The sequence below is a fragment of the Fusarium poae genome, chromosome 2 (genome assembly GCF_019609905.1).
Source record: "Fusarium poae strain DAOMC 252244 chromosome 2, whole genome shotgun sequence".
Classification (NCBI taxonomy): domain Eukaryota; kingdom Fungi; phylum Ascomycota; class Sordariomycetes; order Hypocreales; family Nectriaceae; genus Fusarium; species Fusarium poae.
Genome location: NC_058400.1, coordinates 8,640,615 through 9,731,132, shown reverse-complemented (window position 1 = coordinate 9,731,132; position 1,090,518 = coordinate 8,640,615). Strand labels below are relative to the sequence as shown.

The following is a 1,090,518-nucleotide window of genomic DNA, read 5'->3' as shown; positions in this document are numbered from 1 at the left end:
GGCTAGAAGTCGGAAAAGAATGTAACTAACGAGACTTAATGCTGTGGGCCCTATGAGGCGTATCCTCCCGGGCGGAATAAATTCATTCATTCATTCATTCCTGTCTGAAGCCGATCCCGTTGAGCACTGGCCTGGTTCGCGGAATAGACACTCCGATATGTATACTACTTCATCAGAGATTGGTGCCACTTCAACTGGTTCTTTTGGTCTCACTCCTCCCGGCTAGCCAACGAGTAAATGATTTTCTTTTGGCCATTACTACGCCGGCGTGACAGAATGGCTACACCGGCGTCACTCTTACACAGGCAGGCGTTGCTTTTATGGCTTCTGATTCGCTCTTTTTTCCTTCGACCCACAGGTACATCCACGCAAAGGCGGTGAAGGCAGCTCCCCCTTAAAAAGTCCTTGCTTTTGGTAAAGAACCAATCGGGTCAACCAGTTCTAAAGCGAACATCACAACAAGGTCTAGTTTTCACTGCAGAACCGTAGATCAGTCCTGAATAAATATCTCATCCCTAATTTCTCCCTACTCGGGCCTAAAACACACAACGTATATACTTTTGGCAAAGTACCTCAGGAAATTGGCTTCCAAGCAGACCCCTCAACGGTGTGAATCGGGAAAACTAGAGCTTTGTCGAGGTGCATGGTTTAGCGTAGTTTTCCCAGAAGGAATAAACTATATTATATCACACTTATGTCATTGGAATGAAGTGCGCCTTTGAGGTTTCCGGAGCTTGTTAATAGCCTTCGTGTGGGCCGTTGACCCGGCGTTTATCATTCTACTCCGAGTCTCTTTGTCAATGCTTTTATATATCGGGGTGCTCCTTCTACCACCAATCTACCTATATAGCGCGACGGGCTTTTATTATCTAGATTTAACATAGTTCAGCCCTTATCCAACACTCACAAACATGTATAACGACCCGGTCAACAAGCAAAGAGAGGCCGCAGCACCCTTTTGGGATGGCGAACCAGACAGCAGGCCAGAACACTCGTTAGGAATTTGAGTTCTCTCTCTGAAGACTGTCAACTGACAATGCAACAGGCCTTACGCCAGTCAAGTCTGTGCGGTATACTTCCAAGGAAATGGACCCCTCCATATCCCTCACGCACTCCTGCATCAGAGTGTCGAGCTTACTTCCCGAAGCGTCGCGACAGACTGTTTCTCTTCGTCGTTACGCGACCTTCACTTGGACGATATCGACTACAATACCGGCCATGTCCTTATTCACTTTATGACCACCGGCAGGTATCAATGCCTGAAGCCACAGGGAGAGACTATTATGATGAGGTATGCATCCGAGTTTACAACTGCACTCCGCGTGTACGCCGCAGCCCAATCCTTTCAATTGCCCTCTCTTCGTGATCTGGCAAGAAGAGAGATGATCGCACTCGGCGACAGGTTGAGCTTGCCTTCCTTGGTTGATATCATGGAAGAGTCAAGTCTGTCATTGAGCACTCTCCCGGGAATAGCCGCGTATGTTGAGTCGCGCATCCTTGCTTTTGCCGAGAACATTACCTATCCAACTTCAGAAAAGGTACTCTCTGAGATTGGAACTCCCAACACGCTCAGCATGGTACTTTTGAAGGCTATTCTGCTGCTTCAAACTTCAAAAGTATCTCTACGTGATGATTCACTTCGGAAGGGGGAACCCGTAGAGATTCTCCGAGGTCTCAGCGATACCGGATCCATAGTAAAAGGCAAGGCTTCGGATGTGGATCAAGTTATGAAGGAAGCCGAGGAGCAAGCAGCTAAGAGGGCCGAAGAAAAGGTTGCTCAAGAAGCAGAAAAGGCTGCAGCTGCCGCTATGGCCGTGGCGCAAAGAATTGCTGCGGCTCAGGCGACTGAAGCAGTTCATGAAGAGGGGGAAATTGCTTGCTTATTAGCAAAAAAGGCACACAGCGGAGGCAGACTTCTTAAAAAAGACCAAGATAGGCTTTCCACACTCGAGTATAATACCGCAAAGAGAAGTGAAGCTCGGGCTGCTCGTGAAATTGCGGAAGCAAAAATTGCCCACGCATTAAGTGCCCCCGCTGCAGACAAGGTCGACCTTTCGCTGTTGTGGGCCGCCAGGAATGGAAGCGAGGCCATGGTCAAGATGCTCCTCGACACGGGCAAGGTCGACGTTGATGCGAAAGACAAGAACGGCCGGACGCCGCTGTTGTGGGCCGCTGAGAATGGACACGAGGCCGTGGTCAAGATGCTCGTCGACACGGGCAAGGCCGACGTTGATGCAAAAGACAACAATGGCCAGACGCCGTTGTCGTGGGCCGCTAGGAATGGATGTGAGGCAGTGGTCAAGATGCTCGTCGACACGGGCAAGGTTGACGTTGATGCGGAAGACAAGGGCGGCTGGACGCCGCTGTTGTGGGCCGCTGAGAATGGACACGAGGCCGTGGTCAATATGCTCGTCGACACGGGCAAGGTCGACTTTGATGCGAAAGATTACATTGGCCGGACGCCGCTGTCGTTGGCCGCCAGGAATGGACGTGAAGCCGTGGTCAAGATGCTCCTCGACACGGGCAAGGCCGACGTTGAGGCGAAAGACACGCAGTATGGCCAGACGCCGCTGTCGTTGGCCGCTGAGAATGGACACAAGGCCGTGGTCAAGATGCTCGTCGACACGGGCAAGGTCGACGTTGATGCGGAAGACGAGGGCGGCTGGACGCCTGTGGTGGGCCGCTGAGAATGGACGCGAGGCCGTGGTCAATATGCTCCTCGATACGGGCAAGGTCGACCTTGACGCAAAAGACGAGACCGGCCAGACGTATTAATGTTAGCGACAGTACTTATGACTCCATTCCCCCACATTCGCACCCCGGAACTCCAGGCAGCAGCGGTACTTCTAAGTACTTCATTCGCTAAGCCAGAAATTGCTTACGCACCCATAAGGCGGCCAAATTCTGACAGAATATCTGCTTATGAGGTAGACTTGCAAAGAGCATGTTTTTTTGGACTAGAAGGTCCAAGTGCTCATAATTGAACATCAATTGGCGGCTCGGGGGGTACTGGTATATCCCGATTTTTACGGTCTGCAGTCCTTGTTCGCCGAACCTTGAAGCCGCGAATAATCTATATCCATTAGCCTGGCATTGGGCGCCTTACTAGATGATTGGAACTGAGGAATGATCGAATGATAGCTACTTGATGCATCCGGTAACCCTAGTTCTATTATGAATGGTCCAAGCGAATGCCTTGTCACTAAACCTTCTGCTACGCACTGCCGCTCATGGGAGGACAGCCCGGAGCATATGTCCGCTATCGCCCGTACCCACTCTGATATGGTCAAAGTTGGACCGCACGGGGGTAAAACAGTAGGGTTGCCGTAGGCTAGGTCATGAGGCGAAATAGACATTTTGAGATGATCTTCTATTACTGTATGACTTCAGTAGACGTACCAGTGCCTATAGTCTGATAGATAAATTAAGTGATCCTAATTACACCAGAAGTGCTAGTGTAGTTGTCGTGGATTTGAACCTTGGCTGCAGGTGTAAACTTGGAGAATGATTGCTCCTTTACCCGCCTCCTTTAGGTAAAATATTCCCTAGGCTCCTTAAAACCTCGATGACTGGCATGTCCCTTGTTCCTGCGCTCGCCTTCTCCCGCTCCTCACGTTGTCGAAGTCGTAGGCCACTGACACTAAGGACCTTATCCGCTTCTTTGCCCGCAACCAGAACCCGCTGCTCGAGCCTGTGAACGTTGTCGGCAAGTTGGTCGACCTGAAACTCGAGTGACGACTGAATAGTCCGCAACCTTGATTCTGCCTCAGACCGAACAGCATCGAATGATGCTGTCTCGTCTGCCAGGAATCCCCTGATCTTGCCTTCGTCGGGATCTAATAGATCAAAGTCTGGTAGAACAATACGCCCAGTCTCGCCTTCGGAGAAGAGAGGCGGTTGCTCAGGCGGTGGTTTTCGTATTGCTTGCCATGCCTTCTTCTCATCTTGTAATCTTTTGATGTCGATTACCAGTTTGGCCAGTTTCTCGTCCAACTCCATGTTTCTGGGGTTGGGCCTCAACACTACAGGAACTTTTGGCGCGTCATCCTCTCGATTAAACCAGTCCGAAAACTCAGATCGAGCCGCAAAGTCTTTTAGCAGTTTGTCTTGAATAGCACGAGCACCCAAAATAGCATTAGAATTCGGTGCGCCATGAGGAGGCTTCTTTGCCAGAGCGCGCTCGCCACACCAGGTTAACAGTTGTCTCATACGCCGAGGCTCTGTCAAGCCTTCGGCTTCAATATGTTTGTAGAAATCCGCCGGATTGACTTCTCTGTGGGGTATTGCTGTTTGGCCGCTCTCGATCAAAGAGCTCGCCCTTCTTCCGCGATTACCCAAGCTGCTCCGCCTGTTGCTATTGCCCCCCTTCTTCCGCATCTCCTTGTTTCTGTTAATGATGGGCGTATCGCTCATAGGCAGAGCAATTGTGGCTGACTGCACAGGCGGTTTGCGTTGCGGCGATTTATCCCAGTCTGGAGGCGGTCTAGGAGGTTTTGCGCGGGATCCGCGTTTCTTAGACGCTTCATTGACATGGGAAGTTGGCGCTGCTTCAGGCTCGGGTTCTGGTATGGATGCTGGTGCTGGTTGAGGAGCTTCTTCCCCCTGTGCTTCCCCAGATCGTCTCGTGCTCCTCCTGGTTGATGGTCTCTTAGTGACGTTGATTTCTCGCCCAACCGACGCGTTGACACTCGCTTTTTGTCTGCTGCTCTTCCTCGTCGTGGGCTGTGTCATCGTGTTCATTTCTTTCTCGGGTGGCTCCTCTTCCACAATCGTTCCATTAGTCGTCGGTGCCTTAACAGCGTGTTGCTTCGCCGCAGGTCGTCCATTTGTAGGCTTCTTCACTGGCTCTGCCTTTGGCTCTAGCACTACTTCCGGCTTCGGTTCATCTGTCTTGTCCGTCTTAATTCTCTTCGATTTTCGCACAAATGCGAAGTCGTCGTCGTACTCATAATCTGTCGCCGCCGCTGCAGCGAGACGCTTGCTCAACCGTCGCCCGTTCTCGTTGCCCATGCTAATTACTTGAAGCGGCCGCCGAGTCATCACTAGAGTAGTCATGAGTGGCGCATTCGGGGCCGTTGACGACGTGATTTTAGATTCCCGAGGTTGTGATGCCAAGAAGTTATCGGTGCGGCGCGGTACGGCCAGTAGTAGACGCACGTCGCGTTGTTATTTGCGTCTTCTCAATGATTAAAACACGCTGCTCAACACGCTCAAATGCTGTTGCAATGCAATTCGTGATGTCGGCTAGTTTGCGGCGTCGTCAATGGAGGTTTGCGCTTCCCCACGTGTTTTCTTGAGAATTTTTCTGCTTCATATCCTCGTGTTGTGGCTCTGTCGGTGCCCTCGGGCACCATATGTTGCAACCGTGATACCTGCAGTCTCCCCCCAGCCATCGGCTTTGTCTGTTTGCTGATCTCCCTCGAGCCCCCCGGGTTTTTGTGCGTACTCTTATGTTCCGTGTGTTTCTGTTGTTGTTGCCTCCGACCGGGTTCCTATGTGGCCATGTCTTTGTACTGTGAAGTCAACCGCTGGCGACATTAACCATAGCCGTCATCAACCACCTCATGTAGTGCAATGCTCCAATCGTTTCGACATGGTGAATTACTGAGTATGAGAGCTCCCTCACGGTCTCCTTAGACCCGACTAGCCGGGTGGCGGAGGGTGGCCAAGCCTCCGTCACCGTAGTTTGGGGGGAGCGACAGTGGGCAAGTCTGTCTGGGATCCATAGTGTTGTGTGGCTTTTGTCTATGGCATGCCGGGCGTTTGGTGGTCGCGGGAGGTGATACCGTTCTGTCCAACATGTCGGCGTAGTGGGTCGTTGCAAACGTTGACGAAAAATGGGCCGAGGGCCCATGAGTGACCATGTATTTATTTATAGAGGGGACAATGATGTTGACGATGTTTGGGCTCCGTCGTCACACTGCAAGAGGTGTGTTGTAGTTAGCTATAGCCGCAGTCATCGGTGGTATATGCGTGGTTTTCGTGGCGTGCTCGTGAATTTCGCGCTCCTTTCCCCGCCCGCCATCGCAACGACATCTCTTGGGAAGTCAAAACACTGCAGGGGAAGGTGTCAAGACCCGTTGAGGCGCATTGCGACAGCGGGCGGAAGTGTTGAGTTCCTCGAGTGGCTGTTGTTTCAAAAATTCATTCTCGCTGTTGTGAAAAGTTTTTTTGCTGAGGTCGGGGTACGGTCGCGGGCGAGAAAAGAGCGCGAAACAATTAGAGCATGCCACGAAAACCACGTGTCCGCGAACAATGACGACCTTAGCTGAGCTACGACGTATCCCATGCAGTGCAATGACGAAGCCTAAACATTTCCACCAGCAGCTTCGAAATAAAACATACAGTCACATATGGGTTTTTGTCGGTCGGCCCATCTCCTAGCCAAGGTTTGCGACGTCCCACTATGACGAGATGACGGACAGAACGGTATCACCTCCCGCGTGGTAGAGCACCAGGTACCCGGCATGCTACGAATGATGCCACACAACACTACAGATTACAGACAGACTTGCCCACTGTCGCCCCCACAAAATACCGTATCGAGGGATTGGTCCCCCTTCGTTACCTGATAACGTCCGAGGAAGCCGCGCGGGAGCTCTCATACTCAGCAATCCGACATCTCGAAACGAGCGGAGCATCGCACCACATGGTATAGTCGACGCCTACTATTGTCACCATCGCCGGTAGCGATACACACAGAGAACGAATACATGGCCACATAGGAACCCAGCAGGAGGCAACAAAAGCAGAAAGACATGGAACATAACGTACATAAAGAGCCCCGGGGTTTAACGAGGGAGGTCATCTTACAGGCAAAGCCGATAGCTGGGGGGAGACTGCAGGTATCATGGTCGCACAGCAAGGTGCATTGGCACCGACAGAGTCGCAGCACGAAGTCGCGAAGGAAAGGTTCCTGAGGATAACAACAAGCAAGGATTCAAGGACGGAGGAGCAAGAGGCGGAATCCGAAATTCTCCAATAGAAAGCAAGCAATCTAGGTCATAGATAGCGAACGAGGATCAAAACGGGAGGGAAACTTGGGGACAGCTGGCCTTATTTCAACAATAAGGCGAAGTGGGGCGTCGGCTGTCTGCCGAGTCCTGTTAACCGGGCATAGCTGCAGATAAAAAGCGGCCACAACCGTGTAGGATACAGAGTGGTGCGAGTTCAGCGTCAGTAACTTGTTATTGTAGTTTTATTGAGAGTGCCCCAAAATGGACTAAACGTGGCGCATGCCCCGCGTACTGCCGACGATGGGATGATTCCTGTCCTTCGTACTCACTAACAGCACTTAGATGGGTATCAGTGATCCCAAGTGAATTTGAACTCCATGCATGACCGGAAGAAATGATGAGGATAGTTCGAGCTGGCTCTTATGAAAAGGGAGTAGTTGTAAGTCGATTATACTACGGATCTTTGAAGCCCAGACGCCGAAATAACTGGACTCTGTTATGTCTGATACCTGGCGGGGTCGATTTCGACTCTGGCTGTGTACATGGCATGCGCCACGCTTAGTCCGTTTTGGGGTACTTCCATTAAAACTAAAATAAGAAACTACTGACGCTGGACCCGCACCACCCTGTATATCTCCATCTTCCGATCTGAAAACTTGTTCCAGCATACGCTGGTAGAGTTCGTCAAGTCCCCCGGGTATAGGCTTCAGCTTGGTAATGGTATTCCGGGGTTTGACCTCGGGACGTGCCAACTCTTTGCACACCAGGGCCACCCAGAGAAAGGTGTCGTTGGCCTTGCTTAGCAGCTCGTTGCGCACATCATCCTTTAATTCTGGGGTGTATCGCTTTTGTTGTGCCAGCTGTTTAACCTTGTCTTCGATAAACATCCTCACGGCTTGAGATATAGAATCCTTGTTCAGCTCAAGCGGTACCCTAACGTCCTCGGAGCCTCGAAACTGTACCTCAATTAACGGCCAGTTGCGACTAGACACGACCCATTTGGAGGAGTAGTCACGGGACGCCTCGAGAATAAAATCAATGAGATCTTTCCTGCTATCGTCTGAGTACTCATCTAGAGCATCAACAACAAAGACAGTCTCTCGCAAGCAAGGGTCCTTGAGCATGTCGAGAAAGATCCTTTTTAGAGACTCGAATGCATGGCCGTCTTCAAAGACCTTCCTGCCTTGGCTGTCGTACTTAGATCGGACCAACGAAGTCAGCTGCGGCTGCCTGTGACAGAGAAGCCATAAAAGGCCACGGAGCACGGATACAGCACTCCTGAGCTCGGTCTGTGTGGCTTGGCAGAAGTAAAAAGACAACACCTGGGACTTGTCCTCCTTGAGATGGTCAATGATACCGCATAGAAGCATCGTCTTCCCCTTCCCCGGGTCGCCTTTGATCCATAACAATCGCCTCTCGGGATCAGTTCGAAATTGCCGAAAATCGTTTGGTCGAGAATCCAGCGGTACGAATCCTCGAACAGGCCGCCTTTTGTCTTCTCGATGTCCTCCTTGTGGGCTTCGGGGTCGACGATGCGTAGATCTTGGAGGCATTTCTGGTCGTTCTCGTCGCGATGGATCTGGCGCAGCATCTGGGTCTGGTCTTGGATGGCCGATTCTACTGCCTTAACGCCTAGGCGTACATGGCCAAGCGTGTTGTCGATCCTCCGAAGCCGAGATTTGAGCTCTTCGGAGTTGTGCTGCTCCATGTCGTCTCGTAAGGAAGCCTCGGCTTTCTTTATCGAGTCGACCTGGCCCTGCCAATCGTCTATTTTGAAGAGATCCCTGATTATGACGGCAGCCCAGTGTTTGTTGTACAAGCATACACTCTGCATTTGATATAGCAGTATGTAGATGTTGAGAAATAAACGCATTCGATATTGTAGTCCGAGTAAAGTATCACGGTAGGAACAATGGCTGCATCCTTATCTGTTTATGGGCATTTTGATTTTACTCGTTTACCACACTTCGCGAAAGAGTATTTTTGGACCCTATTCGAGACCTACTACAAACTTCCAATACACAGGACAGAAACGAAGCAGATGAAAGTCTGTGGAATCTTCATAGTCCAGATTCTGACTAGAGATGCATAATCAGCCCCTCTCTGGCCATCGTACAGCGGTGGATACTGCATAGAAGTTTCAACAGTCAAGTTATGGCCGTTGGAGGCCGCGTTTTAAGGGTCATCAGGCCCAAGAGTCACTGCAGCGCTGCGTAGTTTTACTTCTTACTCCGGCCGTATCTGGCCATTCATGTTTGAGCGGTTCTCAAACCAGAAAGGGCGACATCGCCAGTGTGTCCAATAACCAAGTTATTTGATTTGCTTGGTTGTGGTTGGTTGATTACGTAACAACCAACCACAAGTAAGACCCCCTCCGACCAACCACAAGCAAGCCTTTTTGGCTTACTCGAGTTAACTTGAAGTTACTCGACTAAGTTACCGGATTGGGAAAGTGGCCAACAAAGTCTAACCTTAATAGGGCAGGCTAGGAAGACAGCGCACCCTGATTGGCCCAGTCTTTAAATGAAATGGGTGAGGATCTCCTTTTCTTTCTCCTCCAACCTTTCCACAGAGCCAAGGCTGCCGATTTGGTCCAATAACTTGAAGAACAAACCAAATATGTCTTCGCGCCCATTCTTTAAGCCTCATGGAAGGCTCGAAAAAACCACTCCTCCTAGGACCCCTTCTGAGTCGCTCGGCCCCGCCCAGCCGAGCACTCCTAGCCCCGCCTCAACTCAAACCCATGTGCCTAACGATAAGCCCTCCCCTTCAAGGCTTTCTGACGAAAGAGGTGCGCCGGACGCCTCTCAGTGCCCTTTCCCTATCGACTGGGACAAAATCCGCTACAACAGGAAGCCAGTACCATCTATTCGATACCGCCAGCCCCACAAGCGCGCCATCAACTCCAAATCCCAGCCTTCAGCAATCTACAGGCACGGCGCACAGCTTACCACAGATGGGAACAATAAGTTCTGGCTCTGCAAGTATTGCCATAGTAGCGGGCATCACGATGCTGCGCTTTTTGCCAGTGAGAGCACGACCAGCATCAATTATCACCTTAAACAGCAGCACAGACTGGAAGAATTCGGTTACAAAGCCATAGGAGCCGATCCTTTCAGCATAGCCAAGAGGACAGCAAGCCTTACGCCATACCTCGGAAGCCGGCGCGCGGTGTTCAACGACCTGAAATTCAAGGACGATTTTACTGACTGGGTGATTGACCTTGGCCTCACATTTCGTCAGGCGACTCATCAGCGGACGAATGAGATGTTTATCAATTATCTGGAGGATATCGATAAGATCCTTCCCAGAAGCCCATTTACTCTTGGCAGTTGGGTCAAAGAGAAGTGGCTTGGCGATGGTGGGAGACGCGTTTGGCTAAGGACAAAGCTGCAATCCGCCAAAAGCAAGGTCCATGTATCGATGGATGCATGGACATCTGAAGAAGGGACAAACTATCTTGCCGTTGTCGCTCACTTCCTGGATGAGCGCCACAAGTTACAAACAGCTCTTCTAGACCTCCCACCTCTAAAGGGTCCTCATTCCGGTGAGAACATTGCCAAAGTGTTGTCGACCGTCATCGACTTTTACGACGTCTCGCCAATCATTGGCTTCTTCATGATGGACAACGCTGCAAGCAACGATGTATGCATCCAAGAACTAGCAGAGCAGTACCCGACAATCAACCGCGAAAGCCGCCTTCGGTGCGTCGGCCATATGCTGAACATCATCGTCAAAGCTCTTCTCTTTGGCAAGGGCGTTAGCAAGCTGGAGAAACAGCTGCGCGCTGCATCCGATGACGAGCGGTTTGAGATATGGAGGAAGCAAAGCTGTATTGGCAAGCTCCATAACTTCTGCGTGTGGATCAACAGAAGCGACCAGAGACGGGAGCGGCTGAAACAGTACATCCTGCGGGCTTATGACGAAGGCAGTATCGAACACCTCTACACCAGGGTCCTGGTCGATGGTGGTATCCGCTGGAACTCTGTATATTCCATGATTGAGAGAGCTCTGAAACTCCGCCACGCAATTGATCTCTTCTTTCTCAACTATCGCCGCATCGTCGCCGAAGGATACGATATCTCACAAGATATCCCAACTCCGCAGGATTGGGTTGATCTCGATCACTTCCTCAATATCCTCAAACCTTTCAAGGATCTAACAAAACGCATGGAGGGCCGGGCTAACAAATCTGGCTCGGAAGGATCACATGGCTCACTTCACGAGACTCTCGAGTCGCTGGATGTGCTCTTCAAGAAGCTCCAAGAGGCTGGGAAGTTCGCAGATGATCACCCTGACGTGGTGTCAACGTACTATTCCCATGCTATTGATGCCGCTCGTATCAAGCTTGAGGAATATTTTGGCCTCACTGATGCCACCCCTGCATACCGGTGTGCAGTTGCCCTACATCCGGCTAACAAATTTACCTATTTCGAGCTTGAATGGAGTCACAACAGGCAATGGATCAGCGGCGCAAAGAGAGTGGTACAGGAGGTTTTTGCACAATACGAGGCAGCAGCTGCGGAAGCGGACCGAATGGACGGAGTAGGACAAGAGGAGGAGCCGGAGGAGCTGGAGGAGGAAGCAATTGCTGACAACAGTATCGCTCTTGATCCACTTCAGCAAGCTCGTAAGCGTCGGCAGAGGCTTGCTGTCACTGCGATGTCAGCTACACGAGGAAAGAAGCGGGTAAAGTTGACGTCTGAGCTGGATGAGTTTATGGCGAGGACTAACAAGGCTGATCTGGATGTTGAGGATCCTCTGGAGTGGTGGGTTCGCCATGCATCTGACTATCCTATCCTGTCGAAGATGGCGTTTGACTTGTTCAGTTGCCCAGCAATGAGCGCTGAATGTGAGCGCGTCTTCTCACAGACAAAGAAGGTCATTACGGATGAACGGAACCGGCTCAGTTCGGACACGGTAGCAGCGATTGAATGCCAGAAGCACTTGCTTCGAAGCGGAATATTAGCCTAGATCTACCACCGTAGCTATACAGGGCATGAAAAATAGTCGAGTAATGTCAACCAACCAAGTAAATCAAGCCGCTGTTGCCGAGTAAACCAAGTCAAGCAAGGGGTTCTGTCAACCAAGTAAAAAAAAGGGTCCAAATTTTGCTTTACTTGGTTGTTGGACACACTGGACATCGCTTGCACGGGACTCAAACCCTGCTCAACGAAGGCAAAATCTTAATCGCAATGTCCGCACTATGCTTTGTAAACTTGAAAGGATTCAGTTATCCAACTTTCATCACGTTCACTCGAAGATCAAAACACCCCCACTGGCATTGCCAGCAGATACTCCTGTGTGGATGAGGGATGGCATGTAGGTTCACATTCGAAAAGATATAATGATACCAAAATTGAGATTGTCACCCTGTCCTTCGAATATATGGAAAGCATCAAAGGCATCAAGAGCCATGTGGTAAGCTTTGCATCGTGAATGAGAAGAGAGTGGCCCCACAAGCTCCTGTGACTTGGTTCCTGAGAAGGTCGCCGATAAGCACAAAGCTAATCCACGGTTTTCTTTTTCATTTTCATTTTTTATTTTCATTTTTCTTTTTCTTTTCACAAGAGCATCGTTCGACTACATACTCGTTCACCCAGCAATCATCTTACTTATGTCGCTGCTGTGCTCGTCTCAGAATACAGGGCTTATTCTGGGAAAATCGATTGGTGCAGAGACTGGTCTCCTCAATCCTGCGTTTGAAGCAGCTGAATAATGTAGTCCAACAGTGACATCTGGAACCCACCGTTTCGCTGAGCGTGAGTAGACCTCGTACGGTCGAGTCACATTGAGAGAGGATGCAGAGGTCCCGGCGCAATACGGGACACCGAATGAAATTCCCAAAAAGGAACAGGAGTGTTCAAGTAAGATCCGTACCTCTTGTCACATTCGCTGGCTAGTAACGATATCATAGCTAAGTCGCCCAACATCCTGTTTTGTTTGTGGATCCTGGTCCCCGTGTCTCACGGTATTACCGAAACGTAGCCAGCCTGCGGTTTGTCATGGAATGAATGTGTCCCATTCGTGGTGCATGTACCTATGTGCAAGCTATATCCTTGCAAATAGCTGCCACTCGACAGACCTACCATAGACCTCCTGAGTGGACGCATCTACTTTACCGAGCCTCAGAGACTACACTTCTTACTTGGTTACGATTGCTCCAGATTCCCGAACCTGCATTACCTTGCAAGGGAGATTCAACCTCGCCAACGACTGAAGTATCTTCTATATACCAGGGTCTATAACACAATCTTACGACCCATGGTTGACGGGGCATGCCAAGATAGGGATAACTTCCCATCCCCATGAGACTCTCGGACCTCGCCGATTTTGAGGTCGTGGCCAGTCTATGTAGTAAGGGGTCTCTCAAAGCTTCAAAGCTTTCAGGGGCATTCTACCTCAATTCCCGCAGCTACGGCCAGCCCGAAGTTCCGATGACTTGAAGAAAAGGGGCAATCGGTATCGTCAATACCAGTCTTGCAAATATTTAAGAAACTTCCTACCATGCTTTACTAGTCATCCAATAACCTCTGCGTTTCTCAACATTGGCCATCCTCAAAACTTTGCTGCTATTCTGCCTGAAATCTCTCAGTTGCCCGACACTACCGCCACCGGATCTCTCATAACTTTCATAAATTATCTGTTCGTCCTTCAAAGCAACCGCGATCAACAACATGCCTCGTGGGCCCTATGACACTACTGGTGTGGTCAAGCCGAACGCCCCGAAGCCCCCTAAAGATGTCAGTCTTGCCAATATTCCATACTCATATACTAACCTAGCCAGAACGGTGGTACTTAGCAGGTCCAATGCTGTCAGATGGACTGGCGAATAATCTACCTGCGAGGTCATTTCCCTCCGATCCGAATACATATGATATATGAAATGGTAAAGGCGTGGCCTTGTAATATGGAATCGATTGTAAAACAGTTTGTTTATCTTTCCAGTGTCGCGGAGGGGTGGATGGGGTTAAAATTTATATGTGGTGTTGTTTAAGCGTATGATGGAGAGTTCATTGTGTTACAAGGTCATTGAGCATCGATGCCAGCCCTCGTATCAATAGAAATATCACGGCGATATACCGGCAGAGCAGATAAGTCCTTGAAATATTGTGTATCAGGATATTAGTGTAGTTCTAGTTGTAAACTCAACGTGCCCAATAACATTGGTTAGAATGCGGAGAACGAATACTTTATTCGTAGTGTGACTCAATCGTGAAGTACCGAGATATGAGTACGAGCATATTTTCAAGTTTATCACGTCCATAAGCTCATTCTACCTTTCTCTGCCCCTTCGGATCCGGACATGCTTCTCTTGCTGTTCTCTCTCTGCCACAACCGTGATGCTTACATAGAGATGGCAGTGTTCCTTTTCTTGAAACGCAGAGTAATGTGTTGAAACGCCCGATGACTAGGTTTGTGGGGACAATTGTGTATTAAACAACCAAGATACAAAGAAAAACAAAAGAAGAAAAGAACCCTCTCTACTTTATGTTTCATGAGTTATAGATATAAAAGCAGACCACAGGGTAAGCAAAACAATATTCTTTCTATACATTGTACGGTACCTTGTTGGCCCCTAGACTCCAGTGACTTTTGCATGGTATGCTAATTAGTTGCTGACTTGCACGTAGGGCATAAAACAGACACGCTCTATCTAGGCTAGTAACTGGATGGGAACGGCTTGCGATTGCAGATGATTATCTGAGAAATGTGTTCGTCAGTATTTCTCCCCCGGTAGTCTTCCTACTGTAGGTAAGGAACGGCAGTGCTCGTATGCCAGTCTGGGCGCTGCCGAAACTGGCTGGGATGGTGAAATATTCGATGAAGACGAGTTAGAACATTCGGCTCTCTCGCCTCATATTTTCCCGCCAGTAAACAAAGCTATCCAACATGCACTCAAATACACCGAGCTAGATAAAGAGCATGGCCTGAAACTCAACCTCGGCCGTGCTGGCAGAACATACTACGAGCCGGGGGGAGACCGGAGATTCAAGCCCGATTGGGCCCTTTGCTGTCCAAGCAGAAGGAGCCTGTCCGGCTACGGTGACTTCCGTTACCGAAACCTTCTACCAGGCGACAGTAAACTCTCGAATAAGTGGCAGAGTTCATGGCATACAAACCCCGACCCTGTATATATCTTGACCCTGGAATCTGTTCTCACACTTGAGATCATTCAGCGTGGACCAGGATACTTCTATTTTTACCGGGATGATGATTGACAGGAAGTGCTGATTACTACCGAGATTCTAATTTATAATATGGATAACCAGGTATATGGATATTTTGACGGGTTAAGTTGGAAAATTGGCTCCCCGCCAGGCCCATCTAGGAAGATGAGGAAGCAAAAGAAGTCTACTGACAGGGGACATAGCTGATGATTGATACAACCCTATTTAAGCTGTTAGAGAGACAAAGCAAAATTCCATTTATAGTACAGCATATCAAATCGCGGTAACTGGCTCCGATTAGCATCCATACCACTACCGCGGATTCTTCGTGGCAGATGATATGATGCAGAAATGTGGACCTAATTCTAGGCACGAGCTCAAGTACTCTGTCTTTTTCAAAGCAACCATCCGAGCACTGCCAAACTTCCTATGAATGGTAATCGATCTATGAGAGTGAATGGGGGATCTATTGGGTTTCATCAACGTTGCCTTCTTTAATAGCTGAGATCAAAGACTGAAAGTCGCCTCCTGCCTTGATGAGGGCTATGACTATGTCCAGGCTGGCGAATCTATCTACATCTATCTACCGGCACCTCATGTAGATAGATGTAGATGCTTAGTCATAATTTGCAATGTAGATAGATAGATGTAGGCTACATGTAGATGTAGATACCTATTGGGTTCTTGGCAATACAATACAATATAGGCCAACATCATATGGCCTAATACAATATGCACCACTTGGCAATACAATAATATTGCGAAGCTTCCATATTGCCAATAACTATACGTATTGTTTATATTATTCGCAACACTGGCATTGATCGCCTGAATGACTGTAATCCATTCCCGGTTTCCAGGCTGCACTGATTTTGGTCTTCCACGCCTTTCAGCACCTGTGACGACCATTCCGCTCGCAATAACGCCCATCATAAAGCCAGTCTCGTCAAAGTTGTAGATTTCATCAGGTCGGATGCCATACTTCGCAATTACATTTGCTACGAGCCTAAACCAGTTGCGAATAATGGTCGGATCTTCACATTTGGCTCTCTGGTAGTCATATTTACGGGGGAAATGCGTCTTGAGGTCTTTGTGTCGCTTGACGAAGTTAGAGGCCCAGCGCTTGCCGACAGGCGGCGTCTCGCGGTCGGCGAGCAATCGGTTAGCCATCTCCTCAACACAACGCAGTCGCGGGGGAAACCCTCGCGAATCCAGATCGAGAATGAACTGAACTATGATCTGTTCTTCTAGATCAGATAGTTTGCGTGATTTTGGGATAGAATCACGCGTAGAAAGGATACCCTTCTGTCGGCGATATAAAGTCCAATAACGGACCTGGTAGATGCCTGCGGCGCGTCGGAGACTTAATTTTGGGTCATTTTGAAGGGCACGAAGTGCAAGAAGAATCCTAGCCTCAATATTTGGGTCTGACATATTTGGTGGTTGAAAATTAATTGATTAAGTTGAGAAGATGTAAATTGCGGGATTTTTTGTTGCACTCGCTTGTCTGTTGCACCCGCTTATCATGTACGTTAGCTGAAAAAAAGTGTGATATATATTCACGGTGATATATATCACTTTAGCACTTTAGCACAGTGTGATATCACTTTAGCATATCACAATACGCAAGTCTGAACAGTAGCCAAACCTATGCCAGATGAACCACCTATTTGAGATATTTTAGCGATCATATGTTTGCGAATCAAACACAACGCCGATGGCTGAACAGTATGCAACAATATGCGGCAGGGAATGGAGGTGCTGGTAGTCTTGATGCATGCGTACCTGTGATTAGAACAACCTTACCCTTTAGGGTAGCCAAATCCTCATCTTCAAAACCAAACTCCGCCATATTGATAGCATACAAAAGACTTTATTTTCGCTATAGGTTCAAGATGAAACACATCCACTGCTAGAGAAAACAGTTTCCACGCATGGCGAGTGCGAAAAGGGGTGTTAAGTAACGAACTGTATTATGATTACTTCGAGCCACTTCGGACAATTTCGGTCAAGACACAAGCAAGACACAAGCAAGACACAAGCAGGCCATATACAGTTGTGATGATCTGATAAGAGAGAAAGACGCTTTCACAACATGAAATGGGCTCTTGTTCCTTTCAAGAATATAGAGGCCTATTATGGCTGACGAATACTGTCTTGTTCGGCGGGGTACAAAGAATTGTGAATGGCATTTTCTATCACATGCACAGTTTACCCTGGCGACATGTTGTCTTACACCCAGTCTGGTAACCTGAATGATCAAATGAAGTCGTGGGCGTGGATTTTGAACTAAAATGTATTTCAACACGACCTACTGAGTGCATGTCAAAGGCAGTTGATGCAGATTTCGGGCTTATCAAAGTGATTTCTCTGGAGAAGATCTCGTATAAGTGTATTGGCGGTACCAACTACACATTTGATGAATGAGTAGAAATAGAGCTGGAAAAATACGTAAGGGATATGAACATCCAGCATGAAATATAGAAAATTGCACCAAATGGACCACGATGATTGCAGAGCATCCCCTGTTCGTGATAGCCTCACTTGTGGGGATTCTGATGACTCAGAAATCGATGAAGAAGGCCCTGATTTTATTGATCTTGTTACGATCTGAGCGGCTACGTCACGTGTACCCCACACTCACTTCCCACTACCCCACAATTTCCCCATCACCATATCCAATCAATAAAGGACCGACACCTGCAGGACCGACGGCGCTCCAGGACCGCGTCGCTCCAGGACCGACGACGACCTCAAACATCGTCGCTCCCACCACAACACCAGTAGTATATATACATTCGCTTAGCGCTAGATAGTACGATGGCCTACCAGCTATCAATAAAACTTCCTTACCTGAATACGCCTTACCCGCTCTATTCACTATTAGGAGACGTGACACTTCGCAACTGCTCAGTGACAACGCCCTACGACTCTGCCAACATAAACCAGTACGGACTAGTTTATCCCTTGGGAACCTTCACCCGTCACAGATCTGTCACAGGATATCGAGGAGCCCGAGTTGCCGCCTCTTCCTGCTCCTTTACCCAGCTTCGAGACCAATTTTTCTTCCACTTATCACAGAATCATGAATACATTACACCCCCAAAGGCACACACAATAATAGATCGACATCCCTTGCGCCGTTGGCGGCCAGATCAGAGGCAGAGGTGAAGGCATCGTGGGGCGAGGAAACGCGGCTGGACTGGCCCGCAGTCAAGGTTCACAATTTCGGCCGCAATACCACCGCAAATATGACTCGCATAATAAAATACTTTTGGCGACAGCTTCAATACTTTTCAATTGAGTCACAGCAGAAATTTCGAATAGATTGCGATAAAATTAGAAGTATAAGCCAGAGATTTCCTAATTTCCCCTATTTCTAACCCATCAGCTGTCCCAGAATTTTGCCCTTGTCCCAGAATTTTGCCGCCCACTCTATGAGTGGGGTTCCTTTTTAGTCAAACCCACGAGTAGTGGTGATGGGCCGGAAGAAGGATCATGGGTGGAGGTGGGATGTGAAGAAAAGGGAAATAGCTCAGCTTGGAGATCAACGACTTCAGCCAGTGTCCATTCAACTCAATTTGACGGATAATTGATCAACGCCACTGGAGAGAGTGGTTGACCAGGTCAACTCACCGCCACCGAACCATTCAGTTGATTGAATTGAGTGGTGCACATCCTTGGGTTGTTCAATGACTAGTGTTCATCCGTTATTGTACGCGATTGTGGTATCAGCCTTGCTCTGAAGCATTAGGTCAATAACTTCTCTGAACCATCAAGTGCAAGCAATGCCAAGAGGTAACCTCCCAAGACTACTTGTCTTATGGTAGCGCTACTAAATAACCGCTAGTTACATATTATTCTTCCCTAAAGACATCATATTCACCCTAGCCTCTGCTCCCCCTTCGGTGCCTTTAGTTCTCGTCGTTGTCACCGTTTTCCGTTTTCTTTTGCCCTTGCTTTGTGTTAAGTTGAGCTTGGGTAGCTACCACCTCGCGTTTCTTCTTTCTCCTTCTCTTACTCCTCCGAACGCTTTTCTCATTACTTGTCACTACCGTATTGACCAACGGCTGTTTGCCCATCCAAGTGTCGCACTTCAGTAATTTCTTAGTAATTGTTTCTCCCCCTTCATTGTCTGTCGCACTCGACGCTTCCTTCTTTTCCTTTTGTCCTACTTTTACTACCACGTCCTTTGCATAAGCCACTGGCTTATTAGGAGGCTCTATAGCCTCTGTGCTGTTCAAAGCCAGCGATGGTATTGACCTCGAGGTTGCTACTGGCTGCTGCTAATAAGTCAGTATGTAAGAGCCAGAGATACGTCTCTCTACTTCGTACTCCATGAATATTTACCGGTATTTTGGGTTTAGCTATTTTGGTTTTGCGCCACTCGAATTCAATATCCGGAATTCCAAACGTCTTTATCCAGAGCGACGAGTTATCATACGGCCAAATCTCATATGTGAAATCGCTAGCTGTCTTGATGGCTGGGTGAGCCGTGTCAAGCCTTCCCACGGGCCGGTTCCCCATCCTGCCCTTAATAATAGGCTCTTCATACAGTTGGTAAAATGTTTGTCCAGAAGGGTGAAAAAGGAGGCGTGGGGGATGTGAGAGTACTGTCACCAGATCACCATGGGAGGCGAACCATGCAAAAATGACAGAAGCGCCATGAATATATCCCAGAGACTTTTGTCTTAGAGGACATTTCAGGTCACCACGATACAAAAGTGGACCGAGCGCGGTTGTCAATGTTTGAAATCCATGCGCATCGGCCCATCGCTGAGCATGTTCACGCAACATGCCGCTCCATAGTACCTGGCGGTTGGGTATACAGGTTTTCTGGAACCTCAACAAGATGTTTTCGGCCTCTTCATCAGTGAGCCACCGGTGGATGAGCTGTCGAATTGCATCAGGAGGCTGATTAGTGCCGAAACTCACGCTACGAATTGGCATGAAGGCCTGTAGGTGACTGAGACTCTTAGTAGAGATCTGTGTGATTCCCATTTTGTAGAATATCTTTGAAGAAGGTATCTTACAGCAAGGTGGTCATGGCCAAATACTCAAATTTAACCAAGCGTTCAATGATGTAATATTCGTCATGATGACTGATAAATACCACCTACAAGCACCTAGCGGCCCTCACCATTCTCCGAGTCACCCTCATTTTTGCAATGCTGGATTGGTTTATCTAGTGCATCCTCTTTGCCGAAATTGCCGGTCTTGAACAAATATACGCCTGGTCGACTCATACCGCTATGCACTTCGACCAGGATGTAGAGGTCTATGTACTAATTTTACACTACCAGCATACCATCCCAGTCGTTCCAACAGGTTTCACCTACCGATCAATCCGAACAGGTAGGTAATTCGTCACTACCAAACTGACAGTCTTCCTATGAATTGGTTTGTTCTTACTGGTTAACTCCTTACTTTTAAGGATTCCGTTCGACTTCTTTGATTTGACCATGATTTGAGCTAAAGGCCAGTGTGCCTCACTTGATTGGCTTGGGCCCTTATGTAAAGAGCTGGTGATGTTGTCAGAGTTTCGTCACAGAAGTAAAGTCGGGCTCCTGATCCCATTAAACTTTCTTTCGAAGCCTATCAAATATTCAAACAGAGGCTGCCCAGTAGCAGCGGATTTTGTCAGCCAGCTTTAGGGGGAGTGGGTTGCACTCATATTGCTCTACGTCTTAGTGATTGGCAATGGCTCTAGAAATCAGCAGACTTGATATCCATGACACCACCAGCTAAACCTAATGTCAACGTCACAATGACGTCTCTATTATGATCTATTGAGAGGTCGCCATAAACACAATTCCAATGGACGAAATCCAACTAGCAGCTGTCTCAGGGTACATTAAGCCCAAACCCTAGGATCATCCTACCAGAATCAGGACTTACATGTAGCAATAGAGCAATGGCAATCTAAATATCACGACAAAACCAACGCTTAACCTGAATTCATAAGTATGCATGGCCTGTTTACAGCCCTAAGCTTTTGCCTTTCTATGAATAAAAATGTTTTGGTACTATATCTAGGTCAAAGATACCCAAGATATAAAAGTTCGTTTGGCAAAAATGAAGGTATGAATCAGCGCTGGAACTCATGGTTCCAAAGAAAGCCGCAAAGCCCGAGCTCAATTGAACCTTGACACACTTCTCAGCCAGTGATGTTATTGGATTGGAGGTAATTTGGATTGGACTGGATTTGTCGGAAAATGACTGGACTGGATTTGGGTTTCTCGAAGATTTGGACTGGATTGGATTGATTGGCAACCAGCTCCTGGAGCTCCAATGGTCTAGACTAACTCACCGCCACCCCGTACACCCCCCGACCCCGCACACTCGTGAGAGCATCACATCAATAACATATAGATAGCTTCAAATAATTCTACAACTATATGTATTAATTCAATTGAGTTAAAATTTTACATACTGCTTAGAAAACATCTATTCTCACTAAGGGATTTTTCTCAGCTTATTCTTTGGCCTTTTCCTTGGCTTTTTGCTCTAATCTGTGCAGTGTATTCTTCTCTGCTTGATCTCGCGCCGTGATGATCTGGTTAATTGAAGGGAAATCTGAATTTGGGTTGAATTCAACTGCGACTCGGCCAGTAGGCTCTTTTTCCGCCGCTGAAGCTTTCAAAACAGCTTTTTCCTCTTCAAGGCGTTGAATTTGACTGTTTTTGTTGTCAATTGATTTCATTGCCTTCTTCATGATACAATTGAAGTCCCGGACCGATACAATTCCGTCACTTTGAGCAGCTTCCTGTTGTTTTCGAATATCGGCACTTCCTTGAGGCGTACTCCAGGCTAGATCATCTGTTACTCGCGGCTTTCTCGGCGTTGTAGGACCTTCAAAGGTCTTGCGTTTCCTCTCCCTGGGCTTTAACGCCTCTATCGCCTTCCTCAAGCAGATTGGGAATACCCCAGACTTCGAGAAACCACTCATTATGTTCCTACGGCTCATAGCTTTTTCGGAAGCCCTTTCATATGCTTCTAGGAAGAGTTGTTGTTGGTGTAGTGACGTTGCTTCGTAGCTAGCCCAAGCGCGGGTCAACTGGTGATAGTACGTTTTCAACGGCCCAAATACCGCAACATCAAGCGGCTGAGTAATGTGTGATGAATGTGAGGGTAACCAAGATAGCCAAATACGGTGCATCCAAGCCTTCTTCATCAATTCGGGTGTGATATGTGATTTGTGCCGGTCTAATACTAATAGTCTCCATTGAGAGGGATCTGACGGCGTAGTCTCAGGGATAAATGTATCCATGAACCACCGGATGAAGATATCTGAGTTGGACCAACCCGAGGGACTTGCGGCGTACTTCCAACTGGGAAAAACGCGTGGAAACCACTGTCCTTGGAGGTTTTTTCCACTAAATACGACACAGGGAGTAAGCCGGATACCTCCTGCTGATATACACTCGATAATTGAAGCCCAAGTTGAATTGTCTGACTTGATAACTTCAGATCTTGCTGTCATAGATGTCCCGGCTACTATGCCGGCCCGGGTCTCTCCAAGTTGAACGCCGTTCTCATCGACGTTATATGTATTCTCTCGTTTGACGTTTTTCTCGTTAATGACCCATTGAAGACCGGTAAAGTAGTCAGAAAGTGACTTTCTTGTGACGGCACGTTTCCTTGATGACTCAAAGACCTTCGTAGGCTTCTTTTCTATGGCCGGATGTCGTGTGAAGAATCGGTCTACCCAGTTTTTGCCGATATATCGTATCTGCCCGTTGACCTCTGACAATTGCTCTGCAAAGAGGCGTATCTCAGTCCTTGTTAAAGGCTGAAAAGCCTTCTCTCGTTCGACAATATATGTCACAAGGTCTCCCTCTCGCTCTGGCGTTAACGACAGTTCTCTCTGATGTGATGTGTTGATGTCGTGGCCGCCGGCGCAACGATCCTTCAATGTTGAGAGCTTCATGCCGTGTTTTCGCGCCGAAGCGCGCAAACCTATATTTTTGGCATCATTGACCGCCAGAAACATCCTGTATTCATAATCTGACTCTTGCGAATTCATTTCCGTTAAAATAAAAAAATACGGATTTAATTTGATAATTACAGAGTAATATCAAAGTGTAGACTTCAATGACTGTTGAGGTTGAACATGATGGATGGTATATAGATAGTCCGATCCGTCAGTCACGTATATATAGCTAGGAAGGACATGTCTTGTCTGTAGTTAGATCTTCAACCTTACATCAATCAATCTCATTACCTCACATCAATAATGACGAGTGGATGTTGTGAGGTGTGCGGGGTCGGGGGGTGTACGGGGTGGCGGTGAGTTAGTCTAGGATGTTACAACTGCCGCTTCACGAAGGTCATCCTGCAGCGCTCTTCTAATAAGATTTAGATACTTATTGACCTACTAGCAGGGAATGATTGTCATGTAGGTCAGATCAGAGTATGCAATGCCCATTGATCAGTGCCGGGGACCCGGATCGCTAGATAAGTTGCAGCAGTGGTTTTTATATAACTACCCGTGCCATCTACATAGTCTTGGCATGATTGACTAACTCACAGCCTGCGCCAAGTATTAGAACATCTGTCACACGTGAAACGCGCCCGGTGACACGAGAAATTAACTTTTGTGGGCCATCTGTACACCTGCAGGTGGACGAGAAGGTTTACCCTTACGTGTCATTTACAAGATACAGCACCCTTCCGTAGGAATGTAACGCTTCTTATTAAGCTCTCAGTTAATGCCTGGACTTTGGAGTGGAGGCTTGGATTAAGCAACATGGCGTTATATTTAAATCATCTCTGACTGATAACGTTTCGAGTTGTCCAATTTGAATCTCAACAAGATCCCATTAGCTGGTACAGTATCACCAACCCAAGACCAGGGTTCAAATCCACGACACTACACTAGCACTTCTGGTGGATTTAGGATCACATAGCGATCCGTGCACGAGTGCACGGATATTGTTGCGCCACGTGCAACCCCTGTTTCCACTACACTGAGCCTAGATGTGTCGTGGATTTGAACCCTGCCCAAGACTGAATTTCTAAAGTGGGCCGTGACACAAAAGCACGAAAGGAACAATTTGCGGCCCACAGTGCCACTAATGCCACTCTCTTCTACGTCATCCAGGCCATCGATTCTAAACTCTAAACTCAGTAACTTATGAGACAGGTTAATCTTTTCATTTTAGTTAAGTCAATCGATCCTCACGGCACTCCAGATTTGATTAAGACATCCAGCGACTAATATAGGGTATCATTTGTTTCAATAAATGTTCAAGGTACAACTGTTCATTTTCGTCACCAATTAATGACCAAGTTGCAGGCTCTACAACTATGGTCCTCAAGGATATCCTACAGAGTATTGCAAAGTCTGCCCCTCTCTTGATCATAAAGGCTTCATCACCTAACTTGTGAGATAGAGCACGAGAGGCTGGCGAGTTCACCGACTTTGCCTTCGTTTGCGAAGGGCAGACCATTTCGGTCCACAAGATTATCATTTGTACTCAGTCTCCTGTCTTTCGTGCAGCCTGTGCTGGATCGTTCAAGGTAGCATCTATTTCTTTGCCGCAGTATCCAAATAACTGAAACATTACCTTAGGAAGCATCATCCCAAACATACAACATGGATGCAAATTCCCTCTCCACGGTGCAGCGAATGGTAGACTACTTCTACACAGGTGACTATGCGGAGGAGTCCAAGGATGGAAACAGCGATGATGATACGAATCGCCTCTCTTGTTTATCGATTCATGCTGCAATGTTCGCCTTGGCACATGAATATGACATCAATGGGCTTGAAGCATTATCAGCGAAAAAGTACTCGAGAATCTTAAGGCAAAACCAGGACGTTTATAGCTTTTTCTCATCGATTCCTGATATTTATAACCTAACGCCGAGCTCCTCGAGGGGTCTTCGGGATCAGGTTCTGAGCTTTGCGCGAGGGAAACTGCCAAAGCTTCTGACTGACTCCACGACGAAGGAAGCTTTCGATCAGCTAACTGATGAAAACCCTGAGTTCACCAGGGAACTTCTGGACACATTCTTGCAAAATTCATCAATGGGCATATGTTACAACTGTAGTGATAACTTGGTACCTGTGGAGGTCCTTCAATGCCGATGCAAGCAGTGTGGAAAAGGTGGAGCCAAGCATGTAGCATAGAAACATATAGCTCTAAGCAGTTTTTGTGGCAGATCAATCATTACGCAGCGTCTGTAATCGGTATTAGTGATAATATTTCTCTATTCATACTGCTCACGCTAAATTCCCTGAGCTGCCGAGGGCGAATTATCCCTTTCACCGTATCGGACGCCTTTTTAGGCCCTTTTTGGACTCTCATTCCGCTTATACTCTCGGCTGCGGCCCTATACATCGGATCCTCAAGGTAACAAATTTACAAATGGTTACATATTACAGGCTTAATATTGCTAGAGTTATTTATGTTATTTGCAGCGTTATTGATCCAGTAAGAAAAACCCCTCAAGGATCCTTATGTAAGTTCTTACCAGATGGGTCTAACATCACTTGCTTTTTGCGTGCACAGAGCGGTAGATACCAAATTTAATCCTGATCTCCTGTCACGCTAGTCTTCAACCACTGATTGCACTTCAGTACCAACCCTCAATATATCACCTGTCGACTGTAACACACCCCCCCCACTCGAAATCCCCATTAGTAGAGGCCACCGCACCATCCATCCAGACCTTCTTGCCCTGCGCATTCACAAACAACTCGAGGTACGAATCTTCAAGTTCCAGCCAGTCCTTCTCCTCAAGATCCGCCCAGCGCTTTTTATGCGCGTACTTCTGATCCTTAAGGCGGTCTAATACGCGGTCATTCATAAAAATGAAGACCTGCATGTCCGCATGTACGTACGGGCGTAAGGCGATTTCGAGCTTTCGTGTGTATGAAACTGATAGCAGAGAAACTTCGTTCTGAAGGTACCGAGTTTGCAAGCGTGTTCATTACCTTCACAGCTACTCCAGCCAGGATTGAGCCCTGGTTGAGGAGGCACTGCCACGCCATTGCTGGCTTGAAGCCATCATCGTATACAGCGCTGTGCTTATTGAATAAACCGTCCGGGCCGCCTGTACGCATTCGAAAGTGTGTGAATTCGGAAAGGGCACGGTGGTACTCGTCGTCGTTTTGTAGCTGTTTCTGTAAATACTCTTGTACGCATGCAAAGACGCGAGGCGGAAGTTTTGAATTTGGACCTGTTGTATCGGGCCGAAGGGCATCGGCGATCCAATGTATATCGTACGTTTGCTTATCAAGCCTGGCTTTGAATATAGCGTCAATATCGTCCCATGGAATACCAGGAAACTGATCAGCCTCTCTCATCTCAGCCCATCTGCTTTTGATTTGCAGCCAGCGATTTACGACGTGTGCGATTCCCGCTCCGTCAGCCTCAGAAGCGTGTTGAAAGTCGTTCACCGGTTTCAGCACAGCGATCGCAGCCTCCAATTCCAGCCAGAAGCTGCTGTCTTTGATGATTCGAACCGCTTCGGGCAGGAGAACGGGGCAATCTCGAGATCGCAACTCATCCCGTACATCTTTTCGCACAGACCAGTCTCTGACAAGGTCCCGAGAGAGGTCGCTGCAAACTCCTTCTGGCAGTGACGGCACCTGTATCGCTTGTTTTTCTTGCAGTTAGACCGGCCAAGGTCGATAAACTGTCGCCAAACAAAGGCCGCGTCAGCTTTGATAGGCGGCATCTTTTTGACGATACCCTCATTGAGGAGAGAATGGCAGAGATTTTGTACAGCTCCGTACTTGTAAGATATGGTCCACAAGTTACCTCGTTGGGAACATTGTGGGTCGTGCCGTACGTACGCAGTACACGTACATACATTCTCTTTTTGTACGTACGTACGTACAACACGGTTGTACATCCTGTACGACATCACTAACTTCAATGACCGAGCTAGCCTCTGATTCTGACTCTCGCTCGTCTGAACAGACAGATTCCACCACGACAGACTCCTTTTGAGTCTCCCCTTCAGGTATGGCTTCTCCAACAGCTAAAGTATCCCCGAGAGTCATAAAACGCATGTTAGGATTCGTTACCGCCTTCCTCTTCTTCCCTCTCTTCAGCCGAGCCAATTCTTCCTCTAGGCTGGCAATCCTCTGCGTATGCGCCGCTACTGTCTGTTGTTGAGCCTCAAAGCCCTTGGCTATCACGTTGTACCGTCTCCGCGTCTTTGGTGTTTTGTTCAACCCAAGATCACGAATTTGACGGCTCGTCTGTGGAGTATCATCCGAGCCAAGATACGGCCTGGGTTCAGGAGTCACTCTTGGGCTGCCGTTTGGCCCATCTTGTTGGATTTCAGGGTGCCGTAACGCTTTCGCACGTGAAATTAGCCAGTTTCCAGTGACCCTCCAGCCAGACAGTATGTTCTTAGTCATTCCAACTCAGCGAGCCTTGGCGTAGGCCCTGATGAAATTGACCTTGTCCATCGGAGCGGAATCAGTCAACGAGGCGAACCTTTCCAACTCTCGTCGATATGCAGCCTTCAACGCGTTGAATACTCCATTGTCCAGTGGCTGGAGTCCATGAGAGCAGTATGCTAGTAGATAGCAGCAATAAACGTTATTCAGAAAGCATGTGGCCATCCATTCATCCTTGTATCACTCAGCACCAGGGACAAGAGCACGAACGAGGTCGAGTGCGACTTGGGTAAAATGACTGTTTACGAGGAGAGAAAGAGATTCCTAATGAGAACTCTGACTTAAGCTATTTGCACAATATTCATAAAGTGAGAATATTCATAAAGTATGAAAGTCACATGATCGCTCTCTCACACCAACTCAACGTCAATCCATTCAACGAAGGCATTCAGTTGATCAACTCAACGAGAGGTCGGCGATTACTAAGCCAATTCACTCAATATAGGTCGTCCGTTGAGTTGGTTGAGTTGTTTGGGTCTCTGGTTAGCATGCCAGAGACATAGCAGCGGCCTTGACGATGGGAAGCAAGTATCGACAGCATTCATACATGCTAGGCAGCGATCAGTCAAGATGACTGAGGGATGCCTAATCCTGTGGTTTTCGCACAACGATCGGAATCGATCTAACGCCCAAAAATAGTCTTCTTCACATTCCCCACTCAGGAAAGCGAACGCGACACAGAACGAACGTTGACAAGAGTCGACACCGATCAAGTCCAAAAGTGGCATGCCGTATTTGTTGGTTTTATATGTACAGTCTAAGATTAAGACATCCGGATATGCCTGTAGGTATGCCACTGACTCGGGATGCGCAAATAGAACAGCTTTGACTCGACCGTCTGGACCGGTTTGAAATTGACTCCAAAATCCTTCTCTAAACAGCTGATCAGCAAGTGCGTTAATGCTGCTTTGTCCTTGACACACTTCTCGTCTAGCATCTGCAATACGATTGTAGATGTCCTGTTGTGTTGCTATCGTGTCGGTGTTCTGCCGCATGTACGTTCTAATTTCTTTAGGGGCTATCCCAGCCTTGGCAAGGCCAGTCAGTTGAGACAGGTGCTCCTTGGACATTGTTCGAAGTACTGGGTGGGCAGTGGTATCTTGGCTTGGTTCATGGTTATGTAGTGAGAATCGGCTGTCAGAACGGTGCCGCAGAGTCCAGGTACTTCTATCTTTATTCTCTTTCGCCAGTACAGAGAACTCGCAGCCTGTTGTTCGAGTTGTCGTCTTGCGTTGACGTTCTCTCGAAACGATCGGATGGTTACGGCGACGATCACACATGTACGTGATTGTCCTCCTGCCGGTTTTCTCCTTAGTTGACCTTCCAGTTATGAACGCGTAGCCCCTGGTCGCCGCCCAGGCGTTGATTGCCTCGAATAACGCCTCCCGTGACTCATACTCGCCTTCGGGAGGGAGACAATCGTCAGGAAACGGTGTTGGACTTTGAGATTGGTTGACGGTCATAGCCAAGCAGTCGTCGTAAGCCCATAGTCTCGACACGATTAGCAACGAGTGCAATAAAACGCGACATTCGAAACGGCGCGAAAGAGACCGATAGCGGAGTGAGCTATACCAGATATGGCAATTGGGACGGGACCCGTCCAATTTTAGAAGGACGGGTACCCGTCCGCCTATTGACCGCCGCTTATACTAGACCTGAATCTTGCTCTTGCCTTCTTTGTAGGTATTGATTTCCTATGTTTTCCTTAAGCTTAAAATTGCTATACTATTGGGAATCTAGTAGTTAACTACCTGATTAGATGTTGATAGAAGAGTGTATTGAAATCTGATCTTATTTGTAATTTTGCTGCATTTCTTTGTCCTTGATCTGCTTCTGTGCTGCCTGCCTGTCTGCATAGCCAATTTCATCCTGACGATGACCCGGATGGGACTGCTTACATATATATATATATATATACCGATATATACCGGGAGTTGTCTATAGTTTCGAAAGAGAGGTCGGCACGTCTAGCGGGCTCTTAAGCATCTGAAGACCCTTCATGAATGATTCCCAAGACTTATCGGAGGTGATAGGGGCTGTTATGTAATCGTCTACCTCAGATGGAGTAACAGACTCTAATCTGATCTGGGCGAGGACAGCGCTATATGAGCTGCAAGACCGAGATGGCGCCCGTGCCTGGACCAAGGGCTCAAGTGCGGGTAGGGGATCTAAGTCTTCACACAGACAGATCCTCTCATACAGCGTGAGCACTCCCGAAGAGATGCCCGACTTCTCAGCCGCCTCGTAAGCCATACGATTTCCAATGGCCTCTGCTAGTAATCTGCACCGAGGCAGAATGTAGCGATCGAAGGCAGGCCCGCGATGATTATCGTAGCCTCCGACTCTTTCAAGTCGCGATTTCATGTCTCTAATTAGATCTTCTTCGCGTTGTGCTAAGCGAGATGATCTATTCATTGCCTGTGGAAGGACCAAACTCCCCGCCAATACTTCTGGCATGAAGCCTACATAGCAAGCCGTTAGTTATCACATTATAGAGTTTCAAATTGATCAACAATGTTAAGATGCGAATGAACGTACGGATGCATAGGACCAACGTATCGCCTTCGGAGACGGTGTTCCCTTGGAATGTAAGGTCCAGCTCGCTTATCTGGTTGAACGCAAAGAAGCCTTGCCATCCACACCTCTCGGCGAGTGGCCTTAAGACTTGAGAGGCCTTGACCACCGTCGCCTTGAAAATGGTAGCCAGTGCATGCTGTGTAGGGTCAGTCAGATCTGGGCACATGTCTATAGTCCAGCGAGCGAACGCATTCAAGACTTTTTCATGTACCCATCCCTCAACAATTGGAACTTGCTGAGTGCTGAAGTCCATGATCCGTTTCCGCTCCTTACCGCCGTCGACCGATGCTACAGTCCTCCTCTCGCTGTAGACAGCTGCGATGCGTGTCCCGACTTTGATAGCCGAGATACCCAGAATAGAAAAGGACACTGTTCCCACAGGTACGCGCCGGATATGACGCAGGAACTCGATGCGGCCATTCTCTGGCTTAGAGCTAGAGCCGAGCAGTGCGGTCGAAGGCAGGGAAACGTGATTGAAAGAGGTCAAAGAATGATCCAATGGCTTTGTGCCCGGCCTTGTAGGAAGCATAAGGGACGTGACGCCAGGTCGCATACCCATTGCGTCGCTCAACAACACTAGAAATGGCTTCACACCGTGGTCCTCTTCATCTACCATAAGGCGAGCATATACTACAGCCACACGGGGCATCTCGCAGTAGGGCGTATTCGGGGGCATTGCCTTTGCAGCCCCGGCATGGGGAGTATGCAGATCGTACGAGCCATCTGGAAGTAGTGTTGCTGTTGTTTCAAGGTTCCGAGCATCCAGGCCATGGGCGACCTCAGTTAGCATAAACCCCCCACAGACCTCAAATCTCAAGAGTCTGTCCAATAGGGGCTGTAGATCGGGGCGACGTGAAATGAACGAGCATAACGTTCCGATGCAAAGATTGATGTGTATCATCGCGATGATGTACGCAGTCATATCGCGAGCAGCAATCACTTCGTTGCCAGTTTTAGTAACTATACAAACGTTTACGAAAAGTGATCGAACTCACAATCGAAATGGAAATCCCAATATTTCGGGGTCAGGTTCATGATATCATCTTGTGACAGGCCTTGAACGTCAGCTTTTGGATCTCTCCCAATACGTGTGGTTGGCATACCACTTTGGACACAAATTGACTGTGCCCTTTTGTAGTGTATGGCGATATCATGGTTAGAGGCAGGCGGCACGATGTCGTTCCGGCTATGCCAGATGTCTTGATTCAGAATATCTTCAGACTGAGACATGACGAAAGCCTGATCTCCTGTGTGATCGAGTGGTATTCGGTTCTAGTACAGATAACGAAGGGCTTCCCGACAACAAAGAAAGCTGTCAGATATGAAGGTGTATCGTGTGTATTGCTTTATGCTTTCACAATCGAAGGACTATTGAGATCTTATATACTCGACTGGCTCCTCCTAGGACTTTAAACTTTAATCATATTGTTGAGGGTGAACCCTCCAACATTCAACAAAACTTGAATCCTAAACCTTACTAAGGGGGGTTCAATCTCACCCCCCCTAACCCTCGTACCTCAGGTAGGGGGGGTTGCTGAGAAGCAAAGTGTGCTTTGATTGGTAAATTACTGAGGGATACTTTGATTTTAGTGTATTTTTGGTGTAAACATAAGTAGATTCGGTGATCACATATCGACTGTTTATCTGAATTACAAAGAGCCCACTTTTCTTTACGACTCAATTGTTATCTGAAAATATAGCCGCTTCCGGTGAGGCTGGTTCATCCCTTCATACCTAAGACAATGGCCACATGCAGCCGAATGTCTCATTGTGAGAATTGATAATCTCCTGATGGCTTTATTCTCGAGGGTCATCAGCTGGCTCTTCCATCGAGGTTAGGCTGTGATGGACCGATACGGTGATCTCTAAATGACTAAAGCACAATTCACCAATGGAAATAGACGCTAGGAGTGGGCCCGTGGAATCCAAGCCTTAGCGTTGTTTTCATCACGCACATGGACAGGTCACGTCTGGTGCTGCAATCGATGTGATATGAGAGGCGCAGCGGAGTTCTTTTCGGTGCAAGCCACGTCTTCCGCAGCGGACCATCTTCGAAAGTCTGTGCTTATCCCGTTCAATCTCATTGACAAGATACCCAGTAGCTGGGGTGCTGATAGGAATGGAATATCTGTTGGAGCATTTTAAGGACTGGAATGTCTTCTATCCCATTGAGTGCAAGTGGACCGTAGTACATACACCCTCATGCTAAAAGTATGTTACCTGGCTATCGATCAGTGATCAGTATTAACAAGCTAAATCTGGTCACCTATTGGTTTAACTGATAAGTTAACTTACCTATACCCCTCTTAATAGTGCCTGCTATATATGACACGGCATATCATTGTCATCCTACAAAGGCTATTTTTCAGCTTACGTTATGTATACGATGTTGACTCAGACAAATATGCGTCATCCATTTTGGTCAGGAAAAATGCCCCTCAAAGCAGAAAAGATCGGCACTATTATAGCGGTTACAATCATCTAACCCCTCAGGTCACATAGAACTTTCAGCTTTCAGCTATCATATATTTTTCAGCTTTTGTAATGTTATTCCATGAGCCCACTCTTACTGTACGCAGTCGTGGTGGTAATTCGACGAAATACAACAAATCTGGCCCGTGCATGCTGTTGAGTGGTTGTCTGTGCACGCTTTCAGGGTTCGCGGAGCTACAGTGGAATTGAAGAGGACAGCGCGCTGAGATTGGTCAAGTGTGGATCTCATCGCGGTGTGCCCCACTCGACGTGGTTTACCGGGCATAAACTACAAGAAGCGCTTCAATGTGACGGTTGGGGTTTTAAACTGGTAAACTAGTCCGTACTGGTTTATGTTTGCAGAGACGTAGGGCGTAGATACTGAGCAGAGCGAAGTGTCACATCTCTTAATAGTGAATAGAGCGGGTTAGGCGTATTCAGGTAAAGATGTTTTATTGATAGCTGGTGAGCTAAGTTCTACCTAGTGCTAAAGGAATGTATATATACTTGATGATATGCATGTCGAACGGAGTCAGTTCGACTCTGTTCGTCATGTAAGTCGAATGGCGTGCGTTCGACTTCTACAGGGTAGGTAACTACTCATTGGTGGGAAAAGTGGGGGTATCCACCTTGCGTGCGTGACGACTTGTTGGGTCGTAACATAACAAGAGAAGGATTATATAATCATATAGAGGGGAAAAGAATGAAAAGCCATAGGGAGCAGATCAAACAGAAAAGAAAGGAATTCAGGTTTTCTAGCAGCCCCACCCTCTCTCTTCTCTTCTATATAGTCCAGTCTATATACTACCTACCAATTAGGCCCACCAATATCTCACCTCCTATATAACACAGTTATGAGGTAAAGCCTACTAAACCATACTATTTAAAGGCTAACGGAATAACTACCCATCTAACTATTAGCTAATTAGAAAGTATAATATACAAGAGAGGCAATTAATTATATCAGGGCGGTTAAAGAGCACCATATGTCACGGGCTGGTCTCGGGAATACAGGTGAACGGGGAACGCTTCAGGCGGAACGGGATCTATTGCTACGGATAGGCACTGCAGGCGGATCAGACTATTGACAAGACGTAGCTCGAGGAGCTACGTTCAGGATCTATCTAGTCGGTGAACTAAAGTCTCAGCGATAACGTATCGCCACGTGATCTAACCCACTTGTAGCTCTAGGGTAGGCAGGTCCGGTCTTGGTCTGTGACAGGTAGTGATGACTCAGAGTCAGGTGCACAGGGCGGCGATGAGGGCATCTCGACTTCGCTGCCGCCGGCGACTTCAATTACAGGAAGAATCTCGTCTTCTTCATCCATTTCCTCGTGCTCGTGTGCTTGTGTGAGGTTGAAAGTGACCGTATCATCACTGTGAGGGAGGCCGGTGAGATCAACGGCGCTGAGGGGCTTCGCGGCATACTGTGCCTTGCGGATAGCTTCACGCACATCATCAGGGAGTTGTGTATCTATCATATAGCCGTCAGTCTCTTCTTTCAGTGCTTGAGTCATTTGTGAACGCTGTGTATCCATAGATAAATAGTCATATTGCTTCCCTGTGTGCTCCAACCACTGCTTGAACTGCAGCCTCTTTGGTATGCCGTTGACGATAACTTCTTTATTCTCTCGCCACTCATCCTTGAGGCGGTTCATCTCCTTGATGATGACAGATCGTGTGAATCGTATACCCTGCTTATGTTGCTTCTTCTTATCGTCGGCGATAGCCTCCTCTTGTTGATCTCGCAGATCTTGCAGCGATACTGTAGGAATAAGGTCAGAGACAGTCTTTGCGCGGCGGCCTCGCTTTCTCTCGTGACACCGCTTTTCGATGCGAGTTCTTCGATCATCCACGTACTTTTTGATAACATCCTCAAGCACCACAGCTTCATGAACGATGTTGCGAATGTGCCGGAGCCCTGCGAGCGTAGGAGAACTGAGGATATCGTGATATCGCTCGCCGATGGTCTCGGCGGTGCTGGAAGCGGCGTGAAATCGCATATCTGAGGGAAGAAGTGAGAAATGAGCAGGCGTGAAGGTCTTCTTCTTCTTGAGCTGCTTCCTGAGAAGATATTCTATGGCAGGTCGGTCTGTGGGAGGGTAGATGCCCGTTTTTGGAAGCCCGAGATGATGTGAGCGGCAGTGAAGCCTTCATTAAAGATCTCCTGATTTTGGTGAGAAAAGGGGCCTTTTTCGGTGAAGGCTGATTAAGAAGGCACATACCTGAAAAGCTCCTGCAAAGGCACGCCGGCCAAAGGTAAGATTTCCCTTCCGCAACGCCTCACGAAGCTTCTTCTGATGCGCTTCCTTCAGAAATTGAAATACGCCTACATCCATTGGCTGGAGTATATGCGTTGAATGAGGCGGAAGAAATGCTACGAGAATATTGAACTTTATCATATATTCTCGTAATTCGAATGAGCCGTGGCCTGTGAAGCCGTCGATAACGAGCAGCCGCCATACAGCCTCATCATCAGGCCTCGCCGCGGGAGGCATATCGTGAGTAACCAAGCGGTTATTTGTATCCTGAAGGTGCTCATTACACCCAAACCACTCTTCAAAAATCAAGCTGACGTTTCTGTACAGTAGCAGATTTCTCCCACGAGCATCGGTTGAAGTGCTTCGCCCACTCGAGCGTTATCGCCGCACTTGAGAATGCCGAGTCTGACTGAGCGAAGCGCATATCAGGATCGCCTTCAATGAACGCCCACTCAAGCGTTGGCAACGACTTGAAGATCAGCCAGGGGGGCGTTGTTGCGCCGGCTGCGTTGCCTGAGCCGATGACTGTGCAAGTCTCGCGATCTTGCGGAGAAAATACCTCTGTTGCTGACTTCTTCTTGGTGCGTACAACGAGGCATTCCATCTTATCTCGTAGCATTCCGACTCTAACTCCTGCTTCATCTGCATTCCAGGTCTCTGATGCACCGATATTGTACTTCGTCATCACATCGCTGAGGCGTTGGAACCACTCCTTCGTATCATCAACGCCGCCTTCCTCATATTCGGCACGCGAAGCTTCTCTCGACTTCAATATCGATTTCGCAAGCTCAGGATGATCATCGCGGAAGCGAGAGTACCACATCTTGCTCACAGGTCTCGCATCAGGATCACGGCGGCGCCGCAGAGTAAGTGCTGCATCTTCTATTTCCCACTTGGAGGCAGGCAGGCCTGACTTTTCCATCCAGATGATATAACACACGATAGCTTCTTCTTCCTCATCCGTGAGTTGCCGCGGGCGCCCCATCTTAGGATCGACAACATCCTCATAATCTACGGTATTCGCAGCCTCAAGTCTCTTGACGATGCGGCCGATAGATGCACGAGCAGAGCCGGCATATCGAGCTTCAGCAGCACGAAGAGTCAGTGGCTTCTTTCGGCGGCCGGCAGCATCACGATTGAGACCGCGGCGAAGTCGCTGGCGTGAAAGAACAACGGCCTGAGCAGCTCTCAGATTTGATTGTGAGGGCATAATTTTGATGGACGTGATATATGACTTTTTTACTGATTGATGTCCTAGAAATCATTGGTTTTGGCGGGCAAAAGTCATGATTTTGCGACAGCAGCCTGTGCGGGGTTGTCTCACACTTTTCGCCTTGTCTCATACTTTTGTGGCCAACTAAGCTTGCTTAGTTGGCACCCCCTCCCGGCTAGCCAACGAGTAATACACAAACTTGACTTTAAGTACATTGGACCTTATAAAATTTTACGAAAAATCTTAGAAAACAACTACGAACTGGACCTACTACCGAAGGTCAGGATCCATCCAATCTTTCACATTTCCTTACTCGAATCAGCCGCCGACACGATCCAAGTCAAGATCGGCAACGAACCAGAAGAAATCGACGGACCAGAAAACTACGAAGCTGAAGCAATTAGAGACATGCGGAAAACAAACGGACAAACGGAGTATTTGATCAAATGGAAAAACTACCCAGAAAACGAGAATACATGGGAACCACCGAAACACCTGATCAATGCCCAGCGACTCCTGAAGAACTTCCACCAGAAAGACCAAATAAAGGGGAGGCATCGAGAAAATTATCACCCAAACCCAACGAAGACCAATCCACATCGTTAGGAACATGATCTACTTGAAGATCCTGGATCACGGCACTCTCATGAGCATCCAGACCAGACAATATTTTATCAGCCTCATCCACCTCTTGGAGACCACGACGGGTCGCCTCAGAACGTTTCTCCTTCACACGATTACGAATCTTTCGGATCCGCGACAAACGGCCAGCAGCAATAGATAAACGGGATTGAAGGGCCGCCATCTCCTCATGGAGCCTGAGTAAATCTTCGCTAGCCTCATCTTCATCATTTTCCAGTTTCTTTTCTTGTCTCATCAAAGTCATCACTGTTGAAATTGGCACAAAAAGAAAAACACTCATTTACAAGAGAAGACCCTACGGGATGAAGCAACTCGAGTACTATCGCAAGACTTCTTCGAACGAATGCACTCGCTACAACGAGCGGAGTCCGCAGACATCAGGCACTTCTTGCCATTTCGGAAACAACGGGTATAAGGCATGTCAGCCTCTTCGTTAGAAAATTCAACAGATAACGCGAGCGTCTGGATTTCACGATCTTTACGCGAGGAATTCTTGGATACACGGTTAGGCATGGTGTCGCATGATGATGAAAAGTCTAGGTGGAGACTTACCGGAAGAAGCACGATGTTGGGTTGACATAACTGTTGAACAGTAGGATGGCCGCACGGGGTATCGTGTGACCTATCGGTCAGCTGTCGGCGACCCTAGACCCATTCAGGAAAGCATAATAAGCAGACCCCTCTCCAAGGAAGGCGGGGGGGGGGGGGGAAGTTGAACAATACACATACAATTAAGGACATCAAGGCGCACGCGATCCGTTCAACAATAGGAACCAACTGATCGATCAGCTGTGCGTCGGTCAAAGTGCTTTAGCCACTCAAGACCCAGTTCGTTATTTGTCCAGCCATTTTGGCTCATTGCAATAACCCAATCGCACGGGAGGGTAGGTTCTTCATGCCAGTTAGCGAGGTGATTTTGGCCCGCGCCAATGATAAACGGCTCAATCGCCTGGCCTTCCGCATTAATCGCCTGAATGACTGTAATCCATTCACGGTTTCCAGGCTGCACTGATCTCGGTCTTCCAAGCCTTTCTGAACCTGTGACGACCATTCCGCTTGAAATCATGCCCATCATAAAGCCAGTCTCATCAAAATTCCAAATATCATGTGATTGGATACCATATTTCGCGATTGTGTTCTCTACAAGCCTAAACCAATTTCGAATAATAGTCGGATCTTCACATTTGGCTCTCTGGTAATCATATCTCCGAAAGAAACGCATCTTGAGCTCTGGTTGTCGCTTGATAAAATTGTTAGCCCAGTGTATGCCGACAGGTAACGCGTTGCGGTCAGCGAGGAGACAATTAGCCATTGCTTCAACAAAAGACAGTTTTGGGGGAAACCCTTGGGAATCTAGCTTTAGAATAAAGCGAACTAAAGTCCTTTCTTCTAGATTAGATAGCTTTCGTGATCCTGGGGTCCAGTCGCGGCGGGATTGAGCGCCATTCTGGCGGCGACGTAATGTACTGCGATCGACTTTATATATATTTGCAGCGCGTCGGGTGCTTAATTTTGGGTTACTTTGAAGGGCTTGAAGTGCAAGAAGGATTCTACCTTCTTTATTAGGTTGTGACATACTGGGTGCTTGAGAATTATTTGATTAGATACTTATGATGTAGGATGAGGGATTTTTGGCTCACATACTTGTCTGGCTCACATACTTGTGATTCACGTTATTACATATGCATTATGTGATTGTCTAATCTCGAGGGAAAATCTAGATCTTCCCGAGCCACTACCCTACACTAGATAGTCGCAGATGGAAGTCTACTCTTAAATAGCGGGGGAATTAGCGGCAAAGCTAAGTATCTGCTATCGTGATCTAAAGCATGACCCCACCGCGCGTATGCAATGTGGAATGCGTTTTCCAACCATATTGCGCCATCGAAATAATCCCTTCTATACGTGGTTTCTATTCCATTTCACCAGTAGGATGTCGAACTCGCCACTCTCCCCGTCGCCAGCTGGCTTTCCGCCAACAACATTGACACCTTGACCTACACCTCCTTCTTCCGTCTTCTCACGATTGTCTCAGCCTAAAACGGTCGCCAAGCAGTTGGAAGAAGCAGCCGTTGGAGCTTTACCCAGCCACGCGTGTTGTTTCATACTGTTTCATATGAAACTGAAACAGTTCATGGACCCGGTTTCGTATGAAACAGTAACTCCCCCAGTTTCATATGTTTCAGTCGGTTTCATATGTTTCATATACAGCTGATGAGTCCCAAATATCTTAGTACCTTACCAAGAAAATTTCGCAAACAAATGCCTTCAACGCAGTTAGAAACGTGCTAATAGTAAATATGTGTCGCATAACACCACTAGGTTCGTGCGCCTGGATATAAAACGCGGCCTGTACTTTAGAGTCGTGTCTCTGGTTTCACATCCGGCTTGTCGCATCAAGGACTCCAATCCTAACGACACGAACACATGGCTGTTCAATTTCATCTGTTCTTTAGATAATTCTTATCAGTTGACTGGTGCCATCACTGACCCCTGTGGAATTAATTGTCCGACAACATGTCATCAGCCTCGCCCGCTCCCTTGTCATCGGAGCCTTCTGATGAGCTCTTGGGGCCTGCTTCGCCTGGTTCTCCCGTTCCCGCGAAGCGCATATTAGATCGCTGGAGGCAGAAGGTGTACAGCACAGCGAGTGGGGTGAAGGATGAATTCGACCGCTTTATTTATATAAGTAATTTGAAGTCCTCTAATGGCCTGGTTCTGACGATACTTCGCAGGGCTCACAGGTTGGGATTGGACAACAAACGGCCTTACAGTGGTGGCTTGAACCGACGCAGCGAGAGAATTTCCCCCTCTACCGTATGGCTATTGACATATTCTGCATCCCCTCCATGTCTACGGAAGCAGAGCGAATCTTCTCAGGCGCAAAACGACAGGTTAGATGGGATAGAAGTAGGATGTCTGCCAAAATGGTAGAGGCATGTGAGTGCATTAAAAGTTGGATAAGTGTTCCAAAGGGAAAGAGCAGGCCGCTTCTTGCAGGGGTGTTTAGGGAAGCGGAGGATATCGACGCGGCTGTAAGGATACTCCAAGAAGATATAAAGATTAGTAAGGGGGCAGAAAGTGATGGCGAGCCTAGGGAATTGGTAGTGTAGGTAGGCAGACAATGCCAAACATCTTTGGGGTACTTGGAAATAAGGTGGACTGCAACTGGATATTGTTTCGTATGAAACTGAAACCAGTTCATATGAAACTGAAACTATACTGACGTCCGGTGTTATGAAACTGAAACTCCTCCCAGTTTCAGTTTCATAGCGTGGCTATCCAGCACTGGCTTTACCTCCCAACCCGACCATTGAGAATCTGTCCAAGATTACCTGGAAGAACCGTCGCTTCGTCCAAGAGGATTTGTTGGCTCGAAAAGGTGCAAAGGGCAGGAAGAGCTGGATTAGGTCGCATGGAACCTTCCTTGTCGAACTGAACTATCAGGATCTACCGATAGGTCACGTCTGGTGCTGCAATTGATGTGATATGAGAGGCGCAGCGGGGTTCTTTTCGGTGCAAGCCACGTCTTCCGCAGCGGACCATCTTCGAAAGTCTGTGCTTATCCCGTTCAATCTCATTGACAAGATATCCAGCAGCTGACAGACCTGCGTAGAGCTCACCGGATCACCCCAGCTAGCCAGTCTAGCGAGTCAAGCGAGTTGCCTGAGAGCAGGATCACGAGGAATACCGGCTCTGCGAGGAATCCACGGCCGAGCTCGAGGTTGTCATGAACAACGAAACGCGGTGGAACTCCACTTACATGATGATTGAGAGGGCTTTTCGAAAGCAGACAGATATCAGAGCATTTATCTTTGCAACTCAAGAAGAGGAAGACGGGGCAAGACGGATCCCGGCGGAGGACATATTGTCCAGCGAAGACTGGCGGGTTCTTGGCGAAGTCAACGAGATTCTCAAACCCATATACCTTCAGACGATGCGGACGCAAGGCTGGGGTAAAGGTGACAGCCACAGCCATGGACGCCTGTGGGAGGTGGTGATAGGAATGGAATATCTGTTGGAGCATTTTGAGGACTGGAAGGCCTTCTATAGTGAGGTTACGGAGGAGACGATGGGAGAAACTCAAGTGGATGCTGCGGAGCGGATTGCAACGGCGTCAGCAAATTTCCGAGAGTCCAACGGTCGGCCAAGCCGCGTTCGCCGTCTCCCTGCCCGCTTTGAGGAGGATGAGGTTTACGCGCTACCACAGCGGAGTCAACCTCCGATATTCGTAGAATCTGCCTTACCGTTGCATTCTCGGGCTGATTATTCTACGGCGGAGAAACGATCAGCGTCCGAGACGTCGCAAAAGAGCACATTACCAGCGGACCATCGAGCCTACATTCGGGCATCAATCAACAACGGGTGGAAGAAGCTGAATGAGTATTATGACAAGCCAGACTTGCGTATTGTGATATAAAGTGCTAAAGTGATATTCATATTCATATTCACATATTCGCAAAAAGTGTGCTAGAATATCACCCTAGCACTTTAGCACGATTGATATCACTATGGCACTCTAGCACGATTGATATCACTATAGCACTTTAGAACAATTGGTATCACTATCGTACTTTACCACCTATGCTGTCAGACATCCGCAAATCAATCAAAATTAACATCGGAGTCTTCATCGCCGCCACTATGAAAACCCGTATCAGTAATTACACCCATACCACCATAAACAGCCTTCTGGATATGGCCTTCACGCAGCCAGTTACCTATACATTCAACCTTCTCAAGATTCTCGCAACTCATTCGTTCTCTATCCCAGGAGAGAGTACGTCGACCACCAGAGAAAGCAGATTCCGGATCAGCTGATTCAGGCGCGATTGAGAGGATATCAATAGCCATTCGACTTAGCTGAGGATAAGTCTTCCGCTGATCCTTATGACACCACCATTGAAGTGGTGATCCACTTATTTTGATGGGTGTTGCCTTGATAAAGTCTTCAAGATCGTCCATACAATCACCCAGATCCTCGGTGACTTCCAACTCTTCAAGTAAAGCGTCCCACTCGTTCGGCTGCCGCTTTTGCGAAGCACATACCTCATCAACCGACTCTGCAGGTCCAGTCTCAGGCTGAGTTTTGTACTCTTCTTCCCAAATTGTACGGGCACCAGCAATGGCGTTTTCGTGCCATGACTCTGGCCAGTGGCGCTCAATGTACCTGATTCGCTTTGAAGGATCAAGAAGGAGGGCGGCAGCGTAAACAGGCGCATCTTCGGTCATCGTATAATACTTGTCGAGAATGAACCAGCCCATCTCAATTGAATGAAGGATACGGCGATCAAGCGTCTCTAGCTTCGAGTAATGTTCCTAGATTGGATAATTAGCCAAGTTAGGGTTTAGAGTCTATCAAGAGACAGCAAACCTTGTTCTTTTCATAGTGGCGTAATAAACCATCCATAATTGTCAATGTTTGCGACAATGTAGAATTCTTACCCTCAGCCCATAAAGTTGCCGACGCGAATGGGTGGAGAAATCTATGTGTTTTTTCAAGGTAATCCCAATCTGATGAGTTGAGGATATTATCGTTGATCTCCTTATCGTAATCAAGCAAGAATTGCTTGATCTGTGATTGCCTTCTGATAAGATTATCGATCAGCTTATACCAAGAGTTCCATCGGGTGTCGTTATCGATCCCAAGCCGCAAGCCTACTCGATCCTCCCATAGATCACTGTGGATAGATGAATTTCGAAGCCAGACCGCAATGTTATGTAGTTTACGCATCGCCGGGATGGTTTGCCAGCCTCTGAAGTTGTCATCCTTGAAATCGGGGGGCTTCCGAGCGGCCCTTTTAGCCTTTCCCTTCCATATCTTACTGAAAGACTGTTCTTGCTGTCCCGAACCTTCAGACCGCGATGCTGGCTCGTTGGCGGATATATAATATAGTGTGAAGTAGAATTGTTCGTACATCTCGGCGCCGGTCACGTCGCTAGCAGCGGCAAGTGCTGCGCGTAAAGCTTCTTTCGAGGACGCAAGGAGAAAGGCTTGAAGGGAGAGATTTATGATATGAGCGATGCATCGGATTCGACGCTGGCTGGGATGGAAAGATACCTAGACTCAGTTAACCAACTACCTATTAATCAGCGTTCTAAATAGCATACACCATATTTATCCTGTAGCATTTGTGAGAGATGTTTTAAACAGGTATCGTTTGAAGTAGCATTATCGCCGGTATGATAGCCGATTTGCTTCGCAATACCGTATTCTTCGATTGCTTCCGCCATTAGAGTTGCTTGGCGCCCGCCATTGTGGCTGTATCGACATTCAGGCATAGCTAGCAGGGCCTTTTGAAGTCGATAGCCATTATCAACCCATCTAGCGCATACTGCTAAAATGCCATGCCGATGAGGCGATGTCCAGAGATCGGTCGAGAGATGGATCTTCGATACGGACGCCTGAAGCTTTGCTTTCAATTGGGATCGGTATAAGTCGAAAGTAGTGGTAATATGACGCATCGCCGCGTCGCGGGACGTGAGGAGAAGATCCTCAATAGCCGGATTGCATGCCAATATGATATCCTGCATCTCATCCCATTTCACCGCGGAGAATGGTAAACGACGGCGTGTGAGCAGACCGACAATCGATTCTATATATTGCTGTCGGTTAAAGACGCGGCGTAAAGTGGCATCTGATGGCCGACTCTGAAAAAATTGACCATCCGAGGCTGCTTTGACGGCCGGGTAATAATATCTGTGTCGTGCTCGTCTACGGTACTGGCCTCCGTCTGAAGAATAGAGGCATGCTTCCTTTTCGCGTGGTAAATAGCATTGCCACGCTTTCCATTTGACCATGGACTATCTGGGGGACAATGAAGGCATTCATACATAACACGACCAGACGTCTTTTCGTTTGCCAGATGGCCCTAGTTTGGCCTTATCTGGATGAGTGGTGCGGAAAATGACGTCGAAGCTAGATGATTCGAAGGGCAGATCATTGATGCCTAGATGAGTAAGGGTATCAGTGATAACTTTTGAAGATGAACTCATGGCCTTCTTATAGGTACTGGATGAGATTGGTGGTTGTTCTTGCTCTCCTCCTTCTTATAGGTAAAGAGGCGAGGTATGACGACCTCTGACCCTGCTACAGACCTGTAACACTGTTCTGATGATTCACGCGTAATCGGTGACAGATCAACACTCGGGTGGATGAACGGGAATTGAATTGATAGAATAATTCGATGCCAAGTCTTTGAACTCGAGTAACGGGTATCGAAATCGTGATAACTGGCGCGGTTCGCTGAAACTCTCATTTCTTGAACGCGTCAACCGACCCCTGACGCTACCTGACGCGATCGAGCTTGATTTGCTGTCTTGAATGCCCAGGCTATGTGGATGTGCTAAGATGTGTTAGTGTATACATCTATACCGCCGAGACTTACACGTCAGGATAGGTATCGTGCAACTGCAGCAATCATATTTCCCCGCAGCCCATAAACGACTGCTTTCTAAATTTCAACGATAATTTATTGAATGAGACCATTTCCCAATTCCCATAAGGACTATGTCCAGCGTGGGGGAGGTTGAAAAGCGAATCTTTGTGACCATGAAATGCGACTAATATTGTTTAGAGGGTACTTGCGCAAGTGTGGGGGAATACGTGAGCACTCTGGTATCTTTCAAGCACTGAGATATAGGGTAAGCCCGACTTGTAAAAACTTCCACGATGAACTTCAAAACATGCTGATTTTCCGTAGATTGGAAGTAATGCAAACAAAACTGGCCCGTTTAGATATCTCCCGTCAGGAGCTTTCTATCCGTGCCAATGTTCTCACGGTCAGAAGACCATTTCGACCTTGAGTCTCACATGTCTCGTGTATCCTCAACCTGGAAATGTCGCGTTGTGCGCCTCGATGGTCTGTGCGATGACACAAGCCAATAGAATTAGAGTAGATCCAACAAAAGTAGATAAGATTATCTAATCTTATCGGATAAGCATGCCACACGGCCGATAGCATTTTAGCTATCGTGATATCACATTTAGCTGAAAAAAAGTGTGATATATATTCACGGTGATATATATCACTTTAGCACTTTAGCACAGTGTGATATCACTTTAGCATATCACAATACGCAAGTCTGTGACAATCTCGGAGAATCTCCCTTGTTTGCGGCAGCAATCATTCTTCACCCGCTCAGAGAGGCGACTTGGGTGTCTGAGGAGCAACTCGCTTGCGTTCTCGCGACTGTCTCAACCAAGCCCCAAACCCGACTAGCTGCCCCTGAGGATCTACCGAAGGTCGTCTGGAAGAACCGCCGCTTCGTTCAAGAAGATTCGCTAGCTCGGAAAGGTGCAAAAGGCAGAAAAAGTTGGATCAGATCGCACGGCATGTTCTTCATTGAATTGAATCACCAGGATCAGCCCATTGGTCATGTGTGGTGCTGCAGCCGATGCGACACGAAGGGTCGGCCAGAATTCTTCTCAGTACAAGCGACATCTTCTGCAGCAGGTCATCTTCGCAAGTATGGATCCGTCCTCTATACCAACATATCCAATATACTGACTTGCACAGAGCCCATCGGATCACCCCAGCGAGTCAATCAAGCCCCAGCGACGATAGCGCGATCGATCTCCAGTCCCATGCAACTCCCAAACGACCACGGCTTGACCAGAGCATAATACCAAAGGCAAAGGTCAAAGCTGTACAAGAACGTAGTGTTGGGCTCGTCATTGACAGTGATGTGCCCTTCACAATATTCGAGCACAAGTTTCTAAAGGAGCTCTTCTATCAGTAACATCGCAAAGGCTCGCAATGGGCGCCGACACGCTGGAGCGAGTTCATTGTCTGAGGAACTGGGTCCGACACGGCGGGGTAAAGCTGGGCAGTTGTGTCGGTAATGGATCCGGCGTAATACCTTCACATACTCAATATATAGGCCTCCCATACAATTGATTGAGACGAGCCAATCAAACCAAACAAATCAACTTTGGACCGAAGCCCCATCAAACAAATCAACTTTTACCTCAAAGTTGATTTGATTGATTTATGATGAGCGCTGAGACAAACAGCCCTCTTTGGCCAGTCTTGCGCGCAGCCAGCCTTCCGCTGCGATACCATATCAGCGCTCATCTGGAAATCCCCACCAAGTCGAGGTCACCGCTGGCACAAGTTGTTTTAGTGCTCGATTGGTTACTGCTGCTACTAGCGTCTTGGTAGTAACTACTTATGTTACAATAACCACAAAATCATTGGTCTTTTGAACGTGAGAGATTGGCCATACCTTAACAAACATCTTCGCCATCATACTTTCCATCTTTGAAAGCGACTGAAAGACCTGTGAAGCCTGTTCAAGGCCCATCTCTGATTACCAGAGGCCCGTGGTAACACGCCAGTGTCGGCCACCGTATATTTTTTGAAATAACTAGCGAAAAAAAAAAGCTTACTCTAGCGTCAAGATTTGAGACCCCTGTGGGTTATACAATCGAGTCCACAACAACGACAACCATGTTTTGAGGGATATCTTGGCTCTGACCAATATTTGACCCGCAGGTCTGCCACGACCCACGTCCTGTACTCACCATGCATATATGCACCCCTCGCCTTACTTTATCAACCCCACAAAGCATGTAATCTTAGTGCGGTGGCATGCATGATATTCGTGGATAACTCACGAGCCAGCGAAGGCGTATTGGCGGGGTCTGAAAATCAGCCGTTAGAGGAGCCGGGCTTGTGCGGCTGCGGCGGACCCCAACGCCTGCCGAGAAAGTAGCTAGCCCCTCAGCCCCTTGGGTCTCAAAGACGCCAAAGACCGTGCTTGAAGCGCAATTTCAGTGTGAATACTTCAATAGACGAATCAGGCGGCACTAAAGTAGCTCCCCAGAGTCAATTCTAGGAGCCCTCAAGTCTCTTCCTAAGGGAACCACGGCGATAATGCACGAGAATGCCTTGTTAAGGGCTGAGAACCAAGACCTTCGACAAGCAAATGAAGATACTAAGTCGGCGGCGGAATAAAAAAAAAACAGACTGCAGAAGAGAGTGATGGCAGTAGACGAAGGAAGGCAAGAGATTGGTCAGATGAATGTTGGCGGGCAGGTAGTGGAAGAATCGTTGAGAAGTGTGTTAGCTAAAATGAAAATGAATTGGGCCTGTCGCTCGGTTGATGGCCAAACCCCACTAGCCGGGCATGGCTGCTGTTAAAAAGCGGCTAAAACCGAGTACAATCAACCAACCAACCAAATACGATGGGGTGAGCATAGAAAATGTGGATTCGGATGTGATGATATTATTGATCGTGGACTTTGTTTCTTGTCCGTTCTTCTCTCTCCGAGGGGGGTTTCACCCCTCTTCTGGATACAAGAAAAATATTGCAATAAATCAATCTAACAGTCCAAGGGCCCACCTATCTAAAACATCTTCTCCGCAGACAAGATAGTAGCTCAGGTCGTATAGAACCTACGTGTATCGATTCATCAACAGATAGGATGGCGGCTCAACAGCTCACCAAAGATGAACAGGCTCTTCACGACCAAACCAACCTTCTTCCACGCCGCCAACTGGTCGTTGCTCTCGCGACCCTCTCCGCCTCACTCCTTCTCGTCACCATTGATCAAAACGGCATCTCAGTCGCTCTTCCCACCATCGCCCACGACCTCAACGCCGAGAGCACTATCTCTTGGGCCGGAACAGCCAGTCTAGTCTCCAACACATGTTTTCAGATGCTCTATGGCAGGCTATCGGACGTGTTTGGTCGCAAGGTCGTGTTCATATCTGCTGTTCTACTACTCTGCGTCGCAGATTTGCTATGTTCGCTTAGCCGCAATGCAATCATGTTTTACGTCTTCAGGGCCATTGCAGGTGTTGGAGGTGGTGGTGTGCAGAATCTCTGCAACATCATTATCTCGGATATTGTTACTCTTGAGCAGAGAGGCAAGATCCAAGGTGTTATTGGGGCTACGGTTGGGCTTGGCAATGTCGTTGGTCCATTCATTGCGGCAGGGATGATAAGCCAAACATCATGGAGAGCGTTCTTCTGGCTTCTATCACCGTTATTGTTCTGCACAGCGGTGCTCGCTTATTTCTTCCTTCCTTCTAAGCCTGCTACTACTAGGTTTTGGGAGGGGATTAGCAAGATTGATTGGATGGGCACAGTGGTGTCAGGTACTGGGATCATTCTTCTTCTTATTCCTATTTCTGGAGGTGAGTCATTCCCGGTCCTTTTATCTCACTCTGTATCTCATGTTGTTGGCCAGGAGGATCGTACTTTTCCTGGGACTCTCCTCTATCGATTAGTATGCTCACTGTTGGCGGCACATTATTTATCGCCTTTATCGTATGGGAGTGGAAATGGGCGAAGCTTCCCATGATGCCGGGTGAGTCTGTCTTGTCTGACTATTGAGTCTACATCTCGTTAATGCAATGTATCCTGTTCAGTCAACATCTACGGAAACATAACCCTGTCCATAATGTTGGCCCAGAACTTCCTGTTTGGTGCTGTCTATCAGTCTTACCTTTACTACGTTCCTCTCTACCTCCAGAACCCGCACCATTACAACGCGATTACTTCTGCAGCACTCTACACCCCCTTGGTGGGTGCCCAGATGCTCGCTTCTATCGTCTCAGGACAGTACATTAGTCGTCGTTTAAGATACGGCGAGGTGCTCAAGACTGGCTTTGCGTTATGGACTCTGTAAGCATCCGAACCATCATCACTTTCCGATACAATATCTGATCAATTCATCAAAATAGAGGGGCGGGTCTTGCTCTAATCTTCAGCCGTCATACTAGCCCTGCTGTCATCGCTGTTATTTTAGCCGTCGTTGGCACAGGAGTTGGGTGTATCTTTCAACCCACCCTGATTGCCCTTCAAGCACATTCGCCAAAGAGCCGCCGTGCTGTCATCATCTCCAGTCGAAACTTCTATCGTTGTATGGGTGGTGCCTGTGGCCTTGCTTTCTCGGCTGCAGTACTCCAGTCTCGTCTAAGTGGAACCCTTCCAACGGAGTATAAAAGTCTTGCCAGCTCAACATATGTTTTGCCAGACTCGATGCGTGAGAAGCCTGGTGTTCTGGATGCCTACATGTCTGCGAGTCATAGTGTATTTGTACTGCAAGTGCCTCTGATTGGAATGTGTTTGCTTGGTACTGCCTTTATTCGGGATCGTGGCCTAGATCCAGTCAAAGGTAGTTAGAGATATACCTTAGTCCACTGATTTAGACTGGTTTGCTTTGGAATCGATCTACATTCATCAGGCGCCCTTGCAGCTGTAGATATGTGTTCTTGGTCTGTAGTGGTGACAGAGATATCCTTCCTCAAAGCGCTAAGGTACCTACAGCACAACTTGGCTGGGGAGCTGTTCCGCAACCCAAACAACGGCGCCTTACATCACTCAGATGGACTCGATAGTCAGTCAGACTCTCAATATAGCTTCAATTTTATTAATTTCGCTATGCCATGACCTAATTTGAGGGCATCAGTATAAATAAATGTTAGAAAATGCCTTAGTTTACACCAAAACGGCATCCTTATGGATGTGTCACACTTTAGTGGCTAACTAAGCTTGCTTAGGTTGGCTCGGCCGGGCTCGGCCCGCATGAGTCAACGGGTAGAGTGATTCGAGTCATAATGATATTTCATGGCTTTAGCAATCTGTTTATTATATTAAATCTCAGTCCACACATATACACTATAAAGCAGAACTTCTGTATAGTATTCAAATGGGTATAGAATTTGGTTATAATAAGTAGTTGACTACTTCCCTGGAAATGGAAGTTGAGCAAGCGATTCTCAATATTTCCCTGAAGGGCTACCCTGGCAATGTAACCGAACGAAAGTCATACCGTATTATATGCAACCCTCTCTCCGTCACATCCGTATCCCTAGGTGTGCCGCCCCGGCCAGATGAGGCATTGTAGAATGGTGCTGGCTTCCGCAACTACTGCAGAGATTGCTTGAGATGTTTAATTGTGACCTCGAGGTAATATTACACGCCATGCCTTAGTTGAAACATGAACACGGGAGTAAAGAATAGGTTTATCCGAACAGCCTAATAGCAAGGATAACATCATCTTTCCAGACTGATGATCACTCTCTCTTCTGTCCTGATATTCGTCTAAGAGCTGGTCATGTGCGAGTTTCTGTAGCCTATCCGGCGTCAACACAAATTAGAACTACTAATTAGCCCGGACACCCTTACGAAACCGCCTGAATCAAACTTTATTTCAAACAAGGAACGGCTTGGCAGTGTTGATCGGGAGCTATAAAGACATCACGATATTCATATTCGGTGGCCTGAGCGAACAACCCCTGCTCGCTATCACGCAATTAGTAAGAATCATCCACGCCAAGACTCATATCAGCGAGTTTCAGCGAAAATGCTTCCCTTGGCGAGAAGGTAGAAATGGACAGGCCGAAGACGGGGAGGTGTGCCGGCGGAGACTTTTAACGTTGATCGCCAACTAACAACCTTAGCCCGAGAGCGATGTAACAGTTAAACAACCAGCATATATATACATACCCTCAGGGTTTAATAAGAATCCGGACTTCATAGACTCTAGATAGAAGGTGTTAATTATAATATCAAGAAAAATATTTCTTGGCCAAATCACATCAAGACGTCATAGGCCACGATGGGACTTGGCCAAGAATATGGTCTATACGATATACGCGTCAACTCCATCTGCCCCCTGGTCAGCATTTATTCCCCTTTGAAGGCAGGGCCTATTAATTAGAGTTAAGTGGGTCGTGTATGGAAAATACTTTCCTTTCTGTAAGATTCGTTCTCCTTAGCGACATAAACTCAATCTATCTATAGGGTCTCCTAGATTTAGAATTATAGTGATGGGGTTACGTGGAATATATTGGGTGTATTGTCACACTAACGATATATTGGGTTCTTGGCAATAAATACCATATGAGTCATGTTCATATTGGGTAATACAATATGCACCCCTTGACAATACAATGATATTGGCAATAATTCAGGAGATGTGGAGGCCATGCGACGTTCCATAGATATTTTTGCGAGTTCCATGGATTACGTAGGCCTCTCACGGTTCAGACGCTCCGATGCAGTTTTTGCCAGGCTGAACTTGATGTACGATTATTGCTATGATCGGCCGGAGGATGCGCTTGGCTGGCTGCCAGTCGATATGCCACGAGTGTGTTGTTCTGTAGGACAGATCGATTGGAAGGAAGCCGCTTCGCCCGGTGCCGATAATCTATGCCCCGACAATAGCGCCGCTGGCAGGACGGACCGCACTATGGCGTATAAGATGCCATCTTTGCGGCCTCATCAACAACATTGCGGAGCACGTCACCGGACATCGTCGAAAATCACGCAAAACCTCGCCACCCAAGTGTCCGTCGCAAGGAAAACCCCGGAAGCGTATCCATACAGCGGCAGAACGCGCAATCACGGCATCCCCATTTGGTTCCTCGTAGATCGTATAGCTGCCGGATAACAAAACCGAGGAGGGGGGCTAATGCGGGAAACGGTGGCGGGCATTGATGGCGCAAGTGGCTATTTGAACGACTTACAGGATAGCCAGATGTGGGATACTGAGGAATCCGTTCAGATGATCAGTGATCAGTCATGGGCGGCGGGTCATGTCCAGAATAGTTAATGTGCCGCGTAATATGTCTCTTGTTCGGAGCTGTCTAACTTGGCGTGCAGCAGTGCCAAGAGCGTGCTCCCAACCAACTGGCGGGATTGTAAGTTGGCGAATTCGCACTAGTGAAGCCGTGGCCAGCAAGACGGTCGCATGACTAAAGCGCTTGCCCACTCCTGCTCGGCCTTCCACTGGAAGTTGGACTCTTTCCGTGGTCGCATTCGTCGTGAAGGTTGGTAATGTTCCCATATACCGATTCGAGGTTACTGTGGACCTATTTGGTAAAACGCCAGATCGTACCGTATGGGGTGACGATAGCCTATATGATTGTGGCCTTCCATTCACAATATTCCGACCGCTACGAGAGGACTTGGTTTAAGGTTACGGCGGGTCTCGCCAACTTGGTGGGACAGTTTGTCATGACCTTTCCCATGACGACCTGGTGCGCATGGGAGGCCAAACAGACGATGCGTGTGCCAGCACTCAGCGCCGATATTCGAGACGCCATCGCAGGTTATCATAGCTCTTCAACGGGCGGTACCGTCGCCTTTCACAAGATCCTTGAGACGTCAAAAATCAGCCGCCACATGAGAAGTTAAGTTTCTAATATGAACTCCGATCTTCATACAGTCAGACGAGTTTTACTTGACGGCTTACCATCCCACGTCCACGGCGAGGAGCAACATCCGACTAATGCTCGGGCGCCTAAAATGGTAATTTGGATGATGTCGTTCTGCGTATTCTTGTTCAACTGTTTTTGTTATGCCACCACTTCGTTCCTCCTCGTCAAGGTTGCAGCAACATCAGTCTTCGTCCTACTGGTCCAAGGCGACGTAGCTCGCAAAGACCACCAGTCACTTGAAGATATGCTCAACGTCTCAAATCAAATCTTACCTCCGGAAATATTCTGACGCTTCCGTTTGTTGGAATCCCAGTGTTGATCGCTCTCAGAGTTTTTCACTACCGTTTGATGAAAAATCTGTGGCCATTTTGGGTTCTCAGTATTGCCCAAACGATTCTCAACCTTACAATTTCTGACCTATTTGGTCCGGCGGTGTTGAGATTAGCGGAGAAGTGCAGGGGATACCCACGTTGGGGTAGTAATAATCAAAGCCGTCGGACGGAGGAGGTTCGCTCTAGTCTATTGTGGGAGGAGTCCCCGAAGAGCTGACGTATTCACTAGAAGTAGACCAGGGACAGAATGTAAAACTCCAAGCGCATTGAATAAGTTAAATAAATTATCTAACCTGTTGTCTGAACCAATAGTTCTCATTCCGAAGGTCTACGATACGCAACAGATAATCCCCCGTTAACCGTCGCTTTCGGGATTCAGACACTCGCATGACTCGCTTGTTACGAGGTAAGTTCTTGATATTTGAGTCTTGAACCTTCCCCGGATATTGGCGTTAGGTTCAATCGCAACAATCATTCCGGCTTTGAATGAGCCTGCAGCAAAGCCGTCGATTGAACCTTGTTCATGCGGACCGAGTCCGACATTGTGACCGATACGGGCGGGTTTTGTGTAGCCGCGCTCCGCCAGCATCTCGCAAGCCTTTTCGTACGGAGCAGAGAGAGGTAACCCAGGTCGAATTAATTCAACGACTGCGCCACGAATCTCATTTGCGTCCGCGATTGCCGTCTTTTCTGAGTTGGACAGTTCTCCCTTCCAGACGGTGTCCTCCAATTCAACATGCCTCCCATTGATGACGCTCCAGATCAGCACTGAACCCGCCTCTCCATCTTCGAGTCTGCGCGAGGTGGGTGAGGCGGTCTGCATGAATTTTCGTTCACCAAAAAGAACCCAAACATCAAATCCGTCAAATTTGCCGCCTTCCAACGAGCCAAAGCCGTGGATGTCGGCATCGGGATAGGTTTTGCTCCACAACTTGTACATTGCGCATTTGGCGGCGAAGAATGTTTCGTACTCGCTACCCCCGGCATGGGCTCGTTCTTTCGCTGCAGCTAAGCCGGCGCCGGCGATCTTAGCAGCGATACGTGCATTCGCGATTTCATCCTCATCCTTGACGCTCCGGCATTCTTGCAGGAGGTCGTCGACTCCAACGAATTTCGCATCCGGCAGTGCGCTCGTCAAAGCATCGTAGAAATCCAGTGAAATGAACTTGCGCTCAATCCCGATCCTCTTTCCCACAGAGCTTCCCTGGGCGACGAGGATTTGCAGTGCCTCAGGCCAGTTTGACGCTGTCGGTTCAGCGCCGAACCAATGTCCGTAGAAGTGATTGATGCGAACGCCGGGAGTGTTCTCAGCTTTGTGTTTGCGGAGTGCGTTTGCAAGAAGGATAGGTTTGGCACTATCCTCTGTCAAAATCGCGAATGCGGGGTGGGACCAAATGGTCGCGTTGAAGCCAGTCAAGTAGCAAATGTGTTCGGGTTTCGACAGCACCATCACGCTGATGCCTTCTCTCGCCATGCTGACTTTAAGACGAGTTACTCGGCTTGACATTTTGATGGAGAGGCTCAAATTATATTCTGATGAGGGGAGAGGTGGCGCGTCTTTGAAGGTGAATAAAGAAAAGGGGCACTGTGCAGATATCTCTATCTATTTATGTCCCACTCCTGTTTTTGCGAACCTTGCCAGAGTCAATGACGTGGCTGATAGGATGACACCTGCTTATTCACTTGTCCATCACGCCATCTAAGAGGGGTATGTATAAATGTGGTTACATGCAGCAAGTTTGGCATTGACCCGCGGCAGAGCTCACACCAGCATCGCCCGTCCCCATTCATTTCAACGTGCTTCCGAGGTGTGGTTGGAGTTACGGGCGGTCCTTCCGTAATGCACATCGCTTGAATTAGCTCTGTACGCAATCAGTCCGGATCGTCAGTTGCCACGGCGTCTTGGCTCCGGAGAGGCTGGACGTCTGAGTTCCTGATGAACCTATAAATATTTCGCCCTCATGTACGTAGGGCCGCTTAGAATAGGTGTAGCAGCACAACATGAAAATATCAGTCTTTGGCGCTGGCCCATGCGGCATCTCTCTCGCAATACACCTTATACAATGCAACAACGAAGTGCTTCTTCACACCAATGAAGGCCATCAGCGTACACTCAACAAGCTTGGCCGCGACGGCAGGATTTCGTCGGCAGGGGAGATCGACGGCAATTTCCTCCTGAAAATCACTCAAAGCTTAATGGACGCTGTCCTGTTTGCAAAGATTCTTATTATTGCTGTGCCGACAGACGCTCACGAGACTATACTCGCCGACATAGGGGGTACGAATCAAGACCTCACTCGCCACACGATTATTGCTGTCCCGAGTAATTTCTTTCCTCTACTTGCCCACCGGCAGATCAAGGCGCGAGGAATTCTTGGGGTTGCCACTTCTCCGTTTACTTCCAAGATCCAGAATGGGAAGTTAATGGTGAAGAGCATAAAAAAGGTGCTACCTATATCAGGACTTCCCGCGAACCTCAGCCAGTCGTTTTGCGATGAAATTGCAGAAATCTTTCCGCAACCCCTGGAGTGGTACCCCAATTGTTTGGCACTCGACATGGCATGCATCGGAGCGATTATGCACGTCGTGCCTACCCTCCTCAACGTGGGTTGGATTGAAAGTGCAAAGGGTGATTTGGGCCTTTATCCGGATTGTATGACTGAGAGCGTTGTCGACGTCATGACTGCACTCGATCAAGATCGATTGGAAATCGGAAGACGTCTCGATTTCCAACTCGAATCGGTCTTGGAGATGATGAACAAATATTACGGAACATCATACCGGACGTTGCGGGAATTCGCACTGAATTCCAAACCTCATAACATGACGAGATGGGCGCCCGACAGTATGGCACATCGCGTTATCACACAGGACATACCGTGTTCGCTTGTTCCTTGGTTTCAGCTTGGCCTGAAAGTTGGTTTCAATTCGCGCCTTATGGAAATATTTATTTTCTTAGGATCGAGGATCAATAACGAAGATTACCTGTTTAATGGGAGAAATTTGGCAAAACTGGGAATAGAGAATTTATCGAAGTCTGAGATAGTTAGAATTTTCTCATAAAACTTTAGATTTCTGGCGCTGGATTTGGACCCTGAGTTAGATTGTACGTTAATTCGCTTGTGCATTGCTTCCAGATGTTGTTCACAGGCGATTTTACTCAAATCCTTCATATAAAATGAGTTACGGGCAGCATACCTGGGCATTTGAGTTAACTCATGAGTTTCGACCCCCCCTAACTCAATCATATGAGTTTCGATCTGATCATGACTCACTCATGAGTTAAACTCAGACTCATGAGTCAACTCATATAATTTCGTCATGTGACACCGCCCACTTCCTCGATGCATCGTTAGTCGTGAGAACGTACTCTAATGAACTTATTGAGTAAAATTGTGAACCGTCAAAAATCACCACACTACTCTGTATCACTAATTTCTGTATCTACATTGCCATTAACACCGTCCGGGTCGCACACTAGTCCCAGTCCACCGTCCCGACTCGCTACAATATGCCCATTCCGTATCCAATTGCCGAGACACTCAACTTCTTCTATTCGCTCGCACGTTATCGACAGCCGGTCCCATGACGCAGTCCTACGCGCGCCGGAGAAGGTCCTTTCAGGCTCTGCTGATTGAGGGTTTATCGAGAGTATATCGATGGCCATACGGCTAAGGCGTGGAAATTGCCGTCGTTGTTCAGTGCGACACCACCACTCTAGAGGTTCGCAATCAATCTTGATAGCTGGAGCATCGATAAATGCCTCTAGGTTATCACTGTCTGTTGACACAGCCGTCTCGACCTCCATCTCCTGCAGCAAAAGCTGTAGCTGCGAAGGCGGCTTCCCTGGCGCGACTGGAGTATCTTCTGGAGTAGTTACAATGTCTCCATCTATATCATTGACGCTGTTGTTGATATCGTATTCCTCCTCCCATACCTGTCGGACACCCGCAATCGCCGGATTGATCCATGCACTCTTCCAGTTCTTATCCAAGTATGCTTTCCGACAGCGTGGATCGAGAAGAAAAGCGGCGACGTAAACGGGAGCCTCTTCAGACATGGTGTAGTATTTATTGAGTACAAACCATCCCATTTCAATAGAATGAAGCATGCGACTATCATGGAATTCCGGGGTCGAGTAGTGTATCTAACAAATCAGCGACTATCATATCTTAAACCGAGGTAGACATCGGGTACCTTCGCTTTCTCGAAGTGGCTGAGAAGACCATCCATCAGCCGCAGTGTACTGCAAATGCTCGCTTTATCGCCTTCTGTTATCAGCGTTGCCTCAGTAAAAGGCTGGAGAAAAGCATGGGTTTTCGATAGTATATCCCAGTCAGCGCCCGTTAGAAGATTAGTGAGGCCAATGTCCTTGTCATGGTCTACCATAAACTGGACGATCTGTACCTTCTTATCGAGGGCAACACTGATGGTTTTATACCATGAGGACCATCGCGTTGTGTTGTCGATGCCGAGACTGCGATTCACAGCTTCGCGCCAGTCATCGCTGTGAATCGGGGAGTTACGAAGCCAGACTGCAAGATGGTGGAGCTTCCGGAGAGCACCAATACCTTACCACCCACTAAATTCTACTCTGCGAGCATTTCTGTCTCTTTGCTGCCTCCCATGGTTCTCTTCCAGTGTTTGATCCACCGGAATATCTGATGCAGGAGGCGCACTCTCACCGAGGGCAGCAGAGAAAGTCTCGACAGATTGTGCACCAGCGACATCGCCGGTGGCATGAAGAGAAGCTTGTAGAGCTTCTTTCGAGCGCGCGAGAAGGAAAGCTTGAAGGGAAAGGTTAATAATATGGCCGAAACAGCGGATACGGCGGCGGACAGGGTCGAAGATAATCTAGGCGGAACTTAGCTGGGACAGGAAAAAAGTCACCGCATAGCCTTTCACTTACTTCTCGCTCGTTAAAAAGCTTTTCTGATAACGCCTCTAGGCAAGTATTGTTGGGGGTTGCATTATCTCCGGTATGATATCCCACGCGTCGAATCCCAAAGCGCTTCAGGCCTCCATGTCTACGGAAGCAGAGCGAATCTTCTCAGGCGCAAAACGACAGGTTAGATGGGATAGAAGTAGGATGTCTGCCAAAATGGTAGAGGCATGTGAGTGCATTAAAAGTTGGATAAGTGTTCCAAAGGGAAAGAGCAGGCCGCTCCTTGCAGGGGTGTTTAAAGAAGCGGAGGATATCGACGCGGCTGTAAGGATACTCCAAGAAGATATAGAGATGAGTAAGGGGGCAGAAAGTGATGGCGAGCCTAGGGAATTGGTAGTGTAGGTAGGCAGACAATGCCAAACATCTTTGGGGTACTTGGAGATAAGGTGCATATCGATGCCGAGCTTGTCAAAAAATTGGACTGCACCTGGATATTGTTTCGTATGAAACTGAAACCAGTTCATATGAAACTGAAACTATACTGACGTCCGGTTTCATAGCGTGGCTATCCAGCACTGACTATGATGAATGGCGGGATAGCCCAGCCTGCTGCATTGATCCCTTGAATAACTGTAACCCATTCCCGGTTTCCAGGCTGGACTGATTTTCGCCTTCCACGCCTCTCTATACTTGTGACTACTTTGCCAGTTGAAATCATGCCCATCATAAAACCGGTCTCGTCAAAATTCCAGATATCATTTGTATTGATACCATATTTCGCAATTGTGTTCTGTACGAGCTTAAACCAATTGCGAATAATAGCCGGATCTTCACATTTAGCTCTCTTATAATCATATCTCCGTGGAAAACGCGTTTTGAGCCCTGGTTGCCGATTGATAAAATTGATAGCCCAGCGCTTGCCAACTGGTGATGCATCGCGATCAGCAAGGAGTCGATTGGCCATTTCTTCAACAATACGTATCTGGGGAGGAAAGCCTCGCGATATCTGGTCTAAAATAGACTCAAGTAAGACCTTCTCTTCTAAATCAGACAGCTTCCGCGAATTTGGTATAATATGGCGTCGTGATCGAATGCCACGTCGGCGCCGTTGTAATGTACGGGGATTGACTTCATATATCTCTGCAGCGCGTTGGGTACTTAGTTTTGGGTCATTTTGAAGGGCCTGAAGCGCAAGAAGGATTTTACCCTCTTGATTAGCCTCTGGCATGTTTTTGGGTTGAAAGGTAGTTAATCTGATAGTGATGATGCAAGGTGAGGGATTTACGCGACACTCGCTTATCAAATACGTTATACATACATACATATTTGCCAAGTTTAAATTTAAGTACCAACCGTGTCAAGTCTACCATGCAAGGTTTCATGAGTCAAATGTCAGTCAATTACTAGATTTTCATGATAGTGGTAATCAACGTAGATGCCCTAATTCTTGGACCCTTCGGTAGCGCGCTGCGCCTGTACATTCTTCGGAAGCCATTGACACCTGAACAGTGGCTAGTGATGGCTGGTGATGTGGCTGGCTGATTCAATAGCCCCACACGGCTTCGTTGTTTCTGTGGCAACTTTCTCTTATCTTATCTCGGTACAACCACTCCACTTCCACGCTGATTCTATGATTATCATCATCATCAATAATTCATTAGTATTGCCATAGCTGACCCGGATGCTGCCTCATTTCTGCAACTGTTCTTCGTGTCGGTGAAATGCATCATTTTCGCGAGGAACTTTCTATCATTGATTGGCTAGAACATGTTTCTCTTCCTCTTCCTAAACAGCACAATAAACAGAACGACGAACGATCCAAGAAGCGCAAATACGATCACGACCGACCACTTTCGCCACCGACATCCCTTTCCAACTCGACCGGTACCAAAACCGACATGGTATCTCCTACCAAGACGCCTCAAACGCGTAAGAAGCGAAAGGCGAACGATGCCAATACAGAAGACCAAGATGCGACACCTACACAAGCACGAGGCATCCTAAACCTGGACGACAGCGATACATTTTCGCTGTCTTCCGCTTCAGTCAGCCAAACGTCGAACAGGTCTTCTCCGACAAGGCTGTTTCCGCAACTTTCACTCTACCCCAAAGGCCTTGAACGGAAGCCCATGGATCTGCGAGATCGAGACCTTCCCTGCGATCTAGTGAACCTTATCAAGGAGATGAAAGCAATACAGAGGGGTCGGAAGGTTGTTCCAGCTTGTCTTGAGGTTAGTTGACATATTAAATGGACCAATTACGCCTAGAAGCACGTTAACTGATTTGACTCAGCCGACAATAGAGCTGAAAATACACGAGAACGAGATCAACTCTAGACTTTACAGCGACTTTGACAACTCTGTATATGACTATGATGACAACGAGTGGGCAGAGCCAGACAGTCTTATTGAAAACGTTATGAGAACCGTCGATATAGCGTTAGATTGCGACTCAACGCAACAAGATGAAACAGGATGGAATCACCTCGTGCACTCGCCACTACTCGACCTCACTCTTGATCGCCTGCCCCGGAACCTGGTTAGCTTTGTACCATGGTGAGTTCTTGTCTGAATTATATAACCAATCCGATCTGACTTCTTCAGCATGGGTGCAAACATCACAGCACGCTACCGTATACCCCAAGCACCTGGCGCCAGAGTCGACTACGCCATGTTCATCAACCCCAAACTTGAAGACGACCCACGAATAAAAAGTGCGATCGAGTCCCTTCAGCGCGGGATGCCTGAGGCAAGCGTCAACCATACAACATTTACACCTCTCAACAAGCGGCCTATTAGTGTCAGTATTGAGACGAAGCGGTTGGACGGGTCCGGAGATAAAGCGGTTCTCCAGATTGGAATTTGGCAGGCCGCACAATGGAAACTACTTTTCGAGCATGCGGGAGATGCGGTTAACAAACTTTCGTTCATTCCGGGATTAGTCGTCGAGGGACATGAGTGGAAGTTGGTGGCTACGACGCACAAGGAAGGCAGAACGGTAAGTTGATGCGTAATCGAAATTCCGCGATACAGGCCGTTACTAACCGTTAGATAGGTGCTCTGGACTAGTCAAAACTTTGGTGATACGCTATCTCCCCTTGGTACGTTCCAGACCATAGCGGGCGTGCGGAGGCTCAAGGGCTGGACGGAAAAGGTTTATTGGCCATGGTATAAAGAACATGTGTTGAAGTTAGCACCTCAATCATTACCCGACAAGACGTGAACTGGTCCCTCAGCTTCGATATGCGCAACTAGGGATTCTCGATGGCTCTGGGCACTACAGCCATGTATACCAGTGAGGAACTGGTGAATAAACTTCTGTGTAGCATATTCTACATCAGTGTTAGCATCGTTAGTAGATAGATCGGCTGACTCCCCAACATGGATTTGTGGGCTTTGGGGCTGTCTTTGACATTCGTCTTCGTCAGCAGGGGAGGTGTCAACTATTTCCTCCTCATAGTATGGATCTACCTCAGTAGTGCTGATTGTTGAATCATCGACTTCCTGAATGGAGATAGTAAAATTCTCGCAGGCAAAGGTACCATCTTTTTCAATCTCCTCATTCTCGAGGGATGAATCTCTCTCGGGCCCTGGTGCTTCGTTCTCTGCCATCGAGTCAACAATAAGGAGGGTTATCTTCCAAAACGGCTGTAGGAAGTTCCGCGTCTCTCGAAGGGTTTGCCAATCCTGTGGTGCTAAGTAGTCTTCCACAAGGGCGTCGTAGTATTTGTCCTAATACCACTTGATATGCTCATCCTTATCAAGAGCGGCATCGAGTAGAAGAAACCATGAGTTCCAGCGTGTATCGTTGTCGAGCCCGAGGACTTTGCCGGCACGCCTCCGAAAGAGATTATACCTGTAATCGTTAGCTCTAATATTGATAGCAGTATTATGCAACTTGCCGAGCGGACCGAGTTGACTCCAGCCACGCTCCTTTCGCTTCTTCCAACCCTGCATCATGTCAATGTTGAACGAAGCTTGATCCATCTCTTCAATCTGCCTACAGGCTTCAAGCACAGCCTCTTTGCTATCCATGAAAAGAAACGCTTGGACGCAAAGGTTGACAACGTGGCCATGGCAACGAATCCGTCGGTGTCTTGCATTCCAGGCGACGCCTCGTCCATCAAGGAAGTGGCTCAATAGACGACATAGCACGTCATTGGAACCGTGATTATTTCCTGTAATATATCCCAGCTGGCGTGAGATGCCGTACTCCTCAATGACTGGCTGAAGGAGCTTCCACTGCTCGGCTCTGCTGTGGCTTCCAGGGCCGTCTATGCCAGGAAGTTCAGGCAAGGCCAGCAGTGCCTGGCAGGGATTTTTCGTGCCTTCCTGCATAAATTGCACGCATATTCCTAGGAAAGCTTTGTGGTTTGGTGCGCTCCATACGTCAGCGGAGAGGTGAAGCTTGGCAGGTGAGGATTGCAGCTTTTTTCGGAGAATATCTTTGTGGATCGCATATGAGTTCGAGCAGAGTTTTTGGACATGGCCGTGGAAGGTGTTGATAAGCTCTTCTGCAGTATAATTTGCCGCCATAAGCAGAGCGTGCAACTCTGGCCAAGTATTGTAATTGTATGGGAGATTGCGGACAGTAACCAGCTGGACTAAGGCTTCCATTGCAGCCTTTGGATTAAGTACGTTCCGAAGAACTTGCTCCTCTCTTTCTTGAAGCTTAGCAACCTCAATCTCGCCAGCTTTGTTGAACGCCTCTTTGATGAGGCTGGTACGCACTTCCTTGGTCGAATTTGGCTCCGAGTCAGCGGCTTCAACTGAGTGTATCTTAAGTAGATGGTTACGGAATGTGGTAGACACGTATGTAGAGTACGGTGGGTTGCTGCAGTATTTGCAGTAGAACACTAAGTCTTTCTTTGGCCCAGCGCGCTCAGGCTCGGATCCTTGAGGTTTTCGAGTGTGTTGTCACGTCGCATCGGCCGTAGTGATGCGTTTGCGCTTTGGAGTTATTGAAGTGGAAGATTCAACAGAGGGTAAGCTCTGCCTATCAGGTATCTCAGCAGCCGTCTCGATTGTTGCAGCAATGGAGGACTCGCGGTCACTAGGCGTGCGGCTGAGGAAGGAGTCCATCGCAAGCAATCAACGGGCATCATGGCTTTCCACTAGCTTCGTCATGAAGTGTCGCGCGACGCGGAGGCGTGGCTAGCTGACGGTCGGTCAGTGAATCGGGTAAGGTTAACGAATGAGACTTGATTTCTATCTCAAGGAGTGGAATCGTATGAGACTATATGATCTGGAATACTTTTGCTGCCTGCAAGGCAGCAGCTGTTGCCTAGCAGGCAGGACCGTACTAACTGTTTGCGATAAGTGAGCGTCTTGATCTTGACATGAAGCCTGACAATGTAACTCGAAGCGATCTTGATAGTTGCCTTTGGATTGGAGCTACGGAGACGTTGCACGGCAGTCCAAGTTGCCCACGCATAGCTTAAGCAACCGATTTGCCATTCTAGTATCCTTTCTACCTTATGGATCTATTGGAAAGGGAGGCCATTCAGGACCAGGAGGATGGTCAAGGTATTCTAGTGCCGCCGATTTTCTTACCTGACTATTTTTGACTCGGAGCAACTTTATCCCGCGTATGATCATATATGGCCATACGCCTCAGACCGTATGGTATAGGTCTATGGGCAATATATGAGTAATATATGGTTTAAATAAACCATACGCGTATGGTTAGAAAGCCTGCCTAAGAGGAACCAGTCGAAGATATAAGGTCTCAATAGTCCTTCTATTCCGAAAGCATAAAGAAAAGCAATACACACAATACACCTTAATATCTGACACTATCTCATTCACTGCCGTCATCTACACTGAAGCACTAATTAGCTTTCCTCTTCCTATGACTCAATGCCTCCGTGCTGCATCCCTCTTTCTCTTCCGCGTCGGCTCCACCAATTCAATGTCCTCCCTCTTCCTCTTCCTTATTTGTCCAGTCGTATCATCGTCCGTTCCTTCAGGCGAAGGGAGCGGAACGTCTCTCTTCTTCCTTTTCTCCCTTGCCTCAGACATGCGCTTTCGGCAGGCCACAGAGAGTAGCTCATTTTGTATACCGCAACTCTCATCCTCTTCCTCATCTGTTTCCGTGTCATCACCCAAGGCTAATAATAGGTCATCGTGTATCTTTGTGACTCTATTCGCAGCGTCCTTGGCAAGATCTCTCGGTGTCTTGGATATCGGCCAATGGTCGGCAAACTCTGCACCTTAAAGGCCTATTCGGATATTTTGACGCATTTGAAGAAGCTTGAGTTTGTTTGTGAGGCTTTGGATGAAGATTATGTTGGGAATGCTGGTATGGAAAGCGGGTGTTGGTGGCGGAGGGATGAGGTGGGCACCCTGTGTCGCTACAGGACATGGAAGTTCCTATCCATAATCAGTATATACCGATAGAAAATAATCAAGAGACGCACGCCTTGGTTGTTCTCGATCTGCATTGCAAGAGCATGTCTCCAAGTATGACTGATGGATACGGTAGTTGGTAAAATCTAACAAGACCAGACCATTCCGATCACTGCCACGCACCCTCGTGGCGCGACAGCAGGTCTCGCTTCAGCAGTCGAAGATAGGAAACTGAACACTTGGAGAATGGCCTCCAAGCACACTTGCCACCACTCCAGGGATGGACATCTTACGAACGGGAATCGAATCGATAGATTCATTCGATGCCAAGTCTTACGAATATCGAATCGAATTTCTTGGCGTTCGATTCGATGCGAATCGAATGTGGTGTTTCTCATTCGACATACGAATCGAACACGGCACATTTTATTCGCTATCGAATCGAACGGGCCCAAGCGTTCGATCGAAAATCGATCGATTCGGTCGAACGAGTGACGCGGCTCGTTTTAGCGTCACTTCTTGAACCCGTCAACCGGCCCCTGGCGGTACCTGACGCGACCGAGCGTGATTTGTCGTCTTGAAGGCCCAGGGTCCGTGTAGGTGCTAAGATGTGTTAGTGTATACCGGTACATCTAAACCCCCGAGATTTACGGGTCAGAATAGGTATCGTGCAACTGCAGTAATCATGCTTGGCCGCAACCCACAAACGACTACTTTCTAAAATATCAAAAGTAATTTATTGAATGGGACCATTTCCCAATTTCCACGAGGACTATGTCAAGCGTGGGCGAGGTTGAAAAGCGAATCCTCGTGGCCATGAAATGCTGTTTAGGGGTTACTTGCGTAGCTGTGGAAGAATACGTGAGTACCCTGGTATCTTTCTAGCACATTGGTATAGGGTAGGCCCGTCTTGCAATTACTCCCTCATGAACATCCATCTAAACACATGCTGGTTTTCTGTAGATTGGAAGTAATGCAAACAAAAACTGCTCCATTTAGACATCTCCCTCAAGAGCTTTCTATCGGCGTCAGTGTTCTCACGTGGCAACACGACGAGCTCCGGCCAGCTCAAACGAGCTCAAGAGCCCATTCAGAGGCGACGCCAGGATGGAACGAGACGGGCCAGCGCGGAAGGAAAGTTCCAGTTGTGTGCCTCGGTGGTCTGTGCACGACAACATGAGCCAATAGGGGCACTTTGAAACCAGATGACCAGGGACCATACCAGACTGGGCTGTCAGAGTCTGCCAACTTGAGTGACAAGACCTTCGATTTCATTGGTTGCTAGCGCAGGTGTATATAGCACCTGGAGAACCGTCGAGCACCAGTGATTGAGCCAAGAGGCGTCTTCGTGTGGGTAGTCGGACATGGTGCGCGAGGTCATTATTCTCTCTGTTGTCTTCAACCCGGCGAAGAAGTGGCGCCTTCTCGATCAACTGTGGTCTCGAGTGCCTTTTCGTAAGGCTAAGAGTTGGCGATTAGAGTACGAAGCCAAGCTCAGAGAGATCTGGGAGAGTTACAGGGAACGCGATGTTATCCGGTAGATTTACTTGAAGCGGAAGGTATTGAGGACAACAACGTAGAGGGGTTAGATGATTCGGCTGGCTGGCAGAGCTCCAACCCAGACTCAGTTTAGTTGATAATGTAAATGACGTCATTTCTTGGTTTCCATATGTATGGATTAAGTTCCATATGGGTTGCATTCTGTTGAACCCGATGGGTCCTGTAATTGATTGAATTGAACTTGTTGATTGATGTGTCTGTTGTGTGTCTCTTGTTTCCCCTCTTTTCAGGAGACTACATTTACACTAAGCTTCTTCGAGTCTCAGATAGTCATGTGACCCAGCCTTCTCTAGATTCGAGGCTCGTTATGTTAAAACGCCTTGCTACCCTATATCCTTCCAATACGACACACGATAGCTCCGGTTTAACACATTCCATATTCCATATTCCATAAGGCACTGTATGGAGTATGGAGTATTGTTGAATAGTGTCAAAAGGAAGCTCATGGAAGTAGCTTGAAAAGGCTATTGCCATCAAAGATGACAGTTGCCACCTATTGCCACAGTTGTCATACGTCGCTGTCTCAGAAATCACGCCGCTTTAATTGCAAGCTACTGTAGACATTTCGACTATCAAAAAAGCCATCCAATTACATAGCTATAGTGTCCAGATCTCAGAACTAATGTGCGCTTTGACTTTAATGCTGCAAGGTGACATCATCCTCTCTTTCAGCTTTCCGCATTCGTGTCCTCCCTGCATATCTTGATTTGTAACGTACAGTATGCGTCCTCTCTTTGAATCATATCTTGATAACGGTGTGTATTTATGCGACGTTGCACAACGTCTGCTGTTGTCGGCTGATACCGTTCTCAACATGCAGCTTTCCTGAATGGAAAATTGGCATACAAAAGGCTAGCTAAGCAAACCAAAGTCCTAAATAGTTGGTGAATGGGTGACCTCCATTTCGGTTAATTTGTTGGGCTATAGCCGGCACAGCGCGGCCCTGGCCTCAGAGATCGTAGTGCTTCTGTGAGAAACTAAATGAGGGAAGTGATCGGCAACTTGCCAGAGCTGAGCTCATCAGGTGCATGCCCAATTGAGGAGGTTGCTGCTCTGACAGGACAGGCCGCATTGCGTCCAATAAAATGCTGGATCCGGTAGATGATCAGCAAGTCGGTGAAGCTGAGCTTATTGAAGTGAGGCAATAAGATTGATTGATATAAGGATGAAGATCCAACTACAGACAGGGCGTGTTATCCCAAGCTTATATGACAGACGGATCGGACTATCTATATACCACTCATCATGTTCAATCTTCAACCTCAACAGACTTCAATCCGGAACCCGATTTTGTTAAATAATACGAATTGAGACCGACGCCTGTCAAATGCTTGCTTTATGCCTTGTTAAATGTGGATCTGCCCGTTCAACCGGATGCGGCGAGTTGTGTAGCGCAAATAAACTTTAAACACTTTGAACTCGATATCGAAACTTAGCTAATTAAATTTAGCTACAACGTTTCCCAAACCAAGACAACGCAGTGTTGAAATTTTATAACATTAATGAATGTGCCTCTCTTATTGCATAATATTCCATATACGCTCTATAATGTTACTAACCGATGAAAATTCGGTACCTATTTTTTGGTGGAAATCCTGCAAAGATAAGGTACCGGGGTTTCCCCTGTCAGTACAGAACGTATTATTAGAGAGGAAGGTTCAAGTGCTTAATACTGTAGCAAGTAAAACTAACTGGAATTCAATTTCCCTCAATTTAAAGTTTTGCTAGTAATCAATGACGTTATTTCATTATTAATATGACCGACATATGTTTGTATAGCCTTGAGTCAATCTCGCCATGTCATATATTACGAAAACAGGCAGGTCCTCTACAGCAGGCTTTCTATCCATACTCCATACAGTGCCTTACGGAATATGGAATATGGAATGCAACATATGGAACTTAATCCATACGTAGTTATGGAAACTGAGAAATGTCGTCATTTACATTATCAACTAAACCGAACCTGGGTTAGAGCTCTGCCAGCCAACCGAATCATCTAACCCCTCTACGTCAATACCTTCCGCTTCGAGTAAATCTACCAGATAACCTTGTTTTATCCTGCTTTTGATCCAACTCTCCATGCATTCGCCTCTTTGAATTGTACGACTATCCAATTGGTGCCGGTCCCATGATATTGTGCGTCTTGCTCCGGAGAAGACGCGCTCCAGCTTGGGGGATTGCTGGTACTTCTATCATGGGCTAAAATAAATGGGATGCTAGGTATCTATCATTTGGCTCATTTTAATTGGTTGCATCACTCTGTCGTGGCCTGGCCGGAGCTCCCACAATTAAAGGGATACAACAGACGGCAAAGCTGGCTACATGTCTTTGGTTTAAGGCAATTGTGATAACATTATTTCGAATATGCAGGAATGTCTCTTTTCGTCTGTTACAAATGCCTCATAGGCACATTTTAATGAGGTCATGACTGATAAGTGGCTATTCGCATGAGAGAAAAGAATGTGCCTCTTGTAACCTTGGGAAACGCTGCAGATTAAAGACCTTGGGGCTTATCAATACCGCGCCAATTATATTACTCCTGCAATATTCACTTTAGCGAAGCTCGAGCAATCATCACAAACCTTTGACGTGGGGAAATATTGCCAATACTGCAGAATATTGATGTCAAAGGGTTATCAATTCAGCAGGCTGGCGATCAACTCAATTCAATCACACTGCTTCAACTCAATCAACACCCCAGATTGAGTTAATCGCCACCCTGATCAATTGAAACGATTTTCTGCACCCTACACCTCATCTGATCTGCCACAAGCCTAAATACCGTATGTTTCTATAAAATTGATTGCAGATAGTGTCAGACTAATGCAAACCTCTGACAGCTTATTGTGAAGATCTCTTCCTTATGATATCTAGCTATTGATCAGTAATCAGTATCAATAAGCTAAATGTGCTCACCTATTGGTTTAATTGACAAGTTAAATTACCTTACCAATACCCTATCTACGATCAATTTCATAAAAATATACGGTATGCCACCCGCTATATATGACGCGGCATATCATTGGCATCCTACAAGGGTTGTTTTTCAGCTTGCGCCATGCATATTTCAACGCTGATCTTGACTCAGAAAAGCATGCGATGTCCCTTTTAGTCATCTCCACAAGGAAAAATGCCCCTCAAAGCAGAAAAAATAGTGGCGGTTACAATTGCCTCCACCATTCCATTATATCTGACCCTCTGAATGTTCCAATTACAATGATGCCAAGTCACACGGCACTTTCAGCTTTCAACTGTCATGTATGTTTCAGCTTTTCAAGAAGAACTATTGAAAACAGGATGTCCATGTACGTGATGAATGCAACGCTAAGGCCTGGATGCTGACGAGCCGCTCGGCTGCTCATATAGCCTCCCTCATCCATTCCACGGACCCACTCTTAGCATCTATTTCCAGTGGAATGGACTGCTAGCCTGTTCACAACAGACTGTTTTCAGATTATAGGAATATGCCATAGCCCAGAAAATCCCCAGCTCTGTGACTCTCGATCTTTAGGCACCTAAGCTAAGATTGAACTGGAACCCCAGTAGTGAATTGTGCTGCCTTAGTCATTTAGAGATCACCCTATCGGTCCATCACAGCCTAACCTCGATGGAAGAGCCAGCTGATGACCCCCCTTTTTCGATTTCCTTTACACCATCTTTACCATATTTTTTATCCTACTTGACAGGGGTAGACCAGTTACTGGCCGGTCAGAAGTAGAACACATATTGTGTCTCCGCGAAGACATTCGCCGATACCCACCTCCGAGTGTTAATTACCCTCGTCTCCGGCCGCAGGTGCCGTAGCCCTGCGTAGGATATTCATTTATGCCGGAGCATTATGCCTGCACTTGATCTACGGCCTACCCGTAAAGGCCCCCTGGGGCTCGATTCTGTCCCCGAGATCCTCCGCCCGTTGATTCGGGCCTATCTTTTGGGCTATGCATCTGCCGTTGCGCCCCGGCTCTTGACGTTAGTGTTACAGCATGTTGCCAAGAGGAGACGAAAGACAGCCACCCAACTCTCTCTGGACCTTGATGATAGCTCGTTCTTCAAGTCTGTATTACGCATAGTGAAGACTGGATTCAATCCACAGCGATTTCCAACTTTCTGTGCTATTTTGGCCGGTGGCACTACTATCTTGCAGGTAAGTGAACCAAATTCCCACGAGCCCTTCCATCTAGTTTGCACGAAGTGGCGACCATCGCGCTTCCGTTGTTGTATTCTCATGTTTGGCTGCCAAGAATCGCCGAAGGAATGATATGCCATGGGCACTAGACCAAAGCTAATACGTTACAAGGAACCCTTGAAGAATATTCTAGAGAAAACTGCCAAAGGTCTCAGTGAGGCAGGTCGTTTGAGGTAAGTACAACCTCATCCTAGCAAAAGACTGATATCCATTACTAACTCGTTCTTCTCAGACTGGCGAGATGGCTAGCTACGTTCCTTGCTGCATGGTTTGGTCTGCGTCTTCTGCACTCCTACAAGGGCCGAGCATACACAGAAACAGTGCCGCCGAAGGCGGGATCGGCCCCTGATGCGGAACCTCAGACTGTCAGGTTCGCTGGCCGAACAATGGATCTAACCCTGTTTGCTGTTACTAGAGCCCTCGATGTTGTTGTTGGGGATGTTTGGGCAAGGCATAAGGCCCGACGCTGGGTCTCCAACAAGTGGACAAAGGTACTACATGCCCTTCTTCTGATTACCACCCATGTAGATTTGCTAACATTACTGATAGACCGAACGATTCGTTTCCAGATTCGTTGACCCCCTGGTCTTTGCTGCCTCCTCAGGCCTTGTGATGTGGGCTTGGTTCTATTATCCAAAACGGCTTCCACGGAGTTACAGCAAATGGATCACGTCGGCAGCCTCCGTGGATCTACGTCTCATTAAGGCCTTTCGACGTTGTCACACAGGCGAATTTCAGTATGGCAAAGAGACGGGACAGGCACATCTTCTTCAGGGAATGTGCGCTGACTATGAATGGCCCCTTGCCTGGGGAGATCCCGCCGTTGTCGTGCCCATTCCGTGTCAAATGGTTCATATGTCGAGCGGGCCTTCATGTGAGTGCCATGCCATCAGTCGTTTCTGGCGGTCTTGGAAGTGGTCAATGGCCACATACCTACCCTTGACACTCACCCTCACTCTACGTAACCCGTCCCGCAAAGCTTTGCGTCGGGCCATTGCCTCATCTTGCCGTTCATCTAGTTTTCTCGCGACCTTCATCACCCTTTTCTACTATGGCGTCTGTCTTAGTCGCACACGCATCGGACCTCAGCTCCCTGGCGGCACCACTACTGAGCGTCGCCAACAGATGGACAGTGGAATTTGTGTTGGCACCGGCTGTTTTCTCTGTGGTTGGAGCATTTTGATTGAGACAGAAAGCCGGAGGAAGGATATCGCATTGTTTGTGGCCCCGCGAGCCCTGGCTACGGTCCTACCTCGACGATATTCGCTGGACAAGGAGTGGCTAGAGAGACTGGCGTTCGCAATCAGCACAGCAATCGTATTTACCTGCGTTTCAGAAAATCCCGACCGAGTAAGAGGTGTTTTTGGAAAGATGCTCAAAATGGTCCTCAGCGCATAGGAATAGCGGGCAAGTAATGGGCCAAGACCTCACGACATTTGATTTACAGTCCCGCGGCTTTCTCTACCTACGGCCTGGGTCCAGGAGTCACTCTTGGGCTGCCGTTTGGCCCATCTTGTTGGATTTCAGGGTGCCGTAACGCTTTCGCACGTGAAATTGGCCAGTTTCCAGTGACCCTCCAGCCTGACAGTATGTTCTTCTTAGTCATTCCAACTCGGCGAGCTTTGGCGTAGGCCCTGATGAAATTGACCTTGTCCATCGGAGCGGAATCAGTCAACGAAGCGAACCTTTCCAACTCTCGTCGATATGCAGCCTTCAATGCGTTGAATACTCCATTGTCCAGTGGCTGGAGTCCATGAGAGCAGTGTGCTGGTAGATAGCAGCAATAAACGTTGTTCAAAAAGCACGTAGCCATCCATTCATCCTTCCATCACTCAGCACTAATCTTGAGGTGGGGAAAATGGAGAACATACTGTTGCATGGCTTCCATGACCATCTAAAATGATCAGTCTAGCGTCTGACTCGTCAGCAGGTGTTGTCTGGGGTAGATAAACTCTTTCAAGCCATTCAATGCCTATGTGGTCATCAGTCCACCCGTTGGGCGATGTTATGTAATACCAGTCTGCTATCTGCTTGAACTCCTCAAGAAACCATTGTTTCTGCAGTTCTTTTCCCTTGAAGATTATGCCAGGAACTAAAGCGCGGCCGTCAGCAGTGACAGCTTCGATGAATGAAGTCCAATTTCGAGTTTGTGGTCCTTTGAGAAACGCCTTGCGCTTCGGGTCCGCGCTTCCAACAACTAAGCTATCTAGGCCTGAATGAAGAGAATTAGTCAGTCAAAATGCAAGCACAGACAAGTAGTAGAGGTGAATACTTGCCGAAACCAGTCATAATACCCCCTTCATCAACGTTGACGGTGTTTTCAGGCTTGATCCAGCCATACTGGCCATCCCGGATATCAAAGTACCAATGAACCGCTTTAGGGGTAAAAGAGTCGAACCTTTTAGCTTCTTGACGTCTACCCATCTTGGTCTTTAGATCTGCGCGGCGATTGATAAACTTGATCACCCAGTTGCGTCCCAAGTTGGGATGTTCGCCCTGCTGTCTCAACAAGCCCATGACACAAGCGCGGATTTGACTATGGGACGGAGCATAGCCCAAGGACTCCTGGCGGAGAATCCAGAAAGCCAGCCTATCCTCTTGTCTCTTGGACAACCGTCGATGAGGGTGGATCTGCTCTTTCACGGCCCCGCGGCCGTGAAGTCTGTCGATTAGAGTCCTTCGGGGCACTCCCCGTCTATGAGCGGCTTGAGGGGGTGAAAAGCCATTGTCAGTAACGTCCAATATGGCCTCTGCCACGTCGTCCTCTGTGTATTTCCATCGAAGTCTTGACCTAAGCATTTTCATGTCGTTGTCAAAGACAAAGACCAAAAAACAAGGCAAAGAGCGGTGAGGAATTTGGCGATCAAACTAACGACATTTCCATAGCACAGCACGCATAGATCACGTACCCTGCACAGCCTTATAAGGTCAGAATCATCACATCCAATCATTTTTATGATCAATAGAGGTAATTTCTCTTGAGTAGCTATATATTTAGGCTGACTTTCGTGTAAGTGAAGTTGATGAGTTTTGGTGGAACTTTTTTTATTTTGCCTGGCGAAAGAGGGGTGGTGGCGAAAGAGGGGTTGTGGATGGTATCTCGAGTGGTTTTACTTGAAGTCCCATTAACCTGCTATGTTTTTTTTCAAAGCAAGTCGATGACTTTGATTTGAACAGCCTTGATGTATTCAAGTGATACATCCACGCTAATAAACTCTACTAGAACTACGGCTGAACTACAATACAACTTTCTTCCTGTTCCGCAGCAGAATACAAGGCTTCTTGTTCATCGATATCCCGCTGAGCCATCTCCCAAAGCTCACCCATACCTCTTCTGCTTGTAAACAGTCGTCCGTTCTCGGTCTCCTCAGCTACTCGTGCTTCGATGCGATCAGTCTCTGCTTTGTACCAGTCTAAGTAAGCCATCATCTCTTCTTTAGTCCACTCTCTCAGACCCGTCGAGGTTTTGCAGTACCTCCCCATCTGCTTATAATCAAGGCACCAGCTGTAGCTTGCTTTTGGGTATCCTAAAGGCAAGCCCATTGCTTTTCGATACTGGCGATTACCAAGCCAGGTTCCCGGGGTTGAGCCTTATACCAGTCCTCCCTTGACTTGACGTATCTCTGGTGGATGGCTCGTGGATCGTCATACCTTAGATGTGTAGTTGGGTCTGAAGCTGGGTCTCCCGAGGTTAACTGTGAAGATACCGGCGGTGTATACATAGACGGTGCAGGTGATAGATGCCGAGGTTCTGGAGTCGTTATGTGTCGGTCCACCTGCTCTGTTTCGATGGTCAACTGGCATGGCAGATCTTGACAAGTTAATTCAGGCTCAAACTCGAAATTTTCCAAAGTCGTGATTGGTTGCCACTGTATTTCGTCGAGCGTTTCCATCGCTGGTGGCCTTGGCTCCTCCGGGACCGCAAAGGGTATCCACTGAAAGTTTTCTGAACACGTCTGCGGCTGGTCTGAAGATACGACTGGCAATGCTCTTAGTTCTGAGTATCGTAGTGGACACTCCTTAGAGTTCCTTGCGTGAACTAGTATATGACATTTGCTGCACAAAGGAGGGTTTCGTATCGGCCTTGCGTTTTCGATGACTTCGAAGCCACTAAGTTCTCTTCTCACACTAGATAACGGCAGAGACGAACTCGCAGCCACTGGATCGACTCGCTGGCAGGGTTCTAAGAGGGGTCGCCGATTATCTTTCCGAGTCAAGCGCCAGTGCGGATGGAAATCTTCGAGTTGTAGTGCCTGGTCTCGAACTAATAAACCCTTCAGCTTGTGAGCGCAGGGTAGCCCTTGTGATCGTGAGAAAGAACCAGTACAGGCCGACAAAGGAGTAGAGCCTTCATGCAATAAAAGCTTTCGTTGCTGCTCAACTTTTCGCAAAGCTTCATGAGAGACCCAACCACGTACTGCACCATAGAGGGCACTGGAGAGTTCAATAGGGGTCCTGATCTTCTGCTTGGCTTGGTTCGACTTCAGCTCCGCCAGTTGATTCAGTAGTGCATGTTTGATCGATCGCCAAGCTTCGAACAAGTCCAATGTAGATACTTTGAGGTGGCTCTTAAGCAGCCAGTGTATGCCTTCAACTCTTGAAGTAACGACGTTGTCAAAGTGGGGGTGTTGATTGACCCACGCCTTCACCAGCTTCTCTTTGTATTGGTCAAGCCAGTTTGTCTTGATATATCTGACTTCTTCGATATAGTCCGGGAGATATTTCTTCTCAAACTCGGACACTCGTTCGTGGAAAGTTTGTTCATTCGGTGACTTGATGATCGAATGCCAATGGCCGTAAAACTCATTCCAAGCCTCTATTCTCGGGTTGTCCCCTTGAGTCTGGCGCGTAAATCTTGGCTGACAGTAGCGGAGAACTGCCTTGTTAGCATGCCAGAGACATAGCAGCGGCCTTGACGATGGGAAGCAAGTATCGACAGCATTCATACATGCTAGGCAGCGATCAGTCAAGATGACTGAGGGATGCCTAATCCTGTGGTTTTCGCACAACGATCGGAATCGATCTAACGCCCAAAAATAGTCTTCTTCACATTCCCCACTCAGGAAAGCGAACGCGACACAGAACGAACGTTGACAAGAGTCGACACCGATCAAGTCCAAAAGTGGCATGCCGTATTTGTTGGTTTTATATGTACAGTCTAAGATTAAGACATCCGGATATGCCTGTAGGTATGCCACTGACTCGGGATGCGCAAATAGAACAGCTTTGACTCGACCGTCTGGACCGGTTTGAAATTGACTCCAAAATCCTTCTCTAAACAGCTGATCAGCAAGTGCGTTAATGCTGCTTTGTCCTTGACACACTTCTCGTCTAGCATCTGCAATACGATTGTAGATGTCCTGTTGTGTTGCTATCGTGTCGGTGTTCTGCCGCATGTACGTTCTAATTTCTTTAGGGGCTATCCCAGCCTTGGCAAGGCCAGTCAGTTGAGACAGGTGCTCCTTGGACATTGTTCGAAGTACTGGGTGGGCAGTGGTATCTTGGCTTGGTTCATGGTTATGTAGTGAGAATCGGCTGTCAGAACGGTGCCGCAGAGTCCAGGTACTTCTATCTTTATTCTCTTTCGCCAGTACAGAGAACTCGCAGCCTGTTGTTCGAGTTGTCGTCTTGCGTTGACGTTCTCTCGAAACGATCGGATGGTTACGGCGACGATCACACATGTACGTGATTGTCCTCCTGCCGGTTTTCTCCTTAGTTGACCTTCCAGTTATGAACGCGTAGCCCCTGGTCGCCGCCCAGGCGTTGATTGCCTCGAATAACGCCTCCCGTGACTCATACTCGCCTTCGGGAGGGAGACAATCGTCAGGAAACGGTGTTGGACTTTGAGATTGGTTGACGGTCATAGCCAAGCAGTCGTCGTAAGCCCATAGTCTCGACACGATTAGCAACGAGTGCAATAAAACGCGACATTCGAAACGGCGCGAAAGAGACCGATAGCGGAGAGGGCTAGACTGAATATGGCAATTTGGACGGGTCCCGTCCCAGTTTCCATATATGGTATAGTTTGCTCCGCTATCGGACCGCCAGCATCGTCACCCTTACACTTGCAAGATCCAGTTCCAGATTCAACGCGGCTGAGATACGATGATCCACGAGCAATCCACCAGGGATACGTCACGTCAAGAGATGATTGGTATAAGGCCCAGCCACCGGGAACCTCAATAGGTAACCGCCAGTATAGGAAAGCAATGGGCCTGCCTTTAGCATATCCAAAAGCAATCTACAGCTGGTGTCTTGATTATAAGCAGATGGGGAGGTGCTGTGCAACCCCAACGAGCCTAAGAGAATGGACCAAAGAAGAGATGGTGGCTTATTCAGACTAGGGCAAAGCAGAGCCTGATCGCATCGAAGCACAAGTAGCTCGAGTGACCGAGAACGGGCGACTGTTCACAAGCAGAAGAGGCATCGGTGAGCTTTGGGAAATAGCCTAGCAAGACATTGATGAACAAGAAGCCTTGTACTGGGCCATCGAAGAGGAAAAAAGTTGTATTGTGGTACAGCTCTAGCTCTAGTAGAGTTTGGAGTAAATTTGGAACTCAGATATGTCGTGGCTATTCACCTCAAGCCAATGATTTGTTGGAATAGCTGGTAAATGGGACTCGTCAAACTACTTGAGGCAGTGGAACAAGGCGTGAGGTAATCCGATAGCGGAAAAAATTATACCAAAAATGGAAACTGGGACGGGACCCGTCCAATTTTAGAAGGACGGGTACCCGTCCGCCTATTAGCCGCCACGTTAGTTGGAGAGAGGGCACGGACCAAATATTCTTGTATTGACCCAAACTCCTAAAGATCCAAAAGGGGAAGGTGCTGGGGCCGCAAAAGTTGGTATTGGGCCCATTACCCGTGGTAATTGGTACAGTAGGTTGAAGCTGGTCGCCCATCCACCACTTCCTCCGTGCTGAATGCCATTACAAGTCCAAACAGCCGCTCCAGCATTTCAGCCAAGTCTGGATTTTCGTTACTCGAGTTAGCCGCTGTTCTGGCTTCCTCTCGGTCCTCCTCTTCTTCCTCCTCATCACTATCACATCTGTGATCCTCATCCCCATTTGCAGATTCGTCGCTTTCTGAGATACTGTCAATATTGTCAGAATCTTCAGTCATAGACTCTTCGCTATTCTCTGCTCTTTCATCCCAGCTCGCTTGATACTTAGCTATGGCATGCGCCCTGGCCGATTTCCAGAAATTCAACGTTGTAGCGCCATGCTGATCCCAGATACAGTGATTCCATATGGCTGCGATCGCCTTAATCTGTGATCTCTTAAACCGGATACCAGCACGGCGCCGACAAACATCAGTAGGTAAGCAAAAAGCGTGGAATACCATAGCTATAAAGCGCTTAAGGAGCCGGATATACTTTGTTCTACTAGCCGCCTTGCTGACAAAGGTAAAGGGCTTAGCGTAGCATCCATGAGGCCGTACGCTACGTAGCCAACAGAGAAGGTTTCGGCTTGTGGTCCGGGCCGTTTGCTCGCAGCGATCCATGACCATATCCACAGCTACTAAGATTGCAGCAATCTTCTGCTCGTCACCCGTAGAGCTGATTAAGTCTTCACCTGATGTAGTATGTGTAGCACCACTTCTAGCTCTACTTAATACGACGCCGCGGACTGACGATAAGGAAGAGGGCATGGTGGTCAGATTTCGCAGCAAGCCGTGGTCGAAGTTCTGGTATGTCTGCTCCCAGCCAGTCCGCTCTAGCCAGGGCCGAAGATCTGTAAATGTTGATGTAGAGATTTTTGCACTGGTGTCCACCTCATTTGCGATTAAGCCTTGCTGCAGGCGTCGCTCTCGCTTAAATGCGCCTCGGAGGTGACTGTATACATCTTTTCCCCCGATGGGGCGTGTCGTAGTCCCGCGATACTCAACAATCCAGTATCGTCCTCCAATAGGGTTCTTCGTCCAAGCCTGCAAGTATACGGGTTCATACATAGCCTTTGGCTTGACCTGCAATTCCAGTCGCCGCCTCTCATGTTCGGCACCCACATGGCGGCTTACAACCTGACTGCTGATGGTAAGAAGATCGCAGAACTTACAGCTGAACCCATCGAATAGTGGCAGGTTGGGATCATATGGGGACTCATTCTGGCGCAACAGCGCGTTGGCGGGATCCAGAAGTGGAGGTTCCCGGTTCTTCAAAAGACGGACAACTCTACGCCGGTCGTCAATCGGGATGCTGTGGCGTTTCCGAAGATGTTCGTTCACTTGGGCAGGCTTGAAGGAAAGAGCAAAGCAACATTGCTCCTGAACGCAGATAAGGAGCTGGGCGTGACAATCAATTAAGAGCTGGAGGCGGGAAAAGATATCATCGTCAGCCATCTTAATTAAGAACTTCTTGAGCTAAAGCAGCAAGAATGGACATTGAAAGGGATGAGTTAGGCGGAGATTACTGTTATTAAACCATCTGATCTGCTGTGACAGGGGTGCGCGGCGTGCACAGGCCATGATTTCGTGTATCAGGACCCAATACCAAAGGGCACGGGCCATCAAATCTTGTATCAGGACCTGATACGTGGGGTAATTGGTACAGTAGGATCCTCAAGCCATTTTGCGGGGCTTCCTTTTGTTAGACTGGCGGCTGGGAATTGTTGCGAGTAGGGTTGATGTCCAATTAATCCAATTAAAATGAAGTTAATTTTCACACTTGAGGGTCAATCTAGTCCCCAAGAGCTCGTTCTTCTGTTTCTGTTCTGTCCTTTTTGGTGTTTTCCCCCGCCACCCGGTATTGATATATCCGGGACCCACAAAATACACGTTTCTTTTATCAAGGCGCTATCACTAATCCAACAGGAAGCGGCCCCACTTTCCTTTATCACAATATTATAACGTGGTTGATAAGCGAGTGAGTCAGACAAGCGAGTGAGTCAGCTTCACCTATACCTTAAAAGCTACTTTTAAAAAGCCTATATAAAATCCAAGCTAAGCCTAAAATAGGTAGAATTAAGATATTATATATTTAACTATTTAAAAAAGCTTCTTACTAAATTAAAGAATTGTATTTAATTTATTATATAAGTAAAATAAAAAAAAAGCTTATTTACACTAATTACTCTGTGTAAATAAGCTTTTCTATATAAAATAAAATAGTTAAAAATTTAAAAAAAATATTTCTATAAATAAATAGCTACATATTATATAAAAACAGTTTTTCTAGATTCTTAGCTATTTTATTTAAGGTAGCTAGGCACTATAGGGTAGGCTATTTTTAGCTGTACAGTGCGCTGACTCACTCGCTTATCAACCACGTTACTTGTATCCAGAAAAGGAGGGGGAATTGAACCAACCCCTCCCTGACAGAACAATCAATAACCTTAATACCCGTGGATTCGACCTAACGGAGACCCCACTCATAGAGTGGGCGGCAAAATTCTGGGACAAGGGCAAAATTCTGGGACAGCCAAATAGGTGTAAATAGGTGCAAAAGATTGGTATTTTCATTCAGTCTTCGTCACTTTTGGTCCGAATTAAATAGAGATTGCTAAAATGATAGTATTGGATTGATTTAAAGCTATATCCAAGAGCATTTTATTATGCGATGTATATTTCTCGCTGTGTTGCGGCCGAAAGTTGATGTGATTACTGAGGAACCGTCAGACTTGCTTCCTTCGGCATAAGGTCTTGTGACTTACCTGCCCGGCCTCCCTCCCAACAGGGAAAGTGCCGACGATATAATTTACTGTGTATTTCGCGGGCGAAGCGTATCCATGATTCTGTGATATGTGGAGGAGAAATTCCTTTCAAATTCAACAGGCGGAGGAGGGAGAGGAGGAAGGTTGGGCTCTTCTTGCGTAAGATCAACTACCTCGATGACTTCCTCATTGAAATCGGAGTCATCTGATTCTCCTGTGACGAGGTTTTCAAGTAACCCATCTTCTTGTGTGTTGCTGAGTTTAAATTCAACTCCATCGCTCGAAGGAAGTGCAGGCATATCTTGCAACGGGCTGCGATAAACACCAGCAGCTGTTGCACCACGAAGGCGCTCGTAGAAACGCTGCTGAGCAGAGGAACCGCTCGTATCATAGTAAAATCCGTTCCCAGGCGTTGCAGGCGAAGCTTCTCGTGATGCCGGAGCAATAGTAATAACATCATCCTGTATATCCTTGTTCTTCCACTCCTTCCACCGCTTGAAGCTAATATGAATCGGCTTCCCGTTGTTATTGATATCGTATTTGTGTTGCTTCTTCCACTCGATTTTCAGGCGATCATCCTCTTCTTTCTGCAGTTGCCTCCAAGTGCGATGTTGCCGGCGAAGCTCTTCTGCTTGCTCTTTTTGCGTTGTAGTGGCAACTTGCTCTTCTATCTGCTGCACCGTTGTGCTGTTCACGTAGAGGCCGGTGGGATGAACTCTTCTTCTACGCATCTTTCGACTATTTGCAGCGGAAATGCGGTCAAGGCGGTTCTTGATATGACTTTCGGCAAAGGAATTTAGTACTATTGCTTCGTTGAGAACGTCGTCAATAGTGCTGTATGCCTCGCGAGTAGGCGAGCTGAATCGTTCACGATAGTTGTGCCTGATGTGACGAGAAATCTCCCGAGCATCTCGGAATCGTGATTCTTGGGGAAGTAGGGATTGGATTGCAGGGGAGGCTTGAGAGAGGATAGACTTCTGCTTTTCCTTTAGCTTTTGTATGACTTCTGTGCCGTCAGGAGGAAATATTCCACTTCTCTCAAACCCGTTAATGATATTGTGCTTTGTGAAGCTTTCATCGATGATCTTCTGCAAGCGAGCAACAAGATCCGAGCGCTTGAAGTTCAGAAATCCCTCGCGGATGTGCTTGCGAAGTGCCTTCTGATGTGCAAGCTTGAGAAGCTGAAAGACTCCTACATCAAGCGGCTGTGTGAGATGCGTTGAGTGAGGCGGAAGCACGAAGATCTCGATATCAAAGCGCAGGCAATATTTCATAAATTCCAAGGAAGTCTTGCCTGTAAAGCCATCGATAACAAGAAGTCGCCAAATCTTTTCCTTCTCAGGCCGCTCAAAGTAAGGCCTTTCCCAAATGAAATCAGGATTATCGATATCTCTCATAAACTCATCACAGCCGTACCAATCAGTAAAGTTTATACCAAGAGCTCTTGCCTTTGCTGTTGCTGAGAAGGAATGCAGGTTGAAATGACGAATCCAATCCATTGAGATTTCTGCATTAGAAAAGCCGGTCTCAGAGCGTGCAAAGCGAATATTCTTATCCAAATCATTAACATCCCACCCTTCTGTTGGCCACGATTTGAAGATCATAAACGGAGGGATAGTATCTATTAAGTACTATTAGAATAAACTACAGAATCAAGAGAATACTCACATCCTTCAGCATTTACAGCCCCGATCATCGTAGCCGACTCGCGGTTCGAAAAAGCAACAATCTCGTGTTTTGTGTTGCGTTTTTTCCTCACGATGACCACCTCAAGCCGCTCACGCACAACGCCTATTCGTATGCCGCATTCATCGGCGTTCAGGATCTGAGATGGCCCGATATCTCTTCTCTGCACAACATCAGCAAGGTTAGTATAGAAATCCTCAACCTCCTGAACTTCGCGTGCTTCGAATTCTGCTCTCTCACGATCAAATGCCCGTACTAACTTCTTCTTCTGTAGCTGCGGATTATCCTCAAGAAAGCGTTTATACCATCCTTCTCCAACTGGGTGCAATGGAGGAGTTCGTGATGCCCTCAACTCGTTTGCGGCTGCTTCAATAACTGACTGATTTGCAGGAAATCCACATCTCTCGAGCCACATAACGTATGCAACGACCGCGCGCTCCTCACTTTCATCGAGATTCCTTGGCCTTCCAACGCTTGTATCACTAAAAGCCGGCTTTCCAGCGAGCTTCAGCGATCGAAGATGCCTCCCTACAGCGCTCTTGGAGGTGTGATGCTTGACGGCGGCATCCCTTATAGTGATAGGCTTTCTTCCGTTACGCTTGGGGCGGTTTTGTGATACAAGGACCTCCCGGGCGGCTCGTACAGCATCGTTGACGCGATACGGATACGGCATTTTATCGGCTAGATCAAAAAGGCAGCTTCATAAATGAGAGTCGACTGAATTATACGTATGTGTGTATTGGAATTCATTGGATTTGGCGGGTGATTCTAATGAAGTTCCGACAGGGCGGGGTATCCGGCTGTCCCAGAATTTTGCCCTTGTCCCAGAATTTTGCCGCCCACTCTATGAGTGGGGTCTCCGTTAGGTCGAATCCACGGGTATTCCTGCTTCACCCTGGTTACTTTCAACTTCAATCGATCAATTTAATTGAACCTCAAACCCGTCGCAACGCCGCAATTCTGATTTTCTATCGCTGAAAATGGAAACGCAATATAAGCTCGATATAATAAATCGGTCCATGTGGTAAAAATGCATTTTACTGAACAAAGGTTGGGGGTGACCCGATTCCGTTTAGGAATCGCTTCACCTGTTCATTAGCGCCTTTTTATTTATTTATGGAATCGCTAGCGATTCTGCCGCGCAGCTATGATAGGGTTTCAGGGCCCGAAGCCGGAAAAGAATGTAACAAGGTTTAGCGTTGTGGGCCCTATGAGGCGTATCCTCCCGGGCGTAATAAATTCATTCATTCATTCATTCAATGTGCACGGTCAAAAGTTGTAGAATCTAGAGATGATTTTTCGGAAAAACGCGGGTAGAGTGCAAGGGTGGCACGGACGAAAGTTGAATAATGCGGCACGATTTGGATAAACATAGTACTGTTTCGCGATTGTGTGTCTACAGTCTCCTCACAGTGCTCAGCTTTGTCTATTGGCCGCGGTTCCAAAAATGAAAAAGAATCTGAATCAGTTCGATGAACGTGATTGCCTTGGCGGCTGATTCTTTGCCATCACTCTGGTACAGAGTTTCGCTCAGATCAGTTGTGAAACTACGTGACTGCCCGGATAAGCTCGGATGGCTAGCGGCACGTGATCTCCGAAGGAAAGTCACCCTAACAACGCTAGCTCGCAAGGCAAAGGAACAACAACAACAACTAAACAATCACAACAACGACGCCGCAGATATAGAGTAGACGCTCAACAACACGAGCGCAGTTACTGAGAGGCATCGCCGCGGCCAACAATGACAGACTCTCAGGACTTTGATCAGTGCATCATCGATTGGCTTTTCACAATTCAGGACTCCTTGCCTACTGATCCATCTCCACCTCCAGACCCCAGCTCGAAGAAAGACGCCCTCGAGGACATCTCATATAAGCATCCTGCGAAGCGCCTCTTGTCGCCTCCAATGACAGTCGACGATGGCTCACCTTCTAAACGGCCCCGGCCAGACCCCGATGCAACTCCACGTAGGACGTTACCGTTAAGGCGAGGTGACTCAATATCATTGTCGTCGTCCGGAGTCAGCGACGCAAACTCCGAATCAATGCCTAAACGGGCCCGAACTGCTAGAAGCGGCAACAGCAGCCCAACAAAGAGGGGAATTTCTGCTATGCGTATGGACGGGCTCATCACTCATCCGTCGTTCGATGGCTCAGAGCCACTTCCCGATGCCCTTGATGACATAGTGCAAGACATAAAGCGTGATAGCGGTGGCTTCGATATCATGACTGCTGCAGATAAGGTAAGTAGGCAGACAATTTTAGCATGAGAGTTCTGATATTAACGTTTGGACCAGATCGAGTTTGAAAAAAGAGCGAGTGCAGGCGGGAATCACGTACATTTATTTCAGAAAGCTCTCAAGCCAGATCCGGTGGATAAGTCAGGGGTTAGAGAGGCCTTGGGCAGACTCCCACCTGTGGACGCTCTCGTCGAGATATGGCAAAAGGCCGAGAGGTGCCAAGACAATAGCCATTCTGAAGCAGGTTGGAATTGCGCCGTGCATTATCCTTTGATGGAGTTGGCGCTCAAGTACGCCAATGTCACTACACATGCGACTGCGGACGTTACTGCAAACCAAGAGATCTTGATTGACGTTATTAATGCGTGAGTAACCAGGATTTGGGGATCATGGAGATACTGATATTAACAATGTTACAGCACGACTGCACAGATCTCCCCTATGTATGCTCCAAACACATTAGCCATGCAGCACAAGAAGAGAGTCGACTTTTGTTTCATGGTCGAGCCAATCGAGAAAACCAAAGCAGCAACTTACCTCTCCGACAAATCACTACTCTCACCAAACGATTCCGTCAACCACACAGACTTTGTTCCACTTCGTGCCTGCCCTATCAGCGTGAGCATCGAGACAAAACTCACCGGTGAAGAGTGGCAATCCGCCATGGCACAACAGACTGTATGGCTCTCGGCTCACTGGAACTGCCTCGACCAACTCACAGGCGACTCTAAGGTCGCGCGTGACGAGCTGTGCTTCTTACCGGCGATTATCGTGCAGGGGCATGACTGGACATTCCTGGCCGCAACAAGGGGCGAAATGATCAAGGGGAGGAAGGATAGGCAGACTATAATCTGGAATAAGATAGGCTTCGGGTCGACTACTGGACTGAAGGGGATATGTCAGATCATCAAAGTTCTGCAGAGGCTAGCGCTGTGGTCACAAAGGACGTATTGGCCTTGGTTTAGGAAGTATGCCATGAATAATCTTGAAGGATAGCAGGAGCTGGATTTGACGAATGGCGAGTTGACTAAGGCTCGGTACATACTCTGCCTCCACCGAGTGGCCTTTTACGCATACGAGCCTTTGAGAGGGGTTTAAAGACGTCTATGAATTCGTAGCTATTTAGCTCTGATTATAATTACAATTGCTTACTGGCCCGTGTCACGACGATGAGAGTCAAGGATTTGGTCTTCTGCGGCAGCGAATTTGATTCTCGTGTTGTGCTGAACTCCGCCCTTTGCCAGTGTCAGATGATTGACATCTCTGCCTCTGCGCTGGGGAAAGTGTTGGGAGGAACAAAATAGCCCAGTGACCCTCCAATCTAAGACTGAGGATCTTCTCGGTCACCATCTGCTCATTGAGACGTTCACAACAGAGAGAAGGCTGGTGGAGACTGGTGAGCGCAGACATGCGAAGCGTCACCCATCGCAGCCATCAATCGTCGACTTCAACAACATATCCACCCTTGTATTCAAACGCCGATTTGACGAGTTCAAGGAACTTCTTATTCGATGGATCGTCTATTGCCACATCGCCTTCTTTCAAATCGAGAACCTCTACTTTCGCGAACTCTCCTTCCAAATGCGAGACTAGTGGTTCGCAGATGGATAATAGAGGCCTTTGAGGCACGAAAGGACAGCCTGCGTCAAGAAATGCAAACGGCCCACAGCAATATATCGATATCGTTCGATATATGGACGTCACCGAACTATCAGGCTATCCTTGGATGTGTCGCGCACTTTATCAACAGAAGCGGCAAGAGAAGAACGGTTGTCCTGGCTCTTCGCGAACTAGTTGGCGAACATTCAGGTGAGAATATGGCAGATGTCCTCCTACATATATTTGATGACTACGGGATCAGTGGCCGGATCGGTTATTTCATGGCAGACAATGCAAGTTCTAATGATGCCTGCATCGACCTGGTCCTGAAGGCTCTTTACCCGAACATGAGCAGGAAACATCGCGTACGACGACGCCTTCGGTGTTTTGGCCATATCGTCAATCTCTGCGCCCAGGCGTTTATTATGGGAAAGGATGCTGCGAAGACCTGCAAGGATCTGGACTCTGCGTATAGAGAAGGGGACTACTCACGGATTCGTGAGCTGTGGAAGAAGCGCGGTGCAATTGGGAGGCTCCGTAATATCGTACGATACATTAGAGCTAGCCCTCAACGGCGCCAATTCTTCAGATCAGTACAAATTGGCGGCGATCTGGCTGCATTTGACGGATTGGAGGTAAGCTCCCCTAGTGCGCGTCGCAAGGTAGTCGCGGCGTCCTACACTTCCGGTTTCAGTACTGACGTTGGAGTTTGCTGCAGCTTGTCCAAAGTCAGTCCACGCGCTGGAATTCTTATTTCTTATCAATTGGACGCGCTCTTAATGTCAAAGAACGTATCCAGCTCTTCTGCGATCAATATGAGCCTCCACAAAGCGACAGAGACGTCCTGGACCAACGCCTCAGCCCACGGCAATGGGACGAACTCGGACACCTCCATGACCAACTTGAGACATTCTACGAGGCCACAGTAATGAACGAAGGCAGACAGTGGACTCTTGCGGATCATTTTCAATCGCTGGACTGGCTTATGGACGAAATCCACCTTGCTCGGCGAAAGTTTGAACAGCTCGCTGAAGACGCCCTGCGGAAGCGTGGCCCGAATAGACAGGATAAGCATGACGAATTCGACGACTATAATTGGCTTGCTGCGGCTGCAGAAGTTGCTTGGCAGAAATGCAAGAAGTACTACAACAAGGCCGATAAATCGCCCGCTTACTACACCGCCATATCGTTGAATCCAAGCCTTAAGAACCAATGGTACTATCAGGTTTGGAATGGCAGTGATGACAAGCGTGCCTGGATCCAAGCTGCCGTTGGAGCAGTTAAGGAGCTCTGGGTTGACGAATACAAAGGCAAGTTCGCCCACGGCGCGCCAGTTCCTACCCACGTCTTTAAGAGCCCAGAACCGAAAGAGAAATCGTTTACTTCGGTGAGAAACCACAAGCGTCTCAAACTACGCCACACCGACCCTCATTCAAGCCCCGAACTGCCCTCAACGGATCACTACAATGAGTTTATCACCACTGACGTTATCGGCCTTAATGATAACGAGGAATTCGACCCCATCCAGTACTGGAATGAACGTTACCACTCGCAGACAGACCTAGCTCGTATGGCGCTGGACGTTTTAGCCCTGCCTCCCATGTCGGATGAGTGTAAGCGCCTTTTTAGCAGCGCCAAGCTCCTCCTTACAGATCATCGCTCACGGCTCCGGATGGACGTCATTGAAGCCAGCGAGTGCTTACGAGCTTGGTATGGTCGCTCGGAGCAGAAGGCATTTGAGGACTCTGCCATCGGTTTGATGGAAGGCGAGGCAGGGAGTACAGTTGGGGCGGATGGGCCGGGTGAGGGAGAGTAAGGCGGCGAAGATGATGGAAGCGAGAAGTCGAACATACTGGAGACGCAAGTTACTGTAGAACATGAGCTCTGTAGTTAGGTGGTGTCATAGCCCAAGGACAAGAACAGTTCCACTCCAAGTCTGCTTATTCAGCGGCTCATTGACTGTGGGAGCCCATAGGTTCGCGGTGGCCGCGGATTTAAAATTTCACGGGTACCGTGAAAATGACTAAGCACCGTTACCGTAGCGATTTCCAGCCATTCAGCTGGCGTCGTGCGACGCGACGCGATCATATTCTTGTTTTCACCCTTCTCTAATGTTTTCAGTATCGCCTACAGAGAACGCGACTTTCCCTGAAGACTGTCTCCCTCCAGAACGGAGCTATGAGTCACGAGATGCCCTTCTAAGGTCTATAAATGTGTGGGCGGCTACGAGAGGCTATGCTTTCACCACTGGGAAGTCTACTAGAGGGAAAAGTGGCAGACAAACAGTCACATACGCTTGTGACCCCGCCATTGACTTGCACGGGGTCTTTCACCAGATCCCATGGACTGCCTTGCCTCCACACTCTGAAATCCTTGCAAGAGCAGGGACAAGTTCTTTCACTTGGACACTTCCACCAGCACTGGCGCCTGCAGCGCAAGGGAGCTCCACAACCACTTCTAGAGCCTCGCCAACGAATTGAGTCGACGTTTGCACACTCAAATATCCCTAAACAGAGCACCCGAAGAGAACCTAGTGCATTTTAGAGTGTGGAGATGGCGCGCAAGGCGCCACCTACATGCAGCAGATGCCATATGGTTGGTCATAGCAGGACGGCAAGGGCCTGCCCGATGCGGTTTGGAGAGTTGCTTCAACAAGAAGCTCTAGCCTCAAGACTTTCGCAACCAGTTGAAGTATCGGATGCTGAACCTGAGCCATCCCAAAACCGGCCTTTGGTGGATGCAACCGAGGAAGAATCAGCGCCAATGTTGGCAGATGATTTTCTGGCCGCAGTCCTGGGTGATCTGTCAGAGACTGTGACTGGCGCCTCTCAGCAGCCAGGATCCCCTGTTCATGAACCATCTCCTTCGCCTAGTCCGTCACCGCCATCGCCGCCGCCGAGGTATGACTCGCCACAGGCCATATATGGAAGATATGTCGCCGCAAGGAGTGCGTGGTACGCAGCGCAGCCGGCAGGCAGCCTCAAGACGAATCAACAATATCGCAGGGCGATGAGGCTCCCTCTCAGGTATGATAAGCAGAGTTACGAGTGGTGCCTGGACTACAAACAAATGTCCAAGCGCTGTACCACGTCAACAAGTTCAAGAGAATGGACGAAAGAAGAGATGATGGCATATCTAGACTGGGCTAAGGCTGAGGATGAGCGAATTGAAGCCCAGGTCGCGGAAGAGATAGGAGACAGTCCTTTGGCTAATAGCAGAAGGGGCGTCAAAGACATTTGGAGGAGGATAGAAACGGACAGCAGGGAACAAGAAGCTTTGCATTCAGCTAGCCGTAAGGCAGAAGGAGACTGTATCATTGTTGGCAGTCATGGGTGTTAGACAATCGACCGTGTGGCAAGGCCCATTCTACAGCTGTCACGCCTGTCTATAATTTCAAGTAGCTCTTATGTGAATCAAACACCTGAACCTTCTCATCTCAACAATTATAATTGAAATGTAGTTATTGTACCCACAAGAGACAGTGCTAATAGTCAATCCTTGTATTGCCAATTCTGCAAATACACAGTGCTTAGTCATTTTCGCGGTACCCGTGAAATTTTAAATCCGCGGCCACCGCGAACCTATGGGCTCCCAGCCATCTGACGTAGCGGCTCACGCCGTGAGCCTGGGCCCCAACCCGTGAGCACCCTCATGTATATATACATTCCATTAGCACTAGTTAGTACAGTTAGCCGACCAGCTATCAACAAAACTTCTTTACCTGAATACGCCTTACCCGCACTATTCATTATTAAGAGACGTGACACTTCGCTACCGCTCAGTGACAACGCCCTACGCATCTGCCAACATAAACCTAGTACGGACTAGTTTATCCCTTGGGAATCCGACCGTCACAACAATTGGAAGGCAACAAATACTGAGATAAAGAAGTGCTGTTATATCTCTCTTAGTAGTTAATAGTGCAGGTAAGGCTTGTTGAAGTAAAGACAGTATATTGATAGCTAGGAAGCTAAGTTATAAAAAAAAGTGCTAATAAATGTCTCCTATCCTTTATGTAATGTATGGGATTAGGGAAGTTGTCAAGCAATTAGTGCTAGTTGCTGGGTCTTAGCACTAATTGGAAGTTTTCGAACATTAAGCTCTAAGGAGAAATATGGTGGGGTACACGTGACGTAACAACTGGAGTCGTAACATGTTACGGTTGCAGCTAACCACTAAGCCACAGGGCATAATGGTTGAATAACTTGTTGTTCCAGCGTTTAAGCGCTATCAGGGCTCTGGCAGAGAACACCCAGTCCAAGCTTTAAGAGTATTTTAGTAAATACCTATCCCTTGCTAACATTAGGTTTTTATAGAGAAAGGTTAACTTACAATAGGGATAGTACAGCAACGGGCACGCTTGCCAATACTGGCACAATTGGCCTTGAAGTTATTGATGCTTGTAGGAGTAATAGTAGCTGTTTCAGTAATTAGCCTTTTTCTGATATTCCAATAAAAGATAATTGTTAGTTATTACTTACGGTTGGAACAGTCAACATCAACAATATCACCAACACCAGCACTACAGCACTGAGTCTGGCTATAGAGAGCTCCAGGGCAGGCATCAAAATTGCTTCTGCTGCCGCCGCCACCACCATAACCAGGAGGAGTAGCGAGGACGCTGGCGAAGAAGATAGCGAGAACTGGGAGGAACTTCATTTTAGAGAGGTAGATTTATTGTTTTGGGATGGTAAAATATAATTGAATGAGATTAGAGGGGTTGCAAGATACTGAAAGAAGGAGGTAATGAGAATGAAGAGAACACAAAGATAAAAGAGGAGGTAGAGGCAGTATTTATAAATGTTCTTAGGTCTATCATGGACACGCTGCTCTTATTTTTCTGAGACTAGCTCAAATTCAGTTCAGCTCCCCGCTATTGATTCTTGGCGTCCGGTCAGGACAGGTGCCAGCCAAGTGGCGTCCAATCAAAGACGGAACTGATGGCTTCCAAGGCTCACACAGCACAATTCAGGAATGTCTGAGGCCTGCCTGTTGCTTTGTTATCTGCAAGGGTTGAAAGTATGCAGCCGCTTCCCTTTTCATTAAGCCCAGCGCAGCCATGCAACCAACAATGATATTTAAACGAATCATGATGGGGCTGCTCTGTTCTCAAGAAAATTGAAAGGAGACATTATCGCACACGGATACGCTTCCGTTCGACCGGTGAGGCTGGCATGCCATTTTAAGTTAATGCTGGTTCATCTCTTCGTACCTAAGCCAATGGCCACATGCAGCCGAAGGTCTCATTATGAGAATTGATAGTCTCCCGATGGCTTTATTCTCGAGGGTCATCAGCTGGCTCTTCCATCGAGGTTGGGCTGTGATGGGCCGATAGGGTGATCTCTAAATGACTAAGGCAGCACAATTCACCACTAGGGTTCCAGTTCAATTTTAGTTTAGATGCCTAAAGATCGAGAGTCACGGAGCTGAGGGGTTTTCTGGGTTATGACATATTCCTATAATCCGAAAACAGTTTGCTGTGGACAGGCTGGCGGTCCATTCTGGTGAAACAAAAAGGGGTTGATTGTGTTGTTGTTAGTTCTAAGTTACATGTGTCTGAGAGGAGCACAGCTCCTTGCATAGTATCCACATCCTAGCCACCAGCAGATCGGACCACCTTAGCCACACTGTCTCAACACATTCCATTTCCATCCACGCAGCTTCTCGTAGAATGGATGGAAATAGACGCTAAGAGTGGGCCCGTGGAATCCAGGCCTTAGCGTTGCATTCATCACGTACATGGACATCCTGTTTTCAATAGGTAGTTCTTCTTGAAAAGCCGAAACATACATGACAGTTGAAAGCTGAAAGTTCCGTGTGACTTGGCATCATTGTAATTGGAACATTCAGAGGGTCAGATATGATGGAATGGTGGAGGCAATTGTAACCGCCACTATTTTTTCTGCTTTGAGGGGCATTTTTCCTTGTGGAGATGACTAAAAGGGACGTCGCATGCTTTTCTGAGTCAAGGTCAGCGTTGAAATATGCATGGCGCAAGCTGAAAAACAATCCTTGTAGGATGCCCATGATATGCCGTGAGAGAGAGAGAGAGTTTATTACGCCCGGGAGAACGAATCTTATAGGGCCCTAGCTTATAATTATCCTACCTTTGCGTCAATCCTCATTTGGCAAAAAGCCCATGATATATCCAAATGTCGCTGTGTCCTAGATCGCATCGTCCTTTTCCTCGGCGAAGTCTCGTGGGGTTAGTAAGTCGTGGCAAGTGCGCTTGGACACTTTTTTTATGTTCCCGGTTCCGTGGCGTGGATATGGAATGGATATGGATCCATATGTTGATTTCGTGGTATGGATTAAATACTTGTTCATGGCTGCATAAACACAAGCTTACCGGCAGATACGAGCTTATGGCTGAAGATGATTATTGTGATTGGCCGGTGACAATGAAAATGTTGAACAACTCAACAAGAGCGCCTTTCAATATTCGTCCGAGCGGGATTGAGGTTGGATGTTGAGAAGTGGACGATCTGAATGTAGATGATTTGTATAAATAAGACTGGTGATCTCCTCATTCCAAGACTCACTCAGGCTCAACCACTGGCTCAACTCTCCTGACCACTCTATCAAGAACATCAACACATTTTCATCATACCTTCGCTCCAGCCGCCAATATGAAGTTTTCAACCTACATCGCTCCTCTCATCTCAATTCCTCTGGTCTTCGCCAGCCCCAACCCCAACAACGACCACTACTACCCACCTCCCCCCAAGACCAAGACCGTGACCGCAACAGTCACCCACGCCGTCACCAAGCCCATCTACAAGCCTCCCGTCACAAAGACCGAGACCGTCACCAAGTACGAGACCGAGACCGTGGCAAAGTTTACGTGGAAGCCCCCCATCACCAAGACCGAGACCGTGACAAAGTGGAAGCCCCCCGTCACCAACTATGTCACCAAGACTCAGACCGACACCATCACCAAGTGGAAGCCTCCTGTCACCAAGACTCAGACGGAAACCGAAACCGACACGGTCACCAAGTACAAGTGGAAGTCTGCCATCACCAAGTACAAGACCGAGACTGCTACCAAGACTGTCACCAAGCAGCCTTATCCTACCTACTACAAGCCCTAACCGAGAGGCCGATGATAGTGTTCATTACGCCCGGGAGTGTCACAGCTCGAAGCCAGGCCAGCCTACCCTAGACCCCTAGGTGGGCTGAGATTACGTGGTGATACGTCATCACCTAGATTCTGGATCGACTTCCAGATAGATCCTGAATGTAGCTCTCCGAGCTACGTCTTGTCAATAGAGCCTGACCTGCCTATCCGTAGCTAATAGATCCTGTTCAGCCTGAAATGTTCCCCGTCCACCTGTATACCGAACCTGACCCGTGACATGTAAGACCAATCAAAATGAATAAAACTAACTAACGGTACTTCTCCCTAATACTAATTTATATGATAGTAAAAGTCCCAGCCGTAGCAAATATCTTAGCTTAGGGTTAGCTACATCTCTATGGATTCATCGATGAAAGAGGAAACCCCTGTCGGTATCTAAGGTTTTGATTGGCCAGATAGAGAGACCAGAGCCTCCTTCAGTCAAGGTGGGAGACCTCTGTGGGGCTGGGGGAAGTACCGGCGGCAGCATACTATGCGGGGTAAGCGACATAGCGTCGACAGGGGTAAGGAAATAGTCAAGTGAAAGAGGATTTCATTGAAAGACGCGAAGGTGATTGGCAAGGGAAAAATCTGTCAGCAGCAGAAAAAGAAAGTTCAATAGGAGTGTTGAACGGATCGCGTGCGCCTTGATGTCCTTAATTGTATGTGTATTGTTCAACTTTTTTTCCCCCGCCTTCCTTGGAGAGGGGTCTGCTTATTATGCTTTCCTGAATGGGTCTAGGGTCGCCGACAGCTGACCGATAGGTCACACGATACCCCGTGCGGCCATCCTACTGTTCAACAAGGAGAGACAATTTTTACTAAAAGTGACACCTAAGAAATAATAAAAGAAAATAGGAAAACAGCTAGAAAAAGTTATACAAAAAAAGAAAATGGATAGAAAGAGATAAAAAGATAAACAGCGGTACTGGATAGCGCGATAGAGCTAGCCGGCCCAAAACCCTAGGAACTATTAAGAGGCGATTGAACCGTAATCGTCTAACAAACCGGGTCATCTCGCTTAAAATTTGGACTTGAATCGAGTGAGCTTGGATCGGGTCTCTGCTTGTGTTGAACAGTAGGATGGCCGCACGGGGTATCGTGTGACCTATCGGTCAGCTGTCGGCGACCCTAGACCCATTCAGGAAAGCATAATAAGCAGACCCCTCTCCAAGGAAGGCGGGGGAAAAAAAGTTGAACAATACACATACAATTAAGGACATCAAGGCGCACGCGATCCGTTCAACAGCTTGGCCCAAAATAATCCCAACCCCACACTTGGGGTTGGTTAAATGAAGGTGTTGAATAGTGTCAAAAGGAATCTCATGGAAGTAGCTTGAAAAGGCTATTGTCATCAAAGATGACAGTTGCCACCTATTGCCACAGGCTTAGCAAGCAGCTTCTAGTTGATTCCACATAGCACAGAAAAGACATATAGCTTGCTTTACACCTCAAGTAGCAAGGGGAACGAACAACAATATACAGGGCTGCCGTCAGATCAGATTAACAATCAGATATATCAATCAATTCAATCAATTCAGATCAAATACGGTATTCTAACAGATCAATCAATTCAAACACAAGCATATATGCATCTGATATATCTGATATCTGTAGAAAAGATGGTGACTACCCTAGAACCGTCGGATCATCCTTATGTTCCGCCCCGAAATATCCCCAATATAAATGTTCCGGTCCCGTAGAGTGGGGCACTTCCCCAAGAAGCAATGGTGTTAGAGGACTGAGTCGAGCCGATTGGCTGGTTTTGAACCCCAGGCCGCCCAGGGCTCGGCTGGAGAGCAATCTAAAGGTAGATTAATTGGTTAAGTTACCCCTTTTTCCTACCTCTTGCCCCAGCACGACACAGCCTTAGCCAGAGAAGCCAACACATCCTTCAATGTTTGGAAGCATATATTGGCTATTGGGTTTCAATCTGTCGAAGCTCCTGCTGACTACAACATACAATGTCGGAGACCGCTTTAAAAGGCAGCCTTGCTAGTAGCCCTTCGTCATCGCCGCCACCACCCACATTTTCTCGTCTCGGGTCCCGGTCTAAGGTCATCGCTAAGCAGTATGATGCAGCTTTAGCTTTGGCCTCGACTGCCGATTCATCCGTTGATGACCTTTGCAAGATCATTTGGGGCCAACGACGTTTTGTTATTGGAAGCCTCTTAGACAAGAGGAAAAGTAGGGGCAGGCGAAGCTGGATTGGAAACCATGGCTGGTTCCTAGCAGAGTTGAGGAAAGACAATACGTCCAGTGGGGATATCTGGTGTTGCCGGCTCTGCGATGATAAGGGTGCACCGCGATTTTTTAATGCTCAGTCGACATCATCGGTATCAGCTCATCTTTTCAAGTTCGTGGTACTTCTCATTTCCGGGCTATCACTAACGGTTCTTAGAGCCAGGGTTCAAATCCACGACACATCTGGGCTCAGTGTAGTGGAAACAGGGGTTGCACGTGGCGCAAAAAGATCCGTGTACTCATGCACGGATCGCTATGTGATCCTAAATCCACCAGAAGTGCTAGTGTAGTGTCGTGGATTTGAACCCTGCTTAGAGCTCACGGGATCACCGAGACCTTTGAAGCGGGTTCATCTGGTGACTCTTCAGTTATCGATCTCCAGAGAAATGCATCCAAGAAACGGCCCGCCTCTTCTTCCTTCCTTCTTCCTTCCTTCTTCCTTCCTTCTTCCTCGAGCAAAGATGGCACGGATTAGAGAGCTCTCTGTTGGTTATATCGTTGATTCTAATCTCCCCTTTACTACCTTTGAGAGTACCTATCTGCAGGAGCTGTTCCGTCAGCTGGACTCTGATCTTTATGCTCAGGTGCCCTGGGGTCGAACTACAACCAAGAAAGATCTAGAAGACATACTCGTTTCAAAGAAAGCGGCTGTCAAGGAGGAACTCAATAATACTGTTACCCAGATACATCTTAGCTTCGACCTCTGGACCTCTCCGAACAGGTTAGCTTTTATTTCCATCTTTGGTCACTTTATCGATCGGAGACACTCATATCAAAGCCGGCTGCTGGCTTTCAAGAGGCAGATCGGATCTCACGCCGGCGAAAACATCGCTTACACCATAAGGAACGTGGTCCGTGATTGGGGTATCGATGGTAAGCTCGGGGTCTCGATCTGTGATAATGCGGCCAGTAATGATGTTTGCTTGCGAAACCTCTACACAACTCTCGATGCCTCGATAACTCGAGCGGACACGGAGGCACGAAGGATGCGATGTTTCGGTCATATTCTAAACCTTGTTGCTCAAGCCTTCCTCTACGGCGATGATGCAGCTTCTTTCGAACTTCAGTCTGAGGCTTATGACATGTTAGAGCGGGTTGGAGAAGATCTCGAACACTGGCGAGCCAAGGGTCCAGTTGGGAAGCTTCACAATATTGTCAAGTTCATCCGAGCCTCTCCGCAACGCACCGAAGCTTTCAAAGCACATGCAAGGGAGCAGGAGGAGGTAGACACATATAAGCTTGCAGAAGAATCAACTGCCGAGCTTGAAGTCATACAGAACAACGCTACGAGATGGAACTCGACTTATATGATGATTAAGCGTGCCTTAGTCAAGCAGTCTGAGCTCAACAGCTTCATTCAGGAGTTAGGGCTAGAAGCAGACGCCTCGAAAAGGGTTCCTACAGCTGACATTCTGACATCTGATGACTGGAAGGTCCTCAGGGAAGTTAGTCATATCTTGGAGCCGCTCTGCAATATGACGATGAGAACACAGGGATGGGGTACAAGCGGGGGTCACGGCCGGCTCTGGGAAGTCATGACAGGAATGGAGTTTGTCCTCGAACATCTCGAAGACTGGAGGGTTCTCTACGAGGATCAAACTGCTGATTCGGCTGCAGAAGAAAGGTATACAACCCAGGGAGAGGAAGCTGGACCGGCCATGGGTGTGACATCAACACTTCCGCGGCAACCGACAGTCGGACAAATCCGGGAGCGACCCTCACGGCAGTCACGATTACCATCACGACTTCAAGGATACGAAATTACACCATTGCGCCGCCGTCGCGAAACGGCTCTTCCAGCTCGTCCACCCGCTAGCTCACAGTTTAATGAAGATGCACTTCCTGTACATTCCCGAGAAGACTACCTGCAGGACGATGCTCGTTCGATGAGTAATATTGCCAGTATGGAGGGTCAGGAGCGCGCTAGTATTAGGGCAAGTATAAATAATGCTTGGATTAAGCTGAACGAATACTATACTCTCCTGGGACGATCGCCTCTGTTTGCAGCTTCTGTTGTTCTGAATCCGGATCTTGGCCTCCGGTGGCCGGAGACCAATTGGACTTCCCCAGAACAGCTACAATGGCTTCGAGATGCAAAGGACGGCATCAAAGTCTATTTTGAGCGTTGGTATTCGAGAAATGGCGATGATGTCTCTGAGAGTTCCTTCATCACGCCCTCGTTGACGCCCCGACCTGAGCAAAGTAGGTTTGAGCAGTGGATAAAAAGCCGGCAACCTAAGCTCTCAGCAACAGGCAGTGAACTTGAACGGTATTACAGGCTCGAATCAGAACAGGTAGATGACCCCATTCGTTGGTGGATTGACCATAGCAATGCTTTCCCACGATTGAGTAGGTTTGCACTGGATGTTCTTGCTATTCCGGCCATGTCAACCGACTGCGAGAGGGCATTCAGTCTTGCGAAGCTCACTGTCAGCTCACAGCGACATTCTCTACTTGGATCGAGCATTGAGTCGATCCAGCTACTGAAGAACTGGGTTAGGGGAGGATGTGTTACTCTCGGAGGCCTGTACTCGAGTAACCAGGCCAATTAGAATCCGACGGTAGGGTCATGAGGCCGAGGGAAGCTTCACGTGAGCTAAGATATATCAGATATCAATCAATCAATCAGATCAGATCAGATTCGAATGGTGAACTATCAGTTCAGATCAGATTTGGGTCCCAATCTGATTTGATTAATCTGACGGCAGCCCTGGGCTATGTGGCTGAGTTATATCTGATTATGGGCTAGTGTCTTAAGAGAAGGCTTCAGCCGGATAGGCTGGAGAAGTCAGATGGCCCTGTGCGGAGTCCACGGCTAAGACTAGTGCTTCTTTGATTGGGTGCAGGGAATTTTTGCGTAACTCTTTAAGAGAAACCCACAGTAATTGTCCCCATATGGAAAACTTAGCTAGGCAATTATTCGGTGTGACTGTATCTCGGTATGAATAATTAAATGCCAAGGCGGGTCGGTCTTGTTGTATTCTCCGTACAGCGATTAAGTCCTTGGACGCCGTTTTGCGTGAGGAGTTAAAAGAGTTCCAAGAACCTGCACAAATGCAAATACATTGTACTAAGACAAGAGTCATACTCAAGCTGTCCGTAATACGCACAGCACTTCCCTATTCGATATACTACCTACCCGCAACCTGTTCCAACAATGGCTGACTACAAGCTCGCTGGCAAGGTTATCGCCCTGACTGGCGGTGCATCCGGCATCGGCCTCGCAACTGCCAAATTACTCGCACAGCAGGGCGCCCGTGTGTCCATTTCTGACGTACAGGCCGCAGCTCTCGACTCCGCTAAGGCCATAATCCAGCAGGCTATGCCGGGCGCCGAGGTTCTCACGGCGACCGTCGACGTGCGCGACTACGCCCAGGTCGAGGCCTGGATCACATCTACCGTCGAACAGTTCGGGCGGCTCGACGGCGCGGTCAATCTCGCGGGCGTTATGAGCAAAGACTACTTGCCCAAGCCGATCCAGGAGACAAACTCCGAAGACTGGGACTTTGTCCTAGCCGTCAACCTCACGGGTGTAATGCATAGTATGAAGGCCCAGATGCGCGCCCTAGCGGACGGTGGCGCTATCGTCAATGCATCAAGTCTCGCCGGCCTTACGGCCATACCATATAACGCTGTCTACGGAGCGTCGAAACACGGCGTGATTGGGCTTACACGGTCCGTCGCAAAGGAAGCTGGGTCCAGAGGTATTAGGGTAAACTGCGTCTGCCCGTAAGTCTTAAACACTCCCCTCCCTCAATACATTACTCTCCGTTTTTTAGTAATGCCACTAATTACTCTACAGCGGCGCTATCAAAACCCCGATGCTGGACAACGCGAAGCACCGCGCTGGTAATGCAGCCGAAATATCCGAGGGGCTTAAACAGGTCGCACTGGGCCGCGAGGGCGAGCCAGAGGAGGTTAGCAAGCTCGTGTGTTTCCTACTCAGCGATGGCGCATCATACATCAGCGGCACGAGCATTGTCATTGACGGAGGGTTGCATTGCTAGATGCCGTGTCTCTAGCTACCTGTGGAAATTTACCTTTACTGCTGTCTTGGGACGAGTGAGGTGTGATGAGCAGCCAATAGGAGAGATTGTTTAGGCTGCAGGCAGCTGGGCAGCTGAGAAGAAGGCTGCATATTGGGCTAAGTATAAGGGCAAATATAAGCGGGGCAGAAGTGCTAAGTAATTAGACTTAAATAAAGGGGGCCCTACTGTACCAATTACCACTGGTATTGACATCCAATACAAGTTTTTATGGCCCGTGCACCACTCTTTTGCAACGGCGGTCAATAGGCGGACGGGTACCCGTCCTTCTAAAATTGTACGGGTCCCGTCCTAATTGCCATATTCGGTCTAGCTCTCTCCGCTATCGGATTGCCTTCTGCTGTGTTATTTCAAGTGGTTTTGCTTGAGGTCCCATTAACCAGCTATTTCAACAAACCACTAGCTTGAGGTGAAATAGCCACGACATCTGAGTTCCAAATTTACTCCAAATTCTACTAGAACTAGGGCTGAACTACAATACAACTTTCTTCTTGTTCCGCGGCAGAATACAAGGCTTCTTGTTCATCGATATCCCGCTGAGCCATCTCCCAAAGCTCGCCCATGCCTCTTCTGCTTGTAAACAGTCGTCCATACATGCGTATTGTAGTGTTGTTATATGAGTACAACTGTTGTATAGTTGTACAACACTACTTTTGTTGAAGCTGTACAACACAACCGGACTTCCCAAACAACTGTTGTACAACAATAAAGCGCTTCATATAATTGGTCAAGTTGGTAGTATTAGCTAATCAGATATTGGTTTTAGGGGCCCCATAGGGACACGCCTAGGCGCGCCTCCACTCCTGAACGCGTAGGCGTGCGGATTATGTCAGCCCTCAATTTCGCCCAAACTCCACTGTCGCGGTTTTCACGGGCTGCACCCATTACTGCTTTTGCTCGTCACAACTGTAGTCCCCAGGTGCGGGCTTCATCATGGCCCAAGCGACGTTTCCTGATGATGTGCTCCCGCCAGAGGGTACATACGATTCACGAGAGGCTCTGCTCGCCGCTATCAACAAGTGGGCAGCACCGAGAGGATACGCGTTCATAACTGGAAGATCTTCACGATCAACTAGCGGCAGGCAGATTATCACCTACGCATGCGATCGATGGTGTCGTCCGCCTAGCGTGTCAAAAGATCGCCAGCGTAAGACTACTACGCGAGGAACCAATTGCCGGTTCTCAATTATCGCAAAGGAATCCCTAGATAAGGCGACTTGGTCTTTAAGGCATCGTCCGGACAGCCGGTTTCATTTACACAACCACGAGCCAAGCTGGCACAAATCGGCCCATCCAGTCCATCGGCAGCTCTCCGATGCAGACAAGTCGACAGTCAGCCGCCTTACGAATGCAGGAGTAGCGCCAAAGGATATCAGGACTTATATCCGCCAGAATTCGAACACTATTGCAACGCAGCAAGATATTTATAATCGCATCGCAGATAGCAAACGAGAGCTTTGTGAGGGTCAGAGCACTATACACGCCTTTGCTAACCAACTGGATAAGGACGGGTTCTGGAACCGAATGCGGCTTGATTCGGATGACCGAATCACAGCGGTGTTATTCGCCCATCCAGAGTCATTGGCGTACCTTCAGGCCTACCCAGACCTGCTTTTCCTCGACTGTACATATAAGACAAACAAATACGGGATGCCACTGATTGATATGATTGGCGTCGACGCCTGCCAGCGATCGTTCTGTATAGCCTTTGTATTCCTCAGCGGCGAGACTGAGCAGGACTACCTATGGGCCTTGGACCGGCTCAGGTCCCTGTATGAACTCTGCCATACAAGGCTTCCATCGGTTATCCTAACAGACCGCGATAAGGCTTGTATGAACGCCGCAGAAATCTGCTTTCCATCCTCAATTTCACTCTTGTGCCTATGACATGCGAATAAGGCAGTCCTCCGTTATTGCCAGCCGACATTCGTGCGCCACCAACAAGGATCAGAGGCCTACCAGCAAGGTCTCGCCGATTGGAATGAGTTTTTCAATCACTGGCATTCGATCATGAAGTCACCGGATGAAAAGGAATTTGATCAGCGGGTGCAAGAGCTTGAAAGGCGCTACTTACCACAATACACTGAAGAGGTTGGCTATATCAAGGCCAATTGGCTCGATCCGTACAAGGAAAGGTTAGTGAGGGCAGTGATCGGAATGGTCTGGTATGGTCTGGTATGGGGGGTCAAACCAAACCATACGGGGTCTCATACACGCACATCCGGCTGTGCGTTTAACATCACGTGACTTTGCGCACATCCCGATGTGCAAATAAGATTCGTTATGTAAGCCCGATCCGCGTGTGTGGCGTCGTCTAGGCCCACAGGACCTGTGTGCTCGGGGCACAGCCCCCCCTGACTAAGCATTCATCATTTATGGGCGGCCAATACATGGGCACCTAGGTGCCCAAGTAACCTTGGGCATCCCCCCTAGGGCACGCAATATTATTGGCTCAAAATTCCCCACACTTTGACAAAGCACTAAAGCCTCAGCCGGCCTTCATGACTCGTACGGCAGGTACAACAGCACTAACACCTGAGATTGTGTTAAGACATTTGCTTCATCGACTCAACTACAACACCGTCATTGATACCTGGAGATGATATTGCATTGGAATTAAACGTATCTGGACCAAAGAATATAGTCACTTCCTATCTAATAATCAAGTCGTTTTGCGCGCTGAATTGACATGTGTGCTGTGCTCTTACTCCTCACAGGGCGGCCTTTGGATCAGTTTTCATGCTGTCGACTCTGCAAGGCTCCGTGGACCTATAGAATCGTGTTCACCGCAAAATAATGTGTTCAAGACTTTAATCACCCGTTAACCCACAGTTAGGCTACAGCTGTATCTTTGAGCTCATCCCCCGCCTATCTGTCCAGCAACAGCTCTCCAAAGTAGCCCTAACCGTCCTGTTGTAGGCTATGTATTGGTGCCACGCCTAGTCAGGCGGCGCACCTGGGTGCCCATGTATTGGCCGCCCATAAATGATGAATGCTTAGTCAGGGGGTTGTGCCCCTAGCCTGCTGACGGGGGGGTCTGTGCCCCGAGCACACAGGTCCTGTGCGCCTAGACGACGCCCCGCGTGTGTGAGTGAGCCTCTTCCATCAATGGCCGCTGTAGGAATGACCAACAACCTGCCACAGCTCCGGGCGATAGAGGGTTCAAGGATTCATGTTTGGAGCGTTGATTCGAATGCGTATGTTCAGTGGATATGGCGGGGAACGCAGTGATATTGTAGGACAGCTCAATAAAAGTAGCATTATGTTGTTGGTGCTGCATTGCCAAGCCTACTTGACCCTACATTGGAACTTAACTACACCTTCCTCAAATCAAGCTATTGGACCACCAATCCTACACTCGGAGTTTTACCTTTTCTTTCTCATTCAAACGATACATATCAATCATATTTCCCATTAGATTTGCAAATGTTAGTAAGGGGCGTTCCCACTAGGCTCCTCCTCCCTGCTGTAAAACATCTCTCTCGGCAGCATCCCAGATATGTTGCATCCCTCGCCGCTGTGGAAAAGGCTTCTCTGCCATCTCTTCCCCTACATTCTGTTCAACTCGCTCATTCTCAGCTTTATCCCAGTCGAGATAACTGAACTGCTCCTCCTTAGTCCACTCTCTCGTGCCGGATTTCTCCCTGCAACGCGACCCCATTTGCTTGTAGTTAAGACACCATTGGAGCTCTATCTTGCTATACCGCGCCGGCAACCCCATAGCCTTCCTATATTGCTGATTGGTCCTCAGCCCTCCCCGGGGCACTGTGGCATACCAAGCCTCTCGTGCTTCTTTGTACCGTTGGTAGATAGCACGCGGGTCATCAGCTCGTAACGCAGGAGCCGCAGCTAGTGGTGTAGGTGCTGGAGAAGATACTCTACAAGTTGTTGTGTCCGCTGTTGTGTGCGTTGTTATAACGGCTATAGTCTCAGATATCATAGAGACTCCTGACAGAGATGCCGGGGATGCTGAGCGGGTTATAGAGCGAGTAGTTGTATGTGTTATTGTATGCGTAGTTGTAGATGAGTCATTAGGAGCCTGCACTGTATTTGTTGTTGTAAAGGCTCTTATTGGAGCTTCCACAAGATAGTCATAGCGTAAGGCACATACCTTAGACCTCGATGTATGGCCCACCGTGCCACATTTGGAACACTTTGGTGGCGCCTTTTGGCTTGTTTCTTTCTCAATGGCTTCAAATGCACAAGGCTCACGCTGTGTGCTTGTTGGCGGAAGCTTTGAACTAGCTGCTAGGCGGTTAAACAGCTTATGGGGCTCAATAATAATCCGGGGGGTTCCTGGGCGACGGAGAAGTTAATGTGGATGAATCTGCTCTAGCAGAAGGGGCTCATCGAGCTGTATCAATGGTTGAAGCATGTGGGCACAAGGCAGACCAAGAGTCCTTGCAGTAACTCCCGTACATGCAGGATACTCTCTCAACAGTCGTTGCCGTTGATTATCAAGCTGCCGAAGGGCTTCGTGTGATAGCCACCCACGGATGTTACTATACAGCGGTCCAGATATATCGATTGGTGTGCTGGCCTGCTGCTGAGATTGGACTTCCTCGAGCCGTTTGAGCTGGTTTGATAAAACAAGCTTGATGATATTCCAGGCCCCAAAAAGGTCAACTTGCGAGGTCTTCATGTGAGATTTGATAAGCCGATGGATACCCTCACCCCGTGACGTGACGAATTGCTGAAAGTGACGGTGTTGTTGAACCCAGGCCTTGACAAACCTCTCTTTATAGAGCTCTAGCCAAGTCTCAATGATGTAGCCTACCTCGTTGAGGTGGTCAGGGCTGTATTGTTGCTTGAACTTCTCAAGCCTCTCCATGTAGATATCCTCGGTTGTTGAGGCCACAATCCCATGCCAATGCTTGTAGAACGTATCCCACTTTTCCTGCCCTTGAACATCGTCTTTATCTCGAGTGAATCCAGGCTTGCAATAGCTTGTAACCGCATTATTGATATGCCATAGGCATAGCAACACAGGTGACCCAGGAAAGCAAGAGGGGGAAGAAAGAGCATTCATACAAGCAAGGCACCGATCTGTGAGTATTACAGACGGTAGAGTTATTCCATAATGCTCATATATATGCCGCAACCGTTCAAGAACCCAGATGAAGTCCCTTTCTTCTTCTCCACTGAGAAAGGCAAATGCAATACAAAAGGATCTTTGACATGCATCAACGCCAACTATATCAAGGAGAGGCATGCTATACTTATTGACCTTGTACGTACAGTCTAATACAAGTACTTCAGGGTATAGCTTGAGGTATCTCAGCGAGCTTGGATGTGCAAAAAACACTGACGTAACTCTGCTACTCTCGTCAAGGCGTATCTGGCTCCAGAAACCCTCGTTCTCAAGCTCATTAGCAAGGGCATGCATATTACTTTGGCCTTTAGCAAGCTCCCGCTTACCTTGGGCAATGTAATTGTAGATATCCTGCTGTGTAGCAAGTGTATCTGAGTTCAAGTGTAGATAGGATTGAATCTTCCTTGGCTCAATGCCGGCATTGCTGAGTTTGTGGACTGTTGATCGATCTGGGGATGATAGATGACGATGTACCGGATGTGCCCGTTCACTGAAGCTTGGTTCGTGATTATGACGATCGAAACCAGGTCCGGGGCGATGTGTGAGGCTCCACACCGTCTTACACAGGCTCTCCTTTGCTGCGATAGAGAACTGGCATCCTGTACGACGTGTTGTAGTCTTCCGTTTCCGTTCGTTCGCCGGCTTGACCTTAGGGGCTTTCCCTGCTCCACGGTCACAACTGTAGATAACCCTGGTTCTTCCACTGGGAGTCACAACAGATAACTTGACTGAGAAGGCATAACCTCGAGGTGCTGCCCAAGCATTGATTGCGGTGACTAGTTCCTCCCGTGAGCTGTATTGACCTTCAGGAGGCATAGCATCATCAGGGAAGGGAATTGGAACGCCAATTGGGTTCATAGTTGCTGAAAGAAGGCACGGCAGGCTAAATATATGTCATAGAAGCTGTTGATCGTTGAATTGGGGCCCCAAATTGCACCAATTTGCGGTATCTTACCCCTTTTTGGGCTTACATAACGAATCTTATTTGCACATCGGGATGTGCGCAAAGTCACGTGATGTTAAACGCACAGCCGGATGTGCGTGTATGAGACCCCACCTAGGTGCCCATGGCTTCCGGCGGGTAACCCTTCGCAACGTAGTGTGGCTCCATTTTAATTAGGTCAAAGCATCAAAACATAATACACACGTTTACGACGCAAATATCCACCCTTCGAAATCGCTCCTCACCACGACATCAATTCTATATATCATGGATGGACCACCGAGTGTAGAGGAATTGACAAGACTCCTACGAGAAGCTGAGCAGCGCGCGGAGGAAGCAGAGAGAGAACGACAGGAGGAGAGACAACGCGCCGATGAAGCAGAGAGAGAACGGCAGGAGGAGCGACAACGCGCCGAGAGGGAACAACAACGCGCCGATGAAGCAGAGAGAGAACGGCAGGAGGAGCGACAACGCGCCGATGAAGCAGAGAGAGAACGGCAGGAGGAGCGACAACGCGCCGATGAAGCAGAGAGAGAACGGCAGGAGGAGCGACAACGCGCCGATGAAGCAGAGAGAGAACGGCAGGAGGAGCGACAACGCGCCGATGAAGCAGAGAGAGAACGGCAGGAGGAGCGACAACGCGCCGATGAAGCAGAGGAACAAACACGACTCACGACGCTTGACGAATACATTGCAGCTTGCCATGACTCCGTTTTCTCTCGCTTCGCCATCGAAACAGATCCAAAACTGACCTCAAAGGGCCCGTTGACCAACCCGCGTAACAAGTGGTGTCCTAAAAACCTCAGGCCATGGCCCAACTTCCTTCATCAACAGAAGGTCACCTTCGGTACACTGCACCATTCATTTCCTACCGAAAGCCGCCTTTTCGAGAACCGAAACTTCCTGGCCGGCATGGGGAACCGGGTCTCCCAACGACCGATAGGAGACGAGAAGACGCTCGAATATTTCCTACATAATAGCGTGGAGGATCCGGTTAGGGCCATCGTACAACAGCTTAAACAGGTCGAAGAGGTCGGCAGGGATTTTCAGATCGGAGATGGTGTCGTCTTTGAGAACCATCCCCATGCCCTCAGCGATGTTGCCGAAGAAGTGGTTGAGAGGGAGACCCCATCGACACCGCCGCGGACGCCGGACCACGGAATAGATCTCAACCAGTTGCGGCCGGATCAAATCTGCGTCTATCGATCCGACAACACGCCGTCTTCCCAGCGCACAATGGTTTACGTTTCCGAGTACAAGCCGCCCCACAAGCTGACCGCTCCGCACCTTCGCCTCGGTCTCCGCCCCATGGACATCTACAGGGAAGTTGTGAACCGAAGGACGATTCCAACTTCTATTAACCCTGACGCGCGTTTCCAGTACCACGCGGAGAAGCTGACGGCATCTGCCATCACGCAGACGTATCACTACATGATTGAAAGCGGCCTTGGGTATGGTCTTCTTACTACTGGCGAGGCTATTGTGTTTCTCAACATCGACTGGGACGACGACCCTGAGACTCTGTACTATCATCTAGCAGAGCCTGGTCCGGAGGTGTCGGCACATCCAAACAACCTCCATATATGCACGGCTGTCGGTCAATATCTAGCGTTCACCCTCATGGCTCTCGGTGCGCCTGGAGAGCGACGGGAGATTAGCCAGGAGGAACGTCAAAAAGCTATGAATGGCTTGAAGAGGTGGTCTGAGGACTTCGAATCGACATTCCGTTCTATCCCAGAAAATGAACGATCGGTGTCGTCAGCCTACTCTCCTGGCCATGAACCTACCACCTACAAGGATGTCGATCGGTCGCCGGCCTTGCCGCGCAGAAGGACGCGTCGAACTGCCAAGTGCCAGATTGGCGAGGGGTCGTTGAGGAAGGACGGCAAGCCGGAGCCATCTGATGACGAGTCGGCATCCAGGCCACCGGACACGCCTACGCCAACTGGACGAAACACAAGACAAGGAACCAGGCGGAGCCGGCGACTGGCGTTGCGGCCGCCGCGCGAGACGGCGAGCAGGGTCGGCAGTACTGTACGCAGAAATGTCTTCTCGGGATGGTCAAGGGTGGTTTTCTTGACCCAAAGTGCCCGAACGTGGCGCTTCACTGCGGGAGCTGCGCTACCGCCCGCGCACGTCATCCTGTCGACCACAAGGAGTGGCTTCGCCTACTCCGGAAGCAGCTGGAACAGTCTCTCGACGACGGGATCAGGCCATTGGGGGAAGGTGGTGCGCGGGGTGTGCTTTTCCAAGTGACCCTACTTGCTCATGGCTACACCTTTGTCAGCAAGGGCACGGTGCGGGCTTTCATCAAAGATCTCCAGCACGAGGCTGCTGTCTACGAGCGTCTCAAGCCAGTGCAAGGCGTCCACGTGCCCGTTTTCCTGGGTGCGGTTGACCTTCGATCGATGAACAAGACTTACTACTACGACCACCGGGTCTACGTGGTGCACTTGACATTTTTGTCCTGGGGAGGCTGCAGCGTCGACGGAGCGCAGAGGGCTGGCGGCATGAGCAGGTCGCTCGAAGACGAGGCCATTCGGTCCTTGAGAGCCATGCATCGAGAGCGCGTGGTCCACAAAGACGTGAGGCTCGCAAACATGTTATTCAATCCCGAGACCGGCGGGATTATGGTGATCGACTTTGAACGGGCTTTGCTGCTCAACCCGCCTCGACGTCCGCTGGCGCAGCTGGTGCCGAACAAGCGAGCGTGGCAGTCGGAGACGATGGATGGCAAGAAGGTAACTGGTGATTCGAGCAAGCGAAGTCGGTCAAGTCAAAGCTTTTTAGAGGATATCCGGTTGGCAAAGACGGCGTTCTTGGAGTGGAATGCTAAGCCATAGGACACGGATCGCGAGAGCACTTTGCTAGTAAATCTACAGTCAATCACCCTAGGAACTATTAAGAGGCGATTGAACAGTAATCGGCCACCAAAATGGATAATTTCGCTCAAAATTTGGACTTGAATCGAGTGGATTGGGGCCCGGCTGTTTATTGGCTGAAATTAACCCCAACCCCACACTTGGGGTTAGCGCGAAGCAGAGGTCCAGATCTGCCTTGCGGGGTCCGTCGGTATGAGGACATTGATAAAATTGCCAACAGACTCCTAGGCTTTTTCGGAAATGCAGGTGTTTGATGTACTTCAAAGATATTGGGGACAGATAGAGCAGTGGTAAGCCGGGGAGGTCTACCTATATAGTGTGAGATTCCTTTGGGTCTAATCTCGACGGACTGCCAAAATATTGGTAGACAAACGCTCCGGATTCTTTTCGAGACTTCAGTTGCTGATTTAAGATCTCTGATCGAGGTGACCTGAGCTCTGTATCAGTGAGGCCTTACTAGATAACCTTCTGTCCCACTTGTTCCGGTGACAATGCACTAACAAAAGGAGATAAATTGGGGGAGTACCCAACATTTTCCATAATGATTCGTAGAATCTCGTTTGGCAGCTGCGAGATTGTGTCTGACATCTTCTCTTTGGTTCAGATAAGGCTCCTCGCGTCTTTTGGCAGCTTAAGAAACGAACAGGAATCAGGCTCTGTGTTGGGCCAGTTTTCAAAGCCAGAATGCGCTGTGTCGATCTAGGGTGGCCGGCGGCGTCGGCATTTATCCATGGCGAGCAATTATGATAGATCTCTGATATTTAGGAAGCGAGTGCCTAATAGGTACATAATGAAGATATGTGGGAGGTTGGAGCATAAAAGAAGATGTATAATGAGATTTGAAGATCCGCTATGTAAGTAGGGACAGGGCTAGAATGGCCGTAAACGTCTCTGTCAAATCTCGATGCTGGCCAAAAAATGACAATCAAAATGCGTCCAAAATCGACGACAGTAGAAGATGCATAAATAAGGCGTAAGGGTAGGCCAAAGCGTGAGGAATCTGCTGATATGCATCAATGCCATTTTAATGCTCGTTTGCGTATTGCATCCTACTTTCTTTAGCATATTTCACAGTCAAATTCCATCCCAGGCTATCCGTTGCGTATGTAGGGATCAATGATGGTTAGGTTGTCGGTTTTCGGTTGTGTTTGGAAAGACTCAGCCAACAGGATTGTTAAGGGGGAACTAGTAGGATTTGGTAAGGTCAGGCAGGGGCAGAATTATAGACGTTTTAATGATTCTCTGCTTACTACCACTCAAGTACTGCCTCTCACGACTTGTTCCATACTTCCAAGCCCAAAGGGTGGGTGTCTGTCTGTGCGCCCTTCCATCTTGTTAACGTGTAGCAGTTTATGGCTAGGTTCTCGTCGATCCCTATATACAGCCAGTTCCGTTACCTATGTTGTGGTTATCACACCTACTCTCAGGTTTAGATGTCCATGCGCTGCCTACTCCTCCTCTAGTGTATGTACACCTGCTAAGCTTCTAACATCTATCTGGGGTAGTATCCGAGGGGTACTAACTGGCTACCCTGTTTGCTTTCCTCCCTGCTTCTCCGCGAATCCTTTCTTTATATCAAGTTTTACCACTTAATGTACATGCAGCCTATTATGAAGCGCTATCCATATCAAACTCGCGACATTCCATCAGAAACGCCTTTGAAAAGACGTCGGCATATTCACCATAAAACATCCACAAGCGCCTCGAATCCAGTCTTCAAGCTTCGAAATTGATCGACCAGTCGATTCGATTTTAATTTCGATCCATCAACTTGACGAACTGTCAGATATTAAGGTGAAAGTCCTACGATCTAAGCTGAAGACTTCAGACTTTAATCCCGAAGTTGAGGGTGAACCCTCCAATATTCAACAGGTTGGCTTTGATGATGATGAGAACTGATTGGGTTTGGTGGATGAAGGAATAGTCATAATTGAGATATGAACGTTAGTTCAAGTTACTCAAAACTTATTAATGACGTCGAGACTCTAGTGACAGCCTGTTGACCAGAGATGGTGATCTTTATTATTTTGCTTGCAGCCTGAAGTTAGAACTGGTGGCTTGTATCTTCTTTCATAACTAGGTATTGTCTGGAGTCAGTTCGTCGAGAACCATCTCTTAAATACATGACGACCCTAACATAATCTCAGCGTAACAGCACTCAATCCCTTATCCGTTTCATGCAGTTCTTTCAGCCTCTGGGCAATGACACCAAGCCATGTCATCTCGGTAGGTTTCTTTCAATACGATGCTTGTCCGAATAAGCTAAAGATATCTCCTCCACACCAACGTCACGCTTAGTAAAGCTGATATCCCTATATTACAACTCCAACCACCACTCACAACAATGAAACCCCTATGAAAATGCAAACTGCATAACTTCTTCTCCCAAAGCCTCCTCAACCATAGCCAGTCTAGCTTGCCAGCCGGGTTCCATAAAACGAGACATAAGCATCAATCGTTTCGCCGCCGTATCAATCCCCATCTTCTCTTTCATGACCTCGGCCTTCTCGGCTTCAAGCTGCCCAATCCTCTTGGTAGCCAACGCAATCTTGCTATCGGTTTTGAAAAGTCCAGAAGCACTCTTGTCAAGTTGGATTTTGACTGCGGTATATACCTCTTCATGTTCGCGAACCGTCCGTCTTCGTTTATCCAGGAACGTGCGAAGTTCGTTATCTCCAGGATATTTGTTGTAGAGATCTTCCAGGTCCCTGAGCAACTTGTTCTCGGTGGCCATTGATTTCTCGGCATCCTTGAGCGCGTCTTGGGCTTTTTCCTGTTCCGTTGCTTGCTCGTTCTTTGTAGGTCTGAGGCTGCGCTCAAATACGGTGAGTCGGCAGTGTTCGTCATTGATGGATGTTAAAAGTTCTTGGAAGCTCTTGATATGAGGAAATAAGGCAGCCGAAGCAGCCTTCAAGCTTGCTCTGAATTCGTCTCCGGTGGGCTGAAGGGATGTTAGTTTATGATGACCACATCGGATTGACTGGATTTGCAAATGTTACTTACAAGAAGAGCGTTCCAATCCAATGATCCAGTCACCTGTGAACTTGGACATTGAATGTCAGCAGTCTTTTGTCTTTTGGTTAAAGGGGCTGTGAGTGATTCTGAAATGCTTGCCGCTGTGTGGTTGATGAAGTTGTTGGTGGATGTAAATGTGTTTACTGGCGATGACGGAGCAGGGCGCTTGTTAGCCCTAGCAGGGGCGATGGGACGAGGTGTCGATGGTTGACTGCATCCTAGGTGGGAGTGTAGAGATGCTTGAGGAGTCGCATTGATAGACGCCGATGGTCGGTGGTTCGGTTGCTGCTGAAAGCTCTGGGAGGCCTGAGAAGTAGTGCCGGTACAACGAGACAGTGCTGGCTGCGAGCTGGCTTGTGCGCGAGGAGTCGAGGGGCTTTGAGAACTCGTTCCGGACATGGATGGCTGGCTACTTGATCGTTGGTCAGGCTGTCGCGCGCTCTGGGGGGTGGGTAGAGATGCTGATGATTGTGCGCGAAGCTGTACAGAGTTCTGAGCCGCGGTTGCTGATCCCTGGCTGCCTTGTTGTTGCGGAGGACGCGTAGTGCCCTGAGGAGTTGTCGCAGGAAAAGACACGGGAGTCTGAGGATGGCCCGGAACAGATGACGCTGTTTGCTTGAGCGGTTGCACACTAGATCGTTGAGCACCCTGGGCGTTCTGAGAAGCAGAGGTGAGAGGCGCCGTCGTTTGGGAGCTTGGTGGTTCGCGTGGCTGCGTCGAGCTTTGAAAAGCCCGTGGAGTTGTAGCAGCAGAAGGCGCGGACGCTTGTTCATCTGGTCCCTCTGGACGGCGAATAGAGCTCTGGGAGGTATCATGAGCCAAGCGAGATGGTGGTTGAAAGTCGCGCCGAGGGCAAGCGCTTGACTCGGCTGCGTTGGAGCCGGAGCTGGAGCCGGAGCTGGAGGCGACAGGACTGCCCCTGGATTGTCCATTGATTATAGCAGGCCCAGACCTAGGATTGGCCGCTATGGTGTCCTCCATAGGCTCATCATCCTGAATATCACCGATGTCTCTGCTTCGCGACCAAAGATTTCGTTTATGAGGGGCGCTCTCTTCGTCTTCGACAGTCAAGTCGGGATCTTCTCCAGTCTCTTCTTCATTTTTGTCTCCGTATTTGCTGAGATCTTCTCGAGAGCCTAGAGCGATAATCTCATCAACCGGTTCAGAGTTTGCCTTGGTTCTGTCACTCTCCGCAGTCCGATCCTCATCATCCGCACGTCCATTCCATCGCCGTGTTTGTTTAGTATCAATACCCATCCCACGTAGCCACTTTCGCACCTTTGCTATATCTAGCTCACGAAGTCGCGGGCGATCTGAGCGTGGATGGCTAGTGGCGAAAACCTTCAATCTATGGCGCACCTGGTCGAGCTCCACGTTCTCAGCAGCCACTACCAGAGACACCAACGTAGAAAGGCTCTCGATAAGTCGAACACCCCAAGTCTCAGGTACAAAACCTTTGCAGAACTCAGTTGGCCACATGCCACATGCTTGATGAATGCGCTGCGCTGCGTGTAACGATCGCTGGGTTGGATAATCTGGTGATGATGAGGCGCGGTTCATTGAATTGAATTCATTCCGCCCGGGAGGATACGCCTCATAGGGCCAAGAGGCGCGGTTCAGTGACGGCCTACCGCGTTTGCGCGCAGATGGAAGCTTAGGAGTCATGATTAAGTAATAAAACATGAAAGTTTACACTTCCTCGCTATGCATCCTCCCGGGCGGAATAAGTCCATTCCATTCTAACCCCGCTTAAATGACTACAACCTTGACAACCGATGCTATTTTAAACAATTTAGCGTAGCCACAGGCCCTCTAAGATCCATTCTCCCAGGCATAAGAAACACTACTACTACTGCAAATCGATCAGTGACTCTATTTGTCCGCTGCCAAGCTGACCTTCAACCCCAGACAAGACTTAGCATCAAGGGGAACACGGAACCTGCCTTCTAAAAAGAGTGAGTGGATTGACGTGGACGCTAGTCATGGGGATGAGTACCCTGATATATTTCGTTAATATTTGCTATACCTCTGCGCAAACACTAACAGATCTAACCATGCAAAACATCGGACGCGTTGCGACACGTCGCGACGCGTTATAATGCCTGAACCCAAATGTCTCCTCTTTTACTCGATTCATACGGTCGGTGAACCGAGATGGCAGACTTACCTCTTGACCCGACCAACAACGAGGGGCATACCGAAGTCCGCCAGCCTTCTACTTGGGCACCGACAAATGATGAGGTGTCGGCGGGTTCCTGAATTGTCCAATTAGGAAATCCCTCAGTTAATGTGACAGGGGTCTTACATCAATCCACAAAGCCGGATAATGACGTGGATGGATTGATTCCTATTAGGGCGGCACTAAGCTTCTCGCTACCGTTGACCCCAAGACCCCGTCGAAGACATGTAAGGCGACATGGAGAAGTAGTATCAGTGCCGTCATTACAATTACGTAACAGCTAAAAGCCCGTCGTGTCAGCCGTAAGTATTATGGGGTGAAATAGCCAGCACTTCCGTTTCACATTGCCGATACAGGAGGGAGCAGCTTTCAAAATCCCGACAGAAACAAATCGATGCCATTTAGACAGACAGAACCGTCAATCGGTTCGTTAGGGTTTGCCATTCGTCGAATTCAACGCTTGGCCAACTGCGAATGACGCTAACTTCTCGCTGGAATCAGCAAACCAGCTCAGCGCGTCGTCCTGGTTCGCATCTTGGGCCACCCCTTCGGGATATTGCTCGACGAAAGCCCGGCTACACCGCCAAAGCATGTGCCATGAAAGTTGCGGGGCCCCGGCATACATGGGGCCAAGCTCCTCCTCCAGTTACTCCATCAACATATTTGCGATGCTCGGATGAGTTGGCGAAGCTGCTTGTGTTGCGTAGCCATGCCATCTGCAACGCCTCTACGACGATGAACTGCCGCATTAGGGGCCAGAAAAGAGACTACTAGAGTAGTTGCGATCCATAAAGCTCACCGTCTTTTTGCTGAGTCGTCCTTGGAGGACGATCATGGACTCATGGTGGAGTCTGCGCTAATTGCATCGTCACTGACTTCCGGCTCTAGCGTCGCGTAAGCCCGAGAACTAGCCTCGCAAGCTAAGCTGACCTTAGGCCTAGCTTCTAGCTTTCGCTTCTCCCCTATCTCTTTTTCCTTTCCTTTTTATTTTTTTTGTTGTTGCCAGTTCTTCTTTTTGGTTTGTGCCTTCCCTCTCTCTGCCTTCTTTTTGTCATATCCCTGTTGACGTTGACCTCTGAGCTTTGTCATCTGCGTACCCACCTTCACGCATTATTGATGCATCCAGTACACATGGTGTGCTTCGCTGTAATATCATGTGAGCTAACGACAAAGCTACAACGAGCATCAACCATCAATCAACGGGCGTCAGAGATGTTTCAATATCTATCAATCAATTTCATTACTCGCCAAGACATATCAATTCAACGAGATGGCATCAACGTTGATGAAGTTGATGTTTGTTGACGGCGGACTGCAGGGTAGGTGGGCGGACCGAGGCAAGATATTTCGCGCGCAACGAGACGCGTCGTTGACGCGTTCGCCAACAGCAACCACCTGACGAAATGCAGAGCTCGGCCACCATTGCTCCATCATCCACACCGTCAACGCCTTTGCGAAGCAAATCAGCCTCCCCTCATCCCCACGCTCATGATGCCAACTTTACAGGTTCTGACCCCTGGACCTTACTGACGAGGATCATGATTTCGTCTTCGAACGATTCAAAGGCTACACCCTCAGTGAACGCAGGTCATCTACAAGACAATGGGTATGGAAGTTCGGCTTCGATATCTCAAAGGCGGGCAACAGTGCCACATGGGTCTGCGGCTTTTGCGTTAAGAAGCGAGACCTTCGACCCTCACACTACGACGCTCGAAACCTCAGCAACGTTGAGCTACATCTCTCGAGCTTCCACAACGTGCGCAACGCGAGCGCGAAGCGAACCGTACCGAATACTCTGAAACGTCCACATGACATGGCGGATCAGATGTCGGTCGTTTCGTTCTTTGGCCTCGACGTCAACGACGCGAATCAGCAAGCTATGGCGAATCGACTGGTTGCCTCTTTCAACAAGGAGGAGTTCCAACGCAAGATGGTCAAGTGGATGGTCAGCGCCAACCTGCCCTTCCGCACCGCGCAACATCCCTTTCTTCGCGAAGTCCTCGAGTATCTCAGCCCTTCGGTCGGCATCCAACGCGCGCACATCAGCGACAAGAGCGTGCGGGCGATTGCGTTTCGCGAATACGAGAAAAACAAGGGGCTGGTAGCCAAGACGCTTCAGGAGAGCCCTGGTCAAGTTCATCTTGCTTTTGATGGCTGGACTTCAACAAACGGCCTCTCACTCTATGGTGTCAGTGCCGTATATCGCGACCGACAGGCACAACCCCACAAAATTGTGCTTGGTCTGCCTGAAATGGATGGCAGGCATACTGAGAAGAATATCGCCGCTGCGGTTCTCGAAGTCATCAGCCCCTACGATATCGAGAAGAAGATCGGATATTTCACTGTCGACAATGCATCGAACAACGATACGGCTTTGGCGGAAATCGGGGATGCCCTGGGCTTTCATTGGCCAGAGCGCAGAGTTCGCTGCCTGGGTCATGTTATAAATTTGGTTGTAAAGGCCCTTCTTTTCGGCCAAGATTATGAGTCTTTCGAGCGGGATGTTAACGATGGCCTGCTTACTGTGCAGCGCGAACACGAGCAGTGGAGGAAGAGAGGACCCATTGGGAAGCTTCACAACTTCTGTCAAGAAGTCAATCGGTCAGACCTATGGACGAGGAAGCTTATCTCGGCCCAGGAGCACCGCATTCGAGAGGCAGCAGAAGACTCTGGGTTCAAAGCCCATAAACCAGTTAAGGTTGTCACCGACAATGCCACCCGATGGCTTTCGCAATTCTACATGATGCAACGCGCGCTTCGACTAAAGCCTTTTTACGATACCTTCATATTCGAGGCTAGGGCACATTTCGACTCTGAGAACCGAACAAGATGCGGCAACTTGAGGAAGGGCGTCAGAGAACCCTACTTTCTCCAGGAAGGCAGTAGGCTGGAAGAGAGTGATTGGGAGGCAATACAAGCTCTCCATGACATCCTTCTCAATTTTGAGCTTGTCATCAAATCCCTGCAGGGCGACTCCCAGTCTCGCGAGAAACAGCGAAGCCTTGGCGAGGAAGCCATTGACCAGATTCATGGCGCAAGTTGGGAAATCCTTGATGCATATGAGTTTCTCCTCGACGGCCTCGAGACTGCGAAGGGCATCGTGGCAGGTCTTCCTGAAGGTGATCATTTGGTCGTGAACGTCAACAATGCGTGGAAGAAGCTCGATTCCTACTACGCGAAGGTGGGTGAATCACCATTGATCTACGCTGCCGCGGTTCTGAATCCTGGGAAACGTTGGGACGCTTTCGACGGGTGGTACGAAGATCACCCCAACTGGATCGACGCAGCGAGGCAACAGGTGTACCGCCTATGGCGTGAACAGTACAAAGATTTGCCGATTGACGCTGAAGACGTCCTCGAGCCGCCTAGGAAAGCCCTTCGTCTTTCGACCAACAAATTCACAAACTTCAAAAAGCAAAGGCGAGACGTCAGCGGGCAAACGTCAGCCTCCTTGTCACCATGTGCGTCGCCAGCGGCAACTGAGCCGGATGAGTTTGAACTATGGGAGCATGATCACGCTGCAGGCGATAAGCATGTGGAGGACCCGCGTCTTTACTGGCACAAGAGAAGGCAAAAATACCCTCGGCTATCACGCATGGCTCTAGATCTACACACTGTACTTCCCATGAGTGCTGAGGTCGAGCGTCTGTTTAGCGTCACCGGTCACATGGTGGTTCCTCTGCGCAACCGACTGCATGCCGATACTCTTTCACTCTGTCAGACCATCCGGAGCTGGTACCACGCTGGTGTGATCCAGGATCTTGATCCAATGTTGAAGTGGACGGGCAACATGATACCAGATGTCGAAGAATCTGAGGATTAACAGCTAGAGGCTTGGCTTGTCAGCAAATATGGGTGCAACACCTATCAACGGATACCAACATCTATCAATCAATGTCGTTTGTTTATCAACTTCTATCAATCAACCCACCTGTCATTACGTAATCATCTATTATCTATCAACGAGGTGTTATATTGATGCTCGTTGAATTGATCCGAACCCTGCTAAGACGGAGGGGTCAGATGGCGGCGTTTATGACAATGCTAAAACAAATACATATCTGGCTATTAGAGAAGGGTGAAATCGAAAGGCGAGCGACGAGGGCAATACAATCATGTATTTACATAGGCATCTAATCTGATACGCCATCTATCATAAAATTTTCTAGCTCGCGGATGAATAGCTCCTGCTCTACTGCCAGCATACCCAGCGATTCTCTTTGCAGCCACCATGTAGTCTGGCCCTAGTAGAAGTACAATCCTTACTTTGTCTAGCTTTCTCAACACTATTTCTTCTCATGAGTCTAAAGGCTTGTATAATAAGCTAGGATCTTGGAGGATAGGATGTATTCAGAAGTTTCCACCACCTCACTGCTTGCCCATGTGGAGGTTAAAATTCCATCTTGTTGGATATATCCTCAAAGCATGCGCATGGACCATGGAGGGGCATCTCCCCATCAATAACTTTCCGGCGAAAACAAGCCCAATGCATTATATGAGACCCACATGTTTTCTTTACGACGTTTTCGATATCAACCGGGTTCTCCCTATTTGCACTACAGAATCCATCGTGGCATATCATACAAATTGGGCTGCTGGAGTGTTCACGGGCTAGCATGCCTGTCATGATTGTTGGAAAAATAGATTTCGGGTCGTTCTTTTGCTTTTGCCTTTCGATATCTGAGATTTGACTGAGGAGAACTGATTTTGATTTTGCATCCAATCTCGCCAAAGTCGCTAAACGCAGGTTTTGCGGACAGTCATGCATTACTTCTGCCAAAGTCGTCCTGTCGCTTTCTTCATAGATTTGCGCCATATAATCCCATAAATTTTCTTCATTCACAGAGGACTCGAACAACTTGTAGTTTTTGACTCGAACGGAGTAGACAGAGTCCCGGGTTTCGGGTCCTGGAAGCGATTGAGCTTCATATCCCACGCCATCATCATGGGTTAATGTAACAGGGCGATGGCGTGCCACTCGTTTAGGCAATGGGTCTGGTACAGAGTGCAAGCCTGTTTCCTCGATCTTTCGCTTGTCAGGACGATCATAATAATACCCCGTTTGTTTCTTTTTTGCTGGTGGGCTTTCAAGATCGCCCAATGAATCTCTATCTCTCTTCATTGCAATATGATTCTAGTTGACTTGAATCACTCGATCAGGCTCTCCTTTACTACTTATATTTATGGATGAGAAATCCTCATATCTGGCTCACTATTACTCCTCTTTTGGCTTAGTAGTCCTTGTTCAAGGTTTCTTTTTGTAAGGACGGTTATGAATGTCGTAATACAATATTGAACACTTACACCTTCCTCTCCTACAACAACCCTTGTTGAATAAAAATTCGAATTCTATTTATCGCCATAAGTATATGCTCACACCGTGTACGATTTTGCAGATGACAAATGACACGCAAGTCAACGTACTTACCTGGCGGAGCTCAGTGGCAGTACCTACGACTCGCACCGTCAATTGGCATCCGCTTCTCCAAGTCGCGCCCTAAACTACCAGGCAGCAGCCGTACATCTAAGTACTTCATTTACTCGGCCAGAAATTGCTTACGCACCCATAAAGCGGCCAAATTCTGACAAAACATCTTCTTGTCAGGTAGAACCTAGACTCTACAAAGAGCATGTTGTTTTGGAGCGGAGGTACAAGTGCGTGCTCAGTACTTAGTCTTTAGCCGAATGTCTCTTTGTGAATCACCCTGACAATATCACAGTACTGCCAACTGCCATCGGAGGCCAGTATCTGCGTCTTATTAGATACGGGGGTTAGTGTACAGGGTGGTGCGGGTTCAGCGTCAGTAGTTTATTATTGATGTTGTATTGAGAATGTCCCAAAACGGACTAAGTGCGGCACACGCCAGATGCACAGGCAGAGCGGATATTAACCCCGCTATGTCTCAGTTACGATAGGATCTGAATATTTCGGCGTCCGGGCTTCGAAGACGTGTACCATAATCGACTTACAGTTACTTAATTCTTATAAGGCACACAACGGATCATCCTCTTCATTTTAGCCGGCCCTGCATGGAGTCTAAATTCACTTGGGATCACTGGTACCCAGCTAAATGCTGTTAGTGAGTACGAAAGGCAGGGATCATACTTAGCGTCGTTAGTACAGGGGTGTGCGCCACGTTTAGTCCATTTTGGGCCGATCTAAAAAATAAAATCTATAATAAACTACTGACGCTGGACTCGCATCACCCTGTACCCGTGATGTTATCAGTATAAATTGCATCGCAGAAGGCGTTAACCTAACATCGAGGCATATATGTCTCACCTAGACAATCGTAACAATATAGGCTTTCCACACCAAGGATGCTCGTGGAGCACAGAAAATAGGTGGACCTGGCTGGACCGATTGCAATTTAACACCGAGCGGCGAGCGTGCACAACCTCAAAGACCATATATCCGAATTGAAACGAAAACGGACAAATATGGGCATATTTAGCATTTACTCATATCTATGTTTCATAGCTAATGTACAGCATAGTGTAAGAAGGGGTACAAATGCTAGATTGGATAAATGCAAATCAAGTGGAGACAGAGGGATCGGTTGGCGATCCACGATGAATGAATATGCTCGACTCAATTTGTTTCCTACCTCGTTCTTGAATACATTCCTATGAGATACTGGCGCAGAGTCCTGTGTTACTGCACTCTTCATGCCACACAACTACAGTACCCCCAGAGTGGATTTCTACCTTCCAGCACCTCTACCTGAAAGCACTCAGTATGCATGATGTGAGCCTTACACTCCTTCCATACGATATCTTCACCCTCTTCCATGAATGGCTCTTTACAGACGTGGCAATTGGTGTTGCTGCCATTGGCGTCTATCCCTCCCATTTTGTGCTTAATGGTACCAAGTACACGTTTCGTCATAGTTGTGCTGAAATAACCTTTTGAATCGTGAAGGATGCGACTTTCCTCAATGAAGTAAAAATACCACATTATCTCCTCATATGAACACCGCGGAAGAATATTGAGGATATGAAGACGGACTCCAGCTGGCATATCATGGAGCATGATGGTGAATGCAACTTGCCTCTCGGATAATCCGACCAGAGCCAGTGCCATGAGCTCTTCTGTCTCTTGGATAGATTCTAGCGCCTCACTAAGCCTGATCCTTGCTTCCATGTTTACCAGGCTACTGTCTAGCCTGGAATCATTATGTGGTGCCACCGACGTTAGCAATGGGATGAATTCTTCTGCTAGATCTCTGTAGCTATTCATTTTAGAGTCTTGATACCACGGTATCAGCTTGTATTTTGAAGACTCTAACTACCTTTTAAATCACGGCTTGGCTCGACTGAGCCGGCCGAAATTTCTTTTCCTCGTCGCCAGATCGCCTATAGAAATCTGCATCAGCCATTCTTTGACAATATGGTAAAAGTGCTTTAATGCATTTTCTAGACAAATAGCGTCCAATTCGAGCGTAGAAGTTGGCTCGAATCAACCCATCTGGGTGTACAAGAGAGATCGCTGAGAAGTAGACTCGAGTACAACTGAAAGCGGCCGTGCTTATCTGTTAGGTACACTTGAGATCCGCGTTGAGATCCAACGAACCATTTTTTACCAGCTCCATTGTTGCGACAGAAAGCACGTTTCTTCGTAGTCATTTGTCGGGTAAGAAATACTCAAGAAGCTACTGGTCAGGGTCCCAGCATACATAATCTCTGCGAAGAGCTATTTATCGTGTACGTGGAGAAAAGCACACAATCGGAATAACGTCGCAAACATCGTAAATTATAGCGCTAATGGTATAGTTTGGACCACTAATATAATATCTAGTTTATCCATACGACGCTGACATAGTAATGTTTCTAGGCTTCTAGAAACAGTGGCTCGCTGTGACCTCCTTTCACCTCGTCTGTTCCACAGCGCATGCTATCCTAACCAGCCAGCCGATAAAACACAGTTTGCGCTACGTAGTGTCGGCTCTGAGTTGAGTATTTATCTGAAACAGGCTGGCGATCCATTCCACGTCCACCGTCCACGTATCCACGGCGTGGAAATGGATGGTCCGTGCATCCATTTCCATCCATTCAATGGAGCTGGCCGTTACATAATCCATCCATCCACGCCAGGGTTTCGTGGAATGGATAGGTGGAAATGGAAGCAGGGGGATGGACTGGTAGGGGGTTCCCTAGCCTAGTCCCTAAAATACCCTGTAATTCAGGGTAGACCATGGTCGGTAGAGATCTCAAGTACCTATATACCAGGCATTTTCACATACAAATTAAGGTATTTTTAAACAGAACATAACAGCTATTGGGTCGTGGACATTTCGCGTCATGGTGCCGCGTTCGAGCATCTCCATGCAACTGCATTCTGTACCGCGTAGAATGGCGACGATCGTGCCAGGCTGGACGCTAGTACGATCGGGATGACACAGACGGTGAGGTCATGGCATTGCGGAGGCTATGTTAAGAGCACTGAGAAGCTCCTTGAGGATATAAAGGTGCCAGGGACTGATGTGTTAGCTGAAATGAGCTTTGCGGAGGCCCGGGAGGCAACAGGTGGGAGGATCACGTGTACTGTCCCTTTATAGCGTCCACGCATTTCCATTTCCACGTCCATCCATTCCACGGGCCCACTCTTAGCGTCCATTTCCATCCATTCCATCCACGGTGGGCCTACATGGACGCCCATCCATTCTACAAGAGGCTGCGTGGATGGAAATGGAATGGACCGCCAGCCTGCGACTTCCTAAAGCCGTTTTACATCCTTACGAAGACTATGGAGGGCAACGCTAGTAAACCGGGCGTAGAGGGCGGGCATGGTGCAGTGTGGGAGACTCTCAAGACAATGGACTACCTGTTTGTCAAATTCAAGCAGGCCGCGGAGGAAACTCAGTTCGAGGAGCCCTCCCATTTTAAGTCGGGAATCGACTGCGGATGGGCGAAGCTTGAAGACTATTACGTCAAATCGGACCGTACACCTGTCTACCGAGCAGCGCTAGCCCTTCACCCATCATATGGGTATGACTACTTTGAGCGGCACTGGAAAACTGCGATGGATAGACCGCAATGGTATAACGACATGCAGTCCGCTGTGGGTAGCCTGTTTGGCGAATACGCCCGACAGGCTGAAGTTGAAGCTCAAGCTCAAGCGGGGCTTTTGGAAGGTGAAGTCGATGAGATTGAAGCTGACGTTAACGACTACAGTTCATTTGGGAAAAGATCAATCCGCTCCTTGAATACGCAGCGGAAGAAGGTCAAGGCAGTTAGCGAGCTTGACATATTTCAGACACGGCCAATTTACGCTCATGATCTCGATGTTGCAGACCCTCTTGAATGGTGGAATCGACATCAATTGGAATATCCAGTTTTATATCGAATGGCGCTAGATCTATTCTCGATTCCTTGCATGAGTTCTGAATGCGAAAGGGTGTTTAGCCAGACCAAGAAAATGATCACGGGTGAGCGCAACCGGCTAGCACCTGAGGTAGTCGAGGCCGATCAGCTTCAAAAACAGTGGCTAATGAGAGGGCTGGTAGTCTAAGTTCGTTAGTAGTGCCTCCGTAGAATAGCAGAAAGGGTTTCATTGTATCCAGTAAGCAAGCATTCAGGGAGTCATTTCAATTGCACCGGTTGAACCTCGGTATAGGACTATCAGACCGACCTAGACCGAGTGGCAGCGCACCCAGACAGACCAAGACCGACCGACCGGGAGCCTTGACCAACCCAAACCGACAGACCGAAGGGGCCGGTCTAGGTCGGTCGGTTTGTTAGCCACACTGTTCAACTCGTTGTTGAGACGAAAGCATGGTCCGAGCTCAAAGAGACTGCTTACGAAATATCGTTACAGCCCTGTCAACTTATCGTTACACCCTAGTCGCTTTTGCGGGTGCGAAACCAATGAGAGGAGGGCTTGGAGCGGACGGTATCCCTGCTGGCTCCATAGCATCGTGATCCACTTGTAGATCTAGGGTAAGCTGTCCTGTCTTGGGCTGTTGAGGTTGAACATGATGGATGGTATATAGATAGTCCGATCCGTCAGTCACGTATATATAGCTAGGAAGGACATGTCTTGTCTGTAGTTAGATCTTCAACCTTACATCAATCAATCTCATTACCTCACATCAATAGGTTATGAGCCCGGACAGCGGGTTATACATATCATCATTTATTCTCTTTCTTCTTCTTATTATTATTGGCAATTTAAAGTCAAACGACTTGCCTTCTACTGCGCTAATGATGATTTATTAAACATTACGGCTAACCGTTAAGCTAGTTGTAAATAACCGACTATGGAGTTAACTGGAAAACACCTCTATTTAATGATTTTTCAAGAAATCAATCCAGGCTAAGACAATCCTTACTAGTTATTAAATAACAAAGAGAAGATATTAGTCAGCTGACAAGACTAGAGATGAAGGGACATAAATATAATCTCCGCCCACGTCAATCTCTAAAGAACCCTACTTTCTTTCGATATCTTCACGAAGACAATTTCCCATATTTAACTGCTGAACTAGAACGAAAGACACCTCAATCCGACACAGAATCTGAAGATACAACGTCAACAGACACATTTACATACTTTACTTCGCCTAGCTCTGACGAAGAAGACAACACAAGATTAACTCAGACAGTCCATCGACAAGGCCACCAAGATGTCTTCCAAGGAATACGGTCTCAGTCATCTCACCTCAATCAACAAGCTGGAATCACCAGAATATGCCATCGAGTGGGTGAGGGAAATCAAGGACCATCTGGCCATGGCGGGGTACGGAGACCTCCTGACTCGCAACAAGGTTCAGCCATCATTGAGGGTTGGGGTCACAAACCTGGACCAGGAAACCTTAAGCGTTCAAGACGAAGATATGGAAGAGCAGACAAGAGAAAGCAGTCGCAGCCATCAAAAACCGACTGGGTTACAATTGCAGAAACATGGTCGAGAAAAGCGTCAAAGACGGTGAGACTGTTGACAATGTCATCACGTCCGCTTGGAATCATTTTCGACCAAAAGGAAGCGCACATTTTCAACAGCTTGATCAGAAATACCACGACCTGTGTCTTGAGAATTGTACAAGCATCATGCACTTCGCAGATGAACTTCAAAAGGCTAGGACAGCACTACTTGAACTGGATGAAAGCTGCGCCATTGGACACCCACAGTTTATTAATAAGTTCCTCACTGGACTAGGCCCAACCTACTCAGTCTTCCTAACCTCATTCTGTCAAAATTACAATATTCTACCAGAAAGAGACGCCAGTGAAAAAATTATCAGACAACCTGTGTCCTTTACTGAGACAGTTATGAAGGCTGAACAAGAGGAACAAGCCATGAAACAACGGGAGAATCAACAGACTGCCCTGGTCGCAAGGAATAATACAAAGTCAAGAGACAGATTCAAGACTAATTCCAAGGAGAGACCACCTTGTACAACATGCAACAGGACAGGACACGACGCAGACGGATGTTGGAAGACACATCCACACTTGAAGAGAGAATTCTACTCTAAAAGGGCCAAACGCCAAAGGACTGAAGATCAAGATCACTCCGAAAGAAACCACACAACCATGGTTGCAACCGATAAGATCTTTGAGCAAGGAATGGGGTTCATGGCATTCAACGACATGACACCATCAGCCGGATTGTCTGAGACTGCACAGACACTACAAAAGATCCACATCCTCGATAGTGGCGCTTCATCACACACCTTCTGCCAGCCTACAAAGTTCAGCCAGCTTAAACCTTATTATGGCAATCCAATCAATGGCATCGCAGACACAAAAGTCATGCCCAAGGGCATTGGTACATACAAGATCAACACACAAGCAAGCGGGGTAATTGTCCTGCGACAATCACTCCTTATTCCAGACGCATGTGTGAACCTGGTGTCTGTGTCTGCCCTTGAGTCAGAAGGAGCATCTATTACATTCCAACACGGGAAGGCTATTATTACTCGAAAAGGACAAACCATCATAACGGCCACAAGAAAGAATGGCATTTACATTATCAATGAAAAGGAACAAGAGATGAAGACAGCATTTGCTTCATTTGAGATTCGGGACCCAAACCTGAGAATCTGGCATGACAGATTAGGACATCTTGGGGAAAGAAACATCAAGAAGTTACAAGAACAACCCACAGGACTTCAACCAATGATACCAGGACCAAAGTGTGACGGCTGCAGTCTTGGAAGGATGAAAGAAGTTCCCCACACACATAACATTAAGAAGGGGACAAGACCATTTGAGAGTCTCCACTCAGATATCGCCGGTCCATTTCCAACCAAGGGAGTGGATGGATACAGATACTGGGCTCTCTTTATCGACGATTACACCATGATGTCATGGATCTTCCCATTGAAGGAAAAATCCGACTTCGAAGGAGTGTTTGTGAAGTTACTTCAGTCTGAAGAAACATCCACAAGACGACTTAGATTCTTGCGACTAGACAGAGGAGGGGAGAACGTCTCCCATTCTCTTCAACAACATTGTGAGAATCTAGGAATCGAAATCATCTACACAGCCACAGACCAACACCAACAGAATGGACTTGCAGAAGTGGGAAACAGGATTATCCTGGAAAAACTCAATCCTGTAATGATCTCGTCAGGACTACCATTGAAATGGTGGCCATTTGTCCTACGTACCTGCAATTACATTAGGAATCTAAGTCCTGTGGCCGGGAAGGACGTGACACCTTGGGAAGCTTGGACTGGAGAAAAGCCAGACTTGCGACATCTTCGTGTAATTGGAAGCAAGGGATATGCGCTTATTCCTCCAGCAAAAAGGAAGAAGATGGAAGAGAAGACAAGACCATGCAGACTCTTAGGATATCAAGGATCAAGGAACTACATTCTGCTGGGAGACAACGACCAAGTCTTTATTACAAACAATGTGATTTTCGACGAGACATCCATAAGGAAGCGAAAGGGAAATGAGGACAACCAGACAGGACGGAATGTCCAGTCCAGACACAAACTGAACATTCCCGAGTCATCCGAAGAAGTCCATGTGACTAAGACTCATCAGGCAAGATCACCACAACAAGGTTCAACTAGTTCAAACTCTATTCAAGCCACCAGGACCCAATACGAGACGACTTCCCACACAATGTCAGACAATGACATATCATCAAGTCATCAATCAACGCCACAGGACGAAGAAATCATCCATGACTCCATTACAGTCGTCCCGCCTTTCCAGTTGAGGGAACATGACAATGTCAGAGTCAATACACACAATGTCCCTCATGCAGCCACGCAACATCATCCCGAACTGATTGCACCACAACCAGCGACACAACAGAGATCAAAGTTTGGACTGGTGGCTAATCCACCAAGCCCAGATGACAGATTTTTGCTCGTCAGCCTCATGGCGCCATACGCTCTCTCAGCAAATTATCTTGAACCCAAGACATTCCGACAAGCTAGGAGCAGTGGCAGATGGGACGAGTGGCAAAAGGCAATGGATGAAGAGATGACATCAATTGAAGACAATGGGACATGGTACCTTGCGCACCCACCTCAGAACGTGTCTCCATTGAGAGGAAAATGGGTCTTCAAGATCAAGCGTGGAGCTGATGGACAAATCGTCAGATACAAAGGACGATTTGTCGTCCGAGGCTTTGAGCAACGGGAAGGTATTGACTATCACGAGACATTTGCGTCTGTTGTGAAACCAATGAGTTACAAAGCAATATTTGCAATCGCTGCTGCAATGGACTATCACATTGAACAAATGGATGTAAAGACGGCATTTCTGTATGGAAAGATTGATGAAGATATCTGGGTACAACAACCAGAAGGATTTGACGACAAATCAGGACGAGCATACAAGTTGAACAAGGCACTATACGGTCTCAAACAGTCTCCAAGGATCTGGTATCAGACATTATCTGACTATTTAACCAAGTTGGGGTTTCAACCAGTACACGCCGATGTAGGAATATTCGTCAAGGACTCAACATACATTGCTGTCTACGTGGATGATCTGTTAATCGTTGGTCCTGATATGAGTGAAATTGAGACAGTCAAGAAACAACTATCTGAACGATTTCAAATGACCGATCTTGGACCATGTCATCATTACCTTGGGATCACAATCAAGAGAGATCGTGCAGGAAGAAGACTGTACCTCAGTCAGAAGACATACATCAAGAAGATACTGCACGACCTTGGAATGGAAGACTGTCATCCAGTCAAGACGCCTGTGTCTCCAGACACAAAGTTCAAGGAGGCAGGACAAGATTACATGGCCTCAGACGAAGACAAGACCTGGTATGCAAGAGCAATCGGTTCATTAATGTATGCAATGCTGGGGACTAGACCAGACATTGCATATGCAGTTTCATTACTTAGCCGTTACCTCAAGAATCCAACGGAAGAACATATCAGTGGCGTAAAACGTGTCTTACGCTACCTCAAAGGAACTGAGGACTATGTCTTAATGTTTGAAGGACAACTGAAGGACCTGTCTGGATACTGCGATGCAGACTGGGGATCAGACCCAGACACCAGGAGATCGACTATGGGATACGTATTCCAGCTTGGAAGTGGTGTTATCAGCTGGTGTTCAAAGCGTCAGACAACAGTCGCCTTGTCAACATGCGAAGCTGAACTCATGGCTCAAACACATGCAGCCAAGGAAGCAATGTGGCTGCGAAAATTACTACAAGACCTAATTGTCAAGACAGAAGAACAATCCGACTTGACTACGACTGTCATCTTCGGAGATAGCCAAGGAGCCATTGCACTCACAAAGAATCCACAACATCATGGAAGGACAAAACACATAGCGATCAGAGAACATTACTGCAGAGAACTTGCCGAAGCAGGAGACGTCAAATTCACATATATCCCAACACATGAACAAGTGGCTGATGGACTTACAAAAGGACTGTCTGTCCCAAAGTTTAAAGTATTTAGACAAGCCCTAGGAGTTGTGATAGATCCAGGAATGTGAGTTTGGAACCAGTGGGAGCAGACTGACGAGATAACTGCTTGGACAACATGGAGTTTTCCCAAGACTTTTTCACCCATGAAGGTGTTTTACAATCATTTGGGTTTTTCACTTTATGTTGAAGTTTATTACGAAGATCAAGGAGGGCAGGACTGAAGCTATGAATATATGTGACTTTGGATCGAGTGGGAGTGTTGAGGTTGAACATGATGGATGGTATATAGATAGTCCGATCCGTCAGTCACGTATATATAGCTAGGAAGGACATGTCTTGTCTGTAGTTAGATCTTCAACCTTACATCAATCAATCTCATTACCTCACATCAATATGGGCTGTGACATGAATTTCGGTTCGTGTTTTGGCCTGTCACGCTGCCCGCCTTCTATCTTACCCTAGAGCGTTACGTGCTCTTTGGAAGTACGGATACGGGAAAGCCGATAAGAGATAAGACTATGGAACATTGTTAGTCCGTTCCGACAAAGACCCACTTTGCGAGAGACCAAATGTAAACCTGACAGTAAACATAATCATAAACATTTACCACATCGACAAAAGCTCCATGCCTCTGTTGCGCGATCCAATCGATGAGCCACAAGCTCTAAGCGGGAGCTCTGTTAGCTCTGGAAAACGCTTTGTCAAGATATTCCATCCAGGATATCACGAGCCCGATCAAGAACAATACGATCCAAATGGTGATGTCCTCATCTCCTTGCCCGCCCTCGACGACGGCGGCATCCATCACGACACAGCACACACGGCTTGTGCCATCCTCGCTGCGAACCGATGGGATGGATATTTCTCGCGCGATCGAAGCGGAACGGCGAAGGTCGACCCGCCGCAAGATGGCATTCTCCGCGAGAAAAGCTACTTTTTCTGTCTCCCTTCTCCTTCGACTTCAACATCTCCCGACTCGACCGACCACCCATACCCCGTCATCGCACGCTTCGGCGATTGGCGATTCCCTCACGATGACTTGCCACCTATATGGAGACGGCTTCAAGAGCAGTTGGATGTTCTGGAGCATGCTGGGGCTGGGACTCGGACCATCGGCAACGGGTGTTGTTGTCTTAGTAATTACGTCGACGGCGTCGAACAGGCGCATCTGGTCCCCTCGTCACAATCGGTTTGGTGGTCAAGAAACGACATGTCTCAATACTGTCAGACAAATCTTTTTTCTACTGATCCGATGAATGGGCGGGCAAATTTCCTCCCTTTGCGCTGCGATATTCATAGGGTGTTTGACGAGCGGCACTTTTGTTTTGTACCCAAGATTGAGGGCGGAGACGAGGAGTCTACACCTGTGCCTCATCTAGTAGGACACGTTTTCAACTCTACCCCAGGCGGACAGCTCCCGAGGTTGTGGCACAACCGACGGTTGCATGCCCTCTCGTCGGTGGTCTCGGTTGAATGCCTATTAGCTCGCTTTGCTTGGACAATCTTCTCTCCCACTGTTTTCCGGGATTTTCTCTACGCCTCCTCAAAGTCACGGCGAATCCTGACCTGGGATTCCGGGTCGCGAAAACACATCACCGAGAGCGCCGATCCAGAGAGGTGCCGCCGTATCCTTGCGGCTGCGAGGTCAAGAAGCGAGAGTCCCAAGAAGAGGTCAAGAGGAGGGGAAGGATGCAATAATGACGAAGTGGAGGAATATGATGCTCACCACGATGAGACCTCATCGGATCTAGATAGTGGTTATTGCGATGATTCATGGTCCAGGCCTCCACCCGATTCGTGGTTCTCGCTTCCACTTACTCGGGCCACGAAAGATGATACCCATGGCGAAGTTGAGCGTGGTAGGACAAGGAAGCGCAAGATTGACGACACTGGCGATGATGACTGTATACAAAAAACCACTCCTGAGAATTCCGGACGACCTAAACGGGTCAGTCTCCATGAATTAAACTCTTGGAAGAGTGTAGAGAGCGCTTGGCCATAGTGTCTCTCTACTCTAGGGCTGTAGCATGGGGGTCTTTCGTTGCCGTCATTGGGATACTACCGAGGATATACAAGTTTTTACGTTTATTCCTTCATCTAATAGGGGTGAACTGGAGTTCATCGGTTGCCCCATGTCGTGCTAGCGCCCTTTCATTTCCCACTCAAATACGGTACCTTTCGACTGCTCAGCCCCACCAAGTTACCAAGGCCCGTAAAACCCCAGCAAAAGCAAAGATACTTGGAGGCCAACGACGTCAATGGCTGGACGCCGCGGGCCGGCACGAAGCCGTCGCGAGGCTGCTCAGATAAACAGCTCAGCCACCTCCCCACCACCATCTGCCGCCGGACCCCAGTTATATACCTAGAGCGTGGTAAGTGGAGGCCGAAATTGTGAAAGAATGATGCTTCGTTAAGTGCTGTAAAATGGAAGCCTCCACAAAGCTGTGTGGGCGACTGCCGAGTGGCCAAGGAGAAGCGGGCAGTCCGACCAGAGGCGTGCATTTAGCGTCTGCAACGCCGCGTATTAGGCAGTGGCCCAATCCAAGGCAAATCGATACACATACGGTCAAGACTTCAAGTGCGAGATTAGACATGGCTATATGAATATTCAAATAAGGCCTTAGTTATATGAATATGCATGAATATATTCATATTCATATCCATATAATATATGAATATAATATGTACTTGCGTATCCATATTCATGCATATTCATATGGGAATTGATAGGGACGCATGATACTTTTACTACGGACGCATGACCTTACGGACGCATGACTTTTTAAGTAATTTAATTGGTTAAAGAAATATTACCCCACTAGTACTTCTGTAATCCCTGCAAGGAACAATCCCACCTAACAATCCTACTACCACTGTAGAAAAGAGGTTATTACTAGGTCTGGTCTTACACAAAAGATATATCAGAGGGATTACGAATTTAATTCTAATATAGGTTATATTTATCTACCTATAATAACTCCCACTGACTTCTCGTTCTTCGCACACTTGCCTGAATTCTCTGTCCACTTGCGCGAACGCCTGTAGTATTCCCAGCCCCAACGTAAATAGTTTCACCCATTGTGGTCCCTTGAGTAGCGATAGTTTCTTGGCTCTTATTCTCCCTTTCTAGGGTTGACTTATTCCGGCTTCCGGGTGGGCGGCCACGCTTTCTCTTTTGGGACCCAGGCGCTTGGGACTGAGATGCTTGCGGCTGAGATGCTAAGGCCCGACTGCTTTCTTGAGATATTGTAGAAGGTATAAGGTCTGCTGGCACTCCTTGCTTTGTATTCTTTGGCCGCCCTCTAAGAGATGTAGCAATCTTTGGGTCAAGGATCTTTCGATATGGATCTCGAGAGGATGTTTCACGAAGTCGCCAGCGAGGGTGAATATCCCACTTTGTGAAAGCTTTCGTAGAGCATACACGTGAGTGAATTGTATGATAGCATGGTATACCGAGTTCGGTTGAGACAGAGCACTCATCTGTACATGGGTCAAGGGGCCTAGGATTAGGATTCTTTCCAGTAGGCAGTGCCTTACGTGCCTGTCGGTATTGGCTCTTGATAAGCTTCAGACACTTTGATGATGCAAGGGACCGGAGCTCGCCCAAGTAGTCAGAGCTTGACCCAAGGAACTCACGATCTCGAAGAACCTCGTCGTTCCCGCAAGCATCTTTAAAGTCACGCTCTTGATCATGTAGCATGTCCTGCATTGCTTCTACCAACTTGTAAAGATGGCTCATCCCATTCAATAGGTAGCTCTTGATGTTGTTATTGCTTGCCTCTGTACCTGAGGTCACACGGATGCCGTAGTTTGGGTATTTACGAATAAAGCAACGGGCCCATTGAGCACGGACTGGCATGTAGGTGTTAAAAAGATACCGCAGAATAGGGCGTTGATTATCAAACTCCTTACAGAGAGCAATCCATGCTTTCTTATGTACTTCTTCGGTCTCTGCAAAGAGAACCTGCTTCCACATCTGGAGGACCCCCTGATAGGTATGAGGAACCTCAGAGGAGGATTCAGCTGAGACAAGTGCGCGGTCATGCAGAGTTAGAGTAGCTTGGGGTTCGGTAGGTTCATCTACCTCACTAATATCCGGGCTACTGCTATTCTCTGGGTTCTTAACCCACTTCTGCTTTGACCGAAGAAGAACGTTGGAGTTGACATGATGAATGCAGAGCTGCTGCTGGACCCCAGGAAACTGGTCGTCTAAGGCAGCCTTCATTGAGTCATCAAAGTCCGTGATAATGATAGCTGGTTGTCGTATTGAGTGCTCTGATAGAAGAGTGGAAACGCTTTCCGCAAGAAACTGGAATCCCTCTCGTCGTTCATTATCAATAAGACCAAAGGCAGCATTAAATACTGTGCCAAGACAGGTCTGCCCGGTTACTTGGAAGAGTGGGAGCTTGAATCGGTTGGTATTATATGTGTTATCGAGGCTGATTACCTCTGGGAACCGCTTCCACATCCGGATACAATAGGGGAATGTCCAGACAAGGCCTAGAAGACGGCCAGGCTCGTCTGGTGCCCACTTCACAACATAAGGAACTCTTTGCTCATCAAAAAGCTTAAGCAAGGCAGCAGTAGGTGAATAGCCTGCAAGCTTCTCTCGGCTCACTAAAGCCCGAGCATTATAGATATCCCGTTGTGTAAATATTGACTCGGGATGTTGTTCTTCCACGATAGCCCGTATATCCCGCGCTCGAATGCCAACTCGGCGGCTAGTGGATTCGATAGTTGCCTTAACTGGGGAAGTAAGGCGGCGATGAGATGGATGAGCCGATGATATCTCACTTGGAGGATGATTATGGGTGTGATGTTCTGTATCCTGATGTTGACGGAGAAACCATTTACCCTCCTCAAGAGCCTCTGCAATAACTAGCCACTTACACCCACACTTTCGTGACTTCCTCTGACGAAGACCAGAGCCTCTACTTGGTTGAGGATCCCCGTATCGATCACATCGAATAGAATACCGTATCAGCCGTCCCTTATAAGAGTACTTATTATACTTTGCTATACCAAAGCCATGCTCTTTTGCAAAGAGTTGAATGTTCTTATAAAGGGCGTTCTCTGTAGGGGCTGGGTTACCTGGGATTGGAGGATTCGGTATTTCGTCTGGAGGCGGGGACTCGGATTGCTGCGAAGGGGAGCTTTCGATTAGATTAGGTGAAGAGGGAACAGGAACTGAAGAGTGCTGACTTTCGCGAGGAGAGTATGCCGGAGGCGAGCCGTATTCATCAGTATTTAAAGGAGAATAGCCCCATCTTTCCCGCCAGCTGCGTACAGTATCGAAGAACTTAAGGCATTGCCTTGTTATTCGTCGCTCATTACCAATAATATCTCGGACTAGCCCTAAGGCACGCTGGAATTCTACCTCAGGTACCATAGGTACCCGCGTTACTTCCAACGAGCTACGAGGAGAGCCTTGGAAGGGATCGGTTTCTGGTCCAGGAATAGGTACTTGACAAATATTTCGTCGATCTGTTCCACGAGGAAAGTCATTGCGGAGGGTTATTGCATGGTTATATTGGAGCTCGAATGATGACTCGGGTCCGGAACGACGAGGCGATGGTATGGTTGAGAATCGATCAGGGACTGCAGCAAAGATATTATCCAGAGCGTCGGTATCCCCAAACCCATAAGAATCGCTAACACTAGGTGCACTGCTAGTAGGAGAGGTCCATCGGTTATTTCGAGAGGCAGGATAACGCTGATAGGGCGGCGGTGGATTCGTTAAAAGAGGCGGGCGAAAGTTATGCTGTCGGCTTAGCTGGACGCGTTGGCTGCTAAGTCGAGCGCGTTTTCGAGGCGGCTCTGCCGTGTTGAACGACTCAGACTCGGAGTTGTACGATTGGCGGCGCGTAGAGACCATTGTGATGCTAAAGCATTGATATCTGATGATGATGCAGCGTCAACTTCATTAGGAGGTTAGGTTACAAAGGTGATGGATGATCTGCAGTGTTGATGACAACATCAGAATTGTCCTGATTGGCTGATGTATAAGTGTTTATAGGAGGAACAACTGATTAAAGAGGAAGGGTTAAGGTGTACTAACAAATACGGGGCTCGGCCAATTAAAGTGCTTAAAAAGTCATGCGTCCGTAAGGTCATGCGTCCGTAGTAAAAGTATCATGCGTCCCTATCAATTCCCATTCATATAAGGGAGGGGTCCCTGATTGGCTCAAATTAGATCTAATCTGTGTAGATGATTGGTACTAGTCACATCCAGTCTCATTAGCTTAAGCTACAGGTCTCGACGCAGCCATTAGGTATTTAGAGAGTTACCACCACTCTGTCACAATTTCTGATGGATCTGGATCATAGGGATAGAATCTCTTGATTTTTCCATCTAATGAGTGGAAATAGGTCGATTTCTTTACACCTAAGACGAATTCGGCCTCCGGGGCCCTTGTGTTGAAGAACTGGCTTTTTGGGAGACACAGGTGATACCAACCTCTGACGGGAAGACCGGACTTCCGGACTGCCGGTCTGAGCAGCCTGTTTGAACAGCTGGAAGACTTTCCTTCCAGTTTGACCAAATGTATCACCTTTGGTCTGTTGGATGTGACAAACTACCATCCAGGACCACCTAATGCATAACCCCACCTACCGTACAAATACACTTCATGCCAGCACCAATCTCTCTACCCGAAAATCTCTTAATTAAATCTTAAAGAAAACTCTCCAGTTGTCGCATACCATGCAGTAACGTACTGCTTATTAGCATCTATGGCTTCTCAGGCTTCTGAGATATCAGCCTCAGGGACTAACAACGCTTCTATAGGCTCGTTTGCATCGAAACTTTCATGGAATTTCAATGCCTTTTTCTACATAGATTATCCCGAAAAACATCTCCAAGCTGAGCTTGGCCCGAAGCGCAGAAAGACCAAGGGACACCGTGCTTACGTTTGTCTTCACTGTCAGAATCCTCCATGGTCAAATCGAGTGCCTGGCAACGCTATACACCATGCAGAAACGGCTCACCGAGCCCTTATAAGAGCAAGCGAGGCTGCTAATGATACTCCTAGTACATTTGCCTCGGGTGTTTTGTCTGGCGCTATCGATTCGTATATAGTCTCTCGTCCTTCGCAGGCTGCTCTCCGCAACTGTTTTGCCATGTGAATATCGACGAAAAAACATCGCCGCTTTATGGATGCTAGCTCAGTCATGGCTCAGGCTTTGCTCACCCTAATCACAGGCGACCCACCTGAGCCGCTACAAAGCACCCTGCCTGCATAAGCATGGGTGCTCGAATTCATCACCCACCAATTCGGAGGCCTACAGACTTTTTATATAAAGTGATACTGTCACCTTGGAATTCCTATGTAATGATAAACACTAAATAATTTAATTCAAGTCTATTCACCCTCCTAGCAGAGTAACATTCCTCATACTGTTTCTCATGTCTTTTACAAAACGACGTGGGCGGAAGGCCCAGGATCCAAATGAGCTTGTGGAAAGGGCAATCCTGAATGGTCTTTCTCACGACCGCTCCCGACTTGATCCGCACCCAGTCAGGCGCAACTTAGGGGAAGGCAGCAAAGAAAGGTATAATCGCGAGCTTATGATATGGGGAGCGTAAGTTATATACTAGTATCATTAAGGACCTGCTGACTTACCCTCAGGTATGAGAAAACGTTTACAGGATCGACGCCGCTGGATATGCAGACTCTAAAGCATTTTGCTGAATTTCTTGCATTGTCTAAGTTAGGTCGACTGCCTCAAGGTAGTGGAAAACAGCTACCCACTGCCGGAAGTGTCCGTGGTGCAATGCGAAGGTTCTGTAATGCATGGGAGCGTGCAAACCATACATATATATCCCTCGACGTTAAGAGGTCTATGGCTCCGGTATGTCTTAATAAAAGGGCTTTAGGTGAATCGACCTTACTAATGAAACGAAGTATATCGAAGGGGAACTGGCCAATAAGATAGGCCTTCTGACAGGGAAGAAAGGCCAGAGGAAAAAGGCTTTCATTACTATCGAGAACTATGTTCACATGCAAAACCGCCTGTGGACAAACGATTTCCATGACTATGTTCATGAAGGAAGCCGTGTTGACAATGCTAACTTGTTGAACACACACTGCTTTACCTCTGCGAGATGCCAGGAACTCTGCCAGGCAAAATATAAGGTGAGAGAGTCTCGTAACGAAAGGAGACTGGTTCTAACCTATTATAGGACCTAGAATGCATCCTGTCATGGAAAAACGGATGCCCAGAGTTTCGTCTGAAATTCACAAGGGAAATTTGCAAAGGGACAAATACCAACCAGTGAGTCACCTAGAACTCGGCGATCACCTTCAAGTCTGATATTGTTCTAGGCCTGAGCATCCTTTCGCGGAACAGGTCGAGGGACCTGACGGTATGCCACCACCTCTGTTTGCGCAACCTATGTTGCATTGGTTGGCCAACCTCATTTCTTCCCGCGCGTTTGCCGATTTCGATACAGTCGAACAAATTTTGGCGCTTGAGCCGCCAAAGAACGGAAACTTTCGTATACTTGAATGGGCAGATGATGCGCAAGAAAAGCCGGTATTTCCGGAGTGGTCCACTACAGAATGCAAAACGAAATCGAAAAATCCAAAATCATGGGTCACACAGTTTTCAGACTGGGGGAACCGCGCTGGTTTCACCGCGCAACTAGGATTACATGCTGTACGCCGCGAGGCTCTCATCAAAGTGAATGGTAAGCAGATCCTTCCTGTAGTTCGTTGCTTCCCCGATGACCAACATATTACTAGATAACGGCTATTCACTCGGCCAAGTGCTACGATTTGCATCACAGAGTAACCCCGGTGTACTTGTCAATAAATACCTCGGCAGTGTTTCTACTGTAGATGGTGCGGGGAGCTATCTAGGTATGAAACTCCGAACCGACTTGGCGGAAGACTTCCGATCAGCATCAGTGAGAAGGAACCCTGGTCTTCGGTTTTCGCTCCCCGCCAGGGAAACAGAGGAGTTGCAGAATAGCCCAGAATACCTTTATTTGACCAGGAAGATCAACAAGATTAACTTAGAGCTCGAGGACTCGAAGACGCTCGAAGAACAAACACAACTAGAGATACAGAGGAAAGATGCTTACAAACAAAGGTTGCTTCTTGAAAACAAAAAGCTAAAAGACTTCCAAGCAAACCAGAAGGTCATATATGATACCAATCAAGAGGACCACGAGCAACACGATTGGCGCCAAAATCATTTCAGCCGCATCAGTCACATGCTTCCGGAGGAACGGGTACGCCTTGCACAAACTTTACCTATGGTAGCCCACCCCCGAAGTCCTGAATGGATTACTGCACTTAAGGACCTGATCTCACTGCGGTCAAACTCATATCCTGTAGCTTATCAGCAAGAGCTACGTCCAGCCCATGGCCTCTGTCCCGTCGCAACCTGTGGTAAAGATCTATCCAAGTAAGAGAGCCACACACCATAAGATCATGACTAGTATTCGCTAATATACATTAGGATACAGAAGAAAGACCGATGGTGGCATGTTTATCGATGCTTAGAGAAGTGGCATTCCAAGGAAGAAGGATGCGCCAGATTTTGCTTCCTGTGCAGTAAGTGGCTGAAAGGTGAAGTGTCTTGGAAGGCTCACTGTGAGGACCATATTGCAAAACTGGCAATCCCGATCCGCTGCAACCCCGTCACTTACCGCCACGCAGTGGCATGCGCTGGATACTGCCCTGTACATCTAGGCAGAACAGATCTCCCAGTAACAGAGAGAATGCGCCAATGGTCTGACCAAGACGCTTGGAAGCGTCACATTGCTCACTGCCTTTCGACACACCTCATTAGCCAACGACACTCAAAGGTCATCGCTTGTCCTCATCCTAAATGCCCTACTAAGTTTATATCTGAGAAAGACTTTTGGTATCACCAAGGCGATATCCATAGCGTTTTCGAAAAAGCTACAGCAATTACCAAGCGCAAAGCTGACCTGGGCGAAAGTCACCTCACATCAGGGGGTCCGCAAAAGTCAAAGCGGATAGAAATTGAGCAGCAAACTGGATTTGAGTGGGTGCCACTCATTTCAGAGGCCAATAACGCCGCTCAGAAGAGTCCATATCTCTCAGACTGTTCAACAGGGGAAATTTCTAGTCCTTCACCAGGGAGCACAATTGGAGCGTATGGTCAGACCGACGCAGCTGATATATATACGTCTGACTCCTCAGAGAATTCGTCTTCTTATACAGACAATGATTCTGGGATCGCTAGACCTGGCCTTAACTCCGAGGTATTTCTCGACCGGATAGACGAGGAATTCTTGGCCGAAGGTCCCATATCGGGTGAAGATAACACTTCATTGCCTGTTGATCCTCAACTAGTCTCAGGAGATGACATCATTACTTCGTGTGAGCCTGTCCCCACAATAGCAACAGGCACTGGGCCAATGGAGGTCACGACCAAGGGACACAGCAATGGTGATACACAACCACACTATCTGCTTGACGTGTCAGAGCAAGAGGCATATTTGGTCGATGCTTTGCTTGGGAGATGGGGAAAACGTTTGTTCTATCTGAGGTGGTCGGATGGAAGTTACAGTTGGGAACCGAGAGAAAACATCTTAGACGATGAACTCGTAAGTCGATTTGAGCAGAGCTATCAAGGATTTAAGGATGGAGTAGAGGTTCTACGCACTCGATTTAAGAATGGCAAGGTAGAGTATCGGCTGCATTGGAACGGTCGACCAAAAGATGAGGATTGGTGGGTTGCAGAGAAAGAGCTACATCCAGAATTGATTGAGGAGCATAAACCGAGGAAAAGGGGCTGCGGGAGACGGAGGAAAAGGACTAGTTGGGACTTTATTTGAGTGAACCAAAGCACTGTTTGTAGGCAAGGGTGGATAGAGGTATCAATTCGACTTCAGTTTTACCAAGCCGTCTAAGGGTAACTTTTCTGCTATGTTATCTCCTTCTGTGTCGTTCGGAACGCTTGTAACTCAAAACTCACGTAATGGATCTTAGTCAACCTCTAGGAACAATCGTCATTATAGGATTAGTAGAATAAAGCCGTTATAATAAGGCTCGACATATGATGTAACAGTAGTGGAAATAGAAAGCTCAAGGAGCTAAAAACCCCAAGTGGTAGAGGTGCGTAGGTAGGTTTGTGTAATACACTGGATAAATCTAATTCTAATAGATAGTTAGAAAATAATGTTAAATTAAAGGAAAAAGAAAAAAAAAGGAAAGAAAAGAGAAGGAGAAGAAAGAAAGAAAGGTACTACTATAGTAGGATTATTAAATCGGTAGTGATAATGTACCCGTTTGAATAGATTGGTAGGTAAAGATAGTTAGAATGGTTGGAATGGCATACTAGTCGTGAAGAGATAGTAAGCAGATCCCTTTATTCTGGTAGCAGTATCTAACAATACAAGTTGACCAGTCGAGTGATGGGGTAGAGACTAGTACATCAGATATACTGATCTATCATCATTTGTTGACTGGTATGAGGAACTGATCACTTTGATGCGACTAGTACAAAACTCAGACTACTCTAAAACGAGCTGTATGATGAGTGGGTCGGTAGGAACCAGGAGGGGTATTGTTACAGCCACCCTGGTAGAGTGGACTTCCTGGTATGGGAAAAACGTTGTACGAGTATACCTTGTACTAGTCTGACTAGGCCAGTACTTGGTCCAACAACAGAGGATTCCCACACAGCGAGAATACATGCAGGCCTATTTGACACTCTTCGACACTCTGACATCTATTTGCTAGCGCTGCTTCCATCTATTTCTAGAAAATATAAAAAAAGGAAGTCCAACAATTTACAAGTCGTTGCCTGTCATACATGTTAACGCAGGACGTTTTGTAGCCGTTGCCCTGCTTCTCAGCTACCCGTCGTAGTAGTTCATGATGGAATCCCTAATAATCTTGTAGAGGCCTCCAGGCTCGGCTTCTTGACGGGCCAATTGCTAAGTAGGTTTGTTATGTCGGATTGGTTAACTGGTGAAGGAGGGAGAATCAGCTGCCAAGTATACAACTGGGTAGCTACTCTCTTGGGTTGTATACGTGTTCATCTTGGTTAGAGTTGACTTATTGAGTCTTGACCTGCCTGGGCGAAGTCTATCTTAATGTTAATAATATTGAGGATAATTGGAAGACTCTGGCACCAGCTGAAAGGCAGAATAACAGTATTAAGCTTTCATACAGTCGGATTCAAGATCTACTATGATATGCTGTTATCAGGGTAAAATATACAAGTACTTTCAAATCTTCCTTCCTTCCCCTTTTCCAGAAACTTTGCTTTGCTAATTCTTCCATGCTCGGTTCCGAGTCTAACAAGCTCAGCACATTAACAGCTTCAGATGACCATCTATCCAGATGTGAAAGACCAATCTTTGCTTTTGGACCTCTTTCTTTATCCATCAACATCATCGAGAGCCTACATAAAGACCCTAGGAAGACTTTCGTGTCACCTCCTCTTTTGAATTCTTCAACATTGGCAATTTTGACATCACCGGCAAGATTAATAAGAACTCCAGCACAGCTTAGCGACTCAGGTACAAGATCTTGTTTTATAAGATATTCCGCTCCTGATAATACCTACTCACTATATCAGTAGTTTGCATGAATTCAACAGAAGTGCCTACTTACCTGAAATAATATAGAGCTGAGCTGAACCTCTGATGGATACTCTGGGGCTCGACACACATGCAGCAAAGACGTTTCCATCATGCCGGAGACAATGTAGTGATTGCGATCTTCTTCTGAGTAAATCTCAATGCTCTCAAGGACGTTACGGTGGCGAAGTTGGCGGATGATCTGGAGGTTTTCGTCATTCAAAGCCGGTGCAGAACGAATCATATGAAGCTTTTCACTGCTGCACTTGCTCGTTACTATCGCAAATAAGCACCAATGCTTTACCAAATATTCTTTCGTATAATGTTTCCATGGGGACCCGGCCAACACTGGAACCAGAATCGGTGAAAGATTGTCCCCGTCAACCCGCCGGATTGGAATACGAGAACCATCAGCTGGGGGGTTTCGGCGATTGCCCTCCTCCTTCTGATGTGGTGTTTTCTGCGAAGGCTTTTTCTCAGTAGTCTGACGAGACTTGAGTGGTCTCAAAATTGCTGCAACTTCATCGTCAATCAAAACTGTATGACGATCTAGCTTCGACATTGCTTTGGAGTTTCAACGGATGAGGAAGATACGAAGTTTGACCATACTTTCAAGCATGAAGAGCGGGCTTGCGTCTGAGATTGTCGTCTTGAGATCTTCGCTGACAGAAAAATGATGGTTATCAGGAGTGGGGGTTGAGGGCGGTTCTGATTTCGACACCCTGTCAAGTCACCCCACTAACAAGGGTATCAAAACCAGCACCCGCCTTCACACTGGTGGCCCTCTAACTACAACAGTCTTGCTGCAAAGTCGGGTGTGGGTTTTATCTACCAGTACTCTCTATCAAAGCCGTCCTCTTGACCACATTGATAACCCGCGCAGCACTGACCAGCTGTGGTGAAGCTTTCCGCACTCGCCTGCACAAGATAAGACCATGTTCAATCTTCAAGCCCAAAATAATCGCTTGGCTCTCCTGACTGATGAAGTCATTGAGGAGAAGAATGCGAGATTTCGAGGGATTGTCAAGGTTCCAATTGACGATCTCGTGTTTGCGCCGGACTTTTTGCCTTGTGATTACAATGTTAGTCCTGCAAAAGTTTCACGACTCAAGAGAATTTTTAGGACAGAGGGTTGCAATCGGAGCGAGCCTTCCAATTTCATGCTAGGCACTATCAACGAGAATGTTTTGTTGGAAGCTTTGCAATTGTCGCAACTAACGCTGAATGACCTTCAAGACTCGGAAAGACCCCGGATGCTCTACCTTCCCAGATTTCAATACATACGATGTGCTAACGGGAGGAGCCGTGCCGCTGCTGTCCTAGACACACCGCGTCTTGGTACATGGTGGACTGTCGAACTATACGCTGGTGAGAGTCGTTTGCTAATGTGCTAATGGATCGGTATTGACGATATCTCAAGACCTGAGCCCGAAGACATTCGACATCATCGCAGAAAACTACGTCAATGAAGGAGCCTTCTCTCATGGGTATATATGTGAACGAATACTTCACCACCGTATCAAAAGCCCATCAGAGGAGAAACGGTGGTGGGCTCGACTCACTAAAAGTCTGAGTTGTATCTTGAAAAGCTTGCTCAAACATCCAACAATCGCACCTCCACTCTTCGAACTCATTCAAAATATCCCTGGTATGCGAGACGGATTCGAGATTGGCACTTGGCACAAGATTATCGGAGGTAAATGTGACGAGGGACGTTATATCTTCCAGATGCGAAACGACTTTACTCATTGTTTTCTAGGAGGTTATACGCTACATGGAGTTCACCCTGGAGTCATGGCTCAAGCTCATGGGTTCCAAAGAGGCGTTGCTCTATGTTGACATAGACGATGTGAGAGCATTCCAGCTACGAGTTCCTGGTGTCTCACAGGTGGACTATCGTTATCTTGCCGGTCTCATTGAAAGCGGCGTCGCATTTAAGAGGCTATCGAACACGGCAGAGAGATCTCAACTACTCCGCCGAATGAAGGACATAAAGTACCTCTTACCTTCGATCTATACATTGCAGAAAGACTTCAAATATCTTCGCCTATGTACTGATACGATGAAACGGCTACTTTGTGGTAAAAAGAAGATACCATTTACCGTTCAGGTCCTGGCATATGATGCTTTCTCGCAAAAAGCTCCTATAGGACCCAACGAAGTATTTTTCGAAAGATTGAAGCGCTTGTATATATGCATCATGCGTGATTTAGTAGAGCTGACTGGCGAGTGGCCCCTATTGGAAGACGGCGAAGAATCACCCGAGGTGTGTTTCCGTCACCCTGAGAACTGGCACCGGTTGGCGCAAGAAGCGCGTCGTCTTGGTTTCGAGTCCGATGAGATCAGACGTCTAGCGGCGGAAAACCCAGACGACCAGGTGGCATTGAAGGCTTTACATGATGCGAGGCCATCTTCGTTGTACGAATACAACCAGTTAGAATTACAAGACATTTTGAATCGCATAGTCAACGAGTTCAACAGAGCGAGACTACGAGTTATGGAAGAAGATCAATCAACTTTCACAACCATTGGGGCTGGGGAGCCGATCGCACGCCGTTGTGGACGCCAATACTCTGGGGCTTATAATCGCGACCGCTGGTCGTTTGATCTGGTTGGGTTTTCTCATCCTGTGTCTAATAGTAGGGATATAACGTCTCTTTTCGTCCGCAAATCCGTTTTTCACGCGTTTTGGAGACTCGACGAGGACCAGGATGGAGATGAACCTATGCTTCAACCCACAGACTTATCATCCCCTTCCCGGAGAGATGATTCATTCGAGCCCACAGAGGCACCTGCTGATCCTGACACGTATGACGAGCCCATGATGGAAATGGATAGCGAAGGCAGACAAACCAGGGTGAGGCAGTCTTCACGCCAGAGGGCCCAGAGAAGGTCGCTTGTAACGAATAGGGGGCGAACAAAAGCAAAGTATCCACTCAGGAAACAGAAGATGCATAGGATGAAAAGCCGGAGAGCTGTTCAAAAGTTGCGAAGACAATTGGCGACCCAGGGTTTGCCAATCCAGCAGCAGTTGGCAATCCAGCCACAAACATCAACTGGACAACCGTTAGTGGTCCAAGACCGGGTGCAACTAGAGCGAAGAGGGACAGATACACCTCGGCAACTAAGTGAAGGCAGTATCAATGTTTCTTCTTCCGCGATGGATCTGATTGCTCCGTTCGGCCAGGATGCGGAGATGCAAATTTTACGATATGACGGAGCTGGATGGAGAGCAAGATCTTGTCGCCGAGGGTCAATTTCTCGCATGATCGACGATGCCAAGAGTCAGCTTGGTGAAATCGACTTTTACCATCGGGAAGGCCGAGCTATTGCAGAACACGAAATATCCCAATATCAGGTGGTATGCATTGTTCCACGAAACAGTGCTATCTCTGACGCCGATTTTCCTGCAGAGGAGTTATGACATCAAGGCGAGAGCGTAAGTGGACCGCAGAATTGCTATGTAAATGGAAGTAGTCAAAAAATACTAACTGACTAACAGAGAACTATAGATACCCAGAAATGGTCATAAGAGAACTTATAACGATGTCAGCCATCATATCTACCACTTTGTTACCACACCATGCCCTGTTATCCCTTCGCGAAGCATTTTAAACATTTCGTCGTATGAGACTTGATATGTCCAATCACCAAGAGCGTCGGTTCCCTCAAAAACCCCATACTCATCCTCATCTGCCTCCCGCCACTGCATTGAAACTGGAAGCCAGTCTAAGTTAGGGCGGACCTCAACTGTCGTGTCCGATAGCATCAAGAAGAATTCCTCTCCACTCCAGTCCATTTGACCTGGAGGCCCTGTCTTGTTGAACCAGCACTTCCGTTTGTTGTTCCATACACACTCCCATGTCTGGGGTTGGCCCTTAGCGTTAAACCAAGTCGGCTGGCTAACAATAAGCGGCTTGAAGCTTGCTTCTTGGGTTCGGACTAAACGGGTCTTTCTCTTTTTGAATCTCATTGTGTCAAATTCAGTTGACTTTGCGCTACGCTTACGCTTCCTCGGATTAGTCAACACATTTTCATGTGCTGTCGATGGTCTTCTTGGTGGGCTGTGTTCCTGTGCGGTTGTCGAATGGACTTCGGCGGATTCTGGTACATCCAACTCTCGCAAAATGCTTTCCCATGTACAGGCTTTCGCTTGCGTTAAGCGGCCCATGATAAGCTCAAGCCTTTGTAGAATGGTTTCGGAATCTACAGTCATAACATCCCGACTCCGAGACCCTCTCCTCGCTGGGGTTGAGGAGGTGGCTATCTGAGGAGACTCATAGCTTGTAAATGACCGTTTAGCGAGCTTAGAAGTCCTTGGGGATACGACAGGAGAGTCCGGGTCGTTGGATGGGCATGGCCGACAAGCGACAAAAACAATATCGTCATCATCTTCCTCGCGGTATTTTCGGTTCTCTCCATTATCATCAAGATGACCATGGGATTGGATATCTCGATAGTCATTATACCTGCAATTGTCGTAACCGTCGGTGGGTTGGAATTCCGCTGGTGTTTCGAGGATAGAGTTGCGTTTAGTGGGCTTTGGTGTCCCTTGCTGCTCGGTTTCTGATATAAGAGGATCAGATAGGATCATTTCCCGGGTGGTGGCGTTTGGCGTTGGTGGACAGGTTAAGGGGTCTGTGTAGGTAGCTTGTGGTGTCGGGGGATAATCCATGTAATTGGCCTCTGGGGTTAGAGGATCAGAGAAGATCTCTCTCCAGATGTCATTTGGCGTTGATGAGCCAAGTAGCATATCTGTATAGGTAGCTCTTGGTGTTGGGGGGCAATCCGTGTAACTAGCCATTGTCGTTGGATGATAATCTATCGAGCTTATCGTTTGTTTTTGGGGCCAGATCAAGTAGTATGAGGATCCGAGCATGTATGTTCCAGAGGAATGTTGAAGCTGATGTCTATTCGTTGGGCAGTATCTTTGTGTAGTGAAGTGAGGGTGCTGGAAGAAGAGATAAACGTGAAGAGAAGTAGGAGTGGACTATGATGGGAGTTCCTGGGGTTTATATACTCTCAATGAAGGCGCATTGATAGTGGTTCACGCCTAAACCCCCAGGCATCATCTAATTCTGACCAGATCAGTTGAGTGTAGTAGTGAAAGGGGCGACGGCCCTGGTCCATGCATAACACAACCACAGAACTGCGTAGAAACCGTTGGGAACACAAATCCACTGCTTCTAATAATAAATGCTACAAATTATCCGTAACTCTCGCCAACATCGCGGTTACTTGTTTTGATTGACGGTCGCAAATTGAGCAGTGACTACGCTGCGCCGTGAATTCTTGGTGGACTGTAAGCGAGTGGCAGAACTTGAGGAGGGCAGAGAAATTTAGTCAAGAGCACTTACATGGTCCTCGTTATCCCTAACAAAGCGCTCTATGTTTGAACCAGGAGATGGATTTCTCTATGAAATCCTATTGCAAACTCGAGGTTACTTTACTGCAACTCCGGGTTCGGGAAGGGACGGAGTGATTACAACGTGGCTATGGCGGAACTAAGACGGTACCAATCATCGCGAAGGGCTTATGAGGGTTGTGATCTCCCTCAGATAGCTAAGGCTGCCTTGAGTACTTCACAAGAATGGCAGCCGATCTCTTGAGGCCTCTAAATGTTCCAAGAAGTTCTTTTCGTAAATAATCAGTGTGTACAGGTGCAGTGTCGGCATCTGTCGTGCTCAGACGGAAGAGCTAGTGCTATAGGAAACTTCCTGCCCGATGCCATCTGATCAACTAGAGACAACACTTCGTGCAGGGACACATCAACAAACATGAAGGTCGGTCTTATTTTGCATCTCCCGGCAATTCTGTCTTGCAAACGATTGGCACAGATCCCAGTCAATGTACGAGAAGACGTGGAAAGGAGGATCATCTGTTCAGCACGACAGCCTCGGTGTGGCCCGGCAGTGACCTGGTTGGTACGGAGGAAGAGCGGTTACGTGTCTGTCTCCCCTATTTGACGCGTCGTCATCTTGAAAAACGCAGGGAGGCCAGAAAGGGGTAACCGGCTAGGCTTCTACAATCGGTTGGGACTTGTTTGACCGCACGGTTCAGCTGGGAGCATATAAGTCGGTCAACTTCGGTTTATGGCCATACCGTGAACACCAAACCCCGCAACTCCTTTTCTCCTTCTACACTATAACAGCAACATGTCCTCGCCAAGTATTGACTTTGAGCAACGGAAGCCCCTGCAAGGCTTTACCCCTTCTGTCTCTCAGCTATCCACCACATCTTCGTACAGCAAGGAGGCGCTTTTGGCTTCTGGGAGGTCTAGGGAAACAGCAATTTACATTCCCTCTGATGACGAGTCTGGTGATGATGCTGAAAACGATGCGAGCCAACTCGACAGTGCACAAACCTGTGCCACACGAGCCAGCACCCCGAGTTATTTGGGTAAGCTTTCGAGGCTCTGGGACTCCTCTTGGGCTACAGGCGCTGACAACTTATAGATCTCACTACCACTGAACATGACACAACTGACTTAGATGATGCTGTCATTAGCGCGGACACTACATTGGAATTATCCTCAACTCAAGCGGAAGTCGCCCTAGCTTGGCCGAATGAACCAAGAGTGTCTCACCTGGTCAATCCTGAACCGACCCAGCAATCTTCTGTTCAGATGGATCACTCATGGAGAGGAAATACTTCTGCTTGTTACAACGGCAATTTCATACCCCCTCCTATCAGCCGTAAAAGCCAACCATACTCAGTTGCGGCAGACGGGAAACAGCTCCAACCCAAATCAGTCATTCAACAGAGTGACATGATGGTCGATGCTCCCTCTAGCCATGTTGTTTGTCATAACTCCCAGGGCCATTGGGATTCCCTCTTAACTGGCGCACACTCTCCCCAAGCTGTTAGCCCCGTCAAGGTGGTCCAGGTATCACTCAAGGAAAACGAAATTGCCGCAGGCAATTCATACAATAATACCATCCGGGCAGCCCTTACCCTATCTCCTGCTGGATCCTCGGATAAACCGTGTCAAGGACGAGCCTTGCAGATGCATAAAGTCGGCCAGTGCAAAGACAGCGACGCAGGCAACGAGGGCCCAGGCAGCAAGGACAGTCTGGACAGGCCAGAATCTCTACATCATATAGAGAGCTCTTCTTCCCTTCTACATATTGAGGATCCTGAGTTGGAATACTATGGCTTAGATGATTTCCGCCGAGGTCGCAAGCGCCGCAAGGTCTTAAATTCCCCTTTATGTGCGGTACGCAATACCGCTAACAACTCTGGGAGCCCTTGCCAAACACTATCCACACAGTTGCCGAGTGAGTTCCGAACGTCTAAACACGACAGTAGCATCTTAGAAGCTGCAGAACTCTTGGTAAGCTTTAGCGCTCACCGGTAAAATCTTCTGGTGAAAGACATTCACCAGGAGAGGGTGAGACTCTAGGCAGGACGAGACAAAGTAATTCTTGGGTTAACATCCAGTGTGCTCTTATGTATTGTTCGGAGGGCGCTATTTAAGTCCGATAGTTGAAAAAAAAAGATAAAGATCATTGGACTCATTGACATATTTCCCCTTGTCCCCTGAATCTGAGCTTAATTAGCCTAGATAAATTCCAGGTGTTTAAGTCTTTTAACGGTTGTTGCGTAGCAAAGTCAAAGTACCCTCTCACATCTTACTAGGGCTGGGCCATATATCTTCACTACCTCTTCAAACTTTCCTTCTTTACTACAACATACCCTAATATTTTCCCAACATTCAGCATCCACATGCTATTAAGCCCCAGTGATATCTCGTAGCCTTGCTTAGTTATATCTCGTCGCGTCCCGGTGGATATGCCTCGATCATCGTAGAAAATCTCTACATTACTGATGCTTAGAGTCCATATATATTACCGCCCGAGTCTTGTCTTATCATGCAGTCTCCCAATGCTATATTATACGTCATTTATTGGAACCCCTATCATATTTGCTGTACCTGGCCTACAGATCCATTGAAAAGTAATAATGGTGAAATTGGGCAAGCTAGACACACATAGAGCGCTGCCATATCCCAGGAATTAATTCACTCAGTAGTTTGTTCGTAGTATGATGTTTATTTTTGGAACTTCAAACGATGTCATGTTTGCGTAAATACGAGGACGTGAGACAAATGGTGATATAGTTGAATTACTACTTTCATTTGCTACCTTGGTGCCCCCTCCCCTTCTCCCCACCTCCGGCTCTTTTCCTGTGTGACAATGATATAAGAACTTGGAAAGGATTATAATCTGTACCAGCGACGAGCGTGCCACTGTGTCTTCTCTGGAAGCCGATAGCCTACAGTCGAGATTGTCATATAAAGAAGCCATTGTGGTAAAACCAACTTCTCGTAGTATCCGGCAAGCGACAGTCCAGCCACCAACGCCGAGATCAACGCAAGGAACAAGCTGAGGAACAGCAAGTGATAAGCTGCCTGCTTGGCTGCCTTCCCCTTCTTCATTCCACTAAGAGATGATAACACGACTCCAATGGCTGCAGCTTGGGAAGTCAGTGGTGCGATGTAGGCAAGTTCGATAGGAGTCGAAATCGTCGGAATCGTTGCCAAGGTTACAATCAACATCACTTCAACGCATTGAAGTATTCCGATCCATTTCATCCAGTGCTCTTTTCCTATCCCAACTGAAAATGGGCAAATGATTGCTATGATCTGCTCATCATGTCAGGATCTCAATAGGTTTTTGGGTATTCCGACGAACCTGGATTATAGCGGCTCCCCACATAGATATTGTGGCCAGGATGGTATATAAAGGCCTTTCAAGGAATTCCGGTAGCTTGCCAAAATTTCTGTGTGCTAGAATGAAAAGAATTAAGGCTGCCAGCTGGAACAAGCCCCAGCTACATACCAAGTATACCAGGTACCTCTCCCGTGACCAGAAATGATTGCACTTAATAAAGATGAAAAGACAGACGCAGAATAAAGAAAGTACTGATACTATATAGGCCTCAGTGACCTGGGGACGAGAAAGATGATTCATATCTACCTGGTGAACTGGGCGTACATGAGGTATAGAGCTTGCATGGAGATATGATAGTGAAGGGAGTCCGGGCCCTATTTATACTTGGAAACACAGTTCGCAGCAGCAAAGCCCCACCACACCAGCATTCGGGCTACTAACAAAGAAATAATCAACATGTAGGTTATTGTGTGACTCCGCTCCATCCATGTTACCAATCTCAGGGGTCAGGGACCGACCGACCGCGAACGAGCTTTGCGTTCTACCTGAACCAGTGCTGCACCAACATAGCCAGGTACCCCAGCAGAGACAAGCCACATTTAGAGATATCGAAGATCATTCCATTGAGGTCACATAGTCATCAGTGTGGCAATGCATAAACTTTCATGACAAAGACCGATTGCAGTAAGGACTGGCAAAGAATCTCCATTGAATCCAATCACTCTACTATTGTTGAGGCTATAAGAGAGCAAAGTATATTTAGAGGTAAATGATATTTTACCAATATACCTTATATTATAAGTGAGTCCCCCATTTCCCCCCATACTGCCTGCATCCATCACATGCCTTTTGTTTGTTAACCGGCACAATCTTATTGTCTGGCAGTTCAAATACGAATTAGAAGATGTCCTTGACAATTGTGGCTTCATCTTTTCTCGTGTTTTTCGCAATACACGCCTCTGATGGGATATGTATTTACCCTGTAACAAGAAGCAGATCATCAAGCCAGAAAGCCGGAAACAGGTTCCTAAAAACACAAAGCACGAAAGCCAAATTATCATGTTTGCTCAAGATAGATTAGAGATAGATCCCGATGTATATATCTTGCCCTAGGTGGTTGTTATCCAAATAATTGCTTCGCACACTTTGTGTTAAATCATCGTCGCATGCAATTACGGAATTTCAATATCGTGGCGGCTGACCCTCAATATTAGAATAACATTAAAGACAGCCAGTAGTATAGCCTTCTCTCAGGTACCCAATGGACAAGAAAATAAGGTTGGAGAAATGCAATTTGACGTAACGGCTGTTTACTAAGCTATTCCAGAACGGCGGCGGATTATAGTTGGTCCGACATTCACGTGTCTTTTGACTCCCAGTAGCTTGCAATTTCTCTTCTCAACCACAATCAAACTCTCCTTAGTGCCAATTTTCACAGCACATTCGTTCGCAAAATAGGCCTACACTTTCGAATCTTCGCCTTGAACTCTGCGACATTCAAATACCACAATGTCCTCCATAACTGCGACAACTGAAATATTCGCCGCCAATCATCTGATCTGCGATGCCAACGACGCAATTATTCTTAGGCCAAAAGGCGAATTTATTGCTGGTGGGACAACATCAATTGTCGAGCGTTTACCATCAGGCGATGTCATTAAGACACCGTGGAGGGGTGGCGTCCGGGAGAACGATTGCCAGAAAGAGATTCTCGTTGAAGCCAAGATATATCAGAAGCTCGGTGATCATCCCCGCCTAGTCAAGATGAAACACTGGGACGCCAACGCCTTCACTTTGACTCTTGAATATATGCCAAATGGGACACTGAAGGAATACACAAAATCCCACGCTAAAGAGATCTCACTGGCCCAAAAGCGTCGCTGGATATTGCAAGCAGCTGACGCCCTGACATTTTTGCATTCTGCTGGCATTATCCATTGTGATATTGGTCCACATAACTTCTTGTTGGATGTGGACCTAAATTTGAAGATTTCTGATTTCAGTGGTTCATCACTTGATGGGTCTCTTGCTATGGTTTGTCCTGGGTCGAGATACGCGGCACCGGATCCAAATTGGAAACCTGGGAAGATACCCGTTGCTGGTGAGGACATCTTCGCCCTAGGCTCAACCATCTACCATATTATCGAGGGCAAGGCACCCTTTGAAGACCTGTCGGATGATGAAGTTGAGCAAAATTTCCTGAACGGGGTATTTCCAGAACTTAATGGTTTACCTTACGCTGATCTCATTGCGTTATGCTGGCAACAGAAAGTCACGGCGTTAGATATAATCCAACATATCGACAGGTTGAGTGACTCCGAATATGAGGAGGCTATGGTTTAAGTTTATTATCGAAAATTGGTTTCAATTTGCTTAACAAGAGTCGAAGAGTATAACCAGAGGTAGTTATCCCTCGCCTATACAATGCCCCAGGATTCAGCGTCCAGAATACCCTTCATCTCGATGTTGAGGGCATAAGTCCCGTACGGTAGTTTGGCCACTAAAGGATTGGCCAGGATTCGCACACGTTGTTCCAGAGCTGTCCGCAGCTGCGCACTTTGCTAAATAGGTTGATGTAGCGTCGCAAGTCCTTGGACATCCTTTGTAGCGGGTTTTGGTCGTGAGATAGGTGCACATCTTGTAATTAAGTCAGTGGTGTTTAGTGAGCAGTTGTGGCATTTGCGTACTGTTTTAGATTTGGGGTAAGGCTTATAATAGAATTAATTAATCTATGCGCCGCGGGAGCAAGCGTCAGAAGAAGGAAGGAAATATCAGCAGCCTTGTATGATGTTATGACTTCTTAAAGTTCAATTAAATCAATCACGAAAAGGAATGTATGCTGTATTTTATATTCACACGAGATGTCTGCTGACTTCCGTAAGGTAAGTTAAGTGACATCAAGACCACTGTCGATCCACCATCCTGCTTGGTCATGTTTGACTTGCATGGTAAGCTCGCTTTTGTTATCTGACCTCAACTTGGCCAAATTCGTGTGCTGAGCATCCCGTTGACAGAGATGCAGCCGGGCGACGCATTTCTACCTTGAGACTTGCAGACAGACGAAGGGCATCGATGACACTAATTAATGCAGGCGGCCCGAAATGAACGGACCGTGAGAGGTGCCATTTGACCCATACCACATATCTCATTAGAGCCTGCAAGGCTTGGAGTTCCTGTAATTTATGTTTCGTGTCGTCGCCAACCATTTCACTAAATACATCTTTCCTATCATTAGAGAAGAGAATGTCCTTCCCCAGCTTTACGGAATCCAAAAGGATAGTCAACCGTAGGTGAAACTCGCACTCACTTGGTGGTATAATGCTCTGTTCATCTCACAAAGTCAGGGGTCTTTAGGGTAGCATGCAGTAGGCACTAACAGTAGCCACGGGGCTGACAAACTGGGATTTCTCGGCTAATGGCTAGATCGAACCAAAATCGATTTTGGCCTTCCTGTAACATAACCTAAGCCAAAATAAGCGCTAGCCCGAAGGCTGCATCTCAGTGACCAGCCAATCAACGCGTTCCACGCACATATTCTCTTGCCCCTTCCTCCCTTGCCCTCTTCCTTCCTTCCTTCCTTCCTTCCTTCCTTCCTTCCCTCCCTTTTTTCTCTCTTCCTTCCATTTTTTTCCTTGCTTCCTTCCTTCCCCTCTTTTTCTCTCTTCCTTCCTTTCTTCCTTTCCTCTCCCTACCCCTTCTCTTCTATTATGGACCTCGATGCCGAAATCGATCATGTGGACAGAGTCCGATCAAGTCTGGCAGAAAACCCGACTCTTACTGCATCGCAAGAGAATACCCTTTCAACCATAATCGATCTCATCAAAGAGGATCCTGTACAACGCAAAAAACACTCTGAAGCTACGCGAAGTAGGCGCAAATCTGCTCTTGCATTATTGTCAACCATTAACAGCCACCTCGGTGGCGTGGTCCTCTTTCTCTGCAGCACCGCATTGTCCATTACCAAGCTCTACAGGATCAATCAACACGACATTAAATTTATGTCCAAATTAGAAGCCTGGGATAAGCGTGTCAAATTCACCGATGCTGTTGTTAGCCTGGCGCACAAATACTTTACACCCAGTCTACTCTCGCGCCTAAGTATTAACTCGATTGCTATTATCCTGACCTGGTTATTGACCGTCTGCGCTGTTCTAGACTCCGATGAAGCTCGTACTACGCATACAAACCGAAGAGCTTATTCCGCAAGTCGTGTAACTAAGCGGCCTCGAACCGATCCAACTTCAATCGAGCACGTAGCTGTTCCAAGTTATCATGGCGTCCTAGATCTCGCGAAGCACCAACCATTGAGCAAAACAGCGACCGATGATTATAATGATGGCGGCTGTAGTGACAATAGCGATGACACAGAGGGAAGTGAGGACAGTGACGAGAGCGACTCGGGAAAACGACCAGCTGCGGAGGTTTTTGTAGATAACCCCCATACAACGGTCGACGATGATGGTAGCAGCCCAACCTTTACGTGCCGTCAAACCTTTTGGACTAACGCATGTAGTACAACTTTACTCGAATGTCTACGAGTTGCAAGATATGGATGTTATTCGCGTTGTCGCCAACCAACGTGAAGACTTTGTAGCTCGTCTGACTGTACCGCATTTACCCGACGCTACGCCATTCATTACAATCAATTGTCCGCGTACTTTAGCAATCGAATTTTTAACCAGGCGAAAACAAGTCAACTGGTAGAATTCTGTACCCCAAAGATTTTACCGACTCTACAGGCGCCAAAGCACACAACTTCAACCTCTTCGTCAAAGCATACGATCACCATTCCCTTGTTATCCTGTCCGACCATATCCAGATACGTCTTGGTCAAACGTTCCGAGAACCATACCGAGCCGCTCGATTGATCCACATCCACGACCAGGGCAACATAATTATCATTAGGGATTTGTTCGTCGTCAAACTCATGCCACACCGGCGGGGAGCAAGACTGCTTGGTCTAGAGACGTTTTAGTCTATGAGAAAAAGTCGGTTTGGGAGGGTTGCGCTGTACCAATTTGTTGCATTTCTCAACAATCTTATTGTCGGAGGTATTTTTTCTGACGCGGTGCTTTTTCATTACTTGGCAATGTTTGTTCTGATTTAAGGGCCGATGGATAAGCGTGTTATAAGATACTGTACTCTGTATCTTGCCAGCTTTCGTTTTATTACAATTAAAGGATCTGAGAAAAGTCTAAACAAAAATGATAAGAGTATTGCGGGAGTGCTATTGACGCACATGTGCATGTGGACCACGATTAGGCCTCAACTTGATTGCCTAAGCAGTCCCGCTATTGTGGAAAAGGGTGGGTAGGAAGAGAGGAAGGAAGGAAGAAAGGAAGGAAGGAAGGAAGGAAGGAAGAAAGGAAGGAAGGAAGGAAGGAAGGAAGAGAGGAAGGAAGTGAGAAAGAAAGACAGGAAGGAAAGGAGAAAGAAAGGAAGAGAGGAAGGAAGAGTCTAGTAGCCTTAAACTATGCATGTAATTGTAAGTGTCTTAAGTCGACGATTTTCAGTACTAGTAAGCTTGAAGTATTGGGCCTTGCTTCTTTGGCCTAGGTTCTTCTGGCCTTATCCAGCAGATGGAACTTAGCTTTGGGGAACTTCTGGATAATATTCCCAGTAAAGGATCTTCGTTTTGTATGACTATGCAATAAATTGGCCGAGCATAAACTTATTAACTTTGACCTAGCTACGTCGCTTTAATAATATACGGCAAAGGGAAGTATAGCTTAACTCAAACTGTCTCTTGGGCTGCGTTAGCCCGTCTGCATAATATGGCCAGCTGTCCGGCTACTATGAACCACCCCTGAAAGAATTAGACTGGCTAGTTTAGTTCTTCAACAGTTGCTGCAGGTCAACGTAACGTGAACGAGCTTGCAACCAACTGCATGCGAATAAGCTGAGATCTTTTAATAATGGGAGACGACAAGGACAGGTTCTTGACGTGTTGAACTCGCAGGGGTTGACCCTTTGAAAGAATACCAGGCCGTGTATCTCTTTATTCCTCGTCCGACTTGCCATGAAGTGGTATAAGAAGCCCTTTTGTCTGTCAGAAAAAGGTTCCTAGTAAGCCTGATTGATTGTAAGGCCTAATGCATATCATATTTGACCATCTCAGTCATTCTAGTTTCGCTCCCGCCTTCATACTATTAGCCATCACTGCCGCCGTATCTCCTTATTTCAATTCATATCCATCGAATTTAGGTGAGGAACCAGCAAAGTGAATATAAAGATCATGTTGCTGACTCGTAATTCTTGAACTGAAGCCGAATTCAATCATCAAGTATCAGCCACAGACGTTCTCTAATAATGACAACTTCCAACCCTGACAGCTCGGGTCCGTCAAGAGCATCGCTATCTACCCCCGCGCAAGACGAGAAAACCAATGGTGAAACTGCTCCTATAGATGATTCAGGTACAAACAAAGAGGATATCGAAGACAAGGAACATTCCAGTAACTCTAATCACGACAACGATAGAGCTGAAGGCAGGAACCTAGATGATATTCTTGACCAAGCTGGAAAAGAAGTGACTAAGGATATGGGGTTCAAATAAATACATACAATTCTTTTCATGAGATTAGGAAAGCCTCACAACTTGAAGACTTGTGCCTGTATACGCGATCATTTCGGTAATCACTAAGTGCAGTGGTCCGCAACCGTGATTGATTCGTAAGACTGCACGATGACGTGAGTAGAGCTATGTGGGGCTGTCGGTAGAAACCACGTGCAACTGATTAGATAAAATAGAAAAAAGGCAGCTTGAGCTCAATTACGATCGTGCCGTGGTTCAATTGCGCAAATACACTTGCGCCAGTTCGAAGGTATCCACAAACATACACCGCCAGCATAGTGTTCGCCATATGATATATAGTAGCGGTGCGCTCTCTTCATAAGCAGTACTCACGATGCTTTCATCGCGGTATTGACGCGACGCCATTCACGATGCTTATTTTACGACGGGACGAAACTTTTGCACACCTGGCAGGGCAAGTATCTTGTTGTTCTAAGGATCTAGATACACAGAGACCAGGTCTGCTGAAGTTACCTGTCCCGCTTATGTCTCAAAAGGCTTTGACTCTCCTCACTCTATTTTACAAAACATATGTGCGTACAACCACATTAATTTATTACCCACGCTAATATATATAAAGAATGAGAAAGTAAATGACTGGGCTGGAGAAAGAGGTTTCACCATTGAAAAACCCGTTTTCCTTGGGCCCCAGATACTCTTGCTTCAGTCAGGGGACGTCAGAATTCAACACGATCGAATTTCAATTGTGATCTTTATTCCAATACCCAAGGCCATAGAAGAGAATGAAGAAATTGTGGCTACCGATGAGGCCATGACCACTAAAACCTCCTCCGCAAGGCCACTAGAACCACATTACAGGATCTCGATTCAGTCTCTTGTAACTGGGCCAGTCTTTGCTGAATCTTCTGTCGAGTGCGAAGTGGGCGACGTACTTGTTCTCGAGGGAGGGGAGCAACTATCGTTAAGGGGTGATGATGTGTGTATGCTGTGCACCCTGCATCGTACGAATACGGCTGGCGCTGGGATGAAAGATAACGATCAGATGTAGCGACTTATCATTACTGAAATCCAAGAAAATCGGTGTCATAATCTATCATGTTGGAATTGCATAACACTTCGTCAAGGTCGGTAGGGTAATAGGGGTTAGAGTCTATGCTGGTGCCCACAGCCATGGCATCCGCCATGGCGTTGTTCTGATCAGTGTCTTCGCGAGAACTCGGAGGGGTGAACTCTTGCAGCAAAATCCCGTTGCATGCCAGATTGTCTCTTGGTTGGAAGAGGGTGGTTGTTTCGCACTGTCTAAAATCCTGTGGTAAGCCATATCCCGTGGCATCATCGGATCGCGCGTGGCTAGTGCTCGGCTTCTGCCCCTCTGCTGCTGAGTTCGTTCCAAAGTCTCCCTGCCGGCTTTCAACTTGTTGCGTATTGTGATCTTGAATCTCTTCTCCTGATGGTTGTGTCATAACTGGTTGAGCTTATGGTTACCATTGGCAGCTTTGAACTCGACCTGAGTCTCCAGACAACACACTTGACTCGAGAATGCATACCTGTTCTTGTATTATTGTTGGTGCAATCGGTGATTAGATTCAAACCGTGTCCCTCATCACAGCGAGTTATAAATTTGTTGGCATTCTGGCGCACCAACAATTTGATTGGCACTCCCCTCCAGTACTTTCCTATCTCCTCACCAGACAGAGACAGCCCTTTCAGATTGGGAAGTCCAAGGGCCGTACATATATCTGGAAGCCTTGTCACCAGTTAATTTATTGATAGAGTTGACATTGGTGCAGTAGACCTACTGAAGGCTTTGCTTGTGGTGTTTGAGAAAGACGCCTGGGTGAAGGACTGTAAAATCTTCGGCGATTGTAATCGGCTCGCAACGAAGTTTGTCGACAACTAGCTGAGCTATGTGCTGTCTCCGAACCTTGCCGACCTTGGTAATTCCTGAGAAAAGAAACCGTTTTTCTAAACTCATCAGAAACACTGGCTCATAATTGTGACACTGATACTTACTGCAGACTGCACTATAGAGCACTAGAGCTAGCGAATGGCGAAATTCGTACAAGCCATTGACCACTAAAGAGAGAAAGCTGACTGCATCAGCATGCCTCTTTTGTGTTTCTTCCTTACTTGGATCTGGGTCGTAGTCAACTGGCTCCTGCCTTGTTATCAAAAATAGACGGCAGTACGAGGATAACAGGCGGTCCAGATAGACAACATCCACCGCCATTTGTTCCACCTTGTCTGAATGATTCCACAGATTCATTCCAAGTTGGTTAATACTGTCGGTCCCTGTCAAAAGTTCATCGGATACAGTCTGAGATGTATCGTACGACTTCTTGTAGCCATGAACATTAACTTCCTTTTGGACTGCCTTAATCCCATCGATGAGCCTTTTTACAATACTTGCTGCAGTCGTTTCATCCTGCAGCTTGTTACCCGTATCAATGATGCCGCCTTGTTGAACATTGCCCTTCTGTCTATGAGTTGCGGTAATACCATCCAGAGTGAGTGTGGTATCTTCTTCTCGTGGCCTCTTTGTAGGCCGCTTCCTGCTTGAAGGCGGGACTTCAAGCTCGGCTTGAGTGATTGAGCACTGGACATCACGTATACTCTCCTCGCAGGATGTAAGCGGAGCGTCCTTTGAAGCAGAGAAGGAGCTAGTAGTGTTAGCTTCTGAGATCAAAGTTCTTGAGAAACTAACAACTGTCCACTAAGCCAGGTTCCAGGCTGAAGTCTTGAAGAAAGCGTCTCGTCGACCAGAGTTCGGGCCCGTTCTGCCGACACCTTATCACAGCACGATACAGCGACAGCATCGCATACTTGAAAAGTTTGAGGCACACCTGAGAGCGACCGTTGGAAAAAGCGTATCTGTGCTGTGATCCGATGCCCAGAGTCGGGGATAGCGAAACATTGCTGTGTGTCACTGTCGAAAAAAAAGTTTGCCATGTTTGATACTGCTTTCAGTCAAGTTCTTGGGACAGAAGTTCTGGTAGGTAGGGAGAAGGGTAAGCGTACGTAGTAACATGGTTGATCGGCAAGGAGAATGAGACAAGGGGAATCACCCCTGTTGTGAAATTTTGGGAATATCACAACAGGGGTCCAGTGTCAAGGTGGGTAACGCTAGGCGCTATCCGTGCTCTACGTCTATCGCATCTTATGGTCCTCCCTGATTGCAACTCTATTCATGGGAAGAAGTTGGGGGCCTCAAAATACAAATATCATTGCCCTTTCCGCTCTCGGGACAGTGAGATTGCGTTTTCAGCAACATGCGGTCGCCTTTTTTTCTTCTGCTTCCGACTTGCATAGAGTGCTCACCTGCATCAATTATCCTCGCTATCACCCTGGCTCTTGCATTTATCCCTCGTTCCTGGACTTTGCAGTCTTTTGCCTTTGGCTTGAGCAGAATTCTTGATTTTCCCGCCTGAGCAAATGTCGCAAACCATAAGCTGGTGTAGTATCGAGAGCCCTGTTCCAGGACTCTTGACTTCCCAAGGAAATGAGGTCACCTATTATTCACAAACCTGCGTTGAGGTAGGTCACGCAGCCCTATACCCAAATTATACGCTTATCTTGATTAGATCGTTGAGATTGTCCCTTTTGAGAAGACTGACATGGTGATACGGCCACGCCGCGACGCGGACACGGTGGCAAGACCTCGAAAACCCTTGAAGAAGGTTATGTCCCAGATCTCACCGTTGTCAACGCAATGGCTAATCTTCCGGGAAAAAATTCGGGTAAGTTTCTCGATCACAGACTGAAAAACGACTAACGCTCCGCAGGCAGCCTCGCCTGAAGAACAGCGTCAATTCTTCCAACTCTGCGCGGCCTTTGCTCCTGAGCATGGTAAACGAACAGACGAAGAATGGCGAGATTTCATTGGACGTCTGCCACTAACAGTAACGTACCCTCCATCACCCGTGCTACTTCATCTGTCCTTCGAAGCTCTCCGTGCGAGCTGTGCAGGATCACATCCCCCTTCTGACCCTAGGCTCCTCCAAAGATCTGCAAACGATAACTTAGCTGAACTAAGGAAGCTTCTTGGCGCAACGGAACACATATCGTGCAACAGATTAGCCTTAGAGGATCGAATCGTTTGCGCTGTGCCGATCGGATTCGTCGAAGAGGTGTACAAGAGTTTGCCGATTGCCTTGATCAACGACTTGCCGTTCGAGACAGTCTCACGCGCTCTGAATGTGATGTATAAAGATCACCCTATAAGCGATTACAATTATGGAACTAACACAAGATAGTGATAATATGGAACTTTGTACGCATAAACCAGAGAATAAGTTCCGAGTGCTTCTCTGGCAATGTGCAGTCTCGCAAGAGGATAGCAATTCGTTTCGCAATTGGATGGCCTCTGAAGAGGGCAAGCGTCACTATCTCAAAGCCAAAGACAGTTTATGCCAACTTCTCACTGGAGAAGAATTTGAGTTGTCTTTAACGACTTTGCGATGCTACGAACTGGTTCTTGGTGACGACAGTTGGTGGGGAGATGGAGATAACGACGACTCAAGGCCTGTGGACGAGACATGGCCTGTGGGCGAGACATGGATCGCTTCATTCACAGCGCACCAGGGTGGATCCGTACAACGACCTCGGCCGAACTTATGGCAAATAGTGGGCTCTTCTTTCAAGCTCGCCTACAGCAAAATCTATCCCTCAACTGCTCTCCGCTGGTTGGATACGGTCCTGGATGAAAGGTCTTCCTCAGATGGGTTGGTCCAGACATTCTGGGAACGCCGTATGGCAGAAATTAATTCGGCCCTACTGCAAGAGGCCCCTTATGATACGCTGAGAAGTCAAGCGATGCAGCGCCAAGCCTCACAGAGAGGGTATTGTTAGCTTGACAGAGGCTAGATCTTCCCTTTATTCGTTCCCTTTGTACTCTATCCGCACTTTCTTTTGATTTGGCCTTTTTGTATTTTATATAGACATTTCCTTGTAGCTCTAGGCTTACGCTATAACATGGATTGTTGTTCCTTATAAGTGTAATCATCATCAGTCTCGTGATACTCACAGTAACTTTCGTATCTTGGCCACTACTTTGACACTGGATAGCGGGGTTGCGGCCAGGTTGGCGACATTGCTGGCAAGCATATGTGGAAAGGATCAAGACTCGTGATAAATACCAGGGCAACCCCAGTGCTAGATCGAATTGCTTCTGTCTCCAGTCCATATCTGCTACTCCTTGTTAACCATGGCGTTGTCTTCGAAATCCTCTCGCGCAGTACAGACTTGACGTTGCCTTCGATGTCAGTAGATGGCTATATTGAACATCCGTCAGTCAGGCTGTGATTCTTGACTAGCCGACATTACAAAATTTCAATATGACTGCCAGAGCGATAAAGTCCGTCGGTGCAATACTTCATGCAAGAAATGACATGATACCCTGTGAGTCGATTGCGCTACTGCTGTTGCCTCACACGGCTCTTGTTACGCCCTTTACTCACTAAATTAACAAGCATTAAATGCCCATACATTGGCTGACTTGGTCCACCATGATCAACAAACTGTAACTCAGTCCCTGTCGAGGCTGGCTGCAGGATGAAAACCCTCCAGGCAAAACGGGCAAATGCTGATCGCCCAACAGATACATTAACGACAACTCCTTTTCACCCTTGTTTAAGGGTTGACCGCCAACTTAGTAGGGTGGTAATATGAGTAGTCATCAGCGGATCCAATTGGCTTGCAGAGCGGCACCGTAAGCCACAACGCTCATGTGTCCCTGTGTTCCTGCAGTCTCTATCACATATACTAATTGAGGAAATTGTCTCTCGCTCATTGGCCAATTTACTCGTCTTTCAGAGTTTCCAGAGCCTCATCCAACCGTTTTAAAACCAGCTGGTCGAAACAATCACATCCCATACCGAAAGTTATCCACAGGAGCAATTGCAATTACACACAGCATCCAAAATGAGGAAGGGTCCATTTCGAGACAAATTCGTCCAATCATCAATTAATAACTATAGACACAAACTTTGCCATATTTTCCCCATACCAGACCTGGATTGTTTGACAGACTTGTATACCGACAGTATCAATGATACAAGAGTACTTCAGCTCCCCTTTATCATAGCACTGGGTATTATGGTCCCTATGGACAGATCTCTGAGAGAACTGAGCTCCCAAAGCCACGCCGGAACCTATATTGAGCAATTAATTCGTTGGATGTCAGATGCCCGAGACGAGATCGAAATTAGCACGCCGACTCTTCCTCTGGTTCGGGCTTTATTACTTGCCGCACTTTGCTACCAATATGACGACAGTATCACGCTGGCTTCAGATTGCTTCGAGAAAGCCAAGGCTATGTTTGATAAGATCCTCTTGTAAGTTCTATTCTATGAAAGAAAAAAAGGGGCTTGACTAACACTCTAGTTTCCTTGGGGGCCTTGATGGACTTGAAGAGAGACTTCCAGATGATGACTTTTGCGACTTAGCCCTGGCAAGCTGGGGCTTCTTCAAGTACGACCAGTTGTAAGTAGGGTTTGGTGGGAATGCATCAGCTGACGGCTCAAAGCTTCGCGTTTCTAGACCTTACAGACAGAAGCCCTGTTTTAGTACCTCTGGTGCGCTTGAATCTGGGGCTAGTGCAGGAGAAATACGGCAGACAAGCTGAGGAAATTCTTTTCAAGAAGCAGTCATGTATCAATTTCAAAGCTCAAGCTTCCAACCTGCAATGTTCTTCCGTCGCTTTTGAGCCTCTACTCGCAATGCTTCGAGCATTTAAAGCCCTACAGATACCCACAGACCTGATATCTGGGGAGGTAACCTACCCTATCGCTTACTTTCAGTGTGTACATTGTTACGCATACATTTACTACCAAACTGTCTCTATATGCCGGTCTCTTCCCTATGAAGCCCCACAAGATCTTTGCGCGGAGCTTTCCCAATGTGCGGAGAATTACAGAGGCCTTGTTATCGAGGCCCGGGAACAGTTAGAGACTCTTCAAAACTTGGAAAGGAGTCGCCTCATAACATTGTAAGGGCTTGAAAGCTGCACCTTATCTAGATCTTAAACTAATAATCAACATTTCGGTTCGCAGAAGCATGTTTCCTTGATCTCTACGACACAGCAGTTTTCTGTAATTGTCAGCCAACACCTGATATTATTTTTGAGTGTTACGTGTAGCGTAGTTTTGTGGTATATTGGGTGGTGAAAAGACTAGGCGCGAGGCTTTCTATGATGTATTGACTGAGCTACCTACCTACAATGACATGTGTTCGATTAAGAGTCCTCCAGTGGTAATTTGCCGTGCGTATGCAAGCTAGGAATGACAGCTGAGACGTCTTTCACCACTTGTCACTATTAGCCATTACTGCAATAGATATCAGAAGTTCTAACCCCTTGCTTACTCCAAGCATGACATTACCGCATTCATGTGGAGTCAACGGTATCAACACATTTATTAACCCCGATGTGGCCCGTCTCCCATTCCAAAATATGTTTCTCCCTCATTCACGAGCAATCTCACCAACATGGACGTTTCACACAAACCATTTAGACTTCCTATTCGGAATACCTGTGTATCTTTATATCATGGAGAGATCATATACCTCGACACAGACCATTCTCAACAGCCCATGGCAGAAGCCTTGGAAAACTCCATACAAAATGGAGCTTACTGTGACAAAAGAATCTTTTACCAAGTATCTGAGTGGCCCGACAGCAGAGGCTCAACTCAAACACGTGGCGAAGTCGAAATTATCCGCCGCCTGGCGCCACAAATTGCAGCCGACTTGAAAGATTGGCACGAACCTTTATTGGTAGAATACGGACCCGGGTATGGTAGCCTCATTCTATGATGATCATTCTTATTGACTGTTTTGAAAAGCGATGGTCTCAAGACCGAGATTTTACTTGATGCAATCGAGTCGAGATGCATAAAATGCACATACGTCGGTGTCGACATCAACCAGAGATGCCTCGATAGATGCCTGGCGGCCTGGAAAGAAAAATACACGTTTATCAAGTGCACAGGCATATGTGGCAGTTTCGAAGATGCTACATCCCTGGTTGAAAAGTGGCCTGGTAACAAATTTGTGTTTTCCCTAGCTTCAACTCCAAACTCTAAACCGGTCGAATATATCTTATTCTTACAGCGGCTGGCTAAGCTCGCGAGAAAAATCATTATTAGTCAGCAGAGGCCGGACGGACAGCAGGGTCTTCATAACAGCTACCATACAGAGGATTTCGAAAAGTTTGTCTGGCGAGGGCTTCAGCATGGAAACAGATTACTGAAGCGGCCTGAATTTAACGAGCAAGATTGGGAGATTAAATGTGACCATTCAAAGACGAACATATACTGGTGTCACGAGTTCAAGATTACCCCTCTTCGCTCGACCGATCAAAAAAGCTCTTTTCAAGCTTTCGCTTCAATCAAATATACGGACGCGGGATTCGTCATGATCGCTAAAAATGCGGGCTTGGAGGTTACCAGAACCGACAAGAACGATGACACCGGAATGGGTAAGCAATTGGAACAAAGTGCTTTGGCAACATTACTAAAGCTTTCACAGCAATATATCAACTGGTAAATGGCAGTTGTGCACGTGCGCCGCATAAACTCTTGCATCTGTCCTCGGTGCGGGCAAAATGCCAATTGGTCTTTATTCGCCACCATGAGGCCATCTCGAACATACGGTTGAGTGACGGGTTAGATCTCACCAAAATGTTAGTTGATGACGCCAAGACATTAATTGAATGCATTCGAACGGATACTCAAAAGAGTAATCCAATTGGAGTGGGTGACTTCTGGCCAGATGGCCTCACACGGCATGGAAGGTCGGAGGCCGCCAAGCCGCTACTGACACCACTCAAAAATGTTTATGAGATAATATCCTCGCCGTGTCTAAGGGCAGTGCATAGTGCAATGCTTATGGCTGGATCATTCCAGAAAGTTGGCAGTCGATATGAGAATAAAGGCCAGGTGTTGCTGCAGCACGATTCACGCCTCAGAGAGGCCACCAACTGGCCTCAGGACGAAGCCGCCATTATGCAAGAGGTCGCAGGCCGACGATCTGCATCTTACATCGAGGTACAGGGAGGCAATGGCCGCGACAGGGCTCCTGGCACAATCTTAAGGAGGGCGACGGTTGACCTTACACACATTATGCCGTTTTGCAAACACGAGAAGGTTACGACTCTAGCAACCGTAATGAAGGCAATGAGGAGGCCACGCACCGTTGACGAAATTGAATGCGAAGTTTCTCAGTTTCGAGATGACTTACTACAGCTCACTTTGAAGATAACCGACGAGCACCAGGCCTCCGGAAGAACCGGTGCCCCTGTTGTTGTTGTTGTTCTACATGGTGGAATTTTCAATTTCATCGTGAACAATTGGAACTGCAAGTTCAAGAGGGAAACGAATAGGTCGAACTGGGAATGGTGTGCCTCAACCACTCTTGGGAATGGGGATGTGACGGTATTCGAATTCTCTAACTGCGGCAAAACTCTTGAAGAGATCTCTAGAAAAAGCTACTTCGAGGAGGTTTTCGGGGATAAATACAGAAACCTGGCGGAGGAAAACCTGAGTCAACCGTATTACAATATCGACGGCACTCCAGTTGATGAGAAACAAGAACATGTTGACTTTATGAAAAGAACAGGAACCGCGGTGGCTGCTGTACCTACTAAGGCATTAGAAATTGTCTGGAGCGAAATCACAGCGGGGGAAAACTAGGGACTTGACCATTAATCATCGAAAACAGAGGGGGATCTATGAACTACATGAAGACCTTTTCTCTTTTTCAAATTATTAAACAAGCTATTGATGACTTTCTTAGCTTATCATTCTGGTTAACTACATCACTCAAGTGAGATTACTGCATCATTGCCTCTTAGACCTTTCCAGAGCACCGTCATCCAAGCTTCTTTCTGACATTTACCAGGCAAAGAAAACGACAGATCCCCTGCTTAGTATCAAATGAAGATACATACACTTGGTTGTGGCGTTGTCCTTGCTGATTTCTCGAACTGTGCCTCTAGACCAGGCCTTGTATAGGCAAGCGGAATGTCCTAGTTCACGTTGCCCCCTTCGTTCTCACCTAGTCTCTGTTAATGGTCTGATTTAAGTCTCTAAGTGTCCCTCTCAGCTCACAATCTCTTAAGATCATCTGATCCCAGTGATGATAACTATCACCGTTGTTTCCCAAGTCATAGATTTGGCTCGAATTTAAAGTTTGAAGGCTCATAATATGAAGTCCCATATCTATGTCGCCGTCATAGCTGTAAGAAACAACCCCGCTACGTCTTGAAACTGTGTTGCTGAATGTCAATGGTGGGTTTTGGATACCTGCGGGTGTGCAGCATATATCGCGGCCCTCTGCGTAAAGGTCAAGGTTATGGGTTACTGCCGTTCCCTGCCCTGTACGCATACATCTTTCGTCCCATTCAGTAGGAAGGGGCGTGTATTGTTGTTCAAAGTTGAAGCCATGGTTGTAGCTCTGTAAACCTTCTTGCAGCGTTGAAGCTGCTGAGGCTGCTGTGATACCTAGGACGGAGCTTGAAAAAGCTATATCAGATGGAAGGCGAGGCGGTTTATTGTGTTTAAGTCGAGTCAACTCATCCTCAAGGGCCAGATTTCGTCGCTGAAGTTCCTGGATAGCCAGGTCCTGAGCCTTCAGTCTTGCTATCTCTTCTTGCAGATGTTGTATATGATCTTTAGTCCGCGCCCGTTTCACCCGTTGAGCGTTTCGATCACTGACTCTCTTGCGATGGATTTGTGAAGTCGATAGATTGGAGACCCTTCGGGAGACTGTTAACAACTATTAGTGCCAGTCTAGGCCAAATTTCTGTTGGGCTTGTTTCCTATTTGGCTAGTAGTACATACCCTTTCGGTTAGAGATCTCAATAGTCTTTGTTGAGGCTGAGTGGTCCATGCTGTCGTTGTTATGATTGTTTATATATAACTGCGAGTTTGAATGTGAATGGGCTAAAGCAGATTGAAACATGAGCAAGGTAAATGAAAGTGGAAGGGATGAGTTGACAAGAAGACAGTGGGTATAAGTGTGAGAATGCAAGTAGGAGTGGAGGGATAAGTGGGTTTATATAGATAGAGGACGACACCTAGCCCCAGAAACGGGGGTTTAATAGTATCAAAATATGGGCTGACACATCAGCTTTATTTCACAGGATAAAAGTAATTACACAGTACTTCTTCAGCTGAATGGTAATGTCAGTATACTTGTGCTATCTCATTCATCTTCTAATGGTGTTTTTCATGATAATTGTTCTACAAGTCTAGTCACTTATCAAACTAAGAGGATTCTGGAAGGATGATATATGTATAATCCTTAATATTTAAATGGTCGACTTCTAGTAATACTCACATTATAGACGTGGATATCTACCTGTTTTAACTTGGTAGTAAGCTTTGTAGTTTTCTCTATAGACTACACTAGGTGCGAAGGAATGTATGTCTTTCTTTTTAACAATTCATGAATTTAATTTAAGCAATTTATTGAATAAACTGTAGAGCGAAGTCAGGTGTACCTAAGACCGAGAAGGCGTCACTTACCAGCATACGATTAGACTATCTCTCGAGAGTTATAATACCAAGACCACTCTGTTGGTTGTCAATAAGCAGGTATCGATCATCCTTGCTCAAGTTCATCATACGCAGAGAAAGACCATACGTCGGGGCGGAGCTTTCATGCTTACTGACTAACGCGTTGGCTATCGCCCGCGGTCGGGGTCTTGTAAGCTATTAACTACGGTCTGTTTATACGTCCAAGGCCTTCTGCTTCTCCTCAGACATACTGCAGCACCACAAGCTCACCAAATCTGATTCAACAAGAAGGTGAGATATAGAGTCTCTTCGGCTTCCTTTACGAGTGATCCGCAATGCACGAATGATAGGAAGGAAGCCAGAAGAGCTAAAACACTACAGTATGTTACTTATTTATCGAAGAAATACATCACCAACATAGGTTTAAGGCGCCATTTAACTCAGTTTTAATAGTTATAATGTAAAGAAAACATCTATAAATAACTGATAAGACGTGCCAGCATATAGTCTTTTCCCCTGGTCTAAACCACTTTACTCCTTTCGAGAATAGTCTTGATCGCTGACTTTGTGTCAGGGACTGTAAGCAAGACAGGACAGTTGTTAACTGACCAGAAGACTGACCCAGCAAGACCTTTCATAGAAACCATATCGATACAGCTGAAGTTTAGGGAATTGCTTGAATAAACTGAGGAGAGAACTCCGGCGTCCCTAAAGCTGAGAAGGGATCCCGGCTCAGCATACCGTTGGCCTGTATCTCTAGAGCCACAAGTCCAAAGCCACCGCCTTGGTTAGCGACGAGCAAATATTGCCCACCTTTGTCAAGGCTTATTACACGCGGAGAGAGGCCGTGTGTAGAAGCAGAGCTTGTGAAATCTAGTGAAAGATAGGTTGAATTTGGAGACTTAATCTGGAAATGAGAAATAGAATCTGTCAAATTACCAGTCTGCCGATTCGAGATATACAAATCTCTGTTGTTTGCTGCCAGGACTATGGCACCAGCAGCAGCGCTGGTAGCATTTGCCGGCGGAGAAGCAGGACCGAAGGTAGAAATCCTTTGAATTTGTTTAAGATCGAGACAATTCGTGCTATATGATACGGTATAGACCAGGGCTTGGTTACTTATCTCGCAAACAACAATGTAATGAGTTGCTCTGGCTGCCTTATGCGGATAGAAGACACCATGCCGGGGACCACAGCCACTAGGTGAGATCTGAGTAGTACCCGTGACCTTGAAATTGTCATACTTTGAATCAATGATCATGATAGAATCTGTACCAAGATCATTGATAACAAAGAACCGCCCGGTCGGATCAACATTTGCCTGGTGGGGGTGAGGAGTTGCTTGACGATCCTTGCTAGAACCTGGTTGCACTTGCGAAGCAATAGTTTTTATCAGTTCTAAACTCCCGTTTGTTGTATTCCACACATCAATGGTGCCTTGACCGAATGCACTACCAATGAGCCGAGTGTAGTTCGCATCGAATTGCAAATGCACGACACCGGAGCTTCCTTTCTTTATAGCTTTTAAGGTGGCCTTGCGGTTATTAAGGTCAATTTCGTAAACCTTAACCTTGTTTGACGACTCATCAACCGCATAAAGCAGATTCGGAGGCCTGATGGCCATCCAGGAGGGTATGCCACCAACCGTCCTGTCTATCAAAAATGGAAACCCGTCCACTTTGTCCACGATATAGATATGACCTGGATGGCCCACTAAAATGCGCGCCCATGGTGATTTGTCGAACTTTGGACGGTCGAGTTTCGGGTTATCAAGTTGGACGTTGGCAAAGGTCAACGTTACGAGAAAAACGGCGATGTTGTAGATAGCTAACTTCATTGTAAAATTGACAAGCTCTATCTTTTAGCGGAGACATGAGAGTGATATTTACACGAACTTGGTCGGCAGCCTTTGTCAATATATATGAAGTGACACGGTATTGCCATCACTAACATTGTAAAATTGGCCGCTTCCGGATTTCAGTACATGCGGGGGGTTCGAAACCATCACCCCTGTCACTTTTAGGATATCTCCGCAAGCAAGATCGGAATCGTCTACCCTTGCTCAATGTACATTAACCTTCTCCTCTGTCCCTAGTACGCTTTGTTGATTGGGTGTGTCCTTCAAGGCCAAGGCTCAGTGACGTGAACTCGGCAAAATTAGGTAATGCTGGTTTTGCGCTTTTGTTGACACCATCAACAACAATCCAGTGTTGTAAAGGCTCGGAGGTCAGTTGAGAGTTATTTTAGACAGTTCAACATCTATGTCAAAATCCAAAACGACCTTTTTGCCATGGCGTCCCTTTTGTAGCGCAACAGGGGGTCATGTTCCGCACTGTAGCAGATTCTCAGTCTTTCATTCCAAAACTCTTAGCTATCCTTCGCTCTTATATTAACAATACGAAGTCATCATCCCGACCGGCCTTTTGGAAACTTCTGGAATTGTCAAATAGAAGGACATTGGCGTACACAAAAAGTCATGGTTTCATTGCTGTGGTCCATGTTCCTAGGACTCAATCTAGTGAGTCGTTTAGACGCCATGAGAACAGACGGGCAAATCTCCAAGATGCTCCAAGTAAGGAGGTCTGATCAGACCAGCCCGGCAACGACAACCCAGCCATTGGCAACACCACATTATAACTGTCACAAGTCCAGCGCGGATCGGAAGCCCAATGCTGATTTCGTTAAGACTATCGCGGAATCCTTCTGTAACGACGAGAAAGTCGAGTACGGAGTGCTAAAACCAGGTGAAAGCGTTGAAGTGAAACTTGAAGACGCTGCGACTGAACTGATTCATTCTGTATCGATCTCCTGGCTTCCAGGCTGTGTACTAAAGAGCCAAATCTGCGACTCTGGAAGAGAAAATGATGGCTGCAAGCACTGGATCAATGAGGTCCTCAACGAATGTTGGTAGGAGGGCAATTGTATGATGCAGTCAACGATACTAACAGTGGTTAGGCAATAACCGAGGCGGAAATGTAACATGGGGTTGCCTAATTCATGATCATCGAATGTCACGAATAGGATAAATTGCCTTCTTACAAGCACAATATATTGGATTCCCACTTTGCAGGCAGGACCTGCTCATTCACTATGACGAAATCTGGCCAGATGTGTGAGGTTTGAGGCTAAATCAATAAATGGAAGTCACGATTGCTTATCCATCTTGGGTTCCAATGCCATGTTAGAGATGACTTCCTCTATAAAGCTACATATAGCTGTTCCTGCATTGTTGAGACGGGCAAACTGACTAGAGCAGTAGTTTTTGTAAGCACGTGTCGCCAGCAACAGCCACAAGCAGATTATAACAAGCCATAATACTTTGATTTGTGAAAGGAAAAGGAGAAAAAGCCGAAGAGGATAACTACAGATCGCGAATTATAGCTACAGTAACTTGGTTAGCGACCTTTAACTGTAACTCTGATTGTAAAGTTTACGTGTTGAGCATTGACTCTCAAACCAATAACACAAACTGGCCCTCAATGATGATTCTGACTTACTTTCTCAGGAGGCTCAAAGCTTAACCTTTTGTTTTTGGTATTCAAGTCGTTATACCATGGGCCATTTTACGGCCCATCTGCTTCCACAGACAAACCATACCCCCAGATCATCACATAATTTGTACGTGTCGGAATATAAAAGCAAAGTTGAGATGTGAACACTTCGTCTATATGCAGACCAGCTAAGCGCTTGTTGCTTAGTGTGCCTTTACCGCCTCTTCTTTAGTTTGCTCGTCTTCATGATACCCTGCACTTAAGGCATTTACCCTAAGTAGCAATTCGTGATACGTAGTTTTGAGTTCCCCAATTTGTGCCTCAAAGTAACGACATCCATCCATAGCTTCACTCCGCTCCTTCTCAAGTTGCGCAATGACAGTGTTCTGCCTTGTTATCTGTTCGTTATTACCTTCCAGCTTGCGAGCCAAGTTCAAGATCTGCTCTTCGCCGATCGTAACCCGTCGCTTCCAATTCAGAACTTCTGAGTTTAAGGTCGATATTTCGCTAGAGGCTGCAGCAACTGACGCTTTGAAGGCTTCAATGTGTATATCCTTCTCTCTTATAGCCCTGTCTTGTGCCTCAATCTCACCACGGTACTGAGCGAGGAGTAGATCACCAAGCTCCTTTTTGAACACCTCTCTTTCAATCTCTTGCTTACGCTCCTTAATCTCGTCTTTATACTGGTTGAGAACTAGGTCGCCAAGCTCCCTTTCAAACCTTTCGTTCTCGAGCTGCTCATACACTTGTGATCGTTCCATCGAAATCCTTCCTGCGTCCCTGGCCAATATATCATAGCTCTCATGCAGACGCCGCAACTCGCCACGAATCTGAAAGTTGTCTCGCAAAGCCTGGTTAAGTTGCTGTCGTAAGGACTTCTCCTTCTTGGTAAGAGAATCATTCTTCTGAAGTATAAGGCTGAATCTCCTCTTTAGTGCTTTATATGCGCTTGTAATGCAAGTTGTGTAGGTATCGCCAGGATATGACAGAGGAGGAACTGCTTGGTTGCTGTCTGGAAGTGCCTGTACATGTCAGCCAGCACTGAAAGCTGAGGGTAAAGCGACGTACAGAAGCCATGTTTTAACCTTTTCTTTTTTTGTTTGTTAATATAAATTTCGCGAATATTGATATCAAAGAAATTCTGCCTGAATTTCTTTCATATGTCTTAGTCGCTATCTAAGCGATACCGAAATGGTTACAAAGCCAGCCCTAAGCCAGATACCCATGGGCCATAGGCGACCCAAAAGCAGACACCCTTGTTCTAAGGTTTCGAAACCAGATACCCTGGACAGACAGCCACGCGCGCTCACTTTAAAGCTGCACTCATGACTTTAGTTCTGCATCTCTAACTTTTCCATCGCTGGAGAAATAACAGCAATGGCGTCTCAAACCTCGGCGGTGGCGGGTTATAAACAGCCTTCTGTTGAGGACGTTTCGGAAAAGAAGAACCATGACCGAAAATCCGGAAAATTCTCGGTGCCTTATGGTGCTTCTTTGCTAGCTATCAAGGATGAGAATCTTCAGCAAGCAATCATTCATGCTCGTCAAAATATTACTGAGTCATGGCTCAAAAATGAGTTGAAGAATGCGACAGCGAAGGATATAGTTGCATACCGGAAGCAGCTCAGCTCGGAGCGCCAGATTGAAAAGATCAGCCTCGAGGTGGCAAAGAACTTTCCACTGGGAAAGCGGAAGACCACAGGAGACGTTACCAGCCAGATTCGTGCAAATCCAGAAGTTATCGAGTTCTTCATTGAGTATGCGCTTGATGAGTGCATGCGCAAGATAGAATCTTCCTCGAGTAAGAAGCGCGCAGAGATAGAGCGCATCCTTAGCGTTCAAAAGGAACAAGGTAACGAATATGAAATCTTGGGTATTAATGAGAAGATCACGCGTGCCCAACTACTGCAGCAACGTCGGGAGATTCTATCAGCTGTGCATCCAGATAAAAATGAAGATCTCGAAGCCAATAACTGCACTCAAGGTAAGCAGTACTCGTTCCATTAATCTCTTTTTTTTTTCTTTCGATTATACTCAAACACAACTGGCAGCGGTCAACAATGCGCTCGATAAATTGCTTGAGAAGAACCAGAAATGGTACGAGCCACCGGATGGACGGTCCCAAAATCCGAGAGAACACCAGGATATGTTTGGGCCTGGAGCGTTTGGATCAGAGACCGAGGATAGCGATGAAGAGGATCCTGTGAAGAAACACATACCGGATATCCCGGAGGAGATCAAGAGAATCCACAAACATATCAGCAAATATATTAATCCGTACTTCTCTACACTTGAAGAAGATTTCCCAGAGATACCAGATGGTGTCAGGAAGGCCAACAACAAAATCAAGAGGTTAAACTCTGATGCGTCGAGACCGATTGAGGCGTACTTGGTGACGAAAGCTGTTCTGCATGCGTTAAGGAAAGAACAGATCCGTTTGGTCGAGGTTCTACAGAAAGAGGGTGCTAAGGAAGCCGAGAAGCAGCTCCCAGTACTTCGGCAATCGTATCTCAAGACCAGTAAGCTTCGGGAGCACCAATGGCCGGAAAGCTGGGGAGAGGTCATGGAGGAAGCCATTCGTGGGAGACTCAACGAAGCCTACCAAGACAACCCCCCATCAGAGGAAGGGGGAGAACACTCGGACACGGATATGAGCGACTCAGCGAATGGTAGCACATCTTTGACCACGCTGGGGTCGGACACTGGCGTTCACTCCAAACTGATGGTTGTACGGCCTATCACGAAGCTCAAGCCTGGCAACACCCTTCTAGGAGATAAGATACTGGGATACCGGCCGATGAAACGATACAACCGCTACGAGGGTCAGTATGTCACCAGTAGCATGAAATTCTTTGTTCAGAATCCCGAGTCTGAGGTTTTCAATATCTATTCAGCAACAGATATAGGGCAAGAAGCCGCGCTGGCCTACCACCGTCTTGCAGATGAAGAAAAGAACGACGTCGCTAGATACTTGGAAGGTGTTAAAAATGGCGAAATTACTCCAGATGCATACAATGGGATACTTGGAGTATGTGCCAAAGAGTCGGTCTACGAGATGACTGATCGTTTCCCTGAAACGTGGGTACACATTGCAGTGAAAGGAGACGACGACTCTTCCAAGGCCAAAATCATCAACAGGACAGCATTCCGCGAGTTGGTGGACAATGCCGACAAAGAGATAGATTCATTCTATGTAAGAATCGGCGTTGAGCCACCGTGGTCCACTACGCCCTACCCGGATCCTCGGAACAACGTACGTTACATGTCCCTTGCGTACCCAGCTCCCAGGCGTAAAGCTCTGGAACGTCACGATAGACGCGTACTCAAGGCAGCGCCTTTCAATCAGGGGATGGGATCATTTGGACAAAACTTGATCGACGACAGCCCAAGACGTGTGGCAAGGTCATACCATGATGAGCCTGAAACGTCGGACCATGGTAGAGGAGATCATAGGCTTATCCGCGCTTTCGAACGGCTTACGGTTATGTTTGAGGAACAACAAAGGGAACAACGAAGGCACCGGGAATTGTTGGAATCGACCCTTCCCAGACTCATCGAAGATAGGTAGATATCGCGTTTCGACCGACAGCGCAATAGGGCTGGTCCCTGAATACATTCAATTTGAAACGACTTATACAAGTCCTTGTTGCCAGGCCGTCTATGAGACACACTTGACAGAAGAGGCAACTTTTATGTATAAATGGACAGGCAAAAGTCGCCTTGTTGAATCTTGACAATGTAAGTATAAAAGTATGCTGTGATCAACTGTGAAAGACGGAAAGTTTAAAATTTGAAGGGTGCATCGAGTATATTACATGTAGCTACGAGCTTATTCATGGTGTAGATTAGATTCTCCTTCAGCAAAGACATATGATATCCTTACAATACTAACAATCAGCCACGAAATCGCAATACAGCTCGTAAATCAATGTACCACTCGACTTTCACAAAGTTCGCGCCACACTATAAAAAGCTATCTAAGTATCGTTAGGCATCGACTTTTGGGCACCTGTTTGATTGGTGAACGATCGAATGGACAGACTAGATTGACTATGGAAAAGGCTATCTATGAGGAAGATCCTGCTTCGTTGCGCTAAAAGACAAGAAGATAGAAGCCAATCGCGACCAGGCTCAAGAATGAGGTATGAGCCACATGGTGCAAGGCTATGGCGCCAGACACTATAGGAACTGTGGTTGTTGGAGTAGGTGTCGGCCCGGTAGAAACATTTGGGAAGTACTGATGAGTTGTTGGAACGAGGGGGAAAGGCTGAGACGGTGTAAGAGTGGGTGAAGTGGAAAGAAACGACGTCTCCTCGTTTATGGCAGCAGTTGTGGGGCCCGTCTGATACGTTCCTGTTGCGACGTACGAGGTATCACTGCACGTCAGGGCTGTTTTGGTGGCCACATCAGTATTTTGAATGGGTGACTTGAACTCTATTACGCCAGTGCCAACAAGATTGCCGGCTTCGATTGTGAGATCAACTACTTTTCTCGGGAGCAGTTCAGCTGGTGTAGCTATGGGAAAGACAAAGGCGATAAGCGTGAAAAAGAAAAACATTGTTGCTTGTGGGGTTGAGAGTTCTAGCGGTTAGGGTAAGCTTATAAGCAATATGATCAACAGAGGCAATGCCGAGATAAGTTGCTGTGGGTACCTGCTGGGATCTGATTTCGGATTTTGTGCCCGGCTAGCCTGCCCACAAGAGGTTGAAAACAGGCACCCTGTAAAGCACTGCCAGGGAGCATATTCTAGCTTCTACTGACGTACCTAGGTCAATATTCGTGTCCAGGTCGAACATTCCTTCACTCGATCTTATCGAGAAAACCAAAATGACAGCAAAGATTTCGACTGATACAAGGTGCACCCTTTTGGGACTACAAGAGGGCTGATTTTTAGCTTTTCAGTATTAGTTAGATTTGAACGAATATATTCAATGACAATTTCCCATTGACACTAAAAGACGACTAAGATCGCTTCCATCCTATTGAAGGTTAAAGAAAGCATTCGCCTATTCAACTTGCACGAGATGAAATACAACAACTGGCTTATTATTTTCGCCTGGATATACAAAGCCTTTGCAAACACAACTGACATTACATGCCAAGGGTTGCCCGTCAGAGAACCTCCTCCCATAGAGGTGTTCCAAGACATCTCGTCCAGGTTTTGCGTTTACATCGAAAGTACGAGCCCAGTCAACAGAACCAAATCTATAGAACGAGACTATTTTAGAAATGGGACTTGGTATAGCCTTTGGGTGAAATGGAAGCTGACATGCCCAAATGTTTTCATTGACAAGATGGCGTGGGGAGACAGTTGCAATAAAATTCTGGACGAGATTTGGAGTGCATGTAAGTTCTCTTAATCCTACACAAGTTCTATTTGACTGAAGGCAATAGGTAACGGGCGACCGGGCCTTTACAGTCATGGATGCCTGATTTACGGATATCATAGGGACGTGGCGCAGAGGGGTTGAGGAATCAGTGTGGCAACTAGTACTATCGTGGAGGGCCATTAGATATAGCCCCAGCACAAATTATAGGAGGTGGAGGAGTCAAGAAGTGGTCTTCATGCATAGTGGATACTGATTATCAAATTGAGATCTATTGACTACGAGCGATTGTCTTCTGGAGACCGCATCACTCATTTCTGGATCATAGTTCAGCGGCTAGCGCGCTTAGACTCTGGTCCGGTTAGTTCGGCCTTTCCAGAAAACTTCTGCTTTGCTTATTAGGTAACAGTTATTGCTGGGGTTCAGATTGTCGTTTCAGAAAAGACAAAGGATTTCTCATTCTCTCTCGTGCCGTACAACTGGATAGAAATTTGGCCTCAACTTCCACCGAGGACAATGGAACCCAAATGACAAATAAAAACCTTTTCTATCTCATTGGTTTAAATGATGTTCATCAGAGGTATGTACAATAGAGCTATGACGTGATATTGAAGAGGACTTGGCTTTCTGCAACCGACTGCTTCTGGTCTCCAGATACCTCTGCGCAGGTCTTGAAGGATAGCAACATTGTGACTAGCAGGAGTATAAGAGCCTCTCCCCCAAGCAATGCATTGACCCAGGCGGGGTACCTGTCTATCGACCAAGCCAAGAGTCCACCCAGTAGTTTGATAATACTGACATCAACCAAACTTGACGAAATCCACAGCTCGCGGGTAGTGAGACGTTCGTGGCCAGCGGGCTTCAAGACAACCATCTTATTGAAAGTGAACCCGATGATACTTAAGATAATAGCGCTGCCTAATAATCCTGTTGCAAAGTCGCTATAAATTGTTTTTCGCTGGTCCGGGAACCTGTCAGATGTTATAATCATTGTCGCGATAATTGCAGGCAATGCCATCAAAACATCGTCGACATGTTTGTAAGATTCAGGGACTGTATCCACGGCTGCATGTTTTCCTGCTATTCTTAGCCATTATGACAAGTTCAATATGTATCTATTTAATACTAACCACATAACCCCATATTAAAATAGCTAGGTTTTGAAGGTGAGTGTGCTTGGCGCTAGCAAGAACAGTTTGGGCTGCGAGGTTCGGGATTTGAATAAGAACTGACAGAGTTATGTCCTAAAAGCTATTGTCACTGGCGTATGATTATACTTATTGAAGCGCAAATCCTGTCCTGGAAGGCAATATTGGACTTAGCGGGGGGCCGGGAATGAACACCCTAGCACGCTTAGCTAGCCGAAACCAGTACCCTGGAAGTGACGAGAAAAAACGACCCTGACATCAAAGCTAAAACACTTCAAGAGTGCAGGGGTGCCATTTTCGATCATCACACCCCTGTCAACAGGTTTAATAGAGATGGCACGAATGAAGCCGATGCTTCAACGAACAGCCTGGGACGCTCGCACGTAGAATCAACCTTCTCAAACGCTTTTCAATTGTGAAAATATGGATCGACCAGCTAGTCCACGCCCTATCGACAGAGAGATTGCAAAAGCACATGGCGAATCCGTCTCTCTAGAGGCCACTCGCGACAAACTTGAAGCCAGCAAGGTTTCCACCAATCAATCACCACAGGATATCATCGTGGAAAGAACCCGCGAAGTTGGGCGCCTTCGTGCAGAAGTCGCTTACCTTCAAGACGTACGACGATTGGGCGAATACCTTTGTGAAGAAGTTGAATATGTCATTGATCGGCTTCAGCTAGCAGTTATTGCATTTCACAAGGGGTTACAGCAGATTGAAGGAGGGCAATCAGAAATGGCGGAATGACGGATTTGGGTACTGGAAGCGACAACGCAGAGAAACAAATGTATAGAAAGCTACCAGAGCTATATATGTATCAATTGAATTCATGATAGAAGAAAGATAATCAGACGTCGCTTGGTTTCTATTCTCTGCCAACCTTCACTCAATCGCAAACCCCCGGTATAGGCTCTTCGCGACGTCTCGATCCCGACCATGGACAAAAGTCTAGCTCTACTAGGTCGATATCGTCTCCGAGCAGGGGGCGCATCACCTTGGTTACTGTTCTAGCCGTAGAAGAATCCGTACAGACTGCAATATAAGTTTCATACCAAGGATTATAGCGGAGAAGACTTACGTGACACGAGCATACGTCCTCGGCCCTCCCGCCTTTGGATCTCCGCGTGTATCAGGTTCTCCGGTTCCATAGCGAAATAGTTCAAGGTAAGCCGGAGGAGTCTTTCTCCTTTCTTCATGGATACACCTTTCTCAGCATCTTTGGCCAGGAACTGCCCTCGTACGTAAAGCTGGATGTCCTACAATGGAATTAGTCTTCCCTATCGCAAGCTATCTGGGGGACAAAAACAACGTAATCGATGTTCCATGACAAAATTTCGTTGATCCATTCGTTCACCCAATACCTGTACTCTTGAAAAGGTTAGCTAAAGCTCAAGTAGCCATAGCAAAATATACCTTCGGCATCCATTTCCCAAAACAGGACATGTCTTCGGGTTTTTGTTTGCCATCCTCTGTAAAGCCGCAGTTGCTCCTTCATATAGGACAGTTGACCTGCAATACCGATACCTGTAGCAAAGAGCAATACCGTTCCATACTGATCTAGAGCAGTGGGATTTCCGTACGGCCCTTCTATGAACGCTGTATAATCTTTCGTTGGATTTGCCAAGCGAAGTCGCCCTGTGAAACCGTGACGCGGCTGAATAACAAATACAAGAACCTGGCGTCCGTCGTTGCCGAGGTACTCCCAGGCAACTTGAAAAGGGTGAAACTGGAAAGCAGCAAGCCTCGGAATGCTCAGGAATACAAATTGCCCAGCACGATATTTCAGAGGACGGGGCATACTTACCTGGATTTCTATACCATTTCCAATTTGTTGAATACTGGCGGTAGAAATAGACGCAGCTGAAATGTTGATAAAAAGAATTTTAAGAAGCCTAAGTGCCTTGACAAATATGAATGCCGATATTGCTAGAACAAGATATAGTCTGGGCGTTTCTATAAGTGTTGTTGGAGTAAGGTGAAACCAGAGACTTATGACAGCTGTAGTTGAAAAAGCTAGGTGCAAGGCTGACGAAGACTCGTACATCCATCGCCAGATGGTAGGGAACGATGTCAAGGCGAGAGCACCTACTGAGCTTGCGGCCTTTAAAGTTGTCAGCGTGAATCTTCCACATTGATGAAAGTTACAGTTGCTCTTGATATTAGAATTAATTCGTATTGCATATGAAGACCAACAATCCCCTTTGTTGCTTTTAACGTTTGGGAGAATTTCAATCGTTTACTCACAATCAGACCCGCTTTATCAGACCATCTCCTGAGATCGATAACGTCGCCATTCCACGACAATACGGAGTGCATAGCCGTTTCAATGATAAAAACTATCCCTATACATTTATGTAGCAGAAGATAGTTATCCGTACGAATGGCAAGAAGATTCGCAATTGGATTGAAACGGCCACCGGCACAGAGGGGGACAAGATTTGTCAAGGCCGCTCTTCCAAGTCTTCGTATAAAGTCCGACTTGTCTTGGAGATCGAGAGCAAGTAAGCAGATATTAGCATTGATATATAGGATGATCAACAAGCCGCAGTATCGTGATAGTCTGAAATACCCGCCAAGCCACCGGGGAAGCAGCGAGAAGTAAATTTGACGAAGGAAGAAACGACGCGCTCGCTTAAATATGGCTTGGAATAGTGAATGACAAAATGACAAAACCACAAGCAAGAAGACAATGCTTCCTATGCAAATTCCATAGAGATTGGTGGGGTCCATGGTGGCAGGTTTAAGATCGAAGGACGACAATGATAAGTGGCTGATAAGCAGGCTTAACAATTAATATCAGGTATACGAAACCCGCACTCTGACCCCTGAAAACGGTTGCGAGCTTAGAAGCATGTTTGTCAAGGATACGAAGGGTGCCGAAACCAGACACGCTCTGCGAAGCACATAAAAGCCCGCGCCTCTACACACAAATGATAGGATTGGTTGACCATAACTTGAGTGAAAACCACCACATCTTCGTCAAAATGAACACCAAAAGAAGTGACTCTAGAGATCGCGAGGAAACCTCCCCGAAACCCTCTCAGGCACCGCTTCCATCTGAAAACTTCTCATCCTATGATAGAATGGTTGTGGAGTCGCACGAAGTGCCACTTCGTTGGAACTTCCTTGCTTCGCTCTCCAACTGGCTCCTTCTTGCCGGATTCGTTGTGTTTCCTGGAACCTTTACGTCTATCAGTCGCAGTGGAGTACTTGATCGCAACCAAGCTGGGCGCATCCTACAACGTGCTGTCCGCAACGTACCTCTGCTATATATCGGGAGCTTTTCTTGCATCATTGGCATATTAGGCATCCTGTGGGCATGGTGGAACCTCAAGCACAATTGGTTCTGGCTCGTTTATCGTATCTTTCTGTTAGTATGTCTCCAGATCTTGATCAACATATACTAATATATCAGAGCCCTGGACTACTTAATGCATTGATGGCTTTGGTAGCTAGCCTCACTAATGTCTACACCGCACAAGATGGCAATTGGTCGGTAACAGCTATAGTGACGGTCAGTGTTGCAGGTTTCTGTACAGTTTTCATGGGCTTGATGGCATTGCTATATCAATTTTGGTTTTTGCGGCATTTAAAACAGGAAATGGGTTCCATCCGTGGTCAGTAGCCACCAAACCCATCTATCTATCAGCCATCATTCAAGTAGCTCTCAAGTATCTGATAATACCACACTTGGAAGAAAATATTCTTCTGTATACAGGCCACGGTTGCAGTTCATGTATTGTACACATGCAGCCCAATTGAATCTGACTTCTTTTATTTCTCTACCCTACACCTCCCCCACTATGGTGTTATCTGTACCACGAGTTTATTAGAGAACAGGATGCCCAACTATTTCCCTTGTAACATTTATTGCTGCGAACATTGAGTTACCTAAGCAATGTAGTCTGATACTCGAAAATGAAGTGCTGGCTTTTCTTTCACTCGAGGAGGAGAGACATCAACCTCCGACTCTTGATACGCTGGTAGCTCGCATCGAGCTGGTGCAGGGCTATCAGGTAGCTCAGCGATTTGTGTAAGCGGCTCGCCTATGGCAATGCTCTCCCCTTTGGAGTGAGAGTTCTTCTGAGCCACAGTCTTCTGAAGCGCCTCAACATCCTGATCAGGACAATGTTTCTCATCTTCATTACCATGGTACCAATGGTGATGATGGATGTGGACATCGAGGCCATGCCGGTTTATGAGAGCCCGGCAGACAATCTTGACCGTAACAAAGGCAGTACTCATGATATGTACAAGAGGGTTCTTAGACTTCTGATCTTGTCTTTCTTTCGAAACCGGCCGCTCGCATGATTTGTTCCTAAATTTGTGGCGACATCGCCTGCATACGGAATGCGTGCGAGGATACCCCTGACCAGCAGGATAACGACGATGGAACTCTTCTGAGCGAGGGCGGCGGCAAATATCGCAGGTATGCAAGTTCATTTTCGTGATGGGGAAAGTCACCCACAGTATGTTAGTGCTGGCATGGTAGTCCCTTTATGCAGACGTGGTAGACAGAATAGCCGTGGGTGCTGGTTTCGTGTCCCGGAATACGGGGGGTTTACAGAACAGCGGTGTTCGAAACTGGGTTGTGCCCAAAACTGACCGATCACTTTTCAATCCATACGCACATTAATTACAACGGCTTCGGCCTGTCGCTTTTACAGAGAGGCCACGGGCACAAGCAATATGACGAGCCTACACTGTAACCACTGGATATGGGTCTCCGGCGGCAATAGCCCAGCGATACTGCATACAGGGAGATTGGAACAACTTACTTCCTCACTTGACCCTGAAGCTTCATGCCCAAGCGTCAATGTCCTGATTGATAGCCGTCAGCCAGCCTGTTCGATCAAGAAACCTAAGCGCTGCCCTGGAACACTTTGCTTAGACCTTGATCAAGGAACAGCAAATGAACAACCTCTATTACTGGCCAACATGGATCTGCCCTCCTTCAACTCAAAGAGGAGGTTCCGCTGTTGCGTGCCTAAGGCAGAAACTTTGCTGGCGAGTAGAACATCCGTCATGGAGTCACAAGAGCTCGTTTGCTCTCGTTTGTTGTATCCATTTGTTGACGTCTTTTGCTTTCACTCGTATAGTCTATCAGACTTGGCCAAAATCGCGCGCTGGATCGCCACTTGGCCAACTGAAGATTGTCCGGTCTGGCAACCGTCACTAGTGGTCCTACTCCACGATAAGCATCTTCAGCAGCCAAATGCCGCCGTGGTTGCAGAACAAGTTTTGGCCTCAACCATACAAACGTTAACCTCGCGTGCGTTGAGCTGTTACTTCTTCGATTCCAAGTTCATTAACATATCTGACGGAGGTCCTCCTGCTATGATCCAAGGGCACTTGCGCCAGTATGTATCAGTTGTCCGTCAAAGACGTCGAGATTCAGGATTGCTGTTATCCGCTGAGCATCTGAATACTCTTTTCGAAAGGGCTTTCGAGTCAGCCGCCACCTTACACCAGCAACCTTTCAACCCAATTCGAAGTGCACGGCGCGATCTTCCGGTTTCAACAGATTTGACAGGCCATCTTGTCAACTTTATGAATCACCTGCCTTCAGCAGGGGATCTTCTTTCCTTTGCATCTCCCATTATCGCTTCAAGTTTGTTATGCGACCACTACCTGCCTGACATGCATTGTGAGTTCCCGACCGAGCATGTGTGTACATTATTGTTAACAAACATAGTGTTTAATCCTCAAGATGTATTCAAATATCTGTACCAGGATGCCTGTGTGGAAGCTTGCAAACAGACGGCTACGATGAATCGCAGTGACGGTCTGCTTCTTCCGAGCAGCCTTGCAAGTTCCATTATGGAGACCTTTACTAGCTTGTTTGATCGCCTCAGGCAAGGCGAGACAGCAGTATCCGTGCATAGATCGGCACTTATCACTCGCTTAGACCGCTGGGAAAACATCAAGAGCAACAAAACCTGCTTCTCATGTCTGACACAAGTTCCACAACATAAGATTTCATGTGGTCATTGGATTTGTGAGAATTGTCTGCAAGCATTTGGCGAATCGGGGAAGGCCGACCCATATCTGTTCTCGCTCACGCACTGCCTGCTGGACGGGAAGGTTACTAACTTGTTGGTGCGTATTCGTCCACCGACAGCTGGCCACTCAATATTATGTATTGACGGGGGTGGTATTCGTGGAATAATTCCCCCAGCTATCCTGAATCAGGTTCAAAAACGACTTGGCCTTCCAATTCCGATTCAAGAGTTCTTCACTTTAGCATACGGTGTCAGTGCTGGTATGTTTTTTTGAGTCACCTGACTGTAAAGCTCTATAAGATCTCTAGCTAACTGGTATCAGGCGCCTTGATTGTTCTTGCTTTATTTGTCAACGGCTGGTCAGTGGAACAGTGTACTGTTGAGTTTGAGGAATTAGCAAAATTTGCGTTCAGGCCTCCGTCGACTTGGTCTTTACCAGGCGTGAATTGGATTCGGGCTATTCTATCAGACGCACTATATGCCGAGGACGACATCGAGGCAGCGTTGAAAAGGGCATTTGGTGAGGCAGAACTGACCGAAGCCTCTTATGCCCAAAAAATAGGAGCTAAGATTGGCATCCCAGCCGCCACTATCTGCCAGCCCTCCCTCTGTTTATTCACGAACTACAATGGTACTGGGCGGGAAAGAACCGGCTATAGGGTTCTTACGGGGGCGGAATCTGTCAAGACATGGGAAGTGTGAGTATTGAATGCCTTGAGGACAATTGTGAATCAATGACTAATGCCCTAGGAGAGGACGCAGTACCTCAGCTGCCCCGCTGTAAGCTAATTTATGAGATACGCAAGCTAAGGCTGACTATGTTTCTAGATACTTCCCAGCGAAATATCTACCTGGTATAGGAACACTTCAGGATGCTGGAGTTGTAGCAAACAACCCTATCATAATCGCTTTAGCCGAGTTTGCAGCGATGAATGGGAATCCGCAGCCGGACCTTGTATTGAACGTCGGCACCGGGACGTCACCAGATATCCCGCTTGTAGACCGGGAGCCACGGTTTATCAGAGACAATTGTCTCGTTCGACTGAAACGAGGATACATGTCACTAATGCAAGGAAAGAAAATTTGGAACGATGTTACAAGTATTGGCAACAGACCAGGAAGGAATGGTAGCCGATACAGACTGGACCTCACGATTACTCAACCACCCTCTCTTGACGACACTGCATCAATGCCCATGCTGACTTCGATGGTGTACCACGATGCTATGTTACTTAAATCTGTGCCAGACATCGCCTACCACTTGTTCGCCACTCTCTTTTACTTCGAGTTGGACACCTTGCCCCAAAGAGCTGGATCCAAGTTTCGCATTAGTGGTCACATACTCTGCACGCGAAAGGGGCGGGACCCAGCGATACCTAAAATTGCCGAGAAATTACGCAGGTCGACAATATATATCAATGGAAGGTCTACCCGGCCTGGAGTAGAGACAGACGAGCATGGTAACATTCGCCAAGCTATCGAATGCACGACAGGTCAGCCTCTCTTGATTGAACTCAAGGAAGAGGGAAGCACGCGTGCCTTCCCGCTCAGTGGGTCACCTTACAATGTTCCAAAGCTTATTGCCAGAGGACCAGCAACGGCTGTTTTCGGGACACGAATACACAAGAAGAGAACGCGGGAGGTGGCTTGTAGTCGACCATCAAAGCGTAGACGACGTTGTGTGGCTTGCTTATCGTTTTAAAAGGTCACGAAAAGAAAGGATGGGGCCAGAAGTTGGAAACCATAAGGCTGAAAATAGGTATATATTTAGTCTAGACTTGGACATACTAAATTCGCGCAATTTGGTCTATCTTTGTTTGTTTGTTGCTTTGGTTTAATACTTTCCATTCTACAAGAGGCTAATTTCTCATCTGACACACAAGTATGGACAAGGGCACCTTAAACTCTTCTCAGGGTGGGCACTCGAAGTTCAGCTGCTCAAATCGTTGCTTCAGACGCTCTGCATTAGAGAGTTTGTTTTCCGGCCAGGTTACTATTTCACTGGACTGCGAAGAGCTACTTGGAGTCTGTAATACTATGGTCAGCGTATATCAAGTACCGGTACTGCGAAACTCACGATAAACCAACCAGGGTCGTGTGAGAATGTGAAGGTTTGTTTTTGCATCGTGGCTCTGTCTTGAATGATTATGGCGATATTCACGTTAAAGATGTCAGAGTATTCCTTCATCTTGTTCTTCAAAGTCTCGGTGCGCCTTTTGCGCCTGGTGACTTTGGGGTGAGACATGACTGAGAAATTATCTTCTTAGGTCGATGTAAAAGTGCTGTTTTAGCCTTTTGTTATTCAAGTCGTCGCTGTTGGGTTTACGTGTGGAGCAGGTTCCATTGCCCTTAAAAGGGTGTCTTGCCAGTTGAACCATCATCAACTCGCAGGGGCTAAAAACACCACCCCTACCTGAGGTACAACAGTGCTACGCGCCTCGGACCTTGAGAATTCATGGTTCCGTGACCTTGCAAAATCTCCTACAGGGGACGTTGGTTGCTATATCATTCCATGGTTGGTCTCATCATTCCCCACTTCACAAAGGTACACAAATTGTATACCTAGTTATCGGCAAACTCTAATTAAACAAGGGTGCAGGTTTCGTCATCCGTCAGTCAATTCCTTTGCTTCGTGCCAGGGGAAAAGCAGGGCACCAAACTTAGTCACAAGGATTACACTGTCTGTTGGTGCAAGGATTCGACGTCTAGTCACAGGGCTAGTAAGTGTAGGCATGTAGAATGGATCCATATTGATTGATACGCAGTACACAAGTAACAACCTACTTCATCGCCATGTCCCGACCGAGCTAAACTTCATCTTGACTTAATAACCGGCGCCACTAGCTACCTGATCATTTGCTGGATCGTTATCGCTGCTAGCCGTCTCAACAGGAATCGCAACAGTACTGTCGTCGCGGCGAGTTCTATTGTTGGTACGCTTGGACCTAGTCACCCGGATCTGTTCTTTGAGTCTCGAAACCTGGCCCAGGAGACTGGTATTATGTTCCAAGACTTTCCAGTGCTCGACAAGGAGTCGTTCATACTCTTGTCGCCAACAGCCAACATCCTTCTGTAACTGTGTACTCATGTGACGCAAGTTCATGTTATCGGTACGAGAAAGGAGTAGTTCCCCTGCCAGTCGAGATACAAAGCAAGATGGGTGCACAGCTTGCTGCGGCAAAGGCGCTGGCTGCTGCCAGGTCGCCACGACCGAGTTCTCTGGCACAGCAGGTAGCTGATGTTGATAGCTCTAGTAAAAGATCAGTTGGGGGTATTCTTAAGCGTTTTGAATTTGGATTCCATACCATTGTGAAATTAACTGTCTAGGTTGACAAGTGTAGAGCGAGGCTTAAAACCTTAGTCTTAAGTTTGTTTGTGAGCGACGAGAAGCACTTGAAGTATATATCATATGACATGCCGGAACCTGTAAGTGATCAAGAATGTTGATTGTTTCGTTTTTGGTCCCCTTGTTATTTGCAGTCCGCACTTAGAGCTCCTCGGTGATTATCGAGCCAGGGTGGCAGGAAATGACTCCGGGCTTTCCGGGAGTCAATTATCCCGTGTCATGTAGTCTCCATAAATGGCTTTGACGCAAAGTCCCGCAAAGTGACCAATGAAACGGTCTCCCAGCTAGCTGGTACCACCAATTAAACATCTTCTTGCAACGTTAACCGCTTTGTGCGGGAAAGCATGACGTACGCCCTGAGCATGGTCAGGGGTGCGAAAAACATCAACATGGGATTGCAATTTGCACCCATGTCGATTTTCAATCATCAACTTGGAAATGTTTTGCTCCAAGGTAACCAACAGACTCGCAACCAACAAAAACTGAGGAGGTAGATGTTGGTGGTAAAACTGGACAAGTCTCTCGGCTGAACGGACGCTCCGCTCCAGCAAGGTCAAAAAGCCGAAGAAGGGGACATAGACTAACACAACTTACTTTCCATTACATTCCAGGTCTACGACATCGAGTCAAAAATGAGCTTTAGCGATGATGGTGCGTTTGCCCATGGCTTCGATTCTTTCTTATTGGCTTCTTCCAGTCCTCCGCTACCTGCAGATCCACCTCTAGCCGACACGACATGGACGCCAAGCATCACTGAGCATCCCTCATCTGATGGAACATTGGGCCCAATTGGGCTTTATGGGGAAGGACTTGACTTGCTGCAAGACTATTCAGACAACTTTGGGCTTGCATGCATAGAGCAAGTGAACTTGGTAGATACTGAGCAGATGACTGTTGACATGCCAGACGAATTGTACATTCCTACAGTACTGGATACCGGCATCTCTGTTCAATCATTCCAAAACCCCGATCACATCTCAGAAGACGTTCCTGTCGTCGAAAACTCTGTGGAAATTGAACAGTTGGAGTTAGGCTGCCTACGGTCAAGTTCTGGTGCCATGACCAGCAACAATGGGAAAAGACAAACGGACGCTGAGCCAATATCACACAACACAGATCCTTTGAATGATCCTTTTCTCTTGGCTAGAATCGTTGACTTGGAGGCAAAGATAGATGAACTGCTGGAATGGAAAGCTCAACAGACTAAAAGAGGAACCGAGCTGAAGGGAATGATGGATGAGATTTTGGGACTGCTGCACGACCACGAAAGAAGGTTGGACTTGGACAAATAGGCTATACTAAACAAAATTGCCACATCGAAAAGCAATGTGTGCTGGTAGCTGGTTAGGCGCCCCGCGAGCAAATAGATTCTATTTCAAAGATAGCTTCCTCACACTCCTTTAATATTCCCCAGTAACTAGCCCAAACGCTTTCCGCATTGATTACCTTCCCCTTAAACGACTCTGCTGCATCCGTGGCAATTTGAATGATCTGGCTGGTTTCCTTCAAAATGGCAGTAGATGCCGTGAGGCGAGTATGTTGTTGTCCGATTTCTTCTCTAAGTAATGCCATCTCTGCTGTGAGGCTTCTGATAAGCTTCGAGACTTCGCTCGATCTCATGGTGTTCGATCCCATGTCGTCCAATCTTTCTAATATTTCATTGGTCAACTGACTGAATTCGTTGGTCATGGTGAAATAGTTTCTGCTCGTATCAGAGAGTAAAGTTTGGGCGAGGAGGGGCTTTTGAATAAAGCTGCGGAGCGCGCACCCCCTAGCTCTAATCATAAAAAACAGGGGGTCACTTTTCGATCCCCGGGACTTTATGTATCGCAGGGGAAAGCTGTCAGACAAATTGGCATTCGATGCAACCGTAGCGTTCTCAGGCAGACTCTCTAGCGGGGTCTTTAATATCTTTTTGGTGAGTTTATTTGTGTAGCCCAAGATGCATAACGATACAATAGCTTTTTTTTCTATAGAAAACCTAAATCTGTGAAATAAGTCCTTTCTGTCAACTTGTTTAAAGCTGGCGCGATTTTGGCTATCTCTTGGGAATAGTCAAGGGCCGCATTGCGAAAGTATCTTTCCCGGTTTTCAGATCTTTGCAGCTCTCGTTCTAGACCTTCCTGTCTCTCATATGACACCTGCAGTTTTTCCTCCAAAGTGATCCTGAGCTTTACTTCTGCATCGAGTTGACTTTTCAACAGGTTTAATTCTTGTAAGGCATAGTCCTTTTGTACCTGTAGCTCGTTTATCTGTGATGTGAAACTGATGGTGGCCTTTCTGGATGTGTCCTGCCTCAGTCAGGTTTAGACGATCCATGAGTTTGAGGACTCTTACGAGATTGTCCCGTTCCACCTGATCGCTCTGGAGGAGTGAGGTTGATTGAGTGGCTTCAAAGTATTTGTCGATACCATCGCATAGCTCTTTATATGCCCCAATGGATTGATCGCTGAGGTTCTTTTCGAAAAGGTATTCCTTCCCAGGGCGAACAACCCAGCGATAAGGATCTTCGCGAACGGGATGCAGTCTAACTTGGGATGGATCAAGTGTGAGTCCCAAGTTGGTATCTATGATTGGTCAGCAGTTACAAGGCAACAGGCTACCTAAATCCCACTAATATGATTGCATAATGCCTCACGACATTTGTTTCGCCATCTTGTCCGTTCTATGTTACTTTGTCTTCTCGCAGTTGCCATCTTGATGAACGAAACTCGAAAGGTCATCATCTATACGAGAAGGAAAGTATTGACAATATCAAGACGATGGAAAGAATGGTTCTAGACTACTCTATAAAGAAAGCGCCGGGGACTATTTTCCGCAACCCTGTTCGTACCTTGCGATGTGTTTAACTCAGCATGTTGACGGCTTTCGGCACCTTGCTTGGCTTGGTGCGGCTTCCATAACCCGGTAGACTACGGGGAATCATTCAGTGTCTCATGGCCACCGTCTGGTTATGCCAATGGCCTTTAAAAAAAAGAAATTCAACAGATCAAAGTGGCATCTCTTGAAGTGAGCGCGGGTAACAACTCTGCCTTGACTTGACTAAGCCCGGTAGTTGTTTCACCTAGTTTAAGATGCTCATTTATATCGTGACTTTGGAGTTATGAAAGGTCTACTAATGCTTATAGAAAAGTGGGATCTTCCAAGTCTTGATGGATATGGTCATTCTAAATTGTAAAAGAAAACTTCAATCAATAAACAGTATCTGATACTGGACCCAGACAAGCAGTTTTCAGTTCCTACGTAAGTCGCGGTCAAGACCAGTGAACTCTATTGCCATGAATTGATATCGGTGGCGGTATATTCCCCTGCCTCGTGGGAAGACACGTGCTTGATAGAATGCAAAGACAAATGTATCCATATCCGATTCCTCACACCATTGCTCGCCAGTCCATTCCACATAGTTTGACGTCTCTATCATGTCGTCCTTATATGGATCAGTGATGCTGACGCGGACTTCCCCATCAACCATGTTTATGTACGGAATGGCAATCGGCTCGTCGAAGGGTGCTCGAGACCCGAAGATTGCCGAAAAGTAAGGCTCGGATGCTTCTGTTGCCTCATCGAAAAGCATATCTTCCGAGCAATAGTTAGGGAGATAGAATAAATCGATGTTTGAATCACGGTCTCGTGAAAGAATATGCCATGAGCGCTTCTCCATCATGTCGTAGGCACAATCGGGCCAAGGTGAAGGTAACGGTATGTTGTAAGATAACGATAACAAGGATGGAAAGCAAAGGGCATTCATACAACCCCCTCCAATGTGACAGCACCGCAGATAGTGTTCTGGAAAAGTTGGGATGTCAACAATATCGCCATCCTCGTCCATGGCAGAAAGCAGGTTTGCCTTTCTCAAGCCTTCTTTTGTCATTTTCGTTGTAAGAGCCACTAGCCATAGGCTTCTGGCGTGACTGCGATCATGCTCTCTCCAGTAAGAGAGAGGGTACTTGTAGGAGAGCTCGATTTCCTCCAAGTCCTTCCCGATAAGAAGTACAGTATGGCCTTTCGATATCATTTTTCTCATCCAGTTCGCATATTCAGGAATATCTCGGCAAATATCCACGTATCTAGCGTACGCGTTATTGCCGGCGCTGTAAAGAAGTCCGGTGACACCAAGCACAATTGCCGAGTCCGTAGCAGAGAGATAGGACAGCAAGCAGTCCAAGATTGGGAAGGACTGCAAACATTGAAAGAAAGTCGCCATAGTAGTTTTGTGTACGGTCAACCGCGTTAGATGGAGGAGGTATCTTTGGAGCTGATGAAAAGAAGTAACAATACGGATTCACGTTATATGTCGGACGGCTCGTTGGTTGATACATTGCTTGCTCCTCCGTCACTTGTTTTACACATCTTTACAATCGTTGCTAGGGTCCGTTTTCACTACCCATGTCATGCTCCCCTACCAGGGCCTTCGACGCACCGTGCAGGTTTTGGCACCCATGCTGGATGGGCTCCATAAATTTAGGTTTCATGCAACATCTTGTTGGCTATAACACCTGCCAGATGCGAACTGCTTCTGTGTTGAATGAAATTGGGTTGGCCAACTTTAATAACCATTTCCGTTCTCTATCTTCGTTCTTTCCACCTATTAGCCATTTCACCTGGCCATCATGAAAATCGGCAACACTCATTTTACCCCACTTGACCTCACGATTCGGTGCGTTATTCTCTGTATTGAACTAGCGTGCTTTGCTCTTGTCCTTTTGGGCATCCCTTGTGGCACCTACTACTTTACTTGGGTCGTCTGTCATGAGCTTCCTTCTCTAGGTGATACCCTGCCTCAGCCGGACCAGATTCCAGAAACTGGCATCTATCTCGTCTTTCTCTCCATTCTTCTTCCCACGATCATCTGGGGCATGATTCCATATTGTAGCCTGAACGTTTATTTTCGACCACGGATCCGTCGTAACGCTGATATGGCACTCTTTCTACTTGAAATTATTGTAATTAGCCTTTGCATCCGGGTCGTCTCTATTATGCTAGCCTGGAGGCCTCACCTTCAATCAACCGGCCATTGGCGCGCAGCAGATGAGTGCAGGGGACTTGCCATCTTTTTGGGCTTCATTATTCTCATAGGGTTTATTGCCAATCTTATTTTCTTGTCGCTCTTGTTATTTGATCGTCCAAGGATTATACGGCAAGTCGTGAACGAAGGCCGTGAGCAGTCGCGAAGGTTCTTGGAGTACGCAAAAACGAAAGGAATGGTGACTATTGACGATGACAAAGTAATGGCAGTGTCGGTCTAGAGAAAACAAAGCCAATACCAAATCTTCTTTAAGTTAGTGATATCTTGATGAATATTCTTTCGACCCATACGTCTCATTGTTTCCATTGTAGCTGACCAAACTTGCGAATCACTTCCACTATCAATTAGCTAACCTCCAGGTGACTAGGGACCCTTGTCACGCTCTGCGTTAGTTCAGAACTCATCACACTCGAATGAAATGTTGGTGATGGTGCATCAGAACCAACACTCGAATCATGAATGGGGACAGAAGGCTACCCAACAAAAAGTAGCTCAAGATACCAGAAGCTTCCATCATGTCATAACATTTGCTTGCCATTTACAGCCACAACCGGGTTTATCGGCACATCTTGACTGAGAGAACATATTTCGTAACGATGACATCGTGTGATCATACGCACCTGAGAGTGTACAAGGGTATTGCCTTGAAAACATTCTAAAGAGTAAATGGCGTTACAAACGAAGAACTCAGACCCCTGCCACTTGAGGAAAACGAAAAGGGAGGGTGCAGATTTTGGCTCCCTTAGGGCAGGGTATCCAGTTACTAAGGAGTCCTTAATGATGTTTGCAGAATGCAGGTAGACTTGTCGATATATCTGTTCAACCGCTCTTTGATTTTATGTACTGGCAACTAACAATCAAGGTGGACTTTGAAGATTTTGACCTGAACATAATGACCCAAATCATCTTGAACGAGGTTGCCGACTCCGCAAGAACTCTTACCGATCTGGTGATCGATTTTGATCCTTCGAAATACAACGAGGAGGAACTTAGTGAGCTGACCAGACTAGGTGAAAAGCTCGAAGGAATTGGCGTCACGCTACTGTCTAAAGCAGAGTCGAAATATGCCTGGCAGGCTAGCGCAGGGCTCCGGTTTAAAGTCGCAACTGCTACTTCGAAAGTGATTGCCAAGAAAGAAGTCCTACTGCCGGTGAGCTTCCGTCGAAGTATTAAGGCCATATTCATTGGGCCTGAAAGCTTGCTTCAGTCTCAAGGTCTTTGGCAAAAACGACACAAGAACTTTGAGAAAAGGTGCCAAAGACTTCGAAAACTAAGCTCAAATGCGATAATTACTTGGGCACTTGCCTTCTCTCCTAACTCCTGGCTAGTGCATAATATGCGCAATGATATCTTTTCATGCCTTATCACTTTCGCTGAAAGCAGACCACCTATGATGTGGCCATCAAAGGTGCACGAAGTACTTGAGGCTTTGCAAAAGGATCCCGACCTTTCCCAGAACTTTCATTATATCAGATTTGTCTCTGGTAAGTTCCACGAAGAAAGTTAGTGCTATGGTCTATGTTAGTTGACTAAGCGTGATGGCAGATTTCAATATCGAGCAATTGGCAAGGGGTGCAGTAGAAAATCATATTGCTTCAGACCAGCGTTAGGAAAATTTTGTCTTCAGTTGTATATGTACAACTAATATTCTCGAAGGGACCTCCCTTAAGCTGTGGCGAGGAGGCGAAGACGCGGATGAACAGTTCGTAACAGCTACATGCACACCCATTTCCCCAGAAACCTAGAATAAGGAACAACAAGTTTCAATAGAGAATTTCTTTCTAACAAAGTACTACGTAAATAAATTCATCTGTCAGACTTCGTGCTTGTGCTATGCTGATGATTAGGTCTTTGAAAAATTTAATCCCGATATTTCAGGGCTTGCAATTTGAAAGTAGAATATCCCTGCCATATAAGCTTGATATTTAACCTCTTATCATCTGTAACTTTGAGATCAAACTAAGCTTGAAATCGTCGAGGTCCTTCTCGACTTTGGCCAGAAGGGCATGCACTTCGCTCACAGTAAAGCCAAGTTTTATCAGCAAGCTCATTAAGATTCCTTCGAGGTTCCTATAAAGCATTAAATGACTCCAGGTTTGTAAATGTCTATATCGTGAATGTTTTACCTTTCCGCGCCCTTCCTCATCCTTACAGCCCCAATTCGCAGGCCACAGCACGGCCATGATTGTGAATCCTCATGCCACGTATTACAGACGCCTCGAATATACGCCCCAAGAGAGCCCACCCCTTTCAAAGCCTCCATAGAACGCCATAAGCTGTATGTGAATCAAAGAGCTACGTACCTATCGGAAGAGCTACGAGGCACATACCCGTTGGCCTATTGGCCTAGAATATGGGTCACACACAGGCGTAACTACGAGGCATAACTCGTTGTTGGTAGGAAAACAGCAGCCCACCTGGTCCCATTGAACGCGTAATGCAGAGATGTAGCTAAATACAGTTTGGTCTGTAAAGTCATCAATATACTACCTGATCAATTAATTCAACTTCAATACTTACCAATATGGCCAAGACAAATCCTAGGGAAGCTGCAGCGAGATTCCTGAAGGATGAGGCCCTGAGATCTACCGACAGCTTGCTAAGTAATAAACTACGTTATAAAAGAGAAAGAGTCTGTCTGATGCGCATGAAGCTTGTACTAGAGCGTTCTCGACAGTCGCCAGTTACATCGGCGATCGAGGGTTAAAAATAATTCTCTCTCTTGTTGCTTTTGGCAATTGATCCCACCCATCTGACAAAGGGGCCATCTCGGCATGTCTTATCATGTGGCGTATCAAATTTTATTTTGATCGAGAAACACGGTTATATCGGGATCTATAGGGATTGGTCTAGTGCTCCATACCAAAATCAATTCAAGTAGAATTGATTTATTGTGCCCCACTTTACAAGGGGTAGACTTGGTTTTTGACCGGGGGTAGACTTGAATTTACTAAAGTCACTAGTCGCCTTGAGTTTCGCTGGGGGTCGACTCTGGTCTGTGATTGGACCAGGGTTACACGTCGAATTCTAACCATACACAGAACGCACCGCGTAAAGCTCCTGCTCAGACTTCAACCTTTTGTGCTTCGAGACATTGTGCAGACCGTATTCGAGAATCAGAACCTCCTAACAGGTCAAGTCCAGTCCCCGTGCGTTTCACCGTGAACCACAAACGTGAGTGGGGTTGGGGTTAATTTCGGTGCAAGCTGATTGGTTGAAGGAGTCGAGCGCACAGATCATTCACGCAGGACCACAGTTCACAGCCGGAACCAGGCAGCTAACCCCAAGTCAACCCCAAGCTAACCCCAAGCTTTCCACGAATAACCCCAAGCCTACTGTACCAATTACCACTGGTATTGGGCCCAATACCAGTTTTTGTGGCCCGTGCACCTACCCCATTTAAATGGGCGGCTAATAGGCGGACGGGTACCCGTCCTTCTAAAATGGGACGGGTCCCGTCCCAATTGCCATATTCAGTCTAGCCCTCTCCGCTATCGGATGCCTCCCGCTGTGCAATTCCACTATCTCGAGTGGTTTTACTTGAAGTCCCATTAACCTGCTATGTTTTTCTCCAAAGCAAGTCAATGACTTTGATTTGAACAGCATTGATGTATTCAAGTAATACATCCACTCTAAACTCTACTAGAACTAGGGCTGAACTACAATACAACTTTCTTCCTGTTCCGCGGCGGAATACAAGTCTTCTTGTTCATCGATATCCCGCTGAGCCATCTCCCAAAGCTCGCCCATGCCTCTTCTGCTTGTAAATAGTCGTCCGTTATCGGCCTCTTGAGTTACTTGTGCTTCGATGCGATCAGCCTCTGCTTTATCCCAGTCTAAGTAAGCCATCATCTCTTCTTTAGTCCACTCTCTCAGACCCGTCGAGGTTTTGCAGCACCTCCCCATTTGCTTATAATCAAGGCACCAGCTGTAGCTTGCTTTTGGGTATCCTAAAGGCAAGCCCATTGCTTTTCGATACTGGCGATTACCAAGCCAGGTTCCCGGGGGTTGAGCCTTATACCAGTCCTCTCTTGACTTGACGTATCTCTGGTGGATGGCTCGTGGATCGTCATACCTTAGATGTGTAGTTAGGTCTGGAGCTGGGTCTCCCGAGGTTAACTGTGAAGACACCGTGCCTCTTTATCGGGATCTTCTTCTTCTTCTCCCTCTTCTCTACCCTCGGCGCTCCCTCCGTCTTTATCTCCTTCTCTACTGCCCGTCATGACCTGCTGCTGCCCCTGCCTCTTCTTCTTGTCAGCAACAGTGTCAAGTCGCTGGACGATATCGGCCAAAGAATTCCACTGCTCTTCCGTAAATCGGATACCGTGCTCTATCTTAGCTCCATCGCGCCCAAGCGGCTGGATCCGGACGCAATAGCACAAGTACCGCTGCCAGCACGCACTGTACCTGTCCATCGTATCTGACTGCTGCTTTCGGCCGAATGGGGTCGATACTAGCTTAGTCGGATCGATGCTGCCGAGCCACTCGAGCGTTTCGTTCGGCACCTTATCCAGCCTCTCCATGCAACGGCCAAGCTCGCGCCGGAAACTCTCGGTCAACTCACGTAGCCTCTGGTTCGCTTCACGGCGCTCACGGGGCCACATCCGCTGCTCGACTGCGGCAGAAGCCGGTGATAGTCCCGCCTGGTACAGCATCGGTTTGTCCTTCTGCTGTAAGTGCACCGACCATTTCATAAACGGCACCCATCTCGACTCAGTGTCAACTCCGCCCGGTGCCTCTACCTGTCGTTGCCGTTCCAACTCCGCCTCCTTCAGATCCTTCTCGCACGCCCGGACGGTCTGTAGCAGTACAGTATCACCATCACCGCCACCATCCCCCTCCTCGGCCGTACTGCTGCTATTGTCGCCGCCGCGGTCGGCCCATACTGCGGTCGGATTGACAATCCAGTACCTCGCGTGCGGAGCCTTGCGCAGTGACTGAAGCATTACCGTCGCCCGGCTATTCCTTCCCCCCCTGCCGCTGACCTGCAGCCCGTGGTGCCTTGCGCGGGTCTCGTGCGTGGCGAAATTCCGACTATTGCGGGTTAGAAAGCGACAGCTCTCGCAGCTGAGTCCCTTGTATGTCTTTAGTCCGGGGATGGTCGGGCTTGATAGCTGCCTCGCAGATAAGGCAAAGCAGTACATAATAGTATAAAATTTAATAATCTCTTTGCATAAAGTGTATTTCATTTTATTATCCCAAATGTGCCTTTATTATATAGATATATATTCCATCTCACTCTTCAACAGTCCAATAGCGTATGTACCTGCCCCTTGAGAACGTTTGAACTATAACATATACCCAATCCGGCTCGCCATCCTCTTGAGTTGGGTGCTTAAGTTTTGTAAGGTGAGTTGATATATTTTTGCGATTTATTGTTACATAGTTGCAGTGTTTGCAGCTATAGGCCCTCCATTTTGGAAGCTCTGGGATAGGCTTGCTTCCATTCTTTGGCAGTGGCACTGTGCATGGATCTTCAAATGATCTTCCGGCGCAGAAAGCCGTGACTTGTTGGAGTTCGATACCTTTAAATTGGTGTGCTCTCCGGAAATGGCTTACTATGCCCCCGCCTGGTTGGATAGCAGCCCTGCAAAGAAGACATATAAGGACTTGATGCTCAGGAAGCACGCAGAGTACCTTATCTATCCACAAATCGCTTCTTACCTGGTGATATTGAGAGTCCACGCCCCCAAAAGTATCACTAGCCAAACAGAGGTTCTCATCACTCTCGCATTCCGGTCCTAGCTCCAGTGCAGCTTCCCGGTCTCTCTCCACTAACAAGCCAGATGTGCTCGCCACCTTGCATCGTTTAGGTGAATTAGCTTCTTCCGGGAGTGCCAGAGCATCCGGCGAAGTCATTGCAATACTACGCTTGCGCTGCTTCATTGATGTTTCAGGTGGTGCAGGTATTTGGCTTCCAGATAGAGACCATCTTTTGCTTGGTTGGTGCAGGAATTCATGCCAACGAGTTGAAGCCCACTCATAAGCACGCAAGAGTGCGGGTTGGAGTCGAAACGGATAGGCTCCGTCAAGGCCATAAGTAGTCTCCCGTTGCAATGGACGATGTCCGCTTTGCCATGCAAACACAGCATTTCTATCTGCGCCCCTGCTCAGGTCATCGTATCTATTGAATGGGGTATATACCTCGCGGACGTGCCTCTCTGTAATAGCGATGGCGAGTTGGCGATATAAGCGGACATTAATAGCTTGGTTCCAGATCTTCGAAGTGGCCTTGACCAAAATCTCGGTAAGATGAGAAGTAGACCAAGCCTTTCCATTCACATGAAAAAGAAGCCGTTCGTTTCGTTCATCTGAGTTCTTCTGAACAATTTCAGAGTGCCCAACCTGTTCTCGGCGTAATAAATTGGCCAATCTCCGGATATAGACAAGGTACAAGTACATAACCCGGCTTAATCTGGCTGGCAGGAAGCGAACCACATAAAACTCGCGGTTCGTTTGTCGTTTCGCTTTGTGGTGTTGTGCGACATACACCACGGAACCACCCCAGACGTAAATTCCACAACTGGTAAATGGTCCGTTCTCACATTCAAGGGCAAAAAGCTCACGCACTCGCGGACACGAACCACCTTCCACATAGAGACCGCCAGCAAGCATCTCTTCCAGTTCGGTGACTTGTTTAAGGTATGATATAACGATAGGCCACCTCCAGTGGCCATCTCTGGCAAGGGCGCCCTTACTGGAGGAATAGGCTCGGATCAGTAATTCCTTATATGCCGACTCGAGATGGTTCGCGGGATGCTTTACAAAACAGTATCCGCTTTGTGAGTTCGCCAAGTCATCCTTGACCGATGCTAAGTCGATGTCAGGTTCGAGACCATACATAAGACTGCCACATAATTCTTCCGCTCGAGAAGTGAAATACACTGGAAGCGCACGAAATTTATCCATAGTTAATTATAAGCTTCCGTTAGAAACTGTCTCCCCATCATCACTCCAGTGAAAAAGAATAGATGGTGGCTCAGTGCGAGCTATAGTACGACCAAAGTTTCGAAGACTGACTAACTCAGCAAGTGGAGATTGTGAACCTAGGACCATATGATCCGCTCGAATTTCGTTTAACCTTTCGAGTTGCTGTGTATATGGCCGTTATGGGATGCCAATAGTGTGATATGGCCTCAATGGCAATGCGCGTTCTAGAAGCAATAGGCGCTGCATATAAATGAGCCCAGATAGTTGTGGACAGTACTGTCGTGCAAGCAAAAAGTGTTGACAGTCTTTAGAAAAACCAAGAATGCCGCTGAAGTAAACTAACAGCGTGGAGCCAGGCTGCCCAGAAATGTAGGTCTCCGTACAGAGAGTAAGACAAACCTCATAGAGAAGCTCTAGAAAATTATCGAAGGCCGCAATGTCGAGCTCTCCGCCCGCTTGATTTCGTAGTTCTGGATAGGTATCTTCGCTAAACTCGGCCTGATCGCTGCCATATGCAGAGTCATCATGGTCAAGTTCGTCGTCTTCTGAATCCCAGTCCCTATCGCCGTCATCATCATCCTTCCCTTCTGGGTCGAGATCATCCTCATAGTTATTGCCTGTTCTCTCCTCATCCTTATTCTCAGCCGAACTAGACAGGCCCTCATGCAGTGCCATAGAAGTCTCGTCAACACAGAGGTAATTCCCAAGATCGGGCCACAGTCCGCGAGATACATCGAACATATTCCAAACTTTATGACTCCATAAACGTTCCAGTCTCGCAGAAAGCACTGTATCCAACCGAAAGTTGGCCACTTCTCCTTGCAGAGCATTCGACATCCTATGAAGTCGGATAACGAATGCTAGAAAGCGTTTCTGAAGCACCCTATATCTGGTTTCGCTGCTCTTCTCTGCCACAAGACAGAATGGATTTTCGCGATAGACATGAAGCTTCGGACTCGAAAGCCAGCATAAGAGGGTGCGGCCTGTGTGACGGACTGTGTTCTCGCAGCGATCTATCACCAAGTCTAATGCCCTCATGGTGCATGATATCTTCTGTTCATCCACGTAGGAGCTCCTAATACATGGATCTCCTTGCTGGCTTCCTTGTGCCATAATATAGTCTGACATCAATGAATGTCGATCGGGTAATCGCGTCATTGCTCGTAGGATGTCACGTCGAGCGTTCTCAAAGATGACCCGCCATTGAGTTCTCTCTGGCCATAGGCCGGTAGATGCAAGAGCATCGCTGCCCAAGTCCTTGGCACTCATGCGTGGCTGATTCATCTGGTCAAAATAATTCTCCTCTCGCTCTAATACATCGCTTAGATGGGCGCGCGCCTCACAGTTCAGGCTTCGGGCGTCTTTGCTCAAATCAGGCCGAGATGATTTTGCGAGTCTTGCTCCCTTCCTCGATTTTCCAGTTTCTCGAAGGACCTCGAACCATCTACTACCTTCCCGAGAGGGGAAGAACCGTTGACAGGCAACGCTCTCGATCCATGGTAATTCAGCAGATGCCTCCAGACCTGATATCGGCCTTCCTCTTCCTCTTGGGTTTTTCCACAGGTGCTCCTCCATACAATGGAGGCCCATCTTTTGAGATTGCCGGAATATACGGCCACATTTCCGGCACTTTAGCCCATCCAATCTCGGTGCAGCAAGGCAAGAAATCGGTTTAATCGGTATGCGTGGTAGTCGAAGGTTAGACTGGTCTTGGAGAAGATTTGGGATTGCTTTGATCTGCTTTACCAATCCATGCCGGCATTCTAGAACAACATCCTTTTGTTTTGTCCTGAGGTGTGTATTGACCTCGTTGGGAAGGGTTGCAAATCCGCATAACTCGCATACTAGAAGTTGATATTCTGGAAGAATAACAAATGGGTGGATTGGATTGGATGATATAGTTTGCTTAATAGAGCCCATTATCTTCACCAGAAAGAAACTTGTTATACGGCGATTGGGTATATGCTCCCTATATCTCGGTCTTGGTTAAGGGGAAGAATCTCTATGAACCATCTAAAAGGATATTGCTAGTTAATATACGCCGTAGATTGCGCGTATTCGCGTCCACTCACCAACTACGCGTCATATAATTAATTTAATTATTGACCCTGGTTTAAATCAAGTCTACCTACTCCTTGTTAGGTGGGTCTAGAAATTAAATTCTACTCCCCTGTAAAAATCAATTCTACCCTGGGTTGTTTGGCACAAAACAAATGAATTCTACGTAGAATTGATTTTGGTATGGAGCACTAGGGTTTGAGGGAAGTGCAGGCTGGGAGATTGATTATCTCTCTATCAGATATAAGACAAGCTGATAAGCTTACGGCGGTGAGTACTGTTCTCTACGGGTAAGGGGTATCTTACTTATTTATAACACTAGTGAAGCTTGATTCAGATGCCTTGGTGCAGGTTTTTTTCTCAGCCTAGTTAAGGAGCCTTCGGAGTTTTCCCTGTACTGTATTGCAAATGCGAGGCGTCACTGGTGTGTGGAGGGTGCAGGTCAAGTCAGCATTGTTGATATCTAGGTGGAAATAGATTCGTTGCAAGAATTATCAATCGAAACGCATTGCGTTTCCTGTTTTTGACCAATCACCGTCTAATACCTTCGCCCCATATTTTCCCCAATGGAAACGCCCTGCGTTTCTCCTACCGCACTAATGAAATCAAAGAACCTAAAACACGAAACGCTTCGCGTTTCCGTTGCCTGACCCTTATTAAGTTTAATGACTGGACTACTCCAGACCTTAATAACATTTATTACTAGTATCCACTAAAGCTTAAATGTTTCTCTTCTCCCTATATTTATATCTATGCATTTTTACTATTTATCCTATCTATTATATATGTTTAGTTATAATGGCCCGCTTCTCTGCTTATAAATAATGGAGCTATTTAAATTTACCTGAGAGTATTGAGCTTCTGCCGATGCTTTTAGATATGCTATGTTTCTCTTTGAGGCGGTATCTGATGTGGTTATAGTCTGTCTTTAGGAAAAACCATAGGGTATGTAAATAATAGCTTGATATGAGATATTGTAATGAAGCCCTAGTCTCCTAAGCCTCTGAACTTGACTTAGGATGATGTTTTGCTAGAGAAGGCGGTTTTTTGAAGTTCCTTGAGTAGTTATATTGAGGAAGGAAGATATTCAGAGAAAAAACTGGCATAAATTCATCTGGTAAATCATTAGCTATAAGTAAAAGACGCAGTTAATAAAGAGAGATTATACTTGAAGTCAAGCTAGCTAATTATTTTGGTTACCTATGATTGGTTCTTGCTTACGCGTAATGAAACTCTGCATGGATGGCATGGAATACCGCGCTATGAAATGGGCCCCATTTCGCGATCTGGTAAACATGACCTGAATAGGAACGGGGCCCGTTACGAGTTTTAGGAATCCCTGTCGACTTCTAGACCTTTGATTGGCATAAAACCCGTAACGGGCCCCGTTACTGACTAGTATTCTAGAGTAGAAGCCGCCGCTGATATTTTCTTCCAATGTCGCCACTTTTTGAAGATACCAAGTGACTACTCGAAAACTCCAGTGACCGTTCCTAGCAAGCCTAACCCCACATGACGTGCAAGCTTGGACAAGAAGCTCTTGGTACATTGTATCGAACTTGTTGTCGGGATGGCTGACGAAGGAGAACCCTGGCTGTGTGTTTGTGAAATCATCTTTGATCTTGTTAACATCCAAGTTGGGCTCAAATCCGAACATAAGCTCGTCACACAGGTCCTCCGCCCGAGCAATGAAGTGATCGGCTAGTCCACGAAACTCCTTCATAGACAGTGAGAAATCGCTCCCGTACGAGACAACCTTCCCATCGTCATTCCAGCGTAAGAGGAACGGAGGTGACTCGGTTTTGGCCACTTTCTGACCAAAGTTACGAAGATTATGCAGCTCTGCCAATGGTGAGCGCGACCCCTGTACCATATACTTCTGTCGTACCTCATTTAGCCGTTGCATTGGAAACTGCGGTCGTTGTTGGATTCCGATAGTAGGATATGAGTGAAGAGGTAGCGCGTACTCGCGGAATAATAAGCGCTGCACCCAGATAAGTCCTGACAAGTTTGGCAATACTCTCTGGCTAGTTGAAATCGTCGACAATCAGAGGAGAAATCCAAGATGCCACTGAAGTAAACAAGCAATGCAGAACCGGGTTGTCCATCTACAAAGCTTTCCATGGTAATCGATAAGCTGAGTTCAAAGAGAAGCTCAAGAAATTCTTTGGCACTCTCGACTGTCATTCTGTCCATGGATCTATGGCCTGAGTCACGACAGAATGAGGATACATCAGGCACATTCCGACTATCCATATCATACGTCCAATCATCGAGACTATCCTCTCTTTCACTGTCTTCGAAATTGCCATCCTCTTGTTCACTGCTCTCGTAGTCATCACTGGATTCTTCACCAGATATACTGCTGGTGTCATTGCTATTTGGGCTTTCGAAGCGGCCAGAAGGATTGATCTCGATGTCTTTGTTGTTATATCGCTGGGGTATGCCGGGACTTTGGTCCTGCCTCTGCAGGCTTGGCCAGATTGGTCTCATCGTATCGATATTCTCCCATGCATGGTGTTCCCATAGGTGTTTCATTTGACTTTTTAGTCGTGCATCAAGGTTAATTTTAACCTCCTGCTCTCTGATTATACCCGGCAGGAGATATGCTCGTAGTGTAAACGTGATGAACCGCTTCCACAAGAGTCGATACCTTTTCCGTGTATTCTGCTCGACTTTGAGAGCAAATGGCTTCGCTTGACAGATATCGAGTCTGGAACTAGCTAGCCAGCATAGAAGCACCCGACCAGTGTTTTCCGCTGTAAGCTCACATCGATCGAGCATGGCATCAACAGCGCTCAAGAAACACATAATCTTCTCTTCATCCTTTCTGGGGATCATAATATCAGGATCGCCATCTAACGGTCCTTGTCCGAGGATATAGTCTGTCTCCACTGAACCGGCCTTGGCGCGTATTGGGAGACGTGTCATTGCCTGTAGTATGTCTCGCCGCACATTCTTGTATGTGGTTGGCCATCGTGTACGTTCCAACCACAGACTTGTTGCTGCAAACGAGTCGTCTCCAAGAGCCTTGCTGTAGAAACGTGGTTGAGTTTCAGCATCCCGATACATCTTGTCACGTTTTAACACCTCATTAATGTGTGCGCGCGTTTCTGGCGATACTTTGCTGCTGCGCATTGGCTGCTTCGTGATGATTGTTGCATTGGCTTTCGATGTGTACCCACGGTCTGTCAGCTTGCGGCCAACCTCAAACCAGCCACTGGCCGCTCTGGATCGAAAAAACCGCTGACACATAACACCCTCTCTCCATGGTTTTTGGGGCCGTGCATAAGCATCATGTATTCGGGGCCTTCCGCGACCTTGGGGATTAGTCCAGGAGTGCTGAGTGGCATAGTGTTGTTGAATCTTTTGATCGTCCCTGAAAACAAGCTGGCATATTCGACATCCTCGCCCATCAGGTTGTGGGGGGTCAAGCTCCGGAATCGGAGGAATTGTAGGAGGCGGAAACTGGAATTCATCGGCTAATTGTGATTGGTTTTTGATAATTCCAGGGAGCTCGTCGATAATCTCAGCTAATTGACGTCGTGCAGCTGGTGTCATGGATTTATGCCTGGTGCGCAAATGAGTAGGAACCTCATCTGCTACACAACCATAGTGACATGTCTGGCACACTAGGACTCGATAGGACTTATAGTATGAGAAAGGGCTTAGTTCCGTCATGATAAGTAAGAATAATTCAACGGCAACCTATTAAAATAAAAGCGGAAGTTGCAACTCTAGGTGCTATACGCGGTTATCGCGTCGCGTACCTTATGTAAGATATTGACGGATTTCAATTGACTCTTCCCGCTGGAAAGCGGGGCAGGAAAATCAATTCTACTACAATTAATATTGTTATTGACTACTAGGGTCAGAAAACCCCGACCGGAGATTGAGGGCCTGAGACGGTCATGTAACCATGTTGTCTAGAAGATCGTGCATCCTGAGAAGTGAACAAGGCCATAAAGGCCGACTAGACGGTATATTCTTTATTAGGTCCAGAGCGCTAAGATATAAATATGATTATATATGTACTTTCTACAGGGGAGTAACCTCAACCTATACATCTTGAAAAATTACACCATATAGCTCATCACAGAAGTAATACTTTATAAGATTACAGTACGTTTATTTTATAATAGTTTCATTTAATATTTTCCTCTTTTAGTAATTTAGTTAATATTTCAGTGATATCTTTTCCTCTATGTATAATAACGTTTAGAAATAGCTGATATGAACTATTCCCGATTTGGGTAGTTTCAGTCCATTCCCCAGACAACACGCTTATCTTATCATGTCAAAACAACACCACCGTCCCATTTCTCGACACCGTGTCCCACTTCCTGCACCACATGCTCGACCCATCACAAACCATACTCCATGAGTACCTACGATTCTCAGCTGTCCGACTACATCGAGGGTTGGCTCAGCACCTTCATCGCCGAAAAGACGTGCAGCCAGAAGCCCGACGCGTCGTCGAGGCTCAATTGGAACGACATGCCGACGCCGCCATCGTCAGACCCTGACGAAGCAGCCATACCAGTAGAGCGATCGAGCACGCCTCCCAGACGACGCTCGCCCAGAAGACCACAGCGGAATGCTGCCCCAGAAACGCGACGAGCACGAGATATCACTCCCGAAGCCCTTCGCGATGACCCCTTCGATGACCAGACTCCGAAAGGTCTCCCACGCACAGCAGCGACGAGACTCCCCGAACGTCCATTAAAAGCCCCAATTTTAGCGCCCTCGTCCTCCGCATCCCGAACGTCACATGCATCCCGGTCGTCCAGTCCTGTTAAACGCAAGACTCTCGACCTCCTGCAAAAACCCGTGCGTTTCATCCCAATGAAGAGATCGCAGCTGCCCGAGCACATCCACAAGATATACGACAATATCTTCAGCATTGCGGACAAAAATAAATATATCCCACAAGCAGTTGAGAAAGAGCTGAAGAAAACTGAGGACGTCACTGTGGCGCGGTGGTTCTTCAAGCACAATAAGAACAAGACGTCCGAGTACGAAAGAGAACTTGCAGTGCTAAAGGAGATTCGTGAAGAAGCGGTAAACAGACAGGATCAACAAGCGTCAGAGGCAGCGTGGAACCTCGAAGTCCACGGCCCACTACTGAAGCTTGCCCTTGAACAAATTTCTACCGTGCAGCGCGAGATTATTACAACCGCGAGTATCAGCAAACCTTTCGTCCCCGACACGAAATTCGACTCGTACTATGACATGTCCAAGTCTAAGATGATAGATTGGGGAATTACAGCGATCCCCTCGGCATCTACAGCAGCGCACATCGACAGGATCTTAGACAGTCTACCGATAACCGAAAAATCTATTAACCAGACAACCTACGGACCCGTCGTGAAGAATCCGATTGCCGTGTCAATCGAGATCAAAACTGCCAGTGGCTCCCTCGAAGAAGCGCGCGCACAGCTGGGGTTATGGATAGCGGCGTGGCATAAACGCATGAGTCTGCTCAAGCAGTGCGACGAGCAAATCATCACGCTCCCCCTTATCACAGTCATGGAGCACGAGTGGAAGCTCATGTTTGCTGTCGATCGTGGGGATTCTATTGTAAGCATAACTGATTGAGGGCAAGACTAAGCGCTAATACTTAATAGGATATTTTTGAGGATATCGGGATTGGTAATACGAGGGATCTGTCGGATCTGTATCGTATTCTTGCGGTATTGAAGGAGTTGGGCGCGTGGATGCAGACAGAGTACCTCGCTTGGTTAGACCGGTGGCTAGGATTGGCACTGCCTCTGTAGACCACAACTCAGGCCTTGGCAACCATGGGTCCTCTGAAGTTTTCACCCGACGCAGTCCACTGGGTAACCTGCTGAATCTCAAAGCCAAGAACGAAGGCACTGTACGAGCTTTAGAATTACACTGGATTAACTCTGGATTGATATCACATCAGTTCGGGACGTACATCGCTGGCAAAGCGACGCTATGTTGCTCGCAGTAAATGATCTGAATATTATATCAAGCCGAGCGTATTTGCCACCAGTGCCGGCTTCAACCGAAATGCCTATCTAAACTGATATTGAGCTGCGCTGTACAGCTTTGGGCCGGGCGAGTAGGGTGGGTACGGGAATTACGAAAGCCAAAAAAGGCGGCAGTTCCCTGTTCATGTGAGGAGACAGACAAATGTCATTAATAATAAGCAGTGATTGGCCAGTGCACAGCCTCAAAAGTGGGGATCGTCATCGTATTTATCTAGGTCACCATTTCGTTGGATGGTAAAAACTCAAGGCTCTTTTCAACCCTCTTTCAACCAGCTTTTGTGTGTTCGATCAGGCCAGTAATAACCTTCGAGGCTGCTTCGTCACAACCCCGAGCCCGGAACATCATGGACCTGGATGATGCATCGGCTGCATTGGCAATGCAATATCAGAATGGAGGTTTTACTGACAAAGCCGTGATAGTTGTGGAGGAGCAGCCGTCAGGCAAGATCACCTTCAAGATAATAGTAAGTGGGAATCCTCAGTACATTTTATCACTCAGCGACAGTCATTGAACATCTTCAGGAGAATTCGAGCACTCACTCGATGGCTCGACGGATCCAATACACTATCGATCATGGTGCTTTCACTCTGCGGCAGTACAATCGCTCCACCCCAAAACCCCAGACCCTACATTTCGTGCCAGCGAGACAGCTTATAGAGGCCCAGCCACAGCAACCCGAAGTATGTATAGGCCTAGATACAGAGCGGATCGACGCGACTGCTCACATAGCCGATAGAAAGTGAAAAAGAGGCCGAAGAAACGAAAAGCACCAGGGAAACTTTTTGGCAGTCGACGGGCCCCTCGCGTTATCGACTAAATTTGTACGGGCTCCTGCTGTTGTTAGGCTGACTGCCTGCTTACATGTGAAAGGCTGGAGATACGACACCAATATAATTGAGCTCTGACGATGAGAGATGTGCTGAGATAAAGAGGCCTTAGGGCACAGTTAGTGAAAGCTTTTCCTTCGCCAATTGATGAGACTTGAGAGCATGAATTGGGTGACAGCATATTCTCTTCTCGCCCATGAGATCGTCGAGCGTCACCGTTATCGATGCTAATTTGTACTTTAAATAAACATCCTTTATTTCTACTCTACGCTTCTCATATATCTGGAGTTTCTCTCGGACTAGGACTATTTCATGCAAGGGCCGCCAAGTTTTCAATACTAACTTGATCACTGGCTGAAAGCCGACATAATCAACAAATGTCGGTAGATGAAAGTAGATAGCAGTGATAGTGAGTAATGGCGACTGGAGTTGATTTTCCCCTAAAGAAGCCAAGTTGTCAAACCCAGTCCGAGGTCAAGTGATAGAAATTCGACGTGTTTGACGTTTCTATTCTACGATTTCATTTGAGCTATGTAATAAACGCAGTGAGAGGAAATATTTGACGGTGATGGGTCAAAAGAAGGGGCGGAAAGGAACATGTACTGCTTGCGTGCATGGCTACATAATACTAAATCAGGATGGGTCTGCCTCGAGGGCAAGAGAGACTTTGAAGGTTCACTTGGTTTGTTTTCGCATCGCCGTACATATCTCTTGGCAGTTGATGTCTAATTAGGCGGCGATGACAGGCAGGTTACAGGAGGTGAAGCGACTTCACCCAAATGTCGGATACTTAGCCACCAACAAGCTGACGAGCATCAACGAGTTAAACCACATCAGTATAATGCCACAACTTGACCATTAGATCGGCTTACATTTTGCTGGGGTACGTTATTCAGAGTCCTCTTTCAGGTGAAAGTGGGATGCGGGGTAATCACAGGGATTATTAGCCAATAGCATTGCAAAGATTCCACTTTCAGTGAAAGTGGGAGGATCGATAATGATGTAAGTAAAACCTCAACAGGAGGGGTAGCTGTGTACTAACTATAAACGGACGAACTTTGCCCGCGAAATTCAATAATTGGCTGAACAGATGCTTCATGTATCCACTAGATTCTAATTGGCTGCAATGCTTGGGACCGACGACGAGGTCAGTAAATTCCAAGACGAATCTACCACCAACAAGTTAAAAGGACTCGTAGAAATATAACTAAGGCAAGTCTTAAGGCATTACTGTGTGGTTTAATATTATACCAGTAAGTTTTATATTATATTCAGTTGTGAGAAAGGTTTTAATTCGCACCATACCTGTCGCTCCTGCTCCGTCGTTCAAGATCCGTTCAGCAGCTGCAGGTTCTTCCGCATATTGGGGAGGAGCCTCGTCCGGCATAGCGTCGTTACCCGAGCCAACTTCATATGGCGCAAATGACGATGGGTGCCTCGGCGCTGATGGTTTAGGTAGCGGTTTCTCGTTGCTGCACATGGCGGAACGGAGTCAAGCATGTCTCACTTGCGAGTCTCAAGAGAACGAAGGGGAAGCCGAAGAAGTTTGTCGTGAAGGGGCAGAAGCTAGATCAAACGAGATGGGACAGCAGTGCTTTTAAGAGAAATCACTAACCGACTCTAGTTTGAACCTAAATGTCAACCGTTGTGATGGTCTAAATCTGAAGGAGGCGCATGATAATATGCACAAGCTGAATCGTATAGAGAGGGCGGCAGCTTTGAGCTACGGATGCTTGGCTTCGCCAGATGGATAGCCGTTTTAGGATAGTACGCAGGTAGAGAGACATATTAAGGGGCAAATTAGCGAGTGGAATGATAGGATGAGGCTTGTGTTTGTTGCAAGCTGAGAACAATTTGAGGGAAGAGGGCGGCCTTGCCGATCTAGCGCCGATCCAGCGCCGATCAGTTCGCATTAGGCTTGTATTTGTTCGTACTCGTCGTTTAGCTCGTGTTCTTGCAAGCTACAACTTTACTGACACGGAGTTGTATACACTGTGAGATACTTAAGTAAAAGAGCATCAGCCTAGGATCCAACCAGTTTCCTCCATCGGCCACCGCATCCAAATCTTATACTCTTGGTCGAGTAAAGAGTAAATCTCCGATAATAAATGTTCTACCCAGCCACGGGTCCACCAGAATGAACTGAGACCATAAGAAGAATGGTAGAAGTACGAAAGAATGACGAGCGGAATTGGCTTTTCTTCCTGTAATAGACGGACGAAATCATCCTCCAGCTGATGCACCCACGGTGCATTCACGACCCTGCATATCGATGTTCTTACCTCTACTTTACGAGACTTGCAATTAATACAGCCGTCTCGGGATTTCAGATGATGTCTGCGCGATGCCTTGTGTGTGAACAGACGCGATGGGCTCGTTTCATTACTGTCGAGTGACATGGCGAAAAGAATCTGAAATTCGTGGGACAGAATGTGGTCGTACAGCTCCGGTTGGGGGCTAGTCTCGTGTTGGGTGGTGGCAGTGCTCTGGCCTCTCAGTGCGAAGTTCCAGAATACGACCAACAATACGACGAGGAACGATCGTACAGTATCTCTCGTATAATCGTATCTTGTATTGTTCTATGGACCACCTTTGAGGGGGCCTATCCGGAGTGGGGTGGAGCTAAACGCCTCGCATTTGTCAAAGCCAAGTGACGACTGTGTGATGTCGTACTTGTTGCAGGATTTTCCACGGAGTAAAGCAATTTTAACCTGTTAATGCTCGCTTTTACTCTTGTCAAGATCAAAGTCCTAGATATACAAGGTCTCAGACAGAGGCGTCTGCAAGGAGCTAGAGGTAACCTTAATAGAATCTTAAACTATCCTTCTTTTACATGTAAAGTCCAGTCTTAGAGATCCTCTAGTGGATAGATCCACGCCTATAAAGGGGTATATAAGGGGACATACGCCTTTACTCACTGCTTAATCGTACAGTAAATAAACCAGCGTCTGTGTTAAGATCCCAGGACCCCTTCCCAGCGCCATACGAAACCAAGCGGCTTGTCATTGACCTGGCAGTGAGCCAAGTAGGAGTATTCTCTGCGCATGGATTGTATACAATAGTGACCTTATCTGTGTGAATCTTGGAGTCCGGCAATGTGAGCTTCAAATCTGCAGACAATGATTCTATCTTGATGGCTATCATCAACTTCCCAAGTAAGTTAGTTGCGCCTCATGTAGGGTTGTCTCATCATATAACGAATCACTTCGAATTCGTATAGTACTGCTGAGATCTGGCATGACGAGTTGAAAACTAAGTACGCAGATAGTATGTTTATGGGGAACTATTAGCGATTATATACAGAAGAACTTGATCCAATACTGCTCAAGGCAATAAGTCCTGTTCCACCAGGCTGAGAAATGTGCAGCGACTAGCACCGGCTGACTCTACAACTCTACGGACTCATCAAACCAGTCTCACATTTTCGGGGCATATAGTATGGCTTCGAAGGATCAGGAACATATTCTCCGCCAAGCGTTGCTGCGCCTGCTTTGGCGGCGGATCTTATGTAAGCCCGTTTCTGTTCACTCGGCCGCTCAAACACAAACGTAGTCTGTCGCCCTGGTGGTCACCTTCGGGCTTTTCTCCCCCTTCCCACAGCTCTTGAGGACAGCCTTCTGGGGGTACGGACACAGGAGCCTCTCAAACTCAGTGCCACCTTCAACCGGTGTGTACAAGTGTGGCAGCGACTCAGGAACAGTGCCGTTCTCAACCCAGGCCCGCAGAGCATCGAAAGTGTTACTCGGCTGTCCGCCATTCCCTCCGGCGCAGTGCTGTAGACCAGGCACCTCGAACATGCGGTAAAACTCACCCACGTTCGGTATAATCTCCGATACTGTGTCGTAGTAGTGTTCGGTCCCCTTAACAGGGATAACTTGGTCCATCTAGACAGTGTAAGCAACGCATGTACCAGGATGTTGAGTTCCACTTACCATGCCATGATATCCGAGTAGCTTTCCGCCCATTTCGTAGAAGCTCGTCAAGTTGGGGTTATTCGTGCCAATGATGGCATCATACAGCTCGATAGACTTGGCAATATCATGGTCAAACTCCGCATGTGTCAACTCTCTCCAGTCCCAGTCAACGTCGTTCTCGACGAAGTACTTCAGCCAAACATCGCCCAGACCCATTGGCACGCCCACGCAAGTCCCATTTTGTGAACAGGACGTCGTGGCTGGACCCAGGGTAGGAGTCGGTCCAGTGGTTGAACCACTAAGCAGACTCCCCGTGTTGGTTCCGTACCACATAAATTCGTCGTTGGCGGTCCGTGGGCCAGTCCATATGGCTTTAGCAATCTTTGCCGCTTCCTTGGTAATAGTCTCTGTCGTGTTTGTGTCCTTACAGAAGAATGCCTGTCCGACCACAGACAACGGGTTAAAGTCACAGCCCGAGTCATCGGAAATGATGCTGTCGTGGACACCATCGTGCTTATCACAAGCCTCGATGGCCGCCGTCACTAGAGCTTCCAGCTCGCAGGACTTGGGGAAATAGTCGATCCACTCCATAATGAGCTGCGGCCACAGAGTGGACGCAAACAGCTCGTTCCAGTTCATAGCGGGCGCGCAGGCGTGAATCCCGTTATAGGCGTCTGGGTAGCGTTGGGCAAGCATCATGCCTTGTCGGCCGCCCTGGGAGCAGCCATTCCAGTATGCATATGCGGGAGGCTCGCCGTAGAAGTCTTCGACTATCGCTTTCGTCAGGACAGCCTACGTGCAAGATATCAACGTTAGTACAGCTTTCCGAAGGATTGGCGTGGTGTGTTGACAGACCTGATCGTGGAGTGAAACCGACGCAAGATCCTCCAATGCATGCACATTAGGCGAACCGTCCGCGTTCAGTGCCCAGCGGTCTGGAGACCCATCAGCTTGCGGAATGAGTCCAGCATCTGTTGTCGAAGTGGCGTATCCCTCGCCGAGGGCTCCCACCATGCCGCTGTAAGTCGCGAAGAATCGACCCGCAACCCAGCCTCCTCCGCCGAAGGCTTGGATTCGACCATTGTAATTGTCCATGGGAAGCCATGTCTCGACATGTATGGTGTCATTTGCATCGATGTGTTCGTAAACAACAGTGACGTTGCAGAATGTAGCATTATTGACCGAGACAATCGGGTGTCCAATGTAACTTTGTGTAATGCTGGTGCCGCTATAGTTCCGAACAAGATTGACATCAACAGCGGTGATGTTAGCGCCTGGAAGGGTCGGCACCGCGAATGTGTTTGGTGAGCAGTCAAGTGCCATTGTACTTTTGGTGTCGTAAGAAGATGACGTCTATGTAGGTGTCTGGTCGAACTTACACAATGGGACAGGATATGCTTAAATACAGCTCTATAGACCGAGCCTGTCTTCCTGCATGCCTGAAATAGGGGAATAACAAGTAGGGAATACGTCCACCTACTTGGTCTATCCTCGAGTGGATAATATTACCATTGTCGCAAGTTGGATGCGATATCAAAGGGGACGCACCTCGGCTTCGTATAGTCGGCTTCGGGTAGCACGCTTGATTGGGCTAGGTGACCTCGCGTACGCTCGGGTTGCTAATGCGTGCCAATAAGATGCATCTCTTTTGTTCTTGGTGATATATTCTCCTTCACGGTGCGGAGCGGCGGCTCGGGCATGTCTGCCTTACAGGATGCAGAATCATTAAAGTAATCCGAGAGAATCGTTATAATAGGCCTTATGATCCAGATCATTATCTTCGGTCTGTTTTGCACGCTGGCGCTTCTTTGGTACCAGAGGATAAAGCTAGTACCTATTTTCCCCATCACTCGTATTGCAGGAGATCGCATGGAGTTTATTTATTGGGAGCAGATGTATGGATACTCTACGGCGTAAGCCTGTTTATCCTGATGCGCTCTATCTTCTGGGTTATTAAATACTGCCAAGGTTATACTGGATATACTTTATCTTATGAGTGGATACTGTATGTCCTTGACACGGTGCTGATGTTTGCAGCGGCAGGTATCTTTTACTGGGGGAAATGAGGATATTATTAATCAAAGATGGCCGCTAAGTTGGAGTCTACGTTCTCCAATGTATATATTTCGCTTTCGTACAATAAGCGAGACACCATGTAGAATGACTAGACGAGACCCGCCTATGCCAGACTCGGAATGTTGGAGTCTTGGACCTGTGGTCCTTTCACTCACACACTCTTGGTCTTTATGGGGCGTCGCATAAAGATCGTTGTTATTGGTCAATGGGCAGTGTCGTATTGTATCCGAGCAGTACGAGCAGTGCCCCCACCAATAGTAATGCGGCCGTCCGAGAAACGCGAGTCACCGTGGCCCAAGCTTAAGCCTTAAGGCGGTGTGGCCGGCTGACTTTCCTCTACGCACCAGACTGAACCGATGCCATCGGTCATCAATGCTCGCGTGTCGGAAGCTCGGTTTCGCCATCCTCTCTCATCGGCCATCTCCCGTATAGACTGCTCTCAATTCGATCCCGTCCGAAATGGCACGCAGGGCCCATAACAAGTCTCGCCTCGGATGCCGTGTTTGCAAGCAGCGCAAGATCAAGTGCGATGAAGGCAAACCCGCCTGCGATCGATGTGTGACCACCGGCCGCCAATGTTCGTACCTCAGGGACGCACCAGATATTCCAACACCTGCGTCGTCTCTGTCAGTTCCCAGTCGAGACGCGACACATCTGCCGACAACACCTCAGCTCACGCCTGTCGCCCATGATGCCACGACTTCCCTACATCATCCTGATGAGCAACCACCCTGCCTGGACAATCCATCACTCACGGAGAACAGGTTCAGTCTCGCACACTTGCAGCTGTTGGACCACATTAGGAGTAGCATGACGACTTCAGGACCCATCTTTCACTATGCGATAGAGCGAGGCTACAAACTGGCCCTCCGAGTCCCATACCTCATGGATCAACTACTTGCCCTTGCGGCAGCTCACAAGAGCAAGGTCGCCCTCGAGAACGGCGACGAAAGACTTGAGCGTTTCTTTCGCATGGAGGCCACGAAGCTCCAGACCAGGGCACTGTCCGGCGTCGCCCTCGCCCGCAACGTAATGAACAGAGAAAACGCAGACGCTCTCTACACCTTTTCCGCCTTTCTCGGGCACCACGTCTTGTTTGACACCTTTTCGGCTCGAGAGCCCCTTTCGGTGACCCTGGACAAGCTTGACCAATGCTTCGAACTAAACCAGAGCATCCGCTTCACCGCGTCTGAGGCCCTGCAAATGGGTTGCAGCATGACCGCTGGTATCAATGGCGCGGACGAGAGTTACATGACCACGAGCCCGCATGAGAGCGCCAGCGGTACCGAATGCGCCGGCATCCTCCAACGGCTGCGGGGCGGTGACCTTGACCAGGCTGTTGCCGACGTGTACTGCGAGACGGTCAACATCCTGCAGTACCTGCTCGACACGTCACAGTCCTCTGCGAGCGAGCGAAGGGTTGGCGTCGTCCAAGAGTGGCTCGTGAGGGTACCGTATGAATACCTCACCTATCTGCGACAGAGACGCCCCGAGGCGATTGTGATACTTGCCCACTATGCCGTCTTGCTGCACCGAGCGAGGGATTACTGGGCTGTGGGCGAGGCGGGTCGCTTCTTGATCCAGGAGATAGGAAGCTATCTAGGCGGTTACTGGGCAGACTGGCTCGTCTGGCCGCAGCAGGCACTGGAGGACGGTTGAGGAAGAAAGGGGGTATCTTGCTACTACAACAGCATCCTTTCTACCTCATCCGTGGCCACACATCTTGGAGGTGTTTCTGAACGCCTGTTCACTACCACTGCAACCCTAGCTCCTAATCGTCGCCACTAAGTCGGGGTTGGCAACTCAATGCACTCCAATACCTCATAAGTCACTTCGACGCCTTTCGACTGACAATCTCTCCATTTGTCGCGCTTCCAGCACCAATTTACTTAACCATCAGGAGAAACACGTTCAAAGTCCGCCAAAGAATCTAATCAACATCAATAAGACCCTCCTCCTCCTGGGCGGCATGACGCCCAACGTCACCACGCTCTACTACCGCACCATCAACACCGTCGCCCGAACCCGGCTTGGCGCCCGCCACTCTGCCCCTCTCTACATCTTCAGCGCCGAATTCGAGTCAATGGTCCAGCATGTGACCCGAGGCGATTGGACTTCCTTCGCGCAGGCGTACCTGGATCCCATCGAGACTCTAGTCGTGGGGCCAACGAAGCCAAGGTTGATGGGGTGGTCGTCTGCGCGATCCTGGCGCACAAGGTCGCAAAACAGCTGAAGGAGGCATTGAAGCCAACAGGAGTTCAATTTTTGCACGTAGCAGACTTTCTGGCTAGGCATGTCGAGACAGAACTGCCAGAAGTCAAAACCCTCAGCCTCATCGGACTAAAAGTCACCATGCTGAGAGCAAATAACCTAGACTTCTTTATCGGCTAGCTCTAGTCTCCCGACAATGGTTTGACTATTCTTGTCCCAACATCAGGGGCATCTTTCAATGAGGTCAACCGAGGCATGCTGGAGGTGGCCAAGGGAGCAGCCAACGTGACGCCGACTACAAAAGTCATGTTCGTCGAGGCGGCGAGGGCGCTAGTAGAGCGAGGCGCACGGGCGATCATCCTAGGTAGCACGGATCCGGGCTTTGTAACCAGCCAAGAGGATATTAGGGGAAATGTGCCGTTACTTAATGCTGCGACGATACATGTTGAGGGTGTTGCGAACCGGGCATGTGTGGAGGCGTAAGTCTAATTCCCCTACCGAGTATCGTATCAACGTATACGTGAGCATTGTCTCCATTTATATTTGTATACATGACAACTTGCCACACCTCGCTATGCATATGGCCAATATACATCTTCTTTAATACCATCAGCACTTCTTCTTTACCTTCAACCCCGTCTTGAACAATCTAGAGCCCCCTCATTAAGAAAGCCCCCCAGCATCGTAAACACCGCTGCCCACACACGCGCAGCAACAGGCTTCGAAATCGATCGATCAGAGCTGCCAGTCGATCGATATCGTATCGATTTGATCGTCGATGCCACATGCATCGAGGGTGTCTCGGGTAGGTAGCAGCGTCGGCCAGTACTCTTGTATCACGTATAAGCCATCAGTATCAGCCACAGCAGCCACACGCGACGCGAGACAAACGCGTCTCGAAGACCATGCTGAGCGGCCAATTCAGGGGTAGAGGATTCTCTGTGCTTGCGTGATGGCCTTCGTGTCCTTGGCTGCTGGCCCAGTGCTCTGCTCAATTGACCCAACAACATGTCCAAGTAAACATCATAGGTTCGACCCTTACCAGCGTCGCAGCCTTCAATTTGACCCCTACACTCTTTGTGGGCATTTGCCATTACCGGTCTCATGGACACTTTCGATGAAGAGGTAGACGATGTCACCTCAACGCCGCCGCCGCCTTCTGAGCTGTCAACCAGTTCGGCCTCAACTAAATATTGTTGGAAAATCCGGGGATCCCCCTTCCTTTCAGGGTTTAGACTGTTAGACTGAAAGTCCTAGATTTAGAGTTCAAAGTCCTAGATGAAATCATATAGAGATATAAACCCGAGAAGAACTCTCATATCAATAATGAACAATCAAGTTTCATAAATATATTTTCACCCAGCACTACTGCGCAATATAAACAACAAATATGCACCCAGCAGGTTTCCAGACCATGAGGCTTGGACGACTGATAAATTCGAGCGTTTCCCCGGCTTCACGATATGTCACGACCCTTCTAGAGAACGGACATGGTGGTGGCAATTCGGGTTCAGAATGAAGGACAATCGACCGCAACCTCACAAGATTGTATGGATACGCGAGAGGTGTTTCCTTCGCAACAGGCTGAAGACTACACATTATGTCTTCATCGCTTCCACTGCGGGAGGTATTGTCCGGCATCTGAGCAGGGAACACAAGGTCGTGGTTTGTTCCATCTCCCCGTACCCCGTCCCGTGTCGCTCGATGATGAACACTAACTTTTCAGCCGCCTTCTAGACAAAGGACAGGCCCAGTTGCTGGAAATGGAGGTGCAAAATGGAACCTACTCGATATGCTTCACGCCGATCTAACGAACCCTCGAGATCAAAGCCTTCTCAGCAATTTTCATTCGTTATTCGATCCGGCGATGAACCAGCTACTACTGCTCGACTGGCTTACCTACCATATCCTCCCCTTCAACCTCGTCAACTCCGAGCGCTTCAGGCGACTCCTGCTCTACAATAACCCCTCTCTTCAGGAAGGGCAGATACCAAGCGACAGGACCCTCGTGAACCTCCTAACAAATGAGTATAATCGAGCTCGTGGTCCTGTTCACGTGCTTCTTCAAAGAGCGAGAAGCATGATTCATTTTACCTTCGACGGCTGGACTTCCCGACAAAACGCATCATTCCTTGGCATCAATGCCCACTTTATCGACCGAGATTGGAAACAATGGAGAATCCTTTTGGCGTTGCCAGCTTTTAGGAAACGCCATACTGGAGCAGCGCTTGCGGATGAAGTTGCAGACACGATTTGTGCTTTTGGTCTTCAAGACAGGTATGAAACTATGGCCAACAATTCGATGGGTCAGCAAACTGAGTATGTTGACTGTTATTCGGCTTTAGAATCGGGTACTATACGCTTGATAACGCTACGAATAATGATACGGCTATGGAAGCACTTACCGCTAAGTTCGATTTCGACAGGGACGAACGTCGCATTCGCTGCGCTCCTCATTTTCTGAATCTGGCGGTCAGGGCCATGATGTACGGCAGCAAAAGAGAAATTTTGCCGAGCTGCTTGCGCACTGGGGCGACAAGGACTTTATGACTGAAGAAGACGAGCAGCGCCAGTTGTCCGACGCCATAAATGAACTGAGGACGGGCGACGACTTTGGTGTGCCGAGCATGGAAGAAGACTTTGAGCTTGAGACAGCCCCAGAAGAGAGCCAGGATCAGTACCCAGCCCCTGAGATAGTCAACGCCGAGAAGGTGGACAAGTACCGCAAGTTTGGGCCCTTTGGCAAGCTACACAATATTGGCATTGCTCTTCGAACGAGCAGTCAACTTCTCGAGGACTTTTATGAAGCTCAACGACAAACCGCGCCAACCGAAACTGTCCTTGCGTGGGTTCAAAACGTGTGCACACGCTGGCAATCCGATGAGGCAATGGCCTCGCGCGCTTGCAGAAAAGTTCGGCCTTAAACAGGATGCTTTCCATCATCGAGGAACGATGGGTTAGCCAAGGCGGCAAAGAAAAAGACAGACCAGCGATATTGAAAGAGAAGCTCTCTCTTGAGGAATGGAAGGTTGTTGCTGCGGTGCAGAAGATCCTTCAGCCGTTCAAGGTTGCCTCAAAGCAACTCCAGGGCGAGGGCATTTCTGGTAAACGTTCAACATCAGGGGGGTTCGATGAGTACTTCCAGGTAGTGGAGATGCTTCTTGACCACCTCGAGCTGGCCGTTCAAGGGGTGATAATCGAAGAGAACGACGACCATATCATGGAAGAGGTTCACCTGTTCGATGACATGGATGCGAAGACCCGGAGGCTTTTAAAGATTTACATTAAGCTCGGATGGAAGAAGATGAATGAATACTATGGCAAGCTGACCTCTACCGCCTACATAGCGGCAGTTGTATTCCACCCGTGTAAGAAATGGCGAACTCTAGGGCAGCTTTGGGGCCAGCTGCCGTCTCGTCAGACGTCAGAATGGAGGAAGACTTATGAGGGAAACTTAAGGAGAGTCTGGGAAGAGAAGTACAAGAACATGGCTCATAAGGAGGCCTGCAATACCGTTTCAGCATCTGGGAGCAATAGTGCCTTGGACTATATTGAGCGCCGAGTAGCATTTAGTCGATCACTGGTCCGTCCTGACTCTCAAGAACGACAAAGCAAACGGCCAAAGCAGTCGGTCGCGTTGCCAGTACAAGACGAGCTTGATCAGTACTTATCTGAACCACCAGTGGATAACATCGCATACAAACTTGATCCGATTGCATGGTGGAGGGACGTCAGCGCTGTGCGGTTTCCTCGACTGTCTTATATGGCTGTTGACTTTCTCACTATCGCGTCGTCTTCCGCCGAAACGGAGAGAGATTTCAGCAGTTGCGGGAGGATGGTAACACCACTCAGGTGTCGCCTGCGACGCCATATAGTGGCCATGGCTCAGTGCCTTCGTTCGTGGAGTAAGGCTGGGATTTATCAACCAACTCTTCCCCTGGGTCTCCTTGAAGGAGACAATTGGAGGCAGGTTCTTCAATTGGCGGGTAGGATCAAGTTAGATAGGGATAATGAGGACTATCAGTGATCGATTCGATTCCAATGTTTGATCGATCGATATCGATCGATTTCGAAGCTTGGTCTCTAGTTCTTGTCTCACTGGGGGGTGCAGTTGACAAAAGCAAATATACTGACTATGCATTCCTATTGGTGCCCGCTTTGATGCCTGTCATTCTCGGGCAAATTCTCACCCGCTGCAAGAAACAAACCGAACCAAAATTCCTTCTTACTTGTACCGCCACTCAGGCGACCGATCGTAAAACAATGAACCCCCTCACTCTCTACCAGGATGACGGATCATCTGACCCCCAGTACAGAGCAACCGTTGAGAGCGACAAAGCGCCCATTGCTCGGCCGCCATGCGAGTGCGTCGACTGCCAGAACGGATTCTACACCGTCAAGGAACAATATAGCCCGGGCTTGTCCTACCGTCGCAGGCTTTCTAATAAAGAAGCGGAGCGCACTGTACTCTCGGCCGTGGAGGACATTCATCGTCGGCAAGCCTCACTTACAAAACGTATCGATGTCTTTGGCGATGTCTTGGTGAGTCGGTGGAAAAAGCGAAGCCAAGCAAAGCGAGGCCCTGTTGAAGGAAGCAACTCCGGAGCTCGAGGAGGACCAGTGGCTCCTTCCGCGGTATACTTACCTGCGCGAAAGGCTTTATATACACGCGAGAAACCCAACTCGGAGACGCCAACTCCTGTTGCCATGGCTGAACGTGCAAGTCATAAAGACCAACCCTGCAGTACTTTTTGCTCTGCTTCACTATAGGACCGCCTATTCTCCCCAGCACTGGGCGGCGTTCGATAGTAGGCAGCTCACTCTCGGCTGGGCAGCTGGATTCTTTGACGTCGACTTCTCGGCCAAATGTGTTGTCATGTATGGAGATCAATATGGATCACTGGTCGACTGGGAAGAAAAGGCCGCCCATCGAGCTGATACTCTTGGATTTCCCAGGGCCATGCTTGTTCTTGAAGCGCAGGCGTACCTTATGGAGGTTCTCTGCAGCATAGTGGAAAGGATCCTCGATGGTGTAGACCCTTCACAACCCCCTCGGGTTGAGAAGTGGCGAGACCTTGTCAGCCACGAAGCTTTTCGAGAGACGGGTGTGGTAGAGTTCTGGTCTCCCTACACGAACCAAGCCTTCTCACAACCGCCAGAATTCGACAGCAACTACCTGCTCACGCTCGCCAAGACTCGACTGGATGAAACGGGAGATCATCTCTGGTACCTGCAGTGCGATGCTGTATACACGAGGAGACATCTAAAGACCGTGTTCGCAACAGAGATCTTCAAGAAGGCCTCGGAACCCCATAAAGCTGTGCTGCTTGCCCAGCGCATTCGCACTGAGATCCTGAATCACCATTGGTGGCGGTGGATCGAAATGGAGTGCAGGCATGTGAATGCGGAGCGTAAGAGATTCCGCGACAACATATATCCCGGTGCACCTTTGCCGATCCGTTACGACAAAGCTCTCGGTGCCCTTGAGCTTCTCCTTGTTAACCAGGTCATATACAGGGCAAGTCGCCTGAAGGAACTACTACCGTTTGTTCCGGGCCTCCAGAAACACTGGAATCTCGAACCTGAAGCGAACTTGCCCAATACAATTGGCTTCCTGAAACGAGAGGCGTCTGCAAACACACAGGAGGCGCTCACCGAGGACCCCCTCGACTGGTGTCTAGTTCAGTTGCAAGCAAAGCCTGACGACCAAAGGGCCTTTGATCATGCGATGCTCTTCGCAATGCTGCAGGATCATCTGTCCAGCAACCCATCAGAGAGGAAAAGGCTTGACGAAATCATATACCAGACACTCTCGGACCTCTCAACCTGCCATGAAATGCTTCTGGCCGTCCGTTTCCACAGGCCACAGAATGCAGCAAGAACAGTGCAGGAAGTCAGAGCCACAGAAGACAGGGAGTCTTGGAAGCCGCGACGTTCCGAAAGCTACAAAGAGAACCTTAGCCTTCTCCAACGCATCGGGGCGGCGCTTATTAGGGACTTCTACCTTGCAAAGCCACCAACAGGTCCGAAAAATGCTGATTGGCTTGCACGATCTCGGGTGCTCCGCACTGCCCTCGAGAAATTCTGGGAATCGATTAGAGGAACCATCAGAGAGGAATTTCGCAGTTCTGCTTACAGCCCAGCAGAGGTCGACAGTCTTCTCGAGGTTGTTTCAGCGAACCTAAGTGCAGAGTACCTGCAGCAGGAACAACAGGCAGAGGCTGAGATCCTCACTGCTATCCGTAGAGTAGAGGAGCCACAAGCCGTTGCCGGTTTCTTCTACAAGGCTGAACCCAGACCCGTGCCGTCAACGATAGTTACGCGCCGAGAAAAAGCTAAAACGCGGGGAGGGCAAGGGGCCTCTACCGGTGATACCATAGAGCTGGGAGACAAAGCTGCAAGTGCTCACGGAGAACCCACCGAGTTGACCAAAGGTACCGCCATTGAAGTTACGAGGCAATCGTTGGGGGTCTTTCAACTCATGTTCCCCGACAGAGATGACGTTGTCAAAGACGTGTTGTGGGGTCGATTTGTTCACGCCATGATTGATGCGGGGTTTACTGCGACAAACAACAGCGGCTCGGCAGTGGCGTTTACGCAGTTGTCCGGGGAGGGAGGCAGGATCGTCTTTCATAAGCCACATCCTGTTGACAAGATTGATCCAGTTCTGTTACGGATCATGGGTAAGAGAATGGCAAAGTGGTTTGGGTGGAGGCGGGAGCTTTTTGTTTTGCGCAACGAAACCACCTGAGCTACATCTATTGATCTTGGGGGGTCTCAGAATCGACCATCCCCTGGCTTTCGTAGGGCCTGTGTGAACCCCCCTCCCCCCTGTTGAGACCATGTGACTAAGGTGGTCCGAATGCCCATTAAACTCTACTGGGATGGCAAGGACCATCGCGCTGGGAACGGGCCCCGTTCCTGACTAGAATGCTTGAGTAGGAGCTACGTTCAGGAGATATCTGGTTGTCGAACTAAAGTCTCTGCGATAACGTATCGCCACGTGATCCGGATCCACCTGATTGCTGGTCTAGGGTAAGCTGGTCCGGCTTCGAGCTGTGACAAGTTAATTCATTCGACGCCCTGTGCAGTCAGCTAGCCTTTCTTTGTTTTTACGCACCTGGTCTTGCAACTGCAAACCCGAAGATTTTACAACACGATAAATAAGCGTTAACCCGCCACTGAGAACCTGGCCTCACAGCCTGCTTGGATCCGCTGACGGAAGAAAAGCCCGAAAAACTGAAAACGCCTACATGGCTGAAGAATTGTTGGATGGTAAGGGTAGGTTGGGGAAAAACGCGCTCACCCAGGTTAGGGGCCCCCCTTATAAAGGGGACACGGACCAGGCACGCGTCTACCCCTTACCTACCCTATAGTCGAATGTAATATAAAGCTATCTAGTACTAGCCCAACACGTCATCTTACTCCGCAAGGAGGTTGACGGCATTAGGCCGTATGACGGAGATTATTAAATAAATAAATAAATAAATAAATAAATAAATAAATAAATAAATAAATAAATAAATAAATAAATAAATAAATAAATAAATAAATAAATAAATAAATAAATAAATAAATAAATAAATAAATAAATAAATAAATAAATAAATAAATAAATAAATAAATAAATAAATAAATAAATAAATAAATAAATAAATAAATAAATAAATAAATAAATAAATAAATAAATAAATAAATAAATAAATAAATAAATAAATAAATAAATAAATAAATAAATAAATAAATAAAGTTAATTCATTTACTTGCCTAAAGCTAGAAAGAAAAAGAAGAAAATAAAAGTAGAGGTATCTTCCTTATGACATATTACCACTAAGAACGACAGTAGCAGTATTTTAACCCTGAGGGATCTAGATTATTTAAATCCCGCCCGATTAAAACCGTGTTATGCTGCATATTAGCTTCCATTTACTTTGCAGTGTAATACACACTTGCCTGCGACACATGCTTATCATACAATGTATGTCGGCTAATATCAACTCTATTTAAATAGTCCTTTTTATGTCTATCCATATTTCTATCCCTACTTAATTCATATCTCCCTTGAATTGTGATATAGTTATTGTCTATTCCTATATCTCAATTCCGGCTTTACTTCTAACCACTGCCATCCTGCGTCCAAAGCAGCCGCTGCCACCCGATCTCTAACACTGCAACAAGAGTTTATGAGGAGACTCGCTGGTCCGCTGTTCTACCAATACTAATTCGATATCCATAGACTCGGAGCAAATAGGTCCTGGGAATCTCCATGCGAAGATAACGACTGCTGCAAACATTAACAGCGCATCAAAAACATATAAGGTCCACTCGTGCTTTAATAGGTAGCCATCCTGGCCCCCAATGAATTCCACCACTCTGAAGACAGACCGGACCATGATCAGGGCGCTGACGATGTAAAGCATAATAAGGAGTTTCTCCCAATTATTACCAAAATTGGCAAAGACATTTGATCTTTGAGTTCTGACTCTGTAGTGGAAGATTGCGGTGGTAACAATATAGATACCGAACACAACGATTTGCACAAAGAGGCCAGCGACAATCATGGTTTCACCTAGCTTCGGGTCATCCGATGTAGCCATCATGGTAGCGCCACCAGACTGAACTGCAAACGATATGACATCGCCTATGACAAATAGCTTTGTGAGCAGTTTGACACGGATAATTGAGAGCTGCTGAGCTTGGATGCTGCTAATAATACGGCCCAATGTCATGTAAACAGATGCCGCAAAAAGGGCAGGGGCCACTAGAATGAAAGCATTCTGGATAACGAAAGGGATCAGCTCATCGGTCTTGTCCCTGGCAACACCTCGTACTATGTAGCCAACCATTTCCACTATGGCTAAGTTAGTAATCCGTATTGGCATGAAAGAAGATTATAACCTTGAAACATGGTTATAAAGAGAATACGTACAGACTCCACCAATGACAAAAACTGAGCAATACCATGCCTTGGTTCTGAACATCTGCCAAGCGATGACGGTTGTCCCAAGGGCAAATAGAATAGTAAACACAGCAGCGGCCGGTACATTAGGAAGGTACAGCCATAAAGCGTAGCCGTTATAGGTCTTTAACTCGGCCATATTTGTGGCTTGAAAACCGTGTCAGGGTGCATCGAGATGGTCGAAGAATATGGAAGAGCAAACAGAACGAACAGTAATAGCGGAATTGGGAGATTAACCAAGCGTCATAACAGAATAATGGATAATGTTTCTGGAATGAGGAGAAAAGTTGGATTATTATACTCATTCTTATGGTTTGTTAATGCTTTTGAGCTATCCAGGTAACGTGTGGTGGGGGTGAGCTGACTGTACGTGGCTTAGGATCTCTGTTGGCACCGCGCGCATGCGTTCGCTTTCGTTCGTTTTCGTTCGTTAAACTCGGGTTATAAGGGCATGGGCATTAACTCATCGTATAGCGTAAATTTCGACCCCGCAAAATCTTTCAAATACCGGAGAACTCAATCAATAAGAGATTAGCATAGGACTGGCTCCTCGTTACACCGATTTACCACCTTCCGAATCAGGCAAAGCATATAAGCTTAAAGGCTCAGTCGCCGCCTGTCGCCCTGTTCTATGCCACGAACGACTTGGTTAAGGTGACCGTATTGATAGACACCCAATTATATATTTTTTCCGACGACAAACATATTAGATTCTGAAGCGACTAACTCGGTGTAGAATCAGCTGGCGAAGATAAGGGCTCTGGATCCTACGTGGTCACCCAAAGTAGTCTGGCCGCGCGGCGGTGGATGGAGTCTCGTATTGCTGGCTCATCTCGTGTTTGGGAAAACGCACCAATCGCATCGCTCTAGGAACTAGCATTAACCGGAGAATGAAGATCCATATACCCACCGCTGAGACATCGGCAAGTTGTGATCTAACAGCACAGCCGAGGTAAACAGATATTACAGTCTATCCTGCAATGCTTGTATCATAAGCTTATCCCATCTTGGTAGAGCTATCATTCTTGCATTTGATAGAAATTAGTAAGCATAGATAGTACTTATTTAAAGATCTATTGAATCTCAACTAATTTCCGGCTTTAAAATTCCATCTTGCAAAAGTTTAATGCTAGCTGCTAGTCTGTGATTAGGAATGACATATTTTCCACATGACGTCTTGGGTATTGCGTGAAAACAGGTGCCTACTGTAAGAGTCTGCTTCTGCCAATACCGGCTTTGATTAAGCAGGGCGGCATAATTCAACCATGCATTAATATGAGGTGGTGTCTATGCTCTGCCATAGTATCGTCGTAAGTTCCAAATCTGCAACCTGGTCATAGGATACATATAGGAAGCAGTTATCGACAGTCATTGGTTTTTTGCCTCAACAACATCAACACCTCCGCTCGTTACCTTGTGTCGCAGGGTAGGCATGATCTTCACGGCCTCAGGAAACAACTGCCTTAGTAATCTAGCTGTATACTTTAACTCTGCGGAATGGAATACCCCGCACAAGAGACAACTTAAGACAACAATCAATCAACACATTTGCTGCTGCTCATTACATTCACTTTAACCCTTTAAGCACGCTCAGTGCGACACCTTGCTTACTATCGACTATGATCAAGTCTCTCCTTAACTGCAGATCGTACAAAGAGTGGGGGCTTAATACCCCTAGAAGCATCGCGAGAGAGGTCATTTCTTGATCTAGCCCGTGAATGCATAATCTGCTGTGCAGCTCATAAGTTGGTAGCTGACGGCATAATAAGGTTGGACACGAAGTGACACTTTGTATAGATTGACGCCGAGACTTCCGTATCTTTTCAATGATCCCAGGCATAGTTGCCGACAAAAGAAAGTAAGGGCTGTCCCTCATTGACACAAGCATCAAGCTAGTAATTACAGATGCGTCACAATCTAGCTCATGCCAGTAGTAAGATGCATGCTTTCTCTGATGTCAATGGCTCAGCTGTCTTAATATCTTTTAGTATAGGTTGACGAAAGGTACACTGCGCCTATAACTCAAAGGTCCCTCGAATACCTGAAACGTAGAGAGCCTGAGCTATTGAGTAACCTGATAGCTTTGAGACACTTGGTAGCGCGTGTCAAATGCGCAATCCTGACGGTATACCTTTATCTTGCCTAGAGTATCCGTTGTGACAACTATGTGACCACCGAAGTGACTTCTAGAACAACCTTCCGACGCATCATTCATCTTCATCTTTGAATTAGGGGAAGAATCGTGGGTCATTTCGGCCATGCACAGCATATTTGCTGCATGGTTCCTAGTACCGTGTAAATCATTACGCTTCGAATTTCGACAACCGCAAAGATTGTAGATCGGGTCTTGGGAGAGACTAACAATCTTTCGGGTAACCATTGGAGCCATAGTGGCGTTCGTGACCGCCTCAGAGTGTGTATGGAACCTCTCATGAAACTCCTTGGGTTCCCCAGAGTTCAGGTGCCAGATGTGGACTTCATCATTCTCGCTACCGCATATGGCATATTCTCCACTGTCGTTGAAACGGGCGTGGATTTGACTCGACTGATTTCTTATACCTTCGAGCTTGTACTCCAAACCATAGTCGACGAGATAGTATATGCGGATTCGCGAATCATTTGTCGTCATCATTAACTTTGCTTGGCCGGTCGTGTCGATGCTGTCAGAGGAGATTATCGTCTGGAGACCTGTGATCTTAGGGCAGACCCCACTCTTGGAGCCAGAAGACTGGATACATATTCGACTTCTTTCCCTCAAACCTGCAGTGTCAAGAAATATGCAAGTCCCATTGAAACTACCGCATATCGCGACCTTGCCATCGGGCGAAAAAGCTACAGCGGTAATGATATCCGTCATGAGCGCTGAGTAAACGATCGATATTCTTGTAATATCCCAAAGCCTCAGTGTAGCGTCGAAAGATCCAGAGAGAAAGAAGCGGTCATCGGTGGGATGGAACGCAACTGAGGTCACAGTCCTGTCGTGCTGAAATATGCGAATGCATGTTGGCTGACTTGGGTGCCACAAACGAACAGTTTTGTCTGTTGAACCCGAGAGTAGAAAGTCATTTTTACTCCAACTCAAAGTCAAGATCTCGGCCGAGTGGCCCTTGAACTCTCTGCAAGGCTGGGATAGAAATACCGGTGCCAGAAGGCTCTTCGATGCTAGCGAAGATTGACTCTCATATCTCTGTTGTGCCGAACGCTCCTCTTCTGTGGCGATGACCTTGAACACTTTGATAGACCGATCTTTACCTGCGACAGCCAAGTACCGACCACTCAGGCTGAAATCAGCCGCCCAAATAGTAGCGTCACCACCACTTGACATCTTGTTTCCTATGGCAGTCTGCGGAACTGATCTGGCATATCGTGGTTCAGTTTGCTTACTACCTACCAACTCCTGGGCAAGGAACAAATTCTGAAATTGACTTTTCCTTACGTTGTGTGACTTGATCCGGACATATCCGGGGATCTTTCTCTGGGGGTCCCTATGATTGCTTTGTGTTTGTGGCCCCATCATATTGCGTCTTCAATGAAATATCAAATAGTATTCAGCCGAATATGGTTTGTTATTCGGGCGAGTTCAATAATGCGTACAAGTCGGAATTATCCTAGACCTCTATGGTCAATATTTGGCTTGGTAGTTTTGAAAGCCTTCGTTTTTCCTAGCTAGTGTGAAAAGAATGAATACATGATGATTAAAATTCTCACCTTAATTGCTATGAGACTCGTTAGGAGTTTTAACTTGGATATTAGGAGAGTTGCGAAAGTAACGTAGTTTATACCGAAGTTAGATCTTGCTATGTGCGACTCTTTAAGTAACGTGAATCAAGTTATAGGCGCTTTGACTACAGAGGCGAGCTTTGACATATACAAATTGCGGAATCGTATAGCAGTGCTGCCATTAGCAAGATGCGAAGCGGTGATACCTGCTATACGAAGATCTAGGCCCGGTCCGAAATACTGATGCGCGGACCGAACTTTCCGGTCAAAATCTCGTATAGACAGTCCCTGGTGAGCGAGGATACGTATATATCGGATAGGTTGCTAAATGTCCTAAAACCTATGCATCGTCCCCTCATTATTACTTTCATCATAGTCAACCTCCAGTCATCTTAATGTAATAACAATTCTAGCAAATAATAACAAGTATATCTAGAATTCGACTCGGGCCCAGATTATGCTAAGATCAATTTACTAACACTTAGTATAACTAATCAATCTTGTTATAATAAAATCATAATACAAGAAGATGAAGATGAGATTGAAGTTGGATTCCATGATATTACCGTTGTGATAAATGTTATTGATTCCTGTGTCTGGGAAGTAAGATCATCCCTTATGAAGGGAGGAACCACGTGACTACTTTCGTTCACGTAACAAATCTCTATAGTTAGGTCTACCGAGTTAAAGCTTTTAGATGCGGGATTGTTTTAACGGCGAAAAGTTTTTTAGATCTAGTGTTTAAGACTTCGAAGTGCTATACAAGATTAAATCTCCTTAGATTATCTCTAGAGCGTTTAGGGTGGGATTGTGTGATTAGTTTATTCTTTGTATTTGCCTAGGCCTGTGTCTCGTATAATTGAGGCCTTATTTTGCGGGAAGTTAGGAGTTTACGGTCCGTGATGTTATTGGATTGGAGGCAATTTGGATTGGACTGGATTTGTCGGAAAATGACTGGACTGGATTTGGGTTTCTCGAAGATTTGGACTGGATTGGATTGATTGGCAACCAGCTCCTGGAGCTCCAATAGTCTAACCTGATAAGGTAAGAGCTAAGCCTAATTGAGTGTTCATGAGAGTCTCCCGTCGCAGCTCCCGTCGACACGACGCGCGAACCATCGTTCCGCTATTGGGTTAACATCCAACGCGCGCAGATTGCTGCGCTATTAAAAGCATGGAGGCAAACGCGTCGTTCGCGACTTCAGCAGTCCTTCTAGTGTGGCAAACGTGTCTGAACAGTCCACTCACCAGCTACACCATGGCCACTATCTCCAGCTATTTCGGTGCTGCCAGCGGTCGCCGTCCTGATTCTGATAGAGTTATTCTTGCTCCAACGTATATTAGTCCTCGCCCAAACGACCTCGACGGAATTCTGATTGAGCCCGACGAATTCAAGCTGAATGGGAAGCAATATGTACGCTATGTTGTTGTGGCAAAGTCCCAAAAGCACACCAAGAAAAGGACATCAGTCGTCTGGCAGTATGGTGAAGACATACAACTCAAGCAGGACCTGACGAAGAGGTTCTGGTACTGTTATCTGTGCGAACAACAGCAGCGCCAACAGGGACTTCCTATTTCCGGCAAGGGCAACTGTACTGCCTTAGACCATCTGGAATCGAAACACCAAATCGATAGGGGAGACTGGTGAGCGCAGACATGCGAAGCGTCACCCATCGCAGCCATCAATCGTCGACTTCAACAACATATCCACCCTTGTATTCAAACGCCGATTTGACGAGTTCAAGGAACTTCTTATTCGATGGATCGTCTATTGTCACATCGCCTTCTTTCAAATCGAGAACCTCTACTTTCGCGAACTCCTCTTCTATATTTTCCCTGGCCTGACAACACTCCTTCCAAAGGCGAGACTAGTGGTTCGCAGATGGATAATAGAGGCCTTTGAGGCACGAAAGGACAGCCTGCGTCAAGAAATGCAAACGGCCCACAGCAATATATCGATATCGTTCGATATATGGACGTCACCGAACTATCAGGCTATCCTTGGATGTGTCGCGCACTTTATCAACAGAAGCGGCAAGAGAAGAACGGTTGTCCTGGCTCTTCGCGAACTAGTTGGCGAACATTCAGGTGAGAATATGGCAGATGTCCTCCTACATATATTTGATGACTACGGGATCAGTGGCCGGATCGGTTATTTCATGGCGGATAATGCAAGTTCTAATGATGCCTGCATCGACCTGGTCCTGAAGGCTCTTTACCAGAACATGAGCAGGAAACATCGCGTACGACGACGCCTTCGGTGTTTTGGCCATATCGTCAATCTCTGCGCCCAGGCGTTTATTATGGGAAAGGATGCTTCGAAGACCTGCAAGGATCTGGACTCTGCGTATCGAGAAGGGGACTACACGCGGATTCGTGAGCTGTGGAAGAAGCGCGGTGCAATTGGGAGGCTCCATAATATCGTACGATACATTAGAGCTAGCCCTCAACGGCGTCAATTCTTCAGATCAATACAAATTAGCGGCGATCTGGCTGCATTTGACGGATTGGAGGTCAGCTCCCCTAGTGCGCGTCGCAAGGTAGTCGCGGCGTCCTACACTTCCGGTTTCAGTACTGACGTTGGAGTTTGCTGCAGCTTGTACAAAGTCAGTCCACGCGCTGGAATTCTTATTTCTTATCAATTGGACGCGCTCTTAATGTCAAAGAACGTATCCAGCTCTTCTGCGATCAATATGAGCCTCCACAAAGCGACAGAGACGTCCTGGACCAACGCCTCAGCCCACGGCAATGGGACGAACTCGGACACCTCCATGACCAACTTGAGACATTCTACGAGGCCACAGTAATGAACGAAGGCAGACAGTGGACTCTTGCGGATCATTTTCAATCGCTGGACTGGCTTATGGACGAAATCCACCTTGCTCGGCGAAAGTTTGAACAGCTCGCTGAAGACGCCCTGCGGAAGCGTGGCCCGAATAGACAGGATAAGCATGACGAATTCGACGACTATAACTGGCTTGCTGCGGCTGCAGAAGTTGCTTGGCAGAAATGCGAGAAGTGATACAACAAGGCCGATGAATCGCCCGCTTACTACGCCGCCATATCGTTGAATCCAAGCCTTAAGAACCAATGGTACTATCAGGTTTGGAATGGCAGTGATGACAAGCGTGCCTGGATCCAAGCTGCCGTTGGAGCAGTTAAGGAGCTCTGGGTTGACGAATACAAAGGCAAGTTCGCCCACGGCGCGCCAGTTCCTACTCACGTCTTTAAGAGCCCAGAACCGAAAGAGAAATCGTTTACTTCAGTGAGAAACCACAAGCGTCTCAAACTACGCCACTTCGACCCTCATTCAAGTCCCGAACTGCCCTTAACGGATCACTACAATGAGTTTATCACCACTGACGTTATCGGCCTTAATGATGACGAGGAATTCGACCCCATCCAGTACTGGAATGAACGTTACCACTCGCAGACAGACCTAGCTCGTATGGCGCTGGACGTTTTAGCCCTGCCTCCCATGTCGGATGAGTGTGAGCGCCTTTTTAGCAGCGCCAAGCTCCTCCTTACAGATCATCGCTCACGGCTCCGGATGGACGTCATTGAAGCCAGCGAGTGCTTACGAGCTTGGTATGGTCGCCCGGAGCAGAAGGCATTTGAGGACTCTGCCATCGGTTTGATGGAAGGCGAGGCAGGGAGTACAGTTGGGGCGGATGGGCCGGGTGAGGGAGAGTAAGGCGGCGAAGATGATGGAAGCGAGAAGTCGAACATACTGGAGACGCAAGTTACTGTAGAACAAAAGCTCTGTAGTTAGGTGGTGTCATAGCCCAAGGACAAGAACAGTTCCACTCCCAGTCTGCTTATTTAGCGGCTCATTGACTGTTTTAAAAGGGTAAAAATGTGAACTGGATCGGTTCTGGATCTCCTGGAGGCTGCCTGTCCCCATGTCTGGACTGGATTGGATCGAGGCTCGGATCCAGCTCCAATCCAATCCAATAACATCACTGTTTACGGAGTGAGCTGTCGTCGGTTGCTGAGCGTATGGGCTTATGGTCTGAGGTTTGAGCTTTTGTTGTTATCGCGTCTAGCTATGTATAGATATTTGATATTAATATGTTATATTATATAATTTCAGTTTTAGTCCCTGAGGATAATACTAATATTTAGCGATGAACTTCGTACCCTTACTTCAATTTCGGCAAGCCATAGGTGTATAGCTAGTTCTATATATTTTATTAGAAAATTCGGGGATCTTTTTCCCTTCAAGATTAACCTAGCAGTCTATATGTCCTTAATTTAAAGTTTAACTTCCTAGATAAAATCACTGAAAGATAAACCTCAGAATAGCTCTTATCTTCATGGTTAATAATTACCTCGAGTTATTAAAGTGTATCCAGCATTACTACTCAGTTTAATAATGCAAGTAAGATCCTTATATTAGAGGGTAATGGGTATATATAAAATGATATCCTTTCTGTAGCTATAAAAGCAGCGTTTATTTATATTATTAAAGAGCGGTAATAATTTGCTATACTTGCAGTTATTCAATGGATAACACATAATAGTTTATAAACTACCAATCCACTTTGGGCCAGAAAGAACATAAAATACTTCAACCTAACGTACATGATAAGCGGGTGCAACACGACATCCCAACATCTCAGATAGAAATAGCCATAAAAACATAACAAACCATTAATTAAGTAAAATCAATCGCTACATTCTTCCACAGACATAGCGATAACTATCTGACAGATCGTTATATTATGTCCTGTCTTGCCGCACGCTCCATAGCGCCTTTCCTTCATTCGCGCAGGCCCTCCTTGACCACCACTTCTCGATGGTCTAGCCACCGTATGCGCATCAATATCCGTTTGGTTAATTACTTGCCTTCCTACCTCTACTGTTATTACCCCTCCTTTCTGTAGTAGGGTACTTTTTGCCATCCGTCGCCGGCTTAGTATCTCATTTGCCTGTTCAAGATCTTGGACCCTGGCCTCTAATAAGGCAACCTTATGCATAACTTTCTTTGTTCCCTTGGAAGAAGACCTCAATGCTTCTAGAATCGACTCTGGAGAGCTACTTTTATGCCTTTTGATTCTCCTTTCAAGATATTCGAGCTGCACATGGAGCTTCGAGATTACACTTTCTGGGTCTTTTATGCCCTTTGGAATAGAGTTATGGTTGAGCTGATGTGGCTGAGGAAACCGTATTAGATTTAAGCTATTGTTGCTCTTAGGTCTATGCAGAGACACTATTATTAATAATATTTTGGTGGGTAATTAGGATAGCTAGATCTCTTTTTCTTTATTAGAAAAAGGTATTACCAGTCTTCGATATAATAAGTGAACCGCATTATCTACTACATACTATACAAAGCAGGACTTTCCCTTTGTAAATAGCTCCCTATTCCTCTATCAAACATATTATCACAATGCATAACTATAACCAAAGCCGGCGTGAGAACCCTCAAGACTCTGTATCTTTGTAGATGTAAAAAACTACTAGCAGGGCCTCCGCATGTTTTAACGATGCAGAGCCCTGTATAGTCCCAATGAACAGTGCGGAAAGTAGTGCGGAAGACGCTACCGTGGAACTTGTCAAGACATACGATTCTGGAAACTTGCGGACCTTCATAGCTTGCATAAGCAAGGGTGACAAAATGGGCATACACCATTAAGTTAACCTCATTTCCCCCTCGGCCTTGTGACATTTTTGCCTGCGGATGACGGTACGGAAGAGGACTTTGTCGGCAAGGCGATAGTTGCGAAGCGATTCTTTTGGTGTATTCTAGGATTTCGTCGTCAGCTGCGTACCGCTTCTTGTGCAAATATTCGGTTTCTTCTAGAAGCGGTATGTAGCTGTAGCTTGCATTGGTAGTGGAAGATTTAACGATATAAACTAGATTGAAAAGTCTGGGAACACACAGTATGAGTGTTCATATGATGGAATTTTGCGAGGTAACTCTAAAAGGTTTCATTCTATCTTTTGAATATTTATACTTTCGCAAGAGCTAGAGATGGCCAAGCTAAAGCATGTTACCAGAACAAGCCGACCATCCTGGGGAGTTATGAATAAGCCAGAATAACTAAATACCTAAAATTATCGATATCAGTATAAGACAACCCCATAGAATGCTAAAACGACAAGAGCTTCCGGCCTATACTCATATAGCGCTTTAATGTGCTTGTCAGGAATAATCAGCGGCCGTTCCATGACCGCGTCAGCACTAATATTATCTAGATGGCTCTTGTTTTGTTACATCTAGTACCCACTGAACCCGGCCAAGTGCCAAGAGGTAAGCTTTAGTAGCGATAGATGAGGTTGAAGATGACTTAAGGAACTTCCGTAGTTATTTTATGTTTTCCCCTGGAATCTTTAAATCTGTTTGCTTAGATATGACTGGGATATATATGTACGGTTGCAAGTCGGAGTGCAGGATACAGTGCCAGTACTTTATGGTAATGGCCCGTACCCCCTAATGAAGACGAATATAGCTAATAAAATCGTCAATAAATTCCCCGAGCGTATCATGGCCTTAATGAAGTGTTTTGTGAAGAACATAGAGCCCAAGCAGTGAGGCGAAAAGAAAAGTCGGCACGTAAGTGTCTTCGGATATGTGGTCTTTAGCCTTGTTAAATAGGCCTAGCGCACGTATTTGTAGCTCAGTGGCTTGCCAGTGGAATGATGATGCTTGTACCACATCCTGAGTTAAGATATGAAGCGCCGAAAGCGCGAGAACTTGATCCAGGAGATAAGGCGCCTTGTATGCATTTTCCAGGGCAGCATCGATCACGGGCCGTCCTCTCACCTGAAGAGCCATAAAGTCCAACATGTTTGTCACAGCATAGTGAAGAAAGGCCAGGTGGGTTGCTGTAAAAGTCGGTCCAGAATGCCGTGTGCCATCCTGTGTCGCTCTAGGAACTGCCAAAAGGTGGTTGCCAACGACGCTGGTGAGAGTAGATGCGGCGACGGGTCCGTTTGGGGTTGAGGGTATCGTGAGGTATGGACAAACCAGCTCGCTTATGGCACAGTTCCGGCATTCCGGCCGGGTTTCGTCGCATTTAATATGTCGATTTTGGCATTCGTTGTAACCGTTTCTTGACTTTCGGTGGGGCTCGACGACCTGGGTGCCGGCCTCGTCGCTATTTGGCATCGGTTAATGAACATAAGGGCCTGCGAAAAACCTTGGGAATGAACTAATCCGCGAATACACGCCTCTCTCCGAAAGTTTAAGAATTCAAGGCAGCACGCGGAAGAGCATACAAGGGGTCTAGGCAGCAATTAATATGGAACGTCCTGCGTGATAGCCGGGCCAATGCTCTATTAGCTTATTTGGGCTTGGTCAAGTGCCTCGCGTTTCGGCTTCGCCTGACGCACGTGTTCCCGAATCAATACGATGCATTTAAGGTTCTATCAAAACTAAGAAAGCATTAAGTGGGCATCCACGGTCATCCTTAAAGGGAATAGGAAAGAACAAATGTATGCGATAACTTGGTATGTCTAAACGAACTAAAATTAAGGAAGCAATCATAATCTTACTTTTTTCTTAATCTTGAGCTACCTGGTTGCCGGCATGCTCTAGCTTTTACCGTTCTAGACTCACAACCAGCCGTATCTGCATAGCCAGGGTTGCATATCTTGTTATTGCCACTGCAAGGGTTCTTCCAATGCCGGACCATATGGTGGTTATTGCAGCTATCACTCTAGAGGATTGCACAGTGGATTTTCTTTTACAGACTATTGTAGAGATCCCAGAGTTTAGCATTTCATCAAGTAACGAGATCTATTAAAGGCTTTCTCTCGGAACTCTAGGTAATACTCATCTTGATATTACTCCATCCCACTTCTCTATTAAAAATTCTTAACCTATATCTGAAAGCCCCAAGGTGAAGTGCTTACTAAAATCGCGGAGCACGCCTTTAGGCCTGAAAGGCTGACGTTAGGCTCCAGTGTGCCAAGCTTTGACGAACCCGAGTCATCGTTCTTGCTCGTATTACACGCGTGTAGCACTGGACTCCATAAGAGGGGCTACAAAGCAGGATCGACGGTTAATCTTGGATTAACGTATATGATAAGCTTGCGACGCAGATAAGCATAAGACCCTACTGATAGTCTCTACGTGCTTTCGGGCTTTGGTAGTGAAAATTGGCAGTATGATTTGCACAGCGGAATGCTTTGCGCTGAAAACTGAAGGCAATGAGAGGCCACTTTGCCAATCCCCATATGCTTAAGCGTACATTATTAGACTAGATTAACCTCATAGACTTTTGATTCATCCGAGTTAACGAATTTCGTCAGAATTTTATATTATCTTCTTTTTTAGTTTTTGCTTGCTCTTTATTATAATGTAAAATATCGTTATTTGAGAATTAAACACCTAGTTACTAATAAAATCTACTACGAATATTCGGATGGTAAACATGGCTTTCTTTAACGGTTGAGAGTATTTCTGTTATAATGGGGTATTCCGCTTGCCCGCCGAAACGTTAAGATATGTTACTAGTTGAATTATTCCCACAAAGTCGTATAATTAGTAAGACCAGATATACACGAAGTTGTTACTGCGAATAAAACTTTAGCAAATTGACCTGCTGTCTTGTTTACGCGGCCTATCAGTCCAGCAATTCAAATCCGTCAATATTGTAACATTCCCCTGAGACTTTGAAGACGATGTGACTAGGCTTTGGACAACTGATAAGGTGGTGAAGGCACCAAGAGACGCCAAGTACTGCTAGTCTATTAATGCGTCAACTAAAGTCGCGGATTGAAATGATTTATGCAACGAATTCCCTTTTCTGCAAGGATCTAACGTGATGTGATTTCATCAAGACTGGGTAGAACGGCCATGAATTGAAATGCACCGTGGCTCTCAATCCGGTCGTTGCAATGCGACTAACACAAGGCAAGTCTACGAAGCATAACCCTTTTTGGGGACATTGGTACCGAACTACGACAGGGTCAACTTTCCATGTTGCTTCAGTCATTTGGCGCTGTATCTATCATATTGTGCTAGCTATGTATGCGCACGCTGGTCTTTGACTTGAGGCACAATGTAGAGAGGGAAGCCCTTGGCCTTTTCTTTAAGCTGCAAAGGGTGTAATGTAATGATTGCCTGATGACCTCCTTGCAAAAGATGTCAAGATGATCTACGAAGCGCCTTTAACCTCTTTATCTACCAAGTACGCTACAAGAGGGCCCGTCATAAGGGCAATGCATCAAGAACCAACGAGTTTTGACAGCGGCCAACTCAAACCTTCCTTCCAAAACGGTCCAAGATGGCTGGCTAGTGCTTCGATAAGTGACCCTGAACAAGGTTGGAAGACCCAATACGATCGATTTTCGTACACAAAGGCAAGGAAGAAAGCCAAGACTGCCAGAGCCTCAGGATGGCGTAGATATAACGCATCAATATAATCATCTGAAATAATAACCGGCCAGGCTAGGGCGGCCTGGATTTTGATGCTGGAGCTTTGGGCATTCTGGTTTGCAAGATCAAGCACCCATTGCATCCGCTGTAGAGCGTCAATGGACGCAGGAACCGGTATTCTTGAGGAATCTAACAGTGCTTCTAACTGTTTACGCAGCTCAATAGTCTCAATCCCGGCTTCCAGGTGGTCAATTCTGTTGCCAATCTCCACGATGCCTAGAAGGGGAGCCAAATTCGAGGCAAGAATCTGGGGCCAATAGTCGGCTGTCACGGCGCGGATCCCCCGGTGAACTCGCGCGTAATCTACAAACGCGCTAACAAACTCGCCGAGATTATCCTGATGGTCTCTTAAAGTATTGTATAGGACGTGGAACCCGAGGAAGGAGGTGAAAAGGAAGGCGGGTATGAAGTTTGTCTCGCTGATATTCCCACGGGTTTCGAGGAACTGGGCCAAGGCCCGCGTCTGCAGTTCGGTGGCATACCGGAGGTAGAGATCCTGGCTTGCCTGCGCTGTAGTAGATTGGTATAAAGCACTAAGAGCAAGCAATTGATCGAGGAGGTAGGGGGCCACGCGCGTGCTATTCAGAGCACTCTCCACCACCAGGCTCGAGTCACCACCTAATCCCATAAAGCTAGTCGTATTTACAATGGCATAGTAGAATAGACTCATGTGGACGGCGTCATAGCGACCTGGAGCTGCCGCGGGTGACCTCGCTTCAGCTGCCGCAGCAAGCAATGCAGTAGATGAGGGAGTTCCCGCTGGGCTGTTGCTAACACTGCCTGCGACGGTCGTATTCAGTCGGGCTTGGTCAGGCCCTTGGCCTGGCGCAGCTGCATAAGAGCAGGTTCGGTTCCCAAAGGTACACTTGGCGCACCTTGGACGAGCCTCATCACACTTGACACGCCTTTTCTTGCACGTATCGCAGCCTGTCTTTGACTTTCTGTGAGTGCGACGACTCTCGCTTTGGCCAGAGGGCTCGGGTGTCATTCCGATGGCTCTCTTATGTCAGGTGCTGCAGCTCAGATTCGGGCACGTTAGAATGCGAGGTCAATGACGGTATACTTTCGGGAAAACATTGCGATTTTAAAAGCCCCAGAGCAATGGAGCTTTTGGAACAAGGCGGCGCAGGTGGGGTTCAAGCTAGACAGGGGCACATGACTGGTAGCCAATTTACCGTACGTAGTTAGCGTCTCGTATGCGAGCGCAGAAGTATTACGAATGAACGCGAGTCCAACGCGAAGGGCGTATCGAACCCCCACTACTTCCATCCACAACGCGCCCCTTCTGTTTTCAGCTTTGACACAGACAGAGTTTTCGGGAATCCGAGCAAGGGAGGGAGGGGAAAAAATGTAGCAAACATATACTCTTCAGTCTGCAAACCCGAATTTGACCTATGCAGTGACAATGTGTACCCAAGGTGGCCCCCATTAGTGTGATAGCTTTTGCCATTCTGATGCCCTATGTTGTTTAGGCGTTCGGAGCTTGAATTATGGAAGATCTACGAAGTGGGGTAGAAAATTGTGAGGCAGGGCTATTTGTGGAAGTGGATACAACTTTTGTTGCGCACTTGCGGCCCACTTGTGACTTATAAATACGAAGAAACCCGAAGGCATACAACGTGTACGACTCTTGTAATTTGCAGGTAGTGGAAGACGCCTGGAATCACCTCACTATGTCCCGTTTGTCAGAAATGACCACCAGGGAAACATAACCTACAGCAGGATCAATCATATTAGGGTCACGACGGATAAATACCCAACGCTCACAATCCCCTAGACGCAATATTACTGACTTGACTACGATCGATACTCAATTATCCGCCAATACTGACATTTTCTGTCACATCGTCCCACCAAGGTCATCACGATACAAGGGCTGTGTGACCATGAAGGATTCAAGTTTGAATGAAACAGATTGTGTGGAAAATATCGTTATAGCTGACGAATATGATTTGATCCAAGGAGGTATGAAACAAACTAACTCTACTTACTCATTCAGTTGATGAGACGTAAGGACACCCACCAAGGTAATTTGGTGAATTATTATCGCCCAACAATTTCCGACTGTTCCCCTAACATTTCCCATCTAACAACTGATCGCTCACTTTTCACTCTTCACCGAGACCATATTTTCTCGCTATCGAAGGCCGAGAGACCTCAAAAGTAATATCTGGTTGGGCTTAGGGTAACACCACGTATGGCCGTGGGGTAACCATTGGCATATTGTCGACATTACCCGAGTTATGACCGAAAAGATCGGACATAGCCTGGTATGTAAAGATCGCACTTGGGTGGCGTACAGTGAGGATGGCCGCAACGACAATCATGAGCAGGGCGTCTAGCATGTAGGCGTAAATCTCCTTAGAGATCAATGCACCATCATGGCCTTGAGCATATTCTATCATCCGAAAGACAGACCGCACCATGATAAGCGCACTTGTAAGGTAGAGTACGGCCATGAACGCCTGCCATGGAGCACCCGTGGTTTGTGACCTTTTGGTAGGCTGCCTTAGTATGCGCACGTGGAAAATTGCCGTGATCACCATGAAGCCGCCGAAAAAGATGACCTGAATCGCGAGACCGACAAAAATGATATTGTTGCCAAGATCTTGGCTTTTTTTGTCGCTAGCACTAGCGATGAGTCCGCCACCTGGTAGGGTTAGTTATTCTGGTCTTAAAGCGTTGGGGGTTTTTTAATGCTGTCCCACCTCCACCTTGCCCGAAAAAGGAGAGAATGTCTCCCAGCAAGAAGATTTTGGTAAGCCGATTCACCTTGATCATAGAGAGATGCTGCCCCTCGAGAAAGCATATGAGCCGGCCTAATACCATGTAGATGGAAGCTGCGAAGAATGTTGGGCCAAGGAGGATGAAGACGTTCTGAAAGATGTAAGGCATCAGCTCCCAGTCGGGAGTCTGTGTTGCCGAGTATGCTCGGGCGCCATATCCAACGGTTTCCACTATTTCGCGGCGCAAGCCACGTCACCATTAGTCTTGTATGCAGCGGGGATTTGATACTATAGTCGTACCAAGGCAACCTATGGAGAAGGGAATAAACGACCACGTTCTCGTTTTGAACAAAAGCTGAAAATGGCGAGCGGAAACAACACCGAAAAGAACGGTAAATATGATGGCAGCTACAAGGGAGGGCTTGTAGAGGTACAGCTTGAAGTCGTCAAAATCGGTGTTGGAAGTTGAGTTGGGTGTCATGATGTGTCTTGATCGGGAAGGAGGTGACCAAACGAGGAGTTGCTGAGCAAGTAAAGGATAGTGACTGCTGAAGAAAAATAAAAAATAAAAATGCCTAATGAATGACTGGACTGTTGCGATAATGCAAGGTATTGTAAATATCAGCTTTGAGTCGACTTGGCACGCGGGGACTATATAGGCGGACGGTTCTACTCTAAGAGAGCTTACTGCGTAAGGCAGACTTAGGGGAGCCCCGGATGTAGATACTTGAAGGCATGAATACGAGCCCTTAAAATCAAACCAGTCAGAGCTTCGGATGCCCCGACTACGCGGCAATATATAAACGTGTAAAGACTCGGGTTATATCTTTATTTAGCAAGTAAAATCCGTAACCGAGCCTGTTAAACGAATCAAGTTGCTACTAAGGAGGCATGTGTCGAAACCACTAGCCGCGGTGAGCACCGCTTATGTGGGGTTTAGTTGATTAGTATCTGTGTGAAAATACACGAGAGTGTATCCCCGCGATTGATAGCAAAGCGGAACAGTCGAGAGGCGAGATAGGCTTGTATACTACCATCAGTATAATGCTCTAAGTTACCTAGAAGACTAAACCATCTACATTGAAATGCTACTGCAGTCCTTATTATTTACGGAGATAATACTAATATTACTATTTAAACACTAGTATTTAGTTTTATAAATAATCGAGTTAAATTATATATTAAGTAGTCAACTTACCTAGTAAGATATAAGTAGAGTATATTACTAAAGTGCTCTATAACGTATATAGAAAGTGCTATTTAAGTGCTATTGTACTTGTTCAAGTAGATCTGTATGTATGTATATTAAAACCCTTTAAACTAATGAGCAATTAAACATCCAACTTAATATACAAAGTAAGCTAAATTAACCTTCTATACCTGATGTACAATCTATTTGCAAAACGTCATAGAAATTATCGGACCAATTAAATACATTTCCCAAGCCCTTTTCCAAGCCATTGCAGCAAGTATCAGCTGCTGTTACAATCGTAAACCCATTGTACGATCTCCTTGCCCATGTGAAGCACTAACCTCTCATAGTGCGGTCCGTCATCAACGAAAAGGCTGCAATGGGCGCCTACTTCATCTATGCCCTCCATGGAAATGCGCACCCACGTAGGATCAGCCTCGGGAGGAAGAATGCAGAATGTGCGCCCCTCATCCGGTTTTACCGCACCTTTCCTGTCTACCTCAACTTTACCAGCTGCTTGGTGTTCTTCTGCAGAATTCCAGTGGCTATCTAGACCACCTTGAAATAGTGATAACAGTCGCCAGAAGAACTCCGCTAGGCCACTCAAGAGCGCGCTAAAGCGGTGCGAAATATTGGTAACCTGACATAGTCTCACACAATGGTCGGTAAGCTTGGGCGTCACCACGGTGGTCCGTTCTTGCAGGCAAAGACCATCAGTGGCAGATTGCTGGTAGTGGCCTATGCCCTCGACCTCAGTGCTCCAACTGTCAAAATCCGGCTCGCTAGAGAAGTGGTCTATTCGGTGGTCCTTTCCGGCCTGCTCAAAGAATTGCTCCTTGTCCACATCCCTATGCCCCAGTGATGAAACTTTCGACCTGTGGCAGGATTGCCGTCGTGTGCTGGCAGTGAAGAAATTCAAAAATCGGGTTCCTGGTCGCCTCCCTAGATCTCCGGCCTGTGTGACTCGCTTTTCATACGTTGGGGGAAATTCATTAGAACCCTCTAGAGCTCGTAGCTCGTGGTATCTAAGCCTCAGGGCCCAAGGACGCCTCAGACAGCGCCCATATGCCCAGTGAGAAAGACAGTAGTCGATGGCTTCAAGGAGCCAGCCCTGGAGGCCATCGATGCAAACAGACTGCACGATATTTGGCTCAGATGATCGTCTTATCGGCCATACTTCGTTGTCGTTGAAGAAAGGGGGATTGAAGCAGGTATCCATGTCAGATGCGGGTGGATTCAAGTGCAGAAGTCGAGACGAGGAGGAGTACTGTGACTCGAGCATGTCCGAGTCACCATCCTGAGCGTTTGCTTCGACTTGTATATTAGGACGAAACAGAGACATAACGCCAGGAATGATAATGCCAGGGTTAAGACCCAAGAACGGACAGTCCAACGATATTGTGCCAACTAGAGAACGGCGTGACTGGTAAGTCAAATAGAGGGACTTTTTCTACATTTAAAATCAGTCAACAGCGGCATTGTGATGTAGAGACGGAACTTACTAGCAGAGCAGCCTGGGCAGCCAAGATACCACCTAGCGAGTGTCCTACTAAAATGACATCTGTTTGAGAATTCTCATGTGGTTGAAGCCAGCGGCTGAACTTCTCTACCGCGATGTCCATGGAATTGCGCGTTTCGTACTGGGGATAGATCTTTGAATAGACGACATAGGTATCGCAGAGGGCTTGTTTGAGAAAGCTATGGACATGTGAAGGGAACTGACCAAAAGACTCTTCACTCCCGCAAAATCCATGAATGTATATGATAAGTAATCTCCTCTTTCCGGTCGCATGGCCAGAAACATCGGAAGATTGAGGGAAAGACTGGGGTGAGGATTCACCAAGCCCGGCGTAAGAAGCCATTTGGTCCAAGTTGAATGCAGCACTTAGCAAGAGTGTAGGCCTCCAAATTACCTCGTCTACTCACGGCAGGTTCGTTGCGGAGGAAGAATCCAAAGGATGTTACGCAAAGATGAGGCTTATTTATCGTAGTAAAAGGCATAGGTTAGAAGGCGCGTTTGGAATAGACCCCTATACGCCGTGGATCACGTTTGAACATGCGGCCTACCCCGAACCTAATCTATAAAGCGAGCTACAGGGGCTCGCCCGTTTCAGGGACTGGAATTCGCGCCAGCCTCGTATTTCCTCGCTATATAACGTCGCCACCGAATCTAAAACGAGTTGGACCGTGCTTGGTCGGGACTAAGTTAAGGCATGTGAGATAAGCTCTCGGCTACATTAAATATCTATAAATAACACATTTAATACATATGTACCTATACGCAGCAATTTGGTTCTCCAGCGTCGCCGTATCAGCCCGCGCAAGTGCCCCGATTGAGGCTCCTTTCCTTCCAGATGCCGAGATCCTCTCTCTCAGCGCATCGCCCGTCCTTGACTACACGCAGATCGCCACGTTCGCGTTCAACTATAACCATTCCACAGTTCAGGCAACCGGCCTCAACTTTTGCAATGTGACCATCACCTTAAACCACCCAGGTCAGGGAGACGAGGTGGACGCTGAGTCCTGGCTTCCACTGAGTACCTTGAATGGCCCTGCTCAAGAACTTCCACGGCCGGGAGCATGATTACCCCTACTGTAGCGACTGTTCGACGGGCGGCAGGCAAGGTCTTCCCCTCGCGCAAGATTACCTCGACGACTACGATGGTGTTGCCGCCAGCGCGCCCGCTATCTACCTCCCTCAGAGCTTTGGGTCCACGCTCTGGAGCCATATGCTAATGTAGCAGCATGGCAAATTCCCGCGCTCTAGCGCATTTGAACGAATACACGAGGCCGTCATTGCCGAGTGCGATCCCCTCTCGCTGGTAGGACAGTCATTCAATTGATCCGACACGGGCCGTATGGCTGTCGTCAGCCGGGCCGCCGCCAAGCTCAGGGTCATATGTAAAAGCAAACACTCTTGTAGCTTGAAGTTAGACAGTTCGACTGCATTCGGGGATAAACCCCTTGACTACAGATGCTATTCGGCCCGTTTTATTTTATTGCCCTGGCTTGATGGATACCAGTATCTGTGTTTGTTTGTGCCAGTGTTAGTCTTCGGGTAAATGCGAGGTGAGTCGTCTACGTCCGCCCCGTGGGGGCGTAGCTCACTTCCATCTTCACTGCGTGTTGTAAAGGAAGAGCATTAGATAGATGGGAAAGGGGTCAATTTATAAGTTACACGGAATCTAATCAGCGGACTGAACTTGACTATATACTACATACTAGTTCAGTAAGAACTTGCTCCGATTTTCCCCTCTCGTCCCACCTTATTATAACTAGGCTCTTGACGCAGCTTTACCTCAACACTGATATCTCAGTCTTGGCTCGGAGGTCACGAGAGCTGAATCCACCAGCAAAAGTGAAGGTGCCCTCGGGGATAACCCACTGACGAGTAGCCTCATCCCAGAAGCTAAGATCCCTTCTCTGGAGAGGAAGAGTAACCTTCTTAGTCTCTCCAGCCTTGAGATGGACCTTTTCGAAACCCCTCAGAACCCGCACTGGGGTACCAGGTGGGGTTGTGTCTTGTGGGAACGATACATATAGCTGAGGCACTGCGTGTCCGTCTCTGTCACCAGTGTTGTGCACCTTGACAGATACCGTAGCTGCTTGCTCCCAAAGATCAACCCATCCTCCAGGCGCCTTGCCCTTCGACTCATTCACTTGAGCTTCAATGCCGGTGGCTATATCAATGGTGAGTTCTGTTGACATCTTAAAGGTGGTGTATGACAAGCCGAACCCAAACTCATACTGAGGCTCAATGTTCATGGCGTCAAAGTGCCGGTAATCGATAAATTGACCTTCTGTATAATCAACTGACCATGCATCAGGATTGGCAGCTGGTTCACTTAGGTTGTAAATAGGTGCGCTGTAATCCCTTTGGTTCTTGGGAATAGTATATGGCAAGCGGCCGGCGGGCTCCGTTTCACCCCAGAGAACATCCACGATAGAGTTGCCGATTTCTTCACCAGGGTAATGGGCTGAAAGAATAGCAGTCACGTTCTCGTTGTCGGCCCAGGGCATCAAGACTACACCTGGACCGTTGATAATAACAACAGTATTAGAACACAACGAGGCTGTACTCTCGACGACCTTGGTAGCATTCCAATCAAGGTCTAGCGACTCTCTATCCTGGCCTTCTGCCGCAAATGCCTTCAGAAAGACCAGACAGACATCAGGGATTGGGTAAATGGACCTGAACTTGCCCTCAATGATGTCTTCGTGTTCCAGAAGGATCTGTACCCGACCACCTTGTTTCCGCACCCGATCTCGAATTGCGTCCAGTGGGGCGATGAGTTCGGTATGGCGGACTATGCCAGAGCCGCCACCCTGGTCGAGGGTGCCCATCTCATAAGACACGGACGCGTCTTCATAGTCGAAATAGATGGATCCGATTGTTGGGTATGGCGCTCCGTTTCCGAATACACCGATATCGGCTTGCTTCTTCAGAGGCAAGGTGCCATTCGTATTCTTGAGCAGCACAGTGGCAGCGGCACCTAGTTCTCGAATAACCTTGGCGTGATGGCCTCGAACATCGCGTGCAGGGATAGGTGTAAATGGGAACTGGGGATTCTTGTAGCCAAATTGGTTGACGGCAAGGGCAGCAGTGGAAGCAGGATCTAGGTCAGGGAAATCCTTATTCTGACCTAGAAAGAAGTATGGCCTCAGAACTCTCTCGGCCATATCGTTGAGCCGACTCTCTGACACATTATCATCGCCGATCGCGTCGAGAAGCTGATCGCCGAAATACGAGGCACCATAGTCTTTGCTGACAGGTCCTGGCATCTCGAGGTCAAGCCCTGCATTGGCGAAGGAGGCTGTGCCATGTGTCGCATACCAGTCCGAAACGACGTAGCCCGGAAACGCGAGCTCGTCCTTCAGTACCGAGAGCAAGTGCGGGTTCGCGCAGGAATAAGTCTGGTTGACACGGTTGTAGGAGCACATAATACTAGCAGTGCCGGCTTTGACGGCGTCGGCAAAAGGCCAAAGGTACAGTTCATGAAGTGTACGCTCATCAATATTGGAGCTCAGAGCATTGATGACGGTTCCGTCCTCCTTAGTGGTACTGGTGCGCTGTGTTTCCTGCTCGTTGCCAATGAAGTGCTTAGAGCACGCTTGTACACCAACAGATTGGATGCCGGAGACGGAAGCATTCATGGCGACACCAGAGAGGTAAGGGTCGGGGCCGAAACCCTCCCAGTTTCGCCCACCAAGGGCGCTGCGGCCCATAGGACCACAGGATGGTCTGCCATTGCATTAGCATACTTTTAACCCTAAGCTCGCCAAGGCGGACGTTGCAATGACTTACCCCAGATGTACATGAGAACCTTTGGCCCTAAACTCTTCTCCAATGGCAACGGCGCGTTCATAGATAAGGCGCCTATCCCAACTAGCAGCTGCAGTAAGGCCAGAAGAGAAGACGCTCGCACCGTCGGACCTGGTATATCCAGAAGGGCCATCAGAAAAACATATTCCCTGAAATCCTAGCCTCTCGACTTTTCCGATTGTGCCAATGCAAGCAGGTCCGTCCAAGCGATAACCGCCTGTAGCGATGCCAATCTTCTCAGTCATATTGAGCTGTGCTACAAAGTCACGGGCTTGATCGGAAGCATCCCCCCAAGCTGTCCCAATGGCTGGTTAGTTTTTATAAGTACTGGTAGAAATGAATAAAAAGATCTATACGCGCAGATACTTACAAGATGCCGACCTCTGATTGAGCAGTGTCGCGGAAGTGTGAGAGATGAGAATGAGGCCTGTAAGGCTCGTCCACGCAGTTGGGACATGCATTGTGCCGCAGAGGATCTTAATCTCACTTTTCTGTGTGGAAGGAAAGAGTGACACCTGTTGCCTCTTCTTGTTACTTGTGATGTTTTCTGTTGGCCATTAATTGGTGTTACTCATTCCCTTTTATATGTCTTATATCACACGACTTCGTTTCTAAACTACTCCCAAGGTGCGGGGTAAAGGATCGTCTGATCAAAGATTACATGAATTCCCCAGGATATTGCTCCATCTTCGACTGATCATTCAGGCATAACGCCATTAAATTAGACCCAAGTCTTCGGGAACGGTCAACTTTACTGACTTAACCCTGCCCATAAGATCAGATGCTGGGGTAAAACGGACGAAGTCGGCATTACCTCGGCCACTTACAAGAACCTCATCAGCTGTCAGATGTAACTATTTTAGCTCTTCGGGTAAACCAGAGGATTTGGTCATGATATCGTCACACGAACTTGCCTTGTGTCTGTATTATTCGGCTTTATTACCGATCTGGGGCTACCACTTTGTCAAAAAAATCACATAAATGAGAATCAGGCAAGCTATAAGCAAAAGGCGCTAGCCACGGTAAACGGTTAGCTCAATGCATGCCTCTTTAGTACTTTAGTACTAGTAATTGCCTGACTCGTATACCAGGCACCCTTGTAAACCTTGGCATACTGGTAAGATCTACGGATACGCTTCGGGTTATTGGCATCTAAACGAGATGATCCAATCACCCTAAACGAAACCCGAAGTCTTATACGTTTGGTCTCGCTTAGCCAAATAGACATAATCCTAGATTTTAGACATTTATCCGTAGTCGAATAACCAACCTCCTAACTCATGCCATGTCGGTTCTAGGGAGAACAACAGACAATTTCCCTATTTGAGCATCTAGAGCATAAATACAGAATTAGGCTTACTAATTAATTAATGAGGTTTAGTATTGATTTAATAATATTAATTCAATTTAGATCAATTCAATTTAATTCTGCTTCTTGGATTACATAAGTTAACACAACTTAATTCAATATTGGTGCCTATTAGTTAATTGATAAATAGTTTAGAGTAAGAGGTTGGTGAGGATTAGTGAGATTGGTGACAGTAGCAGATGCTGCTTATGCATGGCTTGTTTAGCAGACCTACCCCGCCTCAACAGCAGGAATTATTTACATTAATGTTTACTCTCCAGACAAGATGTCAATATATCTAACTACATGCCTTCTAGCCATTAGTTTTCGGCCATATCCCTTTCCACTGCTGTAACAAATCCTCCCGCTTTTTCTCAGCCGCAGCGACCCTCGGTCTACAGCAGCGATACGACTATTGATGACATGCCGCCCTACCAGTGACCGTCTCGTAGACCTGACGGAAGACCTTTCAGTTGGTACTAAGCGAGCTGCAAGTCTTAGGATCGAGTCGCCATGTGAAGAAGCTGATCAGTATGCCGAGGTAAATCGACTGGAGGCATTTATTTGGGTCCCCGAATCCGTTCTCTCTGCAGAACATAAAAGGGCCATTGTTGGCTGCCGATAATAATAGCAACGGACGGTTCCGGCCTGGAAGGAAACGGCCAGAGATTTGGACCCGGGACCCTGTTTGAGGACTGCGCCTTGGTGTTAGGGACAGGACTAGGACCAGGGGGTTCGCCGAAATACTAGCAGTGCGTGGAGACAGACTCACCAGATGTAGTATTAGTTGGTAACTGCTTTAGGCAAACTTGGCACATGGCCAATTTAGGTACTATATTAATGGGAGGCCTTAGTCGTTTCATCGAGAAAGAATACCGCCATAGCATTGCTTCTCTCTATAGGACCTCAGACGTCTGCTAAAACGCCAGGAACAATTGTAACTATTCGCATCGAACGAATCGAACGTTCGATCAATTGCGAACCCTGAGTAGTAATTAGCAAGAGGGGTCCTCACCACTACTGTCCTTTTACAAAAGTAGACAGCGTTATCCCTTTGACCCTGTTAAATCTATCTACTGCTTGCCCTCCGGCATTTACGCTACCTGGTGATCGAAAACCCTCAGTACCGTTCCTGCATCGACACGCTGTTTGCCCTCTCGCACGATGGCGATGCCTTCGGCCCGCCTTGACTGCTTGATGGTTTTTCGCGTATCCTTCCGCATGGAAGCACGCACACTCTTGTAGGCGCCCTGGCTAGTAAACGTGAGTAGCCCTAGGGTTCCTGATGATACCTTTGTGGTGAGGTTGAGGACTCCGATTCCCACACCCTTGGCTGCGCCTACTGCTCCTTCCTTCTTCGCACCTCGCACAGGTGACATGACCAGCCCACCGACTCCCTCTAAAATTCCGTGGCTGAAATTCTTCCCCGCAGCGATACCCCCTGATTTCCAATCTGTCACAGGACCAGGGTCATACACCTCACCACCATACAGTCGTGGAGCAACGCGCATACCCTCCTCAAGTGCGTGCGGTATATCAAGGTAGACGCCCTTTGTGACGGCCTTGAAGAATCCGCCGAAAGCACCGGCAGATCCAGCAACGGCAGCACCTGCGCGGCTTTTGTGGTTCCTCCTGTTCTGATTGCCAGAAGGCAGGTCAAGCGCAGCATATCTACCGTATACTGGGTCTTCTAATGCTTGTGTGTTCGAATTCCCAATCAGTTTTGGGTCTCCAGTGTTAGGTCTCTCTGCCATCAATACCTGTGCTGGCTTGATAACAATGTCTGCTGCTGAGGCCAACATGCCAGCATACATCTTGAACCCCGACGAGATGACAGCCGTGAGGGGATCCCACCTTCTGCGCTGTATGTCTATGGGCTGAGACTCGTAACTAAATTGCTGAATCAGTTGAATGTGCAGTATTGGGTTGTGTAATAACGGTGGCTTACCGCTTAAGGTCGACCCATTTGACCCTGCCGCTATCTGTTAAAATCTCTGCCGCCGCTTTCGAAAGTTTGAGATGCTGCGACCCCGTTTTGTAAGACCAAGCAGCCGGCAATCCAGGAATAATATCGCAACGCATTTTATCCAGGGGAAGATTGGCGTGAAAAGAGTTAACAGCCTGTCTGACTCCGTTTTCTTGTCGCATCTTCTCTGCCATGCCTCTTGCAGCCGCCAGCGCACCGGGAGTCAAACAATCCCTGATGGCTTGACTGAGGTTTTGACTATTAAGAATCTTTTGAGGGATCGGCATGGGGCCTGCACCTGCAGCATGGACCATGGTGCCCCAGAAGGGTTGGCTGGCCGTGTTAGCGTTTGTTACGTGAGAAACACAGCGGGTAGATGGTACGGACTCGCCAAAGAAGGGCACAATGGCCGTTGGTTTTCCATTAAGTAACCCACATGCGGTCGTCCCAGCTCCGCCATGATGGATAACAGCTGTGACTTGTTGGAACAGCCATTCATGCGGGCAGTCTCCAAGATAGAAGATGTCCCTATCGGCTGGCTGATTAGCGCCCAACTTACTCCATCCTTTGGAGATGATTGCGCGAACGCCTGTCGCTTTCACAGCATCTACCAGTATGGCCGTCAGCTTATCAGCGTCGTCAATAACAATGCTTCCAAAGCCAATGTATATAGGTGGAGCTCCATCGCGTAAAAAGGCTCCAAGGTCAGAATCGGGGATATACTGTGGTGCGTCGCGGAAGAAGAAGCCGCACACGTCTGAGTTATAGTTAGCGTTAAAGGAAGGGCGTGACTAAACGAAGCCAGTAACGCACCAATGTAATCCGGCCAATCGAGAGGCTTCGGAATGAGTGCTGGGGACCAGCAATAAGTGAAAGGGATCTGCAGTGTCTCAAGCAAGCCAGCGCCTTCAGAAAAAGGGATGTCCTCTAAATCCAGGCTTTGCCTCCATGTATTGATGATATCGCCGAGTCTCCGGTCAAGTCAGCGTGCAGGTCGCGGGTGAGGAGGGTAGTGCTTTTATTCTTACCCTTGCCATGTCATCCATTCAACAGCCATATACGAAATTTGGTTAGCGACGGCAGTCGAGATACCACTATTGTTAGCATTGATGTTGGCCAAAGGGTGACAAAAGTGCTTCGTACTGCTCCAGGGCATAGTGAACATGAGATGTAGTGGGATACCGAGCGCTTGAGCGCAATGAACGTGGGCGAAGCTTGGCGGGTTCGCAATAATGGCGTCGGCAACAAACGGCTGTTGGTTCAGAGGATCAGGCTCAACACATGACCGCCAACAGCCTTCCAGCATCTCAGCAATCATAAGACGTTTCTTCTGGATGTCACCAGCACGGAGGCTCTTTATAGAAGGGATTAGACCGGGGTTTTTAACCATATACGCCATTAACTCGGTCGGATCACCGCCAATAGGATAGAACTCGAGGCCGGATTTAAGTACAAAGTCGGCAAAGGTATCGTGAGTAGCGAGGCGAACTCTGTGACCTTGGCGTTGGAGCTCGTTACCGAGCGCGACGAAAGGTTGAACGTCTCCTCGACTACCGACAACTTGAATGACAATGTTCAAACGAATATTCCATTCGGTCTGCTCAGTATAGGCGGGAGGTGCAATGCTAACAGGCCGGTCGAAATTTAGCTGCTTAGGCCCATTACGTTCAACAAGCAGGGAGAGGGTTCTGCAAAGTTTAGAATCGAGATTTACGTCGATGCGCCCATCGGCTATAATTGTTATGTCAGTCTAGGGGCAAAAAAGGGTTTAATTCGCCTCATACCCGTCGCTCCTGCTGCTTCGTCCAAGATTTGTTCAGCAGCTGCGGGTTGTTCCGCATATTGGGGGAGAGCCTCGTCCGGCATAGCGTCGTTACCCGGGCCTGCTTCATATGGTGTAAATGACGATGGGTGCCTCAGCGCTGGTGGCTTAGGTAACGGTCTGTCGTTGTTGTACATGGCCGAACGGAGTCAGAGAATGTCTCACATGCAAGTCTCAAGAGAACGAAGGAGAAGCCGAAGAAGTCTGTTAGGTAGAGACGGAAGCTAGGTCAAATGAAATGGGACAGCAGTGCTTTTAAGAGAAACCGATCGCCTCTAGTTTGAACCTAAGTTTCAACCGTTGTGATGGTCTGACACTGAAGGAGGCGCATGACAAAGTAATCTACCTTCGACCATAGGCGCGCACGACCGCTGCTTGGTATGCAGAAGCTGAATGGTGGATGGGGATACAGCCTTAAGTTACGGATGCGCGGTCTTGGCTTGGCTTAGTTTAGCTTCGCCACGTGCATGACTGTTTGGGATAGAGATCGGCCTTGCCGATCTAGCGCCGATCAATTCGCATTGGGCACGTATTGGGTCGTACTCGTTTAGCTCGTGTTCTTGCCTGCTGAATCCGTCGAACCCGTCGTGACATGACGGGCAAATTGTTTCATTGCGTTATTGTCTTCTTAATTATGGTACGTGCAACTCACGGGGATCTCTAGTGTTAGCTTAGTATAAGGAACCAAAGAAAACCCACTGATCAGCGGCTCAGAGTAGCGGAAAGGGGTACTTATTATAATTATAATTTCAGCTATAGCATTCATTTAATTTAGATACCAATACTAATCTTAATAGCTAGTTAAATAGCATTCTTAATATACTTTTATAGTTAGTTAAGTATACTTTTAAAGGCCCGCAATGTTGTGTTCTTGTAAGCTACAGCTTTACTGACAGGCAGATTGTATACATTATAAGATACTTTAGTGAAAGCGCATCAGCCTGGGATCCAACCAGTTTCCTCCATCGCTCGCCGCATCCAAATCTTATATTCTTCGTCAAGTAAAGAGTGAATCTCTGATAATAAATGTTCCACCCAACCACAGATCCACCAGAATGAATTGAGACGGTTAAGAAGAATGCAGAAATACGAAAGAATAACGAGCGGAATTGGTTTTTCTTCCTGCAATAGACGGACTAAACCATCCTCCAATTGATAGATCCAAACGAATACTTGTTGGGGGGACAGTTGCGGTACTCTAGAAGCGTCAGAAGTGGAGAGCAATGCGAAATCAAATCTTTGTGAAAGCTGATCCAATGCTTTCAAGTAATGCACTAGTTCCGGATCTCTTCCTGCAGCCTGTTGAATCTGCTCAGGTAGCTGGGGGAAGTGGTCGGTTCGAGAAATCGACTGGCCAAAGCTACGCACAGAGAGCTCGAACATTGGGGCTAGGGTGTCGTCCTGGAAAAGCTCAGGCTTGGTCTCAAGCAGAGACCTCATACCTTGGAGCTGGCCAAGCCATTGTGCAATGCCCTGTTGTCCGAAGAGAAGGAAATCGCCGGGTTTTGGGCCTAGTCCCAAGGTAAAGGAGAAACACAGCATTGAAAACAAGTACAGAGCAGGGCCATTCTGGGCATTGATGCTTGCCATAAGAGAAGTTGCTGTTTGTAGGGCGGTACCATAATGATGCAATGCCTTCATCATGTACGAGTTGGCCTCCGACGCATTTCTTTTGAAGCGCGATAGGTGAAGCGCAGCAATTGCGAGGGTGCCGTGCAGAAGGAACTTGTTAGAGAAAGCGATTTGCGGAAGGTTGATGCGCATGAAGGTGTCAAGGCCCGGGACAACGGCCAGAGTATATGACGTGGAGATGGTGTAGTGATGGAGTAAAAAGAAATCCTCGATATCTAGGCCTTCCGAGGCCGGCTCTAGGGAAATCGTCTGGGGAACGCCTGGCAGTGCTGCTGGCACGTAATCTCCACAGCTTGAAGTTGAAGGAGGAGGAGTCTGCGTAACAGGTGTTGCATCGCAAGGTGACGTCAAAGACAACGAGCCGAAGTTCCCACAAGGCGATGCTGATGCTGTATGAGGGTTTGGGGGTAGGAAACTACAGCGGAGCCCCCGCCTCATGCAGTTCGAACACTGTGGCTTGCGTTCGTCACACTTGACGCATGTACGTTAGCCTAGTTGTAGCTACCTTCAGCACCCACGGTGCATTCGCGACCCCACATATCGATGTTCATACCTTTACTCTACGAGACTTGCAATTGGTACAGCCGTTTCGGGATTTCAGGTGATGTCTGCGCGGTGCCTTCTTTGTAGATGGACTCGAAGGGCTTATGTCGTTATTGCCGGGTGACATGGTGAAAGGAATCTTGTGATGAGTCCATGTGAAACTTAGGAGTGTGAGGGGAACCATAAACGAGAATGCGACATCTACGGGGCTTTACGACCTTTAGTACGAAGGGGGAGCTAGTCTCGTGACGGGGTGGGTCGGGCCAGTGACTGCATGTGGCAGTGATCTGGCCTCAATGCGAAGTTCCAGCATACGACCAACGCTACGACGGAGAGGGTCATGTACGACGCATTCGTATTAGTGTCTCGTAACGATCGTATCTCTCGCATCGTACCTTGCATTATTCCACGGACCACCTTGAGTGGGCCTATCCAGAGTGGAGCTAAACCCCTCGAATTTGTTGAAGTTAAGTGATGGCTGTGTGACGCGGGACTTGGTGCAGGATTTTCCACGGAGTAAAGCAAATTTCAACCTGTCAATGCTCGCTTTTGCTATACGATGACGGTATCCATAAATGTGGCATTCGCGAGACGGCCTCCACTGATGCATGGGTGGCTTCGATGCAATATATATGGCCACTGTCCGGACTTCAGTATAACTTTTTCCTCACCTACACAATCAATCAGTAGTCTCTCTTTTTATCCAGTATTTTCTGTCGTTCCCATTATCATATACCAGACTGAAACCACCACGCTCTCTTGTCCATATCTTGCATCATGACGAACAACTACACCGCCGGTTCCCTAGTCTGTTCGGCAGAGAATTTGGTAGCTCCCGATATCTTTGGTACCCAGGTTCTCAATATCAGCGCATCCATGGTTACCAATTTCACAACCAGTGTTTCAGGGGACTTCAACTTCCATCATGGCCCAGTCGAAGTTGAGAATGTCGATTTCTGCAACATCACCGTCTCCTACACGCATCCCGGCCAGGACGACATGGTCACTGTCGAGGCTTGGCTTCCACTTGAGTGGAACGGCCGACTGCAGGCAGTTGGGGGCGGTGGATTGGTCGCCGGACGCTTCGTGATCAGTGACGCTCTAATGTCCGGTGCTGTGGGCGAAGGGTACGCAACTACCACAACTGACGCTGGGCAGCAGGGAAGGCTTGCCACCGAATGGGGCTCACTAAGCCCAGGGAACGCCAACCTCTACCTGTTGCAAAATTTAATGACAACCTCTCTCAACGAACAAGCCATAATTGGCAAGAGCCTCGTCAACAGTTTTTATGGCCAGAAGCCTGAGTTCTCCTACTTCAACGGCTGCTCGCAAGGTGGTCGTCAGGGTCTTATGCTTGCCCAGCGCTATCCTGATGCATATGACGGCATTGCATCCTCAGCCCCAGCTATCAACTGGAACCAGTTCATCAACGGCATTTTCTGGCCGCAGCTTATTATGAACATGATGGGCGAATACCCAGCACCCTGCGAGCTGCATGAGATTGCCATGGCGGCTACAGCCGCATGCGATGGACAAGACGGCGTCCTTGACGGCATAGTATCTGATGTTGGCTCTTGCAAGTTCGACCCGTTCACCCTCGTAGGCACCTCCTTCGACTGTGCTGGCACTCAGATGAAGATATCCGAGGCCGCAGCTGCTGTATCCAATGCAACTTGGTCGGGTCCCAAGTCCGTCAATGGCAACTTTCTGTGGCACGGTGTAGCGCCCGGATCGAACATCACCGCCCTCGATGCCATGGGACAGGGGCCTGCTATCACAACGTGTTCAGGTAATGGTACTTGTACTGGAGTTCCATTCTCTGTCTACACGGATTGGGTATCCGTTTATGTCGAGCGTAACCTCAACATGAATTTCACCACGCTTACGCATGATGAGTATGATCGTATTTTCGAGTCGTCGCTCCTTCAATACTCTCATATCAACGGAGACGACACCAACCTGGCACCATTCTTCAAACGAGGCGGCAAGATCCTGGGGTACCACGGCACGGTAAGACACCCTCATTTCATAGCCTTTTTTTTTAACGGTACAAAAACTGACACACATTAAGCTTGACGCCCTCATCCCTCTTCAGGGCACCTTGGATTACTATGACTCTGTCGCGGCCGTGGTTCCTGACGTTCACGATCATTACCGAATGTTCGAAGCACCCGGTGTTGGCCACTGTTTTGGAGGACACGGCGGACAGCCTCAAACCTCCTTCGATGCCCTGCGAGCGTGGGTGGAGAACGGGACTGTGCCGGACACCCTGCCGGTCAGCTTTACCGATAAGAACGGAACATTGAACAGCAGGTTCCTCTGCCCGTACCCCAAAAAGGTCCGGTACAATGGTGAGGGCAACACCTTACTTGAGACCAGCTACACTTGTGAGGTCTAGTTTTCCTATTATTTACTTGATCGGTTAATGCCAGCCTCTGAAAGTTATGGCGTATGTGGCAGGAAGTTGTTATAGTTGATCTAAAGGGGCGTGTTATCCTAATTATTTTTATTAGCTAGGCTAACCTATGTTTAACATATATAAGAGGTTAATATAGTATAAACATACTCTCCTTACTACCTATAACTTACTTAATGTGGCTATTTTCCTGTATTTTTAGAAAGTGTTATTTTGATAGTTAGAAATATAATAAATCTTAATAAAAAGAGACTAAGACAATCCAAAAGCCTAATAAATTCTATAACCTTCTTCTCGAATTAATAAGCTTAGTTTTAATTTTTATTTTAAATACAGTTTTAATAATAAGAATTATTTTTATAATCTTTCCTCTTTTAATCATAAAATAAACTTTGATATAATAAAACAAAAATAAATTTGTTTATTTTATAACGTACATGATAAGCGAGTGAGCCAGACAAACGAGTGAGCCACTATACTATATAGTACAAAAACAGCCTACCCTATAGAGTTTTCAGTTGTAAATAGAATAGGTAAAAGTCTATAAAAATATATTTACACTTAGTATAGTTAATTATACTAGTGGATATCTTTAAAAAGAATTTATCTATTTTATTTTCCATAGAAAACCATAGAATACAGTGTAAATAAACTTTGTTATATAACTTTATTGTGACGGGAGGTGTTTCCTAGGTAATACACTAGTCCGTACTGGGTGTATGTTGGTAGTATTGTAGGGTAGAATTTGAGCGTAATGAGGATGTCACGTCTCTTAATAGTTAATAAAGCTGGTCAGGCGTATTGAGGTAAAGAAGTTGTATTGATAACTGGTGAGCTAAGTTCTATGAAAGTGCTAATGAATGTGTTCTATATACTTGGACTTCATGCGCGAAGCCGACGATGTTTGGGAACGATGTCGTTCCTGGGTCAATGCGGTCCTGGGCCGCCGTAGGTCCTACAGGTTGTCGATCCTATAATGATTGGTTGATATGTCGTGGAAATTATGGGATACACGTGATGTAACCGCAAGGGTCCTAACATATAATAAATAGCTAGATTGCCTAGCCTTTCGCATTTATTGCTTAAATAATAGTAATCTATTCTCAATTTTTGGGCTATACTGATTTTAGCCTTCTACGCGTTTCTGCGCCTATGATAATCATTCTGCTCTAAATTATGCCCATTATAAAGCCAGTCTCGTCAATGTTATGGATATCATAAACTAATTGCAAACAATAGTTAGATCTTTATATTTAGCTTTCTGCTAGTTGTATTTACAAAAGAAACACGCCTTAAGCTCTCGGTATTACTTAATAAAGTTAGAAGCCTGGTGTTCGTTAATCGGTGGCGCATTGCGGTTAGCGAGTAATCAGTTAGCTATTTCTTCTATACCATATAGTCGCGGGGGAAATCCTCGCAAATCTAGGTCGAGGTTAAACCGAATAATAACTTGTTTCTCTAGATCGGAAAGTTTATGCGAATTAGGTATAATATCGTAGCGGGATGAAATGCCATGAGTTTGGCGTTAGAGTGAACCATACGAGGCCTTGTAGGCCATGATGTAAGCCTAATTTTGGGTTATTTGATAGGCCTAAAGTGCAAGAATAACATTTATCTCTTTATTCAAATGGGGCATAATTAATAGTTATGAATTAATTGCTTGAATAGAAATATTGTAACGTTATATTAAGGGCTTTTTAGTCCACTCGCTTATCTAGTCTGCTCGCTTATCATACAAGTTAGTCCAATATCCATTTGAAATACAGTGAAACCCCGCATTCCAACTGATGTGCCCCGCCCCAATCCCGAGGCTGACTTCGCTTCGTGAGTATAACCAGATGTGGTGCACATATAAAAATTCCAGACAACTGCCGATTGCAATGTCCAATTTATGCCCAGACCTTTGGATCTGCGACTTCCTTCCTCATTTGTTAACCAGCAAGGTCAGTGATTAAGAACTAGGGACGGATAGGGTCCCCTGATAAGGGCCACTATCCCGGCACCTAGCTCTTTCTGAGACCAAGCTTGGCTTGTATGGCACAAGTCCGCCGTGACTAGGGAACGAGCACGTGAGCAGCGTCTCACAAGTGAAGGCAACTGATATATGAGCACCCTGCTTTGGATATTTGGGCACTTGATGGTGTATTCACCGCCTACTCTGCACTCTAAGATACCATCACCAGCAAGTACAAGATTATAAATCAAGACCATGACCAATTTAGCTGCTTCATCTGCTAAATCCACTCTAATGTGAAAGACAGTGTACGTACCAAGTATTTGACACGAGATGATCCGCGCCCTTGCCCGCTCCGCACCCGACGTAGCCGGCCTACACCCCGCAGGAGTAGGTTTCCTCGCGACCATAATACTATAATACGCCTCCTCCTTTCTCTGAATCTTTTCTCCCGTATCTGCTCATATTTCACACGTTGCTTAGACAACTAACAATTTCTGCCCTTAAATTCGCCTTCGGGTGTTCCTTCTAATTTCTTGCCCAAATACAGCGAGACATCCTAGTATACGCCGGCACAATGGCATCAAGGCAGAAGCTCGACCATGGTCAGCTTACGGCTTACTTCGACCGCCTCGAGCTCCCATCTCACATGCGTCGTTATTCCATATCTGGCCTAACGGCAGACCAACAAATCGATTTCCTTTCGCGACTTCACGTACAACACCTCCATACAATACCGTTCGAAAACCTCACGCTGCTCTACTCTCACCCCCGCTTCATCGACGTGGAGCTATTCCCCGAGGACTTGGCGGTGCTGAATCTGGGGCCCTCGACCAGTCGGACGAGCTTCTTCACCCAGAAAGTACCATGCGTCAAACTCGCCGGGGGAAATGAGTTCTATGCCAAATTCACAGTGGAGAACGGTGCTCAAAGGCAACACAATGAAAACGGTGTTGGATACGTCGAAGGCGATGTGATTGACGGAGTCCTCATTCTAGACGGTGCGGTGTTGAAGTGGCGTAAGCGGGGCGTCAAGCAGTGGGAGGTCATCTTGAAAACCGAGGGGGAACGGACACGGGCTCTGGAGGATGTCTTTGGCATTTGTCTCTCCGCGGAGGATAGAGAAACCATACTGGGGACTGCCTCTGCCCTGATAGATCACCCTGGTAGGTTTAGAAAGTAGAAGTACAGCTGGCAGAGCTATGGCCGAGAGCGACATTGTCGGACGTACGGGCCCTGTCAGGGCTATCATAGACGTCTCAGAAGGGGTGATTGATTGTCACTGGAAACATAGCTTGGTATTGATGATCTTGTTGGCAATGTTCTTGATCTTTTTGTTGTCAAGCTGTGTGTTCTGGCCCATCTCGGGCACCCCACCCTCGATCCACTACCTGGCTGGCGTTGGTTTCTTACCGTGGTATCCAATCAGGATCCCCGGTCGTCTGACAGTTATAGACATGTTACTCCAGTGTAGCAATTACCTGGAAATATCGTTGGGGTTTCTATCATACCAATCTAGGTGGGGAATGATGTACCTTTCATTCTATGCGTTTCATTGGTTCGACATGAACCCAGCTGGGATATTTCCACAACAGAGAGCCTGCCTTGGTTGACTCGAAGGTAGTGAGTGAACGCGCGGCTTGCATGGTCCGTCGTTATCATCCGACCGAGTGCCGCCAGCAAAAAAGGTCTGCTGATCACCGACCAGAGGATAACGATGCAAATGGTATTTTACTCGCCTATAGATATGCTAGACTTAACTCTAATGGAGACCACAAGTGTTAGATAATTAAGTCGATAGCATATGAGGTAGTGGTCTTGGCTGGTTCCGTATCATCGATGTTCTTTCCATCCGGCCTTGTGGACTCTGCCCTTAATGACAATAACGCTCGGCTTGTCGTGATGTTGCAAGACACGAATATTCTCCAACCGATCTCCGTACACGAGGATACAGTCGGCGTAGTATCTGGGCGCAATCCATCCTAGTTCGTGGCTACACGTACTTTCAACGAAGCAGAAATACAAAATCGTGGGTCTGGAGATATGGTTTGATGGGCGTTCATTTTACATTAGAGCCTGCAACGTAGATCCAAAGAGACCCCTTGGACTTCTCCATCTCGAATGTCGCGCGATTCTGGTCTAGCTTGACCAGACTCCAGTCAGAGTAAGGTCGCCCAGCAGTAACAGACGCAAAGAATTGATCGTCGACAAGTTCGATTCCAGCCTTGGTCCATATGCCAGGTAACTTCCCAAGACCTTTATTTCCAGCGATATCCGTAGCTGGGGAATCGGGCGTGAATAGAATAAGACCGCCTTACGAATACGCACTTTTAAAGTCGCCAGAAATTGCGACTTTTACGCTCTTGAATGAGTTTAGGGCGATAGGTGTTGCGTAAATTGGGCTATGGAAATCATTACGACCACCGGCAGAGGCAGGTGTTCGCCAGACATCTGGACCTGTAACAGCTGAGAGGCTAAATGGCTCTGCTAGCGGATCAGCTGAGAGGCGAAATTGATCGGGCGCTTTTGAAAAACAACGTGAAGTCAATAGCGGTGTAAGTCTGGAGAGTATAATATGGTGCTGGGGGTATTGGTGGCCGGGGAGGGGAGGGGAAGTTGCATAGTTATCAAGACTGGGTATGGGGGCGGAGTTCTCGTCTCACAGTGTGGGGTGACTCATGTATAGCTTATTCCTTCAGCCAGTTTGCTCATTTGGCTTCACAGTCACATAGTCACACTGCAGTCTCAGGTGAGAAGGGGGGTTGTGGCGATGCTCAATATGGGGTTGGGTTGTAACTGTCCTGATGCCATCTGTGGCGGCAGCTCTTGAACCCTGTTGGCCTCATAAACTGATCTATAACAGGCCTTAAAAGATGAACTCTGATAGGTGTGATGTGAGTGGTATTACTTACGCTATACCACAATACGCCGGTATTCAATATTAAAGACACAACACACCCCTCTTCTGGAATACGAGGTATCAGCATGTCCAAAATGTCCCCAGCCAGAGACCAGTGTTCGTTGTCACACAGGAAGGCATCGCCAGCCTCATCAACTGTATAGCGCGCCAGAACACTAGTCATGGCGACTATCAGCCTCCGCTCTACGTTGACGTTGAGGGGGAAGGTCTTAGCCATCATGGAGGTTCCTCTTCTGGCAGTCTTGGTCTATCCTGGTAAAGGCCTTGAGCGCCCTGACATCATCGATATTCATACCCTAGGAGGAGTAGCCTTCTGGACAGTCGGCGTCCTTGGTATGAGTCTAAAGGACATTCTGGAATCGCCCGAGATCGTAAAAGACTTTATGACGTGCGAAATGATTCGAATGCGCTCTAAGCTCATTACGGCATCAAATTATAAGGCACTCGAGATCTTAAGCTGAAGGAGAATGCTTCGCGGCAAACCACCAACTCTCAGAAATATTTATCTGGACTTACGAAATGCACCGAAAAGGCTATTTACGGAAAAGAACTGGATTAATAGAGGCCGTGCAGGACGAATGGAGAAAAGCTTTGGGGCCCTGACAAGGAAGGGTCCTATGATGTCCTCAACGTACGACCACTTCCGAAAGAGATTATTGCATACTGTGTCGGCGATGTCCAATACCTACCGGTATTATACCGGGTATTCACATGCGGAACGGTCCGCTGGTTTGGTTTAATTACAGTAGAGTCACAAAATCGAGTTTCCGCATCTCGACAGCCTGCTTACAATCCTCGTGACACGGACCGGGCATTGAGTACTTGGAACGTTGAGCAAAACAAGTTGCTTAACTCGTGGGCTGAGGCCACGCGGCGAAAGGGCTATTTTGGGGGCTATTTGGAAGACCCGATGCATGGCCCGTGGAATGACGAGGCCTACTGGGGCGATGGGGATGATAATGATTACGACAGGGATGCTATTACTATAGTAATTACTATCCAGAGCCATCCCTGGGTTACGAGGACCGGACAAGAACGGATTGGGAGGGACCTCCATCTTGAATTGCAAGGGAAGGCTAATTAGCTATGTTTTGCGCAGCCGACTTACTACAGGTCTGTTATACTACAATATCAGTCATTTTCCACTTCTTCTCTTTAGTCAAATAGGAGGAACGAGTGGAATAGGTAGCTAGCTCCTCTTCCGATATGCGCTTAGTCACTTTACCCGCGTGACTCCATTCCACTTCCGAGCACAAGCGTGCCTATTTTTACATTACGATTATCAAATCTGCGGATGGTCTGTTTTTAGTTTTCGAGAGGCGCTTACAATGCCAGACGTGTACTAGCGGCAGGTTGATTCGCAACTTCATCCCTGCTCACAGCGGGGACGATCACTTTAATCAGAGTTATTGTACAGCCTCATCCACAATGAGGTTACCCTGGGTACGGACTGAATATTCCGACAATTGATCACAGCTATGAGGTAAAGCATGCGGTAGATTACAGTCATCCCTGATCAGCCGGATTTATGCCAGTAAGGTTGTGGGATGCAATTCGTATGTAATTTAGAGTTTCGACAAAGGTTTATATCAAGGACTGTGATTCATTAGACCTCGGTTAGGTCCCTAATCCCACGCATAAACCATACGCTATGATGAATCAAGGCAGATCACCGTAGATCCAAACGTTGGGGCTGAAATCGGTTATTGCAGTCGGCAGTTATTTCGCGATTTTGATGTACACTGCAATTTGGTATTGTCCTAAAGCGAACTGGGCCTTGGTGTGGAGGCATCCAATCTTTTCGAGTACAGAGTTCATCCAGATTTCAATGGGATACTAGACTATAAGTACATGCTGTGCGTACAACATCTAGATCTCAAACAACGATACAGTCACTTTTCAACCAAGCATCTATCATACAAGCATTGACAAGTATGTTGTTTAAACTCATTACCAGCACTCTCCTCGCCGGAGCCTTCACTATCGCCGCATCTCAAGATCCAAATCAGTGCGACATTGAGTGCCAAACCGGGTACCGCCAAGCCCTAGCTGGTGAAGCTAATCAATGGGTCAACCAAAACATAACTACGGATGACTTCTACTCCAACCCGGCCAACCTCTCTTCATACTCTGCTGGTGACCTCGTCAAATGGGACGACGTGCCTTCTGACCAGGTTTCCAAAAGATGGACTCTGCCCGGCGGAGTATCTATGTCCCGATTCTTCTATATGTCCGAAGACATTGACGGAAAGCCTATCCCCGCCACAGGATTTGTCATTGTTCCCTACACGAACCCTCTTGGGAAGGATAAGCCGTTTCGTACAGTTGTCTGGACCCATGGAACAGCTGGCGGTACCCGGCAATGTGCGCCATCAAACCATAAGGCTCTCTACTATGAGTGGCGGGGCCCCTTTGCTCTCGTCCAGCAAGGCTATGTTGTCATTGCTCCTGACTATGCCGGCCAGGGTAGTGACATTCCTCAAGGCTTCATGTATGAGTCTGGAGCCCTGCACGCCGCAGACGTCGCCTTTGGCTTACAGGCAATACGGACAGTCTTGCACGATCGAATTACTAAGGAGTGGGTTGTTATTGGTCACAGTGAGGGTGGCTTGACCGCATGGCGAACTTGTGAGCGTGAGGCAAAGCCCGGTAAAGCTACAGGTGGATTCCTGGGTGCCATTTCGCTCGCCCCGGCCCTGCAGCCTATCAAATTGGCCCCTGAGTCTTTCCGTCGGGCAAAAGGTGGACCAGTGGGAGATGTTAACTCTATCTTTTTCCTTCAGTCACTTGCACGCCTCTACCCCTCAATCAAGATCGAGGATTACTTCTCCGACATTGTCCTCAGTCGAATTTCTCTCGCCGAGCAAGGATGTATTGGCACGGGATCTGCCCTCTATAACAGTCTCACTAAAAAGCAGCTTTACAAGAACACCAGCTGGCTTGCACACCCCGATTTTGTGGACTGGCAGAAGCGATACAACGGCGCAGGACTACATACTTTGGCTGCTCCCATGCTCGTTATCCAAGGCGAGGCCGACCTTAGGGTTTACCCTAATTATACAGAGGAGGACTTTAATGCTACGTGCAAGGAGTTTCCGGAATCAACTGCTGAGTACAAGCTGTATCCTGATCTCGACCACTTTGTTGTCACCGAAGCTTCCCAGGCTGATTATCTTCCCTGGATTGCGGATCGCTTCAACAATGTTACTCTGACCAAGGGATGCAAGAAATCAGTGGTGACCCCAGCTACCAAGAAGTTTGGCATCGTTAGCCAAAACTGGGCTGCTACGTCTTAGGGATTGAATTACTATTGTCTCCCATGTTTTTGAAGCTACAGAGGAATATCGATCTTTAAGTTAATCTGTTTTCTGTTCTTGACGATATGTGTAACGGTTGCTCAAGCCGCTAGGCCACAGGGCAAAAGATCGGGCCATAATCACTATGTGAGCAATTATAGTGGTGCTTACAGCTATATATAGAAGCCTTATAGCGCTGTTACGCTACGAATCGTAACAATATGCTGTCTCTGAGTTATTGGTCGTTAAATAAGAGGGTAAACTCAAGTGCGACCATGAGGGCACCAATTGTTCCACCAAGCATGTCCTCTATGGATGCTTTGGTCTTGTTTCTAGAGGTCTAGAGTTAGAAAGAATGGCCTTTTCCTAAATATCCCGAAGCTGTTATGTGTTTGATGTTAAGAAAGCTTCCGGCAGGACCAGGTTTCCCTCTAGGAATGTGGCCCGGCAGGTGGGTACTGCATGGTAAGTGGGGGAGGTTTTGGGAGCCCCATCAATTAAGTTTACCCCTGAGATGACCGCTAAATTCTGATTGGCCATAGACTTGACCTCGAAATCCCAAAATGGCTAGTACTGTGACCACCAAATTCCAAAGAGAACGTTACAAATGGCCCGACCGTTAGGCACAATAAGGCACGTAGAATAAGTATTAATCAATTCGCGAGCAGTTCTTTCCTATTCTTACTCATTTTAAACTTAGTATGACTAATATAGAGCCCGGATTGTTAATCATCGGCTGACGTTGATTTTAAGCGTTGCTAGCGCCACTGAATTTCCCAGCTCAACTTAATCGTCGCTGCCAGCCACTGCAAACAATATATGGTCGGGAGAGATCAGACTTCAAGTCAAGTTATCTAATCATTTTAGGTACCTATAATTGGCTCTTGCATATACGTAATGAACTCAGTATAGGTGGCACGGATTACCGTGTTATAAAATGGGCCCCATTTCGCGATCTGGTAAACATAACCTAAACAGTAACGGGGCCCATTACAAGTTTTAGAAATTTATGTAGATTTCTAGACCGTTGATTGGCGTAAAACCCGTAACGGGCCCCGTTACCGACTAGAATACTAGAGTAGAAATATTATATGTTGAGATATTTTTGGTCCACTTACTTGTCTGGTCTACTCTCTTATTATACACGTTTGTCCAATATCCATTTGAAATACAATGAAACCCCGCATTCCAACTGATGTGCCCCGCCCCAATCCCGAGGTTGACTTCGCTTTATGAGTATAGCCAGATGTGATGCACATACAAAATTGGCAGACAACTGCCGATTGCAATAACCGATTTATGCCCTAACCTTTGGATCTGCGACTTCCTTCCTCATTCGTTAAACGGTAAGGTCAGTGACTAAGAACTGGGGACAGACAGGGTCCCCTGATGAGGGCCACGGTCCCGGCACCAAGCTCTTTCTGAAACCAGGTTTCGGCTTGTATGGCACAAGTCCGCCGTGACTAGGGAACGAGCACGTGGGCGACGTCTCACAAGCAAAGGCAGCTGATACAGGAGCACTCTGCTTTGGATATTTGGGCACTTGATGGTATATTTACCACCTACTCTGCACTCTAAGATACCATCATCAACAAGTACAAGATCATTAATCAAGACCATGACCAATTTGGCTGCTTCATCGATTAGATCCACCCTAACGTGAAAGACAGGGTACGTACCAAGTATTCGACACGAGATGATCCGCGCCCTTGCCCGCTCCGCTACCCTCGACCTTGAACCGCCGCCCGCTCCGCACCCGACGTAGCCGGCCTCCACCCCGCAGGAGTAGGTTTCCTCGCGGCCATAATACTATAATATGCCTCCTCCTTTCTCTGAATTCTTTCTCCCATATCCTGCTCATATCTCCCACATTAATTAGACAACCAACAATTTTGGCCCTTTAATTCGTCTGTGGGTGTTTCTTCAGATCTCTTGCCTAAATACAGCTAGACATCCTAGCATACGTCGGCACAATGGCATCAAGGCAGAAGCTTGATCATGGTCAGCTTACGGCTTACTTCGACCGCCTCGAGCTCCCATCTCACATGCGTCGTTATTCCATATCTGGCCTAACGGCAGACCAACAAATCGATTTCCTTTCGCGACTTCACGTACAACACCTCCGTACAATACCGTTCGAAAACCTCACACTACACTACTCTCGCCACCGCTTCATCGACGTCCACTTGTCGAAGATACTCGAGAAGGTTTTCCAACCGGCTGGACGCGGGGGATACTGCATGGAGTTAAACTATCTATTTAATACTCTGCTTGTGTCTCTGGGATACGATGCGTATGTGGTCCCGTCGAGAGTCTTCGACCGTTCGAACCAGCTATATAATGCATTGACTCACTGTGTGAGCATTGTCGTCGTCGGGGTTGATCGTTATGCAGTCGACGTTGGGTTTGGAGGGAATGTGGCTCCAGTTCCCCTGCGTTTAGGGACCGATAAGGTCCAGCCATTGGCCCACCCCTCACAAGCACGAATTAGAGTCGACACTCTCTCCATGGAGTCCTCGTTGCACACCAAATACTGGATATACGAGCACAGAAGTAGCGACCAGGAGGACTGGTCCATCCAGTATTGCTTACTCGACCTGGAGCTATCCCCCGAGGACTTGGAGGTGCTAAATCTGGGACCCTCGACCAGTCGGACGAGCTTCTTCACCCAGAAAGTATTATGCGTCAAACCCACCGGGGGAAATGAGTTCTATGCCAAATTTACAATGGAGAACGGCGCTCAAAGGCTGCACAATAAAAACGATGTTGGATATGTCGAAGGCGATGTGATTGATGGAGTCCTCATTCTAGATGGTGCGGTGTTGAAGTGGCGTAAGCGGGGCGTTAAGCAGTGGGAGGTTATCTTGAAAACCGAGGAGGAACGGACACGGGCTCTGGAGGATATCTTTGGCATTCATCTCTCCACAGAGGAGAAAGAAAGTATACTGAGGACTGCCTCTGCCCTGATAGATCACCCTGGTAGGTTTAGAAAGTAGAAGCATAGCTGGCAGAGGATATTATCAGAGGTACGGGCCCTGCCTGCCATGGCTATCCTAGACGTCTCCGAAGAGGTTATTACTTATCACTGCAAATCTGGCTTGGTATCGATGATCTTGTTGGTGATGTTTTTAATCTTCTTAATATTAAGCTCTTTGTTCTGGCCTATCTTGGGCACATCCCGGCCTCGATCCAATACGTGGCTGGCATTAGTCTAATACCGCCGCATTCAATCAGGATCCCTGGTTGTCTAACAGATATCGATATGTTACTCCAGTGTAGCAAGTGCCGTGAAATACCGTTGGGATCTCCATCATACCAATCTAGGTGGAGAATGATAAACCTTTCATTCTATGCGTTTTATTGGTTCGATATGAGCCTAGATGGGACATTTTCATAATAGAGCCTGACCCTGCCTTAGCTGTCTTGGAGGTAGTGAGCGAACGCGCGGCTTGTATGGTCTGTCGGCACTATCCGGCCGAGAGTGCCGCCAGCAAAAAGGTCTGCCAATCGCCGACCAGAGGACAACAATGCAAAGGGTATTCACTCGCCTATAGATATGTTAGACTTAACTCAATTGGAGATTACAAGTGTTAGACAATCTTGCGGACTCTGCCGTTAATGATAATAACGTTCAGCTTGTTATGATGCTGTAGGATACTAATATTCTCCCACAGATCTCCGTCCACAAGGATATAGCCAGCGTAGTATTCCGGCGCAATCCATCCTAGTTCGTGGCCCGTCATGTGGGAACCCATGGGATCGCCATACCCACGAAACAAATAAGCATAGGTTTCACGGCTAAGGATACTCTATTACGAGATAATCTTAACGCATGTACCAAATATAATTATTCTTAGTAGGTCTTAACGGTGACGTAGGTAGAAGTATGTTATCTAGTGATAGCTACTATCTCGGTCTGGTCTTATGAAATGCACTAAAAAGGCTATTTATGGGAAAGAACTGGATTAATAGAGGCTATACAAAACAAGTGGAGAAAAGCTTTGGGACCCTGACAAGGGAGGGCCCTACAATGTCTTCAATGTACAGCCACTTCTGAAAGACATTATTATATACTGTCGCGGCGATGTCTAGTACCTACCGGTACTGTACCGAAAAAATATATATAGAATGGTCTGCTGGTTTGATTTAATTGCAGAAGAGACACAATATCGAGTTTCCGCATCTTAATAGTCTACCTATAATCCTTATGGCAAGGGATAGGCATTGAGTACTTGAAGCATTGAGTAAAATACGTTGCTTGACTCGTGGGCTAAGGTTATGCGATGAAAAGACTATCTTGGGGGCTATTTAGAAGACCCGATGGATGACCCATGGAATGGCGACGCGTACTAGGGATTATAATTATTACGACAGGGATGGCTCTGAATAGCCGTCCCTGGATCACGAGGACTGGTTAAGGGCGGATTGGGGGGGGACGTCTATCTTGAATTGTAAGGGAAGGCCTATTAGCTATGTTTTACACTACAATATCAGTTATTTTCTACTTCTTTTTAGTCGGATACGAGGAGCAAGTAAAATAGGTAGCTGGCTCCTCCTCCGATATATGCTTAGTCACTTTACCCCCATGACTCCATCTCGCAACCGAGCATAAGCGTGCCTATTTTGGTATTATGATTACTAAATCTGCTAATGGTCTGTTTTTAGTCCTCGACAGGCGGTACCAGACGTGTACTAGCGGCAGGTTGATTCGTAACTTCATCCCTGCTCATGGCGGGGACAATTAATTTAAGCAGGTCCGTACCCAGGGCAATATCGGCTGTACAATTACTGAGCCTCAGTGAGGTAAATAATACAGTTATCCCTGGTCTGCCGGATTTATACCAGTAAGGTCATGGGTTAAAATTTGTGTGTAGTTTTGAGTTTCGACAAGGGTTTATATTAAGGAATAGTATAATTTCTCGGACCTCGGTTTGTCCCGCCATCCAACGCATAAACCAGTATAACATACTTTACGCTATGACGAGTCCATGCGGATCACCCTAAATCCAAAGGCTGGGGCTGGAATCGGTTATTACAATCGGCAGTTCGTTCGCGATTTTATACACTACAATTTAAATGGGATTCTAGACTATAAGTACATGCCATACGTATAACATCTAGATCTCAAATAACAACACAGTCACTTTTCAACCAAGCATCTATCGTACAAGCATTGCTAAGGATGTTATTTCAACTCATCACTAGCACTCTCCTCACCGGAGCCTTCACTGTCGCCGCAGCCCAAGATCCAAATGATTGCGACGTTACGTGCCAAACCGGGTACCGCCAAGCCCTGACTGGTGAAATCAGCCAATGGGTCAACCAGAATGTAACTACGGATGACTTCTACTCCAACCCGGCCAACCTCTCTTCATACTCTGCTGGTGACCTCGTCAAATGGGACGACGTGCCTTCTGACCAGGTTTCTAGCAGATGGACTCTGCCCGGCGGAGTATCTATGTCCCGATTCTTCTATATGTCCGAAGACATTGACGGAAAGCCTATCCCCGCCACAGGATTTGTCATTGTTCCCTACACGAACCCTCTTGGGAAGGATAAGCCGTTTCGTACAGTTGTCTGGACCCATGGAACAGCTGGCGGTACCCGGCAATGTGCGCCATCAAACCATAAGGCTCTCTACTATGAGTGGCGGGGCCCCTTTGCTCTCAGTCAGCAAGGCTATGTTGTTATTGCTCCTGACTATACGGGCCAGGGTAGTGACATTCCTCAAGGCTTTATGTATGAGGCTGGAGCTCTGCACGCTGCAGATGTTAGCTTTGGCTTAAAGGCAGCACGAACAGTCTTGGGTGATCGAATTACTCAGGAGTGGGTTGTTGTTGGTCACAGTGAGGGTGGCTTGAGCGCATGGCGAACTTGCGAGCGTGAGGCAAAGCCCGGTAAAGCTACAGGTGGATTCCTGGGTGCCGTTGCGCTTGCCCCGGCCCTGCAGCCTATCAAATTGATCCCCGAGGCCTTCCGTCTGGCAAATGGTGGACCAGTTGGAGATGTTAACTCCATCTTTCTTCTTCAGTCATTTGCAAAACTCTACCCCTCAATTAAGCCCGATGATTACTTTACCGATACTGTCCTTAGCCGAATTCCTCTCTCCGAGCAAGGATGTGTTGGCACGGGATCTGCCCTCTACAGCGGTCTCACTGAAAAGCAGCTTTACAAGAACTCCAGCTGGCTTGCACACCCCGATTTTGTGGACTGGCAGAAGCGATACAACGGCGCAGGACTACATACTTTGGCTGCTCCCATGCTAGTTCTCCAAGGCGAGGCCGACGAAAGGGTTTACGCTAATTATACAGAGGAGGATGTCAATGCTACGTGCAAGGAGTTTCCGGAATCCACTCTTGAGCTCAAGCTGTATCCTGATCTCGACCACTTTGTTGTCACCGAAGCTTCCCAGGCTGATTATCTTCCCTGGATTGCGGATCGCTTCAACAATGTTACTCTGAGTAAGGGATGTACGAGAACAGTGGTCACCCCAGCTACCGAGAAGTTTGGTATCATTAGCCAAACCTGGGCTGCTACGTCTTAGGGATTGAATTATCATTGTCTCCCATGTTTTATTGAAGCTACGGAGGAATATCGATCCATAATCTGTTTTCTGTTCTTGACGATATGCTGTCTCTGAGTTATTGGTCGTTAAATAAGAGGGTAAACTCAAGTGCGACCACAAGGGCACCAATTGTTTAACCAAGCATATTCTCTATGGATGCTTTGGTTTTGTTTCTAGAGGTCTAAAGTTAGAAAGAATAGCCTTTTTTTAAATATCCCGAAGCTATTATGTATTTAATGTTAAGACAGCTCCCGGCAAGACCAGGGTTCCGTAACTTCTCCCAGCTCGCCTGGGATTATGGCCCGCCTTCCCCGGTAACAACGTTAAAAAGGATTATTTCCAAGACTGGAAGGTAACCCCATTATAGCATTATCAGGCCACTGTGAGAAACGTTATAAAGAATTAGTTCGTATTATATTTCTAGGGATAAGTCACGGGACCAGGATCCCGGCACCCCGGGATCCCGGCACCGCATTTAGCTTCAACACCATAACCTTCATCAATTTAATTACTCAAAAAGTCAAGATAATACCCTGATTTTCATCCAGTCTTAACCCACAATGCCTTCTATAGAAGAAGATATGCTTAAAGCAATTAACCTTGTTCAAAACGGCCAATCACAAGTCAAGGCTGCCAAAGAAGCTTCTGTACCCCGATCAAGCTTACAGGACCGACTTAAAGGCATTATGCCTCGAAATAAGGCTCATTCAGATCAACAGCGGCTCGGCCCGACCGTTGAAGAGGATCTTATCAATTGGCTACGGCTTCAAGATACCCTTTGTACGCCGTTAACGCATTTCCAAATCAGGCAACTTGTCATCCGGATTTTAAGCTTACAAGGCGATCATAATCCCCTCGGCAAGCATTGGGTTACCCGATTTCTTGCACGCGCAGAGCGCATCAGAACACTCAAAGCGATTAGAGTTGAATATAAGCGTATTGAAGGATCAAAGGCAACGATCATCCGGACTTGGTTTCACCAATTAAAGGATCCCGAGATCACAATCATCCGCGGCTGCAACCGTTGGAATATGGATGAAACCGGTATCTTCCAAGGGGTCGGTATCAACGGCTTAGTTATTGGCCAATCAGAGAAGAGGAATACCTTAAAGAAGAGCCCTCATAGGCGCAGCTGGGTGACTGTAACGGAAGCTATATGTGCCGACGGCACGGCCCTTATCCCGTTTATCATCTTCAAGGGAGATCAGCCTCAACAACAATGGTTCCCGAGGGATCCTTCCTTTTTAGGCAATTGGCACTTTGCAACATCACCAAAGGGATGGACTACTAACGAGATCTCAGCCCTATGGCTCAAGGAGGTCTTCATCCCGTATGCATTGCCTAAAAAGGAAGGGGAAAAGAAGCTTCTTTTCCTAGACGGGCATGAGAGCCATTTAACAGATGAATTTATCTACCTTTGTTTTAAGCATAATATTCACCCGTGTTACCTTCCTCCACATACATCACATATCCTTCAGCCTCTTGATTTAACTATATTTAGCGTATTGAAGATGATATACCGCCGTGAACTTGAGATGGAAGCCCCACTTGTTGAACAAGGGAATACAGCTAAGGCTGCCTTTTTAAGGTGTTATTATAAGGCTCGGGCCAGTGCCTTTACCGAAGAGAAGATCCGGGCCGGCTGGCTTGCATCAGGCTTGTGGCCTATCAACGTTACAAGACCGTTATCAAGCAAATATGTGATACCGGATGAAAATGAGGCTCCAGTTACCCAATTTGGCAATCCAACTACACCACCTGCTAATATAAGCTCTCAGTTACCTTATCTTGATACGCCACATAAGCTATCCGATGTTATGAAGCTTGCAAGAGACGAATTAGGCAATAAGGCACTTACACCGAGGAAACGGCACTTATTCCGGACAATTGGAAAGGGCCTCGATGAACGGGCCGTTGAATTAGCTTTAATAACAGATGAAAATAGGGTATTAAGCGAGAAAAACGACCAATCACAAGTCTCAAAGAGAAGGAAGCTTATATTAGACCCTAATCAGAAGGTATATACCTTAAAGGAGGTCTATAAAACAAGGGATACTATAGTAGTAAAAACAGGGAAAGATTAAGGTTATTTAACTTATGATTTAGTAGGTATAAGCTTACTTAGTAAGTAGAAGAAGACTGGATGAAAAAAGAGCTTATTTTTATTGATTTTCATATAATTGAAGATATCGAGGTTATGGTGTTGAGGTCAAAAGTGGGGTGCCGGGATCCCGGGGTGCCGGGTTCCCGGTCCTGTGACTTAGGCAGGCTTAAGGACCATTGGCGCTAGTTCCAATCAAATATCTATATAATTATATAATATTTTATCTTCAATGAATAAGAGTTAATCCCTGCTGGAGTAAATAGATCATTGAAGTTAGCTTACTAATCAATTACAATAGCCAGTTCCAAGGATATTATATAGCTATATTAGACCTCTTACCTATTCCGATGTTTATATTGGTATGTTGGTTGCTGCCAATATAATAGCTATCTGAAAAAATAATAGGGGTTTATTATTAGTCCAGTAAATATCTATTATATATCACATTTATATATCAATGCAACGTATCTGCTATTATAAGCTCATTGACTTTTTAAACTCCTATGGTGTCTATAGTATCCTGCGTGGCAAATGGGAGCTGCGGAGAAATCAACAGCATCTCGCATCATTCTTGTCTCATAAGCTTAGTCAACCTTTTTCTAGATCTACTGACCCATCACCTCTACAATCCCACCTAGCGATGCGAGATCAAATATGTCCGAAAGCCGTCCATCTCAGTACCGAAGTTTACTTCCTGGACCGTTGCGTGGAGGCCCCACTGGTCCTCCACCGCCAAGGATGGATATCCCGAAGCGCTCCATGGTCAAGGTAGCGTGCGATGCGTGCCGGCACCGCAAGGCCAAGGTTCATATTCAAGATGTCCAGTCTGGTTGAAACTAAATGAGTCGCTGACTGAAGACCCCCAACTAGTGCGGTGGCAGGCGTCCTAGCTGTTCTACGTGCATCTCGGCTGGGCAGGATTGCCTATACGTTGCTCCTATGCAAGAGCTACAGGCGGCTGCCGTAAAGCGAAAATATGATGAGCTCCAGGAGAGAATGGTTGATCATGAGAAGCTATACGACACACTCAGGGCGCACCAGCCAGAGGAAATTGAGGAGATTCTCCGTCGAATCCAGGCTGGAGGAGACGTCAAGTCTGTGGTGGAGAGCATTCAAGAAGGAAGTAAATTCCCTAAGCTGATATCACCCCCCACATTTACACCTCAGCAATTACCTGCCCAGAGCGTTCTATCTTATTGGGATTTGCCTTACGGGCCTTTCGCTGGCGATACGCAAACACAACTTCCAGTAAGGGAAAGGTTGATAAGCTGTGGTGAACCACGAATTACTTCCCAGTGAGTGCTATATGCTTATACAGTTCGGGTCTCAGGGATGAATACTTAGATTAATAGATCTTTCCAGATATAATCATCCAGAGCACATTTTTGAAGAACCCTGGAAGGAAACACAATATAGATATGCTGAGGATAGGGTCTTCATCGACCTGCCTGGATATACATTTCCAATCTCGCGTTGGACAACAGTCTCTAACGATGACAAACTCTTGAGTCACCTCTTAATGCTCTTCTGGACATGGGACACAAGCCGTAACCGTATCATAGATCGGACTATACTAGAAGAAGACCTTAAATATCTTGATCCTTCGTCACCTTCATCAAGCCCGCTGAATATGCTTCTCTTCTGCTCTCCTTTCTTATTAACGCCCTTCTAGCCGTCTATTGTGTGAGTATTATACACGTACTATTGCATATGCAATTACTTACTAAGTAAACTTTCAGTTATATATAAAAACCCAAGCAACCTTTCATTTGCCGGGTGATCTAAACTCGCGAGGCAAGGCTTTCGCTATAGAAGCAGGGCACCTGCTGGCTCTGGAAGATACCGAACCATCCCTTCCAGTAGTACAGGGCCTGGCGTTAATGCATATATACGAAGGAGCTCTGGGTAGTGGGGTGATGGCATTGAGTTACTACAGTCTTATGCAAGCAAGATACCTAGCACTTCGACTCGACGAGATCCCACACTCCACCGACGTCACCATTGCTGGATTTCAGCAGCGCACAGAAGCTCACGCGCTATCATGCATCGCATGGGGATACCGCATTTGGGACCAGTAAGCCCTGGCGTCTGGATAACTTTGAAGGAACTCTGCTAACCAGCTCTCCAGGAAGTCGATGCACGGACTTTGTCGCCGTTTCACCATCGGGAAGCCAAAGAGACCAAAGACCTGGCGCGACCAAGCTACGTCGCCGTTGTATAAAAGGTTTAGCCCCGGTTACTGGTGGTTCCCATATCTGGTCTCTGCGGTTCCGCAAAATGCGTTGAAGGGGGAGATATTTAAGGCGGAATGCGACCTTGCACAGATTGCGAAACAAATCCTTAACTTCTTGACCCAGCTTGAGGAAGGCTGGCCGCCTAGGTGTAACACAAAAAGAGCTTTGGAGCTCTATACGGAGCTCTCGAAATGGAAGTATTCTCTCAAAAAGACTCCGGGTGGGGAATGCGGTCCTGCCATCAGCTATAGTGCTCCAGTAAGTCAAACACAGATCTGAATAGAGTCTATCGCCAGTATTGACATGAACATTGCAGCCCCAATATCGAGCTTCTCATCACGAGCCTACTCCGGCCCTTTGATGGTTTAACCAAGAACGAGTTTGGACCCTTTGATCCCGTCATCATGTCCTACGCACACGCAAGCAATGCCGTGTGGATAATATGGCACTTCCGAGCCTTGTACACTCTACACAACGAGCACTGTATGATACAAGCGGCTTAGACCTGCGCATTCCGAGTGTTGTCCGGCATCAAGACTGGTATGATTCAGCTTGAGACATTTGCAAAGGCCTGTCGAGCTCTGATCGAGCTAGGCGAGTCATTCCCTACGGCCACAGAGATAATATACTCCCTCGACTCTATTGCGAAGAAGCAGCGGCTTGAACTTCCTTCTTATATAAACGAGTACCTGACTAGTCATGGGGGAGGCAGCATTGATGTGCTGTCAACTTTGAATGATAGTGATACATAATTTCATCGTCAAGAACGCGGGTTTAGGTGTGTATTCAGATCATCTGATGTTAATGGGTTTGTTTTTATCGGTAGCGGTGAGGAAGATTGGACCAGTTGACCAACTGTGACCCTGCTAGGTTTGTAAAATTCAAATTTCAACTTAGATTCCATGCTCAACACATTCAGCAAACCCTACAGGTTAATAAAACTGTTTATTACTATGTAGATTGGGTTCTTATAATTGCCATGGAAAGGGCCGTGGTCAATATAGTCACTGTCAAATCCTTCGTCGTCAATACGAGCTTGAAAATAAACTACTTAATTTGAATAGACTTCATCGAGAAATATACTAAGAATAGCTGTAAGCACCGCCATAATTGCTCACATAGTGATTATGGCCCGATCTAGAGGCATATGCCTTGAATACGTTTGGTAACTAATGTTTACGGCAGTGTCGACTGCTAAGTATTATTAACTTGTAGATCAGGAGTGTGGCTCAGCCAAGCATCTTACTCCACAGAAAAGCCTGAGATATACGACAAGAGAGCAACAAACGGTCGTGGCTACAGAGCAAGTCGCCATAAGCTGAATATTAGAAGTACACTACAGTTTATACCGTGTATATCTTCAGTTTCGTATTGACGCGTCATATCCCCGAACTATGCTGAAAACAAACTTATCGCATGTGACTGTTGGCTTCGTGTAGTGGTGTTAATCTCACCACTACCTTGAGACATCAGGTCCTCTATTCATTTCCTAATTGTCACAGCCTCTTCAGCATAGCTTCATTCGATGTGACCTTCCATATTAGTGAGTTGACGAGTCAGTAGGTATACTCACAATGGTCTCGGCCGACCTAAAGGAACCGAGATGTGCATATTGCTGACGTGGTCTCACGATTTTCAGGCGAAGGTTGTGGCCGCCCAAGTCTAACAAGGCAGACCAGGGCCGAAAGGATAGGGATAGTATGTCGTAGGTGTTACTTTTAGCGCTCTGTAAACATAGTAGAGGAGATTTACCATGGGCCGATTTGTGAGTATGAGCTTTCTGCTATCTGAGTTTGAACAAATGGCATTTCGGAATTGACAGATTTGCAGTACTTTTGAGCTAACTAGTAGTATGGTAATGGATGGTGAGAAGCTACATCTTGAATTGAAGTACACAAAGGGATTAAGCTAGCCAGATGCAGTAGCAGCCAAGGTGTGTGTGTGTGTGGGGTTGATCTATCCTTGTTACTTACCGGGGGCCGAAACGTCAGCCCTGTCTGGTCTTTTTTTATTCTTCGGCTTAGCCGGGGCTCAGGGCGCGCTCAGGTTGCGCTCAGGTTAAAGCAGCGACTGCTCAGGGTAGTGGGCGAGAAGGGAAATACTACAAGTCGATATTCGCATTCTGTATTAGACTGTTTTAATAAGCAAGCCTATATTGAGGCAGTTGTGGGGCTTCTAACGAGGCGCAGGCTGCCCTTTTCGGCAGTTGAGCACTCCGAACTGCGAGATCTGGCTCTGGCATGTAATCCAGCCATCGGGGACCTTCTCATCAACGATCGAAAGCAGGCTATGGGCTATATCAACTCGAACTACTCGTTATACAGCTCACAACTTGCCGAGAGGCTTCAAACAACACAGTCGAAGATACACATATCTTCTGATCTCTGGACATCGCCACATCGCCATGGCGTACTCGCTGCATGCGTTCAGTGGGTCGATGAGGACTTCAAGCTTCAGAAAGCATTACTAGGACTGCCAGAGTGCAAATACGGCCATTCTGGTGCTACCCAGGCTGAGTTGGTCGCCGGTACGCTACGGAAGTTCAACATTACTGCTCAAAGCCTCGGCTACTATATAGGCGATAATGCTGCATCAAACGACACCTGCTTAGAGGAGCTATCAAAGATTTTGGAGGCGGAATCAGGTGTAAGTTACTCTTAGCCGCTAATAGAGCTGTAGCCTATACTGAGTTATAGTATAGGCTGAGTACCCTCACAAACGCCGCAGAATCCGCTGCATCGGCCATATTATCAATCTCGCCTTACAAGCATTCCTTCTCGCTCGCTCAAAAGAGGCTCTTAGAGCGGCTCTAGAAGCTACTGCCGATGAGCCCGGTTCAACTATGCTTGAGGAGTTCTCGCAGCAATTACATGAGCTGGATCCGGCGGAGATTGTGGCACATTCGGACACCACGACGCATCAAGAACAACGGCAGGAGGAGCGGCAGGAGCAGCCCACGAGAAAACTTACACACGCGAGAGGAAAGCGAGCCACAACTACGCATCAGCAAGCCAGCAACGTCGATGAGCGCTTCGCTGGCTGGCAAGGCATTCCAGCGCTAGCAAAGCTTCATGCTCTTGCAGTCTATATACGGAGCTCGGCTCTACACAACGATCAGTGGTACGATGCTGTAGGTAAGCAACTAGGCATCGATAATATCACGAGGTGGTCCTCATGGCATAGAGTGATCACCGTTGCGTTAAAGAAGAAGCCACAGATCATCCAGTTTACCGCTGAACATGATAATGATCTCGAAGGCAATACTCTTAGCAGTAGGGATTGAGAAATGCTAGAAAGAACGCTAGAGTTCCTTCAACCTTTCTATGAGGCCACGTTGGAAGCTGAAGGCGCTATGGCATCAATCCCACAGTCACTTGAGCTGCTGGACCTTCTCCTAGGACACTGCGAAAAGTGGAAGGTATATGGCTAAGTTTTACATCTTCCTGCTCTATCTATAGCGTATACGGCATGCTAATCAGCTAACTAGGCCCACTACTCGCAGCCGAGCAATCGCGATGATCGTATAATTCACTCTATCGATATGTGCTGGTTCATACTCGATAAGTATTACACTATGACCGAGGATGTCCCCGTATATGCCGCGGCCCTCCTTCTCCATCCTTCTAAACGCAAGGGCTATATTGAAGAATGTTGGCCCGAGGAATGGCACGAGGGCGCGTTTGCTGCCGCCCGTTGTCTCTGGAAAGAAGAATACAATCACGATGTCGAGATACATCTCTCAGAGCAGTCTTTGGCTGTGCCTGCATTATTAAAGCGAAAGAAGGATACGATGCTCTCAAAGATGCGCTTAGAGATGCGAAAGAAGACGATGGTGAGAGCACGGGGCAAGGATGATTTCGATAGCTTTATCTCAGAGGCTCCTATCGCACTTGCAGAGGATACTACGCCCCTCCAATGGTGGTGTAGTGAGGACGTTCGTACAGCGTATCCACGGCTTAGCCGCATGGCTATCGATATCTTGTCTGTACCAGCAGAATCAGCAGAGCCAGAGCGGACCTTTTCAGGGGCTAGGCGCACAGCTAGGTGGGATAGGTTACGATTGTTGATTGAGAACATTGAGAAGATTGAGTGTATCGGTAACTGGCTGCGAGAGGGACATATTAGACCGTCAGCTGAGGGTGGGATAGGCCTCCCGTGTGATCCAGAGGCTATAGAGGGTGATATCTAATAGCGAACAGGCCAAACGGGAGCGTTTGAGAAGTTTTCGGGCTATATAACTACACCAATAGATTCCTCTCACTTCACTCAGTAATTAGCTTGGCATCACGTGAACCCTTATATGAATATGCATGAATATGTTATATGAATATGTGTTTTGGTAGATAAGTTGAATATAATATGAATATAAGAAAATCGGTGTGAATATTCATATAGCCATGTATGGCTCTGATATCTGTCTGCTTTCGCAAAGCCCTCTCAATCATCATGTAAGTGGAGTTCCACCGCGTTTCGTTGTTCATGACGACCTCGAGCTCGGCCGTGGATTCCTCGCAGAGCCGGTATTCCTCGTGATCCTGCTCTCGGGCAACTCGCTTGACTCGCTAGACTGGCTAGCTGGGGTGATCCGGTGAGCTCTACGCAGGTCTGTCAGCTGCTGGATATCTTGTCAATGAGATTGAACGGGATAAGCACAGACTTTCGAAGATGGTCCGCTGCGGAAGACGTGACTTGCACCGAGAAGAACTCCGCTGCGCCTCTCATATCACATCGATTGCAGCACCAGACGTGACCTATCGGTAGATCCTGATAGTTCAGCTCAACTAGGAAGGTCCCGTGCGACCTAATCCAGCTCTTCCTGCCCTTTGCACCTTTTCGAGCCAACAAATCCTCCTGGACGAAGCGACGGTTCCTCCAGATAATCTTGGGCAGATCCTCAATAGTCGGGTTGGGAGGTAAAGCTCCAACGGCTGCTTCTTCCAACTGCTTGGCAACCGTTTTAGGCTGAGACAATCGTGAGAAGACGGAAGAAGGAGGTGTAGGGCAAGGTGTCAATGTTGTTGGCGGAAAGCCAGCTGGCGACGGGGAGAGTGGCGAGTTCGACATCCTACTGGTGAAATGGAATAGAAACCACGTGTAGAAGGGATTATTTCGATGGCGCGACATGGTTGGAAAACGCGTTCCACATTGCATACGCGCGGTGGGGTCATGCGTTAGATCACGATAGCAGATACTTAGCTTTGCCGCTAATTCCCCCGCTATTTGAGAGTAGACTCCTATCTGCGACTATCTAGTATAGGGTAGTGGCTCGGGAAGATCTGGATTTTCCCTCGAGATTAGACGATCACATGATACATATGTAATATGTCAATTATTTCAACTTTAGAAATGTGTGATTTGATTTGATTGAAAGGAAGAATTCGACGGTTTGATTGATTTGATTGGGGTGATTGATTGATTGAGTTGACATATGATGAGCGCTGATGCCCATGAATGAGGGGCTGAGGCGAAAGCTGAAGGCTTCTTCCAAAAGTGCGTCTAAGTAATGAGGCTTGCCGTATCGAGACGCCAGGATTCCTGCATTCTGAATGTTGAGCCGGAAGTACTCTTCGAAGGAGACCTTGGAGGCCATGTCGACACTCTCAAAATTGTTTACTATGTCCGGATCCCAGCAAACCCAGGCCTTGTCTCCGTCATAGTCTCCTCCCGATAGCTTAGAAGCTAGTGATTCGTCACCTAGAGAGGAAAATATAATGACGTTTTTGAACTGTCGTAGTTCTGGCTTGAAAACAGCCTTTACCTTCTGAATATCACTAGGAAGATGTGCTGGGGAGCGAGCAACGAGCACATCAAGTCCGCCAAGATCATCAAGACTCTGTTTTCCATCATCAAACGCCGGTGAAAAACACAGCTGGACTTCACCTGGTGCAAGGACCCCCAAGAAGTCGATAGTCATCAAGGCGGAGGTTGACTGGGCAATTTCGATATGAAGCTTGGCTTCCATCTGTCGCCAACGGCTCATTTGATGTCTGAACATTATTTCATTTAGAAACTCAAGTCTCCTTGGCTCGAAACCGCCATCAGCAAGGAAGCTCATTATCCCGGACCAGTCTCTCGGCAAACCCCCAATGAACCAAGACATGCCATCGTGGCTATCCCCAAACGTGGTGTAGGAAGTGTCACGGATCCATTTTCGAAAGAGTTCAGGCGTCTCCATGGCTGCTTTGGCATGGTCCAGATCCTTCCGCAGGTGCTGATCTATGCGCTCGTCAATGGTTCTGCGCATGAGTTCTCGATCAATCGCTCGCTCTTCCAAGATTGGGATGAATTGAAGATTCAAAGTGGCTGGCCCGCCGTAAGAAGAAACGGAAACTATTTTCAAGGTTCGGTGGGCGGGATCAGACCAATTGCAATCCCATTTTATTTGGGAGGGATATATCTCGATCCACCGCTTGTCTGAAGAGAAGGGAGTTGAATCCAACATCCATAACCCTTTGGCACCACCAATTCTAGCTTGAATGGCTACGGGTAGAAAGTCTAGGCCCATAATGTCTCGCACCTCCCTCAAGAGCGAGTGAGAAATTCTGCCAATACCATCGTTCATAGGCTTGTGATTCGGAGATTCAATGTCTGTGGGTCGATGCCATATCGAGTCTTCCATAAGAAGAATAGTCGGGGTTGTCTTGCTGAGACCTACGAGTATATAATAAGTCAGCAAGACATCCAATCTGGAACAAACGAAGGGCTTTGTGATGATACCTAATGAAATTCGATGGAATAGTTTGATATAAGGTCGGTGCAGATTGGAATCGAGCTGCAACAGCCAGTCTAGTAGAGAAAACCTGTCGCATACGGGATTAACTGACATGACTGCTGATAAATTGTTGGAATGGCTGGTTGTTTCAGGGGCCATACAACCAAAGTTGAGACCTGCCCCTTGCTCTGCGAATAAAACAACGCGCTTGCCAGTCATCTTAGGTGTGGTCAAACCAGCCTTTTCTTTTTTTGGTTTCATGTCCTCAATGAAAAATGCCGCCCATTTATAATGCAAAAAGAGGTGGTGCTTATGGACTAACCATCTCGCGAGTGCCCTTTTCTTATCCTTGTCCTGAAGGGTTGACTTACATCCATCGCCGAATAGCAGCTTAAGTTCCATAAATCGATTGAAACCAAATTTCCGATGAAGTCTGGAGCTTTTTGAGACACGGGTATTTCAAGCTCGAACTTTGGCTTTTTGTTTATGTTGTCAAAACGTAGCCTAGCTTTGTACCCCACAGCTCTTCCAGTGCTGAAATCGTCTTCGTGGCCCTGGACCCATACTTCTCCACCACACTTTGCTGGGAAAGTTTTTCCATGGAAATTCTTGTGCCGTTCCACGTCCTCCCAGAAGATGTCTTGATCTTTCCATGCCGGACGATACTATATCAAGACATCCTCCAGGTCCACAGAGCAGTGGCATGCGATGCGGTGTACTTCCCACTTGGCTATCATAGGTGCGTTCTTAATTCCTGCAGGGCATTTCGCTTGCTCATGATTAGTATACGTATATAACACAGCTGAATAATAAAAGAAAGACGTACGCCATACAAAGTCAAATGGTTCTATTAATCCATTGCCATTTGACGTCTTGAACCCTTGGTCTGCAGGGTGATGAGCTCTTATGTTGCGGCTTGGCATAGATGAAGACTCAATGAACTGGTCGTGTCTCTGATCCGCTAACGTGTTTGATAAGTGAGTGGGTCATCCAAGTGAGTGAGTCAGCTTAACCTATACCTTAATGCCAGATTTTCATAAAGCTATATAAAATCCAAGCTAACTTTAAAATAGCTAAAACTTAACTATTACATATTTAACTAACTATATAAAAGACTAATATACTTAGTAAAAGAATTCTAGCTAATTTATTTATAGCTAGTATAGAGAAATGTCTATTCACACTGTATAAATAAGCTTTTCTATATAAAATAAAATAGTGTCACGATCCCTGTCCCAGCGTCACGTGTACCCCACCTTTTTCACCAATCATCCATAGGCTCACCCGACACATCGTGAGCCCTCCACACCAACTACCCTGTAGCTCACCCAACATGTAGTGAGCCTTTTGCCAAAGCTCACTCCCTGCATCGTGAGCCTTCCCCTAAGGCTCACTCCCACCTCAGTGAGCCCTCATGTATATATACATTCGCTTAGCACTAGATAGTACGATGGCCTACCAGCTATCAATAAAACTTCCTTACCTGAATACGCCTTACCCGCTCTATTCACTATTAGGAGACGTGACACTTCGCAACTGCTCAGTGACAACGCCCTACGACTCTGCCAACATAAACCAGTACGGACTAGTTTATCCCTTGGGAACCTTCACCCGTCACAAATAGTTAGAAATCTACAGAAAATATATATTACTAAGCTATCTATATTACAGTAAAATCCAATTTTAGTGTATTTTTAACTATTTTATTTTAAGTAGCTAGGCTCTATAGGGTAGGTTATTTTTCAGTGTACAGTATACTGACTCACTCACTTGGATGACCCACTCACTTGGATGACCCACTCACTTATCAAATACGTTATAGCGCTCTGTATTTCCGACTGATTGTGCTCTATAAAAAGCTCATCCATTGCATCTATAATTGAAGGTGATAGAGAGATGCTTTCATCGAAGCTACTGCGAAGGGCTGACTCGTTAGAGGATCTATAATATCGACTGCCAACGTGGGGAGTGGATGGTATAAAGCGAAGCATTGACCCATAGTCCTCGTAACAGGGTATGTTATCAAGCTTGGGTTGCTCCCTGTATGAGTTTGAAGAAGACATCCTCTCGCGAATAGCAACTTCATTCATATCGGCCGTTACTTGTATCTGTTCCTGGCGTAATACGTCCTTCTGGATGAATTTTCAGAATGGAAACAGATCGCTCCTTTTGTGTCGATATTATTACGATAAAATCGCACTATAGTATCCAAAGATCAAACGCGATAGCGAGGAAGATTTTCTTTTCACCCCACAGGGACTGTTGTACCCCTCTCGCTTCAGAAATTATTATGTTGCGTGTTTAGTGAGTGGTGGGCCTCCTGCAGCATAATCATATGACTTTTTGCGCCACTATCCTTCAAACAACCCTTACTCACACATCTGACACAACGCAAGTGGTCGAGCGTTGATTACATACTCCATGCTCTTTTTCAGCTCACTGCAGACGTCTTGATAGCTCATTGATGCATCGGCAAGGTATACCTCCAACTTCGCATCAGGGGTTCCGTTCTCACGGATATAACGATAAACATGAAGGGCATCTTTGCCAAACGTTACTATCTGCATAACGTTACAAAGAATGCCGATCCCGGCTAGGGCCTCGGCTCCCGACATGTTGACACTGGCGAGGGATACTTGATCCCTTGTGAAGTCTGAGCTGTAAAACAGAAGCGGGGTCAGCAGGTACGGCTGACAGCAGTAAGTGTTCCTTTTGACCCTAATAAGCGAGTATTCACTTAAGTGAGGTGAGGATTTTCTATCTGACGAGCCAGTTATATACCCTGCAACCCATGCATCATGTCAATTCCCCATATTTCTCATCATGTTAGAGGCTATCACAGCAGTTCAATCAGTGCAAATAAATAGAAAGAGATTTCGAATAGCTCGACTGGCACCGAATTGATGAGACAATTTGCACCGACGAGAATGCTAAGTCTCTGCTCTACACATACGCCCATTCTCAGCAACGCTCCATTCCTCGCTACCAACCGCCACTGTAGCATAGAATAAATGCTCGGGATCATACTTCCTTTTGATCTTGAGAAGTTTGTCGTAATTGACGCCATAGAAAGTCTCCTGCCAGTTGTGTTGTTGGAAATCGGCTTCGTTGATATAAGCTCCAGCACCTGGTGTCGCGGACTCAATAACTGGCTGGATCACCTCAGTCATCTTTTTCTGAGCAGCCAACATCTCCTCCCAGGGAGCTTCGTTATCCCAAGGAAGAGTCAGAGATACCTGAGCCACGGAATGTCGCCATTGTGGTAGAACTGCGTTGCCGCTGTCACCGCCAAACTTTGATACGTTGAGTCCTACACCGATGTAGATAACACCCAACTCTGCTAGCTTTCGTGCTGTAGGTGCGAAGTCATTAACCTTGTCGCGCGGCAGTAAACGGCCACCGAATATCTGAGTTCCAATCTGAATATTTCCAGCAGGAAGAGGCCCCCAATAGTGATCGTAGTGTTCGTAGTAGCTCGAAAAGTGAGTAAATGTTGGTTCAAACTTGAAACCAAGAGTAGCCAGAGACTCAGCTAGAGGTTGAAGAATTCTCTTAACCTCTGCTTCAGTTTTATCGTAAGCTGTCAAGGCAGGAATTTGAAGAAACGAGTTAGAGAAGAAGTAGATAATCATGACACCCGAGTCAACAATCTTCGGAAGAGCGGCGTGGAAAGCGTCAATGGCGTCGTAGATCAAGTCTGGTTGACCTTCAGGTGCTGTAACGAGAAAACTGGCGCCGCTGACCTTGGCTTCTGGGTGAGCTTGCACTGTAGCTGAGACCACTACTCCGTAGTTCCCAGAGCCCGCACCGCTTAAAGCCCAGTAAAGATCACTGTTCTTGCTTCTGTTTGCCCTGGCCAACTTCCCGTCTGCAGTAACAACTTCGAACTCGAGGGTATTATCTGCCGCCAGGCCGAAATTGGTGCTCAAGGCGGAGTGGCCACCACCTTGCGTATACCCTCCGACAAGACCTACAGAGGGACATTCCCCAGTCACAACCACAAGGTCTTTTGCGTGTGCAGCACCCAAAGCCTCGAAGCCTTGCACTCCTGCACCGACTTTGAGAGCCTTTCCTTTGTAGTACTTGTCTTTCCAATCAATGACTTCAGTGCTTTTGAGGTAGTGAGTCCAAACAGAAAGAGCTCCAGCACCAGTTGAACGGCCGAGATAGTCATGGCCCGTATTGCGAATAACAAATCGAATGTTCTTCTCCTTGGAGAATTCCAAGGCAGCGGCAACGTCTTCAATCGATGTAACGTTGACGGCATATCGGACGTAGTTGCCCAAGGTACAAGGCTTGTCTCTGGGTTGGAAGGGATCGCAAGACTGGTTAGCGAAGATAGGTGCCATCATAGACGAAGACGACTGGGAACTACAAAACGTCAGGGGAAAAGAGGTTAAACGTCGTTTGTGAAGATATCTTACTGAATTGAGGAGTAGTGCCATTCGTTCTGCAAATTCTTGCACTCCTTAGCATTGTAGTTGGGATCATGGCAAGGACTTCCCAAGGGCAAAGTAGCCACCAAACGACCTCCGACGGTGTTATTGAGACGACTCCATTCGGCGTCAGAAGGCCAACAAGAGTCACCAGGAAAGCATTTGCAGTTCTCTTTCGCCGCGACACCTGAGCTGGTGGCTAGTGCCAGCAGCGAGACGATGAAATGACTGCGCATCCTGGAACTTTGCACGGACGGTGTGGTCAGGGATTTAAACGTTGATTGCAAGGAAGTAGGTACTCGTTGGCTAGCCGGGAGGGGGTGCCAACTAAGCAAGCTTAGTTGGCCACAAAAGTATGAGACAAGGCGAAAAGTGTGAGACAACCCCGCACAGGCTGCTGTCGCAAAATCATGACTTTTGCCCGCCAAAACCAATGATTTCTAGGACATCAATCAGTAAAAAAGTCATATATCACGTCCATCAAAATTATGCCCTCACAATCAAATCTGAGAGCTGCTCAGGCCGTTGTTCTTTCACGCCAGCGACTTCGCCGCGGTCTCAATCGTGATGCTGCCGGCCGCCCAAAGAAGCCACTGACTCTTCGTGCTGCTGAAGCTCGATATGCCGGCTCTGCTCGTGCATCTATCGGCTGCATCGTCAAGAGAATTGAGGCTGCGAATACCGTAGATTATGAGGATGTTGTCGATCCTAAGATGGGGCGCCCGCGGCAACTCACGGATGAGGAAGAAGAAGCTATCGTGTGTTATATCATCTGGATGGAAAGTCAGGCCTGCCTGCCTCCAAGTGGGAAATAGAAGATGCAGCACTTACTCTGCGGCGCCGCCGTGATCCTGATGCGAGACCTGTGAGCAAGATGTGGTACTCTCGCTTCCGCGATGATCATCCTGAGCTTGCGAAATCGGTATTGAAGTCGAGAGAAGCTTCGCGTGCCGAATATGAGGAAGGCGGCGTTGATGATACGAAGGAGTGGTTCCAACGCCTCAGCGATGTGATGACGAAGTACAATATCGGTGCATCAGAGACCTGGAATGCAGATGAAGCAGGAGTTAGAGTCGGAATGCTACGAGATAAGATGGAATGCCTCGTTGTACGCACCAAGAAGAAGTCAGCAACAGAGGTATTTTCTCCGCAAGATCGCGAGACTTGCACAGTCATCGGCTCAGGCAACGCAGCCGGCGCAACAACGCCCCCCTGGCTGATCTTCAAGTCGTTGCCAACGCTTGAGTGGGCGTTCATTGAAGGTGATCCTGATATGCGCTTCGCTCAGTCAGACTCGGCATTCTCAAGTGCGGCGATAACGCTCGAGTGGGCGAAGCACTTCAACCGATGCTCGTGGGAGAAATCTGCTACTGTACAGCAACGTCAGCTTGATTTTGAAGAGTGGTTTGGGTGTAATGAGCACCTTCAGGATACAAATAACCGCTTGGTTACTCACGATATGCCTCCCGCGGCGAGGCCTGATGATGAGGCTGTATGGCGGCTGCTCGTTATCGACGGCTTCACAGGCCACGGCTCATTCGAATTACGAGAATATATGATAAAGTTCAATATTCTCGTAGCATTTCTTCCGCCTCATTCAACGCATATACTCCAGCCGATGGATGTAGGCGTATTTCAATTTCTGAAGGAAGCGCATCAGAAGAAGCTTCGTGAGGCGTTGCGGAAGGGAAATCTTACCTTTGGCCGGCGTGCCTTTGCAGGAGCTTTTCAGGTATGTGCCTTCTTAATCAGCCTTCACCGAAAAAGGCCCCTTTTCTCACCAAAATCAGGAGATCTTTAATGAAGGCCTCACTGCCGCTCACATCATCTCGGGCTTCCAAAAAACGGGCATCTACCCTCCCACAGACCGACCTGCCATAGAACATCTTCTCAGGAAGCAGCTCAAGAAGAAGAAGACCTTCACGCCTGCTCATTTCTCACTTCTTCCCTCAGATATGCGATTTCACGCCGCTTCCAGCACCGCCGAGACCATCGGCGAGCGATATCACGATATCCTCAGTTCTCCTACGCTCGCAGGGCTCCGGCACATTCGCAACATCGTTCATGAAGCTGTGGTGCTTGAGGATGTTATCAAAAGTACGTGGATGATCGAAGAACTCGCATCGAAAAGCGGTATCACGAGAGAAAGCGAGGCCGCCGCGCAAAGACCGTCTCTGACCTTATTCCTACAGTATCGCTGCAAGATCTGCGAGATCAACAAGAGGAGGCTATCGCCGACGATAAGAAGAAGCAACATAAGCAGGGTATACGATTCACACGATCTGTCATCATCAAGGAGATGAACCGCCTCAAGGATGAGTGGCGAGAGAATAAAGAAGTTATCGTCAACGGCATACCAAAGAGGCTGCAGTTCAAGCAGTGGTTGGAGCACACAGGGAAGCAATATGACTATTTATCTATGGATACACAGCGTTCACAAATGACTCAAGCACTGAAAGAAGAGACTGACGGCTATATGATAGATACACAACTCCCTGATGATGTGCGTGAAGCTATCCGCAAGGCACAGTATGCCGCGAAGCCCCTCAGCGCCGTTGATCTCACCGGCCTCCCTCACAGTGATGATACGGTCAATTTCAACCTCACACAAGCACACGAGCACGAGGAAATGGATGAAGAAGACGAGATTCTTCCTGTAATTGAAGTCGCCGGCGGCAGCGAAGTCGAGATGCCCTCATCGCCGCCCTGTGCACCTGACTCTGAGTCATCACTACCTACACTTCCCTCAACTCCTTGTCCCTATCAACACCACACGCAGCTTCATGAGTCACTTCGTGATATCATCAGGGGAATAAGAACGGCACAAGAAGATAGCCTTATTGGCTAAGAAAACAGATATACGGCACATTTTGGCAGGGAAGCTGTTTCCCTTGCCAGAGCATCACCAGAGCCGTCGCAGTCATTTCTCCCACTCTGAAATAGCCAATAAATCAATAGAAGCTTCAAACTACGCCTTTTCATCAGTTTGAGCCTATTTTGACAAGATTTGAGTGTCATTTGATTGAAAAAAATGGTATTTTGGTGCAAATCACGCCAAGTGGGCATCTTCCGGGATGTCTCACACTTTTCGCCTTGTCTCATACTTTTGTGGCCAACTAAGCTTGCTTAGTTGGCACCCCCTCCCGGCTAGCCAACGAGTAGCCGTTTTATCGTGATGTTTTTTGTTGATAGGTAGACCATCTCTCCCACTTCGAAGGTTGGTCTCTCAATCCTTTTCGTATTATAGTATTTTGTCATTCTTTTTCTGACGAATTCGAGTTCGTTTTTCATTTCTTCATGCAAATTCTTCATGTCTTCTGCCTTAATTCGTGCGGCAGGGTTAATCGTCGGTGTGCAGTGTGAGAAATAGGCGGTCCAGTCCAGTCCAGGGTGTCTGGACTGGACCGCCTGTGTATCTGGAAGTACTGGACTGGACCGCCTGCCATAATTGGACTGGCACCAAGAGTCGGACCAAAACTTGATACGGTGATGAAGTTTCGGTATTGTTGCATTGATACTCAGTCCACATCGCATTGAGCATCAAGAAGTGCACTGGTCGAGAAAACTATGTACAGAAAAGGAGGCTCGGAAGACTTCATAGGGCGTAAGCGAGTGATGTCGATGGCAGTATTAATCATAGAGCTATCGTGGCTACTAGTTAAACTTAACTGGTCCTTGGCATTAAGCGCATCTATCGTGATCTCCAAATAATTATCTCGTCCTCATCCCACTGTCGGAGACACTGCATAGCTCCAATCGTAGCTGCTGATAATCGGTTCCTCTTCTTTGTCACCATGTCCCCCATCCTACTATACAACCGCTCGTTATCTGCCTCCGTTGGCGGGATGCCGTAAATGTCAAGTGCCATCCGCGCAAGCCGAGGCCAGCGGGGCCTGTTATACACCCAGAATGAAACCGGATCCCTCTGGTTCGCGAAGGAGGTGTCAACCGTGCCTTGGAACTCATCCATCTCGTCTAGCGGCGGCGGCAGTGGTTGGGCTGGCTTCTTACCAAGCTGTGCCATCGCCCCAAATAAATCCTCTTCAGAAGGAAGCTGAGTTGTATTGAGAATCTCGTCCAGGATATCATCCTCCGCTTCCGGATGAGGCTGCTCTGGAAGTGGCGGATCCCTGTACTGCCGCCAGAGGTCATGGAGTTGTTGTTCTGCCCTACAGATCCAGCCATCATCTACTCGGTCGGCCCATAGTTGCTTAATTTTAGTCAGCCGGAGTTGAGGGTGGAGGGCCACAGCGGCCACATAGACTTCAGTGTCGTCGATCTTCATGTAATACTCGTTCAGCTTCTGCCATCCGAGCTGGATGTTCAGATTAAGGTCCTCGTCCGGATCGTGCCTGTATTGCTCCATTAGGCGCTCCAGATGGTTCAAGAGAAACTCATAGCAAGGCAACACCTCCCACATAAGGCCGTTGCGGCCCTGCCGTGGATATCCTTCGAGTTTCTTTGTGACCAGCATCAACGGTTTTAATATCTCCATATACCTTGTGACCGTGACCCAGTCCTCAGTTGACATCTTATCTTCCACAATCAAGGGTTTGGCTGGAAACTTGATATGCTTATCTGCCTCTAGCCGTCTATTTTTCTGTGTAACCCGGTCAAGACGTGTATTGTGAGCGCGCTCCTCCTTCTCGGAATAGGCGTCGATTGGGGCTCGATTGAGGACGGCCGTCTCGAAGGCATAGTAATGTGAGTTCCACCGAGTATCGTTCGGCCGTTTAAGCTCGGCAGGGGGTCGGCGGGGCTCATCGTCCAGAAAGACAATTTTGGGACTCGATTTGTAGCGCTTTAAACTCTCTGGCGCGGCCGCCGCCAGCGTGCCTATCAGTAATCCACATAATGATGTTGCGGAGCTTACCTAGGGCACCCTTGCGCCGCCAAAGCTTGAGGTCGTCCTGGAGGGCGCGAGGAGCATCACCCTCGGTCTCGAAGGCCCTTAGATCTTTGCCATACATGATCTGCGTGGCCACGAGATTAACAATGTGGGCTGTACAGCGTAGCCGACGTTTGCTGGGATTGAAGCCAAACATTCGTCCAAGTGCGTCTACGCCTGTGTTGTTATTTCCGGCGTTATCCAGGACGAAGTAGCCCACGCGCTTCTCGAGGCCAAACTCCTTGATGATCTCCCCAACGCCGTCTGCAATAGCCTCGCCCGTGTGGCTCCCGTTGATTGGCGGTATAGACAGGAGGATCTTCTTCTTCTTGCCAATGGGATCGAGGAAGTGTGCGAACACTCCATTGAGGCTAAGAAGATTGCCAGCAGTCCAGAGATCGAATGTAAAGTGGACGTGGCCTTCTACCTCCTGCAGCTGCTCTACAACAACAGCCTTGTAATGGTGAAAGTCTCGTTTAATCCAGCTCACAAGCGTATGAGCTGTTGGTAAGCACCCAACGGTGCCAATCTCGGCATATGCCTCCTGTAGAAGCTCATGGAATTGCGGAAGTTCTACTTGGCGGAAGGAGATATTTGCGTAGGCCATCCAGCGTAGTAAGGCCGTCTTGAATCGCTCAGGACTGAAGTCGGATATGTCATTGCTGTGGAGTAACTTAATCTCAACCCAAACTTGGTCATGGCATCATTAATTAGCGACGACCAATCATCTGCTATTTCCACAGATGCGAATAACACTACGGAACTTTCTAGCCTCTTTCGTATGTCAGGAGCAAATCCCCAAAGCCCTGACGGTACGCATGAGGACACTACCGATGATGTCGACGATGCCTACAAAGGTATTAACTGGAGTAAGCTCGAAGGCTATACCATGGCACCGCATTCCAAGCGACAGCACATCTCCTGGACATGGGAACATGGATATCGCATTCAAAACATGAATAGCCAAGTTATCTTCTGGCTTTGCAAGATTTGCATACAGAGAAAGGCTAACAGGAACACGATGTACAATATTGCTGGCGGCTCGCACTCGCAGATACGTCACCTCCGAGATAAACACAATTTGGATGCGAACGGCCCTATTCAAAAGAAGCGGCGGCTTACTTTCAACGGCAACACCTCGACAGCAGGGCCGATCGAGCAAGCTCTTGTCAATCAGCGAATACCATCCAGGACCACCTAATGCATAACCCCACCTAATGCATAACCAAAATTTCGCTCCTCTCATACAAAATCCAAATTTTGATGTCCACAAAAACAGGCCCGATTCTCAATTAATAAATGAGACTTTGGAGAAAGTATCTAGAAAATTGGTCAATTTTTACTGTCTGCGTGGTTTTTTGACCTCCCGACCGCTCCGTGTGCGCTGGCAGTGCTTTGTTACGACCATAAAGTCCTCACTTTCGTCCTCTGACCTGACACCCACCTCAATCACCGACTCGACCTCCTCATCCACAACCACCTCTATTTCTGCATCCTTTGAGTCAGGAAGAGCCTCTCCAGCCGCTAGAGTCTCCGCCAGAGTCATGAATCGTCGGTTCGGGTTCGGTACCGCCTTTCTTTTCTTCCCTCGCCGCAGCTGGGCCATCTGCTCCTCGAGGCCAGTAATCCGCGCATTCTGAACGGCCACCTTCATCTCTAAAGCTTCTAACCCCTTTGCGATCTTACTATACTTCCGCCTGGTCGGACGACTGCGGTGTTTGGCCATTTCCCTCACTTGCCGGCTCGTTTTCGGCGTATCATCTGAGTGCAGTTGAGGAGGGCTCGGCGTCTTGAACTCTTCCAGCAGTTTTTCTTTGTCCGGCTGAATTTCCGGATGTGCTAGAGCTTTGTACCGATTTATTGGCCAATTTCCAGTAAACCTCCAGCCGGATAAGATAATATCCTTCCTCATGCCCGCCTCCCTGGCTTTCGCGTATGCCCGGATAAAGTTGACTTTGTCAACCGGCGCAGAATCGGACAAACTAGCCAGCTTTTGGAGTTCTTTCCGGTACGCACCTTTGATGACATTAAAAATTCCATTATCTAATGGCTGCAGACCATGGGAACAATGTGCTGGTAAGTAACAGCAGTAGACGTTGTTCAGAAAGCACGTAGCCATCCACTCATCCTGACTGCTGGTCAGCGACCCTATAGCGGGTGACTCAGCGGCGAAATCACCGAAATGCTCACCTGCGCATGGCTCCCGTGGCCGTCAAGGATAATAAGTCTCGCATCCGATGCATCACGAGGCTCCGTTTGAGGCAAATAGACGTCTTTCAACCACTCGAGAGCTATGTGGTTGTCGGTCCAGCCGTTCGGTGATGTGATGTAGTGCCAGTCCGCTATTAATTCGAATTCGTTAAGGAACCACTGCTTCTGCAGCTCTTTTCCTTTAAAGATAATTCCCGGTTTCAAAGCACGGCCAGTTGCGGTGACAGCCTCAATAAACGAGGTCCACGTGCGCGACTGAACGCCTTTCAACATCGCCTTCTTCTTCGGGTCAGAGCTCCCGATTACGAGGCTGTCCAGGCCTCATGGACAATCAATTAGCTACACCCTATAAGAACCCATAGTGTACTTGTAGCAGACTTACCGAAACCCACCATTATACCGCCCTCGTCCACGTTAACTGTGTTCTCAGGCTTGATCCAGCCGTACTCGTTCTCCCTGATATCGAAGTACCAATTGACCGCCTTTGGAGTAAAGCCGTCAAATCTGGCGGCTTCTTGACGTTTTCCAAGCTTGGTAGATAGTTTTGGGTGACGTTTGACGAACCTGGTGGTCCAGTGCTTGCCCAAAGGTTTGTTATCGCCTTGTTGTTGAAGGATGGCCTCGGCACAGGCGCGGACCTGGCTGTGCGAGGGAGCATAGCCCAGGGACTCTTGTCGCAGCACCCAACGGATAAGCGTCTCCTCCTGGCTCTTTGAAATACGCTGGTGGGCCTGGATACGTTCATTCCTGCTTGCTTGACCGGAAAGTCGTCTCGAAATGGTCCACTGAGGTACTCCACGTTTCTGGGCCGCCTCATTCTGTGAGAGGCCTCTATCGGTGGTATCGAAGATAGCCTCAGCTACGTCATCCTAGGTATAATTACGGCGAACCATTACGGAAGGAGTTGTGGCGAGTAAATCAGGTGAAAGTTCGGCTTGAGTGGATGGAGTCGCGTAGCGTACATGAGGTGAAATGCGACAAGATTCAAAGGGCTAGAGAACCAGGCTACGGGGCGGAACGGGAAAGGTTCAAGCCGATATGAAAGTTTGATGAAAAAAGCAATATAGTGCAGGTCTTCGTGCGCGAGTATCTTCATGCCTGGCCGAGTACAATGCAATTGAAAATTTGGATTTTGTATGGGAGGAGCGAAATTTTGGTTATGCATTAGGTGGTCCTGGATGGTATACGTTTTCCTCGGCTGTCGTACATGGCCGTTGACTTTCTTACTATCCCATCATCCTCGGCAGAAACGGAGAGAGACTTTAGCAGTTGTGGGAGGATGATAACACCACTGAGGTCACGTTTACGACGGCATATTGTGGGCATGTCCCAGTGTCTTCGATCCTGGAGCAAAGCCGGCATCTACCGGCCGACTCTTCCTCTTAGTCTACTTGAAGGCGAGAATTGGAGGCAAGTTCTTCAACTGGTAGGCAGGATAAGGGTAGATAGGGATAGCGAAACCCAGAACTGATCTAATTGGTCATCGATCGATATCGATTGCTAGATCGATCGATTGTCGCCCTCAGTTGATCGATATCGATCGAGCGGTGGTGATGCTCGATACAAATCGATCGTTTAGGGCTTGAAATCGATCTATACGATCGATTTCCAAGCATGCTGTGCGGCAAAACGCGGCGGCGTTACGGGCAAAAGAATCAAGGCCTGTCTGCAGGAGTTTATTCCTGAGATTCTTGAAGGTGATACTTTTCAACACGATAACGCCCGTACATTTCGGGCTAAATTGGTCCATGATTGGTTGAAAAAATTGGAAAGAAGAGAGGGTATCTTCCTCACAGACTGGCCTCCATACCGCCCTTATCTCAACCCTATTGAGAACATCTGGATGATCTTGAAAAAACGAATATGCGATATATCTCCTGAATTTGCAGCTTTCCCGGTTTCTGTAGAAGCATTGAACCTGTTGGTTGAGGCAGCTTGCGAGCTTTGGCAAGAGATTGAAGAAGTCATCCAAAATGTGATAAAATCGATGCCAAAGCGTATGCAAGACTGCTATGAGGCTGATGGGTACTACACTAAATATTGATATATACTATTCGATTCTCCTTTCAAAACGCTACAAAATGATATACAGATCATCTCAATTGACCTGTTATTGACTATTCAATGTGAAGATGGTGTACGGAATCGGGGTGGTTGGGGGTGGATCCGGAATGTGTCGGGACTTTTGTTGCGTGACTGTAAATACCCAGTTCATCCACAGACAGGTCTTACTCCTAGTGACATGAAATGCCAAGCCTAGAACCCACGCGCACTCATCATGGGGAGAAAGTACAATGATACCCACCAAGCTGCCACCAGGCGAAAGCTTGTTTGGTCCCGCTCACGAGAGCGGCAGATGAGCATATGAGCTGAGACTATAGCTCCAGTCAAGATGGGTACGGCACAGCCGACGACCCCAAGTCCCCAGTAAAGTGGACAGGCAAATGACCAGGTCATAACAGCTACAGCTGTGATCCAGCGTGTTGGTGCGTCGCCAAGAATAAGAGGAAAGGTCTGGCGGTCGATCAGCTTATCACCCTCCTGATCACGCAAGTCTTGAACCTGTATGGTAGTGAAGACAAGGGATGCGCACATGAGGAACCAGCCCAAACCCTTGTTAGTGAACTCGAAGTTGTCATGAGAATTCGCTTGGATGGCGGTGACAGCTACTCGAAGAGTTGCTACACGGTTGGTAGTGATACCACAGGCATTCATCAGCGCGCGCTGCCACCAGCTCTTGTCACCCCAGGCACGCTCATTGTACAGCCAGGTGCAGAAGAGGTAAAAGGCAGTTTCCTGCCAAGCCCCCAGAGTAGTATAGCACAGAGCAAGGAGAGAGACAATTGAGACTAGCTGCCATTTATGTGCAAGCTCGGGGGAGATGCGGCCAGCCGGAATGGGCCGCCACGGCTTGTTGACACCATCCTCAATGACGGACTGCGGCTGACGCTGATTTCCGAGATTGAAGCAGAGGGTCAAGTGCCAAGTGAAGTAGAGAGCAACGAGAATTCCCTTACCCATATCAGTCCATTGAATGTCGGCGTTACTGATAGTACCAGGACCAGCTAATATCCCTGCGATGGCGAACGTGGTATTGATGCCGGTGGAAGTGGGCATATCACTTTTTGTGAAGAGGCATAATGTGACAAAATGGTAAGCGAGCTTTTTCGTACGGCTCGGCCTTCGTATACCTGCATTGTATACTACCTAAAGTCAGTTACATGTTGTAATAGTGGGTGCTGTTGGTTCAGGGGTCGTTACCAGACTGATGGGTCGCTTGCTTAATGAGCTCATTATAGCGCTTGGTAGCAGCGCCAGATTTGCTAGTCATTTTGAAGAGGATAAGGGAGAAGATCGTTATATAGACTAAGAGTAGATTTGTTAAGAACTGGGACGAGACGAAAGCAGGGAGATCTAAGGCAGTGGCAGCTAAGTGGGAACCTTCGACTACTTATTCAATGGTTTCAACCATATTTTCGTCATACAGTGGGCTGCAAAGATTATTCACAGGTGTACAGATAGCGGAAGCTAGTCAAGGGTAGCTTATCAGATTCTCAATACTTGACATCATACATTTATTAGCAGAATAATCTAGTATCAAGTACCTAAGCTAATGTAAGCTAACTGGAGAAGTCAGAGTCTATCTGCACGCCTGCAAATACTTTTTGCATCCCACTGTAGCTACGCCCCAAACGCGTTGGTGCTAGTCTGTCTTCACCCCGACGCGTGCCATTCTTTTACTCATGCTTCCTTCTCCACCTTCTGCTTTTGGTCTTCTCCGACCGTCGAGGAATCTAGCGAGTCAGTTCGGGCTGACGACGCAGACGACATTGCCAGGCCACCCGACTGTTGTAGATCTTCCGCGAGCAGTATGGAGGAACATTCTGTGATGTAAGGATGAGATTGATTGATATAAAGATTGAAGACTAACTTTGTACAAGAAGTGCACAACCAAGTTATATGTACAACCAACGGATGGGACTATTGTTGTCCGCACACATCCTCAACATGGAATTCTAGGCCCGTTTTTACTCGTTGATAAATAGCCATCAAATCTACAGGCGGCGAGGATAGCGCAAGCGATTCGTGTGGTCTCATGATGGATTCCTCCTGCATCCAGCGCTGGTAGATTCAGGAGGTTGTGACCGTCCTGGTAGCCAGGGTGATAAAAGAAAATGTTCCTCCGCTGACGCGTGGCAGCGAATAGGTAGTCGACGACGAGGTTTGAGACATCGCTAGACAGATTTAGATGCACTGTTATCTGACATGATTTTTTTCAGTTTCCGTATAAAGTCAGGGTTCATACTACGAAATCCACGATGTAGATCCATATCCATTTCATTCCATTCCACATATCCACGCCGCGGAACCCCTTCCACATGTGGAAATTGTGGAAAGGAATGGAAATTTAGGTGGGATTTGAAAATGTTGTTGTATTGCGCGGTAGTGCTGGGTGAAAATATATTTTATTGAGCTTGATTGTTCATTATTGAGATGAGAGTTCTTCTCGAGTTTATATCTCCAAATGATTTCATCTAGGACTTTGAACTCTAAATCTAGGACTTCCTGAATAATAACAGTCTAAACCCTGAAGGGAAGGGGGATCCTCAGGTTTTTCCAACATCTTCTGGATCTGGTAGTTTCTGTGACTATGGAATCCAATCGCTTCGTGATTGATTGCCTTGTTGTCGATGCCATAACATCATACGCCCAACTTTATAGATCTCTGCGCGCCGGGCTTTCAATTTTGGGTCATTTTGAATGGAAAGAAGGGCAAGAAAGGCAAGAAGGATTCTAGCTTCACTTTAGGATTGTGACATGTTGGGTGGTTGAGAATTATTTAATTAGATGGTAATGATGTAGGTTGAGAGATTTTTGTCACGCAAGCTTATTAACCACGTTATTATCTATTGAGCAGCTAGAGCAGGCTGGGCAGACTGGGAAGACAGTCCAGAAGCACCAACAAGGGGACAGGTATGCAAGGTATAACATTCCTGGGTCTTACCAATAACGCACCGCTTGCCGTCAAAGATAGTACCTTCACCACAATCAGGCTGCTTGGTAGAGACGCAAAGACCATTGCTGGGAGCAAGACCGCGAGGGCACTCGGGCGGGTCAACAGACACACACTTGCTACCCTTGCGAGTCGTTCCGTTAGGGCACTTAGGCGGCTTGATCGAGACACAAATATCGTCTCTAAGCTCAGTACCCGTAGGACACTCCGGTTTGGTATCGGAGTCACAGGTCTCAGTCTCGGAATTATAGGTCATTCCGGGGGTACAACCTGGGTTTTTCTCTGAAGTACACTTGCTTCCATTCCAGCTGGTGCCAGGCTCACAGCGAGGAGGGGACTTGGAAACGCAGCTGGTGCCATCAAAGATGAGACCGGGGCGGCATGAAGGATCGGCTTGGTCAACGCAAACACTTCCATTAAACACACTACCATCATTGCACCAAGGACGCTCCTTGGACACACAGTTGGTGCCGTCAAAGTGCATGCCCTTTGGACAGCCTGGACCATCCTTCTCGGAAACACAGGTGGAGCCATTGAAGATGTATCCAGGCTTGCAATCAGGACGAGTAGTCGAAACACAGTTCTTGCCGTTGAAAGAGCTTCCGGCCGGGCAATCTGGTGTCACTGGAGATGTGCAGTCGTTACCGTGGCGGTCGGTACCATCCTCACACCAAGGAAGATCAGGATACTTGCAGTATCGACCAACAAGTATTGAGGGATCAGGACATTCAGGGCGCTTCTCCGAGGTACAGTAATCTCCAGTCAGGATTTGGCCAGGCTCGCAGGTCGGAGGATGACTCGAAATACATTTCTTGCCACTAATGGATGAGCCTGGAGGACAAGTCGCACGCTTCTCAATAACGCATTTTTCGCCGTCAAAGACAGAACCATCGTGGCAACCGGGATCCTCAGAGATAAGACACTTTCCATTAGTGTATGTCCCAGATCGGCAATCTGGGACAGACTGAACGATACAGACCTTGCCGTTGAACTTGCCTCCGGTGGGGCAATCGGGCTCCTTCAGAGGGGTAACCCAGCACCGCCCCTCATCATAGTGGGCTCCTGGAGGGCAGTCACCCTCGTGTTCAGCTACCATGTAACACTTCTCTCCGTTGAACTGGAAGTTCTTGTGACAACAAGCCGATTTTCCAGTGGTATTATCGGTAGAGAAATAGGTGCCAACCTGACAAGTGGCCCTACTTTCAGAAGAACACACTCTCCCCCTCAAGTCGAAGCCGGGTGGGCAGGACGGTTTGTCTTCACAGACCTTGCCATTGAAGAATCCGGGCTCACAATAAGGGGGCTTCTCCGATACACAAGTAGAACCATCAAAGTAGGATCCAACAGGGCAGTCCGGCTTGGTCTTATGAGTACAAACATTGTTCTCCATGATGTACCCGGGAGGGCATGACGGAGGAGATTTGCCAATGCAGTTACTGTCCGAAAGTTTTGTGTTGGGAGGGCAAGACGGGGGCTTGGAACCAACACAGCTCCCGTCCTCAAATTTGAGAGGAGAGGGACACCGGGGCGGGACACTTGAAGTACAAAGCCGGTTCTTGAGAGTAAATCCAGGAGGGCATGCCGGTCCAGCGAGGGAAATGCAAACACCGCTGTCATACTTGAAGCCATGAATACATCCAGGTCCAGCATCAGATTCACAGGCTTCGCCATTGAACCAGCTTCCAGGAGGACAAGTAGGCGCAGGGCCGATGCAGTTTCGACCATTGTAAACAAGACCTTCTGGGCAACCCGGTGGTTTCTTGCTGATGCAGTTGTTGCCATCAAGATAGGTACCTTCAGGGCACACTGAAGATTGAGGGAAAACGCAGCTGGTGCCGTCGTTGACAGTTCCAATGGGACAGCAACGATGGTTGCCAGCCGAATCTTGCGCAGGGACAATCTCACTCAGATCGATGGACCTGTGTGGGCGAGTGGTCGGGATGTTGAGCCCTGGGCCAGTACCATTGTTGCCAAGCACGGAAGGTAGACGAGGTTGCTGAAGGATGACATGAGCATCGAATGGAAGATCCTTTACCGTACTGCTCGATGCGAGAGTTGACAGCGTGAGGAGAGTCTTCCAATGTTGATGCATAGTTGGGAACAAATAACAAGTGTAGTAAATGAGATTAAACTTTTGAAGAGATGGTTGAGTATCTGAGCTGCGTATGAGATACCCATTCGTAGGTATATATCCGTATTTTTCCTTGTTCATCATAAGTCTCACCTACAGCCTTTTACACAAGCAAGCCTTTTACCTCAACGGCACCAATATTCCCTCGTCATTACAATGTCTCAACTCACCCGCCGCGTCACTGTTGATCAACCTTACTATCATGCTGTAGATTGGAGTGCTTGTGCGTCAGTGCTCTAGCCTAATACATGTCTGAGGCCTCCTCGCCGAAGGACAATGACCAATTGCTGCGGGGAAGCGGCAGCCGTAGACTCATTAGCTTCTTCCACCCGGCCATCTTTCTCAATCTTGGACTCCCTGAATATGAGCTGTCAGTTTTGCTTCCATGGCACAGGTTCTTGGGTTACTACAAACATGATCGATTGGATGATATCGTTCAATTGATTCTTGTAGTAGAAGATACTAGAACAAGGGGGATTAGCACTTTTACGGGCGGTCTCACCTTTTTGCTGTTCATGGCTTTGTCTGAGTGAGACTAGTATCAGCCACCTCGAGAGTCTCTTGCCTAATGAGGCATCTATTGAAGGATTCGCATTCACTGTCGCATGCTTGCAGGCCTCAGCTGGTGTACTGCGACGATCACTACCCGCTCTAATAGCTCTTTCAGCTTGCGCCTTGGAATAATCGTCTTCCGAACTGACGATCGTTACTGAAAAGACTATTGAATATGTCGATCAGTCTGTGACAAAGTAAACTAAAAATGGAAAACGCCGGTCGTCCCGTTTACTAGCAACTCTCCTTGACGGCTAACTTGTATTAGCTCATTCCTTTATTGATCAGCTACGCCACGGATGCATATCGCCCTCTTTAAAGGTCTCCTTGTAGATCAGGCCTTCGGGAGTCGGCCTTCCGAACGTCTAATCTGTAGAAATTGACTGTGGCCTGGACTGATCAGTGAAAGCTGTAGTTTAATTATCGCTTATGAACTTACCGAACATGAGTAAAAAAACGCGCCCTGTAGTTCTATTCTAGATACTTGACATAACAACAGATTTAAGATCGCTGATTGGGACCCTTATGCCAAGCGCTATGGAGTTCATTAATCATTGTTTCTGACATGTGGAAAATTTAATTGAACCAATGCCTGGCCCTGTAGCAGTCAGCCGAATCCCGTTGCACATGTCACGACTCGAAATGACTTCTGTTCCTTAGCAGCGCCTCTGTTACAGTCCCGGCCGAAATCAGAGGCCGCCCTGGCTTTCTAGATTATGTCTCTGAGCACAGGCCATTTGTGACTGGTATGGCCTAGACAGCCTGTCATTTGACGTTGCGCACTGCAAAAGCTACACTAGCCACGGCCCGGTCTGTGCTCAGAGACATTAACTATCTAGAAACTCAGGGCGGCCTCTGATTTCGGCCGGGACTGTAGTAAGCTTAGAGCGATGACTAGACTGGAAAGAATAAGGCGAGACTCTTATGGGTGTGGCGAGAGCAAGGCAATAATGAGAGAGATGTATGTAATCTTAGCTTCGGAGCCCTTTGGGCGTTGGCCTACGGGGCGTCATAGACTTGTGTGTGTGTGTGTGTGGTAAGCTTAGGTTGACTGATTGGTCTATCTGTGCTAAGCATCCAAGACTCCCAGCAAGCCACTTCCAAGGCTTACATTCCAATTCCAGGCTTACATTCCAATCTCAGGCTTTCGGATTACTTCCTACGTCAAGGCGGTAAGACATGATGATGAAATGTCTCAGAAAAGTATGCGATTGGGCCTCAGCTGAGAATATTGCATTCAAGCAGGGAAAATCAGCTGCAACTTGACATCGCAATGTTACCTTAACTCTCCCATAGTAGAGGAACAGTTAGTTGCTAGCATTATAACAAGTATAAAAGCTAGACTTTAAAACGCCGGAATCCAGACTTCTATCCTCATTCCGCCATCAGCTTCAGCTTCTATTACTCTACAACACAGTATAACCTTTTGCTCAAGTGCAAGTATTACCTACGCTCACAATGGTTTACTACGCATATGTAAAATACGTATGTTTCATTTGCAACTGTATTTTCTGCATAAAAAAGTCCCTCGATGTCCTAACCCAACGTATAGGTAGCTCCAGAGAAGCGATACTGGCGATACATCCTTGCTGCGCCTGATGCTGAAACCATTGATGAGTGGTGGCGTGAGGCATCCTCCAACGCCGATAACAACCTCGCACGTCTAGCACCCGATTTTTACACATGGAGCAGCGGTGCGAACGTTTGGGATCTTGGCCCTAAATTGGCGGATAAGATCATGATCTCGTCTGTGAGCAATCAGGACTCGTCAAACCCGGAGACTTTCCACCAACCTGAGCGAGCTGATGTTGTCAGCGGCAATTCGTATGCTTTACAATCCTGCACTGAGATAGATGATTTACTAATGTTATAAATTCTTAGCTTCTACATCCGCTCAAAGTCGAACCCAAAGCTTTACTGGCTCGCCAAGGACGATCAGCTCTGGGCCACCAACCAGGGACGCACTCGGTTCGTCTTCCACATTGACGGAGATCATGACAATAAGAAGACTGTTGTCATTGGAAGTGACCAGATTTCCATCGTTCCAGTCGGTGGTGAAAGTAAGCAGAAGTATGTTTCTGTAAGTGACAACAGCGAGCTTGTTCTCAGTGGCCACAGCTGCCGCATGTATTACAGTGACTTCAAGAGGAACTTTCTCGCTCAAGGAGAGACTGGAAGTTCGGGCAGTGCCTTGATTACCAAGGTTGAAGGTCATGGCGAGGAGTGGGAGCTTATCCAGTAGATGAAGGGTTAGGATTGTTAGTTCGAATGGACTCTGAGGCGCATAGTGAAAGAGCTTGTGTTAGTGTTTATATGGAATGAATGAATGAATGAATTTATTCCGCCCGGGAGGATACGCCTCATAGTGTAATGGCAAAGGAAGGTGTGAAAGCGAAAATAAACATGTTGAGTTCCAATGGTGCAGGGTAGATTGCCTGCCAAGTGATGAAAATTCATACCTAATTGGGTATAACTTAACGTTAGTGTCTAACAAGAAGTCAAAATATTGCTTGAATCACCCCGCCAACCAAGCGATAAACAATTTACGCGCACGAAATAATAGCGGGGCATTCTTTTACTGTCAGAATTACTGCTTTGTTTATTGTTAACTTGTCATCCGCATCAACATCAATGTCAGCGTAGCAAAAGTAGTTGCATTCCACGCATTGTGATAGCACTCATGGAATTCAACTTACTCATTCATCAAGTTTTGCATTGGCTTGATCATCTCCCTTTTGAACAACCCACGCCAGACATTTCGAAAGCCGGCCAAGCTTGCGCCCTCAAACGACGACGATCTCTTAAACTTAGCGAGCCCCGAAAACGTCGTTATCCCGTATCACCTCCAAGGTCAAGAGACGAGAACTCTCAAGATTCAACGTCATCAGAGATGCTACCGTCGACACCCGGAAAGAAACGGGCTCATGGCGACGACACAAATCTCGACAATGAACAAACCCCACGAGCTGAAACCATAAGCACAAGCAGGCATCCACTGGATAATCCTCCAGATCTTGGCTTGAGAAGCAATGCTTCAAGTTTTGCTTCGCGAAGTGATGCCTCCATGTCACGCGACAGCAAACGCTCAAAACGGTCGCAGTCACCGACCAAACTATTTCCTATGTACGGGCCAGAGGGCCAAAGATTAATTAGAGACATACTCAGCACGACAGCACCGCGGCAGTCCTTGTCTTCGTCCCTTTCTGAATTAATACAAGATATCAATGATATATCCAGAGGCTTCAGCATTATTCCGCAAAGCATGAAGGCAGCCCTAGATCAGCATCTCAAGAACACCGCGCCACTTGATCGACTGCACGGCTTTATGTTCTTTGAAGATACGAATAGTATCAAGGACCTCGGTGAATCACTTGATTGGGCGTCAGCTAGGGAAGTCCTTCGTCGTGCTTTGCGCATCGCTGATCGGTCTGGCCAATGCTCCCAGATGCTTAGCGACGAGTCAGCGTGGAACAACATGGTGCATACTCCTCTGCTCGAACTGTTTGCTCGCGATATGTACAGCTGTACAAATCAAGAACTTCTTGACTTCATATCTTGGTATGTTTAAGCTGGGACTTCATCCATACCTCATCCACCACTGACCTTGGAGCCCTGCAGCACAACGACAAACGTTGACTCAGCATATCATAGATTCCCCGACACAGCAAGCCGGGTTGACTACGTCCTACGTTTCATACCGGAACGTGATCCAACCTTCCGTGCCCCATCTGACGTTATGGCGCCCTGCTTCAATTGGACGACCGACAGACTGCTGCAACAGTACCCACTCGCCTTTAGCATCGAAACTAAGCGTTACGGTGGTAACACGGCAAAGGGGGAGCAGCAGATGGGGATTTGGCATGCCGCTCAGTGGGAGTTTTTAATATCCAGGACTGGCTCAGTGGCCACAAATAAGCTCGAATTCTTACCAGGCGTTGTGGTACAGGGTCATATTTGGTCACTTGTTATCACGACGAGGTCCCAAGCTATAACGGTATGTGGAGATGATTACGTTCAAACGAATATGGTGCTAATTTGTTGGGATAGACTGTTCTTTGCAGTGTTGAATTTGGAAATACCAGCTCTGTTATTGGCGTGCTCCAAGTCATCGCTGGTCTGCGACGTCTGCGAAAATGGTCTCTTGAAATCTTATGGCCGTGGTATAAAGAGAATCTACCTGGACTTTGTCAGCTCTGACAATTTCACACTCAGCTTGACCCCCCCCTGACCTTAGGCTACCCGTGGATCTGACTGAAAAGGAGCCCCACTCTTCGAGTGGGCGGCAAAACCACCGGACAGTCAAATGGGTGAGATTTGGTGAGGAAATCAGTAAATCTCTTGCCTGCGATTCCAAATTTGTCGCAATTAACTAAACTGGACATGTTCAATGGTTTTAGACACCCACAAGCTTCTCGGCTGTATAATGATACAGGTTACCTAGAGCAGCAATCATTAGAAAGATATCGTATTGTTTCGGTTCTGCTTTTGTCATGGAAACTATCGCTCAAACTGTGGCTAATACGCAGCCTATCCCCAGGGATGATGCGTGCCCTGCAGTATGTTCGCAGCCGTGGATGTTCGCAGTGGAGTTTAGGAGTGGAGTTGTGCACCAGCCTTGGCCTTGAATGACTGTCTGGTCCACTGAGTACGGCTGCGATCTCCCTGGCGCGCTGTTCGTCCAACTGGCTGTTCTTCCGTTCTCGCAATAGAGCAACGGCCGAAATTAGAGGCCGCTTGCCTGGTTTAATCAATGTAAAATAAGCTTACTTTGAGCGACCAGGAGCAGCTACACCTAATAACACCACTACGGGCCGCCCGATTATAGCTTAGTCGTTAGGATATGCTGAGCACAGTACAACCAGTGATTACTATATACACCCCGTATACTTGGTTCGTGCGCTAGAAATCGAAGAGGTTATGCAGATGGACAGCCGAATTGGATCTTTACTGTATCTTTCAGCCCACTACGGCCAGACACATCTCTACATCAATTTAGCTTCTAAATTTTGATGACATACTTTTTTTTCCTGCATCAGTTTTCTCTTCCATGTGAGTTATATAAGAAATAGATGTGGGGGAGACTAGCACAAGACCTTTCGTTTCTGAAACTTTGGATCACAACCTGAAAATATTCAAAACTAACGTAACGGTTGTTGGTTGCACCCTTCAAGGGACGACCGTATAAAACCCCATCAAACACAGCGAACTCGAAAACATGGCTGATAAGCTTGGAATCCATGATCCTAGAGTAACATGGCACACAGCAACAGTTCGACACAAATCCTACCATTACATGAGGGCTGACCCGGAGAATGAGCCACTGGCGACAATTTTCCTTCTGCATGGGTTTCCTGATTTAGCTTTTGGCTGGCGGTATCAGATTCCTTGTTTGCAATCTCAAGGATATCAGGTCATCGCACCAGACATGCTAGACTTTGGTAGAACCAACGTATCTTGCCAGCTCAGCTTGTACGGTTTAAGAAACATTGCTGAGGATGTCAGAGACCTGGCAGACCTTGTCGCCAAAGACAAAAGATCATCCTCGGTGGACACGACTGGGGCGCCGCGGTGGTTTGGCGTACAGCTCTGTGGTTTCCGGACCTGGTTCAGGGTATTTTCAGCGTCGGCACACCGTTCATCCCGCCTTCACAAATCTATCGTTCGCTGGATGACGTCGCGCAGAGTGAGGATATGAAGAACTTGAGATACCAACTGCAATTTCGGGGCACGCAGATCGACGAAGAGATAACAGAAGAAACAAAGGTCCGACAGTTTCTGAATGCCATGTTTGGCGGGACGGGCCCTCATGACGAAGTCGGCTTCGATGCATCGACGGGAATCATATTCCATAATTTATCCAAACTGAACCGATCCCATCTGTTGTCTGATGCCGAGCTGGAGTATTATGTCTCTCGTTATTTCCAGAATGGAAAATCTAAAGTGGAAGGGCCCCTTCGCTGGTATCGAACACAGGCACAAAATTATCTCGATGAGTTACGACTCTTATTGAAGCCCGTCAAATTCTCAATGCCAGCGCTATTTCTGGCTGCCACTCATGACGAAACTTTGCCGACGAACCTGACCGAGGAAATGGATCGATACTTCGAGAGCTTGACGTGTAAGGAGATAGATGGGTCTCGCTGGATATTATGGGAATCGCCTGCTGTTGTCAACGAACAGATACTAACGTGGCTGAAGATGATGGTGGTGTAGCACAGAAGTATGAGAACCCTGCTTGATGTCCTACGTAATGACTTTCATAAGCAAGCCATTGAAGCAAACCTTTCTTGGTGAAAGGGACTCAACTTTTCAAGTGCTGTAGGAGATCTTCAATGCACATGGAGGTGATTGATGATTGCTGACAAGCTGCGAAGTCAATACCTGTATGGCTACCCAAGAGCTTTACTGATGGTGATGTCGCATCAAAAGGATTTCTCAATTCAGTTTCGGTTCACCTATGCCGTTGTGTAACTATGTCGTCTATATAGAAGTCAGAAGACCAATGTCTAATGAGCTAAACAAGTCTCTCGACATTACCTAAAGCACACTTCGTTGAATGTTTCGATTTAACAGTGTTAGTAAATTAGTATCTTGTCACTCAATTAATTACTCCAAGTTCTAATCACTCGATGCGACCGAAACCTGTTACTATACGGCTTGGGTTATAGCCGTCGCAATGGTGATCCCCTAGTGCCACTGCATTTTGCTTCTTTTTCTCACTGTTCCTTTGCTTGATCTCCGCTATTACCACGACGAGGTTATCGCGATTCAGCTTCTGCACAACCTATTCTGATAAGCTCATGGAATGTTCTGCATCCTAGACTGCCTATCTATCTCGTAGCTGTATTGCCATTTAAATCATAACTCCTGCTTCCAAGCCTGCGGCAATGTTTTTGTATCTTGAGTCAGGATAAACAAGTAGATTCTCTGTGTCGTCAGTATTTCCCAATGATCTGAAGCTCGCTTCCACCAATGATTCTTGCCCTTTCCCGTCTCCTGATGCCTCCCAGAACATTGCCCCTCCCAGACCATGCTGTTTTAGATACGACACCTTTTTCTGGACCGCCTCCGGAGTGTCATACGAGTAGACACAGAGACCAGATGGGTGCTTGCCGTAGTAGGCTTGTGCCTTCTCGTCGTACATGGCCGTGAGGCCCTGCTTGGACAATGCCTTGTAGTCCCAAACGCCATCCTCCCAGCTGCCGAGTGCTTTATTGGCAAGTCCCACGCCGGAGTGTGGCTCCCCCATGCCAGATGAACCGAGAAAGGATCGACCGTATACAAGCATGCCGAGGACAAGTTTACGGGCAGGAACCCCGGCCTCAAGGTAAGCTTTGACAGCGTCATCCGTATTGAAGGGGGTAGACTGGGGGAGATCCGTGTCAGGCTGGCGATCAATTCAATTCCATCAATTTCGCCCTCGCGTGGCGTTGCGTTGACAGCTTACTCAGCATTTGGCCCGTGGAGTTGAACCACCGCATCTGCAAATTGAATTGGTGGCGTTGAATTGAACATGTTGAACCTCATACGCCCCCCGAGATGCCCAACACGTTATTCGCCATCGTCTCGGCCATCTTCCTCTGTCTCCCATATAATGCTACTCCCAACCTCATCTGATACGTCAACCAACGTATCCACCGCGTCGATTAGGCCATTCCGCACCCATGACCTTAGCGTCTGTGTCATCCCTATCGTGCTAGCCTCCAGTCGAGTCCGCAGCGGTGAGACCATTTGCCCAGCAACACTAAACAAACGCTCGCACTCTGCCGACATAGGCGGTACCGAAAGCAGGTCAAGAGCCATTCGCGACAGTCGAGGGTAATCTTTCCGTCTCTCCCACCAATATTGGATGGGATCCGTGACAAGAGGGTCGCTCTTAACGTCCAGACTCGACAGCCAGTGGTCATATTCATCATGGTCTGCGTTCACTGACCTATCCAAAGGACATCTGCCTGCTAGAGACGAAGTTCTGTGTGCTTGGTGTCTTCCGAGAGCACTCATTGCCTTTAAACGCTTGAATGGAGGTTCCTCATCTGAATTCGAAACATTCGGTAGTGATTTATACTCTTCCTCCCACAGAGTCTTCACCATTCTTTTTGCCTCCTGAAGCCATGGAAGCTGTGCTTTGTCGGTCCACGTATTCTCGAAATATCCCCAACGTGAGGCCGGATTTAGAATGGCGGAAGCATAGTAAGCTGGCGTCTCGTCCAGTTTCGTATAGTACCTACTCGTTCAACTTATCCCACCCCAGGTTGATGTTTATCCTGAAGTGCTCAGGATCCAGGTAATTCTCTGCTGCTGCTTTCCACTCCTCCAGACGTTCCATCAGAAATTCATACGTTGAAGCAACATCCCACATATTGCCATATGCCTCAATACGGCCACCTTTACGTACCTGGCTCTGAGCATCTCCTTCAAGCATCCGGAGTGCCTCCTCGAAACCAAGCAGCACCTTGTCCATCAACTCAATTACTTTCCAGTCCTTCTCCCCAAGAAGACTCTCCTCCCGGAGACAGAGCGGTATCTCTTCCCTCCGTCTAGCCCCGTTGCGGCATTCCTTGTTGAATTCAAGCGTGACCTTCTCAACTAGGTCCTCCAGAAAAGGACGCAACAAGAGACCGCGTCGCATCATATACAGGGTCGACAACCACCGCGTCTGGTTATCGCGAACAACGTCGACAGGCTTCCTTGCTCGAATCTTGGGGTTGTCAGAATGCTGAAAAAGTTCTTCCTGCAGCGCACGGAGACGATAGGTCAACTTGTCAGACCGATGGATCCAATGGACCAGGTTATGGAGCTTCCCAATGGGACCTTTCTTTCGCCAGGTCTCGTGCTGGGCAGCGCCAGAAACAGATTCTCCATCAATTTCTGCTTCAAAAGCCTCAGCTTTGTACCCAAACAACAGGGCTTTCACCACCAAGTTGAGCACATGGCCGAAGCATCGCACTCTCCGTTTCTTCGGATCGAATCCCAGCGCCTCCGCAATGTCCTCCATTGCTGTATCCATATTCCCGGCGTTGTCAAGCGTGATGTACCCCACCCTATCGAGTATCTCATAGCTCTCCAAGATCTCGAGGATCTGGGCTGCAATATTTCCCCCCGAATGGCAATTCTTCAACTCCGGTAGGCCAAGGACCAACTTCGACGGGATTCCATTTTTGTCAACATAAAAGCAGACAATCCCATACAGAGCATGCCGATTCCTTGAACGCCAGCCATCGAACGCAATATGAATTTGACCTGGAACACTCCTCAGGTGGTCGATTATGCGTGTCTTTTGTTGGAGATGAAGGTCGATGATTCGCCTTCGAACCGTGTCATGAGAGATATGAGCATTCGTCGCTGCGACTGATGGGTTCAGGTATTCGAATATACGTCGAAGCCGCCCATGCTCGGGCTGGCGAAAAGAGATATTGGCGTCGATCACCCACTCAAGGAGCAGTCTCTGGAAGTGGTCCCTGTCGAAACGCTGTATGAGGGCGTTCGCGATGGCTTGCTCTTTAGGGTCTGAGGTGTCAAGATTCAGCATCTCCACAATGTTCCTTGAGGGAGTCTTCTCCTGCTTTCCCTTCCAAAGAGCGGGTGGCTTCCTCCTCCCGGACTTATCGACAAGTCCGTGCTCCCTGAACAGATGTTTCTCGATATTCTGGGTGCCAACAGCAGAGAAGTCTGTCATCTTGGGCTTAGCTTTCCGAAGACAATGCTTGCAAACCCATTTCCTCTTCGTGGGAGAATCGCGGGCTTGAATGTCAAAGCCGTGCTGCCAAACCCACGAAGTCTGCCTGCCAACGCGTTCCGAAATCGAGAAACCCGGAAACTTGTGCCATGGGAAGGCTTTCCAATCTCCTGGCGAAGCATCCAAGTTATTAGGTGAAGCACTAGGTGCGCTGCAGTCGGGACTCTGGCACTTGACAGGTACGTTGGCGTCCATTTGAAGATTAGGAAAGGAATAGAATGCACGCAATGATCTTTCTGCAAGGGTCATGGGGCGCGACGACAGCTGAGACGCGTTCATAAACCCCTAATGCTAGGTGCAGTTGGCACGTGCATCAAAAATACGGGGCAAAAGTATTAGCAGGGGTCATGTGGATGCGACTTATGGGACTACACGGACTGGGCGCTACCCTGAACCACTGCCATTAACGACAGTTTCAACCGATGGTCAACGTTGAAAGCATCTAGGTGGAATTGAAACAATCAATGGGAGTGTCAAATGGAATTGATTGAATTGATGCACGTGACTTCAACTTCCATAAAATTGACGGGATTGAGTTGATGGTTGAATTGATCGCCAGCCTGATCCGTGTTCGCATAGAGATTGGCGTTGTGACCAGCCACAGGACTCCACGATCCAGCATAGTCGTAGGCCATGAGATTGATGTAGTCGACCTTAGTGCCAAGATCCGCTAGGTGTAACTTGCTGTAGTGGCTGGAGCCTGTAGGGGCGGCGATGGTAAGTTGGAAGTGATAGCCCGGTGCGTGTTCAGCAGCGTATGCATCGAGCTCGGCTCGAACCGCCTCAAGGAGGAGTATCATATTAGAGGCATCCTCATCAGTAGCTGGGTACTCCCAGTCAATGTCGACGCCGTCAAAGCCCCAGTCTTTCACAAGAGTCACTGACTTGGCAAAAATAGATCTGCCGGCGGCACTAGCTGCAGTAGTGGCAAAGTTTGTAGACCAAGTCCAACCGCCTATAGAAAGCAGGACTTTAACCTGGCGGTGCGCCTTTTTGAGGGAAAAAAGTTGTTTAACACACCCAAACGCATTCTGCTTATCACTTTCGAGCCAGGCTATAGATTGAGGTTCGACCCCTGTCAGCAAACGAGCACACCCAAGTCTGAGCTTCAACCGTATATGCTAGCAGATGAGTTTCAATGTAGGGATAAGTTAGTTACTTACAATCACCTTCGTAATGCTTTTCCAAACCTGCGTACGTATCTTCCGTGAATCTGAGAAGAATTAGAATCAATGGTCTTGGTATGGCTATTATATCCCGGATGCAGGTACACGGTGCCATTATTCTGTACATTCATGAACGCGTACAGCACATGTGTTATACTAGAAGCGGGGAGATCCTGCGGTTGAAAGCCTCTCTCGTATGTGCCCCTAAGATACGTACAAAATCAGTACCTAGTCTTCGTCGAGATGATCCAGCCACAACCGCGACTAGGGATCCAAGGCTTAAAAAGGTCAGATGAGACTGAGAGCCAGCATACCAATTGACAAAGTAGATCATGTTGACGTATCCTGTGTCACTCTGCGGAGGCTCTCTCTGAGACGATTGCGTGGCGTCAGGCTCTGCGACGGTTAGCAGAGGCTGAGATGCAACGAGCAGAGACATCATTCTTAGAAAAAAGGCCAACATATTACAAACCATATCGCCGTTAAGCAGTCTTCTGATATGGTGTAGGTTTGTCAACACAGGACACAGGACCTGATCTAGGTTATATCCCGTTCAATTTTTCAAACGGTAAAAAGGATATATCTGCAAGTTGTATTGGGTAGGTCTTGTGGAACATAAACTAAGAGCGTTGGTTTTATTTCGTACCGGGCTGGAACAGATTCTAAAATGCTAAATAAACAAAGGGAAAACCTAAAGTGAAGGCGACCGTGCTTGGCCGATGGTACCAGGAGGCCAAGGGCTCGGGCGCTCCTTGCTTCTAGATACCTCAGGTGCCCTTTATGGCCGTTATCGTTACACTTGGCCAATGAGAAATACTTTCCTAGTGGACATTCAGACGCCGGCGGACATTGCTGAAGCCAAACGTTGGGGCGTATGCCCCGTTATACCGGAAGGAGGTGACATTGCATCAAAGACTACAGCGGCAGAGGCCTGGCTACGGCTTTATATGATCTTGTGGCTGAATGAAGGTAAACGAAATCCCCAAGAAGCTAGAACAACCTGACTGTGGCGAGAAGCGATGGCTATGGCAAGGACTTGATTACAAGCGTCATATTATACTGTACATATGAACTATTTTATCCAATCTCATTTCGCTATCACAGCGCGCTACTTACCACCTGGGGCGTGTATTATCATGTCATATTTGAGGTATTACGTCTCATACGCAATACGTTTGATCGGTTGGCTCTACTGACCGTGAACTTTCCACACCTTGACTACCCCGCGAACGGCTTGTGCGGAAAGTGATGTCTCAATGAGTGGAGGGTACTTGACTATTGCGGTGCAGTCTAACACTAGTGGTTAGCCATTCTATCAGAATCTAATCGGTGCAAGACGACATTAAGTGGTATTACGTATTTTTGAAGCAATATGTATGTTTGGGCACTAGTAGACAAACGGGATCTTATAAATACGATGCACGTGGAAAGTCTTAAGTAAAACTGCGCTTGATATACGTTGCTTTCTATAGCTTGTTTCAACTGTGGAACGCGGTCAATTTTGGAGTAGTGATGTACTTCAAACTATGCAGCTGGCGCTACGAGCCGCTCGAAAGCTTCATCCTCACTCGGGCAACCATCGCCATTGACCTTATCGTATGCCGGAAGCAACACAGCGTCATCAACTTCGACGTACCTTCCACGTTTTACGTGAACGAGTTGTCCATTCATAGAGGTATCGGCCATGAGGTAACAAGCACAGCGAGCTACTGCATACGCTGGTTGTACGTCCGCGTTTATGTTATTCAGCAAGGCTTTCAAGGAAGGGACGACCTCGCTGTCAGTCCAGCTGGGTGCCAAGGTATTGACACGTATCGGAATTTGAGCAGATGCAAGCAAAGGGATAAGTCCTCGTCCGAAACCGAGAACTCCATGTTTGGTAGTGGCTAACATGTGTTAGCCGGTTGACAAAGCGATGTACAAGAATCGTTTCCCTCTACTTACTATAGTCAACGGCCCGGAATCGTTGCAGGCCGGTTGCGGATCCAGTGATAACGATACTCCCCCCGTCTTTTTGCTGTCGCATATGATGAATCGCCAGAGTAGAGGTATTGATGACGCCTTTGAGGTTTGTGTCGAGATTCTGGCTAGAGGGTTCCATCAGGTTGCCATTCTCGTCAAGTCGCGAAGACAAGTAATCAGCTCGTGGTCCAATACCGGCGTTGGCAAAAACGTGATCGATACGGCCATATAGCTCCTTGGCCTTATTGAAGAGCACTAGTAGCTCTTCCCATCTAGTAACATCCGTCTTGACGAATTCGAATGTACCTTTCATCTGGTTTCGGGGAGGCTGCAAATCACCGCTGACTACCATAGCCCCGAATGAGAGTAGTAGCTTGACAGTAGCCAAACCGATACCAGATGAACCACCTATTTCAGAGGCCTTAGCGACGAAGCGTCTGCAAACACAACACGTATACGTGGCGAGTATATGATGACAGCGAGTAGGGACCAGAGGTGAGGAAATGCATACCTGTGACAAGAATAACCCTACCCTTTAGGGTAACCAAGTCCTCATTGTCGAGGCTCAACTGTGCTAATTTGGAAGGAGTGATACAGTCGCAGTTATCTCGCAGGTAGGTCGTAATGATATTCTCAATAGATAGTATAGGAGTTGAATATGACAATTTATTCCTGACCTTCTTCCTTGTTGGCCCTGGGGGCCTTCTTTATATCCCTTCCTTCGTGATCGTCATCGAAGCGGGGTCGCTGCGATCCGTTGAACCTTATAGGCGCCCCACTTTAGGATTTTGACAAATGGAATGTCACACTCATCCTCAAAACCAAACTCTGCCATAGCGATAGAGTATGAAGCCTTCCTTTTCCAATGTAGATCGAGAATGAAATAAACGGGCTGCTAGGAAAAGTAGCTTTCGGGTATAGTGAGAGCGAAAAGAAACTTAAGTAAAAAATTGCATTAGGCTTCCTACCAGCCACTTACGATCTCAGGAATGAGATTAAATTTACATGCCGTCAAGACAAAATGTGGACTGATGAGTTGTTCTGGCGAACGGGAAAGTCCTTTTATGGCAGCAAATAGCTTTTTGGTCCGTTCAAAAATACACAGACCTATTAAGGCTTACGGACACTGGGATATTACGCATGGCTACTAGCTATGTTCAAGTGTCGATTTCCTCTATTCACTCCATTTCCATTTGCCAACTGAAACTTCATATGACGTCCTAAAACAGACATTTTGGGCTAATGATGGCTTGCCTAATCAGACATCCGAGCTTTGGAAAACTGTGAAAGACATTTTCTATAACCTCTGCGCGCGCGCATAGTGTACCTTGACAAGATGCTGTCGCATGTTCAGTCTAGTTGTCTAGGTGACCTCATGGAATCGTGAGCGAGAACAGGGAGTTGAAATCTATTTCATCTCGACTTATTGAATATAACATAAAATCGCCATAACATCATTGAAGGGCATGATCAACAAGCTTTCGTTTTTTGCTCATCGTGTTACTACAACCGCTTTTTTATTATTCGTCTAACCTTGCTATCTGATATAAGACTTATTGACATCTTGAAATGCATTTCTGTCTGTTTAATGCCGCTATCGATCAATGTTTTCCGTTGCCGCATGTGTCCAAAGCGATTACAACCTAAAGTCATCTCGAGGAGCATACGGCGGAGGTGGCCTCCCATCTGGAATCCTGCACTCGTCTAAAGCCCTTGCAAAGACCAGATCGTCTGTTGAGGGCGGCGAAGTTTGACAGAAGTCAGTTTGGCATGCACGATCGATGTAATATGGTATTGCCACTGGAGCAGGGACAACGTGATGGTAAACAGGTTCTTTACTTCTGCGTTTCGTGGTGCAACTTGGTTCGTATCTTGTTGCGTAGAGCATGCTCGAGTGTTGTCTTGATACGAGATTGTTCGTGTCATGGCTCTGAGAAGGTGTCTGGCGCTTTCTCCTGAGCATCTGCAAACTGATCTTCTTATGTCGGAATGCGCCCTTCATCCGTTCTTGTGTCAAATGGCACCGGTCGGTCCAACTGGTGCCCTCATTGTTGTTGAGAAGATGTGTCAAGCGCGAGAAGAGCGGTGCTAAGCACGGTAAACCCATTTTGGTGCAGATCCTGGGTATGTGACGCCAAAGTTGAGGGGATGATTGAGAAAGCCCGCTCCAGTAAGCCTATTGGACTTCGACGTAACATATGTATAATATTTTCTGTTCCACCCAAGTTCTGCCTTCTAGGACCTCGGGCCCTTTACGTCTTGGAACAGGAAGAAAGTGTGCGTACGAAAAGGGCCTAAAAAGTAAGACATGTTTAGACTCAAATAATGAGGAGCAGCAAAACCATGGATATTGTGGATACAGGCTTTTGTCAGAAAAGAAAGATTCGTTTCCGGGGTACAACTTATGCTCTGTCCCGCTAGTATCTCGAAGTTTGAGACTCCACCAGTCGTTTCTGTCGCAGCCGGACAAATACCTACACGACCATTTGCCATAGGTTCATCCTCACAACTTCCTTTTCAAGGCACCGTTGACTTATTCTTCTACAACGGGAAAACACCAGCGCATGATTCTCCGCAATTGAGAAACTCGGATCACCAAGGGGGAAGACTAAAACTAAATCTTTGGACTAATTGACCCTCGCAACCACAATTCCTAAACGTGGATATTGCTAAATAGCCAGCTTTGTTAAGCGCATCAATCTTCCCAGACAACTATGAAGGATTTGTGCTTCAAACCAATCTTGAAACTTGTACCGATAAACCTGAGCGCGGTTCATATCACCGTCCTCGACGATAATGCCTCACAAGCTTTGAGAACAGGTGATACGCCGGTTCAAACCTTTCAGCGGGAATTGTCGATAATCTTCAATGTTTGCAGTATGGATTTCACATCAAACAAACGCAATGGTCCCGTAGTCTTGTAGTCACGTAATGGACTGTCTCGACTACCGACAGAGCTTAGTATATCTCACAATCACTCGTTTTGTAATCGCTGTCGGCCCAAAGGCTCACGAAAACTCCTATAATATTGTTTCAGGTGCTGTCTGTCTTGCTTTGGCTGGAATATCCATATTTGGCAACGGCGCTTCCGGCCTCGAACGGTGTGAGATCTTTGGAGGAGCTGAAAGCCACACAGATATGAGGCTTGGAATTACTCGCCAGCCGTAGCCCGTCATCACATCTCACTTTGGACTGCCAAGCATCGCCGTAAGCACGGTCTTGCGCCCACATGGGCTCCTATCAGTATGAGGCCGGCTCGTTACCGCCGATTCAACTACTCGAACTACTCGTGATCCACCCTATTGCAAACACCAAGGGTCAATGTGCATGACTTGTGATCCCCATTCCCTTTTAGGAAAATCATGGATTTGAAGTTCAATCTCCCACAATGCTACAGCTTTGCATTGGGAGTGATGATGGCCATGGCTTGGATTAAAATAGTTTAGCGAGAAATATCTGGCTGTGTGTTACCGGCTCGCCACCTTCAGAGAGGTACGTACATAGATAGGTATGCCCTAACTATAAAAGATGACGCATCGCCATGCTCTCCATTCATTCAATGTGCTGGACTGTATCGAATATATCACCCCGATATGCCTATCTAGCTCAACTGATGCCTCTCAAAACCATCACGAAACTTTTCCAATGCTTTATCCCGCAAACAAGGATGCATGATATGCCGAATATCACTACTATAACTTACGGAAGAGGCCTTAATCGGCCCTCTGGTACGAGAAGAGTTGTGCAAAACCCACATGGAGTTGGAAGGACAGTCCAACCGCGGCGCAAAAACACTATTCCCAATCCCTTGACATTTGAAAGCCGGGCGGGAACAGAAGAAAAGCCAAACGCAGACTCTCAATACGTCAAGGCCGAAACTTTGAGGCGGCACACACGCCGTCGCGTACCAACGGACCGTGCGAAGAGGCTCATGAATAATGGGTCATGGGATGCTCATTTACTGAGACCATCTAGTAAGCCGAAGAAAGCAAGAAACAGATCAGCAAAGCTGGCAAGGAAGCCAAATGTACGTAACTCGGAAGACGCCGGACGCATGTCTAATAAGTAAGGTTAGGTACAGGAGAACACAGCGATATCTTCAGATCAAAAAACTAGTTCTTCCTCCCGTCAGCCTCATAGTCAACCCACAGATGAAGACGACGATGACGATCTTCCCACCATTGAAGATTTTTACAAAAGATATCAAGACAAGGCGAGATCATCGGGAGCTAGACAAAGCTAGCGTACAGGGAGGGTGGTGCGAGTCCAGCGTCAGTAACTTATTATTGTAGTTTTATTGAGAGTGCCCCAAAATGGACTAAACGTGGCGCATGCCCAGTGTACCGCCGACCATGGGATGATCCCTGCCCTTCGTACTCACTAACAGCATTTAGATGAGTATCAGTGATCCTAAGTGAATTTAAACCCCATGCACGGCCGGAAAAATGATGAGGATAGTCCGAGCTGGCTCTTATAAGAAGTAAGTGGTTATAAGTTGATTATTATACGAGTCTTTGAAGCCCGGACGCCGAAATACCTAGATTCTGTTGTGGCTGATACCTGGCAGGGTTGATTTCGGCTCTCTGTGCATATGGCATGCGCCACGCTTAGTCCATTTTGGGGCATTTCCATTAAAACTATAATAATAAACTACTGACGCTGGACCCGCACCACCCTGTATGAAATAAAAGATAACGAATGTGCTTCTCCAGATTCGATATCGCTACTCTTAGAGTTTAGTGGCCTATATCATGTGCAAATGGTGAATGTTGAAGACGAGACGTCTAACGTGTCCCATCCTATTGACCTAATCCATCCTGGCTATGCAGGGCCTCGCTAAAATCAGTACCATGACGACCCGTTACCATAACATACACGATACATTGGTAGATCTATCTTTCAACACCATATCGTTGATCGTAACGTACATGTACGGATTGGATGCGAATTTGTGGGTTACGTTGACTTAGACTTTGGCGCCAAAAACGGATCCGATCAGAAGTTGCTACATTCGACTTGCTAGTTCTGCACATGTAATATATGGACGGGCGTGCGAACATTGTTCATGCCATAGATATTCGTGGTCCTCTGTACCATTAAAAAGGGACTGAGGAGGTTGTGAGTCCTGAGGGGACTTCTTATATCACATAGCCCCGTGTTTAGGAAAATCAATGCTTTGACTGAATCTCCCACAGCGATAACCCACCAGCTACAGGAGTTTAGGATGCAAGGCAACGAACATCTGGGGCCATTCTCTCAACCAGGGACTAGTATACAAAGGTTTCTGCAGGTGAGTGATCCCCAAACCCTTCATCGATACTCCAATAGTGCCCTCGCCCGGAGTTAGAGCTTCTGACGCATTTCGTTAGCCGCTATCGGTATTTCGCAAGGCCGAAGAGATGCAACTTCCAACCGCCAACGACGATCTCATCGGATCGGGGGACGGGACAACTCTTGATGACATCTACGATATGCCATCAGACGATCGTCGCTCCTTATTTCACAAGTACCTAGTCAACAAGGACAAACCAATCCTAGTGCAAGAGCCTATCGCTTGGTCAGATGACGAGAGCATTGGAAGGTTTTTCCTTCTGAAGAAGTTCCTCGACGAGGACGAGTCCAAAAAACATCTTCTACTAGAAGCTCGACGAGTGTTCTATGAGGAGAACTCATTTGTGCTCCTGTTGAGCGGACTATCTCGCTTCTTGGACGACATGCTTGGCGATTGGGAAGATGCTGTTCCGGTCGAGATGCTAGTTCGTGATCTCACAGTGAAAGTGGAACGGAACGAATGTCATTGTGGGCAATTATTGGACTACATCCAGCGACTAACCTATTTTGCTAAGATGCCTCAACTACAAAGGATCACGGTCGAGTGGCATTCTCCGACAGAAAATGTAGACCAAGATCTGCCTAATGACTGGAGCACTCTATCTAGTCTTGAGAGTAGTAGAGGCGACAGCTTGAACAGCCCCACGGACGATGATGGCACGTATGATAGTGGAGATTTCAATGAGGCTTCAGCATGGGGATATTTGGAAGACGATGCGTGGAGTTTAGATGAAGGTGTCGAGGGTTAGCTCGTATCAGAGAACCTCAAGGCACCAAGGTGAGGCTCGAGTCCCTGCGGTGACTGCAAAATGCAGATAGCTATTCGGAAGCGTAAAAAAGCTGTAAAATCCCACGTCAAGAGTTTTTGTGTGCTATTTTATTATATATGTGTCTATGTGCTAGATAAAAATCGATTAAAGATCATACTTATAGAACCTCTTGAAGAAAGAAACAACAGTCGTATTTATTTGATTCTCTCCAAAGCTGATATGCTTCTTGCACTCAAGTTCCTGAGTGTGGCGTATTCTTATATAATCAGGAGCATGAACCATATCATTAACGTCAATAGCTAGGCAGCCAGCAGCTTTCGATACTTCCTTCTAGGAAGCCTGTAACCGTCAGAGAATTGCTTTTTCACCGATATGTCTCTTCGCTCGGTTAGGTGAGTATACTGGCTATCACAGGAACTCGTTGGTATTGTTTCTGACTTAGAAACGCAATAATTAGGCGACTCATTCCCAACAACTGCTCGCATATATCCTCAAGACGGGTTGTAGAAGACGAAAGTGCTTCGACGTGAGGCTTTTCAAAGTACTCGTTCTCGACATGATCGAATAGGTGATTGTCAGCCCCACAGAGCGTTCAACGTGAGTGTTTCCCTTGAACCAGTCGGTTTTGTAGTTTACTCACCGTTCTCTACTGGCGTCCAGGGTTTCATAAAAGTATATACAGTATTCTTCAAGCTTTTTTTTGAAATCAGTGTTTTATTCTTTCTTAACTTCCCTGTTTGATCTACTATCTAATCTTCTTTTTCTTTAATTCGAAAGTCTTCAAAACTCTTGTTAGTCAAAATTGGAGTCTGACATTTCCTATGCCGGTCTGCTTCGATTCTGCTGCCAATCAAGCCCGAAGTCGCTTGTCCAACTGTGTCTCGGACGGTCGTCGGAATTATTGATATATCGTGTCGAGATATCAACAGTTGTTTCGACGAGAATAGTGCGGCGATTGTGGTGGGTCGTGTTTGCCTTCTCATCGTCTGCCCGGTCAAGGCTTGGTGAGGAACGTCTGGATCTCGCGAAACGTACCAATGACCAAATACTTGGCAAACATCCCGCTATGATTCCCAGAGTCGCCTCTATAACAGTCCATTTGGCCACATCTCTGTATCGAAGTAAGTGGCCAAGCATAGGGGAAAGTAGATAAATCGCGTGTCTTACACCGTTTCGTAAAGGAAATCCTTTGTGGGTTCCAACATCTTGATATAGGGAATGCGAACAATCATCACCACACCGGCGCTGCCATATCCGGGTTCGTCAGCAACGCATTAAACGGTAAGAAGACACCTATCGGGATGTTTATCCTTGCGCTGTGAAAGCCAGCTGATAGGAATACAAAATGGAACTCACAGGACCCCTAAACTAGCCAGTGCTTGAATTCCAAACTTGGTCTTCCAAGGTAACGACCCTTTCCATAGGCTCATGATAGGTACCAGAGCCAAGACCCAGTCGCTGATAGCCAAAACGATGCTAAGGACTATACCAGCAATCGGCACAATGTTTTTGTGACATTTCCCACGCACAATGGTTTTGTCAGATCTCTCAGGCACAGTGGGGCGCCTGAATTGACCCCAGTAGTAGCCAACGGGGGAGCACTGGAAAATGCTGGCAAAGAAAAACGCAGTCGACGTAGCCCAGATGCAGACAAGGCATAAATTCAAAATGATTTTAAGTGAGGGACTGTTGACGACATACACCCGGCGGAGATACACGACTAACGATGTTTTGACGGAGCATGAAAGTGCGGCGTATAGTAGTTCCCCGAAATACCATGTCTGGAAGCCTTTGACAACTTCCGCCTCGTTCAAGTTATCCGCATGCTGCCCGATTCCGCCTCCGACTATGCCTCGTACTATGAGGATAGCCTGGGAGATGTATAGAAGCTACGAGAGTAATCACTGTCAGTGGTATCCTGCACATACTCCAAAGATAAGAGAGCTCATGTAAAAGATTGCAGCTGTAGTCATGCATTGCATAGTAGTTGAACGCGGAATGTAAGCTTACCACCGACATATACATCAACTTGTCATCCAGTGGATGCGGCTTCTCATCTTTTGCATCGCTCATCTTCTTTCTCCCATTGATAGACTGCGCCCAGAACCGTAAACACCCTGAGAGGTACACAAATACCGTACTGCAAATCTGAATTATGAAGAGCTCGAGGGCCTTTTCACTGGTATTCCAAGCCATCTTTTAGGCCGAGATAGATAGCAGCTATACACAGGTCTTATGATATCAATCCCGGTCTAACCTTCAGTATGTGACTGATAGATGAAAGCTCGGTTTTTCTTGCATTACACTTGCAATTATGTATCGCAAGGTTGAATTACTGCAGAACTACAGTTCGATTTCGGAATTCTTCTAGGGCAGGGTTACGTTTCTGCCTGCTTCAATACCATGATCTTATAGCTCTTCTAGGGGCCTCGTCAAATATAGGAAAATAGTCTTAACGGAGCCGCATCGTCCCATATTCGCCGTTTGAACCTCCATCCCTTTGCGTTTCTGCTGTTATTTCGGTGTAAATAAGCCCGGTGAAAGTCAGTACAGCCTCTCACGGTTTCACCTCCGACCTGGGACTATACGAATAGGGCAAGCTATTTAAATCTTATGAATTTTAAAATTCAACATAAAGACGCCGGTTATAAGCTATGCTGATGTCGGTGCACTATCCAACGATGAGGGAGAGTAGGGTAAGTGCCTTCGTTATCGATCTGGAATGCATCCCATCCAGGCACAGTAGTGGTGTAATACTATCCTTTTGAGCGATGTATTTGGACCAGTGCATGTGTATACAAAATCGACCAGTTTTGAGCGAGCTTCATACTCTGTCGGAGTAGTATGTTGATATGCGCGAGGGAAAACCAACCAGTAACTGTGCTTCATATGGCATCGGCAATATTAGACGTTGTTCACAACCATCCACCGGCTAATATCGGCGGTTCCAGATTTCTCTGTGATGTTGTTGATCTGTGGAGAGCATGGATCAAAAATGGCTCGAACATATCTCTAGAACTGACGTTACAGACTTTGGTGTCCTGAAACAACTAGATAATACTACAAGTGAAACCCTCTGCGTGATGGGTGTCTTCACATATTCCATAGGAGAAAAGGATGCTCAATTCATTTCACCTTTTCGGAAGCCTTCCCGTTGAGCTTCGGACCGAGATTTGGAGCTTCGCAGTTCGTCCCACAAAGCCTGGTGTACAGGTCTTCAGCTTGAGCAGTGATTCAAGGGGACAGCCGCATGGAGAGAACACACAAGAAGCCCCTTGGGCCGCTACTTATTGCCTAACGGCCCCGAAGTGGACCTTCGGTCCTATATCCAGTACAGTCAATACATTTGACGAAACCCTAGCTTCATGGACCAAAAACAACCCTTCAACTTATGTGGTGGACTCGGGTCTCTGGAATGCCTGCAGACATTCTCATCGCGTTATGAGGGACATCATTGAGTCCACCAAACCCATGGTCGTTCAGACAAAGGTGGAACGTGGCAATCGCCAAGGGAAGGTAGGCGCGTTACGGAGTCTACCATCCCAGAAGCGCACAATCATCGTATCGCCCAGTCAGGATCTCTTCATTCTGCAGTTCGACAATCCTGACATGCTCAGCTGGTCTTTGTTAGAGGATATCGTTCCCTTCGACACAGTCCCAAGCCTGGTGCACATACGGAATGTAGGGTGGCAGTACCATCCAATCTGGGCCTCGAGCTTACAGGACTCTCCATGGATTGGAAGTCTTGACTCTTTATGCTCCTATATCGTATACGGCGTCAGGTTCGGGGGACTGGAGACACTATGGCTCATAAACTACCGGATCAAACGAAAACATTGGGTTTCATCGAAAAGTGAAGTCAAGGGGCGAGATCTCAAGACCTTCGAAACAGATAACTTTCGATTTACAGAGGTGTTACTCGATGAGAATGTACTTTCGCCGGAGCAATTGTGGTGGGATGAGGTGGTCGCAGAGGATGATCCCTACACTGTCATTGACTTTCTCGCTTTTGTGACGAGGCTCCGACTGTTGGTATCTCACATTCTTATATCTACCTCTACTCTTGAGGCTACCAGGCGAACCATGAGCATCAAGATCCTTTCCTGTGAGAATCTTTAAAAACCACACGAAAGAAGATGAGTTGTGGATTTTAGAGGTAACTAGCGCTGTAGAAATTCGCGAATCAATATTCTTAAACTAAATATCTTGGCTCGCACATATAAGATTCGAAAGCTATGAAGAGTGATGCAAGTTATGGACCATGTCTAAGATGTACCTACCCACACGGGAGAGGTCAAAGTTTGTGTCGTGACGGCGGCTGATAATATGTCACTGTGCCATCCCACGTTTATATGTAAGGAGACCTCGTGCGGTTAGGCTCTATCGTATTCTTTGGCTTAAAGGAAAACTACGCAACTAAAACTACAATTCTATCTTACTTCTTAACCGGTATATGTCACTTCCTGAGTAAATAGTACGTTACACAACCGCTGCTATATACGCCACCCGCTTTAGGGCAGTTCCTGTTGATGTTCTCCAGAACCCCTCGACATGCTTCCACATCTTTTGCCCCAACAGAGTGCTTTGGGCAGGAGGGTAGTATTTGCATTCCAATGAAGGTATCTCCGTAGGTTAATGGGTCGATGGGATGACCTACATCGACGGTAACATCCTGTAGTCTGTCACAGAACGACCTGACACACTGGACCCTGGATCTTGAACTCGATACAAACTTGGGTACTGAAGGATGAGTTTCTTCCCGGCATATCATGGGTGTCGCTGTACCTGTCGCTGCATTTGGTGTTGTTCGCGATTGGGTTATGCCGGGTGTTTCTACAGCCTTTGACCTTACTGAGGAAAAATATTTGGCAAACGCTATTAATATTCCTGAATTCGAGGAAGCACTCGCCAGGCTTCTTGCGGTTCGCAATATCGCCCACACATTCATCGAGTACCCCGAGTTTCATGCTGTTATACTCTCCTGCAACTATATGGCCCGGGACGTCCTCCTACGCAGCCGCAGAGCGGTGCCGAAGCTTCTCAAAAAGACTTTCGCTCAACACAAACAAGGGCTCGTCAAGAAGCTTCATAATTCTCTCTCATCTATGGTCCACTTCACCATTGACATGTGGACCTCATCGGAACAGAAGGCGGCATACCAGGCAATCGTGGTCCATTTTGTAGATGCGGAGACGAGAGGAGTCGCTCAAGCGTTATTGTCACTGCGCGAGTTCAAAGGAAGCCACAACGGAAATTGCAAGCCAAGGCTTTCCTGGAGGTTGTCGAAGAGTACGATCTCAGAGGAAAGGTTGGCTACTTTACGATGGATAACCACGACGCTAACGACACTATGCTTGACGATATCGCAAAAGAGATTGATGGTTTAGATCCGGTTGCCAGGCGACTACGCTGCAGTGGCCACATCATGAACCTCATCGTTCAAGCCTTCCTCTTTCGGAGTAAAGCAAAGAAGATTCAAGAGGATGAGAGAGAGGGGATTGATGAGGCGTATGAGCGGCTGTGCAGGCTATCCGAAAGAGAAGAAGGGGGCATTATTACGAAGGCACAAGCTACCGAGGAATGGCGGGAGTTTAGTGTTCTGGGGAAACTCCACAACTTGTGCATATATTCAAGGAGCTCTACCAGCATTTACAACGACTTCAAGGCCGAGATTGGCAGGGCCTTGCCGAGGGACAATGACACACGTTGGAATTCATGGTTTCGCCTCATTGACGTGGCAATTGAGAATCGGGCAAAGTTCATGGATTGGATTCAAGAAAATCATGCCAAAATCGAGAAAGATGCACTGGACCACAACGACTGGAACGAACTAGGAGATATTCATGCGTTCTTACAAGTATTCCACCAGATCTCGGTGCGCCAAGGCCGGGAGAATACACTCGATGAAGTTCTCTCCCATATGGACTTCCTCCATCATCACTTCACGCGGACTAAAAACCGGGCTTTCAGTGGCCCACGCTTCTACGTGCGCTTTCACGTGGCTTGGCTAAAGTTCGAGAAGTATTACCAGCTTACCGAACAAGCCCCGGTGTACGTGGCCGGTATTCTCCTCCACCCAGCACTCCGAAAGAGCTATCTGAGTGAGCAGTGGAAGAGAAACCCAGCCTGGGTCAGCAATGCCGTGAAGGCTGTAAGGAAGATCTGGTCCACAGACTACAAGAGCTACCAGCTCCCAGATGAACAACAGGAGAAAGAGCAAGAACTCGATGAGTTTGATCGCTGGAGGCAGAAGGTGTACAGCACAGCGAGTGAGGTGAAGGATGAATTCGACCGCTTTATTTATGTAAGTAATTTGAAGCCTTCTAATGGCCTGGTTTTGATGATACTTCGCAGGGCTCACAGGTTGGGATTGGACAACAAACGGCCTTACAGTGGTGGCTTTAACCGACGCAGCGAGAGAATTTCCCCTCCTCTGCCGTATGGCTATTGACATATTCTGCATCCCCCCAATGTCTACGGAAGCAGAGCGAATCTTCTCAGGCGCAAGACGGCAGGTTAGATGGGATAGAAGTAGGATGTCTGCCAAAATGGTAGAGGCATGTGAGTGCATTAAAAGTTGGATAAGTGTTCCAAAGGGAAAGAGCAGGCCGCTCCTTGCAGGGGTGTTTAGAGAAGCGGAGGATATCGACGCGGCTGTAAGGATACTCCAAGAAGATATAGAGATGAGTAAGGGGGCAGAAAGTGATGGCGAGCCTAGGGAATTGGTAGTGTAGGTAGGCAGACAATGCCAAACATCTTTGGGGTACTTGGAGATAAGGTGCATATCGATGCCGAGCTTGTCAAAAAATTGGACTGCAACTGGATATTGCTTCGTATGAAACTGAAACCAGTTCATATGAAACTGAAACTATACTGACGTCCGGTGTCATGAAACTGAAACTCCCCCCAGTTTCAGTTTCATAGCGTGGCTATCCAACACTGGATGGCCCTGCCAGCAAGTCTCTCGGCATCCTCTCTATGACCTTGATCATACTCTATACGAGCGTTGCTGGTCAATTGTTGGAATCGCAGTTCGATAGTGACCTGGTTGGCAGTGAGTGCTTGAACATTGCATTGACGAGCTAGTTTGGCCTGCAATGGATTGCGGCATATGTAGAGGTCGATCAAAACCTCGAGCGCGATATGCCCTCTCTGCCAATTGAAATGACCATCGGGGATCCATAGCGTGCCCGAGGTGTCGATTGTATCTCCCAGGCCTAGACCACGACGCTGCTTGAGCGACCTCTGGCCGCGGCCGCGCGTCCGCACCGTCCAGGTTGGCCGCCAGATCCAGTTGTCGAATCCATACTCTTGCTCATCGTCAACTGAATGTATGAGAAGACGACATAGAAGCTGCGCGGTGTAAAGTCCAAGGATCTGCTGGACGGGATCGAGTGAGGAGGAGGACGACGACGACGACGACGACGATGATAAAGGCTTGGCTACTTCATTCGACGCTTGTAGAAATATGTGGTCGAGTGGAAGTAAAAAGCGAGCAGCCTGTGTAGACACAAATTTCACCACTGTCTCCGTTGGAAGCACCCAAAAAGGACAGTGTTGATCACTGGCTGCGGAAGTGAAGGGAACATTCCAGCACACTGGGCCAGTATGAGGGTTCTGGTCAGGGTCTAGCATGCCGTCGGCCCACATGGCGAGGATAACATCGAGACGGAAGGTGACCTCTTTCCGGATCCCAAAATTCGGATACCTTTTCAAAGTGGCGACGGCTCTCATATGCCGCTTATTGGCTTCCCAAGCATCTACAAGATGGGAGCGATTGAGCTGCGATACGAATGCACGCTGTCGGTTTTGATCTGTAGCTGCTAGATCTTTTAACATTGCCTCGTCGAAAGCCAGAAGCGGCAATAGCCCCGAGCTAAAAAGCTGGTAATCACTGAACATGACTCCAAATAGATCTTTGCTACAGTTGTATGCTTTGGCCCGGATAATCCCAGGTGATCTAGCCTCCGGGTGGCCAGGATTTGATGCCCGACTCGGCTTTGCCTTAGCATAATATGTTCCCGCGTCACGAAGAAGATATGACCGATACTGGTCAGCAACTAGAGGGGCTTCGGGGACAACACCACCCAGTTGATCATGGAGGTGGTCGCAGCAAGCGCTCTTCCACAGAAGTGTCCAGGGCTCATCTCTATGGGCTGGCGATGGAGACGATGGTTGGCTTACGTGATCTCGCATGCCTATATCGAGCCAGCAAGAGTGCATGTCAATCTGACTTGCGTTAAGTCCAGCTAGGACAATGTCACGAAACAGGGCCAAGCTTCCCTCAACAGTCTGCGATACAAATGTGTTCTTCAGATCATGTGCTTGGAAGAGTAGACGAGGGTTCTCGAAGTATGGAACGACTTCTCCTCTCTTGGTTTGGACACGATGCAGATTCGCTTTCTCCACTACCGATGTCCAGAACTCTGCAAGGTTGCTGGCGGGGATGCTATAAGATAGGCGAAACGCTCGGCTCTCGTCTTCGGCACTCCAACGGCCGGCACCTGGTTTCTCCTGGTATGCGCGAGACTTGGCGTACAACAGATCGTAAGAGCTGGGTATCTCTTGTCGCACATGATCAGGGACGGTTTCGAAAATAGCTGGAAGGATGATCTCGTCGTATAAGTCCCTAAATCGTGCGAGGGAAAGGCTGTTGGCGGAAGCCTTTGTGTGCGATCGAGCTCCATTGGGGAAGAATACTAGAACAGAGAAGCGGACGCCGGCGGTGATGAACGTGCCGATGGAGGTGTGTCGCGTGTGTGCCAGGTCCAGACCATGAGGCTGTATGACTTGAGCGGTAGAGATGTTACTCTTGTAAGCCGGGAAGAAAGAAAGCCGAAAGTGACTAGGGGCCCGGATAGCGGACAGACTCTTCGCCCCCAACCAGATGCTATCGACATCCCACTGTCGCTCGACGGTTACGGAGTCGTGGGGTAGCGAAGCCTGTGTCTTGCTGAGAGACAGCGGCTCGGGAGGCTTATCGGAGAGGAAGCTGTGCCATTGAGGGAAGGAAGCACGAGGATCGCAAGCATTACCACGTTCTGCAAAGATAGTTTGCAAGGGAGGAAGAGAACGGCTGACGTATTCGGTATGCTGTTGGAGGGTGTGGGTGTTTTCCGGCTCGGCACGCTCGTCCGAACTCGGGCCTGTTTGAGATGTTTGTCAGCAAGTTCTAATAACCTCAGGAGACACGATTGACTCTATAGCTTACAGCTACACTGGTGATTAAAGAATGTTCGAAGTACACGATCATACACGTCGCCCTGCTGGCGCAGGAAATCAGGACCACCGGCCGTATCCTGGTTGGAAATCGCCTGGAGGAAATCGCTAAGGATCAAATCCTCGGGCTCATCTAAGGGCAATCCAGATAGATCCGGCCATTCAGACGAGTTCGATCTTGACAAGAGAGGGTTGCCTCTCGATTGGGATGATGATAAGGAGCTACCGTGTCGACTAGAGCTAGGCGATGTTAACGATGGGGTCATCGGCTGTGACGATGTATCATCTTCCAATATCGAGGCCTCTGATCTGTTTTCTTGTTCATCCTCTTCCAAGAGATTAAAATTAGAGAGGGATGGAGATGATAAGGGTAGGACGCTCGTTTCGCTAGCAAGCTCCGGCTCAGACTCAGGTGCCGGCACCAACGAGGGTCTGGGCTCGTTGTCCGGTATGTCACCAGGTAAAGACAAGAGCGGTATCGCATCGTCTCGCAGGCTCAAAGCAGAGAACTCATAAGTGAATGGTAGATCTTGAGATTCTGTAGCCTCTTGGAAGATTTGTTGTAATCTTGCAGCATGCTGACGATCGCGGCATCGCTGGACACGGAGACGCGTCTGCGACCTAGGTGATACGATACGGTCTACCTCGGAATGGCTAACGGGTATCGCAGCTATTTGCTCGCTTTGTAATGGTGTCCTAGAGCCTGGGGTTTCCGTTGCCAAGGTCTCTTCGTCCTCGTCAGTATCGGCTGCTTCCCGGTAGCCTGTGTTTGCAGAGTACGGCGTCGCGACGTAGATTGTATCGGCGGGTATTTGTTCTCTAATCGGCCGTGCGGGTGCTCGCAGTCGCGCGGCTGTATCCGGTCTCCGGATTGCCGCATCCGCCAAGACGATCGGTTCGTTAATTGTTAAGGGCGGCTCACTGACGAGACGTGGGCTTCGGCGACGTGAGCGAGTGGTGTGCGACGGCGACTGTCTATCAGCTGGGGGTGGGTCGGTTCGGCTAGACTGTTGACCATCATTATCTGTCGATAATTATTAGTTTAAGTCACGTAGAGTACGGATGGAAAGATGGAGAGACATGCTGGGCACAACTGGATCCGCCGGGATTATTTCTGGGAGTGATTGGCTTGGTTTATGGGTCTCGGCATTTTGTGTCTGTTTGGCTTGGCGGGCTACTAGACGCTGCTCTCTCTCTCGCTCTCGTCTACGAGCGGCTTTTTCGGCCTTCTGCTCTGCTGTTAATGGACGACGACCCATCTTAGTATGCGCTGATAGAGTTGCGTGTAAATGGAACAAGGAGAAAGATAACGAATGGTAAAACACTATATTTGATTTATTTGTTTATTTGTTTATTTGTTTATTACTCGAACCACGCGTCTATACGCAACAGTCAGGATTGCCTTTGAGTTCACGCTTTCTTTGCTTTTTCCTATGTGACGTTGCTGATCTACAGAGTATAATGAGTGCTGATAGGAAGTTTGAGATTAAGAGGGTACCTAGCGTTTGAGAAAATAACCAGCTGAAAACTTACGGGATATGGACGAACCTAGGGTAGATATGGTCGTAAATAATTATAAATGTCTATAATAAATACAAATAAAAATCAGCGATGATTTTAGGATAAATTAATACTACTACTGATACTTGTATACTTTGTTTGACGTCCTTTCTTGTTGGAGGGTGTTATGACCAACAGGTCCTTATGCACGCGGAATAAGCACCCCACTTTTCGCTCCAATCATCAACTACCTACCCTGTAGAAGTCGAATGCACGCCATTCGACTTGCATATTGTCGAACCGACCTCGTTCGATTTGCATACCTCCAAGTATATATACATTCTCTTAGCACTAGATAGAACTTAGCTCACTAGCTATCAACAAAACTTCTTTACCTGAATACGCCTTACCCGCACTATTCATTATTAAGAGACGTGACACTTCGCTACCGCTCAGTGACAACGCCCTACGCATCTGCCAACATAAACCTAGTACGGACTAGTTTATCCATTGGGAATCACAACCGTCACAGAGGGGGTTTTTCTATTATCCTTCTTTGGCTTGACAAGCTAGTTAAGTGATTCTTTAATAAAATAAAATATGTCTGTCACGGGCTGAGTCCGGCGGTACGGGTGGACAGGGAACGCTTCGGGCGTAATAGGTTCTATTGCTACGGATAGGCACTGCAGGCAGGTCAGGCTCTATTAACAAGACGTAGCTCAAGGAGCTACGTTCAGGATCTGACTGGCGGTCTAACTAAGGTTACGGCGATAACGCTATCGCCACGTGATCTGATCCACTTGTGGCTCTAGGGTAGGTTGGTCTGACTTCGAGCTGTGACAATGTCGATATTGTTTTTTATGCTCCACTGTGAAACATCGAAACCATAATGAAGTAAAACGACATACCTGACGCTCGATTTATGTCATGACCGAGGGCGGAGAGATATTGAACGATGAATTCTTCAGTCCTGCAAATATCGTGACTTTCCTGTAGGAGTTTTGATTGATCACGAGTCACCTTGAGCGCCAAGCTAGCAGGCAGAGTAAATTAGGAAAAACATCTTGACTCGTGTATTAAATAAGGAAAGGAGTGATTCTAATGAATCTTGATGCGTAGTTGTAATTTCTGTACGGTCATTGTATTGCATCTCCAGACTTGTTATTCTTAGACGAGATGCGACTTTACTCCCAACCCTAGGATCCTGGTCAGTTTATCGGCAGGGTTGGGCAGAGTGGGGTCTGTACGTTCAGTTATTCGATATTCTATTGGTTTGGTGGGTCGACCGTTCAGTTAAACGCAATATCATTGGTCTTCGGTATCGGCCACTAAAAATGTAGGATAGACGTACTGACAAAGGATAACACGATTTAGATATTATAATATCTGGCTGATATGAGGTACCATAGTTTCATTGGGCTAAATAGAGTAATGTTTATTGGGCCTTTATTTATACTGATATTATATGGTCGCTATCTATATAAGGATTAAAGGATGCTAGATTCTAGCTGGTATCTTTTCTGTGTCTTCTAGGACCTTTACAAATAGTAAATCTAGTTAAAGTGCGATAGTTCTCAATGCTAAGTGCTGTATAGACAATTATCGAGAACAAATGGAAAAAATCCGGGCATTGAGAAGAGCAATTGTTGAGAGTATTAAGTACTGCACAGGTGCTTGAAGTAAGGTTAGCTGAGAGTGAATAGTGGAGACATACGTTCAGTTATTCTTGATAAGATTGGCCGTAATGGCAAGCCACTTGCAGGGTTGTAACGGTACGTACCGAGCAACGCTTGAGTCTAGAGTTAGAAAACCTTTGAGAAAGGGAAGGAAAGTACAAAGAAATACGCAACACGGATCTAAAATACCTAAAACGAGTGGTGGTAATTAAATTACATTATGGGCTATTGTTTGATCTGACTTACATATTATCTTTTGTAGTGGCGGATTTGTTGCGGATTTTTAACGGTGGTATTGACCTGGCACTGAAATTTCACCAAGACACAACGACCATCCCAACCCTATCCCTACTTACCACACTGATGCAGTGGGCGCCTCCGGCGGACACTGCTTTAACCCTAACCCTTCCGCCCTGCCGCGCACCTGCCGTTAGCGGATTGGCAGGTTAGCCGCCTTTTACGCTTACAAACCCTTCTACTTCCTTCCAACCTCACCTCGTCTTACCTCGGCCGCCGTCACTCGTTACCCAGTGCCGCCAGAAGTCCTGGACTTTCTAGGACTCAAGTCCTAGAAGGAAGCAGCCGAAGATATAAGGTCTCAATAGTCCTTCGATTTCGAGAGGATGAAGTAATACACACGATTCTGTTGAGGTTGAACATGATGGATAGTATATAGATAGTCCGATCCGTCGGTCATGTATATATAGCTAGGAAGGACATGTCTTGTCTGCAGTTAGATCTTCAACCTTATCATCAATCAATCTCATTACCTCACATCAATAGATTCACCTTAATATCTAACAATTGTGGTGGGAGTAATCGCGTGTTGAAGTTAAAGTGAATGAAATTGAGAAAAGTGACCCGGCAGGTGATGTGGCCCGCTTAGTGATGAACTACGTTATGTATAGATTAAGTTCCATATGGGTTGCATTTTATATTCCATATTCCATAAGGCGCTGTATGGAGTATAGAGTATGGATAGAAAGCCTGCTATCGCACGTGTCTATGCGGACATCTAGTCTATCCAATGTGTATTCTATCGTCACATAGCACAGCATCGCTTCCGTCGATTCCTTGCTCAGATATCTTCTTCTTGGCCCAGCGCATGGCACCGGGAATGGTGGGGTCGTGCTCGACGTAGTCAAGGCTACCAAAGATGCTCCAGAGCTGACCCAGGAAGTTACGGTCGTCGTGGCAATAGTGGTCGCCGATAACGGGCTTGATGGCCTCAGTGGCCTCATCAGCCTTATAGAAAGGGATCTTACTATAATGGTATCAGATATAAAGTGATTCATGCTGATCAATTGAACTTACGGGAACAGGTGGTGAATGACATGCTTCTCAATGATACCGTGGAAAATGTGCTTGCCAATAAAGCCGAACTCGCGGTCAACAGTAGCAAGAGCACCCTTAACGTAGGTCCAGCCTTCAGCGGTATAATGGGGGAGCTCAGTGTGATGATGGTGGAGGTAAGTGATAGCGACTAATCTTGCATTAGTGATAGTCGAGCGATCTAGCTTATCTTTAAACACTTACCGAGCCAGTGATGGACCCAGAGGTAGGGAACGAGGTAGAGGAAGAGAACGGTAGAAACGCCAACCTTCTGGGAAGCAAAGTATAGAACAGTTAGAGTGAGACCGAGACCAATATCGCTGATAATGATAAAGGGAGCCTCGGCGGGACGGAAGACAGCGCTCATGGGATCGAAGTGGCTAACGCAGAGCCATTTGGCGAAAGTACTTTTAGGCTCCCGTTGCTTACTGCCCTTACCAGCGCTGGCATTAAAGAAGGTATATACCTGCCATCCGAAGAGCTGGTGGAAGACGAGCTTGACGGCTTGGGCAATAGGGGTATCCTCGATCAGCTCAGCAACATCTATGCCAGCGATATAGAAGGATAGAGAAGCCTTAGGCTTAGAGCGGGGGACAAAGGCCATATCGAGGTCTATATGGCCAGTGAAACGGTGGTGACGGGAGTGAGAGTACTTCCAGCTAAAATAGGGGACCATAAGGAATGAGTGTAGGAACCAGCCGGTTATATTATTGAGCTTGCTATAGGTAGAGAAAGCACCGTGGCCGCACTCATGACCGAGAATCCAGATTCCGGTGCAGAAAAGACCCTGGAGGAAGCCATAGGCCATCCAGACGGCGATACGGAGGTATTGGTCCTTAATGCCGGTGATATAGGTAAGGGCAGCCCAGGCAAGGGTGCCGATAATAGCGAAGTCGCGGATGGTATAGTAGTAGGAGGTGGTAAGTGAAGGTTGGAAGCAGTGGGCGGGGATGGCATCCTTGATGGTCTTGATGTCGGGGAATTGAGGTTGAGAAGTGGCCTCGTGAGTGACCTGAGAAGATACGATGTTAGGCGAGTCGAGAAAAGGTTTGAGCTTAAGCGAATTGACTTGACTTACCTTTGGCAGGTCCTTCTCGACCATAACTGTGGTGGCAGTTCGCTGTCTGGTGGCCATTGTGCCCACCGATTAGGGAGATTTGCAAGTATACGACGAAACGCAGCAAGGGAGAGGAGGGGGAGGATAGAGTTATAAAGAAGAGTAAAGGAAGAGAGGGGTAAGGATGAAAAAGGAAGAAAAAATCTCGGAACTCGTTTGCGCTCCCCAACAAATATATAAATATTCCGCTACTATACTGCTCTCCTTTCCATATAAACCTTCGTCTCAGGATAACCCCCTCCGTATTAACCTAATCGAGCAATACTGTCAAGGAGGAGTATGTGAATATGAGACCTTGACTCGACCAGAGTTGACTCAAACAATAATGAGAGGCGAGGAGAGGCTCCACCCTTTTATTTGTATTAGAACGCACTAAAAAAAAGAATCTCGATTAAGTTTTGACAAAAAAAAAGTCTAACTAATGATCATCATTTTATAGTTATTGTTCATTCTTGAAATGAAACGAATCTGTATAGTAAACAGTCAAGCTTTGACGTTGGATCTGTATGACACCAATACAAAGCTTACCCTCCTCTCTGTCCCCTCACAGAAACGAGATAAGCTCATCTGCTATCTCTCCTCCTTTTCTCCAGTGAATTCGGCAGTCTCACAAATACCAAATCATGGCCCCGGTCACTACTGGTACCTAAGGTTACCAGTACTAAGTAGCTTGGCAACTAACCTTAGCCTGCAGAGTTGTACCTACAGTACCTAACCAACCACTAATCTGTTAAGATCTGGCTTGTTATCTTTAGAAGGCTCTGCCTTTCGTTTCAGACACATTGAGGAAGAGAAAAGAAAACTGTTAATAATTCTAAAGATTTTAGAGAAATATTTAGCCTCGTTACTAACTTATAATTTACCTACCCTTAAAGAGGCTCTAAAATAACATGACTGCTTCGATCTACGATTTAAGGACAGGGAGAGGGAGGCGATACACACAAATATGGTAAAGAAGGAGAATATCATCTGTATTATCTATACCGACAAGAGAGGAAATAATACGACGTGTAACTAGAAAACAGAGGCAGCAATGCCTGCACGTTTGCCATCTCATCTCACCGTAAAATAGCGTTTCCTCAACAAAAACCCCAAACTTACAAGATCCCCTTGCTACCCTAGGTTAATATTATTTGCCTCCAACTCAGAGGGACCCAAACTAAGCATTTTACTTTGCCTGACATGAACCTGATTCAAACACCGAAAGTCACATGGAAAGTGAATCAACTTATTAGTCGGCCTTTTCATGAGAATATCACTACGAGACCCGGTTGCTCGGCGAGGGGCTGTGCTTGTAATACGTCTGCGCGGTGTGTCACTCTGGCCCTGACTTGTTTTGGTCCACGGGCCGAGCAGATGGATTAGTTACGCGGTCACGGGCTATTGGGGAAGCTGAGTCGTTGAGTTTGGTCCTCTGATCGCTTTCAGCCACCTCTGCTGAGGCTCTGGCCAAGAAGTGTGAATTCCTCAAGGCCAGGGTTGAAAGCCACTCCACCCAATCCACTCGTGGATTCCACTGTCCACTCCACTGTCGTGGATGGATTGGGTGGATTATAGGTGGGGTAGTTAAGTGTTAGATTGGCAGCTGGGAATGGGCTCCACTTTCCATATTATTCTTGTAACGTACATGATAAGCGGGTGCAACAGACAAGCGAGTGCAACACAACATCACAACATCTCAGATAGAAATAGCAATAAAAACACAACAGACTATTAATTAAGTAAAATTAATCGCTATATTCTTCCATAGACATAGCGACAAGTATCTGACAGGTCCTTGCATTATGTCCTGTCTTGCCGCACGCTCCACAGCGCCTTTCCTTCATTCGCGGAGGCCCTCCTTGACCACCACTTCTCGATGGTCCAGCCACCGCCTGCGCATCAACATCCGTTTGATCAATTACTTGCCTTCCTTCCTCTACTGTCATCACCCCTCCTTTCTGTAGCCGGGTTCTTTTTGCCCTCCGCCGCCGGCTTAGTATCTTATTTGCCTGTTCAAGATCTTGGACCCTGGCCTCTAATAAGGCAACCTTATGCATAACTATCTTTGTTCCCTTGGAAGAAGACCTCAATGCTTCTAGAATTGACTCTGGAGAGCTACTTTTATGCCTTTTGATTCTCTTTTCAAGATATTCAAGCTGAGAGTCGGCTTCAAGGATAGTCTTTGGGGTCTTTGAGACCCAAGGGGTCGAGGGGCTAACTACCTCCTCCACAGGCGTTGGAGTCCGCAGCTGCACATCGAGCTTCGAGATTACACTTTCTGGGTCGAGAGGAGCAAGTCCGGCTCCTCTAAAGGCTGCTTTAATATTTTTCTCTGTCATTGTGGCCTGGTAGGCGGTGTAAAAAGCCGGCAAGAACTCGGTTTTGGAAATGTGGGTTACGGAGCATCTGATCAAATGCTCGATTTCTCGCCCGTAAGCCTTCTTAAGCAGGCCAAAGCACCCGACATCAAGAGGCTGCAGCAGATGAGACGAATGAGGCGGTATACAAAGCGTGATGATTTTATTTGCCTTGCAATATCTCTCAAAGTCGACCGAGTGGTGACTTTGGTGTCCGTCGAGGATCAGGAGACGATAGCGATTCTTTGATTGCTTGGTAGTACACCGGTCGAAGTGCTTTAGCCACTCGAGGACTATCTCGTTATCTGTCCAGCCATTAGGACTCGTCGCAATAGCCCAATCGCCCGGGAGGTTGCTTTCTCGGTACCAGTGGGCGAGGTGATATTGGCCCGCACCTATGATGAACGGCGGGATCGCTTGGCCCTCGGCATTGATCGCCTGAATGACTGTAATCCATTCCCGGTTTCCAGGCTGCACTGATTTTGGTCTTCCACGCCTTTCAGCACCTGTGACGACCATTCCGCTCGCAATAACGCCCATCATAAAGCCAGTCTCGTCAAAGTTGTAGATTTCATCAGGTCGGATGCCATACTTCGCAATTACATTTGCTACGAGCCTAAACCAGTTGCGAATAATGGTCGGATCTTCACATTTGGCTCTCTGGTAGTCATATTTACGGGGGAAATGCGTCTTGAGGTCTTTGTGTCGCTTGACGAAGTTAGAGGCCCAGCGCTTGCCGACAGGCGGCGTCTCGCGGTCGGCGAGCAATCGGTTAGCCATCTCCTCAACACAACGCAGTCGCGGGGGAAACCCTCGCGAATCCAGATCGAGAATGAACTGAACTATGATCTGTTCTTCTAGATCAGATAGTTTGCGTGATTTTGGGATAGAATCACGCGTAGAAAGGATACCCTTCTGTCGGCGATATAAAGTCCAATAACGGACCTGGTAGATGCCTGCGGCGCGTCGGAGACTTAATTTTGGGTCATTTTGAAGGGCACGAAGTGCAAGAAGAATCCTAGCCTCAATATTTGGGTCTGGCATATTTGGTGGTTGAAAATTAATTGATTAAGTTGAGAAGATGTAAATTGCGGGATTTTTTGTTGCACTCGCTTGTCTGTTGCACCCGCTTATCATGTACGTTATGTCAATTATTTCAACTTTAGAAATGTGTGATTTGATTTGATTGAAAGGAAGAATTCGACGGTTTGATTGATTTGATTGGGGTGATTGATTGATTGAGTTGACATATGATGAGCGCTGCTTTCATCTAGGACTTTCTAGGACTCAAGTCCTAGAAGGAACCAGCCGAAGATATAAGGTCTCAATAGTCCTTCGATTTCGAGAGGATGAAGTAATATACACGATTCACCTAAATATCTAACACTACCCTACTTAAGTTTTATCTCGGCATATTCAGCTGCCTGGCTATGTGCTGAGCTTCACGCCCCATCAATTCTACCAGACTTTCCATCTCTTCTAAGCGCTCAACAGTATCCGATGCTACCATGGACTGGCCCAACAGTTGATCAAGAATATGTATCATTCTTTGCGATGTCATGCAAATCTAGCATCGGGGGTGCTATGGTTAGTTATGCGGTAATTGGAAGCAGGTATTACTCACCACACTAAAGCCTCGATTGACAGGCACAACATGCATTTCGGGGCCGTCACAGGACTGGCGTGATGTTGCGGATTGGGATGGCAGCATCGCGTGGGACACCGGGCGGTCGGAGTCTTGCTGAAACGGTTTGGCCATTGTTGTTTGTAAGTAGAGGGAAAATGAAAACTTGATCATTATTAGTGTGCTTCTGACAGTTTTAATAAGACAAATACCAGTGTCTTAAATTGTTGGTGAGCTCAGCCCGTTGCTCGTGTTTTCAGCTCTAATATTGTACTTGCGCCGTATGGTCATTTTGTGTTGGTCTTGTGAAATGATATACTAGGTTTATGAGACCAAAGCTAATCAGCTTTCAGGTGCGATCGACTGGCGCTGTCAGTTTTCAACTCAGCGCTTGGACATCGGCTCGCGAGTCACAGAATGCAGGCTTGCAAACAAATAAATCAAATCAAATCGGGGGCCTAATTTGGTTTGATTTGGATACTAAAATTGGCGATTTGATTTGATTTGATTTGATTTGGATCGACTTGGATCTTATTTGGATATCTGGATGGCAATTGATAGGGGTGCCGCACCACTTTGATACAGGTGCCGCAAGCTTACGGGTGCCGCACTTTTTGCGCTTCTCATTGGTCCAAAGACTCGTCGGCCCCGTCAGGCCACTCCACAGAAGGCGGTGAGCTAGTCCGCTCTACCACACCTTAACAGTTGAGCGGGAGCCAATAGCTTCCCTTGAAATACATCCAGTTTCCTTTCGGGAGTCACGACTTTGCTCTTTGCTGGGATTCGTTGCCCAAATTCGCTGCGGACGAGCGGTTTAAGGCGGCGAATTCATGGGTACCCGGGCGCGCCACCACCCAACTTCCCAGCGCCCAATTAGTCCAACCAACACGCGCTCTGCAAACTTACAAGTACGGTCTTCAGTTACGACGTGAATATGTCCGTCCCTGTTCATCCTTGGTAACATATATTACCAGCTACGGTTTGACTATAATACACTGATCTACCGAGCCAGTAGTCGAATGTAAGGCTTGCTGCTTCTTGCCGTCCCTTTTAACGCTCTTCCATATATCTTTCACGCCTCTTCTCTTGTTTGCCAACAGATTGTCCCCCATCTCCTTGATGTTAAACAGGGATAACGTCATTATCCAGCGGTTCTTTCTACGATTGGTTGTGCTCGGTTTCAGTGTGGCCGTGTTGATAAACGTATTGTACTCGTCGGGCGTTGAGAGAAATAATTGCGATGGCCGAGATACCGCGATGTGACGCGAATTGTCAACCAGCTCGCAAGAATGCGGCATAATTCTGGTGCGTACAGGTGCACTAACAGGTGGGATTTGGGCCAATGAGAAGCGCAAAAAGTGCGGCACCCGTAAGCTTGCGGCACCCCTATCAATTGCCATCCGCGACAGACGTGGATACTGGCGCCTTCGGAGAAGCCAGTATTGAATCGGGTCATCCACTAAACAATCGCCTGGATCGGTTGTGGCCACCCACTCTGCATACTCATCGTGCATGGCAGACGTCGAAGGCGCAGGCTGAGTACTGAGCTTCCTAATCGAGGCCATAAAGTCGTCCAGGTCCGTTGTCTTCCTTGCAATAGTCGGCTGCCCCGGTAGCGCATCCTGCTCGACGGAGAGGTTTCGATACTCCTCCCATAGCTCTTGCACTGCTCGGTAAGGGTGTAGTATTGGTCCAGTTTCATCCAGCTGAGGTTGCAGCCAATCCGTAGGTACGGTTCCTCGTCTCGTTCATGTTGTAACTTAGCCTCTTCCAGATGCTTCAAAAGCCACTCCATCGTTAGTAGAACCTCCTAAATCGCGCCAAATTTGCCTTCTTGAGGTCGGTCTTCCAGGCGCTTGGTCGCAATCTTTAATGGTTTTAGGATCAGCCAGGCTGGCGCATCATTCATTAATAGTGATTGAGTTAGTGCTGAATGATCAATAATGATCACTATCAATCATTTCATTGACGCCATGCCCGACATAATGATTATTGCATTGGAGAGACGGCAATGAAATGACAATAATGACATGAAAGACAGGGGACCCCCTGCGTAACGTGCTTGAGTACTGGTACCTGTGGGTGCTAGCAGAATTAGCCAAGGAGAAGATTCCTATACTTACGAGTAACATTCGTCTTTCATTCAGCACCTTTTCTTTCGACAACCTTCGCTCTTCACACTTCACTGGAGCTGTTCCCAAAGATGGCTGAACGACTGACGGCCATGGCCCCGATTCCGGAGGCCCGAATTACCAGCGGCCCTTTCGAAGATCCGTTTTCTGAGCCCAGAACGCCTTCCAGTGCCTCATCACCAGCGCCCTCGAACCTTTCCATTCAATTAAGTCAACCACGACCCGCTGATGATTGGAACATCTTCCTTTGGCAGCATGGCTATGATCTTCAAGAGGTCAAAGACCAGAGTCGCTATAGATGGGTTTGCCACGAGTGTGTCCGGAAGAAGGATCCGAAGATAACTGCCCATCTTGCATCAGCGACTACCAACATCGAAGCTCACCTTGGCAACCAACATCACATATACGGCGGAAAGTCCCAACTAAGACAGGCGAAGAAAAGAACCATTGAGCAGATGTTTTCCCAAAAGACCAGCGGGACGGCAGTCGCAGACGATCAGTTCATCAACCACCTGAAGAAACGGTTTACCAAGGATGCGTTTCAGCGAAAGCGAGAGTCTTCGCGATATTTTCAACTATCTCAATCCAATCATCAGCGCAACCGATGCCCACCCTTCCCACGATTCAATTCGACGGCGAATAACAGACGAGTAGGTATTACTTCTTTCTAAGCCATATTATCAAGACCCTACAGCAAAGCCCCAGCCACGTCCATATCACCTTTGATGGCTGGACTTCCCGGAACCGACATCCTTTGTTTGGCATCGTTGCCTTCTTCCTTGATCACGAGTTCCGGCCACAGAAGATCGTGCTTGGTCTACCCAATCTGACGGATCGTCACACAGGCGAAAATATTGCGGAAGGAGTCCAGAATATTCTTGAGGCTTTCGATCTAGGCCGGGACAAGATCGGCTATTTTACCCTTGACAACGCTTCCAGCAATGAGACCGCGATGGTGCACTTAGCTCAAAGGTTCCAGTGGGACAATTCTAGAGCCCGCAGGGTCCGCTGCTTTGGACATGTTGTCCATTTGGTTGCTAGGGCGATGCTCTTCGGCAAAGATGATGCGAGCGGCGTACTTGAGGATGACATCGACGCTGAAGCGTATGATGTATGGCTGAAGCGGGGACCGATTGGGAAGTTGCATAATACGATGGTCTGGATCAACCGCTCCAATAGAGTTACAGAGATGCTTCGGGAAGCTCAGCGGCAGGACACGGAGAAGAGCTGGCCGGGTTCACTTGATGTCATCATCGGCAACAATACTCGTTGGCTCTCCCAATTCTACATGATGAGCCGTGCGCTGAAGGTGCACCCATACATCGACACCGTTATTGCGGACGTACGCCACGAGGCATCGTAGTCTAAGAGGAAGGGAGGTAGGCAACGGCCATTGCCACGGTGCCTCGACGATGAAAGTCTGCTCACGGAGGAAGACTGGAAGACCATCGGCTTCTACCATGACCTTCTCCGGCATTTCGAAACCTGCGTTAAGAAATTAGAGGGAGACGGAAAGCAGCGGATTCGCAAAGGAGGGAAAGAAGCTGCCTATGGGCTCGTGCAAGATATCTGTCCAGCATATGAGTGGTTGATGGGCCATTTGGAAGAAGCGAAGAGCCGCGCGGATCGGACGCCGGAGCCTGCTCAGTGTCGGACAAATATCAACTTCGCATGGGTCAAGTTGAACAAATACTACAGCGCCATTGACCAGTCTCCTGTCTACTATGCCGCAACTGTCCTCCACCCGGCGATTCGGTGGGACTTCCTTCATAGGGCTTATCGAGAGAGGCCGGATTGGATCGGAAAAGCTCAGCAACTCATTGACGGCCTCTGGCAGGAGTACAAGCAATTGCCGGTCCAATTTGAACGAGGCAACTATGACCAGCTACGTCCAATCAAGAGGGCCAAGGAAGTAGAAGATTCGTTCTCTTCGTACCTGGACAGTTTCAAGTCAACGACCACAGCGCGGTTGGAGGGCAATGAGGGTGACGAGCTCGACCGGTGGCTACAGCTCGCCGGTCCTGTTGAGAAAGACTGTGACCCATTTTTATATTGGTTTAACAAGAGGTTTGAATACCCACGTCTTACACGGATGGCTATAGACATCCTCTCTGTGCCTCTAATGGCGGCGGAGTGCGAGAGGGTATTCTCTTCCTGTGGGAACATGGTGTCGGCCAAACGCTGCCGGCTGCAGGCGGAAACAGTTGCCGTAACGCAAACCGTGAGGTCCTAGTTAAAGGCGGGTTTGCTGGACGATTATGACGGATTGCTCAAGGATGTGGTGGCAGAAGAATGAGTCCAGACTTAATCGCGCTCACTATGGCCGGGATGTTTCGTTCATTGAATCATTTCAATCACTATCATTTCATTCCTTGCCCCTCAATGATCATTATCATTGTGGTCCTGCTTAATCAGCAGCCATTTCATTTCATTATCCCCTTCATAGTGATTGATAGTGATTGATGCGCCACTCTGGCCGCTGAAGATGGGACGCTGAACACTTGGAGAATTTGGCCTTCAAGCAGGCCTGTCGCAGGGACAAGCGAGGCTGGGAAATGTGGCGAGGAGTAGGGATTGTGATGTTTGAGGGTTATAGGGCTAGAAGTCGGAAAAGAATGTAACTAACGAGACTTAATGTTGTGGGCCCTATGAGGCGTATCCTCCCGGGCGGAATAAATTCATTCATTCATTCATTCAAAGACACATAGAGCTTGCTTTACACCTCAAGTAGAAAGGGGGCAACGAACAAGAATATAATTCACCTCAGTATCTGACAAGTACCTAGGGTGTGGGGACAGTTGGTCAGTGCTTCAATTCAAATGAATCCAGATATCCAAATAAGTTCGGCTCTCGAAATTTGATTTGATTTGAGTTCATTTCGACTCGATTTTATTTGATTTGATTTATTTGTTGACAAGCCTGAGCCCAACTATATAGCAACGACATCCCAGTCACGGGCAGATCGGACCTTCTTAAGCATACAGTCTCAACAGAGATATATAGGTAGCCAGTGGTTGTGTGGTTGATTGATGGAGTTGGCATGAGGAGACCATTGATGGCGGCACTATTGTGAGATATGTCCCCTGTTGTTAGCCCTCGAGTCAGGGAAGTAGAGGTATTTCGGGGTTTAATGCAATCTCCTCCGCGTCTTCGACTGGTCTAATGACCTATTGTAAACTCTTAATTCGTTCTCTACCTTGGTCGATGGCTTAGCTTCTTGGGCTGGCGATGTCGAGGAGGACGGTGCAATAAGTATAAAAGGCCAGCTTGAATAGTGCATCGGTGCTGGCGCATTCTCGCATTCTGAGAGCCGACAAGAATTAGAGCAGTAAATTGTTCCCTCTGTCTGGGTGCCGCAACCGAGGCATGGACCATACGACCATTCTTGGCCTGATGACATATCGGAGAGTACCGGAAATTTTGGTGATGTTAGGGAGTAAAGGAGCGACGGGAGGGCTGGCACATTCTTGTAATGCAGAGCTCGAAGCGTTGTGGAGCAGAAGTTGCTCTACATAGCCACTTGGCTGACCCCATTAATAACATCGGAGCGCTACGCGGACCATTCCTTGCAAATACAAACCACCAGGCTGACGCAATAATGACATCTGCTATCGCTTAACGGTGGCCAAATGCCTGCAAGCGGCGGACCAGGCACCTAACAGACAAATAGGGAAGACTTGCCGGCACAACATAGTATCCTTTAGGACCATCAAACTTAGTAACCTGCGCCGGAGCCAGGCTAGCGGGGTACGTTCCGGTATTATACTTTGTTCTGTCAGTATGCCGACACACTCCTAAGCGCGGAATGAGTCTAGCTTGAGTTTACTGGTCACAGCCTCACAGGTGAGGGAGAGGATTACTTTGGCATCCTACATGCCTTAGTATCGAGTTTAAGCGAGAACCAATCCATGGAATGGAAATTATTTAGCCTCTGGAGGATGTTGGAAAATCCGGGGACCCCCCTTCCTTTCAGGGTTTAGACTGTTAGACTGAAAGTCCTAGATTTAGAGTTCAAAGTCCTAGATGAAATCATCTAGAGATATAAACCCGAGAACTCTCATATCAATAATGAACAACCAAGTTTCATAAATATATTTTTACCCAGCATTACTGCGCACAATACACACCATTCCGATCACTGGGTCCGAGGGCGCTTGGCTAGGCTTTCGCACAATAATTCTTCACCGCCATATCCTATAGACCCGGGTGGTCCTTTTGCCACAGGCCCAGTCTCTGTATAGAAGTTGCTTATTGAAATTGTGGGACATGGAGGGCCAGCAGCAAGGCCACTCATTGATGCGGTTTGTGCAACAATGTCTCGTAAGCGGTTACAGTCTTCACGGTAGAAGTCCAGTTGCTGTGTTAGTTCGTCGTTTATGTTTTCCAATGTTCGTATTCCATCCCGAAGCTCTTGTAATTGTTTATCGTTTTCTTCCAGCATGATCTTCCTTTTCCTTCGATACCTTGTTGAAGCCTGGGCATTTTTTGCCTCTTCTCATCTGCTTTCTTTGATCCATGTGAAACGTCCACGTGAACGGAAATAAACTCGTTACGACTGGGAAGTGTCATGAAAGCGTGCTGTCCCTCGACACCAAAAGGGGGCCCTCCCGCTCCATGCCTTTGTAGTGTTTCTGACCATGGCAGAACACTGTCATTCGGGGGGGCGTGACTCGGGAGCGGTAGCTTAGCAGTTGGGATACCAAAAGCTAGGGAAGTCTGCTTGCTATCAGAGACGCGAAACGGGTCATGGCTAGTATTTGTGGCTCGATCATATTGGGCCGGACTAGCTTCCTGCATTGTGTTGCTTGATATGGGCAAAGAAAACGATTCTATTGGTGGATTACGTCCCGAGCCAGGTGCTCCAAGAGGTGTCATTGACTTAAGAGGTGTTCCTGTACAAGAAGTTGATGCAGCCTGGCCTGGTTGGAGTGATTGAGCTCCTGTGAATGGCCCAAGGAAGGGGCCGGGCGTTTGAATCGACACCGTATGGTCAGAAGGACGAGCCGCTGGATGGACAGGTCCATTGCATCCAGAAGCCAACAGTCGAGTCTCCAGAGGGTTGAGAATGTCACGGATGCCAAATGTCTTTTCGGGGACAGGCTGCATCCTTTCATTACTGTTAGTATACGGGACAATGCTACCATAGTAGCCAGAACCACCGTGGCGAAGTTTCCCTTACCAAGTCGAGGTAGGCGAGACTAGATCGCCTCCTAATGGGGACTCCGAAGAGCGGCGTGAGGCATGTCGGAGTTTAGGTCCAGTATGCAATATCGAGGCCAGACTGCCTATATCTACCTGACCCTGAGATCCGGCGCATTGACCATCCTTGAGCATAGATATGGGAGGTAGCTTGTTATCCTGTTTGGCAGTTTGTTTCATTGAGATCGAGTGTTGGGAAGGCCAGCTTGTGGTCGTTGGTGTTCGAGGTGAGTTGAGAGATGCGCCTGTCGAATCTGTCTTGGCAAAACCAGGTCTGCTCTGTGATGATGGCGCCTGCGACCTCAAACTTGTCGATCGAATCACCATATTGAGTATCGCTTTGTTACCGTTTATCTAGATGGGAGTACAATACACGTAATCCCGTTATAAAGTTAAGCTGCCATGCACTCTGGACGTTCCAAGAGAAATGGGACCTTGGTGGCTGGAAAACGAGCAGAGAATATTTCTTTATCAATGTAAGCGAACGCCGCAAAATAGGGTCATGGGGTTCAACGCGTTGGTGGCCATCAAATTAAAGTCGCACAAGATCACCAGGAATCTCCCCGAAATCCTGGTCAGATTATTAAGGCTTCATTTGTCTTCCCTGTTGACGTGGGAGGGTGGGGAGCATATCAACCCGGATCCTAGTTCTTCTGCACCCTTTGGCATTTGCAGAAATATCAAGAGAAGAAGCAAGTCATTCCCACACCGGCGGATGTGATACGGTATACACCCCCCTGGTTAGAACAGGCGTTGGTAGTCCTCACGTAATGTTATGTGAGTGTGTCGATATGTAACAAATCGGTTCGTAGAGGCAACAGCTTTTTCGGGTCATGATACCTTCCGTTCATGGAGAACAAGCCTCGGAACACAACAAGGATTTGTTACTTGAAATAATCTTGGACTTGGTAAGGCGGTTACGAGGAAGTGGATCACTACTCGTTAACCACTGCAATCGATGAGTGAGTGGGCCACATGCCCCCAGCAGGTTGGTGCAGCGGCCGGCTCAAGTCTCGCAAAGGTACGCAAGTTGGCGGAGACGAGAAAATCTTGCTGTGTGTCAACAAAAACCGCATCTTTCATTTTCAATGCTTCGATGAATCACTAGTAGTTCATATATATAAGACAAGTGAACCTTGCGAATAAAGCCATCGAGAAACGTTTTAGTTATTGTGGTTGGTGAATTAATAAGACTAACTATTAGTTCTCATAATGAGGCCTTCTGCTGCAGGTGGTCATTGGCTTGGGTACGAAGAGATCAGCCAGCATCAACCCGTGTGCGAGAAAACAACGTGTAAGAAGAAACAACACGTGAGTTGAAGAAGGAACATGCAGCATACCAGTAGAAAGAAACCCTTGTTATTCATGCAATATATATGACGAACATGAGTCCGTGTCATGGCAATCTCTTGCGTTGGTTAGATGTGCTCTCCATGTTGTCTCCTTTCCATTTTCTTGAGTCAACTGGGCATTGATGAAAAGGGAAGCGGCTGCATATTTTCAACCCTTGCAGATAACAAAGCAACATTAGTTCCGTCTTTGATTGGATGCCAAGAGCCAATAGCAGGGAGTCCCGCACCGCGTGTTAAATCCCTCAAAAACCGTTTGTGGTGGTTGCTGCCGCCGCCAATAAATCGAACTGATTGCTGATCACGGCTTTAACAATGTAGGAACCCCGCAGTATCGTCGTATAAACCGACAAGCATGACCGCATCATGCCCATCGATTTCAGTTTAGCAGTCCTGTTACGCCTGGTATCGAAGTTAACTGGTAAGAGAAAGAGGCATGGGCGCGACTCTGGGCAAGGGTCGGAACCACTACATCCACTCCACTTTAGACCAAGTAGAGTGGATATATGATTTTTTAGGCAATTACATAGTGGATATAATATATTCGACCGGAGTTAAATGGATATATACACATGGATTCAGGCTTATTAATAAATAAATAAAATTAAATAAATTCAAATAAATTTAAATAAATTTAGATTTATTCAAATAAATTTAAATAAATTTAAATAAATTTAAATAAATTCAAATAAATTTAAATAAATTCAAATAAATTTAAATAAATCTAAATTAAATCAAATCAAATTAAATTATAAGAGCTAAATTTATTTAGATATCTAGATTCATTTAGATAGAAGCACTAGCTAATCATTGCTAGTACTATAACCCCAGGTTAACCCACTCCCGACTAACGCATACCTTAAAAGTTATTGCATCCGTCGCATTTTGAGTTGCCTAACGAAGCCACCTGCCCCCATACCCTCGCTCCCAATGGCTCTGCCTACAAATCCCATTATCTTAGCTGCGCTATTTTCAACAACCTCTACAGCCAATAGCGACCCCGATACAACGACTAGCTTCAATCGATCCAATGGCAACATTTCTTTAATAGCTCACTTAGGGTACAAAGGCATCGATTAGCATCGCCTCCTAGGGTATTTAGCCAGTAAACAAAGAAGAAGGCAGTGGACAGGATGGGCATGGGAGCACGGATACTATATCGAGAAAGAAAGTTCCAGTCACCGTTTCTAACTCTGCAAAGAGTATCAATAGACAAAGGCTGCCGTTACCCACATGTATGATGCTGCATCAATACTAGCTTCTCCGACGACAGCAGTATCCATGCTTGTTACAAATAGCAATTAACCTATTTTCAGTTCCCGCGATATCTTCTAAGCTAGAATAAATATTCAGACTTATATGGCAGATAGCCACGCCTCCGAGAAGATGGCTACAAGCAGATATTATCAGAGCAATGCAGTTCATCTTATCATAGGATAAAAATAAAGCTATTAAGATATCTAAATAAATCCAAATAAATCTAAATAAATCCAAATAAATCCAAATAAATCCAAATAAATCCAAATAAATCCAAATAAATCTAAATAAATCCAAATAAATCTAAATAAATCCAAATAAATCCAAATAAATCTAAATAAATCCAAATAAATCTAAATAAATCTAAATAAATCCAAATAAATCTAAATATGCCTAAATGAATTTAAATTAAATTTAAATTGAGTTATCTAAATCTAAATTAAATCCAACTAGGGTCAATTTGATTTAGATTTATTTATTAACAAGCCTGCTTAAAACCCACCTCCCTCATTAGACCTGATGCCCAATTTACGGAAGTCACGTAGCCTTCTAATAACTTTTCCCACCCAAGCGAGTAGTAGATAAGCGCACACAGTGTGAGACTGTACCCGAAGAGCTGCACGGGTGTTATTGTTACATGCCAGATCAGGGCGGAGCAGATGACAAGCAGAATGTTCTTGAAAATGCCGGACAAAGACATAACAAGGCCCGATGTCTTGCTAATCTATGCAAGGTCAGTATTGAATCTCTTCGCAATAGAGTCACTTACGAGAACCATGCTTGTAAAGTTAAGCGTAAAGGCAACAGCAGCATTCAAGAACAGGATGGAGAAGCCGACTCGGTGCAAGTCGGCCATGTCAAAGTACGGAATTTCGATGATACACGCCACAAGAAGGTTCAGGGCGGCGACGACGGGGGCGTAGTAGTATAAACCTACCATGGCATCCATCTTTAAGCCCTCACCGTTGAGCATGACCTGCGTCATGACAACTCTCACGGCTTCGAATGCGAGCCCGCCCATTTGGAAGAAAAAGCCGATTAGGGAGAACTCAATCATGCCGGCGCTCGCGACTGCGACACTTATGGCAATGGCAAGGATATTAACAATCTTTCCGATAGTCGGGTCGATAACGCCAAAGAGCCACGAGACGAGCAACACCGAGACGGGCGAGGCCGCCTTCAGCATCTGGATTACGGCCACCGATAGGTACAGATAGACGAAGTTGGAGGCGACCAATGATCCGGATGATACGATTCCGATGGGCAGGACTGTCGTGAGGAAGAAGTCCCATGTATTCGGAAGTTCATGGCGGCTGACAAGGTAACTTGTTGTACGTGCGAGGATCTGTGTGACAACCGTGGCAAAGATGAGATGCCATGTTACTAATAAGATGGCTGTGAACAACTGTTGTTAGTGTGTTGATCTCTCGATATTGCAGTCTTTGGTAGGCATACGGTATTCTGAAGAATTGTTAGCTTAATAAATTTCTGATGTAGTAGGTGCATAGACATACTGAATCCAGCTGTATCAAGCAGCCATTTGTTGAATAGAATGGTTATATTGGACGAAACTATCCATGCCCTGATGGTATCAATTGATAAGTAGATGAGATTGAGTTAAAAATGAACTTTCATACACCATATATAGACCAACCTTGAGCGATGATGGCTGATCAGGCTGCCTTGCGCCTGTCGATGATAAAGGTAGTTGTGTGTAGCCTGCCATTGGAAACTAAGCCCAGCTAGTTGAAGGAAAGGACGAGAGGAGTGAAGAACAAAAAGCGCTAGAAAGAAATGGACAGAATTATCCGCCAGAAAGGAGCTTTTATGATAGGTTATAATACAGCAAAATTTGTCATTAAGTGAAAATCCTAACTTTAAAGCTTACGGATACTCTGACAGCATGAACTCTGCCTGGGTCCGGAAGTCTATCAGCAATGGGGAGAAAGTGGGAAACATTCATTTGAAGAAGACGGGGGGGAACACAGATATACAGATATACAGATATATTCAAGCATTAAGCAATTAGTATTTATGGCTCAGCCGCTGCTTCTGACACCTGTTCTAGACGCAAGAAGGCCATGGGTCTAAGGTCTAATTCCAATTTAGAGAATGCTTGGTTAAGGGGGAATAAAAAACACAATGAAGGTACCGGAAAACAAAAAGAATGATGTTTAGTTCTAGATACTGTGTTGACTCATGGAATTCAATAGTGCCAGTGGCGCCCCCTGCGGATACCTGATTTGGTCAATGGCGCTTTCCGTGAAACAAGCATTCGCCAATCAACTTGACGGTTGAAAAAATCGAAATGTCACGCCGATCCAGAGTTAGAACCTACGAATGCGCATATTGACGCGTCTGAGTACAATGTTTCAAAAGATGCAAGACATCAATAACAAAGGTAAGACTGACAAGCTGAAACATTAAGCAGGAGTTGGTAAAGGGGGTTCGCATCAGTCCAGACATAACAAATATGAAGCAGGGGATCGTCTTTCTGAAAACAAGCAATAGTCTCTAAACTAGACGGTAGTTAGTAGTCTCTAAGTAGTTCAGCATAGCGTACTCCTGTCAGTTGGTTGAGCCCTGGATGAATAATAACTAACACGTTCTGGCCAATGTAAAGTGGAGCTACCTACTAATTAAATTTTCAACTGTCCAGCTGCCAATAACGTCTGACTAAACTTCTTTGAAGGTGCAATGTTTGTCTCGCCCATTCTGGAGATTCGTTAGATCCGATTCATTTGAACAATTGTCGTTAGCTAGACAGCAAGAAAGTAGCTGAGAATGCACTAAGTGCCAACGGAACAACCATACATGGAATTGGTCTGACTTCTATGGGTTCAGTGGCGTTTGGAATGGATGTGTCGTGCCTCAGCTGAGACTTTGAATAGAGCGAAGGAACTATTGCCTTTATCCCCCCTTTTTGAAGCCATCACTCCATTCCCCAATTAGCAATCTAACATAACCGCAAACAAAGGTCTCACAATGTCAAACATTTCAGATACAATACATACAATCTGACCTCTCCATTCCCGTTTATCTCGCCCTCCTTTTCTTCTTCCCCCGTAATTTCAAAGTGCTGTCACTCTTGATTCAACTTAACGACCGCATCTTTTATTCTCTTCTTTCCCCATTCACTCCTTTGACAACCTCTCGCCCATTGCTGGCACACAAATCGAATCCCACCATCGAGTTACCCCAATTACGACAGTCTTGAATCACAGTCACTCGTTTAACACAACACAAGATGTCTCGGTCGAGTAGCGAATATGGCTCCAGTTTCAGGTCTCGCTCAAATAGAGAAGACGAGTTAAAGCAAATGACCATGGAGACCTGTCACAACGCCGCACCCTATTGTGGTTACACACCTCTCAACCCCAGAAAGAAGTGGATGGTCCTCATAATGTCTATCGTGGGTTTCATCGTCTGCATGACCTTTGCATCTATATATGGGCTCGACTACGAAGGACTGAGGGAAGAAGAGGAAATGAAAGAGCCCATGTTCGCCGATGTTCGCAATCTTTCCACATACACAGAGGAAAAGAGCTGTGGAAGGCGCGATGAGGTTGCCAACGTGACTATCTGGAACGATGTCGTCAATAAGACCAGCAGTCTAGTTGAGGACATGTTTACGTGAGTTATCATATAGCGACTTGTCTCCCAGGTTCATGTACTAACACTGCGTAGAATTGCTATCCAGACCTACCAGAGACCTGTCCAGTTGAACAAGACCATCGAGCATCTTACCGAGCGCAAAGTACCCTCACTCTATGAAATCGTCATTGTCTGGAACGAAGTGGACGTCGATCCTCCAGCTGACTACATGAGCAAACACGGCGTCCTCGTCCGCTACCGCAAATCCGAAAAGAATAGCCTGAACCAGAAGTTTCTCCCCGACCCTCTGTACAGGACGCAGGGAATCTTGCTCTCAGACGACGACTGGAACTACAACGCAACGGGGGATCTGGAGTACGTCTTTCAGCAATGGCGACGTGCGGGCATGCATCGCCTCACAGGAGCCTTTGGGCGCTGCTGGGGCAACAACGAGGTGACCGACACTCCGATATACGACTATAAATGCGCGGGCCGGGACAGCTACAGCATGGTCTTGACAGGTCTGGCTTTTACACATGTTTCCTACCTGGAATACTACCACTCGGAAGATGAGGTTATGACCAGCGTTCGGAACTTGGTAGACCAGACGTTTAACTGCGAAGACATTGCGCTTAATTTCGTCGCTAGTATGTTGACGTGTGAAGGACCGCTTCTGGTCCTTGGGAAAAACAAGCTAGACCATCAAGCTGCTCAAGTTGGTATCAGCTCTAAGCCTGGACATCTGAAAAAACGAAGTCGATGCTTGCGCAAGTTTGTAAAAATGTTTGGATACATTCCATTGCATGATGTTAAAGGCTATCTAAAAGGGGGCGTATACGCTCAAGGATGATGAGCATCTTGTACCCAATTCCAACAAATTAAAACAATGCTTTACCATGCAGTACCCACCCCCCGTACGTACCCACCACTCGTACACCAAAAATATTTCCTCCCCATACAAAATGCAACTTTTCAACGTCGTACTAAAAAATTACCAAAAATGGCAACAACGTGACGTTTCATATGAATATGTTTCAATTTGCTCAAAGTTCAATATCTTCTAGGTTTCTTGACTTTACGGCCCCTGCGAGTGTGCATGACAGGTAATTCTTCCACCGCAGAATTTGAGCTTTCGCCCTCCTGCACCCCGCCAACCTCGATCACGTCCTCAACAGCCTCTGTCTCTTGAGTTGCCCGAGACGGGCTGGAAATAACATCACCAGCTACTAGAGCCTCGGCCAATGTCATAAACTTCTTATTGGGGTTCGGTACCGCCTTCCTCTTCTTACCTCTGCTCAGCCGGCTAACTTGCTCCTCCAAACTGGCTACTCTTGACCTTAGCGAGGCGATCTTTGACTCTTGGGCTTCAAACCCTTTCGAGATCACAGAATAGCGTCTCCTTGTTGAGGGACTCTTGTTCTTCCCCAGATCTCTGATGTGGCGGCTGGTCTTTGGTGTATTGTCAGAGTCCGTTTGTCTGCCTTTGGCTCCCTCCAATGCAGGCGTAGTTTCCTTCTTGTCTGGCTGAATTTCTGGATGTGCAAGTGCTTTACGTCGTGAAATCGGCCAGTTCCCAGTCACTCCAGCCCTAAAGTATATTCTTCTTGGTCATGCCCACTGTCCTGGCTTTTGCGTAGGCTCTGATGAAGTCGACCTTATCCACCGGTGCAGAATCAGTCAGGCTGAGGAGTTTTTCCAGTTCTTTGCGGTACGCAGCTTTAGAGGCATTGAAGACTCCATTATCCAACGGCTGAAGGCCATGAGAGCAGTGTGCTGGGAGGTAACAACAATACACATTGTTTAAGAAGCACGTAGCCATCCACTCGTCCTAGATTTCGAATCAGCGTTAATCACAACACAGCTGAGCTAGGTACCCACAGATGCATGACTTCCGTGGCCGTCTAGTATGATAAGTCTCGCGTCGGACTCGTCTGCAGGTTGTGTCTGAGGCAGGTAGACCTCTTTGAGCCATTCAACGGCGATATGGTTGTCAGTCTAGCCGTTGTCGGAGGTGATATAATACCAGTCCGCTATCTTCCTAAACTCCTCGATAAACCATTGTTTCTGAAGCTCTTTACCTTTGAAGATGATCCCTGGTCTTAAAAGACGGCCATCGGCAGTCACGGCTTCGATGAAGCTGGTTCAAGTGCGGGACTGAGACCCTTTGAGGAAGGCCTTTCGCTTGGGATCGCTACTACCAATAACTAGAGAGTCTAGCCCTGATTTTGAAGTTCAATAGTAAGCCCATAGTAATAGCAGATGATCGCTTACCAAACCCTGCCATGATACCGCCCTCATCGACATTGGCCGTGTTCTCAGGCTTGATCCAACCATATTCTTGCTCCCGGATATCAAAGTACCAACTGACGGCCTTTGGAGTGAAGGAATTAAACCTTGACGCTTCCTGACGCCTGCCTATCTTCGTCTCGATATCTGGATGGCGTTTCATGAATCGGGATATCCAGTGCACGCCGATAGTCCTTCCTTGACCTTGTTGTCTCAGAAGAGCAGCAACGGTAGCGCGAACTTGGCTGTGAGAGGGAGCATAGCCTAGTGCTTCTTGTCTGAGTATCCATGTAACCAACCTAGTCTCTTGAGACTTGGAAAGAAGCTGGGCAGGCTGGATGATGTCTGGTTTTGACGGTAAGCCTCTTAATCGGTCGGAGAGGGTGGCAGGAGGGATGCCATGCATCTGTGCGGCCTGGTACTGCGAAAGGCCATTATCGGAAACATCTAGCATGGCATCTACAACATCGCTCACTGTGTAAGAGGTTGAAGACATTTTTTCAACGACTTTGGAAGATTAGTGTAGCTTAAATCGCAATGACGCATGGTCGAAGGCTACTGATGATAGTGGCATTTTAGAAGATTTTGCAAACGTGCCATGTGACCATTCGGCTTACGTGATGAAAAAAGCAATGTGCTAGGATCAATCAGGATGGGATTTTAGGCCAAACGGCCATTTCTAGCGCTCATCACTCCAGTTTGGCTCAAGCAGCGATTGAGTGAAATCGGACATTTTGTATGAGGAAGATTTCTTTTTGGTGTACGAGTGGTGGGTACGTAAGGGGGGTGGGTACTGCATGGTAATACCCGTTGGCTCATGTGGGCCCTTCGGGCCCAGGCGAGCCAACGGGTAGTTCGGGGTGGCAAGTAAGTATGGATATCGTTAGTAAGTAAGTAAGTAAGCCTGAAAAATTTACTTACTTTACTTATGTAGAACGCTGATGAGCGGGACCTCCACAGTGACGAATATGGATAGTTTCCACTCTGAATTGCTTAAAGGCATCGGAAAAGTTACCATGGGAAGCATAAGAGACGAAATTAAGGTCAGTTTATGTTATTTTCTATTGCCCCCAGCTAAGACCTCAGACTCATCTGATAGAGAATACCAACCATCCCATTTATCTACAGCATAAGGCTATTGATTGATCTTTCCGTTTCCCGACCCACTAGGCGTCTTACCTGACTCCATATCATCTAAGTATGTCTAGCTCAATTACCACTTTGCCAAGCCGGTTCGATTCCGCAGTCGTCTTAACCTCGGGCTGCCCTTTGCTGCTGAGGCCTTGCTGCCATGTGTTCTGTAGATCGCTAACCTTATTCATTGAGAGTGGGGCTCTGTTGGGTGGCCGGGATGCATAGCGAGGAAGTGCAAACAGTTTAGTGTAGACGCCTCTGAGATCCGTTCTCCCGGGCGTAATGAACACTACAGTATTACGACATAAGTCTGACCCCACCCAACTAACCACCCGATTTCAACGGGACTTCAACGCGACCACCCTTCCTAACTAGACCACCACAATACCGTCACAACAATGTCGGAAAAAGCCCTGCTTGGAGATATTATGTGTCCTGACCGAGGAAAAAATGAAGAATTTTCCCCGGAGGCAAAAGCTGCGATTTTTGCCCTTTGTCACACAGGTATGTTAAAACGCGCTGTTGCGCGTCAGTTCAAAACGGACCATCACACGGTAGACCGGATCATCAAAAGAGTCGTCAAATCGGGTACATTTGACGGAAATACTCGTACCGGGCGTCCTTCAAAGTTGAATCGAGCAGAGAGAAGGAATATACTAAGGTATATACGACAAGACCGATTTATCTCATGGGACAGGCTCCGAGAGCTGATGGATAATTCCGTATCAGTCAGAACCATTCAACGCGCCGTATCCTTCCACTACAAGAGAAAATGGAAGTCAATGGACAGACCGAAGCTAGATAAAGAAAAGGCACGAATTCGGCTTTATTTTTGTCGAGATTGGATTAAAGATATCGAAGAATTGAAGGAAGTACGCTGCAAATCACAGGGAGGGTAGTTTCAATGCTGACAACCGTACAGATGATCAACTCGGACGAAATCTCTGTTGCTAACGCAAGCAGCAACCCCTTTAGTTTCTGCTTCCGTGAGCCCCATGAAAAGTATAATAAGGACCTAGTGAACAAAAATGACCATGTCAAGCCAACAATTATCGTTATGTTCTGGGCTGCCATCTGGAAAACGGGAAGATCTCGAATTATCACCATGACACGCGATCCGTTGGCCAAGAAGAACGGATATAGCTCTTGGTCATACCAAAAAGCCCTCCGGGAAGGTCTTCTACCGATATACGATGGTTACCGACAATTCCAGCAAGACAACGCAAGTATTCATAACTCTGACTCAACCGTAGAGTGGCTGCTCGATCATGCGATTAGTTAGATAGATTGGCCGCCAAATTCGCCGGATTTAAGCCCAATTGAGAACGTTTGGGCGATTTTGAAGAGTTAGTTAAAGAAAAAGTTCCCTTATCTACGTAATTTGAAAAGAAACGACGTTTCAATCGCAGAATTCACAAGATGCGTTGAGTTGGCGTGGGCAGCTATCCCACAGGATAAGATTTTGAGGTGTATCAATTCCTTAGAGAAAAGACTACAAGCATGTATTCGGGCCCGGGGTTGGTATACAAAATATTAAACGCCACGATCAGGGCTTTCTAATGATATAAATATTGTATTAATTGACCTTTATTTGATGGATAAATAATATGTTGAAGTGTTGGGTTGAAATTCCTCCATGGATGAAAATGGTGTGGTGGGGTCAGACTTATGTCGTATTACCGTACTACTATGGGGCCCCGCCGTAGGGGGCACACTACAGCGAAAAGAAGGCATCAGACAACACTCCGCTTTTATCCATTAAATACCTCAGTGTTCCATTTCCCCGATAGTCTGCGAATGCGTCGGTAGGAGTTGTCAAATAAACCGCTGCGTACATCAGACACCTGGCGGGCTCTAGCATTTTGCTCTTGCCCATGGAAATTGACGGGTTGAGCCTTTGCTGCCGGTTCCTCACTTAAAGCATTACCTACCTACCTAAACACGGTGGCTTGTCCACCTCCATTCGTATGGCAACAAATAGTTCACCATCATATTCCCCTCATCAATACCGGTTGTCGACGATCTGAACTTACACTATCTACCTAAGAAACGCCAGTACGCGCTGAACACCGCACGTTCCTATTTCGTATCCACCATGGAAAAAACCATAGACTGTGAAGAAACCATAGTCTTTACTCCCACTTCGGTAAGTTTAACCCGCAGTAGCTTGCAGAGTGGCTTGGAATTATTTGAACTATTCTACAACTGAATTAAGGACGTGCAGGCAAGTGAGAGTTTCTGTAAAAGGAGGAAGAAATCAACTTCTACCGCCAGGTCAGTCTCTACCTATAGGGACGATAGACGTGGGAGATGTGTACCGAGGACAAGAAGCGAAAATGTCGTAAAGACGACAAATATTCTCACCAGAAAATGAGAATTGAGCATGCGCAAGATAGGAATCCGTCAGACAAGTGCGAGGCTACGGTTGAAGTTCTGGCACTTGAACTCCAACAGAGGGACGATATGCCTCAGATGAAAATCGTTCCTCGCCTTAAAGAAGCAGAAGAAGGTCGTTTAAAATGCGACCAAAGTTCAAATTCTCCGACATATCACAACGAACACACTCCGAAAGTCGCGAACAACAACACAGGAAGCATACCTGTACAATCACATGACAGCCTCCATGCAAGGCCGGTGTCCAAGAAGACTGTGGTAACCTTGGATGATATTTCGGAGCATAAGATTCCTGAAGCATCTCTGTCAGTCAGGGAAAAGTCTCCCAAAACTTCCAAGTCCAAGAACGAAATGACAAAGAAAGATGTGGTCTTATCGTCGATCACTACAAAAGCGACCTCACTACCCGGGATCAAGTCTTTTCAGCCAGACGTGCTCATGGGTCAGAAAAGAAAACATGATATCCAGGGCCGTCTCTCAGGTGTCAGTCTTAGAGAGCTCCACGAGCGATCGCTTCAACCCCGGTTTACGTAACACCCACCTACCGGTAGTTATAGGAGGTTGTTACAGTGCCGAGACAGCTCTCTGACCGGTAGTTCGGTCATCCAGTTAGCCGGTCTCATCCGGTTAGCCGGTCTCATTTTCACCAATATTCAACACATGGGGTCAAGGGTTCAGCAACCTCCTCGGGAAGCGTTGGAGTCCACAGTCTCATATCAAGCTTTGAGATCACACTTTCCGGGTTAAAAGGAGCAAGCCCAGCTCCTCTAAAAACCCCTTTGATATTTTTTTCAGTTATAGTGGCTTGGAAGGCGGCGTAGAAAGCGGGAAAGAACTCGGTCTTCGAAATATAGGCTATAGAACATCTGATCCGACGCTCTATTTCTCTACCATATGTCTTCTTTAGTGGCCCAAAACACCCGACATCAAGAGGCTGGAGTAGATGAGACGCATGAGCCGGAATATACATGACGACCCTAACATAATCTCAGCGTAATAGCACTCAATCCCTTATCCGTTTCATGCAGTTCTTTCAGCCTCTGGGCGATGACACCAAGTCCATGTCATCTCGGTAGGTTTCTTTCAATACGATACTTGTCCGAATAAGCTAAAGGTATCTCCTCCACACCAACGTCACGCTTAGTAAAGCTGATATCCCTATATTACAACTCCAACCACCACTCACTCACAACAATGAAAACCCTATGAAAATGCAAACTGCATAACTTCTTCTCCCAAAGCCTCCTCAACCATAGCCAGTCTAGCTTGCCAGCCGGGTTCCATAAAACGAGACATAATCATCAATCGTTTCGCCGCCGTATCAATCCCCATCTTCTCTTTCATGACCTCGGCCTTCTCGGCTTCAAGCTGCCCAATCCTCTTGGTAGCCAACGCAATCTTGCTATCGGTTTTGAAAAGCCCAGAAGTACTCTTGTCAAGTTGGCTTTTGACTACGGTATATACCTCTTCATGTTCGAGAACCGTTCGTCTTCGTTTATCCAGGAACGTGCAAAGTTCGTTATCCCCAGCATATTTGTTGTAGAGATCTTCCAGGTCCCTGAGCAACTTTTTCTCGGTGGTCATTGATTTCTCTACATCCTTGAGCGCGTCTTGGGCTTTTTCCTGCTCCTTTGCTTGCTCGTTCTTTGTAAGTCTGAGGCTGCGCTCAACTGTGATGAGTCGGCAGTGTTCGTCATTGATGGATGTTAAAAGTTCTTCGAAGCTCTTGATATGAGGAAATAAGGCAGCCGAAGCGGCCTTCAAGCTTGATCTGAATCCGTCTCCGGTGGGCTGAAAGGAAGTTAGTTCAGGATGACCGCATCGGATTCACTGTATTTGTAAATGTTACTTACAAGAAGAGCGTTCCAATCCAATGACCCAGTCACCTGTGAACTTGGACATTGAATGCCAGCAGTCTTTTGACTTTTGGTTGAAGGGGCTGTGAGTGATTCTGAACTGCTCGCCGCTGTCCGGTTGATGAAGTTGTTGGTGGATGTAAATGTGTTTACTGGCGATGACGGAGCAGGGCGCTTGTTAGCCCCAGCAGGGGCGATGGGACGAGGTGTCCATGGTTGACTGCCTCCTAGGTGGGAGTATAGAGATGCCTGAGGAGTCGCATTGATAGACGCCGATGGTCGGTGGTTCGGTTGCTGCTGAAAGCTCTGGGAGGCCTGAGAAGTAGTGCCGGTACAACGAGACAGTGCTGGCTGCGAGCTGGCTTGTGCGCGAGGAGTCGAGGAGCTTTGAGAACTCGTTGTGGACATTGATGGCTGGCTACTTGATCGTTGGTCAGGCTGTCGCGCGCTCTGGGAGGTGGGTAGAGATGCTGATGATTGTGCGCGAAGCTGTACAGAGTTCTGAGCCGCGGTTACTGATCCCTGGCTGTCTGGTTGTTGCGGAGGGCGCGTAGTGCCCTGTGGGGTTGTCGCAGGAAAAGACACGGGAGTCTGAGGATTGCCCGGAACAGATGACGCTGTTTGCTTGAGCGGTTGCACACCAGATCGTTGAGCACCCTGGGTGTTCTGAGAAGCAGAGGTGAGAGACGCCGTCGTTTGGGAGCTTGGTGGTTCGCGTGGCTGCGTCGAGCTTTGAAAAGCCCGTGGAGTTGTAGCAGCAGAAGATGCCGAAGCTTGTTCATCTGGTCCCTCTGGACGGCGAATAGAGCTCTGGGGGTATCATGAACCAAGCGAGATGGTGGTTGAAAGCCGTGCCGAGGGCAAGCGCTTGACTCGGCTGCGTTGGAGCCGGAGCTGGAGGCGACAGGACTGCCCCTGGATTGCCCATTGGTTATAGCGAGCCCAGACCTAGGATTGGCCGCCATGGTATCCTCCATAGGCTCATCATCCTGGATATTACCGATGTCTCTGCTTCGCGACCAAAGGTCTCGTTTATGAGGGACGCTCTCTTCCTCTTCGACAGTCAAGTCAGGATCTTCTTCAGTCTCTTCTTCATTTTTGCCTCCGTATTTGCTGAGATCTTCTCGAGAGCCTAGCGCGATAATCTCATCAACCGGTTCAGAGTTTGCCTTGGTTCCGTCACTATCCGCAGTCCGATCATCATCATCCGCACGTCCATTCCATCGCCGTGTTTGTTTAGTATCAATCCCCATCCCACGTAACCACTTTCGCACCTTTGCTATATCTAGCTCACGAAGTCGCGGGCGATCTGAGCGCGGATGGCTAGTAGCGAAAACCTTCAATCTATGGCGCACCTCGTCGAGCTCCACGTTCTCAGCAGCCACTACCAGAGACACCAACGTAGAAAGGCTCTCGATAAGTCGAACACCCCAAGTCTCAGGTACAAAACCTTTGCAGAACTCAGTTGGCCACATGCCACATGCTTGATGAATGCGCTGCGCTGCGTGTAACGCTCGCTGGGTTGGATAATCTGGTGATGATGAGGCGCGGTTCAGTGACGGCCTACCGCGTTTGCGCGCAGATGGAGTCATGATTAAGTAATAAAAAAATGAAAGTTTAAAATAGCATCGGTTGTCAAGGTTGTAGTCATTTAAGCGACTATGTCGGGTTAGAAGTTAGAACAATTTAGCGTAGCCACAGGTCCTCTGAGATCCGTTCTCCCGGGCATAATAAACACTACTACTACTGCTGACCTTCAACCCCAGACGGAACTACTTATTAGCAGGGTAGGGAATCAATCCACAACTTCCACGGTTGGGGGCTCGTGGATTGATATGTGGATTGACGTGGACGCTAGTCATAGGGATGAGTACCCTGATATATTTCGTTAATATTTTCTATGTATCTCTGCGCAAACACTAACAGATCTAACCATGCAAAACAGCGGACGCGTTGTGACACGTCGCGACGCGCTATAACGCCTGAACCCAATTGTCTCCTCCTTTACTCGATTCATGCGGTCGGTGAACCTTCAACTTCGAGATAGCAGACTTACCTCTTGACCCTGAACTACCGCCAACAACAAGGGGCATACCGAGGTCCCTCGGCGTTCTCTGAATCCAGACCCCGAAGTCCGCCAGCCTTCTACTTGGGCACCGACAAGTGATGAGGAGCGGAGAATCTTCCGCGTCTGGAAGGGATGGCCTGGAGCGCCAGGAGTAAGGCAATAGAAAGTGTCGGCGACGGGTTCCCGAATTGTCCAATTAGGAAATCCGAGTTAATGTGACAGGGGTCTTCCATATTATGGACATCAATCCACAAAGCCGGATAATGACGTGGATGGATTGATTCCCTACCCTGCCTATCATGGGCTTTTTTGTAAAAATGAGGATTGACACGAAGGATACAGAGTAAGTATGTAGGCTAGGGCCCTATGAGATCGGCTTTCCCGTGTCACAGCCTGAGTCTGAGCCCGAACCTGAACCTGATCCTGGGGGCGTTATAGCTATATATATGAGAATGCAGTGTAAGCGAGGGACCCTGGCCGTGTCATCCCGGGCGTGATAAACTCTCTCCCTCTCGCTACCCTGCCTATTAGGGCGACAGTTGAATCAACAAGGGAGAATGCACATTTGCCATGTCAAGAAGCTTCTCGCTACCGTTGACCCCAAGACCCGTCGGAGATATGTAAGGCGACAGATATGATTGGCAATACTTGCAAGAAAACGCTTCTTACGGGCCACATAGAGAAGTAGTATCAGTGCCGTCATTGCAATTACGTAACAGCTAAAAAACCCGTCGCATCAGCCGTAAGTATTATGGGGTGAAATAGCCAGCACTTCCGTTTCACATTGCCGATACAGGAGGGAGCAGCTTTCAAAATCTCGACAAAAACAAACCGATGCTATTTAGACAGACAGAGCCGTCAATCGGTTCGTTAGGCTTTGCCATGCGTCGATTTCAACGCTTGGCCGTCTGCGAATGATGCTAACTTCTCGCTGGAATCAGCAAACCAGCTCAGCGCATCGTCCTGGTTCGCATCTTGGGCCACCCCTTCGGGATATTGCTCGACAAACATCTGGGCTCAGTGTAGTGGAATCAGGGGTTGCACGTGGCGCAAAAGGATCCGTGCACCCGTGCACGGATCCACCAGAAGTGCTAGTGTAGTGTCGTGGATTTGAACCCTGCTCCTAGCTTCTGGCTTTCGCTTCTTCTCCTTTCCTTTTCTTCTTCTTTTTTTTCTTCTTCTTTTTTTTTTTGTTATCGCCACTTCTTCTTTCTGAATTGTGCCTTTCCTCTCTCTGCCTTCTTTTCGTCATATCCTTGTTGACGTTGACCTCTGAGCTTTCTCGTCTGCGTACCCACCTTCACGCATTGATGCATCCAGTACGCATGGTGTGCTTCGCTGTAATGTCATGTGAGCTAACGACAAAGCTAAAAGTGACTAGCGGCCGATGTGGACACAAAGCGGTCAAGACCACGCCAAGTTAGACCGAAGCTAGGCACGTTCCGCCAGTGTCCAGGACTGCTTATCCGAAATATTTCGGCGGTGCACCTGTCGGCCGGTACTGGATTGCTGACCCTTTCGAATAATTCTTGGCCAGTCTCTTAGCCGAAATTGACGACAGGCAGGGATGAATTGTCATTTGTCGGGACCGCATCACTTCCACGTAGACCAGTCTGTCTTTGAACGAACGATGTCCCAGGCAGGAGCCCAAAACATGGTTGTCGTTGTTGTGGACTCGATTGTACAACCCGCAGGGGTTTCAAATGTTGACGCGAGACTGAGCTTTTTTCTTTCTTTTTTCGCTATATTTTCTCTAGGATTAAATATGAATTAGGTATCAAACAAATCGGGAGACCTGGGGTGCTAAGGCCCTAGTGACCGAGCAATCCAACGCAGATGTGGTAACAGAAGCTCTTTCCTGTTTTTCACCCACGAAGGTGTTTTTGAGGTTTTAATGAGGCCACACTCTGTTACGCAGAAACATCTCGCACTAATGGCTCGAGTGGGAGTGTTGACTCAACACTGTTGAGATCCGTTGTTTTTGACGGATCAATGGCTATTCCGATCCATTGGTGGCTGGGATGTGGATATCTTGTCTATAGCTTCCGCTGGTTAGCGCTAGCCTTTCTTCTTTAATCAATATAATATGCTCATTTCAACAAAGATTTGGGATTGCTTTGACCTGCTTTACCAATCCATGCCGGCATTCTAGAGCAACATCCTTGTGCTTTGTCCTGAGGTGTGTATTGACCTCGTTGGGGAGGGTTGCAAATCCGCATAACTCGCATAACGTATATGATAAGTGAGTGTGCCATCCAAGTGAGTGTGCCACTTTTTCCTCCTACATCTAACCTTCCAATTTATGAATTGATTTATCAACCACCAGATATGTCAGACCCAAACTATAAGGCTAGAATGCTTCTTGCCCTTCAGGCCCTTCAAAATAACCCAAACCTAAGCGTCCGACGCGCTGCAGATATATATAAGGTCGATCGTATGACATTACGTCGCCGTCAGAATGGCATTAAATCTCAATGCGATTCTATCCCAAAGTCACGCCGACTATCTGATCTAGAGGAACAGATCATAGTTCAATTTATTCTTGACCTAGATTCGCGAGGATTTCCCCCGCGACTGCGTTTTGTTGAAGAAATAGCTAACCGACTGCTCGCCGACCGCGACGCGCCACCAGTTGGCAAGCGCTGGGCTCATAACTTCGTCAGGCGGCATCCTGACCTAAAGACACGTTTTTTTCGTAAATATGACTAACGTGCATGATAAGCGAGTGGGACAGACAAGCGGGTGGGACAAAAATTTCAACCCTTAATCGAGAAATAACAATAAAACTACAGCACATTATCTAATCAATTAGAACTACTCACTATACTCTTCTCCAGAGGCCTCAATCACTACCTGGCATGTTCTTGCATTATGGCCCGTCTTGCCGCATACACCACAGCGCCGAATACCCGGTCGCGCCGACCTTCCTTGGCCACCACTTTTCGACGATTCGGCCTCTACCTGCGCATCAACATCCATCTGATCAATTGCTTGCCTTGCTTCCCCTACAGTCATCACCCCTCCTTTCTGCAGTCTGGTTCTTTTTGCCCTTCGGCGCCGCCTTAGTATCTCATTTGCCTGTCGAAGGTCTCTGTTCTCAGTAACTAGTAAGGCAACCTTATGCATAACTATGTTTGTTCCCTTCTCAAAACACTTCACAGCTTCGAGAATTGACTCTGGAGAGCTGCTATGATGCCTCCTGATGCGTCTCATAAGGTATTCGGACTGAGATTTGACCTCAAGTACTGTCTTTGGGGTCTTTGAAACCCATGGGGTCGAGGGTTCAGCAACCTCCTCGGCAGGCGTTGGAGTCCGCAGCTTCACATCAAGCTTTGAGATCACACTTTCTGGGTCAAAAGGAGCAAGCCCAGCTCCTCTAAAACCTCCCTTGATATTGCTTTCTGTAATAGCGGCTTGAAAGGCTGCATAAAAGGCGGGAAAGAACTCGGTCTTCGAAATATGGGTTATAGAGCATCTCATCAGATGCTCAATTTGTCGACTATACGTGTTACGACCCAACAGGTCCTTATGCACGTGGGATAAGCACCCCACTTTTCGCTCCAATCATCAGCTACCCACCCTGTAGAAGTCGAACGCACGCCATTTGTCAGATATTGAGGTGAATTATGTTGTTCCTTTTCTACTTGAGGTGTAAAGCAGGCTCTATATGTCTTTTCTGTGCTATGTGGAATCAACTAGAAGCTGCTTGCTAAGCCTGTGGCAATAGGTGGCAACTGTCATCTTTGATGACAATAGCCTTTTCAAGCTACTTCCATGAGCTTCCTTTTGACACTATTCAACACCATTCGACTTGCATATTGTCGAACCGACCTCGTTCGACTTGCATACCTCCAAGTATATATACATTCTCTTAGCACTAGATAGAACTTAGCTCACCAGCTATCAACAAAACTTCTTTACCTGAATACGCCTTACCCGCACTATTCACTATTAAGAGACGTGACACTTCGCAACCGCTCAGTGACAACGCCCTACGCATCTGCCAACATAAACCTAGTACGGACTAGTTTATCCCTTGGGAATCACAACCGTCACAATACGTCTTCTTCAGCGGCCCAAAGTACCCGACGTCAAGAGGCTGGAGCAGATGGGATGAATGAGGCGGCATACAGAGGGTGATGATCTTGTTTGCCTCGCAATATCTCTCAAAATCGGCGGAGTGGTGACTTTCGTGGCCATCGAGGATCAGAAGACGATAGGCACCAGTTGATCGGCTAGTTGTAGACTGATTAAAGTGTTTTAGCCACTCAAGACCCAGTTCGTTATCTGTCTAGCCATTTTGGCTCGTTGCAATAACCCAGCCGTCTGGGATAGTAGCTTCTTGGTGCCAGTTGGCAAGGTGATATTGGCCCGCGCCGATGATAAACGGCTCGATCGCCCAGCCTTCCGCATTAATCGCTTGAATGACTGTAATCCATTCTCGGCTTCCAGGCTGTACTGATTTTGGTCTTCCAAGACTTTCTGAACCTGTGACGACCATGCCGCTTGCAATTATGCCCATCATAAAGCCAGTCTCATCAAAGTTCCAGATATCAGGAAGATCGATGCCATATTTCGCGATTATGTTCTGTACAAGCTTGAACCAGCCACGAATAATAGTTGGATCTTCGCATTTGGCTCTCTGGTAGTCGTATCTACGAAAGAAACGCGTTTTAAGCTTTGGCTGTCGTTTCACAAAGTTATGAGCCCAGCGCTTGCCGACGGGTGACGCGTCGCGGTCAGCGAGGAGAGAATTGGCCATTTCTTCAACAAAACGTAGTCGCGGGGGGAACCCTCGCGAATCTAGGTCGAGAATAAACTCAACTATGATCTGTTCTTCTAGATTAGATAGTCGACGTGATTTCGGGATGGTATCACGGGTAGCGAGGTGTTGAACAGTAGGATGGCCGCACGGGTATCGTGTGACCTATCGGTCAGCTGTCGGCGACCCTAGACCCATTCAGGAAAGCATAATAAGCAGACCCCTCGAAAAGACACATACAATTAAGGACATCAAGGCGCACGCGATCCGTTCAACACGAGGATGCCCTTCTGGCGGCGCCATAGCGTCATCCGAGTGACATTATAGATCTCTGCAGCGCGTCGGATCTTTAATTTCGGGTCATTCTGAAGGGCCTGAAGGGCAAGAAGGATTCTAGCCTCAGTATTACCGTCTGGCATATTTAATTGTTATGAATTGATTGATTAAATAGTGATGATGTAGGGTGAGTGATTTTTGTCCCACTCGCTTGTCTGTCCCACTCGCTTATCATGCACGTTACCAGAGAGCCAAATGCGAAGATCCAACCGTTATTCGCAATTGGTTTCGGCGTGTGGCGAACGTAATTGCGAAATACGGCATCCAATCAGATGATTCAGTCCGAAGGACTTCTATTACGACGATAACTTGAAAGCATAACCTCTGCTCTCATTGGCCAGGCGTGTCTTATGTACCCACTCATCGGGGACTTGTGTCCCCACCAACGCCCAGCCTGTCACGGCCAGGGTCCCTGGATGCATTCAGGGTCTTACCGCTGCACTAAATGGCAAAAGACTAGGATGTAAGGTCCCTGACCTTACACTGCATTCTCATATATATAGCTATAGCGCCCTCAGATCAGGATCAGTTCAGGCTTCAGGCTTCAGGCTGTGACATTAACCATAGTATTGGCCGGCGACTAAAATTTCACTAAGAAATTTAGACCATCCCAACCCTGTCCCTAAAAGCATCACTGATACAATGAATATATAGTCTCTCATAATAATCATAAGGATATACTATAAGTAACAGCAATACTTCTCCTTCCCTTCTCCCTACTCAAACTCTCCCAGTAAAAGAGCAGCTACACAGTTGGCGTTCACACATCGACTACCGCCTAGAGAGGCACCTTTACCAAGCCACAACATGTATTCCTGGCATGTCTTAAATGACTCGTTAAAATGCTTCAAGAACCATTTAGTACGGCCTGGTTGACTAAATGCGCCAAAGCATAGAGGCATTACCATATCTGGGTATTGGCATGAGTTGTCCCCTTCGTACTCTGGATCCGCAGCTCGGCAGATCTCTTGCGGCTGGTAACACTTCCAGCACACAGCGTGCCGGTCCATCCATTCCTTCTTCTTGCTCTGACAGTCTCGAAGTGCTTTTTGCTTAGCTCGAATCCAATCAAAACGTCGAGCACAAGCTGTTACGGTATGCTCAAACGATTTTCCTTCTACGCGGCAATAGAGACGGCAGCCTTTCATTGTCTCAAGATCTCTTTCATACCGACTCAATTCTTCATCACGTACTTGGTCCTGATGGAGCACCTCGGCAGGTCCAGTAAAGATCATCTCACTAACGGCAACGTCACCGCTGCCGTTGTCCCCGTCCTGTCCGGCTTCAGTCTCATCACGTAGGGGCCGTGGTAGATGGAACTCTAGGGTAGGCGGTCGGCATTGCACATGATGCTCGGGACAAACGCTACAGAGCTCATCGCCCTCCATGCACCACCGCCAGTCAGGTTTGCTATCAAGGAATTGGCTCAAGACCCCGCGCGAGCAGTATTCCTGCAAAAGATACAGTTGCATGGCCTCTTTATCTGCTGATACAGGTCGACCTAACTGCGGCTGCCAGGCTGCACTAAGTAAAACGATCGACTCGGCTACTTCGCCATCCCGACCCGCTCTACCTGACTCCTGAGAGAAATCCGTCAGAAGGCTCGGGGCATCGACGTGAATGACCAATCGAATATGAGGGTAGTCAAACCCAGGACCCAGCGCTGACGTCGCCACGATGATGGGCGAATCGGCTGCCGTTAGCCATCGCTCTATGATCGCCATCTTCTCTTCTTCTGTGCCGGACTCGGCTGTGTAGGACGGACAGCCGAGCATGTCAGCAAGCTCTGCCACGAGATCCTTCGTCGGACAGTATATAATGACCCGGTCCCGCTCGCTCTTGAACAGGTCTGTCCGGGTCCAGCAAGACTGTGCAAGACAAGCTGCCTGCTCACATAGATTGCCTAGCCCACGTTCTTGCTGGACGATGTATCGGATGTTAGGACGATTTGTTGACTCTCTGACGATATGCGGCCGCACGAGCTTATTGTGCTCGAAGAAAAGCTCTTGATAGATTGGTGGTAGTGTCGCTGTCAGCCAGACAGTCTGTGTACGAATCTGCCGTACGTGCCATGCTAGCTGCGACATACTTCGTCGGTAACAGCTTGCTGTGATCGTGAGATGGCATTCATCGATCACGATCCGATCTAGACACTGTCTATCAGACAGTCGATTGGCATACTCTAGGAACGCCTCTGTACAAGCTGCCTCGGCCGATACAACAACGATGGGGGCTGATTTCTTCGAGCCTGGGCGCCAGATATGGTGCTTTAGCGCGACTTTATCAAGACGCCCGAGCATATTACCACGTAAGGCTACAGTGGGAAGGATCAGAATGGTTGTTTCAGCTCCCGCCAGTGTGGCTCCGACCATGAATACCAATGTCTTCCCCGAACCCGTTGCAAGAACGACGATGACCTGCTCAGGTGCACGTGGACCCATGGTCGCCAGCATGGCATCCCGCTGACCAGGGCGACGCAACTGTAGCTCTGGGTCGTTATGCAGCCTACGGGCGGCCGCGATGATTCCATATTCTTTGGCAGCCGGCCTTGCACGAAACCGTACCTTCTTGCAAGCACCGAGTAGCCCTTGCGCTTGTGTATCCGATACGGCAGGGGGCCGCTTACCCTGGAGTACTTGATCGATCCGAAACAGAGACCGCCAGCTTTGAGACGCTCGGTAGGCACGGTGAAGTGAGCTTGTCGCGGTCAAGGTCGTGCTGCCGGCATAGCTATAGTAGAGCCCCCGGCTTGCTCTGACGCAGAAAGGCCTGACGCAACGGCAGCACGAACGCGAGATATGCCAAGAGGAGGTTTCCAACGGCCGGGGGTAGGAACCTGATGTTATCCTTCTCCTCCCCGGTCTGTTCCTGGCTTTTACTGTATCGCACATATATCATGACCATCTTCTCCCACAGAAATACCGATCGGCGGCGGGCACCCGTGTTGATGTACGTGATGGAGAGTAGTTCTGGGGAGCGTAATGGAGGGCCCGAAGGAACCGAGATGGGTGCCAGCATCCTCTTGAGGAACTCCTGAACATGCGCCTCATAGATAGCTATCGCCTTGGGGCAGAGGCGAACCCCACCGTCTGGATCCAGCCGCACGAATACCTGCCGTAGATCCGCCCTCTCTTCGATCTGTCGGAGCAGGGCGTCATGCGTCCCCGCCAGTATCTCTCGATTCCTCCCGTCTGTCAACCACGAAGCGCCGTAGTCGTCTACATCTAGATCGTCGTGCAGCCTCCACGCCTCGATCGGAGCAACATCCCTCATTCCAAACAAGAGCTTATCATACAGAAGCGAGTGCGCCTGGCGGAACTCAGACTCGACCAGCTGTGTCACTTGTTCCATGTGTAGCTTCGTCCCCATATAGTCGACCGTTTCCCCATCAAGGGACCAGCGGGCTTGGTGCTTGGTAAGACTGGTGCGGGAGGCCGCAAAGAGATATAGCCTCCATTGCAGTACATGCCCGAAAGGTGTCTCCGCCATCTGCTGAAAGTACTTCTTGCACATTTGATCCAGCAGATCGGGGATTCCGTCTTCGTCGTCCTGCTTCTGGAAGCACACGAAGTCAAACAGGATGAGCTGGGCAGTCCAGGTGAGTGCCGATAGATTGCTGTTGAAGTTCCCTGGTTCGCGCCATGTGCACCGCTTGTGCTGCTCGTTATCCACCCGGCGCGTCAGAGCCTTCGTCCGGCTGAGCATAGCACAGAAGCTCAAGATGGCAGACCGGAATGGCCTGCTTCCGACAGTCTGGCAGATGAGCGAGATGTAAAATTTGCGGATGGTGTGCTTCAGCTCGGCGTCACACTCATCATAGTCCCTGGTAGCTATACCTTCCTTCTTATCGCAACTTGGCGCCCCCCTCCCCTTTGCCGCCTTTTCTCGCCTCCGCAACGCACCGATGACATCCTCCATGGCTTGTCGTTGCAGAGGGGTTGTTTCGATTATGTCCTGCGGCACTGCATGGCTTTCACCCTCTCTTGTGAAATGACCATCCACACGATATACCACCCGGTAATAGTATGCCAACAGCTGCTTTGTGATCCGGAAATAGGAGGTAAGGGATGACTCGTTCTTAAAGCTGCGGAATTTTCTGGCTTTTGCACTGCTCATATGGCTATCGTCGCTGCGGAAATTGCTTAGTCTCTTCGCACGCTGCTGCGTCATCTTACGATCGGGTGATTTGTCGCTGCATAGCTTATATGCATCTCTGAGTGTACTCTCGGCTGCGGCAAGAATACGCCTGAGATCTATATCCGTGTCAACTGCGCCGCCTTCTTCTTCTCCATCATCGTCATCGTCATCGTCATCATCATCACCATCGCCGCCGCCGCCGCCGTCGTCGTCATCATCGTCCCCGCTTCGTGGTAATGCATACGACGACATGATCTCGGTATCGCGGAGACCCTGCAGGTGCGTAGGGAACCCGGTATGGACAAGCCAGGGTACCCGATCAGCCCGTGACGCCTCGACGTCTTGCACAATCTCGGCCTCCTTATCTAGGTCGCGCGAGGCCTGGATAATGTCAGCCTTTAGGTCTTCAAACAGCTTTCCCTCCTCCTGTGACGTGGACGCCATGATGGACAGGCCCGACCCTGCCAGCGCTCCTCCCGTTAGTGGCAGAGATGGGCCTTCTTCGACCAGAAAATAGTCGATAAGGCCCTTAGCCGTGAAGTATGTCTGGAGCTTGCATGCCCTCCAGAGAGGCATAGCGTTCGTATGCTCCGAGGCCTTCCTCCCGTGAACCGGCATGTGATCGTACATCTTCCTAGCCCGCCGCGTGCAATAGTCACATTGTACTTCCGTGCAGGTGCAGATGTAGCCTTCGTACATGGTAAGACCCTCTATAGGCCGGCATGGCCTTTTTCTATCGGCCCTCCACTGCCGCAATGCCTCAACTGGGCGCAGTTCGTAGCTCAAAAACCGCTCGATCGTCAGTCGCAGTTCGTCACCTTTCATCCGGTGCGGCTCGGCCCGCAAGTGACTCCTCCAGCTTGTTTGTTTCGGAACCAGGCATGTTCCGCAGAGGCGGCAGACTATGACCTGGTGATCGGCGTTGCAATGGAAGCTATCAAGACCCATAGTAGGTAGTACTATTACTATAAGATGATGTATTTTTATTGATCTAGGAACAATGAATAAAATGGGGAGCCTGAATCCATATCTATTATATTCTTACATATATATGTTTATTGTAACTTACTCTCCTTTTTCTTCTTATCTCTCTTAGAAGTTAGTCTTCATTCACTGTAAGTTGCCTTTGAAGAACACTGAGGGCTATTCTCTCTAAAAGCGCGCGTCAAAGACGCGCTGTTCGCGTGGAATTCCGTAATCAAACTTTAATTATATTACATACCCGTTGGCTCATGTTACGGAAGGCCACAGGGGGCAGTGTCCCAAAAGTGCGGATACGACATTTTTTCTTACTCTATTGACACCAATGTGTCATTAGTCACTTATCTATACAGTAATACGAATAGATAGTATTATATCAAAACATATCTCCCTACTGAAGTCCGCAATTAGGTCATGAGCCCTTAGTAACAACACAAGCTCGTACGAGTCCGTACGGCCCCGTACGATGCCATTTTACTCCCGTAATGCATCAAATTGCATTAATCCCTCTCCCTGATGACGGCCTTTTGCCCAGAAGATGGCAGTCGCCATGCAGATATTCGGTCACAATACCCATCGGCCAATTTTTGCCCGTTATGCTGCCAACGGCTCCCTTTGTTATCTACTTCTTCTTCTACAATCGATTTAACACTCGACTCACCACCTACGACCCCAAACACACAAGTACGAGGCAATGCGATGACAATTCCTTCAGTCAGAACAAGACCAATGCCTATTAGCTATGCACAAGCCCAAGCTGCTGCCGTTGAGAGTCAGCGACGAAGTATTGCAATAACTGGCCGTACGACCCCAATTACGATCGATTTCGTTGCTGCATTTTGGATCTGTGATGGATACCTAAAAGCAATAAACGAATCATATAAAATCCCGATTTACGCAGGGAAGGCCTACTGTGTTGCAAGACATACGGCCAAATTCAAGGCCGTATTAGCATCTACATTTCCATCGCACAAGGCAATGATTGAATTCATTGTAGGGACCTGCAAGAAGGAGCTTCTTTCAATGGATTGGAAGGTTGTATCATCATTTTCCAATTCAGGGCCTACAATTGGCCCGTTTGAGTTCAATGATAGTGTATACGAAGCAGTATCACTAAGCTCATTCTTTGAAGCAGCAAATATTGCAATTCCTAAAAGGCCCAATAGTCCTATTAGCTTTACGTTCTTTAACTTTAACGTATTGCCTATGTCAGACTTCCCAATTGATTCAACTAAGCCTGTACGTAAACGTGCAAAAAGGCAAGCAGAGCCTATTGCTGACTTAGAGCCTTGTGCTCCAAGTAAACGTAAGGTGGCTTCTAAGATCAAGAATGAACCCGTATCTTCTGTTAAAAGAGAATACGGTATCAAAGAGGAGGTTAAAACGGAGGATAATAATACTGCCGATGCTGTATCATTCACTTGGGAAGATAACGGCAATGAAAGTGATACTTCGGCAATATTAGCAACCTATCAAGAAGATATCATTGCAGTTGAGCAGCCAATTGAGGAGGAAGGGCCAGATGAGCAGCCAATTGAGGAAGAAGGGCCAGATGAACAGCCAATTGAGGAGAATCGGCCAATTAAGAAGAAAGGGATTGAACGGAAAGTGCTCCCTACGCGGGCAAAGCGAGGAAGGAATCCTCGTAATAGTTAAATAGTTCTATAATTGCTTTAAATTGCTTTAAATTGCTTCCAATTACTATCAAATACACTAGAACCGATGATCAAATTCCTCCACATTTTCCGATGGAATACTTTCGAGTATATCAACATCAATATCATATGTTGCCAAATGATCTCGTACGCGATTTATACCACCCGTAGGGATATCCAAAAGCCCAATAAAAGGCTCTTTCTTTAGGGTAATATATATCTCCAATTGAGCCCGTAAAAATAGGTATACTGAATACTTTGGTTGCATAGGGCTATCAATTGGGAAGTTATCTTGACCTTCAAGGATAGTATTACAAACTGCAATTGTATCCTTGGGCAAATACGCATCCAAATCAATAGAATCGCTTTCAAAGATATTCAAAAGGGTCTGTAGTCGATCCATTGGAATAGCTTCTGCATAGCTTTTGGAGTCCTTTGCTTCTGGCTGGAAGTAAAGATTCCAAGGTTGCCCTGGGTTCACATGAGGTCTATTGGCCTGTTTGCGTATATAGTGCACATTCCATATACGTACGAACTCAGTGAGCTCTTCTCGTATAATTGGCATATATAGATATAATATAGCAATACGGTCTGATAGATAATCATGTGAAAACTGGCCTTCAGCAGTAATAATACTGAAGTATTCCTATAGATTATTAGTTATAATATTAAATAATAAGTAAATATACGTACGCGCCAAAACTTAGCCCTTCCTTTACTTAATCGAAGCCACCAGCTTTCAATCTTCTCATTATGCGTACTTTTGCCATAGATCCAAACATCGTCAAATTGCACTTGATCCAGTGTCGTATTATTCCGTTTACGTACTTGCGCTTGCGAAAGGTAATAATGTGCACCGGCCATTAAAAGAGTCTCATTGCCACGATCAGACCGAATAAGATACGGCATAGTCTCCCGTTGTTGAAGGGCATAAAGATACTGCTCTACAACACTTCGTGATGTATTTGCTGATATACCACAATAGAACCACGTAATATACCGTGAATAAGCATCAATTGCAGCATAAATCTCAATGCCCCAAGCCTTTAACTTATCATATGCATCAAGGGACCAAATAAAGTCAGGCCCAGCTGGTGCCCACCCGGTTCGGCGATGCTTCATCGTATGCCATCGATCGGATACGTTCGTAGGCATAAATTCTCGATAACATTCATAGAGGGCTTTGCGGCTTAGGATAAATTGGTGCTGGCGTACGTAAACATAGAGGTATGTACGACCAAAGGTTTGAAGCTTTGTATGCAATTCGTTTTCGTTTTCGAAGAAATTGTATAATTTGGTCTTTATCGTAGAAGACATTTCTGGTGTTTGACGCCTCCAAAGCCCCAAATCTCGTCGAATACGCTCAAGGCCGGTCTTTGTAATAATAAAGCCTTCCGTTTGTAGTCGTAGAAGCATATAACGGTCATTGAGGACCTGATCGTAGAATAATTCTGTAATTCGTCGACGTAGTTGCTCTGAATCTTCTGTGTTTTTGACCTGTTGACTGCCTAGGGAAGAGTCTAAAGCCCATTGTTGTATAGACCGATATAATGTTGAACGGCCTACTCTGATATTGAACTGATTCGTAAGGGACTCTAGAATCTGCCTTATTGTTAATTGATCAGTGTATTTCCACTGTTCAATTTGAACACGAAATGGTTCAAGATTAACCGTAGGGCGACCAAAAGACATAATACGTAAAGATAATCTTTCAGAATTATAACTAGAAAAGAAAAGAGAATAAAGGAAAAACGTAAAAGGTTTTGAGGGATTTAATTATAAAAATTGAAGTAAAAATGCTACGTACGTAATTGCCCTAGTTTAGAGGGGAATCGTACGATTACGTACGTAGCATTTTTACTTCAATTTTCAGATTACGTACGTAGCACTTTTACTTTAATTTTAACTTCTATACTAAGGCAATTTTATATATATAGTATATTCACTGTAAACATATAATAAAGCAAAGAATTTCATTAAACGACCTAAGGGTATCGTACTGCTTCGTATGCCTATATAATAGGGCTTCGTATCCCTACGTATCTGTAACTGTGGTCCCCATTGCCAGCAAATTAATCGTTCCCTCGTAAATCATCAAAAATAGCCTTCAGACTTTTAAGTCAAAGGCATACAGTAAAAGACCCTACTACAAATTAGTATACAATAATACGTAAATATATATGTTACGTACGTTCAAGTATGCTTCTTCTTCTTCTTGTCAGTAGCCTTACGGAAGATAGCAGCAATCTTGAGGCAGGTCTTGCGGTCAATACCCTCCAAGATGTCTGAGCCGCTGTCGTCATCGTCCTCGTCGTCGCTCTTGGCATGCTTACGCTTGCGGGGAGAGTCTAAGAAAAAGTCAGTATAATTAAATAGAAAAACATATAGCTTCGTACGTACTCGTAAAGGAGCAGGCGGCACCAGAGCGATTCCAATCACAATTGGCACAGGAGGAGGCACCGTTTCCAACAATACAGCCAATTAGTGCTCCGTTGCCCTTCAAACACTTCTCGCACACCTTGGGGTTGCCATCGTCGTCCATTACCTCCTCGCCAAAGAGATAGCGAAGCATAGCGTCGCAGTTCTGCGTACTAGTAAAATTGAGAACGTACTCAATCTCACTCTTTTCCTTCGACTTCTTAGTACGCAATACGAGAGGTCGAGGTTCCTATACGTGTAAGTACGTAAACATATTATATCAATATAGTGTTTACCTGATCTTTCTTGACTGCCTCAAGACCTTTGACAGAGCAACCTCGTAGGGCACGCAAAAAAGCCCAAATGGTAAACTTCTTAGCTTCTTGAGGCCGTACGGAAGTGCGAAAGTCGATTTCAGAAATTGCAATGCCAAAGAGCTTTTCCGGAAGAAGCTGTGCAGCCTGGGGACCGAATTCCTTCAAATTGGTTACGTGCGTAATCGTAACATCGTCATCGTCGTCAGTCTCACTTCCGTCGTCATCTTCGTTCTCGTTCGCAGGCGTACGAGGGGGCGGTTTCTTGCGCGGAGGAGTCTTCTTGCTTGACTTAGCAGAATTGGTAGGCGTAGAAGACTCGGCCGTATCGTTGAGTACGGTTTCCTCAGTTTCGGAAGTAGGCACATTCGTACGGGATCGTGATGCCTTCTTTGCCCTTCCACGAGCAGCCTTGCCACTCTGCGCCGACTTAGCAGCACTTCGAGGGGCCATCGTAGTAGGCAGTACGAGAGGGTAGATTCGCGAATTCGGTGTGGTTTGGGTGCTTTGCGTAGCACACCTATTTCACACGCGTCAGTTTTCAAGATTCAATTTGAAGGGCAGCTTTTTTCGGTCGCAAATGGTGTAAATAGGGTAAAAAATAGTGCAAATTGAAGCTTGAAGCAATGCGAAACCGAATATCGTGATATCAGGTCATGAAAGGGCGTATTGGGGGTGCTATTGGGGTTCAAAGGAAGGGTATTCTTACCTTGTTGTGTGTTGTGTGGAGAAGGAAAAAAAAGGAAAGGAAGCTATCACGAAATTGATAGCGCGATCGCGTGGGCACGTGACCTGCTTACGTCAGCGAACCTTATCTTATCTAACGATCACAAAAAATATCTCTCTAACGGGTCCGTACGGAAGGGGTTATTATATCAAAAAAATGTCGTATCCGCACTTTTGGGACACTGCTCCCTGTGGCCTTCCGTACATGTGGGCCCGAAGGGCCCAGGCGAGCCAACCTAGCAAGCTAGGTTGGGCACAAAATCGTGAGACACGCACAAATTCGTGAGACATCGGAAGGGCCCGCTTTTTGGTGCGATTTTCAGCTTTTTGGATATTCCGTGCATCACAAGGCGTCCAAAAATGTAAGTTGAAAGGCGAAATCGGTAGTTTGAAGCTGCTCGTGATGATAGATTGACTATTGAATATCTGAAGGCCGGGGAAGTGACTGTTTGAGCACCCAGGCTATGCTGCTTTGCAGGACAATTCCCCATACAAATTATAGTATATCTGCGTCTTCTGTGGCCCTGTAACTGGATTCTGCAACTATTATTTCCTCCCTGATGAGATCTCGAAGTGAATCGTGAAGTTGAGTGTGGCGTTGAAAGGGGCAGGGTGTAGAGAAACCGGGCCAAGGAGAGGACAACGGTGACTCGTGATTAGGAAGGCAGGGCGGCGATGAGGGCATCTCCACGTCGTTAAGGCATGACAAATCGAGAAGTGGGAGTATTTCTTCTTCTTCTTCTTCTTCTTCTTCTTTATCGCTTTCTTCGCTGGCGAGCGGATGCGTAAGTTGGAAAATAACACTATCGTCACTTCCGGGGAGGGCTGACCAATCTACCGCGTTGAGCGGCTTCCCTGCGAAATTGGCATTGCGAATAGATTCTCTAACTTCCTGCGGTAATTGTGTATCTATCATAAAGCCGTCAGTCTTCTCATTCAGTAACTCGGTCATTTTGGATCGCTGAGTATCCATAGAAAGGTAATCTTTATCCTTCCCGGTGTGTTGAAGCCATTTCTTGAACTGTAGCTTCTTTAGAACGCCGTTCACGATGACTTCCTTGTTATCCCGCCACTCTGATTTGAAGCGCTCGATTTCTCGGATCGCGATACTGCGTGCGGTACGGAGTTGAGATTTCCCCTCTTTGGCGCGAGTCTCTGCGATAAAGGATTCTTGTTGATCACGTATTTCTTGCAGACTCACGTTGTGAATATAATCCCCTATAGGCTTTGCTTTCTTCCCTCACTTTCTCTTATTGTATTGCTTCTCAATACGACTTCGCCGATCGTCAGCATATCTCTTAATCGTATCCTCTAGCAGCATAGCTTCGTTGACGATGTTGCGGATATTCTTGAGACCAGCGCGAGTGGGAGAACTGAGGATATCGTGATATCTCTCTCCAGCGTGTTTGGCGGTATCAGAAGCGGCGGAAAATCGTCCTTCTGGAGGCAGAAGAGAGGCGTATGCAGGATCAACCGCTTGCTTCGATTTCAGCTGCTTCTGGAGAAGATATGAGACTGCAGGTTGGTCTGTAGGTGGAAAAATCCCTGATTTTTCGAAGCCTGAGATAATATGAGCACGAGTGAACCCTTCATTAAAGATTTCCTTTTTTTGCCCTAATCAGCATACATTTTGCAGAAGAAAAAGGATTATTAACTTACCATAAAGGCACCAGCAAAGTCACGGCGGTTAAATGAGAGATTTCCCTGCCGCAATGCCTAACGAAGCTTCTTCTGATGCGCATTCTTCATCCACTGAAATACTCCAACATCCATCGGCTGCAGCTTATGCGTTGAATGAGGAAGCAAAAAGGCAACGAGGATATCGAATTTAATGCAGTACTCACGGAAGGCAAAGGCGCCGTGCCCGGTGAAGCCGTCGATAATAAGAAGCGGCCAGGTCTTCTCTGCAGGTGTGCGTTCCTTCGGAGGCATATCAAATGAAATGTGATGCTCGAGCGGTTTCCTAAGATGCTCATCACATCCAAAATACTCTTCAAATGATAGCTGACGATCCTGTACAGTAGCAGATTTCCCCCAAGAATGCCGGTTGAACTCCATCGCCCACTCGAGCGTGATATCGCCGTTCGAGAACGCCGACTCTGACTGTGCAAAGCGCATATTCGGATCACCGTCGATATACGCCCACTCCAAAGTAGGGAAAGACTTAAAGATAAGCCAGGGAGGAATCGTATCTCCTATAGCATTTCCGGTACCAATAACTGTGCAGGTTTCTCGGTCGGCAGGAGAAAGAACCTGGGCAGGCTCGCAGTATTCCTACTCTAACTCCCGCCTGGTCAGCATTCCAAATCTCAGAAGCGCCGATCTGCAGCTTCGTGATGAGTTCAGCAAGCCGTTTAAACCACTCCTTTACATCGTCAATGCCTGCAACTTCCCACGCTTCACGGGACTTATCTAACGACTTCATGTAACGGTTGCACCTAACCGTTAGGCCACAGGGCAAAAGATCGGGCTATAATCACTGTGCTAGCGATCATAGTGGTGCTTACAGCTGCCTATAGGGGCCAATCGTAACACTTCAGAATCGATTTATCTAGCTCAGGATGATCGTCACGGAAGCGGCGATACCACATTCTGCTCACAGGCTGCGCATCAGGGTTTCTGCGGAGGCGCAGCGTGTTGGCTGCATCTTCAACTTCGCCTTTGCAAGCAGGAAGTCCTGATCTTTCCATCCACATCACGAAAGCGACGATAGCTTCCTCTTCTTCATCTGTCAGGATTCTCGGGCGACCAGCGGTCTTGAAAGCGATATCGTTCAAATCAGAGGAATTTGCAGCTTCTAGCTTCTTCACGATCCGTTGAATAGTTGCACGAGAGGAGCCGTGATGCCGTGCCTCGGCATTGCGAAGAGAAAGAGGCTGCTTGCTGACTTTGGAAGCATCGCGAGATAAGCCCTTTTGGTGCCGGGCACGAGAAAGAACAACCGCTTGCGCAGCTTTTAGATTTGCCTGTGACGGCATAATGAGGTTAGACACAATTTGTGCTCTTTTCACTGATTTCTGTCCTGACTTTAGGCGTTTTCACATACAAAAAGGCACAAAAAGGCGACACGGGCAGGTGCGGGGTCTGTCTCACGATTTTGTGCCCAACCTAGCAAGCTAGGTTGGCTCGCCTGGGCCCTTCGGGCCCACATGAGCCAACGGGTAGTTAGTTATATTACATACGTTGCAAAGCTTTGAGCTACCACCTCAAACACGATAAGAACCATCCAGGGTTATGACCAGAGCACCAATGAGATGGTAAAGCGCCCCTGCTATCGCTGAAAGTGGAGTCGCGGCAGTTTCGTCAAGTACCCACTTTCAAGTGAAAGAGGAAAACAGGGGTGATGGCCCAATCAAGACGCGTAAACGTCCTTTTTCACTTGAATTTGGAGCTGGAATAATGATGTAGCTCCACTCACAGTTGACAGAAGATGAAAAATTAAACGATGATACTATACATATTGTCAGTGAAGCCTTCAAGCCCAAAAGGTGGTTATTTTGGCGCTCTGGGTGTTTTCGAGGGAACTTGTCTAGGCTTAGCAGTGATACCAACAGGCGATCCCCATCGCAGCTCGCAATCTAACCCCAAAGTGTCAGGGTTCAAATTCACGACAACATCTGGGCTCAGTGTAGTAGTGGAATCAGGGGTTGCACGTTGCGCAAAAAGATCCGTGCATGAGTGCACGGATCACTAGGTGATCCTAATTACACCAGAAAGTCTTATCAACAACGAGATGAACAATTGCACTATCTGGAGATTTCTTTTGCAGCCGTGCCCACACATCATGCCACAATGATTTTCATGACAGATTAGAACTGATTCAAAAGACCTAGCGACTCAATAGCTCTGAGTCAGTGCCAAGATGGCGCAGAATCTGTACTGCGTAGTTAGTAAAGGCAAAGTGGGACTCAAAACACTGGGACGGGGTGATCAAGAATGACAAAAGATACCTATGGCAAGTTCTCGCAAGCGCCTCAATTAAAACAAAGTCTTTATAAACCTCGGCCAGATGAACAATCCGGTCAATAGGGGCATTGACGACGGGCCGACATGGACACTAGGTTCAATGCGGTGATATAAGCTCTCAGCCACAAGTCACAACTGCAAATATTATCCCACAATGCCTGATCAATGAGTATAGCAAAAAGCTGCCTAAAAGATGACTCATTAGACCGCCCTCACGGGTATAAAAAGCTCTAATCACTCGGCCAAGATCCGACATGTGGAGAATAGTGGGGGTTTATTGACATGACAAAGTTTGATCTTCAGCCTGACCAGGGTTCAAATCCACGACACATCTGGGCTCAGTGTAGTGTCGTGGATTTGAACCCTGAGCCTGACTGGCACCCTGCGATTCAGCTCCTGGCGCTAGGGAGACCTAGACCGCCTGGCACACAGGGAAGAGCGGCACTTGTAGACCATAGGGCAGTGGAGTTCCAGATGGCACGCATTAAGGTCATGCGGGTTCATTTCTATCCGAGGAGACATAAAAACGAAGCGACGCAGAAGAGTAAATACAAAAAGTATACAATATCGTACCCATACAGTTCAGAACCTGTCCCAGACCCTGGACACAGCCAGGATCCTTTGCAAGCTAACAAATCTATCAATATGCCAGAGAGTATCCATAATCCCAAAAGTTTGTAACATCCCCTGTCGCCAACTCTTCGTGCTGCCACTAAGACTTCTTGAGACACGACAGATCCGGGTACTGAGGCCAAGAAGACGGCCAAGATATATTTCAGTTATTTGTATGATGAAGTTCAGAGACTAAAAGATGAAGAAGATCGAGATCGGTGGATTCAGGAGCTGGCGGAACGAAATGATTTTCTGGAGAATGAAATACAACGAATGGCAGAAGAGATCAAGCGATTGAGCCCCAAGAAAGAAAAGGAGGTCGACAAATAGAAGTAATTATTGTTGTTTATGGCTTTGGTTATAGAATATATTCTACAGTCTTGTAATACTGTATCTCTGTAGGCTCAGGGGCTATTCCGTTCGCTTCGATGAATTATAAATACTTGACGTTGATCTAGAGTTCCCAGTCCCTCGTCTCCAATTCCTGGCTACACATGCGTACGAACCCTTTTACCCGAGGACATATTCGAAACAAGTATTTTCCATGAAGTAAAGAAGTCTCCAAGTTCTGGCGAGGGGCTTATCAGTTGCAAGGAGAATGCTTGTATAGCATCAATCGTCAAAGTACGGACGGATAACACCCGCTTTTTTTTTCTTTTTTTTTCTTGATATCGCTCCCGAATCGAGCTCCAAAGCTGGATAGAAATAAGGACCTCGGATTTGGTGTAGGGACCATGGTTATCTTTGAGATGTACTCCCGACGTAGCAAGTTTCTCGAGTCAAGAACACTACCTAGCCCACAAGAGTCGACCAATTTTACAGCCCTTTTTTACATCGAAGGACTAGTGACCAGGGTTCAAATCCACGGCACTCCACGACACATTTGTGAATATGGCATGGATAGGGGCCCCATAGGGACACGGGTACCCGAGGCTCCAAAATTTTCACGGGTACCCGGCGCCCGCTACAGAGGCGCCCGGACGCGCAAATCATGTCAGCATTCAACCGAGGCAACAACACAACGGCAGAGATCAGGGGCTGCCTCCATGGCTCAGGCAGCATTCCCTAATGATGTGCTCCCGTCAGAGGGCACATAAGACTCTCGGGAGGCTCTTCTTCTAACCATAAACTCTTGGGCGAAGCCTAGAGGCTACGCATTCGCGGCGGGAAAATCTTTCAAAACTCCAAACGGCCGAGTGAAAGTTGTATTTGCGTGTGATCGGAACAAGCCTCCGCCACGTGCATCTGTCGGACGAACACGACGCACATGTAGCCGAGGAACTGGTTGCAAGTTCTCAGTACTTGCCAAACAATCTCTAGTGGGAAATTCATAGGTCTTGAGTCACCAACCGAGCCAGAGGCTGTTGGAAGTACCTACCAAGGTTACCCCTCACATCATGATCAAAGTTTAATAATACATAGAAGGTTCGAGAACTCAAGGATAACTCAAGTATGAAAGAACTTGATGATTCTTGAATAGAAGAACAATAATTAACAATTTAATTTTTATACACAAGTGCACCCGGCATGACTGCGCATCATAACAACAGCCGATTGACGTCTCCTTTTATTCTGCGTTGCGCTAACTCCATGTCGGCGCTAGCTAACCCCAAGTTCAATTGCCTCTTAATCAAGGTTCCGATCAACTACACCAACTACACTTTTCGACCCAGAGTAGTGTAAGGCGTCGTCTAGGCGCACAGGACCTGTGTGCTAGGGGCACAGCCCCCTGACTAAGCATTTCCCGTTGAATTAGAAATTGACTGAATGTACTAACGCATGCCATACCGATTCGTCTTATATGTGCAGTGTGATTCAGGATGAGCAAATAAAACTGCTGTAACCCGTCCTACGCTATCTACCTGCATACGATTCCAAAAGCCTTCTTGATCTAGCTGGTTAATAAGAGCATGCATTGTGTTCTGGCCAAAACGAGATGATCGTCGAGCTTCTGCAATGCTGTTGGCATGCTTGGAAATCGATCGTATAGATCGATTTCCAGATTTGAACGATCGATTTAAATCGATCGTCACCTTCAGTTGATCGATATCAATCGATCACTAGTCGATCGGTTATCATATCGATCGATTTCAAGCCCTAAACGATCGATTTGTATCGAGCATCACCACCGCTCGATCGATATCGATCAACTGAGGGCGACAATCGATCGATCTAGCAATCGATATCGATCGATGACCAATTAGATCAGTTCTGGGTTTCGCTATCCCTATCTACCCTTATCCTGCCTACCAGTTGAAGAACTTGCCTCCAATTCTCGCCTTCAAGTAGACTAAGAGGAAGAGTCGGCCGGTAGATGCCGGCTTTGCTCCAGGATCGAAGACACTGGGACATGCCCACAATATGCCGTCGTAAACGTGACCTCAGTGGTGTTATCATCCTCCCACAACTGCTAAAGTCTCTCTCCGTTTCTGCCGAGGATGATGGGATAGTAAGAAAGTCAACGGCCATGTACGACAGCCGAGGAAAACGTATAGCACCAACGTCTCTCCACCAACCAATCGGATCAGCTTTGTATGCCATGTTGTCAACTGGTGGCTCTGACAGATACTGGTCAAACTCGTCTTGTGGCGATATCGCCGCCGCTGGTTGTCGCTTGCACTGTCGCCCTTGAGAATCAGAACTGCCCGTAGCCAATGAGCGACTGAAGGCCAGCCGGCGTTCAATATAGTCCAAGGCACTCGTAGCCTCTGCTGCCGAAACGGTCCCAGACCCCGCCCCATAAGCCTTGTTCTTGTATTTGTCTTCCCATATGGTCGTTAGGCTTCTCTCATACCTTCTCCTCCATTCTGATGTCTGACGAGTCGGGAGTTGGTCCCAAAGCCGTTCGAGAGCTCGCCATTTCTTACAAGGATGGAATATAACGGCCGCTACATTAGCAGTGGAGCTCAGCTTGCCATAGTACTCGTTCAGCTTCTTCCATCCGAGCTTGATGTAAACCTTCAGAAGTCTCCGAGTGTTCACATCCATGTCGTTGAACAGTTGCACCTCTTCCATGATCTGATCCTCGTTCTCTTCAATCATCACTCCTTGAACGGCCAGCTCGAGGTGATCAAGGAGCATCTCCACCGTTGGGAAATACTCGTCGAATCCCCCTGAAGTTGAGCGTTTGCCAGCAATACCCTCACCTTGTAGTTGCCTTGAGGCGACCCTGAAAGGCTGAAGGATCCTCTGGAGCGCAGCAACAACTTTCCACTCCTCAAGAGAAAGTTTTTCTTTCAGTATCGCAGGTTTGTCTTGGTCTTTACCCCCTTGGGTAACCCAACGTTCCTCAATAGTCGAAGCAATAAATACATAATCCGTGGTCCTCGGTTTGTTCCGGAGGAAGCATCTCTCGCAGACCCATACTATCTTGCGAGTCCGTGGCCTATTATCCTTCATTCTGAATCCGAAATGCCACCACCATGTCCGCTCTCGAGAAGAGCCATGGCCTATCGTAAACCCTAGAGGGATTCTAGACCGGATCGTCCGACGATCCGATTCTGGCGCCAGCCAAATCGCCGTTTCTGCACAGACCACGTAGTGGGGCATGCCAAGCGCAGCGAACGATCCAGTTTACGAAAACTAGATCGTCAAATTCCCTGCTGTCAGCAAATACAGCGCCGTGATTGGCTAAGCTTACAGTCATATAAGTGCCTGCTTAATTAACTAAAACTGCTTACTATACCTACTTTAAATAAAAGAACTATAGCTTATTAAATCCTCCTTAATATAATAATTAATAATAAATAAAATAAGCTATTAAATTAAAACTTATTAATTTATTAATAATTAATATATTTATTTAAAAATATTTAATTATACTTTAAAGATATTATTAAATAAATATTTATATTTAAAAAATAAAAACTATATATAAATAAATATAAATAACTATATTTATATATATATAAATAATAACTATATATATATAAATAATAACTATATATATATAAATAAGAAGAATTAAAAATAAATATATATTTTATTATCTCTATATTTATTAATATTAATAATTTAAAACCTTTATATATATAAATAGTAATTATTAATACTATTAAGTATATATATATTAATAATATAGATATAAATAATATAAATAATATAAATAATATAAATAATATAAATAATATAAATAATATAAATAATATAAATAATATAAATAATATAAATAATATAAATAATATAAATAATATAAATAATATAAATAATATAAATAATATAAATAATATAAATAATATAAATAATATAAATAATATAAATAATATAAATAATATAAATAATATAAATAATATAAATAATATAAATAATATAAATAATATAAATAATATAAATAATATAAATAATATAAATAATATAAATAATATAAATAATATAAATAATATAAATAATATAAATAATATAAATAATATAAATAATATAAATAATATAAATAATATAAATAATATAAATAATATAAATAATATAAATAATATAAATAATATAAATAATATAAATAATATAAATAATATAAATAATAAAAATAATATATATAATTTATATAATATAAATAAATATATAAGTATAATAATTATATATATTTTAAAGAAATGTTCAAGTAATAAAATAAAAAGAATTACTTATAATAATAATATAAAAACTTCTTTATTATATATATATAATAGTATTACTTATATAAATAATAACTATATATATATATAAGTAATAGCTTTTTATAAATAAATAATAAAAATATATAAATATAAATAATATAAAAATATAAAAAATATAGAAATATAAATAATATATATATATAAATAAAACTTAAATATAAGTAATATATAAATATAAGTAATAATAAGTATATATATATAAATAATATTAATATATAAATATAATAACCAGTATTATAATAATTAAAATTCTAGACTATAATTATAATATTAATATAAATAATAAAAATTAAAAGTATATATAAATATTATTCCCTATATAGATATTAATAATTCTAAATATATATATTAATAATAATTACTAACTATATATATAAATAATAATAAATATATATTTATAAATAATAATAAATATATATTTATAAATAATAATAAATATATATTTATAAATAATAATAAATATATATTTATAAATAATAATAAATATATATTTATAAATAATAATAAATATCTATATATTATAAATATGTCACAGCTCGAAGTCAGACCAACCTACCCTAGAGCCACAAGTGGATCAGATCACGTGGCGATAGCGTTATCGCCGTAACCTTAGTTAGACCGCCAGTCAGATCCTGAACGTAGCTCCTTGAGCTACGTCTTGTTAATAGAGCCTGACCTGCCTGCAGTGCCTATCCGTAGCAATAGAACCTATTACGCCCGAAGCGTTCCCTGTCCACCCGTACCGCCGGACTCAGCCCGTGACACTACGTAGCTCCTAACCGTTGGACACCGAACGCGATGTCTGCCCGCCCGCTCCCGCCCTTCCTGCCGGACAGCGTCGAGTCATTCCGTGACCATGCCCCGGAACACCTAGACGATTGGTTCGAATACTTCCGGAACGTTTATACCTACGCCGAGAACGCCCAGAACCGTATATCCCAGCTGGAGAATGAGACCCAGAACATGAAGGATAAACATCAAGGACTCGAACAATCCCTGCAACAAATCACCACTGAGCGTAACTTTGCCCGAGCCCAGCTCGAGTACACTGAGCAACAACACGAGAAGGCCCTAAAGAGGAAGGACGACGACATCTTCGAGGCCCGCCTCGCCGAACGTCGCGCCCTCGATGCCACCCGACCTACCGTACCTACTATCCGTGAACCCCCCGAGACTAGCGCTCCCGCTGAGCTTCGTGTAGCGACTCCTATGGGAACGACTCCTCCGCCTTCTTCCCGATCTACCGAATCAACCAGTCTTACCGAACGATTACCCGACCCTGACAAGTTTGAGGGCGAACGGAGCGACCTACGCCGTTTCGTCTCCCAGATACACTCAAAACTAAAAGCTAACCACGACCGATTCCCGACACGCCTCGCCCGAATGTCCTATGTAACTGGCCGTCTTAAGGGACGCGCCTATGCACAAGTCCTACCGCACATTAAAGCTGGTGAATGCCAACTCCCCGACTACCAGGATATTATCGATCTACTAGAACGCGCTTTTGGAGACCCGAACCGGATCAATAATGCCCGCGCCGAATTATTCCGCCTTCGCCAGACTCACAAGGATTTCAGCACCTTCTTCGCCGAGTTCCAACGCCTCGCGCTGGAAGGAGAAATGTCAGAAGAGGCCCTCCCTACCCTGTTGGAACAAGCTGTCTCCCGAGAACTACGCGGAATGCTTATACACAACCCACCGCCTAGCTATAAATATCACGACCTAGCCACCTTCCTACAAGAATTGGAAAACCGACGACGCCGCTTCGCAGCGGAGCCACAGCCTGCGTCACGAAAGACGAATATGCCGCTGAAGGAGTACCCCCAGACACTCCGAAAGAAGTCCCCATCGCCTCGTAGAGGGAGAAGCCCCCCCGAAAACCGCCAACCAGCCGGAGAACCTATGGACCTCAGCAATCAGCGCCGCTATAACCGCCCTAACCAACGACGGGAGAACAACCAGTGCTTCCGTTGCGGTTCAGCCAACCACTACCTCCGCGACTGTCCCGAACCTGACACACGTCCAACCAGGCTCCGTCAAGCCACCTTCGCTTATAGCCCCAACCGCACCAGCCAGCCCCCGTCTCCACACTCGCCTACATCCAGCCGCGCCAGTTCCCGCCGATCTAGACACTCCCGAGGACGCCAGGAAAACGGGGTGAGCCTGTCTTAAGTCGGCGCCAGGCTCCCCTCCCCGCACCTACTGTACCGAAGATTAAACTGTCCGCCGCCTCCGTTCATGGAATCCCGATTGAGAACGAGAACAACCAACGTTCGAACCTGATGATACTGCCTGCCAGCCTCAATGTGGCCGGAAGAGAACCAATTCCGTCTTACGCTATGACCGATAGCGGAGCGGAAGGAAAAGGGTTTATCGACGAGAGCTGGGCTAAGTCCCAGAACCTGAAGTTTAGACCCCTGAAGAGAACCTTCGAGATTGAAGTGTTCGACGGGCGACCTGCCGAGAGCGGGAAGGTCGCCTACTACGTCCGCGCCGGACTCCGCATTGCCGATCACGAGCAGAAGAGCATGATCTTCTACGTGACCCAGCTAGCCAGCTACCCTATTGTCCTGGGAATGCCTTGGCTAAAGCAACACGACCCGCAGGTGGGCTTCGCGGCCCACACGTTCACATTTAACAGCCCGTACTGCCAGAAATTCTGCAACACCCCAACCAAGCCTACAAGGATTAAGGCTTTACAGACCGTCCCGAAGAAGTTCATGCGCCAGATGAAAGGGAGTATCCCACCAGCCTTGGAGGGAAAGGATATCCTCCCGGTTTCCCTGCGAACCGCCCGAATATACAGCCAGAAGGACCGTTACCGCCTCTTCACCGTCACCCTGAAGCAACTGGACTACCTGCTTAAGCCTGAGCCAGAGGCATTCGTGCTGCCGGAAGAACTTCGAGAGTTCCAGGACGTTTTCTCGCCTAAGGAGGCAGAGAAGCTACCACCGCACCGATCTGGAGACCACCACATCGAGCTAACCCCAGGAGGAAAACTGCCGTTTGGACCCTTGTATGGAATGTCCCGGAACGAACTGACAGCCCTACGAGAGTGGCTAGACGAGAATCTGCGTAAAGGATTCATCCGCCCAAGCTCGTCGCCTGTAGCCTCCCCGGTACTATTCGTCAAGAAACCCGGCGGTGGTCTACGCTTCTGCGTGGACTACCGAGCCCTGAATAATATTACGGTTAAGGACCGCTACCCGCTCCCCCTGATCAAAGAATCCCTGAATAACCTGTCTGGTATGAAATACTTCTCCCGTATTGACATCGTATCGGCCTTCAATAATCTGCGTATCAAGGAAGGCCAGGAGTACCTGACAGCATTCCGCACCCGATTCGGATTATATGAGTCACTGGTTATGCCCTTCGGCCTAACAGGAGCCCCCGCGACCTTCCAGCGGTACATTAATGATGCGCTGAGGGAATACCTGGATATATTCTGCACTGCGTACCTGGACGATATCCTGATCTATAGCCGGACCCGAGAAGAACATGTCGAGCAATTAAAGATGGTGCTTGAAAAACTGAGAGCTGCCGGGTTATTCGCAAACCCAGCCAAATGCGAATTCATGGTTACGGAAACCAAGTTCCTAGGCCTTATCGTGGGACGAGACGGCATCCGAATGGACCCTGCAAAGATCGAAACTGTTAAGAACTGGCAAACCCCGACCTGCCTGACAGATGTACAAGCTTTCACAGGATTTGCGAACTTCTACAGGAGGTTCATCCGTGACTTCTCTAAGCTTACAGCCCCGTTGAACCACCTGACAAAGAAAGACGTACCGTTCGTCTGGGACGAAACCTGCGAAAAGGCTTTCCGAGACTTGAAGGGAGCCTTCACATCAGCACCGATCTTACGCCCCTTCGATTGGACGAAGGACGTAATCCTGGAGACAGACGCCTCTGACTATGTATCCGCCGGTGTGCTGTCGCAATACGACGATGACGGAAGGCTGCACCCGGTAGCCTTCTTCTCCAAGAAGCATACGTCCACGGAATGCAACTACGAGATCTACGATAAGGAACTCATGGCCATTATTCGCTGCTTCGAAGAATGGAGACCCGAACTGGAGGGGCACCCTCACCGATAAAAGTGATCACGGATCACAAGAACCTGGAGTACTTTACGACGACGAAGTTACTTAACCGACGACAAGCCCGCTGGTCTGAGTTCCTGTCCCGATTTAATTTCCAGATCACATATCGACCTGGGAAACAGGGAGTTAAACCCGATGCCCTGACCAGGAGGTCAGAAGACCTCCCTAAAGAGGGGGGATGAGCGCTTAGCGCACCAAAGCCAGGTGGTACTAAAGAAAGAGAACTGGCAACTTCCGCCGCTACAAGTCCAGAGAGCCCGCATCCGCCACCCACTACAACAGAACCAACCCGCACCAACACCCGAGGAGCCGTCACTCTCAATAGAGCTACCAGAAGAGATCGACCGCTTGCTGAACGAAGGATACCAGACCGATGAAGACCTGCAGTCGATACTACAAGCCCTCAGGACCGACGCACCGCGACACCCGAAGATTACGCTTGCAGAGTGCAAGATCGTCCAGGAACGACTGTTGTACCGGGACCGCATCTATATCCCGAGCCACGACGCCCTCAAGACCGCCCTGCTGAAAGCCTGCCACGAACACCCTATAGCAGGACACCCAGGTCGTGCCCGCACTTATGACCTGCTTTCCCGGGATTACTACTGGCCCGGAATGTTGGCCTACATCGAACAATGGGTTAAGAACTGCCATACGTGTCGAAGAGCCAACCCAGCCCGAGAAGCGAAGCAAGGTGTGCTGAAACCCTTGCCTATCCCCGAACGAGCCTGGCAACATGTGTCAATGGATTTTATCACACATCTGCCGCCCAGCGAAGGAAATGACGCCATCCTGATTATAGCCTGCCGCCTGACCAAGATGAGACATATCATCGCATGCAAAGGAACCTGCGATGCCGAAGACGCAGCCCATTACTACCTGAAGGAAGTGTGGAAGCTACATGGGCTCCCACAGACTATAGTATCGGACCGGGGACCCCAGTTCGTAGCGGAGTTCTGGCAGAAGCTCACCAAACAACTGTCGATCAGCTCGCTACTATCCACCGCTTACCACCCTGAGACCGACGGACAGACTGAACGCCTGAACGCTGTGTTGGAACAGTACCTGCGAGCCTACGTGTCATACCTACAGGACGACTGGAACCGATGGCTCCCCCTGGCCGAGTTCGCAGCGAACTCCCTGAAATCCGAAACCACCGGCGTATCTCCGTTCTTCGCAAACTATGGATTCCACCCGCGAATGGGCTTTGAACCCACGATTACAGTCAGAGGAACCCCAGCCACTAGAGACGCAGAACAGTTCGCAAAGACGATGAACGACATCCTAGAGCACCTGAGATCAGAAAGCATTGCCGCACAAGCCCGTTACGAAGCCCAAGCGAACCGACACAGACGACCTGCCCGACGATACCAAGTAGGGGGACTCCAGTGTGGCTAGACGCCAGGAATATCAAGACCCTTAGGCCACAGAAGAAACTAGACTGGAAGAACATCGGCCCGTTAAAGATCGGCAAGGTCATCTCCCCGTACGCCTATCGACTGGAACTGCCCGCCAGCATGAAGATACACCCCGTGTTTCACACGAGCCTGCTAAAGCCAGCTGCCACCAATCCGCTGCCCGGTCAGAACGTAGACCCGCCACCGCCAGTAGAAGCCGAAGGAGTGGAAGAGTGGGAGGTTGAAGACATTGTGGATTCCCGATGGGACAGACGAGGCCGAGGAGGCCGCCCCAGGCTGAAGTATACTGTGAAATGGGCCGGATATGCAGACCCAACAGAAGTCCCTGCTGCTTACGTGGAGAATGCTGCAGAGATCGTGGCGAACTTCCACAGGAGATACCCTGACAAGCCCGGACCACAGTAGCCCGTCTCGGCAGAGCTCGATGCTAAAGAGGGGGGCACTGTCACAGCTCGAAGTCAGACCAACCTACCCTAGAGCCACAAGTGGATCAGATCACGTGGCGATAGCGTTATCGCCGTAACCTTAGTTAGACCGCCAGTCAGATCCTGAACGTAGCTCCTTGAGCTACGTCTTGTTAATAGAGCCTGACCTGCCTGCAGTGCCTATCCGTAGCAATAGAACCTATTACGCCCGAAGCGTTCCCTGTCCACCCGTACCGCCGGACTCAGCCCGTGACACTAGGCAGTGGATATATCCCCTAAAATGCCTTGGCTGAACGACTGATTACGCAACCAATCAACTTCTGTGGAATTATAGAGATAAGAGGCTGTGCAGGAGCAGGGCCCAGAAAACATCTAAATACCACATGAGAAGTGCATCTCCTCTACAGTTAACAAATCACTTTATTAAAATGACATGACTAGCCATTCGGATCTGTATAACCTCGCAGGCCGACACGCGCACCATGATTCCCCAAAAGTCTAAACACGGATCATACACTCCCCTGTCTTTGAGTTTTGCAAGTGTGAGAAAAGCTTTTGAACGAAGGCCCAAAACTCTGCAGGTTGGTATCACCAGTTCAATCTTGCTTTATAATAAGTAAGAGTTCCTATAGTAACGATTAGAACTAGCAACCCACAGCTACTAAGAATCACCCCAGTTATCATCGACCGAATAAGCCTTCTAAACAAATTCGGCTTATCAAAGTCAAAGATCAGCAGAAGCTGAATGCACCTCTAGAATTAGAGTTGAGCATTCACACTTTGAAGCACGCTCCAGAATTCTATGCTGTCTCATACACGTGGGGCAGTGGTGGACTATCAGAAACGGTCCTAATCAGATGGTGACTGAGAATTGTTATTACGCTCTGTCGCAGATACACTCACATTCTCAATCGTCGGCCTGCGGAGCTTTCAAGTCTAAAAGTGTCTATCTTTGGATCGACTCTATATGCATCAATCAGAATAATCTGAAAGAGAAGGGGTACCAGGTTGCGATGATGTTCGACGTTTCCACAAAGGCTATCAAGGTCTAGCCTGTGTTGGGCCACATGAAAATGACAGCGAGATACTTAACAAAGTGTTGGAAGAGACAAAATCCTTCCAGGGTACCCTCTATTCCAGCCGGGCAGATATCGTACAAGACGGTACCTTTACGCACGGTTCGCTTAACGAGGATATTAATGACTTTCTAGAGTCAAAGCACTGCTCAGAATCCTTCGGCATACAACTTCGAAAGGCAGTTCTTGCATTTGCGAATCGGGACTATTGGAGTCGACTCTGGATAATTCAAGAAGTGGCTGCGACATGTAGGAGCGGAAACCAACTTGAAGTTCTCTGCGGCACTGATAGATTTTCGAAATCCGAAATCTATCTGTTATTTAACATTGCCGGATATATAGCTACGGATGAAGATATATAAGAGGTAAAGGCTATCAAACCAACAAAGATTTGATGCGTTGAGCTAACGAGTAATTAGAATCATCCTATGCAGGCTGACGAGCAAGATTTATACGAGCAACACACACACCACTGTTTTAGATTTGTCATGGACGCAACTACCGTACGACGTATTATGGCCCATCAAGTTTTCTCATTCACCGATGATCTATTCAAATGTTCCAGACCGGAGGACAAGATCTATGGTCTACTATCTCTTATCAAGTGGCGCGATAATTTCCCACCTGTTTGCCCGGCCTATCACGACTCTGCTTCTTTTGATCTAGCAAAAGCGCTTATTTGCCAGACTGACTGGATGAAGCCTTGCGAAATCCAACGTATCCTCAAAGCGTTAGAAATATGCTACAGTCATAGTTGGATGAGAGATCTCGTCGCCATAAGATCTAGCGGTGCAGTCCCCGCAAAAGACATTGATGACAGAGATCCGATTCATCGTTTCAGTGGAGCGAATCACCTGGTCATGTTTGTTAACCACAATGATTCCAACCAATTGACGACAAGCCTGGTGTATTCGGACGATAAAAGCTCGCCTTTGACAAACGTGGATAAGAAGGCAGCGAGCCTCCGGAAGCTTCCAAGCAAAGATGCTAAAATACAACTGCTATTCACAGACTCCAAAGTCAGCGCCTTGGTATGCGGCGCCGCTAAGTCTGGTGACTTGATAATCAAGACAGGATATGGACGCGGTCTTCTTGTGCTACGATACACCGACAGTCAAGAGGAGTGTATCATCGTGGGACAAGGCTTACGTTGCACGGGATACGACTTTCCTCGACGTTTACCCGAACGGTTGGACATACTTGAAAAGAGTCTAGAGAGATTCCAAATGGTTGCGTTCCATTCTAAAGAGTCCTCGCCTTTTGCACGATCATGGAATGATCGGCTTTCGGCCTTCGGGGGAACGTCAGGAATGTCAGAAAGGGAGCGCTGTGAGAAGGAGTTGGGATATCTAGTAGAAGAAGCACATTTATTCTCAGAAGTTGGCTACATGACAAACATACAGCTGAAAACTAAACCTGTCGACATGGTAGTCCTGGCAGGACAGGATATAGAGAAGGATGGATCACACAATGTAGGCGAAAGTTTACAGAGATTTAGCACTACTATATACGGCAGAGTCAGACTTATACCCATGGCAAATTAGTCATTATTTTGAAGAGAATGATGATAGTTATATATTTATATCTTAACGTGTCTCTTAGTATAACCCAGGTAATTCCAGAGTAAAACGGGGCTCTATTAACGCTGGTAGATTTCAAGTGGCGTTGACTGTTTGAAAAAGTTGAAAGCGTCCTTAATTGTCACTATTATTTGGTGATTTCAAGGCGTAAGTCCCGAAGTATACATTTCTTAATTGTCACTACTTCAAATGTCTTAGTTTCTGTCAATAAATGTCAACGATATCGATAAATCCGTTTCATTTATTCAGTTGATGATATTGGTTATTCTCGTAGCATTGATCTATCTTTCCAGTGTATCCATTTGATAATAATGTATCCCCAATTAACAAATATTAACCATATCGATGGGTAGATCATCTTCCATAGCTTCCCCGTCCATAATGCCATGAGCATAACATTCTCCAATGAGTTTTACCATGCCATGTGCCTCTGATCGGACTATGTGTGGAACTTGTGACCCCATTAGTATGTAGAGAAAGTCTCCTACTGCCATTTCGCTAGGTCCGATTCCGATATGACCCTTTGATGTAAGAAATGGGCGTCTACCATGGGCAACGTCTTGCAACTGATAGACATAGTCCCCCAATCCCAAAGAAAGAAAGGTATTCTCATCTGCGGCGGTTAGATCTCGGTCACCCAACAAGTCATCTACCCTGTCCAGTTCAAGTTCAGACAGCCGAGGTTTCTGGTCTCCTTGTCTAATTTCTTGATCTGCCACTGCAGTGCGCCACACGGCCTTCAGGTTACCACCCTTACAAACAGGCGAAATGGTGTCCTGGAATGCTCGCAGATCCTGGAACCACTTTCCGAAGTCGTTGCGGTCCCAAACAGTCCCGGCGCGTGTGACCTCAGCCACGAACGTGGCAGGCAGTAGCAGGGACGTTGAAGACGTTTGAGATAACGTATACGGGGCATGCGTTTGTCGGTCATTACCAGAAGCATTGAATCCAGGTTGCAGAACAGTGGTGATGGGAGATGTCTTTCGGTTCATTGCCCTTTGCTGTAGAGGTATTCTCTGGCTCATGCAAGTGAAGTCGGGAACCCAAGACGGCAGCCCCCCAATATGGTGATCGACTCCGCAGAATGAAAGGATGTCAAAATAAAATGCACCAATGAGTGACTTTGTTGTCTCAAGATAGACATCCTTGGGAGATTTCTGATAGTCCGGTTTGACTCCTAGAGCTGCTGCATCTGTGGCGAAGCTCAAGAGAGCAAAGATCCTATCCCGAGGATCTGTAGCTTGAAAGGTTCTGAGGGTTCGAAGCAAGTATATCAGTGGGAAAGGTCCTCGGGCTCTTCGGATTTTGAGGATATTGACAGGGTTGCGTACGTCCAAGGTGCTCGATGCGATGGCTGAATTGATGGCTTGCGGATTTTGTCCTGACTTGATGCGCTCGTAGTGTGAAAAATTCCTCAAGAGTCTTAGTGCATGATGAATCATTTCTTCTGACACAACCATTTTACCACAGACAAACTGTACGTCTTTTCCATAAGCCAATTCTTGGACCACCCAGACCCGACTCCAATAGGTCCTTGTGAACAGTTGATAGAGAGCAACTGCGACGCTGCCATTGTCACCGTCATTTGTGGCATGTCTTGAAGACAGCTGAATACAAATATCTTGCAAGAAGGTTTTGAGACCCTGGTCAGCAAGTCCATCAGGATTGGATTCCAATGACTCGAGGAGTATGCGGAGTTGTAACTCTGGTTTCGTTCCGATGCCGAAGCTGTGAGAAAGGAACCCATATCTCTGGATCCAGAGCATGGCAGCATCACTATTCTCCGAGGCTGGCCCCAGCCAGGTTATCACAGATGTCGCCTTGGAGTAGATGTGATGCATTTGCTGAACTTGTTCTGTTTTCTCCACTTCGTCGTTCTGATCAATACAAAGAGCATCGATCCAAAGTGTAAGAGGTACATCCTTTGGGGTCAAATGGACAAGTGCAATTTCGAGACTTTTGGTGACGTTGAAAGGAATACCTCCGACAAGGATGGGGCATGTTTGACTCGTATCTCCCCAAGTGTAGGATAGTGCAAAGTAAGGAGGCGGCTGATCTAGCGACACGTGTGAGATATCACAGGCCACCCGGAGTCGAGGCACATCTGAGGTCTGTTCAGCCGCTGAAGTTGTATAAGGGTTATCGACACCTCTGGGTTGAAGATGGATGAGCCTGATTCGGTTTATACCGGGCGTCAGTGCCCGATACACGAAATATGACATGTCTAGAAGAGGTGTAAGAGAGGAAGTAGGCTATTGACCGTAGACACTATCGTGCCTTCACTGAGAATGGCATCTTTCTCCAACTCAAAAAAGAGTTAGCAAAAGAGCGGAGAAAATCATGGATGACGAGCAATAACATAATTAGTCTTTCGTCATTCATTCAAAACTAAAATACTGTTACACAGCTAAGACACATGAGTCGGACGGGAAGATGGCATTTCGATTTCCCTTTTGACGCGCGAGCACACCTGTCCGTGATGTTTGATTCGATGTGAATGTATCTAGCCTCTCACCGCATCCCAAACTAGCCTCGTTCCTCCACTGCCCTGCCCAAAGAAAAGAGCGCGCCACCCACCAGATGTTGACTACCCGTGATCAGCGTATGCATGCCTCCAGCTTCCGTCCCAATCTTCTTGGCGAGATCCAGGGCCTGTTGGATGTTTGGCTCATAGTGGATTTGAGAGTTTGGCTGGGAGGCCCTCCATATTTCACCGAATTCCTTTTGCGATTTACCGTCTGATTTCGGTGGTACCATAGTAGCTGGATGAGATTTAGCAATCGCGGCCACGAGATGGATTCTTGATCATACCTGTTGCTGATTCTAGATCTTGTCGTGGGTCGTACAAGGTGAAAATGACATGATGGATGTCGATGGGACCGAGCGCAGTGGCTAATCGTTTCAGTACCATAGTTGAATCCCTCTCTTTCGAAATCTGACTGAATATCAAGATACGGGCTAGATTTACGCTACACTAGTATTAGTATATTCAGAAACCGATCGTATGGATGGGGTTGATAAGCACAAGTACCTTTGTCCTTCTATACCCGTGATGAACCATTCTGCAGCCTTGACGACGCTCATTTCATTGTGTGCGCTATCCAAAAACCACACAAATGGTCCTTGAACAAGTGACTGAAATCGTCCTGGCCAAGAAAACTGATTTACACCCCGCAAGATGTCCAACGATGATAGATGGGACGTGTCCTTTGGGGCTTTTACCTGTAGAAAGTGGCGAACTGCACTCAACGCAAGTGAAGAATTCATGCGCTGGACATCCGGTTTCAAATTCGGTGCATCTGCTGGGAGGCACGGGTCGTTCCCGACGATGTGAACCTTGATACCTTTCTCAGACGCGCGGCTTCGAAGAACCTCCTCAGCATCCAAAGGCTGTTGAGGAGATGAGAGTGCAATTGACCCAGCCTTGAAAATACCGGCCTTGTGCCAAGCAATGTTTTCGATGTTGGGTCCTAGTTGATTGATGTGATCCATTCCTAGTGGCGTGATAACAGTCGCCACGGGATGCTCAATCACGTTGGTGGCATCATATTCACCTCCGTGATGAGTCTCAAAGATGGCTGCCTCGACACCCTCTTTGATAAATGTATGGAATGACACTAAAGCAAGTAGCTGAAGGTAACGAGGTAAGGTCGCTGTGTTGTCTTTGTTACCATTGCCATCTCGTGTCAAGGCACCCCACACTTGGAAAAAATATTTGGCGAAAAGATCTCGGTCTATGGGTTGGAAATTGATTCTAATCCTTTCTTCTGGAAAGATTAGATGTGGCGAAGTATAAAGTCCTGTCGTCTTTGGAAAACCGGTCCGTTTTCCATAGGCTCTGAGAAAAGACTCGATGAATGCACACGTACTACCTTTCCCCTTTGTTCCCGCGACGTGGATGATGTTGAGGTTGTCAATGTCGGCAGTCTTTGTCTGTCAGTAAAGTTGCCAAATCAAGAGGAGCTAACTTGGAATGTAGAGCCGTGAGATAGACACACCGAATGACCAATGTCGTGGAGCCATTGTTTCATTCCCACTAGGCTTGGAGTCCCTCTTAGATCAGACTTTCCCTTAGCCAAGGAATCATAGGGCAGGCCTGGTTTTGGTGTTGATACTTGTACATCATTTCCCAAGGTGAAGGTGGGCCTGCTCAACCGGCGTCGACTATTGAGGATGTCGATGGCGTTCTGGTAAGTGTCAGACAGCCGAGATCAAATGATATGTGACTCGGTTTCTTTATAACGTACCTTGTAGTTTCTTTCCATTCTTCGTAATGGCATGGCTTCTCGACTGTGGGTGAGTGGTGGGAGAAGCGTCAGTGACGGGATTGTCCAGACTATATGGTTATCTGTGGCTGTTTGTCACTGTGTTTGTTCACTGCGATGTGATTGCCGCTGGGGCCATTTTTTTTAATTTCCCCTCCTTATCCATTTCTTTGTTCTCCTGCTTTCAGTCAAGAATATCGTGCGTCATGTGCTACATAAGGAACAAAGAAAATGTTGTTTACGTGTTACACAGCATTTGAATCTCGTATATGCGCTATAGTTTCAGGAACATTTGCCCCTGATTAATGCATGTAAATCCACATTGGCAGCCTCGCGATGTTTTCCTACATATGTGACATGGATTCGCGCGTATGGCAGAGTTTATCGACTAATTTTGATCAAACTAGTATTCTTAGATCCAGGCTTGTATAAGAGTAACTGCGATTACTATATTAACTCGTGAAATTGGATAGCGCATCCCTGACTTATCAAGACTAATGCAGATCTTCTGTAGGCAATATACAGCTCTCATTTACGTAAATAAATAGAGATAGCCTCTATTACCGTGTAACGGCCAGCTGAGTCAATAATAGAGAAGAGTGTTAGCAGATCCACTAGGAAAAGCGCCACTTTACGCTACCCAATTTCACGAGTTCAGACGGTAATAGTGAGTTAACGATCGAGACTAAGACAGTCTAGCCCTTGTACATATCAAGCTCGCAGGAGTGGAGCCGACTGTCCGAGGGAAAAGAATGCGGGGAAGAAAGAGTAGCTACCGCTAAGAGAGAGTAAAATACGCTTCAACCCTCCGATCGGCTCGGCATCTTGATCTTGCCCCAAACACAAACTGCAATCTAATCAACTCCAGACCTAAATCCTTGTCCGTAGATTCTATTTTCGTTTACCGGCATTTGAATATCGGGTATCCGTGTTTCCCCGCAATTCAGTCTCCGATGATGCCTTCTCCAATGAATACCGAGGACAGTCCCGATTCTCGGCCCAAGGAGTCCAGCAAACGACGCCGTCTCAACTTTGCTTGCAATTACTGCCGAAATTGCAAGACACGCTGCGATGAGCAACAGCCTTCCTGCCAAGCATGCATTTCAGCAGGCATTCCTTGCGTTACCCAAGATAGACGCAGGCCGGGCAAGTTGATCAAGAGACGTGAGGCAGGTAAATCCATTGATGGATCATCTGTTGGATCGGGAACTCCATCGGAGTATGGAATCCATTCAAACACAGGAATCGTCCTAGCGAGCATACCTTCGATCGCAAAAGAGCAACAAACGACACGTACAATCTCTGTAGCAGCGGGGCCGATCCGTGCAAGATCGCAGAGTCCGAGACATTCACTCAGCAGAGATTCTTCTCATACCGATACAATCATTAATCCATTGCCAATACTTAAGCAGAGTACAGGGACCACATCTTTCCAGGTATTGACCGAGTGGCTGGACCTCTCGTTCTTTCGGCTCAACATTCCATACCATTTCGGCAACTATCCTCCTCCAATCCTGCATCCAGCATCGGGATCGAGTGGGTTTCTGTCACGTCAAGCTGTACCCCAAGCACCGGCAAATTGGGACTTTGACGTGCTTTTTGACGCGTACCAGCGCGAGATACATATGTTTTATCCTGTCATCAGATTGGATCAAGCAAGAAACGAAGCTTTGCAAGCACATTCAGTACTCGGAAACACGCCATCCTCTTGCAGCGACATCTCGTCAATAAAAACCTGCTTACTACTGGCGGCGGGCGGATGTATTCTTCAGTCAGTCGATCGCCAGGCTTACATGACAGAAACTCTCTCGCTTGCTCGTGGCGCTTTGGGCCATCTTATCGGCAATGTTTCCTTCGAAACCATAGAAGTTTTATTTCTATGCTCAATTTGCCTTCGACTCAATGACGAAATCACTGCGTCTTGGACGACATTCGGCATCTGTTTGTCAGTCGCCCATTCCCTTGGCCTGAACAGACCCGGGCGTGACAGACGAAAGAACACTCATTCTTCTGCTATAGATGCTTGGAATCCAGCCTGGTGGGCTATTTATAGCTATGAGAAGCTATTCTCATTCCAACTCGGCTACGCCTCTAGCATATCGGATGAAGCATACGATGCCTTGGATCTGGAGACTTCCAAGATAACAACCCTACAGCCGCAGCACTTTGTCTTGTCTATGGCCAAGGCTTTTAGTAAAATGAGTCATCGTTGTGCAAAGGCACGGCTGCTAGAAGACAGAGCGAATCGCCAGACTCTGGAAGCAGCCATCAAGGACAAAGTTAATGCGACCGGCGAATCGTTTCTGATTTTATCAGACTGGGTCAGCAGTCTTCCTGCTGGTCTTCGGTCAGTATGCGGTTTTCCCTTTGCAATGTATCAGGCAGCTAACACACCTGCCAGACCTACTTCAGACTTTATGCGAATTCCAGAAGACCCGGTACTCTCTTCATTCATCTCACTTCATTACCACAACGCGTAAGTCCACTGTCATAGCGCTATCTTGGACTACCCTGACATTTTTTCCAGTATCTTGATGCTCAACAGAAATTCTCTTCTCATCAGCAAGGACGCCATTCACAAAGCTGTCGAGGTCATCGCCAAAGGAACACGGTGGGAGTACACAATCCGCAACGGTCAATCCATGGTTGCCAACTCAGCCAGGAAGATCATCCACCTGCTTGCCGACAGCGATGACACATTGTCTCATTTATTCGCGCCATCCTACTTCCCGCTTTTACACGCTCTTTACGTCCTGGCAGTGCACATACTAAAACAGCCGCAATCACGCATCTCCAAGATTGATCAAAGTGTAAGTTGATAAATTCCAGCTGTATCAACGATTAATCCTAACTCGGGAAGCTTCTCATCACGGCAGTTGACTTGATTCGTTGCTACTGCGTGGGCTTGGCTGAAGCAGAACGCTTGTCAACTGTCCTCAATGGACTCATTCGTGTAGTCCAAGAAGCGATGAAACCACCGACGACCTCAATTGAGGCGGAGCAAAACAACTCAAAGGCTGCTTCGGGGACATGCATTTCTAAACAAGGGGGAATAAACTTGGCGCAGCAACACAACAACATGACATTTTCTCAATCTTTAGACCCATCCGATTCTTCTATTCTGAATCCAGTCCAATTGACAATGGACGAGGGAATTCTGGACCCATTTTCAGGGCAACCTTTTGACATACACATACTGCCTGATGAGATTGGGTGCGACTGGGCTGATTTCGAGAATTTGCTACAGAGACTGGAAAATGAGTCTGGCTTGTATCCAACAGAGGAGGGCATGAGTATTAAACTTTAATAGTTAATTGAAGAGCTCTGCTACACTTCCGTGATATATAGAACATTTTTTATTTTCGTCCGTGTAAAACATGTGTCACCTCCTCCTAGCCTCTATCACTGTGAGATATGTTTCCTTCTTTAGAGTCACCTTAATTAACTAATCGGAATTGATGGTTTTGGTGATAATTAAATCCGTAGTGGTATCGGCTCGGCTCGGAATCAATCTTCCATTTACCTCAGACTTCGCTACCGAGCCGCTCGCCTCATCTTACACCGAGACTATAGTAAGTGGGGCCGATGGACCACCACCGGTTCGTGACCTCGGCATCCCATCAACAAGAGTATTTTGATGCTTCTGAAAAGGACTATGAATAGCTCGCCATAGACTTAGACATTTCGATTGAATCAATACACCAATTACATCCTCGTCATATCAAACACACATCATGCCTCTTCCTCCACTCCCTTTTGAAGTCCCAATTGAACATATCAACCCACCAAAAGTTGGTCAAGGCGGTTATGTTGGATTCAACCCACACTCAAAAGTTCTTCCAACTGGCTGGAAGTTTGATCATCCCGACGCAAAGCCTCTAAACTGTGATATCCTTGTTGAGCACGATGTTGCCTTTACCATGCGAGACGGTGTTAAGCTATACGCTGATGTCTATCGACCACCGCAGAGTGATGATGAGCCTATTCCTGCAATTGTTTGCTGGTCGCCATTTGGAAAGAAGTTCAACGGTCTGATGTCACTGAGTCTTATGGTACCGTGGAACTTGGGAATTCCTCCCAAGACACTATCTGGTCTTGAAAAGTTCGAGGCACCTGATCCCAACGATTGGGTTCCTCGTGGCTACGCCATTGTCAACATTGACTCTCGCGGGTCAGGCGACAGCGAAGGAGTCATGGCCATTATGGGTACTCAGGAAGCCGAGGACGGCTACGATAGCATTGAGTGTATAGCTAAACTACCGTGGTGCAATGGCTCAGTCGGACTCGCTGGCAACTCACATCTCGCCATCGTTCAATGGTTCATCGCCGCTTTACGTCCCCCGAGTCTCAAGGCTATTGCTCCTTGGGAAGGCTGTGGTGATTTATACCGCGAGCAATTCGCTCGTGGAGGCATTTACGCGGGTGATCTCTTCGATAAGCTCATCGTCAAATATATGCTTCAAGGTCACAATGGAATTGAGAGTTTCCGAGAAATGTTCGAGAAGCATCCTCTAGCCAACGACTGGTGGAACGACAAGCGTCCAGATATGAAAAAGATCAATATCCCAACCTACATCACAGGAACTTGGACGAATACTATGCACGGTATGGGCGCTATTCGCGGCTGGCTCGAGGTTGATACACCTCACAAGTGGCTTCGATGGCACCCATGGCAGGAATGGTATGACATCTGGGGCAACGAACAGGCCAACCCAGAGTTGTTGGATTTCTTTGACTATTTTCTGAAGGGAAAGAAGAACGGTTGGGATAGCACACCCCAGGTCCGCATGGCTGTGTTGAGATTCGGAAAGAAGGAGCCTCAGTCATATGAGAATATCGTCGAAGAGGACTTTCCACTCCCAAGAACAAACTACAAGAAGCTGTTTTTCACAACAGAAGGCCAGCTATCCCTCGACAAGCCGAATCAGTCATCGTATTTGAGCTACAAGTCTGAAACCGATGATAGAGTCGGTTTCACTTATAGATTCGACAAGACAACAAGATTGGTCGGTATGCCTAAAGCTGTGGTATACATGTCCTGTCCCGACTACGACGACATGGACGTTTATGTCCTGCTCGAGAAGCTCGACGCTAACGGAAAAGTCATGCTGAACCTCAACATTCCTTGGAAGGGTATCCCCAAGCAATCCTTCGAAGAGATGGATGACAAGGAGAAGATCGAGGTGGTGATTTATCGTGGGCCGATGGGTGTTCTTCGAGCGTCTCATCGTGAGATTGACGAGAGCAAGAGTATGCACCCACACTGGCCTTTCCATCCCCATGAAAAGGAAGAGAAGGTGAACCCTGGTGATATTGTCAGGCTCGACATTGGTATCTGGGCGATGGGTATTGAGTATGAGGCGGGAGAGTCGATTCGAGCTGTTGTTTGTGGTCGGAACTTGGGGGTGAGCAACTTTGGCAGCTTGGAACATTTGGATAACAAGGGAACGCATAATGTTCATTGTGGTGGAGAGAACGCTAGTCATGTAATTCTGCCATTTGTTTAATATTAAGAATGGGAAGTTAAGACATGGAAATGGGTACAAAAGAGACCAAATTCTCGAAACTCCATTAATCTCAATTAAGGATTCACCGATTGCTCCAACAGTGTCCTTAATACACGACGTAGAGAATTAAAAGGAAGACTTTCCTTTAGATCTAGTTATGGCAGGACACCGGGCCTATCTAATATTTTAAGGGGGTTAGTAGTCCAGCGGTTAGTGGTCACTAGGCTTAGCTAATAGCTTATCCTTTAAGCTAAAGGTAATAGATTTAAATCTTATAACTCTTAATTTTATTAGCTATTAAAAGAGAAAAAGAGATTCTTAATTAGTTACTAGCTTACTAGCTAAGCTAGGCCTAATTAAGAAGCTTACTATAAATAATCCTAGGGAAGGTTTTTAAAGGGCTATTATATATCTACTGTATATCTTAATATATAAGGAAGGTTTTAATTCACTAGATAATTTTCCTTACTTAAAATAGCCCTAGATTTCCCCTACCTCGGTAGCCAGTTTATTACTACCTGCTAGAATACCTAAGACCAGGGTTAATAAAAAGGTCACTTTACTACTACTAACATTTTAGAACCGTCAGCCACAGTTATCTTTCCACTTATTCTAGCCAGCAAAACTAAGCGACACCAATCACATTACCACAGGTCCTGTCGCAGCCTTCCCTTCTAAACTACCCTTACTCGGAATCATGCCCATACTCAAAGCCCAATCATCGCGTCCCGTCTCTTTGATGAGTTCATCAGCAAGTTCCGCACGGCGTTTATAATACTTGGGTTTACTATCTGCTGCTTCAAGAATGTACCCATGCATCAAGAGCTTGTCCGTCAAGGAATTCGACACAGCCAACAGAGCCACTGAACCACTCAGAAGAAAGAGAATCAGGATCTTTCCAAACTGTGTCGCGTTGATTACCAATGCTGCCGCAAGGTACACGACCATGGTGGCAATGGCAGTCAACCAGCTTTCGACCATGGTTGGATCTCGAAGCCATTGACCGGAAGTAATAGCTTTCAAATCATCAACAAGGCCTTTGATCCTGATCCATCGGTCTTGGCTGAGAAGAATCAGGTTATCTCCTCGGACATCACCTTCTGAGGCGCCAAACCATCCTGGCTTCGCTCTGCGGCGAATGACAATCATATTAATTAGTCGCGCGACCATCAACATGAGAACAAAGCCAAGTCCCCACCAGTCACGTAAGGCTCCTAGGAGACCAATGACCGCGACTCCCCACAGAATAGCTGCTACATATGCGGACATAGCAAGAGCAGACGTATTAGAAGCAGGCCACAGGACAGCTCGAGTCCGAGAGTACCATGAAGATCGATTACCAGACTCGTTTACTCCAAGACGATTGATCTTAGACACATTGAGAGTCGTCAAGTGTCCAGTTTTACCCATACGCTGCAGGTAGTAGACAGTTGCCTGATTCTCAACACGAAAGACATATCCCGAAGTCATATTTGCGCAAGCAGGATACTCGCCACCATTGAGGCTCGTAGACTTTTGTTGCATATGAATTCCGGGGCATAGAATCAGTAAATCCATCAACCATGCATTCCCTGTTAGAACTGTTCGTTCTTGGATCGTGGTCAGGTCAGCCAGGGCGACCAGACCCACAGCGTCCAGAGAGGCATTGGGAGTCGCCGGGGGCCATGATGGCATGAATGAGGGTGTTTTCTGATGGATCTGATGTCAGGGCAAAAGCAAATTTCATGCTAAAGAAGATGTCTTACCATGAAAGAAAGGTTTGGGTACATCTTGTTGTCCAAGTTTGGCATTTGACAGTGGGCTGATCGAAATCTTCCAGCTTGAACGATTGAGGATTTTCCAGTATTCAAGCAAAGTTACAAATTGGACAAGGTTACAAGACGCAATCTGAGGTCGTTTATCCAATCATCCTTGAAGCCGTTTGTAATGGCCATAAGGTTTCATAAGCTCCGTTTGTCTATCGAGGTTATCGCGGGGATGATGCCTGCTCGGAATGATTCGGTCCGGTTTATCTTATCTTATCGCCTAGCTCTTATCGTCTGGCTCTGTAACTTACTGCCTACCTGAGACTTGATTCACCAGATGCTGGAAATGACAACTCCATTCGCATTATTTCTATCTTCTCTATTCTCGTTATCCTGAGGAGACAACCGGCAAAATGTACATTATTTCAATTCGAAAATTATATGCTCGCGGCAAAACGGACGGCAGAGGAATGGGAGATATCTGAAAAAGAGCGCTAAAGGTAATCCAGCTATTGGTAAAATGTCACAAGCGTCTCAACGATTTACATTTTCCACGTTGAAACTTGTCAAAGTTGATGGAAATCGTTTACTGCATTATATCGATCATAGGTTGTATTCTTTAACATAACACTTTTTCAAATTGAATTACCGCGAACAGCCACAAGATATGAGGCGGCGTCTGTGCCATGTACACTCAGCACGGTAAACAAATCATATCAGATAGACCACTAACTTTGTACTGACAATGTAAAAAAAGAAAAATATTCTGTGTGTAAACACATTCATTGGCGGGGATTTTTGGCAGCAAGAAACATTAAAGTGCAGGAACTTCAAATCAATCACAGAGAGTCAAAATATAGTATGTGTATAAGATAAACCAGTATATTAACAGGGTATAAAGTAGTAATCCTCACAAGAGGAATCAAGTAGAGCAGCGATAGTATGATGTCAAGATGAGCATTTGCTCCTTTTACATAAACTTGTGGAGGGCTCTTCGCCAAGCAGGCCAAGTGGCAATCTTGGCACGGTAAGCATTGATCTCCTCCCAGTCATGCTCACGGAGACCAGTGTCAAGGTCAATCTTGTCAATGGTAAGCCACTGGGGTCGCTTCCAGAAGTAACCGATGATCCAGAAGACAAGGACGACGGGAATAGCAAGGCAAGCCATGAAGAAGTCCTCGGCGTTACCGTATCCCTCCTTGAAGGGGGGGCAGACGGCGACGTAGAGCTGGCAGCCGAGAATGACAAAGCAGAGGGTAAGACCCAACCAAGAACCGTAGACACCACCAGCAGCATGGAAAGGGATCTGGTCGAGAGTGCGGCCTTGACGCTTCCAAGCAGAGCGGAAACGGATGTGGCACTGACATTAAGAGTTAGTGTGGATGTTTATAAGATCAACGTGATTAAACTTACAGCGCAGATGGAGCCCCAAGTGAAGAGAGCAGCTAGGGCAGAGACGGCAAGAAGCCAATCAAAGACGAGGCCACCGGAAGAGGCAAGGACGATGTAGGCGAGAGCACCCCAGATGAGGTTGAAAGCGACAGACATGAGAGGTCGGCCGGAGCGATCAATGTAGGTGAAGATCTTGGGGGCGTAGTCCTGCTCAGCCAGGGCAGTAAGAGTACGAGAGCCACCGTAGACACAAGAGACACCGATGGAGACGACAGAAACACAGATGACCAGGTTCATGAAGTCGTCGTAACCGTTGAGACCACCATCAAGAGCAGCCAAGACGAATGGAGAGACACCATCCTTGTATGGGTTGGCACTGTTGAGGAGGCGGTCATCGGTGGAGCTAACGAGCATACCAACGAGGGTAAGACCGACAATGTAGAAGCTATGAAATATCAGTACACTAGACGCGACGACAGACAAAGATGGACGCTTACAGGGTGATACGCCAGAAGACCTGCTTGATGGCACCGGGAAGGGCCTTGGCGGGGTTGCGAGACTCGGCAGCAGCAAGACCAACAAGCTCAGTGCCGGCGAAAGAGAAAGCAGCAGTGACAAAGACGGCACAGAAACCACGGCTACCGTTCTGGAAGGCACCAGGGTCGTACCAGAGCTTAGCACCCTGGTAGGTGCTGAAGGCGCCACGAGAAGGGCCACCACCGCAGATGAGGATGACAGCGACAATCATAAAGATGATGATGGCAGCGAGCTTGAAGCAAGAACTCCAGAACTCTTCCTCAGCATAACCCAGTGTACCAAAGATGTTGACAACGATGATGACGATCCAAAAGACGGTGATCCATATAGCTTCGTTGATATCTGGATTCCAGTATTGCACGGTGAAGGACGCGACGGTTAACTCGAGTGGTAAGACGATGACCCATTGGAAGACCTGCGACGGTTAGCATTGCGTTGATCATATGCGCGGCGGAGCGAAGGATACGTACGTAGTTCCAACCCATGGCGAAACCCCAAGAAGGATCAATGAAACGAGTAGAGTAGGTATAGAAGCCACCAGAGACGGGATACATGACAGCGAGCTCACCGAGAGCGTGAACGACGTTGAAGATCATGATACCAGCAATCAAGAAGCAGATGAGAACAGCGCCGGGGCCACCCTTGGTGAGGGCACCACCGGAACCGACAAAGAAACCAGCACCGATAGAACCTCCAATGGCAATCATGTGGAGATGGCGCTTCTTCATTGAGCGATCGAGTTCGACGACACCAGTACCGTAGTCACCTGAAGAGAGCAAATGTTAGTCGCGTTGCGATCGAAGCCAGCGAGGAGGAGGAGGGGAGAACGTACGGCGCTGGAAGGACTTGAGGTTGAGACCGTTACGGGTCATGAAATCCTCCTCACGAAAATCTTCGCGAACGCCCTCGATATCGCCAGTAAAGACATCCTTCTGGTGTCCATGCGCGACATCGTGCGACGGCGGCGTGTGAGTGCCAATGTCGACCTTTTCCTCCTTGGACGTCATTGTTGGGTGGGTTATTGATCTCTCTCTCTCAAGCAAAGATCAAAAAAGTGCTGATCAAAGAAGAAGAGGAACTGGGGCCCTTTTGTATTGGGTAAAAGGGAAAAAAAAAGGAAGGAAGAAATTGAGACCTGGCAAGGGGAGAGAGGGAATCAGCGCAAACAGAAAATGGGACGTGGGACAGTTTTTATGTTGTCTCGGGGCCCTTCCCTTGCTTGTGGTACCGAGTACTAAGGCTACGGTTTTACAGTTGGCGCGATGGCAAAAAAGGCAGGAGATGGGAGTTACAAGTCACATCACAAAGGGGTGGTGGGCAGGGAAAGAGGAAAGAGTGTTGGGTCTTTGTCTTGTCTTGTCTTGTCTCTTTGGTTTTGCCAAGACGCGATAAGCATCAGTTGCATCGGGACGCCGCCAAAGTGGTGGCCAAGAGTAGTAGAAGGAAGCTGCCAAGTGGTTCTAGATGAAAGCGCCCAGAGTAAAAGGTAATTGGAGTTGTACACAAGACTTGGTACTACCAGGATTATATTTACCTACAGGTTGGATATGTAGAATTACAGCGTTGACCAAAACATATTGAGTCTCTCTCATGTTTCTGGGTTGGTCATGTAAATAAAGAGCAAGCTATGCCTCACGCGTGTTGAGAGACAGTCAAGTAAAGTATCGTCTAATCTTATCCGGTCACTCGTTAAATTGGTTCCCCAGCTTTTATTGACAGTCTCTTTTTAGAGCACAGGCTTCGGCTTTAGTGATTGGTTTCATCCCCGCACTTGGCAGCGGATCCCCTTGGATCGTCGTCCTCTTGATTAAGAGGCCAACGCGTGATGAATGCATTCCCTAACCCTACAGTACAACTTTTGTCTTGCCTGTTGCAACGGACATGATACCATGAATGGAAGGTGGAAAAGATCGATCGTTTTCGGTTGGAGGATGGAGGATGGGCGGATTGCACTCCGTCTTGGCGCCCCCCCCATGTCATACCTTACCCAGTAAGCCATGGGATGGGACAGTACAGCAAAAGACAAAGGATTAGCGGGGGTTTTTAGGTGTTGAGCTAAAACAACAAGCTTAAAATGCTATCACGAGCTGATGTTGATCTTGACACAAACAGTGACGTCTTGTGGCTTGGACAAACCATGATTGATGTGGACTTTTATTGCCCATGGCAAGCGATAAATCTCTTCTTCACTTTAGCTGCACAAGTGATTGCCATGTTACATTTGGTTCCTTGGCTAAACTACCCCGACAAGTTGTCTCCAAAATTGGCCCCCTAGCTTGGCAATGAAGCTGTCAAAACCCGGCGTCTTGGGAGGCAGGCTATGCTACAGTGCGCGAGAGCTGTAGGAGGGTCTGCCAAGTGCTGATGTTGAATCTCTGGAAAGGGAAGGAGATTTATTAATATTACTCTTGGCTCGTAAGAGTGACTGTCTTGTTTGCACGTGAATCGCCTGTTTATTCGTTGATGTGTTGACGGTTAATTTGGTATTGTCAGTATTTGGGCTGTAGTAGCTTATCTGGATGGCCCCATCACGAATCTCCATCTTGAGATTGCCGCAAACAGTGATAAAGCTCAAGATAAAGTATGCTTCTAAACCTGGGGATTGCGGGTCACGAGTGGAATTTATTACGTGAAGATATTGAAATGATGGAGGAATGGAGCCGTTTTACTGCCGTTACTGTTGGTGATGTTTAATTAAGGCTGCACACTCAATAGGGTAGGTGGTAGAGCGGGCGTTTATAGCGCTGCACTCACTGTAAATCCACTGAACAAGTTCCCACACATCGGGTTAATCATGAATCAACCTCTAGACATATTAACCAAAACAAAACATTCTTCATTCCATTCGCCTCCAATTTTTGTCAATTCAATAATTCGCCCCCTCGCTGCATCAAAAGACAACTTGTTGTTCTTATCTCTTGGCCAACTCTCCAAATTCCAACCCAGTCCAACGCCAAGACGACCGTTGATCTTGGCAATGATACAGTTCGAAAACGACAATATCCGACATGATACATACAGTATCCGAACGTACCACATGGGGAATGGTCCGAGGTTATCTTCAACCGCTCACTTGGACTCCGATCCAATCAAATACTGCGTAATCAATACTGCTTTGCTTGGCGCATGTCTTGGCTGTCGGCCGCACGCACTCACTCGCTCTGACTGTTGGTTTTGGGGTCAGGATCTTTTGTATTGCCAGCAGCCACTGACTCTCAAATCTACCTGGACCTTGTTTTGCTGTGACTAAGAAAAATCTGAACAAGGACAAAACCGACGCGACGAGTCTGGGGAATTAGTTTGCGGGGTAAACTCGACCTGGGGAAACATGGTAACATGCTAGAGAGATGGAATCACTACGATTGAGGTAGTGGGATTCATTATCTTGAACAGTCTCCGTCTGTCGCTGTCAAAATAAAGATAACCTCTACTGATCAGAGACATGGATGACCACAATCTGGTCCCTGCTGTCATCACTTAATTCTTGGCTTGACTCGGTAAAGTTAGAGTCCTTCTGGAACGAGGCACAGCACCACCACCATTCAGTGTCAAGTCACCAGTCACAAAGCACGGATAAGAAATAGGCACGCAAGTGGCTGCAGCCGATAACGAGTCTAGTTTCGCATTATCGTTATCTAAAGACAAGGAGGGCACAGCCGCAAAAGAAAATAACCCTGGTCGGGACGTCAGCTAAGGTATCCTCAGCTCGCGAGCCTTTTCGTCGTCTTCGTCGAACGGGGAGTCGGATCGGTTGGCGGCGTTTCCCTCCAAGACGGGTTTTCCTCGCATTTGGGCCCAGACTGTCTTGTACACTGGCTTGGCGAACAGCGCGTCCATGTCCTCTAGGGTAATACCTATTAAAAGAGAATGAGTCAGCATTTGGGATACCCACATAACAATTCTGGAAACATTTCTTGTAACTTACCCTTTGTCTCGGGCACGAAGAACAGTGACCAGATACCCATCAAGACGAGAATCGAACCAAAGAAGAAGTAAGCTCCGTAACCAAGATCGGAGATCATGTATGGCGTTGATCGCGCAATGATGAATGAACCCAACCATGTGTCGGCAGTGGTGATGGCGACACAAAGCATACGGATGTCGAGGGGGAAGATTTCGGAAGCATACGTCCAGGTGATACCTTGCCATGTCGCACAGATAATGATGGCGTTGATGTACACACAAACAATCGCCAGGTATCCCCATCCATCACGGTTAACAACACCAGCCGCCGCAGCAGCAGCAGGGTCGGCTTTCATGACATAGCCACCGATGTAAAGCATGGGAATACATCCAAGAGCAGCACCCCAGATGAGACCCTTGCGACGACCAACCTTTTCGACAACCCAAAAGGTGAACATGACCATACCGAGTGTCTTGGAGATGCCATAGAAGCCAGTGGAGAAGAGCTTCAGCGAGGTACCAGGAATACCTAGACTCTCAAAGATACGGGGAGCGTAGTAAGTGATGATGTTGACACCAGTGAAACTCTGCAAGAACATGAGCGCCATACCAATACCCATACGGTTGCGCACGCCCTTCTGAAAGAGCTTCATGAACTGCTGCTTCTTGCTCATCTTGTTCGTACTGCGCTCCTCAACCTGTGCGCGAATATCACCCATCTCTCGACGGATGTACTCATGATCACTCGGCATCCCGCGAATCTTGGACAAGATCTTCTCAGCTTCCTCAAAGCGATCACCCCTCGCCAACCAACGCGGCGATTCGGGACACCAAAGCATACCCAACGCAAGACCAACACCGGGCAAGAGCTGAAGACCCAGCGGGACAATCCACTGCGTCTTGGTCTCGACGTCGATGGTGCGGTCAGTTGCGTAGTTGATCCAAAAGCCCAGCATACCACCGCCCTGGGAGGCGATTTCGAAAATACCAATCAGACGACCACGGATGGACGGGGGGGCAGTTTCGCTGATGTACACGGGAACAGTGAGGGAGGAAGCGCCGAGGCCGAGGCCTGCTACAGCACGGCCGGCGTAGATCATGTTAAGATTACCGTTGGCGGCGGTCATGAGAGCGCCGCCGAGCAAGAAGATACAGGCCGCAGCCATGATGGTCCTCTTGCGACCCCATTTCTCAGCAATGGGGAATGTGCACAGGGCACCGAAGAAACAGCCAGCCTATGACTTTGTTAGACTTGATTGACATTGGTCTCTATCGAAGAGAGACATACCTGAAAGGTGGATACAATGTTTCCCTGGATGGTGTCGCGCTGTGTCTTTTCGACGAGGTCAAGGCCAAAGTCCCTCATGAAAGAGGTCAATGCCATTGTACCTTTTTACATGTCAACAATAGTCATATCACTATGCAGGGGGATGTCAAACCTCCAATAACAGAAGTGTCATATCCAACTGTAAAAAAATCAGCATCATGTCTCTCCACCACCATCTTGAGACTCAAAACTCACTGGCGAGGGCGGACATGGAAGCCACCGTGGCAATCAGGTGGATTCGCCAGTTCCGCACCTCAGGCGGATCATTGGTGCCCGACGCATGAGTATTCCAGCCCATTCGATTATGAAGTGTAAAGAAGTAGTAGCAAAAAAGCTTTGTCGAAAGATGTTTTGTTTCTAAAAAACAAGTAGAGTAACGCAAGATACAAGACGTGCAAGTGTCTGTAGCTGTTCTATGGTGAAAAGGGGGGAAATACGAGGCTTTTTAAAGCAATTTCTTTCAAGAGTATTTACTCATCGCTTTTCTATCCGAGAAGTAAAAATATAAGACGTGAGCTTTGAGTGGTCAAGATCATCGTAAACCGTTGTATTGCCTCCACCGGGCTTCCCCGTGGGGTAACGAGAAACGAAGGTAAGCAGGGTGACTGACTAACTATCCCCAGACTGGGGTTGTGTTTGAGCTAGTCAATGTTGCAGTGACAATTCTGAGCTTGTTCTGATCATGAGTGTGTCTGCTGTGGAGAATGCCAAGACGATAAAGGTGAGGGGAAGTTGGGATGTTGTTTTGAGGGGGTTGTGCTTTTCCGTGGTGAAGATGATTTCGCGATGTTGCTTGCGGGCGTTGTCATTACAATGGTGAATGACGTACAGGGCACAATCTTCAACCACCTGGATATCTCCACAAGTTCAAGCGATCAAATCCATATCTAAAAAGAAGTATCTTGTCAAAATCGTCTTGTCAAGACTTTTCATGCCCTGCCAAGTACAACACAACTTCAGGGTCCAAATGCCAATTTTCCCAGAAGCTCTTTACGATCTACGATACACAACTCCGGCCCGCCTTGTAAAGTTTAGCTTCCGAACAAGCTTTGAGGGTCAATCCGTCCGTCATTCAATCCCCGTCATTGGTCACACGACTCGTGCTCGGCAAGCAAATCTATGCGCCGAAGCATCCTTGTGCTGCCCCCCGCATGAATCAGTCGATTGCTTATTGTCAATGCCACCCTGGAAAGAGACTAACCTTAATTATTATTGTTATTTTAGCTTTGGGGTATCAGACAAATTGACCGCTGGAAGGATAAGAGATGAAATTAATAGGAACACTTTCTGTTCCTTAAACTATGCTTGTTGGGTAAATTATTTTTGTATCCTAACACTTAAGAGGTCATTTTTTTTGCTACCCACTAGACATCTCTGGCGGAAGAGTAGATTTTTGAAGCTAGAATTGGGGTTCAAGTAAATGCCTCGGTTCTTGAACGATGCAACGTTGACTGCCGATCTTGTCTGTGGGTTTGTTTGAGAGGCATTCCGTGCTGACATGGACCAGAGTTAGTTACCAAAGAATTTCTCTGTTTCTCGCCTATTTCTCCATCCTCCAGTGGTCCAACATCCTCGTTGATACCGGGAAAAAACGGAATGTCATCCATACAACGCAACACTATTGCAGCTAAGATCTGTAACCCCCAAAGTTGTGGATATCGATATCCCTCGTTGTTGTTAAGCTACCCCGGACCATCCCACCGAAATAAGCTTAAATCTTGCTGGTGCCAGTAGAATTCTAGCAAATAGTCAACCTTGTTCCGAGTGGGCTGTGGAGATAGCTTCGGAGGATCGGCGTTTAGAGAAAGCTGCCCCGCGTACCTAGACCTTTCGTCGTGGAGAAGGTTTGTTGATCTGACGCAGTGACATATTCGTAAAAGATCTAGAATTTGTATGTCTTCGGTTGCATGTTTCCGTTAATGAGTCACTGATCGATTATTTGTTCAAAGTCATTGAGGTCGCGCTGTAAATATGTCTGCTCCTTGTTAAAATAAATATTAGTAGATAAGATCTCATGTGTCAACTGACACTATAATCCTCTACAGTTTGTCTGTTGTTGCAGGTTACAGGTCCGATCTCAGCTGCGATACATCTTCGGCTCAAGGTCTAGATTTCCCCTCATTGATAAATTCACTAATTATGCTCGTCAACTTAGTCTCCACCGTCTGGAGCTTGGCCTCAGAAATTGGTCCATATCTAAGAAAAAGGTACACTAACACATGGCGGGCGTATCTATACACACGAGAGCGGCAGACTTCCATATTGCGCCCGCAGATATGCATCGGGATGTAAAACTTGATGCCTTTATCTAGTGGCTGTTAGTGCAGTTATACTTCGACATGGATATTATAATCCGGGGAAACCTAGACATCCATTTTAAGTGGGCAGCTTTACAAATCTCAACTCCAAATATGGAAAACATGGTGTTCCCTACGGAGCGTTTCCACAACCATTGAGACCGGTTCCAAACCTGTCGCTACTATATTAGGCTGTCGTCCTAGCCAGGGAGGCCTTCCGATTGATCCACCCGCGCTATAACAGCATAAATCTAAACATGGAATTGTCAACTGGATTGTATCTCGATCATGTTTCTACACGGCCAATTATTCACCCCTTGCATTCAGTAAATGTCGAAGCTTGGCCTTATCGGATCATAGATCCCCCGCAGGGTAGTGACAATGTGGAAGCTTGGAATGAGAGAACCAAGGCTTGACATTACAGCCAAGACTTGATCTACATATCCTGTGTTCTTGGCATCATTAATTGAGAGTGTATAAAGAATCGTAAGATAAATGGTAAACTCTGTTTCTATCCATATAATCTTTCATCCAAAAGTTTGGAGAACTTCTAGCCCCATTACCGACATTAGGCCGACGAATAAGGCCGACGACATCTTTGCAGATTGGTGTCGTTCGACCAACAGCATCACCTTCAGCGTATAATTTATCTTGAAACCACTCCAACTACCTAATATTCAAATATGTGACTACCTGTTACGTGGCGACCAACTCCCCAAACACAATTCCAACCTTTACCAGAAAGCCAATCACGTCCAATGAGCTGTGTTTCGAAATCAGCGACCTGTGATCCTGTATGGTGGCAGAATATCTTCTTGACTAGTGGCTGAACGCGCTGCATGAAGAACAAATCATGATCTGGGATAGATGCGTCAAGATAAATACGTCCATGTTGGAGATGCCGCCGTAGCATAAAATGTCTGATGGCACGAAGTTAAAGTTCTCCGTGAACCATTCTAGCTCATTGCCGAAGGTTGGAACGATATTGCCAAATTGCCTGAGCTTGTGAACCCAAGCTGGACCAGGGTGATGACGTTGTTATTGGCCTGCGGATAGTCAGTAGTGATATTAGTCAGGAGTATTGGATATCAGTACCTTCTTTCAATGCCAAAGATGTAGTTCGAGACGGCACAGGGTCAAGTTTGACTTGCTAGACGACTGAACTTATTTATCCTGTGTTCTGTGAATATATCGTTGCCTTCCTTACATAACTTGCATTTCTCTGTGTATGGCTACTAATGCATGCATAAATGACATCTCATCCCATGACCCACTCTTCCTTCTTGTTTGCCGGCGGAACTCATGTCGATCATAGACGAACTCTTAGCTTCAATGATCGCCCTTATTTCTGTTAAGGCTGTATGGCAGGAAAAGACTTTGGTCTGCAAGTATCGATACGGCTAGATCCTGAGAAATCTTCTGCCACAGGAATTGACTACTTCCTGTAGGTATCGACAGTTTCCGCGACTCATGGAATATGACACAGCTTTCAACAACGGTTAAATCGAATAATCTCAGTGCACAACAGCTCACTGATTTCGTAAGAAAATATTGGCATTTTCTCATTAAACAAAGAGCTAGAATTCTAGACAATTGGAATTCCCGTCGGTCAATTGGAGTACCTCTCTAGCCTAAGAGGTTTGACCCAAGTAGAACAAGCATCTAGGCGAAACTCGTCTGTTATGCTTCTGGCAGCCAATTGATCTGAGATCCGACTAGGAGAAATTTATCCATGGTTGGTAGGATCGTCATGTGTCCAGTGGCTCCACTGATCACCATGGATCTACTCAGCCATCGCCTAAGTCGCCGCACGGGATGTTTAATCTTTATGAAAAGCAGGGAACTTTATTTGAACCTCCTAGTTAGACTTGTCCGCTTGCAGTCATAGCGTGTAGAGAGAACTCTGGGGCCGATGCTCGTGTTGAATCACATATGACGTCGTAAACACACGACTCAATCCTTCGTGCGTTATGTCTTCGTATTTATTGTTGCATTGTAAGCCACTGACGCTGTTTCCTCCTAGGGTGAAGAGAAAAGGATTGAGAACGTGGGTATAAGCGAATTGCCAAAGCTAGTGTAAATCCTACTAAAGTAACCTTCCTAGCTCGGGCTTTGACATTACAGAAGAGCTCACTTTATTGTCATTAAGGCATCGTCCAAGTTTACACGAATATTAATGGAGGTATATATGTAAATCCTAATCATATTGGATCCTCCTGTATATCACCTTCCTAAATCAGTCTCGCAAGACAAACAAGAATGAATTCCAAGGTTCGCCTCATTCCTCCGCAATTGAAGTCTGTGTATATGTATTCGTGTAGATTAAACTGTTAGATGGAGCGTACTTCAAAATAGATAATTGCACTTATTCCAATATAACAACCTAGGCATGCGGTTTCAAATGTCTTCTGTTTATTTTTTAGTCATAAGTGTATATAGTATCTAGTACCAATATTAAAAAATAGAAATAAATGGATGCATTGGGATAAATTAGAACTGGCAAGAGTAATTATTATACCATGAATATTTTAGACGTCAATTGTTGATGGTGTTGATAGTTTGTTTACAATGATGATTAGCGCCTAAAGTGGTATAGTTTGTGCTGTCAGCACCGTTTAGATAACACTATCTAGTCGCGGATAACAAAAGTACCGCACGTGACGGTATTTACACAGCCTATTTTTGTTGAAGTAGGAAAGACTAATATGGATGACTTGCTGCGATTAGAATCCTACTACCTGATGATCTGATCCTCCTATAGGTTTGTACTACCTATGATGAAAGAGTAGCCAGTCGTCCTAGAAATGAAATCCTGCGAAGTTGGAATATTTATCGGTATGCAAAGGTATACTCTAATATCTCAATACATTTTCCAGGTTACTACTTCTTCAATACTGGAAGATAGTAGAACTTCAATGTCTAAAAACTCACTCTCTTCAATATCAGAATAACTAGGAATGAGAAATTCAAGTTATGATAGATGTCTTTACTTCTGCGCTAAAGTCATTCCAGTATCTGAGCGTAACATGGACAATCCAATCAGATCCCTGCAAATTATACTCAACTCCAGACAAGATCTAGGATCCCTATGTTGGAAAACGTAGAAGCGATCGTCGATCTTGACGATCATCACTGAAAAACAAGATTCATTCCTTGCAAATAAATTTGTTCCTAATTTATGTACAGATGGAAATTGTATAAATACCCCTTCGGATTGTGTTAAAAACGAAACCATAAAAACAACCAACAGTTCATCTCATCAACTTTCACTCAAACTCTAAAGAACTATTCCGGATACACAAATATCACCACATCACAAGATGTCTTTCAGCAAGCTCCTCGTTGCCTCTTTGCCCGCTCTGTTAGCTCTCCAAGCTGTTTCTGCTCTCCCAGCTGAGAAGAATCTTGAAGACCGCCAGTGCACTGGCTGCACTCCTCCACCTGACACTCTCCCTGATTACTACTGCCCCGTCATCGACTCGGAGGAAAACATCACTGGTGAAGCTTGGCAGGTTGGTGCCTCAGCCAAAAGTGGTGCTAGTCAGTTCCCTACTATCTATCTCGTGTTTTGTTCATATGTATACTAATATGCTATCAATAGACATTGCCACTGGCCAAGCATACACTCAGGGATCGAGCTGGACCATTGGTGGTAGTCTTGGACTCAGTTTCGAAAAAGTCATCACCGGCTCAGCATCTCTATCGGCCGAGGTTACAGAGTCCATTGAGATCACTGTCAGCACACAGGTCGAAAATACATGCCCTGAGGGGGGCGAATTCTATTGCTCAATTCTCGTTTACCCTGGAATGAGGCGTGTCAAGGGCCATATGGAGCTTTTGCTACCAGGTGCTGAGTGTCCCCTGGGTGCAGGTCTAAGTGAGGGAGATTGGGAGATGGTTTCGCCACGCAAGGACAAGTCCAACCTTCCCTTCTATACTACTGACTTGTGCACTTGCGGTAACCTTGAAGGTGCCGACGGCGAGGGACATCCAGAGAAACTGTGCCGTGAGGATTGTGTCACACCTGCTAGACTCCGAGGTACCAATGCCTTTTAGGAGTTTGGAATTGGAAAGATGGACCGACTGAGTTAACAGTAGTCGTTATTGTTTTCTGTTGTTTATTCACCACTGGGTATTGTTTACATATCTTCACTGTCTTTATAGTTTGCATTCATATCACAACAACTGTTTCAATTAGCAGCTGCGTCAGGATGCAAGGTGAAGTCAATAACGATTATGTGGGTAGTCTGAACAGATTCATCAAGAAGTTCATGATATTTAGTTCAGAGGAGTAACTTATGCTGTCAACAACGGCGAAGCTACATACATATTCATAAATCCCTCCTTCAATCTGTCCGGCATCCTGGCAATGCCTTGCAACCCCTTGTCACCCCATCCAAAACTCTGAGCCAAACCCTCAATGAAGCCCTTCTGACCACTCTCCCCAAGAACAGGACTCATCCAAGCTTGATGAACTCCCTTGTACCTATCTTCGACATTATCGATCGGCTTGACCGGTGCCCAAGCTTCATCTGCGGTGATAATGTTTGGTAGACGCCTATCTGCAGTGATTTCAACTAGATCCGCGCTCGCGACCTCATACGCTGGGAACGGATCGGGAGACATTGTCGGCTTGGGGGCTATGACTCGGACACCTGTCATGAGAGGAGCGCTGTTGTCGTTTGTGTTGAGAAGATCGCCGACGTTGTTGCCACTTCTGCGGGGGTCAGTTCGTCGATCATCTATTACTTGTTAGTTGGATTCTTCGAATAGGTTGAGGCTCAGGACTTACATCTTGCCCATAGAGCACTCGGGAGCTTTTGCGTGTATCGTTCAAATTGCCAATCCTCCCCACCATTACCTCCATCTTCATGCATTACTTGAATGGTTAAAATCGAAGTCATGGACGCGGTTAGTTGCATTGGCCTACTGAAAACGTCATCCTGCCGGAAGATAGAAGTGCCTGAAATAGACGTTCGAACAGCGGTTATTGCCATTTTGCATTCAGCAACAAAGACAAATGATCCAGCTCGTACAGTCCAAGGATCATCCTTTCCCCGTTCCGGCTTGTCATCTGGGTTCAAAAGGCCAGACTCAGCCAAGAAGTTATGTGCTTCATTCCTGGGTCTCTTCATGGTAAACGCTCGGGTGGGCTCGGTCAGCGGCTTCATGCTCTGACCAGTGATCAGAGATTGCGCAGAAACAAAAGAAGACGAAGGCGTTTCTTGAAGAACAAGATCGTAAAAGTCTAACAGACCAATTTTTTCTTCCTTGGTAATATGGTCTCCAAAGTTGATATCAAACGCGACGATCCAGAAATCCACGTGAACACGGCCAGCAACCGGTGGACCCCAGAGGTACAACTCAGCACCGATCTGGACAGAGATTCGGATGTGGATGAACCAAAAGTCAATACTGAACCCTACACCAACGGAGACTCCAGCTGACATGTCAAAGTGGAAGGGTCTATAGTTGATCAAGAAATTGGCAAAAGCGTCAAACCAAGCGGAAAGAGGCCCTGCTTTGAATGCAGCATGGAGACGACCGCCTGCCATGCAAGCTTTGGTCGTGATTGCGAAGTATGCTTCTCCAGAGACAGTCAAGCCGCCGCCAAGATTCCAACTGATACCTAGACGAGGAGGATTGGGGTATCCGATAGGGATACGGAAAGCCTGATGGTACCCGCCCAACGTGAATACAAAGTCCCCAATACGCTTCTTATCAGCAAGAGGTGCGTCAAACCAATAGCATAGAGCGAAACCGCCAGTTAAATGACAGTTAGGACTAAGGATGTAAGATCTAGGCGATAATTGAGCCTCGATCTTGAAGAAACCATAGTCGAAATCGAGCACAGATGCGATACCAAGTTCAGCGTGGGCAAGTTTGAGGCGTGAATTTGCAGAAGGTATGTCACATGTCGCAGCAGCGAAAATGCCCAGTTTGACAGAGTTGCCGAACTGGACCGATACCACGGCGTCAATACTCAACATACGGAATGCAGAGAGCTTGATGCCGAATGCGCCCCAGTACGTGCTATCAAATGGCTGAAACCATCCACCTGCTGATGGATCAGTGAGACCAACCAGTACATCCTGCGCATTCCCATTGCCGCTGAGTGAACCACTGTTGATAAAGGGGAATTCAGAAACTTGGTCGATTGTGGGTAAACGAACAGAGCTGTTATATCCAAAGCCACCACAAACCCCGCTAATTTCTGCAAAGGCGAGAGTCATCAGAGGGCCGTTGAGTTTCGCAAAAACGAAGACGCTTTGGAATTGGCCTGTATTGTCTTTGAGAATGATGACACCGTAGAAACCAGCTGCCTGGAATTGCCACGGGCGGAATCCAACGATTAAACCACCGGCGTAATAATCCATTTTCCCATCATTGCCGTGGACGATGATACCACCGATTGTCAATGGCGATCTGTCGAAAGAAGCAGCCAAACCGCTGATGTCAACGCTGATAGAAGGAAGTTTGTCCAAGGATTCGAAACGACAGTTCAGAGTAAAGTCAAGAAGAGAGAATCCTATTGGACCAAGTTGGAACGTTGCGTCAAATACAATTGACATGGTCTTTTCTTTGTACTTGAGTCCAACGTTACTGATCGCTACTGGACCAGCTGTCTTCTTGTATGGGGCTTGTGCACTTGGACCTCCGTCTTGCATCTGATCTTCAGTACGTCTCCTGCCTTTCCTCTCAGGACCATCTAGGTCTCGAGATAGAGAAAGTTGGGGTTGCATAAAGGCATAGCTGAGAAGACAGAAACGTCCACCCTTGCCGTCGCGAATAATGACGGCAAAGTGGCAGCCTGAAGGGACCAGCATGTCAGTTGGTTTACTCTCACTAGGTTTGACCTTATCAGCCACAAGTAACTCATCGCCTTCCAGCCCGGTATTGAACAGAGCGACGTCTTCCCGGGTAAGTCCGGTGATTTGTCCAGGTGCTCTAGGTGGCTTCGGGTCTTGGACAAAAAGGAAGTAAAGCTCGTCCAGTGGCTGCGTCAAATAGCCAACAAGGGGAATCACAAGGACCATCTCTCCAAACCCGCGTATAGCTGCTTTGAAGAGACGCTTGGAAGGATCCGCCGGTCCCCATTTGGTGCTGTGGATCTGCGAGAAGAGTATCTGAAGATCACCAACGTTGAGTTGAGCCAAAAACTGGAATGATTCGATGTCAACATTGTCATAGCTTGTTGTCTTCTTCAGTACATCGATACTGAATGCATCCTTATTCTCGGAAACAAGCAAAGTGTTGTTAACGAAATCCGGTATATCAAACTCGGAACCAAGAATATCCGCCAAGATATCTCCAATCTTGACCTTCTTACTCTCCGGGTTGAGGGCAGCTTTGAACTTGAACCCACTAGAATCGTAGGTAAAGTCGAGGTTCAATCTTAGCTCGGCAATGACAAAATCACCTGACATAGCAAAGCTACTTCCAACAGTAGTAGAAGCTGTACTACTTGGCTTCTCGTACGCGTACTCAACACTCAAGGTGTCGATAGCGATAGAGCTGACAAGTGGTCCAATATGGTCCTTTGAATCCTCATCAAAGAACTCGGCGAGTACAGCTGCGTATAGACTTTCAATCTCAGCCTTGAGAATCCAGGACTGATCAATAGAAGAATAGCTAAGAGACCCGATAAAGGTTGCGGAAAGGTCCACGGGTGAGTCTTTGTAAGGATCGATCAGGATGGAGATTGCAGCGCCGAATGTGAAGGCGGAACTGCGTCCCCATGTGAAAGAGGTTGCAATACCTAGTTCACCGAGATAAGGTTGAGGCGCAGAAGTGGGAGAAGGTGGATTGGCTGCAGCGACACATTGCAGGGCAAAGGATTCTTGGGATAATTCAATGAATGCAACGGATACATTGGAAGGGAGAGTATCTGGAATGTTGTGCAGTGTCTGGCCTGGAATAAGAGTGGCAATGTCGATGGATGTAGCAGGTGAGGGAGTCACTGGTGTGAGAACGGTCCAGTGCTCTCCGGTTGGTGTCAAGTCCCAGTCCTGGAGATCCACAAAGCCTAGAGATTTTTCAATCAGCAATGATATCCATAAACAGTCAGACTATTACTCACTGTTCCATAGATCTCCGGCTAGAGTACCATTAGTGCCAGTGGATCGCTTCCACTCGTATGTAATCAAGAAGATGGGCGGTTCCGTATCTTTTCCTTTGCCAAAGTTGGCAGTGACCTCGATATCGAAAGAAAACGAGTCAAGCTTGGGATCTTCTTTGTTTTGGGTCGTGTCGAGAGTCATGCGAAGCCTTCGCAAAGTTGCATTCGGAAAGAGTTTGGTACCACCCTCTTCCTTGTTCAGAAGCTCATCTACGCCCGACTCAACAGAGTTATCGCCCGCAAGGTCAGATAACCACTTGAGTGTCCCCGAAAGAGGATCAGGCGAGACGAAAGTGAAGATGAAGTCAATGGTAGATGAGTTGAAATCGATACCAGCAAGCATGGAAACAGCGTCATTACCACTACCGAAAGTGCATTCAATACTAAATGCAACTTCGCCGCTAATAAGAGGCTTCTCGTCTTTCAGCACCATGTTGTTCTTGTAGATGACGTCGGCACTGTCAATAACAAGACCTCTAAGAGAAGCTGAGAATAATTCTTCAAGTGCCTTGTAATGTGGAATCTGGAATTGAAGACGAGTTTCAATACGTTTTGAGTCAGATGGGGTAAACCATAAAGCGTTCCTCCTAGGAGGTGCTCCTTCTCCTGGTGTTTCGAGCGTCGCCTGGAGGATGATGACAAGGGGTGCCACATATTGAGCCACATCATCTTGATTCGCGGCCTTGAAAATATCTCTGACAAAGACTTCGGTGATATCTTCCGTCTTTGTAAAGTCAAGACCACATATCAACGCTGTCCCATTAATGCCAGGAGGTTCGATACGAGAGCCTGTAGCATCTCCACTCATAAGAGCGGTGGACCCAAAGGTGAAGAGCAGGACATCACTAGCTGAGCTAAAGACCAGTGGCCAAGGCTGAGATAGCTCAAACACGAAGCTTTCAATATCTTTGGCTGCCGACTCATCAACGGTCAGAGAGGCGCTGACACCAGCGTCGATATTCTTGAACCATTGTAAGGTCTGGTCTGAATCGTCGAAGCTGGCTTCTGGGCTTGGAGCTGTTGACAAGATTATGACCTTGTCTGGGTTCAAACTCTCGACAAACTTGTCCGCTGGACTGTCTGCTGATAGAACTTGGATATTCTCGCCGGGTTCTTTTCTAGCAGAGCTAGCATAGATGTTGTAGGTTGTAGCATTGGCGCTAATGGTAGCCTTCTCGCGGCTTGAAGGATGTGAGGGGATAGTCATGTTAGGACTAGTTCCTCGACAAAGTATTCTCAGTGCTGTCAATAGATGGTATTGAGTATTCTTGGACGTTATAGTAAAGCAAGGTATAAATGATGAGACAAATAAAAGTTGACTATGTCAAAGTGCAGAGCGGTTTTGTTACAGGTGGGCAAGGAGTCTAGGACACAAACTACAGCTGACTTAGAGACTAGAGAAGAATAAAGAGGATCCGTGGATTCTTTCGTTCTACTTGGCCGGGGACCAAGATAGACCCCGAACATTATCTCCCAGATACGTACCGTACCAGATCTGCCATCGGTATGTTGATATCAATTATACGGTTAATTGCATGTTTCACAATTACTCAAGAAGTTGATGATGGTGTCATAGAAATGTCTGTTGTATCTGCATATGCAAGCCAGCAAGTCACTGCATGAGCATTTCAGCTTCACGAGCCGTTTACCCTCTCACTGCATACATGTTGTTATCTTTCGTACACCGGTAGCATAAAGTGGACCAAGTACGCAAAAATATCCTGATATGGCGTTGTGCATTACCGCCTTTATTCGGGACGGTTCGTTTCAGTACGTTGGAAAAGAGGGGGAGATGATATGGTAAAACAATGTGAGACGTGACGGTGAAGGCAGAAAATGTATCTTTATAGAGTGGGGTTGACATAATTAAACAGCCATCTCTGGTCACCAGAATGGCTTAGAGATGCTGCATAGTTCCGTCTACTTTGTTCTTGGCTGTTATGTTTTCTGGCACTCTAATAAACGGCAACATGCGTGTTACACAACGTGAATGGCATTAGAGTCAACTGCCGTTTCAATCCGATGGAGAAGAAATTGGTCGGGCTCTTGATAGAACCAACGTAAAGAAAGACTCCAACTTATCATCATTCTTTCAAATCTCACCCAAATTCATCATCAACTATCCCTACAACAACCATGAGCAAAGACACTGGAATCGTAGACTTTGACGTCGCTCTAGTACCTATGCAACTGGATGCATTCGTTTTGAATCCAGCCGTATGCGGTACAGGCAAAGACGACGATACAAGCGCACGCATCTGTCCCATTACTCAACCCAACTACACATTCCTCAGACTCGACAGTTTCCTTCTTCAGAGCGATGTTCAGAATCATGTTGCCCTGCACAATACTGCCCCAGCATCAATCAATTCACGCTTGACTGATCTCGGTGGTCGTCCCAACCCGACTCCCCTGCGTCATCGTCATGGTGTCTATGTCCACTGGACTCTGCCTCGTTTCTATAGATCTGGCGTTTCTGCAACAGATTCTGTTCCAGAGTCTAGACGCAAGAAAGAAAGGCTTCGTCATGGGTTGGATGCGACTTCTGCTCCGCCTGAGGCTAATTCTACTGGTGGTACGCCGGACTTTTTGCAGCCCCCCACACGATGGATTGTCGTTCGAAAGCTTGAGCTTGATAGTATTCAACCTTCAAGTGCCAAGGATGCTTTCAAAGATCGAGAGTACGAGGCGTGGGTCGTTGAAAGCGATTTCGTCTGGTCTCTGGAAGATATCCCAAATCGGGCAGATCTTCAGACAGATTTTGCGCCGTTCGTGCTTGGACATGCAGGCACGGATGTGAACATCAATGAACAAGCTGAAGTCTTTATCGGACGCAAGACTCCACTAGCTGAGTGGACTGAAAACCCAAATCCTACCGTTGAGCCCCCGGATATCAGTCTTCTCCGCAGCGGGAACCAGCTTTTTGCTGATTTTCAGATGCACAACACCAATGTCTTCAGTATCCTGGACAACTTTGAGTACGGAGATAATAAAGATCCTTCATATCTTGACTATGCCAAGGCTAGCTACTACATTCTCGGCTGGCACTGGAAGGATACTGTTGATCCACTCTGGAACTCTGGTGCCAATGTTACCCACGGAGAAAGTCTTCAGTCACTTTTCATGACACTGCAAGGAACTGATGAGGCAAATCCTGATCCTTGGATGGAATATGAAAGCCAGATTCGTATTCTTTGCCACAGTTGCATGTACGATGTGACTTGGGATCATGAGAATAAACCCAAGAGCGTTCCAGCAGATGGCTTCAGTGATCGCCTGCGTGATCAGAGTCAGGCTGCTATCGCAGTTGGAACAACTCCCATGGATGCACTATTGGCTTATTGTCACGCTCGTGCAAACACTGGTGAGAATTCAGACGACGTCGCCAAGTTGGAAGAAGATATCTTGGCACTAGAATCTCTCCTCCAAGCACGCGACGATGGTGTAGAAGGACAGCGTGAAGCAAAAGATTCAGTGTATAACTGGTCCTACACTCGTTCTCCAGGCGGCACAAAGTATTTCTTTGCCGAGTCCGAGAATAGCGCTACCAATCAACCTACTGAGCCTCCACCCGCAGCTATTCAGGCGCTCAATGAATTGAACCTTACTCAAGCCCTGGTCGACTCATGCGAGAGAGCCATGTTGCAGTATCGCTGGGATATGTTTTCACTGTGGTGGAAATATGCCAGCGATTTGGGCCAGAGTGATCATCAAGGAAATGACCAGAATGAGAAGTTCAAGGCTGATGCTGCGAGGATTTCTACCCGCATCAGAGGACTACAGACCCGTATTGGAAGTCTTCAAACACGGGTTTCAACTCTGCTTACAAGGCCCTCTCTATCTACTGTTGAATCGACTAGTGAGCCTGTCTTTTACGGTGGTAATGATCCTACTGTCCTGATTGGGGGTATCCCATCTGGATGGGCGCTCGATTATCTTGATAACCTTGCTATTCGCGCACCATACCAGACCATCACCGCCGATCAATCACTTCCTACCAATCTCAATAGCCTTGTGGATCTTGCTGCGTCCAAGCTACCTGGTATCCTACGCTCTTCTGCCAAGGATTTGCTTACCGAGTTTCATGTCCTCCGTCCTGGAGGCGGTGACTCGGGTACACCAAGCAAAGGCAAATTCTATCCTCAGTTCCACGATCAGTTGACTACTGATGGTCGCTGGCGAGATCAGTGGGGAGATCGTCAGCCCTGGTTTCCACTCTATGCGGAGTGGGAAGTAGAGTACACACATATTCCTTTTGATTACTGGAAGCTGGATGAACATACTGCCCGACACTCTGAGGACAAACTAGTCAGATATGGTATTACTGTTCCATCAACCAGAGATCCTCCTCCACCACTATGGGAATCTCTTGGGCAGAAGGATATTCGTATCTTATCAGGAAGAGTACTCATCCTTCCCCAGCCAAGTTTTGCCTTGGGTGCCAAGATGAAACAGCTGTTCCACAACACGCCGCCCAGCATCCTAGATGAGTATCTACCAGAGGAACAGCGAAACAATCTTCTTTCAAACATTGGTGAACTCTCATACTTATCATCACCACTGTCCGGCTTCACAAGCGGTATCGTCACCCAAGCAGAAGGCAGCCATCTAAAACCTGAGAACAAAGTCGTCGGTCCAGAAGGAGAGCTCAGCTACGTTCTCAACGCAGCAGCATTTAACCAAGCCGGTCTAACGGAAGACAATCTGAAGCTCATCAATGGAAACTCCGCCTTGACGCCTTACGCTGCTCTCGTCAACTTCACCGATAGTGACAACTGTCCTTTTAAACCTGTCACGCATGGCCAGTTCAGATTTCGCAAGTTCAACGTTATTGATAAGTTTGGTCAAGCCCTCATGGCGATTGATCAGAAGCCGCGCAGGGATGGACCACCGCCTGTCTATCCCTGTATAAGTAACTTTTATGCCCCGCAGGAGATCACTGTGGATGGGAAAAAGTATGCCAATACTGTGATTCAGGATAAGTCAGAGCAGTGCGAGTTTCTCCAGTTGCCACCGCAGATCAATCAGCCTGCTCGAATCAATGCCAAGTTCGTCAGACGCATTTCGGATGACCCAGATCCTGGGTTCAGAGGCTCTGCACCTTGGCGACCAGTGACGGAATGGGAGTCTCCAATTTGGGGATGGGTCATTACCAACTACGCCGACTACGGTATACAGCTGTTCTTACCTAATGGTACTTTTTACCGTGAGGTTCGTGTGGGAGGTCCTTTGGGCACTCTCCAATCACCCAAGTGGTTACCATTCAGTCCTGACCCAGATACCCAACCTACGCCAGATACTCGTGAACTTGATGCCCTCATTTCTAGACTCGCTGATCCCAAGTATCTTCTCGGGTTTTGGGGTATGATCACTACAGCGCAGCAGAAACTGCCTCCTGCACCAGGTGCTTATGCACAGTTTCTCAACTCCATTGTTGGGAAACCACTTGCACTTGTCAACACTGGTTGGTCTGTTGAACTGAGTGGACCGCCTTTTGAGATTCAGAGTACTCAGGCCAAGGTTATGGAACCTGAGCGTACTCTGTTGAAATCGTCGGACCCGAATGACAAGACTCCGCATTATGAGCTTCAGCTACGCCTCGGTAATGAGGAAGCGGGCTATGATGGACTCGTTGGTTACTTTGACACGAGTGATACTAGCTCTGATCAATTGAACTATGACAAGATCAAGACATTCTTCCTTCCAGATGGAAAGCCTACTGAGCCGTTGATCGGTCTTGATGCAAAGGAATATCCCATGTTTGAGCCATTCTGGCAACCTCCGTTCTCCGAGACTTCAACACCTGACCCCTTCATCTACGAAGATAATCGCAATACTCGCATGTCAATCTTTGGCGCCATTCTTGATCCTTTCACGCCCGTCCATGCATACTCCTCTTTTCTCCCAGCGGCGGAGTTACTCTTACCACCATGGACCTGGCAAAAGGCCATGGACACAATGACGGCATTCTTCCACGCAGGACCTTTAACAATGCCCGTCAACGACGTTCCTGAATATCTCGAAGCGGAAACGCTGACCACCAAAAATTCGCGTGATATTCCCAAGCGGAACTTGTTACTCCCTTCTCTTGGTGGTGGAGACTGGAGTTGGTTTCAGCCGTATGCTGAGGGACAGTCTGCGGGTGGTGAGGATGGGAACTCTGAGGCGATCTATAATCCGTTTGGGATTGAGAAGAAGGGGGATTTGATGAAGCCTGGTTTTCAGGACGGTCCTTATACGGCTATTGAGGGATTTCTTCAGTTGCGAAATCCCGTCATGGCTCCTACGGACCCTTGATGTGTGTCTGTTGTTCAGTTCTATAGTGTTTTCACGTTGTTTATCATAGTAATTACATGTTTTTGGCTGGTTTTTACTTACCCCTAACACATTGATGAATATTTTTATAATTCCAAGTATATTGAGTATACTTTTAATGATTACGATTATCAGTCTGCCAATGATTGCCAGTTATTCCCATGTATCCAATGTCCGTTCAATTAATAGCCATAGATCCCTCCCCTAACACTACCATAACACCTCTCTCTCGTCTAGACTAAGGATTCTTGTCCAAATAGTGTACAAAATAATCATCCTTCGATTCATCCTGATCCCTAGCCACATAAAACAAATGATTAATCCCATTCGCTCTGACCACAGCCAACTGACTGTCCTGCGCAATAGTAGCGGTACCAACAGTTTGAGGAATACCCCAAGACCCGTTTACCTTCATCACGCGTCGAATACCTCCAGCAATCATCCTTCCGCAGTAGTATAGATAGACAGTACCAGAGTCAAACACAACGGCGAGTGGACTATTGCGCTGCATATCTCCAGCCGTGCCGATCGCTGCGCCGGCTAGATGTTACAAGTTAATGATTGAGGTTTCTAGATCAGAATGAGTATTACTCACGTGTCCCACTGCCAACAGTGTATTCCACGAGAAAACTTCCTTCGTAGATGACTTTTCGCTGTTGGGTCTCTGTATCATACCAGGCACAAGCGAAAGAATTAATCCATAGATCATGGGTCCAGGTCAGTTGGGTTACCTGCCAGCCACCAATTTGACGTTCAAATAGAGCTCTACCGTTGCCAAAAGATCTAATCCTGTTAGCTTGCTTTAGTTCCAAAATGAATCGAATATTCTCTCACCTGCTAAAATAAACCCAAGCATTCTCATCGTTGGCACAAGAAGTAAGTGTGAGATGTCCGACATCTACCACATCATGCACCCGGTACAAAGGCGAGATTTCAGAAAGGTTACGGTCGTCGTTGTTGGTGACTTTGAACGGATTATCCGTTGTTAGAGCAAAGACCTTTTCTGAGTCCCGGAGGCTCACGCTCGTCATATGAGAAGGGTTGGTAATGTATTGACCATCGCCGATATCTTGAGGGACTTGTATATTGTCGTCTGGGTCGGCATCTTCAGTTCCAGACCAGAGAGCAAGACCGAGTTGAGCTTTCCCGGTGCAATAAAATAGTTTGATGACTTTGTCACCTGGGACGCTCTTGTCGATTAGGGCTGTGATGGGAGCCATAATTGATGTTATGGCCAGTTCTCGTATTTCTTGGACTGCCAGAAAGTCTAGGTCGGGGAGATGCTCAGATCAATTTAGGTGGGTGGTCGAAAAACCCCTTCATCTTGCCTCTTTTCTCATTCCCTTGGAACCAAGGCACTTTCACCACTCAATCTTTGCGTCGTACAGACGGAGACCAACATGTCGGACAGACTCTGGGCATGAATGCAGTGCATTGTGGCTTTACCTCTCTCTATTCAGTGATGATTGTCATGGCTGTCGGCAGATACGTAAAACATGTTGTGAATGAGTAACTTGTACGCATTGTGACAAAACGGGTAATACGTGTTTGTGATACAGCAAAACAGACGTCTCGGTGTATCGTGGATGTCTTACTGCATGTTTCACTGTAACGGGTTTTTTGCACAACATTTTATGTTGGCATATCGACCAGACACTTCCCCGCCTCTGATTCTTACTTGATTCGTCTTAGTCGATCGTCTTCGGGATCTTATCGCTCCGGCCCGTGCTTAGCCAACCCACCTTTATTTTAACTGCATCCGAAGTGAACTTGTCGCATGGAAAGGACGGATGATCAAGTGTATTGTGTCACATTCGTAAGACATGATGCTCTTATGCTATTCGGCAATGAAAGCCCGGACGTACTATTGCATCAAGTCTGCTGTCTCCCCGCGCCTCGTTAGTTGCATTTCCATGATGCAGTATGCTCTAAGATAACCCGTGTTGCAGTTGTGGTGTTCCTGTGTAATTAACTGCATCTTCCAAGTGGCGGAGTTTTGAATTGGGAGTAAACATGTCCTGATTCACAATCCTATATCGGGCGCAAGTGTTTTGGCTGGGTTACTGGTCTTATCATTTTTATGCCACCAAGTACCTTCACTACCTCGCTCTTATCCAATTCATCAATTATTGTAGCCCAAATTTATCATTTTCTCTGACAACTCATTGCTTCACCCAACTTTCCTTTCTGTCCTTAAGGCATCCTTACTTCATTACCCTGCAGTCTGAATCCATTCGACACAGACAGTGACCCATACCAGAGCGCCAGCAAGACATCATGGGCATCTACCCTGGAGGAAAAAGCACGCGTATCGATTCTCCGCGCCATCTAGCGCTACGTCACTACAGACGTGTTATTTCCGCCAATCAAGTCAAAGCCTCTTCCCAGCCAACAACATTCCTGGCAAATGGTGAAGCAGTCAAAGAAGAAATCGATTCCTTGGCCCCAGGTGAACAGAAACTCAACTCATTCTGGGCCCCCGGGATCGAAGCAGGTCCCAAACATACCATCTCCGTCAAGCAGAGTATCAATGCAAACGGAGAAATACTCAATTTAGAAGCTGATCAGAGCTTCTATGTTGATGCACCCCAATTCTCTCTGCCTGATGGGAGCGTTCACTCTACGTATCCTCCAGCTGGGTACAGCGATGATCATCGTATCTTGCCTCATGTCGTCTTGACTGATCCTCATCTCCCGTGGGAGAGGCTGGGAAGTCCGAAAGCTGGCACCAACAAGGAACTCAAGGCTCAGATGAAAATGCTGGCCTTGAATCCTACTGGCCAAGGGGTTCCACCACGGAACCGTGTACCTTGGCTTGTTATTTTCTCCTTCTCTCAAGATGAGCTGAGACTACCTCCAGAGCACCTGGGTGGTTCGGGAAGCATCTTTCGTAATACCAGTAGTGGTGTCATCAAGCCGGTCAAACAGTCATCCACCATGACAGTCAGCATGAGCATCGCCGACTTGTGGAAGTTGACCTCTGAAGTGACAACTCCCGTCACGTCGAGACTCGGTCCTGGCTCCATGGCAGAAAGCCGTGGCGACTTTATCTTCGTGCCGCCAGACCTGTTCACCAGTCTCTTCTCGACCTTTGACGGGAAGGGTAATCGGGTCAAGGGTGCTAGCCCCGAGACATCGCAGTACCAATACCTTGCTCATGTTCGCAAGATCAATGGTTCTGGAATGGCTCTCGCTGGTGTTGAAGATACAGCCGTGTTTAGTATCGTTGTGGGTAATAGGTCTGGACCTCTTGAAAATACCATTCCAACCACCATGTGCGCACATCTCGTCTCAATCGAAGGTGTCGAGGCGATGAATTATCCGACACAGACGCACAAGTACGTGGCTCTTTCGTCACTGTATAGTTGGAACTACACGGTCCTTCCACCAAATACACTCAACGTCCCAGACGCTTTCGAGAGTATCGGTCGCACCCTCAACGTGTTGCGAGCACCAGAAGAAGTCATCACGCCTCTGCAAAAGTCAGACGACAAGATCAAACAACTAGTCGGACGCCGTCTGACTGATGGATACACCCTTATGAAATACAGGACCCAAACAGGCGAGGCGACTGTGGCACTGTATCGTGGTCCCTTCACGCCTACATATGTCCCAACTTTGGAACATCTGACCAAGTGCTCAACATCAGGGTTGGACTTGCAGATCCTCGATAAGCAGATCGGCATCATGGATATCACATACTCTGTTGCATGGCAAGTCGGACGTACAATGGCTCTTGGTGATCAAGCATTTGTGGCTGCTCTGGGACGTGTACGAAGCGAGGTTCACGCAGACGCAGCTAAACAAGTCAAGATCAATGCTATCAAAGATGTCAGAGACACTGCGTTTAGAACTAGGAATGATCTCCTGGAAGACCTTTCTTCTATGGTCAAGGGTCTGACTGATGTTCACCTTCACAAACGAGACTCAGACTCTGAGCTCGGAAGGGCACGACCTGGCAGACCCGTCTTTAGACACGGAGGACCCAAGAGACGTTGGTTCCATAAAAGGCTCCGACGTCGTGATCGGCCTTCCCTTTCGTTCTCTTCACCTGTCTTTGAAGACAAGTATCCAGATGCTGCGCTACACTCTGCCCGCAGACTGGCGTCGAGTCGATCTGGTGATCCATATGACGAGACGAACGATCCGCAGTCTTCAGATTGGATGACTGTGCTCTCATGGCTGGTCGATCGTATGTTTCTTGCTGGTGTGCCAGCACACTGTCTTCTCCCAGACCCGTCATACCTCGGGGAAGAAAGCCTCCGTTTCTTCCATATCGATAGGAACTGGGTAGATGCCATGATCGATGGAGCTCTATCTCTGGCGAATCATTTCGGTACCGATGAGGACCGTGTGGCTATCAAGAAGGCTCTCAATGACTACATCCACCGTGTCCCTGACGGAATGGATCATCGTGTGCAGATACCCGCATACGGATTCTATCTCCGTTCCGATCTGGTGACCATGTTTCCGGATCTTCGGGTCGAAGTCTTATCCAATGACTCTGCTCTTAAAGCTGCTGGTCAAGTTCCTCCTACTGGTGCACCTCTTCTACGACACGAGATTATTGCCGATGGAGTGATGATGGCTTTCATGGATCGCGCACCTGGATCTGCACAGTTCTCGTCTCTAGTTTTGACGCAGCCAGCTCATCAACAGCGGTTTGCCGTTGCTCGAGGACTTGAAACTGGGGAGATAAAGGTAGATATCAGACGGCAATACACCGTTGACCAGAGTATTCGAGAAACCGATGGAGACAGACGCAAGGCATTGAAACAAGTCACGTATACTCCGTCCTCGGCCAACAACATATTCACATGGAACTCCCAGCCCCAGAATGTCAACGACTTGCGAATCCTTCGTCTACCCGCATTCGCAGATCTTCAGCTTGCAACTTTGCGGGAGATGATGGGGAAGCAACCAGGAACAAACGCACCTTACTTTGAAGATGACACTTCAACTTCAGCACTATTCGCCATGCAGCTGAATGATCCCATCTACAACTTGACAATTAATATGCGTGACTCTTCCAGGGCTTCGCGGGCATTAGCTGATTTGGCACCACCTGACTCTGGAGATGGAAGCCCTGAGGTGAGGACCATGAATATGCTACAGGCAGTGCGAGTTAAGAAGCTCTCTATTCCTGGTGCCGCCGTAGTCACTGCAGCTATTGAAGAGGATTCAGATCAGGATGAAGAAGGCAATATCAGCAGTTATGAAGGATGGGACTACTCGAGACCTACGGCCTACGCGCCTTCTCACGATGGCCTGTCAACTTGTCTAGCGCCTCATGTCAAAACCCTACCACTTTATAGTGGTTCAATCCCCAGCGCCCCAGCTATTTCCCCCAGCACAACATCAATCGGTCACGGTGGAACCCTTTTAAGCAACCGACCACCAGAATCAGAGCCAGCGTCAGCACCAAGGTTTCTCATACGTGTCAGCAGTAACTCAACCGAAACCCATGATCAAGTCATACTAGACAGGACAAATCTTCCCCAGGACCTAATCTTTTCCATCGTCCTCAAGCAAAGCGAGATCAACCAGTATTTACTAATGGAACTAACCATCGACATCGCGCTTGGATCCAACGACCCGACATACTTCTTGATGTCCAATTACACCGGTCCAGGCGCACACATGTTGACGAATCTGCGCTTCAACGTTATTCCTACGACGTTTCATGATACGAATCATAATCAGTATTGCCTGCGTATTCGACTTCTTCCTAGAGCTGAGAAAGGATGGGTTATTGCCCCAACTGTCAATGAGTTGAGTTTCCTGTTGGGCTTGGCTAGTATTAATGCTCCGAGGGGCGGATTTGGAAGTACGACTGCGACTATCCAGTCTCGAGCTAGGTATTGCAGAAATCCGGCTCGGGTGATGGATGATATCAATATCATGATTGTTGAGAATCCTCCGGTCTCGGTAACAGTGGCGATGCGGTAAAGGCCTTCTTGGGGTTATCGTTGCACGGCCAGTCTTAGTATATAGTAGCACATCACAAAAGCTCCGTCACTCTAGTTCTGAAAAAATCACCCTATTCATATCGCTCAGCTATTACTCTCGAAAATAGAAATAACATGTGGCAGCCAAGCCTGCCTCGATGTGAGGCTGTTACCTGATAAATGATAATCGTGCAATAACAAGCATTAAGCGGATTGGCAAAAGGCCAGGAGGAGGTAAAGATCCATTCTGTAGAATCTCGTCTGGATATACATACTTGCGCCACTGGCTACGGAACTGCACTGACACTGCCATACCATGACTGGCTCAACGGTGGTAAAATCGACATATCAAGAGTCATGGGCTGCCCAAACTGCATCATGATCGCAATTGGTGACATGATGGCTTTGAGCCCAGAAGCTAGCACACTGAAACCGCACTGTTGATTTAATCAGTTTACTATTCTGGGTAGTTCAGAAACCTCGAGACAAACATATGAGGTTAGATCCCCGACCGAGGGCCGAATGTTGAAGAGTGGCTGACATATCGCAGCCCCATGACGATCGACAAAGAACGCGGGGTATTCGGCAGATCATAGCGCATAAAGGATAAAATAATATTCTAAATAGGGTTTCCAATGATCTTGAAGTGGGTGTATGACCGTCGAGATATTGATTGATAACGGCCTTGTGTATAATCACCGAAGCTAAAGTGACAGACACTATGATGCAGTCTGTAGCATCTGGTTAAGGCTATACCCGATCTGGATAAGTCAATTTTCCTTGTCATACCCTGGCTTCGAAACAGTCTAATCATGGGGTTTGCAGATCATGCAGGGGTAGCAGAAAGTCTCCGAAATCCCCAGTTTTAGCCGGAGTCTCCACTGATGTTCAGGTCCAACGACCCCACAACGGTTACAGCCGATGGGTTTATGCAAGCTAGTCTTGGCATAAGAACTTAAATTCGGGCCGTGGTCGATCAATGCAACCCCATTTTGCTTACTATAGTAAACAATGTTAGCCTCCTGGGGCTTAGGGTATAAAAATAAACACCCTAAGAGTTATAGTCTAAAGAGCATAAACTGACCTACTAATTTCGTCTTTTATGCTTCCAGGCGTCAATTCTTCTGACACCCTGACGCTGGCTTAGTTTACAAAAACAAATTGTTGTTCAATTTGTCAAGGTGGAGAGGATTGCCGCAAACGAGACAGATCCACCATGTCAAATGCATCATCCATAGAAAACTGGAACATCCCTGGAACGCTCTGCACATTTGGACCAAACCCAGCGTCCTCGTCCTCGTCCTCGTCCTCGTCTGAATCGCTCATGAAATCTTCATCTGATTCGTCCATGCTTGAGGAAGAAGAGTCGAGAGAGATTGGAGGTGAAGGAGATCGCTGGTCATGCGCAGAGGCCTGTGAAAAAGGAGACCTAGGACATGATGCGGGGGTGTCAAATGATGATTCCTCATTCCCAAATGACTGTTCTAGAGAAAGGTCTTCGCCCAAGAATGACAAGGGGGATTCGGAGGGGGGTGAAGATGAAAGATCTGGCTGAACAAGGGAGCTGGGCGAGGATGCTAGATCCTCGTTGCTTGATTCTGTGTCCCAGTATGCTTTGCCTTTCCAAAGCGCGGCCTCTTCAACAGCGAACTTCACTCTCGGATCTTGGCACTCGCTGAACTGAAAGCAACGGTGTTTTTTGGATTTGCAAAAGTGACATAATGTCTGTTTTGAACATGTTTCAGTAGAATAGGCATGCTCAGGATCCATTGAAGAGCACATGGGACAGCGCCTCTGGTAGTGGCATTCACGGGCCATATGGCCAATGTCTCGACAGTTGTAACACTGCTTGATGAATTGGTGAGGGTCGCCTGAACTATTGAGCAATATTAGGATTGTCTATCCATAATTGATGATGGAACCCTACTTACCCTAATCGCGTCTGAATTCCATCAAAGGTAAACACCCTGTTGCCACTGACGGCTCGCTTAGCCTTTGCCTCGTCGTCTAGGATCATCCAGAGCCGCTTCGACTTCCAAAATGCCTTGACAATGCCAAACCCCGCTTGGCGGCTCCACTCTCTCGTTCGGCCCTGGGGGTGGAGAAGATACCAAAACTGAGTTTCCTTACCAGGTCCCTTGTTCCGGGACCAAGTTTTGATGTCATCCATGTTAAAGTCCATGCAAAAGACCCAGAAGCTCTCAGGTTCAAATTTCATATTCGTGGAGAGCTTGGCCGGAATCTTGTGCCCGTTTTCGCGAAAAGCACGAGCGGCTTCGAGCGTATCAAAGAGAAAGATCAGATGGTTGGTTTTCGGACTGCGACGGGAACAAGACCTCGCAGCTTGGAAACATTCGTCCTTCAGTTCCAGGATCCGAGAAAGGATACGGCCCGGCGTGAATTTCATCAGAAGTTCCGGGTCGACGATATCCACGATGACGGAAAACTGGCGATTTGCCTTGCGCGCGAGTCGCAGGTTGAGTTTGACCATCTTATCCGCCAGGGCATCTGGTGCAACCCCAATGCGCTGGCTGAGATCCTTGGTAAGAGAGGATTCTGCGCACTTGGCACCGAAGTCATACCTCTCGGGGGATGGCTTGGTGGATGAGGACATGGTTGTGATGGCAGCAAAGGATATGAGATTGACGATAGTTGATGTATCAAGTGGGCAAAAGAAGGTTTTGGTAATGATATTGATGTGATAGAGAGATGAGAGAATCTCTTAATGACAATGTAATAATGATAGAAGCGTTGGTGTTGGTGTGCAATGATAAGACGGAGAGTGGGCCAAACTCTCTTATATGAGATGATCGGTCGAGTGATTGAGTTTCATTGGAAGTATTGAAGGCCTGAAGATTGGATGTTTGAAAACTCGGGGGGACGCGATTGACCCCGAAGTTTACAATCACCAGAGATCACTGTCAGCTAAGACAGCCGCTTCAAGACCCGGACTCGATAGTAAGCCGTTAGTGATTGATACATCGGATCGTTAGTAGAACTGTGACATTCTATTGGGCAAAATCCTAAAGTAGGGCGCATTTTAGGTTTCACGGTTCGCCACGACCCCGCTTCAATGACGATTACAAAGGAAGGCCCCTGAGGCCAAAAGGAAAAAGGATCAGGAATAAATTGTCATTATTATTACTAGGTAGATAGTACCTTCTAATTAAGTATATTATCAAGACTTCTCTACTATCTAATAGCGACTGTATACTTTTTCTAATAGTAGCAGTTTAGGCCCTTGATAAAAACAAGGATCAGACGTTTTGGGTTTACAAACTTTCCCTTTTGAAACGGTAATCTGTTCGGCAGACGAGCTATGGCATGATTTCCATGTAGCTACTGGAGGAAAAAAGAAATTATACGACACATGATTGTAACAAAAGAAATTATACGACACATGATTGCAAACCATGACGCCCGGTGGGGAAGTTTGGCGACTCTGGGATACCTTTCTGGGGTTAGACATAGGAAAACGCGGCTGTGTTTGCCCACTATCGTTTCGCTTTTATGGACAGGAAGGCTTGGCTAACGCGTCAAATGGTAAGCGATATGATAGCTCATGCGGGGATGAGGCACAGTCCGGGCGCAAAATATCGATCCTGCGCTGGGGTAAAGAGACAACTACCAGGATATTGATAACGGTAGTTGTCTCTTGGCGGTAGTTCTCTCAGCGGAAGTTGTCTCAAGAGGTTCCTGCAACAATGCCTACCAAGCGTTCAGCTAGCTCCAGGTAAACTTTGGTCCTACTATGGGCACCAGAACTTTTATCGACATGTGTAGCAAAATGGAAAATGCAGTTTATCCAACAGCAATGAAAGTCAAGATGCATTGCTTTAGCTCCTCTAACTATTTATACACCCAGTGAACACTTGATTAGATAGCTGTAAGCCTGGATAACATTTCCTCTGATTCACAGGTTGATTCATTGTTAAACCATAGACAGTTGTAAAATCGTCTCTATAGGGTAGCAATACGCTATGCCAGAATACCATGCAATTTTATCAAGGTATCATGATAGTCCTCAGTCCTTAGGTGCCAGAAATTCATGCCTCATTGCCTCGGTACCACGTAGGCGGCGTTGGTTACAACCGAGGATCCTCACGCTCTGGGATGACCTGGCCCACCCACACCACACAACCACGACCTACCGATGCCCCTCCCCCTCCAGCAGGCTAACTGATCCTTGGCAAGTTGCAGGTCCCAGCCACCCACCATCCATCCATCCAGAGTTTTGGGAAATGCAATCACTCGCTTGACCAGGGATGGAGGTGATTTTTCTTGATAGATTTTATTTTTTGAAAATGGACCAAACGATGAAAATAAAGACGCCACAATATTTCTCATACGTCCAAAAATGCCAGATTCTTCATTGGCTTGTTTTTTCTGGCGAATGACCCACTTACTGATTGTGAATGATCGCGCCTTCTCTTCTATACATGCCCGACTTATGGAAGGAAGCTGCTGGAGGAGTCTCAATCGACACGTAACACCTGTCTTCCCAATTCCATCATCTATCTTCGTTGCCTTCATCGCTTCCACAATCACCTTCAACTACTCTTCTGCACACGACATCATCACAGTCTTGTCTATTCCTACTCTCCCTTGGTTCTCCACCCCTAAATATTTTCTATCCAATCGCTCAACCTCGCTTACTCAACATGTCATCTCTGGGTGATTACTCTGCCATGTCCGACATGTTGCAATCCTTCGACGAGGAGCACTTGGACATCGGCCAAGATCATCAAGACTTTCTCAACGATGATGAGGTCGAAGAATACACCATCCCGTCTGAGCAGCTACTGAAGTCCCTCACTATCTGGAGTGTCAACCTCAAACGTTCACCCAAAAGGGTTAATCACCTTGAGTACGCAATCTACAACAAGGGTATCAACAGACCCCACGTCATTGCATGTCAAGACCCATGCACGTCCCAGGTCTACAGGGGCCTCCCAGGCTACAACCTTTGGTGTTCAACGGAGGGTGTCTTCACTGAGGATCACTACCGATGGTGGCTGAACAAGATGAAAAAGGTAGGCGAGGTCTCTGATTCTGGAGCCGCGCCTACCCCCATCAGCCCAGCTAGCAATACCAACGCAGTCGACATGACCGGTATTGCGGCTACCGACGCCTCAGATGACATCTGCAGTCCCGCACCAATCAATGCAAACGAGTCGGAAACCCCAATGACAGACACGGCTAAGGAGCCGGAGCTGCATAAGGTGTGCTTTTATGTACACAAGTCTATCCCAACGACCTCCTGGAACGTACTGGTTGACCGGCACACAAACCGCGGCTTGGTTGCTACACTTGTACTACTTACAGCCTCGAGGAAGCTGGCTATTCACAACGTCTACAATCACATGCATCGACTTGACATACAGGGCCTCTTCGACTACATACCAACTTTCCGCCGTCAACACCATGATAACATGTTACTCGGGGACTTTAACCTTCATCATCACGCCTGGAGCCCACGTCAGTTATGGCGTTACGAGAACCCAGCCAGCCGTGAGTTCTTCACTGGCACCAAGGGTTGCTGCCTTCAACTGAAGACCACTCCGGGCGACATCACCTATTCCAATTCTTCAGACAAGTCCGCCAGATCCTCTACGCTCGACTTAACATTTATCGATAACCGCGTCTCTTCGACTGTGCGCTCCTGTGTGACGCAAAAGCCCGCGGGGTTCGAAAGCGACCATGGCATCATCGAGACCCAACTCGAGCGAACTGTTACCCTGGAGGAAAGGTCCAGACTTGATTGGGACAACGTCGATCAACGAACCTTCGAGGACCAGCTCGCCAAGCTCCTGCAATCACAAGACCATCCCCCCTCAACATGCGAAGAACTTGATGAGTTCGCCTATAAGATTACCGAGGCACTGCAGAAGACTACCGAGATCTGTGTTCCCAAGATCAAGGTACGCAACTCAGTGCACAAGATGAGTGAAGCCGAGCAAGAGCTGCAGGCCCTCTCGGTTGACATCGCGAAGTTATCCATTCTTGATCTCACACCAGATGAAGAAATGAAACTCAGGGAGCTTAAGCGTCTCCGCGCCAGGAAGAGACGCGAGATGTGGCAACTGTTTACAGGAGACGCATCAGCGACGCCCGGGCAAACCTTCAATCTTGCCGCCTTGGGCGAGCAGATCTGCCAGCCGATCCGCCCGTGCCAAGTGCCAACTCTAGAGCATGGCGGAGTGTCAGCTACAAGCGATGACGAGAAGATTGCACTTTTGAAGAAAGTCATCTTTCGTCGCAACGATGATCCCAAGTCCAAGAGAGTACCAGACCTTCCCAAGAATGACAAGGGGGCCATCGGGGACATGCTCGACATTCCAATGACCCTCACTGATTACCAACTAAAAGTCCTCATCAGGAAGGCTCCCAAACGGAAGTCACCCGGCGCCGATGGGATCACCAACGAAGCTATCCAGCTTGGTGGCAGCACATTGCGCAAGTATGTACTCCTACTATTCCAGTTATGTTTGCTGTTGCGCTACCACCCGCGCGCCTTCAAGCATGAGGACCTCCTGATGGCGCTCAAGTCAGGTCGGTCACCAGAGGACCCCAAGAACTATCGGCCCATAGCTCTTCTATCTGCCCTCGGTAAGCTTCTTGAAAGGGCAGTTGCTCAGTCGATTTTGTTGGCTTTGAGAAAACGCTTTACAAGACTGCCAGGACGCCAGTTCGGCATGAAGTCTACAACGGAGGCTGTCCAATGCCTATTGGAGGAAGTCTACTCGGCTACGTTGAAGGGTAAGTGCGTTACCATCGTCGGACTCGACATGGGTGGCGCATTCAACAATGTTCATCGCGAATTTCTACTGTCAGAAATGCAACGTAAGAACTTTCCTGATTCCACCATCGAGTTCGTCAGATCATTCTTGTCTTATCGCACCGCCCTCTTCAAGATGCCCGGCCTTAGATCAGCCAGATTCAGTCTGAATACCAGTATCCCCCAGGGGTCCCCACTCTCGCCTATACTCTTTCTCATCTTCTCTTCCGTTATCTTGGAGCATCTCAAGATAAGGCCTAACAATGGCAACGGCGTCTCAACCAATGCCTTTGCCTTTGTGGACGATGTCTATCTTATTGCTGTGTCCGATTCCTATGAAAGGAATTGCAGGGAATTGGAGAGGCTTCACGGCGATCCGGCTCTGAAGGGCAAACAGCTCGATGTCAAGGAGCTGGAACAGGAGCTGGAACGGAAGCTTGGGCCAGAACTCGACCAGAAGCTAAAGGAGGAGCTTCTGGAGGAGCAGAAAGGCGAGCTGAAAAGGAAGCTTGATGACTTTCGCGGTTCCATCATGGAAATCTCCCACGACATGGATATAGTGTTCGCACCCTCCAAGTACCACTTCATGCACTTCACCAAGTGTGGAGTGAAGGAAGACAATCTCCCCAAGGACAAGCCAGCGATAGCTGGCTTTGACAAGGATCCTGAGCTTTCAATGACTATCTTAGGTGTCGAGGTTAGTCACAACCTTTCGTGGGAGCGGCACATCAGAAAAATAGTCTCCAAGGTCCGGCAGAGGACGGGCCACCTGTCACTTATCTCAGGAGCAACCTATGGCCCTCCACTTACGGCCATGCGAGTTTTGTTCTTGACCAAGGTTCGTTCTGTCATGACCTATGCGTGTGGAGCCTGGTTTGTGCGTCGAGGGCCGTACGACGCATATATCTACAGGCAGATCACCAAGGGGCAGATGGAGAAACTTGAGAAGGCGCACACGTTCAGCCTCAGGAGAATCTCCGGAGCATTCGGAAACACCGCCGGCGAGATTCTAGAGAAGGAGCTCTTCATTCCCAACATATGGTCCGAACTCCACGCCCAAGCCACCGTTCAACGAGCCAAGTCTTTACTGGCTGATGATCAACGCTGGAGAAGGGCCAGGGTTGAACTGCGTTGCCCCCAGTCAGGACCTATGTGGACAAGGTATGTCCCTTTGCACAACAAGGGACCTCGCAATCCGTACATCGATCTCGATCTTGAAGCTTGTTATCTCATCCTCAGCGCCCGGTTCAACCTCGCGACTCGCCATCGCATGAATGGTAGCCCGGGTCAGGATCAGCAGGAGTGGGATGACCCTAACAAGCGGAAGAAATTCCTCACCAAGCTTGCCAGGGTGCATGCCACTCAAGACTGTCGCCTCCGTTGGAAGGAGTATGTGGAGCGACGCGACACCCTGAGGGAGCTTCCAGTAGGCACGGCCGGCAAGAAAAGGCCGCTACCGGCTGCGTTTACTGAGCCCTGGGGCTGCCAGAGCCTTGGCTACTACTCCGACATGTCTCGAGCTCACAGCACTATCCTTCTCCATTGCAGAACTGAGTGCATTGGCTTGAAGGCTCACCTCAACAAGATCGCGGTGAAGGATAATTGCGGAACTATCAAGGCACCGTATTGTAAATGCAGGCGTGCCAGGGAAACGCCATTCCATGTGTTCTTCGAATGCGAACGTTTACATGACGCCAGAAAGCATTTGGCCAACAAGGTCAAGCGCATGTCCTACCCAGACCTTCTCACCAAGTACAGCAAGGTGGCTGCCGATTGGGCCCTTCAGTACTTCGACATCGAGCAGTTCGATACTGCTAGGTCAAGGGAGCTGTCAGCAGACTTCCCTCCGATTGAAGGAGTCTCCCCTGCTCGCCGCAGGAATGATGATGATACATTTCAGACACCAGGTCCCTCAAATGGAGCGGTCACCTGGTCATCTCCGAATGTCAGATCATTCGGTTCTGACCCCAGGAATCAGCGGCCGCCCGCCATGAGGCATTCTTCCGACAATGCAACCGCACCCGCCTCTTCACCCTCCGCCTCTTCACCCTCCGCCTCTTCACCCTCCGCCTCTTTACCCTCCGCCTCTTTACCCTCCGCCTCTTCACCCTCCGCCTCTTCACCCTCCGCCGCTCCCTCTACTGGACGCTCCAACAGGTACAACCTCCGTCGACGTCAAACGCCTGGTGTCTCTCCATCTTCTGAGTCAACGATCGCGGATACCCCGCCGTAATGAGATACGCTGTGAGGCTGTGTATCACTTCACTTCTTCCTCCCTCGATGGGACCCTCCCTCCGCCGAGATGCCTGGCGCATCATTTCACTTCTCTTTGACGAACCCTTACCTCCACCGAAATGCTTGATGCATTACTTACGCCCCCCCCACGGAGATGCCTGGCGCATTACCTCCCTCGATAGGTTTCTTTTCACTCCGCCGAGATACCTTGTGCGTCAATTCCTTTGATGGGAACAGGCCTACATCTCCTCCAGAATGCCCAGTGCATCGCTCTTCTCCTGTGTAGAAGCTTGCTTCCCACTTGAGTTAAAGCACCTGGAGTTTTTTGCCTACCTCAGACCTGTTCATTCAGAGTCTGAGGATGCCTCTATTGCTCCGGCTGGCCCGTCTTGGTAGGCCTGATCTGCTTAACCATTTCCTGGTGAAATGGTTGCCTTATCTCTTACTTGACGTGGGAGAAGGCCATTGTGTTGAACTTTATCGTGTTGAAAGCTACGGCGTTAATTACAAGCTTTTTCCCTTCCTCCCCAGAACCTTCCGTAAGTCGTCCCTGTTCGCAAGATCCCAATATGATCGAATACATTCTGACCAGTGTAGCCAGTCCTTTAACTTTGCAGGGTACGAACCTACCGTCGCCCCATGTTCAAGTCCATCCCAACTAACTTTCGCTGTCCAGATTCTCAACACAACGAATTCCAATTCGACAAACTTTTCGTAAGTATGCTTCTTTCCACTTTTGTCGAACCCATTACTAACTATCTAGACAGAATAACGCCACCTTCGCCGAACGCCCCGTGAGTCATCGGTGACTCATTCTGTATGTTATCATTGTCCCCTTTCTACTTCTGATCACATTTCTGATTGTCTCGGCTCCAGCCTTGTCGAAGATCGTTCCGAAGATCGTTCCAAAGATCAAGAAGCGACTCCATCCAGGGCACCCTGTAAGTGAGCCACTTCGATTACTTAGAAAATGCTAATCTGGACTAGGCCTCTCAACGTGTCGACATCGCCGCTGTGCTTCATTCCATAGAGGGCCTTTAGGGCCTTCTTCTCCCTGCGCAGCAAGGATCTGAACTTCGGTTTATTGGCTCGACGGTCGATTGTGCAGCTGAAGGCCTCGCAGCCAAGAAGGACAAGGGGTAAGCTAAAAGTCTATCTCTAGCTTGATGTTAATTAATCATTCTTCTCTAGCAACGATCTGGTTGTCATTCATGTTGGTGATATGTTGACCCCAGGTGTCAAGAGGAGGGTCATCTAGAAGGTCACTGAAGGCCTTAGACTCCCTTAGTTGACTTCTTTCTTCCAGAGTGAAGTCGGTTACGGGGGCCAAGGTAAGCGATCTGATGAACTACGATGTGTGGTCTATTACTAACTTGAATTCAGCTCTTGTAGATGGTTCCTTGGTCCGGCACATGGCCAGGGTCGATGAGGACTCTGAAGTCTGGTGTGTATTCACCGTTCTGTGGAAAGTTTACTATTGCTAATACCTTAACAGTCATCTTGTGCGGTGGTTGTGTGGTTGTGTGGTTTTGTTGATGTTGATGTTGATGTTGATGAGGAAGTGTTTGACAACTACTAACCTTTGGAAGGAACAAGGTGAGCGATGTCCCTCTGCTTTACTGGTTTCTTCCTTTACTAACCTCTTTTTTAGAGCTTTTATGGTAATCATTATGATTCTAACTTTATGAGTCATAATATATACCTTTAGACCGGACCTATATTAGCATCTAGGTTCAAAAACTGTGTTTTTTTATGAGTTGATTTTATATGTATACTTCGGGACTTACGCCTCGAAAATCACCCAACAAAAGCCAAATACAATGCTCTTCGGTAGAAACTTTATGCTTCATTCGCCTGTGACGTTGTGTGGCTTGGTGTTAGCTTTAACCTTGTTTACAGTGGCTCTTGCGATGTCGCTGTGTGAGTCACAGTGACTTCTGGTGAACAGTCTACAAAAAGGCACCAACACCAGATTCCAATCTCAGCTCCTACCATCTTCAACATCATCGATCGCTTCATCATGGTACCATCTCCCATTCTCAGGGCCAGCCTCCTAGGGCTACCCTCCGAGCTTCGCAACCAAATTTATCAAGACTACTTCACGGTCGATGGTGGCTATGTTTACGATGACGATACGGATAAGCTTGTTCAGCCTGGCGGAAAGCCCATCGACATATCACTCCGATCCACTTGTCGCTCAATCGCTTTGGAGACACAAGACTTTCCATTCAGCCTCAACGCCATCAGATTCTCAACTGTGTATCGCAACGATTGGCAAAAACAAGCTGCTTATGTTGAAACGATTTTCGAACACCATAACAAGCTGAAGAAATGTTTGTTACTCCAGCTTCGAGGCCTTGTGACCAGCGACATGTACGAACATTCCAACACTCGCATTAGTGAGAACATGTCTATTGTTGAAGAGTGGGTTGCCAGAGCAAAGATTGAGTATCCCGAAGGCCGGCATCCCGATGTCTCGGAATGGATGGATCACCGTGAACAACATGAATCGTTGCGGCCAAAATGGGGTCTAAGTGGCCTTTCATTTTCAATGGGCTTGTCCATCAGGCATGTTTTGTGGATCATCGCGGAAAGGCACCCTCAAGAATTTATCGCAGCAATTGATGCAGTCAAACCAGGCTGGTCTTCTTCGCACTCAGCTCTTGACTTTTTCGACCTTACTGTTCTTCCATGGTCAGTTCCCTCGCTAGCAGAGCTGATGACTCTGGCCGAAGAGTGGCAAGTTTCGGAACGAGGGGACCGTTTGTTGGAATGGTACAAGAAGAACGAATTCCATACCCTCTACAGGGGCCCGATTTCCAAGTATCGACGACGCCGTTATTTTTCAGCAGCATCCTTGGCCATACGCTTTCTCAACCAGATCACTAAACGCCAGCGTCTCAACATCCAAAATCTCATCATCAACGAAGATCGGGCGTCGGGGCCCCGCGCAGAGAGTCACCCTATCGGACTGATCCCTTTCTGCATCGAGAACCCAAAACTACACATCGATCATCGTATTAACCTATGGCGAAACTTCACTTTTCGACTCGGTTGGCCACTTGGCCTGCGTTCATCTTCGTTTATAGCCTTGGAGCTCGAGTCTGTACTTAGTGAAGACGAAATCGTGTGGAACGACTTCGTCCAGGCGCATCAAGTGCACCAGGAATTTTTACAAAGGGGATTTGTTGACTGGATGGTTCATGTCATGGATCTTGCTGGTTACGGGATGCCTTTGGACTCTTACACTTTGACGCTAGATGGGGACCCCGATCTTAACTACTCAACCGAAATGTTTACCACCCTCATGAAGCACGGGATTGCAGAGCTAACCATGAACTCCGACATCGTGGCTCAAGGCATATTTGCATCTCCTGAACACCCTGACTATCCTTTTATGACACGGCAGTCCATGACAGAGGTCTGTCCCGTGAGTAAACGGAGTTCTCTATTACAATGCAACTTCACACTCGATCAACCATGGGACTATAAAAAGATTGTCGAGGAGAATGATGTCAAACCACGCCCAATAATAGATTGGTTCTTCCCACACTTCGCTGACCCTGGTTATTATGATGTGTTGACGCCTTCACTAAGTTTTCTGGACATCAAGCTCGAGTACTTTGACCGAGAATGGTTGTGGGACTCTACGGATGAGACAATGCGCGAATATGGGGATCAGCTTTGGGTTAGAATCTCGTCAGTTTAGTTTTTTCTGCTAGTAACGAATGACATTTAATTTGCAAACCAACAAACCTGAGAAGAACCGCAGACTGTTCATGCATGTTTTCTATCTCTCTTTTTTATTCTGTCGATTAAACTGTTTACCTAGTACACAGTCATGTTTGTGCGGGTTATGGTAGGTAGGTTATGTCCAGTAGGTGGCCGCCCGCAAGAACCACTAACTACCTGCACCCGCAACTATGGACTTCGCCGATTGACCAGCCATTCAGTCGCAGTTTCACGAAACGATCCAGTTCAGTAGAACCATCTTCCCGAACACCATGTTCCTCCAGGTCCTGCAGTATTCTGTCGATGTACTCCCCTGCTGCAGACAGATGGAGAATGTGGGCAATGGCGTTATGAATCGAGAGCAGCCGGGGCGAAGGGGGATCAATGGTTCGTGATTCAGTGAGATATAGCGTTCGAGTGATAGGGAACTCATACTCCATGATATCCGGGATGAAAGTATTAATTCGGTACGTATGCGACTCTTGGTCAACGAGCTCAAAAAAGATCTGGAAGTCGCCGAAGAACCTATGCAGCCTAAGCGTGAGGGTCAGGGCATTACGAGGCCGGTCGATTTCAGTTCCTTCAACCAGAAATGCAGCCCCATTGTCGAACATATTCAGAATCGTCAATGCCGCTTCCTTGGAAGAGTCCTAGAAGACCGACAATAAGTAAAGGAGGATAGGTTGGGAGAAGTAAAATCACAAACCAGTTGCTTGCTTGCATTAAGCTGAGTGAGTGAATGTGGCATAATATGCGCAACTTCAAGATAGTCATAGCCCTGCCCTTTTACAAGAGGGCTTCCGTCATCATCTTGGGCTACGCCGCCTTGCCGACGCGCATCTTGCATGCGACTAAGGGCCTCCTTGTCGTCAAACTTCCGTGATATTACGCAGCGATGACGATCGCGGAGCAGACAAGCACCCCGAAAAGTTCATTAAGAACTCGCGTCAAGGATAGATGGTTTACCACGTCGGAAGATCCTAGCCAACCACTTTCTTTATCTCAAGAGCTCAACATCTTGCGACAAATTGAGGACGATGCTGAGCAATGCGAACATTCTGACTGTTCAAAAGCATCATGGAATATGCATGTTCATATGCCCGTTCTTCGTCATGCCTTCTCTATTCACCCAAACATCCGTGTCGAACCAGCAGTATCTGCAAAGATCGCACCGTCCTTCGTCCCAACTGTCGGTGGAAGAGCAGCTGTTATCGAAAGTAAGATGATTGATTTCACGCTTCTCCTTTGGCTTAATAGAGAAAGTCCCCAAAAGGCGGTACACAATACGGTTGATCTAAATGCCGACTTGCGGTTAATGAACGGCATCGCAAAGACGGTTTGGAGGCGGCCCGTCGGATGTCGGTACATAAACCAATCGGCATACTCACCGCTCCAATAGCAGTCAACATCGAGACCAAAACAGCTATTGTTTGAAGGTTTCCGAGGCGTAAGTCCCGAGGTAGACCAAAACAGCAACTTCAGCAAACCAAGGAAAATTGGCCGCTGGAGGCATAAGAGACGAAATTAATAGGCCACTTTTATGCTCCTTGGACTATACTATTTCTTTTTATAACCCTAAGACTTAGGACTTCATTTTTTCTGCTACCCACTAGACATATTACTAATTGATTTTTACAGTTGAATTGTCGTTCCATATTACTACACGTTTTTGTTATGGGCACAACTAGTCTAGGGAAGGCTTCAAGCCAATCCATGGTTAGTGCAATCTCCCTGACGCGCTTGCGGAAGCGAATTGCCGACTTGGACGCGTAATGACGAGGGTCAAGAAGTGTATTTTGGGACATCCAATTAAGGGAAACGAGAATCATCCGGGGTAAGCCGCGGGAAAACCTGGGGAATTGAACAATCCTACACTGTATACTTTTCACGACAAGTTAAGACCTTCCAAATCCCTGCCGTGCTAACCGGAGGCAATGCGGACACGGCAACAACGGCATACTGCGGCTGGCAGTCTAGGTAGGTCTCTTGGCTGTCTTGGTAATTTCTATATATGGGCTATACGAAGGTGAAGAACATGTTGTCTTGCTCTTGATCTGAGCTACACTGAGAACTCGAAAAACAGGAACAGCTACAGAAAACCAGGCTTTTCTAATCATTAACCATCATGTCATACTTTGGACTTCGGGGCAAGTCCCTGAGTATCGTACTCAGCATAGTCGCTGCAATGGCCTTTGCCCTCCAGGGCTACGACCAAGCTGTCATGAACGGTCTCCTAACCCTGGATACTTTCGACCGGCAATTTCCCCGGATGAAGAACCCTAACATCGAAGGTGAATTTGCCCTGGTCGACTTTATCCCTCTCTGTCTCTAACACATCACCTCACTCTCTAGGTACTGCTGTGGCCATTTACGAAGTTGGCTGTGCTATTGGAGCTCTTTCTTGCGCTTTCATCGGCGACATACTCGGCCATCGCCGTATTGTCTTCATCGCGGGCTGTATCGTCATTGTTGGTGTCGCGATACAGAGTAGCGCATTTTCTCTCGGCCAGCTTATCGCTGCCAGAATCATTACAGGTCTCGGGGTTGGCGCCCTGACAGCTACCGTGCCTATGTGGGTATCTGAGTGCTCCAATGCCAGAGAACGTGGGCGTCGCGTGCTCCTTCAGGGCTTCTTTGCCATTGGTGGCATTGTCATTGCAGCGTGGATGGAATTCGGCCTTTATTTCGTGAAGGACAACCAAGTCAACTTCCGCTTTCCTATCGCCTTCCAGGGCCTGTTCGCGGTTATTATCACCTCGCTAGTTATGTTTCTTCCAGAGTCTCCCCGCTGGCTCATAAAAAAAGACCGCTTCGAGGATGCAAAAAAAGTCATGGCTGCTCTCGAGGACCTCCCATACGACTCTGAGGTCATCAACGAGGAACTTACCCTCATCCGCGACGCCTACATCGAGGAAAAACGCCAGGCTGCGTCTATCTTCACCATGGGTCCTGAGCGCCAGTTTCATCGTGCCGTTCTTGCTGTTGGCCTTGCCATTCTTGCGCAAATGTCGGGTGTCAACATTGTCACCTTTTACTCCACAACCATCTTCCAGCAGCAGCTACACTATTCACCAGTAGAATCTCGCATTTTCTCTGCAAGCTTGCAGGTCTGGCAATTCATTGCTGCCGGGTTCGCCATCCTGCTCATCGATAGGTTTGGTCGCCGCAAGCTGCTCATGGCTGGTGCGTTGGGCATGTGTGTTGCCCAGACGTCACTTGCCGGTCTTTTGTCTGACTTGACCAATAAGTCTGCTACTGAAGCTGCCATTTCCTTCTACTTTGTCGCCTTGTTTTTCTTCCCTGTCGGTCTCTTCCTTCTTCCATTCATGTACGCTGCTGAGATATCACCTCTTAGCATTCGTGCCCAGGTTACAGCCGTCAGTGCCTGTGCCAACTGGCTGTTTAACTTTCTAGTTGCCGAGGTGTCCCCCCATGCCCTCAAGAACATTGGTTTTAGATACTACATTGTCTACTCCTGCATTACCTTCTTCACATTCATCGTCATATACTTCTTCTACCCAGAGACGAAGGGCCGTACTTTGGAAGAGATCGATGACATTTTCATCCAGTCAAGGGGTATCTGGGATCCAGTTAAGGTCGAGAAGAGCCTGCCAGGAGACACTATAGCTCTGGCGGAGCGCCTTAGAAACGTTCACGAGCAGGAGAAGCATGATGCAACACATGCAGAGAACGTATAAAGTAGTCGTCAGGCATACAAATATATTATTATTGCCAAAGGAGAGAATAATCGTGACACGTATTATTACTGGGCAACAGGGGTAGAATCATGTTTTCGCCGTCGTCCCAACTCAACATTAATACAGCGATAAGGCTCGCGGTCCAATAGTATAGGTTAAACTTGGAATATTGTCCTCGAATATCTCGGGAACAGAAGAGTTAACCGCTTAGATTTAGCGACTCTATTAAATGCAAGGTCAAATGGTGGCTTGACCAGACTGTTTATTTGAATGATAAGGTCATCTTTGGCCTTTTGTCTACAACTACATATGGTAGCGGCAACCCGTCTCGTGAGAAAACGAATTACCGAGTCAGCCAAGCCGAACTCTTTATCCCACCGCCAACCTCATAGTTGACCTCGTCATCAAGGAGTTAATTCTACAGCTTTCAAGTTTGCCAGACGAGACAAGTCCCGCCAAATGATGTACCGACATAGATTCGGTGAGTAGATAGAACATAGTTGACTTGGTCATACAAGGAAGAATTAAAAAACGTGGTTTCTTCACATCGCTGGATCTTTACCCCGTCCCAGGAGATCTCATTCGTGAAACATGCTGCGTTTTGAGCAAGAATACTTGAGTGGAATGGGAGTCTATTCATCGCCATTTGTCCGCCTGCATTTGATCCTCTCCCCTTGATCCTCCCCAGTCTCTCGTTTTCATTTCTGACTTGACGCAGCAATTTTCTCTGCCATATCATTTTGAACAGGAGTCTTCAGTCTGAAGCTATCCTCGTCGCAACTTGGTAGAGTTGTTCCCTCAATCGGAGGCGATGAGCTAGAGTCATTGCTGTTGTCGATGTCCTCCCAAGCCTCAAGGAGCAGCCTCTCCCTCAGACCCTGGGGTGTATAACCTGGTCGCGCCTTCGCAGCGATCTCTCCTCCATATAAGCTGCATCGTACTTCCTGGCCGAAGAGAGCTATTTCTAGCGCTCGGTGTAGACATTTGATGAACATGTCATCGTCTCAGGAGGATGTCGGGATTGGCGTCGGACACGCGGGTATGAGATGGGAGCCGGTTGTTAATTACAGAATATCAGGCGTCTGCACAAGCAACAAGGCCCCGATTGCTACAAGTAGTTTCCGTTTATCTGCATACCTAGTTAGTTACCCCCAGTATATTTTAGTTGCCTCCCAGGTTTACAGCACGTACTTGAAACCCCTCATTCCTGATGTATTAATATGGTCTCATACTATCATTGCTTGTATAACCTTCTTCTCTACTTGAGTTTTATCTTTGAAGCAATGACGAGTAGTATATTTTCATGTCTCTTTTATATCCCAAAGCTCTACAATTTTTCTTGATGAAATTTACTCTACGCCTCGCGTCTCAAAATGGCTGCTAAACTGAGATATGTCCGTATGGATATGGATGATCTCGCCTGGGAAAGAAATGACACCGAACTCGAAGAATGGGAGCGATCCTTGAACAAAGCAACTATTTATCGCGATATCGCCAACTTTATCAACAAATATCGCCCAGGAAAAGCTGTCGAGCTGCATCGGCCGATCAGAGGCGGCTATAATGTCTTCTATCGATTAGAGTACCAAGATGGATCCTCTGTTGCTATTAGAATTCCCAGTCCAGGTATGTGAACTCTGCTACTGCTAGAAAGGAATATTATTTGGTGATTTTCCGAGGCGTAAGTCCCGAAGTATAGAAAGGAAACTTCACATTGGATCTAATGTATAAGTAGCCGTTAAATGTCCGGATGAAAAAGTGCGGTACGAGGTAGCAACAATGAGATATGTCGCCGCCAACACCACCATCCCAATACCCAAGATATACCATTGGGGAACGGCAGAGGAAAATCCTCTAGGGCTTGGGCCATTTATGATCATAGATTATATCGAGCATGAGACAACCTTGTCCCACGTCCTCAATGATACTTCACTAGACCCGACAGATTCCCACTCACTTGACCCCAATATCAGCGACGAGAAGCTCGAGTTCTTATATCGACAGATGGCGAGCATTGTCCTTCAGCTCTCTACGCTATCATTTCCCAAAATTGGTTCCTTGGTTGAAAGTGACGAAGGCCATATCTCTGTAGCTGGAAGGCCACTCATGCAGAATATGAACTCCATTCTCGATCTCACGGCCTCTCCTGCCAATCTTCTGCCCAGCCCAACACACGTGTATAATACATCTCAAGACTGGTATCATGCAATGGCGAACATGCATTTCATTCAACTGACATTCCAACAAAACAATAGTGTTGAGGATGAGGATGATGCTCACGATAAGTACGTTGCTCGCCAGCTATTCCGACAACTCGCATCAGAAAGGTATCTCGACTGTAAGTCAAGCCAAGACCAAGACACCGTCTTCAGGCTCTTCTCCGAGGACCTACGACCATCCAACGTCTTAATTGACAAGGATCTTAAAGTTGTTGGTGTTATCGACTGGGAGTTTGCCTATGCAGCTCCGGCAGAGTTTTCTTCTGATCCTCCCTGATGGCTTCTCCTGAAATATCCAGAGTACTGGCCAGGTGGCTATGAGAAGTGGATGAAAGCATACGAGCCTCGCTTCAGGACTTTCATTTCTGTCCTGCAGGATGAGGAGAGAAAGCTGAAGGCAGGAAGAAAAGTCGAAGATGAGCTTAAAGACCTTGATATCTCAAAACATAGGAGGCTGTCGCTTTCACAGGAAATGCAGAGAAGTTGGGAAAGCAAAGAGTGGATGGTTCGATACGCAGCGAGAAATAGCTGGGCTTTCGATTTCATTTATTGGATATATTTGGATCCCATGTACTTTGGCGATAACGAAGATGCTGATTATCGTGCAAGGCTTTCGCATTTGAATCAGAAGCAACATGACGCTCTGAAGCATTTTGTTCAATTAAAGGTGAGGCAGGAAAGGGAGAAGAAGCTGGTTCAATGGAGCGAGAAAGATGCCAAGTCTGAGCTTAGCAAGATCATGGTTTAGGTGAATATAGGAGAGGGAGCGTGATGATTAAGTAAGAGAAATTGAATTGACAAGAATGAACCTAGGACAAAATTAACCTGCCATGTATAATCATCGTTCTTGGAGAACGGCCGGACTTAAGTCCGAAGAGGAAAAGAGAAAGGTTGTCTGCCTCAGGTTTCCAGAAACAATGTTTCCTGTCGGCTACTACAACCACATTTCTCCTCTCTCTGACTAGGCGGGGTTGTCTCTAGAAGGATATCCATTTCCATTCCCAGATCAGAAGTGAGTTATTTCTCATTACAACAGCCATGGCCGACGCTGGATATCCACCAACGCCTTACTACTGTATCACAGAAGCTCGCTGTAGACTCTGCCAATTCTCACTACAAGATGGAGAGACCATTGTCGCAGGTATCGGAATACATACTATTATTTTGTTATTCCAGTTATCGTGCTGACCCTATTACCTAGATATTGGCGACAACGGAGTTTCCTGCGAGTTTTCGTTCCACCGACGCACAACCTTCTACGACGATGAGCTCGATATCAAACTGCACATGTGCCTCGCGAAAAAATGCAGGTCCCGTACGAAAGCCATAGTATGCTTCCACAGCAGCTGCTATGAATTCCGCTTCCGCGCGATAACGCCCGCCTTCCTCGCCGCTACAGACTACACTTTTCCTCCACCGTTGACTGAGGAGCGTCGACGAACTCAGTATATCCGACAATCTCTCACTTACAGCCTGCAACAAGCAAAGTTCTGGCCTCGAGAGATTCCCCTAGAACTTTGTGCCATGGTTGTTAGTCTTCTCTTGCAAGATTGCGCCGCCCTCACATCACAAGAGCAAGTGGATAGGTGCAACAGTGACGTTGCTACAGATGTTACCTTGGATCTCAATCGACCTATATACGCAACGTATGTAAAAATCGACGGTCGATCCTATATCAAGGCCCTCGGGGACGAGCCTCGAAACAGCACCAAAGGGCAACTGACAATCCGATTGTCGCCCCCCATACAAGACCGAAAAGCGGACAAAGACATCTTTGTAGCAAAGGATCATCTCGGCATCCGTCGAATTTTCTTTGTCTCGCCTAGACACGTCGAACAATGGTGTCGCACTCCTCCAAGTGTACCAGGCGCGTGGTGGGAACACTTGCCTCAGTGTGATATTCCCTCAACCATGGTATTTAAGACTGATGTTGGTAGCTAAACACCAGAAAGTATTATCTCAAGCTAACGTAAATGTAGGGTTTCAAATTCCGTGGCATCCAAGGTCTGCAAAACAAGTCCCCCGCCTGGCAACTTCCAGTTTCCACACAACCCCCCCTAATTGATCTGTTATCGCTGGAGGCGCCGAAAGAATGCCCAAACGGCCTGCGTATGCGCTTTTTTGACTGCAATTCGCCCGATGCTATTGGATACTTTGTGGCTACTGACGGAGCCAGGACATTCAGTGTCTTGTCCCATAAGCGAGGCCAAGAAGTGGAGACAAGTTTGTTCAAAGAAATCGATAGCCCTATCTGCTTTTGGATGTACATGCCTATCAGCGAGGATGAATATCTTACCGATATCTGTAGGCGGGCAGGGCATTTAATACTTCGGATTGACACTCTGGGGTTAACAGTATGATCTCCTTTCATCTGTCCCATGCTAAGCCGAGCTAATGAACTATCTTAGTTCACCACAAATCGAGGACGCACCGCCGTATTCGGACTCTACGGACATGCCAGTGTTAACATACAGCGCGTTGCTGCCATACCTCGCAGACCATCCCGTATCTATTACAATCAACCCGATGCCCGTGGCACACGCAACGCAGACTTTATTGCTCTAGAGAACAGTGATACCACCACCCAAGACAACATTCCAAAAATGCCTGTGTCTGTCTCTCCTTGTCCCGACACGCATGGCAACGAAATCTGGGTACACACCTCGTGCAACATGCGACGCCTGACCGGTATTCAACCATGCATCAATACCTCTGCCTCTCACCGACCGGTTGTTGGGATGCTTCTCTATTACCATGACGGTCACCGTGAATCTATTGGTCAGTTCCGCCTGGACTGGAGTATCAAACCTATTGCAGTTGGCGAAACCGATAAGTTGTACATTTCCGGTAAAAGGATGAAGAAAAGCTGGGGTTATGTGGCGAGTGTCACGACCCAGGCGCCCCTCGATCGAGGAGTAGACTGTTGGCTTGATGTTCCGCAAGTTGGAGTTTTGGAGTGGTGGTTCTCATCTCGACACAGTGTTCTCTTTTATGACAACGTTCGGCTCAATTAAAGAGGTCATTTTTTCTGCTACCCACTAGGTAAGCTCACTCGCCGTTGTGGTAGTTGAACAGGTTGGCCAACATCAATCAACCCTGCACTAGTGATATCATTGCATGCCTTTCAAGCAATGATCTGCATATGTCGAATCCTTGTCTGAGACTACGTCCAATGAGGTACTGAGTTCAGATATTTGTGGATTCGGAGTGAGCTAAAGAGACAAATTTCGTAGGTCAGTTTATCACATCTAGACAGCGGTTCTTAGTCTGTTTATTTTTGTATCTCAAGATTTGGGGGCCAAATTTGATGGCACCCACCCACAAGCCTGTGCCTCTTTGAACCCAAATTCCTATTAAACACAACAGTGAGATCGCCCCGCGATTATCATAGACTTCAAATCTGAACTTCCAACCTGATGCCTCAAACTTTTAGCACATCGAGGCCACAACTAGGCATACGCCTAGAAGGCAATCAGTCATACTCTCCAGGCGATACAATCATAGGTTACGTATATCGAAAGACCCGCGCCGTGAGCCCAAACTCAACGGTTTCAATCTCCCTGTCTGGGAGAACAAAGTCCAAGATGGTTGTACGGCGCGGGAACAACAACTCATCAACCTATAGAGGCCGTTTCAATCTGATCCCGCGAACTGGTTATTCACCAACGATCTTCAAGGGTCCGCTTCATATCAGAGGCGATGGCGACGAGGCCGTCTGGCCGTTTGCAATTACGCTGCCGAAACATGTTGATCCAGCCTCTTACAGTGGCGCCGACCAGAAGGAAAGTTATCTGCCCCTTCAAAAGAGGGACTATGACCTACCATCGACTTATACACTTCGTACCTCAGGAAGCACAGAAGGGTTCGTCGAATACTTTTTAACAGCCACTTTGAGTCTTACCGGCCAAGGCCACCATGATATGCCTACGTCCACGCTACCTTTCCAGGTATTGACATTGAGAGAGGATCCCCCCATTGCAGATTTTGAGCTGAGACGTTCCTCAAATCACAAAACGGTATCAAGCTACCGACTGATACCCGGAATGGAGGAAACGAAGCTATCATTTTCTCAAAAAATGAAACAGTCGTTCAATACTTCAAGTGTCCCAGATTTCCACTTCAACCTCGTGGTGGATATACCAACAGTCCTTCAGCTGGATAACCCCATGCCAATACCGTTCAAACTACAGGCTGTTCCAGACTGGCAGCACACTAGCGAGGTCATTAGAGACGTACCGCAAAAAATAAAGCTGAATTGGCTTGACCTATCCATTACCGAAATCACCGAAATTAAATGTGAAGGAACATTTTCGCCTCATACCAAGCAGAAGGACTCGACAACTAGTCTTTGCGTCATGAATTCGATAAACGCACTTGGAACCAGCTTGTGCATTCCGTTTAACGAGGAACCTCCGCTTGATGTTGGCGAGCTCATCAATTTGCGCCTTGGAAGGTCAACCGCCGGCTTCTCTCGGCAAGCAAACTCTGGAAGAAATACTTTTACTCCCAGTTTCACAACTTTCAATATTCGCCACTGGCATAGGCTGCATTGGGAGCTGCGTGGTGATATTGCGGGGGAGCGCTTCAGCTTTTCGGGTGCAGTACCTTTGACGATATTAACGCCAAGCGATGAACAAGGACAACCAACCCATGTTTCGCTGGCGGGAAACGGTCCAGAGATGGGTGCAACAAGTGGACCTTCGATGCAACGGAACGAGTCGTGGATTAAGCCTCCAGATGAAGATCAAGCACCACCTAGCTTTGATCAAGTCCAACAGGAAGATCTCAAGGCAGGGTAGACATAATGTATGGGGTTTTCATTTGAGAATTTGAGTTGTAAATAAAATATGAAGATTGAATTTTATGCTATTTCCTTCTAATCTGCTTCGTCCTCGTTGACTGTCTCTCCAATCCATCGAGTCCCAGGACAATAAGCTGTCTACATCAAGTACAATGGACAAGGCTCAAGCTAAATACAAACATCCAAGACTGTCTACATAACCTAACTGGCATTTGTATTGACGTTATACCTAGATTCCGGACAAGATTTGAGGGAAAAGCTTCTCAGTAAAGTCCCACAAGATTGGAGTGTAGTCTGGGGCCCAAGTGAGTCCAGTCCAAAATGTGTTGCGCTGACCTTGTAGCGCATAAAGTTTCTGATAAAACCCAGCAGCTAACTCCTTAGGCGACACTTTGGGTACAGTGAGTCCATGTGATGCGAAGGCCACGATTTCAGGGTCGGTAACATCATATGTTCCCGCAGCATCAATCTTGGAGAAGACTTGTTTAATCATGGACTTTGCTTTCTGGGCGGTCAGAGTGGCACGACCAAGAACACGCGTAGTCCAGAGGTCCTTATTGCCCGCGCGAGTGTACGCATCAACAAAGTTACCTTGAGGAAGGTAAAAGTTACCCTGATTGTCCCATGCGTTGCGAATACCAGTAACATCAGAAGGCAAGCTGGTCTTACCAACAACGCTGACGTAGAGGGTTTCCCAAGAGAATTTGGAAAAGATTGACTTTTCGTTATTGTCAAGGTCCCATGCGTCGGTGTTGCCAGGGGATGGGGTTGCTGCAATAAGAAGTTTCTTAGCTCTCACATGCTTCTTCCCATTTGGTGTTTGAACGACCAGGTCAACACCCTTGGCCTTGCGACTGCTCGAGACTACAGTGCTCTCAAGGAGGACATCGTCTCTCATGAGTTCGAAAACACGATCATAAAGTGTTTCTGAAGAGTAAGTCTCGGGATACTTGAAAGATGGGCCTGCCAAGCCAAACCCTAGAGCGGCGAGTTGGGGTTGTCCAACAACAGCCATGACAAACCACGTAGGTGTGTTCACTGCATCAGACAGCCAAATCAATGTTCGGAGGACTGCAAGAGAGCTACCAAGGCTGTGTTTGTTCAGGAACTCTCCGAAAGGCAAGAGAAGATCTTCTGGGATCTTGCCCTTTTTGAAGTAACCATTCTCAAACCATGGCTGATATTTGGTTGCCAGTGCGGCGTACTCGATCAATGCCACAGTTGAGTTGATGAGCCCGTAGTCAACATCCACATCTTTTCCAGTATTGAAGTCGATGTCCTTGGTGCCAAAAAGAAGATTGAACCCGCTCTGTGGATCCGGATCAACCAGTCCAACATTGAACCGCTTGAAGAATGCTTTGGTATTCTCTCGGCTCAGGTACGCTTGAACTCCGTAATTGATAGGCCTGTCTCCGCCGTCCGGTTGATAAGCATGGACGTGGCCTCCCTACGAACTCGTGTTAGAAGAGGGCAAGTTTGTTCTGAGCGGCTAACTTACAAGCTTGTTCTCTTTCTCAATGACCAAGACACTCTTGCCGTAGTCTTCTCGGAGTCTGACAGCAGCATAGGCACCTGTGGCACCACCGCCAATAATAGCAACATCAACGTCATGGTGTACAGGTTTGGGCTTGGCCAAGGCTGCGCCGGCCAGATAGTTAAAGAACAGAAGTAAAGTTGATCGCTTCATGGTGGACTGAAGTTATGAAGTACAGAGCTGTGAACGAGCAGTGCCAGTATCATAGTCTCGGACATCTGTCATTTATGTAGCCCAGGCAGTGTCGATTTACCCTTCTGCTTCCATTCGGAAATGGCGGGCGCACTTTACCGGGTTCAGGATTGATTGTTCCGCAAGTCAATGCGCAAAACAAATAATCTACGCCAAGGATTGTTTGTCCATGCAAGAGAATCTGGATTAAGTAATGTCGCCAGTTATGGAGTAATACCGCTTGGTTGGTACGATCGTTAGCGTGATGTCGTATTCGGAATAGCTGGAACAATTGAGTTTGATGAGTTCGTCTCAAACTATCAATAAGTATGACGATCTCGGCAATTGTTGCTGCCATGCATATGCCTCGCGGTATCAGGAATATTGACCGCTAGAAGCTTGCGAGATGAGCTTCGCGGTCAGTTCATGTTGCTTGGACCATACTTCTTCACATGCTGATACCTGCTTTCACCGAAGGATAACGGGTTTTCAACCCACTGGGTGAAGTACCTAGGATAAAAACGCTAATGCAACTTAGGTTTGCTCGTTGGTCCCTTGTACCACCGAACCAACAATTATGACACATCACACTAACATAGAATTAGGAAATATGCTGTCTTGAAACGGAAAAGGCTCTTTGGCAACAATGCTATTGTTAAACAGCCACCAACAGCAAACACTGTTGATATCCGTACTCGATGTGTGGCCCCTCCTGTGAAATGTCCGCCCAACAGTATTGAAGACGTGATCGTATGGATTCTATTGCAAGAATTCACGACGACGAGCGAGAGGACCCCATGCACAATACTTAGTGGTAAATGGGTGGCTCGAGCTGATTGTCGACATTTGCTTGTAATCTACACATGATTGACTTCCACTAATGTATCATTTTGCACAAAGATCCCCGACATATTATTGTGAGAAACAGAAACAGACTTTCGGCTGCAGATGACTGTATGCACTCCCTTCGCGTATTGAACATGGCCCGTATCGTAGACGAGTCCGCTTTCTACATCAGCTAAGTGATATGCTGAGCTCGAGTCATCCAGTTCCTTGCCCTTATTTAATCTGACAAGGGTTGTTAATTTGATAACGTTACTTGAACGACTGACATGCTGGCTACTCTTTCCATAAGAGGTAAGAAAGCTCATAGGCAATATGTAAATGAAGATCGGGCGTAAAAGAGGGAAACATGCTAATTCGTTCGACTTAACTTGACCGTATAATAAACTGATTCGGATTGTTGCTCACCTGAAACAATAGCAATCTTAACTTCCACAGACCCCAATGTACAAAACATAGCATAGTCATATGGCATTTCCTTGGTGTTGTTGTTATAGTTGATAAGTTTGACATGAATAAACATTGAGGCAAAGCAAACACTGGATGTCTTCATTAGCCTAGAAACCATGTACGTATGTTTTATTGCACAGTGAACAGATCATACATAGCTCCTATGAGAAATAAAGCAGCAACAGCTAGCTTTTGTCCCCTGGGAAGGGTAAGTCGAGTAACTTCAATAATTGGCAAAATGAGGATAGCGATATCCATGATAAAGTGAGTGGTGATTATTCCTAGAAAGAATTCACCACTGTCAAGGTTGCAGACCTTGTCTGTAATGCTATAGTCCCATAGCGACTACACAGGGACACAGTGGAATGTAAGTATAAATGTCCTGAGGGTAATCCAGATAACGACCATTGACTAAAATAGGTATCCGGATTGAAGAAATCTTAAAAAGGCGCCAGTACAGGGTCAAAATGGCTATCTTGGAGCAGGCGATAGATAAAGCGTAGCATAAAGAACTCAAGAAGCTAAGGAACCGGGCTTGTTGCAAAATCGCCTCCTTTTCATCTGTGGATATTGAGTTGGGTATTTTGACGCCAAGGTACGTGTGCAACGTCCCTGGTTAATTGTCAGTCAGGACTTAAACAAACTCCAATAGTGTCGCATACATTCCAACATGATGCTGCAGTAGCCTGTTGCGAATATGAACGCTAATTTGGAAAATTAGTCGTCGAATCACCAGCTCGTTTTGGTCATTCTTCGGGCACAAACACGCATAAAAAGTGAGCACATCGCTGCAAGCCAAGGAATGGCGACGCCAGCCCAAATGTTGGGTTGAAGTCCAGCCATTATTTGGTCATGTGTGCGTGCAAGGGGCTGTCACAAAAGCAACAATGCGCTTGTAAAACAAGCCAGGTTTTGCGCAATGGAGCAAAAGGATAATGGAGAAGTTGAGGAAATCATTTGTGATATAATCTGGACGTAGCCTGCGTTATGAAAAACGGTAATGAGGAGCGCTGAATCTGGGAGTACTGACTCGGTCAATAGCTAATAAAGGCTTGATACTATTGCCTCCCCAGCTATCGATTTCGCATTAGACTTCGAGGGATACCCATATCAATTGCCTCCCCAGATAACACTAACTCGTTTATTGGGGAAGCTTCATTGGCATTGACAAGTGAGTGGCTTATCGTTTACAATTCAGCCTTGAGTTTAAAGTTGGGGGAGCTGGGTCGATGGCTTAATGTTGAGACCTGTGAGTGGCCCTAGAACGCCACTGGTGATAAGCGTCTTGTGACGAGTTGAGAACTTGGAGTTTTGCGACCTATCACTGGCGCCGAGACTGCAACCCCTTTGCTTCACGATGCGGTGTCAGGTAGACAAGCCTCGGCTCGCTTAGAGGGTACCCAATTAAGCAAGATCAAAAGAAAGGAAAACGTATGTTTTTGCATTTAGCGAAAAGGGGCAGGCTGAGCACAGAGCCACCGGTTTCAATGTGATTGTTGACTATGCCTGCATTAAGCACGTTGAAATCTACGCTATGACATGGCCGTGGTGCAAAGTTTCTCAATCAAATTAACTAAATACCCGTAACGAGGCTATCTATCATTCCGGATTACAAATGGCTTGAGAAAGATTGATCAGTCTGCAACGCCTTTCTCTCTGCAGCGACCTGTGCAGCAGCCTTGCCAGCTTTCGCCCCAAATACTGCGCCAGACGTCAAGCCACTCCCGCCAGGATAATTAGAATAGAACAATCCTCCCACCATTTCCCCTGCAACAAAAACATTCGGTACTGGAGATCCTGTCAATCCATGGATCAACTGGGCAGATTGGGGGTCAACCTTGACACCTCCAAAAGTAAAAGTAATGCCACAAGTTACCTTTACTGCCATGTAAGGACCCTGATCCAAGGGTAAAGCCCAATTGGACTTGGCCAAAGCCAGCTTCTTCTTTGAAGATTGAGTTGAGACATTGTCTCTGATGGCTGGGTCCCATTTGGCGCCGGGGTTTTCTTGACGATGCGCGTAGACTGCTTCATTGTACTCTTGGATTGTGTCAACGAATGCTGCTGTATTTCGAAGTCCAAGCTCGGCACATTTTTGCGCCAGCTCCTCGATTGACTTTGCAAAAATACGTTCGACACGCTCCTCTCGGTACTCCTCCATTCGCAGCCAGTCAATGGTTCTTGAATCCCAAACCTGGAAGGCAAGCTGTTCTGGCTGCTGGAGAATAGCCCGACCAAACTTTGCATAGGTGTAATTTCTCAAGTCAACACCTTCGTCGACAAAACGCTGGCCATCAACATTCAGCATAAGGCCCAGGGGGTAACCCGACTTGGTGTACTCGTTGGAGGCTTCTCGGTCGCCAGTATTTGGGTCAGCATTAGCGTCCCAGGCAACGGAATGGCATCCGGACCAGTTTCCGACAGCTTTCGCGCCCAATTGTTCGATGGCCAGGTTTAAAACATCCCCGGTGTTGTAAGGTGTTCCACGCACCATGGCCATATCCCAACCAGCACCGAGGAATTGACTTCGCATCCGAGGGTTAGACTCAAATCCTCCGGCAGCCAATACAACAGCGCTAGCGTTCAAAGAACATCCGCGACCATTGGCTAGCAATTGAACGTTGTAGCTATCGTCCTTCTCAAGCTTTTGCAGTCCTGTGAGCGCTGTTGACCATGAAACCTGAATGCCCCGTCTCTTGATCGCGGCAAGGTAGTCTTCAATAAGACCCTTGCCTCCATCTTGAGTCTTGATGTGAAGACCTCCCCAGAACTTGAACCTCCCATCAACCTCGTATGCTTGTCTGTTGAAAGACAGTTGGAAGCGAATACCGTTGGAAGCAAGCCATTTGATAGTTGAATTGGAGTTTTCAATAAGCGTCCTGGCCAGCTCCGGGTCTGAACGTCCCATACACACTCTATTCATATCATCCTGGAAATCTTTCTCGGTGTAGGGCGCAAGGTCGATTTTTCCCGCTTGCTCGTGGGAAACGTTGTTGACGAACGGCAACAGATCGTTGAGACCGCCATGGGCGATACGATAGGCGCCAGCAGTGAAATAAGAATTGCCACCGACCCATTCTTCGGGACACTTATCTATGAGTAAAATGTTCTTGGCTCCGTTGTCGGCCGCAGACAGAGCTGCTGCAAATCCAGCATTGCCACTGCCCACGATCAAGACGTCGACGTTCTGAGGGAGACGAGACATGTTGGAAAAAATGTGGGGTCTGAAATGTCAGGGTATTGGAAGAGAATGTAGCGAGGAATGTCAGCTTGTACAGCAGTGAGAAACATGTGCTTGAACTTGGACTTTGAACAACAGATTCAAGGCGATCTTTTCTTGGTTTAAATATATAGATAGGTTTCGAGCAATGTCAGGTTATCCTTTGCCAAGACACACACAATGACACCAGGACAATCATTCTCCGTGACCCACAAATATCGGACGATGAGTCTCCGGGTGTTGTTGCTCCCAGCACTGAGCTAAGCCTTGTTCAGTGTTGTCTTCCAAACAGACTCGCAAGGCAGCCAGGATCTGTCTTGAACGCACTGAATTTCTTGTCTAACCGGCTGAGTGCGGGAAAAGTGGAATTTTACTACCTGATAACCAACCACAGTAGCAATACGGACTCATAAAAATAATGTACTTTATTTGTATTTTATTCCCTCCAGTTTTTACTTTGTCCCCGTCATCGTTACACTTACGACACAATTACTCCCCAAAATGTAGAATAAGTTATTCAAGTCTATAATAGCTCCGGTTGGGTATCTTGATCTAGTGCTGGGGTCGGTACATTAATCCAACCAAATAATGGATCAAGTGGTAAACTGTAGTCTATGTCGCCAGTGCTCATTTCGTAATTTGGACACGGCCACTCTGTCATATTGAATGAATTATGGATTGCATCCAAGTCAAACGAAATATCGGCTGCCATGGACGAGTCTGTTTCTCCTGGCACTTTGTCAGAATTGATGGAAGCAATGCAATGGAGCTGCTGTGACTGACCAACTGTCAGGTCCAGGCGATTGGCTTCAATCAGGCGCCTGATACTGTTGGCCGGCTTTGCAACACCTGGATTCGCAATGCAAAGTTCATCCAAGCATGTTAAGCTCTTGTTCAATAGATCCAGATGGTCCTCCTTGTGGCTTTGGGAGGCCGCGTTGCGAACATGTATGGTACACGCGACGTAGACTGTATATGCCAGGACATAAGGAGCCCCGCTGAGTCCATAAGTCAACTTGTAAACGAATGCTATACGTGTAATACACCGAGCTGCGTCTGTACATTGCTCCCAGGATCGAGAGGGTGTTCCGGTTGAGCGAAGATGTCCATCCGATATAAATGGTCGATGAACCAAAATAATAAGGGAGTAATACAGATTGTGTAGAACCATGATGTTCGGCGTCTGGGCTCGTGCGCTCGCAGAGTTCCAGGGCTGGAAGTCAAGCTCGGGAGCTAAGTCTTCTCGCCACTTCTGCAACGCCTGCTCGATTTTCAGAAGACTGTCTTGGGCGTTTGAGAATGTGGCTCCGACTACATAGAAACGATTGATAATGGTCGTCATTATCTTAGACAAGAGGCATAATTGTTGGAAAGTCGATACAGAATACCTAGGAACCATATCATCCATATCCTTTGGCAAGCCAGGGGTGGATTCTGATGCCAAGTTGGGGATGCGAAACGGTTCTGTTTCTTCGTACAAGTCAAGAAACTCACGTGATACCTGGGAGTCGCAAAGATTGATGGCCACAGGTCGACCTAGGTATAGACTCTGAAGCTTATCACAGACAAAGGCGCCCCAGAACACCCGTCTCTTGATTTCTATCTCCTCGGGCTGATCTGTCGTCTGTTTGGGGTCTAGATGGAGACCTAAATCGTAGACCATTCGTAGGGCATAACCAGTATACAACCATCCCTTCGATGTCTCTCCACGAGCGACGTATGTTGAGCCCAGAAAGAGAAGTCCCACGATTGTTGTAATGTGCGGTCGCATTAGGAGGGAATCTTTTGCAAGAAGCTCGTCGCAACGATGGAAAAACTGAAGACCGGCGCTTGATGGATCTCCATAGTCTTCTCTGACCTCTGGACGAGGCGAGAACTTGCTGCAGCAGGCGAAGATGGCGTTGAGCATAAAGATGGAGCAGTACTGACCCGAGCATTGCAAATCGCGCATAACAGCAGGTCTGTAGGTAAGATGAAATGAGTGGTGTTGACGATCCCAGTGGAGGTTAAGTAAATGCATCGCTAACTCCCTCGGTACCCCGGCAATATTCGAGTGTTTCGCGAGTCCATACTCTAAATGCCTCTGCAGAGCAGCATTTGCTATCAAGCTATTCTTGACATTCTCGGTCCATGTTGAGTCATATTGCTTGCTATTGTTGGAACCATTCCTTGCTGGATTATACAAGGCGGATGTCGGACCAAAGCTGTTGGTCTCACCAGAGTCGTCAACAGATACAAAGCTGGCAATGTCTAGCTCATCGTCGGATGCAATTGCGGGTCGGGAAGACAGACCAATTGAGGAAACCTGGGTTTCTGTTGGAAGAGTCTCATCTACTGAAACTGGCAAGCTGACATTTCCATCGTTGTCGACGACAGATGATAGCAATTGTTCACGTTCCTGTGTGTTACTTTGCTTGAGAGTCACGATAAATGCTCTGAGAGCAGACGCGTCGCGTTGGAGTTTGAGGATCTGCGAAAATGTGGGCCTGGACCGATCAGCACGGAACTTTACGTTTTTACTGAAGTTGTACCGTTTTCTTGGTGTTTCATTGTGATAAACACACTCACGACCTTGACTGTGGCAGTTACTGCATTGTGGCCGTGCAGCATCGCAGCGGACCTTCTTTGTCCGGCATGATACACATGCTCTAGCTAATGATTTCGGTTGTCGCCCGGTTCCGTCTACAGACGCACTGCTTCTTGATGCCATTGTCTAGGGTAGTCTCAGCTAATAATGATATGACGGGAGTAAAAGATAATCAGCCGGGATGGTACCAAAGTCTCATGCTTCGGAGGCCAATTCTAACGCATAAGCTCTTGTCAATGAGATTGTTCGTGTGATGGTAGGTAGTAGGCGGGTGAAAATACTCCGATCTAGAATACGGGTACATAAAGTCAACAGTTGGAGAAGATGGGACGGAGTGTCATGGTCCGTGGGAGACATGGGGTTACCCACTTTTAAATAGTGGAGATCGGATCATTGTTTCATTTGCTGACATATCTCATCGTGTCTCACGGAACCGGAAGTCCTATTTCCGGAGGTACACGTTATCAATCCTCATCGGAAGGAATGTCCCCGCAGTACCTGTTCCATAGACGCTTAGACAAGTACGGAGTACATACTTGCGGCCGTTGGGTCCAGAAAGTTAGCATGGTATAGTTTCTACATATTCACAACAGGATAGTAGTGAAAAGCTCAGAAGTTTCAATCTTGCGTGTATCTAAACTCTGTTTATATTATACACTAGCCATCGTTATAGTTGTCCAACTCTGCGGTGATGTGAATCTGTTGTAACCGTGAAATTCTCCATTATCCGTCACACAGCTTATCATTTGACCAGGACTTAGTCAACAATGATTAATGTCGCAATCTGCATAGATAGACATTTGCGTCCATGTTGCAATAGACTCTGCATATTGCACTTGAACGACCTGCCAATGGGATGTGAATGAATTGGCCCTTGCCATTCTGTGCTTTTATGACGTGATTCTAGGGTAGTACTGTAAGGAGGAGACAACGATATATCTAGACACCTCGTCTGCTGTTTGTTCGAATACCACGGCTTGACTGCTTAAAAACTTGTTCCAAGACATCTGCTTACTCTGCATAAAATGGCTCCTGCACCAATTGATCCCAGCATCAAAGATGTCGCCCCGCCTATTAAAGACACCCTCGTCCTGCCAGACGCTGCCCAGCAACGTCTCGAGAAATCTGGCGTGGACCTTTCTAAAGGATATCCATACCGTCCATCTCGTCCATTGTACCTAGATGATGTGTACAAGATCCGCGACAAGCCTCGTGATCACATTGATGCAGGTGCACGAGCTGACAAGTCCAAGAAGAGTCTTCTCTCTGCTGCGACAAAAGTCACTGACCTCACGGCGTATATCGGAACTGAGATTGAGGGCTTGCAGCTGAAAGATCTTACCAACCAGCAGCGCGATGAACTTGCTCTTTTGATTGCGGAGAGAAGTGTTGTTTTCTTCAGGGACCAGGATCTCTCGCCACAGCAGCAAAAGGAACTCGGCGAATGGTACGGAGAAGTGGAAGTTCATGTAAGTAACGACATTTGTATACTGTAGCCGAAAACTAACAATGATAAAAGCCACAGGTGCCTCAGGTCCCGGGTCTTCCGGGTGTGAGTGTTCTCTGGCCGGATCTTCAAGCGACAGAGCGTCCTGCTAGTTTCCGCCAGCCAGAGGAGCGTCGCGTTGGCACACAGATTTGGTCCACGAGAGACAGCCGGCAGGTATCACACACCTTCACAACGACACTGTCCCTTCCGTTGGAGGTGATACACTATGGGCCTCTGGCTACGCTGCATATGAAAAACTCTCCCCAGGATTTCGGAAGATCATCGATGGTCGCTTGGCTGTTTACAAATCAGCGCACCCATATCTTGACCGCGATCATCCTGAACAGGGTCCCAAGTATGTTGAGAGAGTCCATCCTTTAGTCAGGGTCCACCCTGCAACAGGCTGGAAGGCGCTTTGGGTAAACCGTGCAATGACCGACAGAATTGTTGGTCTTGACAAGGCTGAGAGCGATGTTATTCTCAATTATCTGTATGATGTTTATGAGACAAATGTCGACATTCAGGTCCGATTCAAGTGGACACCTAGAACCTCGGCTCTCTGGGACAACCGGTGAGTACTAAGTTGATCCGCAAATATGTAGCTAACGTTGATTGTTACAGTATTACTATCCATAACGCTAGTTGGGACTACAGTGGTAGAGAGCCACGACATGGTACTCGGGTAACCTCTTTGGCCGAGAAGCCGTATTTCGATGCATCTGCACCAACACGAAGAGAGGCACTAGGTCTCCTGGGAGAGAGTGAGAAGAAGGAACTCGATGGGTTGGAATGAAACAGAACATAGCGCCCATAGTGTTGCAAATAGGTAGTACTTCTTGTTGAGAAGCAATATGTAACCAAGACCGAGGTGTATTGGGTTCTATATATCTCCACCCGCTCAATTGACTTTATCTCATCACTCTTGACCTTGGACAAAGATATAATAGTAAGATTTTCGACTTACGACGTTGTTCACTAATATTTAATAGATTCTGGATCAATCATCGAGATGCTATTTCGAAGTTGAATCCAATCTTATTCGACAATGGGATGTTCAGCTCCGCCCAATACTTTTTATATGGAGAAACATCAACTTTTTAACCTTCTTTGCAACTGTCATAAGAGAATACTGCTCAAATGCCGATTCATATCATAGTTTCCCGTGGTCTACCACATATACCTTGCCCAAATCAGTACTCAAATCTCCATCTGGGGTCCGAATCACCCTTCCAATCTTCAACATTGCCAACATGCTTGATCTCTTCACTAATAGCCGCCCGACTCTGGTTCTGCTTCTTCAATCGCCATCCTAAAATACTCACTACGATGACATTCGCGATTAGATATGCCAGAGCCATAGAGTGGCCGACCACAAATCGTGGGCCGTCGCCCGACCTGTACAGCTGCGTTCCCATCACTGCACCGAGGTTGCCAATACTGATCTGCATAGCGTTGGCGATGGCGCGCTTGGTTTGCCCAGAGACATTGATAGCTGGCCAGCTGAGGACCAAGGCTGTGCCAGGGTAAATTCCAGCTGCGGCAAAGAATGTCCCCACGTACGAGACTCCGGGTCTGGCGGTGGGATTTGTGTTGGCTAGCAGAATTATGTATCCAATGGCGGCAACTGCTGATGAACCAGCAATAAAAATGGCACGTTTGGCGAGTCTTTCTGACGCTATAGCAACAACAAGCGTAGTAACGAAGGCAACAGCATAAGGTGGGATCGTCAAGAGCTGGGCGACCGCTGCTGTGTACCCAAGATCTTTAATGATCGTAGGCTAATCAGTCAGTACCACGTATACGAGGCGGAGTCTAGTCCAACATACCAGAAACAAAGAGAGAGTATACAGCGGTAAACTCATAGTATGAAAACCCAGCCCATAAAGCCAACAGCTTGGATCACCAAACGCTTCTCGGACAGCAGCCCAGCTGAACTTCTCTTGACGAATAGCGTCACTATCTGCATGCAGACGTTCATGAATAAACGACCGTTCCCCATTGGTAAGGAACTTGGACGTATCAGGATAATTCTCGATGAACCAGTATGCTGCGATCGCTACCAAAACTGTAGCGATACCTTCCTGATTATGTGTCAGTCTAGTATGTGGACTTGCAGCAAAGACTCACCAGAATAAAGATCCATCGCCATCCATTATCCCAAATGATGCCTGACATCTTCCCTATGCCCTTGATTCTGTTAGTTACTGAACATTCCTGATATGAAGAGTCGTACATATGCCAGAATGCCACCGAAAGCTCCAGCAAGTGAAGCAGCGCTAAAGAATAGCGAGATACGAAACTGTCTCTCCCGCCGTTTATACCACATTGAGAAATAATACACGACACCTTGAGTTTCATTAATACATCTTCTCGAACAGTGGTCAGTTGTGCAATTTACCAGGAAATAGACCACTTTCCGTGACACCTAGGAAGAATCGAGCGATGAAAAAACCTGTTTTATTCTGTACAATCCCAAGCAAGGTTGCCACAATCCCCCAAGCAACTGTGAGTGTGGGAAGCCATAGGCGAGGGGTTGTTCGTTTGAGGATAATATTGCAGGGAATCTGAAGGTTGTCAGACGACAGTAGATTCGGGGGCCGTGTCACGTACTTCAAAGATAACGTAGCCGATGAAATACAGAGTCAATCCTGTCAGGTACTCATTACCAGCTACAATGCGTTAGAAATAGTGAAGTTAAAGGACAAGGTGACCTTACACATATGCAGATCATCGATCATCCCTTCGATGCGAGCGTTTCCAACTAGTCCACACACATTAACTCATGAGCATTTTTTGCAGAAGTTATATCATACCATTGCTGCGATCCAAGAATGAAAGCAGATACAGTACCCCAACAGCTGGCAGAAGTCGCAAATCCAACTTGCGTAACAGAGCCTTCTCGTTCACTGAATGTCCTGTGGAAACAGTGCCTGCCTCATCGCTAAGATCCGGCGGCGAATCGGTCTTTTGGTCCATGGTTATAATTCCGATTTGTTACGCTGGCTGCATGAGAGAAAACAGGTACAAATCACAACTGGGGGGGTCACTAAACTAAATAGACTTGATAACTTATGAATGATGTGTCTCACTGTAGCTATTACACCATGTGATCCCTGCTGAAGCATCGGGAAGGTTGCACTTTTCGGCAATTGAGAACGTCACAGATTCAAAAGTGACAATTACTAGTATTGATATTTATTAATGACATCATGACATGGTATCTAAGAACTGGAATCATAAGTTGCCATACTAGCATATATGTCGTGATCTGGGGTTAACCAATCAGAGTCTAACTTTAACAATCTCGCAATTTGATTTATCCCCATCTCGGGAATGAGCCTATCACGTCCGTAGCTGCATATCCCCGGTCGAAATACCGCTTAACCGAGGTAAATCTCATCCAGAATATATTAAGACTTTAAACTAAGCGCACATATTATTCATATTAATGTCTGAATTCAAAGAAAGACTACTTTCTACCCTGGTTAGATTGAAGCAATAATCATCGTTAACACTATTGAAGTATATTGGCTTTATTATAAATAAATAAATAAAGTGAATCTTCTATAGCCATATGAATATGAGCCTTGTCAAACAGAATGGCCAGAAAAACTAGTAGCAAAGGAAAGAATTGCACACAACAGCACGCAGCTGGCAGCGTCAGATGCTAGAAGAAGCAGAAAATAAATATGCCAAGGCGATTGGTTCGTGAAAGGGATGTCTTACTGATTAAAAAGGGAAGAAAGGCTAGGCGTCAGTATAAAAAAAAACCTCAAGGAACAGAATGTAGTAGATAATCAAGTTAATCTTTCAATGAGATATACTAAGTGATAATAGCATCATGGAGCTACATTGGCATTACCAGCCGTTCAGCCCATGAATCAAAAGATTCTTCTCCTTAATCTCATCCACGCGGTCCTTCAGTTCATCAACATCCCAATTTGTCCAGAGAAATCTGCCCTTCAGGCTGTCTGCATCCTTGGAACCAGCTAACCACACACAGTAAGATGCCGGAAGACCTAGAAAGAAGGTTAAAATAGCACCGGATTTAAATAGGTAAGAAACTTGCTAATATCATCAACGGCAGGGATACCACTTTTGGCTTGCATCGCGGTCTCAACAGCTCCAGGTTGAATACTGAAGACTCGCAGATCAGGATTCTCGTGTTGCACATATTCCATGATTTTTGCAAAAGCAAGTTTAGATGCCGAATAGGCTGAGTATCCTGGGATGTGGGGAAGATGCCCAGCTCCAGAACTCATGTTAATAACAGTGTCGCCAGCTTTGCTCTGCTTCAGGAATTCTTTAATGACAATGAGACCTCCCTTGACATTAACTTCAAAGGTTTTCCAGTAGTCATCGAGGTCAGACTCTGATACAGAACGGTGATCATCAAGGTAACCAGAATTCTGGATCAATATGTCAATATGACCAAATACTTCAATAGCCTGTTTGAAAGCGGATGCAACAGCATCTACATCTGTAACGTCGGCCTTGGCATAGTGAAAGGTCGTTTTGTCAACTGTAGATTTTTGCAAATTGTTCAGCTCGCTAACTGCATCTTGCAAGGTCGATTCATTGCGTCCAACAAGGAATATGCCTTTGGCCCCAGCAGTGAGGAAAGACTTGGCAATTTGTCGCCCAATGCCTTGACCACCTCCCGTAATGAAGACTACTTTACCATCTGCTGATAATTCAGGGTTCGTCTCGGCAATGGATGGGTAGGTAGCATGACGAAGGGTTGGAACAAAGTTAACTGTGTGATAACCCATAGCTGCAGGTTTTTTGAAGATATGTATGGGTTGGTGATATGTTTCTTTTTTGTTGAGTAAAAAAGATAGAAACTGTGGGGAAACTTCGTGCCATTGTGTATTGAATTATCCGAGTATTATATAGGGCTGATATCTCATCAAGCTGCGCAACTAACCCCTCTAGCTTGGCTTCCTTAATTGTCTTGGTCTTGAAGGGCACAAGCCCTGATATTATGGATGCGCGTTGTGAAGCCAGCGATATCCCTCTCCAGTATCCATCTACTTGATTGATCTGTGTGATATTTATCCAGATACGTTGTGTTGAAACAAGCTTGTAACGCGAATCAATATTCTGACCAACTGGGTAGTCGGGAGAAGCGCGCGATACCCACTGGCTTGAGGAGATCAATTCTAACAAAAGCCAATAAAATAGCTTTATAATATGGGAGTCTCCATAATCTGACATGGGATTTCCACCCACTCACCTTATCGAAAGATCTCCGGAGGCTATTCCTGCAAACCCTGTCTCGGCGCCGAGCAACATGAATGAAGTTTACCCAACAGATATGACATATCCTGAAGATCACAACTGATACGAAGCTCCAAAGACGTGGAAGACGTAAGTAAGGTTCTATTGTTCCTACAGTCCCATCTTGGGCACAAGAAGTATCTAAACCATCAGGTCCGTGGTATGAACTAAGTTCGACAGTAGTTGTCACTGAGGCCGAGAAGTCTATCACGGAGCAATGTGAAATGTTCTCCTTTATTAAACCCTTCACGTTGCTCTTTGTCATGATAAATGCATGAAGGGTAGACAGGGGCCAGTGATGCACAGACTGGTCAGTTAAATTTATGCACCAATTCCGGCAAGGTAGCCATGATGGGACAATACCCAGGAGACAGGAAATCCATCCCCCCAGCAGAGTGTGTCGTAGGTTCTGTGCCAAGGCTGTATATGGAATATCGCAACTACATATGTAGTAAGCAATAATTCATCTGGATGGACTTTCATTTTATTTTAGCTACTGCCTACTTGCTTGGCAACACTCAACGAGTGGTGAAGTTAAGACATTCGAAAAAACGTATTGTATTATTATGCGTTGAGATACCAATCACTTCAAGAAGAAAGGAGATGCTCAAAACCAGTAGACGTTCGGTCGAAAAACAATATCACAGGGCCACAGGGCCATGCTTTTCAACCAAGATTCAATAAAATTGACTTGATAGCAGAATAAAAACGTAGTGTATTATAAAGTCAAAGATGATTTGTTCTATAGAATTGAAGGGGCTGTGATGGATTGCTCTCGCTAAGATCATGGTATATGCGCTAGACAGTCAATTAAAGAGCCATAGCAGCAAGAACGCCTGCAACACCAGCAACGCCCATCATATCAACGACCATGGTGGGTGCAGCAGCCGCCTTCGAGGTCTTGGAGGAAGCACCGGTCTGGCTCGCCTTGAGGGTCTCGGTCGATGTACTATCCCGTCTTAGCTCTCACCCTTCGAATGATAGAATCTATGAACTTACTGTTTCTCGGTGTGTGTCTCAGTGGTGCTTGAGGCAGCCATAACAGGGGCAGCAACCAGAGCAGCGGTAAGGAGAAGGTTGAGCTTCATTTTGAAGGTTGAGGTTTGTTGTAGAAGTTGTTGGAAAGGGGGTATGTCTTTGATGTCGGTGATTCAAATTCTTTAATAAAGGTTCTCAGCAGATCCTTTTATAACTTGGGGCTGTTCCCCTGTTTTGAGTATGGTGTGTTGCTTCCAGTCTGAATCTGCTACAGTGATTGGCTGACGCGTAATTCGGCATTTTCTTGCCGTCTCAACTTGTACTAGTCCGGGCTGGTCGACGTATAAGCCTCAAAAGAGAGATGGCGTAGGATATTGCAGTTATTTTGAAAAGAAATACGAGCCTAGTCACTGGTTACTCGTCAATTAGTTCCTTGGTCCAGTAACTGACACGACATCTCGGCCAATGCACAGTAGCTGCGCCTCCTTCCCGGATGGTTGATCAGACGCCTCGCCATGCCGTGATATCCGTAACACCCAATGACATCTTTGCTCTATCTGCGGAATAGCTGATGGTTGAAATTACATTCGTCTGTACCGTGACTTTCCCATCATGGTTCAATGAGTTGCCAACTTGCGCAGGTCAACATTTAACCTTGAATTGAAAATATGAAGAGGTATTGGCCAGACGCAAAAAGCATAAAACAATACAGAGCAACGCAAATAACAAGATAGATCGATTGACCTAATATTGGGGGTATCAGGGATAATTTAGAGATGAATGATCTGTCGGCAAAACATGCATTGGTTAGTTCAAGCCATACGATCTGACGTGGGCAATTGGGTTAGGTTCCAATTTCGCTTGATGTCGTACGCGGGGAGCATCGATTATGCTAACTGCCTGGAATAACCTAGTCCAGAAAGAAATTATTACATGGAGTCCAGATTACAAGTTATTCAGGTCGAACGGGACCAAGGTTGCAGGGTAAATATCCTGAAGCAAGTCATTCTGGAACATCAAACTATTCTCCCAATCGAATGGGCTTAGTATTGATTCATCCTGGTCATCCTCCAGCGGATGCAAAAAGTCCGTGGTTACATGGATGCTCACCCGAGTGGCATCTTCTGTCGAGGTATCGTCGTTTTTGCTCGATATCCCAGCTGGTTCGATGATGGGATCGAGAAGCACCCAAATCATCGACGGGGGGAACTCAATCATTGTACTAGTTGTGCCTGTCTCTAATTGTGTTCCCATAGCAAGTGATTGTAGTTCTTTGAGTCTTTCAAGCTGATGAGTCATGAGTGGTGGGCTCTTATGAGTTCCTGACTTGAGTGTCACATACCTTGCGAGACAAGAATGGCCAGGTTTTTGACATGTGTTCAAGAAGCCTTTGTCCTTTCGATAAATTCTGACTTGCTTTCCGAGCAAGTTTGGCGTTTCTACCAAACTGGTATAGCCATGGGATAGTTGATGTCGCTGCAACCGCCAATCCGATCAAAGGGTTCGAAATGTCTACTGACAAATCTTGGAATATACCAACCAGCCAGAACACCCATCCAGAATGGAAGATAGCCTGGTCCACAACCTGTTGTAGGAATAATCGAGATTGGCTCATGCCTTTGTTGCGACGGAGCGCGACTAGGTGAATGAAAGGATGGTTGAGGAGTGCAAGAGATGCGTGGAGAATGAGATGCGTCGTTAACCAAGGGTTCCAGTACTGGCGATATGCCTTTATGTCTTCAGGTGATCTTTTGAAAGGGAATAGATTTCTCATAAGATGCTTTCGATGGAGCTGAGCCTCGTACTCGAGTAGAGATAGGTTAAGCTTGGAGTATGTAGACTCCGGTAGCCATGGTATTTGGGTCTCGCCCAACCGGATATCGTGGAGGTAGGATGCGACTTGACTCCAGATAGAGATAACACCCCCTGCATTTGCATTAATACCAACGTCACGGCTTGTTCCGCCAGTGTCATCGAAGTCCAGGGCATTTATCTGGCTCAAATCGTGAGGCAGCGGTGGCGGTGGCTCAACGCTTGGTGGATGTTTATATGCGCGGTCTGTTTTTATTGCTTGAGAAACATGAGGGAAGAAGATGGCTTCTATCATGTAAATGCTCCAATAGCATCTGTTGTCTTTGTCCTGATCTATAGCGTTCGCAAACTGGGCGTGCCACATATGGCCAGCAGTACTCAGCCTGGCTGCAGTCCCAACGGACATCCAAGCCCGCGGTAAATCGCCGGCTGTAATAGAGTCAGTAAGTATTCGAGGATCGGTTTATTAATATTACCTGCGACATTTCTCAAGGCTAACATACATAGAGCCTGTATTACCTCGGCTGTCGGCTTCCCCTGCCCTGCAAGCTGTTGTGTTGCAGCTTCAGCGGAGTACCCATAGAATGCAGAGGCTTGTTGATGATTGTTATTGTAAAACGGATGAGACGAAAACTCGAGCATTAGTGCGAGAAAGCTATGCAGAAGATATTCAGGTGCAACTTGAAGCGTGTTGTCAAGACATTCAAGATCGAATAAAGGTAATGGCTGGAGATGCAACTTGATTCCGTATACCTCTACAAAATATCTTAAAACACTTTGAGGCGGATTTGGGCTGTGAATAACATTAGGCGAATATATCGACTGGGAAGGGAGGTATAGTCAAGATTACCTGTCCTCGGAAAACACATGCTCATCTGACGCTATTGGTGTAGATGCAAAGGCGACATCTTGTCTTGGTATGGAAGCTGCTGTATGCTGGTTCCTATGCGATTCAAATTCTTCTCTCACACCTGAACTACAAGATGCATAGTGAGTCTAGGAGATATAAGAGACATCTGGGTAAAACATACGTGAGCAAACCAGACAAGGAGGAGACTTGGGACTCCAGCGACCGTATCCTGTCTGCCGTGGACTTTCTACAATATTGGTAAGCTAAATTCATTCATATTGGAGGAGACATATACTTACTTGTGGTTTCTAGTAGTACGTGCAGCGCGGTTGGTCGTTGGGCTACCCCGTGCAGCGTATTCACAAGGTAAATCCAGACGTTCACAAAACGAACAAATAGGCCGTTCCCCCGTGCATTTGGACTTCTTCCGACTAACAGAATGTCAGTTGATTATTGAACGTAAACTAGTAGCTTGTATTCTTACCGACAAGGCTCACAGGCCCGCCGGTTCCCGTCTCTCTGGGACCCTCGTGTCATAATTAATTCTTAGTGTTCAGAAACTTCCGCGGAATTTCACATCGTGGAGTTTCAGATTCAAGGTGGAGACAGACCGGCCATTTCCGCTCACGTGTATTTGATGATCAGCTGTGATTGGATAAAGCAAGAGGGCGGAATTTGGTATGGCTTCCGAGGAATCTCAGTAACTCCGACTTGGTCTCGAGGCAAAATTGAAGAAATACATAAATTGTAAGATAAATTAATTGGAAAACTAATTGAAACACTATCAACTGAGGACATTCACTTACTATTTTTCTTTCCATTATTTCTTACCTTTGGATTGTCTTTTGACCACCTACAAAGCATACATCTCTGGATAAAAAAATGCCAGTCTCCAAAACTATGAAAGCCGTGGTTTTCAACGGCCCTTTCGATGTCTCAGTCGAGGAAAGACCAATCCCTCAAAGTCTGTTCTCATTGCATCGGTACTTTATTCAATCGCTGACTTCCAAAAGTCCGGGATCCGCGGGATATCATTGTCAAAGTCAACATGACTGCTCTATGCGGATCGTTTGTCTGCCCATTGCCCCAAAAACGTCAAATTAATGCTAATGGAGCAGTGAGTTGCACCTCTTCCGAGGGGTTGAGCCAACGGAACCCAACTTCATCATGGGTCATGAATTCACAGGCACTGTTGTTGAGATAGGCTCGGCTGTAAAATCTGTACAGATCGGTGATAAGGTAGTCTCGCCTTTTACCGCATCTTGGTAAGTCAGCCTCGTTGAGAGTTCCTGATCCATCGTTTTGTTTCTAATTCACTTTCATAGGATGCGGCCCAGTTGGACTGTGTGCTGTTGTTGCTGCTGCTGCACTCAAACCGAAGTATTTGTTTGCTGTAGACAGTGTCCCATCAAGACTTGAACAAGCCGCAAAGCTGGGAGCCGAGCCTCTGAATTTTATGAATGACAAGGCCGGAATGCAAGATCGCATCAAGTCGGCTACTGGTGGTCGGGGTGCTGACATTGTGGTAGAAGTCGTTGGTCTTTCTCCAGCACTTCGTACTGCCTTCGATCTGGTCCGCCCCTTTGGCGCTATTAGTAGTATTGGTGTTCACAATGGCGAGGTATGTCTTCTGTGGGGTGAATATTTCGCAGATTGCTAACATGATGTAGATTCCTTGGTCTGGAAATGATGCTTATAAGTAAGTTTTATCAACCACGTCAACAAAAGATTCTAATACTGGGCAGTAAAAACATCCGACTCCAAATGGGACGATGCCCTGTGAGAAGCATCTTCGAAGAAGCAATGGATGTTCTGAAGGGTGAGCAAGATTCTCTTGGGTATGTATTGTATCTCTTCTCGCGACATCTATGCTCGTGTTGGGGAATAAAGTGACACATAAAGTTAACATGCCATAGTTTCCTATTTGACAATATTATGCCTCTATCTGATGCAGTTCGGGGCTATGACCTGTTCAATCAGTCGCAAGTTCAGAAAGTCGTCTTTGAAGTTTGAGAGTCTATATATCTTGGGCAAATAGTTCCTCTCTGACGCATGTTATAAAGACTGGGTTTTTGATTTGGCATAAGTAAAAGACTTTGGTATAAAACGTCCAAAGCTGAACATGTTGAACCTTACCACTACAGAAGATATTATATACATAGCTCTACTATGACCTGGTAACCCTGCTGTGAAACATGGAGCAGGGGTATCTGATCTTCTCTACTGTCGATGCGGCTCCTATTCATATTATAGACTTGCATTAAAATCGCCTACAGAAGGTTAAATCTATCGTTTCTCCAGTCTGTACCATGCAGATTGAGCGGGGAGTAAATCTTGCAGGCCTAAGCAAGAATATCGTCAAGACTTTAAGTAAGAACGTAAGGGACGTAGTTAGAAATACTTCGTAATAGAGGTTATATTGAAGTACTTAATCCCATCTAAATATACTACAAGGATAACATCACTCGAAAGGCGTATTCAACAACAAGTAACCCAAGTCCTAAAAGCAAGACTATTGCAGCTGCCAGAGAGAAGAAAAAGCGCCTCATAAGTTCCAGAGCATACCGAGTCTTGAGAAGTATCAAGGACCACATATACCTTACGCGAGAGGATGTCAGATCGCTGGTGAATGTTATTCTGAATGGGGCGCGAATGCGCGCTACCAGGAATCCGTCAAACCCCCATGTCGTAGGGCCTCGAGCGCAGGAAAGGTTTGTCTTGTTATCACCATCGAGCGGAGGAGACAACGCTGTCAAGGGTTGTTTATCTGGAACAACCGATACCATCCAATGGTTCAGAATTAACCCGCTGCGTGAAAGTTCTGAGGCTGCCGAGATTCCAATGTCGTGTTTTTTATCATGCCTATCAAATGGGACGTTACTTTGTTATCGCTATCTAGGCTACCCTGTTTCGTTGATCAAAACTGAGCGTAAGTATTCTGGACAGTCTTTGTCTCTTGGATCAATATTATAGGAACCAGGCGATGCAATTAATTAATCTCGTCGGTAGCTTCATTATGTCTTAATGAAGCAGACATGAGAAGTCATTTAAGATGCTGAATGGACACGAGACTTCGGGGCCATGTAACTGTCGATTTAATAACGCAATTGACTCGATGGATTGCGTTGTACTGGGGTAGTCCGTTTTGAGTAATATTTCCTATGGGCCGACAAAAACTTCCAAATGTGCCCTGCCCAGAATGAGTGCTACCCCTAATTTGACAATTAAGCATAAATAGCGTTTATTTCGTCATGTACGCTTCCGCTCCTAGTTGCGCCGTTTTGCGGCTCCGAACGGCCAAAGACCGAGTTACTTCTCCACAATAGACAATATATCATCTGTCGTTAAACAAAGTAAACAATATTGCAATCCATTCCGTCCTTGGAGTTTTCTATTTCTTCAAACCACTGAAATCTGATCAAAATGGGCAATGAAATCAACGTGGTCGCCGAGGCAGACATTCCATCCATTGAGTCTCCTTCAAAAGGAAAGACAGTGACAAAAGAATACGCCGATGTGACTCTTCGTCTCATTGAAGAGCATGGAGACGCTGTTGAGCCTCTAACTCCCGACGAAGAAAAAAGAGTCCGAAGAAAGTTATACTTGCGATTAGTAGGACTACTATCAACGATCAACATCATGCTCTTTGTTTGTTCTCTCACTCAACATACACCCTTTTATAGGAGCTGACTCATTGTTCGTTGATTCAGATCGACAAATCTACCTTGGGCTACGCAGCAATTCTCGGACTTTTCGAAGAGACGGGCATTTCGCAGGCTCAGTACAATAACTTGCACACTATGTTCTATGTTGGTGCGTTGAATGCGGGCCGCAGTCGACATTATTTAACTTGAATAGGATATCTCGCATTTCTGTGGCCAGGCCATTACCTCATGCAGCGTCTGCCCTTCAGCAAATTCATTGCTGGCATTGTCTTCACCTGGTCTGTCGTCATCTTCCTCCACTGTGTCGCAACCCGGTACGAAGGACTCATTGTACTGCGACTTGCCTTGGGTGCAGCCGAAGGCGTAGTTGTTCCAGCGCTCGAAATGACTATTGGCATGTTCTTCAACCGAGCAGAACAATCCTTTTTACAGCCTATCCTTTGGATAACTTGTCAAGGCGCACCGATTGTTACGGGTTTCATTGCCTATGGTCTGCTTTGGAGTAGCGGACCAGTTCTACCTTGGAAGCTGCTTCATATCGTTACCGGCGGTATCACTTTCATCCTCTCCACCTGGGTCTGGTTCGATTACCCCAGTAACCCTGCTGAGGCTCGATTCTTGACACTGCAAGAGAAGGTCCATGTCATCAAGCGTGTTCAGGAATCACAGCAGAGCTCGATTGAGCAAAAGCATTTCAAGCGATCACAGTTCATCGAAACACTGAAAGATCCAGTGTCTTGGTTGTTTGCACTACAAGCTTTTACCCTGATGTACTGCAACAACCTCACCTATGGTCAAAAGAACCTCCTCGTTACATCTCTCGGTGTCAGTCCACTTGAATCCACTCTTGTTGCAGTGGCGGGGGGTGGTTTTGGCATTATCAACTGTGTCGTCGCAGCATTTGCCCTTCGTAGATACCCGAAGAACTTTGCTTTGCACTGCACTCTTTGGTGCTTGCCTGCTATTGCCGGTGGTATCGGAATGGTTACAGTCCCCTGGGACCGAACCATAGGTCTACTTGCATGCATGTTCTTAGCTGCCCACACCTACGGTGTCGCCTATATCATAGCTCTTGGGTGGACCAACTCTTCAGCTGCCGGCTATACCAAAAAGCTTACAAGAAATGTCATGTTTATGATTGGTTATAGTGCTGGAAACCTGGTGTCACCCCAGATATGGGTCGCATCAGCCAAACCAAGATTCTACGGAGCTTGGTCCTCGATGATTATAGTCAGTTGGTTCGGGACGCCTGTCATTTTGTGGGTGATTCACTTCATCTTGGCTCGAAGAAACAAGATCCGAATGGAGAGGATCAATGCCGTTGGTGAAAACGATCTTTACCACTACGTCGAGCAGCTTGACGACAGCGGCCAATTGGTTAAAGTCAAGGTCGAGGTTGCCATGTTGGATTTAACAGATTTGGAGAACGAGGGCTTTATCTATCCGTTGTAGGCCAGCCAGTTCTGTCACCAGACAGGTAGTTAAAGAGAATGTGAGAAGCCGTGGCATTCAATTAGAAAAGTATTTTGCTATCATTAGAGATTGTGACAAAACACAGAATAGTTATATGCTGAGGGTTGAGGTTTTAGACAACCTTGATATTAACAGTGATACCTTCATGTTGGCTCACCCGAACCTTCTTCGATCCAATTTTTGTTTCCAATACTTCTTCTTCAACTTTTGTTTTCAACTCGCCTCCAAAGGTGGTTTTCTTTCGAGCTTCATCAAATGTAACCGTCTCAATGGGCCCTGTGTAGAGAAACTTGTCCAGCTTTCTTTCCTTCCTCTTCCTGTCCGGGTGGAAAATCCATGCATCTGCTCTGGCTTCAGAACGTGTATTCTTCTTGGAGGGCTTCGCAGCTGGTGGTACTGGTGCTGGCCTATCTTCCCAGATATCCATCAAGCTTATCTCAGGATCTTGGTGCATATGTTTCTCAGCAGCAGCAAGTGGACCCATGTTGCCACCCACCAGTCCGCCCAAGATCTTTTGCCCCTGCGACCATTTGCCTTTCAATATCTCAGAGACTGTGACAAGCTGAGAGCGACGACGATCTGGGTCTTCATAGTGTGGCTCAAGGCGCGTCGTGCATAGGCGAAGTGACTGTTTTGAGACTTGGGGACCAGGGCCCTCGGACTCGGACACGGGAACGTCAACCACAAGGGCATCGCAATTCGTTTCAGAGAAAAATGAGACGCGAGAGCAGTTTGATATGGGCAAATTCCGCGAAATCATCATAATGGAGAAACATTGGCTCGATTCCAGGTCGGATTCTTCTTCTTCATCAAGATCAAACTCGTGGTATGGTGGCTCTGTGTCTGAGATGATGAAATTTTGTTGCACCCATTCATGCCTCAGGATAGCGTCTAGTGACTCTTCTCTGATTTCCTGTAGCATTACCACGAGGTTATGAGGCTTTTTGCCAAACACGTCCCGTAGATGAGCGATGGCGGCGGAGGCACGAATGGCTGCAAGGTATGAAGTAGGTGGAAACAATTTCCAAGATGCAATCTTCAAAACAACTCCCTTCTTGAATGCGGTACCTTGGCTGCTGTGAGGCTCCCATGATGAAGATTGTGGGTTATATATTTGCGGTTCGATTGATTCATGGTCGGGCTCTTCGTCGTTCATGACTTGGGGGAAAGCGTCGAGAAACATCTCATTGTATATAATGTCGGGAATGTCGTCGAGATCGCGAGCATCACCTTGGCGCGCAAGCCTGCGACGAACGGCTTCATCCACCACTGATGAATCTGGAATAGTGCCGTAAAATCTGGTCAGGTTCATGCCTAGCATTTTCGGTTGAAACCGTGGCTGCCAACGCTGATGTGAAACTCCATTCTCACCGATTGATGTTGTGTGTCCAGGGCGTCGCTGACTCAAAGAGAGTACCCTAGCACTCCTTGGCATAGAGAGGGAGAGTTTTCTGATTGAAGACAGTCGATTCATGCTGTCAAGCACTACCTATTATCGTGTTGATGCTGATGCTGTCAATGCCGTGATGCTGTTGCTCAGTGCGGGGTTGTTGGAGTGTAGGAGAGAGATTTTAATTCGTTCAGGAATCTGCCACTAACCCTGTCTCAACTTGACTAGGGTGATGATAAGATAAGATAAGATATGATACAATAAGATACGATGAGATAAGATCACCTACCCTGGAATAATCACAGCTCGAAAATTTCCATCGAATTCACGAAACAATGGTCGCTATCCGAATAGTTTCAGCACTCTTTAGGATGTTATTTTTCCAAGGGTCATGAGTAGTATCAAATACTATCTATGAAATGAAATGAGAAAATGTTCACGTATGATGAGGTTAGAATTGTCTAGACACCTTTGATTAGAAGATGGGGTTGCTATCTTTAAAACTGTACGTATTTCTCCCGAGGCATCAGGCTTACTCAAGGTTTAGTGGGCAATAAATAGTCTGGCAAAGTCAGTTTCCATCGAACAGTTGTACAAATCAGACTGGAACAGTGTCTCACTTGTTAATCGTAAGGCGGCTAAAAAGCCCATAGCGGCAGAGGTAATTTCCTGGCTTCATGTTAACCCAGGATGTAATTGGTATCTATACGGAGAATAAGGCGAGGTCGACCGAAGTTCCAACTAGTGCTTACCCGACTCCTCCTTGTTAGTTAAGTGGATCGAGCAGATCCTCCCGTAGTCTGGGTCTAGCTGTAAATGTACGTTGAATTGGTTCGCCACGGGGGCTGATGTGAGCATGATAGGCGGATTGTCTCAACTCACCGCTCACGTTCCCCTGGAAGTGGAGATACGTTAGAGTGGACCAGGCCACTTGTCCTAAATTAACCTCTTTCTGTCAGGGGGTCGTTTTGAGAGTGGGCCATCATAAAGGCATTGTGCCCTGCTAGTCTACAGAAGAAGGATTTCGTTCGCTTTACATTGTTTGATACATACTCTGTAGTGGAATTGCGATGGAGTTCTCTTTGTTGTGTTTGTTGAGTGTATTCACGCCAGCAATGGCATCGTTCTCTGGAGGTTTTGAACTGTAAGTGCACAGATCCACTGCCTGGACTAAAGACTATCCCTAACCATTCCCCTTTAGCTCGAATTCTTTCATTCTCTCGCGCTCGAATAATCCCGTTAGCAAAGATGGCAACTGTGGCTCGAATTCCGACTTCAACGCAACATGCCTCACATCCACTTTTGGTAACTGCTGCTCTGAAAAAGGGTTCTGCGGCAAGACTGTAGCATACTGCGCTGAGGGCTGCCAAAGTGGGTTTGGTACCTGTGGAACAAGTGATGGGCAGCTTGTTAGTATTTCAGGATCTTGTGGTGCGACGTCCTCGAGCAACATAACATGTCAAGGAAGCGAGTTTGGAAACTGCTGTTCTGAGAAAGGCTACTGTGGCAAGACTTCGACGTACTGTGGTGCTGGGTAAGTGTCTGGACAGCCTTTATTGGTTTACCCGTCTTCTTGCAATGTCGCTGACATCTGAACCTCAAATAGGTGCCAAAGCGGGTTCGGTACTTGTGACTCCGACGACAAGTCCTCTTCAGTGACTACAGCCACGACAGCCACTCGTGGAACTTCAACCTCATCAGCAGCATCAGAAACGAGCCTCGGTGCTGTTTCTGTTGATGGTAACTGCGGATCCAATTCGGATATCAACGCCATCTGCGAGGGTAGCGAGTTTGGCGATTGCTGTTCGGAAAAGGGATACTGCGGCGGAAGCTCGAGTAAGTGAATTCGTATCGAGTATATGCGTGCGATTATGATATTGACTTATCTATCAGACTATTGTGGAACCGGCTGCCAATCTGATTTTGGCTCCTGCGATACGTTAATAGCAGAAAAAACATCTACGATAAACCCGACAGGCTTCACAAGAAGCTCAGCAACAAGCTCACCACTTAGCTCAGACTCGGCAGATTCGTCGACTGGCTCTCTTAGTACCGGTGCCAAGGCTGGGATCGCGGTCGGATCCGTTGTTGGAGGTCTCGGATTGATAGGCCTACTCGCTTGGTTTTTGATACGTAGGAAGAACAGGAAATCTGCACCATCAGTGATGGAAGTTGGCGAGGAGAAACCTGAAAGTGCGCCAAGGTATGAGCTGAAAGGGGAGAATCATGCTGAGTTAGATGGAGGAGGGACTCGTGCCGAGCTACCTGGTGATTATGGGAGCCACCAGAGATGATAAGGGATAGAAGCGCATAGGGATTATATTCAGTAATTACAATTATCGATTAGCTAGTTGATAATGCATTTCAGTTTGTCTTAGCTTTCCCTATTGAGTCCTCTGCCAGTGTACAACGAGTTCATTGTGAATTGATATAAATGTAGAAGAGTAAGGCTTGACTAGCTCTGTTTTAAACTCATCATGTATAGATATAAGCTGGCCTTTAAGCTTGTAATTTCGATAAATGAATGAAAACCTCTTTTGAGAACTTGATATTGTATAAGACAAGAGCAATGCCAATACACTAATTATCTCTCTGCTTCAAAGGTACTTCTCCTCGTTATTGTTTAAGACTATTGTCCTGCTTAGAATTCTCTCCCCACACGTAGGTTGACAGTAATGATCCTGCTTTTGAGGAAATACTCCCAAATCCAATTGCTGACCTTAGCTTCAAGGTTGTAGGGTTGTATTTCACGGTACATATGCCATGTACCACCCACACACACGCTAAAATGGGTGGAACTTCAATCACCAATCACGCACCGCAAAACTCTCCTCCCCGCTTGGCTTTGCGGATTTCCCTCGGATTTCCCTTTTCCTTTTCCCTCTAGCAATACCGAGGCTGAGAACCTTGATGGCCGCACCTGTCGCGAAAAAGACCAGCAAAGAAACTCTCTCTACACGCTGTCGCGTCTCGTCTAAGTCTGCTTAGTAGACATGAGCCTCCAAAGTATACATGACAAGGCTCAGCACCGCGCCTGCGACCCTTGCAGTCAGTCTTTCTCCTCCTCTGTGTAATCATCATCTGATGACGTGTTTCAACAGGGAAACGAAAAGTCCGCTGTTCGCGCCATACTCCTTTATGCGAAAGATGTTCTCACTTTGCTTTAACATGCGAATATTCACCCACGAGGACCATGGGGCGTCCGAGAAGAGGACAGCCGTTGGGGTATAGATCGAGTGGCGCTGCGAGTACCAGTGCGGCATCAATGTCGCCCAAGGAAATGGAGACCGGGAATTTTACTGGTATCATAGATCAGTTCCTTGATGACTTGGGCACGCCATCGCCTTCCTTCAATATGGACTTCTCTATGGACCAAGAAACTATACCAGGACGTGCATCATTGTTACCCGATCTTTTTAACGACGTATCTACACAACAGGACAGCTACAACCATTACCCTAGCACTGAAAGTAGGGGTGCAGCGATAACACCCCAAAGTATGGAGAGTGCAACGAATCCAAGACCACCGGTCCAGAAGTGTTCTTGTATCGAGTTAGTGAACCAGCATTTCTCAGAGATAGAAAGCTCTCTTGAGACTTTCCAAACGCTCAAAGTCTTGAAAAAGTCTCTGGTGTCAGCAAGGACAATCCTGGAGTGTACAGTGTGTTTTCAGTCCGTCAAGAGTCCACGCACATCACGAAACGTTTACCTTTTGGGTTCTCTTCTATCAAGCATTGGCTCTTCTTATGGTGACTTTTTCTATATCCAGAAGCAACGAACTTCCGATCCGTCAGTCTCCAGCACACCTGTTACCCTTTTTATTGGCCAACAGACTGATTCGCGAGACATGGTTGAGGTATCCCTCGAGGGACCAAGTTACATTGCCTTTCTACAAGCAAGTCTCAGCAAAGAATTAGCTTGTCTTGTGCAATTAGGCGACGAGTTAGCGGCGAGACAGAGTCAATCTCACATCGAAGGGCACGAGAATTGCGAAACGGGGACAAGCTGTTCAAATACTGAAACACTCCCAACAACTAAGCATCCGACTGAGATGTGTCCGAAGGAAGTTGACATGACAACTGCCTGTGCGTGCTTTCGGACGGTCGATCAGGTTAGAGCCGCAATAGCAGAGGCACAAAGAATAATTACAGCGTGACACCGCGGGAGTTTATGGTCGTGAATTGCCGTGTCAATCTTTTTTTTTTTAACAATACCCTCCCGGTTCTTTATATCAGTATTCGCATACTGGTGTAAGACTATAACTATTTCCAAAATAAATAATCATTATCCTGTGTTATATGTGTCGTCAACATGACCCATACATGATTGATTGGCCTTGAATCTGTTGTTTCATGACGCGTAATGTTACACGGGACGGTGGGTGCAAGCAACGGAAGCGCGGCGCGGGAACGGAGCGCGGAGACTTTTGACGGCGGTGGTGGGGCCGTCCGCGGAACGAAGAGTGTCACCATGAACGCAACACAAGTCTTGTTTTGTCTATTTATTAGACATACGACCGTGTTTTACTTCTGGTACATTATTTAAATACATGAAACCAATATTGATACTTTGTCTTTGAACCCACCTTTCAAATACCATGGGTGCATCTTGTTGCGGATCCAAGCCTGGGCAGGATAATGCCAACTTGGATGAACACGACCACGCAAGAGAACACCCTGTTACTGAGCACCACAGTAGCCATGAAAATGACGATACGCATGAAGACACCGATGGTCACGTTCATGAACACGGTGGTTGTGGCGACGATCATTCCGATGCTTCAAGCATCACCTCTCAGGCTTCAACTTGTTGTGGCAGCGAGGAGCACTGCAGCGGTAAGCTCATCTGCAAAGGTTGATTACTAGTGAGTCACGATCTAACTTTGAATAGAAGAATGCATCTACGCGATTGCTGCTCTCCAATGCGAGAAAGCCTGTAGCGAAGATCCCGATCATCGAGGTAACAGAAAACCCAGTCCATTCAGATTATCACGAAATATTTAACGCGAAAAGTGTCCCACAACCAATCGAACGAGCAAGAAACTGGCCATCAAGAGGCTGATGTAGCTTGTGGTACACATCTCGCAGCTGCATTCGAACAGTATAGTATCTACCTCGAACAGATCCGATGCATCTGCCGAAGCGCAATCGAACAGGGGCAAATGTCCCTTGAGACCTGCTGCACTACCAGCCAAGCAAACACCAGCAAATCCAAGCACAGACACAGAAGCAAGCAAGAGAAGAAGAAAGCTCTCCCTGCTGTTCCAACTTTCAAGCCCTCAGGCTCCGCAAACAAAGAAGTTGATGTTGAAAACGCATCAAATGTCGAGACTATTGGCTTCTTGGTCAGTGGCATGGACTGTACATCGTGTGCAGATAAGTTGCTGCGAATCTTTGGAAGCATGTCTGGTGTTTCCAATGCTCAAGTCAATTTTGTCATGGGAAAAGGAGAATTTGATGTCGATTGCTCTTTGACCAATGCGGAAGAAGTCATTAGCTTCGTGTCTGGCGCGACTGGATTTATGCTTAGCAAAATCGTTGGTGGGAACTTCTTCATTGATGTCTTGGCTACGACGGCACAGAGCAAACAACTTGTTGACAGCCCACCCCGGGGCGTAGTCGATGTGCAGTGTCTTGACAAGAGGACAGTTCGCCTCTCGTACGAACCAACAACTGTTGGTGCTCGAGACCTGATGGGGCAGCTACAAGATAAGTGTAACGGTTTGGCCGAGCCTCGTGGCGACCCTCAACTTGAAAACAGCCGTCGTCGTCTCTGGGACCAACTTACAAAGACACTCTTGGCGGCTGCACTGACTATCCCTGTGGCAGTGGTGTCATGGAGCGAGGGCCTCGTGAACAAGAAGACTGAGGGTATCATTTCATTGATCCTTGGTACACTTGTCCAAGCGATCGCCATTCCCGAATTCTATCGCCCAGCCCTCGCTGCCCTGTGGTACAGTAGAACAGTCGAAATGGACATGCTCGTTGTCATCAGCATAACGGCTGCCTATGTCTATTCTATCGTCGCGTTCAGCTTTGAGATGACAGGCAGCCCTCTCGATGAAAGCCAGTTCTTTGAGACCAGCACCATGCTCATCACCTTGATCCTTGTTGGTCGGCTTATAGCTGCCTTTGCAAGAGTCCAAGCTGTTTCTGCTGTATCGCTTCGATCGAAACAGAACAATACAGCTGTACTCGTTTCGACGGAAAGCGATCACGAGATCGACGCTCGGCTTCTTCAATACGGAGACGTTTTCAAGGTTTTGCCACATTCCCGAGTACCTACTGATGGTATCGTCATATCAGGCAAGACCGAAGTAGACGAGTCTATGCTGACGGGGGAAACACTACCGATTGTGAAGCAAAAGGGTAGTCATCTTATCGCTGGCACTGTCAATGGTGACGGTACTGTCACTGTTCAGCTGACGCGCCTTCCTGGCAAGAACACAGTTACCGACATTGCGCAACTCGTTGAAGAGGCCGCGAACTCGAAACCCGAGATTCAGGACCTGGCTAACAAGGTCGCTGGATGGTTTGTCCCTGCTATGTGTACAGTGGCTGTTCTTGTCCTTTTGATCTGGATCGTATGTGGAATTGAGGTACTCAAGCACAGCGCTGGTACCAGTGTTGGCAATGCCATCACGTATACTGTCGCCACCCTCGCAGTCGCATGTCCTTGTGCTCTTGGTCTTGCTGTGCCAATGGTTCTTGTTGTCGCTGGTGGCATAGCCGCTCGAGGTGGTGTTATCATCAAATCTGCCGATATCACTGAAGGAGCTCGCAAGACCACTGATGTTGTCTTTGATAAGACTGGTACTATCACAGAGGCTGAGCTTGTAGTGAATGAGAGGGTCAATTTGAATGGGGACTTGTCAGATAATCTTGCTTTGGCAAAGGCACTGGTTTCTGGAGGCAAACATCCTGTCTCGGCCGCTGTCGACAGTTATCTTGAACTGCATAGCGTCAAGGGTATGGCCGAGGTGCTCAACGTCCATGTTGTCCCTGGAGCTGGAGTTGAGGCCGAATACCTGGATTCGACTGTCAGAGCTGGCAATGCTCGCTGGACTCAAGTTAACCAGCTGGAAGACGTGATACGGCTTCAACACAATGGTCTCACTACACTTGTCGTTACACGCGATGGCGTTCCTCTCATTGTTTTTGGACTTTCGGCCCAGGTCCGCCCAGAAGCAGTACGAGTGATCACTGAGCTCAAGTCTCGCAACATCAACGTTCATCTTGTTTCAGGTGACCAGATTAAGGCTGTCCAGACTGTCGCGGCTTCCGTTGGAATTCCAGCTGACAATGTCGTTGGCGAGCGTACTCCACCTGAAAAGAGAGACTATGTCGCTGCTCTAATGGATCAGGGAAAGCGTGTTCTCTTCTGTGGCGATGGGACCAACGATGCCATCGCGATTGCTCAAGCCGATTTTGGCGTTCAAATGGGAGGGGGTCTGACTAGTAGCGACGTTACTCAAAACGCCGCAGGGGTGGTTCTTTTGAACGGTTTGGAAGGTATTCCATTTCTCCTTGACATCAGTAAAGTGTCGTTCCAACGCATGTACTTCAACTTTGTCTGGTCTGCTGTCTACAACGTTCTGGCGATAACAATGGCGAGTGGTGCTTGGGTTGAGTTCCGGATTCCTCCCCGCTATGCTGGGTTAGGAGAGATGGTTAGTGTTGTTCCTGTCATTCTTGCTGCAAACACCATGTTCTTTGCTAGATACTTTACTTTGAAGGATTAGAGGGATGCGATGTCAAGGTTACGCTAGTCAAGAGAAATTAAGAGTATCATAACAGCCTTAAGTTGAACTTACTCGAGTAATACGAGACTTTAAAAACTGCAATTTAAAAGCACCTGCTCATATACAAATGTAAAACACGGTTAAGTGACGCTAAACAAGAACTACACGACGAGCATTTGTCGCCATGAGAAGATCTGCCCTTGTTTGCACGGAGCCTACCCTCCGGAAGGTTCCATCAGGGTTTTCCTTTAGAACCAAGCCAAAAAGCAAGCCATCTTCAATCGTGGGCGGCATTCTACCCTCCTCCCAGGCCCCCGAACCTGTCGCTTCGGCAAGAGGGAGCAAGTAAACAAAGCCTTCAGTTATATCAGATTCATCTGGGAAAACTTGTAAAGTGACGCGATCGCGTTGGCCTGAGCTCGTAGCACAAATATGCATACGCCATTCCGCTGTGCCATCATAGAGGTGCCGGTTCTGCTGGTATTTTGGCCTGCTTCTTAAACCCTCAGTCACAGTGACTAGCTCTGTGTAGTCATCTTCGTTGCCTGTCAGATACATATATCCACGAAGTAGACCGCCCGAGAGAGTGATCTTGGCTCTGGGAGCACTTGAAATATCTCGTACTTGGACGTGCGGCTTGACAGAGGGTGCCTCGAAGAAGTCGAATGGTCTTCTGACATTTCTTGGGGCCTTGTCAGTGTAGGCCAAACTTGCCCAAGACCACGTCGGTACGCCAGAGTTCTTGAAACGAACGGGTAGATGATGATGAGGCGCATTGGAGACACTCCACCAGAGAGATTCGAGAAGATTCCTCCTCCAAACCCCCGACACATATTCATCTTGGAGGATCTGTGACAGTCTCGTTGCTAGAGCAGATATTGCATTGAGACGGTCAGACTCGAATGTAAGGTTTCGGGAACAGTATTCAGTGAGAACAGTGAACCACATATGCAAAACTTGAGTACGTTCCGCGTCACCTGTAACGGAAACAACATGTGTTAGCTGAGGATAGAACGGAATACTGTGATCAAAAGCTCAAATCATCCACATACTTAACTGGTGACCCTCAAAGGTTGACTTGTATTGTGTTCGAAGAATTCCTCCCATTGTACTCAATGAGGCATCCCTAGACACTATCGTTGCCATGTCCATCTCCAGCTGGCTTGAACTGGTCCCAATGTTTTTCTTGACACCTCGGGGGCAACTCTCAGATGCACTCATCTCCGCGCATTCAAAAGAAACCCAGTAAGGGTCAAAGAAAAATGTTCTTCGCGGGAATATCCTCTCTTGCAAGATCCATCCTCGACTGTCAAGATGTGAGGCAGGCGCTCGTAAGATCGGAGACAATTCCAAAATCACTTTTCGTGTCGTGATTGGAAGGTCAGGTGTATTGATGGTGACAGGAAGACGCAAGGGTCGATTCGCCTGTCCATCGCGATCGTAAAAGAGTCCAGCGTCAGTTTGTTCAGTTGATTCTGCAATATTGAAATCTGCATTTTGGTAATAGTCGGCCATCTTGGGTATCTCATGTACCTTATCATCATCGAGATCTTGGATGATACAGAGCGAGTCAATCCATAGATATCTCAGGCCAAGTTTCTGAGTCGTAATCACGGCATCCCGGAATGTTTTTGTGAGCGTGTTCACCGCGATGCCGTCCTGGGCGTATTTACGTTCTGTTGAAGAATTTGTACTGCAGGAGTGGCCGGGCTTCCAGCGATGACTGAGAGTCGCATATCGCGATCTAGTGATGTGTAGATTGCTCTCTTCTGACAGTACCAGAAAGACTAATCCAGTCGCAGCCTGGGACACATCAAGAAGTCGTTTTGGGTAGGTGGAAAATGACTTAGAAACCTTTTCTCCGCAGATCTGGTGGTCGTTTTCGCAAATTTTGATCCATGATTTCATCTGCGCCATGCTAGCATCGCTTCCTGTAGAAGCGTCGCTGCATTCGGCCTCGAGTGCATGATCGACGTGCTCCCGTACATCCGTTGGGGCCGTCGCTTCTTGATTGCTATGGCGAAATGTAGATCTTGAAATGACCTCCGGATTTCGGATCTGAAAATAGAGATCCATTTGTAGGAAGTCAATTAAAAGAAATGGGGGAGAGTCGCCATGATTCAACCCAATGTCCTCGTCGATGAAGAAGAACTCCGCGTCTTCGGCTTCATCCGCATACTGAAATGCAAGCGAGATTCTTTGATTCCCATTCAAAACACCTTTTCCGCCAACCTGAACCATACGGTAAATAGCACGGCAGAGACCGCAGGTTTGCAATTTGGCCGAGCGTTCCAATGAAGAGAAATCTGGATGAAGAACAGCTTCCATCCTAAGCATGTTTTCATCGACCGGGTCGAAGGCAATGCTTTGGCAAGTGTTGCAAAAAGCCATTTTGTTTTGTTCTTCAATTTGACTTACAGAGGCCGATAAGAATCTGATGATAAAGCGTTTTGGCGCAGTAAGGATCTAAAATTGTGAACATCTGACGAGGCGTGTTGGGCATGATTTCAGGCATCAGCCAGTCTTCTTGGCGCATAGCCTTGTGTTTGCACACCATTCAGCTATTGGTTTTGCTCACGCCACGTCACCTTTACTCATTATTCATTAACTATACTATTTAATCTTTCCTAACAATCTGTTGTGGATGGGTAAGGCTAGGTAGTTGTCCAGGCATATGTAACCGAGTTGGGCAAGAGGTAGTTTATACAGTCAGATTTGAAGCATTATGCGTCATGACACTAATACATGGTGGCCTGTTGCTGCTGACAATGGAAAATGGTGTGGCTGAACTTGATTCTACTTCTCTTGGCTTATGGCGGCGGAACAACCTGTAATTTTGCTTATTGTCTTAATTCAGGCCTTGGGTTTTTAGCCGACAGCAGTGAGAACTATCAGTACCTGTAGACATGAGGTATCGAATTTGCCTATTATGAAATTCACTATTCCGATATAAAATAGATTACTATAGAAAGCGCCATATATTCCACATACTTGCTTTATATCAGACCAGTTATTCAGAGAGCTTAAGGGCAATTCGTCAAGCTATTGGCGAACTCTACATCATCTTGGTCGCTAATTATTCACCCACCCTAACCACTTCACGTTAGTACAGCCTGTAAAGACCACTCCACCAAGACCAGGAGGGCTAGAGGCTAGACGCCGAGGTACAAGCATTTTATACGCTTGATTATATGGACCTCGGCTAACTCTTGCTGTGTTTTATTTCACCCGCTCCTTCTTATCAATAAATTTTCTAACAACTACTTTTGGTCAATGTTTATTACGATGAATAGCATTGAAACAGCCACAATGGTACTTGGTAACGAGCATCACGAGCTTCGCCCCCTGCCAGTATTGTCACCAGCAGCAACAGTCTCTCGAAGAAGTTCCATGCAGGCCTCGGCACCAGAAATCCAGAATTACAGACATTCAGGGAACGGACAACAGCTTGCCCCCGTAGATGGAGGAATCGCAGCATGGCGACTACTCGGTGCAGCTTTCGTATTTGAGACATTGTTATGGGGTAAATCACTCTGCTACCCGAAGAAGTTGATGCTGACATGCAACAGGGTTTCCGTTGTCCTTTGGTGTTTTCCAGGATTACTACTCAAGAATCCCAGCCTTTGCTAGCAACCCTTACATCGGCGTCGTTGGCACAATAGCATCTGGCCTTGGGTATATAGGTGCACCGTTTATTATGCCATTCATCCAGCGACATCAGCGTTGGCGACGGCAGATGATTTGGATCGGTTGTATGTAACTCCCTTGACCCATGGCTGGTATAAGAATTCTTACTAATGGCTCTTGCTCTTACTAGGGCCAATCTGTATTGGCGGACTAGTAGCAGGTTCTTTTGCTAATACGCTCGAGACCTTGATATTGACTCAAGGTGTTGCTTACGGCGTTGGGTTTCTGATCCTTTACTACCCCATACTCATCATGGTGAATGAATATTGGATATCGCGTCGGGGTATGGCCTACGGTCTACTCTGCGGTGCTTCGGGAGTCTCTGGCGCCATCATGCCCTTTGTTGTACAAGCTCTCCTCGCAAAGTACGGATATCAGACAACACTCCGCGCCATAGCTGTTGGTCTGGCTGTAATGACTGGTCCTTTGATTCCCTTCCTAGATGGCCGCCTGCCGCCCTCTGAGCATGTCAATACGCCCAAAACGAATTGGTCCTTTTTCAAGAGCCCTCTCTTCTGGCTGTATTCCGTGTCCAATGTGTTTCAAGGCTTTGGCTATTTCTTCCCCTCGCTATATCTCCCATCTTTCGCAACTTCGCTCGGTCTTGGCGAGAAATCTGGACCAATCCTCCTGGCTATCATGAGCATATCCCAGGTTGTAGGGCAATTTGCTTTCGGGTATCTTTCAGACCGCAAGATGCCGCTCGATGTTCTGGTCTGCACGTCCACTCTCATGGCTGCTGTGGCCACTCTCACTGCATGGAGGCTGGCCAACTCCTTTCCCATCTTAGTTGTCTTTACTATTCTCTATGGGTTCTTTGGAGCCGGCTTTACTGCCACCTGGGCAAAGATGAGCACCACAATCACAGATGACGTGACTGCAGGACCAATTGTTTTTGGTTTGCTCAACTTAGGCAAAGGTATTGGGAATGTCCTTGCAGGTCCGATCGGGGGTCTCCTGGTTTACAGCAGCAGTGCCCCTCAGCACTCGTCGACTACCACGACTTTGACCGAGTCATCGTATCATTGGGTAATTATCTTCACTGGGACCTGCATGTTTGCAAGTACCTGCACTATTTTCTTGCAATATCCGAAACGACTTCTCAAATTCACTTGGAGTTAGTGATGACGTTACTGGAAGAATGGATCCTTGGAGTTGGGTGCCTGCTTTAGGTCATCGCCAAATGCGTCTACTATGACAATTTCGCTTACACTCGATGGTTTGACTGAATTTATTTTCGCTTGTATTACTTTTCCACATTCTTCATCATTTATGTATTCATTTCTTATACATGTACTATGGTACAATTTTACTTCTACAGTGGTTCACTTCTCACAATCAATTCCACTGTTACTTTTGCAATCGTTTAAGCTATCTATGTGATCTATTGAAGTATATCCATTCCTCAGCTTATTATCGAGGGTTGAATAGGCGATTGACAGGCGAGTGGTGTGCTGAGCTGAGATATGTATCATGAAATTAGCGATTAGCTACCCTGTACATGTCACGTGATACACCGACAAGTAGTACTGATTTGTGACCATGACGTTTCTCACCTTTTCTGCCAACACCTATTTAATCTGAAATGACGTTTTAATCTGATTGTTTAATTGATGTGGATGGTCCTCGAAGTCTGATAGAGTTTCAATGTGACTGTGATATTGAAGAACAATCCGGATGCTTGGGATTGATACACCACGAACCCTTGATTGGTTGAGATGGTCTCTGAGGTGACATCAGCTATCGCTACCTATGATAAGGTTTACAACTGATTACCCCGCAACTTGCGTAATCCACAATCAAGTTAGTATCCAATAGTACAAGTGATGATTTGCCCCAGATAACGCTTACAAGATAGTGGCTTGAGAGTAACCACATTGAGTCAAGATCGTCAGGTTACTCCCTGGAGTTGATCCTGAGAGGCCGGCAAATCTCATCCCCACTGTCATTTCTTGGAACCTACATCTCCCAAACCAGGATTATACACAATGAAAGACACAACCAAAGGTGCTGCTTTACGTGCAAAATTGCGATCAAAGACTGGTTGCTTGACATGTAAGGATATAATTATGGTGTTTTCATAACCTCACTGACAGATACTTGTTAACAAGGCAGACAACGACGCAAGAAATGCGACGAAAGGTCTCCAGCCTGCGACCTGTGCACATCGTCCGGGCGCAAATGCGTATGGCCGTCGCAAAACGATCTTGTCGATCGTCGCTACTCACACCACTACAATTCACGGCACCAAGACCGTCGAGGTTCAAAAGCCAAGTCGCAACAATCTGAAGACAGCGACGACTCGCTCGCCGTGACCCATGACAATGGCGAACTTGAGCTTGCGGTTACATCTTCAGACTCCCTCAATGCTTACAATACAAATGCAATCTGTCCATTGGATCTCTTCTCACAAGCCCGTGTAGCGCACAGGGCTTTGTCTAGTCAACTGGACCTTCATGTTTCCCAGCATTTCTCCCACAACTACTTCCCTCTCCTACTTCTTCCCAACTGTTACCGGGGCTTTTACGATGGCTGGCTGACTGAGATTCAACAACTTATGGTGACAAATAAGAGCCTCTACTACTCGGTCCTCGCATGCTCTGCATCTCACATATTCCTCAGCGGTTCAGGACGGGAAATGAACCAAGTGGCGCTCTCGTATTACTCTAGAGGGGTTCGAGAACTTTCAGTTCTACTCAGTAATACCTCCCAATGCGAGAACCACGATGCGTTACTCATGTCGGTAATGTTGCTCTATCTCCATGGGGTATGTCTTCTTGAAATGTCTATTTGAGGTCCATTGCTAATAAGAGAAGTATGGGGGATGGGACATGCACAACGACACTATACAACACGTCAAGGCTGCCACTCGCATCATCAATCTGAAACTTCTCGACCGCCCGATGGGAATCCAGCGCCTCTTTGACCGACTAGCTGTTGAAAGCGTCCTCTTACAGCAATTCCTACTCACAGCGGGGCTATGGTCCGTAACCGCTCAAAGTGACTTTCCATTCGACCACCAGCTTTGGGACAATGTCGAGAAGCTGCTCGAAAAATCGTCACTCCTACCTGGGGCACAACGCGACCTCGAAAGCCCCGTTCTAGGGGCACCCATCTCAGTTTTTCATATTACGTTGATCCTACGCGAATGTTACCGATCAGGGACTATCATCAATCCAGGTATCATGAGAAAGATACAGCGCGAGATACAGTCTTGGGAAAGCGAACTCCGTAAACAGGACTTCATTTTAGCCCAGAGCGCTTCCGATACCTCCATTGTGGGAGTCACCAAGACCAGGGACGAAACATGCATGTATGCTATCATTGCATCTCTTTTACTTGAGCAGGTAACTGGGCTTCAATCTGAAAAATGTATGCCCTCACCAGTGCCCAGGGATCAGTGGCAGATCGGGCTGTTTTTACGGATCCTGAAAAGATACGCAAGGAGCCCGGAATGGGCACGATCCTACATGGGCAACTGGCCAGTATATACGTTGGGACTGTTCCTATCAGAAGAGGAGGATCGCAGGATAGTTGAACAAGATCTCAAGCGTTCCTGGGAAGTCACTAGGATGACTCCAGCCATTCAATATTATCGGGACCTTCAGAAGATTTGGGGATGACAGACCAGTCAGTTTAAATATGGTAAAATAATGGAGAGGATTTATAATTGGACACAAACGGCGACGAAGGCGTAAAGCCTGCATCTTTGCACACATATGGACTATAAGCGAAGACGTGAGACCGATCTTATAACAATCAGAGTCGAACCGGCTTGATTCGACTTCCATCCAAGTATGTATACGTTCATTTAGCACTAGAAGCAATTAGGTCATCAGGTATCAATAATTTATTCACTGTTAAGACACGTGACACTTCGCAGCACTCAGTGTCCAAGATTCACACGTTTGTCACCACCAATTAAGCAGGCTTGAGTAAATAACAAGATAAATTCAGAATTGTAAGTGAAACTATTGAACTAAGGAAGCTGAAGTACATCCTTGAGCACCGTGAGAGCTCCAAACAGCTCGTTGTCATGGTACTTTCGCGCAACAATCTGCAGGGCAATTGGTGCATCAGTGAAGTTAGACTCCTCCCACAGCTTCTTGACCTTGCCACAAGTATCACTCAATGGCTTGTAATCAGCATCATACGACTCATTACCCTCGACCTTGACGGGCGTTGGGACGATAACGCCGGGGTAATCAACGAGGTTATAGAGTGCCGTGTAGTTCCAGAAGAAGGCTGTGTCGTGGGCTGACGCGGGCCCAACGAATCCTGGTCCGATGATGATATCCACGTCTTGCTCTTCCCAGCTCTTGGAGAATGCGAGACGGAAGTCGTCTCTCTCGCGACGCATGAGATTGACGCCTTCAGCTGTTTGCATGCCCAGAGGCTCTGCAACATTCCAGATGTGTTGAGTGAGAGGGTGGATCGGCTCTCCTGTAGATGTAATAGCAGCCCTGGATGCCGTTGCTCCGTCGGGCCAGTACATGCGTTGGATCTTGGACCAAGCACCGGCTGCTTCATGCACCTTGAATTCCTTGAGCTGAATGATATCCTTGTACTTAGGGTCGGAGAGCTGGCTTCGAGCCCAGGCCAAGGCCTTTTGAACTGGGGGCTGAGGGGTGACGAAACCATCATCGCTGATGAAGCCAATCTTCAGAGGACCTGTGATGGGTGTGTCCAAGCCCTTCCAAGGGATAGGCACCAGTCTGGGGTCCTTCAAGTGAGGTTTGGCAGAGAGAACACATTGCATGAGAAGATCCATGTCTCTCATACTTCGGCACATGGGACCAGTTGAGGCCAGGATGTTCAACTCGGCTGAAAAGGGTGAAGGGAGGAAACCTTGCATAGGCATCGTGTAAGAAGTGGGCTTGAAGCCGTAAATACCACAAAAGGTTGATGGGCCACGAATGCTACCGCCAATGTCGGACCCGACGCCGAGGACAGAGCCCTTCATTGCGATGAGAGCTGATTCACCTCCAGTAGATCCGCCAGCTGAGAGGTTGATGTTGAAAGGGTTGAGAGTACGACCGTAAAATCCGTCGGATTCCAAGTGCATGATAGCTTGGGGCTGGTTGGTCTTGCAGTAGAAGACAGCGCCGAAACGTCTGAGGATAGCAACCATGTCACTATCTTCAGTGCCTTGCTTCAAGCTCGCGAGATAACCGTGGGAAGAGTTGGTCCCGATCATACCCATGTGTTCTTTGATACTGATGGGCAATCCGTGGAGAGGGCCAATTGGCTTTCCATGCTTGGCGATGTACTCATCTAGCTGTGTTGCTTGGGCAATGGCTTCATCCATGAACCACTGTGTCAAGCAGCAGGTGAGTTGATGTGCAATGATGGAACGTTTGGCAAAGGCAGTTGCAACTGTGACAGCTGAGAGTTTGCGCTGGGCAAGTTGTTCTAGAAGAGCAACAGCATCATAGTCTTCAGTGATACGGATCTCCTCTTCGGTAAGGATTCCGCAAGACGCAGGAATTCCGGAAACGTTGAGAGGCGGGTTGGCGATCAGAGACGCAGGGAGGTGGTACTCTGAAGGCACTTTGGCCTTGAGATTGTTCAAGATTTCAGCCCGCTTGGCTTCATAAGAAGGTGTGCCGCGGGGAATTGGCTTGGGATCGACTGTGAAGGAAGAAGCATCAGACTTTGCATCATTTGCAAACTCGACGTGGACAAGAGATCCATCCTTGCTGGGTGCAGCCTCTGCAGCAGAAGGGATCGAAGAAAGAAGAGACATGGTAGAATGGAGATGGTGTTGAATGTTTGTGGTGATGAGAGATGGAGATGAGACAAGATGCAATGTGAGAAGGATGATGGTGTATTTAAAGACAAGTTGACTCCGTTGAAACGACTCGTGTGTACTGTAATTCTAATCATGATCATTTGACTCCTTTCGCCCGTTCACGGTCTCAACTATCAGTGGGAATGGATATCAGACTTACGATTAGAGAAGGTTGGCACGCGGATCCTGTCGCAAATAGACACGATTGGATGCACATATTAGTCTAATTTAGTGGGCTGCCACATGCCGCCGTCAATAAATCTCGACCATTCACGTCTATTTGCGCGATCAGTTCGCCAGGACTAGTGGTCGCTAGCTTATCCCCCGCATTTTGGCGAACTACACTACCCCAGCATATCAAGCCCACTAGCCAGATAGCTTTATCATGGCATTCTGGTTTTGTGTAGTCTAGACTCTGGTCTAGGTTGTGTAGATAGTCGAGTGGTAACAAGGTGCGCAATAACCATCTAAGTTTACTCTTGTTGTAATTTATTCTGGCATTAGAGTTTTTCTTCAAGACCCTCATCACTTTATCCACACTATCCACGTCGCTCCAACGGCAGAGCCCCTCGCAACCCCTGGCACAGTCCACCTGGTGGATCTGGACTATGCTCGCTGTGCCAGTTCATCTGGAGACATTGTCCTCAAGTTGACTCCATCGAAGAGTGTCAACGACCCTTTAAACTGGACACTGCATCGTAACTGTTATCACTGATTTGATAAACATGGCGGGAATTGAAAAACATCAATTATCACCTGCGACAGATGTGGATGCCGGTTTGCGGTCTATATATTACTATTACGTGAAGCTAGGTCAGAGATATCATGTTGATTCCACATAACATTGTAGGCCATTGTGATATTCCTCATACGCATAAGATTGTCGTGGATCTTGATCCTGTCAAGCGTTTCGAGTCGCTAATCAACTAACTTGATACAGTTGGATGCCAATGTAGATATGCGTGCTTCCGTTTCGCAGTGGAAATGCTGCTAGTTAGTACTCGTTTTTGAGCTTGCTAGATTTCTTTAATTGTAATCTTTTCTTTTTAATTATCTACATGACCTGTGACTTTTTCAGATCTTCGAGCACGTTGTTACCTGATTGGATAATATCATGGGCCTTGATTGCGAATGTTCTAGTGACTTCGATAAATTGAAAGACGTTGCTGGCGACTGCAAACGTAGCTATGGCTTCCATGGTTTCATCGTTACAGATATCAGAGACTCACTGTTTTGGACAGAGTTAGAATGGAGGCTGGTAGACATTTCCAGATACTGGACTCGAGAGTCTTGTTGGGCTAACGATCCGATATTTGAATGTGGCTATGGCAGTAACATCGCCTTCAACACTGCCTCTGTCGTAACAGTCACACTGGCTATTGGATTCAACCTTATCCAAGAAGAAAAGAATCACAGCAGCGCCAGCTCTGGGGCGTGTTCTAGACATATAGTCCTATTCCATAAAATCAGTCGTGTGGAATAAGCAGAGTAAAGTAAATGTTAGAGATCCGGATATTCATTCATCCGATCCATCAATGATCTTCACAACGCGTCTAGTTCCTCTCATGTGTCTGGTTCTTCAACCTTCAATACACTCAAGTAACCACATTACATTAATAAACCACAATGAGCGAATTTAGTTATCTGGCCATTTGACAGAGGCTGAAAGAAATTAGTCATAGTTTCTTGTCCCTTATTATCTGGAGATAATATATAGAATTAATAAATACAGTAAAGCATATACCCTTATTTTATGTTTAAGACTGATATTAAAATCGATAGTTAATATATAAAGATACAGTTAAGAATTCAGAATGGGAATAGCAGGCTAAAAGGACGAGATGTTTCAGTTGAGCCTTCAAAGATAACTAAAGACTTCAAAGTCAAAGGGCCTCAATCTATAAGCTACAAACAACAGGATAAATAGCGCCAGCAGTAGACAACCCTGTCACATGTGTAATGTTACATGGAGGGCAGAAGCTGAGTATTGTCCACAGCGTAACGAGATAAGCTCGAATCATCTTACAATCCTGGTATGTTAAATGTGGAGTATAAATCCTTCAAGACCTTGCATTCCCGTATGTATGATGGGAGAGTAATGACTTTATCCCCCATTTGAGTAATTCGACTTAAGAAATTGAAGACATGAGAGGGTTAGAAATAAAATCCCAGTTATAATTCTTACTGAGTACAAGGTACATAGCTGTTCTACTGAATATACAAGGGGTTACTTAATATGCTCTTGACAAAAAGGATTCAGTGAAACGCGCTATCACGTTACATTGCAGATAGATCTCCTGACCCACTTACTGTTAATTACCCGGCTGACTTTGGCTCTTGGATCGAATGATCAGGTTAACCTTGATCCTCTCGGCATTATATAACATGTCAGACCGATGACTATTAAACACTCATACTTTAGAAACATTTGCTACAACCTTATTCCAGCAAACCACCCAGGGGAGCTCCAACATCATGGTGTATATATGGAACCTGTTCAGAGGACTCAGTTTTGCAGGTCTTGCTGCTGTGACTTGTCATGCAGCCGCTGTTGAAAGCCGTACATTGACTGAGCGTGCATCTTCAACTGACCGTCTAGTATTTGCTCACTTTATGGTACACCATCCACAATTACACTTACTATTAAGAGAGCTAACATAACTAGATCGGCATCGTCGCCAATAGACAAAGCTCTGCCGACTACGATGACGATATGAAACTTGCAAAGGCTGCTGGAATCGACGCTTTTGCGCTTAATATTGGCGTTGACAGTTACACCGACGCGCAGCTTGATTATGCGTACGACTCTGCGAACCGCAATGGCATGAAGGTATTCATCTCATTTGACTTTCACTTTTGGAAGACGAACAAAGCAGCTAGCGTTGGTGAAAAGATTAAGAAATACGGCACCCGTGCAGCTCAGCTGCGCGTCGATGACAGGGTATTTGTCTCCAGTTTTGCGGGTGACGGACTCGACGCCAACGCTGTAAGAAGTGCTTCCGGATCTAACATCTTTTTCGTCCCCAACTTTACTCCATCAGGCAGTTCGACTAACGGCATTGACGGTGCCTTGAACTGGATGGGCTGGCCTCATAACGGGAACAACAAGGCGCCCAAGGATGGGAAGAGCGTTAGTGTTACCGACGGAGATAACAGCTACGTGAATTGGCTTGGCAGCAGAAAGTACATGGCTCGTAAGTGTCTTGTCTTCCCGAAATGAACTCAGTGACTGACATCGTATCAGCTGTATCACCGTGGTTCTTCACCCACTACGGACCCGAAGTTGACTGGGCAAAGGTACGTAATGGCTCTTATTGTGACACCAACTAAACCCAATTATCTAACGCGTTAATTAGAACTGGGTCTTCCCTAGCGGCTCTCTCTTCTTTGACCGCTGGAACCAGGTCTTACAGAAGGGTTTTGACATGATCGAGATTCTCACCTGGAACGATTACGGCGAGTCTCACTACATCGGCCCCCTCAAGTCCAAACACAACGACGACGGAGCATCCAAGTGGGCCAACGATATGCCGCACAATGGCTGGCTCGACCTCTCTAAGCCCTTCATCGCCGCGTATAAAGCGAAAGACACCAACGTCGCCAGGTACATCGAGAAGGACCAGCTTGTCTACTGGTACCGCCGAAACCTCAAGAGTCTTGACTGTGACGCTACCGATACAACTTCTGGCAGATGGCCACCCGAACCTAACGAGAACTACTTCCAGGGCCGGCCGGATGGATGGGAATCTATGGAAGATGTTGTATACGTTGTCAGCTTGCTCAAGTCTGCTGGTACCGTGGTTGTCAACTCTGGAGGCAACACTATCACAGAGGAGGTCCCCGCGGGAGCAACTCTGATCAAGGTCAACGCCGGAGTCGGAAAGCAGACATTCACTCTCAAACGCGGCAGCAGCAGTGTCTTGTCCGAGACGTCTCTCATGGACATCACCAACGTCTGCCCCTGCGGCTTATACAACTTCAACGCCTACGTGGGAACCGTTGCTGCAGGTTTCTCAGACCCTCTCGACAGCAACGGTCTTGCATCTTTGACTGTCGGACTTCGCGTTTCGACATGTGAGCCCAAGCCCTCTCTCGGGACCAACGCAGCCTCACCGACGCAACCAAACAACCCACGTACAGTGACTAATCCAGGTAACGACCAAGCTTGCATCGAGGGTACTGTGGCAGATGGCGAGAGTGGAAACCTTACCGGTCTCTGCGAGTTTAGCTGTATGTACAATTACTGTCCTCCGACCCAGTGCAAATGCAAGGCGTATGGCTCGCCCTTGTCGCCTCCGGCAACAAATGGCCGTGAGGGTTGCCCTGCTGATGGGCTAAACGATGGATATAAGGGATTGTGCAGCTACACTTGCAACCATGGATACTGCCCTACCGGCGCATGTAAGTATTGCTAGATGCAAGATACCAACTTGGGTAAATTCGGAGTGCGTACACTGTTGGGCGATAACTGCCGGAATATAAGACGTGGAAGAGTACAGTCAACATGGTCGTAGAAAATTGAATTCTATGGAGAGCTTGTATTATGTATTGCCTTCTGAAACTAACTCTATGCCTCGTTTTTACCTTGCAGTTAACTAACTATTCAGTCCTCATTGTTGAAAACTACCAGTATATGGAGATATGAAGTCTAATTAGTCACATTTTAAAGTCTGATCTTCGCCATTAGGACAAATTACTGCAGATGTATCTCAGTACGTATTTTTCTTATGAGATTGAGTATATATATGTATTTTCCAAAACAAGGATAAAGGACAAGATGACTAGATACAACGTGCTTACTCCGGAGTAAACACTGAAATGAAGAATATTTAACAGAGAAATGCACACATCCTACACCAGGGATGTTATTTCCTTCCAGATAGCCTCTTATTTCAAATGGGCGTTGAAGTTGGAGACTGAGAATTTGGCGTTCTGTCCACTGTAATAAATTATTAGCATGTACGAATATAACGAGAAGAACAAAGTAAACTTACGTGAAGGGTTCGGTACCAAACTGGAAGGCTGTAGGAAATCCGTTAGTAAAATGACCTGGTACATAACCAATCTGAATATACATACTGAGGAGGTACTGCTCGCTGGCAGGGTAGTTCTGCGACTTGGCGAGATAGTCCCAGAATTGCTTGATATCAGCATTGAAGTCATTGACCGGGGTAGGCGCAACAAAGCTGAAGACCTTCATGCTGCCATTCATGCCGACCCAGAGCTCCCAGCTGTGGCCTTCAATGGTAACAGTTGTCTGCAAGGTTCCAATGGGCTGAACACCGCCATATCGAGCAAGCCTAGACACGTTAGTAAGTCTATTTGAAGTAGTGGACTCAATACACCTACCAGACCATAAGCTCGTACTCGCCGCTCGAGGTTTCATGGTTAGGATCCGCAGCAGTGAACAGATCGTAAGCAACGTCGGCGCGGATACTCTCACCACTGTACGTCCATTCGGCGGTAGACTGCATGTTGGTGATGGAGCTAACAATCTTCTTGTCTGCTCCGATCTGGAGTGCCGAGTTGGGGTAGGATTTAACGTTGTCCTGACCGCCGGTCCAGTTCCACTCGACGTGCCATCCAGCACCGTTGGCGTTAGTCCAGTCGACATGAGTACACTGGTCACCGGTTCCAGCGTCCTTACCCCAGGCGTTGTTGTTGAATGCGTAGCCGTCGTTGGCGAGGTATCCGTACTGCTCGCAGAGATCCTCAGCGAGAGCAAAAGGTGCAAGAGCACCAGCCAAGAGAAGTGTGGTCTTCATTTTCAATGCGTGTTGGAGAGAAATTGTAATTGTGAGCCGTAGTAAGATGAGTTGTTACTGAGATGTCTACAACAAAAGCAATATGCACTCGTCGGTGCCTTTATATCTAGTTTCCCAATCATCAAGGGGTCACTTATGCCATTGACAACGGAATTCCGTCCGTGTCCTATATTGGTGGATTAATTCACATTGGATGAAAATCACTTTACAGTGGTAGCCAGTTACCGCTAGAGTGTATTTCCAATCGGTCCATTTACAGCTTTGACTTGAGGTTTAATGGGGACTACAGGGTATATCTCCATCAACCGGGCCGGCGGGCCTCGTCTACCGTTTTTAATGAAACACGTCTGTTCAATATGATTCGCGATGTCACGGTCACGCTGAAACGTCCATAGGTTTGTGCCCCACCGGTTGCTATTTTTCCGTAATTAATCCAGTAGGGAGTCGGTGATCTCCATATCCCACCGACACTTCTCTGCTCACGGAATATTAATAACCGCTGTTAATGCTACCGCAAGCTGGGTCTTATACAGGAATACATTTTTACAATATTTGAGCAATAGCAATGGGATAGTTAAACGATTTAGCGGTGGCTGATATTCAGAATAAGTCGATACCGTTGATAACTACATAGTCTCTATGTGATAACTTGTAGTCACCATGTTTCATACATGGTCTTGTAAAGAGCGTCACAGAACAGCGTTATGGCTCTTGAACCAGCCTCCAAGACTGCATCCATAGCAATGAATGGATGTGGTTGACCCTTCATTACGTTGAATTCAACCTTGACATCAGAATCTCGCAGCTTTTTTGCGAATTGCTCGCCCTCTGTGCGAAGAACATCCAATTCACCAACAACAAAACACGCTGGTGGAAGGTTTGAGAAATCCCCCTTCCAAAACAGTGGACTAGCTTCAGGATGGGACCAGTTATCTTTGTTAGGAAGATAATGGTAACGGTACCAAAGCATCTTAGGGGCTGGGAGCGCCGGTGAATTCTGGTTTTCTTTCCACGACTCATTATTTGTAATGTCGGCCGTGTTGTCCATTACTGGAACTGAAAGGAGTTGCAGTGAGAACTGGGGCGATGCTCGATCGGCGGCCCTCTGACACATTACGGCTGCCAAGTTGGCACCAGCAGAAGAGCCACCTGAATATCCTAAATCAGTTTCTACCCATGGGAATTCGTTGAAGCAATTGTAACTTACCTGTTGCCAATTTCGATGTGTCTAACCCAAGGATATCTTCGCCTTCCCCGATGACCCACAAGACAGCCTCCCAAGAATCGTGTACAGCAGCGGGGAAAGGGTTCTCAGGTGCAAGTCTGTAGTCTACGCTGACGACAACACACTTGCCTCGAGCACATAAGTGCGACGCGATGACGTTCTCGGTCTCAATTGTACCGAGAACCCACCCTCCACCGTGGTAGTAAATACATACTGGCCAACCCGCTGCTGGCTTCTCACCGTTCGGTGTGAAGCATCGAACACTAACGTCGGGACCATCGCTTTCCTTTCGTTTGACTTTGTAATCGACTGTGCTGGCGACTGGTTGCAATGGCCCACTGCCTGGAATAAGAACACCACTGGCCCGTGATGCTTCTATAGGTTGAAGATGAACTTGTTGCTTGTCTATAATGTGTTTGTTATAGAAGGCGGCGTATTCGGGGTCTATTCGGCCGACCACGGACTCGTGGAGGGGATATGGGGGTTGGCTGCTCATATTGTACTTGCGATGTCTGCAAGGGTCGAATAATGAAGGAGGTGAAAAGTATACTCAGATCGTAAGGACAGTCGGTGGTAAAGATGTCGTTGTATGAACGGAGGTTTATTTATTGCCGATTATTCTGGTGACTATGTTGAAACCTCCGTCATTAATGCCTCGGCTGATAGGCAGTGGACTAAGATCGACATGTTATGTTACACTGTAAACTCATACTGTACAGCCAAAAGAATCTCCACTCGGCGTATTTGCAAAAGAGGACAGTGACCCACCCCCAGATTGTAGGGTAATAATCACTATCATGTACAGATTAGATACTGATGATACAGTGTGTACCTTGAGATAACATACCTTGGATATGTAACCATTGATACCTACCTATCACATCGCCGATTGATGTAACATCAAGCTATATTACTCCGCGCTGCTCTTTCTTAAACAATATCCAAGATATTACACTCTCACAATCATTGTTAGACTTGTCTGTTCACTTGAAAGTTACTGCTCTCGCAAGATACTACGGATTAATACGCCAGTATGGATCCAAAAGATCACAAAGGCGATGACTTCATCGACGACACGCTTCATGATGTCGCTGAAGGAGAAACAGCCCGTGTCGTTGATCGCATCGCCGAACGTCAACTCTGTCGCAAGTTTGACGTTCGCTTGATGCCTGTCTTAGCTATCATGTGTAAGATAGGCGTTGCACGCGTTCCGTCAATTTGTCTAACATTTTTGGTAGATTTATTCAATGCTTTAGATAAAGGCAACCTTGGAAACGCCCAAACAGCTGGATTGAGCGACAGTAAGACGTTCCGCTCCACAGGTTCAGTTTGGCAACAACTCACATCAATCAGATCTCAACTTCCAGCCAGGACAGTACAACCTCTTGGTATCAATCTTCTTCGTCCCTTATGTTGTTTTTGCTCCACCGACCGCAATCATTGGCAAGAAGTACGGCCCTGCTAGAGTTCTTCCAATTCTGATGTTCACGTTTGGTTCCATGACTCTTTTGGCTGCTTGTGTCCAGAACTTTGGAGGTCTTTTCGCCCTTCGATTCTTTTTGGGTGTCGCAGAATCAGGCTTTTTCCCGCTTGTGATTTACTATCTCACAACATTTTACAGGCGTGGAGAGTTAGCACGTCGTCTAGCTGTCTTTTACGCGGCTTCCAACATCGCTAATGCCTTTGTAAGTTTTAATGTGACCCAGAGAGGACAAATATTAACAAGAACAGAGCGGACTCTTATCATTTGGAGTCTTCCAGATCGAGTCCAAGATGTTTGTATGGCGTTATCTGTTCATCATGGAAGGTGCAGCATCCGTCCTCTTCTCCATATTTGCCTTTTGGTATCTTCCGCTATCAGCTGGTGAAGCGAAATTTCTTGGTGAAGAAGAAAAAGCATTGGCATTTCACCGAATGCAGGTCGATTCATCTTCAATTGTGCAGGAAAAGTTCAATTTCAAGGACTCGATCAAGATCTTCAAACAACCAACCACGTATTGTTTCCTCTTGATTGAGATTTGCCTCGGTGTACCGATCCAGTCCGTCGCGCTCTTCATGCCGCAAATTATTCAGCGTCTCGGGTATGGGACTATCAAGACCAATCTTTACACTGGTATGTTAACCGGATCTAATGTAGTCCACCTACTGATATGTGAAAACAGTTGCTCCCAATGTTGGCGGTGCAGTCATGTTACTCATCCTGGCCTTTAGCTCCGATTTTCTGCGCATTCGTTTCCCCTTCATCATGCTCGGATTTGCCTTTACCTTTGTCGGCTTCATCATCTATGCTGCAATCTCCGACGTTCAAGCCCAGTTACAGCTGGCTTACTTCGCATGCTTCATGATGGTTTGGGGCACTTCTGCACCATCTGTCCTCTTATCAACTTGGTACAACAATAATACGGCTCACGAGGGCCAGCGATTAGTGCTCACGTCAGTGGGCGTCCCATTAGCAAACTTGATGGGTCTCGTATCAAGCAACATTTTCCGCGAGAGCGAAAAGCCCAAATACCCGACTGCTCTTATCACAACAGCCTGCTTTGGAGCTTGCGGTTGTCTCATAGCGGGTCTTTTGGGTGGGTTTATGATGCTTGATAACATGCGAAGAAATCGCAAAGCGGGGACTAAGACTACGGCTGCTGATGTGCCCACTCAATATTTGCGCGATGGTCCATCTGTCCCCGAATTTCGCTGGTTCCTGTGAGGGGCCTCAGGGTATGAAAAGAAGAATTGACCGCTGGAAGCATAAGAGACGAAATTAGTAGGACACTTTATGCTTTTTAGGTTAGTGTTCTTAGACTACTTATTTTTATATCCTAAGACTCAGGAGGTTATTGTTTCTGTTACCCACTAGTCTAGGTGGGGAAGACAGGAACTGCGATAAGCAGGGAAGATCGGCGAACAAAAGGTCATGAGATTAGAGGCGGGGAGAGTGACGCACTGTGCTCTGTATGTAATCTATATACAACGTTACTTTAAGACTATCAATTACAATTTGTGGAATCAAATTTCGGAGGGTAAAAGTAAACCCGATATATATGCCAATCTGTTCACTCACTCATAACACATATCCATCATCACGATCCATTACCACAACCCATCAAATCTCTCACCACAAAACCTCGTCTAATACTGCCAACATGTACTCTCCCAAAGTGGGCGACAGCCTGGATGACCTCGACACTCCTTCCATGATTGTCGACCTTGATATTATGGAAGCCAACATCAAGAAGCTCATGGACAGACTCCTTCCAACAGGGCGCAATATCCGACCGCATTTAAAGACAACCAAGAGCGCTATCATTGCAAAAAAGCTTGTTGCCGCTGGTGCCAAAGGCGGATGCGTCGCAAAGCTGAGTGAAGCTGAAGCTATCGCTGCTGCCGGCTTTACAGACCTCCTCATTACTTGTGAAATCGTCGGCCCGGCCAAAGTTAGAAGATTGGTTGAGCTCTTCAAGAAGCATCAAGATCTACGGATAGTGGTGGACGATGCAGAGGCGGCAACGGCTATCAATAATGCCTTGGCAGACTCAGGTGTTTCCGAACCAATCAACGTATTGATCGATTTGGACGTTGGACTTCATCGTACCGGTGTCAAACCCGAAGGTGCTTTAGCACTGGCACGACATATCGAAAATTTGAAGCACATGCGTCTTATTGGTGTCCAAGGTTACGAAGGTCACTTGCAACATCTTCACGACTTTCAAGACCGGAAAGAGCAATGTCTCGAATCAATGCGTATTCTTACAGAGACTTCCAAGGAGCTGCAGAAAGAGGGATTCAACATCGAGGTTGTCACAACTGGAGGGACTGGCACAGCGGATTTCTGTGCGACAGTACCAGGTGTAACAGAGTTGCAGCCTGGATCCTTCATTTTCATGGATACAGACTATCGCAATGCTATTGGAGCATACTATTCCCACAGTCTGTCATTCCTCGCAACGGTTGTCAGCAAGCAAGGCGAACGACAAGTCACGATAGACACGGGTCTCAAGAGTCTGACAACCGACAGTGGTCTTTCTGAATGTAAAGATAAAAGATACGCCTACAACCAGTTGGGTGACGAGCACGGATCGTTGAACTGGGAAGAGGGGACACCATCACTCAAGGTTGGTGACAGGGTCGAGATGATTCCCAGCCATATTGACCCGACCGTTAATCTTCACGATTTCTATTATGCTCATCGCAATGGAATTATTGAGGATATTTGGCCGGTCGACTCCAGGGGAAAGGTTCAGTAATTTGGGACATAGATAGAATGTAAATGTCTATTCTTTATCACCATGGCATAGCACGAACTCAAGGCGCCATGTAATCTAATAAATGCAAAAAGAGACAAACCTAATAGAAAGGTTAATTTGGCTGTATATTAAATATCCTTTCGGCTATACTATTATCACCTCCTCAATGGGTAGGTGCTTGTTTCTAAAGTCTTTCTTCCTCCCTCTCATAAATTGGCCGATTCTCGTATATGCGCCTTCATCGGCCGTTTTTGCTAGTAATAAACCGCATGTGTGTTCTTCTGACCCCTCGCAAGCTACCCCAAGACAGAACACAATCATCGGCTCAGTAAACCGAGATTCGTCACAGCTACCGACAGTATTGTTATTCCATGTTCCATGCAGAACTTCTGGTCTCTCGTTTAGATTGATATCTGGGTTTTTAGCAACAAAATCCTCCACGAATTGCTCATAACATTCCTGTTGAGATATAGTGCTTTTTCCACCTCCTTCTCCATCCAGGATGGGTAATAGGACAAGATTAGACGTCTCTGGGTAGATCCAGGCAGTTCTCAACCAGCCTTTAACCTTAAGATGTCCCGAAATCACTTCTCCAAAGGGGTTCTGGCTTAGCCTTGGCGTTGTTGAACATTCCACAACTCTGCAAATAAGGGTTACACCATACATAGGTTGGAATAGATCGTAGAACACAATCATGCCGCCTTCCACACTTGCCCAAGACCAGGAAGGCGCGCGGTATGTCTTTGGCCGATGCGACTCGAGTCTTTCGCCATTAGGCAGACTTCGGTGGTGATGTTCGACATACCACGTCAGTTGTAGTGCCAGTCTGTATGTCCACATTCCAGCAAGATACTCTGGACCCAGGACTGGGGTAAACGAGGGATGGAGCGCAATTCCAGCCACTGCGTTCAACTTGTCATTCTCAAAGCTGGCATGTCTAAGGGAATAGGCTGAAACAAGCCGACACCAGCAGCTCAACGCATCATACCTCAATTCTATTGCGTCTTGGGGATCCATCAATAGCTTGTTTAGGTTCAGACTGGTGGGTGTATCCCAACTGTCGTAATAGGGGTAGTGGAAGGAATTGCCAAAGGTTTTTGTACCAGCTTTGCAGGCCCATATCATGGTGTGACTAGCATAAGTGACAGTACGTTGAGCAAGGAGTTGTTCTTGCAATGTCCAAGCTCGTTTTGCAAGCGGCTCAGAACGCTCATCGTATGCTACGTCCTCGAGGTTGCCAAAGGAGAAGCTACCAAAAAGGTTGGATTTCATGCGAAACGGTATCGTAAAATATTTCTTCCCATGGGTTCGGTCTTGAAGAAACCCTCCATGAACGTCTTGTGAAGAAGTGGCGACGATCGTCAGACAAGAAGAGGCATAGATATCCTTCATCAATGAAATTTCCCGATTCTTATCATCTTCGGAGTCTTGAATGATGCAAAGGGCGTCAATCCACAAATACGGGATGGAAAGACTGCGTGCTATGGCAATAGCTTCTTTGAACGTAGGAGGCAGTATGCTAACTTCAAGTTTCTTGGAGAATTGGCCATAGTTGGATTGGTTGAGTGCCTCGAATGATGTTTTGCCCCAACAGTATGACATAGTTGCGTACCTTCCTCTGAGTCCTCTAGTTTCAACGATCCGTGGTTCAAGTTGATCTATAGGGCTGACTTCGATGACTCTTGTAGGGAGGACAGTCTCTGTATTTGGATCTGAGCAGCCATCGTGTCCTTTGCATTCCTCGAGCCACGATTGAACTTGACAACTAGCGGCTTGACTGCCAACATCTGTTCTTAACGGACGTGCGGTGACGTGTGCGGATGCTTCATCGTTACTGGGAGTAAAGGCATAGATGCTGCACGTATCAACAAATTCCTCATCTTCTCCGCATAGATAATAAATGCGGACAAAAAAGACGTTGCGACCCGTTGGTGTAGCACGATGTCTTTCACGGCCAGGGAGTAACACCACTTTTATAGGGGTGTTTCCATGCTTTGAACCATCCAAGAATGTCGCAATAAAACTGCACCAATTGCAACCAGATGATGAGGCATTTTTTATCTCGTCCAATGTCCAAGTTGCAATCGTCTCGTGATGGATATACGGGTCGTCTTCGGCAGTACAAGTCTTTTCGAAAGACTCAGTATCGAAGAAGTCAATCCAACATTTGGAACAGACAAGGTCTTGTGGCTTCATGTTACGAGAAAGGATGCTAGTGACATAACAAGTCAGAGGAGCTGTGGAGTCATATCTGTCTTCAACATCGATGCTGACGCACCACGTGACTTTTGTAAATATATTGATCGAAGAAATATTTCTAGTCTTAAATCCGAAAAAAAAAGATAGTTAAGCAAAGTTAAAGACACGAAGAAAATAAAACGAGGTAATTGGGCCGACAAAGTAGACGACTTTCTACGTACTACCAAAAAAGCTCAAGCTATCTATCGTTAAGTGTAGAGTCTTCCTTCAACTGGAGCAGTGATATCTTGGTCTTCAGTCCCAAATCCTAAGTGACCAACACCATCGCTGTTGACAGCCTCGGTGATTTCTCCCCACTTTAACTTTTGTAACGACATTTGATATAGAAGTTTTGAATCTGTGGAACTATTGGCATCAGCAGGATCGTTGTCGCGTAGCAGGTTCGCCTCATCGTCACAAATCCTGGCCATGGACGAACTTGGCACAAACAATTCCTGATTCGTCAGAGCTGAGTTGCTTGACTTGGGTAGTTCACAATGACAGGCAGCAGAGATGACTTTGGAATTGCTTCCCCCAAAGGTCATGTTTCCTGGTAGTCGGATTTGTGAAAGAATGCAGGGGAGGGCTGCAATTATTGATGATAAGATAAGAGCTATCAATATCGCCATCGTGGAATACTTCAGACTACGACTAGTTCCAACGAGACCGTAAGGTAGGTTGGAATCGTAAACTATTGTAGATATTAGACAGACATTACATGATCACAATAGGCTATACTTACAATTGTAGTTACTGACATATATACAATTGGAATAAACCCAGTGCAGCAAAACGCTGATAAATAGGATTGGGATTGACCACCTGTAGGGGAGTTGAAGCCGGTATGTGGAGCGCTGTTGACCCACGGGGCTAGTGACACGAAGCGAGCGAAAGTCGGTGCTATACCGATTCCATTCATACTCGGTCATCATTCTGGTCACTAGCCCGTTCAACGCCATGTAACAAATTGACAGTAGTAGCTGCGGGATATTGGCGATAGTAGTAAGACCTAACAATGAAGACGTTGTGATTGCACCTAATACAACTGGGTGGTGCATGGGATCATGCTCAAACCGAGATTCTCGACTGTAAGATAAGTGTTGGTGTCGACTCTCCAAGTGCGGTTGATGGGATCAAGAAAAAGGTACTTACATAGGCTGGTTCTTAACCGCTTCAGCAAACAAGCTCGCGGCAAGGATAAGTGATGTTATAATTGGTAGATATGAGAGACACCACACAGTTCTCGTGCTGCCTTCGCCAACTCTGCCATTCTGTAAAATCCAAGGTTTTGACCTATCGAGTTTGGAATATCCCGAATAGGGTCCATCCCACCAGCTTGTGTCATACATGCTAAAGTCTCTCGTGTTTAGGTTGCACATGTTCCTTGTGTCTTCCCCAGGTCTCGCGATGAATGAAGCGACGGCGTCTCCAGGTGTTAATAGAGGTTCGTCATTCCTGCGGAATACCCGAAAGAAGGTGACAACGCAGAGAATACATTTAAAGCTGCACATGACGCAAACAATAAACAAAAGACGATTTGAGATAACCAAGCCACAAGAAGCTCTAGATTTCTCGGACAGACAGTAATCGATGCCGGCTTCTGGATCCATCCCAGTGTCCCAAGGCCCTTCTTGTAGCCAGACCTTTGGTGGCCTTCCACTGCGAGGGTTTGGGCGAACTGAATAGTCGAATATATATGAGTCTGCTTCCCAGGAGGCCAGCCACGGCACTTCGGTTAAGTTTGCACTAGCCGTTGAATCGACATGGATAAATGTCTTCGACCTACAGAGTGAGGACAGTCTTTCCTCCCCATCACGATATTTTTTGCTGCAACCTTTGGTCCCGGGGATAGTTGGTTTAACTACCATGATGACATGGCGATGTTCATAAATAATTTTGTCGGGAGAGTTGTAACGTTCCATGCATTCTGACCAGCTGATCGTCTCCCATCGGGCGATCCCACCTGATTTTACGTCTTTCTGAATCTGGGAAACAGTAGCTAAATAAGCGTTTTCGTCATCCCATCCTCGTTTATCGAAGTCAATGATAGACCATGGTGCGCCTTTTAAGAATTCTTCTGATGTAATAAGAACCCAAAATGCATTAGATGCTCGGGACTCGAGGATACAACCGTTGAAGATAAGATGGAGTGGCACCGATGTTGTCGAGAATAAGAACCATAGCAGATTCTTATGGCGAGGTAGGAAGAAGAAATTGCGCAATGACTGTACTCCAATTTCGACCCAGTAGCCGTTTTGGTGAGCGCGGTCAACTTCCTTCCTAGTAGGTGCAACTAGAACCTGCATGAAGAAATTCGACGATGCAAGGATAGCAGTAGAGATGATATTGATTGCAAGATGTAACCAAAGATTGGCTTTTTCCGTGCTGTCACACTCCGCCTCCCAGAGTACAGTATCGTTCTTAATTGATATGACGCCGCCGTGAATTGCATAGAGTGATATGACAAGTATTGCCACGAGAACGCAGGTGAGGAAAAATACCAGTGCGGTGAGATAGACGGCTAATCTCCTCCAGCCTGTGATGTGAGAGATATTAAACTTGAACATTTCTGCCAGGTGAATCTTGTTCATTTTTCCTGGAATAATTAAACAAGAATTTCTTGATGGAGCTAGACACACACCAACAGTTAAAAGTAAAGACCAGCTGAAAAAGAAGTAAATTGAAGCAAATGGTAACTCGGTCACTATTTTGGGGACATGGGCGGATTAATGCCTGGATCTGGCACAGCCCAAACTTATGTGGCTTTCGTTGTTGGTGGTACAACAGGAAAATGTAACACGTTTCCCTTACTGGTCCAATGATATTAGCAGCGTCTCTGCGGCTGAATCAACATGGCTTGGTAGTTAGTGCCAGGTTAATGTGAGTTCCAATAACGCGATGAATGCTGGCAAGGATGGGTGGCATTGCTGTGCTGATCTATTCTTACACTTGAAGCTACTGCTGAGCCATTCCCGCCTGCGTTTTCAGAAATAAGAGGATGGATAAAGTGCAAAGTGCGATAGAGGCTGGCTTAACCCGTTTGGCGCAACGGTGATATATGATCCGATTGGCTTGGATGAAGCTCACTGCCCCAAGTTTGTCTATCATGCTGTCGAGCTTACTCGCACTTTCCAGAAGTATTGTGCCAATGGTAGCTACTACTAAAATTCCGGATAGTGTCAAGGATGAGTCTACTGATCCCATTATGTGCGGCGGGCTCTCATCATACGCACCTTGCAAACGATCAGAGGCCAAGCTTGGCGATCGGCTTGTTATTCCTGGAATTGGTGGAGGCGTAGGCCGCTACGCTATACACTACGCATACCTACAACCATCTCTGACTTATATATCTCTTCATTCAAAATGGAGCCATTCTTCACCTTGCGAAATAAGCTCCCAGTCCAGATCATTCAGATCATCCGCATCATTGCCGTGATTTGTCTGTCTGGTGCACGACTTTTACTGCCCAACAGACCTCCCGGTCGCTCCACTACGATGGGTCTTGGCATGGTAAGTAAATTCCATGGCTCAAAATGTTCATTTCTGACTTTCCAAGGGTGCCAAGTCTCTCATCATTATTACTTACGAGATGCTTTCCGAGCATGCCAGCTGTTTCCGACGCTGGAGGAGCCTCAAGGCCTATTGCATCCTCAACGCTAACTATGAGTGTTTAGACAGTGATTTGTAAATTACACGCATTGCTGACGTTTCTAGGGGCTGTATTATTCACCAAATCGTTTCTTCAGTGATACCACCAACACTGGCTCGGTAGTGACGGCAGCCCCGGTAGTTTTACATGGCCATTCCGGGCTCACAGAGCCTCGAGGTAAAAGTTGGATTCACCTCATTTAATGAAGACAAAAGATTGCATAGTTATGTGGTTAATCGAATGCGCAAGACAATGTTAGATACAAATGGTAGTTAATGACATTCTCTTCACGTGGTTGTACGGCTCTGTCATTCCATTGCAAACCTCTGATACTGTTGATTGTATAACCGACGGAGTATCATTCTGCTGCGTTCAAAGTCGTATATTTCTTTAGCTTATATGCTGACGCACTACGTGAGAGTATGCTGGTTAAACGACTTCCAGGGTAACTAAGATGCTTACAATTTCAATTCGACTGCCCCACATGTTCCTCCGTCAACACGCTTATCTTATCTTATCTTATCAAAACAACCATCATAAACGTTCTCGCAATTTCGTCATCTCTCCGCCCAACTGCTTATCGCGACAAATTCTCCCCATGAGCTCCTACGCCTCTCAGCTGTCGGGTTACATTGACGGCTGGCTCAGTACCTTTATTGACGATAAAACCAGCGATCTGAAAGGCGAAGCGCCCATACTCAATTGGAACGACATGCCAACGCCGCCGTCTTCGGATCTAGCTCAATCAACGCCAACAGGCAACAGAAGGCGCTCGCCGAAAAGACCGAGACAAGATGTCAGCCCCATCGATGCAGATGCGCACAATAACCAGGGCAACCCGTTCGATGACCAGACTCCAACTGGGCCGCCACGGACATTACAGATGAGCATTCCCTCTCGACCATTCTCCAACCCCCCAACCCTACCGCCCTCATCTTCCGCATCAGGCGCCTCAAGTCATTCCCGATCGTCAAGCCCCGTCAAGCGCTCTACGCTCGAACTACTTCAAAAGCCCGTTCGTTTCATACCGATGAAGAAATCCCATCTGCCGAAACATATACACAAGACATATGATACGATCTTCAGCACCGCGCATGGCAACAACTTCATTCCTAATGCAGTAAGAGAAGAACTGGAGAACAGCGATGAAGATATCTTGCCACAGTGGTTCTTTGAGCATCCAGCTAGTAAAACGCCAGAATACAATAACGAACTTGCTGCCTTGCGAGAGATCCAAGATGCTGCGATTTCACGTCAGACGCAAGGCGCTTCAGAGTCAGCTTGGAACGTTGACGTCCATGGACCATTACTCAAACTGGCTCTCAAGCCATTTCCGTCACTAAAACGCGAGATTATCACACATGCAAACATCAGCAAACCCTTCGTCCCTGATGTGCGAACTGATTCATACTATAACATGACAAAGTCTAAAATGATTGACTGGGGAGTTACAGTATCGCCCTCAAAAGCGACAGCACAGCACATCAGCAAATTAGTTGACAGTCTCCCGCATAACCAACGCTCAATTAACCAGACGATCTACGGACCGGTTAAGAACAACCCGATCGCTGTATCTATTGAGATAAAAGTCGCGAGCGGATCACTTGAAGAAGCAAGAGGGCAGTTGGGACTTTGGATAGCAGAATGGCATCAACGGATGAGTTTGCTTAGGAAGAGTGAGGAGAAGATTATTACAGTGCCGCTTATCATGGTTATGGAACATGAGTGGAAACTGATGTTTGCCGTTGATCGAGGGGATGCGATTGTGAGTCCCGTGCTTATTATGTAAGGCGATAGAATACTAATGATTGTAGGACATTGTTGAGGATATAAGAATGGGTGATACGAGAGATTTGCCAGGATTGTATCGCATCATTGCAGTCTTGAGAGAGTTGGCGATTTGGATCGAGATGGACTATCTTGCTTGGTTGGATAGATGGCTTGGACTCGCGCCTCCTTTAGATACTGCGGCTAAATCGTAGACAGTACTAGATATTTACATTATCGCTAGTTCGGAAACAATATATAAAGCCTTTTAAAGGATATAGTATAAAGAATTTAGATAAAGAACTTCTCTGTGAAGTTCTAGCAAACGCAGAGGTAAGACCGGTGTTATTAATATAGAGAATAATATTAAGTTCCTTAGAGGCAATTTTGGCAGATAAGGGAGGCGATCCAATTGCTGTATATTAAGTTAAACGAGTTACAGAGTTAAGAATGAACTTTGAAGAATAGTAGTCATGGGTGTATATATAATAGTACTATTTCGCTACTCTATTGAGTTCCTAATTTGCTATACCTTAGCAAGCTACGTCTGGTTTGCTTAGGATCGTTGGTTAATAATGAATAGTCCTTGATCCTTTACATACTGAGTATATCGTATTGACTCAAAAGAGGCTCCTAATTAGTTACTAGCTCACTGGCTAGGCTAGGCCCGATTAGGTATGCCTAATAGACGATCCCGGGGAGGGTTTTTAAGGGGCCACTGTATATCTACTGTATATCTCAATGTGTAAAGGAGGGTTTTGATTCGCTAGACGATTTTCCCTACCTAAAAATAGCCCTAGATTTCCCCTACCTCGGTAGCTAGCTTGCCTACTAGCTAGAACACCTAAGAGCAGGGTCAATGAAAAGCTCACTTATACACATCGTATTGACTCCTCGATTCGGTGTTTAATCTCTACTGCAATTGTTTTTGCAATATGACGGCGCTCAAAGAACTCGGAGACGATACTAACATGATCACCTTTGAAGAGTCTGGGAAAAATGAATTTATAGTACACACAGATGAGACTAGAAGGATGGCTGAATATCTGTGCGATGGGGAACGCTAAGTCCAGTAGATCTTTCCTATGATTACCTTTTCCCTTCAATGTGATTTGGTCGTCTTGAAGTGGACATAAATCATTAGCATAGATCCTCCTAGCATACAACAGCCATTGAAGACTTGGCTCTTCCAGAAACTTCCAGCTTCGATATCGTTTAAGGCAGATGTGACTGGAAACCCAATCAAAGTCCCAAGCGCAGCCGCCGCAGATGATATTCCCATTCGCGTACCGACAAGTTCCGGGTTGGGCGAGAGATGAGGAATGAGGATCGGGTAGATGACTGAAAGAGGTCCCATGAACAGAGCAATGAGTACAGCCCATGTGATGGTGGAGGGAACTGTGTCAACGCCGATCCATCCGAAGAACAGGATACTAGATATAAATGTAAATCCAGCCATGGTTATCGATGGGCCAAATCTGTTAGACATGGGAACCGCCAGAAACCGACCAGGTATAGTCGAGGCATTGCAAATGACCAAGACATAGAAGGAGAGTTTGGAGCTTGCACCAGCTTTGAATTGTGCATAGAGTGGAAGCAAGAAGAAGGGAACCCAGTATGCAATCTATATAAGAAATAAGGCAAGACAAAATGCCATAAAAGCAGGGTCACGAAAAGCGGTTGGGTCTAGAAGAGAGCGCACTTTGTGTGAAAGCTTGCCCTTGGTGGCCGGTAGCATGATTGCCAATGCTCCAGTAAGCTCAGCAAGGGTGACAAAACCGAGAACACGTGTAGTCCACGCGAATCCAATCTTTGGCTGGAGATTGGTAAAGATGATAGGATAGATAATACCTCCTTCAAGCTTGAATCAGTTCTTTGCACAATTCATCGTTGTAGGGGTGTTACTACCAACAGCTGTTCCCAAAGTAACAAAGAATACGGCCAAGGCACGTCGTCGTTCAAACCTGGAGGTAACCATAGTGATACTTGGTATATAGAGGATTGCACTTCTAATGCCGACGCAGACACCTTGGGCAAGAAGGACCTGATAATAGCTATGGGCTAAACTAAGCATCATGACACCGAGTACTGTGATGAGGGTTCCAATGATGAGAAGCTCTTTAAAATATCCTCGATTAAAGATTGGACTGGTTACAACGTGATGCATGAAGGCATCGTCATATCAATTGACCGGGTAATTCAGTTGCCCGATCCGTAGTTTACCCGGATTAGCCGGATGAGTCAGCGAGATCTGTGCCCTTACGGCACAGATTCTGACTTAGCCAAATACGAATCATGCACCTTACGATAACTCACCCTGACCCTAGGCGTGATCTGTTATCAAATGGTAGCAACTACACGTTTATCACGATCCCTATCTTCAATTTACTGCAGGCTATCAAGCCTATATCAATCTTCATTCTATCTGATTTCCAATCAGTGAAAAAACCATACAAAGACCTCCGGAAACACTCATAAAGAGCCCAAGCTGAAGTATCTTGGTGGTCCTCTATTCCATCAAGATATCACCCTTCATCAATCGATCATATCAATCTTCAATCGATTCTATCGTAATCCGCAGGATTACATCCCCTATCAACGCCACATAACGCACGCCAAGGCCCGAAATAGCCTTTCTTTCATCTTCGCCTAACCTTATTACCTCCTTGCCCCTGTTCACGATCAATTACGCGCCCACAAGAAAAAATAAAAAAACACGATAAGTCCTCCTGAGGTATCAGCACGCCTGGGGAAGGATAATTCCTTACGAATAGCCAGGTCTTACGAGTGATTCTCAGAAGGGGTACCCTGGCGGAGCGCTGAAAGGTTAGGAGTGTGCAAGGAGTGTGAGAGAGTGATAAGTGTGAAATTCTGTGGCAGATCAGTCATAAGTCTTTAACATTATATTGCAATCAGGGGGAGCTTGAAGGATTTGTCAACATCACCGTTTTTTCCGAAACCGATTGACGGGTTGAACCGTCAGACATAGCCCGTTCTCCCGAAGAGAACACCCCCTTGCCAGGTAGAGTGCAGTGTTCACGGCGGGACGATTCCTCATTGCAACGACAGACAGGTGACGCCCATCACCGTTAGACCATTACAACACAAAGAAGCTGCATCTGCTGTTTGGCGACAATTGATTCCTTCTTACCCCTTATATACCTTCCCGCCTAACCGGTCAACAATATGGCCAAAGAACCGGGAGAGCCCGATTCGGGTGACGAAGGCAGCGATCACGTCACTGAGCAACCTGCCCGCAGCAGCACCGCACGTCGCGATAGCTTCTATCTTCCTGATAATGAGATTGCTCGCGACATCGAATTGCTGAGAAAGCATGACAAGGTGGTTAGATGGGGAATCCGCTTCCTCCGATTGATTGAAGAATATGGTACCCCTGCTGTACTAGACACCGTAACTATCTGGGATCTGGATGTCATGACACAGATCCGCAGTTTCACAGCATCACTGGTGGATGCTGATCCCCTTGCTCGTGAATTACTGGACAATCCCCGTGCTAAGGTGTCTCATCTATCCTCAATGGAATGGTGGAGAACATCGATCAACAGACAACTTTCGTTCAAACCTATTAATGAGTTCAGTGCTAAACCGCTGAGTACCATCCGCCGACCCAAGACTGGCGAAGTCCCTCAGCCTCCCATCTCTGACGATGAAGGTTCAGATCATGAGAGCGACGAACGTCGTCGACGTGAGGAAGAAAAGGAAGAGGCTGAACGCCGTCGCCGTGAATCCACTGGAGTTACCAACACTTCGCGTACTACCGACTCTGACCCGGCCAAGAAGATCAAGAAGGAATCTCTCGGAGTCTTCCACCCAGGCCATCCTGATGATGTAGATAACCGTGGATTGGTGACTACCAGCACAGGCAAGATCATTTACACTGACGTTCATACGTTCTGTGAGCATGTGCAGCTCTTCAAGCGATACGGCAATTATGTGCTTACTGACCATTACCTCGGGATGCTCGCGGGGAATGCCAGCGCATGGCTCATGGCGGAACTTGACCATACAGCCCGTCACCAAGTGCTGAACGCATCAATTACTGAATTCTGCCAAATCCTGACCAAACGATTTAAACGCACGGAAGCTGAACTGGTCAAGGAACTTCATCAAGCTCGCTATACACCGCGGCAAGTCGAGAACGGCGTCACCCTAGCCCAATGGGCCCAGCGAAAAGCCGGTATTGCGAAGCAACTCGGTCAGAAAGAGACATCTATTGTCCATACCCTGTTCAACCTTATTGACCCAGAAATCTCGCGCTTCCTTAGTCACCCAGATGATGATACTAAGCTGACAGACTTTATCAAGCAGTGCGAGGATCGCCGTGCCGCCATCCGCAACGTGGTGAAGCGTAGCTCGGGGAGTAACTCATCCAATGGCCGTAACCGCCAGGACTATGCTCCCTCTTCCTACGATAGCCGCCCCCGAGACGACCGGCCCCGCGATAACCGCTCCTCCCGAGGGTATCGAAGCTACGACGGTGGTCGTTCTTCAAACTCTCGCGGCAACCGAAACGATCGATACCGTGGTGACAACCGCGATGAATACAAGGCCCAAGACAAGGACCGTCGACAGTCATCGTCCCGTGATGATGACCGCCAGCCTCGTCCTCCTAGAGAAGGCGACTATATCCGTCGAGAACAACAGGAGAAGAAGGTTCACTTCGAAAAGAAATACCAAGCCATTGAGACTCCTCAACCTGAACCGGATGACCGCGGTCATGATGAGCAAGGCTTATGGGAGCAGGATTGTCCAGACCCTGAAGATGACGGCTACGAATCTGACCGTTATTCTACGTACTCATACGGTTCACAAGACGCTTACCTCGTGGTACTTGGCGACACTACGCCCAATGGATCGCGACAGGAGACGTCAACCACCAAACCATGCTACAGGTGCAGCAAGTGTAAGCGCAGCTTTCCCAGCCGCGCCCTGTTGCGTGAGCACGGAAACCTCGACACATGTATCAAGCCTCAACAACTCAAGGAGGAAGAACAGATTCTAGCCAAACCAAAGCGCTGTCAGGCTTGCTTCAGGGACTTCCCCTCAAGAAACAAGCTGCATAAGCACCTTCGCCAGGGATGCGAAGCTGGGGCTGAACCGTTGAATGGATACGAAGCCGTCACGTCGTCGCTATTCAAGCCCGTTCCGCGGACTATTGATGGAAGCTATACACATCTTAGATTCCCCGCCAAGGCAGACCGAAATGGCCCGACGGTCTCTGTCTGCGCTGACACAGGATGTGGTAAACCAGTGGTCAGCCGCCGCTGGTTGGAAACACTCAAGCACTCAATTGAGACTAAGCCACCGGTCTACATCCGAGGCGTGAACGATGTTATCGGAAAACCTCACACTGAATGGGCAACCTTCTCTTTCTTCGTGGACGGCACTCGTAAAGACGGTTCTGAAGCTGGAACCGCAGAATTCTCTTGCGGCGCCTGGGTACAGGACGGGTTGCCTCCTTCAGGCCCTGCAGCACTGTTGGGCAACGCCTGGATGGTCCCGTACGACATCAACGTTCTCAATACAGAAGGTCGCCTTGAGTGCAAATCGCTTACCGACTTCTATATTCCTTTTGATGTGTTTCAAGTCAAGCGAAAGGTTTCCCGCCGAGTCATAGCCGCACGACCGATGACTGTCCCTGCCGGTGAAACACGACTTATTCCGGCCGCTTGGAAGGAGTTACCTAAAGACCGAAGCTTTGCCTTCTTTGGAACTACCACTGGAACTGTCGGCGGATTGATCGACAGGAAATCTACACCTGGTGTCGTGTTCGTTAACGATACATCATCAGATGTACAAATCCAACGCAAGCAGAAGCTCGGCAATATCGAAGAATGCGACGACCAGGAAGTCTACTTCTCAACTACATGGAAATCCGCCCTGGGAGCAGTCGCCTTGAGTTCGTTTATCGGTGTGGCAAACGCTGCCGAGGAACCGGCACCTACCCCCAGCGTTGAGAGCGACCAACAGCCCAAGGGCGCGTTGCAAGCACTGTCATCCTCCTTTGAACTGACCCCTGATGTCGCTGCTGTGGCTTCTGGAGAAGTTGACGTGAAATCAACCGCTCCACCTGTGACCATGATGCCTCCAGTATCGTCCTTGGGAGAGGCCATTTTGGCAGATATCGCCGACGCTACGAAGGATTGGAAGCAGAGAAAGAGACAGGTGGTCTCAAACATGGAATGTTTTCTGGCGGCCGAATCGGAAATGGCGACCCCAACACCGCCAGATGTCGATAGCGCTGTCGACGACACTGCAGATATTCCATCTCCAGTACCATACCAAACTCAGGTTCAACGACAACCTAATCTCTCTGAGGTCACTCTGGAGAACGGCATGCATATCTATGCTGATGATCAGGCATTTTCGGGATCCGTCACCTCTCTGGTAGACCGCTATGCCTCCGTTTGGATTGACACCGGTCTGATCAAAGTAGACAAAGATGAAGAGATGACTGTCCCTCTCATTGAGAATTGGTATGAACACAAGGTGTCTCAACGACCATATGCGTGCGGATTGAAGGACCAACGCTTCATCGACGAAGTCTTCGATAACCTTCACCGACAAGGAAGAATGGAGTGGGTTAAACAACCTACGCCCTTCTCAGCACCTGTCTTCGTCGTCTGGCGAACAGTGGATGGTAAACCCAAGGGGCGTGTTGTGGTTGATCTGCGTGCCTTGAACAAGGTCACTATGCCCGATTGCTACCCACTTCCTCGCCAAGAAGACATCATCGGTTCTCTGCGAGGGGCTACCCACATCTCCGCTGTCGACGCCTCAGCCTTCTTCCACCAATTCGGAGTTACTCTAGAGCATAGAGATCGTTTCACGATCACTAGCCATCGCGGTTTAGAACGTTCAACAGTTGCGCCAATGGGATTCCGCAACTCGCCAGCCTACGCTCAGAGATACATGGATCGTCTCCTACGCCCCTTTCGTCACTTCTGTCGAGCCTTTATTGACGATGTGATTATCTTCTCGCGGTCCGCAGAAGAACATCTTCGACACTTGGAAACTATCTTGAAAACCTTTACAGCAAAGAACATCTCGATTAACCCCAAGAAAAGCTGGATCGGCTACCCAAGTGCACAAGTCCTTGGCTTTCGAGTCGACTCTCTCGGCCTTTCGACTACAGCAGAACGAGTCGCGTCCTTCGCCAAACTTGACTTCCCTTACCAATTGTCAGCTCTGGAGCAGTATATTGGCGCCACAGGCTATATACGTCACCTAATACCCTACTATGCCCAGCTTATCGAGCCATTGCAACGCCGAAAAGTTGCTCTGCTTGCAGCCGGAAGACAGAAGGGTAAAGTCGTTGACGGTAACCCCAGTCGGCGCAAGGCATTCACTAAGGCCACTCACTACGAACCAACGGAAAAGGAGAGACTGTCGTTCCAATCGGTACAAGCCGAGATTTCTTCCGGTAAAGGCCTGTGTCACCTTGATCCCAAAAAGCGACTGTTTCTACAGCTGGATGGAAGCCTCCAAAGAGGTTTCGGAGCCGTGTTGTTCCATGTCAAAGACGGATATATTTGGAAAGAGGGAACACTGATCCCACCGAATGTGGTCTTACCTATCTGCTTTATCAGCAAGACGCTTACTGGCGCAGAATCAAGATACGGCCCAACGGAGCTTGAGGTTGCAGCACTGGTGTGGGCTGTGAAGAGGTTGAAGGCACACATTGGTTCATCAGAAGGTTCTCTCACAGTGTTCACAGATCACTCAGCGACAAAGCCCATTGTGGAACGTACATCTCTGGAGACGTCTAGCACTGACCGGGCCAACCGAAAGCTCGTTAATGCGTCTATCTACTTATCGGAGTTCAACTTACGAGTGTTCCACATTCCTGGAATCAAGAACTTTATCCCAGATGCCCTGAGCAGGCTCAGTGCACCAGAAACCGACTTGAATGCCGTCAGACATAGACCTGACTATACTGCGCTAGATGATGTGCTTGTCTCGATTGAAACAATGATATCTGATGAAACAAAAGCGCGATTTCAGAAGGGATACTTGGAGGATACCAAGTACAAGCCTGTTATCCAAATGCTCCTCAACAATACGCCTGATGATCCCGAAATCACAGTTGAACGACTGAACGGCGAGGACGCCGTTGAAGCTTCGAAGCGCGGCGTACCGTTCGCATTACGACAAGGCCTGTTATACCACGAAGCTACAGATGGATACGTGAGACTGTGCATCCCTAAAGCCATGACAGATGATGTATTGAAAATGGCTCACGACGATCGCCATCACTATGGCGTTGACCGCATGACAAGGGAACTGTCAAATCTGGCTATACCAAATCTCACATACCTTATCAAGAAGCATATCCATGGATGCAAGGCCTGTTGCCTGGGGCAGACTAACCGGCAACAGCGCATTGGGAACTACCTTCCTATCCGCCCACCAGTATTACCTATGCAAACGATCACCATCGACTTCATCACAGACATGCCTCCTGTGGAGAGCAGAGGAACCCCATGGGCGCTTGAAGGGTTCGATACCTTTGATCAGTTGCTTACAGTATCCTGCCCTGCCAGTAAGCGTACGCTTCTTATCCCAGGGTATGCAACATACTCAGCCGCCAACTGGGCCACGGTGCTGGCACGACAACTCCTACTCGCCGACTGGGGAATGCCGCGCGTTATCATCTCAGATCGCGATCGGAAGTTTACCTCTCCCTTTTGGAGGCAGCTGTGGGCTGAGTTTGGCACTCGCCTCGCCATGACTACGGCGTATCACCCGCAGGCCGACGGCTTATCGGAACGCAAGAATCAGACTGTTGAAATCGCTATCCGCTTCTACTATATCGAGCATCCACATGCAAACTGGACTCATCTGCTCCCAAGCCTTCAATGGTCATTGAACGGAGCGCTGAACGCGGGAACGAAGATGTCGGCGCATGAGTATATCTACGGATTCAGACCCCAGAGCGCCTTAGATGCCATTACGCCAATGGAAGTCACGCCCGACCTCCCGTTCCTGCGGGAAGCAATGCGAAGAGAAGCACAGCTGGCGATGGATTTCGCGGCTATGCGAGGCAAACGAGCGTACGACAAGAACCACAAGCCGATCATCCTGAAGGCAGGTGACCGCGTCTACCTACGTCTTCACGATGGCTACCATTTGCCAGGAAAACCATCCAGAAAGTGGTCACAACAACGAAGCGGTCCCTATGAGATCATCCGAATGGTTGGGGACCTTGCTTGTGAGCTCAAATTACCCCAGAACATGAAGATACACCCAGTCATCTCGGTTCAACAGCTTACCCCGGCGCACGCCGATGACTTTGAGGAGGACGAGCCGGGACCTATCGAAGGAGGCTCGGATGACGAAGATGGGTACGTCGTCGACCACATCGTCAAACGTGAGGTCCGCCGACTTGGGAGAAAGGCTACGCCAACTGAAGGCTTCTGGGTACGATGGAAAGGCTGGGGAGCTCAACATGACCAGTGGGTGAAGACCGCTGATATAGCGGAAAATCTCATTGAGGACTTTCGCAAGGAACACCCGGAGCAATTCGAGGAACCGACTGTTCGCCGGAATGCAAGACGAAAGGTGTCGAAGGGGTAGACACTTATTGGACGCAAGGTGGACAGGAAATGTACGAATTGCATGGATGAGGGTATCTATTCTACTGAGGTCAGTAGAAGCCTCCTTTTGAGGCCGGCATCTGATGCATGAAGGCATCGTCATATCAATTGACCGGGTAATTCAGTTGCCCGATCCGTAGTTTACCCGGATTAGCCGGATGAGTCAGCGAGATCTGTGCCCTTACGGCACAGATTCTGACTTAGCCAAATACGAATCATGCACCTTACGATAACTCACCCTGACCCTAGGCGTGATCTGTTATCACAACGCCTCCCACTTGCAGTTAATCGTTAGCATTAGACATTATTAATGGGAATTGTGGTTATGCGACTTATAAATAAGGATGACACCTTGGAGCGTTCTGACCCAAGCGATGTTAGTCGAGGGTGTAGAAGTTAGTATAACTGTCTTATAGTACTTTTTATATGAGCTATATACACTCAAGAGACCCCTTCTTTAATTAACATTTAAAGACATTGAATGGGGTGGAAATGAATGAGCTCACTATGTTACTGTGTATATGAGAAAGGCTCCCACAACTTGTATTTAGGCATTAAAACCCTTGTTCTTATCCTAGAAGGCATTCTGATATCTGTCTGGCTTAATAGCAGTTGGGACCTCTGGAGGACTGTCACGGGCTGAGTCCGGCGGTACGGGTGGACAGGGAACGCTTCGGGCGTAATAGGTTCTATTGCTACGGATAGGCACTGCAGGCAGGTCAGGCTCTATTAACAAGACGTAGCTCAAGGAGCTACGTTCAGGATCTGACTGGCGGTCTGACTAAGGTTACGGCGATAACGCTATCGCCACGTGATCTGATCCACTTGTGACTCTAGGGTAGGTTGGTCTGACTTCGAGCTGTGACAGTGCCCCCCTCTTTAGCATCGAGCTCTGCCGAGACGGGCTACTGTGGTCCGGGCTTGTCAGGGTATCTCCTGTGGAAGTTCGCCACGATCTCTGCAGAATTCTCCACGTAGGCAGCAGGGACTTCTGTTGGGTCTGCGTATCCGGCCCATTTCACAGTATACTTCAGCCTGGGGCGGCCTCCTCGGCCTCGTCTGTCCCATCGGGAATCCACAATGTCTTCAACCTCCCACTCTTCCACTCCTTCGGCTTCTACTGGCGGTGGCGGGTCTACGTTCTGACCGGGCAGCGGATTGGTGGCAGCTGGCTTTAGCAGGCTCGTGTGAAACACGGGGTGTATCTTCATGCTGGCGGGCAGTTCCAGTCGATAGGCGTACGGGGAGATGACCTTGCCGATCTTTAACGGGCCGATGTTCTTCCAGTCTAGTTTCTTCTGTGGCCTAAGGGTCTTGATATTCCTGGCGTCTAGCCACACTGGAGTCCCCCTACTTGGTATCGTCGGGCAGGTCGTCTGTGTCGGTTCGCTTGGGCTTCGTAACGGGCTTGTGCGGCAATGCTTTCTGATCTCAGGTGCTCTAGGATGTCGTTCATCGTCTTTGCGAACTGTTCTGCGTCTCTAGTGGCTGGGGTTCCTCTGACTGTAATCGTGGGTTCAAAGCCCATTCGCGGGTGGAATCCATAGTTTGCAAAGAACGGAGATACGCCGGTGGTTTCGGATTTCAGGGAGTTCGCTGCGAACTCGGCCAGGGGGAGCCATCGGTTCCAGTCGTCCTGTAGGTATGACACGTAGGCTCGCAGGTACTGTTCCAACACAGCGTTCAGGCGTTCAGTCTGTCCGTCGGTCTCAGGGTGGTAAGCGGTGGATAGTAGCGAGCTGATCGACAGTTGTTTGGTGAGCTTCTGCCAGAACTCCGCTACGAACTGGGGTCCCCGGTCCGATACTATAGTCTGTGGGAGCCCATGTAGCTTCCACACTTCCTTCAGGTAGTAATGGGCTGCGTCTTCGGCATCGCAGGTTCCTTTGCATGCGATGATATGTCTCATCTTGGTCAGGCGGCAGGCTATAATCAGGATGGCGTCATTTCCTTCGCTGGGCGGCAGATGTGTGATAAAATCCATTGACACATGTTGCCAGGCTCGTTCGGGGATAGGCAAGGGTTTCAGCACACCTTGCTTCGCTTCTCGGGCTGGGTTGGCTCTTCGACACGTATGGCAGTTCTTAACCCATTGTTCGATGTAGGCCAACATTCCGGGCCAGTAGTAATCCCGGGAAAGCAGGTCATAAGTGCGGGCACGACCTGGGTGTCCTGCTATAGGGTGTTCGTGGCAGGCTTTCAGCAGGGCGGTCTTGAGGGCGTCGTGGCTCGGGATATAGATGCGGTCCCGGTACAACAGTCGTTCCTGGACGATCTTGCACTCTGCAAGCGTAATCTTCGGGTGTCGCGGTGCGTCGGTCCTGAGGGCTTGTAGTATCGACTGCAGGTCTTCATCGGTCTGGTATCCTTCGTTCAGCAAGCGGTCGATCTCTTCTGGTAGCTCTATTGAGAGTGACGGCTCCTCGGGTGTTGGTGCGGGTTGGTTCTGTTGTAGTGGGTGGCGGATGCGGGCTCTCTGGACTCGTAGCGGCGGAAGTTGCCAGTTCTCTTTCTTTAGTACCACCTGGCTTTGGTGCGCTAAGCGCTCATCCCCCTCTTTAGGGAGGTCTTCTGACCTCCTGGTCAGGGCATCGGGTTTAACTCCCTGTTTCCCAGGTCGATATGTGATCTGGAAATTAAATCGGGACAGGAACTCAGACCAGCGGGCTTGTCGTCGGTTAAGTAACTTCGTCGTCGTAAAGTACTCCAGGTTCTTGTGATCCGTGATCACTTTTATCGGTGAGGGTGCCCCTCCAGTTCGGGTCTCCATTCTTCGAAGCAGCGAATAATGGCCATGAGTTCCTTATCGTAGATCTCGTAGTTGCATTCCGTGGACGTATGCTTCTTGGAGAAGAAGGCTACCGGGTGCAGCCTTCCGTCATCGTCGTATTGCGACAGCACACCGGCGGATACATAGTCAGAGGCGTCTGTCTCCAGGATTACGTCCTTCGTCCAATCGAAGGGGCGTAAGATCGGTGCTGATGTGAAGGCTCCCTTCAAGTCTCGGAAAGCCTTTTCGCAGGTTTCGTCCCAGACGAACGGTACGTCTTTCTTTGTCAGGTGGTTCAACGGGGCTGTAAGCTTAGAGAAGTCACGGATGAACCTCCTGTAGAAGTTCGCAAATCCTGTGAAAGCTTGTACATCTGTCAGGCAGGTCGGGGTTTGCCAGTTCTTAACAGTTTCGATCTTTGCAGGGTCCATTCGGATGCCGTCTCGTCCCACGATAAGGCCTAGGAACTTGGTTTCCGTAACCATGAATTCGCATTTGGCTGGGTTTGCGAATAACCCGGCAGCTCTCAGTTTTTCAAGCACCATCTTTAATTGCTCGACATGTTCTTCTCGGGTCCGGCTATAGATCAGGATATCGTCCAGGTACGCAGTGCAGAATATATCCAGGTATTCCCTCAGCGCATCATTAATGTACCGCTGGAAGGTCGCGGGGGCTCCTGTTAGGCCGAAGGGCATAACCAGTGACTCATATAATCCGAATCGGGTGCGGAATGCTGTCAGGTACTCCTGGCCTTCCTTGATACGCAGATTATTGAAGGCCGATACGATGTCAATACGGGAGAAGTATTTCATACCAGACAGGTTATTCAGGGATTCTTTGATCAGGGGGGAGCGGGTAGCGGTCCTTAACCGTAATATTATTCAGGGCTCGGTAGTCCACGCAGAAGCGTAGACCACCGCCGGGTTTCTTGACGAATAGTACCGGGGAGGCTACAGGCGACGAGCTTGGGCGGATGAATCCTTTACGCAGATTCTCGTCTAGCCACTCTCGTAGGGCTGTCAGTTCGTTCCGGGACATTCCATACAAGGGTCCAAACGGCAGTTTTCCTCCTGGGGTTAGCTCGATGTGGTGGTCTCCAGATCGGTGCGGTGGTAGCTTCTCTGCCTCCTTAGGCGAGAAAACGTCCTGGAACTCTCGAAGTTCTTCCGGCAGCACGAATGCCTCTGGCTCAGGCTTAAGCAGGTAGTCCAGTTGCTTCAGGGTGACGGTGAAGAGGCGGTAACGGTCCTTCTGGCTGTATATTCGGGCGGTTCGCAGGGAAACCGGGAGGATATCCTTTCCCTCCAAGGCTGGTGGGATACTCCCTTTCATCTGGCGCATGAACTTCTTCGGGACGGTCTGTAAAGCCTTAATCCTTGTAGGCTTGGTTGGGGTGTTGCAGAATTTCTGGCAGTACGGGCTGTTAAATGTGAACGTGTGGGCCGCGAAGCCCACCTGCGGGTCGTGTTGCTTTAGCCAAGGCATTCCCAGGACAATAGGGTAGCTGGCTAGCTGGGTCACGTAGAAGATCATGCTCTTCTGCTCGTGATCGGCAATGCGGAGTCCGGCGCGGACGTAGTAGGCGACCTTCCCGCTCTCGGCAGGTCGCCCGTCGAACACTTCAATCTCGAAGGTTCTCTTCAGGGGTCTAAACTTCAGGTTCTGGGACTTAGCCCAGCTCTCGTCGATAAACCCTTTTCCTTCCGCTCCGCTATCGGTCATAGCGTAAGACGGAATTGGTTCTCTTCCGGCCACATTGAGGCTGGCAGGCAGTATCATCAGGTTCGAACGTTGGTTGTTCTCGTTCTCAATCGGGATTCCATGAACGGAGGCGGCGGACAGTTTAATCTTCGGTACAGTAGGTGCGGGGAGGGGAGCCTGGCGCCGACTTAAGACAGGCTCACCCCGTTTTCCTGGCGTCCTCGGGAGTGTCTAGATCGGCGGGAACTGGCGCGGCTGGATGTAGGCGAGTGTGGAGACGGGGGCTGGCTGGTGCGGTTGGGGCTATAAGCGAAGGTGGCTTGACGGAGCCTGGTTGGACGTGTGTCAGGTTCGGGACAGTCGCGGAGGTAGTGGTTGGCTGAACCGCAACGGAAGCACTGGTTGTTCTCCCGTCGTTGGTTAGGGCGGTTATAGCGGCGCTGATTGCTGAGGTCCATAGGTTCTCCGGCTGGTTGGCGGTTTTCGGGGGGGCTTCTCCCTCTACGAGGCGATGGGGACTTCTTTCGGAGTGTCTGGGGGTACTCCTTCAGCGGCATATTCGTCTTTCGTGACGCAGGCTGTGGCTCCGCTGCGAAGCGGCGTCGTCGGTTTTCCAATTCTTGTAGGAAGGTGGCTAGGTCGTGATATTTATAGCTAGGCGGTGGGTTGTGTATAAGCATTCCGCGTAGTTCTCGGGAGACAGCTTGTTCCAACAGGGTAGGGAGGGCCTCTTCTGACATTTCTCCTTCCAGCGCGAGGCGTTGGAACTCGGCGAAGAAGGTGCTGAAATCCTTGTGAGTCTGGCGAAGGCGGAATAATTCGGCGCGGGCATTATTGATCCGGTTCGGGTCTCCAAAAGCGCGTTCTAGTAGATCGATAATATCCTGGTAGTCGGGGAGTTGGCATTCACCAGCTTTAATGTGCGGTAGGACTTGTGCATAGGCGCGTCCCTTAAGACGGCCAGTTACATAGGACATTCGGGCGAGGCGTGTCGGGAATCGGTCGTGGTTAGCTTTTAGTTTTGAGTGTATCTGGGAGACGAAACGGCGTAGGTCGCTCCGTTCGCCCTCAAACTTGTCAGGGTCGGGTAATCGTTCGGTAAGACTGGTTGATTCGGTAGATCGGGAAGAAGGCGGAGGAGTCGTTCCCATAGGAGTCGCTACACGAAGCTCAGCGGGAGCGCTAGTCTCGGGGGTTCACGGATAGTAGGTACGGTAGGTCGGGTGGCGTCGAGGGCACGCCGTTCGGCCAGGCGGGCTTCAAAGAGGGCGTCATCTTTCTCTTTCAAGGTTCTCTTGGTCTGTTGCTCAACATATTCGAGTTGGATTTGTACAGCGTCGCGCTCTTTAGCGATCCGCTGGAGGGTATGCTCTCGATCCTGGATTTTCTCTTGGTCGGCTTGGAGCTGGTCCTCGAGGTGAGAGATACGGTTCTGGGCTTCCTCGGCGTAGGTGTAGACACTTTTGAAGTACTCGAACCAGTCGTCGAGATGCTCGGGGGCGTGGGCTCGGAAGGAGTCTGCGCCATCTGGCAGGAACGGAGGAAGCGGTCTAGCGGTCATTGCGTTCGGCGTCCAAACGGTAGGAGCTACGTAGTGTCACGGGCTGAGTCCGGCGGTACGGGTGGACAGGGAACGCTTCGGGCGTAATAGGTTCTATTGCTACGGATAGGCACTGCAGGCAGGTCAGGCTCTATTAACAAGACGTAGCTCAAGGAGCTACGTTCAGGATCTGACTGGCGGTCTAACTAAGGTTACGGCGATAACGCTATCGCCACGTGATCTGATCCACTTGTGGCTCTAGGGTAGGTTGGTCTGACTTCGAGCTGTGACATTTAATAATTAATTTTTAAAAAAAATAAAAACTTTTATAATAATTATTATAATTTTAATTTTATAAATTATAATATATATTTTTAAATAAGATTTATATTAATATTTAAATTTAAAAATTATATTATTTTATAAATTAATTTTATATATATACTTTAAGATTTATATTTTAAAAATTATTTAATAAAAAAAATCTTTTCTTAAATTTATTTTTTATTTTTTATATAATTAACTATATTTATAATAATTATATTAAATAATTAATTATTTCTAAGAATTCTTATTAAAAAGAAACTTATTTTTATCTATATAATACCCTTTTTTATTACCTTTTAAATATTAAATAATAATTAATAATTAACTATTTTATATAAAGATATATTAAATATTCCTTCTTTAGGATTGCCAGATTGGCCATTGTATTATGCGATTGTATTTGTTTATGATCTACAGAGAGTGAAATTTCTCTGTCGTGTTGGTGCTAAATTAAATCCCAAGACCGATGGAGTTACGAATCACGAGGTGCCACCGATAATCACCACTTTAAGACAGCAAAACACGTTAGAAAATGCCAGGGACCGGTATGTCGACTTGATGAGGGATTGTGCTCATGTGGCAGACGCAGGAGGGTCAACGTGGTATATTGACTGCACACTTGACTGGTGGTATAAATCATTTGATCAGGCTTGGGTATCTATGAAAAGGATTCTGGAACAGAAGACTTACCCTCGATATGGGCACTCCAGATCTGGCACATGGCCCGAGCCGCTCTCGAACGAGGACTCTTGGAGGCGATGGCGTGATGAAGCTATTGCGGTCTTGGAGAATGAATATTCTAACGAAATATCCAATTAGCATGCTTGCGGCTTTAAGCTTGATATGGTGGCACCTTGTGAATTGTTTCAAAACAGAAGATGTTTAAAGAAACGCAAGTCTGGGGATCCTTCATTTCGAAAACATAACAATTATTGCTTTGGTCAACTATATATATTGACAATATATCTACCATAACACCTATTCTTTATATACCCGAACTTTAAATGAATCCAACCATTTGTCCTCAATAATCACCAGTTGTGACATTTGTACTTTCTTCAGATACTCGTCTTCTGGAGTGTCCTTATAATCCTCTCTATCAATATCAACAAAACCCTCCTTTGCAATAGAACGAGGCGTAATCATCAATGAACGACCTGCCATGGCTATTAGTATCTCAATAAAGTACTTCAATCTCCCATACTCACCATTGATGCTCCTGTCAGTAGCAATTCTCAACATGCAGCTCGAAACATCCTTCTGTTCACCAAACTCCACACCACGGTCTACAAGCCACTTTTCGTATTCGGCTGTTCGGATAGCGCTCTTGATCCAGCAGGGTGCGACGTAGTTTATGCGGATAGACTGTTCGTGGCTTGATCTTCGGACTGTTCTCATGAAACCTCGAAGAGCATATTTCGTTGCAGTATATTCCCAGTTACCCTGCGATATATCAGTTAGCTTCCAAATCTGGTTGTTGTTGATGCGCATCTGAAGGCCTGGTCGGAAACTCACTGGACTGTCAATCCAAGCTACCATCGAACCTGTGATTATAAAACAGCGATCACGCTCTTCTGTTACTGGCTGCTGGCGGAAATAATGAACCGCAAGTTTCCAGGTGTAAAATGTGCCGTCAATGTTGACACGAACAATGTTCAAGTCGGGTTTGATCGGTTCACCATCGGGGTCTGCTCCGTCAGTTACATGGGCCTTTTGCTCTACTTGCAAGGGTTCCGTGAGCGCTTACCACTGAGATTCCACAAACTGTCCCCAGAACTTCGGGAAATGCCAGCGTTTGCAATGACAACATCAACAGAATTACTTGGGCTCTGGCTTTTCGCCTTTTCAAACATGGCCTGTTGCTGATCCCAGTCTCTGATATCGCACTTGATGAATACACATTTTTGGCCGTCGGCGTTGAGCTCGGTTTCAACTATTCTGCCGCGCTCTTCGTTGACGTCGCCGAATGTCACCCAGGCACCAGCAGCGACAAAGTCTCGCACAAATGCTTCACCCATGCCATTGGCGCCTCCAGTGATAATTACCGACTTGCCTCGAATATTTTCAAGTTGTGGTGCAATGGTATGGTCAATTGGGCCATTGTAGGCATAGCGATTGACAGCCATTGTGTGAAGGCGAGCTTGGTGATGGGTTTGGGGTGTAGTCGGTGGTGGTGGCTTTGTGGAGCAACAAGATAGACTACAAGTTTAAGTCAACCAGATAAACTTCAACCGAAATTGATAAGATTTAATTAATACCTCGGTCCCTCTAAGTACAAAGATACTGTTGCAGTGTTGTGTAACTTGGCCGGTTAGGATCATTGTGCGATATCGCTTCAGCCCCGCATTCAGTATCAGCTGGTCACTTACAGTCGGCAATACCGTTTCGGGATAGCCATCATCAGTAAACAGCAACAATATTGCCGAACATGCTTGGCAAAGAGGTAGACGACTTCGGCAATCAACACTAATGGCCCACGATATGCAGAAGCGATGGCCTGATTAAGGCTTTGCCGACCTAGTACAGGTAGAGCTGATGGGCTAACACAATGTCAGCATTTATTTCATCTATTGTTAAGCATCCTGAGTACTTTAACAGCACTTTGAACTAACGTACAACAACAATATTAACCCTACTATCGCTCCAACCTCGTCATCATCTAGATCAAAGTTGAAGCTTAACCGAATCAACATCAACGACAATGCCTTCCTTTGAGTCACCAGAGACCAAGGCTCAGTCCGCTGAGGACTTGTCTTCAATGCCAGCAACTGAGCTCCCAGAACTTGTTGCAAAGCTAGATGACATTAAAAACGGACTCAGCAACGGCCATGCAAACGGGTCTGCGACAGATCCGTTTACACTGAGCAATGAATATGCCTACACACCACGAAAGATCAAAGTCTTTACAATTGGCGCGGGATTCTCTGGTCTGCTGATGGCGCACAAATTCCAACATCGGTTCCCCGAGATGGAAGATATCGTTGATCATACTATCTTTGAGGCTCGCAATGATATTGGCGGCACATGGCTGGCAAATAATTATCCTGGTGTTCAGTGTGATGTGCCAAGTCACATTTACGTATGTTTATCCTTCCATGATCGCAACTTGTATTGACAATATTAGGCATTCCCTTTTGACCCCAATCCTAATTGGGAGAGATTTTATGCTAGCGGTGGTGATATCTTGTCGTATATGAAAGAGACAGTCAAGAAGTGGAATCTTGACCGTGACTTGCAACTCAACACTCGAGTTATCGGCGCTGAGTGGCTTGATGATCTTGGTCAATGGAAGGTTACAGTCGAGCACGATAGTACTCAGCGGGAAGAGTTTTGTCACGTATTGATCTCGGCGCAAGGAGTTCTTGTGTAAGTGTCAACTCAAATATCCCTGAAACACAATTACTAATTGCTCAGTCACGAATCATGGCCCAAGATCCCTGGCCTGAAGGACTTTGAAGGCCACACCACTCACTCAGCCAGTTGGGATCATTCCTACGACTACTCCAATAAGCGCATCGCTGTCATTGGCAACGGCTCATCGGGAATTCAGATCGTTCCGCAAATGGCAAAATTGCCCGGTACACAAGTCACAAATTTCGTCCGTGGTCCAGCATGGGTTTATTACAGGGCACCACCCTCAAAGCATCTCGGAAGAGAGGACGATGACCCCAACCCTCGCTACTCAGAGCAAGACAAGGCTCGGTTTCAAGATCCAGAGCTCCACCTTCAACACCGCAAGGGTATTATCTCGCGGACAAATAAGTCCTTCTACATCTTCCGAAAGGGCGAGAATAATGAGCGGGGTATGAAGATGGCTGCTGAGCAGATGGCTGAGAAGCTTGGTCATGATCCTGTGCTGTGTTCTAAGCTTATTCCGAAATGGGAGTTGGGTTGTCGTCGTATAACGCCTGGTCCTGGATATCTCGAGTCATTCTTGCGGCCGAACTGCCATTTGACGGATAGTGCCATTACACAGGTTACAAAGAAGGGTCTCAAGACTGCTGATGGTAAGGAGCATGAGGTCGACGTCAGTAAGTAGTACCGCTCCTCTTCAATCACTAGTGCATAATAACAATTGTCAGTCGTATATGCCACTGGCTTCGACGTCTCTTTCCGTCCTCACTACCCCATTATCGGCTTGAACAACATTGATCTCCGCGAGCAATGGAAGGAGGATCCCGAAGCCTACATCTCCGTCGCCGTCCCCTCCATGCCAAACTACTTCATGATGATGGGACCTAACTGCCTAGGTGGGCATGGCTCCCTCGTCGAGTCCCTCAACTGGACAGGCGACTACTTCGTCAAGTGGATCAAGAAGATGTCAACTGAAGACATCAAGTACGTCGTCCCCAAGAAGGAAAAGGTCGACGCCTTTATCAAGTACTGCGATCAAGTCCACAAGACTCTTGTGTGGAGTGGTGGTTGTACAAGCTGGTATAAGCGAGGCAAGGTTGATGGACGTGTTACGGCGCTGTTTGGTGGAAGTGCTCATTTGTTTAATCGAATGCTTGGGGATGTTCGTGCAGAGGACTTTGAGATCGAGTATAACACGGCGAATCCGTTTAGATTCATGGGCAATGGGTTCACGGAGTTTGAGATGGATCCTGACAGCGATTTGTCGTGGTACGTTGAGAAGGCAGAGACTCTTCGGTGCTGAGGCTTGATTGGGGAGTAAAACACCATTTGTAGAGTTTCGCAATCGGATAGCTTGATATCTTCAATTGTAAATTTTTCTTTTAGATTTCAGAATGGAGTTTGATTTCTATGTATCGGTAACCAAAAGTTGTAGTAGCGTCCCTCGTCAACACAGTAGCACGACAATTGAACATTAATTTTCGATACGGCAATATGTAATTACTCAAATACCATTATATTACTATAGGATATGAAGATTAATGTTTGAAAAGTCAAAATTATAATCAACAAACGGCTCAAGTAAATCATGATATCGATTGAGCAGATCTTCATGAAAAACAGCATTCTCCGGTGACGGTAGCGCCGTCGCCGTTGTCCCAAACTCATCATCAGCAAGCAGACAATCCGCAATAAGACTTGTAGATCTAGTAACAAACGGAAACAAAAGCTTCCAGTCAAAGTCATTCGATGGCCCGCCATTGGAAGCCGTCACTCTACCCTTGCCAGCATGCATCATACTCCGAGGTAGAGCGCGCAATCGTTCAAAGCCTTGTCTGATTACATTAGCAGAAGCCCACATTTGCTGAAGCTGTCCGACTGCTTGGTCCAGAATGTCTAATCCGTCTTTTGCTTCTTGGGAAAACTGCTTGATTCGACTTGCTTGTAGTAACGCGATGAAGGCAGTACCGCAGTACCAGCAAGTAATTGCCATGAGAAAACGAGCGTTGCCACGTGACAATATATCTCTCAGAATTCTTGCGATGCATGAAGCAGCCAAGATAGCGGGCGGTAAAGCTTGCGGTAAGTCTGGTGTTGTTCTCTGTAAGTGCATCACAATGATTGTTGTCAAGTACGGGAGATGCAATTGATGAACATCTCGATCGAATCCTTCCGTTCGACTTGAGCCTATTGGTAGTTGAAGGTCTGGCGGTAAAGACTGAACCCACGAGACAAGCTCTTGTCTAAGCTCAGTGGGGAATGTTGGTGCCTCCGAGGACGAGTCTACTGACTTTGATAGTGCCTTGGACACTTTACCCATTATAGCGCAAAGACGGACCCAGTACATGAATATCCGACCTTTTTTCTGTGATGCTGGATTGCTTGGGAAATCTGACGGTTGCACTTCTTGTATCGTCATATCCTCGGGGCAAATGATGCAGGGTTTGCTTTGGCAAAGCGACGTCAATCGCTCTCGTGCCTAAAGACTAGTCAGCAACATCCTTCAACACGAAACCCGTTGGAACTTACAAAGACAGTCCACCATAATCGTCGCCGCAAACTCAGGTGAAGCGCACTCGAAGCCGCGCCATCTTGTTTCGGCTCACGGTGGATGTTCATCTGCTGTGCATGCCGTATTATGACAGAGGTCCACCACCAGCTTGCATGTCGATGTGCTGTCGAAGGTGACCGAGGTGCCCACCAGTAGAACAAAGAGACAGCCTTGAGAGATGTAAGTATATCCGGCTCTTCATCCATATAAAACATCATCCTCGCTTTTTCGTAGTAAGCGGCTGGCCCTTGGTGGGGTATCAACGGTGGTTGAATGTGGCTCGCGGCGAGCGCAAGTGCATTCGCAAGTATGGGTGACCGCGCAAGTTCAGAGTCGAGCGTGTCATGGTCGAGTACAGGACACCATGGATAGCAGTACTCGAAATATGTTTCTGAAAAGCTCTGTTGCAGCTCTTGTTGTCGAGGATCTGATGCTGGATTGCGAAGCTCGAGATTCGCGACAAGTTCTTGCTGTTCTGCTTCGAGTTGATTCTCCGGTCCGTAGATCTGAAGGAATCCTGTATCAACGTCTCCTGCATGACTGCGGCCAGCACCTTCTGTCGGCGATGTACTTGACTTGGTCAGATGGTCAATCGTAATATCTGGTGCATGCTCAGCCGATGGTATGTTGAACGCGACCTGAATTGGTGTCGTATGCAGATGTGCTGGCGTATCACCTATGCCTGGGTCAATTACGTTATCATCAAAATCGATTTCTGTCGGATTGGGTGGCTCTGGGTCATTCTCTCCCGCATCGTCGCCTTGAATCTTACTGTTACTACAGTCCCAGTGATGTTCAAGAGTTACTTACCTGCGGCGACAATAGTGTCGCTTTCAGTTCCACACTCAGCCTGTGTAGACGCTCTCGGGCGCTGTTTGCCCCTTCTCGACGGCCGAAGATGACAATCTTGATCTTGGTTATCGCAGTTGGAGCATTTCGCTTGCCCTTGCGACGTCCGGCTCTTGCAAACTGTCAGCTCACAACCCGGCTGACATGACAAGGGAGACAGACCTGCAAATCACACTTGATCTTCTTTGAATGGCAATAGAAACAAACAACTTCGGCGCGCTTTCGTTTAAGCGGTTGAGGACTGAAGTGGAGCCAATTGCCGACGAGTTCTGTCATTGCCGGATGAGAGAATGGTTATCGTGTTTTGGTGCGAGACAGGAAGAGGTTGGATGCAGGCCTGAAGCGAGATTAACTCTGGAACCCCAGACTAACCCCAAATTTAGAAGCCGAGGTTGTGGTTCGTGTTGCAATGCGGGGGTTAGCGTCTCCAGCAACTTTGGGTAGCTGAAATTAAGTTTGGCGTATTTTTCAGTCGTCTGGGGTTTGACACGTCCTTTCCATAACTGCGGAGGAAAGGTCACACTGAAAGAAGTACAAGTGGGCTGCTTATTAGATTCACAGTGCTTTTGTGTGTAGAACTACGAGATGGCTTTCTTATTTCCGAGTTGTGGAACTAACGCCGTCACATGGGGTTGACAATTTCCAGCTTCATGAACTTCTGGACTTTTGAAGAGGAATCATGTTATTGTGTAGGAAAGACGAAAGTATTCTTTGCGATTTTATGAAAAGTTCATTTGTCCTAGACGTTGGATGGGTCATCATTCATATCGATTGATTACTCGAGGAATTATGTTCTAAGTTCCGGTTAATGTCTAGGATCTAACACCGCTTCAGGGTAAGCTCTTACGACACCATTCATAGCTTTTATGAGAAGAGATGGAAATAGCATCATGTTTATTGTGTCAAAGAAACACTGATATACTACTCAATATGTGTATGAATAGGTTATTTAAACAAAACTAATTAACTACTAAACCAAGGCTGTATCCATCCCGACTTACACACGACAGCCACGCATAAACGATAATAATCAAAGGATGTACCGGAATTGCATGTTCTAATTGGTCAGTATAAAACTCTCCAAAAAACAAAAGATGACTTACCTTCTTATCAGTGAGGTCATCCTCATAAGCATGATCAAATCCTTCGGTGGTACCAGACTTGTCGCGCTTGCTATTGGACCACATGCATAGACCACGATAAACAAGAGCAAGCAGACCGGCTATAATTGAAGTAACGACGACAACAATAAAACCAGGTTCAAAGCGAGGTGCGTCTCCTTTCTTAAAACAGAGAGGACCAACAAAATTGCCGAGACAGTAGCCGATATAGAGACCAGATGATGCGACGGAACGCTTGGTGTACCCGGCAGTGTTGGCAATTTGAAGACCCATGAGAACAGCATAGCCGCCGCCCACGGATGGGAGAATGTACACAGCAAAGAGTAGTGCCCCAGTAGCCGAGAGTGGAAGAAGCCAGAGAAGCAACGCAGCGAGGACAGTGCCCATCTGAGCAATAAAAACCAAGTAGGATCTGTTGTTTCTGTATTTGTAGGCCAGGTAGGGGAACAGAAGCTGAAGCGTTCCAGCATATGCGCCACAAGGCATCATAAGCAACAGAGAGTTGAGGGTGCTGAAGCCGAAACCGTGGATGATGATGGGGACAAAGGTAGAAATGGGGGCATTGGCAATCATGGATAAGAAAGCGATGGAGAATACAACCCAGAACTTGGGATCAAGCAAGAGTTCCCAGATCTGAGCAACTTTGAGATGAGTGTTGCGGACACCAGAGTTGTTGGTCTTGAGTCTGGCAACCAAGATGTATCTTTCTCTCTCGTTGAAGCCCTTGGCACGGACGGGATCGGGAGGGAGAACAAAGACAAGGATTATTCCCCAGACGATAGTCAGAGCGCCGGCGAAGTAGTACATATATCGCCAAGATGATACCCCTCCGTTGATTTGACCGAACCCGTAGTTGATGATGGGAGAGATTATCGAGACGTAGCCAGTACAAGAGTACCAAATACCCATGCGCATGGCTTGTTCATTCTTTTTATAAAAGCTTCCCTGGATATAATTAGTAGGTAATCGACGAGTGTAAGATAGACCAACTTACCACTATCATCATGAACATGGGGCTGATACCACTCTCCAATAAACCGAGGAAGAAACGTTGCGTATAAAGTGTCTTGTAATCTTTGCAAACCACAGTCAACATGAGGCAGATACCCCAAATTGTGACAATACCGGAAGCAACTCGTTCGATAGGATATCGTTGAGCAATCATCATTGCTGGATACGCTCCAATGATGAAACCGAGGTAGAAAATGGCAGCCGACATGGCATATCGATCTCCGGTGAGAAGACCGAGATCTTCTCTGAGTCCGAACAAAGCCTTACACAAGATATGTTAGCAAGTACAAGACAATTGGAGATACAAGACAATTGGAGACGCAGGACATACTGCTTGGGAAAGCATGGCTTTGTCGTAGTACTGAAGTCCATCTGTTTACCGTTAGCTTGTATCCCCTGCTCGACCATCATGTAACTTACATGTTGCACAGAGAACAGGCATAAGCTTCCAATCAATCTTGCGGCGCAACTTTTTCTCCTCCGCCTCAGTCCAAACTTCATCACCCCTATAGGCCTCTAAAACTCTCATGGCCTCATCCTGATGGATGGTGTCAACTTCGGCTCCTTGCTTGGGAGTCATGCTTGTCTCCTCTCGATGATGTACAGCTGCGCCTTTTTCAGAATCAGACATTTTGATTGAATGATGGACGATGATGATGATGATGATGAAGGATCATTTTGAGTGGATCAGAGTAGGATACTTATCTTGATTCAATCTTGTTTTAACACTACATGGTACGGGGTAAAAGTCTGGGGTAGAATCTGGGGTGTTGGATAGACTTGGCAAGCTTATCTGCTTTTGGTTTGCCGATCATTGTGCCGATGGCCTGGACCCAACGCTATTGTTGCGGGGTGACAGCCTATTGACACAAGAGCCTGTATAGCTCCAAGTCTTGTAATCATCTGGGCAATTCTGATCTTAACTTAACTTTTGCTTCCCAGTCTAAGAGCATTTGAGTTAACCTCTTCGTAAAAGCAACAAGTTTGTCTAGGTCGGGCAGCTTCCCAAGTCAACACCAACAAAAGCAACATGGCTCCAGAAAAACCACCGCACCTTGAGATCCTTCCCGGACAGGCTATCAAAGCAGTCAAGCTCATTAATCCTGTCAATTTTGGCCCCGCCGTTCTTGAGAGGTTCATGGCACCCGCTGTTCCTGGCCTTGAGACATTCAAGAGTTCTCCTTCATTATCGTTCCTCATTGAGCACAAGTCCGGGAGGAAGCTTGTTTTTGACCTGGGAATCCGAAAAGATTACAACAACTACTCACCATCTATTGTCAAGTATTTGCCGACTACTAAGTACACTATGGAAGTAGCGGGGAATGTGGCCGACATCTTGCAGGATAATGGTGTTCCTTTGACAGAAATTGAAGCCGTAATATGGAGGTCAGTCTAAACAAACAAAAACGTCTGATGATAGACCAAGTTACTAAACTATCTAGTCATTGGCACTGGGATCATATTGGGGATCCATCATCTTTCCCTCATCTCACAGATCTTGTAGTAGGTCCGGGATTCACAGCAGCGATGTTACCAGGAGCCCCTGCCAACCCAGAATCCCCTATACAAGAAAGCGACTACGCGTATGTATAGTTACAAAACAATTGGATTAAGAAAGCTTACCATTGATAGGAACCGTAATCTGCGTGAGATTAGTTTCGAGGGTCCAGACACTCTCAAAATTGGTCAGTTCCCCGCGTTTGACTATTTTGGAGATGGTTCATTCTATCTTCTCGACAGTCCCGGGCATGCTGTTGGCCACCTCTGTGGACTGGCAAGGACTACAACCTCCCCAGATACTTTCATTCTGATGGGGGGAGATATCTGTCACTACGCCGGCATTTTCCGACCTTCCAAATTTCTTCCTGTGCCAGATACCATCAGTCCTCATCCTTGCCATCCACATGATGATGGGGTTCTCTGCCCTGGAGAAGCTTTTGACAGACTGCAAAAATCACGAGGGAGGGTATCAACAGATCCTCTCTTTGACTTGACGTTTGGTTTGGATCTAGAGCTTGCTGCCAAGACTACGAAGCAGCTACAGGAACTAGACTGCAATGAAGACGTTTTTGTGATTGTTGCTCATGACTCCACAGTTCGCGATGGCGTTCCTCACTTTCCAAAGAGTATCAATGATTGGAAGGAAAGGGGATTTGGAAAAGGATTGAAGTGGGCTTTCTTACGCGACCTGGAGAGATTCTGGGAATCTGAGGGCTTGCTGGAGAGTCAGAAGGGCTCTGTTCAAAAGGCTAGACCATAACAGTTTAGCTGAATGAAGAAATCAATTTATTTAATTCCTGAGCTATGTTAATTTGAGATGCTACCGTTAGTAGCCTTGTACCTAAACTTGTAACAGAATTACCGACCTGGAAACTAATGAGTTTGACAGGTGCCACAAGATCCCGTAGTCTATGACTCGAATGGCTTGACAGACCATCGATTCAACAATTTCGGTTTCTTAACAATCCCGTGTCCCGGTATCGGACGCGCTTTGACTAGCGTTGCGAGAGGTAGAATTACTCGGCAATGGCTGGCTTTCCTTTTTGGGAAAGGCGGGATAACCTCAAGTTTGACTCTCGGTTACGACATCCCTACATAGTAGCAATTAGACTAACCACTGGATATGCGGGGTTGACAAGGACTTCCTGGGGTGCACTCAGAGGAGAATACCCCCACTCGCATAAATCGACATACTGGATGTAACCGTAGTATCGAACGTGCTGCAATCTCGAGATCTTTAAATCTTTATCATACCGCAGCACAGCGTCACTTCTCTATCTAGCAACCAACCTCTTATCATCATTACACAATCTCACAATGCCTTCAGCACAACCAATTCGTGGTGATGCCTTTGGATCGCCTGACAGCAACTTAGACTATGATGTTCTCATCATTGGTGCTGGACTCAGTGGTATCCTCAGTCTGTACCGTATGCGGGAACTTGGCTTGAAGACACGAGTCATTGAAGCAGGATCCGGAGAGGGCGGTACTTGGTTCTGGAACAGGTATCCTGGTGCCCGGTTTGATTCAGAGAGCTACTCATACATCTTCTCATTCTCACAAGAAGTTCTGGATGAGTGGAACTGGACTGAACACTTTGCTCCCCAACCAGAAACCCTTCGGTACATCCAGTATCTCACAGACAAGTTTGACTTGAAGCGTGATATGCAATTCAATACACGCGTCAAATCGGCAATGTTCCAACAAGATACGTCCTCGTGGCTATTGGAGGATGAAGATGGCGCGCAGTACACATGTCGCTACCTCATCACCGCCATGGGCATTCTTAACCAACCAACTTTACCAAACATTCCCGGCGTACAGAACTTCAAGGGACAAGCTTGGCATACAGCTAGATGGCTAAGCGACGCTTCCGCTCTAAACGGCAAGCGGGTGGGCATCATCGGTACAGGTATGGATGCATCATCCCGATTCTCTTGACACATTGACGTACCCAGCCACTGACATGAGATTCAGGTGCAACGGCAATACAAACCATACAAGCCATCTCAGACAAGGTCGGTCACTTGACAGTTTTCCAAAGAACTCCGAATTGGACAGCTCCACTACGTAATAAGAAGATCAGCCCAAAAGAGATGGATGAGATTCGCACAAGATACCCAGAAATCTTCCAGAAATGTGCCGAATCGTACGCATGCTTCATTCACGTTGGTAACAGCAGGAGCGTGTTCTCTATGACGGAAGAGGAGCGTCAGGAAGAGTGGGAGAAGCTATATGCCGAACCCGGTTTCGCCAAAGTTCTCAGTGTGTCTTCAGACATCTTTACAGATCACAAGGCGAATGAGCTTTACAGCAAGTTCCACGCGGATAAGATCCGTGCTCGTATCAATGATCCAGAAGTGGCTGAGAAATTGATTCCCAAGAACCATGGCTTTGGTACAAGGAGGGTTCCTCTTGAAAGTGGTTACTTTGAGGTTTTCAATCAGTCAAATGTCAAGTTGGTTGATATCAGGGAGGACCCGATTTCTCAGATCACAGAGACTGGTATCCAGACAGAAGATGCGTTTTATGAGCTTGATGTTCTCATCTATGCTACTGGCTTCGACGCTGTCACTGGTTCTTTCAACGCTGTTGATATCCAGGGCCGAAATGGAACGAGTCTAAAGGATGTCTGGGCCGAGGGCATCAGAACCTTCCTCGGACTTACTGTCCAGGACTTTCCCAATATGTTTATGATCATGGGTCCTCATCAAATGTTTGGAAATATCCCAAGGTACGTTTCAAGTTTATTTGCTTCGATGAGTACTAACAGTTACCATTCAGATCCATCGAGTATGCAGCAAACTGGGTTGCCGAGTTTATACGATATGCCCGTGACAACAAGATTATCAGTGCTGAAGCGACTGACAAGGGTATGGAGGAGTGGACGCAGCATGTGCATGAATGCGGAAAGGGTTTATTGGCTAATGAAGTTGACTCTTGGATGACTGGGGTTAACAAGAACTTGGCCCATAAGCAGAAGAGGTCCATGACAAGATATAATGGTCCTGCACCAGGGTATCGAAAGCGATGTGATGAGGTGAAGGAGAGGGATTATTCTGACTTTGCGTTGACATACGCTTGAAGCATATAGTTCTTCCAATTTAAATGTTGTTACAATATGAGATTCGGTGTCTGAGAGATATTACGTGCAGTATGATCCATTAAAACGCCTCGTCTGGAAATCCATGACTAGCAGATATCATGCAGAATCTGTACTTGGCTTAACAGAGCTTGTGATAAGTTTAATCAGGAACCCAGATACCTGGCATCGCATATATTATCTGACTACCTCAAAGCTACCAAAAGAGCTGACCTAAAGGCTCTTGTAGAGGAGACGCATCAGCTAAGTGGTCTTCACTTCAAATTCCCTAGCCTCAGGGTTCGATAGTGCCCAAGTAATTCCCTCCTCCATAACTCTATCCCATCTTTCAGATTCAGATAACTCGTCCCCATATCTACGGAACCCATGGGGTAATCCCTTGAAAACATGAACATCCGTAGGCACACTGTTACCGTTCAACGTCAGTTGTTGAATATCAGAGCGAATGACTGCTGACTTACCCTGCTTCGGCAAGTTTTTTACCATACAAGAGGCCTTCATCCCGCAGAGGATCGGCACCAGCAATCCCGAAAACAGCGGGAGGAAGACCCTTTACCTGATAAGCTGATGCGTTTCCGGTGTTTACTCGGAAATCATCGGCATCTGGAAAAGGGACCGAAAATTTCAACAACCCAGTAAAGAAGTCGATGACCTTTTTGGGAAGGATTGGAGCATCCTCGTTCTGGACATATGATGATACCATGGGACTTTTGAGTTGGTCAATTTGCGATTGATAATGATCCTGGTGAACCAAGGCTGGAATCATCAGGATCTGACCAGCGATTTCAGGATACTGGCGGATATCCGGTGCAGAGATATTTTGTCTTAAAGTCAGGGCAGCTGCTAACTGCGCACCAGCGCTGATACCGCCAACGACAACCTGGTCAGATTTGCCTTGAAGCTCCTCAATGTGATCGTGTACCCAGTAAAAGGCATCTTCAACGTCATTCCAAGCCGTGGGGAAAGTATGATCCGGCGTGTGACGGTAATTCACATTGATAACGGCCACTTTCGCTCCAACTGCAATTCGCGACGATATGGCATCTTCGGATGAGAGTGTCCCGAATAAATATCCTCCCCCATGAAGATGGATGCAAATCGGTAGGCGATCATCTGCAGCGTCGAGAGGCTTATAGCTTCGCGCTTCTATGAAAGAATTGTCTCTCGTGGGGATCTTGTAGTCTTCCATGCGGACCAAGTGACTCAGTTCTTTCATGCCGTTCGCAGACGTTTCTTCACGATCCTTGTTGATGGCTGCTTGTCTCTCATAGATATCCGTAAATATAGATGGAGGCGGGAGACTTGCTTCTACAGCAAGCCATTCGGCAGACTTAGGGCCATATTCCGAAAAGTCGCACATGATGAACAGTGTGATGGTGTTTCAATAGGTGTTTCTTGCTTTTTTTCGTCTCAACAAGTCCCTCATGTCACCGGAATACCTACTTGAGGGGTATCAATGCCTGAGAGTACATGTTGGCTGAAGCCATGTGATTTCGTACCCGTTCCTGGCATCGTACCTCGGCGCGACCCCGCAAAGTGAGGTTCAAGTGGATTATTAAACTATGGCAACTCCCGATTAGGAAAGCCGCCCAATAGTTCCGGATAAAGTTGTCATTGTTGACCTAATGGTTAAATATTACAAAATGGGATAGTTCATATATCGTTTGATAGCAAGAGACTCATTAGTGATCCAAAAACAAACAGCGCCATGACCGAAATACCTACTCAACCACCTTCTCGTTCACTAAAAGACAAAGTCGCTATTGTCACAGGTGCGGGATGCTTTGGAGATGGCATTGGAAATGGTAGGGCTATAACAATCATGTTGGCCAACGAAGGCTGTAACGTGATATGCCTTGACATGAATCTCGAATGGGCAACAACGACAGCTGATATGGCCAACCGAAGCTCAGGCGCCATCAAGGCGATTCCAGCACAAGGAAATGTCACAAATGCAAACGATTGTGAGAATACCGTTGCGCTTGCAATGAAAGAATTTGGTCGCCTGGATATTCTTGTCAATAATGTCGGCATAGCAGGGGCCCCGGGCACTGCCATTGATGTGGATATGGACAAATGGACGATGGGGCTTGAAGTCAATGTTACAAGCATGGTTTTGATGGCAAAGTATGCTATACCCGCAATGGCTAAGAATGACGGTGAAGTCAAAGGGTCTATCGTCAATATGGGGAGTGTAGCCGGTTTAAAGGGCGGTACACCTCACCTTTTGTATCCAACCGCAAAGGGGGCGGTGGTAAATATGACCAGGGCCATGGCTGCTCATCACGCCAAAGATGGTATAAGAGTCAACTGCGTGTGTCCCGGAGTAAGTTTTGAAATCTAAAGGAAAGAAGACGAAGCTAATGGTTGTCAGATGCTATATACACCGATGATGTACGCGAATGGCATGTCAGAAGAGGCCAGGGAAGCGAGGAAGGCGAGGAGTCTACTCGGGACTGAGGGTACAGCTTGGGATGCTGCCTGCGCAGTTGTGTTTTTGGCGAGTAATCATGCAAGGTGGATTACCGGAGCTATCTTGCCAGTGGATGCTGGAACAACTGCTGCAGTTGGAACTAGCTTGCCTGCTGGTTCAAGCGTTAATGGTTGAAGTAAATGTACCGAAGACGTCGAGATAGACCTATACGTACACCGTTGGTGAGATTTGTGTCTTTATATTGAAACACAATCTTTAAGCAAGATATCTCGCTACTGCAAAGATGACCTGACTTTGAGTCTTACTACGCTGTCATCCCAATAGTGATGACGGTTATTTCGCGTTAAATTTGTGGAGAGAATTTCTTGTGCATTCAAGAATGAGTTATATTTATGAACGGAACTAATCGTGCAGTAAAGCTACTCTTGACTTGACCTTTCCTTCACACAATGCCACAAGTACTTCCTCAAAATCCGGGAGCTTTCTGGTTTCAACTCGTGGACTAATATGACCTGAAGCAACAAGGTCAAGAACCTTTTCCAAATCTTCGACTTGGCCACCATATGAGAAAATGAAGGAAAGTCGCTTCCTGGTGCCAATTTTCATGTGGATCGTGTTTTCCGTGTCGAGGCTGCCTATGCAGAGTAGTTTGCCTCCACGACGTACTGGAAACATGTTAACCTGGGCCAGCAAAGAATCACATGAAGTACTGGCTTACCGATATGTTGAGCATCTTCAAATGTCTGATGGGTACCAACAAAGTCAAGAACAGTGTCGATCTTGCCTTCCAGACTATTCTCTTTGACGAACTCTTGAGGAGACTTTCCTACTGGAACGATATCTTTCTCAGGTATACCCAGAGCCTTGGCTTCATCAAGTAGTTCTTGCCGAATGTCGGAAACTATCACTCGAGACCCAATATGACGAACAATCTGAAGAGCATTGAACCCCAGACCACCGAGACCGAATAAGAATACTGTCTCATGTTTCTTAACTTCTCCTCTCCTCGTGATAGCATGAAACGCTGTGGTGACAGCGTCAGTGGCCACTGCTGCTTCAGCTGGCGTTACCCCGTTTGGAACCTTGACTGCAGCTTTAATATCGACAGCTGCAAATGGCGCGTAAAAACCATCCTGACCAATACCTGAGTGATGACCTCTTTCACACAGTTGATCCAGATCGCGAGAACATTCTGGGCATTCATCTTGTCCACAGCCTGGGACCGCATGAAGAGCCACGATATCTCCCTGTATACCACTCAGCACTGATAAAATCCAAAATTTGAAGAATATGTCTCACTACTTTCAGTCCTTTGTCTTGAACATTACTGCCTATTTCAATAATCTGTCCGCAGCCTTCGTGGCCCAAGATATACTTTTCCTGGAACCAAGATGCTTGTTTTTCTATCGTCAGAAGAGAATGGTCGCTTCTACAAACTAACACGTTTGTCAAAATGTAGTCGAGAAGCAAGAGGAGGGTTTTACACACCGCCAGAAGCGATCATCTTGCAAAGAATGCCGTTTGGTGATACTTTGGGAACGGGCACTTCTTCAAAAACCTTGAATATGTCATTATATTAACCTATGAATATTAAAAGCTTGTATTACCGGTTTTAGGCTTCCTTTGTGTTTTCTCCAGGCAAACATAGTTGCTGGCATTCGATCGGAATCCATAGCACTTGTGATAGAAGTTGATGAGCAATTCAAATGTGATAATAGAATTTGAACGTCTCATTCAAGTATAAATAGGAGTTGTTCAGCTTACAACAAGCTATATTATTCGACTTTCCAAGAGCTGTATTCATCTCGGTTTTCTTTTATAGATCAAGATGAGTTTCAGTTATTTTCTACCGAGGTTCTGCGTCTGGACAATGCGGGGGATTGGCTGCTGTCTAGGATGGCAACGCTCTCGGCTTTCCTATACGAGTTTAGCTCTATGTACTAAGACCTCTCTACTCTAGAACATTGGGTTACAGACTTAATAATGGCTGTCATGGAGAAGCAAATGTAGCAAATGGCCCGGAGCAAGGCGTAGTGATTCTACTAAATGGTGTTGCCGAAAATATCGCTAGTAGTGCCCCCGTAATCTCTTCAATGAAGTCGTCCAATATCCATTTTTGCTTATACACTGTTCTCCAATGACCATAAGACCGGTCCTCCAGCAGGTGATTGATGAGTCAGGGGTCTGATAGTATAGAAGCCTTAGTTAGTCATATTTGTCATCTCTAAGCGTATCTTGTCATCACAGAGCCAACATCAAATCACGTGTCGCAGATCGGTTTCGATGAGATATGAAAATCTTTCAGCGGATTTCCCAAATCTCTCATAAAACAAGCATCCGGGGGGTCTTGGATCCGGAGAAGAAAATAGGGAAGTCTCTGGTAATATCCATAAGACGATTACATGTATTTAGTATTTGGTAGGCGACGCGCCTTTGGCCTTGGTTAGGACAGTGACGGGACGGGGCCAGTCTGAGAAGTGTTGAGAGACTGGATACCTACAGACTTCAATGAGCTATGCCCTCTGCACACACAATGTGAATGGGTCCCGAGCGATGACCCTCAATATTTTCGTCCACCTTGAATGTTAAAAATGTATCTAGTTCCCGATTTTCGATACGAAACGACTGCACTGCCCATGAACTACCTAAATCAGACTAGAGCTGACGCAAGTTTACGGATTCAAATGCGTAAATTCAAGCATTGGTTATGTCAGACTCCACTACATTTTCTAGCTCGAATGTCTTTCCACTTCGCTCCACATTTAATCTTGCTGCTTTTCCACTTGTATCCATAACCAAGTCGGTTACAAGGAGCATGTTACTAAAACGAGATTTATGACAAAAGATCGATCATGTGGCAAAGTTGTTTCCGAGGAGAGATTCTCTTCTTTACACCCCGAGTAGCCAATAAGCATGTCTTACACACAAAGGTTCTCTTGGCCAGAGGACAGCCCCACAAAAGACCAAGTTGTAATCTCGCGACTATATATAAGTATTACTTTTCCCTTCCTTGTGGAGGTTGATTGCAGAAACCCATCAACTAAAATTTATTCAAGTCACTCACTATGCATGAACAAGGACTACTTTATGAGAAAAAGGAGACCCAATGTCTCAAACATAGTACGTCTATCAGCATCTAGGTTCAAAAACTGTGTTTTTTTATGAGTTGATTTTAAATGTATACTTCGGTACTTACGCCTCGAAAATCACCACACAAAAGACATAGTACGTCACCTCTCTTGCTTTAGCATAACATGGCACTAATTCTACATCTTAGCTCCGTTTGTACGAGACAACTACAAAATGGAGCCTGATAGCTCCCCGTCGTGGCAAGAAACCACGAAACCATCGACAAGTCCCACTCAATACTCCGAAAAGAAACGCCTCACAGGCCTGATTTTACATGCAATGCTACGTATCCTGCAGTGTATATTCGCAGTAGTCGTCGCGATTCTATACGGACTTGATCTTCAATCAACAACGAAGAGCCATGCAAGGGCTGATGCGTCTTGGGTCTACGCCGAGGTTGTAGCTACACTTTCCATAATAAGTTGCATCATGCAATTGTTCTTCATGACGGCTGTGTGGTACTGGTGCTTGTTGGATGCTCTGATCTCTGTCCTATGGTTGGCGCAATTTGGTGTGTTTGCTTCATTGTTCTTAGGTGACAGTTTCAAAGACCAACTGGCGCCAACTTCGATTGACAGGATGCGGGCGGCGGTTTGGGTCAATCTCGACTGTGTTGTGTTATGGTTTGCGGCATCAATGTATGGTGCTATAGGGTGTTGTGCCCGTTTCAAGAGGTCGCGGCAGAAACGCAAGTATGCCTGCAAAGGTTTTGGGGCAGATGAGGAGAAACTGGCAAGCCATGACGTGGATATTGACTGAGTGGAAGGTAGGCGAAGAATGTGGACCAAGAACATGTGTCGTCTGTTTTCATATTTTTGGTGCAACTCGATCAGGTCGTGGTCTCAGTTGCCTTCAGTCACTCGATGGCTTCTCCATACGTTGAGCTACTCGCCCAGAACGGCCCGGGAATGTTGCGTTGGCGTGACGTGTATCGCTGAATAGTATATGGACGTCGACTAAATACACAAATTCGTCATTAAACCAGGATATGCTCTGCCTTGACTTGGAATTCTTGAAGTTAAAGATTGAATATGAAGGATGATAGTGGTGATCAAACCATACTGCTACTTTGAAGTTTGATAGAAGGGTCGACCATGTTTCTGCCGGCTGGTTGTGCAACTTGTGCCGCTATGGCTGCATTGTCTGCAACTATTCGTTCCAATTCTGATACACTACGGTCAAGATTTCAGCTGGCTGTAGAGAGAGATGAGTGGGAGACTATTTCGATTATTAAAGGGGCCCTGAACGGATTGCTCACCCGAACTTTGCTTGCGTAATAAGGATCATAGCTCTTGAGGGCTGCGCCTTGCTGTTGTTCCGACATGAGAGTTGTCCGCAGCAAGGCCTGGAGGTCTGGTCAAGACACAGCTTGTTTTAAGGCTAACTCGAGGCCTTTTGCACATCTGGTATTGACGAGATTGAGCATAAAAATTGAGCATAGAAATAGGAATAAGAATGTCCAAGTGGTGTGTAGTGCTGAGTTTATTAAAATCGGCATTGGACGTGGCTGAATGCGGGGTAAGATCCATACAACATTAACCGACAATTAAAGGTTAAATTAGCGGCCCCTCTCCTACCTAGCCTGTTTTGTTCACCGGCAGATAACGAGGCCGCATCTTTCCATCATTAAACTTCGAGGAACACCCACATCAAGTTCACCGGCAGAAGTTCTCGGCAGATGGAACACGGAAAGACGTGTAGAAGTTTCAGGTTCCGAACCCAGTCAACAAACAACCCATCCCTAGAAGTCCTGAAAAAGATGGGCTGTCTGGATAGCTCGGCTCTCAACCACGGATATGGAAATTGTCCATACATATATATATCCAGGATGTCAGAGTAAAATGATCGGTGTAAGCCAAAACCTGATCATTTAAAAGATTAATCCTACTCAAGGCCCCCGCCTGTTTTCACCTTTATACTCTTTAGCAACAATATGGCACAGCAATCAGGGCAGCCGAAGCTAACGGGCAAATGGCCTCAAGCTCTTGATCTCGCAGGGTCAAATCTACCGTGTCGGCTTGAGGGAGAAGTTGGTGATCTAATCGTGCTCGGTCAAATCCCTTCAGGCATTGATGGCACCTTCTACCGCGTAATGTGCGACCCTTTCGTCCCGCCTCATCCCAACAATGTGCCCATCGATGGAGATGGAAATGTTTCAGCTTTCCGGTTCCGCAATGGCCGTGTCGACATGAAGCTCAAGTACATCGAGACAGAGCGCTACAAACTCGAACGCAGGGCCAACAAATCCTTATTCGGTCTATATCGCAACCCCTTCACGCATCATCCCTGTGTTCGGGCGGCAGTAGATTCTACTGCGAATACCAATCTCGTATACTGGGCTAACAAGTTATTGGCCCTCAAGGAAGTTGCTCTACCCTACAGCCTCGACCCGGATACTCTCGAAACACTGTCATACAATCCCTTTGGGGATCAGGTCAAGGCCAAAACCTTTACAGCTCATCCAAAAATCGATCCGTACACTGATGAGCTCGTCGTCTTTGGGTACGAAGCAAAGGGTCTGGCAACCACAGACATTGTGGTCTACTCGCTGGACAAGGCTGGTGTTAAACATGATGAGCAGTGGATTCAGGCGCCCTGGTGTGCCTTCATTCATGACTGTGCCATCACCCGTAACTGGATCATACTGGTTCTTTGGCCCTTCGAAGCCAATATGGCGCGTATCAGGGAGGGAAAGCAACACTGGGCTTGGAACTACGACCGCCCAGCAACTTTCATTGTTGTTCCCCGACGCAAGAACACCTGCCTACCTGCTGGATGGAACGAGGGCGAGTACCGAACATATTCGTGGAAGAACTGTATGCCCATCCACACCGCGGGTGCGTGGGAAGATATGGACGGCAGTCTCCATTTCGAGTCTTCGCGAGTTCATGACAACGCCTTTCCGTTCTTCCCTCCAGATGACGGCAGGATGCCTGCACCAGATGCCAAGGCCGATTTCGTGCGCTGGAAGATTGATCTGAATCAATCAAACGGCACCACCATTTCAGATCCTATCGTTATACTTGACGTGCCATCCGAGTTTCCACGTATAGACGAGCGTTTTATGACGTCTCGGTATGAATACCTCTTCTTGAATGTCTTCATTCCTGACAAGTCAGACGGCGGCAAGAACATCTTCCACGGTCTCAACGGTCTCGCCATGCACAGCCACAAAACAGGAGAGACACGCTGGTTCTACGCCGGCGACGATTCCCTTGTTCAGGAGCCTATTTTCATCCCACGTACTCCCACCTCACCTGAAGGTGATGGCTGGGTTATTACCATGGTGGAGCGCCGTGGCTTGAACCGTAACGACTTGGTCGTATTGGACACGAGAGAGTTTGAGAAGCCTATCGCCATTGTGCAACTACCACTCCACGTCAAAGCTCAGATACATGGGAACTGGATCGATGCCTCACTCTTGCCGAAGTGGGTAAGCCTTGTTCGGGATATACCGGAAGTTCAGATCAGTAAGCAGGGAGCATTAGAGCCGATAACTTGACTGTGCAGACGATATGTTGGAAATGAAACATAATTGCACACCACACCATAACATACAAGCTTTGCGTGACTTTTATCGTTTATCCACAAAGAAATATATACATGTCACGGCGAAGGTCCCTGGATACATTCAGGGCCTTACCCTCTACCAAGTATACCTGTAAATGCTTTATAGTAGATAAGACACTAGCAAGCCGCGACATGGATATTGAGTGAGTGGAAGCTAGCCAAAGACGAGTACTGCTCGGCCTTGTCAGTAATGCGCTATAAATCTCGATGTGGTTGACATTTATAGGCAAACTATTATGCATCTTACCATCAGTTCAATTTTCTGGACAGTATCAAGACACTGTACTCTTTATTGCTTCAAGACCCTGGCAGTCATGTACAGAGAATACGATATTTCAACATGGCCTCTGCACTGTGTAAGATATATATCCTCTAGTTGCAGTGTTAAGACTGAAATACGGTGAACAATAAAATGTCGATCTATAACCTGTTTAAGGCTAAGAGTTCTCTTAAACCAGTTCTGCGCAGTTATATTCAGCTGAGATTCAACTATGGTTGCGTACGCTGTGGTCATCTCTCATGTAGGGAGGCCAATATATGACGGAAACCTGCAGCTGTCGAGTCTGTGTAGCGGGGAATATCATGTCCGAGCCACGAAGTGTATGTACCTACATTACTGGGAACATCTAATTCTGACTCGACCAGAGGCCAATCACAATGGAAAAGCGGGAAATGGCGCGGCAGGACAGAACAACAGAGTTCATTAGTGATCAGCATAGCTGAGGCCCCCTGCAATTTGAGCTGTCAGTGCGTAGTTCCCGCGTCCGTCCGCCTCCCCGTCCCTTCGAGACTCGCTGTGATGGCTGTATCCCCGCATCTCATATGCTCTTCCAATTTCACTTCTCTCGGTGTACCGGGTAGTTATTAACGATGAGCAATAACCTATAGACTGATTGGATAACCTAGAATGACTGTTGAGAAACATGCGTTGACGATCATACCCTTTGCGGAACTACATGTCTTCAAGCCAGCTGAAAACCCTTGAACGATAGTATGAGCCTGTGCGTATGTTATTGTGACCTCATCGGCTTTGGGTCATTTTTGCTTTATCTCCGAGACGGAAATCACTTACCAGAACTCCGATCTATTTACTGGTTTTAGTAGATATCTATAAAGTCTGGAAACGACTCCCAAAGTTGGTATATCACAACCCAAGTCACTACTATCAGAATCTCTTCAGTCCAATATTTCTCAGCTTTACCAAACCACAACTTCACAGATACAACATGTTGGGAATTTTCAAGCGTGTAGTCACGGCCTATCTGGCCTTGACAGTCACCGTCCAGCCCTCCCTCGCATCTATCGCTGCCCATCCCGACACAGCCCATGTCCTGAGTCAGGAATTTCTGGAGAGATCGCAATACTCAGACGCCATCGAGTACGGACAGTGCTACAAGATCAAGAATAAGGATGGAGAAGACCTCGGTCATCTGCCAGCCTATCCGAACTGGAACTACCTTGGGTTTGGGTCAAACGTCAAGGCTGCCCATTTCAAGGTCTGCCAGAATCTCGGACGCTGCAAAGACCCAAACAGAGGAAGTCAGGAACTCTACACTGGCGCTCGTTTCTGGCTCTTCGATGTCGAGGGAAACACCTACTCGCCACGTGGAGAATTTGTTGCGTCAAACTCTCCTCCTTTCGGCGCAAACAGGAACATGTATCCTGGCGGCCTTGGGTATCGGTACTATGTTAACTTTTGGGTTGATAACGACTGCACCGACTCAGAGAACCATGCATCGCGCCGCTGCAATGTCAAACTGCACATTGACAACTTGCGAGATGACAAGGGCTTGGCCATCCAAGGAAATGCTTTAAAGACTACTACAAAGGATGATTCTATCATTGTGTCTTTTCATGAGGTAGACTGTCCGGACACAAAGATTCTGCAAGAACAAAACTATGATCTCTGATGGGCTTTGGGGTTGTTAGATCAGTAGTCGGTTATTTTTTAGTGAGAGAACATGGGGTCGCTGTTGGTGTTGCAGGAGACTGCTAACCACTGTGAATGTTGGACCTAGTGCAGGGAGTAGCATGGCAAGAAGGACAAAACGATCATTGAAGGAGAATGGGCAATAGCGGAGGCTAGGCTTTTGAAGACAGGGCAGATTGATATGAAGAATTTTTATGTTGCGACTGAATTCCTAAAGACGTGTCTACTGTGAAAAAGAGAAAAGTTCCAATGTATATGTCTCTCAGTGTGAAGACCAGTTGTATTGCCCTGACTCGAGTTTCAAGATCCCTGCAACTTCTGGATCTGAGCTTTGACTCTTGTTTACAATTGCTGCACTGACAATAAACCTACTAGTTAAAACAACATCGGGTCAGACCCTTGTCTACCTTGATCATTTACTGCTATCTTATCAAATATCTTATCGCGTCTCTAATCATCTGGCTACACAATCTTGACTCTTATCTGTAGTCTATCTTATCTTGAACTTTCTCGTTGGGTATGTCTATCTAACTTCTACCTTTCAGTAAGATATCACTTTACGTGTTATTGGCACTGACTGTAATAATTAATTTGATTCATACTTTAAAGATATACTATGTCGACTGGCATAGCATAAAAGCTAAGAGAATGTAAATGGACCTGAAGCATTGACACTGATAATGTGCCCATGTTACAGGAAACTCCCCTTCGTGGAAGTTAGGCAGGGTGACCATCAAATCCTAGAACTTAGCGACCTTGACCGTGACGGTCCCAATAGCACCACTATCCAAGTTGGCGCCGGTGGCCTGGACCATGTAGTCATCATCAACAGAGCCGACAGTGAAAGTGTTGGTCTTGCTGCCCCAAGGGCAGTCCCAGTAGATGTTGCAGATTTTGTTGTCGCCATCATAGAGGTCAAACGAGCCCTCGGTTCCAGAAGACGCGTCAGATCTGCCGCAAGAGGCAACACCGGCCGACTTGTTGGATGGGATGACGACTTTCTGGACATCGTCGGTCGAGATCTCTTGATCCTTGTTATCCCACTGATAGAATTTTCCCCTAATGGTGGCCAAAGAAGTCAGCTTCGGTTAGAACATCGACTAGCCTGTGTGATAGAATGTACATACCAATTGAGGCTGACATTTTTGAGAGAGATCTCACCAGAAGCAATCTTGCTCTGGATGATGATGTAGACCCACTGTCCGTATGCCATTGTGTATGGTGGGTTGATGAAGCGTTCTTAATGGAGTGCAGAGCTTATGGGATGGATGAAGAAGAGTGATGAGTTTGAGTTGTCTGTAGTCTCATAAATGGGAGGACGACATGTTTCCTTTTATACGCGTTTGACCAGTAGCCACGTTGCGCAGATGACAGCTTCTGGCTAACCCTCAAGTCTTCCAACGCTTCCTCTCTTCCCTATCTCCATCACCTGGTCATACCTGTTGAAGGGAGAAGGGTTTGATCGGCCTCTATCCTGCCATCAGAGTCCCCAAGCCACGAGAGCGCCTTCAATCCAACTGCAGACTGATCTGTTGGTGGTGTTTGAAGATGTGGGGAGATTAATACGAATCAGCATGACGATGGACATTCCCCACGTCGAGATTGCGTAACACAAGAGTGTTTTTGGCCTTGCAGCCAGCCACCAATCTACCGCTTCTGGATCACATATGTGACTATCCTCTAGAGCCATGGTTACACAAATACCGAGCAATACTGTGCTGAGTGATAATGGATACATATTCAATCAATTCCCTCAGGGCCAAGAGTACATACAGCCACTACTTGGATATAATGCAATTACATTTACTGAAAGATACCACATAGCAAGCGAATTCGCTATGCAAGCATCAGTTCCATCGAGTACCTCAATGAAGCCACCGCCTTTAGTCATTTGCAGTTGCTGATCTTGTTGTCTCCGAGGTATGTGATAGTTACAGCTGAAGCAATAACTGTGAGACAGTGGCTTACACATTACGATTACGTTCCTGTCTGTGAATAATCAGACCTCCAGATGTGATATCATAGTGATGAACTTGCAAATTTATCTAGGCTGGACAGGTCTCCGTTGTCTCGATTATCACTCTACTATGACACGCGGCTAGTATAGTTTTAAGGACTTGTTTAGAGTTTGCAGGGTGATGAGTTATTCTTCAACAAGTGTTACAATCTTCAAGAAATACACCAACGTCTAGCTTTTGTTTCCCATTGTGCTCATCTATGCTCTGCATATCCGTAGATATGACAATGTATCGCTCGAAAGAGCCTTGTCTAACACTCTTGTCTAAAGAATAAGCTCTATCTTATCTCATATCTTATCTTGTATCTTATCTTTAGATATGTTTTAATAATGCACGGGGCTGGTGCAAGGGTCAAGGATAATGAATCAAGCTGCTACAGTTAAGCATAGTGTTGAAAACGCAACATCTAACCCCCTTGCATTCATCAAACAGCCGCTATCGATCCAATTTCCACACTTGTAAAAGTCATTTAAAAACATTTAACAGATCATTATGTACAATGTCCTTTGACAGTACCAAGCATGTTGATTATCACCGATAGCACTTATGAAGACTTAGAATACTACATTTATATATATTTCTTATTTAACCTTTTCATTATGCTGTCTGTAGCTTATATCAGTTTGTAAATCTTAGGATTATTAGCTGGCACTCGACTATAGGGTATGTCAAGTGTAGGTCATACCACCATGTCAAGTTATCAACACTATAATATTTATCGTATAGTACATAAGTTCTTTGCCTCTCGCATTCGCCAATGATATCTTGGAGTCTCTTTGTATTCCGTGTGCTCAGCCTTCTTGATCTCAAACCTCCTGAAACATGACCTGCCGCGGGGTTCATAACCCCTAGAACTCAATTCGCAGCATGCGATTGGCTCCTCAGGATTGAAACGAAAGAATTTCTATATCACGGCAATCTCGGATCTTGGCGAACATGACAGGCGCTCGCTCGCTCGATTTCTTCAAGGATAATACAGAACTGGTGTTGGGTTTCACTTGACCCCGCTGTGAGACAACTGTGATGCCAGTTGTCGATCATGATCCGTGAGGCGGAGCTCTCTAGTGATCAATGCGTTTAACGTTTTAAGCTAGATTGACTATTTGTGAGTGGTCAATGGTTAGTCAAGCCGTTTTGACGTTTCGTTTAAGAGAGGCTGTGCTGGTGGGTTTCGCCGGCAGACGAGCATTCCGGGTCTTGGCTGTGAAGGCCCAAGCGTAATTGAGCTTGTGTCGTGATATGTTTCTTTGACTGACTTTGAGTCCAAGCACATGTCAATTGTCTGTGGATGATATGTTTCTGAAGCTCCAAAATAGCCATTTTGAACCTCTTGGACGTCTCGGGTTGTGTCGCGACTTTGCTTGGCTTCAACCTCCTAGGAAAATGTAAATGGTGATATGGCTATCAATACAGAAAAACGTTTGCTCGATTTCTCTATATAAGGACCTTGATTGTCTCTCCATTGTCAATTCTAATCATCACCAACAACTCAACAAACACAACAACCACTCTTCTCTCCTACTCATCTTCTCCTCCTGCCGGTCAGGTCTTTTATTCACAACTACTTTTTAGTGTTCCGCCTCTTCCTCTTTAATCAGACCATCCCACCCTTTTACCTCACCGACACTCACAATAATCACAATGGTTAACGTCAAGAACACCGTCTTTGCCCTTTTCGTCGCTGCCGACTTGGCAGCTGCTCACAGTCTCATCATCAACGCCGTTGGCGATGCTGGTGGCTCTGGCATGGGTCTCGGTGTTGACACCTCGACTCCTCGTGATGGTACCCGACGCCGCCCTTTCCAGACCGACGCTACTCGCTTCCGCGGCGACTCTGCTGACACTGTTGGCGAGACTCTCGCTGGTGGTGACAACAATGTCGAGCAGGGTACTCTCGACATCATGGAGGAGACTGGCGATCAGCTTCCTCAAGTCAACCCTGGTGGTAGCCTTGAGATGACTATCCATCAAGTCAACTCTGATGGCGCTGGCCCTTACACTTGCATGATCAACTCGGATGGTACTGGTACCTCTTGGGATAACATCCCTGTCACTACCAATGTTGAGGGCAACGACCGTGGCCGAAACCGTGATGGCGAGATGGGCGACTTTCCTCTCGTTGCATCAATTCCTGCTGGACAGACTTGCACTGGTACAGTTGCTGGTGAGGACAATGTCTGTCTTGTGAGGTGTCAAAACCCCGCTCGTGCTGGTCCCTTTGGAGGTGTTGTCCCTGTTCAGATGGCTCAGACAAATGGCACTGGTGATGCTACTGGTGACAACACCACTGGTAACAACAACACTGGTGACAACACCACTGGTAACAACAACACTGGTAACAACAACACTGGTAACAATGCTGGCAACAACGCCGGTAACAACGCCGGCAACAACGCCGGCAACAACGCCGGCAACAACGCCGGTAACAACGCTGGAAACAACGCTGGCAACACTGGCAACACAGGCAACAATGACAACAATGACAACGTTGACGACGAAGACGCTGCTCAAGATGAGGATGAGACCGAGGCTGATACTGGTAACAACCGCAACAACCGCCGCGCCACCCGTTTCTTCGCATAAGAAGCCAATTCCGAATGATACCCAACAGCGATGAACATCGAGCTGAGCTCGCCCTGGTAAAAGGATTTGTGGATAATGATATCGGATGTGACTGCTCGGCCTTGTGGCTGACAGTCAAGGAAGATCGGGATATAAACAGGAAGATTGTTAATGATGGAGAATGAGCGATGGAGCGAATGTAAACTAGCTAGTATATGTAATTGAAAAGACTTTATTGGCAAATGATATGTTTGAAAAGTAATCTCAACGCTTGATTTTCTTTCGAATAGACATGTTGACTCATGGATTAATCATTATCAACAAGAAGGGACTACTGGTTATCATGCAGTTAAATTGTATAGAACAAGGCGCTCATGATGCCGACAAAGAAAATATAATGTAATGTGCTATAATGATACAAACGACAAGTTACCCATGAATTGTCTTCTTCCACGTTCCTCACCTGTGCAACACAGCAATTCTCATAAACAATCTACCTCAAGTTTCGTCCAATCCCACAAGATATTTTTTCATCGAGCCCTCGCTAGCTAACAACACCCTCTTCCTTGATATGTCAGGTCTTTCAAAGTCTTTACCTAAAGGCGCAAGACTTGATGATGTTCTGTACCAACTTGTCCTTATCACGGAACTGTTGCGAAAAGGCCATCATATCATTCGCGCTCAAAGCCCTCCTCGCGTCGGCAGCATTCTTGAAGGCTTTGGCAGGCGCCATGCCTCCCCTTAGACCAGCGGCGCCAATCAACATACCCAAGATGGCAAAGGGAGCAGACGATGGGTTGTCGACAACTTCGACGATACTGATGGCCAAGTTGCCTGCCTCGCCCACAATGAGCGCAGCAGTTGCAATGCGGGCAGCTCCTCCAAGTGCGGTCGCGGCCCAACCGGCAAAAGGAATAACGGCAAAGACGATGGTCAGGATATTGATGATTAGGTTTCGTGTGTGCGTTTCCTTCATATCCTCACCGATCTCCTTCATCTCCTTGATGCTCTTGGAAGCATCCTGCATCATGAAGATGGGCATGCTGAATGAAGTGACGATATCAGCTGGATCAGCGTCCGAGTTACCAAGTCTCATGCTGGTAAATGTAGTAATAGCAACCGCGATCAACTCGTCGGTAGAGGGAATAGCCTCGTCAATAACCTCCTTGGGGTTGCTGACCTTGATCTTGCTCTTGTCCCTGATACGCTTCAGCCAGTTGTTGCGCATCTCGTAGTTGTTACCCATCTGACAACCAGGCGGCGAGCAAATGTTGTTTTGGAAACAGACGCAAGGGTCCATTTGCGCGTCCTGCTCGACCCATTCAACCCAGTCCTTCTCGATACCTGCCTCGGCGAGAAGAGCATCGTAAAAGCCCTTTTCATCGCGCATGGTGTACCATACAACACGAGCCCCAGCACCCGGTCCTGGAGCAACGGGTGGCCACGTCTCATCGCAACGACCCTTGTCGCTACCTCTGTTGCTCTTCCACTCGCAGTCCATGTACTTCAGACCCTTTCCACGTCCTGGCGCCATGAACTCTTCGATGCGGTCGTCGATAGAATCCTTGACCCAGTCTGCGTACCATCCGAAAGCGTCGTTGAAGTTCTTGGATACATCCTTGTACTCGTCAACAGCTGCAATCAGGTCTTTGATGAGGATATTCATGAGAGCCAAAGAACGGCAGTTTCCGTTGATACTGTCAACGCTTTCGGCCAGCTTCTCCAGAGTGCTTGGCCAGTTGTTCGAGTCACAGGTGAGATCATCGGCCTTGAAGTCGGACCACCCACCGTTGGACGTTCCATCTTTCAAGCTAGGTCCTTCGAAATAACCCGCAAGATCAATGGCCCAGTCTGTGGTGCCGCCAAAGTTGAGCGTCTTGACCCATGCCACACGCTCCTCCTTGGTCTTGTCGCTCATGTACGCGGCCCAGTCTGTCATGCCGTTGCCCAGTGTACCGTAGGTCATGATATCAGAATGTGTCTTGGTGTCGTGCCACCGCTTGGCCACAACACCCTCAACACCTTCACTCGCCATCTGCCAGATCTCGTCTAGCTCGGCATTCGAAACTAGAGAGGGTCGTTAGTAATAATTCTATGATTCAAGGACTGGTAGAGTACTCACTGTAGCCACCGGTGCCGGTACATTGGCCGGGCTCAGCGTCGGACTCGGAGAATGAGCCAGTGAAAAGACAGTGAGGTCCCGTGCAGCTCTTGTCTGCCATGCGGAAACTTCGACCATAACTGGCGATACCGACGATGACCTTTTCGGCTGGAACACCAGCCTTCGTGATCATGCTGAGTGAGTTGCGGGTCTCGGTACGGTTGACGTGGGATCGGAGACAGTTGCCATTGTCACAGCCGGGACTGGCAAACTTGTTTCCATAATCCCACTGTCCATGCAAGTCATAGGTCATGAAAACAAAGTAGTCCAGAATCTTGGCCATGTCCTCAACGGGGAATGGCTTCAAGTACCAGAAAGAACCGGGCAAGGCAATGGACAGAGACTTGCTTGATGGCAGCAGGTTTCGAAGCACGGTGAGGAAACGTGTGTAATAGATACCGTCGTTCTTGTCACCAGCGGGAATACCTTGATCAGAGGCACCAGGATACTCCCAGTCAATGTCAACACCGTCGAAGCTCTTGTGTTTCTCCAGGAATTTGACAACATTTGCAGAGAATTTGGAACGGTACTCGGGCTTGACCACATCGCGATAGCGCTGGAATGTGGCGGCGTCAGTTGACTCAGCCCAACCACCAAAAGAAAGAATCTTTTTGAAAGGAGCGTCCATCTTGTCAAAGATGTCAAACTGTTTCTTGACATCTTCTGGAATGTTGACATCGTAGTCGGCAGTGATACCAGCAAAGGCGAAGTGAACATGAGTAATCTCCTTGAAGTTCTCAGCAATCTCGGAAGCATCCATGTGCATGCATGGACGGCCGGGGTTGTAAGCCTGGAAATAACCAATACGCTTGAACTCCTTGGGTGGTGACTTGTTGTTCACGATGTCAGTACCGCAGTTGGAAATGCATCCGTTGGTGTTGAGCTTGAAGGCTCCCGGTGCCTTGGTATCAGCTGGGGACTCGGTACAGAACTCGGTTGTTGTACCACAGTATCCCCATCCGCTGCAGCAAGACTTGAGAGGACATTGGTTAAGCTTGGCAAGATCCCATCCATCAAAGGATCCTGATGGTCTCTTGGTGCCTGGCTTCTGTGGTCCACAGGCAATGCCTTCATGAGTGGCCGGCATGGGTGTGTTTCCCTTGCTCAGACAGATGATTTGACCGAGCTGAAGTCTACCGCAACCTGCCCAGCCCCAGCTGGCTTTGTTGAAGCCGGCGATATCGTCTTCATCAAGACCAAATGGAGCTCCGACATCGTAACAAGTGTCATTGGGACCAATTGTGTGAGTGGCACAAGTACCGTCCGAATCAGGTGCTGGTTTGTTGTCAGGCAACGTTCCAGAACTGCAGCAGACCACCTGTCCGGCTTTGAGAGTGTCGCAAAAGTTCTGCTTCCCAGGGTTGAACTTGATAAAGTCGCTGCCTCGGATGCCGCACCTAACACTGAGCTTGGTGCAATCATCGTCCTGAAGGACTTTGGTAGTCTTGCACTCGGCGCGAGCCTCAAGATCACTGACCAAGCCAGTCTGGGCCACGGAAGTTCCGTTGGACACGCCCATGAAGAGGTCACCACCAGGGATGTCGACCTTGATATCTGCATCCTTGGGTCTGGTGAGGGGCATGGCCGCGCAGTAACCACTAGCCCATGTCTTGACGTTCTTTCGTACAAGTTCAAAGTCACTGAGCTTGTCCACAGCAAAGACACCAAATGTGTAGGGGTTTCCTGGGTTGATGTCGCAGGCTTGCATGATTTGAGTGCCCTGGCTGGCGGCCTTCTCAAATCGTTCAAGAATGGTAGTGGAAGCGACAGATCCCATGTCGGCGCTAACATAAAGACCAACAATGGCAGAGCCTGCTTTGGAAAAGAGGACAGTCTTGCCGCACGAGGACTTGACGTGCTGTTTGAGTCCCTGAACGGCAGCAGTGACATCGGCACTGGCGTTCAGCACTCCAGGCATGCCAGAAGTAACGATAACAGGAACGGGGAAAAGGGGAGCAGAATTACACTGGCCAGTTGAGGCCTTTTCATCCTTATTGTCCTTGTCTACCCGCTTGGCATGTCTTCGGTGTGCTCGCAAGTGTGCTGCTGCTTTGGAGGGATTGGAGGAGGCAGCGCCACCGAGAGCGCAGACACGAATGGTCTCGACAGTCTCAGTGTGCACATTCATATCGAAGAGCAGAGGAGCTTCACATCCTTCTAGGTCTTGAGGATTGTGGATGTGTGTCCATTTGGTAGCGTTCGACCCGGCAACAGAGCAGAGTCGAGGGCAACCATCGACAAGAGGGGTCGCCCACTCCTGGGTAGTCTGCTTCACGCCATATGGAGCGAGAGGAGTAGTACCGAGATCAAGCTCATGCTCGGTCGAGTTTTGAAGTTTGGATTGATCAATTGGGCCTAAACGAGTGCTGTTCCCACGACTGGTGTCGGCGGAACTCAGGCCGGCTAGGATGCCAATCAAAGGAATGATGGTGTGTGCCCTCATGGTGTAGAAGGGAAGGTAAACACCATGAAAGATTAAACACTAAAGAATGAATGAATGAGTGAAGAAGAAGCGAGTGTGTTGGTTGATGGACAGTAGCGAAAGAGGGCGAGCAGGTTGTAATTAATACGGAGCTAATATCTTGCTGACATGTGCTCTACTGCATCAACCGCCAAAAGAGTGGTGAGAAGTAAGGGTCCTCACTGATCCATCAGTGGCAAGATTTTTGTTGTCTCACAGTTCTAAAAAATCGCAGGCAAGGGGAGATGAACGGCATGTCGGATCAACACTGCGCAGCCGAGACCGTCGTGTGATCCGTAGTCCCACCGAGGCAGGGCATTGTGCAATCCTTCTAGTGCTGACATTGACTCCACGAAGGTTACTTCTGATGTTTATTGCGGTTCTTGGCTTTCTAACTTGAAAAAGTCAATTTACCGACCGGCTATCGGGGAATAAAGTTCTAGATTACACACTTGCCAGGCACGGGAGCTTATGGGGGCTAGGGTATACAATGTGTGTGGAGCATCAGACGTGGGATGCGAGCAGGGGTGTTGGACAAGGACATGGATGGTCATAGACAGAGCAGGGCACAGGCGGCACAGCCTTTGCGACCCCTGAAATCACGCTGCAGCCAAGTTCAGCTGATTATCTGACGAGATTTTACATCCTGCAGAGTAACATGTACCACATAGCACCATGCATGAGAACTGAGGAGAGATGGAAACGGAGTTTTGCAAGAGTGAGATGGCATCCTGTTCCACCTGCTAGTCAGACTGCATCAAGCCAAGACGATAATCAACCGGTGCATTCCTTTACTATACTTGATCCTTTGACGGAGATTGCTCTATCTTTAGCCTGAGCAAAAATACATCTGACTGAGGGTTAAGAAATGGGGATGTACGAGACCATGGTCCCAGGGGTGTCAACCCAGTCATGCTGTTAGCTAAAACATCTTGGCCCTGGTATCTACTCCGAGACATATGATTGAGCCTGACTTTTTCTTAAAACCCTCATAGCTACGGGCGCCTAGGCTCACCCGTCCCTTCTACTTTCTTGCTCCCCAGTCACTCATTATCTTTTTCACTCATTTTCATACACTCGTTATTTTTCTTTGCTTGAGGGACACCTCATTGACCTACTAACAGCATGCGTTACCATGCTGGTCCCCTTAACTGGGCTTTCATAGGATGGCTGTTCCTAGGTCTTCTTCAACTGGCCGATTGCGCTTCAGTTGATAACAAGTTATCACACGCCCGAGAGAGAATCTGGCTCTGGGAGATGTACGACCTTTTCTGGTGAGTAGCCCCGTATTTGCACGGATGTATGTCATGTACTGAGGCATCGTTTTTCCCAGCGACATTGAAGGGCCAGATAAGCAGGATGTCATCTTCAAACAGAACAAGAATCACAAATGGGCCAACCAAAGGCACTACTCCTTGGTCAACACGGCCGACGGCAAATTGACATATGCCGAGTTCATGGCAGACCTGGAGAAGAAGCTTAGTCCTATCGACGTCGACAAATCTCTTGTGGCTCCCAATGGTGAAGGCGTCGGCAAGCCTACGACTGCGCAGGCTGTCGATGCTCTCAAGACCAAAGGCTGGGCTCAGCCTATGGATGTCGATCAAGTCACGAGTGGCCGTAGCAAGAACTACATGGAGCTCGTGGGTCGTGTAGACAAGAAGTTCCAAGATTACTTTACCAATCTTGGCAACGACGACAAATGGAAACGAAGGCTGATCGAGACAAACATGCGTACAGAAAAGCTTTCCAATGACATTGTTCAGCTTCGCAAGCAAGAGGCTGACGAATGGCTGATCAAGCAAATAACCAGACAAGTTGACCCGCCCAATACTCCGAATGACAAAAAGGCATACGGTCTTGGCATAAATCGCAACGACCTGGTCATTAACAAACTCACGTCTCCTGTTGATGGCGCGACTACGTACGAGAGGGTGGACTTGATAGAGTCTTACCTGAACAAACCTGATGCGCTTAACAAACAGCTGAAAGCAGCAGGTGTCAGCAATGGCATCGAAGGTCTTGTTAAGTGGGCTGATAACTTGGGAAACGTGGCAAATAAGGCTTTTGCGAATGCTGGTCCTGGGTACAGTGATCAGAACGTGTCTCACCACGCGGCCAAGGTGGTGTGGACTGATGCGCATAAGAATGCTAGTAACAGACTGGGTAACATTAAACCTCCATCTTGTTCTAGATAGATGGGTATGTAGTCTGTGAGTACTGTTGAGAGGGATTTGCATCTTTGGTTGGTTGATGATGTATTTAGTTCAGTTTGTGATAGGTTTTGTTATTAGATATTGGATATGAACGGATAGAGGGGGTTGTGTAAAACTGATAATGATGTTAATTTACAATTGATGTTGTTTGATCAAGTGTTTGTGATTATCATGAGACAACTCATTGCTGTATTCTACTGTACACACACATTAGCAGTGGCCAGTTATGCCCCTGTCCCTAGTTGTGGGGGCTTCCACAAGCGTTACCTGCCTAAAATTAAACCCTGCCCAGTGGCAAAATACTTAATCCCTCCAATGTCAGTAATATCTAAACAAATCAGCCAACTTTACAAGTTTGGCATCTTCACCTCAACATCCATCAGCCAACAGAAAAAGAAAGACAAAATGTCTAACAATCACCTGGACCTTCAACCAGATCAGGAAAAAGCCATTCGCGGCGATGCAGTCCCGAGGCTCCTCGATCACAGTGACAGCCGAGCAGCACTTATTCGTGGCATTCGTCTGCACTATGACTTTGCCATGAGTGAGCCCGTCACCCGCCTCAGCTCCTCCATTTCTCTGATCGCTCGAGCCCGCAACGCTCGCCGCATCATGAGTAACGATATTCCAGAGCGGATGGCGCCGGAAGAGCATCCATATTGTATATGGTATCCCGATATCGCAACTGAGGATACTTACCGTTCTCTGGCTTCCAAATTCCCCGATATGCGTTACCAAGTCGGTCGTGCTTGTGCTGCAGCTGGCTATTACGCTCTTTTTCACGAACTTGACCTTTTACCTGAAGTTTCTATTGCTGAAGAGGCACGAGAGAGCGAAGCAGAGGGTGCGAAGCTCATCTATGAAGAGATCATGGGTTTTAAACATCGCTACGCAATCATGGATGACTGCACACGTTCCATTGAACTTGAGGACTATAAATGTCCAGCGTATCTGAACGGTGATACCGAAGTGCGCTGGCGCTTGGCAGCTCGACAAGGCATCAAGAACAGCCGCAAACAAGACCTCCTTCCATGCATTGAAGAGGACATGCATATTGGTCTTGAGGACCAGGAATTGGAGGAGCGTTACAGTATTTTGTCTGACGAAGAGGCAAAGCTACTGTACACTCCTCTGCGTCAGGATCTACCGACGGTGAAAAAGACATTGTTAATACAGATGGCCGCTCATGACGGCAACATTGAGCGTTATGCTCGGCTCACCAACTCTGGAAGGACCCTGACACTTCTAGATAGTGAGTGTGTAGTCCGGGGTATTTTGCATCACACCATGTACGCTCGTTGGTGGGCGGACCAGATTAAGAACAACACCATCTACGCCAAGTCTGCCCCATACGTATGGGATCTCCAGCGAGCGATAATGGCACGTCGCATCATGATCAACGACCTATCTGCCTTTGAAAACGGCTGGCCCACTGGAGTCCCTATGCCCTACATCATCTGGTGGCCGTTACGTCCAGATCGCAATCTTCTTATGCTCCTGCTTGAGCACGTACCAGAGATGAAGAGGCAGATCGCAGCAGCAGCGATTGTCTGCGATTATGAGAGTCTTTACAAATGGCTTGATCCAGAACCGAGCTGGCATCTGTGGGTGGTTGCTTCCGAGTTCTCTGCCAACCCGTTCTACCGTGAGGATCAGGAGAAGCGTGGAAGGGAAAAGGACATTGATGTGGAGGATGGAAGGTGTGAGGAAAGTTACTACCGGGAGTTGATGCAGACGAAAGAAATCACAGTGGTTGATGAGCATGAAGGGAAGATTCGGGACAGTGTTGAGAAGCGTAGGGTGCCGAACAGTGAATGGGACGAGATGCTTAGTACTGGCCTTGTACAGATCAGGGTCTGGCAAGGCGTTGGGAAGGTATCACCAGAATAGCTGCTGTTTTGTTAGTCTTTGAATGTTTCTGCGCCTAATCCAGTTCCTTCTATTTCGTTCGTGAATATTCTTATTCAGAAAATATAACTTCAACGACGCGTTTTCCACTATTAGACCAGTGCAAGTAATGCGGGGACAAGCCGTGACAAAATCCTAGACTAGATAGTTCACAATAGGGTAACCTTTAGTTTAACCACAACTTCCATGATGCCGTTTTCTCCATCTGCAAAATTGACATGTGCAGTGTGACATGATCAAATCTGAGTATCCGAGTGAGTGAGGCCTTTGTGAGTGGCGATAATCACGGATATTCAACCCGTTGCGATTCCAACCGAGACAGCTCCGAGCCTCGGCTTGGCCAGCTTACTACAAACAATACTCCATTTCTTTTTGGACCATCCTATCATATGATCACGGTTCCGTAACAATAGAGTAATAAATAAAGTTGGGTCATAAGGCTGGGCGTAAGCCATACCCATGGCAAAGTGGATCGACGTGGTAAATCTCGCCACAAGTTGATAGGCTAAACAAGTGTGAACAGGCTAGACAGGGTATCATAGTCACTCCGTCTCCGTCTCTTAGGATGATACTCTTCTAGGCGAACAGGTCGGGACAAAGGGCCCTTCCCTTTGAATGTGCCTCGAAATGACATTAGTTTAGGTCTTACTAGGACCCACGTTCCTGGATTTTAATCTGATAATGCAGACAAGACTGCTGCTTCGCCCTTGCATGTGCGTGCGTGCCCGCCCCTCCCTGTCAGGTACGGCACAACCCTTGGCGTCAGTAGTCAGGGGGGAGCTAGCCTCGGCCCGTCGGATTGATTGTTAGCCCATCGAAACCGAACGCTAAGATTTACAGCCTTTAAGCTTCTTTTTTTAGTGGCTTTCTTCCATCTTTCACTCAAGGCAAGGGTACCGGTTTCTCTACCGTTGAACTTCTGGGGTGATGCTTAAACCATCCTTTTTTCTCTCGAGATCTAGTATACCGCAGACAGTGGGATAACACAATATGATACTCATGCTACATTGATAGGCTCTTGTCACAATGCTCTAATTCTGCTGTGGCGAAAATAATACTCACTGCCCCTTATGTCTGCACCAAAAACTCTATTCTTGTGGGGCTATAAGTCGATGTAGGATCTTGATCCTACCCACTGGATGAGATTATTCTCGAACTCAACGTTACATTCATCAATTAATCCCAGCCCGGATGTTTCCTCTTGCAAATATACCATCCCTGTAAGAAAAACTCTGTCCCTGCCAAGACCAAGACCTAGACTCGTTATTCAGTAGCATTGACCACATCATGTTCTATCAAGCGAGCAATCGGAACCACGCAACGCAGGGGTTGTTTTCCTGCAGGAACTGATCGCGGCATATTACCATTTATAGAGGTACGGAACTTTTTCCAGTACTAAATTAGTTGAAGGATTCGGGTCGACCCACGGCAATCATGCTTCCGCAGGTGAGCTGAACTTGTTCGTCGAAAAAGAGACTCTTGGCCCGTGAATGTTACCATGCATGTCAGATTCCTGAGTCAAATCGTCAGACGGAGTGGCTTCGTTTTAGCCCTGTAGCGATGCCTTGTCGATCTATTGGTGCACTGCCTTGGGGTGGATAGAGACTTGATCGGACTATACCGGCAGTACTTTTATATTGCAAGTCTAGACCTAGAACTCATCTGACGAGCTGATGCTTGGCGTCATCGACACTAGGGATAATTCACGCGCCAAGAATACTCTCGATAGACCGTCCCAAAACGTGATTGTCTATCTCAGTCTCTTTCCAAGTGTAACATTATCCACAGCAATGGCCTCAAATAGAGCTCCAACCGCAGCTCTGTCATAGTTCCGTCCTCACCTCAGTCACGGTTCACATCCAACCTCAGTCCTTCGTTGATTCAACTTTTACACTTTCGTTAACAAAAATGCACGCCAAGTTCCTTGCCGTTCTTCTGGGTAGTGCTCAGCTGGCCCAAGCCGCTGCCACTCCCAAAGCTCCTGTTCGACGAGATGGTGTCTCCCCAGCTCTCCCTCATGATGAAAAGACTACTGAGTTCTGTACCTGGTGGCACGACTATCTCGAGGCAACCTCTTGCGAGGACGTCCTCGTTGGTAATTCGATTACCAGTGCGCAGTTGAAGAGATGGGTATGTTTGTTAACTCATTTTGAATTGCATTGACTGACATTCTTGGTTCATAGAACCCTTCTCTCGGGGATGACTGCAAGGGCATGACTGTTGGTAAATCGTACTGTGTCGAGGCCATGTTCGAACCAGAGCCAGTCGAGCCCGAGGAACCTGAACCCTCAAAGCCTTCTCCTACCAAGCCATCCAACGGTAAGGCATCTTTTGAGATTCAGTCTTCGATCATGTATGCGTACTAACTCTTGGCTTGCAGGTATTGAGACACCTGCCAGTATTCAACCCGGCATGGTCAGCAACTGTAACAAGTTCCACCTGGTCAAGGCTGATGCAAGCTGTACTGCCATTGCGGCTCAATACGGTATCACCTTGACCCAGTTCACAACCTGGAACAGTGGTATTGGATCTGCTTGCAACTCCATGTGGGCCAATGCCTATGCTTGTGTATCCATCATTGGCTTCGAACCCGGTACTCCTACCGAGCCTGCTCCCGGAAACGGTATTGAGACACCCTCGCCAATTCAGCCCAACATGGTCAAGGACTGCAACAAGTTCGCTCTTGTCGGCTCTACTACCACATGTGCATCTCTTCAGGACTACTACAAGATCACCATGGCCGAGATCTTCAAGTGGAATCCCGCTGTTGGTTCTGGCTGTAGCGGTCTGTGGGCTCAGTACTACGTCTGTGTCTCGGTTGTCGGCTGGAAGCCTCCCACCAACGTTCCCGCTCCCTCTCCAACCAAGCCTGCCAACGGCATCTCGACACCTTCGCCCATCCGAGAGCCTATCCACGCAAACTGTAACAAGTTCGCCCTGGTTGGATCTACCACTACGTGTGCTTCTCTTCAGGATTATTACAAGATCTCTATGGCTCAGATTGCTGCGTGGAACACCCCTGTTGGTACTGACTGTAAGGGATTGTGGGCTGGGTACAATGTCTGTGTTGGTATTGTGGGTCAGCAGACTCCTACAAACCCTCCCAGCAGCGGCTCGACTCCCTCGCCAGTTCAGTCTGGCATGGTTAAAAACTGCAAGAAATTCCACCTTGTTAACAAGTCGACTACATGTGCTGCTCTCCAGAGCACTTACAAGGTTACTATGGCTCAACTTTACAAGTGGAACCCTGCTATTGGATCTGGCTGCAATGCTCTGTGGGCAGAGTATTACGTCTGTGTCTCTGCTTAGTTGGACTTTTATAGATGTTGTTAAATCTGAAGTGTAACTAGGTGGGTGTTTAATTGTATAGCTGTAGCAGACAAAGTAACTTCAATTATAATATATATTACATATACAATTGACTGCCTAATTGTAACCTCTTTATTTTTGTTATGCACTTACGGTGTTATTAATTTAGTTGTTTCTGCTTTTTATTGAGTTTGTGTATTTTCATCTAGGGTAGGAGTTATGCTTCGTCTAATAATTATGCATTTGCATGTATCATGTGACAGTTGTTGCACTATTCCCGGTGTTAGCAGTTGCTAACCATGTGTGAGTCTTGGTTCTATATGATTGGTTCATCAAGTACGGAGAGATCCCGATGCCCTTCTCTCTGATTGGAGCGGCCTCCGACGCGACAGTTTGAGATAATGACGTAGAAGAGTAAAATCTTGTCTAATTATGGGACTAACTGGACCCTTAGTGGGTAACAGGGCCCAGGATAGCTGGGGTTATAGTTACATGTGGCTTGACTATAACTCCACCACGTACGTGATGGTCTCAAAGGCTAAGACAACTCTGCAACTCATCTAATCTCCACTTGCTGCTGTTATCTGCACAACAGCGTAGAAAGAACGAATAAGGTACAAGGGAGGGACGTCCGTTGTAATCTCAAGACAGTTAAATCAGGGTGTTTGAGTCAATAATGATGCCGTGATATTTCGGCCTGACCTTTATGTCTTTGGTGCTGCTGTGCAACCACATTCTCTCTTTGTGTGTTCTCTCTTTGTGGTGTTCAGGGTCTTGTGCCAAGATCTCTCTGGTCAAAGATTCCTAAAAGTTGTGCAGGGTCTCTCCGCTGTTTAGTCTCTTTTCAGTAGCCACACTGATCAACAGTATATAGACAAGTTCTGATCCCCAAGTAAAGCCTGATTTCTCAAGATCGACGCTCCTTCCATCATCGCATTTCTGAATTCCCAGTTTCATCTTCCCTACCAACCACTACAGCCATAGCCACAGATCGATTATCCAATCACCATGGAGTTGCCTATCCTTTTCTCTCAGCCTCATACTGGTCCAGGCTGTAGACACGGTTATCGATTAGAGAGTCAAAAAGCTGCCTATTCACCGCTCCCTCACAACATTGACGACTTGCCTGTGAGTGTAACTTCGACAGCAGTGTTTGCAACCACAACTCTAACGTTTCATTCTAGGATCAATACTCCATACGAGATGTCCGAGATTTAGGAAGACCCCTTTGCGAAGTTGCCTTGTTCCAAACACCAGCGATATCGTCCTCCCTCGCCAACCCCCCCTCGAAAACCACACGTAAACGAACACATACATCGTCGAGTCTAGAAGCTAGCGTGGGAACAGACGTGGCACAAGACAATCTATATCCAGTGCTGCGGGCGCACAACAACGGAGCTGTGCGTGGTTCAAAGGTAGAACTGCACGAGGTGAGAAAACCCTCTGATAGTGTTTCGTTGACCCTTTGCTGACGAGCGATTGCAGAAGCTGCCCAAGTCCATCAAGCCCCGCAAGTGCTCAATTTGTAATACGACGGAGACACCGAAATGGCGGACGGGGCCGTTCGGTCCTGGTTCGTTCTGTAATTTTTGCGGTCTCGTGTATGCGAAAAGGAGGGCCAGACTGGATATAACACACAAGAGTGGATAATCATGCGCACATGAGCACATTCAGATTCTTTTTTATCTTTCATTTTCCTTTTTTCCTGTTAAGCATACAAGTCTGGCTGGGTACGGAGTAAAATGGCGGTATAAACAAGGGGGGCACTTCAGAGAAACGAGTAATGAAATAACATGCATTAGTGGCGCAACATTTACTTTAGGAACAATTTAACGCATCACGGCAACATCCGGTATACGGGAGGCATGTTATTCCTAAACTCTATTTGTTTATAGCATAAATATATACGTTTATGTTCCAACCTTCTTATCTCCTGAATCCAAAATGCCTCTCTCTCTGAGTATGTCCCCCAGCACTTGAAGCTTGACTGGTTTGGAAAGAAACAAGTTGATGCCGCTCCCGTACGCTTCCCTCTGCGCTTCTTCGGATGCAAGACCGGAAATTACAAATAGTGGGACACCATTCTCAATTTTCTCTCGTGTCTCGAATGCCCTGATCTGCCGTGCGGCTTCAAAACCGTTCATGACGGGCATTGAGATGTCCAGTAGAATACAAAGGAATTTTCCCGGTGACTGTGTGTATTTTTCCACTGCCTCCTTCCCGTTGACAGCTGTGTCGTATCTCAACTTGAGCTTCTTCATGTATGTAGCAAGTATCTTGAGATTGATGTGGTTGTCTTCAACAAGGAGTATTGTTGAGGCCTCGTGGCCTGGATCGCTTGGATGTGGCGCGGCTATTGGAGGCCTTGTCGAGTCTCCATTGTCCCCGACAGGTGGCGATTCCGAATCTGGCTTTGTTGTGGAATGGCTCGTATCGTTTGGGCTCGTTTGCGGAGGATCCGAACTACTCGAATTGCGACCAAAGACCGGCGGTCGATTGATCACTGGATCGTCGAAAGGAGGAGAAGCAGATAGAGGGTCGGTGTCATCTACCCAACGGCTATAGGCGACAGACAGAGTCTTGGCCAACTTTCTTGGACCGATGCTGTGCGACAGAGTTATTAGCATGAGACGCCATATTGCATCAGTGATTGACTTACGGTTGTGACACAAACTCGAAAATACCTCTCCATCCGACCTTGTAACACTCCCTCCCTTTGTCATAGGCAGTCACCGCGTTCGTACAGATGACAACGTTTGGAATGAGAGCCAGCGACTGGGTGAACTCGGACGTGGGAGGCAACGCGTCCTGCGTCCATAGCATAAGATCTGGCTTCTTAGACTCGTCATCTTGGGCGAGCAACTCCAGCTTGAGCCATTCTCTACAAGTATGCTCCAAGTTTTTGCGAAGATCTGCTGAGACAGTCGAAGCAGTGGAGCCGAACATAAGCCGGACGCGAAGGCCCGCCAGATCCTGCACTTGGTCGCTAAAATCGGCCTGAGGGCCTAAGAAGACGCCATCTTCAGCAGGTAATTTAGGCTTTTCAAGTGGAAGCAAAACAGTAACTGCTGTGCCAACTCCGACCTGGCTATCAATCGAGATTTGTCCTCTAAATTGTGATATAATTCGCTTGACGAGACTGAGACCGATGCCAGTCCCTGGCGATAAATCGTCTTCTTGACTGAAGGGCTTGAAAATGGACCTCTGAAGGAACTCCTCACTGATGCCCTTGCCCGTGTCCGTCACCCTAAAGCAAACGACTGGCGCCGCCTTGCGACGTCTCAGGGAGGTGACTTGTTGTGTGAGCGTAATGTTGATGGAACCTTCTGGAGTGTACTTCAACGCGTTGCCAACAATGTTCATAACGATGCGACGCACTGCTCCCACATGGAAGCGGAACAGCCAATCGCACTGAGCGTCAAAGGACAACATCACTGTTACATTTCCGAATGCAAATGTGGACCCCCTGTTCTCCGAGATGCCGGGGGTAAGCTGGTCCATGGCCTCGTGATAGTCCGCGGCAGAGTTGGCCGCATTATCTGCGTAGTTTGAAGCACTGCCTGCCCGCGGCTTCTTTTGTCTTTGCTGGGTAATATGTTGGTTGATGGACTTGTGTTGGAAATTAAACCCTGCGAAAACGCTCTCCACCACATCCTCTACAAGATGATCAATAAAGTAGTCGGTTACTAGGGACTTTTTGCCAATGCCCAGCGAATCTGCTGACGCATGGCTGCCAATGGACTTTCTGCCCCCACTGGCGAAACTATTAACTCGCGAATAGTCAAGGAGATGGTCTATTGTATCCAGTAGCGTTCTTGAGCACGTCTCAATGGTATGCGCAATGTTGGTCTGGAAAACATTGAGTCTTGTATCGGCCATTAGCTCCGTACCCAGCAGAACCCCGTGAAGTGGAGAACGCAATTCGTGAGACAAAGATCCAAGAGCGTCTGACTTGACCTTGGCATCTTGTAGAGCCTCGAGTCGCATAATCTCAGCCGCAGCAAGCATACCAAAAGCTGTCAAATAACTCAATTCACCTTGGACGGTAAATGTGCGAAACGGAGCATTAGTGTAGATTAATCCACTTGCGCGCCATCGTTCTTGCTTCGGGTCCCAGACGGGGAAGAAAGCCACACTGCGCGCGCGTGGAAATGCAGCTGAGATAATTTTACCCTCGCGCTGGCGCGACACAGACTTTCTCCGGGTCTTGTTACGCGGCACAGATGATGCTCGTGTGTCTTGACCAACTTGTCGGTCTTGATGGTGGGGATGCGAGATCCAAGGGAATACATCATCAGAAGACGAGTCAGACGTTTGGAGTTCACCATCGTCACTGAAGATAAAGACCTTGCCTTGAGGATATTGCTTCAGCAAGTTCATCATGAACTTCTCACTAAGCATCAACGGTGCCTCTGGACCTTGAGTGCGGTCAATGCTAGAGTTTCCAGAAGTAGAAAATCCCTTTACTTCGCAGAAAAGATCTTCTTGAGTATTGTCATCACTGCTTGTTGACGACCATTGCCCTACAGATCTGGCATTGGGTGTACTCTTGGCTTTGTTCGATCGATAGCCCGCCATGGTTGCGTCGAGAAAAATGCAGCCCTCAACTTCGACCGATTCTCTGATAATGTTGGCGGCCCTTGACAAGACATTACCAAGGTTTCGGTTCTCCGACATTGTATGCATTGTGCGACTCGCATTTCTCATGGGTGTGTGAGGCCGGCGACTTTGCTTCGGCGAATCATCGTTGGAAAACTCAGACGTATTGATCTCGTCGTCCATGTCTTGTTGTATCGACTGCTGTTTCGAATTGAGGTTCCCTTCGGTGGACCCAGAATCGTCGATGAAATCTCTAGTGTTTGCTCCGAGACGCCAGCCGGTAAGAGTCGAACCGCCTTCTAAAAAGGACCCCAGACCTCTGCTCATACGAGCGTTTCTTCGATTGACAGCCTTGAGACTCTCTGTCTCGAGGTGGTCGGCGATGGTACAGGAAATATCCCGCAACCTGTCAGAGTTGGGTTCGGTCCATTCGCGATGCGATGTATTGACAACGCTATACACGCCGATGTTTATGCCTCGTTTGGTTCGAATTGGGACAGCAGCGTAGAAACTGGAATCCAGAGACTCCAGTACGGGGAGGGTTCGAGATTTGAATCTGTATTCATTTGCCCAGTATGGCACGACCGTGACGGGGAGAACACTTGCGTCTCCAACTTTGGGGTCATCCTTGAAGTGATTCAAGAGGGTATAATTGCACGCATCATCGGCTCGACGAAGAGCTGTGCCGCACAGTTGGAATGGCTGGTTGAATTCGTGATTGGGGGCCGATGGGCGTAAATATGTGCCAGATGTAGCTTCGGATATGAAATATCGGTACTCGGAGTCGAAGAGCGACACAAAAGCTCGTTCTGCGCCGACTTGGTAGATACCGAGCTGTGTCAGGGCCGTTAAAATGACGTTGGCGGACGAGAGTCGGTCGTTTGACGGGGTCGGTTGTCGAGATTCTTGTACGGTTCCGGGAATTTGGAATGGAAGCCAATGTCTACGCTTTTCTATCAGTATTTCTTCAACAGAGTGAAAAGAGGAATTGACGTGCGACAACAGCAAAGTGCGAGATTCTTACCTTAGCGCTTCCCTCTCGCGAATCGTTTCAGAAACAATCTTGTGAGGCGGAATAGGCCTGGGTCTCGAATGGGTGGTCATGCCGACTCGGATAACTCGACAAGCATAATCGAATCAGGGAAAAATACAAGGTGGGGAGGAGAGAAAGCCCGTGAGATGGCCTTTTGACGGAGTAGAAGAGTGTTGAACACTCAAAGTGTTGTGTCTCTTGGTCCCAGGGCAAGAGACATGGGATGGGGTTGGGGGGCCAGATCTAGATCAACGCCACACTGGAGAAAACTTTGCCACAATGGATACTAAGACTAGATAACGGTTAATCCCGTAGCCCCCAAGACCGAGATTCTTGTGCTGAATTGAGATTTCCATATCCAAGATATGAGATTGATCTTTCAAATAAGTGGAAAGGTAATTTGTCTTTGTCGAGGATCGCGATCGCGATGATTCCTTTCTGACTTTTTTAGAGGATGGATCATCACCTAGAATCACTATTTGTCAGTATTCGCCACCCAGTTGTGCCTTGTTTTCCTTGCATCAATGCGGTACTATATCTACACCGGCGTCTCAGATGAAAGTATTTCCTCAACCGTGAGGGTGAGGAGCAAGAGTAAATGGGGAACATATTTCCTATGGCAATTTTTCAGGGCTAGATCGAAAATTAGAAAAGGAAAAAAAAAACAAATCCCATTTCGATCTTGTACAAAACTAACTTGATGTAGTAAGTAGCAGGTACTTGCACTACAATAGGAAGGCGAAGCGCCATAACTGGAGGGGTAGTCTGGTGAGATGGTTTTGCAATTAATTCATTGTAAAGAAGTTGGCTGGGCATGTCTTTCGAGGATAATGTCTTGCAAAAAACAGGTTTATATTCTTTTTGCACATAGATCGCCGCTCCTTACAGCTGTAAATACGCAGCAAAACCCCCCCCACTGTAGTTCTTTCGGGTCTGTTTGCAACTTATACTTGGAACACTACGTCATGACCATAAATTTGATCTATCACAATGGTCTTAGTAAGCGTATCAACCGAAGCGTACAGTTTGGAATATTGCATCGATGGAAGTTCGATATAGCGAGATGGATTGGGATGGGGAAATCGAGAAATCCCATCGTTATCGAAAAGGGCATTTTAAACAATCTCGATGACGGCTCTCGACATCCGGAGAAAGCGATGTAATACCACATATTTGGCATATGATCGACCCCTAAGGGGACCTGATCGTTGCCCAAACAGGTCTAGCTTCAAGGTTTGGTTCCTGGAAGTCCAGACCATAGCGTACGTGAGGTGGCGAAAGTGCTACAACAACAGGATCCAATGTCACGACCCGTGGTAGAGCGGGTTGTAAGACAACGCGTGTTACCACGAATTTATATTTGTTAACCAACACTCACCAACAAAAACAAATTATGTCTTTTTTTCTACTATACGTTGTCTCGTTACAATTCTATACCCCATGAATAATCAACGGCTACGGCCATTGCAGCCGGCTACTTCAGCCAGTGAATCCAATTCCTCACCAGGACCTTCAGGGATCCGAGCTCGCAAGGCATTTCAAGTCCCTGCCTGTGACGTCTGTCGAAGACGCAAGAAAAAGGTCAGCGGTAACACAATTATCATTTCTTTATTATCATACTCATGTAGATCTTGTGTTGCAGTGCGATCGAGGTCGACCAACATGTGCCAATTGCGCCGAACGAGGGCTGGAGTGCGAGTATATTCCTGAAATAGGCCCAACAGCGAGTCCTCTCCAACTGGAAAGATTGACTCGGGCCATGAAGGAGCCTGGAGGTCTTTTGGATCTCTTCAAGACATTGCCGTATCATGATGCCTTGGAATTACTTCATATGCTTCGCGAAACGCCTGCTGATGCCACACCTCAAGCGTCTACAGAAACTTCAACATCGCTGTCGCCCTCACCATTCCCTTTACCACTTCCAACATCACCACCGTCGTTGTGGTCCCATTTTCCTTTGCCTTCTCAGCACAGCATCATAGGAAGCCTCCTTCCTCCTGCGTCCTGTTCAGTAGACCTGGAGCTCATGGTCCGCCATCCTATTGCTTATCCTGTTCTACTACCCCTCACGCCTGCGTCGTTGCCCCTCGACGAGCTACTAGTTCCGCGGACGTTTGAGCTTTTAGGCCCAGCCCCACCCGATTCCTCCCGCTCCCAATCTTCGCCAGATATCAACATGACACAAGACGCTTCTGCTTCGACCGGCTTGTATAAGAAACTATCGCATTTGACAGAGTCTGTCATTGATCTCCTCGGCCAGGTCGATATATCATCGTGGATATCTTTACCGATCCCCAATCAAATCGCAGTTCATGCAATTGCACTATACCTCAACAACGACTATCCTGTTCTCCCACTATTCGATGCTGATCTGTTTCTCCGAGACCTTGTTCACAACCAGCCCTATTTTTGCTCTACGTTTCTCGTCACAACTCTTCTAGCGTGGGCATGTGTACGTAAACCTCCATCTCTCATTCATGGCAAGATCAGACCAATAATTGACACTCAACTGGTACAGCAAGCTTACACTCCAATCGATGCAGAGGCTGCGAATTACTCATCTGCCTGTTTTCTCGACGCTCAAGCCCAGTGGAGTAAACATGGTGATCGAGAGTCTATAACCTTGTGCAACGTGTCTGCCTTACAACTACTATGTATGACTGCCGTAAGTCATGGAAAGGATGACCTGGCACTCGAATATCTCCGAGAAGGACTGAAGGTCGCACAAACAATGGGGCTTCTCAACTTGGCGTCTGGGACAGAGGTGGAGGACGCGTGGTTTAGTGGCTATACTGAATGGGTCAGGGCCGCATCGTATACAGCCTGGGGTGCCTTCAATTGGATCTCGTATGTCATATCTACCTTTAATAGCAATGAGCTGATTAACAGTCCAGTGTTTTCTCACTTCACTACCACAAATCCGAGATTGAGTTTCCGCCAAGGATTCCTATGCCGGGAGATGTAGATGCTGCAATTGCTGGTGTAGATGGCAACCAAGTTTTGCCATCTTCTAGTCTTGAGGCTTTTATGGCTAGTTCCAAATTGTGGACTATTTTCCTACAAGTGACCAACGCATATTATGGGAAAGACAGATACATGTCGCTCGACCGAGATAATGCTGTTGCATTTGCAGAGGACGTCTATCAGCAGCTACTTGACTGGGCGGACAAAATACCCATCAGTTTAGTTCGTCGTCCAGACAGTAGCCATGCCACCTTCATGCTGCAGTAAGTTCATCGTTACTTATAATTGGGACGAGCAGTATGGACTCACTTGGGTTGCAGCATCTATTATCACGCCATCATCACCGATCTTTTCCGTCCTTTTCTACACCTATCAACACCTTCTACCTCAACATTACGTACCTTTCAAGACCAGGCCTCCGCGACGGTTATCTACTATGCATCCATCCGTCAAATGAAGCGCCTTTTACTTTCATACCGTCTCGAGTTCGACCTGCAGGCAGCGTCGTTCCTTTGGCAGACATGCATCATTTGCGTTGCAAATGCAATTGTTCGCGATACAGAGTGCAACCCTGATGAGAGAATATTCTTCCTACAGCTTTGTCTAGCTGGTCTAGAAGAGATGTTTCTGTCTTTTCGAATTTTTGGCTGTATCAAGAAAGCTGTACTGGTTATGGCGTTTTATCAAGGGGTTTTGGATCAAGACGAAATGCATCGCAATCGTGGCGTGCTTGACGCAATATATCAGCGATATGTGACTGATGAGCGCGATCAAAAAATGGAGGATATTACAACCGGTTGGATAGTTGATCTGGATCTTGAGATAATGGATCCTGAATCTGCAAAGGGTAGTAGTCTTGCAGAGCAGTTCGACATGCTATGTACATTATACCAATAAGACTTGACAAAGCAAGACTAACATAACAATATTTAATCCTTCAATGCAGTTATAATATAATTCAAAGATGATATTATAATTTATCACATTTAGAATCCCTGCATTGGAGTTAACTACCGGAGAGAGAAGAACAAGCTAGCTAAAGCTAGTTTAATGTAAGGTGGTTTTCAGCTGCAATTACGGATAATTCAGTGGAAATAAGCACTGCTGAAATAAGTTTAGTGAAATCAATTTATTGAAAGCCACATTCAATAGCGTCCCCCTATTTTAACGTCCACCAATTAATCTAGTAGTCAATAAAACATTTATACTGCCCACTTCAGTTTTACCTTACTCTTTGTTTACTTTCAAACACATTTTAGTATCTTTTGATTTACCACTTTGTTTATAAAATGTTTTCCAAGATATTGGTGTCCAGCCTCATGGCTACCTGTTTCGTCTCCGTCTCCAATGCCAGCCCCTGCAAAGCCAGCTCAGGCACTACCGAAGTTTCGATTGAGACAGCGACTTCTATTGAGATGCCCACCTCCACGGCAATTCCAACAACTATTCAGACCACCCTCACTATCTCCGAATCTGAAATCGACACTGCGACTTCTACTATTTTGGAGGAAGCTACTACGACCACGGTTACAGACGCCGCTGCTTCGACAACTCAGTCTCCTCCTCAACCAAATACCCCCGAGATTGATTGCTCGACAGATCAAGACTGTTTTGCGGCATTGGGAGCTGGTGCTTTGGGAATTTATGCTTGCATCGATCTCATTTGTCATCAAATTGGCTTCTCTCCTTAATTTCTGTAGAGATGACAGTTGTTGCACATGTCTCTGAGAGTATATCGACCGAGTTAATGGTGGTTTTTTCATTAATGGCTATTCTTCTATACTCGAATTATCTATCGAGCACCATTTACGACACAAGCAGACAGAGTATCGACTGTTAGCTTTCATGTCATTCTTATACCCAACATTCCAATGCATATCATGTAAATGTATCCAATTAATTTTGCCCCTTTGATGCCCTGGCGTTGGTCTTATACTGGCCTAACGATTTATTTACATTTAGTACTGAACTTCTTTTTCACAATTTGCATTAACCTTGTTTCAACAGTAGAGGCTTATGATCTGATCTATTCTATTCTATTCTATTCTTATGAGATCAACTTGAAGATTTACCATCTGTTTCAGGCAGTTCAATAAATAGATGGGGCCAGAATTAAAAACTTGTCTTCGCTCGATCTAATTAACTAACTATCTTGAAAGGAATCTAACTACCAATAAAATACTGAAGCATCTACAGGTTATTTTGACATCTTCCAGCAGTGAACGAGATTTCATTATGCCCGTCGATCACGTCTTAGTTGCCGCGGGGTCAGAGGCAAATATGACGCGGTGACATCGTGACCTTGTACTATGTGCCTCTAAGGCCATACTCAATACATCGTTCCACTGAGTCTTCGAAACAGGTATCTTCAACAACAGTACCATCCTATTTTGCCTCAATAACTACTGTGTATCTCTGCCAAGACACGTATGTACCGAATCTAATAATTGCATCAGTCAAGAACAAAATGTCGCATCGATGTATTTATCTTGACTACAACGGTGGCCAGATATTACACGCTGAAGCAAAGACCGTAGAACTATCTACTAGTTGATATAACTATTGAGTATCCCGATTGCTGCTGTTCTCTTCGCTTCAGTGGCTCGCGACAGGGGAGTTTCGCCGCTCCTGTCACGCTTATTTGGTTTGGCATGATGACGAAGTAGAAGTTGGACCACTCTCTCATCCCCTATCTCTGCAGCTCGCGACAGTGGAGTCCTCCACATGTCGGTCCCCTGTTTTCGCATTGCCTCAATGACCATCAGCTAGTGAAAAGTTAGCTCAAAGGCACCTTGTGGATAGGGATGGTTTGATTTACCCCAATCGAGAAGATATAAGGTAAGATATATGGCACAGTAACATAGCTGGAAAAGGAAATGCGTGGAATGTAAGAAAATCCACCCACGGAATGTAGAATTCCGGCAATATTATAACCTAGTATTACAATAATATTCCCAGTAATGGCAATAGCTTCAGTAGGAGAGGTACCACTGATGCAAGCTCGAATAACAGAAGCGCGCAGGAAGGGACGTCCGATGGCCCAAAATGCCGATAGAAAGCCAATAATAAAAAACGTCAAGATAGTGGAAGCTCCACTATTCTCACAGGCAAATATAGTCACAACATATGGTGTGAGGTCGAGTATGATGGAGGAATAGCGTCTTGGGATGTGTCTACCTGACACTAGACCCTGCGGAATGTATTGTCAGTATCGAACTACGCTCCAAATTACCCCATAAAATATGATAGCCTGTTTCTTACTTGGAAGCCATTCCCTAAAGTCAGGAATTGAACGGCGGTACCTCCAACAAGGGGCTCAAAAGTATGCCAAGCAACATAGTCATACTCCACTTTGGCGCCATTCGTAAGCAATGTATCGACAATGTCAATCTTCCTACCCTCTATGGCGAGGGTTAGCGGTATGTAACGACTTGTTCCTTCGATGTTAGCCCCATTTGCAAGTAGCATTTCCAAGATAGTCCTGTGGCCATATTGAGCGGCAAGGGAAAGTGGTGTTCGACCGTAGTAATCACTGGCATTGATGGCAATTTTCAAACAATGTCCCGGCTTCAAAATGCCTCTTAGAGCCATTTCCATTCCTTCTTTTGACATGATGTGGAGCATCGTTGTGCCGTCCACTGGTGAAGTTGAAGGAGCTAACAGTCGGGCAATGTCCAAAAGTCTTTTTAAGACGGCATTCGAAGGCCAAGAAAAGGTTTCCTGGTCATTACCGGATATGTTTGTAGCGTGAAATATCCAAGAGGTTGCAGCATAGTGTAAAAAGGGAAACATGGTTCTAATACCATTTTGACTTTTAGGTAGTTCGGGCGTTTCCATTGTCGTGTCGCAGTGCCGCAAACAGGTCAACAATAGACGATAGTGTGCGCTTTCCGCAACTGATTCTGGACCAGTGATATTTCTGAGTAGTCGTAGACCCTTTGTAACAAAGAAGTCTTTCACAGACTGATGGATGAACTGAACTACATTCGTCTCTGGCTGATACTCTAGAAGCCCACGGCCGAGTATTTGAATGTCCTTACGCATTCCTGCATCGTTGCATGGATACGTCTCTCGACTTGATTGAACTTGGGAATCATTTGAGGTGTCAGAACGTGTGATAGCCCAACGGAGTTCCGTAATTGTCAGAGGTCTCGATGCAAAGCATATCCAATCGATAAGGCCAGCAGAGCCCAAGTTCATGTTTTGGACCACTTCTTTGTAGAACTCATCTAACGTCGGAGGAATTCTGTGCACTTCGGCTTCTATCTTTTCTATTTCGATTCGATCTCTGTCGAGTTGCAAGACTTTGTTCACAACGAGGCATGCCCAAAGGAAAACCCCTTCGGCATGATTTGAGATGTATTGTGCGAGCTTGGACTCTGTCGTTTCACTGAATGAAGAAAGCTTGCTCTCCACAAACATTGATATGTCCCTCTTGTTCTCCCTCTCCATGAATAATTGAAGCGTTCCTCCCAGGTCAAGAATAGGATAATGACGGCAGGTGAAGCAAATATGCAGCGATTTCAAATGGCTCACCGAAGCTCTCTGAATCAAGGAGTTGAACTCATCTGCTATGAGCTTGGCATTCTTTTCGCCAGACTCATCCAGGGCGTCAATAAATAAAACCACTGGACGGGTTTTCAAGGCCACCCAGAGGGATCGCTGAAAGTGTTGGCACAAGCTGCCCGGCGCCCACTGCCAGGCTTCGCGAGTTTCTCCAGCGGCTGCTTCACGCCACTTGAAAGCGTCCTCAAGGTCTTTGAGTGCCTCTGGAAGTTCACTTTGAATTTGGCAGAGAAGAGACCGAAACATACCCTCAGCAGTCTTCTGAAGTTCAACACCGCGACCTTTGAAGAAGAAAGAAAGGATAAGAGGTGAGTCTTTATCCTTCTTTACTGCTGTGAAATTGTCGCGGGCATAACGGAGTAATGTCGACTTTCCAGTGCCAGGTTTTCCTTTGATCCATAATAGCGATTGATGAAGAGACTTCCACTGCTTAAACGTCTTATGTCCGAGGAGCCACTGGCATGTTCCCGCTGTTTCAGTCTTGATCTCCATCGGTCGGCTGTCCATGCCTTCGAAGGCTAATGATCCTAGGCAGAGTTCAGAAAGACTCCGTTCTTTTCCTGGTTTGCGATGGACTTGGAAGGTATTAGTGCTTATTGATGAATAAATTTTATTGATAGAAACTACTGCATACCATGGTTATTTGTGACATTGCCAAATATAGGATTGCCGTGAATTTCCTTGATGTCGTTGTGATTGCCCCCATACTTGTTCCCAGCAACGTTATCACCAGAACCATAGTGGGTCTGGCTGATGGATTCCTCCTCTGGCAAAGAAGGTTCCATTTCTGATAATACCTCGACTGCATCAGCCAGCTTGGCTAACTGGTCTTCAGTGGCCGCTTGGGCTGCGTGCTCAAGCACCAACAGCTGCGTGTCTTCAATCATGCCCTTAGCCAGGACCTCTACTCGCTTTCCTTTACCTAAGCTCTTCACAGCTAAAGCGTAGCGCTTGAGCCTGGGGGTTTTGTCCGAGGGAGCAACAGCCTGGAAGATATTCTCCAGCTGGCTTGCTTTATCCTTGCAGTTCTCCAGGATCGCTTTTAGGGCTTGATATGTCCCGTCACCGGCCGTACCATCGATGTGTCTTTCGACGTTTTGTAGGATATCGCGGACAAGGGCTATCCTGTCACCGACTTCTTGGAAAGCTTCTGGAAGATCCTTCGCATTTTTGAGGGCGTTGGAAACCTCTCCAATGAATTGAACGATCCCCACAACGGAGCCGATGAGGCCGACGATCTCGATTCCGGACATTGATTGATCTGCTATGACGAACGGTCTGAAAAAAGAAAGTCGTCAGCGGGTTGCTACTATACTGTTGTCCTAGATGGGCTTACCCGAGGAAGAATCAGTCCATGCGTCGAAAGACGTGTATATTTGTACGCAATCGTTAGTCCACTTTGAATATTGGTAAGAAAAACAACGGGACTAGGCCAGTCTTATATGCTTCTTGACGGATAGAGTCAAGGCTCAATATACCGACAAGGCAGACCGCGATGTCATGCATTCATTTCCAAGAAGGGTAAAAGAGCAACGTCAGGCGTTTAGATGGTTTTCAGCTGTTCGAAATACCTGCTTTTAATAGGTCAGAAAGAAATGGCTTGCAGATTCTATTTTCGCATAGCCAGTAGAAGTGCATTTCCACTTCTGTTTCTCACCAACAGGCGCTTAAATGCTGGCAGCCTGCTTGGCGAGACGATGTGGCTGGTTGGCAACTTCAAAAGCACCAAAATAGCTCAACCTACGATTTCGATAGAGATAAATAGGTAGAAAGGATATTCTGTAGCAGATAACGGCAGTGGCTAATATTTTTGATCACATTTTAATTAATCTAATGTTCAGATTGCTTGTTATTATCTTGATAATGGAATTGTATTTATGGCTGGTAAAGAAAATGGAGCTTAGTAAAAGCCTAAAATACAATCTCGTAGAGGCTCATCCAAACATCGCCTTAAAGTATCCTGCCAACTTCTGATACCAGCAGGGCCATAGAGTAAGACTATATAGCCTTAAAACAACAAGTAAATAGTTAGCCAAGTATTTGTAGATATAGATAGGATATCTTACTTCACCAAGTCACGGTAGTAATTTCCCCATCAAATTGATAGAGTTGACCATTATACTCCCATGTTCCGACCAACTTCTCCTGACCATCAACGCACTGAGAGATGATGTTTCTATAATAATTAGCTAAGTTCTTAAAACACTGCAATTGTCATACTCAGTAGCGTCCTAGAGAAAGCAGACCTGTCAGTGAGAGTCATAAGTCTTTGTTTAGTAACTTACCCAGCAGTCCTTGAATCCCTTCTGACCCCCAGTATTCTTACGCATCAGGGAGACATTAATGGTATGCCTTATGAAGCGCGGTCCGTCCTTTTTGGTGGATTCAAATTGATAGCTTTTGGCGGCTTGTACTGTACAGGTCTGCTGGTAGGCACAGTCAGAGTTGCTACACATCTTCTGGCGAGCATCCCAGTAGGCGTCACGCAGTTTGGTAACACCGCTATTAGCTCCGCCTAGACAGTCCGCTGCCAGTGCTGACGTAACAAAAAGCGCGAGGGCGGGGAGTGTAATGAGTTGCATGTTGGATAGTTGAGAGATGGAATGACTGGGAATACAAAGGTGATGTGATTCTCGAAGTCAAACTTGTGGTAGATGGACCTAGCTTTATACCCATTTAAAGACACGAGCGTTGATGGTTTCAATTAGTGTAATTGAGCTGTAACTTGGCTGGCTTACTAGAGAACCCCGATCATAGTCTTACTGAGCAACTCGCAATAGTTCTTTCTTACAGGGGACATCCTTATGATTACTGACCTTGAAATCGATGTGGCTAATCTCAGTAAGCAACGCCGATGTTACGGGAATACTGGCACTTTTGAATTTATCCCCGTTGCTCAGTAGTCTGTCACGTGTGGACGCGTTTTAACAGTCGCGTTGTCTGAACCATTTCTACTACAGTATAATGCCTGGAAGATTATAGGCAGGGTATAAAAAATACAAAGCAAGGGTTATTAGTTAAGAAAAAAAGATAACAATAAGACTTTTTCTTTAATAAAAGGCCTAGAAAAAGAAGAATAATTAATAATAAATTATATAAAAGCATTATTCTTAATAGATATCTCTTTAATCTCTTATAGATCTATAACCCTATTATAGCTCCCTATGGGGTATTTAGCCCTATACTTATTCTTAGGGTCTACTATATATATAGCAGAATGTCACGTGTATAGATTACTTTGTCAGTAAATCTGGCACTTTAATTAGTAGAATTCACAATTTAATCTGGGGCTGTTTAATTAAATGAAATAGCTCACCGCTTCTGTAACGGTTGCACCTAACCGCTAAGCCACAGGGCAAAAGATCGGGCCATAATCACTATGCTAGCGATTACAGTGGTGCTTACAGCTGCCTATAGGGGCCGATCGTAACACGATGCTCCCTCTTCAGGGGTTTTCGCCCTCGAAACCCGCTGAAGCCGGCTGCCTACAGGGGGAACCAAGCCCTGTAACAGTACGCGGTACAGCACAGCTGCCAACCTCCCAAGGCATACCCCGCAGTTGCCCTAACCGCGTTACGAGGGTACCCTTGTGAGCAGCTATTCCAAAGGTCAGAGGGGGAACCGAACCCTTAACCTTCGGGCCACCCGCTTAACAGTGATTATCGTGTAACGGTTGCACCTAACCGCTAAGCCACAGGGCAAAAGATCGGGCCATAATCACTATGCTAGCGATTACAGTGGTGCTTACAGCTGCCTATAGGGGCCGATCGTAACAGCTTCCGCTTTTAATAGAGAAATTCAAGACTTGTTAAATCTTCTTTAATATACTTTGTTTATAGGGGAATACCTTCTGATAACATCATGAGACCCCCCAGCTGTGACCGTACGTCTCCCTTCTCTGCTTTCCAGTCATGCCACTAATATTCCTCCCAGCCGCCTCGATCCGATCGATTGACGCATTCCATATCACCCCCGGCCAAGAAAGAGTGATATTCAGATGTACCGACGACAAAGGTCCACAGGCGATAATCAGCGAGTTCCATCTACAGAGGAAAAGACCCCAACTTGTACAAGGCTTTTGGAGGAAGCAAGCCAACCTCCTCCCTGCCGACCGCAACGACGAAAGAGGCGATCGACATCGTGTAACTGGGCTCGCCTCCTGGCATGTATTACGTGTCCATGACTATAGGTCTCCCGGGCCCAATGAACACGAATTGCTTGTCCAGTGGTGCGGGTATACAAAAGACCAGGCTACATGGGAGCCGTACGCTAAAGTCTGGGAGTCCAGATTTGAAATCGTGGAGGAGTATTTCGAGAAGCAGGGGCGGGAGCTACCTGTCGCTATTGATAGGCACGAATCTGATACGAGTGATGACGAGGAAGCTGATCAGGTCAAGGAGGAACCTCGAGAAATCGGGATTAAGGAGGAGAATGATGACTGAGAAGTCAGAGGCTACCACTCATCAAGATACTTCTGACAATGAGATCGCGTTTGACAAAGCAACGAGAGGGCATTGGGATGCTTTATCAGCGCATCAGGGTCTGCCGACGTTGAGATGCATGGAATATCATTGGCAAGTCCAATCTGTTGTGACATTTCATCATTGTTTTAGGTTTGGGTATCATTTTCTTGATTATATTTCATATATAAGCAGACTGTAGACAATTAAATCGAGACAGCGCATTCATCATTATCAATAGTTTGGGAAATTGAAAATTCATTGTCATTTGCGCCGTTGATGTAGGCAATCAAGCAGTTGCATATACGAATCCATGTCACCATTACCGAGTTTTATGAAGACAGTAAAGTATAAGGAATGAGAGTTTACTCTAGAGTAGCAATCAACTAAGATAACCCGCCTGTCGTGGCAAAGAAAGCCACAAGTCATTGAACCTCGTCGTTGTTCTTTGTAGACCTCGTAGGCTGAAAATGCGAAGTTCCATGGTGAAACATCACTCTTCTACCCCCAGAGGCCCATCCAAATTGAACCAATCCTCCATCTGAAGTATACCAAGAGACATCTCGCCGATTATTCGTAGGTGCTTAGTTGCAGTCATCGCATCGAAGCAGGCAAGCCGTCATGCATCCAGTTCGCTGAAGAGCAGACTTGCGATCAGGTCCGCCATAGTCTATGTTACGTTAGTTACATTCCCGAATCTGTATCAAGTAGTATTATTTACTGCTGTGACACTCAGAAGTGCATGTAAGGCAAGAGCCTTGGAAAGGAGCTCCAGCGCTGCAGCCAGCCATGACGGCAGACACGGAAGAAAGAGCAAGGAGGATGAAAGATGTAGGCTGCATTTTGAATAGGGATGTGGTTGGTAAAATGGTGGTTTTGAAATGAGTGCTGGGGAATGAGTTGTTGGTGTTGTATCAAATGTAGTTGAAGGGTATTCCAAGATATTTATATACCTGATGACAAAAGACACACCGACGTTCCGTTGAACCTATATCCCGTCATTTTAACTTTTAGACATAAAAATAAGCACTAAAGGTTAAAACAATCCTTATTCTCTTATCAATCGCTGACATGCCAATCGGATATTGATGTCAAGTATCCAACATCCACATACCCATTTTTTATTACTTGTATAATATCCACATCTCGGATCCTTCAACTTTGCTTTTCGGCTGGGAAGAAAAGGCCGATCCTGGTGAAATGCCTCATATGTCAACCCCTTCAGGATCTGATAAGTGGGAAAGCGGCTTACTTGTCTGACAAGAGGTCACATATAGTATTCCTTCTTACAGCTCCATATCCTGTTCAAGTATAGATACGTGGGTATTATTGCTCAGCCCACTACGCAGGAAGAACTTTGCGCATTGCCGTTACTCCCAAGACCCTCACTTATGGATCCTTTTTGCTTACACGGGATTCCACTTCTGGATGTGTCCGACGGTCCGGCCCCGGTTTCTACAATACGATGCAATTCTGCATTGTCCTCTACATCCCGGTTCTGGAATCCTGTTCCTTCAATGGGGAAATCTGGAGCTATCAGCTACGGCATCTAATATGTAGACCAGCAAAAGCTGACGGCCCAGAGTGTAGTACTTCATTTGATTATGTGTCTTCTGTACGCCAAAGACTTACTGGATCACGAGGTGGAAGTGTAGTGGTCAAGGAAGATGTTAGGCCGGGACGTCGCGCAGCCCATCGAAGACTGACGTTTGATTGGCCATGGTGTCGCTACAGTCATGTTGTGAGAAAAACAATTCACGATCGGCATTCGAACAAGCGAACTCGAAAGCAACTGATTTCACCATCATCAGCAACACATCACACCTCACATATTGGGAAGTCGGTCAATCTCAGTGGTTGATTCATCTGTTCACAGATGGTCCGCAATGAGGCCAGGCCAGTCCATCATCTAGACGAATAAGCTCTTGGCCTCTGACAGGAAACCACCACCAGACAACAGCTGTCCTGGTTCTACGGCACTACCATGTCTAGATACATGTGTGCCTCACTCCAAAATTATCAAACCATCTGTTTCAATCCGACGACCAGTGTGTAGCAACACAGGTTTGTTTCCCTCATTCATCATTGCCTTCTAAATCGTAGCCTTCTTCGACAGACCCATACTGGTTGCCAGTAGCCGACAACACGTCCCACATGGATTCACCCTCTCCAACAATGATGGAGTACGCCAAGCGAGCGTAATGCTCAGCAGGTTGGACTAGCTGTGGGTCAATCTCATCATAGCACTCAATTAGTTGGAAGAAGAGCCATGGGATGTGGAGTTCCATCATTCCCCAGTGCTTGACCTCAAAACGAGACTGGCCACGGGCATCCCCGGGCGCAGTTGCGTGAATCACATAGCCCATTGCCTCGAGAGCCTTGATGAGCATTTGGGCAGCTTCAACAAAATCTCCATCCTGGCGGCAACGGATCCCAGTGTACCCATAGAGATCTGCGAGTAGCCAGCGAATCTGTTTGGCAGGCTTGCCGCGGTACATCTTCTCAAAACCCTTGAGAAGCTTGGTGGCTTTATCAAAGTCAAAAGGTTTGTCGCTGGGCAGCTGATTCATAAAGTCGTTGTGGAGCTTCCTGCGTTGAAGCAGCACGGTATCGGTAGTCTTGTGTCGTTCCTTGCACAATTCGCAATCACACACGAATCCCCACTTGGCCAACTTTTCCTGGGTCTCCTCGTATGACTCGTTGTCCGCGGATGCACGGTACGGAAACGTCAGCTCAGTACCGGCAGGAATGTCGCGTGCGGCACGAATAATCTGCATATCGCCGATGAAAGAACGTCGACAGTTGCCGACACATGAGTGATTGACCCTAGCTGCAAGGAGCCAGACACCGGCACTGGTGTAGATGGGCCGTTCGCGGGATGAAGGAGTTTTTTTGCCACTCCAAATGACGTTCTTGCAAAAGTCGCGAGTCGTCCTCGGGGAACCGAATGAGTTGAGTGAGAGGACTTTCTCCACAAGGAAGCTATAAATGTCATCGTCAGTAAACGTTTATAAACGGTGTCGAAGCAAAGCTAAACTTACGAATCCACAACGGGAGCTCCGTCACATTCAGAAACCTTAACCTTTTTGAACCCCCCGTCGAAAAGTCCTTCAAAGGCAGAGAGAGAGTCCGGATCATGGTACAACTTCTGGACGACCTGAGACCAGAGATTAGCAGATGCGCCCGCTGTGATGCGCTTGGTATTGAAGTTCACCATATAGGTGACCTGGTCCAAGAGGCGGGTCTCGTCCATGAAAGAGTAGGCAAATGCTTTCTCAACGAGAAGCAATTCTCCTGCTGATACTGATTTGGTGGTGAAAAGTCCGCGTCCACGACCAGGCGAGTCTCGAATCTCAACGGAAGTGGAGAATGTAGCGCAGTCAACCAGAGGGGGCCCTTCCGTTGCTTTGGCGTGTTCATACATCTGTTTGAAGTTGTAGTTCCCCGTGCGCTCTTCCTGCAGTCTAGACTTGACCCGCTGCATGGTCGTCTTGGCCACCATGCTGTCGGGAAATGCATCCAAGACTGTCTGGAGCATCACTTCACATTCCTCGAATCGTTGAAGGTTGTAGAGGGCAGTGTAGTGGCGAAACAAAGCCTTTTCGGAAGGAACTCTGGGGTCGTAAGCTTCCGTGGCATCTGAAAGGGCCTTGGCAGATCGACCAAGCTTGAGGTTCGTAAGAGATCGGTTCAGGTGAGCAAGTTGCTTGTCTTCGAGAGTATCCGCCTCGACAAGAGCCTGCGTGTATCTGTCATGTACTCAATCAGCCATGCTTGTGAAAGCGTTTGTGTGATGTGGCTTACTCGAAATGGGCATTACCCCACTGTTTGTTACGAAAGGCCTTGTTGCCTTTCTCACGGTAGCCGGAACTGCTGTTCCTTTCATCCATTATCACGTCGCCTCTCCATTTCTCAGGGATTCTCTCGTCGCCATGAGGTACGCCAATGATGTCGCCGGGGTGGTCAATCCGCAGGCAATAGTAGGCTGTCTGTTTCTCGAATGGTCCATAGGAATCGCTGTCGAAAGCTCGCTGGAAGAAAGGATCCTTGACAATGCAAACTTTGTAGTCGAGAATACTAACATTGCAGGGGATCTGCTTCTCCTCAGGCTGTTGAAATAGTTGCAGTAAGATACCTGTGCCGTTCTCGTCCTCTGCGGCTGCCAGAATCGACTCGGTACGGTCTGGGGGTGACAATATGTGGAGAAGAACCTTTCGTCCGCGATGATGAGTTTCAAGTTGCATCTCGGAAATCTTGATCGGCTTCAGATCTTTTTCTGCGATGGTACACGGCGGGTAAGGCGCAGGCACCTGCGTGATGGGGATACTCTTGTTGTACTCGTCAAGGATCTTTGAGTTTGGGAATGGGTAGCGGGTTCCAAGAATCTTCTCAAAGATACCTGAGCCAGGAGTTGATGAGGGCGCTGTGAGGAATCTTGCCATGAGTTTCGCAAAGAACTCGGTATTGAGAGTGGACGCGGAGGGGTGATCTTTGACAAGCTGGCCCTTCTTCTTCATGGATTTGGCTTTGGCTTTTTCGATTTTCGTCACCCAGTCATGGATGCTCTGTTCGTCCGGACCGTCGAGGAGGTCCATCGTGGCGGCGATCGGAGTTTCTGAATAATGAGCTGATATCAGAGGCTCAAGAGCGTGTGATGTTAGAAGAGGGAGAGAATGGAAGATGCGGGGGTCAGGTTGGGTGATGAATAATGGTAGATTGAGAAATCGAGGAGAAGGGGAAGGCGCGCTTCAGTGGTGATCGCGTCAGGTGCCAAGGCAACCACGCTGCTTGAATGAATTCTTGTTTTTAGGCCCACGTGCACTGACAAACAGTGACAACAACTGCATGCAAAGCACAATTTTCAGCGTCACCCAACGGCACTGCGCATTAGTGACAGAAATGACCTGATTTTGGACGGGACTTTGCACCTAAGACGATATTGTAATGTGCGCTGCCGTCGGGGATTGATTCCGGCTACTTTTGCTTCTTCTTCTTTCCAATCTATTGATTAGTAAACATCAAATTTACTCTATTTCAGACCTCGCTAACGGCAACGTTGAGTCCTGATCAGTCGGATTCGTTTTCTTGTCTCAGTCATAGTCATGACCCCCCTCATGTTTCTTCCCGCAACAAACCTAGTATTCATACATTTTGTATTGGCCTGATGCAGTTTTACTTCGTGATCTGGGGCGAAGACCTCCGCCTACAAACAACTGCTTTCGGAACAAAGCCAACCCGATTACCTCATAATGTGACTGGAAGTTGAAAATGATGTTGTTCAACGTAGTGATAGCCCAACTGTTGTACGGCCCAAGCGTCAAACGCCGAGCTGTTACATCGATCAGTGACAGCTGAGCTTTATGCACCGGTATTAAGCAGGCAAAACGGTTTTGCACACCCGGGGAACCGTTCCGTCATAAATGTGTAACCTCAATTATTATCTAATCCTCACGATTATCCTTTCTCTGCTGGAGATTAACATCCGCACTTCCTTGCGTATTCGATATCTCATCCGTATCTGAGTGCTGGTTTCGCATGTTCTGCTTCAGCAATGACTCAGTCGGAGCAGCTTCCCGTGTTCCATTCCCATCATCTGACTTCAGTTCAACAGCAAAGAAAGTAGCTTCATCACTGCCACCTTCTAATCCCTTTCCTTGCCGTCGCAACTTCAGTCGAATTTTTCCAATATTCTTGGACAGAGGCTCCGCCCCTGACGTTTCCGCATTGGGGACCACAGCGTCAAGACCTGGATTCCTTGTTGTCCGCACAATAGTCGAGAAGGAGTTGGCATATGATGCCGAAGCAGATCTGATGCATAACAGGCCATAGATGACAATGATCATAGAGAACAATATTCCTATACCGTATGCAATAAACAGGTTTCGAGGCTCATACGAGAAGGCGTTCTGTGCTGAGAAGCGAGTGATAGGACCGTAAGATGCTACAGTATCATTTTGCCTGATGAATCTCGTTAGATAATGTTCTCCTCAAACATGACTTTATACATACAGAAACTGAACGTCGCTGAAAATGCTTATCGTCACATTTGCAAAAAGCTCTTCCAATGTATCACCCATAGACATGTACTTTATCGGAGACTTTGGTTTCTCTCGATACAAATGATGCATATCTGGAGACTCGACAAGTGTAGTAGATCCTATCCTCGTGCGCTGTGCTGCGTTGATATTAGTAACCCACGGTGAACGCCATGTAGCCCCCAGAAGCAGATCTCCCATAGCATTCATGAGCGAGAGGTAAGCGGTGCCAGGATTGCAGTGGTGAAATTGCTTCCCCTCCCGACACATACCAGCGTCCAAGATTGATACTCCGTTCAGTTTTTCAATGTCGTATTTGATGTCCTGCAGGCCGTTGTCGAATGTGAAATTAATAGAGTATGATGAGTTGTAGAGCTCGCATTTAACTGTGTTCTTAGCTTGCTCGCCCTGGCCGTCTGGCGTGACAACGTAGAATGTAGCAGGGCTGACTTGGCTAGATCCTGAATAATATATGTCCTCAGCAGTGCTGTCAAGTGTTGGGGCCGTATCAACCAGACTATCGTCCAAAGCTTTATCAAGCCCTCTGATAGCACAACCTTCCGTCGTCGTCGTCTCGGGACGACACGTGGGCACAAAGCCGACGTATGTTATGTTCCCGTCCAACTTGGAGTACCTCGCGATGACCTCGCTTACTTTGTCTGTAAATGTACGATTCTTGGGAGTGTCGCATGAAATTGAAGGACCGTAAAGATTGACTGCGTATGAAGAGTTGGGGAAAGGCGCAGGGATGTTTAAGATAGAGCCCATTGTTGCGACTGGTAAGAGTAGTCTGGAGATGTGGGCTGAGTGGCTGATACGATTGGTATCATACCACTCGCCAAACCAAAAACTTTTGTCGTAGTCGATACTTGGAATAAGGCTGTTCATTACTGTGATATTTGGCTCAGAGGATATTTCTATGCTTAAAGTAGCAGGCGTGACAACTGCAATAAGTGGAAGAACCCTTGCTAGACGTCAGCAGTAACTCTTATTTGCTTCAGATATTCTACTGACCAAGCTATTACAGATACAATTGTCAGAGCTGGTGCAGCAGTCCACAACTCCAAAGTAGTGAAATCCCAAGGATTGTGCGACACCCCAAATAGTGAGTCGATGCCATTAATCGTGACAGACTTGGATCGCAGCGTCCGCCACAGAATCTGTACGTATGCAATTCCTATAGCTGCTGATAAGAGTGCCCTCACAAGAAAGGCCATTCCAGTACCAATACGTAAGAACCATTCTTGTTGGTTCTGATTTTGGACGATTCGATCGTTTAAATAATCGTAAAATAAATGATGACCAATAGCGAGGGCTACTCCAGATACGAGACTTCCTGTCATTAAGATGAGGGTCAATTTATGTTGCGCCATTTCGTCGCTTCGGTCGTAGTGGATTTGTTCTCATATCTCAACTGGAAATAGTAGATGGGAAGGCATTGGAGTAGTGATGTGAAAGCTCAATCCTGTGGGGAAAAGGTTGGGAATTAGCATCTGACAGGAACAAGAATCTACCCCATATCAACATCATATATAAATCAGCCTGGCGCTACATGAGCACAAGATTCGGCATTGATCGTCCTCAAAAGAAACAAGGTATTGCCCCTGCGGTTTCCGTACAACAGGGCGGTGCCAACAGCAAAGATGACTGGCCAATATACTGCGTTGCCAAGACAAGCTGCATTGAATCCTTCGGAGAACCTTTGTGACGTCAGGGGAAACGAGACAAAGACGCATAACCAGAAAGAAAGGACTTCAATTTATTATGCTAACACAGGTCGTGATGTCTTATTTTGCAATTACTCCCACTTGGACTTGTTCTTCTCAACAAACTCCTTCCAAGTAACCGGCTTCTCATCAAGCATGTCCAAGCTCTCCTTCAAATTAGCCCCACCATAGTAACCAGGGTCCTCCAATAGCATCATGTTCTCTGTCAATTCGTCCGCAATGGCTGCAGGCAAGAATGTCTTGAATACATCGGCGGGAACTTGGTTGAAAGTAGCAGGTTTGCCCATGACCTCACTAAACTCGGAGATGATTCGGTTGGGAGTGTAGTAATCTGTGGCTGCAAAGATGCGCGTGTTGATAGTACCGGGGAAGTTTTTGATGGCAGCCTTGACAAATTTGCCTGTACACGTTAGTATGTTTGTCAAAGAATCAATTGCGGTTTGCGAAAACTTACCCATATCGCTTTGGACATCAAAGATTGGTACTTGAGTCTTATCGCCATGACCGGGAAGAGCCCAAGCGTAGCTACCATCCTCGTTCTTTCGGATCGATGTGAACAAGTTGGAAGCAAAGAAACCAGGAAGAACAAAAGTAGCAGGAACATTAATCTGTCGGATGTACTCCTCAATCTCAGCCTTGCCCTCAAAATGCTTAATGTGGGTAAGACGACCGTTGCTAATTTTGTTTGTGTCGAGCAGAGACGAAAAGACAAGCTGCTTCACGCCTGCAGATTTGCAAGCATCAGCGACAGCCTTGCCTTGGGCAATCTCGCCATTTCCGCTGTTGGTTTCCCAGTAGTTTGTGACCAAGAATACAGTGTGAGCGTCTTTGACAGCTGGAGCGACTTGTTCGGCGGTGTTCATGTCGGCCTGATGGAAGTCAGTATGAGCTTTTGTGTGTGATGTTGATGGATAACATACAGAAACAACTTCAACTCCCTTTGCGGCGAGCTCTTTGGCAGCTGGCTTGGAGACATCACGGGTGATGCCACGGATCTTGAACTCTTTGGAGAGAGCGGGGTCGTTGAGGATGGCGCGGACGACTGAACCGCCCTGGTTGCCTGTGGCACCGAAAACTGTAAGAATCTTTGACATTATGGATTGATTATAGTGGATGATTTGTGTTTATTTAAATTGGTGTTCAGATGAGGTGAAGTCGAGAGTGTGAGTTGATATCGAACTAACTACTGGATAGGATGGGTGACGATTCTTCTTATAGTGACACAACACTAGAGCCATGATTGCACATGCATCTTCAATTGGACGCCTCGCTAAGGTCCAAAGTTCCGAAAGCCACAAATCCTACAGAGCATAATCCTCCTTCCTGAACCACTCACTCAGCCTTAGTAACAAGACCAAAGGCTGAATAATTTCGTATAGGTAGATAGTAAGCACTATGAAGGATTCGGCCTCGGGGAATGCCAAGACATCGAGCTGCAGCCCTGATTGAATGGAGCTGATATTAACAAATATTATTGGAGGGAATAATTGTTAGTGAGAATATTTTATGGAGACAGAAAAATGACAAAGCAACTTAGTCAACTTTGTGAGACAAGCAGAACAGAGCAGGGTAGGTTCGGAAAACGAGGGGATTACCGAGCGCGAGAATACCGACTTTTACTTTGTGATGCTATTCAACATTGAAATGCCATAATTAATACAATTATTGACAGTTGGAATTGGGATGACTAGCTTGTGTTGTGCCTTATGAGCTATGTATAAACATCAACTGTCATTCATTCTCTGACCAAACGCAGCAGGAGGTGTGTGAAATCATTGATACAGGGACACATGACCCCACATATCTAATGTTCTATTTAATTCTATTGAGGCACTTTCTATCTTACCATGTCATATGTCAGAACATCTGATCCCAAGTCCTTTCTATCGTAAACTTTATTGTACAAAAAGATATATGCCAAGGTTGTCTGCTATTCCACTTATCATCTCGCGAGAAGATGAGTCTCTGTCAAGTCTGTCGCAAAGCCTTGCCCTCTAGTCCAGTGTTGGATAACAACCAAGGCCCAGTCGCAGAGCTACTGTCAGATCCCGTCAGTTAGTCTGAAAGGTCTGTTCGGCGAACAACGAACCTTTGTACCTAACCTTCCGCTACATACGTCGTGGGAATCTTTCACAACATCAATAACTCATGACTGTCCTCTCTGCTGGACCATCTGGCGGTGCATCCGATCTTCACCAGTCGCGTCCCCAGATAATGAAGAAATAGCGGGGTTCAACGCTGAGATAGTAATTCTTACTTACAAACATGATAGTGTTGCTTATACAGTCGACATTCATTTCAGGGGCCTCGGTCTCAAGTCGGAAGAGATAAAACTATCTATTTGGAAGACCACAGAGAAGTGGTATCTGGGTAGGTTGTCAAGTGACAATTTTGAGCTACTGTGCTCACAATTCCAAATAGACACCGACAAAAAACTACCCATCGACGATCAACATACACCTGACTCAGTTGCTAAACTCGTAAATCGGTGGATTGGGGCTTGTGAAGCAAACCATTCCATGTGTTTCAAGGAAGCTGTGCCACCCAAGACTGCAAGAATGCCAGCTCGATTGCTTGATCTGGGAGGTAGCGTGTCGAATACTTGGCGTATCCATGAAAACCCTGGCCATGTTCCATATTTCTCATCGATGGTCATTGCAGATACCCAGATTAATCACAGCGAATTACCATAACTTCTTGGATTACCAGCCCGACGACATTCTGCCACAAACGTACAAAGAAATCATCGCTATCTGCCGTTCTATAGCTGTTCGATACCTCTGGATCGACTCTCTATGCATCATACAAGACTACGGTGGTTTGGAATTTCGCAAAAAAGCTCCATTGATGACGGATATCTATCAATATGCTTTCCTAACATTGACCATATTGTGGGATTTCCCTGGCCTCAGTGTTTTTCGCAAGTGCCGGCCTCGTAGCATACCTCGACACAAACCCGCCGCTTCCTACAATCAACAAGACTCTACATGTCAAACAGATGAATATGTATTTGTCGAGCACAGGGATGCGTTAGATTTACAAGTCGCCGTAGATCTTGCACCACTCAATAAGCGCGCTTGGGTCTTGCAAGAACGCTGTCTCTCAAGGCGTTTACTCTACCTCGGTAATGAGCAGGTCTTTGAGAGTGTAATGAATGTACTGGCAGTGAGGTATCTCCAACTGTGCAATATCCTGCATCCAGAAGGACCAACACAGAGCGTCACTCTATGGTTGACCTATCAGGACTTGATAGAGACACCCATTGGAGTTGGGTCCTTTCGAGATATACTGGATACGATTTAACATTCGAAAGAGATAGGCTTGTAGCTATAGCAGGCCTGGCTAAGCTCATGGCCAGAAAGACAGGTGATACTTATCTTGCTGGCATTTGGCTCGAGACTTGGATGCAAGATATCTTGTGGGAACCACTCACTGGTCCTGACGCCAATCCAAGGTCAGTGTATCAAAGTCATTGTCTAGCCAAGGACATGCCACGACCGTCGTGGTCCTAGGCGATATTTCCTGGATGAGTCATGCCCGGCCCCATGCTTGCCACGGGACCTAGGATCTCACTTGTAGATCCCAACTCATACGAATCAGAGGAATTTCGACCATTAGCTCTGCTAAGCCAAACCATTATCGCCCCGCCAGGAAGCGACCCTTTTACTTCATTCGACAGCGCAGTACTGAAGGTCAGGTGTATGCTTATACCAGTGAGGTTTACCGCGACTCCCCAGGAAAAAGATCAACTATGGTTTTTCGAACACGGCAACGATATCGCATACCCTACGGATGGTATGGACTATATTCAACTAGTACCCAGCAAGCTATGGGAGATGAGTACTGCATTCCGACTGTATTTTAGCAAGCCCTTTGTCTTGTCTTCGCAGTACCTTTTTCTTCCGCCTTATGAGTATTATCACAGGCGCGAGGTGGACGACCCAGGTCATACAGAAACTACTGTTTATGGTCTTGTAGTTCAGGAAGTTGTATCTGATGATGCCAGAGAATTCATCAAGGTCGGGACATGGGTAGAGAACATTCGTCGATCGTCTCTAATCAGTCCAATAATAAGTAACACAATTGTCAAACAGGGCATTGGGAAGAATTCCGCTCTGGAAAATGAAAGTCTTACAGTCACAGAACGGGTTTTCGACTCCAAACTTGGTGAGTATGGAGAAGACAAATTTGCTTCAAAGGTAAACTTTCCTCGGAAACTTGTGGATAGTATGTTGGTGCATGGATGGAATACTGAAGAGCTTCAAGAAGAGGTTAGCTCGATGGAGAAGGCTGGGGATAAGATGATTAATTGTTCTTCACTGCCATATTTCACTACAGCGGAGCGGGATATTATCTCATTAGTATGATAGCTTGTCAATTGTAACTTGGTATCAATTACACTTAACTATTATATATTGCTTTAATGTAACAGAGGTAGATAAATAACTATTATAACAATATATATGTATAGTATATTAAGTGTTAAGTATATAATAGAATATTTAATTAATATAATAATAAGATATAAAGTTCTCTACTACTCGTTGGCTAGCCGGGAGGGGGTGCCAACTAAGCAAGCTTAGTTGGCCACAAAAGTATGAGACAAGGCGAAAAGTGTGAGACAACCCCGCACAGGCTGCTGTCGCAAAATCATGACTTTTGCCCGCCAAAACCAATGATTTCTAGGACATCAATCAGTAAAAAAGTCATATATCACGTCCATCAAAATTATGCCCTCACAATCAAATCTGAGAGCTGCTCAGGCCGTTGTTCTTTCACGCCAGCGACTTCGCCGCGGTCTCAATCGTGATGCTGCCGGCCGCCGAAAGAAGCCACTGACTCTTCGTGCTGCTGAAGCTCGATATGCCGGCTCTGCTCGTGCATCTATCGGCCGCATCGTCAAGAGACTTGAGGCTGCGAATACCGTAGATTATGAGGATGTTGTCGATCCTAAGATGGGGCGCCCGCGGCAACTCACGGATGAGGAAGAAGAAGCTATCGTGTGTTATATCATCTGGATGGAAAAGTCAGGCCTGCCTGCCTCCAAGTGGGAAATAGAAGATGCAGCACTTACTCTGCGGCGCCGCCGTGATCCTGATGCGAGACCTGTGAGCAAGATGTGGTACTCTCGCTTCCGCGATGATCATCCTGAGCTTGCGAAATCGATATTGAAGTCGAGAGAAGCTTCGCGTGCCGAATATGAGGAAGGCGGCGTTGATGATACGAAGGAGTGGTTCCAACGCCTCAGCGATGTGATGACGAAGTACAATATCGGTGCATCAGAGACCTGGAATGCAGATGAAGCAGGAGTTAGAGTCGGAATGCTACGAGATAAGATGGAATGCCTCGTTGTACGCACCAAGAAGAAGTCAGCAACAGAGGTATTTTCTCCGCAAGATCGCGAGACTTGCACAGTCATCGGCTCAGGCAACGCAGCCGGCGCAACAACGCCCCCCTGGCTGATCTTCAAGTCGTTGCCAACGCTTGAGTGGGCGTTCATTGAAGGCGATCCTGATATGCGCTTCGCTCAGTCAGACTCGGCATTCTCAAGTGCGGCGATAACGCTCGAGTGGGCGAAGCACTTCAACCGATGCTCGTGGGAGAAATCTGCTACTGTACAGAAACGTCAGCTTGATTTTTGAAGAGTGGTTTGGGTGTAATGAGCACCTTCAGGATACAAATAACCGCTTGGTTACTCACGATATGCCTCCCGCGGCGAGGCCTGATGATGAGGCTGTATGGCGGCTGCTCGTTATCGACGGCTTCACAGGCCACGGCTCATTCGAATTACGAGAATATATGATAAAGTTCAATATTCTCGTAGCATTTCTTCCGCCTCATTCAACGCATATACTCCAGCCAATGGATGTAGGCGTATTTCAATTCTGAAGGAAGCGCATCAGAAGAAGCTTCGTGAGGCGTTGCGGAAGGGAAATCTTACCTTTGGCCGGCGTGCCTTTGCAGGAGCTTTTCAGGTATGTGCCTTCTTAATCAGCCTTCACCGAAAAAGGCCCTTTTCTCACCAAAATCAGGAGATCTTTAATGAAGGCTTCACTGCCGCTCACATCATCTCGGGCTTCCAAAAAACGGGCATCTACCCTCCCACAGACCGACCTGCCATAGAATATCTTCTCAGGAAGCAGCTCAAGAAGAAGAAGACCTTCACGCCTGCTCATTTCTCACTTCTTCCCTCAGATATGCGATTTCACGCCGCTTCCAGCACCGCCGAGACCATCGGCGAGCGATATCACGATATCCTCAGTTCTCCTACGCTCGCAGGGCTCCGGCACATTCGCAACATCGTTCATGAAGCTGTGGTGCTTGAGGATGTTATCAAAAGTACGTGGATGATCGAAGAACTCGCATCGAAAAGCGGTATCACGAGAGAAAGCGAGGCCGCCGCGCAAAGACTGTCTCTGACCTTATTCCTACAGTATCGCTGCAAGATCTGCGAGATCAACAAGAGGAGGCTATCGCCGACGATAAGAAGAAGCAACATAAGCAGGGTATACGATTCACACGATCTGTCATCATCAAGGAGATGAACCGCCTCAAGGATGAGTGGCGAGAGAATAAAGAAGTTATCGTCAACGGCATACCAAAGAGGCTGCAGTTCAAGCAGTGGTTGGAGCACACAGGGAAGCAATATGACTATTTATCTATGGATACACAGCGTTCACAAATGACTCAAGCACTGAAAGAAGAGACTGACGGCTATATGATAGATACACAACTCCCTGATGATGTGCGTGAAGCTATCCGCAAGGCACAGTATGCCGCGAAGCCCCTCAGCGCCGTTGATCTCACCGGCCTCCCTCACAGTGATGATACGGTCACTTTCAACCTCACACAAGCACACGAGCACGAGGAAATGGATGAAGAAGACGAGATTCTTCCTGTAATTGAAGTCGCCGGCGGCAGCGAAGTCGAGATGCCCTCATCGCCGCCCTGTGCACCTGACTCTGAGTCATCACTACCTACACTTCCCTCAACTCCTTGTCCCTATCAACACCACACGCAGCTTCATGAGTCACTTCGTGATATCATCAGGGGAATAAGAACGGCACAAGAAGATAGCCTTATTGGCTAAGAAAACAGATATACGGCACATTTTGGCAGGGAAGCTGTTTCCCTTGCCAGAGCATCACCAGAGCCGTCGCAGTCATTTCTCCCACTCTGAAATAGCCAATAAATCAATAGAAGCTTCAAACTACGCCTTTTCATCAGTTTGAGCCTATTTTGACAAGATTTGAGTGTCATTTGATTGAAAAAAAAATGGTATTTTGGTGCAAATCACGCCAAGTGGGCATCTTCCGGGATGTCTCACACTTTTCGCCTTGTCTCATACTTTTGTGGCCAACTAAGCTTGCTTAGTTGGCACCCCCTCCCGGCTAGCCAACGAGTAAAATATAACTTGATTTTTAATTCTATTAATAATAAACTTTATTTTTATTGAAAAATTGAACATTATTTGATCTCCTGGCGTTAGCTGCTAATCCTTTGGTAGATGAATTTGCCTATGAAGTTTAGGAAACTTAGACTCGAGCAGTGATAGTCAATCATGCGATGGTCCCGGAAGCAACGCCAATCTCAGGCTTGGTCAGAGTGGATTAGTTTAAACAACTGAAAAGAAGAGGCCAGATTCTGATTGTGGATCTTGTCTCATAGGATACTAAGAAAAAGCTTTCTATGCACACTATGAGTTATCTTCAAAAAAAAAAAGTGAAAGAAGGTGCTGCATATAGCTGGCCCTCTTGTTGGCTTAAGGTTTTCATCTGCTGAGAAATACGCTTTAAAAACACCGACACTGTCTCATCTACATTACCATTCTTAACTCTACGTTTATATGACTAAATAAAATTGCTAAACATGCCTTAATAAACAGTAGTGTATTCTAATATCTCTACTATATATATAGATTTTAGTATATTCCTAGTTGCTTCTACAATCATGTATATTGCAAATGTAAATATAAGTCTAAAGCTGCCTAGCAATCATTAGTAAGTCTGACGCTGACATGCTAGTGGTACAGCAAGCTGGTACCACTAGTTAACATTCTTGTTGTTGTCATGGGCCTCCGGATCAGTCTCCTCTTCAAAGTCTCCGTCGTACAACTCTTCAATATCCCACTCATCGCCTTCCTCCTTGTTGTCGACATTATCACGCTGCTGTAAGGGTGTGAGGTAATTGTTGATCTCCTCGGATGTCATCTCGCCAAGGACGATGTCATTCACATAAGTCTCAACATCATGGTCCGCGCCCTCCACTTTCTCGGTCCAGGTATCTAACGGGTCAAGTGACATGGGGCGCATATTAAGGTCGCTCTCGTCAACCTCATGAGTGAAGTTGGACATGGGCTCGATGTCATCCAGAGTAGCCAAGACCATGCCGGACTCAGTCTTGTAGAACTTGAAGCTAGGCTCCTCCTCGCGTTTCTTGAGCTTGCCCTCCTGGACCTGGTAACCATCGTTCTTGCACTTCTGGTTCGTGCACCACTTCACACCTTTGGAACCAGGGTTGCCAAGTCCTACGCGGATCTGGAAAGGCACACGCTTCGTCTTCTTGAGACGTTTTAGAGCAGCGCTGATAGTACCTCCTTGACTGTTGTTTTGCGACTTGGGCACACATCTGCTAACCTGTTTGCCATTGGAACGAGTCGATGCAAAAGGGTACTCATCGCATGATCCATACTTGGACACAGGGGTACGGCGCCCAACACCTTTGCCCCTCTTGGTGCATCGGTTGTTGGAGCCACAGCCCGCAGTCCTACGACGAGAGCGCTCTATGCTGGCGCTCGGCTGGTCGTAAGTCAGCGTGAGGGAGAATGTGGGAGAACCGCAACGTGCAGCCCAGCAGATGTTGGAACAGATCTCCGGGATCTTGTTGCACAGGAATGTAAGGTCAGGAGGAGCTGCTGCGACCTGGGGAGTGGCACCAAGCCAGGCCACGGCGGCCACAAGGATAAGGGACTTGAAAGACATAATAGCTAGATGCTTGAGAGTGTAAATTGTATTGTGATTGATAGAAAGGTGGATGATTCTGGCTTCTCAATCGTTAGCATCAACATGGCAGAACCACCATGCTTTATACTCGAGAGCCATCCCTTCCTCTGCAGACTGGGAGGCCAGAACGATACTTCACTCCCTCGGTCTCCCCTCGAGCCGGGCGACAAAACCCATAACCATGTCCAGGTCGTGATCCTTTCAACCTATAACATTTAGCTCAGGAATAGGAGAGACAACAAGGCAAGCCATGAGGAAATGAGGTCCTTGGCATTCTCTGAGTCTTCACGAAAGAAATGCTGCTCTGCCTTTTGCGAAAGAAATGCTCGTCGGATTTTGTCACTGACCTATTTCTCTACGGTTCACAAGCAGTCCGATACAATTGCCGGCCATGTTACCCCTTGTCCGCAAGAGAGGGACGCAGCTTAGTATTGTTCTAGCCCCTGGGTACACTATAAGAATTGTCAGATGTTTAGCTTACTTTCTTGGGCTGCGCATATCTTGGCTCTGCAGTGGTACGATATGCCTGGTCACTGCCTTCTTCAACACTCTAAAACTGGACATTACCTGTAGTCGGAGATTACTTGTTGTATGTAATTCAACTGTTTGAGGCAGGTAGTTAGAAAGTGATGGGTCTTCTCTGACAATTTACATAATCATCATTGTCAACTTGGAGTTTTCAGCAAGGATTGGATGTGGTTGAAAATAACATAGGACAGGGTAGGGATATGGTGAGATACTTATATTGGCCCCCAATGAATCCGCTGCATACAAGTCCTTCTTATGTCAGCCGGATTTGGTGTTATCCAGCGCTCGATACGTTGTATTTGGAAATTATATCACCCCCTCAGCGAAACCATTCCCAGTTGATTAGAAAAGCTATTGAAATAAAGTCATTCTACAAGCATAATTTGTAAGCTTAAGATCTAAGAGAATTACTGGCTTAAGTGTAACATTGGAGGTCCTGTAATGCCTTATTCAACTTATCTCGCAACCGGTTGGTTCCAAATTTGGATACGAGCTAAGCTGATGCCGAGAGATGTATGCCAAGTGTAAGCAGCCTCGGCGACTTATTTCGCCCCGCTGTCGCACGCCTACACAGCCAGCATATTGTCTCAATTGAGGGATTATCCGGGCCAATGTGCAATCAAGAACAAAGAGAGATTCTCAGACTCTTTGCCCACGCCCACTTCCTCCATTCCAGCACCAACTCTGACATTGTTTGCTACTTGCACGTTGAAGCTTGGCACTCCTCAAGACATTCAACTATGGCGGACGATGAGCCTGTTTCATTTGATGACCATGGCGACTTTGATGAATTCAAGGCATACATCACTACTCCAGATGTGACCCGTGAACAGCTTCTTCCACGGCTCGTTCACCCCGAAGCCGACGACGATGACGCTGTTCACATTGAGGTCCACATTGGAAAGACAGCTCAAGAACTGATTCAACACCATCGGGATACCACACCCATCACGAGGAATAGCAAAATTCATCCCAGGCTGTTCATTGTCGTTGATACAGCGGACCTGGACAATCGGGGTGTTCTTCTTGTTGCACTTGATGAGTACCACGGTTTCAACGACGCCGTTCGTGGTCCAATCGATGAGAAGCGTGACGAGCTTATGTCGCTTTCCATCGCGAACGATGACTGGTATACGGCAAAGCAGATCAGCGACCAAGACAAGCCTGAAGCTGTGCCGAAGAAGTATTTTGTCCTCTACAATTTGATTTCTGATCAGGATGCATTTGACAAAGCGTTTGAGAGGCTGAATAGAGGTCTTTCGGAGGTCAACGTGCAAGATGAGGAGAATGAAGAGAATATGGATTCGGATGTTGACTCTGGTGACGAGGACGGTGAAGGCAATGATGATACGAACGAGCAGGATGAAGATGATGAGTGGGAGGATGAAGACGAAGACGAAGACGAGGAAATGGGTGAAGAAGAGGATGACGACGAGGACGAAGAGGGCTGGGATCACTATTACATAGCCTTCAAGCCCGAGGTCCAAACTCTCTCCAATGTCAAGGATACTCATCGAAACCGGGCGATAGAAAACAACCAGGATCCCAGCATGTTTGCCATTATCGACAATGAGTATGAAAGCCAAGGGACACTTATCATGAGAGTTTCTCCAGAGGATGATTCTTTTAGATGCAAAGGCGATGTTGCAGGAGAGATCTTGAGATGGATTTTCATCAGCTTTATGTCCTGGGATGAAGCGAAGGAATTTGTTGCAAGGCTAAACTAGGTTAGTTGGTACAATATATATCAAAACTGAAATAAAGTAGTTCACTCGTTATTTTCCTATCGTGTCGATAATGACTTGTTGGAGATTGAGGCCAAAGTCAAGTCGGTTGGTAGAATGAGTATGCAGAATGAGATACTCAGCTAGAGAGAAAGGTAGAAGGTCCTGATTTTCGATTCAAGTTCCGAATGAGTAACGTGTACAAGGCTTTCAAGGTTGACAATGTGCTTTGACCAACTTGCGTGGTGGAGTGTCTCCATTTCTGCAGTGTGATAAGAAAGACTCCGCCTTGTGGAGGCTGGTCCAGTTAATTCTAGCCATGTCAACCCACGTCAAGCAATTTACTCACATGAAGTTATGATTGACCCAAGATGTTATAAAGCACATCGAGGATGGGGGCCTGAGTAGATTGGGTAGATCTGCATGAATATGGGACCTTGGCAGGTGCGGTGACAGAATTCGACACAGAAATCTGTTGAGAAGAATCTATCTAACTGTTCAACAGCTACATAGACCAGTGATGAGACCGCGATTACATAGTGTAACAGAAAAAGACTATATCGGCTGATTAAAGTAGATTCACTGGCTTCTCGCCAGTTTATAGAGCTAATGAATTGGTCCGCTTGAGTGAGATTGAGTTTAACTCAAAAGCTTTACACTCCGAAATAGGCACCAGGTTACTGGATATCATCATTGGAAAAGCTGTAACCGGCCATCCAGTTGCGAGGGTCATGAATTGAAAATGTTAATAATGATAAGAATTGTTAATAAGTTGGTCTGCGCGGACAGATTAACCTTTGTTGAAACCCTTGAGGAAATAGAGAAGGCCTGGGCGAAAGCTTAAGAGATCATAAAAAGCAAGTAAATGTCAACAAAACATTAACAAAGATCAGCCTATCTTACACAACCCTAGTGAGTAGCTTCTATGTGTTCAATGCAGAAACGATCGCTCTCCTCCTCCGGGCTGGGCTGTGGTACCACGACGTAATTCCTTAGCATCCAAGCAACGTTGAATGGCATAGCATTCCGTGACATCGAGCGCGATTTTTGTGACGTCCAGTTAGTGCTCCCCACAGGGAGTCGTTGAACAGCGTCAGCAGCTCTGACATAGACGATGTTCCAAATTTCCTTCCCATCTCGGGCCGGGACAAGGCATACTGAGATCGACGAATTCCGAGAGACCGTTCTCGATGCGTTGCCTCCTTCTAGCATCCAGTCAGACCCCTGTCGATATCTAGTACTCAGACAGTCTTGATCGTTGACGTAGAATAGGTGAATAGTCTGAAATGAACCATTTGTGAGCTTCTCTGTGTTTTTTTTTTTTAATGTAAGTTAATCATACCTTTTTCGATGAGAGGCCTACTGCCAGAGGTGTGTTTGGTCTGGCCTCGAACAGCTTCTCACTTAGGTTCCAGGTCCCGTTTTCCCGCGTAGCCTCGTAGATGCCGTTGTCAGTTGCCTGGAAATAAACGTGGGCCTTGCCATCCTTCCAAATTGCGGCAATACCAGTTCCACGCTTGGCACCGAGCAATGGCGGCACAGGGAGACACCAACCAGATTCCCACTCTCCGCAACCGATCTTGATGTCTTCCTTCAAGTTAAGGTGTGCATCCTGGTACACCACAATGTGCTGGAGCTTCCCGGTCTCTTTCCCACGTCCATTGAGACGACCGATAGTTACAGCTAGCCTCGAAATATCCAGAGGTTCGAGCTCCCTATCAGTCAGCGCCCCCTTGAACCACGTTCTGTGCAAGCTGACAATACGAGACAACGTCCCGTCAAAACAATCTTCCTTGATGCGACCTTCATGTATATAATACACCCGAATCCCCTTAATCTAAGTGAAAGGTTAGCCACAGCAGTTTTGCATGTATTATGAGTCAGAATATGTATATTACACATAGAAAAAACGGGTGAAACTCACATTGTTGCCTAGGTCAATAGATATCATTGCAAGAGGGGTTTGTTGATCTGCATAGACGATAGTATTGTGCGCATGCCCGCCTTGCCACTGGCGGTTATGTAAAACCCATTCACGGACGCGAAAGTCGGTATCTGTGTAGCAAAGCACTCGAGTTGCTTCATCCACGTTCATGATGGCAACTTGTCCATCGGAAGGCTGATCGATTAAATCGAGAAACTCCATTGGGAAAGAGTCGTTGGTGAGAAAGCGCCCGGAATGAGGGAGTAGGTTTTTATAGTAGTCCAAAGGTGGGCTGTAGGAGTATAGGTTATGATTCTGAGAACATAGGAACAAGGAATGTGACAGGATTTATCAAGAGTGAAGAGTGTGGTTTAAAGATAGCTCAGGTAGCACGTTTCAGTCAGGCTTTAGGATTAACAATATTCTTGTTAATTTCATCATTAATATCATACAGACCAGAATGTCATTCATGCACCTTGTCTTCATTATGGCTCCCATGCAGCGCCAAGCTTGTTTGCTGGCATCTGTTATGTAAAAGGTACACGGCATGGCGTGCAAATAAAATCCAAAACGTCTGCAGTACCGGATGTCTTATAACTGTTGCGATTGATACGGCGAAGCCTTCACTGTTACCTACATCTTTCCACAATTACCGAGCCATTCCGACACCCCAATGTATGGTTCTGCAAATGAAATCTCAACATGCTACGGAGCCAATACCTCCGTGGACCTATTAGTCAGAGTAGTGGTTTGCGCCTAATGGATTCGATGATGCGGTTTCTGGAGAAATGACTACAGGATCGAACACATGACATGACATGAAGAACACTAGCTCCCCTATTCTCAACCGTACAAATTTAGACTCCTCTAGAGTAAACGCTTCAATATGATTCTCATTATACCTCAGGTGCCCAATAGAATAAATCGAAAGACTTATTCCCTTGCCTCTGCCCATTTGCTCAATGCATCCCTCAGTCCTAGCCAACAAATACATATATCATCCTCAAGGGAGTCACAGAGTGTGACCTCGTAAGGGCAACATACCTCTGAACACCCAAGGCAATAATTGTCTTCCAGTTATTGTTGAGCAAAACAATCATACCCCACCTAAGTTTGAAAACCGCTGACTGTCTCACAAGGGATATCCATATACGCGATGATCTTAGCTGTACTCAGAACAACTTCGAGGCCTAGACAGCACATTCTGTATACACGTCACACTATCACGCCAGTGGGAACAGCGGGCCGCGCCTAGCGTGTATATCTAGAACCCCATACCCATTTAGACATATATGGTCCGTTTATGATATGTCACTAATGCGGCATGGTCGCAGCTCGCATAACCAACCAAATCAGACCATGCCGTACTTCTTTATACTGCCTTGTTTGGGCCATCTTGCATCCTGCCACGTAGGAAGAATCAGCATGGCAACAGCTTAAAATCACAATGTCGGAATTGAACCATTTGACGATGTGGATTATATTGGATGAACGATTCTTGTCATGGATTAAACGGAGCGTCTAAACGTCTTGCCACAACTCACGATGGACATGGAAATTAGCCATACAAGTAGAATTGCAAAAATGTAACCTGACGCGTATAACTTCGAGGCATATACAGTATGATAATTGGACCACGATCCTTTACTGCCAATGCCAATTTGTCTTGGCGAGTGGGTGAACCGAGTCATCAGCGGGCATGCAAGGCTTGTGGGTGTCTCTTCGAATTGCAACACAATCCCAATACGCGTTTCCAGGATTTATCAACCCCGAAACTGTGGGGGACTCTCTTTGATCACCAAGAAACCCTCACTGCTGCGTTGAGATCGGAATTTAACCAAACTAACTGACAGCATTGGTCTCGCCATTTCTCTCAAGCAAAATGCAAGCCCCGAGGCTTCTTGTGTAGCTGTGCAAATTTCAGTCGCGGTTCTGCCACGTGAAACGCAAGAGGAGGCTGCGACTGAAACCAGGTTAATTCGGATATTTGACTGACAAAGACTAGAAAGAGGTACGTTCCAAACTTGTTCACAAAATACCACCATCATGACCTCATCTGATCCTAGTAGGGTACATTTCTAGACCTTTCAAAGCCCTACAATACCAGCAAACCGATACACATATCTTTTAAAATTAGACTCACTCCCTTTAAATTAATCTTCATTCTCAAATTTTATATATATTGGTTAACTTGTTTAGAGAGAAATATCTGATGTCTATATGTGAAGTGAGCTTTCATTGACCCTGCTCTTAGGTGTTCTAGCTAGTGGCAAGCTAGCTACCGAGGTAGGGGAAAATCTGATGTCTAAGACTATGATCTTGGTCCTTGAAACAATCCAGGCATGCTCTCGATTTCTCTCTGTAACTCCAGCGCATGTTCGGACCCGTCTGGAAACTCGTAAGTTCCAAGGAGGCCTTGTCCAACTAGAGTTCGCCGAACATATTTAGGTTCGATTTCCACCATCGCCGTCTTTGCATTTATCAAAGTCGCAAGTTGATCTTGGCAGTGTTCAAAGCACCTAGGTGATCGTGGATTTCTCTCTTGTTCATCTATTGTGTTGATTATGATTTCGTATGGGTGTTGGTCAACGATCTGATAACACTTCAAGCCACCACCCTTCTGGGTGAGGACAATGACTTTTAAGCAAATCGTGGGATCGACTATCTTGCTCTGAACATACTGAACTTCGCCCTTCAGCTTCACCTTGTCGTGCTGCGGTAAGAAATATAACATTAAATCCAGCAAGTAAGATATATTGGCTGAGACGACACATAGAATTCCACCACCGTACATGTGATATATTGTGCCAAGATTGTAACTGTAATAGAAGTTCGCTGGACATGCTCCAAAAGGCACCATCTTCGTAGGTAATAGAAGTCCATGTTGATCAACTTTAGGACATTTTCGTAACATATCCGCAGCGATCTCAACAATGTGAGGCTTCGTCGTCCGTTTTTGACGATCAGTTTGCCACATGATATATTGTGTATGATAGAGAAAGTCCCACAGAGCGGTTGTTCGGTTTCCATGGTCCAATTTTGAACGAGGATAAAGCGCCGCGTATGACACAACAGCAGTTGGGTCAGCACCTTGTGAAAGAAGCCTCCGCAGTCCTGACACTGGGATTTCACTTCTCTCGTCCCAACTCAGGTTATGCCACGGAATGTTTTGTAGGACAGCGGAAGCCAAGTCAGGATCCATGTTTTCTACCTCCAGATCGAAGATTGGTCTGACTGTTGCCACGATCGACGCAAAAGGAGGCGGTGGCCATCGCCCATAGCCGGAGACCAGAGTCCCGTTGACATAGAAAGCCTTGATTGACGTACATAGATTCTTGACTTTCTTCATTTCGCCCTCGGAAACTGCAAGTCTTAACAGTCTGTGCAATCCTTTCACGAGGTCGAGAGCGCTGATACGAATATTGTTTCGAGGATGCAGTATCCGCAGCCAGCACAAGGCACCATAGAAAATAAGCACCTCCACCTCGCAGTCTGACATTTCGCTGCAACTGATAATATTTTGGCCTGATTCTGTACCGATAATAAAATCATATGCTGTGCGATGAACGAACTCAATTATGCCATCCATCTTTGACACTCGTCCGTAGAGATTTGACGACCGCTCAACCAAAGAAACCTCCAGAAGACCAGCACAAGTTGTGAGTATCTCGTTCGTTGTAGTTTCACAGACCACGTTCAGCATGTTATAGTCAATGTCTTCAGTAAACGTGGCCAGTATACCTCGGATATCTGGCCGGCTCGCACATGCCATCTTTATGACTTGGAGTACCCCAAATCCAGGGCATTTTTTCATACATTCGTCTTCCTTCATAGATTTAAACCCGACCATAAGGCGTAGGTATGTGGCTGCTGACTTTCGATAGAGAGGCTCATCATCGCCCAGTCTTTTCCACATGTCGTAGTACAGATCCTCGAGCTTTTCGGGAAGTTGTTCCAGTCGTGAGATCAACATTTCCTCCGAGTCTTTGTTCTTAATACCCCGTATAACACTCTGTGTTGCAAGACGGGTCCAGAGGAATACCCCCCCTGCTTTTTCGAGAAGTTTTTCGACTAAATCGGAAGAGAAGTGTGGACTGGATGCGAATCTGGTCTCAAATTGCTGGAGCCTTCCCTGGATCCACTTTCGCATATCCGGTGCAGTCAAGTCATGCAGTTTGAGATTAGGCACAGTGTCCAATTCCTCCTTTAACCATGGCTCCGGTCGGCTAGTGACACAAATCTTGACTGTTGGAAACCGCTTGAAATTTGACAGTATCTTCATGATGGCCTCTTGCCCACAATCGTCAACGAATTCGTCAAGGCCGTCAATGAAGATGCAGAGATTCTCTTGGTCCATTGCCAACTCCAAGACCTTTAATAAAATGTCGTGCAGCTCTGAAACTGACCAGTCATGGTAAGACTCTTTACACTTCGAACTCGGAAAAGATTCCATTGTGATGTTCATAAGCTCGTTCTTGTCTTCTAACAGTTGATGCAACATAGAGCAATAGAGACCTTTTATGTTGTTTTGCAGAGATGTCCCGAGCTTCCAGAAAAAGTGTGATAGTATTCTGGTATTGGGATTCCACTGCTTCAATAATGCTTGGGTGGCGTCCTTGCTCGCGACATACTTGATGAGTGTACTTTTGCCGGAACCTGGTTTACCCTGGATCCAAAACAGTTGCCGATCTGATTGAAGCCAGTCCGCAAAGCTGTTCCAAAGCTGATCTACCTCTTCAGTAGAACCCTCAGAGGAGCCCTCGGAACTCGTCGTGGATTCGGCAGTCCCAAGGGGAGTTTCTACCTTGTTGCGGGCCATCTTCTCGAATGACTCTAAGATCTTGTCAAAACAAGCATCCTCTGGGTGAGTGATAGCGTTCATCCGCTCATTCATCTCCTGAAATCTGAAGCTTCCGAGAAAGCGCTGCCGCTGAGCTGATATGGCCTCTCTCGTTTCTCGATCCTTTGCCTCTGTCGTAATATGAGCATTGACAGAGTTCACAATTCGGGTGTTTTCGTTAGTGACGTGTTGTCTAGTTGTGGTCGCCTCATCTTGCAAAAGCTGTTCTATTTTTCTGTGGCCTTCAGCAATGTGCGAGATGAATGCTTTGAGTTCCTGGTCAAGATTGTTAAAGTCTTGACGCTGTTTGAGGAGGCCTGCTTCATTTTGGTCACTACAATCATTAGTCTCGACATCATCTAAAAGGCTTTGGATATAAAACTAGCCAAATGCGGGTGATCAATAGAGTCTGCATAGTCTCTGTGTGCCGACGCAGATTGTTGTCAAGATCGTTCAACTTGTTTTTCTTGCGCCAGGTCTCAAGTACACTGCGCGCTGCTACAATCAAGTTTCCTTTGCCTTTCCTGTGAAGCTCAGTTATCTTTTTCACTTCAACTGAAAGTTTCGTCGCTACTGATGTGCATTTTTGGGCAACATCAATCAGGCATGTCTCTTGTGGCGTAGCTGCAGCCTTGCAATAAACCTTGACGCGATCTGCTGCCTGTACCATGGCCGACGCATTTTCTTCAAGGACTAAATCAGGTGTTTTCTGACCACGGTATATGTCCATGCAAAACAGTGTTGTCTCGTGTGCGAAGCTGATAGTCTGGAAGACGGCACATGCCATTCCCAATGCCTCGAAGCCTGACATGTTGCATGCGGCTCAACTAGCTGGTCAAAAGTTGTTACCAAAATAAAGTTCAACTATGACCTGGAAGAGTAGTTTTATACCTTGTTCCTGTAATTGGACCGGGAGTCTAAATTGAGTGACGGTCTGATGTATTTGGTTAGGTACGTCGATGCCCAATGAGTTTATTCCCTTTATTTCCGCAGTAGCTTCGATGCCACGTGACTACGCGTGCACGTGCTCTCATCTCATCCTGCCTCCAAATCTCATCAAAGCTTCTTTGTCAAGATCATCGCGCCCTTCACAATTCTCTTTTTGGTTCCCTCCGCAGCGCGCGCAAAATGTCGAGCATGGCCGAATCTCAATCTGATCAAAGCGAAAATGAACGGCCAGACGACAGATCCCAGAGTGAAGATGATTCAAATGACGACAACGAGTCCAGCGATGAAAGCTCTGATGATTCCGACGGCGGAGGATTGCTCGACACTATGGCCGCTGACGGCAGCGATACAGAATCCAGTGACGACGAAGATGAGTACCAAAGTCACTTCAAATCAGATTCAACCGACCATTACTTTCCGCAATTTTGTCGGCTACCCATAGAGTTGCGCAATCGCATCTGGGAATTGTTCTGTCCCGAACTGCGCGCTCGCTATCGTGTTCTTGACTTCGTTATTTCCTGGGGATCTTCAAGATATACCGAGTCTGACCGTGATTTCGCATGGACCGTCAGGGATGGCCTTGCGCTAGACGATCAAACGAAAAACCTGCGCGCAGTCTTTGCAGTCCACCAAGAATCTCGCGCCTTTGCGACAAACGCTTTTCCCCACTCCCTCAGCATAGAGGGAGGCTCTGGAGACGCCACTGTTCGGTTCAACCAGAAGTCGGATGTTGTTCTTGTCAACAGCCTCAACCATACTTCTGGAAAGCAGATTTTTTACCTACCCGACTTTGCGAGCGAAGTAAAAAACCTTGCATTTGGCGGGCCTGCTATCCTTGACAATCTCATGAATTTCAGTATGGCTAAACTATTGGAGGAGTTTACACAATTCGAATCATTCTACGTCAGCGTCTCCAGCACGGATTGTCAAAAGTCGACCCTGCATTGGTGCACGTCCGATTTAGTCAATCACTACCGAACAGAAACATACGAAAAACAACCTGGCCTGGGAGAAGATTTGCAGTTCCTGTGGTGCTGGCCCGATTTGGAGCGACACCCAGACTTTGCGAAATATCAGATCAACAGAGACACATGGGACAATCTACCAAATCCCATCAACAACATTCTGGAGAAAAGAGGGATCAAGGCTTGGCCAATGGTTGCTTTTGAGTATGAGAGTGGACTGCGAAAATTCGAGTTGTTACAAACCCTTGGACCTGACTTTGGCGACGACAGCGACAGTTCGGATGAGGAATACAATGATGACGACGACAATGGGCCGGATTTAGACCAATACGAAAGCGATGGAATTGACGACGACGAGATCATCGAGACGTATGAAGATTCAGATGATGACGGCATCTCATTAGCCAGCGGATCACCAGAGCCTGCTCGACAGCTCCACCAGATTTCCGACGACGAGGACGATGACGATGGTGTGGGGGCCAACTTTTCCGAACCGGAACCCGAGCCTGAGTCTGCACCTGTGCAGCGTGGTCGTAAACGTCGCGTGGTCTCAGATTCAGATGACGAGGAGGAGGAAGATGTCCAGCCTTTAACAAAACGTGCCAGGGTTGTCATTGAGTCCGACGACGAAGATGATGAACCACAAGTTTCTCAGCCAGAGCGAAGCCAAAAGCGGGCAAGGACATTGGTATCTGATGATGAAGACGACGATGAACAAGGTGGCGTCTCGAGACAAGACTCGGACAATGGAGATTCCTCCAGCAGCGAAGAAGAAAGCGAAGATTCGGATGAAGAAGACGCGCCGCCTGCAAAGCTTTCTTTAGCAGAGCGTCTACGTCTCCACCGCGAAGAGAATCCTGTTGATAATGAGGATTCGGATGATGCAAGCAGCAGGACTGCAGATGTGGACAGCGAAGAGGATGAAGAGGATGATGACGAGGAGCGCAATCCATTCATGATGGGCATGGCTGATGAGTCTGATGGCGAAGGAGAAGATTATGACGAGGACGATTACTGATATTAATATTTCGTTTTTCATTTCATTACACTACTTGAACCCAGTTACAAACAGAAAATCCTCTAAAGCTAGATTCAATATTTAATACACGATAGAACGTCTTCCAGCAATGGACTACAAACTCTTCTCACTCGCAAGAAGCGTAATAAACTGTTCAATCCTCTTTGATCTCGTCTCTGGTTTTTTCGCAGTTTCCAACCTCTGAATGAAAACATACCTCTTTGTCTTTCCCAACCCCGCAAAAAAGTCACCCGCCGCTTTGTTCTCATCCAACGCCTTTTGGAAATCATCAGGTACAGACGCGTTACTACTTGACGAATACGCCCTCTCCCACCGTCCATCCTCTCTCGCCGCGTTAATTTCGGCCTGTCCAGCGGGTTTCATCTTTCCCTTAGCGATGAGCGCATCGACTTTTTTCACGTTACGCTGTGACCACAAACTTCCTTTTCGACGCGGCGTGAAGCGTTGGATGAAGTGCGTTTCATCGAGGGATTTGCGTTGGCCGTCGATCCAGCCGTGACAAAGTGCTGTGTCGAGAGCTTGGTCGTATGTTATTGAGGGGATGGGACTAGATTTCTTTGCGATTTTGAGCCAGAGGCCTGAAGAGTTTGTGACGTGGTTGTCGGTGAGATAAGATTCCCATTCTTGCGGGTTCGCGAAGAGGCGGGTTTCTAACGGTGACGATGGAGATGAGCGGGGTACAGTGTTAATTGGTGGCGTTGAAATTTGAACACGGGTTAAACGTTTAGTAGCGGAACGAGTTTGTCGCGACATTTTGGAAGTTTGTCAGGATGAGATGGTGTTGCAGGTGTTGGTTTAGTTAACATGTGTGGTTAATGCTGACAGGAATCCTCACCGCGAATAAAGCTAAACCAAAACAATTTACAACAACAAGCTACAAACATAACCAAACATGATTTAAAAACATATATTGACGTTGTAAATACCAAGGAAAAATATTGATAATGTCTTTTATTGCAAAAAGACGCGTCTTTAACGTCATATCACAAGTTGTCGCGTCCGAGGATAAAGCTATAGGGTAATCCGTCGCGTCAGTCTCGTCTCGGAGAGAACAGCGGATTACAGCACGTGACGTAGTAAAGACTTCAAACTCAATGGAGCTGTAGACTACAGGCGGGGACAACCAACGTCTTGACATCAGAACTCTACAGATAACAATCGTCAATTCTTATATGAAGAAGAAGATCAAATAAGATGCCAGCGGTCAAGAGGCCATGTCTTCAATGCAAAGGTGACATACACATGGCAATCAATTGACAATTGGAAAAACTAACAATTCTCAGATAAACATGTTAAATGTAGATAAACCAACTGGAACTACAGACTTATAAGAAGAGCTAATGAGTTTAGGTGATGAGGGACAACCTAGATGTCATCGTTGTATCATCAAAAACTTACCTTGTGCTCGACCAGCTAAAAAGACCGTCTTTCGCAATTCATCAACTGGACCTCTGACTAATCAGACTTGGGTTAACAGCGAGGTCAGAGACTGTAAGTCAAAGCAGTCACTCACCGAGAACTCAGTGACAGAAACTAAAGTCAAGATAGTTGCGAGTAGCCCGCGTACTCACTTCGATGTAGACAGCGGCAGGTCCCCGGGGTTCACAGCAGATCACAATGAGACATCATCACATGCCCAAAGAGAACTACCACCATTTCACGAAAGTATAAGAAACAATCAACCGATATATCCTGCTACAAACACGCCGCAATCAACTGGAAACTCACCGAGTTACCCATCATCACCTTGGCAGCAAGGAACAGGTCGATCACCTACGGATCAACCAAGTGTTTCAAGTGTCTACTCGGCGAGCCGTGATCAGCTATCACACTATGTTCCACCACATGACCAAAACAGAGACCATGTCCCGTCTCCAAGAAGCTATCAGACTTACAGCTCTGTGGAAGCGACGAGATTTCCGCTCCAAGATCCACAAGAGGCGTGTTTGCTGCGATACTTTGTGGAGGAGCTGTCGCATTGGGTATGCCTCATTATCTCATCGACAGGATCAAAGCGTACTGACAAGTCTAGTTGGATCTTTGTGACGAGAGAAGGCATTTTCAACTTGTTGTGCCCATCAGAGCTCGACATCACCCGCCATTGCTCTACGCGATATTTGCATTATCAGCCCGGCATCTAAGTCGCTTACCAAAGTATAGAACGCCACAGGGAATATTATATCAAGGCCAATTGCTGCCCAAGCTTACACCTCATGACGCAGTAGAATACACATTAAAATGTATCCCTGCGCTGCGAGATTTCCATACTATCCAGGATGATGAAAAGCTCGAGAGTATAATAGCGACAGCAGGTAAGATTACAATCAGTGAATTAAATGTAACATGACAGCTTACTCAGACCTCAGTCATTCTTCGCCAATTAGAAGAGATCGACGATGAAGAAGATGGCAGTAGTAGTGGTGAACAGGATGAGCAAGAGCGGAATCAAGACGGAAAAGAAAGACAAACGTCAAAGCCTCAGGTGAATTTCTTGGCCATAATCGATGCCGTCCTGAGAAGTCCACCGTCAAGGACCCTGTTCGGTCGCCGATCCCTCATCCAAGCGGCATACTGGATGGCCGTTCGCCAGGAGCTCTACCACTCGTTCACGAAACGTCACCCTCCAAAAATGGTTCTAGACGCGGAATACGGTCTCGGCGCGTCAAAAGCTAACAAGATTGTCCTTCACACGGCACAGGTAGCAAAGTGGCGATGGGCAGACGGGTCTGAGCAAGAGTGGTGTGCGTTTTTTACTGTTCCCACACATTATTATCCGAGATTACACTTTGTGCTGACCGATTGCTGAGTTAGTGAGACTACAGAAACAGGGCGAAACTCTCCAGGAAGAAGCGCTGAGGGAGTACCAGCCGTTTTACGTGCGTCCGGCTGACAGGTCTAATGGGGAGATCTTCCCGATTATCTGGTACTCGTCCGCGCTCGAGGTGACAAGCATGCAGCTGTGCATCATAGCCAAGATGGTTCTCATGGCAGAGAATCCTTTCCTCGGGTGCGTGTCTAACTAACTACCGAAAGTTAATTTTACAAAGGTCACCTATTGACGTCAAAACTTTTTGCAGAGGGAATTTATCAACACGTGCGCAGTGGAGAGAGATTGAGAATCAGGTTCGACAGATGATATTGGATTTATGTGGCATCAGTCTTTGTCATCCAGGTTGTCCGCCTGCGTTGGTTCACGCCGCCTTTGGGATGGAGTTGTATGGAGATTTCTTCACTGATGAGTATGAGCGAAAGGCATTGAGGGGTGTTGTTGAGAAATTCCGTGATGCGAGGGCTTGGCCTGTTCAGAATTTGTCTAGGATATTCGAGTAATGCGTTGCGTTGGTGATGATGGATTACCATTCATGAATTTCAGGGTACGTACCTTGGACCCCCCCCCCCCCCGGCAATCAATTTGTCTAGGCTTCTTGGCGGCGGCATTTTTCACAAGTTAGGCTGGGACTAGACTAGCAGGACGGAAGGAGAATTAGCATCTATGATTACACCGGGAAAAAATGTAGTACACGAGATTATCTATCTCTGTATATAATACTACTACACGGAAATGTTCTACCCGAGAAACTGGTTCTGTAGACTAAGTAGCAATCAATAATGAAAACTTCCCCATTACCGGCATCGTAACATGGCGTGTTACGCTAGATTTGAGTGGCCTTGTCGTGTCTCCGATATGTTTCGGCTGAGCGCTGCTGATCCTTTCCTTTTACTGTCGTTCGCCCATGAAGAGCTGGGCACAAGGATGAAGGGGAAGGGTTGTATGTATCGCCGACTCGGTAAGATCGTGTCAATCAGCGAGTGGAGTTGAAGAGAAGGATAATTAATTAATTAGATCTTTGATCAACATGGAAACTCGGAGGATTTGGAACGCAGCACTCTGTATGGATATCCTGATCGACTTTGCATCCCTGAATCGTTTGTCATGTTTTTATCACGACAAATAACCCAACCCTGAAAGTTTGCTGGCGTCAGCTTCAGGTAATACAAACAAACACAGACATTCTCTCCAATCGCGCACGTGTTTTTTTTTTCTATTACCCTCTACCTTTTGTTTTTAGGGCGCATGGAGCGGAAAATATGCCGTGGGTTTTGTTTGATGTTGCAATGCCGATCTCTCCCCACGGTAATCTCCTGGAGAGCCCACAAGGTGCTACCAAAGCGCCGGGTTGCACCGCCGCAGACAGACAGACATACAATATGCAGCTGCAGGGAAAAAAAAGGATATTGTGTTAGGCACATTGCATTAGTTAGAGAACGGATATTGAAACGTTGAGATGGGCACAAGCTAAGAAAAAAAAACGAGCGTTGTACCGCCATGAACACGTTTCAACGTGTCACTGTATTTGATACAAACGGGCGCGAGCGAGGACCTGACTAAAATGAATGTACTGTACGCTCTGACTTGTAACCTTGTTTCCCGCGTGGGAGGCCGTTACTAAAGAGCATTGGGCAGCAAATGACAAAACCATGATGGGAAGAGTTTTGACGCTGGTGTAACTAAACCCTGGATCAAAATAGGGTTATGACGACAAGACTTTTGTGTTGATCAATTGTTTTGGAGACTGGATCTTTTTTAATTTGCACTTGCAAATCAACCTGTGTGGGTAAAGAGTATGTACATACAATCGCGCGTGGGAGAGATCGAAATTAAGATCTACCAAAAAAGTCAGGCAGGGGGGGTTTAGACAAGGGAAGGCTCTAGGTGCGGACCGCGTTGGCAGATAATACCAAGTGGGTATGGAGGGGAAAAGCAAGAAAAGGACAAAAAAAGAAAGGAGATAAAGGCCCTTCTTCCAATAATGACATGGAAATTGAGACACGTTTGAACGGATCACGGATCACGGAACTTCACCGGCCATGGTGATTGTGACAGAGGCTGGCTGGAGGATTCAGTGGCTCAATTCTAGCGGGCCTTTTTCCACTGTGACTGTCCAATGCGACCTCTTGATCGACTTTCAGCTGTTCGTTTATCGAATTTACGTGGAGATGGGGGGGAGGATACGGGGATGATGCTTGACCGAAATGCAGCCCCCCCCCGATGGATTTGGTTGTTATTGTCTTTTTTTTTGCTTTTGTAGGGACAAACATTACATCGATCACAAAAGTTAAACAGATCAACCGATATTACAGTTATTGGAGTATCAGCTCATTAACCTTATTCAGGTGAATGAACGCATACAGTCCAGGAACCAAAACGGTGACTAGTTAGCCAGGGCCAGCCACCATTAAATCACAGTGGATACAGCGCCCAGTCCAGTAAAACATGCATTGTGGCAGGCCTCACATATCACCTTGTGCCTCTCTGTCTCTCCCTTTAGTCTCTGGCATCGTGCAAGGGAGATGGAAAGACATGTTTCGACGCAAGGGCGATTGATAACAGAGAGCGGAATTGTTTGACTGTCAGTTATCACCAGACATTAATCATGTCAATCATCATACCCAATCTTGCTTGGCTTCCGAGGTATCTGTTTGTCAGAGTTCAAGACAAGACCTATGAAGAATTGCACAGACAAACACACAAGCATTTCTGTTTCTTTCATCGTTTCACGACCGATTCAAAACAAAGTTTGCTAACAAACCAGGGTATTGCCGCCCGTCAAAAGGCTAGACCTGACCTGGCCTCAGGTCATTCTTGGGTCATGGGTACTGCAGGGCAGGGAGATATTGAGCCTGGTGGGTGATAAGACCAAGATGCAAAAAAAAGAAAAAAAAAAAAGAAAAAGAAAGAAAGAAAGAAAGAAAGAAACATGTTCATCTGATATTTTCTCTCGTGACTGCATGTTCTCGCAGGTTCAAATGCAAGGGCGTTTTTGCCCGTTTTCTTGCAGTAGAGTACATATTACAGCAACAGACCAAACTCAATGGTGGGTTAAGTGAGTGGGTGTACTATTATGTCACACTGGACGATCCTTGCTTGAATGCAACGCTGTCTCATGTCCCCCTTGCTCAAGAGGCAGCAGCGCTCACTCACTCTCAGCGAAAAAAGAAACGCACAACATCTGTCATCGGACGAGAACCGTCGATCTGTGCAATTTACAAAAAAACAAAGGAACCAGTCTGTTCGCCCCCAAGGGTCCAATTTACCTTGGCTACCTACCTGTCAATGTCCATTTCCCCTTCAGTTCAGTCATCTACGGTAATAATAATGGCCTAGACTAGTTCTACGGTACACGGGGAGCACGAACCCCCCTCCCTCCCCCCTCCCCCCCTCATCAATTAATTCCGAACTGCGGGTTGACCAATCGGGATTTGCAAGGGTTTTTTTGAAGAGTAGAGTGTCCAAAAAGGGATCTACACTCAGTAAGGCCAAGATCAACACCACAATGAGAGGATTCGGAGAGAGAAAGATCGACTGACCCCAGTAAAAGGAAAAGACACTACCGCTAGTGATCTGTCTCCCGGAGCTTACACACATTTGCAAATGCGCGCCAAGGATCTGGGCTTGGGGCTTGGGCTGTTGTGCAAGGGATAAACAGTCACAGACAGACGCTCATCTTTTCTTTTCTGATCCCTCTCTCTCTCTCTCAAACACACACACACACACTCTCTCTTTCTTTCTTATCACGTTCATTTGACGTCTGCAAGAAATATTCTTAATCTTTTCTTCCCCCCTTGTCCGTTATGGATGGATCTTTGCGTCGACTCTAGTTGGCTTGATCTAGTTTAGTAGAGAGACACCCCCTTCTTGCCGTCTCCCGCCCCCCCCGTTCAGTCAACCATCCATTATTTTGTGCAGTGTTTTGTCTTCTACTACTATACACTACATAATACGTCGTCATATCCGCTTCGCCCTTCCATTTGTCTTCCCTCTCCCAAGTTCAAGTGCATCAATCTGCTGTACTTGCTTCGCAAACCAACCCCCCGACCTCGAATATTTTGTACGATACCCAACATTGTACATTCCTTCCAACCACGTTCCTTTCAAGACAATACAGACTATACTTGACTATCTATCTATATTATATACTTCCCTTTCTCTCTAGTCTCCAACATACACATCGATCTCTACCACGGTTTCTTTTTATCATCACCTTCAACAACAACAACAATATGGCTTACTCCCCTAAGCCGCAGCCCAACCTCGATGGGCTGGGCATCTTTTTTATCGTCTGGACCTTTATCTGGACTTTCATCGTCATCAGCGGCATGGTTTTCCTTTGGCGCCGTCGCGACATGCCTATGCTTCGAATTCGAGACCTTCCACTTACCTTTGTCGCCATCATGATGCTCCACCTCTACTGGGGCGCCATCCAAACCGGTTACGTCTACTTCCCACTATTTACTCCCGAGGGAGAGTACTGGATCATGGGCATTTACTTCCCCATCGGTATCGCTTTGTTTCACGCTTCCAACAGTCGCTTTCTGCACGTCGCCAAGCAGCAGAGGGAACTCTTTGCTTCGGATGAAAAGACCCACAGAAGGTCTCGCGCAAGACGGGATTCTTGGCTTGGGAAATTCCAGGCTCTTGATTATACCAGAAAGATTCTTGTTACAATTGGATTGGGCATGGTTGTTCAGGTAATATACAGTCCAACACCTCTTTTCGCGATAGCATGTGAAACCAAAACTAACATGGAACAGTTCATCCTCACCATCATCATGTGGTGCATCTCCAAGAAGTTCCATGCCAGCTGGGGTCTTGCAGGTACTGAGATCCATCCGGGTACTGAAGAGTACGAAAAGGCTCAGATTGGCAAGGGTTGGGAATGGTAAGCATACTCTCTCTCCCCCATCAAATAGAATTCAACACACTGACCCTCTTAGGTGGCCTTCTGTGTTTTGGCAATTTATTTGGGCATGGATCGTCGCCCCTTACATCCTCTGGCAGTCGCGAGGCATCAATGACACGCAGGGATGGAGAACTCAAACCATTGCTTGTTGCATTGCCAAGTGAGTCTCCCTTGACAAAAAAAGTAATTAATCTGAACTCCACTCTAACCAAGACACACAACACAGCCTTCATGCCACTCCTATGTGGCTCGTCGCCTTGTATGTTCCAGCCATGGCACCTGTTAACGCCTACTGGATTCCTCCCCAATGGTAAGTCCAAGCCACCTACCTCAATCTCCTTTATCTCTCCCCCAAAAGGACAACTCATTCTGACTTTTTACTTTGTCCAGGCTTGCCATCTCCATCATGGCCATTGAGATCTTTACCATCTTCTGGCCCTGCTGGGAAGTCCTCCAACACCAGACCCTGCGACAAGAGACCCTTGACTCCATCGCCCAATGGCAGCTCAACAAAAAGGCGGTCACCCATGGTGCTCAATCTGTCGTCACTGGATCAACGACTGTCGCTGCTTCAGCTCTTACCGCCTGGTCCAAGGACGGCTCCGTCAAGAGCAGCGCTTCAGGTGAGAGTATTCTCACCATGGAAGCTCTCGAGTATGTCCTTGAGCGCAACCCGGAGCCTCTTCAACAATTCTCTGCCCTGCGCGACTTTTCCGGCGAGAACATTGCCTTCTTGAGAGCCGTCGCTGAGTGGAAGTCTTCACTACCACCTTCGGTCCGCGACCCCGAGAAGATCAAAGAGCCTGCGGTGCAAGAACTCGTCCGCGAACGCTTCAACAGTGCTCTGCGCATTTACACCAGCTTTGTCAGCTCGCGCGACGCCGAGTTCCAGATCAACCTGTCTTCTCAACAACAGCGCAAGCTCGAGACTGTGTTTGAGAACTCTGCGCGTATCCTCTTTGGCGACAAGGGTACCGTCGACCCAGCTTTGCCGTTTGAGACTTTCCAAATGACCACGACAGCAAACAAGGTCAAGTCTTCTGGCGCTTCTACAAATGGTTCCGAGACGGGCATCATGTCTACAGAATCCGATGCTGGAAACCATAGCGACAAGGCTCTTTACTGGGGTGACATCCCCGAAGGCTTTGACGCGACCATCTTTGATGACTCGGAGGGACACATCAAGTATCTTGTTTTGACCAACACGTGGCCCAAGTTTGTTAAGGACCGACGAACCTCAATTGACTCGAATGATACCCTGGAAGCTGGAAATGGAATCCCTGGCGGTCGATAGAATGGAAATATGGTCAAAGAATGTTATGGATTTATTGGAGTTGATGATTACAAGTGATTCCCTTTTTACCTTTTGCTTTTTATTGGGAAAGCTTTCTACGTATCTATTAATGCCACCACGACGTACTGTCAATTCTTGAATAATGAACATTCGATTCTCATCTTTATTACATAAACAATGTGAATTCATCTGTCCTCGTCCATCCTGGCATTGTCAACTGCCGCCCATCCATCCATGTGATTCCTCGGAACCAGGGTAGACAAGCCACAACGGCTAAGCCGTGTTGGCTTACAGGGCATTGTCAGCTCAATCCTGACCTGACTAGCGGTTAATCCCGTCTGCCTAGAGACCCCTGTGACCTGAGTAACATGGCGTCCACGATATTGAAGCATGATCGCGATGTGTAGCCCCTGTCAAAGTCAGCGGTCACCTGCAAGTCTCATCACATCGATAGTGAGATATTGCCGAAATGACAGATTGTTTCCCAACAGCGTGGAAATGTCAGTTGGTGGCGTAGATCCGGTTACTCTTTTCCGTGGTCTAGTAAGGGGGTTTTGCTATGCACTCGCCCTCGTTCAAGTATCAACTATTGGCGGACATGGTCTAATTGTACAGATGACCCTATCCTCCTGCGAGCTAGACGAGGATGAATCTGAGCTGTTCGTACTCTGGTGCTGACATTTTTAACTAGTCCAAGTTTAGCACCTTGTAAGTGAACATTCGTTCAAAGACCATGACCTCAATCATACACTCAAAACATCTAAACGCAGCAAAGTGTGTTTAAAATGAGCCAACTAGTTGAAATACAAGTGGACTGTAAACGATATTATACACATTGAAAACATATTCTCGCCAAAGAAGATTGGCTTGTACAAATATTGGAAGAGCTTGTATAAGAAGTTGGTGAATAAACCATCATGACCAGCAATAACCTAGTCAGACCCATATGGATTGCTACCAATCTTGAAAAGGTCGTCGTCGTCAAAAGAAAAAATCGTCGTCATATTCGTCGTCAAAATTAGTCGTCGACAAACTTGTACTAATCTCCGTGTCGGTGTGACCGTGTTCCAAGAGTTTCCGAAGTTCTGCTGCGTGATCAGCGGGCCGGTCCCTTCCGAGACGATGCTCGGCATAGTTGATCCCGTATATCCTACACAAGTTCTCATGTAGTTGTGTATACATTAACTCGCAGGCTTTGACATCCTCGATTCGATCAGTCCGGACAAATACTGGGTGGTATATGCAGCGACGGTTTTGCGAGTATACATCCCAGTAGAGGCAATACATAAAGTCAATGTCTATAATCGATGTCCTCGTCAGGGCTGTAAAGATATCTTCCCATGTACCAGACTCAATACAGGGTTCAAAGAAATCAAGCCGTTCGAGAGATTGACATCTGTTGATAAGTGAGGCGAGTGCTTCCCCTGCTACGCGTACGCGGTGAAGTTGGAGAGAACGAAGATTGGAATGAGGAAGAGAAGACGCGCCAAGGCTCAAATAAGATATGCTCCCAACCTTGAGAGATTCAACATTTGACGCCAGAGATAGTAATTTTTGGACATTTTCGGCGTGAACTTGATTCCATTCGGTTTCAGGGAACGGTCTCTCTGAGGTGCGGGATAGGGTCAGTCGAGTCTCATTGTGCCAGGCAACATGAACTCTAAGACGCTTGAGTTGTTGAAAGAATTCCTTCGTTGCGGAACTTTCAGCTTCGTTTTCATTATTGAGAAAGTGTCCGAAATCTTGTGCAACAGCCAACGAGAGATCCAGTTCTTCCAGCTTGTTAAGCCCAGATCTGATGATTGCCAAAGAAAATGCTTGGAAGAGGTCCGCCATATCCTGAATCCAATGTGACGTGCCATTGCTATCGAAATTGTAACGCCCGTCAAGGCGAGAGGGTTTCTCATAAGTGTACCCTAAATCGAGCTTTAGAGCGGTGAGGTTGGAAAATCTCGGTAATAGACGATGAATGAGTATCGAGATGCGTGCAAGAAACCGACGGTCTTCCTCACGGAATGTTCCGAGTTGGGCTCCAGTGTTTTCCAAGTAGTCTAAAAGCTCAAGGTGAGGAATGCCGTCGAATTCTAGCCGGCGGACCAGCTTGGAGATGGAAGGGTCCGATGCTAACCCTTGCAGTCGCGATATACCAATTTCTCTAAACATGTATGTATGGCAGGGCATGGGTCGAACAAATGGGTTCTGGGGGAGCTTTACTGGACGGCCTGAGAAGATGATGGCGCGTCCAAAGAGTAGAGGGTTTACCAAGTCGCGAAACATGCGGTTTACAGCACGTAGTGACATCAAGTCCTTCCGCCATGTCAATCTGTCTATTTCGTACTCTTCTTGTTCTCCAGCATCGTGCAGGATCAATGGGATCTGTAGCTAGTTAGTAGGTTTAGAAGAAGGCGAGACATTGACCCGTACCTCGGCAAGAATTTCGGGTGGTACACTTTCAATAGAAGCCATCGTTGCGTGCCTTGTTGGATGTAGATGTAGGTAGTGAAGAGGGAAGGATGTTCTTCTGAAAAGGGACACGTTATAGGTACTGTCCCAGTTCCGGTTCATCTTTCTTCCAGCAACGTTGATTGGTCCATGTTGTGTGCCGCATAACAGAGGCAACTTGATACCTGGCTGCGAAAAAGCAAATCTTAGACAATATGATTGGTTTGTAATGATGAATAGCTACCTACTAACGTTATCTATCTAGATAGCCGAAACTGTTATTGCTCATCAACCAGTTGAGTAACTCTGCAAGTGGCTGACAATTGTGCTACGATGGACAAGATACAAAGAAACATGTATCAGTTTTAAAGGTGTCTCGTGCCCTAGAGGCAATATTCATTTTATACCGCTATTACCAAGGCTAGTATCGTATCCTATTTCCTGTTGGCCAGTTGCCCTGCCCTTGCCTAAATGAAGTCCTTTGGCGATCTTTTAAAGTCTCTGAAAATACCGTTCAAGTGGAGGAAGCTTTTAGTAAATTATGCATCAGAGTAGAGTTTCTAAGAGGCTAATATGAAGCAAGTAGACCAACCATAAGTCAAGTAAGGGGACAACTACAGGTCTGACCCTCACCTTGCTAATTGAGAAGTTACTGACAAACTGACATTGCTAAGGAGGACAGAATATAATCAGTTCTGAAGATTTATATGGCAGGAACCTACTGTGCTGGAATCTTGAGTCGGTGCTAGATCTTCCCATATAAAAAACAAGAACACTAACGAATACATATATGCAAGCGAATTGAAGAACAAACATTGCATTTCTTTCCTTTCCTCTAGAAAACGACAAAACTACTGGAATTATTCGATCCTGCATGCACTCTATCGTGCTAATCAATCTCAACGGAAGCGAATACCCTGGATCGCTACCAGGACATGACATTGCGTTGTCCCTTCTCAGAAGAGGTAGCCAGCAAATAACCTATCCAAACCCAGATGGATTGTTACAAAAAGTCAGAGGATCGTCGCCATCAGAAACATCCTCCCTATCCTCATTGGGGGATCATCTTCGTATCAACCACCCTTAGAGGCCTCCATTTTCATCAATATCCCTTCAAAGTAGTGTCGAAGTTTTGCTGCCGTCTGTGTCGGCTTTTCCGCCTTGTAAGCGACCTCGTCAAAGTTGATACCGTATCTCTCGCGCAAGTTTCCAGGCACTTGCAAAAACACCGACTCGCAGGCTTTAAGGTCCTCGATCCAATCCGTAGTAATATGGAAGTTTTCAAATAATAGGTCCTCCAATTCAGAATCATCTGATGTTACAGCATAGCCGCAAAACTGAATGTGGAATGCTATAATCGAGGTCTTACTCAAGTCTGTTAGGACCCTTTCCCACGTACCAGACAGTAAATAGACATTTCTTAGATTGACATCTTCAAGCGACTTGCATCTTTTGATAACCGCCATGATTGTTTCTCCTGCTATGAATATATTACATAGTTTTAGTAGCCGAAGATGACAATGCGGAAGAGTTGATGGAGTGACAGTCAATGGTGGATCATCCATGCCTCGAATTACAAGCTGGTCGAGATTTGGCGCCAGATGTAGTAATTCTTGAAGATAAGTGCAGCTGACAAGATTGTGCGCAAATTCATCGGGTGGCTCGGCAAATTCATCAAGCGCTTCATCGTCATCTGTGATAGCAAGAAACAAGGTAAGGCGCTTAAGTTGCTTGAAAAGAGCACTAGTCGCGGCACTTTCCGCTTCACTTGCACCCTCGAGAAGGCTTTGAGAGGGTCGTGAAATGGGTAAATGGAGAAAGAGTTCTTCCAGCTTTCCAAGCCCGGATCCGTAGGCAGCCATGCAAAATGATCGGAAAAGATCCTGCGTATCCTGAACCCAACGCTCGAACTGGAGATTGCTGATTCCGCTGGCATATCTGCCCGAATCCAAATCAAGTTTCAGAATTTCAAGGTTGGAACATCTGGGTAATGTACTGCGGATGAGTGTTAAAGTCAGTGCAAGAAATCGCAAGTGTTCGTCTAACTCTTCGTCTTCTGATTCGTACTCGACTGTCGAGAACTCAAAGCGAAACTCCAGGAAGTGGATCAAGTTTTGGAGAACAGGTTCTTCTGATAACCATCCTAGTCGGTATGGTTGTACGTCTCTCTCTATCGAGAATTGCATATGTCTGAAAAATATAGGGGTGATCAACTCATAAAAGTTGCTGTTTACAGAGCGCAGCGATCCCAAATACTTTCGCTCATTCCAATCAAAGATTTCATGCTTGCGTCTGGGTTGTGGAAACTCTATTGGTTGATCGTGCAGGTACGATATGATCTATGGTTTGTTAGCAGGTTTGAAAGAAGACAAGAGACTAAAACATACCTGGGTAAGAACCTCGCGTGGTAAAGTTTCAAGAAAAGACATTATTGCTTGCCTCGTTAGATGGTGAAGAGGGGAAAGTTTATCGCGAAACAGACACGTTATAATATCTCGGCGGATTCGTTCCATCTTTTTCCCGACAACGTTGATTGGTCCATGTAGTCTGCCCCGCTGAGATCGAGATCTTGTATATCAGCAGAAGACTAGAATATACAACTTGGCTTCTTCTTTAATAAATTACTTTATAGTAATATTATTTAAGAGGCAAGAAATAACATCTTTATACTCTAGATATTATATCTTAGAATTTAATCTTTTTTCTTTATTTTATTTACTATTTTCCTAAGATTAAAGATAAACTACAGAGTATTTATATATAAGATCCCTGAAGGCTGTAACTCAATATTAGCCATATACCTCCTCAGTAATTAGTTTGTTAGTGTGACAATGAATTGTCATTTTTCCTTGAATCTGTACATGTAATGACATAGCCCTCAAGGTGATGTTGAGTTACACGTCAAGTGGCTGATACTTGTGCTACGATGGACAAGATACTCCGTGTGCGACACCGAGGCTGAATCTCGCTGGCCCCATGGTATCTGTCCAAGTTCTCTCGCCATAAATATCCATCACATGGCCCTATCTCCGGCAATTTTGTCGCAACTAGATTCCTCAGTCGTATACAATGACATCTTTTGAGCCCACTCGAGAGAGTACAACTCTTATGGACCAGCAAGACAGCCCTCAGTCTGTCGAAATGACACCGCACGTTAAAACGAGAATACCCGAAAAGTCAAGTCAGTCACCATTTTGGCTTACAAAGGCCGCCCTACTTCTATTTGTTTGTATCTTTACGTCCTGTGCCGCATCACTCATTGTTCTGCACTACTTCATGCATGCACGAGGTGGCCTACCACTGAAATTCTCCTCAAGCGAGTACTCCTGGACATATGGCCCAACAGCTATACTCGTCATCATCCTGAGTCTATGGAGACGCATCGACTACTACTACAAGTCAACACAGCCTTGGATGGAACTTCAATCTGGCCCTGTCCCCGCTTCTAGATCATTGCTTCTTGATTACATATCGCCTTTTCAACTGCAAAGTATGTACCGGTCGTTTAGATTTGGCCATTACCGTGTCACTGCTACAATCTTTTCGTTCTTTCTACTGAAGGGTGTTATTCTTGTGTCCACCACTTTATTCGTCGTTCAAAATTATTCACACTTTGAGGAGCTCGATATCACGTATGAAAACTCTTTTGATGCAGCTAGAATCTGGACTTCTCCACCATACAACTTGGGGTTTGTCACGGATAACCAAATACCGATTTTGGATGGTGGTTCCGACACGTCTGTCTGGAAGTACCTCGCACGTCTAAACGGCGCAGCACAGAATGACTCGGCTTGGGAAACTAAAGACGGACTCGTTACTCGACAGTTCCGACCAACAGAGTCAACTTCGAATATTACCTCCATCGAAGCACCAGTAGAAGTTTTTGTCCCAAACATCACTTGCGAAGATGCTACTCTGATAGCTAAGCCTTATAATACCTATTTCCTGTACTCGTGGAATTCAACGACATGCTCAACAGGCGTTGCTACTTTCGAATTTCGATGTTCAAACAACAAAACGAACGAAATGTACTGTGGAGCGAAGCCTTGGCACTATTCTCTTATCCGTGCAAATTGCTCAAACGGGATCAACAACACTGAACAGTATGTGGATAATTTGCCTCATGATATCGAGGAATACGATATAAGACACGTAATCACAGCCGCACAGTATAGCATCGACCTGGAACAAGTGGCTGTGGCGAATACGTCCAAATCAATAAAAGTCGTGGATTATACTTCTATTATCTGCAAAATAGGGTATGGCATACTATCAACCAACACCACATACAATCCTCTATCAGGTCTCGCAACAATCTCGACTGAGGCTCTAAAAGGGGCGGGTACGCCGCTGCACAATTTGACCAGTCCTTATCTTGCCGAGATGCTCTTTTCAAATATATACAAATCAGAGAATGCTCTTATTGTTAATGAAACAAATCTCGTCCAAACTCTAAAGTCGTGGTGGCAGCAAAAACAGCAAAGCCAGTCACTTTTTCGACTAATGGCTGTGAGACTAGGGGGTGATTTCGAACCCGGGAGATTCCTGAATTCTTCTGTTTTCAGGAAAACTTGCCTTGATGTTCTGCGTGGGCTACTCAATGAGCTAGCCCAAGAGTCGCTTCTCATAAGAAAAACATCAAAAGGCACTGCCACCGCAAGTGTAAGCGAGCCCAGACTATGCACGAGAACTGCAGCTGTTTGGGTCATGGCCGCAGGTTTTGCCTTGTTGGCATCTATATGCTTAGTACTTTTCTTTGCAACTTGGAGAAATCTTTGGATAACTGCATTTTGTGGCTCTATTGCAGGGTATGCAGCCATCTTGTCCAATAGCCCTACCGTGCAAGATCTATTGAAAGAGTCGGGACACTCCAACGAAAAAGATTTGGTTTCTATTCTGAAGGAAGCCAGTTTCAAGGCATCCAGTAATGGCAGTGGAGAATTTAGGATTGAAGCGTCCGATAATAGCTTGTCATCGAGTGCTACAACTTCGAAAGATGCTGCAAAGGCTAAAGCTTGGGTACCTATTACTGGAAGCCTTCCTTTTGTCATTGCGACAGTAACCTTCCCTGTCCTAGCCATGGGCGTACTCGAACTTTTGCAGCAACTGTCCAGCCAGAGGCAACGCCTCGTTGATATGCACGAGGACGACTCAACTGTAGTGTCATATGTTATTCGTATCGCCTCGACAGCAGTGGCTTTCACTATTGCCACAATGTTCAACAGTCTTGATTTCACCATAGCGACATTTGCCCCTTACAATGCTCTTCGATCTGGAAGCGTTCAGGCCGACAAGAGTATTCTGTTTCACCTGCTGTCTGTGTCTCCGTTCCTGGTTTTCATCAAGAGTTTTCGAGCGGGTTATGCCGGCGCAGCGACTTCTTACATAGCATCGTTCTTGGGCAGTTTTCTCACGATTGCCGTTTCTGGCCTCTGGATCCTCACCGGGAATGTGCTTCACATGAAATCATCTACAGTGATGGTTACAAACTGGCATGCTTCATGGCCAATTGATAGCATGGATGATGGAGGGGCTGCTGTGGCGTTGAATCTTATTCGTCACGGTGGTGCCAATACGTCGTTAGGAATATTGGAAGATGTCGTCCTCCCAGATATCGAACTTGCTGCATCTCAAACTCCGACTTTTAATAACGTTCACCAGTCTTTGAACTATACTTACAAAGTTGGTGCTCTAAGGCCGTTTCTCAGCTGCAAGGTCATTCCACGGGAGAATATCACGTCAAATTTGAACAGAGCACTGGAAGATTTCTTGGACGGGGACATTATATCAGCACACTTCCTTGCTCCATACGATTGTGGCGACGTCAAAGTCAACAAGATGGCCAACATCTCGTTTGAATTCAAATTCGATCTTTTTGGCGATTCTCAATGGATTGGCCAGTACATTGAATTGAACGCCAGCGCTGGCGTATCTGACGCTGAATGCCCATCAGTTGGTATTTTCTTTGGACAGGTAGATAACATCGATACATCAAAATGGGATTTTACGGCATTGGCCTGCTCACAAGGTATTGAGCAAATTCCAATCGACGTCACATTTATAGGCAATCCTGCGTTACGCCAAATCAGTGAGGATATTCCACCAAAACTGCAACGGGATAAAGGATGGAGATGGGTGAACAAAACATCAAAGTCTCAAACATTGGGTTACAGACTTCATCGCTTCTTAACTGATGATTTGGTAAACTTCGGTGAACTTGAACATGAGATCGAGTTTGATCCGTTCTTTAACCAATTGGTGTTTGGTCCTAATGGATTGAGCAAAGAAGGTCTCGCGGGTTCAAAGAACGTGGACAAACTCATCGATGCAGTCGAGAGAGACTATGCCGAATACATGAGGACTGTCATTGACCGCAACTTTCGGGCAACCAAGAACACTACAGCTGAACTCATCAGTGCAGAAGCGTTTCCCTCGAAATTAAGCCTTTCGTCCTACAAGACTAGGATAAGCGGGACGTCATACGAATATGGCACCAGATTAGCAATCCACTCAACGTCAAAAATCATTCTCCAGATCCTGTTGGCAGCCATGGCAGTTCTTGGACTCGCAAGTTATCTTCTCGTCAAGATAGACGGAACACTCCCACGAAACCCATGTAGTATCGCAAGCACAATGGGGTTCCTAGCTGGGTCCCAGCTGTGTGATCCAAGCTCGGGAATCATACCCAAAGGGGCTGAGTACATGAGTGACAAAGAGTTGAAAGATGTGTTTGATGGTTGGGTGTTTAGTCTTGGGTGGTGGCATACTCAAAGATCTTCTGAGGTCCAGTCAGGTGAATCCGAGACTGTAGATGCTACAGGAAGTGAACGGGGAGATGGCGCAGAATCGACTCAGGAGGTCTCTAAAAGGTTCGGGGTTGATGTCGGATGCGCTGAAGCGGCCAAGTTTTGATGTTTCTGCGGTTTGTCTCATTATAGCCTCGCAAGTTATCAGTTTTTCTCTAGACTAACTCACCATCTGACTACGTTTCAAATCGACTACATGCTATTGAGTTAGAATGCACTCGCTGAGGCCGTACATACAGACTGACTATGGAGCTGCGAAGTAGTATTCTATTTTTAATGAAAGTAAATAGATGTATAGAAAATAACAGTAACGAAGTTGACTAAACGCTATAACAGTATTCTAATCCACATCATAGACCTAACACCGCCCTTTTAATCTCATATGTCCAAAACTCCTTGCGCACTTCTTCATCCGTAACCTGCTTCAAGAACACATCATAGACGTACAAAATTGCAAAACAATCCTTCAAGTACCTTTTAAGATCAACCCTTGCCTTTTGATGGACTTCATCATCTCCAAACCCTAGAGGGTCCACAACTGGTTCTTCTTCTTGACTTTCAATAATCCCATCTGCCTGTCGATCAGCCCAAACCTCTGTAATACCTAAAGAATTCCAGAAAGCGCGATGCGGAATATTTTGTGCAGGAAAGTCATAGTTTTGTAGTGCGTAATTGCCTAGAACACGTAGAAGTATCTCAACTCTCAGTAGTGAGACCTGCTGTGCACCTTGTGACTGAACTGCTTCTATCAAGTTTAATAGCACATACAGTTTCATGGCTTCACTAGTAACCAGATCTAGTCCGAACCCGTGACCCCAGGTCAAGTATCGCAAGTCGGACATGGGAACATGCGTCGATAGTTGATATAGAGCGGACAGGGCCTCGCGACGAATGGTTTTATTGTCGCTGACGGCAGCTGTAATGACCAGCATTTTGGCTGCATCGGCCAAGTCTCCATCTCGAGTGCAATAGCCTGTGTCAGACTCCGAGGTAGTGGCTCGTTTCTTCCAATAGTTCAAGTCCTGGTGTTTTGCATGCAACGGATTCTTCAACGCCGAGTTCTCCTCGTGCGGGCCTAGGTCGAAATGGTGTTCTGGAAAGTTGAGTACATCGTCTGAGAATAACTTTCCGTTGATTTGATCGGGGTTGATCTTTGAGGTTTCGGTATTGGAAAACTCTTCGATGGTCGCAATAAAGACACGGCTGAAATGTCCAAGAGCTGCATCCTGGGTAGGCAATCCGAGAGCTTTCAAATTGTAGTTGGCATTTGTTTCAGATTTTGCCAAGGTGAAATGAGAAGCGATAGTCTTCCATGGCAGTTTGTGATCAAGATGCATGATGCCTTAGGGTTCTGGGGTACGAAATGTCGTTGTTGTTTGCTGAAATGTTGTCACTTGCTGAGTATGTGCGAAGTTGAATTCCAGTCTTCAACGTGAATTGTGAAGTGTCAGATGGACCTATTATATACAAGGAGCTGGCATCATAAATGGGTCAGCCTGACAAGCATGAATTGACCTTACGTGTCTTTTTCCTCGGGATCGTAATCCGGGGGTTTCACCTTCGTTTCAGCGTTCTTTTTTTATCTGGCCTATGTAGTTCATCGAGCCCGAGATATTGGTCATTGGCAGGGCATTCTTTATAATTATAAGAATTCGTAAGCTTTAACGCTTACGCAAATAAATCCAACCGCTGAGTAATGCTCACAGTAAGCCCTTATATACAGCTCCAATTTATCCAGACCGACACTATCCCAAACGCCGAGGCAAATCGTATATCTAGCCAAATCATGATATCAACGCCAGTTTCAAATCAACTCCTTAGACTCCAATAAATGCTTCATCTCAGCCAACGCGATAGGCTTTGTCAAAAATAAGTCAATACCACTCAAAACCGCCTCCTGTTGAGCATCGCGCGACGCCAAACCAGTAAGTGCAAAAATATTACACTTCGGAATAGAACACTCAGCCTCAAAGGTACGTATATGACGCGTGGCTTCAAACCCATTCATGACGGGCATTGATATATCCATAAACACGCACTTGTAACTCGCCGGGTTCTCTTTGTACTTGGTCACAGCTTCTTCGCCGTTGGAAGCTGTGCTGTACTGAAGTTTCAACTTTTTCATAAACATGATGAGCATTTTGAGGTTAATGGGATTATCATCAACGAGCAAGAATGTTTCCCCTGTTGATCCTGCATCGTTAATGGGATTAGGTTTTTCTGGTGGTGTCGTGATAGGTGAACGGGGAGATTGTTGAGATGAAATCCATTCCGAAGCTGCGGGAAGATGGAATCCAGGGCCATCTCGCTTCTCGCAGTCAACATCTGGTGGCGTAGGAGGATCTAGTCGTACTTTCAACGCCTCAATCGCGTGTAGATTGATACTCCCCGAGGCTGTTGGATCGCTCAATTTCGGTCTTGAGGCTTTCTGGTCTTTGTTGAAACGGGACAAAAGCCTCTTTAGTTTTCGAGGCCCGACACTATATCAAGTTAGCGCGACAAATTAATAAGAAGGCATTCGACCATAGAGTAACGTACGGTCGATGTGTGAAAAGGACCACCCGGTCGCTGTCTGAGTTGCCATTGTCGGCCTGTTCCATCTCAAGCTTCCGAGCAACAACAGGATCATCACAGATGACCATGAACGACGTCGACTCATTCAGTTGTATGAGAAGCTTCGCTCTGTCCAAAGAGCGCTCATCACAAAGCATAACATGAGGGTGTTGATGCTGCACATCGGGTATATCAACGATATGCGAGCCCAACCAATCTCGACAAATAGCTGAAATGCAATCCTTCTCGCTCGTCATAGAATCCCACCCAAGATCGGGGTTGTTCTCAACCTTCGAGTCCTGGAGCCCTAGGATGGAGACTCTCAGTCCTTCCAGGCCTTTGTTCACCTCTTGTTGCAAATTCGTGTTGGTTCCCTGGGACATCTTGTCGGTTACCTGCAGAGGTAACGTGACGCGCACGGCAGTGCCAACTGAGACTAAACTCTGAACCTCGACGTTTCCGCCAAGGTTCTGCGTAATGCGTCTCACGATACTCAAACCTAGTCCAGTGCCCGCGTCCATCATGTTTTGCTGGGTGAAAGGACTGAAGAGCTCATTTGTGAGAAACTCGCTGCTCATACCGCAGCCTGTGTCACTGATAGTGAGCGTTACAAGACGCACTGAAACATCATCAGTTTCTGATTGTCCGACCCGGACGTGGATGGCACCACTAGAAGTAAATCGTAGCGAGTTTCCAAGGATGTTCATCACGATGCGTCGGATTGCGCCGGGTTGTACGTGAAATCTCCAGTTCGGGCTTGGTTCGAAATGAACTACCAATCTGACACTATCGCCTGAAGTTCCTAGGGTATGTTTCTGGAACTCGTGTCCCACATGTACGCTCTCGATAACATCCTCGATCAACTGTGGGAGGTCAACATCAGACGCGATGCTCATCATACCAGCCTCCATACTGTTGGTCCGAGAAGAGCGAAGTACACGACTGTCGACATCTGTATGGGTGTACCCAGAGCTCTTTTGAAGCGACGTTGTGAAATGGTTGATCTTGCTCCAGTCAAGAATCTGATCGATAGTGTCCAGTAAAGTCTGACTGCAGGCCTCAACAGACAATAGAGCGTCGTTTTGGGACGAGTTGAGATTGCCAGAACGCAGTACCCCTGTACCAAAGAAGATACCATGGAGCGGTGACCGTAGTTCGTGGGAGATGGAGTCCAGAACATCCAATTTGGAGTGTTCCACTTCACGCTCTTTGATGAACGACACTTCGGCCATTAGGACCGTCCCGAGAGCTCGCAAGTAACTTAGCTCCCGTTTAGGTGAAAACATTCTGCTCGACTTATTGGTATAAGCGAAACCACCGGCGAACCAGCGCCGTTTCTGAGCATTCCAGATGGGGAAGAAAGCCACACTCTTTGCACCAGGAAGAAGCGTCTGTATATCCTTCCTCAGTTGTTGTCTTTTTTTGTGATGTTGTATTGCTGACTCTTGGTCGATCGGTGATGATTCATCTGTCTCCTCTGTAATGCGGTCATCGTCAGAGGCTTCCGAGGATATTTCATCGCTTGGATTATCGTAATTATCGCTGGCGTCACCTTCGGAACTGTCAAAGGTCCATATCGTTCCGCGGGGGCAATAGTGAAGTAATCTTCGCAAAACGGAGGTGTGCAGGCTCGAATGTCCGAAATAGGAACTTGCTTCTTGCCTCAACTCGGCTGTGACAGAAGAGCCGAAGACGGGGCATAGATCGTCAGCAGCGAGCTGAGAATCTTTCGGTGCGCCAAGGGGGTCTTTTAACTCTGCTCCTGGACTTCGATGAGAGTGCGAGGCATCTAGAAGTAAAAGGCCGTCGACCTCGAGGGCATCGCGCATGATATCAGCAGCGCTGGCACATGTGCTGGACAGTCGGTCGTCCCCGTGTCTGGTATCAGTCGAACGATTGAACTGTGGGCTAAATTCTGCTCCTGGAGTGCGAAGTCTCGGTTCAGCTGCAAGCAGTCGATCACGTTGAAGTTCTGTTTTGCTGGTGCGCCCATGGAAGAAACGTCGGATACCGCGCGTCACACGATCTGCTTGACGGTATCGCTCGCTGACGCGACGGTCTTCAAGATGTGACATGATGCATTGAGAGAGGTCCTGCAGAATTGTTTTCGATTTATCATCCAAGCCTGATCTCGGCTGCGAGTCGAAAACGCAAAGGACACCAATGACAATCCCTCTTGGGGTAGTGAGCGGTATGCCGGCGTAGAACCGGTTGTTGGGCCATCCATGGCAGTAGGGTCGTAGGCATAATGTCTTGTGTTCGACAAGATCGTTGATTACTGTAACCTGAGGTTCTGATTTTGATGACTGTGCGCATTCTTGTATAACTTGTTCGCAAACTCCAAACGAACGTGGGAAATGTGTTCCGCACAGCCACAAATCCTGGTCAGGGCTGTGGGAGGGGGAGTTTGGAACGAGACGACCAGACTGTGTTGCTTCCGCAACAACATACTGGCTGGAGCGATCAAAGAGTGAGACTAGAGCTCTTGAGGCATTAAGACGTAGAGCTGCGAGTTGACAAAATGATGTCAAGGTGGCATCAGATGAAGTAGTGAGATTGTGAGGAGGGATAAGATCATCAGTTGAGTTGAGAACAGAGTTTGCTACCAACGATGGATCATATCTACCAATTGCTTAGTTAATAGCACGCGAATAATGATGCAACCGACAAGACAAACCTGAAAGTTTCCCTCTCACGAGCAAGGTCTCTTTGCTGCCAAGTTGGCAGTAGTAAAGGCAGGGCCATATGTGAACCTGAACCTGAATGACGAGCAGAAACGATCCACGCAAAGAACTGATGAAACGGTTGGGAAAACGGACAGAAGGGGGGATTGGCATTTACCGTCTTTACCCCTCCACTTTCGCCACAAAGTTTTCCATGCAGGGAATGCGATTTTTATCGGGTGTCCGGGATTGATACCCCCATACAAAGTCAGCGCACAATGTAACGCCGGCACAGTAACTGAGACTTGGAGTAACACGAACCCTGTAAAATGAATGGCTATCGGTCGGTCTGGACTGGATAAACTGGGTCTAATGCAGACTTGGGTCGGTCTGGGCTGGTCCAGGCACACACCATCGCGACACGTTATGAGACTTCGAGGACTAGTGCGCACCGCCACAAACCTTTCAAGTCCACTAGAGAGCAGTTCGGATGCTCAGTCAGACTCAGACTGCAATGGGCAAGTCATTCGTCAACTGACTGACTGTAGCTCAACAAATTACCATCAAGCATGAACAATGGTAATGAGTGGCAAAATTCACATTTATTACACGTGTGCGATGTACATAACAGGAACAGTTCAAATCCTAGTCTTCGGCCTCACAATCCGGATATTCGGAGTAAAATGTCCTCCTGACAGTTACGAGTACCCAGTGCATCCCGTACCTTTTTGAACCAGGGACCCCAGAAAGCGGAAAGGGGAATGACCCTGAAAAAAACCGGATGGGAAGAAAAAAAGACCCTTAGCCCCGCTAAAAGGCGGATAATAAGGGTCTAATGAACGGCATGTCGTTAGTGGACAATTGAACGAAAATGGCATGCACCTAGAGGCAGTATTGGGTTGGCGCTTTCGGACTGCCTACATGTCTCTTCTGATTGGCAAATTCCCATCGGAAGGCCGCCGTTGCTAGCTGAACTTTACGTCCCTTGACGTCATGTCATTTGAATCTTCTCAAAGAAGCTCTGCTCTGTTGGGTGGGTTGTCCATATGTTGACTACCAAGATATTTTCCCATTCAGCCAGTAACTATATAATTAGCCAACTGTTCCAGTCCGGACTTTACTCAACATCTATACTCTCAATTATGTCCGTGCCATCATCACCCACCACCAATTCAATGGCAAAGTCCAGCAACTTCTTCCTTCAACCGAGGGTCAACTCTACAACATCTATAGACTCCACCACTGCAAAATTGATTCATCCAGTAAGTCACATCATGGAATCCAAACTATATAAATGTATCCACTAACAAGAACTATAGATCTTGCACGATGTTCACACCTTGCGAAAGCTGGCCGATGCTCAAAGAATAGACCTGTTCCTAAATGGGCCCGTCTCTATCGCAGATAACAAATCCTTATCAGCAATGTCACATCTCGCAAGCGACATTTCCCAAGCTTTACACAACATCACATCGCATTCCTCATCGAACAGCCCTTGCCCCCGAAAAAAAGGCCCATCGTCAAGGGTTGAACAAAGTCAAAAGACCACGTCCCCTATATCGAGATCGAAAACAAATAAAGACTGCGGAGACATTAAACGATGCAGCTGTTGTGGTGTGGCAGACACGCCTCGTTGGCGGGACAAGTCCTCTAGTCGGCCTTTATGCAGTTTTTGCCACATTGTCAATCCAAGGAGGTCAATAAGAAAGTGTCTCGTTTCTACAAGACGATCCCGTCATTCCCAGTCTCTAAGCTGCTCATCATGATGGTATGCCTGAGGCATTCTTGGATCTGTGCAATTTTCCCCCTCTTGGGTGATTTCTATTCTATGAAATAATGTTTCTATACATGCTATGCATTGATAGGCGTTGGGGACTTTATATATGATGCATTTGGAGTTGGTTTTCTTATCACTGGAGTTTATGGGCATGGCATTATACGAGCCAACGGCGTATGTGATAAACATAATGAACTTAATTCCTACACTATTCCCTAACGTTTTGTGAATTCTCACCATATGTCTGCATAAGAGTATTTCCCTTTAACCGCAGGTTCGGGAGTTACTCTGTAGTCCTCTTGCAATGTCACTGCCGAAAAGGGCCCCACTTTGTATCAACCCTCATGGTCTTCCCCATCGCCATATCCAGCAAAGACTTCAACTGCTCTTCTATGACTAGACACAATTTATTTCTTACTCTATTTTCGATATTTGCACTCAGAATTAAAGTGTTGTATACGATAATCTTGCTATATCTTTTCTTTTCCTTTCGCCTAGCTTAAGGCTAAATGGCTTACTCCGCCAATGCAGGGTAACTGTATAAACATGATGACCACATTTACCATAGTAGACGACCTAACCCAGATGTGGTAAATTCAGGAATTCTACAAGAAGTACTTAAATTATGTTTTACCTCCGTAAATGCTGTAATTCAGTGACTGTGTTCGTCTTGGCAAACACCATTAGTAATGGGCTTATGAATCGGGTAGTTAATAAGTCATGTACGTCTTCCATTGTGAAACTTCCAAGCCACTTGCCCACGGACATTCACGATCCCCTGATATCAAATATTTTATCAAGATGTTTTATCTATCAATGAAATTACAACAAGGACCTTGGACAGATGTTCACAGCCTCATGTTGCAAAAAGGTTATGCAGTAAGACACGTAGAGCCTGGTATTCTGCCTTGGGTCAGCCTTGATAAGGCATCGAATCATAACAGACCACGACACATCCAAGCAATTCTATTGCAAACAGATCGTGAATCATACCAGAACTTGACCCTTGGAAGTTCTGTATATAAGCCGCCTCGTAAGGAAGTGAATTCTTTAACGTGGTACCCTTGTTCCTCAAATGGAAATGTCTTCTATTCGCCATGGACTGGATATCGAACGTCAGGGTAACTCTGAAGTTACAAAATCTTCACCGGTCCTCAAAGATGAAACAGACTTACTCGAGCGTGCAGAGCAGGGTTGTTTTGTTTGTTTAGAGAGTTATAAACAAGGACAATACGCTGTTCTTGTACCGTGCCTGCGACCACCAGAGTCTTTTAGCAGACTCATACAGAAAAAGGATCGCAATGGCAAATCAATATCTAAAGTGGAAAAGAAATCGACTTTAAAGAGCGACAGCGAGTCTGATTACGAGATCTATCAAAGATTGCTCGATACGTGCTATGAGCATTTGGGCCGTTGGAAGAGATGGTTGCCTTATTATGGAATCATCGACATTCTAGAAGTCAATGTAAGTATCAACTAAAATTGGCATCGATTTATCTCACAACATTGGAAAAACCAGTTTCAATTCGCGGCTAACGTTGAGCCGAATGGGCGTTATCCAATTTACATGAAGCCTGTCAACATCAACGAAGTCCGTGAAGAATGCAACAAGGCTATAGCAAGACACCCAACTGGTCCTTTTTACGAGTCCGGTGGAGCATGTGTGAAAGGTTATGAGCATAGCGACGAATGCATTCTTGGTATGGAGGAGTGGGCTCAGCCATGTATCAGAGATGAAGCTGAAAAGGCACAGAAGCGCCTTGACAAGCTTGATTTCCTGCTGCATCTTAAGGACTGTTATGCTCGGAACCCCGGGAAAGCCGACGGATGCCACATACTCAAGGGCATGGCCCAAGAGAGCTGCATCTACAATGTAAAGTATGTCTACCAAACAAATTTAATGTCCCTTCTTCATCCATACAAGATCTGACCTACTCAGAGGCCCAAAGAAAATTCTTTTACCAGTTCCAGACGAAGAGTTCCAAGGTACAACGTGGACGAGAGGTCTACACTTTATGTTAGGATGGCAGACAGGCAGGATTTACGCAGAACTCCCCTTCAGACTCTCATGTGTGTCGCTTGCCGTTGCTCTTATTTGGATTTGCATGGCTCTTTGGAGGGGTGCAGGAGGGGATTGGGGGACTGCATTCGCCTTCGCTCAGGTTGTCGCAGCATCTTTGGCAATTGTCATTACTTACGTCCGGTTGTAACTAAGTTGTCACTGCATTCCATATGTCCGGTGTACAATGAAAAACTGAAGTAAATGCTATGATTGACAAAGAGTACACGAAGATGACTGCGATCAAGGAGAAATCTTATGTTTACTGTCACTTGTGATTTAGTATTGGCCATATGATCCTTGCTATCTTTATTATCGCTAGTATCGAGTATTCTTCATGCGCTTAGCTTGTCTTGAGGCTCGGTGATGACTGGAAGTGCGGCTATGTTATGACCGGCCACTTTGCCTGCTCGGCTGTGTGGACAAACATAACAACAATTATAATCCCGCAAAGAGTTTGCTCCATGATAACCCGGTGTATCATTGGAGAAAGAAGACTCAAAATGCAAATATGGTCTTGACACTTGATCCCCCTGTTTATGCAGCCTACATTTGACACGTCACTCATCTAGGTTGAAAACGAGAGGTAAAGGATGTCCTGATCCCCGCTGCAACAGGCATATGTGGCCCAAGAGCACGGGAAAGTCGAATCGGGGCTCGATTGAGAGGGCAATAATAGTGGGAAAGTGCGAGACATGCCAAGACCAGCAGGCTTACCAGTGTGGTTACACGGAGCTTATGGGCGGGGTGGCTGTGCATAACGCAATGGTAAGGAAAAGACGCCTGCCGAGTCTTGAATATTCTCCATTGTCAAGAGTCGTATAGTATATCAAGCTCTTTCGATCTACTTCAAGTGGTTCAATGCTGAACTAGCCAGTATAGAGAGAGTATCCCTGCTGCAACTCTGTCAGAATATTTGGGTTACGACTATGTATTATCATGAGACCGCCTTGAAGAGATGGAAGGACCAACCATCTGTATTTGAGGCCCAAGTTGTGCAGCCTGATCTGGTGATTCTGTAGATCTTTACCATATCAGTATATGTGGCTTGCATTTCAGCTGCGGCAAGGCACACTTGAGACTGTTGGTCGATGCTCAGGTGACTCCAATTCCCCCCCCTTGGACTCTGACACATATTTTGCATACTCTTCTTTTTCCCTTCATTATTTCTTGAGATACACAATCATAACAACCACTACATGTTCTACGCTATCATCAAATTTCACTTCTTTCTGTCTGTCTCGTTGGCCTATAATTGGTCTCGGATATTCCAATGGCTTCAGATTTGTTCTCTCCGCCATTGGGCCTAAGTGCCAGGTTCGACCGCGAGGTTGAGCAATTATTGGCACAAGACCCCACGCAGCCAGCAAAACATGTGTTTTTCGAAGTCTGGCAAAGATTAAAGCCTGAGTACGAGGCCATGCACCAGGCGTTAAATCAGCACTTATCCCGTCAGCTTGAGGAAAACTCGATACGTGCAACATTGCATGGCAGAGTGAAAAAAGATGATTCTATTTCCAAGTCAATCGATCGCCGTCAAGAATTTCATGGCAAGGAATACGATAACCCTGGACTTATTCGCAATGCAATCCATGACCTCATTTGTTTTCGGATCGTTGTGGACTACCCGTCTGGTCTCAATCAATCATACCAATTGATCAAGAAAAGGTTCTCCATTGAAGGAGTCAATACCTTCTCATCGGATCGCGAAGTGGGCGTTCTTTGGAAGCCCAGGTTTGGAGCATACGAAGGTCGGAACTTTCAGGTCAGGATGAGTCCTGATAAGTCCAATGGGGAACTTTCTGCCTATTATGAAGTCCTTTTCGAGGTTCAAGTCACGAGCATCGCAGAAAGTCTATACAATAGACTTGCCCATCCACTGCACTACAAGAAATCCTCGGGGACGCTATCTCGCCAGGACGAGATGATCATCGATATGTCACACGGGCTTTCCCTTTGCTACTGGATCACAATTGCCTGTATGGAAGAAAAACTAGAGAGTGACTCAGAGACGAGCAGCCAGAAATCCCCAATTCCAGATACTGTCAGAACGATCGCAGGGCGTGATCCTGAGGACACCCAGGTCGACATGGATGGCCTCGCTGATCTCACACCTGAATTGCCAGTCATATCAGGAGACCGATCCCTAATAGGGTCAAAATCGGGATCGTCTAGCATGAAACGAACTGCGCCAACGGAAGATACGATCTCGAGAGAACAACTCCTTCGACTACTATTTGATCTTCCTAGAGAGAACCGCTCAGATGAAGATATATGGAGAGACATAAGAGATAGGCTCGGGTAAGTGAAACTAGGTAGCTCCATGTTTGGATTTGAAGACTAATGCGACAATAGTTTAGATGATGGGACCTACATGAAATTTCTGAAAAGCTTCACATACGATCGAATGAATGAAAGGAAGAACTCTATCCAGCAAAGGCATCAAAACACGTTCGAATGGGTCTTCGGTAATGAGAAACTCAGTACCCAAGATCGTTATGGGCGAGCGGTCAAAGTACCCAATTTAGCCAATTGGCTAGAAGAGGATCGTGATTGTCTGTATTGGGTCAGTGGAAAGCCTGGATCAGGCAAAAGCTTCTTCATGAAGTTTATCGAAAAGGATGAGCGAGTTATAGCAGCGATTCAAAGATGGCAGCCGAATTGCCGCATTATTTCGCATTACCTGTGGAAACCTGGTAGTAACGACCAGCACAGTTTCAAGGGCGTCATTTGCTCACTTCTCCATCAGATCTTGCAGGATGAGAAAGCCGTTGCGTTGCGACTCTTGCGCGAAACGTCAGGCCTTTGTCACAAGAATGATGCATCCGACTGGGATGTCGAAGATTTGAAGAAGCTATTATTCAAAGTTCTAGACCGCGCCGCTCACGCATATCTTGTCCTTATCGATGGACTAGACGAAATGTCCAGACCCCATGACGGCATGAGTCAACTATTTTCATTTTTGGACGACCTTGCTAAACTGGAACGAGTCAAGGTCTGCATCTCTAGTCGCCCTGAAACTCCCTTTGTCAATAGATTCAAATCTCAACCTAGCCTCCGAATGCAAGATCTTACACGGAACGACATTCGCAAGTATACAGTTGATAAGCTTTCGCAACTAGATATCGAGATTGATGACGAGAAATTTCAGAAGGCTACCGACGTGATCTCATACCGCGCAGAAGGCGTTTTCATATGGGTTTACATAGTTTTAAAGGAAATTCAACAAGACGTCGACGAACTTGATGAAGGGTGGGATGACATACTCAATCGTATTTCCAAGCTACCAAGTGATCTCATGACCCTTTACCGGGACATGTTATCGAGGGTTGGCTTCATGGACGAAAAACATGTCAAGAGAGCCGCACTATACTTCCAGTATATCCAGAATATGCCCCGGCACATCGAATCCAATATTGCTACGCTCTCTCTAGCAGCAGATGAAACTATTTTGGAGTCATTTACGGGACCAGAGAATGTTCCTTGCGCCGATGAATGGGTACAGCTCTGCGAAAAGGCCGAAAAGACTCTATTTCGGATCACCGCCGGACTGTTAGAAATCCGAATTCACAAGTATCTTTTGGAAATCGTACCATCAGAAGATAAAACAAACATGATGCCATGGATGGCAAAGGAAGTCCACTTCATACACAGAACCGCGATTGACTTTTTAGAAAGTGTAGAAGGGAAACATCTTTTCGGGGCATATGCAAAGACTCCTAAGTGCATGCTCAATATATATGTCAAGGCACAGCTCGCCCGTTACTCTGTCGTGCCCGACCTCTCATCAGGTCTAAGGGGGGTTATTGAGATTCTACCCGCAGAATACGATGCAGAGTACTCCTCCTGCGTCTCAAATGATATTCTATCCGTCATTCACGCTTGTTCGGTCGACAAGCCAAACGCTCTTATACATCCGCCTCATTTTGTGAGCTGCGAGAACTTTTTCATAACCTTCATTTCCTATCGCGGATTCTACAAATGGGCCCAGGATCTGATTAAGGTTAGCGGCAATTACAATCTTAAAGCTTCAACTTATGCTCTGTTCGGTGCGTGCGAGTTATCACCAAGTATCGGGGCCTGGACTGCGAAATGCCATCTGGAACGTTGCAAAGCAATTATAGTTATGTTGAAGCATGTTTCCAGATTACTTGAACACAGTACCCAAGATTCATCAACTCGACAAGGCGCAACCAAAGTGATTATGTGGGCGTGGCGCACCTTCCTCTTCTGTGAGGCTAGTCTAGCGACCCTCAAGTCCATTCCTGGCGGCCACAGACAATTGATTACAGATATTCTACGTCTGTTTATCAAACTTGGAGTTATGCATCAAGTGTCACAACCCAAATATCTTGTTGAATGGAATCGAATAGGGATGTTCAAATTTATAAGTGACAAAGATTGGCTTGAGTCATACACACCAGTAATTTACATCGAAACAAACGATGCATGGTTTCTTGACCTGCTGACACATGGTATGCCCATCACCCAAGAACTTCGGGAAAAGAGGGAGAATGCTTTTATTCGTATTCTTGTGGCACGCGGTGCTCGGGGACCCGGCAAGGTAGAAGCCGAGTACTTCCTCATAAATAAGTACGAGGTCAAACCAGAAACCGCGGCGGACTCACTCAAAGAGTTGGATTCCATCTCTCGGCTTATTGACGACAAGTCTGACCACTTGCATACAACTTCCTTGGGACATTTTGAGGGTATTTGTGCTGTTTTAGAGAAAATCGGTTATGATTTACCAGACATCAACATGGTTCTAGTCGACTGCAGAGAATTCATCTATTGGTCTAATCCATACAAGCCAAGAATGTAGATCATGACCGCAGTTTCCCTTTTAGAAACAATATTATCAGTTTGTAATTTGAGATCTTGTATACTGACTTTTGGGCATGTATCCCGTAGTTGAGTAAAGGGATCTTCTCTCTGCACACTTTTTCATTTTAATTCTTTCTCATTGGATCTACGACATGGGTTCTAAACTCTGGACAGGATATAGAACTATGTTGCTTAAAATAGTGGAGGTGATTGTGGTAATGACTGAATACAATAGGTTCCGAGATATCTCTTGATTCAAGGTTACCTCTCAATCTCTTGACTGCCTCACAAACCAGAGTTTGGGCGTGCCCAATATTTCGATTCATCATCAGATTCACCATTTAGCATGACGACTCGCGAATGATAACGTTGAAGTTGGCGTCATGAAAGCGCTGTCCAGCGGTCCACCAACCGGTTTGAAGACCGCAATCAAAGCAGAACTTACGGCACTCGTTGTTACAAGCCTTGGCTGCATTGGCAACATTATCCCAGGACGGAATCCAAAATGGAGTGCGGTTCTAAGTATCGTTGTCAACTATTGATATCCCTTACAACAAGATAGGGGTATGAAGCACTTACATCGTTGCAAATAAAGATGCCTGCATTGCTTGAGCAGCTGATTCTGTCGCAGGCTCCCGGACCTGCGCGAACAGTCAAGCCGCCAGCGATACCACGCAGGTACTGAATTCCGTCGTTGATGGGCCTCTCCCTCGCAGAAGGGAAGTTCCAGCAAACATTGTGGTCCCGCTTCTTCAAGCGCTCGAGAGCCTGAGCCTCAGGAGACGGAGGTGCATCGTCTACCTCTTCAGCCTCAATTGCAGCATCAATCCTCTCGTGAGCTTTGCGGGCATACTCGGGGTAGTCGACTTCGAGCTGCTTCATCACATCTTGGATGGTACCCTTGAACTCAACAGGGGCTTCGCCCTCGACAACGGCAATCTTCCAAGTAGGAGTGTCGGCGTTTTCAAACACGCTCTCATCGAGCACCTTGGTGGCAGGAGCAGCAGAGACCAGAGACTAATGGCAAATTGTTAGCTATAAGGGAAAGATTGGGACTCTATCGGATACTGACGAAGTTGGCGAGAGCCAAGAGGAGGGCAGTGACAGAACGCATGATGTTGGATTTGAGTTTGAGAGGGATGAAGGAGATAGATGGCTTGGAGTCTGTTGAAGAGATGTTGTTGAGTTTGAGGTGAGATTGTTTGCTCTGAAGAAAGAAGTGAGTGGGAGATCTGGTCAACTTTATAGGTTTTTGGTTCCCCTCAATCTAACAAATCCTATGTTGAATTGAGGCACGTCGTCCACTAGACTTCACCGCATCGAATAGAATCCATGTATGAAGCCAAGAACAAAACTATCCAATATCAGGAGGTCTAGACCTAGGATCGCAATCCCAAAATCCACAAATCTCATGTCTGAGGTCTTCGTCAACTGGACATCGTCGTATAGAAAGAAGTCTATCTATGAAGCCAAGACTTAGACTATCCATTAGTAGAAGGTATAGACCGCGGACCGAAATCCAATAGTGTACAGTTCACGAGATCCCATGTTTAGATACTGCGCCAAGTGAGGTTCTCCATATCGGAAGAATTCCTTCTATGTAACCAAAGACTAGATTGACCAGTAAAAAAATGTCTAAGCTTAGACTTTAAATCCTACGATACTAATTGCCGTAGTTTTTCGGACCTTCATAAGGCGTAGTTGCGGCACGGGCCTAGCTTTCTTTTAGTGTCCGTCCTAGATATGTGAGACACGGCAATGCGTTTAGATAAGAAGAGATTCAGTATGTTACATCGGAAAGCGTTTAGATAACGAGACCCTAGCTGCTGAAATAGGAAGGTCAATGATTGAAACTAGGTCGATAGCGGTAAGATCTCAGCTGCACTTCAATCCTTTCGGATTTCCAGCAGACCCTGAAAAAATAAACATCTACTAACATTAAGCTTATAATTAGACTTGGTACCCAAGCAGTCTAATTCTCAGCTTAACGTCATGATTGGACGAGGGCCCGGCCTCCCGTAAGCTTGCTTAGTTGAACAAAATAGCTTACAGCTTCCCTCCGTTATTAATTGAGCCAAGAACCACGGTGCTACTCTTGATTTATTGTGATGTCAGTTGGTACATATCAGATGGTTTCGTGGAAATGCATAGCGAGATATATAGAAAGCTCTAGGGTAATGCTAGACCTGTTGTATCAAATGATTCAGAATTAAATTCTGCAGCCTATGATGTTTCCAGTAACAGGATGAACAATCAAGTAACGTAGACTAATAAATCTTTTATGCACAAATCTAGAGATTGTTAGAATTTGGGATCATCCGTAATTTACCACTGTTTACAAATTCACTGCATGTCTTCTGGTGTAAAAAATTTATTCAATTCAGACTTCCCCAGTAAACTTTCCTCGGAATCAATTCGCTGGTCCAAGCTTCAATTATTACAAATTCTTGCTTAGAAGAAACTCATAATACCCTTTCGTCGTCAAATTATATCAATATCCCTCATCTCATTACTCAAAACCATTCTAACCCTCACTGCATCGTCCTAGCTTGGACAGAGCATATTGCACAGTCCACGGATGTCGCAAATTTCGCTTAATCGACACGCTCAAGAGGGAAGTTCCCGGAGCCAATATACCACTCGGACCTTACCTGGTTCCGAGAGCCCTTGGATTGGAAGAAGTCCTTCTTGGGGATGAGGTACGAGCCCTTGGTGACGCTATCGGGTGAGATTTGGGCTGATACTGTAAGAGTAAAGCCCTCGTCGTTGCGGACGATTCCAAAGGTTCGTGAAGGAGGATTACAGGTTCCTTCGTCGGTGTCAGGAAGTTCCCCGAATTCAACATTGGTGACGAGGGCAGAGCATTCGTAGCGCTCGGAGTCGATAGTGCCGGGCTCAATAGTGAAGCTGTAACTGTGGGATTGGTCAATTACATGTTTATGGTAGATAAGGATATGATGACACATACCTGCACCAGATGTCGACATCTTTGCATCTAGCTCCGAATCGAGTAACGTCGAAGACAGTATCGGCGATAGCACCGGTAGCGGCGGCAGTGGCGAGGACAACAGCAGAGAACTTCATTTTGATAGTTGAAAGTTTGTTGGTATAGATTTGAGCTTGGACAAGTGAATTGAGAATTGATGGAGGACTGATGGATGGATAGTTTCTATTGCGAAGGAATGGTTATGGCTCTTATATATGTCAATCATCATGTAGATCCTGTACCTATTTGAACGGGGATGCGGGTCCGGTAATTATAATGATCTACAGACCACACCAGCTGAAAAACTCTCCCATTATCTCGGGCGGTGAAGCGGGTCAGTCAAAGCGAAGGCTCATTGACCTATTAAGTTTCTGGAAAGTAGTTTAATTAATTGTCGGTCTGGCTATTCCAAGACATCCAAGATTAAGCGAAGACAAGGCTGGCATGTGGAGGTTAGGGATCTACAGATCTTGCGCAGCTGAGACTCCACAAAATACCAAATTTTGGAATCAATCCCCTTGTCGGTGATGATTGAATGTTCTCAATCAGCTGAAAGATTGTGGGAGGTGAACATTTGATCTTCCTGGCTCATACATGGTCATCAATAGGCGAGAGGTAGAGTCTATACTTCAATGTTATAAGAACAGAGCTATGACCTCTTCCCGGGTTAGGCGGCCTAAACAGTCATTTCAGGGTAGGTTGTGCCTTGAAAGATAAACAAAATTCCATCCATTTGCTAGGACTTAGATTAGATTCAAAATAGGGCAAGAAGCATAATTCAATTCAATACGTCAATTGAATCATTCTCGTACATATATGGAGTTTCCGTGCGTCGTAATTTGCAAAAAGAGTGTCACGTTTAAAATTCTAAAGTACAAGTGCTATCCCTGATTGAGTTTAACTTCAATTGAACGACCACGTGTAAGTAGCCACTGGTATAGCTGACATGATTCGTCAAATAGAACAGAGTCCATCGTGAACACTAGCAGGGGTGCTTGAAGCATCGCCCCAGTTCAAGTCCGCAATCTGACGACCGATGTCGGTGGAACGATCAGCTCGGATGTAAGATCCTGATGAATGTCAGTCTGCCATGAATCACTAAGCTCTAAACAATCAACCCACCTTTGGAAGGGTAATACCACCAATCCTGCGACCGAAAAGCATGGCCAAGCTGTTGAGACAAAACATCGTTCCATCCAGTGTTACGGTCGTGGTAGATAGCATGCTTTGCCCAAGCAACGTAAACCTTGGGATGAGCGTATCCCCTCTTTCCGTTCTCGCCGCCACGAGGCTTGCTGGCGTCGTCGGCCTTAAACGTGTTCTGAATATCATTCCAGTTCTTCTTGTCGTATCCCTTGTGTTGTGATAGGAATAGCCGAGATTGACGCCACTTGTTGTCTGGACCTCTGGCCCAAACCACAATAACACGCTCCCAATCACTTTGTGATGTCAGCTAATGAGTTGAAACAGGAACAACCTACTTACTACCGATGTCCACCTCCGATGAACCCATCCTTGTCAAAGAAAATATTATATGCCACTCTGATTTCCCTGTCATTGCATTTATTGTACGTGTAATAGATGGGAAAGTTGGGTCCAGGATTGCCGATTTTAATGCCTGGATTATGGCAGTGGCAACCTACTTCTGGAAACGCACAGGTATTACCACCTGGGGCTTGTTTTCCTGCCCGAATAGCCCAGGTAGGATAGCATGGTGGTTGATTCTGAGACTGGCCGAAGAACCACATGGGCTGCGCAGCAATTGCAAGGGGGATGCCACCGGCATTGAGCCACTCGTTCATTTGTTGATCGGGTGTGGGAGTTATAGCCCATACAAGGACAAAGAAGGCCATTACGACAAGAAAGCGAAGAAAAAACATGTTGACAAAGTAGATGACGGATGGTAGGTCTGGGATGAGATATTTCTGGAGATTTATATCTGGGAGAAAGACTCATATAAGAAAGAAACCGACTGGAAGAAGCTGAACTCAAAGAGTGTAACAGAATAATTACCACGAATCTGAATGGAAGGGGTTACGTTGACAGCACCCCGCATCTTACTAGCAACGACAGATTGGTTTCATGGAGCAGCCAGTAACAGTCATGTTGCAACAGAGAGAAATAGGTATTATCTCTTTTACTTAAGCTTAACCGGGCGACGAACAGATGCACACTTCGCTTCATTCCAACCAAAAGGAGTGAGCCACATATGAGGATCCTATAGCCCTCAAAGACCCAATATTCAAGATGGAGGTTGCATGTTTTGAACGATGTTATGGGTTCAGACGAAGAGAAGAAGGTCCAGGAGCAGTTGAGGGGCCGTTGAATAAGACATGCACGATGATCACTGCAGCATGGTCAGCGAGCCTGATTCCTACGAAAGCCACAACAACGGCACTCCAATCAACAAAGTCTACTGACATCTTGACCGCCGGCGCGTTGATTCTCGCCGCTCTGGCCGAAGGCACGTTGCTCGGAGAGAAGACAACGAGACTTGTACTTACTCTCTCTCTTCTATGTTTCCTTTTGTCCTCGATAATCTGATATGTTGCTATTCCATCTCCAACATTGAAAAGAACGAACAAGCCTGGAGCCTAGAGACCTCAATCTCGAAGTCCAGTTAATTGCCTGTTCATACGCCTCTTCGGTCGTCAGTAAGATCTAGTACGCATTTGCATATTCAGCCCTTGTGCCCCGACACTTTGTGATTCTGCTTTCTGGCCTCATTTTCTAAAGCCTTTAACCTCGGCTCTGATGGCGCAGGTTCTGTTTAACCATTGGGCGAGTATGTGAAAATGATTGCTTTTAAATCAAGCCACGATCCTTAGAATCGTCCAGACCCGGAACTCGCGTTTGTAAACATGGACTGTCGCACTTCTAGAGTACGTTTCAACGCCCGATCATGATTTTCAGGCGGCAGCCGAACTGATGAATGTCCCTCATCTCTGACCTACCCCGCTCGCGCAGTCCGCCATATTCTTCAGCTTCTGGCTGTCGGTAATATCGTCAAGCCACAATGTAACTCTGCGTTCTGACCACCTTGTCATGCCGTGATGTGTTGTGAACATGAATACTTCAGCCGCATTCAACTGCCACGACAGGGTACTCCACAATCACCCCCTTAAACTTGTCATTGTGTCTTTGTCGTTGAGTCTGCCTATTCATATTACCAGTGATCATGTCCGAGTACAGAAATCCTACTGGGGAGCCAGACTTCTCTACCCTTGAGGTCAGTCGCCGCGGTGATTTCTCTACCCTCGAGGTCAAGCCAACGGAGGGTATCGAGCCGTCCAATGCCCCCGCATCAACATCACAAAACCCTCCGGAACAGCTATCACATTACAAGACAAAGAACCCTTGGTGGAGGCGGTACTGGCTTCTTATTGTAGTGGTCAGCCTTTTGGTAAGTGGAGGAATAATTGGTGGTGCTGTGGGCGGGACACTGGCGTCTAAAAAGGAGTCAAATGTGACGCACAATGTTGAAGAGAATTCTACAACGTCAAGGCAAGACATCATGACCGTCAAGAAACCTGTAACATGCTGATAATTGTGGGAAGTTACGAATCAACAATCACAACACCGAGCCTTGGATCTTCAACCACCTCGGCAACATCAACTACCACATCCTACCCAACCGTCAAGCCTACTGCAACACCTGATCCAACTGATGTACCCGACGATCCAATTTGGATCGGCACGAGCGAAGAAGATGGCGAGAAGTACCATATCGGATTTGCCTTGGACGGTACCAAGAATGCTTCATGCAACTATGGAGTCATTCCCGTTCCAGAGCCAGACAATCCCTGTAGCCATCCCTTCTTGTTGCCCAACGGGTTCCAATACTCCTGGGAGGGTTGCGGAGGGGGTACGTGGATGACTTGGAAGAACCCGTCTAGTGACGACCCTGAGTACCATAGGTTACATGAGGGGGATTGTGAGGATAAACCTAACAGCTTTGACTGTAAGGGCGTTTTTATATCAGTCAGATATCTTTGTGGGAATAGGACGGATTTATAGATTGAGTCTATGGTGATAAAGTCTTGCATAAAATGAGTTTGAGATAGTGAAATCTTATTAGCAGATAGCTTTTAAGCTCGGATATGTTTCGTGGGCTGCACCGTCGTTTGAAATGAATGCAACAGAAAATGAATCGCATTTATCCCGATACAATCAATTCAATGCAAGCCCTCGACTAACGACTTTTGCCCCGCCGGCAAGTGTTATACTTCCAAGTAGGGAGACAGGTGTAACTCTACTTTAAAGGAGGCAGGTATTTCCAGTGCCCTTCTCTATATAGGTAATTTGAAGGATATTCTTTATTATTGCAAGCCTCCTGCGGATCTAAAACTCCGCTACCATAGGCTACTATACAAAGTGAATCCTTCTTTTGATAAGAACATTTACAAGAGTCTGTTCCTTAGTATAGCTTTATGTATGACTCCAGTCTCTAGGTAGGACTCTACTAAGTAATCTCTATAATATATTTTAAACTTGAAATGCAGCTCTTGGACCATTAATAAGAGCTAATGGAGGATAAATGACCTTCAACCAACTCAGCACTTAGTTCCGTTTCTGGAGCCAGTTTTTATCTAAGCGCTTATCTTAGAACATGCTAATCCTAAAGCTTGGACATTGTAGGATTCACTCTCCATGTACGATTCAGCTCAGCTCCCCACTCGGCATATGATCCACTGATTTCAATTGGAACAAATGTTGCGATGGTCTTGGTATTCGCATTATTGTTAAGTAATAATAATCCTTCGGCAATGCTTAAACCTTCACCCCAGATGGGGCCTGCTCTCTCCAATGCCGACGTACGGGACGATCATCACCTGTGCCTTGTTTCGAACCTTTATGGACAGCATCCTTCGGCTCTTGGCAAAACATTTTCGTTCGCTTATGACGACATGACATGCTGTTGGGAAGTCTGTAGAAGCATCGGGAGATGTATAAGTAAGTGTTACTCGCATCTCTCTTTCTTCTCCAATATCCTCACTAAATCCTGTCCGTATTTCCTCGCTAATACAACCTTCTTATCTCACAATGAAGTTCCCAATCACAAGTCTGATCACTCTCCTTGCTGTTACCCAAAACGTATCAGCTTGGTATGGTATGTATCTCCCATCTTATCGTAACCACAGCTTGTCTAACCTGTGTAGTCAAATTCATGAACGAAGACAACAAATGCGAAATTGGTGGGGAAACGGAGTACCAAATCTTCACCGGCGACAAGTTTGACTGCTACAATTTTGGTGCAAGCTTGAACGAAGGCACTGAATGCGAACACTTTCGCAAAGGTGGCAGTGAGAAGCTTTGGGAATGCAAGGGTACATTCATTGCGAAATCTGCCAAACCCAAGCATGACACGGGCTCTGTCTGCAAATTCTATGCACTAAATGACTGCAGTGGCGTTGGTACACCTGGAACGGGAGAGGGTGACTCGTGTGTTCCCGTAAGCCAGATCATCGGAGATGGTGGTAGTATCCCTCAGCGAATTGCCTCTTTCAGATGTGTAAGTTTACCGTTTGTATCAAATGACTTCTTCACTAATATTGATTGTGTAGGAAAACACAGAGGAACCGGCTTAAGAGACGTGACAGCTAGAGCCAGGAGATGTGGCACATATGGAGGTAATCTTGTGAATAACTATCTCGACGATTGATGTGGGTGTTCCTCGAAGTTTAATACGATCTCGATAGGTGCAGCCTCGTCACGAAAAATAGGGCTCTTAGAACTATCTTGACGATAAATAGATTGATCAATATTAAAATATATTTCTACACGATGTGAAGCTGGCTGCATAAGAATAACAAGAAGTGTTTTACCTTCCGTATCATGAAATGAAGTAACGCATCACGACGCCCGTAAATACCGTGAAGATCTAATAGCTACCGACTTGTGTTTCTTCACGATTGTTTTACCGCCATCCGCGTAGACGGAGGAAATTCGTTCCGCTTTATGGATGCCCATGTTTTCAGCTGAGTGGCTACCTTTGGTTAGCGATCCAGTCAATACGAAAAACCTAAGCCTGGACTAGCCCAACCTAGACGTAACAGCTGGTGGACTGATCACAGGGCGTTAGTCTCGTATGTTTACAGTAATAATCACGCAAATGTAATGCCAAGAGCGCCTCGCCGTAGTGGTTGGAGTCAATCTCGGTAACAAATAGGTATTTAAATAGGTATACAGGTATGTTAACGAATGACAATCAGAAGGCAAACAATATCACTCTCTTCATCGTCATGCCTCTCCCCAATGAATCAGTCAACGTCACCGGTGGCTGCTCTTGCGGCGCCATCCGTTATCGTATCGCCATTCCATCCGTGGAGGAACGTCCACTTAACCCAATGATGCCTCCAGCAGTCGGAGTCAAGCTCCCATGGTCCATTACATGTCACTGTAACGATTGCCGCAGGGCAACCGGTGCATTTCTTGCTCCTGGCCTAGCCGACATTCCAGCACCTATGCTCACTGTATCCGCCATGGTACCCTCCTCAGAGACAGAAATTGTGTCTGGTCGCATTACGGATCCTCTGGCAGAGGATTATGACGCAGAGAAGGCTGACGCCGAACGCCCTCCTTACGTCCCAGCCGTAGATGTTCTCCGTGCAACAGGCGAGAACAAAACCTGGCTACGTTTCTTCCACTCCATTAACGCCAACGCTGCTATGTCGCGCAGCTTTTGTGGACGTTGTGGAACGCCCTTGTGCTATCATTTTAAGCTTGAACCTGAATTCTGCTATCAGGGAAAAATGCCTCATGGATGGTGTGACTCTTTCCATCTAAGTCTTGGATCTTTTGATCGGGAGTTTTTGGAGAAAGATTGGTTCAATCCTGGTAGTGAGGGAATGTTCAAATATGGTACACCTATGAGCAAATGTGTCTCTGCAACTGCCAAGGGGTTGAAGGATCTGCCCAAGATGCAAGAGTTTAAGGATATGGTGCCTGAGGAGGAGTTGGCAGCGTTGAGAGGTTGAGTCGTGAGGTTGAACTTGCCTAATGATTTATCGTCTCAGAGTATATTCTTATATGCATTTGGCAATGAATAATAAAATGAACCCAGCTGGCCTCGAGGACCAGGGTTATTTATGTGCTGATGTTTTCATATCCCGACCAAGGGAATCAACTTTGTAGCCACTCATGGCAAAGCTGGTTGTACATATACTGTCTAGGAGGGAAATCCGATAGCTACACTTGAAACAGACACAGAAAATGGTTTGTGTATATGTCAAGAAAGTGTCATTTGGCATGAGCTAGCCAGTATCAGTGACTAAAGAGGATGGATCTTCATCTTTGTACACATCAAGATGTCGGCCAGACCCCTAAGCCAGGAACGTCCAGTGCAGGGATGACATTTGCCCCTTTCCAGACACACAGCCAACTACGTACTGGTGTGTCATGGGACGTGACTTTTATATGTGTGCTTACATTTTCCTCACAAACAAGGTGTCAATGCTGTCATATAGGTGTGTCCAGTCGCAACGCTATTGGTGTTGCCTGCACAACACCACTGCAGCTCCACGATAACTTCCTTAGGACCGATTGGACAGACAAAGAATCCTCACGAACGGGTGTGCCGTGCCCTAAACTGCTACTACCCTCGCTTATTTAACGGCCATATTCGCCACCAACAAGACATGAGCTGTAGTGAGCATGCATATTCAAGCATTTCTCCTCTTTCTCTCGCTCTTGCCGATCCTGAATAGTAATCCCTACCAGTATTCTATATCATCACTGATACTCAACAGCCTCCGAAAACCCATCTGTATCACTGTTCGACTCTGAGTTATCTTCATTGCTGTCACATGTGGAGTGTAATGGGTCATCGTGGACTAAGTGACTGACAAGCTCAGCATCCTTTGTTGAAACCCCCCATGACCGAGAAGTATTCTTCATCAAGTATCTTTCACGCGCCTCATCGATGAAGGATTGAAATAATGAAATTTCATTAATAGTTGCCGGTTGTTGACCTTCAGTTAGTTCGGTGGCCGATAGTGTTAAACGCCTGGACAGCATTTCCATGGCTGTGAGGCCGTCTTCATCGGTCTCGTCTGGATCAATTAGGCTTAATCGCGCTTCGCGTAGTCGGCGGACCATATCTGAGTCTGAAAACATGGCTGCTATGTGAAAAAGAGTTCTTCCGTTGGTATTAGTACTCTTTTCCTCTATATCCGCACCAAGTCTTTGTAATGTGTTGAGCATCGGAATATGACTTTGTTGCACGGCAACAAGAAGAGGAGTCATTCCACTGTAATCCAATGCGTTGATATCGGCACCTGCTATCTGGAGTGCTTTCATGTATTGTTCGATGACGGCTTCATCGTGGGGAAATGATCCAAAGACGGATCCATGTATTGGGCTTCGTCCGTATTTGTTTCTCAGGATCTTGGCTCCGTTGGAGAGTAACAGGTTTAGCATTTGCGTTGAAGGGAGTGAGATTGCGAGATGCAACGGAGTATCGCCCCATGCGTCACTAGCATCCACATAGGCCCCTTTGCTAATAAGCATCTGAGCACACTCTATCAATCCAAACTCAGCTGCTCTGTGTAGAGCTACTCTCTTATCGTAGTCGCAGAGTTCCAGGTTAGGGTTCCAGGAAAGAAGAACTTCAATACCCTGGACGTTGTTCCGTAACACGGCCCATTGTAATGGGCTCAGGCCTAAATTGTCCATGGTGTCGATGCACTCTGGCTTAAGGTTAATGGCTTCCTCCACTGTCAAGGAGGTGCGGGCAATAAGACTATCATGAATTACTGTTGAATTTGTCTCTTCATCTCCAAGTTCGATGACCCTGCGATACAAGGCATTGATATCCGGTGGCAAGTGGTGGCCGTGAACGAAATACTTCCAAGACGCAATTGAGGTAGGGGTACTAAATGCCTATTTAGACGCGGCACGCAAAACATATAGTTGAAATTGTATGCCTACTTGCCATGGTTGTCTCTATGAGACACTCGAGGGTGAAGCTCAAGCAGAAGCTGGGCAGCTGGCCAGGACTTGACCATATAAAGAGCATACTGTTTCTTGGTTAGATTATCTCTTCCTCATTGTGAGATGGTCACCATGTAGTCTTACCGTAAGTAAGCAGACTCCATCCTCATTCACATCAGAGGGAAGAAACATGCGGTTGGAAAACAGCCACTGGATCCTGGAGATATTGTTGCAATCGATAGCCTTGAAGATCTCCGATTGCTCTGGCACCACGCGTGGTACATTGAGGTATAAAGAGGCCCCTGACCCTACCACGCTATCCCAAGAGACCGAGAATGCTAGAGCCAAGCGAGGCATCCAGCTCGGAAAAAGATAATTAAGGTGCACCGATGTCTGGGAATTCTTCAAACATCTAGGATGATTGCATGCTTGGGTATTCCAGAGCGGAATACTGTTGTAGCTGAAGATCAATCTGCCTAGAGCACGGGAGAATAATCTGGGTGTTTGAAGTGTAGTTACCGTGTGGCATCGGCATTTGCAGATCTCGTTACATCTTGCTTTGACTATCGCTTGAACTCTCAGTATGCCATTCTCTACGGCTGGCGCCGCAAGGTCTGATGTATCGATGAGCATAGCTTGAGCCTGTTGCCAAGGTGTCTCTATCGTTGAGTCTCTGATTGTCCTAAAGTCCTGTGAGATAGGAACACGTCTCAGAGCTTTCTGATTGTCAATCGCAGCCTTTTCGAGCGATCCTATAAGTTTTCTTATATCGTTGATAATTTCCCCATACCTTCTGGTATCAACATCCGTCAATTCTGTGTTATCATCGACAGTGACAAGGTTTCTTCCTCGCTCACTCAAATGGTCCACCTCTTGCTTCAACAACTCGAGCGATGATAAGAACTCCTCAGTGGAAAACTCCACGCCTTCAAATGGCGCGTTGTAGTCAAGAGTGCGAAGTAGCCTACTGTTGTGCTCAGATAGGCCTTTTGCTATCTCACGAAGGTCTTGCACACAATTGAGAATTGTTGCATCATTCAACCTTGGCTCTGAACTTTCGCCATCTGAGTCTGTAGGCGATAGTAATTCCAAACCTTCGTCAAGCTTCTGGGTTAATTTTGAAAGGGAGGACTCAAACCTCTGTGATGATTGATTGACTAGGCCATTAAGATCATCAAACCTTGTTTTCGTTAGGTCCCTGATATCAAGCATAAGTGTAGCTTGCGCAAGGCTGTTTCGTACCCGTGTCAGCTACCCATTTGGGTCCCGAGATGAATGATGGGCCTACTTTTGTTTTGGCTGCAGCAGACGCATGCTCTCGACTATATCGTGCCTTCGCTGTACAATCTTTTGTCGGAACGAGTTGATGAGTTGTAAATCTCGGCGCCATTTGAACTTTGGAATTCGTGGAAGACCCCTGGAGTTGGTGCGACTGGCTGCTTCTGCGCTGTACTCAGAAGCGATCACCTCCAGTTCGGCCACGTCTTTCTTCAAAGCCTTCAAAACAGTTGTTACGTGTGACAAGTCTGGCGGTGGAAGAGGAGCATCCTTGGATGAGATCTTGTCAAGAACTTGCTGGAGTTCCGCCAAGTAGCCCTGAATAGTCTCCAACTGAGAAATGATCAGTTTTATATTGGGCCAGTATAGAATCTTATGGCAGAAGAACTCTTGAGTGCCCGGAGATAGTAAAACCAACCTGATTTTGGAGATCGAGGAACTGGGCAGGTGCTTTGCGTACAGAAGCGATATAACGCATGCCCTTGTTGATTATAGAGACACTCTGCATGAGAGCTACTATAGAGGCTGACATGGAAAGGGGATCCATGTTGATCACTTTTCATAGGTATGCCTGCCGTCGTACTTTAAATTATGCCCAAATGAGTCCAGCAATTGATGCGACGGGGAACAAGCAATGATAGTACAATGCTACATAAGACTGGGATCTGGATCATTAAATATGTTGTCAGAAACAAGGCTCGGCTGTTCATTGCTCCGAGCCTGGTAATGAGTGTCATAGTGAGTGTCACACAGGTGCAAATGGGGCATACAGTCAGATTGTGGCGCTTGGGTAGGATTGACAGAATTATGCTGGTGAGTTGTGAGGCATGGAAATGGAATACGGATCAGCCTGAGATGAGACATATAATAGTAAAACAGCTTCGCGTTGTGGAAGCTGACAGTGAGGAGACTTATCTACATTAGTTAATGGTTTTCAGTCTGCGAGTTCTACCGGGTAGTTACAGCCTGAAGTCCCGCGTCAGTTGAAAATACCCCGCTCCAGAGATTCTTGATTCAAGTCAGACATCATAGTGATAGTCAAACCCCCTCAGCCATCGCCTTTTGTCCGTTATCTTCGACATGGCCTCTACACTCTGGGCTGACCCATATGAGAGCCGGGGAGTGCAACGGGATGCCCAGATTTCTACAATTCATTTAGCATATCGTCTGCGCATTCGTAGTCACATCCGTGAGCTATACAAACATCCAGCCACGAAGGCAGAGTTTCAGAAGTTCCAGGACGCTTATGAAGTACTCATCAAAAAGAGTGAAGTAAAACACTCCATTCAAGCCATGATGGGTGGCGAACTTCAACAGGTTAGGGAATGTTGGAATATCTTGATGAGACCCAGGGGACCGGCTTTAAGTGAGAAGATGCAACGAGATAATAATCCCTTTGACGGCCCGACAATGGAGAGATGGTCGGCAGTTTTCAGGAATTCAACTCATTCAGGAGATCTCTGTCAAAGAATCCAGCCGGGGTGGTTAATTGGGATAGCTTCGTGTATGCTACTCTGCTTTGACTTGATTTCAATCCTTGTAAGTACTCTAAGTCAAGTCCCTACTGTTTGTCAGTTTGAGCGTTTCTCGTTCTATAGGTTACAGTCCTTACATGCAGAAATCTACTAACCTGATGTTGGGGTAGTTGACGGCGATAAAACCATCGCAAACTCGAAAGAGCCATGCGAAAAATAAGTTTTCACAGCGTGAGATCAACCCAGAACTCCTTGGAGTGACGGTTGAAAAAGACTCCAAGCAAATCGATATCGAGCTGCCCCTCATCTTGGAAGGCCAGCATATCATGGCTACTCCGGACCTTGGATCCGATTACAATGTCATGTCTGCAAGTGTAGCAGAGCAGCTCAAACTAAATGTTAAGGACCGTTGCTTCTACATGTTTTTGGGTAACATTGCTCAGCTGGCGAATGGCCACGTTCTCACATACGACAAAACAACATCGACTCGGTTTTCTTTTCCCACAAAAGGAGCGTTAAACCTCTCTATTGAGTTCCACGTGGTAGAAAATCTCGCCACTTCTGTCATCGTCGGCAGAGCATTTCTTACCAAGACAGGAACCCTCACAACTCACCTTGATCGATTGGTACGCTCTCCCCGCCCATTTGCGACGACATTGTCCCCTCCACGGATTTTACACCTCAAGAAACCTCGCCGGGTCCTCCGGTGTTTTATCAACAGTACTCCAGCTGGAGCGAATGTAGATACACGGGTAGACATTAATCTTGCCTCGCCCGAATTTGCTGCTCGATGTGGGCTTCGAATTGAGCCTACCGACCAACAACACCAGTCCGTCCAGCTTGCGGATGGATCGATGGCTTCCATCAGTGGTTGTTTTTGTGCAAGATTCAACGCTTTCGACAAACCAGCAACCAAAACTGTACGACCAGCAGCCCATATGCAGATGTTTTACATCCTCGAAGGTCTCACTTCAGACGTCCTACTCGGCCGTCATCTCCTTCACGAGATGTATAACTTCGTTGATCAAGTTGATCAGACCAACATATTTTTCGACATGAAACGTCAAGATCTGCATGACGACCTTAACGTTATCGCTTGGATTGATGCATGGCGTAATACATTGGCTTTGCATTCAGATGTGCACGACTATCGTGAGTTCTTTCTCCTAGTTCCCTTGCATTTTTACCTTTTCTTGCAGCTCAATTAACCCAATAACAGTTAATGTGAAACATTCTGCCTTCTGGTCCAGCGCCGGACCAGAATTTCTTCATCCATGGAACCGATCTCAACCGATACTGACTTGTCTCACGGAGGCAGACACAAAAGTAGAAGAAGAGATGCGCCAAAAACAAGAGATCTACTTGAAGAGAAGGAAGCAGGCTGTGGAAGCCAACAAAAAAAGAGGAGATGCTATTGTTGGAGTGGGTCAGTCAAGGTAGAACTTCACTGTACAATTTCCAGCAGTCACTTGAGTTATGTCTCTGCTTAGAAAGTTTGTTGATGAGGTTTTTTTTTAATGGATCAGGTTTTATCCCCTTGTTTTTTTTTCTTTTCCCTTTTATCTTTCACAATCTCGTAAGTTTTCGCTCAGGCCCTCTCAATTTCTTTTTATTTTTTAATAAAAGTTAATATTTCTACGCAGATTAATTTATCAATAAATATTCATATCTATCTCAGTTTCTAGAAGATTCTTAATAAAGGTTTATTATTATTTTTATATTAAAGTTACAGAATAGTTTCGAATAACAGGTCCCTTAATAATTATATGTCTAAGAAAGTTTAACTTATATAACTTAAAATCTATAGAATCAAATATAAAAGGGGCTTCTGCCCAACCATATAGACAGGGTAACTTCCTCACCTTTCAACATCGAACAACTTGCAAGTTCATCCAAACAAAAAAGTCAGTCAATCCGGTCTATATCTTACTGCACATAGCTAACCAGTTTTGCAGCACCCATACAACACAATGTCGGGCAGACTCCCACGACGCGGTATGTTCCCACCTTATATACTTGATCGCTACTCGAGAGAATCCGATTTCCAAATAATACGAAACGAACAAGAGACCTTTTGGCGTAGCCTGGGTGCGGACCATGATAAGGAACAGAGACGACGACAAGAAGCAGCAGCTAAGTCGAATGAGGACATGTCACCGTCAGAGAGGGAAGCAGCTGAAGAAGCGGAAATCCAACTTCGAGAGAGTTATGAACAGTCGAGACAGCAGCGTATACATGATCACGAGATTCGGATGGCTAGGGTGAGACGGGAACCCTGGAGATATGCTCGTAATAGGATCATTTCCAGGTATTGACAGACTTGGCGCTTTTGAGTTTTCATCCATGGCAATGGAATTCTAAGACATGGAACTAGGAAGAAGCATATGGGCGAAGAATCTCCACTTCACTTTTGTCTAGAAAACCTTGTCTTTATTCATACTCCGTTGATGCAATATGTTGCCATTAAGGGTTATGAAACGTGTCCCAAGGTTATACTTCAGTATCTCCCAAATATTATTTCTGGCTGTGTTTGCAAGGCTATAGTCATTGTAGGAATCGGGGTTGGTGATCTCTTTCCCGTCCGTCCATCAAGTTGCGACACAGAAGTCAGATAATCCCTCAACTGATAGAAACAATGATAGACTATGAGACTCTTTGGAATTTTATCTTTATCAATGCTCATGTTGCTGTTCACGTTTTGCGAGTACTGTCGTCTCTCTGTTCCTTCGACCCTTCCGTGATTTCTTCCAACTGTTGAAAATCCAATATACTTCCCAAGCTTACTGTCCTCCAGAGCACTGGTTGCAGTAGCTGTTGACATGGTAAGCGGTAACATTGTACTGCGGCGCTGCAATCTTGCAGAACCCGCTCTGACCAGAGGGTGTACGTTTACTACCGCATCTCAAGGGATGGCGTTGTGCGAGATGCCCACAGAGCCCATAAAAGAAGTACCATCCGCAGTAACAAGTCTCGGTTCTGTAAACCTTGGATAGGTTTGCCGCCTCTTCTATTTGGTGTGGTTGGATCAAGGTTGATTGATTAGCCATGACTGACTAAATCTAGTTCGCTTTTCGTCTGTTAGTCTCAGTGCGCAAATGGTAAGAAGAATAGTGGGATAAGATAGATTTAGTAAGTGCGGTACTATGTTTTTTTGTATACAGTTGGTACTTGTACTCGAGATGGTTTTCATGTTCGCTATTTGTCTGCTGAGGCTGGGGCTATTATATAGACTGGAAAGATATGCAAGTACCCTTCAGATCCTTCCGCCAATGCCCTCCAACCTTCTTGGCTAGGTCAGTTGGCGCGCGGTATTTTTGGTATTCTTAGTTACATTGGCGTTGCCATCTTGAAGTCCTACAATTAAGTTGAATGTCAAGGTGATCATCGCAGTGACTGTAGGCGCGCGATTGTCGGGTGCATATGAAGTCAGGCCGCATCGACCTTTACATACCCACTCACAACAGCATTGAGACCCAAGTTGATAATGCAGTGGGTGACAGGTTGTTCATGCAATCCAAAAATAGAGCGACGCCTGGCTTAGCAGCTCTAATCAAGCTACAAGACTACAGCGTCAACATCAACCAACAAGCAGTTGACCAATTAGTACTTATGTTAAGCGCTCTCGAACGAACTAGAGTCACACTAACTACCAACAGAGTTTCATAGTTACTAAAATAACTTGGGGCCAACAGAATACCGGCAAAGCCATGAGTGCCAAACCAACAAACACTCCAAACCAACAAGCAGATGGAACCGGACACTTGATTGGTTGGCTGAAGGTAGACATTAGAATTGTGGGGCTCTATCTAAATTAACCCCGCACAGCAACGATTTCTACTGAAAAGCAATCCATCATAACCCAAATGCAGATCCTCAACTCCCTTCATTTGAAGTTTTACCTTGATTTTTAAAAGGGAGCACCAAAATGATTCACGAGGAATCTAAATACTTTTGTTTGAGTGGCGATATACGTATTGGCGGGCCAAGTACGTGGCATGTTGTTGATTGGGACCAGAGACGAGTAGTTTCGGTGACTATGGACGGAGAACAGGACGACGACGATCTCGCCATTCAACATTACCGCCGTCTAAGTAATCAAATATCTCCTGATACTTACAGGGTATACGTATCGGAAAGCGGTGAGATCATTTCGTCATACACCGATGCGAACAACGACATGAACTACTACATACACTATCCATCCCTGCAAGATGCTTCTCTCCCCGAGGGTATTAAAACAGTTCGAAGAAACGAGCTACAAGAACTCGATAGGCTTGGCCCCGACGTCGACCTTGTTGCATATCCATCATGCGCAGGTGAATCTGCTAAAAAGGTCTACCAATTGTTGGAAAATCGCTTTCATAAAGATAAGACTAACAATGAACAGGCCGTCTTCAAATACTACTTCATGTGGCAATATGCAAAGGCATCCTGGAAAGAGATGAATCTATGGATGCGTCTCCCACGGCACCCAAACATTGTCCCCTTTGACCGAGTCGTCATTGATGAGCTCGAGGGTGGCGTGGTTGGATTCACCAACATTTATGTGCCTGGGGGTAATCTTGAGGAGAACAAGTCGCGCGTTTTCAAGCTCAAGTGGCTCAGGCAGCTTATAGAGGTCGCAGACGAATTGAACCTTGTATACGGTATCTCACACCAAGACATTGCTCCACGAAATCTCGTGGTCGACGAGGTGACAGATTCTATTATGCTCTTCGACTTTAATTTTGCAGCTCGCATCAACCATCCACCTGAAGAAGGAGAGGCGTATGTGGAGGCCCGGAATGATGTCAAGGGAGTGGTGTTTACTGCCTTTGAGATTATCACTCGGAACAACAGTGTCCGGAGTGTATCTCACGAAGACCAAAACCTCGACGACCTCGGGTCAGAATGGGTAAAACACCCGGATGTGATGCTCGACGCTCCAATTGAATCGTATCAAACTTTATTGCAAGAATGGCATAAGAGGAGGGCAGAACATGTATATCCGCCTAAGGATGTAAGGTCCATTGACTGGCCGTCAATGCCAAAACCGCCACAAAAGTCCGTTCTGGTGAGAAAGATGAATGGGGAGTCATCCAATATTATGATGGATACCTTTTTCGAGAGACGGCAGGATGCGTGGGCTAGGGGTGAGCAGGTTGTGAGTTGGGAACGGCCACCACAGAGAGTATTAGATGGCGGGACTCGGGTTCTCTCTACTGGTGAGATAATCACCTGCTAGGAATTATAAATCTAGTCATGCAATGTATAATAGTCAAAACAAAAACGACGTTCAAATCTAATGCCTAGACCTGTTCGATACGTGCTTTCTTGAAAAGGGTACCTAGGAAGTCTTGACATTGCAGGGATGATTTAGCTGTGTTAATAATTGAGACTCCACAGGTATTGCGGGCCTCAATTCAGCCTGGTCTCGACGTTGGGGTCCTATCCTACAAATCCCAATCGAATTTGCGTCCCACCCTGGAGCCAAGATACTATAGGAGGACTACAATGAAGAAATATAGAGATACCGATGTAATTTGAGATGTAACTCTACTTATGAGGCTATGTTCATAGGAAGTATAGTACTTTTCAGCCGCTCAGTGCACTTCAATAGCCAATTGCCTGATCTTGGTATTTCGTAAGCACTAATATGGAGGCTGAAGCAATGTGACCTAGAAATGTTGAAATGTGCAACGTTTACCCCGCCCTTGATTTTATGTCAGATCATCTTGTCCCTCTGCTGCTTTGTTATCAGTTTGTGCCTCAATTAAGCTATATCAACTTGGAATTTCCTGCTATATTATACGCTTTGGGTCCCGCAATTATTTTTATAAACAAACACGTCTCACAGCTTACGACACTGTCACTTTTGAGATCGGCAGCGCCAATCAGACAGTGTTAAATCGCCCTTCACCACCGATTGTGGCTTGGTGTCAAGATTGACCGAAATGCCACGAGGATTCCGAAAAGCTTTGTCCAAGGTCTTCAAAAGAGGGGAGGGGGATGAGAAGAAGTCGGAAGTCGAACCCATAAAGTCGAATGACCCAAGTACCATTGCATCTAATACACAACAAGATGGGAGCAATGCCAGAGTGCCCTCTGCTCCAGCTCAAACTTTGAGCCCTGGGACTGGTGGACAGGAGCCAGCACAAGCGCTGGTTTCTAATCCACCACGATCATCGTCTGAATCAGTTGAGGATGAATCAGATTGCCGGGGATTATTCACTCTTATTGACAAAGGTCGGGATGAATCTGACATTGTTGACATTGTCGCTATTCATGGTCTGAATGGCCACTACTCCAAAACCTGGTCTACACTATCGACAAAGGGAGGTAAGATCAATTGGCTCAAGGACATGCTTCCCAACCGCATCCCGAATGCACGAATCATGTCTTTTGGATACAATGCCAATGTTCAATTCAGCAAGTCCACAGCAGGCATAAGTGACTTTGTCGAGGGTCTTCTTTCCGACCTCATGACATGCAGGACAAGCCACCAGGAAAAGACACGTCCCATCATATTCATCTGCCACAGTCTAGGTGGCATCGTCTTCAAACAAGTAAGTCTTTGCGTCTTTGACCTTCCCTATGATTGACTAAAAAAGGATACAAGGCATTGGTGAGAGCTCGAGAACGCGATAGGTACACCGATCTTCTCAAGCACATTCGTGGCGTGGCATTTTTTGGCACACCTCATGTTGGGTCATCGTCAGCAGACTTTGGCAAAGTAGTGGCGTCGATTCTCAAAGCCTCGACTCTAGGAATCAGCACAAACACCAAGGTGGTTAATGATCTTAAAAAGAACTCGCCAGCACTCTATGAAATTACCCAGTCTTTTGTGGATCGCAGTAAGGCATTGCACATTATCACTTTCTACGAAACAGAGAAAATGGACTTTCTGAATGCACAGGTAAGATCTTAGCCCAGTTGTATATGCTGAAACTGTCGCTGACTGATTCACAGATTGTGGCCAAGGATTCTGCTGTCTTGAATCTACCAAACGAGATTCCAGTGCCCCTTGATGGGAACCATAGTACTATATGCAAGTTCTCAGACTCTGGAGCCGGGAAAAGGAGTTTCAGTCGTGTTTGCTCTCACTTGGAAGAAATGGTCGTTGGTCTCGTAAGGGACGAAGTATCCTATCCTGCCAGTAAGTGAAGATTAGGGTTACTCAAGTCTATAGCTAAGAATAATCAAGATTTATCACATGACCAACAGCTCGAATGTCTTCGCGGCTTCTATCATAAGAACTACGAATCTTATCGTGACAGAAACCCAGATCGAGTCGCAGGCACATGTGAATGGTTTCTGAGACATCCCGAATATCGCCAGTGGAGGAACAAGGAAGCCTCTAGTCTGCTCTGGGTATCAGCAGACCCCGGATGCGGGAAATCGGTTTTGGCCAAATTTCTGGTAGAGTTTTTACGAAAAGAGAAAAAGGCTGAAAAATCACGTCCAGAGTTTGTTTGCCATTTCTTCTTCAAGGACGACAACGACGAACAACGCAATTCGCTCTTTGCAATACGGGCACTACTACATCAGATATTTACTGATGATAAGGCTTTGCTTCGTCATGCATTTGACGTGTTTGAAAGCAAAGGCCAGGCCATGTTTGAAGATTTTGACAGTTTGTGGGATATTCTCGCCGCCATCGCCAAAGACCCGTCGGCCACTAACCTTCTTATTATTCTCGATGCCTTGGATGAGTGTGAAAAGAACTCACAAAGCCAGCTATTGAAACGCCTGAACAAGCTGTATGAACAAAAGAAACTAGACGAGAAGCCATTCTTCAAGGTTATTCTTCTTAGTCGCCCAGAGAATGTTATCAAATATTCTTTCAGGAATAATGTCGCCACCGTTCGTCTTCGCGGTGAAGACCAGACAGGATCCATTAGTGAGGATGTGGAGTTAGTCATCCGCAGTCACATTGATGAACTCAGTGATCAAGGCTTACCACATGATCTACTGTCGGGGCTCGAAAGGACTTTAATCGACAAGGCCGACCGAACCTTTTTATGGACGACGCTCATGATAGACCTCTTGAAAGAAGCTGCATCATCCGGAGCATCGCAAAAGGAACTTGAACAGCTATTGAGCAACGACGATATATACGCCATATATTCAAAGCTACTCGAGCGGAGTCACGGATCGAATGAAGCTCGGAAACTCCTCCAGCTAATTCTCGCTGCGGCCCGACCGCTGACTCTCGACGAACTCAACGTGGCACTTGCAGTCACTCCACAACAAGTCTCTTTCCAAGAACTAAAGGTCAATCTCAAAAGTTCTGTTGAAAATTACCTGAAGAATACATGTGGCCATTTCATTCGGGTCATCCGTTCTGAGGTTTTTCTTGTTCACCAAACTGCACGAGAATTTCTTCTCCGGGAACGTGAAACGAAAACATCCAATTCACTTGGTATCTGGCATAACCGATTCTCTCGTGATGAATGTCATGTCACGATTTTACAATCTTGCATTTACTATCTTTTCCTTCGGATTGTTGCCAATGACGCAGAGCTTGAAAGAGAGAATCTCACTCGATACGCTTCATCATTCTGGTCACAACATCTAGATAGTCTCGCCATCGTTCAAGACGGGCTGGATATCTTTGATGTCATTGTCCATATAGCCATACACAGTGGTACCAGTCCGTTCCCAGATGCTCAATCGTGGTTTCTTGCACACAACCTTATCATTCATTTGGATAATTGGCGGTTCTTTTTGGTCTTTGCCAATAGTACGGTTGACGAAAACGTCAATCTTCCGCCCAGTACACCTCGTTTTTATACACGGAGGCTTGAAGAGAAATTATCAACTCCAAAACCAATACACCCTTATTCTCAACTCCTGGCTATTTACAACGGATTGAATGCGCATATTGTCAGCCTACTGGATGGTCTGGGAGTTAATGTCAAGTCAACTGATAACTCCGGGAGAACGCTTTTACACTATGCATCTGCTTTTGGATCCCCGTGGCTGGTATCAACGCTACTCGAGTATGGCCTTGATGCCTCTGCACTAGACAACAAACACAACACACCGTTACTTTCTCTTGCAATCGGAGACAAAGGGGAATCAGGCATTAAGATGGAAGGGCGACATCCATTGCTCTACAGAAGATCTGAACCCAGTGATGTCGAAACCATCTTGGAAATCCTGCTTTCCCATGGCGTCGAGGTTGATGCTATTGGCGATGACGGGAAAACTCCAATGCTTTTGCTTTCTGAACGAGTCTTAAGCAGAGCTGTCAAGATATTACGATTGAGTGGCGCAAAGGTTGACAAGAAGTATTCTAATCAAAGAACAGCTCTCATCTCTGCCGTGGACTGCGCTTCATCTGATTTGGTGGAAGAGATATTAGATAATAACCCTGATTTGAGCCAAGTCAACGATCAAGGAGAGACAGTACAAGTCGTCATGCGTAGGCGGCCAACATTCAGCTACCACATTGGGGCCAGATTATGTGATCCATCGGAAGGCAGTGAAGCGGATGAAGATGTTTCAGAAGCTCATCAAGAGTATGCTGCGGTTTTTGAGAGTGATGAGGATACTGGTGACCAAGATTCTGAATTATTTCAAACTTCGTCAGGTTCCAGTTTGAGAAGGTTGGCGCGACATACAAGAGGGTCGTGGTAGTATTTTTATCGGGGACACAAATGATTCGATATATTCGTCTCATCTCACTACGAATGAAGACTCGAGATTCTCCTCTCTCCAAAATAAATACTGGAAACTCCACTCATGTCTGTGTGTTTGCATCTGAGCAGCCAACAAGTGGACTCTGACAAGGCATGGGTCGTTATATGTAGCCAGTCATATTGATTTATGTCAAACACCAGGTCATATGATTCGTGAAAAGTCAACAATTTACAGCATAGCTGCCCAAAAGGTGGCTCATAATATCGATTCTCCCCTCGGGTACCCAGCCAGTATGCATGAACGTAGATCAGGCGACCAACCGACCCTGGTCTCATTGTCGAGATTTCATCTTTAATAGTTTCCATCCACCCGCTTGCGATGAGTTCCGTACCCTTTTCCTATTTACTTTTAAGACCCCAAACCAATTGATTGAACCGGGAAGGCGGCTCGATACCCCTTCTTGGGAACTTGCCATCATGACTGGCTCGATTTCACACATTGCCAAATGGCTCATCATCACCACGCTCGTCACGGGTTCCAGAGCGTCTGATGATGGCGACGACTTTTCCAATAATCTATTTTCTGACCTGGCGCCGTGAGTCGTTCAATATTTGCAGGATGAACTATTTCTAATACAGGATAGACTATTGGCGCTTTTTGGAGAACGAGTGACAATGCAATTCATGAGCCAATCTACAGGGTGGGCTGACAACATAATTTTGGCCATGGCACCCATTGGAATAATTACTGCTATTGTCGCTTCTATCCGTGTTGGCGGGCCCCCGTGGCTCAAGGCTGTCATCGGAAGAGCTAGAGAGAATTTAGCAGTTTCTGAAGTTGAGTTGATGTCTTCGACGTCAAAGGAAGTCTGCGAGGTCTGGAATGGCCAAGAAGTGGTTCGATGCATGGGCTTAGCCCCAGTGGTAGAATTCATATGCCTACTACATTACGCCAATACCAGGCCGTCTGAAAGCAAGTCCGCACCTGAGATTGAGGTACTTAAGCTAGAAGAAGCAATCGCAAAGGGATATATCAAGGACCTCGGTAAGTGGCATACATTCGACTTTTGCGAGCTTGGTCCCATAAACTTCTTACTAATACCATGCTCGTTAGATGGCGATGAAAAGCCTCAAACAGCTTCGACCTGTGAAGGTGACGAAGAACAAGCAAACCCGACTCCCAATGCCTGCCCCACGACGGGATCTGAGTCGGCGTCAACTTCAGAAAAAACACTCCAAAAGATCTGCATTATACGAGACACATCTGGGGACTCGCCTAACATTATCTTGAACTGTCATCCCTCAGCTAACAGAAGCGAACTTTGGCTATTCGCAGTCTTTGGAACTTGTCTTCAGCTTGGAGTCCTTGCATACTCTGGGTTTCCAACATACCACCCGGCTTTGAAGTTCCAAAAGGACGACAAACCCATCGAATCCTATGCATATCCATGCACTGCAATAGGCACGCTGGTGTTGGTTCTTGGAATGTTATTGTGTGGCCATGTCGTGGAGAGTAGTACCGACGAAAAATGGTATGAGGCAGCTGCTGGGTGGAAGACACGAATGGTCTGGCTACAACAGACCAAAACTGTCAGTGATCAGGTTTTCAACTCCTACATGGTCTATCCTAAAGATGACCGACAGACCATCACTACTTCGAGACGATCCAACAAACACGGCAAAAACCGTTCTACTACTCACACTGGCTCCAACTCGGCTGGAGATGATGACCCTTCTACATTTCTCAATTTAATTACGATAATTGGCACAACAATCACGTTATGCGGTTTCGTGCTTCAGTTTGTTGGTCTTCGTGGGATGCATTGGTCAGCGTCAATCGCTCAGTTAGGTGCGGTTCTGGTGATGGTAGGTGTTAAGGCTTGGGTCCGTCGTGGACTTGCAACATCACCTGCCTGCGAGCCTTTGCCTTCTGGATTCGAGCTCGACTGGTTCACGAGAACTTTAGGTGAGACTAATACAGAGGCTTGGGGTGGTCATAATCGCGGAGATAGCTCTATTGGCGCTAAACTTGCAAGCAATACAGAGTCTCCTAGCAACAAGTGGAATGTTGTTACTGGTGGGAGGTCATCATTGGAAGGTTTTGAGCAATTTGAGGGGCATAATTCTGAGTCCAGTGATGGGAGTATTTCTGAGCAATGCCAGACATCCGCTCCCCAACACATCGAAGAATGCGTAATTAACGCCTAGACATTGCTAGATATACGTAAAAGGCTCTCTTACCTGGCTGGATGGAGGGGCCCTGCTTCAGCAGAGGCAGTGTCTCTTGCCAGGGCAATTGAGTGCACAATCGATACTCTGGATTATTATATTGAATTTTATTATATTAAAAGCTATAGTATTAATTATAAGCTTTTTTTTTTTTCTTTAAAATCTTTTTTTTTTTAATTTTATAAAATTCTTAATATAATAAATTTTAATTTAATAAACTTTTTAATAATATTATTTTTATTAAATATTTTATAAATTATTAATAATTTATTTTTTTTATTAAAAATTATTTTAAAAATTAAAAAATAATTTTATTTAAAATATTTTATTTTTTAATATATTAAAATTATATTTTTTTTAAATTTTATAAAAAACTTTTAAAGCTTTTTTTTTTTATATAATAAAGATTTAAATTTTAATTTATTAATTTAATAATTAATTATATAATTAAAAATATTATAATTAAAAATAATAAAAATAATAATTTAATTATTATTTATATTAATAATATTTTAATTTTAAATATTAATAAAAATATTATATTAAAAATAAATAAAATTATTAAATAATTTTATTAAATATTTTTTTTAAAAATAAAATTAAATATAAAAATTAAATTTTTATAAATAATTTTTTAATTTAATATATAATTAAAATTAATAAAGATTTTAAAGTTTATTATTTTATATAATAATTATATAATTATATAGTTTTATTAATATTAATAAAAAAATATTTAATAATTAATTTTTAAAAAAAATAAAAATCTTTATAATAATTATTAGAATTTTAATTTTATAAATTATAATATATATTTTTAAATTAAATTTATATTAATATTTAAATTTAAAAATTATATTTTTTTATAAATTAATTTTATATATATACTTTAAGACTTATACTTTAAAAATTACTTAATAAAAGATACTCTAGATACTTACCTCCTAGGGAGTTTAAATAGCCTAACTTGGGATTTGGAAACTTATTACTTGGGAGAAAGGAAATAGAAAGTCGTTATCTCCCTGTAGAAAACTGTTAGCGGTTAGAAAGTGGACGCATCCCAAATCGAAGCGATGCTTTCTTTATGGCTGTCCTCTGTGGAAGAGGGAGATTCTTTGCAAAGCCAAAGCATTATGTCGAATCATAACATGCATAACTGGCTTCAGACACTGCTAGGTCAAGATGAGTGGCTGCGCTCTAAAGGTACAGTTGAAAAACATAGCCTGCGGATTCTCGGCAAATACACTCCAAGCCTCGTCCGAGATCTCCTCTGGTGGTCCCCAAAAGACATTCTTAATGTCTACGAGGTTCGAGATGACGAGGTTGGCGCGCTACGTAAAGCGCTTCAGATTGGCAAAGACCGAGTTGTTGGCTATAATCAGTATGAGGAGGGCTCCAATCAATATCTACATCCGCGGATACGTCTCAACCCTGACCACAGCGGATACGAACACTATGATGACAATCGTGACGGTAAAAATACGTCTCAGGATGAGAGCGACTATCAAGAAGAGTCACCAGAGAACAACAACAATGGTGACAATGATAGGCATCCTGCCAACAGCTCATCTTCCGAATGTGACGAGTACTACAGCTCCAGTAAAGACGAGGTGGAAAGCCTAAGGGATGACGAGTTGAAAAGTCTCAGCGACCAGGACTGCGAAAGCAACACCGGAGTTGTCACCCTATTGTACAATGATTCTTATCAATCGTTGAAAGCACTATACGCGATAGACTTGTTTTCATCATTTACAGGGGCCGTGGCTAAGGCGATGGCCACTCCTATCGCAGGAGGCGCCGAAGAGATTCGACCTGACAACGACACGGAAGATACGAGGTGGAACATATTTTCGCTCCGTAACAATCACCTGTCAAAGATGATCCAAGATATTCACAACACTGGACTGGGAAATCTGGATCAAATCTACCTTAGCGTCATCGTGCCACTAAGCCAAGAACGATGACTTCCAAAGATAGATTCGGTGATCAACTTGGCATTGCAGCGTTCCAGGCGGAGCGAACGTTTACAGAAATGGAATGAGGCTGGTCAGGACCTCATTTGGCTTTTCCGATTAGCAAACAGAACATTCCCAAGACGCAGTCAAATTGTGGCGAAGGCAACAGCAAACCTTATGGAGTACCAGCGATTAATAAATCTGGTATGCCAGATTGCAGTTGAACGTAATTTTGGATCTTACGACTTTGAGAATGTTGATACGACGCAGGTGGCCAAAAGGCTTCAAAGGGAACTTGAGGCTGCAGACCCTGGTATCAAGAAACTAATCCGCGAAAGGTACAGAGTCTTGAGTTTACCTGATTCCCAACCTGCACCGCCAAGTAGAGCAGCGATCAACTTATTTGAGAGGAGCAAAGGTAAATTTACCGAGCCAAGGGACATACTCGAGCGAACGGCAACGCACTACCTCAGCATTGGCAACTATAAGTCCAGCGACATCGAACAAATCAAAGGCGACTTCGATGCGCAAGATTTATTTGGGCGCACTTCACTGCATTACATGTGCTTAAATGACGGTGTATATGTGGAACAACCCCAAGACCTCATCAATTGCGGTGCAGGCCTGGATGTACAAGCACGAGACGGAGCAACACCGCTACACTATGCTGCAATGAGAGGTAGAGAAGATAAAGCCAGACTTTTGATTGAAGCTGGAGCGACAGTTGATATTTGGGACTTGGCAGGTCGTTCGCCACTCCATACGGCTGCAGTCCATGGACACGTAGCTGTGGTAGAATATCTATGGGATAAGTCAAGGACGGAACTGCGAGACCGTTGGGGCTGGACCGTTCTACATCTAGCAGCCAAATCTGGAAGCGACTTGGTAGTGAAACTTCTTCTCAGATTAAAATGCGATAAGGAAGCCAAAGACCGTCGTGGCAGGACTGCGTTGCTTCTGGCAGTAATCGCAGGAAAGAAATCAGTGGTTACTTTTCTTATCAGCGAAGGGGCCAATACAGATATAAGAGATAACCACGCGTTTGATATCTTTATGAACGCTGTTATAGTGGGAAGGGTGAACATGGTCAGGCTTCTCATCGATCAAGGGCTTTACGACACCCGGCGATACATTGATGACCTCCTGCCACTTGCAACAGCTCTCCGTCGTGGGCAAGAAGACATGGTATGGCTACTGATAGATCGGAGTCTCATCCATGAATGGCGTGAGTTCTCAGGGCGAAACCTACTTCACTTTGCCGCGATGGGACCCAAAAACACCATTATGATTCAGGAGCTACTCGACAGAGGATTCGATATCAACGCCGAAGGTCGCAACGATATGTCGCCACTACACGAGGCTGTCCAGTGCGAGAGATTTTCCAACGTCAAATTTCTCATTGAAAAAGGGGCCAATGTTAACCAACCTGACTTGTGGGGGCAGACGCCGTTATGGGCTGCAATTGATTCAGGCCAAGTACACATCGTAGAGCTGTTACTTGACAATGGCGCCTCTGTTGATGTATCATCGACGGAATCCAGGCCACAAACACTCTTGTCAATGGTTAAGAAGCAGGGAAACCAAGAAATTATTGATATGATACGACAAAAACAAGCTATATCTGAGGATGACTGGGAAGCTATTCCTTGTTTGTCAGACTTGTCCCCCACGGCCTCTATTGTAAACTAGAACTGCAAACATGATCCGCAAATGAAATAAACTTTATAAGAATACAATATCTTCCATAGCAGATTTACCTCTGTTGGAAAATAGGGAAAATTAAGAACGCCGAGGCAAAAGCTTAGGAGACCGTAGAAAACAAATACAAAGCTATAATAGTCTATCTCTCAACTTTCAATTTCTGCCTTACCTAGTCTAGTTTGTCTTCCGGAGAAGCTTTAATAAATAGACTTTATCCCACGGTAGTTACAATGAAATTACGAGGGGTAGTTATCCACAGCCGCGCGTTTCGAATAAGCTTAACCACTAATTGGTGGATTGATCTTCAAAAACCCTCACTACTTGACCCGTAGCAAAAACCATAAATCCCACTCTCATCAAACACAATCCTCCAAAACCTCCCGATGCCAAGACTTGTCGACTATCGCAACTTGACAGCGGGTGGCGTAGCACCGTCAAACGTTCAACGGGCGCTCTGCATAAACAGGTGGGGAGACTAGAGGATCAGCGCTGCAAACTACCAGCCAAGGCTAGCTAGCTACAGCAGACTAGTGATGGAGACGTTCAACGTCTCCCCACGTTTCTCCGGACGTTGGAGTTGCCAAGATATAGAGTATGGGGCCGTGACGTCTAGCGACGATATCATCCCGGAGCGTGATGATAGATTTATCGTATATACGACGGACTTTTATCTGTTCCTTGGAAATTGATTGCCGAAGGCAAGAAAATGTTTGTTTATCCACTTGGTCAACACAATGCAGGGGGCAGGTTTGGGAAATGATCATGATGTAGGCTGGTATATATCACATATCCAATAAGTATAATGTACAAAATATGAACAAGAAAAAATACAATCGCTCAAGTAACCACCCGTCTAAAATCCACAAACTCCTCTAATTTACCCAACCACTCAATCGTCACCATTTTACTCAGAATCGTCATCAACCTCGTCAGCAAGCATGCTCAAAATATTCTCCTCTCCAGGGGAGTTTTGAGGGAAGCGAGCATTGTAGCCAATAACAGATCGAGCCTTGAGGTAAGTCTTGGTAGGGATTGAAACCTTTTGGGTGGAGACGAGCCAAGTGACGCCTTCGCTGCAGGGCGGTGTAGTAAGCGAACCAGAGTATCTAGACGAAAGAGAAATTGTCAGCATTGTCTTACATCAGACTATTATTACTTTCGCTTCGGATTAAACGACTTACGATTGGAACTCGCCAGCGTTGAGGAGAGAGACGATCTCGGACATCTTGAGAGGCTTGGTGTGGGTAGTCTCGCCCAGGGTTGCAATCTTATCCACCGAGTTGAGAACGGTGGTAGCGACGGTGGATTTCTGAGCGTGGGTCGTCTTGCAACCCTTGCCGGTCGCCTCCCGAGCGGCAGCCTTGGCTCTGTAGGTAGCGTTGGGAAGTCCATCGTCAAGATCGATGTAAATTCCAATCACGGCGAGTTGCTTATCCTCGCTCTGGTGAACCATGTGCATCTCCATGGCCATGCTAGTGCCGTTATCGAGATGCTCACTTGGGAGGTGGAAATGGAACTGCTTCAGATGGTAGACTGTGTCGTCAAGAGTGATCTTACCACCCATGCCATCAGTGACGACTTCGACGGTGCTTCCGAGGTTCTCAAACTCCGCACCATTGTGGAAGTCGGGGATCTCAATCTGAAGGTCTGATGCAGAGAGAACCTTGTGGGTTCCGTTGGACAGGTTAATGGGAGACTGATGCTTGCCAGTTGCGCAAAGGTCGTTGGCCTTGGGGTCCAAGTTGTACCAATTGGCAGGTCCCTGTTAAAAGCAGTGTCAGCTTGACTGCAGCTCACCCCGCTTGTAGACACTTGGGATGAACACTTACATTGGCAGCCGAGTAGCCAAACTTGGGGGCCTCAATCGCATCGGCTCTTCGGTGAAGATGCGTTCCATAAGCGCAAGACGCCAATGCCTGAGGCGCAAAGGTAGCCAAAAGAGGGATCCAAGAATACATGATGAGGGACTTAAAACAAGGTGTCAGAGATGGAAACAAAGTTGATTTTGGCGGGGAAACAGTTGCCGAAGTGAAAATAAACTCAAAAAACGGTGGCGGATAGTTAGAACTGATTCTTCCAACGAGAGGAAGGAAGTCTAATATTTAAGTATTTCCAATTCGGCCATCCATCCTACACTTTCCGAGATCCGTAGAGTAGGTATATTTGGAATCCTGGTCATAAGTCGGGGTCAGTCACTGTAGGCTGGGGCTTACTCTCCATTGCAATATTCCTGCAACAACCTTATTATGGTAATCTATGCTTAGCTCATGTCATCGGGGTTTAGAAGAAGACGCCCTGTTGGAAGCTTGAAGACAGACACGGCAAATATCACGCCACAATGAGCAGAAAAATCCAGGGGTCTGACAGGGGGGTAAAAGCGTGATCTATACTGTAAGTGTACTGCAACATGTAAGCTTTTGGAGGGCTGTGGATCTATTACGGGGTATTTGGAATATGTTGAGAATAAACATGGCTGGGTATTCCTTGCCAGGTTTTTCATCCGCGCAAGCCGACTAGTGGTTGTTGAAGATGAGGGTATTTTATGCGCGTGTCATGTAGAGTATTGACTTTGCTTATGATTGGACACTCGAGACGAGACTGAGATTGAAACACAAAGTTAAAGTTTGGACCCAGAGACGCGTTTCCCAACTACCGGACGGACAATTTACCACCGAGAGTCAGTCAGTCAGTCAGCACGTGAGGACGAGTTAGTTAATAAGGTTACATTAAGAATACATACATAATTCCTAATATTGCCAAGTAAACATTCGCTTCTCAATGAAACTCTAGAGTAGTAAAAGTGACGCAAACCAGATCCATACCTACGCCCGCATTAAACAAGATACAGCAAGATCCCGCGGATAGTAACACGGATTCCTCCATTTCCCCGTTGGGAAATGTCTCCAACTGGCTGACCTAGACGCTTCAAAGTTACTCGTTGGCTAGCCGGGAGGGGGTGCTAACTAAGCAAGCTTAGTTGGCCACAAAAGTATAAGATAAGGCGAAAAGTGTGAGATATCCCGGAAGATGCCTACTTAGCGTAATTTATATTAAAATACTATTTTTTTTAATTAAATAATACTTAAATCTTATTAAAATAGGCTTAAACTAATAAAAAGGTATAGTTTAAAGCTTCTATTGATTTATTAGCTATTTTAAAGTAAGAGAAATGACTATAATAGCTCTAGTAATACTTTAGTAAGGGAAATAGCTTCCCTGCTAAAATATACTATATATCTATTTTCTTAGCTAATAAGGCTATCTTCTTATATTATTCTTATTCCCCTGATAATATTATAAAGTAACTTATAAAGCTGCATATAGTATTAATAGGGATAAAGAGTTAAGGGAAGTATAAGTAGTAATAACTTAGAGTTAGGTATATAAGGCAGTAATAAGGGCATCTTAACTTTACTGCTGCTAGTGACTTTAATTATAAAAAGAATCTTATCTTCTTTATCTATTTCCTTATACTTATATACTTATATAAGGTTAAAAGTAACTATATTATTACTATAAGGGAGGCTAGTAAGATTAATAGCGCTAAAGGGCTTTATAGTATACTATACTTTATAGATAGCTTTATATATATTATCAGGGAATTATATATCTATTATATAGCTATTAATCTTTTCTTTTAATGCTTAAGTTATTTATAAATACTATATATCTATAGATAAATAGTTATATTACTTCCCTATATACTCTAATTACTGCTTAAACTATAGCCTCTTTAGTATACTATTAATAATAATTTCTTTATTCTCTTGCTATTTATCCTTAAGGCGGTTTATCTCCTTAATAATAATAGATTATATGAATTATATACCCTGCTTATATTGCTTCTTTTTATTATTGGCAATAGCCTCCTCTTATTAATCTTGCAGATCTTATAGTAATACTATAGGAATAAGGTCAGAGATAGTCTTTATGCAGTAGCCTTACTTTCTCTTATAATACTGCTTTTTAATATAAGTTCTTTAATTATCTATATACTTTTTAATAATATCCTTAAGTATTATAGCTTTATAAATAATATTATAAATATGCTAGAGCCCTGTAAGTATAAGAGAACTAAGGATATTATAATATTGCTTACTAATGGTCTCGGCGATGCTAGAAGCAGTGTGAAATTGCATATCTAAGGGAAGAAGTAAGAAATAAGTAAGTATAAAGGTTTTCTTCTTCTTAAGCTGCTTCTTAAGAAGATATTCTATAGTAGGTCGGTCTATAGGAGGGTAAATGCCTGTTTTTTAGAAGCCTAAGATAATATAAGCGGCAATAAAGCCTTTATTAAAGATCTTCTGATTTTAGTAAGAAAAGGGGCCTTTTTTAGTAAAGGCTAATTAAGAAGGTATATACCTGAAAAGCTTCTGTAAAGGTATACTGGCTAAAGGTAAGATTTCCCTTCTGTAATGCCTTATAAAGCTTCTTCTAATACACTTCCTTTAGAAATTGAAATATGCCTATATCTATTAGCTAGAGTATATGCATTAAATAAGGCAGAAGAAATACTATAAGAATATTAAACTTTATTATATATTCTTATAATTTAAATAAGCTATAGCCTATAAAGCTATTAATAATAAGTAGCTGCTATATAGCCTTATTATTAGGCCTTACTATAGGAGGTATATTATAAGTAATTAAGCAGTTATTTATATCCTAAAGATGCTTATTATACCTAAATTACTCTTTAAAATTAAGCTAATATTTCTATATAGTAGTAGATTTCTCCTATAAGTATCAGTTAAAGTGCTTTACCTACTTAAGTATTATTGCTATACTTAAGAATACTAAGTCTAACTAAGTAAAGTATATATTAGGATTGCCTTTAATAAATACCTACTTAAGCATTAGTAATAACTTAAAGATTAGCCAGGGGGGCATTATTACGCTAGCTGTATTGCCTAAGCTAATAACTGTGTAAGTCTTGCGATCTTATAGAGAAAATACCTCTATTGCTGACTTCTTCTTAGTATATATAATAAGGCATTTTATCTTATTTTATAGTATTCTGACTTTAACTCTTATTTTATCTATATTCTAGGTCTCTAATGCACTAATATTGTACTTTATTATTATATTACTAAGGCATTAGAATTACTCCTTTGTATTATTAATACTGCCTTCTTTATATTTAGTATATAAAGCTTCTCTTAACTTTAATATTAATTTTATAAGCTTAGGATAATTATTATAGAAGCAAGAGTATTATATTTTACTTATAGGTCTTGCATTAGGATTACGGCAATACTGTAGAGTAAATACTATATCTTCTATTTCCTACTTAAAAGTAAGTAGGCCTAACTTTTCTATCTAGATAATATAATATATAATAGCTTCTTTTTCCTTATCTATAAGTTACTATAGGCGCCCTATCTTAGGATTAATAATATCCTTATAATCTATAGTATTTATAGCCTTAAGTCTCTTGATAATATAGCTAATAGATATATAAGCAGAGCTGGTATATTAAGCTTTAGTAGTATAAAGAGTTAGTAGCTTCTTTCGGCGGCTAGTAATATTATAATTAAGACTATAGTAAAGTCACTAGTATAAAAGAATAATAGCCTAAGTAGCTCTTAGATTTGATTATAAAAGTATAATTTTAATAGATATAATATATAACTTTTTTACTGATTAATATCCTAGAAATTATTAGTTTTAGTAAGTAAAAGTTATAATTTTACAATAGTAGCCTATGCAGGGTTATCTTACACTTTTTGCCTTGTCTTATACTTTTGTGGCTAACTAAGCTTGCTTAGTTGGCACCCCCTCCCGGCTAGCCAACGAGTACACTACTGCAGTGCGCTAAAGAAAAACCGTTGCCAAGTGCGAACAGGGGTTTTCTTTTCAGTGCTGGGCGAGACAGACACTTTGACTTTTGACAGATGCTACCCTGTAATGTAATATTGTATGTAATTTCATCTCCCATGACCAGTTTGTAAGAATTGTATTTTCAAAACGTGGTTGTTTTAAAGTTTACCGGTAAATTGTCAATTCAATTTGATGATGCGTTTCCCAAACTAGCATTAATCTCATCAACTTCTCTCTCAAGTTTCTCCACATCAAGTACAAACGGTGCCTCAAAGCTCTTGCGAATTCCCGTGCGATCATCATTCCCAAAAGTAGGGTCAGAATCGGGTTGACCTTTCTCAAGACTCTGTATCATAGCGTTAATCCTGTTTGCCTCCTCATCATTCTTCTGAATCGCCCTCTGGGCACAGTCGATAACACGAGAATAAACTTTCTCCCAGACGTGAGATCGCCACTGAACAAAATGAAGGAGACGGATCGTATAAATCCCTTTCTTTCCCTCGCTCGTAAGCCTAAGAATATAATGACGATTGAGAAGATTCAGTATACGGTCGACCTTTGTTGCACTCGAGGTCCATTGGTCCCATTCAGCAAAGTAAGCGCCCAGCAAAGCACAGTCATCTTGGGATTCGAGCTTTGCCGCCACCGACTGTGAATGCTCGGCCAGAATCTTAAATACGCCCTTGTAGATATTTTCCGAGAGAAGTACTCCGTCTTCGTATTTTTTGCGATTGATCAATTCTGATACAGCTCTGCTTAGAGTCAGCTCAATTAATGTGAATAATAGTAGTATGCTCGACTCACGTGTAGAGGTTCATGTACTGCAGAGTAAACTCTCGTTAGCAATGGAACATGAAAAGTGTCTTGTGTCACAACTCACGGTACTTGGATTCATCTTGTCTTCGGGATTCCGATGAATGGAAGCCACGCCATTCATCAAAAACGTTTGTAAAGCTTCATTGTCGCCCAAGTCTGGCATTCTCTGTCTCTCTGCTGGTACTGTGCCTTCGGCCATTGTAAGATGTCAATCAGAAGTTCGATCTTGTTCTGCATGCGAAAAGGACGGCGTCTACAAATTTTGTTCAAATGCGAGTCTTTTATTCGGAGTCAGCATGCATTAAATACCACAGCCGTCGTGTCATTTAGTGTCAGCCCTTCAGGCAGCAGCATGAGTCAGAATTCTAGTCGCGATCTAGCCTACCAGAAACCTGTAAACCGTAGATCATTTCTCAAATAACGTCAATTTACTATTCCATCGATTTACTCTAAATCTCATCCAGACGGAAGCTGTTACCACGGATGGCTCTGTGTAATGTTAATATCAGATTCGGAGCTTAAAAATGCACGTGACCGACTTACCCTGCCGTCCCAGCACCAAAAGGTTCCGCTGTCATCGCTCTTCTTTTCCTCAATGACTTTGAGCATACCTCGTACACTCTCATCAGCCTCTATCTGAACTCCACAGTCCCATGGAATGTCAATAGAGCTCATATCACTACTTCTGTCAGTCATATCCAATTTTGTTAACAGGTATACTTACGTCTTGACCTCCCCTGGATGAAGAGCCAGAACACATGTCTCGGACCACTTTCCGCCTCGCCTCTTTAGCTCGAGTGCCATATGTCTCAGAGACTGGTTTAATGCGGCCTTACTTGCCCCGTATGCCGCAAATCCATCTTCGTGACCGAGAAAGTTGGTGGTTGAACCTGAGTCGGATGAGATGAAGATGACTTTGGAAGGAGGACTGTTTGGGTCCAAGTTGATGAGTTTCTGAGCGCAGATGATGGGCCCGATGGTGTTGGTGGTTAAATGATAGGAAAAGTCTTGGAATGTTCTGGAGCAGATTAGTAGTTGTAAAATGTTATGGTCGTGGAGTATCACAATTCTGTTGCTCGGCTTGGGTATTTTAGCACGCCAGCGTTGATAATGATATTGTCCAGTCTCGTGCCACTTTTTACAAGTGTATTGATTCTCGCAGCAAAGTTCTACAGCAGTCAGCTTCTCTCCATTACTTGTTGGCACTGAACTCACGTCAATGCTGTCACTGCTGGTGACGTCACACTTCTCAACCATACAATTGGCGTCATTCTTCTGAGCCTGAATCACACTCGACAGTTGCTTTGCGTTATCTGGATCCCGTACTGTCGCGATTACAGATTGCCCAGCTTCCAGAAGCTGCTTAACAAACTCAAGCCCGATGCCTCGGGATGCGCCGACGACTACCCAAGTTTGAGTTGACTCAGACATGATGAGAGTTGAAAGAGTTGATATACTAAAGTTTGAGTTGTATGAATGGTGCCAATAGGGAAATGGAGTCTTTATAGTTAATTGCTCAATACATGGTGATGAGAAGCTAAGCTGTGTGGAGGATCTGCAAGTGCGGGCCTCAGGGTATCAGAAAAATTGGCCGCTTGGAGAATAAGAGACGAAATCAGTGGGTCACTTTATGCCCTTTAGACTATGACTCTTAGACTACTTATTTTTGTAACCTAAGACTCAGGAGGTCATTTTTTCTGCTACCCTCTAGGCGGGGTACGATAGCGCCAGATAAGATTACTTGTCTCAATTTGGCAGTTAAAATGCAATTTATTTACACATGAATGAATCAATGATTGTTTTGCTCGTCAGTAGATAGACGCAATTTGGCGTGTCATGACTTCCCAGGCTTGGGGCACTCTTGCCTGACATGCAGCTTTCCTACAGAGCACCTTCCCTGATTTTACCACAGTGAAGGACCTTTTCATTGTCCACGAACCCAGGATTTCAACAATGTCTTTCTCTCCCTCATCATCATCATCATCATCATCATCACCAATCTGAACTTCACACACCGCGTCAGGACACAACCCACAGTACATTTACTAGTACAGTACAGAAAATCGAATAATAACCCACAAGTACACGCAGGTATGGGCAGTCATTATTCTCTTGCCAAACCATCTAATCATCTCTACCAGGCTTCGGCGCTTTCATTATGAGCGGGCATATCGCAAACCATTCCTCGTACCTTTCCGACGAGTTCCTCATTTCCTGCGGGACCGTGACGCTTGACATCAAGGCGAACAAGGTTCTCCTCGTCAGAGTGCGAAAGGTAACAGATGCCGGGCCAATCTATGAAACAATCCTCCCCCGAAGCCCCAAACTCAGGAGAGAGCCCTGCAAGGCCGCAGCTCTGCGAGCAACATTTGAGCAGACTGGAATACAGGTACAGCCACTGCCTGCTGGTCACTTCACTCTCGCGGTCGACCCAGTGTCTCGACGACAATCACAAGAAGGTCTTCTCACTGAGCCCATCGGTATAATTCAAACCATATACGAAGATGGCATCGAAATAATCTTCTTTTATGTTGCCTGGGCAGACTCGACCATTCCTCATGTCCAAATGGTATGGCCGGAGGGTGTGGATTTCCAGCCCAGCTGGCAGGATCTCGACGACGCCAACAGTTTTCTCTCTCGTCTTTACGAACGGCGCATGTTGGAGGAGGCCATGCGCGCAGTCGTGAGGGCACTGAGCCTTGTTACAAATGCTTTAACGCCTGCGTAATCTGAACAATAGAATGAGGACCGTTTACATGGTTATCCAAGGCGAGATGAAGACTTACAATACTATTCTATGGCCATGGAAGTTGTTCGGGGGACAAATGCGGCTTCATATTGAGAGACTTGTATTTTAATTAGCATTCCAGTAACAAACACATACCAGTCTGGAGTCTGGCAAATTGCTCATTTTTAAATATGCTTTCTTTACTTGATTGCCTCTGTTCCTTTTACCTGTGGCCTGCTGTGCATAGGCGTCGCTAACTTGTTTGGGGAGAGTCAAAACTTGGAAAGAACCAGACCTCATCTCGCTGTATGGTGTATTCTAACCTAGGTACTGATATGCTGCTGATACATGACTATGATTAACACAAGTTCTTGGTCCAACCAGTGCGGAGGTTAGGATCAAACCTCCAATCCGCACAATTGCTACTCATCTTGCCACCTTGCTTGTACCTTACGTCACTGGTATCACACTCATCAATCATGCGCCTCAAGATCCGACCACACTCTGACTTGGCCCCTTTGTTACCCATGGTGAAACGGCACCCGTTCTTAACAGTAACGCTCATAACAACATCGACGAAACATCCAAAACCATCTCCTGTACAAACAACTCCGTGATTGCACTTCAGAGTACGTTCAGTCTCAGGCTTGGTCGCATCTAGCACCTGCCCTTCAAATTTATCACAGAAATACTCAAGGGCTTCAATAGCCAAAGCACGGTGAATCCAAATACCGTCATCATAGCAATCTACCTCTTCTGTCTTGGGGTTTGGAGAAGGTGGTTTGGGGTCTGGCTTTGGGGAGGGTTTGGGCGGTGTGGGTTTGGGCTTGACGCTCGTGGTGGTGGCTGGATCTCTATAGGTTGGCAGAGGGAGACCGAATTCGATCGCGCACTGTCGCTCGTCCACTTCATGCTCCTTGTTTTCAGGCTTGGTTCCGGGTTTTGGTATCTTGGTGGGCGTGACTGGCTTTCCTGTAGGTTTGGGGATGGTCGGGTTTGGAGGTACTGGTCGTTTTGGTGGTTTTGGATTCTTGGGGTCGGCAAAGTCTCCGCCGCCATCTGGACAATTGAGTAGACAAGGATGATCGCAGAAAATGCGACAGGGCTTACCGCAGCCCTTCTTGCATATGGGACCCGGTTTTCCTGGACGCCAGGTTACAACTGGGAATGGTGGTAGAACATCGTCGTCGTCGTCATCATCGCCATCGTCGGGTTTATTCGATGGTCGAGTAGTTGGCTCAGTAAATGTCCAAGGGTAAGGTGGAGGAGTGATAGTTCTAGTCCCTGGGGGCTGGGTTACGCCATCCTTGGTTGTCTCTGGAAGATTATTCGTGATGATGAATGTTGAAACCTTGACGCTTGGAGTGATGGTAAATGTTGACCAGATGGTTGTGATCTTGGTCCGATCATCTCTGATCGTAATGTGCCAGACATCGACAGTACTAACAGTAACAACAGGAGGGGTCAGTGTAGTCTTTTGAATGGTGCTGTGCCACCCATCAGTACCGCTCCAGGCAACGTCGAGTGAAGTCTCGTAGGGAGGAAGCGTCAGCTTCACTGGCTTCTTCAGAGAAGATGGCGGTAGGACCATGGTGCATGGCGGTTGGCACTTCACCTCAGGCTGATCCTTTTCCCAGATCTCTGGATCGATGTAAATAACACCGGATCCATCGCCTTGGCCACCGCCGGGATCATCAGAGCCTCCATCGCTTTGATCGTCCGGCGTATCTCCACTTCCAGAGCCTGAATACATGTCAACACTCCAAACCATTGTACCACCAAAGCAGCGGCTACTAGCCCACTTCTTCTTCATGAAAATGGTATCCTCGTTGTCATATCCGATCCACTGATTGCCAAACTTGAGCTCCATCATCATGTCCTTGGGAAGAAGCTTTGGTTTAATGCCAGGCTCCTCCTTAACCATTCTCTCAATCTCCTCGAGGGACATGACGCCGCCAAAGTTGGTGCAGGGAGCTGGTCGACTGGTGCCCGACCACTTGCACCCAACACCATTGCAGCCAGAATCGGAGACCGTATAGCCACGAGCGTAGTAGGCAAGACCTAGGTTGACCTTTGCAGGGTTAACGCCGGCGTAGTATAGAGGCAGTGACCAATTTGCGATTTCTGGTATGTTTGTGTGACCCAGGACAACGCGGCCAACTTGCTTGATGTCTTCATCCCACGGCCCGTGGAGATCATATGTCATGATGCCCATGTAGTCAACGTACTGTTCAATCTCCTTTGGCTTGAACCATCGCAAGTACCAGTAACTCGTAGGAATAGCGATACTGATCCCGTACTTGGTTCCAAATGCAGCGCGCATGTCCTTGAGGAGAGACACGTAGTTGTCTACATCTTCTTTACGGCCCCCACGGTCAGGGGCTCCTGGACTGTGAAAAATACAATTAGCATTGCTCATGGGTTGATTGACTGAAGGTGGTTCGACTTACTACTCCCAATCAAGGTCAACGCCCTGAAATCCATGTTCCTCGAGAAAACTAGCCAAAGATTTGATGAACCGCGACCGACGCGCAGGAGTGGCAGACAAATCGCTGAACGTTGTTCGTGTTGGTCCTGGATCGTTGAAAGTCCAACCTCCGATGGCGATCCAAGTCTCGAGCCCCTTCTTCTTAAGACCCGTAAACTCCTTATAAAGCTTCACGTCCTCTTCGTGCCACGGCTTGACAGCAAACGTGTCCGGATCAATGGTTGCGAACGCGCCGTACAAGTGAGTAAACCCGTCGGTACGAATCTGCTTTGGTGTAATGCGATTACACTGACGTTCTCGTACATTGGCGAACTGATAGTAGCCAATGCTTCTATCAAAAGCCGAACGTCCTCCGCAAGATGGCGGCTCTATCTTGGTACAACTTCCAAAGCCCTTCTGACAAGAATTGTCCTGATTGCCAGCTTGGCAGAAGTTATCTTCAACTCCACAGTAGCCGTAGGCGCTACAGCATACATTGAGTGGACACTTGACCTTGCCATCGAGACTGTCTTTGCCGCAGGCAGCTGTAGCGTTGCAGTTGGAAACACAGACCTTGGACCCGCAGACCTCTTCTCCATAACCGCATTGCCCTTTCTTGTTGCAGCAGCTGCCATCGGGGCATGGTGTCACAAAGTCGCATTGGCGCTTTGATTGGCGACGGTGCATCCACCCAGTCGTGTCGACAGACCTTGAAGTGATGGCTTTGGCGTCTTCTGCCGTAGTCTCGTTGCCGTCACTCGCCTTGACGGCGCGTACGATGTACGGCTCTTCGGTCGGTTTGTCATCTTTCTGCTCTTGGACGAAGTCTTGAGCGATCTCAAGGATCGGCAATGGTGGACCTTGAGGAAGGTCCTCGTATGCTTGACGAGCCGGGTTGGTGCCGTTGCCTGAGGCATTCATCCAGTCCGCACTGAGCCCGACGTCATCATCATCACGGCTCAGCATTGGCCCGATTGACCTCTTCAAGTTACCTTGTTCAAGATCCACTGCCGAACCGTTGCCTGGAAGGTGCTGATCCCAGGACCTGCGTAAAATCTTATACTATAAAATCAAATCTTCAGCTAATGACTCAGAATGTCGATCAAGGGCTTCTAGCTTACTTACCTCGTCCTTGAACACGGGCTCCTTCTTCACTTCCACTGTGCCGTTACTGTGAAACCCATGAACGACGCGGACAATACTCTCCTCGATATCACGTTCATTGATGGCGCGCTTTTGATATCCGATGTAGAAACTACTAGCATCCTGGTAGTATTCGACAGTTACAGCAGGGAGCCCTGTATCCGGGTTAAATGCCGTTTTGAAATGATACCTCCATATGCCTTTTATATCTGGCTTCTGCAGTGGTAGCGGAGGATCGTGCAAGACGGCGTCCCTTAGGGTACTTAAAGCATTACTTTGAAAGTTCTGCTCGGAGTTGACCAGGACCGCGCCAGGGGGTAATCCTACCGTTCCACCACAGGCTGCGTTTTGAGGGGTGCAATAGGTTCTCGCCCCAGTGCCACCTTCTATAGAACTAGATGCGGGTAAGCTTCGGGATTATATGTATCATAAGGGAAGAGGGGGATTTTTAAACATGCCCAGATGACAATTTCAGGCTGTTGACTCAATGTCGAAGGTACGCACAGGGTATCAGAATTGAATGTACCATGTATTTAGGTACTGTCTACATCGAGTCAACAGCCTATTTTATCATCTGGGCATGTTTAAAACCCCCCCCAACCTGCGATATGTAATTTTGGTCAGGGACCTCATACCTAGCGAAAGGAAACTCATCGCAAGTCCACATCATGCCAGAGAACTGGCCTGCTGCATCGGCAATTCTGTTGAAACCTGCTTGACCAAAAACAAGGTTATTGGGGTTCCATCTTACAGGCGGAAAAGAGCCCTCCCCCAAGATAGCATCGGCAGGGACAGTCCTTTTGAACAATTAGCCACATGGGTCAAATAAACATCCTAAGAGGTCTGGCCTAAGTAGCATAAGCCGACCTACTAATTTCGTCCCTTATGCTTCTAGCGGCCAATTCTTCTACCTCGAGGTTGGGTAGGGTAGTTATTTATACTTACTCAGGCTGGTTCCCTTCCGGGCAGTTGTGTGTGAGCCTCCAACGGCTTGAACAAGCAGCGCCTCTTCGTGCGCCGCTGTTACTATCTCTATCGTAATGCAACTGAATATACGATTGGGCGCCTAGGATAGTATGATGCCCTGTGACGACCCCTTGGGGAGCCTGACTAACGGTGGTAGCCAAAGGGTATTGTTGATGCACATTTTCGCACAATGCTGGTACTTTGGCGCAGTTGTATGCAAAGGTAGGTATTCCGTGTTGATTCTGCGAAACAGTTGTCCCTTGATAAAGAGCAACGCCGTTGACGGTAGAGACTTGGGCACGGACTAATGACAAGAAGCCCGCAAATGCAAATAGAAGAAACATAATTAGGTATCTTTAGTCAGAGACTATGTTCAACCGGACATATCACATCACAAAAACATTGTCACATAGCTTGGGAAGGGACATGTCTCTTATTTTCTACTCATATTGTCTTTCCTTCGCACCAGAGTCGAGGAACGTATTTCTCAAAAAGTGACTTCTATGTATAGGTAGTGGTAGCAGAAAAAATAACCTCCTAAGTCTTAGGTTACAAAAATAAATAGTCTAAGAGCTATAGTCTAAGGAGCATAAAGTGACTTACTAATTTCATCTCTTATGCTTCCTTAGGCTAATTTTTCTAATACCTTGACGGCGAATTCCTTATTGGATTATATTAAAAATCGCGCATCGCTGTTGTCAGCTCGCATTGCATCGGAAGAAAAGACAAAAAGGAACTTTGACTTTGCAAAAGACCCTCGTATGATAATTCCAGGGGATTAGAGGAAACTATGTCTCATGCATGAGGGGGAAAAAGGGATAGTCTTCGTACTCCCCATCGATTTCGCATTCTTTGTAAGGTCCGGTCTTCGTCAAGGCAGACCAAGACAATCTAAATATTCCCAATCCACACTTTCACTATGCGAATCGCGGCGTACCTGGCTGGCGCCTTTCTTGTCGCCCAACATGCGACTTGTTCACCTGTCACAGAAAGCATCGACCTTTTGCGTTATTTCTACCGGTCGTTACCGAAAGATCAAGTTTCTGACGGTAAAGAGTCAGATAGTAGGACAGTGGAGTGTCGTCAGGAGTTTAAAACAGATGTATGGACAGGATGCGACGATGTACTCGCACAATTTCAGTTGACTCTGGAAGAATTCATACTTGCGAACCCTACCATTGGTGAAGAATGTGATGGCTTCGTCCCTGGAGAGACTTATTGTGTCGGTTAGTATATTCCCTCCAAAACGCCCGGCTCCCATCCATATTCACATAAGTTTGCTTCAAGCTTTTAACGTACCGCGGAACATCACCGAAGATGGTATATGTGGTCAAAAGATTAATTTCACCAAAACGTGTGTCGGAAGCGATTTTGGCGACTGTTGCGGTCTAGGTGGAAAGTAAGTCTCACCCATCTATACAGCATTTATTGTTCTGTTACTAATTCAACTCATTAGGTGCGGCTCCGGTGAAGAATTCTGTGGCGATAATTGTCAAGACGGCAACTGCTTTGGCGATGCAACGACGACTTCATCCATGCCAGCGAAACCATCCGCGACAAAGGCGCCGCTTTCCGTCTCTACAAATGGGGACTGTGCCTACAATAGCGGCTTCACATGCAAGGGATCAGAGTTTGGCGATTGCTGCTCGGCTGCTGGCTACTGTGGAGATGATGAGTATCATTGTGACAAGTATCTAGGCTGGTAAGTTGGCACTTTTTTCGAGCAGTATCAATTTCTAATATATTTTTTTTATATCATCTAGTCAGCCAGGGTTTGGCGATTGTACTTAGAAGTGGATATTTAGCCTCTGTATATTTAACGTCCTTGAGGCAGTCATCATCAGAGTGTAGGGACGAGGTGGAAGTTTTATGGGTAATCTCCACCGTACCACCAACTCTATTTTAACATATTCCACGTTTTTGTTCTCGCTCCGAATCGTCCTGTGTTACTTGAATACGACAACCGACGTTGAATTGCTATTCGTGATTAATGCTAGTAGGGTGTTCTTTTCTCTTGAACACCTGACTCATCTATGCGCTTGATTTTGCTGCAACATGAAAGGCATGCACGCGGGCCGCAGTGACTACCCGTGGGGGAAAAAAAGGACTATCAAGACATCTCCGTGATTGATGGAATCTTTTTGTTCCTGCATACTCACACTATTTTCTCTTCATATTCTGATCCACATACGGTTGCTGCAAAAGTCCCCGATCCCTGTCATTTATGAATTTTGTTGGTTGAGTGAACTGCATACCCCTGTCCTCGCCGTGCCCAGGCGGCACATAGAGTCTATTTAAGATGCTTACTGGTCCAGCTTGGTCCGAGCCTACTTTCCGCACATACCTTCATCCTTCGTCACCCTCGTATCAATCCAAATCAGTCAACCAACTGCTATTCTCCCCATGTCGGTCACCATCAGCACCCTGCCCACCGAAATCCTCAGCAGCGTGATTCAATATGCTGGCGATGACTCGAGGTCCGCTGTTATCACTTGTATGCTGATCAACCAACTATGGCACGATACCTCCCGACCAATGCTCTATACCGACTTGGTATTATCTTGTGGCAAATCGCTAGGCCGATTTATAGCATGCCATAATCAGCAGGCTCTGTCCCTAACAAGATCTTTCACCTTGTACCTCAATCATGACAATCAATCGGACAGACTTGAAAAAGGAATATGGGACAGAACTGAACTATTAATCCCGCAAGTGGCGAACATCATGCGGTCTATGCTTGATCTTCATTCCTTTTCCCTGATACGCCACCATCGTACGGTGAGAGACCCGTCTCATCCGTGGCCGGAATCGGAACTTTACAAACCTACCAGATCAAACATTTCAGCCTTACTTAATAGCCTACCTGCAAGCTGCATCAGTTTAGAGGTTGCAGTCAGAGACACAAAAGGCGGCCCCGAACAAACGCATGTTTGTGACGATCTGCGGCGCGTGCTACCGCGTATGCACCATGTTCGCATCAATTTGGATCCTATGTGCGATAAAATGCTAGGCACGTGGGACAAGGACAATATCTTCCATCCAATCAGCCTACCGAACCTACAAACCCTCCATTTGGACTGTCTCAAGGACAATGAGTGGGCAGATCGGCGCCGGGTTCAACCTTTGACAATCTGGCACTCGTTAGTTCCAGCGTTGCAGCAGGTAGCAACGTTGCCAGATACACCATCCTCGGCCAGAATTACAGCTTTGGGAGTGTCTCGATCGGGCCCGGATGATAAGTCTATCCACCGGACGTTCTTGCGATGTAACATAAAAAAAGAGGCCCGTGACACAAAGACGTGGGCATTTCCAGTCACGGACCTCTTGGGCCTGAACTCCAGTCCCGCTTACTACATCCGAATGAGAGATGGGGAGTCATATGTAATCCTCGATTCAAGAGACATCATCACTATAGCTGGGGGGCAGCCATGGAGAACGCTAGCTACAGGCACAAGATTGCCTACAGCTTGGACTCGCGGCAAAGTGTTGATGCCTGATCATGGTATATTCGAATACACAGAGTGGACTACAACATACCCAAGAAATCATCCCATGTTGATACAGAATGAGCGCATATCTGGTCAGTGTCTGATAGATGCCGAGGAACGAGAGGGGTATCTGAACACAGAGAGCCTGATAGAGAAAACGCCGAAAGGGTTTGTTCGGTATGGTGGGCCTGTGTGGCGGAACTGGCGGCTGTATGCAGAAGATGACTATGGGCCGGATGGATTGACACCAGATGCACCAAATGCGACAGTGGGACGGGACTAACAAAGTGATTTACCAAGTAGCTGCAGTCTTGTAGTATCTGATTACTGTTTCTGCCTAAAGCCTTTGCCACAAAGTGATAGACATTTCTCCACATTCTGGATGATTCTCCTAAGCGACGTTACCTCTAAACACACGCTTTGACTCTGCAGGTTCCCATGCAGTCGTGCCACAGTCTTGCATCGCAAAAAGCTGAAAGTTTCCAAAAGGTCACCATTCGATGGTGAAGAGAATTTCTGCGGCCATGGGTGGAAGACATCGACTTGCCAGATATGGCTCTGCGGCTGAAAGGCATGGTTATATAGAAACAAAGGCTAGACTCAATTAAACAATACTGACAATGTACTAATACTTAATTTTATAGAAAGATACATCCAGTTCAGGACCTGATGTCAATGTAAGATATAAGATGAAATATAATAGTCATAATGTTTCTACTACAACGAAGGACTGCTGCCATCCATTGTTAGTCTAATCTCCCGGTTCATTACAATCATGGTCAAGTTGAACTGGGCTCTTAGCCCTTTGGTTTTCATCTCTCTTGCCCAAGATGCCACTGCAAAGTCGATCCCTCGTCAATACAAGAATGAAACCACTCCTCAGAAGCAGCCAGTCAAGCTGACAGGCCTATCGCCCAAGTTGCCAGTTCACAAAGATACTTCCAAGTACTGCAGCTATTGGTACGACAATGATGGATCTCTCGCTTGTCAAGATATCCTCGAACCTTTCTTGATTACCTTGGAGCAACTACTTCGCTGGGTATGTTGCTTTACACAATTTATGTAATTACAATACTAACATCTCAGAACCCCGGACTTGGACCTGGTTGTAGCAACTTTCTCACTGGCTGGTCTTACTGTGTGGAGGCTATGGATGAGCCTGTAATCACCAATGCCCCTTCCAAGACAACCCCTGGTGGAAGCAGCCCTACCAAGGGCATACAAACTCCCACTCCCACGCAGCCAGACATGGTGAACAACTGTGACGCCTTTGATTTCGTCGAGAATGGCATGTCGTGCACCAGTCTTCTTTCCAAAAACGGTATCACACTGAAGCAACTCGTTACTTGGAACCCTTCCGTCAAAGATGACTGCAGCGGCTTGTGGTCCAACGTTTGGGTTTGCGTTAGTATCGTGGGCCATGATGCTAATGGAAGTACCACTTTGAAGCCAACCACTACAACTACGACAAAGACAAGTCCTACCAATGGAGTTGAGACGCCGTCGCCAACACAGCCCGACATGGTCGAGAATTGCAACAAGTTCGATTTCGTTAAACAAGGACAAAACTGTGATGCGCTGGCCAAAGCCAATGGAATCACTTTTGCGGATATCTACAAATGGAACCCATCCGTCAAATCGGACTGTACAGGTCTCTGGGCTAACGTCTGGATCTGTGTATCTGTCATTGGAAATACACCATCACCAACCAAGCCTTCACCTACAAACGGAATCGAGACGCCTTCTCCTATTCAAGGAGGCATGGTTAAAAACTGCAACAAGTTCCATCTCGTAAAAACAACAACAACATGCAGCTCGATTGAGAATTACTACAAGCTGCCCCTAGACAAATTTCTCGAGTGGAATCCCGACGTTGGCAAAAACTGTCAGTTCCTGTTAGCACAGTACTGGGTTTGCGTCATGACAGATGACTACAAGCCTACGCCATCGCCAACATCGCCAGGCAACGGTATCAAAACCCCGTCGCCGGTCCAGGAGAACGTTCACAAGAACTGCAACAAGTTTCATCAGGTGCAGAAGACAACGACATGTTCCTCGATTAATAACTACTACAACCTACCTCTAAAAGACTTTTACTATTGGAACCCTAGCGTAGGGACCAATTGCCAATCCCTACTCGTTGGTTACTGGGTCTGCGTTTCTATTGTTGGTTGGACACCTCCCACGCCGTCTCCCACGACGCCTAGTAACGGGATCAAAACACCATCACCGATCCAAGCAGGAATGGTGACAAACTGCAACAAATTTGCCGAGGTCAAGTCAACAACCACATGCGCGTCGATCCAAAACTACTACAAGATCAGTATGGAGCAGATAGCGAAATGGAATCCCAAAGTGGGCTCTAGTTGCAATGCCTTGCTAGTGGGTTACCATGTCTGTGTCGGGGTTATCGGACAGACGCCCACGCAGCCTCCGAAGCAAGACCCAACTCCTACGCCTTTCATACCGGACATGATCAAGAATTGCAAGAAATTCCATCTTGTGAAAGCCACTACGACGTGTGAATCTATTCAGAATTACTACAAGATTACTATGGCGCAGATTGCAAAGTGGAATCCAAAGGTGGGTACGAAATGTACGGGTTTGTGGAAGGATTATTGGGTATGTGTTGGAGTTTAAGTTAGGTTAGGAGTGCCTTTGACGGTGAGCTTGGCGGCAAGGGTGTTTCTGAATCTTGATGAGGCATTGAGCATGAGGGTCTTTTTTGTACAGGTGAATCATGACTTGGAAATAGAGTTTGATGAGATGTAACAGAGAGTGAGATTGTGTCCTCTGTATAGCTGTCAACTCTCCAGCCCATGCATGGATCGGGCAAGTATATTGTTCTACTTATTCCCATAGCTCATAGTATTCAGCTGAGATCCCAACCAACTCTACTACTTGTACTCTCAGGTCGCCAATATGTCAGCGTAAACTAATCTCCTCTCACCTGTGAATGACTCGACGCGATTGTTGTTAATTGAGCCAAGTTCAGCACTGAAGCAAGCGTAGTGACTACCCCACTATAAAGATGACTCAGCTTTTGCGAGATGGTCAGCACTACCATAATAAAACCTTGTACGGATAGAAGTCTTATCTCCGAGTGACGAGGCCATCATCTTCATCTATTTAATTAGTCAAGCTTGTCAAATTCCCCAATATCTTGGATTATCTGAATTTGTCATTTGACTACCAGTCTGACCCTCTTCCTTCTAAACTTTATCATCTCCGAACTTACCGACTCTGTATTTCATCCCGCTTTACCCCTCTCATCCCATCATCATCCTACATACCAACGGCAGTTGACAGATACACCATCTCATTGACCTCTATCTCTTCAAGTCATGGCTCCCTTGTACAAAAAGACACTCGTGCTCGGCGCCTCGTCAGGAATCGGGGAGGCCCTTGCTGCCAAGCTCATCGCCACAGGCACCAAAGTCATTGTCGTTGGACGAAGGCGCGAAAATTTGGAATCGTTTGTCAACAAGCACGGTCACGGCAATGCCAGGGCAATTGTCTTTGACGTCACCAACTTATCCGCTATCAAAGAGTTCGCCGAGTCCATCATCAAATCTGACCCAGATCTTGATTCTGTCGTGCTAAATTCGGGCATCCAGAGAGGCTTTGACTTTTGCAACCCTGAATCTATGGATCTGAGTGTTCTTGGAGATGAACTTAACACCAATTACACATCTTCCGTTTACCTGACAGCAGCCTTTATTCCTCATCTGAAGAATCAAGCTAAAGGACATCTCATCTACGTCAGCGCTACTCTCGGTCTAATTCCCTCCATGATTCGCACACCCAACTATAACGCATCCAAGTCCGCTCTCCATACCTTTATCCTCAACGTGCGTCAGCAACTTGTCGATGGCGGGGCGGGGCATGTACGCATGGTGGAGGTGTTTCCACCTGCTGTACAGACCGAGTTGCACGATGAGAAGCACCAGCCTGATCTTATCAATGGTGGACAGATTGGCATGCCGCTTGGGGAGTTTGTAGATAGGATGTATGAGGGTCTTGAGAAGGGGGATGATCAGTTTGCAATTGGGCCGGGTGAGGCTTTGTTGGCCGAGGATGGGTGGGAGACGCAAAGGACCACGTTGTATGAAAAGGGACGTGAGGGGATCCAGAAGTCTTTGGCGAGTTATCTGAAGAAGTAACTGTTAGATTTTTAGACTACAGTTGACCGTATTAGATGCGCTGTCACCTTATTATGTACGCAATAAGCTGTTAACATACACCCTACGGTATCATCAGTTGCTGAATTCTCCTGCTAGATGATGGCGACGATAATCAGCGTTAATGCATTGCTGTTTTCTGCTTCATGTCGGTGGCAGTTTTGGCAACCTGAGCAGGGCCATGCCCATCGGTTAGATTCTGACGTGATCCAGCTAATTGACAGTTTTATTGAGATCTAAACAACCAAAACCAAGGGTCTCATCACGTCTTAAGATCTTTTCGCCAAGACAATCAGTTCTCAATTTAAATGTAGGAATTATGCAGACTAATTATACTCAGGAACAATGTTCTCCACGGGACATACTTCGAGGGCTTTTCCAAACCTACTCTTCACGTCAACCCATTCCTCTCCACCAGTATTCTGGCTTATAACGCGGTATCTCCACCCTTCAGTAGATCTACATATCAGTGCATTGCTATCAGAGTATCTACTTCCGTGTGAAAGATCACCTGCAACAATATACTCCAAAGACTTGATTCCTTCTGGACCAAAGACCCAGTCTGCAAAGACTCGGAAAGACTTCTTCAACGGCGCTGTTTTCCACTCCCTTCTTTCTCCGACACCAATGTTAATCTCCCCTTGTATGCCATTGTCTTTCATTACATCGCTGACGGATGCACCGCTTTGTTCAGCATCGGTGATTTTCGATTCCAAGGCTTTGTCAAAAACACACGAAGGGCTTGTGCCTGCATTTGCTCCTGTGTTACGAATATGAAGGACCTTGAGTGAATGCTTCGAGATGAATGGAAGTAGTATATCTTTCTGACGATATGGTCAGCTGCTGTAACGAGGTACGACGTTGTGATGCTTACCAGGTACTCAGGCGCACACGTCAACCCAATGAACTCCAGATTCAACCTCGAAAGAGGATTTTGTGTCGGATCTTGTCGAATACGTTCAAGGTCATACTCAGATATAGCAGGATCCAATAAATCCCTTCCTTTTCGTGAAAGCAAGAGTTCATCGTCCTGATCCGTGATTCTCTGATGATGCACAAATGCTTTCAACGTCGAAGCATGTCTTGACAAGTGATCCCAGAACTCAAGAACGGGTGTTGGACCGCAATGACTGATGTATAATTCTTCCAGTCCGTCGAAAGACTCAAGAAAGTCTGTAATCGCGGTTGTCTTGCTGACAGCAGTCACATTTGGTGTCTGTAAGTAAAAGTCAAGAATCTCGAATGACTTTACTTTGATCGGTGTCGTAGATTGTACCATGTCCTTGAGGAGCAATGCCCAATATGGACACATTCTCAGTGCCAACGTGGTGAGTCCCGCGAGATTGATGGATATTGCAGTAACCGTCTTGTTCATAGTCTCGTCTTTCAATAGTACTCTTGTGAGTTTCAAGCTCCGCATCTTGGGAAAACAAGTGTTCGTGGATTCTTCGGAACCGAGACCAAACATGTCGCGAGCCAGCATAGTACTCGCAGGTACTTTATCCCACTCTTCCGAATCACCTTTGTGTCTGATGACTCTTGTCTCTCTATCCTCCCACTGCCGAGACCAGCACTGCAAGTCGACCTCCAGTTCTTCCAAATGATTAGCATTCGTCTTCACTACGTTAGCGATATTATTGAAGTGACATCCCATTGGAGCCCTCCAGCTAAACCATCGAACGTTGTGAAACCCAGAGAGGTTCAAGTCTGTTGTTCGGCTCCAGCGATTGAATCTGCTGCAGAAGGGGTCTGTTGTAAGGCTGAGACCTTGGATGGATGGGTGCTTGAGGGCCAAGTATTCGAGAACCTCTGACGGGATGCAAGAGGTATAGTTCCAGCTGTAGGGTTCAGTCAGTGATGCAGATGATGTTAGGTACGCAGACTTACACAAATGTTTCCAGTTGGCCGTCTTCGAAACGCCTCAGCATCGCCATAGTCCTCTGCGCAAGACACTCATACTTGACACGCACAAGTCTACCACGTTCATACCCAAAACTATCACTCCTTCCTTCCCAGGTATCATGCAGTCGCGGGTCTTTCTCGAGCCAGTTCCCCATGTATCCTAGACAGTCGTACGCATGAACGCAATGCATCGGGTCTGCTTCAACGCCGACATCAAAACGCAGTTCTCTTGTTGGCTGTAGGCATTGCTGTGGAGGACCTGAAGGTGTGATGCAGTGACGGTCACGTGAAGAATGTGGAATGATCGTGATGGAACGCCAGAGTTGGCGGAAGGTAGTTTGATGGAGCCATCTTGATGTAAGTGAGAGGTGTTTGAGATCGCGACCGTTTAGCTGCTGGTGTTAACCAAGCTCCATGACTGTGTAATGTAGATTACCTTTTCACAAATATGTTCAAGAACTTCTGGAGGTAACAATGTCAACATCTTCACAGTAAAAATGAGTAACGACAATAGAGCAGGGTTACAGTTGGTTAGTGAGAGCAGGATCGACATGTTATATCTCACTCATCGTCAGACCACCAGTGTTGACCAAGTCATATCTGAAGATGACGTGGGTAAGCATATTCTCATCTCAGCAATCAAACCCCCTCATTTGAATCACTATAACTGGTTGCTCTGATGAAGGATGTATCAGATCACCACGTATCTCTGGATAATTCGTTATAGCCGGGCGGAATGGCTTAGATGTGAATGGGCAGGATGAATGTGGGTGAGTGGTGGTAATGCAACACGACAATTGAGGAAAATCCAAAAATAAAAGGACTGGGGGGGATAACACATAGTGGTATTTATCACTTTTATGCAACAATATTAAAGCTAGATCAAATGTCAAAAAGACAAAAAAAAACAGCTCCCCGAAACCTGGATCGAACAAGTGACCTTTCGATGACATATAACAATTACAGTCGAACGCTCTTCCAGCTGAGCTATTCGGGGACATCTCCGAATCGGAGGAATAGCTATTGATGCAGAATGAGCCGCCACTTTTATCCTATATAGGAAAAAATGGAATATTGACTTACGGCAAAGTCGGTAATTCTATTTGAGACGCCTTGCTTTGTGCAAAACTTACCCACGGCTAGACAGGTCTCCCGTTTGGAAAGTTCATCTACTCCGTACAACCTGTACATTTATTTCTCCATCTTCATTTCACTTCATTGTATGGTAGCTGATATGTTTTCTTTCTTTTTTACAATCTTCACTGCGTATTGGAGTGATGGGACATGATGAACCATTCAATTAGGATCTTTGTTTCTTTTCTCTCATTTATACTCTCTTGTCTCAGCATCTAATCGTGTCTCTTTTTGGTTTCATCAATCATCGATTATAACTTGAATTCATCTATGGTACACCCAAAATCCATTGCAGTCAAAGCACATTCCGAAGCCCCCTCTCAAGAACAACCCCAGCAACACCAGCAACCATCAATCCCAAAGTCCAACGGTTACTAATCTCTTCCGGCTTGGGCCAGAAGCTATTCTTTTCTTCTCTGTACTGCTTGAAATCTTCAGCCTTGATGGCGTCGTGCTTGGAGTATCGCTCCTCCTGGCTCTCCTCGTTCTGCTTGTCACCTCCGATGAAGCGCAAAAAGACGTAGTTGGCGAGTGGACCGAGAACAGCCACAGGGTGGAGGATACCGGCGCTGAGTAGAAGGATGGGGAATGAGGCGTGGATGAGGGCATCTCCGAGGTAGCTGTGTTTCATCAGCCATGAGTCTTTTACGCTGATAGAGGAAGTGACTTACTTGGGGTGTCTAACAATGCTCCATACGCCTTCCCGGTTAACACCTGGACGGTTGCTCTTCTTGAAAGACTCGAGCTGGGCATCAGCTAGTGTCTCGAGTGTGAATCCAGTAGAGAACAAAAAGACAGCGAGATCCCTCAAGTAAGGACCGTAGGCAGTAACAGGAGAAGCCAGAGCACATTCGTTGACATTGCGGAAAGGAAGCGTGAATGGAAGAGAAATAATGGTCTGAGCAATAGCCTCGGGCAAGAATGTAGTAAACAAAGCCCTGTTCCAGAAACCAGGATCCTTCTTGTCGGCAGCATATCGAGGGTCATCCTCTCCACGCTTCAAACTTCGCGACACAACGCGAGAAGTAAGACGGACACCCCAAGCTGTAGCACCAAGAAGAAGAAGCTTTTGCGGATAGATGAGATCAGACCAGGCTTCAGAGACAGAGAGGCCGTCATTAATAACACGAGAACCAATGGCGCTCCACCAAGCATTCAACGTCATGCCAGAAGCCCAGAGGAAATCCTTGCCTTCCACACGATCTGTGTACCGGGAAACTCCGTAGGCTATGGCAGAAAGACCGGCATGTAAAGTGAAAGAAGGTAGAGCGACAGAGTGCATCAGACCCAAAGTGCTGGTGGTGAGACCTTGGTACGAAGTGCGATTGAAGTGGGAGCCAAAGATATCCTGTTCGGCGCCGGAGCCTCGGGGAAGTGAAAGCGATGGGGAATGACCTGCGAATTTATTTCCGTAGATATCTTGCTCGGCACCGGAACCAGTGAATGAGCCTCTAGGGAGTGAAACTGAAGGTGAGTGACCCCCAAATTTACTTCCGTAGACATCTTGTTCAGCACCAGAACCAGTAAAGGTATTTCTGGGAAGTGAGGGTGAGTGGCCAGCGAATTTATCGCCGTAGACTTCTTGCTCTGCCATATTGAAATGATGGGATCAATTGATGGAGAGACAAAGAACAGAAATGCTGGATGGATTGAACTTGACTGTGATATAGGTACTGTGTAGTGGAGGTTCGTAAATATTGCGTCATTAGTTATATCATGATTGCATCGACAATGCGTCGATAGAAAGACTAATTACTAATTTTCTCCATCTTGAGATTCGGTTTTGTGAATTAACTTTTTGATACCATCATGACCTGAGTCTGGTTCAAGAGATTATTTATGCTCTGCATAGTTTGTCAGGTTGAGTCTCTATAGGCGAGGGAGGATCCTTTTGACGCGACTGATCTCAAGCTAGCAAGGGTCGCGTGTGGCGCGCGATTGAAGTGCTTGGCAAAGCCTTAGTCTAATTCATCTTTAACGGAGAATAACTATGGACATCTTTTTAGACCATTCCGCGACTATTGTAAAATAGATATAAGGGACAATAAATCCGACTGATACTCGGAGAGCTGTGTTTGCTTGTGACGCGTTGAACTTCATCGTGTTCTAATTACTACGCGAGCTCACCTTGCGGGGTCAGGTTTGGCTAAAGAGTGGAATGTTGCAAATGGACAATGTCTTTTCGCTCATCGGCATCGTGACAATAAATAACTAAAAACACCATTGCCGGAGCCATGTATTCATTATACATTTTGGTCACGATTGTTTCGGTAGAACAGATACAAATTGTCATGTTTTCTACCACACCGTCTTCCCGTCTGCCTCAATACGACGTGATCGTCCTCACTGGAATGTGTTCAACAGTGACACTCTCTAGGGTAGCAACACGACGATACCATCATAAACGCGACTCTATACGACAAAGATAACACTAAAGAGTTAAATCTCACTAATGCAACAATCACACGTGGTCACGAACCTGCTGGACAAAATCCGGGGGAATACCCTGCACCTTTTCCATCCATCTTTCAACGGCTGAACCACCATCATCTTCATTTAGCTGACTCCATTTACCCGGTACTTTGGTATGACACTTTTAAACGCTCCTATCAGAATAGTGCAGCGATGGAAATGTCATGCTCCTAGACTTGTATACACGCACCTCACAAAGTTTCAGCCATGGGGAATAATAAATAGCAGACCAGAAAAAGAGAGAGGGTAAGAGTTCGAGAAGGATCAACGGCAAGGTCTCCCGCTCTTCTCTCTTCTCTGTAGACGACGCGGGCAAACACCCGATTGGTGCATTAATTGCTTAACAAATTAGGGGGAGGAGGCTAATTTGAGTAGGACTCAAAAATAATTGGAGCGCCTTTAGAATGGAGCAGAGGATCATGAATGTTACGGGTTCTATCCATAATCACCCTGGGGGACCAACTCACGTGGGTCTTGTCTTCTCCATTCCTTTTCGTGGCAGGGGTTCAGGACTGTTGGACCATGGGGTTTAACCCTCCAATTTTCTGACCGTTTAGCCGTTGGCGATTGATTCGTTCGCCTCTTTTGGGTCTCCGTCTCTCCGCTTCCCCAGCTTCTCCAGACAAGTTTGTTTGATAACCGTATACAATGGGGATTTAATACTCTACTATCTAGTCTAGTCTACTAGCCCAATTCATTCTCCCCTTGTTTAATTATTCCCTCGGCATGTACATCTCCTCTTTTCTTTTCCTTACCGACCCGAAAAGATGTTCCACTTCCCGTCTCTCGGTTACCATTACAACGAAAAACAAAAAGCGGCACGGGCCAAAAAACGTGGAGACGGCAACAAAATGTTGGAGTAAAGACAAGACAAGGCTAAACGGGGTAATCATGACCGATCAGGATGCAACCTTTTATCCCCATCCTGGCAATACCCCGACCTGACCGGAGTCGCGCCGTAGTGGGTGTCTATGATCCGGGGGTTTCATCTGCGGGGGAACAACCAACTAACTGAACTTCTACTCTAATAGGTTGGCCCTGAATGCGGTTGGTTGTTTGAGAAGAGCTGTAATAGGTGCGTCTAACGTTGAAAGTCTACCCCAGATGCCTAAATCAAATTCCTACTAGCATCCCCCCAGCTACTAATCCTAGTTCAGTTAATTACTCTGTTATCCCCCAGTAAAATGTTACGTCTCATCCATTGGCATCTGGTCCCATTTTGCCAATTCTCCCGGGCTTAGTGGCACTTATGTTTTTTTCATCTGTCCTTGTTGATTGATTGTCATGCCGGGATCCGCATTGCAGCATGGCATTCAAGGTCGGTCATCTTTTTTATAAAAACGACATGACCCTGCATATTCCTTCGTCTTGTCCTTTCTCTCATCCTCTCCCTCCCAATCCCATATTGTCGCTCAAACAATCCAAACCATGAGTAACCCCATGGACAACAAGGCTGGCATCTCAGAGGCCAAGGCCGACGAGGCCCATATCGACCATGCTTACGATGTCGAGGCCAAGAAGGAGATGAACGTCGACATGCAGGGAGCCATCGACGCTGAGAATCAGGAGCATGCCATGACTGTTCTCCAGGCCGTTAGAGCCTACCCTGCTGCGTCTCTCTGGGCTTTTAACATGTCTTGCACAATTGTGAGTTTGACAAAACCCAGTCTATGGCATGTTTCAGTCACTAATGTTTCTATAGATCATGGAGGCTTACTGTGTCTTCCTCATGGGCAACTTCATCGCCCTCCCCGCTTTCGCCGACAGATACGGTATCTACAGTGAATCGAAGGACAAGATGGTTATCGAAACCAGCTGGCAATCCGCTCTCCAAGTCGGTGGTCCTATTGGTGCCATCATTGGTGTGACCCTCGCCGGTCCCATCACCAGCAAGATCGGATACCGATGGGCCACCATTTTCGGTCTCATGCTCCTCAACGCCTTCATCTTCATCTTTTACTTTGCCGACTCTCTTGCCGTCATGCTGGTAGCTCAGCTGCTCGAGGGTATCCCCTGGGGTATTTTCATCGCCAACTCTCCCGCCTACTGTTCCGAGATTGTGCCTCTTCGTCTCCGTGCCCCTGCTACACAGATGTTGCAGATGTTCTGGGCTATTGGTGCCATCATCGTCGGAGCTGTTGCTTTCCACTACAACGAGCTCCACGAGCAGGCTGCTTTCCGAGTCCCCATTGCTCTCCAGTGGATGTTCCCCACTCCCCTGGCCATCCTCATCTACCTCTCCCCAGAGTCTCCCTGGTGGTTGGTCCGAAAGGGTCGTCTCGAAGAGGCTGCCAAGTCCATCCGCCGTCTCGGACGTACTAGCCAGGTCGACAACGCCCACGAGGCCATTGCCATGATGAAGCGTACCATTGACCTCGAAAAGACCATCAAGGAGCCCAGTCTGCTCGAGCTTTTCCGCGGCACTGATCTCTACCGTACCCTCATCGTTTGCGGTGTCTACGCTGCCCAGAACCTTACTGGTAACCTGATTGCCAACCAAGCCGTCTACTTCTTTGAGCAGGCTGGTATGCCCACCAAGACTGCTTTCGCCATGGGTTTGATTACCTCTGCTCTCCAGACCGTCTTTGTCATGCTTTCTTGGATTCTCACTTCCTACTTTGGACGACGAAGCATTTACCTCTGGGGTTCCGCTGGAAACACTGTTCTCCTTGTTGCTCTTGGTATTGCCGCCACCGTTGGCGATGTCGGCTCAACCCTCAACTCCAACACCCAAGCTGCTCTCGGCCTTATCGTGTCTGTCCTCTTCACCCTCGGACCTGCTCCCGCTTCTTGGGTCATTATCGGAGAAACCTCCTCTATCCGTCTCCGACCTCTCACCACTGGTGTCGGACGTGGTTGTTACTACCTTATCAACATTCCTTGCATCTTCCTCTCCAGTTGGATGCTTAACCCTACCGTAAGTTTTACTTGACTCCAAACATTCACTTTTACAAATACTGACTTTATCGTTTCAGGGCGCCAACCTTGGTGGCAAGTGTGGTTACGTTTGGGCCGGTACCGGTGCCTTCTGTCTGTTCTGTGCCTACATCTGGCTTCCCGAGATGAAGGACCGATCGTACCGAGAGATCGACATTCTCTTCAACCGAAAGGTTCCCGCCCGCCAGTGGAAGAAGACTGTCGTCGATATCCACGACAACGAGTAAAGGATGTTATTGTTTACCACCACGGAGGAGAAGAACACACAAAAAGCTCAAGACTGGGCTGGAGAGTCTTCTATCACCTCCCTCGTTTCATGCGACTGGATTACGTGGCGTGATTTTGTAAATTGACCTGCGTAGTCATTCAGCGATAGGACGGGGTTTAACCGTCATGTTGCCAATAAGGCTTCCTAGGACTATTTAATTTTATGTTAACCTTGACTACAACTTATGATGTCTTGAAGTGATGATCCTAGATATGTGAACTGATCAAACACTTAAGCGGCCATTCACCTGGGGTATGTGATTGTGCAAACTTGAAATAGAATATATGGCCGTGGTCGAGTATTAAACCATTCCTTCAATCTATGGAATCCTGGGTATCTACCTTTAATCATGACTTTAACTTTCTTTCTATCCACGTACTTTTTATCGCTTCCAAATGCTCTTTAATCGAAGGACTATCCTCACTCTCACCCCCAGCATCCATCTTTGATCTGATCCTCCCCACAAGCAAGTCGCGTGCAATCTTTGGCGAGGCCAGTGATAATTCCTCGTCCAGTTTCGCTTGACTGATGACTTTCCCATTGCATAGTTCCTTGACGAGACTGTCGACCAAGTGCTGACAATTGTTTGATAGGAGTGAATATCGAGGGTTGCGTCCAATATGTCGATGACCTGTTCCAAGCATCAGTACCGAACTCCGGATATCGGATCGTCTGACCTACCAATCTCTTGTATCTCGTCATGCGTTTTGGTTGTTTCACCGATATAATAGCACGAACTCCACGTATCAACAAACTCAGGCGTGATTGCCGCCACACGAAAGTAGTTTTTTCCCAGCATGGTCAACTCCAACCTGTCGCTCATCAAATCATAGCAATAGCACTCCCCAAGAGCTCTATCAATGACGCAAACGGCCCAATGACTGACGCTATTCAAGCTCATCCCAACGTGTCGCGCAAGTAGCTTGTAACTAGACTGAGAAACTTCAACCACGCCAAACGATATAGGTGTCGTGATGAGAAAAACTGCTCGTTGTCTTTCGTACGGGTTGCATATTAAAGGCGCCATCTCTGGAGCTGAGTCACCTGTGATTTTAGTCGTTACGAGTGATAGAAACTCGTTTCTTTGGCGGATTTCTTCTTCATGTTGCGCAAGCCATTCCTTCTCGGCCTCTCGCCTTTTTCTATGTTCCCTGACAATAAGAATCAGTTTGACGATCCAGAAGCAGGGTTGGTCTGGGTCAAGGTACCATTTTTTAGAGAGATTCTGGTAGACCGCCTCACCCGCTGAAGCGAGCTTACTCAGGGCATCAAGTCCCATTCTTTGCTATAACAAAGCCCATGCCTTTGCGATACCGAATCGTAGTCCCGAGTAGACAGAACAGAGAGGTGAAGATGTGGAAGTTTGGAGTTTTACTACTGATGATGAATTTAGAGAGAGAAATGAACAGCTTAGGCGGGGCGGGAAATGAAAATAGTGTCTGTACAGCCACGCGGATGTGCCGGAATTAGTTCCACTATTCACTTTGCAAGTCATGCTTGGCATACAATTGCGCCTCTTTTCATTATGCGTGACTCATGGGGCTCTATTTCCTGCATATCCGGATATGCGTATAAAATATATAACTTTTGTATATCTAGGCATGTATATAATAATAAGGCCCCTTTTAAAGCTATATATATATCCCCTTTTAATTTAATTATCTAGCTTCTTTTAAAGCTATTTAAAGCTTCTTTAGACCTTATTAAATATACTTAATTAATTAATATCATAATCTTTTATTTATAAATATATTAAAGCTTAATATTTTATTAATTTAATTATATTTTTTATATTATAATACTATTCTTTTAATTATAATATTATTAAAAATATCTTTTTATATTAATATATAATTAAATTATAATATAGCTTTATATATATATATTTTAATTTATAAAGCTATTAAATTATTTTAATTTAATATTAATTTACTATAAAAAGTAATTCTTAATAATATTTAATAATAATAATTTAAATAATAAGCCTAGCTTTTAAATCTTTAAAGATAATATTATTACTTTAAGTAATTAAATTCTTTTTAATATAAATAATTAATTTATATTATAGCCTTTTATAGCTAATAATAATATAATTAATAATAATCTCTTTATAAAAAAATAGTTTATTTCTTTTTTTTAATATTTAAAGCTTTTATTTATAAGTAAAAGAATAAATTAATTATTTTATTTATTTTTAATTTCTTTAGCCTTTAAGGTTAAGTTTATTAATATTATTCTAATTAGCCTTAATAATTAAATTTATTTTTAATTATTTAAATTTAAATTATTAATATTATATATTATTATTTAAATAGCTAGCTAGCTATATAGATTATTATACTTTATAGATATTAAGTTTAAGGTATTTAATATATTAAGTAACTTAATAATATTATAAATTAATATTAAGCTTAAGTATATTTAAATATTATACCCTTCTTTACTATATAGAGCTTTATAAAGTATAATATAATATATTAAGTAAATAGAATATTAATTCTTAAGTTAATTTAGCTTATATTAATTATAGAAATAATAATATATATTTCTATAATTTAAATAATATAAATAAATAGTATATATATTAATTAAGTATTTCTTTAAGAGTAAATTAATTAAATATAATAAGAAATATAGTAAATTAAAGTATTTATTATAATTATTTTAATATTATTATACTTTATTAATATCTTAATAAATATATAAAATATATAGCCTTATATAGCCTTATAAAATTATCTATATAGACTAAATATAATAAATAATTATTATTTTTAAAAATAGCTATAAAGTAGAAAAAAAATACTAATTAATATTATATTAAAGTAATTTATATATGATTTAATTATATTTTTTTTCTCTATTTAATAATATATAAATTATATTAATATAATAGCTATAAATAAAAAAATTAAAGAGTATTTATAGTATTATAACCTTTTATAAAGTAATCTTATTTTAATTATAAAGATTTATAATTATAATATTATATAGAAAAGTAATATATTAATACTATATATAATAAATAGATTAATTAAATAAATTAAATTAATTAATTAATAATTTATATACTTATTAATTTACTTTTTTAAGCTAATTCTAAATATATATAGTAATTAACTCTTTAATAAATATATCTCTTATTAAATATAAGTATTTTAATCTTAATATACTAGCTAGTCTATAATTAAATCCTTTTCTTTAGTTATCCTTAATAATATATTAAAAATACCTCTTTATAAAATAAAATATAAAAGACTATATTTCTCTAGAAGCTATATTTTAATTACTTTAATAATAATATTAAAATTAATATTATTATTAAGCTAGCTATTTATTTCTTTTATTATTTACCTTTTTATATTAATAGCTAATAAATTCTTTATAAAGAGACTTATTTATATTTTACTTTAATACTATTTATAATTAAAGGCTTTATATTAAAGTAAAAGTTAAATAGCTTTATAATATTCTTAATCTATAAAAGTTAACCTTAATAGCTATATTTTATATTAAGCCTCTCTATATTATATATACTTAATATATACTTTATAAGGCCTTTTTTATAAATAATATATATTAAAGGAAAATAAAAACTATATTAATATAGATTTCTTTACTCTTAAAGATAATATAAAAAAGAATAATTATTTTATTTCTTTTTTTATAAAAGCCTTTTTCTTAATAAAAGCCTTTAAATTTAATTAAATATTATTTTCTTTAAGATAATTATAATATTTAATATATTTCTTTAAATTCTTAATATAGCCTTACTTATAATAAATAAAATAAGTTTATAGTTTCCTTTTTAATTATAATAATAACTTTTTAACTGCCTTAAATAATAATAATTTATAGTATATACTTAATATTAATAATTTACTTAAAGCTATATAATTATTATATAATTAATATAATTTAATAAGAATAAGAAAGTTACTATATTACTATAGATATTAATAGCTATTAAAGTAATATAATATAAAAGGCTTATTTATTTATATTAATATTATTAATTTATATATATATAAAAGCTTAAGGGATTAATAGAAAATATATATATAATTAAAAAGCCTTTTTAATATTCTTTTTTATTAATAATTAACCTTCTTTAAAGCCTTATAAAATACTTAACTATAAATTAAATAATATAATAACCTATTAAAGGATATTTAATAAGCTAGGTCTTTTAATTATTAATTTCCTTATTAACTATTAAGATTATCTATTTATTTATTAAGAATAGTTTTAATAATATTATATACTTTAAAGAGATTAATTTTCTTTATATTCTTATAATAAGATTTAATTAATAAGTATATACTCTTAATCTATAAAGTAGCTTAATAATTAAAATATATAACCTTATTAATAAATACCTTTATAAATATATATTTATATAATTAAAGCTAGATTTTAATTAAATAATTAATTTCTTTAATATATAATTTTAAGTATTAATTTAAAAGCTTCTTTATAAAGTTAAAATATACTTACTTAATAAATATAATAATAATCTTATTTTAAAGACTTAAGAATTTATTTTATTAATCTTTCCTTAGATTATTATAAATATCTTTCTTAAAGTCTAGCTTATAAAAGCTAATAATAATATACTTTATATATTAAATATAAAGATATATTATAGCCTTAAGGAAATAATTAGTAAAACTAATAGCCTTAATATAAATAAAGTATTAATCTATAAATATAATATTTAAAGAGAATATTCTATTTATATTATATAGCTTTTAAAGATATAAAAAGACTTAAATAAAGTTATCTTTTTCTTTATTATTAAGAAATTTAAATATAATATAGAAAGTATTCTTAAAGCTATTAATATTAATAATATTAAGAAAAAGTATATTATATTTATTAATCTTATATATATAATTAATTATTATAACTTAAGGGTATAATTTAATATATTAAAGTAATAATTAATTTATAAATAATATAACCTTAACTTATTAATCCTCTTTAATATTAATTTAATATTAAAATCTCTCTTTAAATAAGTAATCTATAAAGGCTTTAATATAATTTTACTCTTTAAAGAGATTTTACTTAGCCTTATTAATATAGTTATAAATATTATTCTTTATAGCTTTAATTATATCTTTTACTATATTTTAAATAAAAAAAATATAAATTAATTATAATATTATATTTACTTTTATAAGTATTATAATTTAATCTTTATATTTATTAAATAATTAATAATAAATTAAGTAAATAAGGCCTTTTTTACTATTTATAAAATAGTTATATATATTAAACTTAGTATTAATTTAATATAATAAATATTATTAATTTTTTCTTTTTTTTATTTTATAAAAATAAAGAATTTATATTTAATTTAATATATTATAATCTTTTTTTTCTTTTTATTATTAAAAATCTTTTTATTTTTTTTATAGCCTTAATTATAATTAAAAATAATCTTTATTTTATTATTTAAGGTCTTTTAAGATCTTTTTATTAAAAAGATATAATCTTTATAAAAAGCTTATTTATTAATAACTTAAAATAGTTTTTTTTAATTATTAAATATACTTTTAAATAAAAAAGTATTATTAAGAAAATTATTATATTATTATATAAATATTATAATAATATTAATATTAAAAAGGTAAAAAATACCTTAATAAATAAAATTAAAATTAATTAAAGCTATTATTATTAAAATAATAATAAATTAAATTAAATTAATACTATTTATATATTAAATTAAATAAATTAAGTATATATTAATAAAAAAGGGTATATATAGAAGTAAAATTAATATATATAGCCTATATATATATCTAGATATATAAAAGTTATATATTTTATATGCATATCTGGATATGCAGGAAATAGACCTCGTGACTCATGTACGTACTTTTTTACTGTTTTGTAGGGCTGGTGAACAAGTCCCGTGGTGACGACGTGAGGAAATGATGTGCATTTGACTGTCCTATTCACTATAAATATCTCTTTATTCCCGTACATTATCCAACAATAGCGGCACAACGCGCTGAATATCGCCCTGAATAAAAGTACTCAGCCCACTATCTTCTTGCTCCCAAGGTACCATCGCTTCAGGTCCCATCCCGACGCGTACCAACTTCACTAATCCATGACTTCTCTCAACAAGATCTTCATTCGGCCATCTCAAAACACCAGGCGTATTCATTCCAACACCAAGTTCCAGAATCACCAATTTTTTCTTTTCTTTTGTGATTCGAGATTTCCAAACCTTCCATTGTGTTTCACCGTCTTTGTACGGCGATGGATTGAACCATGATGCTGCGCGAACGCAAATACTCATCTTTGATCCGCAGAATTGACAAACTGGGATTTTTGTCGAATCAGTCAATTTTTGGCTCACAGGATCAATAAATGGCATCGCTGCAGCAACCAAAGGAGCAGAAGGGACAAAAGCATCGGTTCTGCAGTTGTTTAGACATTGTAAATAGGCATATGAACCCTGTGGTGTAGAAAGCTGCTTTTCCGACCATTCATTTGCGAGGAACAGTCCATCTGCATTGGATGTTCTGACGAATGCATCAGGACCAAATTCCTTGAGCCATGGTATCAAAGCCTGATATGTGGGCGTGTTTGACCAGTTTGATATCATGTTCAAATGAGTAAAAAAGTAACCCCATCGGTATTCCTCAGATGGCCAGTCATTGTATCCAAACACACTGTAAAGAGACGTCAACCCGAATTTGAGGAAACCAGGGAAATTCTTCTTGAATAGATCTCTCGAGTGGTAGTCCAATCCTTCTGCAGCTGACAATCCTGCGCCAGCGGTGACCAAGACAGCATCAGCTGAGCGGAGCATGTCTCGGGCTACTCGAAGAGAACCTTCCGCCGGGCTTTTGATGGGAGGCGAGATTGAAGTCGAGCAAGAACCAAGAAGCGCGGTATAGATATTGGTGTCAGATTCTGTGAATGTATTGAAGATGACATCTGTGATTGTTGTCGATGAATGACTTTCCAACCACGACGTGACAGTTGACACAGCAATCTTGGCAGCTTCATCAGCTGGAAAGGCGAAAAGACCCGTCGAAATACAGCAAAGCGCAACTGACTTTCTGCCATCCTGATCAGGCGACAAATGCTCCACAGCGTCGAGAATACCTTCGTAGCACTTCTCAAGCTGAGCCTTCTCCATATCTGTAGGCGAAGCACCGCGTTTGAGCTGTGGCCCAACTGTATGTATGACCGAAGAGGCCTGCAGCGCATGACCTCCAGTGACAAGTACCTCACCGGGCTCGAGGTCTTTCGATCTTTCTTTCATCATCCAAAAGCATTCTTCTCTGAGACGTGGCCCTGCTTCGGAGTGGATAATGTTATCAATACATCGATGGGTTGGCTGGAAACATCCAAGGCCTTGGCTGTTGGCTGCGTTTGTGATGGCGGTGATACCAGTTAGAGTTGTTATGTCGCCTCTCCAGAGATGAATGTTTGTATGTCTCAACGTGTCATGTGTGATGGTTCGTGAAGCAGAAAGTGAAAATAGTGGGGTGAGTAGCTTATGTTCTCTCACGCGCATGAGAATTGATTCAATATTTTGAAAGATATTCTCTGGGAGAAGTGGTACTGGTGGCCGTACACATAAACATTCTCTAAGAAGGGCCAGCTTGGATGCCGTTTCGAGATGGTCGAGATGGTCTTTGCAGTGCTGTAGGTTATTGTCCGGCGCAAGAGAGTTTGAACTATTCTGTGTAATATCGTCGATGAGGGAGGATAGAGTATCGTCTAGCATGGTGGCCGTAGTGTTGTGTATCATTTTCGGTTGCGTGATAGTAGGTTCTTAGTAGTGGGAAAGATCAATTCAGTATATGGAACGATTTCGATAGAGATAATGAGATGGAATAAATATGGTATCTCACGTTTATATAAATAGTTGATGTTAAAATGCGCCCTTGTGTTACACGGTTTCGAAATCTCCATCCCACTCGGTTGATGTGGGATGAAGCCGAGTGGGATGCAAGTTGAACGACCGATTATGAATTTCTTCTATGATAACTAATATGATTTAACTCTAGGAGGACACGAATCTAGATGTCTCCCATTTCCCTTCTCGACCGGGTTCAGTGCACAGTGAGGGAGGACGACTTTCAGACCAACATTCGGCGAGTCCTTTGAGTTGTACAGAAACCCGCTCTGATTGGTCAAGACCGTCTCTGCTCTCTAGGCTCGGGAGAATGTGTGACCGAATTAATTAACACAATAAACACAAACAGATCGACAGTCCAACGATTTACCTCTACCCTTAACACGACTAGAACGATGGCCGAACATGATGGCAGACACCTTGGACTCTATTCCCAGTGTGGAATCTGTACAGATATGATATTCAGACATGAAAGGGTGATAGCAAGTATGATTTCATCTCCAACTGATTCCTCTCCTTATGCACTTCCTTGGTCAAGTCATAGTTTATTAACATCACGATGTAGTCTATGGCAACCATGATTCGGCGTCTTTCAGTGGCCGCACCCGACCTTTCCCTTTCCCACAGCCCGGCTACCTCATGACCGAGGTTGATGGCTTTCGCTTATGCCGCTACCCGAACTGCAAGAAGTGCGCTCTCTCACCAGAGTTTGTTCCAATTCACTTCGACTGTTATTCGATCTTTATCAAGGAGTGCCCTATTCAAGATACGGATGCCTTGCGCCGGCTCTGGGTGCGCTCTGCGTGGAGAACACCTTGGCGAGGGGCGCAACCTCTTTATCTTTCTGGCCAGCAAGTAGGATCAGACATGCTGAAGAGAATGTCCGAGATGTGCGGTCTGCCCGAAATGTGCCGCTTGCCGCGTGAGCTGCTCGAGGTGATCCGAAGCCACTCCAGGCATTCCTTATTTTGGAGGTGTATTTCGGCGATTCGAATGGCTTCTTGCGTGAGAAGAACAGCTCCAGAACCACTCCTTACTGTTCAATTAAGTCAAGTTCTCTCGTGGAAACGTAGTGGCAAGTTAGAATGTGTCACGTCGCGGACACCACCCCCAATCATAAGACTGACGATCGACTCTGACGGAATTAGTAGACTGGAGCGTCTCTCTAGTACACCCGTCTATTCAGGAGAATGCAATAATTCTTATAGATCAATCTCTAACTTTATGAGTCATAATATATACCTTTAGACCGGACCTATATTAGCATCTAGGTTCAAAAACTGTGTTTTTTTATGAGTTGATTTTATATGTATACTTCGGGACTTACGCCTCGAAAAATCACCCAACAAAAGTATAGATCAATCGTCCAGCACACATGGCTTATGACAGGAATCGAAGCGCAAATCAAGGTAAGGAAGATGGCATCTTTAATAGATGAAAAACGCGTACTTATATAATTCTTCTCCAAGGATGGTCTGCTGCGTCTCAAACTGCCATACACACGACCTGCACTCCCAATGTGGAACACGCCTACACCGCCAGATCTGTCCTCCTGTAAAGCTTATGGCTCAAGCTTTTCGTCCTCGCAGTGTTTTCATGCCGTTGAAGCGGACAGAATAAGCGGTATAACCTTTTTCTTCTCCTCGGGCCAGCTCTTTGGCATCCACGTTCACAACTCGGAAGAATCAACCGCTATAGCTACCTACGAAGGTTTCAGCAGAAGACGCCAACGAGGTATTATTTGGATCTATCTGCCTATCTCCAAGAACGATAGGATACTTGTTCTTGGTGTTCGTCAAGGACGTCGGGCGGGTACGAACATCCTTATGAGGACAAGACACGTCGGTGATATCATCATTGGAGAACACATTGTAGGTGAATTCAAGGATATGTGTCTGGGCAGGTCTGCCCCTATGACCATAGTCTACGGCGAGCCCCGAGAGGGATCCCCAGTCACATTCTTTGGTGCATATTGCAAGCCTACCTGCCAGCCTGAACTTCCCAGCCCATTTCCATTGGTAAGATCCAGCCCTAATCCTCTCGGTGCCGAGGCATACTTCTCTTGGGCATCTCTGGACTGTATCTCATCGACCTTGACCTTCAAAGACCGGGAAACCGGATTTTGTAAAGGTATAATGTTTCAGTACCAAAATGGTGGCTGTCGAACGGTTGGACAATGTCGCTGGCATCTAGATTTGGTCACAAGAGTCGAACATCCACACGTATTTCAGTACAAAACTGAGTCGTATCCGTCGCGCTGGAATACGCTGCTCCATGCAGTACGAGTGAAGTTCCAGCATCATTCACAAGACCAACGAGCCGACGAAGACTGGAAATGCCAGCCACTAAATGGCTTTGTACAATTCTGGTTCACAAGTGAATCGACGTGTTTGGCTATAGAAAGTGGGTAAAACAATAACCGTCTGGATTTGTGTCGTATACACTAATCATCATACTTGACGCTCTTGATACATTCTACAACATCGCCTTTCAATTTCCAATCACAAACCCCAGTATACGCCAAGTCCATTTGAAACCAGCACGAAGGTTTTCCACCAACCAGTTTCCCAACGTCAGCATCCGAGATGTTACCTCTCTTTAAACCACACTCCAAGATGTTCTCATAATAAGGCGCGCGTAAACCAAGACCGTGTTTGGGCATCATTTCGTTGTAGTACTTCTCTGAAGGCTTATCACCTCTCGACTTGCCCGTCAAGTAAGCACAATAGTGTTTCCCGTCGACCTCAATCCACTGGTCACCTGCTGTATGGCTGCATCTCTTTTTGTTGTCTGTCCTATGAAGGGAGACGGTGAGTTTCCATCCAGCAGCCCTGATAGCTTCGTGAGCTAGTTTGGTGTGCATGGTCGTTTTGAAATGTTCGATTGTCTCATCCCTTGTCGCGCTGTAATCGAGAAGCCATGGAGCCTGAGCGAAGAATCTGCCGATCTCAGTAACGGGGCCCTTGAAGCCGATATTGCCGATAATGCTCGGAAAGCGAATGATCTTATCCAGCTTACTATACTGATCTTTGCTCTTTACAGCGCCAAAAGCCAGTTTAAGCTGATCTTCAATTTTGAGGAACGATGCTTTAAGCCAGGCTTCCATTGTAGCTTCCACGGTGTCTTTCACATCGACTTTGTCGTATTCAACCGCACCAAGTGCGTCACCGAGTATTCCGAAGCCAATACTCAGAGGAGCACTGGCGGGACCAGCGAGCTATAAGAGTCAGAGTCAGCAGAAGTCAAAGACGAGATGGGCGCGCTGTAGATGAACTGGTGACCTACGCTGCTGGCTATACCAAAGGCAAGACTGAGCCATTTCCCCACATCCTCACCTGTGTCTGGGGTGGCACCAAGATCTTTGACTATATCGTTGACAGTCAAGCTCTTTGTGACACCCTCTTCGATGAGAAGAGTGTACAAGGCACTGAATTTCGATTTGACCTTGATAACACCTTGGAAGATCCACCAAGCCGCGCGTTTGCGCATATCAACTTCAGAAGAATCACTTGCAGATTCCTCAAAGTAATCGAAGCAATTCTTCCCAAAGTCTGGGTTGCAGTTATCATTTTCACGATAAGGGCACCCATCAACGCGAGCAGTTCCCGCGCCTCTGTTTACCTTTCTCACGAGTTCTGACAACCAATTGACAGAGCCGTTTTCTAAATAGACAAGGTATTTGTTAGCTATTGATGGATGGATAGAAGCACGTTCATCTTGAGTAATTACCTAAGACCCATTTGTCCAATTGCGCTGCTGCTCCTGTTTCAAACCACGCTGCAACGGCTCCTTCGGTGGTACTGAGAGACCGATCACAGTACTTGAGCATTTCTAAAGCTTCACGCGACCAGGGACCGATGCCGGTCATTGTAACTGGAGTTGGAGTCGGTGTCGATGGTATCGGAGATCTTGTTGTTGTCGCCACCAGGGCGATGGTTGTCGCGTTGATCAGTCTCATCCTGAATTGTGACTAGGAGGGAATCAAGCCTCGAAAGGATAATAGAAGAAGGAGTGGGATACTCTTGGTCAATCAGGTTGGTAGTGATGGCAAGTGGTTGGAAGAGCCGTGGTGAAACATAAGCAGTCGAGTTGACTTTATATGTGCCCGGAAAGTCTATCCTTCTCTTACAATCAGCTACAAAAGGGCAGTATTTACATTGCTCTAGGTGGCAAAAGCTTTGAAAAAACGACAGCTGATTGAGCATGATGAGTTGCCTCGATCCTGATAATTTTATTCCGTGAATATTGGGGGCCGAGCCTTATCTTACATGCAGTAGTAGACACTAGTTCCCAAATCATGTTGAAGATTAAGCGCCTAGGCTGACAATAAGCTCCGAAATGCCAATAGAGAGCTTGTACGCACAGCCTTATGTTTCAAGATGGAGAGCCAAGAGTCATTAGCCGCAACGATATCAAGTACTAAGCTTAAGCGCTATTCCACCCTGTGAGATTAACGCTCTATCCGCTTGTGGTGATTCATAGATCTGAAGCACAGATATGAGTATAGTCCTAAGTTTTACTAACCAATATTGAACGCTGGGTGGATAGGCGGACGGTCTTCGGTCTCTGAGAAATCAGAATTTAGGACAAACGAGGCAGTTCATAGTGCTTGTTTCTATCTAAAAGCTGACCTTTCATCGTCTCACTAAACTAGAAAATAAAATAAATGAGAGCAAACGTTTGTAATTGTATTTAATATCTGAGAGCGACTCTGCAAACGGTAACGACTGTTGGCCCAAGCTTGATATATTGCAGTTCAGTAGCCCCCACAGATCTCCCCCCGTTCATGTCACTTAATGGTGTGAGTTCAAGACAACGACTTAGCAGCACTTCCAGGCAGCGCAGCATCCTATTCAGTTATTAATGTCTGATACCGAGGAGTAAAGTTTGTCACTCACCAGCCCAGCATCCAAGAGCGGCACCACCAGAGCCAGGGCACGCTCGAGTACACTTGGAGTATCCATCTTCGTTACAAGCACGCTTGGACAGGTCAGGCGCAGCTATTGGAGTTAGTATACGGTTTACTGTTGTGACGAAAGTTATATTAACTTACGACCCTTGTGCTGAGCTTCGGGGATGGCAGTAGCTGTGCAGGCACTGACGAGGAGGCCGATGGCGAAGAGGGTGCTTTTGAACTGCATGATTTCGGTGATAAAGTGTTGGAGATGATAGTGCTTGTTGTTGTTTGAGTTGGTGATGAGAAAAGTGCTGGACAAGAAGGGCCTTTTATAGTTAAAACTTCTACACCTTCATGAGTTCCCACTTCGTACTTTTGTCGGGGCATACATAATTCCGAGGGTAAGTAAATGGATGAGATGCCTGTTGTATCAAGGATCGTCAGAGGATCTGGAGTTGCAGGTGTCTTGCTGTCCAAAGCTACTGCAACGAAATGACAAACGTATGACAAATTCCAAGGTCTTCGACAATCCAAGACTCCACAGAACATTCCGCCGGCTGGATGGAACTGGTTCGAGAAGTGGTTAACTGGGTATATTCATCCGAGAAACCGTCTCATTGACCCTCCAGAAAACCACGACAACAGACACATACAAGGCAGTCTTGCCTGTCCAAGATATCATGTGTTACATCTACAAATTTACATATAAATAAACTATTAAGATGTCCCATCCAGCGCTGGAACTTACACACTCGCAAGGCACACAGTTTTCACCACAACACACCAAGTCAAGATTCCTATCCCTTGTATGATGTCTCCAGGTTGAATCAGGCCACAACTATTTCCCCGCGGGGATTGTGACACGTCCCTGTTTAGACAGAACACCACAAGCGACGACCCGGTGCTCAACGGTAGCAACTGGAATCACAACGAAGCGGAACGATTCCGTTTAATGAAGATCTTCAAGCATATAGGCCAACGATGTGTAGTTTGGCTCTTCAAATTTCGAAGCCCATGTTGGAGAGTTGCATCATGCATGGGCACGGTATCAATCCTTCTGCAAAGATACCCAGCGCAAGTCGAGTGGCTAGGATAGTAGTTGGTCCGGATATTAGGCTGGTTCGGATATTACTCCTGCTGCTTGGTGTATCAGTTTTCGAAGATGCCCTAGACTCCGAAGGGTTAACAGTCAACAGCAGTGGGGAGATCATTATCGAATAATAAGCAGTCTGTTATTTCTGATAGGTTAACGAGCCGAACATCGTCCTTCTCGCTTAGAGAATGTAGTACTGCCAAGTGTTCCTACGGTTAGGATTGGAATCCTACATGTATCTCATTCAAGTATGGTATCTAACATGGGGCTCCTAAATCTGTCATTTTTAGCCAAATAAAAGTCAACAGCGGTGTGATGAGGTTGGGATCTACCACTTTTGCCGTCTTATATCCGTTGGACCTACAAATCCCGTCATCTCTCGCCACGAATAATGTTTAGCTTCAGGGATCATAGTTTATATCTTTGATGAGGTGGGGTAATTGCGAGTCACGCCCTTCAGTTGTCAATCGGAAGTCCGCCTGGTAATCAAACCTAAGGGTGATGGTAAGAATGGGTATTACGTTCAAAGAACAGTAAGGTAACAGTCGACACCATCTCAGCAACATGAGGAGGCTTGATATCATGTCATTAATTTGGACCTGGTAACGCGCTATATAATATGATACTTCTTACAACCTTCACCAGTTTCCCATCATCGCTTATTTGCATTGTAAAACATTCTATAACAAGCTCACAAGCGAGATTCTTGCTCAACCCTGACCAGGAAACGATTTCTCCACATCCGTGACACCCGTGAACCAGGAGACACGGTCTTTGGTAAAGTGTTCTTCCACCGGTCGGAGTTTCGTTTCGTGCAGGGAAAAGTCATCAACAGTACCGATGCGTAAGATGCTGACGTCAGGAAAACGCTCCCCAACACGGTACATGAGGGTGCCGCAATTACTACAGAAGTAGTTGGTCATGGCCTTCCCCGACCCTATAGTCTCGTTCTGACTGTATGTTTGGAGTAAATCCTTCCCACGTACGTGCTCGAGATGTGAGTTCTCAACGACAAAGTTGCTGGCGAACATGGACGCTGTAATCTTGCGACAGTCGACGCAATTGCAGACAAATGTGTTGACAAGTCCGTTGCCTTTATTGACCGGCTATTTTGTGATAACAGTTGCGTCAGCTCAGTTCACCCACAAGCATGCCCATTTCAGCTGGTATGTTCCACTTACAAAGGAGAGCTGTACCTTTCCACAATAGCAAGTGGCCGTGGCCCGGTCCTCCGTGGACCAGCCGTCTCTCGCTTGGCCGGCATGTGGGATGTATGTATTGGACATATCGGTGACGTTTATAGTTCTTCAATTTGCGGTTGATTACGTCGAAACTATTGCTTCCGGCGTTACTTTATATATTTGTATAATTGGTACAAATGCCATAAATTTCACGACGACATAGGCTTAAATGCAATGTTGAACAGTAGATATGAAGGAACATTCCATTAGTAAGCTGTTAGGAGGACAATGTCAAGTAAGCACAGTTTGTAATTTGGAGCTCGTCAACGTTATGCATGACGGTAGTATGCTGAGAGGCGGAGCGGGCCGAGTCTGTTCCGCGTCGTCTTCTTGTAAAAGATCAGACAAAGCTACTTATTGACAGCCTCGCTGTCTGCCTGCATTGGATGGGCTGATTTGGTATTAGGCTAACTACCCCCAGTTAATAATATCACGAATCTCTTACGATAGGAGTAGAATTTAAAGGTTAATTAATTAGATTATTTATATTAAGATAGCCTTTAGCTTTAAGCTTTATTATTTAACTTTTTTTAATAGCTAATTATAACTAGAAAATCTTATTAATAATTACTATTTACTTTTTTAATTATTTAAATTAAGCCTTATATAATTTTTATTTAAAAATTTAATTAATTTTTTTTATAAATATTTTTTTTATTTTTAATAGATTATTTTTTAATTTTTTTATTAGCTTTTTTTTTAACTTTTTTAGCCTTTTTAGCTTTTTTTTTATTTTAATAAAATTATATATATAAATAAAATATAAATTATATATAAAGGCTATTAATTTAATTTTAATAAAGTTATTAAGCTTTATAAATATATATAATTTAATAGCTTTTTTTTATAATATATTAATCTTATTATGTCACGGGCTGAGTCCGGCGGTACGGGTGGACAGGGAACGCTTCGGGCGTAATAGGTTCTATTGCTACGGATAGGCACTGCAGGCAGGTCAGGCTCTATTAACAAGACGTAGCTCAAGGAGCTACGTTCAGGATCTGACTGGCGGTCTAACTAAGGTTACGGCGATAACGCTATCGCCACGTGATCTGATCCACTTGTGGCTCTAGGGTAGGTTGGTCTGACTTCGAGCTGTGACAGTGCCCCCCTCTTTAGCATCGAGCTCTGCCGAGACGGGCTACTGTGGTCCGGGCTTGTCAGGGTATCTCCTGTGGAAGTTCGCCACGATCTCTGCAGCATTCTCCACGTAAGCAGCAGGGACTTCTGTTGGGTCTGCATATCCGGCCCATTTCACAGTATACTTCAGCCTGGGGCGGCCTCCTCGGCCTCGTCTGTCCCATCGGGAATCCACAATGTCTTCAACCTCCCACTCTTCCACTCCTTCGGCTTCTACTGGCGGTGGCGGGTCTACGTTCTGACCGGGCAGCGGATTGGTGGCAGCTGGCTTTAGCAGGCTCGTGTGAAACACGGGGTGTATCTTCATGCTGGCGGGCAGTTCCAGTCGATAGGCGTACGGGGAGATGACCTTGCCGATCTTCAACGGGCCGATGTTCTTCCAGTCTAGTTTCTTCTGTGGCCTAAGGGTCTTGATATTCCTGGCGTCTAGCCACACTGGAGTCCCCCTACTTGGTATCGTCGGGCAGGTCGTCTGTGTCGGTTCGCTTGGGCTTCGTAACGGGCTTGTGCGGCAATGCTTTCTGATCTCAGGTGCTCTAGGATGTCGTTCATCGTCTTTGCGAACTGTTCTGCGTCTCTAGTGGCTGGGGTTCCTCTGACTGTAATCGTGGGTTCAAAGCCCATTCGCGGGTGGAATCCATAGTTTGCAAAGAACGGAGATACGCCGGTGGTTTCGGATTTCAGGGAGTTCGCTGCGAACTCGGCCAGGGGAGCCATCGGTTCCAGTCGTCCTGTAGGTATGACACGTAGGCTCGCAGGTACTGTTCCAACACAGCGTTCAGGCGTTCAGTCTGTCCGTCGGTCTCAGGGTGGTAAGCGGTGGATAGTAGCGAGCTGATCGACAGTTGTTTGGTGAGCTTCTGCCAGAACTCCGCTACGAACTGGGGTCCCCGGTCCGATACTATAGTCTGTGGGAGCCCATGTAGCTTCCACACTTCCTTCAGGTAGTAATGGGCTGCGTCTTCGGCATCGCAGGTTCCTTTGCATGCGATGATATGTCTCATCTTGGTCAGGCGGCAGGCTATAATCAGGATGGCGTCATTTCCTTCGCTGGGCGGCAGATGTGTGATAAAATCCATTGACACATGTTGCCAGGCTCGTTCGGGGATAGGCAAGGGTTTCAGCACACCTTGCTTCGCTTCTCGGGCTGGGTTGGCTCTTCGACACGTATGGCAGTTCTTAACCCATTGTTCGATGTAGGCCAACATTCCGGGCCAGTAGTAATCCCGGGAAAGCAGGTCATAAGTGCGGGCACGACCTGGGTGTCCTGCTATAGGGTGTTCGTGGCAGGCTTTCAGCAGGGCGGTCTTGAGGGCGTCGTGGCTCGGGATATAGATGCGGTCCCGGTACAACAGTCGTTCCTGGACGATCTTGCACTCTGCAAGCGTAATCTTCGGGTGTCGCGGTGCGTCGGTCCTGAGGGCTTGTAGTATCGACTGCAGGTCTTCATCGGTCTGGTATCCTTCGTTCAGCAAGCGGTCGATCTCTTCTGGTAGCTCTATTGAGAGTGACGGCTCCTCGGGTGTTGGTGCGGGTTGGTTCTGTTGTAGTGGGTGGCGGATGCGGGCTCTCTGGACTCGTAGCGGCGGAAGTTGCCAGTTCTCTTTCTTTAGGACCACCTGGCTTTGGTGCGCTAAGCGCTCATCCCCCTCTTTAGGGAGGTCTTCTGACCTCCTGGTCAGGGCATCGGGTTTAACTCCCTGTTTCCCAGGTCGATATGTGATCTGGAAATTAAATCGGGACAGGAACTCAGACCAGCGGGCTTGTCGTCGGTTAAGTAACTTCGTCGTCGTAAAGTACTCCAGGTTCTTGTGATCCGTGATCACTTTTATCGGTGAGGGTGCCCCCTCCAGTTCGGGTCTCCATTCTTCGAAGCAGCGAATAATGGCCATGAGTTCCTTATCGTAGATCTCGTAGTTGCATTCCGTGGACGTATGCTTCTTGGAGAAGAAGGCTACCGGGTGCAGCCTTCCGTCATCGTCGTATTGCGACAGCACACCGGCGGATACATAGTCAGAGGCGTCTGTCTCCAGGATTACGTCCTTCGTCCAATCGAAGGGGCGTAAGATCGGTGCTGATGTGAAGGCTCCCTTCAAGTCTCGGAAAGCCTTTTCGCAGGTTTCGTCCCAGACGAACGGTACGTCTTTCTTTGTCAGGTGGTTCAACGGGGCTGTAAGCTTAGAGAAGTCACGGATGAACCTCCTGTAGAAGTTCGCAAATCCTGTGAAAGCTTGTACATCTGTCAGGCAGGTCGGGGTTTGCCAGTTCTTAACAGTTTCGATCTTTGCAGGGTCCATTCGGATGCCGTCTCGTCCCACGATAAGGCCTAGGAACTTGGTTTCCGTAACCATGAATTCGCATTTGGCTGGGTTTGCGAATAACCCGGCAGCTCTCAGTTTTTCAAGCACCATCTTTAATTGCTCGACATGTTCTTCTCGGGTCCGGCTATAGATCAGGATATCGTCCAGGTACGCAGTGCAGAATATATCCAGGTATTCCCTCAGCGCATCATTAATGTACCGCTGGAAGGTCGCGGGGGCTCCTGTTAGGCCGAAGGGCATAACCAGTGACTCATATAATCCGAATCGGGTGCGGAATGCTGTCAGGTACTCCTGGCCTTCCTTGATACGCAGATTATTGAAGGCCGATACGATGTCAATACGGGAGAAGTATTTCATACCAGACAGGTTATTCAGGGATTCTTTGATCAGGGGGAGCGGGTAGCGGTCCTTAACCGTAATATTATTCAGGGCTCGGTAGTCCACGCAGAAGCGTAGACCACCGCCGGGTTTCTTGACGAATAGTACCGGGGAGGCTACAGGCGACGAGCTTGGGCGGATGAATCCTTTACGCAGATTCTCGTCTAGCCACTCTCGTAGGGCTGTCAGTTCGTTCCGGGACATTCCATACAAGGGTCCAAACGGCAGTTTTCCTCCTGGGGTTAGCTCGATGTGGTGGTCTCCAGATCGGTGCGGTGGTAGCTTCTCTGCCTCCTTAGGCGAGAAAACGTCCTGGAACTCTCGAAGTTCTTCCGGCAGCACGAATGCCTCTGGCTCAGGCTTAAGCAGGTAGTCCAGTTGCTTCAGGGTGACGGTGAAGAGGCGGTAACGGTCCTTCTGGCTGTATATTCGGGCGGTTCGCAGGGAAACCGGGAGGATATCCTTTCCCTCCAAGGCTGGTGGGATACTCCCTTTCATCTGGCGCATGAACTTCTTCGGGACGGTCTGTAAAGCCTTAATCCTTGTAGGCTTGGTTGGGGTGTTGCAGAATTTCTGGCAGTACGGGCTGTTAAATGTGAACGTGTGGGCCGCGAAGCCCACCTGCGGGTCGTGTTGCTTTAGCCAAGGCATTCCCAGGACAATAGGGTAGCTGGCTAGCTGGGTCACGTAGAAGATCATGCTCTTCTGCTCGTGATCGGCAATGCGGAGTCCGGCGCGGACGTAGTAGGCGACCTTCCCGCTCTCGGCAGGTCGCCCGTCGAACACTTCAATCTCGAAGGTTCTCTTCAGGGGTCTAAACTTCAGGTTCTGGGACTTAGCCCAGCTCTCGTCGATAAACCCTTTTCCTTCCGCTCCGCTATCGGTCATAGCGTAAGACGGAATTGGTTCTCTTCCGGCCACATTGAGGCTGGCAGGCAGTATCATCAGGTTCGAACGTTGGTTGTTCTCGTTCTCAATCGGGATTCCATGAACGGAGGCGGCGGACAGTTTAATCTTCGGTACAGTAGGTGCGGGGAGGGGAGCCTGGCGCCGACTTAAGACAGGCTCACCCCGTTTTCCTGGCGTCCTCGGGAGTGTCTAGATCGGCGGGAACTGGCGCGGCTGGATGTAGGCGAGTGTGGAGACGGGGGCTGGCTGGTGCGGTTGGGGCTATAAGCGAAGGTGGCTTGACGGAGCCTGGTTGGACGTGTGTCAGGTTCGGGACAGTCGCGGAGGTAGTGGTTGGCTGAACCGCAACGGAAGCACTGGTTGTTCTCCCGTCGTTGGTTAGGGCGGTTATAGCGGCGCTGATTGCTGAGGTCCATAGGTTCTCCGGCTGGTTGGCGGTTTTCGGGGGGGCTTCTCCCTCTACGAGGCGATGGGGACTTCTTTCGGAGTGTCTGGGGGTACTCCTTCAGCGGCATATTCGTCTTTCGTGACGCAGGCTGTGGCTCCGCTGCGAAGCGGCGTCGTCGGTTTTCCAATTCTTGTAGGAAGGTGGCTAGGTCGTGATATTTATAGCTAGGCGGTGGGTTGTGTATAAGCATTCCGCGTAGTTCTCGGGAGACAGCTTGTTCCAACAGGGTAGGGAGGGCCTCTTCTGACATTTCTCCTTCCAGCGCGAGGCGTTGGAACTCGGCGAAGAAGGTGCTGAAATCCTTGTGAGTCTGGCGAAGGCGGAATAATTCGGCGCGGGCATTATTGATCCGGTTCGGGTCTCCAAAAGCGCGTTCTAGTAGATCGATAATATCCTGGTAGTCGGGGAGTTGGCATTCACCAGCTTTAATGTGCGGTAGGACTTGTGCATAGGCGCGTCCCTTAAGACGGCCAGTTACATAGGACATTCGGGCGAGGCGTGTCGGGAATCGGTCGTGGTTAGCTTTTAGTTTTGAGTGTATCTGGGAGACGAAACGGCGTAGGTCGCTCCGTTCGCCCTCAAACTTGTCAGGGTCGGGTAATCGTTCGGTAAGACTGGTTGATTCGGTAGATCGGGAAGAAGGCGGAGGAGTCGTTCCCATAGGAGTCGCTACACGAAGCTCAGCGGGAGCGCTAGTCTCGGGGGGTTCACGGATAGTAGGTACGGTAGGTCGGGTGGCGTCGAGGGCACGCCGTTCGGCCAGGCGGGCTTCAAAGAGGGCGTCATCTTTCTCTTTCAAGGTTCTCTTGGTCTGTTGCTCAACATATTCGAGTTGGATTTGTACAGCGTCGCGCTCTTTAGCGATCCGCTGGAGGGTATGCTCTCGATCCTGGATTTTCTCTTGGTCGGCTTGGAGCTGGTCCTCGAGGTGAGAGATACGGTTCTGGGCTTCCTCGGCGTAGGTGTAGACACTTTTGAAGTACTCGAACCAGTCGTCGAGATGCTCGGGGGCGTGGGCTCGGAAGGAGTCTGCGCCATCTGGCAGGAACGGAGGAAGCGGTCTAGCGGTCATTGCGTTCGGCGTCCAAACGGTAGGAGCTACGTAGTGTCACGGGCTGAGTCCGGCGGTACGGGTGGACAGGGAACGCTTCGGGCGTAATAGGTTCTATTGCTACGGATAGGCACTGCAGGCAGGTCAGGCTCTATTAACAAGACGTAGCTCAAGGAGCTACGTTCAGGATCTGACTGGCGGTCTAACTAAGGTTACGGCGATAACGCTATCGCCACGTGATCTGATCCACTTGTGGCTCTAGGGTAGGTTGGTCTGACTTCGAGCTGTGACATATTAATATTTTTATATTTTTTAATTATTAATTTAATATTTTTAAATTAAAAAGTTATAAAATAAATATTTTTATTAATAGTTTTTCTTTTAATTAATATTATATTATATAAAACTTATAAAGATTATTAATTATATTTAATAATAAATTAAAATTAATTAATTAATTAATATTATAAATTAATTAAATAATAAATAATTATTTTAAATAAATAATTAATTAAAATTATAAAAAAAAATTATTATTATTTATATAGCTTAATAAAAGCTTTTTTTATAAATTATAATTAATATTATAAAGTTTATATTATATAAATTATATTTATATTAAAAAACTTAAAGTCTTAAGAAAAATCTTAATTTAATATTTTATTAAAAATTTAATCTATCTAGATAGATTAACCTTTATTAATAACCTTAAAGAAATTAAAAAGATAAAAGCTTAAGCTATTTTAAAAATTAAATTAAATAAGTATTAGGCTAACCACAGTTCAATGCTCTACGTATATAGCGGTTTACCCCGGCAAAGGACAGCAATACTTTATCAATATCCGGCACGTAACACTAGAAATGCACATTTGGCATACACATATTTTCTGCCAGCAACTAACATCAATACACGTTAAAAGTGGCTGCTTCAGTCAGCCATATATTGACTTGTTATCACATTAGCTCAAATAACAATGAAGGTCAACCCACTATCAGAAGAAAACACATAATTGACGGGCAAAATGTGTTACCATTGTGAGTCTGACATGTGTTTATAGCATTCTTCACATAAAAAGCCACCTCGCTCCGACCAAAGGCATCAAGGGTTTTGTTTCTGCACTTGAAAAACTTAAAACAGCTTTCGGTACTGCATACTTTCCCACATTTGCAAAATGTCACTAGGATTCGGGCTCGGAGATGCTGCATTGATTATCAAAACCCTCTGGACTACTGTTTCCCTCCTCCGCGGGGAGGCAGTAGATGAGTTCCGGCGCTTTCAGGGACGGTATCGCGATCTTGAGATGGTGAGCGACCTGCTCATCGATAGAAACTTCCAGGAGCTAGGAGAAAGATACCCCTTTCCTCGAGAATCCAGACAAATCGAACGGCTACTGGGAGAATTTCACAGAATAATGGAAAACCTTGGCCCTTCCCTTGGTCGCCGTCGTAAAGGAAAAATTAAGGGCTTCTTCCAAAAACTTAGGTGGCGCTCGCATGCTAAGAATCTTGAACGGCTTCATCAAGATATCTTCTTTCAATTTAACATAATAGACCGCAAGATGTGGGTTGTATTCCGAACGAGCACTAGCGACTATGAAGCATCTGACACTGTTGATTCTATCAGGAAGCCTTTGATTGAAGATCTTTTCATCAGGAACCGTTTCCTTCTTGAGGACCCGTTCGGCTACCACCATAAGCTCGACTTATTTGCTGTTGCCTCATGGGAAGTATGGAGTACAGACTCGTTTTTAGTAATACATAAATAATGACTCGAGTTTCCAGGCACTACATGAATTTCTTATACGAATATTTCCTCGAGTTCACAAGGGACACGAGATCATCCAGAGCCACCGATATCTCTTGCACAGTAATGGACTTGCTGACGTCCTATGCAATAGTCCAGGAAAGAAACCGATCGGAGATGTTATCAAGCCTGGACAGATCATGATAATGAGTGCCATCTTTCCAAAATTGGAAAGCCACGATGAAAAGTGTCCAAAGTGTTGTTATAAAAGGGTTGCAAACTTTCATGGTCCGGCCTTGCAATGGTACGTTAAGACTATATGGCCAAGTTGAGGACTGAAGTTACTAATAGTACTATCTAGTTCAAGATGTGGTTTGTGGCTTCGATTTCTCGACTCGTATGATGGCGAACCTGATCCACTCACCCAAATTGCCATCAACGACATAAAAGCAAGTGGGAAGGCTGCATTTGCCTATGGCTTTCTCCAGTTCAACAACCAAGATCGAGAGCACTCAGTCGACATCCGGACATTGCTGCGTGATAGAATGGCACAAATTGGCCCGATTCCGCCAGAGCGATCAAGAGCAGAAAGACCGAAGATCAGGCACTTTCGCAGAGTCACACTTTGCTCTTCACGATGGCCTAAATTCTCTGATAACAAATCAAGAAAGACCGCCTCGGAACTGTTAATAACAACCAAGTATGGTTTCGAACGAATGGAGAGTTTTCTTAAATCTGAAGATCTTCCATTTGCCTGGGCTGCAGCAGCGGTAGGAACGCGTTTTTGGAACGCTCGAACTGAACAAGCTTTGTTAAGATTTATTACATCGTCGCTTCAAGCCTTGAAACATAGCGTGCCTCCCCACGCCACACCACAGGATAACGCACGACTTCTTGACGATTTTGTTTATAATACCGAGGCTGGAGTGTTTGACTTTCTGCCTGAGCGGTTAGAAGCCAGATGCTTTCTTTGGATGTTGTGGGATGTGTTTCTACTCCAGGCGAAGATTCTATCTTCTTGTGCAAAGCTCCTGGATAACTGGTCCTGTCCAGAAAATGTCACGAGAAAAACTCCCCTGACTATGAAGCTTTTCACCTTACCGCATATAGCACTTCTGGTTCCTTGGAGACTCACATTTGATGTAGTTGAAGACATCATCGATTATTGTCGTAAAAGACAGCCGATATTTCTTCCTACCGCCATCCAACATTTCGTTAAGAAATCCAGAAGCGTCTCGCTCCATTACTATATCTACGGTGAATTATCGACATATGTTCAACGGCACCTCGAAGGGGATGAAAAGGAGAAGCTGGAGGATCGACTGTGTCTAGATTGAATGGAAGAAGCAATGCGTTCGGAAGGAGACACTATTGATTCCGAGCTTACCAGAGAACATATTCTATCTCTAATAGAGGGAAACTATATTTAGTATCCTATCCAAGGTTTATTTCAGTCACTACTCAACGCTGGCACTCACCCAACAGGTAGTGTGTCACATCAAGTGACCCAGCCTTTATTCAGTGACATCCCAAAGTGCATGGCCAAGACAGGACATGAAATACCATACAACCATCTGCCTTTGAATAGCGGTCTACATCAGAGAAGAAAATTTCCAGTCACCCTTAGCCATCAGTATCTTACTGATGACCCGGCTAGTCAGTAGCAGTTGTTGATCACGGTATCTAGGTCCCACAAGTGAGATACCGACGGGCATGCCGTTTTCCCCTACAAATGCAGGGATATTGATGACCGGCACATGAAATCCCTGTTTTATTGAGTTAAAAATTGTAATGAATCAGATGATGATACATACTGTCCAGAGAGTATTGAAAGTCGCACTGCCCATATCGTCGAGGCCGAGAGGGGCTTCATCTATTGCACTGGGCGTGATCACGACAGTGTAGCGCTTGACCAGTCTATCGATGCTTTCTCTCATTTTGCAGAGTTTGTATGTTGCCTCCGTTTTTTCTGCATTTGTAATGTTTGATGTATTCTCGATAATATCGCGGATCTCATTCGAGAGCTTCGCCTTGTCAAGCCGGTACTCCCTAAGGAAGGAAGCCTGTCCCTCGCCTAGTATGATGAACTTTTGAACTCGTTTCAGTTCATCTGCGTCATTAACATCGGTAGGGAAGGCGAATTCTTCAACATTGATACCGTTACTACGAAGTATAGCAATGGTTTTATTCATGGCTGATACAGTACCAGGTCCCGCTGCGGACCACATGGGAGTCTTGATTATGGCGACGGAGATCTCATTCAATGGAGTGTTGACTGGGGCCTTATCATCTTTGAGGGATAACACATCTGCCAGTAGTTCGAGATCGTCGACACTACGCCCAAAGAAGCCGAAAGTGTCAAAGGTCGGGGCGAAAGCTTTCTGGCCTTCAACTGAAATGGCATTGAAAGTCGGTTTCATAGCGAAGATGCCAGTGAATGATGCTGGGCGAATAACGCTACCACCAGTTTGTGCTCCCAGACTAAGTGGTATCTGCAGATCAGCTACAGCTGCAGCAGAGCCGCACGATGAGCCACCTGGAGTACGATTTGGGTCGTGAGGATTAGTCGTTTCGGGTCCTGAGTTGGTCGCGGCGAATTCGGTGGTGGTTGTTTTGCCTAGAATTCACAGTCAGGTTATCATCCTAATCTTATGGGATAAATTCACGAACCAAAGATAAGTGCACCTGCGGCTCGTAAAATTGCGACTGCGGACGAGTCGGAACCTGATCGATGTCCTTGGTAGATCCGAGACCCATATTGTGTCGGCATGTCTATAATCTGTAAGCTTTCACTTTGACACGAAACTCCAAGATACCTTTAGTGTTCATAATGTCCTTGATTCCAATAGGAACACCATGCAGACGTCCCCTCTCCTTGACTGGAATCTTGTCAAGAGATTGTGCCTGGCTCAGGATAGAGGCGGGGTCTATCCAGTCAGCCACTTAATTGCAGATATCAACAGTCCATCGAGTTTCGCACCTAGGTAAGCCCATGCTTTAACTGTAGGGTCTCGCTCTTCTATGCGGTCTAAGAGCGATTTGGCGTACGCTTCCACTGAGATAGTATTATTGTTAATCAGCTCTAACGCATGGGTCGCTGTGAGCTTGTACAGGGGCATAGTCATTGTTTGTGGTTTATTTGGTTTGAGATGACAAGAGGCAGAAGTGCAAATTACAGGAAAATGCAGTAGCTAAATCTCCATCCCAACTCACCCACACGTGTTGAAAAGGAAAGAAGAGATTAAATGAAAAGGCTGGGAGAGCATCAAGTGGTGGGGTAAAAGCGCAAAGAATGAGAGAAAATGGGGGAATCTGCAGGAGGAGGTTCAATGGGCGGAGAGGTCGGGTACTCCAATATGTATGCTGAGCCGGCATTTTTGGATGGCTGGGCGGTCTTATCAATAACCGTCACTCACCATACTTTAGAGGACATAGCCAAAGGCCCCATGATTTCGCCTAAACATGCTATAGAGTTACCTGTGTACTGTTGTTTTGTATTAAATACATTTGGTGGGAAGAAGATGGTTGTTAAATAATGCAGGAGTGAGGACGAAAGGGTCAATGTTTTGAGAGACTGAGTTGCAATCATGTTAAACGACGAGGGAAGATCATCCATAAAAGGGCGTATGGAAGGGGTGAGATGACTTGGTAGAGCTCGTTGAGATCATTGTGGAATCAGTCAGTATCATTGATCGAAGCTGCATCTATCGATTTCGCATTAGACTTCGAGGGATACCCATATCAAGTTTCAATTTGATACGAAGTCGGAGAGTCGTAATATAAATGCAATATGACGTCGTAATCTGTTGAGCTGGGACGCATGTTTACATAATAGTTTGACACACCTTTTCTCATACCCTATATCCCCTTTGTCACAGACTTTGCGTTGTCCGATACCTTTCATCTTGCTTCAATGGTAGTCATGCTCGTCATGCTAATCGGCGTGCTGTTTTGGAAACGAGCTAGTGGGTAGCAGAGAAAATGACCTCCTAAGTCTTAGGTAACAAAAATAATTAGTCCAAGAGCTATAGTCTAAGGGGCATAAAGTGGTCTACTAATTTCATCACTTATGCTTGCCACCACAGATATCTTTCCGTCGTTCTAGGTATTCTGATTTTATAGAATAAGAGTTTTAATAGAGAAACAGCAATCTGCAGCGGCATTTCAGTTCGTTCCCACAAGTTTATACTTCATCGGCAGGAATCAAGATGGGTTAGCAATGGAAAGAAAAGATCATGCATAGCCTTTACTGTCTTTCATTGAAGTAATGCTGCGATAGATGGGAGGCCCTTTGAATAAAATCCTGGCGTACAGCCGTGTATGTCTTCCTTCCTCCTGTCGGCTCCATTACGCAGCAAATCTTTAATCATCTCTTCGTTTCCCTCCTGAACTGCAAGGTGCAATGGTGTCCACCGCGATCGTTGCCAACGATTGTTCAAGGACGCCGACTTGATGACGTTGGGGATATGTTTTGCCCGTACATTGGGCGTCAAGGGCAGCAATACTAGAATGTGGAGTGAAAACTCGTTCAGATGGTCTTGGAAACAACGTTCAACACCATCATTCCAAAGGACGTAGAGTCGTTCGATAGTTTCTTTGCGACGATCCTTGGCCAACTTGTTATGGAAAGGCACAATGTCATCCAAGAGCTCGGCCACCAAGTTGAACGCTTGCATAAGATAACCTCCATCACGGCCACCTAGAAGGTTGTGAATTGTCTGTATTTGAAGCCTTGATGAAAGAGGTAAGTAATCCATAAGTTGGTTAGCCTCTAACAGGGCACGAGCCTCTTCGAGCATTTCCAGGCTACTAGGCCTATTGTTCGGTTTTCTTGCGGTGCATTTGTCGATCATTTTCTTTATTGAAGCCCTCAGAGTGGTATCTTTCAACTTTTTCAACTCACGGACCGTTGCTGCAATGATCCAGTTAGTAATCAATGACACGCGGAAATTTTCAAGCTGAATGCTCCGCCTTACCTCCAAACGACCACATGTCGCCTTTAGTCGACCAACGGCGACCGCTACTGACCTCCTGATAGCCTTTCAGAACACAAGTCAAATAATTACGATCCATGTTATGAGTACATACCGGAGGCCGAAATGCTTGGCTACCAATATACTGCGTTGTATTGTGCCCAGAACCCTTCCCAGCCTCAGCAGCGATGCCAAGGTCACAAAGCTTGAAAATGCGTGAATCGGACTCAGAACCTTGCACCACAACTAAATAGAGAGTTTGAGTCAGTTCCTTGGTTAAGACATGAGTGGCATAGAGATTCCTTACCATTAGCGGGCTTAATATCTCGGTGGAGGACATTATGCCATGAGCTTTCAAAAGAGGCTTCCCAGCTACCGTCTCGGAAATTCACAGTCAAGCCATAGTGAAGATAGGCAAGAGCCATGGATAATTGGGCAATCAGACTCCAAGTGCTCTGCGAGTCCAACGCTGTCGTTTTCTCACTTGAAGATGCGTCTTCTGTGTAAAAGCCATAGTCATCTCCATCATCGCTGTCGTCATCCCCTTCCTGGCCGCTATCGCTCGCCGTAGACAGACGGCGCCCATGGCAAGTCTCTAAATCTCCCAAGTCACAGTATTCCATGTAAAGTAGAACAGAATTCTGGTCTGGGTCCTCGTCAAAGTCCAGGTATGCCACAACATTGGGGTGCCGAAGTCGATGTAGAATCATACGTTCTGACTCAAAATATTTCTTCACCAATCCTTCAGCGTCGGCTGATAGCGAGAAAGTCTTGCGAAATATCATCTGTTACCGTTAGCATCGCGTTCTATGCTTCATTATCTTGTTCAAAAGCATAGCAGAACTTACCGGTGGCGATGTAGAAGAGTAAGACCCAGAAGCTTTTTCCAGAACATGACATGTGCATTGCATGCCCTTCTGTACCTTTGCAGTTCTCTCGCCATTGACTGTGTAAGCCTCCCAATTGAGATCATTGACAATACTGTCAGCTGGTAACATATTAGTATTCCACCTGGTCTCTGCCCTGACCTCAGTAAGCATGCAGATGATCGCTTTGTTTTGCTTTCTGATAGCTTCATCTAATGCAGTGACTCCAGACTTGTCAACTGCGTTGATGTTGATATCCTTGGATAATAGGAGCTGTTCCACAATGAGTTCACGCCCTCGTTTTACTGCACAATGTAGTGCCGTAGCGCCATACAAATTTGCAATACTGGAATCGGCGGATGCTTGCAACAGATGATGAACCACATCAGTGTGTCCTCCCCACGTTGCGAGGTACAACGGCGTCCTCAGGTTAACATCTTTCGCATCAACGTCGACCCCCGCTTTCATCAATTCCAGCACAACATCAACATGACCTTCTTTCGCTGCCAGATGTAACGCTGTCCATCCATCAAGTTTTGTTATCTCACTTGGCGAAGCGCAGTAAGACAGCAAGGTGGAAACCATCGGCGTCAACCCTCTCCTCGCAGCCCAGTGTAAGGCGGTCCACCCTCCAGTGGTGGTGACATCGGGATGAATACTACTTTCAGTGAGAATCTGTGCTACAACCTCGGTAAGGCCAAAGTATGCTGATATGTGCAAGCCACACATGCCCTGATACGCTCGTTCGTAGTGACTTGGGTGATGTTCATAAATTGACATGGCTAACCCCGTAGACATTGTATTATGGCTGGAACCGAACAAGGCTTTGATGTCTTCCATCAATTGCTGTGAAGTACCTCGAAATGCATGCTCTCCCCAGTATCTTGCGGCATAACTCAGTATCGGGTGTCGAGCGAGCCTGTCCTCGAGTTCACCTGGTTCAGTAGGGAGGTGGCGAGAGAACGTATTCCAACGAAGAAACGTAAGACACTTCTTTGCAATGAACGTGTCTGGATTGTCGGGCCCAGGTAAAAGAGAAATTAGTGTTGGAAGTAATTGTTGGAAGTCCTCTTTAAATGAGTAATGCGAAAAAGCCAGTGTTTGCAGTGATGGGTCGGTGTTTATCATCAACTTGTTGGAATAAACTATTTGTTCAACTGCCCTGATGACCGTTGAGTCGTATGAATTCAAGTCGTCACCGTCGATCCGTATACCGACCGCTGCCTGGAGCTGAGATTTTGTGAGCGGTTCAAATGAAAATGCAAGCCACATAAAGATTTCTAATGCCAGGATGGATTGGTCGCCTTTGTCAAGAAAGTTGTTCTTCATCCATGCTCTATACATTTCGTGTAAAGATGACGAAAGTGACTGTAAATAGTCCTCCAACTCTCTAAGGGAAGTTTTAGACAAGGCAACCCCAACGGAGAGACTCGCAAACAGGAACCTATATTGTGATGAGTTTCCTTTGGATTATGTTGTGAAATCGAACAGATAACTCACACGCCATTTGACTTCTCAACTATTGTCCTCACAGTCTTGTAATGGATTTCTGATTCGTCTGCAATCCACGAATCAGATAGTCTTTGCCGCACGTAGTATTCGATCTTGGAGTCTTCAGTGCGTACTTCTAGCACTTCAAATTGTCTTAAGATATCCCTGCTTGTCGACGATGGCCTTGACGTCACAAAAAGATTGGTATTGGATAAATCCAGGAGATTCTTGAAATCATTAGAGAAACCGCCCGGGCCGTCATCGTACTCATCAAGGGCATCAAAGAATATGAAGACCTGGTCGAAGTGGGCTATCATGGTGGATAAACAGGCCCAGAGTTCCCCATAGCTTGGAGAGGTTGACAAAGATCTGTGTTTGTTGTATATCCTCGCCAGGGCATTTGGCATATCATGGTAATGTGTTAAGAGCTGTACAATGAGTGATTTGATTATATCTGTCGGTTTCTGTGTGTTGTCATCATATCTGAAGAATACGAATATGACGGGTGTTTTCTCCACAGGAAGACTTTCACGCAAGTGATTGATTACCGTAGCGCTGATGTCGATGTTGTTAGCATTTTATTGCAGCCTCAGTTTGCAGTACAGAACAAGGGCTATCTCACCAGAGAACGGACTTCCCAACACCCGCTGCGGTAGAAATTCACAATTAGCGACCATGAGACGTACAGAGCATAAATATGCAAACGGGAAGCTCACGTTGACCAGTACAACACAACGGCTTGCCAGGCTCCTCCAGCCACTGCTGGAATAAAGCATCTTCAAGCAGCCACGTTCCGGTTCCGGTAACATTTTGTTCCAGCAAGGCATTGAGCCTTTTTGAGTAGTCTGGATTCCCTAACCATTGTATAATGGCTTGTGCGGAAGGTCCTGAGGGTTGACCCTGGTTGGTTCTGTCTGATCTATCGTGTGGAGACAGGGATCCTGACGTGGACAGAAGCAGGTCAAGAGTCTTGCGATGGCATTTGACTCGTGCTAATATTTCTGTGACCTTCTTACGGCTGACGCGTTGCCAAAGAGAGCTGGAATCCATTTTGCTGCCCCTGATCTCCAACTCGTCAAGAAGGGGCCCCAAACTCCTACTCTCTGCCGCCAATATGGCTAAGGTCTGCACTCTGGCTTCCTCGGTACCTTGTTGTTCGGCAAGGTCACGAACTGCCAGGAGTGTCTCTTTTGTTGTTTTAATCTCGGCATCGAGGTCGCTATATTGCGCTGAACTGTCTTTGACCTGCTCGAAAACTTGGGTAATTGCTTCTAGTCTTTGGAGTAGGGTGGAAGTTGATACGGCAAACCCGATTACTACCCCAGCTACCTCCATGCTCGCCGGGCACTCGGGGTTCAATCTATGGGCTTCACAAACGATGACGTTTGACGAGAATGGTAAAACCAATATTGGAACGCTAGAGTATAGCAGCTAGATTGAGGATATATTACCCCTTCGAGGCATTGGAGAATACTGGGATTTACCATAAGAGGGAAAGAAATGAAGAGAGTTGGCAAGTTTGAAGTGGTGATTTTAACAAGAGCCTATCTAGCACAAAGGAAAATAGAGCCCTTTTTCGTAAGCGGCCACGATGTAAGAAAAGATTGAGCAAAGAGGGCACCAATGATATGCTTGTCTTATAACGCCAAGCATTCTAAATCTTCAGCTTCAAAGTATAAAGCCATACATAAAAATCGAACCGTAACTAACCCAATGAGCAGCTGAATTATCAGCCTACTTCCTAAAAACTTCGGCATAGATACATGTTGATTGGTAGCCTGGTTCATGGCTGCAGGTCGCATTTTGGTGGCGCCCAGTAGATAGTCAAAATGCTGTCTCAGTTTTATGAAATTGACCACATGTCCAAAGCTTATAGGCCAGAAAGATACTCCTGTTAGGCCGTGGAACTGAGAAATTATGAGCAGGTACATTGAGGAGCTCTAACGATAGATAATTAACCACAACCGCCCTCGTATTTTCACAATCTTTGCCATCACAAACAACAATACAATGGAAATCGCCGGTATTGCCCTCGCATCAGCGTCTGCTGCTCACGAGCTTTGCAAATGTGGAATCCGTATCTACCGTCGAATCAAAGACGAAGAGAAATTGACTCTAGTACTGAAAGAGTTCCAGATGTTTGACTTCCAAGATCGGCGAACACAGCTTGGTATTGATATCAAGCTTGCGCAGGGAGTGTTGAAAAGTCCAAACATCGACGAAGAACACAAAGAACGTCTGAAACAAAACTGGGAACGTATCAAGACCTTGTTCATCAAGGTTGATGGATTGATCGAAAACATGGTACAAAACTCGTCAATTATGGCATCGCGTGCTCGTCACAGGGCTCGAGATGCACTACTTGACCTCGGCGGCACTAAAGCAATTTCCGTCGCGATTCAAGAATTTCAGTCTGTTGTTCTTGCGCTTCGCGAGCTAGAAAAGGATGAATCCGAATTGTTTCTGTCGCCTAATGACTTCCAGCCTTTGGAAGTCGACAACAGGGTGTATGGCTCATTCAAGAACGCCTTCTTCGGCAGAGGTCGATTGACTGACCCCATACCTGGTGTACCTAATACACCCTGTTGGTTTATATTCGAGCCAAAGCCATACGACCACGGTAATCCACAGCAGAAGGAGGCAACAAAGCAGAATGTTCGAATATTAGCGCAGAAGTTACACCAAGCCCAGCAGGACAATGGTATACTACGTCTGGTAGGGTTTCGAGATGAATTTGAGGAGAAGCAGGGACATTTCCAGCTCATTTTCAAGTTTAAAGGATCATTCTCTCCCAGTCTTGAAGGCTATCTTGAGTTCAATCCCATGCCTTCCCTCAACTTCCGTGTCAACCTCTGTAACCAGCTTGCTACTGCCATCTTGCAAACACAAACACTCGGTCTTGTGCATAAGAATGTGCGACCTGAGAATATCGCTGTGTTTTCCGATTCGACCGGCATACAAGCAGAGAGCGAAGACAATGTGGCGTTGTTTCTTATTGGATGGCAGTACGCCCGGCAAGTTGAGAGAGGAGTCACTGTCCTGAAAGGAGAAACCACAGTGCAACGAAAGATCTACCAGCACCCCGAGAGACAATTTCTCCAGGCCGAGAAAGAATACAGCATGGCACATGATGTATACAGCCTTGGCGTATGCATGATTGAGATCCTTACCTGGAATAGTCTGTTAATAACAACCGAGCCTCCCGCTATGTCCCAGGATTTCATCAAAGCTTTTGAAAAGCTCGATCTCGAACGAGACGATGGAGAACCCTATACCAAGTACCCATACCAGATCAAAGAAACGCTCTGTTATATGTGTGACGACCTACTACCTGCAATTGCGGGTTATAAAATGGCACGTCTCGTCAAGGATTTTCTTACGTGTCTTGATGATGAGGATGGGGATGAGGATGACACGAGCCGAACTCAACAGTATGCTCCATCCCAGGACAAGGATAGAAGACAGGTTGCAGTCCATTTTGTTGACACGGCCTTGAAGGCGTTGAGGGATTTGGAGAGCGCTATCGCGTAAACTCATTAGTTTGAATTCATGTGATCCCTTTCCGGAATCATGTACATGATTTTAAAGACAGATTTCTGGAGTACTTGTTAAATGAGCGATGTAGCCGCCAGGCCTATGGTACTTAGTAACGACAGATGGTCATTGCCAGCCTTGATGATACTTTACAAATCTGCGACGCAAAGCTTTTATTGGGTGATTTTCGAGGCATAAGTCCTGAAGTATATAACGTACATGATAAGCGGGTGCAACAGACAAGCGAGTGCAACACAACATCACAACATCTCAGATAGAAATAGCAATAAAAACACAACAGACTATTAATTAAGTAAAATTAATCGCTATATTCTTCCATAGACATAGCGACAAGTATCTGACAGGTCCTTGCATTATGTCCTGTCTTGCCGCACGCTCCACAGCGCCTTTCCTTCATTCGCGGAGGCCCTCCTTGACCACCACTTCTCGATGGTCCAGCCACCGCCTGCGCATCAACATCCGTTTGATCAATTACTTGCCTTCCTTCCTCTACTGTCATCACCCCTCCTTTCTGTAGCCGGGTTCTTTTTGCCCTCCGCCGCCGGCTTAGTATCTTATTTGCCTGTTCAAGATCTTGGACCCTGGCCTCTAATAAGGCAACCTTATGCATAACTATCTTTGTTCCCTTGGAAGAAGACCTCAATGCTTCTAGAATTGACTCTGGAGAGCTACTTTTATGCCTTTTGATTCTCTTTTCAAGATATTCAAGCTGAGAGTCGGCTTCAAGGATAGTCTTTGGGGTCTTTGAGACCCAAGGGGTCGAGGGGCTAACTACCTCCTCCACAGGCGTTGGAGTCCGCAGCTGCACATCGAGCTTCGAGATTACACTTTCTGGGTCGAGAGGAGCAAGTCCGGCTCCTCTAAAGGCTGCTTTAATATTTTTCTCTGTCATTGTGGCCTGGTAGGCGGTGTAAAAAGCCGGCAAGAACTCGGTTTTGGAAATGTGGGTTACGGAGCATCTGATCAAATGCTCGATTTCTCGCCCGTAAGCCTTCTTAAGCAGGCCAAAGCACCCGACATCAAGAGGCTGCAGCAGATGAGACGAATGAGGCGGTATACAAAGCGTGATGATTTTATTTACCTTGCAATATCTCTCAAAGTCGACCGAGTGGTGACTTTGGTGTCCGTCGAGGATCAGGAGACGATAGCGATTCTTTGATTGCTTGGTAGTACACCGGTCGAAGTGCTTTAGCCACTCGAGGCCTATCTCGTTATCTGTCCAGCCATTAGGACTCGTCGCAATAGCCCAATCGCCCGGGAGGTTGCTTTCTCGGTACCAGTGGGCGAGGTGATATTGGCCCGCACCTATGATGAACGGCGGGATCGCTTGGCCCTCGGCATTGATCGCCTGAATGACTGTAATCCATTCCCGGTTTCCAGGCTGCACTGATTTTGGTCTTCCACGCCTTTCAGCACCTGTGACGACCATTCCGCTCGCAATAACGCCCATCATAAAGCCAGTCTCGTCAAAGTTGTAGATTTCATCAGGTCGGATGCCATACTTCGCAATTACATTTGCTATGAGCCTAAACCAGTTGCGAATAATGGTCGGATCTTCACATTTGGCTCTCTGGTAGTCATATTTACGGGGGAAATGCGTCTTGAGGTCTTTGTGTCGCTTGACGAAGTTAGAGGCCCAGCGCTTGCCGACAGGCGGCGTCTCGCGGTCGGCGAGCAATCGGTTAGCCATCTCCTCAACACAACGCAGTCGCGGGGGAAACCCTCGCGAATCCAGATCGAGAATGAACTGAACTATGATCTGTTCTTCTAGATCAGATAGTTTGCGTGATTTTGGGATAGAATCACGCGTAGAAAGGATACCCTTCTGTCGGCGATATAAAGTCCAATAACGGACCTGGTAGATGCCTGCGGCGCGTCGGAGACTTAATTTTGGGTCATTTTGAAGGGCACGAAGTGCAAGAAGAATCCTAGCCTCAATATTTGGGTCTGGCATATTTGGTGGTTGAAAATTAATTGATTAAGTTGAGAAGATGTAAATTGCGGGATTTTTTGTTGCACTCGCTTGTCTGTTGCACCCGCTTATCATGTACGTTAATTCTACTTTAATAATAATTATAAAGAAAAAAGTATAAAAAAGGCTTTTAAAATTAAAAAGAAAAAAGAATTAAGAATAAATTATTATTATTATTATTAATACTTTCTAATTAATTATATTATTAAGACTTCTCTATAATTTAATAGCAATTATATTACTTCTTCTAATAGTAGCAGTTTAGGCCCCTGACAATTACACTATAACCGTACCAATCGTAACAGAATAATCTTCAGTGATTTCCGCCGCCAACAAAGACAATACCCAATCGATGTGGGTCAGTCAGTACCAGGCTTCTGTCGCGTCAGCGGCCGGCTTAAACCTGAGTTATTTACTCAGAACAGTTTACATGATATAAGGCTGTCATGCAGTCATGGTAATGTGTGATTATCCTCCCCCTCCCGCATAAGCTGAAGACAGGGGTGTGTTTTTCCATGGTTGTCCAATGCTTTCCTTTCCCTCATCAGGATATCTTGTTCACTCTTTTCCCTGATAGCCCTCGTGACATGACTCAATGTTCTAAACTGACGGCCTGATTTGTTTGTGACTCTGTTCTCCAGTAGAAGCAACCCCACTTTCTAATATCAGGTTTGACTTGACGTCCATGGTAAGCAGATGTCTGTGGCTTTATTTTCCTATTGGTTTGCATTTTGACCATCAAACTCACAAACAAAACGCCAACAGTTAACGACGGAGACCATGAGTTCTTCCCCACGACCAGGTTCTTTAACGAGAACTCACACCGGAAATGCGACGTTGAGCGCTAAGGATATTTATACAGCGGGTTTCCACAAGGCGTTAAATCCAAAAGATGCCAACGAAAAGGCCTCAAGCTCAAGGGTTCGAAATAAGCTTCTAGAGCGGCTGAATGATCGCAGCAAAAACGACCCATTCAAAAGATTGATTGAGGAGATATCAAACATCATTTTTGAAGAACTGAAAAAGGAAGAAAGGGCTATTGAAGGCGTCAAAAACTTTCTGAAAGACGACGACGTGGATGATTGCCTGAGATGGCATCTGTTATATTATGCCGTCAACATAGACGAGCTGGGAAACGCAAGAAACGAAAGTAAACTGCCTCGATTACAACTCAGCAAAGCCATCATCTCTGAGCGCCCCTATCTGTCCTTTGAAAATCCATCGGCCGTTCATCGTGCCAAAGAGCTCTACCAGAAAGACTGCGGCTCGAAGAATTTTCACCAGGGCTACAAGGTCAAGCAGACCCCACTACACAAGGCCGCTGAGAGTGGCAATGCCGAAGCCATTGAAGCCATGATCATGGAAGGAAAGAAGTTCTACAACGAAGATGGGTTCGGAGGGAAGAGCCCGGGGTTTCTTCGTGCCATGAATCTTAAACACCACGAGCAACTGTCACAAAATGATTGCCGGCTTGTCAATATGATGCGGCCAACTACCAAGGACTCTGGAGCGACTGCGTTGAGCCTGGCCGCTAATGCTGACCATGGATCATCGGACACAATTATCAAGTTGCTTCAAGTTTCAGACATTGCCTGCGGTGACGAAACCTTCGGGGAAGCTGTCGAAGAAGGCAAGCTTCAGATTGTCGAAGCTTTTCTCGGCAAGGATGATCCAAAATTGTTCAAAAATGTTATTACGGAAGACGCAGTAAAAACTGCGTTAAGAAATCTCAACAATGCCGACCTTGACGAGGTCAATGCCGAGAATAACGTGGACACTTCTAGCAATGCCCGGCACAGGATTGCCGAGCTCCTCATCAGTCGCATTCAAGATCCTCTCCACGTTGATGACATAGCAGAGAGTATTATCGCAACCGGGTCTATGAAGGTCTGGCAAGCTTGCCCTGGATCCATGGTATCACCTAAACTGCAAAAGCATCTGATTCATCTAGCAGTCAAACATCAGAAGCTCAATTTCGTTCAGCACTTTTTGAAAGAGTATCCAGACTCTGTCCGTGAGCTGTGGGGGGACGATAAACATATTGGTCAACAGTACCCGCTCTGGTATAACAACCATGACAAGGACGGGAATAAAATTCCAAAGCCTCTTATCGGCACCGTGCGTGGCAATATCCGCAATGAGATTGTTACCAAAATGATACACAAAATTGAAGAGATGGAGAAGCTGTCTGATGCATTCAACCATTGTGAAGGTGAGACTCATCCCATATTAGACTTTACTCATTCTGACACCTCCGATCTACAGAAACAGGTACTCGACCCTTAAACCAAGAGTGGATGGAGATATCAACCCATCTCTAAGCTGTGTTTGGCCCACTCAGAGTAGCTGCGTTGGGCAAAATGACCAGGTGCTAACGTTTCAGCAGTTGGACAACTTTGCCTGGATCTGTCACGGTTTGATTCAAAGGGCTTCCGCGTTTCGGACTTTGTTGATTCCATGATCTCACAAGCTGACAATGATCTTGTTACTTACGAGCAGACTCTGCGATATGTTGAGTTTCCGCCGCTGGACATGCTCCCGGAGGCGAGGGAGACCTTTAAAGATGACTGTCCACTTCAGTTTCAGCATACCGAGATTTTCAAAATACTCAAATGGCTTAGGGACAAGAAGAAGGTTCAAACAATTATTAGACTGAAAGCGTCAGATAGGCTCGTGAACTGCCATGATCAGAGGCTTATGGCTAAAGGTGTCGAGCTTTTCAGCGTTAAAGTTCTGGATTGGAAAGTCCTTGACTTGTGCTTGGATATATTTGACAAGACTTCTCAGGAAAATATTACAGACTTGTGTCTGTACTCAAGTGGGAATCGGGCGGTAATCAGTCATTGGTTTAGCCCCATGGGCTTCAAATTGTTCAAAAACGCGAGTAACCCCGTTGTGTATTATTGCTTTTGCCACTGACTTGTTTCTTACAGCTCAAAATCGTCAAGATCTTCGTAGTCAAGGTTCTTTTATCCTTTCGTATTGTTTACAGCTCACGAAGGAATGCTAATCCACATTGGATGTATAGGAGACTTGTACCACTGTCCACCGGAATGCGGTGTTTCGTGAGTTAGTACGAAAGGCTAACATGAACAATGAGCTCCCCGTGATCAGTATTGAGCGAACGTGCTGGTATCATAAGCAGGAACTAGCAGACTTGAGCAAAATGTGAGTCTCATATAATGATGTATTGAAACGAGTGAGGAAAAGCCGGGTATTTGGCGGCTTTGAGTCAGTGGAACATTCTCAGACAACGAGCTAACACGAAATCGGGATCAAGTGCAGAAAGAATAGATCCACAACTTGGCGGATGGCTTGTGAATCTCAAGTCTAAATACGAAGGTTACGAGGGCCTCAGACGGACCAAAGTCGCTATACTTGATAATGGCGTGCTTAGCATCGCTCCTAAATCGAGTATAACGGCTGCGTCTAGTGGTAGTTCCGGGGCCTCAGAGCAGTTCGCTTGGGGAAAAGATGATGATAAGAAAGGCAACACAAAAGACGACAAGAAAGGCAGCACACATCATAGTAATTCCGCTCACGAGGATGGTAACATCGATATCACTAGTAGCCTTTCCAGCCGTATCAAGGGTGGGCGCTCATTTGTTGAAGGGAGATCGAGTCATAGCCCTTGGCATCTTGCATGCCATCCCCATGGAACACAAATGGCCAACATCATCTGTGCAATTGATCCTCTTTGCGACATTTATGTTGCGAGGGTCGCCGAGGATGCTTTCGGTATCACTGCAAAAAGAGTTGAGAAGGTCAGTGATACTTTCATTCAGGTTCAATCTTGACTCCTGGAGAATGCTAATATTGCGTCTTTCCTACGCTGTCAGGCCATTGCGTGGGCTATTAGCAAAAAGGTCGATATTATCTCCATGAGTTTCACCATTGGGGAAATGGGAGAAATCTCTAAATTGCTGCACGAGGCTACTCAAAAAGGCATCGTTATGACTTGCAGCACGCATGATGAAGGGGCCAAAGCCCAGAATGCCTACCCAGCAGGCCTCAAATCAGATGATAAGTCACTCCTTGTTCTCGCTGCATGTGATGAGTTCGGCACACCTATTCGAGAGATCGAACCAAACAAATTCCACTATCTGATTCGGGGTCAGAAAATGGCTGCAGGCACGATTCCTTTCCTGAAGTCGAACGACACTGTTGATGGAAGTTCTGTATCAACAGCACTTGCAGCTGGATTATGCTCTCTTACTCTGACTTGCGACCGCCTTCGGGATAAGGACATAGAGTATGAGCCAGGGCACGGTAAAGGCAGTCGATATGATCGCGTCAATACTGTGCTCAAATCCATGACATCGCCAAACAACGACAAATTCATTATTTTGAATCGGTTTGGGAATCTTCATGAGCAGAACGGGACTCCGAGTGCAGATAGGCTGCTTAAGAATCTGTAAGAAGATACCATCATGTTCAGAAAGCTTGGGAGGCCAAATTGCTCTTATACTTGTATTTGCGGTCCACACTTGTGTATCATATCATCATCGTGGTCCAGAGGGCGAAATAGAAACCCTTGTTATTATACTGAGAAAGATCGTAAGTGAAGTATCAACTCCGAAGGTCTACATATCATATCTCGTAGTGACATTAGTCTTCAGGCGGCGTTTGCCTTACTGTCCACATTTTCAGTTCCAGCTGTCTATCATGATGGATAAGATACTTGCGCTAGATAGGATAAGCAAATATAGGATACAGTTTGTGACAGAGTTGGCGTGGGTTATAATTACAAGGAAGAGGCATCATGAATTGAGTGAACAAGGCACGAAGATAAGTACTCTAAAGTATTGGTAGTAGGATGGACTTCAACAGCCCTAAAAGAAAATTCGTTTTTTTCTTATCGAGACAGCCTCGGTGTATCGGTCGGACAAATGCATGCACGCCTCTGGGACCCCCAATTCCATGTGGCGCCAATGTTGGGTGGGCCTTTAATACTGATGAACAATACAGACTGAGATATACTACATAAAAACCATGATAAAGAAGAGGATGATGTCTTTGTACCCATTTATGCTAAGGATCGAATCTGAATCGACCAAACTTATCGTCTTTGCACGCAGTCTGGACCCGAGAGCAGTCTCCAAACCTCGACAAAGATGCAGACCCCCACCAAACATGCTTCTCAAGATCCTCCTCTGAGCCTTTAAAAAAAATATCATAGTACTTGCTAATGCTATATTCATCAGCCATCAGAATCATTTCCCAAAACTCTAGCAAATCGCCTGTTGCGAGCCTCATCCAACCCCAGCTCCTAGAATCCTGAATTGGGTCCCAGTCATATCCAACTGTCTTGACAACGAATATATCATTCGCAATGTCCTTGAGGACAGCCTCATCTGCAACAAGTACAAACTTTAAGCGGGTACCAACCATGTTCTTTTCGCTTTCGGCTTGCTCTCCTTCTTCAAGGCAAAGCTTTCGTATACCGGCGACATCGAGACCGGCAAGCCGATCAGGATCCTCTCGAGGAAAGAGACGAAAAAGCCGCTTCATGATGTTTATTAGATCCGGATATGTGGCCTTGTCTCCCTTATAAAAATTCGCCCATCGCCAATCCTTGGCCCGAAGTCTGTCTGTGTCGTGATAGCCAAGTGCAAGACGGGTCTGCTGAGTCAAAACTTGGAGAAGCGTATTCCAGGATTCATCTGATTCGGGACCGTAGTATGTGCGATAGATGGTGAACCCCCAGTTTCTAAAGTATTTGAAGTTGTCGGGATGCGTTCTATCAAGAGCGCGCCTCTTGGTTCCAGGAGGTGGTTTCGGGGACTTCCATACATAATCAATCATTAGTGCAATTGGGAACCCCATATTGACCTAGTGAAATTTTCAACAAGAGAAGCGGTGTAAGAGAAGACAGGACCGACTGTTGGTTGTGTTTTGATGGGGACCTTTTATATCGTCTCGGTGTTTACATAATACAGCTGGACACGGTCGCAACCAACACACTGGAGCTATTACCCTATAGTTAACCTTGCTTACAAGACCGTGAGCAATAGACGTGTAGTATATATTTGGTGATTATAAAGGTTCTCGAAATCTAACGTTGACTTGATATCTCACGCTGCAACTAAGAGTCAGTTCACGAAGTCAGTGTAAGTTACAGCATGAAATTCACGATGAGATATTTTTGACGTTAGAAAAGGTGGATATAGCCTCATCGCATTTGACGGTGTGGCTGGTGACGCGACACGAAACCGTGGCGGGTAAAAAGCATCTCGATGGAGTCATCAACGGGGTTGCAGTCAATTCATCAGCCACATTAATTCACGATTCAAGAACCGTTGCCCACGGCATTACTATTACATTATTACTAAAAGTCAATTGATGGTGAAACATGTCATCTACAGTCTTGGGTCATTTCTCACCAACTCAAAACACGTAAACCCCCAAGACGAGACACGCGTATGTTTGAGCTTGGCGCGTATCCGAGTTACACAATGCATAGCATCAATACACGGGGTTATTTATATTCCGTGTAGACATAATATCCGTACATACGACGGAACCAAACAGAGAGCACGTGTTCACTATTGTCGGGACGTTCGGGTCAGGCCAAGGTCAGTCAATTACGGCACCGCCAAGATAATGACGGACTGCCAAGAAGCCCCTGGATCAAATGGGGCATAGCAATAGCAGTAGGTCCTAGCACAAGAGTCTGCCCACTGTTGGTGTAGTCAATCAAGTTTTGGTACAGTAGTCAAAGAATTCTACGACTCGTTGTTTCTTGATAGGCATGTCTTTGTCACTCTTGTTACCGTTGACGCGTTCTGTCTTTGAACAGTACAGTCAAATAAACTCAGAGACATGAAAATGGTTGGTTTCACTGGTCCGACTCTAGAATAAGGTAATATTTAAGCATACCAGGGGCTGGGACCAATCTTGTGTGATATTAGCAGTGATGGTGTGGAGAAGAAGGGAGTTTTGGCGCATTAAAGTTTAGCGTGATAGGGGGTAACATTAGGGTTATACATGTATCTGACACTATGACTATATGAGAAGATAAGTAGTTTCTTATCTGCAAGGGCTTGCGTGGCCTGTGTCAGTCTTTACCCCCAGCCTCAATCTCCAATCTCGCTTTAGCAAAGGAGATCTTGGCTTTATTTTGTCTTTGTGATTGTGATGGCCCAGCCCAGGAGTCTCATCTCGGTACATACTCTTCCTTTGCGGAATAATAGAGACAATACTCTTCCTCTCTAGCATCATTACCATCAGCTGCATCAACTAATGCACTGCAAATCAAGGCATACAAAATAAATTACGTGGAAAACTGCCAATACAATTGCTCTCCCTCTTTCTGCCAAGCCCTTGGCCTACCAATAACTCCCCCATGTCCATGTCCCCATGTCCCCATATCCCAGTTTGGCTCGTCTTGGCAAATTTGTCTCTTCTCCATTCATTGCTCTTGTCCTTTGGCTACTGACTACTGATAGCCGCCAAGAAGTTGCTTGATACAAGCTGCACAGCCCCGATGCCCAGACCCTTGGCTCGTAAACCAGAAAGGATGGGCTCCTCTCTTTTATTTCCCTTTTTTCTCCCCCTTGCTCGTGTTTTGAAATGTGAAAAAAGACATCCCCGGCTTCTGTTCCCCCCTCCGCTTTTTTGAATCCCGTCCCACCTTTGATCTCCCCCCATCATCCTTTCTACGATCATCCTTTGTCCCGTTCATCCCATGATTGACTTTCTAGAAGGGGTTTCCTTTTCTGCATTCACTTTTTTATCATAGACCTGTAACACTCGCTTTTATTTAATTTTTTGGCTCTTTTCTTTGACTCTGTTCTGGACCAGACGGGTATCGACGGCATCTTCTCTGCTTGTTGTCGCTCGCTTTACAAGCTGTTACCACATTGACCGACCTCACATTTACAACACATCTTTTCACATAAACATAGAGAGGTGACCTCTCATTCAGGCGACATGTTGTTTTCTTCACCAAAGGGCTTCATCGCCCAAGCTACGCTGTTGGGAGGGCTACTGGTTCAATCAGTCGAGGCACAGTACTACAAGATTGGAACAAAGGGTACGCGATAAACACCAAACAACAAGCAATTAAAACATAAAATATTGACTGTTTTGTAGACGAGATCAAACAATCGGCGCGCACACTCGCTTACGATCTTATGCTACAATATGACGGAAACACAACGGGCATGATTCCCGGTATCTTGCCCGGTCCTCCAACAGAATACAAGGGCGATTACTACTGGTGGGAAGGAGGAGCAATGATGGGAACATATATCGGTACGTCTTCAATTACTCTCAAAGAAAAAAAAGACATGGCTAACCCGACAACAGATTACTGGAAACTCACAGGCGACTCGAGCTACAACAAGGTGGTGATGGAGGGTATGCTTCACCAGACAGGAGAAGGTCGCGACTACATGCCCAGCAACCACAGTGCCTCCCTCGGAAACGACGATCAAGGCTTCTGGGGAATGTCAGCCATGCTCGCAGCCGAAAACAAGTTCCCCAATCCGCCCGAGGACCAACCTCAATGGCTCGCCCTGGCGCAGGCCGTCTGGACGACGCAGGCTAACCCTGAGCGACACGACGACGAGTGTAATGGTGGAATGCGATGGCAGATTCCTTTCACCAACTCTGGATACGATTACAAGAACAGTGCGTGTCATTAAAGGTCAAGCTGTAGGATTATTTGACTAACATGGTGTTTTAGCTATCGCCAACGGATGCTTCTTCAATATTGGCGCTCGTCTTGCAAGATATACCGGAAACGAAACTTATGCTAAACATGCTGAGGAGACATGGGAGTGGCTCTGGGGCGTCAACTACATTGATCACGAGAGGTGGTTGGTCTACGATGGTGGACACGTTGGAAAGAACTGTACCGACATCAACAAAGCCACTTTTTCTTACAACGCTGCTATTCTCATCCAGGGCGCTGCGTTCATGTACAACTTTGTGAGTACCGTCCCACCAGCTTTGATGGTCAGGCGATTTACTAACAGCGATATAGACAAACGGATCCACAGTCTGGGAAGACCGCATCACCAAACTCCTCGACGCAACTCTCAAAAACTTCTTCCCCAAAGACATCATGTACGAAGTCCCCTGCGAAGGCCGCAAGGGCGCCTGCTCCACAGACATGTTGTCATTCAAGGGCTACGTGCACCGCTGGTTAGCAGTGACAACCCAAGTCGCACCCTTCACCGCGAAAAAGATCCTCCCCGTCCTCAAGACCTCGACAGAAGCAGCCGTGAAGCAATGCACGGGTGGTGATTCCGGTCGCGCATGTGGCTTTTACTGGAGCGGTGGTGAGTTTGTTGATGTAGCTGTTGATGAGACAAGTGGAGCGGGTGAACAAATGAATGTGCTGGCAGCTGTGTCGAGTTTGTTAATTGAGGACGCTGAACCACCTGCGACGAACAGTACTGGTGGTATCTCCAAGGGTGATCCCAACGCTGGAAAGGATTCGCATGATAACCCTGAGCCTACACCCATCACGACGGCTGATCGCGCGGGAGCTGGAATCCTCACGTTCCTTGTCCTCGCTGGTGGTTTGGGAACATTTGTTTGGATGTGTGCTTTTGACTAAGCGATTTTTGTCATCTGTTGGCGTTTTGTTACACCTCGACTGGGGGGATGTAAGAGGTTTTTGTCTTTTTTTCTTTTTTTCTTTTGTGCGGGAGAATGGAGTTGGGGGGAGAGACAAAGACTATTGTCAGTGTTTTGATGTCCAAGGCGATTGCCTGTATGTGGACGACTTGGATAGCCGACAGATAGGTGTCGCATTTCGTTGTTTCAGAAGACCATGCTGGCAACGTTTGTCTGTGGGCATCGCATTCTATACACATTTCATAATTGAATGCTCGACTATTACAATGAGTAAACTCTGCTCCTTCATTTTGAGGTCATGCATGTGAACGTGGCGCAACCTGTAGTCGTATCAATACGATGGATGGTGTTGACTGGGGCAAGGACTGCTGAACAACACAAGCCGATACAAGCCTTTATAAATTGATGAAATGATACACTCCGACAATGATATATCATTGGCTCATAGGTGAATTGAGAAATGCTTTCAAGGTTGACCTAAGAGGTGCATTTGGATCATGTCATGTGAGGCGCCCAATTGAAGAGATCATGTTTCTATCATGAGGCCATCTTTGAGGCCAACCTCAATTGGCGCCATTATTTCCAGCGTTTTAAATAGAACATCTCCGAGCAACTTGACAGGCACCTCTTAATTGATCTTAAAGCTGATCGCACTCACGATACCCGAGTGTGTTGACCATGACTACCAATTCGCCTATCTACGTGACCCGATTGCAAGTCTCTGGCTATGTGACTTACGGACTACTGGCAAGGCTCATTCGATAAGCGCTGGACTCAACGTAAACATTAACAAAGCTCTAGGATACACTGTTTATACACCACAACTTCCTATTAGTAACTATTGTGCACGCGATAATTCTGGGTGACATTTGATGGTGGCTGGATGACAATGACGAACGCCAAGGTACCCGGCCGAAAGCCGCTAAATCTCGGCCGATCAAAGCACCAATTATGTTACACTTGCATCACTTCACAACTAACAAGGGAACAACATTCTCGTATGTAAAAGTCGTGGCCCCGAAAGGCAAGAATTGTATTAAGTATGTACAAATTAGCCCATTGTGTGTAGCTTAAACCCCCAATCCTGTCAATTCCCCCCAAATATGTTCAAGCATCATCGTGTGTGTCGTCGCAAGTCATTCATCCAGTGTGTGCAAAATCGCTTATTTGGGAAGCGAAGCAGGAGCATAAGACTGATCAGGCTTGACAATCTTGGCACCAGCGAGCTGCTTGTCGGTGTAAGCAGGCCAGATGATCTGACGCTTGGAGTTGGAAACGACAGAGAGAGTAGTGAAGCCGTTGTCGGCGCCGAAAACATCACTCCAGCCAGAGGTAACGGTAAAGTCACCGCACGTGGTGGGGCCGGCGGAGCGCTTCTTGGAGGCGCCGGGGCCCTTGACGTCGTGGCGGCACTCGTAGGGCTTGTTGTTGCCGGTGTCGATGCCAAACTTCCAGTTGCAGATGGAGTCGTCGGAGCGGCAGTAGCGCTTGGCGTCGCGGATGGTCCATTGGGGAGAGGCGGCCATCATGTTGACGGACTTTTCCTCTGCGGGGGCAGCGGAGACGCCGGTGGTGGCGATGAGGGTGAAGAGAGCAGCGGAGAACTTCATTTTGAAGGGAGATGTGTTTGTAAGTGGTTGAGTTGAGTGTGGATGAAGATGTATGTGTGTGTGAGTGTGAGTGAGTGATGAGGATGAAAGGGTAAACTTGAGGGAGAGAAGAGGATGTTTATATAGATATCTTTTTCAGTAAGTGGGCATAGCTAGCTAAATCGTAGTGGAAACAGTCAAATCGTTGGTGAATCATGACGAAAGAGTCCAAGTTGGGTGAGATGAAAGACAACAATGTAACAATGCCACTATTCTGACAAAAGCCCAGCCTCGGCCACTCCCTACCTAGTCCAAGCAAGTGTACGAACTAGTTGACTACCCACCGGAAAGCTACCAGTTACTACACAACATAACAAACCCTTGCTTCGAAACCTCGTGGGTAAAAAGGGAACACGAGGTGATCGACGGGATCTCGTATTCCCCTCATCCCACCGCATCAGATCAGGCGATCGATCAGGTAGGTTCACTCAAATTACCTAGGTACATACATGCTACAGCGGTTGTGGCTTTTTGCGGCGCAGATGAGTATAATGTATGCATAAAACATTAATTTACTACTTTGGGCATTTGTTAATAATTACAGAAACCATCTCTCGACTCTCGTATTAATTGCTTTCGGGTTGTCGGTGCCGGGTTTAAAATTGCCAAGTCGGACACAACCCGCAATTCAACTCGGTTCATTCGGGTTAACTAGTTACATGCCAAGCAAAGAAACGATGGACAAGAATAGGTAGACGATATGTACTTATTCCCATAGCAAACTAGCAGAGTAGAATAAATTCTGTCTTATTCTGTAAACGTCAGAGCTGTGGAGAAGATGCCATCTCATACAAGTTATCGTTGTCATGTCATCCTCAATTTACAGCTGTCATCCTGCCAGCACTGCCACTCAATTCATATTAACGCGAGGGGTGACAACTAACACATAAGCATTAAGCTTGCCTTTTTACTCCTTCACCGACAAAGTCCCCTCCCCAGATCCAGACCTTTTCTACCTACGCCTCAATAACATGCGCCGTTAAGAGAAAGCAGCCCTTCTGGGCTGTCATTCGGTATAGCGGGGTCTAGCGTCCATAGGTCCGCTAAGAATAGAAAATGGAACCTTTCTAGCGCATTCTACTCTCTCTCTCTCCCTGCATTACACAAAAAAAAACAGCTCAACATTATTTCTCGTATATTCTCACCGTTTTGTACGTCATATACTCTGATTCCCATTTACAAAAAGGAAAAATGTCTCTAGAAAATTTTATTCTAATTGGTGGGGAAGACGATGAGACGGTTATTCTCGTATGTACTCCGTATGGATACTCGTCTGATATATACCCCTGCAGGTAAAAGTATCCCTTCAGCTCGTATCCTTAGACCTGCATTTGGGCTAGTAGTTGTCTATCACGGTCATTTTCTGATGTGCGCTGCATGAGGAACAAGTCATGAACTAAAGTAATGGAACGTAGCGAGGTTTATGGAGCTGTACTCACCTTGGGGCAACTTGATGTCAATATGTCAATCACACAACTCTGTTCAAGACATGATCGATCCAGCATTCATCTCATCAATTGAGTATCTCGCTGTAGTATCTTGGCCGTAAATACAAACATCTTCACTGCTTTTCTTTGCTCACAAGTAATTCCCCCGCAGCTTACTCTACCTTGATGTTACAAGATCTTCCAGGCAGGGATCTCGCGAGTTACTCAATCGGGCAACCTCTGCATTCCATTTAGCGGCATCAACATCAGCACTACCACGGATAATCTAAATAACATCAAGCGACGAATCATTCTCTCCAAAATATACAACGTGACACTGACGAAATGCAAAGCTGAAGGAATATGCATGCACTGCGAGGTGCTCATCCTGACTACGAGCTTGATGGGCTCTTTGTCGGGGCGGGCGCTTCGATAGCAGATAACGGGAGACAAATTAATTCAAGCCATTTGTGCAGTCCAACTTTTACTTATTTTTTGTATCGTAAACAACTATATGCCTAAATACTCGCCCATCCTTTATTTTCTTGTCCAAAATGATCTAACCCTTTTGACCACCTGTGGGGACCTTGAACAGCACAGCTCGGCCGTCGGGACCTTGGCCGAGAGCCTTGTCCACACGGTAGTAACCCTTTCGCTCGAGCTGGAGGAAGTCGTTCTCCTTGAGCTCGGCGATGCTCGCGTCGACAAGGGCGTTGGTGAGGGTGGCGCTGTTGTCGTTGAGGAAATCGTCGAGGTTGTCGTCCTTCTCAAGAGTATCCTTGGTGATGAGCGAGCCAAACTCCCAGAGCTCAGCCTTGACGAGGTTCTCGGGGTCGGCGGCGAGCCAGTGAACCTTCTTGCTGGTGGTCTTGAAGTCACCGGCAAGGTGAAGCTCGAGGTTGAGCTCGTTGATGGGTGAGGCAGTCTTGTTGATTCCTCGGACGATGGCGTTACCCCAGCTCATCAGGGTAATCTCCTCGTTGTCGTCGAAAGAAGCAACGTCGGCCTGGTCGAGGAGGAGCTTGGGTCCGAAAGTAACCTGCTTGGTACCGACGTCGGGGTTCTTGACGTGCTTGGGCCTGTCCTCCTTGTAAGACTTCTCGGGACCTCCAGTGATGGTGACAGTAACAGCATCCTTCTCCTCAATGGCCATGTATCGAGGGACAACGGGGTCGAGCATTCGCTTGTTGATGGCCCAGATGGTAGTCCAATCCATGGTGACGACGTTTCGGCTAGGACCCTGCTTCAACATGAACTCGCGAAGAGCGGGAACAGTCAGACCACGGCGGATGATACCACGGACAGTAGGCATACGGGGGTCATCCCAGCCACTGACACGTCCAGTGTCGACAACCTTTGTGAGCTTTCGCTTGGAGAGGAATGTTTGGATAAAGTTGATACGGGCAAAGTCCCAAAGATGGACCTGTCGGAGGTTCAAGACCTTGAGGAACCAGTGGTATTGCTCGTTTCGGTCGGCATACTCGGTTGTTCGGAGGGCGTGGGTGACTCCCTCGATGGAGTCAAGGATAGGGACGACGAGATCGTATGTGGGCTGGAATTGTTAACAGTCATACACAATTGAACAGCGGTGGTGCTTACGTAGATGTTCCAGGTCCAGCCTGTTCGGTGGTGGGGAGCGGGCTCTTCACCCTTCCAGTTGGGGAATCGGAAAATGACGGGGTCTCGCATGGAACCGTTGCTCGAGTCAAAGGCAATGCGTGCGCGAATGCAGTGCTTTCGTCCCAGGTCGGTACCAGCCTTCATCTCTCTAAACATGGCCAAACTCTCCTCAGCAGGGCGGTCACGTCGCTGGCTGGGAAGACGGTTCTTTCGGTCAGCGCTCTGAACCTCGGGATCGGTGTCATCGGCGTAGGCGTTGCCGTCTTGGATCATCTTCTCGGTGAGATCGTAAATCTCCTGGAAGTAGTCACTGGAGTGGGTGACCTTGTGGTACTTGATGTCCATCAGCTCGAGATCATGAAGGATAGCATCCTCAAACTCTTGCTTCTCCTTGGCGGGGTTTGTGTCGTCGAATCGAACGATGAGCTTTCCGTTTCCGTCGGGGGAGGTCTTTGCGAAGTAATCGTTGAGAAGAGCGGCCTTGGCGTGGCCAATGTGAAGGTAGCCACTAGAGACAAGAGTTAGACTAATTCTAGGTAGATGAGAAGAAGTTCAGCTTACCTGGGCTCAGGAGGGAATCGCGTGACAACACCATTCTCGGTGTTGGAGAGGCCAATATTGTAATTGGCACCTCCAGACTTCTTCTCCTTTCCAGCATTGAGCTTCTCGTTAAACTCAGGGTGTGCCTGCTCGATCAGGTTGAACCATCGAGTGACATTGGTGTAGGCACCCTTTCGGATAAGGCCAATGGCGACCTTGTTGAGGCGAAGAGCAGTCCAGATCTTGCCATCTTCCTCGCCAAGAGTGTAGCCGTTGAGGTAAGTTCGAAGGGTAAGGTGCTTGTCGAGCTCGGCAACGAGGGGTCCAAGGCTCTTGAAGTCGGCAGCGCCGATCTTTTCGGCGTCAAAGGTCATGATGGCGGTAGAAGGGGACCAGAAACTTGGAACAAGATCTCGTCGTAACAAGGTTTAGAAGCTTCAAACGATGGAGGGGTCAAATTCTTTGGCGGGGTGATTCTGGGCCCACCGATGACTCAAGATACACGTGACAGCACGATAAGAGATAAGATAAACGATAAGATCGTGCTATACATAACCATCTGGGAGGATTTCTATCAAGAAAGAATTCATTCTTTAGTGATTTATTTATCTATTCTATAGTCAATCAATGACAATTGTTATCAGCAGACTCAATCGCAAAATCACCTCATGATGGCCTTATTCTCTGCGAAGCCAGCCCGAATTTTAGCATTGACCAGTGGAGTCATTTCACATTTCTGGGTGAGCTCCAAAGATAACTTGGACAAATGTAGCGATGTGTGTTATTGTCACAAAAACATAACAAACCAAGATCAAAATCTACCCTAGACTTGGTCTACATTTCGGATTCTCAGCTGGACACAGCGCCTACCTCTCCAAGACATGGATGTTCAATACTCCGGATTGTTCAACGGAATACTACACCGATACCCTAGAGACCGTGATCCCGCTAGTCATTATGAATCATGTCCCAATCGCAGGGATAACGTTAGATCTACACAGCTACCGGAAGCTCGGTCGAAAAAGTGGTATCAAGCTAGGTCTTTGACCACCGATTGATAAGCCTTCCACGTCACTGTTCTTGACATGAAGAACCGTCCATTCTGCCGGGTCCGGGAAATGTGGAGATGTTCTAGAAACGGCGCCGGGCGGGGCCTTGACGGACTCCGATGAAGAAGCTTTACGCTTTACTTAATCGTCAGCCTTAACAATGACGTCTCAGCAAGAGAAAAAAAGAGTCTTTAATGATACTAAAGGAGATAATTAATTCCCTCCTCCTTTATGCATAAGGTTGTAAGCTAGGACTTGCGTGGGCCAATACGGATGATGCATTGCATTAGGAGAAACCAACTGTTTTGTAACGGACCATTTAAGAAACCCGTTGAATTACAATTGGCTAGTTTATGGTTTTAATCTAACTGTTTTCATGTAGCAAGTCTCCACTGCTGTCAAAAGTCTGGGGCTTAAATTTACCGAAGACCTCTGATGCCCCCGGCTTTTTTTCAACGACATGTCTTTTGAGACTCTTTTTGTTTTACACGGCTTCGCTTGACACTTGTTTTGAGAATATGAACCACAGCAATACTTTGCAGCATTTTTTATTTCTCAGAGGTAAGATAATTACAAATGCTAATATTTCCCAACTATCGCAATTAGACAACCATTGTCTCGAGTTCTATCTAGTTCATTCATACTGGCTCTTATACCAGTTCATCCCATCCGTCAATTAATAACACATGCAAGAAGAAAACACTTGACCAACGCCAAAATATAAAACTAACATCACGCCCGTCAAACTTCAAGCTTCTCCCTCTCTGGCGATGCACTCCCGTTACTACCCTCGGTACTTGTATATGTAGGACTCGCCATATTTCTGTCTTGATACGAACTATACAGCAAAGACTTTTGCACGCAAGTGCATCTCTTTAATAGCTCCTCGCACCGCTCAAGTCTTGCGAGGAGTTCTTTTGTAGGTTTGCGACGACTGCGCTTGGGAGCTGGTGTACTTGGAATACATTGTATTCCCGCCTGGTCAAGGTTAGTTAGTTGTAGTTGCAATCATAGTGCTATACTAGTAGTAGTACCTTTGTGCAGAATGAACACGGGCTCTTTCGATCGCACTTCTTCTTGCGCTGTTGACATAAAACACAAGCTAGAATTCGTGGTGGGCGTTGCTGTTCAGAAGCCATGTTTTACTTTGAGATAAAGTGATGACTGTATGTATGCACAGGGCTTGTTTGTTTGGAAGCGAAAAGAATGATGTCGTGATAAGATAGATAGATAGTTACCAAGTATCGGTCTATGGATATCTGAGTAAAAGGGACAAACCCGAGTATTTGCTGCATCTTCTAATGCCTGTTTCTTCTTGACCTCCTTCGGGTGAGCGGACTAGATACATCAACCCGATCAATATCCACTCGGGGTCGGGAAGTCGAAGGAATCCGTGACTTGATGACCCGCATACACACCCCTTTCGGTGCGACGGGGATGAGCATGTATCCGGCATTTTTGGTATTAAGAAGCTGGACAGCCTGCGGTGGTGTTTTCACTGAGGCATCTTTCATTCATTGTTACTGTCGATCTATATCTATCTCATCTTTACTTGAACCTTTCTTTTGTTATGGTTTAATTGAATACTTATTTAATACTTCAACTTAACTTGTATGTATGTCATTCTTGGACTTTTTGTCTTTTCATTCCCTTTAACAAAAAAACACAGAAACTTTTAGCAAAGCAGACAGACTTCTGTCTCGCAGCGCTCCGTAATGGCCACCCCCGAGGCAAACATGAGCTCAACACGCTCAGAACAAAGCAGCCACGACACAATCGTCAACAACGAACCCGTCACAAACGAAAAGCCTCTCCATCCCACTTCCGCCCCAGGAGACCAGACAAGTTCAACAGACGATGAAGATGACCGCCACCAGACCGAAGAGATGGTCCGACGACACTCCATCGTTAGAGACCTCGCTCGCAATTACACAAACACTTCGCATCATTTCAATGGCAGCAACGCAGACCTCTTCAACGCGGCAGACCCAGACTCTCCTCTCAACCCTTCGAGCGAGAATTTTAATGCTAGAGCATGGGCCAAAGCCATGTCCAAGTCGATGAAAGAGAACGGTGCCGGTTTTCGACAGAGCGGTCTTTGTTTCCAGGACATGAACGTATTTGGATACGGTGCCGAAACGGATTATCAGAAGGATGTTGGTAATGTCTTGCTTGGACTGCCTAGTATGGTACAGCAGGTGTTCAAGCCCAACCAGGGAAAGCGCAGAATTGATATCCTCCGCGGTTTCGATGGTGTTGTCAAGGCTGGAGAGATGCTTGTTGTTCTGGGTCCTCCCGGTTCAGGTTGTTCCACGTTCCTCAAGTCTATCTCGGGCGAGACCAACGGTATCTACGTCGATGACAGCACTTACTTCAACTACAACGGAATCACAGCGGAGGAGATGCACAAGTATCACAAGGGTGAAACCATCTACACAGCCGAAGTAGACGTTCACTTTCCTATGCTCTCAGTTGGCGACACCCTCACCTTTGCCGCGCGGGCACGATGCCCTCAGAACTTGCCAGCCGGTATCAACCACAACCAGTACAGCGAGCACATGCGCGACGTTGTAATGGCCATGTACGGTATCAGCCACACTGTCAACACTCAAGTCGGCGACAACTACATTCGAGGTGTGTCTGGCGGTGAGAGAAAGCGAGTCACTATCGCCGAAGCAACGCTCTCCAACGCCCCCTTCCAATGCTGGGACAATTCGACCCGTGGTTTAGATTCAGCCAACGCGATTGAGTTCTGCAAGACTTTACGCTTACAATCCGAGCTCTTTGGACAGACGTGTGCTGTCTCGATTTACCAAGCACCCCAGACAGCCTACGATCTCTTCGACAAGGCACTCGTTATTTACGAAGGACGTCAGATCTTCTTTGGTCCCGCTGATGAAGCAAAGGCTTACTTTATCAATCTCGGCTTCGAATGTCCTGATCGTCAAACAACGCCTGACTTTTTGACGTCAATGACTGCACCATCTGAACGAGTCGTTCGTCCTGGTTTCGAGAACAAGGTCCCACGAACACCTGACGAATTCGCTGCCTGTTGGAAGCAGAGTCAACAGTACCAGATTGTCCGCGCCGAGATCGAAAGCTACAAGAGCTTGTACCCGATCAACGGTTCCAGCGCTGATGCATTCCGCGAGAACAAGCAGTCCGCTCAGGCAAAGGGTCAAAGACTCAAGTCTCCCTTTACGCTGTCGTACATGCAACAAGTGCAGCTTTGTTTGTGGCGAGGTTTCAGGCGTCTTATCGGATCACCGGGCGTCACCATTTTCCAGCTCCTTGCGAATACAGCTGTTGCACTTATCGCTTCTTCACTGTTTTACAATATGCAACCTACGACTGGAGACTTCTTTAAGCGCGGTGCTGTTTTGTTCTTGGCTGTCTTGTCCAACGCTTTTGCATCTGCGCTTGAGATTTTGACGCAGTATGCTCAGAGACCTATTGTTGAGAAACATGCTCGCTATGCTTTCCATCACGCCTCTGCTGAATCCTTCTCTTCTATTCTGGTTGACATGCCTTATAAGATCACCAACAGTATCCTGTTCAATCTTACGCTCTACTTCATGACGAACTTGAACAGAGATGCTGGTGCTTTCTTCTTTTACCTTCTCGTCTCGTTCATCATGGTCCTTGCTATGTCTGGTGTCTTTAGATCCATGTAAGTCATTTTAATGTCACATAATGACTCTCGTACTAACAGCTGCAGTGCATCGCTTTCTCGTACTCTGTCGCAAGCCATGGTTCCAGCCTCGCTTCTCATCCTCGCCCTCGTCATTTTCGCAGGTTTCGTCGTACCAGTCGATTACATGCTCGGCTGGTGTCGCTGGATCAACTACCTCGATCCCGTCGCCTACGCTTTTGAGTCTCTCATGGTGAACGAATTCTCTGGTCGCAACTTTACCTGCACTGGCTTTGTCCCCAACCCTCAGATCCCTGGGTACGCAGACGTCAGTGGTTTGAACAGGGCTTGTTCAACAGTCGGTGCCGTCCCAGGTCAAGATTTTGTCAACGGCGACGCCTACCTCAACCTCGAGTACAAGTACTTCCACGCTCACAAGTGGCGCAACGTCGGTATTCTCATCGCCATGACCATCTTTAACCACGTCGTCTACATTGTTGCCACCGAGTACATCTCAGCCAAGAAGTCAAAGGGTGAAGTCCTCGTTTTCCGTCGCAGCAACATGCCCGCCAAGGTCAAGTCGGACCCCGAAGCCGCATCTTCAAGCCCCATCCCCGTCACTGAGAAGAACAACAACGAAGTCGCCAACATTCAGGGTTCTACTAGTGTCTTCCATTGGAACAACGTGTGCTACGACATCAAGATCAAGGGCGAACCAAGACGCATCCTCGACAACGTTGACGGTTGGGTCAAGCCTGGAACACTCACGGCTTTGATGGGCGTGTCAGGTGCTGGAAAGACGACTCTTCTCGACTGTCTCGCTGATCGTATTTCCATGGGTGTCATCACTGGTGAAATGCTTGTCGATGGCAAATTGCGCGATGACTCGTTTCAGCGTAAAACAGGCTACGTGCAGCAACAGGATCTTCACTTGGAAACTAGCACTGTTCGCGAGGCTTTGACTTTCAGCGCCCTTCTTCGCCAACCCGCTTCCACACCACGTGAAGAAAAGATTGCCTACGTCGATGAGGTCATCAAGCTGTTGGATATGCAAGAGTACGCAGATGCAGTCGTCGGTGTCTTGGGCGAGGGTCTCAATGTCGAACAGCGCAAGCGTCTAACAATCGGTGTTGAGCTCGCTGCCAAACCGCCTCTACTTCTCTTCGTCGATGAACCTACTTCCGGTCTTGACTCGCAGACATCTTGGGCTATCCTCGACCTTCTTGAGAAGTTGTCCAAGGCAGGTCAATCTATCCTCTGTACCATCCATCAACCGTCAGCCATGCTTTTCCAACGCTTCGATCGTCTTTTGTTCCTCGCAAAGGGCGGCCGCACAATTTACTTTGGTGACATTGGCAAGGACTCTGAAACCCTGACCAACTATTTTGTCAAGAACGGTTCCGATCCTTGTCCCAAGGGTGAGAATCCTGCTGAGTGGATGCTTGAGGTCATTGGTGCAGCACCTGGTTCCCATACTGAGATTGACTGGCATCAGACATGGCGTGAAAGCTCCGAGTATCAAGATGTTCAGGCTGAGCTTTCGCGTCTCAAGGCTGAGGGTGCTGCTGGTGGTGATACGCATACCGATAATGCTGAGTCTTATCGCGAGTTTGCTGCGCCATTTGGTCAACAGCTTCGTATTGCTACTACCCGTGTTTTCCAGCAGTACTGGCGCACTCCATCGTACATCTACTCCAAGGCAGCTTTGGTCATCCAGGTTGGATTGTTCATCGGTCTTGTCTTCCTCAACGCTCCTCTGAGTCTTCGAGGCTTGCAGAACCAGATGTTTGCCATTTTCCAGGTCTTGACAGTCTTTGGCCAATTGGTTCAGATGCAGGTAAGTTTATACTCATAATCTTATCATCATGAATGGTACTAACTAATTGTCACAGATGCCTCACTTTGTTACCCAACGATCCCTTTATGAAGTCCGCGAACGACCGTCCAAGACATACAGCTGGAAAGTCTTTATGCTATCCCAGATCATCGCTGAGATCCCTTGGAACAGCCTTATGTCGGTATTCTTGTTTGTCTGCATCTACTATCCCGTCGGCTTCAACAAGAACGCCGAGTTTGCAGGTCAGACAGCTGAACGAGGTGGTCTCATGTGGCTTCTCTTCTGGCAGTTCCTCATCTTCACTTGTACCTTTGCGCACGCCGCCATCGCCATCACCGACACAGCCGAGGCGGGTGGTAACGTGGCCAACCTTCTCTTCATGCTGTCTCTGTTCTTCTGTGGTGTTTTGGCGTCGCCCGACAACATGCCTGGTTTCTGGATCTTCATGTACCGAGTTTCACCATTCACCTACCTTGTGTCAGCCATCTTGTCAGTTGGTATCGGTAATGCACAGGTCACATGCGCAGAACGGGAATTGACCACTTTCAATCCCCTGAATGGAACTACCTGCGGAGATTATCTGGAGTCGTACATGGCGCAAGCTGGTGGTTACTTGACCAACCCCGACGCCACAGTCGATTGCAAATTCTGCACCGTCAAGGACACCAACGTTTACCTCACGGCACTCAGCTCCAGCTATGATAACCGCTGGAGAGACTTTGGTATTGGAATGGTGTACATTGTTGTCAACATTGTTGGTGCTCTGTTCTTGTACTGGCTTGTCCGCATGCCCAAGAATAAGAACAGGAAGCAGAAGCAGAAGAAGGCGTAGATAACTCAGAGCTTAGGTTCTATCTTCTCTTCTCTTTTTACTTTACCTTTCGTTTCTTGTTTCTATTTTATTTTTGGATAACGGTTTGGAGATTGTTATAGAATGGAGGACTTGTATTTAGAATCGCAATAATAGAATAGAAAATGGTGTTTGTGGGGATACGTTTAATTTCTTTTTATGAGTTATGCGCCCCTGCTCTCCGAGTTATGTTTTCTGGGAATGAAATTGATCAATTGGACTGACTGACTCATTGTGATTGAAGACTCCGTTGGTGCCTTTGTTCCCGATGTGTCCTTCATAGCCAATATAACCGATATTGCCGTCTGAAGTTGAAGATGGCTTGGTCTTGCATGACACCTCAATGTATTTCTAAGCAGTGATGTTGTAGTGTTTAGATTGATGGCGATCACTAAAGAAGAGAGACAATTTATTGGCTCTGAAGCTATTAGGTGCCTGTTCATGTATAGCGTCTTGAGTTGAAGATAACGTTGACGCTGACACAACTCCGTGTTGACATCATCCCCCCAACATTGACCATTGGCGCTGGATAAACAAAAACTCATTTAATCACCTATTTAGAATTGCGATTGAGAGATATGGCAGGCAACTGGACCATCTTGACTAATATCAGAATTGTATGTCCGGTCTAATGGAACCCTACAACATGACCATCAGGACAAGCCATTTCCTTCAACAATTCCAATGATACACGTAGCATGAATAAACATCAACTGATTACTCAGTAAATCTAAATAAATAATACTGATTGATCTACAAATCTCAATGCAACCCCCTCTATTCATGCCGACCCAAATGGCCGATCTAGCCGACGCCGATGCCGCACACCGGAGGTTCAACCCCGTCTTAACCCCGGACTCTGAATGTAGATCCAAACCATTAGTCTACTGTACATAAATCCCCATGAATCCTCTATTTTCTCTACCTTTTGATGCTCTTATAATTATGTTTAGTTCAATCGCCTACAGACAAAATGGCTGATATCTCGGATACCACTCTACGCGATAAAGAGTCCCAACATGAAAAGACAAGAGACGACGCCGCTTCTACACAAAGCCAAACCAACGATGAACAAGACACCATTGAAGAACCCCCGGATGGTGGTTTAAAAGCTTGGTTACAAGTCTTGTCAGGTCATCTCGTCATGTTCAATTCATGGGGCTATTTTATCAGTTTTGGCATCTTTCAGCCACACTACGAATCCGAATTCTCCCTTCCACCTTCGACAATCTCTTGGATTGGGAGTCTACAAGTCTGCCTCATCTTTTTTATTGGAACATTCTCCGGGCGCGCTTTCGACGCTGGTTATTATCGCACTGCCTTAGTCGTGGGCCTCTTTTTGCAAATATTGGGTATCTTCATGACCAGCATCGCCTCTGCGTACTGGCAAGTTCTTCTCGCACAGGGAATATGTCAGGGTTTGGGAAACGGGGTTCTATTTGCGCCGACGATAGCAAACATGTCTACCTACTTTACTCGTAAAAGGACGGTCGCTATCTCGGCTGCAGCTTGTGGTGCTGCTACGGGCGGAATGGTGTTTCCTCTTATTGCGCAGCAGCTTCTACCAAAGATTGGGTTTCGGTGGACGGTGCGTGTTATGGGATTGGTAGTCATGGTGGTATCTGCCCTAGTCTTGATTCTTGCCAGGACAAGACTCAGAGGCAGAAAGGCTGGGCCGCTTGTTGAGTGGGCGGCGTTTAAAGAGCCTTCATATGTTTTATTTGCAGTGGCCATGTTTTTTACGCTGTGGCCGACTTGGATCTCATACAACTATGTAAGTGTCAATACTCCAAATGGTATGAAACAGAGACTAACATATACTTCAGGCTCGTCAATACGCAACAGACAAACTCGGCGGTTCAGCCTCAGATTCATTCCTAATGCTCATCGCCATAAACGCAGTCGGTATTCCAGGCCGAATGATATCCGCCATTCTAGCCGATCGATTCTTTGGCGCCATAAACGTATTTATTCCCACAATCTTTTCCGCTGCATTATGTCTATACATGTGGTCACAAGTAACCACGCTTACGGGCGGTTTTATCTGGGTGAGTATATTCGGATACTTTGGCGCCGCAATCCAGAGTTTATTTCCTTCATGCTGTGCGAGCTTGACATCGGATCTATCCAAAGCTGGGACGAGAATTGGAATGATTTTTACTATCATTAGTATGGCTGCTTTGACTGGGTCGCCTTTGGCTGGCAAGTTGATGCAGGCGACGGATGGGAATTATTTGGCTGCGCAGATTTGGGGTGGGAGTAGTATGATGTTGGGAATGTGTTTGTTATATGCTGCTAAAAGGGCTGTGAATAGACAAAAAGTACTAGAATAGGTAGATACTATAGTAATAATTTTGTTGTTCTATTTACTTGATGTTTGTGTAGGTATCATGGAATATTGCGCTGCTCCACCAATAACTAGTGTCTCTAGAGGACCCTGCTGTCATAACCACTAAAAAATCATCACCACCGAAACTGCCCATATTCAACATAACCACTCTTCCACAAGCATGTCCGCAACACCATGGATATGTCGATCCTGCACAAGAGCATTATCGCGTCCTCAAATACGCCAATTCATTCGCTTCGCTTCCAATGGTATGTCAGCACCCTTTACCTCCCCAAACCTCGTAAAGCTAACAACTCTAGATGCATCACCCCTCCTCGCTCCAGCCCTCCTCCAACGCGCCCAATCCCTAACAACCGAACACGATGCCCTCCAAAAGAACCTCAATTCCTCTTTCGACTCGGATACGGCTAAGCGCGTTGGCGAACTGTCTCGGGTAGCAGAAGCTCTGAAAGCATTGGAGAAATCACAATCCTCCGTCAAAGAGCTAAAGCAAATGCTTGATGATTCAAGTCTGGATCAAGACCTCGCCACTATAGCCAGAGATGAACTCTCCTCCGAGACGGGCCAACTCGAATCCCTCGCTCGTAAACTCTCCGCCAGCTTGACACCCCGCCATACGTTTGCCGATTTCCCATGCATGCTCGAGTTTAGACTGGGGCCGGGTGGTCTTGAGGGGAGATTCTTTATGGATACCCTGTTCAAGATGTACAAAGGACTTTGTATGAGGAGAGGATATAGACATACAGTGGTCAAGTACGAGTTCGCAGACGGCGCAGGCGATTCTTCTTCTTCGTCTGGCGAAAACCCTCTTCAGGAAGCCATTCTCGAAGTCCACGACCAAGGCGCCTTTGACATTTTCCGCGGCGAAGCAGGCATGCACCGTGTCCAGCGCATCCCCAGCACCGAGACAAAAGGCCGAGTCCATACCTCTGCTGTCGCCGTTTGGGTCCTCCCCTCGTTCCCCGAGAACAGCGCCACGAGCATCGATTTCGAAGACCCCGAGAGCGACTTTTACATTAACCCGCAAGAACTCAAGATCGAAACGATGAGAGCCCGCGGCGCAGGAGGACAGCACGTCAACAAGACCGAATCCGCCATTCGAATGACACATTTACCCACCGGAACGACGGTTTCTATGCAGGATCATAGATCGCAGCAGCGCAACAGGGAAGAAGCGTGGAAACTGATGCGATCCCGAATTGCGGACCAGAGGAGAGAGCAACGTGAACAAGAAGCGTCGCAATTGAGGAATAGCGTCCTGTCAAAGACGCAGATTACTCGGGGTGACAAGATCCGCACGTACAATTACAACCAGGACCGATGCACCGACCATCGTGCTGGTATTGATGTGCACGGTTTGCCGAATGTGCTCGAAGGTGGTGAGAAGTTGGATAAAATCATGGACGGCGTAAAGGATTGGTTGGTTGGCAAGGATATTGAAGTCCTCGTGGCGGAAGAAGAGATCAAGGAAAAGAGTAAGGGAACGAAATAAAGCTGTACATTTGTATCATAAACTTGTATATTATCAGGTACAGAACCCGCTGTAAGATAGATTTGTCAAAAAGGATATCATACTAAATAAGATGGCATTGGTACAGAAACACGATTTCCTTCCATCATTAATTAAGTGCGCCATAGCAATGTTTCACACGAGACTTGTCGTTAAGATCTTGAGCTTCGCATGCAGTCATAAGTTCCTCGTATATCCCTCACATTAACCCTCCCAGAACCACCTTTCCAATCGTAGCCACTTCCGTCTTGACGTGGCTTCGACTCTGCTCTTCGAAATCCCGGACCAGACCTTGAACTATAATCTTGCGTACTCGCGAATCCGCCTTTGTAAATAGCTCAGCAACGGGCGCTGAGCAATCTTTCGGCGAAGGTACCAATGCGAGGAATCTCGTGTAGCAATCGATCAAAACATCGCACAGCGTCGCAAACGTCTCAAAGTAATCGGGATCGAACGGTAAAGATGGCGTTAACAAGTATGTGTACTCCTCGCCGGGAAGCAAGTCTGTTTCGGAAGCTGCAAAGTTCATTACAGACGGTGCAGGTCCACCGGCAGATGGCATGGGAGCCATCTCGTCAGGCAGGGGGTGCATGTCGGCTGCAGAAGTCGAGCGACGTGATTTACCACCTGGACGACGGAACATGCTTGGTAGACGGGCGCGAGTGAGGGACGCAGCGGTGGATGACTCGCCGTGGATTTGTTGGAAGGAATCGAACTCGGAGAGTAGGGAGTTTAAGCTTCGGAGGAATTCGATCGATGTGGAGGAGTAGAGGTCGACGATTGTAGGGAGGGATAGACCGAGGAGGAGATGGTTTGTTGCTTTGCGGCCGAGCTTTCGAGCGTCGAGGGAGGGCATACGGCCGAGGTCGGTCTTGTCGAAGAGATAGGTTTTGAACCAGTATATACGTCCTTCATGACTATTATGTGTTATTAGCGTCAACTCAACATATTAATGTCTCGACTCTGCACGTACGCTTTCCGTAGATACTCGAGCGTTGCTATACGCTTATTTGCAAGCTCTGTGATATGGTGGTGCACAATACCCCCTTCATTCTGCTGCCACATCCCCGACGTTCCCACAGCGCCATTCGGCATAAAGCCCAAAGGCGTACTCGGCACGCCCCCGCCATAAAGGGTCGTCGACCCCGTCGCGCTGCGACTCAACATGTGTGTGTCTATCGACGTAGCAGTAGAAGCTTCACTTTCCGACGGTCGCGGCGCAATTTTTGCAGCAGCAGAGAGCGCGTAGTCGGGCAGAGCAGGAGGGGCAGCTGCATCCGTGACGAATGCGTTGGTACCCAGAGAGCTACCGCGACGGCTGCTGCCGAGGGAGGTTTTGCGGGAGAAGGAAGCTTTGCGGTCTTTGGGGAGGATGTTTGTTGTGTTTAGAGGATCGAGGGTGCCTTCGCGGGTGGTGGGACGAGAGGCCGAGTTGGAGGAGGAGGAGAAGATGGAAGTTGAAAAGATGGGCGTTCCGTTTGAGGATGGTTGTTTGGGCGCCATTGTGAGAGATTACGGTACGGTACGTTGGTCGTAGGATTTCAGGAGGCTGACTGAGATGGGGAGGGGTCGGAGTGTGTGATCGGCAGTGGAGGAGGTAAAAGTTGACAAGATTGCGACGTCGTAGAGGATTACAACGGTTGATGTTCAGTTGGAAGGTTGTTGTCGTTTTCCGTTGAGCGTTGTGCGCCCAGTTGTTGATTCAGAAATGTTCTGTTTTGTTTTGAGTTTGTTTTCTTATTTGCTTTTTTCGGCTAATAGATCTGGTCTGTTAATCGTCATTAATATATCGATCGTCTTTAGAAAGTCAAGTTGAAACGAAGCGAGACGAGGCGAGGCGAAAGGATCCGGGATTGGATTAGATTGGATTGAACCCCTGGTTTCGTTATGAACGGAGACGAATCGGGGGTTAGAACTAAAGATGTAGGGTAAGATATCCACTATTTCCGGAAGACAACATGATAGAGTTCACAAGATTAATGAATACTGGTATTCGTTGGAATATTGTCCAGACATGAATTGATAGAGATTAATACTCAGTAGAGACTTAAATCATTGATCGAAGTCTCGCAGGCATCACGAGAGATAATAACGATGTAAGGTTCTGTACATTACACATCACACATATGCCATTAGCGCATGTTTTTTACAGCAAGCCTTTACCAGCGCTTGAATAATAAACCCAACATTGCTATTGTTTTTAAACCGTAGTTATTGATTCTCAGTTTACTAATCAACCCTTTTTAGTGATTTATATCCTTCATTCAAAATCCTTGTTCAAATGTATCAGACACAGTCACACCAACAACTCTTCCAGTAACAACATAGACATAGATTCATGTATATTTCTTGTTTCATTAAAAGTTACCCATCCCATCTCATCTAACTCGTTCATCATTAGTTCAATCAACAACAAAATCTCCTCCCTCTGTAAACTCGCTATGCATACTAAACTCTTCAAACTGCGCTGCCAAATCTTTAACTTGTCCACCTCCCTGCTTCGTAACCTCTAGATCGAAATCTAAAACAAAACTCCCAAACTCACCCTCCTTCTTTTCTTTAGGCTTCGGCCGTTTTCCTTCTAGAGTACGCACAAGTCTATTAGCCTCGGCAGCTGACATACTACCATCGCGCAGAGCCATAGCCAATAGCCCCTTTCCGACTGGTTCGAAAACAGGGAAGCAAGCACCCAGATCTTGACATGCTGCCAAACACACTAAGAAGTAGAAATACCAGTTGGGATTCTTATCGGTGCTGTTTTGGTTGGTGATACTAAAGTCTGGCTGTATCGTTTGGTTTTGAAGCGCTGCGTCGCGGATGATGGTGTTGCTGACGTGCACTACCGCTGAACTCAAAACACTGAGTGCGTGGGCATGCGGATGGTGAAGCCGGCTTATGAGGATGAGACGCTGAAGCTGGTTTATCGAAGCTCGTAAAACGGCTTTGGGAGACTCAAGAGAAGCAGGATCAAGATGCTCATTATTAGGATCCATGATGAAAGGATGAAATATATTCGTAATGGCGACATGCACTAGAATGCTATTCAAAGATTAGAAATATCAACTCAGAGGGGGAGGCCAGTTCTTACTTGAACGCCAAAACATGATCAGACATATTACCTGCATCGATGGACGACATCTCTGGCGGTAAAGAGTCGGTAAAAGATAAAATCTTTTGATACTTTGCTTCGACGAAAGCAAGAGGAATTCTCATGGCCGCACCCTGCTGCGCAAAGTAAACAGCCACAACCTCTTGCATGATGGTCCACAGCTCACACAGCGCTTGAAACGTTTTGCCTGTATAGTCAGGTATGAAGTGGCGAGGCCAGTGAACTGCTAACCTTTCATCTAACACATCTTGGTCGTTTCTCCCTGGAACGGGAAACATGGGCGGAAACGTAATGGGTCTTGTTGGTACCCAGAACGAGTTAAGCCTGAGAAGGGTTTTTAGCATTAGATTAGGGTATGGGAATAAGATACTTACGTGAGGTAGCTGTAAGCGCCCCAGGCTGTATGCGCTGTTGCACGCTTCGCATCAGGCTCCAAAGCTTCGAAAGACGCAGCATTTTCAGGTGTATGCTGCACACCGAAAAGCTTCATCCGCTCAGCCATTAAACGCCCATCGTCGAGAAGATCTTGACTATCATAGTCCGATCTTTGTAAATGGCAACTGACGCTTAGCATGAGAATGGCAGCTACATTGACAAGCGAGTCGGTGGATCTCTCAGCGCGCCACAAAACACCAGCGTCTCTTACAAAATCTTGACTCAGCGCGCCAACCGTTTCGTCAACGACCGAGTAACCTTGCTGTAGGTGGAGTTAGCGGTTTGATGGACAGTGGCGACAATGGGTGGCAACTTACACAGGCGTGGGCCAGCAGGGCATTGACTAGAAATGATGAGCAGTACTCATGGCGATGCTCGACGAGATCGCGGATGAAAAGGTTGGGGTCGAAGAAGCCAAAAATGGTGTGGTTGCTTTGAAGATAATGTGAAATAGCACGGGCAGCGACTTGGTCTTGAATAGCTACGCCGGTCCAGTATCCAATGCGCAATCTGTGCAATCTTTCGTCACAGTATGTGTCGCGATGGGGTCCGACTGGCTCTTCCTCTTGTTTGACAAACGACAGCGTGCTTGGTGTAGCGTGGCTATTGCTAGATGATGTCGAAGGCGACGTTGTGCTGTCAGACGGCGAAGAGCCTTCAAGCAAAAGACCCTGACCTGACGATCTCTGAACAGGCCTCAGCCTGGGATCGGCGCTTAAAGAGGCGAGGTCCAAGGGGAACAAGGTGGGATACGCGATGCCATGCCGCACCGTCAGCTCAAACTCGAGAGCTGATGATGTGGGCGGCGATATGGCCTGGGCAGTCCGTATACTGGAAGGTTGATGCCTACCGTGCATACTGCCCTGGAGGGAAGACAAGACATCAGCCAAGCTGGCCGCGCCTCTCAGTTGGCGATGAGCAGCGAGGGCTTGGTCTTCAGGTAGGGAGAGCAGCAGCTCGAGAACATCACGGTGCTCCTTGAGCTCCCTTTCTACATTAGACACATGGTCGACACTGTAGACGCAGGTGGTACCCCATCTCTCACACTTTGAACAGCTGGGTCTTTTGCCGTCGCACTATTGACGTTGGTGGGGTCAGATATGGTAGGGTACATAGATAGGTAGATGAATGAGAAACAGGAAAACATGGAAGACTTACACGGGCTTTTTTCGTTCGACAGTTCTCACAAGCATTGGGCCTGTTGGCACGTCTCCGCTTACCTAGGCGTTTATCTGGGTCCTGACCGCCAGAAGATCCCGAGGCGTCGGGGGCAGGAAGGATGGGCTGGTACTGAGACTGAGGACTCATGGCTGCCCGGAGTGACGTTATATCCCGTCCCAGGGCCGACTGAGTCCCCCCCTGGGCTGGGACCCGGGCCGGAGCTTGTTTTTACTGGGGGTACCCGGGTACAGGGCGTAGCTTGGGGAGCTTTGGTGTCAGGTAGCACAAGCTCTGTCTGATACGTACGTAGCAGTTAGTGGTGCTAGCTACTAATATACCTAGAGCGATGGGGATATGCCCGATAACCTGGGGTTCGGGTATGTAGTGTTGCAAGTGGTGCAAGGGGAGGCGGCCGCTAAGAGAAAGGTACGTTACGATAAACTCGATCGTGGAGTTGACAAGCCTCCCTGAGGATCGGAATCTGGAGACGCGGTAGAGATTTTCCGATCCAGCGTTTGATTCGTTAGGAGATGTTGCTTAGTGTCCTTTCCGACAGCTTTAACTATAAAGGGAAATGATGTGGTTGGGGTTGGGCAATTACGGATTTGAGTCGGGTTTAAGAATGAAGAATTGATATATCATAGTACAACATCGTCAAGTTTTGAAGGGCGTCGATCCAGGGTAGTGAGATTAGCGTGTATCTGATGGTTATTGCATGGAAATACCTCCCAAGGTATTAACTATTGGATTATTTACTGCATTTTAACCACTACTACGTCACTCGGTTGTAATAGCATAGATGTTAATGCTTTAGATTGAAGGACGCTAAAGACCCCTGTTTTTTCAGCTTACCTTTTTAATAATTGGTCGGGAAATGTTAATCACCGTGTACCTTTTTGTTAATCACAGTTAGATGGCCTTGATGTGTTGAAATATATAGTATCAAGACCCATACATCAATAACCCTTTTTGATGTTTAATAAAACAGATGTCTTGTATACCAGAAGTCATGACCAGTTCAACTTGTTCTTGATAATCTATGAATACCCAGATACCACTCAACAACATCCACCAGAACCACAACCATGCTCATGTCCATGTCCATGTCCATGCCCATTCTCAGCAGCCTTCTTCGCATCCCTCTCCTCCAACCCCTCAGCCTCCTTACTCACACAACTAACATGAAAAGCACTCAACTTCAACAATCCCTCCATCTCTCTCAACAAACCAATATTCTGTTTAAAATCATCCGTCTCGCGAAACTTTTGATGAGCTTCTAGACTCGGCCATCCGATAAACGCAACGAGCATGGCACCTGAATTACTTTCATCACCACGAATCGGCACATCGTTCTCTACACTCCAGCCGTAGCTGATGCCCCTCCAGTCTGGTGATGCTTTGAGAGCTTGAGCGGCGAATTGTTCCAGTCGACGTGTTGCCGAGGCTCGAGCTGAGATGGAGTAATCTGAAGGAAAGAATGCGACGAGTACTTCTGTCACGGGAGAGCTGGAGCTGTCGAGGACGTCCTCTGGGGGAAAGGGGTTGAGAGTGACGTGCTTGTTGATAGACTTTTCAAAATCGGCCAGAGGTTGGAGAGATTCTATGATGGGAGCATGGTCACTTGACACGAGTCAGCACTGCACGGTTTTTCTGTTTGTGATAATCTGATCTACTCACGCGCTCTTGGGATAATTCAAATGATCATCTAGGGTATCCCAGTCCAGAAATAACCACAGCTTTGAAGGATCTTCAACCTCGAGACTGGTATAGACTCGTCGTGCGCCTGGTTGTCTCAGCGCTGTGTCGATGACATTTTGATAAGTCTTGGCGGCGGCGGATTCGTCAAAGACGTTTATGCCTTGTTTGAGAGTAACGTATGAGAACTCTGTTACGTTTTTGATTTTGGAGGCCATTTTGAGTGATTGAATTGATCAGATTAGAAAGAATGATGAGATGGCTATCATTGAAATAGGAGGGGTAAATGTGAGGTGAGGTGAGGTGATGATGATGGTGGGGTCAATCAATCCACGTGCGCTTTTCCTTTCATCCGCATGGGATAATGGAAGGCCTGACGGAAGGCCTCGTCTTTAATAGTAATAGTCCGCATTATTAGTACTCGTGCAATACAGGCAAAGATATTCACGAGAAATAACTTTTGTTTTGTTTTGTGATTAATAATATTCAGTTTCGACATCAACAAGACGTTAATAACCCTGCTCAAGCTTGTATAAAAAAGAAACACTGGCATGAATTCATTCACTTCCAGTTTATCAGTTTTTTTTTTAGCTGTATAACCTCGTTATTCATATTTCGTACAGATAAACCTCAAGAGTGTAGATAGACTGAGAAATGGTCAAGTTGTAATAGCTGTCTATGTCCCGAATATGCTGTGTGTGTGTAATTGAGCTTTCATTGACCCGTCCCGAATATGCAATCGTTGTCTATCTCTAAACTACATCTTATTAATCTCATCGCTTAAGTCCATGTCTCTGAAACCAATTCTGATGATGTTCCTCCTCCCACTTCTTCTCCGCCCTTCTCAACGTCGCTGAAACATCCCAATAATCTCTCTTCTGCGCAACATCCCTTGCCGTTCTTCCTTTTGCATCCTTAACCGTCGGATCCGCTTTATAATCTCTCAACAACCTCACAACCTCTCTCTTCTCCTCATCTCCATCTACTGCTGCACTCGCAGCATAGTGCAAAGGTGTTCGTCCATCGACAGTCTTGGCATTTGGATCAGCATGTGCGTCGTCTAGTAGGAATTCTACAATTGCAGAAGAACCATAGCGGGATGCGAGGTGAAGAGGTGTGCGCCCGTCTTTGGTGCGGACAGATGCGGATGCGCCGCTGTCGCGGAGGAGCATTGCTATGGCGAGGTGATCGCGTTCGGCGGCGAGATGGAGGGGTGTTAGGCCATGGGAGTCGCGGGTTGAGGGGGATGCGTGACGGAGAGCTTCGTTACAGGCTTGGATGTCGCCGTTCCAAGCGGCGTCGAGTAAACTGTCTTCAGGAGTTTTGGCTGGCGTTGAAGGTTTGGAGGCTTGGACTGCTGGCTGTGCTGGTTTTACACCGGCGGGTTCTTCCTTCTTGGGCAAGTCTTGCGCCTTCGGAGTTTCTGGATCTTTAGCTGGTGCTGGTAATATGTCATCTGGACTGCTGTCTGTCTCTAGCGGGCCATCGTCAACTTTGAGCTTGACACCTTTGGGTTCTGTTGATGCATCAGCAGTTTTGTCAACATCGATGTTCCCACCATTAACAGTCTTGTTTTCCTCCTGAGGTACTTTCGGCTGCTCTGTGGCTTCTATATCTGGAGCCGTCCCGTTCTTTACTCCATTGGTGGTTTCAGTACGTGTCGGCTCATCATCATCGACATCTATAGACCTTCGATGTTGTCCTACAGGGGGAGGCTCTAAAATTGGTGAGGTGACCCTTGATCTCGATCCACGACTCGTGGCACTTGGACGTCTTGCATCATGTGAATCAAACGTTTGACCAGGAGCTGGTGGAGGTGTAGGGTTTTCGAAACCTGGTGGGGGTGGCTTCATAAGAGCACGACTGAACAAAATGTTAGCAATGCGATTTGTGTAGGAGTGGACTAAACGTACGAGTAAATGTTGACCATGAGCTTACTCAAAGCTCCCAGTTCCTTCTCCAGATCAGCATCAGCAAGCTTGATCTTTTCCTCCCACTCATCCTTGTACTTGTAGGAATTATAAAACTCCTCAAGACTTGCAAACTTGGTACCCCCGAGGCCATCACTACTGATCTCTTGGAGCAGATTTGTCATCTTGTCCAAAGCAGCCGTGGCATCCCTGATAGCATTGTCAATCTGCCTCCTCATAGGACGAGCGTCATCTCCGTCGATGATGTCAGGTCGTGCCTCCAGTGTTTTTTGAATTTGAGTGATGGTGTCTCTGGCTGTTGTTGCTTTTGCTGATAACTCGTGGATTTCTTCAGGTGTCTTGCGGAGGTTCATGAACCAGTCTGCCCAGTCTTTGGCCGTATCAGCATGCTCGCTTAGAGCTTCTATACCAGCATAAGTAGCAAATGCTTGAGGGAGATGCTTCATGAAATCGAATCCCTTCTTTTGTGACTCGGGTTTCGCAGCTGGTTCAGGCCCGTGCTGTCTCGCGGGCTTGGCTGGTTGTGTCTTGGGAGAGTGGCGCGGAGAAGCATTGTTGTGACTTGGCCGTCTCTCATGAGTTGAAGGCTGGGGTGTCTCTTGATTACTCAATGGAGAATTTGTCCTTGATCGGGTCCTTCCTCGGAGCATATCTGCAGCTAGATGAGGCGCTGCTCTGTATCCCGAAGGCGGAGATCGTTTGCCTGCTCCAGGGGGGCGCTTTGGCGGAGGCGGTGTCTCATAAGAATGGAATCGTCTGGGGTCTGGGCGAGAGCTATCAGTTGGATAAGATCTCATGGCAGGTCTCGCGTTGGTTGGTTTGGGTGAATTTGGCCATGGTGGTGTTTCGTGTCCCTGGGGTCGATAATCTTTTCTTAGGCGCCGAGATGGGCTTGGAGTTCGTCGACGGGAAGTAGGTCTACTCTCATCCTCCGACATCCAATCTGAGTCTCTCGTCACGCGACGTCTAAGGACTCTTTCTGGGTGTGGGGCAGGAGGAGGATGATCTCGACCACGAGGAGATACAGATCTCCATCCTGAGTCTCTTCGTTTTGGTGGTGCAGGACGATCATAGTAAGATTGTCTTGGACTTCCTGCTGCAGGAGGATATCGTGGTCGTCGACTCTCAGTTTCATGAGATCTCGCTCTTTGAGTTGGGTTTAGAGGAGGCCTCAAGGGTCCTGGATTAGAAGGTGGAGGTGGAGGTGGTGCATGGGAGGAAGCAGAGGGTCTCCTAACCGGAGCAGGTCTCGTCTTTGTCGACGGTATTCTCTTTGGCATTTTCACCTAAAACTGAAATAAAAATAATAATAAAGTGCACTATAATTCAGGGTCCTTGAAAAGGCACCAGGAATATTTAACTGATAAACCGGTTTGGAGCTAAAGATGAGTAGCGGCGGGAGGGTAGAACGGCATGACGCCATGAGAGGGATTACAGGCAGGTGATCCACTGGAAGAAAGCAAGGATTAGGCTGTGTTGCCTGCCGCTGGGGGCTGTATCACATGGTTTATCAATCATCTGTAAAATTGATGCCTAATGTTGATTGATGATGTGCAGTTGGGACATGTTCAGCTGCGGCATTTTGTTGGTCAGACGACAGGATCAGCAACAGCAAAGAGGCATTAAAATGGAAATATTCGCAGGAGGTCTGTTACAGGACGGACACAGGACCCTGTATAACACCTACTGTAAACGGTTTAGTTACAGAACCACAAGCTAGGGACTTGGTTCTTCTTTCAACTCAGCTTTACCATACTATTCTGGACCCTAGTCTGATCTAAAACATATCTAAACATGATGAGAGAAATAAAATGCAAAAAGAAATGCCTCGCATGTTTGCAATCGTTTTTAAATAGGAACAGCCCGATGCGGGGGTCGAACCCGCAACCTTGAGATCGCGTACTCATAAGAGTCTCACGCTCTACCGATTGAGCTAACCGGGCGTGGCTCTGATTGGTTGAGAGTCCAGGCCTCTACTTGGTATCAGGTAGCTGAGCAGTAACTTCTGCAACTTAGAATCTTTTGTTTCGATGTGAAATTGTACATAAAATATATTGTCAAGATTGATCAAACATTACTATCTAGATAAGCAATCTTATTTCTGCTTCAGTAATACTAAGCTCTCAGAAATCATCTCATCGTAGTAACCTCAGCAGTAAAGTTGACTTCTATTCTACTGTGCTAGAAAACATTCATACTAACACATCAACTGTAACATTGATCACTCACGTTTAACATACTCACAATCCAGTGAGACCAGAATTCAATACTAGACTGTACTTATAACCTTCACGAAATTCGTTCAAGTAGATAATGTTCTCATAGTGAGCCGGTATTGCGTACCCTGTATTACCTTTCTTACAGCTCACCAATGTCTCTATTGAACTCCCCGTTTCCGATTGATTGGTTATTGAGATAAGGTCACTCTCGCCGCCTCAAGCCACGGATTTGAATGAGCAATGTTTCCGTTAAATTCCCATCCAAAAACGGTCTTGTTGTAGATCTTACTAGTTCCAAAGTCAACGTAGCGACATACCTTCGGACCAACATCACAACTTTATCTTCCTTACACAGATTTGTCTACATGCACTAAATTACGTACATCGTTTTGATCTCGGGTGCTGGACCCGTAACTGTCTCAGCTTAGACCCTGTTTCCGAGGATGCATAATTGGTCTGTGGACTGGTGCAATATTCTGAAAACTGCTCTCCACTATCTGTTCACATACCTTTGATATTAGTTGAGGCATTTAGATAGCAAGGTTGATAAGATGGTAGCAGTGGCTGAATAAAATATCTCAAGCAATCTAGTTTTCGTTGCCCTGAATACATGAATGATGCCGGGTTGCTATTCTACCAAGGAATCAATCAACAGAGAAGAATGAGATTCCATTATTAATGCCAACGTCCTATAACAGGTAATTTACGGTTGCTCAGTTGGTACACAACCGAGGATGCGTTAAAGAGATCTACCTGGTTATGACGACACACGGAGAGCAGAGATCATCCTGAATCCCTGTCAATGCATAGAGTTTATGCCTCATCTTACATCAACATGTAGATCACCTAAGATCTTGTACCTGGCATAAACATTCCCAGGTACATGGAGCCTCAGCACCAAAGCTGAAAGCAACTCTTTTTTTTTTTTTTTTTTACTTTACTGATTCATGATAAGTTACACTAGTTCCCTACTCATCATCAAAGGGCGGCCGCCATTAGAATTATGACTCTGAGACACAGCAATGTCAACTGTATCAACCGTTGCATGTCGAAGAAATACCTGTCATGAGGAATTCAAACTAACAACAAGGAAGGACAACCGTCTTCATAGCTGCAAGACAAGCCCTCGTGCTGATCCGGGTCACTCGGAATCTAAGCGGCCATCGTCGCAGAGGGGGGCGCCAGTCGAGAAATGCTGGTGAGAACTGCACCTGATCACGTAGGTCTGGATCAACACCGTTCGGGCAACTTGTTTTACAAATAGACATGAGATACAAGAGACAGACCCCTACTATGAGTCACTACGGTTATGAACTATGGACATAAGCTAATAGAATTGTTCTCTACATTGACAAAGTATTTACAATGTCACCATCTCGTCGCTACTTTTGTATTGTGGTACACGACTACAGCCCCGTTCTCATTTGGGAGTCGAATGCAAGGGTCATGTGGGAAATACTGCGTAAGAGGCTCAGACCTTCTCCTCGGATCTAAGCCGGATCTAGATACTGAGATCGTAAAGTAACCGTTCGCAGCCAAGTTGCGGGAGCGTTTCCTCCAATTGGCGACGCTAATCTAAGTCAAGAAACATCCATTGGTGCGTTTTCTTTGTCTTGTGTAACCAGGTAATCAAGGAACAGAAATTGAGATGTGACAGATGTTGGAATGTGCCGGCCTTTGAGCATGCACTGGAAGAGCGATCGGCGGCCGCCTACCATTTCAGCCTTGTGCTAGAGTTGCTTGCAAGACTGGTAGACTACTGACCTAGTTAAGAGCCAAGATAAGCTTCTGTCAGAATTGTTAGTTCCCTCGACTAACAGAGCCGGCTCCCGTGACTAGTGGAACGTCAGAAGGGAGATGAAATCTAGGAAACAATGTCATTATGAGACATGGTAATATCCACAGAGGCTGTCACTTTGTCTCAGGCCGCTGTTCTTGACTCGATGACCACGTCTACTATCCTCAACGTACCGGTGCTCGTTTCCTGACCAGTAACACCGGTATCATAGCGCCAGTGACATTAATGTGCTCGGTTCCTGGTTAGGCAGAAGAGTCTGGGATTTACTACTTGGCCTAGGACAATCTTTCAATTAGCTGCTGCCCTGCTTGATCACCATGTCCCGACAGAAGATACTTGTACATCGCTTGCATATGTACCTATTTCTCCATTGATTGTGTGTTATGATTTGTTGCAAACTAGGGACTCTGTACAGCACACAATGTCATTAAAGTCACCATTACACAATCAAAATAGTAACCCTCCTTCTGCTACACCTCTTTGTCCAGCCCAACTTGGATCTCAACATTCCACGGACTCTTGTCCGGTTCCGCAGCACCCATTGGTTCGAGACTAACCTATGTTTCTTTACCAAAAATATGTTTTTTCCTTTCTTTTATCCTTTTATGCAGGAACGTGTGTGTCAGGATGCGAGAGAACGGAATCCATACCGCTATAACTCTCCATGGTTGGCATGAAGGCTACCCCTCGGCAACCCAAATTCAGCGTAACAATACCTTTGTGGGTTATGGGAGTTTAGTATCATGATTTCATCTATCCATCAACGGTGCTTTGGGATGCAGCCACCCAGAAACCGAATGCGGATGAGAAAGATGGGATCAACAGTCTTATAACCCTCTGTGACTCTTGCCAGCGTCTCTTCGCAGGAAATGTGTGAATCTCTATTCCGTTTCTTATACAATCACTTTTTACTTTATTCTTTGATGCATCTTGTGCATTAGCCGCTGTAACAATGCGGCCTTTGTTCAAAGTGTTGCGCCATCTTTTCATCGCCAGCTTAGCGGGCACATGCTGTGGCCAGTTTGGCGTGCAAAATGATAGGTCGATTCTAGGTATTAACAATGAGTTCTCAGGGGTTTGTTACACCTATGTCTCAGTGTATCCCGTCCTTGCAGATGATGAGTACATCACTATTACAAAGCCCTACAGAGGTTCCGTCACCGCCTTGTACACTGTCCCCCCACAGAGCGACGAACCGGGTATTGTCATTGTTGAACAGCCAGGTGGTTCTTCAGCGCCTGAGAATGTGGTAATACCTGCTACAGATGATCGTCCTTATGCGATTATTATTCGACCATACTCAGGATCAAGCTCCATATCAGCACCCATCACACAGGTTGTTCCACCAAGAGATGGCCGTCCAGGTCAAATTATCATTGAGACACCAAAGACTGCCGCTGCTGGTCTTACACCTGGAGTCTTGTTTCCAGTAACACTGGAGCCTAAGTATTCAACTGATTATGTGACGGTTTTGCAGCCCGTGGCTGGCACACTGGCATCACTGCAGCTCATCACCATTACACCGACCGGAACGAACCGGGGATCAGTCATTATTAATATTCCCGCCTCGTCCTTCAACGGAGAAAACACTGCAGGTATCACTCTCGAGCCTGATTCTGAAGGCGACTACGTCACAGTGTTACAGCCAGCAGGTGTTTCGTTCACTGGAACTACTCCAATCCGCATTACAGTGCCACCCAGCGGCGACAGACCTGGTACCATCATCATCCAAACACCTATCCCGGGACTTCTGAGGCCTGCCAGTCTCGAGACTTTGTCTCTCAATTCTATAAGCTCTTTGGGGTTTCTTGCTGGTCAAACGATTACTCTCCAACCGACAGATGCTACTGGCTACGTAACCATCATCGAGCCAGCCGAAGGCAGCGTCACACCGACGGCACCTATCCGAACCACGATTCCACCGACTGGTACTAAGCCTGGTACTGTCCTCATACAAACCCCTCCTGGAGGTAACAATGGGCAACCTGGTGGCGGAGCAATCACCAACGCTGCTGGTGCAACCATTCCACCGACGCGCACTCGCCCGGACGGAGCTATTCCCTATACAACAGTTACTCGAGGCGTGTCTAATGACTTTGGCGACTCAGGAAGCGGGTCTGGAGGTGGTTTGGGTGATGGCGATAACGGCAGTGAAGATGGATCTGAGGACGATGACGGGATTGACTTTGGAGGAGTCCAAGGTAGACCAGGTCAAGGACAGGGTAATGGTGATGATCCAAGAGAGACACTTACACTCCCCCCTGAAGTTGGAAGGCCTGGTACTGTTCTTGTTTTGACGCCTGATGGTGAGAACAATTCGCAGACTGATGACGACTCTGACGAATCTCCTACTGGGACTGAGCCTACCGGGGGCTCTGGCACAGGGAACCAAGGAGGTTCCAGTGGTGGCAATGATGAGAGTGGAAGTGGAAGTGGCTCATCTGGCTCTGGCTCTGGCTCTGGCTCTTCGGACTCTGGGTCATCGGGTTCAGGGTCATCGGGTTCAGGGTCATCGGGTTCAGGGTCCGGCTCTGGATCGTCAGGGTCTGGATCTGGGTTGGGATCTAACTCGGGACAAGGAGGCAGCTCCAGTAATGGAGGCTCAAACGACAATGATGATGAATATGGTAGCGGGGACGTGCAAGGCCAAGGGTCTGGATCTCAAGGCGATGACGGCGAAGGCGACGTCGATGGAGACAGTGATTCACCTGGGAATGGTGAATCTTCCGGTTCAGGTACCGGAAACACCTCTGGCAATGGTGGGCGTCCAGGAGACAACGAAAACAGTTCCTCTGACAGTGACGACTCAGCGGGCTCCCAAGGTGCAGATGGAGTATACCCCGGAAGTGGCCAGGGTAGAAGCAGTACAGGAACCGCTGAAGCTTCTCAAAACACCAGAGGCGCCTCTAATGACGACGACGATGACCCGCTCAATGGGGGTGCTCAGGGTGGAGGTGGTCGCCCAGGTGGTGAAGATTCTGAGGATGATGAGTCAAGTCGGTCATCTTCAAGTCGTCGATCAAGCACTTCACGAAGTTCAACCTGGAGTGGATCGCCAAATGTGGTGACCAGACATGCAACATACACTGTAACCTCTGGCACTAGTGTTTTCACTATCACCTCCAACATTGTCGAGACTCTCAGCGACGGCAAGTCGTCTACCCGAAGGTCCACAACCACTAGACGAGGAGGTACTATCAGTGGTGGTCTACAGGGCTTGGGTAGTGGTAGTGAAGGCGTCGCGGGCAGCACAGGTTTCACGAGACCTGTCAACAGTCGATCTACCAGCTCGAGACGGACATCTATCTCCAACGCCGACGGGAAAGGAGATACAGCAGCTGCTGCCTCTACACTTCAAACGAATGCACCACCACAGGCGTCTCCAGGTCCAAGCCCCGAGGATAACACAGCTTTATCGTCCGATTCAGACTTCTCTGGTTCACCAGACACAGCTGTTAGACCTGGCGGCAGTGGTCTGAGTACATCAAGTCGCCGATCAACAGCGGCTAACTCTCGGACCACGAGAAGTTCAAGTAGGAGTTCATCTAATGCTGATGGAGGTTCGGGTGAGACCGCTGTTTCCCCATCAAGAGTCCGAACCTCTACAACTACTTCTAGAAGTAGTTCAGTTTCAGTATCTACAAGAAGTGGTCAAGGATCTAGTGGCTCGGTCTCGGTTTCATCGCGAGTATCACGATCCACATCTTCAACTGCATCTTTAAAGGGCGAGCCCGAAGGGCTCGGAACTAGGTCTGATGGTGCTCAGGAGAGCACCACTTCGCGCACCACACCGAGTAGCTCAGTCATTGCATCTTCAACATCCAGATCTCCTACGAGGTCTGGAGATACAACATCACCAAATGTGAATACTAGACCTGGTGGCGACACAACAAGTCAAGGATCTTCCACTACCTCTAGGTCTTCTTCGTCTTTGACAACAACGCGAACTTCCACCACTACAACACGAGAGGTGATCAATATCGATACACTCATTGGTTCTCAAAGTGTGGCCGAGTCTGATCGTGTACCACAAGGTGGTGAAGAGACGTCCACGGCTCGCAGGACAACAAGCACTACAGCTAGTAGTTCACGAGCTGGCGACCAAGAGTCGACGGCATCAGCTGGGGATTCAACCTCTGGTAGGGAGACTACTTCAGTATCTGGTGGATCAACTGCTACTACTGGTGGTGGAGACGAGTCTGAACCTTCAACAGTGATTTCTAATGGCGCGCCAATCGTAGTCGAACCATCTGGTGCTGCCTCGTCCGAAGACTCCAATGCAGAACGATCGTCAAGTGGTTCTGGTAGTGAACCGTCTAGGACGGCTGGAGATGAAGACGCAGGAACTAGCACGGCAGATGGTGCTGCGTCCCAAGACCCCGATGAGGAAGAGACTGGTTCTGAAACCTTGTCGGATGGTGCTGATGAGACTGGAGAGCCTGACTCAAACGATGATGAAACCAGTATGATCACTCCCCAAATGCCAGTTCCTACCAGCCCATTACCCAGTATCGCCTCAGACGACCCTTCTCTTCCAGACGATGATGATCTCGATACCGAGACAGAAGGCGTTAACACAGACGAACCCACTGGTAGCGTCACTACTGGAACCAATGGTTCGTCTGGTGCTTCCGATGGAGAAGCAACGGAGACAGACACTGATGCTGGAGATGAAACAAGCGCAACAGAAGGAAGCGAACCCTCAGAAACTAGTACTGCTAATGAAGATGGAGATGACGAACCAGCAACTGCTACGGGTGACTCTTCTGTTTCTGGCTCCAACACTGGAGGTGAGAGCGAGACCGCCACTGATGTGTCCGCCGGAATTCCTGCAGACAGTGTCACGGATGATGGTACTCAAACCACCGAAGAGCCTAACGGGGCCCTACCTACTGTGACGTTCTTCCGAGCAGGTAGGGGCCAATTCAGAACAACGTTATACATCCCCCCTCAGTCTACCGGAGATCCTTGGACCGCTATCATCGAGACCCCAGTCTCTGAGACACAGTCCGAGGGAGCAACTGCCCGCGGAGATGATGATGTGCTCACAACTGCCCCTGCAATCACTGGAACAGCCAATATTACCGTCTTTAGAGCTGGCAGTGGTTCTGGTAGGAGGACATTCTACATATCTCCCAGCGCTTCTGATCTACCTGGCACCGTTATCATAGAGACACCGACAGGTGTAACTCCACCAGTGACTGCGACTGCATTTACCACCACTGGTACCGGATCAACAACGGCAACTCTCTACTATCCTCCCGCCTCACCTGATGAGCCTGGCACTTTTGTGGTTGAGCTTCCTGCCTCTGGCGCTGACTCTGCTACCGACACTGACACAAGATCCGGTATCACCATCACTACACAGGGAACTGGAACCGTGGCGACAACTATCTACTACCCACCCGATGTCTCTGGAGAGCCTGGTACATTTATTGTTGAGAATCCTGCCTCTGAGACTGACGATGAATCTGCTTCCGACGATGACGATGAGGGTACTGACTCTGATGCGGTCATAACACCAGCTCCGACCGATGTTCCGTCCCCTGACGTCGAGGGAAACCTCACACTCTATAGATCTGGTGCAAGTTCTACACGACGGACCATCTTCATCCCGCCGACATCAAGCGGTGACGTATGGACCGTTGTCATTGAGACTCCAGCTTCAGAGACTGAACTGGAAGAAACTGGAACTGCAGCAACTGTCCCTGGCTTCCAGACAACCATTGCTTCAGTCACTGGAACAGCCAACTTTACTCTCTTCAGAGCTGGTACAGCAACGACACGAAGGACATCTTACATTGCACCCAAGACTTCAGGCGAGCCAGGAACAGTTGTTATTGAAACACCCGTTCCAAGATCCTCTAGCAGTGGTCTCACTGCTAACCCTGATGCTCTTACAACTGGGGATGATATCTCTGCTGGGGAGACTATTACTGTCTCTGTCCAAGGTACTGGAACGAGGGCAACGACTTACTATGTTCCACCTGCGATTACCGGTGAACCTGGCACTCTATACATTGAAGTGCCTGCCACAGAGTCTAGTAACTCTGATGACACCACAGAAACGACTCTGTCTCCTGGAGTCCTCCCCAATGTTACTATTTCCAGTGGCGTGGCAGGATCTGTCACTCGGACCATATATATACCTCCCACGGAATCGGGCGAAGCTGGTACTATCGTAATTGAAGTACCTACTGGTGGCCTCGACGACCCCGATGATGATGAAGATACTATTTCGGCTGCCACTACCATAACAAGCTTCAGAGGTGGTTCAGACTCAACGACTCGGACTATATACATCCCCCCTACTGCCTCGGGTGAAGCTGGAACACTCATTGTTGAAACACCCACATCTGATCCAGACAATGCATCTGCTGGAATTACAGGCACAGAAGCAGGCAGCCCAACTCCTGTCATCACCTCGGGAGGCAATGTGACAATCTATAGCGGTGGGCCCGCTTCGTCTACGACCACTAGATATATTCCTGCTACTGTACCAGGGGAGCAGGGTACCGTGATTATCGAGACTCCAACCTCTGGACCTCAGGCTACAGGCATCGGCAATGTTACTATTGTCACTGGTGGTCCTGCCACAGTTACTCAGACTCGATATATCCCTGCTACCGTAACCGACGAGCCCGGTACTATGGTCATTGAGACACCTACGCAGGATGGTGAAGATACAGGACCTTCGGCAACTGGTAGCGATCCCGGTGCCATCATCGTTCCTGGCAATTTTACCGTCACGAGTGGTGGATCTGGTTTAGCTACAAGTACTATCTATATTGCACCAACAGTATCAGGGGAGAGTGGAACCGTTATCGTCGAGTATCCAACTGGTGATACTGATGATGGTGATGCAACCACAATTGCTCCTACAGGATCAGGCGGCAACTCTACTATCATCCGTGGAGGCCCGGCTAGTGTTACTACGACCATATACATCCCACCCACAGCGTCTGGCGAAGGAGGCATTATTATCATTGAGACACCTACAGACGACCAGGGAGAAACAGGTGCACCCGAGACTGGAAGCATCACAGACGCCTCCAGTATCACTAGCCAACCTGAAAACACCACCATCTTTACCAACTCTCCAGGAACAGCTACAGAGACATTCTACTTCCCTCCAGATGATCCAAGGGAGCCGGGTACTGTTATTGTAGTGTCTCCCAGAACTGCTACCACTATCTACACTGATGGCTCGGTCACTGCTCCTCGGACTTTGTATATCTCTGCAACAGCTTCTGGGGAGCTTGATACAGTGATGGTCGAGACACCAAGGAGCGTAGGTGCAGAAGCCACAACTATTACCAGGGGTGGCCCAGTTTCCGCCGCGACAACGATCACTGTTCCTGGTGTATCTGGAGAACCTGGTACTGTTTATGTGGAGACACCAACTGTATCTGACGATGAAGCTTCAGAGACTGCTGATGGCCAGGTTGAAGCTACGACAATCACTAGAGGTGGGCCGGTTTCAGTTGCAACTACAATCACTATCCCTGGTGCATCGGGAGGACCAGATACGGTATTCGTGGAAACACCAACCGTATCAGCTGGTGACTCTATTAGCAGCAATACAGTAGATGCAACTACAATTACACGCGGCGGACCAGTCTCAGTTGCGACAACAATCACTGTGCCTGGCGAATCAGGTCAACCGGATACAGTCTACGTCGAAACTCCTGCTACTACAGTCGACAGCGCAGCTTCGGAGACTGGTAATAAGTTGGAGGCCACTACTATTACACGTGGTGGACCAGTATCAGCTCCAACAACAAGGACCATCCCCGGCGCACCAGGAGAGCCAGATACGGTTTTCGTCGAAATCCCAACTACCACAGCCGACATTACAGCGTCAGAGACTATTGAAGCTACCAGAATAACTAGAGGTGGCCCAGCTTCGGTGGCAACTACAGTTACTGTACCTGGTGAATCAGGCCAACCAGATACAGTCTTCGTCGTGACCCCTACTAGCACGGACGATAGCGAAGCGACAGAGACTGACGATACCATTAAAGCTACTACAATAACTAGAGGTGGCCCGGTCTCGGTAGCAATAACCATTACTATTCCAGGTGCACCAGGAGAGCCGGACACGGTTTTCGTCGAGACACCAATAACCACATTTGACAATGCAGCTTCGGAGACTGGCGATAAGGTTGAAGCTACTACGATCACCAGAGGTGGACCGGCCGCAGTAGTAACAACTATCACTATCCCAGGTGAATCAGGCCAGCCGGACACGGTTTATGTTGAAACGCCAACTAGAACAAATGGAAATGAGGCAACTACAATCACGACAGGAGGCCCGGTCTCAGTCGCAACGACAATTACTATTCCCGGCGTATCAGGCCAGCCCGATACAGTTCTAGTCGAGACACCAACTTCTTCAACTGGCCAGAATGAAGCCACTACAATTACTCGAGGTGGCCCTGTCACAGCCGCTACGACATTAACTATCCCTGGAGCCTCTGGTGAACCGGACACCGTTGTTGTTGAGACGCCTGCAGAATCTCCTACAGGTTCCGATGTTAAGTACACCACTATCACAAGAGGCGGTCCAGTGACTGCTGCCACTACCGTTACCGTTCAAGGCGTATCTGGTGGACCACACACAGTTTTCATTGAGACACCGACAGAGTCCCCTAGTGACGCTGGAGTCGAGTATACCACCATCACCAGAGGTGGACCCGTCACAGCCGCTACGACAATTACTATCCCTGGTGCACCAGGACAACCTGACACTGTCGTTGTTCAGACGCCTGCAGAGTCCTCTAGAGAAAGCGTCGAATATACCACCGTCACTAGAGGTGGGCCTGTTACTGCTGCTACCACCGTCACGGTTCAAGGTGTATCTGGCGGGCCAGATACTGTTTTCATCGAAACGCCTACGGAATCTCCTACTGAAGCTGACGTGGAGTATACGACCATTACCAGAGGTGGCTCTGTTACTGCGGCCACAACACTTACGCTTCCAGGTCTACCTGGAAAACCAGACACTATTGTTGTCGAGACACCTGTAGAGTCATCCAGAGATGATGTCGAGTATACTACAATCACCAGAGGTGGACCTGTGACTGCCGCTACCACTGTTACAGTTCAGGGTGTGTCTGGTGGACCAGACACTGTATTTATTGAGACCCCTGTGGAGTATACCACTATTACTAGGGGTGGTCCTGTAACTGCTGCTACAACTGTTACTATTCCAGGCGCGCCCGGGGAGCCAGATACCATCTTCGTCGAGACACCAACTGGCCCAGCTGCTGGTGGCGATGAATCGGAACCTACAACGATCACACGAGGTGGGCCTGTGACTGCTGCCACAACGATCACCTTCCCTGGTGTGTCAGGCGCTCCGGATACTGTCCTTATCGAGACTCCAACCGGTCCAAATGCGGGCAGTGGTGAGGTTGAAGCTATAACTATCACAACAGGTGGCCCCGTTACCGCTGCAACTACAGTTACTATTTCAGGCGTATCAGGTGCTCCAGATACTATCGTTATCCAGACACCAACTGACGCAGGAGTTGAAGCCACAACTATCACAACAGGTGGCCCTGTGTCGGTTGCGACTACGATCACCTTCCCAGGCGTGTCAGGTGCTCCAGACACTATACTCATCGAGACTCCTACAAGTTCTGAAGATGAACCTTCGGAGACTGACGATGGAAGCGGTGATGAATCAATAGCTACTACAATCATCAGAGGAGGTCCAGTATCGGCTGCAACTACATTTACTCTTACTGGCGAATCCGGCGAGCCAGGCACTCTTGTTGTAGAGACTCCCACTGTTATCTCAGAAAACGAGGAGACCGCTACCGATGACCCTACAGGGGTTATTGTCTCTCCCGAGGGTAGACCCAATACAACAATCACTCTCCCTGGACCTGTGACAGCTCCTCAGACAAGATATGTTTCGGCTACAGTCTCTGGTGAATTGGACACAATCATCATCGAGGTACCGACTGCCAGCTTCATTGAAGATGAGGTGGTGTACACTACTGTAACCAGTGGTGGATCTGGAAGTGCCATTCGCACTACAACACTTGAGCCTGGCTCTCCCGACGAACTCGGCACAGTCATTGTCATCACTCCTACGGGATCTGATGAGACTGGAGGTGAGATTACTTCAACTGCCACGGATGACGCCGCCGATATCGAGTATACTACTATATCTGGTAATTGGACTGGAACTGTTACGCGCACCAGAACACTCCAGCCTGACACTCCTGGTGAACTTGGAACAGTCATTATTGAGAGTCCTGCAGATGAGACTGGGGGCGAGGTAACTACCACAGATGATGTAGACGACGTCGAGTACACTACTGTATCAGGCGACTGGACTGGAACTTCTACTCGTACAAGAACGTTAGAGCCTGGTTCTCCTGGTGAACTTGGTACCGTCATTGTTGAGGCTCCTGCAAGTGAGACCGGGGACGAGACAACTGCCACTACCACGGATGACGCTGGAGGTATTGAGTACACTACTATATCTGGTGGTTGGACTGGAACTAGTACTCGTACGAGGACATTAGAGCCTGATACCGCCGGTGAGCGTGGTACTGTCATTGTCGAGACACCTACAGGCTCTGGCAATGGAGACGAAGGAGCAACAGCAGACGCAAGTCCAGAAACCACTGATGGTGCTGTGGCGTACACTACCATCTCCATTGGTGGACCAGTCACTGCTCCTCGTACAACCACTTTGTCTCCTGGCTCCCCAGGTGACCCTTTAACAGTTATTGTCGAGTTTGCCACTGTTTCAGCGAATAACGAAGGAGTTCAGTACACAACCATATCTGTCGGTGGACCTGCTAATGTCCCTCGAACTACGACCATTCCACCAGAGTCATCGGGAGGACTTGGTACTATCATTATTGAGACACCTACTGGAGGCAACAATGGCGGAGAAATTCAATATACCACAGTTTCGGTTGGAGGACCTGTAACAGCTGCGCGAACAACAACGTTGGCGCCAGGATCTCCGGGAGATTTGGGTACAGTCATCGTTGAAACACCTACTGTTGGACAAGGTACTACTGCCAACGAGATAACTTACACGACGATTTCTGCCGGTGGTCCTGTTACAGCACCGAGAACCACAACACTGGCACCGGGTTCTCCGGGAGACCTCGGCACAGTCATTATTGAGACGCCTACTACTGCCAATGAGATCAGTTATACCACTGTGTCTGTCGGTGGTCCTGTTACAGCACCGAGAACCACGACACTGGCACCAGGTTCACCAGGGGATCTCGGCACGGTTATTATCGAAACACCCACCGCCGCTGCAGGTACAACTACTGCAAATGAAATCAGCTACACCACTATTTCCGTCCGTGGTCCTGCTAGTGTTCCCAGAACTACCACAATTGCTCCAGGATCTCCAGGAGATTTAGGTACAGTTATCGTAGAAACGCCCACAACTGCCCAGGAGATCAGATACACCACCGTCTCTGTCGGCGGACCCGTTACAGCTCCTAGGACAACTACATTGGCACCAGGGGCACCAGGAGACCAGGGGACAGTGATTATCGAAACACCTACGACTACTGAGATCAGGTATACTACCATATCCACTGGCGGATCTGTTACTGCTCCAAGGACAACCACGTTAGCGCCAGGTGCACCGGGGGATCTCGGCACAGTTGTAGTTGAAACGCCTACAACTACCGTGATTAGTTATACGACTATTTCCGTTGGTGGAGCTGTTACGGCCCCCATAACTACCACGATTGCTCCAGGCTCTCCGGGCGATCTTGGTACAGTTATCGTTCAAACACCAACTACTGCCGTTATCATGTACACCACCATCTCCACGGGTGGATCTGTCACTGCTCCAAGAACTACTACCCTGGCACCAGGTGCACCAGGAGATCTCGGCACAGTTATTGTAGAGACCCCTACAAGCACAGCGCCGGTCATCCAGAACGTTACACGTACTGTTGGAGGCCCTGCAGGTATTACAACAACCATATATGTCTCCCCCGCAGCACCTAATGAGCCTGGAACCATTCTCATTCAGACCCCGACTACTACACTCGCTGCAACGACGACGCCAGTCATTCAGAATGTCACTCGTACTGTTGGAGGACCAGCTGGCATTACTACCACAATCTACAATCCCCCAGGCGCGGCAGGCGACCCAGGGACAGTCATCATTCAAACACCTACCACTACTCTTGTTGCAACGCCTACTCCTGTTGTCGTCCAGAACGTCACTATCACTAGGTCAGGTCCGGTAGCGACGACAATCTACAACCCCCCAGGCACAACAGGTGATCCAGGAACAGTCATCATCCAAACCACCTTGCCGGTACCCACTGGAATGCCAGCATTCAATTGCGATGGCTTTGGATATATTATTTCTAGTTTACTATCTCCAACTCTGACAAGAGTCAATCTCGTCACGGGCGCTCGAACAGATATCGCCTACAACGTGGGCCCCGGCTTGGGTGTCCAAGGCATCGGTTTTAACCCTACAGACAACTACATCTACGGCTTTGCGACAAAGGGTCTACTCTTCAACCTCGTGTGTGGCGTTCTGGGATGTCCTCAATCACAACTTATCCGGATCGCCAGCAACGGCAACTACGAACTTTTGTCACTCATCCTCGATACACAGACAATCACAATGGGCGACTTTGATAATACAGGCAAACTGTGGGTTTCTGAGAGCGGAAATAGATGGTGGGCGATAGATCTTTTGAAGGGATCGTCGACGTTTGGAACCGTCTCCGTAAAAGGCTCGTCGTCGACAAGCCTGCTTACTGGTGTCGGTGACTGGAGTTATGTCCCTGGCGGAGGTAACTATCTATATTCCGTACAGGCATCGTTGATTAGTGGCAGTGGTGGTCTCTTGCGAACCAACATTGTCCGCTGGTCACTGACCACACGCACATGGAGCTCTTTCAAAGCCTATCCCGGAATTCTTATGACAGCCCTCAACTTGGTTTGGGGCGCTACCATAGCAGCGCCCGGTAACGTGTTGTTTGCGCAGGAAAACATCCTGGGCCAGACATGGAGGTTCGATCTGGGCAGCACAGCTGATCCTGCACCTATTCCTGGAGGTGCAATCTTGAACTTGAATGGCGATGGTGCCAAGTGTGCAAGCGGAGTTGTTTAGAGAAAAGGTTATGAGAGCGGCAAGATTGTTTACAAGCCGCGAGGATGGATGCATGTACAGGACGGAATCATATACTGTCATAATTTCCTTTGTCTTTGTCAAGCCATCTATTTATTCTCTATGTACGAGTTGGTTATCAACAGTTATTTCCTTGTTAAATCTCATGTCGCCTTTGCAGGTGTAGACGCCAACGTAGCCGTGCTAGAACAAACACAACCACCAGGCCACACGCTGGTTACAGGAGGTGAGTTACAAGTCGCTTCGGCAGTCCAAGAGGCAAATGTAGAGGTAGGTTCCTCAATCACGACATCAGCCCTGACAAGAACAGGAATGATCTGGCCTGTCGCCAGGCGGAAAGGTCGATGGTTCAAAGCCTGGAGCAGCTTTGTAATTTCGCCAGAGTGACTGCTGATGCTGATCCAAGCAGCATTGTCACTGGTAAAAATGTCGTCCAAGACCTCCTTGCTTCGCTCTAACTGATGCTCATCTGTCTCACCCTTGACGCCCGTCCAAAAAGGATCGTTGTCGCTGAATCCCTTCTCGAATTTGATCTTGGGAGTAAGAGAGCTGATGTGCTTCTTATTACCGCGATGATCGCATGTACGGATACTAATACCCTCACGCAAGAGTTCTTTGATCATGGGAATAAAGGGCTTGTTCTTGGGAAGTCTGATGCCCGTGAAGGTTTCGTGGGCGGTTTGCACACAGCGAGCGAGAGGAGAAGCGTAGTAGCTTTCGAAATAAGGCATGCCTTCTTCTTCGAAACGCGACTTGAAGTAAGCATTGGCTTTGTGAGACTCGGCGATGCCTGCGGGGGTGAGGAGGGCATCTTCCCAGACTGATGTACCGTTGCCAGGTAGTGGGCCCCAGTAGCACTGTATTTTTCCCATCAACAAGATGGTCTGTAAAGGTATGAGGACTGGTAACTTACGTTCCAGGCTGCCTTTCCGTAGTAAGCCTCAGCGGCGTTATGATAGCCCTCGCCATGTCGACCCATGACAAGAACCTTGTAGCGAGTTCTATCGCGACTGGCGTTGCGGTTGAGATGCTTGACGTACTTCTCGAAGCGCTCCCATTGCGTCTTGTAGCCTTTGCGTGGGTTCTTGGGGTCTGTTGGGTATGTACGGTTCAAAAGACCAAAATTCCAGTCCGCCTAGGCTGTGAGTCAGTAGACAAATAAATGAGTATGAGAACGAGAGTCATACATAGTCAAAAGTGGAAGGATCAGTAGCGAGATCGTCTTGTTTAAAGAAACCCTCTACAGAAGTATACTTGATCTCTTTACCCTTTGCGAAATGCCAATCTGCGAGAACAGACGGGGCGAGGGTGAGTACGGCAGAGATGGTAGTGAACTTCATGATGGGCTCAATTGTTTACGATGGAAAGTTGAAATGCCTCGGTCACAATTTGAGGAGAAGCATCTTTTATGCCGCAGACAGACCTAGTCACCGTCTAAGCTGCAGAGTATGATCGCGCGGTTTACCCCAATGGCTTGGCCAGACTATCGGAGTATACTCTATACACAGTGAGCTTCACCTTTCCGGGGCATCTTGGCCCGAATAGCTCACAAACAAGGTAAAGATCGGAGCCAATGGATCGGAAACGTGGAGGGCAGGGACCGAAGAAAGTGTGGAGAAATAAAGACGAAATGCAGGGACTGGGGATGGAAAGTCAAGACAGATGCTATATTGAGGAAAGCAGCATGGTTAATGCGTGGAATAATATATAGAGAATAATAACATGATAAGAAAGTGTTGCACGTGGATTGAGGATGGACTCTTGTTTGGCTGACCATGAATAACTCCTAGTTATCATACCTCGGCACTGCAGATAATCAGTTCAATGACTACCCATAGGTTAATGATGTTTGATGACCTACAAATAAACTTATCAATGATGCATCAATTGTACCTGCATCAAAGAGCCTCATGCAACTTGTGACGCAAGCTTGTGCCAATTGAGGCACCCATTTCAAGACGCGACACTTTAAGTTTGCGGTACAGATGAAACCTAATCAGGGGACTATTACTGGTGTCGCATGTCAATATGTAGTCTTTGTTTCAATGTATCAAACGGTCATTTTGTGTAAAATACTGAATGTTCTCTCGTCATTCATTCATGGTATTTTTGTCTTACCCCTTTGTTACTGACTGATGTTTTTGTTGAATTCTTCAAGCATGGATCATAAATGAGATTGATTTACCCGCAGTGGGGGGGGTTGTTTATTCTGATTGCATGTGACAGTGACCTTTTTGTGCAACCTGTAGTTAGTCCATTTATTCCCATTCTGTTACCAAAAAGATAGCAATACGAATAAATATGTATTTTTAATGCACAAATAATACCTAGTTTAATACGCAAATTCAGTTGACGACAAAGCCAAGGCATGCCGAGCTGCCGAACTCATTAAAGTCACTGAAGCTCAGAGCCTAAACGGACCAATTAGAGTCTTTTAAAAATGCTAGTCTGGGCCAAAACTCATTAACCTCCCCCCCCCAACAGCTTCAGTTGAGTTACGTATCACCCTCAGCTATATCATTTTGAGAAAGAACCCCTAATCTTGGAAACATACATCATCTTCTTTTTTATTGTTTTGTATTTCTTACTCACACTTCTTTTTTTAAACACTCTAGATTATACCTTTTAACTACTATCGTCAGATATTTTATTTGCTGTCCTTTCTTCGCCACCGTCATCATCATGGCTTCTATTGACCCCACTAACCCCTCTGTCGATGTTGACCAAGATGCTCTTCATCTCGAGGGTGAACCAGCTCCTGAGCTCCTAGAGGGAAGAATCTGGGTCGATGGCTGCTTTGACTTTTTCCATCACGGTATGCATTTACTCGCCTAACTATACAGCAAACCACTAACTTGCCAGGCCACGCTGGTGCCATCGTCCAAGCTCGCCAATTAGGAAATGAGCTCTACGCCGGTGTTCACTCAGACGAGGCTATCCTCGCCAACAAAGGTCCTACAGTAATGACTCTAGCAGAACGGTAATCGCCAACTCCCAGCGACAAATTCTATACCCTCAACTAACTTGTTCCCTCCCAGTGTCGCCGCTACCGATGCCTGTCGCTGGGTCACCCGCTCCGTCGCCAACGCGCCATACGTCACCTACCTCCCCTACATCACCCACTGCGGCTGCAAATACGTCGTCCACGGCGACGATATCACTTCCGATAGCGATGGTAACGACTGCTACCGATTCGTCAAAGAGGCTGGACGCTTCAAGGTCGTTAAGCGCTCACCTGGCATTTCCACCACCGACCTCGTAGGCCGAATGCTGCTCTGCACAAAGACACACTTTATCAAGTCCCTCGAGAAGAAGCTCGCTGGTCAGGAAGGTCATGGTACACCCGAAGAGCGCGTCGCAGAGGGTCAAGCAATGATGGAGCGCATGAAGCTTTACGCAACTGATGCTTCAGGAAAAGCACCCGGCGCTGAAGTGTTCTTCTGGACTGCGTCTCAAGAAGCAAAGTCGGAGGACGCCGATGAGGAGAGGGGCAGCTTCCGCCAGCTTATCGAAGGACCTGGTCCCAAGCCTGGACAGCGCGTGGTTTACGTTGACGGAGGTTATGATCTCTTCTCCAGCGGTCACATTGAGTTTCTGCGACAGGTTCTGTTAGCTGAAGAGGAGCTTGCCCGTAAGGATGGTTGGTTCTCGGAACAGGCTGTCAATGAGCGAAAGGGCAAGGGAGAGGATTATCCCCCTGCGTATGTTGTCGTCGGTGTTCACGAGGACGAAGTCATCAACCAGTGGAAGGGAGTCAACTACCCCATCATGAACATTTTCGAGCGCGGTCTCTGCGTTTTGCAATGCAAGGTAAATATTCCCATACATTCAAACATGAAGATATGCTAACAGACTCTAGTACATCAACGCCGTCATTTTCGGCGCTCCCTTTTCTCCCACAAAGACATACCTCACCACCCTACCCCGCGGAACCCCAGACGCCGTCTACCACGGACCAACATCCTTCATGCCCCTCACATACGACCCCTACACTGCACCCAAAGCAATGGGCATCATGCGACAAGTCGGCACCCACGCTTTTTCTCACGTCAACGCAGGAGAAATCGTGCAGCGCATCTTGAAAAGTCGCGACATGTACGAGGCGCGACAGCGGGCCAAGGGTGTTAAAGCCGGTGCTGAAGCAGCAGCTCGCGAGAGGGAGATTCTAGAAGAAGAGCAGAGACAACGAGAGGCTGACAGGGCATGAGTTGAGTACCTGTAATTGATGTGGCTGACAGGGACAAGGCGGTCTGAATTTAGACTAGAATGAGAAGGGAAATGGTCTTTCAACAAGCCGGGTCCGGGAATTAAAGATAAAAAAAAGTAATCAGTTGATCATGATAGCCTACCTCTTAAAAAACAACAATGTCCTCGGCTTAACAGTATCATGACACCAAAGAAAGCCACGCCATCCCTTCACACCCTCTTTCTTTACGAATAAGATGCAATGCAATGCAACCTTGTCAAATAATTCTTGTACATGCAGTACCGACCTTCCTGTATAACAAATTACCCAATTGATGGGAAGCATGACCTCATGACAACCGACACAAGGCAATTGACGGTTAGCGGCGGACAACAAAGACCAAATTCCGCAGTTTGTTCATAAACCGCCAAGCAGAAAAGAATACCGTAGAACAGTGATAGAGATAAGCAAGTTCTTTGTGTCAGAATTGACAAGCAGGGATTTATTGGGAACACATGACTTGTTATTACGTTGCAATGCCGGTATTTCCTGTTGGGAAGTGAGATGCTATCTACCAATTGTTTATTGAAGCAATCATTGACCAGCACGCCCTACGCCCTTGTGGTGGAGACAGGGCTTAATATTTTGGCATTGTAGATAGTAGTTAGATTGTACGCAATTCCGCCCTTCGGAGGGAGAGGGGGACACGTATAGTTACACCGCAGTGCAACAGAGTCTTACAAGAGAAGGTACATGGACCAGCTGATGGGGGTTGCGTATGTTTTTCTCACTAGACATGCAGAGCGTATAAGCGATCTCGATAAGCACCCAAATAGTCAGGTGTGAGTCAATCATCAACAGGGAGAGAGTAAGAGTAATCTGTTGTCCAGCAGAGTATGTATACTATCTCTGTCAATTGTATACCTTGTAACATGGCCATTCCTAATCTCAGAAAGCATGTATAGAAGCCCATCACTTAATCTCCAGAAGCCCCTCCTTGAAATAACTAGCGGCTCTGGGGGTGGAGATACAAGACACCCACCCCCTTCACAGTTGGTGTGCTACCTCTCATCTGCATACTAAACAACGCGCATGACCAGGTATCTCTGTATCTTTTTTCTTCAGTTATCATAAATAAAAAAAACTGGATCTTTAAGAAAACAACACCAACTTTTTTACTTTGAACCCACATCGCCGGAACCGAGCGCCGCGCGGGCAGAGACGGTCTATCCGGGGTTTCTCGGCCGGGGGCGGGTCTCTTTTTTTCTTTTTTGCTACTACTCGTGACTCTGATATCAAAAAGTGAACAGGTACCTGTATAGACCCCCCCCCCGTAACCTCTCTATAAGCTAAACTTTTATTTTTTGTTTACTCGGTTATATATAAACTTTCCCTTTGCTTAATCCATTGACATCTTCTTTTTCTTCCTACACCAAAAACCCCGTCTACTCTTTCCATCATCTTATACCTACACAACATCCACATCATGGCTCCCTCCGCCGTCGAAACTCAGGACGTCAACCTGACAGCAGCAGCCATCCACAAAAAAGAAGTCTCCCAACCTACCATCTCTGGTCCTCCCACCACACAAGCTCCCCTCGACGCTTCAAAGCTCACATACACCTACACCCAAAACCCCCGCTCCGTCCCCGATGAAGCCAACGCCCACTCCGGCGACGAGACCATCGCGACGGATCACATGGTCCTCGCATCATGGAAGCAATCCACCGGATGGGCCACCCCCGAGCTGAAGCCCTACGGACCCTTGAGCCTCATGCCCACCGCTTCTGTTCTTCACTACGCTACTGAGTGTTTTGAAGGTCTCAAGGTGTATCGCGGCTATGATGGAAAGCTGCGAATTTTCCGCCCTGATCGTAACGCTGCTCGTCTTCGCATGTCATCTACTCGTATTTCTCTACCTGGCTTTGAACCCTCAGAGGTCGAAAAGCTCATGATTGCTTTACTTTCTGTTGATGGAACCAAATGGCTCCCCGCCGACCGCGCAGGAAGCTTTCTGTACATCCGCCCAACAATCATCGGCACAGCACCCCAGCTCGGTGTCTCTGCACCCAAGGAAGCTCTACTGTACATCATTGTAACCTTTATGCCACGCATGGACGCTCCCCCCGGCGGAATGCGTCTTCACACATCCCCAGACGACATGGTCCGCGCCTGGGTCGGTGGATTCGGATACGCCAAGGTGGGCGCCAACTACGGCCCCTCTCTGCTCGCCACGGCAGATGCGCGAACCCGTGGATTCCACCAGATTCTCTGGCTGTACGGATCTCAGGGTGAGTGCACTGAAGCTGGGGCCAGTAACTTTTTCGTTGTGTGGAAGCGAAAGGATGGCAAGAAGGAGATTGTCACTGCTCCTCTTGACGACAAGTTGATCCTTGACGGTGTCACTCGTCGTAGCTGTCTGGAGCTTATTCGCGAACGTCTTGGTGATGAGTATGAGGTTACTGAGCGAAAGTACACCATTGCTGAGGTTATGGAGGCTGACGCTGAGGGACGTCTGCTCGAGTCTTTCGCCGCTGGCACTGCCGTAAGTTCTCCATCAATTCTACTTCAAGAATATTTCACTAACAGTTTTAGTACTTCATCTGCCCCATCTCTCAGGTTCACCACCGCGGAAAGGACATCAACATCCCCATGGGCGCCGAGGGTGAAGCTGGCGAGGTCACCAGCAAGGTCAAGGGCTGGTTGGGCGACATCATGTACGGTCGCACCGAGCACCCTTGGGGCGTTGTCATCCCCGAGAAGAAGCAGTAAAATGGTCCGACGAATGCGCTCGCAATAGCAGCAACAAAAGTTGATTTACGGAATGGCGTTTAGCGGGAAATACACAAAAGAGACCGGTTGGTTCTTAAAGATACAAAGATACACGGTGGTCAAGACAGAGATGGAGATAGTTAATGAGATATGAACTAGACGATCAATTGAGACGGCTACTACATTACAACTGAGCACACCTTGGCTGACATCCTCCAAATCATTCGTACATCGTCATTACATGGCGTCGATCAAATACCAGCGAGCAAAGTCGCCATTATCCTTTGAGTTTCTTCCTGAATCTTTTGTTTAAAGTCCTGTCGGAGTTAGTATCGTTCAATCGGTGACAGGATCATCAACATACCTGGTCAACCTCGTCCAACAGTTGACAATTAGCCTCAACAATCCCCCTTGCTTCTTTTTTGAAGTCCTCAGCTGCTGCGTTCACTTTCTTGCTCACACCTTTCGATCCTCGACCACGGTCTTCGAAACCTTTTTTGAACTCATTCCAGGCATCTTCTTCCGTTCGACAACATTCCTCCCACTCAGTTCCGAGTCGAAGAACTTCTTCCCTCGCCGCAGCGATGTCTTGTTTGAGACGATTGAGGTGGACTTCGATACTTGCCCGGGGGTGATCTTCCGAGTCGCATAGGGTTTTTGACAGGGGATACTCGATGTTGGCGTAGAGATCTCGGCTTTGCGTCAGTGTCTTTGAAGATTCGTCAGAGAAGCGTTTAATCTCGGTTTGGACTTGGACGTGTGCTTTCTCGAGATGTTCTGTCGCAGAACTATGTATGGAGAGTCCCATACGTGCATACGCCTCTATGTTTTATTAAAAATGGCTTGTCAAGTCTTGGGCGACGACTCACCTCGAAGTTGGGTAGCTGGGTCATTGCTTTCAGGTTCCTGAACTGCCATTTTGCCTCGCTTGGGGGCACTTTCGTAATTGCCTAGAGAGGCATGAAGCTGTTGGTAGAGACTCTGAGATGGAGGAGGCTTGGTGGGAGAGACTTTTGGCGGAGGATCGTCGCGCAGGCGAGCTCGTAGGGTCGAGGGACAGTCATCTTCGGCCTTGATGTAAGAAGTGGAGGTACGGATTCGGGTGGCGGGCGCCATGGTTGCGAATAGAAAGATGCTGGCTAATTTGTGATTGAATTGATGTGGTGAAGAAGAGATGGAAGTGTCGTGGCCAGGCGAGTTGTAGCTCGCAGGTTGTAGCTCATGTGTTGTTGCAGCGGCAGGTGTTGATGAGGAAGGAACGGGTCATGCCCGACAGCGCAAGCATCCGCCTCGTGTCATTGCATCAACCAGCTATTCCCAGCGCAAAGGTTGAACAAATAGTTTGAGATTTAATTGATTCATTCAATTATTGGTCTCTCATCATGATGCATTCTTGTTGCTCTTCCCATATGTGTGGTGTAAAGTCCTTCATCAATTTACCCTGACACCAATCATGAGATTATCCTTCATTTTCTCCAGTTCTTCAACTCCATAAACACAAAATACACATCCATTCCCTTCATTACTCTTTCGATGCTAATTGATCTTATGTACAATCTCATCCACAATCCTCTCCCAAGTCACCATAGCCCCATTCCCAACATCACCACAAGCCAAACTCTTGGAAATCGGCTGCAAAACCTCAAACCAACCATTCTCCCCTCCCCAATCCTTTTCCAAGACTCTAAGCTGCGTCGCTGTGATAGGATGCGCAAACATGGCCGTGTTCATCGCCGGGGCTACCAGAATCTTTTTCTTGACTCCATCCACGCTACCCGTAGTATCCCACGCCCTGACAACAGACGTCAAGAGATTATCGCACAGTCCATTAACAATCTTTGCCATTGTATTCGCGCTCAAAGGAGCAATCACCAAGACATCCGCCCAGCGACGTAGTTCAATATGTAGAATGGGCGCATTGCGTTTCCAGGGTTGCGCCCACTCGTGAGCATCTGTGTAAATAGCGTCTACGTGTGGTAGGCGAGATACTTGATCGACGGTAGGTTGTTCAAGGCTTTGTCCAGCTAGGAATTCTGACGCTGATTGAGTCAGGATGAGACGGATAGAGATGTTTTCTTGTTGTTTGAGACCGTTTATTATCTGCACGAGTTTAATTGTCGCAACGGATCCTGAGGCTGCTAGTAGGATATGGCGCTTGCCGTCGTTTCTTGCTAGTTCTAGTTCTTCTGTTGAGTTGCGCATCTTTTGATCGTGATGGGCGTCGTGCCCGTGTTCCATGGTGTGAAGCATTGAGAGTGTAAGTGGTGAGATGAAATAATGGTTTTGTCAGCAGACTTGGCGTGTGTTGAGATGTGATAGGTCTGCGGTTGTGGAGTGAACTTATGACCTGGGTTTAAACGACACTGTGATGTTGAAAGATGCGACAGCAGAACAACTGATCTTATTTATTCGAGCATGGGTTTTGAAGAATTAAATAGGTGTTTGGAAACTGGTGAAATAGGTGTTGAAGCCTCGCAAAATGAACCCCGCTAATATGTAATCATGTGTCGGATCCTATCATGGATTGGACAACATCCTTTACTTAGTAGACGGAGGTACAAGCAAGTAAGCATATTCTGATAGTGTTGACTGTATTCCACACCATTGGTAAGCATAAGAATAGAGAGTCAACTAGAATCTACAGATTGACAATTGAACAGTATCTTTGAGATTGACAACATTTGTAAATCCTGTGTACCTACCCTTGACCTTGACTTCTGTCATGTTGTGCTCCATGGATCTGGCAACATCCAAGGTGAAACCTGCGCTTCAAGGTAGAAAAGACTCAATAAGAAGTAAAAAATTAAAACAGGCAATGGGTGTTCTTTAATTGTATCATTTTCGCATCACCATGTCTTCTTTCAATTTGAGGCATCGATTGATAAGCCACCATTACCTCATCGCTAATTGGCCACAGCTACCATCAGCGCCACTCTGAATTCCGGGGATCGGCATCGGAACATCCTTGACATCACTCGTTAATCCCGTCCAAAACTTTCCACCATCTTCAACAAACCAACTGCGAATCTTGTTACCTCTACAATCCCCTCCATCACAGCCCTCACAATGTTTGCGCGAACAGTAGCCTCGGTACGTTTACCCATTCCTAACGATGTACTTGTTACTAATCACTAACTCCTCCCAGTCCCTCCGACAAGCCGCCCGGCCCATGGCCGTCCGCTCAACAGCCTCTGCCTTCCGCGCCCCCATCGCTCCTCTATCACCCTTCCAAATCCGCCTCCTCTCCGACCAAACCCGTTCCGCCATCGACAAAGCCGTATCATCCGCCCCCGTCGTCCTCTTCATGAAGGGAACCCCCGAGACACCCCAGTGCGGCTTTTCGCGCGCCGCCATCCAGATCCTCGGCCTTCAGGGCGTCAACCCCGAAAAGTTCGCCGCCTTTAATGTTCTTGAGGACCCTGAGCTGCGAGAGGGTATCAAGGAGTACTCCGACTGGCCTACGATTCCTCAACTCTACGTCGAGAAGGATTTCATCGGTGGTACGGATATTCTTGTGTCTATGCACCAGAATGGTGACTTGGCCAAGCTTTTCGATGAGAAAAAGGTTATTCTTGAGGGAGAGCCTGAGCAGAAGGAATAGACGATAAATAATTGGGGGAGTGTATGAATATTCATGATGTAATATGGGATGGATACCACTGTATGACAGACGGATTGTACAGAAAAAGAAGCAATAGAAACGTGCGATTACCCGTGTCGCCATCACGTTCTGGTGTTCATGGAGAGGTGAATGTGTCCACATTTGAACTTCTGGGCTGCTTCTAGTATCCCTTGAGAGTCAGACTCAATCTCTGCCGGTAGAGAAAAGACGTTGTCCAGTACTGGCGATGACTTGGTAGGTGTAAAAACGACATCTCAATCAAAGTCTATATGGTCTATGTCTATCAAGTCTATGTCTATAATTCAATTCCCAAATCTTCAAATACCCGCATCTGCATCTGTCCTATACCTTTCCACCTGCCGCTCTGCCTCGATTAGACCAAGCATCGACAAGCACACCATGCGTATGTCCTTCAACCATGTTCTCAAAAGCAATCTCAATCACAGCATCCATCTTTACACGAGTAAACTGGTACTGCAGATCCAGAACAATCTGGTTGAACCTGCGCATGACACCTTGGAATTTATCCTCGTCATTCTTAAAGACCCCATCCATCCAGGTCCGGACGGGTGTCGCTGGGGATGTACCTGGGGCCTGTAGACAGATGAGAAGTACTTCAGGTTCATTCTGCCAATTGGCTTGACTGAGGAACTTGGCCAACGAGTATGAGAAGATATCACCGTTGGGTTCAAACAGCACGTTGATGCCTGGGATAATGTCGTAGCTGACTACTAGGTCAACCTTGAAGTCTGGCTCAGGAACGGCTGTTGGGTGTGCCAATGGGGTACTGAAGGTTCTTGGTATATCTTCAACTGAGCTTTGACTCGCTGGTTCTTCAGCTTCATTTTCCCTGTCAGTAAGAGGATTATGCCTTTGCTGGGAATTATTGTCAGTATCCAGTGATGGTGGCGGAGGCGCATCCGTGGCCCTCCATTGCCTTTGTTGGTTGGCACTGGGTGTTGTCTGTGTTCCTGTAGAGATATTACGCGCATGAAGATTAGTGCGCAGTCCATGCGGACTTGGTTGTTGACCGAGACTGATCCTGCTAATATTACCATGTTCATCTCCAATTCTGTTCACATGTCGCTGTTGTGAGTTGGGTACTGTTGGCCGCTGCTCATCGTACTGAACAAACATTAGTGAAAGTGTTCAAGGATCAATGCCAGACTCACATTTTGAGCCAGTTCATCGGGACTTTCGTTTGCCCTAGGAACTATCTGGTATACGTCTTGCCTTGCGTCTTCCCGTGCAGAAGTAACAGTTGCATAACTGCCTTGAGAGGAGGGAAGCGGAGTCTCCTTTTCGTCAGGGCTCCTATATAAGTAAGTTCCCGTGGCGAATATGTATTTCACAGAACACTTACGAATCGTATAGAAGTGGCATAGGAGATGAATGAGGACTCTCACTTTCAGGAGTTTGTAGACATTGTCGCTGTGGAGGTCTGGACATGAAATCCACCTCCTCGTCTCGTGGTCGCTTAGAACGTAGTTTCGATCCCGAGTCAGTTATGTTCTTTCTAATAAAGTAACACAGGATGTTATAGTAAAGCCTGTTGCTCAAATTAGTACAATTTGACAACTTGGGAGTAATGTTTACTGATTGTCGTCTCTTGGATACTCCAACGTGCCGTCATTGCTGCCCTGCGGCCAGTGAAGCCGACCATGTTGGGAAACACAAAGATAAGCATGCGCCATCTCCAACAAGCCATTTTGATGCCTATCATTGCCTATTTGTAGGAGCTTGTCACCTGCTATACTAGTTCTTGTTCTGAACCTAGTGCGGAAAGGTTCAAGAGTATCCAGGAACCCATTTACTCCCTTGCGGCGATTCTTTCGCTTTAATTGGTATTTTGCATCGTTCAAATTCCTGATTGAATTAGTATCGTTGAAGATAGCGTAATGTTGATGAAGCAAGCAATTGTGGTCACACTGGGCCATGGTTGTAAGACACCTTCTGGTCAAGTCGGTGATCACTGGCCATAAAACAAGCCAATTAACTTGACTACCTACGCAATTGTGTAGGAGGAATATATAGACATTTTCGAATAGGCTCCAGCCGTTCGTAATAGTTCTTTGGACTTCCACACAAACCCTCATGTTAAAAGGACTTCACATGCAGTGATTGGCCTGTTGGCTCTATATGTCGAGTCTGCCTTGCAACCCTTGCTCCCAAGGCAAACTCCCCTGCATAAAAGACGCAAAAAGCGATAGTCGGAGCACACGTTTCGACCACATGAAACAAAAACTAATGAGCCAAGGAAACTGTGCCGCTCGAGTATGTGTTTTTCTCGGGGTCGCCGTTCTAGCACACTGTTGTATCAATGTCATTGTAACCTTTCACTCATGAACTACTACCCTTCTCAAGTTCATGTGCCTGACGATGCAACATGTAATGACTAGGCCAATATACCTAGTTGGAGAGAAGGTTTTATGACTCCCATTGGTCTAATGCTAGTACCATTTTCGTTCGCATCATGGCCTATTGTTTGAGCGAATCAAGAGCGGAAGGATAAGACTTGATCAGAAAGGCATACAAACGCTTCTTTAGGCTTTTATCTGATTGCTGGAAGAAAGAGCCACTTGGAAAAGATCGTGTTTCTTATAATGTCAGCAGCAACGTGGGGGGTATTTATTGGCTGCACGGCATGCAATGCAGTCACCCACCAAGCACCATGTCACAGATATTGGGCATCGCTGCTTCACCTTACAACGCCCATTTTGCAAATCTTTTATCCTAAATTGCCAACATAATCCCGACCTCCCCTTGACGAAAGAAATCTTGTAATAAGAAGTCCACGATCCAAGAACCATCAGTTTGTGTCTTCAAGAGCGTATCTTGTGTAATTCACGATACACAGTCATGAGCGAATCACCCCTCCCAGCCAAAATGTCGAGCAGTGATCTCCCCGGGCATGACATATTCTGCACTCCCGAGAACAGCAGTTTTGTCTACCAGGTCCCGTATCAGAGCCTCAGTACTGCCGACAAAGAGATCCGTCTTCTCAGGATCCTTCCAGACTATGGGTCAGGCTTGGTTGATTGTGAACTTCTATCAAATGTAAAGCTGGCAGACGTCGAGAATAAGTACCTCGCTCTTTCGTACTGCGCAGGGAGTGCCAAAAACATCAGATATATCAGCGTCAACGGTGCCAAGTGCAACGTCTTTGCAAATCTTCATCATGCCTTGAAGGAAGCTCGCCATTACTGGGAGATATATGGCGATAAGAAGGACTTTCTCCTATGGGTCGATCAGATTTGCATCAACCAGTTCGATCTTGCTGAGCGATCTCATCAGGTCAGCTTTATGAGGAATATTTATGAGAATGCGAAAGAAACTCTCATCTGCCTATCGACTGCTGAGGCCAACAAAGGGGAAGAAATAGGACAGCTCGTCAAGCTGAGAGACGTCCTAGAACGGTATGGCTGCAACAAATCATATAATGAGTTTGATAAATTCTACCTCGCGAATGAGAACAACAGAGCAGAAGTTGAAAAGGGCTTGGCTGCCTTCTTTGAAGTTGGCAAGAGTCCATGGTGGGGTAGGGCATGGGTATTTCAAGAATTCATCGTTTCTGAACAAGCAATCTTTCTTCAAGGCATGCATTCGATACCTTACTTGGAACTCATCGGTTTGATCAGAAGCTTCAAGAAAGCCGCCGTATTTCCATGCCGGGGCTTTAAAAATTCATATCACTCGCTTGTGCGTCCTAGAGTCGAAAAGGACAAAGCTGCTTCCAGAATGTGGATGCTTTTAGTTGCAAAGAGCAACCTGCGCAGGACCAATGACCTCAAAATGCTTCTGGCATTAACGAAAGATAGCCAGGCTACCGATGCAAGAGACAAGCTCTACTCGATTCTGGGCCTTGCTAGGCCTGGGTACGGAATCGTTCCCGACTATTCGGTCAACACCAATATACACAATCTTCTGGTGGAAACGACAAAGAGGATAATACTATTTGATGACAGCTTGGAGGTTCTCTCATACAAAAATCGTAGGAAAACCTCGCACCCTGGCGTGGAAGTCCTTCTGCCCTCCTGGGTACTCGATTGGACCGACAGTACAAGCCTTGGCCAGATTCTTGACCGTGGACTGTTCAATGTTATATCGATCGACATGGAAGATGATGACCCCTATCAAATCACGAAAACATCCGCCGACGCCTTTTTCTTGCAAGTATCGCATCCGCAGAACCCAGAAGCGCAAATCACGGTTATGCAAATATGGGGCATTTTCCTAGACAACGACTTCAAAAAGACAACGGTTCACTCGCATTTACAGTACTTTGAAGGCGCTCGTAAATATGAGATGGAGGTGACAGATGGGATACAAGTAGGGAGCGATTGCGAACTGTGGGGTATGTACGGGTCTAAAGAAACTTTCCTCCTGTGTAGGTACTCTAACGGGTATCGAGTGGTCGCGCCTGTCTTTTGTTCTAATCTGGAAGAGCAGCTGGAGTTGGTACCTGGAGTTGTAAAGAAGCGTGAGATCAATATCAGTAAGATGCAGAAAACTAGAATCACTATCTTTTAAGACAGCAGATATTCAGATACGACACTCTCATGATGCAAGATTTATCACCAAGATGATGCATTACGGCTGCTGGTCTACTGAGGATACGCTGCACCATCTGCTCTGGAATCACTTCCGGCAGACCAAACCGGTGTCCCATCAGGATCAACAGTATACCTAACAATCTGACCCCTTCCAAACATGGACCTCTTCCAATCCTTAAGCACAACAACATTATGTCCCAAAGCTTTCAACTCTTCAACAGTCTTGTCCGAGATACCCTCCTCCACATGCACAGTCCAGTCCAGCACATTACCTTCATCAGGCATACCAGCACCGATACAAATTCGAGGGGCATCGAGCGCTTGTTGAGGGTTCAGACCAAAGATGGCTTGGTTCAGAAGAACTTGCACAGTTCCCTGAGGCTGGTTATATCCGCCCATGACACCAAACGCAGAGTGTAGGGATCCATCACTCAAATTCGTCGCCATGCCTGGGATAATTGTGTGATACGGTCTCTTGCGTGGCTCAAGCTTATTGGGGTGTTTCTCATCCAACGAGAAGTTTGCGCCGCGGTTCTGAAGCGTGAAACCACATCCCTTGGGAATAATGGCTGTGCCGAAACCAGCGTAATTGGAGTTGATGAACGAGGCAGCATTACCAGCAGCGTCGCAGACTGTAAAGTAAACTGTGTCACTACTTCGCAGAGCCGGTGATACAAAGTCGGGATTGCCAGGCTGAACTCCATCATGGGCCTTTGTCGCGTCGAAGATCTTGGCTCGTTCGGCGAGGTACTCGGGCGAGATTAAGCCAGCGCTTGGTACTTTGGTGGTATCAGGATCAGTAACGTACCAGCTGGCATCCGTAAATCCCAGTCGTAGAGCTTCAATTATGGCGTGTAGATAAACCGTAGAGTTGTGATCTTCAGGTCCGAAAGTGGGAATCTTGCCCTGCTTCTCAAGCTGCTCAATAATACCAAGAGCCATCAGCGCGACAATACCCTGTCCATTGGGAGGATGCTCCCAGAGCTCAACACCTCCGTTGGGATCTTTACTCGCGAGACCCTGACCGCGGAATTTGACAGAAATGGGATCTGTGTTTTGCGTGCCTGTTTCGAGATGGTGCTTCAGGTCGTCGAGTTCGAGGTATCCGCCTAGGTCTTGCACAACCTTGACAATCTCTTCCGCGATACGACCCGTGTAAAATCCCTTCTTTCCTTCTGTAGCCAAGGCGCGGAAAGTTTTTGCAAGAGTTGGGTTCTTGAAGACCTCTCCTGGACGGGGAGCTCTGACGCCGTCGTCTGGTGCGGAGGGATCTTGCTTGAGCATTTCTGCGAAATTGGGGGAAGCATTACGAAGAAGCTTCTCTTGAGCTTGCCACTACATGTCAATTAGTATACTCACATTCAAACACATGATTAATCAAGGAACGTACCGAATGGGAGGCAATCTCAGAAACGGGGTGTCCATTCTCGGCCAACTTAATAGCAGGCTCGAGAATCTGGCTTAAACTAAGTTTCCCACTACCGAATCTCTCAACGGTGTCGACCCAACCGGCTGCAGCTCCGGGAACCGTTGCAGCGTGGACGCCATGTGTTGGAATTTCTCCAATTTTGCCGTCGGGAATGTTGAGGGCCTTGCGGATGGTCTCAAGGGTCTGCTTTGCGCCTGAACGACCTGACCCATTGAGACTCTTTACTTGTTTTGTTGCAGCGTCAAAGTACAAGAGAAACATGTCACCTCCGATACCAGTTGACACAGGTTCGGTAACATTGAGACCGGCAGCTGTCATTGTGAGTGTTTTGTCAGTGACATGGATTGAGGTACATACCAACTGCGACAGCCGCATCCTGCGCCGTGTTAGTCAGTGTCTGGTCGTGGCGTTCCAAGAGAGATAGATGACTTACAGCGGCGTTTCCACCTGCCCTGAGGATCTCAAGACCACATTTCGCAGCATGAGGTTGAGGTGCAGCTACGATTCCCTCAGTGCTATGGACAACACTCCTTCGTGAAGGGAAGCCAGTGAAGCCAGCCGATGGCGGCTCATAAATGGATGATGTAGGAAGCGGCATCTCGACTTTGACTTGCAATTCCACCCAAAGAGTAAGTGCGCATGCAAATGACTCTCAAGACTGAGAGAGACCTAGAGAAGTCGGTGATGTAATTACATAATCTTCTTGTAACCTCGGGTCAAGTCCGAATATTGGTCTCTTCAACGTGGGGGAGGGGACTTTGAATGGCGGGGTAATTGCAAATGTCGTGATAATGGGTTCCATCCTTGTCCAAGTCGCCGATCCTCGGACCAATTGTCCGAATGAGTATTTAGAGTAGGTACTTGATTGATTGATATAGGTGTTCCTCCAAGTCCATCACAAAATACAAGGCTATTAGTAACCTTATTCTCACACAATATAAAAACACTGCTATACAACCCACTTATCCTTCCTTCAACACAAAGACACACAAAAAGACCAGGGTGTCAGTCAATTTGCCTAGACCCTGGGTAAGTTAACTAATAGCCTGGTCTTTTTGCGTGCCTTTGTGTTGAAGGAAGGATAAATAGGTTGCATAGCAGTGGTTTTATATTCTGCAAGAATGCTGACCTCCAGCGTAGAGGCCTGGTATGTTTGTCGAAGGAAGGAAGAGTGTGTTACACAGCAGGTCTCGCAGTGCTTTTGTGCTGTGTAGAAATAAGGTTGCTCTAAGAGCCCTATCTTCCGTGATGAGCTGCTTTTTTCGTACAATTAGACTTTGAGGAACACCCCCATCAATGTCTTGTTTCCGGGGATAATCACAGAGCTAGCAGGTATTTCCCGATTACATGTCAGAGTCTCTTTAAGCTTGATGAGTCAATTGAACCATGATTGAGACTAAGACCAACACAATAAAGATGGGATCAATTTAGATAAACAAAGGAATTAATGCACTGCTTCTGCTGAATCGACTTGACATCTCCTAATTCATCACAATTTGCAAAATAATTGTCACTTTGCAATCTTCATCCCCAATCTCTGAAGGTAAGAGTAAATCGACCCTTTGGGTACTTGCCCGATCTTACTCATCCATCGCGCCGCAAAGCTCCCTGTACAGAATCAGTTATTATACTCTTTGACTTAAAGCACTTGATGACTTACCAAGTCGAGGCCCAACTGGATCAAAACCCAACGCTCTCAGCACCCAGACAAGATCAAACTCTACCAAAACAGCAATAGCAATGATGGTCCCAGCTGCAATGAGAGCGGCGTAGACAGGATGTTCTTTCGCAAATTGCCAAGCTATTTCTGTGGCTTTTTTGACTGCTTCGGCCATGGGCTTTGCTAACTTTGCGCCGTCTTGGATGAGCTTCTCGATCTTGTGCTCAATTGCCTCGGCGAGGCTTTCGGTCCAGCCATTAGTCGAAATAACTTGCTTCAGACGATGATGGAGTTCTTCTTTGGTGCCTTCGTGGGTGCTGAGGATATCGACGAATTGATCAGCTGCATCGTCGGAGTACGGGATGGGTTGAGAAGTGATGAGGGTCTTTTCGTTGGTCTTCATCTCGCGAATTGGAGGGGCTTTAGATGAAGAGTTTTTGCCTGTGAGGCAGGCCAAGATGGAAGTAATCGGATTCATTTTTATTTTTCCTTTGTTTATCTTCCTTCAAACTGTCGATGCTTGAGAAGATGAAGGAGAGGGTGATTGTTCAAGAGCGGGGCTGCGAGACAGTCACCTTTTATGATGAATGATGACTGGTACGGAAGGCCACAGGGGGCAGTGTCCCAAAAGTGCGTCATGAGTCACGTGACGGCAAAAATCAATGCAATCACACCTCCCGTACAGACCCGTTTAAAGAATATACCCACTATAAGGTCTATAATTAATAGCGCTATAGCTGCTAAATACGCTGTAATTAATAATGCTATAGCTGCTAAATACGCTATAATTAATAGTGCTAAGTGCGCTATAATTAATAGTGCTATAGCTGCTGAATGCGCTATAATTAATAATGCTAAGTGCACTGTAATTAATAGTGCTAAGTGCACTGTAATTAATAGCGCTGAATGCGCTATAATTGATAGTGCTATAGCTGCTGAATGCGCTGTAATTAATAGTGCTAAGTGCGCTATAATTAATAGCGCTGAGTGCGCTATAATTAATAGTGCTATAGCTGCTAAATGCGCTATAGAGATCTTCTGTTTAAATGCATATTCTTTAATTAGTCAGCAGGCTAGTCCTAATTAGGATAATTATGCATTTACACCATATAGTCATTCTGACATCGGCGTCAACCTAACAGAAAAAACATCGCATCCGCACTTTTGGGACACTGCCCCCTGTGGCCTTCCGTAACTGGAAGGCCTCCTGCATATTCCCAGTATCAGTTACAGTGACAATTCATGATGGTGAATCAAACTTGACGTATAAGCGCTGATATCTCGTTGTTGGCCATTTTTTACAAATACGCCTCACTGCTGGCCTGTATCGAGGCCATAGTCGAGCAAACAATGCATCCTTCAGGTCAAAGCACTGGTCGCAAGGCATAATACGGTGAAAGGCATCAGTTAAAGCATGGTTATTACTTTTATCAATCTTGGGTTTATTGTACAGCTTGAAAATACGAGTAGTGGCGGTGAAGAGTGGAATGGCGCAGCTACAAGCCCAAAAGGTATCACCAACAAATACATCCGAGAATACGCAAACTTGAAGAGCCGGCCTCCTACTATCTTGCCATTGCATCACATCCGTTTCAATTGAACGGCCATGGATTGAGTCTTTGTTTCATCCCGTTTGTTTGAGCAATTGTCCTTCAGCAAAGCGCAAATTGAAGCTTCCCTACAATTACCCCAGAGTCAAACTCATCTCTAGAAAAATACCCTGTAGTTCACTTACAAATCACCACTCATCCCCAATAACTAACTGTCCGACAATGTTTCGGACCTACATTCCAGTCCCAAAGGCCCGACCAGATCAAGACCACAAACTGTTATCCACCCATCGGGAGGATCGAGGCGCTTCCAAACTTAATGAATCCAAAATACATCACCATATTCGCAACAAGTTAAGATGGTCACTCACCAATTTGGCTCAACCCTGAATCGCGAAAGTGAAAATGTCAGGACCCAGGGACTAGCCAACGCCACATACATAACTCGGTATGGAAGCTCTACCAAAGTAGGAAATATTTCTGTCTGGGGCGGAATTTAAGTATCTGACAAACTTCAGGCTAGTCCTTTGCGGCAGCATTCATGCAAGGTCCCGACCCTGATCAGCGTTCCTGCATTTGCAATAAGCTTTACGCGGAAACAAACAACATCCATCATGACGAACTAGTTAATTCCCACGATGGAACAGAGTAGTTTGCTGCGGGCGGCTTTTCTGTATAAGATGGCATACCTGCTCGCCTCATTGAGTTGAGATTCCAGACAAGCAACACATTCATTCTTCGTTTCATTACTCTAGACACCAAACTCACACTCCCTGCAACAATTTCAACTTCATAAACAAACCAACAAAACTCCCAAAAAATGAAGGCTGTTTTCGCTCTCACAGTTGCCATCCTCGGCGCTGAGGTTTATGCCTTTCCCCAGTTTATTCCTCCCAAGTCCAACTACGCCCTTCGTCCAGGCACTACCAGCAACAAGGAGGACAGCAACACCAACAACAAATTTGCCCCCGCGCCCAACAAGCATGCTGCTGGCTCAGCCATCAAGTTCTCCCCCAACCAGTCCGGCAACAACAAGGGCAAGGACACTGTGCCTGGCTTTGTAGCTGTCAAGGGTGGTTCAGCCAGCAAGCGTGCTGTCGATGAGGATGATGACGATACCTACGATGTCCCCAAGGGATCTCAGGATGATGACAGCGGTGATGATGGAGTCATGTTCACTACCTTTGCTGCTCCTCATGCCAAGATCGGTACCATCAAGAAGGAGGAGAGCTCCGGCAACGACGACGCTGCTGACGATGATGAGCCTGCTGCTGCGGCTGATGATGACGCTCCTGCTACCAAGGAGCGCAAGTTCAAGGCTCCCAGCACCAAGAAGCAGAATGGCAAGAAGCAGAAGCACACTGGTGATGATGATTCAGCCACCAAGGCTACTCCCTCTCCTACCAAGAGCAAGTCTGAGGACAAGCCCAAGGCCACTGGCTCCACCAAGTCCGACGACAAGGCAGCCAAGAAGGCCGCCAAGGACGCCAAGAAGGCTGAGAAGAAGAAGGGCTCTGACGATGATGACTCTGCTTCCAAGACACACAAGGAACATCACCACAAGACTACCGCCACTCCTTCTGCCAGCAAGAAGAAGCACTCTGGCAGCGACGATGCTTCCACCAAGGTTGAACACTCCAAGCCAACCACCACGAGCAAGAACCAGGCCAAGACCGAGGCTCACAAGAAGCACGTTTCCAAGCACTCTTAGAGCTTGTCTCCTACCATCTGACTGAAAAACTCTCATTATTTCCTATATCGATCAATTGTATTTAGACTGAATTTAGCTTCACTTTCTTTGAATCATTGGCATGGAATGGTTAGGACAGGCTCTTGGGCTGTCAATAATCGGCTCATAGTACCTAGAAAATTTACTTTTGTTGAAGAATGCAATTGGCAACTCTCAGTTTCCAAGTCTCGTCGTGAAGGCAACATATGTGCCGCATTTGGTATGATGGTGAATGGTCCTTTTACACGAACGTGTAGCGTTCTTGCGCCGCTTCTGGGTTGGTGTCGGTTGTCACTAAATTGACGAGTCCTGTCCAACAGTCAATTGGCCCTGATCGACGCTTAGCATGGATGCTCGGTGACTAGCTTATTGTTAGAGTTGAGCTCTGGCTAGATTGATGTAGATGGGTCTCTAGGTGTTGGATTAATCACAGACCACATACATCGTCCAGAACCTCCGTCGCAACATGAGGTTGACGGCAGGCAATGTAGGAATAAATAAGAACAGCTCACCGTCATCTCCAATGACGCTTCAAAAGTGTTCCAGCAGCGAACCACGGCACTTGAGCAGCTACCTCCATTATGTAATGCAGTGTCAAGAAAACTCAAGCGCTTAGACCCCGTTGCACGACCACATCATAGGTACCAACAATTCTTCCAGATAAATCGCCTGTCCAAAGGAAATGGGTATACTCAACCAAACAAATGCAGTCAATATTCCAATCGTGGAACACGCAGAATCTTGAGCCACTTTGCAACAAGGACTTGTATGAATGACCATGATAACGCCATCCAAAACGGCACACATGGTTCTATTTGGGGGAAGCATACATACACCAAAGAGATCCAAAGCGAAGCAGAAAACGCTAAACGAAATTGGCAGGTATTCGCGCCGTCATGATTGTGAACAAGGATCTCAATATGTACATAATCCTAGATGGATGCAAAGCCAAATAGCAAACAGCAGCTGAAGAATTGTCGGTGGATCATTTTTTTGTTGTCTTTCTCCTATATCTCCGAGTCTACCGTAAGTATACCAAGCTCGGACATACGGTTGAATCGGTCCAAGTTGATCGTATTGTCTGGCGGCTTGATTGATGGTTCAGTGCTGGGTGGTCCTGGGGATAGCCCACATGCTGTACATCGTGACTGTCTTGTATCTTGTTCGATCCGCGATAGCTCGTACTCGTTTTATCCAATTGCTCAGCGGGTTATCTCGTTTCGGTTCTTGCTTGATCATTGGAGATCCTTGCGAAGGTGGTGGGTGTCTCGTCCGCCTTTTGCTCTCCAGCACTCGGGTTATGCTTGCACAGAAGACCGAACTGATCACCACAACTCGAGTACCAGTGATCTTGATCAAGGTCTCCTGGGTCTCTTGGATGTTGGATCAGAGTCTTTACCAGCTCTACAACCTTGAGTCCCTGCTACCATCCCATCTCCCAGGTTGCGGTGTTCATCTGGGCGCGTGGTGTGATATTATGCAGCGTGAGGTTGATCAATTGTGTAAATCGGGGGGTCGAGCGCATTCGGCGGGTAAACGTTTTGGCGTCGAAATTGAGGCTTCTTCATCGTGTCATCTGTTAGTTTGGCCGCCTCGTAGGGCACAAGTTAGACATAGTGTACATCAAATGCCACACAGACCATTGCTCCCTAAAGAAACAACCAAGCTACAAGCCGTTAGTTTTACCTTGACATGTGTAAGCTTCTTCAAATATTGACTCAAAGGAGATTAATATCTTTGTCGGCCATTGTATATTACCTATAGTCTTGGAGTTCCGGTATCTGGACAGGAACTTCCGCAAACCAGATTATGTACAACGGCGCTAACACGGTAGATCAGTAACAGGGGTTTCATTCACAAAAAGCTATTGGTTAATACGGCTAGCTACCCTTGTCTCCCCGTTGGTAGACCATTGCTTTTTTTAACTACATTCCGAGCCCTGTAGAAATAGGGTTTGTAAGGAAGCTACATATCAGGGGAGACAAGGACCCTTTGTCGCCGCTTTGATTCGGAAGTTTGGAGTCTGCGGGATGTGGGCGTAAATTTTTTACCATTCTTTCTAAACAAACACAAGATAAACCGTCTCTGTCACTATCGATCAGGCTGCGTAACATCTAGACAAGATCTGTTGTTATGGTCCCAGTAACGCTTTCTCCAGGGCAAGGTACCCCTTGTGTATTGAGTGACATGGTAATCCCTCAAGCGAAGTCTTGACCCGGACTCCGTATTGTGATGCACATGAACCGCGCTCCATCACATGCTTGCCCCTGAACCTGGAGTTAGGAGTATGTATATACGGGGCGGGCCTGACCCGAAAAGCAATGCAACTCGAAAAAGGTTCAGAGCAGGGAAGAAGGGCAAGGTAGGCACGGCAGAGGCTTGAGAGGCTTTTTCTCCCAGGGTAATGACTAATGGCCAAGGCTTGTATGTATCGCGTCATCTACGTCTTGGAGCAAAAGCCATGCCTTGAGTTGCATTGCAGTCTTTTATGTCTCACATCCTTGGTCAGGATGCGTTGAAGATTAGATAACATGTAGAATTAGAGTTCCTTATCATTAACTAACAAGGCAGCTGGACTGGATCAAGCCTGGATATTTGACGCACGGTTCTGTTCTTCGTGCCGTCCTCTCCCCCATGAGGTAACCAAGGTGAGAATCATCCGCCATGACTGATTCATCCAAGTCAAGATACTACACAAATTACAATTCTAGCAAGAGATGACTATTGATGTAACCTTTGAGGGATCCTACACAGCGGGAATGACTCGCCTAGTATTAGTGTCTTTACTGTAAGCTTTTAGCGTGCACTACGATAGACGACCTTGCCAATTACCGGCCTGCAGTATTGCGACAACTTTATTACTAGTTATTTCTCCATTGTTACTTCAACGGAGATGCTGCAGTTTCCAGACATAAAAGGTATATTCCCGCCTGAATGACAGGGCTATCCCACGATCGAGTTTCATCAAGAGACCTAGGTTCATAAAGTTGGCACTAATACGGCGTAACCCCTTACATTTATCTTTATTAGGTTTCTTATAAAGGGCTCTATACCCTTGGCCTTGTATCTAGTCCCATATTTCCGATTCTTTTCTCTCTTGTTTCTTCGTTTCTCCTTGCTTGTGTTTGTAGCCGTCGTTATGAGCGCCGACTCCTTCGTCGCCGAGGCGTTCATCTTGCTGGCGATTAGCATCCTCGTCATCTTTCTTCGAACATATGCGCGAGTACGTCAAGTCGGGCTTCGAAACTTGGAGGTTGATGATTACCTCATGCTGCTCGTCATCGTCCCGTATACGATCGAGACGGCCCTTGCTTACACAGTTGGCGCAAAGTTCCGCGGCTTGACCAACAGCGGCATGACGGATGATGAGAGGGAGGCCCTATCGCCGGGCAGTGAAGAATATAATATGAGAGTTGGTGGATCCAAGATCCAGATCTGCGGGTGGATTGTATACTGCTCAGTGCTTTGGCTCATCAAGACGGCCATGTGCGCCTTTTATTTTCGGCTCACGGTATGTTCTATTCTGATGGGTCTATCAAACGAGAGCTTTGACACTGACCCCTTCACAGGCTGGCCTCCAGGGTTACAAGGTGCGAATCTACATTGGCTTTGGACTTATCGGCTTGACATACTTTGTCATTATCTGCTGTGTCCTTTTCAGTTGTCGACCTTTCAACCACCTTTGGCAAATCAACCCCAACCCAGGTAGTATGTTGGACAATGTTGCCAGCTTTAAACTACTTTGCTAATTAACCCACTAGACCTTTGTCAGCCCGCACTATCGAAGCTGTACATCTTCATCATTGTCGTCCTCAACATCCTTACCGATATCTATCTACTAGCAATTCCGATTCCCATGCTATGGGGCGCCAAGATCCCCAAGGTCAAGAGGTACGGATTGGTAGTCCTATTCTCAGGCGCCATCTTCGTCATGGTTGCTGGAATCTTGCGATGTGTACTCATTCTCCAGGTATGTGCTACCAAGTTTACACAGTAGATTTCTCATACTGACAATGTCACAGAACACCGTCACAGGTCCCCAAGAAGCGGCTTCGTGGGCTGTCCGAGAATCCTTCGTCGCCGTCGTAACGTCGAATCTACCAAGCACCTGGGGCTGGATGCGACAGAAGCTTAGACCAATCTTTGGCTCTCTCCTATCATCCAACGTCGTCAGCTCAAAGTATAATGGCGGTCCCGAACCAGGAAGCATCATGCTCGGCGATGGTCAAGGTTCCGGTTGGAGGAGTCGTAGTGCTCGATCTGATCTCAGGACCACCAACGATAACGACCATGGTGAGATCAACGTTTACATCCATGGCGGAGGGGAAGGAAGTTCGGATGAAATCATTCCTTCCAAGACGGGTGGTATCACCAAGGACGTCGAGTTTACCGTTGAAGAGTCTCACCGGAGAGCATGATTATAGAAACTGAAGACTGCAGTATAATAATTATAGAACTAGAATAGAATAACCTAAATCAGAGGGTTTTTCCATTGCTCAATGTCCTCGTATTTTAACGCTCAAGAGTCTAATTAAATTTGATGTCACTGAACCCCCCGCTCATCCCTCTACAAGCTCCATGTCGCTCATCGAGTATGTCTGCGAGCGTGTGCGATAAACATGTACGCAGCCTCATCGTACCCTTTACGGACATTCATCGCTGTCCTCAACGTTTCTCATGTTGTGCGACTTCCTTTCATCCAGTCAAAGGCTTTCCGATCTCGCAAACATGTCTCATAAGGCGAGTTTTGGGTGACAAACAAACATTGCAGTGGAACAAAGGAGACACTCACAACATTGGTCACGCATCTTGTTGGAATCGTGACGTACAAGGTTCTACGACTCTGCCACTTCGCGATACACAATGACTGCCCATCAGGCAAGAGGCGGTCCCCCGTCAATTAATATGACAAGACCGACTCGTCTCCCCGCGTACCTGCAACTGCAAACAATTCCCCGAATGGAGGTATCTCATCTACGTTACTCTTTAAACTTGCATGCCATACCTCATCTCATCCTGTCCCATATTCAGTCAGAGTCGAGTTAATCGTAATTCAAGATGGCAGAGATGCACAGACCGGCCCTTGGTCAAGAGGTCGCCATCGGAACTTTATACGACGCAAAGCGCGACCAGTTTCTTCCAGCTTCAATTCTGCCTCACTCCGCTCCCGAAGGTATCATCTCAAGATTGCCATGTGAGATATCGCAGCAACATAATATCGTTTCATCTGTGGGAGCGACCCATAAGGACAGATTTAATCTGATGGACATCGATTCAAACCTTGCTGCGAGTGTCACTTGCGACTTGATCGTCCCTCAAGGATCTGGCATGTTCCTCAAAGATGGCACATCGGGAAAGAATATCCTGCAAGGAAACGTCCGCCATATTTACAACACCTGCAGGGAATATGTGGAACTGAGCAATCCGGATGTTTCGCATGTTCTTGCCCAAGGATTGGTCGGTGTTGCAGATGTCCGCAGTACTCATTTCGTCGTTGCGGTCAACTATGGGCTTCAAAGCATCATCACCATGAAGTATGAACTGAAAGATCCTCAAGACAAGACCAACGTGGATCCTATTTTTTCCCGCGATGTAAGGACGGTACATGACATTGCCACGTCTCTCCCTTCACTTGACTTCAGTGACAACACGGTCAACAGACGACTGGCGCTCGAGTATGAGTTCAGGCTCTATACCGATATACAGAAAGAGTATGGCATTTGCATGGAAAGCCTAGCTCTATTATGCACATTCGTTCAGACAGGTCCAAAACAGATTCGGGCAGCTTCCGGACAGAAAGGATACCCGATCATCTACACACTACTTCCCTTGCAGTTTCTCAACAGGCTTGGAACCACTACGATTCCCGATTCCATCCGGACGCATGTCCCGATCACCGATATAGATCCAGTCCTTAATATCTTTGACCGATTCAACGAATGTAAAGAAAGACTAGATGACTACAAATTGATCATCCAAGCAAGAAAGCATTATATCCCTTTAGAGCATCTTGACGATGTCAACAATGCTATACTGCGCATCTCAGGTGCCCAAAACAACGTCAAAGTCGAACTTAAAAGAAGGGTACTCGATTTCAGAAACGGTATCAAAGATGCTCATCATTTTCACACTTTATGCACGACAGTCGAGACCGATCCCCCCGAGAGGATTTCGTCGCTCGCAGGACAGCAAAACGACAGGATCGATTTCATCACCGACGCTGTGAATCATGGCGCTACATATATCGGCTTCAATGGTCTGTCTCTCAAGGATGTCACTTTACCCCATGACAGCCCTACACCGTATACCTTTGAGTTCAACAGTGCTGTGCTCAAGGGTTCTAGTTTGTGGAAACAGCAACACCATGCCTTTATGGAGTTTTTGTTGAATCCACAGAGACGTTGCCAGGTTTATATCGTCGATTGTGACGCCCCGTTACAGCTCAAACATCTGGACTGTGCTCGATTCAGTGAAATGCAGAGGAACACGGTGTCGGCACAACATGAGGATCATGATTACTCGTCTTCAGAACGGAAAGAGCCAAAATCTAGACCAGCGCGCCAAAGGCGTTCTAGAAAATGTGTCGCACGTTACTCGCGAGACGCTCTTGATGTATCCACTACACACGGATTCACAGAGCAACGTCTGGTGAGGATGCCCTGTCCGGGAAAGAGTTGCGACTGCCAGAGAGATTGCAAGTGGACATGTACCGAGTGCGATTCCTTCATCGAGTTCTGTTCCGGGGATGACTATATATACTGCGACTGTGGACGAGCCCTCTGTGAAAATTGGAGGTTCAGATGTGATGGAGAGAGTCATGGACGCGACTTCGATCGACCTTCTTCACGGCTACTGGATAAATTTCTGAAAAGATCATCTCGAACCCTCTATCGCAACATCCTCGTCCTGGGTGAGACCGGCGTCGGGAAGTCGACATTTATCAATGCTTTTTACAACTTTCTCAAGTTCAGTAGCTTCGACGAGGCAAAGGCGGAGTCCAGAAGGAAGCTCGAATACGTGATTCCTTGCCGCTTCTCAATCACTGTACCAAGTCTTACTGATTCATTAAATTACGAAACTCAAGTCATCCGCGTTGGCTCTCGGGATGATGAGCGAGACGGCACTGGTGGAGATTCTGCGACACAAAAGACTTCGGTTTACACGATGAAATACGGAAACACCGCATATCGTCTGTTTGACACTCCTGGTATCGGTGACACACGAGGCCCTGAACAGGACAAGGAGAACTTGAGAGGAATCATGGCCCGGCTGCGGGACTACGAGGAGCTTCACGGCATATTGATCCTGCTCAAAACCAACGAAACCCGGATGACGGCGACGTTTCAATTCTGTTTTGAAGAGCTTTTATCCACTATTCAACGCGACGCAGTCCCCAATATTGTGTTTGGCTTTACGCACACCATGGACTCTAGTTATCGTCCTGGCGGCTGTCTTCCTATCCTCAAACGCAAGCTGGAAGATCATGCCAATGTCGATTTTGTCCTTAGTAGTCAAACAGCATACTCGTTTGATGCGGAGAGTTTTCGTTATCTGGCATCCCTCTATCGAGGAATCAAGAGAGATGATGAACGAACGTGCCATGAGAGTTGGGATAAGTCGAGAGCCGAGGTGTTAAGGTTTCTCGAACATATTGATGGTCTCAAACCGCACGATGTCGGGCAGACTATTAGCATGGATGGGGTGCGTCAAGCAATAGATCAACTAATGGTTCCCATGGTCAAGGTGTCACAAACGATGAAGGATAACATTGAACGCCTCGACAGGGACGTGAAAGAGCTCCAGGACAAGCGACTGACAGGAGATAAGTTGCGAAAAAAGCTTCATCTACAAAGAACTGAGCTGAGGGCCGATAAACTGGATAAACCACGCACGGTTTGTAAAAATAGAAAGTGTTGCGACTTGAAGACGAATCCCAACGGCGAGGTAGTCGCAGATTACAAATGGGTCTGTCATAACGATTGCAAACTACCAAATGTCACTGAAGACTCGGTTGGTCACCCAGGTCTTGCGAGCTGTCGAGCTTTCAAAAAAGACAAGATGACTTGCAGCAATGAGCATTGCGGACACCATTGGCAAGAGCACGTACATATCCTCTATGAACTAAAGGAACACAAAGTCCAAGTCAAAGACACCGAAGTCGAACGTCGTCTCAAGGCCAACACAAACGACATAACAATTCGTCAAGACGGAATACGAAAGATCAAAGAGCTTCAGAAGGAATACGAAGATGAACGTGATCAACTACGAACAGCCATGGTACGATTCGTGGCATATCTCAAAAAGCATGCCATCACTGCCGTCAACGACAGGACTGAGAATTACTACATTGAACTCATCAACATTGAAGAAAACAAGATCCAACGGGCAAAAGACAAAAGGATGAATGTTGAAGTAAACGTGAAAAAGCTGCAAGGTCTCAAGCAAGATCTGGATGCGCATCTTGAACTCACCGAGACGATCAAACAAAACATGCGGGCTCCTCGGGACTCGTCAGATAAGCTTCTCACCAGAGAGGGTGTGAAGAAATTAATTCAGGATTTGTATAATCTGCCGCATTTTGGGAAGAATTTGGAGAATATGAAGACGGTTATTGTTTCGTCTCATGAGACGGGATCGCATCGGAGGGAAAGGTCTCGTGGGAGGAGGGGGGATGTTGAGATGGAAGTTGGAGATGGAGATGGAGATGAAGCAGGGCCGTCGAATACGAATACTAGGCGTGAAAGAGATTCTAGTGCTAGGAGGGAATCGAATCGTGAAGGTAGGCCTTGGTTGTTTTGGCGCTCTTAGCACTACAGCTTCTACTCAGCGGCAATGGACGACTTCTACTCAGCACTACCTACGGGCAGCTTATAGGTGCCTAGCACTATACCTAAGTTCTTCCCGGGCTCGCTTAGCACTGGGCATCTTCTGCTTAGCAGCAACAACTTCTACTCAGCACGGGCTACAACTTATTCCCAGGCCTGATTTGCTGATTTGCAGCAGATTTATTAGGGGCTTTTTTATACTGAATTTTGAGATGGTCACTTATAGAAGTAGGCATGGGATGGATGTAATAATTGTCACTCTTTTAACGGCAGTATATATGATTGTCAATCTTCATTCATTCATTTATACAATCTATCATTTAACATTCAACATTTAACCCATAATAAAATCTCATGCAAGCGCTGTTTAAAAGAGTCTCCAGAGGGAGTCAGCAGTCTTTGTAGCCTTGAACCGGGCATACCATCTAACCACAGGCCACAACAATAACATGGCCAACGCCCAAATGGCAAGAAACGCAAAAGGATTCTCAATGCCATCCGTAGCATCAGGGTTCATGGGCTTCTTTCTTCCTGTATCATATCCAAACATATACACGAAAAAAGCACCAAAGCCAAAGACAAAGAACATGTGCACAATGTAAAAGAAAAGTGCAGCTCGTCCAAGGTCAATCAGCATGGTCAATCGGCTCGCCACTCTTGTGGGAATACCTCTGAAGATGGCGAGCAGGAAAAAGTTAATGGCCAAGGTAAAAGCCCAGAATGCGACATCAGGTGGGTACTTCATTATGTAAAAGAAGGACTGCACTGAGACGAGATATTGGTTGCGCTCGGGGTGAGCGGCGTGGGCGGGCGTCTGTAGACATCCTTCGGACAGGTTGCCAAAGTGTGCGACGCGCGTGAGAACAAAGAAGAGGAAGAAGAATAGACCGGCGACTGAATGGCACAGAGAAGAGATTCGAGCGTTCCATGTCTTTGCGACGTCGATGCGGCCGTACAGCAATCCCAGGATGGCAAAGGATACCCATGCCATGGGTGGGAAGACAGACATGACGCGTGGTGTAATGGTGGTCCAGAACCAGAAGCCGAACCAGGGATCGTGGGATACAGCAGGGCCATCGGAGGGACCGGCGCTGTTGTCGGAAGAGAGGACCTGTGCGTGGTCCTTGATCTCGCAATGGCCGTGGGTGGGAGAGAGCCAGATGTTCCACCAGATCGTCACCAGCGCAAGCACAGCGAGAAGAGCATTATGTGCATGCCATGAAATGCGCTCAGCACGGCTTGTCTTGATAACGACCGCACTCTCCAGCAGCGGTTCGTTCTCCTCATCATATTCCTCCTCGGGGAAGAAACGAGTGATAGCGCTCGCAAGAAGAGGCTCCGTTGAGTCAATCGCCAACCAGAGCATACCCGCAAGGAAGTAATCGATGGCGAGTGAGAACAAGACGACGTTCATGAGCCACACCTTGCCCAGCGTCAAAACAACTCCCATGGCAAAGTTCGCCAAGATCAAAACTCCCGTGCGCACGGCAAAATATTGCGCAATTCGTAGCTTGGACCAGCCTAGCTTCGTGCGCGATCGTCCAAGATACACTACACCCACACCCAAAAGCAGCGTGAAGCCCGGCGCGCAGAGGTGCGTGAGCGTGCGGATAAAGTAGGCGAAGTTTGTGTTCCATTCTTTAATTGGTACGCCGTCCATCTCGCTCTCTCGTCCGGTGCCGTGGGACCAGCTGTTGAGGGCAAGACCCATGTGGTCCATGGCCATGAGAAGCATCAAGAGACCGCGGAGTAGATCTGGGGGTAAGGCTCGGGAGCTCGGGTTTGTTGGCTTGGAAGGTTCGGGTTCGGGAATGATTTCTTGGAGGATTGGTGGTTCAGAATCGGGTTCGGGTGGGAGTGTGCCGTAAGCGATGAGATGGCCGATACGTTGGTCGGAGGATGAGCCATGGTGAAGAAGTTGCGAAGGTCTTCGTGGTTGAGGAGATCTTGGTGGCGGAGGAGACATCACACCAGACCTTGGAGGAGGAGATCTTGGTGGAGGAGACATCAAACCGGCAGACATCTGAGGAGGAGTCCTCATGATAGACCTCGGAGGAGGAGACCTTATACCAGCGTCTCTCGGAGGAGGAGATCTTATACCAAACTCTCTTGGAGGAGGAGACCTCACATCAGGAAACCTCGGAGGAGGAGATGATATTTGGGAATTCATTGTCGCTGCTACCAATCAACTCTATGCCAGAGTTGCTTTGTAGATGAAGAAAAAGAAGAAGAAGAAGCGAGGGAAAAGAGAGAGGGAGGAAGAGGAAGAAAGTCGAGGGTATATCATGGTTTCGGATGGGTCGGTGTGAGTCTCGACCGACGCTCCGTTGACCGCGATTTCGGCATCATAGATTCAATTCTAGAAGCTGATTTGATTATCAACCGGGCGGCGGACTTTGAGAGGGAGACAGGGAGAGAAAAAAAACAGATCCTAGTCGTAATCGTTTGCGGAGATTGATTGTTAAGCGAGACTAGTGGACAACGAAGCTGGCGGTTCGCTGTCTAGCGCGTTTTACTTGGGTGACAGTTGGCAGTCAGGCTCTGGTTTTGTTTTTTTCGCATCATGGTAGTATATTCGCTGGCAATGTGTTGGTTAGGAAGAAGTGGCGAGACATGTTTTGATGAACATGGTATTATGGATATCTTGAATCCGATAGAGTGGTGAACTGTAAGACAGTGAGTACATACATAGTACATACCCGTTGAACATGGGGTTGAAACGAGCGACGTCATAGTCCGCGACGCTTACAAACTACGATTAATACGGAGTAGACAAGGTTTAACTAGCCGAACTGTAACCTCTTGACCTGCCTACCTAATCGATACTGTTTATTGAGACTTGATGGGGGTCGTCCTAGATACTGTTTGTTTACATAGACTGCGTTGTCATGAAAGAAAAGAAAAAAATTCATCTCTAGTCTCGAACTGACTCATCCCTACCCAACAATGTCTCAATGCCATGCAAGTAGGGACCGGAATAAAACTACGTTCGTCCCGTAGGAACCTCATAGACTACCCGCTCCTGTGGGGTGATTTGTCGTTCAAGCTAAGTATGCAGTAGATCACCAGCATCGAAATCACTCTACGTGGTCAGGTTGCGAAATACTATGTTGATATGTAGTCATTTTCTTGGTAACTGCCGCGTTGTGCTGGCTGGGCATCAAACATTGCGCGTCCATTACACAGAGAGAAAAAGATGGAATCTTGTTGCCTACTCAGAGATGTCTCGGGATAATGTTTCAGAAAATCCGAAACAAAAGCGTCTGTCAAGAATGTACAACGCCAACTCAAGTTAGTAACCCTGGGAAAACAAACAAACCTAGTTACTCTCTTCTCTCTTTTCTCAATATAACAAAGCCTCACAGCCTCACCAAAAAAGAAAATCATGTCATATGCAACCCCACCCCTCTCGATCTTCTAGGCCCGTGACTGTTTGAACAAGGATGACATGTCCAAAGGACATCTCATCGCGCAGAGCAGCGGGGCGATTCCGACACCAACCAGTAAGCGACTTTGATCATCACAAGGATATCTAGGCCTCTGATAGAAAACACGAGACGACAAGATCCACCTCACCATGGTAAATAGGATCTTTGCATCTATTGGTTTATGACACCATCTAGCCTCTGTATTGAATTCCTTTTGCAGACTACCCTAATGTCTCTCTTTCTCTTGGAAAACATGTTTAGAAGGAAATCTACAGGAGAAAAACATGTTGTGTAATAGTAGAATAGACATCTCGTGTAACAAGGCTGTGCATGAGGCAAGCGAGGGAAGTTCCTCCGGGGAATAAAAGTTCAGATGCCCATGTTGATGTTCTGTAGATATTAACCCCAGTGTTAGGGTATGAATAGACTAATCGTTGGTTAGCCGAGATGAGGAAGCCGACTAAGCAAGAATCAACAACCTGTAAGTTCAGGGTAGGAATAGGATGTGATGGATGGGTGACTTGTAAGACAAGGACCTATCGAACCATTCTTCTACCCGCCATATGCAAGCCACGTTGCAAATTCAGGTACCCTAGAGACGATCCCCCAGTCACACCTTTTGTATTGTTCTTTTTCTTTGCCTATCTTGCGGTGTGATGAGGGGTCAGTTACCTGGACAAGTTATCTCAGTCTTGGCGGGCTAGTAGGTTCTTTTCTTTGTTGTATTAAAGAGCCTCTGGAACTTCGCTAACCTAATCTGATAACTTCTTGTCTATCTCGGTTAGCCCAGTATCGATATATACAAAGACTTGACCAGGTTAGTGGAAATACAAACAGGCGCTAGGAAATATACTACACTTTGTATTCATTTTGAATAGGATCCAATGTCACTTTTTTTCTATTATTTCTTTACTAGGGTAAGCAGTAAACAAAAAACAACCCGGCTGATTAACCAATGACTCTATGCATCTAGCTACCACTAGCGACCTACCTATACTTTTTAGGACGATTGTATACAAGCAAGGAGCATATTGTCCATGTTTGCCAACCTTACCAGGTTCATGTTTAGCCTTCTCTCAGCTGTGTTTCTCTGTCAACAGTTTTCTGTTTGCTGTTCTTTCTCGGCTAGAAGTATATCGACAGAAGCATGACATAACACAAATCTTATCTCATTGGACGCCTGGTATTATATACACCATCCAACGTCTTTTTCTCCAGGTCCATGCACACTATTCTGGCGTGAACAAAAAGCAAGCAAACCAACATCAAGCCACACTTCTTTTGGAATGTGATACATGCTGCCTTTCTTTGTTCTGCAAGTATCTTGTTTTTCATAAAAACATATTTAACTGCCTTACTGTTACATCGCTTTTCCAAACACATAGGCAGCAGAGGAATCTCTTCAATCATACTATGTAATACCGTGTCCTTTTCTTCTCTATCGACATCTTCCCATCATGGCGACACCTTGTGTTCGGCGCCCCGCGGGCTATCATCCTCCTTCTTTCGATAACCATCTTCCCAGTCCAATAAGCACTCCCACAATGCCAAACAGACAACCGCCTACTCTCGATAGTATTGAGGCTTCGTCAGTCGCTTCGCCAGTCACTCTGTCGGAGCAACAGATTAGGAATTCATGCATGAGGGATCTTAAGGAGCAGAAGAATTTCTCTCCGCAAAACCTCGATTACATCCTGCATCTTCTGGCAAATGAGCTTCCTCCGGGTTTCAAGATGATGCCTTCCAACTTCTTGGACCTAAATGTGACGAGCATACTGCCTGATAAGCCAGATAAGTTCCTGGCGCCAGTCCGCCATACTGAGTCTATGGGGCATTGGTCCCTCGTTCTGGTGAGCAAAGAAATCGAGGATTCATCAAACAAACCCTATTTCCGAGCTTTACATTACGACTCTCAACCGAACATCAAGCGCGATAAGGATGTCGAGAGTAAGCTCTCCCAATGGGTGTATGGACATTATGGGAAGGAAACGGGGTTGAGGCTTGGGAATGTTGTAAGTTTATACTCCATATTGCGTCTGTCTTTCTTCCCACTAACTTACTCAGATAGGTCCCAAGCATGAACAACGATTCGCTAGTGGACGGTTCGCCATCATGGCCGCCATTGAGCTTGCCAAGTCCGGGACGATCAACTTGAAAAACCCTCAGAGATGGGATGATGACCCAGGAAAGTTAATCATGGACATGCTGAATGGTAAACGCGCGACTCCCCATCAACAGCCGTCGCAGTCCCCCACGCCTCAAACCCCATACAAGACCCCAGAGGCGCCACAACGTCGCAAGTCCACGCCGTTGACAACCTCGCCCAAAAAGAAGTCCCCATACCCTCTTCACAAAAACGACTTGTTTTCACGTGCTACCCCACCAGCGGCAGAGTCTCCTGATAGAAACAGCCAGCAGAATAGCATATCGCCGCTTCGAAGTGACCGGGGGAGGAGCCAGACACCCTTCAAAAATATTACTAAAAGAATAGCGAACGGTGTCATTGGAGTGACGTCCCCCAAGCGACGTGTTACCGATGCAATTGAGGGCTCCAAGTTGTCTATCGTCGACACACATGAGCCCAAACCCAAGCGACGCAGGATCGAGAGTTCTTTGACGCTCAACATGAGCAATAAAGACATGGCCGCACATCTCTCTTGTCTACAACTGCCGGACAGATCTTCTCTGGTGAAAAAGAGTGACAAGTGTATTGCCAAACTCCATGAGATGGAGCAGAGGTTGGAGGGGAGGGAAAAGGCGCTCCTAGAGAACGCCAAGATGTATGCAAATTACAAACAGAAGCTTGACGACGCCGCATTAGAACACCAGGCGGCCGAAGCTCAAGTTGACAAGAAAGTACAGGAAAAGAACGCTCGCATCGAACAATGCCGTCAGGTCGTTTCTGGATTTGGAGAAGACAGTGAGGCGAATGAGAGCGTGGCCAACGCCATGAAGATCCTGGAGGCTTCACTGGACAAGCACATAAATTCTCTCAGGGCCAATGTCGAGGAAAAGGTGACGCGGAAGCGCAGAATGAGCGAAATGGTTGAGTCGGTAGATCGAGATCAACAGATGCTACAGGCCGCAGTTGATACGGCCAGGGGTCAGAAGGAAGAGGCAGATCTCGAGGCCCAGCGGGTTTGTAGACAAGAGGACAAGGCGGCTATAATAGAAGAACATGTGAGGGAATCCAGGAGGTTTTTGGAGACGAAATTGGAGAATTACGACAGCTCTCAGGACAAGTGCGTGGGAGATGGGAGTTGGTTAGCCGCTTATAAAGCACGACGAGATCAGAGACACAAGGAACAGGGGGTATGAGAAGAAAATGGTAGGATCTACGACGTGTCCATGCAATGCAATCTTGAGGGCGTAATTGAAGTTTTGTTTTTAGCAGGTAATTTATGGCCTGGTTATTTCTTCGTTATGAGACGGATACACTCAAAATATGAGTTGTATCAAGTCTCTTTTACTTTTGCTGGCATGCCGGGAATAAATAAATAAAAAAGAGGGGTTTTCAAGGGAAGCTCTTCCAGAAGACCAAAGCTCCCTCCGGAATCCGGCAATTCGGGTTGTTATGACGATGACTGTTCAATCTAGCAGCTCTCAGAATCAGCACCAACATTTTTTAGTGCTTAAGCGTGGGGTCATCGGCAGCGATGGAAATGACAAAAAAACGAGACGATGTTCCCCGGGTTCCGTCCCTACTGCCCTGTAATATGATCTGTAGTACAACCCTGGCCTGTAACATTACATGGGTTACAAATCTCGTCTCCCCAACGAAGCACCAAACCAAAACAGTAGCTCGAATTCAATTGAGAGCAAGTAATTACACACGGTAATTGTCAATTGATTGGTGACTCTTTACGGAGTCTACTCGGAAATGTCTCGTCAACTGCCGGGGTAAATCACGGCTACGTACGGGCCGTCGTCCGAATCTTTCTTGGGGGCTGTTACTGTTATCAAGACTTATCGTCGTCAGTGGAGGTTCAAAAGTTAATTGATACTAGTGACTTTCTGTTTCAAGGCAGTTGAGTCAAAAAAAAGAAAGGTTTTTTTTAATCGTCAACTCAACTCAACAAATTGGAATCCAATCTCAACCTTTCGGTATCTGTCCGTCCCAAATTTATTACACCAGCTTGCTGCCCCTTCCACTGTATCACCCCCCCAACAGTGCACTGAAGCTCTACTGCACTGCAGGCTTGTCACATCCCACCCACACTCGTCCCGTCCTTTATCGCGCCATTCTTTCCCCAAGCTGCGCTCCAGTGGATATCCCGATGATGTTTTCCTCTAGGCTCGCTTCGTTTTCTCTCCGCTCATCGGCCTCCTCCTCTTCCTCTTCTTCTTCTTCATCCTCCATCGCTTCAATCCTTACTTCTCATCACCTAGCTTCTCGTTCCATTCCAGCCGCTACTCGCTTCTCACAATCGCGCTTCTGTTCCTCTTCCTCTTCTTCTTCTTCAACAAACCCTCCCTCCGCTTCAAAACCCACCTCGTGGCGCACAATGGCCGACCAGGACATCACAAAGTACCTCCAGCAAAGCCACGACCGGCTGTTTGTCAACAACCGCGAGTGGGCTGAGAACAAGGCCAAGGTCAACCCCGACTTCTTCAAGAACCTCGCCGCTGGCCAGGCCCCCGAGTACCTCTGGATCGGATGCGCCGATTCCCGCATCCCCGCCGAGCAGATCTGCGGCCTCGAACCCGGCGAGGCATTTATCCACCGCAACATTGCCAACCTGGTCTGCAACACCGACCTCAACGCCATGGGCGTCATTAACTATGCCGTTAAGCACCTCGGCGTCAAGCACATTATCGTATGTGGACACTACGGCTGCGGAGGTGTCAAGGCCGCCATGACTCCTCAAGACCTTGGTCTGCTGAACCCCTGGCTGCGAAACATCCGCGACGTGTACCGCCTTCACGAGAAGGAGCTCGATGCCATTGCCGATGAGAGTGAGAGATACGACCGACTCGTCGAGCTCAACGTTATTGAGCAGTGCCGCAACGTCATCAAGTCTGCCGACGTTCAGCAGTCATGGCACGAGAACAAGTACCCCATCGTTCACGGATGGGTCTTTGGGTTCAAGGACGGTCTGCTCAAGGATCTTAAGATTGACTTTGAGGCGGTGCTGGGTGATATCCAAAAGATCTACAACCTTGTTGACAAGAAATAAATGGGGGAATCGAGTTAGCGTTTGATAGAATAAGAATTACAATACCGTTTCAATTTGTAGGCGATAGAGAGTGCCATGGCTGACTCTGTCTGTGTATGACAAGAACAAGTTAATCGTAAACTGAGGGTGGACGTCCACCTTTTAAACATGACAGTAGCGTTCCTCTAAGTGCCTGATATGCAGGGATATCACAAGTCCTCAGCCCTACAAGTAACTGTAACAGGGACCACGGCTTGGCTCGACCACCCTGATGACGGTCTGGGCCTTCAAGGTGTCGATGGCGATGCTAGCGGGTTTATGTCAGCGGCGCACGATACGCAAGAACTTTGGTAAAGAGACATCGATTTTTCTTCTCATTACTGTTTTACAAGCAAACCAAGTCAGATTGACTGAGAAATTGGGCTTCTTGTGTCTTTAATCAGAGAATTCACATCATGAAGATGGTCATCACGTGACCACCCTTTCAGAATGCAGCTCCACACATCGTACGATTTCCCACATGGACCTGGGGATGTGCATCGCGTACCTTGCAGACTTAAAAAAAATCTCGACCGTTACGGGTTATTGTTCTGAGTGCCGGATTTGAGATTGACGGGGATGATTTGTGGAGGATCGAAGCCGGAAGAGGAAGGTTATTTGGTGATGAGGAATGGCCATGTTTCTCATCTGGAATCTGATCTGTCAAAGTTATGGGTGCTTAGGCCATAAACTTACCTACCTAGTTGACTGTGCTTATGATGGACAAGGTGGATATGAGCACTGTTGAGTTTTGAAGTCAAATCTAGGTAATCTAGATAAACGGTGTTGCATATTCAACGCTATACAACGGCGCCGCGAAAGCACGTTTAATTCGTACTTTCTACATTGTTCATGTTGCTGTAATGAATTGACACAAGGTTGAAGCACTGGGAGTTAAACCTTGATGGTCAGCTCAAATAAGGTCTGTCAATGTAGCCGTCGATTTAGTCCATGACGGGATTTATGTCAGTAACAAATTCCGATAATTTCTGACTGCAACACAACCACTCAAATAAAATGTGAATACTTGTTACACGTGGAACACTTTTCGGTCCTGTTTTTGTGGTAGTGCGACGACGTTGTCTTGTGAAGTTAGCCGTGGATGAATCACCACCTCCAATGATGTTTTTAAAGTTTGACAACATTTTGTCGCATCATTCATTTAAGATCAATTGCTCGTATACTACTACTCACCTTCGTATCATTCCTAATTCTTGGAATTTATTCTGGTCCATTCATCTTTTTATCTGGCCTTTTGCTGCATCGTTTTGGTTTGGTAGTGTGCGCTTTGTTGTCGAACCATTCACCAGATCCGCCTTTTATTCACGGCTTCCAAGGTTGACCACGTCCAACGCAAACACGCTCAAGCTTAATAAAAGGCCGAGTGAACAGACGGTTGTCAATATTGAAGACTTCGATAACGGGAAACATGAGTTCATCACAGATTGTGACAGATGACGGAAACCGTGTCTCGCGTGCAACAAGAATGGTTGACGTTTACCCTACAGAGAAGGACAAGTGTAACGGCCAACAGTCCAACGTCCCGTTGATCGGTGCTTTGCAGTCAATCGGGCTAGACTACATCGAAACTCAAAGCAGAAATGCTTTGTCCATTTGACACCAACCTCGCCCATCCCGATGTTCAGCATCTCACCACAACCGTCGAGATGCCTCAACCAACAAAGACCGCGCCGTATACATGATCCCCAATTGCTCACTCCCCTTCAATAATCAGTAAATAACTGCTCGGTCTGGTGGTCTAGTGGTATGATTCTCGCTTAGGGAAAACCCTATAGCATTGCTTGCGAGAGGTCCCGGGTTCAATCCCCGGCCAGACCCTTCCTTTTGCCAGTTGGGCGTTTGGATGGCTGAAGACGTTGACTTGCTTTTTGCTCTGTGGCGCCTCTGGGTGTCTGTGTCAGTGATGGTGGCTGGTTGTATTGTCCTCGTTGGGCGCTATTGATTGATAGTTCAAGACGAAAAACGACCTTCTTTGTCGTTTTTAGCTCTCCACTGCCACTCATGGTCTGTCATGTGGGCTGAAAAGCTTCGACTAACTGTTTCAACAGAACAAACAACGGGCGAGTCTTTCATGTTGTCAACTCCCAAGTTAAGAATAACTGTCCTATTCATGGACAGCCTTCTTTGTCGGTTTGCTTTTGTTGCCTTCCAGATGGTGTGGAGCTCGGGAATTAGATTAGCACGCGCCATGGGCGTCGCGTAAAGCCCAGTCTTTCGAGTACGTAACAGAAAACCTGACCTCGATATGATGTGAGACGCAATAATTCGGACATGTTATCGCCCACCGGACCCTCCCATCTGCTCGCTTATTTACTGCTTTACAGCCCTGCGTCTCACGACTTCTGTCACCCTGACCCGGGATTAAATGTGTAATAAGAAAACGCATCATGATTTTAGGCCAAGACCTTGTCACTCAAACAAATTGGATTGATGCAAACGAAAGAGTAGACATTCATTCATTCATTCATTCATTGTTCCTCTCCCTTCCCATCCTCATCATTTTCCACATAAGACAAAACAAAACGAGTAAAACAACTTCTGTATTTAGCATCATCCCTTTCTCCTCTTTATCGTTTACACACGTGCATTGATCGCATTGAATTGTTCTTTGTCATCGGCTTAGACCCTTTTTTTTTTGTGCCAACGCTGCCTTGTTTTTTTTTCTTTGTTCTATCACCATGAACGCGCTCTTTGGCTTCCTCTCGTCACCGCTTAAGAAGCAGCCCGAGGGACCACCAACCGCCACAATGCCAGTTTCACAGCAGTCTCGAAATCCTTCACCCAGAAATCATCGAATCCCCAAACGCGCATCAAACCAGTTTTTAGAATCGGAAGGTCGCAGCCCTGTAAGTGCCAACTGTTGTTGCATCTACCCGCCCTGCTACACTGCCAGACTCTGTCGCGACTTCCCTCAGCAACACCTGCTCAGCACTTGTTGGTGATTATTTGACTGACTTTGTAATGGATAGCTCTCACGACGTAGTAACGTTTCTTCTACAACATCTGTACACGATACAACTGGCGATATCTCTATCACCAGCACAAGACGCGAGACCATCGCTACGATGCCCCCTCCCTCCAAAAAAACACCAAAACGAACATCAATGGGTGGTGTTCAGTCGTCTGTTACCAAACGATCCACCGCGTCTCAACGCGTCTCATCCTCCCCACGACCACGACCAACTAAAAGACAGCCGTCGGTCGAGCTTGGCGAAGACTCAGTCATCAGCACCAGCGACTCTCCCGCCCTCTCAAGCAGGGCGCGCAGTGCAAAGAACTCCCCTGCAGTGTCTGCTAGAAGCACACGCACCAGCGCCGCGAATTCTCCTGCGACATCCACCACCAAAAAGAGAGCGACTATGAAGCCTAACTTTACGGCGGTGAATAGTCCTCTTGCGGAGAGCGACCTTCCTCCTTCGCGCCGAACTCAACCAAGACCTAGACGATCCCAAGTTGTCCCCGAGCAAGAAGAAGAAGAAGAAGAGGAAGAGGGGGAGTCTGAGGCGTCTGAGGAGTCTGAGGAGGTAGAGTACGAAGAAGAGGGTCAGGAACCCCAGGTGCAGGAGCCAGAGGTGCAGGAGGCAGACGAAGAGAGCCTTGAGGAAGAGGACCTTGCGGAAGAGGAGCCTGGCCAAGAAATCGACCCAGGAGAGTCGTCGGTAGAGGAAGAGGAAGAAGAAGAGGCCGAGGAAGACGACGACCAAGAGCACGAGTTCGTGCAAATCATGGATTACCGTTGGGTTGGCGATAAGATTGAACTTCGTGTCGAGTGGTCTGATGGCGAGCGCACCTGGTCCCCCGAAGAGGTCTTCCACGAAGACAGCCCCGAAGCCCTCTTTGAGTTTTGGCGCAAACGTCCCGGTGGACGACCCGAAAACCCCGAGGACCCAGGCACGTATCTAGTCTTCGCCATCCGCAAACACAGAACCCAACGCAATAAGAAGCAGGTATTTGTGGAGTGGTTGGGTTACCCCATTTCCGAGGGTACTTGGGAGAGCCAAAACTACATTGAACAGGTTGCCTCGGATCATATGGACGACTACATGAGCAGGCTCAAGGGAACCAGCAAGGCCAAGACCGTAGCCAAGACCAGGGTTGCTGCACCACCCAAGAAGAAGGGTACTGCAAAGCCAGTCGCCAAGGGCAGAGGTAGACCCAAGGGTACAACAAAGTCAACCACCGCGACCTTGAACAAGACTCTAGGCAAGTCGCGAGTCACGAAACGCTAGGTGGAGATGGTGTCGTTCAGGGTGTGTTTACTGTACTACTAGAGGTTATTGAGACCATTACGGAGTGCGCGGTATTGCTTTATGTTGGACAGTTGAGAGGGAAAATTAGGTATATTGCCTTATGACGGGATGATTGTTTATACTGTGTTCAATTGACTAGAATTGTTTCTTTTGTTTTGATATTGCTTACTGCCTTGTTTCTTTTTTGTATCGCGGAGCCCGATAGCTCAAGCAGGTACCATATTGAATAGAACCAGTATTTTAATATGTCTTTTTAAAGCTTCTAGATTTAGATAATGTATTTTCCCAGTGCCAGTGACACGATTGTTGTGCTTCTATAAACTCCGTATGAACACGGAGTTTTGGCTGCTGACTGGGATCCATCAAAATCCTTCAGTAGTTATGGGGTCTAGTTGACGCTGACTGTATCCATCACAACTCATCTCACTCTCAATTAATCTTGATCGTTTCTTCATCCCAAATAATTTTGAAACTACCTCAAAAATGGCTTCTTCACCCAATATTTCCCATCGTATCCCTACAATCATCATTCTCGCCGTCCTCGCCATCTTCGGCCTTGACGCGCTCCTCCTCCAGCTCGAACGCAATGGCTGGATGGACATGTCACGTAGCATAACCCAAGACCCTCTTCCTCGCTTCTTACCCGACACAGATAGATTGATTGTCAAGCGATATACGGGAATCGGTCTACTTGATGAATTTTTCGCTTTTTCAAATATCGTCTGGGCGGCTGTGACTGATGGGTCCAGGCCGGAAGTGTCGCTTTTTATGATTTGCTTTGGTGGTCAGCTTATTGCTACGTTTATGGTGTTTGTCATTGAAGCTCAAAGAACTGTTGGATGGAGTCCACTCGTGCTCAAGTAAGTTATACCCTTTTTTTTTAAATATGGTCCGGTTGCTGATGGGTATTGTAGTGGTGCTGTTTGGTTGTGGGTTATTCAGTCTGTTGGCTTTGGCTTCATTGCGCCGGTATACTACGTCGTTCATCTGCTCTTGACGTCCAAAGCGTCATGGTCGCAGAGCGTTCATGTTCGCGATTATCTCAGCCTTCACACTGTTGTCCCGTCTTTCGTGTTGGGTTACTTTGTGCCCTGTATTTTCCTGGTGTATCCGTTCTCCAATTACAATGTTCGACAGTGGTCCAACGCAGTCTGGGCAATGGCTCCTTTCTACATCTTTATCCTCCAGACTGTGTTTACTGGTCTTCTCAAGAGGATGAGTGTCGGACAGGATGCGAATAGATCAAAGGTTGTGCTTGAGAAGGCTGCTTTGAGACATGCCTACGGCTTCGCATGGAACATTGCTGTGGTAAGCCAAATGACCACTTACGCAGTCCTCATCGCAGCGAGCGCTTTTCCGGATTTATTCCCCAACGGTATTGCGAGGTCGTTCACAGTGGAAAAAGTTTTTGTTCCCGATGCAGCACCTCATTCGTACGAACCCATGTCCAGCGCTGGCGCAGCGATGCACAACTTTCTGATCTACGATTTCGCTACTGGTTCTGTCGCGGGACTTATCTGGGGTCTTCAGCAGCTACTGGAAGTAAAGCCGGAATTGAAGAGCGGGGAGGAGAGGATGAATCTTGTTAGAGGTGTTGTTACGAGTGTTTTGCTTTCGGGTCCTGGTGGTGCGCTTGTTGCATTGATGCAGCATCGTGATGAGTCTGTTCTTAGTGCTGAGGCCAAGGCTGAGAAGACACAGTGATTGAAGAGAATTGAGTCAATGGGAATTGTGGTTTTGGAGACGAGAATGTAGTATATCGTTCAATCTTTATCTAGGCCTTCTCCTCTCTATTTTCGCCTAATGGAACATTTAGTCCATGACGTCCACTGTAGCCCGAGACTTCAGCTGGCTTCCACCCATTCTTCTGCAGTAGAGTCTCATCTTTAAGACGGTATACCTCAACCTTGAGAGGACGGCAGCACTTGATCATCTCTTCTTCACTATCCTCTCCAAAACCCCAAAGAGAAAGATCACCACCAGGACAGGTGCCTACCCGTGTTAACATCTTCCACTGTCAAATTGGGATAAGACTTACTCAATGCCATCAATAGATCCTGTTCAGCCAAGAACTCAATATGGTCACCCTTCTCAGCTGGACAAGGATTCATAAAGTATCGTCCTTGTTCATCTAGTCCAGTGACCTGGAAAATGTTAATCACATCGTGAACATCCTGTTCATTCAGCCCATACGGCAGTACAGCGCGAGTAAGGTTAGAATGGCACTGGAAGTTATACTGGCCACCGCTGAGGACGGTGTTGATGTAAGGGTCACATCGCGTGCCCAGCAGATCATGCACACGACCGCCGTGCTCATCAGTACCGTACCAATCCAAGCTGTCAGTAATGATAGTTGCTAGAGGACGCATGTATGGCAGGTTAGACCAGAGACGATCATAAGTTGAAACATGCGAAGCATGGAGCTGCTTAGTGCGACTCGCCCAGAAGCGTTCGCGAGGATTGTGGGCGTTCCAGATGTTCAAGTCGCCTGTGGAGGTGTAAGTGAGCTAAGCGAACAATATCAATTGTCTCTTACCAACTTGCGGTCCCTCAGGGGTACTGATCTTGACGATTGAACCAGCAGGTGCCTTCCATGCTTTTCCAGAGCGGATAGGAAGAGTAAACTCCTCGATAAGTTCACGGGGAGCTTCGCGGATGGTTGAGTAGAGGGTTTGATCGACGGTGAGCACGGAGCCGGGGCCCGGAAGGTACGCCGGGACGGGCTTCTTGATGGGTTGTCTGTTCTTGAGACGTTCGGCACCGTTGGAAGGCATTTTTACTTTATTTAATGGGTCTTTATTTTATCAAAAAGAGAGATTTAGGTACGAGGCTTTTACTCCTCGTTCTTCGGTTTTGTAGGTGGGACCTTTGATGCAGCAGATGACTGATGCTGCATTTTGGAGGACGCTACGGCTATAAGTCGGGGTGGGTATCCTATTCTTTTACATCTTGGCTTCAATTGCGATGCGCACTAAAGAGTCTTTGACTTTGCAATCTTTCAGATGTTCTTCAAGATACAAAGGGTGCAGGGTCCAAAGACTACCTTGCATGACAGCATTCGCTTTGCAATGCGACTTCGGCGGTCGGATTACAGTCAACTCGGTGAAAGAATCATTAAGCAGACCATTTGATCAGAATGTATTTCGACTGAGGCCATATGCAAGGTTGACATCCAGGGATGATGGATCGAATTGCGCTATCCCGTCTCTTGATCGTGACATGGAAATGAACATGTCATTCTTTATTGTCACGATCTGACATTCGTTAGTGCCAAAGATGAAGGCTGCTAGTCTGAGAGCTGAGAGATACTACAGTACTGTAATTCATCCGTCTAATTAACCATCAATGACTGTTGCAAATATTGTCACAACGAGATCTCATGTTTAATGACTCCACCCCGATAACGCTCAACGCTCATCGTCCGTCTGGGGTCAGACCATCGTCTCTGACGTCGAATACGTCACGTGGCACAAAATCTTTAAAAACCTGTTGCCCCTCATTGCCCCTCCATTGACCAACCCACCCCGCCTTACGACTCCTGCTTCTAGCTTCTCAATCACCAAAACCCATCCACCGAAACAACATCAATCATGTCCGAGGAAGCAAAGCCAGTCGTTCCAGAGGAGGGCGCTCCTCCCGCCGAGGGTGAGGCCGGCCCCTCCAAGAAGGCTCTCAAGAAGGCCGAGGCCAAGGCCAAGAAGGAGGCTCTCAAGGCCCAGCGCGCCGCTGAGCTCGCCGCCCAACAAGCTGCCGCCAAGTTGAGCCTCGAGGACGATCCCGCCAAGGATAGCTACGGAAACAAGCAGGTCACCGCCGAGTCCTTCAGCAGCGATGCCCAAGAGGTTGAGATCCGAAACCTCGATGAGTCGTACGATGGAAAGACCGTTATTGTCCGCGCCTGGCTCCAGAACTCGCGTGTTCAGAGCGCCAAGATGGGCTTCATCGAGCTTCGAAAGGGTGGAAACTGGGATATTCAGGGTGTCATCATGGCTACTGACAAGGAGCCTGTTGTTAGCAAGCCCATGGTCAAGTTCGTGACCAGCATCAGCCCTGAGAGTTACGTCGTTGTCCAAGCTACCGTCAAGAAGCCTCTTGAGCCCGTCAAGAGCTGCCGCGTTTCCACTCTTGAGCTTCACATTAACAAGTGCTACGTCCTCGCTCCTGCTCCCGCTGTGCTTGGTATGACCATGGATGCTGCTAGCCAGCCCATTGTCAACTTCAGCGATGAGAGCAAGGCCGGTGAGGAGGCTGAGAAGCCTGCCGAGACCACCTCCACCATTCCCTCCGCCAGCATGCTGACCCACCTCGACAACATTGCTATGCACAAACGAAGTCCCGTTCAGCAGGCCATCGCTGTAAGTGAGCTCAAAAACTGTCAATTGACTACCCATTAACACACCAAACAGGACATCCGTATCGAAGTTAAGCGACTCTTCCGCAACTACCTCGAGCCCCGCCACTTCAAGGAATTCGAGCCTCCCTGCCTTATCGGTGCCGCCTCCGAGGGTGGTGGTAACGTTTTCCGACTCCCATACTTTGGACAAGAGGCTTTCCTTGCCCAGTCTCCCCAGTTCTACAAGCAGTTCGAGATTGCTGGTGGCCGTGAGCGTGTTTTCAGCTCTGGACCTGTTTTCCGTGCTGAGAACTCCAACACTCCTAGACACATGACCGAGTTCACTGGTCTCGATCTGGAGATGGAGATCAAGGATTCTTACCTCGAGGTTCTTGACGTTCTTGAGGGTGTTCTCCTGTCCATCCTCCGTGGAATCCACGGTAAGTCTAACTGAACAGCCATGAAGACACTGTAGCTAATTATGTTCAATTGCAGAGCGATGCGCTGTCGAGATTGAGACCGTCCGATCCGTTTACGGCTCCGAGCCCCTCCTCCTCCCCGAGCCCGGCAAGGAGGTCCGCTTGACCTTTGCCGAAGCCCAGAAGCTCCTCCGAGAGGAAGGCCCTGCCGAGTTCGCCAACGTCCGCGACGACGAGGATATGAGCACTCCCCAGGAGAAGGCCCTGGGTGAGGTTGTCCGCAAGAAGTACAACACCGACTTTTACGTTATCGACAAGTTCCCCGAGACCGCCCGACCCTTCTACGCCAAGCTCGACGATGCCGGCACCACAGTCGGAGATGGAGTCCGCGTCACAAACGCTTTCGACATGTTTATCCGAGGACAAGAGGTTCTTTCCGGTGGTCAGCGTGTCAACAACCCCGACGAGCTTGAGGAGCGTATCCGCGCCAAGGAGATCGATCCCAAGAGCGACGGTATCAGGGAGTACCTGGCTGTCTTCCGACAAGTCGGTGTCCCTGCCCACGGCGGTGGTGGTTTCGGTCTCGATCGTATTGTCGCTTGGGCTCTGGCTCTTCCCAGTGTTCATCTCGCGGCTTACTACCCCCGTACGCCCAAGCGACTTGCACCATAAGGTAGTGCGTTTAGTCCTGGGTATGTTCAAAAAGACGGTGATGTAGATCGTGTAGGGCGTATGATGTTTGACGTGTGTTTATCTGGGTTTACATACAGACGTATATAATAAAAGCTTGATATACACTTTTGGAAACTGCATAAAGCTCAATATTAATTGATGTCGGTCATTCATAAGTCAAGGTACATTCTAGAAGTAATAGCCATCTACTCTTCCATCCGCTCAAAAAACAAAAGTTCATTCATCATCAAGAGTTCCACCAACCCATCAACTTCTGCATGGTTGTCTCCTCCGTCGTCGAATCACCCGCTGCTTGACCATTAGAATCCATAAAACCAGACACAAACGTCTTTCCCTGCAAACATCCCACATTCGACTGCTTCACCTCGCGTCCATCCCTCACAGCAGCGACAAGAATACAACTCGTCTCGTTAAACTTGGTACCCATATCAAAACCCGTCTCGAACCCGTAAACTTTGGCTTTACCTATCGGCGTCATCGCACTGCCGGGTTCGTACAGATACACATTGTAGGACTCAATGTCTGTTGCGCCGTTCCAGCTTACGTATCCGAGAACGGAATCTCCGGCTTTTTCGACGACGAGGGCTGGGGACCATGCCATGGGTGTACCTGTCCAGACGTCTTTGAAGGCACGATAACTTCGGATTGACTCGTCGTGTCCGAAGCGCGCTTGCCAGCGAAGATCATGACCGCCTTCAGGTCCATACTCGTGCACGACACCACCAGCGCCCCAGCTCATGAATGAGTTTCCGTTGCTGAGTCCGATCTGGTAGCTTCCATCTTGAGTAGCCACCTTTGCGCGATCAGGTGAAAGAATACGCAGAACCTCTGGCTTCTCATCAAGACGAGGTGGAAGTTTGAGCTTCAAAAGTAAACCTCGTGAATTTGTCTTTGTGAGATCCTCGGGACTGTTGTGGTTGTCAAACATGCTAATCACCATTCCTTGCGGCGAAGCCTCTAGCGCTCGAACGTGATTCTGCCATCGGAATCGTCCGTGAGGCGGCATAGCGCCAAAGTCTCCTCCCTTGGTGTTTCCTCTCAGTTCCCAGAGTACTCTACCCGTTGAGCGAGAGATGAGAAATACAGACCAGAAATTGCGACTGCTGATGAGGAAGGAATCGTGGTTGATGGCTTGAACTGAGTTCAAGTTGAAGAAGTCGTATGGTGACATGGGAGTACCACTTCCAGAGGCAGTGATGAGAGGAAGCATGGAATCTTCAGGCCAGAAATGATCGAGCGCACTCCAGCTAAAGAGAACTTCTTCAGTCTCAATGTCAATCTCGAAAAACATAGAGTCGGACACGAATCCTCTCTCTGAACCACCCATGGCAGTCAAGTTCCACGCAGTCGTGTTGTAAGCCGTGACCAAGATGGTTCCCCTCGTCGTCAACTCCTGCTCGTGAAAGTCTAATTGACCCTTGAACTTTTGCCCAAACATATTGTTGATGATAGCATCGAGATGAATAATTGTCTTTTCGTACTGATTGTTCATAATAACCACCTCTCCAAACCCATGCGCACCCTTTCTCGTCCCGCGCCACAGCGTAAGAAACTGCTCATTGTTGATATTCTGTACACGAAAGCCTTCCGAGTCAAGAGGTTCATCATCATGAGCGTAGATAAGTTCTGCGTTTTGTTTCATGATGAAAGAAGCAGCCTGCGCGATACCTTTGTCTTGTCCTGTAGATTGCGGCGTGATAAAGACGTATCCCTTTGAGAGTTCGCCCCCGTTGGGGTTCCATTCGATGTGAGGTGGTTTATGCGGCGAGCTCTTGAAGCGACGGAAGATGAATGTCTTTTCATTGCTGGGTTTGGTGATTTCGAAGTGACTCCATGAGCGAAACGTCTTGAAGCCATTTTTGTCGGTGGGTGGTTCGGCGGCCTTTTCCTCCTTTTCTTTTTTAAGTGCTTCTTTTTCTTTCTTCTCGGCAATTATTTTGGGGTTGGGTATGGTTTCTGATCGTTGTATTCTTGATGGTGGTGGTGGATTGACATCGTCTGTTTGAGGGACGGAGAAACAATACCACCAAAACAAAAGATTGAATGAGATGACAATGAATGCGACCTTTTTGGCCCAAGGTGAGCCAGATATGACAACCATGATGGCATAAAGAAAAATGCTGACCCCTAAGCAAGACAGACCCCAAAGGGTGGGCTGGCTGTGATATAAGGGCTGTTGGGACTACACGCAAGGGAGGAGGGGACTTGGTCCCTGGCATCAGGGTAGTAGAAACGTTGGCCGCTAGAAACATAAGAGACTAAATTCGTTGGTCACTTTATGCTCCCTAGACCATTTTGTTTCGTCTATTTATTTTTGTAGCCTAAAGCATAAAAGTCAACCCTTCTGCTATCTAGCCTGGTAAACTGTTATCCCGTATCTTTACCTTCAATTCTGGAATGGGAGCCCCTGTAAAGTGAGACATGCATTCCAAGAAAGCTGTCAAGGGGGGGCTGAACCAGAATCTCCCTTGAGACTCCGATGATGGTGATTGGCTGTGTTTCAGTTTGAGGATGGGATGTGGAAATAGAGCTGAAGCAAAAGAAATGCGATTTATTGCGATTAGGGACTTGGCTTGGGAATCCCATTGTTTTACAAGTTGCACTGGAATTTGCATATGGCTTCGCTTGGACGGTACATGTCGGTTAAGGATAAGTACTTTGGTAACCAATAGTAAAGGCAAGGTGACGGTTCCTGTTTTAACTGTTTTTATTCACTTTAAAGCTATGTCATATTCTCTACGCTAAGTCCCATCTCCTTCAACAACATAATACCGTCATCACTTGCTCTAGAATTCCACAGCAGCATGTCATGTCAGAGCAACACAGCAATTAAACCGTAGTAATTTACACTACCACGCTTTCTCATTGAATTTCCTAGTAACCATAGGACTTCCAAAGTTGAGCTTCCTAATCTTGCTAATTGACTCTGTTCTTCTCATTCTTGAAGCTCGCTCAATGTCGCCCTATCTTATTCATGGTGGCCATTGTGTACCTTCTCCCCCTTTTAGCTACTGCATTGCGTCAAACTGAACAGATAGATATAGAAGGAAACTTACAACGAACATAAACAGGATAGCCGCGTCAGCAATCATGACATCTGGGAGAACTGGTCCTATCCAAATCTAAAGTGCAATTGCAAAACGTCATCTCAAGAGCAATCACGGAAGTTACTGTAGTTGAGTAGAGCTCATAACCTACTAACGTTTGAGTATGGGATCTATACGTTGTCAACTAGAACATTCACTCTATCCTGAAGTACGGTAGTTGAGCCACAGGTGTGTTTTCCAGACTAGTCATAGGTCTAGATATGCCACTTTCTAAACACCCATGCTGGTGATGCTTTCCTACCTAGACAGCCACGCTGGCGATGCTTTCCTACCTTGACAGCCATACTGGTGATGCTTTCCTAGACAGCCATACTGGTGATGCTTTCCAAGATAGCCATACTGGTGATGCTCCTGCTGTTATTGTGCCCATTGTGTAGGTAGTCTAATGGGTATTTAAACTCGTCTTGTCCCTCGCTTCCTCGATTCTTCATGAGGGTGCAGTGGGCGGCGAGGTCGACAGCTGGGCTTCGAATCGCGAGTCGTCGTGATGGACCTGGCCTATCAAAGCATGTTAGCGAGCGGTGAAAAGGCGGCATGAAAAGAGGTCAACGAGAAACAAAAGGTAGATGGGCTTACATTTTGTCCAAGTGTGATGAGAATTCGATTACTCATACCGAGCGTTTCGGCTTCCGGTTTCTTTGTCTTTTGTCTTTGACTTTAGCTTTGGATTTGGCTTTGGCTTTTTCCCGAGATGAGAAGATGTAGAAAGTAAGTTGCTATTTCTAGGTTCAAGACTCAAGGAGTTAGACAAGTACCAGCGACGCACGGCAAGGCAGGCGCAGGCGCATAACGCGACTTCCTCATGGAGTAACACGCGACGAAATTCTTCAAACATTTTATGCTGCTTAGGCCATACGTCTTAGACTACTTACCTATTCTTATGCCCTAAGACCTATGATTTTAATGTTTTACCCACTATCTTGTCCCTGAAAGAGAGGCTTCTCTATCCACTTGTGTTGGAACGCAGTCTTGAGAGAAGAAGATTTGTTAAAAGTTTGATCCGCGCGGACAGATTAACCTTTATTACAAATCTAGAGGAAACTGAAAAGGCTTCGTCAAACTTAACCGTAATCAATACTTCTTCACTCCATAAAATACTTTCTAGTCCTCCACTTCCCTCATTTCATCCTTTCCAACTCACATTCTCCACCATCACCATCATGTCGTGGAACAATCTACCCCCTGAGCTGCGAAACCAGATCCTCAACTACATTGTTGAGGATTATTTTGCTTCAGTGGAAGAAGAAGACTGCCCCATTCTCACTCCATACACCACAGTATCTCGCGAGTGGCAACTTGTCTTTGAGACCATCACCTTTCAGAATATCTCCCTCGTCATTTACAAAGTTGGTGACTTTGATGATTTCGCCCGCTCCACAAGTGGCCACAACACTTATCGAAGACATCATATCCGCAACATCTCGATCATCATTGTTTTGCCTGGTTACCAGTGCCGGGACTGCGAGTGGCCTGAGAGCGCAGAAGAGATTGAGCAGAACAATCATGTCTTCACTCAATCGATGATGGCTCTTTTGGATGTTCTCTCAACTTGGACGCCAAATCGGCATCCGGATGGTTTGACCCTGGAACTCAATATCAAGTCGTCTTCGGACACGGAGCATCATTTTAACAATCACACGATGTTTGACCGCTACCCCCTCAAACACTGGAACTGGAACCATCGGTACCACAACAAACTCCGGTATCGAAGAATAGATAAGCGGTCTTGTAATGAAGTCAGCATGTGGACGAACGACGATCTTGTACGCCAGGGTTGTCGTGCCCTGGAAAGATACCTCGGGTCCGTATTGGAGTTCACCGATGTCCGTCTCCCTCGCGCCGAAGTTGTCACTTCCCTTTTACAAAGACTCCAGTTCAAACGACAACTGAGTCCTTTTGCGCTGCGGAAGTTGATGCAGGAAAGTTTCGTTCAGCTATCATCGCTCAGATTGGAACGCTGGTGTAGACCAACTACATCAGGAGAACAGAGGTACATCAAGGATTTCAAGAACCACTTCCTCCCATATCTGCCAGAAAGCCTTCACGTCTTCCAGTACTATGCTGAAAGACCCACGGGTTTAAATCTCACAAACAGGGGGAGAGTCAAACCACTGTGCACTTTGGACCTGTTATCTATCCAGGGACATTGCTTTAAGGAGGTTTCGGTTGTTGAACCGCAAGGCTCAGCTGTTTCCCTAGAGTGGTTAGAGTACATGGCAGCTACTTCTTTATCCCAACCGCTAATAACCACGAGTTGGCACATGCTTGAGAGAGTATGCTTCGATACAAAACTATTCTATCCTTACGAAAAAAACAATATCCCGCCTCACATCAATAGCTTGCTAAAAATATCAGCTTCGGTGGCCGAAATGATGCCCAATCTTCTTAGTTGGGAGATTTACGAGATTCCCTTTCCTTATGAAGGTCGCCTTTTCTGCTTCAGCGTTCAGTCATCATCGGCTGCTTCTATGTTATGGAAATACCGGTGGCCAAGAATATTCGGTGATTTAGCGCAAGGCTTTGCGTTTTCTCCCGAAGTCAAAAGCGCTTGGGACAAGGTTGCAATTCTACGTACCGGCAACAGCATCAATTGCCTGGTTGACGAGAATAATTCTAAGATGGATGATAAGGCCAGCACATCGTATGAGAATATGATGCACGGCAGTCTTCTTGACGATCATATTTTCGAGGTCGATCCGGTGCATCCTTTCACGGAGCAATTAGGTCGATGGTGGAAGGAAGATCAACTGTTGGATTTGATGTTAGATAGGTGGCTCTGACTGTTGAAACCGCACAGATGATCTTTTTAATACCAAAATCTTTCAGCATATTCTATGTATTCTGACTGTCTACTGAACTCTGTAACATAGGGAAAAGCTTGCTGTGCTGAACCAACTTTCTCGAAAGCTCCAACATGACTTCTTCTCATACTAAACATCTACCTTCTAATTGGTTCATACTGACCACTCTGGGGATTATATATACTGATAACACTAGAAGACGAGCTCAACGATGTATTGAAGCTCTTGTTGGTCCTGTTGGTCCGCGGTCGATGATGGACCAGTGTATGAGGTCTCCGCTGCTGGTAATAATGCATCGGAGGTGGATACTGTATAAATGATTGACTTCTGTACTGAGACTTTGGATAATGAAAGTAAGGTCCACGATTTCTCAAATTTGCATGTGAAGGAAGAAATGGTGGTGGCTGCATATATCGAGGAGGTGTCTGTGGTGGATATCGAGACAAAGGCTTGGAAGGTGTAACGACGATAGTCTCAGGATCTGGTAGATCATCTTTGGATACAACAGCCAGTTGTCGAGGATGGAAAATGTTGAAAAGACAGGTAATGATGAAAATAGATCCAGCGTCGAAAACGTAAAAGTATATCTCGGTACCTTGGACAACGCCGAGAGGACCTGTGGCATACTCTATGACACGATATACGGATCTAACGAGAATAAGGCCGCAAGATATATAAAGAACGAGTATCCAGCGTCTCCAGGGCATGGTAATGAGAGAGCTTTGACGTGTTGGGGCTTCAAGAACGCGGGTGTAAGCTATATGGAGAACGGAACTGAAGAAGCCGAAGAAGTAGACGTGGAATGAGAGACCACCCACGATGATGAGCTGGGCTGTTCTCTGTTGAGACACGTCTATGGCATCGACTAAATAGGCAGCACCTATTTATTATTAGAGTAGTACAGCATTGGTTATGTCTGTTTGACTTACCTGTCAGTTGTGCTGCAAGTGAGATCAAGTCTCCAAAGATAAAGACCTTGGGCAGGACTTTGACGGGAACAAGAGAGTGTATATCTGCATCCAAAAGAATGATAATCTTGCTAAGAGTCATATAGATTGTAGCAAGCATCAAAAATGGACCTGAAATGAGTGTAAAAGTCTGGATTGCATAAGGGAGGGTCGACCAATTTGGCGATTCTTGTGACGACCACACTCGGCATCCATATCCAACAGTTTCAACTGTGAATTGTCAGTACTTCATCGTTAATTCTAAATAAAGGATACTCGCCCGCACAACCCAGAAGGAAAGGAATAAAGAACCAAGTCCTACATCGAACCATCTGCATCAAACAAACCAACGTAGAAGCAAAACACAAGCCCAAAACGACGAGGGCGGGTATAAAAGAGGGTTCATAATGGTACAGCTTGGTTGCTGCCATAATTAATGAATGGTTTACCAGCCTTTATCACAAGGCCAGTAGTAGAAAGGAGTGACTTTTGTCAGAGGCAAGTAAAACAAAGTGACATTTTTAAATGAGACAAGATGGGATCGGGAAGATGTTTTTGTCTCGGGAGGAAGAAAAGGTGTGGACATGACGGAGATAATAAGTCTTGAAAATATTGAACGCATTAGGAAGAGGAATAAATAATAATAGTAATTTCTTGATTTTTGATGGAGATTGTTGTCTTGGCTGGTGATGAATGCGGATGAGGGAGCTGTTTCCGGTCCGACCCACTATCTGGATGCAGTTGTTGGAGTTTTTCTTTACTCTATGCTGTAGGATGGGTTTTCGGATATAGTACCGATTTTTGATTGGAATGACGGATTAGGAAAAGATTGTTACAGTAGATAACGGCTGTGCCTGAACCGGCGCTTGGTTCCTGGATTTGTGGACATGTCGATCGATCAAGATCTGAGATACGAGTCTGTAGAGACAAACTCAACGGGCTTGGGCTTGATTCAAGACACATGGAACATGGAAGGAGGGCGTGATGAATCTTGAATTAACTCTCACGATCTGTTTGACTAATGTTGGCTGCCATGGGATTCGATTGCCTCCAGGCACACAGTATCTTAGCTACAGAGTAAGGTCTCAGATTTTGAAGATAGTGAACACACGATACCTAGTAATTGTCACACAGAATTCGCTTATGGTGGAGACGATACTTCCGCTTACAACAATCGCCAACAAAGATATATTTTATTGTCATTTACTTGTCCAGAGTTGGGCATATATGCTCGTATTAGAAACGTCTATTGACTTATTTCATACAAGAACACCGGATATTCATTAAATATCGCATTCTTGAATAAAGAGTATCCAGTTATTAAATGTCGTGTTTGTTACTCAAGCAAGCCACGATGACGCTCACGTGGCAGTCTTGGTCGTACTCCTCTTTGTTACCGCTTGTTTTTTGTTAACACAAACGAGAACTTGGATTCTTATTATTACACCTGAAACATTTCAAGACCAGCTGAAATGACTAGAGTTCATATCTTGCGCCATGGACAAGCCCGTCACAAGTGTGTATCTCTCTAAATTCCAACAACAAGACTAAAAGCTGACACGCAGCAGCGTAGAAAGAGGCTATCCACACCGCGACCCTCCCCTCACAGACCTAGGCACACGACAAGCCAAAAACGTCCAACAAACCCTCAAAGTGAAACCCGATCTGATCATCGTGTCGCCCATGACAAGAACAATCCAAACAATGTATATTGTGTTTCGATATCTTCTCATTACAGAAGATACAGAGATTCAGGTCTGGCCTGACTTACGCGAGGCCCACGACGCTCCCTGCAACAAGGGCGTTGCGCGTGCAGACTTGGCGGCAAAGTTTCCCCATCTTGACTTGTCAGGGTGTCCAGAGCGCTGGGATTTTCCGGCTCATACCCCTGGAGATGCGACGGTACGTGCCGAGAAGGTTCGGCAGAGGGTTAGGGAGATTGCCAAGGCGGGGAAATACAAGGATATTGTGCTTGTAACGCATCGGGGATTTGCTGCATTCATGGTTCAAGGTGAACGGTTTAGTGTTTGTGGTGAGAGATCTCTCAACTACTGGTCACGACATTGTGCTAATTAATGGTTATAGAATACAGATCTTATCGATTTGCAGAAACTGACGAGATTGATGAAAACAAGAGATTTGGTACAAATGTGGACACATGTGTTAAACAGGATTTTGGGCCTACTCTTTTGATACCACTGGCTGAGAGAAGACGGAGAAGTAGGTAGGGCTGATATGGTTTCTTACCAAAGTCCCGTCATAGAGTTTGGGGTCCGGGGAAAGATCAACGATGGGAACAAAGTCTTCCGTCTCACTCAGCATATGGGTATTGAAAGATGAACCAATCATTCACAGTACATGATGTCGCCACCACGTCACGTAGTGCCATTACCACACAACAAATATTACTCTCTTTTCTGCCTCATGATCACAAGCTATTTTCACAAAGTTCCCAGATCCAACCTTATCTTTAACATGAAACGGAATGAACCGATCTAATAAACAACAATAGATACATGATTGGACACATAAGGATCGTCAAACTCAATCTCCACTACGAGCTCGAAATAGAGGACAAGCCGTTTAACTAACAGATTGTCTACAGTCAGCTAGCAGTGTGGCTAAGCTGAAATATCGATAGTGCGCTGCGCTGAGTGAGCTTAGGTTCTATTTACAACATCATGGCGTTAGTTACCGTCAGCAAAGCCACTCTCGGGCTCCATTAGAATGTAAGCACTAGCAGGGCTGAGCTTACTCGCTCGGCATCACGGCAACCCTCTTGTTTGATCTAGGGAATCTTTAAAACAAGCTTACCTTCGTTTCCTTATTTTATTATTCTGTTTCGTCTGTGTCTTTTTTAATACCTAGTCATACAAGCGATTTGCCTCAGATATCCATCATGGCTTCAGCACGCCCACTACTCTACGTAGCCCTCGCACTTCTCATGGTAGTCTCCATCATCGAACTGTCCTTCATCTCTAGCATGGTCGGTTGGTTGCACAGTACTGCGAGCGGAACTTTCTCTTTCGAATGGCAGGGCAAAGAATACCAACTCAAAGGCGAGCCGGCAAACCTCATCGTCGATCAGGGTCATACAAGCAACGGTGCCGCAGGAACAGCATTCATTCCTATCGGCTGCGGTGGTATTCTCGCTCTCTGGCTCCGAAACAGACATAACCCTGGAAAATTCAGCCGCTTCTTCTACAACTTTTGGCTTGTCTTCAATGTCCTTAGTCTTCTACTTGTCCTTTCGGCTCTTATCTACACCTTTGTCGTTACAACCGAGCACAACGGACAGAGCATCATCCCCAGCGTCGCAGCCAAGCTTAATGATGGTCAAAAATACCCTCTAGAGTCATGGACGCCACAGAATTGGTTCTCGGCTCTTCTTGATCTGAACCTTAGCGACTCAAGCCAGAGAAGCGACATTGAACATCATCTGCGACTCATGAAGGGTTGGCAGTACAACCTCATTCCGTTCTTCGTCATTCACCTTGCGGAGACTGGGCTTGCGCTTTGGGACGCTATGCAGCGACGACATGAGTTTAACCCAGCTTATGCACCAGCCAAGCGTGATTACGGATCTGCTTGATGGGTTGGGCAGTAGGATATTCGTTTATTCATGGAGGTGTTATTGTTTGGGAATAAGCAAGGATCAAAATGTAGCGCATACATAAACGACTTTTAATTATATATAATGGCATATGCTAAATGCCAATTCACCTTCTCAATTGGTTTTAGAGTCTCGTACCCGAGTCAAAGTGATTACAAATCCCGCATGTCAATTCTAGGGCGGAAATAAGTGAGTCACCTTTCCGCACTTTGACGGGGCATCTCAACACTATAAAATGCACAAATAGACCTCAAGTTCTTTTATCCTTGAGACTTTACTCATCGTTACTCATAAGAAAATGACATATACACTTTTCATTGGCAACAAACGTTACTCCTCTTGGTCCATGCGACCCTGGGTTCTCCTCAAAGCCCTCGACATTCCCTTCGAAGAGAAACTAAACTTGTTCAAACCCGGTCTCCGCCAACCAGACTTCCTCGCATTTTCCCCATCTGGAAAAGTCCCCTGTCTTCACGACGCTGAAACCTCAATCGTCGTCTGGGACTCGCTCGCCATTTGCGAGTACATCGCTGAGAAGTATCCCGCAGCTTGGCCATCTGATATCTCCGCACGCGCCTTTGCACGATGTGCTGCTGCCGAGGTGCACTCTGGCTTTGATGCCATTCGTGACGAGTGCTCCATGAATGTCGGTCTCCGAATTGAGTTGGGTGAACCGAGTGAAAAGCTTCAAAGAGATATTGATCGCTTCACTGCGCTTTTCGAACAGGGATTGGAAAAGTTTGGTGGACCGTGGTTGGCTGGTGACAAGTTTACTATCGTGGATGCTATGTATGCACCCATTGCATCCAGGTTCAAGACGTATGGTATTGAGTTGGATGGTGCGGCGAAAGAGTATGCTGATAGGTTATTTGAGCATCCTGTTGTTCAGGAATGGATTCAGGGTGGTATTAAGGAGACTAGCAGGGAGCCTTTTCATGAGGAGGATTGTTTGAGAGGGCGCAAGATGTTGAAGGACCTGACCAAGGAGTAGGGATCCTGATACATTATAATAGTCACTCAAGTATATTGTACAACTTGGGTTCTATATAATATGCGCTTACTGAAGACAGACAATCGAATATCGGGGTTGAGTCTTTCCTAACCGGCGTAGCTATGTCTGTGCCTTTAAGCGTCGGGAAATCTTTGTGCGAACTCTATAAACACGGGTGATTCGGCCTGACGCTTCATGAACTATTCCAACTTGTTGACGTTAACCATTCTGTCGAAAGGTGTAAGCTGTTAGACAATACTTTCGAAGTTAGTATCACGGGGTATAGATGCTAGAAACTTCAGCCAGAAGTGCCCCAGGGTATCGGAAACATTGGCCGCTATGAGTACAAGAGACGAAATTATTAGGTCACTTTATGTCCCTTAGACTATGGTTCTTAGACTACTTATTGTTATATCCTAAGTCTTAGGGGGCCATTTCTTATGCTACCCACTAGAGCACGTCCAATCCCGCTCACGTTATAGTTATATGTCAGAACTGATTTATTTCAATATCGATTAATTATGTAGTTTTACTATATTAAGAAGTTATTCCTTATTCTAAGATTTATAATCGCGTTTAACTATATAGGTTGAGCTCTTTTGAAACCACCAGCGGAAGAATGTGATGCGATCCAGGGGAGGACCAAGACCCTCCTCGCTGCAACAAGCATGGAAGATGTAGTGTAGGCCACCATTCTTAGATTCCTTGAGAAGCTTGTCAATATGCTCAACACCTAGGCCTACAATTTCGCCTCCGGGTTGGAGCTTCTTGGAATGCCTTGCTGGGGATGGGGTCATTGGCGCGTCATCGGCGAGTGCGGCAATCTGCTTAATTAGCTTCGACTTTGTGCCAAAAAAAGGCAGGCGTAGTAGGGTGAAGCAGTTTGATCGTTCATGGGTCGAAAGCCGTGATCACTCCGGCGCGGTGCTCGCCGAAGTTCATCGTCGACTCACTGTTTTCTTGCAACCCTTGGATTGTCAGAGTTGCTGATGGATCAGCAACCGCTCGCGTGGCCTGATCGAGGTTGCTGAGGTCTGGACGGTTGAACAAGCTGTCGGCGTAGCTTCGTCCCATTTGCTGCAGGAGGATACCATCAGGATTGTGTTTCCTGTATGGACACTCCTCAATTCGGACAATGCTTGGAAGCATGCCATCAGAAGGGTAGGTGGTTTTGCCATCAGGTGTTTGGGGAGCAGTTTTCATGGTGCGCCGAATGTAGAAACTCTTCAGCAGTGACTTGACGACCTTGCAGGGTATCAGAAACATTGGCCACTGGAAAAATAAGAGACGAAATTAGTGGGCCACTTTATGCTCTTTAGGCTATAGCTCTTAGACAATTTAGTTTTGTAGCCTAAGACTCAGGAGGTCATTTTTCCTTTCATCCACTAGGTGCTTTCTCCGTTTCTCGTGACATATGGGGAAGTGACTCGTCACCAGTCACTTCGTGGTCCTTTTTCAAGTCCTTGGCGAGATTCATAGTGCCAAAACTAGACATGAACTTCAAGGGCGTCATCCCCACTGAGCGGCTGGAGCTCCTCAGGTGTCTCCTCTGGTTCATGACCATAGTCAACCAGATTCTCGTTGGTCGCTTCAAGGTTACGCTGTCTTTCCTTCATGTCCTGCTGTCGAACCCGTTTCGCCGTTCGATATTCGAGATTGGCGCCAGAAAGAGTGTCGATGGTCCTGCCGACACCTTCCGGGGCAGCTTCGTCAATCCGAAATTTCGGGTCTGCATAACCGTACCACTTGTAGTTGGTCCGGACACCAGGGGCGCGGCTGAAAAGGTCACGAGTTCCATCACGTCGTGTGAGAAACTGGAAACAAGACACAATGGCCCGATTGAGGTCTTCCATGGAATACCTTCCCAAAATGGAGGTGACTTGGTAACCGCCAGCAAGTTGAGACGGGAATCGACGAGTGTAGTTGTCGGTCCAGTTCACACTCCCTCGGTGCATGGGGACAAACATAAGAACCTGCATCGCGTGTACCAGCATAAAGCGGACATGGTCCATAGAGGTGTTCGCGATTGAAGTCGTAGTCGCTTGGTTGTCTTGTCGAGTTACTGGAATGAGAGTTGGCTGGTCCAGCTGTTTCAGGATTTTGATAACCCATTCCTTGGTGGAAGGCTCAAGGTAAGCCCTTAACACATCGGTTGGGTTCGGGAGGTTGCTCCGTGTCTTGGCGACATCTCCTGGTGACATCTCTGGAGTGGACGCACACTTGTGATATGTATACCTCGGGACTTACGCCTCGAAAACCTTCAAATAATAGCACACTTGTGATTGCTCTTTTGGTTCGGTATCGGATGGGGGTCTAGGACAATTTCTTCCTATCTCGCGTCTTGAGGCAGCTCCTCTTCGGTAAGAGAGTCAAGAGCTCGGCAGTCACAATTGTTGTCATCTCTTTCATGCCGGTGACAGTTTCGGCAGTCTGAGCAGCGTATTTCGTCGGTTGGCTGGGCGGAGGTGTTATCTCTATCGATATCGGGATATCTTGTTGTGTTGTGCGCTGGCGATTGTTCTGCCATTGCATCGGCTGCAAATGGGAAAGGAAGGCAAATAGTTATTTCGTAGTGGTAATGTTTGTATATCTATAATCCAATTTTGATACGTGAAGGATGAAGGGAACAATATATATATATATATATATTGTGTGTGGGTGATGGAGGGCAAAGAAGGAAGGAAGTTGAGTGTAATGAAAAGGAAAAAGCAAGATGAATACCCGCTGCTCTTGATCACATGACCTGGGAATCAGGCAGCAGCCTTTCATTGTTGACAAAGAAGATGGTTTATCACGTACATGATAAGATTATCGGTTTAGGTCTATGTTTGGTGTTTCCTGCACCAGCTGGTCGGCGGAAACATCCTAGAACTCGGGTATCGGTGGTTTAATAATGATGTTATGACATTTGTCATTTATGATCTCTTAAGCTTTCGCCCAGGCCTTCTCAATTTCCGATATCATAATATATATGTCAGTTGAGTAACTCCTCGTACCTTGTAGCTTTTTGACATGTACCCTATCAATCTCAATATTCATATATATATTGGCACAGACCTCCTCCGTTTTATCTAGGTAAGTTACCAACAAAGGTTGATCTGTCCGCGCAGATTAAATTATCAATAAAGTCTCATGTCTAAAGTTCTCTCGAGATCAATCTCTATATGAAACAGATCTGAAATGAAAGGGGTAGCGTTTAGCAAAAGAAGCCGCAAGCTGAGTAATGTATCAGTGGTACAACAATGCCAATAGTAGTAAAGGCAGTAACGCCACAGGTCTCAACAAATCTGATATATGACATGAGTGAGGTCAGACAAGCTTTGTCATTAGTTATGCATCTACCCAGTATACAATCCTATTGCGACACGCGCCCTCCTCACATATATAATCCTAACGCGACACGCGTCGTCATCACAACAAACCTGACCAACTACGACACCAAAAGATACGAAGCGCGTTATCCGTGACCACTTCAGATTATATTCACTCATAACTTTCAGCCCTCCAGTACACACCCCTTTGTTTTGCAATAGAATCGTACAAACGTAGAGATTGTACCAGAATGTTTTTAAAACCGCCCCGACACGCCGGTCCGCAATGTGGTCTGCCTCCTGTCGTCATTAGGCATCCTGACTATCCTGAACACCAAAATACCTTACTCCGTTTCCCCAGGTTGGATTCTGCTGTGAAACAGGATCAGCATCACTATGGCGTCCATCATGGAACTGTCTTGACAGCTTGTCAGATCATCACGGGCAATCCCTCAACAGCGTACCTGAGTCACGATAAGCACGGGAACTTGCGCGTGACAATTGACTACGATGGCGTATTGTTGAGTACAGAATATTTCCTTCAAGTTCCTACAGGTGAGTCGTCTGCTACCGATACGTATCCTCATCTTACATGTTCCAGGAATAGATGATACCAACCCATACGCTGTCATCTGCAATTTTGAAGATTGGAAGTTTCCACACAACAACATACCTGCAGAATGGACCAATTTGGAGAGCGCACCATTAACAGCAGTGTCAGCATCCCGTATTTGCTCCCTCTCAGGTAGTAGTGTATCAACAGAGCCAGCGTATCTCGTACCCCAGAACCAATCCGACTGGTTCCACCAAAACCGAATGGGCGATTACATTGCGAACCGTGGCCAAGATTCCGGGCCAGGCAATGCCTCGAATACCTGCCACCTTCAAAGTGATCTTTTGAGGGATCTCAATGATCAAGCCTTTGCCCTGGTACCGAAAAAGTCACCTGAAGGCGGCTACCGTCTTGTTGCGCATTATCTATCAACTTCGGATTATCTTTCATACCCCTCAAACATTTTCCACAATCAGGAGGTTTACCAACTGGAAAGGTACATGGTAGAGTTTCTATACGCTTGCTTTGCGTATGCAACCTTTGGTCTCCTTGGCAATTTCATGGAGTATGAAAGACGAGTGGCAGTTCTGGAACCTGGAAAAGATGCAAGTGGGATGGATACGTGGGTCACGAGTGTATGTCGGATGAATCCGCAACAACTAGCTGACCGGCGAAATCATCTCGAGACTCGGTCTCTCAGAAAGCGAAATCTTCCAGGATCTGGAATGTTTACTGAACACCTACACGGGACGCGGTCTGATCGAGAATCGCTTGCCAGACTAGGGCGACCCATCATATCACTCCAATCACGTCGGTCACTCCGTGCTCCCGGCGATCGTTCACTTCAACCTTGGTCAAATCATTCTCGTGAGCAAGCACGCTCACTCACCTTCAACGACCTTCCACAAGAGGTCCGTCACTTAATCTGGGAGGCAACTTGGCGTGAACCTCGCGTGATCGGGATTGAGACACCTGATTGTGATTTTGAGTCGCAAAACTTCCCTGCAAATTACGGCAAGCTTAAGATCGTCGGAAGTATGACGAGTTGGCTTGGCAGAGATAGACCTGAACCAGTTGATGAAGATGGAGAAGTTATAACTGGACGAGTGCCCAAGGAATATCAATACCCAGTCGCTTTGTCTATATGTGTTGAGTCTCGGACTCATGCACTTAGGCACTTCACTCTGATCCGCCATCACAAGCGCATCGAATATTCATTTTATTTCAACCCGACACTCGACGTCTTCACTCCTTCAGGAAGATCGATTTCTACGGACGACATTATCCCATACATGTCACGGGTCTATGGGCGACAACTAACGTCAATAAAGAAGATGATCACTCCTGAAGATTTCTTCTGGTATCTTAGAACTGGAGTGGGTGTCATCTGCAATCTGAGCGGCCTCGAAGTCATTCAAATACTCCCTGAGGACCCCTCAACGACAATCACCGAACTGATTAAAAAGATTCAAAAGTGGAACCCTAGGTTCGAGAAAGACAACCGTTGGTTTTCTCGCATTCAACTTGTTGATTACAGTGGCAGAGTCCTTGGTGAAATCGAGATGGAGCCACATAACTGATAGTGAATTTGAAAAACTGAAAGAATGGAAACTCTTATTCCACAAAAGACTAAATAAAGGTTAGCACAATAGAGCCAACCAAGACCGTGATGATCACAAAAAGGCAAAAACATACAACAGCGGGGATTCGCTGGTCGTCACCGACCCAACTACTAATCCGCCCCTTACCAGCTTATCTATGGGAGAGCGGACGGGATCCCGAGTTCTCTGATAGGTATGGTCGTATGTGGTAGATGTTTCTGTAATTGAAAACTATATTCTGTCTTTGACTCATTGCTTCCCCTGTTGAAAATAAGACGCTATTTCCAAGTAAAGACATATTTAGTCCTGCACCTTGATGATGACCTTACCAGTATGACTTCCTGAGTACAGGTAGTCAAAAGCAGCCGCTGATTCGTCAAATGAGAAGACTCGATCGACGAGCGGAGCGAGGGACACATTCTTATCTGACAGAAATTGATTCAGGTTCTCGTAGTCACCCTTTGAGCCCACAGCAATGCCCCTAACAGACTCGTTGTTAGTAAAAGACCTTTGACCGATAGGCCTTGCGGATATGATCACTCACTTGATTCTCGCGCTCTTTTGCATCAATCCCATGATGGCACTTGGATCCCAGTCACCATTGGTACCAGCCAAGAATCCAACGAGGGACACGAGACCGCCTCGTCGCCGTAAGAAGCTAATATCCTCCGGAATGGATCCTGGCCCAGTATTATTGATAACAAAGTCAACGCCTTTGCCGTTAGTGAGACGCTGGACTTCCGAGGCTTGGTCGGGGATGGTTTTGTAGTTCATGGTACGGACATCAGCGCTCAGCTTTCGAATTTCTTCAAGCTTCTTTTCTGACGAAGATGTAATGATGGGTTGAATACCCGCAGCGAGGCAGATGAGTAGAGCAAACATACTGACGCCTCCAGTACCTAATTATATAGTTAGTACCTAATATCCATCATAATCGACCGGCTTGCAAATACAGCGGACGAACCTTGCAGAAGGGCACTTCTTGGGTTCTCTGTTTTGAGGCCATCCAAAGAGGTCCAAGCCGTCACGCCAGCGCATGTAATAGTAGCTGCCTATGGTTCCACAGACTATAAGTAAAATCGCTCAAGATATGGGGTTTGGGAAGTATGACAAACCTCTTCCCATGATAGGTGCTTGGGTATCTTAACGATGTACTTGTCCTCAAAAATGGCGTACTCGCGGAGAACACCATCAATATCACCGCCCAGCCCTTGAGACGGCGAGTCATCGTTATCAGTTAGACGACCGAGATTAAATATGACAGAGACATGGTCGCTAATGGCAAAGTCTTTTACCGCATTGCCGATTGCAGCTACCTCAGCAGCTGCATCAGAACACGGAATACCACGATCAATCACCTCAGCTGGGTAGCGTCCATTGATCATGGCAACATCACGGAAGTTGAGGGAGACGGCATGGATCTTGAGGAGGACATCGTGGGGCCCGAGCTGTCGTGGCAGCTTTTCCGTGGTTGGGCTGATGGTCCTGGGAATATCACCAGTGGTGCGTCTGAACGCTTTGTAAGTCTCAGGGATAGACATTTGGATGAAGAATTGTTAAAGAAGAATGGATAGTGGTCAGGGCAGACTTGTGGAATATTGAGAGTGAAAATTGAGTAAGGAATGATTGCTTTATATAATGAATATATACAAACAAAGAGACAAAAAGTCGAGTCCGAGCCGCCCGTGCTTGACTGACTATTACGAAGCTATCGAAGACATCAACGTTATATGACGTCGAGATTATTAAACAACCAAAAAGGAAAATCGAAGGGATTTGCAATGTCCAGTAAACGCTAGAATCCCTAATGCTGATATAGCAAAAACTTAAATTTGGAATTTTATATCTGTTACCGTAAAGAACATGAATTGAGTAGATAAATAAGATTTAGTTCTTAATATAACTATCTAACAGCGTAGAAAACAATAGGATATGGAAGGGAAGGAAACGGGAGTAAAGACAAATATCAGAAGTCAGAAATAGGTTGGGAGATGGGCAGTACATAGTAAATTACTAGTCCCATTTCTCATAGATCTGTCTAACTACCTTGACTCAAGCCCCAGTATTCCGGCAACCCCGGCTAGAGCAAACTTACTAATGACAGCAAGATCGATATGAATAATACTTGTTTTTGATTGGATGGTCGATAACTCATGAACCTACAAAGAATGAGGTCTATTTAATTGCTTAGCAGACAAGCATATGTTGATCCCGAGAAGACTGACATCGGCTCGATCAAAGTCCCAAGAGTTTCTGACTTCCGACATAAAAGTATCATGGTGCTAACCCTAGTTCGTAAGGAACCGGCAACCAATAGTGTTGGGTCTAGACTCAGCCGCAAATGCATGACCAATAAGGCAGACTGGCTGAATGGGACTTCACCTCTGGGCTGACATTCCATCTTCCCTCAACTCAATCCTTACAATGGATCCTCTGTCAATCGCGACTGGATGCGCCAGTCTCATAACAACCATCGGAAGCTTGACTCTATCTATTACTTCATTTGTGCGAAGCTGTAGAGAAGCCCGCAGCGATTTGGACCGCGTATCGCGCGAGTTGCATTCTCTCCAAACAGTTCTTGAGCTCATCGAAGAGGACGCGAAAGACGACACAAAGCCATTCCCAGAGACAATCCAGCGCCATGTTTCTGGTATTGTTACAAATTGTAACTCGGTTGTTGTCGAAGTTCAAACTTGTATAACGAAATATGGAGATGGAAAGGTCAGAAACAAGGCCGCGTGGGTGCTTAATGGTCAAGGCGACATGGAAAAGTTGAGATCCAGTCTCGAAGCTCATAAGTCGGCACTGGAGCTGGCACTTGATATGCTCACTTTGTCTGTCACCAAAGATATCAAGGCCGATACTACAGAGATTCGCAACGACACAGCTGCTATTAAAGACGATACATCTCAGATTCTTGAAGAGATCGCACGGCTTCAAGCCCGACTGCCAGTAACGGCTGCTGCACCGAATGACTATATCCTACAGAAATTTCTTGAAGATATGGCAACTTATACAGAATCAACTTTAGATGTTGATGGTGGCTTCAGTGACCGCGCAAGCTCTAAAGCCCTTTCATTCATCGATGAGGATGAAGAGAGTTCATATATATCAAACCAGGTGGACATTTCTATTCAGAACACAGAGAACGAGGACACAGTCAAGGCCAGTCAAGGCTCTCAGTCAACACCTGCAACCTACGATGCGGTCATCTCTGAAAAGAAAGACGATGCGGATCTTCCCCGAGAGCCACCTTTTGCTAGAATGGTCAAACGGAAGTCTTTGGTAGGCACCGCTGATATCGAGACTGCGCAAGCACCAGCCAAGGAAATAGGGCCCACGCCGAGTTTGACTCAACAGGAACCTTTGTTACACTTTCAAAGGCCGCAACCCGATGTCAAACCACCTCCGGCCCAGAAACCTACACAAATAATATCTCCGCGTCTCAGGAGAATACAAACCGTTGATGATCATAGAAGATATGAGAGATTAATTACTATACTTGGTAAAGGACAAGACACTGAAAAGGTCTTCTCACAATCAAGGCCAAGCAGCGATACGTCTTTAACCGGGTCATCCCGACTTGTTGACAAGCCTGAAGAACAAGAACCAAGAGAACAATTGGAAGACCTATCACCCGAGTGGGTGTATAGAATCGCATATGGTATCACAGTCTTTATGGGCAACTGTATCCTCGAGTTGCCTGTTCCAGAGACGATTCTGAAGCTTGTTCCTCGTACCGACCACGACGAATTCACCCACACAAGATTTACCTTTGTGACATGCCCACCAAAGGAAATGGTTGGTGAAAGGTATTGCCTTAGACCAACATTCTGGGCGACAAAACCAGTGATGAAATTTATTCTGGCGGTGCATGTGACGCCTCTGCACAAATATTGTTTAGAGACGTGGACGCTGATACATGATGCAATCGCCTATGCCGAAAAGAAACTCGGGGAGGGGACTTGGAAAAGCGTTCGTGTACATATTCACTTTGCGGGAGCCAGCACAGAATGGCTCAGCTTTCTCGAAAGAACGGGGGCAGTCAATAATTTCAACATTCCTCCTCTAACAGTACGTCGAAAACAGGTACTGACGGAAGCGCTCACCGAAGAGGCAAGAGAAGTAGCAGGGAAAAGGGTCGTAGGGACCATGATGGAGGTATGTCAAGGTCTGCCCATATTCTGACTATAACACAAACTGACGCAGACACAGTACATTGTTCAGCTTCGTGATGTTGTAAACATAAACGGTCGCTCATCCGGGGAGGTAGTCCAAGCAGACATTCCCATTCGGGTAGTCGTGACACGTTACGCAGCAGGACATGACATTGAACATGATCACTTTTCTGATTGGTCCAGGCCGATCTTAAGCATATTGGAGGCTAAACATATCATACACATGGACACATTTGGCTCCACGAAGAAAGATGATCATAAGTTTCTGTACAGAGCTTGGACTACAACAAAGCCTCTGGGCACGTTTAACCATCGGTTTGAACTTATCAAGTCCAGTGATTTGATGAAACAGATGAGAACATTTAAGGAAAGGCTTTTGACATAGACGCATGAATCAACTTGAGAGAAGGAAAGCCGTGATGTAGATAGACCTGAACACATCATATTATATTATACCCCCTATGTCAATAAGAAACGCGAATACTAGAGCAAGTTTTGCTGTATTTATGGCCCCCAAATCTGTACATTCGATGCATTCTTTGTTCTTGGTGAAGAGCAACTTTTCGATGGTGATGTGCCCGTTTATTACGCGATTGTTGACTGTTCTGGTTACTATATAACAGAGTTACGCGTGACGATCCTCTAAACAACACAGGACTATGTGAGCACTGTAGCATAATTAAGATATAATTAAGTATTACTACTCTAATTAACTAATGGCAACATATCAAAGCCACCTAAGTATGACAGCCAGGACAATCCCAGCAAGACGGCTCATCCCATACATGGTTGATATTCGGCCTGGTAACAACAGCCCCTGGCGTAAGAGCATCATCAGCAATATAGCATTGACCACCTATGTGACTCGATCCCTTGCAGCGACTGTTCGCTCGACAAATAGCAGCACACTTGGCACTTGAGCTCTGATCAGGGTACCACTCAGAAGCCATAGCGCGATATCCTGTCGACAACCACCCGGACGCGTTGCAAACACCGGTGGCAGTCATCAAACGTGTACATGAGTCGCCTTGCTTATAGTTACACGTGGGACTCTTGGGAAGAGGACTATTGTTGGGAACGCAGGTTGGACATGTCCAACACGATTTATGGCTCCACGCAGCGCTTTTCGGGTCGAAGCTAGGATCATCAAGGTTTGGATCAGGCTCTTCAAGATCAGAAGATGTAATCTTTGTGGATGTGAAGATACAGTGGTTTTCGGAGCCCCAGAATGCAGAGGTTTCACAGTCCTCGAGGGTGTCGCAGATAGCTGCGCATTGTTTCTGGCTTTCCTGCAAAGGATATTTGGAACGAGGTTCTGTCCAACTTGGACCTGAGAAGATACCACCTGTTATGCAGACGTATGGGGTGTTGTCAACACCTGACGAACTGATCTCGCAAACTTCGCCGTGATTGTTATGACAAGCGCCGGTTGCCTGAGGGGCTTTGGTAGTGGTGACTAAACTAGTAGGTGTCTTTGATGTAGATGACTGGATTGCAACCTCGGATGTAGGGGCCTGAGATGTAGTACTCTCATCTAACCCGCAGCCTGAACAAGCCAAACACTTCAACTCGTTCCAATCAGCGGATTGACTGTCGCCCGCTTGTTCGACTTCGGTAATCTCTCTGTTGGAGAAGAAACACCTTTGAGAAGCGAACTGATATCCAGTATAAATACAACCGGGCAAAGTTCTGCAAACTTCGGCGCATTGTGCCACGTTGTCGAAGCGGTGATTACTCCAATCGGGCTCCTCATCACCTGGCAATGTGTAGACTCCATCGCTGGCATGTCCATAGAGACGACCACAGTTCCAATCCTCATGTTCAGACAAGTCTTGGATCCTCTCACATGTGGACTTGCAGACAGATTGTGTGGGCTGAGTGGTTGTTGTGGTGTGAGAGATCACTGGAACTTCAGTGGTGGAAGGGATCTCAGGTGCAAGTGTGCCAGACTCACAGCCACTGACATGACAAGTAAAGCATCCCTCGATATTATACCAATCAGCCATCTGGCTATCACGTCCATCAGTGATATCGTCTTGAGTAACAACCGTGTTGGAGAAGAAACATCTGCCGGACAATTTCTGAAACCCAACTGACTTGCAACCTGGCATGTCTCTCTTGCAGAAGTCAGCACATTCTGTGATGGACTTTGAGCGGTACTGAGTTGCATAATTGTCGTCACCAGGGAATCCGTAGATGGCATCGGTCTTGACAAAGACGCCGACGAGGTCGCACATGTTGTTGTTCTGAAAATCATCGATGAGATCGCATTCCACTGCGCACTTGGACGTTGCTGTGGCTTCAGAAGATAAAGTCGTTTTATCACCTTGGAAGGTGGTCTGAGAGGAGACAGTAGTATCAGATGCTACAGCATCAGATCCAGTGGCTGTGATACCGACTGTTGAAGAAGCTCCAGTATGTGCTGTTTGGCTGGTCTCTTGGTACGACGTAGTAGTAGTCTCCGGTTCAGTATACGAATCAAACTGAAGATGGTAGTTACCAATAGTCTCAGGAGTAACTTTATCCGAGATGAAGATAGAGTCAACCAAGATTGAAGAATAACCAGGACCAGTGCATTCCAATGAGATATCAAAGGCAGGGTCCTGGCCGATTGTCTCGACTTGCTCAAGAACTCTAGCCCAATTGACTGTTGTGCCTCCAGGACTAGTAGCAGGTAAAGAAAAGAACTTTCTGTTACCAAATGTCGCACTCACGACACAGTCCTGAGAACCGCCGGTTGAGGTGACAAGGTATAAAAACTGAATAGTGTACTTCTTGCGTGGTGCTGCCTTGATGACCTGGTAGATACTTGCAAATCTGCCAAAAAAGCTTCTTTTGCCATCTGGGCTTCCACCAGCAGTCAGAGCAGCGCAACCATCATCGGGGCTACCGTCTCCTTTGTAACATCCTCCTGAATGGAATTCGGCATTTCCAGTTGCACCAAAGTCTTTAAGACCGCTTGGACTATCGGGATCGCGGCTAGCAAAAGAACCACCTGCGAGAGAGTTGGAGAGGGTGGTGATGATGACCTCTTCTTCAGTTGTAGTCGATGATTGGGGGAAGGTCAAAGTTGGACTTGTGATGTCGCTGGTTGGACCCGAGATTGTGACAGAATCTCTGTCAACGATGGTTTGGCTACTCGAAACATCGGTAGAGTCTTTATTCTCACTGGTCGTGGTGGATAATTCGACTGAGAGAGTGTCTGTCGTTGTCTGGCTGTTTAGAACATCGGTTGAGAGTTCGGAAATATCGGCGGTAGTAACAGAGGTTACAAGAGAGACGCTGCTCACTGTGGTTGGTCGACTGGGCTTGCAGGGACCAGCAACAACAAGGTTAGCAAGGGTCAAGGCTAAGAAGCCAATCTTGGACTGCATCGTGAAAAGATTGTCAGTCAAACGAGAAGATGGAATGATTTCGAAAGTAACAAAACATTTTCGGTTACTTATCTACAGATGGACCCCTGACTCCGTTAGATTCTCGACCGATTCAGCTTTCTCAAACCATTTACAACTTGATGGTACTATTGATAACTATTGACAGCCTCTTTTGGTTGCATCCCTGCAGGAACAAGTCTGGACCCTGGCCACTAATCTAGGTTGAGAATAGAGCGATGATCTTTGCGCTAATCAAGTCCCTAACTCAGCCCACATTATGGAACTTCATCTGACGTCGGTCGGATGTGCTTTTTTGCAGACAGACTGGGAGTCATGCTGTTGATATCGTTTCTATTCCTAAGAAACTGCGCTATTCAGCAGCCAGTTTTAATGCCATTTTCTGAACGCTAGTTAAATTGAAAAGAGGGTACTCCACTTTTCATCCATCAGGATAGCTCTGATCTGGCTTGACTATAACGCGGTACAGGGTATGTTCTAAACGCGAAGCTGTAGACGATATGTCGGTCGTATGTGTATTAAGGATGGTGGCCTTGGTCGACATTCATTTCATACATCAAACAAAAATGGTTAGGAGATGATACGTACTAATATACTGTGTCTAGATCGTCCTTCGAGAACCTTGTAATCAGTGGTCATGGCTACAGAGTGATCAAAAACTGTCATCACCAAGAAGCCATCGATTAGATTTGACCACCAGAAACTCTCATGTTTGTTTATTTAGAAGCATACACATCACATATTTGAATCAAAGGGGAATTTGATCATGGTTCGCCATTGCCTACGGAGACAAAGGTGAATTGTCCAAACACCGGACAAAGGGCAGGATAATCTGCAGTTGCCTTGGAAGGCAGACTGTAAGTGAACTGATAATTTCAGTCACAGGAGAACCATTGTTACTGGAGGCTATAATCTCTCTTCCTTATCCTTTTAACCAATGTCGGCTTTTGCAAGCATCTGACCTCTCTCTATAACACACCACATAGCAGCTCGTAACAATTTATCTTTTCTACACTAGAGCTTGAGCTCTTCGCCAATTTTCGCAATGTCAGATCCCCGAATCTACACGGTCGGTTGGATCTGTGCTATTGCAACCGAATACCTCGCTGCGCAACTGTTTCTGGACGAGGAGCACGACCCACCAGAGTCCGTGTCTGTCAACGACAGTAATGACTACACACTGGGCAGGATTGGAAGACACAATGTTGTTATTGCAGTACTTCCACTCGGTGAATACGGAATATCTTCAGCTACAGGCGTTGCCAAAGACATGCTTCATAGCTTCCCTAACGTCAGGATTGGTCTGATGGTCGGCATCGGCGGCGGCGCACCAACTAGCAAGCATGATATCCGTCTTGGAGACGTGGTTGTTGGTATATCCAGTAATGGTGAAGGCGCTGTGTTTCAGTATGACTTTGGAAAGACCTTGCAAGGTCAGGAATTCCAGACTATGGGGTTTCTAAACCAGCCGCCCACTGTTATACGGACAGCTGTTCACGGACTTTTAACAGACTACAAGCGAAAGGGTCATCAGCTTAATACGCATATTAACGACATCCTGGAAGAGAACCCGAGACTTCGAAAGGACTTGCAACGACCTGAACCGAGTACTGATCGACTCTACGATGCCTCAAAGGTGCATCCCAAAGATGATGAGTCAAACTGCGCGAAAGTCTGTGGCAATGATCCATCTACCTTGGTACCGCGACCCGACCGTGGAGAATACGAAGATGATCCGACTATACACTATGGTCTTATAGCTTCTTCAAATAGCTTGATGAAGGATGCATTGGCACGCGACGCCCTTGCAGCAAAGAAAGGTGTCCTCTGCTTTGAGATGGAGGCAGCGGGGCTTATGAACCATTTCCCCTTTCTAGTTGTCCGCGGTATATGCGACTACTCCGATTCGCATAAAAATAAAGAGTGTCAGGGATTTGCGGCAATGATGGCAGCTGCATACGCAAAAGATCTGCTGAAACAGATACCCCTGAACAAGGTAGAGGCCGAGAAACCTATCAACGAAATTTTGAGCTCTAGTTAGTATCACAATCGAAACAGACACTTCCAATTCTGACTTATAATAGTTGAATGCACAGGAAATGAAACTAAAAAAGCTGTGTCGAATTTAGCATCTGACAATCGTTTTACCAAAATCAAGGAGTGGCTATCCCCGTCAGATTTCTCTACCAATGCCAACATGGCAAGACAACGCCGTCATCCAGGCACTGGGAGCTGGCTTTTGAAAAGCTCTACCTTTCAAGAATGGAAGCTCGGGTCGCGCCGACACTTGTGGCTCTATGCTCTAGCAGGGTGCGGAAAGACCATCCTGAGTGGGACAATCCTTGATCACCTCCAGAAATCAGCCAATAACTATACCACAATCGCATTCTTCTTCGACTTCAACGACAGCAGAAAACAAAAGCTGGAAGACCTGGTACGCTCACTGGCAGTTCAGCTCTATCACGCAAGTAGTGAAGCAGCGGAGACGCTCGATCGTCTTTTTACTTTCCATAGTAAAGGATGCATACAACCACGTACAGATGCATTGTCGAATTGGGTTAGCGAGATGATAACAGCCACTGGAAATGTATTTATCATCGTCGATGCTCTCGACGAATGCACAACAAGAGATGAGCTGTTGCATTGGATAAGAGATTTGACACGCAACAACAACAAAGCTCAAACTCTCTTAACTGGTCGACCAGAGGCCGAGTTCCAACACGAGATACCTAGCCTGATTGACCAAGACAATTGCATTTTACTTGATGAGAGAAATGTCAACGCCGACATCCGATGTTATGTCGAGGCTGAACTCGAGAACAACCCAGATTTCGTGAAGAAAGGATTATCTCAGGACTTGCAGCATGAGATACGAGATCTTTTGGGAGATGGAGCTAGTGGCATGTGAGTTTGAAATACTTTTCTATGTGAGTGAAATTCTATTCTAATACTCTCTATAGGTTTAGATGGGCATCATGTCAACTCAACAGTCTCGCCAGATGTCTGAGCCCGAAAGACATCAAGCTAGCTCTGAAGACCTTGCCGCGTGATCTGGATGAGACATATCGTCGCATGCTCGAGAACATACCCGCTGAATACAAGAGCCATTCAATTCGTCTCTTACAATTTCTCGTCCACTCCAAAAGGCCTCTGAGCCTAGCTCAGGCTATTGACATCATAGCTACTGAGATAGATCAAGAACCTCGAGGCTTTGATCCTAATGGTCGGCTGTCCTTAAGTGACGACATTCTGAGATACTGTCCCGGCATGTTGACCATCGTCAGAGCCGAGATATGTACGAACACATGGGAAATACTTCGTCTGGCTCATTTTTCTGTCAAAGAATATCTTCTTCAACAAGAACAATTCAATCTTGAAAGGGCCAGCATTGTCATAGTCAGAACGTCCTTGGCTTATCTTACTGATGCCACTGACGCCGCTGACGCCACTGATGCCACTCATGATCGTGAAGCATTCCCCTTGGAATCGTATGCGGCAACATATTGGCGGAAATTTGCTGTTTCGGCTGGAGACTCTGAAGAATGCCTAGCCGCCATAAACACATTTTTGCAAAACGAGAGAGCAGTTGATCGATGTCAAGATTTGGACGAACAGGATTGCAAGAGAGACTCTATAAAGGATGCGCTGTCCTATGTTTGTCATCATGGACTTCTGGTTCCTGCAAGATATATAATAATCAAGGGAGCAGATATCAACGCGCGAAATGGTCTAGCTCTCAAGGTTGCCTCATATCGAGGTCACTTGGAAATAGTACAGTTACTCTTGGATAAAGGAGCGGATTTAAACAGAAAAGGTGGTCTTTATGGCTATGCCTTGCAGGCGGCTTCTGCGTCTCTTTTTGGCAATCGTTCAGGAGTAGTGCGGCTGCTCTTGACCAGAGGAGCAGACGTTAATGCGACTGGTGGTCGGTATGGAAATGCCTTACAGGCTGCCACGGAGAGAGGCCATTTAGGAGTGGTACAACTTCTCTTGGACAAGGGCGCAAATGTCAATGCGGACAGTAAGTATCGCAATCCCTTACATACTGCCTTAAGGAGGGACCACTTGGCAGTCGTTCAACTCCTCTTGGACAGAGGAGTAGATGTAAATGTGACTGGTAACTATGGGAATGCCTTATATATTGCTTTACAGAAGGGATTCTTCAATATCGTTCGACTACTCTTAGACAAAGGAGCAGACGTCAATGCTGGCGGCGAGTCTAAAAATGCCTTATATGCTGCTTCAAGCATGGGCCACTTGGAAATCGTTCAACTTCTCTTGGACAAAGGAGCAGATGTCAATGCGAACGGGAAGGATGGGACTGCCTTACATGCTGCTTCAGAGAAGGGCTTCTTTCATGTCGTTCAAGTTCTATTGGAAAGAGGAGCAGAGGTCAATGCGACTAGTGGCGAATATAGAACCGCCCTTCGAGCTGCTACATCATCGGAAAACGGCTTGGAAATCATGAGACTGCTCTTGGACAGAGGGGCAAATGTCAACGCAAGTAGCTCCCGTTCCGTAAAACCTCTACACATCGCTGTATCCCGGAACGACCCCGAAGCAGTCAAATTGTTGTTAGATAGAGGAGCTGTGGTTTCCCAGAAAATGTTGCAAATTGCCTCAAAGAAAAGTCCGAGGATCGTGCAAATGTTACTGGCTTCGCACAACATCGAGACACCGACCGAAAAGCGGACCAAAAAACGGACAAGATCGGTACACTTTGGGAGTCGAAAAAGAAGACGTCGTCTCTAGAGGCAGCTTGGTTGTGGGAGATCTGCGAAGGGTCTATGGCAAAACAATGAATCTGGATTGAGTTATTTTGTCTGGGTAGTGTCAGCTGTTAATCAAAGCTCAGCTACAATATTTAATCTGGTGTGTCATAGCAAGAAAGAAATGCATTTATAGTGAATTGCAACGTCTAGTCATAGAATCTGCCAGCCAGCGTCCAACCCAAGCATCATCTTGGCCCATCGTCGACTTTCCATCTCCCTCGGGATCGGCGCTCACTTCGTCGTCTGAGTCTGAACCGAACGCGTCAATCCATTCATGGCGAAGAATATCTCGCTCTGCAACCGTGTAACCATCCATATCCCGCATCCAGAGGAAGAGATTTCGAGTGACCTTAGCTGAGAGATCTCTTTCACGATCCAACCAGGTGTAGTCTACTTCAGAAGCTCCCCCCTCGTTCTTATAGCTGTTGATGATACTGTAATCGTGAGATATTAGAGGTGTGAATCCTGTTGTCTGTATTTCCTTTCTACCTCCAGAGCAAAGCCAAGCGATAGAAACAAACTGCAGTTGATGCTTAGCTGGACAATGTGCATGAAGCTGAACACCAAGATCGGTGTCTTTGATATCTGTTTCTCCGAATGGGGGATACGGGTAGATTGGGAGAAGATCCTTAGGTGGTTCTTGGGACAGAAACATCAAACGACATTCGTCTGCTTGCGAGATTAATTTTGAATTGCCATGCCTAGAATGCACCGGCTCTTGGATGAAGGAAACAACAGTGCCGGTCCAGGCAGCTGCATGAAGGTCGATCCTATTAAAACCAAGGAGACCGTGGACGCTCTGTACAAAGTCCTTGTGCGCGCCCGTGATGATGGCTCCAAGCCATAGAAACGAAATATGGGGGCTCCGATCAAAGAATATGCGCGACAAGTGCCGTAGCTTCTTGACTTCTTTCGACTTTAGTACAGCCATGGTACCTTGCAACCATGCACCGCAGACATTGGCTGGTATTCCAGGCTGATAAAAGATGCTGCCTAGAACAGCTTTGACACCGTGAAAGTTGATGCTTAAGGTGAGGAGTTTATCGAACTGACGTAGGCAGTGTTTGTCGAACAGGGCGGGTCTGGGTGTGTCAGTGTGTTGAAATGACTTGTGTAGTCCTCGAGGTACATTTAGTGTAATTTTGTTTCTTCTATTCCACCGCGCCACTGGGAGAAGCAGCGCGGCAGCCAGTCCTGCTCGACTTTGTTGGCCGGCGTTGTGGAGTGCGGTATACTCATCAATATACTTTAATGACGTTTCAAAGGAGGCCGCGGTTGGTGAAGAATGATCCATAGGGCCAATGCAACCACTGAGAAAGACTTTGGTATTGTTGAATTTTGTTGTGACACTCCAAGGCGAAAGAACTTGCCATTTTGCATGAGGTAGGGAAACTTTCCAACCCTCTCCTGGGGCAAGTATCGCCGCCCACCATCGAGCTGCCTCAAAAGTCAGTTCCCCCAGATCAAACACCACAATATCACCACCGTCGACAGGTTTGTTTGGGTCTGAATTGTCTATCCAAGGAGCTTGGCTCATAGTGTATTCCATAGGTGATGCTCGGGGGATGATCTCCGCCCACCGCGCGGATAAGGCGTATGTCCAAGCAAGCATTAAGATGGCGAGATGTTTGTCGCCCTGTCCGAACCACTCCGAGAGGGATAGGTCTGAGTCATTTGTAAGGAGTATTGGCGTTGGTTCGCTGCCACCCGCTATGGAACGCTGAAAGTACTGCTCAAATGCGGGGATATCACAATGTCCTTGGGAGGAAACCCATGTAGTCTTTGCCGTCAAGAAACCAGTTGCATCTGGTTCCAGGCCAACAGGAAAGACAGGATGGTCAGGGAAAAGGTGTTCCCATTGTAGGCACTCTGGCGGTAGAGTGTGATCTTCTGCAGCGTCCACCAGTAACTTGTGCCAGGTCTGGTAGGCTTTTTCGTAGAATTTCTTGAATATGTCATCGGTCGGTCGAAGGGCATCTTCAAGCTCGATATGCGCCATGGTGGCGCGTTATGTTGATGTTGGTGTTTATGAAAGGAGGGAAGGTGATTCAGGCGTAGGCAGCGTAGAAGGCTGTGAAGACACGTGATGACCTGGCAACTCACCTTTTGCCATAAGTTCATGTTCGGCATCAACCCAGTAATGAGCACTCTGGGAAGGGACTCTAGGAAGGAAAGTCTAGAGCTGTTATAAGGGTTATTTTCTACTATCTAGTTAAATTAACTTCTAAAGACTAGTAAAGCACCTATTAAATTAAATTATTATAAAAACGCTAATAATATTTAAAATAACTATCTCTAGTAATAAAGTCAATTTCTATAGAATTATAATTATTAACTTTACATTTTGTTATTAACTATTAATTCCATAGATTAACAGACTCCATTGGATAGTGTCTCCGAATGGCAGAAGGTGGGAACGACAGTGAAGTGAGCTGTACATCAGGATGAGGGAGATCCTTCAAAAAGCCGAGAAACATGTATTGTGCTATCTTCGGGGTATTGTTATGTCCGTACAAATCAAGGGGGCATTATATTTAAACCTCTATTGCAGGCTGATGGGCGCGTTATCTGCCATCAACAAATTGCCTATTGAATTTCAGAATCTCTTCCATAGTACATCCGGTCTATTCCTCTTTTCAGTGAGCGACTTGTCGATAGTAGACATCAGTTGAAGCAAGCCCATGACTGCCACTTGTGCCGCGAGTCATTGACAGTTAGAAATCTTCTATTGTCAGAAAGAAAACAATCCAAATCTCGCAAGCCCCCCTCTAGCGCAATTTTATAGCGCTCCTCAGTCTCAGCCAGCTGTCCTTCATACTTGCGCAAGTCTGCCATCTTGTTAGAGACAAAAGATTCAATTTCCTCCTCTGGAATGGCAGAAACCAGTTCATCCCAGTCTTTTGTCTGTTCTCGAAGCTTCATAAACGGCACACAGGTTGGCCCGTTGAAGCCGCGGAGAATGATCATGTGAAACCATTGGTGCCCATCTTCTTGACAAGCTCGCAATATTGCTGAGGGCTTTCGGTCTTGGTCAACTCCCTCTCCGAGGATCTTTGGCTCTTCTTCCATGAGTATCCTAGAATACAATTCTAAATGGCGGTTGAATCTAGCCAATCTCTTATCAACAGAGGACCAGGCGTTTGGAGACTCGATCAGAAGCCACGACGGCACGGAAGAAACCAGCTGGGCCGGTGCAGTATATGACCACTCCCAGTCAATTACACTGATAATTCTAAGATCCTGTTCGTTGTCGACGATCATATTCGTGGGCTGAAGATCGTCACACATGAGCTTGAAAGGCCCCATATCTTGGTTTGGCAAAACATGACGGGAAACTAGAGCTTTCATGATATTGAAGTAAATGTGCTTTTCTCTTGCATCGTGCTCATCATCGACTGAATTTGGCTGGTTATGCAAATGCTGCAAATCCCCGTCAATGATGTGATGAAAATATTCAGCTGTGGATGCAAATGCTTTCTCGCGTGGCCCTAATTATCGTAAGCAGTTATCGTGTCGGTCAAGACACCATACTCACCGAAAACATTTATCCCGCCTTGTAACAACACGTCATGCGACTTTTTAGTCATCGGCCGCGAATAGACCGTCGCAGCGATGTCGCTGGAGTCAATCTCGGACTTTGGGGTCAGGCTGCCAATCAGAGAGAAATCGAGCTTTTGAAGCTGTAACAGGAAACGGACGACCTGGCGAAAGATAACCTCGATGACCCTTTCGCTAACGTCCTGGCGCATAATTCTAGATTCGGGAGTTTGGAGAATACTATCAAGGCCAATGCCTTCGATAAAATCCATCATGATAAAGGGGCCGATGCCAAGCGTATTGTCAGCCGCCAGGCCCCAAGCTTTGACGTCAGGGATGGGTATCGAGGTGTTCACGGATGAGATTCATTGTAGCCACTTCTGCTTCGATCTTCTCATCCGCATTGAGTACTTTCCCAGCCATAGGGAATCGGATGATCCATTTCTCCCCATTCTGAAATTCAACCTTGTAACTCAAGTTATATGCGCCACGGTTGTCGTTGAGTTTATGCGTAGTCAGCTTGCAGGTCAAGTGGTCTGGGTGAAACCCAGAAACCCAATCTGTCAGCTGATGTTCTCTTGCGTAATCGTATTTTCTAATCCATGATAGAAACGATGCGTTATTATCTAGAATAATACGTTCGTCCCAGTCCATCGTACTGGAGGGCAAAGTGGAATGTTAGGTTAAGAGTGGAATGAGTGCAGGGAGTGGGGCTGCCCCTCAATATTACCCCATAGTCTAAAATTAGATCTGAGCTAGCTTATTTGGCTATATTTACCCTATACAATAATTGCCTATTTATATACATAGTTATCCACTTGAGCTAAAGAATGCGTATTTTTATTGTTGTGAGTGCCTAGTTGTTGTAGGAGCAGAAGAAATTGTAAAATGAATAACCATCTGAACATATACCTCCACAGCCTTAACTATATTCGAAAGAAAACAGAGACAGACAGTAGGAACACGACGAAGTAAATCAAGACTGCAAGCCGCTGACATCAGAATCGAAAATAAAAAGCAGCTAAATCGAGCACAGGGTTAAATTTAAGTCTAGAATATCACATGTCCATCTAAAGTAGTACTAAGCTGCTACTCATCATCACTGGTAAAATCTTCAATGATATCATCTTCATCCCCCCCTTCATCGTCAAACTCATCATTTCTTCCTTGTTCCCTCTCACTTTGGTCCCTTCTTTTCCGTGTTCTTGTTGGAGGACTTTCTGCCTTCCTACTTACCCGCGATCGCCGAGATTCGTAGCCTGAACTATTTCGTGACGTCCCTCTGTCACGATTTATAGACCTGGGCGTTTGAAGCCCTCCACTCTGGGTTTTGTAATCCTTCTGTGCCATTCTCGACTGCGAAGACCCTGCCACGTCTTCTGTCTGGTAATCATGTCGTAGTGATAGATTTTTTGCAATGTCACTATCATTCCCTCTTGTAGCTTGGAGGTAGTCCTCGAAATCCCTCGCCGTCTTGGCAATGTTGTTAAAATTCGCCGTTGTCAACCTAACTGACGTCCATTTCTTCTCCCCGCTCGCTATCGCCTGTGTATTGGTCAAGTTGGCGGCTGCCAGCTTACGGTCTCGGTCGTAGTGGCCCAAGGAGATGGCCAACTGGAAAGCATTGCGGATCTGTCGACCATTCCAGGTGGTGTTCATTGGCTCATGGGCCTTGTAATGCCTTTCAGCCCATGCGAGTAAAGCACTCCTGTCGAACTTGACTTTGATCTTTATTGTACGATTGTCCATCTCAAGACGGTCCAGGATTCCTTTCCATATCTCCAGCGTTTGTTCCAATCTGATAGTTGGGTATGCAAGAGACATGTGAATGCGAGATTTGAACGCTTCGTCGAGAACGCCTACTCTGTTCGTAGTCAAGAACAATATTCCCGAGTAGTATTCCAGTTGGCGAAGGAAGACTGGCCTCGTTAGTAAAGAAAATCATGTAGTGACAATGGAATTCTTACCGGATACCAATCCATTGTGACTTGTATCACGCCAATCTCTACGACTCAAAAAGACATCAGCCTCGTCGAGCAGTAAGATGCAACCCCATCGTTGAGCCCTGGATGTATGTTTAACCAAGGAATTCTCGACATATTCTGGGAAAGTTCCGAGATCGCCACATGTGATTGGATATAGGGGCCGCCTGGTATACGCTGCCAGCGTTTCCGCAGTACTGGTTTTCCCCGAGCCCGGTGGTCCGTGCAAGAGTATTATCAGGCCTTGTCCTTTACCTCGAACGATATCAATTTGAGTAGATCTGTTGACAGCAACCTCATGTTTTGATGCCGAGTTTTGATCCAATACCAGATTTCGTATCAAACCCAGCAGGAGGTTTCGATGGCTATCTGGGATGACTAGATCCTCAAAACTGCTGTCTCGTGCTTCATCAGTCTTGTCGATGTCTTCAATATGAGCCACGTAGACGCGGTCTATAGTCTATTAGTAAATATGCAGTCGGGCGATCAGAGGTTTGTAAATTACAGTAATTTCTGGAGCGAAAAAAGTACGCAGGTACCCAGTGTGGCAACAGTTGAAGGATGTGTTGAGGCACAGAACTTGAACCGAGTTCCACGAGCTCCATCTCATGCTGACGTGATAGCATAAATTCATCCGATGCCTTTCTGTCCACCTCTGCGTCAAATAGGTTCAATGTTGTTCCACGGGTAGATTCCTCGGTCTCTCTTGTGTCTGTTGCCACAGGATACAATCTACCCAGTGGAGGCCTTTTCGGATGGTCGTTTAGACTGTCAAATATCGACGATTTCTTGTGGACGCGATAATAGTCTTGAATGTCAACAAACATGTCGCCGACAATCTCTTCAGGGCTCGTCTTGTCGTCTTCGGGACACGTAATACCTCTGTAGCTCTTGTGGCCATATGACGTACAATATCTCCTGCCCCTTTCTGTCAGACGTTCCACTATCTTGTCTTTCTCATGATGGAACCTGAGAGGAAATATGACAAGATCTGTGATGTTTCGCTCGCCAGAGAAGTGATTGATTTGCTTGCAATGATCCTTAGGACCAATGTAATACCCATCAGACTCCATAGTATAGTAGTCGACGATGAGTGGACTCCAAGACCCACGTGTCCAGCTTTGTACGTACCCCTCGGGTTTCTTGTCTTCCTGATCTCTGCTGAACCGTTCGTATTCTTTTCCCGATTCGCCTTTCCGTTGCTGACCCCCAGTCAAGGAATATACTTTTGCTAATTGTTCGTATCCCCTTTCTTTGACATAAATGATGTCACCGGGAGTGAATAGAAAACACAAATCTTCAAAGGCAATCTTTTCCAGATCGCCAGACTTGATCTTGGCGTACGTTCTATGATGGGGTGCTAGATGTATGTCACTGAACTCTTGAAGCAGTTTGAGATGATTAAAACGCTCGACCCATCTGTCGCGTATTTTGGATGATACGCTGCTGTTTTCATTTGCTGTGATGTCTTCTTTTAAAGACCGCTCTGGCGTCGTTTCGGGACTGTTTTCCTTAGGTTCAAACTTTGTAGGATGTTGGCCGAGAGTATTGGCAGATTCTTCACTTTCCAAGTGCAGGTAACGGCTCAACTGTGCCAGCCTTGTGCCTATGGCTTCGTGGTACCTGACAAGAAGCTTACAATAATATTAGCAATCATAAGTAACAGCAGTAGACCTAATCTTACCTTGTATGGTGGAGCGAGTCTGAGCACAGAAAAAACGAGTCAGTGTGTCCTGGAATCTGATAGTTGGGGAATACTCTTACAACATCGGTGGTTCAGTATCCTGATTGATACCTGTAATTCCATCGATCTCCTGCAACAACGCTTCTGAGGCCAACTTTACCCTATAAGGGCGCTCCTGGTCATCCAACACCCCCTTTGTGACTTTGTGTCCATCCTGGTCAATTTCAATGAGGGATGTAGAGGGATAGTATGCGATAATGATATGTTTAGACTCCCTCTTGTCAATGGACCAATCTTCCATACTGGACTGCTTCACCTTGCAAACAATTTCGTCCTGTTTCTCTTCATTGGGCTTATCTGGTTTGTCACTGTACATGGGTCAGTATACAGATTTGCTAGATGAAAAATGACTAGTTGACTTCGTACTTGATCGGAGAATTTGCCTTTTCCTGTTGACTAGCTGCAGCCTTTTGTTTCAGTTCTTTTTGGACCTCTTCTAGCACCTTTATGGCAGTATTGAGTCTGTCGTTGAGATTTTCCGTAGATGAATCCGGGCGTAAACTTTGCAGATTTCTTGCTTCCTGCTCAAGAACTTGAGCAGCTATGAAGAGCTTAGCGCTGGATATAGTATCCGATATATCAGTCGATGTTTTAGGTTCGTTGCCCAGTGGCGAAGAGCCTTCGACGGCTGCTGGAGTTGGAACTTGACCTTGGTCTGGAGCGCCAACTTGAGGAGTCCCTTCGGACATTGACCCCAACAGGATGGCTTCGACTGCACTTGAAGGAGTATTCATTATCTCAATATAGTCAAGAATTGTGAGTCTAGATTTATGAGCAACATTTACCACCACAAGACATTTAAGATTAAATTTGAGTAGAACTTACGACCAGCTTTCATAAGATAAATCTGTGTAGTGTATAGAAAGCTATTTTAATGCCTCATGTTGAAACTGTTAAGCGCCAGCCTGATTGCCAAGCCGGCTCTCTTTGTAACTGTGAGGGTGGCCTCAGCCGCACTCATCTTACATCGAGGTGGTATCATCTTATGTCGGCTGTACAGCCTATACCTTGTATTATTGGGCCTTCGGAAATGATATGTGACGAGAAGGTTGCAGTGCATATACTGCTGACCAAGAACTACATATTATTTGTAAATTTCATTTTCAGCCTGCTTCTTCTAATTAATTCTACTTTATTATTGGTAACTTTCTACAACAACTCGAAATACAAGACGCGCACGTAAGTTGCTCACGCCGTAACCCGCCGGTCTGCAAACAAAACTGATCTTGTATTTCGTTTCCCCACCGTAGCTTATTGTATTGATCGGCGAGGCTTACAGCGGCGGGATCGAGGCCTCATTAATCTCAGTTTTGTTTCTTTTATTTCGGGATCATCTGACTATTCCCTCTTCCAACTTTGACCTCAACACAAAAGGTCTTGAGAATGGATGATCTACTCAGAACTGGATCGCTTGGCCACCTCCGCAACGCCCATCCAGCCGTCCCTGAAGTACCAGAGTTCATGGTCAGGAAATTGGATGACAATACAAATCCAGCCTTCATGGCTACACCAGGCTCTGGAGTCATTTATACAGGGTCTCAATCTTGGGTTGCAGAGTCTTCCGGACTTGATCCTATGTAGGTTATCTGTCGAAGGAGTCTTGATCCATACGCTCACCTCTGTCGCTAGTGACTATGACCAACTTTATGCCGGTGCCATTCAAGCACAACACACGTTCGTCAACAGAGTGAATTTGTTGTGCTCAAAACGAAAGCTACCTCTTTTAGACCTGGCTGACGTTCATTCATGGTCTGAAGTTGAACAGTCAGTCTCAAATGCTTGTGAAGCCTTGGAGGCTTTTTCTTCGAGGGACAAGAAGTATGTTCCAGGCTTCACCGGCAAGCTGAAGCGAGCGTTTCAAAAGCTGTGTAGAAACGCTGGAGCTGGCACTAATCTCACAAATCTCGTTCCGACAGACTCTTATTGCTCTGTTCTATGCGGTGGCTTGAAGATCATATTCAAAGCGCTTGAGGAGACCGACCGCTACAGAGAAGAGATATACAATACTTTAGAAGAATTACCCTTCATACTGAACGATAATGCTTCTTTCATGAGCCTAAATCTTGCAGACGAGGATCTGCATAGACGCGCAGCTGCTATATATGCGGCTATCTTTGGACTGATGGAGGTTATTATAGATTGGTTCCTCAAGCGCTCGCTGGGTAAGTCACTATCTGTATCGATAGACTACCTACTCACATCCTGTGTTCCAGTAACGGGGGTCAAACTATTTGCAAATCCCACTGGGTTCTCTGATAAGTTAAAGAATCAAATGGCCTTGGTAAAGGTAGCGGCACAGAGATTTACTACTCGCGTTGCAATACTATCAACGGAGAAGCAAGAAGGCTTGTCGCAGCAAAACCTTACTCTCATGTATGGCCTCGGTAAACACTCAGAACAGGTCATGGCAGAGTTTGGTGACATACGATCTCGGCTTCGGGTCCTGGACAAGTTGACAGAGTTCTTTGATGTTACAGCAAAGGCAGAACTTGAACGTCAGCAGGTTCGATTACAGAGAGAGGAAGTACCTCGGATTCAGGAACCTGCAGTCACTGTCGAGGATGTATTAGCGAAGTGGTGCTATGAACCCGATCTTGTGCATGACGACTGCACAAAGATACTAAGGTTACAGCACATTCCGGGATATGATCTTGACCGGGATCTTGTCACCACCATCAAACTTCATCCACTGTTTCAATCATGGCTGACGCTTGATGAATCGTCAATTCTTTTTATTGATACGAGATCTCACAATCCTACCGGCAGTTTGGAGATGCCTATTGTCGCCGCTGAAACCTACCGCCGGTTAGACAACTTTATCAATCAACGTGATCGAGAAGCCCACGATGATGCCGCTCAAATCATATGTTTAGCATTTTTCGCCAGTCAGCATAGAGATATAAGCAGAGATCCAAACGCCAGCCCAAATGAGCTGGCGATGAGTCTCTTACTGCAGCTTGTCGACCACTACCAAGACTTTAACGGAGATGATCTAGACCTTGTTGAAACAGATGTTGATCCTCACGATATCGAAACAGTCTTGTTTGTGTTCGAGAACCTTGTTGCTCAGCTATCACAAAACACGATCCTGATCCTCATCATTGACGACTTGAACCCTTTCACGCAGCCTTTGTCACGAAAGAGGGGTATGATGTTGGTTATAGAGACACTGTTGGACATTCACCGCAACGGCGATTATATGGCGAAGCTCAAGTTCATATTTGGAAACTCATCTCGCAACGACTTTAGTCATGGGATATTCACAGAGGATGAAACCTTGAGAATATGGCAGTCTGATGCCACTATACCTATCAGTGAGCGTTTGGATGACTGGACTTAGATTGATCATCGTATTAGTTACCTAGTATGCCTAGTCAAGTCACGCACGGGGTAGGAATCAGAATTTCAATTCCAATCTCACTCTCCGTACCCCAGTGACAGGGATCATTCTGAGGCTTCTGGTGGGAGATTTCAACCTCTAAATTCAACAAGTCCGGTATGGTGTAGTGGCTAACATTTCGCGCTCTCATAACCTGAGAGATCAGTTCCGCGGAGCCCAGGGTTCGATTCCCTGTACCGGAGTTCCCTTTTGCCCAAGCTAGGCAGTTCTATTTTTAGCAGTTTAGCTCGAAGAGATGATCTACAGCGGTTTCATTCAACGTAGGGTAGGTAGTTAGTTAGGTCAGTGAGGAAACCTCTTTTTGTCGTGATAAGTAACAAGCTCGTTGGAATTATGCATGAATTATAAATAATAGTTTTACTTCGATATAATAAACTTTATTACAAATATCATTTTCTTTCTTTCCTCTATCAACTTCCATTTTAATTGAGTAGGTGACCAGGAAGAGAGTGGAGAATGTAGACGAGACCTAGCTGATCTCTGTATTATCAAAACTGATTTCGCCATTGTATCTATTCGAGGAATCATTATACCAAGGATGCACGTAACCCAATGCGTTCATATGTGTCAGGAGTATCAACTGGTCCAAGCATGAGACCACGACCGACAAATACGGCACCATTAGACCAAGTGCTCCAAGTACCGCCAGTCTCTTCACATATCGGCTCACCCCCTCTTGGATTAGACGCGCAAGACCGAGCTGGGACACTGCATTGGACATCGAGCTCGGAAGAGAGTTTGCAGTTGAGGAAAGGGCTCTTTGGCTTGTCACTCAGGCAGGCACTAACTGAAGCAGGTGCGTCGAGTGCGCTGTTGGTCGCAAGGTAGTATCCGCAAAGGAAAAAGCCCTGATCGTTGATAAGTCTTCCCTGGGCATCGATGGTGTATGTTAGCACTAAAGGAGTGCCAAAGATGAGATTGGGTTGGAAAACAGCAACGGAATTCTCGTTGTTGTACGTGTGGAGACCCTCTCCCTCTACGGAACTTTCTCCAGTAGCAAACATAGTGAATGTGGGCATGGGTGCTGTGGTGGTGCCTTCAGTGGTGGTTGGTTCTGCGGTTGTCGGTTCTGCGGTCGTTGAATCCACGGCAAACGTGGTAGTCATGGATGCCTCGATCGTTGTAGAAGAGGCTACCTCAATGGATGCCTCAATGGTTGTAGAAGCGGCTGCCTCTGAAGACGCAGAAGTCTCTGCGGACGATTCGGACATGGCAGATGTAGCCGACACATCTGCAGTAGATGATGCAGTGGATGCCATAGATGAAGTTTCGGTTGAGACGATTGAGATGCTCCCAGATGTCGTCGCGACCGACACTGAGCATAATGTCAGCAAAGCACTTTAACGTCCATGAATCAACTTACTAGGTTTGCATGGGCTAGCGACAGCAACCCCGCCGGCAAACAGGCCCAAAGCCAGGCGAAAAACAACGAGAGAACGCATTGCAGCAGTAAAAGAATGACTGAAGTGAGTGTCTGAAGAAAAGTGACAAACAAAACAGCGTTCTCGTGCATATTTATGCTGATCTAGAATTCGCAAGCTGATAGGGGCATTTGCAACTATCGTATGTTCTATTGAACGCCACAGTTCAATAGCTTTGTGTAGTTGCTGGACAAGGGTGGTGGACAGGTCCCAGCTAGCCGAATTCATCGCAAGCGTGAAAGCGGATGTTATCTTATTGGTTAATTCCATCAAAGCTGAAGGTGACAATACACTAAGGTTCGGTGGAAATGAATTAACAATGAATCAACCTTGTGAAATGAGAGTCAGTCAATGAGACACTGTAAATGACCGAGCATGACCTTGAGTTGAACGAAAAGAAGCGCGTTTATTATTGTGTAGTTTATGACTTTGCAATACCATATCCACTTCGACAACTAGCCCGGGGTTCGAATAGAAACACAATCAGCACTTGAGTCCTCTCTCTGTGCGGACGGCGACAACACTGTCAACGAAAAGTGAAAGTGGAGAAGATCCAACTAGGTAATAGTTAGTAAGAATTTCACTTCTGGAGGATCAAAAGGCTAGGGAAGTAGAAAGACGAGGGAAGGAGGAATAATCTTATCATGTACTGAATGAATGCGACTCGCGATGCACATGAGATATCAGAGGCTTACTTACTTCTGTATCCAAGGGGTATCTAAATCAAGCAGGACCCAGGTATTTTAGATGTGAATGTAATGGTAGCGATGTTTGAATGCCCGAATGAAAGCAGGGACTTTGTACACTTGCCAGCGGACAAATATCGCTCGGTGGACTAGGGGGCGAAGGGCAGGATCAAGTTGGAAGCAATCGTACATGAAATGTAAACCACCAATGTTGGTCTTCTTCAAGAGCATGTCAATATGCTCGACACCAAGGCCAACAATCTCCTGTCCAGACTGGAGCTTCTTCATATGTCTATTGCGGGAAGGTGTCATAGGAAGCTCGTCTGCTAAAGAGACAATTTTTCTCTTCAGCTCTGACTTGTTGCCGAAAAATGCTGACATCGCTGGGTTCAACATTTGGACGGTACGAGGGTCGAAAGCCGTAATGACACCGGCGCGATGCTCCCCAAAGTTCAAGTTGACCTCTTGGCTGTTGTCTTTAGCCATGTCAGAGCTTTGAGCAGCTTGAGTATACTCTGTCAAGTTTGCAGAGCCCAAGGTTGAGAACAAGCTATCCGCGTAGGTTTGCGCCAACTTTTTAACCAGAGCTGCGTCGGGGTCGTCTGGACTAAAAGGGCATTCTTCGACACGAATTACGCTTGGTAGCATACCGTCCGATGGATACGACACGCCGTGGTTACCAGGAAGAGCAAGCGCCGCTTTCATGGTTCGGCGAATGTAAATGAACTGGAGAAGAGGTTTAACAACCATGGAGCCAAGGTTGACGCCCCAGGTGAGATCCCGCGAACAGTCTTGCAGGAGTGACGCGGAGAGCATCCACGGCTTCAACGAACCCTCGCAGCTGGACTTGCTCAGGGCCTGTAAGGCCTCCGATAAGCCGGCATCAGACTCGACGCTCTGAATGAACTCGTCGGAGAAAATGCCCTTCGTAGTTCCTAGTTCTTCGCCAGTCCCGGAAACAATGTCGTTGTTCTTCTCGTAGGAGTCGTAGTCGGGATGGCAGAGGTAAGTCCTGAGGTACCAGAGAGATTGACCACTGGAAACATAAGAGATGAAACTAGCGGGTCAGCTTATGCTACTTAGACCAGGATCCTTAGGGTATTTACCTTCATTCCGGGGGTCGGTGGTCTAGCGGTTAGTGGTCACCGGGCTTAGCCGACGGCTTATCCTCTGAGCCAAAGGTAGTAGGTTTAAATCCTGCGACTCTTAACTTTACTAGCTATTAGAGGAGAAAAAGGCTCTTTATTAGATAGAACCTTAATAGTCTAAGCCTAATTAGGTATACCTATAGAGATGATCCTAGGGAGGGTTTTTAAAGGGCTAATTATATATCTTTACTATATATCTTATTATATTAAGGAGGGTTTTAATTCGCTAAAATAATTTTCCTTACCTAAAAATAGCCCTAGATTTCCTCTACCTCGGTAGCTAGCTTGCCTACTAGCTAGAATACCTAAGAGCATGGTCAATGAAAGCTCAATTATACACATTACCTTCATTCCATAAGACTTAGGAGGCCGACATTCCTACTGTCCACCAAGCCAGGTGCAAAGCCAATGTCGAAGAAGATTAGTCTCCCAAGAGCTTTGATGAACTTGTTGGCATAACTGATTAGTGTAAGAGGACTAAGCAGATCCTTTAGACTACTGGCAATTGGTGTTCAAGTAACAAACAGGAGTCTCTCCCACTTGAACAGCTGTAGCAGGTTCATATATGACCCCGAGACTCGGCGGATGTACTGACCCTCATCACAGATCAACAGGTCAAGGTGGCGAGCGATGTGAGGGCTCACAGGGTGATAAGTGACAAGGACAGCGTAGGCCTCGCCCCGACGACCTTTGTCCAGAATGGTGATATCGTTTCGGGAGATATCCTTAGCGTTGACACGCTTCAACTCCTTTGGCGCATCACCATCCACACCCCGACTGTTCTTGCTTGGCGTTCCGTCAGTGTCGTTTTAGAGAAAGGGCTCTTCCTCCTTCTTCATCCGCTGATTTGACAGAGTGGTATATGTCGAATATAACGGTGAGACCGTTTGCAGGATCCAGAAGCGATTCGGGTGTGTGGCACATCTTGGTCGCTAGTCTTGCCTACACCCATCTCGTTTGCAACTTGCAAGAATGAGTGAGGTAATGCACTCCAGGCATCATGCGAAGGACCATAGCAGGCGAGTTTCAGGTGTTTGTAACAATTCCTGACAAAGAAAAATAAAATAAAAAATTATTGAAGATTTTAGTTGAAGGATAGAAGAGAAGTTGCAAAGATGGGTGTGGCTCCGATGTCATGTGTGTGTGCTTGGATGCAGGCAGCAGGATCGTGAGAGAGTCAGGCGGCAAGAGATGGCAGTGGGGGCCTGAGGCTGCAACCACGAGCAATACTTCCCGTGGGATATCATGTGATACCCTTCAGGCTCAACTATCAATAAAACGCTGACAAAAATCATGGATATTACTTATGATACACTGAACCTCCAGAATAATAGAATACAGGACTAACCACCGGCAGACATGGTTTCTACCTTGCAATTCCTCTTCATTCAGTACTTGATAAGATTACTCTTATTTCCATTTGCATCTCTTCCGAATCAAAAGATTTTACCATACTATCTTTCAGCTTTATTGTCTGTACACATCTACATTGTATGATAGGATAAAAAGCTCTTATATAACTAACCTGATATGAGAATGTATTAGAAAAGATCGTACAAAGGCTAGAGTATGTGAAAAAGATATGAGGAGCAAGCACTGAACAATGTAGGAATCTTACGTTTGCTGAGATGTGATCCGAAACCAATCAATAATTCATCTTGTCGTTTCTTCTTCTCTTCCGCAGTCTCAGCTACATAATAGTGAGAGCTAGTAGATCCATTCGAGGATGTATTTATGTCATTGCCAGAAGGCTCAACTGAGCCATGTGTTGCATTGGTACTTGATGCATCAGATACTATTCTGTATATAGTTCCAATGTCAACAGGGTTTATATATGAAGGAGGATAGAGTGATGAGACTTACGTCGACGAAGGCATGTTTATGATGATGGGTCTTTGCTACCAGTCGTGAGCTTGTAGTATCATTCGTCTCCGTTTGGATATAGAGATTGGGACAGGAAAAGTCATGATTAAGTGGTATTAACGACGTCTTTTATAAAATTCCCAACAAAAGGGCACGAGCATTGTGGTTATTATATTTGCAGTAAGGCAACTTTCAAATGCTTGTTCATTATAGGTGGCAACACTTTTGTTTGCCGGTGTGCTATGATGAATTGAGGATTTATCTTACTTGAGCCGCAACGCCAGGTTCGTAATTCGGGACGGCAAGTTCTGTGATTGGTCTCTGACGACTTGGCCAGCAGCGCACCCCTGCCGACGATTACTGGCATATTCTTTGGCGGCGACAATCGCAAATGAAACTTCCGTTATCGTTATTTTATGACCCGCGGTTCTACGGTCCGCGAATGACTGTAATTGCACACTCTGATTCGGCAGCGCCGTTATTTCAAAAGCTGATAGGTCCGTGACGCTTTGTGGTGTCTCATGAATTGCCAGGATTAACCTGTTGTGGATCTCTGCAGATACTCTTGGTCTGTCAGGCAGCATCCACTTGCCTTGTCTAGATCTCGCCATCAACCACCTTTATCCCTGGTCGCTTACCGAGTGCTTGATTTCCCCAACCTACTTACGTAGCCCCTGGACTCTTGGCAATGCTTTGGCGAGTCGTGTTTCAGACGTCCACTTTAAAATCGATTTTACATACAATATTGGTTACGTGGCAAACTGCCTTGTGGGTGGTTCGCAAAGCGACGTCTCCTTTCCCGCCTGATTCGCGAAATACTCATAACATGGTTGTGGTAAACTCATCTCAGCCTAGATTCATTCTCTCATCCTCATATCACTCATACATTTTGTTTTTGTTAACACTGACTCCCCTCTTTATCAAACAGGCATCTGGTGGCGCCCGCTGTCATGTCCCAGCTACCAGCAGATCTAGTTAATGTTCCGTCCGAATTATTTCCACAATCAGATGACCACAAATACCTCCATGCCAGTCACAAGGATCGATGGGAGCATCTTAAATCTGTGGTTATCCAGTTATATACTGGCAATTATGGCAAGAACAACAATCCACCCACCATCGTCCAGATTGTTTATTTTATGAAGAAGCACTACTCATTCCATGCCGCGTAAGTCCCAGGCCGATTCATTCTCCGTTGAAGGTTATTCGTCATTCTCTATCCTACATCGCTTTATCCTCGCTCTTTCTGGAATCTTTACTTACATTGCTTTGGACAGGGCTAACGAATATCCTCATCGTTTCCGGGCGTGGGGGGTGAGCGACCGGCGTTTGACGAAAGCCATGGTTGACGATATCGCTGCTGCTTTTGGTAGGCGCGTTGCAGCTGGGATTAGTACTTCCAGAGTCAAGCTAAAGCGCGGTGCGAGGGAAGAACAGCTTGACGTACGGCGAGTTAAACGGCATCTCGAATGTGACAATTCCTCTATAAACCCCGAGATGATGCAATTGGGGTGGTAAGTTGTCTAGAGTTTTGCCTTTTGTATATTCGCTAATCAGAAGCAGGCTTTCATCTTGGGCGTTACCATACGCTGCGTTTGTGTCAGCATTGCCGAAGAACCCCGATGCTCCCTCTCCGTACGGTACACAAGCAACGACCCCCGATTATCTAAGGATTAATGACTCTGGAACAACTTGTACACATGATGAAAGGATCCCCCAATCTCCAAATACGGAACTTCTTCTTCAGAAGGCGAGAAATGATCGGACAAGTCTTTTTCTCCAAGGACGTTTGGGAGACCTTATGGTTTGCATGAGCCAAGAGGATCGGAGGTAAGAAAAGACATTGGTCTAGATGCTACAATCATTACATAGACTAACCACTTGACCTTGACAGAATTTGTGTTGATTACTTTCACGAGTTCTACATGCATGGCTTCGTCACTGCTAAGAGCTGGGGGTATCCCCCGCCAACCGTCGATGTGCACACACCATCTGGCTTTACACATTCAACCTTCAGCCCATTGTTGCCGGATGCCGCATGCGATTCGAATAGAGCTATCCATCCAACCAACTTATGTTCGTGGTGTACTCACGTCAAGGACATCCAGCGGGAGTCGCTTCCAAAACAGCTCCCGTATCAAAGCTCTACATCCATGTCATTCCCGGACTGTCTTTATACCTCTATTACAACGGGAGACTTCACAGAACTCCGGAATGGCGATTTGCCTCTTTCCCATGACACCATTATCCAATCTTTGAAACAAAACCCCATAGCTCTTAAAGTGGACTCTTGGCGACTGGCTATCATGGCAGGCAATGCCAATTTGCTAGTCGATGTGTATCGCAATATTGAGGAGGAATACGACTGGAACAAAGAATGCGACGAGGAGAGAAATAACTTTCAGGAAAAATACTATTTTGATCGGGAATCTGACATTGATGGGGAAAACGACGTTCGGGAGCAATTAAGAATTCCCCAAGAGATCGAGTCAACATACCCATATCACCTTGCTGCCTCATTTCTTAATGCAGGTGGTCCCTGTTGCAAAGTGTTTGAATCCTTAGAAACCGCATTACCCCGATCATATTTGGTTCGCCATAACATCAGCGACATTGGACACACGATTCTGGATTCCCTGTTGGTTTCTGTCCTGCGTTCACACACGACTGTGCAGCCTGAGATAGTCAGTGATGAGTTTCGAGCACTCTTGAGATTCCCAGGCGAAGAAAACGATATCTGTGGCAGGTGGGACGCTGATAGTCCCGAGGTGCGTGGGTTGTTTGCGGAAGGTTATGCACGGATTCCTACTAGATGGAAGCATCCGTTTTGCCATTCTTCTGTCCGAGCAGTATGTCACTGCACGATGAGAATATTTGGGGATCTAACCTGTGCCGATATAAACTGTCCCAGCGGTCTTTTCATACGTCGTTGCACAGAGTGCGGTATCGAGCTCAGGCTGGGACCACTTCATACAGTTGTTGCAACGGCCTTCTTTCTGGGACAGTCTGGCATGGCGGGGGAGACACTGTTTGGACCCCTAGCCATTTTAGTATGTCTTGTCAACATGGGCGCCTATGTCAACCTGAGAGTCGACATGTCGGTTGAGGAGATATTACGGACCTCGGAAACGGGACAGTGCCGCCACAGGCTAATGAATGCCGCTGAGATGATGCAGTGTGTCCCTGCCAGCGTTATCCAAGGCTGGAGCGAGTCTTGTCAGGCTGGCTGGGCCTGTATGCTGCTTTTATTACGCTTCGCTCAGGCTCATCCGGTTTACACGTGTCAATTAGACATGGACGCCATTAATAGTCCAGCAGACAGATTCATGGAACCCCAATGTGATCTGCGGGAGTTCCACGATTCTTCAAACTTTGGATGTGCCAACCAAACAGTTGGGCTTTTGTGGGCCATGATACAAGCAGAGATGTTAACGTATCGACGGTTGGAGGTTAACGACCCCTGGATCTCCAACAATTTCCAGATGGTGGCACTGCAGACATGGCTCAAGGGTGAGACAAAAGACTTCAACACGCCGCTTGTGAGCGGAGGTCAGATAAAGGCCCATACAAGATGTGGGTGGTTTCTAGATGATCATGGAAGCGCTTGCGTTTATGCCATAGCATCCGATGTTTGTAAGGCCTGGTTTGCCAACTTTGACGATTATGCAAGGACTACGTTTGTTCATTAGCGAAGGCTTGAGTATTGTTAGTTTCTTGTTATGAGTGTTTCAATATGAGTCGTATAGTGGTGGCCTCGTTTTACAATAGCGAAGATACTTTACATATATCATGCAATCTAGTGCAGTACTTTACAAAACGGATACGTCAGTACTGAATCTTTTTGGCTTTAGAGATAGAAACAGGTAGTTCAAGAAGTATTGTCTAAGTAGCATAAACTGACCTACTAACTTTGTCTCTTCTACTGGACGTGACAATCTGTTCTCAGACCTTGAGGTCATTTCAAGCTGTGAGCACATATATTAGATCCAATGACGAATACAGGCATGCTGACCGGCCTGCAGATCTCAGACAGAGGTGTTTTCAGCCTGCCGTGTGTGTCAATCATTTCCACATTCAGATCAAATTGTCTCTGGCATTCAACATTCATCGTATGATAAGAAAATCATACTGTAAATACTTACAAGTGGCTAGTTGATCAAAAATGTCATATATTGCCAACTAGTGCTTAGTTCACGAAATATTGACGGAGTATGCAGAACTTTAACAGTCTTGTTGGCCGCGACGCTACGCCATCAGCTCGCCATAGCCTGCATTGCTAGGCGCTAACACACGGGCTGGCTGACTACAGGGATGACTGAGACATTGAGAGACATTGAGTAATCATTGGTCAATTCGACTATCGAGGCTTGCGTCGTGAAAACTCAAAGACATATACGTTCGAATACAGTATGGAAGGCCGAGATTGTAAAGCATATCGAGTCTCAATTGTAAACTTCTTCCTTACCTTGGACGGAACAACCCCGAACAAAGGTATTTGACGCTATCACAATATGGCACGATACTAACCAGACCCAGGTTCAGGTGTAGCTAGAACGGTCATCATCTCCTCATTAATCCGTTGTAGCTACTCTTTACCTCGAATGGGATTGAGTCGTTTGAGCTTTGACCGCCAGTCCGGCCTCAGCGCAAAACTAGTAGAGACATGCAGAACCGATTCGACAACTCTTTCTGCAATTGGCTACCAGTAGCTTATGGCTTGGGACGGTCTCAATCACATCCCAACGTTGACGAAACACATCGATCAAGTGCTGGAAGATGATGGAATATCGGCGTAGCTGAAAGAGTGGAAAGATGAGAGAAGACAAGGCGGAAGAGGAGGAATATGGCTGAGCTCGAGCTATAAAAGAGTCCTTCAGTCCGGTTGATACAGGTTCCAGTCTCTTCATCCTCCATCATCCATCATCCGCCATCATCATCCTATCTCCTCTTATACATCTTTACTTACACACTACATACTTCAGTCACCATGTTTGTCTACCAAGGAAAGCTCAACTGGTACCACTACGGCAAGGACGAGACCTTTGTCATCATCCTGCCCAGCGGCCCGGTCCGAGTCGGCGACAGCGTCTACCTGTTCTCCCAGTGGACAGAGGACTCCCAAGGCCGCAAGAAGCAGAATTGGTTCCAGACCATCACTGTCGACTCTGTAACCCAGACCGACAGCAGCGATGTCACCTTTGCCCTCAAGGGATCATGGTACAGCTTCACTATCACCACCAAGGACGGTTACAAGGACCTGTCTCTCATCATGAAGAACCCTCTCGGTGGTGTCAGTAAGCCCATGAGTCTTCAGAGGATTTGGGAGTCCAAGCAGGAACTCACAGGCACCACCCGTGTCTGGACTGGCAAGTTCAAGTGGATGCACTTTTCCGACAATGAGCCCGCCATTTTCATCGTTCCCGATGGCTTTGGTGAGGGTAAGCCCATTCTGTCTTTGTGGCAGTGGTCGAAGGCTTCCAATGGAAAGACCAACGAACCGTCTTTCCGTAACGAGGTTCAGAAGAATGTCACTGGCGATGAAAGCAGCACTATCAACTTCTCGTACCACTCTTACTACGACATTCACTGCACCTGGACTGCCAGCAAGGATCAACTTGATGTGGATGTCACAGAGGGCAGCTACAAAGAGAAGGTCGGAGACATGATTCGGTCTGCCATCATTGAGCGTAAAAAGCATATCCAGTATGTATCAACTGACCTTGAGTATGATTCCATTCTAACCATATTTTCAGTGATGTCAACCCTGTTGAGCCTACTCCACAGAAGGGTGAATGTGAGCTTCGCCAGCCACAGCCTCAATCATCTCTGCCGCGCATTGTGGACCCTCTGCCCTTCCCCAAAGGTCTTCTTGAGACACTTGCCCACAGTGCAGCATATGTCGATCAGGCAGGCTACCTAGCCAAGTATGCTCTTGACGTAAGTTCCTCCTCACAATGACTACGGATAAACAACATACTTACAATCGCAGCAATTTGCCACCCTTGATGCAGACTACCACGTCGAAATTGAAAAGGTCAAGGCCAAGGATGCCGAGATCACCAACCTCAAAGAGACGGTTAGGGGTCTGACCGACGCTCGTAGCATCGCTGATGCCCAGGTCAAAGAGTTGCAGAAGCAGCTCGAGCAAGCCGGCAAGGATGCGCAGGCACTTCGTGACCGAATCGCCAAGCTGGATAAGGACCTCAGAGAGCATGCCACTCAGGACGATAAGTCTCAAAAGGTCTTGGAGGATACGCAAAAAGAGCTTCAGACTGTTATGGAGGAGAAGAGCCGCCTCACAAAGGACCTTAACGACGCCAACTCAACCATTACTGATCTCACCGCTCGTATTGCAGTCTATCAGAAGGAGATCATGGACAAGGACACAGAAATTTCTCGCCTCAAGGCCGAACTCCACACGCAGACGGAGCTCAACAAGACGCTGACTTCCAAGAACAGCGAACTCAACACATCCGTCACTGAGCTCGAAAAGACCAAGCTATCCCTGGGGGATAAGCTCAACCGTGCCAACGAAAGAATCAAGGACCTGCTGAAACAGAACGAGGAGGAGAGCGCCAAGGTTACTAAAGCCAACAAGGACAGGGTCGCTGCTGAGACCAAGATTTCAGATGCGGAGAACGAGCGTGACATTGCGGTCAAGGAGTTGCGAGCCCTCAAGCAGAAGATTTACGAGGAAGAGAACAAATGAGGCCAGAGGTGCTTGTCTCCTCGGTTTGGATTTTGTTTCCATCAAGATTGGAGATATTGGTGGATTTTTGGGGCGGTCTGCTTGACTGCTTGGGAACTGAGAAGGAGGTGGGCTGTGGATAGGGGTTAGCACGAGGAGTGTAACAGGCCAAATAGCACTATCAATCTAAGACTCCTTGTGTTTATATGGATCATTTCTTCTACAGTTAAACATATATTTCTTAAATCACTTGCATGCAGTTTGCACAGTTCAGTCATTACTGCGTTCATAGCCAGACAGCTACTCTAGTAGTAAATTCTGCTAGTGTCCTGCAGTCAAACTCAAATCTCTGTTCAAGATCTTCAGCAACTCACTATGGATAGATCCATTGGTTTAGAACATCAAGTTATTGAGAAGGCATACACTTTAGCTTAGGTAGAATAAACATTGAGTAATCATTTCTTCGCCAAATTTTAGAAGCGACTGGGGCGGTTGAGAAACGAATCGAGCCAAGTGAAAATCAGCATCTGTTAATGAATCGCTAAATCCTTCAATCTAACAACGTTTTTCTATACTGGGGCAGATATGCATCCAGTCCATCTAATCAACATAAGAGATCCTGCCCATATCCATTGTAAAAACTCCAACAATTTTGGTATGAAATCGTTCTTCAAATTACACGCTCTATGCACTTCCCATGACAGGTCCAGACTGGCTCGTCTCGGGTGAAGAAGACTTCTCAGCATCGGCTATGGCAGCCTTTCCCTTGGATCCCATGAAGGGGAAGAAGAAGTAAGGTTGGAATATCGTCAAGGTCCACACAGAGATGAGAATCATGGTTCCGTCGAGGATGAGGAATGTGGTTTCGTTTTGCATGAGGGTGCTGCCCCAGCCCATTTGCATTTCGGGGATACTGTAAGGTTCGTTAGTATTGAAAATCAGCATGAAGCTTCACTTGACTTACCGGTAGATGCAACGGATGATAATGGCGACGTAGGCAGCTGTCAAAGCAAAGACAAACATCTTGGTCTTCTTGTCGCTCGCTCGGATGACCTGGACATCACCTCCAACGTGATGCTCCTCGCCAGCTCTCACAGCAGCGCCGTTCTTGATAGCCTTGTGTCTCCTCCAGATGTAAATGAGCATCAAACCACCACAAAAGATCATGTTGGCGAGTTGAAAGACGACACCAGCAACAAGCATGCCAGATCCAACATCGAGTAAATTCTGGTCCGGAATTTCGGAGTTCGTGGCGGCTGAAGAGATACCACCACCCGCGGCTTGAATAACAATTGAGAACAGATCGGTACCGACGAAAACCCAGGGGTATAGAACTGGCTTGATGAAACTGTACTCGCGACCGTACCACAGAACAAGGTGCTTGAAGGTGATGGAAATGGCAGCAGCGACGAGTGTCGGACCGAGAATGAGAAGAACCAGCTGAATGACGAAAGCGTTGTAGACCCAGGGATTCGAGCTCATGACGACGCGACCGCAGTAGCCGACCAGTTCAAAAATGGTGCCGAGGGCCAACCAAATCATGTAGGACCATGTTCGCGCTCGAATACCAAAGTAAATTTGTGGGATGAGAGCCAGCGCGTGGGCTACGACGAAAAAGATGCAAGCGCCGAGGTTGAAGTAATCGCCGTAGAGGGAGGCTTCGACGGGACATCGCTCAGAAACGCCACCGGAGCAGGTTTCGTAGTTTGGAGGTTGGTACTCCGTTGAGTTTGTATTGGTAGACATGTTGGCGATGTCTTTCTGTGCCTATCGAAAGAGGAGGAAGAGAGAACGAAAGGAGTGCGGGTCACGTATTATTTGTGTACTTTTGCAAAAGAGTCAGACAGTCATCATCCGTGGGGCACTCCATGGCGAAAACAAAGGAAGGAATGGTCAAGTGGAGGCAGTGCAAGAGCCAAGACATGGAGGATTAAGCGAGGTGCGTATTAATCTCTTGGCGTTTGATGTTGTACTCATCACTCAGTTCAGTCTGTATTACAGCATTAAGCTAAGCAGTCATATAGCAAAATACTACTAAAAGATTCACATCTTCCCTTTCAGTGACAACTAATATTATGATCCAAGTTAATAATTATAAATGACTTTTTCTCTCTAATAAAAAAATAAATAAATAAATATTGTCGGTAATCGGAACCCACCTTTAATCTTGGCAGTCGTCAAATTCGGTTTGATAAGATATCGCGGGAACTCGATAAACCCCGATTGGCCGATCCCTGCCTCGTTACACCTCGCGTTCGCTTTTCACCTCGCATTTCTCGGGATCGCTTACACAAAACAACAAGGATCAGATGTAAGATTACGACGCAAACAGAGACAATCTGACAACAAAACCCACTTGTAAGATCCCCTATATCAACATGTGGTGACTTGCAAGAAGAATAAGCATAAAATTGAAAATTTGTTAATGGTTGCCTCTTTTCATACTTTTAATAGTGGAGACACAAGAGAGTTCTATGTATGTGCTGCAACCTGATTTATTCTTAGTAACAGCATGGCGATTAGCGAGAAGATTGACTCACTTGGTTTGGGTTACATTGTGTTTCAATCGGAAACCCAATTTCCAACAAACTCATGTGTGAAAAGAGAGTTGCTTTTTGGGCCTTGAAAGTTGCAGAGCAAAAAGTCTGTATTATTAGGCTTTAGAATACACGAGAACTTGCCAAATGATAACCTTGAGGTGTTCGGTGAGAAAAAACGCAATAACATCTGCATCTAATAAATGTAGATTCCATTTATCAATCCCACTAGAACCATAACTAATATATTAAGAGCAGCATCACATCAAAGACATTGGTTATTGCCTCATCACTAGAGAATAACATACTCAATGTAGGTAAGTTTTTGAAGGTTTCTGAGGCATAAGTCCCAAGGTATATATATAAAATTAACTCAATAATAAACGCAGTTCTTAAACCTAGATGCTAATAAAGGTCCAGTCTATAGGTATATATTATGACTTATAAAGTTAGAATCACAATAATTACCATAAAAGCTCTTGTTCCTTCTAAAGGTTAGTTGTTAAACAATGTAGGTAAATAAGAATGACTGCCTAGCCAACTTTGCATATTAACTTTATAATAGTCTCTTTAAACTACCAGCCCTTTGCATCTTACAGTGAGAGTTTGTGTACATGCAGTCAATCTCTGCGTCAATATCATTTAACCTTTAAAGACTAATGGCCACTTGCTTTCTTTCTAAACTCGGTTCTTATATATAAACAACAACATTCCCCTGTAACAGCATCTATCTTTCCTTTCAACAACACATCCCCTTCCAACAGCATCTCACCTTCAACAAAATCTCTACCTCCCTTCTTCTCTATTCCCACTCGTCTTCACCAAAGACTGATACCACTCAAGATGTACAAGCAAGCACCAAGTCAGCGTTGGACCTCGTATGATGGCTGGAATTGGAATGGCTTCCAAGAAAGACTCGAGTCATTCATCCCAACGCTAGACATGGTAATGCTTCAGCATCACGCTGAGCTGCTTATAGGTCAGAAATGCAGAGTGAGCGAGCCCTTTTCTGCTGGGCAATACTCGGTATGCTTCGAGCTGGTTGCCGAGGACGATAGTCTGATCATCGCCCGCGTTCGATTACCTCGACATCCTGCTGCATCGTCAAACATGACCGAAGAGGACGAGCAATACCAGGTCACATGCGAACTGGCTACCATGCGTTTGTTGGCACAAAGACTCCCCCAGTTGAAGATTCCTTCGGTATATGCCTACGAAGGCCCTGGGTCACAACGCGCACTGGAGTTCGGCGCTCCGTACATGCTCATACAAGGCTTCTACGGCAATGCTCTACAAGACCTTGTTTATGACCATGCAACTGGATGTGTTTCCACTGGCTTCTACGCTCTGTCAGCGGCGGAACAGGAACAGCTCATAACACAGTGGACAGCAGTCCAAGCAATGCTGGCAACCGTGACGAGCTCTCAAATCGGATCCATCTGCGACGTCACAGAATCTGGTGAGCCCGTCATTGGCAGGATATCTTCAGCTGCCATGAACAATATGTTCCCGCAAGGGCCATTCCAAAACGCTGCTGAATACTTCACTGCCCTTGCAATGGGGGTTTTGCGAGAATCATCAGAGTATGACGGCATTCAGGAGCAGCCCGAATTGCTTACTCTTGGTGCGATTGTCTTTCTGGACATTGTGCGAAATACGCCATTATTTGAATCCCATGGACCATACCATCTCAATCATATGGACTTGCATGTGGGAAACATTTTGGTAGACGATGACTTGAACTTCATGGCCATCATTGATTGGGAGTTTGCCCAGACAGCACCATGGCAGGTAACCTCCTATCCGAGGCTCTTTCAACTACGGCCATCCGACGATACTCTCGAGAAAGTCCTGAACGATCCAAAGCATATTCGCTACAAGGACGCGAAGCTACAGGATGATGCCAGGCAGCTGTATAGCGAAAAGTTCGATGAGGCTGCAGCCAAGTATGGAGGTGGATCAAATCCCTACGGGAGTTATACAGAAGTATTGAACGGAGCAGCTTCAAGGATTTATGAAGCGTTTATGGAACTAGGGCATGTTCCAGAGCAGGACCAGCATCTTATCGATGAAATGGTGCTCCTGGCTTTTGGTGTGGATGATGGTACAAACTGGTACCTAAAAAACCTAGACAACAGGTGGAGGGCAGATAACTCATTTCGGCTGAGTCACATGTCTTAGGCCTCAGAAACATTGATCCCTGGAAGCACAGCAAATTGGATTAGTATGTCACTTTATGCTCCTCATGCCACAATTCTTGATAGGCTACTTAATTTTATACCCGAAAACTTCGGAGTCCAACTTTTCGACTACCCACTGGCTAGACCATACAAATACAGAATCATCTTTAGATCTAATTCACATTGTCACTATGTATTTTCTTGCAGTGAAATGACGTGTCTGCCACAGACGCTGCCGAAAAGTGACATACGTAGCTGATGCATGTACATGACACCCTTGAAGATGATAAGTGCTGAATTCTGGCATTGAATAGACCTCTATGTAAACGACGCCATGCGTCTTCGAGTCCTTGAACAATAGTCATGAACTGTATTTATGACTATCAGGATAAAAATAACACCATCCTGCTCGTCAATTATATCCAAGATGAGACAACTTGTACTTGTTGGCAGATGTGAAATGTACAAGATAACATTATATGTACTGGATAAGTATATAAAAGTTGAGGCCTAGTGCGTAACACTCTTTCCAATTGTGTTGCAGAGAAATAAAACGCGCGACTCTAACTTCCTTTAAGGTTGCCCAGTCATGGAATGGCCCGTCCCAGCGCACTGCCACCAAGAAAACAGGCAGCATTCAAATCCCTTCTCTCCATCAATTGTTTGTCCTCATTTTCCTATTTTGGATAAAGACCGGCAGTAAGGTGAGTGATGTATTGGAGTGTCTTCAGATACAGCCATAACGTCTCATCTAATCGGTAAAACGTAGTCGCCGGAGAACACTGTTCAAGTTGCTGGCCAAAATCCACTTGTTAAACTAGTCGACTTCAACAGAATAAAGGGCCTGATGGTCTCCTCAAGAGTATTTAGTATTTTCTGTACTCTAGTCAAAAAAAAGTCTGAGCATTCCCAGTTTTTTCCGACTTCCGTCCACGTAGAGTACAGAAATTAAAAAACAAAAATGCTGTTGAGGAGACCATCAATCCCTCCCAAGACTATGGTAAGGCTCCAAGCAACTGCAAGCTAGAAGCTTCTGTAGCGATACAATACTGTCCGTTCAGAGAGCCTATCTGCGTGGCGTCCTGAGGCTACTGCAATACCAACGTCTTTTCGCGACAGGCTGTGCTTGACTAGATGATGAAGCCGCCCGGGCGTGGTGGATGAACACAATGCGCCGTGGGGGGTTCGGACACCCTGCTGTGTAGGTTTTATCAGGCAGTTGACCTGGGTTTGTTTGTAGCGGATAAGAGATGTTAAATCTCTAAACTCTTGGTCCATTCATCCGGCATTCGGTGGACCATTCTCGTTTTGTTGAACGTGTGCCTGCAAAGCTTCTGCCTCACATTGCTGCTCCAGCTGTCGCCATGAGTCGCCTCCGCCTTGGTAGTGATGGTAATGGTGAAAGTGGTGGTGTACATGATGGTGGTGATGGTGATGTATTGTCTGTGCCGTCGAAGTTGGTAGTGGAAATTGCTCGGTGTAAGATTGCGGTATCGAATCATCTGCTGGAACGCCCCAATCTTTGGGCAGGGAAGGATTGCTAGCTGATCCAAGCCACAGGTTCTGGTTTGTGGGCGATGTTCCTGGGGGCAACATAGTGCCTAGTGAGGACCATGTCGACGGGGACGGCATGGTGAATGAACCGGTCGTATTATTCGGAGGCGGCTGGGATGGCAACGGCCTTGATGGCTGTGGACAATGTGTAGGGCCGTTCTGTACTTGGTCTGGTATGTTTGTTGAGAGATCGGGGGCAGGTCCAGCAATTGTGGGTGCCGCACCATCATTGGGCGTTTCTGTATCTTCACTGCCCTCGGAATCCCTCAGCGGCGAAGGCGAAGGCCCTGTGAAAGTGTCAAAGAAAGCCGAGTCCAGAAAATTGGAACCCATCTGATCATGGTTCAAATCGGTGTCCATCGTTGGGAAAGGCATGAGATGATCAGTCGTGTTTCCACCGCTCGTTTCCAAGCTGATGTTGGGATTTTGAGGCGCTGGTGATATTCCAATGTCTGTGGGAGACATCTGAGATGATGACGATGGAGTGGTTCCTTGTGACTTGCTCTGTCGTTGATGTGATAGCCGTGAGAGCGTGCGCCAGCGATTTCGACATGTAAGGGGAGGACGGCCGGGTATTCTCGCTGAAATAGCTACCCATCGATGACCTAGAGCCGCTACTCCTTGACGTAAGAGGTTATCTTCATTCGATGTCCAGTCGCTTAGGCGGTTTTTGGCAGATGGATTCAAGATATCATTGTATCTTTTGGAACATTGATCATCTTTTCTTCCGGGTATGAGAGAGGCTATTACATTGTCAGATGAGTTTGGTATCACACAACTGTAGAGTTTACCAATGTCATTCCAAAGTGGTCCAAGTCGTGCATAAGCAGACAGAAGAATTTCATCCTCTTGAGATGTCCATCTACCTTTGCGCAGTGAAGGATCAAGAGAGTGAAGCCATCGTTTCCGACAATCCTGTAGATCAATTAGTCCTTCATCCACCAAACATCCTCCACTCTCATCCACACTCTGTGGGCCATCATGGACCGCGTTGAGGCGCGTGCGGAGGAGAACCAAGACTCACTCACCTTTGCCGTACGACCCTCTAGCCCAGCAGCAATGTCCTTCCACCTTCCCTCTGAGCCTCTACTGGCACCAAAGTGGCCGACTAGAGACCTCAGAGTGGCATCCTCGGCTGCAGTCCAGGGCCGTCGATGTTTTGGTGTGTTTGCGGGGGGAGACTGTGGTGAGGTCTCTTGACCTGACATGGGATATGCGCGCGCGATGAGGGACGACAGTGAAAGAGAGATTACTCATCGAGGAGCCGGCATCACGTTTCCATAGAGCCAGGACTAGTGGGTAGGGCTGAGTTGGTGATGTCGATGTTGATTGATTGAATGTTCAAGATGGTACGGTTGTCGAGTTCCGTTTTTCCGTGACTACCCGAAAAGAGGAAAGTGGGGTTCCGCCTCAATTGACTGCGCCACATTTCTTATCGGTTATCAGTCACTGGTTCTGTTCATCCGTCATTGTAGTTCTACCGGGTAAATGGGGTGGTTTTTGAAGAATTTACCTGATGATTGCAAGCCTCAAAGTGTAGTTAAATCCTCATAAAAGATGGTCTTTTGTCCTTGAAATACATTTTCATCGCTGGATAATGGGTAGTCCGTTGTATCGTCTTTCTTGGTGACTTGTTCTCTGTTCTTGGTAACGAGTCACGGCAGAATATCTACCGTCTCTTTTGAGTGCAACAACCCAAAAGCACCACAACACAGTTGGTGGATTCGCAGCGACTTTTCATGTTCTTAATTTCCCTCATACACTGATTTTTATCATTCATACCAACACATCTCTTATATAAGTACACTAAAAACATTGTAATTACGGCCAGGTGCAGCTCTTGTTTGACGAAAAATTTCTGTCGTCAGCCACTTTTGGGAACTGACGCCAACATTGCCTGACCCAGATCTTTAATTAATTGACAGTCACCTAGCATTCCTAAATTCCGGAATGGAGCTACAACGTGGAGGGATCTTAGAAGTTTACATGTGCGACAAGAATACACTTCAAATCCTCCCATGAGAATATCGCGACACAAAATTTGACAAATGCAAAAGAAGGGACGGGATGACGTTGAATCATTTCTCAGTACCTGTCCTCAGAAACAGAGTAAAGAAGGAAAAGAAAAGGGCGGCAATGGATTCTTTTTAGGATTTATATGAAGTGTCGCATGTAGAATTATGCCTCGGCAGATTGTTCACAACCCTGCACTAAAAACCATGGGAAATCTCGTCTAGACATCAACAAGGTGTGTTCGTGGATTCTTTAGCGCCCCAACCCATCGGAAAATTAAATGCTTGGCTCTGCAGGCACAAGTGACACCAGCCAGTACAAGGGTCTGCTAGAGAAGAAACCTGGATATTTGATGCTACGTTGTCTTGTACGAAAACTAAAAAGACCCAAGATCTCGAACAATCTCTATAATGACACGCATATTCAAATCAGCCCTGCATGACGCGTCTGACCGCCAGATTCACGACGATGAGCATGTGGTTGGTGGCTTCAGGGTTTATGGAGTTACCATTTTTAGATGGGATAGTGTTTTGACGGTTAAAACGGCGCTCGGGTTGAGCGGCTTCTGGTATGTAAAAAAAAGTTTGATGGTGGGTAGGAGGGAAAGACGTCAGTGGGAAAAAGAATACGAGTGATTGGTTGCTTCGTAAGAAAACGAAAATACCAGATTTGCAATGGGAATTTCCGAATTGGATAAGTTAGAATGGTCTAGACCTTTGTGAGACAAGAGAGAAGAGGGAGAGACAGAGAGAAAAGGAGGAGGCACATGCGAAAATCCTTTGCTATCGTCGTCCTAAAAGGAAAAAGTCAAAAAAAAAAGGTCAGATGGTCTTTTGTCTTTGGGTACAGTCGGTGAGCAAAAGTTGGAGACGAATCTCATTTGTCGGTTTGCGAAGGTAAAGTATGAGGGAATTTGAAATGACGGGCGCAAAGAGTTGAGTTTATGACGATATTCATTCCAAGTTGAGACTAGTTTAAATAAGGGTTTCTCTCTGTGACTGTCCTTGCATGCATATGCTCTAGTTAGACACTGCCACTCCCGGAAATGGTATCCCGATCCCACAAAGAAAGTGTCAAGGGGGTGAGAAACAAGACCAAGAAGCTATGGCCATGCCAAGACGGCTACACCCACGTCCAAAATGCTTAATTTAAGCACCTTATTTTCTGTGCCTTATTTTCTCTCTCTCGCTCTCTCGCTCTCTCGCTCTCTCTTTCGCCCCGTTGACTAACCCTTGCCACTGGAACCAAATCCGAGAATCTGGGTTCTGGTAACGTAACTCGTAACCGTTAAAATATGTGCTGTTGGTAAAAAACTGGACACCTTTCCAAAAGTTCCCTTTCGCCGTTGTGTCAAATCTGGTTAGCCATAGATCCAACTGGACTGGGCTTGTTCCATGTCAGACAAGCCTTGTTTTTTTTTAACTCTTGTCAACCCAAGTCAAACATCATGCAAACATTATGAGCTAAATACTTGACTGGAACCTGCACTACATCTGGTGGAGCTTCTCACCCTTCTTCTCCTCATTGATACAAAGGGGCTGAGTCGAAAAGCGGTGATATCACAAATCGAAACTGGCTTGTGCCCATAAACGGTTAGTTTACCCATTCTCTCATTTCCTTCCCCCTCAGCGCAGCCCTGCGCGTAAGCTCGCTGGCTGGCTGCCAGACTAACTAACTGGAACAGCTAGAGGCACATGTAGTCGCATACTCGCCCCTACCTTCAACCACACGACTTTCTCGCTGGCGGTCTTGGTACACATCTTGTATAGCTTCACTTACCTCTACAACGTGTTTCATAACGGTAATCGTCCAATGCATGAGGCATTTATCCAGCCGGGGAGACAAACCATACTGAATAGGAACAGCCGAAGAGGCCTCCTCTAATTATAATGAAAGAAGTAAAGTCTTTTGGAATTGTCTAGACTTTGCTACTGTTTTGTATTAATATCACTTGAATTACTACACTCAGTAACTCTCTCACCCACTCTTACACACTCTCTCCTCTCCTCTACCCTTCTCCCCTTCTCAAGCTCTTTTGCAAAAAGACAATCATCACAATGGCAGACCCAGACATCATCCACGGTACAAAGGAATTCGATCCTGAAACCGCTCATAATCACCGCATCACCTTCCAAGACGGTCCTGATCGCGGCCGTCAAGACCCCGAAGCAAACCGTCTCGGCCGTACTCGCTCCCGTTCCCTCTCTCGTCGTCGCTCGCACTCCAGCTCTCGAAGCCGTATCCACCCTGCCTCCCCCTACTCAGGCTACCAAATCGAGTACCGCACTCTATCCATCCAAGTCACCGAAGCCAAACAAGTCGAGCCCGACACCGAAGACTCCAAAGGTCTCAAACCAAAGACTGATGAGGATTATTTCTCAAAGCTTCAGTACCATGAACTTCAGGCTGAGCAGTTGTGTCAGCAGCTCAACGTCAGCGCTGACTCTGGTCTTTCCGAGAGTGCGGCTGCGACGAGGCTTGAACGCGATGGAAAGAATACCCTGCCTCATCCCAAGACGAATTACATCAAGCGCACTCTCAAATACATCTTTGGTGGCTTTTGTTCCGTTCTTTGGGTTGGAGCCATCATCTTCTTTCTCTGCTGGCAGCCGCTCAGCAACCCACCCTCGAACCAAAACCTATCTCTCGCCGTTCTAATCCTTATTGTCATCTTTCTCCAAGCTGGCTTCTCCGCCTTTCAAGATTGGTCTACCGCCAAGACTATGAACTCTATTCTTGACCTTTTGCCTTCATTCGCAATGGTCAAGCGTGACGGTGAACTCAAGAGTTTGGCAACAATTAATCTTGTCGCCGGCGATGTCATCCATCTTCAAGTCGGCGACAAGGTCCCAGCTGATCTCCGCATCATCAGCCACTCCGGAGACATCCGCTTCGACCGTTCTGTCCTGACTGGAGAGTCTGATGAGATTGAGGGTGCTGTTGATGCAACTGATGCCAACTTCCTTGAGAGTCGCAACATTGCTTTCATGGGAACTACTGTCATGAACGGCAACGGTGTCGGTGTCGTTATCCTCACCGGTGGCCGAACTGTCATGGGACGCATCGCGACTTCTACCTCTGGCGTCAAGGACTCTGCAGCTCTGATTCAGAAAGAAATCACCCGCTTCGTCACCATCATTGTTTGCATGACTATTGTCCTTGCACTTGCCATTCTACTCACTTGGGTTGGTTGGCTTCGCGTTGATCACCCAGACTACATGAGTGTTCCAGCAATGCTTGTCAACGTCATGGCTTGCGTCGTCGCTTTCATCCCTGAGGGTATGCCTGTGGCTGTTGCATTGACACTCATGATGGTGGCTCGTCGCATGAAGGCTGTCAATGTCTTGCCCAAGGGTCTATCAACTGTTGAGACATTGGGCTGTGTCAACGTCATCTGCTCTGACAAGACCGGTACTCTCACTCAGAACCAGATGTTTGTCAGCTCTGTTGCCTTTGTCGATAAGAAGTTTGAGTCTTCAGATGAGTTTGAGTATCTTGTCAACAGCAAGGAGGCCGATGAACCTTCCATGGCTTTACAGCGCGCTGCTCTCCTCTGCAACGATGCATCCTTCGATCCCACAACCGTCCATCTTCCCATCCAGGAGCGATCCGTCATGGGTAACGCCACAGACAGCGCCGTTTTCCGCTTCGCCGCATCTGGACCCACTGGAGATGGCCTCCGAAAGACTATGCCTCGTGTCTTTGAGGTTCCCTTCAACTCCAAGAACAAATGGATGTTGACCGTCTTCCAGTCCGACAATGAGAGGGGTGCTTACCGGGTAATCATCAAGGGTGCTCCCGATATCCTCCTCGCTGGATGTACCAAGTACTGGTCAGCCGAGTCCAACTCTGTCGTCACTCTTACACGCGACGCACGCATCAAGTTCCAGCAGATCCAAGATGAAGCTTCTCGCCGTGCTGAACGTGTCATCGTGCTTTGTGAAAAGTTCATCACCCCTCGCGCTGTCGCCGGTACCAACAGTTTCAGTGACGAAATCACACACTCTGCCATTCAAGACCTCACCATCGTCGGTATGCTCGGCATCATCGATCCTCACCGCCCTGAGATTCCAGCCACAGTTGAGCAATGTCGACGCGCTGGAACTCGTTTCTTCATGGTTACCGGTGACTACGCCCTGACCGCCGCTGCAATCGCCCGCAACACTGGTATTTTCTCATGCCAGCAGGACCCTGACACTATTGACTCTCTCTACCCTGGCACTCCTTCAAGCAACGAGGAAAAGAAGCAGAAGAAGCCAAAAAAAGGTGACCGCGCTGAGATCATCAAGCGAAGTCTCTTGCTTGAGGGTGCCAACCTTAGCAGACTTAGTCAAGAGGATTGGGATGTCGTCTGTGCCTATGAGGAGATTGTCTTTGCTCGTACCACGCCTGAACAGAAGCTTCGTATTGTCACTGAGCTACGTGAGCGCGACAACGTTGTCGCTGTCACTGGTGATGGTGTCAACGATGCCCCCGCCCTTCGAGCTGCTGATGTCGGTGTCGCTATCGTTACTGGAAGTGACGTCGCCATTGAAGCATCTGATCTCGTCCTCCTCGATCGGTTTGACTCCATCGTCGACGCCATGCGCCTTGGTCGTCTCGTCTTCCAGAACCTCCAAAAGGTCATCTCCTACCTTCTTCCCGCCGGTAGTTGGTCCGAGATCTGGCCCGTCATTCTCAACGTCTTCTTCGGTGTTCCTCTCCCACTCAGCGCTTTCCTCATGATCATCATTTGTGTTTTTACCGATCTTTTCCTCAGTCTTTCACTCATCATGGAGAAGGAGGAATTCGACCTTCTCTCCCTTCCTCCTCGCAATCACAAGCGCGATCATCTCATCAACACCAAGATTTACACACAAGCCTATCTGTTTACCGGTTTCATGGAGACCATCACTGCTCACTCCATGTTTTTCCTCTACATGTGGAAGTACGCCAAGTTGCCCGTATCAGAGCTCTTTTTCCTCTTTGAAGGATACTCAGAGGGATATCACGGTTACACCAAGGATGAGCTCATCAAATTCAACAACACTGGCCAGTGTGTTTACTTTGTTACACTTGTGTTCCTTCAATGGGGTAACATCCTTGCTGTGCGAAACCGCCGCTTGAGTATTTTCCAAGCTAGTCCTTTGAGCAAGGCTCATCGCAACCCTTGGTTGATTCTCAGCATGCTTATCAGTTTGTGTATTGCCATATTTGTTACCGAAGTACCTGGTATCCAGAACTTGTTTGATACAGAGTCTGTGCCGATTGAGTTTTGGCTCATTCCTATCCCTCTTGGATTGGGTATTTTGGTGGTGGATGAGATTAGAAAGTTCTTTGTGAGAAAGTATCCAAAGTCTTTCTTGGCTAGAATAGCTTGGTAATAGTTGTTTGGTGGTTTATCATAGTTCCATAATAGAATATCTCGATCAACTACCACGTTGATGAACGAGAATGTTTAGACTAAATGATGCCCAATTGACCAATGCGAATCTACTTCAATTCTCGATGGAATAAAGTAGATAGTGAAGCGTGTCTGTTATTACTTCCACTAGTTTTCCAAGCGAGCTGATCTTCAGAGGATCATGCTAGCTAGCGTCTCGTCCGAACTCCATCAGGATCGTGAAGTCGGAGCTTTTTGAGTTTTCTCTTCGCCTCAGAAGTTGGGCTCTCAGCTTCGGCACTTGGTAATGACAGAATGATTATGAAGAACAGGGCACGGCAACTGTCAAATGCTCGCCTTGATTCTGTTGTTGACATTTTTAGTGGAAGATGTGATTCGTTTTGTGGATAATAACAGACAGGGATATTAGTCTGTGCAGAGTCGTCAAAAAGGGGATCACCAACTTAGTGTCTGTTCCTGACCAGGACCCATGCCCGCATAATCTTCAACACCTCTGAAACCCTCTCGCCTCTACAACTAATGTTTGACAACGGCCAGGGTTTGTGAGAGACAAAAGAGTACTAGACGATAGTCTATCAACAATTGGCAGTATAGCAAAACGATAGTTCTAATAACACAACTCTCGGAGTTGCCGGTCTTGTCTAACCAACTTCTGGGTCATTTCCAGAATATTATGACCGACAATTGACAGCAAGGCTAGAGGAATACGAGTCCTTAGCGGGTCAAGACCCAATATTCTCCACGAACCCTTGCTAGTTACATACGGCAATGGTGATGCTCTTGGCACTAGTGGCGGTATTTGATAAGAATCGGGCAATTCTTTTTGTTGTTTATTCTGAAACCCATCAACATCAATTAATTTGATGTATGAGGAGACGATATAGCATACAGACATAATGGCTGCAGACACAGTATCAAACATCACCAACAAGGTGCAACACGCCCCGTCCGTCGTGTCTTTCCTCGCTATCGGCCTCTTGCAAGGCGTGACGGTGTCAATTCTTCAGGGGTTTGTAATCTTACCGCTGTTTTTGTTTGTTCCATCACTGACATTGTCCAGAATTGTTGTCATCAATTGGAATGAGTACCTCAAGCCAACTGTGTTGCAAGTCCCAAGAGGATACACAATCCCAGCCAATTTAGCCATCTTCATTTTTGGCTTTGTATTCCAGCTCATTTTCATGATCGATGCAATTCGTCTCAAGAGTACAGCTCAGGCCATGCTTGCCTGCCTGCTCAACGCTGGTTTCCTGCCTCTGGCCGTCTACCAGCGCAAGCAAATCAGGGAGAGTATCGAATCACTCTCAGGCTCTACTGATATGAACGGTGAATCTTTGGTTCACCTAGATAAGCCTATTTGGGAAGATATTGGCGGTATTTTGTTCGCCATGCCGTTTGTCGTAGGAGTCTGCACCCTCTTTCTTATTATCACCGTTTGGTACCTTAAACAACACTTCGATTGGCAAGCGTATCGAAATGTTGGTGCAGATGCTAGGTTAAGAAGGATTCGAATGATTCACCTGGTAGGCAGATCTCGTCTTGTACTGTCAATTCCAAGCTAACATGTCTAGATCTTCGTCATGTTTGCCAAAGTAGTTATTTACTTTATTATCTGCTACGAAGTCATCTACGGCGTCACCCAACTTCGAGGCATGGGAACCGAATTCATCATTCGCATGGTTCTTCTTGGAGTTGCTGTTATCATCACCATGCTATCTATAATATTCAGCAAGACGGAAAACCGCATAGGCATGGTGGCCTCGATCGTCATCTTCCTCGCCAGTATCTCTTATTTCATCTTCAACATTGTCCGGATGCAGACCCACTGGGACAATTATGGAGCCACAGGTGATATCATGACTTGCTATGCTCTCATGGCTGCTGTGTTTCTTCTCGCGACAGCCATCTTTGGCATGTTGTGCTTGAAGAACTTCTATGGAGGTCTGAAGGAGTATCTGGAAAAGCACGAAGAAACGGGCCAGAGGCCTCCATCAGTCAAGAATTTTGAACTCGATGCTAGAAATAGCTTCAGTTACCAGAGTATGAGGGGCATACGGGATCTGGACAGTTAATGGTTTATTTATGGAATTGAATACTGGTTGGGTTGCGGTACTAGGCGTATGCGTGGTGTTAAAGGAAATAGAAACAATATTTATAGTAATAGTAATATACAACCAAAAGTCCTGTATTTGGAAAGCATCAAATATCTCTTATTAAAGAAACAAGACCAGATAAACCTAAATGATATGGATATAAGCCTTCCTGTATCGATTCTATACCACAGAGCATCGTGTTCAGCGAGGCCACAGGGCTCAACGCCAGTGCGTGCTGATCGTCAAGTCGAAAATAAGCTCCGTGATCGACCCGAGCAGCCTTGTGATGAACAGTGATTCTACGTATTACCTACTTTGTATTCAATTGAATTGTTCAATTGTAGCCTCGTTCATGATGAGGGTTACAAAAGTGTAAAAGGCCGATATCGACGTACTTCTGTGTATGGCAAAGGACAAGATATGCTTAAACTGAGACCTCATATTGCTTAAGATGATAGATTACGCATCGACATGCCATAGTGGTAGAAAACGTTGAATTAAAGTTATTTATTCTATTTTTCAAATATAGATTGTCTCTCAGAGACACAATTAACATATATGTTGTACTTTTGTAAAACGAATGCCATGATCACAGCCATGGTAACATTCTTCATTATCGCCAGCGTAGCCATTATCCATCCACCATACTACTTCCCACTTTTTGCATTATGCTATGCTTAGTAGGTATAGCATAAAGGACCCTTGGAGGGGTTCATAACATCTCTAACCTTGACGTCCTTGGCAAGGCCAAACATGGGGAGAACATCATCAAGCTTGACATTGACGCGGTCCCGCTTGGGGTAGAGCATACCCTCACCATCATACTCGGAGAAGCGGCTAGCCTTCTTCTGCTGCCATTGCAGCCAGACACGGTCGATCTGAGCGTGGTGCATGAAGAAGAGAGGCTCGTTGGGAGAAGTAGTAGGGTTCATCTCTCCACCGAGAGAAGCGTGGATGGTGCCGTGAGGACCGCCCTCGGTGGCAGTGTGGAAGTAAGACCAGTTGCCAGCCTTCTGGAGGTCGTTGATGCCCTTGGAGGTGATTTGTGGCACCATCATCTTATAAGCGGCGGGCTCACTGACCTCGGGCATGTTGCGGAAAAGACAGTGACCACCCTTGGAAAGAACCTTGGGCTCATCCTCGAGGTACTCGGGTCGGAGCTTGGAGAATCGGCCATCCCTAACACACTGGAGGCCGGTGCTGCCTGGCCATTCCATGTTAACTTGGTCTCCGTTTCCACCGAAAGCGTCCTTGGACATGAGAGGAGAACTCAAAAGACCCTTCTCCGCATCCTTGGTCCAGTCCCAGTATGTTCCAGGGCCCTTGTAACCACAGTCGCGAAGAGCCTGCTCGTAAATGACACCAAAGTATCTGTGCCAAGGAAGGAAAGGAGCGCCGCCGTGGACTGTTACAGCAAGTTAGCCAAAAGAACAAATACGATATATCGGTTTTGGGAATACTGACTCCAGTCGTTGAGCTTGAAGTGGACGTAAGGGAAGTCATCGTACAGAGATGACTTGAGACCAATGCGAGAAGGCTTGGTCTTTAGGCACAGAACAGAATCGAGGTAGGCTTTTTGGTTGGCAGCGCCAAGTTCACGCCACTCAACCCTCTTGGGAGGAGTAACGCAGGCCTTTTTTCCGAGAACATCGGGGACAGTAGGAGTAGTAGCGGGAGCAGGGACAGCAAAGGCCGGAGCGACAGCGCTCGCAATCGTGAGGGCGGAGAAGAACTTCATGGTCGGTAGTCGTGAGTAAGCAATTGGGTTGAACGAAGGTGTGTTGGCTAAGCCAGCGAGTGTATGTGATTAAAGGTATTAGAGAGGGAAATCTGGTGACGAATGTGATGCTGAAGATTTCGGAAAGGTGCAGACCATCGTCTTTTATTCTTTCTTTTGTCTGGGGCAATGCTTGTTGTTAGTTAGTCTACTAACTATCGGCGATGCCTTACGACAAGGGATCACCCCGTATAGCATGAACGGGTAGTAGCTCTCGTTTGAATGCCTGTTGACGGTTAGACCAAAGGCTGCCAAGCTTAAATGGATCAAAATACGGTCAAAGAGCTAAACTGCAAGGCTTGATACGAGATGAATTTGACATCGTTCTAGAACACGGGCCTCTTCCGCCACACAAGGCTAAGTCGACGCCAAGTAACTAATTTTAGATGCTGCACGAGGAAAAGGCAAGCCCGAATGGTGGAACTAGATCCGTGCTAGTGATTTGTTTCACGATCGTCCTCTTGATTTACTTGTTTGGGATGTCTGCTACGACTCGTGACTGAATGGTGGTGCTTGGACAAGAACAGACTAACGTTGGAAAAGAGGGAGTAGCTAATAATCACGATGGGATATGTTTACGGGAAAAAAAGGAATACTTATGGATCCAATAAGATACCGGTTCATTGGTACTGGATCCCTCACTATCAAAGTCAGCAAGTAACTCGACTGGTAAACGATCAATCTTCAGGGTCAGCAGAATTCTCCGCTACAAGCGTAACAGAGCAAATTGTTAGGTCAGTCAGTCGAGCTTTTGCTTACTGGACTAGAGTTGCGGCGAGCTAAGTAAGATTATACATAGATTTGCATACAGGGTTCTGAAACAGACCTCGTATTATTGAGATTTCCGGATAATTCTTTACCAGTACTAACCGTGCGCTTTCTTGGCCTCAGAGTGTCAGAAAAATTGGCAGTTGAAAGCATAAGAGACGAAATTAGTAGGACACTTTATAATCCTTAGACTCTATTTCTTAGACTACTTGTTTTTATTACCTAAGACTTAGGAGATAATCTTTTCTGTAACCAACCAGCTTGTCAACAGCCTGTCACTGATGAACCACTATCAATGCATTGCATTGGCTTGTTACCCTATATTTGTTGGGAATGGGTATCTTCAAGTTCTGTCATATGACAAACTCGCTCTGTGGTAATACTCTTGATCATCGGATGCTATTTCCAGATGTCTGACTAATGCCCCGTCAAACTGGTGAACTAAGTGTAGATAGTGCCTGACTCTCCCAATACTTGATTGCGGTCTGCAGGAGCTCCTTGGCTGTGAAACTCTCCTCAAAAGCTACCTCGCCCATAAAGCATTCGCTATGCTCCATAACTCTCCGCTGAATTGTTTGTTGTGTCTCAAAGTCCATATTCTGCAGAGTAAAGTCCCAACATCGAATCCACTCGCCACTAAACTTGTCCAACACTGACTTGTTACCACTCAACGCAGCAGCTCTCAAAAGCTCAATACCGGATTTACCACAGACTTCCACTTCAGCTACATCTTTCATCTCCACAGCTGATATGAATCGCTCTGCAAAAACGCCTATTAATTGTTGTGTCGCTAATGCACCGTCTTTTCCGAGAATGTCGACGTCAATGACTGCCTGAACCCAGAGCTTGGAGGTGACAAACGACAGACGTTTGAACTTTTCACCGCGTCCAACAGCCACGACAAGGAGCTCGATTCCGACCAGGGCGAGTGCTTTGGCTTTTTCCCATTTTTCGTCAGGGCTTAGGTTTTCGTCTGACATGTAGCCTTTTAGTTCATTGGCTCGTCTTTGAACGACGGCTTTCAACATGTTCTCGCCGTATCCTGGACGCTGAATCAGATTGTTCAATGCCTCAACCCAAGTATTAGCGATCAATCTTATGACTTCCTTGGTCCCGTTTTCGATGGCATCTTCCAGAATCTTTACAGCCGCTTGGGTCATTCTATCCAACACCTGTTGGAAATGCTCACCAACTCCATCTGCAGCAAATGTCTTTGTAGCTCTCCGAAGGTACAAGCGGGATTTCCCAACCCGTTCAGCGTCTGGATCTTCTTTCCCAAAGCAGTTCAAGATGCCAAGCCCAAACTTGGAATTTCGTTTGCTCTGCTGGTCTCCTTTCTTGATGCGTTGCTCAGAAGAGGCTGTGGTCAGCGTAACGACATCGATGAAGCAGTTTTCTCCAAGTTTGGATAATCCTCTAAGGAATGGCGTGGCTCCCTTGCGAATCTCTTTGTGGAAAAAGTTTTCAAACTCTCCGATGAGGTTGTTGGTGGCGTTTACGCTGCTGGCTTTGACAGTGGCTCGAAAGATCCTTCGCTGAACCTTTTGTCGCTCGTGAGCCGCTTCTTCATCGTTTTCGCCGTACGTTTTCGCGCTTGGATCCGCCTCCAATAACATCTCCATGATCTTTTCATGTCCACGTGCGCTGGCGGCTTCGAATGCTGTACCCATCATTCCCTTGGACTTTGAAACTTTGGCACCCTTGTCTAACAAGAGCTTAACAAGGTCAGCGTTTCCGTGATAGGCAGCTGAACGAAGTGCTGGTCCGAGTCTACCACTCCGATCATTGATGTCAACGCCGTGTTTTATGAGTTCCTGGGTAATTTCCAGGTAATGACTTGGTTCCTGACCCGGATTCAGCCCCGAGGCTGCTGCTGTCAGTGGGGTTCCATATGTCGGGTCACTAGCATTGACATCCGTTCTGTGTGCACATAGAAGCTTGACCAAGTCAACATGGCCATGAAAGGCTGCAGCGTGTAGAGAGGTACCGAAAGGTCCACACGTTTCGCGGATTCGAGATTTCCCATACTGTTCGAGTATCTTCTCAGCACACTTGTTACAACCGACCAGTGATATCGCTTGTAAAGCAGTCCCGAATTCGCTTTGCACGCGAACGTCGGCTTTGGCCTTGACAAGATTGCGCACAACGTTTCCATGGTGCTTCTTACAAGCCGCGATCAATGCTGTTTCGTTGTGCTTGTTCTTGACGTCAAGATCAGCCTTGAGGTCGATCAAAAGCGTGACAACCTCGGCGTTTCCACAGTGGGCAGCGTAGTAGAGAGGAGTGCAGCCCGAGTTGTCTTGAACATTTATATCAGCGCCACCTTCGTTGAAACTACTGATACTTGTAATCACAAGAGATCACGGCGATCATATAATATACTAAGAGGTTAGGCATATAATTAAGTTTAATTATCTATAATATTAATAAAATTAGCTTTTACTTTAGCTTTTTAACTTTATATTAAACTCTTAATTATATATATAAATTTCTTTATTTAACTTTAATTTAAATAGAGTTTCTTATAATTTAAGCTATTATAGCTAGAATATATTAAAAAGCTATTATTTAAAATATTTATATTTATTTTTAATAGTTTAAATAAAAACCTTTAATTTTATAAATTATAATATATATTAATTTATTATATTTTAAAAAATAATTTACTTTTTTATAAAGTTAATTTTACTTTTAATATAATAATATATTATATTAAATTACTATATTTTTTATTAAATTTATTATAAATCCCTTTAAAAAATAAAAAGGCTAAAAAATTATAAAATTTTATAATTAAATATAATTAATATTATATTATTTTTAATTAATAGTAATTATTCTATAGAGATATATTTTAGCCTTTTTATTATAAAAATATATAGACCTTAAAATTAAATTAAAGTTATATATAAGGCTTTAATAATCTAGCTATAAGTATATTAAAAATACTATATATATTATCTAGCTATTAAGCTATTATCTTTTAATTAAATTATAAAGTAATATATAATTAATATTATAACTATAATCTAGGTTAATTTAATATATTATATATTAAAATAGAATAATTTATATCTTTTTTCTTAATAATTTTATTAAATAAAAAAAAAAATATATAATATTATTATAATTTTAATAAAGCTTTTATTCTTTAATATAGAGTTAATTTTATTAAACCTTATTAAAAAGTATAGCCTTATAGCCTTATAATATTATTTTATTACTAAATTTTACTATTCTTAAGTATCTTATTTCTTTATAAAATAATTAAAATCTTAGTTATGCATAATATTAGTGCCAGAACGCTTCATCTTGTTTACAAAGTCCCTAACATCGGCTTGATCAATGTCATTGCGAATAGCCCAATGAATTGGCCTCATGCCTTTTGCATCAGGTTTGTCCGCGTCAAACCAAGAATTCTCGTTGATAATGTCAAAGAAACTGACGAGCGCAAAGTACCCGACAATGTGCTCGTGTGAAATGCCGTCCTGTATTGATTTGCCTTGACTGATCAGGTGTACTTGGAAGGCCAGCTGCAAGTTTCCTCTCTCCTCAGCCTTTCCATCCTTGTTAAAAAGAACTTTGAACAAGTTGAAGACAGTTTTGTTTTCGGAATCGTCCTTGTTGTCTATACTCTTCTTGAGGCTCCGAAACCAATGGGACGAGGAGAACCCCAAGAACGGATGTTGTTGTAGGATTGACTCAAGGGTGCCCTGATCATACCATGTAGCTCCCCTTTGTGGACCATCCGAGAACTTGTCCGAGCTCAGATAAGAAAGACAGAGCGTTGCGATGCGACGATGATAGATAGTCGACCTGTACGTTCTGAAGAAATCTACCACGGTCTTGTGGCAGAACTGAAAGACACCCAGGTCTTCGTTGATTTCAACAAGGTGTTTGCAGAAAGACGGGATCAAGTGGGCGTTGTTGGCCAAGTTCTGCTCGTAGGACTCATTGACATCTCCATCATCGTTCAGAGAAAGAGCGATAAAGACGGTACGTTTTGGCATTGGCGTCGTGCTGTGAGCCAAGAGAGCCATCAATCGTTGGCATACTCGTTGTCGGAAAGGATCACGCGTGTCATTCTCGAAACTGTCTGCGTAACCTTCAAACATCTTTTTGATTTCGTCAGGTGGGACAAGATTCGTCAATGCCATGTCTACCTGTGGCTCCATCTCCATACTGCAGATATTGAGAGCTTGTAATCTGACCCATAAGAACCTGGATCATTTCATTAGCCGCAGCCTCTAGTTTGAAGATCCGGTGACCTACATCCCGTTCGCATTCTCGCTCAATTTCTTAAAGGTTCTTTCTCTCCACTCCGGGTTCTTGTCAAGGAAGTCTGAGTGCAAAGTCTTCTCAAGATAAATTTTAATGTCGTTCCTGTTTCTGTCGGTCGTGACTTCAATGCTGAAGGTGTCCTTGAGTTCCAGCTCTCCAATCTGATGAGAGTTACGGCAACTGATTGCCACACTCAAGTTACACTTTTGTGTTGTAGTCCTGAGCCAATCGAGCAATCGCTCTTGAAGCCTCATAGGGAGCTGGTCCAGGGCATCAACTGCGATGTACCTTGCCTTTGTCGAATCCTTGAGCAATTTCTGGACACCCTGCTCAAGGTACTCAATCGGGGAGTCGTCTCCCCAAACATCGGTGACTTGGTCCTCAGATATTTGGTCCCAAAATGTTAGAAGTATCTCCCGGTACGATTTATCGCTGTTTTCATCGTTGCTGTCTCCCACATAGAAATACAAAAGGTGAGCTTTGTTTCCGTGTTTTGAGTGTATATTCTCGATGACACGAGACCTATCATGTGTTAGTTAGCCTCTAATATTCACGGGATGACCTTGGTATAGGAATGATTGATACTGACATCAAAACAGTTTTTCCACAACCCGCTGCAATCTCATTAGTTCACGTGAACCACTCTGGTGTAACGCAAATACTTGCGACGACCGTGAATCCACAGCACTGATGAGCTTTCCTTGGTGTTCGACCATTTTTGGAAGTCCCCTTCTTCCACCAGCCACTCGCATGTTTTTGAATTCTCCCATTCAGCCTTGTTCGCGTTATGAGTCTTTTGGGCAATGTGCTTCTTTCTCATTTCTGCTCCTGGGTTGTCTGTGAGTCTATGTCAGTCAGTAGCCACATAAATGAGTCTCAAAAACCAACAGAAGATATTGTCTCCATTGTGTACTGCTTGTGTGAGCCCAACGTTTCCCCTTTGGAGGATGATGCCTTTTTCAGACATTGTAAGTGGAATATTCGAATAGGGACCTGGTGAAAGCTATTCTACGTTTGCAGGAGACAATTGGGTGTGTTGAAATCGGCAAATCCGTGCGTAAAACATATGCCATATATACTCTTTCACTGGTCCATCCTAAGGAAGAATTCTTTAAAAAAGTTGTGGCAAACATGCTGAGCATGATATCTGCCGTCCCGGGAGCCTGAAAGCTCAGCCGTCTGCATCTAAGCGAGAATCATGGCGATCAAAATCAGTGTTTAACGACAAATAACAATGCCAAGCCATGACGAGGTCAATATTGACAAGGTGGTGCATTTTCCTGAGTCGTGAGAAGCGGATCAAGAGGAGGCCTGAGCGGTCTGCCAAGATGGTGAATACCATGTACTACAGAGTACATACAGCCTCTTCCCACAGATTCGCGATCATGGAAAAGCGCAAAAAGAGGAGAAGCGCGTATCTTGGAGACTTAGTCTACGTGTCGTGCAGAGTATGTACATCTATGGAATTCGTCTACCGTCAGTGGATGGAGAAATTACAGTTTCTAAAGCCATATTTCTTCTTCCTCTGTGGAGATGGACCCAGTTTCCCGCTATTGCGTTGCATTTCACAATTTCCAGTGAATTATCATGTATTCTTGTGGGCCATGCATGCCCAACTTTTTATTTGTTCAGCTTGTAGAATACTGAAAGGGTAGCATGTTGTGGTCTTTGGAAAGGTATTTGAGTGTGTCATAAAAACAGACCTGTCAGTTTTCATCATCGCCAGTTGTCTATTGAACAAATATTTGTTGACACAATATCCCAATCTCCAAACACCAAGATGATCAGAGGCAGCCCATCCTATGGTAGTGCCCGAGACGGGCCGCTGAGGCTCCCAGTGAGAGTTGACCTACACTGCATAACCGCTCCAATCAGGGATTCTGAGTCAAGACATCAACCAAGTCAGCCTTACTATTGATCTATCAAAATAATCTCACCAGTGGAGTCAGGGCGGAGTAGGGCATGATAAGTAATGCGATTGGAAGATGGCCGGGTCCTTGGCCACGTCAGAATGAAATTTGTTATTCTTATGGGAATGCTGCCTGGCCTCAGTGTCATATGCTTCATGTAGAGCAAATGCATCTTTCAGCTGCTCATGGGTTTCTTTTGTAATAACTCTTTTGACTGGCCTGTTAGTCCCACTCCGAAGCCTTTCGGTTGAAGCCCTCTTTTAATCCGGATGACAAAGTTGGAGCATTCGAGGCTGTGCTGGGGTCATATGTCTTGCTATAAAGCCAGCACTCGGTTGTAGTCCAGGTGAAACATGTTTTACGAGTTGCAATCTTCCCACTCTATACTACATCTCTCTTCTACAATTTGTATTCATCAACATGGCAGAAATCGGACCAGCACTCGAACTCTTCCGTTTCGTCCTCGACACCTTGGGCCGTATACAACTAGCACGAAACTTTGAAGATGACTTCGAAGCCTGCCAATTGAAGCTAGACATTCTCCAGCTCCGCCTTACACGCTGGAAGGAAGTCGTTGACCTTTCCAACGACAATGAGCTCGACAAGCCCAAAGTCGAGGATGGAAAACCGCCATCCAGAACCATCAAAGAAGTGCTTACTGATATCCAGTATTGCTTCGATCGGTCCCAGCGCACATCTAGAAAAGACAAAGTCGCATTGACCAAGGAGAATCAGGAAGCACTCGAACCCGAGTCAAATCTTCCATCCGACATCAAAAGCATTCGACGTCGTTTGATGCAATGTATCCGCAAGCGTCAATCTCAAGCTTCAAACGTAATCGAAGGTCTGAAGTGGGTGTTTTACAAAAAGGAAGCTTTCGACCAGTTCATAGGAAACATGACGGATCTTCTTGATGAGCTGGAAAAGATTTCACCGGGCGAAGATAATCAACAGCTTTACAAGCTCAGTGAAGAGGAGTGTGGTGACATTACCAAGATCAACCTGTTGACGCTCAAGGAGAGCATCGAGGGATGTGATCCATGGCTTTCGGAGTCTGTGGAAAAGGTGCTGCAAGCTACTCAGGCTGGTACGCAAAACATCTACCAGTCCAATAACCGGGGCTTTACAGTTGGCAATCATAATGGGGATAACAAGGGTTTTGTTACCGGTGCAAATGGCCAACAGACCAACCATTTCTAGACCATGGACATGCAGAGCGCCGCAGTAACAGATACAGACGCATATAGAAGTCAATTTGTCATCTTTGTTTCCTCTTTGTTGTAATAACAGCTTCATATCGTAATCCAAAGTGATGATTTCAAATCTTGATGGAGTTTCTATTAGAGCCGTTTTGAAAAGCCTGTCTCTCATTACGGTTGCTAACTGAAATTATATTCGGTAGATTCATATATCTATGGGCCAGATTGACAAATACGTCGGATAAACAAGACCATCTAACCACATACAAAAGTCGTGTAAAAAGCGAAAAGCAAACCATTCCCTCTATTCTTGTATATTCCATTCCTAAAAGAAGTTGTTAAATCGATTGTCTCCAGCACAGTTAGAAATGTCTTTCAAGAAAAGAACCTATTTCTTCTTTAGAGTAAACATTCCACCATGCCAGCCATAAGTCCTCGCAAGTCTCCGTCCATTTCGTCGAGCGATTTGGAAATCAATCTTTCCCTTTGGATGCGGTTCATGAAAGTGAATACCCCGTTCGACATCCAGCTGAGTAGGTTGAAACTGCCACACCGAACCATACAGCTTCTCGATCCTAAAGCCCGTTGAGCCCATGGCGTGAAGAAAGTCATTCCATGCGATTTCGCCTGGAGAACTTGTTACTTCAGGGTTGAAAAACAAGGTGCGAAAGACTTTGAGCGCTCGTGCATCGACTTGGAATGTTGGCTGCTTGTCAACAGGTTCAGGCTCTGGGACTTCAACTGCGGGCGTGTCGCTGTTTTGTGTCTTGGATGGCTCGCCCTTGGTCTTGGTTTTTTCCTTGCTCTTCTTTGTTGTCCTTTCAATCTTTGGTTGCTCAGACTCACCCAGGAACAAATTAGATAGCGGGCGATTGAGAAACCAGAGGTCGTCGTTCGTACTAGGCTGTTGTCCCTTGTTCTTCGTCTCCTCGGGCTCCACCCACTCTGCTGTCCTCCGGAGACTGCGAGGCTGTGAAAGGAGACGATAGAGGGCAAGATCTTGGAACTTTGTGATGTTGGTCAATCTGTCGATCTCGGCCCAGACGGCATCTAGATTCGCTTCAGTCCGTCGCAAAGCGTTGACTGTATCCTTGGTTCGACGTTTCTCATACGGGTATTTGAACTTTCCGCCAGAGGGATCAGCGGCACGGCCCAATGTATCCAAAGGAATCTTTCTCCCTCGAATTCCCTTAACCATCTCATTCAGCGACTTCAATGCTGCGTCGCGTTCTTGGGTGAAATCAATTTTAACGTCCAAAGGATAGCTATCATAGTCTATCTGGTAATGATAATATCGGGACCAAGGTTGATAAAGGTCTAACTGCTTCGTGCATTGTGAGAGAATGGATAAGTAACTTATAGTCTTGTAGACTTGAGCGGAGATGAGCATGTCCGCCTCGGGAGTGGTCTTCAAGAGACGTTCGAGCTCATCAAGGATGGTGGATTGCCTTGCCCAATGTTCTTCGTCCAAACACAAGGTACTCTTGATGAAAAATAGCCGTTTTTGGACGTCAGTAAAGAATGAGCGTCCACGATCAGGGATGTAGCATTCGTCTTCTCCGGTGGGCGAAGTGGTTCGGCAATAGAACTTCCTCATCGGGGGGGAGCATTCGAACTCGACTTGGAACGTTTTTATCGCGTGATTCGTTGACTTCTTTAGAGAAAACCGGAAGTAATAGAGAGCATTGCGATATTCTTCAGGAAGCATCTTTTCCGGCTTGATCTCGTGTTTGTACTTCTCCTGGAGCACACCCAATTCCCGTGCTTGACGGTGCAGTTGAGTCATATGTTCGAGCCTCTCATAGCTTTCAGCAGCGATTCGAGTCACTAACGCGCCCCATAGCTTGTCCTCATTCACCTTGCGATTGAGAGGATGTTCTTTCCCATCTGCAGTCTTGACTGATTCAAATGAATGGTCTCTCTTCTCAAGCAGCTCCACTTTGAAATATTCCGGGTCCTCACGTAAAGACCAAATATGATCTTCAATCGCTGACATCTGTGCTTCGAGTAGGGAAGCAAGACGATTGAAGTCAATGTCCGAGGGGACCTTGTATGATGCCTCGGCAGCCATTACCGCCATAGAATAGTATCCTGACTCATTAATGCCAGTCTTCAAAGATGGCTCTGGCTGGATGGGATAGTCACTGCTCATCAAAACTTCTGGAGGAGCTTCGGGGAGCAATTGAAGGCAGAATTTAACCAGGAAATTCAAGATTTCAAGTTGAGCTTTGAGAACTAATAGTCCTTCCCCAACCCAGAATTGTAAGCCAGTGTAGACCCACATTTCTTGTGGGCTTATACTGCTCCAATGCACCAGTCTACCATACTTTGAAGGTGCCGTAACACCATTCATCACCATGGTAAGCCCAGGGACAAAAGGAGGTGCTAGTCCCTCAGTGACTTGGCCAACATGCATTGCTTCCCAGTCAGCCGCGGCAAAGACTGAGGGCAGGTTTCTGCCACGTGAATTCAGTAGCAAAAACATCAGTTTGGTCTGCGACAAGTCTTCTTGGTTAATATCAGGCCACATGAACCAATCCTTGTACTTGGAGCCGTCTCTAGAACTCCTTGTGGCCTGGTGCTCTAGTTCAAAGGCTTTCCAGTCAGGGCGATGCTGTTCAGGCATGTTTGGCCAAAGTGCGAGGAGAATCTGAAGGCGTTGCTGACGCGTTTTCTTGGTCCATCGTTTTTGTATGGTCGCCTCGTGACGTTCAAGAATTAGATTGAGAAAGGCCCAGTAGGCAAAAACTATGCGGGATTTTTCCGTGGCTTCCTTCTTGACCTTCTCAGGGGAAGGAAACTCGGGTATATCGTCCTTCCATAGGCGTGGAATGATTTCGTGTATGACTTGGGTAACAGTTCCGAGGTATGTAGGTACTGTTCTTCCACGCTGCCACTGTCTGGTAGCACGTATCAGCTCTCTCAAGTCGTCCGGATCAAATTGTTCCGGAACGGTGCCATCCACATTCGGACTCATAGTGTCGTTGAGGAATCGTGTGGATACGGTCAACTGTAAATGAGATGTATCCGGGATTGCTGCCAGGTACTAAGGTAGGTAAATTGAGAGCCAGTTTAGGCCACGTAGACGAGATGTTGTAATTGGCCGGGCAACTGGTCACGTGGGATCCGCATATGTTGGACAAAGTCGACCGCCGCATCCCTTTTTAAAGAAGATGGGCAAGTGAACTGACAGCCTGGTCATTTTGTGTTCAAGCTCCAGGGGTCCAAAAGTGTTTAGTGTCTTTGTGTTAAAGGGAGGATAGTAGGTTGCATAGCAGGTCTCACAGTGCTTTTGTATTTGTGTGATGAGAATAAGCTTGCTCTAAGAGCCCTATTTTTCGTGACGAGGCTGCATCTATCGAGATCATATTAAACTTCGAGGAACACCCGCATCAATGATGAGGGTGAAGGAATCACGCCATCGTCATGTACTGCATATTGATTTCATCCTGATCGATAGTTTCCTATAATACTGTATTACATTGGGATATCGGAAATTATTCCGTATCATCTACGGTTGTGTAGTTTAAAAATTACTGTTACAAGCGCCTCTGTTAGTTCACAATAAAGCTTAGATAAAATGACTTGCGACCAGGTAAAGAAGTTCTCTAGCATGATCTGTTTCAGGGCTATGCGACAAAACGATGTCATAGGTCGTATTCTCATTTTTATTTAACACCATTACTCAGCTAACTGAAGACCGCGAATAGCAACACGAGCTCTCACAGATACACCAGATCCAACATCAAACTCGCCTTCATGAACCATACCCTCAGCGCCTGAAACATCATTAAACGGAATCTCCACTGTTCCCTGCTCATCCTTGCCGTTCTGTAGCACCAAGCGGAAGCCAGAAGGGCTCGACAGCTGCTCAGCTGTAATGGGGAATCGGAATGCTGTGTCGAAGGAAGGGTTGAAGATGTCTGTTCCAGGAGAGTATGACTTGACTGGAGTGACAAACTCCTTGTCGCCCCATGTGACCTTGACGCTAGGCTTGAGCTCGTCGCGGTTTCCGTTGAGACCGCTAACGTTGGCGATGAGAACAGTGGCAAGACCGCAAATCTCTCCCTCGTTCTGGCTGCTGGCGGAAATGCTGTTGGATTCGCCAACAAAATTGAAGAACTTGCCGTGAATGGTGACTCTGGTATCCAGAGGCTGGCCCTTGTGGGTGAGGCTTAGCTCTTGGGTGCCTCCATTTAGTAGAAGTTGCTTGACAGTTGTAGTAGCGATGCCGATATCATCGTCGCCGCCAAGATCCTCATCGTTGATGTCGACAGTAATCTGCTGATCGTAATCCGTGACGAGGAAATCGTGCGTCTCGTTCCACTGGGGATCATGCTTGTTCTTGATCGTCGAAGTGCGCCACTCGCCTTCTGCACCGACATTGACATCACAGTAGCAGTCGGGAATATCCTTGACAATCTTTTGCAAGAGTCGCTTGGCGCCGCTCTTCTTCTCTCCAGTTATTTCGGTCGCGGAATCGACGGTAAGACGGAGAACACCGAGGTGAGGTTGGAAGGTCTTGAAGTAATCGTTGTTGGTGGACATATTGACGAGGAAGCGGTTTGGCAGGACAGCCATCGAGGAAATAATGTTGAGAATGACCTTTCGGACGGTCTTGTCGATGACGGAAAAGTCGGCAATGTTAGCGGCGTCGGTGAAGTCGAGTTCGATTGAGGGAGGGTTGATGAAAGCGACTTGAGCAGCTCCAATCTGTGGATGTTAGCATCACCGTCGCTGTCTTTTGTCGCTAATGTATGGACTTACCAAAGGCATAACATTCGTAATAGGGCACAACAGAACCGATAGTCTTCCTCGGAGCTTGACATGCTCGATACCCTAGAATTAATAGTCAGTATGCTCTTGGCCATCGTGACAGGTGTAGGCTACTCACAATCTTGGGAACCATGCTTGCGTCAAGCTCAAAATCGCACTTTCCATCCCAGTCCAAGTTCATATCAAGCTTGATACCCTCCTGCGGGGTTCTGTGAACGTCTACGTGAGACAGCTTGAGAGGTTCGTTTCCAAAGTCGGCCTTGACAAACTTCAAGTTGGCGAGAGGACCAGGTAGCATCTGCTCTAGCATGGGTTCGACGATGTCCTTGACCATCTGGCCACCTGCGACGTTGATGTTTGGCCATAGCTGGGCGATGATGTCGTTGAGAAAGCCTGAAAGGTGTCAGCGGGATGATACCGAGCTGGTGTGGAGTAGCTAGGTAGCTTCTTACCTGCTGACTCTGTGCCTCCAGAGGCAGTGAGAGTTTCTTGAAGAGAAGACATGTTGTTCATGATGGGCGATTTGAAGATGCAGAAAGAGTAGAGAAAGGATATTGATGCAAGAGGGACACTGTATAAATAATAATGACGATGGAGCTGTAGCTCAAGGTGGAGGTCATGTTTGCGGGGTTTGACGAATTGGATAGTGCGACGTTGATTCAGCTACAGGAAGTTCAGTCTAGAGCAAGAATTGACGTCACTTTGCTTCACTGCAGGGGCCATAAACTTGTTAGTTTGCGTTTTGGTGAGGCCATATCATGGCTACCGAGATGTTGTCATTGGTGGACATGAGGACAATAACGTGGTTGATGTTGATTGACCTCGTCACAGATCTTGACCAAGCTTGGCACAAGCTTATTTCTAGTCGCGTCACTAAAAATACCACTGTAACACGCTGAGTGACAGGGATCGCCAGGGAATCACAGTCAAAGTGCATGTCATTGAGTCATTTTTAGTTGACAAGCTGGGAATAGCGTGTTTCCACAGCTGCTCATCACTAACCTAGACAACTTCCAGGATTCATCGATAACAGATTCACCACTGGTCGATACCTAATTCTCAACGATAACAGCACTGATTTGATGTAACAATAAATAGTAGAAAAAATAAATTTACAAATAATCATATCAGATGAAATGACTTGACAAAAAACTTGGTATTCAAGCCATCCATTGCTTCACCATTCATCAAGTCATACACATAGCATTCGCCAATAAATCGATAATACTCTCCATACCGTCGCAGAACAAACGGCGTAGCTCCCCAAAACAAAACGCAGATGATATCATCCTTCTCCATAATTCTTGGCCCAAGACCGATGTAAGAGAAGTCTTTTGTGAAGAATATCCTTCTCTCATGGGCTGCGTCGAGATGAAGGCCAAACATGTCAACACGATGCTTATTACTCGGGTCTGGCTGGACCAGGTATTTCGTGCTCCCGCGTTCAGCATCAACTGCATCTCCGAAACCTGTATCACGGCGATGTCTTTGGTTCACTCGCCACATATATTCCCAAAAATGACTCAATGGCTGATCACTCATACTCTCACCATCATTGAGGTTCCAGTTACCCGTCAAAGTAACCATGAATGCTCGTGCAATTGCTTCAGCTGTGCGATGTCGAGGTTCGAGATGATCGTAGGCTTCTTCCCATATTGTCCAAATCTGTGGATCATATGAAGCAAGCTCTGATTTTGACATAACTTCAAACGTGGTATCGATGGTGTCGATCTCTAGTCCTTCGAGACCTAGAATATGATCAGGTAAATGGTCAATAATGACCGCTGAATGGCCACCGAAAGAATTGTTCAGTGTTTCGATTAGGCGTCGTCTGTTATGATCATGTTGGTCCCAGTTGAAATAGGATATTCTGTCCCATCTAATTGTTGCTGTGAGATCAACCGCCCAGGAACAATACCGACTCCAGTCAGGAATGTAGCGAATAAGGGAAAGTATGGCTAGGCTGCCGGTTGACTGGATCGTGTGCCGCGTCACATCGCGAAAGACTTGCTTTGTCGGCCTATCATAGTTTGCCTGGAGCAGTAGTGGTAACCGCCCTTGAGCGTCCACTTCGTCACTCAACGCGAGAAGAGAGGATACTTTGTCTCGTGGATCTGATGCTTCAAATCGGATGGCTTTGTTGAGTAGGGTAGTGAGATCCCACGGCAATTTCAGCTGTTCTAGCTCATAAAACAGCTTCAAGGATCGAAGCGCTGGCAGAGTTGCTGATATGTTGTATAGAGGGCTGATATGATAGCACATCGATAATAACCATAGCGCTGCAGGTACGAATTTCTCCCAAGAAATAGACTCGAGTCCACAGACCATTCGAGGCGAGACTTTCGAGAGAGCTGTTTCCTGTATGACCCATGATCTGATGAACCAGGGTCGGCATAGGATCTCGGCAAAGGCAGACCATGCACGGTCTTGAGCCTGTGGGAGTCCAAGGCCAAGGAATTCTTCCTTTGTGTATCGACTGCGCTTCCTAGTCCCAGTGGGATTTATGTCTGCTTTGTGCAAACGGGACATCACATCCACCAGGGTAGAAAGTTTATCGATATCGGGAACACTAGGTCCTAGCCAGATGATAGTACCAAGAGATGACGAATATATCTCCTTCATCATATCGACTTGAATGGCGCGCTCCGTTTTGTCATCTTGATTGATGCAAATCTGGTCAATCCAAATCCACTCTGATTGACGTTGAAGTGACCGCAAAGAGTGGAGGCCTTCTTCAAGATGCGGAGTAATCATCAAAGGCTGCCCGTTGCATTGTATAGATTTAGACCTGTCAATATTGCCCCAGCAGTAACTTAATGCGTTGTACGGTGGGGCCTGGGCAAGTTGAAAAGAGACCACCTCGAGTTCTTGACCTATTGCTGTTGAAGGCGGCAGCCGAAGAAGACGAATGGAGTCTGGGTCTAAAGACAAATAGACGGACATGCTGGTGTCTAGGGAAAGAACTTTGTCCGGCCCAAGTTCTGTACTTTGGTTGGCAATGTTATCAGCTGTTACACAGCACTAGACTGAAGACAGAATCGCTTGGACCGTCCAAGCGGCGACTCTGACATGCCGACCCATGTACTCCGAGAAAAGATAATGCTCTGCAGATTTTTGGGTAGCAGGCGGATATGTGATTGATCAAGTGTGGAGATGCTGCCGAATAAGGAGATTGGCCTCAATGTTATCAATGTGATTTGGTCGTTTGGGCTGGCTTCTGCGCTTACTGGCGGCAATGGTTAGGATTCCAAAAGCAGGAGAGAGGGAACATGTCCATCAAATACTGGTTATAAGTATAAACATTGTGAGTAAATAACAATTGTAGTTTTTGATCAGAGAGTGCGGCTGAATATTACTTCACATTTATTATACGTCAGCATAATCTGACGGCCACCGTGTCAGCCTGCACAGGGACTTTTGTTGATCAATAAAGCCTTTGTTTGAAGCAGGCTGTGGGAATGTTGGGCGGCAATGCAGACACCAAGGCTGAATCCACTGAACCGATGTAGATGTCCAGAAGTCCTGCATATCGTTTCACCAATAGGCCTCCGCCCTGGTCTAGTCTGGGCATGCACCTGTTCTCCAAGAGTATTGATCGCCAATGTGGCGCTGAGAGGCGCTTCATGGAACGGATACGTACTTGTAGCCTGATCATGCAGCTGGAAGCATGGTGTCCCATTTCCCGCTCTTAAGATAAACCCTGGTCGCTCTGCCATCATCAAATTCTTCACACATTATCGATACATATTTGACACATTCTCAGCTGTACTGTTCAAAGAAAGTCAAAAACCACAACCCAAAGTGACATCTGCTCGACTTATGTATACAGAAAGCGACTGAAGCACAATGGTTGATTATGAGATTTATACCATTGGATGGATCTGCGCGATTAGAGCAGAACTTGTCGCTGCTCAAGAACTTCTTGATGAAGAGCTGATGGAGCCTGTCCCAACACCAGAAAATGACAACAACAACTACACTCTCGGGAAGATCGGAGAGCACCACGTTGTTATCGCCGGGTTGCCTCGTGGGCAATATGGAGTGACCAGTGCCGCCAACGCTGCAAGGGATATGGTCCGCACCTTTCCTAACATTAGGATTGGCTTCATGGTGGGCATCGGTGGAGGTATTCCGACACATCATGATATCCGCCTTGGCGATGTCGTTATTGGTGCACCGGCATACTGTAGTGGCGGCCTGATACAGTACGATTTTGGGAAAACAATTCAAGACAAAGGCATCAACCTTATGGGCTCACTGAACCAGCCACCTATCTCCGTTTTGACAGCCATTACCAAGCTTTCCGCGTATCATGTCAGAAAAGGACACAACTTGACCCAGAGTGTCGAAGATGTGTTGTCAAAGAACCCCAATCTGGTTGATGAAGGTTTCCAGCGACCGCATGACAACACAGACAAGCTGTACGAGTCTACATTCATCCACCCTCGGGCCGGGGCAAAATGCTCGGATGTATGTCCTGATTCAAATCTAAAGCCACGAGACCCGCGTACCAAGGGCCAGGGAAAACCGAAGATCCACTATGGTCTGATAGCATCCGGTAATCAGTTGATGGAGGATGCCATTGCTAGGGACGAGCTCGCTGAGAGTGAGCATGTGCTATGTTTTGAGATGGAAGCTGCTGGCTTGGCTAACCATTTCCCTTGCGTGGTTATCAGAGGTATATGCGACTATTCCGACTCTCATCGAGGTCGTGAATGGCAAGGCTATGCAGCACTCGTAGCTGCGACGTATGCGAAACAGCTTCTTCTACAGATTCCGCCTCAAAAGATCAAAGAAGAGAAGAGGATGAAGGATATTCTGATGGACGAACTTGATAAGAGTTAGTACATAATTGTCTTACAGTATGCATAAATTCCTAACAACGTGAACACTAGGATTCGAGCCTGTGATTAGGACCAAAGAAATTGTTGAAACATTAGATATAAGGGGAAAGAGGGAAGATGACCTGAAGATCCTTGACTGGCTCAATACGGTTGATTACTCTTCTGAGCAGCATGGGTTCTTACAACCCGACCAACGTCAACCAGGAACAGGTCAGCAATTTTTAAGTTCTGGAAGTTTCCAAACCTGGATGAAAACTAAGAACTCACTTCTTTTTTGTTCTGGTATGCCTGGGGCAGGCAAAACAATCACCACAGCCATGGCCATTGAATATCTCCAATCGAAGTTCAAAGATGACCATACTGTCGGCTTGGCATACATCTACTGTAGTTACCAAAAGCGGGACCAGCAAAAACCCCGGGATTTATTCACAAGCCTCCTCAAACAACTCGCCCTACATCAACTATGTTTACCAAAGGCTATACACGAACTCTATGAGAAGAATCATAACGGAAGGGACAGACCGAAGTTTGAAGACATCGTTGAGAGTCTCTGCGAAACTATTGATTCATTTTCGACGACATTCATCATCATCGATGCGTTAGATGAGCATGACTCATGGGACACATTCCTTAATAATATTATTACACTACGAAAGCGAACAACGGCGAATATATTCCTCACTTCACGCCCCAAGCCAAGCCTATCAAGCAAACTCGGAGAGGTCTTCATACATGATATCCAAGCACATGACCAGGACGTGAACTTATACATTGATCAAAGGATCTCGCAGATGATGGTTCTTAGCGAACAAAACACAGAGTTGACAAAGGGGGTGAAAGACGAGTTCCGCAAATTGATCAGGTACAAACTGAGTAAGGCCGTTAATGGAGTGTATGTCTCCCAATCCATACTGAGTTTAACCGGACATAGCTCACGAATTGCAGGTTTCTCCTTGCCCGAATTTACCTCGATAATCTTAGGGAAGAAACCACTCTTAGAGGCATTTCGGTCTTTCTGGAAAATCTACCCACTGGTCTCGGAGCTTATTCGGACGCATACGAGAAGACCATCCGTAGAATCAGAAATCAAGGACAGAAACATCGATGTTTGGCTCTCAAAGCACTGTCATGGCTGACATTCGCAATAAGACCTCTTTCAAAACAAGAATTTCGACATGCACTCAGTGTGGAAAACGAGATGCTGGAGCTCAGAGACGAGGACCTGCAAAGCACAAACATAATCCTCCATGTCTGTATGGACCTTGTCAAGATCGATGAATGGCAAAGTAACGTCAGCTTACTTCATTTTACCACGATGGAATACCTGAAGGCAAATCCAAATTGCCTATTGTCTTTGGAATCTCCAAATGACACCGGATTTATTCAAAATCCATCAGACTCAGAGTCAGAGCGAACTGCTGCCAGAGAATACTACGAGATGAAGATTGCCAGAACTTGCGTAACATACCTCTTATTCAAGGACTTCAACAGCGGACAATGTGAGGACAGTATGGGACGACCTCAATATGCGCCCTTTCGCATTGACCGCAAGTCACACGCGCCAAACGAAGCCAGGCTCAGTGCGCTAGAAACGCGACTTGCCCAGCATCCGCTATACTATTATGCAGCGACAAATTGGGCATATCATGCTCGTCAAGGTAGACCGTTCAACAAAGTTTTTGACTTTCTGAAAAGTGAACCTCATACGAGCGCGTCAAGTCAGTGCCTAAGTTTGGAATTCAGCTTTAGACGCAGTCCATCGCGGCGCCCTCAAAGGTTAGGCCATGTGACTGGTCTCCATTTAACCGCATTCTTTGGACTCAAGAGAGAAGCCGCGTCCCTACTCAGCAGTGGGATGGAACCAGATGTCAAAGATCAATGCAACCAGACACCGCTACTATATGCATCTGCATTAGGGCATGCTGATGTAGTGGATGAGCTTCTGAACTATGAAGTTGATCCAGAGGCAAAGAGCGTTTGGAAGCGCCCCGGTCTACCGCGAACAGCACTATCACTCGCAGCGAAGAACGGTCACGTAGGAGTTGTGAAATTACTACTCAAAAAAGGAGGTGCCAGGCCTGACGCAAAACCGTCGTTGGTAGAAAGCCATTTGGAGCGGACTCCGCTCTCCTTCGCTTCAGAAGCTGGACATCAGGATGTGGTCAATATACTGGTAGGGCTCCAAGGAGTAGACCTGAATTGTAAGGATGATCATTCTCGGACACCGTTACATTTTGCGGCCCTGGCAGGTTACAAGTCTATCATAAACTCACTCCTGGCAACAGAAGGTGTGAATCCTAATTCAAGAGATGATGCCGGCCAGTCCCCATTAAATATTGTTGCAAAGTCTCGGGACGAAGCCGTTGTCAAATTATTTTTAGCAAAGGACGGCGTGGATCCCGACTGCAGAGATAAATTAGGGAGGGCACCATTGCATATTGCGGTATTGGCTGGTGATTACGCTATTTCAAAACTATTGATTGCCACGAAAATGGTGGACCCTGACTCTTCCGATGGCCAAGGCATGACACCCCTGGCTCGAGCAGCTCAAACAGGAAGTGAGGCTATTGTGACGCTGCTTCTTGCAACAAATCGAGTACAGCCGGATGTTGGAGAATACAGACTTCCAAGCCTTTTCCCAAGCATCTTTAGACAGCAAAACAAACCACAACAAGCCCAATCTCTGGACGAGATTATCAAAGCAATGGTAGTCAATGGACGTGTGAACACGAACTCTAAAGACACCAGGGGGTGGACACCACTATTCCACGCCGCAGTGGGATGCTATAAATCAATTGTCAAGTTACTGCTTTCTCAAACTGGGGTAGAACCTAACGCTCAAGATCTTCAAGGGCGAACAGTAGTCAGCCATGCAGTGAGCCGTGGTCATGGGATTCTTGAGCTACTTCTTTCTTACCAGGCAATCCAGCCCGATCTAGAGGATAGGACTGGGCGCACACCTCTATCATATGCAGCAGAATGCAGGGATACATTGGCAGTTGAGGTGTTGCTGAATAATCCAGGAGTAAATCCGAACAGAATGGATACTTCTGGCCGCACACCTGTTTTCTATGCAGCAAGTATAGGTGGCCTCGAAGTTTTGAAACTTTTCCTTTCCGATGCCCGTGTGAAGGTGGACTCTCAAGATACTTGTGGTCGAACGGTACTATCATACTTAGCAGAAAGGACACAAGTACTTCTTGAAAGTCTAGTGTGGAGAAAAAATGATAATAGGCTTCGCAAATATCCCATTCTATACGGTTTGGAGGCAGACATAGTCGAGCTGGACGAATTGCGGAGATTAATGAGGGAATTGCTTGTAGACAGGGACGCGGATCTTTTCTCATGGGACAGACGAGGACTAACACCTGCTGACCTGATGCCAGAACTATTATCATATGAGCGAAAAAGACCGCTGGAGCAAAGGCGAAAGGAGGGAAAGGCTATAGCGAAATAGTTCATTAGATATCTGTAAAGCATCTAGAACGGCATATAGTACCAGTCATCTCCTATGTCAGGCATTAGTGCACAAATTGATCATTGAATAGGACCCCGATACTTAAGAGATCAGCAACAATAAATCTTGCCTAGTTCGCCAAGGAAACCCATGTAGGTATAAAACGTGAAAGGGAAATCACCTTGAAATCTATTAAACAAAATGAACACAGTCCAAATCTCTATATATCAACGTGAGTCAGGTCATTGACAGAGTATTACCTCACGTCATTTATTCCTTTTTTTTCGTTGTACCGTCGAATCACCGGCTCAATATGACTTGATGAGTGGGTTTCAACGACGGACAGTCATCTCAAACGAACATGATTGCTGAACCTTTTTTTCGGTAGCTATTAATTGAGGTAGGCGGTTGCGAACAAGACGCGTATGCATCTGTGGTGATGCAAAACGGAAGAATAATTATACCGATCGGCTTCCTACCCCGCCATTCCAATTTTCGATGCCTCCGATGCTCAAATCCACACGATATCATGGCTTTGTTAGCAAATCCCCCGTCAAAGCTTATTGAACTACTAAGTAACAAGTCAGGGAATCCGAACTTGACTATAGTGGATACCATACTCTTTCACTTGGGAGTTGCAGACGTTTACTCTTTACATGCAACATGTCGATCTCTGCGATGGCTAGTCAATTACATGACAGATTCACCATGCCTGCTTAGTGTCACAAAGCAATTGCAACCCTTTGTTCGCGACCCGACGCTATTCCGAAATGAGCTTGGCAAGCATGGTGGGTTGATCGCAGGAGATTTCGTCCGCAACTTCTTCGAGTTCGGCCGTTGGCCTGTCACTTCACTGCTTCTGTACGTCGAACGCGGATCCAAATGTCAAGGGTTGATAAGACATCTGCTTCAACATGAAGGATACAGGACCTATTCCGAAAAATTAGTCTTTCGTCGTGACAGGGCCCCTGATTTATTTATCGTCATCAAGTCTACCCGGGACCCTCCCATTGTCGATATCATCAATGAGGCTACTACGACGGCTGGTTTAAATTTCATATCTTGGAATAAGGCTTACTGTCTTTTGCCGATCCCGACTATACAGTACCACAAGTTTTACCCACTCAAGCCTTTCGATAATGCCCTTGGCAATGTCTTACGCCAGCGCGCCAAGTATGGTTGGACGACGAGGGACATTCTTTGGCCCGATTTGACAAAAGACCTCATCTCTGACAAGGAATGTCGTCAAATTGGTGGACCAAGCACTTTGGTCATTAGCCTTGGACATGATCCTCCAGGGAATTACACTCCCGATTATGTTCTCGAGGGAAGCATCTATTCCCTGGTCTGGAAGTCAGCAGGCTCTTCTCGACGTCTGGTGGCTAGTATGAAGCTTGCCCCTGCTACCCATGCACTTCGATACCCTCACACGTACGGTGACATTGGCGACGGGTACAAAGATTGGTGGAAGTTTTTGCGTGAACGATTAGATCGCTGGATTTATGTTGAGGTGGTCAAGACGGATCATGATCTACGACCACATGGATTTCTCTTCCTGGCACCAGGAAACTTTCGTCTTTCTATTCCTCCTGGTTACCAAGTACCTGATACGTGGGACTATGCAGACGATCAGATTATTCCGTGGTTTCGAGAGTGGGAAAAGAGTTGGACAAGGATGAACGAGTATTAGAGTCAATGATTGGCCTTTGAGTGTTATACCAGCGACCGCCAAATTTGATAGACAACGATTCTTATTTTCAAAGGTGCGAACAATATTCTTATTAAACTAAAATTTATAACTATGCTTGGGACGTCTGAGACCTTTCGCTACGCCAGTCCATCTCTATATCCTTCATGGCTACCAGATGGGTCTCATCTGTCTGATTATATTCCACCTCATACGTGCGGTTGCATGTAATACCAATCGGATCGATACGCGACGGAGGTGTTTTGTCGACGTGAGATGTTGTGCCAAGTGGTGCTTGCGATCGGGATCGGCTTGCATTCGTAGGCCTGTTGCTGCCGTACTTATCATAGGTCTGGTATCCGCGTCGGGATGTACCAAGAATCTTGGGGAAAATTTTGACGAGAAGTATACGAAGAGAGGGCATACAAGCGCATATAATTCCGACATTGCCTTCGATGGTTGACCATCTCGTAACAGCAATGTATTCCCACGTGGGGTTGTTCGAGCCTGGGCCTGTGCCTGCTTGGACAGTAGCGCTAAGTCGAAGAATACTCATGATGGTGACGCTTGGAGTGTGTTAGTAATAGAAAAGACAGTTTTGATGTACAACTTACAAAATGCCGACGCTGAACATCATGCCCACGCCAATCTTCTTCCTCCAATCCAAGTTCATCTTCTTTAATTGTGAAAGAGGGATAGTCAAGATCCAAATATCGAGAGCAATGTTGATAGATGCACTTGACCACACGACGGCGTTGACGTCAAGACATGTTCCCGTATGCTGGTGATCCCACTTTGTCCAGAAATAGTTGATAGGCCTGCATTGGAAGATAGTGATAAAGACGTAAACCAGACCGAAAATCGACGTAAAGATAACTGTGGTCCAGAGACTTTTTCGAACACCTTTCGTGGGGAAGATTCGGAGGAAAAAGAAAATCATAGATAGCTTAAGGAAGGTCTGTAGGCAGAAATATAGGATAGCCATGATGTAGAAATATCGGCCGAAGTTTGTGACTTGTTGAGGCGTTAAAGTCCAGATATCGCGACCGATGCCGTTGGGAGCTAGACCGTATGCGTTGATAATGATGGACGGGACTGCAGCACACATAACGAAGACCATGAATAGATCATCGAGACCAAGAGGCAGTTTTAGGAAGATCTTTGTCAAGAAGCGTTGTAGTACGAAAAAGCCAGATAGAATGCCCATCACGGTATTTGTGGCAACGAATTGGTCTCGGTGGTTTCGGACGGGGGCGCCGCATGCTGTTAAGGTGGTGTTCTTGGTAGCTAGATAATGTGAGCAGATGTCATACAATCTGACTGTTGGACATACTCATAGATTCAGAGACTGTACAAGACGTCAAGACACATTTTTCGATCTCTGCTTGAAGAGGGGCATTTGTGCATGAACATTTCACATCGCCGAGTTCGCATGTTGAGGATTCGATCGCGGTAACCATGCATTTTGCCTTAGACTGTCAGCAATGATACCAATAAAATACACCTGAGTACTCACGGCACACTTTGGTAGTGTCGCCAACGCAGACATGGCTTCATCCTGAGCTAAAACCAGAGGCAATGTTGCCACAAGGCAGCCCAAAAGGCTGCGAAATAGCATCATCGTGATATGACACAAATGACAAGTCAATCCAGATGGGGACTGAAAGGGTTATGTACGGCACATGCAGGGGACACGCAAATACCAACTTTGTTTTTGAACTTCCCAAAGGAGTGGTTGTCCCCGGGGTATATAATGAGATCATCTGCAGGGACATCAGACTTGACACCATGACACTTGAACATTTCCAGCTTTAGAACGTAGTCAGTGCAATGTCTGATCGCGGAACTAAACCGTGTTAAGCTTCGCTTCGGACCACATGGGTTACGAGATCTAGAAAAAGCCACTTGTGGCAAAACCGGTATCAAGTGTCGGCACCTTCGGGTACCTCGTTGGTTGTGGTTAAAACATCCCCTGACCCGCCCCAAGAGTCCGTCATAACGATAGTCCATGTCAGAAATTTAGTCCAACACGGACGACAGGGACCTCGTAAGCTAAACCAAGACTCGATTGGGGAATTGTCCCTCCCGTCTCTGACCTCTGGGAGATCGGCCAATCCCGGCCATGTCAATCAGGGCGATCAGCAAAATGTCATGTCACGTCTATGCAGAAGAACTTTAATTAGCCAATGACAGCAAGAGTATCATCCTGAAACAGAAACTGTCTGTGATTGACATGCGGGCTTTGTCACTGTTGCTCCCTTGATACCTCGGGAACACGGCAATTGAATTGACAATCATTCATGGATAGAAGTCCAAGTTCCTGGGTCTCATGCGTGTGTATCCACAGCATGTAGATCAGATCGTCGCTACTCATGGAAACAAAAAGAGTGGCTACAGCGGGAAAAAGTAAAGAAAAAAAATGAAGTTTGTGGAGACATCCCCTACCGGTGGATCTCAAACAAGACTCGATGTGTACTCAATTCAATGCATACGTTTGGTCAGCACTAAAAAGCCCCCTTGATTTAGTTGCTTTGAATAGATTCAGGTACGCTATCTAACTGTTATGAGTAGTTGTTTCCATTAGATGGTTGTTATTGGCTTGGATACTATATTAACCATTTCAGCCGTCAGCCAACGGTTGACTACTGTGGTGGCTTCCGAGATCCAAGACGAGAGAAAACGGTGGAGAAAAACCCCCCTGAGAAAGACTTGACCGGCGCTAGAATAACGCTTACTGTAGCTCTTGTAGCATCGGACCTTTTTCCAAGCTAAGCTCTGACCTCGGTATGATAACGCCACTTACTTTACTTGTTCGTATATTTCACTTTTTTCGAATTCTAGCTCATGGTTGTGGATTGCAATATCAGACACTGTTGTGTGTCATTCTTAGTTGACGACTTTTGACTAAAAGGACACTGCGTCTCTCGGTACATGATTCATTTAGTGTTTGGGTGGAACTCCTGAGTCAAGAAGCGAGCGGAACCGCGACAATGACGAATATGGGTAATAGTTCCCACCCTGAAATGCTTGTCAAGTCATTGGAAAACTTAACCCGCAGGAAAAAAAAGAGACGAAATTAAGGTCATTTTACGGTTGTGCTATTTTCTGACACCCGCTAGCCAAGACGTCAAATTCATCTGATATGGAATAGTAATGCTAGTTATATCCACAACATGAGGGTATTTATTTGATGTTATTGATCCTTCAGTTCCCTGATGACTCGACATTCTACATGACTCTATATCATGGTTTTGTTCCATAACTGAATGATTTACATGACTCTGCAAGAACATGTCTCGCTTGTTGTTTGCCACTTTGCCAAGCCGGTTTAATTCCGCAGCCGAGCTAACCTCGGATTGCCCCTTGCTGCTGAGACCTTGCTGCCATGTGTTCCGTACCGTACACGGCAAGCAGATCGCTGATCTGATTCACAATTAGTTTAGTAATGTCTCTGGTGACCTGATCGTGGTGATTGCGCTTTGAGCATGTTTTGACAGGTAGGGAGGGAGGGGTCAAACCCTCAAGGTTGATGATCAATTGCAAGATGCATTCCGCGTTCACGTGTACCCCAGACCAGGTTTAGCAACCTTGTCACACAAATGGAACACACTTGGAGCACATCAGCTCGGATGTCAACTCCGGATCGTCTTGCGAGATGAAGGAATCTGATGTCAACTGAGATTAGTCTGTTGCTAGCTACGCAACGCCATGACTCAACAAACTACCCAAAAAGCGGCTGAGCCATCGGAAATAAACATCTCTTTCTGGAATTACCAAGCCAATAATTCACTGTTTAGTCTCTCTTGGCAAGTTGGAATGGCCTCAATCCCCAAAACTGTTTGCGGCGGCGGACTTGATACTCAGTTTGATCATCCGTAACTTTTTGGGATGAGTTGTTAATTTGACCTCATGTAGAAGCCTAGATCAATTGCGAGAAGGAGGGCTCGACGACGTCAAAGACAAATTATGACTTTCACATATCCCATAATCTAGTAGTTGAACATGAAAGTATGGTTACTGAGCTAAAACGTCCAGTCATGAATCTATTGTCATATCTGTGAGGATTTCATTCTTCAATCGGGAACAAATCTCGCAAGCAGCAGCTATAGGGTAACTCCAACTTCAAGGGTCACGTGGTCCAACGAAGACTGCGGATTCTGATTCCGCCAACGAGGGTTCGACTCCCTCCGAGACCTTTCTTTTAGTAATTTTTATTTCCAGTGTATAATACTAATTACTATCTATTGGGAACACGCCAGCCCAATCTCACGCTATCATTGTAGAGAACTATTGTCAAGATCACAGAGTAATGCAGCCAGGCGGTGCATAAAAAAGACTACGTCAACCGATATTTGTTTTTTATGATCTCTTAAGCTTTCGCCCAGGCCTTCTCAATTTGCTCAAGGTTTTTAACAAAGGTTAATCTGTCCGCACAGACCAACTTATCAACAATTCTTCATATCCAAGGTTCTCTCAAGACTAGGTTTCCCAACCTCGTCAACCGATATAATCCTTCGTTCTTACAACGTCGACACAAGCCTCAGAATGTCAGATGAATTGGCCGCTACAAGTATAAGGGGTGAAATTAGTAGGATAGTTTATGCTACTTCGGCCGGACCTCTTATTAGGCTATTTATTTTTATGCCCTAAGACCCAGAAGGCCAACTTTTCTGCTACCCAGCTGACAGGGTCGGAATTCTAATTGTCAGCTTAAACAAAGACTTCATGACAGAGCCCTGTATTGGCCATCTGTAAGGGGTAGACTATCATTGGTTAAGAAAGGCCAGGTTGAGAAGCGTCTCAAATCTTATTGGCCAACCTGATTAGGGACATTGTCTCTATTGTCTTAGTTAGCCGTTAGTGGCTATGAAGCAATCGAGTACGTTTGAATTAGATGTGTGGAATGGTATAGCAATGGATGAACTGAAGAACACTGGGGCGCTGGAAACTGGCCTCGTGAGTAGCAGAAAAAATAATCTACTAAGTCTTCGGTTACAAAAATAAATAGTCTAAGAGCTATAGTCTAAGGAGCATAAAGTGGCCTACTAATTCTATCTCTTAGGCTTACAGCGGCCAATGTTTCTGATACTCTAAGGCCGGCATTACAAGGAGTCGCCTTCTTACAACAAATTCTTCCAATTAATGATTGATAAACTTGTATTCGAAATAGCGATCGAGAGTTACCACTCTATCTATTATAGAGATATATGCCCCTTGGGCCAAAGCGCCTAAAGTGGTTTGGTACTGGCTTTTCGAGGATTCTTCGCTTCAAAAACTACAGTCAGTTCTTCGAGGGTTCGGCCCTTTGTTTCTACGAAGAACAGATAAATAAATGCCAACTCAAACAAGTCCCAAAATACGAAAAACACATAACTGTAAGAACACTGTTAGAGACACACATTATATAAAATTGTATGGGATTTACTTACAACCAATAGCGGATATTCTCCATGGCAACCGGAGCTGCAAATGTGTTGACAAAGCTCGCGCATCCAGAGGTGATCATGGATACCATCATGCCATTCGCCCGCATGTCATCTAATATGGTCAGTAACGTCGAGACTTGGAGAAATAAAAGACTAAAGACTCACTGGCTAGAACCTCGGCAGGGTAAATAGGCTGCATAGGAGTAAATCCAACTGCAAAGGTAACACCGAAGATAAAGATGAATGCGATACTAGCGGAGCTTGAGGGTACGCTTCTAGAACGTTCATATTCGGCGGCAGTGGCTGCGACAATTGCCAAGGATATTGACATCCCAAGACAAGAACTCATAAACATTTTACGTCTTCCCACAATATCATGAAGACGTGCTATGAGAACTGTCAGTATATCTCTTGTTGAGTTCAAAACACATATCATACCTCCTATTGTAGCAGCAATCCATCCAGTCAATGCGTAAAATGCGTTCAAAAGCAAGACCAGGTTCGTTGACGTGATACCGACGTTCTGTACCATAATTGGAAGGTAGTAGCTTGAAACATTGTTGCCTGAGAATTGACCAAACCAAGACATGGCAATAACGAGCAAAAGACGATATCGACGAGCAGGGGACTTGTAAAGACTTCGCAGGTCGAAGCAGGCCCATTGCGAACGACCTTGAACCTCCACAAGTGATTCCCTTATCTCAAGCATCTCGATGGCAACGATCGGATGATCGGCGTCACCGTTGGCGTGATGTTTAACAATGAACTCGCGGGCTTCTTCATCTCGTCCTTGAGCGATGAGCCATCTTGGACTTTCAGGTAGTAACCAGCTACCAAGACAGACCAAACCCGGGCAGAGGATCTGGAGCCACAAGGGAAGTCGCCATTTAATATTGCCACTCAAGTGAATGTTTGCTCCGTACATTGCTTTTCCCGAGTTAGTAGTAGACGATCTAGGGATAGGCACGGACTCACTAAAGGTTGCAATGATACTTCCCATATACCAAAGGGTGTTGTATATCCCTGCTACAGTAGCTCGTTGTAACGGAGGGGCAATTTCAACCAAGAGCATCGGTGCAGCGACAGTGTTGATTGTCGTAAAGAAACTGAGTAGGAAGCGAGCTCCAATGAATGAGGATAAAGTCGGAGCTACTGCTGTAAAAACTGCCGATGCACAAACAAACATGGCGCTGACAGCCAAAGTGATCTTCCGACCCCGCCAGTCGCAGATCCAAGTGAACAAGGCACCCGCCATCTGGCCGATCTGAAAGATAGAAAAGACCAAACCAGTCGAAGTCGATCCGCTTTTACCCAAGCCATAGTAGTCTTGGTATTCGGGAATCACGTTGATGGAACCCATGAGCGATCCATCATAACCATTCATAGTCGAGCAGAGGTAGATTAGAGCGCAGGCCATATAGAGCTGAATATGTCCACGACCCCACGGTGAAGGAGCTGCGCCATGGGCACCGAGGGCCGTGACTATCGCTTCTGGAGCTTGTGTATTTTCTTTCCTGTCCTCACCACCATTGTCGATATGCTGGCTAGCATTTCCAATGTACTCCTTAGACATTATGGCCGCGTAATGTAAAACAGTTTGCTAGCCAGGTGTCAGAAAATCTGGGGTAATTAAGGTTAAAAGATAAAGGCATGAGTGTTGGAGACGATCGGCGATATCCATATATGTACATCCACATGTAAATCATTGATACGTGCCATTCATTTCCCATCCACCCCACCCACGTCGAGTCCCGAGACGAGTAAGGTCGTGCCAGGGTCACGGACTTTCGAATCCCCGTCCTAGTGTCGGTACATTATAAGTGTAACATGATAGTGGCCTCATGACACGAGCCATTGGCTGTTGTCACAATCGAAACGTTACTTTTATATTTCAGGTTCAACTTGGTATTTCCGGTGAACAATTCCCGTTTAACCGGTAAACAGCCTATATGCAGCATCTCAAAGCACAACCAATACATAATGCAGACATTCCTCATCTGACTTTCCATGGCGTAACCTTTTCAAGACATTCAGCGCTCATCTTGCAACATTACCACTCGCACCCATCATAGCGACAGCCACAGTGTGACGAATCAATTGTTGAAACGAACTGATGATGAACGTCTTTTCAGGAAATACTAGCCGCTGTTCGTTGGACCTAACGAATCACAAAATGACCGTGACAGGCGGTTTCCTTATGAGATTTGAATGTGGTATTGGCCATCAGCCATTATTCTAACACATTCTTGTGCACACTGAACTTGACATAGAGTGAATTGATGACCACTCTTTTATAACCTTCAAGGTCCTTCTGTCCTACCCAGTAGTTCTTCTTATTTAATACCCAATACTGTCACCACTATTCTGTTCAACGATGTAACCTTAATGGAAAGCGACAACATACTTCTCGGCAACAGAGTCAGCATAACTGCAGATGTGACGTCCTCCGACGTTGGCACCATCGTTATCGACTTTGACAGTGCTTTATTACGTGGCCAAGATCTCCAAAAACAGTACCCTCGAATTAATCCAGAATCATGGCAAACATCGTTTCGAGGCCGAAACCAAGGATGATGTATGACTTCTTTGTCATCACACATCAAATTGTCCTCTATAATAAAAGCAAAAAGGATTAAGATCCTAGTGGCAATTGAGACCTATATATCTCAACACTCTGAATGACAATAACCAGACATTTCATGAGCAGCAAAATGTCGCCTGAAATGACTACAACAACAAAAACCCAAAAGCGTGTCTAAAAAGCTTCTTTTCAAGAAGATATCACCGTTGCTCTGACCAGATTAGCTCAGAAACCACATAAGGATACTCCAAATCCATCCGCAGGTGAACTCTTTCCCTTGTAAGCCACTCTTTGGGTCACGGAATAGACTGTCAAGGCTATGCAATGAGTTCAGGGACAAATTGTTTGCAGAGGTCAGCATGGCTGCTACTATTGTCTAGTAAGGTAACTAACTATTAGTCTAAGCCGCTGTTCTTAGTCTACTGTAACTACCTCTAAGTTCACTCGTCATCCTCGGGATGGGCTGTCTCGGCGCTCAAAGGCGCCTTCTTTCCCTTTCCCTTTGCCTTTCCCCCGGTCTTAGAACTTGGTACCTTGATTTTAATCTTGCCAGGCTTCCTGCCAACAGGATCAGTTCCGACAGTACTGGGAGCAGTAGAGGCTCCGGCAGAAGCACAACTAGAACTAGAAGAACGAAGTGTCCTTTTCCTAGGCTCCTCTCTGTGGGCTGGACTGGCTTGTTTGCCATTGTCTTCGTTAGGCCGCTTGCGCTTTGACCCTCGAGCACTTCCTCCACCTCCACCCCTCAGGGTATCAGAAAAATTGGCCGCTGCGAGCATAAGAGACTAAATTAGTGGGCCACTTTATGCTCCTTAGACTATAGCTCTTAGGCTATTTGTTTTTGTAACCTAAGACTTAGGAGGTCATTATTTCTGCTACCCGCTAGCCACCTCCACCTCCACCTCCAGCACCATCGCCAGCACCATCGTCAGTACCATCTTCGTCCTCGTCGTCACACTCGTCATCCATGGCTTCTTCTTCATCTTCGAAATCCATTTCAAATTCCTCGAATTCAGCCAACTCATTCTCGAGATCCTCGACTTTGGGGACTTGGGCTTTCTCTCGTCGGGCCCTGGTTTCCGCGCGGCATTTGCCGGCACGAGTTAGGAGATCCTGGTTTTCCCCTGAGTCGAGTTCCTTCTTGACGTCCTTCATGACAGGCCGTATGATCTTGACCAATTGGTGCGCAAACGAGGCATCGTCAAATTTGAGGTAATTCTCGGCCTCCTCAACTGTTTCAAATTGACAAACGCCGCTGCCTGGAGTTGACAATCGCTTGGCGGTTTCGGCAATAGCGTCAATGTGGTCTTTGAAGAACGTCTGGTCTGTTTCGTCGTGGGTACCCAAGAAAAGGCGGGCAAGCATGGAAAAAATATGTCCTAGAATGGTAATGTGATCTCCATGGTATTTCATGTCGGACTTTGAGAATTGCCGTTCAACGTTCCAAGCGTAACGGTTAAATGGCTGTTGGCATATGGATTTCATAACCTCGCAGAGAGTAATCTCAAGAATTTCGTCTTCTATCCACTCAGGCAGGCAGGCCGCATTGTGAGGATGCAGTAATCATCCACTTGTCTACCACGAGCCGCTCGATAAATGGTTGATATACCTAAGTTGCCTGCTCTTCAACCTTACGATGCAAGTGCTTCATAAAGAATCAGCCTGCCTTTGAAAGCTAGGTCTGTTGTGTTGTGCGTTTTTGTGGGTTGGCAACGGGCTCTATTGCTGCGGCGGATCTTCTCCTGCCGGGCTTGGTGAAAATGGGCTAAAAAGCTCGAAAATAATCCGATTCTGATCGGGATTTCGAAATAATAGAGAAACGCATATAAAAGAGCAGCTTTCTCAAACGCGCGGAAGCGCGCGAGGGCGCATAACCTGTAAAGTAGTAGGTGTGGCCAATAGAGGTATGTGATTGTATGAGGAAGCTAGCAGGGTCCCGAGAGGGTCAGGCTACCTATAGGAAGTGGGGGCCTAAGGCACCCAGGTTGGGAACAATATGCCAGTAAAACCAGGGGATTCCGGAAGCGTCGATCTGGGCACCAGTGGGTAGCAGAAAAATAAACCTCTTAAGTCTTAGGTTATAAAAATAAATAGTCTAAGAGCTATAGTCTAAGGAGCATAAAGTGGCCTACTAATTTCATCTCTTATGCTTCCAGTGGCCAATTTTTCTAATACCCCAACGGTGAATTCCTTGATATTGGCGTCTCGGGCGCTTGTGTATAGTGGAGATCCGCTGTTACAGTCGTTGTTAAAAGCATTTGTGTACCACGCACCCCATTACTGCATGATAAGCTTCTTTCCGGCATTCTTCGCTATGTCGACATAGGTCTGAAGTTTCGAGGTTTCATAATCTCCAACACCATAGGCATGAATAACGAGGACGTCGAGACTGGCGCAAGTGAAGTAACCATCGACCTTTGGCGTGATCACAAGTATCTCCTCTTCAGTGAAAGTCCAGCTGTCTGTATTGCCACAAGGCAAACTCGACCTGGGTGGCTCAAGTTGTACTCTGGGATATTGTCACGCTCATAATAAGATTTGGGGACAGAAAGATATTTTATGCTAATTAAAGAAGTCAAAGAAGACAACACTATCAATTACAAGATAGATAAGCCAAAGCTAGGTTTTATGTATCCAGCCCTAACGTTTATAGATAAACACAAAAGCTTGCTGAAGCTGTAGACAAGATTTAAGTTTTCCGTTAACAATTTCCACCTAATCAAAAGAACACATTTGTAAAATCGATTCGAGATCCCAATCTGCCACCTCTACCACCAACCATTCATTAGCCCGAGATATCTCCCGTTCAAAGGAGGAGAGCTATAGCGATCGCCACGAGATAGGCGACAGTGCCGTCGATTCGGTTACTGGCAACTGCATGATCTTCATATTCGCCAGTATCTTCACTATAACCATAGTCGCCGGACTGGTCTGGTTGTCCGTAGCCGCCGTACTGATCTGAGGCTCCGTTGTTGCTGTACTGGTCTGACTGTCCGTAGCCGCCGCCACCGTACTGGTCTGAAGCTCCGTTGTTGCTGTAGTCTGACTGTCCGTAGCCACCACCACCGTACTGGTCTGAAGCTCCATTGTTGTTGTACTGGTCTGGTGGCCCGTAGCCACCGCCGCCATACTGATCTGAAGCTCCGTTGTTGTTGTACTGGTCTGGAGGTCCATAGTCTGTAGACGGATCTGAATTTCCGTGGCCTATGTACCGGCCTCCAGGTCCATAGTCCGCAGGGTTCAAGTCTATGTCCTCGTTCAAACCTGAGTTGTCGAGGGGACCACCTTTTCCATCGTCGACGGTACCAGGTTCTTCATTGGTGTTAGCAAGCTCATCCGCAGTAGCAGTGGGCTTATCAGAAGACTTACTACCGCCCATGAGGCAGGTATCACCGATAGGGCAACAGCCAGGTCTGTTGTCCTGGCCGGTGTAGCAGTAAGTTCCAGGTCGACATGCACCCACAATAGCAGGGGCGCAGCAAGTATAGGAAGATGGAACGCAGCCACCGGCGCATAATTTATGGCCTGGATCGCAATACTGACGAGGAACGAGAGAAGGGTTTGTGGCATTGACAGATGTAGAAACTGCCAACAAAGTGAGAAATTGGTTTCTCATATTGAGAATATGGGCTTGTGTAGACAAGCAATATAAACGATTTAGATCTTGGAATGTAAGAGCCTGTACTCTTGGTGGGTTGATCGGTGACGAGTCAATGTCTTGGACAGTGGCGTTGTTGACTTGGTAGTTGATCGAGGTTGAAAGAGAGAAGAGTTCTTGCTGTCTTGTACGGATTGGCAGAGGCTTCCTTTATACCCGACGATAGAGTTCAAGCAGAGTCATCCTGTGTTGGAAAACCTAGTATTGATGAGATTTTTGAAGATTTGTTAAAAAAAAAGTTTGATCTGTGTGGACAGATTGACCTCCATTGTTGCAAATTTAGAGTGAATTGAGAAAGCCTGGACTAAAGCTTCAGTGACAGAAACAAACAAAAACAACACTATCAGTTTAACCTTTTGCTGCTCCTTCGTTTATAGGAGAAAACTGTATCTACAGAAGAAGCTCTTTACGGCAAATTGACTGGCTCATACTTTTGCACTTTTCACAGGGCTACAGTCTCCTGTATCCTAAAAGTAAATTTTGTGATATAAACTCCACGTGTTAATAAACTTCTAAGACTGGTACCTTAGAATAGAAGTCCAGAGCATCACTCAGGCAACTGCACGTCTGTACCAGCGCCTCCAGTTGGACTGGTTCTATTCTTCGCTGATTTGACTGGCGTGATCTTCTTTGTGGCGATGAAGTTTGAAGGCCCGGATGAGATACTTCACGTCGACAAAGACTGGGCCTGGACTAACTGTTCGTGTAAATTGACGTGTCTGAGGATGGTGTCGTTTAGCGTTTAAGCTGATAATCAGTTCGGCAGGATTAGCTTTGCAATTCTTTCTAGGCTACTAACTCACAATGATGGTGCAACTAATTACCCTAGATCTATTATGTGGGCTCATTCTATTAACTCATTTCGACCAGTCCAATCTTCGTCTCAATTATTCTTCTTAAATAACCTTTAAATGATAAAAAAGAAAACGGGTCATTGACAGTATCGCCGAACTAGGGTGGGAGGGTGGGCAAAATCGAGGGAAATACACAGTTATTAATTAACTGTTGCACCATCTCAGTACAAACAAATACCAGGCCTAGTTAGTTAGTAATTTCGGATCAATGACAGATCTACAGATAAAGGAATATTTAGCATCATTTGTACAAAGAGACATTATTTTGTGCATAGGAATAAAAACGAAACTGCACTGCCAGTGTCCGTCAAGAGTGGGAACTGTGCAACCCAACCCCTAAAAAGCAATTTTAGCACCTGAGGCAGTGACGATACCTTCATGCGACAGCAATCTCCAGATCGCCCCTCATTGACACGCAATCAACCACGTCTTCAAAACACGCGACATTTTTTGCTCACGATGCCCAAGGTACCCGCTACTAGCTCTTGGGCAGGAGCACCTCCGATCGCAGAAGACGGTTTCGCATTCGCCGAAGGTGTTTTTTTCGCCCAAGCTTCAGGCCAAAACCGCCATCGACGCGCCACAGCTACCGAGCTCAAGGAACACTTCACCTCGGGCAACGACAAGGACCACCCTGCGCACTGGTTCGAAGCCCAACTCATCCACTATGGACTCCAGCCTTCAAAGACCAAGGCGGTCGCGCGCATGCGTCTCTTTGATGCTGTTAATGCGGGTGACCTGAAGGTACCTGCAAATGTGAGCAAGCTTGAGACCAAGCTCAAGAAAGAATGGACGAAGAACGACCGGGAAGCCAAAAAGGGCGCGACAAGCAGTAAACCTGCTGCAAAGGCACCGGTCGCGAAAACAGAGACGAAGAGTGCAGCGGGAACAAAACGAAAGGCAAGCGACAACGATAATACCGCTGCCGTTAAGAAAGCAAAGACAGCAACGCCAAAGGCTACAGCGCCTAAAGCATCAGCGCCCAAGACCGCTGCACCGAAAGCAAAAGCCCCACCGAAAGCGCCAGCAAAAGCGACCGCAAAGACCACAACCACAGTAAAGACAACGACTACGACCAAGACTACGACCACGACAAAGGCCACGACGAAAGCTCCAGCGAAACCAGCGAAGGAATCCACAACGCCAGCAAAGCCACGACTTAAAGAAACCGCGCGTTGTAGTGGTAGGGGAGGCATGGCTCGGGGACCCGGCCGCAACGCAGCAGCAAGTGCAAGTGCAAGTGCCTCGGAACCAGCCATACCGCGGCAGACAGCGCGACGAAGCGGCGCCTTTGCGGCCCGGGGCCGTATCCCCGTCCAACGGGACGACTTTGATGAAGCTCCACCCCCATATTCGGAATTTCCAGATCAAGACGACTACTCCGACGGAGACTCTCCGAGGTACGGCTACGAAAGCGACCAAGACGACGATGACAATCTCGCGCCTTTAGGCTTGCTCAACGGTGACTACACAATTGTCTCGAGCGATGTTACAGAGCAGTGGAGCCATTACGATCTCGACGATTTGGAGTTGACTCTCACACTTGCTGGCAATCAACTCTGGGGACGATTTAATCTAGGAGTGTACGAAGGCGTGCTGTGCTTCGACGAGCGCCCGATGAGATCATCTCACGCCAGACTCGATTTTACATGGCGGGGTCGTGAAGATCAGGGACCTGTTATTTATGGTAACGACAACACTGGATGGATGGAATTTCTTGGCAACGGTCGCATCAATGGATGTCTTGACCATCAATCTCTTGCATTCCGCGCCCGAAGAATTGAAGGTCAGGGAACGAGAAGCAGGATCAACGCCGAATCTTTGCAAGATGAATGGAGTGGTTACACGTATCGATTGTACGAAGAGGAAAATCGGGCTCGATGGTGAATAAGCCCCCAAGCCTGAAGCCCCCAAGCCTAAAAGTGGCTTGGTACGGGGACCTGTTTTCGCGGGGAAGTTGTGTGTGCCTGTACGAATTCGTTGCATGTAGTGTCGATCCATTTTTTCGAGATGGTTGAACACTCAAAAGTTGAGGGAATTTGTTCAGAATAACTGACAGAAAACTCCTGGATAGTATTGCAGGGAAGTCTTGTTTTAAATGATGAGTTGTCTTAATACACCGACTTTTATTTCCTTGGTCAAAGCACGCGGCAATGTCCGAATCTCATTGAAAAAGGTACAAGCGGAGCAAAACGGAATGCGACAAGGATGAAGCCAGCGCCCAGCATTTCCCCCGTCATCTCTCAAAAGAGAGGCTTTTAGAAACAAGTATCTTACTCCTATCTTTACCTCTTTTTATTCCCAAGTCCCCCTCCTCTTTCTCTTTGCCTTTTTTCTTTTCATTCTTATTTCACACTCTCCTTAAATGTTCCTTCTGTCACAAAATGCATCATGAGCGCCATCCGAGGCTTTCTCAACGTCTTCAAGGCCCGCAGCGTCCCCATACCTGCGGGGCGAATCATCAACCTTAAACCCCTCATAGACCCCGACTCCAGCGCACGCGTGGGGAGCGCATTTCTCGAGCGCTGCAATCCATTTAGAGATATTCCCAACGATGCGCGACTCGAAAATACCCTCTGCGAAGTCCGCTACATCGACCGTACCCTGCGCGATTTGATGGTTCCGACATCTTTGCCCGGCGACGATTACAACCTTTGCTCCAAGCTGCTGCACAGTCTTGAAACGCGACGCGATTTGACCTGGTTGGTCCTCCGCGAGACGGATATTAGAGATACCATTAGCGCTATTGCGCGAAGAGGTGGACGAAGAGCTCCTATTCCTGATGAGCCTCATGATCTTCACTCGAGGGTCAAGGCTCTTGAGCGACATTGGTCAGCGCTGGAAAAATGCCACACCAAGCTTAGAGAATGGGAGCCGAAATATGCCACCCAACCACAGCCGCCGCTATTGGACGGGCAGGAAGAATACGCTCTCGACTTGAACGACGAACAAGCGACGCATGCGGAAATCGAGTACCGAGAGTGGCGCTCTGATCGAGATAGAAAGGTGTCATACCTAAAAGTCAACCCCCCAGAACCATCCGCTTTTGTACCCGTCGAGCGTCGCGACATCCAAACCGACGAAACATGGAACATCCTCCCTGCATCAAACGGTCACTACGGAAAGCGTCTACTACCAGTCTGGACACCCATCCTCTTCCAAGAAGTACCTCTTGACTGGGAGAGTCCTCAAGGACGGTTGCTTACAACAAGAGCGGAAAGGAGACGCAGAGATGAGTTTCGAAGAAGAGAGAATAACCGGAGAGAGAAGAAGTATGAGTTTCAAAAACAACTTCTGAAGCAGATGAGCGAGGCATGATACACATAAGCGATTTGGACATTTTAATGATTTGGGATATTTGGGTTTTATATTTAAAGGAGAATTGGCGATTAATAGCTTGACTATTCAACATATATAAGCAGGCTACAGAACAGGATCTTTCATAACGATCCCAGGATTTACACAATATTAACTACCAATGAAGGCTCTCCCCAGTCGATAATAGGGTCGGGGAATCTCACGACAAGAGCAAGGAATTTGAAGATATTTAAGTTTCTAATTCAGGCAGCAACAGGTAAGACTCTGAGACAATGATATAATAGTAGTAGGTAAGGTAAGATGTTCAAGTATAAGATATAGAATCATCAGGATTGCCATCTAGACTAGATTATTGTCTGAGGGGACTGGTTTCCAGTACATTAATCAAAAAGCATCATTTCCCCGTATTCAGTGTCATCGGAGTCATCTGCATCCCCGTTTTGCAACGAATCATTGATTTCCTTTACGGACTTTACCGCAGCTGCTTCCACCAGGGCGTGAACTGCTTCAAAGCTGATTCTCTCGCCATCGACTTCCCCGAGCCCGTCCGTCACAAGACTTGCGACGTCGCGGCCGAGTTCGTTCGCAATCCCAAGCAACTGGTTCTTCTTGACGTACTTGCCATCTCTTCCCCAGTAACGTGTATACTTCCGCAGTTCCTGTTGTACGTGCGGGGCCCTCAATTTGTCTCTCCAATGTGTATGAAGGATTGCATTTAGGAACATCCACCAGATGTATCGTTCCCGAGGCCGGAATTCAGTCCTAAAGTTCAGTTTTCGGTTGTGTAGATCAATAAGGCGGATGTCGTCCTTTTTTTTGGGAAAGGAGTCGATCGATTGCTGCATGACCTCTTTGTGTTGCTTGTCGATAACTATGACCTTGTAATCTTTCACATGCTTCTCTTCCCAAGTTTTGACTTTTCGAAACTCGGCGTGGTTAAAACGGCGCCAAGGTTCGATCGGTTGGAGGTCAATGTCCGGTACGATAGCGATGTATCCCTTATCGAGTGCCTCCTTGATATCCGTGTGTGTGAAAAGCCCGTTTTTGGGGGAATAGATTTCGTCTACTTCACCTTTGCCAGTGAAAATGGCATTCATGAAGGCTTCTTCAGACCGGGGAAAGAGTTGGGCAGGCTGTGTAATGATTACACGATCCCACCGTCCGAGAATTGGATCCCAGCGCAAGTCTTGATTGATATGCCCAGGACAATACTCGTCCAACATTTTGGAAAACATTATACCCCACTCACCACCAGTGCTAAGCAGGCCCATGTGAGTTTCCGATGTTCCGAACAATCGTTTAAACGTGTCGCGACTGGTAAGGCGTTTGTGGACTCTTGACTTTTGTCTCCTCATCAGTTTCTCCCACTGTGTCCAGCTGTCATACTGCAGCTTAAGGGCATGGGCCTCCGGTAGGCCATACCACATTTGGTATCTTTGATGAGGGGAAGTAAATAGTCTTAGTCTAATCTGTGACCTAAACTGGGCTAATTGGATGTTGATCCGGGAAACATGCATGCAGATTTCCCAATGCTCATCATCACTTAGCACAGTCCCACGGCCGAGCCTTTGCCGTTTGATCAGCAGTCGACTTTGCAGAAGAGAAAATCTATCTTTCAATGCTGATGTGCTCGCACTAGAGCCTTGAAATGGCTGACATACCCCCCAGATGTTGGGGTCGGGGATCTGTCGGAGGCCCATGCTGATAGGTTATGGATAACAGAAATGTCAGCTTCCAAGTTGTCGGTTGATTGTTTGGGCGGCGATTGTGAAGGTGTTTGGCAAAGCTGGTGGTTGAGGGAGGGATGAAAGAGAAAGAAGCGGCTACTAGAAAGACAACAACACAGATATTTATTCCATAACTCAAAACATAGGGCTCAGTCGCTTCCATATTGATCACTGGCATTTGCTTTTTCGTTGTGTGGTTATCGGAAAGTTAGTTGCTGGGAGATAACTTTAAGAATAACCAGATGAGAATAGGCAACATGGCTCGAGATTGTATCGACAAATGGTTTGAAGGGCAGATGATGGGCAGAATATTATAATTACGCGATGGCTCGACTAACAACAGATGATACTGGTAGTCAAGAAGTTGCGACATCTTGCTCCCGCCTTTCTTCCTTATTAACGTATGTAAGAATGTGAACATTCTTGCCTTGCCTCTCTACAATGGAATTAAACTTCTCCGTAAGCGGACAACGCACAGAAACAGTGGATGCTAAGATTCAGAGCGTGAAAATGAATGACTTTAGGATATTTACTAAACAATATTTGATTCAGAGTGATAGCCTTCTCGGCAAGAAGTTTGGGTTCCAAAGGTAGGGCTCAGAAACCTTTCCGTAGAATTCACGTGTGCCAAGTGTGAACAGTTAAAAATCCATCTCTTCTGCCTCAAGTGTTTAGTTTTCCAGATAACCAAGGCATTTCTTGTGGCACAAGGTATAAGAGTACACTGGCAAAGATAAATAGTTACTCACGGCATCATTGAATATGGATCATTTGACAAGAACAAACTTTTATTTCTCCAATCAATAGGTATCACTGGAGCTCTTTCTCCGGCACTTGGACCAAGCACTGCTGTTTTCACAGTTTCATGCACTGTCCATGGTGACTTTGTCATTCAAGACGTAGTTGTCAGCAGGCATCTACGCAAATAATGTAGATTTACCTGAAAACAACAAAATGCCAGACAAGCGATGGCTGCCTTGGAAGGCAGACGGCAAGTGCATTGATGTTTTTAGCTATAAAGTAAGAGGATTTCTCCCTCCGAGGACCTGATCTCTCTTCCTTCATCCTGTAGACAAGGCCGGTTTTCTTTACGATTACTTGGACTTGTATGGCTCGCCATCATGAATCCTTTGACAGCACGTCTTTTCTTCTACCTCTTCTTCTTGTTCGGCCTCTTGCAGAGAGGTCACGACAGCTTCGATTTCTCGAGGGTCAATCTTCTTCTTTCAGTGGGTTATGGTGTGTCTTCCACTAAATTCAACGCTAATTACACTGGCCAGTAGCGCGTTGATGTTTATCACTTGCTGACTTACAGCGTCAACGCTGATTCGTTAGCGGGTCTCGGTTCAACTTCCGCCGCACTACACTTCAGACCAGACTACATTGAACCGCCGCCTCTCATTCCCATCGTTTCTTCCTCAGCTTGTCCTCTTCAAGCCTGTTGAGCAATTGCCTTGCTGTCAACATGGCAATGACTGAACTCTATTCTGCCGTTGATCAAAGTTCTTTGAGCTGCAGGCACGGCAACACTCCTTGATACTCCATCCCTCAATATATACTTTCGAGGTCATCTCTGGAATGATCAAACGAGATATGAGAGTCCAGTCAGTCATCCCCGTTCCTCGGTTCCTTTTCGCTCGATATCGCTAAACATTTTCATAGGCCTCTCATCCGATCACGACGATTTTGCCGTTCCTTATCCCATCAGCCTCATACATGGCATGAGCCGGTCTAACGGTGAATGCAACACCAGTGGAAGCTTGTCCAACAGAGAGGAGTTTATATATTCGTGTTTGTTTCTCAAGGTGGTGTTGAGATCAATGACTTGCACGCCGAAGGAAGCAGAAGTGGGAAATATATTAGGTCAGTTTACTCTCTTTATAACGGGACTTTTAGGCTGTCTAGTATAGCATTCTAACGATTGGATACTGAAGTTTTGCCGTTCCCAGGTCACCAACAAACCACAAGTTGCTTTCATCTACAACGGCCAATCTTTCTGGTCCCTCTCACAACTATCTGCACCATTTGAGTACACCACTGTCGCAACACGAACACCCTTGCACGAAATGTCACCCTTTGTGAGTTTATTACCTCCATGTTCTGCTCATTCAATGTTGTGATAATTAACCAGCGGAATTGATCTTAGGACGATACCTCAAACGAAGTCATGTATATAGACCAATGCACCCGAGCAACCAAGACACAGAACTGCCCCCCGTCCCTCGCAAACCAACCGGGACGCGCGATGGGAGTTTCCATGATCATGCGAGCCTACATGGTGTCGAGGAAATTCCCGAGGACGACAAGTGGTGGATTTACCTGGACATGTCTCAGGACCCACTTCTGAACAATCCGAAGAGACTTACGAAGAACGACGAAAGAGATTTGAGGCCTAGAAACCAACAAGCAACTTAAGTCTGTCTACTTGGCCCATGTCTTTCCAGCGAAAACACAATTCTGCTGCTCTCGCTTGATATTGCCATTTCTCAGAGTCCCAGACGTTTATAGACTGGGTGATTCTTATTACTTGCCAGTTAGTCTCCCTTCAATGATTTCATCAGGCCAGTTTATGCTTTTCAACAAGAGACATCTCTGGCTATTTATTCTTATACCCTAGACGTGGAGGCTAATTTTTCTGCTGCTCATAGGTTACAAACACGGACCGCCCCCCCCAGGACTATCTGTTAGCTTCTGCAGTTCGTGCCAACACTTCTACACATCCATTCCTTGTATGGCGATCTGGGTTATCGCCTTATGACAGTGTTGGTTGTGCGGTACACCCCTTGGAACCCAACCTCAATCAATATCTAGGATCACCCTGTACCTGAGAAGTTTTTCAATCTTTTAGCACAAACGATCGACGTCACTTATAAACTTCCGGGTGTTTATGGGCCGTATTGATGTCACTTGTGAGTCAACTACTGCCGATAGTCTCTTTGAGACGATATCGTTTCTTTTGCTAATGTTATAGTTCCATTCGTCATCCGCCTACCCCCGAACGTGATTAGAAGCAGATCCGATCAGCACGTCCTGTGAAGCCTTGTCTGCTATCCCCACCAGGAATATATTCAGGAGACCCAGGACACGGATGAGATTGATGAGTGGAGGTCATGAATTGAACAACTTCCCCAAGCCTATGCGTCTCCCTCGCGATGCCTATCCCTTCACAAGTAAGGCAGCGGCTCAGAGATTCGGTCGACGCCTTTTGCGCCCAAGACAAGACTTGGGCTACCATAGATGGTCCAATTCATCTTTTTACGCTGTGGGTGGTTGCCGTCCTCTTCGAGAGACTCTTTTTCGAATGCGGTCTGAGACAGTCGTGTTCCTGCTGGAGCGCGGTGCCAATCCCGACACGACGGAGGACGAGGCCGGATATTCGGATCGATCAGGAGATACCCTGGTAGCAGCGCTGGAGAATATCCTGGCTTCCCAGCTCTTATACGCGGAACCATATACGTCGGATCTTCAGAGCACCCTGTTAATACGGTTAGCCTGCGCAGACAAGATCGAGAAAATGATTCGCACAGCCTATATAAAATACAACCTGAAAGCAATTCATGCTGCAATCATCTTGTCGTAGAATCACAGGAAAGCGGCCAATTTCCGAGACAATAGGAATAACAGAATCACAACCGCCCTGCCGTCTCCTATTGATGTGGTAAAGGTGGTCCTTGAATCAACAACCCGGCCTTGGACCCCACGACTTGGCACCGTCTTCGAGCGAAATACCCTTATACCATATGTCCATATTCCAACAATAACAAGATTATACGCAATGATCCCATTCGTTTCATTTTGATCCATGCCGTTCAAGTTCGCAAGGTCGCGACGGAAGCAAGGATCTCACAACGCGAAAGCCAGCTATCAATGGCAACTGCGAATGGCTTGGCTATGCCGATCCGAAATTCAAGATCGATGAAGCGGCGCCCACCTACAATGGACATCCCTAACCAGACCATTTTCCCTTTTGATTCTGGAAAGAAGCAAAAATAGTTGGAGAAGAAAACACAGGAAGAGCAACTCGAAGCTGAAGCGTTTTAACGCATATACCAAGGCGATGACGGAGAACCCGAACTCTAGCATTTGTGCCCTCTAAATTCCACGGAGTCCTAGAAGTCCACCAAGCTCCTTTCAATCGCGTGGCTCCGGCAAAGTATTCACTGAGATTGGACACCTTTCAAGTGCGATCCCCCTTGTTGATCTCAGCATGTGGCCGCCAACCCCTGCATGATCCCTTGAAGCCGAAGGCAATACCGGCGACGAACTAATATCACATTGAACTCCTTGGCCACATCTTTTTGATCATCCCATGTTGTCTTCTCACTCAGTCTAAGGATGAACAACTGTTTTGGAAGCAGAACACCGACCTGATTCTCCGAGCAGCTAAACGCATCTCAGTCGGAAGGCACCCTAGGATCTTAGAGCACAACTTCAGAGCAAGCAGCGGCCGTTCAAGATAGGTGTCCATGCTGTGTCACTGAAAAGCGGCAAAAACGCGGATTGATCCTATAATGATTTCCTGTGGCAGAGCTGAATCTACTCGACGAGTACCAACTTCGACTTGAATACATCAACTTGGTCGACGACCCCTTTTTACCCACGAATGACCTTGAATTATCCAATGTTCACAACATATTGCATCGCTGGACAACATGGACGATAGACTTGCTTTTGTCTTTCTGCTAAGGCGGTCCCGACGTTTGCTGCGCCCGATGTAGTGAAAACGGCTGTGGAGACGACAGCCACGTCTCCAGCAGAATCCTTAGCAAATGCCTGCAAAGGCTTCCCAAGTTTCTGTCACATGGTCGGCTCGCTTGTGTGAAGTGACCTTTTATTGAAAACCCTGGTCTAGGTGTTCTAGCTAGCCATGGTCGGCTCGCAAGTCTCCATATTGTGGCCGCTCATCTGTCCTTAAGGGAAGGCGATAAGGACTGTTATGTTATCCAAGGGAATGATCCTTGATGACCTGCAGGGTCTTGGGAAGACTCTCTCAGCACTCTCAATGAGAGCTCGATTATCTTCAATTGTTCGCGGTTCATCTGTCAATGTTGGGTAGCATAGGCACAATCTCTCACTATTGTGTGTCTCAAAGCACAGCATTGCCCATCCTGCTCAAGGCCTTGTTGGCCGCTGTGGCTATTGACCAGATTTCAACGCATTCTTCTACAAACGGTACAAGGTGCGAAGAAAGCTGCTATTGGATCCCAGCCCATCTGAATATACCAGTGCTTCCGACGTCTCTCCCAGGAACCGCGATGAAGTAGCCCAATGGGGTGCGAACGGGGGAATCGTCTTCACGCGACCCCGCAAAGAGCGGCGCCGCCGAGTACCCCGAACTTCTTCATTCTGCTGATGAATGTAATACCGTGGAGCAAGACTGTTGTCAGTATGTCAATCCAGGGCATCTTTCTCTCTCTCCGCCTGTCTATGTATGTGTCTAGTGGAGGTTTCTGAACACCTATGGCCCCTCTTCATGGACATGTCTGTTCACGTCAACAACAGACTGGCAACAAAAATAGAGGTGAACTAAAAATCCATTTCCAGCAACGTGTTACGTTCCGTATTTCTCAGAGCGAGGCCACCTGGTGGCATTGAAGGACATCATAACTCTGTTTACAATATTTGGATGCCCCGGACTCCTATGACTCTGGCTAATGTAGCCTCTGTAAGTGGATTGGTATCTGATTCGCCACAAAAGACTAATTATTAGTGTCCACAGCAGTTCAATACCCATAACTTCGACTTGTTAACTTGCAAGCCAAGTTTCGTTCAGTAAAAACTCGGTCCCTACAGCCTGAAGCCGCCGCCAAAGACCTGAAGACTGAAGAAACCTTCATTGATTCATTGCCTCCGTCATTCGTCTTATCCTACACAGGTTACAGCCAGAGCACACCGACAAGCTCTTAAACTCGGCGACCGGGAGAAACTAGAGTTCAAGGCAGGGTTTTGCACTGGCTGTCGCCACCTGGAACTCTACCAATACATCCTATATCCCAAATTATGAGGTCGTCTCGAAAAACCTCGGTCTTCGATTTGTGGAGTAAATGGACATGACGTCGAGAGCATTTTGACAATAAGTCCTCAATATGAACGACATAACCAAGAGCTATCACTTGTACCTGCTGTACACTATGTATCGCGGGTCTCACGTGCACCAAGCATTGCTGACGACGAGTCAGATAGCGATTATGACCCGAGACGCAACGCTGAACAAACTATTCTAGTCTTTACCTCTTGTCTACCGCGCAAGCATAGGCCATGTTATTAAGCCTAATGGCAAAGACAATAAGGGCAATGGTAACGGTGATAATGAAAACGAAAGAGACGACAGAGAGAAAAACAACAGCGACACTGGGCAGGGACCCAGGCGGTACGATGACCTATTGCATGGGCTTTACAAGAAGTATCCTGGTTTTGAAGTACCTTATTAACGCCTTGGTAGAGGCGGTCGGGACGGAGGACAGAAGGTCAACGAAGCTTTAGAAGAGGAAAGTTCTGATGATGAGTTGGACGAGAAAACAAGGCTTGAGTTAAAAATAACATAATTTCTTAACTTTACGTGATAAACCAAAATGGCCTAAGTCTATGGTTTAATAATAATACATTGTCCTACTAATTTCGTCTCTTATGCTTCCGCTATGACATGTATTGCTTGAATTGTTTCCCATATTCCATCAGTGAAGCGTTGTACTCAGCTTTTCCACGTGAACCTATTCCACCACTTCTTGACGCCACAAAGGCATCAGAATATCTTCACGAGGATTTTCCAAGAAATAATTTATGGCTTAAGCCTTTTAACTTATCTCAGAATCTCACTGGGCAGGATGCGAGTCAGTTCATCATCAATACATGTGACGCAGATTTAGCTGATTGGGCATCACTGCTTCAAAATACCGCATTGTCTTTGCAAGAGCCAATGTTCCAACGCCCACCAACCCCCAAGCTCATACCGGCTTGCATGTCCTGGTTCTGTCATTCATAAACGGGTGCCACTCCACCCCGGAAACTAGTGTCTTCAAGGCTACTCTTAAGGGTGCTCATCTCGTCCTCGAGTTCCAAAGGCGAACAGTCCCGCTTCGCCGTCTCAAAGTCTACCAGAACCACGTCATGACCATCCCGCACAAGAAAGTTATGTTTGTTGACGTCGCCAAGCTTGATACCGAGCTCATGCAACCGGCCCAGAGCCTTCTTGCAGTCGTCAATGTCCTCAGGCCCGGCGGCTCTTGCGCCTTCCACCCACTCAGCGACGAAACCAACCACGCGGCCATCTTTTCCCTCTGTTAGATGACCCAGAAATTTAGGACCGACTCCGCTGTCACTGATCCATTGGTAGGCGGCCGTCTCAATCTCAATGGAGGGGATTTCCCAGGGCCAGACCGCGAGTTTGATGAGCACGGGTTTGCCGCCGTTAACTTCGGGATGTGTCGAGGCGTGGACTCTTTGCCTCACTCGCTCTTGTTGCGTGAATTCCAGCTCGTTGAGCTTCACGGTATGCCAACAGTTCTTTACCCCGGCAAGTTGTACTGTCTCGGTCCTGACAAAGGTAGCCTTCCCCGTCTCGGGGTCCCTAGCTACGTGACCGTTGTTCCAATCTCCAGTTGGAAATGGTGGGAGGAGCTCGCTAAGTAGGATGGGCTCGAAAGTACGGTCTTCCTCGGCTTCGCGAAACGTGCCTGGCGCTGTGGATATGTACTTCACATGTTGACCGTCGACGAGGAATCGATAATCGCTATCGTCCGTGTCGTCGCCGTCGTAGACAAGACATGCGAGAAGCCGAACGTTAGTGTTTCTTTCTCGAGGGATAACCATTGCAGAGAAGCAGTGTTGAGGCGATAGGAGATGGCTGGGGGTTGGTAAGGAGGTACTCAGGCGTGATCGAACAGGAGCTCTTGAGAACTGGATGGTGCACCGAGGTGAAAGACTGGAGTCTGGGAGGACCTGGAGCGCGAGACAATACAATTACCCAAGGGACTCAGCGATGCCGTGCCCTGGCTGGCGGAACGGGCAGTTTTTAAAAAGGAGAAGTGTGAGTATACGCGCTGTAAAATTTGGTCTCTGATGTTGGACTTGCATCTACCAGGAGTTGTAGCCAATTAACTTGCCCTACGTGCCGCCCAAGTTGGTCGCTGTTAGCACTACCTATGCAGGTCTCCCTTCCCAAGGACACAGACTACTGTCCTACTAGGTTTTCCTTTTGCCTTAGGCATTAACTATCTTTCACACCTCAACGGTAAGGCCAACCTCGCTTGTGTAACCTTTGTCTTCCTTCCTTTCTGACCCGTCAAGGTTGTTCTCTTTACATCAAGCCCCCTTTGTTTTCCCAAATTGAAACTGGGCGACTCTAAAGCAGCATTCGAATTATCATCAAAATGATAAAATCACGTCCCCCGCACTTGTTTATTCTTTTTGGCGGCTTAAGCTTTCGTCTTCTCGGCCTCTTCAAGGTTCTCGACCAAGGTTAATATGTTGCCGCAAATCAAATTTCCAACATATCATCAAGTCAAGGTTTCTCTTAAGATTAGGTTTTCCATCACATGCGAGACTCATACGGCCTAAACTTTATGATATCGGTTATAAAGGAAGCTTCTGTCGAGCCGTACAGGCAGCAGCAACTTCTTCCTCTTCCAACCCTTGATCAAAGTCAGTCAATTCCGGTCCTTTGTTGCACATTGCTAACCGCTTTCGTAGCTCCCGTACAACACAATGCCGGTCCAAAGAGAAATTAGAGACAGCCTACGCTATTCGACTGCGGCCCTTCAGCCTGGCCACATCGCGCTAGCCACCGGGAGTCGGAGGACCGAATCGTGGGATCGGGAGTTTGCAGACACCGACTGGCAGCGTTTGGAGGAATTGCAGTGCATCGTTGGATCCAAACTGCACAATGCTCGAAAGGCTGTCAAGCGCGAAACGGGCGACGACTGTTGGGAGAGGTACCTGCAGATATCCCGGCTAAACATCCAAAAAGTCCAGTTGGATTCTCAGATCAATCTTATCAAGTTTGATGACGAGAAGTGGTACGAGCAACCGATAGCCCAGGAACTCAAGTTGCAACACGACATATGGACTCAGTGGGAGAAGACTGTGAGCAAGCAGAAGTCTCGATGTACACGCGAGACATTTCTACGACTATCTCCAACATCCGGGGTAGGGGGGTTCGACATGCCCCGAGGGCAAGGCCAAAGGAACAATTCTGCTCAGTCCAACATGTGTACCGCAATGTGGAATGTCTACTGCCCTGATGCTAAAAGCACCAAAATGCGATGGGACCCGATTCGTCACAAATGGGGTGATAGCGAGAACACAAACGCTGCCCATTTGTTTCCTTGGTCTCAATCGGCCTTTATGGATGAGATTTTTGGAAACGGTGCTGCTAAAGAGCTTTTCTCCCCTCGGAACGGCATTTTCCTACACAAGTTTGTCGAACAGGCCCTCGATAAGGGCCTAATTGTCATTGTACCGGACATTGACCTTAACCCTACCGAACCTGATCTACCCCTGAATGACGAAACCATACGACAGAAAAGGAGCAAGGAATGGGAGGAGATGACACCAAAGGAGTACAAGGTCATGGTCGTTGATAAGAATCACCCTGAGGTTACTAAGGAACTTTACGAATTCGGCCCAATGGGATTTTCGCGCCTACTTGACTTGCATGAGCGCAAGCTGAAATTCAGGACTGATTTCCGACCTCGGTCTCGTTACATCTGGTGGACATTTCTCAACGCAATTCTTCGTACTGCGTGGACCGGGAAACAAGAGGATAAGAACATCCAGCATGAAGAAGTCCGGAAATCGACGCGTTATTGGGGGAGGAAATATGTGAAGAGGAATCAGTTGCTTGGTTTCGTTGAGGAGATCGGACATGACGTTGAGAGCATCTTGACAATCGGCCCCGAGACAGAGGAGGAACAGTATGATCAAGAGCCTCGCTACGAAGTGACTCGGGCCTTGGTAGAGGCGGCCGGGGTGAAATCTGTACAGAGGATGAAAGAATTGAGAGGGGAAGATTCTGATGACTATGATAGTTCTGATAGTTCTGACGATTCTGATAATGAATAGATTAACAAGGTGAAGCATAAGAGACAAAATTAGATTAGTGGATCAGTTTACGCTCCTTGGACTGATATTGCTTAGGATATTCATTTCTACGCCCTAAGACTAAGACTAATTTCTACGCCTGTTGGGGAAACTCATTCTGATATTTTGGGTTAAAAAAACCGACATGCTGTAAAATTGCCAAGTTGTTGTAACTCCAAACTTGGTAGATCGACAGTATAGTTAATTCCCGGCTGGGCAATTGGATCAAAAATCGTCTTATCTCACTTCTTGAAAGATCCTTTGTCTACAGAACTTATGATGGTCAGCCCCGCAAATGGCCGCATTAGGAAGGCGTGTGTAATCCATATGCCGAACATCCGTCCTCGGTTTGCCTGTCACGAAAGGATCAACGCTGCAACAAGGGTCGAGCTGTGGAACAGGAGAAAAGTCAATGACATAGGTATCAAAAGTTCCTGGAGAATCATGATAAGCAATTAACATGTCAGGACTCAAGATGATTCTTAGCGTGATAGAGACCGGCAATAAATATCATGATATTGGACTCTTTTCTCACCTGGTTTTCTTCAAGTTTCCTCTGTCTTCGAGATTGCTAAATAATTTCTCCAATATGGGCTTGAAAACATTGCTTTTCAGAGCTTTTGGCCTTGTCGCTCTGACAAATGCCTCTACTATTGACCAACGATCTAATAAGCCAGCCAACACTCAGTACTACAACTCAAAGACCTCTCGTAAGTCATTGCAACCATACAATAGATGACATTGATATTAACTTACCTGCAAAAGAATACTATATTGAGCCAAAGGGCATCCCCGAGATTTCGTTTGATGTCGGTGAGAGCTATGCTGGACAGATCCCAGTCGATTTGAAAAAGACCGGCTCCAAAGACCCAAAGTTCTTCTACTGGTTCTTTCCAACTGTCAACCCAGCTGGCAAGGATGATGTTGTCATTTGGTTCAATGGTGGTCCAGGATGCTCGTCTTTAGAAGGTGACTTTGCCTTTTCCCGGATTGCTTCAAAATACTAATGAGCTGTCCAGGCTTCATACAAGAGAATGGTCCTTTCAAATGGCAGTACGGAACATACAAGCCTGTCCCCAATGCATGGTCATGGCATAAACTAGCTAATGTCATTTGGTAATTCCTCATCTTCCCATTTTAATTCCGTACTCTAACAACACTAAGGGTCGAATATCCCATTGGCACAGGCTTTTCGACTGGTCATGTTACAGCCCACAACAATACCCAGACAGCAGACGAATTCGTCAAATGGTGGAAGAATTTCGTCGACACTTTCAGCCTCCAAGGCAAGAAACTTTACGTGACTGGCGAATCCTACGCTGGTGTCTATGTTCCCTATGTCGGCGCTGCAATGCTTGACAAGAAAGACAAGGAGTATTACGATGTTCAAGGCGCCTTGTACTATGATCCTGTCATGCCGTACGCCGACGAGCTTCACCTCGATAAGGCAGCTTTTCCAGCATTCTTCAGACATTGGGAAAGTGTCTTTGCGATTCCCAACAAGAACAAGAAGATCCTTGACAATGATAACGAGAAATGTGGGCTGGACAAGTACCGCGAAGCGCATTTGACGTATCCTCCTCCATCAAAACCGTGGAAGGCTGTTCAGACCAAGGGTTGTGACATTACTTCTCACTTTGACGAGATCATCCCCGTAATCAACCCATGCTTCAATGTCTATCACGTCCAGGACACCTGTCCCGTGCTATGGGATATCCTTGGGTTTCCATCAGTCGAGTATAATCCCCCGGGTGCAACAATCTACTTCAACATCCCTGAAGTGCGAAAGGCTATTCATGCCCCTGCTGCACCCAAGAACTGGACATCCTGTTCTGGTCCCGTCTTCATCAATGACGACCCACACTATGACCCAGCCGAACACGAGAAGAAATTCCAAACTCTCGTTGAGAAGACCAACAATGTCATCATCGGCTCTGGCATGGCAGACTACATCATCACATCCAACACGACAGCTTTGGCGGTACAGGGACTCACATGGAATGGCAAGCAAGGATTTCAAAAGGCACCGAGCGAAGAGTTTGTTGTGCCTATTATCAACAACACTGCGTTGAATACTGAGAACTGGGCTGGTGGCAGTGTACAAGGTGAGGTACACTCGGAGAGAGGATTTACTCTTGCTACTGTTAAGACGAGTGGTCATATGGTACCCCAGTATGCGCCTCCTGCGGCTTTCAGACAGCTTGAGCACTTGCTTGGAAGAGTTGAGTCTTTGACAGAGCCGAAGCCTTTTTCGATCAATATTTCTACTTCTTTCAAGTGGCCTTACTAGGTAGAATTTATATCAAAATGTTCTAGTTAAACAATAAATATGCTTTTGTATTTGAAGTTGCGTTAACAATTCATTCTCACAAGTGTCTAGACTAAATGGGTCACTTAACCTGGAGCAAATCACCTTGAGGTCAGACCTTGACGTTATTCGAACATGACCACTGGATTTAATTCCAAATTTTGTATGTACAGTATTATACATACATAGTTTGACATATAGATTTTGAAAACTTTCCAAGGGAGGTATTGCGATCTAACTCATGATGTCAAATATGATATGTAAATGAGGTTCTGAACCAAAAATGTCGTCGAAATGGTGATGAGAAGACCCGATTTCGGGATAACTCGGGCCGAGATATCTTATCAGCTAGATTATCTAGTTTATCGCCATGACGTAAAGAGCAAAGGCGGTCAAGACGGCAGAATCGGGCGGTGAGTAATAGATCAAGCAGAATCTGGAGGCGGTGAGGATTTCGATATACCCTCCCTCTTCTCTTCCACTTCCTCTTCCTTCTTTTCTTCCTTTCTTCATTCCTCACGCTCTCACAGCTGTTCGCGTCAACCCAAGAGACCGTCTAACAACACTGCCTTCGAAGGTACGACCTATGGCTCTGGCTACTTATTCGGTACATGATAAGATTATGAGTACGGTAACTAACATGCGAACTTCAGCTTAGGACGATGGCCGAGGCCCAGAGCATGGAGACTGACGGAGTCCCTCTCAGCAATGCCGAGAATATCAACGACGAGACGCACGACATGGATGGGTTGAGCTTCCAGGCCTAGAAGGACAAGAAGTTTGCCGCCAAACGTGAAAGCCTTACTCTGAGAGTTTGGCATTTCAACAGCGCAGATAGGGAGCAAAGAAGGGAGAGGGAGAAACAGCAGGAGGAATTTGACGATCGACAATTGCGACGACACCTATGTGGCGAGACGCCGGAAGAGTTACCCCAATACCTGCATCCCTTGGATGCCAAAGACACCCTCGATGTTCAAGAAGCTATCTTGAACAGCGTGGGCTCTATCAACCTCGCCGAAAGCATCCATGATCATTTTGGCGATGACGACCTCCCCCCTATATCAAGGACAGGACTAGAGATCCTCCAGGAGCATTTGGAACTCTTTCATCCGATCGTTGACCATGAGGCAATCTTGATCGATATTGGCTCTCAATTGGCTCCACTGCACACTTGTATCAGTGGTATGATCAATCACTCTCGAGAAGGCATGCCGCTGTCGACTATTCGAGTGGAGGAGTGTTACTTGGACAGCGAAACCCCCGATGGCAAATTTGTGCTGAGCCGAGGCATCTTGCATGCACAGAAGATTTCCGATTTCGACGACGATGCGGTTCCTGATGCCAATGTCATCATGAACCTTTGGGATCATCGAGCTGGCGTCATCTCGGCATTTGATCGCCGCACGGCCAGGATGCTAGACAATCAGAAGCCCCCATTCTTTGGGAGTAAGTCGGAACTCACGTCACGGTTTTCCGATCCGGCGCATGCACTCTCCATGACACACAGCAGAAACGACGATGCTGAGGGTTCTGGGTCTGGTCAGCAGACCGTCGACCACATCAAGGAGCTACTAAAGATCACGCACAACGGGGGACTTCACTACATCTACCACTGTATCATGGACGACTTTGGCTTGATGGCCGAAAACTACCGGGAAAGATTAGTCTTGTGGCTAGCTTACAAATGTCCCACTATGATTCGGGTCCTACAGCTTTTGGAGAAACATGTGCGTCAGGACGGAAATCGTGTTCTGCTCATGGTGGATACACTTTGGATACAAAAGTAAGTCTTGCCAATAATCTTATCATGTACCGAATAAAGAGGCTTTATTCGGTACATGATAAGATTATTCCTTCTGCTTTCCATTTACTTTCGATAATCTTATCATCTACATGACGAGCTGCTTCATCATGTACATGATAAGATTCTTGATTTCTTCTCCCTCTGCTCGTCATTGCAATGATGAAATAATTGCTAACAATAGTTTAGTGTTGTCACGTCTCTTCTGGTACACTATGGCTATGTTGCAGTCACCACCCGAGCATCAGACGATGCTACCGCCTGCCAAGGCATTATGAACCAGTGGAACGACCCGGATTCGGACCTTGACGTTTTTGTCGGCAACGTCAGTACGATGAGTGCGGCAATCAACCTGCATTGGACATGCCATGTGGGAATATTCCTGAACTGGCATATTGACCCTGACATTATGGAGCAGCATTTCCAAAGACTCCATGGACCTGGCCAGAACGAGGCGGTCGAATGGATTTTGCTGAAGCAGGCCAACTCGTACCAAGACAATGTCGAGCGTCTTGTGGTACAGAAGTGGCTAGTCACTGCAACCTCGAAGTATGATCTCCCCGAGTGGATGGATCATGAGATCCTGGAAATCTGCCTCTGCGAGATAATGAAGTCTCGCTGGCACCAGCCCTTCAACAGGTACGCCTGGGTAGTGGAGCATGAGTTCTCTAAGTCTGAGATGAACTACCATGGAGATCAAACTGTCATCCTTGGACACGTTTTTTCGATGCTTGCACGGCTCTTTTTCACTGCACATGGTAAATCGGAGCAGGAATTTTACAAAAGAAATGTCGGCGCTTTTGTTGAGGTGGCGAAGTTAATGTCGAACCCCGGAAGCTTGGACACCCTGTGCTGGATTCGCCAGTTCAAGACAATCCAAGAAGCTACAGATTTCCTCCGGGTCAATGATGAGACGTTTGCAGCTCAGATGGCTAAGAACATTAGACCTGCTGTCAGGTCCGTCAAGTGGGAAATGAAGAAAGGAAAGAAGAGTGAGGTCTTGTTTGCTCGCAATGCCAGGCTCCGCGTTGCAGTCAGGGCCCGCCAGGCGAAGGCCACGGGGCGGAAGCGTAAGCGGTCTCCCACGGACGAGGCTAGTATAGTCTCCCAGGTTACCTACCAAGTAGACAGTCAGTCGAGTGACGAAGACGACGATTTATCGGATTGGTAGAAGCTCGAGAAGACGAGACTTGCCCTGAAGTGTCCTAAGGCTGGCTAGGATTCTATTTCTGCTGCTGTTATGATACAGTAGATACAGAAGGGTGTAGATAATAAGTTAGCTACACATGCTACTTCAGAAAGTATCTACAAGATAGAGAAAATCAATGATCTTTGACCAATGCCCGAAACCGACTGGTGAATATGATGAATGAGTTAAGCTACTGATACTAATTCCTTGATATGTTTCTGTCATAAGATAATTACTTTACGATAGCCGTATTTTGCCTTGATATTATAATCCCAGAAGAAGCTCACGAAATTGATTGTACAACCTCAGTGTCGAAGTGTCTGTCGGACAATCAAAGGACAGTCTGTACTGGATAAAGTAATGTGTTACAATACACTGGTAACTGAGAAGTAGGAGCGCAGACAGGAATCTTATCATGTACCGAATAAAGAATATTGCGTTCCAAGCGTTTAAAGTCTTTATTCGGTACATGATAAGATTCTTGTTGGAGGTCGTGATCTTTAGAACCATATACTCGGTAGATGCATAGAAAATGACAAAGCACGTCCGATCCCGGTCACGCCATGTTTCAGATCTGATTCACTTCAAGATGGATTGACTAAACGTTAACAAACTCCAAGGTTAGTCATGTTGGCCAATTTATATCTATCATGATATAGTCTTTTATCGATATGTCATCTCTTGTTTGACTATAACGAGTGAGCGATTCCTCGTCCTAGGATTTATGATGGCTTCCGACTATACAGGCGACTTTATCGGTGACTACATCCGTGCATCCAGCAAAAGAGACGATTCAATGTCCATCGACAGTCCTCCAGTGAAACCATCTTTCTTTGGTGTTACAGGACATAACGAAATCTTTGAAGAAACAAAGAACTACCTCTCGAAACTCGACGCCTTTAGTATTAACCCCGAAGACAAATGCATATCTGACTCACAGTCAAATTGCACCATCAAGTTCAAAGATCTTCCAACCAACATACAACAGGCCAGTCTTGCAGTTCTCGGATGCGTCTTTGGACCTTGTTACGATCGTTTGGTTGCGCATAAAGCTAAGTATGAGAATAGACTATGGTCGAATCTCACGGTGCCTGCGATTGTTAGATCACTGGAAACTACCTTTGGATCGCATCTGGAGCCTGAGAAGGTCAACCTTGAGCTCATAGCGGAGCGTATCTGTAATAACACTATACAACCCTTTCGAGATACAGAGAGCAGTCAGGAATGGACTGGTCAGCTTTGTGGTCAGAACTTGCGATGGGAGTCGATTGCCATGTTATGGAGTGTGTTGCGACGTATACCCAATTCGTTCGAGCCCATGGAGCGTCACAAGTTTCATGTTCTCGAGAGCGGTACATCGAATAAGGCAGCCTTGGCGTTCTTAAGGCAAGGCATCTCACTTGCGCGTTATTTTACTCTGGCCAATGTCATTATTCTCGATCTATTGCAACAAAAGACTATCGTGGAGTCCATGATTATCGGGGACGCAAGTAAGTGAACCCAGTTCTGCTTGACGGTGTATATTTACTAACAAGCCTCAAGGTTTGGCCGTGTGGAACTCCCATGGAGAAGCCGTAACGATGATGACTTACCTGGGCGTTCACGCACAAAAGAACACCATACCATATACGCCTTCGCTGTCTTCAGAGCATAAGAGGCGTATCTTTGGAAGAATATACAATCTTGATAAAGCTATTGTGGCGTTTACAGGCAGACCTCCGCTTCTCGATCATCGCTACTGCACGACACAAATGCCGCTGGACTTTAGTGACGAGGACCTTTTAGCTGGTGGTGCGGCACTCGAGCGAGCAGCAGCTGAGCTGACACAAGGTGGTTGGAACACACATGGGGGTGTTTATCCATCTGGCTTCTGTCGATCTGCCTATCAATTATCCGTGATACTCAATGAGATTCTCGGTATCGCTCTGGCTCCTGATCCAAACGTAACTTTGGACACACTGAGGTACCAAGATTATCCGACATTGCAAACAAGATACTGACCTACCAAGGAATCTCAAACAGCGCGCACTCAATGTCATCGCCCAAATCCCGAAACATCTAATGTACGACCCCGACGATCCGTACGATCTACCTCTCCCTCAGGCTGAACCTGCTTCGCACGAGAAGGACCTTTCTGATCCTCAAGTTGAGGCAAACGTTATCCCTATTAGGATCTTTGGCCGTCTTACCCATCTGCAGAACATGTTTCTACTTGAGAGATTGTTTCTGCAGTATGATGCCATGGATGAAGGCGATGTGCTCCTGGTTTCGTTTGAAATGGTCTCACTGACGCTGCTGTTCTGGACGCATAAGGACAAGTTTCCGGATACTCGGCGCGACTTTGAGTGGATGGTAAGTAACCTCTTAATATCCACAGCACAATACTGACTCCTCTAGTTGATGGCTTTCGCGGTTCCTGGCGGCGGTATCTTATGTCAAGAGCTTCTTCAACCGACCTTCCAAGGACGACATCCAAGGGATAACCGATTGAGCCGATCAAGTATTGTGCAGAAGTTGAGCTTGTTGGTCGGCTTCTTGGACTGGGTCCATCCCTCAGCACCAAATGGTGACCTCTGCGCGAGTTGTAAGACTGTCATACAACGAGTCTTGGACTATCATCTCAATGATGCGGTAAACGAGCTGGGATCTTTGGAGCACTTCAGTTCAGGTTTATCGGGACGTTTGAACTTCAAGTTTGAATTGATGAATACGTTTGAGTGGCTTAATACACCATAGATACTAAATGCACATCTTGGCGGCTAGCAATAGGCGTCGCACTCTGGATTTTTCGGCTCAGCGCCTATGTGTCACGGTATCATCGGTGATAATAGTTATTAGCAATCAGACAGAATACAGGAACGGATTCATCGACTATGAAGGGATATGGATCGACATGTGGAGTTCAGAAACAAGTCGAAAGTCGACGTCTCCTGCAAAGGAAAGATTGTGTCGATGAGAACCTTCACTCGGCGAGTGTTTTTCAGATGACTGGATTCGTCCATGCTATTGGGTCACTTTGGCCGGTAGATGACGGGGCTAACTCGGAAACCGCGTAGTTGTTCGAAAACTTCTTGGTGGTAGACGAGAGCACGTCTATGGTATCTCGAGCGCTGAGGAGGGTGGCAACGGGGTCTCGGAATACATGTGGTAGTGATCACAGTCCCTGGGCAGCATTCATTCATTACGGGGCCTAGGAAGCATTGGGCATTGGATTGTGTTCTCTGTAATTGTGATAACACTCGTCTTTCCAGTTGTCAAGCTAGATTCCAATCGACATTAAGTGTAATCTAATTCCAACCTCGTCCACGACAACACAATTTACTACAAGTCACTGACCCGTGTCAAATCAAACAATGCTTCACCACTATGTCAAACCGCATCAAACAGCTCATTCCATACCACAAGATCACACTGCAAAACGCCGAATTAGGTGCCGGTTCGTGTTCCAAACTATCACAACTGTTGTGGAACATTGTTATTGAGTGCCATTTATCGATGGGTGTTTATGATGGAAGGGAGAGTGCAACCCATTACTTTGGCTAGTTGCCAGCAAAAGAAAACAAAGATGCCACTAGCCGTTGTTGTATCACGACTCAAGTTTGTCGGTCATATTTCGGTCCGATTAGACTGCACTGGGTACGAATATTCAACACGTTAACCTGCATGTCAACGTATATCTCAACCTGTCGTTGCGTTTGACACAATCAGTATACGTCTACAAGAAGTGCGGGGAAGAACTCACAGTCCAACACTGCATAAAACGGTCAAGAAGCAGTGTAATGTCATTGTTATCGTTTTCGTCTTGGCGCGGGGTTTGAGTGACCCAAGATGCAAACATCACTGACCGGAGAAAAAGGATGATCTCGGCAGTTGTGGGTTAGTAGAGGATCGACCATGTATATCAAGGCCTCTCCGCCTGCTTGACAACCATTACATCAACTCCAGGCTCAGTATCTGACTTGACATACCATTCATCAATCATACCACTCATCAATCATTATGGCATCCTACTATCCTGAAGGCGAGTGCTACTTTGTTAGAAGCTCCCTCAGACTACCCAACAATTGGAATGCCAATAACAGACAACACTTCTACAGCCATATCCTAGTAGAGTACTACTGGAATGGCTGGACCGCGACTGGCACCCAAAGCAGGTTTCATCCAAGATCTGAATGGAGACAAGGAACCGCTCAAGGTCTTCACAATACGCGTTACGGCGATTGGGACAGATTCTGGGTGGGTGAAAGTAGAGACAGGAGCCCTGCCAATATGCTTGCCATGCACAGCCACCCCAACAGTCTCAACTGGAATGAATGCCGTGATCACAATAATGGCGCACCACGCAAGTACATCCTACGTCCCATTCAAATCCAGCACAGGAATACAGAGTGGCTTTGGATCGACGCTACAGTCCCTCTCAGAGCCATCTACTTCCCTGTCGCCCATCAGACGGACCAGGCGTTCTCCAACCTGTGTACCTACGTCGTAATCGACTTTAGACACAGAGAGCAGGTCCAATTGATAGACATACACGGCCGGTCATCCGTCGTTATTAATACGACGTCGCACGGCGGTCTTGGTCGATCAGATCATTTTACCTGGGGCTTCCACATCCCAGACATCATTGCCTACCTTACTATACCCCACAAACTTCGCAATCCAGACTATCGACTGTTCAACTCCAAGAACCGACGCGATGATTTGGTTGTGTTTGCTCCCTCGTCGCTCGCCTGGAGAAGCAACAGTTCGGTCATACGCCACCCCGATTTCTTCCGCGAGATTGACTTTGCCAATGTCCTCAGCGCAACCTTTGGAGTCGAGGTTGGCTGGCGGCCTTATGAGCCATCCAACTTCCTCAGAAACTTGATCATCGATCTTGTCAACCTCGGTCTCGGTTTCATTCCAGGCGTCGGGCCCCTTCTCTCTGTTGCGTTCGGTATAGCCGTGCAGCTGCTCGAGGATCCCGATTCTTTCAGACTTGAAAATATTCTCGAGCTCAACCAGGCGGCCATGGATAATGTGACTAGATCCGCGCCCAGGCACCAGAAGTACCTTGCACCTGGTTTCATGGGTAAAGGGCGCGGTCGCCAGGCACCGGTTACCCTGAGCGATGATGAGCGGGCTAGTCGACAGAAGTATGGCGAGGAGTTGAATGAGAAGCTTACCAATGAGCTGAAGCCACAGACGGTGATTCGGTCTTTGTTGGAGCGGGAGTTGTTATTGTATGGGGCTGATAGTATGAAAGGTGTCAAGGAAGATGAACAAGCCGAGATCGAGACGGTCCCAGTCGATGGTGCGGAGGAGAACAAGGAGATCGAAGGAGGAGATGACGACAAGGAGGTTGAAGGCGAGAGTGAGGACAAGAAAGACGAGTGACTGACTGATTGAATGATTGCGAACCACGGGAAAGGGTGATGGATTAATTGGCTGGAATGATTGAAGTCGAGATAGTTGTTAGGTACTGGACCAAATTGATAATTGAGTGGTTACAACGTTGTACTGAAAGAGTGATCCTAGTTCGTATTCGGCCCTGCGTGAGCTGTTAGATTTGTTCCGTTTAACTTAGTGACAGTCATACGGTACTGCAAGCAGAAGCCATCCTAGTATGTGGCTGGCAATAGCATGTATTCGTGTATTGGTTATACATAACATTTTACCTATACGCTTTGACGACAGATGACCGCACGTCAGTGGCCTCGTGGGAAGTGTTTGACAACTAACCTTTGGAAGGAACAAGAGCTTTTATGGTAATCATTATGATTCTAACTTTATGAGTCATGATATATACCTATAGACCGGACCTTTATTAGCATCTAGGTTCAAAAACTGCATTTATCATTAAGTTAATTTTTATATATATACTTTGGGACTTATGCCTCGAAAACCTTTAAATAATAGTGGCCTCGTGGGTAAAATGTCCTCTTGGCTGTCGACGACAGATAAATGTCTATCATCAAGCCGATAACAAGGACTTTTGCTGTCACTGCTTGCCCGAATGTGATCAGAGAGCCCAATGCGGGCTGGGAAGGGCCATCTCCGAAGCCGGAAATCTTCATCAATAGTGGTCTCAGTGGCGTCAATGAAGCCGCGAGTATACTGAGAGCAATCTCAAGGTTAGAGTAGATTGTTCCTTCTTGTAGTTCCGACGGCATGTTGGGTCGCGAGGCCGTCGGAGGACGATGTTAGCCTGCTCAAATCAATAAGGTACTTGACGCGGACGATAATTGCAATAGAACTAACGGCGCCGAGGCCGAGGAGAACCATGATCATGATCTTGAGCTTGAGGCGAAGCTGGGTCTTGTAAAGCTTATAGATAGGAAGAAGCTGTGAGCGAAGGTCAGCAAAGGTACAAGACAGGTAATAGACCATGATACCGCATAGAACCAGCTTATTGTGACATCTATACCGGACAGCGCACGACCGGTGGTTCCCAGAACAGACGTGGAAAGGCATGAACTCTCTCTGACACCCCAGGCCACGGTCAGTGGACGGCACTGGAGGCCAAATATCAGAGTTGTAACGAAGCGTCAGAGTGTGACTATCGTCGTGGAGAATATGAGGATTATACGGACTACCCTCATATTTGTGCCGCTCGCGAGGCGGAAGAGAACAAGCCCGACACCAAGTTTCGAGATTCTGGTCGTAAGGGTGTAATCAGCTTGAGCGGTAGTAAAGAACTAGGTATAGGTCGGTAAACCGGTGGTGTAAGCATAAAGAGGTCGACTTACCATTGCCGCTTTGATCGGGTCGAAGTCGTCTTCCATAGTCGTCGTTCCAATGCCGTTCGTATCGCCTGGAGTTCTATTACACAAAACACAATGAATCCAACCTAGGCGTAGTCAGCATCTGTGTTGGAAGAGAAGAGAGAGGTAAAGGGGACTATACCAGAAAAAATAAGATGACAACGTCATCATATCCAATGGCTTTCTTGACACTTCGAACCCATAATCTTGAGCCAACGGCGATGCCGTCAATCACCAAACAGGCTATGACGAGCGGGTAGTTAGTGACTATCACTGACGCTCATAACAGCCATAACTAGTCAATGATTGAATAAGAGAAGCAGTAGGCCAAAAAAAGAAAAATAAGGAAGAATATGAAGTGATAAATTATATCCCAATTGTGCGGCACGGATGGAAACTATTGGATCGGTTCGTTCATCTCCTGCTGATGCAGATATGCATGCGAGAATGGCATACCTTACGGCAAGAAGGTAGTTGGCCAGTACGATCGACTGATCCCAAAATGACTTTCTCTGTTGCCTGACATTGTGTTGGTTGTGAAGAGTGTCGTTGCTTTGTTCCTTGTTTGCAGGGGGTCATCCTAGCTTTTGCGGGGGTTGGTTGGAAATAACAAGGGCAAACCAACAAACTAACTACCACATAATATCGCATCCTTGCAATAACCTTCCGGGTGAGTTTCCGCGGATCATGGATACTGCTTTACGCGGCAGGTGGATGCTCCGTCATCGTTTCAACGTACGACAATAATTTCCCTGAGGCATTTAGGAACCAACAAGACGTCAACCAACACACAATTGAACATCAATCCTGGCTATTGGGTAGTAGAATCATTGACCTCCTAAGTATTATGTTTCCAGTTCTTCCAATACCCTAAGACCTGGGAATGTTCCACTGCCACCTCCTACGGAGCCCACAAAACTAGCTTCGCTACTACATACTACAGGGTTCACTGCATACGATATCTCAAGCGAGACTTGACGACTACATATAAAGAACAAGTAAGTACTGTCGACTAATATCCCAAGACATTTCTGACATTCCAATAACCTACAAAATGACTGCTTCTGATATTCATCCTCTCCCCACCACTCCCGACCAAGTCACAGCATCTTGGCTCGGCAAAGTCCTTGGACAAAACATCAAATCTGCCCAACTCACTGAGAGCGTTCTCAACGCCACAGCCAGCAAACTATTCTTCACCATCGAATATCAAGACAGCAACGACGAGGCTGACCGACCAAAGCATGTTTGTCTCAAGGGAGGCTTCAACCCTGCGATGCTGGCGGCAGAAGGATACAAAGACATGCTTATAGCCGCGTACACGAATGAAGCCCGCTTCTTCAGCCTCGTCGCGCCGAATCTGAGTCATATATCACTTCCCAAAATATGGTGGGCGGGAGTTGGAGAAGATCAGGGTATTCTCGTCATGGAAGATTTGAATAGGTCCGGATTCACGTTCGGAAACCCCCAAGATGTTTGGCCTGTCGAGAGACTCCGAGCTGGGGCCGAACAGCTTGCTGCGCTACACGCTAGCACTTGGGGATATTCATCTGAGAAGTATCCCTGGATTACACCGTCTTATGAGGGTATGGTTATGGCTCTGGCGGCCATGTGGGACGATCAAATCCATGGTGCCGATCGACCTCCATGTCCCGATGTCATCAAGAACTCCCGCGAACGTACCGTGGCCGCGATAAAGAAGCACTTCGCAACAAAGAACCCAAATTTCATATCCCTGATTCACGGAGATCCGCATACTGGAAACACATACTCCGACAAAGCAGGAAACCCACGCTTTCTCGACTGGCAAACCTTTCACATTGGATCACCATTCCATGATCTGGCCTACTTCATCGTCGGGGCTTTAACAGTAGGGGACCGTAGGACGCATGAGATAAGTATTGTTGAACATTACCTAGGGGCCTTAGCTCGGTTTGGTGGTCCATCGTTGTCAATCAAGGATGAGGAGGTCATGAAGGAGTATTCAAAGTCGATGATGTCGGGAATGGGATGGATTTTGACTCCTTATGCTTTACAGCCCAAGGGGCGTGTGTTTGCCATGTGTGAGCGATATGGTGCTGCTATTGTTGATCATAAAGCGATAGAGATTGTCGAGTCGTTGCCGGATCCTGAGTAGTTTTGTTATTTACTATTTCTCAAAGTAGGAAGAAGAATGAGATAGAACCAATAGCTTACACCCCAAGATTAGCATGTCCTGAAATTGTGATATTATGCAAATACCATGTAATTGCTCCACAAGCCTGACAGAAGATTTTGAGGGTATTGCGAGCCACAACTGGATTGAGTTGCTACTTGTTGTTTTAGGGTAGCAGGATAGTAGGGAACACTTAGGGCCCTTGATAGAAAAAGAGAGAAGAGGGGTCTAGATCAATAATGGATATTCTAACATTTGTTTCTCAAAATTCCCTCCATTTGACGTTAACGGACTTTTTAGCCTTATTGCCACGATACACCGAACCTCGGCAGTTCTGCCATAAGCTCGACGCAAGCCCGAGTGACAGGTGACGATGCCAAGGAGAGATAAGTTGGAAGGATGAGCTCCGGTGATCCCCTCTATCTAGTACAACGAACTTGTGCTCTTCCATTCTTTCTTCCTCCCAGTATTGATTTCGTGTTTGTCATTGAGAGGGAACTCTGGATCGGCGGGTAAATTGATGTTTGGTATAATGGCCGCCTTATATCACTGGTGCTCTCCTTTTCCTCATTCCTGAACGATTTCTTGCTGTTGTTCTGTGCTCTTGCGGATAAATGAAGCCTCCTGGGCGCTGGCCGGGCCTGTCCGCGGTGTCCAAAGATAAAAGGGACATGTTCCCTGGAGGACAGTCTCGACGCCAATGATGCTTGTCTCCGCAACCCTTTCGATTCTGTTGGCCGTGTGTAGACATTTTGATGCATTTGATCTTGACACCCTGTTCTGGTTTGGGGTATTGGTCCTGAACATATTGGCTGCATACTCAATATTCACAGTTTGTATAACGATGTAGAAGGTGCATATCGCGTTGGTATTTGTTGATTATGGCCTCAAATTGCGAAACATACTTTGGAAGTGCCAGCTGGTCGTGCTCATCAGACAACCATGATGTAGTTCTAGACTTGACTGTCGTGGGTGATAACTATAATTTGAAGATGTCCGAGGCGTAAGTCCCGAAGTATACATTAAAAATCAACACAATAGTGGGTGATAACAACATCCCAGATTGCGAGGAACGACGATTACCGGTAAGATTCGAGTTTGCCATAATTAACTCATACATGTACTGGACTTCATCTAGTACATGAATACTAGTCTTGGCACCAATGCGATGGGGATTCTCCCCCCCTTTACTGGATATATCCCTGGTGCCTGGATCACCGTTCCTTATGAGGAGGAAGACTTGTATGGCTCGGGAGATACGTATGCCACTCCTCCTCTGACTCATGTCGCTCACTGATAGTGCGATCAGAAGGGATAGCATCGAGCACAAACTTGCGGACGTGAGGAATATATTCGACTAGACGGAGACCAGCACCGCACCGATGACCTGACGGCAGGTCTGGCTTTTTTTCAGGTATGATGAGAGGACGAATGACGCTACAGAACCAGTGTACTGACTTGGAAGTCTAGTCGAGGTGAGCGTCATACGGAAAGCCCAGCTCAGATAATTTGTCTTGATTCTTCAAAGAGACGGTTCAAGATGACCACGCACTCTGATACCTCTGTTGTATGCAGTTCTCGCGAGTTTGAGTTAGCATTCGGAGAATGCTGGACAGGCTGAGTAGTGATATGAGCAGAACCACCAGGGTAATCAGGGTTGCTGATGATCATCTCTTCGTTGGTTCTGCCTTAGTACAAACGGCGCGTGCGGCTGGAACAAATCATGGGCTAGAGGGATTCGTACGTCAACGCCTTTCTCATCCAAAGTCGAGAAGCCGACATTTCCGTCTGCTCCTCCCGGCAGTACTATACAGGGACTATACGTTGTATGACTCTTTTTGGTGTTTTGTAGCGCTGTAAGGGTAGCGGCGTTAATTATAGTTCCCTGGGAGATTATTATTGATACTATCGTAAGGAGGTCTATTGGAGCTTTGTCTACCACCTTGAAGGGGGAAGAGAGGGTGGGGAGCGAGGCACCGTGCCGTCTGATGCAGTGAAAGAAAGTCTGGCTCGCCATACGTTCTTAGGGACCTCAAATGTTCCATCCCAGACCACGCATTGTTCAGGCCACCGGTCATATCATGATGTTGAGTACGGAGTCCTGGTGGGTGATCCGCCCCTGCGCTCCCTAGCTCTCTAAATCACCAGAGCCCCCTGAAATGCTTCCCGATGCCGCCTTTCGCCTTAGCGACTCCTTGATCTGCAGATTCGTATACCTCAGGACATCCTTTCTACCCTGGGGGCGAGGTATGGGTAAAACGCTTGAGCGCCGTCCATTTCTAGGACTAGTACATTCGGCAGGTGAGTTGTTACACAGTCCTTAGCGGATTCCGACTTTCATGTCCGCGCAAACGAGACAAGCACATTGCAATTTGGTGACATGCGGTGGGTATGTGATGGCCGCACAAGCGAGGCAAGCAAATTGCAATTTGGTGACAGGCTGTGGAGGAACGTTGCAATTTGGTGACAGGTTGCGGAAGAATATTGCAATTTGGTGACAGGCTGCGGGAATGTCATGGCTTCGTAAATCATCTTCCTCCGGGCAGCGGCCTCCTTGTTCAGTTCTTTCAGCTTCGCGGCAGCCTTGCAACGCTTAATGGTACCTGCGATAGCTTTGAAACGAAGGGCCTTGATCGGATAGGGTGGCTTGTTGATAGTCTTGCTTTCGACAGTAGCCGACATTGTATTGTACGAGACCTTCGAAAGTGGTTAGCGATGTACAGCAAGGGACCTGGATTGACTCACTAGTAGTCTGTCTTGTCGTCCTGACGAGTGCTATCGACCTGAGCCGAGGGAAGTTTGAGGCAATAACAGGTCTAAATAGCCCATATTGCTTTGGCAGTACGCTGGCTTCTTAGAGGGACTATCGGCTCAAGCTGATGGAAGTTTGAGGCAATAATAGGTCTGCGACGGACTTGCTAGTTGATCGAAGTTGCAAGAGGAAGAAGTTGCTGCTGTCTGGATCGTGTGAGAGATGCTCCCTTTATAAGTCATAGTCGAGATCATAGAGTTCAGGCTGTATGAGTCATGCCTGTGTTGGAGAACCTAGTCTTGAGAGAACCTTGGATATGAAGATTTGTTGATAAGTTGGTCTGTGTGGACAGATTAACCTTTGTTGATAACCTTGAAGAAACCGCGAAGACGAAAGCTTAGGTCGTCAAAAGGAATTGATGTGGGTGTTCCTCGAATTTTAATATGATCTCGATAGATGCAGCCTCGTCACGAAAAATAGGGCTCTTAGAGCAAGCTTATTCCCTCACAAAAATACCTCTTTCGACTGTTGTTTTCTTCGACGGTCTCTAAAATGCGTGATTGTCATGATGGCAGATCCGATTATCGAAAGGCTGAGAGATTGTGCTCTGAATGTCAAAGTGAAGTAATTCAACCAAGCGCGGGTCGAAGGCTGCCGCCCTCCACCTATTAGAACCATCTTGTCGATGATTCTCCGGCGGGTTTTCTTTCGTCAATTGAATCACGAGTAAGCTCTGGGCGTCTCTCATAAAGCGAGCTGTGTGTCCTGTAAAGGATGGCGTAGGGCTGTGTCGAGGCGCTCCAGGATTTGGAGCTGTAAGAAGGACAGAGTCAAAGGCAGCGATCAAAGAAGAAAGCCAAAAGAAAAGTGAAAGGGTGACATCCTTTCTGGTCAGGGGAATTTCGATGGTCGTGAAGGCATGCTAAGGGTGACTAAAGAGGCGCCAGCCTAGTTCGAGGATTCGTTCGGCCATGCAGAAGTATGTTGAACCATAGTGGTTTCTCGCTAATTGATCGAGGTTGGAAGAGGAAGAAGTTGCTGGTCTATTCTCGGCGGTAGAAGCTTCTTTTATAAGCGAATAAGATTATAGAGTTCGACTAGCTGCTATATGAGTCACTGCTGTGTTAGAGAAACTGATCTTGAGAGAACCTTGAATTTGAACATTTATTAGGAATTCAACTTACCTGAACAAATAACATTTTATGAGAACCTCGAGGAAACTGTGAAGTCCTGGGCGAAAGCTTCAGCAGTAAAAAACACGAAAACATGCTAAGTTCTCGAGTGTTGACTCCTCCTTGGTTAGCAGTCGTGTGTTTGTGGATTATCGTTATGCCTGAACAGTGCATCCCCGCCAGTGTTTCAAGAGGGACTCCGGGGAAACACGACGACGCCGCATCGTAACAGTCCTCCGATATAGAGCATGATGTCTGTTTTTCGATCCTGTCTTTTGGTGCCGCTGCCAATATGACTGTTAATGGGGTGGATATCAACTGATAAAGGCCTCCATATCTAGTTGTATCAGGGCATGGAATGTAGAGGGAGGTGGGACGGGGGGGACGGGGGGGACGGGGGTCTTACAGATCGTTAGAAGTATCTGGTAGAATGTCGGTGCTGTGATGGTCGATGGTATCTCTCATAGTAGAATTCCATTGCAAAACTAACCCTTGCGGATAGTGTATTTATCGGCCTTATGGAGTGTTTTGGGTTCATGGAGAGTAGGCTTCTCTGAGGGCTAATTGAGTAGATATGGCTACGTGCCCTCAGGGTATGAGAAATATTGGCTGCTGGAAGCATAAGAAAACATTAGTAGGCTAACTTATGACCCTTGACAATTTATTTTTGTAACCTAAGACTTAGGAGGTTGTTCATTCCGTTACCCATTAGGTGCACCTAGGTAACTTTCACAACTTGAGACCCATCACTCTTCAGTATCCTTTCTTCCAGGTCATAGTTCTTTCTCTCGGTCGCCGAGCTCGTCTTTCCAGTAATGTCGATAGATGATTCGGAGGTCTGGGAAACGACCCCGAAGAAAGCTGTAGATCTTGGTACCATAATCCAAATTGTGGCTCTGGAGCTTCCGACCAAATCGACATGGCCAATACCCTCCAGTTCTCTCATCACAATTGCTGTGTACTCGTATCAGCCTTATTCCCCTTTGCTGGTTGGCTTATCCCTTGTAAGGTTATCGTCGATCGATATATTTCGGTCTCTTTCCTTCTTGTCGCCATAGAAGTTGCTCGCATACGGATCGGTGGTGACTCTACCTGCACTTGACGGTGGCTGCGTAAAGAAACGGGTGTAAGATGGTACCTGGAGTCTCCGGAATTAGCCTCATGTTCTATGAAAGAGTGCAAGAACAGCAAGTCGGCAAGGGGGCCCCTTCTCTAACGGTGTGTGGTAAGGTTTCAACTTTCTCATCTCCATGCCGAGCTTTCTAAGACTCGACAGGGTTCATGAACAATGCTATCCGACTATTATTTGGTGATTTTCAAGGCGTAAGTCCCGAATCCAATAACCGAGGATCTTTAGGACCTCCTTCAAGGGGTTCGTATTACTGTCTGGACTGTGGACCTTCAGCTTTGAAAGTTGCCGCCTTCTATTGCTTTGACTTCCGTTGGACCCCCTTTATTCGTTCGAACGTCATTGGAGCAGTGACAAGACTGCCCATTCTCGCTCTCGCTCCCGTCATAACTCCATTTGTCGATTCAGCATTGGGGCCCGAATATCGAGATGTCATGCAGGTGGCGGACTGTCCTCAAGACTCTTCGTTACATTCGGCGGACAAGGAATTATGCGGGCAGGGATGAGTCGTGTGGAATAAAAAGCGGCTCTCTTAGATTAGTGGTGTCCGATATCGATGTGGGAATGGAAGTCGTTGTGTACAAGGCCAATGTTCTCCGAAGTATATTTCAGAGCCGAGTTGTCAGGGGTCTTCAATACCTCAAGAGGTCCTCGGGGATTTAGTCATTAGTCTTGTGCTCATATATGAAGTCCGCCATCTTACCAGTGGTTTCATAAGTGACAGAAAATTGTTTGCCGTCATCATATCCAGAGTCAAAGAGCGAATAGGTATGTTCCTCCTTCGTATCGGCAAGTGTATATCGGATCGTGGACATGTCGGAATGGTCCTTGCCGGTAGTCGAATAACCAGTTGACATGATCTGCTTGAGTTGCCGGATCAAGGGTAGAAATAGGGGGTATTTCTTTCGTCGGCGGCTCTCTTAATAGAGCACACCGAAGAGGATTTCACAAGCCTGGCTATTCACAAAGGTCAGCTTTCATGTCGTATGGTCGAATAGCGAGCAATTCAGGTCGGCGGCAATAGTGGTCAACAAGCCATGACAGCAGAGGTGAGATCGGCATGGGGTATGGTCTGTATTCTGTTAGCATAGCGGCCTCATACAACTAGCTGTTCTGGTGAACAGCTCGCGAGATGGTGTCGTTGACTGACAATTCCGATGATATGAAGCTGAAGAAAAAGGAATTAGTTATAGAGAATCATTAAACAATGTCTGATATTCTCTCTCGACAAGATACCCGTTAACAACCCTTTCTCGCGATTTATAGGAGCAGCAGACCGACAATGTCGAGACCTATAGATGCTGCTGAATGGAATAAGTGGGAACACGTGACTCCTTCCCGTAACTTGTAAGCGTCATCGTGTCACCAGTAACACCATAATTAAAGCAGGAAACGACAATGTTATCAAGTATTTGAGCCTACATGATTTATTTAGAGACAACAAAGTAGTAATTAACTAGGTTTTGAATGATATATAGGAATGGGAAGGAAAAGTCACCAGCCCTGATGCGTCGATTCAAATCATAATTCAGTCCTCAGGGTACCCGGCATAAGAGACGGAATTAGTGAGCCACTTTATGCTCCTTAGACTATGGCTCTTAGACTGTTTATTTTTGTTACCTAAGACTTAGGAGGTCATTCTTTTTTGCTACCCACACGTCAGTTCTATGGTTACAGTCAAAAGGGAGTGGCTGTGCCAGGTAAGTCCGGCAGGCAGTTTTGGAAACATGGCGAATAGCCAATCAAATATAGGGGATGGGTGTTTACTACAGGGATATAGCTGATGGAAAATTACTGGGATCACCCCTGTGAAGACCCTTTTGTCGTACTTTTGTTGGGTGATTTTTAAGGCGTAAGTCTTAAAGTATATATATAAAATTAACTTATAAAAAAATATAGTTTTTAAACCTAGATATTAATATAGATTTTATTTAAAAGTATATATTATAATTTATAAAGTTAAAATTATAATAATTATTATAAAAGCTTTTATTCTTTTTAAAAATTAATTATTAAATATTTCTTTATTAATATTAATAAAATTACTATATAAAATAATAAACTTTAAAGTCTTTATTAATTTTAATTATATATTAAATTAAAGAATTATTTATAAAAGCTTAGTTTTTATAATTAATTTTATTTTTAAAAAAAAAATTAATTAAAAAAGTTTAAGGCTTTTTATTACCTTTAAAATAATCTTTTTATTAATATTTAAAATTAAAATATTATTAATATAAATAATAATTAAATTATTATTTTTATTATTTTTAATTATAATACTTTTAATTATATAATTAATTATTAAATTAATAAATTAAAATTTAAATCTTTATTATATAAAAAGAAAAAAGCCTTTAAGGTTTTTTATAAAATAAAATATAATAATAATATTAATATATTAAAAAGTAAAATATTTTAAATAAAATTACTTTTTAATCTTTAAAATAATCTTTAATAAAGAAAATAAGTTATTAATAACTTATAAGGTATTTAATAAAGTGTAACGGTTGCACCTAACCGCTAAGCCACAGGGCAAAAGATCGGGCCATAATCACTATGCTAGCGATTACAGTGGTGCTTACAGCTGCCTATAGGGGCCGATCGTAACACGATGCTCCCTCTTCAGGGGTTTTCGCCCTCGAAACCCGCTGAAGCCGGCTGCCTACAGGGGGAACCAAGCCCTGTAACAGTACGCGGTACAGCACAGCTGCCAACCTCCCAAGGCATACCCCGCAGTTGCCCTAACCGCGTTACGAGGGTACCCTTGTGAGCAGCTATTCCAAAGGTCAGAGGGGGAACCGAACCCTTAACCTTCGGGCCACCCGCTTAACAGTGATTATCGTGTAACGGTTGCACCTAACCGCTAAGCCACAGGGCAAAAGATCGGGCCATAATCACTATGCTAGCGATTACAGTGGTGCTTACAGCTGCCTATAGGGGCCGATCGTAACATAAAGGTAATATTATTAAAAAGTTTATTAAATTAGAATTTATTATATTAAGAATTCTATAAAGTTAAAAAAAGAAGATTCTAGGGAAGAAAGGAAAAAGCTTATAATTAACGCCGTAGCTTTTAACATAATAAAATTCAACATAATGGCCTTTTGTTGTACAAAGAAAAGAGTTTGCAGTTTAAAAGCTCTGAGACCTACTGTCTACAACATTTTGTATTAATGATTGCTCGTGTGTTCTTATATAAACAAACAGAACGTGACATGTTGCTAGTGAATCCGAGGCGTCTTGGTTGCGTTCCAATTGGTGGAATAACTATCCTTTGTTGTGTAGTTGAACTTTAATGTGACTTCATTCATTTTTTGGGTAAAGCTTTGACTCGTTTTCTATATGTCTCTTAGAGTCTAATTGGTGATCTATAAACTAATTGTCATAGAAGTTGTTACATGGTGGTTGTGTTGTTGAAGAATGTTAGTACCGAGACCTCTTTCATCGCTGTACTTTCAGGCTCTAAACAACTAGCAATGGGCACATCCAACAATCACCACAACCAACCATCACAAGCATAACAAACTCACACAAAGCAATATCACCGCAAATAAGATCATCAACAACAACCTACCAGTTCCCAATCCTACCTCAGCCCTGTAACAACTCCCAACCAATCCTTGAACCCATCTAACTAAATGCTGACAGGTTCCGTCGCCCCCACAATCTCCGTGTCCGTGTCCGTGTCCGAAATCCTTCGACAATGTCTTCTCCCACTATATCTTCAACAGGACCTACTCCGTCCGTATATCTCTTTTCTCTATTCCTTATGCTCCAAGATGTCTACACCGGCGGTATACTCATCCCTCGAAAAGGAAGACCGAATGGATGAAAAGACCCCAGACCATCAAACTTCTCTTACGTCTTCACCAAACACGAAACATGAGAACAAGGGTCTTTACAAGCTCGACAGCTGGCTGAGAGCCTATGTCATTATTTTATGTGTCTACTTTGCCGGCGCTGTATTCTGTCTTGCTTGGTCTTATACTGGCGCCGTGCTGGACACCGACGCTTCTAAACGGCGTGTCTTTCGTACAAGTCCTTCTCTTCCAGTCGACCAGTTTTACTCTGGTATAGCTCTATCCGCACTACTCGGGCCTGCAACAGTCCTTGTCCAATTCGTTGTGTGGGACTTCCGAAGGTTGCATCTGTTTGCTCTTACAACACAACAACCCGTGGCGGTCAAAGATCTAGATGACATTGCAGAAAGTCTAACGCTATGGACTTTGAGAACGGTTGTCAAGTACTCCTGGTGGTACGGCGTTATGCACGCTGCTTTGATTCTTACCAGAACATTACTCATGCCTGTTGGAGCTCTTATACTTACCACTGGACCTTACACACACTACAGAGATGGTTTGGGTGTCGTCGGACTTCCAATCTCGGCAGCGGATGCGATTAGTTCAAACGTTACATCCCTCTCAACCGCCATGGGCGGAAACACCGATTACAAGTTTCATCCTTCACTCTCAAAGAACGACACATTCCTTTCTCAGACCGTCTTCACCTTTGTAGGCAGTCTAGTATCCCAAAACGCCCTCGCAAACGTCGACTCTGGCATCTTGGGCCCTGTTCCGACACACAATCTTACTTTTGCTACAAACACGACTTACGAAGGAATAGTCTTTTTCAACTGGACCGCCAACTGCGAAGCAGCAACTGAAGTAAACTATACTTCTTACAAAGACGACGGCAACACTGTTTACAACTTTACACTTCCCGACCAAAGCGTAGAGAGTATCGAGCTCCTTTCGCGAGGATCGCAGAGAATTCGGCTCTGGAGTAACGCTACAAAGCACGGCACCGACAAGATTCCTACTTCTGGTACGACCTACTTCCTTTCCGCGACCAAGTCTATCCCGAATATCAATGAGACTGCCCTTCGCAACCGAGGCGACGATAAGAGCTTAGTTCAAACCGACGGCGGTGACTGGATTTCCCGAACAAAGTGTACTCCTCGTCTTGAATGGTTAGTCGGGTCTTGTACTTTCAACGGAACCATCATGACATCCTGTTTCGAAAAAGCCGACTCCAACAAAACAGCACTCGATACACAAGCACTCGACTCTCTAAGCGTCTACATGTCTGCAATACCATGGTACATCATCCGCAATCGAATCAGTATCGTCGACGATACTCTCGACACACTCTACACGATTCCTACATCGAAAGACTTCGGTCACTTCTTCGGTAACATGGCGCACGCTATTGTTTCTATTACTACGGCGGGATACTTTGGCACGTCGGAAGTTGAGACGATGTCCAAGGTTATTGAATCAGTTTACATAGTGCGATGTAGTATCTTGATCGCTGTGACTGTGATGCTCTTCCTTACTGTTACGGTATCTATCATCGACATTATTCGGAACCGTTTAAAGCGTCTTCCGCAGCTACATGCTAGTTTCTTGGCCATCGCTCATGCTGTGCGCGGTCAGTGGTGGGATCGTGAACTCGATGGTTACAAACCATGGGAAGCTACAAATCCAGAAGTGCAGGGGAGGCTACGGTGATGTTTGGATTAGACATGGAAGATCCTAGATATATCAGGCTTGTACCGACTGTGGCACCGATCCGTTAATGTTCAGCTAGTGTATTCTAGGTACCTAAGTTCATATCTAGTCTAAGCTAGCAGAATAAGCAGTAACCTGTTTCTGAATCTGTCCTGAACCTTTCCTGTCCTGAACCTTTGTTGTCCTGGATATCGTATCTCGTACATCTTGTTCCCTATTACCTTGCTTCGAAATGGCCCATGCTGATGAAGGTCTTGTCGGACCAACGTGGCTAAACAGCGCAGCAGATAGTCATGGGCCATGAAGCAACCAAAAATAACCGTAAAACCCTTCGAGTCTCCCGTGAGACGAATGTCCTGTTGAGCCGGTCTAGCTACATAGAGTAGAAGACAATTAGGGCCATAGAGCGACCAAAAATAACCGAAGAACCCTGCGTGTGCCTCATGCTGATGAAAGCCGTGAAGGACTAGCCAGGCCACACAGCGTAGCGGGCATCAATGGGCAACAAAGCAACCAAAAATAACTGTAGGACCCTTAGAGTCTCATATGAGACGAATGTCCTGTTGGTCTCAGTCCTGTTGGACTAGTCTGGCGGAAAGTCGCTGCAGACAGATGCGGACCATGTAAAAGCAAGCAAAAACAATCGTAGAACCTTAAAGTCTCCCATGAGACGAATGACTTGGTGAACTGGTCTGGTGGACATTCCAACGAGACCCGTGAGCTGGACAGTGGCGTAAAGCCAAGTTGGTCCGCTCAAGATACCTCTTAGTCTATCCCTGGAGGTAGTAGCGCATGAACTCATCGTAATGGCCTTCGTCGCTGGAGTCATCGCTGCTGGATTGATTGTCGCTGTAATCCTCGTCGTCGCCAAGGTTGTCGAAGTGCTCGCTCTGAGGCTGACTCTCAATACCCAGACGCTGGCACATAGTGACGAGCTGGAATTCACCGGAGCTGTCTGAGTGGCTTTCGACCATCTGCAGGTACTCAAAGAAGTTGCTTTCGTGAGTGGCAGGTCGTGGGCGTGGGCTTCCTGTGAGAAGATCCTCAGGCTGAGTATGAGCCTCTGCGTAGGTCCAGGTCTCAGCGGAGTTGTCAGCAGTGGTTGTGACGGGAACGGGAGGCGTCTCGTAAGGAAGACGGTCCAAGCCGATGTAAAGAACTCTGTCATAGCCAATGGCCCAATAACCGCCACGGATCTTCTTGGGCTGCATGGTGATGGTCATAGGTTGAAGGTCGCGGGGGACACCCTCGGCGGTGAAGCCAATTCCAATGATAGTGTCAAAAGGCTGTGATCCAAGATCCCAGTTGTCCAGGCCCGCGATTTCCAGGACAGCGTCCGTGTCAATGTATTGACGATAGGAGTTCCATAGGACATACTCCTTGGACTCCCAGCGGATCATCCACTGTGTCCTGATGGTATATCAGCTGATGTTGGTCAATATCAAAGAATTGGATCTAACTTACAAGGCATCACGGTGGCCGCGGATTCCAGGATCATCCAAGAGGGAGCACTCCAAGGGCCAGAATTTGAACGTGGTCAGGTCGGTACGATCACGGTCACCGAGACTCAGTGTGTTTCCTCGAAGGATGTTGAGGAGAGTGAGCATGGTAACACTGACGTCGTCACGCCACGGATCCATGAGAGGAAACCTGTACGCAGCCACGGGGTGGTAAAAGGGACGCTCCTGGATGACGAAGCGGACAGTGAGTTCTCCCTCGCGCCAGTTCTTGCGGCCCATCCACATCACCAGACCAACGATATTGACCTCATATCCGCTGGTGTCTCGGAACTTGAATTTGTCCTCAAGACCGAAGTAGAAAAAGTATCGGCAAAACTCCTCGCCTTGCACCTTACCAACGTGTAGTGCAAAAAACCCGATAGCGCTACACACAGTAACGTTGAGGAAGTGGTTAGTACGTCCCAAGATGTCTTGGATACTGAAGATCTCGCGCTGAGGAGCCGGAATCTGTCTCCAGTCGGTGTTTTCCATGTTGTTTCTCGAGTTTCAGGGTAACCTCGGTGCTTGGTTTTTCAGTGTAACTCGAATAGGGAAGAAGGGGGCGATGACAGTAGGTGATTTGTTCAAAAGAAGATTAGGAGAGAGAGAAAGAAGAACAAACAGCTTGTTAGATCGTTTGCTCAGTTCAATAGTTGGTGAAAACTGAGTGTGTGGAATGATCAAACGCTGATGTTTTTCTGTGATTCCTCGTTTGTGGGGGGAGAAATTGTGATTGTCTAGGCTGCGAAATAGGTCAGAAATAAATTCTTAAACGCACTAAGATGTGCTGCCACTGAGCACGTATTTTATAGCAGGGGATAGGGTTGAACTCACTAAACGTTTGATGAAAGGAGTGGTCAGATGCACTGCTGCTACACTGCAAGTGTACTTCTCGCTTGACGAATATTCCGGAGCAGCTTGATCAGTAGAACGGCTGAGTATTACGTAGGCCTTAGGATAGTTCGTATTTGATCTTCGTCATGTTCTGAATTCGTGTTCGACTCCGAGACCGCTTCTGGCTGCGAGTTCGGTCCTAGTTCCAATTCTTTCTCCAGGTCGTATGCATTCGAGTCCACAACTTTGCCGTATAAGCTCCTCTTGAGTCTTGCTATTCTTCTTCGATAATCTTTCTCAGATTCATCGTGTCCTCTTGCTCTTTTACCATATAACACCACCTTCACTTTCTTATATCCACTCCAAACTGATTCTTCTTTTACAGAAAAGCTCTCACTCCCATCACTTAGTGTCATTATATCCCTGTATCGACCAACAAGAAGCCACTCTCTCACTGAGTTTGTCTTTGCCAGTAAGTAACAGCTTTTGAAACGACACTCGGAAGTATACGTCACTGACGCCCCTTTTCGAACAAGACACTGGACAGCTTCAAGACTCCCGCATGCACTTGCAATCATGACCGCCGTTCCAAGGGGGCAGCCTTCATAGTCGATATCCGCGCCCATACTCAGACAGTTCTCAACAATAGTAACGATGTTCAACGCTGCAGCACGACACAAAGGACTCCAACCGCGAGAAGGTTCAAGATTCAGAAAATGCCTGAAAGACTCGAAAGGCACACAACGCCTGTACTTGCCAAAGCTTAAAGTCAAAAACGCCAAGCTGGAGAAGGGCCGCCATTCCATATGCCATGGAAAGGGGCCTATCTTCGCCAGGTCGGGGTAGTAATTGAGTACAAAGTAAAATAGATCATCCTCACATACAACACAATGCATTAAACTCCGGCCGCTGTGGTCTTGCGCCAGAAGATCATGCCTCAGCTCGCGCAGCTTTGCCAGGCTGTCCCATGACATCGGGATATCCTCACAACCCGTGGGAAGCTGTTTCGGTGACATTTCATCCAGGAGTTCTTTTGGCAATCTCACTGACAAGGATTCATAGATCTCGTGGAATGGCCCGGGTCCAAACCAGCTGATCATCGAAGGAAGTGATCCGAATCTGCACATCGCCGAGGCTGAAGCTCCAAGTTCAACCAAGTGGCATGCCATGTCGGCAGACCGAACGTACATCAACGGAGTCCAACCATTGCCATCTGAAGCATCCACAAGAGCGCCATGATCTACCAACAAGGACACAACCGATTTGTTTCCCAGCCAGCAAGCAATGTGTAATGGTGTTGTGAATGCGTAGTGTGTCCCCGACCGCCAGTTTTTTGCATCACAGAATATGGACAATGATTGACGGTTCAATATTGCGCCCAGCTTCTTTGGTCTATAACAAGTCAGTAACTGTCCACGAAAGCGCCAGGGAGTCCTACCCTTCCATTCCATAATGTCTACCACATTCTTCTAGCAAGATATCAATACCTGACGTATTGTTGTTCCATACAGCATCGTGGAAGGGAAAGTCCTCATCTGTGATAAGATTCCCTCCCTCCAACCAATACTTCTGCAAGATCTCTTCCAGCTGATAACTAAAGACAGCCCGGGCTGATGCCATCTCGACAACACTGTCTTCGACTCCGTTTGTGTGCTTAGCAGACAGTGTGCTTGCTCCGCGCTCCAAGAGCCATCTCACCACAGCCGGTCGCTCTAGCTCTAGTGCCCATGTCAGTGCTGTCCCTCCTTGATTAGTAGGTAGCCAGACATCAATTGGACACCCTGAATCTAGGAGCATCGCCATGCTTCCATAGTCGTATGCCCATACCGCTCTCTCGAGTCCTCTCGCCAAATGCTTCTGCCTCTGTCTGAGCTTTTGTCTCTTCTGGTTTGCCGAGCATATTTCTTTATTATTTGTCTTTTCCAGAGTTTCTACAATTTCAGTGAATCCTAACTCCAGAGCAGTCGTCTTTGCAGACCTTCCAAATATATCGAACGAGTCGAAGGCACCATGGCTGAGCAGGCACTTGACCACAGGTACACTTCCCACCTGCGCTGCCAAATGCAGTGGTGTTTGATCAAGATTGTTTTCGGCCATAGCATCGAACCCATTTGCTAAAAGGAGCTCGACAGCTTCCTTCTTGAATGCTGCAACGTGTAGTGGTGTAAATTCGTTCTTTTGTATCAAATCTTCTCTCTTTGCCAACCACTTTTTGAGCAAACGCTCTAAGCAGACAATGCTCTTTGGATCGACTGCCAAATGTAGTACGTTACCTCGATTGACACAAATCTCTTGAGTGTCGTTAACAGCAAAGATGGGATTCGAGTCAATCCAATTCACTTCCGCCGACATGTCAGCTGCATGTGCCAAGATGCGATCCAGAAATTCTGCATTGCCAGCTTCGATAACGGTTTCTATGATACGAAAGGGTAGTACACCGTCAATAAGTGGACTTGCACCGTTCTGGAGTAGTAACTCGGCAAACTGAAAAGAATTATTTCGGATGTGGTGGTTGATAGCAGAATCCTCCTGGCAACCTGATCTAGACAGATTAATCTCGAGTCCTCGATGAATGAGTTCCTCTGCCAACCAAAGTATCGAACTCGCATCTTTGTCTGTTGCAAGCATGTGCAAAAGGGTGAGGTCTTGGTAGGCAGATGAGGAAACCAATTTTTCTCTGTCGGTACATTCGAGAATCTTTTTGTACAGCTGAATTCCAGAGTCAGAGCTGCATAGTCGTAATGCCACGTCCCCTTGAAAGGCGACCTCAATGGGTGAGTGGCCATTGGCGTAATGGTGTATGTTTGCCCCCTGGTCCAACAGAAAATGAATCATGTCCAGATCTCCTCTTCGAATGGTGTTTTGGAAAAGACACGATACCAGTTCCGAGCTTTTTATTGCGTCCCAATAGCCCGTCTGCATGATGACCTGGCGCATTGTGGGATAAAGGTCATACCATCTTGTCACAGAGGCAAATGGGATTAATCCACATTCCCGCACTTGTCTCTCATGTGCCTGCAATACGCCATGCTGCAACATGATAGAGAATATGTCGTTAGGTGACTTAGGTCGCCCGTCGTCAACGCCCACCACCGAAACAATGACAGTGCTCGGTTGATAGATCGCCTTCCTACAAGTCCATTCCCATAACGTTTCGACACTATCCTGGCTGTGTGCCAAATTTTCTGGTAGAAGGATCCGAACGATACGAAGGTCAGTAGACTTCTCTCTGTCTTCTTCGCTCAACGCCCCCTCGATGTATCTCTGGATTGGTAGCAAGCCGTTATGCCTGCAGCTGACAGCCTCCGGATAAATCCTTACCAGTAGCTGAACTTGCTGTAGAGAGTTTCGTGAACCCACAGAGTGCAGGGGAGCATATTTTACCCTTATCATAGCCTGGAAGTCACGGCTGCATCCTAGAAGGTATTCAATATCTTGGCCGCTTTCCACCAATGGCTGTGTAGTCGATAGTTGATCGCGGCTTCTCAAGAGGTCTGATATGCAACAGAAAATCTTTCCCAAGTCCTCTCGATCGCATTTGTGTACGAGCAAGGAAGTCAATGGTGTATGGTTCGACTTATTTATAATTTGGAGACCCTTGATTGTACCGCACGGATCCAAGTCAAACACGTCTTTGATGAAGTCGTGGGTGGGGTTTGCAGTGACTGCCCATAGATGTAGAATGTTGTCCCCGTTATTGTTCAAATCGAAAAGGGCGACTCCTGCGCTTTTGAAGACCCTAAATATTTCGGGATGATGTGTGCCGACTTTCAGCAGAGCTATGTGAACCGGCAGGTTCCCTTGTTCATTCTTTATGTATGGATCGCAGCCTTCATCCACCAAATACTTGAAAACTCGCAAAGCACTGTGCAAAACCGCAAAATGCAATATTTTATGCGCATTAGCTAAGTCCAGTCTTTCCATTTTGCGATGACTCTCGTTCAGCCACCGTTTGATGATGTTCAAATCGTCGCTGCGTATTGCTGAATGAATTTGAATCATGTCCAGACCCTCAGAGGGGACATCGAGCCCCGAATTCAGATATTCATCTTTTTTGAACGAGAATCCACTATTCAGCGTCCAGCTCCAAACGACGGAGGCAGCCTCTCTTCCCCAGTCGGTTGAATGCGTCTTTGGTTGACCAAGATACTGCATCAAACCCTTGGCTGACAGTTCCGCTTGATCATCATAGCTGCCAGCTTTTGGAATCCATTCTTGAAGCACTTTGATCTCGGGCAATGTAGGAGAGATGTTCAAGGACAGAATCTTGGTAATGGGACTTAGGTCGTTGAAGGTAGCTGCAAGCATGCACACGATTGAAAATACAGATGCTGAGTTTAGTGATATTTCGTGACTTGATGGGTGCGCTCCCTTTGCTATCAGACAGTCGATCGTCTCGTTTCGTCGTTCGGTTGACGGCAAGAACAAATCCACTACGCGTCTGACACGCGGTGCCTCTTTTGACCTTTCGGTACAAAGATCCGGCATTCCAGGGATCGCAAGCACGGACACCAATGCGAGATCGATATAGTTGGCGGTCTCGGCCCTTCGGTTCGCATCTGACTCTTCCAGGAGCAGAAAACTACATATTTCGGGAAGGTTCAGAGCAGCTGCCATATGTAGGGGGCGGAATGAGGACCGATTGACAATCTTGCAAGCTTGTCGGTGAAAGTCTACAGAGGCGTAGTTCCAGACTGAAACCTGATGAAGAATCTCAATGGACCACAGCACGAAACAAGCACGTTTGGAAGGGCTGAACAATGATTTAACCAATGCCAAGACAGTCGAATCATCAAAACCAACATCGTTGTGTCTGAGCCACCATGTTGTCGCATGTCGATAAAATGGATACGTCTCGGTAATCTCGCGATATAGATCGGAAATGTTTGAGGCGAAGACCTCTTCAAAATCGATGGGAATAGAATCGAAATTCGCCATTTGCAAGAATCGAAGGCACTGGGCAGAAAACAAAGCACGTGTAGAATCCCAGTCAATCCAATACTTTTCAAGATCAGGTGAGCTCAAGACGGCATTCCGATTTTCGAGAAACTCTCGTACAGAGAAATGGGCGAATTCAAAATGTCTCCCATCGGTCGACTTTCTAATAAGACTGCTGCACCTCCTTGAAATTTCCTGCTCGGAAATAGTATTGCTCTCATTGAGCGTCTCACCGATCCTTTCAGGAGCTGAGACTGCCTGTCGAAGCTCATGTATCGTGAGCTTGGGCTCGTCTATGGTCAGGAAATGGAGACATTTTTGCACCATGTCCTGAACTCTGGGTGAACATCGGTTGACCCTCTCAAGAAGACGACGGTAACTCTCTGGTAAGTCAGGGGGGAGCTTGCTTAAAGCCTCTCGACGCTCGTCATCATGAGCGCAGTCACAAAGATAATCCAGCTGGCAAACAACCCACCTAAACCTGGTATCCTACGTCAGTAAGTCATCAAATTTAGTGACTGGATTCTTGGTACTTACATTCCTTCAGCTCGTGACACGAGAACCTCCTGGATTTCTTGCTTCATGTGCAGAGTGGCAAGCTGTAATCTTTGTGTACGAACCCTACGATCAAGCTCAGCACCAACATACAGTTGAATGTCATTGGTATGTGCTATAATCGGAATGATTTCAAATTCGGCCTCCAAATTGACACGGATATTGTAATGGTCTCGACTGAATACTGCTAGCGAGGTATTTTCCGAGTCTTCGATCATTTGTATCAGGGTGTCGACGACGTCGTCTGTGTTATCGCCGCACTCATCCAATCCATCTATGACTATGATGGTTCGGTGAAACAAATCCGACATTTGACTGATTTTCGATCTCAATTCATCGGAGTCTGGATTGTTTCCAATATGCTCCGGCGGGTGCAAATCGTCGTAGTAGAGGTTTAATATTTCGAACGCCTCCTTTCTCTGGCGGGCGAGCTGGTTGGCTATCGCTCCAAGGATGTTGACAGTCTCCCAGGTCTTTGGATTTTTGTAATCGCAAAAGAAGAACGCCACCCCAATATCGTTTCTTGAATAGCTCCGAGAAAGTACTTCTTGTATAACTGATCCTGCTAGGACAGTCTTTCCTGCACCAGGTATACCAGTCAGCCAGAGTTTGGACCCAGGCGTGTCTATCCAACGAACAAAATCTGTAGATTCTGTCAGCCAAAGGCCTGTCATCGAATGTCGCAGTTTGATGCTCGTCGCCAGATTATCTTGTGGGTCGGCCTTCATGAAATAATTGAGGATGCGTTGCTTCTGAGCATTAACTTCGATAAGAGTATTGATCTCAACTCTTTTCACAATCTTTTCGACTTTGGAGATGTTTTCTCCCAGCTTGTCTATCTTCGTGAGCGATAGTTGTAGTTTTTGCATCGAATCGGCCGCCAATGCCATGCTGATTGTCTCCTTGTGGCGGGAAAGCTCGTCTAGCAAACTCCGTGTTTCAGAGGCAGAGAAAGGCCATTTGAGATGCTGGTAGATGCTCTCAACTTTTGATCGTACGAAGCGTTCTGTAGCTTTCTTTGTTTTCATTTCGATGCGACTTAGGGTTTTGAAGCAGTGGTTGAGATAGTGATTTCTCAGTGTTGGATCAAACTGATCTCCTTCTGCTTCCATGTCAGAGGCTAATGCTTCGAGAACTCGGAGGACGCTGCCAAGGTTATTGATCTCGTCGGCGAGGGTCGATACGTCGTTTTTCGCATCTTTGGCCGCTCTGACAAATTTGTAAGTATACTTGAAGGTGACATCGGCCAGCGATATCAGTCCAGCAATACTAGCTGCCAAAGACAAGGGATCTGCCATGTTTGCCGGGCATGGAATTGCTTCAGGATGTAGAAAGATGGATGATAGTAGTACATGTTGCGGGGTGAGGCTGAACTTGTCAATTTCTTACATGTTGCAGGGGGAGGAAGGAAGGAGCCTTGCTACTTCTGCCTGTTCCCCACCTGGGCTGTTACCGTTCCTGTTCTGATTCACAGCTTCCAATAGTTGCTCCTTTCAATAAGGATGGTAACTACATGCCTATGTGTATTCCAAGAATTATAAGGTGCCTTCATTCTCAATTATAAGTATCTAAGCAAGTCTGGCTAAACAAAGAAAGACCCTTGGCAATTACGGCTTTATATGTTTGTGTTACCGTGCTCAATCAACTAAGAGATGCAGACCTAACAGTAGATATCTTGGCTAGATAGTAGGTAGCAGAAAAAATGACCTCCTAAGTCTTAGGTTACAAAAATAAATAGTCTAAGAGCTACAGTCTAAGGAGCATAAAGTGACCCGCTAATTTCGTCTCTTACGCTTCCAGCGGCCAAATTTTCTGATACCCTGAGGCCTGGTAGCCGCATCGTTATATATAACTCTATAAAGTTAAGTATCTTGTCAAAGAATATACAGATGACTATAGTATCCCAGAGCGTAGCCAGACATTTCCACTCGAGCGCGGCCACATAATTGCATGTTAGGAACAACCTCATGATTTCCGACTAAGACAAATCTTGCGATGACTGCTATTTTTCGGCGAATATCCTGATGTTTTGAGTTGATTGTCGCAGCATGATCGTGTGCAGTGTCCTTCGATGAGCTTAGCAACTGAGTGAGCTGTCCAGTAATTGATATCAGATCCCCTCGGGCCAACCCTCGGATGGCAGTTACCGTATGAGTAAACTGCTCTATTCCTCATACCAATGTAGGATCGACTCGTGGGCATGTACTCTTTCAGATTAAGACATGAGTTCCGATAGGCGAGTTCGCCTGCACTGCATTTGATGCCATATGTAGCTCTCTCTTCGTGATGAGTATCGTCCCTGCCGTTATTGACGTTTGCTAGGAGATCCAGTATCTCGGTGTGTGTATCGTTGCTGCTTGTGCTTGCATAGAAAGAGTGGGTATGGCTGAAGTCGTCTGGAACATTGACGCTGTACTCCATGGCATCTTCCTCAATACAATCTAGTACAGTCACAATGGTATTTTTAAAAGTGTCATTGATAAAACCACCAAATCTCTTTTCGTCAACGGCAACAACACATATGCGAGGCCAAGCCTCAGCCGTCTCTAAGTCCTCAGTCTCAGTTGGAACTTTGTTGGCTGTGAAAACGGCTACCACGGCACGGCCAACACGGCTCAGCGGATACTTTGTATCGATATTCTACCAATAGTCATGTTGGTACCACGGTTTAGGTGACGAACTCCAGCCTACATACAGCTGTTGCAGAATCCACATGCCTCATACTGACACTTGGTCTGCGGAAATGGCCTGTTTTCGGGGGAAGCATATGGACTGGCATGTGAATTTCTGTTACACATCTGTCTTGGTGTATGAATTGCTGCTTATAACAACTAGTTGAACAGTCATAGCCACGGGGGAGTGAACTGACATGATAATAAAGGTCTAGATGCCTTCAGGAATATCTATACCACTAAGATCTTGCTCATCAACTTGAAAGATCATTTCAATCACTTCTGGGTGTGTATCCGCACTATTCATATTATCCTTGTAGAAAGCCACAGCCTCATTATATGCTTAGGGTTCGAATTTCTTGTACCTCATTGCATCGTCTTTGATAGTTTCAAGGATAGTTAACTTCTCGAATCTGCCATCTACCACGTGTCCAAAAATATGGTAGCGGGCCCATATAGCATCGCCGTACCTTTTGTCGTGGACAGCATCAATAAATAAGGTGGCCCATGGCTCAACGGCAGGAATTCCCGGGTTATGAAGAACATCCTGCACGGAGATATCGAGAAACAGCATCTCTGGAGGCGTGGAGTCGCTCAGACTCATGACTATACTTATGTTAATCTTCCCATTTATCCGGGAGTACAACAGATAGGGGTCAAGTATGGGTGCCTTCGTGTGTTCTTGATACTTGATGCTGGTGTCATGGAATGTGCCTGTTGATATGTAGCAGAAAATATAACAAGGTGAGATGAAAAATGAGAAATGAGAAATAGGATTGCCAAAGTTTATGTTGCACTATATCGAAAAGTCCCAGCCCCACTTCACTCGTATACAGGGACATGACAAAGAGATGCAACTGTCTGTTGGCTGCAGGTTACCTCCGCCACTTTCTTTAGGCAGACGAAGATCACTAGAGACGTTGGAATCAGGGGTCAGAGTCATACTTGGGATCGGTAAACAGCATGTATACTACCAAATCTATCCAAACAGAAACCTTGTTGAGCTCAGCCGCAAGCAGCCGACATCGGATATTCTCAGACGCAATCCGTGAATGATGCTTTACCGCTCGGACTTCAACCATTCTCGTGCCGGTGATACAAAAGTCCTTTGTAGGGCCGACCATGATTTATCCGGTTCTTCTTATCCTAGTAGCGCCATGAGAAACACTCCGCTAAGTTCCTACGATGGTCACTCTACCACAACGACTAACACTATTAGGACAACATTTTGGATAAATTTACCAAAGTGCAAGAAGAAATTCAAGGACAATGCTAAAACGAAGGAGCTAAGTATTGAGAATATCACTACTTCCAACCTGGAGAATGGCACTGATGGCAAGCAGTGGGCATGGCTCATGCGATCGAGAATGACAGCTCTAGGCTTGCACTGATGCCGAGCTATGTACATTCGAACTCTATGTTATACAGTACCCGGTTATAGTCTCTCGAATTCCTTTGGCAACTCTTGGTTTCCCACCCAAGCAGCAACACCAGACGCAAACAGCTCTGGCAATTGCAAATGCCACGGGTGATAGGCATCCCTCACCACAAACGCTTCATTCTGAACTCCCTTATTTTTTCCAGCTTCTCTCAATACCACTCCCATTTCTTTTATCGCTTCAACTTGATCCATCTTGCCACCTGCAACGACACAAGTTCTCACTCCGGAATCACCAACGACCCTTACATCCTCCATGCTGAACTCATTCAGCTCCCTTCTCATTGCCTCATCTCTCTCTGGGGACTTGTTCTTCTCTTGTTCCACCATCCATTCTTCGTAATCGATTCCTTGTTTCTTGAAAGCCCTTTCCGTCAAGCCCGGAATACTCTGTAGCTTACCCACGATCCACATCGCCGTTGGCCTTTCCATGACCCATTTGAACAGACCCCGGTATGGGTATGCACCAGTTGCAAATGTAGACAAAACAGTGTCTGGGTGACGCGAGGCAAGGGCCAAAGCGACGAATCCGCCTAGAGAGAATCCAACAACATGGGCTTTACCGCCATGGGCACGGTTGCAGATAACCTCTCGTACTTTATGGGCTGCCGTTTCAAGTGTAAAAGGTTTGATTTCACGAGATTCTGAGTGCATTGGTAGGTCCACGAGTATAAGGTGGTATGATGCTATGGAGGGTTGGCGAGCGACATGTTTCCACTCAATGTGACTTCCTCCGCCGCCATGCAAAAAGATGATGGATTCATTCTGGTCTTTGTTACATTCTTCGTAATAGAGTGCTTGTTTGTTGTCCGGCGTAGACATTATATAGATTGTTCAGGGTAGAGTATGTGTCAGGTCGCTTTGCGCTGACAAGTTTATGAGATTGTGAAAGAGAGGAAATGGAGTCTTATCAGAGTTGAAGGACACGCGGCTAATTAAACTGGCCTAAGGCAGGACCAAGCCAAAAATATCGTCCTTTCGATCTATCACAGTTCATCACCGAGAATGATTGGACTTGGTTGTGACGACTCGGCACAAAAGTCCCGAATCGCTGCCATGGGTTGTCAAGCGTAGGGTAGCTATCAGTGCATTGAGTTTATGATAAGGCGCCGAACTATGACAATACAAGTGTCCAGACTAAAACGATATTTTTGAAAAGCAAAAATCATTCCTCGAGTAAAACATTAACCTTGCAGCCTTTCCAATTACTTTATTAAAAATTACATTCCAACAAAGGTAGCTGAATTTAACATTGCCCATTGCGGCTAATAACAAGGGGTATCCAAGCCACACAGCACGTGGATCCACCCCCATGACATCCATGGAAGCTACCCCAGGTCCCTCTGAACCTCAACTCTCAACTGCTTTCTCCTTCCTCCTCCACCCAACCTCTATCTATCTTCCCTTGTTTGCCGCTCTAGTAGCAAGCTCACCACCAGACCGCAAATATGGCCGGTTCCAGGCTCCGCGATATCAGCGGATACTTGATCTTGCTGATCGCCATCACGACTCTGGGGTCGCTCCAGTTCGGTTTCCACTTGGTACGCTACAGTCAACACCAAACGCCATGACCACCATCAGCTAATTAACAACCCTATCTATAGGCCGAACTCAACGCTCCCCAAGATGTTATTACGTGTCGCAAGAAATCGATAAATGCTCTATCCGCTCTCGACAAGATCAAGGGTTTGATACACAAGAAACCGGTCGAAGAGGATCATGGCTTCATGTCACATTGTATTCCCATGGACGAAGCTTCCTTTGCGACCATCTCCTCGATATTCACCTTGGGTGGACTACTGGGAGCTTTGACTTCGGGTCCTTTCTCCTCCAAGCGTGGACGACTCCCTGCGATGCGAATTACCGGTCTACTATACCTTTTTGGAGCTGCTATTGAGACCATCGCCGGTAGTGTCTTTGTCATGGCACTCGGTCGCCTTTTCTCTGGCATCGGAGCTGGAGCTTCAACTGTTGTCGTCCCTCTATACATCAGCGAGATTGCACCACCAAAGGAACGAGGATTGTTTGGCTTCATGACCCAGATCTCCATCAACGTTGGTATTTTGGCAGTCCAGACGCTGGGTTACTTCCTGAGCTACGGAACTGCTTGGCGATGGATCCTTGGATCAGGAGTCTTTATTGCGGCAGCCCAGACCTTGGGTCTTTTTGTTGTACCAGAGAGCCCCTCATGGTTGGCTGCTCAAGGAGACGGAGCCAAAGCCAAGCCAACTCTGCAAAGGATTCGTGGGAATGGTCACGACATTCACGAAGAGACCGAGTCCTGGAACTCTGAGGACCGTGATGCTTCCGAAGAGGATGGCCTTCTCCAGGCCGATAGTGCTTCTGAATCTACACCCAAGAGCCGTGTTGAACACCTCGGCTTCTTTCAGGTCCTCCAAGACCCTGACACCCGACCTGCTATCATTGCGGTGGTGGGCATCATGTTTGTCCAGCAGCTTTGCGGTGTCAACTCAATTATCATGTACTCTGTCTCTCTTCTTGCTGACCTCCTCCCTATTTCTTCAGCACTTCTCACCATTCTCATTTCCGTGGTCAACCTTGTCACCACAATCGCTTGCGCTCCTCTCCCCGACCGTCTGGGTCGCAAGACTTGTCTGCTTGCGTCCATCGTCGGTCAAGGAACCAGCGCTTTTGTTTTGGCTATGTCAATTGTATTTGGTGCTAAGATCGTCTCTGCCATCGCCGTCGTGGCGTTCGTCGGTTTCTTCGCCGTTGGTCTCGGCCCTGTGCCATTCTTGCTCGCTTCTGAGCTTGTCGGTCAAGAAGCCGTTGGCGCTACACAGAGTTGGTGCCTCGCAGCCAACTACGTGGCGACATTCCTTGTCGCTCAGTTCTTCCCTATCGTGAACACAGCTCTTAACAATGTGCTTGGTGGTCACGGATGGGTGTACTTTATCTTTGCTGGCCTCGCTGTTGGGTCATTTATCTTTGTGTTCTGGAGAGTCCCAGAAACAAAGGGCAAGAAGGATGTTGATGAGGTCTGGGGGAGGACAAGACGCGTTGATTAGAAGTCGACTCAGATTGCACTCGATCAGTCGTAATGAGCACTCATGCTCTCTCTTTTCCTTTATCTATCTGTTTATTTCTCTTTCCATATAGCGTTTATTATCTACTTTACAGATAGGAACAGGGCACGGTCTGAAATGGCATTCGCTTGTATTCATGTGGTAGACATTTTCTAGGTGTTTGCGGGCATGGGTTTACAGATAGAACGAAGCGATGGGACATTTACCTAAAAGCCCGCCTGCTTCGGATCATTTGTTCCAACTGCATGACACCAGCCTTGACTCCATCAATGATGTAGACAAGGTCACCATCAGCCTTACCGTATTGCTCGATCGCAGTCGAGCGAATGATGCCCTCCAGACCAGCCATACCGCCACATCCCATGACAACACAATTGACCTGACCCTGGTCTAGAAGATTTTTGGTTGCTTCTTTGAGCTTCTCCTTGACCTTCTCTGGTGGGACAGTGTGAAAGTCACCCGCCGTGAGACCCGATGAGTAGACACCAGCAAACTTGCTATTCACACCATCCTTTTCTTGACCAAGGAACTTCTTGACACCATCAGACAAGTGATCCTCCCAGAACTTTCCAGTCGTGACAATTCCCCATTTGGCGCCATTCTCTGGCGCAGCCATGAGTGAAAGGGATGTGAGAATACTTGCTTCAAAGATACCAGTGACAGCAAGATGACGGTACCTAGTCAGCTTGGGGACTAGACAGTGGACGCTGAAGCACGCTACTAGAACAGCGTCGTACTTGTCTGACCCAAGCTCCTCGTCGATCTTGGAGTCGTCGAGAACGGCTTGAGTACTGCGATCGATGCCTTCCTGATCATTGATGCTGTCGGGGGCAGAGTGAGGAGGAGCAGTGTAGGTAAAAATCTCAACCGACTTTTAAGACAATCAGCCTTTGTTGTAATTTAGAATCTTTGCTGGACGTATGTTCATACATCTGGTAGTGACATATGGCGAATGGCATTAGCCATGCCATCAGTCATGGTGGTCGATGAGTTTGGGTTTAGGACGAGAATGCGAAGATTCCGTCTGAGGTGGTTAATCTCGGACATGATGTAGGATTTAGATGGAGAATAAAATGCAATTCAATTTCGGCGTAATCGGGAAATATCTCAGCTTCAAGTAAACATATTTCGAGCTGTTTCTCAAGAGGGGATGGGATTGAGTGTGTACCATCATCTCACGCATCGCGGGGCGCCACGTGATCCGCCTCAGCCACTGGACCTCTGACGACGGTCGGCAAGACGTACCCCACTACTGACGACCACCTCAACCTCCTCTAAGCTGAGCTGTTGGCGATAGCAACACGACACCTCGTCGGCCTCTCAATCACCGAATACACATCTCCCACCTTTCTATAACGTAAATATGGCCAACCCTCCACCCATTGGTAAGCTTCGCATGTATCCCAAGAGCTTCAGGAAGCTCCCCCAACCACCCCTGTGCTGACGATACCTCTACCGCTTAGTCCTCGATGGAGGTACCGGTTTCCTCAAGGTCGGATATGCCGCACAGAACTTCCCCGAGCATCAATACCCTTCCATCGTCGGCCGACCGATCCTGCGTTCAGAGGAGCAGAGCGATAGCGATGTTGTCATCAAGGATATCATGTGCGGTGACGAGGCCGCCGCCGCCCGAACAATGCTCCAGATCAGCTACCCCATGGAGAACGGTATCGTCAAGAAGTGGGATGACATGGAGCATCTCTGGGATTACACTTTCTACGAGAAGCTCAAGGTCGATCCCCAGGGCCAGAAGATCCTCTTGACGGAGCCTCCCATGAATCCTCTTAAGAACCGCGAAAAGATGTGCGAGGTCATGTTTGATAGATATGGATTTGGCGGTGTCTACGTTGCAATTCAGGCCGTTTTGGCTCTTTACGCCCAAGGTAATCATGATACGCAAACATTGAAGCTTTCCAAGAGCTAACGAATGCGGTGTAGGTTTGAGTTCTGGTGTTGTAGTCGACTCTGGTGACGGTGTCACACACATTGTCCCCGTCTACGAATCCGTGGTCCTCAACCATCTTACGAAGCGATTAGACGTTGCCGGCCGAGACGTCACGCGCAACCTGATCAAGCTGCTGCTGCGCCGCGGCTACGCTCTCAACCGAACCGCCGATTTCGAGACCGTCCGCCAGATCAAGGAGAAGCTATGCTACGTGTCGTACGACCTCGAGCTCGACAAGCGCCTGAGCGAGGACACCACCGTTCTCGTCGAGGATTACACTCTGCCGGACGGACGTGTGATTCGCGTGGGCAGCGAGCGTTTCGAGGCACCAGAGTGCCTGTTCCAGCCTCATCTCGTTGATAGCGAGTCACCCGGTCTGGGCGAGTTTCTGTTCAACACGATCCAATCGGCTGATGTGGACATTCGTTCTTCTCTGTTCAAGGCGATTGTCCTTTCGGGAGGAAGCAGCATGTACCCCGGTCTTCCGTCGCGACTGGAGAAGGAGCTCAAGCAGCTGTGGCTCACACGGGCGCTGCAGGGTAACCCGGAACGCTTGAGCAAGTTCAAGGTGCGGATAGAGGATCCCCCGCGACGCCGACACATGGTGTTCCTCGGTGGTGCGGTGCTGGCCAACATCATGGCGGACAAGGAGAACATGTGGGTTACCAAGGCGGAGTGGGAGGAGGAAGGAACTAGAGTTCTTGAGAAGCTAGGACCCCGATAAGTCTTGAAGCAAGCGTTATATATGAGGGGGGATTAGTATTTTGCGTTGAAAGTTTAGTGCAAGGTAGACAGTAAGAAAAGACGTTTTAAAGATTCAAGTGGATTGAAGTATACTTTTAGCGGGCGAATAGCTACAAGTTTATCAATTAACAATTTCGATATGATGTACATATGAATAGCTTGTCTATAATATAAGTAAGTCATGAAGTATCTTGTTGTTGTCCAAGTTCATTCCAGATAATGCAATCACCAACACCCAGACTGATATCTAGTCCAAGCCAGCTTAGTCATCGCTCAATGGGACAAACAAAGTTGCATACCTAGTTCGAATTCTAGAACACAAGGGAGAAAAAAACACACACCAATTTGCATGAAACCTCTCAACTCTGTCGCATTTTTTTCACTTTCCGCATCAATCGCGAAAACCACCACCAGCGGGAAAACGCCAGTATAACTTAACCTTACCTAGCCACGAGTCATTTCCAAGAGAGATCCATCTTATTCCCATCTCCACAGAGAGCGGATCTCCGCACGAACCAGACCAAGACAAGGAGGTCGGTTGGCAGCCCCCATATTCCTTTGTGAGAAACAGAGAGAGACAGAAATCCACGCCGCAGAAAGAGGATACCTACATACAGCTGCAGCGTCCCAACGATAGTACAGCGTGCGTCTGCAGGTTTGTAGTATTGATTTACTTTACTTACCTGCCGTACAAAGTTCCCCAACGCGTGCATCCACCACGAAACTTCCCTACAAGCCTCCTCATCCTATCGGCGCGCATCAAATCACTCCAAGGTTCAGATCTATTACCCTTTATCTTACGTTTCTTTTTTTTTTTGCCTTTTTTTTCCCCGCGCGGGGGAAAAGTAACACCATCCTAATTCCCTTTGAGCTCTCGTGTCTTTGCCGCCCGCCATCATCATTTGGGGGGGTGCGCGCGTGTGCAAATCAGCTTACAACCCTCCTTTGACCCCCCAACTTTTCTTTTTTCGGAGGCCCCGTTCCGAAAGTTAGAGCCTAATTTTATTTACTACTACTCAATCAAAAAAGAAAAGAAGAAGGAAAAGAAGTTGATAAGAAACAAAAAAGTAGTAAATGAGCATAACGAATCCGCCGACGGGGGCTTCGGGCCCGGGATCCGTTGGCTTGGGCGTTGTCAGGGGGTTGAAGCGGAGTGTTCAGGCGACTTTTGAAGGTGAGTTTCTTCTCTCTCTATTTACTATTACCACTATTATAATCTCTTTTCACATATATGTACTTTTTGTATGTTATATATCTGAATCTCGCCTATCTGTGATTCCCTGTTATCCCGTCATTTATTCACACACATACACACACACTCTCTCTCCTCGCAATCGGCTTCAATATCCGTATCCGTACGGACTTTGGATTTGTCCATTTCTGCACGTCTTGCATATTCCTACTCCTCCTCGACAGCTGAGACTAGTCTTACCCTATCTTGCCTTTTTGTCGGACTTTGATCTCCTTTGCTTTCTTTCTAGACTCCGCATACTTGTCCCGGCGTGGGGAAAAAAGATCAACCTGAGGTGTCGAGTTTTAGACAAGCAACGACTACTTTCTGAACTCAACTCAAACTCAACTTATCTTCATCATTCTTCTCACCAGTTCTTTTTTTGGTCTCAGCGTCATCATTTTAATTTCTTGCCTGCATCATCTTTTCCTTTTGGGCTCTTGGACGTCTTGGCTTGATTTGCTCTGGTCAATCCCCCTTCATTACCGCTTGTGGGACCCTATCTTTGTCTTCATCATCATCCTCCACCTCACCATCGTCATCTCTCATAGTGCCAATGCCAAGTGGTTAAACCGCACTTTGACTCATCTAATAATACTTGGCGATGCCTCTCCGCCCTCACATCGGCCTCGGTTTCCCATCTCACGCTTACCAAAAACGTCATGTAGAACCTCACGATCGTTCTACTGGATATCAGCCCAAAGTCCGCATTACAGATCGGTATCGCATCATCGGTTTCATCAGCTCCGGTACCTATGGACGTGTTTACAAGGCTGTCGGTCGCAATGGAAAGCCCGTTGGCGAGTTCGCCATCAAAAAGTTCAAGCCTGACAAGGAAGGCGAGCAGATTAGCTACACAGGCATCTCGCAGAGTGCTGTCCGTGAGATGAGTCTGTGCAGCGAACTTCACCATCACAATGTCATCCGTCTTTGTGAGATTATGCTAGAAGACAAGTGCATCTTTATGGTCTTTGAGTACGCAGAGCATGATTTGCTTCAGATTATTCATCACCATACTCAACAACCTCGGCATCCGATCCCTCCAGCAACGATAAAGAGCATCATGTTTCAACTTCTTAACGGATGCCAGTATCTTCACACCAACTGGGTTCTGCACCGTGATCTCAAGCCCGCCAACATTATGGTTACTTCATCAGGTGAGGTCAAGATTGGTGACTTGGGTCTCGCACGTCGTTTCGACAAGCCTCTTCATTCACTGTTCAGCGGAGACAAGGTGGTTGTGACAATATGGTACCGCGCACCAGAACTCATTCTTGGATCTTGCCACTATACTCCGGCCATCGACATGTGGGCTATCGGCTGCATCTTTGCTGAGCTCCTGTCTCTGCGACCCATATTTAAGGGCGAGGAAGCCAAGATGGATAGCAAAAAGACGGTACCCTTTCAGCGCAACCAGATGCAAAAGATAATAGAGATCATGGGCGTGCCTACAAAGGACAAATGGCCCCTTCTTCCGACAATGCCCGAATACAACCAACTCAACACCCTCGCCAACACGATGGCCTCATCTCATCACGGTCACCACGGCCATCATCACCACCCTCATCATCACGGCCACTACGGCTCCCGCAACCCTCCTCCACCTCCACCAGGCGGTTCAAACCTCGAAAAGTGGTATTTCAGCACCATCAACCACACCAGCACCCCCGGAGGAGCTCCACCACTTGCCTCTCTAGGTCAAGAGGGCTACAAGTTACTCGCAGGCCTTCTCGAGTACGACCCTTCAAAGCGTCTCACTGCCGCTCAAGCTCTCCAATCGCCATTTTTCTCTACTGGTGATCGTGTCAGCGCGAACTGCTTCGAGGGTTGCAAGAACGAGTACCCTTGCCGACGCGTCAGTCAAGACGACAATGATATCAGGACCAGCAGTCTACCCGGAACAAAGCGCAGCGGATTACCCGATGACACGCTCATGCGGCCAGCCAAGAGGCTGAAGGAGTAGAATCCCGCGCCTCCACAATCCCTTCTGCAGTTCACGGGTGTCTGTCTGTGCGGCATGCAAATCAACGGTGTAGATGTGTACGGCAACATTTTTCATTACTGGTATACCAGTATCTACCAATGTGGTGTTCGAATGGCTGCGGGCAATTGGGCGGACATCTCATCGGGACAGTGGAGATGAGATTGGAGTTTATAGACATGGTATGGCGTTTTTTGGCGATTTGTCTTTTTTTGTGCATGGGATTGTGATTCTAGAGTGTTTGGCCTGGTGGATGAACGGAGTAGTTACTATAGCAGATACCCAGCGCTTGCATTCATACAGCATTGATACTATTCTTCACCTTGGGCCATGCACACACGTCACATGTATCTCGTCTCTCGAGTTTGTGTCATCAACAGTCAGTCCCTCCATGCTCGCCACAGGGACATATTCATTGGTTTATCGAGGAAGGACCATCTAAGCAAACTCACATGTAGATGTCCTTTCAAAGGCCCACGCCAGTCAAACATTGCGCATGTATCATCCATCACACGGCAACATGGCATAACACAAAAACGCAAACAGCAAACACACACAAGTGCATCTACAACATGTTCCATTTCATTTCCCCCAACCACCAGACTTCAATCTATCCTACCATCCCATCCCATCCCGATTCTCCTCCTCCTCCCTCTCTAACATCACCGCCCGGTTTCAACAAGGCAGAAAAAGGCTGCCATATCATTAAGAAGAATACATAAAAGGGGAGAAAAAGGCATTTCCCTCTAAGAAATCACCATCTCTCACCAGTAAAAAAAAGAGAACAACGATATGACTTACGCAACAGAGTGGTAGTAGAAGAAGTAATAACCAGTAAAAATAAAAACGCGAATTCCACAAGATACAAGAAGAAAAATAAAATAGACGAAACAAAAAAGAAGAAGTGACATGCCTCAGATACGCTGCCTATCTGCTTTCTCTTTTCCTTCATCCCTCCATCCATACACATTCCCAAATCCACCCTCCATTATCTTGTTTATGTTTGTGTTTCGTCCTCCCCACATCCCCTTTCTTTTCTTTTTTTGTGTGTTCGGCTTTCCCCTCTTCCGGCAGTAAATTAAAGCAAGATATGATAACATTCGGGTATTTTCGACGGGTGTTTGGGAAGATTTCGGGTATGGGTGTTGCGTAGATGGAGGTCTTCCTCTCCGGGGGAGGTGATGTGAGCTGTCCTTTTCGCCAAGTACTGCACGCGCTGTGTCGAAAGTAGACAGTGTAGATGAGGAAGAAAGAGAGTTCGGGATCGAGTCGGGGATGAAATATGATGATCAGAAAGGCGATGCGATACACCCAGACGAGAAACGTCACAAATCGAGTTCTTTGTGATGTTGTTGTCGTCGTCTACTTCTTGGCTGGGGTTGGAGGAGCCTTGACGTTGTTGCTAAGCCACGCCAGACCTTCCAACAGACCTTCACCTGTGGTAGCGCAGCTGGGTACCACGTACCAGACCTTGTCCTTGAGCTTGGAGAGTTGAAGAGCCTCGGTAACTTCTTGGGGCTTCATGGCTAGGGGGGATTTGTTAGCATTTGCGTACTGAAAGAACAGTTGGGATATCTTACCCTCTGCCAAATCTTGCTTGTTGGCAAACACGAGTAGTAGACTATCCTTCATCTCGCGATCATTGATGATGCGGTGAAGTTCTTGTCTAGCCTCCTCCATTCTGTTTCTGTCGGATGAGTCGATAACAAAGATAAGACCCTGCGTTCCTATAGATACAACATCAGTACGCCTTCATAGCTCTGGCCGCACAATACATACCACTAAAGTAATGCCTCCACAGAGGTCGAATCTTGTCCTGACCACCGACATCCCAGACGTTGAACTTGACGTTCTTGTAGGTAACGGTCTCGACGTTGAAGCCAACGGTGGGAATAGTAGTAACGTCCTGGCCGAGCTTGAGCTTGTAGAGGATGGTTGTCTTTCCGGCGGCGTCGAGACCGAGCATGAGAAGGCGCATCTCCTTTGATCCGAAGATCTTGCCCATCATCTTTGAGAATTGACCGCCCATGGTTGCGGTTTGATTCTCTGTGTGTGTGGTATCGGTTTATGCGCTCGTGTTTTCGCGGGGGAGTGGTGTGATGTTTAGAATATGGGGATTGACAAGGGGGAGATAAGAATCGTTTCTTTTGTTTCGAGATCTGTTCACGGCGCAAATTTGTCAGCCTTGTTTCTTTTACTTGTGGTAGTAAAAAGCTTGATATCGAACAGAGAAGAGCAGAGGTGCAAAGATACGTGTCAGGTCCAACGGTGGTTGTTTCGTGGCAGCTCAAGAAAAGGAGGCTCTCGAGAGCAAGCCACAGCGAAACTTTGTGAATGTTTCTGCCCACGCATGTCCTTTTGTCTATTCGTCGCAATAGAAATGATGTATACATACACCTAATCGCTCGTTCGCGGGTCTATTTATCGTATCGTATCGTATCGTGGTGGTTGAGGATGTTTTGTTTTGTTTAAATTAAGCGGTTTCGTAGTGATAGTAGTAGTGGAAGGTACTAAGCCTGGGGAAAATATCCGTAGTGTTTGCTTTGCGGACAAGACCAGAGCTTAGGGTATTACTGTATTGTACAAGCAAAGCAAACTCTTGGATCCATCAACAATCAAACAAATCAATAACTAGGTAGTTACTAAGTTATGTTGTACAGCTTTTTGTCGTCTTCCCCCGTCAGGGGAAAAGAAAAACGGACCAAGCGAAAGGCGGTTTTCCTTACTCGATTCTCCCTCCGGGGCGTTGCTCTCTCCCCTGGCTTGAGCCCTCTCTAGGTCTAGCGCTCAGCACGGGGCAACCAGGCGGGCGGGGACAGTTGACAGACAGGACAGTCACTGGATTATGACGAATGATCAGGCCCCCTGAGGCCCTGCCCGAGCCCCTGCCTGGTCCCTGAAATGAGATAATTCATAACGGTAGGTGCTCTGCAAGGTACGCGACCCGCTTTCTTAAATGGCCTGGCCTCAAAATGCAGTCGCCATAATAAGCACAAACGTTGGGTGGGTACATTAACCTCCGAAGCAATATCACAGCCTATATCAACAAGGAAATAATCATCAATGCTCATTGTCATGTTTATAGTAGCGCTTCTATAGAGCCTTTTTTTAGTTGAGCTATTTCTCGGTCCTCATCACGTCCGCTACGACGTTATCATTAAACATACCCAACAACAAGTCTCTACATAGTACCCCAGAGAATAACGCGCCAACGCCTTCTTGTTACCTGACTCATAGGTCTCTCCTCTTGTATGTATCAGAACGCATACGCCCGGCAACCTATGCCCTGTACTCAATCACAAACCTTCTCTCAACCTGCTGCAGCGTTGATGAGTCGTTTTCCCCTTCAAATTTGAGGTTGACCTTGCCATCATTGTCCATGCTGTGAACCTCGGCTTTGTAGAATGTCGTTGTGTTCGGGTATAGCGCTAGCACCACTTTGCCCGACTCCCAATCTTTGAGCGTAGATGCCTGACTTTCAGGCGTGATGGGGATCATACTGCTAGCACTTGATCGGTATTCCTTCTGTTTGTTCTGGTCCTCAGGCTCTATATCAAGGACCTTGTAGCGTCGGCTCTTACCCTCTCCCATCACCTGCGCAACTTCACCTAGTATCCAATCTGGTGCTGAATCACCACTGTTCACTTGTTTCGGTTTGAATGCGACCGTGTCACCTTTTTGAAAGACGACTTTGGACTTGTTATTCCCGGATCCGACGCCGCTACCCACTGACCCCTGAGGCTCGACACTATCGGCCTTGGGTGGCATGCTGTCACGGTCGCGGTCGCGGTCTCGTTCTCTTTCCTTCTCTCTCTCCCGTTCGCGTTCGCGTTCGCGCTCACGTTCTCTGGCTCGATCACCGTACTTCCGTGAGTTCCCCCCGATGGGACTAGGGACAGGTGAGTCTCCAGCTCCATCAAAATCGTAGAGCGAAGAAGCCGCCGCTGTAGTATCTCGAGCCTGTCGCTTACCGGGCCCTGCCGCTTGGGCATCCTGCTGTTCCTTTGCGTGCACCACGGCGCGCAACACTTTGAGCTGCTCGATAGTATTTTTGAGTGATGACATGTTAGCCTCGGAGTGTTTAACACCTGCTCGGCATAGTTGTTCCATCTCTTTCAATGAATCTCCGGGGATCTTTTCCAGATCCATGGCGCCGACTTGCTTGTCCATGGTGACAAGCTCTGTAAGACTGTCATTCTCGGCATTGATCCCCGAGACAATTTCTCCCATCTGGCTTTTGCACAGCTCCCAGATCTGCACTTCCTCTCCGTGTGAATTGCCATTGTTGCGGTTGGACGCGCGCCCACTGCGATTTCGTTGTGACATGTCGCGATTATTGCGGTCCGGCGGCTTCACCGACTCTGGGCGCGGGGTATTGGTTTCACTTCTGCCTGGGGACGACCGCTTGGGCGTGCCCACGTCGGATGTAATGTCCCTGCTCTGGTTCTTGGTCCTCGACTTGGAGGGTCGGTTCGGTGTCGAATCTCTGCTGGAAGGATCCTGTCGCTTTGAGCTCGAACGTTTGGGCTCGGGCGTGTTTGAGGATTGGCGCAGAGACTCTTGAAAGCTATTCTCTCTCGAATGAGTACCACTTCTTCGGGGTTTGAGAGGGATTTGGTAATAAGGGCCGAGGTCTTCTTGAAGGTTCTTGAGTTCGTCCCGCGAAGGCTTCTCCCTGTTAGCCATCATGCCCCGATACCAACCCGCCTAGACAGAATGTTGCGATAAGAATCAACTCCAGGAAGGAACCATTTCGATGACAAGCCAAGAAAAACAAAACAAAATTGATAATCAAGAGTAGAGTCGTGGGCGATGCGATGCGATGCGATATTGGGGATAATTGAATTCATCAAGAAAAAATGACTAACCTGAGTTAAGAGAGGCCCGAGTGCTCACAGGCCGAGGCGGGATGGTATGGGGAAGGAAAAGGCGACTAAGACAGAAGGCGCGTCGCAGACAAGAAGTGATCGGCAAATGAGAGAAAGAACAAGAGGAAATATGGAAAAAAAGTATTAGTTCATTCTAGAAATACACTTTGCTGTAAAAGAACTAAACGTTGCTGGGGGAAGTGGGTATCTTATCATAAGAGTGTCGTGTCTGTCGTGATGGTGCATAGGAAGTCTCACTATAGCAGTTGAGGCTGATGATTCAATGCCAAGCACAACACGGCAGAATCAAGGCGGTGAAGAGCTGGGGGGTCAGTGAGCTGCGAGGGGTCAATGAGCTGGTCTAGGTAGCTGCTGACCATTTGTTATGTCTCACTCTGTTGTACTAATCAAAAGGTTTGTGAGATGACTTTATTCCTGTGGCTTTTGGCTTTTCATCTATACAGACAGGTAGATCAACCTTTTATGTAGTATTAAGTATAGAGAAGTCTAGTGGTTACTATTAAAGTCATGAGTCTTTTTTATTAAAGTCAACAATGTGTCGCTAGCTATAGACTTGCTGCTATTATACCGCTACCCAGTAAGACGAGGATCAATTGGATCAGAAGCAAACCCATCCTTGAACTCATCATTCCATATCCTCCCATGCTTTCTTCAAAGCCCGATCGAGTGTCTCCTAAAGCTTCTGCTTCTCCGCTTCTTCATCCATCTCGCAAAACGCCTTGAACGTCGTAAACTCATCATCCTCACCGCCCTCAGACTCGAGAACAAGCTCAGCAGTCGATCCCACAAAGTAAACATACCCCTCCTTCATCTCAGCGCTCGTAGGTCCGATAGAGATCTTTCCGCGACCGCCTGTGCAGATGACGATGCTGGGACCCTCGAGAGGATCAAATGTGGCTTTAGCGCCGTCGCCGCGGAGAACGCTGCGCACGACGCTGAATTCCAAGATCGGGGGGTCGTATAGAACAACTGCTGAGCCGGAGCTGTAACCTGCGCGGTTGAGTGTTGCGTAGGGGTAGTCTGTTGGCGCCATCTTTTGTTCCTCAATGGGAGCAAAGTTGTAGGTTAGCATGTCGACCAGAGTAGACACGTCTTTGAACTTGGGCGTGAAACCGGCGCGGACAACGTTGTCAGATGCAGCCATGCACTCCATAATGTCGCCAGAGATGTATGCGTGAATGTCATCAGCGACCAGAAACAGAGCCTCTCCAGGCTCGAGCGTAACAAAATTGAGGAAGAACAGCACAAAGCAGCCGATATCGTCACCGAACTCGCCATGTGTTCGCTTGACGAGCTCAGCGAGCTTCTCGCCAGAAGTAGCAACGACACCACCGCCAGCGAAATCAGCACCCTCCTTTTCTGCTTGCTCAGCTAGCTTGGGCATCTGCTCAGCGATATCCTCAGCCGAAGAAGACATGAGCGCTCCAAAGACCTTCTTCAATAACTTCTTCTTCTCGTCTGTAACACCCTCCTCACCATCCTTGGCGACCTGCGCAAACTCCTTTGCAGCATCATCGCCCACGAGCGCTCGCAGCGCAGGTACAGTGTCAAGAAAGTGTACAATTTCAGCGAGGGGTCGGAAACCGCAAAGTCCTTCGAAGGGCGTGATGGCGATGGCCATCTCGGGCTTGTGGTTGTCATCGGGGTAGTTCTTTGGATCGCGGGCGTGAAGCTGCTCGGCAAGCCTCTTGTTGGGATGGGCCTGAATAGACAACGCCTTTGCTATCGAGAGAACCTTGAAGAGAAAGGGGAGCTTGCTGCCGTAGTGTGCAGAAATTGTCTGGGAGAGAAGCGCTTGGTTGTCTTCGCAGAGTTCTAAGAGGGTTCGGCCGGTCTTGAGGTCTCGGGAGGGGTTGGAGGGGTGCGTTCCCATCCAAAGCTATAACGAAACAACGTCAGTTTACGATACAACATGTGTGTATATATGCTCACCTCGGCGTATGGGGTGTCAGACTCGATCTTGAGATCATCAGACGGTGTAGCTGCAGCGAATCGAGCAGCGGCAGAATCGTCGCCCTTTTTGCCCCAGGCGTACGAGTTGACACCGCATTGTAGGCGAATCAGAGGAACCTGCATGTTGGCGGTGGAATGTGACAGTTGAAGTTGTATCTATATCTGTAACTTTTATGCGTGCTTGTTTAGAAAGAGAAGAAGTAACGCAAAAGAAAAGAGATATCAGAAAAGAAGTGATGACACGGCGCAAAGATTAATGGAAGGCAATGACGACTGAAGTGGAGGGGAAAGAGCCATCCATTACATTGCATTACATTTTGTAATTGAACGAGGCCCCGCCAACTACTACAGTGGAAAGGTGGTGCAGTTTAGTTGTTATGTTCCCTGTAGTGCGTAAAGACAACCCCGCTGTGGGCCCTGGAACTAAACTCTTTAGTAGTTTCCTATTCTGGCTTGTTTTTGATCCATGTGATGATGAGCCTCATTACACGATATCAGGGGTTTTATATTACAGCTACGAGTTAGTAATTTACTTCTACAATGGTGTCAGTCTTTTGTCAGATCCTCGTATACATGTTTTTGGTGTTCGTCTATGTATGCATATACCTCAACATCACATGCCACATCATTCATCGACAATTGTAAAGATACGTTTATTGTTCAAGAGCAAGACTCAAGATATCCCAAGTCATGATGCTCAAAGTTGTGCATTTCATGTACAAATACGTCGTCGTGACATGACAAGATACGACCCTGGCTTTCCTATCCCATCTCATCTCATCTCAGCCAAATCATTCATTATCCCATCACCCCGATTATCCCTTTCTCTTTCATCAATCACCATTTTTTGTTGTTGCCAAATAAGGACATGTACAGACTTGTGCACCAAAACAAACAGACCAAAAAAAAACACCTATTCCCCCCGTTTCCCCTTCCTCCCCTTCCCCAGACGCCCCCAAGGTCTAGCAACTCATGCATCCGGGGTCTTGCGTAGTAGACAGACAAGACAAGACACTTACAGCGTACATCTTTTTTTATCCTGTACCGACCGAGAACTCCAATTGAACACAAAAAAACAAATGCAGGTGAAAAGTTAATCCCCGAGGATAAAGACGCCAGAGTAAGAGAGGAGCGATCGATAATGCTGCATGCATACTTTGACGACCAATCATGCAAAATAAACAAAGAACAATGATAGGAAAAAGGAAAGAAAGGGAAAGGGGGAAAAAGAACAACACATAAAAAAGTGTCGGGAGATAGGACCGCCACCGTGATACAAGACCAACGCTCAACTCGCTTCCCCGTCAAACGCTGTAACTCGTCGCTGTCGCTGCGGTACAATGTTCGGTGCCTCTTGTATCCAAGGGCCGCATTCCGAAAGCGGGACGATCGAGGATTTCATCCGTTTCTTGTCGTGGATGATACGCGACTGTTGGATCACGACATGTCCTTCGTTTTCGTGCCTCGTCAAGAGGTGCAGCTATATTGCCTTGACCGCAATGCGGCAGCAGGTAGTCCAATAGTTCATGCACAACACAACCAAGAAATGCAGAGCTGTATGCGTCACAGCAAGCTCATGCCTTCAGGTACAGCAAGTTCAGAGAGACCCCGCACCCGCACTCCTGCGGATGTGTTCTGTCGCTGCATCTCCTCCAATATCACCACCAGTGGGCAACATGTAAGCTGTACCGTGGTGAGGTAGGTAAGACGCCGCAGCATGACCAAGCGAAAAGGTACCTAGGCCGTTGCCGTTGAGATGGGGCAGATCACGACGACCAGCAGCGGCCACCGGTACCGTTACTCCAGCCGTCGTGTCCGTGTAGCGGTACGTCATGTCAGGACCTCCTTGACTCGACGCGAACAGCGCTGTATCCGAAGAACCTGTATGCGAGTAGAGATCGTTGCCCGAGCGGCCGTACTGAGTGATGGGAGGATACGAGGGCAGGCAGCTCGACGTGGAGGACTCGTAACTCGTGTAACTCGAGGGCGTCTCGGAAGTAGAGCTAACAGGCGACGTCTCCGAGGTGGAGTCTTGGGATGACTTGCTGCTGCTGCTGCTGTTGTTGCTGTAGATGGAGCTGCCCGAATCGTTCTTGTACGACGACCCTATCGAGCTGGACATTGAAGACCGAACCACTGGCGCGGGCAGTACCCTCTCGCCTGTGTTGACGCCCGCCGCCATGTTCTGGAGAGCAAGACCCTTTGGGTCTGACGCCATATTCTGGAAAGCCACGTTCTTGGAATCAGGCACCAGGTTGTAGGCGGTCGATTCGGTCGCTGCCTGAGCTGGTCGGTGTACCAGATTCGTCATGGTGTTCCCGCTGCTGTATGAGTAGCTGGGTTCCGCGTCCACGCAAAGTGCCGACTTTCCAGGGGTTCCAGAAGCGATCCTATAGCTCATACTGTAGTCTGAGTCGTGCACTGGGGAGTAGGCTGGCTGGTACAGAGCATAGTTGTAGCTCGGGTCGTCCGCATATCCATTACCCCAGGCAAGAGGACAGTAGGACTTGGTGCCATATGTAAAGTTGGCAGGGTTGCGGTAGACAAAGGCTTCAGTTGTGTAGGCGGGGATTCCATCAGTGTAGGATGGAGTCGACGCAGATAAAGATGATATAGCAGAGCTTCCTCGCGCCTGGTACTGTCGAGAAGCTTCGAGGCTGTACGTAAAGCTCTCGCCCTTCAAGGTTGTTTCCTGCGACGCCACCTTGATCGATAGTGTAAGCCATAGCTAAACGTCTCTCGTTTAGGAAAAACATACCCTTAGAAACTGACACGGTTCATAGCCTGCGTTTTTGCAGTTGGTGCATGGCCCTCCATTACCAGTATCGCCGCTGCAGCGAATCTTCCTCTTTCGACACCGTCCACACTGAATCTGTTGTTAGCCCGCTACACAACTATGTAAGTCTCACACACACCACACACACCAGGTAAGAATAAGGGATTAGAAAAGGTCTTGACTTACGGCCACCGCGATGCGTTTTCGCTGGGGCGTCACATCGTCATCCCTGTCGCTCATGATAGTCGTCCGCGTGTCTGAATGAATGGGATAAGAAGTCACTCGACGCTCTGGGTAGGATGGGTAAACGCTCATCCGGTTTCCCAACCGCCGGATGTCTGTCGAGTAACAGTCTGGAGATACCATGATATGTCTGCCCCAAACTTGTAGTAAAAGCGAGAGAAAAGAGTCTGTATGGAGACTCAAAGTAGGTACTGATAAAACTCCCTCATCAAGACAAACAAACTCCTTCGTCGAGTCAGAGTCTATCGCCCGAATAGTACTCTGAACAAAGTCTTCCACCGTTGGCGTCCAAGGACAAAGCCTGTGGCTTGACAGCCGTTCCCGATATCAAGCAATCGTCCGTCGGGACTCTCGGTAAGAGAAATGACCTATCCGATGATGGATGATGAGGTGATTGATGTCGATTCGTCGGATAGTTGAATGAAAAGATTATGATTACCGCTTCTTGTCAACTTCAGAGCGACAAGACGTGGGATGCTTAAGCAGAACAAATATTGACAAAGACCAGAAGAAAAAAGAAGAGTTCCAGAGACCGAGATATCTGCAGCCGTGGCATCTTGTTATATCCCGTACGACTGACTTATACCGCTCCTGGCATGACCACTTGTATCCTGTTTGCTAGCAGAGCTTGTCTTCCTCCAATAAACGGCCCTAATGTCTGCAACACAGGCAAGTTCCAGTGGAGCGTTGATCGAGGTACTCCGGTGCTCTCATTCCTATGTGATGAAAGCAGACACCTCGTACAACAGATGCCATACTTTTTCAGAAAGCCTTTCAAGGCCCTTCATGACGATCCCTAGCAATGAATGGCTGAGAGACCCCAGTTATGCGAGGGTGGGCGGCGGGCTATTGCAGGGTGTCTGCATCATTGGCAGCAGTGTCCATGCTCTCCACCATGACCTCCAAGGAGACCTTGTGTAGACAAACGGGTATCAATCCCGAACAGGAAACCCAGATCTTGTCGATCGGTTTGAGGCTTTTCCTAGATCGTATTCAGATATGCAGATTGAGTTGTTGAACCAAGACCATTTCGAATCCGAAACGAGCACCGACGAGAAACGTCTGTACTGACTGGACTGGTTGATGTTGAGACACGGCATACTTTGCTGTGATGGTCCTGACCACCAGAAGTATACAGCTGAGGTTGCATTCGCTCTGCCATACCACCCCGAGTGACTTTGAAGCGAGACTTCGGTCGGCAGACAAGTTTGTTGTGCCTCTTGTCAACTACCAGCATCGCAAGAGCCGATTGTTGACATGTTTATTGTTTGCCAGCCGGCTCTTGTTCCTGTCTTGGAAAAAGGAAGTACTCAAACAACAGGCAAAGGCGAGGCCGCAGATTAAACAAACGGATATGTCTTGAGCGTAATTAGACACAAGCCCGTGATGGGCAAGGCCAGGCAGGCAGGCCCTGCAATGGAACAACAAGTCCAATTGTGATGCTTCTTGGCTTACTAGTAATGCAGCCTTCGTCAAAGTAGTGGCGCAGGGATTCCCTTCGGCTGTGACATGGTGCAAAGTCTCTCGTCAATAGATGCTGTAAATTCGTTGCTTGTGTCTTGTTTGTGTAACAGGTGTGTCAACAGAGCAGGAAATAGTCTAGTGCACAAAAAGTCTAGAGGTTGTAGATCTGGGTCTCGTTCCCTTGTCATGTCTTGTCTGAATATGTCTTGGATTTCCAACCCATGCTGTTAATTAGTTAATTAGCAATTAATAAAACAGCAGTATCCCCGGTTCTTGGGTCGTGGCGTGCTTACCAGGCCCTTCCTTGTTGGTGTGAGCGGCAATGTCTAACTAGGTAGACTAGATTGACAACCATGTCATGAACGTTTCGTCAGCAGACAAACATCTGCTCCAAAACGTCGTGGTAGAGCAAGCTCTCAACAATGTCGGTATCCCTGCAAACTTGCAGGCGGGGGCTGAAGCATATGAAATCTGACCGGCTATGTACAACGTTTGAGCGATGTTCAAGTCATTGAGCCACTGACATACTTTCCAAGTCGGTCAATGAATTCCGCTTCCTTTCGATGGACTTGGACGTGTAATATGCTTGCTTCTTCCTTCATGACCCACTTGAAGTGCAGATTGACTGTTTGTACATGAATGCAGGCACAATGAGTTGGACCATTCAGATGACGATACGCGATACATAATTCACATAGAAAACGGTCATAGCTTGACCGGAAGAGCAACCGCCTACCCCTAGTCGTGCAGAGGGCTGGAACGACAGAGCCCTTCCTGAAGTCTGCAGTAACGACCTCAGCCGCCGTTTGCTGAGGCGCTTTAGGCGATCAGGACCAAGACGCAAGGGGGTGATAGCCCTCTCCATATTGGGCACGGCTATACGGTGTAATTGGTGCGAGTGTAAATATAGAACCAGACTAAAGCCCGGCTGCCCGTATTGAAAACGGCCAAGAGCGAATATTGTAGAAAGATATTGGCCCCATGTCCCATGTCGCAGAAGCCATCAAAGCCGATAGGAGCAACCTCGATTGACTTCGGTTCAAGAAAAGACATCCCTGAAGACACATCGATAAGCAAGATTTAGTAGCAACGCCACAGGAGAACCGATCTCTGAATGCAAGACATCGCTTACAATTGGGGAGATTTCGCTCCTTGCCCGCTCGCGTGGCGTATGTATGTCTTGCATGTACAAACACTCTAGCGGGACATCCCCTGGAAAAGCACCTATAATTCTCTTCTAGAACATGGTTTGGCTGAAGTCGTTGTTCAAGTATCTGGCAGACAATCAGGCTGCTTCAATTCCAGACAAAGGATTCACTCGCCAATAGCTCGGCCTTGAGTTCACTGACTGATGAACGAGGCTTGTACGAGAAATCTGACTTGACAATAAACCTTAGACATTCTTCGAGATGTTTCATTGCGTAATTGAAGCAGCCGTCCTTTTGAGTCGGGCTTGTTTCAATTGGTTCCATAGCAGACCTTCTCGCGTCCAGAATCAACCAGCTATCGTGTTGAACCTCCATCTTCTCCCCGGATGCATACAGCGAGAATACTAGCCTAGTAAAGCAGGCTCTCTTCTCTTCTTTTCTTTTCTTTTCCCTCCGTTTTGCCTCGTTCTATACCGTTACCCCACAACATGTGAGAAAACACTCCGTCCCCCAGGTCGAGATAAGTCCGTCCTTGCTAGTACATCAAGCGCAGACTCCAGGCGGAACATTCTTTCAGTGTACATCCCGAATGGACATGCTTGTTACCGGACTGCCATTTAAGGGTGTGACCTGTGAAGATGCAGCGTGCCGTTTGGTGTTTCCCACACGCACACGTAATTGGTCGGCAGATCCAGGGGGGTTCGCTCCAAGAGTCTCTTGTGACGCATAGAATCACGGGCAAGAGGTTTTGGCTGACCAAAAACGCTTTTCAGCTAGGACGCTATGCCCGTGATAGCATGAAGGGCCTGTAACGATCCGCAGGGGAGCTCGATTTGAAGATCCGGAAGTTAAAACACATGCAAAGAAGCATCTGAAACCGATTCCTTATCCACAGAAGGAACATCACAAGGCCACTCGGTCTTGATAGATTCCATGTCGCCTCCCGCTAGAGACTGAAATCGCAGTCAAGCCCACGCCATGCACTGGGCATCCTCGACAGGGTCTTCGGAGGTTCACAGTTGCACATCTCGAAGGCTCTAGCCTCAAAGTGGCCATGCTTGTGGCAATAGTTTCGGCGTCACTACATGCACAGAATTCAGGTTGAGCAAGCAAGCCTCAACATCTTACTGCCTTGGGAATGTAGCGAGTCAGTCCCAGACAAAGGTATCACCAAAGGTACAATGATGCAACATCCAGAGACAAATTGCTTCCAACTCAGTCATAGTCTTCGAGGCCAGTAATTTGTGAGATTGAGATATCTGAGCACACACTGGTGTGGCGTGACCAATAGTTCTTGTCCATCAGTACCAGTACCGAGCCTAGTAGCGATCTGAAACGGCTGTATTGGTCCCAATCGACATACCCTGGTCGACAGCCGCGTGCCTCAGCCCAGACTCATCTACAGAATCGTTGCCGATTAAGACAGCTCAGGTGACAAGGCTTAGGGCTTGTCGATTGACCCAAAGCTCGACCGCCACACGCCCTGCTCGGCGCAGTACATTAGTCTTTGATGTGGTAAGAACATGGCGGTCTCACCCCCCAGGTGCCTTGCTTGAAGCTGTGTCCGCCGATGTCTCTGGCAACATAACAGGAGCAGTAACCATAGCCGAGCATGACGGATTTTTGATCCATAGATAGACATCAGTTACAGAGTGTTTTGTGTCCGAATAGCCAGAGAGGTAACTAGATCGCACAAAATACATTATTCGGACGTAGAGCCAAACATGCTGTGGCGTGCCAGCTTGCAATATCTGGCCCCTGTTGACGAGAGTGGATTACTTCCGCCAGGACTGTGATCTGTCGAACGTCTCGAAAGAGAGCTTTCAGGTATGACAACATCTCAAGCATTAGGAAACAGCCGGTAAGCGATGCCATGACAGTCAAAGAGGTGGAGTAGACCTGGAGATCTCATCCAGAACAGCACTTGTGGTCGCTCAACAGCGGGAGGCAGATCCTCTCCGCTCACTTACAACCATGAGTGCTTGTCGGTCAGATAATCCGGAAACGTCGCTCATGCGCAAATGGTGGTCAGTGAGGGCTCGGCTGAACAGTCCACATTGTCTCCCGTTGCTTGTAGGAGTTAAAGATTTTCCGTTGAAGGACCGGAGGTGAGATGTAAAAGAAGTTGGTGATCACATTTCACAAAAAAAGGCAAAGACATCAGACTCTCGTCTTGATGGCGGCAACTGTCAGACTCGTGTTGTCAGGGTATTCCATGCTCGTGTAATGCCACACAATGCAGTGCATTTGATATTAGTTGGTGCATTCAGACTGTAGGAAGTCGGAACGCTTGCCGTCAAAGGTTTTACGCTGAGCAGTACCACTTCTGTGGGCGTTGCACTGCTGTATTCCGTTTCGCAATTCACCACATTCCTTTCCTTATCTTCTAGACCTACGGTCATAGTCATCCCGACCGTATCGATCCTTCTCTCTGCCTCGGTCTCGGTGATCGCGGTCCCGGTATCGGTTTCTATCTTGATCGCGACGGTCCCTATCTCTTCTATCCCCTCGACGATCATCTCTTGGCTTGTGGTAACGATCCCGACTTCGGTCTCTTGGTTGTGGGCTTCGACTCCTGCTTCGTTGTCGTGATGGTTCTCCATTATCACGAGGTCCCGGCGGAGGGATATCGTTCTTTTCTTGTTTGGGCCCATTCCTGCCCACTTTGCCTTTCATATCCTCTTCTCCGTAGACCATTCTGTAGTTACCGCCCGTGACCCGCTCTCCTTCATCACGGTACTGGCGACGCTTCTCGAGCTCGTCAACACCTCCCCAACCACCTCGGCCAGCAGTTACTCTGCGTTTGCTGTTGGTGTCTTTTCGCCAGACATCGCTGAGTTTGCTGACACTCTGGGAAAAGTCCACGTGAATACGTCGGTCGTCAATTAGAACTCCCTGCATCTTGAAGTAGGCGGCTTCGCAGGATGCCTTGTCCTCGTATTCGATGAATGCGTATTGCAAACTGTCGCCGGTCTTTTGGTCCCTGATAACTTCACAACTCAAGATCTTGCCAAATCGGCCAAAGATGAGTTCAAGATCCTCGTCTCCCGTCACGGGGTTCAGTTTACAGACGAACAGGACGTTCTCGGGAGGCTTGACTTCGGCAAATGGCAAATCTCCCATCATTTCCAGAGTGAGAGCTTGGGCCTGTGCCTCCCTATTGCGACGCCTCCGCTCCAACTCCTCCTCATCAACATTGTCGTCTTCGTGTAGCGCTGCCTCATCCGCGATCCGGACGGTCTTCAATTGCTGTTCGGTAGGAGGAGGGCTCGAGCTAGGTTCCCTCAGACCAGGTGGGTCGGCATAAGGATCGTCTAGAATAACAGTATGCTTGATGCGAATGTCGATAAGCGGGTGCCCCTTCTCGTCCACGATCGCCTCGTTGATCTTGTCCAACGCCTCGAAGCCTTCAACCACCTTTCCAAAGATCGCCGCCTTACCATCTAAGAAGTCCGTATCTTGGCCAAGTGTGATGATGAACTGGGAGCCTGCGACGCGAACATCGGGGTCGGACTGGAGAGGCGCTGTGGCCATGCTAACCGTTCCTCGCTCCAAGTGTTTCAACTTGGGATGGAAGAAGGCTGGAAAGGTTCGCTCGGACGGGTCGCCGGATACGTGACCCCATATTGAAGAACCGCCATCAGAGTCTTTCGAGAGAGGGCCGAGAGGATCGCCGGTTTGGAAGGAGAAGTTCTTTTGAACAGAGTGAACGGGGGAGAAGTTGTAGTATTTGACCTTGCAAAGCTTAAGAAAGCTATCTCATCTGTTAGTTCAGCCATTCAGCAAATGAAGCATATGAATTGATGGTATTACTTACTTTTCGCATAGTTTTGGCGCATGATCGACCAACAGATCGATAACAATGTCACCAGCGCTGGTCTCTAGGAGAACCGACATGGCGGGCGTATAAGTTCCTTATCTCTATGCGACGATGGTTTGACAGATAGCAAATTGATAAAAAGAGGTTGAACAGAGCTGTCAGGTTTGAAGTCGCGTTGTTGAAGAATTGGAAGGAATGAGGTAACTAACATCAGCCACTGTCGCGAAGCTTTCCAGAAGTTGCGGATTTGCAGCTGTGTGGCGCGTGTGGCGGTGCGTATTACATAATCACAGGATGACCTTGATCAACCCAGACCACTTGAACATCAGTGCAGAATTGCTGTGAGGCTGGCTAACGCCGTTAATCTTTGATCGCTAATCTATTCTCAAGTTACAGTTGATTCAAATTCTCGTGTCTGATATCGCTTGCTCGCGCCATGTTTGTAACAGCCCGGACCCAGCTGGCCTCGCGTCAAGAGACCTCCTTGACGACTTACAACATCGTGAGAAGCTTCAACTGCCGGCCGAGACAGACTACAAACTTAACCTGAAACGCTTTACAGAAGCCGTTCCTTCAGGTATATCGATTCTCACCTAGCATTCTCTCATCAGTACTCCATACCGTGCGCCTCTCACAGGGTTACTCAACCAGTCGCAAACCTCATCGCCAATCAGCTACAGATAACTTCAGCCTCCAGAGCCTCCTCCATCATGTGGACCAAAACTCCATTCAAATCCTTGTTTTACTCAACGTCAGACTGACCCGCAGCTGGAGTCGACAAACGTCAGAAAAGTACCCAGAACCGCTTAAATGACGTTAATCAGGACCCTGATGTTTCTCTGTTTCAAAGAAAAAGTTTTTTTTGTTACATAACTACGCTTTTGATGCTCTTCTATTGAGTTGCAAGCCAAGAGTACCATGCTAAGGTATGATTGTACCTTGAAGATCGACGGGAGCAAAATGTCCGGATATGTTCAACGCATATCCTGCCAAGCACATGACCTCAACAAGGATATTTCCGTATCACGACCATCTAATTGGAGATTTTACTCTTCTGGAAGAATGATTTCGCATTAGACTTCGAGGGATACCCATATCAACATATCAACTCTTCTGGAAGAATGATCCTTGAAGATTTCAACATTATCCCAACGGCCTGGATCTCGATGTGCTGGGTATGTACAACTACAGTATTTGCCTGAAGAATAATTATATACAGCAACCCCCCGCTACGTCATATCAGATAAATACTCTGGGGTTTGACTTTTTTGACAGTTGGGGATAGCATCATGATGAAATCGCCGATGACCTATCACACACATTGGAATGATTCTTGGCCAAAACAAAAATGAGAGACGCCGTTGGGCAGCGGATATGGTCCATGGTCTCAGTTACATATCGTTCCCGGAGCTCATCCCGTCGCCGGATCGACAACGATTGAAGGTCATTCCCATCATGGTGGTGTTAGTCGCGTGCCATTCTTAGTGTTGATCAAAGGTGACGTCCCGGCATACGACGTAGTCCGGACACAAGATACCATTACCGGAAGCGCTAGGGTAGTCTTGCCGGATGTCAAGAACTTACCTTTGGCTCAAGACAGTCAAGGCTGAATGAAAGTGGTGGTTATCTTTTGCACTGCCCTACAAAAGGCCAACAAAAGACTTGGCTGCGATAGCGTACTGCACTACGCAATGAGACAAGAAACAAGAAGCGAATTTAGTGATATCTTAGATCAACTCTCTACTGCTAAACTATTTTCGTACAATAAGCTTAAGCTTCAAGGTCTTACTATCGCTTTTTTAGTGCATCATGCAATCCACTGACATGAATAGTAAGTCTTCCATAATAACGCTCCAAAGCGATAAGTTCAAAGCATCACGACCCATTAGCCATCAATGACTGTCTTGTGACGGAGGTTCTACTCACTTATTGAGTCAAAGCTCAAGAGTTCTCTCACAAGTGATGCAATATACGAATATTACTAGAACCAACCGTCGCCGCTCACCCTACAGCATCATACTGTACCTAGCATGGGCCACCTCAAAAGTCAGTCCGTGCTGTAAGATATCACAAAACCTGCTTGTCCATTAACGTCACCGTCCCTGACGGTCATGTTACTGTACACTACCTACTCACTTCACCGAAACGCTCAAGCACCTTCACCTTGTCAGCTCTGCAAATCCCGTCGATCCTACTAACAACCGGATCAAAATTCCGTTTCGTAGCGGTGTGGGTGGCAAGAGGAAACAAACAAACTCCCCGATCGTGATCGATAGAGCCAAATCGTAGTGGTAGTTCATATCAGAGACATTTCTTCTCTCCTTCTGAGCTTAGTCTAGCGCTATCAGAAACCGTTATTCCCACAAGGGTTGGTACGCTTTTTTGTGCGTGTGTGTGTTTGTGTGTGTGTGCAAGCGCCCGGGCGCTTAACTGAATGTCCATGCCCATCTCCCTCTACTGGGTTAGCCAAGTGCAAGAGATGATCTTCATTTCCCCCAACGGGTTTTGTTGCAGACAGGGGGTCACATCAACCCAAATATTTGTGGGCTCGACGCGTGTTGTCTGGCTATGTTAATCTTTTGCTTGTCTCCTAGGAGCGGGGCCGGCCGGTATGCATTGAAGCATCTTGAGTTGAGGCTGGAATTTGGACAACGGGTCTTGGATATTCGAGTCACTACATTCTTTGAAGTTGGTTTGGTAACCATAGGTAATAAGCTCTTTACCTAAACATTGACATTCACAGAAAGAATAATGAGAAACTTGTGTTTGTGTTTGCGAAAGCACATGTATTGTATGTATTCATATCTGACGCTGTGTCGCTAACATCCCCTCTGGGGAGATCTTCATCATGATGGGATAAGAGGAATAGACTTGTGGCGTTTATTCCTCGCCTCGTATTCCAGCGTGGCTCTCAAGAAATGTAAAAGAAAGATATAAAAAAAGCCACGGAATGACACCGTGATATGCAGATATGGCTTTCCCATTGGGAAATAACCATGTAAAACAATATTGACAAGAAATGAAGTTTGTAAGTGGGTATGGGGAAGAAGAAGAAAACAAAGAAGATGATAATAAAAAAATAAACCCCCAATGATCCAATCGCTTTTCCAACATGTTCCCAAATTCTGTTGTTGATTCCTTGAGCCAGCCATATATGTTTGACCTCCCGAGCTTTATTTTCTGCTCGATCGCCTCCCCAGAAACGCCTTCGCCAATGCAGCAAAGCAAAAACCTTGCCCAAAAAGAATAATTAGAGTTAATGCCAAGTTTTGTTGTGCTGTGTTTGTGTGGAGGCGCATGCTTTGCCACCGCCGCCATCATCCTCAACACGACGACTTGCATATTGTGTGTGTATCCATAAAGGATTGATGATAGGCAGTAAGTAAAAGACAGCGAAAATTAACTGTTATGCGCGTGTCTTGTTTCCTTACTCGTTGCCGGAGCTTCTGCGTCTTCGGCCACTGCGAAGTTCCTTTTCCGTCTCCATGAGTCTTGTCTGTACCCATGTTCTGAAAGCACGATCGGCGCGAACACTGCTGCAGTTGAGGAGTTCTGTCAAGGTACGCTTGATGCTCTCGTTGACCTCGGAAAGGCGTTGCTCTTCTGTTGAGATTTCGTAAATTGTCTCCTCATCGGGAATCGTTGTGAGTTCATTGTGGTTTTCCCAGCCGCTGCAGCGGGCATGGGAGCGCGAGTGGTGACGTCCACTTCGGGAGTGGCGCTTCGGCGAAGGTGGTAGTGAGAGAGATGATGAGGATGATGATCGGGTTGGCGAGGTAGATGGTGAAGAGAATTGAGAGCGGCTTGATGTGCTGAATTCGGGACGGATCTGGTCGAGGCGATCACAAAGATCTTGATGTTGCTCTGTGAGAAGCATGTACTTCTGGAGAGCCATGGTGTATGTTTGCGCGCCGGCGGATGCCATCTTTGATAGTGGAATTGGTAAAGATGAATATGAAAATGGTGTTGATAGAGAGATATTCGTGGATGCTACTGATGTTGATCGGCTGTGCCCGGAGAAGAAATGGGGTCTGACGTCTAATGACGAGACCATCGAAGCGATTATGTGGTATGTGGGAAGATTCCAAGGGAGGAGATGAGGAGTCGCGATTTACAATGCTGTCGCGAGCCAGGCAGAGTTGAGTTGAAGTCGGGTCGACCGGTTTTAAGAAACAGTTCTTGTGACTATTTTGCTTAATTCCTTGTGTATCAAAATGCAGCCGTGATATCCAAGATGTAGGTACTGTATGTCGATCGTCGGATGGTACGTCGTGGTTGCTCAAGGCTAAATAGGGCCAATCTGGAGCTGGTATTGGAGACGTGTGGGTGGTATGGGTGATGGATGAGACAGTATGAGATAGGTATCTGCAAGGTCCAGCGATATGCAGTCCAAATTGAAACAGTAAGAGATGGATATACGGTAGTGAAGAAGGATGAGTGACTGAGTATGGGGAAGATAAGATGGTCGACGGGGGTGCGTGGTATGTTATAGTTATATACAAGCAAGCGCTCGTCGATGGATGATAAGAAATACCGTAGTTATGATGATCGAGTTAGTGCCATGCCATACGGGGGGTGGATGGGGTGCTTCATTAATAAAGATATGGATCCATGGGCACTCCCAACCAGAATAGACAGACAAGACTCGGGCTAGGCTAGGATGTACGGGAGGGGTCAGCAGAATAACAGATTGGACTGAATTTCCCACCCAAGATTGGAGCAATGTAATGCTAGTACCAAGTACGAGATCCAGGTAGCAAGGAAATGGGAAATGAAGGGGAATCTCCAGGTCTGTAGCAGCGAGTCAGCACCAGGAACAAGCCACATGTGGAAGTAGACCGGTACAAGTTTTACCTTTGCTTCCCCCCCTAGAGCCAACCCCTGTACATTTCTCTTTTCTATGTAAAGTCCTTGTTGGCGGCCGTCTTTCTTTCTTGGCTATTACTCTTACTCTCATCTTTCTCTCATCTTCCTCTCTTCGTGCCTTGTTTGCCATCTGCAAAGTTAGCTCAAGCCACAAGAGGGGAGGCTTGTTGAACCGAGCCTTCTATTGGGACACTAGAAAGAACAGACCCTAATTAACACAAGATCCTGGCCTGAGAAGAGACAGACAAAAGTCTTGGTCTGGGCACAAGCTTTGATGGTGGATAACTGCGGGCGATGTGACGGGATAGTGTGAAATCTGCGTAGCGCAGCCCTTTTTTTAGACTTGGCTTTTTTTCGGGGGGCCATCAGCACAGTGCACTCGATTTGATACAAGTTCTCACCGGGTTCACCAGTTCAACTGGGTTGGGTTACTTTGGCTGCTGCTGAGTTGTTCAACCTCCTCCTCCTCCTCCACAGATGCTGAGACGGCAACTCTCCAAAAATGAAATACCTAGGTAAGATTAACGTTGTGTGGTTCGTTCCGCACGCCATCCTATCCACAGCAATGACAAGACATTCCTTTTTTATCTGTTAAAACCCTGTTCAAGTTGAATCCAGATTCGACGAGTAGCAGCTAACCCATGCTCTAGACCATAATCAGAGTACGAAGTAATCAGACAACATATTCGCACTTGACGTATAATAGTGCTTTCATCAGACACATGAAAATTTTTATATGTCTCATTCACAAAAACCCGATTCCAAGTCAAGACCTTGCAAGCTTCCTTGAATAGGTTGTTGCAACTAGGTAAAAACTCCATAGCGTACGTAGTGAAAGTGGAAACCTCCCCGGGCTTCACGATGGCTTCCCCGGTCCGGAGGTTGAGCGAGAAAAAAAAGAGAATTTGAGAGATATCATGAAGCATACACGATACGTCGCTTACCAACGCACGCATTGTACACACACACACACACACACACACACACACACACACACGAGTATTAATTCTTGGCGGTGTGTTTATTGTCAATAGAACCACTCAGGTCAAATAGTTGTCGAGTATGGACGAATCGTGCCGTGGCGATTGGTGTTGAGGCCGCCTTTCTTGTCAGTTGTTGGCGATTATGCACTGGCATTCTAAACTAAACCCCAACCAGGGCCCTATCTGGTATGTATTACTGGCGTCTCCTACAAAAAGACCTTGGTTGAAGCTGGGGTCACCGCCTGACCCCACGTGCAGGATATATCTGCAGCCGGTGAAAGTGAAAAAAAAAAACAAGAATTGCCTGATACTCCATAGAATAGATGGGAAAGGCAGTTTGGGGAAAAACCCGGCAACGATAATGTGGGTGAGCAGTTGCTTATCCGCACCACACTTTTGTGAGGGATACTGGGTATAATTGGTACAGGGCTGTTACTCTCGTCACTCCATGCTACTACTGCACTGTGCCGCTGAGCTGGGGTGATAAGGTGTCTGTCCAAGAGAAAAAGAAGAGCGCTATTGATAAATAATCACGAACCAATTCCATTCTCTGTTTCCCGGGCTGCAACCCCTCCTCTTCCAGAAGCAGTTACGGTTACAGGCGGGTAATAATCAGTTTCTTGATAACGAACCTACCCTACCTATTCATGGGCTGATTGAACTCGCGATAGCTACCATAACCAGGTCATTTGATTGTGACCTGTAGCTGTAGTTACCATAAACATACATAGGCTACGGAGAAATAAAGAAGCTGTAACATATGTACACGCGTAATGCAATTCCCCGTCCTTGGAAAAAGTGCCATGTAATAGTGGACTCTTTGTTTGTCTCTCTCTGTCTCTCTCTCCTCCACACCCCTGTTGGTTTAATGATAACACACAATAAGAGTAAATTGAATTTTACCAGGATCAGGATAACTTAAGCCCTGGGCCCATCGACAAAACGCTCCCGAAATAAGCAAGGGAGCTTTACCTTTATTTGACATGACATGGATAGACACAATATTGTAGCATTCAAGAATTTAGACTTCTCTGCCTTTATTTACGAAAAATACATGGATATTACTTGATGTGAGTTGATTTTCAGGGGTGTTTCCTTTTTACTACTTTCTCTTGGTGATCGACTTGCTTGCATAGCCGAAGGCCGGCCGAGACAAAAGGAACATATCATGATTCCAACAATAACATCACATCATTGACGAAAAAACAACGGGACTATTATGAATGAATCATTACTGCTCAAAAAAATCCCCAACAAATAAAAAAGTTCTTTGCTTTTTTGTTTAATGATGAAGAAGAAGAAGAAGCTCTTGGTTACCTCCCACCAAAGCTTATAAGCTTTCTTGTGATCTTCAATGCTGGCGTGGCTGGCGTTGTTGATCATTATGCAGTTGAGCCGGAAACAATAAGAAAAAAGGGATCCAAGCTTCCACCTCCCCGCGGAAGTATGTCTGATCTGATCGGCTTTGCATACATAGCAGAAACGTTGTTGAATGAACTCTCCATTCCCATTCGTTCACCCATGATAGAGGTTGTCTAGGGTAAATCGACGGAGCATGTCATTGTCATTCAAGAACTGGGCCAAGGAAAGCTTCCTTCACTCATATTACGCAACTGACACTCTCTATCAACGTTTCGGTAAAAGGGTCAAGTGACGCTGGTGTAAATGAGAAGCTTTTTGTTTTGTGCTACGGCGCCACTTCATCGACGTTGTATTCTTGATTTTGGAGAGGTTGCGTGTCAGCCTGCTCCTTTTTTCCCCCTCTAACAGACAACTCATCCATCTACTCCATCGTCATCATCACCAAAACCAACCTCGCTAGACAAAAGCTCCAACGGTTACTCAACAACTTCAAAAGAACACAGTGTAAAGTTTCTCTCCATTATTCATTTCTGATGATTTGATATGGCCTCAAAATTGACACAGTCTCCCTACACTACTCCCCGCTAACAAGGCCAACATGAAGACGGCGCAACAATTCAACCATCGGCGTTTTATATAGCGCTGTTCCTGAACTCGCATTCCAGCCCGCAACACCAAATCGCTACTGAACTTCAGATAGCTTCATTCAGACGCGGCCACTGACCCTGTGGCTATCTCTGCCTGCCCGTCCCAGGGGTGCCACGTTCTTTGGCTGGATGAGTTTGAACTCTACATACTTAACTAGCCACACCCTCATCTGACCCAACACAAGGGGGGATATCCCATTGTGCGAAACGCCCTCGTCAATTGGGAATACGCACATGTTGCCATCAAGCGGGGAAAAGGCCAATCATCAGCTTAGATCGTCAGCTTGACAACACTTCTAGATCGTGCCTCTGCAGCCAACCCCCTCTTCGCTCTTCCCCGCAACTCAAACCCAATTGCCCCCAGGGGTCTTGGGAGGCTGAGCCCTGCCCGTATTTCTTCGCCTTTTGGGTTCTGGGCGGTCCCCTGGGGAAATCTAGGCTGGGTTGTGGTGTTTTCTGTCCCTTGGATGGCGGTAAAGTTGATGTCAGGTAGTGCCGAGTATCCATGCTGTACGATTGGCCTGATGCGGTTCCTGGAGCAAGTTCATGATGCTACATGTACGGTTATCAGATCACCTAATGATGGGCCCATGAAGTAAACCAGGGTCTCGAGATATCGTCATGGTTGACAGCAGATGGCGTGACTCTCATAAACATGCTTAAATCACATCGTCGTGACTGCGCAATTGCTTGTCCGTTGCTTCCGAGCTCTCAAGCCTCTGATACGTCGAATCGGAAACCTTTAGAAAACGAAACCAGCTAACTAGCAGCCACAAAGTGCGGGGCCACAACCGTATACCCTGAGTCGATTGTCAGTCTGGTGGCATGACGATTCACAACCAGCTTTCCGGGTAGCCGTGATGTGTATCTTGTGGTGAATAATATTAAATCAAGAGTGTTTTATGCAGCTCTTTCGGATTTCCCGATGCTTCAATCGGCCGCATTCTGTATAGACGATCAATGGTGCGACACCCGATGAGTTTCCCTCATGGCCGGTTGACGCCAACCTTGGCGACTGGAATGCAGAGGAGATATCCCTTGGACCAACTCCCACTAAGGCCTTGCCTTCCGCTCTACACTGGTATGAAACGAGTATGGCATACAGTTGTGCGGTCCAGGAGTCTGGTTAGGCTTTGGAAACCTTGCAAATGTGGATAGCGACATTGTCATTGTAGAATGGGCCCTGTTGGTCTTGTCGCTTGGGAATAGCAAATTGTAGGACCTCTACGGAAAGGCCGTTGGCTTGGCACTGGTCGAGGAATGCCTGAAAGGTCTTTTCGTTGCGCTGAGTCGCTGAGATGAACACCTCGACGTGCGGGTGAAGCTCGAATATCTCGATCAAAGTTCCGATCAGGGCTGCTATCACGCCGTTGTCGTAGGTAATATCGGCGCCAAGCACGACATCAATAGGGCGGCCACCATTCCATTTCTCTTCTTCGGTACCCATAAGTGCGTGACCCCATTTCACATCCATTGGTGTCACACGTGTGGAATCCTGAAGGTCGTTGAGGAAGAGGTTATCGGGGAGATTGTTGATCACGTCGTCAGAGCCATCTGATGAGATGACATGTTGAGAGTCGAGATAGTTTGCGCAGAGGATGGATAGGTACCCCGTACCGGCTCCCAGCTCTAGGACACGCTTGTCTTTGATGATGTGCCTGTTTTGGCAGAGATAAGACCCCAAATGGAGGGCAGCTTCCCACGTCCGTAAACCAGTCGTCCCTGAGCCCGATATGAGAGAGCGGTTCTCAAGAAGGGTAATGTGAGGGGGACGGGAAGTTTGATCACGATGATCCTCTTGACAAAGTTCAGAGAGATGGTAAGTGACGTAGGCCTTTTGCTGAGCAGAGGTTGCTTCTGAAGGTAATGGGTTTGCCAGAAATAACGAGAGGACAGACATCAAGTCGTCAGAAACTCCCTTTTCGATGTTAGTGACTGTTGTCGTGAGATATGTTATGAGATGTGACATCATGGACAACGACTTACATACTCTTCCCAGTCATCTATGCTAGCTTCAATTCGTGACATGAGTTCTTTGAGCGTTCGAAGCTGGAAACGTGGAGGGGGACCATATCGAACAGCACCATCTGCAAATAATCTCTGGTAAAACTCATTTTGAACCTGAGACGTCTTTAAGAGGGCGGGCTCTGGAAAGTCCAAATCAGGTTCCAACTGTAGATATTGATGACAGAACCGGTCAACTTGTGTATTTGTAGACGACATTTTGCACGTTTCGGTCAAGGGAATTGCTTGTTTATATAAATATTTCTCCTTCTTGAAGGTTTCGAGTATTATACTGATTGTGATGGGACTATCCTGGAACCCATTTGCAAGCAAAGCAAAGCAACAGCTCCATTGGGTAATAACAGTGGCCTGACGATTATCTCCACCAAAGACTCGGAGTTTAAACTTGGCAAACCTTTGGAACCCAATATCCGATCTATTTCCGGACATGTTCACGTGATTTAAAACCCTGGATACTGACAGCCTCAGATCTCAGGCATCCAGACGCACAAGCTCTTTTCTTAGGGTTGGACCAAATTAAGCGACAAAGCGAATTTTGCGACCCTTCCCAGTGTGACAACTTCATCAACGAACGCAACGCCCAGTCTCTCCACCGTCAACACACCCAGAGACCATCACGACAATCGGCAAAAATGGCGGACAACGACTCTCCCGTCACCCTCCGAACTCGCAAGTTCATCCGCAACCCTCTGCTGGGCCGTAAGCAGATGGTCGTGTGAGTGACAACCCTCTGAATTGCAATTTGATGACAAGCCATCTTCTGCTGCTGTTGCCTTTCTGTTCCATCGCCCATCATCGATGCTTTTCCCCGTCTCTTCCCGCTCGAACTTTTTCGATCTATACGCTACGCAACGATTTGCAACATCGAAAACACAGAAAACACCGTTCAGCAAAATGGGACAATGCGGGCAAAAGCATCAATGATGGTCGGGAGAAACGCAAACACAGGAGGGGGAACTTGTCATGTTTTTTTTTGTAATATTTAACTTGGGCTGACCGATTGCGATGCGTTTTTACAGTGACATCCTCCACCCCAACCGTGCCAACATCTCCAAGGAGGAGCTCCGTGAGAAGCTCGGTTCTCTCTACAAGGCCCAGAAGGACCAGATCTCCGTCTTTGGTCTCCGAACCCAGTTCGGTGGTGGCAAGACCACCGGCTTCGCTCTCGTCTATGACTCCCCCGAGGCCATGAAGAAGTTCGAGCCTCAGTACCGATTGGTGCGCGTTGGTCTCGCCACCAAGGCCGAGCGTGCTTCCCGACAGCAGCGTGCGTATTATCTGCAACAGTCAAAAGGTTTAGTATCAGTATGGCTGACATTGGACAATAGGCAAGCAGCGCAAGAACCGACAAAAGACCCTCCGAGGTACGGCAAAGGTCAAGGGTGCCAAGGCGAAGAAGGAGAAATAAACGATTCATGGCTAAATGGCTTGTGTATATCCTCGGGCTGGTTGGGGAGAAGCGGCCGCAGTTATGTCTGTGGCCGCTGCTTGCATTCGGTGGTCACATTTACGGTCCATCCTCGTCGTTGGCGTCGGCTTTGGCATAGGGTACAGGGACTTGCTGGCGGACGCGGGGGTTATCTGGACTCGACGAGGAGGATTGAAGGCTGCTACGCTTTCACCTTTCTTGCTCAATACACTAGCATGAAATCAATGGTGTTTTTCGGGTTTCGGACCAAAAACAAAAATAGCAACGTCTCTGATTTTCACGCGGGTTTCAACTTTTCTTCGTGTCTCTTGGTATTCATGGTGATGACAATGTATGACTCATGACTGCAGTATACGGGAGAGAGAAATGCAGAATGCTTCTAATCAATTCGGAATGCCGCCCAGCAGCACAAACAGGGTATCAAGACGAATCTATCCCAAAAACTAAAACTCCAAACTCCACCCGATGCATCTAATCTTCCATCTCAAACTCCGACTCACCACCATCCTCCATACAACAGCATAGCCAATCCCAAAGCAATCCCAACAACAACCTTCCACCCCACAATCTCCCCTCTTCGACCTTGGGCAGCGGCCTTGTAAACAGGGATATGCCACCCGCAGCGCTCCTTTCCGTCTCTGGTCTTGCACTCGTAGTAAGTCGTCTGTCTCCAACCCATACTCGCCAACTTCTCCGCTTGATCAGGCGCCGCGGTGACGGGAGGGTTAAAGACAGACGGGTTGGCGTTGTTTCTCTCCTGTCTTTCTTCCAGAGAATCAGGCATGCTCGTTGTATCTGGGAGAGAGTGCGATAGTGTTGGTGCGGGTTGAGCTTCTAGTGTTTGTGTAGGTAGACAAACGCTTGTACTTGTGAAGCCCAAGATGGTGAGGAGGGTGAAGATGAAGTAGTGTAAAGGCAACATGATTGCGGTTGTTGATTTGGTGTAGGAAGATGTTCTTGTGTGTCTAAACAATTGAGGAGGATTGATAGATAGATAGATAGATATTTGCTGTCGTGGTAGGTTGATTGATCGTGTCGTTATATAACCCGTCTTTTGAACCAAGTATTTCACGTTCTCCCCTTTAACAAAGAAGAACACAGCAGTAATGTTCACAATTCACAAAGTCAAGAAAGAAAAGAAAAAGGACCGATCAAAGGGAACAATTACTTCCATGGGTTGAACAATAAATATATTCTCACGACCTCCGAATCCTCAAGACATGACCACGCGACAATAACCAACGGGCATAACTTTCAGTGTGTTCATGAGACAAGACACTAGATTCGGGTGGTAGATTCCAGGTAGTTTCTGGTGGTGATGGTGGGTTGTTTCGCTGCATCATCTGAACGCTCCAGAGGTTTGGTTGGCTGACATGGTCTGACTCGTGATGCAGCTTTTGCTCCTAAGCCTGCCTGAGACAGACCCACGACTAAACCATCGGTTCGTGATGCTCCTCACATGAGACGTTGGACATTTGAGCAAAGACAATCTGTTTGAGAAGGATGAATCTTGGCTTTTTAAACTTGCTTATTTCTTTGTATGCTAGCTCTAGTATAATGCATTTTGCAGGTCAACTAATCTTTTGTCCTCAGCCAAACGCTCAGCTGTCATGCATGATTCCCCAACGCCATTCCTAGTATTCCACATAAACCTACTCCTTATAGTTATCCTGCCTGCAAAAACAGGACAAGGCAGATGATGCAATAACGCAAAAGACCTCTTTCCCCCTTCCAAAGCTTCCATAAACCAGGGACAGAAGAAAACCGAGGATGCAAGACCAAAGCGACCGATGTTTCGTTTCTTCTTGACATTTATCTTTGCTACCTTGCCATTTCAGAACTTGCGAGTTGGCTTTCTACGCCCTCTGATCTGACTGAAAGCACTGGCAGTCACATCTCGAACTGGTGGAAGACATGTTCGTCCACGCGCAGTGCGACTTTGTGTAGAAGTAGTCGCCTTGTCGACAGCTGGAGCCGCCGTCGCTGGAAGGCTTTTGCCTCGGCTTCGCGTCGTCACTTCGCTATAATTCTTCTGCACCCAACCTTCACCTTGTGGCAGAGGATTTTCATGATAAGTATCATCCTCGCTATCTTGAGCATAGTGTTCGGTGTACTGCACAGATGGTGGGCTGGAGCTCAAATCAATAGCCTTGGCTTCTTTTGGTTTCATATGCAGCTGTTCAAAACGCTGCCTTTGTTGTTTGACCGACTGTGAAAGCGATGATATTATCTCCTCGACTTTGAGTTCCTCGATTTGCGATGCCTCAGTTTTGATTGGGTGCTGTAAAGGACTGTTCTCTTGTGGCACACGCGACATTAGACTGCGTAAAGATTTGTTGCGGAGATTTGGACGATCGCTCTCGTCCTCCCCTTCATCCAATTTTCGCATCGCTTCTTCATACTCGACGTCATGTTGTTCAGTCTTCACAAATCGAGGAACAGACGGCTGTGAAAACTTTGATGGGCTCTGCGTTTGCCTCGCTGTTTGGAATAGCTCTTCCAAGGAAGGAAAAGGACTGCTACTCCTCACCGACACAACTGAAATCTGAGGGCTTGGTGCTCTTTTATCATTGTCCACAATTGAATCCTCAACACGCTCCTCTGGGAGATCTTCGAGACCACTGATTGATGGTGGCTGTCTTCCACTGCGAACGCTGCCCACAGACGACGGCACGGTAAGACGGTGATCCATAGGTACATCATCTTTGGTGGGAAGTGCTGGAAGTTCTGGTGACGGTATACTATCAGGAACAGTTACATCCCAGCCATCCTCAACTGTCGGCATCGGCTCGTCCAGATCTTTTGCATCATCTGCTCTGTCCATGTCATCTGTATGAACTCCCTTCTTTTCCTCCACATTACTTCTTTGCTCCGATAAAAGGATATTCTCCTCAGCAACTGATTGCATCGTTTCTTGTAGTTGGCGTGTGGGACTGTTAGTCGCATCACTCGGCGTCTCCATCGGTGGTGGAAGAAAACTGCTGATTGGACTGTTTTCTCCCGTAAACTCGAGCCGCGGTGGCTGCTGGCCAGAAGGAATGTCGGTCCCTGAGGGATTGTCTGTAGCCTCTTGTTCCTTCAAATCGGCCTCAATCTCCGCTCTCACTTTCTGTGTATCTAACTCCTCAGCCATAGTCTCATCGGGGTATGTTCTCGCGCTAACCTTGGTATTCGCCGTTTCGTCCTGTACGGGCTTAGTGGGTTCAGTTGGGAGCTCCGTATCCTTGGCAATCGTTTCTGAAGATTCGGTTGGCGGTGGTTGCTGAACCAATCTTGGGTCGAACATGTCTGCCCAGGCAATATCTCTTCGCCCGTTGTCCTCATCGCTGTCCTCATCTTCATCAAAGTCTGGCACCTCAAACTTTGCATAGACTCGCTGACCTGTGTGTTCATCGTATTCTTTATCGTCTTCGTCTCTGTCTCTCTTAGCCAACAGGACATGAAGATGATTGTCTTCGCTGATTGACAGGATGAGCCCAGTCGTCGATACCATTTCGGGCTGCCACTTTGTCGCTTTTGACATGCGCAGTTGCTTCCAGGCAATGACCATGCCCGGCTTGATCTCAGACTGTACGAGGCTGGGAAGAGTAGTGAGGTCTGACGGTAGTGAAGGGAGGTCATCCATCTCTGCGAACTGGGTATCCTGGTGACGAGGTTTGCTGGTCGGTATGTCATCGTAGTTCAACACGATATCCTCATCGCCATTGCCGCCTGTTCCAGCATAGGAATCTTCGGTGATTTCCATCTCGTCGTATGCTTCGTCATGCCCCCCCTTTCCTTTACGCTTCTTGGACTTTTTTTTCTTCTTCTTTTGAGAGTCATCTTGCCACTCTTCTTCGCCGTTCCATTGGTATTCTTCGCCATAGTAGCTCTCATCGTTGAAGTCTTGTGAAGCCCTCTTTCGCTTCCTCACGGACGTGTACTGTTGTTGGGGATCCCATCGTTGTACAAATGGAAATGGTGGTTCGCTCAAAGTAACATCTTCCTGGCAGCACTCAACTGCTCGGTATGAGATCTTCTTTCGCCACGCTTCAGGGTCTTCGTCTTCTTCCTCTGATGTTGGTTCGACCTCATCAGCCTTTGGTTTCTCAGCCTGGACTCGAGGATTTTGCAGCGGCTTCACATCCTTCATTAAGCTTTTGCGAAGCTTATCTTCGTCAGCTTTCGACTTGGGGTTCTTCAACCCAAGAGCGCCAAATAGCATTCGCCGTCCGGCTCCCATGTCGACTTTGTGGCGACGCTGAGGAGCAGGTTCCTCTGTCGGAGCTGCATCTTGGGTTGTCGCAGGCGCCGATGCTTCCTCTGTTTCAACTTCGACAATCATAGGAGTGGGAGCAATGGCTAGTGTTTCTTTCGGAGGACTTGGAACATCTTCGCTCTCGTCGCTAACGACACTCAGGAGAGCACGCTTTCGGGCGAGAAATTCAGCATCCTCGCTAGGCCCTTCGTTGATGGACGGTTGAGATTGAGTATCTTCCAAAGCCCGCATAGCTTTCACTCGCTTGTGATCGCGCCTTCTAGCATTCCTCTTCTTGGTCCTGGCCAGCCCAGTACCAGGCGGCTTTGGGTCTTCAGTGCGCTCTGGAGCCGAGTTTGGAGCTTGGCTTTCAGTCTTCGCTACAGGTACTTCCGATTTCTTTACCTGAGACTGCTTTTTTGAGGAGAGCTCCTCAGGCTCAGACTCCGAATCGGAATCGCTCGAGCTGGAGTCGGAGTCGCTCGAGCTGTCGCTGTCGCTACTATCGTCAGAGTCCCGCGCAGCCGAGACTTTCGCACCTCCAGCAGCATTACTCCAATCAGAACTAGAGTCCGGATCCGAGTCTGAGTCCAAATCAGAACTATCGCTCGAGCTTGCATCTCCGGGGGCCGGGCCGAGCGACTGCTTTGTGGAATTGTCTGCATCATCCATCAATTCATCTTCCGATTCCGAGGAGTCGCTATCCGAATCTGAATCTTGTTCTGGACCCTTGTACAAATCTTCGTCAGACTCAGAGTCTGAATCAGAGTCTGAATCAGAGTCCGAACTATCAGAAGAGCCCGAAGAATCATCGTCTTTTTCCGCAACACTGATTAAAGGTTTCGATGTTCCATTCATCGCTTCCTTTGGTGCAATAGAAGGGGGCTCCTCGTCGTTCACCTCCTGAATCAATGGTCGTTTGGAGCCCGCGGCTTCAGGCTGTCCAGGAAGTCGTAGCATTTGTGTTCCCACCTCCTCTTCTTCTTCTTCCTCTTCATCTTCATCTTCGTCCTCGATATCCTGTTCGGTAGGTTGTTTCCCATTGGATTGGGTGGGATTGAAAACAGCGCCGAGAAGAGCAATCTCGTATACCTCGTCGAAGCTGACCGTCGGGCTGTTGGTCGTGCTCAGGACCTGGTACGTCTTTCTCAAATCATTGTCGGTTTGTTGCAGAGCATCTTGCATATTCGACAAGGATGTGAAAGGAAATGCGACTCGTAGTGCTGTAATCTTATCAAGCATCGAAAGGTCGAATCGAGGTGCGGATGGAGGTGCCTGTGCGTTTTGACTTTTGTTCTTAGGAGGAGAGGTTTGCTCCTTCTCTGGAGGCGCTTGCTCAACCAAGGCATTGTCTTCTTGTAGGAGCTTCAACTCATCGGCAAGATCGACGTCGAGCTCATCCTCGTCCTCATCGCTGGTTTCAGAATCTTCATCGTCAATCTCGGGCTCTGCTTGTGCTTCATCCTCCTCCTCATCATCGTCCTCGCCAAGTTGATCAGTGTCTATGAATCTGGCTCGTAGGCGCACACTGCCTGGTTCGTCCCGGTTTTCAGTTGGGGGAGTATCTTCGAGCAAGAGCTGCTCCGACGGATCTTCTTCGTCGTTATAATCCTCCCCACCGGAATATTCTTCACTAGAGTCTTCCTCACTGGAATCTTCCTCCTCCTCCTCGAGTTCTTCTTCGTATGTGATGCGTGCTCGTTTTCGTGGGGGCAGATCGAGTGCTGGACGGTCGCGCGGCGCCCTTAACCAAGGCCTACCAAAGGCCAGGCCATCGATAAGATGTTTTCCATCAAGTGATATTTGATGTCGTCCATTAAGTCTTCGTCTCCTAAGATCGTCTGTAGAAAGTGATCTAATTCTGTACAAACTGTCAGCTTGAAAGATCCTGAGAGTACAGCAATGCGGGCTCGTACAAAACTTGATCATCCTCTTTCAAAACTTTACCGACGGGTTGAAAATGCAGCAGCTCGAAACTATCGCCCTTGCCATCGGCTAGTTCAACAACATAATCCTCAAGACCCCAGTCTCGACTCTCGAGGGGAACGACTTCGTTGACAAGTGCGAGAAGCTTCGAAACGGTGAGGTCCTCGTTTGCGATGCAGGGCCAGACGAGCTTGACTTCTGGGACGGAATGTCTGCGAATGACAAGACGCAGACGAATCGTCTGGGAAGACATGATAGCGGTTGATATATGTGAAGAAAAAGAAAGACTATAATCGCATGGTCATTAAGGAATGTATTTACGTAGAGAAATGAAGCATAAAGTGGGAGGAATCGAGTTTGCGCGAACCGAAATTGAGGCTGCGATTTTGGAGCTTGACGCGCGCCGTTCAATATTTGGAAAGTGCAACTTGGCTTAGGCCCATAAATCGTCACGGCAGTAGCATCTGACCCACTTACAGACAGCATCAACTCTGACGAAGAACTCATGCAGATGAGTAAAAAAGCAAAATAACATTATTAATGTAATAACAGTATTAGTCTGCATAGCTAATTGCAACATTGAGGTTAGAATATTGACATAAAATGATCTTTCTCTAAAAACAGCTTCAGGCGACCCAGAGATATCTGTGTAGGCAATACAGAGTTGCTACGAAGGCTAGCTGTCAGAAGAGATCTCATGAATTGCAACTCCCATGATATCAACACCATTATAGCCAGTCATCATAAACTCGCCCATGTAATGAGTAATTCGAAAATCGGGATATGGAACAGTTTTCCGAGACCTGTTGAAATGTGGTTTTTATCTACCATACCTACACATACATCAAAGCTCCGCCGTCCAACGCCATCAATCAATCCCAAAGAACGATGATAAACTCCGTTGATTGCAACAAACAGAAACCCCCTTCTCTCTTCTTTCTGGTATTTGTGTTTCGTTTGCGCGTCCGAGTCTCTTCTATCGTGGCACTGATGCCATATCCAACATGTGACCCATCTTCTCAATCTGCGAATCAGTGTTAGTAGGCATCTCTCAAATAAAACGTGATCAGACTTACCTTGGTCTTGAGATAACCCTCCACCTCCTGACTTCTGAAACCGCCGCGACCCTTCCATGATAAAGGCACCATGGCCACTCGCTCCTTGACCACAACCTCCCTGTTAGGACCCTCGACCGCGCGGATTTTGTCGGGATTGTTGGTCAACAGTCGAACCTCTGGCCGGCCAAGATCCAGCAACATAGCTGTAGCAAGACCGTAGCTTCGAGCGTCGGCAGGATGGCGCAGCAACAAATTCGCCTCGACGGTGTCAGACCCAAGATCCTGAAGATTGTACGCCTTGAGCTTCTCTCCCAAACCAATACCACGACCCTCCTGTCGCAGGTAGATAATGATGCCGCCGGCCTTGTTGCCTGGCAGACTCATGAGGCGCGCTGCTTCGTCAAGCTGCTCGCCGCAGTCGCATCGCGCTGACCACGCCGTCTCACCTGTGTAGCACTCGGAATGAATCCTCACCAGAGGTGGCTCATCCGACGGCTGCGGTGGCTGTTCCTCCTGAGGGGTCACTGGACCGATGCCGCTGGTTGTGCGACCGGGGAACAGCCTACCTGTGTATGCGCCGCGCACCATACGGTCCATCTCCGTCTCACCCTCCCGGACAGCATCTAGACTCTTGCTTCGGATATTGTTGCCAAACACGATAGCGAGGTGCTCCTTGTTGTCCACATTGTTGGTGTACAGGTGCAAGAACATCTCCGTTCCTGCAACCGTGGGAATACGGGCACGAACAACACATTCAACCTCTGGGAGAGTCGGGAGTAGCTTTGGTCTCTTTGAGCCGCATCCTCCGGAGGGGATAGAGCTGTCGACAGGGACACCGCGAAGGCCAGCCGTCGTCGGTGTAGAAGTACCGGGTGTAGAAGGGGGCGTGAAGGAGGGAGAGAGCAGTGATGGCGGGGGTTCTAGGCCGATCGGGGTCTCGGGATCGGGATGGGCGGAGGCGGGAGCGGAGGCGGGAGTGGAGGGAGCGGGGGAGAGAGATAGTGAGTCTATGGACTGATCGAGAGTGTGCGCAGGAGTTGACGCATCGGCAGGCTCTGTCTTTGGTGAGTAAAATGGAGGCAGAGCTGAGCTGGAGCCCGCCGGTGAGCCTGGAGTCGCATCGGACGGCATGTTCTGGCTTGAGGCGGGCAAGGACGGCGCCGCGATCGGATTTTGGAGGGGTTCGGTTTAGTTTAGGTGTCGCAGGTTCGGTGGCGGCGTGGACTCAATGCGCATTCGGCAGGTGGTCAGAATCTAGTGGGCGATGGAAGCAATTGAGTAAACAGAGAGGTCGCGTGTCGTCTGTTGTGTGATTGAAGCAATGTAAGCGGAATCAATTCTGTGTATGAGTGATAGTTTGCGGAACCATGACTTGACTTGGCTCGATAGAATGGTGGGGTTTGTTAAAGATTCCAGGGTGCAATGCAAAATGGGGTAAGTCTCATTAGTCATCGTCTTTTTATTTCTACCTATATCCGCGGGGTTGGATTATTTTTATTTCCGCCGCTGCAGTAATTGACTTAAGCCTTCTACGTAAGCACTGAGATTATGTCTATTGGTAATACGGTACAGACCGTGATTGATTCGTTCCTAACTAAATATCAGTTTACAGTCGTAATAGTAGCATGGAAGTGTCGGCCTCTTCCCGCGCGGGTTATACCACCAAAGAGGATCTAAAGAATCTAGAGAACCTCGGCGAAAGGCGGCCGAGGCCGGCTACCAGTGGGGGCGCCGTTAAGTCTCAGTCAGCATTTACAATCTTGCAGTGAATCTGAGTCAGTATCCGATGTCCGCGGAACAATCGGGTATGGGATAAATGATATTATTTATCATTGGGAGGCAATGTGTAGTTATGCTGTTATAGTTTCGTGTCTCTCCGGTAGATGGCTAGCTTTGACCCGTATGATTTTTGTAACTGTACACTGAAAGCAAGCCTTGCTGTAAATACCGAGTTGTATTCCGTATTACTGTTAGGATGTAATAAGTTTAAGGAATTGACAGTTCCACCACGTATTGGACAAGAATAATTACGTAATTAAATACAAAGGAAATTGATATTCATTATCCTCTCGCTATACCAGACAGAGGAGTCGCTTGTTTTAATATTCATGGTTCAACTCTCATCATCAAAAAACTTTAGGGTAAGTCAACTCGAAATGCCAAGACCACCACCGTTTAAAAGACATAACGGTCTCCTTGCCGTTTTCACATGATGCCCTCACAATAAAAAAACAAACCGTCAACGAACCCCTCATTCATCAAATACCTTTTACACTCCCACTACACCACCAGACATTTAACGGCCTGTCATCAAAGAAAATATGAAACACGCCCAAATGCAGGTACAACCGCTCAGCTGTCACTTAAAAAAGGAGAAATGTCATTACTTCTTCTTTGTTCGTTCTTTTATTTTCCCCTGTTTCATATCGCGCCTCGTAGGGATGGATGCACACGTATGTAGCTTTGACACTGGAGGAGATATCTAACACAGAAATTCGTTGTCTGCCGAGTACTACCCAAACCTTAAAACCCCCTGAATTTTGAACTGCCGAATACATGCGGTGTGATGCCCAAGTTTTTATTGAAGGACAAAATATGCACATGTAAAGCCAGCAAAGCAATGAACGACATGACGTCTCTTAATCCCTGCCGGTCCGACTCACCGTGCCTTGATCCTCTTGCACGTGGCTTTTCTCCACCAAGTCAATCATGATCCTACGCGCCCTCAACACCGCATAATCCATAACTGCACGATGATGTTAATATCTCAAGGAGGAGAAAACAAGGCTATTGAAGTAAGCATTGCGGAGCTGAACCTTGCAGGGCTGTGAAAAAAAAGGCCTCGAGAGGGAGGGAAAAAGAAGCAAGGGCTGAAAGGAGGGGGGCTGGGGCCAGGGACCTGTGTAAGCCACGTTCTCATTGAAAGATCATCAGCTTAATATGTGAGAGTCCGATTGAGTTGATCGAGATGTTTGGCAACATCAGTTGGGGTAGATGAGATGCAGTTGAGAAAATTACTATAAAGCCGTATTTGACACATTGTCATAGATCTGTACCGGCTCGGCGCCTTTTTGGAGGAGGTTTAAGTGCTGTGACATAAGAGGCAGAGTTTAATGGGCAGCGACAAAAGCAAATTACACTGCAGTCCATTAAGTGCTGTCTCAGTTCTCATTACAGAGGCCGTGAAATGTGATGCGATGAAATGAATTGAATCACAAAAGGCCATTGAAAGTGAGACTCAGAATTGAAAGAAGTTGTAATGTATTTTGACTTTGTTGTCAATGGTCTAGATATATACATGAGAAGTAAAATAAATGCAAAAAACAATCCTTTTTTCCTTGTATCCTGTGTATCATTCCAGAGTTTTTTTTCATATCATTCGTAACGAGTGATACGCTCCCTGCATCTAGTTGCTAGGGCGGCGATTTTCTATTGTGATCATCATAAGACATAAAGAGGTGAGACAAAAAGTCAGCAACCCATTTAGAGGGCGGCGGCCTTCTCACCAGTGCCGTAGAGAATGTTCTCAACCTTCATCTTGAGCTCCTTGACGGAACCGAGGCCGCTGGGGCACTCAGGCTGGTTGCTGACAGCGAGGTTGAGGTGGCACTTCTCGTTGACGCCGTGCTTGCAGACGGGGTCGTTGATGTTGTACAGCTGGTAGTTCTGGGCGACCCAGCTCTTGGGCTCGCTCAAGCAAGAGGCAACGTAGTTCATAGAGTTGGCGGCAGCGAGGGGAAGCTTGCCGTCATCGAGGAGGTCCTTGCACTTGGAGGCGTGGACGTACTCGTACTCCATGTTAATACCACCGCCCATCTGGGGGTCCTTGGTGGCAGACTTGCCAAAGCCGAGGTAGTTCCAGGCATCGTAAGAGATGTCGTGGGCACCGCCGGAAGAGTCAATCTTGAGGAGGTAGACAGAGCGGCCCTCGTTGGAGACCTTGACGCAGATGTTGTTGCAGTCAACGGAACCGGGCCAGTAGGCGACGCGGTTGGTGTTGATCTTGCAGCCCAAGACTCCAATGCTGCTAGAGTACATGTCATGGGGAGTGACGCTGCAAGAGCCAGACTCGCCTCGAGGGAGAGGGTTGGCAGAGACAAGGGCAGCAGCAGCCGCGACGATGGTGGTGAACTTGGTGAACATTTTGGCTGTTTTGAAAAAGTTGTATATACTTTTTATTGAAAGTTTGTTGATTTGGAGACTGGCTCGACTTGATATACTCAACGCACGGCGGAGAGAAGTTTGAAGGAATGGGCAAGTGAGTTTGTTTGTAAGGACTGATCTCAGATCTAGGTCTGGAGTGACGGCCGGCCGAGTGAACGACGAAGAAGAATTGGGAAAGGAAGGAATGTAACTGTGGTGGATAGTAGAAGGAGAGTGTATTGAAGGTGGAGGTGATGGACTTTATATACATGAGATGGGTATCCTTGACTCTCTCAGGTACACCAGCAGATCTCGGGGAACTGAATCACATTTGCAAGGTTTGCAAGGGTGTGTGTATCCATTCATCCTCGGGGAGAGACAAAGCGTGCAGATGCCAATGCTAACGTAGCTGGACTTGCATATTGAGGCGAAACAAAAGGGAAAGGACTTGCTTGACAGAGAACGTACGTGGACGTCGCCGAGAAAGCGACCGCTTGCTTGGTCTAGTCTAGAGAGTGGGACTCTGTGGGTGACAGCAAGGACCCATCAAGTCCCCAGAGTCAAGAGTCATTGAGAGGAAGAGAAGGAATCGAGCCGCAGTCATGATTCGCGAGGAGCACGCATGGGCTAGTCTTTGCCCTTTGTTGAAGTTGTCTCCAAAGAACTAGTCCAACTCAGAGAGACCCGCCCGGCTGGCTGCCGACGGAAGTACGTACCGGAGGCACACCAAGGACCAAGGAACAAGGGCAAAGCCAGTCCAGTCCAGTCCGGATCTTTTCCTACTGGGTTCCGGAAAATGTCTCAACTGCTTGCTTGTCAGGCACGGTGCGTTAGTCAGGGACCCGGCACGGCGGCAAGACGCATGCACTCAAAGAAGGCCTTGATTTTCCTGAGTAAAGAGGTGTTGGGCAAAGAGTTTTGGTTGGTTTTGTGCCTGACCCGTGCTTACATCCCCCATGTCTTGTACCTGAATGATCCTTGTTCAATTGTCGTTTCTTAATTCTTGGGTGTCTGTGCCTGTTGATCAAGGCAATCAATCTCTGGTACTGTATTCGATCCCTTCAGTCGATTCTTTTTGAATCGCTCTGCATTGTTAGCAACAATAAAGGTGTGAGTGGATAACTAACTGTCACAGTCAGTTTGCTAACTCCGTTTCCCAGTAAACCAGTAAGTAGTCTATAGTCTGGACAATAAGTTGGTATGGTAGACTAAAAAGACGGAGAGGAAACGGAGCAAGAGAAAACTCTTCTCAACTACTTGCCCCACGACACATGCAGCATGCTTCGCGCCACCATTGACAACTTTTCTCAGCCGATGAATGAATGCCTGAAATGGATGCCTGACAACTCAATTGAATAAAAAAGCGCTTGCTCAAACACTGTGAACTGTGATACGTACTGTACTGAAGGTACGTAAGCGGACACCGTCAAAAATGGTTGTTTGCCAAATGCCTCATAAGTTTTTGACCTTGTGGAACGGTGGATCAGACCAAGAAGAACCTCATCCAACCAAAAAATCTAGGACTTTTGCTCAAAAGTTCCCTCCCATGAATATTCGATTCTCATCCGATGCCTGACCTAGTAAAGATCGTGATTGCCAAGCTCTGAGGATTGGGGTTTAATCTGATATTGATGTGCTCTTTGTTCGGGCTCGGGAAGCCGATAAGCTTGTTTCAATTATGTGGTCTGGAGCGAAGAAAAGCATTCCGATAGACGGGGTTTAATTAAACAAAAATAGAAACAAAACAAGGCATCTATTGACGGCAGCCTGCCTGTCAAGTTGAGATGGATGGCTTCACAAGAAACAGCTCATCAACATCAACCAACATTGGATACTTGATTCACCACAGTGAGACAAGGCAATCTTACCCAATGCCTTGTACTGCAAGTCAGAATGAGGACATTACTGCCGCTTCAGTAACCGCTTGCTGCCTCAACATGATGGAATTACTGTAATGGCATTCGTCATATGTTGTTAGTGTTGCTGCAACTCTGGCTTGTCCAATTGGTCAAGCCATTCAACCAAGGCCTTGTTTGTCACTTTTCAGGCTCTCTTCTTCTTTTTCTCTTCTCATACTGTGCGCAACATCGAAACTGTCGTCGTTGTGGGTTTTCTTTTTCTGTGCGATAGAAGAGGGGCCACCAAATCAAGGTTTTCAAAGAAGCATTTTTAGCGGTTTTCCAGATCCTCAGTCGGTGCCTTTTTTTTTGCTTCCATTGCCTTGACTGCGGCTTTAACAAAAAAGTCAGAAGCTTCGGTTACAAATGGGAAACCCACTCACACAAATGCGCCTTGACAAATGCAGCAGTTGAGTCCTTGTGTATAATGGCTGGAGTATAGGAATAAGAGAAAATTCTCTTGTAAATTCCTGTCAAGCTTCTTGTAGTTTCTGTGGCTGAATCTTGAAGGGCGGACCGCGAGACCCTTTCGAGACTTTGATCGCGGCAGAGGCACATCGTGGCTACTATCCACATGGCATTTCTGACATTGGTGCTGACACTGACGTTGGTGGTTGCGGGTTTCTTTGAGTTTCTGTCTTGACTCAAAGCCTCTGATTCAATCTCCCGAAACTCTGCGGCTTTGTTGACCAGAAATAGAAGCTCTTGTGCGTTGACAAAACATCACATTGGAAGAATGCTGTCGCTTCTTTCCGTCCAGTGACATCTTCTTCCCGTCGGCGCACGTTTTTTCGCCTCTGCCATGGTTCTTGTTGTCTTTCGAGAAAGCCCTCCTTCGGTCAAGATAGAGTTCAAACGCTCCCCAGCCACCCCGGACCCTCAATACTGGTCCGGTTCTGACCGATTCATACATAATCACATTCTTCCGTTATGTATCTCATGGCAGTCTGTCACAGACGCCGTTCAATGCACCGTCTGATACGCCATCGTTGGTCTCTGGCTAGACTCTGAACGACTGTCTTGTCGGTTGTTAAAAATTCCGCCGTCAAGAAATGCACGCTTCGTAGTCTTCTCCACTTGGTCCTCTGAATAGAGACTGGCATATCGAGTCAGACTCCCACTTTTTCGATCTAGATGTGAAGATGGGTTCTCATTCGGTAGGCGAGGTTTTTACATGGTGGCTGTAAATATTTGAGGGTGGACTCTCGACTTCTCAACATAATACTACTCACCTTCCGGCTTTGTGAAATTCGACCAAAGACGTTAGTGTTTCGGACATCAGACCGGTTCCATTGACATGCCGACAGAACTTCGTGCGGCCATGGCGATTCGTAGTAAAGATGGATCTCTCGACAGTCTGGACTGCTGCTCGTCCGATAACGCAGACGATGGTGCCATCAGGACGTCGCTTTCAGTATCTCGCACATGCCCGTCTGCGTTGTCTTAGAGTATCAGGCAGTAGGTCTTGTGATCAAACTTGGAGAGCCTAAGAATTTGTCTAAAGTGACATTTCCCGACTCATTGAGTCGTCTTTGGTCTCTACAGTCAATTTTTGATACTCTGATGCCTGCCTAATTTCTTGGAACGAGCCATCAACAAACTCACTATTGGACATTTGTAGCTACACTTGTAGCCATGTCTTTCGGGCATTTCTGTATACGAGTCTGGGGTAATATGGACACTGGCTCGTGCCCAGTCTTTCATCAAGGCCAGTGTTTGAAGGGCCGTTCCGATGCATGGGGAACTCCTGTATATCATCTCCACTGATGTTCGTCTGGGGAAATACGAGTTGTAAACCTCCGACCGTGTGTTGACATGATTTAGTCGTTGAGTGGACCGTGGGGAGATCTCCCCTCAACGCGGTGAGAGAACGTAACGGTCTCTGTTCTTCTCGACGGCGATTTCCGAGCAACAAACATCCTGCGGCCGGCGGTCTAGCAAGTTGACAACAGAAGAGATGCAGTAGATCTTGTGGTCTCGAGAAGAACCTTACTCGCTCAAGTTGCATGTGTGTGTCTTCGCGATGAGCTAACCGGACAAACGGCAAGCTGGTTGTTGGACCTTTGGCCTCTGAAGCATTCTGTTGATCACGACTCAGTCTTCCAAGCGTCGCCCAAGAATCTGCTTTTCGCCGGAGGGGTTGTTTAGTTGCATGAAGAACTGCCTTTCTACCCTTAAATGGTGCGGATAATACAGCTGGGACACTAGCATCCAACACGTAGACGCTGGGAAATCTTGCTGAATAGAAACCTCGATAACCAATCAGGGAGTTCGAGCGACGGCGATTAATGCAAACATGAATCAAGCCAACGTCGGTGTATGAAGAAGCGTACAAATCGTGTTCATGGGATCAAAACCTAAGATGAAGAGACGAGGTGATGTTTGGAGAAGGAATGAATGAAGTCGCTACGACACAGCATGTTGCCAAGCCCGAATAGAGTGGGAAAGAGGACTCGTGATCGATAGCGTTGTTAAATAATCCAACAGCAATAGACCTTATCTAACTGGTAAAGACTCGGTGGTTATTTTTGTCTACCTGATAGATTGAGCTCCGATTACCCTAGACTGACAGGTGCAAATCCCAAGGTGAAGGAGGTGAAGCCCCACCTTCTCGGTGAAGTATTGAGCTTCCGCGATAAGATAAGCCAAAATTTTAGAATTTTTCGAGATCTTCCGGCTTCTTTACTTTCAGAAGACCGCGATAGCTCGCAAACAGCCAAACGAAAAGATGGCGCCAATCGACCACGCCGCCGCAAAGGCCGAGAAGAAGGCGAAAAAGGAAAAGAAGAGAGCCCGCGAAGAGGATGCAGCCGCCGAGACGGAGCGAAAGCATAAAAAGTCAAAGAGTGTCGTCGCAGCAGATGTTCCTGCGACCGAAGACTTGAAGGCCGACAAGAAAAAGAAGAAGAGCAAGAAGGATAAGCACGCCGAAGATGCTACCGCGCCACAAGAAAGCGAATCAGCTGTAGTCGACGAAGCCAAGCCCGAAAAGAAGCACAAGAAGAAGAAGCACCGCGATGCTGAAGTCGATACCGAAGAGGCAGAGGCCCCAGTAGACGGCGAGAAGAAGAAGAAGAAGAGCAAGAAGAATAAGGATACTGAAGATAACACCGATAAGCAGAAGCAGAGTGAAGATGCCGCGCCCTCCGACGCTGATGCTATGGATATCGACATGCCTCCTCCTGCCAAACCTTCAAAGTCCAGCGACGATATTTACCAACCTCCCGATATCCCCGCGAACCCTCAATTCCCTTTCTTCACCCAGACCGTGTCGCTCTACGAGCCTCTTTTCCCAATTGGCTGGGCGCAACCCGTCACGAACTGCCAGTTCCAACATTTGCAACACCTCCAGAACAAGTACGTGCCTTCGCTGCGCGGTGTTTTTCTCGACTACAGGGACGTCGCTTTTGGCGAGAACCCCGGTCGCAACGGTGCTGCTACAGACGACGAGACACCCACGACTGTCATGGCCAAGGGTGAGGCCGCTGTTGGTTGGGGATGGATCACCGCCGAGGTCGACCTTTTCGTTCCCAGCCGTGGTGCCTGGATGGAGGGAAGTGTCAACTTGCAGACCGAGGGACACATTGGTGTTGTTTGTTTTGGCAAGTTCAACGCTTCGATCGAGGCTCGTCGACTTCCGCCCGACTGGAAGTGGGTTCCCAACGAGTCCCCCGACGCTCAAGGCTTCGAGGAGACCGCTTCAGTCATCACCGCCGACGACCACGGTGTAATCCGCCAGATCCACAGCACCGGCTTCTGGGCCGACGGCAGCGGCGACAAGGTTAAGGGTAAGATCCGTTTCCGGATACGCAACTTTGACGTCGGCACCAGCGGCGAGATTAGCTATCTCAGCTTGGAGGGTACGATGCTGGACAAGGCTGGCGAGAAGGCCGTCGTGGCCGAGGAGGCGGAGACTGCCAAGATGCGACAGGGCAAGAAGGGTCGAAGAAGACATATCCCCGAGTTCGCCATGACGCGCTTCACCGTGGATGAACAGGAGCAGACGCAGGACAATGAGGAGGAGAAGCGCGAGGTGTTGGCGCTTCCCGAGGATCAATAAAAGCAAAGCATGGGACTATAGGGAGCCAGGAGTTGTGTGATACCTCGATTTAATGATACACTGTTACCAAAAACAAAGCCCAAGCGGCGTTGCAGTAATGCTATAAAGTCATTGCCTTGATTGTTATAAATGGTTCATACCATGCAGACCTCGAGAATCTACAATACATAAATAACCTACTAACCAATCTGCCGGACTGGCTAGTACACCTTCTGCGTAACTACCACAATCATTCTCGGCTGTCTCGACTTCCACTGCTTTGACATTCGCCTGAACTACCATTTAGCAGTCCCATTTTCAACCTGTATGACAACGACATCTTTGCACTGTAACATTAAAGGCGGAATCGCAGTCTCAAACATATCATGAAGCTCACGATCCTCTCCCGCAGCTGCAAAATCTTCAGTATCACCTTTGCTTTACATCTCCGCAAGGCCCTGGTTTGTATGTTTCGTGGACGACTTGCCCTATCGCCAAGTCGAAAACCTGGATGTAAAGAGAGTAGACGCTGCTATTACACGTCACGATGGCGAATTCGTGTTACTCGAGGTATGACTGTCAAGTTTAGTGCACGACTATGGCCTAATGTGACTTGTGCGTGAACAGATCGACGGGTGACGGCAGGCTTCTGTAGTCTATTATCTAACCAAAGGCTATCTGTCAGAGCAACAATAAGAGAGGCGTAGGTGGTGCGTTTTCACACAAGACACATCCATTCCCATTCATAAGTTCTATCCAGTATTATTCAATCTCAGATCTCGATACTATATACAGATGTAGGCCATCGCGATCCCCCACATACTCGTCAACCTAAAGGGCGAGTCTTTCTTCAAAGGATACTTACACATGCCGATTTTAGTTGGTGAGGTTCATGGACCGATGATAAACAAGATCGTACTGTTGTTCAGATTTATTGGTGTCCGCATCGTTCTTCAAATGTGCATGTACTCGAAGATGGGACGGACGACCCAGGAGGATAAGTTCGCCCCTCAGTGATGTTTGTGGCCTGCAGCTTTCTATAGATCGGGAGTAAGCATCCGCAGAAGCTGATGGTACTGCAGAGCTGGACTGGTGTAAGGTATCGTTCCAGAAGTCGAATAGGGACAAATCAGCCATACTGCTCTGCAAGGGGAGCTTCATCCTTGCGCGTCATATTGTATAGCCAGGTAAGACCGCCATTTGGATGGTTGGCAACAAAGTAGTGGACATGTTCGACACCAACAACGGCGTAGAATTGTGAAATCATTATAGATCAATTTCGATGTTCCCAAAACTCTTAAACTGACCGACAGAAGGTACTCCAATTCAGAGCAGAGGATCGGGTCCCGTCCTTCTGAGCGAGATGATAAGAGACCATTCATCCATCCAGTTTCTTGAGCTTTTCGTGAATCCCCGACGTTGTTTCGGCATCTCGAATTTCTCAGAGACAAGACCAATGGCATGTCAAAGTGAAAGACTTACGGCAGCGTGTAGAGACATATTCATTTCCTTGCATCGATAGCACTTCGCGACACCTTTCTCTGTTGCGCACATCAGAACTTCCGTCACCCGATAGCCACTTGTGGACGTCTGGGGCTTCAAGGGTCTCTGGTCGGCCTCAGCGGATACTCGGGACGAAGCAAAATGGTCTCCTGAACCACTGTACCAAGAAGTTGGGGTTGGCCATGTTGAAGAGAAACATGATTGAGACAGGGAAAATATTCTTAGTGTACCTTGAATCAGTCTCACTTTCATTCCAAGTAAAGGGCAGAATGTGTGCTACCTCGCCTTTGTCTGAAAAACAGGCGAGCCCCTCCTCAGATGCTGACAGGAACGCTTTCAGTATCTCCGTAGATGGGAGAACTACCCGTTGTAATGCATCTCATAACCGGTATCGTATTGTAACGGGATGTGCTTCCCACCTCTTCTTTTACTCGATGCTCCGCTTGCCATCCAATTGGACGGTCGCACCACTAACCTGGCGCCTGTGTGGTGGAAATAGCTCCCAGCGTCTTATCAACTTGGCGATACTATTGGGGGTAAATAAGAGCTCGTCTGGATTTTGTGGTTCAAAAACCCTCCAGGCTTTAAGTCCCATCAGAGGGTAACAAGGTTGCTTTGCCGAGAAGTTTCTTATTTGCCTTTATCGTGAGACAAGGACTGTCAAGGCGATCCGTCATGTATCAAGGCGCCAGCAGGATCTGCTTGAGCTTCTCGACCATGGTTCGCCTGTCCAGCAGCAGCTTTACCTTTCTGTACCCGAAATAAGACTGGCTGCCGAAGAACAGGCCGACGGTAAAGCCAGTCATATTCTGAATGGCCTCATCATAGGCCTGCTCAATAGCGTTGATCGGCACCATGATCAGGGTAGGCGACTACACGATAGGTCCTTCCCCGTCCCGGGGTTCCGCTCTAGATCCCTCCAGAACATCTCCACCATGTGCAGGTAGATAAACGTCTTTCCCGTCCCCATCTCGTTGCTAAGGATAGTATGGCGGTACGGGCTCCTCACCGGGGGGTCTGGTACGAAGGTTGAACGGTCTCAAATTCGGCTGTTGGTCCCTCGGCTGGGGAGTTTCCCTTGCCGGTCGACGAGGTTGGGCTCTCTGTCTGATCTACCGGCATGGCAGCATCAGCCGATCCATCCACTCGAGTACGCCAACGTAGTTGTTGAGAAGAAAGGCAGGAGTAGCATGGGCTGATGTCAGGAGTGATACGATCCTGTCTGTCAGGATTGCGGAGGAGGAATCGCGCGACAGGTGTAGTTCGGTCTGCACCCGCCACAGCATGGGAAGCTGACTGACTGAGTAGCGATGCGTGGCGAGATAATGAGGCTTTCTGTCTTCCATGACCTCACCAGCGACATACGTGACACTGAAGGTGCTGTGCAATTACACGCTTGTCCAGCTTGATACGGTCCTCGTTGGCGTGTTGGAGGACTTGGATAGATTAGCACATGTGTGTACAGATAGGGAAAATAACTAACAATGTCCAGCCTACGATGCAATGCCCTCGAGATTCGCAAGGAGCTCGAGCCCTGACTGATTTTGGTCTAGACAGCCATCATCAACTAGTGATTGAGCGTGCGCTTCGCCACAAAAATCTACTGCATGTCATGAGTTAAGACGTGCTAAGGGTGCAGCCTGCTTCAGTAGCAATTCGACCCCAGTGTTGTCATTGTATTGCCAATCGAAAGGAGATGATATTATGTCTGGTCTGTTTCGCCAGTTCGTAGTCATCCTCAGTTGTCGTAGTGATAGATGGGTCCGAGGCATGTTGTAGAACTCAGTGCCGTCCCAAGTATGGATGTATCCTGACACCGACATTGAGTGTCTGAATTTTGGAGGTGAGTGAGCCGGAATTCCAGGAACCAACTGCGAACGATAGTGCCTTGTTGGGCGAAGTACTGGATGCGACGACGGATTGCGCTGAGAATACATAGGTTGTTGCTTCCTGTACGCTCTTGGCATGCTCTTGTCGTAATGCTCTACAGCCATTCCTTTGTCGCGTTCCTGGGTATGCGGAAGTGAGCCTACTTGCACTGCTGGTCGGGGGTGGCTGGAATACAACACAGTGAGGATGAACCAGATGGTAGATGTGGCCACAGTGACGTGCCCACGATGACGCATTTATATCCGTCTCCTCAGATTCGTCTTCTTGGGATTCTCAGGCTCAACCTGCTTCAGAACGGCTTCAAAACGTAGATAGGTTCCACCGTCACGCACAATCTTGGTCGCGAATGCCAGGCCGTCCAAAGCGTAGAAGTAGTGTGTCCTGTTGTCGTTGGCGTGTTGTTGGGCATGTGGGACAAAATCATCGAGGTCATCTATGTCCATCTCAGTCTCATACTGCCAACTATTAATGAAACACCCTGGCAGCCAGTAGAATTTCAGTCTGATGCAATGTTTCTCAAACGCGCATGCAAGCTTTTCGCCCTCGTGTATGCGTCAGACATGCTGTTAACACCTCTTGGTAACGTGAACGAGACAGTACACTCTGGACACTTGTGTTTTATGCCGTTCTGAACCGAGCCGATGTGATATCCAAGGTCTTTTGGTTGTTGTACTTGCTGCTTTCGACCTTCTCAAATGTTCAATATACTTTGTCAAGCCAAGCATACATGGTAGGGGTAGGACTGTAGTATGCTAACGGCCACCAAGAATGAATGTAGCTGAGGGCTCATCTGTATCATGTTCCAATATTGGTCTGAAGCATCCAAGCGCTAAGAATTACCCAACGTTCTGGTGAACTGAGTGACCGGCTTTGCTGAAGAATGCTCTGGCGCCAGTCAAAATCCGAGCGGTGCGGTTACTGTTGTTCACGTTTTCGTTCCACGAAAATGGAATGATGTGTGCGGCTTGAGCATCAGCCGCACCAATAAACTTACACCTGTAGTTGTCGCGGATGCGACAATCATCCTTTGCCTTCGTGTTTCGGCTGGTATCGCCCTCTACGTACGTTGGATCATCGTCATCTGTACAATAACCCAGATGAGATAGAACTGGGTGGCCGGCGACCATGATCTCTTTGATCTTGGCGCATGGTGAGAACATGATGGACTTGTTGATGCTGAAAAGGCGTAGTCTGGTCGGGCGTTTAACAGTTGTAGCACGAATAGCGACAGTAGTGTATCCGGCAAGAAAAAGTGAACTTCCAAGTCATGTGCTGTACCTCGGCTGTATCGTCAAGAAATGCAATGTTTGCAGCCGATGTGATTGGCGCTGTCATCACCGGGAATTTCGCGACCCGTTTAACAGCTTGGAAGTTGCACGATCGCCGTCTGTAGCCCGGCGCTTTCGACTTGCTGCGGCGGCAGCGGACTTGCCGAAAATGCGCTCTCCAGTCTGGGTCGTCGGACTCGGCCGGGGGCTCGACTTCACCGGAACTTCATAGACATAATCACTAAGCAATGGTTAGCTTACTCAAGAAAGTAGAGTTCATTACATACCATAGATGATGATGTCCGCTCATGAAAAAGACCATCTCGTACGTCCCGCTTGGAAGTGGTCGTGGGTGAGTAGGACAGCCATCTTCTCAGAGCTGGGGACATTCGGCAAACTGAGCAACTGGCTCCTCTTCTGCCAGTGACGGAATCAGATAAGTACTTTCGGATGCACATAATTTTCGTTCCATGTTGTCTTCGCCAGTTACAATGGCAAAGTCAGTCTTGAGCCTCGGGTTCGAGATTCATACAAGGGTATATATAATGATAAGTCGGCTTAGGCAAGACCTTGCGATATTGATCAGTTCATGCGTCTCTGCGTTGGATACTCCGGAGCTAACTTACCTGAACTCGTTCCAGATCTTGTCAAGCTTCGGTAACTCGTTTCGGAAAAGATCTTGAGAGTATTCCCCCATACCCAAGATGCAGCTGCCCTTCGTGCACTGTAATAATTCCCCTTTGTGTTTTCTTTTGATGTGTCTGCTGGGACATGATGAGGTAGAACATGGTCTGTCGCAGCCCGGAAATAGGCATGGGGCCTGATATATACGCTTGACATGCTGGTCGACACATGAGTATCATGAATGTATAATACATGCTGCAGCATCTATGCGTACTGGTTCAACATGGAAGACATGGATTTTTGATGGCTTCATCGGGTTGGTAGGTTTTGCTGTACAAGACAATGCTGTGTGAGTTGGTGTTATGGACATCTTTTTCTACACCGTCCTTTGTAGTCATGTGGTTCATGACCAACTCTGCCAGTGCATCCATGGTGTCCTTCTTCAATGGTCTCCAATCTTCGGGCAGCTGGCTCGCTTCTCGCAGGAGTTGGGCTATAGGCGTGTTGCCAAAAAATGCGGCGATGTTGGACATTGACTGGTGCACCGATCATTGCAAATTCGCGAAATGCAGTCTCCATAGACATATCGAGGTCTCAGTTCTTTTCGTCTGGCTGGTCTCAGAACTCAAAAACAATAAGAGCGTCCTGATCCCGAGACGGGAGACAATCACACATTGTTCGATCGGAAGTCCCCAGGCAAAGATCCTGTAATCTGTTAGTCCCGAGTAGTAGGTGGTATAGATGCCCGTATATGTCATTCGTCTCGAGCTGGGGAATCTTACTGGCGCAAAAGGCATTCGTCTTGCTCCCCACAGGATTACAATAAGGGTTATAGCCTGCAAAAACAACTACTGTTCGGCAAGGAATGAAATGAAGTTCGCCCTCTTTGGTCTAGTAGTGAAGGTAGGTAAAGTACAAGCTGTCGCTTCCACTTCCCCCTTGACTCTTCATTCACGATTAGCCTCATGTGCAACTCCATCTGCTGGATATACAGCTGAACAGATAGTACTTACCTGCCTGGTCCATCAAAGATGTATGCTGGCGTATAATAAATAGGAATGACATAAGAGTAGAGTCTATATATAGAATAAAGTTGACTTGGAAGAAGAATGGAGAATGTGAGATGATGGAGGAAGAAGATGATGGAGGGAAACGAAGAGAGAAGAGGGGAGATTTAATAGTTGAGAGATTCCGAAGCTCACGTGCTTCAATCTACCTGGTGATAGGATATTCGTTGACAGTGATGGACAATTGCAGGCAGCCATGATGTTGGTAGCCGACAGTGTTTGTTTATCTCTGGACTACTGTCGCTTGCCGTGATACACATAATGGAAGCAGACTTAGCGACTAGGCTGCCATGATTGGACCTGAAGCAATTACAAAATGTGAAGGAAAACTCGTATTATCATTTCAAGCAAACCGCGTAGCAGGCCTAATGACTGTTGATTGCGAGCCTTGATATACTAGAATCACGTCAACAAGCAACAACCACTCATTCTTTAGCGGATATCGATTTACTAAAACGGAAAATAGTAGCGAGAATTACCAGTCTAGTTCTGATTGTATTCTCAGGCAGCCATGGGACTTTGAGTTGGGCAAGCCTGGGAGTTTCCTGAACATACAGTGTCATTTCATCTTCCCGCCCGCTGGCATTGCGTTGCCAATAAGACATTGCGGGAGACTTTATACAGGTTACCAAGTAGGCCTTGAAGCATGAGAATTCCAAGTCAGCGAGGAGTGTCACTGCGATGCATGTGCAGTACAGTATCGAAACCTGCAATTCCAATGACACTCCAATAATACATGTGACTTGTATACCAAAACAACTCGTGTTAAGATGCCAGGACACCTACGAGACAAAAACAAAACTTGATGTTCATTCCAGTGCCCTTTGGCTTCATTTCCGTAGAGATATTGGATCGTTGTTGAGGACTTCTCCTCAAGCCTTCGGCGATTGTCCTTTTCCCATACGAGCATTTGCCGCTTGACTTCTCTTTTGGGCTCCAAACCTAGGAAATCCATGTTCTGGCAAATATACGGGATACGACGGAAATCGACAAGTGAATCAGTCTCTAAGGGCCTAATCCATCTTTGTGTTTGGGAGGTGGTTGTGATAGTGGTCCGATTGGCCAAGCCTTCCATTATGTTTTCCGTCCCGGTCTACTCCCCTCTCATGTACGACTACATCAGCCTTGTTTGTTTTATCCCAACAAGTGCGGAATCATGGTGTCCGAAGCCGTTTTAGTTCAGAGGACGACACCATGACTCTCGATGAGCTTCCTAGAACTCACTGTTCCAGATCAGATTACACCAGATACAAGAGACGCAATTCTTAGACCAATTTATGTTATTTAGACAAGATTATTATGGAATGATGCTCATATCCTAAGCTTGAGGCTGGGGCTTCTGCTGCCTGCTAGATGGGATTGTTTGGGAATACTCAAAGCTTGGAGAGCTTGTCAGAAACAGTCTCCATTTGTCTTCTCATACTTATAATTCTTGGGGAATCAGAGAATCCAAACACGAAAACCCAAGACCTGCGCCAGGACAGCATGGAATGTCTTCTCGGTTTTGTTTCTCAGGCTCCCAGCAATCGGGGTTCTGATGACATGATGGAAACTGCATGAGTTGTTATCGTAACGTAAGATTTGGGAAACTCGCAACTCTTTGATGTTAGTTGATGTCATGATATTGCTACGTATCATCTCACATATCGTGCCACCCACTTTGGTATGTCTGTCAATAGCAGACACTCCCTTCACTAGCTTCGGGACGGCTTCAACTTGCGAGGTTCCGGCCGGAGACTCTTTGGCGTCACACGTTTTCGATCAACTAGTTAGCTATGAGAAAGGATCTCTACAGACGCATCCGAGAAATCGCCGTGGCAAGTACTAGTAATAAGAGCTCGTCCCAATCGTATATCAAGGATATCGCCGGCTTTGAAGTTGGGCACTGATGGAGGCCATCCGGCGACATACAGCTCCAGCACGGAGGATAGCAATGCCTATTGGATATCAAGCGCATTAGAATTTACTGGAAGCGGAGACGACACCGAGAAGCATGGACGACCCTTATTACAAGGACCGTTGTTTTCCGTCATCTCAAACAAGGTGATGCATGCTCAGACCCCCGTGAGATCCCGATGCCATGATGTGCTTCGCGTCTATCACTCCTCATTACATTTACAAGATATGCCTCGCAAGGCTTGTTGATTCATGATCCTTCTTTACTTTGCGGCTGATGATAAGGAGTGTGATCTGCATTGTAACGGTCCGGATAGACTGACCGTGAAACTGCTAGATGTGACGATACTTGCCTAACTGAGAAGTCTGACATTTGAGCAAATAGGCGAGGATGGATGACTATCTGAGCACAAGTGATATCATTGCTTCTCTATTACAGTTCCGATAGGCTCTTGAGAGGACTTGACGATAGTCGAACCGTTTATTTTTACACATCAGATATTTCTTCACACTAACATATCTCCGATCTTGGCGTGTTGATTTCGGGCACCTAAATCTGCACCGAACAATGCACTAGAAAAAGCCAACCCCTGTTCGCTGAGCTGCAGAATGCTTGCTTGCTCGCTCGCTCGTGGGAGATCTGCAGGGTCAAAACAAAGAACCGGGCATGGCCGAGACTATTGCCCTGGGCAAGACAATAAAAAAGAAAAGGCGAATTATGTTCGGCGATATAGAATGAAACTTGTCTACGCACAGATAATAAAAGCTTGATCGATAATATCTCGGTCTGCTAGACTGATGTATCAAGTATCCAGTCGCCAGTCAAGGGAAGACATCTGGAGTGCATTGCCCCCGGATAACCCGCGAGAATTTACTGGGGGGAAGAAGAAAAGTATGGAGAATTTCCCATGGGGACTGTTGCGTTGTGTCAGTTTATTGTACGTAAAAGTCATGGGGAAATCGATGGAATTACGTGTGGTTACCCATTCCATTGTTTGAGTTGCCTTTGTAATGAGGCCCAGCAGCCAAGGAATCGGACCGGACCCCCAGAATATGCCGTGCAAGTCCCCATTCAAGGGTCAAAGAGTATGGTTAACTATTCCGTATACATATTGCAGTTGTCATTTGGCAAAAGGGGACATTTTACGAGTCGGAGTTCAACATGGTATCGTGTCACAAACACCCCACGCGAGCGTGCATATCACACCAGTTTCTTCTAGAAAACGACTAGAAATATGTTGGTCAGAGGCAAGAAGCGTGCGTGTCAGGGTTTAGGGATGACGACATGAACAGGGGTTAATTTCCGTATTTCTCTTGGAAGGGAGAGCAATGAGAGAATCCGACTGGATGAGACACTTTTCTCAGCTGACACTTGACAAGTTAATGAGGATTTGTATTGTGGAACACAAGATTTAACTTGACGTCTTGGACGGGCATGAACTTTATGCTGTATGGTTATTGGGTAACATCCCTGATCCTGTCTGTCCCTTCTCCAACAACCTCTCCAATTTCCCCAACGGCATGTCCTACAGTGGACAAAACAACAATTCTGCCAATTTGAGGCGTACTAAAGCAGAGTTACAGTCTTTCCGCTCCTGCGGTCAACTACCGTTATGATCCTCAATACAATCAAAGGGACCAAGGGGAAAAAAGGGAAATAAAGCGGAATGAGAGCCCAGAAAGAGAAAGAAAAAAGGCGTCCTTCTCCACTTCGGATCTCCGTATGTACATACTAGACCTGGTCCTTGCCCTGAACGTGTTGAAGATTTAAACCTCTCTAGGTAACGCGCCCGTCAGCCTCGAATTCGGAGGATGAAAAAGTTTTGAAACTAGGTTGTAAAGATACTAGTAGCATAATTGCCTCTTTTGGATTCAAAGAAAAAAGAGGCGAACTATAACAGGAAGAAAGGACAAGAGATTCATGATAAACAAAGACCTTTTGGACCATGATGTTGGTCATTTTGTTTAACAGGTATTTAAAACTACCGACAGATATGATGATGACATTTAGTTATTGATAGACATACGCAGCCCAATGGATACTCTGACCAGCTCATCGGGATCCGCCTCGAGGTCAACAAGATAGATATTAGTTATGTTATACAGCATCTTAGCAAATGAAAAAAGAAGAGAGATAAAAAACGGCCCGGAAAGGAGGTGCAGTAGCAAACATGGATGATGAGCTTCTAGCGTGTTTCCACCACTCTGCTGTGTCTCTCTGTCCCCCAGCTTTTCACACCGGCACCCAATTGGCATCATGCAAATAACCTAACAGAAATGTCAATTCCTTTCCATAAAAGTAAACAGAGACAGATACGATGGATGGATACCGTGGAGACCCCCATGTAATCCCTCACAACGGGGTGGAGAAAAAAGGTCCCTCATACCACATGCATTGTCCGTTTACAAGGGTTTCTGTACATATCTCTTGATCATGATTCTTGGGGTGTTCTACCTTCGGGGAACTATCCAGTTGTGTATTCCCATAGCCAAAAGACTCATAGGGAACAAAACAAGAATCCCATACCCACAAATGAGGGACACGAATTGGGGAATTCCCAGCGGTGATGATCATCAAGACTAACTAAAAAGTCTCTGACAAGTCAAGCAAGGCACAGTTTTTTTGCCGCCGATGTAAGAGAAAGAGGGTAACCCCAGAAAAAGTCCAAGGCTGGTCTAGTCCGACTGTAATCTTGGCTCGCTGCTAACATATGTACACACACCCCTTGTCATGCATGGGTTTTATCCTTTATAATTCCGATAATACTACTTACACACACACACACGCTCACTCACTATCTTGGGGTGTGGAACCCCAGGATAGGATATACGCCGTGTGAGTTGATGAACAAAGCTGGAGCACCGGCCACGCGCTTTTAAGGAAAGAAAACGCGGAGCTTAATGAGGGAATTCCGAGAGACTGATTGCTTATCTGACCGTTGTTGGTTTAGCCTTTTTGTTACTCTGTTGGACTTGTATATAATTCTCTTTCCATCTGCTGTCGAATTACACATCATCGTCCTCTCTTCATCCCTCCTCCTCCTCCTCCTCGTCCCATCTCTCATAGTCTCTTTGAATCATTATAAACTCTTTGCTCTCTGTATCATTCTTTAAAAAAGCGAGTCAATTCTCATCTGATATACCCGGACATATATATACACACATACAAGAGTGCAATACACAACTCGCCCATCATGTCTACATATCCACAAGACGCACACAACGACATCTACCCTTCGGATCAGGGTCACGACTCCAGCAAGACAAATAGCAAGGAGAAGATGCCTCTTGATAATGAGAAGGGTCACATTGATGACCTTCAATCTGCTCACAATGTTCCCGTGGTCGAGAATGGCTTCGGTGGAGGCGAGGGCGCAAAGAACTTTCGCAACATGACAAAATGGGACACGACGTTTGCCTTGCTCACAAATCAAGTGGGTCTGGGTGTTCTTTCCCTTCCTAGTGTGTTGAAAACCATGGGAATCGGTATGTTTATACTCCAGGGGGGGAGAAATGATGCTTCACCCATTTCTCACCCCAACCGCCATTTCACGAGATATTGACTGACTGACGAATCTAGTTCCTGGACTCATTGCAATCATAGGAATAGGTTTGCTCTCGTGGTATACAGCCTACGTTCTTAAACAGTTCTATGGTCGCTACCCCCATGTCGTAAATGTTGTCGATATGACAAAGGTTGTTGGAGGTCGACCTTTGAGTGTGATTAGCGGAATTGGCTTGATGGTTCAAGTTATCATGACGGCTGCTTCAGCGAGTGTCACGCTCTCTATCGCCTTCAACACCATCTCCAGCCACTCTCTGTGTACTGTGGGCTACATCGGAATCGCTTGCCTGTGCTGCTGGGTCCTCTGCGCGCCACGAACCTCCAAGTTCGTCTCCCAGTCAGGTATCCCCTGCATGGTCTCCGTCATCGCCGCTTCCATCATTGTCATGGTGTCCCTGGGAGTCAACAATCCCACTGCTGCGCCCGCAAACTGGAAGAAGGAGATCAAGGTGGTCGCCAACCCGGATTTCCGATCCGGCCTCAACGCTTGCCTCAAGATCTGCTACGCCTATTCAGGCAACATCAACTTTGTCACTTACATGGCTGAGATGATTGACCCCGTCAGGGACTTTGGCTTTGCCCTTGCTTGGTTGGAGATCGCGTCCATCCTCTTCTACGTCGTCGTGGCCATTGCCATCTACTGCCTTGCTGGAGAGTACACCGTCTCGCCCGCTCTTGGCTCAGCCCCCGAGCTCATCGCCAAGATTGCCTACGGAATCGTCCTCCCTGCCATCTTCTCGACCGGACTTGCCTTTGGCCACACTGGTATCAAGTACGTGTACGTCCAGGTGATGAAGCACTTTAAGCTTCAGAGCGAGATGACTGCCAACAACGTTCGCTCTTGGTCCATATGGATGACCATTGTGACCGTCTTCTGGGTCCTCTGCTTCATCCTCTCCAACGCTATCCCCGTCTTTGACTCCATCCTGTCCATTGCCTCGGCTACCACCATCTCGTGGTTCACCTTTGGCTTTAGCGGTATCTTTTGGTTCCACATGAACTGGAACCAACTGTTCTCCAGCCCCAAGAACATCATGCTGTTCTGCCTCAACAGCTTCCTCATTGGAATCTCGCTGTTTATGAACGCTGCTGGCTTGTGGTCATCCATCACTGAGCTGTTGGATCTGTTTGCCAACGCTTCCAGTTCCATTCAGGGTGTCTTCTCTTGCGGTAGCAACTCCATCTTCTGAGCAGGTCTCATCTCGTGTAAAGTCTCCAGTTATTTTCCGTTAGTTTTAGACAGCATAGCATCATATCATTTTTTCCTCACTCTTTTTTTCGTAAGAGCATTACGTTTGTGTCCTGAATATTATTGCCCATCCTTGTATATGTGTGTCATTCCGCCGAGATGATAGAAACTGTTGCATAAGAGAAATCATGATGGTCCCTCTATGGGCCAGTTGGATGACTGTCAAGACCGGAGGCTCCGAGAATTGAGGTCTTGGCAGTAATATCCAAGACACAAGCCTTGGGCCAAGCATTGACAAAGAATGGAGATATATCCACAGACCGGCCGATATGTTTCGATGAACCGGGCCGGTTTGCTTTCAAGCTGTAGTACCGAGCCAAACCGACCGGCAGTGGATCGACGTTGACAAAAGGTTTGGTAATGCCTGTCGATAGATGATCCATTAGAGCCAGGGGTCAGGGAGGGGATCCCGACAAGCCACCCGCTGGGATGGCTTTTCAGTGCGAGTGGGACCTTGCATAGCGCACAACTTTGCTAGAACCGCCTGCATGCGGCTCTTTTCAGGGCCTAACTCTGACTGTGAGTGTCGCTTGTGTCTGACTCGCTGAAAGCTGAGACCATGTCGCTCACAATAAGATCCACGACTCGTCTGCCACTGCCCTATCGTATGCGAGATTGTCTCTGTCTCATCTCATCTTATCTCATCAGAACTGAGCCGATAGAATCCGATGCCCATTACTGATCGTCGGTTTCATCATGGCTGTGCCATTGCGGTCCAGAGGTCGATAGCAGCCACATCTTATCGTGACGCTTTCATTGTCGAGGCTCAAGCTGTAGATCAGCAATCGATTCCGATAAAGACTTTGGCGATAGACATGAAAAATATCTTGGTGTTGAGGCTCTGTGGAAATCAATTGCCGATAAGATGATCGACGAACAAAAAAAAATGGCTGATGGTATACACAAGAGGAATCACTGTAAATGATGAACAAACACCACGATTCAACTTGCTTGATACATTTCCAACTCAGATTCACAAAGTCTCGGTGGCTAACGAGCTCAATATATATAACTTTCTCCTAAACACCACGTCGGCGCATTTCTTCTTGAGCCGACACCCAGACAGGGTACTGTCCGCCACGATGAGCACGCCAAAACCCATTTGCTTGCAACATTACAACTCTTTTGTCTTGTTCCTCTCACCATCCAACATATGAGTCCCACTTGTATGTCCCCGGCGAGTCCACTCTTTTCCGGTCCATTCCATCCTCGCAAGCTCGCAATATGGCCTGTGGTTGGCCTCTTCCTTTATGCCGTTGGAGTGCGCGGCTCATACATCTCATGAGGCTCTGTCAAAAGTCGTCGCATGTCTATTTCCATTAGCCCATCGAATGCATCAAACCCAGTCGTTAACGCCATAGTAGGCTCCGCCATCATTTCACTTTGTCGTCTCTTTTGTTCCCTCTCGTCTTGAATCGTTTCATTTGTGTGGAATACCTCTTTCTATTCCGTCAAACACATTGCCTTGTTTTGTAAATTTACAATTCCGGCCCGGCCCTGTCTGTTTGTACCCGGGATTTGAATTCGGTCTCTTTGTCTTTCTCTCTAGTTGCTTCGTGCACCACCCTTTGACTCCCTCAACTCGTCCATCTTGGCGACTCGCTTCTTGAACTCGACGTATTGGCACTTCTCGTAGCTGTGTCGCTCATCCTAGTCAACCCCCTATGTGTAAGCTTCTTTCTATTGATATCTCGGCAATGATCGGCTTTTGTTGAATTGGGTCGGTCGGGCTGGGCTGAGCACGTTCGGTGCAGGCGCTCGGGACTTGGGCTTGTTCGCTCTAGATAATGATTGATGACTTACGGAGCACTTCCAAGGGGCGTACCATGTATCCCGACGGCACTTGTTGAGAGGAATCAGAAGGTGGGCGCAGCTGTCTCGGTAGGCCAGAGGGAGTTTGGCATCGCGCATCTCCTCGCGGGTCGCTTCTGCTCAGGAAGTCAGCGGTCGGTTGACAAAATATCTGCTAAAGATCAATTCAGCGGTCGGTACGTACGCCGCGGCTCGGTGATTGCGTCGGAAGCCATGGTTGCTGATTCAATTGAGCTTCGTGAGGTGAGGTTGTCGTAGATTGGTAGAGCTGTCGTGAGATGCTCTCTCGGTTCAAGGTCGGCAGCATCCTGGTTCGTGCCTTGTATTTCCGGCAGCAACCATTTTTGGCCAATGAATGTATAGGAATTACCACGCCGAATTTACAACACCAAGTAAAGTTATCTTCAACAATTCATTTAATTACTACAATTTGTTTACCATCGAGCAATGTTCGCTCTCATGCTTGACTCTTAGAGTTGTCGTTCTCATGATGGTTCAGGATGATCGCAACTTCAGCTTCAATTCAACAGATAAAAGGTGGGGCCGGACCACTGCCGGCTCCGGACTTGACTCACCTGCACACCTAGGTGAAGAGACAATGAATGATGCAACTAAGGAACGATATCATTAAGAACTAGTGTTATCTCTTTCTAATTGCCATAATTACAAACATTCACGACATCCTCTTCACTTTACTCACCAAACAACACGTCGACATCAAGTTGTTAACCACCATTCTGAACTCACAGTTGCTGCCGAATATTATGACAACGCCAGTAACAATACAAAACATATGCCTTTTGCTATAGCGATTCACTCGACTTCAATCTTTCCAGCTATTTAGCCCACCCAACACCACCATTGCCCAGGCCTGCTTCAACCGCCTTATGGCTTTACTTCAATCCGAAGCCCAAAAACCGGGGCATCCAATTCGCAAGAGGAACCGCATCAGCATATGGTCAGCTCGAGCCGGGATGAATGATAGAATCTCAATTCCGAACACCCAAGTATTTTATCAATGGGGGCTGCGATCCTAACAAAGGTCGATTTTTGAATTCATGGCCTCTCTAGCGAACAGCTTCTCATGCCATCAGCTCCTAAGTCCAATGATGCCACTCAAAGCCCTCACGATACTCATATCCAACCTGCGGTCCCTCAGCAGCGATCAAATATCCATCTTCACAACGATCAAACCGGACCTTTACCTGCTCCTCATAGAAGCTATCGAACTTGCCCCGAAGAGCATCTTTGAGGTTCGCCACATTGCCGTCAGGATGAAGCGTCTTCCACGGCTCGATGCACTTGTTTCCCTTGCAGGACTTCAACACCAGCATCAAAGCATCAAGGCGGTTGACGACTTGCTGGACGGTAGTTCCCAGGAAAGCCTTGTCGGCAGTCGCTTTACCATCAACGGGGAAGAGATTGTTCAGTTGTCCTGGGTCCGTCTTTGAGAGGTAAGTAAAGTCTTCTCGACAGGAGTAAAGTCAAACATACCTTGACATCGTAGAGCTCGTGCTCGTTATTACACCAAGCTGAGTAGTAAAGATCGTAGTCCTCGTGTACTATTCTTACACCCTTGTATGTGTTGTTGTGTACCTGGATTTGGCCCTCGGCCCCTAGAGCAATTCAGGTCAGCAATTGCAGCTTGATCGTCGAGGTTCATACGTGCCTAAGCCAGCAAATCCGCCCTCGGCAATGGCAACACCCCAGTACTCAACAGCGACATGTTCATGACGCTTTCCCTCCCCATCCGTCACTGGAATAGGAGTACCATCGAAATCTTGTCGCAACTCAACGCCTGCAAGCTTGAGTATGGTAGGTGCCAGGTCGATATGAGTCGTCACAGCCTTCTCCACGGCACCGGAAGAAACGCCTGGACCTCTGATGAAAAGAGGTACACGAATGTCCTCCTCAAAACCACACTCCTTTCCAGGAGGTAGCCGGTGCTGGCCAAGATGATAACCGTTGTCGGAGCTGTAAATGATGTAGGTATCATTAAGCAGACCAGCGTCTTCCAGTTGCTGGGTAACCTGCTCCACGATCTCGTCGACGCCTTGAAGAGCTTGAAGACGTGCACGATAGTAATCATCGAGGTGCGACACAGATGAGTCGTTGAGCTGCTTGAGTTCCTTGATCCAGCTCACTCCACTGGGCTGTGCCTTGTCAGCGATTATTTATACGTTACTAGGTAGCAGAAAAGTTGGCCTGCTAAGTCTTTGGGTACAGAAGTAAATAGCTTAAGAATTTTGACATGAACAACACAAGCTGGCCTAATAATCCTGTCCCTTGTGCTTCAAGACCAGTTCTGATACCCTGAGGCACGGCAGTACTTACAGAATCTGGATTGAAGTTTTCAGTACGCGGTACTTTGACTCCTTCAAAGAGATGTGAGTGTCTCTCGGCAGGAATGGGTATCGTCATAGCACTTCCAGACACCCGATCGACCTTGATATCTGAGTGCGGCGCAATGGGGGCAATGGCAACAAAGAATGGATTGTTTGATCCAATCGCTTCTTCCAGAAGCTCGTGTGTATACTTGGCAATCAGGTCTGAAGTATGCTCTCCTTTGTGATGGACTGGAGCCTCCTGGTTACGCTGATAGATCGGATTCAAGTAGTCATAAGTCCCAGGGTCAAGAAGAAAGTTAGTCCCGGTCCATCCTGCGGGATATGGCGAATTGTAGTTATTGATTGTATGAGAATTGAAGAGCTTTCCGGTGTAGTAGGTTTTGTAGCCCGCTTCGCTCAGCCAGACAGGTAGATAGTTCTCATTAAGACCTTGGGAGACGAACTTGGGATAGCCACCTTTCTAATCAGCATTGACTCCAGGTGCCGTAAGTTGTATGCTTACCATATGGCGGGCTTACGTCCGTGACGTTTGTTGAATGAGGCTGTTTTCCTGTCCAAAGTGACACACGGGCTGGACAGCAGATGGCTGTAGTAGTGAAGTGGTTGACAAACGAGGTGCCTTTATCGATGATATTATCTTTGAGTTTCGGCATGTAAGAGACCGAGTCTAATACAGAGTCTTGATCATCTGTAAGGATGAAAACAATATTCTTTTTGCCGCCATTGGTTGTCTTTGGTCGGTTGTGATCGATATCATTGTTGGACGTCAAAAGGGTTTGGACATCATGGCTATTGCTAGCAGCCACTCCAATGCACTGGACAGAAAGCGAACTTGCCAGTAATATGGACTCGAACCAAGTCGAATACCACATACTCAGTAACTATCGACTGCGTCAATTGTCTAAGTGTTTCTTGGTCTTTGTGTTTGCTGTACTGTGGCAATTACTCCGGCTTGGCAATTGTCTCTCAATTGAGAAAATTACTTATATATCACTGAATTCACCATCTCTGAATTCTTGAATATCGCTTCCCAATTCAACGTCGCCCTCAGAGTAGCTCAGTATGGTGAAGTACCAGGTTCCCATGGCGTCAGTGTTAGTGTTTTGCTGTACCTTACACCAAAACACTAACACTGACGCCATTGCGAGATAAACCCCGATAACGATACGCCGAGGAAACTAGTATAATTGTGTATAGCAATGAACGGAGAATTTATCGGCAATTGCAATATCAGCGTGTAGCTGGCGAGATTGTAACGGACATAATCCTCTTGCCCAAGCCGTCCATAGGTTCTATCGGCATCTCGCTGATGATACTTGTGTGCCTCAATTGAGTTGGTTCCGTCGCACTAGATTTGAGAACGAATATTATCGTGGTCATAGAACAACTAGAAGTAGCGGATGCGGAGGTATTATATACATAGAATTCCATTGAAAGACGACAGAATCCGCTGGATGCGATGAAGATATAGAAGGAGCTTTTGATAGCGCGAGCGAGGGTGACGGAGCTTAATGAAGGTTATGATATATTGAAGAACATTGCGCAACAGGAGGTTGGTTTACCAGCTGCTCGGTTTTTTCATCAGAAATGCTTGTATTGGAGGATTGACTTTGGCGACTAGGCATCTCTATGTCATCCCCCATGGAGGATACGACAGAGGAGGAAGAATTCTGGCATCAAACAGTCCAGTAGTGGGCAGGGCTCGGCGTAGGCAGGTCTTCGACTTCCTGTTCTATGAGCATCTTGGACATATGTAGACTGCTGTAATCTCAAAACGGCTTATGTCGCAGTTTTAGGATCCCTATTCTAGTAACCTGTTAGTTAAATGTTTTTAGATTGGTTGGCTGCTTGTTACACGAACCATGATATATCGTTGTAGCAGTCGTCGAGGATCATCGATTCAAGGTTGGACTCTACAAATTCGTGCATTTTATTGAAATGGTGAATGAAGAGAGATTGCAACAAAAGATTTGGTTCAACATTCTATTTCTCCATGCTTCATGGTTGTCTACTTTCCATCTTTTGGAGGGGAGTCGTTTTGGGTTATCGTCAAGTATCGCTTCCTGAAGGATTGATAACAACTTCTGCAGGGTAAGCAGTCTACTACTGATCTTACCCACACAAAACACCAACACGTAATGACATGACGTGAGATTAATCATTCAACACAACCAAAGTCTTGTAAATCGACATATTTAAGCTCACATCTCTTTCAGTGAGCCTCTACATATAATTCCATCGGAACAAATCACCCAGTAACCTCAAAATGGGCTCCTCAGACATCCCACCGCCTTCAGCACCAGCATGGCTCGTCCCAGCCTCAACAGTCTGCCTCTCCGTCGGCATCACATTCTGGCTAGGAGCATACGTGTTGATGGTTCGTCGATCACTAGCGACTCACGCCACGCCCGCGCCTCTCCTAGCTCTGGGTCTCAATCTCGCATGGGAAGTAGTTTACACGTTCGGCGTCTGCGAAGCACCCATAGAGACCTTTGGTTTCGCCTGCTGGCTCCTCCTCGATATACCCGTTCTATACGCCACGCTCAAAACAGCACCGAGATCATTTTCCTCCAGCCCGCTCATCGCGCGTAACGTACCGCTGCTGCTGGCTATTGTGTTTGTAGCAGGGCTGGTGGGTAATGCAACGTTTGTCTGGTGGTGGCTCAAGGAGCCGCATCGCGGGTATGGCATCAAATGGGGCAAGACGTGGAAGGGTCTTGAAGCGAGGGATACTACAGAGTTGTCATTCTGGTCGGCTGGTGTGGCGCAGATGATATTCAGCGTTTCGGCGTTGGCTATGCTTCTTCAGCGTGGTCACTCTGGTGGACAAAGCTATGCAATCTGGTGAGTTTTCTCTTTTCTATTCTGTCTATATGCAATTGCCGGTTCTCGCAGAGAGAGAGAGAGAGGGTGTGTCTTGATAGAAGCTTAGCGAGATCTCATCTCTCACATTGATGCTGCCTTGGCTAGGCCACGAAGAGCATAAGAGACGAGATTAGTCTATGCTATTTTAAAGCAGGCTCTTGGGGGGTTTTCCATTACACCCTTGAGCTGAGATGTCAGCTTTTCTATTACGAGGCGGTCAATTGAAGCACGACCACGCAAGCAGACCCGACAGTCTGGGTACCAGTAGGATTCGCATCCGCTTGTTGTCTCGTGATCAAAAAGCAATTTGGGCAGCAATCGCCTCATTCACAAACTTGACCAGCCGTGCTGACAATCATGCCTCCAGGTTCTGCCGCTTCGTAGGCACCGTCATGGGCCTCCCTGTTTGTTGTATACTGCTGTGGTGGTATTGGCCAGAGGCTCATGGATTCGTTTTTCACCCTCTCGCCTTGTTCTTCGTTGGTACCTCGGTGGTTTGCGATCTGGCATATCCATTTCTGCTGGCCCATGTCCGAACGACGGAAAAGGTTCTGCCTGACGGGAGCCTCATAGATGGGAGAAGACTGACGGAAGCGGAGAAGAAGCATCAGTAAAAGGCGGCAACGAAACATGGGGTGCAGTTCGTGTATCAGCCACTGTAGCGGATTAATATGACGAGAAAATCTAGATATGACATCTCTACAGTCACTTCCGTCAGGGCGACATTGACCTGACGGATGCATGGATGTTTGTCTTGATGGATCGGCTATCACAATTGGGAATATTCTATAACTCGAATGCTTACTTGGGACCCAACACTCTATGCTCAGCTTCATTCCACGCCTACAGCTTTTGTTGGTGGTGCATTCACTCGAATCACTTGTGGCGTCCGTCCAATGTAACTTTGGATCTCACTACCTCGGGATATTTGTTGTGCTATGGCTAACAGATCAAGGCTGGTTAGCTGAGCGGCCAATTAGCGTATAACGGAACGATCGCAGCCGCTTTAGTTGAACATTGTATCGCGGCAATCTGACCAAGTCAGATCCCCGCGGGGTGATAATCATCGCTCCCAACATATAGTGGCTGGGCACAACGTGACGAGCGCACAATGCAGCCTTTGCTTAGCGCAACGGAGATGAGCCAAATCGATTATGATATGTGATAGATAGATAGCCTTAACAGTTCAATTAAGTTAATTGACCAACAATCGACTAAATGCCAGAAAGACATGAAGGACAGGGGAGTAGCAAACATATCACATGACCGTGAAACGATGTATGGCAAAGCCAGGCCTGAATCTTCACGAGAGCATTGTTTTCCCCACGTCTGCATGTAACGTTGGCTGAGACTTTTGTCAATGCACGGCGCAGAATCCTTGATGGAAGAGGAGAGCTGCAGCTAGGGTTGAGATAGCCAACAGTTGTCACGACCAACACACCAATAGTAAACCAGGAAATAAAGCAAACTCGTCCGACACTTATCTCGCGATAGCCTGATTCCTAGCAAAGAAAGCTCATCGAGTTTACGATGAATCAATCGTGACTCAATCCAGTGTGTCGGTGACGAAAGAAGTTGGCAACTCGAAGCGCGAGTATGGCACGGGATCACGATCAGCGGATGCATTCCGCATCGGCCGCTGTCTGTCTATGTCTATTCGTGGCAAGACATGTTTGCTATTGGCAATGTGCATTAATTGGGCTCGAGACACCAAATGACTTGTCTTTTTCGGCAACGGCGACTGATTGTCGTGAGACTCGTATTGTCGTTCTTAGACATGTTCCAAACTGTTGGTTAATGAATAGACGCCTGCGGAAATAAGCCAATAAACGCGACTCTGAGTCATACACCACACGTCAAGTCACATGCTCAAAGGCTTGTGCGGGTGCAAGCATCTTTGACAGACAATAGGGACACCACGCAGTTAAGGGGGCACAGGGGGTGTTTGATCTCGATCGTGGAGGGGAAAAGAAAGGTCTCAAAGTGCTTGCAGTTGTCTACACAAGGCCACGATCACGTTTCGCATGGCTGTTTTCGGGTGAATGAACCAATATGGGATTTTCGAGGCGACGTGGAAGAATTCCCTGTAGACCGATTGTCGATTGAACCCATACAGGGAAAGTCATCCAGATAGATGAGGCTTTTTGGTAGAATAACCGGAAAGTTGTGTCGAATAAGGGACACTTGCCCATCATTATTTTTTTGACATAAAGTGGCATCATAGGCCAAGTCCTTTTGTTAAGGAGGATAAAATTTCCGCAAAGGCAATCCCGGTTCACCGGTCGGCGGAGGTAGCATGTATCAAGTCGTTTTGGGAACAACAGATCTCGGGCTTTCTGCATCGAATCGATCCAAGAGGAAATGTCGCGCGCGCGTTGTTTGGCTAGGGATGTTGGTTTTATTGCCATGGATGAATTGGAATTGACAGCGAGCAAGGAAGAAAGGGAAGGGAAGGGAAGGGTGTAGATATCATTGTGTACAAAAGGGAACAAGAAAAAAAAAGTGAATTAAATGAAACTGCAAGTGGACGATTTAGGAAATAGATGATGCTCCCGTTTGAAGTTTTTGTATGAAGCTACACAGGATTATATGCATCTTACGGGGACTAATGCAGGTGTCATGTGCAGGCACTAACTAATGCAAATAACCGGCACTTGGGGCTGCAGTTACAGTGCATCCCCTGGCTACGATCCCTTAGTTATTTAGTAGTTGTTGACAAGCCAACTGTACTATACCCGGCTAAATAACTGCCCGCGATCCGATATTGATGATCACTTGGTGATGTAAGTACATAGTAAAAACTTTCAATTTGGATGATGCTCCTGTTGAGTAAGACCTAAAAAAACAAAACGCTTTGATTTTGCCACTTTGACAATGCACCCCCCCTAACAAAGAGCCTCCTAAAAAGATCAGCCGCTATCCAACGCGAATTACCTCCGCTAAAACATGAAGATCAGGCCCAGACCTTTGGAACAGAGACAACCTAGGAAAACCCCTGGATAAACCGGGTCTCTTTGAATGACCAAGTCTACATATATACATACAATATTCGCCTCTACCTCGGTATGGATTGATCTTCCAACAGTGATGAAATATGTATCTTGTCACCGCCATTGAGGCACCGAAAAATTACGGTGCTGCTGCCCAGACACCCACGACAACCCGACAACCCTGGCTCCATCGGGATGCAATGCAATCAAGTGCTGGCTGGCTACCTAACTACGGATACCTGGTTACTTACTTAGCTGTCCGCTTGGTTTGCCTCCATGCCAATGAAGCAGGTGTATGTCAGCCACGGCCCTGTTTTCCCGCTGCGTGCTTCAATTGGGGACTCTCCCCAGACGTGGCAGGGTTTCCATACCGGTGAGCTTTTCTTGTGGGGTAGATGGCCTCATGGGCGGTTCCTTTCGGTAGCATGGGATAATACCTTTATCATGACTGTGCCACGATACATCCCATGTTCCCAAGGTGACCATGACCATGACCATACAAATTATCACTCATGATACCTTCCTTTATTCTAGACTAGAGTAGCATTTCGGTCAGACATATCCATGATCTTCTTCCGGCCCGACGCGTCTCACTGTATTAAAGCTGGCTGTCATCTCCGTTCCCGAGAACCCGCCATCCTTGCCTAATAATCAACGGTCTATACCTTTACATGATGATGAGCGATGCCATGTTGACGTGATGACACCCACCCACCTACTTCCTACGGAATCCGGGGCACAAATGCCTCACTGAACCGGTAATGGTTGAAGCAATCACGACTTTGCCCGGTGACCGAAAAAGACAGAATCTGTGGAGAAAGAAAACCCTGATCTTCCGTTGAATCACACATTGACTGGCTGGATTTAGGGTCCTGCATGTGAAAGATAGACGCGCTGCGTGACATGCATCAAGCCTTTTTTTTCTAACTCTAGGGTTGCTTTTTCTGCAGCCTGCCTTTTTTTCTCAAATAAAGTGCCAAGTTTCATTTCATTTCATCTTATCTTGTTTTTTTTTCTTCTTTTGTCTTTCTTTCAATCTCTGGTTATGGAAGGCGCTTTTTCGTAAGGGCTGGTCAAGGTGGGATTCTTGCTCATCCTGCAATCACTTTAACGGACGACAAGGTGAAAGAAGAAAAAGATAAGACGGGACGCGGTATTTTCTTGACAAAGATGATACCGGAGGATGAAGAGGGGGGTGACAGATAAGATAGCAATAGGCTCGCTTGACATGGGACCTTCCCGCTCTGTCGAAGGATGGATGGGGGTCTATCGTAACCCTTGATAGAGTTGAGGCTGAAGCTGAAGGAGAAACGGAGATGCAATATTAGACATGATGTAAGTATAGTAGTAGTTTGCTGGTTATCGGCTTACCTTTGTGACTCTTACCAGATACCTGGAACGACAATCGCGATACGAGTGCGACGGGTATTGCAAATCATTCAGGCAAAGCGCATGTCTTTGTCATCATCTGACTCTCTCGTTCCGATTCAGAAGCAGGAAAGCCGTGCCAAGGTTTGCAATGTAATCTCACGTCGCCAACTTGGAGTTGGATTCTCATCATAGTACGTCAAAGCTACCGACTCTTTTGCGAATTGCCGAGACTCAGACACCCCCAGCTTGGCCGGGGACAGGGCCCAAGGACAAAAAGAGAAGAATAAAAGATGGCTTGGGGCACGTGTTGCTGCCTGCTCGCCTCAGGGTTTCCGGTTGCCGCGTTTGAAGGATCAAAGCTCATGCATCATCATCGGATACGGCAGGTAAGAGTGAAAAGGTGAAGAGGTGAGATGAGATGAGATGAGATATAGATGACTGACTGACTGACTGACTGACTGTTTGCAGTTACGAATTGCAGTATTCGTGTAACAGTAAGCGGCGAATAGCGAAGTAACCGCGCTTTGCGTTGATCATTAGCAATGGTCTTGTTGTCTCCTCGTTAGACGCAAGCGCATAGACCCCATTCATTACTCATCGTTCACCACCCCCATTCAATAGTTTGACTATCTACAGAGTACATACAGCAAGGGCATAGGTAGTATGGCATGATGTTCATCAACGTCCAAGCACACACAATTAGTCCCGAGTCAGAGAAACTTAATCGTTTAGAGCAAGCATCTCGTGTGGTTCAGTTTACTACTTTAAGGCTGTTAGCTCAAACTCTGATAAACTCTGCGCATTGACTAGACTAGCTATTCCCAATGAGAAAAGAGATAACTAACGGCCGTTGACAAACTGTAAATATTCCCGTGAAAGTTTGTTTAAAAAAAATGAGAAAGGGTGAAAAGAAAAGATGCTGTACGTAATCGGGAAGGATAAGAATTAAACATTCCTTGACTACCTCTAAAATGTCTCACATGGAGTTAATGAAGAAAAAGAAACATAACAAAGCAGGGATTGCAAAAAGTTGCTAATATGTTTATGGGCAAAACTACCGGCGGAAGATGGCGAAAAAAAAAAAAAAGCCACAGGGGAAAAAACGACGAAGCGTTGGTGATCAAGAAAAGATGGTGGGAGACAAGGTTTACATGGGGTGGCCTAGGAAGAGGATAAGAATAAGAACGTGGGGATGCATACCTACCTACCTACCTAGGTAGGTAGGTAAGTAGTTCATTTTGTTTAATTTATACGACAACAAGGAGATCCGAGCTGTAAAGAGAAAAGAAAAGGGGAGTAAGGTAAGAAAGAGAAAGTTAAAATAGTGATGCAAAAGTGTCTGAGATTCAAGACGTTTGTGATGTGATATCTGCATCTATCACAACACCTTTTGTATTCGACGCTAGGTTTGATGTTGCACGTGTAGCGTAGAATAATTCATGCACCTACTAAGAGAGAGAGGAAGGATGAGACAATTAATTAACGGCGCCAGATGGAACAAGTCCTTTCATCGTATCACATAACACAACACAGCCCATTCATTCATTCATTCATTCATTCATTCATTCATTCATTCATTCATCACATCACAAAAGGTATATGATTCATCGAAATGATCAACTACCAACTAAAAAACTACTGTGCATCTCAATCTCAAATCTCGACGGGTATCGTATATCGTCAAACCACGGGGATCAAGTAAATGCCGCCCCCGAGGCAACAAACCTAGGCGGCAGCAAATCATACATGGCAATGGAAAAGCCCGGCCGGCAATTCCCACGAGAGCGGCCCGTAGCGGGTTCTAACGATGACACTAACTGGATGAGAATCCTAATACTTGGAATTTTACCTTGGTCGTGCGTGCCTTGATTAGGTAGGTAGTTAATTACACCGTTTCTTCTTTTCTTTTGTTCTTGATGCTGCTGATCATTTATTATTACTGCAAGGCTGTATACATGACATACTACATATGAACTAGACTGGGCAAAAAAGGAAAAGAAAAATAACAACCCGGATG

At 46.9% G+C, this 1,090,518-nt stretch overlaps 353 protein-coding genes and 5 non-coding genes across 358 annotated transcripts; 172 read left to right on the top strand and 186 right to left on the bottom strand.

The window, feature by feature from the left end:
• Positions 1-911: 911 nt before the first annotated feature.
• Positions 912-2,687, top strand: FPOAC1_007298 (uncharacterized protein; the record flags this gene model as incomplete). The annotated part of the gene is made up of 2 exons (XM_044851766.1): positions 912-994; positions 1,046-2,687. 2 exons carry the CDS (start codon positions 912-914, stop codon positions 2,685-2,687), a joined length of 1,725 nt encoding a protein of 574 aa, XP_044710478.1.
• Positions 2,688-3,516: 829 nt separating this feature from the next.
• FPOAC1_007297 (uncharacterized protein) lies at positions 3,517-5,010 on the bottom strand (the record flags this gene model as incomplete). Its single annotated transcript, XM_044851765.1, has 1 exon — positions 3,517-5,010. One exon carries the CDS (start codon positions 5,008-5,010, stop codon positions 3,517-3,519), a length of 1,494 nt encoding a protein of 497 aa, XP_044710477.1.
• Positions 5,011-6,997: 1,987 nt separating this feature from the next.
• Positions 6,998-8,790, bottom strand: FPOAC1_007296 (uncharacterized protein; the record flags this gene model as incomplete). Its single annotated transcript, XM_044851764.1, has 3 exons — positions 6,998-7,103; positions 7,566-8,369; positions 8,426-8,790. 3 exons carry the CDS (start codon positions 8,788-8,790, stop codon positions 6,998-7,000), a joined length of 1,275 nt encoding a protein of 424 aa, XP_044710476.1.
• Positions 8,791-19,041: 10,251 nt separating this feature from the next.
• Positions 19,042-20,128, bottom strand: FPOAC1_007295 (uncharacterized protein; the record flags this gene model as incomplete). Its single annotated transcript, XM_044851763.1, has 2 exons — positions 19,042-19,410; positions 19,463-20,128. The coding sequence occupies 2 exons, from the start codon at positions 20,126-20,128 to the stop codon at positions 19,042-19,044; spliced, it is 1,035 nt and encodes a 344-aa protein (XP_044710475.1).
• Positions 20,129-24,436: 4,308 nt separating this feature from the next.
• On the top strand, positions 24,437-25,262 carry FPOAC1_007294 (uncharacterized protein; the record flags this gene model as incomplete). Its single annotated transcript, XM_044851762.1, has 3 exons — positions 24,437-24,471; positions 24,523-24,649; positions 24,702-25,262. 3 exons carry the CDS (start codon positions 24,437-24,439, stop codon positions 25,260-25,262), a joined length of 723 nt encoding a protein of 240 aa, XP_044710474.1.
• Positions 25,263-29,486: 4,224 nt separating this feature from the next.
• FPOAC1_007293 (uncharacterized protein) lies at positions 29,487-31,355 on the bottom strand (the record flags this gene model as incomplete). The annotated part of the gene is made up of 4 exons (XM_044851761.1): positions 29,487-30,010; positions 30,087-31,064; positions 31,121-31,180; positions 31,229-31,355. The coding sequence occupies 4 exons, from the start codon at positions 31,353-31,355 to the stop codon at positions 29,487-29,489; spliced, it is 1,689 nt and encodes a 562-aa protein (XP_044710473.1).
• A 2,429-nt stretch (positions 31,356-33,784) lies between these two features.
• Positions 33,785-34,600, bottom strand: FPOAC1_007292 (uncharacterized protein; the record flags this gene model as incomplete). The annotated part of the gene is made up of 1 exon (XM_044851760.1): positions 33,785-34,600. One exon carries the CDS (start codon positions 34,598-34,600, stop codon positions 33,785-33,787), a length of 816 nt encoding a protein of 271 aa, XP_044710472.1.
• Positions 34,601-35,156: 556 nt separating this feature from the next.
• On the bottom strand, positions 35,157-36,068 carry FPOAC1_007291 (uncharacterized protein; the record flags this gene model as incomplete). The annotated part of the gene is made up of 1 exon (XM_044851759.1): positions 35,157-36,068. The coding sequence occupies one exon, from the start codon at positions 36,066-36,068 to the stop codon at positions 35,157-35,159; it is 912 nt and encodes a 303-aa protein (XP_044710471.1).
• Positions 36,069-36,570: 502 nt separating this feature from the next.
• On the bottom strand, positions 36,571-37,226 carry FPOAC1_007290 (uncharacterized protein; the record flags this gene model as incomplete). Its single annotated transcript, XM_044851758.1, has 2 exons — positions 36,571-36,959; positions 37,013-37,226. The coding sequence occupies 2 exons, from the start codon at positions 37,224-37,226 to the stop codon at positions 36,571-36,573; spliced, it is 603 nt and encodes a 200-aa protein (XP_044710470.1).
• Positions 37,227-39,230: 2,004 nt separating this feature from the next.
• FPOAC1_007289 (uncharacterized protein) lies at positions 39,231-40,196 on the top strand (the record flags this gene model as incomplete). The annotated part of the gene is made up of 3 exons (XM_044851757.1): positions 39,231-39,347; positions 39,449-39,748; positions 39,987-40,196. 3 exons carry the CDS (start codon positions 39,231-39,233, stop codon positions 40,194-40,196), a joined length of 627 nt encoding a protein of 208 aa, XP_044710469.1.
• A 247-nt stretch (positions 40,197-40,443) lies between these two features.
• On the top strand, positions 40,444-41,133 carry FPOAC1_007288 (uncharacterized protein; the record flags this gene model as incomplete). Its single annotated transcript, XM_044851756.1, has 1 exon — positions 40,444-41,133. The coding sequence occupies one exon, from the start codon at positions 40,444-40,446 to the stop codon at positions 41,131-41,133; it is 690 nt and encodes a 229-aa protein (XP_044710468.1).
• A 3,351-nt stretch (positions 41,134-44,484) lies between these two features.
• FPOAC1_007287 (uncharacterized protein) lies at positions 44,485-45,455 on the top strand (the record flags this gene model as incomplete). The annotated part of the gene is made up of 3 exons (XM_044851755.1): positions 44,485-44,575; positions 44,780-45,182; positions 45,233-45,455. The coding sequence occupies 3 exons, from the start codon at positions 44,485-44,487 to the stop codon at positions 45,453-45,455; spliced, it is 717 nt and encodes a 238-aa protein (XP_044710467.1).
• Positions 45,456-47,142: 1,687 nt separating this feature from the next.
• On the top strand, positions 47,143-48,848 carry FPOAC1_007286 (uncharacterized protein; the record flags this gene model as incomplete). The annotated part of the gene is made up of 4 exons (XM_044851754.1): positions 47,143-47,857; positions 47,911-48,030; positions 48,092-48,347; positions 48,407-48,848. 4 exons carry the CDS (start codon positions 47,143-47,145, stop codon positions 48,846-48,848), a joined length of 1,533 nt encoding a protein of 510 aa, XP_044710466.1.
• Positions 48,849-51,686: 2,838 nt separating this feature from the next.
• On the top strand, positions 51,687-52,178 carry FPOAC1_007285 (uncharacterized protein; the record flags this gene model as incomplete). The annotated part of the gene is made up of 2 exons (XM_044851753.1): positions 51,687-51,835; positions 51,902-52,178. The coding sequence occupies 2 exons, from the start codon at positions 51,687-51,689 to the stop codon at positions 52,176-52,178; spliced, it is 426 nt and encodes a 141-aa protein (XP_044710465.1).
• A 398-nt stretch (positions 52,179-52,576) lies between these two features.
• FPOAC1_007284 (uncharacterized protein) lies at positions 52,577-53,728 on the bottom strand (the record flags this gene model as incomplete). Its single annotated transcript, XM_044851752.1, has 1 exon — positions 52,577-53,728. The coding sequence occupies one exon, from the start codon at positions 53,726-53,728 to the stop codon at positions 52,577-52,579; it is 1,152 nt and encodes a 383-aa protein (XP_044710464.1).
• Positions 53,729-54,222: 494 nt separating this feature from the next.
• On the top strand, positions 54,223-55,521 carry FPOAC1_007283 (uncharacterized protein; the record flags this gene model as incomplete). Its single annotated transcript, XM_044851751.1, has 2 exons — positions 54,223-55,066; positions 55,514-55,521. The coding sequence occupies 2 exons, from the start codon at positions 54,223-54,225 to the stop codon at positions 55,519-55,521; spliced, it is 852 nt and encodes a 283-aa protein (XP_044710463.1).
• A 3,306-nt stretch (positions 55,522-58,827) lies between these two features.
• On the top strand, positions 58,828-60,328 carry FPOAC1_007282 (uncharacterized protein; the record flags this gene model as incomplete). The annotated part of the gene is made up of 4 exons (XM_044851750.1): positions 58,828-59,337; positions 59,399-59,661; positions 59,710-60,103; positions 60,161-60,328. 4 exons carry the CDS (start codon positions 58,828-58,830, stop codon positions 60,326-60,328), a joined length of 1,335 nt encoding a protein of 444 aa, XP_044710462.1.
• A 28-nt stretch (positions 60,329-60,356) lies between these two features.
• Positions 60,357-60,717, bottom strand: FPOAC1_007281 (uncharacterized protein; the record flags this gene model as incomplete). Its single annotated transcript, XM_044851749.1, has 2 exons — positions 60,357-60,437; positions 60,487-60,717. The coding sequence occupies 2 exons, from the start codon at positions 60,715-60,717 to the stop codon at positions 60,357-60,359; spliced, it is 312 nt and encodes a 103-aa protein (XP_044710461.1).
• Positions 60,718-63,318: 2,601 nt separating this feature from the next.
• On the bottom strand, positions 63,319-63,548 carry FPOAC1_007280 (uncharacterized protein; the record flags this gene model as incomplete). The annotated part of the gene is made up of 2 exons (XM_044851748.1): positions 63,319-63,477; positions 63,525-63,548. The coding sequence occupies 2 exons, from the start codon at positions 63,546-63,548 to the stop codon at positions 63,319-63,321; spliced, it is 183 nt and encodes a 60-aa protein (XP_044710460.1).
• Positions 63,549-68,854: 5,306 nt separating this feature from the next.
• FPOAC1_007279 (uncharacterized protein) lies at positions 68,855-70,600 on the top strand (the record flags this gene model as incomplete). The annotated part of the gene is made up of 4 exons (XM_044851747.1): positions 68,855-69,160; positions 69,314-69,375; positions 69,435-69,693; positions 69,752-70,600. The coding sequence occupies 4 exons, from the start codon at positions 68,855-68,857 to the stop codon at positions 70,598-70,600; spliced, it is 1,476 nt and encodes a 491-aa protein (XP_044710459.1).
• Positions 70,601-76,063: 5,463 nt separating this feature from the next.
• On the bottom strand, positions 76,064-77,542 carry FPOAC1_007278 (uncharacterized protein; the record flags this gene model as incomplete). The annotated part of the gene is made up of 1 exon (XM_044851746.1): positions 76,064-77,542. One exon carries the CDS (start codon positions 77,540-77,542, stop codon positions 76,064-76,066), a length of 1,479 nt encoding a protein of 492 aa, XP_044710458.1.
• A 4,737-nt stretch (positions 77,543-82,279) lies between these two features.
• On the top strand, positions 82,280-84,370 carry FPOAC1_007277 (uncharacterized protein; the record flags this gene model as incomplete). Its single annotated transcript, XM_044851745.1, has 4 exons — positions 82,280-82,780; positions 82,835-83,142; positions 83,197-83,745; positions 84,082-84,370. 4 exons carry the CDS (start codon positions 82,280-82,282, stop codon positions 84,368-84,370), a joined length of 1,647 nt encoding a protein of 548 aa, XP_044710457.1.
• Positions 84,371-88,596: 4,226 nt separating this feature from the next.
• Positions 88,597-89,035, bottom strand: FPOAC1_007276 (uncharacterized protein; the record flags this gene model as incomplete). Its single annotated transcript, XM_044851744.1, has 3 exons — positions 88,597-88,638; positions 88,709-88,794; positions 88,858-89,035. 3 exons carry the CDS (start codon positions 89,033-89,035, stop codon positions 88,597-88,599), a joined length of 306 nt encoding a protein of 101 aa, XP_044710456.1.
• A 1,970-nt stretch (positions 89,036-91,005) lies between these two features.
• On the top strand, positions 91,006-91,467 carry FPOAC1_007275 (uncharacterized protein; the record flags this gene model as incomplete). The annotated part of the gene is made up of 1 exon (XM_044851743.1): positions 91,006-91,467. The coding sequence occupies one exon, from the start codon at positions 91,006-91,008 to the stop codon at positions 91,465-91,467; it is 462 nt and encodes a 153-aa protein (XP_044710455.1).
• A 5,427-nt stretch (positions 91,468-96,894) lies between these two features.
• On the top strand, positions 96,895-97,744 carry FPOAC1_007274 (uncharacterized protein; the record flags this gene model as incomplete). The annotated part of the gene is made up of 2 exons (XM_044851742.1): positions 96,895-97,466; positions 97,540-97,744. 2 exons carry the CDS (start codon positions 96,895-96,897, stop codon positions 97,742-97,744), a joined length of 777 nt encoding a protein of 258 aa, XP_044710454.1.
• Positions 97,745-104,085: 6,341 nt separating this feature from the next.
• Positions 104,086-106,661, top strand: FPOAC1_007273 (uncharacterized protein; the record flags this gene model as incomplete). The annotated part of the gene is made up of 2 exons (XM_044851741.1): positions 104,086-105,852; positions 105,906-106,661. 2 exons carry the CDS (start codon positions 104,086-104,088, stop codon positions 106,659-106,661), a joined length of 2,523 nt encoding a protein of 840 aa, XP_044710453.1.
• A 2,392-nt stretch (positions 106,662-109,053) lies between these two features.
• FPOAC1_007272 (uncharacterized protein) lies at positions 109,054-111,275 on the bottom strand (the record flags this gene model as incomplete). The annotated part of the gene is made up of 2 exons (XM_044851740.1): positions 109,054-109,641; positions 109,704-111,275. The coding sequence occupies 2 exons, from the start codon at positions 111,273-111,275 to the stop codon at positions 109,054-109,056; spliced, it is 2,160 nt and encodes a 719-aa protein (XP_044710452.1).
• A 6,662-nt stretch (positions 111,276-117,937) lies between these two features.
• FPOAC1_007271 (uncharacterized protein) lies at positions 117,938-119,038 on the bottom strand (the record flags this gene model as incomplete). Its single annotated transcript, XM_044851739.1, has 2 exons — positions 117,938-117,961; positions 118,619-119,038. 2 exons carry the CDS (start codon positions 119,036-119,038, stop codon positions 117,938-117,940), a joined length of 444 nt encoding a protein of 147 aa, XP_044710451.1.
• Positions 119,039-127,379: 8,341 nt separating this feature from the next.
• Positions 127,380-128,756, top strand: FPOAC1_007270 (uncharacterized protein; the record flags this gene model as incomplete). The annotated part of the gene is made up of 1 exon (XM_044851738.1): positions 127,380-128,756. One exon carries the CDS (start codon positions 127,380-127,382, stop codon positions 128,754-128,756), a length of 1,377 nt encoding a protein of 458 aa, XP_044710450.1.
• Positions 128,757-133,486: 4,730 nt separating this feature from the next.
• Positions 133,487-133,879, top strand: FPOAC1_007269 (uncharacterized protein; the record flags this gene model as incomplete). Its single annotated transcript, XM_044851737.1, has 1 exon — positions 133,487-133,879. The coding sequence occupies one exon, from the start codon at positions 133,487-133,489 to the stop codon at positions 133,877-133,879; it is 393 nt and encodes a 130-aa protein (XP_044710449.1).
• A 280-nt stretch (positions 133,880-134,159) lies between these two features.
• Positions 134,160-137,911, top strand: FPOAC1_007268 (uncharacterized protein; the record flags this gene model as incomplete). The annotated part of the gene is made up of 9 exons (XM_044851736.1): positions 134,160-134,335; positions 134,383-134,605; positions 134,659-134,889; positions 134,937-135,028; positions 135,079-135,443; positions 135,499-136,165; positions 136,220-137,209; positions 137,813-137,847; positions 137,901-137,911. The coding sequence occupies 9 exons, from the start codon at positions 134,160-134,162 to the stop codon at positions 137,909-137,911; spliced, it is 2,790 nt and encodes a 929-aa protein (XP_044710448.1).
• A 1,395-nt stretch (positions 137,912-139,306) lies between these two features.
• Positions 139,307-139,881, bottom strand: FPOAC1_007267 (uncharacterized protein; the record flags this gene model as incomplete). Its single annotated transcript, XM_044851735.1, has 2 exons — positions 139,307-139,309; positions 139,354-139,881. The coding sequence occupies 2 exons, from the start codon at positions 139,879-139,881 to the stop codon at positions 139,307-139,309; spliced, it is 531 nt and encodes a 176-aa protein (XP_044710447.1).
• A 373-nt stretch (positions 139,882-140,254) lies between these two features.
• On the top strand, positions 140,255-142,831 carry FPOAC1_007266 (uncharacterized protein; the record flags this gene model as incomplete). The annotated part of the gene is made up of 5 exons (XM_044851734.1): positions 140,255-140,687; positions 140,740-141,081; positions 141,140-142,680; positions 142,733-142,758; positions 142,822-142,831. The coding sequence occupies 5 exons, from the start codon at positions 140,255-140,257 to the stop codon at positions 142,829-142,831; spliced, it is 2,352 nt and encodes a 783-aa protein (XP_044710446.1).
• A 50-nt stretch (positions 142,832-142,881) lies between these two features.
• FPOAC1_007265 (uncharacterized protein) lies at positions 142,882-144,123 on the bottom strand (the record flags this gene model as incomplete). Its single annotated transcript, XM_044851733.1, has 1 exon — positions 142,882-144,123. One exon carries the CDS (start codon positions 144,121-144,123, stop codon positions 142,882-142,884), a length of 1,242 nt encoding a protein of 413 aa, XP_044710445.1.
• Positions 144,124-145,474: 1,351 nt separating this feature from the next.
• FPOAC1_007264 (uncharacterized protein) lies at positions 145,475-146,676 on the top strand (the record flags this gene model as incomplete). The annotated part of the gene is made up of 3 exons (XM_044851732.1): positions 145,475-145,718; positions 145,775-146,535; positions 146,590-146,676. The coding sequence occupies 3 exons, from the start codon at positions 145,475-145,477 to the stop codon at positions 146,674-146,676; spliced, it is 1,092 nt and encodes a 363-aa protein (XP_044710444.1).
• Positions 146,677-149,500: 2,824 nt separating this feature from the next.
• Positions 149,501-150,334, top strand: FPOAC1_007263 (uncharacterized protein; the record flags this gene model as incomplete). Its single annotated transcript, XM_044851731.1, has 1 exon — positions 149,501-150,334. The coding sequence occupies one exon, from the start codon at positions 149,501-149,503 to the stop codon at positions 150,332-150,334; it is 834 nt and encodes a 277-aa protein (XP_044710443.1).
• A 1,364-nt stretch (positions 150,335-151,698) lies between these two features.
• FPOAC1_007262 (uncharacterized protein) lies at positions 151,699-152,695 on the top strand (the record flags this gene model as incomplete). The annotated part of the gene is made up of 2 exons (XM_044851730.1): positions 151,699-152,452; positions 152,505-152,695. 2 exons carry the CDS (start codon positions 151,699-151,701, stop codon positions 152,693-152,695), a joined length of 945 nt encoding a protein of 314 aa, XP_044710442.1.
• Positions 152,696-155,583: 2,888 nt separating this feature from the next.
• On the bottom strand, positions 155,584-157,553 carry FPOAC1_007261 (uncharacterized protein; the record flags this gene model as incomplete). Its single annotated transcript, XM_044851729.1, has 5 exons — positions 155,584-155,972; positions 156,539-156,601; positions 156,656-157,185; positions 157,349-157,451; positions 157,544-157,553. The coding sequence occupies 5 exons, from the start codon at positions 157,551-157,553 to the stop codon at positions 155,584-155,586; spliced, it is 1,095 nt and encodes a 364-aa protein (XP_044710441.1).
• A 404-nt stretch (positions 157,554-157,957) lies between these two features.
• On the top strand, positions 157,958-161,514 carry FPOAC1_007260 (uncharacterized protein; the record flags this gene model as incomplete). Its single annotated transcript, XM_044851728.1, has 7 exons — positions 157,958-158,059; positions 158,107-158,262; positions 158,308-158,726; positions 158,779-159,272; positions 160,608-160,857; positions 160,907-161,005; positions 161,049-161,514. 7 exons carry the CDS (start codon positions 157,958-157,960, stop codon positions 161,512-161,514), a joined length of 1,986 nt encoding a protein of 661 aa, XP_044710440.1.
• A 493-nt stretch (positions 161,515-162,007) lies between these two features.
• Positions 162,008-163,066, top strand: FPOAC1_007259 (uncharacterized protein; the record flags this gene model as incomplete). The annotated part of the gene is made up of 2 exons (XM_044851727.1): positions 162,008-162,312; positions 162,364-163,066. 2 exons carry the CDS (start codon positions 162,008-162,010, stop codon positions 163,064-163,066), a joined length of 1,008 nt encoding a protein of 335 aa, XP_044710439.1.
• A 134-nt stretch (positions 163,067-163,200) lies between these two features.
• Positions 163,201-164,211, top strand: FPOAC1_007258 (uncharacterized protein; the record flags this gene model as incomplete). The annotated part of the gene is made up of 1 exon (XM_044851726.1): positions 163,201-164,211. One exon carries the CDS (start codon positions 163,201-163,203, stop codon positions 164,209-164,211), a length of 1,011 nt encoding a protein of 336 aa, XP_044710438.1.
• A 335-nt stretch (positions 164,212-164,546) lies between these two features.
• Positions 164,547-165,409, bottom strand: FPOAC1_007257 (uncharacterized protein; the record flags this gene model as incomplete). The annotated part of the gene is made up of 3 exons (XM_044851725.1): positions 164,547-164,575; positions 164,908-165,285; positions 165,361-165,409. 3 exons carry the CDS (start codon positions 165,407-165,409, stop codon positions 164,547-164,549), a joined length of 456 nt encoding a protein of 151 aa, XP_044710437.1.
• A 1,293-nt stretch (positions 165,410-166,702) lies between these two features.
• On the bottom strand, positions 166,703-167,875 carry FPOAC1_007256 (uncharacterized protein; the record flags this gene model as incomplete). Its single annotated transcript, XM_044851724.1, has 1 exon — positions 166,703-167,875. The coding sequence occupies one exon, from the start codon at positions 167,873-167,875 to the stop codon at positions 166,703-166,705; it is 1,173 nt and encodes a 390-aa protein (XP_044710436.1).
• Positions 167,876-168,574: 699 nt separating this feature from the next.
• Positions 168,575-169,000, top strand: FPOAC1_007255 (uncharacterized protein; the record flags this gene model as incomplete). The annotated part of the gene is made up of 2 exons (XM_044851723.1): positions 168,575-168,945; positions 168,994-169,000. 2 exons carry the CDS (start codon positions 168,575-168,577, stop codon positions 168,998-169,000), a joined length of 378 nt encoding a protein of 125 aa, XP_044710435.1.
• Positions 169,001-169,732: 732 nt separating this feature from the next.
• Positions 169,733-170,606, bottom strand: FPOAC1_007254 (uncharacterized protein; the record flags this gene model as incomplete). Its single annotated transcript, XM_044851722.1, has 2 exons — positions 169,733-170,551; positions 170,598-170,606. The coding sequence occupies 2 exons, from the start codon at positions 170,604-170,606 to the stop codon at positions 169,733-169,735; spliced, it is 828 nt and encodes a 275-aa protein (XP_044710434.1).
• Positions 170,607-170,906: 300 nt separating this feature from the next.
• Positions 170,907-173,097, top strand: FPOAC1_007253 (uncharacterized protein; the record flags this gene model as incomplete). Its single annotated transcript, XM_044851721.1, has 2 exons — positions 170,907-171,513; positions 171,581-173,097. 2 exons carry the CDS (start codon positions 170,907-170,909, stop codon positions 173,095-173,097), a joined length of 2,124 nt encoding a protein of 707 aa, XP_044710433.1.
• Positions 173,098-173,622: 525 nt separating this feature from the next.
• Positions 173,623-174,087, bottom strand: FPOAC1_007252 (uncharacterized protein; the record flags this gene model as incomplete). The annotated part of the gene is made up of 1 exon (XM_044851720.1): positions 173,623-174,087. One exon carries the CDS (start codon positions 174,085-174,087, stop codon positions 173,623-173,625), a length of 465 nt encoding a protein of 154 aa, XP_044710432.1.
• Positions 174,088-176,427: 2,340 nt separating this feature from the next.
• FPOAC1_007251 (uncharacterized protein) lies at positions 176,428-176,751 on the top strand (the record flags this gene model as incomplete). The annotated part of the gene is made up of 1 exon (XM_044851719.1): positions 176,428-176,751. One exon carries the CDS (start codon positions 176,428-176,430, stop codon positions 176,749-176,751), a length of 324 nt encoding a protein of 107 aa, XP_044710431.1.
• Positions 176,752-176,890: 139 nt separating this feature from the next.
• Positions 176,891-178,734, bottom strand: FPOAC1_007250 (uncharacterized protein; the record flags this gene model as incomplete). Its single annotated transcript, XM_044851718.1, has 5 exons — positions 176,891-177,036; positions 177,083-177,260; positions 177,311-177,372; positions 177,418-178,105; positions 178,249-178,734. The coding sequence occupies 5 exons, from the start codon at positions 178,732-178,734 to the stop codon at positions 176,891-176,893; spliced, it is 1,560 nt and encodes a 519-aa protein (XP_044710430.1).
• A 254-nt stretch (positions 178,735-178,988) lies between these two features.
• Positions 178,989-183,708, top strand: FPOAC1_007249 (uncharacterized protein; the record flags this gene model as incomplete). The annotated part of the gene is made up of 9 exons (XM_044851717.1): positions 178,989-179,261; positions 179,420-179,518; positions 180,025-180,156; positions 180,384-180,433; positions 181,104-181,651; positions 181,700-182,266; positions 182,329-182,704; positions 182,757-182,786; positions 182,835-183,708. The coding sequence occupies 9 exons, from the start codon at positions 178,989-178,991 to the stop codon at positions 183,706-183,708; spliced, it is 2,949 nt and encodes a 982-aa protein (XP_044710429.1).
• A 208-nt stretch (positions 183,709-183,916) lies between these two features.
• Positions 183,917-184,251, bottom strand: FPOAC1_007248 (uncharacterized protein; the record flags this gene model as incomplete). Its single annotated transcript, XM_044851716.1, has 2 exons — positions 183,917-184,033; positions 184,084-184,251. 2 exons carry the CDS (start codon positions 184,249-184,251, stop codon positions 183,917-183,919), a joined length of 285 nt encoding a protein of 94 aa, XP_044710428.1.
• A 579-nt stretch (positions 184,252-184,830) lies between these two features.
• Positions 184,831-185,314, bottom strand: FPOAC1_007247 (uncharacterized protein; the record flags this gene model as incomplete). Its single annotated transcript, XM_044851715.1, has 2 exons — positions 184,831-185,256; positions 185,312-185,314. 2 exons carry the CDS (start codon positions 185,312-185,314, stop codon positions 184,831-184,833), a joined length of 429 nt encoding a protein of 142 aa, XP_044710427.1.
• Positions 185,315-185,984: 670 nt separating this feature from the next.
• FPOAC1_007246 (uncharacterized protein) lies at positions 185,985-186,644 on the top strand (the record flags this gene model as incomplete). Its single annotated transcript, XM_044851714.1, has 1 exon — positions 185,985-186,644. The coding sequence occupies one exon, from the start codon at positions 185,985-185,987 to the stop codon at positions 186,642-186,644; it is 660 nt and encodes a 219-aa protein (XP_044710426.1).
• A 1,940-nt stretch (positions 186,645-188,584) lies between these two features.
• On the bottom strand, positions 188,585-189,556 carry FPOAC1_007245 (uncharacterized protein; the record flags this gene model as incomplete). The annotated part of the gene is made up of 1 exon (XM_044851713.1): positions 188,585-189,556. The coding sequence occupies one exon, from the start codon at positions 189,554-189,556 to the stop codon at positions 188,585-188,587; it is 972 nt and encodes a 323-aa protein (XP_044710425.1).
• A 1,660-nt stretch (positions 189,557-191,216) lies between these two features.
• FPOAC1_007244 (uncharacterized protein) lies at positions 191,217-191,885 on the top strand (the record flags this gene model as incomplete). Its single annotated transcript, XM_044851712.1, has 1 exon — positions 191,217-191,885. One exon carries the CDS (start codon positions 191,217-191,219, stop codon positions 191,883-191,885), a length of 669 nt encoding a protein of 222 aa, XP_044710424.1.
• Positions 191,886-200,549: 8,664 nt separating this feature from the next.
• FPOAC1_007243 (uncharacterized protein) lies at positions 200,550-203,047 on the bottom strand (the record flags this gene model as incomplete). Its single annotated transcript, XM_044851711.1, has 2 exons — positions 200,550-201,389; positions 201,449-203,047. 2 exons carry the CDS (start codon positions 203,045-203,047, stop codon positions 200,550-200,552), a joined length of 2,439 nt encoding a protein of 812 aa, XP_044710423.1.
• Positions 203,048-203,746: 699 nt separating this feature from the next.
• FPOAC1_007242 (uncharacterized protein) lies at positions 203,747-205,143 on the top strand (the record flags this gene model as incomplete). Its single annotated transcript, XM_044851710.1, has 2 exons — positions 203,747-204,946; positions 204,994-205,143. 2 exons carry the CDS (start codon positions 203,747-203,749, stop codon positions 205,141-205,143), a joined length of 1,350 nt encoding a protein of 449 aa, XP_044710422.1.
• A 584-nt stretch (positions 205,144-205,727) lies between these two features.
• On the top strand, positions 205,728-206,127 carry FPOAC1_007241 (uncharacterized protein; the record flags this gene model as incomplete). The annotated part of the gene is made up of 3 exons (XM_044851709.1): positions 205,728-205,847; positions 205,906-206,064; positions 206,125-206,127. 3 exons carry the CDS (start codon positions 205,728-205,730, stop codon positions 206,125-206,127), a joined length of 282 nt encoding a protein of 93 aa, XP_044710421.1.
• Positions 206,128-209,747: 3,620 nt separating this feature from the next.
• FPOAC1_007240 (uncharacterized protein) lies at positions 209,748-211,448 on the bottom strand (the record flags this gene model as incomplete). The annotated part of the gene is made up of 3 exons (XM_044851708.1): positions 209,748-210,095; positions 210,144-210,917; positions 210,981-211,448. 3 exons carry the CDS (start codon positions 211,446-211,448, stop codon positions 209,748-209,750), a joined length of 1,590 nt encoding a protein of 529 aa, XP_044710420.1.
• A 1,212-nt stretch (positions 211,449-212,660) lies between these two features.
• On the top strand, positions 212,661-213,860 carry FPOAC1_007239 (uncharacterized protein; the record flags this gene model as incomplete). The annotated part of the gene is made up of 1 exon (XM_044851707.1): positions 212,661-213,860. One exon carries the CDS (start codon positions 212,661-212,663, stop codon positions 213,858-213,860), a length of 1,200 nt encoding a protein of 399 aa, XP_044710419.1.
• Positions 213,861-214,170: 310 nt separating this feature from the next.
• FPOAC1_007238 (uncharacterized protein) lies at positions 214,171-214,592 on the top strand (the record flags this gene model as incomplete). The annotated part of the gene is made up of 2 exons (XM_044851706.1): positions 214,171-214,331; positions 214,358-214,592. The coding sequence occupies 2 exons, from the start codon at positions 214,171-214,173 to the stop codon at positions 214,590-214,592; spliced, it is 396 nt and encodes a 131-aa protein (XP_044710418.1).
• A 6,794-nt stretch (positions 214,593-221,386) lies between these two features.
• On the bottom strand, positions 221,387-223,510 carry FPOAC1_007237 (uncharacterized protein; the record flags this gene model as incomplete). The annotated part of the gene is made up of 4 exons (XM_044851705.1): positions 221,387-221,468; positions 221,533-221,544; positions 222,798-223,263; positions 223,342-223,510. The coding sequence occupies 4 exons, from the start codon at positions 223,508-223,510 to the stop codon at positions 221,387-221,389; spliced, it is 729 nt and encodes a 242-aa protein (XP_044710417.1).
• Positions 223,511-225,433: 1,923 nt separating this feature from the next.
• On the bottom strand, positions 225,434-226,888 carry FPOAC1_007236 (uncharacterized protein; the record flags this gene model as incomplete). Its single annotated transcript, XM_044851704.1, has 1 exon — positions 225,434-226,888. One exon carries the CDS (start codon positions 226,886-226,888, stop codon positions 225,434-225,436), a length of 1,455 nt encoding a protein of 484 aa, XP_044710416.1.
• A 6,698-nt stretch (positions 226,889-233,586) lies between these two features.
• Positions 233,587-234,204, bottom strand: FPOAC1_007235 (uncharacterized protein; the record flags this gene model as incomplete). The annotated part of the gene is made up of 1 exon (XM_044851703.1): positions 233,587-234,204. One exon carries the CDS (start codon positions 234,202-234,204, stop codon positions 233,587-233,589), a length of 618 nt encoding a protein of 205 aa, XP_044710415.1.
• Positions 234,205-236,266: 2,062 nt separating this feature from the next.
• Positions 236,267-237,466, bottom strand: FPOAC1_007234 (uncharacterized protein; the record flags this gene model as incomplete). Its single annotated transcript, XM_044851702.1, has 1 exon — positions 236,267-237,466. One exon carries the CDS (start codon positions 237,464-237,466, stop codon positions 236,267-236,269), a length of 1,200 nt encoding a protein of 399 aa, XP_044710414.1.
• A 1,192-nt stretch (positions 237,467-238,658) lies between these two features.
• FPOAC1_007233 (uncharacterized protein) lies at positions 238,659-239,685 on the bottom strand (the record flags this gene model as incomplete). The annotated part of the gene is made up of 3 exons (XM_044851701.1): positions 238,659-239,128; positions 239,187-239,435; positions 239,505-239,685. The coding sequence occupies 3 exons, from the start codon at positions 239,683-239,685 to the stop codon at positions 238,659-238,661; spliced, it is 900 nt and encodes a 299-aa protein (XP_044710413.1).
• Positions 239,686-240,676: 991 nt separating this feature from the next.
• FPOAC1_007232 (uncharacterized protein) lies at positions 240,677-242,258 on the bottom strand (the record flags this gene model as incomplete). Its single annotated transcript, XM_044851700.1, has 2 exons — positions 240,677-241,846; positions 241,899-242,258. 2 exons carry the CDS (start codon positions 242,256-242,258, stop codon positions 240,677-240,679), a joined length of 1,530 nt encoding a protein of 509 aa, XP_044710412.1.
• A 407-nt stretch (positions 242,259-242,665) lies between these two features.
• Positions 242,666-242,980, top strand: FPOAC1_007231 (uncharacterized protein; the record flags this gene model as incomplete). Its single annotated transcript, XM_044851699.1, has 1 exon — positions 242,666-242,980. One exon carries the CDS (start codon positions 242,666-242,668, stop codon positions 242,978-242,980), a length of 315 nt encoding a protein of 104 aa, XP_044710411.1.
• Positions 242,981-243,690: 710 nt separating this feature from the next.
• FPOAC1_007230 (uncharacterized protein) lies at positions 243,691-246,180 on the bottom strand (the record flags this gene model as incomplete). The annotated part of the gene is made up of 3 exons (XM_044851698.1): positions 243,691-245,638; positions 245,702-246,014; positions 246,090-246,180. The coding sequence occupies 3 exons, from the start codon at positions 246,178-246,180 to the stop codon at positions 243,691-243,693; spliced, it is 2,352 nt and encodes a 783-aa protein (XP_044710410.1).
• A 1,366-nt stretch (positions 246,181-247,546) lies between these two features.
• Positions 247,547-250,992, bottom strand: FPOAC1_007229 (uncharacterized protein; the record flags this gene model as incomplete). The annotated part of the gene is made up of 9 exons (XM_044851697.1): positions 247,547-247,555; positions 247,707-247,762; positions 247,840-247,861; positions 248,195-248,957; positions 249,016-249,366; positions 249,421-249,790; positions 249,847-250,004; positions 250,062-250,764; positions 250,818-250,992. The coding sequence occupies 9 exons, from the start codon at positions 250,990-250,992 to the stop codon at positions 247,547-247,549; spliced, it is 2,607 nt and encodes an 868-aa protein (XP_044710409.1).
• Positions 250,993-251,656: 664 nt separating this feature from the next.
• FPOAC1_007228 (uncharacterized protein) lies at positions 251,657-253,157 on the bottom strand (the record flags this gene model as incomplete). The annotated part of the gene is made up of 3 exons (XM_044851696.1): positions 251,657-251,677; positions 252,053-252,802; positions 253,041-253,157. The coding sequence occupies 3 exons, from the start codon at positions 253,155-253,157 to the stop codon at positions 251,657-251,659; spliced, it is 888 nt and encodes a 295-aa protein (XP_044710408.1).
• Positions 253,158-253,807: 650 nt separating this feature from the next.
• FPOAC1_007227 (uncharacterized protein) lies at positions 253,808-255,590 on the top strand (the record flags this gene model as incomplete). The annotated part of the gene is made up of 3 exons (XM_044851695.1): positions 253,808-255,040; positions 255,102-255,417; positions 255,586-255,590. The coding sequence occupies 3 exons, from the start codon at positions 253,808-253,810 to the stop codon at positions 255,588-255,590; spliced, it is 1,554 nt and encodes a 517-aa protein (XP_044710407.1).
• Positions 255,591-257,977: 2,387 nt separating this feature from the next.
• FPOAC1_007226 (uncharacterized protein) lies at positions 257,978-258,583 on the top strand (the record flags this gene model as incomplete). The annotated part of the gene is made up of 1 exon (XM_044851694.1): positions 257,978-258,583. One exon carries the CDS (start codon positions 257,978-257,980, stop codon positions 258,581-258,583), a length of 606 nt encoding a protein of 201 aa, XP_044710406.1.
• Positions 258,584-259,459: 876 nt separating this feature from the next.
• Positions 259,460-260,537, bottom strand: FPOAC1_007225 (uncharacterized protein; the record flags this gene model as incomplete). Its single annotated transcript, XM_044851693.1, has 3 exons — positions 259,460-259,680; positions 259,729-259,884; positions 260,375-260,537. 3 exons carry the CDS (start codon positions 260,535-260,537, stop codon positions 259,460-259,462), a joined length of 540 nt encoding a protein of 179 aa, XP_044710405.1.
• Positions 260,538-262,254: 1,717 nt separating this feature from the next.
• On the top strand, positions 262,255-263,616 carry FPOAC1_007224 (uncharacterized protein; the record flags this gene model as incomplete). Its single annotated transcript, XM_044851692.1, has 1 exon — positions 262,255-263,616. The coding sequence occupies one exon, from the start codon at positions 262,255-262,257 to the stop codon at positions 263,614-263,616; it is 1,362 nt and encodes a 453-aa protein (XP_044710404.1).
• Positions 263,617-265,589: 1,973 nt separating this feature from the next.
• Positions 265,590-266,612, top strand: FPOAC1_007223 (uncharacterized protein; the record flags this gene model as incomplete). Its single annotated transcript, XM_044851691.1, has 1 exon — positions 265,590-266,612. The coding sequence occupies one exon, from the start codon at positions 265,590-265,592 to the stop codon at positions 266,610-266,612; it is 1,023 nt and encodes a 340-aa protein (XP_044710403.1).
• A 2,186-nt stretch (positions 266,613-268,798) lies between these two features.
• On the top strand, positions 268,799-270,160 carry FPOAC1_007222 (uncharacterized protein; the record flags this gene model as incomplete). The annotated part of the gene is made up of 1 exon (XM_044851690.1): positions 268,799-270,160. One exon carries the CDS (start codon positions 268,799-268,801, stop codon positions 270,158-270,160), a length of 1,362 nt encoding a protein of 453 aa, XP_044710402.1.
• An 8,836-nt stretch (positions 270,161-278,996) lies between these two features.
• FPOAC1_007221 (uncharacterized protein) lies at positions 278,997-279,643 on the bottom strand (the record flags this gene model as incomplete). Its single annotated transcript, XM_044851689.1, has 2 exons — positions 278,997-279,114; positions 279,177-279,643. The coding sequence occupies 2 exons, from the start codon at positions 279,641-279,643 to the stop codon at positions 278,997-278,999; spliced, it is 585 nt and encodes a 194-aa protein (XP_044710401.1).
• Positions 279,644-279,848: 205 nt separating this feature from the next.
• On the bottom strand, positions 279,849-281,633 carry FPOAC1_007220 (uncharacterized protein; the record flags this gene model as incomplete). The annotated part of the gene is made up of 2 exons (XM_044851688.1): positions 279,849-281,170; positions 281,603-281,633. 2 exons carry the CDS (start codon positions 281,631-281,633, stop codon positions 279,849-279,851), a joined length of 1,353 nt encoding a protein of 450 aa, XP_044710400.1.
• A 2,528-nt stretch (positions 281,634-284,161) lies between these two features.
• FPOAC1_007219 (uncharacterized protein) lies at positions 284,162-285,903 on the bottom strand (the record flags this gene model as incomplete). Its single annotated transcript, XM_044851687.1, has 2 exons — positions 284,162-285,602; positions 285,656-285,903. 2 exons carry the CDS (start codon positions 285,901-285,903, stop codon positions 284,162-284,164), a joined length of 1,689 nt encoding a protein of 562 aa, XP_044710399.1.
• A 5,433-nt stretch (positions 285,904-291,336) lies between these two features.
• On the top strand, positions 291,337-291,756 carry FPOAC1_007218 (uncharacterized protein; the record flags this gene model as incomplete). The annotated part of the gene is made up of 1 exon (XM_044851686.1): positions 291,337-291,756. The coding sequence occupies one exon, from the start codon at positions 291,337-291,339 to the stop codon at positions 291,754-291,756; it is 420 nt and encodes a 139-aa protein (XP_044710398.1).
• A 3,266-nt stretch (positions 291,757-295,022) lies between these two features.
• Positions 295,023-295,883, bottom strand: FPOAC1_007217 (uncharacterized protein; the record flags this gene model as incomplete). Its single annotated transcript, XM_044851685.1, has 1 exon — positions 295,023-295,883. One exon carries the CDS (start codon positions 295,881-295,883, stop codon positions 295,023-295,025), a length of 861 nt encoding a protein of 286 aa, XP_044710397.1.
• Positions 295,884-297,673: 1,790 nt separating this feature from the next.
• Positions 297,674-299,872, bottom strand: FPOAC1_007216 (uncharacterized protein; the record flags this gene model as incomplete). The annotated part of the gene is made up of 1 exon (XM_044851684.1): positions 297,674-299,872. The coding sequence occupies one exon, from the start codon at positions 299,870-299,872 to the stop codon at positions 297,674-297,676; it is 2,199 nt and encodes a 732-aa protein (XP_044710396.1).
• Positions 299,873-301,921: 2,049 nt separating this feature from the next.
• On the top strand, positions 301,922-302,705 carry FPOAC1_007215 (uncharacterized protein; the record flags this gene model as incomplete). Its single annotated transcript, XM_044851683.1, has 3 exons — positions 301,922-301,948; positions 302,016-302,287; positions 302,345-302,705. 3 exons carry the CDS (start codon positions 301,922-301,924, stop codon positions 302,703-302,705), a joined length of 660 nt encoding a protein of 219 aa, XP_044710395.1.
• Positions 302,706-303,725: 1,020 nt separating this feature from the next.
• On the top strand, positions 303,726-304,660 carry FPOAC1_007214 (uncharacterized protein; the record flags this gene model as incomplete). The annotated part of the gene is made up of 3 exons (XM_044851682.1): positions 303,726-304,021; positions 304,082-304,457; positions 304,511-304,660. The coding sequence occupies 3 exons, from the start codon at positions 303,726-303,728 to the stop codon at positions 304,658-304,660; spliced, it is 822 nt and encodes a 273-aa protein (XP_044710394.1).
• Positions 304,661-305,678: 1,018 nt separating this feature from the next.
• Positions 305,679-306,676, top strand: FPOAC1_007213 (uncharacterized protein; the record flags this gene model as incomplete). The annotated part of the gene is made up of 2 exons (XM_044851681.1): positions 305,679-305,912; positions 305,966-306,676. 2 exons carry the CDS (start codon positions 305,679-305,681, stop codon positions 306,674-306,676), a joined length of 945 nt encoding a protein of 314 aa, XP_044710393.1.
• Positions 306,677-307,316: 640 nt separating this feature from the next.
• Positions 307,317-307,751, bottom strand: FPOAC1_007212 (uncharacterized protein; the record flags this gene model as incomplete). Its single annotated transcript, XM_044851680.1, has 1 exon — positions 307,317-307,751. The coding sequence occupies one exon, from the start codon at positions 307,749-307,751 to the stop codon at positions 307,317-307,319; it is 435 nt and encodes a 144-aa protein (XP_044710392.1).
• Positions 307,752-310,672: 2,921 nt separating this feature from the next.
• Positions 310,673-311,804, bottom strand: FPOAC1_007211 (uncharacterized protein; the record flags this gene model as incomplete). Its single annotated transcript, XM_044851679.1, has 3 exons — positions 310,673-311,320; positions 311,398-311,538; positions 311,583-311,804. 3 exons carry the CDS (start codon positions 311,802-311,804, stop codon positions 310,673-310,675), a joined length of 1,011 nt encoding a protein of 336 aa, XP_044710391.1.
• Positions 311,805-312,889: 1,085 nt separating this feature from the next.
• Positions 312,890-314,469, bottom strand: FPOAC1_007210 (uncharacterized protein; the record flags this gene model as incomplete). The annotated part of the gene is made up of 4 exons (XM_044851678.1): positions 312,890-313,251; positions 313,310-313,735; positions 313,839-313,896; positions 314,449-314,469. The coding sequence occupies 4 exons, from the start codon at positions 314,467-314,469 to the stop codon at positions 312,890-312,892; spliced, it is 867 nt and encodes a 288-aa protein (XP_044710390.1).
• A 494-nt stretch (positions 314,470-314,963) lies between these two features.
• Positions 314,964-315,434, bottom strand: FPOAC1_007209 (uncharacterized protein; the record flags this gene model as incomplete). Its single annotated transcript, XM_044851677.1, has 1 exon — positions 314,964-315,434. The coding sequence occupies one exon, from the start codon at positions 315,432-315,434 to the stop codon at positions 314,964-314,966; it is 471 nt and encodes a 156-aa protein (XP_044710389.1).
• Positions 315,435-318,726: 3,292 nt separating this feature from the next.
• On the top strand, positions 318,727-319,407 carry FPOAC1_007208 (uncharacterized protein; the record flags this gene model as incomplete). The annotated part of the gene is made up of 1 exon (XM_044851676.1): positions 318,727-319,407. The coding sequence occupies one exon, from the start codon at positions 318,727-318,729 to the stop codon at positions 319,405-319,407; it is 681 nt and encodes a 226-aa protein (XP_044710388.1).
• Positions 319,408-320,247: 840 nt separating this feature from the next.
• Positions 320,248-321,624, bottom strand: FPOAC1_007207 (uncharacterized protein; the record flags this gene model as incomplete). Its single annotated transcript, XM_044851675.1, has 4 exons — positions 320,248-320,539; positions 320,596-320,673; positions 320,785-321,317; positions 321,439-321,624. The coding sequence occupies 4 exons, from the start codon at positions 321,622-321,624 to the stop codon at positions 320,248-320,250; spliced, it is 1,089 nt and encodes a 362-aa protein (XP_044710387.1).
• Positions 321,625-322,545: 921 nt separating this feature from the next.
• FPOAC1_007206 (uncharacterized protein) lies at positions 322,546-323,547 on the top strand (the record flags this gene model as incomplete). The annotated part of the gene is made up of 1 exon (XM_044851674.1): positions 322,546-323,547. One exon carries the CDS (start codon positions 322,546-322,548, stop codon positions 323,545-323,547), a length of 1,002 nt encoding a protein of 333 aa, XP_044710386.1.
• Positions 323,548-326,346: 2,799 nt separating this feature from the next.
• FPOAC1_007205 (uncharacterized protein) lies at positions 326,347-329,906 on the bottom strand (the record flags this gene model as incomplete). The annotated part of the gene is made up of 3 exons (XM_044851673.1): positions 326,347-328,574; positions 328,640-329,671; positions 329,708-329,906. The coding sequence occupies 3 exons, from the start codon at positions 329,904-329,906 to the stop codon at positions 326,347-326,349; spliced, it is 3,459 nt and encodes a 1,152-aa protein (XP_044710385.1).
• Positions 329,907-332,843: 2,937 nt separating this feature from the next.
• FPOAC1_007204 (uncharacterized protein) lies at positions 332,844-334,290 on the bottom strand (the record flags this gene model as incomplete). The annotated part of the gene is made up of 4 exons (XM_044851672.1): positions 332,844-333,087; positions 333,138-333,306; positions 333,360-334,167; positions 334,234-334,290. The coding sequence occupies 4 exons, from the start codon at positions 334,288-334,290 to the stop codon at positions 332,844-332,846; spliced, it is 1,278 nt and encodes a 425-aa protein (XP_044710384.1).
• Positions 334,291-338,013: 3,723 nt separating this feature from the next.
• FPOAC1_007203 (uncharacterized protein) lies at positions 338,014-338,862 on the bottom strand (the record flags this gene model as incomplete). Its single annotated transcript, XM_044851671.1, has 4 exons — positions 338,014-338,178; positions 338,236-338,400; positions 338,448-338,453; positions 338,836-338,862. 4 exons carry the CDS (start codon positions 338,860-338,862, stop codon positions 338,014-338,016), a joined length of 363 nt encoding a protein of 120 aa, XP_044710383.1.
• Positions 338,863-339,209: 347 nt separating this feature from the next.
• On the bottom strand, positions 339,210-339,987 carry FPOAC1_007202 (uncharacterized protein; the record flags this gene model as incomplete). Its single annotated transcript, XM_044851670.1, has 2 exons — positions 339,210-339,901; positions 339,969-339,987. 2 exons carry the CDS (start codon positions 339,985-339,987, stop codon positions 339,210-339,212), a joined length of 711 nt encoding a protein of 236 aa, XP_044710382.1.
• Positions 339,988-344,502: 4,515 nt separating this feature from the next.
• On the bottom strand, positions 344,503-345,893 carry FPOAC1_007201 (uncharacterized protein; the record flags this gene model as incomplete). Its single annotated transcript, XM_044851669.1, has 3 exons — positions 344,503-344,777; positions 344,831-345,474; positions 345,547-345,893. 3 exons carry the CDS (start codon positions 345,891-345,893, stop codon positions 344,503-344,505), a joined length of 1,266 nt encoding a protein of 421 aa, XP_044710381.1.
• Positions 345,894-348,650: 2,757 nt separating this feature from the next.
• Positions 348,651-349,898, bottom strand: FPOAC1_007200 (uncharacterized protein; the record flags this gene model as incomplete). The annotated part of the gene is made up of 5 exons (XM_044851668.1): positions 348,651-348,896; positions 348,942-349,567; positions 349,628-349,633; positions 349,687-349,754; positions 349,810-349,898. The coding sequence occupies 5 exons, from the start codon at positions 349,896-349,898 to the stop codon at positions 348,651-348,653; spliced, it is 1,035 nt and encodes a 344-aa protein (XP_044710380.1).
• Positions 349,899-351,419: 1,521 nt separating this feature from the next.
• On the top strand, positions 351,420-352,512 carry FPOAC1_007199 (uncharacterized protein; the record flags this gene model as incomplete). Its single annotated transcript, XM_044851667.1, has 3 exons — positions 351,420-351,805; positions 351,860-352,413; positions 352,493-352,512. 3 exons carry the CDS (start codon positions 351,420-351,422, stop codon positions 352,510-352,512), a joined length of 960 nt encoding a protein of 319 aa, XP_044710379.1.
• Positions 352,513-357,556: 5,044 nt separating this feature from the next.
• Positions 357,557-358,114, top strand: FPOAC1_007198 (uncharacterized protein; the record flags this gene model as incomplete). The annotated part of the gene is made up of 1 exon (XM_044851666.1): positions 357,557-358,114. The coding sequence occupies one exon, from the start codon at positions 357,557-357,559 to the stop codon at positions 358,112-358,114; it is 558 nt and encodes a 185-aa protein (XP_044710378.1).
• A 669-nt stretch (positions 358,115-358,783) lies between these two features.
• On the bottom strand, positions 358,784-361,028 carry FPOAC1_007197 (uncharacterized protein; the record flags this gene model as incomplete). Its single annotated transcript, XM_044851665.1, has 3 exons — positions 358,784-359,371; positions 359,434-360,027; positions 360,078-361,028. 3 exons carry the CDS (start codon positions 361,026-361,028, stop codon positions 358,784-358,786), a joined length of 2,133 nt encoding a protein of 710 aa, XP_044710377.1.
• Positions 361,029-367,318: 6,290 nt separating this feature from the next.
• Positions 367,319-371,315, bottom strand: FPOAC1_007196 (uncharacterized protein; the record flags this gene model as incomplete). Its single annotated transcript, XM_044851664.1, has 4 exons — positions 367,319-368,690; positions 368,784-368,850; positions 368,908-369,332; positions 369,394-371,315. The coding sequence occupies 4 exons, from the start codon at positions 371,313-371,315 to the stop codon at positions 367,319-367,321; spliced, it is 3,786 nt and encodes a 1,261-aa protein (XP_044710376.1).
• Positions 371,316-372,449: 1,134 nt separating this feature from the next.
• Positions 372,450-373,376, top strand: FPOAC1_007195 (uncharacterized protein; the record flags this gene model as incomplete). The annotated part of the gene is made up of 1 exon (XM_044851663.1): positions 372,450-373,376. The coding sequence occupies one exon, from the start codon at positions 372,450-372,452 to the stop codon at positions 373,374-373,376; it is 927 nt and encodes a 308-aa protein (XP_044710375.1).
• Positions 373,377-373,433: 57 nt separating this feature from the next.
• On the bottom strand, positions 373,434-375,067 carry FPOAC1_007194 (uncharacterized protein; the record flags this gene model as incomplete). The annotated part of the gene is made up of 2 exons (XM_044851662.1): positions 373,434-374,021; positions 374,069-375,067. The coding sequence occupies 2 exons, from the start codon at positions 375,065-375,067 to the stop codon at positions 373,434-373,436; spliced, it is 1,587 nt and encodes a 528-aa protein (XP_044710374.1).
• Positions 375,068-375,568: 501 nt separating this feature from the next.
• On the bottom strand, positions 375,569-376,560 carry FPOAC1_007193 (uncharacterized protein; the record flags this gene model as incomplete). Its single annotated transcript, XM_044851661.1, has 3 exons — positions 375,569-375,723; positions 375,776-376,043; positions 376,090-376,560. The coding sequence occupies 3 exons, from the start codon at positions 376,558-376,560 to the stop codon at positions 375,569-375,571; spliced, it is 894 nt and encodes a 297-aa protein (XP_044710373.1).
• A 769-nt stretch (positions 376,561-377,329) lies between these two features.
• FPOAC1_007192 (uncharacterized protein) lies at positions 377,330-379,811 on the bottom strand (the record flags this gene model as incomplete). Its single annotated transcript, XM_044851660.1, has 3 exons — positions 377,330-378,029; positions 378,078-378,331; positions 379,434-379,811. The coding sequence occupies 3 exons, from the start codon at positions 379,809-379,811 to the stop codon at positions 377,330-377,332; spliced, it is 1,332 nt and encodes a 443-aa protein (XP_044710372.1).
• Positions 379,812-381,081: 1,270 nt separating this feature from the next.
• On the top strand, positions 381,082-381,741 carry FPOAC1_007191 (uncharacterized protein; the record flags this gene model as incomplete). The annotated part of the gene is made up of 2 exons (XM_044851659.1): positions 381,082-381,472; positions 381,527-381,741. The coding sequence occupies 2 exons, from the start codon at positions 381,082-381,084 to the stop codon at positions 381,739-381,741; spliced, it is 606 nt and encodes a 201-aa protein (XP_044710371.1).
• Positions 381,742-393,570: 11,829 nt separating this feature from the next.
• FPOAC1_007190 (uncharacterized protein) lies at positions 393,571-394,709 on the top strand (the record flags this gene model as incomplete). The annotated part of the gene is made up of 2 exons (XM_044851658.1): positions 393,571-394,554; positions 394,707-394,709. 2 exons carry the CDS (start codon positions 393,571-393,573, stop codon positions 394,707-394,709), a joined length of 987 nt encoding a protein of 328 aa, XP_044710370.1.
• Positions 394,710-394,985: 276 nt separating this feature from the next.
• Positions 394,986-398,942, bottom strand: FPOAC1_007189 (uncharacterized protein; the record flags this gene model as incomplete). Its single annotated transcript, XM_044851657.1, has 7 exons — positions 394,986-396,713; positions 397,240-397,424; positions 397,474-397,631; positions 397,694-398,429; positions 398,532-398,589; positions 398,661-398,849; positions 398,910-398,942. 7 exons carry the CDS (start codon positions 398,940-398,942, stop codon positions 394,986-394,988), a joined length of 3,087 nt encoding a protein of 1,028 aa, XP_044710369.1.
• Positions 398,943-399,880: 938 nt separating this feature from the next.
• Positions 399,881-402,234, top strand: FPOAC1_007188 (uncharacterized protein; the record flags this gene model as incomplete). Its single annotated transcript, XM_044851656.1, has 5 exons — positions 399,881-400,100; positions 400,728-401,274; positions 401,329-401,403; positions 401,455-401,737; positions 401,788-402,234. The coding sequence occupies 5 exons, from the start codon at positions 399,881-399,883 to the stop codon at positions 402,232-402,234; spliced, it is 1,572 nt and encodes a 523-aa protein (XP_044710368.1).
• A 427-nt stretch (positions 402,235-402,661) lies between these two features.
• On the top strand, positions 402,662-404,434 carry FPOAC1_007187 (uncharacterized protein; the record flags this gene model as incomplete). Its single annotated transcript, XM_044851655.1, has 1 exon — positions 402,662-404,434. The coding sequence occupies one exon, from the start codon at positions 402,662-402,664 to the stop codon at positions 404,432-404,434; it is 1,773 nt and encodes a 590-aa protein (XP_044710367.1).
• A 639-nt stretch (positions 404,435-405,073) lies between these two features.
• On the bottom strand, positions 405,074-406,203 carry FPOAC1_007186 (uncharacterized protein; the record flags this gene model as incomplete). Its single annotated transcript, XM_044851654.1, has 2 exons — positions 405,074-406,123; positions 406,180-406,203. 2 exons carry the CDS (start codon positions 406,201-406,203, stop codon positions 405,074-405,076), a joined length of 1,074 nt encoding a protein of 357 aa, XP_044710366.1.
• Positions 406,204-407,149: 946 nt separating this feature from the next.
• INDA1_2 (Amino-acid permease inda1) lies at positions 407,150-409,115 on the bottom strand (the record flags this gene model as incomplete). The annotated part of the gene is made up of 5 exons (XM_044851653.1): positions 407,150-407,539; positions 407,593-408,016; positions 408,069-408,523; positions 408,579-408,874; positions 408,941-409,115. 5 exons carry the CDS (start codon positions 409,113-409,115, stop codon positions 407,150-407,152), a joined length of 1,740 nt encoding a protein of 579 aa, XP_044710365.1.
• A 2,683-nt stretch (positions 409,116-411,798) lies between these two features.
• FPOAC1_007184 (uncharacterized protein) lies at positions 411,799-413,636 on the bottom strand (the record flags this gene model as incomplete). Its single annotated transcript, XM_044851652.1, has 5 exons — positions 411,799-411,962; positions 412,034-413,246; positions 413,300-413,400; positions 413,451-413,477; positions 413,534-413,636. The coding sequence occupies 5 exons, from the start codon at positions 413,634-413,636 to the stop codon at positions 411,799-411,801; spliced, it is 1,608 nt and encodes a 535-aa protein (XP_044710364.1).
• A 5,319-nt stretch (positions 413,637-418,955) lies between these two features.
• Positions 418,956-419,691, top strand: FPOAC1_007183 (uncharacterized protein; the record flags this gene model as incomplete). The annotated part of the gene is made up of 2 exons (XM_044851651.1): positions 418,956-419,166; positions 419,237-419,691. 2 exons carry the CDS (start codon positions 418,956-418,958, stop codon positions 419,689-419,691), a joined length of 666 nt encoding a protein of 221 aa, XP_044710363.1.
• A 240-nt stretch (positions 419,692-419,931) lies between these two features.
• On the bottom strand, positions 419,932-425,256 carry FPOAC1_007182 (uncharacterized protein; the record flags this gene model as incomplete). Its single annotated transcript, XM_044851650.1, has 5 exons — positions 419,932-420,377; positions 420,428-420,514; positions 420,566-423,661; positions 423,716-424,935; positions 425,240-425,256. 5 exons carry the CDS (start codon positions 425,254-425,256, stop codon positions 419,932-419,934), a joined length of 4,866 nt encoding a protein of 1,621 aa, XP_044710362.1.
• A 634-nt stretch (positions 425,257-425,890) lies between these two features.
• Positions 425,891-430,051, top strand: FPOAC1_007181 (uncharacterized protein; the record flags this gene model as incomplete). Its single annotated transcript, XM_044851649.1, has 1 exon — positions 425,891-430,051. One exon carries the CDS (start codon positions 425,891-425,893, stop codon positions 430,049-430,051), a length of 4,161 nt encoding a protein of 1,386 aa, XP_044710361.1.
• Positions 430,052-430,386: 335 nt separating this feature from the next.
• FPOAC1_007180 (uncharacterized protein) lies at positions 430,387-431,289 on the bottom strand (the record flags this gene model as incomplete). Its single annotated transcript, XM_044851648.1, has 4 exons — positions 430,387-430,419; positions 430,479-430,609; positions 430,665-430,852; positions 430,904-431,289. 4 exons carry the CDS (start codon positions 431,287-431,289, stop codon positions 430,387-430,389), a joined length of 738 nt encoding a protein of 245 aa, XP_044710360.1.
• A 1,057-nt stretch (positions 431,290-432,346) lies between these two features.
• On the top strand, positions 432,347-436,018 carry FPOAC1_007179 (uncharacterized protein; the record flags this gene model as incomplete). The annotated part of the gene is made up of 1 exon (XM_044851647.1): positions 432,347-436,018. The coding sequence occupies one exon, from the start codon at positions 432,347-432,349 to the stop codon at positions 436,016-436,018; it is 3,672 nt and encodes a 1,223-aa protein (XP_044710359.1).
• A 1,175-nt stretch (positions 436,019-437,193) lies between these two features.
• On the bottom strand, positions 437,194-438,631 carry FPOAC1_007178 (uncharacterized protein; the record flags this gene model as incomplete). Its single annotated transcript, XM_044851646.1, has 2 exons — positions 437,194-437,893; positions 437,949-438,631. 2 exons carry the CDS (start codon positions 438,629-438,631, stop codon positions 437,194-437,196), a joined length of 1,383 nt encoding a protein of 460 aa, XP_044710358.1.
• Positions 438,632-445,599: 6,968 nt separating this feature from the next.
• Positions 445,600-446,609, top strand: FPOAC1_007177 (uncharacterized protein; the record flags this gene model as incomplete). The annotated part of the gene is made up of 10 exons (XM_044851645.1): positions 445,600-445,648; positions 445,707-445,744; positions 445,798-445,824; positions 445,918-445,971; positions 446,018-446,044; positions 446,093-446,169; positions 446,222-446,279; positions 446,337-446,361; positions 446,414-446,478; positions 446,526-446,609. 10 exons carry the CDS (start codon positions 445,600-445,602, stop codon positions 446,607-446,609), a joined length of 504 nt encoding a protein of 167 aa, XP_044710357.1.
• Positions 446,610-447,050: 441 nt separating this feature from the next.
• FPOAC1_007176 (uncharacterized protein) lies at positions 447,051-448,739 on the top strand (the record flags this gene model as incomplete). Its single annotated transcript, XM_044851644.1, has 1 exon — positions 447,051-448,739. The coding sequence occupies one exon, from the start codon at positions 447,051-447,053 to the stop codon at positions 448,737-448,739; it is 1,689 nt and encodes a 562-aa protein (XP_044710356.1).
• A 196-nt stretch (positions 448,740-448,935) lies between these two features.
• FPOAC1_007175 (uncharacterized protein) lies at positions 448,936-449,609 on the bottom strand (the record flags this gene model as incomplete). Its single annotated transcript, XM_044851643.1, has 2 exons — positions 448,936-449,412; positions 449,469-449,609. The coding sequence occupies 2 exons, from the start codon at positions 449,607-449,609 to the stop codon at positions 448,936-448,938; spliced, it is 618 nt and encodes a 205-aa protein (XP_044710355.1).
• Positions 449,610-449,657: 48 nt separating this feature from the next.
• On the top strand, positions 449,658-450,196 carry FPOAC1_007174 (uncharacterized protein; the record flags this gene model as incomplete). Its single annotated transcript, XM_044851642.1, has 2 exons — positions 449,658-450,120; positions 450,162-450,196. The coding sequence occupies 2 exons, from the start codon at positions 449,658-449,660 to the stop codon at positions 450,194-450,196; spliced, it is 498 nt and encodes a 165-aa protein (XP_044710354.1).
• Positions 450,197-450,887: 691 nt separating this feature from the next.
• On the top strand, positions 450,888-452,460 carry FPOAC1_007173 (uncharacterized protein; the record flags this gene model as incomplete). The annotated part of the gene is made up of 2 exons (XM_044851641.1): positions 450,888-451,053; positions 451,115-452,460. 2 exons carry the CDS (start codon positions 450,888-450,890, stop codon positions 452,458-452,460), a joined length of 1,512 nt encoding a protein of 503 aa, XP_044710353.1.
• A 1,373-nt stretch (positions 452,461-453,833) lies between these two features.
• FPOAC1_007172 (uncharacterized protein) lies at positions 453,834-454,956 on the top strand (the record flags this gene model as incomplete). The annotated part of the gene is made up of 2 exons (XM_044851640.1): positions 453,834-454,086; positions 454,196-454,956. 2 exons carry the CDS (start codon positions 453,834-453,836, stop codon positions 454,954-454,956), a joined length of 1,014 nt encoding a protein of 337 aa, XP_044710352.1.
• A 51-nt stretch (positions 454,957-455,007) lies between these two features.
• Positions 455,008-455,427, top strand: FPOAC1_007171 (uncharacterized protein; the record flags this gene model as incomplete). Its single annotated transcript, XM_044851639.1, has 1 exon — positions 455,008-455,427. The coding sequence occupies one exon, from the start codon at positions 455,008-455,010 to the stop codon at positions 455,425-455,427; it is 420 nt and encodes a 139-aa protein (XP_044710351.1).
• A 290-nt stretch (positions 455,428-455,717) lies between these two features.
• On the top strand, positions 455,718-457,693 carry FPOAC1_007170 (uncharacterized protein; the record flags this gene model as incomplete). The annotated part of the gene is made up of 4 exons (XM_044851638.1): positions 455,718-455,820; positions 455,881-456,608; positions 456,659-457,033; positions 457,088-457,693. The coding sequence occupies 4 exons, from the start codon at positions 455,718-455,720 to the stop codon at positions 457,691-457,693; spliced, it is 1,812 nt and encodes a 603-aa protein (XP_044710350.1).
• Positions 457,694-458,263: 570 nt separating this feature from the next.
• On the top strand, positions 458,264-459,478 carry FPOAC1_007169 (uncharacterized protein; the record flags this gene model as incomplete). The annotated part of the gene is made up of 1 exon (XM_044851637.1): positions 458,264-459,478. One exon carries the CDS (start codon positions 458,264-458,266, stop codon positions 459,476-459,478), a length of 1,215 nt encoding a protein of 404 aa, XP_044710349.1.
• Positions 459,479-459,709: 231 nt separating this feature from the next.
• FPOAC1_007168 (uncharacterized protein) lies at positions 459,710-461,167 on the bottom strand (the record flags this gene model as incomplete). The annotated part of the gene is made up of 2 exons (XM_044851636.1): positions 459,710-460,927; positions 460,979-461,167. The coding sequence occupies 2 exons, from the start codon at positions 461,165-461,167 to the stop codon at positions 459,710-459,712; spliced, it is 1,407 nt and encodes a 468-aa protein (XP_044710348.1).
• A 1,824-nt stretch (positions 461,168-462,991) lies between these two features.
• On the bottom strand, positions 462,992-468,248 carry FPOAC1_007167 (uncharacterized protein; the record flags this gene model as incomplete). Its single annotated transcript, XM_044851635.1, has 8 exons — positions 462,992-463,090; positions 463,141-463,182; positions 463,244-463,348; positions 464,355-465,702; positions 465,878-465,953; positions 466,482-467,659; positions 467,771-468,184; positions 468,211-468,248. 8 exons carry the CDS (start codon positions 468,246-468,248, stop codon positions 462,992-462,994), a joined length of 3,300 nt encoding a protein of 1,099 aa, XP_044710347.1.
• A 1,062-nt stretch (positions 468,249-469,310) lies between these two features.
• Positions 469,311-470,567, top strand: FPOAC1_007166 (uncharacterized protein; the record flags this gene model as incomplete). Its single annotated transcript, XM_044851634.1, has 4 exons — positions 469,311-469,754; positions 469,805-469,909; positions 469,942-470,345; positions 470,396-470,567. 4 exons carry the CDS (start codon positions 469,311-469,313, stop codon positions 470,565-470,567), a joined length of 1,125 nt encoding a protein of 374 aa, XP_044710346.1.
• A 397-nt stretch (positions 470,568-470,964) lies between these two features.
• On the bottom strand, positions 470,965-472,750 carry FPOAC1_007165 (uncharacterized protein; the record flags this gene model as incomplete). Its single annotated transcript, XM_044851633.1, has 8 exons — positions 470,965-471,552; positions 471,601-471,855; positions 471,902-471,961; positions 472,008-472,120; positions 472,173-472,338; positions 472,385-472,443; positions 472,491-472,535; positions 472,588-472,750. The coding sequence occupies 8 exons, from the start codon at positions 472,748-472,750 to the stop codon at positions 470,965-470,967; spliced, it is 1,449 nt and encodes a 482-aa protein (XP_044710345.1).
• An 882-nt stretch (positions 472,751-473,632) lies between these two features.
• On the bottom strand, positions 473,633-474,546 carry FPOAC1_007164 (uncharacterized protein; the record flags this gene model as incomplete). The annotated part of the gene is made up of 2 exons (XM_044851632.1): positions 473,633-473,793; positions 473,868-474,546. The coding sequence occupies 2 exons, from the start codon at positions 474,544-474,546 to the stop codon at positions 473,633-473,635; spliced, it is 840 nt and encodes a 279-aa protein (XP_044710344.1).
• A 1,318-nt stretch (positions 474,547-475,864) lies between these two features.
• On the bottom strand, positions 475,865-476,142 carry FPOAC1_007163 (uncharacterized protein; the record flags this gene model as incomplete). The annotated part of the gene is made up of 2 exons (XM_044851631.1): positions 475,865-476,003; positions 476,054-476,142. The coding sequence occupies 2 exons, from the start codon at positions 476,140-476,142 to the stop codon at positions 475,865-475,867; spliced, it is 228 nt and encodes a 75-aa protein (XP_044710343.1).
• An 835-nt stretch (positions 476,143-476,977) lies between these two features.
• Positions 476,978-479,231, bottom strand: FPOAC1_007162 (uncharacterized protein; the record flags this gene model as incomplete). Its single annotated transcript, XM_044851630.1, has 7 exons — positions 476,978-477,319; positions 477,375-478,273; positions 478,321-478,637; positions 478,695-478,820; positions 478,876-478,941; positions 478,994-479,125; positions 479,179-479,231. 7 exons carry the CDS (start codon positions 479,229-479,231, stop codon positions 476,978-476,980), a joined length of 1,935 nt encoding a protein of 644 aa, XP_044710342.1.
• A 345-nt stretch (positions 479,232-479,576) lies between these two features.
• Positions 479,577-480,707, top strand: FPOAC1_007161 (uncharacterized protein; the record flags this gene model as incomplete). The annotated part of the gene is made up of 7 exons (XM_044851629.1): positions 479,577-479,658; positions 479,708-479,762; positions 479,813-479,959; positions 480,096-480,315; positions 480,365-480,393; positions 480,440-480,532; positions 480,611-480,707. 7 exons carry the CDS (start codon positions 479,577-479,579, stop codon positions 480,705-480,707), a joined length of 723 nt encoding a protein of 240 aa, XP_044710341.1.
• Positions 480,708-482,117: 1,410 nt separating this feature from the next.
• Positions 482,118-483,811, top strand: FPOAC1_007160 (uncharacterized protein; the record flags this gene model as incomplete). The annotated part of the gene is made up of 3 exons (XM_044851628.1): positions 482,118-482,342; positions 482,405-482,507; positions 482,553-483,811. 3 exons carry the CDS (start codon positions 482,118-482,120, stop codon positions 483,809-483,811), a joined length of 1,587 nt encoding a protein of 528 aa, XP_044710340.1.
• A 133-nt stretch (positions 483,812-483,944) lies between these two features.
• Positions 483,945-485,153, bottom strand: FPOAC1_007159 (uncharacterized protein; the record flags this gene model as incomplete). The annotated part of the gene is made up of 1 exon (XM_044851627.1): positions 483,945-485,153. The coding sequence occupies one exon, from the start codon at positions 485,151-485,153 to the stop codon at positions 483,945-483,947; it is 1,209 nt and encodes a 402-aa protein (XP_044710339.1).
• Positions 485,154-486,337: 1,184 nt separating this feature from the next.
• On the top strand, positions 486,338-487,516 carry FPOAC1_007158 (uncharacterized protein; the record flags this gene model as incomplete). The annotated part of the gene is made up of 4 exons (XM_044851626.1): positions 486,338-486,366; positions 486,424-486,756; positions 486,829-487,058; positions 487,116-487,516. 4 exons carry the CDS (start codon positions 486,338-486,340, stop codon positions 487,514-487,516), a joined length of 993 nt encoding a protein of 330 aa, XP_044710338.1.
• Positions 487,517-488,487: 971 nt separating this feature from the next.
• Positions 488,488-489,378, top strand: FPOAC1_007157 (uncharacterized protein; the record flags this gene model as incomplete). The annotated part of the gene is made up of 1 exon (XM_044851625.1): positions 488,488-489,378. One exon carries the CDS (start codon positions 488,488-488,490, stop codon positions 489,376-489,378), a length of 891 nt encoding a protein of 296 aa, XP_044710337.1.
• A 441-nt stretch (positions 489,379-489,819) lies between these two features.
• On the top strand, positions 489,820-492,963 carry FPOAC1_007156 (uncharacterized protein; the record flags this gene model as incomplete). Its single annotated transcript, XM_044851624.1, has 3 exons — positions 489,820-490,057; positions 490,113-490,181; positions 490,235-492,963. The coding sequence occupies 3 exons, from the start codon at positions 489,820-489,822 to the stop codon at positions 492,961-492,963; spliced, it is 3,036 nt and encodes a 1,011-aa protein (XP_044710336.1).
• Positions 492,964-493,113: 150 nt separating this feature from the next.
• FPOAC1_007155 (uncharacterized protein) lies at positions 493,114-495,520 on the bottom strand (the record flags this gene model as incomplete). Its single annotated transcript, XM_044851623.1, has 4 exons — positions 493,114-493,940; positions 494,016-495,141; positions 495,196-495,269; positions 495,382-495,520. 4 exons carry the CDS (start codon positions 495,518-495,520, stop codon positions 493,114-493,116), a joined length of 2,166 nt encoding a protein of 721 aa, XP_044710335.1.
• Positions 495,521-496,272: 752 nt separating this feature from the next.
• On the top strand, positions 496,273-497,775 carry FPOAC1_007154 (uncharacterized protein; the record flags this gene model as incomplete). Its single annotated transcript, XM_044851622.1, has 4 exons — positions 496,273-496,486; positions 496,533-496,715; positions 496,781-497,679; positions 497,773-497,775. The coding sequence occupies 4 exons, from the start codon at positions 496,273-496,275 to the stop codon at positions 497,773-497,775; spliced, it is 1,299 nt and encodes a 432-aa protein (XP_044710334.1).
• Positions 497,776-498,638: 863 nt separating this feature from the next.
• On the top strand, positions 498,639-500,273 carry FPOAC1_007153 (uncharacterized protein; the record flags this gene model as incomplete). The annotated part of the gene is made up of 3 exons (XM_044851621.1): positions 498,639-498,705; positions 498,762-499,417; positions 499,467-500,273. 3 exons carry the CDS (start codon positions 498,639-498,641, stop codon positions 500,271-500,273), a joined length of 1,530 nt encoding a protein of 509 aa, XP_044710333.1.
• A 356-nt stretch (positions 500,274-500,629) lies between these two features.
• Positions 500,630-502,396, bottom strand: FPOAC1_007152 (uncharacterized protein; the record flags this gene model as incomplete). The annotated part of the gene is made up of 1 exon (XM_044851620.1): positions 500,630-502,396. The coding sequence occupies one exon, from the start codon at positions 502,394-502,396 to the stop codon at positions 500,630-500,632; it is 1,767 nt and encodes a 588-aa protein (XP_044710332.1).
• Positions 502,397-504,916: 2,520 nt separating this feature from the next.
• Positions 504,917-507,086, top strand: FPOAC1_007151 (uncharacterized protein; the record flags this gene model as incomplete). The annotated part of the gene is made up of 5 exons (XM_044851619.1): positions 504,917-505,057; positions 505,107-505,635; positions 505,686-505,738; positions 505,798-506,842; positions 507,049-507,086. 5 exons carry the CDS (start codon positions 504,917-504,919, stop codon positions 507,084-507,086), a joined length of 1,806 nt encoding a protein of 601 aa, XP_044710331.1.
• A 242-nt stretch (positions 507,087-507,328) lies between these two features.
• FPOAC1_007150 (uncharacterized protein) lies at positions 507,329-508,206 on the bottom strand (the record flags this gene model as incomplete). The annotated part of the gene is made up of 4 exons (XM_044851618.1): positions 507,329-507,380; positions 507,436-507,463; positions 507,521-507,741; positions 507,791-508,206. 4 exons carry the CDS (start codon positions 508,204-508,206, stop codon positions 507,329-507,331), a joined length of 717 nt encoding a protein of 238 aa, XP_044710330.1.
• Positions 508,207-508,861: 655 nt separating this feature from the next.
• Positions 508,862-509,927, bottom strand: FPOAC1_007149 (uncharacterized protein; the record flags this gene model as incomplete). Its single annotated transcript, XM_044851617.1, has 2 exons — positions 508,862-509,355; positions 509,414-509,927. The coding sequence occupies 2 exons, from the start codon at positions 509,925-509,927 to the stop codon at positions 508,862-508,864; spliced, it is 1,008 nt and encodes a 335-aa protein (XP_044710329.1).
• A 537-nt stretch (positions 509,928-510,464) lies between these two features.
• FPOAC1_007148 (uncharacterized protein) lies at positions 510,465-512,135 on the top strand (the record flags this gene model as incomplete). The annotated part of the gene is made up of 5 exons (XM_044851616.1): positions 510,465-510,618; positions 510,670-510,732; positions 510,785-511,116; positions 511,163-511,544; positions 511,594-512,135. 5 exons carry the CDS (start codon positions 510,465-510,467, stop codon positions 512,133-512,135), a joined length of 1,473 nt encoding a protein of 490 aa, XP_044710328.1.
• A 436-nt stretch (positions 512,136-512,571) lies between these two features.
• On the top strand, positions 512,572-513,672 carry FPOAC1_007147 (uncharacterized protein; the record flags this gene model as incomplete). The annotated part of the gene is made up of 1 exon (XM_044851615.1): positions 512,572-513,672. One exon carries the CDS (start codon positions 512,572-512,574, stop codon positions 513,670-513,672), a length of 1,101 nt encoding a protein of 366 aa, XP_044710327.1.
• A 144-nt stretch (positions 513,673-513,816) lies between these two features.
• FPOAC1_007146 (uncharacterized protein) lies at positions 513,817-515,868 on the bottom strand (the record flags this gene model as incomplete). Its single annotated transcript, XM_044851614.1, has 1 exon — positions 513,817-515,868. The coding sequence occupies one exon, from the start codon at positions 515,866-515,868 to the stop codon at positions 513,817-513,819; it is 2,052 nt and encodes a 683-aa protein (XP_044710326.1).
• Positions 515,869-516,119: 251 nt separating this feature from the next.
• On the bottom strand, positions 516,120-518,501 carry FPOAC1_007145 (uncharacterized protein; the record flags this gene model as incomplete). Its single annotated transcript, XM_044851613.1, has 3 exons — positions 516,120-516,601; positions 516,653-516,996; positions 517,063-518,501. The coding sequence occupies 3 exons, from the start codon at positions 518,499-518,501 to the stop codon at positions 516,120-516,122; spliced, it is 2,265 nt and encodes a 754-aa protein (XP_044710325.1).
• Positions 518,502-519,273: 772 nt separating this feature from the next.
• FPOAC1_007144 (uncharacterized protein) lies at positions 519,274-519,598 on the top strand (the record flags this gene model as incomplete). The annotated part of the gene is made up of 2 exons (XM_044851612.1): positions 519,274-519,420; positions 519,467-519,598. 2 exons carry the CDS (start codon positions 519,274-519,276, stop codon positions 519,596-519,598), a joined length of 279 nt encoding a protein of 92 aa, XP_044710324.1.
• A 445-nt stretch (positions 519,599-520,043) lies between these two features.
• On the top strand, positions 520,044-521,348 carry FPOAC1_007143 (uncharacterized protein; the record flags this gene model as incomplete). Its single annotated transcript, XM_044851611.1, has 1 exon — positions 520,044-521,348. One exon carries the CDS (start codon positions 520,044-520,046, stop codon positions 521,346-521,348), a length of 1,305 nt encoding a protein of 434 aa, XP_044710323.1.
• A 1,080-nt stretch (positions 521,349-522,428) lies between these two features.
• FPOAC1_007142 (uncharacterized protein) lies at positions 522,429-523,304 on the bottom strand (the record flags this gene model as incomplete). The annotated part of the gene is made up of 3 exons (XM_044851610.1): positions 522,429-522,950; positions 523,029-523,180; positions 523,235-523,304. The coding sequence occupies 3 exons, from the start codon at positions 523,302-523,304 to the stop codon at positions 522,429-522,431; spliced, it is 744 nt and encodes a 247-aa protein (XP_044710322.1).
• Positions 523,305-538,259: 14,955 nt separating this feature from the next.
• Positions 538,260-539,407, bottom strand: FPOAC1_007141 (uncharacterized protein; the record flags this gene model as incomplete). Its single annotated transcript, XM_044851609.1, has 4 exons — positions 538,260-538,438; positions 538,490-538,724; positions 538,797-538,969; positions 539,029-539,407. 4 exons carry the CDS (start codon positions 539,405-539,407, stop codon positions 538,260-538,262), a joined length of 966 nt encoding a protein of 321 aa, XP_044710321.1.
• Positions 539,408-539,982: 575 nt separating this feature from the next.
• FPOAC1_007140 (uncharacterized protein) lies at positions 539,983-541,938 on the top strand (the record flags this gene model as incomplete). The annotated part of the gene is made up of 4 exons (XM_044851608.1): positions 539,983-540,360; positions 540,406-540,647; positions 540,696-541,312; positions 541,364-541,938. The coding sequence occupies 4 exons, from the start codon at positions 539,983-539,985 to the stop codon at positions 541,936-541,938; spliced, it is 1,812 nt and encodes a 603-aa protein (XP_044710320.1).
• A 219-nt stretch (positions 541,939-542,157) lies between these two features.
• Positions 542,158-544,311, bottom strand: FPOAC1_007139 (uncharacterized protein; the record flags this gene model as incomplete). Its single annotated transcript, XM_044851607.1, has 4 exons — positions 542,158-543,114; positions 543,165-543,946; positions 543,997-544,147; positions 544,198-544,311. 4 exons carry the CDS (start codon positions 544,309-544,311, stop codon positions 542,158-542,160), a joined length of 2,004 nt encoding a protein of 667 aa, XP_044710319.1.
• A 754-nt stretch (positions 544,312-545,065) lies between these two features.
• On the bottom strand, positions 545,066-546,798 carry FPOAC1_007138 (uncharacterized protein; the record flags this gene model as incomplete). Its single annotated transcript, XM_044851606.1, has 5 exons — positions 545,066-545,092; positions 545,139-546,101; positions 546,151-546,429; positions 546,499-546,539; positions 546,588-546,798. The coding sequence occupies 5 exons, from the start codon at positions 546,796-546,798 to the stop codon at positions 545,066-545,068; spliced, it is 1,521 nt and encodes a 506-aa protein (XP_044710318.1).
• A 399-nt stretch (positions 546,799-547,197) lies between these two features.
• Positions 547,198-548,427, top strand: FPOAC1_007137 (uncharacterized protein; the record flags this gene model as incomplete). The annotated part of the gene is made up of 3 exons (XM_044851605.1): positions 547,198-547,553; positions 547,610-547,750; positions 547,800-548,427. The coding sequence occupies 3 exons, from the start codon at positions 547,198-547,200 to the stop codon at positions 548,425-548,427; spliced, it is 1,125 nt and encodes a 374-aa protein (XP_044710317.1).
• Positions 548,428-548,984: 557 nt separating this feature from the next.
• FPOAC1_007136 (uncharacterized protein) lies at positions 548,985-550,752 on the top strand (the record flags this gene model as incomplete). Its single annotated transcript, XM_044851604.1, has 3 exons — positions 548,985-549,579; positions 549,645-550,401; positions 550,452-550,752. 3 exons carry the CDS (start codon positions 548,985-548,987, stop codon positions 550,750-550,752), a joined length of 1,653 nt encoding a protein of 550 aa, XP_044710316.1.
• Positions 550,753-551,013: 261 nt separating this feature from the next.
• FPOAC1_007135 (uncharacterized protein) lies at positions 551,014-552,130 on the bottom strand (the record flags this gene model as incomplete). The annotated part of the gene is made up of 2 exons (XM_044851603.1): positions 551,014-551,176; positions 551,232-552,130. The coding sequence occupies 2 exons, from the start codon at positions 552,128-552,130 to the stop codon at positions 551,014-551,016; spliced, it is 1,062 nt and encodes a 353-aa protein (XP_044710315.1).
• Positions 552,131-552,478: 348 nt separating this feature from the next.
• On the top strand, positions 552,479-553,378 carry FPOAC1_007134 (uncharacterized protein; the record flags this gene model as incomplete). The annotated part of the gene is made up of 2 exons (XM_044851602.1): positions 552,479-553,096; positions 553,145-553,378. The coding sequence occupies 2 exons, from the start codon at positions 552,479-552,481 to the stop codon at positions 553,376-553,378; spliced, it is 852 nt and encodes a 283-aa protein (XP_044710314.1).
• A 228-nt stretch (positions 553,379-553,606) lies between these two features.
• On the bottom strand, positions 553,607-554,708 carry FPOAC1_007133 (uncharacterized protein; the record flags this gene model as incomplete). Its single annotated transcript, XM_044851601.1, has 4 exons — positions 553,607-553,869; positions 553,923-554,451; positions 554,504-554,640; positions 554,693-554,708. 4 exons carry the CDS (start codon positions 554,706-554,708, stop codon positions 553,607-553,609), a joined length of 945 nt encoding a protein of 314 aa, XP_044710313.1.
• A 1,799-nt stretch (positions 554,709-556,507) lies between these two features.
• Positions 556,508-557,092, top strand: FPOAC1_007132 (uncharacterized protein; the record flags this gene model as incomplete). Its single annotated transcript, XM_044851600.1, has 1 exon — positions 556,508-557,092. The coding sequence occupies one exon, from the start codon at positions 556,508-556,510 to the stop codon at positions 557,090-557,092; it is 585 nt and encodes a 194-aa protein (XP_044710312.1).
• Positions 557,093-558,266: 1,174 nt separating this feature from the next.
• Positions 558,267-559,835, top strand: FPOAC1_007131 (uncharacterized protein; the record flags this gene model as incomplete). Its single annotated transcript, XM_044851599.1, has 1 exon — positions 558,267-559,835. One exon carries the CDS (start codon positions 558,267-558,269, stop codon positions 559,833-559,835), a length of 1,569 nt encoding a protein of 522 aa, XP_044710311.1.
• Positions 559,836-561,129: 1,294 nt separating this feature from the next.
• Positions 561,130-561,813, top strand: FPOAC1_007130 (uncharacterized protein; the record flags this gene model as incomplete). The annotated part of the gene is made up of 1 exon (XM_044851598.1): positions 561,130-561,813. The coding sequence occupies one exon, from the start codon at positions 561,130-561,132 to the stop codon at positions 561,811-561,813; it is 684 nt and encodes a 227-aa protein (XP_044710310.1).
• Positions 561,814-562,573: 760 nt separating this feature from the next.
• Positions 562,574-563,046, bottom strand: FPOAC1_007129 (uncharacterized protein; the record flags this gene model as incomplete). The annotated part of the gene is made up of 2 exons (XM_044851597.1): positions 562,574-562,892; positions 562,961-563,046. The coding sequence occupies 2 exons, from the start codon at positions 563,044-563,046 to the stop codon at positions 562,574-562,576; spliced, it is 405 nt and encodes a 134-aa protein (XP_044710309.1).
• Positions 563,047-565,492: 2,446 nt separating this feature from the next.
• On the top strand, positions 565,493-566,434 carry FPOAC1_007128 (uncharacterized protein; the record flags this gene model as incomplete). Its single annotated transcript, XM_044851596.1, has 1 exon — positions 565,493-566,434. The coding sequence occupies one exon, from the start codon at positions 565,493-565,495 to the stop codon at positions 566,432-566,434; it is 942 nt and encodes a 313-aa protein (XP_044710308.1).
• A 571-nt stretch (positions 566,435-567,005) lies between these two features.
• On the bottom strand, positions 567,006-571,017 carry FPOAC1_007127 (uncharacterized protein; the record flags this gene model as incomplete). The annotated part of the gene is made up of 2 exons (XM_044851595.1): positions 567,006-568,480; positions 568,536-571,017. The coding sequence occupies 2 exons, from the start codon at positions 571,015-571,017 to the stop codon at positions 567,006-567,008; spliced, it is 3,957 nt and encodes a 1,318-aa protein (XP_044710307.1).
• Positions 571,018-572,160: 1,143 nt separating this feature from the next.
• On the top strand, positions 572,161-573,233 carry FPOAC1_007126 (uncharacterized protein; the record flags this gene model as incomplete). The annotated part of the gene is made up of 2 exons (XM_044851594.1): positions 572,161-572,309; positions 572,369-573,233. 2 exons carry the CDS (start codon positions 572,161-572,163, stop codon positions 573,231-573,233), a joined length of 1,014 nt encoding a protein of 337 aa, XP_044710306.1.
• A 333-nt stretch (positions 573,234-573,566) lies between these two features.
• FPOAC1_007125 (uncharacterized protein) lies at positions 573,567-575,141 on the top strand (the record flags this gene model as incomplete). Its single annotated transcript, XM_044851593.1, has 1 exon — positions 573,567-575,141. The coding sequence occupies one exon, from the start codon at positions 573,567-573,569 to the stop codon at positions 575,139-575,141; it is 1,575 nt and encodes a 524-aa protein (XP_044710305.1).
• A 1,926-nt stretch (positions 575,142-577,067) lies between these two features.
• Positions 577,068-578,468, top strand: FPOAC1_007124 (uncharacterized protein; the record flags this gene model as incomplete). The annotated part of the gene is made up of 3 exons (XM_044851592.1): positions 577,068-577,289; positions 577,343-577,478; positions 577,540-578,468. 3 exons carry the CDS (start codon positions 577,068-577,070, stop codon positions 578,466-578,468), a joined length of 1,287 nt encoding a protein of 428 aa, XP_044710304.1.
• Positions 578,469-579,476: 1,008 nt separating this feature from the next.
• On the top strand, positions 579,477-580,118 carry FPOAC1_007123 (uncharacterized protein; the record flags this gene model as incomplete). Its single annotated transcript, XM_044851591.1, has 3 exons — positions 579,477-579,596; positions 579,653-579,898; positions 579,954-580,118. 3 exons carry the CDS (start codon positions 579,477-579,479, stop codon positions 580,116-580,118), a joined length of 531 nt encoding a protein of 176 aa, XP_044710303.1.
• Positions 580,119-580,378: 260 nt separating this feature from the next.
• Positions 580,379-584,171, bottom strand: FPOAC1_007122 (uncharacterized protein; the record flags this gene model as incomplete). Its single annotated transcript, XM_044851590.1, has 3 exons — positions 580,379-581,072; positions 581,128-584,010; positions 584,092-584,171. The coding sequence occupies 3 exons, from the start codon at positions 584,169-584,171 to the stop codon at positions 580,379-580,381; spliced, it is 3,657 nt and encodes a 1,218-aa protein (XP_044710302.1).
• A 1,369-nt stretch (positions 584,172-585,540) lies between these two features.
• FPOAC1_007121 (uncharacterized protein) lies at positions 585,541-588,755 on the top strand (the record flags this gene model as incomplete). The annotated part of the gene is made up of 6 exons (XM_044851589.1): positions 585,541-585,681; positions 585,743-586,552; positions 586,619-586,947; positions 586,995-587,327; positions 587,385-587,944; positions 588,430-588,755. 6 exons carry the CDS (start codon positions 585,541-585,543, stop codon positions 588,753-588,755), a joined length of 2,499 nt encoding a protein of 832 aa, XP_044710301.1.
• A 1,060-nt stretch (positions 588,756-589,815) lies between these two features.
• FPOAC1_007120 (uncharacterized protein) lies at positions 589,816-592,883 on the bottom strand (the record flags this gene model as incomplete). Its single annotated transcript, XM_044851588.1, has 4 exons — positions 589,816-589,829; positions 590,242-590,254; positions 590,326-592,205; positions 592,265-592,883. 4 exons carry the CDS (start codon positions 592,881-592,883, stop codon positions 589,816-589,818), a joined length of 2,526 nt encoding a protein of 841 aa, XP_044710300.1.
• An 814-nt stretch (positions 592,884-593,697) lies between these two features.
• FPOAC1_007119 (uncharacterized protein) lies at positions 593,698-594,212 on the bottom strand (the record flags this gene model as incomplete). Its single annotated transcript, XM_044851587.1, has 3 exons — positions 593,698-593,806; positions 593,851-593,861; positions 593,916-594,212. The coding sequence occupies 3 exons, from the start codon at positions 594,210-594,212 to the stop codon at positions 593,698-593,700; spliced, it is 417 nt and encodes a 138-aa protein (XP_044710299.1).
• Positions 594,213-595,491: 1,279 nt separating this feature from the next.
• FPOAC1_007118 (uncharacterized protein) lies at positions 595,492-596,072 on the top strand (the record flags this gene model as incomplete). Its single annotated transcript, XM_044851586.1, has 2 exons — positions 595,492-595,513; positions 595,564-596,072. 2 exons carry the CDS (start codon positions 595,492-595,494, stop codon positions 596,070-596,072), a joined length of 531 nt encoding a protein of 176 aa, XP_044710298.1.
• A 602-nt stretch (positions 596,073-596,674) lies between these two features.
• On the bottom strand, positions 596,675-596,932 carry FPOAC1_007117 (uncharacterized protein; the record flags this gene model as incomplete). Its single annotated transcript, XM_044851585.1, has 2 exons — positions 596,675-596,760; positions 596,812-596,932. The coding sequence occupies 2 exons, from the start codon at positions 596,930-596,932 to the stop codon at positions 596,675-596,677; spliced, it is 207 nt and encodes a 68-aa protein (XP_044710297.1).
• Positions 596,933-598,165: 1,233 nt separating this feature from the next.
• FPOAC1_007116 (uncharacterized protein) lies at positions 598,166-600,685 on the bottom strand (the record flags this gene model as incomplete). Its single annotated transcript, XM_044851584.1, has 3 exons — positions 598,166-599,072; positions 599,132-599,839; positions 599,895-600,685. The coding sequence occupies 3 exons, from the start codon at positions 600,683-600,685 to the stop codon at positions 598,166-598,168; spliced, it is 2,406 nt and encodes an 801-aa protein (XP_044710296.1).
• An 846-nt stretch (positions 600,686-601,531) lies between these two features.
• FPOAC1_007115 (uncharacterized protein) lies at positions 601,532-602,893 on the bottom strand (the record flags this gene model as incomplete). The annotated part of the gene is made up of 3 exons (XM_044851583.1): positions 601,532-602,048; positions 602,100-602,265; positions 602,398-602,893. 3 exons carry the CDS (start codon positions 602,891-602,893, stop codon positions 601,532-601,534), a joined length of 1,179 nt encoding a protein of 392 aa, XP_044710295.1.
• A 1,030-nt stretch (positions 602,894-603,923) lies between these two features.
• On the bottom strand, positions 603,924-604,946 carry FPOAC1_007114 (uncharacterized protein; the record flags this gene model as incomplete). Its single annotated transcript, XM_044851582.1, has 3 exons — positions 603,924-604,252; positions 604,307-604,721; positions 604,773-604,946. The coding sequence occupies 3 exons, from the start codon at positions 604,944-604,946 to the stop codon at positions 603,924-603,926; spliced, it is 918 nt and encodes a 305-aa protein (XP_044710294.1).
• Positions 604,947-606,000: 1,054 nt separating this feature from the next.
• FPOAC1_007113 (uncharacterized protein) lies at positions 606,001-607,155 on the top strand (the record flags this gene model as incomplete). The annotated part of the gene is made up of 4 exons (XM_044851581.1): positions 606,001-606,050; positions 606,125-606,222; positions 606,274-606,459; positions 606,533-607,155. 4 exons carry the CDS (start codon positions 606,001-606,003, stop codon positions 607,153-607,155), a joined length of 957 nt encoding a protein of 318 aa, XP_044710293.1.
• Positions 607,156-607,385: 230 nt separating this feature from the next.
• FPOAC1_007112 (uncharacterized protein) lies at positions 607,386-608,219 on the top strand (the record flags this gene model as incomplete). The annotated part of the gene is made up of 1 exon (XM_044851580.1): positions 607,386-608,219. The coding sequence occupies one exon, from the start codon at positions 607,386-607,388 to the stop codon at positions 608,217-608,219; it is 834 nt and encodes a 277-aa protein (XP_044710292.1).
• Positions 608,220-611,897: 3,678 nt separating this feature from the next.
• On the bottom strand, positions 611,898-612,833 carry FPOAC1_007111 (uncharacterized protein; the record flags this gene model as incomplete). Its single annotated transcript, XM_044851579.1, has 1 exon — positions 611,898-612,833. The coding sequence occupies one exon, from the start codon at positions 612,831-612,833 to the stop codon at positions 611,898-611,900; it is 936 nt and encodes a 311-aa protein (XP_044710291.1).
• Positions 612,834-614,122: 1,289 nt separating this feature from the next.
• Positions 614,123-615,109, top strand: FPOAC1_007110 (uncharacterized protein; the record flags this gene model as incomplete). Its single annotated transcript, XM_044851578.1, has 1 exon — positions 614,123-615,109. The coding sequence occupies one exon, from the start codon at positions 614,123-614,125 to the stop codon at positions 615,107-615,109; it is 987 nt and encodes a 328-aa protein (XP_044710290.1).
• Positions 615,110-616,015: 906 nt separating this feature from the next.
• FPOAC1_007109 (uncharacterized protein) lies at positions 616,016-617,252 on the bottom strand (the record flags this gene model as incomplete). The annotated part of the gene is made up of 3 exons (XM_044851577.1): positions 616,016-616,387; positions 616,449-616,943; positions 617,031-617,252. The coding sequence occupies 3 exons, from the start codon at positions 617,250-617,252 to the stop codon at positions 616,016-616,018; spliced, it is 1,089 nt and encodes a 362-aa protein (XP_044710289.1).
• A 2,259-nt stretch (positions 617,253-619,511) lies between these two features.
• Positions 619,512-622,551, bottom strand: FPOAC1_007108 (uncharacterized protein; the record flags this gene model as incomplete). Its single annotated transcript, XM_044851576.1, has 3 exons — positions 619,512-619,580; positions 619,924-622,204; positions 622,538-622,551. 3 exons carry the CDS (start codon positions 622,549-622,551, stop codon positions 619,512-619,514), a joined length of 2,364 nt encoding a protein of 787 aa, XP_044710288.1.
• Positions 622,552-622,998: 447 nt separating this feature from the next.
• On the top strand, positions 622,999-624,801 carry FPOAC1_007107 (uncharacterized protein; the record flags this gene model as incomplete). Its single annotated transcript, XM_044851575.1, has 1 exon — positions 622,999-624,801. One exon carries the CDS (start codon positions 622,999-623,001, stop codon positions 624,799-624,801), a length of 1,803 nt encoding a protein of 600 aa, XP_044710287.1.
• Positions 624,802-624,915: 114 nt separating this feature from the next.
• FPOAC1_007106 (uncharacterized protein) lies at positions 624,916-625,575 on the bottom strand (the record flags this gene model as incomplete). Its single annotated transcript, XM_044851574.1, has 1 exon — positions 624,916-625,575. One exon carries the CDS (start codon positions 625,573-625,575, stop codon positions 624,916-624,918), a length of 660 nt encoding a protein of 219 aa, XP_044710286.1.
• A 441-nt stretch (positions 625,576-626,016) lies between these two features.
• On the top strand, positions 626,017-628,152 carry FPOAC1_007105 (uncharacterized protein; the record flags this gene model as incomplete). The annotated part of the gene is made up of 8 exons (XM_044851573.1): positions 626,017-626,053; positions 626,106-626,120; positions 626,173-626,313; positions 626,371-626,804; positions 626,855-627,134; positions 627,189-627,563; positions 627,634-627,829; positions 627,900-628,152. 8 exons carry the CDS (start codon positions 626,017-626,019, stop codon positions 628,150-628,152), a joined length of 1,731 nt encoding a protein of 576 aa, XP_044710285.1.
• A 3,732-nt stretch (positions 628,153-631,884) lies between these two features.
• Positions 631,885-633,858, top strand: FPOAC1_007104 (uncharacterized protein; the record flags this gene model as incomplete). Its single annotated transcript, XM_044851572.1, has 5 exons — positions 631,885-632,352; positions 632,416-632,543; positions 632,599-632,724; positions 632,791-632,874; positions 632,955-633,858. The coding sequence occupies 5 exons, from the start codon at positions 631,885-631,887 to the stop codon at positions 633,856-633,858; spliced, it is 1,710 nt and encodes a 569-aa protein (XP_044710284.1).
• A 981-nt stretch (positions 633,859-634,839) lies between these two features.
• Positions 634,840-636,324, bottom strand: FPOAC1_007103 (uncharacterized protein; the record flags this gene model as incomplete). Its single annotated transcript, XM_044851571.1, has 2 exons — positions 634,840-636,234; positions 636,283-636,324. The coding sequence occupies 2 exons, from the start codon at positions 636,322-636,324 to the stop codon at positions 634,840-634,842; spliced, it is 1,437 nt and encodes a 478-aa protein (XP_044710283.1).
• A 1,049-nt stretch (positions 636,325-637,373) lies between these two features.
• Positions 637,374-638,486, bottom strand: FPOAC1_007102 (uncharacterized protein; the record flags this gene model as incomplete). The annotated part of the gene is made up of 1 exon (XM_044851570.1): positions 637,374-638,486. The coding sequence occupies one exon, from the start codon at positions 638,484-638,486 to the stop codon at positions 637,374-637,376; it is 1,113 nt and encodes a 370-aa protein (XP_044710282.1).
• An 883-nt stretch (positions 638,487-639,369) lies between these two features.
• FPOAC1_007101 (uncharacterized protein) lies at positions 639,370-643,212 on the top strand (the record flags this gene model as incomplete). The annotated part of the gene is made up of 3 exons (XM_044851569.1): positions 639,370-640,173; positions 640,280-640,403; positions 641,108-643,212. The coding sequence occupies 3 exons, from the start codon at positions 639,370-639,372 to the stop codon at positions 643,210-643,212; spliced, it is 3,033 nt and encodes a 1,010-aa protein (XP_044710281.1).
• A 244-nt stretch (positions 643,213-643,456) lies between these two features.
• FPOAC1_007100 (uncharacterized protein) lies at positions 643,457-644,443 on the bottom strand (the record flags this gene model as incomplete). The annotated part of the gene is made up of 1 exon (XM_044851568.1): positions 643,457-644,443. One exon carries the CDS (start codon positions 644,441-644,443, stop codon positions 643,457-643,459), a length of 987 nt encoding a protein of 328 aa, XP_044710280.1.
• A 467-nt stretch (positions 644,444-644,910) lies between these two features.
• FPOAC1_007099 (uncharacterized protein) lies at positions 644,911-648,404 on the bottom strand (the record flags this gene model as incomplete). The annotated part of the gene is made up of 3 exons (XM_044851567.1): positions 644,911-645,586; positions 645,645-648,281; positions 648,337-648,404. 3 exons carry the CDS (start codon positions 648,402-648,404, stop codon positions 644,911-644,913), a joined length of 3,381 nt encoding a protein of 1,126 aa, XP_044710279.1.
• Positions 648,405-649,497: 1,093 nt separating this feature from the next.
• Positions 649,498-649,853, top strand: FPOAC1_007098 (uncharacterized protein; the record flags this gene model as incomplete). Its single annotated transcript, XM_044851566.1, has 3 exons — positions 649,498-649,584; positions 649,642-649,697; positions 649,745-649,853. 3 exons carry the CDS (start codon positions 649,498-649,500, stop codon positions 649,851-649,853), a joined length of 252 nt encoding a protein of 83 aa, XP_044710278.1.
• A 1,327-nt stretch (positions 649,854-651,180) lies between these two features.
• FPOAC1_007097 (uncharacterized protein) lies at positions 651,181-652,309 on the top strand (the record flags this gene model as incomplete). Its single annotated transcript, XM_044851565.1, has 3 exons — positions 651,181-651,564; positions 651,619-651,977; positions 652,039-652,309. 3 exons carry the CDS (start codon positions 651,181-651,183, stop codon positions 652,307-652,309), a joined length of 1,014 nt encoding a protein of 337 aa, XP_044710277.1.
• A 1,122-nt stretch (positions 652,310-653,431) lies between these two features.
• Positions 653,432-656,980, top strand: FPOAC1_007096 (uncharacterized protein; the record flags this gene model as incomplete). The annotated part of the gene is made up of 2 exons (XM_044851564.1): positions 653,432-654,459; positions 654,514-656,980. 2 exons carry the CDS (start codon positions 653,432-653,434, stop codon positions 656,978-656,980), a joined length of 3,495 nt encoding a protein of 1,164 aa, XP_044710276.1.
• A 343-nt stretch (positions 656,981-657,323) lies between these two features.
• On the bottom strand, positions 657,324-658,096 carry FPOAC1_007095 (uncharacterized protein; the record flags this gene model as incomplete). The annotated part of the gene is made up of 3 exons (XM_044851563.1): positions 657,324-657,500; positions 657,562-657,999; positions 658,055-658,096. 3 exons carry the CDS (start codon positions 658,094-658,096, stop codon positions 657,324-657,326), a joined length of 657 nt encoding a protein of 218 aa, XP_044710275.1.
• Positions 658,097-659,576: 1,480 nt separating this feature from the next.
• Positions 659,577-660,066, bottom strand: FPOAC1_007094 (uncharacterized protein; the record flags this gene model as incomplete). The annotated part of the gene is made up of 2 exons (XM_044851562.1): positions 659,577-659,895; positions 659,951-660,066. The coding sequence occupies 2 exons, from the start codon at positions 660,064-660,066 to the stop codon at positions 659,577-659,579; spliced, it is 435 nt and encodes a 144-aa protein (XP_044710274.1).
• Positions 660,067-660,922: 856 nt separating this feature from the next.
• FPOAC1_007093 (uncharacterized protein) lies at positions 660,923-661,770 on the bottom strand (the record flags this gene model as incomplete). Its single annotated transcript, XM_044851561.1, has 3 exons — positions 660,923-661,038; positions 661,091-661,407; positions 661,622-661,770. The coding sequence occupies 3 exons, from the start codon at positions 661,768-661,770 to the stop codon at positions 660,923-660,925; spliced, it is 582 nt and encodes a 193-aa protein (XP_044710273.1).
• A 1,376-nt stretch (positions 661,771-663,146) lies between these two features.
• Positions 663,147-663,885, top strand: FPOAC1_007092 (uncharacterized protein; the record flags this gene model as incomplete). Its single annotated transcript, XM_044851560.1, has 4 exons — positions 663,147-663,371; positions 663,426-663,466; positions 663,526-663,833; positions 663,878-663,885. 4 exons carry the CDS (start codon positions 663,147-663,149, stop codon positions 663,883-663,885), a joined length of 582 nt encoding a protein of 193 aa, XP_044710272.1.
• Positions 663,886-665,011: 1,126 nt separating this feature from the next.
• FPOAC1_007091 (uncharacterized protein) lies at positions 665,012-665,556 on the top strand (the record flags this gene model as incomplete). The annotated part of the gene is made up of 3 exons (XM_044851559.1): positions 665,012-665,078; positions 665,128-665,480; positions 665,533-665,556. The coding sequence occupies 3 exons, from the start codon at positions 665,012-665,014 to the stop codon at positions 665,554-665,556; spliced, it is 444 nt and encodes a 147-aa protein (XP_044710271.1).
• Positions 665,557-666,210: 654 nt separating this feature from the next.
• Positions 666,211-666,945, top strand: FPOAC1_007090 (uncharacterized protein; the record flags this gene model as incomplete). Its single annotated transcript, XM_044851558.1, has 1 exon — positions 666,211-666,945. One exon carries the CDS (start codon positions 666,211-666,213, stop codon positions 666,943-666,945), a length of 735 nt encoding a protein of 244 aa, XP_044710270.1.
• A 754-nt stretch (positions 666,946-667,699) lies between these two features.
• Positions 667,700-670,655, bottom strand: FPOAC1_007089 (uncharacterized protein; the record flags this gene model as incomplete). The annotated part of the gene is made up of 6 exons (XM_044851557.1): positions 667,700-668,840; positions 668,897-668,985; positions 669,044-669,116; positions 669,690-670,130; positions 670,188-670,510; positions 670,596-670,655. The coding sequence occupies 6 exons, from the start codon at positions 670,653-670,655 to the stop codon at positions 667,700-667,702; spliced, it is 2,127 nt and encodes a 708-aa protein (XP_044710269.1).
• Positions 670,656-671,257: 602 nt separating this feature from the next.
• Positions 671,258-673,967, top strand: FPOAC1_007088 (uncharacterized protein; the record flags this gene model as incomplete). The annotated part of the gene is made up of 4 exons (XM_044851556.1): positions 671,258-671,716; positions 671,823-672,804; positions 672,872-673,074; positions 673,608-673,967. 4 exons carry the CDS (start codon positions 671,258-671,260, stop codon positions 673,965-673,967), a joined length of 2,004 nt encoding a protein of 667 aa, XP_044710268.1.
• A 1,721-nt stretch (positions 673,968-675,688) lies between these two features.
• On the top strand, positions 675,689-676,876 carry FPOAC1_007087 (uncharacterized protein; the record flags this gene model as incomplete). The annotated part of the gene is made up of 2 exons (XM_044851555.1): positions 675,689-675,985; positions 676,040-676,876. 2 exons carry the CDS (start codon positions 675,689-675,691, stop codon positions 676,874-676,876), a joined length of 1,134 nt encoding a protein of 377 aa, XP_044710267.1.
• A 709-nt stretch (positions 676,877-677,585) lies between these two features.
• On the top strand, positions 677,586-681,273 carry FPOAC1_007086 (uncharacterized protein; the record flags this gene model as incomplete). Its single annotated transcript, XM_044851554.1, has 4 exons — positions 677,586-678,197; positions 678,251-678,547; positions 678,601-678,787; positions 678,836-681,273. The coding sequence occupies 4 exons, from the start codon at positions 677,586-677,588 to the stop codon at positions 681,271-681,273; spliced, it is 3,534 nt and encodes a 1,177-aa protein (XP_044710266.1).
• Positions 681,274-681,752: 479 nt separating this feature from the next.
• On the top strand, positions 681,753-683,483 carry FPOAC1_007085 (uncharacterized protein; the record flags this gene model as incomplete). Its single annotated transcript, XM_044851553.1, has 3 exons — positions 681,753-681,871; positions 681,920-682,320; positions 682,390-683,483. 3 exons carry the CDS (start codon positions 681,753-681,755, stop codon positions 683,481-683,483), a joined length of 1,614 nt encoding a protein of 537 aa, XP_044710265.1.
• A 1,094-nt stretch (positions 683,484-684,577) lies between these two features.
• Positions 684,578-685,468, top strand: FPOAC1_007084 (uncharacterized protein; the record flags this gene model as incomplete). Its single annotated transcript, XM_044851552.1, has 1 exon — positions 684,578-685,468. The coding sequence occupies one exon, from the start codon at positions 684,578-684,580 to the stop codon at positions 685,466-685,468; it is 891 nt and encodes a 296-aa protein (XP_044710264.1).
• A 168-nt stretch (positions 685,469-685,636) lies between these two features.
• FPOAC1_007083 (uncharacterized protein) lies at positions 685,637-687,148 on the top strand (the record flags this gene model as incomplete). Its single annotated transcript, XM_044851551.1, has 1 exon — positions 685,637-687,148. The coding sequence occupies one exon, from the start codon at positions 685,637-685,639 to the stop codon at positions 687,146-687,148; it is 1,512 nt and encodes a 503-aa protein (XP_044710263.1).
• Positions 687,149-688,064: 916 nt separating this feature from the next.
• On the bottom strand, positions 688,065-689,118 carry FPOAC1_007082 (uncharacterized protein; the record flags this gene model as incomplete). The annotated part of the gene is made up of 3 exons (XM_044851550.1): positions 688,065-688,266; positions 688,342-688,922; positions 688,990-689,118. The coding sequence occupies 3 exons, from the start codon at positions 689,116-689,118 to the stop codon at positions 688,065-688,067; spliced, it is 912 nt and encodes a 303-aa protein (XP_044710262.1).
• Positions 689,119-693,164: 4,046 nt separating this feature from the next.
• On the bottom strand, positions 693,165-693,995 carry FPOAC1_007081 (uncharacterized protein; the record flags this gene model as incomplete). The annotated part of the gene is made up of 3 exons (XM_044851549.1): positions 693,165-693,732; positions 693,785-693,801; positions 693,861-693,995. The coding sequence occupies 3 exons, from the start codon at positions 693,993-693,995 to the stop codon at positions 693,165-693,167; spliced, it is 720 nt and encodes a 239-aa protein (XP_044710261.1).
• Positions 693,996-694,270: 275 nt separating this feature from the next.
• Positions 694,271-695,227, bottom strand: FPOAC1_007080 (uncharacterized protein; the record flags this gene model as incomplete). The annotated part of the gene is made up of 5 exons (XM_044851548.1): positions 694,271-694,285; positions 694,340-694,475; positions 694,521-694,814; positions 694,862-694,965; positions 695,012-695,227. 5 exons carry the CDS (start codon positions 695,225-695,227, stop codon positions 694,271-694,273), a joined length of 765 nt encoding a protein of 254 aa, XP_044710260.1.
• A 727-nt stretch (positions 695,228-695,954) lies between these two features.
• FPOAC1_007079 (uncharacterized protein) lies at positions 695,955-696,524 on the top strand (the record flags this gene model as incomplete). The annotated part of the gene is made up of 1 exon (XM_044851547.1): positions 695,955-696,524. One exon carries the CDS (start codon positions 695,955-695,957, stop codon positions 696,522-696,524), a length of 570 nt encoding a protein of 189 aa, XP_044710259.1.
• A 358-nt stretch (positions 696,525-696,882) lies between these two features.
• On the bottom strand, positions 696,883-701,281 carry FPOAC1_007078 (uncharacterized protein; the record flags this gene model as incomplete). The annotated part of the gene is made up of 7 exons (XM_044851546.1): positions 696,883-697,583; positions 697,635-698,914; positions 698,975-700,053; positions 700,117-700,289; positions 700,410-700,528; positions 700,770-700,931; positions 701,250-701,281. 7 exons carry the CDS (start codon positions 701,279-701,281, stop codon positions 696,883-696,885), a joined length of 3,546 nt encoding a protein of 1,181 aa, XP_044710258.1.
• Positions 701,282-702,019: 738 nt separating this feature from the next.
• Positions 702,020-702,806, top strand: FPOAC1_007077 (uncharacterized protein; the record flags this gene model as incomplete). The annotated part of the gene is made up of 3 exons (XM_044851545.1): positions 702,020-702,326; positions 702,388-702,499; positions 702,557-702,806. 3 exons carry the CDS (start codon positions 702,020-702,022, stop codon positions 702,804-702,806), a joined length of 669 nt encoding a protein of 222 aa, XP_044710257.1.
• Positions 702,807-704,103: 1,297 nt separating this feature from the next.
• On the top strand, positions 704,104-704,871 carry FPOAC1_007076 (uncharacterized protein; the record flags this gene model as incomplete). The annotated part of the gene is made up of 1 exon (XM_044851544.1): positions 704,104-704,871. One exon carries the CDS (start codon positions 704,104-704,106, stop codon positions 704,869-704,871), a length of 768 nt encoding a protein of 255 aa, XP_044710256.1.
• A 492-nt stretch (positions 704,872-705,363) lies between these two features.
• On the top strand, positions 705,364-707,228 carry FPOAC1_007075 (uncharacterized protein; the record flags this gene model as incomplete). The annotated part of the gene is made up of 2 exons (XM_044851543.1): positions 705,364-705,627; positions 705,675-707,228. 2 exons carry the CDS (start codon positions 705,364-705,366, stop codon positions 707,226-707,228), a joined length of 1,818 nt encoding a protein of 605 aa, XP_044710255.1.
• Positions 707,229-707,932: 704 nt separating this feature from the next.
• Positions 707,933-708,751, top strand: FPOAC1_007074 (uncharacterized protein; the record flags this gene model as incomplete). The annotated part of the gene is made up of 1 exon (XM_044851542.1): positions 707,933-708,751. One exon carries the CDS (start codon positions 707,933-707,935, stop codon positions 708,749-708,751), a length of 819 nt encoding a protein of 272 aa, XP_044710254.1.
• Positions 708,752-709,095: 344 nt separating this feature from the next.
• Positions 709,096-711,155, bottom strand: FPOAC1_007073 (uncharacterized protein; the record flags this gene model as incomplete). Its single annotated transcript, XM_044851541.1, has 4 exons — positions 709,096-709,593; positions 709,644-710,607; positions 710,657-711,063; positions 711,108-711,155. The coding sequence occupies 4 exons, from the start codon at positions 711,153-711,155 to the stop codon at positions 709,096-709,098; spliced, it is 1,917 nt and encodes a 638-aa protein (XP_044710253.1).
• A 428-nt stretch (positions 711,156-711,583) lies between these two features.
• On the bottom strand, positions 711,584-711,668 carry FPOAC1_007072. The gene has a single exon. It is a non-coding gene; the product is annotated as a tRNA-Tyr (tRNA).
• A 432-nt stretch (positions 711,669-712,100) lies between these two features.
• On the bottom strand, positions 712,101-713,399 carry FPOAC1_007071 (uncharacterized protein; the record flags this gene model as incomplete). The annotated part of the gene is made up of 2 exons (XM_044851540.1): positions 712,101-712,425; positions 712,477-713,399. 2 exons carry the CDS (start codon positions 713,397-713,399, stop codon positions 712,101-712,103), a joined length of 1,248 nt encoding a protein of 415 aa, XP_044710252.1.
• A 1,604-nt stretch (positions 713,400-715,003) lies between these two features.
• FPOAC1_007070 (uncharacterized protein) lies at positions 715,004-715,438 on the top strand (the record flags this gene model as incomplete). Its single annotated transcript, XM_044851539.1, has 3 exons — positions 715,004-715,162; positions 715,309-715,352; positions 715,435-715,438. 3 exons carry the CDS (start codon positions 715,004-715,006, stop codon positions 715,436-715,438), a joined length of 207 nt encoding a protein of 68 aa, XP_044710251.1.
• Positions 715,439-715,705: 267 nt separating this feature from the next.
• On the top strand, positions 715,706-717,441 carry FPOAC1_007069 (uncharacterized protein; the record flags this gene model as incomplete). The annotated part of the gene is made up of 3 exons (XM_044851538.1): positions 715,706-715,924; positions 715,980-717,194; positions 717,253-717,441. The coding sequence occupies 3 exons, from the start codon at positions 715,706-715,708 to the stop codon at positions 717,439-717,441; spliced, it is 1,623 nt and encodes a 540-aa protein (XP_044710250.1).
• Positions 717,442-717,864: 423 nt separating this feature from the next.
• FPOAC1_007068 (uncharacterized protein) lies at positions 717,865-718,184 on the bottom strand (the record flags this gene model as incomplete). Its single annotated transcript, XM_044851537.1, has 2 exons — positions 717,865-718,113; positions 718,164-718,184. The coding sequence occupies 2 exons, from the start codon at positions 718,182-718,184 to the stop codon at positions 717,865-717,867; spliced, it is 270 nt and encodes an 89-aa protein (XP_044710249.1).
• Positions 718,185-723,465: 5,281 nt separating this feature from the next.
• FPOAC1_007067 (uncharacterized protein) lies at positions 723,466-725,241 on the bottom strand (the record flags this gene model as incomplete). Its single annotated transcript, XM_044851536.1, has 1 exon — positions 723,466-725,241. The coding sequence occupies one exon, from the start codon at positions 725,239-725,241 to the stop codon at positions 723,466-723,468; it is 1,776 nt and encodes a 591-aa protein (XP_044710248.1).
• Positions 725,242-725,768: 527 nt separating this feature from the next.
• Positions 725,769-727,784, top strand: FPOAC1_007066 (uncharacterized protein; the record flags this gene model as incomplete). Its single annotated transcript, XM_044851535.1, has 3 exons — positions 725,769-725,859; positions 725,939-726,309; positions 726,843-727,784. The coding sequence occupies 3 exons, from the start codon at positions 725,769-725,771 to the stop codon at positions 727,782-727,784; spliced, it is 1,404 nt and encodes a 467-aa protein (XP_044710247.1).
• A 32-nt stretch (positions 727,785-727,816) lies between these two features.
• Positions 727,817-730,514, bottom strand: FPOAC1_007065 (uncharacterized protein; the record flags this gene model as incomplete). Its single annotated transcript, XM_044851534.1, has 6 exons — positions 727,817-728,590; positions 728,659-729,035; positions 729,103-729,246; positions 729,898-729,939; positions 730,272-730,373; positions 730,427-730,514. 6 exons carry the CDS (start codon positions 730,512-730,514, stop codon positions 727,817-727,819), a joined length of 1,527 nt encoding a protein of 508 aa, XP_044710246.1.
• A 1,559-nt stretch (positions 730,515-732,073) lies between these two features.
• FPOAC1_007064 (uncharacterized protein) lies at positions 732,074-732,649 on the bottom strand (the record flags this gene model as incomplete). The annotated part of the gene is made up of 2 exons (XM_044851533.1): positions 732,074-732,469; positions 732,545-732,649. The coding sequence occupies 2 exons, from the start codon at positions 732,647-732,649 to the stop codon at positions 732,074-732,076; spliced, it is 501 nt and encodes a 166-aa protein (XP_044710245.1).
• A 5,162-nt stretch (positions 732,650-737,811) lies between these two features.
• On the bottom strand, positions 737,812-738,872 carry FPOAC1_007063 (uncharacterized protein; the record flags this gene model as incomplete). Its single annotated transcript, XM_044851532.1, has 2 exons — positions 737,812-737,899; positions 738,049-738,872. 2 exons carry the CDS (start codon positions 738,870-738,872, stop codon positions 737,812-737,814), a joined length of 912 nt encoding a protein of 303 aa, XP_044710244.1.
• Positions 738,873-740,023: 1,151 nt separating this feature from the next.
• On the top strand, positions 740,024-741,932 carry FPOAC1_007062 (uncharacterized protein; the record flags this gene model as incomplete). The annotated part of the gene is made up of 3 exons (XM_044851531.1): positions 740,024-740,578; positions 740,634-740,899; positions 740,957-741,932. 3 exons carry the CDS (start codon positions 740,024-740,026, stop codon positions 741,930-741,932), a joined length of 1,797 nt encoding a protein of 598 aa, XP_044710243.1.
• Positions 741,933-742,187: 255 nt separating this feature from the next.
• Positions 742,188-743,720, bottom strand: FPOAC1_007061 (uncharacterized protein; the record flags this gene model as incomplete). The annotated part of the gene is made up of 5 exons (XM_044851530.1): positions 742,188-742,361; positions 742,410-743,212; positions 743,266-743,367; positions 743,412-743,522; positions 743,576-743,720. The coding sequence occupies 5 exons, from the start codon at positions 743,718-743,720 to the stop codon at positions 742,188-742,190; spliced, it is 1,335 nt and encodes a 444-aa protein (XP_044710242.1).
• Positions 743,721-744,851: 1,131 nt separating this feature from the next.
• On the bottom strand, positions 744,852-748,242 carry FPOAC1_007060 (uncharacterized protein; the record flags this gene model as incomplete). Its single annotated transcript, XM_044851529.1, has 6 exons — positions 744,852-745,507; positions 745,572-745,626; positions 745,684-745,814; positions 745,876-746,353; positions 746,417-747,664; positions 747,967-748,242. 6 exons carry the CDS (start codon positions 748,240-748,242, stop codon positions 744,852-744,854), a joined length of 2,844 nt encoding a protein of 947 aa, XP_044710241.1.
• Positions 748,243-749,935: 1,693 nt separating this feature from the next.
• On the top strand, positions 749,936-751,456 carry FPOAC1_007059 (uncharacterized protein; the record flags this gene model as incomplete). Its single annotated transcript, XM_044851528.1, has 1 exon — positions 749,936-751,456. One exon carries the CDS (start codon positions 749,936-749,938, stop codon positions 751,454-751,456), a length of 1,521 nt encoding a protein of 506 aa, XP_044710240.1.
• Positions 751,457-754,232: 2,776 nt separating this feature from the next.
• Positions 754,233-758,128, top strand: FPOAC1_007058 (uncharacterized protein; the record flags this gene model as incomplete). The annotated part of the gene is made up of 9 exons (XM_044851527.1): positions 754,233-755,664; positions 755,836-756,258; positions 756,305-756,336; positions 756,386-756,415; positions 756,481-756,620; positions 756,733-757,216; positions 757,292-757,721; positions 757,969-758,009; positions 758,072-758,128. The coding sequence occupies 9 exons, from the start codon at positions 754,233-754,235 to the stop codon at positions 758,126-758,128; spliced, it is 3,069 nt and encodes a 1,022-aa protein (XP_044710239.1).
• Positions 758,129-758,483: 355 nt separating this feature from the next.
• Positions 758,484-759,278, bottom strand: FPOAC1_007057 (uncharacterized protein; the record flags this gene model as incomplete). Its single annotated transcript, XM_044851526.1, has 1 exon — positions 758,484-759,278. One exon carries the CDS (start codon positions 759,276-759,278, stop codon positions 758,484-758,486), a length of 795 nt encoding a protein of 264 aa, XP_044710238.1.
• Positions 759,279-761,384: 2,106 nt separating this feature from the next.
• Positions 761,385-763,020, top strand: FPOAC1_007056 (uncharacterized protein; the record flags this gene model as incomplete). The annotated part of the gene is made up of 5 exons (XM_044851525.1): positions 761,385-761,487; positions 761,547-761,708; positions 761,763-762,086; positions 762,142-762,386; positions 762,442-763,020. 5 exons carry the CDS (start codon positions 761,385-761,387, stop codon positions 763,018-763,020), a joined length of 1,413 nt encoding a protein of 470 aa, XP_044710237.1.
• Positions 763,021-764,203: 1,183 nt separating this feature from the next.
• Positions 764,204-764,650, bottom strand: FPOAC1_007055 (uncharacterized protein; the record flags this gene model as incomplete). The annotated part of the gene is made up of 1 exon (XM_044851524.1): positions 764,204-764,650. One exon carries the CDS (start codon positions 764,648-764,650, stop codon positions 764,204-764,206), a length of 447 nt encoding a protein of 148 aa, XP_044710236.1.
• Positions 764,651-766,675: 2,025 nt separating this feature from the next.
• Positions 766,676-768,650, bottom strand: FPOAC1_007054 (uncharacterized protein; the record flags this gene model as incomplete). The annotated part of the gene is made up of 3 exons (XM_044851523.1): positions 766,676-767,668; positions 767,716-768,244; positions 768,298-768,650. The coding sequence occupies 3 exons, from the start codon at positions 768,648-768,650 to the stop codon at positions 766,676-766,678; spliced, it is 1,875 nt and encodes a 624-aa protein (XP_044710235.1).
• A 1,416-nt stretch (positions 768,651-770,066) lies between these two features.
• On the bottom strand, positions 770,067-770,464 carry FPOAC1_007053 (uncharacterized protein; the record flags this gene model as incomplete). Its single annotated transcript, XM_044851522.1, has 2 exons — positions 770,067-770,303; positions 770,360-770,464. 2 exons carry the CDS (start codon positions 770,462-770,464, stop codon positions 770,067-770,069), a joined length of 342 nt encoding a protein of 113 aa, XP_044710234.1.
• Positions 770,465-771,040: 576 nt separating this feature from the next.
• ZRA1_2 (ZEB2-regulated ABC transporter 1) lies at positions 771,041-775,625 on the top strand (the record flags this gene model as incomplete). The annotated part of the gene is made up of 3 exons (XM_044851521.1): positions 771,041-772,995; positions 773,044-774,793; positions 774,849-775,625. 3 exons carry the CDS (start codon positions 771,041-771,043, stop codon positions 775,623-775,625), a joined length of 4,482 nt encoding a protein of 1,493 aa, XP_044710233.1.
• Positions 775,626-776,616: 991 nt separating this feature from the next.
• On the top strand, positions 776,617-779,485 carry FPOAC1_007051 (uncharacterized protein; the record flags this gene model as incomplete). Its single annotated transcript, XM_044851520.1, has 3 exons — positions 776,617-777,417; positions 777,470-777,680; positions 778,293-779,485. The coding sequence occupies 3 exons, from the start codon at positions 776,617-776,619 to the stop codon at positions 779,483-779,485; spliced, it is 2,205 nt and encodes a 734-aa protein (XP_044710232.1).
• A 217-nt stretch (positions 779,486-779,702) lies between these two features.
• On the bottom strand, positions 779,703-781,006 carry FPOAC1_007050 (uncharacterized protein; the record flags this gene model as incomplete). The annotated part of the gene is made up of 2 exons (XM_044851519.1): positions 779,703-780,420; positions 780,477-781,006. 2 exons carry the CDS (start codon positions 781,004-781,006, stop codon positions 779,703-779,705), a joined length of 1,248 nt encoding a protein of 415 aa, XP_044710231.1.
• An 899-nt stretch (positions 781,007-781,905) lies between these two features.
• Positions 781,906-782,641, bottom strand: FPOAC1_007049 (uncharacterized protein; the record flags this gene model as incomplete). The annotated part of the gene is made up of 2 exons (XM_044851518.1): positions 781,906-782,542; positions 782,592-782,641. 2 exons carry the CDS (start codon positions 782,639-782,641, stop codon positions 781,906-781,908), a joined length of 687 nt encoding a protein of 228 aa, XP_044710230.1.
• A 133-nt stretch (positions 782,642-782,774) lies between these two features.
• FPOAC1_007048 (uncharacterized protein) lies at positions 782,775-784,355 on the bottom strand (the record flags this gene model as incomplete). Its single annotated transcript, XM_044851517.1, has 5 exons — positions 782,775-782,799; positions 782,844-782,936; positions 782,987-783,309; positions 783,365-784,123; positions 784,206-784,355. 5 exons carry the CDS (start codon positions 784,353-784,355, stop codon positions 782,775-782,777), a joined length of 1,350 nt encoding a protein of 449 aa, XP_044710229.1.
• Positions 784,356-785,266: 911 nt separating this feature from the next.
• FPOAC1_007047 (uncharacterized protein) lies at positions 785,267-786,121 on the bottom strand (the record flags this gene model as incomplete). The annotated part of the gene is made up of 2 exons (XM_044851516.1): positions 785,267-785,828; positions 785,886-786,121. The coding sequence occupies 2 exons, from the start codon at positions 786,119-786,121 to the stop codon at positions 785,267-785,269; spliced, it is 798 nt and encodes a 265-aa protein (XP_044710228.1).
• A 555-nt stretch (positions 786,122-786,676) lies between these two features.
• On the bottom strand, positions 786,677-789,114 carry FPOAC1_007046 (uncharacterized protein; the record flags this gene model as incomplete). The annotated part of the gene is made up of 2 exons (XM_044851515.1): positions 786,677-787,766; positions 787,817-789,114. The coding sequence occupies 2 exons, from the start codon at positions 789,112-789,114 to the stop codon at positions 786,677-786,679; spliced, it is 2,388 nt and encodes a 795-aa protein (XP_044710227.1).
• Positions 789,115-789,694: 580 nt separating this feature from the next.
• Positions 789,695-789,777, bottom strand: FPOAC1_007045. Its single transcript has one exon. It is a non-coding gene; the product is annotated as a tRNA-Lys (tRNA).
• A 3,026-nt stretch (positions 789,778-792,803) lies between these two features.
• Positions 792,804-804,983, top strand: FPOAC1_007044 (uncharacterized protein; the record flags this gene model as incomplete). The annotated part of the gene is made up of 1 exon (XM_044851514.1): positions 792,804-804,983. One exon carries the CDS (start codon positions 792,804-792,806, stop codon positions 804,981-804,983), a length of 12,180 nt encoding a protein of 4,059 aa, XP_044710226.1.
• Positions 804,984-805,144: 161 nt separating this feature from the next.
• Positions 805,145-806,341, bottom strand: FPOAC1_007043 (uncharacterized protein; the record flags this gene model as incomplete). Its single annotated transcript, XM_044851513.1, has 3 exons — positions 805,145-805,858; positions 805,915-806,136; positions 806,189-806,341. The coding sequence occupies 3 exons, from the start codon at positions 806,339-806,341 to the stop codon at positions 805,145-805,147; spliced, it is 1,089 nt and encodes a 362-aa protein (XP_044710225.1).
• Positions 806,342-807,683: 1,342 nt separating this feature from the next.
• FPOAC1_007042 (uncharacterized protein) lies at positions 807,684-809,208 on the top strand (the record flags this gene model as incomplete). The annotated part of the gene is made up of 4 exons (XM_044851512.1): positions 807,684-807,816; positions 807,864-807,981; positions 808,040-808,811; positions 808,861-809,208. 4 exons carry the CDS (start codon positions 807,684-807,686, stop codon positions 809,206-809,208), a joined length of 1,371 nt encoding a protein of 456 aa, XP_044710224.1.
• A 1,465-nt stretch (positions 809,209-810,673) lies between these two features.
• FPOAC1_007041 (uncharacterized protein) lies at positions 810,674-811,959 on the top strand (the record flags this gene model as incomplete). Its single annotated transcript, XM_044851511.1, has 2 exons — positions 810,674-811,732; positions 811,783-811,959. 2 exons carry the CDS (start codon positions 810,674-810,676, stop codon positions 811,957-811,959), a joined length of 1,236 nt encoding a protein of 411 aa, XP_044710223.1.
• A 251-nt stretch (positions 811,960-812,210) lies between these two features.
• Positions 812,211-813,075, bottom strand: FPOAC1_007040 (uncharacterized protein; the record flags this gene model as incomplete). Its single annotated transcript, XM_044851510.1, has 3 exons — positions 812,211-812,276; positions 812,324-812,736; positions 812,829-813,075. The coding sequence occupies 3 exons, from the start codon at positions 813,073-813,075 to the stop codon at positions 812,211-812,213; spliced, it is 726 nt and encodes a 241-aa protein (XP_044710222.1).
• A 420-nt stretch (positions 813,076-813,495) lies between these two features.
• On the bottom strand, positions 813,496-814,197 carry FPOAC1_007039 (uncharacterized protein; the record flags this gene model as incomplete). Its single annotated transcript, XM_044851509.1, has 1 exon — positions 813,496-814,197. The coding sequence occupies one exon, from the start codon at positions 814,195-814,197 to the stop codon at positions 813,496-813,498; it is 702 nt and encodes a 233-aa protein (XP_044710221.1).
• An 828-nt stretch (positions 814,198-815,025) lies between these two features.
• Positions 815,026-815,560, top strand: FPOAC1_007038 (uncharacterized protein; the record flags this gene model as incomplete). Its single annotated transcript, XM_044851508.1, has 2 exons — positions 815,026-815,049; positions 815,105-815,560. The coding sequence occupies 2 exons, from the start codon at positions 815,026-815,028 to the stop codon at positions 815,558-815,560; spliced, it is 480 nt and encodes a 159-aa protein (XP_044710220.1).
• Positions 815,561-815,923: 363 nt separating this feature from the next.
• FPOAC1_007037 (uncharacterized protein) lies at positions 815,924-816,964 on the bottom strand (the record flags this gene model as incomplete). Its single annotated transcript, XM_044851507.1, has 3 exons — positions 815,924-816,706; positions 816,754-816,895; positions 816,945-816,964. 3 exons carry the CDS (start codon positions 816,962-816,964, stop codon positions 815,924-815,926), a joined length of 945 nt encoding a protein of 314 aa, XP_044710219.1.
• A 1,476-nt stretch (positions 816,965-818,440) lies between these two features.
• FPOAC1_007036 (uncharacterized protein) lies at positions 818,441-820,111 on the top strand (the record flags this gene model as incomplete). Its single annotated transcript, XM_044851506.1, has 1 exon — positions 818,441-820,111. One exon carries the CDS (start codon positions 818,441-818,443, stop codon positions 820,109-820,111), a length of 1,671 nt encoding a protein of 556 aa, XP_044710218.1.
• A 74-nt stretch (positions 820,112-820,185) lies between these two features.
• Positions 820,186-822,161, bottom strand: FPOAC1_007035 (uncharacterized protein; the record flags this gene model as incomplete). Its single annotated transcript, XM_044851505.1, has 4 exons — positions 820,186-821,469; positions 821,525-821,874; positions 821,921-821,939; positions 821,997-822,161. 4 exons carry the CDS (start codon positions 822,159-822,161, stop codon positions 820,186-820,188), a joined length of 1,818 nt encoding a protein of 605 aa, XP_044710217.1.
• A 912-nt stretch (positions 822,162-823,073) lies between these two features.
• FPOAC1_007034 (uncharacterized protein) lies at positions 823,074-823,701 on the bottom strand (the record flags this gene model as incomplete). Its single annotated transcript, XM_044851504.1, has 2 exons — positions 823,074-823,171; positions 823,224-823,701. 2 exons carry the CDS (start codon positions 823,699-823,701, stop codon positions 823,074-823,076), a joined length of 576 nt encoding a protein of 191 aa, XP_044710216.1.
• Positions 823,702-825,593: 1,892 nt separating this feature from the next.
• Positions 825,594-826,484, top strand: FPOAC1_007033 (uncharacterized protein; the record flags this gene model as incomplete). The annotated part of the gene is made up of 1 exon (XM_044851503.1): positions 825,594-826,484. One exon carries the CDS (start codon positions 825,594-825,596, stop codon positions 826,482-826,484), a length of 891 nt encoding a protein of 296 aa, XP_044710215.1.
• Positions 826,485-829,641: 3,157 nt separating this feature from the next.
• FPOAC1_007032 (uncharacterized protein) lies at positions 829,642-830,920 on the top strand (the record flags this gene model as incomplete). Its single annotated transcript, XM_044851502.1, has 4 exons — positions 829,642-830,013; positions 830,072-830,210; positions 830,264-830,472; positions 830,525-830,920. 4 exons carry the CDS (start codon positions 829,642-829,644, stop codon positions 830,918-830,920), a joined length of 1,116 nt encoding a protein of 371 aa, XP_044710214.1.
• Positions 830,921-831,560: 640 nt separating this feature from the next.
• Positions 831,561-835,310, top strand: FPOAC1_007031 (uncharacterized protein; the record flags this gene model as incomplete). The annotated part of the gene is made up of 1 exon (XM_044851501.1): positions 831,561-835,310. One exon carries the CDS (start codon positions 831,561-831,563, stop codon positions 835,308-835,310), a length of 3,750 nt encoding a protein of 1,249 aa, XP_044710213.1.
• A 384-nt stretch (positions 835,311-835,694) lies between these two features.
• On the bottom strand, positions 835,695-837,497 carry FPOAC1_007030 (uncharacterized protein; the record flags this gene model as incomplete). The annotated part of the gene is made up of 1 exon (XM_044851500.1): positions 835,695-837,497. One exon carries the CDS (start codon positions 837,495-837,497, stop codon positions 835,695-835,697), a length of 1,803 nt encoding a protein of 600 aa, XP_044710212.1.
• Positions 837,498-840,212: 2,715 nt separating this feature from the next.
• Positions 840,213-842,073, top strand: FPOAC1_007029 (uncharacterized protein; the record flags this gene model as incomplete). The annotated part of the gene is made up of 2 exons (XM_044851499.1): positions 840,213-840,767; positions 840,820-842,073. 2 exons carry the CDS (start codon positions 840,213-840,215, stop codon positions 842,071-842,073), a joined length of 1,809 nt encoding a protein of 602 aa, XP_044710211.1.
• Positions 842,074-843,260: 1,187 nt separating this feature from the next.
• On the top strand, positions 843,261-843,932 carry FPOAC1_007028 (uncharacterized protein; the record flags this gene model as incomplete). Its single annotated transcript, XM_044851498.1, has 1 exon — positions 843,261-843,932. The coding sequence occupies one exon, from the start codon at positions 843,261-843,263 to the stop codon at positions 843,930-843,932; it is 672 nt and encodes a 223-aa protein (XP_044710210.1).
• Positions 843,933-845,698: 1,766 nt separating this feature from the next.
• Positions 845,699-845,789, top strand: FPOAC1_007027. Its single transcript has one exon. It is a non-coding gene; the product is annotated as a tRNA-Pro (tRNA).
• Positions 845,790-846,649: 860 nt separating this feature from the next.
• On the top strand, positions 846,650-848,200 carry FPOAC1_007026 (uncharacterized protein; the record flags this gene model as incomplete). The annotated part of the gene is made up of 2 exons (XM_044851497.1): positions 846,650-846,817; positions 846,941-848,200. 2 exons carry the CDS (start codon positions 846,650-846,652, stop codon positions 848,198-848,200), a joined length of 1,428 nt encoding a protein of 475 aa, XP_044710209.1.
• Positions 848,201-848,704: 504 nt separating this feature from the next.
• Positions 848,705-849,925, top strand: FPOAC1_007025 (uncharacterized protein; the record flags this gene model as incomplete). Its single annotated transcript, XM_044851496.1, has 2 exons — positions 848,705-849,081; positions 849,136-849,925. The coding sequence occupies 2 exons, from the start codon at positions 848,705-848,707 to the stop codon at positions 849,923-849,925; spliced, it is 1,167 nt and encodes a 388-aa protein (XP_044710208.1).
• Positions 849,926-849,995: 70 nt separating this feature from the next.
• On the bottom strand, positions 849,996-850,995 carry FPOAC1_007024 (uncharacterized protein; the record flags this gene model as incomplete). Its single annotated transcript, XM_044851495.1, has 3 exons — positions 849,996-850,213; positions 850,260-850,709; positions 850,758-850,995. The coding sequence occupies 3 exons, from the start codon at positions 850,993-850,995 to the stop codon at positions 849,996-849,998; spliced, it is 906 nt and encodes a 301-aa protein (XP_044710207.1).
• An 816-nt stretch (positions 850,996-851,811) lies between these two features.
• FPOAC1_007023 (uncharacterized protein) lies at positions 851,812-853,645 on the top strand (the record flags this gene model as incomplete). Its single annotated transcript, XM_044851494.1, has 3 exons — positions 851,812-852,576; positions 852,628-852,994; positions 853,050-853,645. The coding sequence occupies 3 exons, from the start codon at positions 851,812-851,814 to the stop codon at positions 853,643-853,645; spliced, it is 1,728 nt and encodes a 575-aa protein (XP_044710206.1).
• Positions 853,646-853,892: 247 nt separating this feature from the next.
• FPOAC1_007022 (uncharacterized protein) lies at positions 853,893-855,767 on the bottom strand (the record flags this gene model as incomplete). The annotated part of the gene is made up of 1 exon (XM_044851493.1): positions 853,893-855,767. The coding sequence occupies one exon, from the start codon at positions 855,765-855,767 to the stop codon at positions 853,893-853,895; it is 1,875 nt and encodes a 624-aa protein (XP_044710205.1).
• Positions 855,768-857,933: 2,166 nt separating this feature from the next.
• On the top strand, positions 857,934-859,553 carry FPOAC1_007021 (uncharacterized protein; the record flags this gene model as incomplete). The annotated part of the gene is made up of 1 exon (XM_044851492.1): positions 857,934-859,553. One exon carries the CDS (start codon positions 857,934-857,936, stop codon positions 859,551-859,553), a length of 1,620 nt encoding a protein of 539 aa, XP_044710204.1.
• A 213-nt stretch (positions 859,554-859,766) lies between these two features.
• On the bottom strand, positions 859,767-860,952 carry FPOAC1_007020 (uncharacterized protein; the record flags this gene model as incomplete). Its single annotated transcript, XM_044851491.1, has 4 exons — positions 859,767-859,882; positions 859,939-860,454; positions 860,504-860,752; positions 860,844-860,952. The coding sequence occupies 4 exons, from the start codon at positions 860,950-860,952 to the stop codon at positions 859,767-859,769; spliced, it is 990 nt and encodes a 329-aa protein (XP_044710203.1).
• Positions 860,953-861,993: 1,041 nt separating this feature from the next.
• FPOAC1_007019 (uncharacterized protein) lies at positions 861,994-862,597 on the top strand (the record flags this gene model as incomplete). Its single annotated transcript, XM_044851490.1, has 2 exons — positions 861,994-862,037; positions 862,087-862,597. The coding sequence occupies 2 exons, from the start codon at positions 861,994-861,996 to the stop codon at positions 862,595-862,597; spliced, it is 555 nt and encodes a 184-aa protein (XP_044710202.1).
• An 823-nt stretch (positions 862,598-863,420) lies between these two features.
• On the top strand, positions 863,421-864,113 carry FPOAC1_007018 (uncharacterized protein; the record flags this gene model as incomplete). Its single annotated transcript, XM_044851489.1, has 1 exon — positions 863,421-864,113. The coding sequence occupies one exon, from the start codon at positions 863,421-863,423 to the stop codon at positions 864,111-864,113; it is 693 nt and encodes a 230-aa protein (XP_044710201.1).
• Positions 864,114-864,432: 319 nt separating this feature from the next.
• FPOAC1_007017 (uncharacterized protein) lies at positions 864,433-865,125 on the top strand (the record flags this gene model as incomplete). The annotated part of the gene is made up of 1 exon (XM_044851488.1): positions 864,433-865,125. One exon carries the CDS (start codon positions 864,433-864,435, stop codon positions 865,123-865,125), a length of 693 nt encoding a protein of 230 aa, XP_044710200.1.
• A 557-nt stretch (positions 865,126-865,682) lies between these two features.
• Positions 865,683-866,328, bottom strand: FPOAC1_007016 (uncharacterized protein; the record flags this gene model as incomplete). Its single annotated transcript, XM_044851487.1, has 2 exons — positions 865,683-865,949; positions 866,041-866,328. The coding sequence occupies 2 exons, from the start codon at positions 866,326-866,328 to the stop codon at positions 865,683-865,685; spliced, it is 555 nt and encodes a 184-aa protein (XP_044710199.1).
• A 284-nt stretch (positions 866,329-866,612) lies between these two features.
• FPOAC1_007015 (uncharacterized protein) lies at positions 866,613-867,326 on the bottom strand (the record flags this gene model as incomplete). The annotated part of the gene is made up of 1 exon (XM_044851486.1): positions 866,613-867,326. The coding sequence occupies one exon, from the start codon at positions 867,324-867,326 to the stop codon at positions 866,613-866,615; it is 714 nt and encodes a 237-aa protein (XP_044710198.1).
• A 1,361-nt stretch (positions 867,327-868,687) lies between these two features.
• FPOAC1_007014 (uncharacterized protein) lies at positions 868,688-870,569 on the top strand (the record flags this gene model as incomplete). The annotated part of the gene is made up of 2 exons (XM_044851485.1): positions 868,688-868,991; positions 869,038-870,569. The coding sequence occupies 2 exons, from the start codon at positions 868,688-868,690 to the stop codon at positions 870,567-870,569; spliced, it is 1,836 nt and encodes a 611-aa protein (XP_044710197.1).
• A 321-nt stretch (positions 870,570-870,890) lies between these two features.
• FPOAC1_007013 (uncharacterized protein) lies at positions 870,891-872,131 on the bottom strand (the record flags this gene model as incomplete). The annotated part of the gene is made up of 4 exons (XM_044851484.1): positions 870,891-871,071; positions 871,135-871,489; positions 871,555-871,642; positions 871,706-872,131. 4 exons carry the CDS (start codon positions 872,129-872,131, stop codon positions 870,891-870,893), a joined length of 1,050 nt encoding a protein of 349 aa, XP_044710196.1.
• Positions 872,132-873,014: 883 nt separating this feature from the next.
• Positions 873,015-874,978, top strand: FPOAC1_007012 (uncharacterized protein; the record flags this gene model as incomplete). Its single annotated transcript, XM_044851483.1, has 4 exons — positions 873,015-874,391; positions 874,680-874,751; positions 874,806-874,892; positions 874,952-874,978. 4 exons carry the CDS (start codon positions 873,015-873,017, stop codon positions 874,976-874,978), a joined length of 1,563 nt encoding a protein of 520 aa, XP_044710195.1.
• Positions 874,979-875,505: 527 nt separating this feature from the next.
• Positions 875,506-878,142, bottom strand: FPOAC1_007011 (uncharacterized protein; the record flags this gene model as incomplete). Its single annotated transcript, XM_044851482.1, has 1 exon — positions 875,506-878,142. The coding sequence occupies one exon, from the start codon at positions 878,140-878,142 to the stop codon at positions 875,506-875,508; it is 2,637 nt and encodes an 878-aa protein (XP_044710194.1).
• Positions 878,143-879,205: 1,063 nt separating this feature from the next.
• Positions 879,206-882,912, top strand: FPOAC1_007010 (uncharacterized protein; the record flags this gene model as incomplete). The annotated part of the gene is made up of 4 exons (XM_044851481.1): positions 879,206-880,196; positions 880,245-881,064; positions 881,121-882,181; positions 882,233-882,912. 4 exons carry the CDS (start codon positions 879,206-879,208, stop codon positions 882,910-882,912), a joined length of 3,552 nt encoding a protein of 1,183 aa, XP_044710193.1.
• A 147-nt stretch (positions 882,913-883,059) lies between these two features.
• Positions 883,060-884,931, bottom strand: FPOAC1_007009 (uncharacterized protein; the record flags this gene model as incomplete). Its single annotated transcript, XM_044851480.1, has 1 exon — positions 883,060-884,931. One exon carries the CDS (start codon positions 884,929-884,931, stop codon positions 883,060-883,062), a length of 1,872 nt encoding a protein of 623 aa, XP_044710192.1.
• A 665-nt stretch (positions 884,932-885,596) lies between these two features.
• On the bottom strand, positions 885,597-890,884 carry FPOAC1_007008 (uncharacterized protein; the record flags this gene model as incomplete). The annotated part of the gene is made up of 9 exons (XM_044851479.1): positions 885,597-886,420; positions 886,468-886,685; positions 887,706-887,733; positions 887,792-888,388; positions 888,437-888,904; positions 888,957-890,085; positions 890,136-890,154; positions 890,216-890,503; positions 890,562-890,884. The coding sequence occupies 9 exons, from the start codon at positions 890,882-890,884 to the stop codon at positions 885,597-885,599; spliced, it is 3,894 nt and encodes a 1,297-aa protein (XP_044710191.1).
• A 694-nt stretch (positions 890,885-891,578) lies between these two features.
• On the top strand, positions 891,579-893,535 carry FPOAC1_007007 (uncharacterized protein; the record flags this gene model as incomplete). Its single annotated transcript, XM_044851478.1, has 3 exons — positions 891,579-891,772; positions 891,825-892,357; positions 892,409-893,535. The coding sequence occupies 3 exons, from the start codon at positions 891,579-891,581 to the stop codon at positions 893,533-893,535; spliced, it is 1,854 nt and encodes a 617-aa protein (XP_044710190.1).
• A 152-nt stretch (positions 893,536-893,687) lies between these two features.
• On the top strand, positions 893,688-893,777 carry FPOAC1_007006. Its single transcript has one exon. It is a non-coding gene; the product is annotated as a tRNA-Glu (tRNA).
• A 345-nt stretch (positions 893,778-894,122) lies between these two features.
• Positions 894,123-895,037, bottom strand: FPOAC1_007005 (uncharacterized protein; the record flags this gene model as incomplete). The annotated part of the gene is made up of 2 exons (XM_044851477.1): positions 894,123-894,910; positions 894,959-895,037. 2 exons carry the CDS (start codon positions 895,035-895,037, stop codon positions 894,123-894,125), a joined length of 867 nt encoding a protein of 288 aa, XP_044710189.1.
• Positions 895,038-895,471: 434 nt separating this feature from the next.
• Positions 895,472-898,727, bottom strand: FPOAC1_007004 (uncharacterized protein; the record flags this gene model as incomplete). Its single annotated transcript, XM_044851476.1, has 5 exons — positions 895,472-895,573; positions 895,716-895,734; positions 895,893-896,759; positions 897,376-897,636; positions 898,714-898,727. The coding sequence occupies 5 exons, from the start codon at positions 898,725-898,727 to the stop codon at positions 895,472-895,474; spliced, it is 1,263 nt and encodes a 420-aa protein (XP_044710188.1).
• A 936-nt stretch (positions 898,728-899,663) lies between these two features.
• Positions 899,664-902,402, top strand: FPOAC1_007003 (uncharacterized protein; the record flags this gene model as incomplete). The annotated part of the gene is made up of 4 exons (XM_044851475.1): positions 899,664-899,881; positions 899,991-900,227; positions 900,277-900,543; positions 900,608-902,402. The coding sequence occupies 4 exons, from the start codon at positions 899,664-899,666 to the stop codon at positions 902,400-902,402; spliced, it is 2,517 nt and encodes an 838-aa protein (XP_044710187.1).
• Positions 902,403-903,700: 1,298 nt separating this feature from the next.
• On the top strand, positions 903,701-905,422 carry FPOAC1_007002 (uncharacterized protein; the record flags this gene model as incomplete). The annotated part of the gene is made up of 3 exons (XM_044851474.1): positions 903,701-904,416; positions 904,467-904,650; positions 904,703-905,422. The coding sequence occupies 3 exons, from the start codon at positions 903,701-903,703 to the stop codon at positions 905,420-905,422; spliced, it is 1,620 nt and encodes a 539-aa protein (XP_044710186.1).
• Positions 905,423-906,085: 663 nt separating this feature from the next.
• FPOAC1_007001 (uncharacterized protein) lies at positions 906,086-907,147 on the bottom strand (the record flags this gene model as incomplete). The annotated part of the gene is made up of 2 exons (XM_044851473.1): positions 906,086-906,314; positions 906,366-907,147. 2 exons carry the CDS (start codon positions 907,145-907,147, stop codon positions 906,086-906,088), a joined length of 1,011 nt encoding a protein of 336 aa, XP_044710185.1.
• Positions 907,148-908,781: 1,634 nt separating this feature from the next.
• On the top strand, positions 908,782-910,119 carry FPOAC1_007000 (uncharacterized protein; the record flags this gene model as incomplete). The annotated part of the gene is made up of 1 exon (XM_044851472.1): positions 908,782-910,119. One exon carries the CDS (start codon positions 908,782-908,784, stop codon positions 910,117-910,119), a length of 1,338 nt encoding a protein of 445 aa, XP_044710184.1.
• A 1,277-nt stretch (positions 910,120-911,396) lies between these two features.
• On the bottom strand, positions 911,397-912,880 carry FPOAC1_006999 (uncharacterized protein; the record flags this gene model as incomplete). Its single annotated transcript, XM_044851471.1, has 2 exons — positions 911,397-912,176; positions 912,701-912,880. The coding sequence occupies 2 exons, from the start codon at positions 912,878-912,880 to the stop codon at positions 911,397-911,399; spliced, it is 960 nt and encodes a 319-aa protein (XP_044710183.1).
• A 2,862-nt stretch (positions 912,881-915,742) lies between these two features.
• Positions 915,743-919,048, top strand: FPOAC1_006998 (uncharacterized protein; the record flags this gene model as incomplete). The annotated part of the gene is made up of 1 exon (XM_044851470.1): positions 915,743-919,048. The coding sequence occupies one exon, from the start codon at positions 915,743-915,745 to the stop codon at positions 919,046-919,048; it is 3,306 nt and encodes a 1,101-aa protein (XP_044710182.1).
• Positions 919,049-919,964: 916 nt separating this feature from the next.
• FPOAC1_006997 (uncharacterized protein) lies at positions 919,965-921,140 on the top strand (the record flags this gene model as incomplete). Its single annotated transcript, XM_044851469.1, has 3 exons — positions 919,965-920,077; positions 920,129-920,591; positions 920,640-921,140. The coding sequence occupies 3 exons, from the start codon at positions 919,965-919,967 to the stop codon at positions 921,138-921,140; spliced, it is 1,077 nt and encodes a 358-aa protein (XP_044710181.1).
• A 698-nt stretch (positions 921,141-921,838) lies between these two features.
• Positions 921,839-922,899, bottom strand: FPOAC1_006996 (uncharacterized protein; the record flags this gene model as incomplete). Its single annotated transcript, XM_044851468.1, has 2 exons — positions 921,839-922,566; positions 922,626-922,899. 2 exons carry the CDS (start codon positions 922,897-922,899, stop codon positions 921,839-921,841), a joined length of 1,002 nt encoding a protein of 333 aa, XP_044710180.1.
• Positions 922,900-924,134: 1,235 nt separating this feature from the next.
• FPOAC1_006995 (uncharacterized protein) lies at positions 924,135-928,954 on the bottom strand (the record flags this gene model as incomplete). Its single annotated transcript, XM_044851467.1, has 6 exons — positions 924,135-926,005; positions 927,011-927,927; positions 927,979-928,509; positions 928,542-928,601; positions 928,650-928,824; positions 928,876-928,954. 6 exons carry the CDS (start codon positions 928,952-928,954, stop codon positions 924,135-924,137), a joined length of 3,633 nt encoding a protein of 1,210 aa, XP_044710179.1.
• A 1,363-nt stretch (positions 928,955-930,317) lies between these two features.
• On the top strand, positions 930,318-931,097 carry FPOAC1_006994 (uncharacterized protein; the record flags this gene model as incomplete). The annotated part of the gene is made up of 1 exon (XM_044851466.1): positions 930,318-931,097. One exon carries the CDS (start codon positions 930,318-930,320, stop codon positions 931,095-931,097), a length of 780 nt encoding a protein of 259 aa, XP_044710178.1.
• A 387-nt stretch (positions 931,098-931,484) lies between these two features.
• On the bottom strand, positions 931,485-934,073 carry FPOAC1_006993 (uncharacterized protein; the record flags this gene model as incomplete). Its single annotated transcript, XM_044851465.1, has 1 exon — positions 931,485-934,073. The coding sequence occupies one exon, from the start codon at positions 934,071-934,073 to the stop codon at positions 931,485-931,487; it is 2,589 nt and encodes an 862-aa protein (XP_044710177.1).
• A 704-nt stretch (positions 934,074-934,777) lies between these two features.
• FPOAC1_006992 (uncharacterized protein) lies at positions 934,778-936,385 on the bottom strand (the record flags this gene model as incomplete). The annotated part of the gene is made up of 4 exons (XM_044851464.1): positions 934,778-935,809; positions 935,864-935,935; positions 935,991-936,265; positions 936,325-936,385. The coding sequence occupies 4 exons, from the start codon at positions 936,383-936,385 to the stop codon at positions 934,778-934,780; spliced, it is 1,440 nt and encodes a 479-aa protein (XP_044710176.1).
• Positions 936,386-936,994: 609 nt separating this feature from the next.
• FPOAC1_006991 (uncharacterized protein) lies at positions 936,995-938,494 on the bottom strand (the record flags this gene model as incomplete). Its single annotated transcript, XM_044851463.1, has 1 exon — positions 936,995-938,494. The coding sequence occupies one exon, from the start codon at positions 938,492-938,494 to the stop codon at positions 936,995-936,997; it is 1,500 nt and encodes a 499-aa protein (XP_044710175.1).
• Positions 938,495-939,718: 1,224 nt separating this feature from the next.
• On the top strand, positions 939,719-944,173 carry FPOAC1_006990 (uncharacterized protein; the record flags this gene model as incomplete). Its single annotated transcript, XM_044851462.1, has 3 exons — positions 939,719-940,712; positions 940,768-941,608; positions 941,662-944,173. 3 exons carry the CDS (start codon positions 939,719-939,721, stop codon positions 944,171-944,173), a joined length of 4,347 nt encoding a protein of 1,448 aa, XP_044710174.1.
• A 529-nt stretch (positions 944,174-944,702) lies between these two features.
• On the top strand, positions 944,703-945,863 carry FPOAC1_006989 (uncharacterized protein; the record flags this gene model as incomplete). The annotated part of the gene is made up of 1 exon (XM_044851461.1): positions 944,703-945,863. The coding sequence occupies one exon, from the start codon at positions 944,703-944,705 to the stop codon at positions 945,861-945,863; it is 1,161 nt and encodes a 386-aa protein (XP_044710173.1).
• Positions 945,864-945,972: 109 nt separating this feature from the next.
• Positions 945,973-947,197, bottom strand: FPOAC1_006988 (uncharacterized protein; the record flags this gene model as incomplete). Its single annotated transcript, XM_044851460.1, has 3 exons — positions 945,973-946,426; positions 946,475-947,147; positions 947,194-947,197. The coding sequence occupies 3 exons, from the start codon at positions 947,195-947,197 to the stop codon at positions 945,973-945,975; spliced, it is 1,131 nt and encodes a 376-aa protein (XP_044710172.1).
• A 2,790-nt stretch (positions 947,198-949,987) lies between these two features.
• On the top strand, positions 949,988-950,056 carry FPOAC1_006987. The gene has a single exon. It is a non-coding gene; the product is annotated as a tRNA-Gln (tRNA).
• Positions 950,057-951,088: 1,032 nt separating this feature from the next.
• FPOAC1_006986 (uncharacterized protein) lies at positions 951,089-952,859 on the bottom strand (the record flags this gene model as incomplete). The annotated part of the gene is made up of 5 exons (XM_044851459.1): positions 951,089-951,233; positions 951,290-951,398; positions 951,452-951,673; positions 951,725-952,213; positions 952,262-952,859. The coding sequence occupies 5 exons, from the start codon at positions 952,857-952,859 to the stop codon at positions 951,089-951,091; spliced, it is 1,563 nt and encodes a 520-aa protein (XP_044710171.1).
• Positions 952,860-954,307: 1,448 nt separating this feature from the next.
• On the bottom strand, positions 954,308-955,280 carry FPOAC1_006985 (uncharacterized protein; the record flags this gene model as incomplete). Its single annotated transcript, XM_044851458.1, has 2 exons — positions 954,308-954,636; positions 954,779-955,280. The coding sequence occupies 2 exons, from the start codon at positions 955,278-955,280 to the stop codon at positions 954,308-954,310; spliced, it is 831 nt and encodes a 276-aa protein (XP_044710170.1).
• An 864-nt stretch (positions 955,281-956,144) lies between these two features.
• On the bottom strand, positions 956,145-956,397 carry FPOAC1_006984 (uncharacterized protein; the record flags this gene model as incomplete). Its single annotated transcript, XM_044851457.1, has 2 exons — positions 956,145-956,329; positions 956,376-956,397. 2 exons carry the CDS (start codon positions 956,395-956,397, stop codon positions 956,145-956,147), a joined length of 207 nt encoding a protein of 68 aa, XP_044710169.1.
• A 276-nt stretch (positions 956,398-956,673) lies between these two features.
• Positions 956,674-957,483, bottom strand: FPOAC1_006983 (uncharacterized protein; the record flags this gene model as incomplete). Its single annotated transcript, XM_044851456.1, has 1 exon — positions 956,674-957,483. One exon carries the CDS (start codon positions 957,481-957,483, stop codon positions 956,674-956,676), a length of 810 nt encoding a protein of 269 aa, XP_044710168.1.
• A 1,355-nt stretch (positions 957,484-958,838) lies between these two features.
• On the top strand, positions 958,839-960,266 carry FPOAC1_006982 (uncharacterized protein; the record flags this gene model as incomplete). Its single annotated transcript, XM_044851455.1, has 1 exon — positions 958,839-960,266. One exon carries the CDS (start codon positions 958,839-958,841, stop codon positions 960,264-960,266), a length of 1,428 nt encoding a protein of 475 aa, XP_044710167.1.
• A 504-nt stretch (positions 960,267-960,770) lies between these two features.
• FPOAC1_006981 (uncharacterized protein) lies at positions 960,771-961,697 on the top strand (the record flags this gene model as incomplete). The annotated part of the gene is made up of 1 exon (XM_044851454.1): positions 960,771-961,697. The coding sequence occupies one exon, from the start codon at positions 960,771-960,773 to the stop codon at positions 961,695-961,697; it is 927 nt and encodes a 308-aa protein (XP_044710166.1).
• A 380-nt stretch (positions 961,698-962,077) lies between these two features.
• On the bottom strand, positions 962,078-963,124 carry FPOAC1_006980 (uncharacterized protein; the record flags this gene model as incomplete). The annotated part of the gene is made up of 1 exon (XM_044851453.1): positions 962,078-963,124. One exon carries the CDS (start codon positions 963,122-963,124, stop codon positions 962,078-962,080), a length of 1,047 nt encoding a protein of 348 aa, XP_044710165.1.
• Positions 963,125-966,560: 3,436 nt separating this feature from the next.
• FPOAC1_006979 (uncharacterized protein) lies at positions 966,561-967,374 on the top strand (the record flags this gene model as incomplete). The annotated part of the gene is made up of 2 exons (XM_044851452.1): positions 966,561-966,910; positions 967,239-967,374. The coding sequence occupies 2 exons, from the start codon at positions 966,561-966,563 to the stop codon at positions 967,372-967,374; spliced, it is 486 nt and encodes a 161-aa protein (XP_044710164.1).
• A 3,022-nt stretch (positions 967,375-970,396) lies between these two features.
• FPOAC1_006978 (uncharacterized protein) lies at positions 970,397-971,233 on the bottom strand (the record flags this gene model as incomplete). Its single annotated transcript, XM_044851451.1, has 1 exon — positions 970,397-971,233. The coding sequence occupies one exon, from the start codon at positions 971,231-971,233 to the stop codon at positions 970,397-970,399; it is 837 nt and encodes a 278-aa protein (XP_044710163.1).
• Positions 971,234-972,127: 894 nt separating this feature from the next.
• FPOAC1_006977 (uncharacterized protein) lies at positions 972,128-973,483 on the top strand (the record flags this gene model as incomplete). The annotated part of the gene is made up of 1 exon (XM_044851450.1): positions 972,128-973,483. One exon carries the CDS (start codon positions 972,128-972,130, stop codon positions 973,481-973,483), a length of 1,356 nt encoding a protein of 451 aa, XP_044710162.1.
• Positions 973,484-974,090: 607 nt separating this feature from the next.
• Positions 974,091-978,781, top strand: FPOAC1_006976 (uncharacterized protein; the record flags this gene model as incomplete). Its single annotated transcript, XM_044851449.1, has 8 exons — positions 974,091-974,211; positions 974,267-974,470; positions 974,521-974,617; positions 974,666-975,606; positions 976,340-976,386; positions 976,463-976,557; positions 976,609-977,592; positions 977,800-978,781. The coding sequence occupies 8 exons, from the start codon at positions 974,091-974,093 to the stop codon at positions 978,779-978,781; spliced, it is 3,471 nt and encodes a 1,156-aa protein (XP_044710161.1).
• A 745-nt stretch (positions 978,782-979,526) lies between these two features.
• On the top strand, positions 979,527-981,535 carry FPOAC1_006975 (uncharacterized protein; the record flags this gene model as incomplete). Its single annotated transcript, XM_044851448.1, has 4 exons — positions 979,527-980,289; positions 980,342-980,762; positions 980,809-981,151; positions 981,197-981,535. 4 exons carry the CDS (start codon positions 979,527-979,529, stop codon positions 981,533-981,535), a joined length of 1,866 nt encoding a protein of 621 aa, XP_044710160.1.
• A 1,263-nt stretch (positions 981,536-982,798) lies between these two features.
• On the top strand, positions 982,799-984,175 carry FPOAC1_006974 (uncharacterized protein; the record flags this gene model as incomplete). The annotated part of the gene is made up of 1 exon (XM_044851447.1): positions 982,799-984,175. One exon carries the CDS (start codon positions 982,799-982,801, stop codon positions 984,173-984,175), a length of 1,377 nt encoding a protein of 458 aa, XP_044710159.1.
• A 738-nt stretch (positions 984,176-984,913) lies between these two features.
• FPOAC1_006973 (uncharacterized protein) lies at positions 984,914-985,563 on the bottom strand (the record flags this gene model as incomplete). Its single annotated transcript, XM_044851446.1, has 4 exons — positions 984,914-985,123; positions 985,174-985,293; positions 985,372-985,476; positions 985,528-985,563. The coding sequence occupies 4 exons, from the start codon at positions 985,561-985,563 to the stop codon at positions 984,914-984,916; spliced, it is 471 nt and encodes a 156-aa protein (XP_044710158.1).
• Positions 985,564-986,596: 1,033 nt separating this feature from the next.
• On the top strand, positions 986,597-987,679 carry FPOAC1_006972 (uncharacterized protein; the record flags this gene model as incomplete). The annotated part of the gene is made up of 1 exon (XM_044851445.1): positions 986,597-987,679. One exon carries the CDS (start codon positions 986,597-986,599, stop codon positions 987,677-987,679), a length of 1,083 nt encoding a protein of 360 aa, XP_044710157.1.
• Positions 987,680-988,911: 1,232 nt separating this feature from the next.
• FPOAC1_006971 (uncharacterized protein) lies at positions 988,912-989,368 on the bottom strand (the record flags this gene model as incomplete). Its single annotated transcript, XM_044851444.1, has 2 exons — positions 988,912-989,134; positions 989,250-989,368. 2 exons carry the CDS (start codon positions 989,366-989,368, stop codon positions 988,912-988,914), a joined length of 342 nt encoding a protein of 113 aa, XP_044710156.1.
• A 3,919-nt stretch (positions 989,369-993,287) lies between these two features.
• Positions 993,288-993,607, bottom strand: FPOAC1_006970 (uncharacterized protein; the record flags this gene model as incomplete). The annotated part of the gene is made up of 2 exons (XM_044851443.1): positions 993,288-993,400; positions 993,454-993,607. 2 exons carry the CDS (start codon positions 993,605-993,607, stop codon positions 993,288-993,290), a joined length of 267 nt encoding a protein of 88 aa, XP_044710155.1.
• A 2,544-nt stretch (positions 993,608-996,151) lies between these two features.
• Positions 996,152-998,263, top strand: FPOAC1_006969 (uncharacterized protein; the record flags this gene model as incomplete). Its single annotated transcript, XM_044851442.1, has 4 exons — positions 996,152-996,175; positions 996,228-996,352; positions 996,402-996,498; positions 996,569-998,263. The coding sequence occupies 4 exons, from the start codon at positions 996,152-996,154 to the stop codon at positions 998,261-998,263; spliced, it is 1,941 nt and encodes a 646-aa protein (XP_044710154.1).
• A 770-nt stretch (positions 998,264-999,033) lies between these two features.
• FPOAC1_006968 (uncharacterized protein) lies at positions 999,034-1,000,254 on the bottom strand (the record flags this gene model as incomplete). Its single annotated transcript, XM_044851441.1, has 2 exons — positions 999,034-999,673; positions 999,728-1,000,254. 2 exons carry the CDS (start codon positions 1,000,252-1,000,254, stop codon positions 999,034-999,036), a joined length of 1,167 nt encoding a protein of 388 aa, XP_044710153.1.
• Positions 1,000,255-1,000,499: 245 nt separating this feature from the next.
• On the bottom strand, positions 1,000,500-1,007,387 carry FPOAC1_006967 (uncharacterized protein; the record flags this gene model as incomplete). The annotated part of the gene is made up of 7 exons (XM_044851440.1): positions 1,000,500-1,000,504; positions 1,000,597-1,000,634; positions 1,000,708-1,000,840; positions 1,001,165-1,001,988; positions 1,002,035-1,003,305; positions 1,004,473-1,006,015; positions 1,006,072-1,007,387. 7 exons carry the CDS (start codon positions 1,007,385-1,007,387, stop codon positions 1,000,500-1,000,502), a joined length of 5,130 nt encoding a protein of 1,709 aa, XP_044710152.1.
• Positions 1,007,388-1,008,054: 667 nt separating this feature from the next.
• Positions 1,008,055-1,008,811, bottom strand: FPOAC1_006966 (uncharacterized protein; the record flags this gene model as incomplete). The annotated part of the gene is made up of 2 exons (XM_044851439.1): positions 1,008,055-1,008,729; positions 1,008,785-1,008,811. The coding sequence occupies 2 exons, from the start codon at positions 1,008,809-1,008,811 to the stop codon at positions 1,008,055-1,008,057; spliced, it is 702 nt and encodes a 233-aa protein (XP_044710151.1).
• Positions 1,008,812-1,010,196: 1,385 nt separating this feature from the next.
• FPOAC1_006965 (uncharacterized protein) lies at positions 1,010,197-1,010,853 on the bottom strand (the record flags this gene model as incomplete). Its single annotated transcript, XM_044851438.1, has 1 exon — positions 1,010,197-1,010,853. One exon carries the CDS (start codon positions 1,010,851-1,010,853, stop codon positions 1,010,197-1,010,199), a length of 657 nt encoding a protein of 218 aa, XP_044710150.1.
• A 794-nt stretch (positions 1,010,854-1,011,647) lies between these two features.
• FPOAC1_006964 (uncharacterized protein) lies at positions 1,011,648-1,013,228 on the top strand (the record flags this gene model as incomplete). The annotated part of the gene is made up of 2 exons (XM_044851437.1): positions 1,011,648-1,011,740; positions 1,011,804-1,013,228. The coding sequence occupies 2 exons, from the start codon at positions 1,011,648-1,011,650 to the stop codon at positions 1,013,226-1,013,228; spliced, it is 1,518 nt and encodes a 505-aa protein (XP_044710149.1).
• Positions 1,013,229-1,013,448: 220 nt separating this feature from the next.
• Positions 1,013,449-1,014,293, bottom strand: FPOAC1_006963 (uncharacterized protein; the record flags this gene model as incomplete). The annotated part of the gene is made up of 2 exons (XM_044851436.1): positions 1,013,449-1,014,117; positions 1,014,177-1,014,293. The coding sequence occupies 2 exons, from the start codon at positions 1,014,291-1,014,293 to the stop codon at positions 1,013,449-1,013,451; spliced, it is 786 nt and encodes a 261-aa protein (XP_044710148.1).
• Positions 1,014,294-1,014,609: 316 nt separating this feature from the next.
• On the top strand, positions 1,014,610-1,015,915 carry ARP2 (Arp2/3 complex subunit, actin nucleation center; the record flags this gene model as incomplete). Its single annotated transcript, XM_044851435.1, has 3 exons — positions 1,014,610-1,014,631; positions 1,014,710-1,015,129; positions 1,015,185-1,015,915. 3 exons carry the CDS (start codon positions 1,014,610-1,014,612, stop codon positions 1,015,913-1,015,915), a joined length of 1,173 nt encoding a protein of 390 aa, XP_044710147.1.
• Positions 1,015,916-1,017,009: 1,094 nt separating this feature from the next.
• On the top strand, positions 1,017,010-1,019,129 carry SSN3 (cyclin-dependent protein kinase; the record flags this gene model as incomplete). The annotated part of the gene is made up of 2 exons (XM_044851434.1): positions 1,017,010-1,017,109; positions 1,017,835-1,019,129. The coding sequence occupies 2 exons, from the start codon at positions 1,017,010-1,017,012 to the stop codon at positions 1,019,127-1,019,129; spliced, it is 1,395 nt and encodes a 464-aa protein (XP_044710146.1).
• Positions 1,019,130-1,020,509: 1,380 nt separating this feature from the next.
• ARF6 (ADP-ribosylation factor, Arf Arf6) lies at positions 1,020,510-1,021,176 on the bottom strand (the record flags this gene model as incomplete). Its single annotated transcript, XM_044851433.1, has 3 exons — positions 1,020,510-1,020,673; positions 1,020,728-1,020,874; positions 1,020,927-1,021,176. The coding sequence occupies 3 exons, from the start codon at positions 1,021,174-1,021,176 to the stop codon at positions 1,020,510-1,020,512; spliced, it is 561 nt and encodes a 186-aa protein (XP_044710145.1).
• A 1,250-nt stretch (positions 1,021,177-1,022,426) lies between these two features.
• On the bottom strand, positions 1,022,427-1,023,833 carry FPOAC1_006959 (uncharacterized protein; the record flags this gene model as incomplete). Its single annotated transcript, XM_044851432.1, has 1 exon — positions 1,022,427-1,023,833. One exon carries the CDS (start codon positions 1,023,831-1,023,833, stop codon positions 1,022,427-1,022,429), a length of 1,407 nt encoding a protein of 468 aa, XP_044710144.1.
• An 876-nt stretch (positions 1,023,834-1,024,709) lies between these two features.
• FPOAC1_006958 (uncharacterized protein) lies at positions 1,024,710-1,026,112 on the bottom strand (the record flags this gene model as incomplete). The annotated part of the gene is made up of 2 exons (XM_044851431.1): positions 1,024,710-1,025,915; positions 1,025,969-1,026,112. 2 exons carry the CDS (start codon positions 1,026,110-1,026,112, stop codon positions 1,024,710-1,024,712), a joined length of 1,350 nt encoding a protein of 449 aa, XP_044710143.1.
• Positions 1,026,113-1,027,586: 1,474 nt separating this feature from the next.
• Positions 1,027,587-1,029,005, bottom strand: FPOAC1_006957 (uncharacterized protein; the record flags this gene model as incomplete). The annotated part of the gene is made up of 3 exons (XM_044851430.1): positions 1,027,587-1,028,693; positions 1,028,748-1,028,855; positions 1,028,952-1,029,005. 3 exons carry the CDS (start codon positions 1,029,003-1,029,005, stop codon positions 1,027,587-1,027,589), a joined length of 1,269 nt encoding a protein of 422 aa, XP_044710142.1.
• Positions 1,029,006-1,033,999: 4,994 nt separating this feature from the next.
• Positions 1,034,000-1,035,517, bottom strand: CYP6 (Peptidyl-prolyl cis-trans isomerase cyp6; the record flags this gene model as incomplete). The annotated part of the gene is made up of 2 exons (XM_044851429.1): positions 1,034,000-1,035,374; positions 1,035,438-1,035,517. The coding sequence occupies 2 exons, from the start codon at positions 1,035,515-1,035,517 to the stop codon at positions 1,034,000-1,034,002; spliced, it is 1,455 nt and encodes a 484-aa protein (XP_044710141.1).
• A 3,350-nt stretch (positions 1,035,518-1,038,867) lies between these two features.
• FPOAC1_006955 (uncharacterized protein) lies at positions 1,038,868-1,039,365 on the bottom strand (the record flags this gene model as incomplete). The annotated part of the gene is made up of 1 exon (XM_044851428.1): positions 1,038,868-1,039,365. One exon carries the CDS (start codon positions 1,039,363-1,039,365, stop codon positions 1,038,868-1,038,870), a length of 498 nt encoding a protein of 165 aa, XP_044710140.1.
• Positions 1,039,366-1,044,424: 5,059 nt separating this feature from the next.
• On the bottom strand, positions 1,044,425-1,045,521 carry FPOAC1_006954 (uncharacterized protein; the record flags this gene model as incomplete). Its single annotated transcript, XM_044851427.1, has 2 exons — positions 1,044,425-1,045,216; positions 1,045,285-1,045,521. The coding sequence occupies 2 exons, from the start codon at positions 1,045,519-1,045,521 to the stop codon at positions 1,044,425-1,044,427; spliced, it is 1,029 nt and encodes a 342-aa protein (XP_044710139.1).
• Positions 1,045,522-1,045,955: 434 nt separating this feature from the next.
• Positions 1,045,956-1,046,731, top strand: FPOAC1_006953 (uncharacterized protein; the record flags this gene model as incomplete). Its single annotated transcript, XM_044851426.1, has 3 exons — positions 1,045,956-1,046,038; positions 1,046,343-1,046,590; positions 1,046,652-1,046,731. 3 exons carry the CDS (start codon positions 1,045,956-1,045,958, stop codon positions 1,046,729-1,046,731), a joined length of 411 nt encoding a protein of 136 aa, XP_044710138.1.
• An 11-nt stretch (positions 1,046,732-1,046,742) lies between these two features.
• On the bottom strand, positions 1,046,743-1,047,674 carry FPOAC1_006952 (uncharacterized protein; the record flags this gene model as incomplete). The annotated part of the gene is made up of 2 exons (XM_044851425.1): positions 1,046,743-1,046,962; positions 1,047,253-1,047,674. 2 exons carry the CDS (start codon positions 1,047,672-1,047,674, stop codon positions 1,046,743-1,046,745), a joined length of 642 nt encoding a protein of 213 aa, XP_044710137.1.
• Positions 1,047,675-1,048,586: 912 nt separating this feature from the next.
• On the bottom strand, positions 1,048,587-1,053,168 carry FPOAC1_006951 (uncharacterized protein; the record flags this gene model as incomplete). The annotated part of the gene is made up of 2 exons (XM_044851424.1): positions 1,048,587-1,052,850; positions 1,052,906-1,053,168. The coding sequence occupies 2 exons, from the start codon at positions 1,053,166-1,053,168 to the stop codon at positions 1,048,587-1,048,589; spliced, it is 4,527 nt and encodes a 1,508-aa protein (XP_044710136.1).
• Positions 1,053,169-1,053,891: 723 nt separating this feature from the next.
• RIB1 (GTP cyclohydrolase II) lies at positions 1,053,892-1,055,104 on the bottom strand (the record flags this gene model as incomplete). Its single annotated transcript, XM_044851423.1, has 2 exons — positions 1,053,892-1,053,939; positions 1,053,992-1,055,104. The coding sequence occupies 2 exons, from the start codon at positions 1,055,102-1,055,104 to the stop codon at positions 1,053,892-1,053,894; spliced, it is 1,161 nt and encodes a 386-aa protein (XP_044710135.1).
• Positions 1,055,105-1,057,456: 2,352 nt separating this feature from the next.
• FPOAC1_006949 (uncharacterized protein) lies at positions 1,057,457-1,058,116 on the bottom strand (the record flags this gene model as incomplete). The annotated part of the gene is made up of 1 exon (XM_044851422.1): positions 1,057,457-1,058,116. The coding sequence occupies one exon, from the start codon at positions 1,058,114-1,058,116 to the stop codon at positions 1,057,457-1,057,459; it is 660 nt and encodes a 219-aa protein (XP_044710134.1).
• A 4,626-nt stretch (positions 1,058,117-1,062,742) lies between these two features.
• FPOAC1_006948 (uncharacterized protein) lies at positions 1,062,743-1,064,074 on the top strand (the record flags this gene model as incomplete). Its single annotated transcript, XM_044851421.1, has 1 exon — positions 1,062,743-1,064,074. The coding sequence occupies one exon, from the start codon at positions 1,062,743-1,062,745 to the stop codon at positions 1,064,072-1,064,074; it is 1,332 nt and encodes a 443-aa protein (XP_044710133.1).
• An 855-nt stretch (positions 1,064,075-1,064,929) lies between these two features.
• FPOAC1_006947 (uncharacterized protein) lies at positions 1,064,930-1,065,320 on the bottom strand (the record flags this gene model as incomplete). The annotated part of the gene is made up of 2 exons (XM_044851420.1): positions 1,064,930-1,065,137; positions 1,065,193-1,065,320. The coding sequence occupies 2 exons, from the start codon at positions 1,065,318-1,065,320 to the stop codon at positions 1,064,930-1,064,932; spliced, it is 336 nt and encodes a 111-aa protein (XP_044710132.1).
• Positions 1,065,321-1,066,561: 1,241 nt separating this feature from the next.
• On the bottom strand, positions 1,066,562-1,068,606 carry FPOAC1_006946 (uncharacterized protein; the record flags this gene model as incomplete). The annotated part of the gene is made up of 5 exons (XM_044851419.1): positions 1,066,562-1,066,852; positions 1,066,922-1,066,992; positions 1,067,040-1,067,049; positions 1,067,779-1,067,908; positions 1,068,287-1,068,606. The coding sequence occupies 5 exons, from the start codon at positions 1,068,604-1,068,606 to the stop codon at positions 1,066,562-1,066,564; spliced, it is 822 nt and encodes a 273-aa protein (XP_044710131.1).
• Positions 1,068,607-1,068,780: 174 nt separating this feature from the next.
• Positions 1,068,781-1,069,871, bottom strand: FPOAC1_006945 (uncharacterized protein; the record flags this gene model as incomplete). Its single annotated transcript, XM_044851418.1, has 4 exons — positions 1,068,781-1,068,955; positions 1,069,002-1,069,049; positions 1,069,341-1,069,438; positions 1,069,680-1,069,871. The coding sequence occupies 4 exons, from the start codon at positions 1,069,869-1,069,871 to the stop codon at positions 1,068,781-1,068,783; spliced, it is 513 nt and encodes a 170-aa protein (XP_044710130.1).
• A 5,624-nt stretch (positions 1,069,872-1,075,495) lies between these two features.
• On the top strand, positions 1,075,496-1,077,056 carry FPOAC1_006944 (uncharacterized protein; the record flags this gene model as incomplete). The annotated part of the gene is made up of 2 exons (XM_044851417.1): positions 1,075,496-1,075,787; positions 1,075,882-1,077,056. 2 exons carry the CDS (start codon positions 1,075,496-1,075,498, stop codon positions 1,077,054-1,077,056), a joined length of 1,467 nt encoding a protein of 488 aa, XP_044710129.1.
• Positions 1,077,057-1,078,660: 1,604 nt separating this feature from the next.
• FPOAC1_006943 (uncharacterized protein) lies at positions 1,078,661-1,079,142 on the bottom strand (the record flags this gene model as incomplete). The annotated part of the gene is made up of 3 exons (XM_044851416.1): positions 1,078,661-1,078,765; positions 1,078,919-1,079,043; positions 1,079,112-1,079,142. The coding sequence occupies 3 exons, from the start codon at positions 1,079,140-1,079,142 to the stop codon at positions 1,078,661-1,078,663; spliced, it is 261 nt and encodes an 86-aa protein (XP_044710128.1).
• An 882-nt stretch (positions 1,079,143-1,080,024) lies between these two features.
• Positions 1,080,025-1,081,928, bottom strand: FPOAC1_006942 (uncharacterized protein; the record flags this gene model as incomplete). The annotated part of the gene is made up of 6 exons (XM_044851415.1): positions 1,080,025-1,080,372; positions 1,080,422-1,080,459; positions 1,080,524-1,080,543; positions 1,080,593-1,081,080; positions 1,081,262-1,081,731; positions 1,081,778-1,081,928. The coding sequence occupies 6 exons, from the start codon at positions 1,081,926-1,081,928 to the stop codon at positions 1,080,025-1,080,027; spliced, it is 1,515 nt and encodes a 504-aa protein (XP_044710127.1).
• A 1,613-nt stretch (positions 1,081,929-1,083,541) lies between these two features.
• On the top strand, positions 1,083,542-1,084,754 carry FPOAC1_006941 (uncharacterized protein; the record flags this gene model as incomplete). The annotated part of the gene is made up of 2 exons (XM_044851414.1): positions 1,083,542-1,084,119; positions 1,084,508-1,084,754. 2 exons carry the CDS (start codon positions 1,083,542-1,083,544, stop codon positions 1,084,752-1,084,754), a joined length of 825 nt encoding a protein of 274 aa, XP_044710126.1.
• Positions 1,084,755-1,090,518: the final 5,764 nt, after the last annotated feature.